Below are 1,119,310 nucleotides of genomic sequence, written 5' to 3' on the forward strand. Positions count from 1 at the left end.
TGGATGTGCAGTGGAGAGTGTATTGACTGGCTGAACACAGCCTGGCATGGAAACTCCAATGCCCTTGAATGGAAAATCCTATTAAAAAGTAGTGGATATGGTGCAGTCTATCACAGATAAAGCCTTCCCCACCATTGAGCATATCTACACAGAGCACTGTCACAGGACAGCAGTATCCATCATCAGGGGCTCCCACCACCCAGGCCATGATTTCTCACTGCTGTCATCAGCATCAGGAACAGTTATTACCCCTCAACCATCAGGTTCTTGAACTGGGGGAATACAGACAGACAGACAGACATACTTTATTGACCCTGAGGGAAATTGGGTTTCGTTACAGTCGCACCAACCAAGGATAGTGGAGAAATATAGCAATATAAAACCATAAATAATTAAATAATAATAAGTAAATTAAGCTAAGTCTAGGACCAGCCTATTGGCTCAGGGTGTCTGACACTCTGAGGGAGGAGTTGTAAAGTTTGATGGCCACAGGTAGGAATGAGTTCCTATGACGCTCAGTGTTGCATCTCGGTGGAATGAGTCTCTGGCTGAATGTAATCCCGTGCCTAACCAGTACATTATGGAGTGGATGGGAGACATTGTCCAAGATGGCATGCAACTTGGACAGCATCCTCTTTTCAGACATCACCATCAGACAGTCCAGTTCCACCCCCACAACATCACTGGCCTTGTGAATGAGTTTGTTGATTCTGTTGGTGTCTGCTACCCTCAGCCTGTTGCCCCAGCACACAACAGCAAACATGATAGCACTGGCCACCACAGACTCATAGAACATCCTCAGCATCATCCAGCAGATGTTAAAGGACCTCAATCTCCTCAGGAAGTAGAGACAGCTCTGACCCTTCTTGTAGACAGCCTCAGTGTTCTTTGACCAGTCCAGTTTATTGTCAATTCGTATCCCCAGGTATTTGTAATCCTCCACCATGTCCACACCGACCCCTTGGATGGAAACAGGGGTCACCGGTGCCTTAGCCCTCTTCAGGCCCACCACCAGCTCCTTAGTCTTTTTCACATTAAGCTGCCGATGATTCTGCTCACACCATGTGACAAAATTTCCCACCGTAGCCCTGTACTCAGCCTCATCTCCCTTGCTGATGCATCCAACTATGGCAGAGTCATCAGAAAACTTCTGAAGATGGCAAGACTCTGTGCAGTAGTTGAAGTCCGAGGTGTAGATGGCGAAGAGAAAGGGAGACAGGACAGTCCCCTGTGGAGCCCCAGTGCTGCTGACCACTCTGTCTGACACACAGTGTTGCAAGCCCACGTACTGTGGTCTGCCAGTCAGGTAATCAATAATCCATGACACCAGGGAAGCATCCACCTGCATCACTGTCAGCTTCTCACCCAGCAGAGCAGGGTGGATGGTGTTGAACGCACTGGAGAAGTCAAAAAACATGACCCTCACACAGTGCTCACCCCATCACTGAGCTGTTCCTGTAACCTATGGACTCAATTTGAAGGACTCTTCATGTCATATTCTTGATATTCATTGCTTGCTTATTTATTTATTTTCTCTTTCGTATTTTCAGTTTGTTGTCTTCTGTACACTGGCTGTTTGTCCAGTGTACAGAACATAAAAACTGGGAACATGCGAACATAAAAACTGACTGAAAAAGCTTTTATAGATATGTGAAAAGAAAAATATTGGTCAAGACAAATGTAGGTCCTTTACAGTCAGAAACAGGTGAATTGATCATAGGGAACAAAGACATGGCAGACCAATTGAATAACTACTTTGGATCTGTCTTCACTAAGGAGGACATAAATAATCTTCCGGAAATAGAAAGGGACCGAGTGTCTAGTGAGATGGAGTAACTGAGGGAAATACATGTTAGTAAACGGGAACTTTTCAGAATGGCAGGCAGAGACTAGTGGGGTACCGCAAGGCTCAGTGCTGGGACCCCAGTTGTTTACAATATATATTAATGATTTAGACAAGGGAATTAAATGCAGCATCTCCAAGTTTGCGGATGACACGAAGCTGGGCAGCGGTGTTAGCTGTGAGGAGGATGCTAAGAGGATGCAGGGTGACTTGGATAGGTTAGGTGAGTGGGCAAATTCATGGCAGATGCAATTTAATGTGGATAAATGTGAGGTTATCCACTTTGGTTGCAAGAACAGGAAAACAGATTATTATCTGAATGGTGGCCGATTAGGAAAAGGGGAGATGCAACGAGACCTGGGTGTCATTGTACACCAGTCATTGAAGGTGAGCATGCAAGTACAGCAGGCAGTGAAAAAGGCAAATGGTATGTTGGCATTCATAGCGAAAAGATTTGAGTACAGGAGCAGGGAGGTTCTACTGCAGTTGTACAAGGCCTTGGTGAGACCGCACCTAGAATATTGTGTGCAGTTTTGGTCCCCTAATCTGAGGAAAGACATTCTTGCCAGAGGGAGTACAGAGAAGGTTCACCAGATTGATTCCTGGGATGGCAGGACTTTCATATGAAGGAAGACTGGATCGACTAGGCTTATACTCACTGGAATTTAGAAGATTGGGGGGGGGGGGGGGGGGATCTTATTGAAACGTATAAAATTCTAAAGGGATTGGACAGGCTAGATGCCGGAAGATTGTTTCTGATGTTGGGGAAGTCCAGAACGAGAGGTCACAGTTTAAGGATAATGGGGAAGTCTTTTAGGACTGAGATGAGGAAAAACTTCTTCACACAGAGTGGTGAGTCTGTGGAATTCTCTGCCACAGGAAACAGTTGAGGCTGGTTCATTGGCTATATTTAAGAGGAAGTTAGATATGGCCCTTGTGGCTAAAGGGATCAGGGGGTATGGAGAGAAAGCCGGTACAGGGTTCTGAGTTGGATGATCAGCCATGATCATACTGAATGGTAGTGCAGGCTCGAAGGGCCAAATGGCCTACTCCTGCACCTATTTTCTATGTTTCTATCCTGTTGGGTGTCATCTTTCATTGATTCAATTATGTTTCCTGGATTTTCTAAGTATGCCCACAAGAAAATGAATCTCAGGGTTGTATATAGTCACATATACGTACTTTGGTAATAAACTTACATTGAATTGTCTCAGCCCAAAACGTCGAATGATTATTTCTCTACATCAGGGGTTCCCACAGCCCTTTTTATGCCATTTAGCCAGGGGTCTGGAGGGAACCCCTGATCGCTGGAAAGATGCTGCCTGCTCTGCCGAGATCCTTCCAGCATTGTGTGCATGTTGCTCTCCACAATTCACGTCCCAGACGTGAATTTAAGCTTTACCAAATAATCAGGCCACCCTCTTAACAAATGAGCCAGTGAATAATCATTTGAATTAACAAACTAAAATGCACTCCAAGACCTTAACTACAAACATCTCAACAATTTTCCTAACAGCATGAGGGAAATTAATAATGCGGTAAAGTAAAATTATCTCCACAGAAATGATGCATTACAGTAAATATCGCGTTGCATCTATTATTTTATTTGATTATGAATGAACAAGATGTGTTGCCAATTCACCAAGCAACAGAAAAGCACTGATTACATCAATGATCCTCATTGTTGGAAATATCAGTCACATTAACTCAAGGCAAGCAGATACAGCAAGCACCAAGTAGCCAATATCCACATTTCTTCAAACCTTCAGCATCGAGAGCTTGACCCTTCAATTCTTGGACAGTCTCAGCAAAAGGCGAACGTTCATCCTCATGCACGTGCCTTTTTACAACACCTCACGCTACTTTAACAAGCCAAGCTTCTATAGTGCTTATGTCCGCCTCGCCGTCACTTCCTTTGTTGCCTCTTGCACTGCACTCTGCAAACTCGACCTTCATAGGCCCCTGAGAGAAGTCATAATCTTTTCCCCTTTTTCCCAAGGGTACAGAGCCAGCAACGCCAGATTCATCCAAGGACTTTGGTACACCGGAGCGAATTGTCCTCAGTGTGTTTCTGTGGGGAAGAACAGGTTTTACATATGTCATGATAGGTGGTGGCCAAGAACAAGGTAATAAGGTCAACGAATCATTTCAGTTCATTTAACCTGTCATCACAGGACAGCCAGAAAAAACAGGAGTGGTGCAAATACCAAGCATTCGGGTTTCTAAAACTCAAATGTGGTTATCCCAAATATTTTTTGCATTTGGTTCAGAAAGTAATGAACTTATTCACTACAGAGTAAAGTTCACACACTTGGGGAAGGACCACAGTATAGGGTTCTTCTCCCGCCGGAGTTGAGGGGTGGGGGGGCAGGGTGTATACCCCTCAACAAGGGTATGTAAATATGAAATAACAGAGTGCCACCTGGGTGGCTAAAAGTGTGAAAATGTAAAGACAGTAAGGGAAACATTTGTAAAGGATTGAGTCATTGAATGGTTTATTGTACATAATTTTATTTTTGAATAAAGTATATTTTGTTTAATAAAAAATCTGTAAGATGTAAAGTTGAAGACAATGCATGTTTGTGTCTATTTCATAACACTCTGGAGAAATGCATCTTAATTAGAAAGAGTGAGTTGAGATTACATTAACAGAATTAAAAGTAAAACAGGTCTGCATCCAAGTGATTGTAGATAGTAAACACAGGAGGTGAAGAATTTCAAAATTCAAGTTTCAGAAGTGGATGGGAAAAAACTCCACAGATGAATCCTTGTTGGAGAAGGGGAGAAGGGAAAAAGAAAAACAACACAGAAAACTATCAGACAGGTAATTTACAGCCCATAATAAGAAATAAATAACCAATTTAGAGAAGCTTAGTCCAATACAGCATGGAGTACAATCTTCTGCCCTCAGAGCCACACCGCCCAGCATGCCCCCAATTTAATCCGAGCCTGATCACAGGACAATTACAATGACCAATTAATCTACTAACCAGTACGTCCTTGGACTGTGGGAAGAAACTGGAGCACCCGAAAGAAAACCCACAGTCAAAGGGAGAACATACAAACTCCTTATAGGGAGTGGTGGGAATTGAACTAGGGTCACCTGTACTAACCACTACACTACCATGCCTCCCATTAAAACAAGCCTATATGGTTATATGAAAGAAAAATCATGTTTGGAAAAAAATTGCTAGGGCTTTGAGGATCTAATAAGCAGAGTCCACAGACAGGACTGGTCTTTACAGTATGTGTTTTTGCATTTTCTGAAGGAACTTCCTAAGATTAAACAAAAAGCTGGTGAGCAGGAGCCTGGATTTACAGTGCTGGCATGGATTGGCAACTGGTTACCACAGGGAAAACAAAGTAGGAACAAATGGGCCATTTTCAGGCCAGAAGAATGTACGCTATGTTTATTTTACGATATGAATGAAATGACAAAGAATAAGGCATCCAAGTTTGCTGATGACACATAAATAAGAGAGAGCAATAGGATATCAGCAGGTTGAGTGAGGGAATAAAAACTTGTTTGTTAGAATTTACTGGAGGATAGTGTGAGATTATATATTTTAATAAGGAGAACCAAAGGGCAGACTATTGTCCAAATGGCAAGAGATTGCAAATGAGTAAATACAGAGGGATCTAGATGTTTTTGTGTACAGAACACTAAAAGTTGGTGTAGAGGTGTAGCAATAGGTAGGTAGGAAGGAAAACAAAATAGTTTAATTGAAAAGTGGTTGGAATTTAGAAACAGAGGAGTTTTAGCATGTTGGTAAAGCTGCATCGGGGGTACTGATCCACACTTACGAAAGGATACACTAGTACTGGAGAAGCTCCAGGCCAATTCTTGGCTTGAGAAGGTTGTCCTATCAAAGGATTTTTAAAGAATTAGATGTGTATTCTTTGAAGTTTGTAAAAATGAGAGGTGACCTTATTGAAACATTTCATCTCCTCAGAGGGCTTTACAAGGTAGATATTTTTTGCATGAATGGGAATGTCCTGAATGAGGAAACAGGTTCATAAAACTGAGCTGCTCAGCAATTGCTTCAGAGAGGGTGGTGATTCTTTGCAATTCTCTGCCTAGAACAGTACTGATGGCCTTCTCTTGCTACTGTCTCGTGTACATGTAGATTTCTATCGGACAAATTTCTACAAAGTAAAATGCAAATTATTCACAGCTGAGATCCAGGAAAGCACTTAATATGAACTTGGAAGTGGCGGATGAAGTTCATGGACAGTGATAAACTTTGGAAAGTCGAACAAGAAGGCAGAGTACAAGGTTAATGGCAGGATTCTTAGCAGGGCAGAGTTCCTCTGCAATACCCAGGAATCTCTTAGATAGGCACACGGATGAAAGAAAAATGAAGGATTATGGGCTATGTAGGAGGAAAGGGTTATTTTGATTATGTATTAGTTTAACAGATCGGCAAAACATCATAGTCCGTAGTGTGTTGTACCATTCATTGAATACATTTGCAATAGTGTATATGTAAAATATAAAAGAAATTAGATTTCATGTAATATGCACCTTCTCTAAACTAATCCAGAGCTAGTGGTACAAACAAAAATAGCTACCTATTCTATGAGAAAACACAGTCCCTAGCACCCCTTCTGAAAGACACAAGATCCTTCAAGACTTTTTATTCCAACATCACACCTGCAATACAATACTTACAGCTCCTTTTCCAGTTGTTGCTGAATTAATTTTGCAGATTTGGCCATGGTCACATCTGTAATTCAACAGATAGACAAAACTGAATTTTTTTAACCTTCTGAGCATGCAAACAAAGGACAATATTGCTTCTTTCTACAGGCTACCTGCATTTCGATAGATGCAGACGGAATATGTTACATTGACAACAATTATTCAAAATGGTCCTGTGTTGATGTCACTTGCTGGCTTGGGAGAATCACTTAAAACAATGAAGCAGTATTTTAATAGAATGGACTCAAATTGCTTGTAATTAATGAGACGACATCCCAGAATCTTTACACTGATCCCGCAAGATTAAATGGGGCGGGGGGGGGGGGGGGGGAAACAAGCAATTCCCTTTATTTTAAAGCTATTGATACTTCGCAAGTATCCTTTTTGAAAGCAATCTTAGTCTTTCTGGAGATCCATGTGGAGCAGGGACCCATCACAAATGCATAAAGCAAAGTAGGCCTCTGAGGAGAGAAACCACCAACTCAAGAAGGTGCTGCCAAGGACTCAGTGCAAGTTAGGGAGACACACAAGATGCCTCCAACAATGGCTTTACAGCCCTCAGCATCTAACTTGAGAAACTGGACCACAAGGAGATAACATAGCTTGACCCACGTTGATGACATTTGTCTATGAAGAGCTTTCAATCCATAACATGTTCCAAATGGAAGATATAAAATACATTTCTGATTTCCCTTCTACCTAGCAGACAGAAAACCTCAATAAGTAGGTAAGTAGTAAATTGGTTTATTATCACATGGGTAGTGTTTTGTACGCTATTTATAAAGATGATTTTACAGAGGAATGCAAGAAAAAAGTACTACAGTTTCAGAGAGTGCAGTGCAGGTAGACAATAAGGTGCAAGGCCATAATGACGCAAGTCCACCTTCTGGCTCTACAGCGGTGTTTTTCCACAAAAATACCAGATAAATTTCTGAACAACAATTACTGCAATCTGCAGCCTGTAATTTCCCTTTAAGAAATTTACTTTTGAACCATCTAAATGAACTGGCAATTTTACAATCAAGAATGCAAGTACGGCCATTAATGGGGTTGGGTACTTCATCGAGGCAGAGCGGAAAAGGAACCCGGGCTCAGCTTCTTTACTCCGTGCTGATTAAAGTGTCGAGGCAAATTAAAGCATTGAGGCCCAAGAGTGGAAAACGAATTGGTGATCAGCACCATCTGCCCGTGTTTGTCCCGTCACCCTCTCCTCTCGCTATTACTATCGGGCAGGAGACTTGGGTCCCACACCACCAGATCGGGAGCAGTTTCTGCCCCGCAGTCATGGGGCTTCCTGGACCGGTTTCACCCCCTCAGCACTGAACTGACTCCCTAGCTGTGGACTCACTCCGCAGCTCATGTTCCTTGCATTATTTGTTTAATTTTTACTATTTACATGATTTGTCCTCTTCTGCACATTGGATGGTTGCTGGTTTTTCATGGATTTTATCGTTTCTTTGTTTTTTGTGGCTGCCTGCAAGAAGATACATCTCAAGGATGTATATCGTGCACATACTTTGACAATAAATTTGAACTCCGAACTTTTCACAAACAAGAAAAAGATCTGCAAATGCTGGAAATCCAAGCAACACACAAAATGTTGGAGGAACTCAGCAGTCCAGGCAGCATCTATGAAAAAAGTCGATATCTTGGCCTGAAACATTGACTGTGCTTTTTTCCATAGATGCTCTTTGGCCTGCTGAGTTCCTCCAGCATTTTGTATGTGTTACTCGGAACTTTTGGAGCCTATTACAATGGCACAGAAACTATCCTTGAGGCTTTGGTACACACTTTCAGGCTTTTGTATCTACTGCCCAACAGAACGGGGGAGAAGACATAATGTCCCGGGTGAGTGAATGCTTTACAAAGTCACAGCAAAGTGTAGACAGAGTCCACTGAGGTCAGGCTAGTTCCGTGAAGTGCTGAGCTGTGTCCACAACTCTTTGCTTTTCAGTCTCGCTGCAAAACGCAGAACCAAGACCCCAGTCCCCCCGCTACAAGACCTGTACAAAAGCAAACTTTTGTGTGTAAGCACCAACAGCTGTAGGTGAAACAAGCACTTTAGGGCACAGTCAGTACTTGAACAGCATTAACATCACCTCACCTTGCTTGTTGCAAGCTATCAGAAGTGGCGGTGCATTCTTCACAATCACTGCATCCGTCAGCAACATGTAGAGGAATTCAGCAACATCCTTCAGTTCTTTTTGAAATGACACACTGTCCACTACAAAGACAATAGCTCTGTGTGAAAAGAACACCGAATTATGTCCAAACTCTATTCCAGCCCTCCTCCAGACACTAGCTCAGGCTGAACCACATCACCTTTGATCTTGTATGATCTCATTCTTAGAAGGAAATCCCAACTGGTCTATACATCATTAAGACTATACTCAGAGTTTCAATGCAAAAAGAAAAGCCATGAAAGGGATTGCCAGCATGGGGGCTTGAAAGGTACTTCCTTGGGTTGGAAAGTTTAGAAAGGGAATGTAGTTTGTGGCCAATTATGGCTGATTCTATATCCATATCTCAAAATTCTTTACCTACTTCCAAATCAATCATGTCCATTCCTGCCTAATCTGTCTGTTGCTCAATGCTGACTGGCATCACTGTCATTTCTACACTGACCACTGCATGCTCAGCTGGGCAGGCTCCTGTCCTTCTCCCCCTTTGGAGCTACACTAATTCTAGTTTTTAAATCCTATGTTATACTGTTAGGGTCGATCAGCACTGACCTATACGATCTTTGCTTAAATGGTTTGCTCCCTTCCATCATTAACATCTCTGTATTCTTCCAATCTCAGTCCCGTCATTAATAGCCATACCTGCAGCTATGTTAGCCGAATGCTATGGAATGCCCCGTACCCTCACTTCCTTAAACATTGTGTCGTCGTGATCTTTAAACAGCTCTGACATCCCAGTCTTTACTTCACATTACCCCTGCCTTTATTAAAGGATCACTTTTAGAAGGTACTGTATGTAGGCAGGTCCTTGCATTTTGTGGATGCTACAGAAATCTCCGGATCCAGTATTATGCTCCTTTATCCTAAAGGTGGATCCTCAAGGAACAGAGAGGGTACAACACATGTTGAATGCCAATGGTAACACACGTTAGCACACAATTCTTTAAGGTCAGTCGTCTTATGGATCATCTACAGAATAAAGTTAACGAATCGTACCATGACAAACTCTGCATCCAAATCCACATTAAAAGGTATTGGTGACATACAATATTTACCTGGCGTCATTCTTGTGTTTCTCCAAATACTGTTGACGCAGGCTTTCATGACCAGGCAGATCGTGCAGGGTAAGTGCAGGGGCCTGTTAAAAGAGACAGAAGCTCAGCTGTTTCCTCTACCCCTTTGGGGACTAGTTCTTTTCCCACTGCTCAACTAACCCAGCATCGAAATCCATAATGGGTCAAAAGCAGCTGGGAAATGCTACAGCAATAACTGTCAAACTATGTTTATGGAGATAGGAGCATGACATGAAATATGTTTCTGAGATTTCAGAACTGGGATAAGCTCAAAATAAACAAGAGTTAAGGGGCATAGATAGGATGGGAAAGATTAAATGCCAACACATGCTGCCTTCTTCTGAAACTATGAAAGAGAAAATCAGGCAATAAGGGATTGTAATGAAACAAGAATGATCTGGAAGAGCTACAAATGGGAGAAGCAAAATGATCTTTAACACCAAAAGGAAAGTATGGAGGATGTTGGTAAGAAGATATATAAAGAGCTAGAAATATTTATCATCTGAAATTGTTGAGCTCAATGCTGATGTGCCCGGCAAATGAAGTATCGTTTCCAAAGCTTACACTGAGCTTCATTGGAGCGGTGTACAATGCCGAGGACTGATAGTGGAATGCAGAATTAAAGTGGCAGAAGTCACATTTGTGACAAAGAGGAATCCTGCAAATAGCACCCCAATGTGGAATTAGCCTCTTCAATGTAGAGAAAAACAAAGGAGAAAGTACAAATCAGAGCTTCAGAAACAATACTTCATTTTCCTGCTGGCAGTGGAAGGCCGTGGCAGTAGGTAGAAGACATGCATCTCAGGTGGTTGAGCAGGATGGGGCCACAGAAAGGATGTGGGGATCAGTGAAGTAGTAAAGGTGAACAATTTTTAAGGAAGTGTGTTTTTGGCATAAACAGAGATCCTGGAAATCACGTAGATAGAAGTGGAAAACTTTTAAATTTATGTTTGTCTGGTACCAATACAAGTCTTCATCCTGGGAATAAAATAAATAAATGGCAGTAACACTAAAGCAGTCCTTCCTGTACAGATACACCTCCTGAAGCCAATAAGGCAAAAGATAAAAAGGAAACCAGTGGTGTGTAAAATGGCCATTATTTTGACTACCTATTAAGTGACCAACCAATTATTGGCTTCAAAGCATCCCAAGAGATAAGACAGTGCACCAGAAAAATATAAATCTTTCTTTGATAACAGTCAAAATAAATAGAAGTAATGAAATCAATCCCCTTTGGCCTCAAAATCAAAATGTGCACTTAAAATTTTGGAGTAATTAGAGCCAAGCAATTGGCATCTCACAGAAAAATATTAATGCACCTTATTTTTGACTGCAGAACGTTTACATTATGCTTAAAGTGAGTTTGGTAGGTTAAGATCATGCACTACTTGATACCAAAATGCAGAAGAATCTGTCATTATTGTTTTTGTTTTATAGAAATGAGAAATATTTAATAATCACTCTTATCTGTCTCTTATTGGGCACTTCATGGCCAGAGTAATTTTAAGGAAGGAATCCACCTTATTTTCAATGCTTCACTTAGCTGCTTTGTGGAACCAAGCACAGCTTCAGAACCAGTCACATCAGCAAATAGTAAACACAAGAGATTCTGCCAATGCTCAAAATCTTGAACAACATACTCCAAATACTGGAGGAACTCTGCAGGTCAGGCAGCCTCTATGGAGGGGAATAAACAGTCAATGTTTCACACCAAAACGCTTCGTCAGGAGTGGAAAGGAAGGAGGAGCCAAAATGAGTGAGTGAGGGGAAGGGGTACAAGCAGGCAGAAGATGTGTGAAGCCAGGTGAGGAGAAGGTGGGTGTATGGGCGAGGGAGATGAAGTAAAAAGCTGGGGTGTGATAGGTGGAAGAGGCAAAGAGTTGGAGATAGGAATCTGATAGGAATGGACTGACATGTGAAAATGGGAAGCTGAACTGAAATGGGTGGCCACTGGGAAGTCACACCTTTTGTGCCAGTTGGGGTGAAGGTGCACAACAATGTAGTCCCCCAGTCAACGGTACTGTGCAAAAATCTTAGGCACATTTACATATACATGTGGATAAGGTGCCCAAGACTTTTGCAGAAAACTAAAGCAATTTTATGTACTGCATAGTACTGCTGTTGCAAAAACAAATTTCATGACATATTTGAGTGATGATAACCCTGATTCTGATATGGGTCTCTATGGTGGACCAAGAGTGGGAAGGGGGAAGGGAGAGGGGAATAATGGTTGGGAAAAGAGCAAGTGAGAGGGGAGGGAGCAGGAAACACCAGAGAGACATTCTGTAATGATCAATAAACCAACTGTTCGGAATCAAATAACCTAGCCTGGTGTCTCAGGGCTGGGTGTGTCTGTGCCCATGCCATTCCCCACCTCAAGCACTCTTTCTCTGCCAACTATCCTACAGCCCTCCCAAAGCACTTCACCCTCTCCATTCCCAACATCTTTTGCTCCCGGCTCCATATTGCCAAATACGGTGCTGTGCAAAAGTCCTAAGTACCCTAGCTATATATATCTTAGACTTTTGCACAATACTATACATCAGATCTCTCCAATATAGAGGAGCCATACTGGGAGCACTATATACAGTAGATGACCCCAACAGACTTACAGGTGAAGTATCACCTCACCTGGATGGACAGTTTAGGGCCCTGAATGGTGGTGAGGGAAGAGCTGTATGGCACTTTCTGGCTGCACAGTTAAGTGCTGGCAGAGAGATCAATGGGGAGGGACGAGTGGACAAGAGTCACATAGAGGGTGATTCCTATGGAAAGCAAATAGAGCATTTAAATAAATACAAGTATATAGGCATGATAAGTTACATACCTACCTTGTCACCTTTAGGTCTGTACAACGCAGAGTTACTGGTTATGGATGTATGCGTCATCATAAACTTCCTTGATAGTAGCTGAAGAAAGATACAAGCATCAGAGAGGTGAACGGCCTTTTTCTTTTATATACCTTGCGTTTTTATATCAGGGGAAGTGAGTAATTGGCAAATAAATTCCAAACAACATTTTTATGAATGATTATATTAAACCATTATACTAGTGAGGCGATATAATCTGCAGAATGTTATACATCACTTCAATTATGAGCCAACCTACCAGTGGACATCTACACAAATATAATCCCGAAGTGTAACTATTATAGAAGCCCAGACTCCGGAGCACTAAACCTGCTTCCTGTTGTAAATATTAAAAACTGCACATTGCAGTGATCTGAAATAAAACTGAAATTGTCTGAAACATTCAGCCTTCTGGCAGCAACTATAAAAAGTAAAACAGAGTTAATGGTTCACACCGAAGATTTAGCATCAAAATGGGAAAGAGAAAACATGCGAAGTTGCCAAAAGTGTGGAGGAAGGAGATTCTATTTGACGCTTTTAGTTTTCAGGTGATGATCCAACGAGAAGTCACAGTGCTGGGTAAAATAAAAATTGCTTTGTCACTGAGCTAGGCATCTCACCAACAGACACAGTTTATTAGTCAAGCTTAGCTCCTAATTATGCGTTCATCTCCCCTAGTGTTGCAGCGATAATCACCATTTCTGCCTCATGCTATCTCTAGATGGTTAATATGACACTCAAGGCTGGCTATGTAGAAACATAAATTTATATTACAGGGCTTATAAGAGTAGATGCAAGACTGATGTTTCTGCCAGAGATTCATAACAAAGGGCAAATCATTACAGACTTTGAGCGAAGAAATTTCTTCAGAGTTGAGAATCTTTGTGGATTTTCTACTCTGAACACTGTAGTAGCTTACTCACTGAGTATATTCAAAATAGAAACTGACAGTTTTTAATGTTACAGGATCTCAGAATAGTCTAAAAAAAATAGCCATAATCTTATTAAATGACTGAGTAGGCACAGGCAGGAGTGCCAGAATTGCTTGCTTCTATTTATTACTTCGAGATACAGCACAGTGACAGGTCATTCCGGCTCAACGGCCAACGCCGCCCAATTACACCCATGTGATCAATTAGCCTTCTAACCCATACATCTTTGAAATGTGAGAGGAAACCGGAGTGACTGGAGGAAACCCACATGGTCACAAGGAGAACGTAAGAGAGGAATTAAATCCTGGTGTTGCTGCTGTAATAGCATTACATTAACCACTACACTACCATGCCTCACTAGAACTTTATTCCCAAGTATTCAACAACAAAATCAGAGAGCACTGTATAAATTACATTGGCAAGATAGTGCGATCAGGAAAGGAAAGTGTTCCCTATTGCACTGAATATATCCAGCAAGGAGATGTTCTGGAGCAGAACAAACTACTGGCAGAACTTAGCTTGCTCAAGATTCAAGTTTATTTCTCACATGTACATTAAAACGTACAGTGAAATGCATTGTTTGCGTTAACAACGAATGCGCCCGAGGGTGTGCTAGGTGAGCGCTCAAGTGTCACCACACATTCTGATGTCAACATAGCATTCCCGGAGGTCAAGCAGTATCCGCGGGAGGGAGGAATTGTTGATGTTTCTGATCGAGACTGGCCAAGAACATCGACAATTCCTTTCCCTCTCACAGATGCTGCCTGACCCACCGAGTTCTTCCAGCAGTTTATTTGATTTGATTTTGCTCCAGATTCCAGCACCTGCACCCCTGTGTCACCACTTTCTGATTCTATTTCAGAATTCTAGGATTCTGCTTTCAGTTCAATGTTTTTTTAAAAATAAAGAATGGAATAAAACAAACAACAAAAACTTTTCTTGAAATACCCATGACTTTTCTGTAGTTGCTCCATGTGCAGAAAATCAATCTTCAATCAGAGCAACCATGGTGTGTTGGTTAACTCGGTCTGGATGGTAATCTTTGCACTCATGCTCAAAAACAACAGATAAACTTAAAGGAAAAGACCCACCTGCCCACCACTTGTACCCTCTCTGAAACTTATGGCATGAACATTAATTTTTTTTCTAATTTCAGGTAACCCTTACTTCCTGTGCTTCCCTCCCTCACCCTCCTATCTCTCTCTCCCTCCCCTTCCAATCCAACTCCAGTTCTCTCATTTTTGTTCCCATTCTCACACCCTTCTTCCAGCCTCCTTCCCCACCATAAAAACCTACTCTCACCAACCCCCTCAGCTCCATCCACATACCACCCACACTTCAGCCACTGAATCCCATCCCCCATCAATTCCTTCCGCTCCTCTTCCACCCTTTAATGATTATCATTACCTCTTTCCCTCCAAGAGGACCGCAACCTTACCGTTGGGTTTGGATGCTTACATGCTGGAGTCAGGGTTTTCTGCTTTGGCTCTTGGTAGGGTCACCCATGCTAAGCAGGTCAAAGGCTAAAGGCCAGACTAAGAGTGCCCCACCCCACCATCCTCCAGGTTCAGCTCAGGGCTAATAATCCTGACTGGTAAAACAAAATTGTTACAGAAGTAACAATGAAGAATTCATCTCTATCTGAGTGCGAAAATATTCCGAAGTCTGTACCTCGGACTTGGTGACTGACAGTAGTGAAATGCGAGATGAAGCTAATGACATGATGGAAGAATCCCTGAACACTGCCAGAGATAGAGGACCTTCACTGGTGCCCTAAACACCAGTGGCGTAACAGCAATTAACTTAATTCTTTCCTTACGCAGATGGCAACACTTGTAGCCTTTAACACCCTCCAGCCTCCGAATAGACCTTCGCCAGCCCAACTCCACCTGCCTCTTCCTTGTTTGCTTCCACCTATCACCCAACACCATTCCCACCACCCCAACCTACACATTGCCACTTCTGCCCATCATTCTTCACCCCTCCAGTCCACCTATCACTTCCTGGCTCCATCTCACCCTTCTTCCTGGCGGCTACTTTCTGTTTCCACTATTAGTCTTGAGGCAAGGTGTTGACCTGAAACATCAACAATTCCTTTCCCTCCACAGATGCTGCTCGACCCACTGAATTCCTCGCTAAAACTCCATCTTGCAGCACCACCACTCTCCTTACTCGATTTGTAATTTTCATCCGTCCACACAAGTACCAAAGTCCAAACACAACCTCACCCATTATTAATGTGCATCTTCTGGGGTAGATGTGGGTGGGGATTGGATGGTGATCAGGAGATAGGAAAGGGAGGGACCCATCAGTAAATGATTCCTTCGCTATTCCTGGGCTATTTTGAGAATCTGAGCTAATTGATAAGAGTGTAACTGAGAGGTAATAGCTGGAGACTCCAACCTTCCATGCTCACCACGTTCATCAATTATATCACAACCATGCCACAAAAAAAAATTAATTCTTGAACATCTCACTTCAGGCCATGGATGGAGTTGAATGGTCCCACCCCTGGCTCCAAGTCTGATTCAGACAGTGGTGCTTTCAAATTGCAACCAGGGTTGCACCAAAGTCTAGACTAATACTGCCTCAGAACATTGAAGGGAATGCTTCACAGTCAGCAGCTTGATGCAGGCTCCCCTCCATTCTTGTAGGTAGCTAGATACAAGATATTGGCCAACCAGCACGTTTATGAGGTAATGTGATGTCTTCCCAAAGTCCTGGCCAATGTTATCATTCAGTCAAGAGCACCAAGAAAAATTACAGTCAAACCCCAATCATCTGTTATCCATCATTCCAAATTTCTGATTGCTTGGCATCCAGTTGGTGGGGCCCCTGTACCTCTGCTCCCTCTAACACACCGGGGTCCTGGTTCCAACGTCACTTTCCCCACATAGCAATCCCAGTTCCCGAGCTCCCTTTAACCCACCTCACGTCAGTTTCCACACTCCCCTGAAACTTCCACAACTCTGTTTCTGGCACTTCTTTGAATCTAAATGGGTCACTGGAAAAGTTACTAACATCTTAAGAAAGGGGAAATAATCTTAAGAAAGGGGAAATAAAAGTGTTTTGGTCAATGGAAAATCTGCTAGTCCAACATGGCCAAAGCCCCTAAGGTTATTTCTTTGCAAACCCAATCCTAGGACAATACAGAATGGGTCCAGCTCAGAGACTCATGCCTTATTCTATCTTCTGTATTGTGTTGCTCTTTCACTCACCCTCACTCTTAATACCTCTGCCCACTGGCATACACTTCAAATGGCAACACAAACCTTGCCACATGACTTAACAGCCTCAAATGTATACAGACTACATCAAAGTTGTATTCAACATAGATTCATATTGAGCAAGTACTATCCATATAATCAAGAATATTGCACTTTGTGTTAAGACACGATTGCCCTTACAAAACAGAATTATTGATAAATGGACTGTAGAAAGAAAGAACACTAACCTCAGAGACATTATACCATTCATTTGCTTTAAAAGAAATTTACATTTGCAATTAGATAAGTTATAATATTCTCAAGTAAGAAAGTTATTTTGTTCACTGAAAATAAACCAGGAAGTGAAGAAAGAAAGTCATTCATCAGAATCAACTTTCTTGCAGATTGACTTACCCTGCAGCACAGCACGGTCTTCCCCGAATCACACAAACCCGTTAGAAGAATTGCTCTGCGACTGCTCTTCCTGTTCCGTAACAGCACGAAGAAAACTGTAACAAAAACACAGTTTCATATTTTTCACGTGAAACTATCTAGAAAGATTTTGCCATCAACCCACAGCTACTGATGCCAAGGCCAGCGCTGCTCTGCTAATCCTAAACTGATGACGGTTGAAGTTCCAATACATTCCATTTGCTTTCATCTTGCTAAAATGGAAAGCAAAGGTGAAGCAGAATTTTCTGTTCCTGCACATCAGGTGTAAGGTCCAGAAAATGCCAAATAGCATACAATACTAACCAAGAGCTAGTCACTAAAGGCTCATTACTAAAAGCAGACACAGCAAACTGTTATTTTTATATGAAATATTGGCAAGGATACCATTGAAACTCACGGCTCCTCTACAAATAGTGGATTCCAGTTAATTGGGACATTTTGGGACCCATACATCTTCACCCAGTTAAGTGGCTGCCCCAATTAGCCAAAGTTTAATGGAAATAGTTAAAGACATTAAAAAAGACAAGTTACATTTAACTGAGTAACAAATTATGTATTTAAATGGAATGCAAAAAAAACACAGCACTAGCAAAACTACCAACAGTACTATACAAACTGTGCATTAGTTCCTAATAGTTATCAAGGAAGGAATTCAACAAACGTAAGCTGTCATGTTCTTTTGATTGATGGCAACTGAACAAAAGCAGTGCAGATAATCGATGCATAATGTTCTCTGAACCTGACAGTGTTGCATATTTGTAACCAAGGGAACGGTCTGGAGTGCCACGGTAAGAAAGGTCCATTTCGTTGGCATTGTACATGACACGTGCACATTTTTGAAGCAAGTCAGCAGATTTTGTAGATTTCCCTATCTCTGCACTTACAGCATCAGCACTACCTTTCTTGCTGTGTGCCTCCTTGAATTTAGTATTTCCATCAAGACAGACAACCATGTGCTGCTTTCAAATCTTTGCGACCCAGCTTCTCAGCTAGCCCCACCGACTGGTTTTTTTTAAACATTGGTCCAATGACACGCACACCTTGTCTGGTTACAATGGGAAACCACTGATTGATGGCCTCTTCAATATTTGGATCCTTAGCTTTACACTTTCAATTTTGGGATGTTCCCTGTTGTCTCTGCGTAATGCCCATTCTTCACACCGTTTATCATGCTGCTATATCAAGCATGCAATTGTACATTTCAGCACTCCAGTTATCTCTGCCAGCTGATAAGTGGTGTTAGGCAATGGCTTTTAATTTGGTATGATAGGGTAATTTTTTCCCCCGGCTAGTGCCAAATCTTTTTGTGGCATCTTGGCAAAGGTCTCAAATTTGTATTAAAGTTAAAATAAAAATAAAATATTTTTTAAAATCACTGCTTTTTGAATCAGCGTCCATCGGCGCAAATGGATAACGTAACACAAGCACGCATTACTGATGACATTTTAAAATTTTGCTCTAAGTGTGAAGAGTCTGATAGCTACACAAGTGCACAGGACTGACGCAAGTTACAAACTGTTCAGCAAATCACATGTCCCAAATAAACAAAAGGAATTCCAGCCATTTTCTCGATTAGCTTTTGTTCTTCAAGTGTTGTCTCAACTCATCGCGGTGCTACACGAGAATAAACTCCACTGTGCTGCAGAGAACAAGCACCAGCTACAAATGGGGAGACTGATGAACCGACAGGCCCAACCACCACTTACTCTTGCCCACGCTGCACCAGAATGTGGATCCTAGATTGGTCTCTACAGCCACTCAAGGACCCACCAATAAACAACTTCCTTGGACAACCTCATACTCGATGCTAGTGATCACACGACTACTACATTGCTGCCAAATGTACAAGCACTTGAACATCACTTTGGTTGATGTCTCCTTGGCTTTCAGATGAGGCCATTCTTTGCCTTCTCAGCAAGAGGTCCTATAGAACTTACTGAAACGAGGAAGTGGTTATGGTATGGCCAATGCTTGCCTCTAATGAAAAATTTCAATGAACAAAAATAAAACACTTAATAACTTACTTTACCATTATTTACTGAATTTTGCTTTCTGTATCGCAACACTGATCTTTAGGATATTCTAAAGCCATATGAAACTTTTACCTTTTGCAAGAGTTTCTTTCCAAGGGATTTCACTTGAACTAACAGGATCAGTTTCGCAATTTAAAAGATGTTGCTCCAATAACGAACGTAGCCATCAGATCACATATAGGCTCGGTGCAGGTTTGGCCTCTCAGCACCAAAGTGGTGCAAAAAAACCCACTTCAAACCAAGCAGACAATTTTCCTCAGTCTTTCTCACCGTGCTACTCCTGCTCCCTGCTACAGTGGAGTTAAGCTACAGGACATCTGGGAAACTGTTCAGCCTCCATCACCTTCAGTCCAGAATCAAGGACTCTACAGCAGATAGGTGAAGGTTGTGTATGTGCATACTCAATGGCCAAGCCCAAATCGTTGCCAATTTGTTCACCGAAACAATGGCACTTTGTGAAATATGGGCAAAACACAGAAACTCCACCAACCTGATGCCAGTCCATAAAACCACAGAAAATGTAAATCACTAGAGAGCCACAGCAAAGGAACACATAGATAATTAGCTGCTTGATACACAAGTAAAACCTTAACCTGGTGTAGTAAAATACTTAAAGATCAAGAAATGAATCAGACAAAGCAGCACATACAAAGCACTTTTGAACACAGATTCAAAGCCAGAGAAATCACCTTTGAACACAGATTCAGGATTTCTTACTGTCAGTCTTCAGTACACGAGTGGAAAGGGGAATGAAATAAGTATTACTCCAGATTTGTTGCAGCATAAGACACAGTAAGCATAAAAAAAGACGTAAAGGCAATCTCATAAAAAGTACATAACTGTCGAGTGTGGATAACTAGACAGATATGATGTGAAGATCAGTACAGAGGTATCTCAGAACAAGGTTACTGACAGGAAATGATAAGGTGACAAAGTGACTGTTGGTAAGAAGAACTCAGGGTATGTGGAAACACAACAGGACCAGTGACTGTGTCAGTGTAGGTATGAGGTGTGGAGTGTAGGCATGAAGTGCCGGGGTGGGGGAGGTGGAAATGATCAGATAGAAATGTTGGGAAAGCTAAGCTAGTCAAGCAGCAACTGTGGAAACAGAAACTACTTAACATTTTGAGTTAAATGGCCCTCCTTCAGAATTGGCGGAGTTTTACAATTGTTGACTTTGGGATATTCTGCAAATAAATACTACCTACTAAAGGAAGCTCAAAGCCCTGGAATGCAAGCACCAATAACTCGTCTGCAAAACCCTCCAAATTCAGCATTCCCTGCACAGGGACTCCAACAGCTGGAACACTTATTTCGCATACACACTATATATAAGCCTCCTGCTCAAAGTTCCGTCAAGGCAAGTGCCTAACTCCTAAGCACTGAAGGCTCTTCAATGGCGTTCTGAAACACAGCAAGAGGTAGCATTGAAACTCTAGAGTTTCTTCAGGGAGATCGGAAATTAAAGCGTCAGGATTGCGGAAGAATGGCAAAAAGCGCAGGTTATCTCCCTTACTGTTCGCTCTCCCGTTCCTCTGTCATTGCTGCCTATTCCACAGCCCACAAACTTGTCGAAACGTATCATCAGCTCTGATGGGCCGCTTGAAAAAGAAAACGTAGGACTCAGCCCGGGTTCTCACCACAAAACCCGGCCTTCAGGGACACGTTGGCAGAACGGAGAGCGCATTTCAGCCGGCTCACCCGCCAAGAGCGAGACACAAACACAGCTTTCCGATCCTTACCCATGGTGAGCAGTACCACTACTATAGCAACGAAGATCCCGAGCACGTTGGGGTCTTGATAGCCCTCCAATTCCCGCCAGAGCGACTCCATGTAGACCCGCATCGTCGCGGCCGCCATTCTGACGCTCCAACTGAACCCTGGGATCTGCACCGACAGGCCTACGGCATGCCGGGAAGTGTAGTTGCTAGTAACGCCCTGAATGCCCACAGACTGCCGAGAGGTGTACGATATTCTTTGAGCGCCCACAGAACGCCGGGAAGTGTACCAATATCGTCGGGTGCGCACGGAGCACTGGGAGGTGTACCAAAGTTGCCACTACGAGCCTGCGCATTAGGCTAGTGCGTGTGTCCAGCAGATGCTGATCAAATATTTTATTTTTTTATTTATTCATTTAGCGATACAGCGCGGAGTAGGAACCTGGTAATTAAAGCCACGCCACCCCACAACCCCAATTAACCTTAACCTAATCACAGGACAACTTATTTAATCCACCCAATGCGTTTTGGGCTGTGGGAGGAAAGCGGAGCTTCGGGGGAAAAGCCATGAATTCCACGAGGAGAAGATACAGACACTCCTAGTGAAACAATTCCAGAACTGAACTCCGGAACTGTAGAACTCAGCTAACCACTACCCTGATGTCCTTTTAATGGTGCACTTTTTGGATGTGACAAAGATTTGGCAGGCAATTCTATATACCCCCAACAGAACATGCCCTGTCCCCTTCCAAGGAGTACCCTGAGCTATAACCACAACCCTCCTCCTCTTCTTGCACACCCCATTCTGGTAGAGACCTGCTCTGGATCCTTTCGTTTTGAATTGCCAACAAGACATCAACTGGCTCGACTTAAGCACTCTTCTCTCCTCCTCGAATCTTACCCTCTGAACGCACTGTCCTCCACTCTGTCTGCACCAATCCCAACCCTACCATCAAACCCGCAGATAAAGGGGGTGCTGTTATAGTCTGGCGTACTGACCTCTACTTTGCTGAGACCGGCATGCGGCCCACTCTCAGACACCTCCTCATACCTACCCCATGAAGAGGACCTTACTCCAGACTATCAGAAAATTGCCTCCCATACCATCACTGATGTCATCAACCCTGAAGAACTGCCACCAAACTCATAGTTCCCTAACCCTGCACTGCTCGTTTCTACCTCCTACCTAAGATCCGGAAACCTGACTGTCCGGGTAGGCCTATTGTCCCTGCTTGCTCCTGCCCCACTGATCTCATGTCCTCATACCTCGATTCCATTCTATCCCTCTTAGTTCAGTTTACCATGGACTGTCGCTTAATTTAGACACAAATCAGCAGCAAGAGATTTCATATCTCTGTCGCACCTAAGTGAGGAGGGACTATGACATCAGTCACAGGCTGTCGTGGTCTGTGCAGATTAAAATACAGAGACACAGAGAGAGAGAGAGAACAGCTACTCTCGTAGTCTTCACAAGACTTGGAACTACAAACTGCCGGGGCAAGTTGCTCCAGAATGTGTGACTGTCACTGACTTTAGGGATATCTTGTGGGGACCACTTGTGTCCTGACCCTTGCCTGGGTAATTTGTGTAGCAACCACTGAAAGATGATATTCCTGTGACAGGTCATTTTCGGTGATAATTCGTATGTGGATTTGGAACGATATGCCGTACAAGATCTACGGCGACTATTACCTTGTTTTACTAGCGTGGAACCTATGAAATACTTCACACTTACCTTCTCTCTCCATTACAACGTGAATTACAAATATCTCTCTCCCACCACTGCTTACGCAGAAGCTGAACTTTCCTACTTAACCATCTTAATACTCTAAGCCTTGTTCCCCCAAGCTCAATATAGTTTGGGAGCTATACTGTATTTATACACATATATTGTATATACATAACACTGTTAACTTTTGTTATCTTGGTTGAGTCACTGTATTGTAAGTAGATACTAATAAAGATAATGGTTTTAACATTAAAATCTGACTCAGTATGAAATCTCTTGCTGCTGATTTGTGTCTAAAACGTTACAGTTCGTAACACAGTTCCCTGGCTGTGACTGCCTCATTTTCACTGTGGATGCCTAGTCCCTAATACACTTTTATTCCCCATCAAGAAGACCTTAAAACTCAGCTTCTTTCCCAATAACAGGACCAAACAGTCCCCCTCCACCACCAACCTCCTCTGTCTGGCAGAATTGGTCCTCACCCTTAACAATTTTTCCATTGGCTACTCCCACTTTCTCTGGATTTGAGGGGTAGCCATAAGCGCCCACATGGGCCCCAGCTCTGTCTGCCCGTTCACTGGCTACGTAGAGCAATCCATGTTCCAAGCCTTTCCCGGTAATGCACCACAACTCTTCCTCCACTGCATTGCTGACTATGTAGGTGCTGCCTCCTGCACCCATGCTGAGCTCCTCAATTCCATCAACTTTGCCTCCAGCCTCCACCCTGCCATGACATCCACTCGGCCCATTTCTGACCACCTTTTCCCTTCTTGATCTTTGGAGGAAAGCAACCAACACCTTTTATAAACCTACCAATTCCTTGACAATACCTCTTCCCACCCCGTCTTCTGTAAAAACGCTGTTCCCTTTTCTCAGTTCCTTCTGCCACATCTGTTTCCAGTCTGCAGCTTGCCATTCCAGGATAGAGATGTCCTCCTCCTTCAAAGAACAGGTTTCCCTTTCTCCACCACTGATGCTGCCCTCACCCACACCACCTCCATTTCCCTAACATCCGTGCTCACCCTACCTTCCTGCTGCCTTAACAGTGACAGAGTTCCTCTTGTCCTAACCAACCACCCCATGAACCTTTGCATGCAACATATCATTCTTCATAACTTCCACCATCTCCAACGGGATCGCACCATCAAACATATCTTTACCTCCCCCACCCTCAACTTTCCAGAGGCACCAGTCCCTCCACAATTCCCTTGTTCACTCATCCCTCCCAGCACTTATCCCTGCAAGCAGCAAAAGTGCCTATTGGCCTCCATTCAGGTCCCAAACATCCCTTCCAGGTGGGGGAAGATTTCACCTGCAAATCTGCTGGGGTTGTCTATTGTGTCTGGTGCTCCCGATGCAGCCTCCTCCACATTGGCGAGACCCGTTGTAAGTTGGGGGGTCACTTTGTCGAGCACCTCCGCGCCATCCGCCACAAGCGGGTCTTCCTGGTGGCCAAAAGTTTTATTTCTGATTCACGTTCCAATATGTCAGTCCATGGCCTCCTCTTGTGCCATGATGGGGCCACCCTCAGGGTGGAGGAGCAACAGCTTGTATTCCATCTGGACAGCCTCCAACCTGACAGAATGAATATCAATTTCCCTTTCTGGTAAAAGAAAAAATCACTCCCCCTTCCCTCTTTCTCTATATCCCACTTTGGCCTCTTACCTCTTCTCGCCCACCTATCACCTCTCCCTGGGTCCCCTCCTCCTTCCCTTTCTCCTGTAGTCTACTCTCATCTCCTCTCTAGCCCTCTACCTTTCCCACCCACCTGGCTTCACCTATCATTGTTCCACTATCCTCCATTCCCTCCCCCCACCCTGATATTCTGGCAATCTTCCCCCAGTCCTGAAGAAGGGATTCAGCCCAGAATGTCGACTTTCCATAGATGCTGCCTGGCCTGCTGAGTTCCTCCAGCATTTTGCATGTGTCGCTTTGGATTTCCAGCATCTGAAGAATTGCTCATGTTTAACCTGAGCTTTAGCCATTTTAACAAAATCTGTCCATGTGATATGTCCTGAACTACAACTAGTTAGTTTCTTGGAAAATACATTTTTGATAAAGTTAAGAAATGTTTTGAGCTGACTGATATCTGCAGAAAACAAGAAACAAAAGGTTGTTTCAAGCAATAGTGGGCTTAATTTCAATCAGAGGAACCATTGACCAGTTTTGTGGGTGAGGCTTGATTCAGACCATTTGATTGTTCATCTGCCATATGTATCTTGGAAAACACGATCCTCAATGGCTTGGGCAGAATTTTAAATGAATCTCTGACATTTTGCACTGATTCTGCTCAGAATCATGGTTCACAAGCAGACTAAACTAGTCAGCGATGGTACGATGTCCTGAAGGATTCAGCAAACTTGACTCTCAGGAGAACAGGAAGAGGGTGAATGTTGGCCAATGACAGAAGAGAGGGCGCCAGGGTAGGCATCAAAGCAGAGTAAAGCTTCAGGCTATGAAACTGCCTCTTCCAAGCATTTTATTGGCTAATGTACAGTCGCTGGAAAACAAGATGGGAGGCCTAAGGGGAATCTGAGAGATAGAGACGCCTACTTTTTCTTTAACTTTAGAAATACAGTGTGGTTACAGGCACCTCTGGGCCAAAAACCTGCACTACCCAATTTCACCTGTGTGACCAATTTACCTGTTCACTCCTAAGTCTTTGGACTGTGGGAGGAAACCCACACAGTCACAGGGAGAATGTACAAACTCCTTACAGGCAGCTGTGGGAATTGAACCAGGGTCGCTGTCACTGGAATAGGGGTTGTACTAATGGCTAAGCAACTGTGTCACCCCTCCCCCCGTGACGAAATGAGGGATTGCTGTGATTTCTGTTTCACTGTGCATGGTTCACCCCCAACACTCCGGACACAGAGCTCCAGCCCAAGGGGTTCTCACACTGGATGGGCTGAACTGCTGAGCATTCTGGGTAGGCCGTGCTCCATGATAGACTTACCATGGTGTTCAGACGTAGCGGTCTTGTCACACTCTTGTTCCCCTGACCTGGGACTTCTGATGATCAAGTGCCGACCATTCTATTTACCATGGTTTCCGCCATGATCCTGTTCACAGTATACAGTTGCTAAGCAAGCATTCAATGTATTGACTGCCATACAAGAAACAGCCTAACCTCATGCTTTGCCAGGGCTTCAACTAGACTTGCTTGAAGACATCACTGCACGTTTATCTTCAGCACATCATCTGCCGTACCATTGGACCCAACACGTTCGACCTCTGCTACACGGCCATCAAGAATGCCTACCGTTCCAGCCCTCACCCTAATTTCAGAAAATCTGGTCAGCTGGCTATCCTCCTCCTAGCTTTAGACAGGCTGTGGGTGAAGAGCAAGGACCACAGAGAGATGGTCATGGGAGGCTACTGGATTGCTTCGAGTTGGTAGACTGGACCCTGTTCAATGACTCCGAGGATCTGAATGAATATGCCATAGTTGTCACAAACTTTATAAAGACACTCACGAACAAGTGTGTACCCACAAAATCATTCAGAGTCTTTCTCAACTAGAAGCCTTGGATGAACCAAGGTTGTGGTGAACTACATATACCTGTCTGGACTGCTCCTGTGGCTCCTCCCACAGACCCCTGTATAAAGGCGATTGAGGCCTGAGCCCGGCCTCATTCTCCAGGATGTAGTATTGTTCATTCTTCCAGTCAATAAAAGCCAATATCTCGCTTCTTACGTCTCAGAGTGAGTTATTGATGGTGCAACAAAGGTAGATTGGGAAAATCAGGTCGGTGCTGGATCCTGTTATGATACCAGCCCCCTCCTTTGCGAGAATCGCAAGAGCCCTAGTGAAGGGGGGGTTCAATGACCCAAGAGAGAGAGAGAGACGTGCTGAACAGCCACAGGAAATGGGAGAGAGAGGGAGACGTGCTGAATACCACGTTCCACTGGGATGCAGAATAAAGCGACCCTGACTATTGTCTCATGAAGACCACGTGTAAAGCCCTCGGGCAAAGTGGGCTGGTTGAGAGAGAGATTGACACCTGCGATCCCGTGAGGAAGTATAAAGGAGGGTCTGGGGGGGACACGACCCCTTTAGACGCACCAAGGAGACATGATAGCAATCCCGTCGTAGCGGGAAGCCATCTTGAAGGAAGCCACATGCGTTAGATTCCGGATCGGGAGTCTGGGGCTGGAATCACGGACAATCGCTTTTAACTAACAACAGGAAAGCCTGCTCTCCTGATTCCACAGCTTTGCTTCGTAAGGACCTGGGCAAGTGTTCCTTTTCTCACCAATCTCTCTCTCTCTCTCCAACACGGGAAACTCAGCGGTTCCCAAAAGGCTGAAGCCTGCCGACTTTTGAATGACTGTTATATTTTTCCAAATGAACAAGATATTATCCCCTAGACAACGATAGAGCTTATTTCTGATTGATCATTACTATACCTGCACTTTAGATTGAGTATTGATGACTTATGGTATCTGAATGTTTGTATTAACCTTCCTTTTGTGCCCCTTTATAAATAAAAACGTTTAAAAATGGTACCATCAGACTTCAGTGGACCTCTCTATCTTTGCTGGTAAGTGATCCAGTTACGGGATACGTAACAATCCCAAGAGAAGAAATTTGTAGAATGGATACAAAATGGCTTTTTAGAGCAGCTTGTGGACAAGCCCACTAGGGAAAAGGTAATTCTTGATGGGCTGTTGTATAATGAATCAGATTTGATTAGTGAGGCAGTGAGCATAATATGATAGAATTCACCCTGGAGTTTGTAAGACAGAAACTAAACTTGATGCATCTGTGTTACAGTGGACTAAAGGAAACTGCAGAGTGCATATGAGAGAGGAGCTGGCCAAGGCTGATTGGAAGGGGACACCGGTAAAGATGGCAGTAGAGCAGCAATGGCTGGAATTTCTGGGAGTAATGCAAAAGACGCAAAATCGGTTCATCACAAAGATGAGGAAGAATTTTAAAGGGAGGATGGGGCAACCGTGGTTGACATGGGAAGTTAAAGCCAGCATAGAAGCAAAAGAGAGGGCATACAGTAGAGCAAAAATTAATGGGAAGTTAGCGATTGGGATGTTAAAAAACAGCCATAAGGAGAGAGGGGATAAAACATGAGGATAAGCTAGCCAGTAATACAGAAGAAAGTAACAAAGGTTTTCCAGTCACATAGTAATATAAAAGAGAGGCAAGAGTAGACATCAAACCACTGGAAAATGATGCTGAAGAGCAAGTAATGGGGAACAAATAAGTGATGGCTGAACTGATTCAGGATTGTGCAGCAGCCTTCACTGTGGAAGACCACAGCAGCATGGCAGGAATTTGAGGCCAGAAGTGAGTGTAGTGACTATTACTAAGGAAGCTGAAGGGAGATAAGTCACCCGGACCAGATGGACTGCACCCTAGGGTTCTGAAAGAGGTGGCTGAAGAGATTGTGGAGGCATTAGCAGTGATCTTTCAAGCATCACTAGGCTCTGGAATGGTTCCGGAGGGCTGGAAAATAACAGATGTCACTCCACTCTATAAGAAGGGAGCGAGGCAAAAGACAGGAAGTTACAGGTTAGTTAGCCTGACTTCACTGGTTGGCAAGATGTTACTCCATTATTAAGGTGATGTTTCCAGGTACTTGGAGGCACAGGACAAAATAGGCTGAAGTAAACAAGTTTTCCTTAAGGGAAAATCCTTCCTGACTGATCTGTTGGAACTCTTTGAGGAAATAACAGACAGGATAGACAAAGGAGAATGTTGAATTGTATTGTTGGGTTCCAGTGACATCATTGCCGAGAATGGCAGCTTAAGTCACTAGCTCCTCCAGAAAAACGCGTATTAAGCCCCGTTAACCCATCAAATATAGTATTTTTCGAAAGTATTTGAACTGATAAGAGGGGCAAGAATGGGGAATAAGAATGGAAATTAAAGAAGCGACACTGCGGAGCCTGCAGTCGAGAGGAGTGCAGCAAGCGGCTCTCCTACCCGACCGCTTGCTAGCGAGGTGGACGCTGGGCCTCGTTCAGGCGAAGCGGCAAATATGATTGAAATTTTGAAAGAGTTAAGGGAGTTCCAGAAAGAAATAAAACAGCAGCTACATGATATTAAGTCAGAGCTCACCAACGTCAATCAAAAAATAGCGGTGGCAGACACTCGAATTGAGAAGGTGGAAGATGGCGTTCAAAACGTGGAACAGATACTGAGTAAGACAATAAAAATATTAAATCAACAAGAAGGTAAACTGCTTGACCTGGAGGGAAGATCACGGTGGAAAAATATCAGAATATACAATGTTCCTGAAGGAGCGGAGGGCTTGTCTATGACGGAGTCTGTCAGAAAGTTGCTGCAGGATGCGCTGGAGCTTCCCTCGACTATGGAGCTGGAAATTGAGAGAGCGCATAATGCGCTCATCCCAAAGCCTACCCCAGATAGAGTAGATAATCCATGCTCAATAATAATTAAATTCCTTCGATACAGTACCAAGGCGGAGATTCTACGAAGGGCCTGGGGTAAGAAGAGGGTGTTTTTAGATGATAGATTAATATATTTCGACCAAGATTACCCCCCCCCCCCCCGTGGTCCTGCAGAAACGTAAAGAATACTCTGAGGTAAAGCGAATACTAAAACAAGAAAGGATTAGATTTCAAACTCCGTACCCTGCTAAACTTCGAGTGTTTTATCAAGATAGGATCCAACTGTATCAGACGGCGGAAGAGGTGACTACAGACATGAAGGCCAGAGGGTTGCCCGTCAGCGTGATCAAACCGAGGGAAAGCCTGGCAGAGGAATTATCCCGCTCTGCTTGGGAAATAGTGCGAGAATCGAGAAGGCAGGAGATGGGAGGAGGCCGAGAGAAGTATATCAGGAAGAGACTGGGAGTTTTCCAAAGGCAACCCTCACCCCCTTCAGAAGAGCCATAAGGTTTGGCTAACTTTAAAATGTACTCAAATCCTTTTGCTATGAATGCCAACATACCATTTGCCTTTTTCACCGCCTGCTGTACCTGCATGCCCACCTTCAATGATTGGTGTACAATGACACCCAGGTCTCGAAGCAAAAGTAGACGGTGATATACCTATCTTAAGAAATACTTATTATAATGTGAATTTTATATTACTTAGTTATTCTTCTTTATTTGCTCACTTACTCCTTTTTTCCCCACCAAAATGAGAATATATATATGTGTGTGTGTGTGTGTGTGTGTGTGTGTGAGAGAGAGAGAGAGAGGAGTACACAAGGAAATCTTTTCTGTGTAATGGATTTGTTCACTGACTTTTATGAATAATGTAATGGGGGCCCTCAACTCACAAGTAGGAGGGGTTATTCCCCACAGCTAGACATTTCCTCTAGCTCAATGCAGGGTCATTTACTAGAGACCTCAGCCTTGGAATCACACGTTCGTTGCTATTTTTGTTATTATTTGCGTTTCTTGGTTCTTATTTGTTCAGGGAGTAGATCGATTAAGTTTTATTCTGCTAATTTCAATGATACATTGACAGATAATTACAGATGGTTAAGGACAAAATAAAATTCATTTCTTTTAATGTCAATCTGCTATTAAATCCAATCAAACATAACAGAATTTTATCCAAAATGAAAAAAGAACAAGCCCATGTAGTATATTTACAGGAAACTCATTTAAGTGATAATGAGCATAGAAAACTAAAGAGAATGGGCTTCACTAACTTGTTTTTCTCCTTATATAATTCAGGACATAGGAGAGGAGTTGCTATTCTTATTTCAAGTAAGCTAAATTTTGAAAAAGTATTCGAAATGGGAGATGAAGAGGGCAGATATATTCTGCTAAGGGGGAACATAGTCAGAAATTCAGTTGCTCTATTGAATATATATGCACTCCCGGGAAGTGATATTGGTTTCTTTCAGAAAATTACTGATATTATGGTAGCGGAAACAGAAAGTCTCCTGATATGTAGGGGAGACTTAAATTTACAATTACAATCAAACTTAGACTCTTCCAATTGAAAAACCTATGAAACAAAATCCTTAAATAAGAAAGTTAATATACTTTTTGAGGATGTTGGTGTAATTGATATATGGAGGGACCTCTTCCCCGACAGAAGGAATTACACACATTACTCTGCTCCGCATTCTGTATATACAAGAATAGACTATTTCATAACATTTGGAAAAGACAAAGACAAAATAAATACCTGTAGAATTGGGACAATAGATGTAATGACCATGCACCTATATATTTATCTGTTGATTTTGACCTACAACCAAAGAATACTATTTGGTAACTAAATTCAAGTCTACTCAATGATCTGTACTTTAAGGAACAAATTTAAAAATGAAATTGGTCTCTACTTAGAACTTAATGATAATGGAGTGGTTTCACCTCCCATTTTATGGGATACTCTGAAGGCTGCCTTAAGAGGGAAAATTATAGTGATATCTTCATATAAGAAAAAAATAAGGAATAAAACATTAGAGGAATTACAAAATAGGCTGAAGGAACTAGAGAAAAAACACAAATTGAATTTGGCACAGCATACATTAGGGGAAATATTAAAAATTAGGAATGAAATTAATCGTTTGGCTACGCAAGAAATAAGGAAAAATTTAATGTTTCTGAAACAGAGACATTATGAAAGTGGATCAAAGTCTATGAAAATACTGGCGTGGAAACTGAGAAAAAAGACAGCAGAAAATACAATTGATAGAATTAGGGATGCAAGTACGAAAATGATAAAAAATAAGCTAAGTGAAATTCAAGCAACACACACAAAATGCTGGTGGAATGCAGCAGGACATCAGCATCTATACGGAGAAGCGCTGTCGACGTTTCAGGCCGAGACCTTTCGTTGGACCTTTCGTGAGTCCACCAGCATTTTGTGTGTGTTGCTTGAATTCCAGCATCTGCAGATTTCCTCGTGTAAGTGAAATTCAAGAAGCTTTTGAAGTGTTTTACAAAACTCTATATTCCAAAGTTCCAGGGGGAAGCATAACCCAAATTGACACCTTCTTGAATTCTCTAGAGTTACCCACTTTAAGTGAAGAACAAAATAGAACAATGACTGCTGACATAACTGAAGTTGAATTAAAAGCTGCAATTAGTAGGCTTAAATTAAGCAAGTCACCAGGATCAGATGGGTATACGGCAAAGTGGTACAAAGAATTTAAAAATGAGTTAATTCCTGTTTTACTCCCCACACTGAACTGGGCTCTAAAAAAGGCACAAATGCCACCCAGTTGGAAGGAAGCGATAATCTCAGCTATACTGAAAGAAGGCAAGGATAAAATGGAATGCGGGTCATTTAGACCAATATCCGTTCTTAATGTAGATTATAGGTTATTTACCTCCATCATGTCCAAACAATTAGAGGAGTTTCTACCCATACTGATACGTAACGATCAGACAGGTTTTATACGACAACGCCAGACACAAGACAATATATAAGAAGGACACTTCACATTATGGATCATATACAAAAAAATAAAATCGAAGCAATAGTGATGAGCGTGGACGCTGAAAAGGCATTTGATTCGGTTAATTGGACTTTTCTTTACAGAGTTTTACATAGATTTGGTTTCCAAGACACAATTATTAAAACTATAGAGACACTATATGACAACCCTACTGCTAGGATTAAAATCAATAGATATTTATCAAATAGTCTTACCCTAGAAAGGGGCACGAGACAGGGTTGTGCATGGTCACCACTACTCTTTGCATTATATCTGGAACCATTAGCTCAATACATCAGACAAAATAAAGATATCAGGGGAATTACTATTAAAGGAACAGAGCATAAATTGGCTTGTTACGTGGATGACATTTTGATCTATCTAGGGCAATCAACATACTCTTTACCTAAATTGATGCAATCCTTTGAACAATATGGTCAATTATCAGGATACAAGATCAACATAGATAAAACCCAATTACTTTCATATTACTATAGCCCACCAAGAGAAATTGAAAGTCGATACCCCTGCGCATGGCACACAGAGTCTTTCAAATATTTGGGCATCATTATGCCAAAAGATTTGGCAAAATTATCAGAATGTAATTATCAGCCTTTAATAAAAAAATTAAGGAAGATGTGGCAAGATGGAACTGATTCCTTTTTTCAGTCTCAGTTCAAGGGTTGAGTCTATTAAAATGAATATACTGCCCAGACTGTTATATCTCTTTCAGACCCTACCAATAGAGATTAATCAAAATCAATTCAATGAATGGAACAAGATGTTATCAAGGTATATTTGGCAGGGTAAAAGGCCTAGAGTTGGTCTCAAAACTTTGCAATTAGCAAAGGAAAAGAGGGGATGGGGCCTACCTCCTCTTAGAGATTATTATTTTGCAGCACAGTTAAGAGCTGTGATATGTTGGTGCAACCCATCATATGACGCTCAATGGAAAAACATTGAGGAGCGGGTCCTTCCCATCCCCATACAAGCAATTTTGGCTGATGACAACCTGCAAAGGTACGTAAATACTATTGATAACCCATGGGTGAAATTGACTCTTAAAATATGGAAAACTACTATAAAAGAATATAATCTAGAGGGAGGTATTGCAATTCTTAAATGGTGTGCATATGACTTGGATTTTACACCAAATAAATTGGATGCTAGATTTAAGGACTGGACAGCTAAAGGAATAACAGTTCTTTGCAACATAATGAAAGAAGGAACACTGTTCAGTTTTGAAATGATTAAAGAGAAACACTTATTAGAAAAACAAGATTTTTATTGGTATTTACTGATGTGACAATATGTTAATAAGACACTTAAAAATGTAACCAAGGCAAGTACATGCTTGATAGAGCTATTTAGAAAAGCATATAATTCAGATAACGGTAGTAGAATCATTTCAAGCATGTATAAAGGGTTGTCAAATCCTAAAACACATTCGACTTCATACATTAAAACAAAATGGGAGAAGGAAGGAGGGATAATTATATCTGAGGAGGAATGGACAACAATATGGAGATATCAATGGAAGCGTACCAGTTCACCAAAATGGAGGGAGTTTGGGTGGAAAAACTTGATAAGATATTTTATTACACTCTCTCAGAAATCCCATTATAATAGTAACCTCCCTGTTTGCTGGAGAAATAGTGGAAATCAAAATGCAAATCATTATCATATTTTTTGGGACCGCCCTGTTATCAAAAACTATTGGAGGGGGATACACAATGCCCTACAAGACATCTTTAAATGTGAAATACCCTTGGAGAGTAAGACCATATATTTTGGATATATACCTCAAGAATGGTTGAAAAGAGATAAATATTTAATGAATATACTGCTGGTGGCTGGTAAAAAGACTCTTACTAGGAAATGGTTATCACAGGAGAGCCCAACTTTAAATGCATGGATGGAAATTACAATGGACATTTACAAAATGGAGAAGATAACAGCATCTGTTAATCACAAGCTGGAACAATTTGATTCATACTGGGAAAAATGGTTTAACTACATAATGCCTCATAGGCCTGATTTTATTCTCACAAATCAATGAATCCGTTGTAAAAAAAAGATCACTCCCTACTTGTACATAGTTCTTTCCTTTTGCTTGTTTTTTCTTTCCACTCTTTTCTATAAGTGTATACCTCAGATAAATACTTTGCAGAGATTTGTGATGTATATGATTATATGATGTATATGTACAATGTCTGAAATACATCTTATGGAAATGTTTGTTTGATGATGAACTTCAATTAAAAAAAAATTACAAGAAAAAGAGGTGTATTGTTATGCATTTCGGTAGAAGGAATAAAGGTAAAGACCACTTTTTAAATGGGAAGCAAATTCAAAACTCAGAGGTGCAAAGGGACTTGGGAGTCCTAGTACATTATTCCCATTAGGTTAATTTGCAGGTTGTATTGATGGTAAAGAAGGCAAGTGCAATGTTAGCATTAATTTCAAGAGGACTAAAATATAAAAACAAGGATGTAATGTTGAGGCTTTATAAGGCATCGGTCAGACCACATTTGGAATATTATGAGCAGGTTTGTGATCCATATGTAAGGGAATGATACCAGGAATAAAAGGGTTAATACACATTTGATGACTCTGGGCCTGTATTGACTGGAGTTTAGAGGAATGGGGGGTGGGGTGGGAGGCTGATACTCACTGAATAGTGAAAGACCGAGATAAACTGAATGTAGAGAGGATGATTTCAATATTAGGAGAGTCTAGCACCAGAGGACACAGCTTCTGAACAGAAGGATTTCTGCTTGGAACAGAGGTGAGGAGGAATTTCTTTAGCTGGATGATGGTGAATGTGTGGAATTCATTGCTACAGGCAGTTGTGGAGGCAAAGTCATTGGGTATATTTAAAGCAAAGGTTGACAGGTTCTTGATGAGTAAAGGAACAGTAGAATGGGATGGAAAGGGGAAATAATTCAGCCATGATTAAATAATAGAGCAGACTCAACTGGCAAAATGGCCTAATTCTACTCCCGTCTCGCACAGTCTTAATGCTGATGTAAGTGTAACGCCCTGGGAAAGATCTCATTGCTGAGGTAAGGGTTGTTTTGTTGCAGCAGTGTTTGGGTCATGACTGGAGATAACGGGGGCTCTGGAATGTTCCGCTGCTCAATGAAGGGAGTGTTTGTTTCTTGCTGTGTGCCTGAGAGTGAGTTGTTCAAGGTCTTTCGTTCGGCGGAAGATGGAGAGAGAAGATGCCGGAATGGAAGGTTGTAGACTGCAGGACGGAGCGGACTTGGAATGGGGCTGGGAGTTCAACGACGCCTGGGGGAAATCGATGGAGAACGAACGGGCAGGAAACCATGAGCTCCAATATGCACGTTAGACTGTTTCAATAAAATGGGCCCTTCTTCATTTTGTTTTCTTTGCTAACCCTCTAGTCAAATTAAGAACGATAAAGCTCAGTCATCTAACTGCATACGGTGTAGTGTCTGGTATTTCATGGTACTGATTTGTAACAGGGTAACACATCACACAGCATCCACACAAATGAGATTTCACAAGTTTGGCGGGACTAGAGACTGTCTTCCCCTAGACTAACGCTGCCGGCCAAACCTGAGGGTTATACTAGACATGCTCAGAACCTTGGAGATCAGCAAGAAGAGCAGCTGGAGTCAACATATTGGCCATCTGCTCCACTGTGACATAAATGCACAGAAATGCATTGATTTGATCACTTGAAACTCCACTATATTGTTGCAGCCCCCCGATGGAGTTCAGTAGTCAGTTATCATGACATTCACATCTCCGTACCTAAATATTGGTAAGCAGTGAAGATCATGCAACTCAACTTTGATCACAGTGATGACATCAGTCTTGAAGGCATGTAACCTACTGGTTCAGCTGTAAAGTTACCGGACCAAGAAAACTAACAAGGTGCTCTCCTCTACGTTGGTGAAACCAGACATGTGGCAGGTAAATGTTTGATGGAGAGCCTGTGCTCTCTTGGCAAAGGCTTCTCATTGCACATCATTATAACTCTCCCTGCTGGTCACACACCAATCTGTTTGGTATGGAAAGGCCAAATGCAAGTTCAAAGAATAGCATTTCAAATTCTACTCGATGCTATGAACATCGAATTTTCCAATTTCAAGTAGCTCACATCCCTGGCTTTCTCCTACCACAGACCCTCACCTGTCCACCTAGTTTTCCTTTTCCTTTGTTCATTTCTCCTATCCCCTTCCCCTATTGGTTTCATCTGCCAATCGTCCCGTGAACATCTGGTTTCACCTACTACCTGTCCCTCCCTTCCACCACTGCCTTACACTGGCAATCTTTCCTCTTCCCTCTCAGCCCTGGGGCAGGATCTCAATCCGAGACATCAACTTACACCTTTTTGCCTCCATACTTGCTGCTTTACCTGCTGAGTTCTTCCAGTGTCCTGTTGTTTATTCAAGATTCCAGTGTCTGTAGCCTCTTTTATCTCTAAGTAACCTGGAGCCCCAAACTACCAGTCCAGAGCTGTGAGTTCAATTCCCACTAGTTTTGCCATTATGAAATTTAAATTCAGTTAATAGAATTGAAGAGACAGATGAAAGTCGTGAACTTGGAATGTTAAGTTTGCTGCTCTTTCTACAACATGTTGCCTAACACTCAGCGCTTCCAACATGTTGGAACACAAGCAAAACTTTCTGGATTTCCTTCCCAGCATGAAGTAGTTTGAGAAGTTCAACAACAGTACTTTTGGCTAGCAATTTCCATTAATTCTTCGTTCACCATGCGTTCATACTGAAGATATCTGACTACCTAACAGCACTATCAGAATTCTTTCACCAGAAGGACCACAGCAGATCTAGATGGTGTCTCTCCATCACTTTCCTAATAATGACTAGGCCTGGGCAGTAACAACTGCTATAGAGCAAACACCCCAATCGGAAAATACGAATTAAAAAAAAATGCATTATAGTGTGCTTGATTTAAAATTCCAGGTATGTATCTGTTTTCTGTAGTTTGATATATCAAAGTTCAAGGTACATTTTTATTATCTAAGTATGTATAATATACACCATCTGGAAATCCATCTTCTTACAGGCAGCCACAAACACAAAGAACCCAATAGCACCTGTTTAAAAGACGGTCACACACCACCATGTGAATAAAAGAACAAATCGTGCAAATAATAAAAATAAACACTCAGAACTAAAGTTCACAAAGTGAGTTCATCATTGCAGCCTCAGCTCAGCGCGGAGACAAGTAAAACTCATGAGCAGAACACCAGCTCCGACACCCCAGGCCTTTTTAACCTGGCCCAGGCTCCATACTGCGATTTGGGCCATACCCTAACTTTTCAATCTGCCCTGGCACTTAAATTGGCCAAACATTGGCTCATTGGTTAGTAGTATTGATCACTAACAGCAATAATGGCAAAATCTGATCGATGGGCAGAGCTATGGTTTCCCGAGTTTCCTGGAGCAAGAATTCTGAACAGCTACCCTATCATCGGCAATAAGCACCTTTAAGCTTGGATCATGACTAGATGTAACTTTCCCACTTTGGGTAAATGTTATCTCACTTTGGTGCAGTTCATTACTTGTTTTCCCAGTGATCTGTGCTTTGTATTTGCTATCCTCCCATTCTTGTGAACGGCTGATGCCTATCTCAGGTGTGCTGACGCAGACAGGCACAGGCAGATGCAGGGGAGATGGGAACAGTGCTGAGCTCCATGGAGCTTTGCAATACAGGAAATATTAGAGGCAAGATACTCTAATGTATGGGAGCACCTGTACTAGAGTGCTGGTGCCTTTGAGTGGAAAGCCCTAGAAAATGTACTGGATGTGGCCCAGTCCATCATGGGTAAAGCCCTCCCAACCATTGAGCACATCTACATGAAACACCGTCGTAGAAAAAAGCAGCATTCTTCATCAGAGATCTCCACCACGTAGGTCATACTGTCTTCTTGCTGCTGCCATCAGGTAGAAGGTACAAGAACTTCAGGTTCAAGAATAGTTACTAACCCTCAACCATCAGATTCTTGGATAGAAGGGAATAACTACACCCATCTTCACTTGCCCCATCATTGAAATGTTCCCACAACCAATGGTCTCACTTTAAGGGCTCTACTTCATGTTCTCATTATTTATTGCTATTTATTTATATTTGCATTTGCACAGTTTGTTGTCTTCTGCACTCTGGTTGATCTTTCATTGATCCTGTTACAGTTACTATTCTATAGATTTGCTGAGTATGCCAACAGGAAAATGAATCTCAGGGTTGTATATGGTGAGATATATGTACTTTGGTACTAAATTGACTGTGGACTTTGAGTTTGTAAGTAGGGCCAGTTTCAGATGCGCTTGTGGTTCAAAGGGAGACCCAGCCAATTTTGCTGACTAACCAGCAGGGGTCAGCAGAGACCAGAATATCCAACAGCAAACCTTCGTATGCCTTCCACGCAGCAGTCCACACAGACAGAACAAACTGAATTGCATGTTGAAATTTAAAAAAATTAGAACACTGGGAGGATGCTACCAGAGAAGGATATTGAGATTGGGATGTAGAGGAATTTAGGAAGGGAATTCCACAGCTTGGAGTGTTAAAAAGATAAACAAAATTGTCGTTCTTGGGGAAAAGTGTCAGAATCATACAAATAATCAAATAAAGAAAGAGGTTATCACTTATACTTCTCTACCCAATAAAGTGGACTTCTGCTGCTGTAGCCCATCCACTTCAAAGTTCGATGTGCTGTGCATTCATAGAAACATAGAAAACCTACAGCACAATACAGGCTCTTCAGCCCACAAAACTGTACCGAACATGTCCTTACCATAGAAATTACCTTGGGTTACCTATAGCCCTCTATTTTTCTAAGCTCCATATACCTATCCAGGAGTCTCTTAAAAGACCCTATCATATCCGCCTCCACCACCATCACCAGCAGCCCATTCCACGCACTCACCACTCTCTGTGTAAATAAAACTTACCCTGACATCTCCTCTGTACCTACTTCCTAGAACCTTAAAACTGCACCCTCTCATGCTAGTTATTTCAGCCCTGGGGAAAAAAGCCTCTGACTATTCACATGATCAATGTCTCTCATTATCTTATTCACCTCTATCAGGTCACCTCTCATCCTCTGTCACTCCAAGGAGAAAATGCTGAGTTCACTCAACATATTCTCATAAGGCATGCACCCCAATCCAGGCAACATCCTTGGAAATCTCCTCTGCACTCTTCCTATGGCTTCCACATCCTTCCTGTGGTGAGGCGACTAGAACTGAGCACAGTACTCCAAGTGGGGTCTGACCAGGGTCCAATACAGCTGCAACATTACCTCTCGGCTCTTAAACACAATCAACCTGCACAGCTGCTTTGAGTGTCCTATGGACTCGGACCCCAAGATCCCTCTGATCCTCCACACTGCCAAAAGTCTTACCATTAATACTATATTCTGCCATCATATTTGACCTACCAAAATGATGCACCATCAATAACTCACTCTGAGACATAAGAAACGAGGTATCGGCTTTTATTGACTGGAAGAATGAACAACACTACATCCTGTAGAATGAGGCCGGGCATCAGGCCTCAATCACCTTTATACAGGGGTCTGTGGGAGGAGCCACAGAAGCAGTCAGCAGGGGTCTGTGGGAGGAGCCACAGGAGCAGTCAGCAGGGGTCTGTGGGAGGAGCCACAGGAGCAGTCCAGACAGGTATATGTAGTTCACCACACAAAATGAACTACCTCACACTTATCTGGGTTGAACTCCATCTGCCACTTCTCAGCCCAATTTTGCATCTTATCAATGTCCCACTGTAACCTCTGACAGCCCTCCACACTATCCACAACACCTCCAACCTTTGTGTCATCAGCAAATTTACTAACCCATCCCTCCACTTCCTCATCCAGGTCATTTATATAAATTACAAAGAGTAGGGGTCCCAGAACAGATTCCTAAGGCACTCCACTGGTCACTGACCTCCATATAGAATATGACCTAACTACAACCACTCCTTTGCCTTCTGTGGGCAAGCCGGTTCTGGATCCACAAAGCAATGTCCCCTTGGATCTCATGCCTCCTTATTTTCTCAATAAGCTTTGCATGGGGTACCTTATCAAATGCCTTGCTGAAATCCATATACACTACATCTACTGCTCTTCCTTCATCAATGTGTTTAGTCACATCCTCAAAAAATGCAATCAGGCTCTTAAGGCATGGTCTGCCTTTCACAAAGCCATGCTGACTATTCCCCTCCAAATATTCATAAATCCTGCCTCTCTGGATCTTCTCCATCAACTTACCAACCACTGAAGTAAGACTCACTGGTCTATAATTTCCTGGGCTATCTCAACTCCCTTTCTTGAGTAATTGAACAAAATCCACAACCCTCCAATCCTCTGGAACCTCTCCCGTCCCCATTGATGATGCAAAGATCATCACCAGATGCTCATCAATCTCCTCCCTTTCCTCCCACAGTAGCCTGAGGTGCATATCATCCGGTCCCAGTGACTTATCCAACTTGATGCTTTCCAAAAGCTCCAGCACATCCTCTTCCTTAATATATACATGCTCAAGCTTTTCAGTCCGCTGTAAGTCATCCCTACAATCATCAAGATTCTTTTCCATAGTGAATACTGAAGCAAAGTATTCATTAAGTACCTCTGCTATTCCATACACACTTTTGCGGTTCTATACACACTTTTCCATTGTCACACTTGATCGGTCCTATTCTCTCATGTCTTATCCTCTTGCTCTTCACATACTTGTAGAATGCCTTGGGGTTTTCCTTAATCCAGTCAGCCAAGGCCTTCTCATGGCCCCTTCTGGCTCTCCTTATTTCATTCTTAAGCTCCTTCCTGCTAGTCTTATAATCCTCTAGATCATTATCAATACCTAGCTTTTTGAACTGTTCGTAAGCTCTTTTCTTCTTGACTAGACTTACAACAGCCTTTGCACACCATGGTTCCTGTACCCTACCATCCTTTCTGTCTCATTGGAACGTACCTATGCAGAACTCCATGCAAATATCCCCTCAACATTTGCCACATTTCTTTTGTACATTTCCCTGAGAACATCTGTTTCCAATTTATGCTTCCAAGTTCCTGCCAGATAGCCTCATATTTCCCTTTACTCCAATTCAGAGATGCACTTCTGCACACCTCTGTTGTAAAACCTGGTTATATGATTTGCTGTTGCATTCCTGTCAGTTTGAACCAGTCTGACCATTCCCCTCTAACCTCTTTACTTAATAAGGCAATTCCTCCAACAGAACTGCCACTCACTGGATTTGATTTTTGTTTCTTGGCATAATTTTCTGTAAACTCTATACACTTGTGCATGAAAATCTCAGGAGATCTGCTGTTTCTGAGATACTCGAAGCACCCCATCTGGCACCAACAGTCATTCCATGGTGAAAGCCACATTTCCTCCCCTTTCTGATGTTTGGCCTGAACACCAATTGAACCTCTTGACCATGTTCGCATGATTTTATGTATTGAGTTGCTGCCACGTGATTGTCTGATTAGATCTTTGCATTAACATGCTGCCATACAGGTGTGGGTAATAAAGTGGCCATGAAGTGTATCTTAATTATATTGTGTTTGGACCATACAAACAAAGTAATTCAGATTACGGTAATGAAATGAAATAAATCACTGGAACAATTCAACGGGTCAGACAGCATCAACGGAGAGTAAATAGTTCAGGCTGATGAGCTTTGATCATGTCTGATGGAAATAACGAGAGAATAGCTACACTGAATACAACGATGCCGCTGTTCAGCCATGTCTCTTGTATCCAAACAAAAAATACCCACAGGGTCCAAAACATCAAAAAGGCAGCATCCATCATTAAGGACCCCCGTCACCCAGGACACGCCCTCTTCTTATTGCTACCATCAGGAAGGAGGTACAGAAGCCTGAAGGCACACACTCATTGATTCAGGAACAGCTTCTTCCCCTCTGCCATCCGATTTCCGAATGGACATTGAACCCGTGAACACTACTTCACTACATTTTTATTTATATTTTTTTACACTACTTATTTAATTTATCTATTTAATATATATACATATTTACTGTAATTCAGTTTTTTTCTCAATTATTATTATTGCATTCTACTATGGTTGCAAAGACAGCAAATTTCACATCATATATTAAACCTGGTTCTGATTCACGAATAACAATAAGATAATCAAAACAAGTAGGCTGTAGAAGTCACTGAATTCTTACCAGAAACGGGGGTAGGGGAGCGAAAGATACAGTCATTAGAGTAAAGAAAATCAGCAACTTCAAAATGTTGCAAGATCCCTCAACTGAATCTGCTTAGATAAAAGGTTGGCAGGAGAGTGTGATGCGTTATCTGAGTAGAAGGCCAATTTATTATCATGTACAGTTAATAATGTCAGAGTCTTCTGAAAGATTAAAATTTGTTGAAAATCAAACGAGCCTACATTGGTCCCGACTGCCAATACAAATCTGGTGTAACCATAGCAACTGTATCCATTATTTGTTGTAATATCTTCTGTGCCAATGCTATCCCAGGCAAAATCAGAGCCTGCAAGCAACAGCGTTCCCTAAAATTAGCAGCAAGGACCAACAGGGTAAGCAAATCAGCACAGCACATCACAAGCGAATGTCGTTCTTAATCATTTCGTGTTAAAAAAGAAACAAAATGCTATGGGAACCAATCACTATGAATCATCCAGAATCAAGGCAGACTCTTCCATTTTATCCAAAACAGTTTTGAGACATGTTATTTCTCCACATCATAAGCTTAATTCCCACGAGAGTCACTGTTCCTCCTAAATGCAGCAAGAGACATGGAGTAGAATTTTAATGTCTGAGGTTCATTCGCCAGGTCCGACCTGCTTGGATTCCTGCATTAGTATGACACTGGACTGAAAGACTTCGAACTTGTGCCTGCAGTCCTGGCTGGCTTCTCCCAGGCACAGGGTGTCAGATGTTGGAATTATGGAAATCAGAAACAAAATTGCCGGAAAGGCACTTGTTTGAAATCCTTGTGTTCATTGTTATGCCCTGAAGACTGTCACGTGCCCGGCAACAGGACGGGGTGCTGCCGCTGCTGGAGCTTAAGCTGAGCTTCGGTGAAATGTAGGAGGCCGAGAACGAAGAGGTCAGGGTCAGAGTGAGGCACAGAATTGACATGGCGGGCAGCGGGGAACTTGGGGAAAACGCTCCCAGTCTAACAGGTGCCTCGATAGATCTGGAGGTGTCTCTCAACGCACGGCAGCAGGATCTCCGGAATGGTGGCAGTCTGTTATTCTTTTTCCAGAGAGGGTCAGCAGAAAGGATCAGGCCCACAGGAAGTTTTACAAGCAAAGTGCCACTTGCTAGATGTGAAACAGGAACAGGGCGAGAGAATGGTGGAAATCTACAGTGCATTATTTCTGTGGCTCTAAAATCCATTTATCCCTTGCCTTATGTAACTGCAAACCTTTCTTTATGATCCCTATATTGCAGTTAAAAACAGATCCTTTGGATCCCTGCTGACTGCTAAGTTGTTTTTGACTAATGTTATCTTAGCTTTGTATCCCATGCAGGTGTTGAAAATCTGAAAGAAAAATAGAAAAGGGCACTGTGTCCAGACAGAGGTGTTCTGTAAAACTCTGAAAACTCCAAGCTTAATAATCCCATCACTTCCACTGTAAAGGAAATGGTCCAATCGGGAATCAAACTCAGGTCGCTGGGTTGAAAGTCCAGCACTCTACCACTAAGGATTGTGAGTGAACCCAATTACAATGCAGGCAGGAGATGATGAGCAGAATCAGACACAAGTTTTACTTTCTTTTAGGCCAATACGGACAACAAATAGGCAACCAGTCCAACTCAAAAATGCAGTAATCCAAACACAAATTCAGTAATGCAAGATCTCAAAGCACAAAAAAGATCCAGGAATGGCAGGCAGTATACAGACATCACAAAACACACCGAGGGACTCGAAACTTAGCAGAGGCTATTGTTATTTACAAGATTGCACTTTAAGACTGAGAAAAGTAAGGGTCAGGAAGTGGTTTAAATACAAAAACGTTAATTGGACACATGTACAGTTAATGATAAGTAAAAAGAGAGTCCAATCAGTCTGGAAAAACCTTTAGGGAGCTATGTCTACCCCTGCTGGCCAACCCTGGAATAGACTGGAGTCCAAACATCCATGTTGACTTCCTTGATTTGGCCACACACATTGCTCCAAAATGCTCAACTCAACATCAAGGAACAGCTCTTAATATTCAAGTCAAATCAAGTCAAGTCACTTTTATTGTCATTTCGACCATAACTGCTGGTACAGTACATAGTAAAAATGAGACAACATTTTTCAGGACCATTGTGTCACATGACACAGTACAAAAACTAGACTGAACTACGTAAAAAACAATACAGAAAAAATCTACACTAGACTACAGACCTACCCAGGACTGCATAAAGTGCACAAAACAGTGCAGGCATTACAATAAATAATAAACAGGACAATAAGGCAGTAAGGTGTCAGTCCAGGCTCTGGGTATCGAGGAGTCTGATAGCTTGGGGGAATAAACTGTTACATAGCCTGGTCGTGAGAGCCGGAATGCTTCGGTACCTTTTGGCAGATGGCAGGAGGGAGAAGAGTTTGTATGAGGAGTGCGCGAGGTCCTTCATAATGCAGTTTGCTTTGCGGATGCAGCGTGTATTGTAAATATCTGTGATGGAGGGAGACCCCAATGATCTTCTCAGCTGACCTCACTATCCGCTGCAGGGTCTTGCGATCTGAGATGGTGCAATTTCTGAACAAGGCAGTGATGCAGCTACTCAGGATGCTCTCAATACAACCCCTGTAGAATGTGATGAGGATGGGGGGAGGGGGTGGAAGATGGACTTTCCTCAGCCTTCGCAGAAAGTAGAGATGCTGCTGGGCTTTCTTTGCTATGGAGCTGGTGTTGAGGGACCAGGTGAGATTCTCCGCCAGGTGAACACCAAGAAATTTGGTGCTCTTAACGATCTCTACCGAGGAGCTGTCAATGTTCAGTGGAGAGTGATCACTCCATGCCCTCCTGAAGTCAACAACCAACTCTTTTGTTCACATTCAGAGACAGGTTGTTGGCTCTGCACCAGTCCATTAGCTGCTGCACCTCCTCTCTGTAAGCTGACTCATTGTTCTTGCTGATGAGACCCACCACGGTCGTGTCATCGACGAATTTGATGATATGGTTTGAGCTGTGTGTTGCAGCACAGTCGTGGGTCAGCAGAGTGAACAGCAGTGGACTGAGCACGCAGCCCTGGGGAGCCCCCGTGCTCAGTGTGATGATGTTGGAGATGCTGCCTCCGATCCGGACTGACTGAGGTCTCCCAGTCAGGAAGTCTAGGATCCAGTTGTGGAGGGAGGTGTTCAGGCCCAGTAGGCTCAGCTTTCCAATCAGTTTCTGAGGGATGATTGTGTTGAATGCTGAACTGAAGTCTATGAACAGCATTCGAACGTATGTGTCTTTTTTGTCCAGGTGGATTAGGGCCAGGTGGAGGGTGGTGGCAATGGCATCATCTGTTGAGCGGTTGGGACGGTACACAAACTGCAGGGGGTCCAGTGAGGGGGGCAGCAGGGTCTTAATATGCCCCATGCCGAGCCTCTCGAAACACTTCATGATGATGGATGTGAGTGCAATGGGACTGTAGTCATTTAGGCAGGACACTGAAGACTTATTACATACTACATTTTGCAATTTGTAATATTTTGTAACCTATTACAAGCCTTTGTTTTTAATATTGAATTTAGCAATTTCTGGTTATGTTTCTCTTCTTTCGGTTTCAATTTGTTTGATTCATTGCCATTCTGTCTCCACTGCTGGTTTTCAAAATAGCTGTTACCTTGACAACTTTGATCTCCATCCCAGCACAGATATTTCCTCTGTTCTCTCCACCCCTGCCTCTCTGGTGACGTACAACACACAACACAGTCTTGACTGTTACACTCTGTATGGATACTGCCTGACTTGCTAAATGTTTCCCCAATTTTCTGATTTCATTTCACGCTGATTCATCATGTGCCTGCCATCACCTGTTTTACTTGGACCACAGACATGTAAAGCAATAGTTACCCTCCATACAACTGAACCTCTGAAAATCTCCTGGATACCCTTAATGGCACCGATAGACAAGAAGAAAACTAAAAACTTGAAATCTTTATTATTATTCAAAGTCAAACTACATTTATTGTCAAAGTATGTATACCTTATGCACCTTGATATTGTCTTCATACTTTGTGCAATTATGAAGTTCAGAGTTCAAAATGCATTTATTATCAAAGTACATGTACATTGTACAACCTTGAGATTCATCTCATAACTGGCAGCCACGAAACAAAGAAACCCAAAAATAAACATTAAAAAAAGGAGGCTGTCAAACACCCAATGTGAAGAAAATAAACAAATCTTGCAAACAATAAAGGCAAATAACGTTCAGGGCTGAAGTTCACAGACAGAGTCCATCCTCAAACCCTTAGTTCAGTGCAGAGCTAAGCAGCAAGCTGAACTGGCCCAGCCCTCACCTCAGACCCCAGCACCCTGACCTTTTCAATCTGGCGCCTAAATCATCGTCCAAACATTGGGTTCAGTCGCTTCGATACCCTCCTGGGCCTGGACACCGCCAACTTGACTTGACTTGTACCCAACCTTTCACTCGATTCTGAATTGAATTGAAAGTAGTTTGATACAAGTAGCTGTGGGAGCCATGATGGCCAGCTCTGACGGCCATGTGAGCTGAGCACTGATTTCCAGGGCCATGTCTTCTGCAAACATTTACTGCGATGGTGGGAGGTGTAGACATGGTCCATGCTGGCAGGGTTTCCATGATTCACTGAGCTCTGGCCACAACTTTCTGCAATTTCTTGTGATTTTCGGCAGAGAAGTTGCCATAGCAAACCATATTTTGACTGATTAGTTGGGAGTTTTAACTATGTGGCAGACTAGAACTGAATATATTCAAGTCAGACCTGTCAGTAAGTGACTGGGACTGTTGTTTGTGCTTGAGGAAATAATGATTGTGCCAGGGAAATGTGGGGTAACTGAGAGAGACAATTATTTCTCTCTTAATGACCTTAAACTCCAATATTATCACCACTTACCACTCTGGATGTTGCAGGGCAAAGAAACTTCTACATTGAATCAAATTCTTCCTCTGAAAACCTTCATTTCTGTCCGTTATCTTCCCATTTATATCAGAAGTCGAGCCTATTCTGAGTGACTGACAACTCTGCTAAGCTATTAGAGACAGTTTCCTGAATTCCAGTCAAAGTGTCAATATGTACAAGTCACACTGGTCCAAAGGGGAATGGAATATTCGTACAATAGTTTTTGCAAATCAAGACATAATGAATAGCTGATGCCAGGCTTTGGTTTAAATATAAATTAGGCTTCACACAGCTGCCAATCTGTGAAACTCCAAGGAAGAGAAAACTGCATTGCTTACACCTCGCCAATGAACCGAAAACAGAATAAAGGCATGTCCCATTCTTTTCTAACCATATAACAACTACAGCATGGAAACAGGCCATCTCAGCCCTTCTAGTCCGTGCCAAACGCTTACACTCACCTAGTCCCACCAACCTGCACTCAGCCCATAACTGACCATTCCTTTCCCGTCCATATACCTATCCAATTTTACTTTAAATGACAATACTGAACCAGCCTCTACCACTTCTACTGGAAGCTCATTCCACACAGCTACCACTCTCTGAGTAAAGAAGTTCCCCCTTGTGTTATCCCTAAACTTTTGCCCCCTAACTCTCAACTCATGTCCTCTTGTTTGAATCTCCCCTACTCTCAATGGAAGAAGCCTATCCACGTCAACTCTATCTGTCCCCCTCATAATTTTAAATACCTCTATCAAGTCCCCCCTCAACCTTCTACGCTCCAAAGAATAAAGACCTAACTTGTTCAACCTTTCACTGTAACTTAGGTGCTGAAACCCAAGTAACATTCTAGTAAATTTTCTCTGTGCTCTCTCTATTTTGTTGACATCTTTCCTATAATTCGGTGACCAGATCTGTACACAATATTCCAAATTTGGCCTTACTAATGCCTTGTACATTTTAACATTACATCCCAACTCCTATACTCAATGCTCTGATTTATAAAGGCCAGCATACCAAAAGCTTTCTTCACCACCCATTTTAATCATTTATTTATTGGGATACAGCACAGAATAGGCTCTTCTGTCCCAGATATCCCCCAATTTAGTTCCAAGCTAATCAATTTACAATGACCAATTAACCTACAACAAGTATGTCTTTGGACTATGGGAGGAAACCCACACGGTCACAGGGAGAACATACAAATTTCTTACAGGCAGTGACAGGAATTGAACCTGAGTCACCCATACTCTAAAGTGTTGTGCTAACTACTACGCTACCGTGTTTATCTAACTAACACTTTCTCACCAGCGTTAGGATGATATTTCTGCAGAGTCAGTGGTACGAACCACGGACAGGAATTTGCCAACACCGAAGCACTTAACTTCAGCAGGTTGCCCAGTTATCAAATTATTGTAAACCCCAGGTTGACAGAGTCACAGTGAGGAAACAGACCCTTTGGCTCGATTCACCAATGCTGACAAAGTTGAATGCCTAAGCCAGTCCCATTTGCCTGCATTTGGCCCATATCTTTTCTATTCATGTGCCTGTCTAAAGGCCTTTTAAACATTGTACTTGTCTCTACAACTTCCTCTGGCAGGTCCACACATCTTTCAGCCTCTATATGAAAAAGATATCCCCTTTAAAATGTCCCCTTCTGTCTGCCAGAACAAGCTGAATCTCCCAGTGGCCACCCATTTGAATTCCACTTCCCATTTCCATTCTGATATGTCTATCCATGGCCGTCTCCACTGTTGTGACAAGGCCACACTTAGATTGGAGGACCAGCACGTTATATTCCGTCTGGGTAGCCTCCAACCTGATGACATGAACATCGATTTCTCAAAGTTCTGGTAATGTCTCCCCTTCACCACTCCCTATCCCCATTTCCCTCTCTCACCTCATCTCCTCACCTGCCCATCGCCTTCCTCTGGTGCTGCTCCTCCCCTTTCTTTCTTCCACTGCCTTCTGACCTCTTCTATTAGATCCACCCTTCTCCAGCCCTGTATCTCTTTCACCAATCGACTTCCCAGCTCTTTACTTCATCCCTCCTCTTTCCGAATTCACCTATCACCTTGTGTTTCTCTCTCCCCTCCCCCCATATTTTTAACCTACTCCAGTTCTGCCTGAAAGGTCTCGACTGTACTCTTTTCCACAGATACTGCCTGGCCTGCTGAGTTCCTCCAGCATTTTGTGTGTGTTGCTTGGATTTCCAGCGTCTGCAGATTTTCTTTTGTTTCCCCTTTAAATATTTTTTCTCTCATCTTAAATCCATGCCCTCTAGTTTCAAGCTACCTTAGTGTGGGAAAAAAGTGTGACCATTCACCCTGTTTGTGCCCCTCATGATCTTATAAACCATCTCTCAGGTCAGATCCTAAATGATGAGGACTTATGCCTTGGCCAGAGTAAACCCAACCGACAGATTGGCTGAATAGAACGTCAACGTCCAGCTGAGCTACACATCCAGCTGTACCAGATGTTCATATGACCACATTCGGAGTGCTGAGTGGAGTTCTGGTTGCCCTTCTATAAGACAGGTGTTTGAAAACCAAAGAAGCAAAAAGATTTATGAGGATGTTAGCAGGACTGCAGAGCTTGGGTTAGGAGGGGATGCTGAAAAAGCTAAGACTTTTAACTCGGAGTTTAGAGGGCTGACCTTACAGAGGTTCATAAAATCATGAGGGGCATAGAACAGGTCTAATGTATTTTCCCACCGGTAGGAGAGACCAAAACTAGAGGACATAGGTTTAAAGTGGAGGGAGAAAGTGTAAAACGGATCGGAGGGAAGTCTTCTTCTCGTAGCGAGTGGTGAGTATATGGACAAACTATTAGAAAGAGTGGCATCCACAGTTATGGCATTTGGACAGTTACATGGATAGAGGGATATGGAGCAAATACAGGTGAATAGGACGAGCTTAGCTGGGCAAGTTGGTTAGTACGGAGGAGATGGGCTGAAGGACCTGTTTCTGTTGTTAGAAAAAAAGAAATAGATACATACTTATAATCCCGTCTCTCCTTTCAAATGGGCTTAATGTTCCTGAGGATTTCAGCATTTTTCTGCTGTGCCACTAGACTTCTGTCAGGATTTCAGTGTCATCTTGAAGACTGCTGGTAGAAGTTGTTAGGAATATGGAGAGTAACGTGGGAGTGATGTATATGAGCTTTTGATGATCGGTCTGGACTTGATGGATTGAAGGACCTTTTGCTGTGCTGCATGACTGTAACTTGGCCAGCAGGTTCAGGACTTCCATACTGGGGCAAAAGCCTACCGATACTAGTGAAACCCCCTTATACCGGAAAACCAGCTCGTTAGCCCGTCACTAACGGCCACTGGATTCCACGGCGATAAACCCACCTCTCTCCAGCTTCGTACATCTAGGGTGTAAACAACTTGGGTCCCACTAGATCTGTGAGGTTGGGATGTGTCGCCCCTGGCAAGAAATAACAGATCATACACAGCACACAATTAAAAAGAAGCATATTTAAGAATGTTAATTTAAGTTAGCAATTATTAAATGAAAGAAAGAAAATAACAAAAAGGACCCATTATTCTTAAACAGTCAAGTGTGCCCTTAAGTTGGAGCTCACCTTGAACTTGTCTGTCACTCACGCACTGGACCCTCGGCCTGCGTGAAAGCACACACCACCTTCCGAATGTCTCTGAAAGTCCATCTCGAAGAAACGGGTCTCCCATGGGAGTGTTGGCAATTCCTTCATGAAGCCATTCATCTGCACAAAGCACCTTGTGCAACAGGGATGGTTCCACAGCCATCTTTCCTCCCGTCTTTTCCCAGCTTCCACCAACAAAGATCTTCAACCCAGCGTTCTCCAGAACCTTCTCCCAATTCCACAACCTGATTGGCTGTCAGCACATTTCTAAGTTGAATAATAAGCCTCTTATCTTTGCTCAAACCCATACAAGCTGAAAGCAGAACAGACTGCCCTTACAGAAATGCTAAAATGAGTACAGTACCTACAGAATGGCAGTGAAAATCCTAACCAGGGCGTTACTAGCCATAGGGGAGTATCGGCAGTCTGACACTGAACTGATGGCACTTCCTGAAAAACTCCAGTCTACTCTGCTGGTCGTCGTCCAGTTGTTAACTCTTCTCTGTCTGAATCTGGAGATCTAAATAGTATGGGTTAAAACATGCAGCTTTGTTACGCAGGAAGAAGCATTTAGCCTGTAGTTTAGAGTCAAGATTCAAGTTTATTTATCATGAGTACATCAAAATATACAGTGCAATGTGTAATTTGTGTTAACAACCAACTCACCCGAGGCTGTGCTGGGGGCAGCCCACATTTGTCACCACACGTTTCGGTGGTGACATATCACGTCCACAATGCTCGGCGAACAACAGAGAACCCAACAAGCGACAAAACAACAAAAGCAAAACAAACCTTATTCCACCTTTCAATCCACACACATACACAGGCCTTTAACCTCAGGAGAGGACTCCAACCTCCAGCGGACCGAGACTCTGGCCCACAGACACTGGCTTCAATCTCCCAAGCAGACTCACAGAGTTTCCCAGGCTCAGCTCTGAACAACGGGCCTTGACTTCCAAACTTCCAATTCGACCCCTGGACCTTGAGCTTCAGCACCGATCCCAAGACACCCCAATCACTGAACACTAGGCCTCAAATTGAATTGACTTTGAATCGAATTGAATTGACTTTATTTCTTATGTCCTTCACAGACGTGAGGAGTAAAAATCTTTACGTTATGTCTGCATCTGAATGTGCAATGTACAGATTATAGGAATTTGTAATAAATACAGACATCCCACCCTGCAAAAACTCATTTCAGGGAGGTAGCGCCATCAATTTGCGGGAGACTCCCAGAACTTCCGGGAGAGGTAGGATGTCTGCAATAGAGTAGCTCCTTAGCAGCTAGTTTCAATAATGTTAGCAATGCTAATGAATGAATGACACCTGTTAAACTCACCTCAACAGTGATTTAACCCACCGTGGGCAATAGAAAAGTCACTGTTGCAAACAGTGCAGTGAGCAACACGTTCATTATTTTTGACCCCTATTAGGTAGGGGTAATCTTGAGTGTAGTCTGGGGTGAAGTACATTTTATATTTTCTTTTTTTGGAACACTCTGCCATGTCGCACGCTCTCTCACTCTTGCTCTCCCTCTGTCTCCCTCCCTCCCTCATTCTCTCGCACTGTTTCTCTCTCTCGCACACTCGCTCTTTCACTCTTTCTCATTCGTGCACTCTCTCTCTACCCCTCCCTCTCCCTCTCCCCCTTCCTCTCCCTCTCCCTCTGTCTCAAAAAATTCGATTTCTGGAATATTGTATATAATTTGTGGGCGTCAGGGAGCCGCTATCAATATGCGACAGACTCCCGGAACTTCCGGTAGAGGTAGGATGTCTGTAAATAGGATGTACAGTAAGATAGACAACAGAACAGTCATTATAGCTTAGGAATACATTTGTGTCAGCATGAATTAATCAGTCTGATGGCCTGGTGGAAGAAGCTGTCCCAGAGCCTGGCTTTTATGCTGCGGTACAGTTTCCTGGATGGTAGCAGCATTGATCTTCCAAATGCCTCTCACAGCTTGTGTTTGGGGGTGATCCTGCAGGACCTTTATACGTGCTGGTCACTATAAATGTTCTGAACAGTGGGAAGTTCACATTTACCGATGCACTCTGCAGAGTCCTGCGACTAAGGGAAGTACAGTTCCCATACCAGGCAGTGATGCAGCCAGTCAGGATGCTCTCAGTCGTATCTCTGTAGAAAGTTCTTAGGATTTGGGGGCCCACACCAAACTTCTTCAACCGTCTGAGGTGAGAGAGGTGCTGTTGTGCTTTTATCACCACACAGCCAGTATGCACAGACCAAGTGAGGTCCTCGGTGATGTGTATGCCGAGGAACTTAAAACTGTTCACCCTCTCAGATCCATTGATGTCTAAAGGGGTGAGCCTGGCTCCATTCCTCCTGTAGTCCACAACCAGCTCTTTTGTTCTTGTGACATTGCGGTTGTTTTCTTCACACCACTGTGTCAGGGTGATGATTCTTCTCCGTAGGCTGCCTCGTTATTATTTGAGATAAGGCCAATTAATGTAGTATCATTTGCAAATTTAATTAGCAGATTGGAACTGTGGGTGGGGACACGGTCGTGGGTGTACAGAGAGTAAAGGAAGGGGCTTAGGACACGGCCCTGAGGGGCTCCTATATTGAGGATCAGAGGGGCAGAGGTGAGGGAGCCCACTCTAACGACCTGCCAGCGATCTGACAGGAAGTCCAGGATCCAGCTGCACAAAGTAGGGTGAAGGCCAAGGTCTCTGAGCTTCTTGTCAAGCCTGGAGGGAATTATAGTGTTGAATGCTGAACTGTAGTCCAAGAATAGCTTTCTCACATAAGCCACTCTGGACTCATCGATAATGAGATCTTGAACAGTAGGCCTCAAACTGCAGTCTCACTGATTTGCGAACCCAAGGAGTAATCATAACTCATTTCTCCTGCCTGCATAGAACTCCAACAACTCACTGACCTGGGGGGGGGGGGGGGGTAGGGTGGGAGGGCTCTCGTTCACTTCCTGTTGGTTCAACATCTGACCATGAGTGTCCCTCGTCCGCATTGCAGACCTTCAAACACAAAATGGGGATTTAGATTCTGGCTTGACTTCTAATTCCACCACATCTCTGTCCCTAAAGTCTAACTTTCATCTTCATCCATGAAACCATCCTTACAAACCTAAAAAACACAACAAGAAATCTGAATCTGAGACGTGACTCTCTGGAGGTCGTGGCTTTGTGCCATCTTAGATCTAAGCAATCAGGTCTTCCTAATTGCGGAGTTAAACTGTTTAGTTCACTGATAATCTATTTTATTGCTCCAAGCTATTCAATCAGATTCCTGCTAACTTTGCAAGCAGTATAACAAACTCAAAAGATTCTGCAGATGCTGGAAATCTTCAGCAACGCACATAAAATGTTCAGCAAGCCAGGTAGCATCTATGCAGAGGAATAAACAGTCAATGTTTCAGCTAAGACTCTTCATCAGGACTGGAAAGGAAGGGGGTAGAAGCCAGAATAAGAAGGTAGGGCAGTGATTCCCAGCAGGGGTGGTACCACCCCCCCCCAAGGGGCAGATATATGTACTAAGGGGTGTTAGGGGAAATAGAAGTCATCGGGGGGGGGGGGGTGTTCAAGATTTTTGGGGAGGCAGTAAGTGGCTCGAGTCTGACCAACCATTAATAGAGCAGGCACTTCTTAATAAAGGGATGAGGCTCTGGAACACAGGAAGAACTGTAGCTCCGCAGAGCACATGGTGTCACAATGTTTCTGAAACTTAGCGATCTCATCCAACCTTACCGAACAAACAGACATTATCGGGGATGCATAAATTAGCAACCAGGGTGCCCAACAGCTCCCCTTGACTCACGGCATAGAACGAGTTCATCCAATTTAACAGTCAAGTACACCCTCTCAACTTTCTCTACAGATCTGTGGAAAACAGGTCCCACAGTGATACAGCCTGGGCAGAACCAAAGCCAATCAGTGAACCTGTCCACCCCAAGGATTCCTCCTGAGCTGTTCAAAGAGATTTCAGCTTCATATCTGCGGTCAAAAACCATCTTTGGGGATTATGAGACCTTACATTATTAGTCAGTCGTGCTAATTGGAATAGTATAAAGGTAGCTTGCTGAACACCAGCTCTATCCTGACTAACATTCAGATTCCAATCACTTTTTAAAATTTTAACTTTGCCCTGTTAACGATGGATAAATATGTATGGTGCAATCTTTGAGTCTGAAACCAGTGAAGAGAGTACAGATTATACCAAATGTATGATTTATAAATTGAAAGCAATAGTCAGTCTTTTTTTCAGTCCATCCACCTATCTGTCACATGTGCTCTGGCAATATCAGAACCCAAGTGCAGAGGAAAGACAGACCCTGATGCAGAGATGGCGACAAGAGTTTATTCATAGTAATTCGAACAGAACATCGTGAGCTTGGCCGAGTGACACTGCGAGAAGTAACATTCCCACAACTAAGACCCTGCGATTAGCACTAATCAGGCATCCACTTAAATAATATAAGTAACATGGAATCCGTAAGCCTACAAAAATAAATTTAACAAGTATAAACAGAAGGCACCAGGAGGCTGCATTACGAAGGGTGAGTCACTCGAGAAAATGCATGGAAATCTAAATGATTAATGACTCAAAAACCCGATGCTCTCCGGTGCCCAGGGCAGGCTCAAAGTACTCATTACGCTATCAATGATATTTGTAGTTTGTTCCTAAATCCCACTTCTCTTGGCTTCTTGCCACTTAAGAATTAGTATCTGCTCAGCACTGATGTGAATGATGTTATTGTTCCATATTGAACAGTTTAGCCCACGAGACCTCATTGCACCTTCTGGTCTCATACGTACTATTTAGTGCAATTAATGCATTTGGATACTTGACACAGTTGTTTCTTCTAAGACATTTATGAATAGTTTAATATCTCAGACCCATTACAAACTCCTGAGGGAACACTATTAAAGTATCATTCTGAGATTTGAATGCAAGCTCATACCCTTAAACTTCCATAACTCCTTTTAATTCCTAGGTATTGTCCTATCCAAACCAGTATTTGTCAATAGTGTCCTTAGTGGACTAACATCCTTAGGAAGCCAAAATACAGTAAATAGTATCCATAGCCGTTCCTTATTTACCAGTGTTACCTGCTCAGAAAGTTCATGTAGATCTATTCAACTTAACTTTCACGTTTACAACTGTATTCTGGCTCTCACTGATTACCAGAGATTTGTGCAATTGTTCTCAATTTTAATTACTTTTTCAAAATTTTCTTTGTGACTGTGACATTGATTTATTATCCCAGCCCCAGTATCTCTGCTCATTTCATGGTAAGCTTGCGTCACTTAAGAGCATTCCCCAGTAGCCATTCAGTAATTGTGAATTAGTCAGCATATCAGACATCAGTCTGACTTGCTAGTTATCTGTCTTGATCAAATATTATGGAATGCTGCTGGTGGAGGTCCAAGTGTGATTAGGAACTTTATGATGCAGGGCTGTTTCATTGAAATAGTGAAATTCTACACACCTGTGACCTCCATTAAATTGTTCCTTAAAACCTAACTATTTCCTCAATTTCAATTGATTACCTAAAATCATTTCCTTTTGCTCAATGTCAGTTTTTGTTATTTGAGGCATTTATTTGTAACACAGTGGGAATTTTGCAGTGTGTCAGCTACCATAGACTATAAGACCATAAGATATAGGAGCAGAATTAGGTCATTTGTCCCATCGAGTCTGCACCACCATTTCAACATGGCTGATCCATTTTCCTCTCAGCCCCAATCTCCTGCTTTCTCCCCATATCCCTTCATGTCCTGACTAATCAAGAATCTATCAACTTCTGCCTTAAATATACCCAATGACTTGGCCTCCACAGCCACCTGTGGCAATGAATTCCATAGATACACCACTCCTTGGCTAAAGAAATCTCTGCTCCAAAATAATACCCCCCTACATTCAGGCTGTGTCCTCTGGTCTTAGATTCCCCCACCAAAGGAAACACCCTCTCCACATTCACTCTATTCTCACCATACTCAGTGGGAAAAGCTTGCTTGTACTGACCCTAATTATACCTCTCAGAATGTTGTATACCCCTTTCATATCTTCCCACATTTTACTACACTCCAGAGAATGAAGTCCTAACTTATTCAACCTTTCCCTATAACTCAAAGTCCTAAAGTCCTGGCAACATCCTTGTAAATTGTCACTGCATTCTTTTAATCTTATTGACATATTTCCTGTAGCTAGGTGAAAGAACTGAACACAATACTCCAGATTAGGTCTTTTCAATGTCTTATACAACTCAACATAACATCCCAGCTTCTGTACTTCGTACTTTTAATTCTGAAGGCCAGTGTGCCAAATGCTCTATTTATGGCCCTTTCTACTTGTGTCACCACTTTCAAGGAATTTTGGATCTTTATTCCCAAATCCATCTGTTCTACCACACCCCACGGTGCCCTACTGCTTACTGTGCAAGTCCTACTCCGGTTTGTTCTCCCAAGAGGCAACACCTCACACTTGACTGCATTAAATTCCATCTCCCATTTTTCAGTTCATTTTTCCAGTTTTTCAAGATCCTGCTGCAAGCTTTGATAGCCTTCCTTGCTGTCCACTACACCCCCAATTGTGGTGTCATCCACAAATCTGCTGATCCAGTTTATTAAATTATCGTCCAGATCATTGATAAAGATAACAAACAACAATGGATCCAGCACTAATTGCTGCCACACACCACATGTCACAGGCCTCCAGCCAGAGAGGCAACCATCTACTACCACACTCTGGCTTCTCCTCATCTTAAATGCGAAGCAACTGAATCTTCTTGAACTAACTCCCATGGGGGGGCCTTGTCAAAGGCCTTGCTAAAATCCATTAGACAACATCTGCTGCCTGGCCTCCATCAACTTTCATGGTAACCTCCTTGAAAATCTCAATAAGATTGGTTAGACATGCACAAAGAAATGTTGACAATTCCTAATCAGTCCCTGTCTATCCAAGCACTTATATATCTGATCCCTTAGAATAGCTTGCATCAACTTACCATACTGATGTCAGGCTCATTGACCTGTAATTCCCTGGTATATTTTTACAACCTTTCTTAAACAACAGAACAACATTAGCTATCCTCCAATCCTTGGGCAACTCAATCATTGCTAAGGACATCTAAGGTATCTGTTAGGGCTCCTGCAGTATCTGCACTAGCCTTTCACAAGGTCCGAGAGAACACCTCATCAGGCTCTTGGGATTTTTCCATCCTGATTTTCCTCAAATCAGAAAGTACCTCCTCCTCTATTATCTGTATACAGCCCATGACTTCACTGCTGTTTTGCCTCATTTCTATAGACTCTGTGTTCATCTCCCAAGTAAATACAGATGCAAAAAATCAAGTTAAAAACTTTCCCGCCTCTTTTGGCTCCATACATAAATAACCACTCTGATCTTCAAGAGGACCAGTTTTGTCCCTTCCTATTCTTTTGCTCGTAGTGAAGTCCTTGGGGTTCTCCTTCACCCTGGCTGCTAGGGCAGCCTCCTGCCTTCTTTTAGCCTGCCTAATTTCCTTCTTAGGTTAGTCCTGATGAAGAGTCTCGGCCTGAAACGTCGACAGTGCTTCTCCCTATAGATGCTGCCTAGCCTGCTGTGTTCCACCAGCATTTTGTGTGTGTTGTTGTTTGAATTTCCAGCATCTGCAGATTTCCTCATGTTTGCTCTTTAATTTCCTTCTTAATTGTTCTCTTGCATTTCTTATACTTCATAAGCACCTCATTTGTTCCTTCTTGCCTATGCTGGCTATATATCTCCTTCTTTTTCTTAACCAGGACCTCAATATCTCATGAAATCTAAGGTTCTATTCTTGCCTTTTATTCTGACAAGAACATACAAACTCAGTAATCTTAAATTTTCTGTTTTGAAGGCCTCTCACTTAACAAGCACACCTTTGCCTGAAAACAACTGTCCCAATCAACACCTACCAAATCCTTTCTGAAACCAACAAGATGGCATTTCTCCAATTTAGAATCTCAACTCAAGGAGCTGACCTAATCTTCTCCATAATTATATTGGAACAAACAGCATTATGATCACTAGATGCAAAGAGTTCCCCTACACAAACTTCTGTCACCTGCCCTGTCTCATTCCCTAATGAGAGATCTGGTTTCTCACTCCCTCTAGTTGGGACCTCTATGTATTGATTAAGGAAACTTTCCTGAACACATTTAACAAACTCTATCCCTTTCAACCCTTTTTACAGTATGGGATTTCCAATCAATATGTGGAAAGTTAAAATCATCTACTATCATAACCTACATGAGGAAATCTGCAGATGCTGGAAATTCAAACAACAACACACAAAATGCTGGTGGAACACAGCAGGCCAGGCAGCATCTATAGGGAGAAGCGCTGTCGACCTTCGTCAGGTCTCGGCCCGAAACGTCGACAGCGCTTCTCCCTATAGATGCTGCCTGGCCTGCTGTGTTCCACCAGCATTTTGTGTGTGTTGTTACTATCATAACCTTATGTTTCTTGCAACAGTCTGCAATCACTCTACAAATTTGCTTCCCTAAACCCCACTGACCATTTGGTGGTCTATAATATAATCCCATTAATGTGGTCATCCCTTTCTTATTCCTCAGTTCCATCCATATAGCCGCAGTAGACCAGCTCTCTAGTCTGTCCTGTCTCAACACCACTGTGTCATTTTCCCTGATTAGTAATGCCACGCCTCCTCCTTTAATCCCTCCTGTTCCATCCCATCTGAAAAAACGGAACCCCGGAACATTGAGCTGCCAGTTCTGTCCCTCCTGCAAATGAGTATCACTAATGGCTACAGTGTCATAATTCCATGTACTGGCCTATGCCCACATCTCATCTGCCTTTCCTACAATACTCCTTCATTGAAATATATGCACTTCAAAACATTAGTCCTACCATGTTCAATCTTTTGATTCTTGACTTTGTGTATAGGTTTAAAAGTATCTTTCTCCACAACTACTACACTATCTGCCCTGGTGCTCTGATTATCCCCTTGCAACTTTAGTTTAAAATCCCCCCCCCCCCCCAGGGGAGGCAGCACTAGCAAACCTTATCACAAGGATGGTAGTCTCCTTCCAGTTCAGTTGCAAACTGTCCCACCTGTACAGGGGTAACTGTACCTTCCCAATGATCCAAAAATATGAAGCCCTCCCTCCTGCACCAACTTCTTAGCCACATGTTAAACTGCATTATCTTCCTATTTCTGGCCTCACTAGCACATGGCACGAGTAGGAATCCTGAGATCACAACCCTGAGGGTCTTGTCCTTTAACTTAGCATCTAACTCCCTGAACTCACTTTCCAGGACCTCACCACCCTTCTTACCCATGTGGACCATGACCTCTGGTTGCTCATCCTCCACTTCAGAATACGGTGGGCTCGATCCAAGATATTCCTGACCCTGGCACCCGGGAGGCAATAAACCTTCTGGGAATCTCGTTCTCGTCCACAGAATCCTCTGTCAGTTTCCTTAACCATTGAATCCCCTATCACTATATCTCAACTGTTCGCTCCCCCTTTTCCTTTGTAAGAACATGCATCCTCACCAGTGGTTCCATTATGGATCTGGCTTCTGTTGAATACATAGAAATGAAATATTGTATTTCCACTTCAAATAAGGGAAGGTCCTGCAGGCATTAAATAATTCAAGATGTGGGTATTTCTGAGAAGCCCATCATTTATTGCTTACCTCTAATAGGCCTCGAGAAAGTAGTAGCACGTCACCTTTTGAACCAGTGCAATCAGTCTTATTCACACAAAATGTGGGACGTTCAGTAGTTGAATCCGGAAATATTGAAGGAACATTGATATGTTTCTAAGTCAGGATGATGTGTGACCTGGAGTGAAATCTGTAGTTGTTCTCCTGCTACCTCTGCCTTTGATCTTGGTTGTGGGGACTACGGGTTTGGGAGGGTCTGTTGGAACAGCCAAGGGAGGTAATTGTACCACGCCTTTCAAATGGAACACAGGGCAGTCTGAAGGTAGCCTGTGGTGGAGTTCATTGTTTAGGTAATTTGATGGACTGTCAATCAAGCAATTATTGAGAGACAAGGATCCAGCAACCACGTGAATTTCATACCCATGCACATCAAGGGAATATTATACAGCTTAGGGAGTTCGATATAAACACATTGCCTCGACACTGAATACCCTAACAGCTTAAAGAGGCGGAATGTAGCAGATACACTGTTACAGAACATGCTTGTGGGGTTAATGAGCATCGTACAACGCACAATGGATTTGGTTAAACATTTCTAAAACATCGTCCAGCCGCATAACGGACTGCTAGAGGAGCCACCTGCTTAAGTAATGAGGTCGGTGTGATAGACTGCGTCGGAGTCAATAAATCAAGGTATTGTTTTCTTTTATTGCTGGTATTTAATCAAACGCAGGCGCTTCATTCTGCATACCCCTCTATCCTAAACTGAAGCGTACTTAAAAATTCGTGTGAAATATTTTGCAAAAGTGTTTACCCAGATTCCGTGTCCAGATGTTTCAACGTGAATCTTGTTTGTGCAACTCCCTAGGCACCTCCATTATTTAAATCCAATATAAATATTAATGCAGGAATTGTTACAGCGCGAGCTGTCACGAATTACAATCGATATATATATATATATATATATATATATATATATATATATATATATTTAAGTATGCTACACTCTTAGCAAACAGTGATTAATAATTTAACTGTTCCCGAATTGTGCACATATGAGATTTTTCAGCATTTTATTTGAATTCCTCAAAATATGGGCGAGGCAGTTGTAGTTTCTGGCGGAGGAGGGTTGCTTGTACACATGGCAACGTTGTGGAGGGTTATTATTGTAATCTGAGGGTTCATTCTGGTTTTAATCTCACCATTGATCCATCCAGTCCCGTTGAATTTATTGGTTCCTCCCGGGTAACGTTTTCCGTCGCGAAGATTTTCCTCCAAGTACTAGATACATTTATGTCTGCGCGGAGGCGTTTGCATCGTGTTGGTACGTAGACCGGGGATGATTGCAATGAATGGCAGAGCAAGCTGAAAGGCTAATCGAGCGCTGAGGCTTCTCAGACTTGGACTATTCAGCCAACCCAGCGTGTTACAGGTATGATGGCTTCTTGTGGATCAGGGCGAATACCGAGAGAAGCGCGGAGCGTCTGAAGCAGGGAGCTCTCTAATAATAATAACAGCCCGGAATCTTTAAGCAAGGAGATTTTAAGGAGCACAGCAAATCTCATCGTTCAGCAGCGCGACACGACAGGTAGCATGGGTCAGGACGGTTAAAAGGCAGATAGGGTTGTTCAGGTATGTGCTACCCGCCAATCACTTTCCAGCTAAATATCTTGGTTAAGAGACACAGGCAAGACAATGTCATTGTCAGGGACATGGTAACTGGAGTGTACCAGGGTGTAATTCTCCCCACGATTAACAGCTTGCCGCCGGGGAGATCAGTTGGACACGGTAAAGAAAGGCTTGAATATTTGGGTAGATTGCTGATTAGCTCTGCTCCCGGGCTCGCTGACTATTGATTCGATTTTCGTTGCTCAGCCCTCGATCAGAGAGCGTTGTCACACGGCAATGGTGAGCAGCAGCCCGGAGCAGGAACTGGCCTCGGTGCTGAAAATGGCCAGCGCAGCTAGTGCAGCCGAGGGCTAAGGTTTGATTTGCTACGGCGGGGAAACCATTTTCCGTGCATATGTTCCTGCCACCAACGATATACAGCGCTTATGAAAGGGCATTTCATTGCGGAAATGGCTGCATGTTCTTTTTCCACTTTAAAGCATACCTGTAATATCGGAAAAAGCATAGAGTATGGTTCACGCCCAACTCACATTTATTTGAAGCAAGGATTTCCTTGATGAATAACGGGAACTTTGGGAAATCATTCAGCAGGTACAAAATCTGTTGGTTCATTGGCGGATTTCGTAACGCAACCTACGTTAAAAAATGCGCAACGGAATATTGAAAGCAAACTAATTCCAAGCAGCCAATAAATAAATTATAATAAATACATCACTTTCTTTACAAGAGTTACACCATTAGCTGTAGATATGGTGCAGTGACCACGCGTTGTTCTTTGGCCCTGAATTTATTATAGCGCCATTGTTTGAAAACATGTGCATGGCAATTTGCTGCCCATTTTAAAAAAAACAAATCTCAGCCCCTTCACCTTACGGGCAACATGCTTCGACACAGTAAACCAGCTGCAATACAATGCAAGCGAGGAAATATCAACACATTTTTCTCTAATATACAATTAAAACCGGACATACCCATTTTCAGCTGGGCGATTTTCTGTCCATGCCAATTATTTTGGGCAAGTCTCATGCACTCTCTATTCGCATCAATTTTGTATCCATTTCAGTGTTGTATCCTCTCCAGGGCGAGGTGCACCAGAATGTTTAATATTGTCATTGTCTTCACCAACAACTTGTTTTTTTTTAATATGCCTGGATTAAATCGATATTTAATGCACACACTTAGTATGAGTATACATATAATCTCAAAGCGGACTTGATAAAATACTGTTTCAAAAGGAGGGAAATAAAAACAATACTTTTGGCATAGTGCTCTTCAGTGATAAGGCTTTGTTTGATACTCAATGTATTTTAGTGTTGTATTTTATCATGGACCAAACTGGAGATTTTCTTAATTTAACACTGGAGAGGCAAATATTGATCACATGCTTATTCTTTGTTCTATTCTGATTTAATAATTGCACTTGTATTTGTGCAGGCATTTGAAGTGGGGCATCTCAAACAGGAATAAAAGAAGTAAGGAAGTCCTGCAGCACTTAATTCTGAATACATGAGTATATGGAGCCTCAGAGCTAAAAGTGATGTAGTGATGCTTGTCTCATTATAGGATAAATGTGGAAGTAAGCAAGGGTGCAGAGGGGATTTACCAGGAGGATGCCTGGATTAGAAAGCATACCTTATGTGGAGAGGTTGAGCGAGCTAGGGTTTTTCTCTTTGGAGAGGGGGAGGAGGATTAGAGGTGACTTGGTAGAGGTGCACAAGATGATAAGAGGCATCGTTGGAATGGACAGCCAGAAACTTTTTTTCCCCAGGGCGTAAATGATTAATTTAGTCTTCTTTCCTCTGTCTCCGCTGCATCAGTTCTCAGGATGATGCTTTTTGTTCCAGAACTAATAAGATGTCCTCCTTCTTCAAAAAAAAAGGGGCTTTCCTTCCTCCACCATCAACACAGTCCACATTTCGCATTTTGCACACATCTGCACTCACTCCATACTCCCACCACCCAACCAGGGATAAGGTTCCTTTTGTCCTCACCTACCACCCCACCAGTCTCCGAGTCCAGCACATAATTCTCTGTAACTTCCACCATCTCCAATGGCCATGCACATCTTTCCCTCTCCTGACTTTCCACAGGAATCGCTCCCTACGCAACTCCCTTGTGCCTCCGCATTGATCTCCCTCCTGGCACTTATCCTTGCAAGCGGAACAAGTGCCACAACTGCCCGCACACCACCCTCCTCACTACCATTTGGGATCCCAAACAGTCCTTCCAGGTGAGGTGACACTTGTGAGTCTTTTGGAGTCAGCTACTGTGTCTAGTGCTCCCGTTGTGGCCTCCTGTATATCGGTGAGACCCAACATAGATTGGGAGACCGCTTCACCAAGCAACTACGTTCCATCTACCAGAAAAAGCAGGATCTCCTGGTGGCCTCCCATTTTAATTCTGCTTCCCATTCCAATTCCGACACGTCAGTCCTTGGCCTCCTCTACTGCTACAATGATGCCACACTCAGGTTGGTGGAGAAACACCTTGTATTCCATTTAGGTGGCCACCAACCTGATGGCAAAAAACATAGATTTCTCGAATTTCTGGTAATTGCCTCCCCTCTCTTTCACCATTCCCCATTCCCATTTCCCTCTCATGTTATCGCCTTACCTGCCCACCACCTCCCTCTGGTGCTCCTTCCCCTTCCCTTTATTCAATGGCCTTCTGACCACTCCAATCAGATTCCCCTTTCTCTAGCCCTTTATCTCTTTCATCAATCAACTTCCCAATACTGCACCTCTCCCCCTCTCCTGGTTTCACCTGTCTTCTGCTACCTTGTACTGCTTATTTCCCCCTCCCCACCTTCTTACTCTGACTTCTCATCTTTTCTCTCCAATCCCGATCAAAGGTCTCAGCCCAAAACGTTGACAGCTTACTCTTTTCCATGGGAGCTGTCTGGCATGCAGAATTCCTCCAGCGTCTTGTGTGTCTTGCTTGGATTGCCAGCACCTGTAGATTCTTCTCTTGTTTGTAAAGTTATGACATTCCCTCCTTGTTAAGACTCTGATCTATTTTGGAGATGGCCAACAGGGCCAGACATAGTTTCCAGTGGGTTTTTTTCAGAAATGCTTGGACCTACTTGTATTGATCATAGACTGCACATGTTCCCAAATAACATCTGTGTATTTAAACCCTGCTCTCCTGTACTTTACTTTGCTGGGTCTTGAAGTGTGACCTTGTAAGTAGCAAGAGCCTCTGGTGGTTTTATTTTTTGTCTCTTTTGTGTGTGTTTTTGATGTCTTCTTACTACCTGCCATTCCAGGATTTTATCTGTGCATCAAGATCTTGGATTATTGAATTTGTGTTTGGATTACTGCATTTTTGATTTTGACTGGTTGTGTATTTTTGTCCATCTTGGCTAAAAGAAAATGAAACTTGTTTTTAAATCTGCACATCAACTCCTGTCTGCATCATGGTTTCTGCAATTGGGTTCATTCAGTCCTCAGTGGTACAGTGATAGAGTGCTCAACTTTCAGCACAGTGATACACACAAAATGCTGGAGGAACTCAGCATGCCAGGCAGCATCACCATTAGAAACTGCCCATGAGTTCCTCCAGCATTTTGTGTGTATTACTTTGATTTCTAGATTCTGCAGACCTTCTCTTGTTTGTGTTTCAACCCAATGACTTGAGTTTGATTTCCCTTCCACTCTTTATGTTCCTTCCCATGTTGCCTGAAATCTGAACCAGCAGTGTTGACCTACCAATCCTGCCAATGTTAAACCCATTTTTCAGTAGTAACTACAGCAACAAATTCCCGCATTTCTTTCTGCACCATCATAAGCACAAAACCTAAAACATCGAAGAGTGCAGCACAATATAGGCCTTTGCAACACAATGTTGTGCAGATCTTTAACCCTACTGGAAGATTGATCCAGTCCTTTTCTCCTACATAGCCCTCCATTTTCCTATCATCCATGTGCCTACCTAAGAGTCTCTTAAATATACCTGATATACCTCCCTCCACCACCACCCCGGCAGTGCATTCCATGGACCTACAACTCTGTGTGTAAAAAAAAAACTGCCTCTGAGAACCATTCATCCCAACACCTTAAAATGAAGCGGAGATAGAGGAATTGAGAGAAGGGGATGGCATTTTTATAACTTTAGTCCAAAAAGCCACTACAATGTGGGCTGACAAATCAACCAGTAAGGCAATATGTAGTATTTCAAGTATTAATTCAGGTCTCTTTTAAAGGTCATGTGAGTTGAACTGATGAACAAAAGGGAGGCAATCATATTGCTGGAAACAGGCTTTTAGTTCTCCTAAAGTTCAAGGAAAGATAGAAGACAAATATGTGGACAACAACAAGACAGTAACTGAAAAGTGCCTTAAAAATTGTACAGAAAACATCAGAATTCTGGAAACTCAATATTTTTCAAATCAACAGCAAGCAAACCAAACAAGCAAAGTGCTTTGCGGAGATGAACATCAGAAACATAGAAAGGTTGGGAGAGTGTCTTGGAGGGAATGATTATAATTTGATTAGATTTAGCATGATCAGAGAAAAGAAGAGTTCTAATTTGGGATAATATAAAATTTACTGAGCCAAGATATGATTTACCAAATGTTCACTGGTGGACTAGAACCATTTACTTTGGGGTCAGTCAAAGTTAGAGCAATGGATAGCTTTAAAAGAGATGGTAGTTCCCAAAGAGAAAAGTTTGAATTTCCCACATCTAATGAAAGTTCAAAGTACAAAGTATATATATGTTACCAAATACTACCTTGAGGTTCATTTTCTTGCAGGTTTTTACAGGAAAAAGGAACTACAATAGAATTTACAAAAATAAATACATAAATAGACAAAGAATGACAAACAACCCAAATGCAAAAGAAGACAAACTGTGCAAATAAAAAAAAATAACACTGAGAACATCAGAATCAGAATCAGAATCAGAATCAGACTTTAATTGCCAAGTACCTATGCACATACAAGGAATTTACTTCCGGCAGATGTTGTCTCTCTGCTCATAACAATAATAATGATAAATATAAATGAAAATATAGATTATACATACAGGTAGTGCAATCCAAGTAATAGCCGACAGTTAACCAGCAGTTAACTGTTCAGCAAAGTGACCGCAGTAGGGAAAAAACTTCTCCAGTGCCAATTAGTCTTAGTCTGGAGGGATCTGAAGCACCTACCAGACGGAAGCAGATCAAACAGTCCGTGCGCAGGATGGGAGGAGTCCTTTATGATGTTCCCCGCCCTCTTCTTCAACCTGGAAGAGTACAGGTCCATAATAGAGGGCAGGGAGGCTCCAATAATGCGCTCGGCAGTCCTCACTGTGCGCTGTAGTCTGGTTCTATCCTGCTTGGTGGCGGCTCCAAACCACACAATGATGGAGGTGCACAGGACAGACTCAATGACTGCAGTGTAGAACTGCAGCAGCAATTCCTGAGGCAGACCGTATTTCCTCAAGAGCCGCAGGAAATACATCTGCTGCTGGGCCTTCTTCAGGATGGAGCTGATGTTCTGCTCCCACTTCAGATCCTGAGAGATGGTGGTTCCCAGGAACCTGAAGTTCTCCACGGTGGACACAGGGCTGCTGAGGACTGTGAGGGGAGACATAGCAGGGGGATGTCTCCTGAAATCCACTATCATCTCCTTTGTCTTGAGCGTGTTCAGCTCCAGATTGTTCCGACTGCACCAGAGCGCCAGTTGGTCCACCTGCTGTCGATATGCAGACTCATCACTATTCTGGATGAGTCCGATGACGGTAGTGTCGTCTGCAAACTTCAAAAGCTTCACATAGGGGTTGGAGGAGGTGCAGTCATTGGTGTAGAGGGAGAACAGCAGTGGAGAGAGGACACACCCCTGGGGGGCGCCGGTGTTGGTGATTCGAATATCCGAGGTGACCTGTGCCATCCTTACCTGCTGACTTCTGTTAGTCAGGAAGCTGTAAATCCAGTCGCAGAGGTCAGGTGGCACAGTAAGGTGAGACAATTTGGAGCAGAGGGTATGAGGGACGATGGTGTTAAACGCCAAACTGAAATCCACAAACAGCATCCGAGCATAGGTCCCAGGACGATCCAGATGTTGCAGGATATAGTACAGTCCCAGGTTGACTGCATCGTCTACTGACCTATTTGCCTGGTAGGCAAACTGCAGGGGATCCAGCAGGCTGCTGGTGAGGGTCTTCAGGTGGTTCAACACCAAGCGTTCAAAGGATTTCATGACTACAGATGTCAGTGCGACAGGTCTGTAGTCGTTCAGTCCTGTGATGGTGGGTTTCTTGGGGACCGGGATGATGGTAGAGCGCTTGAAGCAAGTCAGAACCTCACTCAGCTCCAGAGATCTGTTAAAGAGCTGAGTGAAGATGGGAGCCAGCTGATCAGCACAGGCTCGTAGACAGGAGGGGGAGACCCCATCTGGGCCTGGAGATTTTCGGGTCTTAAGTCGCTGGAACAGTCGACATACTTCTCCTTCGCTGATTCTAAGCTGTGATCCAGAGGGGCTGGGCAGAGATGGTGGGGAGGTGATTGCAGTGATTGGGGGATGAGTGCCAGTGAGTGATGGTCGAGGGAAGGCAGGAAGAGAGACCGAAGAGGGGGGAGGGACAGGTGTAAGATGGACCCTCTCAAATCTACAGTAAAAGGTATTAAGGTCGTCAGCCAAAGCTTTGTTAACCTCAGCGGGGGGGGGGGGGGCAGGGCATCTCCTGTAGCCAGTGACCTCCTGCAGGCCTCTCCACACCGACAATGAGTCGTTAGCTGAGAAATTATTCCTCAACTTTTTGGAATAGAACCGCTTGGCCACTCTGATTTCTCTGGTCAGTGCATTTCTGGCCAGCCTGTACAGGGCCCTATTCCCACTCCTGTGGGCGTCCTCCTTAGCTTGGCAAAGATGTCTGAGTTTGGGGGTAAACCATGGCTTATTGTTGGCGAAGGTCCGGAAAGTTTTTGTGGGTACACATGCATCCTCACAAAAACTGATGTAGGATGTCACAGTATCTGTCAGTTCAAGTATATTGGTGGCTGCAGCTTCAAAGACACCCCAGTCAGTGGTGTCAAAACAGTCCTGAAGTTGCTGTTTCGCCTCACTGGTCCATTTCTTCACTGTCCTCACCACAGGCTTAGCAGATTTAAGTCTCTGCCTATAGGCTGGGATGAGGTAGATCAGACAGTGGTCAGAGAGTCCTAAGGCTGCACGGGGAATAGAATGGTAAGCATTATTTAGGATAGTATAACAGTGGTCCAGAGTGTTACTGTCCCTGGTGGGGCAGTTAACATGTTGTCTGTATTTCGGGAGTTCGTAATTCAGTTTAGCTCTGTTGAAATCTCCTAGGATGATCAACAGCGAATCTGTGTGTTCCCGTTCTAAACGCATAATATGATCAGCCAGCCGCCGAACGGCCTCGCTCACGTTGGCCTGAGGTGGAACATAAACACCGACAAGGATAAATGAGGAAAACTCTCGCGGGGAATAGAAAGGCTTACAGTTCAGAACGAGAAACTCCAGGTTCGGGTCGCAGTGTCTGTGAAGAACCTTAACGTCAGTGCACCAGCCTTCATGGATGTAAAAGCAGATTCCACCACCCCTTGATTTCCCCAATAACTCCATGACGTGGTCCGCTCGCAGCAGCTGGTAGCCGGGGATGTGCAGACCTCCGTCCGGAACGGAATCACCGAGCCACGTTTCAGTGAAACAAAGAGCCGCAGAATTCGCAAAGTCTCTGCTGGTTCTGGTCAGAAGAAGCAGCTCGTCCATCTTATTAGGAAGGTTGTAAACAGCCCTTGAAAGTGAGTCTGTAGTTTATGGAATCCGTTCAGAGTAGTGGTGATTGAAGTTATCCAGGAACTTGATGCTTGTTAGGTAATAACTGCTCTTGAACCTGGTGGTATGGGACCTAATGCTTCTATACTTCCTGCCTGACAGTATTAATGAAAAAAAGAGATTGTGGGGGTCTTTGATGATGGATGTTGCCTTCCTGTAGCAGTGCTCCATGTAAATGTACTCAATGGTGGGGGAAATCTCTAGCTGTGTCCTCCACTTTCTGTAGCCTTTTCTATTCCTGGGCATTTGTGATTCTATTCCCATCTGTGATGCACCTAGGATACTCTTCGCTGTGCATCTGTAGAAGTCTTTAGTCTGTGAAAGTTGAAGAATATATGGAATAGAATAGGTAAATATTGGTTATGACTATAAACAAGAGATTAACTTTGCAAAATGGGGCATAGAGGTATGAAAAGTTCAGGGATAAAATTTAACTGTCAATTAAGAAGGCAAAGATGGCATATGAAAGTATGTAACAGGTGCTACATACATCAAGTCTTAATGCAAATTGCAAGCAGTAATCAGTCAGAAGGTAACAGGGCAGCTTTGCAAGCAGACAGCACTGTCTATAGAGCACAGGCTGCTAGTCCACAGCAGTGGCTGGCTGCTCAAGAGACAAGTTTGTGAAGTGAAATAACCTTGAGATGTTCTTGTTTACATCAGCCAAGTGTAAATCAATGGGGTTATGATAAAAGCCATTGTTCCGAAAATCCTACCAAAGGGAATGGATTCAGCTTAGTACATCACGGGTAAAACCCTTCCATCCATTGAGCACATCAACATGAAATGCTGTTGTAGAAAAGCAACATTCATCACCAAAGATCCTCACCACCCAGGACATGCTCTTTTCTCACTGCTGCCATCAGGTAGAAGGTACAAGAGCCTCAGGACTCCCACCACCAGGTTACTACCCCACAACCATCAGGCTCTTGAACAAAAGGGGATAGCTACAGTCACTTGCCCATCCATTGAGATGTTCCCACAACTAATGATCTCACTTTAAGGATTCCTTATCTTGTTATCTCATGATCTCAATATTTATTACTATTTATTTAAATCTGCATTTGCACAGTTTGCTGTCTTCTGCACTCTGGTTGATCTTTAACTGATCCTGTTATAATTACTATGATATAGATTTGCTGAGTATGCCCAGAGGGAAATGATACTCAGGGTTGTTTGGTACTTATATGTACTTTGACAATAAAATTTACTTTGAACTTTGATCTTTGAACTTTTCTCTGTATTCAGGAGCTTTCAGACCATCTATGTGAATTACTTTGTCCCAGCAAAGATATTTAAAGGAGTCTCCAACTGTAGATATGTAACTCAAAGGAAGCAATTTCAGACTCGAGATTTTGAAATAAATTATGCCTTGGTAACTATTGAAATTGTATTGAATCACCTGCGGTTACTTTTCATCTTAAAAATGTGATTTATGTTGAGTTTGGAAGACTCTACCAAGAGGGTGTCCAGGAGAATGTCTGCTTGTTGTGAAGACTAAAGACTTCTGCTTAACCAGCTTCATTGCCGCTCCATAACTAAGATCACAGTCACAACAGGAAGTATTTGAAGAATTATTAAATGATATACAAAGAGAGATGTCTTAAGTGGTCTAGCATCTAAGATTAGTTAAATCATCAGGCTGGAGTAAACTCTATTCCTGGGCCTTGAAGAAAAGACAAAGGCTCTTCTAATTATCTTCCAGATCTCTTTGGATTTAGGTGTGGTGTTGATGGAGAACTGAAAGAAGGTTAACATATTTTTTTTAAGAGTAAGGAACAGACCATGTAATTGTAGGCCAGTCACCCAAATTATTGAAATTATTACGACTGACAGTCTGGAGGAATTGAGTAATTAGAGACAGTTACTGTAGTTTTGTTAAGGGAAGGCTGTGTTGGACAACGAGTGAATATTTTGTTTGTGGTGGTGTCAGAAAGGGTTAGCAATATAGTGAATTTGATGCAAACTATATGGACTTTAGCAAAGATTGCCCAGGAAAGTGAAAGACAAGGATTTGAAGGAAAAGTAACAAATCAAGTTCAGTGGTAGTTTACTGGGAGAAACCATGATCAATGTAGTGATAGATAGGCATTTTAATGGCTGTAAGTGTGTGAATAGTAATTTTTTGTAATATATATTGTTGACTTGAACTTAATTGTAGGACCATGATTTTGAATTTTACTGATGATTTCAAAATTATTAGTGTTGTCGGTGGTGTGGAAAAAAAGTTCTAGACAGAAGAGAAATATTAGAAGTATCTGCATAATCAAAAAGTGGTAAATGGAATTCCTTCGAAAGAAGTGCAAGGTATTGTCTTTTTAGGTAAACAGTCTGAAAATGTACAGAAAGGTCTTAGATACATATGATACAAAGGTCTATATACATATTCACAGATTCTTTTTGACGATATTCCATGTTCCTTTCAGCCACTTTATTTCTCCGTTGTCAGTGTGGAGTATTACATTGAACTAACACAAAAGGAAGAGGAAAAATGGCAAATCTATATTAGTTTATAAAACTTCCTGGTTTTGAAAAAAAAATGCTACAAGTGATGAAGTTCTCTTCTGCTTCAAAACTGGATGTGATTATTTAATTAATTATGTGCTTTTGCAGCAGACTTGTGATCTTTGCTCAATACATCATTTAGTTTCATCTTACGTATAAGACTTTTATAGCCCCTTTAATCACTGTTCTTCTATTTCTGCTAAGTTAGCTCACTTCACAACCATCCCATTCTTCACACTCAGAATAACAGGCTGCTCATGTCAGAACCCTATCACCTTTTGTCTGCGGCAAGGGGTAATTGTTTACTTCTCTCATAATAGGACCCCCCTATCAGCATCACTTTGAAAATTCTGCCCCAATTCTCCTGACGGCCTTATGAGCTATAATGCCTGGGTCTACATTTCCCTTCTGGTTCAGCATTTTAATCATCCCTTGCATGAAGGTTTATTATTTTCTAATCTCCCTTTTAACTTCTTTTGCAATTATTTAAAAACTGTATTCTCTCATTATCATCTTGCTAACTAGTGAAGGCAATGCCTCATTATTTATTCATGGCTCTTCATCACACTGACGGCATCATTCGATTACACGGAAATTTCAGGGGCCTATAAATCATAGACTTCAGACAATGCTACAACACAACTGCTTGTCTAAATGTAGGCATTCTACACTGATATCTTTAATTCCATTGCAATAGTAATGATTAATGTACAGCAAAATACTTCTATTAAATCAATGCTAATTTTTAAAAATTTCTTCGGTAATTTGCTTGCCTATTGCATTTCTGTTTAATTCTAACAATTCTTCCATTCTTAATTAATAGTAATATCATTTATACATAATGAGAAAAACTGTTATGACCTACGTTGCATTTTGTATTACTATACGCATTTCTGGTGCATGAGTTAAATTCATATTATACAATAAGCTTTTCCTAATTATGAAACATAGGACTTGTGCTGTTTCAATGCATTTTCTAAACCTCATGAGCTCACAGCATTAGCCTGCCTATAATTTGGCACAGATTGACAACCTCACTGAGATGGTTGGCATGAGAACTGAATAGGGCATTTCTGTTCTACGAAAACATACCCTGAGGGCGGCATCAAAATATTGTTGATATGGAGAAGCATGTGTTTTATCCTATCGTATCCTAAGGCATTGATAGAAGTGTTTGATGTTGACAGATCAGTATTGAGACAATTCTAATTATGAATAGGATCAACAAAATTTTTCTTATGCGCATTTTTAGGATAAATTTTACACCTTTTTAGTTTGGTGGTTAACGTTAGAAAGGACATTTTTACACATACATTACTCATTTGCAGACCAAAACTTGCACTTTTTAATTTTAGAGCTGAAGATGGAAAATACTTCTTTCCTCAACTCTGCTTCCCAATTTACTGATTGCATTGACTGATTAGTATGTTTATTTCCTCATGCAAGTATAAAGTTAAATACAGTATGTCAGTATGAAATGTGAAGGGAACAGATACAAATAATGCATTTCTCTTCCAAGCAGAGATTCTATCACCCACAATGATGGATTCAAGAAGAACAAGAAACTTTCGGAAGTATAGCCTGCAACAGGCTGTTAAGAATGCAGAGACCTTTATTGATATTGATTTTGAGAGAAAATCAGTTAATAAGTATTCAATTACCGGTGGAGGAAGCTGCATAGATGAAAAAGTGAAAAAATTGTTTTTACGAACAGGGCAAGCTCGGAGTGTTACAAGTGCTTTTGGACAAGCAGACAAAGGAGAGGATCACTTTGGGCTTTTGAATGTGCAGAGATCTGTACGAAAAAGCAAGACTCATGACTGTGTTGTATCCATGGCACAAGAAGGTGATTATGTCCAAGAGAATGAGCCCCAAGAATATAAGACAATGACATCAGCTGAGAAAAACAAAGACAGGATTATTAATGCTATAAATTTCTCAGAAATTGCTGTGCCCACAGGGCCTTTTGTTATGAATAGATTATGTGAAAGCAGGGTCAATACCCAATCTAAATATTCAGTAGTTGAGCTTCCAAGTCCTTCCTCACAATCACTTCCACCTTTCACAAAATGTATTACAAATAGACGGCTTTCACTCAGGAAGCCCAAAAGAGGCTTCAGAGGCCTGTTTACAATAAGGAAAAATAGACAGGAGAAAGTACTATTAAGACCGAAGGACAACAAACAAGATTCCAAAACTTTCAGTTGTAAAGTGGCATTAAGAGCTAATAAAAATATATCCAGAAGTTCAAAGATTTTAACTCATGCTGGTGATTCTTTAGCACAATACTTTACTGATAGTGACCCACCCTCAGACTCATCCCTTGAATGTAGTAGCACTCTCTGTGAAGATGTGGCTTCTTTGAAGAGCTTTGATTCCCTCACAGGTTGTGGGGAAATCTTTGCTGATGATGAAAACACTGATCAGCTGGAGGCAGGTCACAATTTTAAAAACGCAACGGAAAAATGTGAAGACAAACAGACTCCTTCAGGCGAATCTTTCCAAGGTGGAGGAGAACAGCTTGCATCACCAGGACAATCAGACAACATGGAGCTAAATGGATTTTGGAAAAATATGAGCAACTCTAACGCAGCAAGTGAAATAATTCAGGAACCCACCATAAGTGAAGAATCCAAACGCTGCTTAGGACTAAATGCTGGGATTGAACAGTTAGCTCTTTCACCTTTAGAATTTCAAAAAATCACTGAGAAAGAAGATATTGAGGAAAATGAAAAAAATGTAGATGCTTACGTAGAGTTGGGAACACCGCAGAGTGACCATCAGGAATCCACATCAACCAGTGATGAAGGGTACTATGATTCATTTTCTCCTGGGCAGGAAGAGGATGAAAGCAAACGTTCGCAAAGTCCACGTGTAAGTAGACAATTTCCCAGGGACAGCTATAGTGGTGATGCCCTGTATGAGCTTTTCAATGATCCAGAAGAGCCTAGGATGAGTCCTATCTCAGACGAAGAAGGGTCCTCAATGCGGAATATTGTGGCTCAACCCCAAACTCCATTGTCTATGTATAGTTTTTACGTAGGAGCTGAAGAAAACATGGCTTCATCTCCCACCGTGGATATAAACTGTCACGAGTTTTTCCAAGGCAGTTGGAAAGGTAAAGAATGCTTACTAAAACTCTGTGATACTGAACTTTCTTTGGCAATGGGTCTCGTAAACTGGCTTAGGCAAAAGACAGAAACAAGCGAGTTTGGTTTGAACATTCCAAATAACACTGAGCATCATAACCAAACAAGGGCAGAGATAATCAGTTTAACAAATATACCTGCTGGCCATTCTGCCTCCTGCACTGATAGAACTGCAAAGGAGAGTGAGGATAACATTCCAGCCAAAGCCATGTCAATGATACAGAACAGAAAACTGGAAAATAGAACAAATCTTTCTCAACAAAACAGAACATCCCCAGTTGAATCATCCATGGATTTAATGCCCAGAGCTGATGATCCTGGACTCTCAGAGAGTAATCACAGTTTTGCAAGCAAGGTCACTTTATTAAAGAAGGATATGTTTCTGGCATCTGCCCCTCAAAGGGAGTTTAGCAAGACATTGGAAACAGTAAAAGAGAATGCAGCCATATTGGAGCCTATGATCATTGTGAAAATCAGTAAAGCTCTCCTTTGTCCAAACTGTCGGAAATCAGTGGAGTCCAACCTTCCTGAAGTGATACTGTGCTCTTCTTGCTTTGCTGTTGTCGGGAAATGCAGCATATCTGATGTGTTGAGCAGTTATGATAAAAAAGATCATCATTCAGGACCAAAGCAGAATCAGCAGTGTTACTGCAACAATCCAAGGCTGCAAGAGGCAGATCATTACGTGTCTCAGTTACTGGAGGACAGTATTAGACATGTGGCATCCTTAAAAACGAATACTGGTGAGTCTAGGCAGTTCTGTAAGGAAGCTACTATAGAGGACTGCCTATTTGTTCTTGCCTTGCAAGCTAATCACCATTACAAAGAATGCAAAAACACTGGACTTGCCGAAAACAATGGAACAGCAAAGAAATCAACTAAAGACCAAAATAATTGCACAATGGGCAGCAGTAAGAAAACAAAGGAAAACGTTTCCGCACAAAGTCCTCAATTTACTGGAATGGAATCGTTTCATGAAATTGTTGAAGAACTGACCAGCTCAGGTACTTCACAGTCCATGTCCTTGATTAGAACAGCCAAAGAGAAACCTGATTTAAAGAGATCAAGCCACTACTGCAGTACCATTGTTTTCAGTGAAAATGCATGGCCTCTCGGTTTGGAGGTGCCCAATCAGTCTGATGAATTACAACATGAAGTAATTTCCAGTGGAAACACCAAAGCCACATGTTACAAGGGGAATGTGCACAGCATAAATGTAAATGAAAATGCTTATTCATCTTCTCAACCTTCCTGCTTGCCTCTTTCAAAATCAGTCTGCTCGGGTCTCCAAAGTTGTTCTTACCAAATGGAAAACTCCAAAAGTTGTAGGAAGTCTTCGTCTCATCAAGGCAGTTTGTGTTTCACCTCGTCTCTCAGCTCCCCTTCTCTTCCCTCAGCTTCCAGAGACAAGACACTTTCACTGCAGAGTATATGTAGCCATATCCCAACTCAAGAAGATTGTAGTTGCAAAGAGAGAGGAAAATCTGAGAAAATAAAACCATAAGTAAGTAACGATGTATTCACTTGATATTCTATTTGGAAAGATGGTGCCTTTACTTAATTTAGGCAACAATAAGGACAATTGCAAGGAAGTAAGCAGAATAGATGAGAATCAGACTGAATGTAAAAATGGATATATTAGTACAAATATTAGCTGAAAATTGTCCTGTTCTTTGATTTAAATCAATTTAAAGGGAATTTGGAGTGCATTAAGAGCCTGGCAATTAAAGTGTCAGTGGTGTAATCTCAGATCTGTGATAAGTAATACTAAAATAGTTTAATTAAGTATATTCAATTAACTGATTAAGATCACGGTATGATTTGCTAATTTCAAATTCCTGGAATGAACTAGTATGTTAGGTATAGATGCCCCACAGCAGGGTTTCTCCAGGTGCAAGCCACTAGTTACCTCTCACAATTTGCTTTGTGCTAACTTCTGAACAAGGCTGGCATTTTCTCTTTGGGCAAGTAGCATAGGAACAGAAGTACACGCAGGATATCATGTGTGTATGACAAGAGTAATTGCTGTCTGCTATATAATTCAAGTTCTCCTCATATTGCCAAGCCAGCCCTTACTAGAATCACTTAAGGACAATTACCGCAGAGAAGGTGTGTGTGCAATCTTCTGCTATGCATGATTATTTGTTGGGATTTAAGAACAAAACATCAGGGGGAATTTTTGGTAGAAATTTAATTTAAAAATTTTTGGGAATGGTCTTGCCATCATGAAGAATTTCAAAAAGCATCAAGAAAATTGAGAAAGCAGTTCCAATCTAACAAAGAACTGGCTTTATATGATGAAAAGAAGTTGAGATTTCTGAGTCACATTAAAAACCTGCCAAGGCGGTCCATTTGATATAATAGAGTTCCTGAAAGTAAATTTCCTGAAAATTAGTAGATTATGAATAGATTATCTCACTATAAATTTGGATCTCATCCACTTCCTGACCCAGGCATTGATATATCAAAATACAATGGCTTTTTTTTGTTAACTGCATTTCCATTCTAACCCTCTCCTCTCAGCTCAGAAAGACCTATAATTCAAAAGCTGCTGTGCTAAACACAGAGAGAAGAAATTGGTTGGACAAAGTCCATTATTTTCACAGTTTCCACAGTACTTACATAGACTATACATTTGAGCTGTGTGTAGCTAAAATGTGAATATTTCATTGATACATCTCATAAAATAATTAAATATAATTTTCAAAGTTGCTTAATTTGCTATTTATATTTATGTCCCCAAATTAAGAATTTCTAATAATGTTATCAATTTATTAGTGTTGTAAATGAAATATCAAGCAATGGTTAATTTCTCACTGCCTGAGCTCTCAGTTACAATTGTAACCATAACCTGCTTACTATTCAAATGATCTTACTCTGCCATATTATGAACTTCGTCTGAAGCAGAGTTTCATTAGAAGATTATGAGAAAGTCCAATTATTTTAATAAGGATGACATTTGTAGACAAATGTGTGAATAGAGTAATTTGCATTAGACCATTTCAATTACCCATACAGTATAGTATAATCTGATAAACTGAAAATGCTTGTGATGTGAATGAAGGGAGTGCTTTGCACGACGCTCCAGATTGTTTCCTCAAATCATTTGGCTATTCTCCAATAATAAAGGAACTATGTCTTAAATGCTAGTTTCATTTGGCCTGCTGCAATCTACCTAGGTTTTGGATGGATACTTGGGGTTCTGGCATTAGGGTGGAAATTGTACCTCCCTGCAGACTGATCACAAAGCTTGGAAAATCCAAATCCGCTGTATGGACTCCAAAGGAAGTGCATGCTTCCACATATTTTCCGGCACCGAGGCTGGGGAATTTGCTTGCTGAGCCTGTTCCAGCTATCCTAGCCAAGTCTAGTGAACCCAGAAACAGCTGCCAGTATAAGAGCAAAATATTTTCCTTTATTTGATTTATGTGCTCCAGTCTTTAAATGTTTCGCAGCAATTAGTTGTTGTAATTATTCAAATTTCTTTTAATGATTTTTTTTTAAACCTTAAAACCTTAATTTCTTTTCAGTCTCTTTGATGAGGTTGACAGTTGGTGAGGCTGGGGCTGGACTTTAACAAGGTCGTAAAACAAAACTGCAGGTATTGCCCTGGTTGGGGAGGCGCTGCACCCTGTTGACCTCGCCAATCAGCTGGGAGCCAGCCTCCCAGCAGAATATTGTACCCGGTGATCTCCAAGACAGGAGGCTGCAGTGACAAGGTTACTGGTAAGCTCAAATGGCCTGCTGTCTCATAAGGGATGGCATATGCTAGACCACAAGCTCAGGGAACATTAACCAAGAAAATAACTTTTTTTTAATTGTATGAATAATAAATGGACAAATGTCAAGGAAAGTATACATGACTGAAAAATATGTTCCATTGAATTTAAAAAGTGACTGTTTTATACTCGAGGTATCTGATGCCGAATTAGACACTGATTTAGTCATCAGTTACTGTTACACGGTATCATTCCATATTTAATGATTCCAGATATTTGATTTTTCTATGATTTGTGCCCTGATGTCTGCCAACTCAGACAAATGTATAGAAATCAGATGGAGAATGTCTAGTTGGCCACTTTACTGGTTAAAACAGCTGATCACCTGGTGGGTAAAATACTTTATTGGCTAAGCAATAGGAAGGAGATGAGCAATAGCTACTTCAATAATGGAAATGAGGGTGCCTTGCGTCTTTCTGGCATCTACCAGGATAATTATTCATCCATTGGTTGCATTGACTTGTTTAGATTGACTCATTTTTATTTCATAGCCAGAGCTGATGAGGCCTTTGAATTAGGTGACCTGCTGTTATTGACGATCCTGCTAGTTTTTATGGCAGATGATCCAGAGAAAAGTTTGGATGGTCTCTCGATTTCCAATCAGCTTTATACACACAAGCTGGAGGGTCCTCCGATTGCGATCATGCTGCATCCTTGAATTTATTTCACACAATATTACAGTTAGGAAAACCGCACATAAAGGGAGCTGACAGGAGTGTGCCCGTGCTATGTTGTGCTTCAGTGCACCATCTGTCATCTGTCATCTGCCAACATTTATGATCGTCTCTGTCACACGTGTGTGGCTGATAGACCAGAGAGCACCAATGCCCTCTCATCATTCAGACAGTATTTCGACAGAGCTTGTGAGGTGTGAAGGGCCGAGAACAAATGTATCTTAAAGCACTTGGGGAGCACAGCATGACAGTTGAACAGAACGGAAGTCCTCACAGTGAAAGGGAAGACTTTAATAGGGACCTCGTTGTCAGAAGGCAATGTGCTCAAATAGGTGAATCACAGCAAGGAGACAATAGCCTCAGAAAACTTGAGGATTTGGCAGTTAGTCTCAACCAGAAAGGATTAGAAATGTGATGTGGTGAAGTGAGTTGAGAACTCAAGGAGAGATGTGCTTTTCTTTATTGAGTCAGACATGAAATTTATACAATAGACATTAGAAATTTCAGTTAAAATCCTCTTATAGTGAGTTTCTTATTTCACAAATATTGTGACACCTGACATCAAACAGAATAGCATATACTTGGAAATTCATTATTATTACTGTTCCCACAATGCCAGGTTGGTTGTTATTGTATCATAGCATAGTACCTCAAGCAATCAGTTTCTTTGGCCTACTAGGTCTGCATTAACTTTGCATATCTATTTACAGTAATCCTACTTTGCACTAGTCCCATTTTATTCTTTCTTTCTCAGAGATAAAACTAGCAGTATATATGGCAGCAATGCTTCACTCTCTGATGAGCTCAATGCCTTTTACGCACACTTTGAAAGGGAGAATAAATCTACACCTGTGCAGATCCGGTGATCCAGTGACAGATCTCTGACAGGAATCTGTCTCAGAGGCCAATGCTGGAATATAATTCAAGTAGGTGAACCCCTGCAAGGCATCAGGTCCGAATGGTGTACCCGGGCAGGTATTCGAGACCTGTGCCACCAAACTGGCTGGAGTGTTCAAAGACATCTTCAACCTTTCCCTGCTGTGGGTTGAGGCTTGTGAGGACTTCCATTCTATGTGTGGCTGTTATGCTATTCTCACCAAGTGTTTCAAGATACGTTTGCTCCTGCTCCTTCACCTCTCACAAGCTTGTCGATGTACTGTCTGAATGATTAGAAGATACTGTGTGCCCACTCTCTGGTTTATCAGTGTCACATATAGATACCCAATTCAAAAGGGCAGAATCATAGTGGTACCCAGGGTGAGCTGCTTCAATCTCTATCTCCCAGTAGCACTCGCTCTAAACATAATGAAGTGCTTTGAGGTTAGTTATGGCTATAATTAAGTCTTGCAATGACCTGGACCCACTTTAACTCACCTACTACTTCTACAGGTCTATAGCAGATGCAGTCTCGCTGGCTTTCCACTCTGCTTTGACAACAGCAAACCATATATCAGACTGCTGTTTATTGATTGCTGTTGGGCATTCAATGCCATCATCTCCACTGTATTCATTACTGAGCTTCTAAACCTGGGCCTCAGTATCTTCCTCTGTAACTGGATCCTTGATTTCCTCATTAGGAAACCACAGTCAGTAAGGATCTGTGATAACATCTCTTCCTCCCTGACTATGAATACAGGGCCACCTCAAATGATGTGTGCCTAGCTCACTACACTACTCTCTCTCTCCACTCATGGAGAAGCACAGCTCAAGTGCCATTTATAAAGTCACAGATGATACCACTGCAGCTGGTTAAATCTCAGGTGGCTACAAGAAAGAGCATGGGAGTGACACATAGATTGGCAGGTTGAGCAGTGTTGCAACAGAAACCCCACATGCAATGTCAGCAAGACCAAGGAATTGATTGTGAACTTCAGTAAGGGAAAATAGGCTAACATGCCTGTCGTCTGAGTGGTCAGCAGCTGAAATGGTAAGTTTCTGGGGTCTCAACATCTCAGAGGATCTCTCCTGGGCCAGTATTAGCTCTTTGTTCTGGAATTGAGTTAATATCATTTTCACCTTTCTCTACAGCATTGCAGATTCTTTTGTTTCAGTTACTTAGAAACCACTTCATATTGTTCCTATATCACCCAGTGACCCTGTGATATCTATCTCGGAGGCCGACATCAGGCTGCCTTTCAGGAGGGTAGCTCCGAAGAAGTACCTAGTAAGGCTATGAAAACTGGCAGGGGGGTTCAAAGACATTTTCAATCTGTCGTTGCTACGGTCAGAATTTCCTACCTATTTCAAAAGGGCAACAATTATACCAGTGCCCAAGAAGCAAGGACCTGCAGCCACTGCAATTTGCCTATCGCCACAATAGGTCTCCAGTGGACACCATCTCACTGGCTCTCCACAGGGCCTTGGATCTCCTGGACAATACAAACACCTGTGTCAGGGTGCCATTTATTGACTATAGCTCAGAGTTCAACACCATCATTCCTACAGTTCTGATTCAAAAACTACAGAACCTGGGCCTCTATACCCCCTCTGCAATTGCAGCCCCAACTTCCTAACTGGAAGACCATAATCTGTATGAATTGGAAATAACACCTCCACCTTGCAGATAATCAACACTGGTGCACAACAGGGTTATGTACTTAGCCCACTGCTCTAACCTTTCTGCACCCACTGACAGTGTGGCTAAGCATAGATCAGCATATCATCAAATTTGCTGATGATACCACCATTGTTGGCAGCATTTCAAAAGGTGATGAGAGGATGTACAGGAGTGAGATATACCAGCTAGTTGAGTGGTGTCATTTCAACAACTTTGCACTCAATATTAGTGAAACCAAAGAGCTGATTGTGTCACAAGGGGACGTGGAGACTGGACCCAAATGCAGGATGCAGGCACTGAAGTACTAGGGGCAGGACAGGAACACCTAAAGGATAGAACAAGATGGGGAGACCGTGGCATGTAATGGTGATCCTGGGGTTCAGAGTTCATGGCAAAGGCAGGATTTATGGGACAAGGAATGCTGGGAGGATAGCCCCCTGGGCAGGCTGCATTACTTCTGGGCAGGGGCCAGCCTCCCAGGCAGGAACACAGGGGCCTGGGCAGGTTGCGGGGCCCAACCCGTCAGAAGAGAGGGGTAGGAAAGTGTCAGAGTCCCCCACCGGGTGACAGCAGTCCAGCCGGCTTACCCGACAGAGGCAAGGGATCAGAAGGGAGCTCGGTCCAGGGTGACTACAAGAACAGACTTACAGAACTAGATGATTAACAGTGGGTACTCCAAGCCAGGGTTGAAACAGGATAGCCAGGCAAACAGCACAAACAAGGCAAACCAGATGGTACAGTGGGTACAAGACAAACAGAGGAACATGACAAAACAGGTTCAGAGCAGGACGACGACGACGACAACAACAACAACAACAACCCCCTCCTCCTCCTCCTCCCCTCCCCTCCCCTCCTCCCCTCCCCTCCCCTCCCCTCCCCTCCCCTCCCCCTCCCCTCCTCCCCCTCCCCCTCCCCTCCTCCCCCTCCCCTCCCCTCCCCCAACTAGACTCAGTCCCAGAGCCCCTTATATCCACCAGCAAGCCAATAGGTCTCAGGTGCACCTCCTTAAGCCAAGATGATCCTGTTTGGGCTTAAGGGTGAAAGGAGGGACGGCTACAAGACCCAGAGTCTGCAGACCGGATCAAGACCCGGCAAGCCAGCTCCGGACCGGACCATAACAGTACCCCCCTGTCAAAGGGAGCCTCCAGGCAACCAAGGAGGGTCTCTAGAGCTGAAGATACAGGTGGGTGGGGGGGGAATGTTCAGACAAGAGGGGACCCCAGGGTGACAGGTATGGACTCCAGTGCCTGCATGCTGGGTCCATGACTGAGGGGGTCATTCTGTCACAAGGGGACGTGGAGACGGGACCCAAATGCAGGACGCAGGCACTGAAGTACTAGGGGCAGGACAGGAACAACTAAAGGATAGAACAAGATGGGGAGACCATGGCATACAACAGTGATCCTGGGGTTCAGAGAGTTCATGGCAAAGGCAGGATTTATGGGACAAGGAATGCTGGGAGGATAGCCCCCTGGGCAGGCCGCATTACTTCTGGGCAGGGGCCAGCCTCCCAGGCAGGAACACGGGCTGAGCAGGTCACAGGGCACCTGGGCAGGATGCAGGGCACAACCCATCAGAGGCAAGGGGTAGGAAAGGGTCAGAGTCCTCAGGGCAGGCCACCTCCCAGGCAGGAACACAGGCCGGGGTAAGACGCAGAGCATCTGGGCAGGTTGCAGGGCCCAACCTGTCAGAAGAGGGGTAGAAAAGGGTCAGAGTCACCCAACAGGCAACAGGAGTCGAGCCTGCTTACCCAACAGAGGCAAGGGATCAGAAGGAAGCTCAGTCCAGGGTAACTACAAGAACAGACTTGCAGAACTAGATGATTAACAGTGGGTACTCCAAGCCAGGGTCAAAACAGGATAGCTAGGCAAACCAGATAGAACAGGACAACCCCCCAACTAGACTCTCTCTCTCTCTCTCTCTCCATCTTGTTTTACAGCGGTTGGCACCCAGCTTAATGGTGCATTACCGCCACCTTCTGCTCCGGAGTATGCGATGGACTCACATTCTAAATCCCTTCACCCAATCGCACACATACACATACCCTAACCTACACTTTATCCTCCCCATCCTAGTATCCTATTTCTGTTTATCATATCCTATAAAAAACCCCTGTACCCCTTAAGAAAGCTAAAAATACCCTGACCTGTGTTCTCTCACCCATGCCCAGCAACCCTTTTAATGTGAATTCCTGCACCCCAATTCCCTTAGATTAATTCTCATCATCTCTCTCTGTATCCCATACTTCCTGCAACTCAGAACTACATGTTCTACTGACTCCTCTTTCTGACATTCCTCACACAGTCCTGTCTGGTGTTTCCCTATCAATTTCAATGTTTGGTTTAGTGCGCAGTGCCCCAGCCTTAACCTAGTCCACACAATTTCCTCTCTTCTGTATCTACTTCCTACCCTAGTACCTGCAACACTTTTTTGTATTTGATATAAATGCCTCCCGTTCCCCTCCCTGTCCCATCTTTCTTGCCACATTCGGTTAATTTTTTCCCAGATTACACACTTAACCTCTGCTTTACTAATACTAATGTGCATTTCTATATTTTCTTTCTTTATTGCCCTCTTTGCCAACTCATCCACCCTTTCATTGCCCTTCACCCCTACATGAGCTGGAACCCATAGAAAGTTAACCTGACCTCCCTGATTTGCAACTGTTGTGACTGACTGAAGGACTTCATGAAGTACATCTTGTCGGCTGTTTGAGTGAGAAGACCTTAAACTTGCTAGTACTGAAGATGAATCTGAGCATATCAATGCTTTGACTAGTTTTCTCCACCCAACGCAACCAACACTGCCATCATCTCCACTGTATACACCACTAACTTATCAGATGTTCTTCTGCTGAATGCAATTGCTTTTGCTGGTATAGCCACCCCAAACCCTGTCACTCCTGTCTCAGGTTCCTTAGCACCATCTGTATAGACCTGAGTATAATCACTATACTTTTCCATCACATGACAGTTAAATGCACTTACCAAATCAGTTTTATACTTTCCTTTCCTTTTTACCTCTAACAAATGCCAGTCTATGTCAGGCCATTCCAGCTTCCATGGAGCTACAACCAGATAAACTACTGAAGGACTTCTCCTTAGATCAAACACTCCACATGATCTAGCAATATCATTCCCTACCCGACTAAAGTTTTCCCTCTGAAACCTCCCATTTCCCCAGGACTCCTGCAACACTCCTTTAGCAGGGTGAGAATCATTGTGTCCTTGCAAATTAACCCAGTAGTTTGCCATCAATTGCATCCTTCTTAATTCCAAAGGCATTATTCCCATTTCTACCTGCAGGGCTGATACTAGTGATGTTTTAAAAGCCCCACTGCACACTCTCAAAACCTGAGCCTGAATCACATCTTGTTTCCTTATAAGAGACCTAGCTGCTGATCCATATGCTACACTTCCATAATCCAACACAGATCTTACTAAAGCCACATACATTCTCTTCAATGCTGAACAACTTGCTCCCCATTCCCTACCAGTCAAACATCTCATCACGTTTATTACTTTTTTACATTTCTCCTCAACTTTCCTGATATGGTCTGCCCATGCTAATCGTGAATCAAATATAACTCCTAGAAATTTAAATGATCCAACCCTTTCTAATTCAATCCCATACATCCTTAACTTCTTCCCTACTTCAATTCTTTTCCTAGTGAAAAATACAGTTTGAGTTTTTTCCACTGAAAATCTACATCCCCAATCATAACCCCACTCTACCACTTCATCAATTGCTCCTTGTAGTTTCCTGATTATATGCTCCGTGTTCCTGCCTCTTTTCCACAAGGCCCCATCATCCGCAAACAGTGACCTACCTATATCCACTGGTACCTTTGTGAAGACATCATTGATCATAATGATGAAAAGTAATGGGCTAATCACACTACCCTGAGGTGTGCCATTTCCCACTATGTACTGTTTTGATAATTCTGATCCAATCTGAACTTGAATTTTTCTACCAAACAAAAAATCTTTAATCCAATTAAAAACTCTCCCCCAACCCCCATCTTGTGTAGTTTAATTAATAATCCTTCCTTCCACATCATATCATAGGCTTTTTCAATGTCAAAAAACACTGCAACTACTGATTCTTTATTTGCCTGGGCCTTTCTTATTTCAGTCTCTGATCGTATCACTGAGTCCATGGAATTCCTTCCCTTCCTAAAACCACTGATAACTAGCCAGCATTCCTCTCTTCTCAAGATCATATGATAACCTTTCAGTTATCATCCTTTCCATTACCTTATGTATATTTGATGTTAGTGCTATTGGCCTGTAGCTAATGGGTTTTGACGGATCCTTGCCAGGTTTCCTTATTGGAATTACTACTGCTTCTTTCCATGTACTTGGTAATCTTCCCTCCTCCCACACTCTGTTGTAAAAATGCAGCAACTTCAAGAGTGCTCCTTCTCCTAGATTTTTTAGCATAACATAGCATATTAGATCTTTCCCTGGGGAGGTTGGTCTCGATCTCTTTATTGCTCTCACCATTTCTGCCAAAGTAAATGGATCATCTGTTTCTTTCCTCCTGTTTAACACACCTGGGTGTTGACTCATTGTTCTTTCCCTTCTCCTTCTCCCTTCTTCAGACAAATTTTCTGAACTATATATCTTTACAAATAATTTGGCCATGATCTCAGCCTTATCCCTGCTGGAGACTGCTGTTTCCTCCTCAGATATCATTACTGGATACTCCCAATCCCTTCTATCTCCCCCCCATCCTCTTAATCATTCTCCATACCTCTCCCACAGGTGTTGTTCTTCCTATTTTGTTGCAAAAACTCCTCCAACTTGCCCTTTTAGCTTGACGTATAGTTCTTCCCACCACTGCCTGTGCCTTCTTATATTGAATCAAATGCTGCATATTATGGGTTCTTTTAACTAGCCTGAATGCTCTATTTCTGTTTTTTTTTTAAATATAAAAACAGCCTGACAACGTTCCTCTGTCCACCATGGCACTAGTTTTCTATTCATCCTATTTTTACTCCTGGGTATAGATCCTTCTGCTGCCATAATAATTGCTGAAGTCACCTGACTGTTTAATTCATCTATATCTCCAGAAATGTCAATCTTTGTCAATGCTTCTTCACTTAACTTCTGGAATTTACCCCAATCTGCTTTTCCAAACACCCACTTTGGGACTCCCCCACCTGGTCTTATTTCAACTCTTTCACCCACTGAACACAAAACTGGGTAGTGATCACTGCCTACGGTTGAAGCAGTCCAAACTCCCCAGTTACTAATGCCAGCCAAGACATTAGACATTAACATAATATCTAATACCGACTCAGTTCCCGTTGTTATGTTTATCCTTGTTCCTCTACCATCATTCATACATACCAAATCCCTTTCTTCCATCAAATCTTCAATTACCGTTTCATTTGAATCTGTAATTGGATCCCCCATATTGTGCTGTGAGCATTGAAATCTGCACACCACACTATGTCTATTTTGTCCTTGTATCCTTAATAGGCTGTCCAAATCCAACCTTTTACATAGATTGTAGTAGTTAATTATAACCACTCCCTCCCCTCTCTCCCATGTTTCCACCACTATGTATTCCTGATCGTCTCCTTTTTCCAGTACTCTATAAGGTATACCTTGCTTGATTAACATAGCACAACCTCCTCCTCCCCCTAGATTTCTATCTTTCCTTATCATTGTATACCCATGTACCACAAAGTCTAAAGCTGGTTTCAACCAAGTTTCCTGAATACACACTACATCCGGTTTTACAACCATTTCCTTAATAAAGTCCTTAAATTCCGGGCCATTGGCCAGTAAACTCCTTGCATTCCATTGCAAAAGAATCACCATAATGAGTACTAACTAACCTATGACACTTTCTGGCTTGACTGATTAGTGAGGTTCTCCCTCACTTCTTCCCATGTCAGTCCTACTAACCCTAAATGGTTTACTGCTGCTTTGACCACCAGCTGAATTTTGTCACTTTTTGACTTTACCTCTGCCGTACTATTAATGACTCCTGCAATGAATGTTACTAGAGCTTTTTTCCCACATAAATCCTGTCATTTACTCTTCGCTGCATCTCTTGCATCCCTATTGTTCTCTGGTCATTAGGAGCATTATTCTGTTCTCTTGACATTCTTACAGCTTCTGCATAAGTGATCTTTCTTTTCACTCTTATTTCTTGAATTTTATTCTCCCATCTCATAACCTCACACCCACTATACACCACATTATGAGCTCCTCCACAATTACAGCATTTTGGTTGCACTCCTGTTCCGCACTTTCCATATTCATGATCATCCCCACATCTCACACATCTCCTCTGCCTTTTACAGTTTTTAGCTATGTGTCCAAATCTTTGACAGTTATAGCACCTCAATGGCTTTGGCACATATACCCTTACTGGGTAACTCATGAAACCCAGGAACACTTTCCTTGGCACTCTTTCTTCTTCAAATTCAATCAATACTGTTTCACTTTCCTTTTTCATTCCCTCCTTTGTTGTTTTCAGTCTTAGAACATTAATTACTTTCCCCCCTTTGATATTCCTCTTCAACTCCTCCATGTTTATACTTATTGGTACACCCATGATCACTCCTTTACAACCACCATTTCATGCTCCCACCCTCCCTGTTTATTCCACCTTGCATTTTCCTATCTCTTTTAGCTTGAGTACTTTCTCAAGTTGTTCCTCATTTGCACATCTTACAAATAGATTACCATCATTAAGGACTTTTGCAAATACTATTTCCCCTATCTTATTTGCCAGAGTTGTTGTTAGCACAAACGGGTTAATTTTCTTCATGTGTCCTTGCACCTTCTCATTAAACCTAATTATGACAACACCTCCTCTCTGAACTTGTTCATCTTCCTCACTTTCAGAACTCTCTCCACTGTCATTTCTTATTCTTTTATTCCCTTTGTCTCAGTTTTCATTCATCCATCCCCTCACTATCTCCTTATTCCCTTTATTTCTCCCTTCACAATAATCCATTTCTCCCCAGCTGCCTACCTCTGATCCCAAATCCCTATCCCACTCCTTCTCCACTCTCTTTCCCTCAGCCCCTCCTCTCACCTTGTGACACACACACACACACACACACACACACACACACACACACACACACACACACACACACACACACACACACACACACACACACACACACACACACACACACACACACACACACACACACACACACATCCCAGAGCCCCTTATATCCACCTGCCAGCCGATAGGTCTCAGGTGCATCTCCTTAAGCCAAGATGATCCTATTTGTGCTTAAGGGTGAAAGGAGGGACGGCTACAAAACCCGGAGTCCGGAGTCTGCAGACCCGATCAAGACCTGGAAAGTGGGCTCCGGACCGGACCAAAGAGCTGATTGTGGACTTCAGAAAGGGTAAAATGAGGGAACACAAACCAATCCTCATAGAGGGATCAGAAGTGGAGAGAGTGAGCAATTTCAAGTTCCTGGGTGTCAATATCTCTGAGAACCTAACCTGGTCCCAACATATCGATGCAGCTATAAAGAAGGCAAGACAGCAGCTACATTTCATTAGGAGTTTGAGGAGATTTTGTTTGTCAACTAAAACATTCAAAGGCTTCTACAAATGTACTGTGCAGAGCATTCTGACGGGCTGCATCACCATCTGGTATGGGGGTGGGGGTACAGCACAGGATCAAATAAAGTTGCAGGAAGTTCTAAAATTAGTCTGTTCCACCATGGATACTAACTTCCATAGTATCCAAGACATCTTCAAGGAGTGGTGCCTCAGTAAGGCTGGATCCATCACTAAGGACCCACCACCCAGGATATGTCCTCTTCTCATTGTTATCTTAGGTAGGAGGTCCAGAAGCCTGAAGGCAAACACTCAGTGATTCAGGAACAGCTTCTCCCCTCTGCTAACCGATTTCTGAATGGGCATTGAACCCATGAACACTACCTCACTACTTTGTTTTCTTTATTTCTGTTTTTGCCCTATTTATTTTAACTTAACTATTTAATATACATATATACATTATATATTTCTATATATTTACTGTAATTCAGTTTCTTTTTCTATATTTATCATGTATTGCATTGGACTGCTGCTGCAAAATTAACAAATTTCATGGCACAACCCAGTGATATTATACCTGGTTCTGGTGTTGATTCTTCCTAACAAAACATTTCAAATTTCTCACTATTAAATTTCATCTGCTGGCTATCCAACCATTCTACCACCCTATTTAGCTGGTGTTGGAGTGTTGTGTCCATTGTGGGAGCCTTACTGTTACAATTCTCCCCATAGTTATTTAATGCCTTCAACTTTTATATCATCAACAAATTTTGAAAATGTGCCTTGCACACTCAAGTCAAAGTCATCAACATATATCAAGAAATCATTTATCCTATGATTGAGTTGTGGGAAACCTCATGTCAATACCCTCTAGTCTAAAAGGAACTTTCCATATCTACTCTTTGTTTCCTGTTTACCAGCCAAGCTTCTGTCCATATTATTTTAGCCCCTTTTTATCAATAGGCTTCAACCTTAACTATCACAGAAGTATGTCATGAAATCTGTTGTTTTGTGGCAGCAGTACAGTCTGAGACATAAGTAATTACTGAAAGACACAATAAGAAATAAAATAAATAAATAATGCAAAAATAGGAAGAGTGAGAGATGGGTTCATGAACTGTTCCAAAATCTGATGATGGAGGTGAAGAAGTTGTTCCTAATACTTTGAGAGTAGCTCTTCAGGCTACTGGATCTCTTCTCTTGGGAAAAGGGGATGTCTCAGGTGGCAATGGTCCTTAAAGATGGATGCTACCTTCTTGAAGCACCATCTTTTGCAAATGCCCTTGATGGTGGGGAGGCTTGATGGTGCTGGCTTATTTTACAACCCTCTGCAGCCCCTTTCAATCCTGTGCATTGGAGCCTTTATACCGTGCAGTGACACAAACAGCCAGTATGTTCTCCACAGTACATCCATAGAAATTTGCAAGATTCTTTGATGACATACCAAATCTCATCAAACTCCAAATGAAGTATAGCCACTAGTGCACCTTCGTGATTACATCAGTATGTCTGGCCCAGGATAGATCCTCTGAGATGATGATGCCCTGGAACTTGAAGCTGCTTCCCCTGACCAGTCCACTCAATGAGGACTGGTGTATGCTTTCCTGACTTCTCCTTCCATATACAACATCAACTGATTCCAAGTGGTGTCGGACCACGATAATGAAAGGCATGGGGCAGATTCTTTCATTATGATTCTCCGCAACCTCAACACAAACTATCTGAACTTAGAGAGGATGTCTTTAACAACTCCAGCTGGATTTCTCTAATCAACCTACTTTTGTCCAAGAGGCAGCTGATTAGTCTTTTCAAGAACTTTTGTCACCCTGAATTAAATTGATTCATCTGCAGTTACTGGGTTTATCCTTTTACCTTTTTCTGAATAACTGAATACCATTTACAGTTCTTTAGTCCTCAAGTACTGCCCTGTGATCTTTATATACTTGATATATTCTAGCTAACCCTCTGCTACTTCCCCCACTTCCTTCCCCCAGCAACTTAGAATGCATTCCATCAGACCAGGTTTCCATTTTAACTCCTGCTGGCCTTTCCATCATCTTCTCTTTAGCCAATTCAGAAACTCTACTTATATCTGAGGTTCCAATGAATCTCTAAGACTAATGACAGGTCAAACGTAAATAAAAGATTATAAGGCTAACAGGAAGGAACTTAAGAAGGAAGTTAGCAGAGCCAGAAGGGGCCACGAGAAGGTGTTGGTGGGCAGGATTGAGGAAAACCCAAAGCATTATACAAATATGTGAAGATCAAAAGGATAAGATGTGAAAGAATAGGACCTATCAAGTGTGACAGTGGGAAAGTGTGTATGGATCCGGAGGAAATAGCAGAGGTACTTAATGAATACTTTACTTCAGTATTCACTACGCAAAAGGATCTTAGTGATTGTAGTGATGACTTGCAGCAGACTGATAAGATTGAGCATGTAGATGTTAAGAAACAGGATGTGCTGGAGCTTTTGGAAAGCATCAAGTTGGATAAGTAGCCGGGACTGGACGAAATGTACCACAGTTACTGTGGAAGGCGAGGGAAGAGATTGCTGAGCCTCTGGCAATGATCTTTGCATCATCAAAGGGGATGGGAGAGGTTCTGCAGGAATGGAGGGTTGCAGATATTGTTCCTTTATTCAAGAAAGGGAGTAGAGATAGCCCAGGAAATCATAGACCAGTGAGTCTTACCTCAGTGGTTCATAAGTTGATGGAGAAGATCCTGAGAGACAGGATTTATGAACATTTGGAGAGGCATAATATGATTAGGAATAGTCAGCATGGCTTTGTAAAGGGCAGGTCATGCCTTACGAGACTGATTGAATTTTTTGAGGATGTGACAAAATGCATTGATGAAGAAAGAGCAGTAGATGTAGTGTATATGGATTTCAGCAAGGCATTTGATAAGGTACCCATGGAAAGCTTATTGAGAAAGTAAGGAGGCATGGGATCCAAGGGGACATTGCTTTGTGGATCCAGAATTGACTTGCCCACAGAAGGCAAAGAGTGGTTGCAGATGGGTCATATTCTGCATGGAAGTCGGTCACCAGTGGTGTGCCTCAGGGATCTGGTCTGGGACCCTTACTCATCCTGATTTTTATAAATGACCTGGATGAGGAAGTGGAGGGATGGGTTAGTAAGTTTGCTGATGACACAAAGGTTGGAGGTGTTGTGGATAGTGCAGAGGGCTGTCAGAGGTTACAGCGGCACATTGATAGGATGCAAAACTTGGCTGAGAAGTGGCAGATGGAGTTCAAACCAGATAAGTGGGAAGTGGTTCATTTTGGTAGGTCCAATATGATGGCAGAACATAGTATTAATGGTAAGACTCTTGGCAGTGTGGAGGATCAGAGGGATCTTGGGGTCCAAGTCCATAGGACGCTCAAAACAGCTGTGCAGATTGACTCTGTGGTTATGAAGGTGTATGGTGTATTGGCCTTCATCAATCGTGGAACTGAATTTAGGAGCTGAGAGGTAATGATGCAGCAATATAGGACCCTGGTCAGACCCACTTGGAGTACTGTGCTCAGTTCAGGTCACCTCACTACAGGAAGGATGTGGAAGCCATAGAAAGGTTGCAGAGGAGATTTACAAGGATGTTGCCTGGATTGGGGCGCATGCCTTATGAGAATAGATTCAGTGACCTCGGCTTTTTCTCCTTGGAGCGACGGAAGATGAGAGGTGACCTGATAGAGGTGTACAAGATGATGAGACGTATTGATCGTGTGGATAGTCAGAGGCTTTTTCCCAGGGCTGAAATGGTTGCCACAAGAGGACACAGGTTTAAGGTACTGGGGAGTAGGTACAGAGGAGATGTCAGGGGTAAGTAGTGGTGAGTGCATGGAATGGGCTGCTGGCAACAGTAGTGGAGGCGGATAAGATAGGGTCTTTCAAGAGGCTTTTAGATAATGTTACGGATTCAAGCAACAATAAATATATGAGTTAGGCAGGGATTTTTATAACAAATAACATGTTTATTAAACAATGAAAACAAACCCCCCAAAAGTAAACAAATCACTAACGTAACCAGAAATCAGCTGCTGTGCGGCAGCTTAAACAGTTCTTAAAGCAATGAAGCTTAAACAGTTCTTAAAGTGATGTTGCAAAAACAGTTCTTCAAAGTAGTATTGCCAAAAGTTCAAAATGCTCACGGTCCATTTAAGGGAGAGACGTTTTAAGACGATTTAAATTCTCTTTCACGTCATGTTGCTTCAGTTCCCAAATTGAACTTTTCCCACGAAGAATTTTACGTAACGAAAGGGCTTAAAGGCACTGACCTTTCCTTTACAGAACTGTTCCCAATCCTTTCTGCTATTTCACAGGGATTAACATGAGAACAGTCAACGAATTCCTTCCGAATAAGGATCAAACAAGGTCGAACCTGTTTCACCGTCGAAATCGATTCTCCTCGATCTTTTATCTCCCGAACTCCGATCTTCACTCTCCACTGATTCTCAACTAGCAGTGTTATAAAGAAACTGCTGGCAATGACCTTTTAAACTTTAGGCATTAAATAAAACTTCATCTTTCAACTAAACTGTGTCATAACATTAAATCACGCAGTGGCATGAAGTCAACATGGCAAATCCAGCCACGAACTGCCCCTCCTCACAGGGAGGGGTCCTCCTTTTATACCCTGTAAAAAAAACCTGTCACATGACCTCTACTGGCAGGAAAATGACATCACTCCACCATCACAAGACCATTACCTTAAGTCCAGTATAACTTCAACACCAGTCACATGTCACGTGTACGTAACACCTCCCTCCAAAAAAAAAATTTTTTGGTCTGACAAGAACAAAAATTTTAATAATTATTTACAAGAAAAACAAATGTATAAATATTATAACATACACAATATACAATACAGTATCATCATGTAACATCTTACAACTCACAATACAGTAGGAGTGTTACAATTGTTAAAAAAAACACTCCAAAAAAAATTTACATTGTACATTCAACATCGAGATAGACAATCAGCAACCACATTATCTTTACCTTTAATATGAGTTATCACAATATTGTACTCTTGTAACATCAAACTCCAATTTAATAATCTTCTGTTTTTGTTTTTCATCTTACTCAGAAAAACTAACGGATTATGATCAGTGTAAACAATAAGTGGTTTTTGAGTTGTACCAACATATACCTCAAAATATTCTAAAGCTAAAACAAGAGATAACAATTCCTTCTCTATTGTCGAATAGTTTCTTTGATGCTTATTACATTTCTTAGAAAAGTAAGCTACTGGATGATCAACCTCATCACACTCATTCCTTTGCATTAATGCTGCTCCTGCAGCCTCATCACTAGCATCTACAGCTAATGAAAACAGTTTTTCAAAGTCAGGTGCCTTAAGCACAGGTTGTTGACATATCATTGTTTTCAATTTTTCAAATGCTTCTTGACAAGGCACTGTCCACACAAACTTCACATTCTTCTGCAAAAGGTTAGTTAATGGAAGGGCAACATTAGCAAAATTCTTACAAAATTTCCGATAATATCCTACCATTCCCAAGAATCTTCTGAGAGTTTTTTTTCCCGTCGGAGTGGGAATCTCTAAAATTGCCCGAACTTTTGCCTGAACAGGAGCTACCTTACCTTGACCCACAACATAACCAAGGTAAGTCACAGTGGCATGTCCAAATTCACTCTTAGCTAAATTAATAGTTAAGTTAGCTTTTGAAAGCCTTTCAAACATCTTCTCCACCGCAATAATGTGTGTTTTCCAAGTATCATTTCCTGTCACTAAATCATCAATATAAGCATCAGTATCTTTCAATCCCTGAATCACAGAGTTAATCATCCTCTGGAAAGTACCTGGGGCATTCTTCATCCCAAATGGAAGAACATTATATTCATATAGCCCAGATGGAGTTACAAATGCAGAAATCTCTCTACCTCTGTCCATTAATGGAACACACCAATACCCTTTCAATAAATCAATCTTTGTAAGGAACTTTGCTTTTCCAACTTTATCTACACAATCATCTACTCTAGGAATTGGATATGCATCTGATTTCATTACAGCATTCACCTTCCTATAGTCCATACAAAACCTAATACTACCATCTGGTTTTGGCACCATAACACATGGTGAACTCCAATTCGAGTTAGAATGTCTAATAATATTATTCTCTAACATATATTTAATTTCTTTCTCAGCAAGTTCACATTTTTCTATGTTCATCCTATATGGGTGTTGTTTAATAGGTTTGGCATCTCCAACATCTACATCATGTGAAGCTATAGTAGTCCTTCTCGGAACATCTGGAAACAAATCCTTATATTTAAAAATTAATTCCTTCATCTGCTGCTTCTGCTTTAGCTGTAAGTGTGCTAGTTTCCCATCAATATTTTCCAGAATTGTTGAATTTGGTAACCTAACAGAAACAATGTTGGATTTAGAATGAAATTCAGATGAATCATCTATCATGTTCCTCGTTAAATCAAACTCATTCTCACTAACCACAACAGTCAAAGTATCAGATTGTTTCCCAAAATATGGTTTTATCATATTTATATGGCAAAGTTGTGTTGACCTTCTATGATCTGGAGTTTTTATCATGTAATCCACATAATTGATTTTAGACACAATTTCATAAGGACCATGAAATCTAGCTTGTAAAGGATTCATTTGCACTGGGAAAAGAACCAACACCTTATCTCCAGGCTTAAACATCCTCATCCTAGCTTCTTTATCATATCAAATTTTCATTTTCTCCTGAGCCAATTTTAAATTTTCCTTGGCTAAGCTACAAGCTTTATGCAACCTGTCCTTAAATTTCAAAACATAGTCCAACAAATTAGTGTGTATTTCCTTACTAATCCACTGTTCTTTTAATAAAGCTAAAGGTCCTCTAACTCTATACCCAAATACAAGTTCAAATGGACTGAAACCTAAAGATTCTTGTACCGATTCCCTTACTGGAAATAAAAGTAAGTTTATACCCTCATCCCAATCACTTTCATTTTCCACACAATATGTCCTAATCACATTCTTGAGGGTAGAATGAAACCTCTCCAAGGCACCTTGTGATTCTGGATGGTATGCAGACGAAGTGATTTGCTTAGCTCCCGATTTATAAACTATCTGTTGAAACAATCCAGACATAAAATTACTGCCTTGATCAGTTTGTATTTCCCTAGGTAATCCAAAATAAGTAAAGAATTTTATAAGGGCCTTTGTCACAATTTTAGCTGTTATATTCCTAAGTGGTACTGCCTCTGGAAACCTAGACGAAGTACACATGATAGTCAACAAGTACTGATAACCAGTTTTTGTCTTTGGTAATGGACCAACACAATCTACAATAACTTTAGAAAACAGTTCACCAAATGCTGGAATAGGTTGTAATGGAGCTACTGGTGTAACTTGATTTGGTTTACCCACAATTTGACAAGTATGGCACATTTTACAAAACATCGCCAGATCTTTTCTTAGACCAGGCCAGTAAAAATGTTTTAAAATCTTGTCCACAGTTTTCCTTACCCCTTGATGTCCACCTAAAGGCACACTATGAGCTAAAGTCAAAATCTCATTTCGATAAACTTTAGGGACAACTACCTGGTAAACAATATTCCATTCCTCGCTTGCAGGAATTGTAGGTGATCTCCACTTCCTCATCAGCACTCCTTTTTCCAAGTAATATCCTACTGGCACCTTCTCAATTTCATTATCCAGTAGAGCTTGTTCCCTTAATTTTATAATCTCAGGGTCTCTATTCTGCTCTGCTATCATCTCCTTCCGAGACAGAGATAAATCTTCATAGTCAGACTTACTCCCAGAATCTTGTTCAAACAACGAAGGTAAGAAAGTCTCTGACACATCCTCAAAACTCAAATCCTGAGTTGAACAGTCATGAGTAACAACCTCATTCTGCGCATCAATCTTTTTAGCCATAGCTCTAGTCACAACACAGGAAGAATCTGTGTTAGAATTCATCTCTGATTCCTCTGACTCCATTGTCAAATGCACTTCAGGAAAAACTTGTCCACCTGCCAAGTCATTACCTAACAATAAAGAAATACCCTTCACAGGTAAGCTATGCTGTAATCCTAGTTTAACAAATCCTGTAACTAACCCTGACTTTAAATTTACTTTATGCAAATGTACAGGCATTAGATCACTCCCAACACCTCTTATATAATTTACCTCACCAGTATCAGACTCTTCATTAAACTTCAATACACTGTCTAACATCAGTGATTGAGAAGCTCCAGTATCACTAAGGATTTTTATTGGCACCAGAGCAGATCCTTCTTTCAAGGATACAAACCCTTCAGTTATAAAATGATCATATCCCTTTCTAACTTGGTCAGACTCTAACAAAACCTCATTTGTGTTTATCGAACCCTGTAATTTTACAGGTGCTTCAGTATGTTGCACACAAGCATCTGGAACTGCTTCCTTCTCTTTATTTTTCAATTTGAAACAGTTAGCTATTACATGGCCAGGCTTCCTATAATAGTTACAAATAAGACCAAACTGTCTTTCCTTCACAGGTTTTCCTTCCTCCTTACCTTTCCCATTAACTTCTGATTTAATTTCTGATTTACCTTGAGTCTCTGTGTTATTTTTCCCCTTAAAAATTCTGCCCTGAGGAAATGTATTCTTATGGATTAAAACATACTCATCAGCTAATCTAGCACAGTCCTGCAATTTATCAGTATCCCTCTCATTTAAGTAGGTCCTTACTTCAACAGGAATGATTCTTTTAAATTCCTCCATCAAAATCAGCTCTTTCAATGTATCATAGTCCTCATTTACATTTTTAGAAGAAACCCATCTCTCAAAAAACACAGCTTTATCATAGGCAAATTCCACATAAGTTTTTCCACAGACTTCTTCAAACTTCTGAATCTTTCTCTATACACTTCTGGGACTAATTCGTATGCTTTTAAAATATGCATTTTCACAATATCATAATCAAGTGCTTGCGCAGCAGTTAAAGCTGTATAAACTTGTTGTGCTTTGCCTTTAATTACACTCTGTAACAACACTGACCATTTATCTTTCGGCCACTCTGAAATCTGAACAATCGTTTCAAAATGTTGGAAATATCTTTCCACCTCTGTTTCACTAAATGGTGGGACCAATTTAATTTCTTGACTAGCAACAAATGGTTTTCTAGAACCAGAAGACTGATTCCCAGACCTTAATTCCATCATTGCGTATTCAAAATCCCTTTTTTTCTGATCAGCTTCTAACCTACAATGCTCCAATTCTGCTTTACTTTGTTCCAATTTCATTTGTTCGATTTGCAACTGCATCTCTATATTACTTATTGGAAACGACTCTAAAGTCGATTCATCAAAATCACCTGAATCCACATAGTGTGACGCGATTTTTCTCTGTATTACAGCCTTTGATGTAGTCTTCAAAATACCTTTAAGTTGCAATCTACTAGCTATTTCAGACACCTCAGTTTTTTTCGCCTTCGCTAACAACTCCGCGCCTGGCGAAACCAGAAACTCATCAATATTCATTGTTGCCAAATACCACTCACAAGCCAATCAAACAAAAGAATCGAATATTCCCCATTTCCAAAACACCGATTCAAAATTTAACAAGCATTTAAACTCTAACGATCCAGTCCCGGACGAGCCCCCATATTTATGTTACGGATTCAAGCAACAATAAATATATGAGTTAGGCAGGGATTTTTATAACAAATAACATGTTTATTAAACACTGAAAACAAACCCCCCCCCAAAAGTAAACAAATCACTAACGTAACCGGAAATCAGCTGCTGTGCGGCAGCTTAAACAGTTCTTAAAGCAATGAAGTTTAAACAGTTCTTAAAGCGATGTTGCAAAAACAGTTCTTCAAAGTAGTATTGCCAAAAGTTCAAAATGCTCATGGTGCATTTAAGGGAGAGACTTTTTAAGACGATTTAAATTCTCTTTCATGTCGTGTTGCTTCAGTTCCCAAATCGAACTTTTCCCACGAAGAATTTTATGTAACGAAATGGCTTAAAGGCACTGTCCTTTCCTTTACAGAACTGTTCCCAATCCTTTCTGCTATTTCACAGGGATTAACATGAGAACAGTCAACGAATTCCTTCCGAATAAGGATCAAACAAGGTCGAACCTGTTTCACCATCGAAATCGATTCTCCTCGATCTTTCATTTCCCAAACTCCGATCTTCGCTCTCCACTGATTCTCAACTAGCAGTGTTATAAAGAAACTGCTGGCAATGACCTTTTAAACTTTTGGCATTAAATAAAACTTCATCTTTCAACTAAATTGCGTCATAACATTAAATCACGCAGTGGCATGAAGTCAACATGGCAAATCCAGCCACGAACTGCCCCTTCTCACAGGGAGGGGTCCTCCTTTTATACCCTGTAAAAAAAACCTGTCACATGACCACTACTGGTGGGAAAATGACATCACTCCACCATCACAAGACCATTACCTCAAGTCCAGTATAGCTTCAACCCCAGTCACGTGTCACGTGTACGTAACAATAGGTACATGGAGCTTAGTAAAATAGAGAGCTATGGGTAAGCCTAGTAATTTCTAAGGTAAGGACATGTTTGGCACAACTTTGTGGGCCAAAGAGCCTGTATTGTGCTGTAGGTTTTCTATGTTTCTATAAAAACTCACACTAAGTGTGTCCAGCATAATGAAACATTTTTTATATTTAAATGGAGTATCAGCAAAAAAAATTGACAAAATTTGTTGCTGGGCCACTGAGAGACGTATCAATGCAGACAATTAAAGGCTTTGTTAGGTGTATTTTGAATGCAGAGGTGGAGATATTGGTCCACCCCCACCCCACACAGCAACTTAGTGGGCAGGGAGGTTTAAGAAGAGAGTTATAGAGCTAATGGCCTTGGCAGCTGGATGCTCTGCTGGCAGTGGTGAAGCGAAGCAAATGAACTGCGTGCAGAAGTCTATAACTGTATTAATTAGTGGAAGGGTGATTTATTTCTGTCTATTTTAGGAATCTGAAACAAAACTGGGCAAGAAAACCATGCACTATGCAGCTTTTCTTAATTATTTGAGAAAACAGCAATAATACTGAAGAAATCGTATTTAGGCTGATATGAAGACGCTTCTCAAAAATCTTTTAAAAATTAAAACCAAATAGAAAAGGCAAATAAAGGCAGACATTTCAAATTGTTAAATCTAACACTGTTTTCCATGCATAAATGTTATAATTTGATGATGCAAATTATCAAATTTGATAATTTTGGTTTCTTGTTGGTTTCTTTCCAACATGACTTTTTGCCTATTGTTTTTAGTAACCAACTGAAACAGGACTGTTAGTGAAAAATACACGCACTCTTTTTTTTCAAATCAAAATGTAATGTTTTTTTGGAGATTTTTAGTGTAAGATCAGCAATTTTATTTACATTTGATAATGAGTTTTGCCTGTTTTTTTGAAAAATAATAATTACCATTTATTGTTACATATTGATTTTCTTTCACCATCAGTTGTATTTACTCCGAAATGTCATGAAACAACTGGAATAATAACATTTTTGGTCCCCTAATCTGAGGAAAGACATTCTTGCCATAGAGGGAATACAGAGAAGGTTCACCAGATTGATTCCTGGGATGGCAGGACTTTCATATGAAGAAAGACTGGATCGACTAGGCTTATACTCACTGGAATTTAGAAGACTGAGGTGGGGATCTTATTGAAACGTATAAAATTCTAAAGGGATTGGACAGGCTAGATGCAGGAAGATTGTTTCCGATGTTGGGGAAGTCCAGAACGAGGGGTCACAGTTTAAGGATAAAGGGGAAGCCTTTTAGGACTGAGATGAGGAAAAACTTCTTCACACAGAGAGTGGTGAATCTGTGGAATTCTCTGCCACAGGAAACAGTTGAGGCCGGTTCATTAGCTATACTTAAGAGGAAGTTAGATATGGCACTTGTGGCTAAAGGGATCAGGGGGTATGGAGAGAAAGCAGGTACAGGGTTCTGAGTTGGATGATCAGCCATGATCATACTGAATGGCGGTGCAGGCTCGAAGGGCCGAATGGCCTACTCCTGCACCTATTTTCTATGTTTCTATTAAAAGCATACTGTGGTATCATTCTCACAATGATTATAAAATGTACAGAAATTAAATGTGAAACTACGTTGTTGTACTTTCTCATGACTTTTGTTCTGAGTTCCTCCAGCAGTTTTTCATTTTGTTCCAAATTCCAGCATCTGAAGTCTCTTGGACCTCCCTTTTGTAATTTTGTTAAATACAGCTATCATTCAAGGCTTGTAATAGATATTCATTTCTGTTTTATATTTGCTGAGCCTGTTTACTAAACAACACTAGCTACCACTTGTAAGTTTGTTTAATTTCTGGTTGTAAAAGTAAGTCAGCTTTCATTTCTTAACACGTAAATGGAAAGTAGTAATCAGCTTGAAATTAAAAAAAACACACCCTATGTAGAACAGCTTTGCAAACAAGCTTTATAGATAGAAAACATGCAATCTATGTGGAAACAGATGCTAGTCACTGTACCTTCTTTATTACTGCTGGAGATTAATTTTAAGACAATGGGCTGTTTCAAACAGACAAGCTGGTTCTTAAGTTGCTTAGTTCAAGGAAGTTTGTAGAATACATGGATAATATCACTTAGCATATCAATAGCAGATATGTTTATAGTTTGAAGGTCTATGTAATCAGAAAGTAGTTTTACAGCATTAATTGCAGACTATGAACATTAAGCCAAGATCCTTTTAGACCATTTGTGTAAGAAGGATAATTGAGGAAATATTATATGTCTGTGAAGTCAGCCAAGTGGGAGAAAAAGTTATAAATGTAGGGAGCAGTTCAGGCTTATTAGCAATGGGATCAGGAACATCAAGGAATAATGAAGAAACACAGGTGAGCTATAATCCATTCCTCCTGCTTTGGTTTCTGTGATGGATGATTCGTTTGTTTGCAACTTGTTGGTATAACATTTTAGTTTATAGGAATTGCACCTGTGTTTTGGAAATCCTTTGAGTTTAAGAAATCCTTTATGCTTCGTTATTCATGCTTTATGCTTAAGCAATGCTTTGTGTTTTAGAAATGGTTTGTAATTTGGAAATGTTTAAGATAGAGATCCTCTGTGAGTTTTAAATGTGTTTTAAGAGTGTTGTGTGAATTTAAACATGTATCACTGAAAATAAATGAACTGCATTTTAAACTACTTTGTTAGCTGTCCTGAGTAGGCAGAGAGAACCCACCACTTGAATAGTGGGTATTGGCAGTTAAAATTGCTGTGGAGAATAAATAGGGAAGTGAGCTAGTATTTGAAGATCGGGTGGTTGCAGTTACACTCCCTTTAGTGATGCTGAGATATATCCTAGGATGTGCTGAGACACATCAGTGATGTAACCTGGAGTCATTAAGAGCTTTCAGTCTTTCAGCATCCCAGATTACCAGGGCAAGATTGATCAGGCCCTGGCTTGTGTCCCAGCAGCATTGGTGCTTGGGTCACTCCTCTAGATCCATAGCCATCTGGAGGTTCATTCAGCAGCCCCTGTGACAGTCCTGATGGCCCCCCACCCCCATAATGCCAATTAGATAGTAAGCACTGCAGGGCAAACAGCCAGCAAAACCCCTGTAGGCTCACATCATGCCCTCCACGCCTGTCTCTGGCACTGCTCCTGGTATTTGGCTTTCTTATCCTCGAACAGCTCCTCAATCTGGTCTTCCCAAGGCACTGTCAGTTCTACCATGACCACCTGCTTTGAGGTTTTGGACAGAACGACCTGTCAGGCCTCAGTGATGACGATGCAATGAACTCATGGAGCTTCAGAGTACGTGTGGCTATTAAAATTGGATAGGGCTTAAAGTCTTCATTTGAGTTGAGAACTTTGTGGTCAGAAAACCCAATATCATCACAGACTCACACTGCAAATGGTACCAACCTTAAATCAAAATGTTGCATCATACTCAATACTTTCTCTTAGCAATAAAAGGAGTATCTGTCATTTAGCATCCTTTTATTACATAATAGAAAAATGTTGTATTAACTTCTACCAATAAGACTTCAGTGACCTGAGGTAAATTGTTGAAATTTGGCAATGTGGTTCAGTTAGCACATTGCAGCTCTGAAGCAATGTCTTGTGTACAGCAATTGTACGCCTGGATGGAAACTAGAGTACTGAATCCTGCTTCTTGCAAATGCATTGTGGTAGGGAGCACCACCTTGGTGGGTGAATGCGTTGTCAGAGCATAGCAGCTTGTTTGCACACTGATCCAGAAGTCAACTGGAGCTAGATGGAAAAATGAAGACTGAAGACTTCATCACAAGCCACTTTGATGAGCTACTTGAATTCATTTGATGGCAGATTTGTTACATCAAGGTTTGCATCCAGTTCATTTTGGTTGCTCTGAAGAATGACCCAAATGTCTCCGCAAGTCCTTGGTGGTGTGAACAGGTGAATAAGTCCAAGAGTTCTTGAGCAGCAAAGTGGGAAGTAAAGGGACTCAAAGACCCTCCTGGTGAGATTTAATCCCTGGAAAGTGAAATCTAATATAACCAACATTCAGCATGAGAAGTGTATATTTTTGTCCTGCAGACTGGCAGTCTACATCCTGCTACATCCTTTGCCTCTTTTCTACACTATCCACAACACCACTAGTCTTTGTATTGTCTGAGATATTTTCATCTAGGTCAAACAGCGGAGATGACAGTATGGATCCCTGCAGAACATCACTAGTCAGAGATCTCGAGCCAGTCCCATCAACAAATACACTCATGTCTTCTGTGGACGAGCCTTTTCTGCATCCAAACAGTCCGTTCACTGTGGATCCCATGCATCTTAATCATTCAGAGAAGCCTCTCATGAGGATCCTTGCCAAGCACCTTACTGAAATCCATCTAGACACTACCCACAGCTCTCCCTTTATTCATCAGCTTGGCTAACTCCTCAAAAAACTCAGTCCAGTTAGTAACACGTGACTTGCCTCACAAAAAGCCACGCTGACCGGTCCGAATTAGGAAATGGTTTTCTCATTGCCCATAGCTCCTATCTCTAAGAATCCTCTCCAGCAACTTCCCTACTAAAGATGTGAGACTCACCAGTCAATAGTTTCCAGGATTATCCCTATTTCCCTTCTTGAATAATGGAGCAAGCTGAGCTACTCTCTAATCCTCCAGGACCTCACCTGTGGCTAGAGAGGACGTAAAGACATTGGTCAAGGTTCTATCAAACTCACGTCTTGCTTCACTCAGTAATCTAGGGTATATGTCATTATACCCTGGAGACTTATAATTAATGTTCTTTAACAGACCCAACATTACCTCTTTTTTTATCTTGAAAAGCCCCGGCATATTAGCACTCTCCACACTGATAACCTTATCCTCCATTCCCTTCACCTTATAATCAGAATCAATCAGGTTTAATATCAACCCCAGATGTCAAGAAATTTGTTGCTTTGCATCCAGCAGTACATTGCTAGGCATAATAATAAAAAACCTAACAAATTACTATAAAAATAAATTAAACAAGTAGTGCAAAAGGAGAGAAAAGAAAGGAAAAAAATAGCGAGGTAGTGTAAATGGGTTCACTATTCATTCAGTAATCTGATGGCGGAGGGGAAGAAACTGTCCCTGAAATGCTGAGTGTGTCTTCAGGCTTCTGCACCTCCTCCCTGATGGTAACAATGAGAAGAGGGTATGTCCTGGGTGATGGGGGTCCTTAGCAATGGATGTCTCCTTTTTGAGGCATCACCTTTTGAAAATGTGCTTGATGCTGGGGAGGTTGGTGCCCATGATGGAGCTGGCTGAGTTTACAACTTTCTGCAGTTTTTTTTTTACAATCCTGTGCAGTAACTATGTTGCTGATGCAAAGTACTCGTTTTGGAAGGCAACCCCATTCTCTCCCTCCATGCATGTCCACCCCACTCCCTTGTTATCCTGTTTCTCTCAATGAATGTATAGAATGCTTTGGGTTTCTCTTTAATTCTACTTACCCAGGACTTTCCATGGCCTTGCCTGACTTTCCTAATTCCCTTCTGTTCTTTAATGGCTTCTCTATAATCAGAATCAGAATCAGAATCAGAATCAGACTTTAATCGCCAAGTACCTATGCACATACAAGGAATTTACTTCCGGCAGATGTTGGCTCTCTGCTCATAACAATAATAATGATAAATATAAATGAAAATATAAATTGTACATACAGGTAGTGCAATCCAAGTAATAGTTAGCTGACAGTTAACCGGCAGTTAACTGTTCAGCAAAGTGACCGCAGTAGGGAAAAAACTTCTCCAGTGCCTATTAGTCTTAGTCTGGAGGGATCTGAAGCGCCTACCAGACGGAAGCAGATCAAACAGTCCGTGCGCAGGATGGGAGGAGTCCTTTATGATGTTCCCCGCCCTCTTCTTCAACCTGGAAGAGTACAGGTCCACAATAGAGGGCAGGGAGGCTCCAATGATGCGCTCGGCAGTCCTCACTGTGCGCAGTAGTCTGGTTCTATCCTGCTTGGTGGCGGCTCCAAACCACACAATGATGGAGGTGCACAGGACAGACTCAATGACTGCAGTGTAGAATTGCAATGTATAATCCTCAATGTCTCTGTTTGCTTTTAGTTTCCTGAACCTTACATGAGCTCCCACTTTTTTCTTGATGAAATTCACCATCTTTCTTGACATCCCAGATTCCTTTACCTTGCCATACTTGTTTTTCTTCTGACTGGAACAAACTTGTTCTGTACTCTGTGCAGTTGTTCTTTAAACACTTTGCTCATGTCACATGTCCAAAAACAGCTGCTCCCAATTTACTCTCCCTAGTTCCTGCCTAATATTCTCATAATTTGCCCTGCTTCAATTTAAAACTCTCCCTCAAGGGTCATACTTATCCATATCTAATGATACTTTGAAATATAAGGAGTGTGATCTGTTGCCTAACTCTTCTCCCATTGAAATATCAGTTATCTGGTCAAGTTCATTACCTATCATTAGGTCCAATATGGCCCCTCCTCTTGTTGAACTATTAACTGATTTAATCAATCCTCCTGGATACTCTGAGGAGGTCCCAGTCTATATTAGGGAAGCTGAAGACATCCACTAAAATGCTATTGGTTTTACACATTTCCCTAATCTGCTTCCTGTTATGGGTTTCCTCCTGTACTACCTTAATGTACGTATTTATAGACTAATCTATGTGAATGGCAATAAACAAAGTTTTTCACTGTGTCTCCAGGAATGCCTGCTCAAACATGAGGCAGGGCTTGTGTCCTCCAGCCAGGGACAGCATCTCGTTCATCAAAGCCGATGGTGGCCTGTTCCCCAAACCATCCAGGTGCAGTAAGCGAGCAGCTCGCTCGCACTGTGAGAGTTCGAAAGTCCTTATGAGCAGGGCTTTGAATTCTGTGTATTTGCCATCCTCCAGGGGCGACTGTATGAACTCCTCAACCTGGGTGGCTGTCTCCTGGTCGAGGGAGCTCACCACGTAGTAGTAACGTGTGGAATCTGCGGTTATCTGCCGAATGTGGAATTGGGCTTCTGCTTGTTGGAACCACAGGTGAGGTCGCAGCGTCCAGAAGCTTGGCAGTTTTAACGAAACTGCATGAACAGATGTGGCGTCGTTCATCTCCAGTCCAAATATCGTTTGGGCAGGGTCACCAATTGTAGTGGTGTGCTACATGCAGTGCTGAAATAACGACACGCAGTCAGTGAGCTGCAGTTGCAAAAGAGATTTATTCAAACTTCGCGGCCTCGCTTTAAAGCCTTCCTGATCCTGCCCTCCCCAGGCGGGAATGCTGTAGGGGGCACATATTCACAGTCCCGTCCTGCGCGCGGGCTTTTCCCCTTGCTGGTCAGAAAGCCTAGCACCCTCTTTGGGACCGGCCTCTATGCCAGCTTGCACCACTTTGTGAGCCAGTTCGAGTGCGCTGGGAAGTGAGTCGCCACAGTGTGACAATATCAAAGCAATTACCAAATTCTTTCAGTCAACTGGATAAACACCCATCTCAGCTTTAGGTTCAAAGCATCATTCAGGGGTGTTTCTTCTCCTGTGAAGCACCGAACCCTGGTCGTAAGGAGAGTAGCATTGCCCCAGCTTATCAATTTCTTGCAGGACTCGAATCGGAATCAGTTTTAGTATTACTGGGTATGTGTTGTAAAATCTGTTGTTTTGCGGCAGCAGTAGATTGCAATACATAATTATAAAGTAATATAAATTGCAATAAGAAACATTCAATTAAATATGCCGTGCAAAAGGAGAGCAAAAAAAAAGAGATAGGTGTAGGTATCTAAGTTCATGGTCCATTCAGAAATCTGATGTTGGAAGTGAAGAAGCAGTTCCTAAAATGTTGAGTGTGTGTCTTCAGGCTCCTATACATCCTTCTTGATGGTAGCAATGAGAAGAGGGCATGTCTGGGTTGACAGGGTCCTTAATGATGGGTGCTGCCTTTTTAAGGTATTGCCTTTTGAAAATGTCCTTGATGCTGTGGAAGGAAGTGCCCGTGATGGAGCTGGCTGAATTTGCAACTTCCTGCAGCTTTTCCTGATCCTGTGCAGTGGCTCCACCATACCAGATATAATGCAACCAGTTAGAGTGCTCTCCACGGTACTTCTGTAGAAATTTGTTATTCTTTGGTGTCATACCAAGTCTCCTCAAACTCCAAGTGAAATATAGGTGCTTTTTTGTAATTGCATTAATATGTTGGGTCCAAGCTAGACCTTCAGAGAAATTGACACCCAGGAACTTGAAGCTGCTCACCCTTGATGAGGACTGGTGTGTATTCCCTTGTATTACTCTTCCTGAAATCCATGATTAACATTCAACCAGCTGATCTACCTCACTCCTGTTCGCCTCCTCATTACCACCTAAAGTTCTGCCAACAATAGGTGTGTCATCTGAAATTTATAGATATCATTTGAGCTGTGCCTAGCTACACAGTCGTGGGTGTAGAGAGAGTAGAGCAGTGGGCTGAGCATGCATCTTGAGCTGCAGCAATGTAGATTGTCAGTGAGGAAAAGATGTTATTTCCAATCTCCATTGACTTTGGTCTCCTGATTGAGGAAGTCAAGGATCCAGTTCAGAGGCCCTGGTTTTGAAGCTTGTTGATTAGTACTGAAGGTATGATGGTGTCGTAGTCAATAATAAGATAATTAAAAGAACTAGGCCCAGCCCACACGCAGACTCAAACATATTGTTATTTCACTTGTGCACAAGAGGACCAGCATAACCCCTGTGACCCTCAATGTCCTGAAGCCAGGACAGAAAACTTGCTATTTTTATACAGAATTGGTTTATCAGTTGCAGGTATTGATCATGTGGTAAAATTGCACTATATATGTTTGACAGATCAATTGCTATACACAACAGGGGTGTTAAAAGTCAATTGAAACTTTGAGCTGATAACTGATGATATTTTGAAGTTAGTAAAGCAATCGCCCTTTGGTTGCTGGGTGTGTTTCTCATCCTTTATTATCCCTCTCTTGTCTGTTTCCAGCACCTCCTATTATGTAAAGGGACGCTATGTTTTTGGAAGATCTTTCTAGAAAATTCTCACTACAGAGGCCATTCATATCAGGATGGAGGGGGCAGCTCAGTGGGGTAACATTCAACAGAGTAATCTCATGCAAGAGACTAAAATGACTATGGCAATAACAAGAATTTGGCTCCTGTTGCCCACTGTACAATGGAGTTGCCCCAGCCCACATCTAAAGAGTGAAGCCAGCTAAAGGTGAAATATTGTGCAGCTCCTTCCCAATTGCCCTGACCTTTTCAGCTTCTATGTGCACAGCTATGTTCTCGGACACATCAGGGATGTATGTGCAATACTGCTGGCCAACGAAGGCCCAAGTATCTCCCTTTCTAGCCAAGAAAATGTCCAATGCTAATCGATTCTGTAATTCAAATTTTTATTATTATTTATGCTTATTTTACAAAGCAGCACAGCATATCATAGAGCAGATACAGTACACAGTACAGCCATCCCAAAGGGCTGCAGTGAGTATTGCCACCGTGAGGCCTGCCTCGTATCATGTAGTGCTAAGTTTGTATCATTGGCCAATTTCCCCAGCAGCTCTGATGCCATCGTAAGGCTTTCATGAGGCAGTCTGGCAGGTTCCCAGAACAGGAACACTACAACCCAGAACCACTCAGTCTCCATAGTCTTTGAGGGCAGCCCCACACAGTGGGATGTAGAGAGAGAGTAGGCAGATGGTACATCTGTGGTGCTACGTAGGCCAGTTCACAACAACCCCTCCATGGCTTTGGTTCAGGACAAAGATCCCATTTTAGAAAGGGTACCCCTGGCAGACAGTGATAAGCCTGTTGGCCACATATCCTGTAAGAAATATTTAACAAGATTTGGATTGTCCAAATCTAGTCCCGTCCTCTGTTGGTTATAGTAACATACTTCACCCCATCCTCATGAAGCAGCTTCAGAACGGTGAAGGGTGGGGGTGTGTTATTCACCTGTAGGTAGGTTGATATCCCTCAAGAGTTGCATTGGCATGAATCATTCCCATGGGCAACGCGCCTCCTGCTCCCTTTATAGTTTTAGTTTCCTTATCAAAGAATCAAACTCACGATGATTCAGGGGTAGAGGCCTCATTGACAATCCTCCTTCTGAATGTATAGGTCCTCTAGAGCACAACCAACAATCTGCCTGGTTAGTACATGGAGCATATTCATAAACAAGGTGAAGAAAAGTGTTAGGATATTGAGGTACTATGCAGAAAAAGATTTCCAACTTACCCAAGCTTATAATGCGTAGCGTGACAAACAGTCAAGAGTTCAGTCCATCATTGCTTATCATCAACATTCTTAGGGCTGCCTGTTACCCTGGTCTAGTGCACCGCTGGCTTAACAGGTGAGGTGTGCATCCTCACTGGCTTTTAAAAGAGTACACTTGGAATGGACCATCCCAGTGGAGAGATTCTCAGTTCCAGGCCGTTCCTTCGTCAGTAGCCTCTCACCAGTATCCAATCTCTCATTGGCAGGTGTGGCACTCTGCAGTCAGCACAATCTTTTTGGCTTTAAGTACCTGTTGATGGGTAGATCTTAGTTAGTGCTGTTCAATGATGCAACACTCATAATATAGATGTCCATCTGTTTAGTTAAAAAAGGAGGGGTGACTGTTAAGTGCATGGGACGTCCCAAATCTGTTACCAGTTTGGAGCAATGCGCATTGTCATGAGGGTCAATGGAAGTGCACCTGGCCACTTCAGCTTGGTCTTGTGCACTTTAACTGACCTGCATTTCAGGGCTCCATTCTGTCTTTCAGTTGCCCCTTAGGATTGAGGGTGGTAAGGGCAGGTAAAATAATGCTTACAGTACAAGGCGTTCATTAACCCATATAACTTCACTGTAAAGTGAGGATCATTATCACTTGAGATTTTCTCAGGGATCCCAAACCTGAGAACAAAATCCTCATAATAAAAATTAGCAACAGGAACAGCATCATTTCTGAGTTGGATACGGTTATACCCATGGGGATAACAAACAAAATTACACATGCATGATCACAACCCATCCACTTAGCCTCTCTTCTTCTTCTATTCCCCACTCTGGCCTTTTACCTCTTCTCACCTGCCTATCACTTCCCCCTGGATTCCCTCCTCCCTCCCTTTCTCCTACAGGTCACTCTCCTCTCCTATCAGATTCCTTCTACTCCAGCCCCTTACCTTTCCCACCCACGTAGTTTCACCTCTCAACTTCCAGCTAGCCTCTTTGCCTTCTCCCCACCTTTGTTATTCTGGTATCTTCCTCATTCCATTTCAGTCCTGAAGAAGGGTCTCAGCCCAAAATATCCACTGTTTATTTATTTCCATAGATGCTCCCTGACTTCCTAGATTCCTCCAACATTTGGCGGGTGTTGCTTTGGATTTCCAGCATCAGCAGCATTTCTTGTGTCTATTATTCATGTAACAGCATTTGGAGGTGTACGAATGATCTGCTGGGGGAAGGCCCAGCAGTGGCAGATACTGAGAGTGTCTTTCATGATATGTCTCTGGAGTACAGGAGCAGGGAGGTTCTACTGCAGTTGTACAAGGCCTTGGTAAGACCGCACCTAGAATATTGTGTGCAGTTTTGGTCCCCTAACCTGAGGAAAGACATTATTGCCATAGAGGGAGTACAAAGAAGGTTCACCAGATTGATTCCTGGGATGGCAGGACTTTCATATGAAGAAAGACTGGATCGACTAGGCTTATACTCACTGGAATTTAGAAGATTGAGGGGGGATCTTATTGAAACTTATAAAATTCTAAAGGGATTGGACAGGCTAGATGCAAGAAGATTGTTTCCGATGTTGGGGAAGTCCAGAATGAGGGGTCACAGTTTAAGGATAAACGGGAAGTCTTTTAGGACCGAGATGAGGAAAAACTTCTTCACACAGAGAGTGGTGAATCTGTGGAATTCTCTGCCACAGGAAAAAGTTGAGGCCGGTTCATTGGCTATATTTAAGAGGAAGTTAGATATGGCCCTTGTGGCTAAAGGGATCGGGGGTATGGAGAGAAAGCAGGTACAGGGTTCGGAGTTAGATGATCAGCCATGATCATACTGAATGGCGGTGTAGGCTCGAAGGGCCGAATGGCCTACTCCTGCACCTATTTTCTATGTTTCTAAATCATACAGTTGCTGCTACTTTTCTTGCTATGGTTGAGAATCTCTTAATTTCGCTCATACCCATCAACCTTTATAGTCCTGCACATAGTGTGCTTTAGTTCATTGTTTTTTTTCAACCTCTGATGCATCATGCTTTAATTGTACTGGTTGGTCAATATCATTTGGAAAGTATTGTCAGCCTGACCACACTGGAGTTCTTTGTGACCATAAAGATCTGCTGTTGCTGCCTCAGCAAAGGAGTCAGCTCGTCTGTTCCCTCCAGTTATTTCATTCATCTCATTATTGTGAGCCATATAGTTTATAACCGCAAATGCAGTAAGTACTATTATTGAAAAGCAGGAAAAACTTCATAGTTAGTTCACCATTTTTAATCGGAGTTCCAAAAGAGGTGAGAAACCCAGGTAGTCCATTGCCACGTGCTACTCCAAAGACAGAGCAAGATTCAGTGCACTGGTTGCAAGGATGCAAAATGGCTCAGCTGCTGGAGCAGAGCAGGAGGGCAGGTCGCTGTGTCACCTCAGCTGTCAGGTGACGTGCACATACCGCATGTCCACTAGGATTTTCAAATAAAATTTCTTCCAGTATCAAAAGCTGTCAAAGAAAACTTACCTGCGGGCTTACATCAGGTAGCATTTTACAACGGGCAGAATTTAAGTTGTACAAGTTCTTAAGTATAGTTGGGAATGGATTATTTAAACTGCGGAATCAATAGTACTGGTGGCTGTAGAGGTAGAAACTGTTATCAAAGCTTCCTTGGCCAGAGGGCGTCTTTGAGCCCAGTGGCCAGGCTGTCTGCAAACAAAGAACAGATGCCTCGCGGACATCCCCACGTTTACTCCGACTATGTCCACCATCCCATTTCCATGTCTGTTGGATCAAAGAAACGTAAAACCCATATGTTCATAATAATATTATTATCTGAACAACTGCACAGTTCAGAACACAAGTTACCAGTCACAAGTGGGTCGCGAAGCCATATGTGTATAAAGCAGGAAATGTTAAAAGCCGAAGATAACAGTGAAATTCTAAACAGAAGTTAATCTGGTAATGATCAGCCAAAACTTGGTCACTGTCAACTTGGTTAAATATAAAATAAAACTAATTTAAAACAGCATTCACATTGTATAGGACAGCTATCCCAACTCTTTTTAAACAATGTACAATATTGCCCAGAGGCTATAATGGAGCAGCCTGGAAGGTTACACACAGTGTTTTCCTTCTGTAGTAGATAAAATGATTCTTATATCATTTTGCTTTAGGAAGAGACAAAGTAGTGTACAATGTATCTTCAGAAATTTCTCCTTGGAATTAATTCATATGGGCTAAGGGATGTGTTTCACTCCTTGCAGTGCTCATGTTAACCTGCAGGGGGAGTGTGTTTATTTGCTGTAGCCATTTGGCCAGTGGCTCTACTTGAATCACAATTGTTTCTCCTTTAGATGTTGAAGAAGCTATTGTTTATACTTTCACCCCCACTCTCCTAACCCCCAGGGATAATTCTGGCCATATTGATAGCAGAGGACCAGGCAAAAATTTCTACAGCAATATGATGTTTCTTGAGTTAACCCACCTCAAATTAAGACATCCAGACTTATAAATATGAACATAGCATCATGGAATTCTAATTTCCAGCAAGACATTTTTTTTGCATATCAGTTATTAAATGGCTATGATTTTCATTTGTGCTCCCAGTGCTGTGAACAGAATTAACTTTTAAGTTCGAAATGTTTTATGTTGTTGGCAGTCAAAATGCCCTGGCACAAAACACCCACTGGTTCTTCTTCCTTGTTCAGTTTACAGGTTGGACTCTCTTCCAGGGAAGGTGGGACCTGTACCCAAGAGACAGTTTGCACCCGAACTGGAGGGGGACTAATATCCTAGTGGGAAGGTTTGTCAGAGCTGCATGTGGAGGGAGGACAAGAGTTGCAGAAAGATGGGAACCAAAGTGCCAGAATAAATAGCGGAGAGCTTATGGAGACGTGTTGTTAAGACTTCAGTCAAAATCAGGAATCAAATGGCTGAACCTGCCGCGACTAATGTTTTGAGCTGTGTATATTTTAATGCAAGTAGGGAAGGCAGATGAGCTCAGGGCATGAATCAACACCTGGAATTACGACGCTGTAGCCATTAGTGAGATTTGGTTACAGGAGGGGCAGGTCTGGCAACTCAGTATTCCAAGGTTTCATTGTTTTAGACACCACAGAGTAGGAAGGATTAAAGGGGAAGGAGTAGGGTTAGTAGTCAGGGAAAATGTCATGGCAGTGCTCAGTCAGGACAGCTGGAGAACTCAACAAGTAAGGCTTTATGGTTGGAACTGAGAAATAAGAAAGGTATGACCACATCAATAGGTTTATATTATAGATCACCCAATAATCCACGAGATTTAGAGGAACAAATTTGTGGAGAGATCACAGACTGTTGCAAAAAACATAATGCAGTTACAGTAGCAACACGAGTGAATCTGCAGATGCTGGAAATAAAAACACAAAATGCTGGCAGAACTCAGCAGGTCAGGCAGCATTTTGTGTTTTTATGCAGTTACAGTAGGTGATTTTAACTTTCCACATATTGACTGGGACTCCCATACTGTAAAAGTACTAGATGGGACAGAGTTGGTTAAATGTGTTCAGGAAAGTTTCCTTATTCAGTACACAGAAGTCCCAACGAGAGAGTGTGAGATACTAAATTTGCTACTGGGGAATGAGAAAGGGTAGGTGCCAGACATGTTGTGTAGGGGAACATCTTGCATCCAGAAACCATTATGCCATTAGTTCCGAAGCAAATAATCAAAGAGATTGGTCTGGTCTGCGGGTTGAGATTCTAAATTTGAGAAAGGCTAATTTTGATGGTAGCAGAAAGGATCTGGGAAATGTAGATTGGGACTGGCTGTTTTCTGACAAAAGTGTACTTGGTAAAGGGGAAGCCTTCAAAAGTAAAATTTTGTAAGTAAAAAAGCTAGTATATGCCTGTTAAAATAAAAGGAAAAAATAACAGGTTTAGGGAAGCTGTTGAGCAGGTAGGAACAAATGAGGTACTTAGGGAGTATAAGAAATGCAAGAGACCACTGAAAAATGAGATCAGGAGGGCTAAAGGAAGGCATGAGGTTTCCCAAGCAGACAAGGTGAAGGAGAATCCCGAGGGATTCTACAGATATGTGAAGAGCAAAAGGATTGCAAGGGAAAATTGGTCCTCTGGAAGATCAGAATGGTAACCTATCCATGTGTGGAGCCAAAAGAGATGGGGGAGATGTTAAATAGATCTTTTGCATCTCTATTTACTCAGGAGACAGACACGGAGTCTATAGAAATGAGGCAAAGCAGCAGCAACTTCATAGACTGTGTACCAATAACAGAGGAGGAGGAGTTTGCTGTCTTGAGGCAATTAAGAGTGGATAAATCCCCTGGGCCTAACATGTTTTGCCTCAGACCCTGTGGGAGGCAAGTGTAGAAATTTCAGGGGCCCTAACAGAGATATTTAAATCATCCTTAGCGATAGGCGAGGTTCCGGCAGTGGATTGGAGGATAATTAATGTCGTTTTACTGTTTAAGAAAGGCTCTAAAACTAAACCGATGAATTATAGGCCGGTGAAGCCTGACAACAGCAGTGGAAAAATTATTGGAAGGTATTCTAAGGGGTCAGATATATGAACATTTGGATAGACAGGCACTGAATAAGGAGAGTCAGCATGGCTTGTACTAGGTCGTGTCTAAGCAATCATACAGAGTTTTTCGAGTAAGTTGCGAGTAAAGTTGACGAAGGCATGGATGTTGCTTACATGGACTTTCACAAGGCATTTGACAAGGTCTTGCATGGGAGGTTGGTCAAGAAAGTTCAGTTGCTTGACATTCGAGATGAGGTGGTAAATTGATTTAGACACTGGCTTTGTGGGAGAAGTCAGACAGAGGTACCACACGGTTGCCTATCTGACTGGAGGCCTATAACTAGCGGAGTGCTGCAGGGATCAATGCTGGTTCTGTTGTTATTTATCATATATATCAATCATCCAGATGATAATGTGGTTAACTAGATCAGCAAATTTGCAGATGACACTAAGATTTGGGGGTGTAGTAGACAGCGAGGAAGACTATCAGAGCTTGCAGTGGGATCTGGACCAGCTGAAAAAATGGCAGATGGAATTTAATGTAAACAAGTACGAGGTGTTACACTTTGGTAGGAATCTTACACAGTAAACGGTAGGGCAGTGAGGAGTGGGGTCTGGGATTACAGATCCATAATTCTGTGGAAGTGGAGACAGAGAGAGATAGTGGGTAAAGAAAGCTTTGGGCACCTTGGCCTTCATAAATCAAACTACTGAATACAGGAGATGGGATATTATGTTGAAGATGAATAAGATGGTGATGAGGCATAATTTGGAGTATTGCATGCCGTTTTGGTCACCCACCTGCAGAAAAGATATAAATAAGTTTGAAAGAGTACAGAGAAAATTTACAAAGATTTTGCTAGGACTGGAGGACCTGTAAAGATTGAATGGGTTCGGGCTTTATTTCTTGGAACAGAGAAGGTTGAGAGGACATTATGAGGGGTGTAGATAGGGTAAATGCAAGCAAGCTTTTTCTACTGAGGTTGGGTGGGACCACAAATAGAGGTCATTGTTGAAGGGTGAAAGGTGAAAAGTTTAAGGGGAACGTGAGGGGAAACTTCTTTACTCCCACCATAGGAAACCTCCTCTCCACATCCACTCTGTCACCATTGGATTGGTTTCAATGAGGTCACCCTTTATTCTTCTGAATTCTAGTGTATACAGGCCCGGAGCCATCAAATGCTCTTCATATGACAAGCCTGGAATCATTTTCATGAACCTCCTTTGAACCCTGTCCAGTTTCAGCACATCCTTTCTAAGATAAGGGGCCCAAAACTGCTCCAAATGAGAGCTCATCAGTGCTTTATGAAGTTTCAGCATTACATCCTTGCTTTTATATTCTAGTTCTCCTGAAACGAATGCTAACTTAGCATTTGCCTTCCTCACCACCGATTCAATCTGCACAAGGACTCCCAAGTCACTTTGCACCTCAGTTTTTTTGTATTTCCTCTCCATTTAGAAAATAGTTAACCCTTTCATTTCTTCTACCAAAGTGCATGATCATACACTTCCTGGCACTGTATTCCATCTGCCACTTCTTCGCCCATTCTCCTACTCTGTCTAAGTCCTTCTGTAGCCTCTCTACTTCCTCAAAACTACCTGCTCTTCCACCTGTCCTCATATCGTCATATGCCTGAATGACTATCGACCTGTGGCTCTGACATCAGTTACTATGAAGTGCTTCGAGCGATTGGTTATGGCACACATCAACAATAACCTACCGGTCAACCTCGACGCTTTGCAATTCACCTACCGGAGCAACAGATCAACGGCAGATGCCATCTCTCTGGCACTACATTCCTCCTTAGAACACCTGGAGAATAAAGATGCATATGTAAGTCTCCTTTTCATCGACTACAGCTCTGCCTTTAATACCATCATTCCAAATAAACTGATTCCTAAGCTCTGGAACCTGGGTCTTAGCACTCAGATCTGCAGCTGGATCTTCAACTTCCTCACAGACAGGACCCAGGCTGTAAAAATAGGGGCAAGCTCTCCTCTACAATCACTCTGAGCACCGGTGCCCCACAAGGCTGTGTACTCAGCCCCCTGCTGTACTCACTGTACACCCATGATTGTGTAGCCAAGTTTCCATCAAACTCAATATATAAGTTTGCTGATGACATCACAATTGTAGGCTGTATCTTGGGTAATGATGAGTCCGAGTACAGAGAGGAAATTAAGAATGTAGTGGCATGGTGCAAAGACAATAACCTATCCCTCAACGTCAGCAAGACGAAGGAATTGGTTGTTGACTTCAGAAGGAGTAGCGGCCCACACGACCCTATCTACATCGGTGGTGCGCAGGTGGAACAGGTCAAAAGCTTTAAGTTCCTCGGGGTGAATATCACAAATGACCTGACTTGGTCTAACCAGTGCCTTTACTTCCTGAGAAAGCTAAAGAAATTTGGCCTGTCCCCTAAAACCCTGACTAATTTTTATAGGTGCACCGTAGAAATCTTTCTTCTAGGGTGCATCACAACCTGGTATGGAAGTTGTCCTGTCCAAGACCAGAAGAAGCTGCAGAAGATCGTGAACCTAGCCCAGCACATCACACAGACCAATTTTCCGTCCTTGGACTCACTTTACACCGCACGCTGTCGGAGCAGTGCTGCCAGGATAATCAAGGACACGACTCACCCAGCCAGCACACTTTTTGTCCCTCTTCCCTCCGGGAGAAGGTTCAGGAGCATGAAGATTCGTATGGCCAGATTTGGGAACAGCTTCTTTCCAACTGTGATAAGACTGCTGAACAGATCCTGACCCGGATTTTGGCCGTACCTTCCAAATATCCGGACCCGACTTGCACTACCTTACTTTCTCTTTTCTATTTTCGAATTATGATTTATAATTAAAATTTTTATTATATTTACTTCGATTTGTACTTCAGGGAGCGCGAAGCGCTGAATCAAATATCACTGTGATGATTGTGCGCTCTAGTATCAATTGTTTGGTGACAATAAAAGTAAAGCAAAGTCTGCAAACTTTGCAACAAAGCCATCAATTCCATCATCAAAATCATTGACATATAACGTAAAAAGAATCAGTCCCAACATGGACCTGCAATTTTCCTGTCTTCCAGAACCAGCCCAGAATTTATTGTTTCTTGAAAGATCATTACTAATGCTTCCACAGTCTCTTCAGCCACCTCTCTCAGAACCCTTGGGTGTACACCATCCGGTCCACGTGACTTATCTATCTGCAGACCTTTCCGTTTTCCAAGAACCGTCTTTCTAGTAATGGTAACTTCACACACTTCATGACCCCTGACACCTGGAACTTCCACCACAGTGAAGATTGATACAAAATACTTATTCAGTTCGTCTGCCATTTCATTATCCCCATTACCACATCTCCAGTGGACCGATATCCACTCATGCCTCTCTTATACATTTTATGTATCTGAAGAAACTTTTGCTATCATTTTTAATATTATTGGCTAGTTTACTTTCGCATTCCATTTTTACCTTCTTAATGACTTTTTTAGTTGATGAAAGAGTATTGATGATCTATCTAGCCTCGGCCGATGGATTTGTGTCTACATTTTTCTTGCATATTTGTCACAAAGAATGAGAAATGAGCTAACTGTTCCATCAAGCAAATCAATTAGCATTCAGATTGTGTAAACAGTTCTTTGAACTGCAAGCCTAGGGGATGCCAGTCAAAGGTAACAGGCAGTACTAAAAACAGTATTAATTTTTACACCAAATTTAGCATACAGGGTGACAGCGCTGCAGGGAAATCACTGGTGTATTACTGTTCACCCATTGTCTTTATTTTTGAACCAATTTACAGGTGGGCAGTGTAAACCATTTGTTTCTACAAGAGGGCCATGTCCCTGTATTTAATTTACTAGTTTCTCTAGTACTGTTACTTCTTTTCATCTTTTTTTCTGTTCATAGTTTCCATTTCTTCAGTTCTTTCTAGATATTCCTGTAGTCTGTTTTCTTCATCTATCATCCATATCTCTCTAGACACAGTTCTGTTAGCAGTTATTAAAGAGAAGTATATTACCTAATAAAAAATGAACAAGTTGGTATTGACAGAGTTTACACAATATAACTTTGTGGGGTGCTTTGAATCTGCATAGATTTTCTATTTCTGCTTCAATGGCTAATTGGCAGAAGGGTTACAACAGAGACTAATGAGCTGATTGCACATTACATCAATCAGGTTTACTCCCAACTGAATGACTGGCCACAAGGGAGTGATATTTGATCTTCAGCAACCTTCTGTGTAAAGACATGCTCACTGAACTATCTTCTTGCGATTCTTGTTGACTTTCTTAACTACAGTACATTTTTTGTTATTCAATTAATCCAAATTTTAAAACTGCACATTAAGCTTCCTTTCAATGTTGATTCCTCAAATTTAACTCTTGTCAACAGTATAGTGTTAACTGGGCACACACACTGTTATATCTGTTCTCCAGGCTTGTTTAAAGACATATGCTCACCTAAAATCCCTTGTACTATCTTGTTGCCATTTGTGCCATTTGCTTTTTGCATGGGTGTGGGGTTGATGTTCTTGTTGCTGTTTGCGTGATCTGTTTTTTTTAGTGTGGGGTTGATGTTTTTTCCTTGAACGGGTTCCCTGGTTTTCTTTGTTTTGTGGCTGTCTGTGGGGAAGACAAGTTTCAGGGTTGTATACTGCATACATATTGGATAACAAATTTTCTTCAAATCCTTTGAATCCTGTAAAAACATGAGACATAATCAAGACACTTAGTTGCTGTTAAGATCAAACTTCAGAATGGAGAAGAAATATGATCTCAATGACTTTGACATTAATATCACCAAGACCAAGGAGATGGTGGTGGACTTTAGGAGATCTAGGCCTCATATGGAGCCAGTGATCATTAATGGAGAATGTGTGGAGCAGGTTAAGACCTACAAGTATCTGGGAGTACAGTTAGACGAGAAGCTAGACTGGACTGCCAACACAGATGCCTTGTGCAGGAAGGCACAGAGGCGACTGTACTTCCTTAGAAGGTTGGCGTCATTCAATGTCTGTAGTGAGATGCTGAAGATGTTCTATAGGTCAGTTGTGGAGAGCACCCTCTTCTTTGTAGTGGCGTGTTGGGGAGGAAGCATTAAGAAGAGGGACGCCTCACGTCTTAATAAGCTGGTAAGGAAGGCGGGCTCTGTCGTGGACAAAGTACTGGAGAGTTTAATATCGGTAGCTGAGCGAAGGGCGCTGAGTAGGCTACGGTCAATTATGGAAAACTCTGAACATCCTCTACATAGCACCATCCAGAGACAGAGAAGCAGTTTCAGCGACAGGTTACTATCGATGCAATGCTCCTCAGACAGGATGAAGAGGTCAATACTCCCCAATGCCATTAGGCTTTACAATTCAACCGCCAGGACTTAAGAACTTTTTAAAAGCTATTATTAGTGCTTTTTGAGATAGTGATTTAGATGCATATCATATTTTTTTCTGAGTTAAGTATTGTATGTAATTAGTTTTGCTACAACAAGTGTATGGGACATTGGAAAAAAGTTGAATTTCCCCATGGGGATGAATAAAGTATCTATCTATCTATCTATCTATCTATCTATCTATCTATCTATCTATCTATCTATCTATCTATCTATCTATTAATATCTGATGGTGCCAGGCAGGGTGGTTTGAGTATCTCAGAAAGTGCTGATCTCCTGGAATTTTCATGGCCAACAGTCACTAGAATTTATAGAGAATGGTCTTAAAAACAAAAAAAAACACCAAGTGAGTGGAAGTTCTGTTGATAAAAACACCTTGTTATTGAGAGAGGTCAGAGGAGAATGGCTAGACTGGTTTAAGCTGACAGAATGGGGACAGTAACTCAAATAACCACAGGATGTGCCTATTAAAGTTGCCACTGTGCCCAGGACACTATTCTGGAGGATAATAAGAATCTTGCCATTTCTTTATACAAAGATTAGTTCCAGTAACAGAAATTAATGGAAGTTGAGGACTTTTGCAAATGGATACTACTGAGTAATTCTCCATTTGGCAAAAGGTTCAGGTTCACTCTGTACCAATCCAGACTATTCATCTTCTCCCTTGACTAATTGCAATCAAGGTATAATTTCTTACGACGTCTTCAATGCATTGTTTTTGTATTCATTGATAAACTTTGAACACTCTGTCTTCAACCATTACCTTCAGATTTATCTGTGAATTATTTGCGATTTTAATGTAGTTATTTTAAAATGTTTCCCGGAATGGATATTTTTGTGATTTAAATTTTTGCCCATTTCTTTCAGAGGTAAATAGAGGGAAGGAAAATAAATAATAACGCTAATAAATCTTTCAATCTGGCAACAAAATGCACAACAAAACATGTAACATTTTAAAATATTTCATAAATAACAATGACCTCCTATGGCTTTTTGATTTTATCTTATTTTCTTTCCTTACAGAATTAATACTTGGGCTGTTATTATTTCAAGTGAACCAATTTATTAGGGTCTCCCAAAACATTTGCTTTGACGCCGTGCAAAGACACTGCAAATGCTCTCCAAGTTCACATTGAGGTTAAGCCTGTTTTCATGCAGAAGAAGTTAATAACACATTTGTTTCCTTTGGCTTTCAATTATTTCATTCTACATGTTGCCTTGAATTTTCCTTTGTTTCACGTTTTATCTCTCTTTCTGTCACACACACACACACACACACACACACACACACACACACACACACACACACACACACACACACACACACACACACACACACACACACACACACACACACACACACACACACACACACACACACACACACACACACCACTTTCCCATGCTCCCACCACACCTTTCTTCTTCCTCTGCACCCCAACACTAAACACAGGTTTTTGCCTATATTACTGGCGTGAGAATGGTGCATCATCAGTGGGATGGAAGGAAAATGGTAGTTTTCAATCCTATAAGTAATCAGAGCATGCCTGTAACTTGTCCTTCTTTAGGAACAGAGCAGCAGGCTACCTTCACAGGGAGCGCAATTTCCTACGTGTAATACCAAATTTATGCTGTTTTATACTGTATATTGTTGGTTTCATTTAAAATACAGGTTTGGAAAGAAAAATACATCTGCAATATTCCTACCAGAAAACTTATAATGCTGCAGAAATAATATTTCTCTATTAGTATACCTTAGCATAGAATATAGAAATCTACAGCACATTACAGGCCCTTTGGCCCACAATATCGTGCTGACTCTAGAAACTGCCTAGAATTACCCTACCATATAGCCTTCTATTTTTCTAAGCACCATATACCTATCTAAGGGTCTCTTAAAAGACCCTATTGTATCTGCCTCCACCACCGTTGCTGGCAGCGCATTCCACACACCCACCAATCTCTGTGTGAAAAACTTAACCCTGACATCCCCTCAGTACCTGTTTCCAGGCACCTTAAGACTATGCCCCCACATGTTGGCTATTTTGGGCCTGGGAAAAAGCCTTTAGCTATCCACATGATCAATGCTTCTCAATGGCTTCTGTGGCTTGTTAAGTCCATGTGATATTAATGAGCAAGCAAGGCCTGGTCTCTGCAAATAAGCAATGGAAAATGCTAAGGGTTTGAGTTGTCCCAAGAAGCAGGTCGTTGATCATTGCTTAAAGAAAGCCTGGTACTATTTCAACTTAGATGAAATTAGTTAATTGTTGACAATATTCTAATGTGGTCTTAGATGTGATAGCAAATAGACCATAAATTGACTTCAAAGAAACATGATAATTCTGAGTTTTTCGTTGCCAGAGCCATTGATGTCATATCAAAGAGAACAAGGCAATATTGCAGACCCAGCTCTAATACAGAATAAAACATGGGTTGGGTCTTATGTAGAGTGGAGTTGAGACAAGGCTGGGCTCCTCCTGACTTAGATCAAAGTGAGAGAACTGAAAGTGGTCACAAAATAATTGTGGGTTGTTAAAGTAATTTTAATTCAACCACTTAAGGAGTTTCAAGTAGCCATTTAGTTTAGCATTCAGTTGTTATTTGAACACTTTCGAAATATTTGCTTCTGTATGCGGTCTATCCTGCATGTTATTCTAAGTTGTTTGAATGAGAATTTTTGAATAACCTTCCTGGTTCGATGGAAAATGTCTTCCTTTCATTTACTCCTAGATTTAATTTAAAGTAATGCATTTGGTTATTTCTTTGTCATTTCTTTAGCAGTCTAATAAGGCTTCTAGCTATCTCCCAAGGTGAAACTATGTTGCTATTAATCATAAACCAACAGACTCTAGCACTGTGGTTATTCTTTGCATTGAATCCACATTTTTCATGTCTGGCCAATGCCTTTGTGATTGGAACCTGATGCACAATACAAGGTGACCAGACCACTACAGATCTGATGATTTGGTCTTTTTACTCATTCATGCTGCTGAATTTGTGACATATTCTCTGCAGTTTGAAATGTATTTGGTTCACTAAAGGATCTTTATCCTTAGCCATTGCTATCTTGGTTATAGTGCATTCGTATGGCTGAAACGTCGACTGTTTACTCTTTTCCATTGACGCTGCCTGGCCTGCTGAGTTCCTCCAGCATTTTGTGTGTGTTGCTCAGATTTCCAGCATCTGCAGATTTTGTCTGTTTGTAAATCTATTTGTTTTTTTCTCTGTGCTGCATCTTCTGATTTCATGGCTCCTCTTTATTTCACTAAAATGATCAAAACTTGGCAGTTTATGTAGTTTCAGAGTATAGCTGCTGCCTTCAAACACTGACGTGTTCACCAACTCAGTACTTCTCCCAACTCTAATCAAGCAAATCTGAGAGAACTTAATAATTTCTAATGAGTAATGAGTTCCGTGGCCATTTCCCTGAATGACCAATTCTTCAATTTAACTAACAATTAACAATTGGATGGAACTGAGATTTTTAAAACTCTACTTGTTGAATGGAATTAAAAACAAAACTCTAGCTTAATCATTGTCTGCCTACAATATTTTTGGTGCATTTAACACCAATACCCAGTCAGGTCCCCAGAAAAAGTACTGAAATGACGAAACATATTGAAATGGCATTCAGGTTGTTAATCCCTAGAAATGTGAGAGAGCAACATGTACATGATTCTTAATGGGTCCTCACCCAGTTTTATGTATCATCTGATGCTTTGTTGCACCAAAATCAGAGAAAATGCAGGCCATTTTAACCTTCCTTCCAATGCTAACACTGAGCTGTTGGTCCTTGGCCTTCTCCATTGCTACAGAGAGGCCAAATACAAATTGGTCTAACAATATCTCATATTCCACTTGGATAGCCTACAACCCAATCATAAGAACACTGAATTTTCCGATTTCAGGTAACCCACATCTCAGCGTTTCTTCCCACTCAAATTTATATGCACACTCACACTTCTCCCTTTGTTCATCTTTCATGTTTCCACCTTTCATCCCTCCATCTGATTCCACCTATCACCTACCACACCAGTCTCACTCACACTGCCAATCTTCCGTCTTCCCTCTCAGTCCAGATTCAAAGTCTCAGCCCAAAACTTCAACACGCACCCTTTAGCTCTGCAGAAGCTGCTTCCTCCAGCACTTACTTCTGAATCAGAGATGAGAGCTTGTCCTTAAAGGTTCACACCCTCCGTGGCAGCCCGGCAGGAGCAGCACGTAGATTAGCTTCCATGGAGTAGGGAGGGATTTGATGTAAGAGAGAGACAGCTCTCATATTTCCCTGAAGGTATGTGCAAGTCATGATCACCAGGACAGGTATCAGGAAATGTGACCAGCCCACCACGGGAAAAGCTCATCACAAGAGATGAGGAGGCAAGGGATTCTCCGCCAGAAATGACAATTCTTGCCCAATGGAACAATGATGAAATCAGTGTTCAATCATGATCCCACCAGCTATGTCAAGGGGATCTATAACACTAGCTAATTGGAGATTCTCACAGAAAAAGAGTGTATGTGGAGGTCTGAGTTCTTTTGGCAAGATGCCATGCGTCAGGATTTATAGAGATGTGGAAAGACTGTGAATTGTTCAGACTGATGATTCATTCATTCATGTGCAATGTTCAATGTGGGCAGACTAACACTGCAGGATGCCATGAGATTTTCTGCACCACCTGAGTTTAGCCAGCTGGTTATTGCTGTTTTATGCTGGTATTAATTATTGTAGCACGGAAGGAGCTTTCACAAGGAAATTTTATTTTGCAGGCTTCCTGTGAAAATTGCCCCTTTGTTCAGGAGTCCAATATCTGTCTCCTTCGTGGAGCTGAGGGATGACCAGATAGACATTCCCTTCCTTCTGCTCTTGCTGCTCACTGGGCTCGGACCGATCAACCTCACGGTCAGGGGCTTCTGACTCCCCCTCCAACAACGGCTGCAGCCGTTGATCGGCATGGTTGTGCAGCGCAAACAGAACATGGAAAGGTAGCCGATGATGTTGTGCCCACCAATCTAAACCCATTCCTTGATCACTCTAACCCTTGCCTTCCACACAGCCCCGACGTCTAATGTTCTTACATTCCTGTGCCTGTCTAAAAATCTTTTAAGTGTATCAGCCTGTACAACCAACTTTAGCAGTGTGTTCCGGGCATCCACCACACTTTGTGTGGAAAAGCCTACCTCTAAAATCTCCCTCAAACTTTCTGCCAATGGATATCCTCTGGTATTGACCATTGCCAACCTGGGAAAAAAGTTGCTGGCTCTCCACTCTTTTATGCATCTCATCTTCTACAGCTCCATCAAATCACCTCTCATGCTCCGTCACTCCAAAGAGAAAAGCCCTAGCTCACTCAAGCTCTCCTCACAACACACATTGACTAATCCGGGTAGCATTCTGGTAATTCTCCACTATACTCTCTATAAAGCTTCCACATCCTTCCTATAATGGGGTGACCAGATCTGAACACAATACTCCAAGTGTGATCTAACCTGAGTTTTATAGAGCTGCAACATTACCTCACAGCTCTTGAACTCAATTCCCTGACTAACGAAGGCCAGCACACCACACATCTTCTTAATCACTGCATCAACTTCCGTGGCAAACTTGAAGGAAAAATGGATTTGTACCTCAAGACCTCTCTGTTCCTCCGCACTGCTAAGAATGCTGTCATTAACTTTGTACTCCATCTTCAAGTTCAATCTTCCAAAGTGCATCACTTCATATTTTTCCAAATTGAATTCCATCTGCCACTTCTCGGCCCACCTCTGCATCCTGTCTATATCCCATTTTAACTAACAACAACTCTCTATAGTTTCCACAAAACCTTCAACTTCGTGTCATCTGCAAACTTACTAACCCACCCTCCACTTCCTCACCAGGTCATTTATAAAAATCACAAAGAGCAGGGCTTCCAGAACAGCAACCTCCAGGCAGGATACACTCCATCTATTACTACCCTCTACCTTCTGAGGGCAAGCCAATTCTGAATCCTCTGAACTGTGTTTCCATGGATCCCATGACTCATGGCTTTCCAGATGAACCTACCATGGGGGCCTTGTCAAATGCCTTACTAAAATCCATATACACCACTCTATTTTCATCAATTTATTTTGTCCCCTCCTTGATAAACTCATTTAAGCTCATAAGACATGATTAGTTCCCCACAAAGCCACGCTGACAATCCATAATATGACTATGCTTCTCTAAATGGTCATCAGTCTTGTCCATATAAACCCTCTCCAATAGATGACCACCACTGATGTAATTCTTATCCTCTATAATTCCCAGGATTATCCCTATTACCTTTCGTACAAAGGAATAACACTTGCCAACTTCCAGTCCTCTGGTACCCTTCCTGTACCCAGGGAAGTTGCAAACATCACCTTCAATGCCCCAGCAATTTCTTCCTTCATTTCCTGTAGTATCCTGCGGTATATCCTACCTGGGCTCAGGGACTTATCTATCCCAATGTATTTCAGAAACTCCAACTCCACCCCTTCCTTAATCTCAACATTCTCCAGCACATTAGCCTCCACAGACCTCACTCTGGTCTCCACTGTTCCTCTCTCTGCTGAACACTGAAGCAAAGTATTCATTAAGAACACCCCCCTACCTCTTCTGACTCCAGGTACATTTCCCCCCTTCATCCATGAGAAGTCCTGCCCTCCTTTAGTCACCCTCCTGTTTTTCACGTATGTTTAGAATGCCTCGGGGCTTTCCTTATCTCCTACTTGCCAAAGTCTTCTCATGGCTCTTCTGCCTCTCCTAAGTCCCTTCTAAAGCTCCTACCTGGATACCTTATAATTGTCACGAGCCTTCCTAAACGTTAAGGTTGCTTCTTTCTTCCTCCTAAATACTGTAAGTGTTCCACCTCACTAACCAATCATGGATGGCTTTGCCTTATCATCCTTTTCCTGTCTCTCTGAGACTAACCTATTCAGAACTCCATGCAAGAGTTCCCTAAGCAACCTCCACATTTCTGCTGAGCATTTCCCCGAGAACATCTGTTCCCAATTTACACTGCCAAGTTCCATCAGAACTAGCCCACCAGTTAAACACTTCACTATGTTGTCTCCTCCTACCCTTAGACAATGCTGTGTAAAGAGTCAGGGAACTATTTCCACAATGCTCACCCACAAAGGGATCTGACAGCTGATCAGATTCATTGCCTAGTGCTAGATCTAGTATGGCCTCTCCTGCAGTTGGCCTGCCCACATTCTGTGTCAGGAGTCCTTCCTGAACAAATCTAAGCAATTCAGCCCCACCTAAAGCTTTTGTACTGTAGAGGTGCCAATCAGTGTAAGGGAAATTAAAGTCACCCATCACCAACCTTGTTATTTTTGCACCCTTTCAAAATCTTCCTACTTATCTGCTCCTCATTTTGACTTCCACCCACAGTGATTCATCCTCTTTTTGCAGCCCCTACCACTTTTACCGCCTTCCCTCTTTTCTATCAAACATCCAAACCCCAGTACATCAAGCAGTTGATTTCTCCTTCTGGTAAAAAAAAATCCCTCCTCCTCCTTTCTTCTTCTGTTCCCCACTCTGGCCTCTTATCTCTTCTCATCCGCCTATCACCTCCACCTGGGCCCCCTCCTCCAGTGGCCTATTATCCTCTCCTATCAGATTCCTTCCTCTCCATCCCTTATCTTTCCTAACCACCTGGCTTCACCTATCACCTTCTAGCTATCCTCATTTCCCCTCCCACCACCTTTTTTATTCTGGCATCTTCCCCCTTCCTTTTCAGTCCTGATGAACGCTCTCAGCCTGACACGTTGACTGTTTACTCATTTCCGTAGATGCTGCCTGGCCTGCTGAGTTCCTCCAGCACTTTGTGTGCTTTGTTTTGGATTTACAGCATCTGCAGCATTTCTTGTGTTTATGACGCAGTCAATCCTGCCTTTGTGTTATTCAACTCTCTGTAATGGCCACAACATCATAATTCCATGTACCGTTCCAAGCTCTAAGTTCATTACCCTTATTCTTAATTATCTCTCATTAAAAAACACATTTCAACCCATTCCATTGACTGCATTTATGGCCTATACGCTGTGCGTCCTTCCTCACAGTCCCTCTACTCATTGCATCTACCTTCCATCACCTGCTCTATCATCTGACCTATCACTATGGCTCCCCGCTCCCTGCCAACCCTCCCCTACATTTCTAGCAAACCTACCTGCAAGACATTGGCCCCTCTTCAGGTGTAATCCATTCCTTTTCTACAGGTCAGAAAAGATCCCAACGATGCACAAATCAGAAACCATACCCCCGGTCAGCTCTTCAGCCACACCTTCTTTTGTGGATACGGCTGCCTGACCTGTTTGACAAGATGCCCATGGACTAGTGTAGAAAAGTAAATTTCACCTTCAGGCTTCTGAGGTGTTTTCCATTGTGATCCTGGACATTGGGTGGCTCTTACGTTCAATTGCCATGCTTTGGGGAGGCATTGACATGAGTAGCTATGGAAGGAGAGCAATCCCTCTTTCTCTGATACCATCTCTCTGCGCAGTGATGCCCACCCACTTAAAACCAAAACTCAGCAGTTCTAATAAAACACCATCAACTCGAAACAGATGCTATCCGACCTCCTGAGTATTTTCAGTTTTCTCCATTCTAACTTCAGATTTTCACATTTGTAGTTAATTTTCTTTACGAACTCTCTGCTAATTAAGTGTTGCTAGTACTTTTTTTTCCAGTCAAGCCAACCATTGAATAAGTATCTGAGCAGCTTTGCATTTATACAAAGAATGACATCTCTTGGTGAAAATTCTGCTGTGAAATTATTGGGTGACCTGATGTGAACCAGTGGAAGTGCTAATCCCATTTTTCATCCGGCAACAGTGCCGCTTGAAACTGATTCTAGCATGAAATATTTCAGAAAAATTTAAAATAGAATGTATTGTACCCAGAGAAATTGTCATCACACAGTGCAAGTTTCCAGGCTTTTGAGTTTTGTGTTCCATGTTCTATTGACATTCAAGTTGTTTGACTACATTTTTCTCACCAGGAGGTGCTGTAGGCTCTCTTCTGTAGAATGAGTCCTGAGGTGGCTGACATCAGGGTTGTGTTGTAATTCTGTAAAGCTCACAAGTGCTGTACTATAAAACAAATCCTCATTGTTTCTTGGAAATGACATGCATCGATGTTGTTAAACCACCAGGATGAGCAGGGGAGTTTGATAGCATGATTAGAAAATAAAAGTCAGCTGTACTAATGCAACTCTTTCCTGTACTTTTAAAGAGGAAGACAAAGACTGGGAGCATTCTGCGACCCACCCACCTCTTTAGACTATCCCACACCCCTATCATGCACATTTTTATCACAGTGTTCCCTCCTCATTTAGTGACATGGTTTAAAACAATTAGATTCATTTAAAATTGTGGACTGTTTCTCCTCCTAGGTAAGGTGCAGGTGCCACTTTACAATCCCAGTTATCCTTTAAAGCCACTTTACAATGTTTCTGGCAAAGATCACCCAATAAAGAAACACAGTGCAGCACAGAGGGTGAAGAATTATCTGCTGCAGTTGCAATCGCTTCATTCAGTGCCACTAATTTGTAATAAAACCAGACTCCTCAGATTTATGTCATTGTGTAATCATCCTGTTTGTAAGTAGGTCAGTTTCCTTTCCACAGCTTGCTTTACATGAAGTTATTATTCCTGATACACATGACTATATCAGTATCACTCTCCAAGGCACGGGAGGACAGCTGAAAAGCAAAAGCAACAGCGTCCCATTAAATAACAACACAGAGAGACGTCGATCAAGTTTATAACACTTCATTCAAACAAGTAGGCAGCTTCTCAAGAGGCTTTTGTGGATTTCCTTCCTGAACCGTGCTGCACGGAGCAATTGCTCACGCGTTACATTCCCTAAAGGATGTACTTTCTTTAACACAAGCTTTTTTTTTGCATTATTTCTTTTACAATAAAAAAATCCAGAAGGACTATCTGTTGTCTATGTGTTTTAGTTTAGCATAGTGCTCTAGGTCTAAATCAGGTTCTACACCTGTTCCTCTGAGCTAGGACACGCTCCTCTGACATTAGCTTGTATGTTCTGGGTGTGGTATTTATTAGTCACCACAGCCTTCTGCCAGGTTTGGTTTTGGTCTGATCATTTTCACTCTCCAAGCTGACAGAAGAGCCCCAGTACTACTGTGATTGCAGTATGCTAGTCTCCTTTCTGCTGCTTCCAGGAACCATTCATAAGGAAATTTGTCAGTCCACACCAAATCCAAGCACAGGTGTGACATCTTTCTGCTTTACTATGATGAAATGCACACCATTGCCTTCTTGACTTTTGAGTTGACCACCTTCAAGTAGAATTTCCCAATGGATTTCTGTGCAGTTGTCCTGTGTATCAACATTGCGTAGGTTATTGGTTTCAACTGCATCACCTTGAAATTGATGACTTGGTTTGGAAGGACATTGCGTGCTGTACTTCAGTCAAATTGAAATGGCACTAACTTTGGCAGAGAACAGTCAGCAGGTGTTTCTCTCCACAGAGCTGTCCTTTCCCGGCTCCAGCTGGTGCTCTGTTTCCTGACCCTGGCTATGTCCTCGCACAACCCATCTTGTGCACACTGTGTGCTTTCAATCAGAATCAGGTTTATTATCACCGGCATGTGACATGAAATTTGTTAACCTAGCAGCAGCAGTTCAATGCAATACATTATCTAGCAGAGAGGGAAAAAACAATAATAAATAAAATAAAACATAATAATAAATAAACAAGTAAATCAATAACATATATTGAATAGATTTTTTAAAATGTGTAAAAACAGAAATACTGTATATTAAAAAAAGTGAGTTAGTGACCAAAGCTTCGATCTCCATTTAGGAATCGGATGGCAGAGGGGAAGAAGCTGTTCCTGAATCACTGAGTGTGTGCCTTCAGGCTTCTGTACCTCCTACCTGATGGTAACAGTGAGAAAAGGGCATGCCCTGGGTGCTGGAGGTCCATAATAATGGACACTGCCTTTCTGAGACACCACTCCCTGAAGATGTCCTGGGTACTTTGTAGACTAGTGCCCAAATTGGAGCTGACTAGATTTACAACTTTCTGCAGCTTCTTTCGGTCCTGTGCAGTAGCCCCTCCATACCAGACAGTGATGCAGCCTGTCAGAATGCTCTCCATGGTACAACTATAGAAGTTTTTGAGTGCTGACATGTCAAATCTCTTCAAACCTCTAATAAAGTATAGCCGCTGTCTTGTCTTCTTTATATCTACATCAATATGTTGGGACCAGGTTAGATCCTTAGAGATCTTGACACCCAGGAACTTGAAGCTGCTCACTCTCTCCACTTCTGATCCCCCTTTGAGGATTGGTATGTGTTCCTTCGTCTTACTCTTCCTGAAGTCCACAATCAGCTCTTTCATCTTACTGATGTTGAGTGCCAGGTTGTTGCTGCGGCACCATTCCACCAGTTGGCATATCTCACTCCTGTGCGTCCTCTCGTCACCACCTGAGACTGGTTGTATCGTCAGCAAATTTATAGATGGTATTTGAGCTATGCCTAGCCACACAGTCATGGTTATATAGAGAGTAGATCAGTGGGCTAAGCACACACCCCTGAGGTGTGCCAGTGTTGATCGTCAGCGGGTTCCATTAATGGATCATTTTCCATTACTCACCATACACACTACTTCCCATAAGCAACTATTTTTCCAGCTGCTCATGTCGCTGAACATATTGCTTGCGTTACCTCTACCATTTTTCCAGCAGCCTTTTATCCACACTTCACTACATTGACTTTCTTTTGGTGGCCTCTCCACTTTTCTAGCCCAGTTTTAGTAGGTCCACATTTTTTGCAAGACATTACTATAATCATTACCTTAGACCAGACTCCCAGAATCCTCAGATAGTCCTGCCTCTGGTGAGAAAGTCCTTCAAACTTCAAAATCACGATGATCTGCAAATGGTTTTAGCTCAGATGGGAAAATATCGAAGAATTCTCCCTGATCTTGTGCTGAGTAAAGGAACAGTAAGAGTCATGGCAGACATAAACAGTCTGTTTCCCAGGGTCGTGGAATCACCGACTAGAGGGCATAGGTGTGAAATGCAAGGAGAAAGAATTAATAGAAACTGGAGGGGAAACTTTTCTCCAGAGGGGCATCCATATATGGAATGAGCCACTAGAGGAAGTGGTTGAGATTGCTACACTAATGGCATTTAAAAATACATAGACAGATACATGGATAAGAAAGGATTAGAGGACTAATCACTGACAAATGGGATGCTTAAAGAGGTGCTTTGGTCAGCATGGACAAGTTGGGCCAAAGGGCCTGTTTCCATACTATATGACTCTATAACTTCTTCATCTTTAGCTGTGTATGGAATGCACTCACATTTAAGTGCTTTATGTTACTGTAGAATTTTCTCTCTTTGTAACAAATGTGATATAATAGCATAAATATCACTGTGCTTTAAAGGAGTGACCTCATTCAAACCTATCAAATGTTGAAAGGCCTTGAGAGAGTGGTTGTGGAGAGGATGTTTCTTTAGTGGGAGAGTCTAAGACCAGAGGACACAGCCTCAGAATAGAGGGGCTTCTTTGTAAAAGGAGGAATATCTTTACCCAGAGGGTGGTGAATCTGTAGAATTCTTTGTCACAGGCAGTTGTGGAGGCCAAAGTCTCTGTGTATGTTTAAGGCAGAGGTTGACTGGTCAGAGCATGAAGGGATACGGGGAGAAAGTAGGAGACTGGGGCTGAGAGGAAAATTGGATCAGCCATGATTAACTTTTGGAGCAGACTCGATGGGCTGAATGGCCTAATTCTGCTCCAACATCTTATGGTCTTATATTCAATATTATGTCACAATGATCTCTGGATATCCTGGTAATCTGGAAATGTCATGCACAATGACCTACTGAGTTTTTAATTTGTAATAGGAGAAGAATCAGTACTTTAGACTAGAATGTAAGACTCAAAGTAAACTTATTATCAAAGTGCATATATGTCACCATATCCTAGCCTGGACAATCACAGTAAGTATAAGAAACACAATAGAATTGATTAAAGACTGCACTCAACAGGATGGACAGCCGTTGTACAAAAAATACCGAAAGAAAGAGAGAAAAAATAATAATAATAGTAATAATAATAATAGATAAGGTGTTATGTTTTGTAATTTTAAAACACTAAACTAATTCAAAGAAACTCATGGGACTCCAAACGTATGAGTGTACCATAGAACCATCAAACACTACAGCACAGTACAGGCCCTTCAGCCCTCCATGTTGTGCCAACCCATATAATCCTTAAAAAAAATACTAAACCCACACTACCCCATAACCCTTTATTTTACTTTCATCCATGTGCCTGTTCAAGAGGCTCTTAAATACCCCTAATGTTTTAGCCACCACCACCATCCCTGGCAAGTCATTCCAGGCACTCACAACCCTCTGTGTAAAAAACTTACCCCTGATGTCTCCCCTAAACTTCCCTCCCTTAATTTTGTACATATGCCCTCTGGTGTTTGCTATTGGTGCCCTGGGAAATAGGTACTGACTATCCACCCGATCTATGCCTCTCATAATCTTGTAGATCTCTGTCAAGTCCCTTCTTGTTCTTCTATGCTCCAAAGAGAAAAGTCCCAGCTCTGCTAACCTTGATTCATATGACTTGTTCTCCAAACCAGGCAACATCCTGGTAAATCTCCTCTGCACCCTCTCCATAACTTCCACATCCTTCCTATAATGAGGTGACCAGAAATGAACACAATACTCTAAGTACGGTCTCACCAGAGATTTGTAGAGTTGCAACATGACCTCTCTACTCTTGAACTCAATCCCCCTGTTAATGAAGCCTAGCATCCCATAGGCCTTCTTAACTATCCTATCAACCTGTGCAGCGACCTTGAGGGATGTATGGATTTGAACCCCAAGGTCCCATTGTTCATCCACACTGTGTACACTACATACAGTGTAGTTTGAGTTTACTTTAGCGAGGCGCGCACGTATCATGTGGTAGCGTGATGACATATGCAATTAATGTATTGTTACATATAACTCATAATTAATCATTTAAGCAAACAACAATGTTTAATCAATCAATACATATTCAAGATTACTCAAGTATTATTGAAATATTAAATACACAACACTCCTCACTGCTTCGCTATGAACTCCAACTCAATAGAATGCGTCTTAACTACAAAGTATACTATATAAAGCAACTACGACATACAGCCATCCACAATACAGTAAATTTTAAGTTGTCCCATTTAGATCTAAAGATTTAATCCCTGTGGATTTATTACTCTTGTGGCAGAATGTCTTTCCTGACAAGGGGGTCACTCTGCTTGGCAGGTGAGACTTGTGACTGTGAAACACTCTCAGGTTCTGGGGCCGCCTCGGTGGTGGTTGTAGGAGTTGACTCTAGGATTGCAGGAAGTGGATCTGACAGCTCTGGGCACCTTTCTTTTATTTTTCTCTCTTTGGATCTACTTCGATCCCTTTTTCTTTCTCGCATTCCTTCTCTCTATCTCTTCCTTCCTTTTCCTTCTTCTAGTTTGTGGATCTTGATCTTGGGAAGGTCCATTTAGTCCACTAGAGTTTTCTCTTATTAGTGTTTCTGTTGCTCCCTTTATGATCTGATCTCTCCTTTTGGTTTCTGCATCCACATCATTTGACAAATTCTCTGTTTTTGTATCTCCATTGACTCCTTTCTTTTGGCCTTCCATTCATCCAGCTGGGCCTTCGATGAAAGCAGCTCTTTGTCTCCCACTTGAGTTTCAAGCAATATCCTTAATGCATGCAGAGTAGATTCTAGTTCTTTATACTGACAAAAGTCGACTTTCCTGCAGCTCCTTGAACTCTCTTCATGCTTAAAACCAAGCCACATTTTGCAAATAATTGCTTGATTAACATATCAAAGCTTTCTGAGATATATTGCCTATAAAAACTGTTGTAATCGGACCACTGTTTTCATCACTTTCACGGATCCTCTGAGCAGCATGGTCTCTCCTTGGGTCCAATATGCTTCCCAATCAGAGGCACAGAAATTGGCATAAACATCTGTTAGTCCTCTGTTGGGCCACAGTTCATTGTGTTCAGCATGGAGACAGTTGTGGCATCATCGAGTAACTTTCTTAATTTGCTTTCAGCTGGTTTCATTAATGTGAATGTGGCATGCAAATTCTGGATGGATCACTAATCAAGTTGTAGTTGTCTCAGCCAATCACATCCCCACAATGCTTGCCATCCTGGTTTTATCACATCCAAGCTCAATGTGACTTGTTGGTTGTTGTATTTCACTGTTATGAATGTCATTTCCACAGGAGTTATCTTTTCTCCAGTATAAGTTCTTAGCTGGATATCTGCAGGCTTCAGTATCTTTGAAATGCCATTCAAACTCATTTTGTAGAATGACTGAAACTGCTGAACCAGTAGTGTCTGATTCCATTTTAATTAATTTTTCCATTAACTTCTGGCATAAGCCATATTGTTTGTCTATTACTAATTTTCACACTGTAAATTTTAAGGCTGCTCAGTCCTGTGTCACTCCCATTGTTATGAAATTTTTTATCGACAGTGTGCAGCTAAATGCTCTTTTTGAAGCTGCAACTTGACTTTTTAACATTTTCTTTTCCCTGAGTTGTCCATTTAATTTTGTCTACCCAACATATTCTTTGTATGTGTCCTACTTTGTTGCATTTTGTGCGAGTTTCTCCTTTAAATCTGCGTTTGTTTGGTGTATGTGAGCCTCTGCCACAACAGTAATACAATTCGTTTGGCCTGACTGGTTTCTGTTTAGACACTACAATTTTGTTCACGCTCACTTTCATTGCTGACTGCAACTCAATTGTGTCTTCGTCTGCGGTTTCTATTGAAACAGTACTTTCCACTGCTCCTTTGATTGTATGTAGTACTTCCATTAGGAGATGTTTTTGAATGCGTCCTTGTAAGATTCCACAAACCAAATGATCTCTTAGTACATCATTTAGCTCATTACAGGACTAACAGTGCTCAGACAATCTCTTCAGTTCAGCCACATACAGTAAAATGGATTCCCCTTCTTTTTGATTCTACATATGGAATCTAAAGTGTCCTGCAATGAACAATGGCTTTGGTATCATCCAGGTGAGTGGCGAGTATTCCATTCCACTCCTGATCTGAGCCTTGTAGATGATGGACAGGCTTTGGGGAGTCAGGAGGTGAGTTACCTGCGGCAGGATTCCCAGCCTTTGGCCTGCTCTGGTAGCCACGGCGTTTGAATTTAAGTTGAGTGAAGTTTTGCCCTCTGGTTCAAGAGCCTGATGGTTGAGGGGTAATGACTGTTCCTGAACCTGGTGGTAATGGTCCTGAGGCTCCTGTACCTTCTTCCTGATGGCAGCAACAAGAACAGAACATGGCTTGGATGTTGTCTTTGATGATGGGTGCTGCTCTAAAGAAGAATGCATTTTTACTTTCAATCATGCCAAACATCTTATTTTACAGAAGTAATTTTATGAGTTTAATTATAGGTGTTCTATACTGGGAACAACCTAGGTTTTAGGAAGTTAGCTGTTTACATCCTGTCCTTGAACAAGGAGCAGGTTCCAGTTTAACAGATGTCTGCAAGATGATTTTATCCGGAATGTACACAAAAATCACCTTATATGGTTACTATACCTCCACAGTATTGTAAAGAATGACATTAAAAGTGCATACTGTAAAACAGATAAGAAAGAAAATTGCTTTTGAGAGAGATCTGCCATTTGCAGGAATGAATGTATGTATGTTCCTCATAATTTTGAATTTAATAATACTATGGGAGTTTTTTTCTCGTGTGTCTGTAAGTCGGACAGTTCTAAACTGAGCCAGCTGTTATATTGCTTTATTGATTAATGTTTGGAGATGGGCATGGAGAAAATTGACAAAACCTTCCTACGGAGTATTAAATAGAAAAAATATATATGTGTGTTATTTTGATGGGGGGCAGTAAATTATAATACACGATGCATTACACTGTCAGGGAGTATTGTACTGTCAGATGTTCTTCTGAAAATCCAAATCTGCTCTGTCCTCATTCTCTAATCGGCATAAAAATCCATATAAATGGTTTCAAAAAGGAATTTGGATGTTTTTCTAATATCTATAGTAAATTTATCTTTTATCAAAGTTATTGATAAAAGTTATTTTGTCATTTAATGTGTTTAGACAATGTGGAAAATTGTCTAGGTAGGTGTTGTTCACAAAAAGGAGGTCAAATCCCTGACTAATATTGTCCAAACAATCTATTTCTATCCATTAGCTAATTTGCTGGAAGGAAATCTTTCACAGATTTATAAAGCAGCATAATTCTCTAACAGTCTGTTCACTGAGGCTGATTTTGGGTTTCAGGAGATCACTTGGATTCTGAAATTCTCATAGCCTTGATGCAAGCATGCATTAAACTTATAAACTCCATGATGAAGTGAGAGAGACTGCTCTTGACATCGAAGTATCATTTGATTGAACAAGGTATCAAGGAGCCCTGCTAAGAGTTGTGTCAATAGCCATCAAGGGGAAAATACTCCTCGGTTGAAACCATAACCTGTAGATAGGAAAGTGGTTGTGTTTGTTGGTGCTTAGCCATGCCAGCACAGAGCATCACTACATTTCATCAAGGCAGTGCCTGGACCTAAACATCCTTAGCTGTTTCATCGGTAACCTTTCTGCTACTTTAAGGTCAGAAGTGAGGATGTTCACTGATGACTGCACAACGCCCAATTCCATTCAGCAAATGGAAAAGTCCAAGTCTGCATGCAGAAGGATTTGGGTCTGCTTCAGAGTCAAGTATCAGATCTATGAGCAATACGACCTGCCCAATGTATAATACTGAGAGCAACTATGGTCTTAACGCTCTGGAGGTTGGTCTAGGAGAAGGTACTAACCGTGAGATCTGGAGGATTTTGCAGAGGTGTTTTGTGAGTGCTTTAAGATGCCTGCTATAAATGCTCCTGGTTTTGAAGCATACAGTTGGCAAAGATCACTGCTGCATGGTAGGCAATGAGTTTTGTGCCAGTTTTGCGGTCTTGAACTTCAAATACTCTTTTTCTCACACGTTTGGAGGAAAGCTGCTGTATTAAAGACTGTGGTGACTTTCATTACTGAAGTATGATATCACCAAGAAATAGAGTCTGAGACATGAGAAGTAAAGCAGGTCTCTTTTTGGGCCTCATTTGTTGACAAGGAGGGTGGTACTGAGGGTTAGGTTGGTAAAGGATCTTTGTCTTATGGGTCTTGAGTGAAGAGCACATTTTCTCACACGCTTCAGTAAACAAATCGACAAGATAGGAGAGGCTGAGGAGAATATTCACCAGGGTGCTGCCTGGAAAGAAAAGTTTCTGTTGTGAGGAGAAAATAATAGAGATTGGAAAGGTCAATTGACAAGCATCTCATTCACCAACAAGAAAGTATTCAGTCCAGCACCAAATCTCAGTGTGCATTGTTTACACAAACCTAGGCATTATTCACACCAACTACTCCACAAGAACCTATAAAAACCATGGTATTTAACACTGAGAATCAGGACCACAAGAACCTATAAAAACCATGGTATTTAACACTGAGAATCAGGACCACAAGAACCTATAAAGACCATGGTATTTAACACTGAGAATCAGGACCCCAAGAACCTATAAAAATCATGATATTTAACACTGAGAATCAGGACCCCAAGAACCTATAAAGACCATGGTATTTAACACTGAGAATCAGGACCACAAGAACCTATAAAGACCATGGTATTTGACACTGAGAATCAGGACCACAAGAACCTATAAAGACCATGGTATTTAACACTGAGAATCAGGACCACAAGAACCTATAAAGACCATGGTATTTGACACTGAGAATCAGGACCACAAGAACCTATAAAGACCATGGTATTTGACACTGAGAATCAGGACCACAAGAACCTATAAAGACCATGGTATTTAACACTGAGAATCAGGACCACAAGAACCTATAAAGACCATGGTATTTGACACTGAGAATCAGGACCACAAGAACCTATAAAGACCATGGTATTTAACACTGAGAATCAGGACCACAAGAACCTATAAAGACCATGGTATTTAACACTGAGAATCAGGACCACAAGAACCTATAAAGACCATGGTATTTGACACTGAGAATCAGGACCACAAGAACCTATAAAGACCATGGTATTTAACACTGAGAATCAGGACCACAAGAACCTATAAAAATCATGGTATTTAACACTGAGAATCAGGACCCCAAGAACCTATAAAGACCATGGTATTTAACACTGAGAATCAGGACCACAAGAACCTATAAAGACCATGGTATTTAACACTGAGAATCAGGACCACAAGAACCTATAAAGACCATGGTATTTGACACTGAGAATCAGGACCACAAGAACCTATAAAGACCATGGTATTTGACACTGAGAATCAGGACCACAAGAACCTATAAAGACCATGGTATTTAACACTGAGAATCAGGACCACAAGAACCTATAAAGACCATGGTATTTGACACTGAGAATCAGGACCACAAGAACCTATAAAGACCATGGTATTTGACACTGAGAATCAGGACCACAAGAACCTATAAAGACCATGGTATTTGACACTGAGAATCAGGACCACAAGAACCTATAAAGACCATGGTATTTGACACTGAGAATCAGGACCACAAGAACCTATAAAGACCATGGTATTTGACACTGAGAATCAGGACCACAAGAACCTATAAAGACCATGGTATTTGACACTGAGAATCAGGACCACAAGAACCTATAAAGACCATGGTATTTAACACTGAGAATCAGGACCACAAGAACCTATAAAGACCATGGTATTTAACACTGAGAATCAGGACCACAAGAACCTATAAAGACCATGGTATTTGACACTGAGAATCAGGACCACAAGAACCTATAAAGACCATGGTATTTGACACTGAGAATCAGGACCACAAGAACCTATAAAGACCATGGTATTTAACAGTGAGAATCAGAAGGACTTCAGATACATGAAACATCAAGAAAATATCATCAGGTAATGTCTGCCATTAACGGATAACCTAATGATCATCACAGCTAACTCTCAGACAGAATCGCTTTTCTATTTATGTTATCTTACACAAAAAAAGTCATGGTTTTTCGTCTTGCTAATAAATTTCTTCTTAGACTTGGTTGTTTTGTGAAATTAGTTACTGGGAGCAAGGTTGAAATACTCTGGGTGCTGAAAGAATTTCCGATGCTCGTTCTACTGGCCCGGGTGTGAGGTTGGATCACTCTGGGTGCTGAAAGAATTTCCGATGCTCGTTCTACTGGCCCGGGTGTGAGGTTGGATCTCTCTGGGTGCTGAAAGAAGTTCCGATGCTCGTTCTACTGGCCCGGGTGTGAGGTTGGATCTCTCTGGGTGCTGAAAGAAGTTCCGATGCTCGTTCTACTGGCCCGGGTGTGAGGTTGGTTCACTCTGGGTGCTGAAAGAAGTCGGGGCACATGCGAAGAAGTTCTGATGCTCGTTCTTCCGGCCTTGGAGTGAGTTTGGATCTGTCTGGGTGCAGAGATGATTTAAAGAGCTTGGGAGTGGTTTCAGACTGGGTGACAGAATCCTGGCCCAGAACAAGTCGCTGGGCAGTGTGGCCCATGCCTGTTGAGGTACAATTTACTCTTTAGGCAGATTACACACCAGCCCAGATCAGAGGTGAGAGCCAATGTTGCTCACTCTCTAAGATGTTCACCCCTCTCTCCAGGGCGTGGAGCCTTTCGCTGTTGTGACATTGGGTCAATGTAAACGTAGGCCGAGGTAGACTGAAAAGACAGAGTGCTGGCCGGGATGAGAGCCGATTTTGCTCACACTCCATGATGGTCATCTCCATGGCACTGAGGCAATGAAGACTGCCCCGGCTGCTGTGCTCTATGCCCACCACGAGGCTTTGGGCCTATTTCAGGCTGCTGTGGGGTTTGGATCTGAAGGCTCAATTTTGGTTCGGAATGATGTTTTTTGCTTCAATTGTTTGCATAATTTGTATTTTTTGTTTTCTCTTGACCAATAGGTGTTGGTCTTTTATTTTTTTTTATCCTCTTTTTTTCTGTAGTTGGTCTTTTTCAGGTTTGTTGCTTTGTGGCTACCTGTGAGCAAGCAGATTTCAAGGTTGTATAATTAATACATTCTTTGATAATAAACGAATCTTGAATCTCATATCTGTTCTCAACTACAGGTCTGATCTCTGGTATTACTCAATGAACTCATGCTGTGTATTTTCAAAGCAATATCCAAAAGACACACATTTCTCTAAATGTAAAAAAATCTGTTATTTTTGTACATTGATTCATTTTCATAGATCAAAATGCTACAGATTTTACTGATGGGTTTATATACCTGTTCTCATATTTCCAAGTAATTAAGTATTGATCCCTATTTCTATCAGATTGATTAGTTTTGGTTTATTTTCAAGTTCCTTGGTTTATCTCCAAAAAAGCCATTGCTTCAGGTTTTCTTGCCTCAGCCTATATCTGTTTGCCTGTTCTGCCAATCTGTCAGTGTCTTGGAGTCTTCTATACTGTTCTTCGTTTGTTGAACTGACCCTTCTGTATTGCCAGGAAACATTCAGATTTTGTTCAATAATCATTGTCTATATCCATCCAAAACAATCAATCTAAAATCAAAACTGTTAAATCAGTAGTTAATAGAATTGAAAAGTCAGATTTGGATATTTATCAGTTGATCAGATTTGGAAATGCAGCTTTAACCAATGTAGTTCATGTATAGTGTGATGTATTGAATGTATTTTCTTAGCTGAGTAGTGTTTGCTGAGAACTATGGGATATGGAGGTGCAAATTAAACTTTAATTGATTTGCCTGCTGACATTGATTAATAATAGATAGACTTAATTCTGTTTCAGTGAACATCTGAGTACTGGATTGGATTAAACTAACAGCTATTTGCCCTGTTGAGTAAGGATTTTTATTGACAAGCTATAAACTAACGTAAATAACTATGCATAACATAACACTTACAGTAAAATATCAACTTGAAGAAGAATGTAAATTAATTTTGATGAGGTATGCAGTCGATTATTACCGCAAAATGTGAGGTCTGTGATCAAAAGAAATTCCTGTAGCACAGTTGTTAGAAGATCAGAACTATTATGGAAAGGGCTGTTTTGAAGGAATTTAGGAGCTTTAACAGTTTCCAGATGTCTCTGGAGATTCCTTTGAAATTCACATATTTTTGAGATAACATTTCCTTTCCAGGAATCCTCCTTGCATTATGGGCTTATGGAATATTACATAGTAAAGCCAAGCTAGTGGTGATTTTCAATTACCGACACTTTGCAGCAACTATAAACAAAGTCACTGATTTCATTGACCCTACAAAAAATGACATGTTTACAGTGGCTGATTAACAAAACTCAAAAATGCTTATTAAGTCACAATAATGACAAAAAGCACCTTTGACCGATTTAACAATCTTTTAGCATTGTTAATTTGTAGAATGGGTTTATGGTTAGTTTAAACAAGTGGATGGCATATTAAGTAATAGTCTTGTATATTTCTCTATGACTTGCACTTTAAATATACAAAAATGTCTTATTGAAAAGAACACATATTCTGGTATGCAAAGAATGAATATTGTCTTTTGATAAGGATGCAAATTTTCCTTGTTATACATGGGGGGTTCGTTTTAATGATGGTGAACCTTGGGGGGAGCAGCAGAGTTTTCATAGGCAATTGAGATGATCCTGCAGAATGTGCAATTAGAGATTGTTTTTCCTCAGGAAGTAGCTAACCTGCTTCAGTTTCCATTTACTCATGGCCTCCAGGGGGTAGTAGGCAGGTGTCAATCCCAGGGGATCATGGGTTTGCACCTCTGGTGGACTGTGTCCTCTCCAGGGCACAGGCCTGGGTGGGAGGATTTGAAGAACTGGCTGTTGCCCCATGCAGGGGCTCCCCTCCCCCCACATCACTGATGTAGTCCAAGGGAAGGGCAAGCGCCAATACAGCTTGACACCAGAGTCGTCGTAGAAGTTGCCAGAATGAAGTTGTAGACAACATCAAACTGCCTTAGCGACCTCGGCTCAGGATTTCTTTCTTGGGGTTTACTCCCGAGGCCTTTCCCATGGGTGGGTATAACCACAAGGCAGCGGAGGTTTAAAGTCAGAGTTTTCTTTCTCCTAGGTGGGCTGCTGTCCAAGTCTGATGAGCCCCACCTGCCCGAAGCAACTGGTTTTGAGGTGCCAGTGGTCCTCCTTTGCCCCTTCTCTTGTCAGTAGAAACAGTTCCACTGGGCCTAGTAGCTAAGCCACGTGTGAAGGCCAAGAGTTGGGCTTGGTTGTCAGAGGCTGTTAGAGACGCACGCCATTTGGAGTACTTTATGGGTAGTGGGAGCTGATCCCCACTATTACCCCAGCTATAACAACCTTAGGAATCTTCCAATGGGTACTATTGGTTAAAACAGGAGCAGTTAAACAGGAAGACATTGCCAGGTTCCAAAAATAAAGCTGGTGGCTATAAGATCCAAACTTGGTTCTGGTGACCTCCTAGCATCTACAATGTACACATATTTGCTTCCAACAAACTTCACAGAGTTGTGATTGGAAATCAGAAACTTCCTCCAACTTTTCTACCTCCCAAGAGTCGATATGGTAATTTCAACTGGGTGATAGAGTAATAGGGGTAATAGTCATTTCACACTTTAACCAACTTTGGTTTTAATTTGAATCAATAGAAAAGCAATTTAGGAGTGATGAATTGCAGGTCCCTGATCTAATATGGCACAGTTTTTAAATGGATATGTTAGAGTGTTTTTAGGTTTAGGATGTACAGCAAAATTTTAACTATTAACTTCAGCAACTAACTTCAGCCACCAACCTTCAGATCTGAATGCAAGACTGTAGATTAAGTTTAAAATGCAGTTCTCTACAATGGGTTTCCAAGGGCCATGGACCACAGTTAACTGGAAAACAGGACAATGCTGATGTAACATTCACTTGGGAGACTGTAGTGTGTGTGCGAAGGAGATGAGGAAGTTATATGTGATTCAATGAAACATTGTAGATAGATTGTAAATAGAGAATTGTCCTTTGAACCTTAGCATATAAACATCATGTAATGTTGGGTCAAGCAAGCCTCTTCCTCCGAAAGGCTCTCAATATGACATCTGTTGTGTCTTACTTTGTTGAATAAAGACACTACCTTACGTCTACCAGCTGCATCTCTCCAGTGACTTAGTTCAGATGACAACAGATAATGTTGGAAGCAGTCTACTTAAATCAATTAAAGGTTTACAGTATTATCTACAGTCAAAATTAACCCCTTTGAACTTAATTTCTGCACCGCCACTACCACTTTTGATTGATTCATTATACCTCAATCTTAATTAAAGTAATTCCTGCTTGTACTGTACATTTAAGCTCAGCACCAGGAACATTCACGAAAATATTGATGAAATAAACTGGGTGGACTACTTAATTATGTAGCATATTTGGGAAAAAACCTAGCCTGAACTCTTGTCTAACATAAGAAATTTAGGATAACGTCATACATGGGATGCCATTCTTACCTGTCTACTTAGACAAAACTAATCTAGACAGATAGATCTACAAGACAGAATCTAGCCAATTAATGATAAAAGCATCTTAACTAAGTTCATGTGATTGCAGGCTGTATACCATTTACAGAAGAAATGAAATGAGATCAATCTCAGCAGTTCACTAAATTTATATATCAGTTGATACACAAGGGGTAATTGATAAGTTCGTGGCCTAAGGTAGAAGGAGATGAGTTATTAACTTCAAACTTTCTGCACAATCACTCAAAGAGTTGACCTGCATGTACATGTAACGAGAGCTGTATAACTCATCGCCTTCTACCTTAGGCCACAAACTTATCAATCACCCCTGCTGTGGACACTTTCTGGAGGTCCAAGATTCGAATGCTCCACGACCGCTGGACTAATTGTGTAAATAAAGGAGGGGACTATGTTGAAAAATAAACGTGCTAGGTTTTCTAAAATTGACTCCTTCTACCTTAGGCCATGAACTTATCAAACACCCCTCCTATCTAGTTACTTAAAGTTAGCTTAAATGTTTCAGTTTATTTCAATAAATTATCAGGAGGATAAATATAAAGCCTCCTCAATTACAATCGTACATTAGTGTCAACTCTCAAAAGATCACAAGTCTACATTCACAACTCAGTTAACAATCTCTAAACAAAGTAAAACACACACAGGGGGAACTCAGCAGGCCAGACAGCATCAATGGAAAAGAGTAAGCAATTGATGTTTCTGGCCAAAACCCTTTATAAGCTTTGAAAAAAAATAGAATTTAGAGCAAAAAGGTAGGGGAGGGCAGGAAGAACTACAAAGTGGTAGGTGGGAAATGAAAAAGGGCTGGACAATGGGGAATCTGATAGGAGAGGGTCAAAGACCATGGAGGGAAGGGAAGGGGTGCAGCACCAGAGGGTGGTGATGGATAGGTAGGAAGTTAAGGTGAGAGAGGGAAATGGGAATGAGGGAATGCTGAAGGGGGAGTGCAGTTATCGGAAGTTTGAGAAATCGATGTTCATGGCATCAGTTAGAAGGCGACCCAGACGGAATATAAGGTGTTGCCCCTCCATCCTGTGTGGCCTCATCATGGTCAAAGAGTAGGCCATGAACTGACATGTCTGAATGCGAATAGGAAGTAGAATGGAAACGGGTGGCCACTGGGATATCCTACTTTTTCTGGTGGACAGTGTGTTGGGACTTGGCGAAGTGGTCTCCCAATCACCTCATATTCTGTCCAGGTAGCCTGCAACCTAATGGCATGAACATCGATTTCTGAAACTTCCAGTAGTTGCCCCCTTCTCCATTCCCCTGTTCCCATTTCCCTCTCTCACCTTAACTCCCTACCTGCCCATCACCACCCTCTGGTGCTCCTACCCCTTCCCTTTCTTCCATGGTCTTCAAACCTCTCCTGTTAGATTCCCCCTTTCTCCAGCCCTTTAACTCTTTCACTAGTTGACTCCCAGCTCTTTACTTCACCCTTCCCCATCTCCCGGTTTCACCTGTCACCTACCACCTTGTGGTTTCTTCCTTCCCTTCCCCCCACCTTCTTGTTTTGACTGCTCGTCTGTTTCTCCAGTCCTGATGAAGGCTCTCAGCCCAAAATGTCGACCGCTTATTCTTTTCCATAGACGCTGCCTGGCCTGCTGAGTTCCTGCAGCATATTGTGTCTGCTGCTTTGATTTCCAGCATCCACAGATTTTCTCATCTTTAATCTCTAAACAAGAGTGGGTTGGTCCCATGTCACACTAACTGAGCAACAAAGCCAGCAATTTCTTCTGTTTAACTGCCTTGACCATACGTATAAAATGCTGTATGTGACTGTAGTTTTCCCATGGCTTCATGACCTAGTCTTTTTCAAATGCAAAACATGAAACTTTTCCAGCTTTTGATGGTAAATTTTCCTCTGCCAGTCGCATTATTCCTGGCAATACAATTTAGATGGACAGAGATCAGAAAATATGACATTGTTCAAATCCACCCATTCCCTGTTGGCAACCCAAATCAATAATTTTCCATTTGGGGTTAAAACCAGCGTGCATTTTGAGAGAAAATAGCGTTGGTAATCAGTTTCAGTTTTCTTCTTTCCTGTGTTTCTGAAATATTTCAGCTAATTCCAGTGCCTTTTTTATTTAGTTCTGTTTTTTTGGCAGTAGAACATAATCAAAATGTTTCTGCTGAAGTAGAATATTGTTTTCAGGGTCCCCGAGAAGGACCACCGCAGTTGTATCATTTATAAGAGCTCAGCAGGAAAGGAAAACCGTTACTGAGCAGACAAGGAGTGAGAAACAATTTAATACTTACAGATTTTGTGAACTTGAGAACTAATTAAAATGAATGATGTAGCTGCTTTCAAATAAATCCAAGCTGCAGTACTTTCCTTTTCAATAGAACGGTGCATATGGAAGGAGGCCATGTCATACAAGCTTAAAAAGCCCCAGAATTGGACCGCACTTTCCACAGCACCACAGTGACTTCTTTCTCTGTCAGATTCTGGGTCAATTTTACATTTCAATGGTTCAGTTTAATATCAGAGAATGCATGCAGTATGCCACCTGAAATTCTTACTCTTTGCAGACGTCCACAAAACAGAGTAAAACCGGAAGGATGAATGACAGACACATCAGAGCCCCAAATCCCACTGTCACCCCCACACACACACAAGCAGCAGCAAAAGCACTGACCCCCCCCCTCCACTTGCACCAACAAAGGAACTGACCTCCCCCCCCCACCCCGAACCATGCAAGCAATAGCGAATCCTCCAAAGAGACTTTGATCTGGAGTCCAACCAAAAGCCACAGTCCATCTGTACACTTTGGTATCTCAGACTGGCAAGGGAGACGGAGAAAGAGAGAGCTCTTGTAACAAATGAGAGTGGGAGACCAACAGCACTCTGTTTCAATGTTACAATCTGCCTCGTTGCTTCTCCAGGTCCCCTGACTTGAGGTCCGACAGGCTTTCACTCACCATCAAAAAGTGGGGGGGGGGGGGGGAATCGCTCAAGTACAGGGGACTTCTTCTGGGGGCGGTGCACACCACCTGCTGTCTCAATGTTCAGTCTCCCACAACTTCAGTCAGAGACATCGGCGAGGAACTGGCTTGACCGTGGGGCTGCACCCTGAAGGCACACGTCTTCCAGGCCACACCTAGAGACATTGAAATGCCAGGCTGCACAGTGAGTCCGAGAGCATACTGCCGGTGAAGAACTGTAATCTGAGTTACAGATCACGGACTTCAACAGGACCCCAGCACCTTGAAAAGGAAAGATGAGAAGCAAAAAAACAAGTTGCTTCACGGGTGAACTGGAAGAAGTCGCCTAGATCCACAAAAATACCTGGTGCCATCTTTTCTAGCTCCTCCCACACTGGAATCGGATTCAAGAATACCTGCAACTATCAAACATATCTCACCATCTGCATATTGTTTAAATTTATTGTCTTCCAGAATCTTTCAGGAATCACCCACAAACAGCAAAATATTGGTCAGTTTTGGGCCCCTTATCTTAGAAAGGACGTGCTGAAACTGGAGAGTGTTCAAAAGAGGTTCACGAAAGTGATTCCAGGATTGAATGGCTTGTCATATGAAGAGTGTTTGATGGCTCTGGGCCTGTATTCACTGGAATTTTGAAGAATGTGGGGGGGGTGGGGGGTGACCTAATTGAAACCTATCGAACGGTGAAAGATCTTAATAGAGTTGATGCAGACAGGATGTTTCCTGTGGCGGGAGAGTCTAAGACCAAAGGACACAGCCTGAGAATAGAGGGGCATCCTTTTAGGATGGAGATGAGGAGGAATTTCTTTAACCAGAGAATGGTGAATCTGTGGAATTTGTTGCCACAGACAGCTATGGGGGCCAAGTCTTTATGTATATTTAAGGAAGAGATTGATAGATTCTTTATTGGTCAGGGCATGAAGGGATCTGAGGGAGAAGGCAGGAGATTGGGGCTGAGAGGATAATTGGAACAGCCACGATGAAATAGTGGAGCAGACTTGATTGGCCTAATGGCCTAATTCTGCTCGTGTAATTTACGGTCCTATTTCCTACACAATGTTGTGTTGATTATCCCTAGTTAGATCTAATTCTTCTCATTATTGTACTTCCTATCAAAGAAAAGAAGGCCAGTGAGGTGTGTAGTAGAATGAGCAGGGAGTTCTTGACAGGCACGTGAGAGAGAATAGGTTGGAGTAAGTGGGAGGATGGGATTGATAGGATTGCCCTGAGAGTTGACCTACACTTGATGGGCCAAATGGCCTCCTTTTCTTTCTTCAAACACAAAGCCATGCATAAATGGAACAAGATGCTGAGGACGTGGTTAAGGTAGGGTAGATAAATAACGTTCAAAAGATATATTGAAAAACAGATGGATATGTGGGGCTTTGAGGGGTATGGTCCAAACATGGGCAAATGGGAGTAGCTTGGTTGGATTAAAGGGCCTGTTTCCATCCTATTTTGCTCTAAGAATTCTGACAGTCAACTTTCTGCCAGAAAACATTAGAATATGGCTAATAATGCATTACTGGACATGAAAGATAAATGGGGGCAAAAAATTCTAGATGTTAACAAGATCTCAATAAAAAAATGAACATAGAAAAACAAGCAGAGTCAAATTAATTAATTTATTGAGATACAGTGTCGATTAGGCCCTTTGGCCCTTCGAGCCATGTCATACACTAATTTAAAGCTAGCCTGATCATAGGACAATTTACAATGACCAATCAACTGGTACATCTTTGGACTGTGGGAGGAAGCCGGAGTACTCGAAGACCGTGACCCACACGGTCACGGGGAAACATCCAAACTCTTTACAGGCAGTGTCGGGAATTGAACCCAGGTCACCTGTACTGTTAAGCGTTGCGCTAACCACTATGCTACTGTGCCGCCCCAATCATCGGGAAGAATAGAAGATCCTCTAAAGATAATTTAAACACAGTGACTATTTCAAAGAGTGAACAGTTACTGAGTATTGCCATGTGATTAAGATGTTCTACAGTTCAGTATGGACAATTGGAATTGGTTTATTATTGTCACGTGATGAAGCACAGTGAAAAACTTGTCTTTCATACTGTTCTTACAGATCAGATCATAACACAGTGCATTGAGGTAGAACAAGGTAAAACAATAACAAGAATGTAGAGTAAAGTGCAACAGCTACAGAAGAATCACAGAACAGGTAGACAATAAGGTGCAAAGTAATAACAAAGTCATTTGTGAGGTCAAGAGTCTCAATAGTCTTATAAAAGTAGGGTGCCCTTGAGTCCATGGTCCATACTTTCCGGTTTTGATATCTTCTACCGAATGGGAGAGGGGAGAAGAGAAAATGTTCAGGGTGTGTAGAGTCTTTGATTATGCTGGCTGGGCTTTGTGGAGGCATCAAGTATAGACACAGTTAATTTTCAGGAGGCTGGTTGCCCACAACTCTCTGCAGTTTCTTGTGGTTTTGGGCAGAGCATTTACCGTACTAATCCATGATGCTTCCAGATAAGATGCATTTTCTGGTGCATCATGTAAAAAATTGATGAGGGCCAAATTTCTTCTGTTTCCTGATGATGTAGAAGCGCTGGTTTACTTTCTTGGCCGTGCCATCTGTGTAGTCAGACTAGGACAGGCTATTGGTTATCTCACTCCGAGGAACTTGAAACTTTCAACCTTCACAACCTCAACACTGTTGATATACACAAGTGCACATGTACTGCCCTGTTCCTGATGTCACTGAAGAAAAGATTTGGCAGCAGGGTGGAGATATGTCTCTACTGAAGGAGGTATAAAGCCCTCCTTCCCTCTGCTAGCCTGCAGGTCACCCTTGGGTAAGGTGTAACACCTGCTGAGCCCCCCAGTCAGGGTCACGTGAAGCCATGGGTGCAGGTGGTGGGTGGTCATATGAGCAGCAGGTTCATGTCACATCCTAGTTATGTGACCACTGACACCAGGCAGACAACCTCTGAAGAGTACTGATAATGGCTAGAGTCACCCAGAAGGCGGCAATGGCAAATTATCCTGTAGGAAAATTTGCCAAGAGCCATGGTCATGAGATCATGATCACCTTCGTCATATGAGGCAGCTCATAACGACAATGATGATGAAGGAAAGGTTGTTGTCATGACACTATGTTACTAAGCTCTCTATCTCCTTCCTGTAGTTGGACTCATCATTATTTGAAATATGGTCCACTGGGGTGGTATTATCTGCAAATTTACACATGGAATTAAAGCAGGATCTGGCTATGGAGTCATGAGAGTATAGGGAGTAGAATAGGGGCAGAAAATGCGACCTTGTGAAGCACCAGTGTTGAGAATAATCATAGCAGAGGTTATTAACTTATGAAAATTGTGGCCCACTAAATAGAGCTGTTTAATGATAATGTAAAATTATGAACATGTGAAATTATTGTCTTCTGAAAGCATTTGATTGATATGTTGATATATCATCAAAGCAGACTACGCAATTTCCCTGAAATCCTGTGAAATGACGATGAAATTCTCAGGATCAATGATGTTGAAGCATAGATGCTAAAGTAAAATCAGTCCAGCTTTGACAATCATTGTGTGAATGATGGACATATGAGATCTCTGACTGATTCAGAAACAATCCAGGGTGTTAGCTGTGACGTGGTCAGTAGCACTGTTGTATCAGTGATCGTAGCTGCCTCAAGTCTCAAACCAGAGACAACTTGAATGCTTTGCACACATAAAACTAATGGGACAAAAGGCTGATAAGTCCACTGGACCTGACGACCTGCATTCCTAAAATAAAGTTTCTGCAAAATAGTTGAGGCTTTGCTATGGTAACTCTAATCCATATTCCCTTGATTTGGGTAGATCCCAGTCCCTGATAGAAGTTTATAAGTTTATGAGAAGCATAGATGGGACAGATAGTCAGAATGTTTTATACCAGTGTAGAAATATGAAATACTGGAGGACATTCAGTAAGTGTGAGAGGGTAGAGCTGAAAGGAGATGTGCAGCAAGTTTTTTTTACACAGAGAGTGGTACATGTTTAGAATGTGTTGCTGAGAATAGAAGCCTTTCCTTATAAAGAGAGATTTTATAAGCTGGTTTTACTTTCAAGCTATAACATAGGAGGCTGACCTTATAAAAGCTTATAAAATGATGAAGGGCAGAGACAGGGTAAATAGTTAGAATCTTTCTCCTGAAGTAGTGGTGTCTAAAACAAGACTGTCTTACCTTGGGTTTAGGTGAGAGAGGAGACATTCAAAGGAAATCTGAGAGGCAAGTTTTTCATTCAGTAGGTGGTGGTTAAATGGAACGTGCTGCCAGAGAAGGTGGTAGAGGCAGATACAATGGGAATGTTTAAAACTGTTTGGAATGGTACTTCAATAGGAAAGGAGTTGAGGAGTTCCATGGGCAAATGGGATTAGCATGGACATTATGGTTGGCATGGGTGAGTAGGTCTTGTTTCTGGGCTCTATGTCTCTAGTAGCAAGCTTAGAAAAGAAACTTAGAAAGCTCATACCTTAGAAAATTGTACTGCAAATCAGTTGAGTTAACATCAAAACAAATCTAAGTTTATACCATTTATTAGAGATCTTTCAGGTGTAACAGGTCGGATGGATAAAACACTGAAAAGTGAACTGGAGACCAAAATCAGATAAACCACATTCTTATGGAATGGCAAAGCAGATTTGAGGGGATGGCCTTCTCCTGCTCAAATGCATATTATGTGCAGTGGTGATTTCAGTAGCAGAATGGAAGGGAAATGCGTCGGCATCTGCTCTCCAAGTTGTTTTGGACTTCTGTGTTTGGCCAAACATACAGAAATCCAAAACAATCCAAGCCTGAATGGCTGAGAGCCAGCACTTCCCTATGGAAATACTAATTTTCAGTCAGCTTAGTTCAATGAAATGTTGACTTCTGCTGACTGTACAGAGCTCTGAGATCATCGTGCTTAAAAAACAGACAGTCCTGCGCAGTCCAATGTCGAAATTTCAGGTTTTGTCACTGAGGCACAGAAGAAACATTAATGTTCCAGAGGGCTTTTGTAGGCTATAAGGTTTATCCCTGCTATCAACTGAATGATCTGGGAATAAAACTTAGGGAAACTTAGACTTCCAATATTTGGAAAAATGCAGTTATTTCACTTTAGTATGTAGGACATTAACACACAACTAATGGATTAATTGAACAAAAAATATACAACGTAACATTAGTACAGTGTTTAAAACACTATCAGGATAGGTAACAGAAAATGAGTATTTATATGGAATAATTAGCATCTGGAACAATATTGTAGATAAGGTTTAGAGACAAAACATTTCAAGAGGAGGTTGAATGAATGGAGATTGGTAAGTCTGTGTTTGTGCGGAATGGTGAGCTAAAAGTGAACAGTTTAGTTTCTTCAAAATATACTCATATTAGTGGGTTATTGATGACAGCTTTGCAGCCACTCAGACAACAGATTCCCCATTGACACTACCACTATTTTATTGTGACACCATTTGATATCAGTCCCTCAAGCTCACTAACTCCATCTCCAGAGATGCATGTATCTGAGTTCTTGGCTACAGATGGAGATTCTACACTAAATTTCTGCTGTGTTCTCTGAATTTCCTGTCATTGGCACAAGATTGATGTGTGCTATGCGAGTGGCCATCTTTAGCCATTTACTGCCCATTTCTCTTGGGGTTCTGCTGCTTCATACCTTGAGAAAACTACACACAAATCAAGTACTTTCCTGGGTTCTGGCAGAGCAGGCAGGGTTCAGTTCCAAGCCCATAATAATAAGAACAGATGTTACACTGTTGACTTTGGAGAACATAGTACAGCAGAGTTTGCTTTGCTGGAAACAGTGTATGTTGTGTGCAAGTGTGAAGAGGCACCAGCAGTAAAGCCAGAAGAATAAGCCTCAAGATTAGGCAATTCCTTCATATAAAGTCAAATTCTATACTCATAATTCACCATGGTGATCTCACCAAAGAAATTAAAAGTCTTTGATTTCTAAACCCAACTTTAGCTGAGGTACTTCTGCATGTACTTTCTTGTTATAAATGTAGAGAATTAATACCCTGCTTCCGTAACTATTTATGCGGCACTTGCATTTAATAGCCACCATTTTGTCTCTTTCAATGGCTGAAACAACTTGCCTCATTCCTGTTAAATATGACCATTTAGCTTTCTTAATTTTATATTTGACTTTGTTTAGTACCGATCACGAGTTCACTTTGAATAGGTAATTGTAAGTGACATTTAAATATTAGCTTGTGTCTCTGGCTTGTGTAATGTCCTTTTAATTAGTTTCACAAAGGCTAAAAAATCTAGGATGCGTATAATGATGTGGATGAACTATGCCAGTGTATAAAAGCAATGGATTTTAAAACCTTTTAGAGTAGCTGAAGCTTTGGTTTCTACTCACCTTTTGGTAGCTGGTGTTTTGCACCATTCAGCAAGGTTTTCTGAGTAGACACTAACAGGTTACCACAAACTCAGAGTGGATCAGATTGTAAGCGTGTTTATTACTTGCAAGGGAAGACTACCTCCGTACATGAAGTTGTTGGTAAATAGCTTCAATCTTACAGCTCAAAACAAATATTTTTTATACATTTACAGAGTTCAGTAATTAATCAACTTCATGTCTTTGAGGTTGTTCCATCCCTTAAATGCAGTCCTGTCTTATCTCATATCCACCTTGAAGGAGGCACATTTGTCTTTAATGAGCAGTTTGTCTTTGAGGCTTCACCCCCAACAGCTGTGTTCTGTTTCTCTGTCTTCAATCATATAATGTCAAAGCAGCCCCTACTCTAAATCTCACACTCTTGCAAGCTTCATATAACAACTACATCAGCACATTAGCAAAGCACTTTGGGATCACACAGGTTCCATCTTGTCACATTACAATTTCCAAAAGTTATAAATTCATAAAGATTTCAGGGTTATAGATATATTTCCACACTGTTAAAGAAAAATGGCCTGCATTTTACAGGCTAACACATAGAGTTGACCTATTTGTGTAGTCAGTCACAAACATTGGTGGTTTCCTGTTTTTGATTATTATGGGATTTTACACAATGTACCCAACTTGAAGCTTTTAATGTTTTTCCAGACCTTTTGTTGATAAAACTTTGCTGAACTTCTTGATACGTGCTATATATACATAAAAAGCCATTAGAGATCCTTATCAAAGCTTGTATTAATACATTGATCGTTAACCTTAATGTTAAATTCTCTTAATTTTCACATATTATTGCTAGTGGCATAGACACTATTTAACTTCTCTCTTCTAATGGCTCATCAGGTTCAATATATTGTAGAATAAATAAAAACCCCAGATGATAGAAATTGGAAATTAAAAAAAAAACAAAAGGTGCTTCTGTGGAAAGTAAACTGAATTATTTCAGGTCAAAGCCCCTTTGTCAGAACCGGCCAAGTGAGAAGAGAAGCATTCCTTCTCTCTTTTCTAACTCTGATGAAAGGCTTCAACTTGAAATATCAAGTATGTCTCACTTTCCGCAGATGCTGCCTGACCTGGTTTTGGAATTTTCTATTTTTATTTCTAAGCCTCTCCTTCGTGGCTTTCAATGATCAGTGTTGCCCTTATTTTGAGAACCTATTCATCTGACAATATTCTGGCTTGACATCTAGGAGCTATCCGTATGTACTGGGACATTTTCACAGCTTGTGCATTTCACTATTCTGGACCTGCTGTTTCAGTGATGGATGATTCAAAGGTTCAAAGGTCCAATTTAAATTCAGAGAAATGTATGCAATATATATCCTGAATGTTTTTCCTTTGCAACTATCCATGAAAACAGAGAAGTGCCCCAAAGAATGTACAACAGTTAAACACAAGATCTTCAAAGTCACCCCTCAGCTCCCCTCCCTCCCGCGCCTAAGCGGCAGCAAGCAACAATCCCCCCTCCCCCACTGGCAAAAAAAAGCATCAGCACCCACCATTGAGCTCTCAAGCGTGAGCAAAGCAATAGTAAAGACACAGACAAGCAGTTACCCCAAAGACCGCGTTCCACCCGGCATTCGACATACCACAGGTTTTCTCTCATCCTAATAAGGGAGAAAGAGGTGCCTCCATTTCCCAGTGAGAGGGGAGACATAACAAACAACTCGTTGGTTTACAATGTTAAAAGTTCGTTACCTCCGTCATGACACCGACCCTCGATCCACCCATCTACAGAGCCCTGAGATCTTAGGCTTCCGAATTCAAGCCGGGCTCTCAGGCCGAACCCTTGGCATGCCGAGCAATGGCCAGTCCTGAAACCCCGAGAACGGATCCCATTCCCACAAAGAACCACAGTCAGCATGTAACTCCAGGTTAGCATCTTCAAAAGAACCCTGAAAGGGAAAAATAAAGATATTAAAGATAGAAGATGATTCCATTACATTGGCATCAGCTTTTCCTGGAAGCCTTATCCTTTCTGCCGAACTCTCTCATATGATCAAGAGTTAGTGTTTAAGCTCTGGCATTTGCTACTGCTGTGTAACTGCACATCTCATTAACACTTTAAACTGGATCAGCTGGAATTCTTTTGCATTATGGAAGCTATTTCAATTGATGTGGCTAATTTCCATGCACATTAAGACATTTAGTCTTACTCACATTATATATATATATATAATACACACACACACACACATGTATATATATATTCATGTTTGAGATTCAGATAACGTTGGAAAAGGCAACATTTATTACCCATCCTATTTGCCTTTGGTTGGAAAGTGGAGAGTTCCATCATTGGAGATCCCCACCACACAGGCCATGCTCTTTCCTCGCTGCTGCCCTCAGGTAGAGGTACAGGTGCCTCAGGACTCGCATCAACAGGTTCAAGAATAGTTACTACTCCTCAGCCAACAGGCTCTTGAACAAAAGGAGTTAACTACAGTCATTTTTCCATCCATTGAGATGCTCCACAACCAATGATCACACTTTAAGGACTCTTTATCTTGTTATCTCATGTTCTCATTGTTTGTTGCTATTTATTTATGTTTGCATTTGCTGTCTTTTGTGTTCTAGTTGATCTTTCATAGATCCTGTTATAGTTACTGTGCTATAGATATGCTGAGTATGCCGACAGGAAAATGAATCTCAGGTTTGTATATGGTGATATTTATGTACTTTGATAATAAAATCTATTCTGAATTTTTGAACTTTGATGAATCATCTTCTTGAACCATTGCTGTCCTTCTGATTAAAATAGCGTTAATTAGGGATTCCAAGATATAGACCCAGAGATTATGAAGGACTGGTGATATATTTCCAAATTATGATAGTGTGTGACTAAGAGAGGACCTCAGTTCTGCTGTTCCCATGAGCTTGCTGGCCTCGTTTCTTTTGATGTAGAGCTTCCAGGTTTGAGAATTGCTGTCAGAGTAGTCTGTGTGAATAACAGTGTTTTATAGATAGTGTACACTAAAGCCATCCTGCACTGGTGGGTGAGGGAATGTATGTTAAGGATGACTGATATACTGCCAATCAAGTGGAGTTTTATCATGGGTACTGAGAAGGTGTTACAATAATTGGAGCGTATTCCATTACAGTCCTGATTTGTGCCTTGGGGTGTCAGTGGGTGAGATGCTGACCTGTTCTTGTAGACATGTTGTTTATGAGGCTGGCCCAGTTCCTGATTAAAGGTTTGTCTCTAAAGGATTAAGGTTGAGCTTCCAACCTCTTACATTTTGCATCCAGTGCTCAGTGGTTAGGATTCCAGCCTAAGACATTTCACCTCGTGCAGACTCCCAAAAGGTATAGTGGTGGTGCAGTGATTAAGGAATCAAACCAATAATACAGGGACCTAGACTAACAACTTAGGGATGTCAGTTCAAATCCTACCATGGTAATAATGAAATATAGATATAGATAACTATCTTGAATTTATAAAATATAGTTTTAAATAATGACCACAAAATTATTGCAGTTTCACTAATAGTCTATCTGCTTCATTACTTGAGGAGGGGGATGGAATCTGTCATTCTTACCCATTCTCGCCTGCGTGTGACTCCAGACCTGTAACACTGCTGTTGGTTTATGACTGCCCTTCTAATGGTCCAGCAAGCTCTTCAGTTGTTTCACAACCGCTGTGCTTGAAACAGAAACAGAGGATAAAACCAGATGGACTACCTGTCATTGACTAAGGCACCAAATTCAAAAATGGTAATCTTGCAAAGCCCTCTTCACAAACATCTGGGTAATGATAACTAAATTGTGAACATTGTCCTATAGTTGAGTCAAGCAACAGTGTGATGCAATTGTACATAGAGAATTAAACCTCACAAAGGTCTTTATCGTGATCTTTGAGTATGACCTGTTGCCACTGTTACGTATCCCGTAACTGGATCACTTACCAGCAAAGATAGAGAGGTCCGCTGAAGTCTGATGGTACCATTTTCAAACGTTTTTATTTATAAAGGGGCACAAAAGTAAGGTTAATACAAACATTCAGATAACATACGTCGTCAATACTCAATCTAAAGCGCAGGTATAGTAATAATCAATAAGAAATAAGCTCTATCGTTGTCTAGGGGTAAGGTATATATTGTCCGCTGTATATCTAAAAGTCTCTTGCGTTCACTGCAGTTCCACCAGCTACCGTCTTCTGGGGTGTCGCGGTGGTGCACTTTTGTTAGAAAGAGAGAGAGAGAGATTGAATGAAACAGTTACCCGGCGGGTTTTTTCCAACCTTTAGGAGTTCGATCCGTCGGAGTCTCGTTGGGGGATGGCCGTCCACTTGTGGCCTCTCCAGTAGCTAAAGCCGTTCTTTCGTGGTGAGGTCGCCAATCCCAGGCAAGGAAAAGACGCACACGAACCCCCCCACCGGCTGTCACTATTCAACGCTGTCGCAGGATTTCTAGCGTGTCTTCTGGTGCGTCTGGGGGCCGTCTTTACAACCCCTCTTTTATCTGAACTCACGGGGTCTCAGATGTCAATCAGGTTGGGATGATGCAATCTCTCTCCGTCTCTCCACCCACGTTGCCCTGAGGGTATACACGTAGTACAGTTCCCAATTCACAAAGGTGTCTCCACGAGACAATGACCACCGGCGCCAGCTTTGCCTTGCCGTGAAACGAGGGACACCGCACGTATCTCTCTCTTCTCTTGAGTCATTGACCCCCCCCTTCACTAGGGCTCTGGCGATTCTCACAAAGGAGGGGGCTGGGGTCATAACACCACCTGGCAGGATAGGTCTACAAAAGGGGGCAGTACAATTGTACATAGTGAGAAAGAGTTGTCCTGGGAGTTCTCAACGTTGACTACAGCCTCTGTGAAATCTGATGACACCAAGCCAAACGTGGGCACAGTACTTCCTCCCGAGAGCCACATAATCTTTGCTAAAAGCAGATGATCCATCCTGGCTTCCTTCCGAGATTCCCATCTGGGTTAGAAGGCAATCTTTAGATGATTTGATTCAGTCCATATAATATGAAAGACTGCTGAGAGCATTAGGTAGAGGAACAACTTTGTTTCTGTTGTGCTGAAGACTTGTAAAGCAGAAATAGCTGTTGTAGTACAGTTAGAACAGCCATGCCTAGTTGAAAATGTGCATAATTGCCCTGGTAGGTCCTGTTCACTAAAACCAGGACAAATCAAATGTAGCTAACTACTACACAGTCAGTCTACTCTACAATGTGATGGGAAGTGTAACACGCTATCAAGTACACAAGTAAGTCTGCAGAGGCTGGAACTCCAAAGCAGCACACGCAAAATTCTGGAGGAACTCAGCAGGTCAGGCAGCATCTAGGGAAATGAACAGATAGTTGACGTTTCTAGCCAAGACCCTTCTTCAGGACAGAAAAGGAAGGGAGAAGATACCAGAATAAAAAGTTGGCGGATGGGAGAGGAATGAGGCTAGCTGGAAGATGGTAGGTGAAGCTATGTGGGTAGGCAAGGTCAAATGCTGGAGAAGGAAGAGGAGAGGAGAGGAGAGGAGAAAGGGAAGGAGGAGTGTACCTAGGGTGAAGTAATAGGCAGGTGAGAAGAAATAGAAAGCCAGAGTGGGCAATTTGTTTACTGAGAAGAGAAATCAATATTCATGCCATCAGGTTGGAGGCTACCCAGACAGAGTACAAGGTGTTGCTCCTCAACTTGATAAAATTATCAAGAGACACTTACTCATTATTGATCTACTCACTGACCCCTAGACTGGGTTTCACCAGAAGCATTCAGCTCGAGATTTTATGCTATCTTGGTGCTAACATGATAAGGCCTGGTCCAATCATGGACTAAAGTGACAGCCTTTGAGATCAAAACAACATTTGACTGAATGTGTTGCCAAGGAACGCTGACCAAGCTGAAGTCCATGGCTATCAAGGGGAAAGTACTTAAATGACTGGCATTACACCTTGCACAAAGGAAGATGATTGTGGTCATTGCACATTAACAATCCCAGAGATTGCTGTTGGAGTTCCTCAGAGTGGTGCTCTTTGTTCAGCCAATTTCAATTATTTCTTCAATGACCTTCTTTGCGATATGGGACAAGAAGAGGGATGATTAAACATAGGCTATGTCCACACTAGACTGGATAATTTTGCAAATGCCAGTTTTGCATAAAAATGATAGGCATCCACACCAAGCGTTTTTGAAAATATCTCCGTCCACATTAAAACGGGTATTTGGGTGAATCTCCTCCTACTGGGCATGCGCAGGACATATCTACAGAAAATAAGTGACATGTTTGGTGTCGAATCTCATTGTGAAAGTGCGCGTTTGTGCAGTCACAGACTAGGAAAACTTAAAAGGAAATTGACAAACAATGGACAGCTGTTGGCTCTCGCGCAGGAGGACTTAAACTAAAAAAACCAAATACTGGAGCGTATAGAGGCAACTGACAGGGAGTTCACGGACAGTATGATCTGGCTGACGACGAACATTGAAAAACTGACTAACTGTGTTGCATTAATAAAGCCCCTTGTTAAATGTATAAAACATGTCTGCATCAGTGTTATCTTGTATTTCCATACAATGTGACATTTGGCTGTTACACATCTATTGTCAGAGAAGTACTTGCATAAATAGGTAAACCACCTTGATACGAGCAAGGACAGAAAACAGGGCAAAGTGAGTATACTTATTTATTCAGTAAATTATGGGTAAAAGTATTTGGTGAATATATTTCTAACTCTTCTGGCTTCAGTCTTGTTCCCATCTGTTCTAAACTTGTTAGGTTGTGTGGGGGTTGCATTCAAGAAAACAATGAAATGCCACCGCCATCTGTTCCAGCACGTCATGACAGTGTTTTTAGAGATCTCCAGTTATCCCGTCCACACTGCTCTGCCCAATCATCGTTTTCAAATTTACACACTCTGGAGAACATTTTAGAAAAGCTCAGTTTTCAGGGGAGGAAAACACCGTTTCAGTGTGGACGGAGGGTCAAAACGAAGAGAAAAATTTCAGTTACGGATTTATCCGATTTAGTGTGAATGTAGCCATAGTCACATAATTTAATTCCATTTACTGCTCATCAGCAAACAAATCAGCCATATCTGATGCACCATGACCAGGACAAACTTATAAATGCCAAGTTACTCTTGGGCTACAAGTATGCAAAATAATGACTATTCCCAACAAACGAGAGATTAATTAATGAAACATGGCATTCTGTGGACTTAAAATTACAGAAACCCTATCATCAACTTCCTGATGACTACCATTGATTAAAAATATAGCAAGTCCATTCACATAAAAACTGCATCTACAATATTAAATTAGAAATCATCTGTTCTTATAACATGCGATTCACATCCTTACATTCCATAAATGAAGATTTGTACTTCTCACTGTATGGAAAGTACAAATCTTTGGCATGATGGAATTCTCTTCACTTTTATGGAAGATTGCAACTCCAGCATCACTCATCCATCCAGGAGAAAGAAGCTCACTTTACTGGGACTTTATCCATCACCCAAAACAGTCATTCCCTTCATGCCAGTGTGCAATGCCTGAAGTGTGTACCACCGTGCAAACTGATTGCAATTATTAACCAGGGCCGCTCTGCCAGCACTTGTTAAAGCCATGACTCCTGCCCACAAGGACAAATGCAGCAGTTGCACTTCTATATTCCCTGTCCAGTCATGCACCATCCCAACCAGATATATACTGTTGCTCTACGTCACAAATGTACTGCCTTTCAACAGTTTGTTTCACCTCCTAAACACTAGGCTTCTAATAGATTGTGGTTCTCTTCCTGAAGTCCAGTGAATAGGCTTTCAGCTGCTAAAGTTTCAACTCTGAAAGGTCCATAAATAGATTCCTAACAGCTAAGGCTCCTCCTCACAGAACCAAATGGATAGGCTTCATGCAGCTACTGTTCTGCCTGCCACATCCCAGTGGACTGGCTTCATGAAGCCAGTGTTTTACCTCCCAGACTGTAGTAGGCATGCTTCCAACAAAGATTCTTTTGCCACTCAAAATACAGTGGTTAAACTTCTAACAGCTGACGTTGTACCTCCCTGAGACCAGCCTAGAATCATGAGCATTTCTAGGCTTGAAGTTCAAATTTCAAAACCTGTTGCTGTACACAATCCTGAGGTTCATTTTCTTGTGGAGGTATTCAGTAGATCGAAGAAACATAATGGAATCAATGAAAGACCAATCCCAACAGGACGGACAAACAGCCAATATGCAAAGGACAACAAATGTGCAAATGCAAAAAAGAAAAACAACAATAAATAAATAAGCAATAAATATTGAGAACATGAAATGCGGAGTCCTTGAAAGTGAGTCCATAGGTTGTGGGAACAGTTCAGTGCTGGGATGAGTGAAGCTGAATGAAATTATCTCCTTTGGTTCAAGAGCCTGATGGTTGAGGAGTAATAACTGTTCCCAAACCTGCTGGTGTGACTCCTGAGGCCCCTGTACTTTCTTCCTGATGGCAGCGATGAGAGCAGAGCATGGCCTGGGTGGTGGGGGGCCCTGATGATGGGTGTTGTATCTTTGCGACAACTCTCTGTGTAGATGTGCTCAGTGGTGAGGAGGGCTTTACCTGTGATGGACCAGGCTGTATCCACTACTTTTGCAGGATTTTCTGTTCAAAAGCATTGGTGCTTCCATACCAGAGACCACAAAAAGACTGGGGTATTGCATAGTGCAGTGGATATGTGTCCCTGTCATGTCAGTGGATGGGGTTCCAGCTGATGGTGATTCATCTCCAATGCCTTACAATTTACTTCCACTCCTAAGTAAACACCCAGCCTTGAGACCTTCTGCTGTTGTTCCAGTGCACGGCCACTGCCAGCAGCCAGAGGGACACATAGGACTCTAAATTTGATAACTTTTAGATATGTTCTTAGGCACATATTATGAAAATACCTAGACACTCTTGAAGTTCTTAGGGATTCTTTGCATTTGTTGACAACATCAATGAGAATAGATGGTTGGAAGGGGAAGGTTTATGCTGATGCTGTTGAGACCTGTTGATCAGTCATTCTCCCAAACTAGTTCCATCGTCAAGTTACACCACCTGTATCTTAATTCTACCTGATGCCTTGGTTACTATTCAGCCAAGCTAAAATACTAAGTCCCCAGTGGTTATGGCATTTAACTCTTGATCACTGGCTTCCCAATTTGCTTCTACTCCAGTCCACCATTCTTTGATTCCTTGACTTCATTAGCTCCCCAGCTGAGGCCTCATAGAACCATAGAACATTACAGCACAGAAACAGGCCTTTTGGCCCTTCTTGGCTGTGTCAAACCATTTTTCTGCCTAGTTCCACTGACCTACACCTGGCCCATATCCCTTCGTACACCTCTCATCCATGTACCTGTCCAAATTTTTCTTAAATGTTAAAAGTGAGCCCGCATTTACCACTTCATCTGGCAGCTCATTCTACACTCCCACCACTCTCTGTGTCAAGAAGCACCCCCCCCATGTTCCCTTTAAACTTTTCCCCCTTCACCCTTAACCCATGACCTCTGTTTTTTTTTTCTCCCCGAGCCTCAGTGGAAAAAGCCTGCTTGCATTCACTCTATCTATACCCATCATAATTTTATACACCTCTATCAAGTCTCCCCTCATTCTTCTACACTCCAGGCAATAAAGTCCTAACCTATTCAACCTTTCTCTAACTCAGTTTCTCAACTAATTTCAACAAATCCCTTGCATTCTCAAGCCAGCTGAACAACATCAGGCCCTGATCAAGCCTTGGACATTTCCCCTTATGCCCAGACCTCAATCAGGCTTGCACTCTCACTCCTCCTCCAGCTGGACCTCTTGTCGAGGGTAACCTTGACCTCTGACACTCTGACCTCCTTGGGTCCTGTTTGTTATGTTTTCCTTCACCTGTTCCGCAGGAAAGTGGAATAGTGATTTAGAAATGGTGAAGACCTTGAGCCTTGATGATGCTGAAATTTACCGTGGCAGTTTCACTGATGAAATGGTTGTTGGCTCAACACATCTAGTGTGCTCTTTATTGTGTTTATTGTTTTATTTAGACCCTAGATTCAAAAAGTAGGACCAAAAAAGGACACGGACAAAAGCAGGCATTGTGCCGATGAACAGAAAGGCATCCTTCAGCGTTGCAATTATTATGTTTACATTAACACAGTAGAAGCAACATCATCACCACAGGCCCCAACACAAACAACATGAAGCAGAAGCATCGGCAATGGCCGGAACAGTGGGAGCAGGTCACAAGTGAACGAAGCAAACCCCTGTCCTGTTCTTATGAAGCCGAACGTAATGGAAAGGCATAGGATGCAATTTAGATCCCACTGCTGGGCTTAACTAGCAAAGAAAAATTACATAAATGTTCCATGTATTGGTTAAATAAAACATAATAAACTTGATACAAACCAAAACAAGTTCTGTCAGTATGTAAATAAGTAGTAAATAATATGATAGGAAATTTGTGATCAGTGAAAGATAATACTTCTAATGAATTCCCCATGTACAATTTTCAGGTTCAGACTTGCCTATTCTAAATGAATTAACATAAGAGTGAAAATTTCACACAAACATTCCTTATGATGTTTTAAGCCCTTGTATTCAGTTTAAAAACTTTTATATTTTTAATGTAAAATCATTATATACAATATGGAATTATTGGATTGAAAGTCTTTGTTGAAAAAATTTTACTTTTTTCATTTGGACGTGACTCTTACGGAATCTAGATTTTGTTAAATACAGTATATGAATCTTGCTTCACTGGCACAGCCCTACAGTTAAAATTGGAAATGATCACCATGATCTATATCTATCCTATCCATATAATAATTCAGAATGTATTAAATAACCTGCTGGTCTTTGCTTACCCACCAGACAGGTAGAGTGTAAACTAAATTCCTTTGTACATTGTTTCATATGATAAGACCATGAGATAGAGAAGCAGAATTTGGCCCATTAAGTCTACTCCACCATTTTATCCTAGCTGATCCATTTTGCTCTCAGCCCCAGTCTCCTGCCTTCTCATTGTACCCCTTCATGCCCTAATTAATCAAAAATCTCTGAACCTTGGCTGTCGTAAGTCAGGTGTTGAATCAGGACCCAACTGCAGGACACAGACACTGGAGTCCCGGAAACAGGATGAGATGGAACCCAAGGACAGGACAGGATGCAGTCTAGGCAGGGGAAGCAGGACCAGGCCGAGGGACTGGGAACAAGGAGCCTGGGGTGGACTCTGAGCCCAAGACTGGACAAGGACCCAGAACCTGGGTCTTGCCTCGGGCTCAGACCCCCAACCCCAGGCGAGGATGTGTTGAGGCTTGAGGCTTGGGTCAAGGCTGGAGGCTGCAGGCTTGGAGCTTGGGGAACTCAGAGGCTAGAGCTCAGGGCAGACCAGGAACTGTACATCAACATGGAGCCAGGACTTATCCTCCAAAAAGCAAGGACTCATCTTTAACAGGACCCTTACATGAGACAGGATAATACACAGACATAGAGCCAGGACTTATCCACCAATAAGCCAGGACTCATCTATAACTCAACACCAAGGTGGGGCAGGACCATCCATTGGGTAGTGGCAGAACAGCCTGACCTACCCCACAGAGGCAAAGACAAGACAGATTTCCCCCCCACAGGGCAACAGCAGAACAGCCAGACTTACCCCACAGAGGAGAGGACAGGAAGGGACAAACACCAAAGAACAACAAGCAGGTCCACCTCTGCATCAGGGTAGCTCCAAGTAGCTGTTACAGCCAGCAACCTTGGCTGGCTACAGAAGCAACCAGATCCCCACCTAGCTCAGAGTGGCTGATGGCCACCCAGCTGGCCCAGGAAACAGCTGAATCCATTCCACAATGACCACTCTGACTACTACCAGCAAGGCTCCCAGAGGCCATGGTTCTCCAACACAGTCCCAAAGATGACTAGAGTCCTTTCTAGCAATCTGTGCCATGAGTATCTTGACAAGACCCCACACCCCACTCAATACCAGGGCCACTTATATTCCCAGTTCCAATATGAGCCTCAGGTGTTTCTGGTTAAGTCCAACTGCAGCAAGGGGCCGCCGGAAAACCCGGAGTCCGAAGACCGGACCACGGACTTCGGCCTGAACAACCACACTGGCTTAAAAATACCCAATTATTTGACCTCCACAGCCACCTGTGGCAATGAATTCCACAGATTCACCACTCTCTGGCTAAAGAAATTCCTTCTCATCTCTGTTCACCGGTGCTTTATAAAGCATCTACATTACATCCTTCCTTTATATCCTAGTCTTCTTAAAATAAATGCTAACATCATATTTGCCTCCCTCACCACTGACTCAACCTGCAAATTGATCTTTAGGGAATCCCAAGCCCCTTTGCACCTCAGGTTTTTGAATTTTCACTCCAGTTAGAAAATTCAGTAATTCAAAAACTTCTAAATTACAAAATGCATGATGCAAGTTATTTTAATAGCACCTTAAAATAATTATTCTTGGAGCTAATATAAAATGAGGAAATCAGTAATGGGAGTGCTATACCACTGATGCTTAGGTGAGAAAAACTAATCACTTTAATCTGAAAGTTTTGGTTGATGAAATGAGGAAATAGTAGAAACTGTTTAAAAGGCTGCTCTGTAATATCAGTTTTAGCAATTTCCACTCACTGCTGACAAGGGGTGTTATTTATGTGGCTTTGTATGCTCCATTGGAATGTTTGAGTTTACTGAGCATCAGATTTCTACAGCAGAGAACTGGATTCTTCTGCTCATCTGTTGTGCGTGAAAACCCTCAGGAGCTCAGCAGTTTCTGAGACAGGCAAACCACCCATTTGGCACCAACAAGCGTACCATGGTCAAAGTCATTATGATCACATTTCTTGCCCCATTCTGTTGTTTGGTCTGAACAACAACAGAACTTCTTGACCATGTCTGCATGCTTTTATGCATTGAGTTGTTGCCACATGATTGGCTAATTAGATATTTACATTAACGAGCAGGTGTGCCGGTGTACCTAATAAAGTGGCCACTGGGAGTATATCAGGTCGATCTTCAAACTCCTTTGCTCCAGGGAAACAAAGATAATGGGACAGCCACTTACTGAGGCAACTCTTAAAGAACTAAAACTAATCAAGAAAATAGCTGGGATTCCTTTTTTTTTGGAACATTATAGTTGTTAGAAACCGTTCAACAACAGTCTCCTGCTCAGTTGGGGCGGGAGACTATAGCAAAACAGTTTCTAACTAGTGTCAGTTGCGTGGCTGTTAAATGCTACATTGTGCTTTGAGTGAACAGTTTTTGAATAGTATCAGTTCCCTGTGTTTGTGTTCAAAAAGCAGTGATTTTTGTCACTGACAGCTGGTGAGAAATAAACAGCAAGACGATTTGGAACCGTTTTGCTCACTGCAGTTTCAAACATTCAGGCTTGGAAATCCAGTAATGGCCGGGAGTGAAAATGAAATGATTTCACTACTTCAGTAAGTTAGGAGCTATGAGAAGATATCAGTAATCAGTTTGAACATTACAATGAAAATGAAGATTTGAAAGATGCAGTCATTATGCAATTAAATGCATTGTATCCACTAAAAGCTAATTTCTTGTTTTTTCCAAATTCAGGTAGATTGATATTATATTTGTGTTCAGCTTCAGAATCAGGTCTATTATCACTGGTGTGTGTCGTGAAATTTGTTAACTTAGCAACAGCAGTTCAATGAAATACATCATAATATAGAAAGAAAAAAAGTAAACCAATTACAGTAAGTATATATATGTATATTAAATAGATTAAAATACTGCAAAAACAGAAATTATATATATATAAAGTGAGGTTGTGTTCATGGGTTCAATGTCCATTTAAGAATTGTATGGCAGAGAGGAAGAAGCTGTTTCTGAATCACTGAGTGTGTGCCTTCAGGCTTCTGTACCTCCTACCTGGTGGTAACAATGAGAAGAGCTTCAAGTGGTCTATCATAAACAAAAGAAATTTCTGAGGAAGCAACACTTTAAAAAAAATATGTTGTTCAGTGTAACTATTAGGAACTAATATGCAGTTTTCTAGTACTGTAGTAGTATTGGTAGTTTTCTAATTTGTTCTGTATTTCATTTAAATACATAATTTGTTTGTTTGTCTTTTTATCCCTTTTTAACTATTTCCATAAATCTTTGGCCAATGGGGGTAGCCACTTTATTGGGCCAAGGTGTGCTGGTTCTGATACGCCCCAATTAAGTGGAATCCAGTGTACAACATATCCGGTCTCTCCCCATGATGCATGTCCTTCAATTCAGGCAACATCCTGGTGAATCGCCTCTGCACTCTCTTCATCATACTTTCCGTTAAGCATTTTTATTGACATTTGTTAAAGTTCCAGCAGTTTACTGCTCTTTGTAGCAAGTTAACCCCAACTATTACTGAAGAACAATAAAATGAAATACAAACAGAAAATGCAGATGATGCTCAACAGGTCAAGTAGCACCTACGGAGAAATGAACAAAGCTAACGTTTCAGGTCGAGATTCCTTCATCATTATTGATTCGGCCAGTGCTGGAAAGTCAGCATTTAGTGCCCACCTGTAATCACAATTGAGAACACAGTAGTGAGACAGCTTCTTTAAATACCGCAGTCCTTTTACTGAAAGTAGTCAGAGGGAGTTCTGTGGGATTTAAACAAATGATGTTGATGAAACAACAATATTTTTCAAGTCAAAACATTGTTCCCTTTTATCTGTAGCTCTTGTCCTTCTTTATGGTCAAGGTCATGGGTTTGGGAAATGATAGGGGACAAGTCTGGGTGAGCAAGTGCAGTGTGTATTATAAATGATATGAAATGTAGCCACCATGCATCAGTGAATGACTAATTAAATAGTAGTCTATATGTCTAAAATGTACTTTGTATGTGATAGATTAGCCGGACTTTTAATGCTGAAGGTATCAAAGTCACACAGAAGGAATTCATTCCAGATGCTAAAGTAAAATAAGAATTAGAGGGTATGGATGGAGGATTCTGTGTATAAAATTAGAGGATATTTTGCACGTGCTACAATTCCCGAGGAGATGTTGGATTGCATAGTAGAGAGAGAATTTGATAAAAGTGAGTGGGGCACTCGGGACATTATGTGTGCCACAGTCCCCGAGGAGACATTGGAGTGAGTATAGTTAGGAACTTGGTAAGGTCCAATAAAAAGAAGTAAGGTCATTGTGGAACGGCCACTGCGTTAGTGGGCCAGTGTTAGAGTAGGGAGTTCAGGCTTGTTTTGGCAAGTAGAACTGAAGGCTGTAGGTAGAGTTTTTCATTTAGTTCTTTTTTCTTTCTTCCTTATTGGACAGTTAGAAGAGTGGGGATGTCAGGCAGGATAGTGGAATACTCCTGTTTTGGGTTGTGAGAACACCAGTATCCCTGATGACTGCACCTGCAAAGAGTGTACCCGGCTGCAGCTTCTTTCAACCATGTTAAGGAATTGGAGGTGGAACTGGGTGAACTCCAGAATTCACATTTCACAACATATGCCCATGACATTCTGATTCTGATTCATTCCGGAGTCTGAGTGGTTAACTGAAAGGTGTAGTCACACCCAAGGTGCAAGACACAAGGTCAGGTGGGGAACGGGGATAGGCAGCTAGGGCGGTGAGCTGTTAGAGAACAGTGACCACAACTCCTTACATTGTAAGATAGCTCTAGATAAGGATAAGTTTGGATCTTGCAGGAGAGTATTAAACTGGAACAGGGAAAATTAGGCAGGAATTAGTGAGAGTTGATTAGGAACAGATGTTTTTAGGCAAGTCCATATCTGACATGTGGGGGGTGTTTAAAGACCTACTGCACAGAGCACAGGGCAGGTATGTTCTAGTCAGAAGGCAGGACAAGGATGGTAAGGTATGAGAACCTTACATGCTGAGGGAGGTGATAAAGTTAGTCAGGAAGAAAAAGGAAACATACATAAAGCTTAGGAAGCTAGAATCAAACAGAGCCCTTCAGGATGATTAAGAAGCCCAAAAAGAACTCAAGAAGTTAATTAGGAAAGCCTGGATGGGCCATGAAAAATCCTTGGCAATTAAGAGTAAAGAGAATCCAAAGGCATTCTATATATACATCAGGAGCAAGAGGATAACTAGGGAGAGGGTGGGACCACACAAGGATAAGAAGGGGGGGGGGAATATTTGCTTTGATGTGTAGGATGTGGATGAGTTCCTTAATGGGTACTTTACAATGATACTTACCAAAGACAGTGACAAGGAGCAGAGGGAGAACAGCGCTGAGAGTTCTAGGGCAGTTTGAAGTCGAGGAGGAGGTGGTGTTGGTCTCTTCAAGAGTATGAAGGTAGATAAGTCCTGAGAGCCTGATGGGATATACCCCAGGTTATTGACTGAGGCAAGTAAAGAGATTACTGTGGCCTCGACCAATAACTTTTTGTCCTCTCTGGAGACAGATGTGGTCCCAGAGGACTGGTGAGTAGCTAACATTGATCTATTGTTCAAGAAGGCATTATAACTGCCTGTTACATCACTGGCATTTAGGGCAGCAACGAAGTTCCCCATCTCTGTCTGTTCCTGGCCATCTTCTCTATTGTGCCTCAGGCGTGGTTCAGGGTCCTCATTTCTGTCTCCGTGGTACAGTGCCAAGTTGTCTTTGGTCTCCTACATTTCCTCTGCCCTTCAGGGGTCTAATGAAGAGTTGTCTCTTCTCATCAAGTACCCAGTCCATCTCCAGTGCTTCCCCATGATGATTGTAGCCATGACCTCTTGGTGACACTGTAAGAAGTAGGCTGTGGTTGAAGATCATTCTTAGCCAGAGAAAAGGTAGGAACTTCCAGAGACAAGATTGCTCTTTGTCATCTGCTGGCATTCTGACCCGTCCAAGAGTGTGGACAGAAAACTTCTCTGGTACAGCTTCACCAACTGTACCTGGTTTATCCCCATGTGTAGCTCATTGATCTGAAGATGTTTCTAGCTTTGTTGATGTCGTTCTTGGTCCCACCATCCTGCCAAATGATGCTGCCCAGGTGGGTGTGTCTGCCAGTGCTGGGTAAGTCGACACCATATGCCTTGACGGGAAGAGGAGACTTGACGTTGAGGGCCATGGTCTCAGTCTTTCTCTGACTGACTCTGAGTCCAACCTGTCCAACAAAGGCACACAAGTGCTGAATTTTCTCTTGCATGTGCTGCTGGTGTGTATGTGAGAACAATGTGAGCTCATCCACAAAGTCAAGGTCTTCCAAAGTTGAGAATAGAGTCCATCCAATGCCTCTCTGCTTATCTTTCATTGCTTGCCTCATAACCCAGTCAATCACAAGGTTAAATAATATCACTGACATCACACAGCCTTGCCTGACTCTTGTCTTAACTTCAAAGCTCAAGTTGATGTCCCTAACTGTGCAGGTGAAGTTAGCATAGAAACTCCAGAGAGCTGGACGGTTTTGGAAGGGAACCCGTATGATCTCAAAATTCGCAAGAGGCTCTCGCTGTGGATGTTATCAAAAGCCTTTTCAAAGTCCACAAAATTTGCATACAGTTGTCTCTGCCACTCTGTGCACTGCTGTATGATGTAACACAGAGTATTGATCTGGTCAACGCAGCCTCTGTTTTCCCTGAAGCCAGCTTGCTCCTTCCTCAAGCACACATCGATGGCATCTGTAATCTGTTGGACAATGATTTTGGCGAGAATCTCACTCGGCACTGACAAAAGTGTGATGCCACGACAGTTGTTGCAATCACTTGGTGCTCCTTTCTTGGGGATCCTAACAATATCCCCCTTTGTCCAGTTCTTGGGTACTTGTCCACGTTCCCAGATTATAGTAAAAGTGGTTGCAGGATGGCCGCTGCAACTTCTGGTTCAGCTTTGAACAGTTCAGCATTCAACTTGTAATGTCCTAGAGCTTTGCTCTTCTTTGTGATTTAAATTGCGGGAACAATATCTTCTTTCTTGGGTAGATCTGTGATGACGTCGAGGTCCTCTGCTGCCTCTTGTATGTCAGATTCTTCATTTAGTGGTGTTCTATTCAGCAGTTCTCCAAAATATTCTGTCCATTGTGCTTCTTGCTCTTTCTCAGTTGTCAAAAGCAGACCGTTCTTATCTCACATGGGACCACTGGATCTGGCCCGGAACTTTCAGCACACCAATTCTGAAATTGTTTATATTTCCTGGTCATCTTGATTAGCTGCTTCTATGACCCGCACTGCAAGGTCTTCAATGAAGACTCTCTTATCCTCTCTTACAGGTCTCTTCTCTGTCTTGTAAGTTTCAGGTATGCGAGTTGACGTTTCACCTGAAGTCGTGTTAGCCTTTGCATCTAGCACTTTCTTCTTAATTTTCTCTTTCTTCTAAGGATGTCCATGTTTCCTGCTGTATCCATTCTTTGTTCCTCCTTCCAGCTTTTTATCATAGAACAGCCTCACTTGAAGCTTACTCTCCTTGAAGACCGAGACAATCCATTTCCACATTGTGTCAATCTTATTTACTGCCACATCCTTGTCAAGGCCTGAAATTTGTTCTTGGGCTGAATGGTGAAGGTATCTTTGAGTTTCTGAATATCAAAACCTCTTTGCACATGTGTTCTCAGCTTGAGTTTGATCACTGCTACAACAAGGTGGAAATCACTTCCTGTATCCACTCCTCTCTTCACCTTTACATACTGCAAGGATCGTCTCTACATAGGTTATCAGATGGTCAATTGCGTCCATTTGGTGACCACCATGTCAGTTTGTGGACTTCACAATGAGGAAAGAGGGACCCTCCAGTGACCAGATTGTTCATGGTACAGAATTCCTCCAGTCTTTCACCATTGTTATTCATTGTTCCACATCCATGCGTGCCCAAGACCCTAGTCAAGTGTAGAGCTACTAGGACTTGATGTTTCAATCCCAATGATAAAGTTGGCACTCTCGATGTTGGCAGTGGCTTGGAGTGGTGATGAGGAGGGTAGCTACATCATCGGGGACATCAGGTGGGCACCCTACTTCTTTGATGTTTCGTTGATAAGCCCATGACATCTCCAGAGGGCTCAACGGTTCTACCTGGCATCCCAGATACACCCCCCTCAGTTCCATACCCTCCTGTCTTCATCTTGCAGCCCAGTTGTTGTCTTTCCTTTTAATCCAAATCCAATTGCTGCTTTCCTCTGCTGCATTTGACAAGGACTTGATTGCTTGTTGGAGGGAGATACCCCTCACCCCCACCTTCTTCAATAGACTGGTCCTAGATGTAGCAACGAATCCCCTGCATCCCACTTCTACAGGGAAAATCTTGGTCTTCCAGCCATTCTGAGCAGTTTCAGTTGCCAGTTCAGAGTACTTGGTCTTTTTCCTCTCATAAGCTTCTTCAATGCCATCTTCCCATGGTACTGTTAATTCCACAACATATGCCAGCTTGGCTGTTGTGGACCACAGGACTATGTCTGGTCAGAGTGTTGTAGCCGCAATGTCTGGGGGAAACACAAGCTTTTTCTCCAAGTCCACACTCATTTTCCAATCCCGAGCAACATGCAGAATGCTTATATCCTTTGATGTTACTTGGGGCTCTGGAGGTTGGCCTGCTGGTATAAATCATGTAATGTGGACATTTCCTGCCGATGTTTGTGGGATAGTGTTTACGGTGGTTTGCCTCTGTTCCAAGATTGATGCCAGCTGTCTGAGAACTTGGTTATGCCGCCAAGTATACCGCTCCTGGTTGAGGCTCATGGTGCATCCTGTTAAAATGTGCCTTAGTGATCCAGGTGCTTAACAAAGAGAGCAAGTGGGGTCTTCTCCCCTCCACTGGTTCAGGTTTTGAGGTGTTGGTAGGAGGTCATAAGTGTCTCTGATGACAAAACTTCACTGAGATCCCTCCATCTCCCAGATGTCACAACAAATGAGTTTCCTCTTTTCCAGGCTCTCCCAGTTAGTCCATTGGCCCTGCTTAGCCATTGAGACGGCCCTGGCGTGTCGCTTTGCCTCCTCCTGTCTCCTCGCCTCCTCCACCACGAGCCGTCTCTTCTGCACTGCTGTTGCCTTGTGCCATTGAGGAGCCTTTGGGACGAACCCGAGACCGGTTCTCCCATGTTGGACTTGGCCAACCATATCCCTGAAGTGAAGAGCAGATCTAGCACTCTGAATGGCTTCAGATGGGGTCCACTTCCTCCCCGTTACCACACGGGGGGCGCTGTTCGAATAACAGTGTCTTCAGATTCAGTGAGGGTCATGACCAACCTTGCTTTGGTGCATTTGTATTCTTCCACAAGACTTGTAATTGGTAATTCCAATTTGCCATTCCCGTACGGTCCAACAGGACTTAAGCATCGTGGAAGTCCAAGCCATTGTTTCACATGTGTGCTGATCACTCTTTTGAGCTTTTCCACCTAGTTATTTCCCAGTTTGGTGTTTAGATGTCCCATGATGAATATTGCATCACGGTGTGGTGTTAGCTCTATGTCCAATTGCAGGTGGTCGTAGAAGATATCCTTTTCTTCTTTGTCACTATTGTTAATGGAGCATAGCACTGGATCAGTTATGTACCCTTTCAGCCCCCCTATTGACTGGTTTCCACCTCAGCAAGCACTTCTCAAAGCCTTTCCTCAAAATGACAGCTACACCATCATGATGCTGACCATCTTCCCTCCCTGAGTAGAAGGCTGTTACACTAGTTGCTGCCTTTAGTCTGCCAGTCCATCTGCTTTCGCTGATGCACACTACATATAGGCTGCAACAACACATTTCTGCAGTTATCTGTGCTGGCTTGCCAGTGTTGTACATCAAAGGTTTTAAAGGTTCATTTAATTTCAGAGAAATGTGTAAAATATACATCCTGAAATGCTTTTCCTTCGCAACCATCCATGAAAACAGAGGAGTGCCTCCAAAGAATGAATGACAGTCAAATATTAGAACCCCAAAGAACACCCCCCCAGCTTCCCCCTCTCATGCGTAAGCGAGTAGCAATCCCCCCTCCCCCCACTGGCAAAAAAAGCATCAGCACCGCCACCGAACACTCAAGTGTGAGCAAAGCAACTGCAAAGACACAGACTTGCAGTTACCCCAAAGACTGCGCATTTCACCCGGCATTCAACATACCACAGACTCTCTCTTTCCCTAAAAAGGGAGAAAGAGGTGTCTCCATTTTCACAGTGAGTGGGGAGACATAACAACCAACTTATTGGTTTATGATGTTCAAAGTCGGCCACATCGCTTTTTCTTGAGCTGTGTGCCCAAAGATCACGAGCCTCTGGGCACACAGCCACAAATATTCCGACTCCCCTGACAACACACAGGTCTCCTGTCGTGACCGAACTTCAATCCATCTGTCTCCAGAGCCCCAAGATCCTAGGCTTCCAAAGCTGAGCCGAATACTTAGGCTGAGCCCTTGGTGTGCCGAACAACAACAGCTGGTTAGGAAACCCCGAGAGCGGGTCCCATTTCCACAAAGAACCACAGTCAGCGTGTAACTCCAGGTCAGGGTCATCAAATGAAAGGGAAAAATAAAGATATTAAAGGTGGAAACAGAGCTGTTTCCGAAGATGCAGCGAAGGAGTCACTGTTTAGCGTGATTATCACTCTGCTCCGCCTTCTTCACCCATATTACATGGGATCTGTGCAGGGACCTCTGCTGTTTGTGATGTATATAAATGACCTGGATGAAAATGTAGATGGGTGGGTTAGTAAGTTTGCAGACGATACGAAGATTGATGCTGTTGTGCATAGCATAGATGACTGGCAAAGAAGACAATGAGATGTAGATCAGTTGTAGATATGGACAAGGAAGTAGCAGATAGATTTAACCCAGCCAAAAGCGAAGTGTTGTAGCTTGGTAGGTCAAATGTAACTAGACAGTATGCTATTAAGGCCAGGACCAGTAATAGTGTTGATGAGCAGAGAGAACTTGGGGTCCAAGTTCATAACTTTCTGAAAGTGGCTACACAGATTGATAGGGTGGTTAAGAAGGCTTATGACATGCTTAGTTTCATTAGTTGAGGCACTGAGTTCAAAGTCAGGAGGTTATGTTGCAGGTTTATCAAACTCTGGTTCTGCTGCATCTGGAGTATTTTATACAGCTCTTGTCACCCCATTATAGGAAGGATGTCGAGGCTTTGGAGAGGGTGCAGAAGAGGCTTACCAAGATGCTGCCAGGTTTAGAGGGCATGTACTAATACAAGAGGCTGGACAAACTTGGGTTGTTTTATCTAGAGCAGTGGAGGCTGAGGGGAGATCTGATGGAGGTGTATAAGATTATAAGAAGCATAGATAGAGAAAACAGACAACGTCTAATACCTGAGGGCAAGTATTTAATGTGAGAAGGGGGCAATTTCAAAGGAGATGTGAGAGGCAAGATTTTTTACACAGAGATTGGTGGGGACACGGAGTGAGCTGTCTGGGGTGGTGGTGGAGACAGACACATTAGGGACTTCTAAGAGATGTGTAAATAGGCACATGATTGTGAGGAAAATGGAAGGATATGGACATTATGTAGGCAATAGTGATTAGGTTAGTTGGCCTTTTGATTCCTGATTTATTTGGTTCATCACAAGATTGTTCCTGTGCTGTACTGCTCTATGTTCTACGCTCCATATTAATGGAGAAGGATAGGTCTGGTCCTTGGGCTCAGATTCTAAATTGGAGAAAGTCCAATTTTGGTGCAATCAGAAAGAACCTGGTAAATGTGGACTGGGACGGGTTTTCTTCTGGCAAGGGTGTACTTGGTGTGTAGGAGGCCTCCAAAAGTGAAATTTTGAGGGTAAAGTTTGAATGTCCCTGTCGGAATAAAAGGCAAGGAAAGCAGGTTGAGGGACGCTTGGTTTTTGAGAAATACTGAAACCCTGGTTAAGAAAAAGAAGAAGGCATCCAATAGATATTGGCAAGAAGGAGTACATGAGCTACTTAAGGGGTATAGGAAATGCAAGGGAACACTTTAGAAGGAAATCAGGGCTAAAAGAAGTTTTCTCTAGCAGACAAGGTGAAGGAGAACCCCAAGGGCTTCTATAAATATGTTAAGAGCAAAAAGATAGCAAGGGACATAATAGATCATCTGGGAGATCAGAGTTGTTATCTACACATGGATTTAAAAGAGATGGGGGGAAATCCTAAATGGATTTTTTTGCATCTGTATTTACTCAGGAGAGGAACACAGAGTCTAGGGAATTGAGGAAAAGCAGCAGTAAGGTCATGGACCATCCCCAGATTACAGAGGAGGAGATGTTTTGCTGTCTTGAGGTACCTTTGGGTGGATATATCCCCAGGTCCTGACAAGGTGTTCCCCTGGACCCTGTGTGGTCTAGTGAAGAAATTGCAGGGGCCCTAGCAGAGATATTTAAAATGTACTTAATTATGGGTAAGGAGGATAGCTAAGATTGATTCATTGTATGAGAAAATCTCTAAGAATAAGCCAGGTAATTATGGGCGAATGAGCCTGACATCTGTAGAACAGTGGTCCCCAACCACCGGGCTGCAAGGAAACAATATGATTTGGCGATGTGAGTCAGCTGCACCTTTCCTCATTCCCTGTCATGCCCACTGTTGAACTGGAATGCACGCGAGGTCATTACCCATGCGAAGACATCAGCCGCCTAAACGCAGTGATACCCTCGCGCCAGGGATCACTGGTTGGCTTTGGGTAACCAGCCACCTCGTGCGGCCGGCAAAAAGTGCTATTGCTACTGGCCTGGAGCGTGGACAGATGGGCGCCGCCTCTAAACCTGTTTAGCACACAGAATGTTCATGGGGAACCCACTGCTAAAATATTTGCAGACGACCTAATTCGGGCTCAGGGTTTCATAAGTAGCAGAGCAGCTACCTCACTGCAATCTACTGAAAGTCATCCCTCAAGCCAAACTTTTGTCAGCCGATAGATCCTACCTACCTACAAGGAGGGCAGGCATGCGCCTTGTCGCACTACTCGTTCGGTCGGTTGCTCTCTGCCGTTTGCAACCACTGCGGCCCCGGTACGGGGACCTCCAGCCCTTACCTTGTCCTCTCACTGATGTGTTGCAATGATTTTATACGTTCATACGAGGAAAATATGCGCTGTGTGTTTAATAGCCAAACATTACTTAAAATGTTGTGATGCTATTGACTTATAAGTGAGTTATAATTGACTTATCACTATATTCATGCGAGGAAACTAGGTGCAGTGTGTTTAATATTAAAATTGTTAGATCATCCCTTTTAGAAATGAAATTGAGTGTATTAGCCACTTAAAAGTGACTTATAGTTGACTAATCACCTAAATGCCAGTCGTGATTAACACCCGCACGCCCACCCCACCATCGGCCAGTCCGCAAGAATATTGTCAATATTAAACCGGTCCACAGTGCAAAAAAGGTTGGTGACCCCTGCTGTAGAAGGTAAATCATTAGAAGGTGATCTCAGGGATGGATATACAAGTATTTGGATGGACAGGGACTGATTAGGGATAGTCAACATGGCTTTGTGCATGGTGGGTCATGTCTAACCAATGTTACAGAATTTTTCAAGGAAGTTACCAAGAAAGTTAAAGAAGACAAGGCAGTGGATGTTGTCTACATGGACTCCTACAAGGCATTTGACAACGTCCCACATGGGAGGTTGGTCAAGGAGGTCCAGTCACTTGGCATTTAGGATGAGGTAGTAAATTGGATCAGACATGGGCTTCATGTGGAAGCCAGAGAGTGGTAGTAGATGGTTGCCTCTCTGACTGGAGGCCTGTGACTAGCGGAGTGCTGAAGGATACGGTCCATTGTTGTTTGTTATATCACTTATCTGGATAAACTGGATCAGCAAATTTGAAAATTTGCCGTTGACACCAAGATTGGGCATATAGTAAATAGTGAGGAAGACTATCAAAGCTTTCAGCTGGAAAAAAATGAGCTGAAAATAGCATAAAGGATTTAATGCAGACAAGTGCTGAGCAGTAGGGCACTCAGAAGTGAGGTTGAATTTTTATATCTTTTCCAAGTGGTACCAATCTTTATTCCTAAGTCCTTTTTTGATACTATTGACTCTAAAATTTCATCTTATATATGGCAGAATAAAAATCCTAGGTTAAGTAAAAAATACTTGCAGAAATCCAAAAAGAACGGTGACCTGGCACTGCTGAATTTAATATTTTATCATTGGGCAATTAATATTCACTATCTAACATTTTGGACACAAGATGTGGATATTAATGTCAGTTCACAATGGGTCAACCTCGAATATAATTCTGCACAAGGATTTTCATTGGTTTCCATCTTAGGGACTTCAATTCCCTTCCCTTGGTTCTTTCTAAATTGAATAAACAAATGGTTAATCCAATAATTAAACATACATAACGAATATGGTTTCAGTTCCGTAAATTTTTTGGCTTGAATAAATTTTTTTTATCAAGTCCTATTATATCTGTTTGTGCTAAACATATGTTGATTCAATTTAAAGTGGTGCATAGGGCTCATATGTTTAAAGATAAATTAGCTTGTTTTTACTCTGATATAAATCCGATCTGTGATAGATGTCATTCTGAGGTAGCCTCTCTGACTCATATGTTTTGGTCTTGTCCTCTTTTGGAAATATTTTGGAAAGATATTTTTGATACATTCTCTACAGTTTTGCACATTGATTTACAACCTCACCCTATCACTGCAATTTTTGGCTTACCAATGATTGATCTGCCCTCTGCACCTCAGCAAATGTTTGCATTTGCTACTTTAATGGCTAGAAGATCTATTTTATTGAATTAGAAAGAGATGAATCCTCCAACTACATCTCAATTGTTTTTCCAAACCATGCCCTGTTTAAACTTAGAAAAAATTAGAAGTGGTGCCTTTGATCTCTCGGTTAAATTTGAAGAAACTTGGAGACCTTTTATTCAATACTTTCATGGTATGTAATTTGACCTTTTCTGATTCCTTTATATTATTCATTAATTTGAGTAGAGGAGTGGAGTTGATGACACTAATGATTTTATTTGATATAATAGAATAGCTCAGCTTTGCTTAATTTAGTTTTAGCTTTGTTTAGTTTAGTTTACTTTGTTCTTGACTTTTGAATTTGGTTTTTTTTCCATCTTTTTATTGCCTTTTATCTTGTTTATATTAAGGGTTTTGTAGGTCAATTATATTGGTGTTACCTATAATTTCTACTCACATGTGTTAATTGCCAACAATGTAGTCCCACTCCCTTTGTACTATTATGACCATTATGTATTTGTCTTTGGAAAAATTCAGTAAAAAGATTGAAAGAAGTCCTATTATATCTAATTTTTTCTTTCAACCCTTAGTCATGGATCAAGCCTTTTTGGTATGGAAAACGAAGGGTATAATATGATTTCGTGATTTATTTTTGGAAACTGTTTCATGTCTTTTGAACAGTTGTCTAATAAATATAATTTGTCCAGATCCCATTTTTTCAGAAACTTACATATCAGAGATTTTTTGAATATGATGTTACTTACTTTTCCGATTTCATATCCAACCGATATCATGGAAAATTTTTTAGGCTTAAACCTTTATCAAAAGGGATTAATAGCAATCATTTATGATATGATTATGAAAATACAGTCAGATATATCCGATAAAATTAAAAATGAATGGGAGAAGGAACTTCAACTTTCCTACCTATGGAGAAATGGGAAAAGAATTTTCAATTAGTTAATTTTTCTTCTATTTGTGCTAAGCACACGTTGATTCAATTTAAAGTGGTGCATAGGGCTCATGTGTTTAAAGATAAATTAGCTCGTTTTTACTCTGATATAAATCCGATCTGTGATAGATGTCATTCTGAGGTAGCCTCTCTGACTCATATGTTTTGGTCTTGTCCTCTTTTGGAAAAATTTTGGAAAGATATTTTTGATACATTCTCTATAGTTTTGCACATTGATTTACAACCTCACCATATCAATGCAATTTTTGGTTTACCAATGATTGATCTGCCCTCTGCAGCTTGGCGGATGATTGCATTTGCTACTTTAATGACTAGAAGATCTATTTTATTGAATTGGAAAGAGATGAATCCTCCAACTCTATCTCAATGGTTTTCCCAAACCATATCCTGTTTAAACTTAGAAAATATTAGACGTGGTACTTTTGATCTCTCGGTTAAATTTGAAGAAACTTGGAGGCCTTTTATTCAATACTTTCATAGAATGTAATCCGACCTTTTCCAATTCCTTTATATTATTCATTAATTTGAGTAGAGGAGCAAAATTGATGACACTAATGATTTTATTTGATATAATAGAATAGCCCAGCTTTGTTTAGCTTAGTTTTAGTTTTGTTCAGTTTAGTTTACTTTGTTCTTGATTTTTCAATTTGGGTTTTTTCCCATCTTTTTATTTCCTTGTATCTTGTTTATTTTAAGGGTTTGGGAGGTCAATTATATTGGTGTTACCTATAATTTCTACTCACATGTGTTAATTGTCCAACAATGTAGTCCCACTCCCTTTGTACTATTATGACTGTTATGTATTTGTCTTTGGAAAAATTCAATAAAAAGATTGAAAAAGAAAAAAAAGAAGTGAGGTTGAGCAGAGGGATCTAGGAATACAAATCCATAAGCACAAGGAGATAGGGTCATAAAGTTAGCTTTTGGCACCTTGGCCTTCATAAATCAAAGAGTTGTGTGAAGGGATGTTTTGCTGAAGTTGTATAAGATGTTGATGGGACCTAATCTGGAGTATGGCATGCAGTTTTGGTCACCTACCTACAGGACAGATATCTATAAAATTGAAAGAGTGTAAAGAAAATTTGCAACAAAGTTGCCAGGACATGAGTTATAGGGAAAGGTTGAATACTTTATGACCCTACCCTAGAGTGTAGTAGAATCAGGGAAGATTTGATAGAGGTATATACAATTCTGAGGGGCATATATAAGGTAAATGTAAGCAGGATTTTTCCACAGAAGTTGAGTAAGACTAGAACTAAAGGTCATGGGTTAAGGATGAAAGGTGAAATGTTTAAGGGGAACATGAGGGGGATCCTTTCACTTAGAGGGTGGTGGTGGTGTGGAATGAGCTGCCAACAGAAGTGGAGGATGAGAGTTCAATTTCACCATTTAAGAGAAATTTGGATAGGCACATGGATGGGAGGTGTATGGAGGCTATGGTCCAAGTGCAGGTCGATGGAACTAAGCAAAATAACAGATCAGTATGGACTAGATGGGCAGAAGGGCCTGTTTCTGCGCTGCAATGTTCTATGACTCTGTGAGTCTATTCCTTGAAATTGACCAAGCCTATAATAGCATATGTAAAGCTTGTCACTTGACAACAGATTAAATTATAATAAAAGTCTTCCTTAATATGAAAGTCGATATGGATGAAACTTTAAATATAACAATGAATCAATGTCTTCTGGTCCCCCCCACCAGGAATCTAAAATCATTGACAAGTGCATTACATTAGCTTACATAATTAAAGCATCTTAAGTGAATGAGCTGCATGCCCTGCTGCCGTGTTATAAACATGAAGGTCATAGGCCAATGTGAAATATTGATCTCCAGTGACAATCAAATTAAGCAATAAAAACAAATATGAATTATTGCCACACATATTGAGAGAATGTAAATGCTTCATCTCCTTAGCCCTCCTTCCTTAAGCTTATGTAGCTAGAACCTGGAGTACATGTGACTGGGATGTGAGGCATACTTTCACTTGCTTGATGTTTGCCTGGAGAAGTCTGGCTAACGGAATCTGCTGTAGTTACCGCTGTGAGGTGTAAGTAGACAAAGCTTTGAATGAATGCTGCAGAGCTGTGAGAATGATGCAATTATCAGATTACTCTTACCTTTGTGTCAAACCCAAGTGTTCATCCTGGCTGTCTCTTTGTGAAATTACAAGTAGAGCTAATTTCTTTAACTCTTCAACGTTCCCCTGTAGAACTGGGATTAAGCCTATACAAGACTACATTGCGATAGAACATCTAAGTACTAGAAAGTAAATAAATAATTGTTTCCTTTGTCCATCTTATGCCCTCACCCTGATAAATTGGCTTCATGTTTCTCAGCTTCCTTGGTAACTGACTCCCAATTCTCCAGAAGTCTTCTGATACTTCAACATTCCTTGCTGTGTTTGAAGAACTTTGGTTAGAACTTAGGTGTTCTGCTGTTCCAATTACTTGATGGATTGATGAAGACTGGATTTCATTATTTTCAAGTACATGACACATAAAAAGACTTTGCATCTGTGCATGAACAGAATGGGAAGTATGGAACATCCTGAAGAAGGGTCTCGGACTGAAACATTGACTGTTTATTCATCTCCATAAATGCAGGCTGACCTACTGAGTTCCTCTAGCATTTTGTGTGTGATGCATTCTGTATTTACATTGACCGGTGATTCCTTCATTATTGGCTGCGAAGTGCAGCTCTGCAGCAGACAATTTTGGACATAGTGGGTGACAAACTAGTCCTGATATAGTGTTCATTATGTGTGCACTCCATTTATGCTGTAAGTCATGTTGGTGAGGTCACTATGAGCACAGAGCAAAGGCTTGCCTGATGTCTGTATAGAGTGGGCATATCCACAGTTCAATCAGTATCCAAAATGATCTGATGCAGCTTTGGCATTTTGGAAATCAAAAGACACTAGATGCAGGAAATCTAAAGTAAAAGCATGAAAGCACTCAGATCAGGCAACAGAGTTTATATTTCAGGTTGAAGGTCCTACATTAGAACTGGGAAAATAAGACAACAGTTCCTCAGCTTCCCTTCTCCAAACAGGTCTCCACTCTCCTCTCCTCCTGCCATGCCTCCTGGACACCTCTCCCTTGATTGCCAATACATACAAATACTAATCTCTCCTATTTACCAATGGTTCATGGCCATGGATTTGCGTCTTTGGCTTATCCACTTGGCAGATGCCCAGTCTTCCCAATTGGCCAATGGAAGATGACAATGATTATGACACCCGTTGTTGTATTTGACCACCACATTGTTGTGATTGCTCACTACATTTCCATCTCTGTTTACACAAGGGCCTATAAATGGTTGCACTTACTTCTCCGGTTGCGATTGGATTTAGATTTCCCCATCTCCTATCTTCCCGTTAACTGTAAAGACCAAACTGAATGGCGGATTGGCTGAACACGTGTAATAGAACTGTACTTGAGAAGTAATTCCAGATTCTGTGCAGGAAGCACATTTAACTTAAATAAATTTATCCAATTTGCCAAATTTTTATACAAGTGAACCCAGAATTCAGCAAAATACTGTTAAATCTTGTCAAAACAGAATTCTGTAATAACACTCCTCATTTAGTTTCTATTCATTTTAGATTTATTGAGAGACATAATAGAGATATTAACAATTCTGATCCTATTGAGTGAAATTTATAACATGATCAATTACTTTTAATGAGAATGGATAATCTGGGTACATTTTGTGCCTTAGTCTTAACTTTTAATGCCTGTTTAGTTTGTGGATGTGGAATTGTCTTTAATAGACCACAGAACACAAGAACAGAATTAGGCTATTTGGACCATTGAGTTTTCTCCACCATTCAAACATGGCTGATTTATTATCACTCTCAACCCCATTATTCTGTTTTTCCTTTGAAGCCATTACTAATCAAGAACCTATCAGTGGCAACACGAGTGAATCTGCAGATGCTGGAAATAAATAAAAACACGAAAAGCTGGCAGAACTCAGCAGGCTAGACAGCATCTATGGGAGGAGGTAGTGACGACGTTTTGGGCCGAAACCCTTCATCAGGAGTGAAGTAACATGGGATGGTTGAGGGGGGATAAGAAGTGGGGGGAGGGATGAAGTAGAGAGCTGGGAAGTGATAGGCTGGAGGGAAATGGGGTAGGGGGAAGGTGGAGAATTATGGGAAATAAAAGAGAAAGAAAGTTGGGGCTGGGGGGAGATTATAGTGAGGGGGGGAAAAGAGAGAGAAAGAGAACCAGACTAAAATTATAGATAGGGATGGGGTAAAGGGGGGGGGGGGGGGCAGGAGTATCAACGGAGGTCTGTGAGTTGAATGTTCATGCCGGCAGGTAGGAGGCTACCTAGGCGGGAGATAAGGTGTTGCTCCATCGACACTTTAAATATACCCAATGATTTGGCTCAGATGGCCACTTGTGATGACTTAAGCAGTAGTTTTTTTTCCAGTATCATAGTTTCCCTTTAATATTATTTTGCAAGTAGATCCATTAATTGCAGTGTATATTTAAGGTTTACTTTGTTTTTGTTTTGTTCTTGAATAATTTTACTATTAAAAACTGATTCAGAAAACGTTAGCTGCCCTTCATTGTACTTCCCTGGTTAAAGTTTGGGACATGAACCTCAATCATCTCTTGGGAAGCTCTCCTGATTCCTGCAGACCAAAACAAATCAAAGCTGTCTGAACTCTTAAACTGTCAGCGTGTTCCTAGATTTGCAATTTCATCATGCTCCTCCTCTGCAAAAGGATATCTCAAAGAATTTTCAAAAAATAAATATGATGCAGGAGAAAAAAACATGAGGGTCATCTGTAGAAGAACAAAGGCAAAGTAGGAAAAATGTATCTGGACAAAATTTAGAAAGAAGAGAAGGTCTACGTTTTGAATCCATAAAGGATTGTTTAAATATTGCAAAGGTTAGGAGTTCAATGAATGCATGGCCAAACGGATTCACAATATAATATATTTAGAGTGGCTTAGGTGAGCAATGGATTCAAAAGTACTGAAGAGACTTTGAATTCAAATGCAGAGCTACAGATGACCATTTAGGAATGTCAGAGGCGCAGGAGATATTTAAGATTGTATTACTGAGGATATGGGCTGGAGCTTCATGGTAAGTTGAAACATAACTAAAAGGAAACAAAGGTACACTAGTTAACTATAGTTATGTTGTTGTGTGTGAGAGGTTTCCAAATACAAATCAGTGACCAGGCTTGCTCTATTTCAGGGGTAGCTTATTGGCAGTAATGCACTTTGAGTTGAGCTGAGACCATGTATGGTACACAATAGCTGCACGCTTTCTTTTAAAGGTAACCACACTAAGAAACCTATCCAACATTATCTCAGTACCTTGGTAATGCTGACTCTTCTATATTTGTTTTCCATCCCAAGCTGGCTTGGAAAAGTGGTGTTGAATTACCTGTGGATTAGATGCCGAGTTGTTGTCCTGAAAGGATTGTGATGGACCTGCTAGCAACTCATTTACAACCTTGAGGCTTTTTAGGTCACTTCAAAAGGCAACAATTAACCAAGTGCATATTGCAGTCTAGAATCACAAGCTTAATTAAAAAGAAGTCTGAATTAATTATTGAGAAAATCTGGAAAAAAAACAATTGGATAAGCTGCTATTGCTGAAAAACAGGTTAATGCAACTGGGCTGGAAATTACAACCATTTATTTTATATACCATATGATGGTTTAGTGTTTCACTAAGTCTGTGCTTTGGCAAGTTATAGCACGAACCTTCATCTGTATGATGTATTGCTGCATGGAGACAACAGGACACAGTCATCATCCAATGCGTAATTAATATCAAATTTCCCAAAACACAAGGGGGATTAAACACAAGGGCATTCCTTCACTGGAAGGTGAAAACCAGCTCTACAGTATTTTGAGGGTATATTTTTGTCTCAGCCACTGTCAGTGGAACTGTTCTGATTGTTTATTTCTAGAAAGAATTAACTTGTTTAGTTACACATTTAAAAAATCATATTTATTTGACACAAGCTTGTTGATCAGAAGCCAGAGCTTTCAATCTGTTCCTCATTACAAATCCTTCCCCTTTATACTAAATATTAACCTTGAACTCCTATATTACTACGTTATTTAAAAAAAATTGTTTTCCTGCCTCTTCATTCTCATCCTGATTAACCAATCTGGGAGCTCATGGTAATTTTTGTCATTGAGATTGTAACTGTTGTGTATTTAATATTTCAGTAATACTTGAGTAATCTTGTATGTATCATTTGATTAAGTACTCTGGTTCATTTAAATAATTATGGATTATATGTAAAAATACATTAACTGCATACATCAACACACTATCACGTGAAATGTGGGCGCCTCACTTAAAGTAAAGACAAAGTTACTCCTGTATTCCTGGACTCACGTGTGTACCTTTGAATTAATTGAAGTTACAAACTATACTGTTGGCGATGAGGTATTTTTAAAACGAATGCGACATGGTGGCTCACCTGCTAAAGTGCAGTGAGATGTTTAAACATACAAGCAGGACTGAAATGGCTAACACGAGAGGGCACAGTTTTAAGGTGTTTGGAAGTAGGTACAGAGGAGATGTCAGGGGTAAGTCTTTTACACAGAGAGTGGTGAGTGCATGGAATGGGCTGCTGGCAACGGTGGTGGAGGCGGATATGATAGGGTTTTTTAAGAGACTCCTGGATAGGTACATGGAGCTTAGAAAAATAGAGGGCTATGGGTAACCCTAGGTAACTTCCAAAGTAAGTACATGTTTGACATGGCATTGTGGGCTGAAGGGCGTGTATTGTACTGTAGGTTTTCTATGCTTCTATGTTTCAAAAATAAAAACAGCCCAGCACGTGCAGAATCAGTCTTCAGAAGTGAAGGCATGATCCAGTTAAAAAATAATGGAAGAATTCAGGTTTCATAAAGAATATAAAACACAAACTAATTGATTACATAAGTATTCATCCCCTTCAAATCAGTATTTAGTGGATCCTGCTTTGGCAGCGATTACATCCTTGAGTCTGGATAGGTCTCTATCAGCTTTGCACATCTGGACACTGCAATTTTTCCCCATTCTTCATTGCTGAAGCTTTGTCAGATTGCGTGGGGATTGTGAGTGAACAGCCATTTTCAAGTCCAGTCACAAACTCTCAATTGGATTGAGGTCTGGACTCTGACTTGGCCACTCCAGAGCATTAACTTTGTTGTTTTTAAACCATTCCTGCAAAGCTTTGGCTTTATGCTTGGGGTCATTGTCTTGCTGGGAAACAAATCTTCTCCCAAGTCACAGTTCTCTTGCAGAATGCATCAGTTTTTCCTCCAGGATTTCCCTGTATTTTGCTACATCCATTTTACCTTCTACCTTCACAAGCCTTCGAGGACCTGCTGCAGTGAAGCATCCCCACAGCATGATGCAGCCACAACCATGCTTCACGGTAGGGATGGTGTGTTTTTGATGATGTGTGGTGTTTATTGTGTTTAGTCTGATGGCTAAAAAGCTCAATTTTGGTTTCATCAGACCATAGCACCTTCTCCCAACTGACTTGAGAGTCTCCCACATGCCTTCTGGCAAACTCTAGCTGAGATTTCATGAGAGTTTTTTTCAACAGTGACTTTCTCTTTGCCACTCTCCCATAGAGCTGTGACTGGTGAAGCACCCGGGCAACAGTTGTTGTATGGACAGTCTCTCCCATCTCAACCACTGAAGCTTGTAACTCCTCCAGAGTTGTCATAGGTCTCTTGGTGGCCTTCCTTATGATTCTCCTTCTTGCATAGTCACTCAGTTTCTGAGGACAGCCTACCCTAGGCAGATTTACAGCTGTGCTATATTCTTTCCAATTCTTGATGATTGACAGGAGTCCCCTGTGCTCATCTCCCTCCAAAACAGATATACAGCTTTGGAGTCTGTTGGGGGGAGATGGCTCATCAGGTGATAGCAGCAGTAGCCAGGATCATGGCACCGTGGGTGGCTCTGCTGTGCATGAGGGCAAGATAAAGTGTGGTGGAGCTGTTGTGGTAGGGGATTCCATGGTAAGGGGAATAGAGGGGAGTTTCTGTGGCCACAAATGGGACTGCCATATGGTGTGTTGCCTCCCGGGTGCAAGGGTCAGAGATGTCTTGGAGAGGCTGCAGGGCATCCTGAAAGGGGAGGGTGAGCAGTCAGCTGTCGTGGTGCACGTAGGTACTAATGATATAGGAGGAAAGCGGGATGAGGTCCTACAAGCTGAATTTAGGGAGCTGGGGGATAAATTAAAGAGTAGGACCTCAAAGGTAATAATCTCAGGATGATTACCGGTGCCACGTGCTAGCCAGAGTTGGAATAGCAGGATAGCTAGAATGGATATGTGGCTTGAGCAGTGGTGCAGGAGGGAGGGTTTCAGATTCTTGGGGCATTGGAACCACTTCTGGGGGAGGTGGGACCAGTACCGTCCGGACGGTCTACATCTGGGCAGGGCCAGGATCAATGTCTTAGGGAGATTGTCTGCTAGTGCTGTTGGGGAGGCTTTAAACTAATATGGTAGGGGGATGGGAACCCACATAGAAAAGAAGAGGGAAGTGATGCAGAGACCAAAGCTAGAGTTAGTGAAGTGAAAAGTAAGAGTAGAGTGCATAAAAGTAAAAAGCAAAATTTGCAAAGGTCACTAGATTCTAAAAGGACAATGAGTATAAGGGCACTTTATCTAAATGCCCGTAGAATTAGAAACAAAGTTAGTGAACTTGTGGTACAGATCAGTACCGAGGCATATGATTTAGTGGCTGTTACAGAAACATGGTTGCAAGATGGAGATGACTGGGAATTAAACATCCAAGGGTATCAGGTAATACAGAAAGAAAGGCAGGAAGATGGAGGTGGTGGGATGGCGCTCTTGATAAGGGGTGAGATCAGGGCGATTGTGAGAGATGATATAGGATCTATGGAGCAGAATATTAGTCCATCTGGGCAGAGATTAAGAATAGTAAAGGGAAAAAGTCACTGGTAGGTGTGGTCTATAGGCCACCTAATAAAAATATTGCAGTGGCAGAGGCAATTAACAAAGAAATAACTGAGGCTTGTAAGAACGGAACGGCAGTTGTCTCAGGGGTTTTAACTTCCACATAGATTGGGTGAATCAGGTTGGTCAAGGAAGTCTTGAGGAGGACTTCATAGAATGCATCCGTGATGGCTTTCTTGAGCAGCATGTTAGTGAACCTACAAGGGAAAATGCTATCTTAGATCTAGTCCTGTACAATGAGACAGGTAAGATTAATGATCTTGTAGTCAGGGATCCTCTTGGAAAGAGTGATCATAGTATGATTGAATTCGCATTCAGATGGAGGATGAAATAGTTGGATCTAAAGCTAGTGTATTATGCTTGAACATGGGAGACTACAATGGGATGAGGGAGGAGTTGGCTAATGTGGATTGGGAGCAGAGGCTATTTGGTCGGACAGTTGAGGAACGGTGGAATACTTTCAAAGAGATCTTTCACAGTGCTTAACAAAAGTATATTCTAGTCAAAAGTAAGGACAGTAAGTGTGGGGAGAGCCAGCCTTGGATAACTAAGGAAATAAAAGATAGTATTGTGGCGACCCACTTCCTAGCGCACTCGAACCGGCTCACAAATAGCCAGCGCGCAGGCACAAAGGCCAGGTCCGCAACAAAGGCAAAAAGCCTGCGGGGGTTTGTGAGTACGTGTCCCTTAGAGCATCCACACCCGGGGAGGGCGGGATGAAGGAGGCTTTAAAGCAAGGCTGTGAAGTTCGAATAAAATCATCTTTAATTGCAGTTTACCGACTCCGTGTCGTTATTTTAGCACTGCGTGTAGCACACCGCTACAGTATCAAATTAAAAGCTCATGTGTACAAAGTCGCAAAGAGTAGTGAGGGACTGGAGGATTGGGAAAACTTTAAAAGGCAACTGAGAACAACTAAACAAGAAATAAGGAAAGGGAAGATAGAGTATGAAAGTAAATTAGCACAAAATATAAAAATAGATAGCAAAAGTTTTTAAAAATATATAAAGTGGAAGAGGGTGGTTAAAGTCAACGTCGGTCCCTTGGAAGACAAGAAGGGGAAATTGATATTGGGTGATAAGGAAATGGCTGAGGCATTGAATGACTATTTTGTGTCTGTCTTCACGGTGGAGGACAAATCTAATATACCAAAGAAGGATGCTATGGACGAAATGGGAGGTGAGGATCTCGATAAAATCACTGTCACTAAAGAGATAGTGATGAGCAAACTAGAGGGCCTGAAGGTAGATAGGTCCCCTGGTCCTGATGGGATGCATCCCAGGGTGCTGAAGGAATTGGTGGAGGCTATTGTAGACCTGTTGGTAATCATTTATCAAAACTCTCTAGACTCTGGGCAGGTCCCAGAAGATTGGAAGACAGCAAATGTCACTCCACTTTTTAAAAAAGGATGTAGGCAAAAGACAGGCAACTATAGGCCAGTTAGCTTAACATCTGTAGTCGGGAAAATGCTTGAAGCTGTCATTAAGGAAGAAATAGCGAAACATTTAGAAAGGAGTGGTTCCATTAGACAGATGCAGCATGGATTCAGAAAGGGCAGGTCCTGTTTGACAAACTTACTGGAGTTCTTTGAGGGCATAATGAGTGCAGTGGATAGAGGGGAACAGGTGGATGTCGTATACTCGGATTTCCAGAAGGCGTTTGATAAGGTGCTGCACAAGAGTCTTATAAATAAGATATGGATGCATGGAGTCGGAGGAAGTGTATTGGCATGGATATTGGATTGATTAACCAATAGAAGGCAGAGTGTTGGTATAAATGGGTGTTTCTCTGTTTGGCAGTCGGTAGTGAGTGGGGTGCCACAGGGGTCGGCGCTGGGCCCACAGCTGTTTACTGTTTACATTGATGATTTAGAAGAGGGGACTGAGTGTAGCATAGCAAAATTTACTGATGACACTAAACTGAGTGGAAAAGCAAATTAGCAAATTGTACAGAAGATGTGGAGAGACTACAGAGGGATATAGATAGGTTAAATGAGCGGGCCAAGGTCTGGCAGATGGAATACAATGCTGGTAAATGTGGGACCATCCACTTTGGAAGGAATAATAGAAGAGCAGATTATTATTTAAATGGTGAAAGATTGCAGCATGCTGTTGTGCAGAGGGACTTGGGAGAGCTTGTTCATGAATTGCAAAAGTTGGCTTGCAGGTACAACAGGTTATTGAGAAGGCAAATAGAATGTTGGCCTTCATCGCTAGAGGGATTGAATTCAAGAGCAGGGAGGTCATGTTGAATCTATACAGGGTACTGGTGAGGCCGCACCTGGAGTATTGTGTGCAGTTCTGGTCTCCTTACTTGAGGAGGGATATACTGGCTTTGGAGGTGGTGCAGTGGAGGTTCACCAGGTTGATTCCAGAAATGAGGGGGTTAACCTATGAGGAGATATTGAGTCACCTGGGACTATAGTCTCTGGATTTCAGAAAAATGAGAGGGGATCTTATAGAAACACACAAAATTTTGAAAGGGATAGATAAGATAGAAGTAGGAAAGTTGTTTCCATTGGTAGGTGAGACTAGAACTAGGGGACATAGCATCAAGATTCAGGGGAGAAGGTTTAGGATGGAGATGAGGATAAACTATTTTTCCCAGAGAGTGGTGAATCTGTGGAATTCTCTGCCCAGGGAAGCAGTTGAGGCTTCTTCTCTAAATATATTTAAGAAACAGTTAGACAGGTTTTTACATTGTAAAGGAATTAAGGGTTATGGGGAAAAGGCAGGTAGATGGAGCTGAGTTTACGGACAGATCAGCCATGATCTTATTGAATGGCAGTGCAGGCTCGATGGGCCGGAAGGCCTACTCTTGCTCCTATTTCTTATGTTCTTATTTTCTTATGTAACTGTACTCCACGGGATATTCAGTGACTTGGAAATTTTCTTGTATCCTTCTCCTGACTTGTGCTTTTCAATAACCTGTTTACGGAGTTGCTTGGAGTGTTTTTTTGTTTTCATGGTGTAGTTTTTGCCAGGGTACTGACTCACAAATGGTTGGACCTTCCAGCTACAGGTGTATTTTTATTACAATCAATTAAAACACCTTGACTTCACACAGGTCTCCAAAAACAGATCTCCATTTAACTAATTATGTGACTACTAGAACCAATTGGCTGCACCAGTGATGATTTGGTGTGTGATATTAAAGGCGAGTGGGGGTTAATAAATATAACTGCCACTAACTATAAAGAATTATTTAGATCTTTATAATTGTAACTAATTTAGATCCATTTGTAGAGATCTGTTTTCCCTTTGACATAAAATCATCTTTTTCTGTTGATCAGTGTCAAAAAAGCCAAATTATATCCACTGTGATTCAATGCTGTAAAACAATAAAACTTCCAAGGAGGGTGAATACTTTTTATAGGCACTGTAGTACACTGTGTACATAGTTGATATGCATTTATACTGAGTTGGAGTTTGTAGCTAAGTAATGTTGCGTATTTAATATTTTCTAAGACCAGAAATTTGCAATTCTCTCATAGAAGTGTTGATGTCATCATGTGAACTGAAGCTAAAAATCTGCAAAAATCTTCTGAGAGTAGACCAATATCCCTGGATATGGATGTTCTCACATATCTGGAACAATCAATTTAAGTTGCATTAAAATGCTAAGTGTTTGAATTTCTAGACCACAACCTTAAGACAATGCAAAGTGTTTGTGGCTTAGGAAGATCACTTCATTGTTCATAAAATAGTTCCATTGGAACTCTTCCTTCCACATGAGATGCTAATACATTCAGTGTTATAATTGAAAGATGTGAGATGGTGATTTGTTTTTGTAGAAACATTGGCTTCTTCGAGCTTGAATTTAGCACAATACTGTATCAGTCCCAGCAAGAATGCTAATCAGATGAGATATAATTTGTCTAATCACTTACTTCTTTATGTATGAGAGCTGCGTATTCACTTATTTATTTATAAAGGAAGTTTTGTTTTAATATATTTGGGATTTTTTCAATGAATATCAGGAATCATTTTCTGATTTTATGGTATTTCACATGATATACAACAAGATAACTGGTTTAATCCTGTTGTTCAGTTATCAGCCTCTGTTTAAAATTACACTAGTTGGAAACTTCTTTCATTGCATGTACAAGCAATCACAAGAGCACAGAAGAGACTGCACAGGCTGGGCCTTTACTCTTTGGAGCATAGGAGACTGGGGAATGATCTTGTACAGATATACTGTATAAAATCAGGAAGGACATGGATAGGCTGAGCTGAGCAGTCTTTTTTCCAGGGTCAAAAACGAAATGACGTAGTTTTAAAGTTATAGGTGAAAGAACCTGAAGGGCAACTTTTATACACAGTTGCTAGTAGGTATATGGAACCATTTGCTAGAAGTAGTAGTTGAGGCTGCTACACTAGATTCATTTAAGAGGTGTGTGGACAGTATGTGGACAGGTTTATGGATGACAAGAGTTTAGCGAGTAGGACAGGTGCTGTGAAATGAGAGTAGCATGAATATACATCCTTGTTGATAAGGACAAGTATTGGATGAAGGACGTTTCACTGTGCTGTACAACTCATTGACTCAAAGCTTCAAAGTTCAAAAGTTCACAGTACATTTATTATCCACATAGGTATACATTATACAAGCTTGAGATTCGTCTCCTAACAGGCAGCCACAAAGCAAAGAAACCCAAAAGAAGCCATTAAAAAAGAACATCATACACCCAATGTGCAGAGAAAAAAAGAAAATTGTGCAAGCAAGAAAAGTAAGCAAAGAGCATTTAGAACCGAAGTTTACAGAAGTGCGTCCATTGACTGACACGAAGTTGCAGCCGCAGTTCAGAGAGCCGAGTAAACACTGCGAGGCAGTGAGCTGAACCTGCCCATTCCTCGCCTCCAGCCCTGTCAGCCTGACCTTTTTAATCTGGCCCAGTGCTTAAACCATCCAAACACTGGATTGTTCCGCGCTCTTGGACCTGGGCCCTGCTGCTTCACCACACTCTCGGAGCTGGGCCCTGCTGCTTCACCATGCACTCGGAGCTGGGCCCTGCTGCTTCACCATGCTCTCGGAGCTGGGCCCTGCTGCTTCACCAATCTCAGACCTGGGCCCTGCTGCTTCACAAATCTCGGACCTGGGCCTTGCTGCTTCACCAATCTCAGACCTGGGCCCTGCTGCTTCGATATGCCACTGGGCCCAGCCTATAGCAGTCACAGGCAACAACCTAAGAGTAGACTCACAGCGTATTGCAAGATCCACAATGAACCAGCAGAGTTTTGAAAGAGTTATTTTTCTCTGATAAAAAATGTGATTCAGGAATAATAAGCTTGAATTTCCTGGGTTCTGTATTCTTACCCTCATACATTACACAAATTGCCTTACAGAAGAGTTCATACTCCCCTTCTGCAGATCCTCAAAGGAACTCCGAGTTATCCAATAAGGTTTTGTTCAGTGCCTTGTGTCAGTATTGGTATCGTGTGATCGAGGCTGAGCACAGAATGTCTCTCCGATTTACAAATGTTTAATAAAACCATTGCAGTTTCTTCACTATTAAAACATGTTCAAAATGAGTTTTACTCAAATTGAATATGTTTAAATATGCACAAATAATTTTCAAAAATCTAAATGACCTTGAACTTTCCCTTCTTCCTTGCACCTGATCCTCTTTATTTCAATGAATGGTGTCACTGTTGAAATAGGTCTAACCTGCACTGGTAGTTCACCCAGTGTAACCATCACAATACCGTGGGAGACTTTCTGCTCTGGCACTGGAACCCATGAAGAATTCAGCATTGGTCTGCATTTGGGAAATCTCTGCAGTTCGTTGTGAAGGTGTTCGGGATTTCTGTAATTGTGCTCATTTGCAGAGTTTGCAAGGAAATTTGGTTATTCCTGCAAAAGACAATTTTTCATATCAGTCTTTTGTACCTATTCTTCACCTAGAAATGACCTTTTACAAATGTAAATAGTGGGCATTTTCTAGTTATATTACACAGTTATCTTGATGAAATTGAAGCAGTGTTAATGAAATTCATCAATGCATTTGAAGGTTCATGTGATTGAGTTACTGACCATTATTAATTATGCAACAATTTAGATCATTTGAAACAGCTAGGCGCCAGCTAGATACTAAGCCATGTATTTGCTCTAATTCAGTCTGGATCTTTGAGTATTCCTGAATTTGCAGGCTGATCTATGTAGGATTGTTATGTTAATTCGGTTTGTACAATAGAACAAAGGAGAAATGCTGAACCATTTGAAATGGTTCCGCATTTCTCTCTCAAAATACTTAGGGACCTATTCATAATTCATATGACTGGTATGAACTTTTCAAGTAATGGGGGAAAGAGAAAGGGACCATTTGTGATTTTTTTTCTTTTAAAGCAGTTGAGGATCTTCCATCATTAAGCAAAGATTTGCAACACAAGTGTAGCCCTACCTTAAAAATGTAATTAAATCTGCAATTTTTACCAGGCTGTGAAGTGCTGCAGGTGTACAAGGTTTAACCCAGATAGTAGACAATCTGGGCGGTCTACAAGCTCTCAAACAACATAGAGAGTGGTGCCAAAGGTCAGGGAGTGAGGAGCAGGAGAGATTAAAAGTGACAGACTGCCCTGGGGAAACAGTGGATGGGTTCAAGGGTAGAGGTCAAGAAGAAGGGAGATTAGTGGAATAAAAATCAGAATGAATAGAACAGTTAATACTGATGAGAAATTATATGATCTAATTGCAAAATAAAAGTAAATGAAGAAACAAGCAATAATTAGTGAGATTAGTTAGAAAAGAGATCAAATAGAATATTATATATACAACTGACAATGTAAGCAATTTAAAATATTTCCTAATTTTATGCAATTAAGGTGCAGCTTTGTAACTATGATGTTGTTCTCTCATTCCTGTTCCAACTGAAGCAGAGAAAAAATAAAACAAGAATCAACCAGAGACTTGGAATGATTACTGAGGTTATAGTGCACAGAAATTCACTTGTAATATCAAGGATAACAGAAAAATTTATGGAAACAGCATAACCATCATGCAATAACAGTAAGAAAAGAGCTTTTTGTCAAGAAGTAATTGGCAACTATCACTAAACAGAATAATTACTCAACATAAATTATGCTCATGCTGTGAATGCACTTTCAGTGCAAAATTAAATAATATTCTAGAATAAAGATTTCCTAACTTGTTTTTCTACATCCCTTCTTCCCTGTATTGAATTGCTCACTTTCTAGCAAGAAGGACAAAACGGCTATTATTTATGCGTAAACATAAGAAAGTCTGCAGATGCTGGACTTAGAAAGCAACACACGAAGTGCTGGAGGAGCTCAGCAGGTCAGGCAGTATCTACGGAAATGAATGGACAAATGACATCTTGGGCCAAGATCTTTCTTCAGGACTGAGAAGGAAGGGTGAAGATGCCAGAATAAAAAGGGGGGAGGAGGGGAAGAAGGATAGCTAGAAGGTGATAGGTAAAGCCAAGTGGGTGGGAAAGGTAAAGGGTGGGGTAGAAGGAATCTGATAGGGGAGAAGAGTGGATCATAGGAGAAAGGAAAGAAGGAAAGGAACCAGGGGAAAGTGATAGACAGGTGAGAAGAGGGAAAAGGCCAGAGTTGACAATAGAGAAGTGAGGGGGATTTAGTTTACCAGAAGGAGAAATTGATATTTTTGCTATCAGGTGTTGGAATAAGAGGAGGCCATGGACCGATATGTCAGAGCGGGAATGAGAATTTGAATTAAAATGTTGGCCACTGGGAATTTCCACTTGTGGCAGATGGAGTGGAGGGGCTCGACAAAGCGGTTTTCCTTTGAATGATGGCTTGAGTTACTAGGTAAAATGGAACTCTTTTTCCGAGCGAGGAGGAGGCCAAGAGGTGACGTACGTCAGATCGTGAGGGGCATAAGGCAGATGGTTGCAATTCTTTTCTCAGGGTAAGGGAGCCTAAATCTAGAGGACTAGGTTTAAAGTGAGAGGGGAAGATTTGAAGGTGACCCGAAAGGCAAATTTTTCACACCAAGAGTGGAGGGTATATGGACCAACTTGTGAGAGGAAGTGGTAGAGGCAGGTATAATTACAATGCTTAATTGACATTTGGGCAAGTTCATGTATAGGAAAGCTTAGAGGGGTATATGGCAAATTCAGGATAATGGGACTAGCTCAGGTCGACATCTTGTCTGGCATAAACAAACTGGGCTGAAGGGGTATGTTTTCATGTTATATGACTCACTTAAAGAATGGAGGAAATCTGGGTAATGAACAAATTACCGTATTCTCAGTAACAACGATTTCTGTCATTAACCAGCCTCTTCTTGGCAAATTGATTTCACGCGGACGAAGGTATTTTTATCCAGGAAACCATTGCAACAAGCACGTCACTCAACAGAATCAATCATGTTGCTTCACCATGCATTCAAATCTCTGCTGCTAGGAGTTGCATCTGAGTCACAGCTACTAAATGGCTTATTCTAGTAACTGCGTTTAACTTGCTTTTTTATGGTTACTATTTCATTGAAATGATTCTGTTCCTTTCTATCATTAGTACTGTTATTCCAACATTTATGTCTGTGTTACGTGTGGCAGTGCTTTTCATATCCCTGTTGTCCACCAGTCATCTTACATCTGCTACTGATTTGTGTGAATTATTACGGTTAATCTTCATAAAGCTGTCAAGCGGTTGAGCAAAGAGATGAAAAGTTATTTATTAGAAGCCAGTGTGGCTGCTTAAGGACATATCTGATTACGTAAACTGACATTCATTCTACTATCTAGTAAATGATAGAATGGAATAATGAATCACAATATCATCCACAAATTTGCCATTACAAATGAATGGCGAGTGAACGATAGGCCATATTTTCAAAGAAAGAACATCAGAAATTGATGCCACTGACAGGGCCAAAGCAGGTTCAAAACTGTTCTGTCTTTGAATCCAAAATGTTAATTATTTCAATAGGATGGATAGATTAACCACTTCCACCTCCAGGATGTTTCAGGTTTTACTTTAGTCTAAATCACTTGTTTAATTAAGTGGCAAGTTATCAAATTTAACCCAATGCCGCTCAGCAATCCAGAATAACAGTGACATCAGCACCAAACCTGCTTTGAGCCGATTGTTAAATAATAGCAGCTTCATTCATTTTGTTATTCCATCCTGCTCCATGTTCTGGTGACACTGAGCGTGAAGATAACCTTTAAAATGGCTAGATTACTAATACAGACCTTTTTTTCTCTTTCCTATTCTTCATGGAAATTGTACAATCAGTTCAGTTACAACTATTCAGACAGATAACCAAAGGATGCAACAAATAACTTTGGATGTTTTAATTATGCAGCTGGTGCCTGGGCAGACAAGCAGGCATAACTCAGAGGCTGTTGAATTCTCAAAGCAGAGCAAAGTTGGAAGAAAGCCAGGTATTGCTTTTGCTGTGGAAATGACAAATAACAATATGCTTCAAACTGATTTGACATAATTGTCTCATAGATACTGACCATTTTTTTAATAAAGGCAGGATTCTTCAAGGAATATAAGCGTGTGTATTATATTTTCATTAAAAAATGGTAACTGTCTGGCAATTTCCTGAGAAGCCACATAAAGAGAGTCTGAAGTTCTGAAGCAAGATGTTTATTGAGGAACTGGAGAGTAAGAAAAACTTAGCTTTTAGCCGATCAAAACCTTCCTTTGACTTTACTCTGCTCTCTAATGGCTTGGAGTCCTGCATCGAACTGAATATTGGATTGAATTCACAAAACGTCGATTCAAGTGGAATCTCATTTTACATGCACGATGGAATTGTGTCAAAAGCATTAAAGAACTCTCTGTTGTATTTGTGCCCAAGGATAGCCTCATTCACATCATGCATTTTCTTATTCATAATATTGTTTAGAAGGAGCAGAATTAACATTAGTTTATTTTACTATTAGTATTTTCAATGTGTCACTGAAGATGAGATTTATTGCTTCTGAAGGAATCACCCAACAGCAGAATAGTTCTCTTCCACAACTCTACTTTATAAAGCCTGGCAGGCTTTGTGTGTGTGTAATCCTATTCATTGAATTTCAATAGTGGAGTCCTCTGTGTAACTTGTTTTCTGTTAGTTCTTAGAGTTCAGGGCAACAAACGTTGGATGTTATTTAAATTCAGTCATATGACAGAAGTGAGATCATGAGCAAGTGAGTGAAAGGCATAATGAAATTCAGGCCTATTTGGCATAATGGAGGCTTCTTCAAATGACTTACTTTAAATCTAGCAGTTATAAAGTGCTGATTATTTTCCTTAAATTACTACTTTTCTTCCTCTCCAAACTAGATTTCTTTATTATAGTTGAAGAACCTTTTACTGCTTTGATAAACAAAAAAAAGAGCATGAAAACAAACAATGAGACTGTAAATTATGCAAAAGCTTTGAAAGAAAATTTACTTCAGTGATAAATTAGTCAGATCGATTTGTCATTTAAATAAGATCAAGGTCATTGAAAAAGAATCTCTGAATTGATAAATAATTTGCCCTCAGTATCTCAGAGCAACGTTGATGGTGGGGGAAGGAGAAAGATGTGTGTAACGATATAAGTCCCCACGGTTGCCGTTCATTCCAAGTATAAAAACCATAGGAGGATAACTTGCAAAGTTTCTTCTCTACAGCAGACATTTCCTCCAATCTATTTCTATATAGATGTTTAATTCTGCAAAAGAAAATATTTATCTGTAATGTCATTCGGAGCAATATACAAACGCATTTCTTCTTTCATGAACCATGGAAGAAGGAAACACAATATAAATTTGTGTTCCGATTTCTGAATAGACATTGAACCTATTAACACTACCTCACTACTTTTTTATTTCTTTTTTCACTACTTACTTAAATTAACTATTATGTATGTGTGTGCATATATTTACTGCGATTCACTTTGTTTCTGTTATTATGTATTGCATTGTACTGTTGCCACAAAGACAACAAATTTCATGACATATGCTGGTGATATTAAACCTAATTCTGAAAAGGCTACTGTGATATGATGGCTATGATGCAATAATTACAACGGAGACTCCTGGGTGACAGCAGTATTTTGGAACATAACAAAGAACAATTACTTTGGAATGGAATAAATAAATCATATTTGTGAATCAATTGTTTCAGGGAGAATGATGGTGCAAAGTGAATATTGCAATAAATTGGAGGATTTATATGTGATTTTTGAAGTCTAAAGGTTCTCTTGTTCCTTTGAAAAGCCAATGAAATGAGCAGCAGTAGCAGGTCACCACCCTCCTCTCAATGACCATCACCAACCATTCCACAACCCCTATCCCTCACCCACAACTATTAACCTGGTAAGTCTCTGGATCTTTTCATCCACCAGAATTTCTATGGTATGCACTGCACTTACCGACATAACGACTCACATGCACCCTTCTCACATTTACAGAACCAACAAAGAGGCTGGCGGTTTTGACAGATCAGGGACTACAATACAGTGCCTTTTAAAATATCACAAACAAGAGAAGATCAGCAGATGCTGAAAATTCAAGCAACACACACAAAATGCTGGAGAAACTCAGCAGGCCAGGCGGCAGCTATGGAAAAGAGGAAACAGTCGACATACATGTTTACTCTTTTCCAAAGATGCTGCCTGGCCTGCTGAGTTCCTCCAGGATTTTGTGTGTGTTCCTTTTAAACTATTGTAGATTTCTGCATCCTCCAGTAATGATTAATGTCCTATTCTTCCATCGACAGACATTTTTTTTCTCATTGCAAGTTGCCTCTGTTTTCTGCTGACCCTGCAAATGTGTAAGTGGTTATTGCACTGTAGGTTAAGCATCAGCTGTTTTCAATCTGGCCTCATGCCTACTATGTTTATAGCCAAATAGAAAATATGGGCTGAGACAGATCACAGGAGTGAAGTCGATATTGAGGAAATTTCAATGAGATGCATTGCTGCTACAAAATGTATCCTAATAGTAGTCAGATGGGAGTTAGCTTCACCTAATTCTGGAATGTGTTTGGACATATTTTGCTGAGGACAGGTATTTTTGCAGACTGACTTAATCAATTTCCTGAAAATTAACCTCATGAATTTCAGTGACATTGCATCCCATATAGTTTAAAAGGAATTAGCATTATTCAATTAAAACAGAATATAAAGCATAAAACAGTACAGCACAGTAAGACCCTTCAGCCCACGATGTTGTATCGACCAGTATGAACCTAGCCCACAATCAATCTAAACCTTTCCTCCTACACAGCCCATTCACTCTCCTGTGTGCCTGTTTAAGAGTCTCTTAAATGTCTGTATTGGTACCATTCCTGGCAGTATGGTCCAGACACACGCCATTAACTGTCTCTGACATCTTCCCTAAAATTTCCTCCACTCACCTTAAACAAATGTATTGGTATTTGTCTCCCTGGGAAAAAGGTGCTCACTCTCCACTCTATGACTCACATAATATTATACACCTCTGTCAGGTCTCCTTTCATCTTCCTTTGCTCCAAAGAGAAAATCCCCAGCTCAACTAACCTTTCCTCATAAGACATGTTTCCTAATTCAGGCAGCATCCTGATAAATCTCCTCTGCCCCCTTCCTAAAGCTTCCTCATCCTTCCTACAGTGAGGCACCAGAACTGAATATAATACTCAAGTTTGGTCTAACCAGAGCTTTATAGAGCTGCAACAGTACCTTGTGTCTCTTGAATTCAAATGTAGGGCCACCACAGCATATACCTTCTTGACAAGTTTATTAACTTGTGCTGCATCTTTGAAAGATCTATGAACACGGACCCCAAGATCCCTCTGTTCCTCCACACTGCTAAGAATCCTGCTATTAACCGTGTCCTCTGTATTCAAGTTTGACTTTCCAAAGTATATCACTTCACACTGTTCCATACTGAACTCCATCTGCTACTTCTCAGCCCAGTTCTGCATCCTGTCAATGTCCCATTGTAACCTACAAAAACCTTCTACTCTATCTACAACTCCAGTGACCCTTGCATCAACTGCAAACTTGCTAATCCACCTTTCCACGACCTAATCCAAACCACTTATAAAAGTCACAAAGAGCAGTAGTTGTAGAACAGATCCCAGTGAAGCACCACTGGTCATCGACCTCCAGGCGAAGTGTACTCCATCTATTACCACCCTTTCTGTTGGCAAGCCAACTCTAAGTCAAACTTTCCATGAATCCCATGCCTCATGACTTTCTGGATGAACCTACTCTGGTGAACCTTATCAAACACCTTACTAAAATTCATATTTCTTCAGTGGTTTGATCGGGGCACGACTGTGCAAGCGCGTTGGCATCAGCCAGTGAGAATGGCGAGAAGAGTTTAAAAGCAAGAAATGTTGAAAAGGAGATGGTTATTTCTTCATGGGTTTGATCGGGGCACGACTGCACAAGTGCGTGGACGTCAGCCAGTGAGAACGGCGAGAAGGGTTTAAAAGCAAGAAATGTTGAAAAGGAGATGGTTATTTCTTCATGGGTTTGATCGGGGCACGACTGCACAAGTGCGTGGACGTCAGCCAGTGAGAACGGCGAGAAGAGTTTAAAAGGAGATGGTTATTTCTTCACCAGTTTGACCAGGGCACGACTGCACAAGTGCGTGGATGTCAGCCAGTTAGAACGGCGAGAAGAGTTTAAAAGGAGATGGTTATTTCTTCACCAGTTTGACCAGGGCACGACTGCACAGGCGCATGGATGTCAGCCAGTGAGAACGGGGAGAAGAGTTTAAAAGGAGACAGCTTTACAGAGCAGGCATCAGAGGAGCGGACAGTGGAGTATTGGGAGACAGAGTAGGAAGGCTTTGGCTCAATGGGGCTTAGGCGTTAACAGGTTGAGGCGAGGTAAGTTACCTGTGTAGAATAGAGACAGGAAGAATTTGTGTGATGTTAGTGTTCTGTGCTCGGCGTCAGATGTGGGAAGTCCATGAGTCTCCCAGTCTCACACGGGGGCCTGGGGAGACAGATAAGTGGGTAACAGTAAGGAGAGGGAAGGGCAGGAATCAGAGGCTAGAGAGCATCCCTGAGCTGTATCTTTTGACAATAAGTACTCCTGTTTGAGTACTGTTGGGGGGGGGGGGGGGGGGGGGACGGCCTACCTGGGGGAAGCAACAGTGGCCGTGCCTCTGGCACAGAGTCTGGCCCTGTGGCTCAGAAGGGTAGGGAAAGGAAGAGGATGACAGCAGTGATAGGGGACTCTATAGTTACACGGTCAGACAGGCGATTCTGTGGACACAGGAAAGAAGCACGGATGGAAGTTTGCCTCCCAGGTGCCAGGGTCCAGGATGTTTCTGATCGCGTCCCCAATATCCTGAAGTGAGAAGGGGAACAGCCAGAGGTCATGGTACATATTGGTACCAACAACATAGGCAGGAAAAGGGAGGAGGTCCCGAAAGCAGACTATAGAGAGTTAGGAAGGCAGTTGAGAAGCAGGACCACAAAGGTAGTAATCTCGGGATTACTGCCTGTGCCACGTGACAGTGAGTATAGGAATAGAGTGATGTGGAGGATAAATGCATGGATTGAAGCAGGAGGCAGGGATTCAAATTTCTAGATCATTGGAACCTCTTTTGGGGCAGGAATGACCTGTACAAAAAGGACGAGTTGCACTTGAATCCCGGGGGACCAATATCCTGGCAGGGAGGTTTGCTAAGGCTATTGGGGAGAGTTTAAATTAGGGTTGCTGGGGGTTGGGAACCAAACTGAAGAGACTGGAGAAGAGGCGGTTGCCTCACAAATAGAGAAAGCTTGGAGACAGTGTGAGAGGGAGGATAGGCAGGTGATAGAGAAGGGACACGCTCAGACCGTTAATTTGAGGTGTGTCAATTTTAATGCAAGGAGTATTATGAACAAAGCGGATGAGCTTAGAGCGTAGATCAGTACTTGGAGCTAAGATGTTGTAGCCATTACAGAGACTAGAATGGCTCAGGGGCAGGAATGGTTACTTCAAGCACTAGGCTTTCGATGTTTCAGAAAGGACAGGGAGGGAGGCAAAAGACTTGGGGGCATGGAACTGTTGATCAGAGACAGTGTCATGGCTGCAGAAAAGGAGGAAGTTATGGAGGGATTGTCTACAGAGTCTCTGTGGGTGGCAGTTAGGAAAAGGAAAGGGTCAATAACTCTACTGCGTGTTTTTTATAGACCACCCAATAGTAACAGGGTCATCGAGGAGCAGATAGGGAGACAGATTCTGGAAAGGTGTATTAATAACAGGGTTGTCGTAGTGGGAGATTTTAATTTCCCAAATATCAATTGGCATGTCCCTGGAGCAAGGGGTTTAGATGGGGTGGAGTTTGTTAGGTGTGTTCATGAAGGTTTCTTGCCACAATATGTAGATAAGCCTACAAGAGGAGAGGCTATACTTGATCTGGTATTGGAAAATTAACCTGGTCATGTGTCAGATGTCTCAGTGGGAGAGCATTTTGGAGATAGTGATCACAATTCTATCTCCTTTACCACAGCATTGGAGAGAGATAGGAACAGACAAGTTAGGAAAGTGTTTAATTGGAGTAAGGGGAAATATGAGGCTATCAGGTAGGAACGTGGAAGCATAAAATGGGAACAGATGTTCTCAGGGAAACGTGCTGAAGAAATGTGGCAAAAGTTCAGGGGATATTTGCGTGGAGCTATGCATAGGTACATTCCAATGAGACAGGGAAAGGATGGTAGGGTACAGGAACCGTGGTGTACAAAGGCTGTTGTAAATCTAGTCAAGAAGAAAAGAAGAGCTTATGAAAGGTTCAAAAAACTAGGTAATGATAGAGATCTAGAAGATTATAAGGCTAGCAGGAAGGAGTTTAAGAAAGAAACTAGGAGAGCCAGAAGGGGTCATGAGAAGGCCTTGGTGGACAGGATTAAGGAAAACGCCAAGGCATTCTACAAGTATGTGAAGAGCAAGAGGATAAGGGATGAGAGAATAGGACCAATCAAGTGTGACAGTGGAAAAGTATGTATGGAACTGGAGGAGATAGCAGAGGTACTTAATGAGTATTTTGCTTCAGTTTTCACTACGGAAAAGGATCTTAGCGATTGTAGGGATGAATTACAGCAGACTGAAAAGCTTGAGCATGTAGATATTAAGGAAGAGGATGTGCTGGAGCTTTTGGAAAGCATCGTTAGGTAAGTCACTGGGACCAGATGAGATGAACTCCAGGCTACTGTGGGAGGCGAGGGAGGAGATTGCTGAGCCTCTGGTGATGATCTTTGAATCATCAATGGGGATGGGAAAGGTTCTGGAGGATTAGAGGGTTGCAGATGTTGTTCCTTCATTCAAGAGAGGGAGTAGAGAGAGCCCAGGAAATTATAGTCAGTGAGTCTTACCTCTGTGGTTGGTAAGTTGATGGAGAGAACCTGAGAGGCAGGATTTATGAACATTTGGAGAGGTATAATATGATTAGGAGTAGTCAGCATGGCTTTGTCAAGGGCAGGTTGTGCCTTACAAGCCTGATTGAATTTTTTGAGGATGTGATGAAACACATTGATGAAGGTAGAGCAGTAGATGTAGTGTATATGGATTTCAGCAAGGCATTTGATAAAGTACCCCATGCAAGGCTTACTGAGAAAGTAAGGAGGCATGGGATCCAAGGGGACATTGCTTTGTGGAACCAGAACTGGCTTGCTCACAGAAGGCAAAGAGTGGTTGTCGACGGGACATATTCTGCATGGAGGTCGGTCACCACTGGAGTGCCTCAGGAATCTGTTCTGCGACCCTTACTCTACGTGATTTTTTTAAATGACCTGGATGAGGAAGTGGAAGGACGGGTTAGTAAGTTTGCTGATGACACAAAGGTTGGAGATATTGTGGATAGTGTGGAGGGCTGTCAGAGGTTACAGCGGGACATTGATAGAATGCAAAACTGGGCTGAGAAGTGGCAGATGGAGTTCAACCCAGTTAAGTGTGAGGTTTTTCATTTTGGTAGGTCAAATATGATGGCAGAATATAGTATTAATGGTAAAACTCTTGGCAGTGTGGAGGATCAGAGGAGTCCGAGTCCCTAGGACACTCAAAGCTGCTGTACAGGTTGACTCTGTGGTTAAGAAAGCATACGGTGCATTATGCTTTATCAATCGTGGAATTAAATTTAGGAACCAAGAGGTAATGTTGCAGCTATATAGGACCCTGGTTGACCCCACTTGGAGTACTGTGCTCAGTTCAGGTCACCTCACTACAGGAAGTATGTGGAAACTATAAAAAGGATGCAGAGGAGATTTACAAGGATGTTATCTGGAGCATGCCTTATGAGAATAGGTTGAGTGAACTCAGCCCTTTCTCCTTGGAGCAACAGAGGATGAGAGGTGACCTGATAGAGGTGTATAAGATGATGAGGGGCATTGATCGTGTGGATAGCCAGAGGCTTTTTCCCAGGGCTGAAATGGCTAGTATGAGAGGGCACTGTTTTAAGGTGCTGTGGAGTAGATACAGAGGAAATATCAGGGGTACATATTTTACGCAGAGAGTAGTGAGTGTGTGGAATGGGCTGCCGGCGATGGTGGTAGAGGTGGATATGATAGGGTCTTTTAAAGGACTCCTGGACAGGTACATGGAGCTCAGAAAAATAGAGGGCTATGAGTAACCCTCGCTAATTTCTCAGGTAAGGACATATTCGGCACAGCTTTGTGTGCCGAAGGGCCTGTATTGTGCTGTAGGTTTTCTATGTTTCTATATTAAATGCTGGAGGAACTCAGCAGGCCAGGTAGCATCTATGGAAAAAGTAAACAGTTGATGTTTCAGGCCGAGACCTATCATCAGTCCCGAAACATCGCCTTGTTTACTCTTTTCCATTGATGTGCCTGGCCTGCTGAGTTCCTGTAGCATTTTGTGTGTGTTGCTTGGATTTCCAGCATCTGTGGATTTTCTCTTGTTTGTTTCTAAAATCCATAAACGGCATAGCCATCAGTCTATATTATTCTGTTTTGTCACCTCCTCAAAACATTTAATTAAGCTACCCCCATAAAAAATCATAAAAAGCTTGAAATACCTGAGGGTTATGCAGCATTTATGGAGAGACTAAACTCAATAGCCTTGTGGAGAGTCTATAAGTCTCAAGCCCTATGAATTTCTTTGAGTTCATGGCCACTTTTGTTTCCCCAATTCAGGTTCAGATTTATACTTAGGTTTGTTCATCACATGTACATCAAAACATCCAGTGAAATACCTTATTTGTGTTAACAAAACAAACTTACCCAGAGATGTTCGGGTGGAAGCCTGCAACTGGTGCCATATGTTCTGCCACCAACAAGACATGCCTACAATGTTCAATACAACATCACCAGCAGAGCAAAGCAAGACAACAACAGCAAAACCAGATCCTTTCCCACCCTCCACCCCCTCAAACACACAGGGTCCAACCCCAGGACAGGATGCCTCTGGGCCTCCAGTCCTTGGTGCTGGACTGTCACGCTTGCAGGCATTGGGACTCCAATCTCCACTCTCTGGACTGGACTCCAAGACTTGCAGGCATTGGGACTCCAATCTTCACTCCTCTACCGTGGACTTGGTCTTCGACCTTTTGGGCTTTCTACGTCCAGACTTGCTGACTTTGGTCTTTGATGTGAGGAGAAAATTCTTTACTCAATGGCATTAATTCTGTGTCTCACAGTGTCATGGATGCTGAATAGTTGATATAACTCCAGAAATCTCCCCACAGTTCTGCACTCTAGTGGAAAGTTGTTCAGCTGATGGGGACTGCACTCTCAATACCCAAACCCAGCCGCTGGGCTGTGGCCTACAGATACGTACACTATATGGCCGAGCTCCACGCCATCTTTGACACTTTCACTGAAGCAGATGAGATGATAGATCATACTGACTTCTGCAAGGCCAACCTGCCCCTGCTGCACTGCACGGTCTTCCAACAATAAAAGCTCATGATTAAGAATAACTTCCTTCCATTACAGCTTTGTGGATTCTGATGTTTAGTGGCCTGGAAAAGGTGGGCCATTTCCACATCATGGGAGCCACTGTATTCCAAACACTAATTTGAATGAGGATAAAGCTACCTGAAGATCAATTCCTTCGAGCTGTACAAAACTCATGGACCATTGTGTAGTAGTAGTAGTCCAGGCCCTCCCAGATGCTGTTTAGACCTGACTACCTACAATTTACCTCAAGACATTGGAAAGAAAACAAAATGCCAAGATTGTGTGCACAAAATCATCCAAATTCTCTGGAAGAATAAAAGAACCAATGTCAGAGTCCTCTCCCAGGCCAACTTTCCCAGTATTGGTACTAGTTACACTCAGCTGACGATGTTGAGCAGGCCACGTCATTTTAGTGCCCAATACCAGAGTGCCAGAACAATCCACTCCACATTCCCTCATGGTAACATATTCTTAACTGGACAGAGGGAAGGATGCTTGAATGTGCTCAACATCCCCTTGAATAAATGCTAAATCCCACTGACTCCTGGGAACCACTGGTCCAAGAAAGCTCCAAAAAGTGGAGGCAGAGCTTTCTGGATGGCATTAAGAAGTTAGACTGCCTACTCCAGTCAACCACAACCCAATTTATTTATAGAAGAGACTAGGCCTCCTTATACACCCCAGAGTCCTCAAAACTGTAATGGAAGGAAGTCATTCTCAAATGTGTGGAACTGCTGAAAAAATTCAAGGCACAGGTAGTTCTGCTATAACACATTTCCAGAATGTGAATTGATTATAATGTAATTATAACCATATAACAATTACAGCACGGAAACAGGCCATCTTGGCCCTTCTAGCCCATGCTGAACGCTTACTCTCACCTAGTCCCTCTGGCCCGCACTCAGCCCATAACCCTCCATTCCATTCCTGTACATATACCTATCCAATTTTACTTTAAACGACAATACAGAACCTGCCTCTACCACTTCCACTAGAAGCTCGTTCCACACAGCTACCACGCTCTGAGTAAAGGAATTCCCCCTCTTGTTACCCTTAAACTTTTGCCCCCTAACTCTCAACTCATGTCCTCTTGTTTGAATCTCCCCTACTCTCAATGGAAAAAGCCTATCCACGTCAACTCTATCTATCACCCTCATAATTTTAAATACCTCTATCAAGTCCCCCCTTAACCTCTACACTCCAAAGAATAAAGACCTAACTTGTTCAACCTTTCCCTGTAACTTAGGTGCTGAAACCCAGGTAACATTCTAGTAAATCTTCTCTGTACTCTCTCTATTTTGTTGACATCTTTCCTATAATTCGGTGACCAGAACTGCACACAATACTCCAAATTCGGCCTTACCAATGCCTTGCACAATTTTAACATTACATCCCAACTCCTATACTCAATGTTCTGATTTATAAAGGCCAACATACCAAAAGCTTTCTTCACCACCCTATCCACATGAGATTCCACCTTCAGGGAACTATGCACCATTATTCCTAGATCACTCTGTTCTACTGCATTCTTCAATGCCCTACCATTTACCATGTATGTCCTATTTGGATTATTCTTACCAAAATGTAGCACCTCACACTTATCAGCATTAAACTCTACCTGCCATCGTTCAGCCCACTCTTCTAACTGGCCTAAACCTCTCTGCAAACTTTGAAAACCTACTTCATTATCCATAACACCACCCACCTTAGTATCATCTGCATACTTACTAATCCAATTTACCACCCCATCATCCAGATCATTAATGTGTATGACAAACAACATTGGACCCAGTACAGATCCCTGAGGCACACCACTAGTCACCAGCCTCCAACCTGACAAACAGTTATCCACCACTACTCTTAGGCATCTCCCATCCAGCCACTGTTGAATCCATTTTACTACTTCAATAGTAATACCTAACGATTGAACCTTCCTAACTAACCTTCCATGTGGAACCTTGTCAAAGGCCTTACTGAAGTCCATATAGACAACATCCACTGCTTTACCCTTGTCAACTTTCCTCGAAACCTCTTCAAAAAATTCAATAAGATTTGTCAAACATGACCTTCCACGCACAAATCCATGTTGACTGTTCCTAATCAGACCCTGTCTATCCAGATAATTATATATACTATCTCTAAGAATACTTTCCATTAATTTACCCACCACTGACGTCAAACTGACAGGCCGATAATTGCTAGGTTTAGTCTTAGAACCCTTTTTAAACAATGGAACCACATGAGCAATATGCCAATCCTCTGGCACCATCTCCGTTTCTAATGACATTTGAAATATTTCTGTCAGAACCCCTGCTGTTTCTATACTAACTTCCTTCAAGGTCCTAGGGAAATCCTGTCAGGACCTAAGATTTATCCACTTTTATATTCCTTAAGAGCTCCTAATTGATTAGGAGCTACTAATTGATAGATTAGTAAACACTATTTATATTATGAGGCCACATTGGTTATAGCACAATCATGATCAGGAAAATCTGTTTAAACTTATGCTTTGAAGGCAAATGCAGCCTCAACATGACCTACTATAATGTAAGGCTACTTAGGAACATAGCTGTTGTGTTATAGCAGCACCAGCTTTGTGTAATAGATTATGTGTTTTAGGAGTTTACATTGGGAACTTTGATTATAAATATGGACAAAAGTATTTGGGAATCCCAGTCAACTCCGATCAACTTATTCTTAAGAACTGGAGTTAGAATACTGAATTAGCATAAAATGCCTTTCAGTGCTTTTGAGAAAATGCATCAATAGTTGGTTTACTGTCATACAATTTGGTTGCATGAGTTGATAAGCAGATTGCTCAGTAATGTTAGCATTTTGTCACTCATACCTGTGGTAATATGCTGTATGCTGTGTGCACTGTGTGTCGGAAAAATCACTATGGGACTTTTGATGCATTGCCAACATTTGTCCAAGATGTTTAGATCGTTCTCATGGCCCAGTGTTTCCTTTTCTGCTTTACTTACATTGGTACCCTTCCACGGGCAGTGGAAAAATGTATTACATGTAACAGGAGGTGTCCATAAGTGCTGTGCCTGAGATCAAATGGTTGTATAGCTAAGCATGAGTATTTTGTTAAAAACCAACACCAGAAAGAATCCACAAGGCATTCAGAGAAAACTACATGAGACAGATTGCAAAAAGATGATAAATGAAGCATGTCCTCATGATAGACATTAGGTGATTGACTCAGGAAGTTACTTCCAAATTTCCTAATGATTATAAACCATACTCTTCAATTTGAGCACTTACATGGAATTTCAGCCATTAGATTTATTGATCTGTCTTTGCTCTAACTTATCGCGGTTGTCCTTCATTGTTTGTGCTATAGCCTTTAATAAAGTAAAGCGATGCAGTGTTGGCAAGCCGTTGTAGCAGGCAAGATATCATCTTTTTGCAATCTGTCTCATGTGGCATTGATAGATTCTTGACTGGTCATGGCATGAAGGGATTTGGGGAGGAGGCAGGGGATTGTGCTGAGAGGGAAAATGGATCAGCCATGATGAAATAGCAGAGCAGACTTGATGGATTGAATAGCCTAATTCTGCTCCTAAATCTTATGGTGTTATGTTCTAATGTAACCTTATCCTGACCATCAATTAAAAACAGAAACTGATTCGCCTGACGAAGGGTCTCGGCCCGAAACGTCGACAGCATTTCTCCTTATAGATGCTGCGTGGCCTGCTGTGTTCCACCAGCATTTTGTGCGTGTTAACTGATTTGCCTGCAGGATTTTCAGAAACCATAATCTGCCATGTATTTTTATTTATCATTTCTGGTAAATATTATTAAAAACAATTGAAAACTTTAAACCTAAAGTGATTGGCTCAAATGAAGGCTGTCTAACAAACATTGATGAGAACAGTACACGACACCTTAAGTTGCGGAACATCACAATAGGTTTGATGACAGCAGTCATCAATAACAATGCCTGCTGCTTAGATATTTAGCAGTTAAATGTTGGTGACTGTGCTGAGAGCTACTGAGAGTGTTACGAGAAAGTGCTTGGGGAGATATTCTACTCAAACGAGATACTTGGCTTGAATAAGAGTGTGGAAGCCAAACATGTCAATATCATAAACAAATCAGGATCAAAACTGGATCAATATTTGAGAAGAACTATGAGGATCATTTGAGCTTTGAGTCTTAGGATGATGAGACTTTGTCTAAACAAAATCTATATTGAGCGTATTTTATTTGCATTGTAAGCTTACAACCATTTTGGGAACAAAATGCCTTTCAATCCTGGAAACATTTCCGTGAACCTCCTTTGAATCCTCTTTAATGTCAGCACATCCTTTCTTAGATAAGGGGCCCAAAACACTCACAATACACTAAATAAGGCCTAATGCTTTATAAAGCCTTAACATTACATCCTTGCTTTTATGTCCTAATCCTCTCGAAATGAATGCTAACATTGCATTTGTCTTCCTCATCACTGATTCAACCTGCAAATTAACCTTTAGGGAATGCTGCACAAGGATTTGCGCTTCAGATTTTTGAATTTTCTCTCCATTGAAGTGAAAAATCTATTGGATACAGTTGTGTTAAACTGTTGCTTTTATTTTTATTTACTTATTTTACTTTCCTTAACTTGACTCCCAAGTAAGCGAGGACATTGATGAGCACTGGCATGTTTAGTTATTATGTGAAAAAAAAACCTTTGTAGGTTTTAGACTCTACATTTCTGTTTCCAGCAATTTCTTGTAACCTTTACCAAGAGTTTTATTTCAGATTTCAAGCCTTTTCAACTTTCTGATTTTTGTTAATTATTTGGTATCCCATCGCAATTATAAATCAATCATTATTTAAAGGATCCAGATACGCCAGTTTTGTAAATGAACAATATTAATGCCAACTCAAAGTTCTTCACACATATTTCAAGCAAGTCTATTACTTGCTCATTACTTTACAAAGTACAGGTGCCATGACTCATTGTGAGGAGCTCTGTGTTGTGCTGTTCCCAGAAATGGAATACGAAGAGGTCTAATTCTTACTTGCGCAGTTTCTTGGCAAGGCTTTGTCATTTAGGCAAAGCTTTGCGTCCTTTCCAGCTTACATGGAAACAGAAGGTTGTCGGGGGGGGGCATGGGGTGGGGGGGGGGGGAGAGGTGAGTGAGCTGATTGGCCTATGCTTGCATTTATTTTCATGTTACTATAGAGATGTTGTTAGCTGAGGAAGAATAATAGTTACAGGAAAGAACATTAGTTTATAGCCTACAACAAATGAACACAGAAGGTTGAAGTACTGGGAGTCAATAAAAGGAGGTCTCTGAACAGAGGAGAAAAGGCTGAGAAAGTGACACTGAGAATGGATTGGCCTGATGATGAAAAATTGTGTAACTTGTACGTTCTATATCTTAACTTTTGAAAGTTTAAATACAATATTTAGTCAAAGCTAAACAAAAGTCCAATGAAAATGTTTAATACTCCTTTTCTCCAACATATTTGTAAAAAGATGGTGGTGGGACAAATCAAAGAAGTTTATGAATGTTCTATACGACATCGTAGAGAAATTGCAGTTTAATACGGGTAGCTTCCAAATCTAAGTGGGGGCATGGAAACATTGACAACATCTGACGGAAACATGATAACAAAATAAATATATCTTTCCTTGAGTGTGAGTATGTCTTTAATGAGTAAGAAACCAACTATAGCAATTAGATTTCTGCAGATGGATTAACTTAATGCTTGAAGTTATTAATGCAGACCGTGGTGGAAAGAGCCTACTAAACTACATTTTTGTGTGCTCTCCGCAGCTTTGAAATTTAGCAGCAAATCACACCAGCAGGGGGCGTAACTTCACAAGTGGCTCACTATATATGCTCTTGGATATCTAGCCCACTTACCCAGTGACTCAACACCTGCTCTCCTAACAGCTTTTTATTCTGGCACCTTCCCCCTTTCTTCTTAGCCCTGAAGAATGGTTTCAGCCCAAAATGTCGACTGTTTATTCACTTCCACAGATGCTGCCTGACCTGCTGACTTCCTCCAGCATTTTGTGCGTGTTGGCTATCTTCACTTAGCTTGAGTGAGTTCCCAGAGCTGGCACCTGATATTTGAAAATTCCATCCACAGCAATTATCAGCACCCAGGAGTGCAGGCTTCAGGGATGTCAGATACATCACTTCAGTGGGTGGGAACACTAGAAGACTGAATATATATACGTATTCAGTTATATTTGTAACTATAGATACTTCCATGTCTGAAAGTTGTTATTTGTTTAAGTAGTTGATTGTTAGGGTTTAAAAACACAAACACGAGGAAATCTGCAGGTGCTGGAAATTCAACATGGGGTCTCGGCCTGAAACGTCGACTGTACTTCTTCCTATAGATGCTGCCTGGCCTGCTGCGTTCCACCAGCATTTCGTGTGTGTTGCTTGTCAGGGTTTATTACTTTTTGGAGTGGAAGCAGTTCAGTATATATGAGGTTTAGGTACATTTTATATTGTTCTACTAGGCACTGCTGTCAGTCATAGTTGACAGCCTTCGATAAAAAGTGTTTGTAGCTCAAACCTCGGTTATGTGCCTTATTATGCAACAGTATCAAAGAGCGAATGGGCAGTGTAGGAGACCTTTAAAGGAGCACCACATGAAAAGTCATTCCCTGTTGCTGCACAGGAGGCCATTTTGCTCGCCTAAAGTCAACAATTTTCATGCAGCCATGCTGCAGCCGTCGGGGAATTTCCACAAAAATCACATGGAAGTCAGTGACAAAGCCGAGCTTGCTGTCACACGCACAAGTCCGTGCATGTTCACGCACAATAAAAACCTTATTTGTAGCAGCATTGTACAGCGTCACATAAGCAGCATTCACAAGAAAAAAAAACATAAATTATACACAATTTTTACAAGAAAACATAACTAGAACAAAAGAAGTTCACTTTCCTGCAGTGATCACAGTGATGCTGAACTCCAGAGATTAGGACTGTGCAGGTTAGTTCAGGAGCTAAATGGCTGAAGGGAAGTAGCTTTGAACCTAGTGGAGTGGAATCTCAGGCATTTGTGTGTCCTGCACCGTGGTGGTTGCAAGAGGCATGGCCTGGCCTGTACTATGGGGAGCTTTGAAGTTGGATGTTGCCTTCTTACGGCAGTAGCTCCTGTAGATACTATCAGTGATGCGGAGGGATGTGCCCACGTGTACTGGGCAGAGTCCATTACTCTCTGCATTATCTTATGTTCCTGCACCCTCAAATTGCCATACCAGACAATGCTGCAGCTGGTTAAATTCCAGTGCACCACATTGTCATCCAGATCATTGATATAGATGACAAAAAACAGGGACCCAGCACCGATCCCAGCCACACACTACTTATCACAGGCCTCCAGTCAGAGAGGCAGCCATCTACTACCACTCTCTGGCTTCTCTCGCAAAGCCAATATCATATCCAATTTACTACCTCATCCTGAATGTCAAACCACTGAACATTCTTGACCAACCACCCATGCGGGACCTTGCCAAAGGCCTAGCTAAAGTCCATGTAGACAACACCCACTGCCTTGTCTTCATGAACCTTCTTGGTAACTTCCTCAAAAAGCTCTCAGAAATTAGTTAGATACAACCTACCATGCACAAAGCCATGATGACTATTTCTACTCTGTCCTTGTCTATGCAAATACTTATAGATCCAATCCCTTAGAAGCCTTCCAATAACTTTCCCATTACTGATGTCAGGCACACCAGCCTATAATTTCCAGGTCTATCCTTTGAGCCTTTCTTAAACAACAGAACAACGTTAGCTATCCTTCAGTTCTCCAGCACATCACCCGTGGCTAAGGGTGTTTGAAGTATCTCTGCTAGCTCCCCTGCAATTTCTGCATTAACCTCCCACAGTATCTGAGGGAGCACCTTGTTAGGCCCTGGGGATTTATGCACCCTAATTTTCTTCAAGACAGTAAAGACCTCCTGCTCAGTGTGTGGATATGGTCTACGACCTCACTGCTTCGTTGCTTCATCTCTACAGACTCTGTGTCCGTCTCTGGAGCAAATCCATTTAAATTCTCCCCATCTCTTTTGGGTCCATGACCATTCTGATCTTTCAGAGGATCAACTTTGTCCCTCGCTCTCCTTTTGCTCTTAATATATCCGTAGAAATTCTTGTGACTCTCCTTCACCTTGTCTGCTAGAGCAACATCCTGCCTTCATTTAGCCCTCCTGATTTCTTTCTTAAATGTTCTCTTGCATTTCTTATCCTCCTCAAGTACCTCATTTGCTCCTATCTGCCTATACCTGTTAAGCACCTCCTTCTTTTTTCTTAATATCTCTCAAAAACTAAGGTTCCTAAACCTATTATCCTTGCCTTTTATTCTGACAGGAACATACAAACCCTGCACTCTCAAAATTTTACTTTTGAAGGCCTCCCACTTACCAAGTATACCTTTGCTAGAAAACAGCCTGTCCCAATCCCCACTCACCAGATCCTTTCTGATAGCAGCAAAGTTGGCCTTTCTTCAATTTAGAATCTCAGCACGAGGACCAGACCTATCCTTCTCCATAGCTATCTTGAAACCAATAGCATTATGATCACGAGATGAAAAGTCTTCCCCTACACAAACTTCTGTCACCTGCCCTGTCTCATTCCCTAACAAAAGATTTAGTTTCACACTCTCTCTGGTCGGGACCTCTGTGTATTGATTAAGGAAACTTTCCTGAACACATTGGACAAACCCTAGCCCATCCAGCCCTTTTACAGTATGTGTGTCCCAATTAATATGCGGAAAGTTAAAATCACCTACTATCACAACCTAATGTTTCTTGCAGCAGTCTGAAATCTCTCAACAAATTTGCTTTTCTAAATCCTGTGGACTGTTGTGTCATCTATAATATAATTCCATTAATGTGGTCTCCCCTTTCTTATTCCTCACTGTCATCCGTATAACCTCAGTAGTCAAAATCTCCAGTCTGTCCTGTCTGAGTACTGTCGAGACATTTCCCCAAACTAGTAGAATCACTATTCCCCCTTTAGTTCCTCCCACTCTGTTACGTCTAAAGCAACGGAACCTTGGAACATTGAGCTGCCAGTCCTGCCCCTCCTGTGGTCCAATTTCACTAATAGCTCTAATGTTATAATTCTATGCACTAATTCATGCCCTAACCTCATTCGACTTTCCTACAATACTCCTTGCATCGAAATATGCACAACACAGAACATTAGCTCCACCATGTTCAATTTTTCGATTCCTGTCTTTGAGAATATCCCTGCAACAGTAGTATAACCCGCACTCCCTCCCCCCCAATGCAGCAGTGGTAAACCTTCTTATAAGGTTATTAGTTTCCCCCTACCCAGTTCAGGTGCAGGCTGTCCCTTCTATACAAGTCCCCTACTTTCACTGGAAGAGACCCCAGTGATCCAAAAACCTGAAGCCCTTCCTCTTGCACCTTAGCCACATGTTAAACTTTGTGATCTTCCTATTTCTGGCCTCCATGGCACGTGGCATGGGTAGCAATCCTGAGATCACAACCCTGGAGGTCCTGCCCTTTAACTTAGCCCCCTAACTCCTTGAACTCGCTTTGCAGGACCTCACCACCTTATGTCATTGTTAAGGACATGGACCACAACCTCTGGCTGCTCGCCCTCCCACTTAGGAATGCTGTGGACTCAATCCAAGATGTCTCTGACCTGGGCAGTCGGGAGGCAATATATCATCTGGGAGTCTCATTCCCATTCACAGAACCTTCTCTGTGTTCCCTTAACCAATAAATTACCTGTCACCGCAGTTTGCCTCTTCTCCCCACTTTCCTTCTGACTCACAGAGCCCGAATCAGTGCTAGAGGCCTGACTGCTGTGGCTTTCCTCTGCCAGATCATTCCCTCCCTAACAGTATCCAAAGCAGTGTACCTGTAATTGAGGGAATGGCCTCTGGGGTACTTTTCACTGGCTGCCTATCTCCTTTCCCTCTCCTGGCGGTCACTCAGTTCCCTGTGTTCTGCACCTTAGGGGTAAATACCTTTCTGTATGCCCTGTCAATCAGCTCCTCAGCTACTTGGAGCTCATCCAGTTCCAGCTCCAATTCCCTCACACAGTCTGAAGGAAGCTGCAGCCGGATGCACTTCTTCCAGGAGTAGTCGTCAGGGACACTGGAGGTCTCCCTGCCTTCCCACATCCCACAGGAGGAGCCTTCCTGCTTGTAAGAAAGAAAAATTAAGAAGAAAGCTACCGACAGTCTCTGTCTCTTCTTGCCAAAGCCTCTGTGAGCCAAAGTCTGACCTCCCCATTCTAACACTGCCCCACTCCCAGGATGGCCGCTCCACTTAAACCTAACTTCTTTTTATTGGACCTTGCCAAGTGCCTAATTATGCACACTCCAGGATCACTTCAGGAATGGTTCCCCGCAGAATGTCCCGAATGCCCCCATTCACTTCTTTTGAAATTTCTCTCCCGCCACACGGTTGAACATCCCCTCGGGAACTGTGGTGCACAGGATGTCATTGATTGCAGAAGTTTATTAGCGTGTCCAGTGACATGCTGAACTTCCTTAACTTCCTAACAAAATAAGCATTTTAGCACGCATTACTTATGATCACATGTGTTTGCTGGGCCCAAACAGGTCATTAACAGCTAGGAATTTAAAGTTGCTGACTCCCTCCGCTGCTTATGCACCAGCATAGACTGGCATATCCTGAAATCAACAATCGGCTCTTTAGTTTTACTGATGTTGAGTTGGGCGAGGTGCTCTTACACTCAACCAGGTATCCTATCTCACACCAGTAGCTGACCCATCACCACCTGTGATTAATCCAACAAAAGTAATGTCATTGGCACCAAGGAGTTGCTTGGGGTTTATTTGTTGATATTTGTTTATGGTTTGTCAAATATTGAGTTTTACTCTTTATTTGAATGACATGTTATGATCTGTGATGGATAGGAGGACAACGGAATTAAGTCTGGGGCTGTTGCTAATTGTGGAATTGGGGTCACGTCTCCAGGCAGCACAGTTAGATGAATTATCATCAAGCTAACCAGATTATCTTCCTCCTGCTGTCCTTCCTCTGCTCATCTTCTGCCTGACGGGGATGTTTAAATGCTCCAAGATACTACTGACTACAAAGAAACCTGAATCTCACTTTGCCAAGTGCATCGATGATCCAAAGCGCCCTATGCTTATTGCTGTTTTAGGATAGCAAAGCCCAGCATTATCACATTTCATTTGCAGAGTGATCTGCCCACATTTATACGGCTCACCCAATGGAATTTATCAATGTGCATGCCCCTCGTCTCCTAGTAACTGTCCTTCTGTTTGTTGTGTTGGCCCCAGTGTCAAATTGAATCCATCAAGAATGCAAGCAGAATATGAAGCAGCACCAACGTGCCTGACACGCTCTCTATGGTTATACATAGATGGAAACAGATGGAATGGAATCTCTTTCAGCTGTTGCATATGTCGGAGCTGATAATCAGAACGGCCAATCACCTTGAAGAAAGGTGACGACACCTTCAGCCATGGGTAAGCCTGCGATCATCTAAAAGCTGCAAGTTGCTTTTCCCACTGTTTGCTGGCAACAGAGAATGTAACATATTCAGTTCTCTCTGAGCAGAGGATAATCCATATGCGACATTGAACAGTGAACTGGAAATGTTTGAAAGTATCTCCAGCTCCGGCCTAGAGGAGTCCCAATGCGCAGAAGTGTACAGCCATGATGAAGTTGACAATGCAGTTCTTGCTCTGCTCTGTAGCTGAGCTTGAATAGGAAACAAATGGCATAGTTCAATGAGCACAGTCTCACTGAAGCCCAGTTGTCTTACGCTCTGCCTCCTGCGGCAGTTCAACAAGAAGACGCACTCCCTGAACGTCAAGGATGAATTCCCTCCTTCACTCCTTTCTCCAACGTTTTCTGCTTTGATTGTTCCCCTGAGCATTCTGTGTACCAAAGGAAATGCTGACTTACGCACCCGCACTTGGAACCACTGGCCTAGGAAGAGGTTAGAGCGAAGCTTTACATCAGCTGACCCCCACCCCCACCCCCACCAGGCCTTAGCAACCTTAAACAACCAAACATTTGCAGAAATTCAATATCCACAAGTAGAAACTAATCAGCAATGAAATGATTGCAGCCGATGATCCCTTTCAATAATTGTGCTGGGGGAGTGCTTGCTACTGTTTGGAGCCCATACAGCTTTGCCAGTTTGGAGGGCGTGTTAGTTGGCACCGGTAGCTGGTGTTCACACACGAATGCTCTCACCAGTGTGGCTGTCGGTACAAATGCATGCATTCACATCGGGCAGCTGTGAGGCCCGTGAGGCATGGACAACAGGGGCAAATTTTGCTGTGCCTGTATTTGACAACAGAATTCACTTTACAAAAGGATATATGCGTGGCCTATTACAGCTGCAACACAGCATCAAAGCAGGTTCTTTTCCTCTGATAAATGACCTAGTTCATAGCGTGTTTGCTCCTGAGGAGGAGGGAACCTAGTGTAAGGTTGACCTGCTGTTACTGAGGGAACACAGTAGGGCCCCATTCCCTCAATGAGAGGCTTGTTGCCAAGGGAACAGAACAAAGGCCAGGTCTCTGATCTCTTTATTGATTCCATTTTTCCCTAGAGTTCAGTTTGTCTGTAGGTTAATTTGAATGTATTAAGTTTTCCTGCAGCACTGATTTATTGCTTAATTTTCAGTCTGAAGCATCCTACAGTGTATAACAGCACAAGACTAAGAATTATAATTCTGTTGAAGATTGGAAAAAGCAAAGCTCATTTAAGAATCTAATTTTTAAAAAAGGATGATAGCTATTTTGGATTAAAAATAAAATCTATATTGATGTATTCCACGCTTTCAAAATAAATTAGCACGCAGATTGTTAATTAAGTTCTGGAGGTCACAAATCCCACAAAGGTTTCTTCAGTATCGTAATGCTGTGGAAGAATCCCATAAGTATGCATTGAAGTACTTTCTTTGCATTTGTTACAATTTCATCTGTACTGGCCACAGAAAGCTGCCATTGATTACAGCCAGCTTCAAAACACAAGCTGTGGGCATCCCTGCTGGCAATGATCCTGAGGTTTGGTAAAACTGTGTGATTAAGCCTGGACTTCAAATGCAACCCCATATCAGACCTTGATGATGAACTCTTCCCATCTTCTTGATGATGGTAGTGGCATGGTTAGTGAAATGCTTTACATCACCAGTAATCAAGGTTCGATTCCCATCTCTCCTGGTAAGGAGTTTGTATGTTATCCTCATGACCATGTGGATTTCCCCCTGAGTGTTCTAGTTTCCTCCCACAGTCCAAACACATATGGGTTAGTGTTAGGAAGTTGTGGGTATGCAATGTTGCCACTGGAAGCAGGCCGTACGTTGTCAGACCGTCTGTCATTAACGCAAACAACACACTTCACTGTATGTTTCGAAGTTTTGATGTACATGTGACAAATAAAGACAATCTTTGTCTTTAAATACTTTCTCTGTCCACCTCGCAAGATTCGTTTCTATAATCAGACTTCTCAATACTTTAGCATGAGCAGGTAGCGCTGCTGCCTCACGCTTCTGGTGACCCAGGGATCGATTCTGACTTGTCCGTGTGGAATTTGTGCTTTCTCACTGTAACTGTGTGGGGTTTCTCTGGGACCTCCAGTTTTCTCCCATGTCCCCAGGAGGTGCTGATTGGTAGGTTGGCTGGCCATTGTAGCCTACTCCTCATGGAGATGGGTTGTAGGTACATCAGGATGGAGCTGACAGGCACAGGTGAGGGAACATATTAATGGATAGGTCTGAGAGCAGAATAGAGCTGATGGGCCAAATGGCCTCCTATCTATCTGAAATATGAGGAATATGCTAGACCATCTAGTGTCTGCTGGCTGCTGAATGCGGACTCAAGAAGTCCAAACTGCCTGATTACTAAAACGGACAGGGTCTGCATGTGTAAGCTTTCTCAGCTGAAGGTCTATCTATCTCCAGTTTTGCCATGGATGGGCCTGCCCTCATTGCCAAGGAATGTTCCCATCAATGTCCCAGGCAGTCTGACTTTGTTATGCTACCTGTCCTTTGTGGAGAAGTTCCTTTGGGCAAACACCTTTCACCGTAGGTCCATCAGATGAGAAGACAATGGATCCTGTGGGATGGTTCTATGAGCCGACTGTCCCAACCATTTGGCAGAGCTCACCAACAGGCACAGCAACCTCAAATGGCTGGAGGTGAGAGGGGCCCTCCCCGTAAGATCTCTCCTACATGATTGAAGTCTCACCTCGTGGGCTATGCATTTGAATAGAAAGTCTGAATTAAGACCAGCAGTCCTCATCACAGTTCACCTGAGCCGCTACGTAAGTGAGTAATCTCTGCTCTACTGGCTGCTCCCAAGGTCATGTTCCAGTTTCCAGCATAGCTCTAAGGCCATCAGCTTGGTGAAAGATGCACTCTGGCCTCCCTGAAATATATTAATCTTCCATACAGTGAGAAATTCATGAGTAATGTTGCCAACATGCACATCCAAGGCTGCAGGAGTCCATGCTGGAGGGCTGCACTGAAACTCAATGCCGCCAGGGGAAAGACTTCGTTCATAGGTTCTCTGCCACTAGATATTGAGGGGACAAGCCCTGTGTAGATGCCTCTCAAACACTTGAAGTTTGTATCACCTGAGGAGGCTACGTGGATGGCAATGGTGCCTTGTACAGAGAGTGCACTAACATTACATACGTGTAGAAGCAGTAACACTCTGGAAGTATAGACTGAACCACACCACGAATAAAGAAAGCCATGCACTGTATTTTTAACCAAAAAGCAAAGAGATAGAGGCAGAATTAGGCCATTTGGCCCATTAAGTCTGCTCCCCCATTTCATCATGGCTGATCCACTTTTCCTCTCTGTCCCAATCTCCTGCCTTCTCTCCACATCCCTTCATGTTCTGACCAATCAAGAATCTATCAACCTCTTCCTTAAATATACATATTGACTTGCCCTCCACAGCTGCCTGTGCAGAAATTCCACAGATTCACTGTTAAAGAAATTCCTCCTCATCTCTGTTCTAAAAGGATGCCCCTCTATTCTGAGGCTGTGTACTCTGGTCTTAGACTCACCCACTATAGGAAACAACGTCTCCACATTGACTCTGTCAAGACCTTTCACTGGTTGATAGGTTTCAATTAGATCATTCCGCATTCTTAAGAATTCTAGTAAACAGGTCTGGAGCCTTCAAACACTCTTCATGTGACAAGCCATTCAATTCTGTTATTATTTTTGTGAACCTCCTTTGAATCCTCTCCAGTTTCAGCACATCCTTTCTAAGACAAGGGCCTAAAACTGTTCACAATACACCAAGTGAGTCCTTACCAGTGCTTTATAAAGTCTCAACATTACATCCTTGCTTTTACATTCTAGTCCTCTTGAAACGAATACTAACATTTCATTTGACTTCCTCACCTCAGCCTCATTTGTGGCACCTTGTTAAAGGCCTTTTGAAAATCCAAGTCCACAGCATCAATCCATTCTCCTTTGTCTCTCCTGCTTGTTATTTAACCATATAACCATATAACAATTACAGCACAGAAACAGGCCATCTCGGCCCTTCTAGTCCGTGCTGAACACTTACTCTCACCTAGTCCCACTGGCACGCACTCAGCCCATAACCCTCCATTCCTTTCCTGTCCATATACCTATCCAATTTTACTTTAAATGACAATACCGAACCTGCCTCTACCACTTCTACTGGAAGCTCATTCCACACAGCTACCACTCTCTGAGTAAAGAAATTCCCCCTCATGTTACCCTTAAACTTTTGTCCCCTAACTCTCAACTCATGTCCTCTTGTTTGAATCTCCCCTACTCTCAATGGAAAAAGCCTATCCACGTCAACTCTATCTATCCCCCTCATAATTTTAAATACCTCTATCAAGTCCCCCCTCAACCTCTACACTCCAAAGAATAAAGACCTAACTTGTTCAACCTTTCCCTGTAACTTAGGTGTTGAAACCCAGGTAACATTCTAGTAAATCTTCTCTGTACTCTCTCTATTTTGTTGACTTCTTTCCTATAATTTGGTGACCAGAACTGTACACAATACTCCAAATTTGGCCTTACCAATGCCTTGCACAATTTTAACCTTACATCTCAACTCCTATATTCAATGCTCTGATTTATAAAGGCCAACATACCAAAAGCTTTCTTCACCACCCTATCCACATGAGATTCCACCTTCAGGGAACTGTGCACCATTATTCCTAGATCACTCTGTTCTACTGCATTCTTCAATGCCCTACCATTTACCATGTATATCCTATTTGGATTATTCCTACCAAAATGTAGCACCTCACACTTATCAGCATTAAACTCCATCTGCTATCGCTCAGCCCACTCTTCTAACTGGCTTAAATCTCTCTGCAAACTTTGAAAACCTACTTCATTATCCACAACACCACCCACCTTAGTATCATCTGCATACTTACTAATCCAATTTACCACCCCATCATCCAGATCATTAATGTATATGACAAACAACATTGGACCCAGTACAGATCCCTGAGGCACACCACTAGTCACTGGCCTCCAACCTGACAAACAGTTATCCACCACTACTCTCTGGCATCTCCCATCCAGCCACTGTTGAATCCATTTTACTACTTCAATATTAATATCTAACAATTGAGCCTTCCTAACTAACCTTTCATATGGAACCTTGTCAAAGGCCTTACTGAAGTCCATATAGACAACATTCACTGCTTTACCCTCGTCAACTTTCCTCATAACCTCTTCAAAAAATTCAATAAGATTTGTCAAACATGACCTTCCGCCCACAAATCCATATTGACTGTTCCTAATCAGACCCTGTCTATCTAGATAATTATATATACCATCTGTAAGAATACTTTCCATTAATTTACCCACCACTGACATCAAACTGACAGGCCTATAATTGCTAGGTTTACTCTTAGAACCCATTTTAAACAATGGAACCACATGAGCAATACGCCAATCCTCCGGCACCATCCCCGTTTCTAATGACATTTGAAATATTTCTGTCAGAGCCCCTGCTATTTCTACACAAACCTCCCTCAAGGTCCTAGGGAATATCCTGTCAGGATCCGGAGATTTATCCATTTTTATATTCCTTAAAAGCGCCAGTACTTCCTCCTCTTCAAAGCATTGCAATAGATTTGTCAGGCAAGACTTTCCCTTGAGGAAACCATGCTGACTATGGCCTTTTTGATCATGTATCTCCAAGTATCCTGCGAACTCATCCTTAATAATTGATTCCAACATCTTCCCTATCACTGACATCAGACTAACTGGCCTATAGTTTCCTTTCTTCAGTCTTCCTCCCTTCTTGAAGATCAGAGTGACATTTGCAATTTTCCCGTCTTCTGGAACCATTCCAGAATCAAGTGATTCTTGAAAGATCATTACTAATGCCTCCACAATCTCTTCAGCCACCTCTTTCAGAACCCTGCTGTCTACACCATCTGGTCCAGGTGACTTATCTGCCTTCAGACTTTTCAGCTTCCCAAGAATCTTCTTTTTTGTCATAGTCACTTCACACACTACATGACCCCTGACACTTGGGACTTCCACCATACTGCTAATGTCTTCCACAGTAAAAAATGATGCAAAATACTTACCCAGTATTTCTTGTATTTTTGTATTTCAGTATTTTGTATTTTTCATATATTTTTATGAATAAAGTTGGTTTTGGGAAATAAGGAGTTTCTCAGCTGGTGATGAACAAATTTCGGTAAGGGATTCTGCCATGTCTATTTAATCAGGATGAACGTTTTCATTGTCACAGACTCTGGACAAGATAGCCTCAGAGGCCTGTGTTAACTGTAGGATCAAGGTCGAACAAATAAATGAACAAGTATGATTTTTTTTGTGATATTTGTTTAACTGGGTTCTCTTTACCTAGTTTTAGGACTTATGTGAAGATCTGATCACATTTTAGGTCATATTTATGCAGAAATAGAGAAAATTCTACAGGGTTCACAAACTTTCTAGCATCACCAGATAATCCTGCAGCAAGTAACAGCAATGTCCTAATACTTAAAAGTGGAGCTGATTGCTCAGAGTTGTAAGTTTTGTTGGAGTTCCTCTGACTGCTGTGGATCATCAGGGCCTCAGAGTCCAGTACTCTAATGGATGAAGTGGGAAACAGAACGGCTGGCAAGCTCATGCTCATGGAGTAGTTGTGGGAGGACTGAATTTCCATGAACTTGTTGAAATGGCAAAAGAAAAACCCTCAGCCTTGTAACTTCCTTCAAAGTTACTTCTGTGATTTTCAGGAATCTATCTGACTGTTCCAGCAGTTTGGCCCTGCTGAAGTCCTTTCCTTGTGAAGGTGTTGGATCTTTGGCAAGACGTTCTGGATTGCAGCACCACTCGGTGTAACCAGAGTGTAAATGATGGTCCTGCAGCGACTGGGTGGATAGGTGCCTGGTGTAGGTGAAAGCTCTGCCTGAATACGGTGGCCCCTTCTTCTTCCTGTAATAAGGGGCACTCAGATAGCCAACTGGTTTGATCTCAAACTTCACAGTCATGAGGCCATTTTTCTCTACGTCCTATGTTGAACAGCATTCATTGAGGCAGGTTCTGCAACCATAACCGGTTCCCCTTTGATGGAGAGACGGAATGGGGTGGTTAGATTGTAACTTCGTTGCTTCACTGGCAATATTCCATGAATGGCTATTGAAATAAAAAGTCTAGTAGTATTCCTCCAAATGACCACAGCAGAGTATGGGCTATTGTTACCCAAATGGATGTGTTGCCAACTCTTCTCATTGTAGATACCCATGGGCAGAGGCTGAGGCACCAGCATAGCAGTTTATCTTTATCCCTCGAAAGCCTAACACAGTCAGTAGTTGGTCTGTATTCACCAGAAGTTCCTAACAAAGCTAAAATTGGTTAATCACCTCTTCAAAGTCCACATACCGTATGCTCTTTGGAGGAGAGGGATGTCAACAAAATGCTGACTAACTGTGAACGGTTCACATTTTTTCCTAATGGATGTAATTGTGTTTCAGCATGAGATTCGAATGGAGCATTGCATAGTGATTGTCATCAAGCATGCCCCATAGGTTGCATGTGCTAACCCTTCACGGGCACAGAGGCACTGACAATAACATCAAACGTGGTAGAAATGTGTTAATTTGCCAGTGTTGTGTGAAGCACATGTGCAACACCAGAAGTCTCCACTTCAGTCTCTTAAGAAATAAATAACCATTGTTAACAGGGTAAGTAATGCTCCAAGCATTCATACTGAAAATAAGTTCAAGTTTATTGTCATTTGACTGTACATATACATAACTAAATGAAACAATGCTCCTCTGGAACACAGTACACCCACAATATGTATATTACACACAGCACGAAAAACAAAATATTACCACAACTAAGTTAATAAAATAAAATTCAAAATGCACGTGAATTGTGCAGCACAGGGAAACAGCGATCAGTACAGTAAACAGTAAACAGCAAATAGTACTGTACAGTAAACAGTAAACAGCTTGCTGTCCTTGTGAAGAGATCTCGGTGGTGGCAGGGTATTCATTAGTCTCACAGCTTGGGGGAAGAAACTGTAACCCAGACTGGCAAATCTAGATCTGATGCTCCTGTACCTCCTTCCTGATGGTAGTGGGTCAAAGACATTGTGGGATGGGTGGTAGGGATCCTCAATAATGCTTTGTGCCCTTCGTTTCCAATGCTCCTGGTAAAAATCACAAATGGAGGGGAAGGGAGATGCTGGAGATCCTCTTAGCAGTTTTACAAAGTTTTATGCAAAGTGATGTAAATACCCTCCTTTGTATAACAATTACATAATCATAAAATCTTGCATTTATTTACAACCCTCAGAAGTGGAGCTCCTGATACATTGTCACGATCCCGGAATTCATTTGAATGGGAATTGTGTTTACATTTTTCAGAGCACCAGTATTATTGCAGACATTACTTCAGCCCTGAGAATAACTGGTAGGAATAAAAGTCCTTAACAGCTGGTTGACAGATTTGGGTTCAAGAATTACAGCACAATATCAATATTTTGATCTTAGATAAGAAAACTGAATTCCATACAATGCAATGAAAATGGCATGTTTACTGAACAAAAATACTAAGAGGTAATCTAATCAACCTAGAGACCCAATGCATAACTAACAGTGAGTCATGCCTTTTATAAACATATTGTAATTAAAGGAACCTAAAGCACAATGTTTATAATGCATATGAAACTTATCACATTCTAATGTTTGGAACCACTTCTAGTATAGTTCAACATTTAACACCATCATCCCTACAGTTCTGATCAAAAAACTCCAGAACCCGGGTTTTTGTACCTCCCTCTGCAACTGGATTCTCAGCTTCCTAACAGGAAGACCTCAATCTGTGCCAGCTCACTGGCACTCAACAGTGGTGCACCACAGAGGTGTGTGCTTAGCCCACTGCTCTACTCTCTCTATACCCATGACTGTGTGTCTGGACTTAGATTAAATGCCATCTATACATTTGCTGATGATACAACCATTGTTGGCAGAATCTCAGATAGTGACAAGAGGGCATACAGGAGAACGATATACCAGCTAGATAGATAGATAGATAGATAGATAGATAGATAGATAGATACTTTATTCATCCCCATGGGGAAATTCAACTTTTTTCCAATGTCCCATACACTTGTTGTAGCAAAACTAATTACATACAATACTTAACTCAGTAAAAAATATGATATGCATCTAAATCACTATCTCAAAAAGCATTAATAATAGCTTTTAAAAAGTTCTTAAGTCCTGGCGGTTGAATTGTAAAGCCTAATGGCATTGGGGAGTATTGACCTCTTCATCCTGTCTGAGGAGCATTGCATCGATAGTAACCTGTCGCTGAAACTGCTTCTCTGTCTCTGGATGGTGCTATGTAGAGGATGTTCAGAGTTTTCCATAATTGACCGTAGCCTACTCAGCGCCCTTCGCTCAGCTACCGATGTTAAACTCTCCAGTACTTTGCCCACGACAGAGCCCGCCTTCCTTACCAGCTTATTATTAAGTCCCTCTTCTTAATGCTTCCTCCCCAACACGCCACCACAAAGAAGAGGGCGCTCTCCACAACTGACCTATAGAACATCTTCAGCATCTCACTACAGACATTGAATGACGCCAATCTTCTAAGCTAGGTGGTACAGGAGCCTTATGGCGCACATTCAGTGATTCAGGAACAGTTTTTTCCCCTCTGCCACCTGATTTCTAAATGAACATTAAACCATGAACACTGCCTCAATACTTATTTTTAATTTCTGCTTTTGCACTTCTTATTTTAACTTAACTATTTAATATACATTTATATAATTACTGTAATTCAGTTTTTCCTATATTTATCATGTATCACACTGTACTGCTGCTACAAAGTTAACAAATTTCATGACACATGCCGGTGATATTTACCTGATTCTGATTCTGGCATCCCTGCTTCCTTCTCCCTTATGTATCACTGCTCTGAAGTATAAATGGTTTACCCAAAGAAATAGCAGAACTTTTGTAGAGAAAGAAATGGGAATCACAAACCACTCATGTTGGAGTTCACATGCAAACCATAATGAGGGCGTTGAAATAAATGTCATTGTCATTAATAAAATAAAATAACTAAAATAACTGGGCCCAGAACACACCCACTCTTATGACTCAAGCATTCTTCTTATTTCACTTGTGCACAAGGAGAACAAAATAGGCCGCTGTGACCCACACTATTCTGAAGTCTGAACAGAAACCTGCTTTTTATACAGAATAGGCTTATCAGTTACAGATATTGATCATCCTAAATTGTATATGTTTGAATTTCTTACTCACAAAATCAATTGCCATTCACAGTAGAGCCATTAAAATCAATCGAAATTTCAAATGGACAGCCAGTGATCTTTTGAAGTTAGTAAGGACAATACAGCCTTAGTTATTGGGTTCACATCCTTCCATAATGCTTATCTCATATTTCTCCCGCACTTAATAGGTCCAAAATGTACTGCTCCTGATGTGTCCCAATTAGCCAGAATCCACCATAATATCGTCCAATAATTTACCCATGACTGGCTATAACTTCCCACCTTATTCATAAAACATTTTTTGAACAACAGAACAACATTAGTTATCCTCCAGCCACCTGGCTCTTCACCCGTGGCTAAGAACATTTTAAACATCTCTGCCAGGGCCCCTGCAATTTCTGCACTTGCCTCCCACAAGATCGAAGGAGACACCTTGTCAGGCCCTGGGAATTTATCTGCCCTAATTCGCCTGAAGACAACCGGGCAGCCAGCAATAATCTGGATCCAGACCATGACCTCACTACTCGTTTGTCTCAGGTCAGTAGTCTTTGTGTCGGTCTCCAGAGCAAAAACAGATACAAAGAACCCATGTATGATCTCCCCCCACCTCTCGTGGTTCCATGCATAGATGACCAGGGAGCCAGATAAGTTTCTGAATATAGTAGTGGCAGTATATGATCCTGGTGAAATTCAAGTAGGTCACAATACACTAAATTTGGGAGTTGAATTTTCAGCAATTGAATGTAAAGAATTTTATTTTTTTTACTGTAAATTGATTTTTAAGAGTTTCCAAATGTTTGTGAATGACACGGGCACTGACACCAGGAAACTTTAGGCCAAATAGAATTCATAGCTTTGTAATCAGTCCAGATATCTAATATTATCTTCATTAAATGTGAAGGTAAAGTTTTGTGTTGTTGAGAGGAATGCAAGTCTCGCATGGATTCTGGTCGGAGTGAAGTGACTAAAATTTCCATTGCTTGTCTTGCAGCCGACTCACCAAGCTGTGCCACTGCTGACCAAGGAGGCGAAGGGAGCAGCACTCGTCATTGACCATAAAGAGAAGACAGCAAAGTGATTGTACTGGGCTGCAGCAGTGAAAACATAATAACCTTTCTTTCCTTTTGCAAGATCAGTCCTAATCACTAGCCTCTCAGCCAACATCACTGGGAATGCTCCACACCTTCCTGGCAAACTACTTTGCAAAAGCTACATATCTGGAATGATTATCGTAGCATCTGGCTCTGGTTGAGAATAACAACTGCTATAATTAAATGCATGATTTGACTGGAAGGACTCAGTTCAACCTCGGACAACTATTGCAATGTCAGAGGGTGATTTTCCCCCTCTGTCACAGTGTTGGAAGGTACTGGCCTCTGCCGTAGTTATGGAAGAAACTGGGCAATCCAGTGTTCTGAATATTGGCTTTCTATGCAGTGCGCTGGCTTTGTAGATCCCCAACAACAATTTGGGAAACTAATATCTCTGATTCTTACTGAAGATTGAATGATGCTTCTTCAGTTTTGCTGAATGTTGCAGCTAAATAGTAAAATAATTAAGCATGTTTTACCGCTGAATTTTTTTCTTAGCTCGATTTGTGTTCTTCAGAATTTCAACTTACCCAGTATCCATTGTCTTTAGGAAAAGTGAGTTCTAATTTTTCAGACCTTTTGTACAACGTAATACTCCCTTATTTCACTCCTGCCTGGCCTTAATGATCTTTCACATTGTCCATGAAAATGATGTCTCACTATATGCAATATCTTTTGTTCAATAAATACAGTGAGGGACAAACTTACAGAGTCATCAATGATCCTTTGAAAGGATCAGCACTAGATAAAGAAAAATCAATTGCAAAGGGCCTGATTGGCTGCTACTGGCAATTTCCAGGTAGAGGAAACTGTTAATCCATGGTCTTGTATCTACATTATATACTTAATGTGTGCCATCTCATTCTTTTCATTTTGGTTTGGTGCATGGTTTCTGGGCATGTTGCAGAATTTAGTGGTTCACTGGCATCTTATAAATAAAACCATTGAAGTTAGGTTCATTCTACTAAATGCACGTTTGGCTTTACTAGAATGTGACATCTGTCAGAACTACCCTGATGGCAATAGTCATCGTTAACCTATGTTTGTCCAACAAGTTAATTTTGTTCCCCTCACACCCGCGCCTTTCATTGGTAAAGTATTTGGCTGCTGGGGTTTGGATTTGTAAATATCAATACACCATTGGTGAGCCTTCACTAGCTAGTTGGTCACTAAATATGTTAATACAATGTTTTATCCAATTCTCATTTCCATCCCCTGATGAAATAGAATTGATTAACTCACTCTGTACATATCTGGCCTCAGTGGCTAAAGTATTCAGCTACTAATCTTTTGAGAAATTCTTGCAACTTACTGTGCTATTGAAGATTCACACCCGTTATAACTATTATTCAGAAACGCATTTAGACACAACTCATAATTATTAGTTTGATCCTAAAATAGACAAATTAAATGAATTAAAATGTATTATTTTAACTAAGTATTTTATATTGATTTCCAGATTCTGGCTAATTAGGAATGAAAGGACAGATGTTCTTCTAAGACGAGAATCGATTCTCTGTAACAAGTTTCAGAAATAGAAACATTTTGCTCAATTCTAATGTCAGCTGAATGGGAGTGTTTAACATGGCTGTTAAAATCTCTGAACTTACGTTAAGGGAGTTGGTTCATGTCCTACATGGGACTACTGCACAAATGGAAGTGGTATCTTTCACATTGACCATAAGACATAGGATCAGAATTAGGCCATTTGGCCCATCTCGTCTGCTCTGCCATTCCATCATGGTTGATTTATTACCCCCTCTCAGCCCCATTCTCTTGCTTTCTCCTCGTAGCCTCTGATGCCCTGATTAATTAAGAACCTATGGATCTCTGCTTTAAATGTACCCAATGGCCTGGCCTGTACAAAAGTTTGTGTCAATGAATCCTACAGATTCACCATCCTCTGGGTAAAAACATCTTTCCTCCTCTCTGTTCTAAATGGATGTCCCTCCATTCTGAGGCTGTGCCCTCTGGTCCTAAGTCCCCCACTAAAGAAAACATCCTCTCCATATCCACTCTACCTAGGCCTTTCACTATTCGATTGGATTTGATAAGATTCTCCCTCATTCTTCTAAATTTCGATAAGTACAGGCCCAGAAGCATCAAATGTTCCCCATATAACCCTTTCAATCCTGGATCATTCCTGTGAATCTCCTCTGGACCTTCTCCAATGCCAGCACATCTTTTCTTAGATAAGGGGCACAAAACTACTCACAACATTCCAAATGTGGTCTGACCCAATGCCTCATAAAGCTTCAGCATTACATCCTTGCTTTCTCTTCTAGTCCTCTTGAAACGAATGCTGACATTGCATTTGCCTTCCTTACCACTGACTTAACCTGAAAATTAACGCTTAGAAATCCTGCACAAGGACTCCCAGGTCTCTTTGCACCTCTGATTTTTGGATTGTCTCCCCGTTTAGAAACTAGTTCACCCTTTTATTCCTTCTACCAAAGTGCATGACCATGCACTTCCCTACATTATATTCCATCTGGCAATTTTTGCCGATTTTCCTAATCTAAGTCCTTCTGCAGACACCCTGCTTCCTTCACACTACCTGCCCCTCCATCTATCTTTGTAAACTTGGCCACAAAGCCATCAATTCCATTGTCCATATCATTGACATATAGCATGAAAAGAACCAGTGACCCCTCTGGAACACCACTAGTCAAGGCCAACTAACCAGAAAAGGGCCCCTTTATTCCCACTCTTTGCCTCCAAACCAGAGAGCTAATCATCTATCCATGCTGGTATCTTTCCTCATGTGGGGCATCTAGTCTAAGGCCTTCTGAAAATCCAAATAAACAACCTCCACCGACTCTCCTGTGTCTTTCCTGTCTTTGAATCCTATGTGACCTCTTTCTAATGATTTGCTTTCATTTTTTACCCATGGAGCCAACCCACACCCTCTGCTAACCTGCTTATCCTTTCAATACAATGTGTATCCTTGGACATTAAGCTCCCAACTATGATTTTCTTTCAGCCATGCCCACAGCATCATACCTGCCAATCTCTAACTGTGCTTCAAGATAATCAACATTATTCCGTATACTGCATGTATTCAAATATAACACCCAGCCCTGTTTTCATCACACTTTTTGATTTTGGCCCCTGTTGCACTTTAACTCATCCCACTGACTGTAATTTTGCCCTGTTATCTGCCTGTCCTTCCCTGCGGTCTCACTATACATTGTATGTAGTTGTATACTAAATATTCCATCCTGAGCCCTATCACTCTGGTTCCCACCCCCCTGCCAAGTTAGCTTTACTGCTAACTCCCCTACAGCTCTAGAAAACCTATCCACTGGGATATTGGTTCCGCTCGGGTTCAGGTATAACCTGTCCTTTTTGTACAGGTCGTACCTTCCCCAGAAAAGATCCCAACGATCCAGCAATCTGATACCCTGACTCCAGCACCAATTCTTCAGCCACGCATTAATCTGCCAAATCATCCTATTCTTCCCGTCACTGGTGTGTGGCAATGATTAGCAATCTGGAGATTGCTACCCTGAAGGTCCTGCTCTACAGCTTTCTACCTAATTCCCTATATTCTCACTTCAGGACCTTTTCCCTTTCCCTGTTTATTTCATTGATACTAAAACATACCACAACTTCCAGCTGTTCACCCTCTCCCTTTAGAATGCTGTGCATCTGTTCGGAGACATCCCAGATGCTAGCACCTGTGAGGCAACATACCATCCAGGTGTCTCTTTAACATCCACAGAATCTGCTGTCTGCTCCTCTAATTATGGAATCCCCTATCACTACTGCACTCCGCTTTTCCCGACTTCCCTTCTAAGCACAGAGACAGACTCAGGGCCAAAGATCAGGCCACTATGGGCTTCCCACCCCCTCAACAGTATCCAAAGCGGCATACATATTATTGAGGGAATGGCCACAGAGGTACTCTGCACTGGCTGACTATTCCCTGCCCCTCTTTTGGGATTGAGGGCTCGCTTTCCTCTTAGAAAAGTATAAAAATTCCGATGGCACAGTTTTGAAGGAAACTCTTACCAAAAACTTAATCAATATAACTGGTCAATATCACCTGGCTGCTTGTGGGACATTGTCTATACAAAATTGACTTCTATACCTCCTACTGTTCAGCAGTGACTACAGTTCAAAATTAGTTAGTTAGCTGTAAAGCACCACAAATAATGGGGAAATTTACAAAAACTGTTTATTTTCTGTTGGCAAAGTGAAATACAAGGAAAAAATTGTGTATCACCATCTCAAATAAATATGATACAATTTCCAGAAAGATTTGTTGATGTGAGAGATTGGATTAACATTTTAAGAATATTCAAAGCAACTTTCAATGCTTCGAACTGGATGCTCATGTGAATACTTTACGGGAGTAACTCATTCAAAATGCTTTATGGGTTGCTTCCACTGAATGAATCAATTAAATTCTTTAAAGCACTTTGCCTGAAGACAGGGCAATGTAGTATTTACTCTACAATGCTTTGCTTCCATCACAGACTAGCACTGATCTGAATGGTTTGCAGCAGTCAGCCTCATCTCCAGTTCACACTGACAGTAAAAAAGCATCATGAAAGTATCTCTTATGTATTTATTATCAATTGGACTACCACTTAGTGGTCAGGGTCTTAATTGAAAGAAAATAATTAATAGTTTACGTTAAAATGGAGCTTTTCACAATTTCAGGCTCTCTCAGAGAGCTTTGTGGTTAATTATGTACTGATGAATTGTAATCACTACAGTAACTTTGGCAGACAAGCAGCCAGTTTACTCCAACAAGCTTCCAACACATCATGTAATAACAAAAAACAGATAACCTGTTTTAGTATTAATAATTTTGGGGAGATTAGGGTAAATCCCCTATTTTCATTTCTGTTCTCCATTAAGTACTTGAAAAGAACAGAGAAAAAAAGATCTGAAATGTGTTACTTTTGACATCAAGAACAAGATCTGAACCATCACAAGTTACAGGATCTCACATGAAGTAGGAGCAAATGCAGCAATGAAAGTGGTGGCACATCGAAGTGTTCCTCAGAAGCCACACTCATGTTTTCATTTTCTTCTTTTCCTCTTTCTAGTTAGCTTTTTTTTTGCTCTTCTAACTTGGTTTTACACATTATCACCATTTTCTCTATTTTGCTTACAATGACCTCCTTTTCTCCATCTCCCTTGTCTCAATTTCCACTTCTCTTGTCTCACGTCTTTTCTTGTTCTGTCTCTCCTCAATTTCCTTTTATTCTGCTTCTCCCGACAATTTCTCCCTCTTCTCCTCTCACTCATTCCAGCTCCTTTGGGATTACTCTTCCCTCTCTCTCGTGGCCTTAAATGGAGTTCAAACTTCAAACTGAGTGCATGGATAAGTTACAACCAGGAGAGTGTGCAACAGGGGAAAAATAATATTATGTTTGTAGATTTAAAGAGAGTTCCTTTTCCAGACATATTCCATAGCTACATCTGCTGGAAATTAAATCTTTTAAACAATATAGGTAACCTCTTGGAAAAGATCCACATAGTTTCCATGAAAATTTCAGTGAAAGGAGTGCTGGATACTTTTTATTTTTAATATAAACTCACCGATTAAAACATATTTTTCAGGTACAGGTATTCCTAAGACAGCAACAGTGCAGTATTATATTGTGGAACAAAGTGGATGCAGGAAGCATTGGCATATTAAATCTACGCTAGGCAAAAAATGCATAGAATGAATTAGCTTGTTCTGTTTCCATACAAAAACAGTCAGAAGTTAATGACATTTTGCCCATTCTTTCACAGCTTAAAAACTTTGTTTCAAATTATACTTGACCATCAGGGCACCAGAAAAGTCCCTATTAATGCCAGTGACAAACTTAAACAGAGGACTGACTGAAGACATGTTGTAAGACCACAAAATAGTGTCCTCTCTCAGGACTGGGTTACCTGTGACATAGTTAAATAGCTTATTTCCAACGTGACATTTTCAAATGCTGTAAGTGAAAGTGTGCAAATTCACCTGAGATTGCCAGAGAAAGGAAAATTATAAAATGATAATGACAATAATGTGGAATGTTTTTCACCCCTATTCAATTTTGGCAGCTGTTTTTGTTCAAGCAGTGTTAAATAAATCACAGTATGCAGATACTCTAGATAAACACATAACCACTAGGTTTCACAGATGGCGTTATAAATTAGCTTTGAGAACGAATATTGTGTTGAGTCATGCATTCATGAATTGGACCATACTACTCACCCAGTCTTTTTAGTAAGTCAAATAAGATGTGCAATAAAAGACTACAAGGAAGTTTGAAGTGTGAATAGGATATTTTTAGATAGCATGGATTTTGACTGTGTATTTAAGCACTGTTTGAAATAATTTCCTGTGTGCTCTTTATGCTTGGTTATTTTAAGTGAACTTTAAATATCCTGCAGATTTAGAACTCTACAAATTGAGTGCAATTATCAGAGAATCTGGATTGTTTTGTTTCAATTATATTTCTGAAAATATCTAAAGATGTAGTGCAGATTTTCTCCCAGAAATTTGCCACAATACAATTTTTGTAAGATGGTGATAGCCCTTTGAATATTGTGTACAGTGTTTGATGTTATGTACTTGTGGTAGGAATATAAATTAATTTTAAAAAGTTGGGACCAAGTTACTATTCTAATAACCATAATACTGCACAATATACAGCTTTGAAAATGACTGCCATAATAAAAAATGGTCAGCATACAATTCAGTCATAGGTAGAGCAGACTCATTGGCAACCACAAGTAAAAGAGATTCATTCAGTCTATCCAATAGTCCATTGTCAGTAAGGAAGGCCCCTTTTAACATTGATAATGTTATCTGTCTTTAGAGGACAAAACAATGATCCTAAACAGTATTTAGATAGCATTGGCAGGAGCAGTGATCCTATACAGGAAGAATTTCTGACTTTTACATTTGCACTTCACACCACTTTGGATGCATTGTTTGAACACATTGAAATCATTGAGTTCAAAAGTGGACAATGGAGACATTGATTGAGCAAGCTGAGAAAATGGTGCAGTACCTGATTAACTGTCTGTACTACAATTATGTTCTTCCTCTGACCATATTATTTAATAAATACTGTATATAAACAGCTTCATGTGCAGAAGGGAAAGGCAAGCAAGATGCTTGGTGTGCACTGTCTCTTAATCTTAAAGCTGAGTGGAGGTATATTCCTCTAACACTGTGACAACTGTGCAAGGAAAGCCTGGCAGCGATAGCCTTATCATGAAGTACTTCTAGATAAACCAACGTTCTTCAGAATACCATCTTTTGTACGGCATTAAAAATATGTTTATGGCTGGCTTTTATTCCACAAAATCTTGTGTTCACTCTTTGCGCAAGGGTTTAATTCTAAACAACATGGTGGCGTGACGTTAACCTAATGGAAAATAGACCATGTATTCCACCACCTATATCACCAACTCCACCAGGTTAGATGACTCATACATGGTTATGTTTGCTTATTTTTGATTTATATTCTGAATGATAATGGAATCTTAATTCTAAAATTGCTACGCGATTTCGTATGGCTTTAACTATCTTTCCTTAGGTACTCTTGTTTGTTTTAGCAGAAGCTGCTATCCCGACCAAACTCCACACTGCTCCCTCCATCTGCACCCCATCCAATATTCTCCTTCCTATCGGCATATTATTCATTTCAATCTTAGATACAGTAGAGAAAGCAAACTTTTGGAATGTACATTCAACAAGTTATTTTGTACCGTAACTGAATGTTTTCGTAACGAATATTTCAGACTTTCATTGGAACTTTGTTAAAATGTTTAATGCCTTTCATAAGATTTTTCTGAAATAGTATTTGAAATGGCTGTGATATACTCCTTATTTGATGAATGTCATATTATTTATGTAATTGTAAAATGTGAATGCATATTATGTTTTAGAATACTTCAAAGTAAACATTGAATATGACTGAGGGGTGTATTGTTTCCTGTTTGTTCTGGGAAAATGGGTATAATAAAGCAGTAAAGGTTAGTTTAATGTGCTGGCCTTGTCCAAGTTTACAGAACAGGCAAACAGCAAATCTCAGAATATGTGAAGGGCGAGGGGATATGAAAAAAAGAACAGCATATGTGAAATCGATTATCATTTTCTTCTCTGGGGTGTCGCCAGCATTTTGTCTGTTGGTGCTGTACTATGTCTGTCAGGCAGCAGACTTTGAGGCAAGTAGTCTCCGGTTCAAATCTAGCTGGCTCCCTGCACACTTCCTTTCCGTGCTGGGTTAAGTGTCCAGCTAGCAAAAAACAGACAAAATGCTGAAGGAATGGCAAGGTTGCTGCACAATGTGTCACAAGGCATGGAAGGGAATAACAAAGGGTGTCGGGTACTAGTTCCCGATCTTCACTCTTCTTTCCCAGCTTTGATGAAGGTTTCCCGAGCAAAAACGTTATCAGTTCCTTTTCCCAGAAACGCTACCTGACTTGCAGTCTTTTTTCAGCAATTTCATTTCAAAAATCGAAGACGTGACTGGAAGAGGGCACGTGGTTAAGGGTGTTGTTGAGAATATGAATATTAATTTGACTAGCTGATCGATAGAGGTTGTTGGTATCGTTTGTATTCGGGCTTTGATTGGTTCCATGTTCAGTACTTTTAGACAATGGAATTTGTTGGTGCCTCCACATCTTCGGAGCTTAAACCCAGGCCACCACTTCAGTCGTTGCCTCCTTCCACTGTTGCCTGACAAATAGAATGGAAAATTTCTCCACTTCACCCACCAATGTCCTTTCCATGGCATCTAAACGTTGGCTGTGGTTTACATTCTCTCCCAGCTGTAGGTTAACTTCCATCACTGTTTTAGTTAAAAGTGAAGTAGTAATGACTTTATTTTTGCCCAATTTAAATTGACGTTAACCTTTCCCAAAACTCAGCTCCAGAATCTAATACTGTGCTTAAACAGATTAGCTGGCCTTTGTATTTATTAAAGAGGCAACAAGTACTAATTTTGCTTGTGTTCCATCAGAAGGTTGCTGCATCTGTCCTCCACTAGCATCCATTTTAGACTCAGGTGAATGTTTTGTCCGGCTACATAATACATTTGTCTTTAACACAGTGAGCCACAAAACAACAAACATCACAAATGCAAGAAATTCTGCAGATTCTGGAAATTCAAAGCAATACACACTCAGTAGGTCAGGCAGCATACCTGGAGCTAAACCAACAGTCAATATTTCGGGGTGACGCCCTTCTCCAGGACTGGACAGGGAAGGAGAAGACACCAGGATATAAAAAGGTGGGGGTGGGAAAGAAGGATAGCTAGGGTGTGATAGGTGATGCCAGGTGTGAGAGAAAGGTAAAGAGCCAGAGATGAAGGAATCTGATAGGAGAGGAGAGTAGACCATAAGAAAAAGGGAAGGAGATGTGGCACCAGGGGGAGGTTATAGGAGGTGAGAAATTGAAGGTGGGGGGAAGAAGAAGTAAACATTTTCCAGTAACACATGTAAAATGCTGGAGGAACTCAGCAGGTCAGGCAGCATCTATAGAACCAGAAAGGAAACGGGAAGAAACCAGAATAAGATGGGGGAGGGGAAGGGGTACAAACCAGAAGGTGACAGGTGAATCCAGGTGATGAGGGAGGGGGGATGAAGTATGAAGCTGGGAGGTGATAGATGGGAAAGGCAAAGGCCAAGGAAGGAGGAATCTGATAGGAGAGGGCAGTGGGCTGTGGAGAAAAGAGAAAGGGGAGGGGCACCAGGGGGAGATGATAGGCAAGTGAGAGGGGAGACAGAGTGGGGAATATAAGAAAGATGGGAGGGGAGATGGAAAATTACTGGAAGTTAGAGCTATCAATGTTCATGCCATCAGGCCAAAGGATACCTATGTGATAGTACTGGGTTTGCTGATTGCAAAGATTATAAATTCAAACAGAGATCTTAAGTACTATTGGATACAAATAGCCACAAATTCTCTCACTAAAGGGAGATTACACTGTAACTTTTATGTTTTAGAAGTTTTTATTTTATGTTTATTTCCCAATTATAAGCCATTTCTAAATGCAAAGTATTTCTTAAACTCAAAGGGTTTATGAAATACAGGTACAATTCCTATAAAACTAAAAGGATATACCATAATGCAGACATGGAAGTCACCCATTACAAAATCTGAAGCTAGTGGAATGGATTCTATTCACCCCATCTTCCTATCATTCTTCTTGATGTTCATCTGAACGTAAGTCTGAAATGTTCTCTATCATTATTCCTTTTTTCTACCACTTAGGCGACTTCACATACATATGTGAAGATGTCCTTTCAACACAAAATGTCTAAAAGCATTTTGGAGACATAGTTCTTCAGCTACCTGCCATTAATACTGTAAAACTGTGAAGCTAGCCTCCTTCAGCACATAAAACCTTCCAACTGTAAACACATCATAGTTATTGATCTGCTAAATAGTATTATCCATCTGTTCTACAAGCTTCCTTGACTCAAGCAACGTAAGAATCAGCTTGTCTGCTTGAAACAACCAAATTAAACACTCCCATTGTCTTATGCTGCATCTTAAGCAGTAATAAAGGAGGTGTAGTGAGCTGAGTCTTACTTCTCCCAGACAAAATGTCCACTATCCACAAAGCTTGTTTGCAAAGCTGGTCTTTGGACAATATTTATTTTAACATCAAGGTGATTAGTGCTTGCCACTTACATTTCAAGAGCTGAAGGCTGACTTCTCTTTATGATCAGAAGTCGGACAATGATTATTTGGAAGTGTATCTATATCTGTTTTTGATTGTACAAGAGGCAGATGTTGTATTTGGAAAGCAATATCACCAAACAACCAAGAAGGAGAAAGAGGTCTATGAGCCAAGAATTGAATAGCCTTCACATCCAGATGGAATATGAGGTTTTCCTCCTCTAACCTGAGAGTGGCCTCATCATGGCAATAGAGGAAGGCATGGACCAACATGTTGGAATGGGAATACTGACTGGAATTAAAATGGGTGGGCACTCGGAAATTCTTCTTGTTTGATCCTAGATGCTCAACAAAGCCTTCCCCCAATCTACATCAGGTCTCATCAATATCCGAGGACATTTCAGTTGGTAGGTGAATTGGCCATAGTAAATTGTCATATGATTAGGCTAGGGTTAAACTGGGGGCAGCTGAGCAGCATGGCTCAAAGGGATGGATGGTCTGGTCCATGTTGGATCTCAATAAGTAATAAATAACACTGGTGAGGATGTGGGGGGGGGGGGGGCTACATCAGGAGCACTGGATACAGTAGATGGCCCTATCAGAATTACAGGTGAGGTGTTGCCTCACCTTTAAGGACTGTTGTGGGTCTGACTGGAGGTGAGAGACAAAATGAATGGGCAGGTGTAGAACTTCTTCAGCTTGCAAGAAAAGTGCTAGGCTGGGAGGTACGAATGGATAAGGGAATCACAAAGGGAATGATCCTAGTGGAAAGTAGAGATTAGGGGGAGGGAGGTAATGGTGTATTAGGTGGTAGAATCCCATTGAAGATGGTGGAAGCTGTGGAGAATGATGTGCTGGATATGAAGGTTCATGGGGTGGTAGGTGAGAACAAGAGAAATTCTATCCCTGTCAAGGTAGTGGAAAATGGGGTGAGAGCAGATGTCTGGGAAGTGGAGGAGGTGCATGTAGGGAAGCGTTAGTTGTAGAGGAAGGGGAAACCCCATTCTTTGAAGAAAGAGGATACCTCTGAAGTTCTGGAAAGGAATGCCTCTTCATGGGAATGGATGCGGTGAAGACAAAGGAAGTGAGAAAAGGGATTGACATTATACAGGAGACAGAGTGGAAAGAGGTATTATCGAGATAGCTGTGAGAGTTGGTAGGTTTATATAAGATATTGGAAGACAGCTTGTTCCCTGAGCTGGAGACAGAGATGGAGAAAAGTGAGAGAGGTCTCAGAAATGGACAAAGTGAATATGGGGGGGGGGGGGGTGGAAGTTGGAGGCAAAGATGATAAAACTGATGAGCTCAGCATGGGTGCAGGAAGTAACAGCTATGCAGTCATCAATGAAGTGTAGAAAGTTTTGGGGAGAATTAGATACATGAACTGCTGCACATAGCCATCGAAAAGGCAGGCATAGCAGAGGCCCATGCAGGTGCCCATGGCTGCACCTAGGATTTGGTGAAAGTGGGATGAACTGAAAGAAAAGTTGTTGAGGATGAGAACCAGTCCTTCCAGGTGGAGGGTGGTGATGGAGAGGAGCTGGTTAGGTCCGTTGTTGAGGAGGAACTGGAGACCTTGAAGGCCTACTTGATAGGGGATAGACTTGAATAGGCACTGGACATCCATGGTGAAAGTGAGGTGATAAAGGCCAGGGAATTGAATTGATAGTTGTTTAAGGAGATTGAGAGTATGTGAAGTGTCACGGATGTAGGTGGGAAGGGGCTGAGCCAAGTGGGATAGACTGGAGTTGAGGCATGTGGATATGAGTTCCGTGGGACAGGTGCAAACAGAGACAATGGACCTACCTGGACAGTCAGGTTTGTGGATCCTGAGTTGGAGATCGAAACAAGCAGTGCAGGGTCAGGGAACTGTGAGGTTGGTGGAATTTCATATAGTCTCAAACAGTGATAACCTGAATGCCCTTAGTCCCACCTGTTTTCTAAAAGGGCAAGTTTCAATCTCAGCAGCAATCAGCAAGGCCGGAGCCCCCAGTGCTGATTCTCTATTCTGTTCAACTTTCCCCTAGCTTTCAACTCAAACTTCCAATAATTGCAGTCTGGGCTAGAGATTGGATTATGAGTGGGTTAGGTGTTGAGAACGTTGGCTTTATGTGCTTCTTGCAAGGTTTTCCAAACTAGTGTATGGAAATTTGAAGAGCATTGAAAACAATTTTTACTGAACAATCTCCAAATTTGCATGAGGATTTCCAGACATTTTCTGAGAACAGAAATGCAGTTTTAACATAGGGCGTTGCACATGGCTTGTTTTATCGTCTCATCACAGCCAGGAACCTGATTAACGGTGTATAAGGTTAATAGAGTGTACTGCTGTTTTTTTACTAATAAGTTACCTAACAAACAACTTTCTCCCACTTTCGGCAAGCCTGTGACTTGTGCTCTTCCAATCTATGTACAAGTAGCCGTTACTTAATCTTGCTGATTTTATTTTAATTTTTCTGTGATTATGGCAGCTAAAACAGGCTGCCAGGTTAACAACGTGGGTCAATCAGTATCTGTGGAGGTAAAGGGATATTCAGATTTCAGGCTGAGACCCTGCAGCATGACCGAGTAACTTTGCCTCCAGAAATACTGCCCGGCCTGCTGAGTTTCTGTCACAGTTTGTATTTTGCTCCAGATTCCACCATCCCAGTGTCTTGAGTCAGGATTATGGTGCTTGTTGCGTTGGTTATTGAGGGAGAGTGCAGAGCACACCAGGACGCCAGCAAGCAGGATATTCAACTGAACTTTATTGACAACCCTGCCTGTACAGTATGTGAAATCATCCCGTGTGGGAGCAGCTAAGTGAGTGACATAGGAATAACACCATTAGCACTTCAGTACTGATACCCACTGTAATACACTCCACAAATGTCCCATTAGGGCAGCACAGTGTAGTGGTTAGCACAATGCTTTACAGTACAGGTGACCTGGGTTCATTTCTGTAAGCAGTTTGTACATTCTCCCTGTGACTACATGGGTTTCTTCCAGGTGTTCCGGTTTCCTCCTACAATGGGAAGATATACTGGTTGGTAGCATAGGAACGTCGACAAAAATTGGCACATACAATTTATTCCTTTTGCAAACAAATGGTGACATTGTGTGTATATATTGTGTAAATATCTATGCGTGTGTATATATTTATTTAAGAAAAAATCCCACCCCCAAAACGTAATGACGTGAAACGTAACATGTAACATACATGGTGAACTTAACCATTAACAGTCTGGGGCAATTCTGCCTAATGAAATTAAGGAGTCCCTACACATGCCCCCCCCCCCCCCCCAGAATTCACCCCAGTTGACAAAGTCAAATGAGCAGGGGCCCGCAAAACCCGGCGAACCTACCCCTGCCTTCTCGAGCAGGTGCTGGGGAGGAAGAAAAGTCAGTCTCTGAAGGTCTGGAGGTGGGAGGCCGGGTGCTCTATGGGGGCTGTGCCACTTCCACTGGAGAGTCCAGGTCCAAATGGGCAGGCTTGAGATGATCCGCAGAAACACTGTTCAGGACACCTTCAAAGTCCAGTGTAAAATCTTACCCCAGCTTCCAACACGCAGAATGGGCTGCCATAAGGCGGCCGCAGGGGACCCCGATGTCCATCATGATACACAAACACATATTTTACCTCCCGCAGACCCGGCTACAGGTGCGACCGTGGCAGGCCGTGCTGTGTCGGGGGGCACTGGAGCAAAGGTTTTGGCACGCCCATAAAAGCTGACCTCTGCTGCGAAGCAAACCATGGGACCACGGAGGTTGGGAGAAACTCTGCCGGCACCCACATGGGTTTTGCCCAAAAACGAGGTCCTCGGAAGGGGACTGAAGTTCAGCCTTGAGGTGCAGGTGCATTTTGGCCCCCAGATTATGGGCAACCGCACACCAAAGCTTGGACAAACTGCGTCCCTCGGTCTGAAGAGATATCTGATGGGACGCTAAACTGCGTGATCCATGAGCCAACAAACGCGCGCGCCACCTCCGCAGATGAAATGAACGACAGCTGCCCTGCCTCCAGCCAACATGTCGTCCTGTCAATGATGGTGAGGAGCGTTTGATGGCGCTGGGCCTCTACGCACTGGAATTCAGAAGAATGAGGGGCAGTAAGCTGCATGCTGGCTGTGTGCCTAGAGACCCAACTACTCTGGGCACAGAGCTCCGAAAAAGAGATGCAACAGACTTTTAACTTTGTAAATCAGTGAATTGTTTGTTATGTCTCCCCTCTTGCTGTGAAATGGAGACACCACAAAAACAGAGCAGTGCCCCAAATAATGAATGACAGTTAAATGTTAGAACCCCAAAGCACCCCCCAGCTCCCCCCTCCCCCACCAGCAAAAAAGCGTCGGCAACCCCCACCGAGCACTCAATTGCACAGCAAAGCATCATTGAAGACACAGACTTGCAGTACCCCAAAGACTACTCATTCACCCAGTAATTCGACATGCCATGGGCTCTCTTTCTTCCTAATAAGGGAAAAAGAATTGCCCCCGTTTCACAGCGAGAGGGGAGACATAACAAACAACTCACTGATTTATGATGTTAAAAGTCCGTTGCGTCGCTTTTTCCCGAGCTCTGTGCCCGAAGAACTCAGGTCTCTGGGCACACAATCAGCTCGCTGCTTTCGATCTTCTTTCTCCCACGACACAGCCGGTTCCCGCAGCGGCACCAACCTCAAGTCCGCCCGCCTCCGGAGCCACGAAACCCCGGAACCCTGAAGGCTTGCTAGTCTTCTAGGCCGCGTCCTTGGCATGTCAAATAGCGACCGGTCGTGAGACCCCGAGAGCGGGTCTCTTTTCCACAATGAGCCAGGTCAGGGTCTTCAAAAGAAACCTGAAAGGGTAAAATACAGATATTAAAGATAGAAATAGAGCTGTCTCCCAAGATGCAAGCAAGGGAGTTGCCATTCGTTGCTCTCATCTCCTAAGCTCCACCCCACTGAGACCTGCTGATCTCAGTAAATGAATAATTTTTTTTGCTAAGAGGACATCTGATTGTCCAAGTACCTACATCTATGGTGGCCCCACAGGATTGAGGATGACCTAGTTCCACGCTTGTGTGTTGATGAAAGCCCTTTGTGAACCACCGACTCTCCCACAGAACGGGTGAATATGTGGAGTGGTGAGAAAGTTGTAAACTCTCTTCCCCAATTTATGCAGGGCTTCTGTGTGCTCCAGGAGCATGGATCTGAGATTCACGATGCCATCCCAAATGTTCCTCCCTGACATTGAGTGAGCACGTACCAGAGAGTTCCAGGAGTTAGTGGGCTTGATGTATTTCTTCGACAAGCATTGCATTGGAGTACGGCATTGAACCTTTTCTGCTATCTGCCTGTTAATCTCCTCCCTTGCTGGTCCTTGGAAAGTAAAGGTCAAAAAACTGCAGTTGCTAGAATTATGAACTAAAAAAAGAAAAAAAAGTGCCAGAAATGCTCAATAGGTAAGGCAGCATCAGTGGGAAAATAAATAGTTGTGTTTTAGGTCAAAGACTCTTCCGTGAATCAGGACCACATGGAGGCTCTGCATTGGTTGGAAAATGAGCTGGTGGTCAGCAGTAGAGAAGGTTTGTGAACCTAACCAGGGATAATTAGTGTTAATGTAGCAGTTGGGATGTTATTATGATTCTTTACCTTTGTTTTGTATCTGCTTTAGAAATGGCCATTTCTACTTGTCATAATTTTGAGCTACCGTAGATTCCGGATTTTAAGCCGCTACTTTTTTCCCACATTTTGAACAGCTTTGAACTTTGCGGCCTTTAATCCGGAGCGGCTAATACATGATTTTTTTCATGCCGCCTTGTAAACATTTTGCCTCATAACAGTAGACCAATAAAATTGATGAGTAGTTCACAGAGGTCCAATGAAATTGTACGATAAATCAAGCGCACTTTCACAATTAAATTATTGTAAATCAGTCATTTGTACTCACCCTCATCAACATGGAAAACACTCGAAGCATTGTGCTGCCTTATGGCAGTTACTTAGTTTATAATATTTTCGCTTAGTAATTCATTTTCTAGTTAAAGTTAGAAGAGTTTTAACTATATTTGTTTTCTGTACTACATCGCGGGATGCTATGACGTCACACCCGGTTTCGCGGTGTCTTGTGGGAAAATGCCGGTTTGCGATGAAACGGGACGGAGGGAGGGAGCGCATTACGCGAGCGGCTTTGGATCTGAGCGAACGCTGCTTTTAAGTTAAAGGTGATCAATAACTTTTCCTGGTAGGCTGCAGTATATATATTTTTTACCAGTCGTTAGGAGATATTGGAATGTTGTTCAGTAAAGAAGTATACGCAACGTATATTTAAAAGTAGCCGCGTTACGGGCACGGTTCGAAAAAAAGCATTTGCAATATGTATTTGTTTTTGTTACCATATGGATTTAATTAAAAGTTAAAAAATCCTCACGTGTAATATCTTTCTGTGTAAATATCTCATATTACAACGTGGGACACCTGCGGCCGAAAATCCGGTGCGGCCTAAAATCCGGTGCGGCCTTTACAATTAAAAAATTGATTTTATTTCTAAAATTAGAGCCAGCGGCTTTTAATCAGGTGCGCTCTGTAGTCCGGAATCTACGGTAGTTTTAATTTCTGATGTGCCAATTGGGCATGTCCCATAACCTTGCTGTTAGCAATGGATTACACAGAGAAAGAATCATAATCCAATTCTCTGGGAGAAGATTTACATCTGCTTCATAACTTCCCACAGCAGTATAATTGAAGATGAAATCTGTACATGTAAATGACGAGCACATGTCAAAATTTTCCAGCCCATTTATTTTTTAAATATACAGCACACTTTAAGCACTTCCAGCCCTTCGAGCCCTGCCGCCAACAAACTCCAATTTAACCCTAGCCGGACCACGGGATAACTTACAATGACCTACTTACCAGTATGTCTTTGGACTGTGGGAGGAAACCAGAGTACCCAGAGGAAACCAGAGTACCCAGAGGAAACCCATGCATTCCATAGGGAGGATTTAAAAACAGTTTACAGAAGATGCTGGGACTGAACTCTGAACTCTGATGCCTGGAGCAGTAATAGTGTCACACTAACCACTATGTTACCTGGCACCCAATATTCATATCTTCATTGTCCTTTCTGTCTTCTGACGCTCCCTGACCAGATTGTACATACCTGGCTATCTTACAAAAGATTTCCAAATTACAAACAATTTCGAAAACACAAAGGATTTCCTAAACATAGGAACAATTCCCATCAGCTAAAAATCATACCCATGAGCTGCAAACGAATCAGTCATCTGTCACAGAAATCGAAGGCAAAGGAATGGATTCTTGTTCGCCCCATGTTTCTATCATGCTTCTTTGATGTTCCTTAGCCTTTCCTAACAGTCTAAACTTCTCATTTTGTTCAAACTATTTCTTTTTCCTTTGGCTGATTTCACATACATGTGATATATTTTCAGATACTGTTTAACCCAAGTGGTCTAAAAGCTTCTGGAGAGAAAGAACACTGGTACCGGCAGTTAATGCTGTGAAGCTGACTCTTCAGCATGCAAATCTTCCAACTTATTAATACATCACCTATTTGTGTTAACTGATAATATCTATTTTCCTTGAACTAAACAACTTAGCCAATTTTGAAGTAAGCCAAATTGAATAATTCACTGTCTTACACTGCACCTCTTCACCAGTTAGACCAGATGCTGAGCCAGCAAGTCTGCTATAGACGCAGTGTTTATTTGCAAAGCTCTCTTACTGATTCCTGCTTGCCATTCACATTGAAAACTGTTTACAGCTTGGCCCAAAGACAGTGAATATCCATCACAGAGGGACAAGGATAGCTTAAAATTCGCATTTCAGAAATAAAAGGGGCTGATAAATAAAGGGCAACAGTTACCGACCTGCCTCACATCTCCAGGCAAATCTGATGAATACACCAGGCCAGTAGTAAAATTACCACTTGGTAACTTGTTCTGCCTATCGTTTTGAGTAATGGAAAACGGAGCGGACACTAAATTTTTGCAGACTATGAGGAAAGCTTTGCTGCTGTGCTCTCACACTCTCGCTATAGCTGGACCTTGCAAAAAACTTGTAGAAAATAGTTTGGATAGTTAGCCAATATAAAACAACTGCTTGCTTCAGGGAAGTAGAGATTTATGCACTGCTCTTTCTTTTCCCAAAGAGGTGTGTGTGTGTGTGTGTGTGTGTGTGTGTGTGTGTGTGTGTGTGTGTGTGTGTGTGTGTGTGTGTGTGTGTGTGTGTGTGTGTGTGTGTGTGTGTGTGTGTGTGTGCTGGGTTTAATGATCATAGTTTGCTATACTTTCAGTTTTCTTATCCATCATCCTGATAAAAGGCAAAATACTTACTTACTGGAGACAAGTTTTCACTTGCACTGAGGCTGCAGATCTGATATTCTTATTGTGCAGGCTTGATCTTTGATAGATGCTTGTGGGGGTGTTGTCATCTCACTTTGTACTTCAATGTGCAATCATTTAACTGGTTACAAATGGTTTAAATTTGCCTTTATTGCGTGGGCCATTCTGCATGACCCCACATTAATTAGAAATCTTTCCCTAAATTGCCACTAGATTACCTGACTCTCACAATTTGTAATAATGGATCCAAATACTAGGGCAATATAGAAGCCCGGAGTTGATTGAGGATTGGATGGTGCGGTTGTCATTTAAGAATACAACAAAGGAATGACTTGTGACATTCATGACTAATACAGTGTGGGCCAGAGTAGCTTGTGGCTTCAGAATCTGGGGCTTTGTATCACTGTAGTAGTGCAGTGAAGTGCTTAATAAGAACAAAGCCCGTCAGTTATTATTAAAGAGCATGGTTGTACTGCGGGATCTGTATTACACATAGTTCAAAAAAAGTCAGTGTGGAGATCTCAGGGGGGTAAGGTGCTGGAGTACTATTCCCATCCCCCGTTGTAACAGCTGTTCTTGAAGACCTGTTACTGACGGAGTGAGATCAATAAAGCCCAAACAACACTCTGGGAAGCGGGGCTGAAAAGTTTAAAAATGCAACAGCGTGCTAATCAGATGAAAGCAAAGTGTTACAAATTTCACCAGATTGTGTTGGTCGGAGGAGGGGCTCCTTTCCTTTCGACACGGAGGTGCTGCTCTGCGTGGGACGGATTCTGCCGATCTCTCTTCCTCTAAGCTTGAAACGGGGCCAGAAAATTAAGAGCAAAGTGGAGAATATTTGCCTTTGAGGCGTGTTTGTAAGCTTCAGAGCATGTAGAGCAGTCCGGCCAAATAGTGCAACAACTGGACTTTCAGCAAAGACAAAAAAAAGTCTCCTGTGCGGGGAATGAGGGTGCGCGTTGCTACGGACGTGGTATTCTCAGAGTTCCTGAGACGAATTTAGAGCAACTTGCAGGCTTTTCAGCTGAGCTGAATTCGGCTGAAAAGAAGGGCCATCCCAGTCAATAAAAGAGGGACTTCAAAAGGTACAAAGCCAAAGAGAGAGAGAAGAAAACAGGCAAGCCAATATATCACTTACCAGTAACTCTCTAACTCACAGATCGGCTGGCTGCTGGTCACCCCGAGGTAACTTTCTTAAATGGGTGGTGTGGTGGTAGGGTGGTCTCAATGCAGGATGAGATCACACCGGTGAGGAAATTGAATGTTGCTTTTCTGTTGCGGGGGTGCTCGGAAAAAATGCTGCCTGCAGGAGTCACTGCGTGTCCGGCTAGTGCACCAAGACTGGCCATTTCGTTTCTATTGTAGCTGACCACAACACACGGAAAAGCAAGGCAGAATTTTGTTTTTATCACCTATACGCGCAGCCTTTACCATGGGGACCCACTCGAAGTGAATCCATTCATGTTAAAAGCAGCAGGAAACAGCGCTGGAGTGCCATTAACGTTACTTGGCTCGGATTATGATCCTTTCTCCCATTACAGTGTGCTCAGTGATTAACACATAGCTCCAGCAAGTTTGAATGTAAAAAATGAACACCCCCACCCCTCCCAACAACTACTTCTAATAATGGGATGCTATTCCTGATCTGCACAGAGCTAAACTATGACTATATTTATCTCGAGGCAGTTTGTCTGTAACAGAAGATATATTGGACAGTTTAAAATAGATGCTGAACTCTTGTTTTTAATTCAAACTGGTTCCAACAGGGAGTTGAATAATGCTGCTGAATTTGCATTGGAGAAGTACTTCTGCCGATACTAATTTAGATGCAGATCAAGTGTTTTTGAACCTGAAGAGGGTGTGTATACCAATGTCCTAAAGGCGAAACGGAAGGATAATTAGAGAGTGTTCGGCTTACGAAGGGGGGTATCACGGCTCAGAATGGAGGAAGGCTCTGAGCACTTCAGTTTGGATGGAGATGATGCAGGAAGTGCTGAATCCATGGATTTGCCCTTTACCGAGCCCGACTTGCACCAGATGTACCTGTCCTGTCTACCTGACCGCTACATGAAGGCAAAAATGAGCCTAGCAGCCTACCTCATTGACTGGGCCATTGCACTTCTTTGCAAGGTAAGAGTGAATCGTTTGTTGTGACGTACGGAGCCAGGCCACTGTAAACAATGTAATACCTGACACAGAAAAGTGTGCTTTTGATTTGTTCAGTGTCTTTCAGAAGCATAGAACGTTCCGATGTGCTTTAAAAACTATGTTTTGAATTGATCAGTATTGTTATTTAGGGAAAAGATGGCAGTAAATTTGCTAGTTACCCGAAACAATCTTGAAATATCTTGTCCGTTAATGAGCGGAAGGAGGCCATTCGGCCCACCGAGTCCCTGTTGGTTGTCAGAGCAATCCTGTTCCTCCCTTTGTTTCATTGTTACCTACTCTCTGTCACCTGCCCGCCAACGTCATTTGATCCTTCTGCCGCCCTCCTGCACCCGGAGTGATCTGCAGCAATGAGTTCAAGTTTGGCAAATGGGAGGAAGCTGCAGTTCTCAGAGGGAGTGCATACAGATGCAGGAAGTCACTGCAAACTCCACACGGGCAGCACTGGAAGTTCGGATCGAATCTAGTCTGGGACTGAGGCAGCGTGCCAGATCACCAGTTTCTTGGATAGTCGCTGACTGAGAGAAAAAGGTTTACCAGGGTACTGGGGGTAATCTCTCTGTTCTTCTTTGAGTAAATCGTTCATTTCATCCAAGGGGGGCCATCAAGACCTGTTTGCTAATTCCTCTTTCAAAAGATTTACAGCTCTGTAACAGGCCTTTCCAGCCTAATAAGCCCTTCCCATCCAACAGGCCCACTCCGCCCCTTTACACCCATTGGAGTAACTAAGCTACCAACCGGTACATCTTTGGAATGTGGGAGGGAACCTGTGCACCCTGAGGAAACTCACATAGTCACACGGAGAGTGCCAGGCAGCAGCAGGAATTAAACCCTGGTCGCTGGAGCTGTAATAGCATTACGCTAACCACTACCTCCTGTGCAGCCTCATTGCAAAGTGTTTGGGCAATACTCAACTCAGAACAACCTGACTCAGAAAATCAACTGGACCTTTCCTTTGTTCAGCCGCAGTTTGTACTTACCACCATGTGAGAAATAGAGATTGATTCCTTATACAGGTGGAGTACCCCTTATCTGAAATTCCAAAATCCAAAACCCTCCGAAATCCGAATTTTTTTTTCTGAGGACTGACATGATGATACAAAAAGAAAATTCCACAAGGTGCTGGGAAGGTTCCCAGGCAATGGACAGGTCTCTGTGCATCACAGGTTCTTCTGGGAAGTGGCCTCATATACAAGGGGCGATTGATAAGTTTGTGGCCTAAGGTAGAAGGAGTCAATTTTAGAAAGTCTAGCACATTTATTTTTCAACATAGTCCCCTCTTACATTTACACACTTAGTCCAGCGGTCGTGGAGCATATGGATCTTGGACCTCCAGAAAGTGTCCACAGTAGGGGTGATTGGTAAGTTTGTGGCCCAAGGTAGAAGGAGATGAGTTATACATCTCTCGTTACATGCATTTGCAGTTCAACTCTTTGAGTGATTATGCAGAAAGTTTGAAGTTAATAACTCATCAGGGGTGACTGATAAGTTTGTGGCCTAAGGTAGAAGGAGATGAGTCACTGATGAATATCGAACACCAGAACAAAAAGAAAGTAAAATACAAATAGTGTACTGTAACCTTTTAATCCAAACACAGCATTGTAGGTGGAGATGACGTTGTTTGTTGCTGTTCAACACCTGATTCAGGTATACTTCTGATGCTCCTGGGCTGCTGTTGTTACCCTGCACACATTGTATTTTCATTATATTAACAGCATGTGGTAATTTTTAATGTTAAGTACATTTGTGTATGATTGACAACTGTGAGACTAAGACTGTTTACTGGCAGCACATAATAAATTCAGAGTTCGAAATGATTGTGAACATTATATATTCCAAAATCTGAAAGAATTCCAAAATCCAAAACACATCTGGCCTCAAGCATTTCAGATAAGGGGTACTTGACCTAAAATATGTTGGGAGGAAATGAGGTACAGTATTGTAAATCAGTTGTGATGTATGCCAAAAGAAAAAGGATATTTCTCTGCCCTTAATAATATGCTATGAAACAAATTCCACTGGTTTTCTTCCTTTGTTTAACATTGGCTCAGTGCCTGTGTCTTAAAGTTCCTTTTGGCACTTAGCAGAACACAGCAGCATCAAAGCCAATGGTGAACCCCAGACCATTAACAAATCAGTACAATTCAGATTCATATTGCTCAAGTCTGTTTGAACTCCAGATGGTTCTTGACCATGCCAGGTACATGGTGTGAGTGCCATAGAATTTACCTTGTGACCATAAACCCTGGTGCATCTTTAGCAAGTCAACAGCTCCAGGACATCACACTAAGCATGAGCATAGTTGTTAGAAGGTTGAGTGTTACACAACATGAAGATCGTAGTTCTTGTTCTTGAGTCATGAAGGTAACTGAATTTGGTTGATATTATAAAGCAGGCTTTACAATTGGTCTCAGTATATCAGAGCTTGTTCATGATGAAATCAACCCAGAGAAGTTGAGAGCTATGTTTGTTAAACGCCAGGCCAGGTGGATTGAAAACACCAGGGCAAGGATCGGGCCAAATCTGCTTACTTCGCTCTTTGCTGCACTGAGGCTGAGCCTGTGGCCTGCTCCAGGCTCCGTGTCTGACAACTCACTTTCATTCAAAATGCTATTTGCTTACTTTTATCGTTTGCATGATTTGTTTTTTCTCTCTCTCTTTCTGCACATTGGGTGTTTGTTGGTCTTTTTTTTTAAGGGTCCTTTTGGGTTTCTTGTTTTGTGGCTGCCTGTAAGAAGACAAATCTCAAGGTTGTATAATGAATACACACTTTGATAATGAATGTCATTTGAATGTTGTAATGTATCTACAATTAAATAAACTATTGACACCGTATGTGACGTGTCTACATTCACACATGAAGACACAGTTATTCTGTCTTGGCATCCTCCACCAATGGCACCACTGCCTCACAGTCACAGCAAACAGGTTCAGTTCTGATCTCCGGTGTTATCTATGTGGAATTTCCACTTTCCTCCTGTAAGTGCATGGGCTGTTCTGGGTTCTCCAGCTTAGTCCCACATCCCAAAGATATATTGTATAGGTTGGAAAGTTAACAGGCCAGGTTAAATTGCCCTGTGTGTAGCTGACTGGGTAGGATCTAGGGCACTGTTGACAGGAACGTGAGGCAAATAGAGAAAAAAACAGATACATGTTTGATGGATGCTTTATGATTGCATGAGAACGAAGATTAACATTGGTATAATTGTAATAGTCCAGGAGGCTCCCTTCCATGTAGATCAAACACTCCTATCAATGGCGCATCAGTACAAATTATCTATTGCATATTTACTTATGTTACGCACAGTGATTTTTTTCTTCATTACTTACTGGATGTGGGTACTGTTGGCAAGGCTGGCAGGTATTCCCCATACTTTAACTGTTGATTATCATTCACGGTGACTGAATCATTCTCTGGTCCAATTCAGAAGATGGCTGAGAGTAAATCAGATTTCATGTGGAGTCACAGTTCCAATTGTGGCCCAGAAAACTCTCTTTGTGCGGGCGATGTGTAGAATATTATGCACAGCATTGTTCTCTTTTTAATTGAAGATGGTAAATACATTGCAAGGGGAAAGTTTACTTGGTCAATGCCTGGGGTGCATGGGTTGGCTTTTGAGGAAAGACTGGAGAAGCTGAGCTTCGTATCCATTGGAATTCAGAAAACTGAGAGGTGACCTGATTGAAGCAAATTATTCTGAGGGGTCTTGACCTGGTAGATATGGAGGACATGGTTCCTCTTGTAGAAGAATCTATAACTAGTAGATCACTAGTTAAATACAAGGGATTGCCCAATTAAAACTGGGTCGTAATGACATATTTTGTCTGAGAGGGTTTTAAGTCTTTGGGATTCTTCTGCAAAGGATAGTGTAAATAGAGTATTTGAGTATTTTTAAGGCAGAGGTAAATAAAACTATGAATAGAAATTGTAATGGTTGTGCTATCTAACAGCTCAAGGGAGCTGAGATAGATCCTGATGTTGGATGCAGTCTGTGCGGAGTTTGTATGTTCTCCTTGTGACCACGTAGATTTCCTGTCAAGAGCACATATTTCCTCTTGTATGCTAAAACTGTGCTGGAAAACTGATTACCTATGGTAACTTGCCCATGTGGGAAAAATAATCAAAGAAGAGTTGATGAACATGTGAGAGAGAATAATCTCAGGGAAATAAGGAATGGGGATATGGGCTTACTGTGCTGGGAGCAGATATCAGCCAGAATAGTCTCCTTCTGTAAACAAATCTATAGCTTTATGGTGTTAACTTTTCCCGTTACTTTTACGTACAGATTTTACAACTGAATTTAATTTTCAAGTTGATGAAGTTTGATTTGTACTTGGATTCCCGGGGTGTGAGTTCAGTATGATGGCGGGGTGGGGTTAGCGTAATGCTATTACAGCGCCAGTGACCCAGGTTCAACTCCACTGCTGTCTGTAAGGAGTTTGTATGTTCTCCCTGTGACGGTGGCATTTCCTCCAGGTGCTTCACCTTCCTCCCACTGTCTAAAGGCATAAGGTTTATTAGGTTAATTGGTCACATGAGTGTAATTGGATGGGCTCGTTGGGCTGGAAGGGCCTGTTGCTGTACTGTATCTCTAAATAAATCATTGTCATTATCATTATGTGCCATGCAATATGATGTGGGTGAGCATGGTCTTATGACCATGACTGTTCTTGGCAAATTTTTCTACAGAAGTGGTTTGCCATTGCCTCCTTCTGCGCAGTGTCTTTACAAGATGGTTGACCTCAGCCGTTATCAATACTCTTCAGAGATGGTCTGGCTGGCATCAGGACTTGTGATATGCATCAGCTACTCATACAACCATCCACCATCTGCTCCATGGCTTCACTTAACCCTGCTCAGAGTAGGGGTGGGGTGCTAAGCAGGTGCTACGCCTTTCCCAAGGGAGACCTGTGGGCTAGCAGAGGGAAGGAGAGCCTTACACCTCCTTTGGTAGAAGTGTATCTCACCCCACTACCCATCTAAATAAATAACATACAGTGACTGATTACATTGGAGGCATACTATGTAATTTCATTATTTCAATGGGGCCATATTTTGTGTATTTTAAATGATGAAAGAGTTGACTACTAATACATTTATCTGCTCCTAAATGATTCAACTGGTATGAAAGACACCCAGCGATATGATCTTGCAACACCACCTGCATGGCTAGAGTAGATTTGCTGCCTTTTATAATATCTCAGCTCATTCTCGCTCTACAGATTTTATTGGGATAAAAGTCAGACAGGGACTATGAAAGATTAGGGGATTCTGTTTGTCGGAAAACACTCCAGATAGGAGAGACAAAAATTTGCTTCTAAATCTCCTTGTAAAAACACACTTCACTAGGTGGAAGCTGTTCTCACTGGCCTCACTTTTAAAGGTTTGGACGTTGGACCAAATAAGGGACACACCAGGAGATACTAATGGTTAGAAGAGCCATCCAATCTCAATGTCCGGACCTTTTACCTTAACACTGGGACCTTGCACCCTTCACCTGACTCAGACAGGTGAGCCACAGGTCAACGAGAAGGAGGGGAAGGTGTACCACATTCAGGATGGAACAATCCCCAGCACCTAGAAAAGTGTCCTAGAATCATAGGATCATTAAAACACAAAAGAAAGCCTTTTGGCCCATCAAGTCTATACTGGCTTCTATTGGAGTTGCTCTTTCTGTCCCATTTCCCATTATGTACTGTGTCCTCTCGGGTCTTGGAAGATGTGACAGTTTGAAGAGCTATCAAGATCTATGAATAATAAAAATAAAGAGAATGTTGTGATTTGGTAAAATAATCCTCAAGGGAGGAGGCAGGTGTGGGATAAAACAGCTCAAAGGTCTCCTATTGAACTCTGGAAATTTGATTTTAAGTGCGCCATGACTAACAAAACAAGTACCATCGGGTACTTCCAACAAAATTAGAAGTTACGTATTTGGAGGTACATATGCCAAGTAAACTGCAAAAAAAAAAGCAAATGTTAAGTCGCAGTTAGCGCGATGCTATTACAGCCCGGGATATCAGGGTTAGGAGTTCAATTTCGACACTGTACTGTCTGTAAGGAGTTTATACATTTCCCCGTGACTGCATGGGTTTCCTGCAGGTGCTCAGGTTACCTCCCACAGTCCAGACATGTAGCAGTTAGGTGCTAATTGGTGTTTGTAAATTGTCCTGTAGTTGGGCTCATGTTAAATAGGTGGGTTGCTAGGCAGCTTGGCTCGTTGGGCTGGAAGGGCCTGTTCAATGCTCTATATTTAAATAAAAGTAAAATATAATCTGTTATACTGGTACTTCCTACATCTGCACATTTAGAGCCAGAAACAGTCCCTTCGGCCCATCTAGTCCATGCCGAAACATTTAAACCGCCTACTCCGATCGACCTGCACCAGGACCATAGCCATCCACATATCTTTGCAAACTTCTGTTAAAGGTAGTAATCGAGCTCGCATACACCACTCGTGCTGGCAGCTCATTCTACACTTTCTGGAAAAAGCCTGCTTGCATTTACCCTGTCTATACCCCTCTTAATTTTGCATACCTGTAACAAATTTCCCCTCAGTCTTCTGTGTTTCAAGGAACAAAGTGCTAACCTATTTAATCTTTCTTGATAAGTCAGGTCATACAATCCTGGCAGCATCCTTGTAAATCTTTTCCGTATTTATTTTTACAATTTGGAAAACTCTGACAGCATCTCCTTAAAACCACTGAGGATTTTCACCACAAAAATAAACAGCATCCGAAGGGTTACACAGTTCAATGGAATAACAACAGTTTCAAGGTTTGAGCACATATTTTGCCAAGGTTCACGAATCGTCACTTGGTAATCTATTAATACATTTTCTGCAAAAATGGAAGCCAAGCTTGTGAAGTAACTTGTGAAATTCCTTTGTGGTCTTCACTGACCCTAATAATCCCTTTAAATCTTCAATTTACATTGGCCTGGTAATTCTAATGCTTGTAAGCATTAAGACAGCACTAATCAGGGAGCCACAGAATTCGACAACCGTATTCTGAGTTAGAGAGCCATGGAGAAATACAGCACAGAAACAAGCCCTTTGCCCACTGAGATATCACCAACCGTCAATCACCTACTTTTCAGTAAACCTTCCCTAACTCAACTCCACTCAGCACCCCAGGCAGTCCTTCACCAGTCCGTGGCTTCCTCTTGTGCCGAGATGAGGCTGCCCTCAGGGTGGAGGAGCAACACCTTATATTCTGTTTGGGTAGCCTCCTTCGTGATAGCACAAGTATTGATTTCTCATTCTGGTAAACAAGTTTCATAACTCCCTTCCCCTACTCCCCACTCTGACCTTTTACCTCTGCTCACCTGCCTATTATTTCTTCCTGGGTCCCCTCCCCCTTCACTTTCTCCTGTTGTCTACTCGTCTGTCTTTTCTCCTTCTCCAGCCCCTGGCCCTTCCTGCCCACTTGGCTTCACCTGTCACCTCTCCGCTAGCCTCCTTCCCCTCCCCCAGCTTTCTTATTCTGGCATCTTCCCACTTCTTTCTCAGTCCTGAAGAAGGGTCTCGGCCTGAAGTGTTGGCTATCTGTTCGTTTCTATTGATGCTGCCTGACCTGCTGAGTTCCTCCAGGTGTGCGTGCGTGCGTGTGTGTGTGCGTGTGTGTGTGTGTGTGTGTGTGTTGCTAACCCACCTTACTCACCGTACATTTCCATCTACAGCCCCTCAGATTTCATACACCTACACTTGGGCAATTTGTGGTGGCCAATCAGCTTCAGATTTGTTTGTCTTTGGTGATGTTGGAGGAAACTGGAGCGCCTGAGGGAAGCTCACATGATCTCAGGGAGAGCACAGACAGGATTGGAAATCTGAATCAAGCCTGGGTCGCTGGAGATATGAGGCTCTATTAGCTACGTTGCCCTCATCTCCCCCATCTTGAAACACCCCTCACTTCTTTTACACCTCTCTCTTGTCACATCTCACCTGCCTCACCTGGAAGGACTGCCTGGAGCCCTGAGTGGAGGTGAGGCAGGTAAGTTAGGGAAGGATTTGTGAAAAGTAGGTGACCTGGGATTTCAAATGTATGGCCAATTCAGTAGAAGATAAACTAACCCAGTGGCTTATCTTCCACAACCTCCCACAACTATGGAAAGCTGGGGGGGAGGGGGGGGGGGAGAAGTCGATCGAGTGTGCTATTTTGAAATTTGTAGGTAATGAACTGAAGAGAACGTTGTTCAGAGTGTGAAACTGCACTAAGACTAAAATGTACAAGGAGAAGGAAGAGGATACGAGAGCAGGAATTGAAGAGATGACTAAAATTTGAAGACTATCTAGTTCCTCTTCCCTCCAGAACGAGGGGTCACAGTTAAGGATAAAGGGGAAGCCTTTTAGGACCGAGATGAGGAGAAACTTCTTCACACAGAGAGTGGTGAATCTGTGGAATTCTCTGCCACAGGAAACAGTTGAGGCCGGTTCATTGGCTATATTTAAGAGGGAGTTAGATATGGCCCTTGTGGCTAAAGGGATCAGGGGGTATGGAGAGAAGGCAGGTACAGGGTTCTGAGTTGGATGATCAGCCATGATCATACTGAATGGCGGGGCAGGCTTGAAGGGCCGAATGGCCTACTCCTGCACCTATTTTCTATGTTTCAATGTTTCTATGAATTATCATATAATTTCATTGTTTACTCATGTGAAAGGCTATTTAAATTAGAAATTTTGGATAGAATTACAACAGCAGGTGAACATTGGTTTCAAAAGGTTTATGGCTACTGAAAGTTAATGAAAGCCAATGAAAGTTTAGAAAGATGTGCCCCCTGCTTCTAGTACCTGTGTTCTAAAACAACCTGCTCTCCTAGAAGGACATCCTATTCTCATACACTGCTGTTCATTTTAAACCAGTAGCTATTTAAGTAACCCTATCTGAGGGAAACAAGAACATCGCACAAAGCCTGCTGTTCATCTTTATGAAGCACTTTCTCTGGGAAAGTTGTGTGGAGTGTGGGGGAGTACCAGGCTGACTCATGATAGATATCATTGCTCCTTGATAGCACTCATGAGATGACAGATGTAGAAATTAAATCTTGATGTGGCAGTCCAATTTGCACAAATCGCCACAGAAACAGAAGAAACCCTGTGGATTTTTGTAGTTAATGTGAACAGGAGATTATTTGTTCTGGAGCACTCTTATGTTGGAATCATGATCACATTGATATGTACCAGAATCAGTTTTAGGATTAAGGCATGGGAACACGGTAGATAAAACAATAATTACATTTCTTTTCTCAGTTTTTTTTCCCTACGGTCATCTTGATGGTTTGCAACTTCACTAGAAATATTTGAAAGTGAAATCTGGCTTATTTCTTCCTCAATGTCATTGTGACACATGGACCGTCTCCAGACCTCAAACATACACATGTAGCCAATAAAAAAATAGAACACCTCCAGTCATACTTCCTGCAAATTAAAGAAAATTCCAAGAATTTGTCATCCATTCTGCCACAAAATTTATTTCATAATCTGTTTTGAATTTATTTTTTCACTGGATTTACTTTTGACCTCAAATACCACCAACCTGCCATATTTTGAAGTAATAGTTAGAATACATGACAAGGTAGCCCATTTATTTCCCACTCTCAGTTCACTACCTTTATCCACAATATATCCAGATTTTCTAATCTTTCCTCTTGTATATCCAGCATTTAATTCTACAGGTTGTCTTGGCAGACTTCCCTCATTCTCTCTCTATTGCCCCTGCATCCTTTCTGGAGTGTGGTGACTATAACCGTTGTGTTTTCATGTGTGGCCCAGTATAGATATTCTCTCTCTTAGCAGCCTGGAAGACCTGCGAGCTTGTAAGTACTCTTGATGTTGTGAATGCAGAATGATATCATGACTTGGACCAGAAGTGAAGATCCCCCAACAAAACGGGTGGCGCAAGTGGCACAGCTGGGAAAGTTCAATCCCAACCTCTGTCTGTGTAGAGTTTGCACGTTTTTTGCGTGACCTTATGGATTGTTCTCCAGGTCCTCTAACTTCCTCCCTAGAAGATGTGTAGATTGTTGTTCAATCTGGGAAGGTTTTTTGAAAATGTGATGGTGGAGGAGAAACTGGGATTAATGTAGGTTTAGTGTAAGTGGGCAGTGGAGGGTTGCTACAGGCTTCCCTGGCTGAAGGGCCTAATCTGTGCAGTATTTCTCTATGACTTTAAAGAAGAAATCAATGGAGGGCTTCTACTACCCCTTTTAAACAACAGGTTAGCTACCCAGTTAACCAAAGTATCAAGTATTCATGGAGTAACTTTCTGCAGGCTTGAAATACAGATCAACATCTCTTGCTTGACTCTTCTATTAAATGTACAGGTGAAGTGTTTACGCATAATACCAGGCAGCATATTACACACCGTTTCATTTGGAATTCTTCAAAGAACTTTGTTACCAAATGTTTAACTCTGCAGAGTATCTGTGTTACAGGGATCTATTTTTTTAGCTTTGTTGCTTCATCAGGGACGGGTGCTGATGTCGAGGATGTTATCGTTTATAGAGAAGATGGATGGCATCTCTAAAAGCCAGGCAATTACAATTGAGGAATTTGACAACTAATGAGAAATTGGTGTTCAGAATTTTCCAGCTTCCCAACAAATTAAATAGAAAATATGCGACAAATGCACAACCCAGTATCAGACGGCAAATCTTTATGTTAAAACATCCTAATGTGCATTTGCATTTTTTTCTATTCTGATGTGGGAAACCTTTTGAAAGCATGAACTAACGCCTTTCCATTGTTTTCATCCTTAGTAATGTTTTAATGCACAATGGATCACGATCATGACATGTATACTTCAATCCTAGAGCAAATTATTACTGAAGCTTAGGCATGGGGGTTGGTGAAAGGGAAAGAAATGACTTTCAGTGCATTAAATTCTGTGTGGGCAGATGGGTGCCCTGCTGGCCTCTTTACCAAAGGTCACTGTCCCACAACCCATCAGATCAAGTGTCAGCTTCATTAATCAGCAACATCAATAGGAACAGGTCTCTAGCTCATTGCATTCTCTCTATTGGAGCTGAGTTTGACTGTTCATGATGGTGGTGTACTCGAAGAGGAGAGCAATTTTCCAAATAGTGAAGTATATATTTTACAGATACTATAATGTGCAATTTATCCAAATTGAGTGCTTTCAAACTGACCTGGGAACCTCTGTGACCATTAAGTGCACTGCAGAAGCACGACAGGTGCCAAGTGCACTGTAAAAAGCTTCATTTGACTCAAAACCCTGAAACTGTAGCTGGAAATGTTGCCTAATGGAAAATCAAGTCCGAGCACACTCACAGCTGCTTCCGTAATTCATCTTTCACGTTGCCATTGATTTATGATGCAACTGTAAAATACAGACTGGTAAAATCTCTCAGAAAATCAGCTCTCAACCTTTAGAATAGGAGTTAACAATCACATTGATGAAGCCACCATCTCGGAAAGGGCGACTCTGTGCTGTTTAGAAACAATAGCTAAATTCTTCGTAAGAATACCACATACTTTGAATTTTTGCTTAAAACGGTTCTATGCTGAATAAATTATTTGTCTTCTGTAATTTCATGATTTAAGCAGTGATGGAAGCAGCAATATGATGCTGCAATGCTACGCATTTAAAAGTGTTCTTCAACAAAACATTAATCTGTATTGAAAATAAATTTTTCTCTATCTTCCACTCTGCCTGTCCTATCTACAAATCATGCTAAAGTATCCAATCCAGGATCAGTTAACTACTTAGAAATAACTATGGGCTTATAAATTAATGTGCAAGATATGATTTATATTTAAAAAGGATGTGAATTGGAACCTTGATTTCACTTCATAATTTCACATCTCTGCAAGGTCTTAAAATTCCTTTGTTCTAATTACTTTCAAGTTCAAGTCCCCTGATTGTTTTGCTGTAGGTCAATGCAATAGATTTTTAGTACATTCAGCGAAGTTTCACAACAATGAATGGTGATTTTAGTTCATGCATGCCCTGTGATCCCAGCTGTGGAAAAACCGTTGCTAAGGACAGTAGCAAAATTTCTTGTTGCTTTGTGCCAACATGGGCTCCTCTGTAGCTTTGATAGCTCGTTGAACTGGTAGTGCTTCCAATAGTGCCTCACTCCTTCAATACTGCACTAAAGTTTTAGCCTATGTCGCGTACTTCAGTTTGATCCAATTGTAAGAACCTTTCTCAAAGAGACAGAAAATTCTTTTTATGAAAACTAAGCATATTATAAATTGTATTACAGATAGAAATCATACAATATATTTGGTATGAACCTATAGCAAGAATATAAAAATAAATAGTAAATTTAGAGAGGAATAACATGAGGAAGTAAACTTATGAAGTGGCAAAATATTAAACGATGTTGAAAAGCAGAGAGGAAAACAGCTGCTCAAGCAGGACAAGTTTAAAAAGCAGCATTTAAGAAAAGTTTTGACCCTATGAACTAGGAATGGATTTATCCGCCACAGTGGAGCAAAGGTTTTCCTGACTCATTCCTAGGATAGAGGGACTTTTTTGAGACGAGAGTATGCACTATCACAGAGGGCTGCAGATGACAAATCACTGGATTTTTTTTTTAGGTTTAAATTCAGATTTAGATTGCTTATTGTCCAATACAGTACATCAGTGAAATTGAAAATGAGTATGAAGATCAAATTGCATACCTGGTTATAATACATCAAAACAACACAGGCCCAGTGAGAGTGATTGAAATCATCTGAAATACTGCAAGAAGAAATGGTGAAGTGTTAGTAACAGATTAATTGAGAGAGGTAGAATTAAGAGACCGAGAGCATGGCAGTGCCACTGGGAAGGTGGGGGTGAAAAACTTGTTTGGTTGAGAAGTCTGATAGCAATGGGGTGGAAACTATTTTCTCGTCCAGGCTATCTTCCTCCTAGAAGGGAGATGAGAGAAAAGGGAAAGGTCGGAAGGAGGTAGCTAATTTCCAGATGCCAAAGACAGTAAGAAGCATGGAGAGAGAGCTGGAATATCAGAATGATGTTCAACACTCATACTGAATGGCGGAGGAGGCTTGAATGACTGGATGGCTTTCTTCTTTCCCTCTTTTACATTTCTACATGATAGCAGAAGGTTAAGGAGATTTGAGACTGGTGTTCGATGTTGTATGATGAGTGGGGAAGCTACTTGCATTTGTCAACTATTGGTGACTAGAGGGATTAAATTTGAATATTATGAACCAATATGATGTGATTTAGAAAAAAAAGCTCTCATATTAAAACTTCTTAGATTATGGAACATTTTACCAGATGTAGTGATGAAAGCAGAATCTACATTGTCTTTTAAGTTGGATAAATACTTCTGAAATAAAGGAAGAGTTTCTGGACATGAAATTAATTGAACAACTCTTTTAGCAAACTGGAGCAGCTTCAAAGGGGAGAATGGCCTTAACCTGCCAAATCCTACAATTCTGTGATAATCAGTCAACTTAAATTTGGATGTGACAGGTGCTGAGCAATCTCAATTTATGCAATTAAAACATATAATGAGTTGAAAATTGCAGTATCTAAGAATCATTCTACATTTTGAAACAACTTAAGAAGATTGCATCATTATCCTGAAAATGAAGTATCAAATGCATCTTTATCAGTGGCATCGAGTGTTTTAATTTGATACAACCATGATCCCATGGTTTCAGATCATTACGTTATTAACATGAAGCACTGCCTGGTTTGGAAACTCTTTCTATTCAAGTTGAACAAATATGTCAATAATTTTTTTTGAATTACGATATTGGCAGAGACATCTGCTGATCTAGGAGGACAGCGGGAGTGAACAAAGGCACCCAGCAGTTCCTTTCCAAGGTTATATTTATTGAAAAAAATAAAAGGGATAATCCTAAATGAGTTACAGTAGAGTCACTAATCTACTCTTTTTGAAGGATCAAGAAACAAAATTTAATGCATTGAATATATGAAATTTAAAGTTAAAGAAATGAAGTTCAAGACTTGCTCAAACTAGAAATTTGCATTTATAGGAGGGAGATTGAAAATCTGGTTGAATGGTACGACAACAACAAACTCTCGTACACCATCAGCAAAACTAAAGAAAAGAGGTTGACTACAGGAGGAAGAAATCAGGGGTCGATGAGCCAGTCATCGTCAGGGGATCAGAGGTGAAGGGAGACAAAAATTCCTTGGTGTTAGCCAATTGGAGGATCTGCTCTGGAGCCATCACATAAGTGCTATTACAAACAAGGCACAGTAGTGCCTCTACTTTCTTATAAGTTTCCAAAGATCTGGCAAGACATCGAAAACTTTGACAAGCTTCTACCGATGCACAGTGAGTATTTGACTGGTTGCATCATGGCCAATATGAAGATACCAATTTACAGAAAGTGGTGGATATCACCGATTCCATCACAGGAATAGGCCTCTCCACCTTTAAGCACCTCTGCAAGGAGCACTGCCAAAAGAAAGGAGTGCCCATCATGAGATCCAAGCCATACTCTGTTCTCTGCCATTGACAAGGAGGTACAGGAGCCTTAGGACCCACACCACTGGGTTCAGAAAAAGTTTGAACCTTTCAAATATCAGGATCCTGAACCAGCATGGAACGGACCTCAACACTAAACTGATTCTACAACCTATAGACTCAGTTTCATAGATTCTATGACTCATGTTCTTAATGTCTTTCAATTACTTATTTATTTTTGTGTTTGCACAAGTTTGTCTTTTGTACATTGTCAGTCTTTGTGTGTAGTGTTTCGCTGATTCTATTGCATTTCTTTGTTCTACTGTGAATTCTTGCATGAAAGTGAATCTCAGGGTAGTATATGATAACATGAATGTGCCTTGACAATAACTTTGAACTTTGGCACTGTGACATGTAACAATAGTTTGCGAGAACACTCAAGGACTGTTAAATAGAAATGGATCAAACAGAATAAAGCATCTATAATCAGTTTACAGGATTGAAATTTAGCATCATCCATCACTATATACAGAGATATAGAGATAAAATATATATACACAGGGTACTGTGTAAAAGTCTGAAGCACATATATATAGCTGATGTGTCTAAGACTTTTGCATGGTGGTGTATTTGTCAACGTGGAGTGAAGAGCGAGTTTGTAAATGTGGTGGGAGTAAAAGATGTTGGGAATGGTGAGGGTGGAGTGCTGCAGGTGAGGGGTATAGGACAGGAGACAGGGAAGGAGTGCCAGGGTGGAGGGTGCACCCAGCCCTGAGACACCAAGCAAGCAATGTTCCCTCTAATTTGGAATGACCAGTCTGTGCAAAAATCTTGTGTTGTGCAATTTTTTGCCCAGTGACAACAACATGTTCACAATGAATAATTTCTTCAATAAAAACAGTATAAATTAGACAGGACTAAAATCTGCAGACAAATCATCACAAACACTATGTTGTCATCACTGTCTGCATCAGAAACTGGAAAAGGAAATGTGATTGTGTACGATCGTGAAATATACTGAACATGCCAACAAGGTAGAGGGTGACAACCTTTTGTACGCAGTTTAAATTCCTTTGTGCGCTAGTAGCAAAAGATGTGTGCATGTGTACACGCACAATCCTTAGAGCAAACGTTTCAGGCAAAGTCATTTGATTCCAAACAACTGGTTTATTGATCTTAGAGAATGTCCCTCTGGTGCTTACTGCTCTCTCCCTTCCCTTTCTCCCTACTACAATTTCCCTCCCTCAGTCCACAACATAGACCCACAAGAGAATCAGGTTTACTATTACTCACATATGTAATGAAGTTTTTTTCTTTTGCTGCAGCAGTACAGTGCAATGCATAAAATTACCAGTGTTGTGCAAAAGTCTTAGGCACCTTAGCTATATATATAATGAGCCTAAGAATTTTGCACAGTACTGTATATATGTTGATCAGAAAGCGAGAGCACACACACATGTACAGTGTTTATATATAGCTAATTCCTTCATAATTGCTTAATATTTACTTACATATAATTTTATATTAAAACTTAATTTTCTATCTTTCCCTATTTATCTGGCGTGATCTGCAAAATAATTGTCGTCTAACTCACTAATGCATATTAGAAATAGCACTTGCTCCAGTGTAAAACCTTAGGGAAATAATCCCCATCCATTGCAACAAAGAGTAATTTATTAGAACACATTCTTTAACCAATTTTAAATTAAAAACTGCAGCTGTTGCTTTTATTCCATGAACTCAATTTTTAAGCAAGTTGTACAAAAACACCTTTTTTAGTTCACAATATTAACGATTTTCATCCACCCTCAGAGCTACATTATCAAAAGACATCAAACATACAAGTCAAGAGTGCGTTATTGTGCTGACTCTTCTCTGCTGCCATGTGCTGGTTTCTCTCCTTTTGTTAAACAGTGGAACATTTGCAATCATCCAGTCAATACATATGGAAGATTGTAGCCAGCACTATGATCTCTAGCTTTACCTCTGCTGCTAACTTCCTGCAAAAGTGGTCTATGAGCACACTCTGCATTGGGAGTTCCCAACATATCTTGCATTTACTGTTAAAGTCAAGGAAAGAGATGATAAGTTGCAGGACTGCAGGGAAATAAAGTCTGTGAGGATGAGATTGATGGCAATGACTTGCTGGGAGTTGCCAAGAATTTGGTGAGATAAATGAGACCTGCTGTATTTTAATAAGTAAATTAGATCCCATCATTCAGGGCTTAAAGTCCTGATGCCATTGTTTAAGCACATTTACCACAATTCGCAAATCCTAAAACATTTCCCAGTGGCCACCCATTTTGATTCCACTTCCCATTCCCATTCCAATATGTATATCTATGGCCTTCTCCACTGTCATGATGAAGCCACACTTAGGCTGGAGGAACAACACTTTATATTCTGTCAGGATAGCCTCCAACCTGATGACATGAACATTGATTTCTCAAATTTCCGGTAATGCCACTACCTTCACCAATCCATATCCCTTTTCCCTCTCTCACCTTATCTCCTTGCCTGCCCATCACCTCCCTTTGGTGCTCCTCCCTCCTTTCCTTTCTACCATGGTCTTCTGTCCTCTTCTATCAGACTCCCCCTTCTCCAGCCCTGTATCTCTTTCACCAGTCAACTTACCAGCTCTTTACTTCATCCCTCCTCCTTCAGGTTTCACCTATCCCCTCCCCTACCTTTTAAATCTTCTTCTAATCTTTTTTTTCTCCAGTCTTGTCGAAGGGTTTCGGCCCAAAACGTTGATTGTATTCTTTTCCATAGAAGCTTCCTGGCCTGTTGAGTTTCTCCAGAATTTTGTGCATGTTTTCTAAAACTTATATTTTTGCATTAATATTACTGTTAGCTATCTAGCCATTTATGTTAAACCCATTGAACTCTAATTTTCTCCGGAAAGGATTTCTATCCTAATTTTTTGTCCTTTCTTCTTACTTTCTTCCCTTATCTGTTTGAAAATTTGGAGCATCCTAATGCACGTGGTAAGAAGACAGCCTATTTCTTTTTGTACCTTACTGTTCCTCAGAACAGGTAGAATAGTGTTTAGAACAGACTCAACACAGCTGAAGATATCTGGGCAGTATTGTCTTTTTCCTTTGAATTGTCTGGAACACATTTTCCAACTAAAGGACAGCAATGTTTATTTTGCAACATTCCCTCCCACTAACATTGGAACTACAGTCAACTCCAAGCCAGGGCAGGTGTAGGGGAAGCAAATTGGGCCATGGCACTCCTTACCCCCAAATAATTAAAGTTCAAAGTTAATTTTATTGTCAGAGTAGGCATGTGCAATACAACTCTGATATTTGACTTCTCCAGGTAGCCATGAAATACGCATGAAAAAGTAAATTAAACGAAACTTGCAGAATTCTCCACCCCCTCCCCTTCCATCAATTGTATTGTTTTTCTGTAAAAACATATTACATGTTCTTTTGGGATTATTGGAATACATAATATGACCTCCCCATATCATTCAATCAAATGGCCTAACAGAAAACATAGAACAGTAGAGCACAGTAGAGTCACCTGTAAACTCACTAATCCTCCCAATTCACTTCTTCATCTAAGTTATTTATAAAGATCCCAGAACAGATCCTTGTGGAACACCACTGGTCACCAACCTCCAGACAAAATAGGTTTTATTTATCACCACCTTCTGTTATCTGTGGGCAAGCCAATTCTGAATCCATTCAACTAAGTTTCCCTCAATCCCACGCTTCCTGAGTTTATCAATGAGCCTGCCGTGGGGATTCTTTCTAACATCCCTATACACCACGTCCACTGCTCTACCTTCATCAACTTGTTTTGTCATTTCCTCAAAGAATTCATTCAGGCTTGTGAGGCATGTCCTGCCCCTCACATAGCCAGTCTGACTATTCCCAATCAGACTAAACTTCTCTAGTAAATCCTGTCTCTTAGAATCCACTCCAATAGTTTGCCCACCACTGATGTAAGACTCACTGGTTTATAATTCCGAGGATCATCCCTATTACTCTTCTTGAACTACGGAATAACAGCTGCCACCCTCCAATCTTCTAGAACTACCCCTGTAACAATGAGAATGCAAAGGTCATCACCAAAGGTGCAGCAATCATTTCCATGGCTTCCCATTATATTCCATCAGAGCCCGGGGACTTATCTATCCTAATGTTTCTCAGATGTTCCAGCAGATCCGCTTTCTTAACGTCAACATGTTTCAGCATAGCTGCTGGTTTACAATGCCCTCAAAAATGCCAAGGTCCTTCTCAATGTTAAATATAAAGCAAAGCACTAAGGGCTTCCCCTACCACCTCCTGCTCCTTGTCCTACACTCACTCTGGTCATCCTCCTTTTCTTCATATACTCTATGTATAGAATGGAGTTTCCCTTAATTCTATTCAGCAAGGCTATCTATCTCATCTCCCCTTCCTTTCTAACTCTCCTAAGTCCATTCTTAAGCTTCTTCCTGGCTATGCTATAACTCTCTAAAGTCCTGTCTTATACTTGCTTCCTAAACCTTTAGTACTCTTCGTTCTTCCTCTTCACTAGATGTTCCTCTTCTCATTCTACCTACGATTCCCTGATTCAACAGAACAAACCTATCCAGAACTGTAAGCAAGGGCCCTTCAAACAAACTCCACGCTTCTATTATGCATGTGCACCCAATTTACCAATTTACGCTCCCAAGTTCCTTCTAATAGCATCATAATTTGTCCTCCCCCAATTAAATACTTACACATATCATCTGCTCCTATCCCTCTCCAAGGATATGGTAAAGATCAGGGAATTATGGTTGCTGTCTCTGAAATGCCCACCCACTAAAAGAACCGTCACCAACCAGGTTCATTGCCTAGAATCAGCTCCAGTATTGTCTCTCCTCTAGTTGTGTTAAGAATTTTTAAGGGACACACCAAACAAATTCCACCCCATTTTTACCCTTTTGCACTAAGGAAATTCCAATTAACATTAGTGAAGTTAAAGTCATTCATGACAACAATCCGGCATTGTTTGAACCTTTATAGTCAGCATGGCTTTGTCAAGGGCAAGTCGTGCCTTACAATAGGCGCAGGAGTAGGCCATTCGGCCTTTCTAGCCAGCACCGCCATTCACTGTGATCATGGCTGATCATACACAATCAGTACCCTGTTCCTGCCTTCTCCCCATATCCCTTGACTTCACTATCTATAAGAGCTCTATCTAACTCTCTCTTGAATGCATCCAGAGACTTGGCCTCCACTGCCTTCTGGGGCAGAGCATTCCACATATCCACCACTCTCTGGGTGAAAAAGTTTTTCTGCATCTCTGTTCTAAATGGCCTACCCCTTATTCTTAAACTGTGGCCTCTAGTTCTGGACTCACCCATCAGCGGGAACATGCTTCCTGCCTCCAGCATGTCCAATCCCTTAATAATCTTATATGTTTCAATCAGATCCCCTCTCATCCTTCTAAATTCCAGTGTATACAAGCCCAGTCGCTCCAATCTTTCAACATATGACAGTCCTGCCATTCCGGGAATTAACCTTGTGAACCTACACTTCACTCCCTCAATAGCAAGAATGTCCTTCCTCAAATTTGGAGACTAAAACTGCACACAATACTCCAGGTGGGGTCTCACCAGGGCCCCGTACAGCTGCAGAAGGACCTCTTTACTCCTATACTCAATTCCTCTTGTTATAAAGTCCAGCATGTCATTAGCTTTCTTCACTGCCTGCTGTACCTGCATGCTTGCTTTCATTGACTGATGTACAAGAACACCTAGATCTTGTTGTACTTCCCCTTTTCCTAACTTGACTCCATTTAGATAGTAATCTGCCTTCCTGTTCTTGCCACCAAAGTGGATAACCTCACATTTATCCACATTAAACTGCATCTGCCATACATTTGCCCACTCACCCAACCTGTCCAAGTCACCCTGCATTCTCATAACATCCTCCTGACATTTCACACTGCCACCCAGCTTTGTGTTATCGGCAAATTTGCTAATGTTACTTTTAATCCCTTCATCTAAATCATTAATGTATATCGTAAACAGCTGCGATCCCAGCACTGAACCTTGCGGTACCCCACTGGTCACAGCCTGCCATTCCGAAAGGGACCCGTTAATTGCTACTCTTTGTTTCCTGTCAGCCAGCCAATTTTCAATCCATGTCAGTACTCTGCCCCCAATACCATGTGCCCTAATTTTGCCCTCTAATCTCCTATGTGGGACTTTATCAAAAGCTTTCTGGAAGTCCAGGTACACTACATCCACTGGCTCTCCCTTGTCTATTTTCATAGTTACATCCTCAAAAAACTCCAGAAAATTAGTCAAGCATGATTTTCCCTTCATAAATCCACGCTGACTCGGACTGATCCTTCTACTGCTATCCAAATGTGTTGTAATTTCCTCTTTTATAATTGACTCCAGCATCTTTTCCACCACTGACGTCAGGCTAACCGGTCTATAATTTCCTGTTTTCTCTCTCCCTCCTTTCTTGAAAAGTGGGACAATATTAGCCACCCTCCAATCAGCAGGAACTGTTCCTGAATCTATAGAACATTGGAAAATGATTACTAATGCATCCACGATTTCTAGAGCCACCTCTTTAAGTACCCTGGGATGCAGACCATCAGGTCCCGGGGACTTATCAGCCTTCAGACTGAACAGTCTATCCAACACTGTTTCTTGCCTAATATAAATTTCCTTCAGTTCATCCTTTACCCTAGTTCCTTTGGCCACTATTACATCTGGGGAATTGTTTGTGTCTTCCCTAGTGAAGACAGATCCAAAGTACTTGTTCAACTCATCTGCCATTTCCTTGTCCCCCATAATAAATTCACCCGTTTCTTTCTTCAGTGACCCAATTTTGGTCTTAACTTTTTTTTGCTATTCACATACCTAAAGAAGCTTTTACTATCCTCCTTTATATTCTTGGCTAGTTTATCTTCGTACCTCATTTTTTCTTGGCGTGATTGAATTCTGATTCAATCTGATTACGAGCCTGATTGAATTCTTTGAGGATGTAACAAAATACATTGATGAAGGTAGAGCAGTGGATGTAGTGTATATGGATTTCAGTAAGGCATTTGATAAGGTTCCCCATACAAGGCTCCTTCAGAAAGTAAGGAGGCATGGGATCCAAGGAGACTTTGCTTTGTGGATCCAGAATTGGCTTGCCCACAGAAGGCAAAGAGTGGTTGTAGATGGTTTGTATTCTGCATGGAGGTCGGTGACCAGTGGTGTTCCATAGGGATCTGTTCTGGGATCCTCCTCTTTGTGATTTTTATCAATGATCGGGATGAAGAAGTAGAAGGGTTGGTTAGTCAGTTTGCTGATGACACAAAGGTTGGGGGTGTTGTGGATAGTCTGGAGGGTTGTCAGAGGTTACAGTGAGCCATCAATAGGATGCAGAACTGGGCTGAGAAGTGGCAGATGGACTTCAACCCAGATAAGTGTGAAGTGGTTCATTTCAGTAGGTTAAATTTGAGGACAGAATATAATATTAATGGTAAGACTCTTGGCAGTGTGGAGGATCTGAAAGATCTTGGGGTCCTTATCCATAGGACATTCAAATCTGCTGCGCAGGTTGACAATGTTGTTAAGAAGGTGTATGGTGTGTTGGCATTCATCAATCATGGGATTGAGTTCAAGAACTCGAGGGGTAATGTTATATCTATATAAGACCTTGGTCATACCCACTTGTAGTACTGTGCTCCGTTCTTGTCACCTCACTACAGGAAGGATATGGATACTACAGAGAAAGTGCAGAGGAGATTTACGAGGATGTTGCTTGGATTGGAGGGTGTATCTTATGAGAATAGGTTGAGTGAACTTTGCCTTTTTTCCTTGGAACGACAGAGGATGAGAGGTGACCTGATAGAGGTGTATAAGATGATAAGGGGCATTTTTCCCAGGGCTAAAATGGCTATCAAGAGGGGGCATAGTTTTAAGGTGCTTGTAAATAGGCATCTAGGGGATGGCAGAGGTAAGTTTTCCACGCAGAGAGTGGTAGGTGGGTGGAATACAGCGTTGGTGATGGCAGTGGAAACGGATACAATAGGGTCTTTTAAGAGGCTCTTAGATAGGTACATGGAGCTTAGAAAAATAGAGGGCTATGTAGTAGGGAAATTCCAAGCAGTTTCTAGAGTAGGTTACATGGTTGGCACAACATTGTGGGCCGAAGGGCCTGTAATGTGTTGTAGAGTTTCACGTTCTATGTTCTTCTTTTCAACATCTGCTTCCCCCTCTGTTTCTCAGTCTCTGTTGCTATTGTGGGGAAGGCCTATGGAATACTTCCAAAAGAGTGATTGCTCCCCTCCTGATTCTAACTTCCACCCACACGCACTCAATAGACAATCTCTCCCTGACATCTGCCCTTCCTGCAGCTGTGATACTGACCCTGATTAACAATGCCTCTCCCCCAACCATTTGGCCTCCCTCCCTGTCCCTTTTGGAACATCACAATCCAGATCAACCAGCAACCATTCCTGCCCCTGTGGCAGCTAAATCTCTGTAATGGACACAGTGCCGTACGTCAATGTACTGATCCATGCTCTAGGTTCATCACCCTTGTTCCTGATACATCTTACATTAAAATAGACACATGTCAATCTATCTAACTGATTCATTTATTCTTCCTCACAGTCGACCCTTCCATCAAATGCTCTGTCCTCTGACCTATTGTCTTAACAACCAGGATTAAACCATCTCGAACAGCTCTAGCAAACCTGCCCACAAGGATATTGGTTCCCCTTAAGTTCAGGTGTACATGTCATACCTTCTCCAGAACAGATCTCAATGATCCACAAATCGGAAACCCTGCCCCCTGCACCAATTCTTCAGTCACACATTTAACTGCCAAATCATCCTATTCTTACCCCCACTGGCACGCGGCATAGGCAACAATCCAGAGATTACTACCTTTGAGGTCCTTCTTTTCAGCTTCCTACCTAGCTCTCGATATTCTCTCTTCAGAACCTCATCACTTTACCTACCTATGTTGTTAGTACCGATAAGTACCACATCTTTTGGCTGCTCAGTCTCCCCCTTGTGAATACTGTGGACCCAATCTGAGATGACTCTTGCACCTGGGAGGCAGCATACCATCCAGGAGTCCCTTACACATCCACAGAATCTCCTTTCTGTTCTGAACTTACTTTAATCTGTTGGTTTTGGTGCATAGAACATTGAAGAGGTGAACGTAGGGAGAAGAATGGCAACGTGCTCACACTCTTAACGTGATTAGTTAATAAATAATCATCTGCATACTGTACTTCTCATATTGACACCAAATCTAAGCACAGAAACAAAAAAACAAACAAAAAAAAAACAAAACCTGAGATTGAACACATGCAGATAGGTTAAAAGAGTGCCCAGTCTGCAGTCTGAAATGTCATCTGGCACTGTACCAAGTCAGTGTTATGCCCTCATTGCTAGCATTATACCTCTGCCCTGCATGCCAATGCTGGTCCTTAAGCCTTTACAAATACCATGTCCAGTCCTCTTCCCAATATAACTGCGCACTTGCTTTGTGGATGCTATTTTAATAAATTATGTAAGTCTCCTTGTAGAACCAACAGAACAAGCACAGTTGACTGGAGTTTCTTCCAATTTGCAGGTGATGGCTAACAAAACCACTTCTCAGAGGCGGGAAAAAAATCTTCCACCTCATTTGTACTGGAAACCAAACTGTTCCATTGTCATGCCTATATAATGCTCTTGTAGGAATTGTGAATATAAAATCAACTGTGCTCTCTGTGTGTTTTCTAGGCATATCTGTTTTGATTCAAACTCATCTCCACGGGAGGTAGGGAGGGAGGAAGCGCGACAATCTGCTTTACCTTGGCCCTGAAATACTGATAGATTCAAGGTCACATCTGGGAGAAAGCTAAATATCACTGCTGTTAAACTCAAAGTAATTCTCCTGTCAGACAAAGTGCCATGTATGAAACCTTGACTTAGAAGAAGATACTGAAGGGGAGTAGTTTGCATTTCATGCCCTCTCTATGATTAAACATCTCGTTATCCATTTGGTGAGGTAAGGTTAATTAATTCTTCCATGCAGGACATGAAAGCTTTTGAAAGATTCTGGACATCACTCCTCGTATGGTCAGTTCATTCTGTGCTACATGCAGAAGTGTATGGAACTCATTAAAGCAGAGCATCATAGTTAAAGTGACCTCAGAGAAAACGCCAAGTTAAACTCTATTTTTCTCAATTAGTCAAGTACTGTGTAATCATGATATGCACATGGTTTCTGGTGAAACTAGACCTCATAGGAACAGATTCAAGATTCATGTTTTATTGTGGCATTAAGTTGCACTAAAGTGCACCGAAATACTTTACAATGTGGTAGGTTATCAAAGCTTGTCTCTAATATCTCTGCTCCCGTGTGACTCGGGGTGCTGCTTTTCTGCCTGGTTGCTGATGAAACCAAAATAGGTGGGAGGGAGTGCTGTGATGATAATATTTGGATTTTGCAACAGGAAATAGATAGGTTGAGCGAGTGGGTGAAAACTTGGCAAAGTGTGTCGCAAAGTTCTGTCCAAGGAATGATAAGGCAGATTATTATTCAAATAAGTGGAGTACAGAGGGATCTACATGTTCTTGAGAGTGTGTGAAGCTCCAAAGGTTATCAGGTGGTTGCGTCAAGTAGTCAGGAAGGCCAATGACATGTTGCTTTTTATTTGGAAGTGGACTGGAATTTAGAAATAGGGAAGCATTATTATAACTATAGAGAGTTTTGGTAAGGCCAAGACTGGAGCATTGTGCCCATCTTTTATAAATGACACACTGGCGTTGAAGGGAATCCAGAAGAGATTCACTAAGCTAGATCCTGGAATCTTATTAAAAGGTTCATTTTATTGTCAAAGTATGCATGTACAATACAACTCTGATATTTGTCTACTCCAGATAGCCAGTAAGTACAGAAAGACCATGGGTGTTGATGAAGCAAAAGATATCAAATCCCCCCGCGTACCCCCCAACCGGCACAAAAAATAAAAGAAACAAAACTCACAGACCCCAAAATCCACCCCCCACCGCTCGCAGCAAATCACAGCTACAATAACAATCAACGGCCCTCTACATATAACAATCCCTGACTCCCTCACTTGCAGAAAAGAGCAACAACAGTAGCTAGCACCAAACCCCCAACCTCTCCTTTTACACACAAAAACATTAACAGATCGCCCAGCACCAATCGTCCACAAAAAAACTGAAAAACTGACGGAAACCAATGTACAATCCGATAATTACATAAAACTCAGAGAATATGGGAAACATCTTTTGTTGCATGCATGGAGAGCAGCCACTTGTACACAGTCCTTCCATAAAGAGTGACTGCCGACCTGGGTCCGAACGCCACTGATCTGGGGTCAAATGGACCGGTCCAGCTGCTGACTGTCTCGCACCAAGCCATCATTGACCTCCTCCTCATTCACCTTGTCGCTTCAAGATGGAGTCATTCGTGATCTTGCGCCTTGTCTCTGGTCTTCTCCATGAGTCAGCTTGTGTTCTCGGACCTTCTCGGGATCCCGTCTCTGATTTCCATGGAGCAGCTCTCCGGACAGACAGACAGAGCACAGTGCTGGATCCTTTTCTTTCCTTTTTAAGTCTGTTTATTAATTTTCAAACATAGGCATAATAACAATAGTAATACAGAGAGATTGGGAATCCATAGTTAATAAACAGTATATACAAGTATAAGCTATAGATAATAGAAATATAATATATAACACAATGATTATATAACACAATATATAATGTATAACACAATGAATAAGCTATAGATAACACAAATATATTAAGCCTTCCAAACTCTTGATGTAGTTAACATGATGGAAAAAAATGCCCAAAAAATCCCAAATTAGAAAAAAAAACTAAACTAAGCAAACCTAAACTAAACAAAGCTGGGCTATTAAATGACAACAATCAATAGTGTCAATAACTCCGCTCCTCTATCCAGAGGATCCTCCCAGCGAGATTCAAACTGTATGTCACAGGCTCAAGCAGTTTCCGTAACACAAGCAAGACAAAAAAGAACGAGCAGAAGGTGTAGAAAGAGTGAAATAATTGGAAAGATTTGCTATCTGGAAGATATCGCCTGAGGAATCATTGTTTGCTGGCGCCATCTTAACCAGAAGCAAATGACAAAACAATGTTAGATCTATATTCTTTAGAGTTTAGAAGAATAGTGGGCGATCTTACTGAAACCTTTAAAATCCTATAGGGGGCATTATAGAGTCAGGGTAGATATTGAGATGCTTTCAGTAGTCAGAAAATCTCAGTTGGAGGGACATACAGCAGTTACAAGTCCACCAAGGAAAAGGCAATTATGGATTGGGTGTTGTGTACTGAATCAGATTTGATCTGGGTGTTTAAGGTGAAGGGATCATTCAGAGGCAGTGATTAGAGTATGATAGAATTTGCTGTGCAGTTTGAGAGGGAGATGCTGGAATCAGGTGTTTCAACATCAGACTGGATTAAAGGGAACTACAGAGGCATGAAAGAGGAGTTTCCGTGAGCAATTTGGAAGGTGCAGGTTAGATTCATTGTAAAGAAAAAGAAGAAATATTCTAAACAGAGGATGTTGTAACCACGACTGACAAGGGAACTCAAAGACAGTAGAAAGGCAAAAGGGAAGGCATATAATATCACAAAAATTAATAGGAAGCTTGAGGATTAGGAAGCTTTTAAAAAACAACACAAGCAATAAGGGGAGAAAAAAATGAAATACGAAGACAATAAGGCCATAAGACATAGGAGCAGAATTAGGCCATTCAGCCCATCGAGTCTGTTCTACCATTCCATCATGGCTGATTTATATCCCGCTCAACTCCATTCTCCTGTCTTTCCCCCATAACCTTAGATGTCCTTACTAATCAAGAACCTATCAACCTCCAGCTTAAATAGACCCAATGATATAGTCTTCACATCCAACTTATCAACTAATTCCTACCAAATGCAATTAGCATATACAGCAGTCCATCTCTGTGGAACAAGAGGACACACACCATAGTACAATAGTTTCTGTTCTATTATTTTGTACATTATCATTGCTCATTAGTAAATTATTATTGAGTATATTATTATTCTGCACTGATTATTAGTTAAGTCTGCACACAGCTACTGTGCTTTTAAATGTTCCTGCTGTAACAAAAGAATTTCCCACTCAGGATCAATAAAGTATTATTATTATTATTTATCACAATCTGGTGAAGCATATTATTCCTCATCTCTTTTCTAAAAGGACATCCCTCTATTCTGAGGCTGCGCCCTCTGGTACTAGACTCCCCCCACTATTGGAAATATCCTCTTGATTCCCACTCTGTCTAGGCCATTCCAATATTCTATAGGTTTCAATGAGATTGCCTCTCATTCTACTAAACTCCACTGAGTTCAGGCCCAGAACCATCAAACGCTCCTCATAAATTAACCCATTCATTCTCAAGAGCATTCTTGTGAATCTCCTTTAGATTGTCTCCAATGCCAGCACTTTGTTTCTTCAATAAGAAGCTCAAAACTGCTGACAATACTCCAAGTGCAGTCTGACCAATGCCTTATAAAGTCTCAGCATTACATCCTTCTTATATTCTAGTCTTCCAGAAATGAATGATAACATTGCATTTGCCTTCCTCACCACTGACTCAACCCACAAGTTAACCTTCAGGGAATCCTGCACAAGGATTTCAAAGTCTCTCTTCACCTCTGATTTCTGAATTTGTTCCCCATTTAGAAAATAGTCCAACCCTTTCTTACACATCCCTACACTATATTCCCTCTGTCACTTCTCTGCCCATTGTCCTACCTGTGTAAGTGTTTTTGCAGACTCCCTGATTTCTCAACACTACTTGCCCCTCCATCCACCTTTGGGTCATCTGCAAACCTGGCCTCAAAGCCAGCAATTTCATCATCCAGATCATTGAGATATAACATGGAAAGGAGTACCAACAAAAACGAGCCCTTCAGAACACCACTAGTCACTGGCAGCCAACCGAAAAAAGGCCCCCTTTATCCCTACTCATTGCTTCCTGCCAGTCAAACAGTCTTCAGTAATGGGAAACAAAGTAATTGTAACAAATTTAATAAATCTCTTGCGTCAGTCTTCTCTGTGCCAGACATCAGCAATATGCAGGAAATTCAAGAGTGTCAGGAAGCAGAAGTGAGTGCAGTTGCTATTACTAAGGAGAAGGTGCTTGGGAAGCTGAAAGGTCTGAAGGTAGATAAGTCATCAGTTCCAGATGGACTGCACCCCAGGTTTCTGAAAGAGGTAGCTGAAGAGATTTTGGAGGCATTAGTAATGATCCTTCAAGAATTACTAGATCAGGGTTTTCCAATTTGGGGTCCACAGACTCCTTGGTTAATGGTAATGGTCCATGGTGAAAAAAGTTTGGGAACTCCTGCACTAAATTATGGAATTGTTCCCAAGGATTGGAAAACTCCAAACGTCTCTCCACTCTTTATGAGGGGAGAGAGGCAAGAGACAGGAAATCATAGGCCCAGTAGCATGACCTTGTGGTTTGCAGAGTCTTTTATTAAGGTTTTGGAGTTCTTGGAGGCACAAGATAAAATAATCTGCAGTCAGTATGTTTTTTTTGAGGGGAAATCTTGACTGACAATTTATTTTTGGAATTCTTTGAGGAACTAACAAGCAGGATGGACAAAGGAGAGTTGGTGGGTGTTGTTTACTTGGTTTTTCAAAGGTCTTTGACAAGATGCCGCACTTAAGGCTGCTACAGAAGAGCCCATGGTACTGTATGAAATATACTGGCATGTAGATGATTGGCTGACTAGCAGGAGGCAAAGAGTGGGAATAAAGGAGGCTATTTGCTGGTTGGCTGCCAGTGACTAGGGATGTTCGACAGATCGTCAGTTTTGGGACTGATTCTTTTCATGTAATACAGTATGTCATTGATTTGGATGAAGGAATTGGTGAACTCTCTGACGGTGGTGTCTGAAAAGAGGATGCTGTCCAAGTTGCATGCCATCTTGGACAATGACTCCCATCCACTCCATACTGTACTGGTTAGGCACAGGGGTACATTCAGCCAGAGACTCATTCCACCGAGATGTAACACTGAACGTCATAGGAAGTCATTCCTACCTGTGGCCATCAAACTTTACAACTCCTCCCTCGGAGTGTCAGACACCCTGAGCCAATAGGCTGGTCCTGGACTTATTTCCACTTGGCATGATTAACTAATTATTATTTAATTATTTATAGTTTTATATTGCTATATTTCTTCACTATTCTTGGTTGGTGCGGCTGTAACGAAACCCAGTTTCCCTCGGGATCAATAAAGTATGTCTGTCTGTCTTTTATGGCCAAGTTTGCAGATGGTGCAAAGATAAGTGGAGAGGCAGGTAATGTTTGGGAAGCAGGGTGTTTGTGGAAGGACTTAGAGAGATTAGGAGAAAGGGCAGATGGAATACGGTGTTGGGAAGTGTATGGTCTTGCACATTGATAGAAGGAATAAAAGCATAGACTAATTTATAAACATGGAACAAGTTCTGAAATCAGAGATGCAAAGGGACTTGACAGTCATGCAGGATTCCCTTGCAGGTTGAGTCGGTGGTAAGGAAGGCAAATGCAATGTTAGCATTCATTGGACTAGAATATAAAAGCAAGGATGTAATGCAGGGGGTTTATAATGCATTAATCAGACTGCATAGAGCATTGTGAGCCCCATATCTAAGAAAGGACATGCTGTTTTTGGACAGGATCAGACGAGGTTCATGAGAATGATCTTGTGAGTGAAAGGATTAATGTGAGATGCATTTGAGGGCTTTGGGCTTGTACTTGCTGAAGTTTAGAAAAATGAGAGGAGATCTCATTGAAACCTATTGAATATTGAAAGGCCTAGATAGGGTGGATGTGGAAAGGATGTTTCCTATAATGGGTGAACTTAGTATTAGAGGGCACATCCTCAAATTAGAAGGATATTCCTTTAGAACAGAGATGAGGAGGAATTTCTTTAGCCAGAGGGTGATGAATCTGTGGAATTCATGATGGCTATGAAGGCCAATTCATTCGGTATATTTAAAGCAGAGATTGATAGTTTCTTGATTAGTAAGGGTGTCAAAGGTTATAGAGAGAATACAAGAGAATGGGGCTAAGAGGGATAATAAATCAGCCATGATGGAATAGTGTAGTGTAGGCCTCTGTTAGTCTCAATAGACCATGGATTTGCACCTTGGAAAGTTTCCAGGGCGAAAGCCTGGGCAAGGTTTTATTTATATGGAAGACCGGCAGTTGCCCAAGCTGCAAGTCTCCCTTCTCCACGCCACCAATGTTGTCCAAGGGAAGGGCATTAGGATGGAATAGTGGAGCAGACTTGAAGAGACAAATGGCCTAATGCTGTTATTATGTCTTATGTTTCGTGGTCTAAGATAATACTGACATTCTTCTTGCATAGGAAGTTGAATCTGTGCAATTCTGTACCAGAAGTGGTTAATGAGGTTCAATGACTAGAGGTATTTAAAAAGGAAAGACTATATTTTTGAAAGAGGCAAGGTATGATGTGGGGTAACTGGCACAGAGGAGGAGTTGAGGTATGTGGCAGATGAGCCAAGATCATAATGAATGTCGAGCTGGCTTCGGGGATCCAGTGGCCCACACCTGCTCCATCCTTGTGTTCTCTTGACTCTCTTCTGTCTTCTCAAATATGTCTCAGATGTGCTGACCAAATAGCCTCAGTTCGCAATCTGCATACTTTATGTAGAATTCTTGTGACAATTCAGTATTAATTTGTTCTGTAATCCCTAGTCTTTATTCAACTGTCCCCACTTATCCAATAGTATCAATTGCAACTCAGATTTTAAACACAGAAACATAGAAACATAGGAAATAGGTGCAGGAGTAGGCCATTCGGCCCTTCGAGCCTGCACCGCCATTCAGTATGATCATGGCTGATCATCCAACTCAGAACCCTGTACCTGCTTTCTCTCCATACCCCCGATCCCTTTAGCCACAAGGGCCATATCTAACTTCCTCTTAAATATAGCCAATGAACCAGCCTCAACTGTTTCCTGTGGCAGAGAATTCCACAGATTCACCACTCTCTGTGTGAAGAAGTTTTTCCTCATCTCGGTCCTAAAAGGCTTCCCCTTTATCCTTAAACTGTGACCCCTCGTTCTGGACTTCCCCAACATCGGAAACAATCTTCCTGCATCTAGCCTGTCCAATCCCTTTAGAATTTTATACCTTTCAATAAGATCCCCCCTCAATCTTCTAAATTCCAGTGAGGATAAGCCTAGTCGATCCAGTCTTTCTTCATATGAAAGTCCTGCCATCCCAGGAATCAATCTGGTGAACCTTCTCTGTACTCCCTCAAAGGCAAGAATGTCTTTCCTCAGATTAGGGGACCAAAACTGCACACAATATTCTAGGTGCAGTCTCACCAAGGCCTTGTACAACTGCAATAGAACCTCCCTGCTCCTGTACTCAAATCCTTTTGCTATGAATGCCAACATACCATTTGCCTTTTTCACCGCCTGCTGTACCTGCATGCCCACCTTCAATGACTGGTGTACAATGACACCCAGGTCTCGTTGCATCTCCCCTTTTCCTAATCCGCCACTGTTCAGATAATAATCTGTTTTCCTGTTCTTGCAACCAAAGTGGATAACCTCACATTTATCCACATTAAATTGCATCTGCCATGAATTTGCCCACTCGCCTAACCTATCCAAGTCACCCTGCATCTTCCTCACAGCTAACACTGCTGCCCAGCTTCGTGTCATCCGCAAACTTGGAGATGCTGCATTTAATTCCCTTGTCTAAATCATTAATATATATTGTAAACAACTGGGGTCCCAGCACTGAGCCTTGCGGTACCCCACTAGTCACTGCCTGCCATTCTGAAAAGGTCCCGTTTACTCCCACTCTTTGCTTCCTGTCTGCCAACCAATTCTCTATCCACATCAATACCATACCCCCAATACCGTGTGCTTTAAGTTTGCACACTAATCTCCTGTGTGGGACCTTGTCAAAAGCCTTTTGAAAATCTAAATATACCATATCCACTGGCTCTCCCCTATCCACTCTACTAGTTACATCTTCAAAAAATTCTATAAGATTCGTCAGACATGATTTTCCTTTCACAAATCCATACTGACTTTGTCCGATGATTTCACCTCTTTCCAAATGTGCTGTTATCACATCTTTGATAACCGACTCTAGCATTTTCCCCACCACCGATGTCAGACTAACCTGTCTATAATTCCCCAGTTTCTCTCTCCCTCCTTTTTTAAAAAAGTGGGGTTACATTAGCCACCCTCCAATCCTCAGGAACTAATCCAGAATCTAAGGAGTTTTGAAAAATTGTCACTAATGCATCCGCTATTTCTTGGGCTACTTTTCCTTAAGCACTCTGGGATGCAGACCGTCTGGCCCTGGGGATTTATCTGCCTTTAATCCCTTCAATTTACCTAACACCACTTCCCTACTAACATGTATTTCCCTCAGTTCCTCCATCTCACTAGACCCTCGGTCCCTTACTATTTCCGGAAGATTATTTATGTCCTCCTTAGTGAAGACAGAACCAAAGTAGTTATTGAATTGGTCTGCCATGTCTTTGTTCCCTATGATCAATTCACCTGTTTCTGACTGTAATGGACCAACATTTGTCTTGACCAATCTTTTTCTTTTCATGTATCTATAAAAGCTTTTACAGTTTTTATGTTCCCTGCCAGCTTTCTCTCATAATCTTTTTTCCCTTTCCTAATTAAGCCCTTTGGCCTCCTCTGCTGGTCTCTGAATTTCTCCCAGTCCTCAGGTGTGCCTCTTTTTTTTGCTAATTTATATGTTTCTTCTTTGGACTTGATACTATCCCTAATTTCCCTTGTCAGCCACGGGTGCACTACTTTTCCTGGTTTATTCTTTTGCCAAACTGGGATGAACAATTGTTGTAGTTCATCCATGTGATCTTTAAATGCTTGCCATTGCATATCCACCGTCAACCCTTGAAGTATCATTTGCCAGTCTATCTTAGCTAATTCACGTCTCATACCTTCAAAGTTACCCTTCTGTAAGTTCAGAACCTTTGTTTCTGAATTAACTATGTCACTCTCCATCTTAATGAAGAATTCCACCATATTATGGTCACTCTTACCCAAGGGGCCTCGCACGACAAGATTGCTAATTAACCCTTCCTCATTGCTCAATACCCAATCTAGAATGGCCTGCTCTCTAGTTGGTTCCTCGACATGTTGGTTCAGAAAACCATCCCGCATACATTCCAAGAAATCCTCTTCCTCAGCACCCTTACCAATCTGGTTCTCCCATTCTATATGTAGATTGAAGTCACCCATTATAACTACTGTTCCTTTATTGCACGCATTTCTAATTTCCTGTTTAATGCCATCCCCAACCTCACTACTACTGTTAGGTGGCCTGTACACAACTCCCACCAGCGTTTTCTGCCCCTTAGTGTTATGCAGCTCTACCCATATCGATTCCACATCCTCCAGGCTAATGTCCTTCCTTTCTATTACGTTAATCTCCTCTCTAACCAGCAATGCTACCCCACCTCCTTTTCTTTCCTGTCTATCCCTCCTGAATATTGAATATCCCTGGATGTTGAGCTCCCATCCTTGGTCACCCTGGAGCCATGTCTCTGTGATCCCAACTATATCATATTCATTAATAACTATCTGCACATTCAATTCATCCACCTTGTTACGAATGCTCCTCACATTGACACACAAAGCCTTCAGGCTTGTTTTTACAACACTCTTAGCCCTTATACAATTATGTTGAAAAGTGGCCCTTTTTGAGTTTTTTCCCTGGATTTGCCTGCCTGCCACTTTTACTTTTCACCTTACTACTTTTTGCTTCCACCCTCATTTTACACCCCTCTGTCTCTCTGCACTTGTTCCCATCCCCCTGCCACATTAGTTTAAAGCCTCCTGAACAGCAGTAGCAAACGCTCCCCCTAGGACATTGGTTCCAGTCCAGCCCAGGTGCAGACCGTCCTGTTTATACCGGTCCCACCTCCCCCAGAAATGGTTCCAATGCCACAGAAATTTGAATCCCTCCCCCTTGCACCATTTTTCAAGCCACGTATTCATCTGAAATATCCTCCTATTTCTACTCTGACTAGCACGTAGCACTGGTAGTAATCCAGAGATTATTACCTTTGTGGTCCTACTTTTTAGTTTATCTCCTAACTCCCTAAATTCACCTTGTAGGACCTCATCCCGTTTTTTACCTATATCGTTGGTACCTATGTGCACCACAATCACTGGCTGTTCACCCTCCCACTCCAGAATGTCCTGCAGCTGCTCAGAGACATCCTTGACCCTTGCACCAGGGAGGCAACATACCATCCTGGAGTCTCGTTTGCGGCCACAGAAACGCCTATCTATTCCCCTTACCATCGAATCCCCTATCACTATAGCTCTACCACTCCTTTTCCTTCCCTCCTGTGTCGCAGAGCCACCCATGGTGCAATGAACTCAGCTGCTGCTGCCTTCCCCTGATGAGACATCTCCCCCAACAGTATCCAAAACAGTATATCTGTTTAGGAGGGAGATGACCTCAGGGGACTCCTGCACTACCTGCCTACTGCTACGCTGTCTAGTGGCCACCCCTTCCCTTTCTGCCTGTGTAGCCTTTACCTGCGGTGTGGCCAACTCACTGAACGTGCTATTCACGACTTTCTCAACATCGCGGATGCTCCAGTATGAATCCAATCACAGCTCCAGATGCTCAATGCAGTCTGCCAGAAGCTGCAGTTGGACACACTTCCTGCACACATAGTCGTCAGGGACACTGGAAGTATCCCTGATTTCCCACATGCTGCAGGATGAACAAACCACGGGGCCGATCTCAGCTGCCATGACCTACCCAATACTTGCCTCAACTTTTGAAACTTTCTCCTTTGAAAGGAACTTACCTGGCCTTACCTCACTTGGAGTGAAGCTCGTCCTCAGCCTCTTCTCGTCAAAGCCTCAAATCTCCACTCCTTCACTGGCCCACTCACTGGCCGTTCCACTTGAGGTAACGCTCTATTTATTTGTTTGAGCTTTTCAAACTGCTTGGTCACCTGACCTCAATTGCCCAATCAGCTGCTTTCTGCTGAGTCTGAGCTATTCAAATCTTGATTGTCTAATCAACGGCTTTCTGCTGAGCTATTCAAATCTTGATTGACTTGATTGCACAGTCCAACTGCCAAAACTGCCAGAATCTCTCGAGTCAAAGCCTCAAATCTCCACTCCTTCACTGGCCCATTCACTCACTGGCCGCTTTCCAAAGGGTGAGCAAAACCAATTAAGTTAATGAGATAAATAGGAAGCAATTGTTACTTGATTAGAATTTACCAGTAAGTATCCTGGCAATGGGTGTGATTGAGCCCTTAGGGGTGTTGTTGGTAGTGCTATAGTCAGTGAAACCCTATTACAGTGCCAGTGATCACTGATCAGGGTTCAATTCTTGCTTCTCCCTGTGACTGCTCACGTTTCCTCCGAGTGCTCCAGCTCCCACTCACATTCCAAAGACGTACTGTTGGGGTTATTGAGTTGTGGGTATGCTGTGTTACTACCAGAAGCATGATGACCCTTGCAGGCTGTCCGGCACAATTCCCACTGATTTGATTTGACACAAACAGCGTGTTTCATTGTAGGTTTCGATGTACGTGTGACAAATAAAGCTACTCTATAAGATCTTTACCTTTGGGGGTATAAAATTCCCCAGATTCACAAACCTCCTGCAAGCGGATCATGGAAAGATGTAAGGACAACAGAATGGTGGTTGTGAGTAATTTAAACTTTCCCAGTATTGATTGGAACATTCTTCATGCCAAAGCTTTGAAACAGCAACATTTATTAGGTGTATCCAGGAGTGTTTCTTGAAACAACATGCAGTATGTGCAATCAGTGGCCACTTTATTAGGTGATCTAACTTTCAGTAGGATAGCATTTTTGAAACAGAGACCATAATTCTGGAAGCGTTAAGATAGTTATGTAAAAGAATAAGATTGGTCCTTGGGTGAAAGTGAAGACTGTAATGGATAATTCTGGTCCTTGGATGAAAGTGAAGACAGTACTGGATAAGACAGGTCCTTGGGTGAAAGTGATAAATTGAGTGTGGAGGAGGATGGCAGAAGGTTAATTACAACAGTATTAAACAGGAATTCAAGAAAGGCAATGGGAGTAACTGCTTGAAGGTAAATTTATATCTGACATGTGGATGACTTTTAAAAGTCGATTGATTAGAGTTGGGGATCAGCATGTTCCTGCACAATTGAAAGATTAGGATGCCAATGTTTAGGAACCTTGGATGACAAGGGATTTGTGTAAGCATTGTCAGGAAGAAAGAGAGAAGCATATCTGTTAGGTTTTGGATGTGGAATTCAGACAAGGGCCCTGTGAAATATAAAGTAGGAAAGAATTAAACTGAAAATGAAAAAGGCTACAAGAGACTATGAAATATCCTTGGTAAGTAGGGCTTGGGGGATAGGGTGGTAAGAAAGCAGACAATTTTGCTTGCCTTCATCAGTCGGGACATTGAGTATAAAAGTTGTGAAGTCATATTGCATTTAAATAAAGCCTTGGTTAGACCACCTTTGGACTATTGTGTGGATTTCTGGTCACTACACCATAAGGGTGATGTAGAAACTTTGGAGAAGATGCAGAAAGGGTCACCAGGACATTGTCTGGATTAAATAGTGTTTGCATTTAGGAGAAACTGGATAACCTTGGATTGATGTCTCTCAAGCTTCAGAGACTGAGGGGCACAAAATTATGAGATACATATTGTAGATAAATAGTCTTCTTCGCAGGGTGAAGTGGCTTAGAGGTCTTAGATTTAAGGCAAGTAGAGGAAAAGCTAAAGAGATTTGCAAGTTGAGTTTTCCCACACAGAGAGGTATGTATGTGGAATGTACTGTCGGGGAGGTAGTAGAAGCAGATGTGAGCGCAAGGTTTAAAAGGCAGCTGGGTGGATACATGAACAGACAGAAAATAGATAGATGCAGACTATGTGCAGACAGATAGGATTAATTCAAATGGCATCGTGACCAGTATGAACATGATGGGTTGAAAAGCCGGTTCCTCGGTTATATTCTTCCCTGTGTATTAAAGAGCTCTTTATGCAGTGTTTCAGATCTGTGGCATCTTTTCAGGTCAATTACAACATCAAAGATCCTTACCGCAGCTAAGAGAAATGACAGCACATGTATGGGTTACTTCTTAAATGCATAATTCTTTACTCCCTAAGTTATTTAGCCAAACTTCCAATCGAGTCTTATAATTATTCAATCATTCACGTATTAAAGTGCAAGAGGTGTTTCATCAGGACTTCTCTGTGTTTACTTCTTGTTATTACATTTGTCAGTGCAACGGTACTAATAGCACAATTAGCTATTGCTTTTAGCCAGTGGGCTAGTTGGTCAAAGTGGCAGCTTTTGATCTCTGAGTAAAGCAAGTGCACTGTGAGTATAATGTAGGCCAACAGTTCTTGGCACTGCAGTAGTCTTTGTCGTTCCAGATTCATTAACACTGGAGTTAATGATTTTGAAAAATGAACGACCTTTAGTGCTTTTAGTTTAGCATGAGAGGTAGGCAGGCATACATTTAAATATTTATGACAGGATTAGTATTGAATATTTTAGCAATAGATAAGATGCAGTGTCTGCTTAACCAGATTTGCCAATTAACTATTTTAATACAGCAATAACTTACTTATTTTAAGTAGTTTGTTATTCCTATTATAAAAATGCCTATTGGAAGATTCAGATTTGTATTCAGCAGGTATTATTCCTTTCTGGACCTATATCCGGAATAGGCAACATGCCAATTTTTGGGCTGGTTTTGAGGCTACTGAGATTAGACCATAAGGTATAGGTGCAGAGTTAGGCCATTCAGCCCATCGAGTCTGCTCTGCCATTCCATCATGGCTGATCCTGGATCCCACTCAATCCCATACACCTGCCTTCTTGCCATATCTGTTGATGCCCTGACTGATCAGGAAATGATCAACTTCTGCCTTAAATATACCCACGAACTTGGCCTCCAATGCAGTCTGTGGCAGAACTGACAGATTCACTACTCTCTGGCTAAAAAATTCCTCCGTACCTCTGTTCTTAAGGGTCACTCCTTAATTTTGAGGCTATGCCCTCTATCTCTGGATGCCCCCACGATAGGAAATACCCTCTCCACATCCACCCTATCAAGTCCTTTCAACATTCGGTAAGTTTCAATGAGATCCTTCCGCAATCTTATAAATTCCCAAAGTTACCAAACACTCCTCATATGTTAACTCCTTCATTCTTGGAACATTCCTTGTGAACCTGCTCTGGGCTCTCTCCAATGACATCGCATCCTTTCTGAGATATGGGGCCAAAAACTGTTGATAATATTCCAAGTGTGGCCAGACTAGTGTCTTATAAAACCTCAGCATCATCTCGTTGCTTTTATATTCTATTCCCCTTGAAATAAATGCCAACATTGCATTTGCCTCCTTTACCACAGACTCAACCTGTAAATTAACCTTCTGGGAGTCTTGCACGAGGGCTTTTAAGTCCCTCTGCACCTCTGATGTTTAAACCTTCTCCCCATTTAGATAATAATCTACACGATTGTTACTTTTATCATAATTCATTATCATACATTTCCCAACAGATTTCCCATCTGCCACTTTGTTGCCCAATTCTTCCAATTTGTCTGCTGCAATTGCATTGTTCCCTCAGCACTACCCACCCCTCTACCTATCTTCGTATCATCTGCCAACTTTGCCACAACGCCATCAATTCAATTGTCCAAAACATTGACAAACAATGTGAAAAGTAGCAGTCCCATTACTGATCCCAGAGGAACATCACTGGCATCCAACCAGAAAGGGGTCCCTTTTATTCCCGCTCGCTGCCTCTCCTTTGTTCACCCTGCTTGTTACTTCCTCAAAGAGCTTTAACAGATTTGTCAGGAAAGATTTCCTTTTACACTTTCTTTTTTGTAATAGCAATGGCACTCACTCCTGCTCCCCGACACTCATTGACCTCTGGCACACTGCTAGTGTCTTCCACGATGAAAATTGATGCAAAGTACCCATTAAGTTCATCTACCATTTCTTTGTCCCCCATTACTACCTCACCATCATCATCTTCCAGTGGCCTGATATCAACTCTCACCTCCCTTTTACTCTTTATATAACTGAAAAAACTTCTAGTAGCCTGCTTTATATTATTGGTTAGTTTGCCCTCATGTTTCATCTTTTCCCATCTTTTTAGTTTCCTTTTGTTGGAATTTTAAAGCTTCCCAATCATCCAACTTCCAACTCACTTTTGCTACCTTATATGCTCTTTCCTTGGCTTAACTTCCCTTGTCAGTCATGGTTGCCTACCCCTGCCATTTGAGAACAACTTCTTCTGCGGGACATATCTATCCTGCGCCTTGTGAACTATTCCCAGAAACTTCAGCCATCTCTGCTCTGCCGTCATCCCCGGCAGTATCCTCCTCCAATCCACCTGGGCAACTCCTCTCTCATTCCTCCTTAAGATTGCCGCATGAGATTGTCATGAGACTAAGTCTGGTGGTTGATGACCAGTGGGTAATACAGCAATCCCACATCAACAGTACAGGAAAAGCCAGCACCCATGAGTAATGATGCTACACATAACATGAGGGATGGGTGCACGCAAATGTTTAAAAAGAAAGACCACAGCACTGTACAGAAGACCCGAGTGTTGGTGTGGGCCATGTGATATTGTGAATCTAAATATACAGGAAATTGGACTCAGTTCATTATCTTAATCACCAAGTGCTTTACCAAAAAGTTGTGCAGTGGAGGAGAACTATTTCTCGCAGGCAAGTGGACCACTGCTCATGGTATTGATAATAATAGGCATCCGTTAGTCTTGAGGGACCATGGATTTGCGTCTTGGAAAGTTTCCAGGGCGGAGGCCTGGGCAGGGTTGTATGGGAGACCGGCAGTTGCCCATGCTGCAAGTGTCCCCTCTCCACATCACCGATGTTGTCCAAGTGAAGGGCAAGGGCCGATACAGCTTGGCACTGGTGTCATTGCAGAGTAATGTGTGGTTAAGTGCCCTGTTCAAGGACACAACACGCCACCTTAGCTGAGGCTCGAACTAGCGACCTTCAGATCACTAGACCAATGCTTTAACCACATGGCCATGCATCATAGTATTGGTAGAAGTCTATATATCCTTGAACAATCTGTTCTTAGGGTCACAGAATCATGCAGAACTGGAACAATTTCCTTGGCCCACTGGGTCTGCGCTAACTGTTGCATGCATCTTTTTATTGCAAATCAATGGGATTAATGCATGATTAGTGTAATCGTTTGATGGATGTAAGGCCTTACAACACTTGCAGTTTGTCTGTTGCCTATTATACCAGGCAACAGTAAATAGTCAGGGCCTTTAACATAGAAACAGAATGCCCAGCCGTCACACATTTTATTGTTCACAAACAAAAGCTTTGTCAGACTCAAGACTAGATAGCAGAGCCTTTGCTCACAGAGCAAGTTAGCAAAGTGCAATTCTAGCCCGGCAGGCATTCTTTGTGGTATTCCCATGCTCTCCCTGAGACCACAAGGGTTTTGGTTGGGTGCTCTGCTTTCTTCTCACATCCCAAAGAGGTGTGGGTTGATGGAAAATTGTCCAGAATAAATTGCTCCTAGTGTATTGGGGAATGTATGATCTCGAGTGCAGTTGGGGAATAGTGCAATTAAGATAGGATTTATGTAAATGATAGTTAATGGTTAGTGCAGACTAGGAGGTATAAAAGACTTGTTTCCGTGCTGTATAACTCAACAAGGATCAACTGTTATTTGCCACATATATTTACATGTATTAGGAATTTGCTGAAGTGTGTTTGTGAATTTGACAGTGTGGAGATGAGCAATACTGTCTAAATAGATGGGATTGGGAGGAGAACTTATACAAAAGTAGCTAATTGTTTGCTAAGTACTTGGCTGACATAGAGAACCCAGCTCTTTGGAGCTGAACATGACTGATGGTTTCAACAAAAGTTTGTATTGTACAGGTGGAGAAGAGTACCTTACAAAGCATTTAGAGCTCATGCAGTCCTTTTAACCTGAGAATCTTTTTGTTTCACCGAAACGTTAGATAAAGTGAAATTAAGGATCAAAATACTACCTCATCTAGAAACAATGAGTTGCCATTCTTCAGGCAATTGTTGGACAATTGTTTGCTCAGCAGTAAGAATAGTGAGTTTCTCACTAGAGTTTCTTTAGTTAGTTACAGGTTACATGGGCAGCATTAGAAATTTGATGTAGCTTTTAACCACAGAACGAGAGATGGTTTTACTGTTTGAAAGGCCAAACCCAGGGAATGCATTGCCGGTCAAGTGCATCCTGCCATCTAGTGTACAAGACTATATTGAGCATGAGGCTGAGGAGGTCATGGATACATGACAGGTCATTTATCAGAAGAAAACTGCTCACTTGGCATGGAGAAATTTTAATTGGAAAATCTGTGCACAGGTTCACATGAGCACAGCAGAACTAGCCCCATTGACCACTGCCCCAGATTTAATTCTGATCTCCAGTGCTGTTGTGTGGGGTCTGTGCCCTCTCCCTGTGATCATGTGAGTTTCCTACAGGTGCTCCGGTTTCTTCACACTCCCCAAGGATGTGCAGGTTGGTAGATTAATTGGCTACTCTAAGTTGCCTCAAGGATTGGGTCAGTGGTCTAGTCTGGGGTAGCTGGCGGGAATGTGGGGAGAATTATTTAAAAAAATCTGGAATCAGTGTAGGATTAAAGAAGGGTGAGTGTTAGATTGTCACCATGGATTTATTGGGCAAAAGGGGGTGGTTTCCAGACTATATCACCCTCTTAGTCAGTGAATGCAGCATTCCAGGAGGAAGCAACATGTAACAGATCCAAATTTAAGTAGCATAATTATTTTGTCATTATGAACCTCAGTAGTGGCATAAAATAATTTAAAAGTCACTTTAATTATCAAAATGATTTTTTTTTCTGAGCAAGAAAGACAATAAGCTTAAATCTAAGTAGAAGCTATTGGAAGATCTGTGTGTTGAACAAATTGGAAATATATGAATAAAGTAAAAGTGAGGGAGACTGTAGGAGAGGTTACTGAATTCTCCAGAATAAATAATAGGACATAAAGCTTTAGAAAAGGATCCGAATTTAACTTCACACAACATGGAGATAAAATCAAAAAGAAGGGTGCTGATTATAGGGCTGAGGGTGTTACATTTGAATGCATGCAATATATAAAATAGGTAGGTGATGTTGCAGCATATCTAGAAATTAGCCAGTGTGACATTTTGGGCATCACAGGGTCATGGTTGGACAGAGATCCAAGGATACACATCAGGCAGGTGTGTAGAGGGGTTGGGGTGGCTTTGTTGGTTAAAAAATGAAATCAAATCCTTAGAAAAATATGGCATAGGATCAAACAATGTAGAATCCTTGCGGGTAGAACTAAGAAACTGAAGGGGTAAAGAAAAACCTGATGGGAGTTTTATACGGGCCTCCAAACAGTAGCCAGGATGTTGGGTACAAATTACAATGGGAAATAGTAAAGGCATGCAAAAGGGTAAATGTTAAGACGGTCATGGAGGAATTTACTATGCAGGAAAGCTGAGAAAATCAGCTGGATCCCAAGAGAAAGATTTTGTAGAATGCCTATGGGATGACTTTTTTTTTAAGGGCAGTTTGTGGTTGAGCCTACTAGGAGAAAGGCAATTCTGGATTGCCTAAATGAACCAGATTTGGAGCTTAAGGTAAAGGAACTCTCAGGATCATAAAATGATAGAATTCACCCTTTCATTTGAGAGGCAGAGGCTAAATTCAGCTGTATCATTACTACAGTGGAGTAAAGGGAACTACAGAGGCATTAGGGAGCAGCTGCTCAAAGTTGATTGGCAGGGGACTTTAGCCAGGATGATAACAGAACAGCAATGGCTGGAGTATCCAGGAGTAATATGAATAGTACAGGGTTGGTTCATCCCAAAGAAGAAGCATTCGAAAGAGAGGATGAGACAACCAGGGCTGACATGGGAATTCAAAGACAGCATAAAAGCAAAAGCAAGGGCATACAATATAACAAAAATAAGTGGAAAGCTAGGGATTGAGAAGCTTTTAAAGACAAAGAAGGTAACTAAAAAAGCAGTAAGGCGAGAAAAGAAGAAACATGAATGTAAGCTAGCCAAGAATAGCAAAGAAGATACCAAATTTTTTCAGCTATATAAAGAGTAAAAGAGAGGCAAGAGTAAACATGGGATGCTGAAAAATAATGCTGTAAAGGTTTTAATTGGAAACAAAGAGATTGCAGATGAATTGAATAAGTACATTGTGTCAGTCTTTACTGTGGAAGATACTAGCAATATGCCAGAAATTCTAGAGTTTCAGAGGGCAGAAGTGAGCTATTACTAAGGAGAAGGTGCTTGGGAAGCTGAAAGGTCTGGACCAGATGGACTATGCCCCAGGGTTTTGAAACAGGTAGCTGAAGAGATGGTGGAGGTATTAGTAATGATATTTTGAGAATCAATAGATTCTGGAATGGTTCCAGAGGCAGAAAAAAGGAAGTTATAGGCCAACAAGCCTGACTTCAGTGATTGGCAAGATGTTGGAGTCCACTATTAAGGATGAGTTTTCAAGGTATGGAGAAGCATAATTAAGTATGCCAAAGTCAGCATGGATTCCTTAAGGGAAAATCTTGTCTGACAAATCTGTTGGAATTCTTTGAAGAAATAACAGGCAGGATAAATAAAGGAAAGTCAGTGGATATTGTTTACTCGGACTTTCAGAATGCCTTTCACAGTACTGGTATATGGTTTGCTGACTGTGAAGTTCTAAACTCAAATGAATGCCTTAAGCCCTATCCGATATAGATAGCTACGGGTATCCTCACTAAAGGGTGGTTATCCTGTAACAAGCTAGTCTTTAAAGTTGACTAGGTAACTTCCCTGTTTATTCTCCACAACAAGTTTTACGTCCAGTCTCCACTATTTGAGTGTTGAGTCCCCACTCCCTGCCAAGGAGCAGATACTTCTAGCTTAACTCAGTTAATTTATTTTCAGTGATACATGTTTTAATTCAAGCAACATTCTTAAAACATGTTTAAAACTCACAGAGGATTTCTACAATAAAACATTCCAGATTACAAATCATTTTTAAAACACAAAGGTGTTCCAAGACACAGATGCAATTCCTACAAGCGGAAAAGACCTCCCAATGAGATAATTGTCCATCACAAGAATTGAAGGCAGAATAATGGATTCTAGTTCTTCCCATATTCAAGTTCAAATTTAATTGTCATTCAGCCATATATGAACACCCATGAACAGCCAAATGAAACAACATACTCTGTGGCCAAGGTGCAAAACACAGTACCATAGTATACAACACAAGGTATACATAACACATACAAGATAGCAGTAAAATAGTCAAAGAAAAAAAAATATAGTCCAAGTCCCTGAGTCCATGAGTGTTGCAGCAGTCTGCAGTTGAACACAATGTAGCTTCTCTTCTGCCAAAGACGGGGCACTCCACCTTTGGCGCTCCAGTAGAGTGCCTAACTCCGATGCCTCCCCTAGGTGGCTGCATACAGGTGACACTATGGCAAAAACCGAGCCCATGAAACTCCCTTCACTGCCAATAAACCAATGAAATGGATTTGCAGCATTCCACACCACCAATGTCCAACAGGATCTTGTGATTACAATAAAAGCGACTAAGATGATCTCTTGCTGTGAGAAGGAGGGGCGCGCCTCCTTCATGCACTGATGCTTCTCTGTTACAGCCAGCATCTTGGTCCTCACCAGGTCCAACACCTTCAGTTTCTCCACCAATGAGCAACTCACTGATTGGGTAGACTTGCAGTACTTTAAGTTCTTAATGTCCAGCAGGTTCTTGCAATTGTAAAAGATATGTTTAAAAAGACAGTAACATCTTTGGTTGACCCCGTAGAAGCTGCTATATTCAAGCATGCTGCCATCCTACTGGTAGTTTGTTTTGTTTCCATTTTATTTCCTGGATCATTACTAAAAAGATCTCTAAATCTGTACTGTGTTTTTGTCACTTGGGTCACTCCATATGTATGTAATATGTCTTCAGATACCTTTTACACAAATGGTCTAAAATCTTCTGGAGACAGAGATCCCAGGCACCACAATTAATGCTGTGAAGCTGACTTCATAATGCATAAACCTCCAAAAATTAACACATCCGCTATTGGTAATATCAATCTAGCCTGCAAGCTTCCTTGAAGTAAACAACTTAGCCAGCATTTTCTAGTTTGAAATAACACAAATTAAATCACCCATTGTGTCACACTGCTATATAGACAGTGCTTATTTGCAAAGCTGTCTTTTAACTTCAAACTGATTAATGCTTGCTATTTGCATTGAAATCTGAAGGCTGGCTCCCAGTTATAACCAGAAGCTAAACAATGAATATTGTTTAGAAGCTTAACTTATTCAAAAACAACACTTTGATTTTCACAAATGGCAGCTGCTACATTTGGAAAGCTGAGCTTGGCAAAAGACTAGGCTCCTTTGCCCAGGACAGTGATTATCCATCACATGACAAGATGCTGCATATGAGGGTTCTATTCAAGATAAGAGACTTTCATGTTACAGCAAAGATATTAGCATGGGGAGAATACTGGCTGACTGACAGAAGGCTAAAGATGAGAATAAAGGGGCCTTTTCTGGTTGACTGCTGGTGACTAGAGGTGTTCTGCTAGGATCAGTTTTGGATTCACCTCTTTCACATTATATGTTAATGATCTGGATGACAGAATTGCTGGCTTTGTGGCCCAGTTTACGGATGATATAAAAATAGGTGGGGTTGAGGAAGCATTGGTGCAGAACAGGTTTGCAGAATGGGCAAATTGGCAGAGGAATACAGTACACACACAAAATGCTGGAGGAACTCAGCAGGTCAGGCAGCATCCATGGAAATGAATAATCAGTCAATGTTTCACGCCAAGACCCGTTTTCAGGAATGAGAAGGTAGGGGGAAGATGCCAGAATAAAATGGTGGGGGGTGTGAAGGAGGCTAGCTGGAAGGTGATAGGTTAAGCCAGGTGGGTGGGAAAGATCAAGGACTGGAGAAGAAGGAATCTGATAGGACAGGAGAGTGTGCCTTAGGAGAAAGGGAAGGGGGGCCAGGGGAAGTGATGGTAGGTGAGAAGAGGTAAAAGGTTAGAGTGGAGTATAGAGGAAGGTGTGGGGGGGGGGGGGTGGATTTTTTTACCAGAAGGTGAAATCAATATTCATGCCATCAGGTTGGAGGCTACCGAGATCTAATGTAAGGGATTGATTGAGGGATTGATTAAGGGATTGAGAGTGGCCTGATCTTGACACAAAAGGAGACCATAGACCGTCCTGTAGGAACAGGAATGGGAACCAGAATTAAAATGTTTGGTCACCGGGAAGTTCGCTTTTGGCAGATGGAGCGGAGGTGTTCGATGAAGCGGTCCACAATTTATGACTATCTCACCAATGTAGTGGAGGACACATCAGAAGCACCAGACACAATAGACAAACCCTGTGGAGCCACAGGTGAAGCGTCACCTCCACTGGAGGGACTGCTTGGGCCCCTGAATGAAGGCGACGGATGAGGCAAATGGGTGGGTGTAGCACTTGGGCCACTTGCAGGGACGAGTGCCAAGACGGAAGTTAGTGGGGAGGGATGAATGGATGAGGGAATCATGAAGGGATTGATCCCTGCTGAAAACAGGGGAGTGGGGCAGATGAAGATACATTTAGTGGTGGGATCCCTTTGGAGATGGTGGAAGTTATGGAGAGTGATGTGTTGGATGCAGAGGTTCATGGGCTGATAGGTTAGGACGAGGAACTCTGTCACTGTTAAGGCAGCAGGAAGGTGGGATGAGTGCAGGTGTTTGGGAAATGGAGGAGATGCGGGTGGGGGTATTATCAATAGTTGAGCGGGAGCAATTCCTGATGTTCTGGTGACTAGAGATGTTCTGCTGGGATCAGTGTTGATTGCATCACTTTTCATATTATATCTGATGTCCTGGCACAGAATGCCACGTCCTGGGAACAGATGTGGTGGTGGTGAAGAAACTGAGAAAGGGTATAGCATTTTTCCAGGAGATAGGGTGGGAGCACATAGAGTCCTGATAACCATGGGAATCTACAGGTTTATAAAAGGTGTTGGTTGACAGTTTATCTCCAGGGATGGAGATAGGGAGATTGAGCAAGAGGAGTGAGGTGTCAGAGATAGATCAAGTGAATTTAAGAGCAGGGTGGAAGCTGATGAAACTAACGAGCTCAGCATGGGTGCATGAAACACCACCAATGCTGTTACCAATGTAGCAGAGGAAGTATTGGGGAGTATTTCCGGGGAAGGCCTCAAACATGGACTGTTCTCTGTAGCCAATGACGAGGCAGGCTTAGCTGGGGCCTATGCGAGTGCCTATGGCTCTCCCTTGAGTTTGGAGAAAGTGGAAGGAGCCGAGGGTAAAATGTTGAGGGTGAGGTCCAGTTCTGCCAGACAGAGGAGGGTGGTGGCAGAGGGGAAATTGGTTGGTTCTCTTGTCAAGAGAGAAGTGGAGAGCTTTGAGGCTTTCTTGATGGGGTATAGAAGTACATAGGGACTGGGTATGCATGGTGAAAAAGAGGCAGACAAGGCCAAGGAATTGAAAGTTACTGAGGAGAATGAGGGCATGAGCAGTATTGTGGAGGTAGGTGGGAAGGGACTGAACTAAGGGGGATAGAATGGAGTCGAGGTAGGAGGACACCAGTTCAGTGGGGCAGGAGCAGGCAGGGACAATAGGCCCAGTCCGGTTTGTAGGAGGTAGAATTGACAGTGGATGGCAGTTGATGACATCAGTGATGGTGTCGGAGACATTTTTCTGATGGTCCAGAGTGGGGTCCTCTTCCAGGGGTAGGTATGAGGAGGTGTCTGAGAGTTGCCATCTGATCTCAGCAAGGTAGAGGTCAGTGCAGTGAACACAGTGGAGTGAAGTGTATGGTCATGCACTTTGGTCTAAGAAATAAATCATAGACTATTTTCTAAACAGGGAGAAAATTCAGAAATTAGAGGTGTAAGTGGACTTAGTAGTCATCTTGCAGGATTCTCTAAAGGCTAACTTGCTGGTTGAGTTGGTAGTAAGAAAGGCAAAAGCAATGTTAATTGTCATTTCGAGAGGACTAGGATATAAACAGCAAGGACGTAATTCTGAGCATTTATAACATTTAGAGTATTGTGAGCAGTTTTGGGCTCAATATCTAAGAAAGGATGTGCTGGCATTGGAGAGGGTCCAAACGAGGCGTATGAGCTTGTTCCCAGGAATGAAACAGTTAACATATGAGGAGCATTTTATGGCACAGGGCCTGTACTCACTGGAGTTTAAAAGAATAAGTAGGGGTGTCATTGAAACCTAACAAATACTGAAAGGCCTAGATAGAGTTGGTGTGGAGAGGGTGTTTCCAATAGTGGGAGAGTCTTGGATCCGAGGACACAGACTCAAAATAGATGGACATCCCATTAGAACAGAGAAGGCAGTGAATCTGTGGAATTTATTGCCTCAGGTGATTGTGAAGGCCAAGTCATTGGGCAAACTGAAAGTTTAGTTTGATCGGGTCTCTATTAATAGGACATCAAATGCTATGGGGAGAAGGTAGGAGAATGGGGTTAAGGAGGAAAATATCGAATGGCAGAACCGACTCAATGGACTGAATGGCCTAATTTTGTTCCTATGTCTTCGGGTCTTAAGCATACGGAGACGCAGCTCCAGCTAAATGGAGTTGAGGGAGCACCTAGACAGGCTGGGTATCTGAGGAGAATTAAATAGCAATGTATATGTTGTAAGTTTCCCACTTTGTAAGTAGTGATAGGGTAGGCAAATGAAGTGAAAAGAAAGCCCAATTTAGTGATTTTTTTGTTAAGACTGTTAGTGAATCATCAACTAGTGTTGCATCCAGAATAATTAGATGGAGACACATTACAATATCTAAATATTAAAAGACAACTTTCTGTTCATGTCATTTGACTTTTTGCTGTGAATCCATGTCACTAGCATTGAAAGATAATAGTTGGCTCATCCTGTAGATATGTCACAGAGTTGGAAAGTTATACAGCACTGAAACAGGCCTCTTACCCAACAACTCCACACTGACCACCAAGCACCCAACCTTACTCACCCCATTTTCATTCACATTCTCATCAAATTGCCTTCACAATACCACTCACCTGCACGTTAGATACAACTTAAAGAAGCCGGTTAATCTACCAACCGGCACGTCTTTGAGATGTGGGTAAGAATTGGAGACCGTGGAGGTGAGCCATGTGATCAAAGGAAGAACAAGCAAACTCCACACACAGACAGAGCGGGACTGAACCGGTACGGCAGCTGTTCCCATATTTGCATCAGCATCCCTCTCTGATTCTTATTTTGCTTTGGACCTCTCCTCACATTTTCCATAATCTGTACCAAGCCAGTAAAAACAGAATAAGAAAGATGATTGCAACAGACTGATGCAAATACTCCTGATCCCATAATAGTTGCATAAAGTAGCCTTTGCTCTAACTGGAAAACCTCTACTCCAACACTGTGTCTGACAATGAACAAGTCTCAGAGAACTGTGTAGTTAGTACTCATATAAGTATTAACAAAGAGAAACGTTCACCCAGAAGGGTACACTCATCTGTAACTTCACACACAATTCAAATGGTGAGCTAAATTGCCCAAGAACATATTAATCCCTATTTTTTTCAAAACTTGCATGTAAAAATTGCCTTTTCTTCTTACAAGAATGAAATTCAGCTGAGAAGTTCTGTGCATTTAAGTGTGGACATCTGTACTTCTCAGAGGCTGGTACAACTGGACTGCAAAGCTGAGAAGAAACTAGACTGAATTTGCATACAGTACAATAGGCTCATTAGTTGAATGTTTTTTCTTCAGTACTGAAGATGAAGAAACAAACACAAAACAGGAATATTTGTCCTTGCCTTGTGCTAGTGTTGGAAAATCTCCATTTATTAAATGGAAGCCACCTACTTACAGGTGCAGGGAGCTGCAAGAACACCATGACTTAAATGAAGACATCTGTGCTTGAGCACTGGAGTAGATTAGTCAACTTGTTTTGTTGTTCCACACTAATGTGAATTGTTGATGGCAGTTACGTGCTTGAGGCATAGCAGTGCCTGGACTTGCAGTTTGTTTTTGATAGAATGAAAGATCCTTCAACGTTTGACGTGGAAATTTAATTTGGCAAATTTACAGTACAACAAAACTTAACTCTAATTTATCTGTTTTCTTCTAGGGAGTAAAAATTGTATGAATTAATGATGATCTACATGACAGTTCATAGCCACACGACAATGTAAAGTTTTCCATTAATACGTGATATAAAGTTTTATGCATACTGTTTACTTTTAGAGTTAAAACATTGTCAATTAAAAATAGCATTAGGACAATAAATACTCCTTTTATGTTCAGTCTCTGGAGAGAATTTGCATGCAGCAGCTGAAAGCTTACATTTCTTGTTAGTTTTAAAGTATATTGAAACCTGTGGTGTTCGTCACAGTTCAACTAGAGATTATACAAAAATTCTTGAATGTCACCCTGTTGGCTATTAGATAAATATATCGGTCCGTTCATTTCTAGGAAACTATTTAACCTAAAGCTAGTTCATGGGTGGGGGAAGGTCAAGGGCTGTAGAAGAAGGAATCTGATAGGAGAGGAGAGTGGACTGTAGGAGAAAGGGAGGGAGGAGGAATCCCAGGGAGGAGTAGTAGGTCAGTGAGAGGAGGTGAAAGACCTTTCCCACCCACCTGGATTCACCTATCACCCTGTCACCTTCCAGCTTGCTTCCTTACCCTCCCCCCACATTTTTACTCAGGTGTTTTTTGCCTTTCTTCTCAGTCCTGAAGAAGGGTCTCAGCCTGAAACGTCAACTGTTTAGTCAGTTCCACAGATGCTGCCTGACCTGCTGAGTTTCTCACGTATTTTGTGTGCGTTACTTTGGATTTCCAGCATCTACAAACTTTTTTGTGTTTATGATTTGGAGCATCGTCTACTGTTTGTGGGATGAAGTGCAGATTTGTAGACCGTGTTGTTACTTCCCACATCAATCATTCACAAAATAATGACGTCAAGGTGTCCAGCACTGATCCCAAGGGACACCACTGAAAATGACACATCTACATCCATTTATGATTACATCCTACCTGGAATCTTCCAGGCAATTTTCAGTCCAGCATCCAACTAGCATTAAGAGCTTCAAACTTGAAGAGAAACCTCTTGCATAATATTTTAGTAATAGATTTTTGGAAGAAAAGGTAGAGGAGCCTAGGTTTGTTCACCTCCAAAAGTTAAAATCAAATTTCTTAAACTTAACATCATTTTTGAAGTCATGTTGGAAACCCCCTGATATGCTGGTGAACATATATTGCATAGTCTTTGGGACTCTTAGTCTTCTATTGATGTAAATTTAATGAGCCTATTGTCACTTGGGTTACCTGGTCCTTTTTGACCTGTCACTTCAAGATGGGGACTGTATTGTCCCTATGTTCTCATTAAGTCTATAGTAACCATCCCTGTTGTGAACTACATTCTGGTATTGGGTTGATACAGCTGTAGACTAACCTTGAGGACTTCTAGGTATTCTACCAGTTCAATTCCATCCAATTCATCAATCTATGTCAAGATGACTTATTTCATAATTGACATTATTATTAAATTAGAAGTGAAAATAAAGATCAGTGCAAGTATTCAGTTGGAGTTTTCCACCATAACTAGCGTTCAATGGACCCACACAGTCTTTGATCCTTCATGTACCTGATAAAGCTTTTCCCATTCCCTACACAATTGTCTTTTCATTATGCTTTAAACTGATGTGCAAGCTGCTGTTGCTTCCCTTATTTCCATTGAGTATTAGATTAGCAAATCAGTGGCAAAAAATAATGTCATTTTGAATGGTTTTTAGATAATGGTTTCTCACATTCCTATGGTACAGGACACTAACTCATCACTGAGAGTCTGAGCAGACTCAATTATTATACTGTGACTAGAAGATGTGTAATTGGTGGGGAAAATATCTCATCTAACTTTATTGTTTATTTTCTGATGGCTTACAGTAAAATGTTTTCTAAACCTCTTGCATGCCTGGAGCGATCTCAATACTAAACACCACCAGAATAGTCTGAGCAACTGAAAAATGAAATAACATTTCATTTTAGTGACAAACACTTAAGTGTTTTACTGCAAGTTTTGGGATTAATTAATTCAGTTCTTTTGTAAATAAGCATGGCAACCCAGCAGTTACAGAATTTGGCTAGGCACTGCAGAGAGTGAGTTCAAATCGCACAAAGGCAAATTGTGAAAATAAAATCACTAAATCCAGTGATTTGTAAAAAGACAACAGATGTAATGTAAAAGTGCTCTTGGTTCCTCTAACCTGTCTCTCTAACCACTTATATATGTCAGAACTCCCACAAAGTGGACAATTTCAAAGCTCAAAGTAAATTTACTATCGAAGTACATATATGTCACCACATACAACCCTGAGATTTGTTTTCTTGCGGGCATACTCAGTAAATCCAAGAAACACAATAGAATCAATGAAGGACCGCACCTAACAGGGTGGACAAACAACCAATGTGCTAAAGGAAACAAACTGTGAAAATACAAAAGAGAGAAAAATAATAATAATAAATAAGCAATGAATATTGAGAACATAAGATGAAGAATCCTTGAAAGTGAGGCAATAGGTTTTGGGAACATTTTAATGATGGGGCAAATGAAGTTGTCCCCTTTGGTTTAAAAGCCTGATGGTTGAGGGATAATAACTGTTTCTGACCATGGTGTGTGGGTCCTGAGACTCCTGTACCTTCCTCATGGCAGTAACGAGAAGAGAGCACAGTGGTACAGGTCCTTTATGATGGATGCTGTGACAGTGCATCAAAAGGGGGGAGATCTTTATCCTAGACAGACTGCGCTGTATCCACTAACTCTGTATGGTTTTTGGTTCAAAGACATTGATCTTCTCATACCAGGCCGTGATGCAACCAGTCAATATACTCTTCACCGCACATCTATAGGAGTTGTCAAAGTTATATTTTTAATGTGACCGTATGCTTTACTGCTATCTTACATGTGCTCTTCGTGCCTTGTGGGGTGGTTGACTGTTGGGACTGTGCATTGCACCTTGGTCCCAGGGAAGAGATGTTCTGTTTGGCTGTATTGATGGGTATTCCTGTATGACAATTAAACTTGAACTTGATCTTGAAATTGAGTTTTAGATGACATGCCGAATCTTTGCAAACTTCTCAGGAAGGTGTGGTGCTTCCGTGCTTTTTTCGCAATTGCACTTATGTGCTGGGCCCAGGACAGGTCCTCTGAAATGATAACACCCAGGAATTTAAAGTTGCTGATTCTCTCCACCTCTGATTCCCTGATGAGGACCAGCTCATCGACCTTTGGTTTCTTCCTCCTGGAATCAATAATCAGCTGCTAGTCTGGCTGACATTGAGTGAGATGTTGTTGTTATGGAACCACTCAGCCAGATTTTCAGTCTTCCTCCTATATGCTAATTCATTACCACCTTTAATTTGGCAATGACAGTGGTATCATCAGCAAACTTAAATATGGCATTGGAGCTGTGCTTAGCCTCATAGCTATAAGTATAAAGTGAGCAGAGCAGAGGGCTAAGCACACAGCCTTGTGGTGCACCTGTGCTGATGGAGATTGTGGAGGAGATGTTGTTGCCAATCCGAACTGACAGGGGTCTGCAAATGAGGAAATTGAGAATCCAATTGCACAAGGAGGTATTGGGGCCAAGGACTTGAAGCCTAATGATTAGCTTTGAGGGGATGATGGCATTGAATGCAGAGCTGTAGTTGATAAAGAGAATCCTGATTTATGCACCTTTGCTGTCCAGATGTTTTAGGGTTGAGGAAGAGTCAATGAAATGACATCTGCTGTGGACTGAGTGCTGGTAGGCAAATTGGAGTGGATCCAAGTTGCTTCTCGGGCAAGAGTTGATAAGTTTCATCACCAACCTTTCAAAGCAATTCAACACTGTGGATATAAATATTTCTGGTCATTGAGACAGGCTTCCTCATTCTCCTTAGACACTGGTATAATTGAAGCCTGCTTGAAGCAGGTGAGTACCTCAGACGGACATCTCAAAGCAAGAGTCAACACTCCAGCCAATTGATCAGCTCAGGTCTTCAGTACTCGGCCAGGGACCTGATCTGGGCCAGATACATCCTGTGGGTTCATCCTCCTGGAGGTTGCTCTTGCGTCAGCTCTTGAGAAATCACAGGGTCATTGGGCGCTATGGAGTTTATGAAGGTTCCTCCATAGTTTGATGGTCAAAGCGAACATAGAAGGCTCTGAGCTCATCTGGGAGCAGAGCTTTGTTGTCAGCTATGTTGCCTGGTTTCACTTTGTAAAAGGGGATAACATTCAAGCCCTGCAACAGCTGTCATGCATCTTTCAGTGATTCCGTTTTTGGTGTGGAATTGCCACTTTGTATGTGAGATGGGTTTCTGGAGAATGTACCTGGACCTCTTGTATCTTAATTGGTCACCAGGCCTGAATGTCTCTGATCTGGCTCTCAGCAATTGTCACGGTCCGGTCCGTTCACTCCTCATTCCAGTTATTTACTTTTCCATGTGTTCCGTTGGGCACCTTGATTAAGGCATCTGATCTTCATTTCGAACCGGCAACATAAAAGACTCCGGGTTACAGCTACTCAGTGCTGGACTGTCATCAGAAGTTCGTCACCAGTAACCAGTCACCGGAAGCCAGTCAACTCAGCAAGATGGCTGAGCTCGTCTCAGGGCCGCCGAGAATCGTGGTCTCTAGTTGCTTCAGTGCCGTGGCCGCTTAGGGAATTCAGTCATTTTCGTGTCCTGCTGGGTTGCCGGCTGTTTTGCCGCTACTCCAAGTAAGATACGAATTCTGTCGTTTTCATGGCCAGCTGAGACTGGGTCGAGTCGAGAGCCTGCCGTGCACAGTTCCTGGGTCGAGTTGAGAGCCTGCCATCCGCTGTTCTTGGGTCAAGTCGAGAGCCTGCCATCCGCTGTTCTTGGGTAGAGTTGAGAGCCTGCTGTTCTAGTCCTTCCAGCTGAGTAGGTCTGGCCATTGGCCACTACTCTGAGTTGGGTATTCTGTCTCTTCGTTGTCCAAGTCCTTTCAGCTGAGTAGGTCTGGCCGTTTGCAGCTACTCAAAGTTAGGTATTCTGTCTCCTTGTTGTCCAAGTCCTGCAAGTCCAGGCTCCAAGCCGTGTTCCAGTTCCAGGCTCCAAGCCGTGTTCCTGTTCCAGGCTCCAAGCCGTGTCCAGTTCCAGGCTCCAAGCCGTGTTCCTGTTCCAGGCTCCAAGCCGTGTCCAGTTCCAGGCTCCAAGCCGTGTTCCAGTTCCAGGCTCCAAGCCGTGTCCAGTTCCAGGCTCCAAGCCGTGTTCCAGTTCCAGGCTCCAAGCCGTGTCCAGTTCCAGGCTCCAAGCCGTGTTCCCGTTCCAGGCTCCAAGCCGTGTTCCAGTTCCAGGCTCCAAGCCGTGTCCAGTTCCAGGCTCCAAGCCGTGTCCAGTTCCAGGCTCCAAGCCGTGTTCCAGTTCCAGGCTCCAAGCCGTGTCCAGTTCCAGACTCCAAGCCGTGTCCAGTTCCAGGCTCCAAGCCGTGATCCAGTTCCAGGCTCCAAGCTGTGTTCCAGTTCCAAGCTCCAAGCCGTGTTCCAGTTCCAGGCTCCAAGCCGTGTTCCAGTTCCAGGCTCCAAGCCGTGTTCCTGTTCCAGGCTCCAAGCCGTGTTCCCGTTCCAGGCTCCAAGCCGTGTTCCAGTTCCAGGCTCCAAGCCGTGTTCCAGTTCCAGGCTCCGAGTCAAGCTCTGAGACCAGGCTGAGTCCCAGTTAAGTTCCGGGTCCGAGTCAAGATTCCAATTCCGGGTCTGAGTCAAGATCCCAGTTCCGGGTCCGAGTCAAGATCCCAGTTCCGGGTCCGAGTCAAGATCCAAGTTCCGAGTCCGGGTCAAGATCGAGTCCGAGTCAAGTCCAAGCCCAAGTCTTAGTCCTGGTTTTACCAGTTTTTTGTCCAATGTTTCCGTCCATGTTGACATTTTTGTCCTTGCTCCCTGTCCTTCCTAGTAACTATTAATAAACACTGTTCTGTTTACACTACCCACGTGTCTGTGTCCTGCACTTGAGTCCACCCCCAACACCCCCTTGTAACAGCAATTTGTGGATCTCATTGTTCATCCGGGGCTTCTGATTGGGGAAGACAGATTTTTGAATTTGAACCAAGTGGCAAAGTAACACTACAGCAAATGGCAACACACTTTAAATCATCATTTTATCATCAGTGATAAAGTTAAAAAGCTGCTGTTATTTTTGATACCCTGAGGCAACTAAAGATGGCTAATAAATAATGCTTTGGTGTGTTTTTGATATCTTAAGAGCAAAATAAAATGAGCATAAAGTTCAATGTTGCAGATTAGAATTAGAATCAGAGGAGTAGGGTGCACAGCATATGGACTGATTTCAGTTTTTACTACTAGATCGCCTTGTAAAGAGTACCAAAAAGCATCATGTTTCTTTTAAAGCTGAGGGCATGAAGCAAATTCACTGAGCATCTTGCTTTAACACTAGGAATGCATCTGCATCAAGTTCCCAAAATCATTTATATTTTGGCTGCAATATATTCTACTTCCCAGAAGTATCATTTTGACTACTAATGATTACACATCTATTGCACATCCTTTGTGACAATGTGAATTCCAGGTTTGACCATTTCTGGCCTTCTTCCTTTGGGCTTCTCAAACAAATACTCGTATGGATTACAAGCCAATACTTGGCATCTTGACATACCTACCAAGCTCTCATTGAAATCAGCAATATAAAGCTTGAGTGAGCCCCGTGCTTACCCAAACGTTTCTTGTAACTTCTAACTGCAGTCTTCTGCCCAGCATTAAGCTCACTTGATCATTCCAAATTTGGTGACCATTTTAAATTGCACAGATCCAAGATAGTTCTTGCTTAGCTTTACTTCCTTGCACAAGGCACATGGAAGATGTTATTCATATATTAATAATCTGATTTCATTGAGAATTCAGTAATCAGGAATTACGTCATCGATACAACTATGCATAGGTGTATCACACAAAGTCGTATATTATCACCATGAGTGTTTTCAGTTTATGATACTGTTTCCGATTTGATTTAGCTTTGAAATCAACCATAAAAGAATGTATTATACACTGAATTTCTAGATCAATGTTCCATATATTTAGCCTTTAGCTATTTAAATACAACAATCAGTTCCAGGAATTGTAGGTTCATAAATCTTGAGGATAAAGATGAATGATTTAAAAGCTCTTAAGTACTTCCCAATCTGATGGTACATGGCCGCTTCATATTTCATATTCCTCTGCTTCATATTTATCCTAATATAACCAAAGCACTGATTGGGAATTTGCGCGGCAAGCATTAAACTTTCCACAGACGGCAGCCAGCATAATAACTACAGAGTAAAGAACTTGAAGAATTATTGTTGGCTTGTGTTTTGGGCTGCTTCACTTGCAGAAGACAGTCTGTTCCAACAACGCTGCTGAAGCGTTGCCAGGAAAATCGTATGTTGCTTACAAAGCAGTGTGCTTTATCACTTGCATATAGCATTCCTACCTGATATATACCTCTGAGCGTTAGAAACTGTCGATGGTGCAACAGCTTCCCCCCACACAAACAGTTTGCATTCCCGGACCAGATACCGTTTAAGTTAAGTGCAGAATCGAGATTGTACACAGAGGAGATTAATGATGATGTAGCTAGCACAGGAGATGTTCATCTCCGAAGAAAGATTTAAATAGAATGAATCTGTTTTATCTGGAACCATTGCGGTTAATGGAGGTTCAGAAAGCTATAAGAGCCTAAACAGAAAAGGAAATCTTTCCTGATTTCTCATATTTCCTCATGACTTTGACCTCTCAAGTCACTCAAGTCAATGACATAAACTCGAAGAATCTGCTGGATCTCGAAGGAATCCCATCAACCTCATTTCTGAACTTTTTTCTCCCTGACCACAAAACCACAAAATCATTGAATCATACAGCACAGACTTGGGCCCATTCAGTGCACCCCATCCATACCCAACGTGGTACCCATCTACACTCACCCCATTTGTCCACATTAGGCCTGTATCCCTGTCTGCCATTGCTGTTCAAGTCCTTGTCGAAATGACTTCAAAATGTTGTAACTGCACCTGTCCCTAGTGTCTCCATTCATTCCAGATAACCACTATTGTCTGTGTGGAAAAAGATGCCTCTCAGATCTCCTTTAGATTTCTCCCCTCTCACCTCAAACCCACGCCTTCCTGTTCTAGAGACCCTTCCATGGGAAAAAAGACTCTGCCTATCTACCCCATGCATAACCATCATCATTTTATCAACCTCTATATGGTTAACCTCTGGTCTTTGAAGTTCAGTAAAAATAAACCAGGCCAACGTGATCTCTCATTCCTGGTAAAATTCCAGTGAATCTGTTCTGCACTCTCTCTGTTACTACCATATTCTTCCTGCAGCAAGGAAACAGAAGCTGCACAGAATACTCCAAAAGTGGTCAGACTAATATGTTGTGTAGCTCCAACATGACCCCTCAACTTCTTTATTCAGTCCCTCAACAGATGAAGGCAAGTGCACCAAATTCTTTCCTCACTTCCCTGTCCACCTGTGAGCTATACATTTCCACCCCAACATTTCTCTGTTCACTAATGTTCCTAATGCTCTGCTATTTTCTCTGTGTCCAACCAGAATTTGTCTTTTCTCTCACTTATGCTTACCAAGACCATCCTGAATCTCCTACTCCAGAGGGAATTTGTAGCACTCAAGTAACCTCTCACTTTCACATTTTTGGGATAGCGAAATGGTTGGCACAAGGGGGCAGCTAGCTGACCCACTGCCTCAAAGTTCCAACGGCTCAGGTACTGCCACTGTCAATCTCAGGTACTGTCAAGCAACACGCTCAAAAACTGCCCGAAGGACTCAGGAAATCATGCAGCATCTATGGAGGGAAATGAACAGTCAGCCTTTTGGGCCGTCTACTGTTCATCCCCTTCCAAAGATGTGTCCTCACATGCTGAGCTCCTCCAACGTTTTATGTATGTTGCTTTAGATTTACAGGATCTCTTGTGTCTCGGGTACTGTCTATGTGGAGTTTTCACGTTCTCCCTGTGACCGTGTGAGTTTCCCCCAGCACTCTGGTGTCCCTCAGAATCCAAAGAAGTGAGTTGATTGGTTAATTGGCCATTGGAAAGTGACCCGAGCGTTTGCTGTAGGTGAGTGATAGTATCAGGGGAGCGGGGTGAGGGTGTTGTTGATGTGAATGTTGGCAGATTTAATAAGCGATTAATATAGGGTTTTTGTGGTTAATGGTTGCCATGGACTTGTTGAGAAAAGGGGCCTGTTCTAGTATTGTATCTTCCTGACTCTGTGAAGGTAGAGCACCCAGGGAAACCCATGCAGTCACATGGAGAAAGTGCAAACCTTCCACGGACCGAGATTATAACTGTGAGACAGGAGCACTTCCCGCTGTGTTACTCTACCCCCTCATAGTAGAATCTTAGTTGGCGATGAGAGGGCAATACAGGAGTGAGACATACCTGCTAGTTGAGTGCTGTCGCAGCAACAACCTTGCACTCAACGTCAGTAAGATGAAAGAACTGATGGTGGACCTCAGGAGAGGAAAGATGAGGAAACATGAACCAGTCCTCATTGAGGGACCAGAATTGGAAAGAGTGAGCAATTTCAAGTTCCTGGGTGTCAAGATCTCTGAGGATCTAACCTGCTTCCAACATATTGATGCAGCTATAAAGAAGGCAAGGCAGTGGCAATATTTCATTAGCAGTTTGAAGAGATTTGGTTTGTCAACTAAAACACTTGAAAAATTCTATAGATGTACCGTGCAGAGCATTCTGACAGACTGCATCACTGTCTGGGGGTGGGTGCTACTGCACAGGACCAAAAGAACGTCGTGAAATTAGTCAGCTCCATCTTGGGTACTAATAATAATAAGTACTTTATTGATCCTGAGTGGGAAATTCTTTCATTACAGCAGCAACATTTAAAAACACACTTAGCAGTGTGCAGACTTAACTAATAATAAAGTACAGAATAATAATATACACAATAATAATGTACCAATGTGCAATAATAGTGTACAAAATAATAAAACAGAGACTATTGTACTGATAATATGTACTAGCCTCCATAGTACCCAAAATATCTTCAAGGAGCGGTGTCTCAGAAAGGCAGTGTCCGTTATTAAGGACCCCCATCACCCTGGACATGCCCTCTTCTCATTGCTACCATCAGGAAGGAGGTACAGAAGCCTGAAGGTACACACTCAGCGATTCAGGAACAGCTTCTCCTTCTCTGTTATTTAATATGCATTTATATACTTACTGTAATTGATTTACGTATTTATTTTTTTCTTTCTATGTATTGCATTTTACTGCAGATGCTAAGTTAACAAATTTCACAACACGTGCCAGTGATAATAAACCTGATTCTGATTTAATAACTCTGAAGGCATGAAGTTGAAGTAATTGATAAAAGACTTGGGGAGAGTGATTGCTGGAGGGTGGGTAGGTTAAAAGATCTTTTTCCAGCCAGTGGATGGAGGGAGAGTAGAACTTTGCCTGGAGAGTTGGTAGAGGGTAAAGTGCTCACTGCCTTGATAGAGTACTCAGCCATCCCTCTGAAATGCTCTTGTCTGAAGGGCAACAGCCTAATGGCTGTAATGTGGGATTAGACTGGATGATTCTTTTGTGTTGGTCTGGGAAACACTGTACTAAATAGTTCTTGATGCTGTAAATTACTATGGTTCTAAAGCCTTCTCTGTTCAGGGCTAGTAGAGATGTTTATAATGCCTTATTGTACCTTTATAAATCTAGCCAGGATGGATGTTTAGCAACTTCATGAAGATGACAGTATTAACCGGTTCATTTGTATTCCTCACCAGGAAGAAATGACACTCTGTCAATAGAAGTGAGCATGTGGAATAGAAATTTCTTCTATTATAGTGGAAGTCTAGAAACGTGTAAAAAGATCTTTGTATTTGCTTAACATTGTTCTTGTCTTTGGCTCTCATCAAGAATGAGTTATTGTGCAAGAATACACAGATTAGTTGAGTTTTCAATGTAAGTGAAATGATGAAAAGGCAATGGGCTATTTACTGACATTTTAAAGCTCTTCAGTAAAGTTTGTGCTGCTTCTGGGAACATTTTCAAGTTTGCTTTACAATGATTGCAGTTATACTATACTGGCACTGATCTGGAAGTGACTTCACACCACTCCAATGGGTGAATCTTGGCTGAACCATCCCAGTGTCGGTCTGTTTGATAAGATCTTAATCACAAATTGACACCAAGTGTAATACATGGCTGGCCTGTAGGTAGGAGCATTAAGGATTATAGGAAATCATTTTGGGGACAATGTTCAAGTTATTCAACCAAATACTTGGATAATCATAATCAGGGAATGCAATCTCATTTAATAAACACATCGCTCTGAATCATTAAGGGAGATTTTCATTATAGAAATGGTGCTATGTGACACAAGGATCCTATTTCTAAAGTCCATTCCATTTACTTGTCCATTTAACACAGAATAGTAGTAGGCTTGGACAAATTTAAGGTAATCTCGCTACTTATTCTCCCTCATCATCATATTGCTTTGTTTATCATTTTTAATTTTAATAATTTACTTCTGTGAAATAATGAACAGGACACTGTGACACCAGCATCTGTATCAACAGTTCAGCATCCCTTGATATATTTTTCATCTCCTTTAATGATATTGCACAATAGTGAGTTCAAAGGCTAATATTGCACATCTGTGAAAGTATCATTGATTGTCCCTACAGCCTTACATCACAGGAAGGGAAGAAAACGCTGCTCATGAGGCAAAGCCAGAAAGTTGCATCAGTATGGGAGCAACCAACAATAGCAACAAGAACTTCAAAACATCGCCACTTTAGTAAGAGAGAGACAGAGCAATTTGAAAACAATAGCAGCTCAAGTCAGCAACTGAAGGAAAAGCCTTGACAAACATTACAAGTGTTTACTCCCTTTTTAAACTAGTGACAGTTTTGAGAACCCTGATCTGATTTTAGCTTTTTGCCAATTGGTGGCTCTGATTTTCATTTTCCAAATTCTCATTTTGTAATCCAGTTGGAAACAGAACAAGGCAGATGGGACTTTGGGCCTTCTGTCCCTGTATCAACAGAAGAAAAGGGGTGGAAATCTAGCTTGATAGCTTTTTAACCCTCTCTTATCCCGTAAAGGATCTGAAATTTCTCATGCTGGGCTTTGACAAAATGGTACTCAGGATTAAGCTGCAGCGTAATTTTTCCATTTGGTAGCAACCAGTAAATAACTTGAAGAAACCGATCTGAAAACTTACAGACCCCATTCCTATCCATTTGGGCCCTCGTTGAGTAGTCTTGTATATATGTATATTGGGAAATTAAGCTTTCCTGTTTGTTTAAATAATTCATTCTGGCTTACATGTATAAATGTGTGAATTGCATATGTCATCCTGCTACCACATATAACTGTATAACAATTACAGCACGGAAACAGGCCATCTCGGCCCTTCTAGTCCATGCTGAATGCTTACTCTCACCTAGTCCCACTGACCCACACTCAGCCCATAACCCTCCATTCCTTTCCTGTCCATATACCTATCCAATTTTACTTTAAATGACAATACCGAACCTGCCTCTACCACTTCTACTGGAAGCTTGTTCCACACAGCTACCACTCTCTGAGTAAAGAAATTCCCCCTCATGTTACTTTTAAACTTTTGCCCCCTAACTCTCAACTCATGTCCTCTTGTTTGAATCTCCCCTACTCTCAATGGAAAAAGCCTATCCACGTCAACTCTATCTATCACCCTCATAATTTTAAATACCTCTATCAAGTCCCCCCTCAACCTTCTACGCCCCAACGAATAAAGACCTAACTTGTTCAATCTTTCCCTGTAACTTAGGTGCTGAAACCCAGGTAACATTCTAGTAAATCTCCTCTGCACTCTGTCTATTTTGTTAACATCTTTCCTATAATTCAGTGACCAGAACTGTACACAATACGTACACAAACTGTACACGTGACACGTGTGTGCCTCATTTAGAGTAAACATGAAGTTAGACTCACAAAACATAACAGCCCTCATTCACATTTTGCCATTTAAACCCTTAAACGTCAACATTTATGTGAGATTTTGATATCAATGAACTATTCAGTTCTCAGCTTGTCAAATCCGATCCCCAAGTCCTTGACAGCGAGAAGCAATGAATAAAACCACACGAAGAAAGCAACCAAAGACAGTGATATCATAAAGCTGACCAAAGCTAGGAAAATCTTGAATTGAATTGACTTTACTTCTTACATTTTTCACATATGTGAGGAATAAAAATCTTTACGCTACATCTCTGTGTAAGTGTGCAATGCGCAATCATAGTAATTTATAATAAATAGAACAGTCATTGTAACATAGAAAAACACTCAAATCAGTGTGAGTGGGCCGGTGGAAGAAGCTGTCCCGGAGCCTGTTGGTCCTGGCTTTGATGCTGTGGTACCGCTTCCCGGATGGTAGCAGCTGGAATAGATCGTGGTTGTGGTGACTCGGGTCCCCAATGATCCTTTGGGCCCTTTTCTCATACTTGTCATTGTAAATGTCCTGAGTCATGGGATGTTCCCCACTGATGGAGCTGAATGAGGAAGGTTATGTCACCCGATGTGGATATGGCCCAAGTGCAGAGTGAGAGACACTGAAGTAGGTCAATATTTCACAGATTTTAATGCGAACAGTGTTAAAGGGAAAAGAAAACAATAAACACTAGGCCAAAACAGAACCGTTAACTAAAACTCTCAAATAGAAAACGAAGCCCACACTGTGGCTTTAAAGAACAGGAATAAAATGAATACTGTTCGTCTTCAGAGGCAGTTGACTCGAAGTCCAATTTCTCAGGCATGGCCGAATGCAAACAGGCAGCAAAGCATTGCTGTGTCCAAGTCTCAATAAATACTATGACAGAATGAATGGAGTTAAATGCTATCACAAGGAAATAATAATTAGCTGACACATGCATATTCACGAGTGCAATTGCCATATCCACTGTGCTGCTGAATTCGTAGTTGTGACAAGTTAAGATGTAAAAGGAATTTTAGAGCACTGGATTTGAATGATTTAAATAATGGGGCAAAGGAAAGGGCAGGTGGACAAAGTGATAGATTTGAAAGGAATGGAGATTTCTGAGGGCTTGAAACACTGAATTAAGTTGCAAGGATAATGAGTGGTGAAACCTCCAAGAACTTTGATGCAAGAGGCTCAAGTTGTGTGGTGTAGTGGGTTCAGCTTATATTCGAGTATCTCAACTTTGGATGAGCTGAATTTTACAGAGCATTCAGGATGAGAAGCTAGCCAGGAAAGTATCGAAATAATGAAGTGCAGCTGGCAAAGGCATGCGTAAAGATTCCAGGAGAGAGTCGTGTGAGCTGAGTGTACTGCATGTCAGGAGGGTACATACTGGTAGCCATTCCACGACTGGCTGACATTTGTATTTTTTTTTGAAGTGACAAGAGAAATAATCAAAAACATAATTACAGAGTTAATAGGGATTGTGCTGATTGGATGAGAGCCAGTTCAATATCCAATTTGCCAGAAATTCTTTCAGTGTAAGAAACAAACTTTATTTCCTTGATCTCTTGTTGATCCAAAAGATTGAGTATAGATACAAGCAAAGTTCACAACAATTAATAAAGAATGAAGCACAAACAGAATACGTAGTACTTGAAACTGCTTTTGAACATTAATGTTTGCAGCTAAATGAGTTTTAGTTTAGGATTGGCAGAAAGTTGTGCCAAGGTATCCTCATGTGATCTGTTATTATTTCAGACTTCATAAAAATGATTTAAACTCCTGTTGCACACCAAAATGAGTTTAGTACTTCCACATGTTTATTTTTCTAAAAGCAACAGAAGGTAGAAATCAGGCTTAATATCTGCTTGGTGTAAGACAAAGGGCTTGGCAGAATCAAACAACAGGTAGAAGTGATTGCACCTTAAAGGTGCTGATCATGAGGAACGTAGTTCCCCTAAATCTTCCCTTAAGAAAATCAGTAATTTTCCAATTTTTCAAAAATCACTTGGCAACTAATTCCGTAGCTTAGATCTTTTCTCTCACTGATTGAGTGAAAGGAGAAGTTTATTTCCTCAAAGGAAATACATTTTTGGATTAATGCATGTCCACTTTAATTTTCTATTTTCCCCTCCAATTTTTTTCAAAATAACTTTCTCAACAAGGTCAGAGTTTTCAGGGAACTTGTTTGTTGTTTGTCCATCTACAGCTGTGGGTCAACAAGATTTGGTGGCTGCTTAGCCACAGATAAACCAACATCGTCCACCTCTCCCTTACCACAGTGAAAGGCTCAGCATTACTAACACAGTTTAGCTCAGAACTGGTGGAACTCTCCTACAAGATCAACAGCTGACTTGCATACACAGGCTTGAAGTGGGGATCACGAACAGCATTGCCTGCGTATTGAATGTGTTAAGCGATGCAAAATCAGAAGTCAGGCTAAAATAAGCAGCAGAGAAAGATATACACTTTATGAAATCCTGATCATCATTTCTTCCCTTTTTTAAAAATGTGGGCTGTGGATTTCACTGATGGTATTTTTTTGTGAAGAGTTACGGGCATATAGGAAAGAGGGATAATGCCTTTGAGGGTATCAATCCAGGGCAAATATGCAACATGAGGGAGGAAGAAGGTTAGGGGTGTTATGTTTTGAAACTTCAAAAGATTGAACTAATTCAAAGGAAGACAGGGAAGTCCAAAATGCAGGTGTAACTTTGTCTTTACTTTAAGCAAATGTACACAAAATGTATGATGATGTATGCAATTAATATGTTGTTAACATATAACACAATTAATTATTTAAATAAACAAGAAAGCTTAACTAAACAATAGGTTCAATAGGTACTTTTAGTGTCAGAGAAATGTATACAATATACATCCTGAAATTCTTTTTCTTCGCAAACATCCACAGTACTATATATGTATATAAGAAAGTTCAAATATTATTGAAATATTGAATACACAACAAGGGGAAGAGAAATATCACAAAATGCGGGGGGGGGGGGACAGGTTGGGAGAAGTTTATGATCATGGATCTTGTGGCAGAGACAAACTATGGAGCAGTGCAGGTACAACAGTGGTATCTACCCAACAGTGTAGAAAATTATCCAGGTGTGGTCTGCCAACAGAATTAGGATAAATCCAACCCAGCAAATTACTGTCTGATAGTCTCCTTTTGGTCATCAGCGAAGTGATGGAAGGGATAATTAATAGTGTCATCAAACCTATACTGTGCCATAATTGCTGATGACCTCAGGCTTTTCAATCAGTGGCAACCCCGGGCTCATTGATAAAGAAGTCCGTGACTTATTGCTAAATCTTTTCCTGATGCGATGATTATTATCTGATTTTAAAATTATGAGGGACTTTTTAAATATGAAGACAGTTGCACCCCTTGGGCCTCCGATAAATCATGCATAATTCACTACATTTAGCATTATGGGATCCTTATCTTTCTTCCGTGAGTTAATGAAGACCTGCTATAGACAAATGGAATCTTCTTAGGGTGGAAGATACCAGGATGTGCCCAATCCCATTTCTCAAAGGATAGGACTTCCACTGGAAATGGTCACCAAAATGTTAAAAGAGGAACATTTTATTTTTGATCATTTATTCACATGTTTAGAAACACCCAAGCTGGTTGAATTTCTCAGTATCAGTATTTTTCCAGCTCCTTCAGCTTGTCCTTGTTGTAGAGCAATCCATTTATGGTCAGTACTATCAGGTTAATTGCAAAGTGTTTCTCCAACCTGCTCAAAAAACAGCAGAGGTCTTCCAAACCACATTAAGTACTGTGTGTAATACTGATGATCAATTCTATTAGTTTACTCAGTACCACAGTGAACACTGTAATTCTTTAGTCCCCTGTTCTAGAAGTATCCAAAACATTTTCAAGGAGTGGTGCCTCAGAAAAGCAGCTTCCATCATCTAGGATCTCTGTCACCCAGGACATGCCCTTCATCAGGAAGGAGGTACAGGAGCCTGAAGGCACACACTCAGCGATTCAGGAACAGCTTCTTCCCCTCTGCCATCCAATTTCTCAAAGGGCATTGATCCCATGAACACTACCCCACTATATTTTTAAATTTCTGTTTTTGCACTACTTATCTTAACTATTAATATATGTACTTACTGTAAATCAGTTTTTTCTTTCTATATTTATCATGTATTGCATTGCCGCAAAGTTAACAAATTTCACGACGTGCCAGTGATATTAAACCTGGTTCTGATTATTCCATGATCATGTTTGGCAGAAACGAGTGCCAATCTAAAGCCTATTTCAGGTACTCTGTCATTAATTATTGCAACTGTTAGTTAACTCACTCAAAAATAGGAGCCTATTATGTTGAAGGTCGTGAATTATACAGTCGGCCCTCCTTATCCGCGAATTCAACGAACCGCAAATCGCGAAAACCCGAAAGTGCTCTTCCAGCACTTGTTGTTCGAGCATGTACAGACTTTTTTTCTTGTCATTATTCTCTAAACAATGCAGTATAACAACTATTTTACATAGCATTTACATTGTATTAGCTGTTATAAATAATCTAGAGATGATTTAAAGTAAACAGGAGGATGTGCGTGGGTTATTGTGGATCGGGATCGAAAAAATTCGGAAGTTCCCTTACCAAGTAAGTCGGAACAGGTACATCTGGTATTATTTAGCATCAGTTAGTTAAACAATTACATTTGTATATAGTATATATTTTACCTTTCTATGCATATAAATCACTTGAGAACGTATGTTTCAGCGCCGGGCTCGGGAAGTTCCCGAGTTCGATCTAGTGACAGATTGCTATTGAGTACACTCTCCACCATGCCAGGTTGATGTGGAGGATCAAAACCCCAAAACCCGATAATTAAACCACTGCGTTGCTTAGTAATAATCGTAGCTTTCATCGGGGCAGGGCCTTTCAAATGCTCCATTAAAATTGTTCCGATCGTTGACCGACTGTAGCCTAACGCTTTAACTTTTTTGTAATTTTTTTTATTGAAGTTCATCAAACAAACATTTCCATAAGATGTATTTCAGACATTGTACATATATATCATATAATCATATATATCACAAAATCTCCACAAAGTATTTATCTGGGGTATACACTTATAGAAAAGAGTGGAAAGAAAAAACAAGCAAAAGGAAAGAACTATGTACAAGTAGGGAGTGATCTTTTTTTTTTACAACAGATTCATTGATTTGTGAGAATAAAATCTGGCCTATGAGGCATTATGTAGTTAAACCATTTTTCCCAGTATGAATCAAATTGTTCCAGCTTATGATTAACAGATGCTGTTATCTTCTCCATTTTGTAAATGTCCATTGTAATTTCCATCCATGTATTTAAAGTTGGGCTCTCCTGTGATAACCATTTCCTAGTAAGAGTCTTTTTACCAGCCACCAACAGTATATTCATTAAATATTTATCTCTTTTCAACCATTCTTGAGGTATATATCCAAAATATATGGTCTTACTCTCCAAGGGTATTTCACATTTAAAGATGTCCTGTAGGGCATTCTGTATCCCCCTCCAATAGTTTTTGATAACAGGGCAGTCCCAAAATATATGATAATGATTTGCATTTTGATTTCCACAATTTCTGCAGCAAACAGGGGGGTTACTATCATAATGGGATTTCTGAGAGGGTGTAATAAAATATCTTATCAAGTTTTTCCATCCAAGCTCCCTCCATTTCTGTGAACTGGTACACTCCCATTGATATCTCCATATTATTGTCCATTCCTCCTCAGATATAATTATCCTTCTTTCCTTCTCCCATTTTGTTTTAATGTATGAAGTCGAATGTGTTTTAAGATTTGACAACCCCTTATACATGCTTGAAATGATTCTACTTCCATTATCTGAATTATATGCTTTTCTAAAGAGCTCTATCAAGCATGTACTTGCCTTGATTACATTTTTAAACGTCTTATTAACATATTGTCGCATCTGTAAATACCGATAAAAATCTTGTTTTTCTAATAAGTGTTTCTCTTTAAGCATTTCACAACTGAACAGTGTTCCTTCTTTCATTATGTTGCAAAGAACTGTTATTCCTTTAGCTGTCCAGTCCTTAAATCTAGCATCCAATTTATTTGGTGTAAAATCAGAGTCATATGCACACCATTTAAGAATTGCAATATCTCCCTCTAGATTATATTCTTTTATAGTAGTTTTCCATATTTTAAGAGTCAATTTCACCCATGGGTTATCAATAGTATTTATGTACCTTTGCAGGTTGTTACCAGCCAAAATTGCTTGTATGGGGATGGGAAGTACCTGCTCCTCAATGTTTTTCCATTGAGCGTCATATGATGGGTTGCACCAACATATCACAGCTCTCAACTGTGCTGCAAAATAATAACCTCTAAGAGAAGGCAAGCCCCATCACTCCTTTTCCTTTGCTAATTGGAAAGTTTTGAGATGAACTCTAGGCCTTTTACCCTGTCAAATATACCTTGATAGCATCTTGTTCCATTCATTGAATTGATTTTGATTAATCTCTATTGGTAGGGTCTGAAAGAGATATAACAGTCTGGGCAGTATATTTATTTTAATAGACTCAATCCTTGAACTGAGACTGAAAAAAGGAATCAGGCTCTATCCTGCCACATCTTCCTTAATTTTTTTATATAAAGGCTGATAATTACATTCTGATAATTTTGCCAAATCTTTTGGCATAATGATGCCCAAATATTTGAAAGACTCTGTGTGCCATGCCCAGGGATATCTACTTTCAATTTCTCTTGGTGGGCTATAGTAATATGAAAGTAATTGGGTTTTATCTATATTGATCTTGTATCCTGATAATTGACCATACTGTTCAAAAGCTTGCATCAATTTAGGTAAAGAGTATGTTGGTTGCCTTAGATAGATCAAAATGTCATCCGCATAACAAGCCAATTTATGCTCTGTTCCTTTAATAGTAATTCCCCTGATATCTTCATTTTGTCTGATGTATTGAGCTAGTGGTTCCAGATATAATGCGAAGAGTAGCGGTGACCATGCACAACCCTGTCTCGTGCCCCTTTCTGGGGTAAGACTATTTGATAAATATCCATTGATTTTAATCCTAGCAGTAGGATTGTCATATAGTGTCTGTATAGTTTTAATAATTGTGTCTTGGAAACCAAATCTATGTAAAACTCTGTAAAGAAAATTCCGATTAACCGAATCAAATGCCTTTTCAGCGTCTACGCTTATCACTATTGCTTCAATTTTATTTTTTTGTATATGATCCATAATGTGAAGTGTCCTTCGTATATTGTCTTGAGTCTGGCGTTGTCGTATAAAACCTGTCTGATCATTACGTATCAGTATGGGTAGAAACTCCTCTAATCGTTTGGCTATGATGGAGGTAAATAACCTATAATCTACATTAAGAATGGATATTGGTCTAAATGACCCGCATTCCATTTTATCCTTGCCTTCTTTCGGTATAGCTGAGATTATTGCTTCCTTCCAACTGGGTGGCATTTGTGCCTTTTTTAGAGCCCAGTTCAGTGTAGGGAGTAAAACAGGAATTAACTCATTTTTAAATTCTTTGTACCACTCTGCCGTATACCCATCTGATCCTGGTGACTTGCTTAATTTAAGCCTACTAATTGCAGCTTTTAATTCAACTTCAGTTATGTCAGCAGTCATCCTTCTATTTGTTCTTTGCTTAAAGTGGGTAACTCTAGAGAATTCAAGAAGGTGTCAATTTGGGTTATGCTTCCCCCTGGAACTTCGGAATATAGCATTTTGTAAAACACTTCAAAAGCTTCTTGAATTTCACTTAGCTTATTTTTTATCATTTTTGTTCTTGGGTCCCTAATTTTATGAATTGTATTTTCTGCTAACTTTTTTTTCAGTTTCCACGCCAGTATTTTCATAGATTTCAATCCACTTTCATAATGTTTCTGTTTCAGAAACATTAAGTTTTTCCTGATTTCTTGCGTAGCCAAATTATTTATTTCATTCCTAATTCTTTTAATTTCCCCTAATGTATCCTGTGCCAAATTCAATTTGTGTTTTTTCTCTAGTTCCTTCAGCCTATTTTGTAATTCCTCTAATGTTTTATTCCTTATTTTTTTTCTTATATGAAGATATCGCTATAATTTTCCCTCTTAAGACCGCCTTCATAGTATCCCATAAAATGGGAGGTGAAACCTCTCCATTATCATTAAATTCTAAGTAGAGATCAATTTCTTTTTTAATTTGTTCCTTAAAGTACGGATCATTGAGTAGACTTGAATTGAATTTCCAAATAGTATTCTTAGGATGTCGGTCAAAATCAACAGGTAAATATATAGGTGCATGGTCACTTACATCTATTGTCCCAATTCCACAGGTGTTTATTTAGTCTTTGTCTTTCCAAATGTTATGAAATAGTCTATTCTTGTATATACAGAATGTGGAGCAGAATAATGAGTGTAATCCCTTCTGTCAGGGAAAAGGTCCCTCCATATATCAATTAAACCAACATCCTCAAAAAGTGTATTAACTTCCTTATGTAAAGATTTTGTTTCATAGATCTTTCTATTGGAAGAGTCTAAGTTTGGTTGTAATTGAAAATTTAAGTCTCCCCATATATCAGGAGACCTTTTGTTTCTGTTACCATAATATCAGTAATTTTCTGAAAGAAACCAATATCACTTCCCGGGGGTGCGTATATATTCAATAGAGTAACTGAATTGCTGTCTATATTCCCCCTTTCCAGAATATATCTGCCTTCTTTATCTCCCATTTCAAATATTTTTTCAAAATTTAGCTTACTTGAGATAAGAATAGCAACTCCTCTCCTATGTCCTGATTTATATGAGGAGAAAACCAGATTAGTGAAGCCCATTCTCTTTAGTTTTTTATGCTCATTATCAGTTAAATGAGTTTCCTGTAAATATACTACATGGGCTTGTTCTTTTTTCATTTTGGATAAAATTCTCTTATGTTTGATTGGATTTAATAGCCCATTTACATTAAAAGAAATGAATTTTATCTTGTCCTTAGCCATCTGTATTTATCTGTCAATGTATCATTGAAATTAGCAGAATAAAACTTAATTGATCTACTCCCTGAACAAATAAGAACCAAGAAACTGAAATAATAACAGGAATGGCAACAAACGTGTGATTCCAAGGCTGAGGTCTCTAGTAAATGACCCTGCGTTGAGCTAGAGGAAATGTCTAGCTGTGGGGGATAATCCCGCCTACTTGTGAGTTGAGGGCCCCCATTGCAGTATTCATAAAAGTCAGTGAACAAATCCATTACAGAGAAAAGATTTCCCTGTGTACTCCTCCTATATATATATACACACACACACAAATATATATGCATACATACATACACACACACACACACACACACACACACACACACACACACACACACACACAAATATATTCTCATTTTGGTGGGGAAAAAGGAGTAAGTGAGCAAATAAAGAATAACAACTAAGTAATATAAAATCCACATTATAATAAGTATTTCTCGAGATAGGTATATCACCGTGTACTTTTGCTTCTGTTTAGCTTCTCAACATTTTTAAAGTTAGCCAAATCTTATGGTTGTCCTGAAGGGGGTAAGGACTGTCTTTGGGAAACTCCCGGTCTCTTCCTGATATGTTTCTCTCAGACTCATCCCGTCTCCTGCCTTCTCGTTTCTCGCACTATTTCCCAAGCCGAGTGGGTCTATTCCTCAGCCAGGCTTTCCTTTGTTTTGGTCATGCTGACGGGCAACCCTCTGGCCTTCATGTCTGTAGTCGCCTCTTCCACTGTCTGGTACAACTGCGTCCTGTTGTCATAAAACACTTGAATTTTAGCAGGGTACGGAATTTGAAATCTAATCTTATTTTGCTTTAATACTCACTTTACTTCAGGGTATTCTTTGCGTTTCTGGAGGACCGTGGGGGGGGGGGTAATCTTGGTCGAAATATATTAATTTATCCTCTAAAAACACTCTCTTCTTACCCCAGGCCCTTTGTAGAATCTCCGCCTTGGTGCTGTCCAGAAGAAATTGAATTATTATTGAGCGTGGCTTTCTATCCTGGGTAGGTTTTGGAATGAGCGCGCGGTGGGCTCTTTCGATTTCCAGCTCCATAGCCGGGGGAAGATCCAGCGCGTCCCGCAGTAACTTTCCAACAAACTCTGTCATAGATGAGCCCTCCACTCCTTCGGGAACGTTGTAGATTCTGATATTTTTCCGCCGTGATCTTCCCTCCAGGTCAAGCAGTTTACCTTCGTGGTGAGGTATTATTTTTATTGTCTTGCTCAGTATCCATTCCACGTTTTGAACACGACCTTCCACCTTCCCAATGCGAGTCTCTGCCACCGCTGTTTTTTGATTAACACTGGCGAGCTCTGCCTTAATATCACGGAGCTGCTGCTTTATAGCTTTCTGGATCTCCATTATAGGATTTCGAAGATATTTGCCGCTTCGCCTGAACGAGGCCCGGCAGCCGCCTCGCTCGCACACGGTCGGGTCGGAGAGCCGCTCGTTGCACTTCTCTCGGACGCAGGCTCCGCCGTGTCGCTTTTTTTATTTCCATTTCTTCTCCCCATTCTTGCCCCTCTTTTCAGTTCAAATATTTTTCGAAAAGTATTATATTTGACGAGTTAATGGGTCTTAATATGCGTTTTTCCGGAGGAGCTAGTGACTTAAGCTGCCATTCTCGACGATGATGTCACCGGAAACCCCAGCCTAATGCTTTTCCAATGACCAATGGCGTTTCACCTCTTTCCGATCGCTTTATTACTTTCACCTTATTTTCAATCGCGATCGTGATTATTTTCGTGAACAGAAACACCGTGGATTCAGAGCTACGCCGGGTCCTAATGCCCACCGCTCTGAACATGTTAAATAAAGTCCGGGAATCCGCTGGGTCCTAAAGAGCACTGTACTGATTCAGGTTAAATAAGGGACCTGAGCATCTGCGATTTTTGGTATCCGCAGGGGGTCTCGGAACCACTCCCCCGCGGATAAGGAGGGCTGAGTGTACATGGTTTACAGGAGGCTTAGAAGGTCTAATGACAACTGTCCTTGAGTTGCGATATTCTAGAATAAATTGAATCTTACCATTGGTCTAAGGATTCCACTCATCACAGTCATCTTTGGATATCTTAAGCTGGAGAGGTCAGTTACTTGTGTTTTTGTTAGTGATTATTTAAAGATAACAAATGTTATTAACTACCCTGTGTCTGTTCTCTGTCTCATTCCCATTTGATTCACAGCTGATTGTCTCCATCAGCTTGCTTTCTGAGAAATACTGAAAGAACTTCTTTCTGTTATATTTTGTTTATGCTCACCTTACGAACACAATTCCTGCCGTTTTACCCTATGTAATATTCATGCTTATTTAGAAAGGCAATCACCCACCCCGCATGTTTCCTTGTTACAATGCTGTTTCACTTCATTCACTGTAAAACAGTTTGAGAGATCTGGAGTATGTGAAACATATTAGATGGGAACAACTCTTTCAATTTGCATACTTGTTTCTTCGAAAGGTTGCCGTTTTTACTGGAGTCCTTGATTAAAGCAGAATTTAATTTGGGAAGAGTTTTGGGATGCTGTGAGTGCAGGCATTATGAATTTCTTGGCAACACACACAAAAAGAGTAAGCAGTCGATGTTTCGGGCTGAGACCCTTCATCGGGACTGTTTTTCAGGAATTAATTTCTTTCTACAGTTTCCCTTAGTAGAACTGAGGGCGGTTATGAAAAATTCAGATATAGTTAGTAAAATATCTCAAAGTGGCATAATTGCAGTGTGTTTTGGAGCATCAAGAGGTCATGTTTTACACATGTTGGGGCATGACTGTGCTCTGAACCCAAACCCCACAACTTTAGGAAAGAGATCAAACAGGACACAAAGGTTCTTCTTTTTGGATTCAAACAGGGTTAAAAAAATAACTAACAGAATGATTGAGACATGTTGTATCTTTGGGTATTGTTATATTTAAATGACCAAAGGATACTCGGACATGATTCATGGTGTGGACTTAGGTAAATACATTCAATTGAACTAATATTTAATCAGCAATTTCAAATTTAATGAGGCATATGGCCGGTGGTTTCGTTGTGATTAGGGATTTGGGAGGGAGCTGCCCATGATTACAATTTAACAGAATTAATATTTGTGATTTCCCACCATTCATAGCACTGAAAGCATTAACTCAGACACTGTGCGTTTCAATGGGTAGCAGAATAAGCTATATAATTGTTGACTAGTGATTATAAAGTCAAAGGTCGTAATGTTATTAGAATAATTCTGAGGACATGATTGGAATGGTCAAAATTGTTTAGGCCCTAGTCAGTTTGATATCCTGTCTGACTGGTGGGGGCAGTACACATGGACTTCAGTAATACCCTTGACAAGTTTGGAACCGATGGGAGCCAGGGCAAGTTGCTTTGGTACCATGAGATACAGGATAATGGTGGGAGGTTGGACTTGATGATTGAAAGCCTTTGGCCAGTGGTGTATAACAGGGATCAGTGCTGTGACACTTGGTGTTATATGCATGAATGTCAGAAGTGAAAAGAAGATTGGTGATGCTGTTGATAGTGAGGAGGATATAGTACGATATTGATCAGCTAGTGAGTTAGGCTAAGTAGTAGCAGATGGAATTTAATCCTTTAAGTGTGAGCTGGTAAGGACTGGTCATACATTAGGCTTAAGGACGCCTTCAACCTTAAGGCTCTTGAATGAACTTATCTTAAATTGGAGATAAACTCTTGTCCTCACAATGTACCTCACCCTGATCTCTGCTCCTTATTGTCTGCCTGCATTCCACTTTCTCTGCAACTGCAACCATAACATTATATTCTGTTATTGCATTTCCCTTGTACCAGCTCAAAGTACAGTACTTAAGTTTTCAAGTAATCTGTATGGATCACTGTAGCTTGGTACATGTGAAAATAAATAATGAATATCAATGCCATGAATGTTAAACACCTAGAAAGTACTGAGGAATCTTTGTGTACAAGGTCGAAGATCCCTGAAGGTGGTGACAGGGATATACAGGGTTCTGAAGGAGGCATATGGGATGTTTGCCTTCACTGGCCAAGTCAGGGGGTATAAGATTATGGTAGACAACTTTGTGAAACATTGGCTACTACACATTTGGAGTGTTGTGTGCACCTTTCTGGGGACACATGGATGCATTGAGTGACGGGATAGACACACTAAACCTTTGCCTTGGAATGGCATTTTGGTTATGACGAGAGACTTGATAGGTGAGGCTTGTTTTCCTTGGAGTGGAAGGAGCTGAATGGGAACCTGATAGATGTATACAATTACATGGGAGGCACAGGAAGGGTAGATAGTAAGAAACTTTCCCCCCATAGAAGCAGTATCTATAATGAGAGGGCATATATTTAGGTTAAGGGAGATTAGAGGGAGAAGTTTTTCACCCAAAGCTGGTTGAAGTATGAACTGCTCCAGCCAGTGGAGGTGGAAACTCAAACATTTAAAAGGTATCTGGGTGAGCCTTAGAGTCACCAAGGAAGAGAAAACTATAGTTGGTATGTCAGGTTAGTATTGATGGATTCTGTCATGGAGACTGCCCTGGAGATAGTGAGTCAAAGGGCCTGTGTGTGCTCTGTGACTCTGTGAGATGTTAGTATTGGCCAACAACAGAGAATAGAAAACCGGGTGTTATATTGTCTGTTCAAGTTCAGTCCAAAGAACTGGTCGCACAATCTCTATTGATGAGGGACTCCATTACAGAGAAAATGTTACACTGTCAGAGGTGCTATCTCTCAAATGAAATACTTAGAGACACCATCTACCCCATTGGGCGCATAAAGCATTTCAGATGCTATCTCAAAGTTCAGAGTTCAAAGTACATTTATTATCAAAACATGTATAAATTATACAACCTTGAGATTCGTCTCTTTAGAGGCAACCACAAAACAAACCCAAAGGAACCCATTAAAAAAGAGGACCATCGAACACCAGATGTGCAGAGGAAAAAAAAGCAAATCATGCCACCAATAAAAGCAGTCAAATAGTGTTCAGAACTGAAATCCTGAAAAGAGAGGGGGTCCACAGAGGTGTGGGGAGATCTTCCATTGCCCACAACTCTGAATCAACAACTAACAGCACTAAAACACACAGCTAACACATTGCCCAAACACTTATCACATTGCTGCTTATAGCACCCTGTCGTGCAAATTAGCTGCAGGGTTTGCCTATATTTTAACAGACTTCTAAAATAATCATTGCCTGTGAAATACCAAAGCATTTTGTAAATGTGACAGGTGTAGTGCAAATGCAAGTTTGTTGTCACTTTAATCCACAGGGAGCTTGTCATATTAGGATATTTTAAGAGATAGTAAAATGGAATTACTTGTTGAGTGAGTGCTTAATGGCCACGATGTCGGCTGATCTTCTTTGTCCACTGACTTCTTGTGGTGACTGGCAGTCCAACTTAAAGATGCATTACTGTCACCAACTGGAGTGTGGTGCAGAGAACTGGGAAACAAACACACTGCCACTTCTCTTTCAAGTGAAAGCTAAATTACCCCAAAAGCCCTATGGGTTGTAAACAATGAAAGACAATATTGTGAATTAACCTAAAGTCACTTCAATGACGTAACAAGGTTTGTAAATGAAAGCTATCAACCCCAAAGATTGTAGTGAAGCCTGCAATTGACTTATTTCAACCTTATACGCTTCACACTGTAATAGTATATATTCAACTGTTTCATAATGATGACGAAACCTACACAACCCAGAATGATGTTCCCCAGCAAGATATAAGGAATAATTAAGCATTGGATGCCTGATTCTAAGTTATGATGGCTTGCTGAAGGTGATGTTTTCTCTTAAATTCCTAATCTGTGGTTAATTGCCATGACAACAAGAACTGGTTGCACACTACTTCAAGGACTATAATTCTATTTATCCAGATGTTTTGTTAAACGACCTTGCGGAACTATGTGAATACTTTAGATGGTTGATATGAAATTAACTCCAGTGTTTTTCTGGCTGTGGATGATGTTATTTTACCATGAGCCTATGTATAATTAGAGATTTATTCAATCTGTGGGGTTAACTCATTAATATGAACCGGTCTTGTTCAAATGAAAAGGGTGTGAAATTTGCCAGCACGAATGGGTGCAGGACATTCCCTCCCATTGCAACAGGTCCAAACCTCGAAGGTAAGCAGGCTAGTGAGCTGCCTCCTTACCTCCAGGCAGCTCAGGAAGGGAAGTGGATATTATTTTTGGGCCTTGGGTCTGGAGTTTGTTGGAGGGGCTTGGTTCGGGTAGCAGTGGGATTTGCACTGCTTTGGAACTTTTATCCCAGAGCCAGATCCCCATGGTTTTATTTCTCAGCCAAGTTGTTTTAACTTTTTGTCTCCACTCTCTGTGATGTCTTTAAGGACTGCGGTCATGCCACAGATAGATTCTGATTGTAGTTAGTCCTTCATAGTTCCAGGCTAACTTTGAGAATGGGTTATCAAAGGGACATTATAAGTCCATAAGACAAAGGTGCAGAATTAGGTCATTCAGTCCATCAAGTCTGCTCCACCATTCTATGATGGCTTATTTATTATCTCTCTCAAGCTCATTCTCCTGCTTTCTCACCATAACCTTTGATGCCCTTACTAAACAAAAACCTTTAAACCTCCACTTTAAAGATACTCAATGACTTGGCCTCCACAGCCGTCTATGGCAGTGATTCCACAGATTCACCTGCCTCTGGCTAAAGACATATCTCCTCTGTTCTCACAGGACACCCTTGCAATTATGTGGCTATGTGCTCTGGTCCTAGAATCCCCCCCATAGGAAACATCCTCTACATGTCCACTCTGCCTAGGCCTTTCAATATTCGACAGGTTTTGATGAGTTGCCCCATTCTTCATTTTAAACTCCAGCAGGTGGAGGCCCAGAGCCATCAAATACTCCTTCCTTACCACCAACTCAACCTGCAAGTTAACCTTTAGGGAACCCTGCTTGAGGAATTCCAAGTCCCTTTACACATCTGATTTCTGAATTTGCTCCCCATTTAGTAAATTGTCTATGCCTTTATTCCTTCTTCCAAAGAGCAAGACCATACACTTCCTTACACTATATTCCATCTGCCACTTCTTTTCCATTCCCCTCATCTATCTATGCCCTTCTGCAGACTTCCTGCTTCCTCAACACTCTCTGACCCTCCACTGATCGTTGGATCACCCACAAACCTGGCCACAAAGCCATTAATTCTGGCTTTGACAACATCCAGCCCAAGATCTTAAGGCACAAACTAACGGAGATGGGAGTAGACTCTCACATGGTGGATTGGATAGTGGACTACTTGACAGATAGACCTCAGTATGTGTGGTTGGGAGACTGTAGGTCTGACACGGTGGTCAGAAGCACAGGGGCGCCGCAGGGAACTGTACTCTCTCCGGTCCTGTTCACCCTGTACACATCAGACTTCCAATATAACTCAGAGTCCTGCCATGTGCAGAAGTTCGCTGATGACACGGCCATAGTGGGGTGTGTCAGGAATGGACAGGAGGAGGAGTATAGGAAACTGATACAGGACTTTGTGATATGGTGCAACTCAAACTACCTGCGTCTCAATATCACCAAGACCAAGGAGATGGTGGTGGACTTTAGGAGATCTAGGCCTCATATGGAGCCAGTGATCATTAATGGAGAATGTGTGGAGCAGGTTAAGACCTACAAGTATCTGGGAGTACAGTTAGACGAGAAGCTAGACTGGACTGCCAACACAGATGCCTTGTGCAGGAAGGCACAGAGTCGACTGTACTTCCTAAGAAGGTTGGCGTCATTCAATGTCTGTAGTGAGATGCTGAAGATGTTCTATAGGTCAGTTGTGGAGAGCGCCCTCTTCTTTGTGGTGGCGTGTTGGGGAGGAAGCATTAAGAAGAGGGACGCCTCACGTCTTAATAAGCTGGTAAGGAAGGCGGGCTCTGTCGTGGGCAAAGTACTGGAGAGTTTAACATCGGTAGCTGAGCGAAGGGTGCTGAGTAGGCTACGGTCAATTATGGATAACTCTGAACATCCTCTACATAGCACCATCCAGAGACAGAGAAGCAGTTTCAGTGACAGGTTACTATTGATGCAATGCTCCTCAGACAGGATGAAGAGGTCAATACTCCCCAATGCCATTAGGCTTTACAATTCTACCGCCAGGACTTAAGAACTTTTTAAAAGCTATTATTAATGCTTTTTGAGATAGTGATTTAGATGCATATCATATTTTTTTTACTGAGTTAAGTATTGTATGTAATTAGTTTTGCTAAAACAAGTGTATGAGACATTGGAAAAAAGTTGAATTTCCCCATGGGGATGAATAAAGTATCTATCTATCTATCTATCTATCTATCAATGTGACAAGAAGTGACTCTGACACCAACCCCTGTGGAACACAACTAGTCATTGGCAGCCAACCAGTAAAAGCTCACTTTACTTCCATCCCTTGTATCCTGCCAGTCAGCCAATTTTCTATCCATGCTAGTAATTTCCCTGTAATACCATGGGCTCTTACCTTGTTTAGCAGCCTCTTGTCTTAGTTAACATGATGGGATTCTACTGTAGCATCTCAGTATCAAGCCTTATGTATTTAATATGAGATCAAGAGCTACACCCCATTAAGCTGATGAACCTTGCATCCAGGCTCCACCCGAGAAACAGGAGCAATGAGCACCAATTTGCACTCCGTCTCCAACTTGGCCTTTAACAAAACTGTACTGTTACACCACTATCATTGATCTCTCATTAGTGGCACTTTCCAATGACTTGGTGTCTTCAACCTTTAAATGCAATTAGCTCTATCAGGACCCAGTAGTCTCTACCCTTGCCTCGTAAAACACCCTAGGATACATCACATCATACTTTGAGGAATTGTTCACTCTTTAGCTACATACTGTAGATATCAAATGCTTCCTGCTTTTTAAATTAAAACTTGTTCTAGAATTTCATCAACTCCCTCCTTTTTATCAGTTATGAAGATCATAAATATGGGAATTATATCATCAAGTCAGGAACAGCTGATTTCCTCATCCATCAGGCCTTCCCTGGTCATCTGGTATAACTAAACCTGTAATACTTTGAACGGTGCAATTACTGTCAAAGTGGGATATTTTTCAGACGTGTGATTTCTGTTATCTCTTCCGAAAATATTGCACTCAAACCTGCAGACCCACTGCATAAGTTCTGATCTTAACTTCCTGAACATTCTTTCAAGGGTCCCAGCCCATTATAATCATAATCAACCCAAGACAGAGGTCACTCCCCCACCTATTTCAATAGTTGGAAAATCAACGCGTCTCATCTCACTCAAGGCTTCATTATAAGTGACATCCCTTTTAAGTGCTTTAAGCATGTATGCAGGTGGTCAATGAAGAGAGAACTCTTTTACTTTGTTCACACACTGCTGATGCTACTTCTTTGCTTCAAATGCTAGCTATCTGGAGAACACCCGAGAAAACTGATTTCCCTTATCTTACTCAGACAGCTCGAGACCTTGATAGTCTAGGACTTCCCCGTCCCAGCCATTAACTGGAAACAGCTGCTGGTTGTAAGGCTCCTTTGTCTGAGAGTGTTGGCTGAATCCACTGATTATAATTTTTTTTCCCTGGTACCTTCCTTCTATTCAGTTTGCAACTGAAGCGGTTTCGGTGAGTTTTGTCATACAAGAAAGCCGACCATTCCTTTCGAGTGGCAGCTTGGCTCATATAGCACCGTCCTGCCCTCTGAATCCGAAGTTGTACATGCAAGCCCTGTTCTAGATCTTGAGCACAAAATCCAAAACTTTTAGTCCAAGAAAGGGGTAGTGCGCTTCCATACTATCCTGTGCATAAAGTTTTAATCTGAACTTCGGTGGATATTAAAGGTCCTGTGGAATGAACTGAAGAAAAGCAAGATCATTAAAGGTTAAGCACCTTCCTTTAAGCAGAAGCCGATAAGCTTTTCCCATTATCAAATAATTACAGATTGGTGTGGACATATCAACATTAATTGCATTTTAAGGTAATTTGGTGAATGTAATATATATTGTGATTTTCTGGAAGTGGCTAGAGTGAATGGGTGAAAAACTTTTCCTGTTACAGTATTCAATCATTTTAAATATTTTGACGTGGGCATGTTTTCCCCCGTGCTAATATTCACAGTGTGATATATTATTTATAATGACTTATTTCTTTGCATATACGTAGAAGCTGACTTTATTTTTCTTTGCTTTGTCACCATAAATTTTCACAACCTTGAATAGTCAGCCTCAGTTGATAGTTCAGTAAAAATGTTTGCCTTCTGGAGTACAATGGACCAATATGGTGTTATCAAACCACTTACTTTAATAAACTCAAAACAGAATCGCAGACAATGAGACTGAAAGAAAACATGGAAATTGTAATTGTCTAATGCTCCTGTATTGTCTTTAACTTTGTCAGCTAATTAATTACCTTTTTGGAAAATCTAACTTAGGTATTTTCTCTTTGCAGCGAGCATTGGATAGAAATTCACTCCTGCAACAACAGGTAAGAAGTCTTTTTCCCCCTTTACTCTCAAGGTTACAGTCGTCTTATGTCTTCCTGGTTCAATGCATTAACTTTGATCCATTCAACTTAATTTTACCCGATTGTTGCTTTTTGTGCACCTACTTCTGCCTTACTAGCGTGCTGACCCTAAAATGCACAATGACAGAGTGTGGCAAAATTTGTTGGCAGTTACTTAATCAAGATGTCACTTAATCAGACAGCCGAGAGAGTATGGAATGAACTGCTAGTGTAAGTGGTCCATTTGAGCTCGATTTCAACAATTAAGAGAAGTTTGGATGGGTACATGGATGGTAGGGGTATGGAGGGCTACGGTCCCGATGCAGGTCGATGGGAGTAGACGGTTTAAATGGTTCAGCACAGATTAGATGGACCAAAGGGCCTGTTTCTGGGCTGTACTTTTCTATGACACTCAGACTCTTTGTGAGGTCTGGTCTGTTAGTGCATATGTTTCTGTATTCGTTGATTTTCAGTGATAAAAATAATCTTTTATGATGTGTGAAAGAGCTTTTGGAACCAGATTTGCTCTTCAGTGTAGACGTTTTGTAGACTGAGACATACACAAATCATTCACATCTTGTACTCAGATTTCCTCTTGAGCATGCCCTGTACATACTGGTATGCTTTCTGCTCTTGAATCCCTTCAGGTAGTATATTTTAGGTTATGCTGCTGTGGTGAACTACATATACCTGTCTGGACACACCCCCTGCTGACTGCTCCTGTGGCCCCTCCCACTGACCCTGGTATAAAGGTGATTGAGGTCTGAGCCCAGCCCTCAGTCTCCAGGATGTAGTATGGTGGTCAACTACTGTTTGTTCTTCCTTCCAGTCAATAAAAGCCGATATCTCGCCTTCACGTCTCAGAGAGAGTTATTGATGGTGCATCAGCTGCCTCTTCAAATTCATCACTCCTTAGCAACATTAAGTTGTGCCTGCCTTTTTATCAGTTTACTACGTCCTGTGTGCCCTGGCGATGTCTGCCATGAGCACCCTCATCATTCACTATGGAGCCTGCTTGAAAAATGCTAAAGTAATGATAACGAAAGGGAAGGAAGTAAGGTTTGAAGATGGCGGCTTCATCAGGAAGAGGACATGAAAGAAGTGATCGGTTCATAAGTCTGAAGGCAGTGGAGAGAGAGCTGTTCTTGAGCATGGTCAATTGCGGCACATGGAATGGCACATTGAGTATCACAGGTTAGTTGTGTTACGAACCCCGTAACTGGGTCACTTACCAGCAAAGATAGAGAGGTCCGTTGAAGTCTGATGGTACTATTTTTAACAGTATTTATTGGTAAAAATACACAAAAATAATATCAATGCAAACATACAGATAATATACGTCGTCAATACTAGATCTAAAAGTGCGGGTATAATAATAATCAATAAGAAATAAGCTCTATCATTGTTTAGGGGATAATGTATTGTCCGATGGAAATATAAAAGTCATTCATTTCAGGCAGGCTTCCGCCTTTGGGGACCGCTGGGTTTTCAATTGTTGGAGAGAGAGAGAGAATTTAGAACTTGCTAGCTTTTCCTTTTTATGATGTCGATCCTTCGAAATTTCGTTGGTGGCCTCTTCTTTAGCTAAGCCGTTCTTCCGTGCTAAGCCCGCCAATTCCTTGGCAAATGGAAAAGGACGCACGCGGGCCCCCACCGGCTGTCGCTATTAAACGCTGTCACGGGATTTCTAGCGTTTCTCCTGGTGCGTCTGAAGGGGTTGTTCCCCAGACCCTCTTTTATCCTTACTCACAGGGTCTCAGATGTCATTCAGGTTGGGATGATGCAATCCCTCAACCAGCCCACTCTGGTCATTCTCTGAGGGCTTCAATGAATAGTACAGTACTCAATACACAATTCTGTCTCCAAGAGACAATGGCCGTTATCAATGGTTCCGCCTTTCTGGGGGCCAGGACACATTCCAAACCCTTGTGGATTCTGCGTGTCTCTCTCTCATTTCTTGGGTCCCAGACCTGAATTAATAGCGATCTTGCGATTCTCAAAAAGGAGGGGGCGACTTTGTATCCTTCGGCCCCTCAGAGTTGTGGCACGTTCGTAACAGTTGGGAGTTGGTTTGAAAGGATTTGGCAAGGGGTTTCAATGTCTTTCGTTCTTGTCAAATAGCTCAAGCATTTACAAACAATCTCTCTGGATGTCATAATTGTTGGAACACTGAGAAATGAGAAATGCAGTTATCTAGATTGGCAACTGTAGTCGCCTTTGTGTTAATTCTCCTAACGTGAAGCACAATAATACTAAAAATTTACATTGGATGAAGGAAATTTAGGCACAGGAATCTGCATTATTTGTAGACCATATACTGTATATCCTCTCTGTCATTAGCTCTCTCCTATTCAACAGCCCAAGCACCTGCAAAATTAAATCAGAGTAAACATTTCCTTTATTCCAGGAATACTAGAAATCACCTTCTCTCCCTAATTATTTACTTAAATCACGACCATACATTTATGCATCTCTGAGTGAGAATGAATAAATGAATAATGTACTTTAAATTTTGTAAAGGTTTGTTCAAGATGCCTCTTTACATGAGGAAATAACAACACAAAGCCATACAAGTGCTCGCTATCCCCAGCTCTGCACCTTTTCCTCTCCACACCAAAGAGTCAGAATGTAATCTTAAGTGCAACCGTTTTCTGAGATGGCAGGTTTCCAGATAAAGAGTCAACTTTATCAAGGTGAATGTTGAGAGTGGAGACACATGTTTGCAGATGCAAGAATCTGGAGAGTGCTGGAGGAACTCAGTGGGTTAGGTAGCATCTATGGATGAAGGGAAATGGTCGAAGTTGGGAGAAGGGGCAGAGCAAAACTGGATCTTCTTATCACCTGCCAGCTCTTGCTTTCCTTGCAGATGAAGGATCTCAATTCGAAACATCAAAAGGAAAACAACTTAAGGAGAGAGCTAAGACAATACCTGGTTCTCTTGAGATAAAAAAAACGAGATATTAGGTAGGATGAAGAGAAGTCCCACACCCCTTCAGTCATTCAGTTCTTGAGCTATCCTGCGCAATCTTAATTACGACTTCAGTACAGCAATGATATGTCTTTTTTTGTTCAACTTGTCCTCTACTATGCATAGCTTTGTTTAATTTACATTTTTTGGTGTGAATGTTGTGTCTCTAATGCTATGTTGCTGTGAAGCTGCTGCAAGTCAGTTTTTCATTGCACCTGTGCACACATAACCTTGTACAAATGACAATAAATTTGACTATCATTGACTTTGAAATAGGCGCGTCTTCAAAGCTTAATGGAGAAGGAAGAAGCAGAGAGATTTGTAGAGAGTTTCAAAGAATAAGACCTGGGTGGTTACTCATTGAAAAGAGAAGGAAGTGCAGTTTGCGTTAGAGGCTAGTGTTGGATTACAGATGAAAATAAGGTCAGCAGATATTAAACAGAAGAGGTGTGGAGTGGGGTGGGTGAGGGTGAAGTAATGTAAACACAAAATAATCATCTTCAGACCTTAGACTCAGAGCATATTTTAAAAAACCTGGTGATTGGATCAAGCATTTTTTAGTCCATAGGCAGTAATGCACTTGTTTGTCCCATTCTACTTAAGAGGGTAAGAGACAAGTGCCTGTAAATAGTCAAATCTAAATCCCATATTGTCTAAACCATCCAATTACAGATCATCTGAGTGTATTACCTTCTGAACTGTTTTTGAATCACTTAGAAACACTGAACCACCACCACTGAACTGTTCCCACAACCTATCGACTCACTTTCAAGGACTCTTCATTGTATGTTCTTGATATATATATTGCTTATTTATTATTATTTTTATTATTTTGGTTTGTATTTGTGTTGTCTTTTGCACACTAGTTGTTTGTCCATATTGTTGGGGGCGGTCTCTCATTGGTTCTATGATGTTTCTTGGATTTACTGAGTATGTCCACAATGAAACAAATCTCTAGATTGTATATGGTGGCACGTATATACTTCGATAATAAATTTACTTTGAAATTTCAAATTTGATTGTCAGCCAGATTGGAATGTTTTATCACTAAATGTTAAAATGGATATTTGGCTCTGTCTAATCCTCCCATTTTGTAAACAGTCAAATCTGCTTCCAATGCTGCTTATTGTCTAAACCATTTAACTACAGAACATCTGAGTGTATTCTCTTAATAATACACTCTGTAATCTTAAAAAATGTTGCCTTAAATGTCTGAAGGGTGATAATTATATATTAATATATCTTTCATTTTAGTTGCTCAGTGTTTAGCTGGGGTGGTTGGCTCACATATAGAAGAAGCTTGGAGACAGTGTGAGAGGGAGGATAGGCAGGTGAAAAGACATTAGGCAGAGAAGGGATATGCTCTAACCAGTGGTTTGAGATGTGTCTATTTTAATACAAGAAGCATCATGAACAAAGTTTAGAGCGTGGATCAGTACTTGGAGCTATGATGTTGTGGCCATTACAGAGACTTGGATGGCTCAGGGGCAGGAATGGCTACTTCGAGTGCCAGGCTTTTGATGTTTCAGAAAGGACAGGGAGTGAGGCAAAAGAGGTGACAGCATGACACTGCCGAACAGAGATAGTGTCAAGGCTGCAGAAAAGGAGCAATTCATGGAGGGATTGTCTACTGAGTCTCTGTGGGTGGAGGTTAGGTACAGGAAGGGGTCTATAACTCTACTGGGTGTTTTTTATAGACCACCCAATTGTAACAGAGACGTTGAGGAGCAGATCTGGAGACAGAATCGGGGAAGGTGTAACAATAACAAAATTGTGGTGGTGGGAGATTTTAATTTCCCAAATATTGATTGGCATCTCCCTAGAGTGAGGGGTTTGGATGGGGTGGAGTTGTTAGGTGTGTTCAGGAAGGTTTCTTGACCCAATATGTAGATAAGTCTACAAAAGGAGAGGCTGTACTTGATCCAGTATTGGGAAATGAACCTGGTCAGGTGTCAGGTCTCTCAGTGAGAGAGCATTTTGGAGATAGTGATGACAATGCTATCTCTTTTACCATAACATTGGAGAGGGATAGGAACAAACAAGTTAGGAAAACGTTTAATTGGAGTAATGGGAAATATGAAGATATCAGGCAGGAACTTGGAAACATTAATTGGGAACAGATGTTCTCAGGGAAAAGTATGGAAGAAATGTGGCAAATGTTCAGGGGATATTTGTGTGGTGTTCTGCATAGGTACATTCCAGTGAGTCAGGGAAAGGATGGTAAGGTACAAGAACTGTGGTGTACAAAGGCTGTTGAAAATCTAGTCAAGAAGAAAAGAAAAGCTTACGAAAGGTTAAAAAAAACTAGGTAATGATAGAGATCTAGAAGATTATAAGGCTAGCAGGAAGGAGCTTAAGAATGAAATTAGGAGAGCCAGAAGGGGCCATGAGAAGACCTTGGTGGACAGAATTAAGGAAAACCCCAAGGCATTCTATGAGTATGTGAAGAGCAAGAGGATAAGACGTGAGAGAATAGGACCAATCAAGTGTGACAGTGGGGAAGTGTGTATGGAACCGGAGGAAATAGCGGAGGTACTTAATGGATACTTTGCTTCAGTATTCACTATGGAAAAGGATCTTTAGTGATTGTAGAGATGACTTACAGCGGATTGAAAAGCTTGAGCATGTAGATATTAAGAAAGAAGATCTGCTGGAGCTTTTGGAAAGCATCAAGTTGGATAAGCCTCTGGGACTGGAGGTGACAGAGGAGATTTCTGAGCTTCTGGAAATGATCTTTGCCTCATCAGTGGGGATGGGGGAGGTTCCAGAGAATTGGAGGGTTGTGAATGTTGTTCCCTTATTCAAGAAAGGGAGTAGAGATAGCCCAGGAAATTATAAACCAGTGAGTCTTACTTCAGTGGTGGGTAAGTTGATGGAGAACATCCTGAGAGATAGGATTTATGAATATTTGAAGAGGCATAATATGATTAGGAATAGTCAGCATCCCTTTGTCAAAGGCAGGTCATGCCTTACGAGCCTGACTGAATTTATTGAGGATGTGACTAAACACATTGATGGAGGTAGAGCAGTAGATGTAGTGTATATGGATTTTAACTAGGCATTTGATAAGGTTCCCCATGCAAGGCTTATTGAGAAAGTAAGGAGGAATGGGATCCAAGGGGATATTGCATTGTAGATCCAGAACCGGCTTGCCCACAGAAGGCAACAATTGGTTGTAAATGGGTCATATTCTGCATGGGGGTCGGTGACCAGTGGGGTGCCTCAGGGATCTGTTCTGAGACCCCTTCTCTTCGTGATTTTTTTAAATTACCTGAATGAGGAAGTGGAGGGATGGGTTAGTAAAATTGCTGATGATACAAAGGTTCGGGGTGTTGTAGATAGTGTGGAGGGCTGTCAGAGGTTACAGCAGGACATCGATAGGATGCAAAACTGGGTGGAGAAATGGCAGATGGAGTTCAACCCAGATAAGTGTGAAGTGGTTCAATTTAATAGGTCAAATATAATGGCAGAATATACAGTGGTATTAATGGTAAGAATCTTGTCAGTGTGGAGGATCAGAAAGATCTTGGGGTCCAAGTCCATAGGACACTCAAAGCTGCTGTGCTTGTTGATTAACTCTGTGGTTAAGAAGGCATGCGCTGCATAGACCTTCATCAATCATGGGATTGAGTTTAGGAGCCGAGAGGTAATATTGCAGCTGTATAGGACCCTGGCTAGAACCCACTTGGAGTACTGTGCTCAGTTCTGGTCGTCTCACTACAGGATGGAAGTGGAAACTGTAGAAAAGGTGCAGAGAAGATTTACAAGGATGTTGCCTGGATTGGGGTGCATGCCTTATGAGAATAGGTTGAGTGAACTCAGCCTTTTCTCCTTGGAGTGACGGAGGTTGAGAGGTGACCTGATAGATGTGAATAAGATGATGAGGAGGCATTGATTGTGTGTATAGTCAGAGGCTTTTTCCCTAGGGCTGAAATGGCTATCACAAGAAGGCAGTTTTAAGGTGCAGGGGAGTAGGTACAGAGGAGATGTCAGGGGTAAGTTTTTTACACAGAGAGTGGTGAGTGTGTGGAATGGGCTGCCGGCGACAGTGGTGGAGGCGGATATGATAGGGTCTTTTAAGAGATCCCTGGACGGGTATATGGAGCTTAGAAAAATAGAGGGCTATGGGTAACCCTAGGTAATTTCTAAAGTAAGCATATGTTCGGCACAGCTTTGTGGGCTGAAGGGCCTGTATTGTGCTATAGGTTTTCTATGTTCTATGATTCTACAGAATACAAACTTGGCTTTGTGACAGACTACTCAGTAGAAATGTATTTTGAGCCATGGCTTTCAATGACAGCTCTACATTGCACCACATGCCCTCACCCCTAAAAGAAGTGCCATTGTCTTAGCAGACACACCCACATCCTTTAAAACAAGCTTCTTGCTTGCATTCTGCCTGCGTGACTGGTATTAAGACTAGGATGGATTTCCTGATTTCACAAGTCAAAATCCTGAGGGCAGGTACAGCCTAACAAAAGAAATGTCTTCAAGCTAAAGGCAGCAAGCAGCACGTTGGATAAATATAAGAATTTTTGAAGTCTCGTGTGAATGGGTGCCCAGATCAAGTTCTTTGGGGGTCCATAACTGGGAGGTTTGGGAGTGGGGATTGGATTTCAAGGAGAGAACTGAGTGTAATTGGAGCAGGGTTTATCATATACTGATTAGAGATGGGAAGAATATAAAGCAATTGGTGGCTTCAGTATTCTTCTGTAGCTTGGAAGTTGGAGAGAGATGAGAAGGGTGGGGGGAGACCAGTGATTTTTGAGGTGGTTAATGGCCTGGATAGCTTGACAGGTCTCATAGAAATTTTCTTGATCCTCGTGGTTCCTGTGTTAATTCAGCACTCAGTGGCGGTCAATAACCATTGCAACAAAGGCAGACAACTTCATTGTATTTAAATAAAGTACCAATTCCCTATTAGTGGATTGGTTTTAAAACCAGAAATGGACAGGTTTTAGATGGTTCAAATCATATTTCAAATACTGTAACCAAATCCTGATGAAGGGTCTCTGCCCAAAACATTGACTGTTTACTCTTTTCCAAAGATGCTGCCTGGCCTGCTGAGTTCCTACAGTGTTTTGTGTGTGTTGCTTTGGATTTCCAGCATCTGCTGATTTTCTCTTGTCAGTCTTAGATACCTTAGTTGGGAAAACTTTTCTGCAGTGCCATCTAGCTACAAAGGAAGACAACTACATTTTCAAAAGGAAACATTCTTTTGGGGCTAGGGATGTGCATTGGGAAAACCTTGAGCACAGGAACTTGGGGTTGTGCACAAGAAGATCTCATTCTACATTATACAGTAGTTACTAAAATACAACAGTCTTTCTCTCCATCACAACTTAGATGTCATACACCTCCATGAAATTTCTGTTCCAGATCTGAAAGTTCAAAGTAAATTTATTCACCATATACAACCCAAAGATTCATTTTTTTGGGGGATATACTCAATAAAACCAATAGCTATAATAGGACCAATGAAAGACTGCATCAATAGGGTAGGCAGCCAGTGTGCAAAAGACAAATGGTACAAAGAAAGAAAAATAAATAAACAAATAATAAACAGTTAGTTGAGTAAAAACGTTGCACTCATCATCAGCAAGACCAAAGAGCTGATTGTGGACTTCAGAAAGGGTAAGATGAGGGAACACGAACCAATCCTCATAGAGGGATCAGAAGTGGAGAGAGTGAGCAATTTCAAGTTCCGTTGTCAATATTTCTGACCTAACGTGGACACAACATATTGATGCAGTTATAAAGAAGGGAAGCTCAGTCATTTTGAGTTTGAGGAGATTTGTTTTGTCACCTAAAACACTCAAAAATTTCTACAAATGTGCTGTGGAGTGCATTCTGAGTGGCTGCATCACTCACTGTCTGGTGTGGGGGTTGGGGGGGTTTGGTCGGCTACTGCAAAAGATCGAAGTAAGTTGAAGAAAATTGCAAAGTTAGTCAGATCCATCGGGGTACTAGCCCCTGTAATATCCTAGACATCTTCAAGGATGCCTCAGGAAAGCTTTGTCCATCATTAAAGACCCCACCGCCCATGTCATGCCCTCTTCTCCATATTACCTTTGGGAAAGAGGTACAGAAGCCTGAAGGCACACATAGTGATTCAGGAACAGCTTTTCCCCTTGCCATCAGATTTCTAAATGGACATTGAACCCATGAACACTCTCCCTCACTACTTTTTTTATTTGTTTTTTTTCACTACATACTTTAACTTCCACTATTTTATAGACATATGTACTTAATGTAATTGTTTTGCCCTATAGTTATTTATCCTGTATTTCATTTATTCTTCCTTAAAGTTAACAATTTTTACAACATATGCAAGTGATAGTAAACCTGATTCTGATTCTGATTTTAAGTAATAAATATCGAGAATATGAGTCCATAGTTTGTGGGAACATTTCAGCTATGAGGTAAGTAAAGTTGATGAAGTTATTCACTCTTGTTCAAGAGCCTGGTGGTTGAGGGGTAATAACTGTTCCTGATCCTGGTGGTGTGAGCCCTGAGGCTCCCATACCTCCTTCCTGATGGCAGCAGTGAAAGGGATGCATGACCTGGGTGGTGGAGGTCCCTGATGAAGGATGCTGCTTTCCTGCGACAACACTCTGTGTAGATGTGTTCAATGGTGGGGAGTGCTTTACCTGTGATGGCCTGGGCCACAATCGTGATTCTTTGTAGAGTTTTCTGTTCAAGGGCATTGGTGTTTCCATACAGGGCTGTGATGCAATCAGTCAATATACTCTCCACCACACGTCTAGAGAAGTTTGTCAAAGTTTTAGATGTCATGCCAAATCTTTGAAAACTCCAAAGGAAGTAGAGGCTGTAATGACACTTGTGGGCTGGACCAAGGACTGATCCTCTGAAATGATAACACCAAGAAACTTAAAGTTGCTGACCCTCTCCACCTCTGATCCCCTGATGTTGATCGGATCATGGACCTCTGGTTTCCTCCTCTCGTAGTCAATAATCATCTCCCTGGTCTTGTTGACAATGAGTGAGAGATTGTTGTTGTGGCACCACTGAACCAGATTTTCAATCTCCCTCCTGTATGCTGATTCGTCACCACCTCTGATTCAGCCAATGACAGTGGTGTCATCAGCAAACTTAAATATGGCATTGGAGAAGTGCCACTCAGTCGTAAGCTTAAAGCGAGTAGAGCAGGGGGCTAAGCACACAGCCTGTGGTGCACCTGTGCCGATGGAGATTGTAGAGGAGATGTTGTTGGTAATATGAACTGACTGGGGTCTGCAAGTGAGGAAATCAAGGTTCCAATTGCACAAGGAGATATTGCAGCCAAGGTCTTGAAGCTTATTTAGGGTTGAATGAAGAGCCAATGAAGTGACATCTGCTGTTGACTTGTTGTGTCAGTCGGGACATTGGAGTGGATCCATTTTGCTTCTCAGGCAAGAGTTGAAATGTTTCGTCACCAACCTCTTAAAGCACGTCATCACTGTGGATGTAAGTGTTACTGGACAGTATTCACTGAGGCAGGTTATCACATTCTTCTTAGATCCCGGTATGATAGAAGCCTGGTTGAAGAAGCTGTGTACCTCAGACATTCTATATTAATCGTGACTTGAGAACAAAACAAATGCATTTAAGGGAAACTAGCAGTATCTGTAGCTTCTTGACCTCTTATGAACTCACCAAGAGTTTCTTTAAATTCAAGTAGATTTGACAGCTTTAAAGGAACATACATCTACATTAAGCCAGTTGTGAAATATATTTTGTGCTCAAGTATCCAAAAGAATAAATTTGCACTGTAATTTTTCTTGAATGTTTGAAAGGAGACTGATTCAAAACTTACTGCATTTCTGTTTGCGAGTGGTTCTCGTTTTACATTGGTGTCATAACAGCAACCTCTCACTTAATGTCAGCAAGACCAAAGAACTGATTGTGGATTTCAGGAGAGGAAACCAGAGGTCCATGAGCCAGTTCTCATCATGTGATCAGAGGTGGAGAGGGTTAGCAACGTTAAGGTCCTGGGTGTTACTATTTCAGAGGACCTGCCCTGAGCCCAGCAATTGCAAAGTAAACATGGCAGCCCTTCTACTTCCTTAACAGTCTGTGGAGATTTGGCATGACATCAGAAACTTTGACAGATTTCTGTAGATATATAGTGGACAATATATTGACTGGCTGCACCACAGCCTGGTATGGAAAATCCTACAAAAAATTGTGGATTCAGCCCAGTACATTATGGGTAAAGCCCTCCTAAACCTTGAGCACATCTACATGAAACGTTGTCGTGGGAAAGCAGCATCCATCTTCAAAGATCCCCACTACACAGGTCATGCTCTCCTCTCTACAAGAGTCACAGGACTCACACCACCAGCTTTAAGAACAGTTACTACCCCACAACCATCAGGCTATTGAATAGAAGGGGATAACTACACCCTCTTGCCCCATCGTTGAACTATTCCTACAACCAATTATCTCACTTTAGGGACCCATTACCTTGTTATCTCAAGCTCTCATTATTTATTCCTACTTATTTATATTTGCATTTGCAGGATTTGTTGTTTTCCACAATCTGGCTGATCCTTCATTAATCCTGTTATGGTTATTATTCTATAGATTTAATAAGTATGCCCATAAGAAAAATGAATCTCAGTGTTATATTGGTGACATATATGTGCTTGGTAATAAATTTACTTTGAACTTTAATGTCACTTCCTCACAGTCATACCCAGCAAATCCTTCACTCAGATTATTGCAACCATACACAAGGACTTCCTCATTCCATTCTCTGAAACGGAATGCTGGGAATAGGATTCTGGGAAGACGTCTTGGATTGTGTGTCAGATCAGATCTGGCACAGGACTTGAGGTCACATTAATTTCAGTGGGTAGGCTCAGACATTAAGAACAAAAAGGAACATTGAAAAATGACATTATTCTACTGCTTTTATTAATATTTTAGGTGTTTAGTTAATGTTTTTTCTTAATTTTTAACAACTTTTAATTAACAATGCAGAATGCACAATTTTAAATGTCCTTGAATATTATAAAAATCCTTCACTGCTTTTACAGCTGAGAACTGGATTTTGTCAGGAGTAAAAGGATGTCACTTTAAGGCCGCATTACCAAAGGTCTTGTTAACACCCATGATATCGCTGGAGAATGATTGGGGTCTAGGTCAGGCAAGATCTTTTTGACATGTTTCAAGGTCAAAAGTGCTCCATAGATGAGATTTGCCAGTTTCTTCCATAATTAAATTCTTCACCAATGTGTTATTCTCATAACTCCCTGCTCTTATCACATTGACATCATCTTGCAGTCTACAGCCTGCATTTGCACTTCAGCTAAGTTTGCACAAGAACTTTCTGAATTCTTATCATAATTTTCTTGGTTTTGTACATAGCCTTTATGAACATAGGCCTTTCCTATGAAAGCAGAACCAAATGAAAGACAAGAAAATGGGAGCAGGACTAAATCACTTGGGCCCTCAAGCCTGCCCACTAGTCAATATGACTATGAGAGATCTGCTGAGGGCTCAGTTCACCATTTCCTTCTTTCAAATATTTAAGTTGTTCTCTGACTTGCTTTACACTCAGTAGCCATTTTATTATGTGCACCTGCTTGTTAATGCATATGTCTAATCAGCTAATTATATGACAGCACCTCAGTACATAAAAGCATGTAATATATGGTCAAGCAACTCAGTTGTTGTTCAGACCAAATATCAGAAGGACAAAGAAATGTGATCTAAGTGACTTTGACCGTGGAATGTTTGTTGGTGCCAGATGGGATGGCTTGAGTATCTCAGAAGCTGCTGATCTCTTGTAATTTATTTTTTTATTGAAGTTCATCAAACAAACATTTCCATAAGATGTATTTCAGACATTGTACATATACATCATATGATCATATATATCACAAAATCTCCACAAAGTATTTATCTGAGGTACACACTTACAGAAAAGAGTGGAAAGAAAAAAAACAAGCAAAAGGAAAGAACTATGTACAAGTAGGGAGTGATCTTTTTTTTTACAACAGATTCATTGATTTGTGAGAATAAGATCAGGCCTATGAGGCATTATATAGTTAAACAATTTTTCCCAGTATGAATCAAATTGTTCCAGCTTATGATTAACAGATGCTGTTATCTTCTCCATTTTGTAAATGCCCATTGTAATTTCCATCCATGTATTTAAAGTTGGGCTCTCCTGTGATAACCATTTCCTAGTAAGAGTCTTTTTACCAGCCACCAAAAGTATATTCATTAAATATTTATCTCTTTTCAACCATTCTTGAGGTATATATCCAAAATATATGGTCTTACTCTCCAAGGGTATTTCACATTTAAAAATGTCTTGTAGGGCATTGTGTATCCCCCTCCAATAGTTTTTGATAACAGAGCAGTCCCAAAAAATATGATAATGATTTGCATTTTGATTTCCACAATTTCTGCAGCAAACAGGGGGGTTACTATCATAATGGGATTTCTGAGAGGGTGTAATAAAATATCTTATCAAGTTTTTCCATCCAAACTCCCTCCATTTCTGTGAATTGGTACACTTCCATTGATATCTCCATATTGTTGTCCATTCTTCCTCAGATATAATTATCCCTCCTTCCTTCTCCCATTTTGTTTTAATGTATGAAGTCGAATGTGTTTTAAGATTTGACAACCCCTTATACATGCTTGAAATGATTCTACTACCATTATCTGAATTATATGCTTTTCTAAAGACCTCTATCAAGCATGTACTTGCCTTGGTTACATTTTTAAACGTCTTATTAACATATTGTCACATCTGTAAATACTGATAAAAATCTTGTTTTTCTAATAAGTGTTTCTCTTTAAGCATTTCAAAACTGAACAGTGTTCCTTCTTTCATTATGTTGCAAAGAACTGTTATTCCTTTAGCTGTCCAGTCCTTAAATCTAGCATCCAATTTATTTGGTGTAAAATCAGTGTCATATGCACACCATTTAAGAATTGCAATATCTCCCTCTAAATTATATTCTTTTATAGTGGGTTTCCATATTTTAAGAGTCAATTTCACCCATGGGTTATCAATAGTATTTATGTACCTTTGCAGGTTGTTATCAGCCAAAATTGCTTGTATGGGGATGGGAAGTACCTGCTCCTCAATGTTTTTCCATTGAGCGTCATATCACCAACATATTGCACCAACATATCACAGCTCTTGGTAACTGTGCTGCAAAATAATAATCTCTAAGAGAAGGTAGGCCCCATCCCCCCTTTTCCATTGCTAATTGCAAAGTTTTGAGATGAACTCTAGGCCTTTTACCCTGCCAAATATACCTCGATAGCATCTTGTTCCATTCATTGAATTGATTTTGATTAATCTCTGTTGGTAGGGTCTGAAAGAGATATAACAGTCTGGGCAGTATATTGATTTTAATAGACTCAATCCTTGAACTGAGACTGAAAAAAGGAATCAGGCTCTATCCTGCCACATCTTCCTTAATTTTTTTTATATAGAGGCTGATAATTACATTCTGATAATTTTGCCAAATCTTTTGGCATAATGATGCCCAAATATTTGAAAGACTCTGTGTGCCATGCGCAGGGGTATCGACTTTCAATTTCTCTTGGTGGGCTATAGTAATATGAAAGTAATTGGGTTTTATCTATGTTGATCTTGTATCCTGATAATTGACCATATTGTTCAAAGGATTGCATCAATTTAGGTAAAGAGTATGTTGTTTGCCCTAGATATGATAGATGATAGATAGATAGATAGATAGATAGATACTTTATTCATCCCCATGGGGAAATTCAACTTTTTTTCCAATGTCCCATACACTTGTTGTAGCAAAACTAATTACATACAATACTTAACTCAGTAAAAATATGATATGCATCTAAATCACTATCTCAAAAAGCATTAATAATAGCTTTTAAAAAGTTCTTAAGTCCTGGCGGTTGAATTGTAAAGCCTAATGGCATTGGGGAGTATTGACCTCTTCATCCTGTCTGAGGAGCATTGCATCGATAGTAACCTGTCGCTGAAGCTGCTTCTCTGTCTCTGGATGGTGCTATGTAGAGGATGTTCAGAGTTTTCCATAATTGACCGTAGCCTACTCAGCGCCCTTCGCTCAGCTACCGATGTTAAACTCTCCAGTACTTTGCCCACGACAGAGCCCGCCTTCCTTACCAGCTTAAAATGTCATCCACATAACAAGCCAATTTATGCTCTGTCCCTTTAATAGTAATTCCCCTGACATCTTCATTTTGTCTGATGTATTGAACTAATGGTTCCAGATATAGCGCGAAGAGTAGTGGTGACCATGCACATCCCTGTCTCGTGCCCCTTTCTGGGGTAAGACTATTTGATAAATATCCATTGATTTTAATCCTAGCAGTAGGATTGTCATATAGTGTCTGTATAGTTTTAATAATTGTGTCTTGGAAACCAAATCTATGTAAAACTCTGTAAAGAAAATTCCAATTAACTGAATCAAATGCTTTTTCAGCATCCACGCTTATCACTATTGCTTCAATTTTATTTTTTTGTAAATGATCCATAATGTGAAGTGTCCTTCGTATATTGTCTTGAGTCTGGCGTTGTCGTATAAAACCTGTCTGATCATTATGTATCAGTATGTGTAGAAACTCCTCTAATCATTTGGCCATGATGGAGGTAAATAATCTATAACCTACATTAAGAACGGTTATTGGTCTAAATGACCCGCATTCCATTTTATCCTTGCCTTCTTTCGGTATAACTGAGATTATCGCTTCCTTCCAACTGGGTGGCATCTCTGCCTTTTTTAGAGCCCAGTTCAGTGTGGGGAGTAAAACAGGAATTAACTCATTTTTAAATTCTTTGTACCACTCTGCCGTATACCCATCTGATCCTGGTGACTTGCTTAATTTAAGCCTACCCATTGCAGCTTTTAATTCAACTTCAGTTATGTCAGCAGTCATTGTTCTATTTTGTTCTTCACTTAAAGTGGGTAACTCTAGAGAATTCAAGAAGGTGTCAATTTGGGTTATGCTTCCCCCTGGAACTTTGGAATATAGCGTTTTGTAAAACACTTCAAAAGCTTCTTGAATTTCACTTAGCTTATTTTTTATCATTTTCGTTCTTGGGTCCCTAATTCTATGAATTGTATTTTCTGCTATCTTTTTTTTCAGTTTCCACACCAGTATTTTCATAGATTTCGATCCACTTTCATAATGTCTCTGTTTCAGAAACATTAATTTTTTCCTGATTTCTTGCGTAGCCAAATTATTTATTTCATTCCTAATTCTTTTAATTTCCCCTAATGTATCCTGTGCCAAATTTAATTTGTGTTTTTTCTCTAGTTCCTGCAGCCTATTTTGTAATTCCTCTAATGTTTTATTCCTTATTTTTTCTTATATGAAGATATCGCTATAATTTTCCCTCTTAAGACCGCCTTCATAGTATCCCATAAAATGGGAGGTGAAACCTCTCCATTATCATTAAATTCTAATAGAGACCAATTTCTTTTTTAATTTGTTCCTTAAAGTACCGATCATTGAGTAGACTTGAATTTAGTTTCCAAATAGTATTCTTTGGTTGTAGGTCAAAATCAACAGATAAATATATAGGTGCATGGTCACTTATATCTATTGTCCCAATTCCACAGGTGTTTATTTAGTCTTTGTCTTTCCAAATGTTATGAAATAGTCTATTCTTGTATATACAGAATGTGGAGCAGAATAATGAGTGTATTCAATAGAGTAACTGAATTGCCGTCTATATTCCCCCTTTCCAGAATATATCTCCCATTTCGAATATTTTTTCAAAATTTAGCTTACTTGAGATAAGAATAGCAACTCCTCTCCTATGTCCTGATTTATATGAGGAGAAAAACAGATTAGTGAAGCCCATTCTCTTTAGTTTTTTATGCTCATTATCAGTTAAATGAGTTTCCTGTAAATATACTACATGGGCTTGTTCTTTTTTCATTTTGGATAAAATTCTCTTACGTTTGATTGGATTTAATAGCCCATTTACATTAAAAGAAATGAATTTTACCTTGTCCTTAGCCATCTGTATTTATCTGTCAATGTATCATTGAAATTAGCAGAATAAAACTTAATCGAGCTACTCCCTGAACAAATAAGAACCAAGAAACTCAAATAATAACAAAAATGGCAACGAACATGTGATTCCAAGGCTGAGGTCTCTAGTAAATGACCCTGCGTTGAGCTAGAGGAAATGTCTAGCTGTGGGGGATAACCCCTCCTACTTGTGAGTTGAGGGCCCCCATTGCAGTATTCATAGAAGTCAGTGAACTAATCCATTACACAGAAAAGATTTCCCTGTGTACTCCTCCTATATATACATACATATATATGCACACACACAAATATATATATATATATCTATGTATATGCATACACATATACACACACATATACACATATATATTGAGCGTGGCTTTCTATCCTGGGTAAGTTTTGGAATGAGCGCGCGGTGCGCTCTTTCGACTTCCAGCTCCATAGCCGGGGGAAGATCCAGCGCGTCTGCAGTAACTTTCCGACAAACTCTGTCATTGACGGGCCCTCCGCTCCTTTGGGAAGGTTGTAGATTCTGATATTTTTCCGCCGTGATCTTCCCTCCAGATCAAGCAGTTTACCTTCTTGGTGATGTATGATTTTTATTGTCTTACTCAGTATCCGTTCCACGTTTTGAACGCGATCTTCCACCTTCTCAATGCGAGTCTCTGCCACCGCTAATTTTTGATTAACGCTGGCGAGCTCTGCCTTAATATCACGGAGCTGCTGCTTTATATCTTTCTGGACCTCCATTATTTCTTTCAAGATTTCGAAGACATTCGCCGCTTCGCCTGAACAAGGCCCAGCGGCTGCCTCGCTCGCACGCGGTCGGGTAGGAGAGCCACTCGCTGCACTCCTCTCGGACGCAGGCTCCACAGTGTCGCTTTTTTAATTTCCATTTCTTCTCCCCATTCTTGCCCCTCTTTTCAGTTCAAATATTTTTTGAAAAATATTATATTTGATGGGTTAATGGGGCTTAATACACATTTTTCCGGAAGAGCTAGTGACTTAAGCTGCCATTCTCAACGATGATATCACCGGAACGCTGCTGATCTCTTCATATTCTCATGTGTAACAGTCTCTAGAGCTTACAGAGGATGTTGTGAGAAACCAAATGCATCCAGTGAGGGGCAGTTCTGTGAGAAAGAACAACTTATTAATGAGAAAGGTCTAAGGAGAATGGTCAGGCTGGTTCAATCTGGCAGGAAAGTGACAGTAACTCGAATAACCATGCATTACAACAGTGGTGTGCAGAAGAGCATCTTTGAATGCACAAAATGTTGAACCTTGAAGTGGATAGGCTACAGCAGCAGAAGACCACAAACATGCACTCAGTGTCCACTTTATTAGTTACAGGAGGTAGCTAATAAAGTGACCACTGACTGGAAATCAAATGCAGTTCAGAGATATAGAATTTAGCTTCTGCATTTTGATTATACCCTGTAACTTGCAACTGACAGCCGGCTGAAAGGACCTCAAACAGTTTGTGAAGGTTAAACATTTCAGTTGAAATGAGTGAACAAACCTTATATCCTCTTTTTTATGAACCTTTTAATTTGTGTGAAGTTTTACTTTTAGAACACATATTAAGTTGGCATGAATCAAGGAGTGCAGGGACAGTGTTGAATAATTGGAATTTACCATTGATCATGAGGCAGCAGAAATAAACTCCTCTTGTGCAAAGAGGAGGCTACCCTCAGGGTGGAGGAGCAAAATCTTACACTCCATCTGGGCAGCCTCCTTCCTAATGGCATGAATATCGATTTCTCCTTCTGGTAAACAAATTACATCTTCTCACCTGCCTATTGCTTCCCCCTAGGTTCCTTCTCCTTCCCTTTCTCATATGGTCCACTCTTCTCCTGTCAGATTCCTTCTTCTCCAGTCCTTGACCTTTCCCACCCATCTGTTTTCACCTATCAACTTCCAGTTAGCCTCCTTCCTCACCCCCATCCTTTCCATCCTATCATCTTCCTGCTTCCTTCTCGGTCCTGAAGAAGGGTCTCGGCCCGGAACGTTGACTATCTATTCATTTCCATAGGTGCTGCCTGGCATGCTGAGTTCCTGCCAGCATATTGTGTGTGTGTGTTGCTCTGGGCTTCCATCAAATACAGACTTTCCGGTGTTTATGATGTGGTGCGTTATTTTTTTTTTCTCTTTCTTACACTGAAATGGGGAAAACAGCTTTTATTTTCAATTATGGGTGCTATGTCAATAACCCCCAAGCCTAATTGCGAATATATTGTGTGTGAGCCTCTAAAGCCGGTAGTCATCTTTAAGAACCATGTCACTTTATTCAGTTTTGTAAGACGTATACTTGTGATCTCTGGAACTGGAATCCTGAACTGAACACCGGCAAGCAATGTAAGATACTGCAGATGCTGGAAAAGGTGGGCAAGAGACACGAAGTGCTGGAGGAACTCGGCAGGTCAGGCAGCATCTACGGAAGGAAATAAACGTTGCCGTGTTGGGTCAATGTCGTCCACCAGGGCTGGAAAGGAAGGAGCAGAAAGCAGAATAAGAAGGTGAGGGGAGGGGGAAGAATACAAGCTGGTAGGTAAAGGTAGGTGGCATGGGGATGAGGTTTACAAAACCCCTTTCTCTTTTCAGAAATGTTGGCATATTTCAGACCCTGTGCTGTTCAGAATCTGTCACTTTCAAACTGCTGTGCTCACTTTGAGAATTTGGCTGAGGAGAAGAGTATGATTGCTTTCTGGAATTTAACCCTCAAAGGCTTCTGCTCTGACCTACTCCAAAAGAAAATGGTGTACTCTTTCTTCTATTTTCCCTTGCTTTATATAGAAGGATCAGATTAAATTAGAGCAATTGGATCCAAGGATCCATTGTTACGGTAGATAAGTGATTGCTCCAACATGTTGGCCCTGGTTTAGTGAAAGCTATTTTGTTTCTGGGTCAAAGCATTCCTCCTCTCACCAGCAAATCTGGCTCCTCCCGTGCCAACCTAAAACAGATTTCTAAATGAAATTCTAAGCTAAGACTCCATTTTCCCTCTTAGATGCTGGTAAGAGATATTCTTTGACTAATCTCCCTGGTTTTCCTGCCAACACTTATTATTTAATGTCACAATAAAGCAGCTTTCTGGTCAATTATCCCACTGGACTTTGAAACAAAGAAATATAGAAATATAGGCTTAGCAGTGGGAGATTCAACCCTTCAGGCCTGCTCTGCCACCAGAGTGGAGAAATAAGGTTTATTGGGAATACAGAAGCTAAATCACTAGCATCTGATGAAACATCACTAGTAGATGAGGTGTGGAGAATTATTATAAAACCAAAAGACATAGGAGCAGAAATAGGCCATTCAGCCCATTGAGACAGCTCTGCCATTGCAATATGGCTGATCCTAGATTCCACTCAACCCCACACACCTGCCTTCTCACCATATACTTTGATGCCCTCTTGTTCCGGATACTCCCACCACAGGAAACATCCTTTCCACATCCACCCTACCTAGTCCTTCCAATGTTCAGCAGCTTTCAATAAGATCCCCCGGCATTCTTCTAAATTGCAGTGAATACAGGCCCTAAGCTTTGAGTCTTGAGGAGGTTGAACAATTTTCCATCTGAGCGAGTCCTGATGTGCACACCTTTCTCCAAATTATGGTCCATTATTTCCAAAGCTGCTGCAAGATATAGTGTGGACAAAGTTGGAGCAAGAACTCATCCCTGTTTTACCCCGTGGTTGATGGTGAAGGCTTCGCTGACACCTCCTCCGATAGATACTTTGCCAGACATGTTCTCATGAAACAACTTGATCATCGGACCCAGCCTGTCTGGACAGCCATAAGTTTTGAGCACTTCCCAGAGTGTTTCTCTGTCCACCGTGTCAAATGCTTGTGAGAAATCCACAAAGGCAATTTACAATGGTTGCTGCTGTTCCACCGCCTTCTCCTGGAGTTGCCTCAGAGTAAAAATCATGTCAGTGGTTGCTCTTCCAGCCCTAAAGCCACATTGGCTTTCAGGAAGCACATCTTCTGAGATGATCTTGAGCTGGTTGAGCAGTATCTTCACCATAATCTGGCCAGCTGTGGACAGAAGGGAGATTCCTTGGTGGTTTTCACAAATACTACAGTCACCTTTCTTCTTGTAGATGGTGACTATCAGCGCATCTTTGAAGTCCTGAGGGAGGCATTGATTCTGCCAACAAGCATTATGTATATTCAACAGTTCAGTCTTCAGAGCAGGGCCACCTTGCTTCAGTACATCTGATGGAATGCCGTCTTGCCCATTTTAAAATCTGCATTTTAAAAAAAAATTGGCCCTCACCTCTCTTTTAAAATGACCTCCTTTCACTTCAAATGTATGCCCTTTGGTATCAGACATTTCAACCCTGTGAAAAAGATACTGTCTGTCTACTCTATCTATGCCTCTCATAATCTTATAAACATCTATCAGATCTCCCATCAGCCTCCGCCGTCCAGAGAAAACAACTCAAGTTTGTCCAAACTCTTCTAACAGCACATGCCCTCTAATCCAGGCAGCATCCTGGTAAACCTCTCCTGTACCCTTTCCAAAGCCTGACATCTTTTCTATTACGGGGTGACCAAAACTATGCAATGCTCCAGATGTGACCCAGCTAGACTTTTATAAACTGCAACATAACTTCCTAGCTTTTGAGTGTAATGCATCGACTAATAAAGGCAGCCGTGCCACATGCTTTCTACCTGGATAGCCACTTTCACGGAGCTATCAACTTGGACTCCAAGATTCCTCTCCTTATCAGCACCATGAAGGATCTTGCACAAAAGTGTACTGTCTCTTTACATGACAATTTTGTTGTTATGCGGCAGCCATACATAGCAATACATTAAAAATCAGTCAATTACGGTATGTATATGTTAAATTAAATGAGCCATGCATAAAGAGAAAAAAATGTTCGTGGATTCAATGTCCACTCAGAAATCTGATTGCAAATGGGAAGAAGCTGTTCTTGAATTGTTGGGTGTGTGCCTTCAGGCTCTTGTACTTCCTCTCTATTGCTAGCAATGAGAAGAAAGCATGTCCTGGGTGAAAGGGGTCCTTAATGATGGATGAGGTATTTCTCCTTGAAGATGTCCTGGATGTGGGGAGGCTAGTGCCCATGATAGAGCTGACTGAGTTTACAACTTTTTGCAGCTTATTTCGATCCTGTGCGGTGACCCCTCCCTCCCACACCAATATCAGACGGTGATGCAGCCAGTTAGATTGCTGTCCACGGTACACCAGTAGAAATTTGTGAGTGTCTTTGGTGACATACCAAGTCTCCTCAAACTCCGACTGAAATATAGTCACTGTTGTTCCTTCTTTGTAACTGCATCAACATTTGGGCCAATTGATTTTCAGAGATGTTGACACCCAGAAACTTGAAATTGCTCACCCTTTCCATTTCTGATGCCTCTGAGGACTGGTGTGTTCCCTTGTTTTATCCTTTCTGAAGCCCACAATCAATTGACGTTGAGTGCGAGGTTGATGCTGTTACGCCACTCAGCTAGCTGATATACCTTGCTCCTGTATGCCTTCTCATCACCACCTGAAATTCTGCCAACATATTTTGTCTTCATCAGATTTTATAAGTGATGTTTGATCTGTGCCTAGCCGCACAGGCATGGGTGTGGAGAGAGTAGAGTATGGGCTAAACACGCATCCTTGAGGTGTGCCAGTGTTGATTGTCACTGAGGTGGAGATGTTATTTCCGATTCACATAGACCGTTATCTTCCGGTCAGGAAGTCGAGGTTCCAGTTGCACAGGGAGGTACAGAGGCTCATGTTCTGGAGCTTTTGATCAGATCTGTAGGAATGATTGTGTTAAACACTGAGCTATAGTGGATAAACAGCAGCCTGATGTAAGTATTAATATTGACCTGGTGATCCAAGGCCACATAGAGAGCCAATGAGATTCCATCCTCTGTAGACCTTTTTGTGGCAATAGCAAATTGCAGTCGGTTCAGGTCCTTGCTGAGGCAGGAATTGATCACATTTGCATTAATTACATTTGTAGGTGATTATTTACAAAGGTGTAGAAGCCCATCGTCTGTAAAGCAAAACACACGAGTGTATCAGATATAATGGTATTGTAGCACGTCTGATGCAGCCTGTTATTTATCTCCTTCTGTTTGTATGCAAGTTCCATCCAATTTTATGCTATTACTGCAATCAATTGTACTTTCTTGCTTGCATTCAGTATTTTGCTTTTAACACATTAATGTTTTATATTTTAATAATAACTGGATGTAGAAAGTGTCACTACAATCAAAAGTACTGGAATTTTTCAATGAACAATCAATGGAGATGTTGAAAACTTCACTGCCTCACTTAATCTACCATCTCTCTGTTTCCCCTTCACCTATAAGGCAAACCATGCCTTAATTATGTGTTATCAAGTACAAATATATATATATATTACTCCTGTATTTTGTTTAATACTTTCATTGTCAATCTCAGTCGAGATTGTCATCCTCCCTGCACAAGAAAACTCCATGCTATTAGAAAGTGTTAGGAAGCAATTATTAATTGACCATCTTTAAGTCAAATCATTATTATCCTTCAACAACGATTACATAATTTGCAGCAACAACCAAAATGCTTGAGGTATTTCATGGGAGTGCACCAGTTCTGAAGGAAAGCAGACAGCTGATGTTTTGAATGAGAGATTTCAATCTGAATATTGTCTCGATTAAGTAATTTTCTGTGTCTTGTGAGCTGAATTTCGTTTTTGCCAGTATAGAATAAAAGCAATTTGGCATCATGGTATGGCACGTCAATGTATCAGGGAAGAAATTGGTCCAGGGAACATTTTGGCCATTTAAAATGCTCGTTGAACAGATATGCATAAGGTTATGGGACTAGTGAGGAAATGCAGTTGCTATGGACAGTTGCTGTTAGACAGTGCTGTCATCAAGAAGGGGTTGGTGGTTATCACAAGGCCAGAACTGCAGAAAGAAAGATCCAACACTTCTTTGAATGGAGTTGGTGTGAACAGTAAGTAGAAACCTTAAGGAGAATATCCATTGGATTTAATGACTTTGGACCAAGCCAGCTATTTTCCTATAAGTAGTGTAGGTACAAGCTTCAACTGAGTGTTACGATCCGCTTCTGTGCGAGCGATTGACATTATCTCCACATCAAGGATATTACAAAGTCATCACAAACGATGCCAAAGCTTTGGTTGCATGCAGATTGGTATTACAGCATGCATTTGACAACCTTCTTGTGTATGTGCGTCATGTGCACCGAGGGTTCAGAAGTAATTTGAGCAAACTGCCTGCACTGTGCACAGAAGGCTAATCACAGTTCAAGATCAGGCCTTTGATTAAATTCCTTTAAGCACAGCACACAAATACTTTGCATTACAAACACTACAGAGTAAATTTTATACATTGATTTGCACCAGAATTTGGCATCCTTACGGAAGTAATGGTAAACTATGTTCTGGTTAGCTGAATAGCTTGGAGGGTTATTTTTTTCTGTGAATGTTATTGTTCTTCGTCATGTTTAGATGAGGCTGCAAAGGAATGGCAAATTTGCATCCCTAGAGTATGTCTGGAAATCAGATACATTTTTAAAATGACCAAGTGATTTCTTGGGCATCAGTAGTTCTTACAGATATATTTTGAGAACAGAATTTAATTTTCACAGCTGTGGAAGTAAGATTTGAACCTGCATCTTTGGCTCATTAACTCTTGTTTAATAATATGACTGTGATGTTATAATGCCATCATTCTGATCGCTGCCTCTTTCTGGATATTTTTGCATTAGTCCTGATGTTTTGGGGGCTAAGGAGACATGAATGCAGGTACCTTTGCTGCTAATGACTATCATCCTAATGACACCAAGAATCATTCAATTAGCTGTGATCCTGCTGATGATCTCAACAGGTAGTGGTGGCGAGGAGGTGAAAAGGCGGGTATAACACAGTGTGGTAACTGGGAAAAGTGCCTAGAGCGTATCAGTGGGAAGGGACGAGCAGACGAGAGTCACAGAGAGAACATTGCAGAAGGGAAGTTGTGCAGGAGAATAAGACCATAAGATATAGGAGCCATTTGGCCCATCTAGTCTGCTCCACCATTTCATCATGGCTGATCCATTTTTCCTCTCAGCCCCGATCTCCTGCCTTCTCCCCGTATCCCTTCATGCCCTGACCAATCAAGAATCTATCAACCTCTGCTTAAATGTTCACAAAGGCATGGAGTGGAACTGTCTTTTATATCTTTTATGTTTGTTTCTCATCTTGAATGTGGCTCTGGAACAGTTGGAGCCTGTGGTTTGCTGTTTGGAGATTGGTTAGATGCTTCAGGACTCTGCAGTCTCCATGATTCTGAGGGGCAGAGGCAGGGCGAGTGAAGCTCATGGCAAGAAGGCTGCAGGACGGTGCGCAAACTGATGTTTGACCCCATTTCACCGAGGTTGATTGGAACATCAAGGCGAGTGCAGAAGTTTGGAGATCGTTCGGGTGTTCCAGCGCTTGCATTCTCAGAGAGGATTCCAGGAGGCACCTCGTAACGGGCAGGACAAGCTAATGTGTGGCTCCATGCTGCTGATTAAAGTTCCCATTGTCCGTTGACTAAAGCAACAAGGGCAATTGGAGCATTGAGGCAAGTGCTGGCTGCCTGTCTTTTGATTGGTTGCTCTGTACTGCAGAGTGAAAAGACTGCTGCTGCGTTTGGGCCCAGGGAGTATTGTCCATATTATTCTGTGGTTTTGGACTATAGACTCTAGTTTTTAGTCTTATTGTTTTTTTTATATTCTGTGGGGTTTTTTTTGCCTGATCTATTTTTATGGGGTGAGGGGGATTTGGAGGTTGATGTGCCTGTTCTGTTTCTGTTTTTTTTGTGGGGAGGAGGAATTTGGGGTTTGACGTCGTGCTGCCTTTCTATTTTCTCTCTTTTTCTTCCTTGGTTTCATGGTTACCCAGAGAACTGAGGAATTTCAGAGTTGTTTACTTTGATAATAAATAAATAATCTTTGAATGGCTGAAAGAAATAACTTCTAAAATAAAATGAATAAAGAAAATATGTGTGTCTAAGGCCAGACAGTAAATGTTCATTTGTCAGCACGTGCAGTTTTGAAAGTCAACCAAGGATAGCATTTCCAGCCTCCAGATGTTCTCCCTAAAATTTGGTCCCCTGCCTTCCATTGAACTCACAGGTGCAATCTGAAGATTTCAGACCTGTTGTGATTTAAAGAATCAAATGACAAGTCAATCTCACAACTACTTCCAACTTCTTCAAGTTTTAAAGAGTGAAATAACCGTAAGCCAAGTGTCTAGAAGTTAAGCTATCATTAGCATCTTTGCATCTCCCTGTGCAGTTGGGAATGGGAGGTTTTCCTTCCACTGGACTGCTTTGCTGATGAACACTAAAGGTATATTTGCTATTATGTGGCATAATTTATCATATGTCACCTTCTATTGGACAAAGCGTCAGCAAATTGTAGAATGTGAGCTGAAGTGAGCCGTACTCTCTGGATGACTTTATGGTTCGTTTTTTTACACTTGTTTTTGCTGTTGTGCAATTCGGTTTTTTTTTACACATTGTGGGTTTGCTGTTTTTTCTTTGAATGGGTACCATTGCTTTCTTTGTTTCATGGCTGTCTGTGGGAAGACGAATCTCAGGGCTGTATACATACTGTGATACATTGATGAGAAATGTATTTTGAATTGTTGTGGTACTGAAGCAGGCTACTTGGTCCATGGCCAATTCCACGTTCATGATTTTGGGTAACATATTTAAAACAATGGGCAATTGAGAAAATAAAAAGCAGCAAATGGTTTCCAGAAATATAGATGTGTGTAGGTGAAGTTAAAGACAAATGCAAATTGTCTGTCCTGCTGTCCCATCTCCCTGTTGCCCAGTGGTCAGCATGTAAAGACTTTGTGAAAGTCTGTCGAAGTGAGACCATCTAATCAGACTGGTGGTTTTTGTGGCCTTGGTCTCATTGGATACATGTTCTGCTTCAAGGGTCACGCACACAGTTTTGCCACCATTTGCTGCATTAAGGCTGGAAACTCACCCATTTCATCCAGAGTTACCAGGCAGTAATACTGATTGCCTGGTGGTAAGGCTACAACTGGAGGATTGTCTCCAATTGTGAACCTTTTTATTAAAAGAAAGGATATACAGTACTGGCACAGGAGGCAGCCCAGGAGAAATCCACCAGTAATTTTTAGAGAGAGGATCTATCATAAATGGTTGAACAAAGTTAGGCCTGTATTCTTTGGAGTTTAGAAGAGTGAGGGCAATATTGAATAATATGTAATGTTGAGGGTTCTGGACAGGGTAGAAGTACATTGTTTGGAGTGTTGAGACCATTGGAGGAGCTTGGACAGGAGATAAATATTTGAAAGACTTAGGAATTGAGTGTGATGTGGCACTGGCTTAGAGGAAAAGTTGGGATCTGGGGTGGATGTTTTTGATCATGTTGAATGGCAGGACAGGCCTACTCATGCTGCTGTTTTCTTGTGTATATTCGGCTATCAATGATGCTACTGTTGGTCTTCTGGACTAAGTTGGTGCTGGAAACTGTGCTGAAACTTGCGAGCTGAGTACAGCACGTCCTTTGAAGTGTAGGTTGCTAATGCAAACTGCACATTTCACTGTACTTTTGGTGTACATGTGATAAAAAAAATCTGAAAGAGATGATTCCACCTTGCAGGTACATAGGTCTGTTCGCTGGACAAAACTGATGTGCCAGCATTTCTCTCAAAGTTATCCTCAGTCTCAGAAGTTTTGCCTCAGTTCCTCGTGGGTTGTCTCAGCTGAGGTGGCACATTGTTGCTCGCTGCTGCAGTTCAGAAAAATTCTACTGACCAATTGGTAAGTGAAGCTTTCACATTCCCATCCATCCACATTGGAAGGCACAAACAGATATCTGCAGTGAGTGTCATTTTTACAAGGAGCTTGCCTCCTTCAGGATGCTGATCTTCATAAGCCTCTGCAAGGTCCTCAGCTAACTCCTACCTTTGTACACAGTCTTCCCTTGCCACCGCTCTCTATAACTGGAAGAGTGTTGGTTTCATTGTGATATGTCCTTGGATTAGAAGAACAATTTCCTGAGGTTAGGGCTGTGAGAGAAGTTACTAGAATACAGAAAATTCCTCTGCTCCTGAAACAAAGTAACATTATATGCGAGGATAAAGTAAATTTATTCTCGATACACAGGACGGGCCGAACTGCTGATTCAGACAAGGAGGTGGGAGTTCATGATAAACTCTCTCTGGTGCTCTGATGTCGTCGTTTTGCTGAACACATGTTCCATCGACCTTGAACACCTAAAGGTCAAATGCCCCCCATTCTATTTACCAAGGGCGTTCTCATCTGTGTTCCTGACCGCAGTTCACATACCACCAGCGGCCGAGTACAATCAAGTGCTTGAGATGCTGCATGATGTGATCACCAAACACGAAACAGTCCTTCCCAATGCATTTCAAATCATAGTCGGGGATTTCAGTCAGGCTTGCTTGAAGAAATCCCTGCCCAATTACTATCAGCAAGTAACCTGCAGCACTAGAGGTCCCAACACACTGGAACACTTTTATAAGGAATGCCTTCTGTTCCACGCCCAGTCTGCGTGTCATGAAATCAGGTCACTTGGCTGTCCTTCTCCTTCCTGCATACAGGCAGAGGCTAAAGAGCAAAGCCCCAGAGATTAGGCCAATAAAGAGGAGATTGCAGGAGGCAGAGAAGCTGCTATGGGATTGCTTCAGGTTGGTGGACTTGGCCCTGTTCAAGGACCCATCTGTGGGTCCTTAAACTGGCTGGAGTGTTCATTGAGATATTGAACCTCTCTCTCTGGCAGTCGGAGGTACACACCTGCTTCAAGCAGGCTTCAGTTATACTGGTGCCTGAGAAGAATGTAGTAACCTTTCTCAGAGACTACTACACATTACCTATATCCACAGTGTTGAAGTATTTTGGTGATGAAACATATTAAATCCTGCCTGAGAATTGACTTGAATCTCCTCCAATTTGCCTTCATTTTTTTTAGATTGTGAGGACACTCAGTCCTCATTTATTGTCATTTAGTAATATACGCATTAAGAGATGATACAATGTTCCTCCAGTATGATATCACAAAAACACAAGACAGACCAAGACTAACTGACAAAAACCACATAATTATAACATATAGTTACAACAGTGCAAAGCAATGCCGTAATTTGATAAGTGCAGACCATGGACACGGTAAAGAAAGTCTCAAAGTCCTTGATAGCCCATCATCTCACGTAGATGGTAGAAGGAAGAAAAACTCTTCTTGACATGAACCTCCAGCGCCACAAAGCTTCCCGATGCAGCCTCTGGAAGCATCCGACCACAGCCAACTCCGAGTCCATCCGAAAACTTCGAGCCTCCGACCAGCCCTCTGACACCGAGCACCATCTCTGCCGAGCGCTTCGACCACGGCCCCGGCCGCTAAGCAACAGGCAAAGCCGAGGATTCGGGGCCTTCCTCCCGGAGATTTCTCCAATCGCACAGTAGCAGCGGCAGCGAAACAGGTATGGCAGAAGTTTCACCAGATGTTCCTCCGTGCTTCTCACGTCCGTCCCCATCAAATCAGGATTGTGCACGGCCTCTTACTTAACAGATGACAGATATTCATCCTGGAGTGGCTGTGCACGCTGCCATTGCGCTACCATCTTCACTTCTGGAGCAACAAACTGAGGTACAAAGGGACCTGGGAGCCCTAGTGCAGGATTTCCTAAAGGTTAATTTGCAGGTTGAGTCAGTGGTGAGGAAGGCAAATGCAATTTTTGCATTCATTTCAAGAGGATTAGAATATAAAAGCAAGGATGCAAAGTTGAAACTTTATGGAGCACTGGTGAGGTCTCACTTGGAAGATTGTGAGCAGTTTTGACCTCTTATCTTAGAAAGGATGTGCTGAAACTTGAGAGGGTTCAGAGGAGGCTCATGCTAATGATTCTAGGTTTGATCCGCTTGTCATATGAAGAGCCTGCATTCTCTGGAGTTCAGAAGAATGAGGGGTGACCTCACTTAAGCCTATTGAATGGTGCAAGGCTTTGATAGAGTGGATGTGGAGGGGAAGTCTAAGTCTAGAGGACACAAGCTCAGAATAGAGGGGCATCCTTTCAGAATGGAGATGAGGAGGAATTGCTTTAGCCGAAGTGTGGTTAACCTGTGGAATCTGTTGTTAAGTCTTTATGTATATTTAAGTCAGAGGTTGATAGATTCTTGATTGGTCAGGGCATGAGGGAATATGGGGAGAAGGCAGAAGACTGGGTCTGAGAGGAAAATTGTATCAGCCATGATTGAATGGTGGAGCAGACTCGATGAGCCAAATGGCCTAATTCTGTTCCAGTGTTTTATGGTCTTAACAGGTCCACAGCGGATGCCATCTCATTGGCTCTTCACTCAACACTGGAACAAATGGATAACAAAGGTGAATACATCATGATGCTCTTTATCAACTGCAACTCAGCATTCAAATCTATCACCCTTTCAAAACTATTCAATATGCTTGAAGACCTTTGTCTCAATACCCTCTTGTGCACTTGCAGAAACAAGTCTGTTCAGATTGGCAACAACATCTCCTTCTCAATTAGCACAGGTGCACCACAAGGCTGTGTGCTCAGCTCCTTGCCCTACTTGCATGACAGCACCTTTACTTCCTTTGGAGTTTTTCCAAAATCTAAAACTTTGACAAACTTCTATAGATGAGTGGTGAAGAGTATATTGACTGTCTGGTGTAGAAGTACCAATGCCATTGAATGGAAAATCTTACAATAAGTAGTGGATATGGTCCAGACCGTTATGGGTAAAGGCTTCTCTACCATTGAGCACACCTATATAGAGCGACGTGGCAGAAAAGCAGCATCCATCATCAGGGGGCCTACCACCCAGCTCATGAATTCTTCTCACTGCTGCCATCAGGAAGGAGTACAGGAGCTCAGGACTTACACCACCAGGTTCAGGAACAGTTATTACCCCTCAACCATCAGGATAACTTCACTCAAATTCACTTGCCCCGTCACTGAAATGTTCCCTCAATTTCTGGTGTTTTTCACTTATTGATTTCTGTACGTTGTGTGTGTTTGGAATGGCTATGTCTATTAATTAAGTTGTTCTTGCTTGTTTATCGTGGATGGTTGTTATTGATTGTCCTATCAGTAATAATGAATCAGTCACAATATAATTTGTAGGGCCCTATGGATATGGTGTCTTTTATGAATTTGTATTTTAAAGCAAATTTTGTTGAATGATGTTTACCACTTGATTGTGCCTGTGTAGGTAATCAGATTGAGTTACACTGCTGCAGGATTTTGTACTGTTGGATTGTTTCTAGTTTCTCTTGGCATTTTCTGCATTTATCGTCTAGAATCTATTGGTCTTTTATAATGTATTTTCAATATATTTTGTGTTAGCCACCTGGTCCTGTATTGCGACAAAGAACCCCTCTGTTTCTGGGAAGAGGTTTCTAAGTCTGAGCCAGGTTTTCACTTCCTTGTTGACATCTAGTCTGCTCAGATTGTGGGGATGTCTACCATGGAGGGTCACGCTCTTCCATTGGTTAACTTTTTCTTCCATAGTAATAATTTCTTCATTTTTCTGGGTTGTGTTTTCATTTGTTTAGTGGTGTGTACTTCTTATCAGAATTGTATATGCTCACATAGAATGCTGAACCTTGATGAAAAGTTTATCTGACTGTTGTGTAAACTTTTTATGTCAGTTAATTCCTCGTCCTCTCCCTGCCCTAGATAGTGTCAATCTAAGTGTGTTCGAGTGTACACTGTGTTTTCTAAAACTTGTTATTTCAGTTCTTATCTTTCTTTGTAAATTTTCCAAAGTTTCAGATCAAGTTATTATGCCAAAAACATGCATTAATATGGTTACAGTGAAAACGTTTATTGCCTTTATTATATTTTTACTATTGAGCTCTCTTTGGCTGATTTTCTTAAGTTTTGAAGTAAATTCTGTCGAAAGTTTTCCCTTTATTGCACAATGATCTATTTTCTTTGCCTGTTGATATTCCAAATACTTATATGTTTCATATTCATCCATCAGTTGTATTGTATCCTGCTGCTCTGTTTTATATTCTGCCAGCTCAATTGTACCTTTCTTTATGTTTAATGTTCTGGTTCAGCACTTACTGAATCCGAAGTTCATGATTTTAGCTTTTCAAAGTTGCTATACCTTTTGAATTAATTGCTTTAGCTTTATTGATGGAGCATCTAATTTCAAATCATCCATGTATAGAAGGTGTGTTAGAATATAATTTGTTTGGTAGCTTCTGATTTGATACTCTATTTTTGTTCAATTCAGTAGATTAGAGAGTGGGTTTGAAGCAGACAAAACCATATTGGGCTTAGAGAGTCACCCTGAAAAACGTCTTGGTTTATTTTGATAACCAAGGTTGTTCTTCTCTGGTTGTTAATAGATAAGGTGATTATAGTAGTATAATGCTTCATCAGATGTTGTAGAAATTTCATAGGTACTGGGTGCAATTTATATATATTACAAACTTCTATTAACCATGAGCGTGGGACAAAATCAAATGCCTTTTGGTAGTCAATATAACAACATGAAAGGCTTGATTTAGAATGACGGAATCTATTATCAGTTGTTCCTTACATCCTCTCATACCCTTATGGCACCCTTTCTGCTCTTCTGTGAGTATATTGTGGTTATCTAAGTGACTGGTGATTAGTTGTGAGATACATGATGTTGCAGTTTTTTATATAGTTTGTTCACAAGTAATAGGATGATATTTTGATGGGTCATTTGAGATTTTTCCTTAGGTAAGAGATATGTTTTACTTTAGTAAAAAATTTGGGCATTTTTTCAGGACTTCTAAGAAAATTGCTGATACATATTAATATATGAAGACAAGTAAATTACCAATAGTTATGAATATTATCACTTCTGAAACCTTTCCAGTTGTGGGTATGTTTATAACCATTTTTAACGTATCTATTTTAACTTTGTGTGTTTGTATTTCTTCAATTGTGTGAGTGTGTTCTTTTTCCTCCCTAATCCAGTTTGTTTCTTGATTGTGCGTCATCCAGTGTAACCAGATGTTAGACCAAAAGTTCATTATCTCTGTGTTAGTTACTAATTCTATGCTAGGTTTGGAGAGATATTGGTACATCAAATTTAGTTTCAATGTCCAGTATAATCATTTTTCATTGTTACTGAACTGATAATTCTGATTTCTTTATCTGGCCCATTTCATGTATCTATTTAGTCTGGCTTTGTTTGCACCAAACTTTTGTTTTAGAGTATCTACAATTCTATAATACTTTGGTTAGGTTAAGTGTATCTTGTATGGATTTTATTCTTCCTTAGCATTTCCTTATTTTTTTTCTTAACTTTCTTGCTTGGATTGTCCATTAAGTGGGCTATTTCTGCTTTTAAGGTTTCAATTTTGTCCCTTAATCTCTTCTGGCACTTTTGAGTTCTCATTCAGTTACTCAATTTTGTGTTTCTATTGATGAGTGCCTCTATTTTGGGGCCAATGCACTCACTATACTGCTGTTAATGCTGCACAGTATGTTATTGTGTGTAGTTCTTCAAATGTTTCAAGTTTTCCTAAACATTGTGGTAAAATAATATCATTGACAGTATTAACAATTCTTGCAAATTTTGATGATGTGCTTTGTTTTGGCTTGTAGGGACTTTCTGTTAGCTCAATGACCATGTATTCTGCTAGAGTGATGTTGAATATTAGAATCATTTTGTCTGTCAACTCAGTTTTGTCATCAGCATTCTGAGGAGGTCTGACATCTGTGTTGTTGCTATTACTGTCAGGCTGTGGAGCAGTTCTATTTTCCATCAGTTCGGGGTTGGCACCTTCATTATTTTCTTATATAGCATTGCTGTTTTCTTTAGGTTGATTTCTTTCCCGCTTTTGTGATTGGGACCAAATCATTTTTACTATCTCTCTTCGTTGATCTGCTACTCATTGTGCATTTATTTATATGAAAGGATATTGTGCTATAAGCTGTGGATGAAGTTTGTCCCTGGAAACTGTCATGTCAGTCTCAAGTTCTGTTACACACATTATGAGCGTGTTTACAGGGGGCCCCCGTTTTTCGAACGTTCGCTTTACGACAGCTCGCTGTTATGAAAGACCTACATTAGTACCTGTTTTCACTAACCAAAGAGGCTTTTTGCTTTTACGAAAAAAAGTTGCCCGCTTTATATGTGTGTTTATCCCGTGAAAGACTATCATGACCGTGAAGTCTTGTGTGGGCAGTTGTGTGCGCATGTGTGTATGTGCCGATCTTTTTTCTCCAAATCGATTTTGGCTCACTGTCTTCCCCATTCTGATAAGTGAAACTACACCGTACAAACAATATTTCTACTTTATATAGCCTGTATATTTCTCATATCATTCCTGCTTTTACTATATGTTCGTGTTATTTTAGGTGTTATGTGTTATGCTCAAAAATTTTTCCCATATAAATTAATGGTAATTGCTTCTTCGCTTTATGACATTTCGGCTTACAAACGGTTTCATAAGAATGCTCTACCTTCGGATAGCGGGGGGAACCTGTACTTCTAATGACTATTTCACGTGTGTCTTGCTTCTTATAACTGCTTGAGTGGTCTCAGTTGTAAGTAGACTGCTCCCCTGAGAAACACTTGCAGCAGTCGCAGCCTGTGAGATTGATGGGCTACTTTGAACACTGGCTGCATCTTTTCTGGGTTTCCCAGTGCTTGCCTGCCTATTCAGCAGTGCGCCACTAACAGATTGCTTACTGCCACACCCAGCGCTAGCTCCAGGCATGCCCTGGCAAACCCCAGGCAGAGGCCGTATCAATCCATTACGTAGACATCTCTCCATTTCTAAAGTGAAAGGGTATTGCTTTTTATACCTATAGCCTGCTTCTTTGTTTTAACTGCCCCTAGCATGGAGAACAGATGTTACCCTGAGCTCCAGTCTGGGTACAGATATGCCTGGGCTTGTTTTTGTTTTGGTCTGTGGGTGGTATTTTCCCACTTGTCCTGCATATTTGCAGAGCTTTCTCCAATCCGCCACCTGGGGACACGTCCTATGGGGACAGCAAACCCTCATGGGTTATTGTTGTTGCTATTTTTCTTACTCCTTTCTTTCTGGATTTGCACAGGTTGTTGTCATTTACACATTGGTTTTATGTCCAGCTGATGTGGTCTTTCATTGATGCTATTGTATTTACTGGATTTATTGAGTATGCCCACAAGAAAATGAATCTCAGGGTTGTATGTGGTACGTGCTAGCTTGGTTCTGAGCCTGGTACAGTACTAGTGAACATTTTTTTAAAAACAGCTTTTTACAACAACATGAGAGTTGCCACATAACAATTTAATGCCGGACAATACATCAAATTTAATAACCTAATATTCCATATGGGCTTTACACCTCTGTTGCTCTGTAGACATTATGCATACATATCAGTTTATTATATCAAATCTTTAACATTCTTACATCCCTCTGTCATCCTCTACATTACATCCAACTATAAATATTGACCACTAATCTCTTTTCATTGCAAAACTGAATCAGATGTGTACAATCCTGGTGGTTTACTTATGACAGCTTGCTATTCTCAAAGAAGTTCTTTCCAGCTATTAACTGTGCCACTGTTTATATCTGGGAGTAGAAACAGCAGCTTTTCCCGCACAACCTGGAAATGACATTGTTTGATGTGGAAAGGTTGTTTGTGCCAGGGTTCCTGTTGAGTGAACATCTGGATTTGTGGTTTAGTAATTTCTTCAACAAATAGCAGGCATCATTATTTTTGTCACATGGTAGCTTATTTTACTGCAGTTATTTAATACAGAACAGAGCTTCTTAACTCTCCACGCCTCCACATCCCCAACTGGCGGACGGGCTTCGTATTTTAATATCAATATCGCACACAAAATGTATTTAACATGCAACATCTTAACAGGTTGAGCATTGCTGTCTGCACGATTCAGCATTAAGCTGATGAACTTTACCATCTATTCATAATTCAGGAATTGTAGAGCACATGGGTGGCACTGTACCTTGGTGGTTTGTGTGTCACTTTTACAGTGCCAGCAACCTGGCTCCAAATCATGTTGCTGTCTGGGAGGAGATTGAACATTCTCCCTGTGACCACGTGGATTTCCTCCTGGTGCTCTGGTTTCCTCCCACAGTCCAAAGACGCATGGGTTAGTAGACTAATTGTTCACATTGGGTGTAATTGGGTGGCAGGGCCTTTTTTAAGGCTAGAAACACCTGTCACTGTGCTGAACCTCTAAATAAATAAATAAATTTACCACTTAACTAAGATGCTTCTAACTTCTTTGGCTAAGTGAGTCATTACTTGCTATAATCTTTAACACTAGCCTTGTACTGTGTTTTACTTATTATCAAGAATTCATGGACATTTGCAAAAATCTTGGAATTATTTTCCTTCTTGATCCAAGCTCAGAATTTTAGCCGTTTTATGACTGATCTGGTTTATTGAAGGGTGGCTGTGCTCAGCCCTCGAAGAGTGTTTTCATTAATTCATCTGGGGAAAATATATCTGACAAGTTGCCTGGCAGAGTGATGTTGGCCAGTTTTGCAGACATGAAACGTGAATTTGAATACTTGGTCATAAACGATTACTTGACTTTGGAATAAGGTTACACGAAACTTGACAGAACTTGGCAATGTTGCAACATAACACTTCTGTATGGAGAAATAATTTGCTCACATGCCACCTTATTGTGGATGATACTTTGAAATTCAAGGCTTGATCTTCATAGCCTAAAATTTAGAAAGTAGAAAAGTCAGTTACATTTTTATTTTATTGGTAGCTAGACTGTAACATGCGACTGTGTGCATGCTTTGAATCGATTGCACGCAATTCTGCATTATAGGAAATAAGTTTTTTTTTCAGAACATGAGAATCACTTACAAAACCAGTTTTTCTTACTCATTCAGACCCTTGTGATTCACCCTAATGGCAATGCTATTTCACCATTATGTCATCAATGTGAACAGCTCATATTACTTAGTAAATGGCAAAATCGGGATCAAAATGTTATAGTTTAACAAGCTGCATTACTAACACACTGTTCAACAAGGAGCATATCAGTTCTGTGATTTGAAGTGTTTTATTTATTGAGATTCAGCGTGGAACAGCTCCTTCAAGCTGCACTGTCCAGCAACCTCCAACCTGTAACGCTGCAACTTACGGTAATAAGATGAGAAAGCACAGTAGTCCAGCAGATGGGGTGCTGCTTTATAGGTTAAGTGTTCCAAGTTCGATCCTGACCTCAGGCGTTATTTGTAGTTTGTCCACTCTCCCTGTGATCACCTGGGCTCCCCCTGCACTTACCGTAGCTAATTACCCTACCATCCAGCTTCCTCCCACGTCTCAAGGCTGTACTGGTTGGTAGGGTAATTAGCTGCTGTAAATTATCCCTACTGTATTGGATAGCTTGAAAGATTGAAAATAGCTTACTGGAAAATATGGGATAATAGGATTGTTTTAGGGCTGGCACAGACTTGATGCCAGATGGCCTACTTCTATGTTGTAGAATAAAATATTAAAAAAAGCTTTAGTAAACCGTAGTATTGTTTTCATTGGCAGAATTGCTCAGCATTAGCTATGCAAACGTCCTCTTGAAAAATTTTCCAACTTGTCCCTGTTCAGTGTCAGTTCAGATCAGTTTTATACTGATATTTAGCAGTGCCTGACCACGTGACAAGCACAGTGGCTGAATATTCACTGAATCCAGCTCAGATTAACTGCTGTTTCAATGCTACTATTTTGCATCACAGTTTGAACTTTACGTGTTTTGTCACTAGTCATTGATTCATCAGTGATTTTAGAATGTACGTTGCTTCTGGCAAGACAGGTGCTATTACTGCATAATTCACTGCTGTTAATTGTTCTCAACAATACCTGCCTTTAGCCAGCTGTCCATTTATCACTGTTATAGACTAGTAAATGGAGTTACGTGACTGATCAAACATTGGCTTAGATCTGTGTTTTTTGAAGACCTGAGTGGAGATGAAACTGTAGAAGGTGGTGATTGGTGATGTAGACCACTGTCTTTGAATTGGCAAATTGTTGATAACTCATGAAGTACAATAGTTACTTTAACTAAAGTAAAATTCCAAGGCATTTTAAAGGTCAGCCTGAGCTGTATATTACAGAAAGACATATATTAATGTTAGCCGGTGCTGAGGTCATGTTAAATATTAGAACTAAATATATATCCTTAAGGAAGATGCAGAACTTTTGTCATTATTCTAATTGATATTGACACTAAGCAACACAACTGATAGGTTATGCAGTCAATGCGTTTTGTATTTTCTTTATTTAAAGATACAGGCCATTCCGGCCCGTTGAGCCACCCAGCATCCCAACAAGCCCCAAAGTAACCCTAACCTAATCGCGGGACAATTTACAATGGTGAATTAACCTACTCACCAGTACGTCTTTGGACTGTGGGAAGAAACCCACACAGTCCACAGGGAGGATGTGCAGACAGACTCCTTACAAAGGGCATCATGATTGAACTCGGAACTCCGATGTCCCCAGCTGGATGTATGTGGGATCTTGTATCATGTCTCATATCTCTCCTAGAATTATTAGATTCCCATCTTTCAGCATCATTTAAAATATATAATTTGAATCCATTTATTATTCTGCTGTTCGCTGTACAAATTTGCAATGCTAAACACACCAGTCCAATGCGGCCCAGATTTTCGTGAGGAATGCAGCGGAATTGCGAGAACTGCCTGCATCTTTGAGCTAAATGTCAGGAGGTTCAGGACTGCTTAAGTGAAAAAGTCTTGAATTTCCTGACATTGGTTTCCTCATGCTAATACCTGTGCAGTTTCAGTGACTCCAGTCATTTTAATGAAAAGAGCAGTCGCAAGGGAGAGGGAACAGTTCAGGTAATTTACACGTACAACACGCAGGAGGAACTCAGCAGGTCGGGCAGTATCCGTGGAAACGAGCAGTCAACTTTTCAGGCTGAGACCCTTTGTCAGGACTGAAGAGGGAGGGGGCAGGGGCCTTATCAAGAAGGGGCCCTGTAATTCCCTCCCTCTGCCTTCCCCCATCCCACTTTCACTTTGCCTCCTCTTCCAGCTACCTATCACCTCCCTCATGATTCTTCCTTCTTCTACTACACATAGTGCTTTCCCCTTAGATTCCTTCTTCACCTTTCCTGCCTATCCCCTCCCTGCTTCCCCTCCCCCACCCCTTGATCTTTCCTCTGATTGGTTTTTCACCTGGCACCTACCAACCTTCTCCGTCCCACCCTCCCCCCACCTTCTTTATAGGGACCCTGCCCCCTCCTTCTTCAGTCCTGACGAAGGGTCTTGGCCCGAACCGTTGACTGTTCGTTTCCACGGATGCTGCCTGACCTGCTGAGTTCCTCCAGTGTGTTGTACGTGTTGCTTTGACCACAGCATCTGCAGTGTACTTTGTGTTTACAGGTAATTTACATACTTTGCAAAGTTTGAGTTAATTTAAATGTATTTTATTGACTTTAGATATTTTGTGCTTTCAGATAGTTTTGTAAAACTAATTTTAATCATGAAACAATACTGGTTTATGTTACATATGAATAATTTTGAATGCATTTTCATAAGCAAGCCATATGAAAGATTAACTAGCTGTTTCAGCCTAGATCATCATTTAAGTTGCTGCCAAAGCATTTCTGCAAGTAACCCTAGGATGGACATGGGAATCCCCTACCTTCCCAACCCACAACCCCAGATAGGTTAGCGTTGAGCAGCTGTTTGATCTATTCCAAGTAAGTAAGGTCTAATGGCTAAAGAGCTCACAGAAAATCATTAGCATCATTTCTTTTCTCTTTTCATTTAGGCCCCTGATTATGTAACCAAAAGTCGGATTTAGAATATCTCTGCTCACTGTATAATGTTGACGTTTTTTAAATGGTTCAAATATGGACAGAGATCTAAACACGGGGGAAAAAACAACTTTTGTAAAGTACTTTTATCAAAGAGATGTCAGAAGGCTATCCACAGTAATGTTACAGTGAAAAATTGACATCGAGTCAATGTTAGGATAAACAAGGATAATATGTCAAAATGTGGTTTAAGAAGTGGGTGGTTAAAAAAAAACAATCTTCACTTCAAAGGCTAAAGTTTAGAATCAATATCTGTGGATAATAAAAAGCAAAGGAAAAGCGTCATTGGTAGAAGTAGACTAAACACCTCGTATTGATGCCTACAATATAGAACAGCATAAAACAAGAAATGGTTGAGAAATGGTTTATAAAGCAAGAAATAATCATAATCTTCATATGGATTGAACAAATTGAATTTACAAATATGGTCTTAAGATGACTTGATAGACTGTGTTCAAGATAGATTCTCATCGAACCCATTATGAAATCGAACATGGAATCTGAAGGAGGTCATGTGTAATGAGACAGGATTAATTAATGTTCTCATGGTAAACAACAACACACACAAAATGCTGGTGGAACACAGCAGGCCAAGGGCTGAGACCCTTCGTCAGGACTATCAGGTCACCTCTCATCCTCTGTCGCTCCAAGGAGAAAAGGCCGAGTTCACTCAACCTATTCTCATAAGGTATGCTCCCCAATCCTGGCAAATTCCTCGTAAATCTCCTCTGCACTCTTTCTATGGCTTTCACATCCTGTAATGAGGGGACCAGAACTGAGCACAGTACTCCAAGTGGGGTTTGACCAGGGTCCTATATAGCTGCAACATTACCTCTCAGCTCCTAAACTCAATCCCACAGTTGATGAAGGCCAATACACTGTACGTCATCTTAACCACAGAGTCAAGCTGCATAGCAGCTTTGAGTGTCCTATGGACTCGAACACCAAGATCCCTCTGATCCTCCACACTGCCAAGAGTCTTACCATTAATGCTATATTCTGCCATCATAATTGACCTACCAAAATGAACCACCTCATACTTATCCAGGTTGAACTTCATTTGCCATTTCTCAGCCCAGTTTTGCATCCTATCAATGTCCCATTGTAACCCCTGACAGCCCTCCACACTATCCCCAACACCCCCAACCTTTGTGTCATCAGCAAATTTTACTAGCTCATTCCTCCACTTCCTCATCCAGGTCATTTATAAAAATAACGAAGAGAATGAGTCCCAGAACAGATCCCTGAGGCACACCACTGGTAACGAAACTCCATGCAGAATTTGACCTGTCTACAGCCACTCTTTACCTTCTGTGGGCAAGCCAGTTCTGGATCCACAAAGCAATGTCCCCTTGGATCCCATGCCTCCTTACTTTCCTCAATAAGCCTTGCATGGGGAACCTTATCAAATGCCTTGCTGAAATCCATATACACTACATCTACTGCTCTTCCTTCATCAATGTGTTTAGTCACATTCTCAAAAAATTCATCAGGTTTGTAAGACATGACCTGCCTTTGGCAAAGCCGTGCTGACTATTCCTAATCATATTATACCTCTCCAAATGTTCATAAATCCTGCCTCTCAGGAACTTTTTCATCAACTTACCAACCACTGAAGTAAGACTCACTGGTCTATAATTTCCTGGGCTATCCCTACTCCCTTTCTTGAATAAGGGAACAACATCCACAATCCTCCAATCCTCTGGAACCTCTCCCATCTCAATTGATGATGCAAAGATCATTGCTAGAGGCTCAGCAATCACCTCCCTCGCGTCCCACAGTAGCATCAGAGTACATCTTATCTGGTCTCAGTGACTTATCCAACTTGATGCTTTCCAAAAGCTCCAGTAGATCCTCTTTCTTATTATCTATATACTCAAGCTTTTCAGTCTGCTGTATGTCATCCATACAATCGCCAAGATCCTTTACCGAAGTGAATATTGAAACAAAGTATTCATTAAGTACCTAATACCTTAAACTTAAAGGCAACTGCAAAGAGCAGAATTGGCTAAGCAGAGTAAGATGATAGATCTGCATCAAGTGTCATTTAAGGCAATGTTTCATAATTCTCTATATATTCCAATAAGAAATGAGGACTATGGCAAGGATGATTCATTTGTGACAAAGGAAGTTACAGGTTTTCCCCACTATCCGAGTGTTCCTATGAAACCTTTCATAAGCCAAAATGGCGTAAAGCGAAGAAGCAATTACCATTAATTTATATGGGAAAAACTTTTGAACGTTCCCAGACCCAAAAAATAACCTACCAAATCATACCAAATAACACATAAACCTAAAATAACACTAACATATAGTAAAAGCAGGAATGATATGATAAATATACAGCCTATATAAAGTAGAAATATTGTATGTATGCTGTAGTTTCACTTACACAGGCAAGTTCAACACATGCATAATGTCTTTATTTTATTCACCATGATTGAAACACTCAATTGCGTCCAGTTTTACACTAAGCATAACACCCTTAGGCTTTTCTGATACCTTAGGACATGTCTTGCTAACGGAGGCACAGAATAAATCGCGATAAAGCACAGATGCGCACAGACACAGTTCAAAGCTATGGCAGCTTGATGCTGAGATGCTGAGTGTAGTTCCTGGGGAAGGAGCTAGGCAGCACCACTCTCGCTGCTCGGGGTGCACGCTGCCTCTATAACGGCTCGCTGCAAAACAAACACTGAACACTATTTTCGCTTTTCACCATTTTTCGTAAAAGTGAAAATCCTCTTCGGATTTCTTTCGGTTAATGAAAACAGGTACTAATGTAGGTCTTTCGTAAAAGCAGAGTGGTGTAAAGTGAACTTTCGAAAAGCTGGGGATACCTGTAATATTAAATTGTAATAAGAGTTGAACTGTGTCAATGATTAGTTGTAAGCCAGGAGATAGTAAAAATTTTAAAATCCAGTTAATGATAAGTAAAAATATATAAAGAGAGAAAACAATGCAGGTTGATGACCTTGCACTATTTTCGTCTCCACAGTTATTGCCTAACCTGTTAAGCATTTTCAGTAGTTTCCTTTTTTAATTCCAGGTTTTGTTGTGGAGCTGGAATGTTTACACTGTGAAATTTGCCAATCCAGGTGAAGGGTCTCAACCGGAAGCACCAGCTGTCCATTTGCCTTCAATTCATCCAGCAGATTGTTTGCTGTTCCAATTTCCAGCATCTGCGGCATCTCTGCATCTCCCAGGATATACGGGACTAGTCAGGAATTGGGATTGAAATAAGAAGCATGGGAGAAGCTAGATCAGGGGAAGAGTTGGTCAAGTTATGGAGGTGGATGTTGTGGATGTTGGTGGCCTCGGTTATAGCATGGCTATGTTGTAAATAAAAACTGGCCTTAAGATTTAAATAAAAACAAATGTTTGAGGAGGAGTAAGTCACATGGCCCCTAGAATCTCCTCTCTATGTATTGCAATCCATATAGAACAGATTCCATAGTGTAAAACAGAACAGATGTTGGAATAAAAGAAATTAATATAGTTCCAAAATGTAAAAGAACTCCCTTCAAAAATCCCCCATGTACTTTCGCAAGCACCATGCAGTCTGGTTCAAATCTCTCATGAAGCTTAACAATTCTTGATGTCTTAAATAAGCTGTGTTTTTTTTCTTGATCTCAATTCATCAATATGTCACAGCTTTAAAACAGAATGCTGACTTTCGTGTCGCGTGCTTATTCGTGACTATAAACAAAATCTGTCCAGAGCATATTATGATTCTTGTGTGCGCTCAAAGTTCCTCTGATCCTTTTCAAGCCCATACACCTGCATCGTGATGTTGCAAGTTGCTTGTGCAATCCTGGCACATAATTGGTCCTTGGACCAGTGGAGATACAGTGAAAATAGTTATAAAATTAAAAGCAGAATAATAGACTTTGAAGTAGGGTATTTAAGAATGGTCTTGATGTTCCTTTTGCAGCTCTGTAAGATTAGTCAGCCTTTGCTTAACATAGCAACATGTTGTAATTTCATAACCTATAGAAATATCAATACATTCAATGGGAAGTAGCTTATCGGCTAATATTATTAGGTATTTAAACACTTCAATGTTTATTAATACAGGTTAATGATGTAGAAGATTTTTAGGTGCACATATTCATTTGGGGTTTGCATTGTTTACAAGGAAGGGGACTGTGCTATCACATTTTTGTTTGTTAACTGCAGGAAGTCCATGTTGTGAAAACAATCCCTTGTGTAGTAATATCCAAGTGTATAATGCTGATGGGCCAGGTAAAGTACATTCAAACCCTGGATTTTGAGATCCGGTGGTGGAGTGGTATGCCCTTTGTCTCTAATGTCTGCACTTCAATGTGAAGGCACAGAAATTGGAGACAAGCTCAGTAGTGCACTGCCGCTGGCTGACAGGCACGTTCCCCGGACTAACAATAGACTCTCCTCGAACTCGTGTTCAACTTGAGGAAAGTAGTTGGCTTGGACTCTTCATGTTTAGTGCTATAAATCGATTGATTTGTAATATAAAAAATAATGCAATATTGATCTCAAATTTTTTTCTCTTTCCAGCTGCTTCTGGTATATTCTGTATGTCGCCCACTAAATCACACTTGCTAGATAAAAGCGGAGTGTTGTTGATCTGTGCAAAAATAGCTGAAAATGATAAATTGGGTGAAAGGTTATGTATGGTGGAATGAGATTTTTAAGTATCTGAGCCATCTCTCCATTCAGACAGATTTGGGAAACACTCTGCTAGAGCAATGATATCAAGAAGACATTTCTTTCATGACTGCAGCCCAGCAAAGAATACGTGACCAATGTGTGACTCTAAGGTGCACAAGGAGAAATCAAAGAGAGGCCTTGGTTTTCATCTAAACATTGAATGCATATACGCACATTTGCCCATAGCAGTAAAAGGTATACACGGTCACTGGAAAACTTAAATTCATGCAGTGACCGCAGCTGTCTCCTGAACATACAATAGTTACGTCAAAAATCTTGACTCATTTACTGCTTTTTAGAACAGATCGGGTCCACAAATGATCTGGAGTGTAGTCTTGGCACTCCTTGCTATAAGATGCATTGCCTAGTCAGAAACCAGTCGGATCTGGACCAGATCAAAGCGTGCTGAGCCATAGCACTGCTCAGTGGCCAGTTTAAATATTAACTTTTAGTCAGTGCAAAGATGGCATTGACGTTAATCCAACCATGATGGGTAGGTTGTCCAGATTGTGGAGATCCTCACCCTCTGTTGGAATCTTAATTGTTTCCGAATTCATCACAATCATGCCCTTTCTTTCTCCCTGACCCTGACTACTATCCCTCCATCTCCTGACTTCTGGTTCTCCAGTCCCACTTCTCCCCGGTTGTAGCCCCATGTGACTGCAGTCTTCCCAGTCCCCACCCTGTCATGCTCCTCTCTTTGCCCCCAGCCCCACAGCAGGATGCAGCCTACCCAGTCTCACTCTCACTGTGTTTATTTTGTTTATTAATCACTTCGAGATACAGGCCATCCCTGATATCAGGCCGTTCCAACCCAATTAGGTCGCACTACCCAGTTTCACTAATTAATTTACCGACCCGTACGTCTTTGGAAGGTGGGAGGAAACAGGAACACTTGGAGGAAACTCACAAGGTCACAGGGAGAATGTGGAAAGTCCGTAATTGAACCCTGGCTGCTGGCTCCAGAATAGTGTTATGCTGCCTCTGCGGTACTGTGCTGTGCAAAGAGGATTAGAGTCATACAGCATGGAAAGGGGCCCTTTGACCAATGCTGGCCATAAATTACCCACCTATACTAATCCCATTTGTCACCATTTACCTGCTCTGTAAATACCAAGCTTGTGTCGATATCTTGTAAACATTATGTGTGTGTTTGCCTCCGTCACCCTTCTAGGAAGTGTTCCAAATTCTAGCCACCCTCCAAGTGAAAATATTCTCCTTTATCTCCGTCCTCCCCTCATTCTACACCTCTTGCTCTTTATCTTCACCCTATGACTGACAGTTAAAGACATCTCTGATGTGGAAAAGCCATCTTCTCTTAGCCTCATTATTCTGCCCACCTCTGTCTGGTCTGCACAGCCTCTGCTCCACTCTAAGGAAAACAAACCAGTTGTAAGTCTCTTACCACAACTGGGACTTTCCATCCCGGTGAATCTCCCCTTCTGGAGCAATCATATCCTTTATGCACTGTGGTGAACAAAACTGGACACAGTATTCCTGATATGACCTCAATAATATTTTATTAATCTCTACTGGTATTCAATGTCCTGAGTAATGAAGGCAAACACCTCTGATACCTTCTTCACCACCTGCCATCTTCAATGGCTTTGCACACCAAGTCCCTCTGTTTACCAACACTCATGGGAACCTGCCATTTATTACTCCGTGCCTTATCCTTATTTGATCTCTCAAAATGCATTACTTTGCATAAAACAGGATTACGTTTCATCTGCCATTGCTCTGTCTAACTAACCGGCTTTTCAATTTCTTTCTCGTCACCATTCATAACACGTTCAGTTTTTGTGTCACCTGCAAACTTGCCAATCATAACCCTTACATTAACTTTTAAGTCATTCATGTGTATAGCAAACAGTATTACTGACCCCTATTACCACTGGTCCAAATCACAAAATCAACCCCTGAGCATTACACGAAAAAAATCTGCAGATGCTGGAAATCCAAGCAATGCACACAAAATGCTGGAGGAACTCAGCAGCCCAGGCGGTATCTATGGAAAAAAGTAAACAGTCGATGTTTTGAGCTGAGGACCATCAACAGCACTGGAGAAAAGATGAGAAGTCAGAGCACAAAATTGGGGGGAGGGGAGGGGAACTATTAACCTCTCTCTTACTACAAAGTAAGTATTTGTAATCTAGTTTAAAATTTTTAATCCTATCCAACCCCTCCGATCATGCATTCTGCCCTCTAGAATGTGGTCTCCCTATTCCCTCTCCACTTGCTGTACCCCTCCCCCATCTCACATTGAATTGGTTCATCTTTCCTCCATTCCAACTCCAGACACAGCCCGTCTCCTCTCATCTTCACTTGACTGTCCTCAAGGTGAAATGTTATCCTATTAAATTCAGGGTTTGACTATTCAAAATTACAGGGGGGAAACTACCTGCCCAACATGAGCTCCAGTTTACACCACTAGCGTTCCATCAATTGTCATACTCAGGGACTGAAGATCCGTAAAAGTGATGGGGAGTAACTTCCTGTTTTGAAGATAGAACTCAATATGACATGATATCCCAAAGGCATGTGGGTTGATAGGTTAATTAGCTTCTATTAACTTGCCCCTAAAGTAGGTGAGTGCTGGAATCTGGGGAGGAGATGATGAGAATATCAGGTGAATATAAAAGGGTGATGGTCAGGGTAGGCTTGATAGACTGGAGGTCATTTTTCTGTGATGCATCTCTCTCTCTCTGTTTCTATTGGTCAGCTTGGATTAGTCTGCTGGTTCAAATCCAATTTGAGTAAATGAGATTAAAGTCTACTCTCATAACATTTAAAAGTTATTTGTGGTCTGAATCTGCAAAGAGACAGTCTAAATCTGTGCTGTCTACAGATCTTTACTAACCACATGGTCTGAGTCATAAAAATAAGAATGGTTTATTTAAATCTAGGATCACTGGAGCATGCACTATGTGATTATAAACCTGTGCATCTCTGCCTGCTACAGAACTGTCTATACCATCCCTGGTAATCACTCTAATTGTAATGTTGGCACTTATATGCACCTGCTTCTTGTAGAAATAAGTTTAATGTAACTTAACCGAGGTATTAGCAGAAGAAAAAGACATTCGAGTTATTAATGCCCAGCTGTCAGTAGTCAGTTTAATCCTTGTAAAGTATTCATTTCACACATTGCACCAGTCTGACAAGACCTTGTGGTTTTGAAAGTATCCAGTCCAGAGCCGTGGCAGTCTGTGCAGATGGGCAAGAAAGATCAAGCTGTGAGTAATTTTTAAATAGCTTGTTTTCGATCCTCAGTGACTGGAAATTCATTTATGCAATGTGCAAGCAAATTTTAACGGAAACCTGATCACACATGTGCTTGGCTACACGTGCTTATAGCTTCTATCCACATATCCAATTCAAGTCCACAATAGGTCTACAGCAGATGCAATATCACTGGCTCTCCACTCAGGCCTAGATCAATGGCAATATCTACGTCAGACCGCCAATCGTCGATCGTTGCCATGAGAGGACACAGGTTTAAGGTGCTGGGGAGTAGGTACAGAGGAGATGTCAGGGGTAAGTTTTTACGCAGAGAGTGGTGAGTGCGTGGAATGGGCTGCTGGCAACGGTGGTGGAGGCGGATACGATAGGGTCTTTTAAGAGACTTTTGGATAGGTACATGGAGCCTAGAAAAATAAAGGGCTATAGGTAAGCCTAGTAATTTTTAAGGTAGGGACATGTTCGGCACAGCTTTGTGGGCCGAAGGGCTTGTATAGTGCTGTTGGTTTTCTATGTTTCTGTGATTACTGCTCAATGTTCAAAACAATCATATCCTAAGTTCTAATCAACAAGATCCAAAATTTGGCCCTCTGTGCTCCCTCTGCAACTGGATCCTTTATTCCCTCACCAGAAGGTGTGGATTGGAAATAACATCTCCTCACTGACAATCAATAGTGGTGCACCTGAAGGATGTGTGCTTAGCCCACTGCTCTGCTCTCGCTACACCCATGACTGTGTGGCAAGACACAGCTCAAATGATATCTATAAACTTGCTGATGACACAACTATTTTTGGCAGAATTTACAGGAGTGAGATAGATCAGTTGGTTGAGTGGTGTCTGCACTCTGCACTCAATGTCAATAAGACCAAGGACTTCAGAGAGGAGAAATCAAGGGAACACACACTAGTGCTCATTGAATGATCTGCAGTGGAAAGGGTGAGCAGGTTCACATTCCTGAGTGTCAACTTCTCTTAAGATCTATCCTGGACCCAATATATTGATGCAATTACAAAGAATGCATGACAGTGGTTATATTCCATTAGGAGTTTGAGTAGACATGGTATGTCATTTGGAGGGGCCACCGCACAGGCTAGGAAAAAGCTGCAGAAACTTGTAAACTGAGCCAGCTCCATCATGGGAACTAGCCTCCCCAGCATCGAGGACATCTTCAAAAGGCGATGCCTTGTGAAGGACCCCCTTCCTCTGGGAAATGCCTTCATCAAGGAGGAGATACAGGAGACTGAAGGCACACACTCAGCGTTTCAGGAACAGATTCATCCTCTCTGCCATCAGATTTCTGAATGGACAATGAACTCTTGGTCACTAACTCATTATTTTATTCTCTTTTTGCACAACTTTTTAATTTAATTTTTATATATATTCCTTATTTTAATTTAGTTTAAAAAAAATTATGTATTGCAATATACTGCGGCAGCAAAACAACAAATTTTGGATCAAGTGCCAGTGATATTAGTCTGATTCTAATTCTGATTCCAGTAACATGGGTCCTTACACAGAAGCAAACCTTAACCAGAGTATAGAAGCCTGAACCAGCATTAAAGGGTTCAGTGCATCCAGGGTGCCTGAGGTAGTTTCTCACCTAACTCAAATGATAGCTCTTGCATCCATTCCTTTCCCTGCAGATGCTTTCTTGCCTTTCCTTGGTTCTGCTCCCAGTAATCTGTGCAGCCGCACTAATCATCTCGCCCCTTTTTCTAATCCTATTCTTGTTGCCTGGAGCATCTCCTCAGCACGTCCTGAGCAGCTTTCTGGTCATCATCACCTGATCATCTTCCTGGAGGTCATCCCCGATCTTACTAGTTGGCAATCTTTGTTAACCTCCTTAGTGCAGCCCTGCCCACCTCATTCCCTCAGTACCTCTAACCCTGTGATCTTATCCCTAACCCTTATGATCTTCTGAGTGACTCCAGAAGGAGGGCTCTTCTGCATGGTTGTGTGAACAAGGTCTGCCTTATCTTGAGCTTCTAGCATGGGAGAATATTAATGCTCTAGGATCTTGAATCAGACTGTTGTAGATCTCTGTACGTTCATCAGCTTGGAAGAGTTTCTAACCCAGAAGGTTTTATCATCAGTATGCAGGCCCTTCCTGGGTTACAAGTGCCCTACTTGTCGACATCCCGTTTAAATGAGTGAGTGCTTGGACAACTCGATGGAGAAGAACTTTCCAGCCGTTGCAGAGCAGTGTGGACCTTCTGCCAGGCGGGAATGGGGCATTTCTGTGTGCCTGCCCTGCCTCTGAGCCCCCACAGCTGGATACTGGGTTGAGCTGAGCAGACTCGCTCACTGATTCAGTGAGGCCATTCTTCCCACGTCTGCACTCTGCTGTTCATTTCCAGCTTACAGACAGATTGGGTTATGAAGAGGAATGCAAACTTGTCATAATGTGAGGACTGCCTGTGTTTGGGTAACTGTACTCTATGGACATTTGCCTATGAGAAAAGTAAGAATTAAAATAATTTATTGTGCCTTGCTTATTAGAATATGCTTTCTGTGCATCAGTGACTCAGTCACTACCTTTCCATCATATTTGTTGATTCTTACTCCAAGACTGAATGAAATCCATCTTGGCCCTCGTCACCGACCCCATTCACAAGTTCAGCTGAGCCTGTCAGTCCTCTCGACTCAGACCTTCCTCTGTTTGGAACCTCTCACTTCCACTCTAACTAGCTGTAGTGTATTTAACATTTCAGTAATATTGTAAATATATTGTTGTATTAAGCATTCTTTGTTGTTTACAAAATTCATTACGGTTTAAATATATGAAATAGGTGAATGTCATATGTCATTGCAATACCATGACTTATCTGCGCGCCTCTCTGGTAAGTAGACCCATATCCCCAACTCCTGTGATTTTCTTTTGATTAGTTTTTGGATTTACAGCCATACTTGCACACCCGTTCCTCGGCAGCTCTCCAATCTGTATCACATAAAGAGAGGCACTGTCCCTACTTCACCCCAACATTTCCTGGTTCCCAGAGTCATTATCTCCTCCTCCAACCTACACAATGCACAGAGTACTTCTTTAGTTTTCCACTATCCCACTCCCTTCCCATTCACAGAAGAATATTCTTCTTGTTCTTTCTTCTATCCCTGCCAACACTCTGACTGACAGAAGACAATCTATTCTATTTACCGTACCTGCTGAACCTAGACCTTACCTACAGTTCCTTCACAGTTTCACATCAACTGTGCTGAATCCAGCAATATCTTGTTCTCAGGTGCAAGCTGTTTAGGTAAATCTATTTACTGTTTTCTTTTCTGCATGGTTTCTCCTTTTTTTATGTTATTTTCTTTAAAGGCCCATCACATTCCTTTTGAATAGCATAGTCTGACTCAATTGGCGCTTGTGGCTACGCATACCATGTAATTACAAACCTCAGTGTTAAAAAAAAGCCGCTGAACTCCTCTATCTCTTCTAGTAAAAAACCCTCAAATTGCAGTATTTGTTATGAGCTCTCTAATTACCTCCCCTTTGGCATCCCTCCCTAATTTAAAATCACCACAAACCGCCTTTTAACATACCCTATTTCCAATATTGGCTGCAAAAACAACATTGACATCACATTTGCCACAGATCATCTGCTGAAGGAATTCAGTGGGTCGAGCAGCTTGGTGGGAGGGTAGGGATTGTCGATGTTTCGAGGCACAACCTTGGATCACAGATCAGAATCAGAAACAGGTTTAACGTCACCTGCGTATGTCATGAAATTTGTTGTCTTTGCGGCAGCAGTACAATGCAATACATGATAATAGAGAAAAAAACTGATTTAGAGTGAGAATGTGTGTGTGTGTGTGTGTAATTGTTAACTGAAATAAGTAGAGCACAAAATTTAAAAAAAGTAGTGAGGTAGTGTTCATGGGTTCAATGTCCATTCAGAAATCAGGTGGTAGAGGGGAAGAAGCCATTCCTGAATCATTGAGTGTGTGCTTTCAGGCCCCATACCTCCTCCCTGATGATACCAATGAGAACAGTCATGGCCTGGGTGATGGGGGGCTTCTTATTGATGATGTCGCCTGTTTGAGGCAGTGCTCCTTGAAGATGTCCTAGATACTATGGAGGCTAGTGCCCGTAATGGAGGTGACTGGGTACAGCCCTCTGCAGCTTGTTCAGTTCTGCTTGATCCTGCTTGACCTCCTGAGTTCCTCCAGCAGATTGCTTACTGCTCCAGATTCCAGCGTTTGTTGTCTCTTGTTACTCCCTTGACGTCATTGTTGCTGGGTAGAAGCTACCCCTTCGAATGCCACCTGAATGTGGCACCTTTCAGAGAAAGCAAAGTGCTTCCCACAGAGAAATCGAGATCCTTGTTCACAAATGTTTATATGGTCAGCAGTTAGTTGCTTTGTTGCACAGTTGATTGCAAAAATATAGGGCCATTATTGTTCAAAAGATTAATAAAGAGACTTCTGGCAACACCCATAAAGGATTAAATGGTTCCTGTTCCAGAATGTGAATGTGTTTCCTTAGAAATTAGATGGCGCAATGCTGTTTATCTGAAAGTGATGTAAAATTGAAAATGGAGTAAAGCAATCCTCACTAAGATGCCTGGTGTCACCCTGGACGTTTCTTGTGCACGAAGAAGGATTTCATTGCCAGGTGCACCAAAGTTCATTATAACTGCACTTTGAGTTTTGTGGGCAAATTAGGTCATGTCAGCTGGGAGCTTCTATTATCGGGCGCTACTGGAATGACTATGCCTGGACCATAACTTCAATAAAAAGTCTCAGTCCATGTGCTGGGTCTCCAGCTAAAATCACGACATTCCTTTCCTACCCACAGATACTGCCTGATCTTTGTTTTTTCCATCTCTCAGCCTCTGCAGTTTCTGGTGTCTCCTCTGGCATATTACGTACAAGTCGTGCCTCTTACCTATATCCATTCTTAGCTGGGGAGAATGGCTAGTTAGGAAGATTCAGTCGCTAGGTATACATGGTGAGGTAGTAAATTGGATCAGACATTGGCTCAATGGGAGAAGCCAGAGAGTGGTAGTGGAGGATTGCTTCTCTGAGTGGAGGCCTGTGACTAGTGGTGTGCCACAAGGATCAGTGCTGGGTCCATTGTTATTTGTCATCTATATTAATGATCTGGATGATAATGTGGCAAATCGGATCAGCAAATTTGCTGATGATACAAAGATTGGAGGTGTAGTGGACAGTGAGGAAGGTTTTCAAAGCTTGCAGAGGGATTTGGACCAGCTGGAAAAATGGGCTGAAAAATGGCAGATGGAGTTCAATACAGACAAGTGTGAGGTATTGCACTTTGGAAGGAAAAACCAAGGTAGAACATACAAGGTGAATGGTAGGGCACTGAGGAGTGCAGTAGAACAGAGGGATCTGGGAAAACAGATACAAAATTACCTAAAAGTGGCGTCACAGGTAGATAGGGTAGTAAAGAGAGCTTTTGGTACATTGGCATTTATCAATCAAAGTATTGAGTATAAGAGTTGGAATGTAATGGTGAGGTTGTATAAGACATTGGTGAGGCTGAATTTGGAGTATTGTGTGCAGTTTTGGTCACCTAATTACAGGAAGGATATTAATAAGACTGAAAGAGTGCAGAGAAGGTTTACAAAGATGTTGCCGGGACTTGAGAAACTGAGTTACAGAGAAAGGTTGAATAGGTTTTGGACTTTATTCCCTGGAGCATAGAAGAATGAGGGGAGACTTGATAGAGGTATATAACATTATGATAGTTATAGATAGAGTGAATGCAAGCAGGCTTTTTCCATTGAGGCTAGGGGAGAAAATAACCAGAGGACATGGGTTAAGCGTGAAGGGGGAAAAAGTTTTAAGGGAACATTAGGGAGGGCTTCTTCACACAGAGAGTGGTGGGAGTGTTGAGTGAGTTGTCAGATGAAGTGCTGAATGCGGGCTCACTTTTAACATTTAAGAAAAACTTAGACAGGTGCATGGATGAGAGGTGTAGCTAGTTGCAATACCAGTAATTGAAATGTTGAATTAACAAACAAACAGACCAACAAATTGTAGTGTAACTCATTGTTTCAGTATCTATACTTCAGACGTACTCAAAGCCAGAGGCCTCGGACTGCATGGGTGTATTGGAGATGGAAATGCATTGTCTTGGACTAAGGTTGGGGAGACAGCTGGGTGAGAGTAAATTCAATCAGGGCCTGGTATCTAGGTTGGCAGGTGATGATTGAAGCTAGTGGAAGAGGGGTTAGCGATCAGGAGATGACTGGGGTTATGACTTAGAAACTGACATTTCCATCAAGTGCCTTAGGCAATCAAACTTTTGCAGAATCAATCAGAGAATCGGGAGAGGATGAGGAAAAACAAATGATGGAAGGGATTTGAGATCCTTGGAACCTCTTCAGGATTTGGAAATCCACCTGGTGGAAGGAGGAGGAGCTTAAGGGCTTGTGGAGGGTTGGGGTCAGAGAAGATAGTGGAAAGAAATTTACTGTCACATTCAGGAACAGTATCTCCTACATTTGCTGTAGCCCTCCTACTCCATAATCTCAGTCAGTAGCATGGAGCATCTTTTAATCTGGTGGTGCTATAAAGTGGCCAAACCAGCACCACAACAATTGCAGAATTATAGTCCAGTAATTGAATTTCTGCAATCTCTTTAAAAAATAATCAACCTAAAATCCAGAGACAAACTAATAGCATGCTGATTGCAAGGGAGTGATTTTCAGAAGCATAGTACAACACTGATGTGACTGTGCTGCATGCTTACTTCTGCCAACAGAGGATGAAATTCTAGGTGATCACACCAGATGCCGAGTCATCCTACTAAACTAACCGCGATATGCGAGTGTCAAGAATGTTTCGGTTCCATAAGGGCGGCATGGTAGGGTAGTGGTTAGCACAATGCTTGACAGTACCTGTGACCCGGGTTCAATTCCCGCTGCTGCCTGTAAGGAGTCTGTACGTTCTCCCTGTGACCGTGTGCTCTGGTTTACCCCCACAGTGCTCCCCCTGACACAGTGGTCAGCAGGTTAATTAGTCCCGAGATTAAGCTTGGATTAGATTGAAGGGTTGTTTGCTGGCAAAGTTTGAAGGGCTGGAAGGGCCTATTCTGCACAGTATCTCTGTAAATAAATAAGCTTTCTGTTCCAGCGCAAATCAATCAAGTCAGTATAAATTGTGCTGTTTTTCAGGTCTTCAGGGAAGTCCTTAAAAAATGTTTACCTGAACCACAGAAAGACTAAAATGAACATTTTAAAACTTCGAGCAACTCCACACTATCCGCCTCAGGTGGAACTTCCCAATGGTCAAACATTTTAATTCCAATATGTGGGTCCGTGGCCTTCTCTTGTGCCAAGATAAGGCCACCCTCAGGGTGGAAGAGCAACACTTAATATTCCATTTACGTGCCCTCCAACCCGATGGCACGAATATCGATTTCTCCTTCCAGTAAACAAATTCACCCCCCCACCTTCCTCTATCTCAACTCTGACCTTTTACCTCTTCTCACCTGCCTACTACTTTCCCCTGTGGTCCACTCTCCTCTCCTATTAGATTCCTTCTCCTCCAGTCCTTGATCTTTCCCACCCCCCTGGCTTCACCTATCACCTTTCAGCAAAGCCTCCTTCCCCTCCTCCCACCTTTTTATTCTGGCATCTTCACACTTCCTTCTCAATCCTGAAGAAGGGTCTCGGCTCGAAAAATCGACTGTACTATTTTCCATAGATGCTGTCTGACCTGCTGAGTTCCTCCAGCATTTTGTGTTTGTTGCTTTTAATATTTCAGTTCACTAACGTGTGAAATAATCTAAAAGTTATTTTCTGTTATTAAAATTGGCTTACACATCACTGCTAAACTGAAGAACATTATTAAATACCCACTTTTGTTATTAAACTGCCTTTTAATTGTAATAATAAAACCACACCACATTATCATCCTTTATTGCATCAGCAAATATTTTTAATTCAGAAAATAATTACATTCTGTATTAATTCCTAGCTGTGCTGGTTCATAAGAACAGGAAAAAATAACAGAAGAAAGCTGCCCTCTGGTTAATAAGATCATGGCTGATTAGATTGTAATCTCAATTTTGCATTCCCATCAACCATGGTAACCCTTACATCTTGCTTATTACAAACCTATCTAGACGATGATTCCTAGAGGCGTATTTTTATCCTTGGAGTTTACAAGTAAGTTTCAGCAGAAATGTTTCTTAAATCCTTTTTGGGGAAACTTGACAAATTTTGAACCCAATTTGTCCCCGGTTCTTGATTGCTTGCTTAGGAAACATGGCCTCAGCTTGAAATCAATTTTAACAACATTACACCTATAAACTCTTCTTGGGCTTCCAGCTGAGTACAGGTGTCAATTATAACTGATGTTCCGACGACAAACTCTGCCCAAAGTTTGACTGCGAAATGTCGGTTAAGATGAAAACCTATTCCCCGTTGAAAGCCTGAGAAGAGTTACTTCGTCATATACACCAGGAAAGCAATAGGCCCTTTTTTTTTAACATTACACCTAACCTACAGGCTTCCTGAGAGCAGCACACTGTTTTTGTTTCTGAAGCATATATGTGCATTTACTATACTTAATTGAAACAGTCTGTTCCAGTCATTATTCCTCAGAACTGGCTGTTTTAAATATGGATATAAACTTCCATCCTCACTTTTTCCTCATAGTTCACACTCTTCATCTTGTCTTCTAAAGGATGGAAGTTGATTGGCTATAGCAGTGCCCTAAATGTGCTTAGCACGACTTTAGGTTGAGTTGGTTGTTAACGCAAATGGCACATTTTACTGTATGTTTCAATGTACATGTGAAGAACCTGAAATGTTTGAGTTTGAATCACTTCACTGTTCATTCCTTTTAAATCCAGTTAGTAGTGTAATCACTCCTTTGATTGCTTACAACATTCTCAAACAGGCATTACAGAGTTAATAATTCGTTTATAGGAAAATAGTTTTCTAAAATGTTTGGCACCACATACCTATGGTATGAATGCATCAGTTTAATGAGCTTATCTCAAAACAGAACTATCCCAGCTGCTTTATATACAGCAGTGCTTTTCAAAAGTTGGAAAAATAAAACAGATGGAATTTGCTCAGGCATTTTGTTGATGAACAGATTTACAGTCCCTCGTCCTCCACAATTCCACTGCTTGCCTTACTTTGCATTCTCTCGCTCTCTCTCTCTCTTTGCTTTCTTTGAGTATTTAACATAAATATTGTGCCTCAGTGATTCAACCACTATCCGTGGATAAACAGTGGGCCCGATCTGCAACTGAAATTCAAAAGTGCCTGATCACTGATCCAGTGAATAGTTGCCATGGTTCCTGTGCTAATCTGCAGCCTAATATTTAGTAGACAATAAAGACATTTTCCCACACTTGCAGAATGTGACTCGGAAGCAAGCAATAGTTCAGCTGTAAGGACTTCTCCAGCTGTGTTGGGTATGCTCTGTTACTAGGACAGCCAGTCATGTCACAGTCACTAATAATGTGAAGAGCATTCTGTGGAAACGCTATTGCTCTGGGGGTTTACACTATACCCCTAATTATAAAACTAGAGGCACCATGCTTATTGCTCAAGATATAAGCACTGGAAAATTAGAGAAGGTAAGTTCTATTACGTATTTTCTGGTGGATTATTTATATGTTTAAAAGTTCTCTTTCAACGGATTATTTGAGATATATGTTTGTTCTGCATTTACAATCAATGAGAATAGTTTCACAGCGTGAATCGTCAGGGCATAAAGCAGTAACATTTCAAAAGGTCAAGACTATATTGGAATTGAAAATGAAATATCAAGATTCTATTTCTTTCAACAGAAGGTCTTTTTGACACTTTCATTATTGGCAAGCAAGCTCTGTCAGTAGATAAGACTGGACAAACTTCATATCCAAATCATGGACAATATTGCTACTTTGAGTACAAATATTTCCAATGTTGCTATTCTTTATTTTGCCCATGCATCACCTTTGCAATATCAATCAAAGTTACAGAAAGTAAATTGGATTACACCACAAAATTGGCTTTACTACAATCTTATGCAGACTTCACTTCTATAAAGTTCCATAATGATAAGGTTTGGAGATATCCAAAGTTCTGTAATCCAAGGTTAGACACATTTGTTTCTTTTAACTGGTGAAATTATCTTGTTTGTCAGAACATTATCTAGACTGGTGGTTCCCAAACATTTTTGGGTTACTGCCCCCTTGGCTCCCAGACCTCATCTCCTGTGTCCCTCTTACTTTCTGGCCGTCACGTAAAAACTATGAAGAATTTTGATTTATGATGCACAGTGGGAAAAAAAGGAACTGCAATTTCAGATCAGTAATAAATGATTTCAAAAAAATCAGATCTATTTAAAGCTACAAATAAACTTACTACTTTATTATTTAAAAACAATTTTCATCAACAATTTTAGAGCCTATATCAGTAGTCCATCTATTCACTACTTCATTGATTTTTCACCTTTCAGTGAGATGGGTGGGCTTGGTGCACTGATATCAGCTTCTCAACATCAGACTGAATGCCACTCAGAAGGGGCCTCAAATCCCCGAGTTCAGTAATTTACTTTTTCATTGTTTTGAAAGAAGCTGGGCAACTAGACTGAGTCCGTGTTTCCATGATCTTGGAAAGGCAATAAAGAACATCTTGACCTTTTTCTACAGTGTAGGATAGTGTTCAGAGACTTCCTTCTGCAACCTTGATAGGATTTTTTTGAACCTCGGCTTCAGCTCGAAGTCATTTGATAGCTCTCTGCCATGTCTTTGTGCAGCTCTCTCAGATGGGCACAGAATACCTGAAGATCATCACCTGGTATTCCTTCTTTCTCTTGCAACTCAGAGAGGCTCAGAAATTGGAAAAGGTTGCACTTACTGTAAATATGGTTAACTTGGACAGGAATGGTGAGACAACTTATTTGACTTTGATAAGATCCACATCATTTCCTTGCAATTAAAGACTGATTTTATTAAACTTTGTGAATGATTCTGAAGAATAAGCAATGCCGTGCCAAATACATTTGCTGATTACTGAACAAAGCATTTGATTCATCATTGTTTGTTGGGTCGTGTACCACCTCCACAGATAGAAGCACCTCAGGCAATTTCAACTACCACTCTGAAACGATGGTGGCATGCTCAGACACCGCAGCTTCTCTGGTCAAACCAAAGGTGTAATTGCTTCTTCCTTCATGTTTTTTTCACGATCACAAGACACTGCTGGCTATCAAGGACACCAAATACTGCAGGGTTACCCCCCACTCAGCAGCGCTGGAGCTGGACTTGTTGCGCACCGTGTTGCACCCTGCTTCAGCTGCCCAGGGAAAAGCTGTCAGAGGCAGAGGACGGACGCAGTGCACGATCCAACAAACAGTAGAAATGATTGGCTCAGACTTTTCTATTGTAATCACAAGATCCCATTGGTAATGTAGAATGCTGTGAATCCGATTCACTGGTTCATTGGCGAGATGACAGCGAGGGAATTGCATGCGATGTTCCCTCTAATCTGTAATGAACAGTGTGTGTAAAAATCTTGGGCTGTGCGGTATTTTGCCCAGTGACAACAACATGTGCACACTGAATCCCATGTGTGGAGGGCTTCATTTTAACAGTTAGCAAAAAACTGTCCATAGGAAGTTTGATCTCCTCTGGGTTTGATCATTTTGCTTTTGTTCATCTGCACTCTCACAAAACATACGTAGCAGGCCCGTAGCGGGTAATGAAGGATTTTCTCGCTGGACCTTTTACACACCGTCCATATGTGATTTGCTTGTTAAATAACTCTTTAAGAGGTTAAGCTTCCAAATATTGCTCCACTTCTGCCCACTTGCAAATTCTCCAGCAACTTTTGCAAAATGCCAATGTACGCAGGTAACACCAGTTTCTGTAACTAAACTAGTAGTTCTTTTGCGCTTCTCGCCCTTTGTTTCTTTGGAATTTGACATAGCAAATCAACAATTTCTTCAATTAAAACAGTGGAAGTAAGCCAGTTCTAAAATCTGCAGACAAGTCATCGCAAGCTCCACGTTGTCAACACCGTCCACATCAAAAACTGGAAAAGGAAATTGTAGTAGTGTATAATCGTGAATGCCAACGAGATAGAGGGTGGCAACCCTTTGTGCGCTAGTAGCAAAAGATGTGTGCGTGCGCACACCTTAGAGGGAAGATTGGTTGTGTGTATTTGGTTGTTGGGCGGACTGATCCCTCATGCCTTGGGGTAGCCTGTTGTGGCCACCGGGGAATGAGGTGCAGAAGCGGGCTGTGTGCCGTTGGATTCTGTCCTGGGTTGGGGACTGTCCCCCCCCCCCCCCCCCCCCATTGGTGCTGCCTCTGGTGTTTGTTCAGTGAAAGCATTCTTTGGCGGCTGCACTGCTGATTTGCTGCGGGTTTATGCTTTCAGAAACGGGGATCCAGGGTAACGTGCATGCACCATCATATACAGGCCATGGCACTCTGGGACCTGGGCTAGATTATTATTGTTTTTATATTTTTTTGTAACTGTTTTTCTGCTACCCTAATTAAATGTGTTGTATGCTGTGTAGCCACAGAATTTAATGGTTTGTGCAGCCGATCACTTAGGATTTTTTATGACAAGATGTCGTCTGCAAATTACACAGTGAATGGTAAATATGTCAGCTACCTCTTTTTTCAAGGAAGTTATAAACCCACTGTGGCATCCTGGCATTGACGGTACCTCACCTGTGGCAGTAAGAATGTTGGTGTTTGGAATGTTCCTCCAGGCTTTTGCGTTGCGCTCCAGATTCCAGTATCTGCAGTCTCTTCACCATTCCTCATTCCCTTTTCCCGCTCTCACCTTATCTCCTTGCCCACCCGTCACCTCCCTCTGGTGCTCCTTCCCCCTTTTCTTTCTTCCATGGGGCCTTCTGTTTTGTCCTCTAACTTCACCAGCTCTGTATCTCTTTCACCAATCAACTCCCCAGCTCTTTACTTCCCCCTCCCCATCCCGGTTTCACCTATCACCTTGTGTTTCTCCCCCACCTTTTAAAACTACTCCTCATCGTTCTTTTCTCCAGTCCTGTCGCAGGGTCTCGGCCCGAAACGTCAACTGTATTCTTTTCTGTAGATGCTGCCTGGCCTGCTGAGTTCCTCCAGCATTTTGTGGATGTTGCTTGGATTTCCAACATCTGTAGATTTTCTCTTGCTTGTGATTTGAACTCTTTAAGCACGTCCTCTTTCAGACAACTCAGCTAAAGCCTTTCAATGGCTTTAACAAAACTACAGGGTTAACGCGGCACAGCAAGTTTTCTGTTGGAGACAAATGCTGACATTTCAAATAACTGTCTCACTCTTCAATTAGCCGTCACTACATTGAAATATTTTTGGTAGCTGTGATTCATCTACTGCAAATGTAAAACTCTATTTACTCATTTGATTCGTGTGAATATTTTAAAAGGTTAAGCACTGCTTGTGGAGTCTGGGTCACTGGAAAGAACAATTTCCTTGTAATTTATTGCACAAAGGAAAGAAAACAACAAAAATCATGATCCGGTATAGGACACTGCAATTTGCACCTAAAGAATACCATAATTTTTTTTTGCAATTATACATTCATCATAATAATGGAGATAGACACTTTTAATACAGTGTCAGCATAAATGAAAGTTTTCTTTGTCACTTTATTTCTAGTTGCTGAAAAGTACTGCCAACAAGTGAGGGGCTATGAATTTTGGCTCAGTACGGACTGGCCTATAATTTAGAAAGTTCTGTCTTTAAACTGACATCATTCAAGGCCAATATCTGAGTTGCCTGGAGAATGTTCCATTCTTTAGTCTTTGGAATGAAGTATTAAACTAAGGTCCTAACTATTTACCAGAGCAGTTGTAAAAGATCTCAAGGAACTTTTGTAAAGAAGAGAGTTCTCCACTGTACTGACCAAGAACCACCCTCAGTAAGACGGTTAGACAAAAGCAGACTGCTGAACAAGTATTAAGAAAGGTTATTTGTGTAACTTGGCTGTTCAGAAAGCAGAATCTGTGCTCTCCAACAAAGTACCAGTGAACCACTGGCTTTGGAATGCTCGGTGCTACACAAGTTAATGAATTGCGCTACATCACTTTGTACTTTGTTCCAAATCAACAAAATTCCTGCTCTGACCTTTTGCATCATTATTGTTTACTTATTGTTTTATTGAGATACAGCATGGAATAGAGTCTGCCAGCCCTTCGAGCTGTGCGGCCCTGCAATCTCCTCGATTTAACCCCAGCCTAATCACGGCACCGTTTCCAATGACCAATTAACATGCCAACCGGTATGCCTTTGGACTGTGGGAGGAAACCGAATCCCATGGAGGAAACCCGAGCACCCGGTCATGTGGAGAATGTACAAACTCCTCACAGGGAGCAATGGGAATTGAACCTGGGTCACCTGTACTGTAAAGTGGTGTGCTAACCTCTATGCTGTCTTCAAACAATGCATCACCATTCATAATCTAGGGGGGGGCAAATGATCCTCATCCTCAACCTGTTTTCCCCTTTTGTTCCCTATAACCCCAGTCTAGTGCAAAGCAGATTCGGAGGTGTTTAAACAAGGATTCAGGATCCTTGAACCTTTTCAGCCTTTAGCTCCATGCACACAAAATACCGGGAGGACTCTGGGCCAGGCAGCAGCTATGTAGAAAACACTTTCAACATTTCGGGCTGAGATCTTTCATCAGTCCTGGTGAAGAGTTTCGGCCCAGAGCGTCAGCTGTTCATGTTCCTCCATGTAGCCCGCCTGACCCACAGAGTTCCTCCAGCATTTTAAGTGTTGATCCAGATCTCCAACATCTGCAGCCTCTGTTGTGTCAGAACTTGGCTCTTTTCAGTTTGTCTCTCTGGGGCTGAGATTAAATGTGGAGGTGTATATGAGAAGGGAGGCATGAACCCTCATTCCAACTCCTCGTCATCATTTGCTAATTGCCGTATGTATCTTTGTTCCACACCAATCAAAGTTACTGCACATTGCAATATTATTGCACGTTGGTAAATTATTATAGTGTGTATTATTATTCTGTACTTTATTATTAGATAAATCTGCACACTGCTAGGTGTGTTTCTAAATGCTGCTCCTGTAATGAAATAATTTCTCACTCAGGATCAATAAAGGACTTACTATTATTATTACTGCTTCCCAATCAGGCAACAATTAATTGCTGTCTCTTTACACCACAAAAGTATTTTGAAAGATGGATAAACCTGAATGACATCCTATTGACTTTGGGCAGTCACTTGTGTAGTAACCATGGCAGAGAACCAGTGTGAAACAGAGGTGAACAAGACCATAAGTACCTTTAAATCTCTGAAGAAGAACTTTGGTACGTGTGACTTGTCTTAAACCAGGAGCTCGCAATTTAATTAACTATGATAGGAATCACAATGAATTGAATGAGCTTGGTTGATAACTGGGTGATTGTCAGAAGGGGGAAGGGGTTGAAACAGCCAGTGCAGAGTAACCCTGTGGCTCTCGTCCTCAACAACAGGTAATACCACTTTGGATACCATCAGGGGGATACCTAGCAGAGGAAAGTCCCAGCAGTTAGGTCTCTGGCATGGTGTATGGCTCTGCAAGAGAGAGGGCTTCAGATTTTTCTATCATTGGGCTCCCTTCCAGGGAAGGTTTGCAACTGAACTTGAGAGGGCTGATATTCACCAGGAAGGTTTCCTAGTGCTGCGTGGGGTTGGGATGGGGTGGTGTAACGAGAGTTGTCGGGGGATGGGAACCAGAGTGACAGGACAGATAGTGGCGGTGGCTGTGGAGAAAGATGTTGTTAAGCCTGCATGCAAAGTCAAGAGTCAAAAGGTTGAGCATGGTGGGACTAATGTTCTGAGTTGTCTATACTTCAATGCAAGGAGTATTGTAGGAAACAATACTGTTATAGGGGTGGGGGGTTAGAGTTGGTCAAATGTGTTCAGGAAGGTTTTCTTGATCAGTACATAGAAGTCCCAGCTAGAGAATTTGTGATACCAGATCTCTAGTTATGGAATGAGACAGGGCAGGTGACTGAAATTTATGTAGGTGAACACTTTGCAGCTAGTGCTCATAATTCCATTAGTTTCAAGGTAATTATGGAAAAGGATTGGTCTGGTCTGCAGGTTGAGATTATAATTGGAAAAAGGGTAATTTTGATGGTATCAAAAAGGATCTGGCAAGTGTGGATTGAAACAGGTTGCTTTCTGGCAATGGAGCATTGGTAAGTGGGAGGCCTTCAAAAGTGAAATTTTGAGAGTACTGTATCTGTTCCTGCTAGAATAGGATGCTGAGGCCCTGGATCATCACAATGTGCAATGGCAATGTTGGAATCCAAGCATGGAGGAAAGACAGACACCAATGTAGAGATGATGACCAAAGTTTATTCATTAGAATTCCAACAGAGTATTGGTGGCTCAGTCAAGTGAAACTGTGAGACGTAATGTTCTCAAATTTAGCACCCCGTGAGTAGGATTAATCTGGCTTCTGCTTAATTAATACAAGTAACACGGAATCCCAGAGCCTGTCAAATAAACTTAACAAGTTCAAACAGGAAGCACCAGGAGACCAAACTACAAAGGAGTGAGTCACTCAAGAAAAAACACAAGGAACGCTGAACGATTAATGATAATTGTTAAATGATAATTCACCAATTCAGGTGCTCTGAAAACCTCAGAGCCCAGCACTCTCTGGGTCCCCGCACAAGCCCGAGGAGCTCATTACAGTACCCCCCTCCCTATGGCCAGCACCTGATGACCCACTGAGGAACTTCAGAGAGACTTGGGAGCCTGGAGACGGGAGAACATTGAATAAATGTAGGAAACCTGGAGGGCCAAGGGAAACTGGAAAACCTTGATGAACTTGGCGACCTTGAGAACTGGGGACACTTCGGTGATGCTTAGACCTGGGAAAAAGCCTTAAGACCTGGAAAACGCCTTGAACTTAAATGAGAGAAGCTTGGAATGTGAACTTGAAATACCCGGAATGTTGTCACAAAAAGTTCAGAACGTGGCATCGGAAAATGGGCTGCACAAACTTGGAACATAGACTTGAGAAACTCGGAATGTGGACTTGAGAATAGATGACATTCTCACCTAAAGCTGACCGATGTCCAAATGCCACTGTTCAACCTTCATTGGGTCCATTACTTGGCAGGGCATTTTTGTCACGATGTGCGCTGGCAATATCAGAACCCAAGTGCAGAGGAAAGACAGACTTATCTTGACCCAAAATGGCTCCAAGGACTGATTAGGGAAAGCCAGTATGGCTTTGTGCATGGTAGGTCGTGTCTTAGAATTTACTAGGAAAGTTGATGAAGGCAAGGCAGTGGATGTTGTCCACATGGACTTCAGCAAGGCATTTGACAAGGTCCTGCATGGGATGTTGGTCAAGAGGATTCAGTTGCTCGGCATACAAGGTGAGATAGTAAACTTGATTGGACATTGACTTCACAGGAGAAGCCGGAGAGTGGTAGTAGATAGTTGCCCCTCTGACTGGAGGCCTGTGGCTAGTAGTGATCTGCAGGGATCGGTGCTGGGTCCGTTGTTGTTTGTATTCTATGCAACCCTCTCACTGCAGCTCGTTAGCTAATTTTGCTAACAGCCACGCGACTCAGCAGTCACCTTTTGTAAGCAATATGCGTCTTGGGTCGGTACGATTTGGGGTTCAAACAAACAAGAAATCTGGGATATTCTGATTACGGAACATTGATTGCAGTGTAAATACTGCTCACACACAATTACTGGTTGTCAAGAAATAATAGATCTGCACCAGCATAAAATTGTAATGTAGGAATATTTACCAATTTTTCAATTAACAATCATTTAACAGGAAAAGAAAAGAAAGATAGAAGTCTAAACGTGCACATAAACATTAGAGCTCGTTTATGGAGCAGACGCGTACATTGCTTTACTCTTGCGCTAGACCCACAGACTTTGTCATTGTTCAAACATCCCTTGAAGACCATCTCAAATGAACTGTCTAACACATGAGCACTGGCATTTCCTCATTTGAGCCATTCAGTTGCACAAAGCACTTCTTACAACGCGGTCTCTCCTTTGAACAGTGTCTTTCTTTGTGCCCTGCTCTGCAGCTCCCACCAAAAGTCCCAAAACCAGACTACTGTCCTTCAGAAATCTGATCTCACCCAGCCCTCTCGAATGATCCCTGGAATCCCACTGGGCAGAAAGTTTAGACACGTACCAAGACAAAACCAAATGGCTGACACAACATTCCGAAGTTGGACAACAGGGCTCCTTATCTTCAGCTGAAGCCAAAACACTCTTACTAACGGGACACACTGCTTTTGCAGAAAACTGCCAAAATAAAAATACCTCACAGCATAGCAGTAAAATTCTTAACCAGGGCATCACATTCTCCCTCCACCAAAAATAGTCCTGTCCTCATGACTTTGAAATTTATTAAGCCATTATTGATAACACATTATTCAGGTCGATTTTGTGATTTCAGGACTTCCAATCTACTTGTAGCATATCTCACTGTTGGGATCAATGCAACATTCTGTTTCCCCCGTGTATCATATGCCAGCATATCTAGAGGTTTCCCGACTCTCTAAGACCTTTTTATTTCATCTGTTGCTTCTTCTGCCTCAGGCACTTCTTGTGACTGCTGCTGTTTACATGGGGATGCCTCCACCGTCATCACTCATACTTCCTAGCGACTCAGGTCCCCCTGCCCCCTGACTGAGCTCAGCTTCCTTCAGTTTAAGCAGGTGCTGCCGAACTTCTTTTGCTGGTGCTAACCAGTGAGACCTCTCTCAGAAAGGGGTGTCCTCTGTCACTCTAGCTACTCCTCAGGACTTAACATGAGAGGTTTAGACTGGATGTAGGACTAAGTCCTTCATTTATGCTCATCATTCTGCTTAGGAGAAACTGGCATCTTCTCAAAAGCAGCTCTGAAGACCAGGTGTATGAACATCTTCAAAAAATACTCTCCCACAGATTTCTCTCCCACCAAAAGATCCAAAACCAGTTTACTGTCCTTCAGAAATCTGTTCCTGCCCAACCCTTTTGAACATTCCCTGGCATCCCACTGGGCGGAAAGTTACAACTGGTACCAAGACAAAGCAGCCTGGCTGCCACAATGTTCCTAAGTCGAACAACCTGGCTCAATACCTTCAGCCGAAGCCAAAACACTCTTACTAGCAGGACACACTGCAGAAAACCTCTAAAGTGAAAATATCTCTAGGCATAGCAGTAGAAATCCTAAGCAGGGCATTACATCTATATCAATGATCTGGATGATACTGTGGTAAATTTGTGGATGACAGTGTGATTGGGGGGTGTAGTGGACAGCAAGGAAGACTATTAAATATTTCAGTGGGATCCGGACCAGCTGGAAAAATGGCTGAAAATGGCAGATGGAATTTAATGTGTGAGGTTTTGCACTTTGGCAGGACCCACTAAGTAAGGCTTTTACAGTGAGCCGTAGGTTACTGAGGAGTGCAGTGGAGCAAAGCGATTCTGGAAATATAGATCCATAATTTCTTGAAAGTGGTATCACAGATAAATCAAAAGTACTGAGTACAGGAGTTGGGATGTTTTGTTGAAGTTGTATAAAATATTAGTGAGGCCTAATTTGGAGTATTTTGTGCAGTTTTGGGCACCTACCTGCAGAGAAGATGTAAACAGAATTGAAAGAGTGCAGAGAAGATTTACAAGGATGTTGCAAAGACTTGAGCTATTGGGAAAGATTGAATAGGTTAGGAAGCTATTCCCTAGAATATAGAAAGTTGAGGGGAGATTTGATAGAGATATGCACAATTATGAGGGTAAATGCAAGCAGGCTTTTTGCGCTGAAGTTGGGTGAGACTACAACTGAGGTCAAAGGTTAAGGGTGGAAGGAGGAATGTTTAAGGGGAACATGAATTTGAACTTCTTCACTCAGAGGATGGTGAAAGTGTGGAAAGAGCTGCCATTGCAAGTGATGGCTACAGATTCGATTCAAACATTTAAGAAAAATTTGGATAGGTTCATGGATGGGAGGTGTCTGGGAGGCTATGGTCTGGGTGCAGACTGATGGGAGTAGTTTCTAGTTTATGGGACTAGACATGAGTTTCCAGGAAAAAGAGGAAGCTGCAGGATAGGTGTATTTTATTGTGAACAGTTTTGGGCTCTCATCTAAGAAAAGATGTGCTGGCGTTGAAAAGAGTTCAAATGAGGTTCATAAGGATGATTCTGGGGGAATGAAAGGGCTATCATATAAGGAATATTTGATAGCTCTAGGTCTTTACTCGCTGGAATTTAGAAGGATGAGGGGGGATCTCATTGAAGCCTTTCTAATGTTGAAAGGCCTAGAAAGAGTAGATTTGGAAAGGATGTTTCCCATGGTGGGAGAGTCTAGGACAAGAGGGCACCGCCTCAGGATAGAGCGGCGCCCATTTAAAACAGAGATGTGGAGAAATTTCTTTAACCAGAGGTTAGTGAACTTATGTAGTTTGTTACCTCAGGCATCTGTGGAGGGCAGATTGTTGGGTGTATTTAAGACAGAACTTGATAAGTTCTTGATTGGACATGGAATCAAAGATTATGGGGAGAAGGCCAAGGAGTGGGGCTGAGGAGGGGTAAAATGGATCAGCCGTGATTGAATGGCAAAGCAGATTTGATGGGCCAAATGGCTTAATTCTGATCCTATGTCTAATGGTCTTATGGACTAGGCAGATTAATGGTTCTGCATGGAAGAGATGGGGTGGAGGGCCTGTATCTATGAATCTACTTATAAGAAAGCAATATTATGCCATGTATTATCATTAGAGATGCTGACTTAGCTATTAGTGATTGTCGTGATAATTGGATCTGGGGATTGGGCATTGGGTTTGTGGACTGGTATGTCTGAAATAAAATTACAAAATTTCCCTGCATATTTAAAGTTATCTCAATGGAGAACAGAGAACTTAACATGGAAATAACTAGATTGAGTAGGATTTTAAAGGAAAATATTTTTAAAATCATCAAATTGACTAATTATTTATCAATATTCAACCAAATTAGAGAAGGGCAACCCTATCCTTTAGAACACAATGTGACTGTGTTGATTTATAGAGTGAAATAATGCAGGTTTTACCATATAAAACAAAAATAGGATCAAAATTTCTGAGTTTATAATATTTAGAGAAAAAAGTTCCTTTCTTTTAATAAACCCCCTGAATTACACTCACTATTTCTGAAGTAACTTTGGCATTTCTCCCTCCATGATTATTATAACTATCAGTTATGTTTGTATGATATCTGGAGAGCTCATTCATTGAGTCTTTATGGGTAGAACTCAAAAACAGGAAATGTGCAATCACTCTAATGGGATTGTACTACAGGCCCCCATTAGCCACCAGGTCATTAAGGAACAGATATGCAGGCAGATTAAGGAAAGGTGTAAAAAATAATAGGGTTGTTGCCATGGGCGACTCAACTTCTCTAATATAAACTGGGACCTTCTGAGTGCAAGAGTTTGATTGGTGCATCCAGGAGGGTTTCTTAAATCAATGTGTAGGTAGTGCAAAAAGAGGAAGTGTTGTACTGGACCTGGTATTAGGGAATGAACCTGGTCAGATGACCAACCTTTTAGTGGGGGAAAAGTTACGGAATAGTGATCACAACTCATTAAGTTTTAAGAAGGCTACAGATAAGGATAAGTATGTACCTTGCAGGAGAGTATTAAATTGGAGCAGGGTTAATTATGAGAACATTAGGCAGGAACTAGGGAGAGTAAAGTGGGAACAACAGTTTCTGGGCAAGCCAAATCTGATATGTGGAGTGTGTTTAAAGACCAACTGCATAGACTACATATGAGTATGGTCCAGTCGGAAGCAGGACCAGGATGGCAAGCTAAGAGAACCTTGGATGTTGAAAGAGCTGATGAATTTAGTCAAGAAGGAAAAGGAGTACAGTATTGTGCAAAAGTCTTAGGCAACTTAGATTTTTTAATGTAATTTTTGTTTGGAATGTTTATTTTTTGCGAAACATTCATTTCATAATAAGTTAAATGTTACAGACATTTTTTTCTCTATTTCATTAAAGGAAGTAACATATTAAATAAAAACACTTTTCAAATAAAAAGCTAGATTACTTTGTAGGTATATAGTCCCATACATGATTAAAAAAAAGATAACTAACAGTTGTTAATGATCAATGACATAATGAGTTAAATGAACTAAACTGATCAACTGAAACAGAAACGGGTGTAGAAGGAATCAAACTGGGTGAAGAGCAACCAAACTAAAAGGTGAGGGTGTGGCAGACGTGACAGTTTAACCTTAAGATCATCAATTCTTACACAAGAGTGAGCATAGCAACAAGATACAAAATGGTCATCCTACATCAGCAAGGTCACCCAAGCAGAACTTTTGTGGCAGACAGGAGTCTCAAGGTGTGCTGCCCAAGCTCTTCTGAAGAAGCACAAAGAAACGAGTAAGGTTACAGACCAGAAACGCAGTGCTTGGCCAATGACTGCTGCAGACAAGAGATACATAAAGCTGATGTCCCTTCTAAACCAGAAGTAGTACAGTACTGCTATCAGCTCTGAACTCACAGAAACTACTGGAACGCAAGTACATCCCTCTACAGTCCGAAAAGTCTCGTCAGAAGTAGTCTTCATGGAAGAGTTGCTGTTAAAAAGCCGTTCCTCCAAAGTGGAAACAAAGCCAAGAGGTTCAACCACACAGTAAAACCACAAGGGCTGGGGTGCTTGGCTCAAACGGGAGGCAGTTTGGTCATAGAAGAGCTGGAGAGCGCCACACGGATGAGAGCCTGCAGCCAATAATAAAGCACTGTGGGGGTTCCCTTAGGGTTTGGGACTGTATTTCTGCAAAATGATTTGGTGATCTGGCCAGAATTAATGGAATCCTCAATGCTGAGAAGTACAAGCAGATTCTCATCCTTCACTCAATACTATCAGGGGAGCATCTGATTGATTCTAACTTCATTCTGCAGCAGGACAATAACCCCAAATACATGGTCAAGGTCATAAAGGACTATCTTTGGCAAAGTGAAGAAGAGGGAGTTCTGCAACAGAGTGTGGCCTCCACAGAGCCCTGATCTCAACATCATTCACTGTTTGGGATTACCTGGAGAGACAAAAGCAAGTGAGATGGCCAAAGTTTGCAGAGTAACTGTGGCAAGCTCTCCAAGATGCTTGGAACAACGTACCAGCAGATTTTCTTATAAAAACGCATGACAGTGCATCTCAGAGAATTGATGCAGTTTTAAAGGCAAAGGGTGTTCCACTAAATATTCATTTGATTTAGATTTTTACTGTCTACTGCTCTTCATATTAATGTTTTTAAATATTTAGAAACTTTTCTTTTCATTAGTTTTGAAAGCATCTTCACTTTATAGATTTTTTTATACATGTGCCCAAGACTTTTGCATAGTATTGTTTATAAAGTTAGGAAGCTAGAATCACTCTTATCCTTGACTATTATGGAGAAGTCAGAAAAAACTCAAGAAGGGAATTAGTAAAGCCAGGAGAGGCTATGAGAAGTCCTAGTGAAGTAGGATTAAGGGGAATCCCAGGCATTCTATATATACATCAAGAGCAGAGGGTAACCAGGTACAATGCAGGACTACTCAGAGATAAAGGGGAGAATACTTGCTTGGATGTGAAGGATGTGGATGAGGTCCTTAATGAGTACTTAACTTCAGTATTTACTAGGAAGAAAGACATGGAGGATATGGAGATCGGTGCTGAGTGTATTGTTATGCTAGGGCATTTCGAGGTTAATGAGGAGGTAGTGTTGGGTTTCTTAAAGAGCATTATGGTGGATAGATACTCAGGACCTGATGGGATTTACCCCAGTTTATTGAGAGAGATGAGAAGAGATTGCTGGGGCCTTGACCAATGTCTTCATGTCCTCTCTAGCAACACGCGAGGCCCTGGAGGACTGGCAAGTAGCTAATGTCATTCCATTATTCAAGAAGGGAACCAGGGATAATCATGGAAACTGTAGACCATTGAATTTCACATCAGTAGTAGGGAAGTTACTGGAGAGAATTCTCAGGGATAGGATTTATGAGCATTAGGGAGAGCTAGCATGGCTTGGTGAGGGGCAAATCAGGTTTTACTAATTTGTTTGTATTTTTTGACAAGGTGACAAGGCGCTTGATGAAGGTGGAGCTGTGGATGTTGTCTACATGGAGTTTAGTAAGGAGTTTAATAAGGTCCCTCATGGGAGGTTCATCCAGAAGATTAAGATGCATGGGACCCATGGCATATTGGCTGTTTGGGTTCAGAACTGGCTTGTGCATAGAAGACAGAGAGTAGTGGTTGAATGGACTTAATCTAGCTGGAGGTCTGTGATGAGTGGTGTTCCAAGGATCTGCCCAGTGACTTCTGCTGTTTCTGATGTATAAAAATGATCCAAATGAAACTGTAGATGGGTGGGTTAGTAAGTTTGTAGATGATATGAAGATTGGTGGTGTTGTCGATTGCATAGAAAACTGCCAAAGAATTCAACATGATATAGGTCAGTTGCAGATATGGGCTGAGAAATGGCAGATGGAGTTTAACCTGGCCAAATCTGAAGTATTCCACCTTGACAGTTCAAATGTAAAGAGACAGGACACCTTTAAGTGGAAGTTTATTCATGGTGTTGATAAGCAGAGGAACCTTGGTGAAGCAGAGCAATTTCATAGCTCCCTGAAGCTGGTTACACTGTTGGATAGGATGGTTAAGAAGGCGTATGGCATGATTGCCTTTATTAGTCGAGGCATTGCATTCAAAAGTTAGGAAGTTAAGCTACAGCTTTATAAAACTAGTTAGGCTGCATCTGGAGTACTGCAGGTAGTTCTGGTCTCCCCATTCTATGAAATGATGTAGAGGTTCCAGAGAGGGTTCAGAAGAGGTTTAACAGGATGTTTCCTGGATTGGAGGGCATGAGCTATAACAAGAGGCTGGATACACTTGGGTTGTTTTCTCCGGAGCGGTGGAGGCTGAGGGGAGATCTGGTAGAGGTTTATAAGATTATAAAAAGCATAGAGAGAGTAGGCAAACAATATCTTTTTCCAAGGATTGAAGTGTCTAATAGTAAAGGACATGCATTTAATGTGAGAGGGGTTAATTTCAATGAAGATGTGGAGGGCAGGTCTTTTTTTTAACGCCAAAATTGGTGGGTGCATGGAATGTGCTGCCAGAGGCGATGCTGGAGTCAGGAACATTAGAAACTTTAGGAGTTGTTTAGATAGGCACGAGGGAATAAAATGGATGGATATGGATATTGTGTAGGCAGAAGAGAATAGTTAGCCACTTGATTACTAATTTATTTAGCTTGGCACAACATTGTGGGCTGAAGGGCTTGTTCCTATGCTGTGTTCTATGCTCTGTATCTTTCATCAGTCAGCAATTTACCATGAGCTTCAGTAATTTGGGGCCATTTCTATTTCTGCCTTTACTGATATTCTGTGTTCATATCGTCTTAAAGCATACTGCAGTCAGAATTTCATATGAAATAGGACGTGTAAAGTTGCAGGTCATTTCCCTAATCAGTAATAGTTACCAGTAGAAGTTTTGGGATTAGTTCTGATGAGTGGTCCTTCACCTGATGTGTTAAAGACCTGATATGCTGAATATTTCCACCATTTTCTGTTTTATTACAGGGAAGCGGAGACTGAGTTTCAGTGAAAGACAGAGGATGGTAAAAGAAGGAGAAGGGAAAAGGGAGAAAACGGTAATTAAGGGAAGAAGGAGTGCCAGCGCAATGGATGAAAATGAATTCAGACACTTCAGGGAAAAGAGCTGATGCTTTGATAGGGATGGGAAGGAATGGGAGAGGAGCATTGAGTAGAGAAGGGGAAAGAACAGCAGTTTGAACTGAAGGGACTGAGGTATGTCGATTTGGAACAGACATTGTCCAAGGGAAAGATGACAATGGTTTTGTGCAGTGAAATACCTGTATGATATTTCATAGAGTCGGGATCATTGTTGATTTACCAACATTTGGAAGGTTATTCAAACCGTTATTGTTGATGCACCATCAATAACTCTCAGAGACGTGAGTTAAGGTAGGCTTTTATTGACTGGAAGAAAGCACCGTCAGCAGCAAGCGACCACCACACAACATCCTGGAGACTGAGGAAGGAGCTATGCCTCCAATCGCCTTCATACTGGGGTCTGTGGGAGGAGCCACAGGAGCAGTCAGCGGGGGGGGGGGGGGGGGGAGGGGGGCGTGTCCAGACAGGTATATGCAGTTCACCACAATTGTCAATTTACTAATTGTTAGTATTCTAGAACTTGCACCTAGTTGCTCCCTTAATTGATTTAACTACATAAGCTGTGAATTATTACCATGGTTTGATGGCAGTGAAACAATACTTGGAATAGCCTGTTTCTTTAATATTTACCAAACTATATTTACTAGTTTCCTAGTTGTGTCATTGAATATTACTAAAACTATCCTATCAAAGGGTTTTGTTTGTTTATTTATGTGAATTCAAAGCCAAAAAAAATAGAAATCTTGAGGAAATAAATCTTTGTCAGCTGTCAGCTCCATATGCAGTCATATCTGGGTAGCACTCATGTGTCTGTCATAGAGTTGCTACTTCACAACTTCAGTAACCCTAGGTCAATCCTCTCTAGGCGCTGTCTGTGTGTAGTTTGATCGTTCTCCCGATAATCGTTTGAATTTCCCCTGGGTGCTCTCACCAATATTGGCCAGATTGTGTAGTTGAGTGGTAAAGCTTGAGGGTAGACGGAGGAAGAGTAAAATGGGATTGGTACAGGAATGGTGTAAGAGAGTGTTGAATGGTCAGGATGGGTTTGGTGAGATTAAAGCCTTGTTCCCGTGCTGCATGACTACATCACAATGTGAGCAGCTTTGTGAACACCAGTCTGGCACACAAAGTATAAATTCTTGATCATACAGCCCATTTATAAAACCAATTCTCAGCTGGGGCTGCAGATTCACTTTCCCAGAGTGAGTTGGTATAGATCAGCTTGTGGCAGAAATAACATTATTGTAATGTTTAAGGTAAAATAAAAGCAGATGTTGAAAAACAATTGTAAAAACACTTTAGACATATAAAAGTCACCAAACCCATCTAAGGCTCAGTTATTGAAATCAAAAATCTTGTTTTTCTTAAAGTTTACTTCTCAATGTTTTCCAAATGACTTTCTAAACCACATGCATTTGCCAAGGCCTCAATTTGCATCATTCACAAGAAGAGTTTAGTCTGTGGTGATATTGTGTTTGCTGACCACAAGGTTCGAAACTCAAACAGAGAGTTTAAGCCCAATCCAATATAAATAGCCCTGAGTACTCTCACTAAAGGGAAATTACACTGTAACTCTGCAATCTTCAAAAGCTAATTGACTTTGCTGTTTATTCTCCATGTTGAGTTTAACTGCTAATACCCACTATTCAAGCGGTGAGCCCCTCTCCCTCTCAGGGAGAAGTTACTTACAGTTAACAAAGTAGCTCAAAAACAGTTCATTTATTTAGAATGGTACACATTAAAATTCAGACAACGCTCTTAAAACACATTTAGAACTGACAGAGGATTTCTATCTTGAACATATCCAAATTACAAACTATTTCTCAAACAGGAAGTATTTTCAAGCTATAAAATATTTCTTAAGCATAAAGGATAAAGCACAAAGAATTTCTTAAACTCAAAGGATAAAGAATTTTCAAAACACTGGTACAATTCCTGTAAGCTAAAAAGACATTCCAACAAGTTGTGGACAAACCAATAGTCCATTGCAGAAACCAAAGCTGGCAGAATGCGTTCTCGCTCAACCCTTGTTTCTTGCATGACTTCTTGATGTTCTTTACCCTATCCCTGATAAACCTGAACTGCTCTCTACATTTGTACTGCTTCTCTACCACTTGGGTGACTTCAAAAGCATGTGATGTATACTCAGATATTCTTTTAACACAAATGGTCTAAAGGCAGTTTCAAAGCCATAGATCTCACCATTAATGCTGTAAATCTATACAGTAAAACTTCAAACTGTAAACACATCAGATAATGCTGAGCTACATTATCCATCTGCTTTGCAAGCTTCCTTGAGCTAAGTAGCTTAAGAGTCAGCTTGTCTGTTTGAAACAATCCAAGTTAAGCAACCCATTCTCTTATACTCTACTCTCAAGCAGTAATAAAGCAGGTGCAATTAGCTACCATCTGACTGCCACAGACAGAGCATCTTCAAAATACAGAGCTTGTTTGAAAAACTGTTCTATTTTAACTTCAAGCTGAAGTTTCAACTACTTTCCATTTATATTTTAAGAACTGAAGACTGACTGACTTTTAGACCCAGAAACTAAACAAACTGTTAGTTGGAACTTAAGTTCAAGTCAAGTCAAGTTGCTTTTTATTGTCATTTTGATTATAACTGCTGGTACAGTACACAGTAAAAAAACGAGACAACATTTCTCAGGGCCATGGTGCTACATGAACAGTACAAAAACTACACTACTACAGACCTACCCAGGACTGCATAAAGTACAACTGTTTTTGAAATTACAAATGGCAGATGTTTTTTGTTTAGAAAGCAAGCTGAGCAAACATGAAACAAGAAGCAAAATCTATTACAAGTACCTGACTCTGCAGCACCATCCAAAGGATACTGCCAGCATATAACATTAACAGGATAATTGGCAACTTAATGCGTATGATTACAAGATGGAGGTGTGGTGGACGGTGAGGAAGGCTATCGTGGCTTGCAGAGGGATCTGCATTAGCTGGAAAATTGGGTTGAAAAATGGCTAATAGAATTTAATCCAAACAAGTATGAGGTTTTGCACTTCAGTAGGACCAGCCAGTGTAGGTCTTACACAGTGAATAGTCAGGCACAGAGGGGTGTAGTAGAACAAAAGGTTCTGGGAGTACAGGTACATAATTCATTGAAGGTTGTGTAAAAGGTAGATGGGGTCACAAAGAAAGCTTTTGGCACATTGACCTCAATAAATCAATGTATTAAGTACAGGAAATAGGATATTTTGTTGAAATTGTATAAGACATAGGTAAGGTTTTATTTGGAGTATTGTGTGCAATTTTGGTCACCATCCTACAGGAAAGATGTAAAAAAGGTTGAAAGAGTACAGAGATAGCTCAGAAGGATGTTGCTGTGTCTGGAGGACCTGAATTAAATGGAAAGATTGGATAGGGAAAGACTGTATTCTTTAGAACATAGAAGATTGAGAGGAGATTTGATAGAGGTATACAACATTATGAGAGGAATAGCTAGGGTACATGTAAGCAGGCTTTTTCTGCTGAGGTTGGGTAGGACTACAACCAGAGGTTATGGCTTAAGGGTGAAAGGTGAGAAGTTTAAGGAGAACATGGGGGGAATTTCTTCACTCAGAGATTCATTAGAGTGTGGAATGAGCTGCCAGCACAAGTGGTGCATGCAAGCGTGATTTCAACATTTAAGAGAAGTTTGGATAGGTACATGGATAGTAGGGATGTGGAGGGCTATGGTTCCAGGGCAGGTCAATGTGAATAGGCAGTTTAAATGGTTTCAGCATCAATTAGATGGGCTAAAGTGCCTGTTTATGTGCTGTACTCCATGACCCCATGTCTCTATGAAAGACCATGGGTAAACCCCTGACTTTCAACTCTTCTTTCCACCTCCCTCTTTCTCATTAGATGTTCCTTAAAATATTTCCCTGGAAATATCTTCTCTTGTGGCCTGAGATCCACTTTCTGCTTACTTGTCCATAAAGTAACTTAGGGTGACTTTTGGCATAAAGATGCTTCATAAATCAAATTTATTGTTAGTCATGTTGGCTAATGCAAAACGAAATCCTAGAAATCAGGAAAATTAGTCCCCATTTTAGCTTGGATGACAGACCAATCTTGGAAACGTGAGGAATTCATCTGCCATAATAGTTAAGGGGTGCTTGCTGTCCTGCCTGTGAAAACTGAAGGCCGGAATGGAATTGATTCAACCGCAATGTTTAACCAAACAGCCTACCTCACCCAGGCTAATCTCACCTGTATAATGAGATGATGTTAATCACTATAGAGTCCAAATATTTACCTTCTAAAAAGTGTGGAAAATTGTAGGAAAATATATTAAAGTAGAAGAATGATATTTTTATATGAAGAACTAGCAAGGCAGAAAATGACTAAGATTTTAGTTAGTATGAGTCTGGCTGCCTCCTCATCCTAGACCTTGAGTTCCCATGGAATTAGGACTAGATTTTGCCTTTTGGCATGAGTTATAATGCATGAATGTACCAATGGGAGTTGTAAAGAATTCTGACGAAAACTCTCATTTGAGAAATTGTCGGGTCAGCTGTGCCTGATTCCCAGTGTTTAAAGTATGTATGCTGACTCCTTTAAGCAAGCACAGCAATGGATTTGTGCTCAAGGTATTGGGCTCAAACTGCTACAGTGGCTAGACATTTCCAGTGTCTGTCACATCTGCTTCCCCAGAAGGTGGACTTAGCCGTGTCCATGCATTGTTTGTCTATGGTTTGCAACTCTTGCTTCCTGGAGCCCCTTACTTCTACTGACAGTAATCCTTAGTAGCTGTCTGTCAGTTGTCTGCATTAAAATGTGTCACACTGAGACCCCCATTTTACAGACGTTTTTGAAGTGCAGATGTGAGCAAACAGGCAGGCCTTTACCCTGAAGCACATGCTCTGCTTTAGGAAATTTCCTCATTGTTTATCTGTTGAATATATGCAAACCACAAAATGTATTCCTGCCTGAGCAGTGTGTGCATGGTCGAGATGAATGCACAGTCCAGAATCTCTAGCTGTCTCCTTCTAAGATACGTTCTGAACATATCGAAGTCAATGCACATGGAAGCTGCTTGTCATCCGCCTCTGAACTGAGCATAGAGTCCAGGTCTCACTGCTGTATGGTAATGTGTTAGTGATTCAGAGCACAAACATATTTATCGTAGGGCAAGAAAATATCTCTTACTTTCCTAATGCCTTCAGAGATGGTGAAAATTGTTACTGATGGTGAAGGCTGTCCTTTAACAAAGTGAGAAAACCAGGACACCAGCTCCTAATTTAGTTACAGTTTCACCCCTTTTCATAGTGCTGTATTGTCAACAAGAGTTATTCCTATTAGCCGCCTTCCATGATTGAGCCGTCTTCAGCACTCATTGTCTAGGTTCACATATGAATGGCTGTAACATAATGCTGGTAATCTCCATTAGATCCAGCCTTTTTGTAGAACCTTTGGACACTGGCATGATGCCCACATGTTGCAAATATAGAAGCACTGGAGAAGGAGGAGTAAAAAGATTCACATACATAAATATTACTAGAACTGAAAGATTGTAAGTGTTTGCAAAGAATGCAAAGGCTGTTGAGAATGGGCTGAAGGATAGCCTGACTGAGATCTTCAATGTGCTGAGAGGGCTTCTAAGCTGGATATGGGAAAATGTTTCCTCTTGCCTATAAGACCAAAACTACACAAGCATGATTATATGCTGGACATATGTATAGTAAATCTAGGATTTAGTGCAAATTCAGGATGAATGTCAAAACTGGAGAATGGATGGAACACGGGGAATGAAAGAAGCTGTGGCAATTAACACAGGTGCAACTAAAGGAAAACCAGACAAACACAGGAGGAAGAAGAAAATGGGGAGATATACCAGATAAGATGGAAGGAGCTGAGCAGGAACGTAAATATAGCACTGGCCTGTTTCTCTAATGTAGTCATCATTGACAAATTGTATACTGTAAATGTACCAGGTGATATTATAATATTTGATATTTGTTTTTTTTTTGCCAATCAGAGTTGTGGGTCTTGTGTATTTGCAACCTAGCTTACTACCTAATCAGATAGTGCACATATCATGACTGGACATTTCATGCTCTGAACATATTTTTATTTCTCATTCTCACTGCCACGCTCCCTCACATCACGTGTTATTCTGTCCCAGACTGACAACATCATTACTGTACTTGACAAGTGTCAAACTACATTAACAGGCCTTACCACCTCAATACATGACATCCCTCCTTTCCTAAGAAATGAACTTCAATGTTTTAGAACACATTCAACTCACAGATTTAACCATTTCAATCCAACACATATTCTCTGAATGCATGACTATAACCAACTTAATGAGAACTCTGGAACTGGAAACTTCATTTTCAACTTACAACAGTTTTCATTATTTTAAAACGCACAACTTAAACTTCTACTTCAATACAAAAACATTAAACTTCTGAGGTTACACGAGAGAATCTGCAGATGCTGGAAATAAATAAAAACACAAAATGCTGGCAGAACTCAGCAGGCCAGACAGCATCTATGGGAGGAGGTAGTGACAACGTTTCGGGCCGAAACCCTTCATTTTTTTGTGTTTTTATAAACTTCTGAGGTTGTTTTCTAGCCCTTTGAGGTCTCGCTACTGGTTTCTCTTTGTTTTCAATATCTGGTAAAGGCTTTTGCTCTCTGAACCTGAGCTTGTCCGTAACTGTCTATCATAGTGCCTTCCTGTCCCGGTACCTCAGTGTCAAATCCTTGAGTTACCTCCTGTTTGTCAAGTCTCTCTTGTATTGAACTTTTTTACATGTGTGCTATTCCTCGTATACTACACTCCAGTTGGAGATTCAACTACCTCCTGATCTCTTGTTTCCCTCACTGACCTGTGAGCTGTTGTGTTGAAAGGTGTGGTGAATTTGTGGCTTTTTCTTGCTGGATAACCACAGTGTCCCGAGAGATACAGTAGACTCTTGTGTTCCTCTGTGATCATCTGCATACAGCTTGTACTTCCCTTTTTGTTCTGCTCCCAATCTCATACTTTCACTTCTTTTGTGTGTACCTCCTTGATGTATGATAACCTTCCCGTATTTTACAGTTGTAGAGATGTTTGGCAGGACTTTTCCCTGTAGTAGCATCTTCCACACATTTGTACATAGTCACATACTTTCTCTGTTCATGTTTCCAGTCAAGTCCTTCTGCTTGTGCAATCCTAATCCTTTTCATCAGTGATGCATTTTGCCACTCCACTTCACCATTTTCCTTCAGCCAACTTTGGCATTGTTTTATTCCATTATTCTTACAATATTCCTTGAACAGTTCAGATCTGAATTGAAGTCCATTATCTGATTTGATAGGCTGTCCATTCTACAAAAAATGTTCTCCAGACTGTCAATCACTCTCTCTGCAGCTGTAGAGGCCAAAATGCCATATTCATAACATTGGCTGTAGTGCTCACTACCACTAAAATGGAATGGTTTGTTGGTAATGGTCCAAGCAAATCAACAGCTACCTCCTGCCAAGGAGCATCCGGTTATGGTGCCAGTTTTAGTGGATCTGCTTTGTGGTTTTAGAGGTTCTGGAGGGTTGGGGCTAGATACACTTTGATAAGCTTTGCAGTATTTCTCAGCTGCTTTATCCATACCAGGCCACCAAACTTTGGTTCTGAGATGCTGTTTTGGATCAACTATTCCCAAGTGTCCTTCATAAGCTAGGACGAATGCCTGTGTGTACAACGCTTTAGGTAACACAATCCGTGTTCCTCTGAGCGGAAGATGACCCACTCTACACACAGCTCATTTGCAATGGGTGCATATGCCTTACAGTTCTCAAAGATGAACTGTCTCACCTTGTATTTGGGCAAGCTGATGAGGTTGACCTAGGGAATGAAGTAAGCAATCAGCACATCTACCTCTGCCGCATAGTCTGTGACTTATCCTGTGTTTGGAAGTGTTGAGAATATATCCTGCACATCAGGTCCTGCAAGGTGCAAGAGTAGTGCTCTCCATCTTTGTTTTGTAATATCTGTTGCATTATTGTCCACTATCAGTCCTTTACTGTCGGCATAAAGTTCAAATGAGCTGGGCCACTGTGTCCATTTCGGACCTAGCACAGCTGGCTCCATAAAATATTGGAAGTTTTGGAACCCGGATTTCTCCATTGTTATCAACTAATGTTAAAATTACTTCCAAAATCTGTACCCTCGTTACCACTGTTGTGTATTTGCAACCTATCTTAGTACTTAATCAGATACTTAAGTGTCAAACTACATTAACGGGCCTTACCATTTCAATACATGACAGATATAATTTTTGACAATGACCTTTCAGTTATAGAAATAAACATGGAATATAAATGGTGTTGCTTTTTTTCTGCCAAAATACTTCTCATATATTCCACACTGAGTGAAGTAGTCTTGAATTTCTTTCAGCTAATCTCAATAGTAGCTGCCTTGGTTCAAAAACTTTTAGCCCAGCATCTTAATACTCTATCTAGTGTAGCGCTATCTTGACTGAGAGATGGATTGTTACTCAAATGAAGTGCTAAACCAATAGACATCTGCTTGTTCTGATACTTCACATGAAAGAGGTCCTACATATGTCTTTCCTTAAAGGCAACTACAAGTTCGCTCCAAACCCAAGTCATTTCCTAAAGGAATAACAATTACAAACTTGTACCGCAGTAATGTGGTATTGTATAATAAAAAGCAGAAGTCATTATTAGATATTAAGAAAAGAAAGTGGAGATTTTCATTAGTTTTAGGGAAAGAGAAAGATGAAACGTGTTGCAGAGATGTTTTGAAGAAGAAGGTTTTATTTGTGCTGATCGCATTGTGAGGTACAGTTTAATGCCAAGTAGTTGTGTAGGATGCAAGGTTTTGTTTTCTACTTGATTTGAAAAGGTTTCAGGATGCAGGCACATAAAAACAACTCCTCCGCCCATCGCCTTCCTCTGATTACCCACTTCCTTCCTTTTACTCCATGGTCCACTATCTACTCCTATGAGATCCCTTCAACGATTTGCCTCTTCCACCTATCAAGTCAATGCTTCTGACATCATTACCTGTCATCCCCCCTGACCCACCCACCTATCTGCCTCTCCCTAACCTAGACTCATCACCTGCCAGCTTGAACTTCTCTTCTTTTTTTTTCGGCTACTGCTCCCTTCCTTGCCAGTCTTGATGAAGGGTCTCTGCCCGAGACGTTGATTGTTCATTTTCCTCCATGAATGGTGCCTGACTACTGAGATCCTCCAGCATTTTATGAACATGTCACCACTGTCTAGTTATTATTTGATATTGGATTCCTCCCATTGTTTTTAAGAAAATTACTTGCAAAAATGGAATTTTGGCAAACTTCACACTTCCTTCATGAGCTTAAGAAAATTAATTGATTCCTCATGATTGGCTGGATGCCGTTTCGATGTTGTCACCACACAATTGGGAAGATCTGACTGTGCTGGAGAGATTCACCAGGCAGTTGCCTGAGATGAACTGGTTCATTTATGAGGAGAAATGGGTTACGTTAGATCTGGGGGGTTTTTTGGCCCCCTGGAGTAGCAAAGGTTAAAGAATGGACATGTATGTAAAATTTTGAGGGGTATAGATAGGGTAGCCTGCAGGAAACTTTTTCCCATATAAGAGGACAGAGATTTAGGGCAAGGGGCAATAGATTTAAAGATGTTCTGAGGGGCACCTTTCTCCCTAGAGTGATGAATACCCAGAATGCACTGACTGAGGGAGCGGTGGAAGTAGAGTCACAGACTCTAGATTAAAGCAGTTTCTTGATGTACACTTGAACCAACTAGGAATGTACATCTATAGGCAAAGTGCTGGAAGATTAATATTTTGATATTTACTAAAAATGGTGATTAATATTTTATTTATTTATAGAGGTAGTGTGGAACAGGCCCTTCAGTCCCAATGAACTGCACTACCCAGAAACCCAAATGTTTAACCCTAGCTTCATCACAGGACAATTAACCTACTAACTGGTACGCCTTTGGAATGTGGGAGGAAACCGGAGCACCCGTAGGAAACCCATGCACTCCCGGGAAGAAGGTACAAACTTTCGCACAGAGGACGCTGGAACTGAACTCTGTTCTGACACATTGCGCTGCTGTGGTGCCCAAACAGTATGGATGAGTACCCACTGGTCGTTATGGATGTGTTTGGCCAAAAGGTCTGTTTTCATGCTGTACGACTCTATTTAGTATGTATATTCACCTTCCACAAACATGATTAGAGAGCTGTGTTCATAATGTAGGAGTGTCTGACAAAAATATAAGTGATCTCTCTTTCCTCGAGATATATTCTCAAACTTGGTGTAATGGAAAATTGTGATTCAGGATTTTATAATCCTAATGCATGTAGTGTTCCTCAACCTATTAATTTTCTCTTCAACAGAAAGCAACAATGACCTTTTTTTAGACCAGTATCTATCATTCCTTGGGTGCACCTACCTTTTACATAATGAGATACTAAAATTACAAGTCAATCAAGAAGACTGCAAATTTGCCCCTCTGGATAATCTTACAATGCTGTATATGATCTCAGAATCAGAATCATGTTTAATATCACAGGTGTATGTCATGAATTTTGTTGTCTTTGTGGCAGCAGTGTAATGCAATACATAATAGTAGAGAAAAAACATGAATTACAGTAAATATATATATAATTAATGAAATTAAATAAGTAGTGCAAAAATGCAAATTAAAAAAGTAGTGAGGTTGTGTTCATGGGTTCAATGTCCATTCAGAAATCAGATGGCAGAGGGGAAGAAGCTGTTGAGTGTGTGTCTTCCGGTTTCTATACCTCCTTCCTGATGGTAACAGTGAGAACAGGGCACATCCTGCACGATGAGGGTCCTTAATGATAGATGCGGCCTTTTTTGAGGTATCGCTCCTTGAAGATGTCCTGGAAACTATGGAGGCTAGTGCCATGATGGAGCTGACTAAGTTTACAATTCTCTACAGCTTATTTTGATTCTGTGCAGTAACCCCCACACCTACCCCCCCCATACCAAACGGTGATGCAGCCAGTCAGAATCCTCTCTGCAGTACATCTGTAGAAATTTGTGAGTGTCTTTGATGAAAGACCAAATTCCTTAAAATGAAATGTCGCCAGTGTCGTGTCTTCTTTGTACTTCTCTCAATTTTAAATTGTTTTGAATTAGAATTAAAACTCCTGACCTTAAAGTTACTCTTGTTTGACATTTTTGTTCTTCACATGCTGGTTTGCATTGATATGCATAATAAATATAAAAATCAGTTTCTCCCCTGTTTACCATATTTTGTTATGTTAATGTAATGTTACTAAATAGAAAAGGAATCATTCATTCACATATTTTAGTGCCTGAACTGTTGACTGTAAAGTTCTCTGGAATATCCTAAATCATGAATAGTGCTAGATAATTTCAAGACTTCTTTCTCTTGTTGCTTCCCTTTCAAGTCTAGCATGCCTTTAGACCATAAGCTACAGGAGCAGAAGTAGGCCATTCGGCCCATTGAGTCTGCTCCACCATTCAATCATGGGCTGATCCAATTCTTCCAGTCATCCCCACTCCCCTGCTTTCTCCCCATACTCTTTGATGCCCTGGCTGATCGAGAACTTATCAATCTCTGCCTTAAATACGCCCAGTGACTTGTCCTCCACAGATGTTTGTGGCAACAAATTCCACAGATTTACCACCCTCTGACTAAAGTAATTTCTCCGCATCTCAGTTCTAAAAGGACGTCCTTCAATCCTGAAGTCGTGCCCTCCTGTTCCTAGAATCCCCTATCATAGGAAATAACTTTGCCATATCTAATCTGTTCAGACCTTTTAACATTTGGAATGTTTCAGTGAGATCCCTGCTCATTCTCCTGAACTCCAGGGAATACAGCCCAAGAGCTGCCAGACGTTCCTCATACAGTAACCCTTTCATTCCTGGAATCATTCTTGTGAATCTTCTCTGTACCCTCTCTAATGTCAGTATATCCTTTCTAAATAAGGAGCCCAAAACTTCACACAATACGCCAAGTGTGGTCTCATGAGTGCCGTATAGAGCCTCAACATCACATCCCTGCTCTTATATTCTATACCTCCAGAAATGAATGCCAACATCGCATTTGCCTTCTTAACTGACTCAACCTGGAGGTTAATCTTTAGGGTATCTTGCACAAGTACTTCCAAGTCCCTTTGCATCTCTGCATTTTGAATTCTCTCCCTATCTAAATAACAGTCTGCCCAACCATACAAAGTGCATGACCATACACTTTCCAACATTGTATTTCATTTGCCACTTCTTTGCCAAGTCCCCTAAACTATCTAAGTCTCTCTGCAGGCTTTCTGTTTCCTTAACACTACCCGCTCCTCCACCTATCTTTGTATCATTGGCAAATTTAGCCACAAATCCATTAATACCATAGTCCAAATCATTGACATATATTGTAAAAAGCAGCAGTCCCAACACCAACCCCTGTGGAACTCTACCGATAACCTGCAGCCAGCCAGAATAGGATCCATTTATTCCTACTCTCTGTTTTCTGCCGACCAGCCAATGCTCCACCCACATTAGAAACTTCCCTGTGATTCCATGGGCACTTATCTTGCTAAGCCGTTTCATGTGCGGCACCTTGTCAAAGGCCTTCTGAAAATCCAAGTACACCACGTCAACTGCATCTCCTTTGTCTACCCTCCTTGTAATTTCCTCGAAGAATTGCAATAGGTTTGTCAGGCAGGATTTTCCTTTCAGGAAGCCATGCTGGCTTTGGCCTATCTTGTCATGTGCCTCCACGTACTCTGTAATATCATCCCTAACAATCGATTCCAACAACTTCCCAACCACTGATGTCAGGCTAACAGTTCTATAGTTTCCTTTCTGCTGCCTCCCACCCTTCTTATATGGCGGAGTAACATTTGCAATTTTCCAGTCATCGCAATGCCAGAATCTATCGATTCTTGAAAGATCATTGTTAATGCCTCCGCAATCTCTCCAGCTACTTCCTTCAGAACCCAAGGGTGCATTCCATCAGGTCCAGGAGATTTATCCACCCTCAAACCATTAAGCTTCCCGAGCACCTTCTCAGTCGTAACTTTCACTGCACAAGCCTCACTTCCCTGACGCTCTTGAATGTCTGGTATACTGCAGATGTCTTCCACTGTAAAGACTGATGCAAAATACGCATTCAGTTCCTCTGCCATCTCTGCGACTCTCATTACAATATCTCCAGCATCATTTTATATTGGTCCTATGTCTACCCTTGACGCTCTTTTACCCTTTATGTATATAAAAAACTTATAGTATCTTCTTTGATATTAGTTGCCAGCTTCCTCTCAATAAGAAACCTTCTGCTTTTTTAAACAAGAACCTCCTACTTCTTGATCTACTATAAACACCTCTTTACTGTAAAGTGCCGCAAAGAATTTCCAATTGACTGTGTAAGCAGAAAGACACTTGATCTGATGTAAAAGAAACACATTAAATATTACAATGAAAAGTTATTTTTGTACTTCAGCAGTTAACTGTGAATTTACTTTCTTCTGTAAGGGTCAGTTTACGCAGAAAAAGAAACTTAGCTGTAAGCACAATTTACTTTCTTCACAATTATAACCAAAGCAAACTGATCTTTTTATACGAAATTAAAACCTCTGGCAACAACTTTTGAAACATTTCCAAAGTCTTGGGATCTTAGATGAAAATTTCTCTCTCAGGTGTGATATTAAATACTTGTTAAAGATTAAAAATTAACTTTGTCACATGTGTATCAACATAAACAATTGTATATTTCAATACTTTACAAACCAACATAGTCCAAGTATGTTGTCCGCAAGTATTGCCAAGCTTATGGCTCTGACTTAGCATGCCCACAACTTAATAACCCTAGCTTGTACATTGTTGGAATGTGGGAGGATTCCCATGCAGTTATGGGAGAAGGCACAAACTCCTTACAGACAGTGCTGGGAAACGAGGCCCGATTGCTGATCACTGGCATCATGAAGTGTTACACTAGCCACTACATCCCCAGCATCAATAAAACAAGTTAATTAGTTACAGCGCCATTATTTGTGGGATCTTACTGTGTGCAATTTTTCATGCATCAGAGAATCCACTTCCAGATGCTTTGCAATGGCTGCAAATGGCTTTTACATTGTAACTTAGAGAAAATTCTTCATGCAGATGGGACTCATCAGCCGTGGTTGGCAGTTCATCTAGGAGAAGGGAAACTCTAATCTCAAACTATAAAATCTCAGCTATACCCACTCTTGGGGAGTCCCTATCTTGAGTACAATGCTGACTGACAACTCCTGTGAAGCCATTAGTGCCAAACTGTCTCTTCTGTACCTTTGGATTTATCAGTTGTGTTGCATGAGCAACAGCTTGCACTCAATATCGTACTGGCCTAGCTTTTGTACTAGCTTGCACAGACAACTAGTTCTCGAACTAGTTCTCGAACTCAACATCCATGGTCAACCCCAGTCAATGGAGGGCCTACTACTACTGAGATATTTGCCAAATAAGTGCAAGTTCTTTTCTTTTCCTTGAATATGTCAAATCCTCCCTTTCATCACATTGTGAAATCTTGGCAAATAAATGTGCAATTTTTCCTTGGTCAGATTGATATCTCTTTCCAGATACTTTGGGTGTGTTGTATTTAAACGGTGCCAACTGCAAATGGTTCCACACAAACATAGTGGAAATAGCTCGCTCAGAACAGACTGGATGTTGGAGTCAGTGGTGATGGGACGGTATTAGTTGTTAATCTCAATGAAAGCTACCCACAAACATTTAGCCAGCTGTTGTGTGCCATTTCTCCCTTTCTGTTGTGCTATTCAGCCTGATGATATCTATAGAGGGATTTTGCCCAGAGCAGCGAAGTCTTCATTTTCACTGATTATGCATAAATAAATACAGAAAATGCCAGAAACACTGAGTGGGCCATGAAGCATTTAAAGAAGGAGAAACGGAGGTAAAGTTTCAGATTAAAGACCATTGATTGAAACTTGAAAAGAATAGAGAAAATGTTAGTTTCATGTTGCAGAGGGGGCTGTGGCTGGAAGGATAGAATAAAGGGATCATCACTGAGATAATGACGCCTGGATTGCCTTGGGTGGAAACTGTAAATGGAATCATCTGCAGACATCCCACCTCTCCGGGAAGTTCCGGGAGCCTCTCGCATATTGATAGTGGCTCCCTGATGCCTGCAAATTATATACAATATCCAGGAAATCGATTTTTTTTTGAGAGAGAGAGAGAGAAAGAGAGCGTCATGGCAGAGTGTTCCAAAAAAAGGAAATATAAAACGTACTTCACCCCAGACTACACTAAAGTGTACCCTTGTCTAATAGGGGTCAAAGATAATGACAGTGTTGCTCGCTGCACTGTTTGCAACAGTGACTTTTCTGTTGCCATGGTGGGTTAAATCACTGTTGAGGTGAGTTTAACAGGTGCCATTTGTTTATTAGCATAGCTAACATTATTTAAACTAGCTGGCTAGCTGCTAAGGAGCTACTCTAGTGCAGACATCCTACCTCTCCTGGATGTTAAGAACATAAGAAATAGGAGCAGGAGTAGGCTATCCGGCCCATCGAGCCTGCCCCGCCATTCAACAAGATCATGGCTGATCTGTCCGTAAACTCAGCTCCATCTACCTGCCTTTTCCCCATAACCATTAATTCCCGTACTATGTAAAAATCTATCTAACTGTATCTTAAGTATATGTTCTGGGAGTCTCCCGCAAATTGATGGTGCCACGTCCCTGAAATGAGTTTTTGCTGGGTGGGATGTCTGCATCTGGGTGATTCTATATCTGCTGTGTGACCCATCTGACTAAAAAATCATAACAAAGCAAGTATAAAATCATTATATACATTGTTATAATCTATTTGCAGAGAGTGGATTAAAAATTGGAACACTCTAAGGGTTAAAGGAAAAGACAAAATTTTATATAAAAGAATGGACAATGCTAAGGATGTGGCCTGAATGTAGTAATTTGATTCTATTACAATGAAAAATCTATCACAAAAGAGAATTATGAACTTAGTGCAAGCTCCATAAAATCCATACTCATCCGTCTGATTCCAGATGTGCGAAGGAACATGCTCGTGTACTGTGGCACCTCACAGCATGCATGCTGAAGCAAGCCTTTTTGATGTGTGTGTGGTATGCTTTAATATTAGTTTAAGGAGATGTTCTGGGCATGTTTTAGTCTATGGAGTCTGTGTCTGGAACTGACTTCCGTTTGGATTGCTTTAATGTAAAGCAGCTCCATAAGTTACAGATGACCTGACTGAAAGAAATCTGACTTTACGCTTTCAGTTCTGTCTTATTTTTATAAAGCATTGGGTTGAATGACCAATGAAATCAAAACAAAGTATAGCAAATGTATGTAGACAAAGAGGATATGGGCTACTATAGAAACTGGATGTTTCTGACTTATGGACCAAACACGAGGAAATCTGCAGATGCTGGAAATTCAAACAACACTCACAAAATGCTGGTGGAACACAGCAGGTCAGGCAGCATCTACAAGGAGAAGCACTGTCGACGTTTCGGGCCGAGACCCTTCATCAGTCCTGATGAGGGGTCTCGGCCCAAAACGTCGACAGCGCTTCTCCCTATAGATGCTGCCTGGCCTGCTGTGTTCCACCAGCATTTTGTGTGTGTTATTTGGCTTATGGACGGTTCTCATGTAACCTGTGGACTGTCTGGACTTTGAAAAGGATGTGTCTGTTCATGTTACTACAAAACATTTCATTGATTTGGACCATGCCTCACAGAAAATACTACAGAATAGCATCTTCAACCACAGATCAGTTAGTCAGTGGTCTACATGGAATGTGGGAGAAGGGAATGGTGAATTCTATTAGATATTCTCTGAGTAAACTGTCCAAGTTGCTTGGCAGGAGATTGCATCACTAGATCTTTTAGAAAAGCAGGAAGATGGTTTGTGGTGAAAAGAGAGCTCCTTTTCAGGCTCTTCATACAGAGCATGAGTTTTGGAACTAGCTGCTCTTGAGGTGGCCGGAGTGTAGAGAAGATGGAGTGTTATCAATTACTTTCTGCAATATATGTTTGCTGAGAAACAATGGACAGGGTTGTAGTGATCTTTGCCTTTTATCTTTGCATAATGCAGGACTCTGCTCCATAGGTTGTTTCCGAGGATATACATTTAGACTAACATTAAATGCTGCTGGCTTTCACTGACACTCCGTGGAAGACTTAGATTCGTCCACCTAGAACCTGCTGGTCTTCCAGTGCAAGGAACTGTTCACTGCCAACTGTAGCAAACTCCAAAACTATACGCTTTAGAACACACTAATGTCATTTCAACAGCTCTATGGGAAAAGGCCATAATGTAAGGTTGTTCTGTTGTTGCAAACTGACTGTCTGGAATTTGCATGAAAATTACATCTCCAATTTATTGCTCATTAAATGTATATGAAAGGAAAATTGATGTCCTACTAACGTAGTAATCTTATAAGAGGAATGAGAAGTCTGTGGAGACATAAGAGACTGTCGATGCTAGAATCTGGAGCAGCAAGTAGCTGGAGAAACTCAGTGGGTTGAGCAGCATCAGTGGGAGGAACGGAATTGTTGATGTTTCGGGTCAAAACCCTGTATTAGGCATTCTTTTGTAAATCTTGTATTCTTGTCATAAGTCTTGTATTTTGCATACATATATTTGCATATATGTTGCATAGATCTTGATGATTAAAAGAAATATGTAATAAACCTCCCATTGCAAACTCCCTTTCCTTCTGCCATTTCTGTATTGTTCTCTCATTTGGCTAACAGCTTACACCACCACCTAATGCCACTTATCAATGATCAACCTGCCAGATATCTCTGACCCCACAAGCTCCTGGTACGATCTCCTACTGATCTCGGATTGGTGACCACCTCCCCTCACAACACCCAATCATAACTTGGATCAGACTAGACTCTTTTCCTTTGTGCACTCCACAATGGTAAAGTGATGGCCTGTTCTGTAATTTGGAATCCTGTGGGTCTTTTGCCCTACTGAATTGTATTGTTGGGTAACACTTCATTCACTGTATAGACTTCAATGAGCATGCTTTTTTTTTTCAATTTCCAACCAAGGAAATTCCAACCAATGAAAGTAAGTTACGATTTTTAGGGTCGGAGGTATAGTCGCAGAGATGTTAATGGCTCATTTACACCTCGAGGCGTAACATTTTCAATCAATTTTTAGAGGGAGAATTATTCTGCAGTTGACATTAAAAAATTGAAGTCCATAGGGTATACACCCTCGGCAAAGATGCAGCAGAACCGTCTTTGAAGAAGCAAGATTTTTACCAGGTCTCCAAGTGGCTCAACATTATGTGGACTAGAACCTGCAAACTATGTTACACAGGAATGTTGCTGAGAACACAGCTTTGACAACAGTATAACAACCCAAGTACATTAATTCATTGGTTCATTAATTCAGTTGAGAAGCATGCAGTAACATCCAGTGGCTTTACATATCTGCTGCAGTGTCTGTATTGTCCGTGAGCTGATATTACAAGGTTCCGTGGCTGTAGATTAGTACAAATACATGAAAAATATAGCATAACTTCTAATCAGACATATGAAATATTAGAATTCCTGTAATACAATTTTAATTCATATGATCCTATTTTAATTCCTAATTGCACCATTTATGAATTTGAATTATTCACTTAATAGAAGTTCACACTGAAATCTCAATTCAGTCTTGGTAAGAAACTTCCTTTGGGTTCAAGTGTCTCTTTGCATCTTATAGTGACATGCATATAGTACTAAATTGCAGCTTAAAATATTAAATCAAGGTTTTTCTCTGATATTGAACCTAAGTTATATTTATTATGTGGTTTGCCTTTGTGACTTGTAAACGTATTCAACCCCCACAACTATTTTCACATTTTACTGTCTCATTTTCTAAATTTAACATATATGGAAGTAGGATTTTTTCCGCTTATCTACAAAACATTGTGCATCACGTCAAATAAAAAGAAAAATTCCAAAGCCTGCCAACAGTTTACTAAAAATTAAAAACCAAAATTGTGAGGCTGAAGAAGTATTCATTACCTCTGTAATTATTACACCATAGTTCCTACCTTACCAAGTGTTGATGTAGAGAATTGGGGGATCATCTGTTTTCAATGAATTCATAAGAATAAATACTCCCCTCTCTCTGCAAGGTCCAACAGTATGGTAGATTTTCAATAGACCAAACCAAAATGAAGACAAAAGAGCATTCAAGACGAGTCAGGGAATGATAATAGAGAAGCAGAGATCTGGGGAAGGGTACGAAACCACCTCAGAGATCAGTGTAGTCCATCGTGAAAAGTGAAAAAATATGAAACCACAGCCCCGCTACTTACATCACTCATCCAAACATTTGCCAAAGGATGGCACTTGTAAGAGAGGCTACCATGACGCCAACAGTCACTCTGACTGAGCCGCAGAAGTCAGTGGCTGTGACTGGAGATGAAGTTCATGGCTCTTCAATCTCTAAGGCCTTGCACAAAAAAAGGGTATTTATGGAAGAGTGTCAAGGAAGAAGCTCTGGCTAAAAAAAAACCTGTCCTTGTCTGTTAAGATTTTGCAAAGCATCACTTAGAAGATACTGTAAAGATGTGGAAGAAGGTCTTTTGCTGAGATGAGATTAATGTGGAATTTTTTGGTCTCTGGCATAAATATAATATTGTGTATCAGCCAGGTAACACCATCCTTACTGTAAAGTATAGTGGAAGTAGCATCATGCTATGGAGATTTTTTTCAGCAGCAGGGACTGGAAATCTGGTCAGGATTGATGGAAAGGTGAATGCTGCTCAGGGATAGACACCTGCTAACCTCTTCCAGAAAGCTTAAACTGAAGAGGAAGTTCATCTTTCAGTAGAACAATAACCCAAAACAAACCACAGAGTCGCTTCAAATGAAGAAATTTGATGCCCGGTCAGAGTCCTGCCTTAACCCAATCGAACATCTCTGGCAAGACTTCAAGACTGCTGTTCACCACTGCTCCCTAACTAACCTGGCACAGCTTGAGCAATTTTCCGATGAGGAAGGGGCAGATATTGCTCAATCATGTTGTGCAAAGCTAATATAGAGTTATCGAAAATGGCTAGTGGCTGTAATAGCTGTGAGACATGGTTCAACTAATTTCTGAGCAAAGGGGGATGAATGCTTTTGAACTGCTGATGTTTAAATTTTGATTTTTAAAATTTTTCATGCTTTACAATTTTCCCTTTTTTTCTGTGGGGGAAAAAAGGAGCACGTGATCCACAAATAACAAATGGATCAAAATCCCGGTTTGTAATACTCATTTATGTGTAAAAAATGTTGGGACTGAATACTTTTACAAGGCACTGAATATCAGCCAGAAAGTGGGTGACCTGTCCTGTGCCAGTCTGATCTGTGATCACCTGCAGAACGGTGTGTGAAGACTGAAGATGTGCTCTCCTTTTCCTCTCTTCCTCTGCGTAAAGGGACGTTCCTTCTCACTGCTTTGCTTGGCACCTATCCAAATGAGCTGAACAAAGCCACAGGTTATTGCCTTGATTGCTCCACATCTGTGCTTCCATTTAGTGGGGCAATGGCAAATAAGATATAAGGTCATAAGACATGGGAGCAAAATTAAGGCACTTGGCCCATCGAATCTGCTGCGCCATTCAATCACAGCTGATCCTTTATTTCCCCTCCTCAGCCCCACTCCCCAATAAGACCATAAATAGCAGAAATACTATCACTCCACTCTCACTTTTTATGCCAGTTTTTTTGTGTGTCAGATGTTCCACAGAGCCAGGCATTTTGATAGGTTTAGGCCTCATTCAGATTGTACTTCCCTTATACTGCAGTTATGAATGAGTATTTTATCTCTCCCCAAGTTAGAATCAGCTTAATGCCATGATTTGCCTTAATACTGACCAGACCTTTGTAGTCATTGCTTTGTAGAATAGTAAGCATAAATTCAGTCCTCTTAGTTTTGCTCTTTAAGACAATTATCAAAAACCATCCTCCCCTCCAAGGACTCTGTCTATAACTCTCATTGCTTCAGAAAAGCAGCCAGCATAACTGAAACCCCCTCTCCCCATGGATATTCTCTTTCCTGCCCCCTTCCATCTGAGCAGATATAAAAACTCAAAAACATGTACCACCAGGTTCAAGGACAGCTTCTAACCTACTGTTACAAGATTCCTGACCAGACCACTTGTACGTTAAAGATGAATTTTTAACCTCACAATCTGCCTTGCCATGGCCCTTGCACCTTGGTTGTTTACCTACATAGTGTTTTCCCTTTAACAGTAACATTATATTCTCAATTCTCATTGCTTTTCCCAGATACTACCTCAATGTACTTACATTTCCAAATGATCTGCATGGATGGCTTGCTAAACTATGTTTTTCACTGTATCTCTGTTCATTCAAGGATCCAAGATTGTTTAATGTCATTTCCAGCACACAAGTGTAAAGGAGCATTAAATAATTGTTACAGTATATCCCAACAGCACTAAAACCACAACAAGATAAATAAAAGGATAAATATAAATACATATAATATCTTAGACACATAGATTGATTATGTGCACATGAAGTGATGCAAGATACAAGAGTGTCCGTACATAAGTTGACTCTGACAGGAAGCGATATAAAGTAGTGGGTTGTGGGTGGAGGTGTTGATCAACTTCCCTGCTTGGAGCAAGTAACTGTTTAGTAGTGCAGGCGTGGATTCTACTAGCCTCCTTCCAGAAGGGAACAGGACGAAGAGCCCATGAGCAGGTTGAATGGGCTCCTTCGTGAACATTGCTGGCCTTTCCCTGACACCTTTCTGAAACACGTCCTTGACGGTTAGGAGGTCCAACAGCTATTTGCACAATGGTGTATTTAGATCAAGGAGTAGGAGGTTGTTCACCAAGTGGTACAATAGTGTTGAATGTCGAACTGAAATCCAGAAACAGCATTCTGACACGTATCCTTATCTTGGCCAAGTGCATGACAGATACTATGGCATCTGTCCTAGAGCAGGCAGTTCTATCATGTGACAATAATAAAGTAATTCCTCATTCCAGTTAGTTCTACTCCCATTCTGTCCCCTTGGCTTCTAAAGTTTTCTTTTTCATATCTTCTGACAACTATTAAATCAGCATTCATCATACTGTTGAGCAGGGCAGTCCAGTTCATTACAACTTACTGCACAGATCTCAGCTTTCCTTGACCCCACCCAGCTATCTTGACATCTGGTTATTAAGCCAGTGGAAATAGTTTCTCACAGAGCAGCAGCATAAACTTTCAAATCACAATTACTGTCCACCAGAAAAAAATTTCTGTTATAGAAGTTGGAGCCACAATAAAAAAGCATTCAAACAGTTCTCTCCCTTTTGTAAATTGAATTATCTGGATGTATCATTATGTGATTTAAAGGAGCAAGCATTCTTGAACCCCATCTGAATTAAAGTAAATTCACCAAATGATATTGAGCAAAATTTTTAAAAAACAGTGTAACAGTGAGGAAATCACACACAAGAGTTAATGGCACTTTTTGTAGAATTGAAATATTTATTACTTTAGATTTAGACTGAGTAATAGTCTGAATTCAGCGTTTGCATTTGGTTTTCATTGAAACACCATAGGTTATCTGAGGTTTGATTATAAAGATTACAAAACAATTGCGGCATCATTTACCAATTTACATTAATTTTTAAAAGCTCGTATGTACTGCTTTGCGACTGACCTCGTCATGAAAAGAAATGCACATTACAAACGTAAAACGTCTCTCTCAGACGGGGTTGTGGCGTTCCTTTGCACTGTTTCCGTCAGTCAGATTGTACACTCAGTCAAACCGCAATTTTAAATTTGTACGAGATTAGACCCAGAACATTTCTCCAGCCGCGCATCGCCCGCACACAGCAACTGCCTTGCATAGGGGAAACAGATAAGCTCTAATTGTTATGCAACTCCTTAAAGTAAAGCTCCTGGCAGCGCGTTCATGTACAGCACTAACACTAAGTCTCTCCAAAATAGTAACAATAAACACCATCAAACTGAGGCACAACAGGAGATGGGGCAACTGAAATGAATCGCGTTCCTCAAGCAGGCTTTCCTAAGCTCGCACCAGCAAAATGCTCAGTATTATTTATTTCATGCGGTCGCTTTTCAAGGTAAGTTTTTCTTTAATGTTGTTCGCAACATATGAGGCAGACTCGGGTGCGACGTTGCCAAGATTAGACGTACAAAGAGTTGGTTCGGGGACGCTGCTTTCTCGGGCATTTGCTCAGATTTCAGCGCTCTGTCAGTAAACACTGGTCACATTGCTTCTCGGGGGTAGTCTGAAGGTCTGGTGCTTTGTGGCTCGCTCCTACATGCGTTGTGACATGCAGATTTATCGTTTTTGTAAATCAGCCCTTCCTTCATATCTGCTCCGCCGAGATGCAAAATAAGTTTACATTCTCTCAGTGTGAGCTTTTGGGGATATGGAGAGGAAGGCGTTTATTGTTGACAAGTTGGCGAGGATTTACCTGCACGACGCAGCTGCTGAACGAAACTGAAGCGACCTTCCTCACCCTGCGGTAACCCGGCCCCTCACTGTCCTTCCCATTCTGCTCTTATCGGCGGATTCTGTAAACTTTTGCTGGGTTTCCTATGGGGTGAAATACGAATAGCAACGGGCATTTTAATTTTTACTGATATTTGTGGGATGGAAGGTGTTAGCCGGAAAAAAATATTGAGTGAGTTTATTAAAAATCTTCACGGCGTTGCTCCTGCCCGGGAAGACTAGGAGAGACCGGCAGAGCACAGGTCTGTAAGGGCGCATCAAACGTCAGTCAGGCAAGCGAAACTTTGGGATGTTCAGATAGTTCAAATGCACGCAAACTGGGGCTGGTCAGAAGTACAAAACACTCCAGATTCCTGCAAGATTCAATGGATGGTTTGATATGTACAAAACAGATCAGAGCAGGCAGTCTCAACACAGCTGCCTGCACCACGTGGGTCAGTCACGTGCACCATCCCGGAATGCAAAACTTAGGTCAAGTGCATCTGACAAAGGTCAGGCGCACACATCACAAACCGAGATTGACCACCGCAGGTCTAACATGTGCAATAAATTAATCTCTGGATCTCTCTACCCCAGAGGTCTGCATAGGCTAAATCACTGGGAGTTTAGGAAGAGAATGAGATTAAAATCAGAAAATTGGGGGTTACAGGAAACTGGAGCACACCAGTCATAACCACATAGGATGGAGAAGAGGATTTACTTGCTTGCTCTCATGTTATGTCCCAGCAAAGGGCAAGCATTCACACCACAGACCAGGCACAACCTACACACCTCAGACACACAAGCCAAAGCACCAAGGATTGGCCAAAGAAAGTTGTAAGACTTGCTTCAAGTATTATTAAATTTTACTTGTTGTTTCTAATAGCAGAGTGTTATCACACCCACTCCCTTGACAATTGGAATGGAATCATATAAAGTCACAGCACAGAAAGAAATCGTTATAAGTGAAGGCTCTTTTCTAATTCTATTTCTCTGCTTTCCCTCTGCCTCCATTGGTAGTTGGAATGGGTTTGTTATTGTCACCCGTGCGAAGCTACGTTGAAAAGTATTTGCCGTCCAGGCGGATACTGCATACATAAGTTACACTGAGATAGCACAAAAAGAAACCGAAAGAACAGGATGTAGTACTAGTTTCAGAGAAAGGGCAGTGCAGGTAAATGCAAGGGCCATGGTAAGGCAACCTTGAGTGGTCAAGAGTTTGTCATTAGAATAAGAGGTTCATTCAGTAGTCTTATTACAGCAGAATGGATGCTATCCTTTAACCTGGTTAAGGCATAGGAGCAGAATGTGTTCACTCACCGTTTTGAGCCTGCTCTGCTATTCTATCATGGCTGATTTATTAACCCTCTCAACTCCATTCTCCTGCCTTCTCCTGTAACCTTTGACAGCCTTACTAATCAAAGACCTATCATGCTCCTCTATAAAGTTATCCATAATATTTGTTTAGCAAATAGTCTATGCCTTTTTCCCTTCCACCAAAGTGCATGACCATATATTCCCATGCACTGTACTCCATCTGCCACTTCTTTGCCCATTCTCCTAATCTAAGTCTGTCTGCATACTCTGCGCTTTCTCAACACTACCTGCCCCTCCATCCGCTTTTGTATTGTCTGCATACCTGGCCGCAATAACTTAAATTCTGTCACTCAAATCAATGACATATAATGTGAAAAGAAGTGGTCCCAACACTGCCCCTATGGAACACCACTAGCCACTGACAGCCAACTAGAAAATCCCCCTCTTTGCCTCCTGCCAGCCAGCTAGTTGTCTGCCTATGCCTGTATCTTCCCTATTAGCAGTCTCATGTGCTAAACCTTGTAAAAGACCATCTGAGGATTCCAGTAAATGACTCAGACTTAACTATTTCTCAGGTTTGAGTTCTCAAGTTTTTGTAATCTCTGCCCAACGAGAGAGTGGAGAAGAAAGACTGGCCAGGGTTGGAGATATCATTGATTATGTTGTCTGCTTTCCCGAGGCAATGGGAAGTGTAGACAGAGTTAGTGTAGGTCAGGCTTGATTCCTTAATTGGCTGGGCTGTTTGCACAACTCTGCAATTTCTAGTAGTCTTGGACAGAGCAGTTGCACCCAGTTAGGATGGTTGGTATGGTGCATCTGTAAACATTGCTGAGGGTCACGCTGAATTTCTTTGGTCTTGTGAGGAATTAGAAACCCTATTGTGCTTTCTTGGTCGTAACCTCCACCCAAATCTTCATCAGGTGCAACTAACTCTACCTTTCATGTAACACCTGGACAGATATCTCAGCTAATCCCAAAGACAAGGCATTCAAGTATCCTCTGTGCAAAGTAGTTTACCTGACTCTTGGTTCCAAGTCTTAGTTTATATGTTAAATTAAGCATTATTTTTTGCTCATTTCTTGGTTAACTTATCAACATTTAAATTTACAAATCTTTGTTACATCTCTTCAGAATCTCTCCTCTTCAAGTAGTACTGGAAACAGAATCACAGGTGCCTCTTTATAACGACAGTGCAGGAATTTTGTTGGAGCTGGTTCCTGTTTGTTTTTATAGTCGGGAATTAACATGCGGTATTTTATAAATGATGCTTATGATTTTGCATTTTTGTTATGGATTTTGAAATGAAAAATTATTCTGTGCTTGATACTTGATACCTTCCACCTAGCCCCTTTTCATGAGGTTTTGAGAGCTGCCTCTATCAGAGTTCTTTTTAGTCAGATTGTAGACAGTATGACACAAGAGTATTTCAGTGGATAAGTCTGATGTTATAAAAATAAGCTGCTATCAGAATGTCACTGATACATATTCTGACATTTCTATGGCTTTAATTTAACTTCATTCCATAGCTTTATTTTAATTTCTTCAGGGAAATCAGAATTCCTTCTGAACAAGAGTTAAAAAAATAGATTCACAAATCTGCCTGTCCATGCAGACCCATTGTCTCTGTTTGCTCCTGCCCCACTGAACTCATTTCTGCCTATCTCGACTCTGTTTTATCTCCCCTTGTTCAATCCCTTCCCACCTATGTCCGTGATATTTCCCATGCTTTACATCTCTTCAAAGATTTCAAGTTCCCTGTCCCCCACCGCCTCATTTTCACCATGGATGTCCAGTCCCTATATACCTCTATCCCCCACCAGAAAGGTCTCCAAGCTCTCCGTTTCTTCCTGGATTCCAGACCCAGCCAGTCACCTTCTACCACCACTCTTCTCCGCCTCACGGAATTAGTCCTCATCCTTAATAATTTCTCCTTTGGCTCCTCCCACTTCCTCCAAACTAAAGGTGTAGCCATGGGCACCCGCATGGGTCCTAGCTATGCCTGCCTTTTTGTCGGCCATGTGAAGCAATCTATGTTCCAAGCCTACACCGGTATCTGTCCTCCTCTTTTCTTACGTTATATCGACGACTGCATCGGCGCTGCTTTCTGCACGCATGCTGAGCTCGTCGACTTCATTAACTTCGCCTCCAACTTTCACCCCGCCCTCAAATTCACCTGGTCTATTTCCGACACCTCCCTCCCCTTTCTAGATTCCTCTGTTTCTATCTCTGGAGACAGTCTATCCACCGACGTCTACTACAAACCTACAGACTCTCACAGCTACCTAGACTATTCCTCCTCCCACCCTGTCTCCTGCAAAAATGCTATCCCTTTCTCTCAATTCCTCCGCCTCCGACACATCTGCTCTCAGGATTAGGCCTTTCATTCTAGGACAAAGCAGATGTCTTCCTTTTTTAAAGAAAGGGGCTACCCTTCATCCACTATCAACTCTGCCCTCCATCGCGTCTCCCGTATTTCACGCACCTCTGCCCTCACCCCATCCCCCTGCCAGCCCACCAGGGATAGAGTTCCCCTGGTCCTCACCTATCACCCTACCAGCCTACAGATCTAATGTATAATCCTCCATAACTTCGGCCACCTCCTACGTGATCCCACCACCAGACACATCTTCCCCTCCCCCCCCCCCCCCCACTCTCGGCTTTCCGCAGGGATCGCTCCCTACGCGACTCCCTTGTCCATTCATCCCCCCCGTCCCTCCCCACTGACCTCCCTCCGGGCACTCATCCCTGCAAACGGAAGAAGGGCTACACCTGCCCCCACACTTCTTCCCTCACCACCATCCCAGGCCCCAGACAGTCCTTTCAGGTGAGGCACCACTTCACCTGCGAGTCAACTGGGGTGATATACTGTATCCGGTGCTCCCGATGTGGCCACTTATACATTGGGGAAACCCGCCGCAGACTGGGAGACCGTTTTGCCAAACACCGGCGCTCAGTCCTCCAGCAGTGGCGGGATCTCCCTGTGGCCACACACTTCAATTCCACAGACCACTCCCACTCCGATATGTCTGTCCATGGCCTCCTCTACCGTCAAGATGAGGCCACACGCAGGTCGATGGAGCAATACCTTATCTCCCACCTAGGTAGCCTCCTACCTGCCGGCATGAACATCCAACTCACAGACCTCCGTTGATACCCCTGCCCCCCCCCCCTTACCCCATCCCTATGTATAATTTTAGTCTGGTTCTCTTTCTGTCTCTTTTTTCCCCACTCACTATAATCTCCCCCAGCCCTACCTTTCTTTCTCTTTTATTTCCCATAATTCTCCACCTTCCCCCTGCCCATTTCCCTCCAGCCTATCACTTCCCAGCTCTTTACTTCATCCCTCCCCCCACTTCTTATCCCCTCTCCACCATCCCATGTTACTTCACTCCTGATGAAGGGTTTTGGCCTGAAACGTTGTCACTACCTCCTCCCATAGATGCTGTCTGGCCTGCTGAGTTCTGCCAGCGTTTTGTGTTTTTATTTTTAAAAAAGCTGTTCTTTTCTCTAGTTTGTGGGCCTGCTCCGGGCTTCGTATGTTAGGGTTCACTTTTATTCTAAATACTATTTGCTTACTTTTATTGGTAAGCAAATATTGATTTGTTTATTTTCTCCCTCTCTGCATATTGGGTGTTTGTTGCTCTTTCTTTTAATGGGTTCTTTTGAGTTTCTTGTTTTGTGGTTTCCCTGTAAGGAAATGAATCTCAAGGTTGTATAATGTATACATGCTTTCATAATAAATGTACTTGGAACTTTGAAAAGATTGAGTTACCATTGTTCTTGTAAATTAGGTTACTTTTTCCTAATATGTTAAAGTTCTCTGTTATAGCAAGTCATGGGTGGACTTTTTCCCTTTTCATCACAAAACTGCTTTATAAATTGATATCAGCATATGATCCTGTTTGGGATACCAACCGTTTGCAGAGATAAATGTAATTTTATTTGTTATTGAACAGTAGACCTACAAATTGGGTGAATGTCCCAATTAATTCATTCAATCGCAAGTTATAATTTTAATCTGTCCATCGTCTCCTTGTACTTTAAGTAAATTTGTTACTAATTACTCCTAGAACTTTTCTGGTTACACAGTTAAGCAAAGTTTGCATTGGAGACACCATTTTTGGATATTTTCTTTAATAATTAAAGCAATGAAAATGCTGGAACAACTCAACAGATCAGGCAACATCTATGGAAAAATCGAGTTAACACGTCAGGTCTGAACTGTTGAAGGTCCTGAAAAATACAACATCCAACAGCATAACACAGTCCATTATGTTGTTCCGATTTATATGAACATACTCCATGATCAGTCTAACTCTTTCCTCTTACATAGACTATAACCCTCCATTCTTCTTTCATTCATGTTCCTAACATTCCCTTAAATGTCCTTAACATATTCAGTCCCAGCCACGAATTCCAAGCGCGTACCACCCTCTGCGTTAATAAAAGCTCTGACATTGCCACTAGATGTTCCTCCACTCATTTTAAAAGGATGTTTCAATAGGTACATTTAATGTCAGAGAAATGTATACAATATACATCCAGAAATTCTTTTTCTTTGCAAACATCCATGATAACAGAGGAGTGCCCCAAAGAATGAATGACAGTAAAATGTTAGAGCCCCAAAGCCCCCCCCAACTCCCACTCCCACGTGTAAGTAGCAGCAAAGCAATGAACCCCCTCCTCCACTAGCAAAAAAGCATCGGCAACCCCCACCGAGCACTCAAGCGTGCAGCAAAGCATCAATAAAAAGACACAGACTTGCAGTACTCCAAAGACTACTCGTTCACCTGGTATTCGACATACCACAGGTCTCTCCCTCCCTAATAAAGGAAAAAGGAGTCCCCATTTCACAGTGAGAAGAGAGACATAGCAAAACAACTCGCTGATTTATGGTGTTACAAGTCAGTTGCTTTGATTTTTTGGAGCTCTATGCCCAAGGTACTCAGGTCTCTGGGCACATAGCCAGTAGCCAGCGCACTGCTTCCGATCTTCCATGTACTCCCACAACACCTCAGGCCTTGAATCAGCCTGTCTCCAGAGCCAGGAAAATCCGGCACCCTGAAGGCGTGCTCGTCTTCCAGGCTACGTCCTTGACATATCAAAAAGGCCCTGAGTGTGGATCCCACGCCCGCAAAGAACCGAAGTCAGCGTGCAACTTAGGGTCAGGGTCTTCAAAAGAAACTTGAAAGGGAAAAAAAGCGATATCAAAGATAGAAATAAAGTTGCTTCCAAAGATCCAAGGAAAGGAGTCACCGTTTGGCGCCATCGTCCTCCTAAGCTCCACGCACTAAGTGTCCTTTGGTACTAGCCGTTGCTGCCCTGGGGTAAAAGGCTTTGTCTATCTAGTCTATCTCTGCCTCTCATTATGTTAGACATCTCTATCAATTCACCTCTGACCATTCTTCGCTAAAAGGAAAAATCCCTAGATTGTTCAGCCTTTCCACATAAGACATGTTCCCTAATTCAGGCAGAGTTTTGGTAAATTTTCACTGCCCCCTCTCTATAGCTTCCACATCATACTGCTAATGAGCCAAACAGAACTGAACACAATACTCCAAGTGTAGTCTAGCAGTCTGACCAGTGTTACGTAGAGCTGGAATGTTACTTTGTGGTTCCTGAAATCATGCCCTATTGGCCTAGGTGAAGGCCAATACACCATATGCCTTCTTAACCACTCTATCAACTTGCACAGCAACTTTGAGGGAACTATGTACTTGGACCCAAGATCCCTCTGCTGCTTCATGCTGCTAAAAATCCTGCCTTTAGCCACTTACTCTGCCTTCAAGCTCGACCTTCCCAAGTGTATCATTTACAGTTTAATTTTCTGGATTGAATTCCATCAGTCACTTCTCAGCCCAGATCTGCATCCCGGCTATGTCTCGTTGTAACCTTCGACAACCTTCAACACTATCCACAGCACCACCAAACTTCATGTCATCTGCAAATTTACTAACTCATCCTTCCACTTTGGCATCCAAATCATTTCATGGTGAACCTTGTAAAATGCCTTAGTAAAATCGATGTACTCCTCCTCTACAGTACAACCTTCATTAATTTGTCTCGTCACTTCCTTGAAAAAACTTTTCAAGTTGGTGAGGCACGTCCTGCTCCTCACAAAGTTATGCTTATAGTCCCTAATAAGACAATGTTTCTCCAAATGCTTATAAATTTTCTCCTTAAAGAATCCTCTTCATTAGTTTGCCCACTACTGACGTAAAACTCACTAATCTATATATCCCAGGATATATAGATGACCCTATTACCCTTCTTGAACAAAGGTACAATATTTGCCATCCTCCAATCACGTGGCACTGGTCCTGTGGTCTGTAAGGGCACAAAATTCATTGTCAACACTTCAGCAATCTCTTCCCCTACTTCCTGAGTTATATCCCGACTGGCCCCAGAGATTTATCCATCCTAATAGGTTTTCAAAGCTCCAACACTGCTACTTTCTTAACCTCTATAGGCATCAGTATATTCCCTTTTTCTATGCTGACCTCTCACTTGTCAATATCCCTCTTAACGGTGAACACTAAAGCAAAGTATTCTTTAAGGACCTCTCTTACCTCCTGTGACTCCAGGCGCATGTTTTCCTTTTTATTCCTGATTGGTCCTTCACTCTAATCAACCTCCTATTCTTCATGAACATATAGAATGTCTTGGGTTTTCCATAATCCTACTCACTAAGTCCTTCTCGTGTCCCCTTGGAACTCTCCTTTTTAGGCTCCTTTCTGCTCACTTTATAGCTCCAAAGAGCCCTGACCGAATATTGCTTGCTATACCATAGTATGCTTCCTTCTTACTCTTGACCAAATGTTCCACCTCTCTTGTCAACCATGATTCAATCACCCTTTCCCTGTCTCAATGAGACAAACCTATCCAGGACCCCACGCATGTGCTCTGTAAACAACAGTAATGCCCACAACATTATAATTCCATGTACTGATCCATGCCCACTCTTGTTCGTAATACCTCACACGTTAACCACATTTCAACTCATCCATTGCCTATCCTTCCTGACAGTCTCTCTGCACACTGCACCTACCTTTACAATAATTGCCTCATCATCTGACCTGACACTCTGGTTCTTGCCCCCGTGCCAACCTCTTTTAAAATCTCCCTGGCAGCTCCAGTAAATCTGCCCACAAGAACATTGGTTTCCCTCAAGTTCAGGTGTAACCTGACCTTTTTGTGCAGATCATACCTTCCTCAGAAGAGATCCAAATGATTTACAAATTTGAAACCTGTCCCCTGTACCAGTTCCTCAGCTACAAGTCCATCTGCCTAATCATCCCATTCTTATCTTCACTGACATGTGATACAGGCAGCAATCCAGAGATTACTACCCTTGAGATCCTGCTTTTCAGCTTTCGACATAGTTTCATCAATTCTCTCTTCAGGATCTCATCCCTTTTCCTAACTATGTCATTGATAATATATGTACCACGACAGCTGGCTGCTCACCTTCTCCCTTTAGTATGCTGTGAACGTGATTGGAGAAATCCCTGATGTAGGTATCTGAGAGACAACATTCCATGTAGGAATCTTCTTCATGTCCACAGAATCGGCACTCTGTTTCCCTCACCAGTGAATTCCCTATCAAAAGCACTATCCTCTGCTTTTCTCTTCCCTTCTGTACCATAGAGGCAGACTCGGTGCCAGAGACAGACAGACAGACAGACATACTTTAATGATCCCGAGGGAAATTGGGTTTCGTTAAAGCTGCACCAACCAAGAATACTGTAGAAATATAGCAATATAAAACCATAAATAATTAAATAATAATAAGTTAATCATGCCAAGTGCAAATAAGTCCAGGACCAGCCTATTGGCTCAGAGTGTCTGACACTCTGATTGAGGAGTTGTAAAGTTTGATGGCCACAGGCAGGAATGACTTCCTATGACGCTCAGTGTTACATCTTGGTGGAATGAGTCTCTGGCTGAATGTACTCCCGTGCCTAACCAGTACATTATGGAGTGGATGGGAGTCATTGCCCAAGATGGCATGCAACTTGGACAGCATCCTCTTTTCAGACACCACCGTCAGAGAGTCCAGTTCCACCCCCACAACATCACTGGCTTTAGGAATGAGTTTGTTGATTCTGTTGGTGTCTGCTACCCTCAGCCTGCTGCCCCAGCACACAACAGCAAACATGATAGCACTGGCCACCACAGCCTCATAGAACATCCTCAGCATCGTCCGGCAGATGTTAAAGGACCTCAGTCTCCTCAGGAAGTAGAGACGGCTCTGACCCTTGCAGACAGCCTCAGTGTTCTTTGACCAGTCCAGTTTATTGTCAATTCATATCCCCAGGTATTTGTAATCCTCCACCATGTCCACACTGACCCCTTGGATGGAAACAGGGGTCACCGGTGCCTTAGCCCTCCTCAGGTCCACCACCAGCTCCTTAGTCTTTTTCACATTAAGCTGCAGATGATTCTGCTCGCACCATGTGACCTGACCACTGCAGCTTTCCCCAACAGGTTTCCCTCTCCCCAACAATATCCAAAGTGGTAACCTGTGACTGTGAAGAGAAATAGCGTTAGCAGTGAAATAAACATTAATACTATTTGTCTTCAGTATCAGAATAGAATAAGAATCAGGTTTAATATCACCTGCATATGTTGTGAAATTTGTTGTCTTTGCGGCAGCAGTACAATGTACTACATAATAATAGAAAAAAACTGAATTACAGTGAGTGTGTGTGTGTGTGTGTGTGTGTGAGTGTGTGTGTGTGTGAGTGTGTGTGTGTGTGTGTGTGTGAGTGTGTGTGTGTGTGTGTGTGTGAGTGTGTGTGTGTGTGTGTGTGTGTGTGTGTGTGTGTGTGTGTGTGTGTATAAAGTAGTTACATTGAATTAGTGCTAAAATAAAATTGCCTGACTTGCTGAGTGTTTTTTGTTCTGTCTTCCTGCATGTGCAGTTAGTTATTTGTTGATTTTCATTGATACATTGCTAAACGTTGGCCCCTGTTGAATGCGATATTTGTCTGAAGTCTGGGCTTCACATTCAGGGAAATGTAAAGTGAGGGTTTGGGCTTAATGCTTCATGCTTTTACATCCAGCCTGAGTGAGAGGTGAGTTTGAAGACTGCTTGAGCAGTGAGCAGTCACCCTCTCCCATAGGGCTGCGTTTTTAGGGTTTCTCTTTGAAGGAAGCAAGGCAAGAGCATGCCGACAATGGGTAGGACAGGGTTCAGTTCCCAATGGGAACTCTGGAGAGACGCGCTGAATGGCAATGCCAGCCGTACAGATCACAAACCCATCATAACAATCACTGAGAAAGAAGGTTGCTCTTATATAATTTTCTCTTGTAGGGACATGTAATACTGAACATCGCTTGGCAACATGGGACAGAAAGTAATCTGTCTGAAGCAGCAGCTGAACATGTCTAGTCTTCTGCTGACAATGGCATTGGCTCTTATGTGAACACCTGATTCAGAGCTGTGTTGAAGGATCATGTTTTGTAATATTGGAGCTTAATTTCATCAAGTCATAGTGAACTGATCTGAATTGTGAGATTGCAAAGTTATGAATTACACAATTTCGGGTCAATTCTGTAATAGGGCAGATTATTTCACCCACCCCCAGTGTCTAGCCTCCATCTCAGCTGCTCTCAGTTGATGTCCACTCCAACGGTATCTCTGATTACCTCTGACCACCAAGTATGCTGTTCCTGGGACTTGCCATCTGCCCAGAGCCCAGTCCCGTCTGTTGACTTGCAGTAGATTCCATGAACCAAAGAAAACGTGTCCCATGATTGGAATGGCAAAATGCTGTGCACTAAAAGATGAACATTTCACAAAAACCAATAGTTACCTAAATAAAGCACTCCACAGGCAGGATTTAACAGCATGATGTCAATGCTTTTAAAAAGAATACGAAGTATTTGCATATTTACAGTAAGTTTACTCCACAAAGAAATATACTTAATGTCTTGTGCAAATTGCTGCAAATAATAAGTTTTTTTGTTATTTATCTGCTTTTTCTATGATTAACTGCTGTTTCTCAAGCTTATTTCACAAATTAAGCAAAGCCTAAAATTGCCATGCTATTGAAGCAGGCAGTTGAGTCTTTGTTGGTACAAGGTAAAGCAATCCATTTGTCTCATTCCTCTTGTTCAATTCTCAGAACACATCAAATCTTACGTGAATTTCTTTTCCAGCTCCTTCTGAACTTTGATTTCCTCTTCCAACAGTCTAATGCAGTGAATCCAGATCATAGCTGCTCTTAGTATAAAAAAAATGTTTTGCTTCATATTCCCCGTTAAATCTTTTCCCCATTTTCCTTTTCTGTAGAGGTGAGATACTATGGACTAAGAGTAACACACAGCATCAGAAAATAAAATTCCATTAGTTCAAGTTATGTTAGGCTTGAAATAAAGAAGCTGGTGTTTCTTCCAATCAGTTTAATCGATTGGAATACATAATACCATAAATTAAGGATTCTTTCACTAATGATGGAAATGAGGATGTGTAACTTGAAAGAGATTTCCAAACCATAACAGGTGAGCAGGTCTTCAGAGGTAGTAGATTATTTCCACTGGTTTCAGATATACCAACATAGTGCACAAATTTAGGATAATCATATAAGGAATTAAAACAGTGTTTTTATAAAGTGTTCTATATAACAAAATGTTACCATCTTTTCTTAAAAGTAAAGCAATTAATTAATTATTTGAAAAATAGATTTAACCTGAAAAAAAAGTTAAAGTGAATCTTTTCTGAATAATTTCCAGTGTAATGATTTTCTTCCTATATTGGATGGTATGTACAATACTCCCAAATGTAGTATCACTAGTGACTTGTACTGTTGCCACATGACATCTCACTCTTCTACTCAGTGCCCTGACCAATGAATGCAAGCAGGCCAAATGTCTTCTTCACTATCCTGTTTCACTGTGTCACCATTTTCAGGGAATTACGAGTCTCTCTGTTCTACCACAATCCCCAGGTGTACCATTTACTGAAGGTCACCTGGAGGATGTTCCAGCCTGGACAGGCCAAGCTGAATTATTGATCCCAAATCAGACATGTGTTGTGAGTATCCTTCAGTGGAATTGGAACTACTTGAATCCCTCAAATTATTTAAAAGACTTCTGCCCTATTTCAGATCTAGATGTGATTTTTCTATACTCTGCACTAATGATCCTCAAAACAGGACATTAATTTTATAAATGTTCTTATTTTTAGTGGATCTAGACATATTTCTGTCACAAATTCTGTAATCAGATGTATTTACTTCTGTTTTACATATTGTAACTGTTGGATCTGAACTTATGATTTTTGGTTGCTTCTCCTCTATCAGAATTGCTGAGCTACCATTCCTGAATCTGATGAATATCAAACAGGATTTTATCATTGTGTGCTCTGCAGAAAAGCATACAGACACACCTTTTACATTTGCAGTATTGCTAATAAAATGTTGGTTCAGGACTGTGTGTAAATATATTTGTTTTGTATTTACATTTTAACAAGCTATGCAGTAACGTTGTGGGTGGCCAGAAAGAACTGCCGAAGTGCCGATCTATTTGATAGGCAAAAAATGACAAGATGTCGTTCCTCATGTTTATGTGTGTTGCTTAAGATGTATCTATATTTGGACCATGCTGTAGCTACAACTTGAATTGTTTTGACGATTCAGGGCTGCTTTTTGGCTGCACAGAGACCTTGCTTAGTCTTGAATCAGTTGAGATTGACCCACCAAAGACATGGAAGCTCAAAGCTGGACATTGGGAGGCCAAAGCTTTGTGGTAAGGCAATAGATTCTGCAACAAAAGCTGGCTTGTTATGGGTATAAAACATGTTGACTTGTTATGGGTCTTCTGCACTCCATGGGTTTTGTAGGAAGTGGCTAGAGAAATAGTGGTTGAAAATTTTCAAAACTCACTAAATTCCAGGAGGGTACCAGGAGAATGGAGATTTTTTGTTCAAGAAGGGAGGAACACAAAATGGGTGAAATTATAGGCCATTTAGTTTAATATCTATAGTAAGATGCAAAAAAATCAATTATTATAATGTTTCTTAAGGCTTGACTTAATCAAATTGTCCATGTGGTTTTATGAAAGGTAAACCATGAAAACAAATTTGATTGGGTTCTTTGAAGATATTGGAGTGTGAGTCAACAGAAAGGAACCTCAAAGGCATTTGCCAAGAGGCTGATGAATAATGGTATTGGAGGAAGTCTGTTAGTATAGATTGAAAATTGCCTGGCATAAAAAAAAACAGTTGGAATAAGTGGTCATTTTCAGGTTGGAAGGATATAACCCAGGATCAGTACTTGATCCTTAATGATTGACTCTTTATATTAATTATCCATTGAAGGGCCAAATTGTAAGGTAATGTGGAAGGGCGTGTTGTGATATGCATGTTGTGTATTTTGTGACTCAGCAATGGGATATAGGTTGAGTGAATTGACAAATAGAATTCAAGGTGAGGCAGGGTTAGCTCAAGCACTTCAATGAGAGAATCAAAATGCAAATTATTTTCTAAATTGAAAAAAAGCAAGAATTTATCAAATACATGCAAATCTCAGTGTTTTGTGCATGACTTACAAAAATAAAGAGGCAAATACAGCAAGTCGTCAAGAGAGTAGACGATCATTGCGAATTTCATTTTGTTACGATTGTACATGGTGTTGATATGCCACACCTAGAGGACTGTACTGCATAAACATGCAAAAGTCTGCAGATGCCAGAATTCCAAAGCTACACACACAAAATGCAGGAGGAATTGAGCAGATCAGGCAGCATTAATAGAAGTGACCAAACAGTTAACATTTTGGGCTGAGACCCTTCTTCTGGACTGGAAAGAAAGGGGAAAGATGCCAGAATTTAAAAAATGGGTGAAGGGGAGTGAGGATAGCTAAGTGATAGGTGAAGCCTGGTGGGTGGGAAAGGTAAAGGGCTGGAGAGGAAAGAATCTGATAGGAGAGGAGGCTAGACTATAGGAGAAAGGGAAGGAGGAGGGACACAGGAAAGTTGATAGGCATGTGAGTAAAGGTAAGGGGCCAGAGTGGGAAATAGAAGAAGAGAAGGGGAGAGGGAAAAATATTTTTTCCAGAAGGGGAGATCGATGTTCATATCATCAGGTTGGAGGCTACCCAAACGGAATATAAGATTTTGCACCTCCATCCTGAGGGTGGCCTCATCTTGGCACAAGAGGAGGACATGGACCGTCATGTTGGAATGGGAATGGGAACTAAAATATTTTGCCACCAGGAAATTCTGCTTTGGGTGGATGGAGTGGAAGTGCTCATCCAAGCGGTCCCTCTATTTATGGTGGGTCCCCCAGTGAAGAGAAGGCTGCATCGGAAGCACCGGACACCATAGCTGACCCCAGCTGATTTGCAGGTGAAGTGTTGCTTCACTTGGAAGGACTGTTTGGGGGTCTGACTGGAAGTGAGGGAGGAGATGAGTGTGTAGGTACTGTATAACACTTTGGCAGCTTACAGGGATAAATGCTGGGAAGGACCGAATGGACAAGGGAATCACTGAGGATGCATTCCCTGTGGAAAGTGGAGAGAGGGGGGAGATGAAGATGTGTTTAGTTGTAGGATCCCTTTAGTGATGGTGGAAGTTGCAGAGGATGATGTGTTGGACATGGAAGCTCATGGGGTGGTAGGTATGGACAAGCAGGAGTCTATCACTATTAAGGTAGCTAGAGGATAAGCGCAGTTGTTCAGAAAATGGAGGAGATATGGATGAAAGTAGCATCCATGGTGGAGGAAGGGAAACCCTGTTCTGTGAAGAATGAGGACACTTCTGATATCCTGGAATATCCTGGGAACAAATGCAGTGGAGCCAAAGGAACTAAAAATAAAGGGAATACAGGTGTTCCTCGCTTTACAAATGTTCGCTTTACAGCACTTTCCTTTTACAAAAGACCTACATTAGTAAGCTGTTTTCGCATTACAAAGAGGATTTTCGCTTTTATGAGAATTTTTCCCATATATATTAATGGTTCTTAGCTTTACACCATTTCAGCTCAAGACAGGTTTCATAGGAACGCTCTACCTTTGTAAAGGCGTGGGGGAAGCACCTGTAGCATTTTTACAGGAGACAAGGTGGGAAAAGGTATAGTCAAGATAACCGTGGAAATGAGTAAAAGATTTTGGTCGATATTTTGTCTCCAGAGATGGAGACATAGATTGAGAAAAGGGAAGGAGCTGTCAGAAATTGTCCAAGTGAATTTAAGGAGAAGGTGGAAGTTAGAGGCAAAGTTGATGAAATTGACAAGTAGGGGCAGGGTGGAAGTTGACTGTCCTGCCTACTGTTTTATCTCCTTTAATGAAGGAAGGATACGGTGGCACTGGAAACAGTTTAAAGGTACTTCACCAGGCTAATTTCTACTACCAATTCTAAACAGACCTGGGCTATATCCCTTGGAGTTTAGAAGATTGTTCAGTGATCATATTAAAACCTATGATCCTAAAGGAGTACGACAGGGTGTATATTAGAAGTACAGTGGATTCCAGTTAATTGGGGCACATGGGATCAGTACATTTGGGGCCAATTAAACACTGCCAAACTAGCCAAAGTTTCATGGATATAGTTAAAAAGAAATAATAAAAAGACAAACTATGATTTAATTAAGTAACAAATTATGTATTTAAATGAAATACAGAACAAATTAGAATACTATTCATACTGTTACAGTACTATAAAACTATATTAGTTCCTAATAGTTATCAATGGATCTAGTGTACGTTGCTGTGTTCTTTTGAATGAACAAAATTAACGCAGACACTTAGAGTAGGTAATGGACTGCGTTCATACAATTTTTGATGATTGCATCCTCCAAATCTTCATTTTCATCGTAACATTCAAGATTATTGTTCATAGCTTCAAATTCTTCATAGGTCCTAACTTGTTGAAGTGGTAAAATTGTTGCATTTCCAATCCCGGCCGTTTCTGGCATTTCCAAGCCTGAATGCTTGAAACTGCAGAGAGCAAAACAGTTTTGAAATATCTTACTGTTTATTTCTCACCATCGGTGACAAAAGTCATTGTTTTTTGAAGACAAGTGCATGCCACTGACACTGTTTAAAGACTGTTGGCTCTGTCTCAGGGCCACACAAGTTCATGCAGCTGATGTTGGTGAGAAACTGATCAGGAAGAGTCTGCTGCCTCAATTTAGTGGCACAGCTTCCCAAGTAAATGAAGGGAATCCTGGTGGCCTACTTCTCTTCCTGTCTTCTTGTGTTGTTATGTTCTGTCATTGATACAGTGAATGTTGTGGAGATAGATGCACAAAATGTAAGTTGAACAAAAGTAATTTTGGGTTGGTACATATCTTATCAAACAGCTTGTCAGCTGAAGTATCCCTCCCAAGTATGGCTTAAGAGAAAGCGGAGCTGTTGAAACAGTTCCTGTGATTATGTGAATTGCATGGCCAAGTCTAAAATGTGAGTTACTACCGACCAACTTGTACTTTGTTGTTGAGGGTGAGACTATAAGAATTGGGGTCTTCTAGGGTTGAATAACCTGGTAGCTTGTCTAGGAGTATCCTTTGTCACTATAATCCTTCAATATGTCCATGTATGTTTGAAAGTCATACCTGGGCAAATAGATCATGCTTTATAGTTTGGTCCTTAGCAGTTCAATTGTGTGTTCAGTTCCACCAAAACCCTGGCATGGTGAAGTTGAAGTATATTGTGTAGTGCCTCACTGATTCTGCGCTGCACATATCATGTCTTTGTAACTTGGGTTCTACTTGGAGTCAAGGGAGGTCGATACTATGAATGGTGGCAGATGTCATCTGTTCAGCCTCTTGTTCCTGGGTATCATCATCTCTGAAGGTCTATCCTGGATCCAACTTATTGATGCAATCATGGCAAAAGCACAGCAGTGTTTATATTTCATTTGGAGTTTGAGGAGTTTTGGTATGTCACCCGAGACACTTGGAAAATTGTAGAGGTGTATGGCGGGGAGCATTCTAACTGGTTGCATCACCGTCCGGTTTGGAGTAGCCACTGCACAAGATCAGGAAGTGTTGCCATCTCAGCCATCTCCATCATGGGCACTAGCCTCCCCAGCATCAATTACATCTTCAAAAGGCCACGCATCAAGACGTTGGCATCCATCATAAAGGACAGCCACCATCCAGACCATGCCCTCTTCTCATTACTACCATCAAAGAAGAGGTACAGGGGTCTGAAGATACACACTCATCCTTTTTTGAACAGCTTCTTCTCTTCTGCTGTTAGATTTCTGAACAGTATATGAACTCATGAACACGACCTCACTATTTTGCTCGCTTTTTTCGCAATTTATTTCTTATTGTAATTTATAGTAATTTTATGAACTTCACTGTAGTGCTGCCACAGAAGAACAAGTTTCACGGCGTTATAAGCATTCTATATGTCAGTGAGAATAAATCTGATTGTAATTCTGATTATGAGATGGACTTCCACGGCTGAGTTAGTGCAAGTCGTCGGTGTATAGATTGAACAAGATCCAGCCTGCAGCAGACCTCTGACCTGTTCTTGGTATTTGCCAAATGCTACTCTGTTTCAGTCGTTTGCAACCTGCCTTGGAAAAGGAAATCCAAGACTTCTGTAATCCACTGAAGGAGTACTCTCTTAACCACCTTCCACATTCATTCCAGTGAAGATAGGAAAATACATTTTTGCTGAATATGATTGCTCTAGGTATGTAGTTCTGTGTTTATCAGGTGACTTGAAAGCTTGCTTGATTGATATTCAAGATATTCAGCCCCTCAGCTGCTTTTCTTCACATAATCAGGTGGTTTAGAACCTTAACATACACACAGAGCACTTGTAGCTCTGTTAATTTTGACACTACTTGTAAGCACTGGATTTTGATCCATTGATTTACAGCTCAATGAAGAGAAAATAGCTGTTAAGACTTTGTGCTACATGGGTAGAGAAGTGGGAGTACAGTTTGCACTTCTCAGCTATTACATTATCTAGTCACATTTTCACTTTGGAACCACAACTATATACACTGACTTTAACCAGACCCAAGCAATATATTTTCTAAAACTCTGAGTTATCCTGACAACTTAGGCAATTTGAATTTGTGAATTTTATCCACTTTCGGAAGACCCTTGGTTCACTTTAAGTATATTAGGCCCCAGTATTTCTTTTTTGCTCTACCAGTGCAATTTTATGTGTGGATGTGACAAGAATATTAACAATGGCACTTCAGAAACAGCTTTCTTTTTTTCTACAAATTTATAAAGCAGTTCCCATCCCCCCCCTTGCTTTCAGAGTCATTCATATATTTTTGAACAGAACTAGTCAAAGCCCCATTTGAAATGGAAGGCTATGTAATGGGGAAGCTTTCCGCTTCCATTTGTAAATGTCTGAGTTTTATAACTTCTAGGACTGGATTAATCAGAGAGAGAACAGCAAAGATTTTGCCTGGTGTCATAAGCATTCAATTTGATGCTTAGCATGCCACAGTGAAACTCTTAAGATTGAAAACAGTCTTTCAAAAAGTCTGCCTCTGTAGTGTAATTGTACAAATCTCAAGTCTTTAATGTAAACAATTTGACAAAATGGACAAGCAAGAGCAGTAAGCTTCCATAGGTAAGCAGTTATCTTCTCACCTGCAATGTAAATGGCAGCAATTTATTGCTCTTATTTCTGCTTGTATCTGTCTGCAATCTCAGTTGATTACCCTTGCTATGCTTAATAATTTCCTTCTACCCTCAGGACTTATTGAGTAATGTTTCGACATCAGTGTTTGCAAAGACAAGTTACAAAATGTTATTTCTCCTGAGAATCCAGATCTCATAGTCACATTAAACCAGAGATAATAATTTTGTATCAGTACTGTTTTCAATGGGAAAGCAATATTCTGAGCCCAAGTTGTTTTAAGGATTGTTTTATTTATAAAGTATAGGTTGCAAATAATAACTGTTACTTTAAGTTTGTCACCCCTTTAAGGAAAGTCATGTGACTAACTGTTCTCTGGTTTGCAACCATCAACTACAGGAAGTTCCAGAGATAATTTGTGAAGAGCCCTTTAATAACCTGTATACAGTCTGTTTGTGATCCTCATATCCAATGTAAGCAAGCCTGCACATTCTGGCATGGACTTCCTCGGAAGCATAGGAACCCACTTTATATTCATTCTTTACAATGATCCCACAAATAAGCGTTGGAAGATTCGTCACTGCGGCTTCATTAATTCTTATGCAATGCCATGACCTGTAAGAAAAGATGAAAGTCCAAGGTACAATGAGGAGTTCCCATTCCTCAAATAGTCATTATTGGAAATGAAGACTGCTGGCTGAAAGCCAAGTTTTAAATTGAGATCTCAGTTATTTGTTTTGTGTACATTGTAGAATGGATAGAAGTATGTTCGTACAGATGCCCACTGCTTGCCATTTAGAAGTACTTCTGTTTTTAGTAAGGCAGAATTATCTTGAAATATGACTGATAAATCAAAATCAGTATCAGAGTTATTGTCACTGACATTTGAAATGTTTTTTTTTTGTCTTGTGGCAGCATGCAGTGCAAAGCCATACAAATCTATATATTCCAAAAATTAAATAATACAAAAAAATAGAATAATGAGTTCATGGACCATTCAGAAATCTGATGTCAGAGTAGAGAAACCAGTCCTGCCGAAGGGTTTTAGCCCTAAGTGTCGACTGCACTCTTTTCCATTGATGCTGCCTGGCCTGCTGTGTTCCTCCAGCACTTTGTGTGTGTTGCTTGGATTTACAGCATCTGCAGATTTTCTCTTGTTTCAGAGTGGAAGAAGTTGTTTCTGAATCATTGTTTTTGGTGCTAAAGCTGAGGTACCTCTTTTCCAATGATAGTAACGAGAAGAGGGCATGTCTGGATGGTGAGGGCACTTAGTGCTGGATGTTGCCTCTTGACGATGTCCTTGTTGGGGGAGGGGGTGGAGGGTTGGGTTCATGATGGAGTGGCTGCATCTATAATCCTCTACAGCTCTTTGGAAGTCCCTTACTAGGTTATGACATAGCCAGTCAGAACGCTCTCCATCACATATGTGTAGAAATTTGCATGAGTGTTTGGTGACATCAAAACCTCAAATTATTAATGAGGTAGAGGCACTGGCAAGCCTTCTACATGATAGCATCAATGTATTCAGCCCTGGGTAGATCTTCTGAGATGTTGACACCTAGGAAACTTGAAAGTGCTCACCCTTTCCACCACTGACCCCTAAATGAGATCCTGACATCCTCTTCTTGAAGTTCACAATCATTTCCTCAGTGTTGCTGATGTTGAGGGTGAGGTTGTTGTGAAACCATTAAGCCAGCCAATCTACCTTGCTCCAGTGAGCCTCCTCATCGGCATCTGGGATTTTACTAACAACAGAGGTGTCATTAGTGGAGCTAGACGGCATTTGTGTAGTGCTCAGCTGCACAGTCTCAGTGGAGTGAGAACTGAGCGGTGGGCTAAGCATGCATCCTTACGGTGTGCCTGTGTTGATAGTCAGTGAGGAGGAGGTGTTGAAAACAGCAAAATACTCAGGTGTTGCATGTGTGTCAAAGAAACACCAGTCGCTAGCAGCACACTGCAGCTGTGGGGAAGCGGTGATGTAATTTCTCTCGATTCCCAAAGGAGTGATCAGAGGAAGGCTTAGGAATTTATCTTGCTTTTAACCATAATGTGTGGCAGTCTGCCAGTCAGCTGAACATAGGAATCTTAACCCCATTCCCCCGCTCCCATTCCTTCTCACAATGCATCTGTTGGAACTGCAAATTCACCGAAAACTATCAAAATTTGGATGCTGCTGATTCCTGTTTGACTAATATTATAGCACTATCAACATGAATGCTGAATTTTGGTAGCTATTTGAAGTAACCAGAGAGGCATACTGTTTACTTCTTTGGTTTACTCCATCCACACTTAGCTCTGGTGTAATTTAATAGTGAATCATCTTCTCTGCACCACTGACACCCGAGTGTTTAGTAATGCCTGCCACTCCAGACGAGCTGGCAGACTCTTCCAGCTGGGCATTCTCTTTGGGCACTGTCACTAAGACCAAATGTGAATGGGTTCTTCTGGGAAGGAAAAGCAAGGAACCTTTTAAAGGGAACTAGTCTATTTTGTCTGATCTTTCTTTGCTTTGTAATATTGCATTATGTCTTGCTTTTGAATTTTGAAATCGGAATGCCAGACCTCTTTAATAAAATCAAAACAGCCAGATACTGCCCCCGTATTGAAGTGATCACATTGGTTCAGTAGAGCAGCAAGATCATAAAAAAATACATTTACGAAAAGTATTATTGCAATGAAAACAGTTCTGGCAGTGATGTGATTGAACGGCTGGCTGAAGTTCATGCCATAAAGCCCCTGATGTGAGTTGTTTCTAAGACATCCCAGATCTAAAATGTAAGTGGAACAGCAAGAAATGGAAAATGCTAGAAACACTTGTAGTTCAGACAGCATCTGTAGAAAGAGATAGGGTCAGTGCTCTGGGTATGTGACTCTTGGTCAGTTCTGACAAAAGGTCACAGGCTCACATTGTTGGCGTTTCTCTTCCGATAGATGTTGACTGACCTGCTGAGATTCCAGATTCAAATTTATTCATCATGCGTACATCAAAACATACAATAAAATGTGTCATTTGCGTGAACAATTAACACACCAGATGGGTGTTGGGGGAGAGCCCGCAGGTGATGCCACACATTCTGGCACCAACATAGTATGCCCCCAATGCTTCGCAGATCACAGCCACAAATCAAGCCCCATTCCTCCCTATCAGCCACCAACCCTCCCCCCCACACACACACACACCCAGTCCTCTAACCCCAGGGCAAGCTGTCTTCAGCCTCCAAGGGACTGGATTTGGATTTGAAGACATTTGGCTTTGACTCCTCTAGCAAGCTGGCAGGGATTAGCAGACTTGGGGGCAGGTGGGTAGTGGTGCTCCAACCGTTGGGCTTTGACTTCCAGACTTCCAATCAATGCTTGATCTTCATCATCGAGCCCAGGACCCACCGATCCCTAAGTGCTAAGCCTCAACATCTGGACCTGCTGGTGATGGACTCCAAACCACTTGGATTATCGTGCATGATAGTGCCTGGAATTTATAGGGAATGGAGTGAAAAGAAAATTCAGCGAGTGGCAGTTCCATGGCAACTGCCTTTTTGGAAGAGCAAAGCCAGACTGATTCAAACTGACGGGAAGGTGACAGTAGCTCAATAACTACGCATTACAACATTACAATCTCTGAATGCACAATACTTTGAAGCTTGAAGTGGTTGGGCTACACAGTAGAAGACCATGAGCACACACTCAGTGACCACCTCATTAGCTACAGGAGGTACCCAGTAAGATGGCCACTGGGTGCACTTCTTGACAAGAAAAATTTTCATTTGTTAAGAGCAGACTAATTTCATCCAGACACTCAGCACGTCTTTGAAGGGCAGAACCTCTACTAAGCCAATCAATGGTGTAGATAAGTAGTCCTATAGTACGTACAATGAATTCACCTTGCTCAGTAAGTTCTGAGATTCTTTTTCAAAGCAAGCCCAGAAATAAAATTAATTAGCTTGGTTACAATTCTCACATTTTTTAGAGTTTCTTAAGAGCTTTCCATACAAAGCCTCCTTGTTCACTGTGCAATGAAAGCCTGTCAGTAGATGTCCAATAGATTTTGCAAACAGATTTACAAAACCTGTCTCTTTATCAATCATGCTGGATGCACCATTAGTTGTCATGGAAACTATTTTTGAAAGGTGAAGTTATCAGCCAGTCAATTTTTTTTCCTGTTATACTGCCTTGTGTATTACAATCCCTGTGGTGTGTTCAGGTATAACATTGTGAAATTGACCAGTACTTTCATCACCCCTACAAGTTTGCGAATATTGGCCAGCCTGGCTGATCATGTATGCTCTTATCAAGATAAATGGAAAAAAATTTACATGAACTAATATGATTTGTTAGTGTTCTGATATGTTTGTTCCCATCATTAATATTCTTTTACTCTGTTTCTGCTTACAGACAAATCCTTATATCACTGACTAGTTTTCTTTTTCTGGAAAATTGTCAAGTAGTAAACTGGCACTCTCTAGAGAGCACGGTCTCAGATCAGAGGGATGCCTATTTAGAACAAAGATGAGGAGGAATTTCTTTCTAAGCATTTGATCTGATGTTTACCAACACAACTACCCCACACCCTCAGCCTACCTGCCCGTCCTTTTGATAAAATGTGTATCCATGGACATTAAGCTACCAGCTATGATCTTCTTCCAGCCACGACTCAGTGATGCCCACATTGTCACACCTGCCCGTTTCTAAAACTGCGGTACAAGATCCTCTACCTTATTCCATATACTGCATGCATTCAACAATAACATCTTCAGTCCTTTGTTCATCACCCCTTTTGATTTTCCCCCATGTCACACTTCTATTGATCCCACTCTCTGCAATTTTGCCGTATCATCTGCTTGTGCATTGACTCATTTAACAATGCTCCCATCCTCAGCCCTATCACTCAGCTTCCCATCCCTCTGCCAAACTCTCCATTTATTTTCCATTGAATATCCTGAGAGAAGGCGTGGTGAGTTGGCTTTGGCCTTGCTGCAGCCTATCTATTAGAATACCTATTCCCATTCCCCACACCTTTTCTGCTATGTATACAACCACATTTCTCTCTTCCGTGGTTCTGAGAAAGGGGACCAAACTGCATTCATAAACTGTTTCTCTTCCCACAGGTCCTCCCTGAGCTACTGAAGATTTCCAGTATTTTCTCTTTTGTTTCATGTTTCCAGCATTACATACTATTTATTTTCATTTGCTGGTGAATATATTCCCTTTGTGCCATTACATTAAGGACAATTTATACCTGAAACAATGGCAGAGCAGTAATTATACTTCTATGTCAGAGTTTTGTACAGCTTCAAGAGAACTTACTGCTGTTGGTGTTTCTAAGCACATGTTGCCCTTGTACCAAGAGATAGAAGTTGTGGTTCTAAAAGATATTGTCCAGAAACCCTTGGTGAGTAAATTGTAAATTTTATGGATGCAATGCAGTGCAGCTGAAATCCCGATTTCTGATTGAAGTTAAAGACGGAATTGGATGCACGACAGCTCGGGCAGGCTTTGTAGGCCATTACTTCCTGAAGGTGAAACCTAACATGAATGGCTTTGAAGCTTCACTCCCATGAGCTGAATGCCTTTAATGCGCACTTTGAAGGGGAGAATAAAACTATACCTGTGCAAATCCCTGCAGCATCTGATGACGCTGTTTTGGAGGCTGAACCCTCGCAAGGCCTCAGACCCTGATGGTGTACCTGGTAGGGCACTGAAAATCTCTGCCAACTAACTGGCAGGAGTGTTCAAGGACATCTTTAATCTCTTGTTGCTGCAGTCAGAGGTTCCCACCTGCCTTAAAACGGCGAAAATCATACTAAGAAGAAGAGTGACCTGCCTCAACAAATATTGCCCTGTACTTGCATCTACTGGATGAAGTGCTTTATATGACAGTATTTTGAGCATTGTGAACAGTTTTGGGCTCTTTATGTAGGAAAAGATGTGGTGATTGGAGAAGTTCCAGAAGATGTTCACGAGAATTATTCCAGCAATGAAAAGGTTAACTTATGAGCAGCGTTTGATGGCTCTGGGCCTAAACTCACTGCAGTTTAGCAGAATGATGTGGGGATTTACATTGAAACCTATTAAATATTGAAAGGTCTAGATAGAGTTGATGTGCAGAGGATGTTTCCTATAGTGGGCGAGTCTAGGACCAGAGGACAGAGCCTCAAACTAGAGGGACATCGGTTTAGAGCAGAGATGAGGAGGAATTTCTTTGGCCAGAGACTAGTGAATCTGTGGAATTCATTTTCACAGATGGCTGTGGAGGCCAAGACATTGAGTATTTTTGAAGTGGAGGTTGATAGTTTCTTGGTTAGTCAGGTCATCAAGAGTTACAGGGAGAAGGCAGGAGAATGGGGTTCAGAGGGATAATAAATTCAGCCATGATGGAATGGTGGAGCAGACTTCATAGGCCGAACGACTTAATTCTGCTACTATGTCTTATGAAAAGGTTGATCATGGCCCAAATCAGCTCCTGCCTAATCAAACACCTAGACACCATCTCCCAGGCGACGCAGCCAGTGTTGATCAAACCTGGCTTGTGTTTATCCCATGGACCGAGATAATGAGAGGCATATAATTCTGAGGGTTATGATATTTTTAAAACTCATTACGTGGCATCTGTATGCCTGGAATTGCATGGATCTAACCTGGTCCTAACATATCGATGTAGTTATAAAGAAGGCAAGACAGCAGTTATACTTCATTTGAAGAGATTTGACATGTCAACAAATTCACTCAAAAACTTCTATAGTTGTACCGTGGAGAGCATTCTGACAAGCTGCATCACTGTCTGGTATGGAGGGGCTATTGCACAGGACCGAAAGAAGCTGCAAAAGGTTTATAAATCTAGTGAGTTCCATCTTGGGTACTAGCCTACAAAGTACCCAGGACACCTTCATGGAGCGGTGTCTCAGAAAGGCAGCGTCCATTATTAAAGACCTCCAGCACCCAGGGCATACCCTTTTCTCACTGTTAACATCAGGGAGGAGGTACAGAAGCCCGAAGACACACACTCAGCAATTCAGGAACAGCTTCTTCCCCTCTGCCATCCAATTCCTAAATGGACATTGAATCTTTGGACACTACCTCACTTTTTTTTAATTACAGTATTTCTGTTTTTGCATGTTTTAAAAAATCTATTCAATATAAGTAATTCAATACATTTATTTTTTTTTTATTTTTTTTTTCTCTATGCCAGATTATATATTGCATTGAACTGCTGCTGCTAAGTTAACAAATTTCACGTCACATGCCGGTGATAATAAACCTGATTCTGAGATAGTCCCACAGGGCTGTCCGCTGGGGCATTCCATAATTTTCACCCGGAGAGAACGGCAATATGGTTTCATGTCAGAATAGTGTGCATTTTGAATAGGGATTTGCAGGTTATGCTTCCCTGAATCTGTTGCCCTTTGCCTTCTTGCTGATAGAGGATGTGTGTTTTGAGGTGATGCTGTCCAAATAGGGCTGGGCTGGTATTTTGTCAGGCTACATCGTGGTCTTTGTTCGTCAGTGGCAGAGAGAATGAAGGTTTCCGGTTGATGATGGAGTTCCGTTGAGATAGGCGACATTGTCTTGTACGGTGTCCAGCTTCCTGAGAGTTCTTGGAGCTGCTTTCAGTTGGATACGAATTCAACCATCCTGAGTTTGTACTGAGATGCTGAAAACGATTTTCAGTGTGAGGGGATGTGCCACTCACTGCACAGCATCCAGTCCCTTGTAACTACTGTAGTTTTACGCATGATGCATTCGAGGTTCTGGTACTGGAGGAAAATCACATTGAAAGAGATTTCTGAAATGCTTTGATTGCCTTTTGCAGCTTTTCTCAATTCTTTGTGTCGTCATCTGATCACTCTCTTCTAATGGTCATGCTGTCCTGGAGCTTACATTGGGAGAATGCTCTTCATGCCTGTCTTCTGAAACGTTTTCTTTTTATCATTAAACCACTTGCACCTGCACTTCCTATTAGATTCCATTTCTTATCAGAGTGTTTAACCATTGACTTTAATGCTGCCACAGTTTTGCTTCAGATGACCTTTAGGAAAAGCTCCAGAACTTTCATCATCCATGGCAGCCCACCTATCTCTTTGAAGCAATTCCAAGGAGGAGAATCCACCATCACTAAGGGTTACTGACCCTCGGGCAACTTGGTGTAGTTTCCTGTTTATTTTATTAAAAGCAAACCTTGCACTGCAGTCTATGTTCACAGAAGAAGATGGCCCCAGTGACCAATGCGGCCTCAGGTGACAACCTCCAGACGGTTCGTGAAACTACTTCTTTCATTTCTTTTATGTCTTCTTTTTCTTTCAAATGTGGTTCTGCTACCATTGGAGCCTGTGTTCTGCATTTTGGTGGAGTGTTTTTGGGCTGACTGAGTGATCTGGCATTTTGCTGTCTCTGTGGGTGTTCCGTGAGGTTTCAAGTGAAGTGTGCAGCCTCAAGGCCAAAATGCCTGGAGACGAGACGCAGGCCCATGATTGACTCCGTTTCTCACTGATCTTACCGATTAAAGTGTCGAGGAAGATTGAAATCATTGAGGCGTGAGCGGAAGGCGAGTGAGTGTTCAGCACCTTCTATCAGCTTTTGGCTTGCTGCTGCTGGAGGAAAGTGCCTGTGTTTGAATGGTCTCTTTCTCCCTCTTGCCTAATGCTGCCAGAGGATTGTGCTGGAGTCCTGGGCCTTGGGCCTGGTTTAGTCAACACGTTTTGTGGATTGGACTCTGTAGTTCGCGTTATGATGTGATTTGGCCTTCTGGTTGCTCCTTTTTTGTTGCTATGTTGGGTGGTCTTGAACAGGACAGGCTGTAGATAATGAATGACGCAGCACTGTATTGAACTGAACTGAACACAGGTAGTCCCTGAGTTACGAATGTCCAACTTACAGACAACTCGTACTTACGAACCGAGGAAGGAGAACGCCGTCCGCCATTTTAAATCGTTGCCGTTGACACTGTGTTGAGTGTTTAACTTTGTATTTGGCTTAAACTTTTCTCAGTAAGATTCACCCTGAACCCCCCCCCCCCCCCCCACCATTCCAGTCGGCTGGTGGCGCAGTGAGATCAGCGCCGGGGTTCCCGAGTTCGATCCAGTGACAGACCGCTCCCGTGCCAGGTTGATGTCGATCCAGTGACTCCCGTACCATCCGTGCTGGGTTGATGTTGAGCTCTCAACTCGACCTTGTAAAAAAAAACACTGCCACCTCCAGTTTAAATTCTCACGCGGAATATTGTGGAGGATCAAATACCCAAACCCAGCACAGCCCCTACTTGTCCCATTTAACCTGATTCAGTGCGGTGGTCCTTAGGACCCAGTGAACTGAGAGAGCCGGCTGAGCTCAGGACCCGCCGCCTGCTGTGTTCCTGTGCCTGTTCCACTGACGGGAAGCGATCGCGATTGAAAATAAAGTGGAAATAATAAAGCGTTTGGAAAGAGGTGAAACGCCATCAGTCATTGGGAAAGTGTTAGGCTACAGGCGGTCAACGATCGGAACAATTTTAAAGGATAACGGATAAAGTGAGAATAATAGAGCACGTGAAAGGCCCTGCCCCGATGAAAGCTACAATTATTACTAAGCAACGCAGTGGTTTAATTATTGGAATACATTCGTTTCTTAAGTGTTTTATATGCATAGAAAGGTAAAATATATACTATATACTAAGACAAACATTTGACGAACTTATTTATACCGATGTACTCGTTCCGACTTACGTACAAATCTGACTTAAAGACAGACTCAGGAACGTAACACGTACATAACCTGGGGACTGCCTTTATGTCTGAACTCATTCGATTTTGTATTTTATGTTCTGTGTTTTTCACTCATTTTTTTGTTGCCGTTTGTGTGATTTGTTTTTTTTTGATGTTTTTCTTTGAATGGGTTCCAGTGTTTTCTTTGTTTTGTGGCTGTCTGAAGGAAGGCAAATCTCAGAGTTGTATACTGCACTCATACTGCATTTGTTAATAAATGTACTTTGAACCTTTGAATCTTTGTTCAGCCTGTTTTCAGCAGAAAGTGTTTGGGTGTCAAAAGGGGATATGAAACAACTCTGAGGCAACTTGGCATACATCATCCTGCCCTTCTTCAGAACAATTATATCCAGTGAGAAACTCTTCCCATGCCACAGATTTAACCACTGTACATCCGATTTATCATGAAGAAATGGAAGTATTTTCACCTCTGGAACTTGCATTTGAATTTGGCCTAGATTAAAAATGAGTAAATTTTTGAAAGTCCTGGCTGTGGTCGAAGGGCAACAATACTGTACCAAACTCTAAGTGAGTCAGTTCATGAACTCGGCCAGTTGTGGGAAATTGAAATATGATATTGAAAGGTTTCTTCTGATGCTAGGCTTAAGGCATATTGACAAGGTAACAAAGGGAGAACTTTAATCTGTAAGTGTCTATACTCTGGATGACATAGGAGTGGTTCATATTGCTCCAAGAGTAACAAAAGGCATTGCCAAGCAATAACATCTCTCAAGAAGGGAAAAAGAAACAGAATATTAAATTGAGTAATTAAATTGAAAGGTGACACCACCTGTATAATAGCCACCTTGTTATTAAGGGCTGCTTCATCATGAGCGCTATTTTCGTCATTTTGGAAGCAATGATACAAGAGCTCATCTTTCCCCTCAAGGCTGTAGATTTCTTCCATATGATCAAGGCAAAGGATTAACGAAACTGATGTATATGTATGTTTCTGCATGAATAATGAACAACTTTTCAACTACCATGCTCAAATAAGAATTCAAATTTAGTTGTTGTTATTCCCTTACCGATAATCTAAGTTTCCTTTATTAATCTATTGATCTTTGTAAGCTATGTACCCTTTGTTGCTGATTTCATATCATGATTCCCTCCATTAATATCAGTCACTAGCAATCAGAATATTAGTGGAGTATGGACATAAACCCCTCTTACCTTCTGCCACTCATGCTCCCAAAAATGCAACACCAACCTCGGCTGTTCATGTTGGGTGCAAAAATAATGAATGGAGCCATGCCTAAGCAGGCTTGGAAGGAGTGGTTACTCCACTTCTGAAGCTTCCAGTTGCAATTTATAGAGTTATTAATTGCACGGTGGTCCTTGCAATTAACATATAGTATGTTGTATTCGGGGACCCAAAGGAAGGGAAGACAATAAAATGCAAGTTAAATAAAAGATTACATGGATGCTAATCAATATCATTACAGGTTCCTGTAATTTACCCCAAATTTTGTCACCGGTTGTGATCCTGGTCTGTTTTTGGTAACTTTCCAGTTTAGGATGGACTTGCTCCAGGTTTCAGGGGCTTTGACGTTCTTCAAAAGGCTTAACCAAACCACCGTTCTTATTGGGTGATACCACAATGGGATGGGGATTTACAACTCAACAATGTCAATGGAAATAAAAACAAATCAGACATAAAATGAGCAGCCAATATCTCTGCCACCTAGTTTTTGCCAGTGCACAAGTGAATGGTAGCAGGCAATTAGAACCATGGGAAGCCTCATCTAGAACATTAGACACTAGAACACTACAGCACAGTACAGGCCCTTCAGCCCTCCATGTTGTGCCAACCCATATATTCCTTTAAAAAAGTACTAAATCCACACTACCCCATAACCCTCTATTTTTCTTTTATCCATGTGCCTGTCCAAGAGGCTCTTAAATACCCCTAATGTTTTAGCCTCCACCACCATCCCTGGAAAGCCATTCCAGGCACTCACAACCCTCTGTGTAAAAAAACTTACCCCTGATGTCTCCCCTAAACTTCCCTCCCTTAATTTTGTACATATGCCCTCTGGTGTTTGCTATTGGTGCCCTGGGAAACAGGTACTGACTATCCACCCGATCTATGCCTCTCATAATCTTGTAGACCTCTGTCAAGTCCCCTCTCATTCTTCTACGCTCCAAAGAGAAAAGTCCCAGCTCTGCTAAACGTGCTTCATATGACTTGTTCTCCAATCCAGGCAACATCCTGGTAAATCTCCTCTGCACCCTCTCCATAGCTTCCATATCCTTCCTATAATGAGGTGACCAGAATTGAGCACAGTACTCTAAGTGCGGTCTCACCGGAGATTTGTAGAGTTGCAACATGACCTCCCTACTCTTGAACTCAATCCCCCATTAATGAAGCCTAGCATCCCATAGGCCTTCTTAACTACCCTATCAACCTGTGCAGCGACCTTGAGGGATGTATGAATTTGAACCCTAAGGTCCCTCTGTTCATCCACACTCTTAAGTAACTGACCATTAACCCTGTACTCAGCCTTCTGGTTTGTCCTTCCAAAATGCATCACCTCACACTTACCTGGATTGAACTCCATCTGCCACTTTTCTGCCCAACTCTGTATCTTGTCTATATCCTCTTGTAACATTCAACAACCTACAGCTCCATCCACAACTCCTCCAATCTTCGTGTCATCTGCAAACTTACTCACCCATCCTTCCGCCTCTTCATCCAGGTCATTTATAAAAATCACAAAGAGCAGGGGTCCCAGGACAGATCCTTGCAGCACTCCACTAGTCATCTCATACAAATGAAAATGGAATTGATTCTTGGAGACTCAACATCCCAAACCCAAGGACTCATTGTTGGAGGTCCTGAAGGCAGTGTCCCATACCCCACTATTTTCAACTGCTTCATCAAGAACCTTCCCTCCATCAATAGGTCAAATGTGGGAATGTTCACTGACGATTGCATAGCATACAATTCCATTTGCAACTCTTCAGCAAATGACACAGGCCTTACCAGAAACCAGCAACACAGATACCTCATTCAGACATGGCCTGAAAATTAATGTACTAGAGATTGACTATTTCCAACAAGAGAAAGTCTATGTACCTTCTTGACACTAAATAGTTTGCTATCACCAAGCCCAAACAAGTATGCTGTGGGTGTGGGTTACCATTGATCAGAAATTCAGTTGGACTTGCTGCATAAATATTTTGGCTACAAGAACTGAGTCGAAGAATGTCCTGTTCCAATGACTGTTTATCCTCCGGATTCCCGAAGAATTTGTATCTTCAAAGCACAGCACTATAGTGTGACAGAACACTCTTCACTTCTTTGGATAAGTGGCCACCCGAGACATAGCAGTTTGCTTGATTGGCAAAAGTTAAACTGCGGGAAAAACTCAGTGGGTCAAGCAACAACTGTGGATACAAAGAGATGTCCAGAGATATTGCTTGATCTGTTCAGTTCTTTTGTGCCAGATTTAAGCATCTGTAGTCTTTTGTGTGTTTATTCTTGTTTAGCACCCTGGTCACCTACTTATAAACATTAATTCTCTCCACCACTAGCATACTATAACTAAGTTGTGAGCCATCTACAAAATGCAATACAACCTACTTAGGTTATGTTGACAACCTCCCAAACACTCCAATGATTGCTTCAGGTGTGTGGAATCATTAATGGGTTCTACTCCAATTCCCACATCACCCTGAGTTGGAAAAAAAAATCATTGTAATTCTCTAAATTCTGTAAGTCCCTACCCACAGCATACTGGAAGTACCATCACTAGAAAAACTGCAGTGGTTCAAGAACATACTTCACCACCACCTCTTCAGGGGCAATTAGCAATGGGCAATAACTGCTGGCCTTACTATTGGCATAGAGCTCCTGGAAAAATTAAGAACTACAACCAAGTCCTAGCATAATCTGGCAAGAGCCGAGGCTTGTCAAACTATACTGATGCATGTCCTCAGAGGTTCATGGTATAAAACTGTTTTTAATTGACAAAAAAACCTACTCAATGATTGATCACACTGTTTTCATGCATTGACAATATGCTGCTGTAGTGTGTGTTGAGTGCATTGATAACAGTTAACATGGTTATGTGTTCTTACTGTGCATTTTAAGTTGTAAACATTTATTGGCATTCTTAGTACTAAGCTTAGTAATTGAGGTCCTAAGGGTTTAGGGAGTGGGAGTGGGTCTGGAGAGGAACCCTGTACTCTGGGCTGATTTCCTTCCTCAGATAGTCATTGGGATCCAAATGCTGATTGGTAGTGCTTGAGTCAGAATGATGTGGTTTGAGGAGATCTGTGTCTGGCCTGTCCCTTCCTTTACCAGAAATGACAGTCAGCAAGAAGTGAGGAAGAGAAACGTTCTTCATCCTGAGGAGGAGAAAAAAGACAAGAAAATCTGTCAATTACATATATTTGTATATAGGATCGGAAGATCCTTAAATATATAAAATGTGTACATGTTCTGTACAAATTATCAGACAGCAAGAATTGCCAGCTCTTCTTGAGTTTCTTTGAGTGTCCTGTAACACATACCTTGGCAAGGCAGCCCAAGTGTTAGCCAGCTGGAAAGCAAACTTTATAATGTAGCTGGAATTTGGAGCTTTCCCATCTCAACATCATTGTTGGCATGACTCCTTATAAAAATACTTAATATGGAAGTAAGATTACCCAATCATCTCTTAACTGTAAAAGGAGAAGCTGGGAAAATGTTTCCAGGAGGACTGCAGAGCTTCCTTGATTGACCATCCACTGCAAGGGCCGGACAGTGGGTTCAGATAAAGACAGAGTGGCGGCGCTTGTTTCATGATTAGCTGCAAATCTGTGCCACTCATGGTGCCCAGACATTGCAGTCTGTCTCACTCCTGCCCCCCCCCCCCCCCGACTTGGAACATCTGTCTGTCAAGTGTCGTCTATTCTATCTGCTGCGGGTTTCTCCACCCTCATCCTAGTTGTGGAACCTGTCCCTAGCAAATGCGAAGCGATGGGCATCATGTTCAGTGGTTATGAAATAGTGCACTCTGATGCCTTCTTGATCACTGCTTGGGACTTCAACCAGGCTAGCTTGATGAAGTATCTGACTAGCTACCACCAGCGTGACAGAACCAGAGGAGCCAACATACTCGATCACTGTTCTATTACTAAAAGAATGATTACTGTGCCATCCAATGCCCGCATATCGTCAAATCCAATCACCTGGCTGTACTTCTACTCCCAGCATATAGGCAGAGACTGAGGACAATGGCATCTGTGGTGAGGGCCAAGGAGGTACTCTCAAAGGAGGCAGAGCAGCATTTACAGGACTGCTTTGAATTGGTAGACTAGACCATATTCGGGGATTTATCTTAATGAGTATACTACAGCTGTCATCGACTTCCCACTAACACCAGTGTGGATTAGTATGTGCCTTTGAGAACATAAGAGCTTTCTCAACTCAGAAGACCTGGATGAACCAGGAGGTTTACAGTCTGCAGAGCGCTAAATTTGTGGCTTGCAAGAACACTGCAAGAAGTTTAGGGACCACCGACAGAAAGCCATCATGATAGTGAAAAGACAATTTTGAGTGAATTTAGAGACAGGATCAAATGCGAAACAGCTGTGGCAGGGTTGTGTGCCATTACCTCTTTTAAGATGAAACCTAATGGCATAATTGACAGTGATGCTTCACTCCCAGATGAGCTCAATACCTTTTATACATGTTTTGAAAGGGAAAATAACATTACACCTCAGCAGATCCTCACAACATCTGGCAACCCTGTGATATTTGTCTTGGAGGCGAGTGTCAGAACATCAAGAGAACAATGGACTTGGTTGGGTATTGAAAATCTGTGCTGACCAACTGGCTGGAAAATTCAATCTCACTATTGCAGTCAAAGGTTCCCACCTGCATCAAAAGGCCACAAATCATATTGTTGCCCAAGAAGTGCAACCTGTGATGAAGTGCTTTGAGAAGTTGGTCATGGGTAGGATTAACTCCTGCAGAGCAAAGGCCTGAACCTTCTGCAATTTGTCTACTGCCATAACAGGCCCAGTGGCTGCAAGGTCATTGCTTCTGCACTGGGCTTTGGAACACCTTGACATCAGTGAAACATACATCAGGCTGCTGTTTATTGATCACAGCTCAGCATTGCAAGACCATCATCCTCTCAGTACTAATCAATAACCTTCAAATCCTGGGCCTCTATACCTTTCTCTGCAAGTGGATCCTTGACCTCCTTTTCTGGAGATCACAATCAGTGCAGATCAGTAATAACATCTCCTCCTCACTGACTGTCAACACAGATGCATGTCAAAGATGTGTGTTTAGCCCCTGCAATACTGTCTCTACACTCATAACTGTGTGGCTAGGGACAGCTTAAATGCCATCTTTAAATTTGCTAATAACATCACTGATTTTGTTGGAATCTCCGATGGTATCAAGGAGGCGTTCAGGAGCGGGATGGATCAGCTGGTTGAGTGGTGTTACACCGAACATAAGCAGGACCAAGGAACTGATTGTGGACTTCACGAGGGGGAAGTTGGGAGAACAGCAGAGGAATGGGTGAATAGCTTCAAGTTCCTGGATGTCAACATCCCAAAAGGACCTTTCCTGGCCCCAACACACTGATGCAATTAAGAAGAAAAAATACCAGCTGCTCTACTTTGTTAGGAGTCTGAGGAGATTTGGAGTGCCATCAGACTTCCAACTTTCTACAGAAGTATGGTGGGGACAAATCTGACTGGTTGCATCACTCTCTGGTATCGAGTTTCCAATGCACAGGATTGAAAAAGTTTACAGAGGGTACTGGACTCAGCCATCTCCATTATGGCACAAGCCTTCCACCATTAAGGATATCTTCAAGAGGCATCTATCATTATGCACCCTAACCATTCTGGACATGCCTTCTTCTCATTACTACCATCAGAGAGGACATACAGGAGACTGAAGACACATTTAATGTTTCAAGAACAGCTCTTCACCTCTGCCATCAGATTTCTGAATAGTCCATGAACCCTTGAACACCTCATTAGTCATCTTTTGCACCCTTTATTTGTTTCTGTTACATATAAGTAATTTTATGTTTTGCTACCGTGAAAGAACAAATTTCACGACAAGCATCAGTGATAATAAACCATGGAGACTGGATACAAGAACTGTGACAGATCAAGCAAGCATGATCCTTTTTGAGTGTTGATCAGGCTCTTATTTCTTATATTCTTCTGACTTCTATAGGCGCAGTGAGCTCAAGTCCAAGCTAAGGCAAAGGCGTGAACCTGTCTAACTCACTCATAGATGTCTGAAGTTTAAATAATGTATTATACAAAGATATGTAAACTATCAGGTCAGGCAGCATCTATGGAGAGAGAAACAGAGTAAATACTCCATGTCTATGGTAATTGGTTTATTATTGTCACATGTACTGTGGTACAATGAAAAGATTTTGTTTTGTATGCCATCCACACAGATCATTTCATTCCAACAGTGCATTGAGTTAGTACAAGGGATAACAATAACAGTGCAGAGTAAGGTGTTAGTTACAAAGAAAGTGCAATGCAGTTAGACAATAAGGTGCAGGTCCACAATGGGAAAGATTGTGAGGTCAAGAGTCTATGTTATTGTAATAGTAGAGTGTTCACTAGTCCTATAACACACGGATGGAAGGTGTCCTTGAGCCTGGTGGAGCATGCTGTAAGGCTTTTGTATTTTCAGCCTGGTGGGAAGGGGGAGAAGAGAGAATGCCCAGTGTGCATGGGACTTTGATTATGCTTGCTGTTTCATCAAGGCAGACTCCATGGAGGGGAGGTTAGTTTCTGTGATCTGAGCTGCGTCCCCAACTCTCTACTTCATCATTTGTTCTGCTAGAGGGTTATTGACCTAAGAGTTTAACTGCACTTCCCTCTCTGCAGATGCTAGCTAATCATGTTTTGCCTATACTGTATTCTTCTTCTTGGGCTCTTTGCTTCCCAGTGGAGCATAGACCATTGATGACCTCTTGTCTCCATCGTCCAAAGGCAATGGCATGGTTGGAGTTCGTCAATGTTACTGCAATCCATTGTATCCACTGTACATGTGATTGGCCATATCAGCTTCACCTGAGCCCTGTTGGCCAGCCGTACCTGTTTCCACCTCTCACAATGCGGGCATTAGTTTAGACTTTGAGAATTGCTTATACTATGTATGATACTGTATTCTCTATGGGCAGATCATTGACAAGTTAATATCTGGTGGTCTGCTTTTAAGTTTCTTTTTGCGTTCACAGTTCATAGAAAAGTTTGCCTTATATGTATCAGATGCTCATAGTATCAGGTCTAAAAGGATAAAGCTGAAGAGAAAGGCATGAATATCTTGAGAAGGGTTATTAATCCTGATAAGACATACAGCATTACGATTATGGTGTGAAAATTGTTTGCAAATTCTATAGTCTTATTTTAGCCATCATTTAACAGATCATTCTGATATTTGACAGAGTTTGCTACATTTAGTCAAGCAAGTAAGAATACCAAGACCCAATTTTCATTAGACTTTTATCGAGCCTTCAAGCTGCCGATCAGCAATTTAAAACAGTCATTTTTAGAGAATCACTATTTTCTTTTAAATATTGGACAGAACCCTGGTAATTAAGGATAGCAATGCTACAAGATCTCTATGGGAGTAGTTCATGGCTTCTTCAAAAGTATGTACAAACTGTGGACGTCTCACTGAGTAAAAGAAGGCATTTACTTCCTGTTCCATGAAGTGGATGACTGGACAAATACCTGAACATCTAGCAGGATCGATGCCTAATTATTTTTTAACTCATCATTGTCAATGCTTACATATTACATGCAGTTTATTGAGATTAGGAAACATCTGCATGCTCTGTCACAAATGTAATGTATATTAATCACTGCATTATTAGGCCCAACACCTTCAAGGATTCAAAGTACACTTATTATCAAAGTAATTATGCAGTACACAACCTTGAGATTTGCATTCCAACAGACAGCAACAAAATAAAAAAAAACACAGAACCCATTTAAAGAAAACCCCCCAGCACACAAAACGAAAAAAAAACCAAATTGCACAAATGTCAAAATAAAAACGAACAAAAAACACAGAATATAAAACACCAAAGGTCATCAAAAGAATCCAGGCATTTCAGTCCGGCTGACTTCAGTTCAATCTAGCGCTAAGTCATTCAATATCTGCAGGCTGCTCCGATCAAAATCGCACAAAATTGCAGCGAGCAGAAACACATCATAACATGCACTGCAGAGTCCAATCCACAGCCTGCATCGATTAAACCTTGACCAAGACCCAGGACTCCAGCACTGTCCAGCAGCATCAAGTGAGTAGGGGAGAGAGACCATTTGCATCAAATATGATTGCTCTCTAAAAGCAACATAGCTTAAAATGTTCCCTAGCAGGATGGAATGGCTTTCCTGGTCTACACGAGTCTACAACTTCTTATTTAGTCACTGGTAGCTGGCATGAATGCTTTTACTCATGTGCTTCGGGCATTCAATACTAGCAAGAAAGTCACCATGAATTGGCAAAAGTTTTTGGTCCACTAGAAATCATTTGGATCTTAAATGCACTTGGTGTCAATACTGAAATCAGCTTCTTTTATGGATGAGCTTTCTTGTTTTAAGAGCTGATTTAAAATGTCATAAATACAAGTATTTATTTCCTAAGTGCTTGGAATATTATGACCAAAGCCGTGCAAAGCATCTTTATACATGTTAGAATTTCATCAATACTACTTTTACTAGCTTTCCCGTGAAACCTGAAAATGATTTATTTATGTACAATATAGCCATCCAGATTGGACTATAGATTATTGCTGGTTGAGCAATCTAGCATCCAGTGAAAGGAAGTCCGTGGGGGAATTGCCACATCATGGCAATGGGCCGAATAATGAGATCCTGCTCATGTTTGGTTGTTTCTAGTCAAATATTAAATCAAGTGGAAGCTAGCAAGATTGCTTGAAAGTAAGAAAAAACATTACTAATGAGCTAGTAAGCAAAACTGTTTTCCTCACTTAAAAAGGGAAATATAGTAAAACCTTGATATAATGCAGGTATCAGGAGAACAATTTAATAACAATCCCGACAGCCACCCCTGTATTTCTAGTAAAACTGAATTACTTAATTTCCATCATGGAAACGTGGTAAATCAAAACTACACTGTAATACATAATTATTTCACGATTATGCAGGGCATTTGTACTTAAATATTAAATTGATTAAATAATATTTATGATAGTTTGAATACAAATTTTTAAAAGAGGAGCAAGCAATCCAAGATCTAATATAGACAATGGAGCCTATTATTTAGGGTAAGAGAAACAAAATTGAGAGTCCATTCCCATTTTTGCATGCATTATACATTACTTTGAGATCAAGTTACAGAACAAAACATCAGCATTGTTGTTTAGAATTGTACCTTAATCTCAGGAGAGAATCTGCAGTTGCAATAAATGATCATTGTGCAGACTTATCTCTTTGAATGGGTTGCACGAAATTGGTCACGATTTGACCCAAACGAGAAGCTTTGTACAGTAACTCTGCCTTGTGTGGTATCCTTCTTTTTCAATGAATGTCAGTGTTATCATAGGATGGTATCATAGTTCTGCATGTATGGCTTGTACTATTGTGTTTATGGATTGTGGACTCTTTCAGACTTAGGATCTTTATATTCTGTTTTTTTTAATCACCTGGTCCTTTTTCATTTTGTTGTGCGAGGGGAGGGTTGGGGGGGGGTTGATGTTCTGTTAGTTTTTTGTGCAGGGAGGAGTTGTTTTTGGGGCAGGTCGATGGTCCAGTTCCATTTTATGTGGGAGGAGGGAGGTTGATGATTGGGATACCATTCTTTTTTGTACAGGGAAGTTTGATGTTTCTCTCTGAACGACTTTCTTGTTCTTTGTTTCCTGGCTATCTGGAGATGTACCAATTTCAGAGTTGCATATGAATACATGCTTTGATAATAAATGAATCTTTGGATAAGATTAAAAGCAGTCAAAATACCAATTAAGCATGGATATTTGAAAAGGGTGTATTTTTTCATGTTTATTTGTACCAGGTTTAATATTACCAGAGGTAGAATTTTGCACTTTCAATTTAACCATTTATTCACCACTTTTTTTTTGCTTTCAACTGTAATGTACATGATTCAGCTTTGGTTTTGGAAGCAATTGTAAATGTTTCAGTCTTTATGGTTTTAATCTTTTATTAATTATGCCAGTTTCATTACAAGGCAATTATCCCCAGCAATGTCATAAAAGCTCTGTAGCATCAATGGTTCCACTCAGGCTTCCTGTGCAGTTGCCAAGCATGTCATCAGTTCCACAGCCTTGCGATCCAAAGATTTTTGGAAAACCTTCGTAGTCCTCCCAAGTTAGTGTGAAGTGAGTGTTTATGTGCACAGGGTTCTTGCCTCTCATCGCTTAGGTCATTGGAAATTGTTCCCTGACAATGAGACTCCATACTCTGCTGGACAGTTGGCAGCTGAAGCAATGATGATGTGCGGAAAAAGTCTGCTAATAGCAATTATCGAAGAGTTTCCAGGTTGGATGCTTACTGTATTATAAAATAAACAATATTGCATTTATTGCATTGCAGGAATATAAGGTTCTTTGTCTTTAAAGGTAGACTCGGAAGAAAATATTTAGTGTTATTATCTCTTCTGTCCATTGATCAGTTTAGTTCTACAAAGCAAATTAATCATTCTAGTATCAAACAAGGCTTTCAGTAAAACCAGGAAGTTAGGGTATCCTAAGCATTTGGATTGACTTGCTCATATTTTGTTTTTGAAATAATATAAGAAGGCATTTCCGATGCTAATATCATTGGAAAATATACCACGTGACTGGGAAATTTCAAATCATACTTACAACGATTTGAAACTATGACTACTGGTTCTCAGATTTTACTTTTGTTAGCTATTGCCATGCTTAGTGGAATGATAGTGGTGAGATGCTCAAAATTTATGTTCACATCTGTTAATTATATTTTTGCGATTCCTTCTAACTAGATCACAACTACAACAATACTGATCTTAAACTACTAGAATAAAGAACATAATTAATTGAGTCTGCAACCCTCCTCTTGTGAACATGCAATTAGAACATAGAACATTATAGCACAGTACAGGCCCTTCAGCCCACAATGTTATACTGACCTTTTAACCCAGGGGTGTCAAACTCATTTTAGGTCACGGGCCAGATTGAGCAAAATGCAGCTTCATGCGGGCTGGATCAGTCGGACGCGTGCGAATGCAGCTTTTGTTGCCTCCGTTTTTTCAGCCTGCTCTCATGTGTCTCAGTCTCTGCTATAACTACAAAGTGTTTCACTTTACAAATTCCGTTTCTTATGAAGAAGACTGCCGAGCAAGACTGCCGAATAAACACTAAAAACCCTGAAAACCTGGTACCTGAATAAACTCGGCATTAGCCATATCATACGCCATAGGCGCTTCGATTACTGGGGCCAGCTTTAATAGTAATTAGATATTATCTCGCGGGCCAAAGATAATTCCACCGCGGGTCGGATTTGGCCCGCGGGCCTTGAGTTTGACATATATGTTTTAACCTACACCTGCTAAGGTCCATCTAACAGTTCTCTCCAACATACTGTAACTCTCCATTTTTCTATTATCCATGTGCCTAAAAGTTTCTGAAATGCCCTTAACTTATTTTCCTCCCACCCCTGGCAGGGCATTCTCTTTGTAAAGAACTGACCTCTGACATCCCCCTCCATACTTTCTGCCTATCGCTGTAAACTTATATTCCCACATATTAGCCATTTCCACCCTGGCCAAAAGCCTCTGGCTATCCACTCTATCTATGCCTTTTATAATCTTATACATATTTATCAAGTCTCCCCTCATCCTCCTTTGCTCCAAAGAGAAAAGCCCTAGCTATCATCATGGTTTTTGCCTACTAGTCCAGGCAGCATCCCAGTAAATATCCTTTGCACCCTCTCTAAAGCTTCTTTCCTACAGTGAGGTGGTCAGAACAGAATTCAAGTGTGGTCTAACTAGGGTTTTATAGAGCTGCAACACCACTTTACAGATCTTGAACCCACTACCCTGACTACAGAAGGCTAACGCAGCATATGGCTTCTTAACAATCCTATCAACGTGCAGAAAATTTGAGTGATCTATGGATTAAACCCCAAAATCCATCTGTTCCTCCACACTGCCGAGAATCCTGTCACTAACCTTGTATTCTGTCTTCAAATGAATCACTTCACATTTTTCCAGGTTGAACTCCATCTACCACTTTTCAGCCCAGCTCTGCATTTTGTCAATGCCCTGTTGCAACCTACAACAACCCTCCACACTATCCACAGCTCCATCAACCTTTATGTTATCTGCAAACCTACAAACCCCCCCTTCCTCTTCCTCATCCATGAAAATCACAAAGAGCAGGCATTACAAAGACAGATCCCTGCGGAATATCCACACTGCTCACCGACTTCCACGCAGAATGCTGTCTATTACCACCTTCTGACTTCCAAGCCACTTTTGTATTCCTGGATCCCATGCCTCCTGAATGAGCCTACCATGGGGTATCTTATCAAATGCCTTACTAAAATCCATATACACCACATCCACTGCTGTTCCATCATCAATGTGCTTTGTCACATCATCAAAGAATTCAGTCAGGCTCGTGAGGCATGACCTGCCCCTCATAAAGCCATGCTGACTATCCCTAATCAGACTATGCTTATCCAAATGCTCATAAATCCTGTACTTAGGAATCCTCTCAGATAACTTGCCCACCACTGACTTAAGATTCATTGGTCTATCATTCCCAGGATTATCAGCCCTCCCTTGCTTGAATAAAGGAATAAAACATCCTCACTGTTCAGGAGGAGATGGGTAGATCAGAAGGTAAGAAAAAACGGATGGAGGGAAGCAGCTTAAACAAAATTGGAGGCTTCAAGGTTCATGCCTTAGTTTGTAGACTAACCAGGTGACATATGGTTATACCAGGTGCTATTCCTTTAGTTTGTATTTAGTCTCACTGAGGTAGTCAAGGACGCCAAGGATAGATTGGTTGGTGTAGGAAAGGGGAGGAGAATTAAGGTGGCTAGCAGCAGAGAGCTTCAGGTAGTCATGGCAGCTGGGGTACAGGTGCTCATCGAAGTGGTCACTTTGTCAGCAATTGGTCTCACGTTCGTAGAGGAGGACACATCAAAAGCATTGAATGCTTTAGATAAAGTTGGTTGGGGTGCATGTGAATCTCTGGCTCATCTGGAAGGGCTGTTGAAATCCCTGGGGGTTGGTGAGGGAGGAGGTGTAGGTACAGGTAATATGCCTCCTTTAGTTGGTAAGAGGTAGGAGTGGCTGGGGAGGGTTGAATGAACCAGTGGGCCACAGAGAGGGTGGGCCCTGTGGAAAGCAGAAAGGGATGGGGGAGGGAAATATGTGACGGTGCTGGGGTCACATTTTAGAGCTGCCACCACATCTCCCTGTGGGGTGTGTCACCTGGTGTGGGGGGGCTGGTCATGAAAAGTGGATGGGGACTTAAGGATGTGTCTTGAAATTGAACCTTCTCTCTTAAAGAAAACATTCTCAACTCCTGAACTATTTCCGTTTACAAAATTGCACTATATAGTCTCTTGTCAGACAGACAGAGGGAGAGTCAAAGGGAAAATTAGAACAACTAAAATGAAACGTGAACATAGAGAAAGAAATTAAGAAAGTGAAGAAGGCAGCATGCATTTGTAGTCCAAGAATTATGTTAAAAATATTGAACTAATCGGTAACTAAATCAAGGTGCTACTGCAAGCATAGAGTAGCCAAACCTTACTAAAAAGCACACTTCACATACAGTAGATGTATAAGACATGTATAATGTATCATTAATTTTCATGAACAGATAAAATAACAGAGGGTTTGCAGTAACATTGCTTTCAGAACTTGCAGCTCATTTATTTGGTTTGCAATGTATTCAATCACATGGATTTGCTTTTGGGATACAGATGTTAGACGGATTGAAAACTAGAAGTAAAGGTCAATTATGGTAAAGTGCAGAGATCTATCAAAGTGGACTGTCTCGAGTTACATTTTCCCGTGCTCATTATTTTTTATGAAATGTGGACAGAAGTACAGGTCAATTTCCTATTCAGTTAAATTTAGTTCAAGGAGAAAGGAATAATGGACACACTATTTAAAAATGGACGTTGATTATGGTAGACTAAATTCACCCCAGAACAGGGGTTCCCTTCCTTTTTTTATGCCATGGACCCCTGCCATTAACCGAAGGGTCTGTGACCCCCAGGTTGGAAACCCCTGCCCTAGAGTTTTAAGTGTTCAATTGCAAAATTCCAATTAAAAGGATTGGCTTTCATTTGTGTAAATGAATAATGTTGCACTACTTGTTCATCAGCTGTAATTCACTCAAAGTTCCCAATGTTTGCACAATATCATAGGAGGGTTGCTAATCTTAATTTATTGTCAACTTGCCAGGCAGTTGAAATAACAGAAATTGCACAGTATGTTTTGGAAAAAGTCACCGCGTGCAATTAGACAATAAAGTATTTGAAAGAAATAATAAAATTTTCTTTTCAGGAATTTACAGTTAATGTCACACTATTACCAGGATTGAACCCAGTGAAAACAGACAATGATTTGAGATATTTCAATTTGTATTCATTCAACAGAAAAAGAAAATTAGCCAAATGAGTATAAAAGTGTACACAAATAAATTTAATGTCTCCTTAATGTGTGTGTGTGTCTGTAGTTTTGTGACGGTGCAAGCATGTGTAAAATGGAGGATATTTCATAACTCAGCGTCTGGGTTTCTGATTATCATGCCTGCATAATTCCTATGGTGGTGTTGATCAAGGTACAAGACTAATAAGGACATATGAAGGTTATTTTAAGCTTCCAATTATGGCTGGCTGCCCGCATCTTTTAAATTTGGCAGATCATTGCTTGGTTCCTCACATGTCCTGAGTTTTTCCATGCTTCGAATTTTTGGTTCACAATTTCAGGAATAGGAATCTCACAAGAGGAAAAGCAGTTCATCGAGAGATGGATGGGAGATAACGAGGTGTGATCTGCTTGTCTGCAGAGAAGGTATATGGCACGCTTACCTTCATCAGGCAGGTCGTGGAATATAAAAGTCATGTTGTAACTTTAACAGGTCACATTTGGAGTAGTTTTTGCACATTTTGTTGTGACACTACCAGAAGGATGTGGAGTCTTTGGAGAGAGTAGAAGAGATTCACCAGGATGACCCCTTTCCTTCAGAAATGCTGCTTGACCCACTGAATTCCTCCAGCAGTTTCTTCGTTTCAGATTGGGCAGGAGGTACTTTGAATAGTTGGTAATGTCATATCTTTTTTTTCCATAAGTTTTCAACCGCTGTGGGGTAAATTGCCAGCTGTGGTAAGCTGGCCAGTTGGTTTGGGACAAGGAATGTTGAGGACACCTTTTGTTGTCCCTCTCCTCATTAGAGGGTGAGCAGTGCTGATCCTAAAAGGGGCTGCTGTGTCACCTAGGATGCGACAAACTCCTCTTTTGTCCCGGGGGCAGAGTTGGATGACTAACGTCCACAGGCCACCTACATGCAGGGTTGGAGTTGCGACTGCCAGTGTCTGCTTCCAGCTGTCATTCCACACCTCCCCCACTGGTGCAGGACCTGAGGAAATTAGGTGTTGGCTGCACAAGGAAACCTGTGTGGGAGAGCTTTTAAGGTGGAAATAGCTTTGCACTGGAGCAGTCCCACTCTCTCACCCTCAGAAGCCAGGATCCAATGATACGGAGAGTCGTCATGACTTGGAGATTTCCTTGGTTGCAGTTGATGGCCATGATGCAATGTGTTCTTGCTTGTCACAAAGTGTTAGAGAATCATCCTTCTGACCGTTGGATCACGCTGTCGGTCCCCTCCGCCCAATCTGCTGAAGCTGACTTTGAAGTTCTATACTGTTTTTTGTTCGAGGAGTCACCTCAAGCTTTAGTCCAAGCAAGCGCTTTGCGCAAGGCAGCACGAGCAGATGGACCAATCCTGAGCTGTTGTGGGAGCCGTTGACAGACAAGCTATTCTTCCGCCCTTCAGGATGCCCATTCATCCAGGGCAGGATGGAAACCCCATTAGATCATCGTGCCAGCAGGTCCAGTCGCAATTGAACATTCTCACAATCACCTGGCAAGAAGAAAACACGCCTTTCGACTTGAAGGATGCGAAGATCATCCCCCTCTTCAAAATCAAGGGAAGCAAAGCTGACTGCGGTAACTACTGAAGCATCTCCCTCTTGTCCATTGCCAGGAAGGTTCTGGCCCATATAGTTTTCAATCACCTAATCGCCTGCATATCAAAAGAGAACCTTCCTGAGACTCGGTGTGGGTTTTGCACAGGTTCCAGCACTATCAACATGGTTTTTGCTGTCAGTCGTGTTCAGGAAAAATTTGAACCTGCATGTCATTTTCACAGATCTAAACAACACAGTCAACAGAGAAGTGCTGTGGATGGTACTGTTGAGGCTGGGATTCCCTGGCAGATTCATCAGCCTCATTTGCCTTTTTCATGACAATATAACTGGCTTTGTCCCTCCCATTAAACAGAGAAGCTTCAGAATCATTCAACATTTCAAATGGTGTGAAACAAGGGTGTGAACGTGGGCCACTGTGCTTTTGAACCCACTCTTCACATGCGTACTGAACCATGCCGTCAGAGTGTTGTATCTGAACTATAAGCTTGATGAATCACTCGTTGACCTTCATCGTCTGAATGCCAATTGAGGACGATTGAGAAACTCATCCTTGAAATACTTTACGCTGGTGACTGTGCCCTGATGGCTCACACAGAGTTTGATCTCCAACTCATTATCATCAGATTTGCAGAAGCCTCTTGTCTCTTTGGCCTCACCATCATCCTGGTAAATAGAAGGGCTGTTTCACTCTGTTCCTCTCCTTGACCTGATGTTGTCCCTCCTTCCATCACCATCGAGGGAACAAAATTGAATCTGGTAGATGACTTCAGGTATGTCAGCAGCACTGTCTCGAGTGATTGGCTCCCCGGACAACAAAATCAGTGCCAGGATTTGCAAAGCCAGCCAGAGCTTTGGCTGCCCGTGCTCATTCATGTTGGACCTGGACCAGCACAACAGTCGACTATCCACAAAGCTCTAGTGTGGAGCACTGTCACTGTTAGCAGACTCCTTTATGGCTGTGAATCATGGACTGCTAACAGAAGCTGGAGTGCTTCCACATTCACGGTCTGAGGCTGATCCCAGGCATCCACTGGCTTTTTCATGGAGGACTCAGAATCCTGAAGCAGCTACTGTATGGTGAGATATCTCTGAAACCGAGGTAGGCTTCACAAGAGGCTCAGAGATGTTGTGAAAGCTAACATCACAAATGATGGCCTTACTTCAAAGCAGCTGGAGCAGTGCTTACAAGGCCAGATTGCATGGTGCACCTTGGTAACTCTTGACTGCGACAACTTTGAGGAGAGGCGTAGTTGGGTGCCCGAGAGCAGTGGAAAGCCAGAGCAGCAATCCCTCCAGCTGACTCAAGACAGTCCCCCCTGCCCTCACTGTGAACCAGTTTGTCACTCAAGCCTTGGATTCTACAGCCACCTTCTGGGCCATAACAGACGATCTGCACTAGAGCAACCATCATCGATGGATACAATGGATGACCATCATCAATGCAACATACCAAAAGCTCCATTTCTGCCATATTGGACACTCACCAATATGGTTACCAATAGAACTGCTCTGTGACAGATGCCATCACATCCGTCATTCGCCTGGCCCTGGCACACCTTAAAAACAAGGACACTTATGTCAGACACGAAGAACTCTGCAGATGCTGGAAATTCAAGCAACACACATAAAATGCTGGTGGAACGCAGCAGGCCAGGCAGCATCTATAGGAAGAAACACTGTCGATGTTTCGTCCTGATGAAGGGTCTCAGCCTGAAACATCGACAGTGTTTCTTCCTATAGATGCTGCCTGGCCTGCTGTGCTCCACCAGCATTTTGTGTGTGACACTTATGTCAGAATACTGTTTCTGGATTTCAGTTCAGAATTCAACATTATGGTCCCACAGACCTTGGTGAACAAATACCTGCACTTCAGTCTAAATACAATAATTGGAGGTTGGACTTCCTAACTAACAAACCTCAGATAGTCAGGATGCACAATTAAGCCCAGTGCTGGACACTCTGCTCACACGACCAAACACACGGGTAATCTCATTGTCAGGTTCACCGATGACTCAACAGCGGTGGGACTCATCACCAACAACGATGAGGCGGCCTACAGAGAGGGGGTATAAGAGCTTAAAGCCTGGTGCTGGCAAATATCCTCTTCCTCAATGTCAACGAGATAAAGGAGCTTGTTATCGACTTTCGGGGAACTGGCACCTCTCACATCTATTTTTACAGTGGCGGCACAGCAGTGGACACCGCGAGCAGTTTCAGATTCTTGGGAGTGTGCATCTCGCACAACCCGTCATGGTCCCAGAACATATTTGACAAAGTCAGATAAACTTCTTTCCAAGGAAGCTGAGGAGAGCTAGATTATGCACATCTATACTCACATCATTCCACAGATGGACAGTAGAGAGCATCCTAACAAGCTGGATCACTGCCTGGTACAGACACTGTACTGCGATGGACAGGAAGGCTCTACAACGGGTAGTCAAAACTGGCCAATGCATCACCAGCACCAGCCTACTTACCGTCAAAGACATATATACAGAAAGATGGTGCTGGAAAAGGGCCAGTGACATCACGTAGGATCCCACCCTCCCTGCTCATGGGCTGCTTGTCCCACTGCCATCAAGAAGGAGCACGTGTACCATCCATGCCAGCACTGCCAGACTCAAAAACAGTTACATTCTGCAAGCAGTAAGGCTGGTCAACAACTCCACCCACTGACCCACCTCTCCACATCTCCAAGCAGTCGGTCGCTTTATGTACTCCTCTGCCTAGCTCTGTGGACATCCAAGCACGAGTTGCTAGCACCATTCTCAACCCAGCACAGATGCCACTACACTACCGGCCAGCTAATATAATCTATTTTATATCATTAGACTTAATGTATTTTATTTATATTGTTGCACGTTTATCTTATGGTGTTTCTTTTTGTGCTGCATCAGATCTGGAGTAGCAATTATTTCATTCTCCTTTACACTTGTGTACTGGAAATGGCATTAAACAGTCTCGAAGTCGAAGTCCCACACCGCCGGGTCCAACGACAGCTACTTCCCTTCAACAATTCAATTTTTGAACCAACCAGCACAACCCTATCGCTAGAGTTTACAACACTTTAATCACATTGTACTCATGTAACCTTCATTTTTGTAGTTCCAACTGCGTTTTTATAAAAATGAACAGCACAATCAAAAATAGTCGTACGTATTTAGCAACACTGTAAGAGGGCTTAGATTTCAGGTGAGGGGTTTTGAAGGAGGTTTGTGAGGCAAGCTTTTACACAGAGTTTCAAAGGTACATTTAATGTCAGAGAAATGTATAGAATATACATCCTGAAATTCTTTTTCTTTGCAAACATCCATGAAAACAGAGGAGTGCCCCCGAAGAATGAATGACAGGTAAATGTTAGAACCCCAAACCCCCTCCCACACATAAAACAGCAGCAAAGCAACGATCCCCCCTCCCCCACCAGCAAAATAGCATCGGCACCCCACCCCCCACTGAGCAGCAAAGCATCATAAAGACACAGGCTTGTAGTACCTCAAAGACTACTCATTCACCCAGTAATTTGACATACCACAGGCTCTCTCTCTCCCTGTTAAGGGAATAAGAAGTGTCTGTTTTACAGTGAGAGGGGAGGCGTAACAAAACAACTCACTGGTTTATGATGTTAGAAGTCCGTTCCGTTGCTTTTTCTGAGCTCTGTGCCCAGAGCTGCAGAAACCTGGGATGTATTGCTAAGGGAGCTGGCAGTAGCACATACTACACCTTCGGACAGACAGGGAATAGAGAGAAACCTACCATGTGTAGGCAGATGTGATCAATGAGAGTGGCATCATGGCTGGGCTGAACGATCTGTTCCTGTACTGTATTCTGTGCCATATATACACACACACACACACACACACTCACTCTCATATATATACATGTGTATGTGTGTATATGTAGGTATGTATGTATATGTATGTGTGTCTATCTATCTATCTATCTATCTATCTATATGTATATAGATAGAGTGCCTGAGACTTGTGCATGGTACTGTATTTGTCAATATGGAGTGGAGAGCGAGTTTGTAAATCTCAAAGAAGCAAAGGATGTTGAGGATGGTGAGTGTGGAGCACCTTGGGAGGGGTGTGGGACAGGTGGCAGTGAAGGAGTGCAGGGAAGGTGGTGGGGGGAGGTATTGGTGCTGACCCACCCAGCCCTGAGACACCAGGGAGGTCATCTGATTCCAAACAATTGGTTTATTGATCATTACAGAATATCTTTGATGCACCATCAATAACTCTCTCTGAGACGTGAAGGCGAGATATCGGCTTTTATTGACTGGAAGAAAGAACAAGCAGTAGTTGACCACCATACTACATCCTGGAGACTGAGGGCCGGGCTCAGACCTCCATCACCTTTATACCGGGGTCTGTGGGAGGAGCCACAGGAGCAGTCAGCAGGGGGCGTGTCCAGACAGGTATATGTAGTTCACCACAATCTCACTGGTGCTTCCCACTCTTTCCCCTCTCCGTTCCCCTTTTCCCAACCATGATTCCCCTCTCCCTCCCCCCTTCTCACTCCCAGTCCACAATAGAGACCCATATCAGAATCAGGTTTATCATCACTCACATATGTCGTGACATTAGTTTTTTTTATTGTGTCAGCAATACAGTGCAATACATAAAATCACAAACAATACTGTGCCAAAGTGTCAGGCACCTTAGCTGCAAATATATGTGCATAAAAGTTCTGTACCATTGAATTCCTGAGATGCATTTTCTTAGTGAGGGAATAGTGCAAGTGATTTACAACACATCCCTTTCAGCACCGGGATTGCAATAGCCTGGAGTAAGACAGCTTTCTCTGGGTTTAGGAATCTGGAGTATGCACGTCTGTAATGTATCACTTCAGTTTCACTCACACTTCTAAACAAGACAGCTCTTACTTCAAAAACATCACAGATGCCTAATATCGAAAGGCAGCACCATGTACTTGAAACAGCATCTAGAGTCTAGATTCTAGACTTTTTGACAAAGTGCCTCAGTTCTGAAGCATTATCCATTTTTCTTGCCACAGAGGCCTTCTGACCTGTTGAGTTTTTCCAGCAATTTTGTGTCTTTGTTTCAGATTCCAACTTTTTGTTTTTTTAATATTTCATCAGCTAGTATTAAATTACTGTGTGTTTTTTTCCCTCCATTTAAGCTGTACCACAAACTTTGAGAAATGCAGTCATAATAAATCCAAATGGTTTTAAAATGATAGCCTCCTGATCTGAGGTGCTGAACATCGTCATAGTCAAGTTTATTGTCATTTGCACAAGTACAGGTCGGCACAGGTGCAACAGAAAACTTACCTGGAGCATTCTCAAGATAAAAAACATGAATTAGGCACAATCTTTGTAAAAATGAACACATTTAGAACAAAATACAATGTTGATTTTCATGCAATGTGATCGAAGTGTTGCTAAACTCTGGTGATTAGGGTTGTGTTGGTGGGTCCTATTTAAACTGTTGAAGGGAAGCAGCTGTTCTTGAACTTGCTGGCGTGGGACTTCAGGCTTCTCCACCTCCTGCCCTCCTGCCTGATGGTAGCTTTTAGAAGACGGCACGGCCCAGATTGGTAGAGGCAGTTTTGATTATGGATGTTGCCTTCTCGAAGCAATGCTTCCAGTGGAGACTTCTAATAATGGGGAGCTCAGTAGGTCGGGCAGCATCCGTGGAAACAAACAGTCAACGTTTCCACGGATGCTGCCCGAACTGCTGAGTTCCTCCAGCGTGGTGTATGTGTTGCTTTGACCCCGGCATCTGCAGAGTATTTTGTGTTAATAATGGGGAGGGTGTGCCCACTACTCTATGTATGAACAGTATGCAAAACAATCTTCTCACTGTATTTCACTACATGTGACAAAAATGAACCAATTCCAGTTCCAACCTCCATTCTTATCCCAGCACATGATGGAACAGTGGAGCAGACTCAATGAGCCAAGTGGTTTAATTCTGCTCCAATGGTCATGGTCTTATGGAGTGAAAGACCAGACAGCGTATCCACAGCAGTAAATGGTTGAAACAACAGCTTGGGGCAACATGTCTGCTCTTTATCTGCAAACTGGTACACACTTTCTGAAGACCTAAACTAGACTCACGGGAGAAATTAAAAATAGCAACATTGGCTCAGAACTAGTTCACATTAATTCATCACATAATGGGTTCTCACTCTAAAAGCTCCATCTTGGGAAATAAAATAGGGAAGAAAAAAAATAACTTCCAATCCACACTCCATTTCTCACAAGCTCGGCAATTTATAGCCAGTAATTGTGAAATATAATTTTAGGTTTGATGAAGGAACTGAGTTTTCAATGTGACACTGAAAGCAGTAAGATCCGTTAATGACCTAAAAAACTCCAATGTACTGAAAAAGGTGGTCAATTCAGTAGGGTGCTATTAACTATGTAATTTGTTTTATCTCCAGATTCAGAGGTCTTGGGTATAACTGAATGGCACATATTTTGGTTTTAAAAATGTTCCATGACCTTTTGCAGGAGTCACAGTTGCTGGTCGCTGCAGTTCAGACTGGCGCGGTGCTGTGGATAGAGTGATCAGATAATGTGAAGGTTATCAGAGTCATTTGATTTGCCATCAGTGTAGTTGAACATAGAGGTGGTGGTATGGTGGGGGGAAAGAATTGTCCAATGGGATCCTATTGTGCTGTGGTGTAGAAGTTTGCCTACCCCGAGCTATGGTTGGAGAGAGATTGCCATGAAATGGCAGACTGTAGTAATGGGGAGGAGCAGGGGCTTGCAAAACCATGGGCTGGGGATGAAAAGATTTTGGGTCAGAGATTCAAGATTTAAATTACATTTATAATCAAAGAATGCATAAATTACACACCTTGAGATTTGTCTGCTTAGACAGAAAATAAACAAAAAACCCAAAGAACCCAATTTAAAAAAAAGAAAGGCCAAAGAAAGATTTAAAAAACCCACAAAATCATGCAAACAACAGCAGTAAGCGACAGCATTCTGAACCGGATTGAGTCCTTAGGCCCGCTCCCTGGAGCAGCCGGAGTAGGCCCAAGCCTCAGTCTCAGTTCATCATGGTAGTGGGGCTAAATGCTGTGAAATGCACAGAGATGAAGCCCAGCGGCCCGAGCAGTCCACGGCCTCGGTGCCATGGAGAGAGGAATGAATATCATGGAGTGGCAAGCGAAGTCAGCCCGACCCTCGCCTCAGAACCTGACACTTGGGCTTTCCAGCCTATCTGAACTGGCGTTTAGATTGTCCAAGCACCGGGTAGTGTGGCAGTGCAGTGCATAGGAGGTAAGTAAGGAGCTTACCCCATAGGAATCCCAATGCTATACTAGAAGCCCATGGCAGGAGAGTGTTGTCAGGATTCCCTTGCTGTTTTCCAGTGGCAAATCTCATGAGCCCTAACACATAAGAAGATAAGAAATAGGAGCAGGCATAGGCCATCTGGCTCACCGAGCCTGCCCTGCCATTCAATAAGATCATGGCTGATCTGTCTATAACTCTGCTCCATCTACCTGCCTTTTCCCCACAACCCTTAATTCCCTTACTATGTAAAAATCTATCTAATTGTATCTTAAATATATTTAGTGAAGAAGCCTCAACTGCTTTCTTGGGCAAAAAATTCCACAGATCACCACTCTCTGGGAAAAACAGTTTCTCCTCATCTCCATCCTAAATCTTCTCCCCTGAATCTTGAGGCAATGTCCTCTAGTTCTAGTCTCACCTACCAATGGAAACAACTTTCCTACTTCTATGTTATCTATCCCTTTCAAAATTTTGTATGTTTCTATTAGATCCTCACTCATTCTTCTGAATTCCAGAGAGTATAGTCCCAGGAGACCCAATATCTCCTCATAGGTTAATCCCTTCATTCCTAGAATCAACCTGGTGAACCTCATCTGCACTGCCTCCAAAGCCAGTATATCCTTCCTCAAGTATGGAGATCAGAACTGCACACAATACTCCAGGTGCGGCCTCACCAGCATCCGTATAGTTGCAGCATGACCTCCCTGCTCTTGAATTCAATCCCTCTAGCAATGAAGGCCAACATTCTGTGTGGCTTCTTAATAACCTGTTGTACCTGCAAGCCAACTTTTAGCCAGCACAAGGGTTACTCATGCACTGATAGCAGTTCAAATTGTTGAGTGATCTGAAATGACCAGGAAGTGATTCCTATCACATTTTGCTTCAGATGAAAATGGTTTTTAATCGCTTATTATTGCAAAAAACATTGTCACACAGTTGAATTTTGAGGCAAATATGCTTTGGTGATAGGCAGTGAGGAATAGAAATTAACCCATGGATCAGTGAACACGAATGATCCCATATGCAGTATGTAATCTTGTTTGCCTTCCTAACTAGGTCTAATTAAAACAACTGGGAGTCAAAGCAATAAAACCCATAAAATACTTGTTGGCAAAAGGACGAATATAATCAGAATGAGCAGAAGTACAATTCTGTGGTTCAGCAGAATTGTAGAAATGAGTAAATCATTTATGGAATGGGGTTTTGTCACGGTTGAGAATGTTTATTGCCTTTCCTTCTTAGAGAGGGGCTGCACTCCACTGACAATATGATCATGAAAGGCACATCTGCCTTTCCATCTGATTTCAAGTGCTGAAACTGAACAGGGTGGACAGTACTTTTTATTTGCTGGTCTCACAATGTAAGTTTGGTTTTAATTGTACTGTGTTAAACAGATATCGGTGAGTTTTGTTATGCTGGCCCCTCTGTAATAATAGAACAACTATCTCCTTCAGGCTGATGTTATGAGTTTCAGATAAGTCCATGAATGTCCAAGTGTACTGTATATTTTTAGAAGCTGTGAGTATTATGACATTTTATTGATGTGAAATGAAACAGGAGCATATGACTTATTACTAAGTTCTCAATTTGACATGACACTTTCTGACCATTTTATTCAAAATATTCTTTGGCAAACCGACAGCCAAAAAAATCAAAATTCACCAACAAAACTTTTAAGATTTCAATTTAACGAAGTCACCAAAAATATAACATGGCCTATTAGGAATGTTATTCTAAACAGAATGATCACAACTTGTCAAGGGTTATTGCACCTGTCCATTTTGTTCCTCTCTCTGAGGAAAGAGGTCAGTAAAATGCTGGAGCATTTGATTCCCACATGTCTGTAGTGATGCAGAGCTGATCTATTACAGTTGACCCCATTAATGAAGACCTTCCAGGCTTAAATTACTTTAACATGAAATGCCAAACAAGAATCCCAAGTAAGTTGGCAAAAAGTGACGATATATTTGTGCTCAGTCTGCACAATATTGCCTGATGGTAGTAAAAATGGAAATAAATGTCATTTTAACTCCTTTATATTGTACTACAGCTATTCCATCAGTGAAATATGTGAAATTTTAATTACTTGATAGGCATTAAACTGCATTAAAAACTGAAACACTATCCCTTTCATTCCCTTTGAAATAGATATTCAAACGGATATAAAAACAGTTTCATTCCTCATTATAGAAAAAAATGATGCCAATCTGTCTGCTCTTATAAAATATAAAATATCCTCATTTAAAGTAAAATTGGATAGGTATATGGACAGGAAAGGGATGGAGGGTTATGGACTGAGTGCAGGTCGGTGGGACTAGGTGAGAGTAAACGTTTGGCACGGACTAGAAGGGCCAAGCTGGCCTGTTTCCGTGATGTAATTGTTATATGGTTATCCATAACTTGATTTTTTTAAATAAATGTTATGAATTGGTATTACATTCTTGTAAAGTTATGCGGTTAACCTTTATATGTCTTCAGAGATGGCACAAAGCAAGACTCATCTTCACTTCCTAGTTATGTCAATGAGCCACCAAGAAAGACTAATTCTTCTGTCTGTCACACCGCCTGATCTGAAAACCCATCATACCTACCAGACACTATCCTGAGGGCACCATTCTCATGAGGTTGATTTTTGAGAGGGCAAGGCAGTGACCTTAAATTGGAGGTTTCAGATGCCAGACAGCAGATCTGGGAAGGAGGGATATCTCCTCTGCATCAAGAGGAAAATGAATCCATTACCCTTTCAAAAAGGATTTATCAAAACTTCCATTGGAAAAGCCCATGAAGCATTCAGATTTTCATTGTCACTTGCCACATTCTATATGGTAATTATTTGTGTGGCCTTACAATTAGCTTGTTGTTATCGAGATGTCTACCATGCATATTAATACTTCCCGCTAAATGATGCTACACATAAAAGATGCTGAATCAAATATTCTGTACAGTGTGGCATTTTCTGAAAATACACAGGGCAGTGGGAGATGTGAGGAATTTCCTTACTTTCATGCATATTCAATCAAACTTCAACTCTACTCTTGTTGAATAAATGAATCTAGTCAGAAATAATATTGAAAATGTCAAGATGTCAGTGTTTCAGAAATCACTTTGATCTGATTGGTTGATGAGTTGAAATGGTGCACAGTTAATTATCTCAAAGAGTGGATTCCACACTTCAAAATTTTCAAAAAGTCTGTGGCTAAAATAACATAGAAGCTGATGCTTTCAAAAGCTCTGTGACAACTTGCAATAAACAGGAGTCATGGGGTGATTGTAGAAGTTTAACAAATTCCTGCTATTTTTAGCCTGGTTTATCTAATAGGGCTTGATCAACAGAGCATAGTCGGGCCAGATATTCATTTGTATAACGCTTTTTACAGTGATTTTATTTATTTTATTTTCAGTGTGATGACTGAAGTGTGATGAGGTTCATTTCTGATATCTTTTCATATTATTCTGGAAATGTTATCTCTCTTGAGATACATCCTCTGAGAAATACCCAAAAGTGCTTCATTTACAACCGTTAAGTTAGGATTAGTGCATGCTTTGTAGGAAAGAAATGTGGGGCATTGAAGGTGTAAAAGCCCACTACAAATATGCACCCAATATGGGCACTGCTCAAGTGTCCTCTTAATCATTGGACTTACGTTTGGTTTTCCTCCTTCAAAATCTTACAAAACAGTAAGGTTGAATTTCATAGAAAACCTATAGCACAATACAGGCCCTTCAGCCCACAAAGCTGTGCCGAACATGTCCTTACCTGAGAAATTACCTAGTGCTACCCATAGCCCTCTATTTTTCTGAGCTCCATGTACCTGTCTAGGAGTCTCTTAAAAGACCCTATTGTATCCACCTCCACCATCGCTGCTGTCAGCCCATTCCACACACTCACCACTCTCTGCATAAAAAAACTTACCCGTGACATCTTCTCTGTACCTACTTCCAAGCACCTTAAAACTGTGTCCTCTCATACTAGCCATTTCAGCCCTGGAAAAGAGCCTCTGACTACCCACATGATCAGTGCCTCTCATCATCTTATACACCTCTATCAGGTCACCTCTCATCCTCCGTCGCTCCAAGGAAAAAAGGCCAAGTTCACTCAACCTATTCTCATAAGGCATTCACCCCAATCCAGGCAACATCCTTGTAAATCTCCTCTGCACCGTTTCTATGATTTCCACATCCTTTCTATAGTGAGGCAACCAGAACTGAGCACAGTACTCCAAGTGGGGACTGATAAGGGTCCTATACAGCTTCAACATTACCTCTCGGCTCCTAAACTCAATCCCACTATTGATGAAGGCCAATGCACCGTCTGCTTTCTTAATTTGTTAATGATTTATCAATGCTGATTGAGAGAAGCATACTGTTGAGCCAGCTCCCAGTCTTTTTTAGGAGGTTCCATCAGAATATTCAGTGTCTGTTCTGAATTAGCGGAGGAAGCAGATGTGACAATGGTTAAACAATCACATCTGTGTTATTTGATGGCATAGAATTTTTACCTGCAGCACTTTCAAAGAGAAATGCATTGTAACTAACTAACAATAACATTTACAGAGATTGATAACCTGCTGCCTTGGTGCTGGTGTGATGGACAGATACTTTGATGAAGACTTCTGCAAAATCCGGTGAGGAGAGGAAGAGATGAAATACTCAGTATGGGACATTGTATTATATTGTAGCTTCTCTCCATCTGACAACTTGAGGTCCTTACTAAATTCAGAGAACTATCAGGGCTGGCAATATAAATCTTTCTTGACCATTTGTAAGACACCAAAACCTTAAGTACAAGGGAATTGAGCATTTAATTGTTTTAATTGAATCCCTGAACTCTGACATCAGGGTATGAGAAGAATCCATTGTATAGCACAATGCAAATTTTTTTGCACATCATAATTTGGCACTCCTTTGTGTTTGTTCTGAATAGGTAGGTGGACTGTGACTACTTTGGGAAACATGAATTGCCATCCGCATCAAAGTGGATTCAGGTTATAACTGTACCATTCTACTCTTTTGAACATTTCTCAATACTTTGGAAGCATCAAATCATAACAAACTAGAGTTGATTACTGTATTTTTCACAACAACAATTTTTTTCACAAAGGCATAGCTCCAAAAGACCAGTAGTACAGTGTCATCACACCAGCTTATTCAAAACCTTGGCTTAACTGAAAGGATAAAGTCTTCGTCATCTACATACAATGAGGTTATAAATCAAAATTGGTTCCTGATATAAATTGCCTATGGTAAAGCAACAAGTGGCTCTTCATTTCACAACCCCATTGGAATAATGAACGTGTCCGTATGGAATTGGAATGAACACAGGGAGAGTGAAAAAGAATCTTGCTGTTGCACCCAAATGATATTAGATTAAAAATTGGAGTTTTGATGGTGAAACATTGAAAAGTTTGTATTCTTTGCCAGTGACCTTCATAGAGGCCGAGAGAGAGATATCACCGTAACAGCGTACAGTACAGATAGATACAATACAATAACACATTGCACGTGAGAAAAGCAATACCCTTAGTAGGTTCAACAATCTCATTTTAATAGTTTAAGCCCATGCTCCAACAACACTTTAATTTAAAACAGTATTAATGGTTAACCTTTGATATATCCTGAATGATTTTGCAATCATGCATGTCAATTCTTAGATGTTCTTCTTCAGCTTTTCTTCTCTGCAGTCCAAATAGAAAGCATACTTTTAGTTTTGAATCATGCGTGTGTGTGTGTGTTTCTCTCACCATAATCCTCTTTGAGTAGAGGGAATCAAATGAGCAGCCCCTGTTAGCTTTGCTCGTGATGGCAATCAGCCACCAACACATCTGATTGAAGAAGAAAATACAGTTTGAGGTGGTACAATTATTGGGCAGTCAGGAAGGGCACTTTACAGTGTCGTAATCCTTCAAAAGTCTGAGCTTCATTTAATACTGTTGTAGAAAGTTACCATTATGTTGGCAGTTTGCCAAAGAAAAGTTGGAATTCGAAACTAAATTCTAAAGAAATAAACAACTTTTCATACAGTTAGATAGTACTTTTCATCACCTCTGAGTATTTATTAATCACAAAATACTTTTGATGTATAGTCACTGTCATAAAGTACACATGAGTTAGGTACAAACGTTTGTAATTTGTAGACAGGAAGCTCCCACAACTAGTATTGAGAACATTATAGAGAGATACAAATAACTTATTGTGACTGTACTAACACTCACTGTAGCAGTTCAGTTAATTCTAATCCATGTCTTGATTTAAAAAAATATTTTCAGCCATTTCTACAGTTTTGTATGCAAGTCACTGCTGAATATGCTCCTGGGATGTTTATCCCTATACAACAGCTCACTTCATGCATTTCATGTCATTTTTGGCTTCTTTTTCTCTAAATCTACTATTGATTGCTGTCATCATCCATTGAATCTTATACTGCTGAAAACCAGCTGCCCTTATTAAAACCTTTCATAATTTTGGATGCTCCTCTATCAAATCACATTTCAGCCTTTTCTTTTCTAGCATTCTCCTGTTTGTCTTCTTGACTTAGTTGCTGGTACCATTTTAGTTCATCTTTGGCACGCCTGCATATGTATACCATTTCATTTCAGTTTTACTCCCTTGTTTATGTACTCCATCTATTCCTCTTCAAGAACAGGCAGCACAAGCTCTGGGAGCTATCTGCAGTGAACCCCAGACCCATAAAGGTGGAAAGACCTGCCCACCAAACCATGAACTACCCATACACCTTGTCAGTGTTTGTGTTCAGTAGTCTGAAAAAACTGTCAGCTAAACTCCGGAGCTTCAACTTAATCTGAAGGTCTAGCATATCCTCAGATCTTGGGGCTGAACAGATTCCTGATGTCCCTCTGTAACATAATTGATCCAATATTCAGAATAGTTTCTTCAATTCATCAGAGTAATTTTGTTTTGCTCTTCTCTATTTGTGCCTAACCAGTTGAGACAATAATTATACTGTTCCTCCACTCTGTGTACAACTGGCTGTTTTTCAACTAGTTCCAACAGAATAATTAACGACACTGATATTTCTTGGAATTACTTGGATTTCTGTTGCGAGAAAATCATATGCCAAAAATCTGACTCATAATCTAATAATTGCCTCAGCCATTCAATGCCCATGAACAGCCATAATATTCAATTCAAAATCACTTCATCAAAATGTACTTAGGGATGTGACAAATTGTGAATGGCCTTCTGGTCTTCAGTCATTCAATAATTAAACCAAGATTGATATGGGCTTATTACAATATGCAGTGATCAGATTCGTTGACTGAAAATTAGGCCACCTGACCTATTGAGGGGAGATTAGAATCCAATCCTGTGACAGAACAGGTTAATCTCAATAAGGCATTAAACAGTTGTTTATTGTAAATTGTATTGCAATGAAATTATTGATTTGTTCTTGTTTATAGAATGCGCTAATGTAAGAATTATCAGTCCTCAATTAGGTTTAAAAGAAAAGGACAATATGGAATTGGAAATGGCTTCTGGTGGCAAAGTGTGTCCTGGGAAAAATGACAATGACACTGATGAGAAAAGATGAGAGAAATGCCAAAGGTTCACACCTGAAACAGGAAAACAAACTCTCTTCAGTGGGAATTCTAATGAAAGCTCACATTTTAAAAACACATACTTGTTTCTTGCTCAGATGGCGATATTTTCCAGTTTCTGTTTTCATTGTTTATTTACGAAAGATCTAACGATGACTGCAATCTGCCCTCAGCGGGTCAGTGCTTAGAGCAGATAATGGCATGCAAGATAAAGATAAGACCAACTTGAATGCAGAATAAGATAAAACTTTATGTATCCTGAAGGAAATTACTGTTGCAAGGTTGCTCAGTCGGAAATATCTACTTCAAAATTATAGATGTAAGCATTGAGGTTCGGAAAAAAATACAATTAAAATCCATTAAAAAGTAATAACACAAAGTACAGATGTGCAATGAAACCCTGTTAATACTTAAGGAGGAGAAGGTGTAGAGTCCTATAGTCACAGGGAGAAAGGATCTTCTGTGGTGTTGAGTGGTGCACCTCGGTGGAATCAGTCCGTCACTAAAGCTGATCCTCTGTTTGTCCAGTATATCATAGAGGGGTGAGGGGGATTGCCCATAACGCTCCGTAGCTTCACCAGCATCCTCCTCCAACACCACCAGGGAATCCAGTTCCACCCCCAGAACAGAACCAGCCTTCCCTGACGACATTATTGTCCTTCTTGGCGTCAGCTGCTCTCACCCTGGTTCCCCAGCAGACTACAGCGTAGAATAGAATGCTGGACACCACTGACTCATAGGACATCGGCAGCATGGTACTGAATGACCGGAGCCTCCTCAGGAAATAATGGGTCTTATCAAGATCTTCAGAAGCTTTGTGAAATTTGACCGTAAGATTCAGGCTCGGCCTGAACTTAGAATAGTGGTCCTAGATTTGTTGTGAAATATTTAGAACCATAGAACCATAGAACACTACAGCACAGTACAGTTCCTTCAGCCCTCCATGTTGTGCCAACCCATATAATCCTTAAAAAAAATGCTAAACCCACACTACCCCATAACCCTCCATTATTCTTTCATCCATGTGCCTGTCCAAGAGGCTCTTAAATACCCCTAATGTTTCAGCCTCCACCACCATCCCTGGAAAGTCATTCCAGGCACTCACAACCCTCTGTGTAAAAAAACTTACCCCTGATGTCTCCCCTAAACTTCCCTCCCTTAACTTTGTACATATGCCCTCTGGTGTTTGCTGTTGGTGCCCTGGGAAACAGGTACTGACTATCCACCCTATCTATGCCTCTCATAATCTTGTAGATCTCTATCAAGTCCCCTCTCATTCTTCTACGCTCCAAAGAGAAAAGTCCCAGCTTTGCTAACTGTGCTTCATATGACTTGTTCTCCAAACCAGGCAACATCCTGGTAAATCTCCTCTGCACCCTCTCCATAGCTTCCACATCCTTCCTATAATGAGGTGACCAGAATTGAGCACAGTACTCTAAGTGCGGTCTCACCGGAGATTTGTAGAGTTGCAACATGACCTCTCTACTCTTGAACACAGTCCCCCTGTTAATGAAGCCTAGCATCCCATAGGCTTTCTTAACTACCCTATCAACCTGTGCACCGACCTTGAGGGATGTATGGATTTGAACCCCAAGGTCCCTTTGTTCATCCACACTCTTAAGTAACTGACCATTAATTCTGTACTTAGTCTTCTGGATTGTCCTTCCAAAATGCATCACCTCACACTTGTCCAGACTGAACTCTATTTTATATTATCTGTACATTCCAAGGTGGAGACTCATTCAAACTTAGTTTAGTTTTCCTGAATGATGGCTGATTGCCCTGTGGCTGCTACAGAGGATGAGATCCACACTGATGGTTTCAGGTTGTTGATGTAATTGAGAAATGTTTATCAATATATCTCTTAATTTGAAGGATAAATATTACCAGAGCAAAGTTTAGAGAGTTTGAATTTACTGCAAGTTTGACCTTGAATGAACTTTTGATGGCTTTTTTTGTGAATAATTTGCTCTCACAGTATGAGCATAGGGGGTCCCGTTGCCTTCATTAACTCTACCATGTTTCATGCAACATAAGTTTCAAACTCCCTTCAATGGAATGTCTTTCTATGTTTAAATAAAAACAACATTATTATGGGCTTAAAGCCTTTGAAGCAGAGTACTGGCATTTTATACATTAAAAGGATTTCATCTGGCCTCTGATTTTGGTTTCAGTTGATTGGTAGAGCAATGAAAAAGCCTTTTTTGGCAGAACCTTGAATCTTTGAGGTTAGAAGATGGCATAATTTCTACCTCAACAATTCTCTTGAGGCAAAAGCATCATAAGCTCACAAATAAAGGTATCTTCTTCACTTTTAAACTCATTGTCTTTTATCACTGACCTTCTGTATCAGATCTATTCATTTTCCCAAAGGCCCTTCAGAAAAAATGGTGTCATATTGGAGTATAACTGGGCAGATGGTGATCAGGGGATGCATTCTTGTTCATCAGAATGGATGTCTCTTCCAGTTTTCTCCTTTCCTAAAATGCTGCACTAAGTGTGGCAGGGTAGGACATCAGTTAGTGCACATAGCTTCAGGAATCTCTCTGGAGTTTGCCATTTCTGGTTTCCTCCCATTTCCCAAAGGTGTGCTGGTAGGTTAATTGGCTGCTCTAAATTACTCCCTAGAGTAAATAAGAGACAGAAGAATCTAAAAGGGAAACTGAGAGACATGTGAGAGAGAAAAAAATTGCTGGAGGAACGAGAAATATGGGGTTGATGAGAATACTCAACTGGGAGTAGCCTTGGATCTGAGGGGCCGAATGGCCTTCTTTATTGTAATAGGCAAAAAATCTTGCAGAAGTTGAATGGCTTCTTTTGAGGTGCATAATTCTGATTCCATAAATAATTGGAGAATTCTTAGAAAGGAAATATACAGCTGCATTTCCTAATCTCAAGGATATTTTTGTAGGAGCCTTCATTTGAATGGCTAGTTCTGGTAATACAAGCAAAGTACTTAGAAACTGATTCTAACAATATGATATGCCTTTTTCTCCAGTGTTCTGAAACTATTCTTGTATAAATCATATTTGTTTGAGAAATTTGTGCTAACACAGGAAACAAGAAATACATTTTTAGGAATAGCAATAGCACTTGTTCGAGTTTTACCCAATATCGAGAAACTCAAAACAACTCATAATTTTTAGCAGATAAAACTGAGTTCAAATGAAAATTTCCATTCCCTACCCATCTCTGTAGCTACCTTAATGACAATATAGATATTCTTAAGGGCTTATAACTCTTTCAGTCAGAGCGTTCTTCAGTTTGTTGTGTATTTGCTGCTTGCTAATGTAACATGGGATTCTCAGAAGATGAGAAGATCCATGAAATCACCGCTGGCATTCCACCCAGTACCGTTGCTGTTACACGAGGCAAGCGTCCTACATGCTGCAAAAGTTCTTTCTGAAATTGGCTTCTCAATGGCCAGAGATATTAGAGATGATCTTCCAATGATATTTGCAGTGAGCAGCAATTCACCGGTTACGCTGTTTCTTGACAAGCCAGAATGACATCAAGCTGGCACTCTTTGAATAGAGAACACTTGGGACCTTCTTTCTGCTGGACATAAACATTGACATTGTCCTCAACCTGCTCACAGTTGTATCTGAACTAGATGCCAGACTTCAGGGAGAACATTCCTACTGAAGAACTGGCAGCAGGAACATTGTAATTCACTACAACTCAAGGAGGTTTCTATGAAATCCTTGACCGTTTGTGATCTCTTATCACAAAACTTTCACCCTCCCCTACAACCTGCTCCCAACTTTCCTGCCAGATGATCCTCAGTTCCTTCTCCTTGTGCTAATTCCAAGAGGAAAGTTCTAACAACGTATGCATGTCACAAAGCAGTAGATTTTTTTTTGGAGAAAATGCACAAATCATTTTGCACCTATCAGGCAACTCCCCATGGACTTGTCTACTTACTTCAACAACTGTACAAAGATCTAGAAATCATTGTACACTTGTACAGTTAGTTAGAAAAGGGGAAAATAGAAATTGGTCAACACTGATCTAAGAGTTCTTCGAGATCCCTTCATAACATTACCAGAAGGGAAGATTAACTATTAAGGGCACATTACTTCAAAGTTCAAAGTAAAATTTATTATCAGAGTACACCACATACAACCCTGAGATTCCTTTTTCTGCGGGCATACTCAGCAAATCTATGGAACAGTAATTGTAAGCAGGGTCAATGAAAGAGCAAGTGCATAGAAGAGAACTAATTGTGCAAGTGCAAATATAAATAAACAGCAATAAATAACGAGAGCATGAAATAACAAGATAAAGAGTCCTTAAAGTGAGATCACTGGATGTGGGAACATCTCAGTAGATGAGTGTAGTTCACAAACACGAGGAAATCTGCAGACGCTGGAGATTCAAACAACACACACAAAATGCTGGTGGAACGCAGCAGGCCAGGCAGCATCTATAGGAAGAAGTACAGTTGACGTTTGGGGCCGAGACCCTTCGTCAGGACTAGTGAGTGTAGTTATCCTCTTTTATTCATGAGCCTGGTGGTTGAGGGGTAGTCACTGTCCTTGAACTTGGTGGTGCGAGTCCTAAGGCACTGCACCTTCTACCTGATGGCAGCAGCGAGCAAAGAGTGTGGTGAGAATCTTTGAAGATGGATGCTGCTTTCCTACGACAATGTTTCATGTAGATGTGCTCAATGTTTAGGAGGGCTTTACCCATGATGTACTAAGCTGAATCCACTCAAACTTAACCAAAGTTAACTAAAGTTTGAAATGCAAATAGGCAGTGCTAGTGTAAAAGTAGTGTTGGTAGGTGTCACATGAAAAACCTACACTACCTACATTACCAACACTACCTGCCTAGTGTTGGTAGGTGTCACATGAATCTGCATATTTTAGGTGTTTCTTATCTGCCCATTCACACACTCAGTTACCAAAATGATATCTAGTATAACTTGCATCACTGTAGTGTGTGCATTTTAGATACTGTTTTGGAAGTGATTGAGCACCCGAAATAATGTGAACCTACTGGGTTCAGAAGGTTAGTCAACTGGCGAAGAGATTTAAGATAACTAGAGAAATTGTGGTTAATCCACTGGAAAACATAAATCCTATGTTGTGCGATAGCAGCATAGTTTAATATGTAACCTATGTAATTTGATCCAATTATTGGTAGAGTGTACAGGAATATTTGCACGATTGAGGTATTTGTATTTGATCCTTTTCACAGTAAGTTTAAACTCAGTAACATGGAGATAATTCTTTGCCTGACAAGTTTCATGTGTGTTTAATGGGGGGTATTAAACATTGTAGTCCTTAAACACAATTGGAAGAATTAAGTTCAACTGTTATAACATTATTTTGATATTAACACAATAATCACTAGTGAAATTATTGAATTAACCAGAATTACTGTGATGCTCAAGCTAATATAGGTTGTAGATTATTGGGATACTAATCTGTTACAGTACCCTGGACTAAGAGTTGGACGAAATGGAGCTGATGTGACAATGCTTCCTCGTGTTCCTGGGCTCTGGAGTTCTTTGTAGTCATTTGTACTCAATGTGACAGAAATAAAAACAGGGAAAAGGTGTCTGTTTGTTAGCATTCTTTGGATCTGTTTGATTTCTAAAGATTATTTCAGTGCTAAAAACCCTTCTTTACCAACTGTTTTCGATGCTTGTTAGGGGTAATCCAGGAATTTTATTTACTTATTTACAGATACAGCGTGGAACAGGCCCTTCTGCTCCAACAAGCTGCACCACTCAGCTACCCACCTATTTAACCCTAGCCTAACCACAGGACAGTTTACAAAGACCAATTCACCGGCTAACTGGCACATCTTTAGACCGTGGGGAGAAACCTATGCAATTTGCAGGGAGAATGTACAAATACCTTGCAGACGGTGATAGAATTGAACTCCCGAACTCCGATGCCCCAAGCTGTAACAGTGGTGTGCTACTGTGGCTCCCATTAAGTTGGTGAGCCTCATATCAGTGGTATCAAAGTTACTCGAGACCATTCTTAGGGGTAAGATTGGAGAAACAAGGCCTGATTAGGGACAGTCAGAAGGTAATAGGTGAAATCAGGAGGGTTGGAAAGGTAAAGGGCTGGAGAAAAAGGAATCTGATAGGAGAAGGAGAGGAGAGAGGGAAGGAGGAGGGGACCCAGTGGGAGATGATAGGTCAGTGAGAAGAGGTAAAAGGCCAGAGTGTGGAATAGAAGAAGTGGGGAGGGGGAATCGATATTCATGCCAATAGGTTGGAGGCTACCCAGACAGAATGTAAGGTGTTGTTCCTGCACCCTGAGGGTGGCCTCATCTTGGTACAAGAACAGAACATGGACCGACATGTCAATTGGAAATTAAAATGTTTGGCCACTGGAATATCCTTTGGAGATGGCAGAAGTTGCAGAGAATGATGTGTTGGATGTGGAGGCTCATGGGGTGGTAGGTAAGGACAAGAGGAACTCTATCACTGTTAAGGAGGCAGGAAGATGGGGCGAGCATGGATGTTCAGGGAATGGAGAAGATGCCGATGAGGGCAGTATCAATCCTCCCCCTGGGTTCCCTCCACCTTCCCTTTCTCCTATGGTCCACTCTTCTCTCCTATCAGATTCCTTCCTCTCCAGCCCTTTACCATTTCCTACCCACCTGGATTCACTTATCACCTTCTAGCTCCTTCCCCTCTGCACCCACCGCAACTTTTTTTATTCTGGCATCTTCCCCCTTCATTTTTCAGTCCTGAAGAAGGGTCTCGGCTGGAAACATTGACTGTTTATTCATTTCCATAGACGCAGCCTGAGCTGCTGGGTTCCTCCAGCACTTTGTGTGTCTTACTTTGGATGAAGTCCAGTTGTTTAATCTGGAGTATCAGAGACTGAGAGGAGATCTGACTGAACTTTATTAAATGATACAAGGCATAGGTAGGGTAGACAGTCAGAATCTTTTCCTGGGATAGAAATGGCAAGTATTATAGGATATGAATTTGGAAGTTTAAAGGAAAGGTGTGGGGGAAATTCTTATACAGACGGAGCTAAGTTCCTGAGCTGACTACCAAGGGTAATAGTGGAAACACATACAAGAGTGGTATTAGATAGACCCCTGAATAAGCAAGAAATGGAGAGATATGGATCATATACAGGTGGCAGAGATTTAGTTCAGTGTTGTGTTCAGTGCAGACATAATAGGCCAAAGAGCTTGTTCCAATGCTTTTCTGTTCTCTGTTCTATAATTACTAACAGGCTAGACACAGATTGTTATGAGCTACTGCATGATTGCAGATTTTTCATACACAATACGATTATTGTTTTATTTGCTAGTATATTAATTCACAGATTGTCCATGGTCAGTTAGTTAATTCCCTTCCACCCACAGATGCTGCTTGGCTCTCTGAATCTCACACATACTTTGCTATTAAATGTATTCTGAGCCTTGAGTTCTTCCATCAGACTGTTTGTTGTTCCAGGTTCCAGCATCTGTAATCTCTTGTGACTCAGTCATAGATAGATAGTTTCAAGTTTGAACTGTCAGCCAATGAGGTGGTGCCATTTTGGAGGACCAGTTCTGGGTCCGGCATGTAAGGGGTTCCTTAGAAGTTTGCAGAGGTTCGACATGACATAAAACTTTGACAAACTTCTGTAGACGTGTGGTGGAGAGTATAATGATTGGCTACATCGGAGCCTGGCATGAGAACACCAATGCCTTTGAATGGAAAATCCTATTATAAGTAGTGGATTCTATCCAGTATGTAAAGCTCTCCCAACCGTTGAGCACATCTACATGAAGCAGTGCTGCCAGAAAGCAGCATCCATTATCAGGGATCCCCACTAACCAGGCCATTCTCTCTTCTCACTGCTGCCATCAGGTAGATTGTACAGGAGCCTCAGGACTCACACCACCAGGCCCAAAAACAATTACTACCCCTCAACCATCAGGCTTTTGAACAAAAGGAGATAACTGCACTCAACTTAACTTGCCCCATCATTGAAATGTTCTCACAACCAATAAACTCACTTTCGAGGACACAATCTCATGTTCTCAAAATTTGTTGCTATTTATTTGTATTTGCATTTGCTGTCTTCTGCACTTTGGTTGATCCTGTTGTAATTACTATTCTATAGATTTGCTGAGTATGCCCACAAGAAAATGAATCTCAGGGTTGCAAATGGTGACATATATGTACTTTGATAATAAAATTTACTTTGTACTTTGAAATAGACTGTGAATGTTGTCTTGAAGAGCCATCTACTGGCTATAGCCTGTAACTACATGGCAATAGTTGCCATAAGCAGCAAACCTGCAGAGGAAATTTATTAGGAGATTTATAATAGGAAATAGTTGTGTTAGCAAACAACTCTTTTATTAATTTAGTAATCTCCCAGCAAATTTAGGGGATTAAGGGAAATACAGTGAATGCAGATATAGCTGATAGATAATCAGGGCTTCAACATTTTACTCTCACAAATATCTTCTTGCCTCTAACCTACTTAATCTCTAAGAACTTGCTCGATCTGTGTATTAATTGCCCATAAATGCAACTGATAATTATCAGTACAAGGACGTCTATGGGACATAGTTATTATTAGTGTAATGCCAATCAATTTCTGTCATCAGAAGACAATTTAATTGATTTGATTTGATTCCCTGATGGGGTATAAACTACTATTTACATAAAATACGATTTAAAGTTTCTTTAAATTCATCCAAACGACAATTTCTACTCCCTGTTTTCCTTGCCTAAACCTGGTTTGACTTCAGTTCATCTTTCCTCCAACATTAATCTTTCTTGGTCACTGATTGTCATTGGAGTGAGGCAGTTGTCTAAAGTATAAGGCCCTTGCCCCAGCACTGTCAGGTCACCTCTCTGCCGTGCAATGGTACTAAACACCTCTGAACTGAAGGTTACAGAAAAATTCTTAATGATGCATATTGTCCTGGCCCAGCAAGATTATGGCCTTTAAATATCAGTTTCATATAAACTAAACATAGAAAGCATAACTACCCACCAGGTAAAAGTTCAGAAAATAAATCAAAGTTATTAAGTATATAGATTGCATTGCTAAATACTGAATGTAAAGGTTTTAGTTAGAGTATTTTATTATCTTACAAAATATTATCTCTTAAATCAAACAGAAGAGATAATTAAATCTTATTTGTAATGAGGGCATTGGGTGGAGGAAGCAGGCGGTCTCTTCAGGTTCTCTTGATGAGCTGACTGAATGCTGCCAGTGGCTGTATTAAATGTCTTTTGTCTGCGGCACCACAATACCTGGGTCAGAAAAATGTCAACCCTATTCCTGTGACACAGCACTTAATTTAGGGTCATGTATGTGATAATAAGCTCACGTCTTAATAAGCTGGTAAGGAAGGCGGGCTCTGTCGTGGGCAAAGTACTGGAGAGTTTAACATCGGTAGCTGAGCGAAGGGCGCTGAGTAGGCTACGGTCAATTATGGATAACTCTGAACATCCTCTACATAGCACCATCCAGAGACAGAGAAGCAGTTTCAGCGACAGGTTACTATCGATGCAATGCTCCTCAGACAGGATGAAGAGGTCAATACTCCCCAATGCCATTAGGCTTTACAATTCTACCGCCAGGACTTAAGAACTTTTTAAAAGCTATTATTAATGCTTTTTGAGATAGTGATTTAGATGCATATCATATTTTTTACTGAGTTAAGTATTGTATGTAATTAGTTTTGCTACAAGTGTATGGGACATTGGAAAAAAAGTTGAATTTCCCCATGGGGATGAATAAAGTATCTATCTATCTATCTATCTATCTAAGGCATGGTGTGCCGCTGTTGAGGTTGCCTTTTGGAGGGTTTGTTTCCAGATGTTCCTTCTAGCTTCTCAGCTGGAGACAAGGTAGCTCATGGCACAGTTCCGGGAACTGAATGGAGCGACTTGCCTGGCCATCCCACTGGCTGATTAAGATCAGCCTCCCGAATGACATGGAGAAACGTAAAGTTAAACTGGGTGAAGTAGACAGATTTACTTCTCTGGAGGCATCAGGAGATGTGGGTGATTATGATGCTGCAGTTGTTTCATGTTACCGATACTGATGCTGATTTTGTACTTAATTCTCCAGCTGCTATGGTGGAATTCAAACCTGTATCTTGGTTTCAATGACACAAGGACACTGGACACTAGTTCAGCAACTTAACTGTAATGCCCCAGTGCTCATTAATACTTAATCAACGTAATAAGACAACGGAATTCACTTTTAATTGAGAAAGACCCAAACTTATCAACATATTTACGAGACTAAGATGTTGCCATACTTTTATGCTTTGATGCTTGTTTTTTTAATTTAGTTGTCAGTAAATCACGCATGTTTTTGCAAATTTTTATGAACTGCAGAGTCCCAGTCAATTGTAAGAAGAAATGTAAAATATTGGAGAGGAAAAGTGATTTACTGTGGTTGGTGCTGAGCCATGGAGCATTGGCTGCAGCAGATTTGCTGGTGCACTGTGACAGGGACAGAGACAGTGTGCGACAATGTGCCTTTGGATTGAAGAGGGAGCAAGTCGTGTCTTTGTGCTCTGCACTTTATGACATTGGACCATCCCAAAAAGGTTTGCAGTCATTTAAGCCCTTTTTAAAGTTTAGTCAGTGCTGTAATGAAATAAACAGAACTAGCAATTTAATTTGAGCAGAATAATCTGAGAAAATTATTAAAATTGTTAATGCGGAAGAAAATATGTTACATCAACAACACGTATTCTATTGTTCCCTCCTCTGAATAACATGACAGGCATTTACCTCAATGACCCCTTCAGTGCAACAATTGTAGCCTTGTGAGGTGTATTACTGGAGAGTTTTAACCACCAGACTTGGCCCGCCACAGAGGTACCATTTTGACTTGTTGAATGGTGTGTAAATGAAATCCTGACAGTACTAGTCAAATTTTCCCAAGGGCATAACAACTGAACATGGGCTTACAGTATTTATCCTCTTCAGAAAGCCAAGGGTGTAAATAATCTACGCATGCATTTACTGCGTCAATGCAGATGTCAAATTCCATTTGTTTTCTAATTGTTTGAAAGGTGCAAATTTGCAGGCAGTAATTATGTGCAGTCCCTGGGAATGTTTGCCTGGACTCTCGTGGGATAGGCACACCCTGACTTTTTGTAATAAACACTTAACTCAGTATGTGTTTCCTGACTTGATGAAACTCCTTTGAAATTTGAAAATTTCAAAATGATTTCAGAGAATGATGTTTAGATGTGTTGAAAGGCTTTATTCTGAATATGTGGTGAATGTCATATGTGCAAGCACTAAATGAAATAACTAATAACTTCCTTTGGGCTGGTCCTATGTTTACAGAATTTCATTACTATCTGGAGAATTACTAATAGTTCAGGGTGTAGCTCTTCAGTTTTGTAATGAAAGATCATCTGATGATTAATGAGCATCTGGAGATGCATAGGCTAATTAGGGACAAACAGCATAGCTTTGTGCGGGGCAGGTCATGTCTGACTAATCTGACTGAGTTTCTTGAGGAGGTGATGAAGGTGATTGATGAAGGTAGACCAGTGGATATTAGTAAGACATTCAACAACTTCCCAGATGGTACGCTTGTCAAGAAAATTAGGATGCATGAGATCGCAAATTTCTACAGATGTACCGTGGGGAGCATTCTAACTGATTGTGTCATGGTCTGGTATGGGGAGGGGGTTCTACTATACATAGAAACATAGAAAACCTACGACACAATACAGGCTCACAGTGCTGTGCTGAACATGTACTTACTTTAGAAATTACCAAGGGTTACCCATAGCCCTCTATTTTTCTGAGCTCCATGTATCTGTCCAGGAGTCTCTGAAAAGACTCGATCATATCCACCTCCACCACTGTTGCCAGCAGTCCATTCCATGCACTCACCACTCTCTGAGTAAAAAACTAACCCTTAACATCTCCTCTGTACCTACTTCCAAGCTTTTTAAAACTGTGCCCTCTCATGTTCACCATTTCAGCCCTGGGGGGAAAAAAAACACAGGATCGAAATAAGCTGCAGAGAGTTGTAAACTCAGTCAGCTCCATCATGGGCAACAGCTTCCGTAGTATCCAAGTCATCTTTAAGGAGTGATACCTCAGAAAGGTGGCATCCATCATTAAGGACCCCCATCACCCAGGACATGTCCTGATCTCATTACTGATCTCTGCACCTGAAGGAGGTACAGGAGTCTGAAGGCACACACTCAATGCTTCAGAAACAGCCATTTGATTTCTGAACGGACATTGAGCCCGTGAACCCGACCTTACTACTTTAGTTATTTTTATTATTGCACTACTTGTTGAATTATTTGATATATCTATACTTAGTGTAATTCACAGTTTTTTCTCTATTATGTATGTTATTGCATTATACTGCTGCCACAAAGAAGAGAAATTTCATGACATTTGACAGTGATATTAAAGCTGATTCTGATCCATGGTACTTTGGCTGATTGAATCCAAAGTTGGCTTGCCCGTAGAGCTCAGAAGGTTATGGAGGATGGGCCTTATTCTCGATGGAGGTCTGTGACCTGTGCTGTTCTGCAGAAATCTGTACTTGAACCTCTGCCTCTGTTGTTTGTCATATATGTAAATGATTTGGATGAAAATATGGTAAGGTGGGTGAGTAAGTTTACAGATGACTCAAAGGTTGGTGGTTTTTTGGATTGCATGGAACCTTGTCAAAGAGTACAGCAGAAGGCAGATCAGTTGCAGATTTAGGCAGAGAAGTGGCAGATGGAGTTTAATCTGGACAGTTGTGAGGGGCAGCACATCAAGAGATCCAGCAGAAAGGGGATTACACACTTAATGGCAGTAACGTTAACAACATTGATGAACAGAGGAACTGTTGGGTCCCGTTACATGACTCCCTAGAAGTGGCTGCACAGATTGATATGGTGGTAAAGAAGTCAGATGACATACTTGTGTCACGAACCCTTCAGACCAGCGAGGGGTGCATGAATGTAATTTATTTAATTATTTTAGAGTTGCTTAATGATTACTTTTATAATTAAGCTGTCACTGTTTTCCGTGACCCTCGTTACGTGAATACAGTTTCCTTATGTTTCTCTTTCTTAATTGATTTGATTTTGATTTCATCTCACACGGGTTTCCTGTGTTTTATGTTTTACTTAAGGTTATTCTGGACCAGCGCTCATCGCTGAGTCCTGGGTTCAAGTTCTGTGTGAACTACAGTTCTGTGTGCTCAGATCCTGAGGAAGTTAGTTCTTAGTTTGATTTTTCCCTGTATTATTATCTGAGTAAAGCATCATTGTTAATTTCTACTATCGAGTTCAGAGTTTGCTCCGCACCTGGGTTCGCTCATCTGAAAATCCCCTGCAGCTTACCTTCACTACTCAAGGCACTGAGTTCAAGAGGCAGGAAGTTCTGTTCCAGTTTTATGAACCTCCGGTTAGCCCATTTTTTTGCATATTTCATTCAATTCAGGTTACCTAATTACAGGTAATGTGGAGGCTTTGGAGAGAATGCAGAGGCTTCCCAGGATGCTGTCCGGCCTGGAGGATATTTGCTTTGAGGACTGGCTGGACAAGCCAGGGCTGGGTTTTTTCTGGAGCGGCAAAGAGGAGATGTGATGGAAGTGTATATAATTTTGTGAAGCATGGGTAGAGTAGATAGCCAAACCATTTTTCCCAGGATTGAAATGTACATTATCAAAGGGCATGCATTTAAGATACCAAGGGTGAAGTTAAAAATGAGATGTCTGAGGTGAGTTCTTTTACACAGAGAGAAGTGGTGGACTAGAATACACTGCTAGGGGTGTGGTGGAGGCAGATTGCATAAGTGTTCAAGAGTTGCTTAGACAGGCACATGAAGGGAGGGATATGGTCAATGTTCAAGAGGGATTAGATCTATTAGGAGCTGTTGGTTAATTAGTTTGACCCAGGGCCTGTCCAGTGAGGTTCTGCTTTGTGTTCTACGTTCTATAAATAGGTTGAAGAGAATGTTGTTGGATTAGAATTTGTTAAAATGGCCGTGCCCTCCTGTGATACCTGAAAGCCACTGGATTTGCTTCAGCAATAGCATGCATTTATATAGAGCCTATAACATAATAAAACATCTCCAAACCATTCACGAGAGAATTATCAAGCAAGGTTTAACATTGTGATTGATGACAAAGAGGTGTGAGAAAAAGGGGAGGCAAACAGATTTCAAAAATTCAGAATATTATCCTGGTTGCTGAAAGCATGGTTGCTAAGAGTTAGATGCATAGAACATTTTTTTTGCCTTCTTGCTGAAAAAGGTATAGTTTCAAATTACAGTTATGAACCTGAGCCGATATGGTCTGAGGGACTTTTCAATGCAGCACTCAGATATTTTACTTAAAAACTTGCTGAATGTGGATGAAGTGCTGAACTATCTTCCTCTCTTCTTTCAGGTGGAAGTGAGGGCATTTTTTCCCTGTTGCTTGTACAATTCCACATTGTGCACCCAGAACAGATTATCTAGTCATTACTATTTTACTATCAATAAATCTTCCTGTTTACAAGTGCCCCAGTTCCCACTGGACAACAGTAAGTCAATGACTCAGTCATTTCACAATGGGTTAAGGCTTGGCTTTCCTTTCCGTCCCCAACAGCCACTCAATGAGTTAAATTTCTGACCAGCTCATGTCTTCATGCCTGACTGTTTTATTATTATTATTGTTAATATTTGCACATTGTCTCCTATTGCACGTTGGTTGTTTGTCAGTTATTGTTTGTGTGTCGTTTTTTTTCCATTGATTATATTGTATTTCTTTGTTCTACTGTGAATGCCCACAAGAAACATGAATCTCAGTGTGGTATGATATGGTGACATCTATGTACCCTGATAATAAATGTACTTTGAACTTCAAAAATAACTTGTATGCTGAGGTAACAAAAACCTTGAAGAGGTGAAATGCAGAGTGGTTATTTATAATCACAAAAAAACTCAGGAGTATTGGAAATACAGAATAAAAATGCTGGAAATATTGATGACCTGAAATTGTTGAATCCAGTGACTCTGGGAAACTGGATTGTGACATTTAGAATATGAGTTGTTGTTCCTCAAGCTGGTCCAAAGAGGTTGTGAGGACAAGTAGCAAGTCGTTAGGCTATCCTACACCCCCACTAGGGTTAAACTGGAAATCAGCACACCTCCACAGGAATATTGGACCTTATTTTTTTCTGCTTTCTGCTATCCCTTTAATCACCTTCACTGCTGAGGAAAGTGACATTTTCTAGAAAAACAAATTGGTTTAAAAAATAATGGACTGTAACTTAAGGTGGTGTACTGGAATCTGAATGACCAAAGAGAACATTAAAAGTAAGTACAATAAAAAAAGGTGTATTTAATAATAAGCATATCCGTGCAGTGTGAATAGGTGCCTTTGTATTGCTGCTTACATAATGAAATAGGAGAGACAGAGCTATCACAGAACATCTTTCATTGAATGTAGACACTTGCTGGGGTTGAGTTGTTCTCTGCTCTTGGCAATCACTTTGGAAAAGTTCGGCACCATATGAGGAGATATCATCAGTGCGCTGTTCACTTGTGGTGTGTCCTCCGAATGCTAGACTTATATATGCTTATCAATCAGTTGATTGCTCATCATTATGGAAACTCAATTGTGATGTAAGGGGGGGGGGGTCTCATCGCTGACTGGTTTTGTGGTGAACTCTGTGCACTGGCTGGAAGATTGCCGGCATTGGCTGATAAATGGGATCTAGGTCTACATGTCTGTTTGTAGAATTGTTTGTGGAAAACCATGCTTCTAGAAACTCTCTTCCATGTCATTGCTTGCTTGCAAACCTCAATCCCGTTTATTGATTCAAGTGTGAAGCTGACACTTTAGTACAGTTTTGAGGGAGTCCAATATCGTCCAGAAAAGGTGTCTTTCTTTATTAGTGACTCTGTGTTTGTCAAGGAATTAGAGCTGAATGACAGCAATGGTTCACAATGGCACCCTTGCCTTAGTTTTAGCTCTTTTCTTAGCCTTGTGTTCATTGCTTAGACTGACACTATAGCACAGTCACAAATGAATGGGATAATGTCAGAGCAGCTGTCATTTGGCAGACATATTAAACCATGGCCTTGACTGATTGCCCTAGTGGCTTGAGCAGTCATGAATAAATTCTGAAAAAGATTAGAGAATATGCAGAAGAATGTAAAAACAGTTGCAGATAACCAGGCTGTTTACCTGTCTGTTCCACTGTTCAATTAACTTTTTGCCTGGAGCTTCTTCAATACTAAAGCCAAAATTCTTTCTTTAGACATCAATAAAAATAGGAACTAGCTATTTTGCCGCAGTTTGTGGGTTTTTTTTTTTACAAACATACATACCTATCGTGCTTTCTGTACGGATAGGATCAAGGTGCTTTAAATGTACGAAGCACTCTCAGGTGCTTCAGAGATGGATTGAGGGGCAAGTAGGTACAAGTCTTTCATTTATCACCTTGCAGAGCCAATGAGTTTTCAAAATTATACTGTTCAATCAACGTTAATGCAAATCATTTACGACCTCACTGTCTTTAGTTGGGTTATATGTAAGGTGCACTGTTTCATAAAAATGATTTAGAAATAACTATTCCAATCAATAAGTAGACCTAAATTGAAAAAAAAAACTAGTTCAGTTTTAAGCGAGGCTTTAGACTTTCTCAATGGAAACAAGTCTCCCAGATGCCAAAGGCAAGAATTTAGATATTATGAAGTTCAAAACCCATCCTTTAAAAAAGTGGCATCCGCTCAATGTGGTCCCAATCCGTCATCCTAAATGATTTTATTCATATTTGCTATCAAATGTCGATGAGCATATGCGAGTCTGGTGGATGTTAGGCATTTCTTACCCCTTTGAAAACAGCCAAGCATCCAAAGTTCCACCAGCTACATCAAGGGTGAGTTTATTGTCATTGCAAGAGTTCAGTACAGGTCCAATGAAAACTTTGCTCTCAGCAGCATCACAGGCATATAGATTCAGACACTTACAAAGCAAGAAATATATATACACTGTAGAAGACAGTGAAGAAAGAAGAAAAAAAATTGCAAAAGCAAGACGTTCAAAAAAGACACAATCAGAGACAGGTATTCCGTTGCTGAGGTAGGATTAGGCGTGTGCAGGTCAGTTCAAAACCTCGATGCTTACAGGAAAATAGCTGCACCTGAGCAAATCAACAAAGATGGGGCCATTTTCAGTGAAAATGTCTCAACTGGAAGTTAAATTGTTTTGCACAGTTCCATTAAAACCAGTCTTTTGTTCACTACGTTTCCTGCTATTGAAGATTCAGCCTCTCTCATCCTCAAGTGAGTCTCAGTATCCGGTGAGGCAAAAGGGGACAGAGTGTGCTGCCCACCACCATATGAGACAGGTACAATAACTACTCTCCCTTACCCTCTGAATTAGAAACTATCACACCAGCAAGATATCTGTTATTTAGGTTATTCTGTATTTGTAAAACTTGCAAGGGCTATTAAAAAAATCATTGAATGTAATTTTAAATGTTAGAAAATACTGCACTTTCTTGCTTTCTGCTGAACTTCTAAAATTAGAAGTGCAAGCAAGCTCTTGACATAGAACTTTTGCAAAACTAGATGTGGATTGATGTTCCTTACAAAACGTGTGTGTACTGTAGGTGTGTGTGCCTGTGCAGGTGGCAGAGAGCTGTTAACAAAGTTAATGTGCCCAACTAATGTTTCAGTCACATGGAATTTGGTAATGCATTTGTTGAAACAAAATTGAGATTGTTTTTGTTCTTGAGGCACACAAATTAATTAATATAATATTTGACATGCTCAGCAGAAATAGAGGAACTTGGACCAATGCAACTCACACAAGGTGCTGGAGGAACTCAGCAGGTCTGGTAGCATCTATGGAAATGAATAAAGTTGATGTTTTGGGCTGAGATCCTTCATTCGGATGAGAAAGGAAGGGGGAAGATGCCTGAATAAGTAGGCAGGGGAGGGGAAGGAGTGCAAGCTTAGAAGGTAATAGGTGATGCCAGGTGGATGGGGTGGGGGGGGGGGATGAAGTAAGAAGCTGGGAAGTGATAGGAGGAAAAGATGAAGTGCTGGAGAGAAAGAAATCTGATGGAAGAGGAGAGTGGACCTTGGGAGAAAGTGAAGAAGGAGAGGTACCAAGGGAGGTGATAGGCAGGTAAGCAGAAGAGGTAGGAGGTCAGAGGGGGGAATTGAAGATATCAATGTTCGTGCCATTAGGTTGGAGGCTACCTAGACAGAATATAAGGTGTGGCTTGTCCAGTCTGACGGTGGCTTCATCGTGGCAGAAGAGGAAACCATGGACCAACATGTCAAAGTGGATATGGGGATAGGAATTAAAATGTTTGATCAGCAGGAAATCCTGCTTTTTGTGAATAGAACAAAGACACTTGACAAAGTGGTGCCCCAATCTAAATTGGGTCTTACCAATGTAGAGAGGGCCACATCGGGATCACCGGATACAGTAGACAATCCCAACAGATTCCAGTCCTGACGAAGGGTTCGACCCAAAATGTCAACCGTTTATTCATTTCCATGGACACTGCCTGATTTGCTGAGTTCCTCCAGCATTTTGTGTATGTGGGCCTGGATTTCCAGCATCTGCAGAATCTTTTGTGTTTATAACTTGTACTAATACTTTGTGAAGTTCTCTTACCCTGAGATTTACTAGGCCTCAGATCTGGTTAATTCTGTAGACCAATTTGTAAAAATTGATTGCAATAGCTGGTCAAGATCCTTGTTGTATCATACGAGAAGTAAGATTGTGGAGTGTGAACTAGTTTCTCTTTATTTAATCAAGTAATTCCCATGTAACATATTTAGTTGCATTTGAATTTTTGAAACAGTAAGTGTTTCAGTGCCCACATCACAAATGCACCAAGATATTTATTTTTCTTTATTGAGTTGATGGGCGGAGAGCATATCTTTCATACAAAGAATACTGCCTGTATGAAGAAATAATGGGCAGAATTGTTTGGGTCATTCTCTGGAGAGTACCAAATCTTTTGTTTCTTTCAATATGATTCATGTTATTCTGTCTTGTATTAAAAACAAAATTTATTTCAGAGAAATGCAAATACTGTGATTGTAGCCATGGGTATCCATTCAATTTCTCTGTCATGAGAATTAATTCCATAAACAAAATAAAAGACTGCATCAATGGACTTTGGTTCTCAATGAAGTTCTGGATAAGCAATTTAAACATAATACAATTCCAAGTTCTTTGCACTACTCAACAGGTCATCTCTTGATTGGATTGTTTTATTGACTGTGACTTCAAAATAGCCTTCTCCGTTCCTCTTGCCAAGAATACTGTGGTTATGATTGAAGGCTTTATTGAAAGAAGATGAGCCTTTTAATAAATGGGATTGCTACAAAAAATTTGAAAATTTATAGCATCGTTTAGTGTTAAATACTGGAAAACTGAAGCTAAGCACTCAACTCTTCTTAAGATCTCTTCTTCCCTGACGAGAGTGAAAGAACCACTTTAATATTACACAATAAAATCTGACACAATGTAGGCAATAGCTTCCTCTTTGCTCCTTCCTCCGTTCAGATATTTAAAAAGTCAGGGTGTTCAGCAAACTAAAATCATTTGTTTGAATGTGCATTTGTCCTGTATAAAACTAATATAAGACCATAAGACGCAGAAACAGAATTAGCCTATTCGGCCCATTGAGTCTCTTTTGACATTCCATCATGGTTGCTTTATTATCCCTCTCAACCCCATTCTGCTGCCTTCTCCTCTTAACCTTTGGCAGCCTGACTAATCAAGAACCAACCAACCTCCACTCTAAATGTATGATGGCCTCCACAGCTGTCTGTGGCAATGACATCCACAGATTCACCACCCCTGGCTAAAGAAATTCCTTCTCATCTTGTCCAAAGGGATGTCCTTGTTGTGACCTTTGGTCCTAGACTCTTCCACTATAGGAAACATCCTCTCCTATTGACAGTTTCAATAGTCTGTTTTCCACTTTATATATTGTAAAAGAAAGGCATAATTTATTTGAACAAAAGTTATCCTCTTAATTTCAGAATGTTTATCTCAACTTCATGTTTTAATTATTGTTCTTTAATTATTTTCTTATGTAATTTTCCCTGCCAATGGGAATAAGATCAGAGAGAGACACAGTGTGGAAACAGGTCCTTTGGCCCACTGGATTCACACTGAGAAACTTTTAACCACCCAGTTACACTGATTTTGCCCTAATCTACTTCATTCTCCCCACCACCCAGCCCCAAAAGTTTGCCAGTCATCCACACACTAGACACACCGGGGTTATCTGTTTCATTCACGATACAATACAGATAATCCACAAGGCAGCATCCCCTCAGTTTTGTTGTGAAGTATCAGCTCTGATATGCGTGTTTAAGCCTCACAACTGAATCTCCAAGACCACATCGTCATCAAACGACAATCACACCTGCCTTTATACAGATGTATCTGCTCCCAGGTCTGTTTGTATTCAAATTTTCAGTAGCTCTTGGGTAGCACAGCCATGGACAGTATATTAACTGGCTCTGTCGCTGGGAAAACAATCTGAAAACCTGGTACTTGTTCAAGTGCATTCTGCCAAAACCATCACAACTAATAACTGAAAACAATTACAGTAACACAAAGCCTTAGAACATATGTCTATCATTCTTTCCAGCCAACACTGAGAAAAGTTGAACCCCTTTCAAACCAGTAATCAAGCAATCATGAGAAGCTAACAAAAGATAAATCACTGAAAAATCCCCTATTCATAAATCTTGAGCATTTGGATAGTGACAGATGCTTACATTCCCACTATGCCATATTGTGAGGCTGAATTTAATAAACCAAAGTTCAAAGTTATTTAACTATCAAAGTACATAAATGTCACCATTTACAACCCTGAGATTTTCTTTCTTGTGGGCATACTCAATCAATCCAATAACCATAACAAAATAATTGAAAGATAGCACTCAACAGGGCAGATAACCAGTGTGCAAAAGACAACAAACTGTGCAAATATAAAAGAAAAAACTGAATAATAATAATAATAATAATAATAATAATAAATAAAGAAGCAATAAAGACTGAAAACATGGGCTGACGAGTCCTTGAAAGTGAGTCCATAGGTTGAAGGAATGGTTCAGTGATGGGGCAAGTGGAGTGAGTGAAGTTATCCCCACTGGTTCAAAAGCCTGATGGTTGAGGGGTAATAACTGTTCCTAAACCTAGTGGTGTGAGTCCTGAGACTGCTATACCTTCTTCCTGATGGCAGCAGTGAGAAGAGAGCAGTTCCTGGATGGTGGGGGTCCCTGATAATGGATGCTGCTTTCCTGCGACAGCGCTTCATGTAGATGTGCTCAATGGTGGGGAGGGCTTTACCCCTGATGGACTGGGCCATATCCAGTACTTTTTGTAGGATTTTCTGTTCAAAAGCATTGGTGTTTCCATACAGGGCTGTGATGCAGCCAGTCAATATACTCTCCACCACACATCTGGAGAAGTTTGTCAAAGTTTTAGATGTCATGCCGAATCTTAGCAAATACGTGTTTAAGGAGGTACAGGCACTGCAATGCCTTCTTCTTACTTGCAGGTGTGTGCTGGACCCAGGACAGGTCCTCTGAAATGATCACACCGAGGAACTTAAAAGTTGATCACCCTCTCCACGTCAATGCAAACTGGCTCATGGCCCTACAATTTCTTCCTCCTAAAGTCAATAATCAGCTCCATGGTCTTGCTGACATTGAGTAAGGGGTTGTTGTTGTGGCAACACTTAGCCGGATTTTCAATCTCCCTCCTTCCATACATGCTGATTCATCACCACTTTTGATTTGGCCAATGACAGCGGTGTCCACAGCAAGCTTAAATATGATACTGGAACTGTGCTTATCCACACAGTCGAAAGTGTAAAGCGAGTAGAACAGGGGACTAAGCACGCAGCCTTGAGGTGCACCTGTGCCGATGGAGATTGTGGAGGAGATGTTGTTGCCAATCCGAATTGACTGGGGTCTGCAAGTGAGGAAATCGATGATCCAATTAAACAAGGAGGTATTGAGGCCAAGATCTTGAAGCTTGTTGATTAGTTTTGAGGGGATGATAGTATTGAATGCCAAGCTATAGTCAATAAAGAACAAAGATAAGGAGCATCAATCCTGTCCAGATGTTCCAGGATTGAGAGAAGGGTCAATGAAATGGCATCTGCTGTAGACCTTTTGCTTCAGCAGATTGGAGCAGGTCCAAGTCACTCTCAGGCAGGAGTTGATATGGTTCATCATCAACTTCTCAAAACACTTCAGTACTGTGGATGTAAGTGTTACTGGACAATAGTATTTGAAACAATTTACTACGTTGCAGTTTCGTCATTAATAGTATAGAAAGAGCATGAAAGTTGGTTCATTTATAGCTTTTGGGAAAGGGACCTAGCCACTCTTATCTAGACTGGCCCACGCTTGACTCTGTTCTCATGGTGGGTGATAAACTCCATTTGCCTTCTGAAATAGGACATGCTGCTTTCATAGAGGAAACATTCATGGACAATTAAACAGTGCAATAAAGAGAGCTAATATTCCAAGTGACAAGTTCTACAAGTATTTCATTTGGGGTCAATTCACTTGTTTATGCACTGCAGGGAGGATAAGACAAAGAAGTCGATAACTAAATAAAATCTGCACACTTTTGTTTAGTATTCTTTTTACACAGGTTAGAGTGGCAGGTTTAAATTACCTCAGCAGGGTGCTTATTATCTATATCCCATCCCAGTGATTCTCTCTTCTACTAACTCCCTTTGGGCAGAAGATACAAAAGTTTCAAAGCTTGTACCACCAACCTCACAGACAGATTCTATCCTGCTGTTATCAAACTCTTCCACAAACCTCTCACTGATTCTTGAACTCCCTTTCTATCACGCTGTGACCCTTGCACTTTATTTGTTTACCTGCTCTGCATTTTCTCGATAGCTGCTGCAATATATTCTGATTCAATGTACGTGAGTACGGCATGATCTGCTGCATGGCATTGAGACAAATGTCTTTAACTGTATCTCAGTGGCAATAACGTACCCATACCAATATCCCAATATTTAATATTCATCAAGGTATTTCTGTTGTGCTTAGCAATAACAATCACATCTTGAAGATGTAGTCACCAGATATTTTTTGGAGTTAGAGTCAGAGTGATACAGCAATGAAGCAGGCTCTTCTGCCATTAAGTCCATGCCATGCATCATTTGCCCACTTACATTAATCCTACACCATCTCTCTATTATTATTCTCCCAATCAGATTCTATCACTTCCAGGCAATAAATGTTTACCTGCTATGAATTGTAAAATTCAACCCACTGAAACAAGCTGGAGATACAGCAAAGATCCTAAGGACTGATCTTAACAAGTTCAACCACTTTTGGGATTGTCAGCATTTATCAAAAGGAGATAGCTGTTCAGATTGCAAATGGTGTCTCTGGGTACTCTTAGTACAGATAGAAGGACTGTCTTCAGCTAACTTTAATTTACTCAAGCACTAATTGACCAGTTACTAATATCTTTATGTGGTAAAAGTTGAGAGTTATCTATGTATAATATTTTAGACCTGAGTTAACAAAAGCCACTCAAAGGGATCGATTAAACATAAGAGCAGTTTGAAGCCAAGTACAGTTTGGTCAATGAACGCACAGCCAGATTTCGAAGGCTCCGCTTTCACTCCGGAGGCTGACTCATCATTCCTTCAAGCTTTTCCTCACTTCATCTCGCTTTGTGAACTGTTTGCTTCCAATGTTGTAAATTTGAGCAGGGTTCAGAATTTTCTGCAATGGATTCATTTGAGAACAAAACACACACACACACACACACACAAACACACACACACACACACACACACACACACACACACACACACACACACACACACACACACACACACACACACACACACACACACACACACACACACACACACACACACACACTTCCTCCACTCTGCGTTGTGGGAGAATGGAACATGCTGTTTCCTCCTATTGGCCTGACCAGGAATCGCAGGAGCTTGAGTGAGCCATCAATCCAGACTGAAAACACTTGCTCTGTGCAGAGTACAAAGAAACAAGCTTATGCCAAGTGAGAATGGAATTCTACAAGTCCATACATAGAGTGAAATTACAACTGTTTAACAGAGATGCATATTCCGATTAATCCTTGCTGAGTGACTTATATTTACAGCAACATAATAACCAGTAGTTAACATTGATGAAGGATTAAAGTTTACCCTAGAAATTCAACAACATACTTTATGATTTTAAGTCAATTGCACAATTCACTTAGTGTGTAAAATAATTTATGAAGCTCAGTGGGGAACTAATAGTGTACTTAGCATACAATGATATCAAGATTTCAATGAGTTGTAAGCAAGCAACACACACAAAATGCTGGTGGAATGCAGCAGGCCAGGCAGCATCTATAGGAAAAAGCACTGTCGATGTTTCGGGCCGAGACCCTTCGTCAGGACTAACTGAAAGGAAAGATAGTAAGAGATTTGAAAGTACAGTAGTTCAAATCCTACTTTGCTGCCTGGCCTGCTGTGTTCCACCAGCATTTTGTGTGTGTTGCTTGAATTTCCAGCATCTGCAGATTTCCTCGTGTTTGAGTTATAAGCAGGGTGTGTTTGTTATTGATCTGTGTAATAATTATGTGGTATACCCATAATGGGAATTTGCTTAGAGATGTCATTCACCTCACTGTAGAATCTGGTGTGTATCACCTTGCCAACATAAAGGGCATCCCTTGAATTGAGAGGAGAGTGGGGTTGAGAAGAGTTGGAGTCGTGAGAGATGGAAAATGGATGGGGAGTGCATAACAAGTCAACAAACCCTGACCACAAAACCTTGACAACTATTTCAGCTACAGTCCCAAGCTTAGCCAGTTGTCAAAAGAGATAGGCAAGGAAACCTTCTGCTGATCACCATGGTGAATCAGTGCTCCTCCATCTTGAAAGTGCTTGGCAAAAGTAGTAAAAATAGCAAAGGGGACAGAGCGTACTCATGATGAGGGACTTCATTGTTCGTCACTCAGGATGTTGCGGTAGCAACACTGCTGTCAGATTGGGTCAGTGACAGGAAGTGATAAAACCAGTGAGCCTTTCCTCACCAGTTTGCCTCTGTCCCTTGCAACTGCCCATGACAACATTAGTGGATGTAACAACTGTATAGTCCACATGGAGACAGTGTCCGAACTGTATCATGTCATGTTGTATTCAAACGTGCGGAGTGGGATATTCTCAGAACAGATCTGGCAGCTCAACATTGGACATTAATGAGGATCTCTGGGACCATTGACTGCAGTCAACCGGTAGGTTCACAGCTCCACATGTCACTCGCTCTGCCATTACTATCCAGCCAAAGGCTTTATCCCAGCTCGCACGTTATTGTGGTGGTGCTCACCAGGAACAGTACTGGGCATGACTAAAAATTATGAGCTGCCAGCTCAGTGAAGCTGCAACATGGGAGCATACATGTGCATGAAACAGCATACCTTGGATAAATCCAAATGATTTCACCGCCAACTGATTAGATCAAAGCTCTCCAGTCTCCCTTCATCTGGTCATGAATGATGGTGGACAATTACAGAGTTACCGTGAGGAGGATGAGGTCGCCAGGAGCATCCCTGAGTGGGGCCCAACATGTGAGGGCTAAAGAAATGGTTGAAGCATTGATAATTGTCTTCACCAGAAGTGTTGAATAGATGATCTGTCTCTGTATCCTACTGAGGTCCACATCACAGAAGCTGGTCTCTTGCTCGTTCACTTCACTACGTGTGATAACCAGAAATGGTTGAGAGCACCGGACTCAGCACTCGTGTGGACTGCTGAGGCCACGTAGCTGCAAGTACCTGCAAGCACAAGTCAGTCCAGGTAGATTCTTCCTGCTATTTGCACCTGGCATCAATATTCTCCCATGTCAAAGACTCCGACTGGTTAATGCTCCTTCTCCATCCTGATGGGCCATTACACCCTTCCAATTTTTCATTGCCACTTTGAAGATGTCATTTAAATGTTTCCCCTAATCTGGTGTCCTGGTAAAAATGAGGATTTTCCTCCAGGAATTTTTAGTCAGGCAACAGAGCCAAAAGCCACCTGGGAGAGAACACTGATATCAGTTAACCTACTCTGCTAATGAGTTGGGAGGGTTTTACTTCTACAGTGATACTTCTGCAGTGCTTTGAGGTGCCTATTATAAGGTGTTCACATCTCTGATGCACACAAGAAGGCAGCAAACAATACTGATAAAAAAGTAAGCTATGAGCTTGGAGTCAGATCTGAGGTCTTGTCTTTAGTTATTACAGCAACTAAACATAAGGAACAGAACAACACACGCAAAAAATAATGCTGGAGGACCTCAGCAGGGCAGGCAGCATCAATGGGAATGGAGAAACAGTCGAGGTTTCAGGCCTTAAATCCTTCTTCAGGACTGGAAAGGAAGAGAGAAGACACCAGAATAAAAAGATAGGGGGAGGGGGGAGAGAGCTAGAAGGTGATGGGTGAAGCTAGATGGGTTGGGAAGGTAAAGAGCTGGAGATGAAGGAATCTACTAGGAGAGGAGAGTGGATGATAGGAGAAAGGGAAGGGGGTGGGGGGATTCACAAGCAGCATGAGCCTTTGGCACCTCCTGCCTCTTCCAACATTCAATGATCAAAAATATTCTTTCACCTCCTGCCCTCGTTCCAACATTTTCCTCTGATCCCTTTAACATCCAAAAAATCTATTAGCCTCTGTCTCAGATATACTCAGTGAATGAGTTCTAGTTTTCTTATGACTCTGTTCTTGTGATGCAAGAACAAAAATCTCTACTCTAACAAAGCAGGTAAGGATCTTGTATACTTGAATGAAGTTTCACCTCACACTTCCAAACTCTTGAGTGAACAGGCCCAGAATATTTAATCTCTTCTAAGACAAAACCAACCTTCTCAGGAATTAGTCTAATAAACTGTAGCTATACTCCTTCTGTGGCAAGTGTATCCTTGTTCAGGTAGGGTAAAGAACACACTGTTTTTCTTTTACTACTGAAGTGTATAACTTCACATTTTTTCCATAATATATGCCGTCTGCCATGTCCTCATCAAATTGGTGAGCTTGTTTATATTCCCTTGAAGCCTCTCTGCATCTTTTTCAGAGTTCTCAGTGCCACACAGATTTGTATCAGCAAGAAGCTCAAGAAACTCCTTCGTAAGTTGGACATAGACTGTGAACTGCTGAGAGCTGGCACCAATTTCAGCGACATTCCATTAGTTAAAGCATCTTAGTCTAAAGATGACTGTTTATTCCTACTTTCTGTCTGGTAATTATTCCTCACATCTATTATTCTCAACTGCATGTGCTCCAATTCTACTTAATAACAATTTAAGGAAGCTATTCTAAAAGTCCAGGTATGCCCCATCTACTCATTCACCTGCATCAGAAAAGATGGCTAGATGCCACTTCATCCATGTCACTCTGCCTGATGCTATTATTTTCTAAGTCTGCAGTTAACACTTCCGTAAGAGGTTGTAGTATTTTTCATTTTACTGATGTCAAAGATGATCTGCGGTAGTAGACAGCTATTACCTGAATACTTGGACTTCGGTGACCAGCTTGTCAAAGTCAACCAGTATCGGAAACAAGTCTGTTTCTTCACTGGTTCATGTGCTCTGGAATTATCATTGGTGATCACTTCAAAAGGGCATTATATGCCTTGAATGTGCATTGGAAATATAATATCCTTAGGTTCCCCCAGTTGCCCTAGATTTCATTGCAATCTTAGATAATCATCTTCAACGCCCGCTGTAGCACCAATTTTGGAGTCATCCTCAAACTTATCAACCATACAGTAATTTTTGGAAGTGCTTCCTCAGCCTATTTAAGACCATAATATCATAAGATATAGGAGAGAATTAGGCTATTTGGCCCATCAAGTCTGCCCCACCATTCCATCATGGCTGCTCCAATTTTCCTCCCAGCCCAAATCTCCTGCCTTCTCCCCATATCCCTTTATGCCCTGACTAATCAAGAATCTATCAACCTCTGCCATAAGTATACCACATGATTTGGCCTCCACAGTTGTTTGTGGCAACAAATTCGACAGATTCACCACTTTCTGGCTAAAGAAGTTCCTTCTCATCTCCATTCTAAAAGGACACCCCTCTATTCTGGGGCTGTGTCTTCTGGTCTTATACTCCCCCCCCCCCCCCCCCACCGCAGGAAACATGCTCTCCACAGTCACTCTATCAAGGCCTTTCAACATTCGATAGATTTCATTTAGGTTTTCCCTCATTCTTCTGAATTGCAGTAAGTAAAGGCCCAGAGCCATCAAATGCTTCTCGTATGATAAGCCTTTCAATCCCAGAATCATTTTCATGAGCCCTCTCCAATGTCAGCACACCCTTTCTTAGATAAGAGGCCCAAAACTGCTCACAATTCTCCAAGTGAGGCCTCACCAGTGCCTTCTAAAGCCACAACATTACATCCTTGCTTGGATATTAAAGCCCTGCCTGAAATCCAACGTATAATCTGTCTACATTTGCTCATGGCCAGTAAATTACCTCAGTGGTCATGGCTGACGTTCTCTGGTACTGCACTGACATTGACCAATTTGCCTTGACTCTGCCAGCTTGTTAACATGTGATCAGAGTCTGCTACTCCACAACCAGACACCAATTCAATGTCATCTTCTCCTAAGCCAGTTTCCACTTTAAGATTACTATTTGTTTACACGGGACTGAATACCAGTCAAACCAGTTTATTATTAAAGATCCAAAATTAATCACCAAAGTTTAGTTTTATTTCCATCCAGTATGAATGCATAATTCTATCAGTTAGAAAGAATAAAAAAGATATCAAAATTATTCAAAATATCTGATAGATTTTCTAAAAATGTAAAAAAAATACATAACGTGGCTTTTTTCTATAACATATTCATATGTTGTTGTTCTGACACAGTGCATGATCTGGTTTGATAGGTGTGGTGTTGACACATCACGGCTTTGGAGTGCCTCTAGATATAATGGGTTACTTCAGTTTGATTACAACTCCACCTAAGCTGGAGTAATCAGTACGTGGGTGCCTCAGAACGCAATGTAATGCAATGTGGCCGAATTTATTGTCTTTAATAATACTTCAGAAGCTCCTGACAATTTATTCATTACGTTCACTATTTCATCTTATTCATCACAACTGTATCCATCTCTGTCCTGTAGATAAAATCTATTGTGCAGTGCAATATTTGTATGCCTCTCCGTGCTGAATTTCTATCCAAGGAAATCTTGGATGAAATTGAAGACTTAAAGTGTGGGTAGTGAAACTTGCATTTTCCTTGTACGGGCACGGAGGTGCAGAGCGATGTACAGTACACATGTCTGGATGCGTCCTCTATGATCTCCTGTGTATATCTAGCAGAAAATACAGGAAATTCTTGCAGTAGGAGGATTGAACAAAATACTGCAGGTCTGCTTCAGTTCAAGTTGAAGGAGGTGCGTCTTGAATGATCCAGTCAACAGGAACCAGTGTCGAGCCGTTCAACTTAACTTCAGTCTTAGCACTTGTGATGGCAGTCCCCTCGGTTCTCTCTGTATTCTTCATCCATTCACCCCCTAACCCCTTCAAACTGAGTGTAACTCCAAATGTTACCACTACCGCAGTGGTTGATAATGTGATCTGTTGACATAAAACTTCCCAACCTTTCCCAATCTTCCCCTAGCTGATGCCTCAGCCTCTCCACAACACCTGCTTCATTCCCCTAACCTCCATCCTCCTCTGTTGCCTGTTCACCGCTCAGATAGACTCTATTTTCCTGTACTGACTCTGAAGTAAACAGAAGAAAGGCCCTTGAGAAATTAAGCACCTTTCCGTGTTTACTGTGAATGATACCTCTGGCCTCAGGCATAGTTGTGTATTGTTGAGTCAAACATTCAGTAGTTCACATTGTTTCAGTGATTGTCACTGTACCTGCCTTGTTACACACCTTTCCATGAGTTATGGAATTTCTAGGCCGCAAAGTGCAGTATACATTCATAGTTTATGCCTTCTTCATTTCAGAAGATTACGAGACTTGATAGGAGTTTGTAAGATTATGAAGGGTGTAGGTAAGATGCAGAGCCAAAACATTTTTCCCATTGTAAGGATGTCAAAGAGGGCACAGGTTTAAATTGACTGGAAGGAGTTTTAAAGGGGATAGAAGGGGTAAATGTTTATGCAGAGTGGTTGATATCTGGACCATTGGTCAAAGGAAATGGTGGAATCAGATACGTTTAAGTAGCATTTAGATAGACGCTTAAATAGGCAATGCATGGAACCATGCAGTCCTAATGCAGGCAAATGGTGTTGATGTAGATGGTCAATAGAGTCAGCATTAACATGATGGGCCAAAGGGCCTATCCCTGGTCTGTACAGTAACGATAACTCTACTGCAAAGCAAAGTCTTAACTTGATAATCATTAATCTGCTGTGTTGCAGGTCAATTAAATGATGCAAACTCTCTGACTTAAACTTCAGTATTGCTCTGGGAGTATCAGCCCTATGTAGTCAGGTCTGTGGAGTTGATCTTGAACTTACACCATTCTGACCTGAAGCTAAGTTGTGTTCTTCTGAATGAAATTGTAAATCTCAAGGAGCATGGGAACCACTTGGTCAACAGAGGGAGCTTGCAAACTGCTCCAAACACTTCTTGTCTTTTTTAAAAGAAGCACCCAGTCCTGTTTTTCTTGTACAGCTGACAGGAAAGTCAGAAGTGTTATGCAAATGAAGCAGAAATTTCAAACACAGAGCAGGCTGGTAATTTGTTTTGGAGAATCAAGTGTTAGGTATTTGGATTCCTTCGAAAAGTTGCTTAACATGTGAGTTAATTGCTGTAGATTGATGAACAGGGAGAGGGGAGAAAAAAAAATAAACTTCCTTTAGCTGGAAGCCAAGCATCTGTTAGCCTCAACAGTGCAGTGCGGGCAACACTACAGGTTCTGCAGGTTACTATTTAGAGACATCTTTTGGAGGCTACCTCAACAGAAACTTACTGATGTATTCTGCATGACTGCCTTCGGCCGCGGACTTCCAATGGTGCCATCGATGCCGTTGGTTTGCAACCCACTTCTTCTGCCTTCGCGTACCAGCCCACACTGACAGCTCCTCGCTCTGCCGTGAATTTAAAAGGTATAATTTTAATCTTTTCCCTCCCCTGCTGAAAAATTCTTTTGCAGGAAGGAAGATAAAGCAATCGTAGGAAGAGTACTATTTGCCAAAACTGTCTTTTGCTGCAAAGTGGGTATCAAATGACGGATTATTACAACATGTAATGGAGAGGCTTTGTGACAAAAGACTGCCCCTGAAAAAAGGACTTTAGATTCATAGTGTTGCTTCTGGAAAGCAACCTAAGTGCAGTTTATTGTGAGAACCTGGGAGCCATGTGTAATTTAAGGGTAATTGATTATATTTGTGGGTCAGGTCTGGGCTAGTATGGTATTTGCCTTGAATATATCACAAATTCTTTAAAGATTGTTACCAAAGAGTAAGTTTGTTTAACTGTTTATGGGATAAAATAATGAGTTTTCAGAAAGTGATACTGTACTTAATATTTACATTAGGAACTACAAAAATGTGCTTGCTCTAGATTTGGGCTCCAAGTTTTAGATGAAAAGAAATTGGGTAGTTTTCACCAAAGGGAGAATCTGCAGTGTGAAGCAACATCATTAAAAAAAAATACTATTGTAGTATTCTTGAAATTAATTAAGCAAGTATTCTGCTACAGTTACACGTACAATGGAGCAGTTGCTGCACACTTTAACTACCATTGAATATAATGCAGTTTGTTTTCAAAAGCAATGCCAGACGGTTGATCAGGTAACATTTAGTTCTTGCAAAGTAGATCAGACCTTTGTGAATTGGGTTTTGGGAGATACTCAAAGTCTGCAGGTTGGCAATTTACTGTCATTCTGGGTTCTGTGGAGTGGCTTAGAGCTCCCAGCCCTCTGCCAAGTTGTGAGTGTGACTTTACCAGTGAGTTGCTGACTTTCTCAGAAATAACGTTCATGGAGATCAATGTTTTAAATTTCTAACTCATAATATTGGCGGACATGCAAAGAGATGCTGGAAAGGTGGTCTGGTGGATACTGGCCGCTAAAGGAAATTACGCGGGCTACCTGCTTCTTTGTTCCTTGCCTTCACAAGTAGTATTGCATGTACGATTAGATTTAGAAACCAAGGCAAGTGTGTGCATTATCAGCGAAGATTAATGATTAGCTTTACTTGTCACATGCACATCAAAACATTGAAGCGCACAGTGAAATTTATCATTTTGATTCACCACCAACACAGTTCAAGGCTGTGCTGGGGACAGCCCGCAAGTATTGATATGCCTGATGCACTAACGTACCATGCCCACAATTTACTAATCCTAGCCAGTGTATCTTTGCAACATGTGAGAAAGCGAAAGCAACCGGGGAGACCCATGTGGTCACGGGGAGAACATGCAGACTCCTTTCAAACAGCAACGAGGACTGAACCTGGATCTTCTGATTGCTGGTACTGTAAAGCATTATACTAACTGGTAAACAACTGTGCTGCCCTTAACAACCTCAAGTTATTACTGCTGAGGAAAACTTTTACTAATATGTTAATTAGAAAATATTAAAGTGAGAAGTACCTTTTCTCACTTGCAAGCACCAGATCAAATATTAATATTGTCTGGAATAAACATCCGAACATATCACAGATCCTAACATAATTTTCCACTCAATGAATGGAATAAAGGTGTCCCCCATTTTTTGAACTTTTGCTTTACGACAGCTCGCTGTTACGAAAGACCTACATTAGTACCTGTTTTTGCTAACCAAAGAGGACTTTTGCTTTTATGAGAAAAAGATGCCCGCTTTATACGCGTGTTACCCCAAGAAAGACTACCGTGACCGTGAAGTCTTGTGTGGGCAGTTGTGCGCGCATGTGTATACGTGTGTATGTGTGTATGTGTGTATGCATGTATGTATGTGCGCTTGTGGTTGCGTGCCGATTTTTTTCCTCTACATCGATCTTGGCTCGCTGTCTTCCCGATTTTGATAACTGAAACTACACTGTACATACAATATTTCTGTTTTACATAGGCTGTATATTTCTCATATCATTCCTGCTTTTACTATACGTTCATGTTATTTTAGGTTTTATGTGTTATTTGGTATGATTTGGTAGGTTATTTTTTGAGTCTAGGAACGCGCAAAAATTTTTCCCACATAAATTAATGGTAATTTCTTCTTCGCTTTACGACATTTCGGCTTACAAACGGTTTCATAGGAACGCTCTACCTTCAGATAGCGGGGAAAACCTGTAGTTATGCTCCACGTTTGAAGATGCAAAGTTTTCTCTTCCAATAAGAGGCCAATATACTCAACATAAAACAGCAATTCATATGCCATTCATAACTGAAGTAACATAAATCAGAGAGAAAGGCTGAAATCATAGTTCATGATTAAGGGTTAGTAAGGGAAGAAATGGAACCTCAACCAGAAAGGTATATCGGGTGTGATGAATAATATTAGGTAGGGATCAGTCACAATTGTTCAACCAGGTGCACATGGGATCTTGTCATACTCTTGTTCCCCTGACCTGGAAGTTCTAGCATTTAAATGCTAACTGCTCTACTTACCAAGAGAGTTCTGCTCTGAGATCCTGACCACAGTTTACAAATTGCCAAAGGCCAGCATTAATCAGGCACTCAAGATATTGAATGCTGCTTTCACCAAACAAGAAACAGACCACCTTGACACATTTGAAATCGTAGGCGAGGACATCAATCAGGCTTGCTTGAAGAATTCTCCACCCAGTTATCATTAGCATTCAGTATAACTTGTACAATCAGAGTTCCCAGCACTATACTGCTATACTACAGTAAGGAATGCCCACCATTTTATGTCTAAACTGCATTTCAGGAAACCTGATCACTTGGCAGCACATCTCTTACCTGAATAGAGATGGAGGCTAAAGGACAAGGCTCCAGAGTTAAGGTCAACAAAGAGGTGGTCGCGGGAGGCAGAGGAGCAGTTATAGGATTGTTTCGAGTCAGTGGAATGGCCAGTGTTCAACTGTGACAGTTTTCACGGACTTTATAAACACAGTCGTATATGAGAGTGTCAATTCCTGCCTGAGAAATGACCTGGATCCTCTCCACTTTGCCTACTTGTATAACTGGTCAACAACAGATATCATCTTATTGGCTCTTCACTCAACCTTGGAACATCTTGACAGCAAAGGTGCATATATCAGGATGATCTTTATCAACTACAACTTGGCAGTCAATAACAATACCCCCTCAAAACTAAACAATAAGCTTCAATACCTTGGCCTCAATAACTCCTTGTGCAATTGAACTCTGCATTTCCTCACTTGCAGAGCTCAGTCAGTCCAGATTGGCAACAACATCTCCTCCACAATCTCCAACAGTGCAGGTTGTGTGCCTAGACCTCTGCTCTACTCAATTTGTATTTATGACTGTGAGGCTAAGCACAGCTCCATTGTCATATATAAGTTAGCTGACAACACCACTGTCGTTGCCGAATCAAAGCTGGTGATGAATCATCATTAAGGCAGGAGATTGAAAATCCGGTTGAGTGGTGCCACAATAACAGCAAGATCAAGGAGCTGATTATTGACTTCAGGAGGAGGAAACCAGAGGTCCATGACCCAGTCCTCACTGGGGGAATCAGAGGTGGAGAGAGTCAGCAACTTTAAAATTCTCAGTGTTGTCATTTCAGAGGCTCAGTCCTGGGCCCAGCACATAAGTGCAATTATGAAGTAAGTATTTCCTTAATAGTTTGCTAAGATTTCACATGATGGCTAAACGTTTGACAAACTTCTATAGAGGGCTGGTGAAAGGTATATTAATTGGTTGCATCACAGCCTGGTAGGAGAACACCAATGCTCTTTAATGGAAAATCCTACAGAAAGTAGTGGGTACAGCCCAGTCCATCATGGGTAAAGCTCTTTCCAACATTGAGCACTGAGTGCTGTCACAGGAATGCAGCATCCAACATCAAGGGCCCCACTGCCTAGACCATGTTCTCTGCACGGTTCCATCAGGAAAAAGGCATAAGAGCTTCAGGACCCACACAACCAGGTTCAGAAACAGTTATTAGCCCTGAACCACCAGGCTCTTGAACCTGAGTGGATAACTCCACGCCTCCATCACTGAAATGTTCCCACAACATATGGACTCACTTTCAAGGACTCTTCATCTCATGTTCTTGTTATTTAATGCTTGCTTGCATGTTTGTTTGTTTGTCCATTCATTCATTCATTCATTATAATTTCTATTTCTCTTTTATAATTTTGCACAGTTGTTGCCTTTTCCGCATTGGCTGCTTGTTTTTCTTTCATTGATTCTATTGTGTTGCTTGTATTTACTGTATATGCACAAATGAAAACGTATCTTAGAGTTAGTTTTAAATGGTGACATATATGTACTTTGATAATAGATGTACTTTAAATTTTGAACTTTGAATATTTCACAACAAATTTTCATCCTCATTTAAAGGAAGTATGGTCTTGAAGAACAGGTGCATGGCTGCAAGCCTCAATCAAATTTCTTATTCAGAAGTAATGAAATGATTAATTTTAACACCATTTATGTGGTTGCGCATTGTTTTGAGGGAACAACATAACTTGCTGAATAAGTTTTCATGAAGGAAGACTCTTAGCAATGGAAACTCATCTTGCACTGACAGTTGTGATTATCGGAAGCATATGTAAGGATATGTAAAATGTTGTCTCTTCAATAACACCAGACAGCATTTTTTTTCAAATGTGTTGCTTCCTCAGAAATATTTTTTGTTTATGATAGACTGCTTGAAGCTGAACACAAATATAATTTCAGACAACCTGCATCAAATAGTAATTTGGAGAAACTAGCAATGAACTTTTATTGAACATAATGCATTTAATTGCATAACGCTGTCACTGATGCTTTGCAATAGTTCTGCTAAGTTAAAAATGTGTTGTTGATGATTTTCATTTGTAGTCAGTGTCTGAGGCTTCCTGCTTAAATGTCCAGCAATAATCAGCCAGCGTAGATTGGAGTCCAGTCGCCTTGATACCGTTTCTCCATGACTGCAATGTCCGGGTGAAATCTTTCACCATGCTCATCACTGACAGCATTGAGATTTCAAAGGGAGAAGACTAAATGGGAATGCAGAAAATGAATCTTTAGTGACATGGTACACTCCATGGTTTTTGCATGCTTGAAGATTGTTGTCAACCAGCTGCATGTAGTTTGGTGCTCTGAAGTTGCCAAGAAAATTTTCAACTTCCTTGAATGCCTTCCATGCGATTTTCTGTGGTCCCACTCGAAGCTCTTTGAATTGTCTGTCATTGATCGCCTGTTTGATTTGTGGACCAACAAAAGTGCCTTCTCTAATTGTGACATCATTTATCATGACTTGAATTATGAATTGAAATAACAAATACCTGTATACACGACTTGTAAAAAAATGGTGTGTGATAGGGAAATTTCAGGGTGATTTTCATGATCAGCAGCCCAAAATCCATATGATACACTCTAAAGTATTCAGGAAGCAAAATCTTTGTTGTCCAGTATAATCAATCAAAACATTCTATGCATAATGTGAGCTTTGGAAGTATTTTTGCTCAACGTATGAAGGAGTTTATCTCTAGGCAACATGTAGGTCAGCGGGTACTCACAGCTCCAGAAACTCGGTTTCAATGCTGACCCTTCAGGTTGTCTGTGTACATTTTGGCACAAATTTTCCTTGACCGTGTGGTGCTCTGGTTTCCTCCCATATCCCAAGGACACGTCGATGTTAATTGGTTCTGTCAATGACCTTGAGTATCAGTAGTGGCAGCAAAATCAAGGTCAGTTATTGGGCTTGTAACATGGAAGTCAGTGAGGGAATGGGATGGCGAGATGTCTTCTGAGGGCCAGCATAAAGTTGATAGGTCAAATTACCTTCTTCTATATCGTAAAAAAATCAGAAACAAGAAGAGAAAAACCTCCAGATTTAATTTATTGCATATGCCCCTGACCTGAATGAGGAGAGAAAGAGTTACTGTAATGCATGTATGACTGCAGATAGACATGGAATTTATAATTAACTGAGAGATTATTCAATACCCACTCAGGAGGTTTCCAACTTGTCCAGACTGCTCATGCAGTCAATTCTTTTCTCATTCATCCAGCTGCTGTTTTGTGAAAATAAGGAGTTTTTGGTCATTTTATATTCAGTCTTTCTTATTCTGCCAAATTCAGAGACTCCCCATTGTGCAGTCATCAATCATCAGACTGAACACATCCCAAGGGAAACTTTCTCAGTCCTTCTACAATTTACTGCAGGTTTACTGCACAAGTTGGCCAGTCTAAGCCTCAACCATCAAGGGGAATTTTGTTCTAATTTTGAAAGAAGAATGATATAAAGAATTGCTATAAATTGTTCTGGCTGCAATGAAAGGAAATGTGAATTACTTCAGTTTTCTACTGAATGAGTTTTTTCTATAATTTTTTTTGTTTGCCCAGTGGAAATGAAATCAATTATTAATTGACTACAATAATCCCCATTTTGCAATGTTCAGGTGACTTAATAGCTATTTGTCTGGTTGAGCAATGACCAAGGACATTAGACTAACTCCCAGAAGGGATGCTACAAGGAAATTGTCTGGGCAGCAATATTAAGCACAAGAGATTCTGCAGATGCTGGTAATCCAAAGCAACACACACAAAATGCCACAGAAGCTCACCATGTCAACCAGCATCGGCAATGGGAGAGGAATTATGGATGCTTCATTTTCATTTTCAATCTTTTTTTATTGATTTTCAAATAAAGAATATACAAATTGGAAGAGGAGTTTAACATGTAGATAATATAAAAATATAAACAGCAATAGTAAAAACAGAAAGTATATAATGTCAAAATCAAATAGGTAAAATATTGTGCTATTATATATACAATGGTCAAAAAAAACTACAACTCCTCATAGCAATCATAAAAAAAAGATTGGAAATTTTATTGATAAAGAAAAAAAAACCCACTAACTAAACTGAAACAAAAAAAAAAGAGAAAGAAAAAAAAAGGAAAGAAAAAGAAAGATTGGGCAGTCCAATTGAGGATAAAATTAGAAAAAAAAAGAGAGAAAAAAAATACATCCTTCCAGTCATCTCCGAACCTTCATGGATAAGGATTTTCCCCAAAGAGAATAAAGAAAAATAAATAAATAACAATAAATTAAATCATGTGAAAATATTGAATAAAGGGTCGCCAGACTTGTTCAAAATTAAAGGATGTATCAAATGTCCAGCTTCTAATTTTCTCCAAGCTTAGACATGACATAATGGAGGAGAGCCAATAGAATGATGTTTCAGGTCAAAACCTGCATCAGGGCTCAGAATGGAGAGGAGAGCTAGCCAGCATAAAGAGGAGAAGTTGTGTGATGGAACAGGGCTCATGAAGTGATTGATTCACTGAGTAGGAATGAAAGATGATGGACAGATCAAGCCAAGTGTGGAAGGGATAGGATTATGAGAAGTCACACTACAGGCAAAGCTATAGACACTTTAGTTTCACTGCTTATGTAGTTAAACATCTTCTTCTTAAGCAGTCTCTTAGCTCTGAGGATGACGTGCTTCCATTCTTGATTGATGAGGCCAATGTGAGAACGGTGTTTTCCTTCATAGATGGGACAGAACGTGTCCGATGGGGAGGGCAGGCGGGTAGTTTCTGAGGGGTGCACTCCTTCTACCATTGCGTACCTGTTACCTAACAATCACAAAGTGGGAAGAAGCTGATAGGAAAATTTGAGAATACTGTTTCAATCTGGCCATTAATCAAGTTCTACTTCAGTGGGTGAGTCCTGTCTAACTCTGTGAACAGAGATTCTCCAGTTGTTCCATGCAACGTACGTGCCAGCAGTGAAATGATGCACCAACTGATGGAGCACTGGAGTTGCTGAGAGACAGAATAATGTCCCTTTGTTCAAATGCAGAGTAAAATTGTACTTATGAAAGCATTTGTTTTGCAAACAGCTTGCAGAAATGCCCTCAAGCGTTAAGCCTTCAACCCTTCACAGCTCCTGTTTTCATTGCACCAAGTCCAAAAAAGAAATGCAGCGAAGGAACAGAGAGAGAAAAGGTGAGGAATGGAGGGAGAGTAAAGAGAATAGATTCCATATGAAATTAACTCTGTTAGTTAAAAGAGAAAATGAAATTAAATTATGAGTGTATCAATTTATGCAACTTGTGTTTACCTGCTAATGGTTAATTAACAGGATGATGGGGGGGGGGGGGGAAGATGGCTGTAGGCATATATGTCTCTCTGTATTACTTATAAAAGAAGTTATTACTGATACAAGATGTAAACCTGACTTGAACCAGATACTGCAAATATCCTGCACATTAAACCTGCACAATCGGTAAAATTCCATCATTAAGGCAGGCGTCAGATTTGTTTGTGAGATTTGAAGGAAACTGATTCTCGTTTGGAAGGATTTGAATGATGGTTAGTGCAGAAGTGGGTGGTTGATATTTGGTGTGGACTTGCTGGGCCGAAAGGTCTATTTCATAGCTATATCACACTGATCCTATAACTCAAAAAGAGAAAATTGCAAATATATCCCTGCTGTTTTGTGCCCTCCAGATTTTGAACTTTTCAAAAGTTTGGTTGCAGTAAAGAAACAGGAGGGCTTGTTTTACAAAGAACAGATTGGAACACTGTGAAAGCTTTTCAAGTCCAAGCACATTGTCATTGCAAAATGGTTCAGATTTTTGCAGTAGCACCATGAAGTAGAAAGAGATCTTGCTGATGATATCATTATATTATTTCAACAATGCAAGCTCTGACTTTTGAATAGCAAGTGGGCAGGACTCTATGATTCAGAAAAGCCTCTGAAACTTGTCTGCTCTCTGTTCCAAGACGGATTTGCTGTCGTCATTTTGTGTTCATTACCTTCACTCCCTACTGCTTTTGTTTACAGGCCCTTGACAAGTGGAGAGCTTTCACCACACAATGCCCCTCAGTTTATTGTGCATGGTTGTGAGTACTTCCAAAAACAAAATGGGATCTGTAGAATGTGGTCTCTTGCATATGATGGAGTAGCTAAGTGGACTGTACAAGCCTTCAAGAAGCCCCAATTAAACCAGGTTCTCATGAACACTACCTTGTTATTCCTCTTTGGTACTGTCTGTCTGTTGTAGTCTACAGTGACGCCTTGTGCTTCTGCTGCAAAGCAACTCATTTCACAACATATATCGATTATTTTAAAACTGATTCCGATTCTGCCCCTTATACCCAAAGGTTGCTGTAATCCTTATTAGTGTAGCCCAGATGGTGATCGCCTGGGATTCCAGGCATTCAAAATGTCTCTGGATTTCTGAGAAGTCATTAGGCACGAGGGACCTTTGACCCACAGGTGGAAAATAGACATTTGCATTAGTTTGGAGCGCCTCGTACTGTAAGAATTGACACCTCTGCTAGCAGATTTTCTTCCTGTTCTGCAGCTGGTTTCAGTTGGTGCTAATGGCCATTCAACAGTCAGAGCAAAACCATCCTGTGCACCAGTGGAAGACAGCGGAGAGGCAGGCTCTTTAAGTTGCTCAGATCCCTTTGTTCTATGAGTGGGGAAAAAATAATCCTCTGAAATTGTTTTGGGGTTGAGAAGTCTGCTTCAGCTCAGGAGTTAATAACACTTACGTTCACAGTGAGTGAACACTTGTTAAGAGAGTTTAATTTGAGGGAGAGAAATGTACTATACTGTACAATATTTTCTCTTCTTCCACCATGGAAGAACTGGGTTACCAGCAGTCAACAAGCGTGAAAGCCAGGGACAGGGAGGAAGGAAGAACAATGAGCATCGCTGTTAGTGCAACGCTATTACAACACCAGCAATTCAATTCCCACTGCTATCCATAAGGAGTTTGGGTGTTTTCCATGTGGGTTTCCTCTGGGTGCTCCAGTTTCCTCCCACATTCAAAATGCATATGGTTTATTAGCTTAATTGGTCACATGGGTGTAATTAGGTGGCAAGGGCTTGTGAGACAGAAGGGCCTGTCACTGAGCTGTATCTCTAAATAAATCAAAATGAAGAGGTGGCGACACAGAAATGACCAAGCCCGTGTTGCTCTCTGTGTAATATTTAATGAAGTTTATTACGTAAAAAGAACAGAAACCAGATTAGGAGGGTGACCCACTATTTTTAGTGCTGCTGCCTCAGAGCAGGGTTTGATTCTGACCCTTGGGTTACCTGCAAAGAGTTTGTAGTTTCTCTCTGTGGTGATGTGGGTTTCCTGTGGATGCTCTGGTGTATCTCTCAGCTGTAAATTGACCCTCCACCCCCCCCCCCCCCCCCCCGTGGGGATACATCAGGGAAAATGCAATTGGTGTAGAAGGATACTTGATGGTCAAAGTCAAATCAAGGTCAGTTTAGAACATGGAACATTAAGCTCAATATGGGCTCCTTGGCCCACAATGTTATTCTAACATTTTAACCTACTCTGAGCTCAATCAAACCCTGCCCTCCTAAATTCCATGTGTCTCTGTAAGAGTGTCTTCAATGCCTCTAATGTATCCACATCTATTTCCACTTATGCCAGAGCGTTCCATGCTCCTGGCATCACTCTCACACTTTCTGTGTACTTACCTCTGACATTCCCCCCATGCTTTCCTCCAATTACCTTAAAATTATGCTCTCTTGTATTGGGAAAAGCCTCTGGCAATCAACTTTCTATGCCTCTTATCATCTTTACACGTCCATAAAGTCATCTCTCATCCTCCTTTGCGCTGCCATAGCTGGGTGAGGTAGTGGGAATAAGCTCCCACTGCCTATTAAGTGCTTCCAATGCATCTCATACAGCCTCTGACACCCAAGTCCAGTTCATGTGTGACTTAGCTACTAAGCTTGGTGAAACTGTTTCTACTGACAGATTACTATAAACGGGTTACTGGCATCTTAAAACCAGTCGCTTGGGCAGATGGGGCTTGTCAGCCATGGTTGGAAGCTCATCTAGGAGAAGAAAATCTCTGACTCAAACCTTTGCTGCCTTTCAGCTACACCCACTCACGGGGAAGGCCTCAGGAGTAAACCCTAGGGAACAGCCTGGAGCTGCAGTCCCTAAGGCAGTCCTACGCTGACTGGCAACTCCTGCTGGTGCCAAACTGTTACAGTCTATGCTGTCACCAGCTGCATGGGCAACAGCTTGCTCTCCAAATCGTACTGCTGTGGATACAACACCCATGGTCGACTCCGATCAATGGACAGCCTCACAACCTCCTTCACTCCAAAGCGAAAAGCTCTAACTCACTCAACCTAACTTCATAAGACATGGTCTCCAGTCCAGGCAGCATCCTAGTATATCTGCTCTGCACCCTCTCCACAGCTTCCACATCCTTCCAGTAATGAGGTGACTAAAACTGAACACAATATTCCCAGTGTGGTCTAACCAGCTAGAGCTGCAACGTTACCTTGTGGTGCTTGAACTCAATCCCCCAACGAATGAAAGCCAACACACCAAACACCTTTTTAACAACCTTTTCAACTACCTTTTCAACTAGCTTGCCAATTTTAAGAGGTCTGCGGACTCGGTCCTCAAGATCCCTCTGTCCCACAAAGAATTCTGCCATTAACCCTTACAATATGGCTTCAAATTTGACCTTCCAAAATGAATCCCTTCACAGTCTTTTGGATAGAACTCCATCTGCCACTTCTCAGCCCAGCTTTGCATCCTGTCAATGTCCTGCTGCAACCTACAACAACCCTACACACTATCCACAACCCCACCAACCATCGTGTCATCTGCAAATTTACTAACCCACCTTTCTACTTCCTCATGTAAGTCGTTTATAAAAATCAGAAAGACCAGGGCTCCCAGAACAGATCTGTAGATCACCACTCTTCACCAACCTCCAAGCAGAACGCTCTCCACTAATACCATTTAATTTATTATTAAAGTATGTATATGTTGCAATTATCCTACCTTGAGATTAATTTCCCTGAAGTCTTTTACAGGAAAATAAAGAAATATAATAGAATTTAAGAAAACCTGTACATAAACAAAGGCTGACCAACGACCAATGTATAAATGAAGAAAAAGAGTGGAAAAATAAAATTTTAGAAATTACACTGAGAACATAAATTTCTGTAAGTGCTTGAAAGTGCATCTGTTGGTTACAATCAGTTGAGTGTTCAGGTGAATCAGACTATCAATATGGATGCATTGGGTTGAGAGGCCTGTTCTTTGATGTATGGCCTTCCCAGCTTCTGTCCGTCCTGATGACAACCTCCTCAGTGAAACTAACAGTTTTTTGAAGTATTTTGCAGGAATGCATAATGATAACTTAATTCTTGTGATATGCTGGAACAAAAATTGACAAAGGGTTTTACAATTTCTAGAATCCTATAGATTACCGCATCAGGTACTAAAATAAGGCAAGAAATTAGAACCTCCCCCCACCTTTGACCTTGAAATAAGCCCAAGACAGGCATGAAAACTGGAGCGAGAGAAATCGGTACAAGAATATTTCAGCTGGCAATGGAACCTGACATGAATCCAATGGAATTTCTTGGAAATTGATCAAGAAGTTGGTTTATGTTATGCTGGAGGGTGTCAGTTTATGTGTACTTCTTCGGAACTAGTCTTTGTTCCATCGAAAGGCTATGTTATTTATGTTCTTTCTTTGGCCCTCTACTCCCCAAGCAATGGTACATATCCCACCCCACCCACCAATGTTACCCCATAACTTCCCAATTCACTTCCTAATGAAGCCAGTTCCTCTGGCTTTATCGCCCTGACCCTACCACTGACTCAACTGCAATATTCACAACTGTGATCCAGACTCTGGCTCTCATTCTCTGATTCCTAATCAACCCCAAAGTCCTTGATCAAAGCCCCTACTTAACCTCTGGCCCTTTCTCCACTAGCAGTTCTCTCAGCTCCACTCCCAGGCTGTTCTCCTTGGACACCCAACAATAAGGAAAAATTAGAAGAAAAAATGGCTAGACCTTTACAACAGCATCAGAACCAGGTTTATTATTACTGACACATATCATGAAATGTGTTTTCTGACAGCAGTATATAAAATTATTATAAATTACACTAAGAATATTGTATATTGTAAACTGTTGCAAGATGGCGGCGTGACGCAGCGCGCAGCGGCCACTTTGGAATGAATATCTGTAATCTGTCAAGAAGGGGCCGTGCACAATCCTGATTTGATGGAGACAGACGTGTGAAGCACGGAGGAATATCTGGTGAAACTTTTGAAATGCCTGTTTCGCTGCCACTGCTACTGTGCGATCGGAGAAATCTCCGGAGGGGAAGGCCCCGAATCCTCGGCTTTGCCTGTTGCTTGGCGGCCGATGCTGGGGTCTAAGCGCTCGGCAGAGATGGTGCTCAGTGCTCGGTGTCGGAGGACTGGTCGGAGGCTCAAAGTTTTCGGACGGACTCAGAGTTGACTGTGATTGGGGCTCCCCGAGTGCTGTATCAGCAAGCTGCAGCGCCAAAGGTTCATGGCAGGAAGAGTTTTTCTTCCTTCTACCGTCTGCGTGAGATGATGGGCTGTCGGGACTTTGAGACTTTCTTTTAAAGCGTGCCATAGACTTCTGTTTATCAGATTACGGTGTTGCTTTGCACTGTTGAAACAATGTGTTATAATTATGTGGTCTTTGTCAGTTAGTCTTTTATCAATTATGGTATTGTCTGCACTGTTGAAACTATATGTTAACTATACTTATATGTAATCTATGTGGTTTTGTGTAGGTCTTGTAGCTTTAGGTTTGTCTGATGGGTTTGTAGTTCCTTTCCGGGGAACGTGCTAAGACGGTAGCGCGATATTGATATGCAGCAGCCTCTCCGGACTCTGGATTGGGGATTACCAAACATTATGTGGTTTTTCTTGTGTGGTCTGTTTCGTGATATCATTCCAGAGAACGTTGTCTCATTTTTTAACTGCATTGTATTTGTGGTTTATAAATGACAATAAACTGAATCGGAATCTGAATCTGAGTATATAAATAAATAGCTAAAGAAGAGAGCCAAATAGTTTGGTAGTGTTTATGGATTAGGGGCCATACAGGAATCTGATGGCAGAGGGGAAGAAGTTGTTCCTAAAATGCTCCTGTACCACCTCCTAATGGTAGTAATGAGAAGAGGGCTTGTGTCAGCCAGTGAGGGTCCTTCATGATGGATAGCACCTCCTGGAGGCATTGCCTTTTGAAGATGTTCTCAGTGGTGGGGAGGCTAGTGCTCATGGTGCAGCTGGCTAGGTTTACAATCTTCTGCATCTTTTTTTTCCAATCCTGTGAGCGGCGATCCTTTGTGTGCAGTATCTAACACCTTGTGCCTGGGTACCGCAGAAAACTGCCTCACCAACACTGTGATTGGAGCACTGCGCTGTTCCCCTTTACTGTGCCTCCCCTGCTGACAATGAATTTCTGAGCCAGTGCTTCCACCTTAAGTTTTAACCAGACAATGGCCCAAATTATTGGATAGGTTGTAACAACATTCTTTATGGATTTCGGGAGAAAGCTCTCTGCTCCAAGAATGGTAAGACTGTAGAACCATCACTGAGAGAATGAGACAAATAGTGCTGAGGCATAAAAACAGAAAATAGATAAGATTTGTGAGAAGATAGGTGTGGGGAGAGGGTGAAATGAAGTAAAGTTCTGAGAATCTCGGAATCAGAATTATAATCATTGACGTATATGATGTTAGATTTGAGGCAGCAGTGCAGTGCAAAATGAAAAATTTCTATAAATGACACACAGTACATAAGTACAGGCAGTCCCCGGGTTACGTACCAGTTCTGTTCCTGAGTCTATCTTTAAGTCGGATTTGTACGTAGGTCGGAACAAGTACGTCCGGTATTATTTAGCGTCAGTTAGTGAAACGTTTGTCTTAGTATATAGTATATATTTTACCTTTCTATGCATATAAAACACTTAAGAAACGTATGCATTCCAATAATTAAACCACTGTGTCGCTTAGTAATAATTGTAGCTTTCATCGGGGCAGGGCCTTTCACATGCTCCATTATTCTCACTTTATCCGTTATCCTTTAAAATTGTTCCGATCGTTGACTGACTGTAGCCTAACGCTTTTCCAATGACCGATGGTGTTTCACCTCTTTCCAAATGCTTTATTATTTCCACTTTATTTTCAATCGCGATTACTTCCCGTCGATGGAATAGAAACACTGCAGTCCCAAGCTGTGCCGGCTCCCGAGGTCCGCTGGATCCTAAGGACCATTGCACTAGACAGGCTAAATGGGACAAGTGGGGCTGTGCTGGGTTTGGGTATTTGATCCTCCACAATATTCTGCGTGGGAATTTAAGCTGGAGGTGGCAGTGTTTTTTTTTACGAGGTCGAATTGTGAGCTTGACATCAACCCGGCACAGATGGTACAGGAGTCACTAGATTGACATCAACCCGGCACGGGAGCAGTCTGTCACTGCATCGAACTCGGGAACCTCCATTCTGAAGCCTGGCGCTGATCTCACTGCGCCACCAGCCGACTGGAATGGGGTGGGGGGGTGCGGGGTCAGAGTGAATCTTACTAAGAAAAATTTAAGCTAAATACAAAGTTAAACACTCAACACAGTGTCAAAGGCAACGACTTAAAATGGCAGACGGCGTCGCAATCTGACTTAAAATGGCAGACGACATTCTCCTTCTTCGGTTCATATATACGAGTTGTCAGTAAGTCAGACGTTCGTAACTCGGGGACTACCTGTAGTGAAAAAAAACAAAACAAAGAGGTAGTGTTTGTGAGTTCATGGACTGTTCAGAAATCTGATGGCAGAAGGAAAGAGGCTGTTTCTGAATTGTTGACTGTGGGTCTTCAGGCATCTGTACCTCCTCCCTGATAGTAGTAATGAGAAAAGGGCATGTCCCAGATGATGAAGGTCCTTGGAGATGAATACTATGTGTTTGAGGCTCCACCTCTTGAAGATGAGCTCAATGGTGTGGTGGTTAGTTCCCGTATTGGAGCTGGCTGAAAAATACTGCAGCCTCCCATAGAATGTCTTTACCATATATATACCGTAGATTCCGGACTACAGAGCGCACCTGATTTTTAGCCGCTGGCACTAATTTTAGAAATAAAATCATTTTTTTAAATGTAAAGGCCGCACCGGATTTTCGGCCGCAGGTGTCCCACGTTGTAATATGAGATATTTACACAGAAAGATATTACACGTGAGGATTTTTTTAACTTTTAATTAAATCCATATGGTAACAAAAACAAATACATATTGCAAATGCTTTTTTTCGAACCGTGCCCGTACGCGGCTACTTTTAAATATACGTTGCGTATACTTCTTTACTGAACAACATTCCAATATCTCCTAACGACTGGTAAAAAATATATATACTGCAGCCTACCAGGAAAAGTTATTGATACCTTTAACTTAAAAGCAGAGTTCGCTCGGATCCAAAGCCGCTCGCGGAATCCGCTCCCCCCCTCCTTTCCGTTTCATCGCAAACGGCATTAAAAAGCAGATTTCGCTCGGATCCAAAGCCGCTCGCGGAATCCGCTCCCCCCTCCTTTCCGTTTCATCGCAAACGGCATTAAAAAGCAGATTTCGCTCGGATCCAAAGCCGCTCGCGGAATCCGCTCCCCCCCTCCTTTCCGTTTCATCGCAAACGGCATTTAAAAGCAGATTTCGCTCAGATCCAAAGCCGCTCCGCCGCTCGACCCCCTCCTTTCCGTTTCATCGCAAACGGCATTTTCCCACAAGACGCCGCGAAACCGGGTGTGTCGTCATAGCATCCCGCGATGTAGTACAGAAAACAAATATAGTTTAAACTAAGTAGGCAGCACAATGCTTCGAGTGTTTTCCATGTTGATGAGGGTGAGTACAAATGACTGATTTACAATAATTTAATTGTGAAAGTGCGCTTGATTTATCGTACAATTTCATTGGACCTCTGTGAACTACTCATCAATTTTATTGGTCTACTGTTACGAGGCAAAATGTTTACGAGGCGGCATGAAAAAAACCTTGCATTAGCCGCATCGGATTATTGGCCGCAAAGTTCAAAGCTGTTCAAAATGTGGGAAAAAAGTAGCGGCTTAAAATCCGGAATCTACGGTATATAGAATCTATAGAGGTACAGAATATAAGAGCAGGGATGTGATGTTGAGGCTGTATAAGGCACTCATGAGACCACACTTGGAGTATTGTGTGAAGTTTTGGGCTCCTTATTTAGAAAGGATATACTGACATTAGAGAAGGTCCAGAGAAGATTCACGAGAATGATTCCAAGAATGAAAGGATTACCATATGAGGAACGTCTGACAGCGCTTGGGCTGTATTCCCAGGAGAATGAGGGGGGATCTAATAGAAACATACCAAATGTTAAAAGGTCTGAACAGATTAGATACAGCAAAGTTATTTCCCATGGTAGGGGAGCCTAGGACAAGAGGGCACAACTTCAGGATTGAAGGACGTCCATTTATTACAGAGATGCGGAGAAATTACTTTAGTCAGAGAGTGGTAAATCTGTGGAATTTGTTGTCATGAGTGGCTGTGCAGGCCACGTCATTGGATGTATTTAAGGCAGAGATATGAGGGATGATTGATAAGTTTGTGGCCTAAGGTAGAAGGAGTCAATTTTAGAAAACCGAGCACATTTATTTTTCAATATAGTCCCCTCCTATATTTACACACGTAGTCCAGCGGTCGTGGAGCATACGGATCTTGGACCTCCAGAAAGTGTCCACAGCAGGGGTGATTGATAAGTTCATGGCCTAAGGTAGAAGGAGATGAGTTATACAGCTCTCGTTACATGCACATGCAGTTCAACTCTTTGAGTGATTATGCAGAAAGTTTGAAGTTAATAACTCATCAGTTAATATCTTAACAGGGGTGATTGATAAGTTTGTGTCCTACGATAGAAGGAGATGAGTTATTAACTTCAAACTTTCTGCATTTAGTTATATCTTGCACAGCTTCATCTCAGTCCTGATGAAGAATCTCAGCCCGAAAAGTCAACTGTTTATTCATTTCCATAAATGCTATCTTACCTGCTGAGTTCCTCCAGCATTTTGTGTGTGTTACTTTCATCTTTTATGGCTATATTTAACAAGACTTCATATTCAAAATAATTTGCTATGAAGTCTTTGTGCAGTATCTCTGAAGTTCCTGGGAATGCAGATCATTTGAAACTTGTAGGTTCCGCACTGGTTACTTATTTTTTACATGTAAGTTAACATGCAAGAGGTAGTCTGCACTTGTAATGGAATGTTAGACTGGAATATTAAGAAGAGTAGAAGCCGGAGCTGGAGTTCTCTATATAGTAGGTAGATTGCGGTGGTTAATAGGCTCAATTTCCCATTTGGAATTCAGCCCTCTGGAGGTGACCTCAGCATGATAAAATGTGATCCCAGTGGTTGGAATCCAATCCTGACTCCTAAAGGACATCTGATCCCCAAAGGGATACTAGGGGGCTTTGTAAGGGAAAGGGGAACTAGTAATTAGGGAGGAAAAAAACACTCCAGTTCCTTGTTCCCTGCCTCCTGAACTTATCCCCCCCAGCTGCCAAGTGCCTTGGAGTCTGGGAAACTTGGCTAACCTCTGTTAAACAGGTAAAACACATAACACAGGAGTTATCACTTTCAATAAGACAGTTATATTAGCAAACTGCCTGCTGGCAGCCTGTTAGTCACCCACTATTTCTGGCCATTAAAATTGATTCAATCACAGTACAGCATTACTTTCTGAGTGTTTGGGATGGATATTTTATTCAGTGCACAATAACATTTTGGAAAGGTGAAAGGAGATAGCAAAAGAAGTGCTCATTATTTTGTGCTTATTACCACACTCCTTTGTCTATACAGATAGTAAATCAAAGATGATAAATGGATTAGTAGCACAACTCAAAATAATGCTATCTATTATTTATTATTCTCCAGCTATTAACACATTTACCAAAAAAAATCTGACTATGAAATCCAAAATATCAATGATTGAATCCCTCTCAATAGAGCATTTTTTTTTCAGAATTGAACAACACATGATTAGAGGCTAATATATAAAAAAAACATATATTGGAGTTTCTCTTTAGGATTCTATCATCTCCTGTTCTGTCCTAACTTAGAAAAGAAGTCATTGATCTCATCAATAGTCCAGATTGAGTCCAGGTGAAAGGCCTCAACTTGAAATGGTCCAGTTCCCTCCATAGATACTGCCTGATTCACTCAGTTCGTCCAGTGCCTTTTGTGTTGATACTGTCACTTGTGTCTCCATTGAACACAAGACTGTTGATTTTTGGAGAATTCACACATTAGTCCATTTTTTCTCTAGTTTTCCCTTAACCCATTGCTAAGCCATTGCTCTGAGAAACAATGCTCTAAAAAGTAGTCGGGCTGTTTAGGAACCAAAGAGGGGAAAAGTGAATTCTTCTTGAAGATTGTACAGTCATGTCTAGTCATTTTTAGCATTGTAGAGCAGTGTGACAAGGCAGTGTAATGACCTTCAACTCATCTGCCGTATCAGAAATTTGTTTCAGGGTCTAGGTCTCCTGATCTTGGCTGCGGTGTTAAAGAGAGTGCTAGACTTAAAACTGACTTTTTTTTCCAGTTGAAGAAGAACTTTAACGGAGAGATATCCTCAATTATGCAGGAGATCTTTGGCATTAACTGGTGTCTCTTTCCACGGGTTCTGCTTCACCGGTTGAGTCACGCAGTCTCCATTCTTTTTTCAGATCCCAGCATCTACAGTTTTATTTGTTTTTATGTGTTGCCTAGTGACTGACTGAAAGGCATAGGCAAACAAGTTATGGGTCTGATGCACTGATAGAAGAAGAAAATGTAAAACTCCAAATAAAAGTGCTACTTAAAAACAACCTGCTTCAATTTAACAAAAGGTGAAATGGCTGGGGGAAAATTTGACTTGTTATGAATTTTATTTGTATTCCTTGCAGTAGAAGATGTTGCCAGCGAACAACGCGACCAAAGTCAGTGTCCTTCAGACAGTCCATGAAACTACCGTAGATTCCGGATTATAAGCCGCTACTTTTTTCCCACGCTTTGAACAGCTTTGAACACTGCGGCCTTTACTACGGTGCGGCTAATGCATGGTTTTTTCTCATGCCGCCAAAAACATTTTGCCTCGTAACAGTAGACCAATAAAATTGATGAGTAGTTCACAGAGGTCCAATGAAATTGTACGATAAATCAAGCGCACTTTCACAATTAAATTATTGTAAATCAGTCATTTGTACTCACCCTCATCAACATGGAAAACACTCGAAGAAAAGCATTGTGCTGCCTTTATGGCAGTTATTTAGTTTATAATATTTTCGCTTAGTAATTCATTTGTTAGTATTTTCTAGTTAAAGTTAGAAGTGTTTTAAGTATATTTGTTTTCTGTACTACATCCCGGGATGCTATGACGTCACACCCGGTTTCGCCGCGTCTTGTGGGGAAAATACCGGTTTGCGATAAACGGAAAGGAGGGGGCGAGCGCATTAGACCTGCGCGATGATGCAGCTTTTAAGTTAAAGGCGATCAATAACTTTTCCTGGTAGGCTGCAGTATATATTTTTTTACCAGTCGTTAGGAGATATTGGAATGTTGTTCGTGCACTGTTCAGTAAAAAAGTATACGCAACGTAATTTGTGTGTTACCGATACGTATGTACATTTAAAAGTAGCCGTGTTACAGGCACGGTTCGAAAAAAAGCATTTGCAATATGTATTTGTTTATGTTACCATATGGATTTAATTAAAAGTTTAAAAATCCTCACGTGTAATATCTTTCTGTGTAAATATCTCATATTACAACGTGGGACACCTGCGGCTTAAAATCCGGTGCGGCTTGTACAAGTACAAAATTGATTTTCTTTCTAAAATTAGAGCCTGCGGCTTTTAATCAGGTGCGCTCTGTAGTACGGAATCTACGGTACTTGTATCATATCTCTTTCGAACGTGGTTGTGGTACAGGTGGAACCTGTCATCTACATGTTGATGGTGTGCTCTTGGCCTGACTGAGTGACCTGGCGGTTTGTTGTCTCGGAAGAAATTTGGTGATGTTTCGAGCAGACTGTGCGTCCTGGAGATGTGGCACGAGCCTGTGATCAACTCCATTTCTCACTGATTTCGCCGATTAAATAATCAATTAAGGCAGAAATCAATGAGGACGAGACCGGAAAGCGAGCCAAGTGTTCAGCACCATCTGCCTGCATTTGACCAGTCCCTCTCCCTCTTGCTCACTGCTGCCAGAGGAAGGTGCCAGTGTTTGACCAGTCTCTCTCTCTCCCTCTTGCTCACTGCTGCCAGAGGAAGGTGCCAGTGTTTGACCAGTCCCTCTCCCTCTTGCTCACTGCTGCCAGAGGAAGGTGCCAGTGTTTGACCAGTCCCTCTCCCTCTTGCTCACTGCTGCCAGAGGAAGGTGCCAGTGTTTGACCAGTCTCTCTCTCTCCCTCTCGACTGATGCTGCCAGAGGATGGTGCCGATGTATTGGGTCTAGGGAAAGGTTTAATCAACGCAGTTTGCGGATTGGACTCTGTAGTTCATGTTCTGATGTGTTCCTGGTTTCTGGTTGCTCCTTTTCATAAATGTTATTTTGTACGATTCTGATCAGGGCGGACTGGCTCCACGGCCAGCAGTTGACGATGGACACAGCACTAAATTGTACTGAACTGAACTCAGCTGAACGTTCCTAGGCTGTTACAATGACTCTGTGGATTGATGTTTTATGTTCTGCTTTGTGCTAGGTTTTTTTGCCATTGGTATGATTTGTTCGTTTTTTTGGCGCATCGTGTGTTTGATGTTTTCTTTGACAGGGTTCCATTGTGTTTCTTTGTTTCATGGCTGTTGGTGAGAAGTCGAATCTCAGGGGTGTGTACATATTTTGAAACGTTGATAATAAATGTACTTTGAATCTTTTGTTTATCTATTCACTTCATAGTAATGCAAACATATTATTTCAATAAATAACACAATTTATAAATATGCTAAAAAGTTAATGAATCTTCATATATTACTCTCAGAACATTAGATTTCCATCCTAGCACCCCAACAAATAATGGAATAAAGTACAAATGAAGATAATGAAACCAATCTGATAAAAATCCAGATTTAATCATTAAAAGAATAATCCCTTGTTAGATGTCGGAAGCTAATTAATGACAGTAGCTAGCAGCTTTGTTTGTTTAGTGAAATGTAACTTTGTTTATTTTCAGGGGAGGAAATTAAAATCAGATAAAATTGAGTAAAGCAGTGCTAGTGAGAATGGTACTTCTTGTTTAAAGAGCATGAAAATAGCAAATGTGCTACATCAAAGTGTATTGAGTCATGTAACAGCACTTCACTTGACTGTATTCTGCACAGGAACTAGCCAAGAAGCAAGTCTCACATTCAAAAGGAACTGGTCAAATCCCAAAGCAGCTATTTAGGCAATCCATTATTCATGTGATTGCAAAGAGTCCACGAGCAAAAAATAACAGTAGACATATTTACATCATGCATTTCAGAATTTCAGAACACTCCGAAGAGTTTTCCATCTAATTCCATAATTTTTGCACCTTAAACACTTTTGTAATGAAGGAAACACACATTGTATAATTATTTAATTTAATGATTAGGCAATCTGCTTTAAGTATTTGTTGAGGGCTTAATACTAGACAGGAGGCTAGGGAAAGTTTACCTGCCCTTCTTCGAGACTGGACCATGAGATCGTTCACAGCAATATGAGGTGGCAGATGAGGAAGCAACATAGTGTCTCAACAAGGGTATGGAGCAACTGATAATGTAGCGCATCTAAAGTCTAGAGGGTCTAGAATCTTAGGACTCAGTAGTGTGAATGCCTCTTCATCACAAGCATGGTAACAGAAATGAGGGCTGAATTATTAGAGAGGCTTGAATTTTGAGATCTGATGATACGGGGTTGGAGACAATGAGGGAATGTACAAGAAGATAGAAATTTACATGCAAATAAAATATTCTGTGAGAATTGCTGTAGTGACAAGTTAGCCTTTGAGGAATGATCGTTGAAGCAGATTCCAGAAATCCTTTCTTAAAATAATTGATTGCTTATGTAAGTAGTTTGTTGTATGCAGGTGATTATAGTTGGATTGGGTTTGCCATTGTAACCAATCTTCATAGGCTGCCTGCAATAGAAAAAAATATAAATTTATGTTTTGTAAATCCAAATAAATCCCCCTTATTTATATTATACAACCAAATAGCATGCTATTGGGGTAACCATATCACATTTAAAACTTACCTTTGAACACACTGCAGACTATTGTATATGTTTAAAAAAATCTGTAGGCATTGGAAATTTGAAATACAAACTGCTGGAAATGTTGGCCTGAAATGTTAAACCGGCTTCTCTTTCCACAGATGACATGTAATGTGGTCGGTGTTTCCATCATTTCCTGATTGTATTACTGAAAAATGCAAGTTTTACTCTGGAGAACAAACTCCAGTCACTTCCAAACTTGCTGAGATTGCTCGGTGCTCTGGCCAGAGTACTGAGAGACTCTCAACGATGCATCTCTGGAAGCCATCAGCAGAACGTACTCAATTGCAGGCATAAAGTGTAATAGTTCATTGGTTAATCTTGCTGGCCTTTCCTGCAAACTCCCACTGTCAATTTCAGAATCGCCGGCAAATGTCGTGAAATTTGCTGTCTTTGTGGCAGAACTATGTTGCCATGCGTAGTAGAAAAAAACACAGATTAGTTAAATTAAATAAGTAGTGCGACAGTTGGAATGAAAAAGAAGTTTTGAGGTAGTGTTCATGGGTTCAATGCCCATTTAGAAATCTGATGGCAGAGGGGAAGAGGCTGTTCCTAAATCATTGAGTGTGTGCCTTCAGGCTTCTGTACCTCCTTCCTGATGAAGGGTCTCAGCTCAAAGCGTTAATGTGTATTCCTTTCCATGGGTGCTGCCTGGCCTGCTGGGCTTCTCCAGCATTTTGTATGTGTTACCTCTTAGTTTCATGCTTTGTTTCTCTACTCATTGATACAAGAATTCAGTGGTGTATTTTTTTTATTTTTCTCACATTTTGTCTCTTATCCACTTTGAAAAATAACTTCTGATAGGGTCTTCAGCATGATGCCAGTGATAAAATAAAATATAACACTGGAAATCAAAGCAGTGAAGTAAATAAAACACAGCTCATGTAGAGTTTCTAAGAACCATAACAAATCTTTTATTCTTCTGAAGAAAGTCCCTGCATGATATTTTGCTTTTATTTAAGATTCAAATTTCTGTAACACTGGCTAGACTATTTGATGGCTTCCGTGATTAGACAAAACAAGTTTGTTGTCGAGATACCACCCACTTGAGGAATTCACCTCTATAAATGATAAGGCTTAATCCACACAGGAAGCACTTTGTTCAACGTTCACTGAAGGATTGAGTCACTGAAAGAGCTAACGTGCCTTGAATAAAAGAGGAGAAATCCATTTGGTACCTCACAAAAATAACACTGGTTTCATACAATTCATTTAACATTCTCCAAATGCATTGCAATTGAAATGAATATTTAATGACCTTCAACCACAATTAAGCTCATTTTATGGAGAATGCAAGTGATTTAATAATGATTTTGTTCAGTGTTTTAGATGTTTAGACATTCTCTCTCCGTTGTGGACCTGACTGCAAATGTTCTATAATATAAGGAGATCTGCATCAGTTCCCTGTTATCCGATTTGCATAGTCAAGTGTGCTGTAGCAATGCTCAATTGCAATACGGTTGCCTGTTTAAAAAAAGCTTGATTGCGAAAAAATACATTTTTAAATTTGGAACACAAAATTCTTGCAGCTCATTAGCTTAATTAGCATAAATTGCTTACTCTGCAGGCAGTTTCAAATGAAACATCCACGACATCTGAGTGTCATTACTGCCAAAACAAAGGAGCTGAATTTCTTTGGATTCTCATCCAAATTTTCTCTCCTGTTGCTAGGCAGCACAGACTTGGTGGAAACCTTCACCTCCAGTACAGGGTGAGGTTCTGAGGAATTTCCCAGTGCACTTCTCAGCTGTAAGCACAGAAGGAAATAAGTTGGTTCAAAACCCATCTGAATTCAGTCAAGAACTGCCACCATCCAATCCTTCAGGACTTCAACTCCAGCACCATTACCCGAGAGTTACTTCCAAATCCTCTGATCAACAGAACTGGCAATGTTCTTTCTTTCAAGAAATTGATTAAATTAAAATATTTATCAAGGACTTTAATCCTCACGCCCTACCTCTCAACAGATTCCAATTTACCCTGCATTACGGGCAGCACAGTGGCAGTTAGCAAAATGCTTTACACCGCCAGCGATTGGGGGTTCAATTCCTGCTGCTGTCTGTATGGATTTTGTATATTCTCTCCATGACTGCATGGGTTTCTTCATGTGCCAGCTTCCTCTCACGTTCCAAAGGTATACGGGTTAGGGCTAGTGAGTCGTGGCCATGCTGGAAGCTTGGTAACATTTGTGGATTTCCTCAAGCACGTATTCAGATTGCTGCAACTAGTGCATTCCTTTGTATGTTTTGATGTCTTGAAGTAAATTGTGACAAATAAAGCTCATCTTAATTTTAATTTCATTAGCCTGTGAATCAATAAATTATTAAATATCAATTCCATTTATGATCTTTTCACTTGTATTCTGTTTGTTTTCTCTAGCCTTTGCATCCCTTTTCTCTGATTTTGTAATCTTTCAAATTTGACCTTTTATTCTTTACTCTGTCTATAACCCAACAATTAGCATCCATGTCTATAGTTGTCAATGCCCAAGTTTATGGAATTCACTTCTTTAAAATGTATGTTTTTCTTCCTCTTCAAATTTCAAGTTCAAAGTAAATTTATCATCCAAGTCACCACATACCACACTGAGATTCATGTTCTTGCAGGCATTCACAGTAGAACAAAGAAATACACTGAGAAGCTACACACAAAGTCTGACAAACAACCAGTGTGCAAAAGAAGACAAACTATGCAAATACATAAATAAATAATACTGAGAACCTGAGTTCTTTAAAGTGAGCCTCCAGGTTGTGTTCAGCGATCAGTTCAGTGTTGAAGTGACTGAAGTTATCCACACTGGTTCAGGAGCCTGGTGGTTGGAGGGTAATAGCTGTTCATGTGCCTGGCGGTGTGGGACCTAGAACTCCTATACCTCCTTCCTAATGACAGCAACCAGAAGATGATGAATTATGGCAGCATTCCTTGTAGATGCGCTCAATGGTGAGGGTCTCTTCCTGTGATAGACTGGGGAGTATATCCAGCACATTTTGTAGGCTTTTCCTTTTTTGGGTATTGGGGTTACCACCCTGTCGTGATGCAACCAGTCAGGATACCCTCCACCACACACCTATAGAGCTTTGTCAAAGTTTCAGATGACATGCTGAGTCTGTGCAAACTTCTGACAAAGCGGAGGTGCTGCTGTGCCTTTTTGAAATGACACCTACGTGCTGGTCCCAGGACAGGTCTTGTGATATGATAACACCAAGGAATTTAAAATTACTGAAGTGTTTTGAAGTTTCTTGGGCTTCTTAAGTTCTAAGTTTCTTCTTAGCTTCTTAGTTGAAAGCTTTTATTTATAAGTCTCTTTCTTTGGCTGCTGACAATTGTTTGATTATGACGGGTGGCTGCTTTAAGGTGTATGGCTATTTTAAAAAGGCGTTCCTTTCGACATGAACTGAACATGTTTTGTTACTACTGTATTATAGAATGATGGAAGGAGCTGGTAAGCAATCCTTCGCATATGCCTTGAAGTGCCAAGACACACAATCAGTTATGCGGCGCGGAAGGTTAGGGACACCATAGTTGTTGGTGCACGGTACTCATTATGACGTGAACAGGACTAATAATTCACACTTGGGAGCATTACATAATTGCATGCTATTGCTCAGGATGTATGTCAATGTGAAGAATTCTACTGTTAAAATGCAATAACGTCCAATTAATCCAATTAGGTAAGAATAAACCTTTACTTTCTTCTGGCAGGTCTCAGAATCCATAGAAAATCTTTCTGAACCCTGTGAATCTGAAGGAGAAGATGGTTCAGAGGAAGAGTCTCCAGGATCAAGCCAACTTTCTCGTGGTACTCCACCTGGATCCAGTAAAAATGTCATAGAAACACCAACAACAAGTGAGAGAACATTGGAACCTACTAGTACATCTTCGGAGATAACATTGACAGGTCCTGAACTAAAAGTAGAAAGAACCGATGCTTATACTGGTGATCGGGAAAGGCTAGTTGATATATCTGTTGATCCAGAGCTCAGTGCTAGTACCTCTGATACACTGCGGTTGTGTGCAACACAAGTAAGGACTTGTACAGTTCCCTTCCTTGGAGATTCAGAGATACAAAGCAGATCCTCTGGTCCACAGGTGAGAAACGCAGCTGCAGCTGGGTCAAAATTAGTGCAAAGAGACATTTCAGAACAAACCTCTGCAGTAAAGTTAAGCAACTGTCCCAGTGGATGTCTTGAGCAAAGAATTACCCCCTCCAGAACTAGTCACCCTCCTGCGGACACAGAACCTAAACCGGGTGACCTTTCCCCAGAAACCGAATCAGAGGCAAGCACATTCTCTTCTCTGTCAGAACCACAGAGAGCTGAACTTTCTAATGAAGTTCACTTAGAAAAATGCAGCATTTCTTTTGAAACGAAAGCTCAACATAATATACCTTCTAGTTCAGGAACAGCATTAAGTGTTGCTTTTGATGCACACACCAGCATTGGTTGTCCTGAGTTGGAACGGGACTCCAGTAAAACTTCTCTGCATACACAAGACCAGATTGCTATTCCCTCTGAAACAGAATCATTGCTAAGTGGGAATTCCTTAGACATCAGTGTACAGCCAAGTGTGTTTTCATCAGAATCAGCAGAGCTAGCAAGGACTCCCCCCAATGAACAGTCTGAACCTGCTTCAACGTGTCTTGGGATACATTATAAATCCAGTGGAATTAAACATGATCCAAGTATAATCGCTTTGGCAGAAACAGACTGGTTTTCCTCGAATAAGGAACAGATTTTACATGAAAATCCTTCAGGAGATACTGAAAACGCCACTGTAGTTTGTCCTGGAACAAGTAAGACTCCTCCTGCAGAACCCACATCAACCCAGACACCACTAGATGTGAACAGATTCAGAAGTGAAATTCCAGAGGAACTAGAGTCTGGTATCATTGAAGCTTATCTAGCGGCAGATGAGACTTTGAATGAGATAGTATCAAAATTGGAAACGTTATGCACTTCCCAAGATACAAAACAGAAACTAAGTGAAATTTTCTCTGAATCACATTCGGATCCCCTTGAAAGTGGCTGTGAAAGAGGTGAAGACTCTGCAAAATCAAAATCAATCAGATATTCTCAGAGTGTAAGTCCAGATCAAAGCCTAATTCCCAACCAAAGAAAACCAGATTCCACTAAGACAGTTTTAGGATCGAGTGAAAATTTCAGTGCTTTTGAAGCTGATCCAACATGCCCTTCTGTACAAACAAATCAAGATATAAGTGAAATTCTTATTGACGTTGAATCACAAATCCCCACCGTTGAGACGAACAATACTTGCAGTGGAATTATATCAGAATCAGTCTGGGCTTTCTGCCATTCAGACCAAGATTTAATTGAAAGTGCCCCTGAAGTCGAATCACATTCCACGAAAACAAATCCTGAAACACATGAGATTTTTGCTGGTCTTAAATCAGAGCCCGTCTGGACTTGCCTGGATTCAGAGCAAAACTTAAATGAGATCCCATTTGAACCTGAACTACAGTGCACAGAGGCAAATGTGGTTTCTGCTGGCCTCATTTTAGATTCAGAATCAGTCTGTGTTTCCCAGGATACAGACCGAGCTCTGAGCGAAATCCCTTTTGAAACAGAAACAGACTTCCCTGAGATATCGCCTGGCATAATATCTGAAACAAATAAAACCTCAGCCTTGATAAATTCAGAGGTAAAGAGTCTGTCTGATTTAGATGGTAGCTGTCCAAAGATAGAAGCAAGTGATACTGCTCAAGAATTTAAATCCGAAACATCTTTGGCTTTAATTTGCCCAGCGAGTGAATTAGAGCCTTTTACAGTTTGTGTTGTAAATCAAAAAGACATCAATGGAACAAATACTACCGCAGAACTGAACACTAGTCAGGAAACCTTTCACCAACTGGGATTTGATGTTGAAAACCAATTAGATCGGAATGGGGTTTCTCAGGAGTCAGAGGGCTACACAGATGTAAGTGAGATCTCAGAAACCGAGATAGGCAACCAAGAAGTACGTCAAGACCAAAGTGAAATCTCTGCAAGTGGAAAAGTGGACATAAGTGACCCTATTTCAGAAGGAAGGCCCACTCATTGTAACTCATTTGAACTGTTACCTGGGGAAACTACTCAGGAAGTCCTTTCAGCTTGGCCAGAGACTGAGCAAATTACTTACGAAGGAAGTGTACACAATATCACTGGAGTTGAGCTGGAATCAACATGTTCTTCCTTTGAAATTAATGTTGAAGGGAGTGGAGTAGTTTACCTTGAGACAGGATCTGAGGAAACGGCAGGAGCAACACAAAGAACAAGAAGTAGTTCCACGGAGAGACATGGAGAAGATTCTGAAGAGGGTAAATTGAAAGTTACTCTGATTTTCACACAAGCTCAAACAGAACCACATGAACATATAACTGAGGAAAAGCAAGGGGAAATCACTGACTTAACATCACCAGGAAAGGAGCAAAACGAGAATTTTGATAGGGGTTTTGAGGCACACCTGTCAAGTCAGAGGATTAACGAAACACTGGTTTTGAGGGACAGCTGTTCACATACAGACCCAGAGGTTGGAAGCATAGAAAAACATGAGATTGACCTTCAGACAGACAGAAGAACAAGTATGGCTTCAGTTAATGCAAGGGTGGATTCAGGAAGTCCTCCCAACACCACTCGAACTGAGGTTTTTCTTGAGAGGACAATAGAAACTAACGGAATTTACTCTGATGAGACTAGTGTCAGAAGGGAGAATGCTTTTGAACTCACTGGCCAGGAAAGTGCACAGACACTTGTGCTGATTGAACAATCTATTAAACAGTGCAGCGAAACGGACCCAGAAACAGACCATTTGCATTTGGTATTTGAAGCTACTACGGAACAAAATTTAAGGATAAGTAATGTCCCTGGTGAGGAACAAACGGGAGTAGTTGACATTCCTTCTCAACCTAGCATGCAACCAGGTCTTGCTTCAAAGTCTGAACCAAGAAAGGCTTTTGTGGAAGGATTGTCAATATCAGACACTACTAACACCCTTGAACAGACTAGTACTGCTGAAAAAAATAAAAAGGAGATAACTGATGCTGGGTTAGAGCAAACAATCTTTTTTGTTGAAAAGAAGTTCAGAGACAATATTGTAGCTCCTGAAAACGGTTTGCAAAACCATCCAATCAGTATTCAAGGTACTGACTCAGAGACAGCTGAACTTACAGTAGATGCAAAATTAAAAGACACTGGAATTGCGAACACAGATGTGCACAGAAAATATATTGGCATACCTGCAGAGGTCGACTCGCTGCAAACTGAAAACACTGACAGCATGGATTATGACCAAATAGTAGATGAACAACAAGCCAATTGTGAAAATGGCAGCCAAGAGACTATTAAATTAGATGGTGAACCTACTGATAGTCCATCAGTTGTTTTTGATACTGATGGTAACAGTACAACTAGTGAAGAACTAGAGGAAAGGACTTACCCATTTGGAAGTAACAGCAGCTTACATAAAGCACTTCAGAGACAGAGCTCAACAAAAGGAGAAGATCGGTTTGGATCGTTCTCCTCCTTAAACTCCTTCACCTCTTCTTTAAAAAGCTCCAAGTTTTCAGTTTTCACTAAAATGGCATCATTTAGGAGAAACAAATCATGGTCACAAGAACATCAAACTGAAAGTACCAGCAAAGAAGGGAACAAGAGGCAACAGGTGCGAGATGCGGAAGAGAATAAAATTGAAACCAAGAGCAATGCAAATTGTGTCCCAGTGTATAAAGTGCATTACCCAAGCTATAAAATTCATCTGCCTCATCATGCCAAAGGTAAGAGTGAATATCCAGTTTTGGATGGTTCAGACGAAGATGATGACGTTTTCGAAACTAGCAGCCCGTCGAACCAAAATGTGAGTAGAGCATTTGGCTCTGGCGGACGGCAGGACGTAGAAGGTATGGAAGAGGTTCAGATGGTGGCAGAAAATGGTCATTATTTCCATAGCAGGATCACAGACTCTATGGAGGGAGATGACATTAACACAGAGGATCGAACTACCAAAATACCTCCCACAACGGATAGCAGTTGTAAAAAGAGCAGAAGTGCCGACAGCCTTAACCTTCGAATGAAACGGGCTTTTGCTAATAAATCACTCTCCAGTTTCTTTGAAACAAAATCTGGAGAAAAAGAAAGTGCCCATCAGCACTCAAAATCTCACAAGAAGTTCGATGGTGGTGATGGCAGGTCAAGGCACATGTCCTGGAAAAGGTTCATGAGACTAAGCGAAGCGGAATCCATAAAGGGGTCAAATCCGTCGAGCACTTCAAGTACGAGCAGTGGGGAAAGTCAGCTCATAAGGACACAGTCTCAGGTGCACAGTGAGTATGCAAGGCGGATCTCAATGGATCACATTGACGGTGCCCACCCTTTAGCACTCTCCTCACCTCCGCCCGCTCAGAAGTCAAGCAAAGCTCAGTTTTCAAGTTGCTCCCCTGACTCAGATTTTATTGCAAAGCCAGTTGAGCAAAGAGGAAAAAGAACATCTCCCAATGGATTAAGACTTACACTGATGCCCAACAATAATCTGGAAACTGATGATGGTTTCAGAACTACACCAAGTCAGTCCATCCCATACACATTAATGAATCAGTTAAGCCCTACTTGGAACAGGCCTGGTGTGATCTCCGAATGCTTCGATGGTCCTTTCCCTGCAAGGCCTATGAGTCCTAAACCTCAAAGTCCAAGGTCAAGTTTTCGAAGGAGCTTTCGCAACAGCAACAGAAGTAGCACTTCGTCATGGACTTCCTTGGATTCTAGCAGAACAACAGATGGTGTGTTAGAAAGTCCTGAAAGGCCGTCAACATTGAAACCAAGGGGAAACCTCCTTCTTTCAGTACAGTCCCTGAACTATGAATGTCAGAAAGAGGACAGTGGAATTAGCAGTCAATCACAGACAAGTCTAAATACAACGTCTTCGGTCATTGACATTGCCAAAGATGAGGTGAGTGGTTTGGAAATTATTACATACAATACAGCTATAAAAGCAGCTTTCCAGTTACTTTAACCATTGTACATTCAACGTGCATGCTATTAATTTATAGTACATGATGCATTGATAACGCAGCATATAAAAGAATGAATAAAAATAAATTGCTGGAAGAACTCAGTGGTCAGGCAGCATTTGTGGAGTCTTGATGAGAATTCTCAGCCCGAAACTGCAACTATCCTTACCGTCTCCACAGATGTTGCTCGATCTACTGAGTTTCTCCAGCAATTTGTTTTTTTTTTTTGCTACAGGTTACAGCATATCTGTTAAGTATTCAATATGAAACTATTTGCTCTCTTAATGTGCCAGTACAGAAAAACTTAGTATTGTTAAAAACCAAGATCCAGATCTTGTTGCTTTATACGTAAGCTATTGAAAACAGGAGCAGACAGAGCAGGCCATAACCATGCCCAGCTAATTAGTTTTATAGATTCTTCACCAAGTCCAAAGTCACTTGTTTCTGGAACCTGATAGCAGCCATTTCCGGATCTACTTGTGCCCCTCCCAAACTTTGACAAGGTACAAAGTGTGGTTCACCTTTGCCACCAGATATAATTCCCAGCTCTTGGAACAATGAAGTATTAACCAGGGAATAACTGTTAGTGTTCATTAGTTCTCTGAACATCTAATTTTCTATAAACAAAAGCACAGGTAACCTTCTTCATTATTAGATAATCTAGCAGTTTTCCATTTGTTACCCTATAACTGTCCTTGAAAGAGTCATCTCTGTTTCTCCCTGATGAAGAGCATATTGATCAGTTCTCAGTTTTAGATCTGACCAAATTATTGCTAAGAGTTCCTTCCTTGTGAAGAATGAGAATCATCTTGTTGGAAAAATTGGCATAAAATAGATTTTTACTTTTTTTTGTATTATAAATCCTTCATGGAAACAAGTTCAGAATGACTTTCCATGAAGGGCTGTGTAAAATTCTCACTAGAATGCTCAATATTTGTCAATATGTTTGGAATGATTCTGACTAAACCATGAGGCAGGTACCCAACCTTAAACTGTTCTAAGATTATCATGATCTATAAACACTAATACTGTTCTTTTACATAGAATGCTACAGCACAGTATAGACCCCTCAGCCCATGATGTTGTGCTGGCTTTTTAACCTACACTAAGATGAATCTAACCCTTCTCCCCTACATAGCTCACCATTTTTCTCTCATCCATGTGCCTATCTAAGAGTTTCTTAAATGCCCCTAATGTATCTGCCTCTACCACGATTCATGGCAGGACATTTCATGTATTCACCACTCACTGTGTAAAGAAGTTTCCTCTGACATCTCCCTTATACTTTCTATCAATCACCTTAACATTAAGTCCCCTCATATGAGCCATTTCTGCCCTGGGTAAAAGTTTCTGGCTATCCATACAATCTATGCCTCTATCAAGTCACCTCCCATTCTCATTTGCTCCAAAGAGAAAAGCCCTAGCTTGCTCTGCTTACCCTGATGAGACATACCCTATGGTCCAGGCAGCATCCTAGTGAATCTCCACTGCACCCTCTCTAAAGCTGTTATATCCTTCCTATAATGAATTGACTAGAACTAAACACAATATTCCATGTGTGTTCTAACCAGGTTTTTATAGAGTTTCAATGTTACCTAGTGGCTCTTGAACTCCCTCCCTAGACTAATGAAGGCCAACATACCATCCACCTTCTTAACCATCCTATCAATTTCTACCCAAATTCAATTGGAATGGAACAATTAAGAAAGCTTTAACCATAGAACATTACAACACAGAAAGAGGCCTTTTGGCCCTTGGCTGAGCCGAACCATTTTTCTGCCTAGTCCCACTGACCTGCACCTGGACCATATCCCTCCATACACCTCTCATCCATGTACCTGTCCAAGTTTTTCTTACATGTTAAAAGTGAGCCTGCATTTACCACTTCATCTGGCAGCCCATTCCACACTCCCACCACCCTCTGTGTGAAATAGCCCCCCACCCATGTTCTCTTTAAACTTTTCCCCCTTCACCCTTAACCCACATCCGCTGGTTATTTTCTCCCCCAGCCTCAGTGGCTCTATTTCAAAATGCCAAGCTTAAACTAAAGATAGGTGCTTTTTTATATTTATTGTAAATAGCAATGACATACTATATGAAAAATATAGATGATACTTGAATTTGAAATGGTGAATCTACCACCTACTGGCCAATAGTAGCAAATGCAGAGATTTCTGGATTACCTTTGGATCATTATTGATTTTTTTAAGGCAAACTCTTTGTATTTATATATGTCCATTGTAACAAGTAACATGCCCTGAATTTTGTGGTCTGCCACAAGCTACCCACACCTACATACCCATTCTTATTCTTCAGTGGGAACGATGGGACATAATCAGCTTCAATCCTAGTGGCAACGTCTGTTAGATAGATAGATAGATAGATAGATAGATACTTTATTCATCCCCATGGGGAAATTCAACTTTTTTTCCAATGTCCCATTCACTTGTTGTAGCAAAACTAATTACATACAATACTTAACTCAGTAAAAAAAAATATGATATGCATCTAAATCACCGTCTCAAAAAGCATTAATAATAGCTTTTAAAAAGTTCTTAAGTCCAAAGTTACCATGTAAATATACTTGTGAGGGAGGTGGAGACAGAGAAACCCAACCCCTGGAAATGATAATTAAACCTTGAGAACCTGTAAGCTATGCTTACATGTTTATCCAACTGTCAAAATTGTAGTGAAAGTTTGTGAAAACTTTAGAAACATTTGAAATGTGAAAATATTTATCAAGCTATTAAACTAAGTAAAAAAGAACAAAACATTTAATAAATTGTTGAAAAGGAAACAAAAGCATTTAAAACTATTTTTAAAAAAACTCAATTAAAAAGAAATCTAAAGACAGCAAATGTGCCTTAATACTTTGTGGGTTGTTTAAACAGATTGTCCATTGTAAATGATAGGCAATTTCCCTGGCTTTGTGCTCCACCAACAGACTCCAGGTATTGGTACAAAGTTTGAAAAGTGCCAATAGTTAGATAGTTCAAGACTTTCATGTTTCACACTCTCACTTAGCATGTGGGAATCTGAATCTTGCTGGAATTTCCATGAAGAAACGCAAACAGTGGTCTATGAAGCCTTCAGTACTTCTTTGCAAAATCCGCCCTTCAGTGTAAGTGGTACATAGCGTTCAGCATGGTGTTCATGTCTAATAACGAGTGGATAAAATTATTGGGTAAAGATAGAGGGGAACCCATGCACATGCCATCCTTAAATACTTCAAAGCAATATCAAATTAGTTTAATTCCAGAAAAAAAAGTTTCACTGTACTCACTTACTCTGGGCATAGACAACTAATCCCGATAAAACTTTTCACATTCTGATTCTGATATGCGTGGAATTAAACAGTGCCAGGAATTAAACTGAACTAATTTGAAACCAAATTAGCAATCCACTATGCCAGTTTTGAAGCCTAAAATGAGTTCATGAGCATCAATCCCCACACTTTTTTTTTATTGTAGTTGATATTGGTGCATTATTTAGCCTATCAATCGTTAATTTTATCAAGTGTACGATGAAATAAATAACTTGATGCATGCTTGAGGCAAAGCAAATAATATCCTAAAATAACATGACGGATAACACACAATGCTCATCCAATAAAATTTATTCATTGTCATCTGCTCTTGGTAGGTGTTACAGGTGAATATTCCTCTAAAGTTCCTGCACCTTCAAACATCGCGTTAGAGTAACATTTGTCAGACCCACTTCAAGATAAAGTTAAACATGATAGTGAAACACATCTCAAAAACTTGCAAGAGCTTCATAAAGAGAATACAGATTACTACAAGTCCGAGCAAATGTATTGTCATTCATAACAATTGAACTAAAACGCGTTTAAAACCAGGATTGAGATTAGCTCAATATTACTTCAGTAGTGACGGTAACATTTGACAAAGGGCTCGCTCTTGAAATACTTTGTATTTTTGAACATTTATGTCAGAAAGAAATGCCTATTGGTTTTTCTTGATTTGTTGTCTGTTCAGAGAGGAGGAAGAGGTTTTGACACATTTGCAAGCCAGACATCTCTGTGGATGATTATAATGTCTGTTTTATTCACCTGCTAAGCCTTAAGCAAGAAGAATGTTAAGTTCTGATGTTCTGATTTTCCTGAAGGCCAGGAAAACGATCATGCTGCCAGTGGCCCTATGTTCCATTGCTGTTATCACATGTCCTCATGTTCATTCCTTAAATGTTTGTGTCTGACACATTTCTCTGCCCGGCACTGCCTCACAGGAAGTAAGTAAGCATCCAAACCAGCCAGCACAGGAGATGAACCCAGCTGCTTCAGCGGTCCTGAGGAGCCACCAGCAGAACCACCCACGGCAGCGCCCGTTCTCAGACAGTGGACAGATGGCCTGGCTACCCGGTTGCACTGAGCAAGAAGTGAAGTGTAAACTAGACAGTGAGGACGACATGGAAGAGTTGTGTTTACCATCTTACAAGCGATGCAGCTCAGATGAGTTGTTGCAGGAAGAAGCAAGGAAGAGGCGGAGGAAGTTGATTGCAGACGTAAAGAACAGCAGAACACGTCATGGCAGGACCAACGCTGAGACTTGCAATGAAGTAAGATAACCCGTCAAGTCCTCTGAAGTACTGTGAGCTGTGAAGTACTTTTACACCCTCATCTTCTTCTCCCTAGCTCTGTGTCTCTGGATGCCTCACTTCACAAACTGTCCTCTCAATCATTTGTGTTCTGCATTACTGTCACTTCATGGTTGGCTCTGGCTCTCTAGTCTCGAGGTATTACTGTCTTTTCAACATTATGAACAGTTCACTTGATCTTTAAAAGTGCATTGGAAATTGGTGATAAGTAATACCAGGCGACATGTGCCACACATTGAGAACGTGTGAGTGTTACTTGCTCCCAAAAGGATTTTGTGTAAATCCAATAACTTATTACCTTGCATAGTGTGCATTTGGGAACTGACTTCCAATGAATCTCCTTACTCTTGTTCTCTTTGCTGTCTTCTCTTCATCCACCATTGTGTGGATATGGTGTTATAACTGACTAGAAAGACATATTTTCATGACCCAATTTGGGGCTACAAGTTTGTTCCTGATTATATAGAGTAATGGTGTAATTTATTGTGTTTGGTGATTTCCTCTGTTTATTATTCAAAGTGAAATTGTTAAAATGGTCCTTTATAGAATGTTTAAAGCCTGACTTGAAATAACAAGTGAGAGAAATTTCCACAAAATGATTTACAGTGTTACTGTGCACAGCAATTAGAGATACCCTTGCCACGTACTTCCAACAATTCATCATATTTGTTTATTTGTTTGTTTATTTATTTATTGAAGGGGTTCCCAAACTATAGTCTATAGACCCCTTGCTTAATGGCATTGGTCCATGGCATAGAAAAGGTTGGGAGCCCCTGACTTATTGAGATACAGCACAGAATAGACCCTTGCAGCCCTTCAAACCTCACTGGCCAGCCACCCCCGATTTAACCCTAGTCTAATCATGGGGCAATTATTATGACCAATTAACCCACCAACCGGTAAATCTTTGGACTCTGGGTGGAAACTGGAGATCTGGAGGAAACCCACTTGGTCATAGGGAGAAGGTACGATCTCCTCACAGACAGTGGCAGGAATTGAACCTGGGTTGTTGGTACTGTAAAGCATTGTGTTAGCCACTACGCTACTGTGCCTCACCCCAAAGCATCTTATTTTCATTTTACTTTTGTTGTCAATTAACTCCTTTACCCTGTCCCTCCTGTCTAACAGCATGGGGCATAACCAAATAGCAATATTAAATTTGAAATCATCTTTCATTTACAATTCACCTGAGCAAATTTAATTTGTTCCTTCTATGCTTGAGGGTGCAGAGAAAGTATTTCGTAATGCAACGTTCTATAACTTGATGTTTTTCCACTTTCGTACTTATTACATTTCTTGGCTTTTTCTTTGACTACTTACCTTTGTTTTGTCTAAAGATGACTGAAAATCCTTCCAGTTATAATATACCTGACACCTAGAAAAGTGTGCCTAATCACCATATCTACTAGAAGTGCAGTATGTAGACCACTCTTAATCTTTGAGGATAGCTAAAGGATCATTTCATAAGTATTAAATTATTCATATAGACTTGCCTGAACAATGTCAATTGTCAAGTTTTGCTATTAAAAATATTATCTTTGTTTCACTATCATTTCCATCATTTTGATATTAATATTTGGCCTTTGTGTATATCAAATATCAGTTTGAGTGAATGGAATGTTTGCTATCTAAAGAGAAATCAAACATCATTTATGCTCAGAATTGTACAAGACTGAACTAGATAATTCAATTACACTGAATTCTTTATCCTTTTCCCTAGGTTGGAATGAGATTTTCCTATCTGCCACCTCTCTCTGCTACCTTCAAAAACATACCCCTGAGATTTCTTACCTTATCCCAGAGCACACCGACAGGGCTGGACTGTATAGGGTATAAACATTGGATGGAAACTTCAGGTACGTAATCCAAGATGATTTAGTGATTGGTTTCCCTTTGAACAAATGCTACATCCATTGGTGTTTGGAGAGGGATCAATCTTCGAATTGTTGCAGTTCGGGCAATGATAAATTCTGTTTAAAGGTGATCACAATTTTGCTTTGATAGTATATATTTATTTCCTTCAATCTATTAAATATTGCTAGCAACACATTTGAAAATAATCAGCACTCTGAATACCTCTTGAAAGTAAAGTACTTGACCCAATTTGTCTAATTCACAACGTTTGACCTGTAGCTTGGACCCTATTTCAGCAAAATATACCAAATGCACACCCATTCCAGCCTGTGGATCTGAAGAACGTTGTAGAACCTAAAATAATTTTCTAGAGAGAACTAATGATTTAGTCACCTCAAAATGTTGGGTATCTCAGTGTGGAATTCTTCTCTTCACGTTCTGGTTCAAGTTTAATTGTCATTCAACCATGCGCATGTATAGAGCCAAACAAAACAGTGTTCCGCTGGGGCCAAGGTGCAAAACACAGTTCTTACAGTCACTATGCACTGTGAAGTGTGGAGATTGGAGTTAGGGGTATTATGAAGTGTAGGGATTGGAGTTAAGGGTATTATGGAGTATAGGGATTGGAGTTAGGAATATTATGGAGTGTATGGATTGGAGTTATCATGAAAATCCAGGTGATCTTGTTCTAATGAGACATTGATATCCTCATGCACTTTTGGGTCTATTTAGATTTCTTTATGTGGGTGTCAACTGGGTACATGTTAATATGGCATCTGGTGCGAAATCAATAGATGCATTGTGACATCAAGCAGCACACAATGCTAATTTGACATTACAATGCCATTTTGAAGATCATCACTTCAGCTAGAACCCCCTTTTAACCCTGCTGAACTGAAGATTCCTGAAACAGCTGGAATGATTCTCCTCTTGTGCATCTCAAAAAATCACTAACTGCTTGCAAGTTGCTCACTGATTTTTATTCAGTATTTTCTGATACAAGACTGTGGTTGTATTTGTGAGATCCCTACATTTGCTCCATAGGATCCATACCATTATGTGACCGCGACTTGCTCTGAAACTCTGCATGAAACTGAAGTTATAAGACATGGCTACTATACCAGATACACCCCGTCGAGTACACTGTGACTGGAAGACTGAGCAGAGGGCTTGCAGGGTAGCATAAGATGATGTAGGAGAGAGAGGATGGACCTACTTGGAGGCTGTATATGCCTGTGGTACTTAGAGAGTAATTCTCATCTCTGAACCTCAGTATATGAGATGTCTGGTGTTTGGTGAAGTTTGCCTCTTTGAGATCTGCTATAATACTGCATCTGTATCTGCAAACGCATTCCAAGTGCCTGCCAAGATAACATAACCAAGAACCTTTATGTGCTTAGATGGGGGTCACCTTGTATAAGATAGATCAACGAGCCTGTCTGTTCATGGAAGCTCTGTACTGACTCTGTATATAGAGGGAACACACATAGGTTTGGATTTGGCAGGCTTTCCCACAGCAAAACCTCTTTCAGTTCTGAGATGGTGTGACTGGAAGAGTGTGTGACCAATTGTAGTTAAATGTCAATATTGTGGTAGCAGTCAAAATGCCTCATTCTCCTGCAGCGTACTATCGTTTGACAACCCACTCCAGATAAGGGCTAAGTGCTAATGACAGGAGCAATGACTCGGGCATTCAACCCCATGTAAGGACTGTTGTTTTGCTGAATCTACAGCTCTGAGCTCTGGATTGTTCTGGAGGAGCCCTGTGATACTCAGGACAGCTCTGTGCTCTGGACCATTCTGGAGGAGCCCTGTAATACTCAGGACAGCTCTGTGCTCTGGATTGTTCTGGAGGAACCCTGTAATAATCAGGACAGCTCTGTGCTCTGGATTGTTCTGGAGGAACCCTGTAATAATCAGGACAGCTCTGTGCTCTGGATTGTTCTGGAGGAGCCCTGTAATACTCAGGACAGCTCTGTGCTCTAGACTGTTCTGGAGGAGCCCTGTAATACTCAGGACAGCTCTGTGCTCTAGACTGTTCTGGAGGAGCCCTGTAATACTCAGGACAGCTCTGTGCTTTGGATTGTTCTGGAGGAACCCTGTAATACTCAAGAGAGCAATTACTTGGACTTATTGCGTACCGCTACACAATCTCGAGAACTCAGCAGGCACAAGAAGTAGAAAGGGATAGGAGAAAGGCAATTTTCCAATCCCATTCTGATGAGGTTGCTTCTGAACAACAAATCTACCTGTGATGCCAGTAAACACATTGCTAATTTCCCATTCACGTACAATCCCACAATTTTCCATTCTTGTTGATAATTACAGTAACTGTGTATCAGCCACACATCAGACTCCCTCCCCCTCTCGGCAAACGCAAGTTTTTTCACATGATACCTCCTGTGGAAGGCATGCATCTGCTCTCTATCTGCACTGTATTGTGTGTTGCACATTTATTACGTTCATTATGGTAACTGGTCACATGAGTGGGGTCGTGGTAAAAATGAAGGGAGTAAGTTATGTACTCCTGCTTATTTCATGGCAGTTTGTAGCTTGGGACCAGCTTCTGCTGACTGCTGTTTAACACTTGGGTTACACTGGGATACGCTTAAGTCATCACTTCAAGATTGTATATTTGCTAATTGCCAATGAAGTACTGAATAAAGGATTCAACTTTTGGAGCAGTCAATGGAGCCGGGCCGCCTCATGCAAGTATAACAACTCTGTAGCAATGGCAGGCTAGTGGTGATTGTTTCGTTTTGACTTTTGGTTTGGTTTTGTAGCTACACCACTTGTACCATACACGTTTCATTTTATCAGACACAACAGTAATGTTATCCTTCACAGTTTGAGCTGTATTTAAGAAGCAGAGGAACAGTGTTTGGGATAGGTGACCCCAAATTAACTCATAATAACCTTCAGCTTCTTCTGAAGTGGTCCAATTGGCTTGAGAATGACTTGCTCCCACTCCGGCTCTGTGGATTTTCCGGTCATTAGGGGAGGTGTGGACTCTTCCACACAATGGTAGGTGAGTCAGTTGTTCATTTGTCGGTGCACTCCTCTTTCTTCTTTTGCACGGACTCTTTATTCCCCCAGAGCTTGGAATCGGGTTTCTCAACATCATCACAAAATTAGGGAAAGATGTTGCATTTCTTAAAGAAAACTTAAAGCACATCCACAAATCTTTTCTTCTGTCCATCTGAAAATCTCCTCCCACAGGAGCTCAGGACAGAGTGTCTGTTTCTGGAGTCTGGAGAGGGAAGTTCAGCATGCTCAAACCTGTCATTGTGCTGCCAGTTTTCCAGAAGCAGTGATGTACCTATAGGTGGCGCACTGTAGCCGAAGATCATCTAACTGATTCCAACGTAGCTTTGTCCACGTCCTACTGAAAATGGCTTTTAAATCCCACTCACAATGATTCTTAGATTTCCCCGAATTGCTTTGCAGTCGTTTTAAGTCGGCAGTAGTCAAATAAAGGACAGTTAGATAGCAAGAAGGTGAGCTGGTAAACGAGAAGACTTGCCCCTTCAAACGAAGAATTACAGGGGGGTGGGAACCGTTCAAACTGTCGCAGGGTGTTAGAACCAGAGCACCAGAGCAGATTGTGGAGTGGTTGTGGGGAAAGATGTTGTTAAGCCTACATACAAAGTCAGGAATCAAAAGGTTGAGCATGGTGGGACTAATGTTCTGAGTTTAGTATATTCCAGTGCAAGGAGCATTGTAGGAAAGGCAGGTGAGTTTAGGACATGGATCAGCACGTGGACTTATGACATTGTAGCTATTAATGAGACTCAGTTGCAAGAGGGTCTGGACTGCCAGTCCAGCTCAATGTTCTGCTGTTTTAGACGTGATAGAGTGGGAAGGATTAAAAGGGGGAGGGTGGCATTACTCATCAGGGGGAAGTGTCACGGTAGTGCTCAGACAGGGCAGACTGGAGAACTCCTCTGCTGAGGCTATATGGATGGAACTGAGGAATAAGAAAGGGATGGCCACGATAATGGGATTATATTATAAACAAGCCAACAGTCAGTTTGTGATTTAGAGGAGCAGATTTATAAAGAGATCACAGGCAGATGCAAGAAGCAAGGTAGTAGGTTTTACCTTTCCACATATTGACTGGGACTCACATACAATAAGAGGGCTGTATGGGATACAGTTTGTCAAATATGTTCAGGAGAGTTTCCTGCATTTCATTGTCAGTGATCCCTCCCATCCGTCCAAAAATCTCTTTGACCCCCTATTATCATGCATGAGGCACTGTAGCATTAGGACAGGAATTATTAGGATGGGAAACAGCTTCCTCCCCCCAGGCCGTGAGACTACTGAACTACCTGCTACCACGCAGGTCTCAAGCACCAGTACCATTATGTTGTGTATTTTTTAATGCAACTTATTACTTGTTAATTTATTTGTTGTAATATTACTTTTTGTGTCATGTAGTAATATTATTTTATGTGTTATGTGTGTGAGTTATATATATCGTGTTATGCACCTTGGTGCAAAGGAACATCATCTCGTTTGGATGTATACATGTGTACGGTTAGATAACCATAACCATATAACAATCACAGCACAGAAACAGGCCATCTCGGCCCTCCTAGTCCGTGCCGAACTCTTAATCTCACCTAGTCCCACCTACCCGCACTCTGCCCATAACCCTCCACTCCTTTCCTGTCCATATACCTATCCAATTTTACCTTAAATGACACAACTGAACTGGCCTCTACTACTTCTACAGGAAGCTCATTCCACACAGCTATCACTCTCTGAGTAAAGAAATACCCCCTCGTGTTTCCCTTAAACTTTTGCCCCCTAACTCTCAAATCATGTCCTCTCATTTGAATCTCCCCTACTCTCAATGGAAACAGCCTATTCACATCAACTCCATCTATCCCTCTCAAAATTTTAAATACCTCGATCAAATCCCCCCTCAACCTTCTACGCTCCAATGAATAGAGACCTAACTTGTTCAACCTTTCTCTGTAACTTAAGTGCTGAAACCCAGGTAACATCCTAGTAAATCGTCTCTGCACTCTCTCTAATTTATTGATATCTTTCCTATAATTCGGTGACCAGAACTGTATACAATATTCCAAATTTGGCCTTACCAATGCCTTGTACAATTTTAACATTACATCCCAACTTCTGTACTCAATGCTCTGATTTATAAAGGCCAGCGTTCCAAAAGCCTTCTTCACCACCCTATCTACATGAGACTCCACCTTCAGGGAACTATGCACTGTTATTCCTAGATCTCTCTGTTCCACTGCATTCCTCAATGCCCTACCATTTACCCTGTATGTTCTATTTGGATTATTCCTGCCAAAATGTAGAACCTCACACTTCTCAGCATTAAACTCCATCTGCCAACGTTCAGCCCATTCTTCTAACTGGCATAAATCTCCCTGCAAGCTTTGAAAACCCACCTCATTATCCACAACACCTCCTACCTTAGTATCATCGGCATACTTACTAATCCAATTTACCACCCCATCATCCAGATCATTTATGCATATTACAAACAACATTGGGCCCAAAACAGATCCCTGAGGCACCCCGCTAGTCACCGGCCTCCATCCCGATAAACAATTATCCACCACTACTCTCTGGCATCTCCCATCCAGCCACTGTTGAATCCATTTTATTACTCCAGCATTAATACCTAACGACTGAACCTTCTTAACTAACCTTCCATGTGGAACTTTGTCAAAGGCCTTGCTGAAGTCCATATAGACTACATCCACTGCCTTACCCTTGTCAACATTCCTCGTAACTTTTTCAAAAAATTCAATAAGGTTTGTCAAACATGACCTTCCACGCACAAATCCATGCTGGCTACTCCTGATCAGATCCTGTCTATCCAGATAATTATAAATACTATCTCTAAGAATACTTTCCATTAATTTACCCACCACTGATGTCAAACTGACAGTCTATAATTGCTAGGCTTACTTCTAGAACCCTTTTTAAACAATGGAACCACATGAGCAATACGCCAATCCTCCGGCACAATCCCCGTTTCTAATGACATCTGAAAGATCTCCGTCAGAGCTCCTGCTATCTCTACACAAACTTCCCTCAAGGTCCTGGGGAATATCCTGTCAGGACCCGGAGATTTATGCACTTTTAAATTTCTTAAAAGCGCCAGTACTTCCACCTCTTTAATTGTCATAGGTTCCATAACTTCCTTACTTGTTTCCCACACACACAATTCAATATCCTTCTCCTTAGTGAATACCGAAGAGAAGAAATCGTTCAAAATCTCTCCCATCTCCCTCGGCTCCACACATAGCTAACCACCCTGATTCTCTAAGGGACCAATTTTATCCCTCACTATCCTCTTGCTTTTAATATAACTGTAGAAACCTTTCGGATTTACTTCCACCTTATTTGCCAAACCAAACTCGTATCTTCTTTTAGCTTTTCTAATCTCTTTCTTAATATTCCTTTTACATTCTTTATATTCCTCGAGCAATTCCTTTACTCCATGCTGCCTATATCTATTGTAGACATCCCTCTTTTTCCGAACCAAGTTTCTAATATCCCTTGAAAACCATGGCGCTTTCAAACCTTTAACCTTGCCTTTCAACCTAACAGGAACATAAAGATTCTGTACCCTCATAATTTCACCCTTAAATGACCTCCATTTCTCTATTACATCCTTCCCATAAAACAACTTGACCCAATCCACTCTCTCTAAATCCCTTCGCATCTCCTCAAAGTTAGCCTTTCTCCAATCAAAAATCTCAACTCTAGGTGCAGTCCTGTCCTTCTCCATAATTATATTGAAGCTAATGTTATTGTGATCACTGGACCCGAAGTGCCCCCCAACACATACATCTGTCAGCTGACCTATCGCATTCCCTAACAGGAGATCCAACACTGCCCCATCTCTAGTCGGTACTTCTATGTATTGTTGCAAAAAACTATCCTGCACACATTTCACAAACTCTAAACCATCCAGCCCTTTTACAGAATGAGCTTCCCAATCTATGTGTGGAAAATTAAAATCTCCCACAATCACCACCTTGTGTATACTACAAATATCTGCTATCTCCTTACACATTTGCTCTTCCAACTCACACTCTCCATTAGGTGGCCTAACAATAAACTTTATTTTGAACTTAATCAGTACATAGAGGTCTCAACCAGAAACAGTGTGACGTGACACTAAATCTCCTGTTAGAGAATGAGACAGGGCAGGTGACCGAAGTTTGTATGGTGGAACAGTTTGCATATGATGATCATAATAAGATCATAAGATATAGGAGCAGAATTAGGCCATTTGGCCCATGAAGTCTGCTCGGTTATTTCATCATGACTGATCCATTACTCCTCTCAGCCCCAGCCTCCTGCTTCCCCCTCCCCCCCCCCCCACCTGTATCCCTTCATGCCCTGACTAATCAAGAATCTATCAACCTCTGTGTTAAATATACATGAACCCTTGGCCTTCATAGCTGCTTGTGGCAATGAATTTCACCACTTTCTGGCTAAAGAAATTCCTCCTCGTTTCCGTTCTAAATGGACACGCCTCTATTCTGAGGCTGTGTCCTCCAGTCCTAGACTCTCCGACCATAGGAAACATCCTCTCCATATCCACTCTATCTAGGCTGTTCACCATCTGTTTCAGAATGTCCTTTCTAAGATAAGGGCCCAAAGCTGCTCACAATACTCCCAAGTGAAGCCTCACCATTACTTTATAAATTCTCAACATTACATCCTTGCTTTTATATTCTAGTCCTCTCAAAATTGCATTTGCCTTCCTCACCACAGATTCAAGCTGCAAATTAACCTCTAGGGAATCCTGCACAAGACACCCAAATCTCTTTGCACCTCAGTCTTTTGTATTTTCCCTTCATTTAGAAAATAGTTAACCCTTTCATTTCTTCTACCAAAGTGCATGACCATACACTTCCTGACACTGTATTCCATCTGCCACTTCTTTGCCCATTCTCCTAATCTGTCTAATTCCTTCTGTAGCCTCTTTTCTTCCCCAAAACTACCTGCCCCTCTATCTATCTTCTACCTATCATCCGTAAACTTTGCAGCAATGCAGTCATCCAAATCATTGACATATAACATAAATTCCTTTTTAATGAATCAGTCCCAACACAGATCCCTTTGGATAACCACAAGTCATTGGCAGCCAACCAGAAACGGTTCCTTTTATTCCCACACTTTGCTTCCTGCCAATCAGCCACTGCTTTATCTATTTTAGAATCTCTCCTGTAATGCCATGGGCACATAACTTGTTAAGCAGCCTTGTGTGTAGCACCTTCTGAAAATCCAAGTACATGACATCAACTAATTCTCCTTTGTCTATCCTGGTTGTTCAAAGAATTCCAACAGATTTGTCAGGCAAGATTTTCCCTTAAGGAAACCATGCCAATTTTATCATGTGCCTCCAAGTACCCCGAAACCACATCCTTAATAATCAACTTGAACATCTTCCCAACCCATCAGGTCAGACTAACTCGCCTATGATTACAAAGGCAACACGAGTGAATCTGCAGGTGCTGGAAATAAATAAAAACACAAAAAGCTGGCAGAACTCAGCAGGCCAGACAGCATCTATGGGAGGAGGTAGTGACGACATTTCGGGCCGAAACCCTTCATCAGGAGTGAAGTAACATGGGATGGTTGAGGGGGGATAAGAAGTGGGGGGAGGGATGAAGTAAAGAGCTGGGAAGTGATAGGCTGAAAGGAAATGGGCTGGGGGAAGGTGGAGAATTATGGGAAATAAAAGAGAAAGAAAGGTAGGGCTTGGGGGAGATTATAGTGAGGGGGAAAAAAAGAGAGAGAAAGAGAACCAGACTAAAATTATAGATAGGGATGGGGTAAGAGGTGGGGGCAGGGATATCAACAGAGGTCTGTGAGTTGAATGTTCATGCCGGCAGGTAGGAGGCTACCTAGGCGGGAGATAAGGTATTGCTCCATCAACCTGCATGTGGCCTCATCTTGACGGTAGAAGAGGCCATGGACAGACATATCGGAGTGGGAGTGGTCTGTGGAATTGAAGTCTGTGGCCACAGGGAGATCCTGCCACTGCTGGAGGACTGAGCGCCGGTGTTCGGCGAAACGGTCTCCCAGTCTGCGGCGGGTCTCCCCAGTGTATAAATGGCCACATCGGGAGCACTGGATACAGTATATCACCCCAGTTGACTCGCAGGTGAAGTGGTGCCTCACCTGAAAGGACTGTCTGTGGCTTGGGATGGTGGTGAGGGAAGAAGTGTGGGGGCAGGTGTAGTCCTTCTTCCGTTTGCAGGGATGAGTGCCCGGAGGGAGGTCTGTGGGGAGGGATGGGGGGGATGAATGGACAAGGGAGTCGCGTGGGGAGCGATCCCTGCGGAAAGCCGGGAGTGGGGGGAGGGGAAGATGTGTCTGGTGGTGGGATCACGTAGGAGGTGGCAGAAGCCCACCGACCTCCCTCCAGGCACTTATCCCTGCAAACGGAAGAAGTGCTACACCTGCCCCCACACTTCTTCCCTCACCACCATCCCAAGCCACAGACAGTCCTTTCAGATGAGGCACCACTTCACCTGCGAGTCAACTGGGGTGATATACTGTATCCAGTGCTCCCGATGTGGCCATTTATACATTGAGGAGACCCGCCGCAGACTGGGAGACCGTTTCGCCGAACACCGGCGCTCAGTCCTCCAGCAGTGGCAGGATCTCCCTGTGGCCACACACTTCAATTCCACAGACCACTCCCACTCCGATATGTCTGTCCATGGCCTCCTCTACCGTCAAGATGAGGCCGCGCGCAGGTTGATGGAGCAAAGCTCATCTCCCACCTACATAGCCTCTTAGCTGCCGGCATGAATATTCAACTCACAGACCTCCATTGATATCCCTGCCCCCCCCCCCCTTACCCCATTCCTATCTATAATTTTAGTCTGGTTCTCTTTCTCTCTCTTTCCCCCCCTCACTATAATCTCCCCCCAGCCCTACCTATCTTTCTCTTTTATTTCCCATAATTCTCCACCTTCCCCCAGCCCATTTCCCTTCAGCCTATCACTTCCCAGCTCTCTACTTCATCCCTCCTCCACTTCTTATCCCCCCTTGACCATCCCATGTTACTTCACTCCTGATGAAGGGTTTCGGCCTGAAACGTCGTTACTACCTCCTTCCATAGATGCTGTCTAGCCTGCTGAGTTCTGCCAGCATTTTGTGTTTTTATTGGCCTATGATTTCCATTCTTCTGCCTCTCCCCCTTCTTGAAGACTGGAGCGACATTTGCAATTTTCCAGTCCTCTGGAACCATTTCAGAATCTAGGGATTCTTGAAAGATCATTACTAATGCCTCCACAATCTCTTCACCCACCTCCTTCAGAACCCTAGGATGTACACCATCTGGTCCAGGTGACTTATCTACCTTCAGACCCTCCAGTTTTCCTTCTCCCTAATAATGGTAATTTTACACACTTCATGACCCCTGACACCTGGAACTACCATCATACTGCCAGTGTCTTCCACAGTAGAGACTGATGAAAAATACTTCTTCAGTTCATCCACCATTTCCTCTTCCCCTATTACTATCTCTCCAGCATTGTTTTCCAGTGGTCCACTTTCGCCTCTCTTTTACACTTTATGTATCTGAAGTAACGTTTGGTGTCTCTTTGATATTATCAGCTAGCTGAATTTCACATTCCATCTTTACCTTCTTAATGACTTTTTTACTTGCCTTCTGTTGGTTTTTAAAACCTTCCGAATCCTAACTTCTCTCTAATCTTTGCTCTATTATATATCGTCTCTTTGGCTTTTATGTTGGCTTTGACTTCTCTTTGTCATTAGTTTCAAAAGGATTATGTTATGGAGAAGGATAGGTCTGGTTAAGACCCTAAATTGGAGAATTTTGGTGGTACTGGTTAAGCATACCTTATGTGAAATGCTTGAGGCTGGAATTGTTCAGATTTTGGATTTTTTTGAATTTAGAGTATTTGCATCTATATAATGAGATACCTTTGGGATGGGACCCAGATCCAAACACCAAACCCATTAACATTACATGTACAGTTTATGCATATATCCTGAAAGTAGTTTAATGTTATTTTAATAATATTGAGCATGCAACTGTAATGTATACATTGAACCATTAGAAAGGTAACCTATCACTACCTCATCCATGCAGGTGAACAGTTAGTACTTGTTTGGCATTACCATTGTTCCTGACTCTGAATTTATGAGCTACTGGTAAGCAGGTCTTTGTCTTCTACTGATGTGGAATGTATTGATGCAGCCATTCAATGAGTTAGCTTTTCATCAGTGAAGATCTTGGCAAACTTACCAATGAATTTTCTGCTGCTTTGCATTCAGTAGATGCTTTATCACCACTTATCTTTAAAAATTGAATGCTGTAACTTTTCTTAAATTTCTGCAACCAGCATGCTAAATATTCAACTTTCAGTTCATTGTGATAAGAGTTTTGCTTGTATCATGATCAGCATATCATTAAGTGGCAGGTGTTCTCTCCAACACTGTTGAATCCACTCTTTCAATACACGATTGAGGTCTTCATTTTTCACTTTATAGTGTTTTTCTATTTTTCATTAACTTTTGTTCATCACATATGTGAGGTCAATTCTCAGAAATGTTTCTGCTGCTCAGTTACCTGCTTATTGCCGAGGTACCTGCCCGGAACCTGATGGAATTTTCCATTTGTGATGCCATGTCTGCCACTCAAAAAAATTTCAGAGGTTTTTGGATTTTGGAATTTCAGATAAGGGGCATTGTGTCCAGATTTGGTCACCTACCTACAGGAAAGATGTCAATAAGATTAAAAAAGTGTAGAGAAAATTTACAAAGATGTTGCCAGTACTTGAGGGCCTGAGTTATCGGGAAAGGCTGAATAGGTTAGGACTTTATTTCCTAGAGTGTAGAAAGATAAAGAGGATGTGGTGGATTCAGGTTCAATTTCAACATTTAAGAGAAATTTGGGTAGTACATGGATGGGAGGGATATGAAGGGCGATGGTCCGGGTGCAGGTCGATGGGAGTAGGCAGATTAATAGTTCAGCATGGAGCAGACAGGCCAAAAGGGGCCGGTTCTCTGCCATTATGTTCTATGACTCTATAACAGTGATGCAAGTATGGAACTTGTTGCCATGGAGAATGGTTGATGTGAATAGTATGGGTATATTTCAGGGGATACATGGAAGGAAAAGAAATAGTGAGTATTAGTGATAGATTTAGGAAAGGAAAGGGGGTAAGGCGCATGAGGAACATAAATGCATGGTCTGTTTGATCTAAATGGCTTCGTTGTGTGCCTTAAGTCTTATGCATATAGTGACAAATACTCCCAATCATCACCAAACTGACTGACACTGCTATCAAACAGTATTTGCTCACGTGGTCAGTCTGTGTTTCACCAGGAATGCTCGGTTCTTCATTGTATTTCAGTGAAGTATGTGTTTACTGATAGAGCACCAGGGAGATGCTCAATACCCAATGATCAGTGTGCATTAAGTTCTGACCTTGCCCATATACTTCAAATAAATAAGAATGGCATAGACCAGGGGTTCCCAACCTTTATGCCATAGTCCCCTAACATTAACAGAGGAGTCTGTGGACCCTAGGTTCGGAACCCCTGGTATAGACTACTGTCCTTAGATCTACTGTCTCACAGTAAGATTGGTTGCTTCCGATGGCTGTGTATTAATTATTGCCAAGTATGACCTTATAGCTGAGGGTAGGCTAGTACAAAAGCGATCTTGGTTCCTTTATAATTTCAGTGAGTGTTCACGGTGAAGTTTATTTGAAAGGTGCATGTGAACTGAGACATTGCAACAAGTTGACAGTGAGCACTTCAGATATTTCCCATGTCTTCCAGTTTCTTCTTCCAAAAACACTGGCTCTGGACACCCCTCTCCTGCCAGCCACAGTTCAGGCCTGTATGGGTTTTCCTACATCCTCCCTTCCCAAATTCTAATCTCAGAAACTGGTAATTGGTTTATTACTGAGACATGCACTGAGGTACAGTGCAAGACTGTTTTGCATGGAATGCATAGGTCATTTTACCACAGCGGTACATTGAGGTAGTAGAATGAATAGTGGTGTAGAGAGCAGCTTGCAAAGATTTGTCATGCTCCAATGCCATCATGCATAAGTACCCACAGAAATAAAACAAAGAAGAAACCTTTCTGATCCTTGAACCCTTTTGCCAGTCAATAAAATTATTTTTGATCTTTCCACCTATTCCTGAATTCGGAGTGATGGTGATGCGGATTGAACAGATTCCCATTGGTCCATTAGATTAACTCCATGCCCACACATAGCTTGTTAAAGCTAGGATGCAGGAATGCTAATAATAGGGATTTATTTATTTATTGAGATAAAGCGTGGACTAGGCCCTATCAGCCCTTTGAGCTGAGCCAATTTAATCCTAGCCTAACCGTAGGACAATTTGGACTGTCAGAGGAAACCAGAGCACCCGGAGGAAACCCACATGGTCACGAGGAGAACATGCAAGCTCCTTACAGGCAGCAGTGGGCTTTGAACTCTGGATCACTGGTACTGTAAAGCATTGTGCTAACCGCTACGTTACCATGCCACCACAAATTAACTGGGCCCCACACAATTACAATTTGTGTTTCAGGTGCCAGTGTGGTAAAGGAGTTGCTTAATAAAATGTCCTCCATTTGTAACTAAGTTGATGAAGGTACAGTAAGCCAAGCTTCTCACAGCATAAGCAACACACTCAATTCTTCGGAATGGGAATAGACTCACAATCTTCCACCAACCCTTAACTCAGCACAGAAAGAAAATCTATATACAGCAGGGGACATACTTCCTACAAGTATTAGGACCCTTAAAATAATTCTTGAAAAATTTGGCAAATTCGTTCTCATGTTTTCTGAAGTAATCTGATTAAACCATTGCTTCCCTTCATTTCCTGATATTCATTGCAATCTATTTATTTGCTAACACATTGAATAAATTAAAGATTGATAATGATTTTAAAAAATCAATAACTTTTCTCTATAAGGTCACAAAGAAGCTATGTGGAAAGAACAGGTAGTGTGAGCTCAGATTTATTGTAATATTTACCACGGTTTTGAACTTACTGAACATTAAATTAGACCTTTTGTACCTGCCTCTTCAAATTTATTTCTATTCCAATTTCAAGCCTCATAAAATTGGTAATGCAATTTATATGATGTGTGGGGGAGCTGGCTGGTAAGAAGCTCAGGCCCACGACCCATGCTAAACAGCCGCTTCTGCATGCAACAGTGGTCTTCCATGTCCTCCAGAGGAAGTACCAGCCCATTCAAAGATCACCACAAGTATATCTGCTCTTGCTTTAAACAATACATTAACAAATTGTGAGTTACAATAAAATATAAAATAATTAAATAGAGCAAAACAGGAAGAGTGCGGTTCATAAGTTCATGCACCATGCAGAAATCTGGTGGCAGAGGGAAGATTCTATTCCTAACATGTTAAGTGGGGGGTCTTAAGGCTCCTGTACCTCTTTCCTAGTGGTAGTAATGAGAAGGGAGTATGTCTTGGCTGGTGAAGGTCTTCTTGAGGCATCGCCTTTTGAAGATATTCTCGGTGCTGGGGAGGGTTGTACCCATGATGGAGCTGGCTTAGTCTGCATCCCTCGGCAGGCTCCTTCAATCTTGTGCATTGGAGCCTTCATAGCAGGTGGTGATGCAACCAATTAGGATGCTCCGAACCACCCTGCTCCGTCTGGAAGAACTTCCCCTCACACTCAACAATTTCCTTTTCGACTCCTCACTCTTTCTCCAAACCCAAGGTGTAGTCAAGGGCACATGCATGGACCCCAGCTACATTCGCCATTTTGTTGGCTATATAGAACAGTTCATGTTCCCTTGTAGTGCTCCTCAGCTCTTTCTGAACTGTGTCGATGACTGCATTGGTGCTGCTTCTTGCACCCATGCTGAGCTCATCAATTTCATCAACTTTGCCTCCAACTTCCACCCTGCTCTTAAATTCACCCGGTCTATTTCTGATACCTCTCTCCCCTTTCTCAATCTTTCTGGAGAAAAATTGTCTACTGATACCCTTTAACTGTTACAGCTATCTTGACCATATATCTTCCCATCCTGTCACTTGTAAAAATGCCATTCCCGTGTTTCAGTTCTTCCATCTCCACCACATCTATTCTCAGGATGAAGCTTTGCTTTTCAGAACAACAGAGATGTTCTCCCTCTTCAAACAATGGGATTTCCATCCTCTAGCATTGATGCTGCCCTCATCTACATCTCCTCCATTTCCCTGATATCCACCTTCGCCCTATCTATCCGCTGCCTTGACAGGGTTCCTCTTGTCCTTACCCACTACCCCAAGGATCTCCACACCCAGCGCATCATTCTCCACTAATTCAGCCATCCTCAATGTGATGCTGCCTCCAAACACAGCTTTACTTACCTTCCACCCTCGGCTTTATCAAGTTTCAGTCTGTCCGTGATTCCATTGTCCATTTGTCCTTCCCCTTTTATCTCCCTCCTGACATGATCCCTGTAAGCATGACCAGTTCTACACCTGCCCTTTCTCTGCCGGGGTTATCTATTGTATCTGGTACTCCCAATGTAGACCCTCTACATCGGTGAGAGCTGGTGTAGATTGGTGTATTGCTTTCTCAGGCAACTATGCTCCAACTGCAATGAGCAGGATATCCTGGTGGCCAACAATTTTAATTCCAATAGCCAGTCTATTCCAACATGTTGGTCCACCACCACCTCAGCTGCCATGATGAGACCACTCTCAGATTGTAGGAGCTACACCCCATCTTCCAGCTGGGTATCCTCCAACCCAAGGGCATGAACATCGCTTTATCTAACTTCTGGTAATTTCCCTTCCTCTTTTCTCTTTTTTCATTCCCCATTCTGGCTCCCCTCTGAACTCTTCTCCTCACCTGCCTAAACCTCCCTTTGATGCCTCCCCTACTTCCCTCTCTTCCATTGTCCACTCTTCTTTCCTATCAGATCACTTCTTTTTAGTCTTTTTCCTTTTCCACCTATAACCCCCCCCAAAATTCTCACATCATCCCCCTCCCCCCACCTACCTACATTCCCACTCGCCTGGCTTCTCCTATCACGTTCTAGCATGTACATTTTCCCTCCCCCCCACCTTCTTATTCTGGCTCCTTCCCCCTTCCTGTCCAGTCCTGATGAAAATTCCCAGCCCAAAATGTCGACTCTTTATTCCTTTCCACAGATGCTGCCTGATCTGCTGAGTTCTTGCAGCATTTTGTTGTGTTACTCTGGTTTTACGCCATCTGCAGAATCCCTTGTGTTTATGCATTTACAACATTAGTCTCGGAAGGGAAACAGCATTCAGCTCGTCTGTCCTGAATGGGAAAGCCTTTATTTTTAAACAATGACCTCAAGTTTTGACTTCTCCACAAGAGGAAGCATCCTCTCCACATCCATCAAGACCCCTTGATTGAACCTATGATTCAGTTAAGTCACACCATGGAGATAGGCCCACTGGCTCACTGAATCTATGTTGACCATCAAGCTTGCATTTTTACACTAAATAATTTTATCCCCATTAATTCTGTGTCCTCCAGATTCTATCACACATCTGCACACTGGGGACCTCTCTAATCTTCCCACCAAACTAGGGGTAATTTACTAAGTCCAATTGACCTACTGACCAGCTCATTTTTGGTGTGTAGGAGAAACCCATTGCCAGCAAAGGGACCTCATGCAGTCACATGCAGTGCAAGTTCACTGGTCCAGGATCTTCAGTCACCAGATCTGTGAGGCAGCCGCTTTACCAGCTGAACAGTTTTTCTAAACTCCAGTGAATACAAGCCCAACCTGCCCAACATCTGCAAATGCTGTGGCGACCCACTTCCTAGCGCACTCGAACCGTCTCACAAATAGCCAGCGCGCAGGCACAAAGGCCAGGTCCGCAACAAAGGGAAAAAGCCTGCGGGGGTTTGTGAGTACGTGTCCCTTAGAGCATCCGCACCCGGGGAGGGCAGGATGAGGGAGGCTTTAAAGCAAGGCTGTGAAGTTCGAATAAAATCATCTTTAATTGCAGTTTACCGACTCCGTGTCGTTATTTTAGCGCTGCGTGTAGCACAACGCTACAATTGGTGACCCCGACGGTCCAAACGAGTTTTGGACCGGAGATGATCGACGCCGCATCTGTTCATGAGGTTTCGTTGAAACTGCCAAGCTTCTGGATGCTGCGACCTCACCTCTGGTTCCAGCAAGCAGAAGCCCAATTCCACGTTCGGCAGATAACCTCAGAGGACACACGTTACTACTACGTGGTGAGCTCCCTCGACCAGGACACAGCGGCCCAGGTTGCAGAGTTCGTACAGTCTCCCCCGGTGGATGGCAAGTACACGGAATTCAAAGCCCTGCTCCTAAGGACTTTCGGACTCTCACGGCGCGAGCGGGCTGTCCGCTTACTGCACCTGGATGGCTTGGGAGACAGACTTCCATCGGCTTTAATGAATGAGATGTTGTCTTTGGCCGGCGGACACACACCCTGCCTCATGTTTGAGCAGGCATTCCTGGAGCAGCTGCCCGAGGACATACGCCTGCTGCTGTCCGACGTGGATTTCAGCGACCCCCGGAAGGTGGCAGCCCGGGCGGACTTGCTGTGGAATGCCAAGAAGGTGAGTGGGATGTCCATCGCACAGATCAACAGGCCACGCTCCCAGCAGCAGACCAGACCAGGCCCGGCCGCAGAGCCCGCTAGCCCCAGAGGCAGGGGTGGGGAGCCCAACGAACATTGGTGTTTCTACCACCAGCGGTGGGGCGCAGAAGCCTGCTGCTGTAGCCCGCCCTGCCAGTTCCCGGGAAACGCCAGGGCCAGCCGCCGCTGATGGCTACGGCGGCTGGCCGTCCGGATAGCCTCCTGTATGTGTGGGACAGCAGGTCGGGACGCCGTTTTTTGGTCGACACCGGTGCCGAGATCACCGTCTTACCTCCGACGAGTTACGACACCCGCAACAGGGCACCGGGTCCCCCCCTGAGGGCTGTGAACGGCAGCACAGTAAGGACCTACGGCACCCGTACGGTGCAGCTACAGTTCGGCTCCAGCCGGTTCACGTGGGACTTCACACTGGCCGCCGTAGCCCAACCGCTTCTGGGTGCGGATTTTTTGCGGGCTCCCAGCCTGCTGGTCGACCTGCCGAGGCAGAGGCTGGTCCACGCCGAGACCTTTCAGACGTTCTCCCTAGGAGAAGCCCAGTTGCCAGCCCCACACCTCGGCTCCATCACGCTGTCCGACAACGACTTCACCAGAGTCCTGGCGGATTTCCCATCGGTTCTGGCACCGCAGTTCACGGCAGCCATGACCCGACACGGTGTACAGCACCACATCCCGGGCCAGGGACCACCCCTCCACGCCCGTGCTCGGCGGCTTCCCCCAGACAAGCTCCGACTGGCGAAGGAGGAGTTCAAGAGGATGGAGGAATTGGGGATCATACGGCGGTCTGACAGCCCATGGGCCTCCCCCCTGCACATGGTGCCCAAAGCAACAGGGGGCTGGAGACCGTGCGGCGATTACCGCAGGCTGAACGAGGCTACCACACCGGACCGCTACCCTGTGCGGCACATTCAGGACTTTGCAGCAAACCTGCATGGCGCACGGATCTTCTCCAAGGTAGACCTCGTCCGAGGATACCATCAAATCCCGATGCATCCAGACGACGTCCCCAAAACAGCTCTCATCACCCCGTTCGGCCTTTTCGAGTTCCTCCGCATGCCGTTCGGCCTGAAGAATGCCGCACAGACGTTCCAGCGGTTAATGGATGCGGTGGGACGCGACCTGGACTTCGCATTCATCTACTTCAACGACATCCTCATAGTCAGCAGCAGTCATCAGGAGCATCTGTCCCACCTCCGTCAACTCTGTGCCCGACTGAGTGAATACGGTCTAACAATCAACCCGGCCAAATGCCAGTTCAGGCTCGACACCATTGACTTCCTGGGCCACAGGATTACTAAAGACGGGGCAATCCCTCTGCCCGCTAAGGTAGATGCGGTCCGCCATTTCCCCCGACCCACCACAATCAAAGGCCTTCAGGAGTTCGTGGGTATGGTAAATTTCTACCACCACTTCCTCCCTTCAGCTGCCTGAATCATGCGCCCCCTGTTCGCCCTGCTGTCGGGTCCAGGCAAGGACATTACCTGGGACGAAGAGTCCGCCGCCGCTTTCATTCAAACGAAGGAAGCCTTGGCGAATGCCGCGATGCTAGTGCACCCCAGAATGGACGTCCCTACCGCCCTCACAGTGGACGCATCTAACACGGCAGTCGGTGGAGTGCTGGAACAGCTCATCGCGGGCCGCTGGCAACCCCTGGCGTTTTTCAGCAAACACCCGAGCTCAAATACAATGCTTTCGACCGGGAACTGTTGGCGCTATACCTGGCAATCCGGCATTTCAGGTACTTCTTAGAAGGTAGGCCCTTCACTGCGTTCATGGACCACAAGCCGCTTACCTTTACGTTCACGAAGGTGTCCGATCCCTGGTCGTCCCACCAGCAGCGCCATCTGTCCTACATCTCTGAATACACGACGGATGTCCGGCACGTCTCGGGTAAGGACAATGTCGTGGCGGACGCACTCTCTCGCCCTAACATTCACGCCCTTTCCCAAGGGGTAGACTTTGAGGCGCTGGCAGAGGCGCAGCAGGCAGACGAGGAGATCCCGAGTTACAGAACCGCAGTCTCCGGTTTGCAGCTCCAGGACCTCACCGTAGGCCCAGGTGAGAGGACCCTACTCTGTGACGTCGCCACCGGCCAACCCCGTTCCGTCATCCCGGCAAACTGGCGGCGCTGTGTTTTCGACTCCATTCATAACTTAGCGCACCTCTCCATCAGGACAACCGTCTGGCTGGTAGCCAACCGGTTCGTTTGGCACGGACTCCGCAAGCAGGTCAGTGAATGGGCCAGAACGTGCATACACTGCCAGATGGCCAAGGTGCAGCGGCACACCAAAGCTCCACCGCAGCAGTTCCACCCCACCCACCGGCGTTTCGACCACATTCACATGGCTATCGTGGGCCCCCTGCCAGTGTCACACGGAGCGCGGCACCTCCTGACTATCGTGGACCGGTTCACAAGATGGCCAGAGGCGATCCCGCTCACGGACACCACCTCTGAATCTTGCGCCCGGGCACTGATCGCCACCTGGGTATCTTACTTTGGTGTACCGGCCCACATTACCTCCGACAGAGGTGCCCAGTTCACCTCCAGCCTGTGGTCGGCTGTGGCCAGCCTTTTGGGGACACAGCTGCACCACACCACTGCCTACCACCCACAGTCGAACGGCCTGGTGGAGCGTTTCCACCGTCACCTAAAGTCGGCTCTCATGGCCCGCCTGCGCGGAGCTAACTGGGCGGACGAGCTTCCCTGGGTCCTACTCGGCATCCGCACGGCGCCCAAAGACGATCTGCACACCTCGTCAGCCGAGCTGGTGTACGGCGCACCCCTGGTCGTCCCCAGGGAGTTCATACCAGCCCCACGGGGGCAAGAGGAATAACCTGCAGCAGTCCCGGGCAGACTACGCGAGAGGCTCGGTGACCTGGCCCCCATACCCACTTCGCAGCATGGGCAGAACCCGACCTGCGTACCCAAAGACCTGTGTTTGTACGACGGGGCGGGCATCGGCCACCGCTGCAACGGCCCTACGAGGGGCCGTTCACGGTGCTCAGGAACAACGGGTCCACGTTCGTGCTGGACATTGGGGGGAGAGAGGAGGTTTTCACAGTGGACCGACTCAAACCGGCCCATGTGGACCTGGCGCAAACGGTCGAGTTTCCGGCACCGCGACGCAGAGGCCGACCTCCCAAACAGGGTCTGGCCCAGACTATGGACATTGGGGGGTGTATTGCCGGTTCTGGGGGGGGGGGGGGGGGGGGGTTATGTGGCGACCCACTTCCTAGCGCACTCGAACCGGCTCACAAATAGCCAGCACGCCGGCACAAAGGCCAGGTCCGTAACAAAGGCAAAAAGCCTGCGGGGGTTTGTGAGTACGTGTCCCTTAGAGCATCCACGCCCGGGGAGGGCGGGATGAGGGAGGCTTAAAAGCAAGGCTGTGAAGTTCGAATAAAATCATCTTTAATTGCAGTTTACCGACTCCGTGTCGTTATTTTAACGCTGCGTGTAGCACACCGCTACAATGCCACAATTTGCTAATTCCAGGGATTAGTCCAATAAACCTCAAATGAACTGTGTTAAACTCTTTAACATCCTTCCTCAATTAAGGAGGCCGTTACTATGCGTAGTATGCTAGATGTGGACCTACATTGCCCTAATTTTGTATTTATTCCTAATTACAAACTCTACCTGCAGGAATCATGCATGAGAACATCCTGTATTTCAGAACTCTCACCATTTAGATTAGATGTTTCTCTAAATTTTTGCCCATTCAATCCACCTATATTCTGTTGTCAAGTCCTTATTGCAACACGTCCTCCCGTCTATTTTGTGCAATGACAATTTAGCTAAGTTGGGCTCTGACTCTCCCTCTGAACCATATAAATCATAAATAATTGAGGACCAGGAACTTATCCTTGGATCACATTGCAAGTCACATCCTTCCAGCTCGATAAAGGTCCGTTTATTCTGATCATCTTTTTTTCTTTACAATAGACTGCGTTCAGTGTAATTCCATGGGCTCTCTCATGCACTAAACTTTTGTGTGTCTCCTTGCCAATGCCTTTTCAAATCCACTGCATCCACAGGTTCCCCTGTGTTAATTCTGGATATGTAGTATTTTTAGATTTTCAGAAAGCTTTTGAAAAGATGCCACAAAAAAGCCTGATGCATAATTTAAGAGAATTAGATTTCACCTCCTTTGATGCATTAAACCATCAATAAGTACAGCTAAGGTGCTGAATCACATTTCTCCCCTACAAATTATAGCAAAGATGGCTCCAAACAAAAGCATTAATTTGTTCTCCATTTGAAATACTGCATAAAATTATAAGCTGCCCTCTAATGGGCAATTTGTTGATGCTGGTGTAAAAGGTCTAACAGCAATCAGGAAAAGAGGAAAGGTGGCTGGAGAGTACACCAATGTTTTTGAAAGAAGGACAGAAGAGGAGGGAAACCTGCATGCACGGAATAAGAATACATACTCACAAACATGCCCCTCCTGTAGATGGTTACCCATAACCACTGCACAGATTGGGTTATGAAAGATCATGAAGACAGTGCTTGCATTATAGACACAGATTCAGCCAAAAATGTGCGGGAATTCAGCTACAGCAGAAGGGAAGCCTTTTGGAATCTGCACTGAAATTGGCTGAGAAGTGAGTCCAAAGAAGAGGAAGCACTAAAACACCAACTGAGTGAGTTCCTCGATGGCTATCTTTTCCTAAAACCTCATTTTCCCATTTTGAGCACAGCCTGGCTTTGGTTGACAGAGTTGGGTCTTGGAGCTTCTTTGTGAAGTGTCCCATTTTGTACCAAGTGGGTGTAAATACAAAACTTAACAGATTGTGTCCCTTGTTTTCTGTGGTTATTGAACAAGAGTTGCCTTCTAGATTTGACAACTCTTATTGTAGATTAGTAATGCTGGCAGGTGGTGTAGTGGCATCTGCACTGGACTTGGAGGTGAGAGGTCCTGAGTTCGAATCCAGCTGGCTCTTTGCACGCTTTCCATCCGTGCTGGGTTGAGCATTGAGCTAGCAACTCAGCCTTGTAGAAAAACGGACTAATGCTAAAGAGATGGCAAGGTTGCTGCTGAATGCACCGCAAGGCACTGACAGGAACTTATGTAGATTGGTAGGACTTCAAATGATTATAATATGCTGCACGTCTGATACTGGGAAAACATTGAATGCAGTTTGGTGCTTCCATTCTGTGCTATGGGGTATATTGATTATTGATCACATAGCTTTGAAAAATTGAACACTATGAAATACAATTTCTTTAAATACAATTGCTATCAAGAAGTATTTTGATATCACACAATATCGAACTACCTTGCACTATGACCCAGGAGTGTACCAATAGTGAACTCTTATAATCCGAATTAAATAGTTCATTTTGTATAATGGGGATTTAAAAACTTTAACAATTCCTGAATGAAGTACTTAATAAAATGAAGAAAGTTAGTGATTATGAAGCGGCTTTATTTTGCACTCAGAAGATGACCACAGACTGACGGAAACAATAGGAGATCGGCTCTAATCAATCTATCACAGATCAAATTACCAAGTTACGGCCATTGCAAAGACTAGGTTGTTGTAAGGGCAGGAAATGGCTGCTAGATGTTCTGGGATTCAAAAAGGATAGGAAGTGAAGTAAAGGGGGAGGAGGAGAGTGGTATTGCTAATCAGGGGTGGTATTACAGCAGCAGAAAGTGAAGACATTATGGAGGGATTTTCTATTGGAAATCAGAAGCAGGAAGGGAGTCATTACTCTTTTGGGAGTATTCTATAAAAGCCTCAACAGCAACAGGGGCACTGAGGGACAGATACGATGGGTGATTGACGAGTTCATGGCCTTAGATAGAAGGAGTCAATTTTAGAAAACCTAGCACATTTATTTTTCAACATAGTCCCCTCCTACATTTACACACTTAGTCCAGTGGTCGTGGAGCATACGGATCTTGGACCTCCAGAAAGTGTCCACAGCAGGGATGATTGATAGGTTCGTGGCCTAAGGTAGAAGGAGATGAGTTATACAGCTCTCGTTACATGCACATGCAGGTCAACTCTTTGAGTGATTATGCAGAAAGTTTGAAGTTAATAACTCATCTCCTTCTACCATAGGCCACGAACTTATCAATCACCCCTCGTAAGCAGACAGATTTTGAAAAGGTACAAAAATAAAAGGGTTGTTTTTATGGATGACTTTCAGCTTCCTAATATTGATTTGTGCCTCCTTATGGTTCAGTTGGGGCAGAATTTGTTCGGTGTGTGTGTGAATGTTTGCTGACCCACTGTGTGGACAGGCTGCCAAGGTGAGAGACCATACTTAATCTAATACCAGATGGTGAACCTGGTCGGGTGACAAACTTCGTGTTGGGCACACATTTTGGAGGCAGTGGATCAGAATCAGAATCAAGTTTAAGGAATGGATGTGGGAGCTATCATTTGAGATAGGTGATAAAAGATAACCCAGCTCAGGCACCCTGGATGCTGGTTCAGGCTTCGATACTCTGGTCTGTGTAAGGACCCATGTTACTGGAATCGGAATCAGAATCAAGTTTAATGTCACCGGCATATAAGGTGAAATTTATTTTGTGTCAGCAGTACATTGCAATATATAATAATAAAAAACCTATAAAATACAAAAGGAAATATATCTAAAAATTAAATTAAGTAAGTAGTGCAAAAAAAAAGAAAAAAAATAGTGAGGTGGTGTATATGGGTTCATTGTCCATTCAGAAATCTGATGGCAGAGGGGAAGAAGCTGATCTTGAAACATTGAGTGTACGTCTTCAGTACCTCCTCCGTAATGGTAACAATAAGCAGAGGGCATGTCCTGGGTGATGGGGTCCTTGATGATGGATGCCACCTTTTTGAGGCATCACCTTTTGAAGATGTCCTCCATGCTGGGGAGGCCAGTGCCCATGTTAGACCGCTGAGGTTACAACTTTCTGCAGCTTTTTCCAAGCCTGTGCAGTGCCCCGCTCCATACCAGGTGGACATACAACCAGATAAAGTGCTCTCCACCGTACATCTGTAGACATTTGCAAAATGTATCAAGTGCCCACAAACTCCTAATGAAATATGGCCGTTGCCGTGCCTTCTTTGTAATTGCATCAATGTGTTGGTCCCAGAATAGACCTTCAGAGATGTTCCCTCCCTGGAACTTGAAGCTGCTCACCCTTTCCACTGCTGATCCCTCAATGAGGACTGGTGTTTGTTCCCTTGAATTTCCCTTCCTGAAGTCCACAATCAATTCTTTGGTCTTACTGATGTTGAGTGCAAGTTTTGTAGCAACATCACTCAATCCATCTTGCTCCTCGTTGGCATCTGAAATTATGCCAAGAATAGTTGTATCATTGGCAAATTAGGCATGGTGTTTTTGGTGCTTAGCCATACAATCGTGGTTGTAGAGCATGTAAAGCAGTGGGCTGAGCACGCATTCTTGTGGTGTATTAGTGTTGATCATTAGTGAAGAGTAGATGTCATTTCCGATCCGCACAAACTGCGGTCTCCCACTGAGGAAGTCAAAGATCCAGTTGCAGAGGGAGGTAAAGAGGCCCAGTTTTTGGAGCTTGCTAATTAGAACTGAGGGCATGATGGTGTTGAATGCTGAACTGTAATCAATAAACAGCAGCCTGATGTAGTTATTGGCACTGTCCAGGTGATCCAAGGCTGAGTGAAGAGCCAGTGAGATTGCTTCCACTACATCACAACTCCCTGACCTTTAGCAAAGCCATAGGAAAGGATAAGAGTAGACAATATGGAAGGTATTTAATTAGGGGAAGGCTAATTACAATGGTATTAGGTTGGAACTTGGGAGTGTAACAGATGCTCTCATGGAAATGGACAGCAGACATGTGGTGGTTGTTTAGGAACCTCTTGCATGGGTTTCTAGATAGGTTTGTCCTACTGAGGCAGGGAAAGGAGAGAGTGGTGGATGCATGGAATAGATGAGTGTGGACGGTGGTAGAAACTGATACTGCAGGGATATTTAAGAGACTCGTGGATAGGCATATGGTTGCCAGAGATATGTGGTGTTATGAGCTTTCTAGGTTAAATTGGTCATGGAGCACTGTAAGTTTATATTAGTCTGCACAAGATTGCAGGCCAAAGGGTCTGTCCTGTGCTGTACTGTTCAACATTCAATGTTTTTGACTGATTTTGGAAGAACACAATGATATGTACACACATATGGTTTCTTTTTTTAAATTAATTTTTATGCATTTCTACAAACCAACTACAAACAAAAAAAACCAACAGCAAAGTGAATATTAATACAGTGCAAAATAAACATATCAATTGTATAATTCATAACAATAAGGAAACAGCACCCAGCACTCCCTCCCACTGTAAAACTCCAAGCCAACCATTACAATATGTAAAATAAAAATAATTGGAGCATTTGACCCCCCCAAAGCTGTAAATATAAATAAAAAATAATAATGCCTACTACCAAAACTATAATGTAATTTCCATCAAAATGAAACCATAAAACTTACAGAGAGAAAAAAAGCTGAAAGTAAGGGATTAAAAAGAATAAGCTTAATCTAAAGAGGAATTATGAAAATATTCAAGAAAAGGTCCCCACACCTTTTGAAATTTTATGTCTGAATTGAGAAGTGAATAATGAATCTTTTCAAGGTCTAAACAGGACATAACATCTCTAAGCCATTGAGCATGAGTGGGTGGGGCAACATCTCTCCACCTAAGAAGAACTAAGCGTCTAGCCAAAAGAGAGGCAAAAGATAATGTTCGACGTTTAGTCAGACTCAACTGCATGTCTGCCTCACCCAAGGTACCAAAAAGGGCAATCAGAGGATTAGGTTCTAAGTGGCAATTAAGAATATTGGATAAAGATAAAAAAATTCTCTCCAAAATTTCTCTAGACTAGGACAAGCCCAGTACATATGGATAAGAGAAGCCTCGCCATCTTTACACTTGTCACAGACAGGACTAATGTCAGGGTAAAATCAGGACAATTTAGTTTTAGACATGTGAGCCCTATGTACAACCTTAGACTGTAAAAGACAGTGGCGAGCATATAAGAGGTTGAATTAACTGACTTAAGAATTGAATCCCAAACCGCATCAGATAAAGAAATATTTAAATCATGCTCCCAGGCAGTTCTAATTTTATCAAAAGGGGCATGCCTCAAGGTCACTAATTTATCACAAATAAAATATATCAAGTCTTTGCCCAATGGATTAATACAAAGAAACAGGTCCACAACGTTTTTCTCGTGCATCTCAGGAAAATTAGACAATAAAGGGTTAATGAAATGTCTGATTTGAAGGTATCTAAAGAAATGGGTATTAGGTAGGTTAAACTTTGCAGAGGGATGTTGAAAATTGGAAAATGATTATCAATGAAAAGATCTTCAAAGTGCCTAATGCCCTTTCTGTACCAATCATGAAATGTTAAGTTTTGCATAGAAGGTAGGTATGGTTTCTTAAAGTGCTTAATGATTGCTGGTGAGGTTGATGCCCCTGATCACCTCTCAGTCAGCAGCAATCTGCCGTCCTATTTCTCTCTCTTTATGATCCACTCATTTCTTCCTACACTCACCTCAGCCCCCTTCACCCTGTTTCTTTCCCATCTTCCATTCACTGCATCTACCCATCTCCCACACACTCCTCTCGCTGGTTCCTCTCCTCTACCCTCTCTTGATTCCAAGTTCCACCTTCCTCCCCTGTCAGATTCCATCACCTACAGCACCTGGTCGTCTCTGCTATCACCTCCCAGCTCCGGTTGCTACTTTCACTCTTCCCTCCCCCATCTGCCTATCATCCATCCTCACCTGGACCCACCCAATGCTTGCTAGACCTTTCCTTCCATTATTTTTTACTGGGTATCTCCACTCTATCCTTTACTCCACATGTCAGGTCTCAAACCGAAACATCGACTGTCCATTTCTCTCCGTAGTCTCTGCCTGACCCGCTGCTTTCCTCCAGCATCTCGTGCAGCACCAGTTATTGGTAGCTGTCTGTTCACGTGTCACTTCTCCAGGAAGTGAGAGATTACACTTCTTGCCCCTTTTCCAGTAATCTATTGTAAAGGATCAACTGATTTTATTTTACTTAGATTAAAACATTTCACCTCTGAAATTCCAACACATGGAAACCTGGCAAAGCTGTTCTGTCAACTTCGCACTGAAGTTCTTAGACTTTAGTTCAACTTATTCTAACAGCATTAGGATGACCATAATGTTGTTTGAACACCTAAAGAAAACGTTGTGGAACAATTCCTAGGGTTAGGGTTACTTAACCCAAAAACTTTTTTGCAAAGAAACGCAAGGACAAATGTCCAAAACATATTTCTAACCTCCAAAGCATTACTAACCCATTAGAGTGCTGACTTTGCCACTAATTAAAGCAAATTAAATACTGTGACAAGATAATCAGTCTTTAGATGCCAAATTCCTGCTCCTGGGAGTGAGAGTATTTGATCAGTGCATTACAGTCTCCCAGACGTTCCACAGATGGGAATTGTACACTCTGATTCCACTGCAAATATTTGGCCATCCCTGTGTTTGAAAGACCTGTTGTTTCCCTTGTAAATGAGGGACAGAAAATTATAAGAGGTCATTTGACTGTAGTATTGACAAGAAATATATTGTGAAGAATCTCTGCTGTAGTGAAGCAATACTGGATATTAAAAGACTTACTATCTTTTCCCCCAACTGGCAATTTGCTGCAAAAATATAAACATTCAGAATTTATATTTATTTTTCTCAGTATGTATGTTCAATGAATTTTATTTCCACTGAAATACAAAATTGTTCAGTACAGAAATAAAATTTTTAAGTCATGTCTACAGTTGTCTGGGCTTTTTACTACACGGTGATTCAAGGAGCCCCCTTCAGTGGACCCCTGTGACATCACTGTATGAATGTGAGATGCAGCTAGTGTTCACTGAGGGATTTGCAGTCAGTCTGTCATCAGACACTAAGTAGCAGGTACTACGCTGAAGGCAGATTGCGACAGGGCGGATTCTTCGGCTCAGGCTTGCTGCCGGCTTAGCACCAGGGAGAGGGCAACGCTCTCTCAGGCTGCCTTTCTGCATGAGGACCCAACAGTGCAGCGAGTCGAGTGGGTCACACACAGCTGGCAGCTGCAGCAGCAGCGGCAGCTCAGGGCTATCGCCTGGCTCTGAGTCTGACAGCAGTTACGGTATAAGGGGAGTCCTGTCAAGGTACTGGAGCTTGGAGAGTCTGCAATCGGCTTGTGGTAAGCATCTCTTGATCTCTGTGCAATTGATTGACCTTGACGAACATTATCTACAAACAGGGAGATAAATGTAGCCCATCCTTAGGCACAGAATGAGGAGACTCTCCCTTTTTTGACATGTTGCTTCTCATAGATAACAATTCATTTGGGTGTACTATTCTATTTTAAATGTTTAATATCTAGATTTGTCTGATGAGGGAAAAGGTACCTTTTTTGAAAGGTCAAATAGTGATTAATATAAAAAATATAGTAAGCTTTAAATCTCTCTAATTCCAGGGTGAGTTACAAGCATACAGCGAGTACAATCCGTTAAAATCCTAGGCAGCTTTCCCTAGTTCAGTCTAGTGGGAGTTTGTGACGCTCACTGAATGTAATGAATTTCAAACCTGGTTTACAGGAATGTTGCCAAGGTCAGAACTAATTGAATTAACTCTGTGCTGTGTCTTTGGAAGGAATTTGTTTCCACAGATTTGTTTTCATGTGGTTTATGTGAAGAAGCATTTGCCCCATATTCTCTCTGCTTTCCAATGCTTCACCTTGGAGATATTTCTTAAAGATTAAAGAATAAATTGTTGAAGTTATATTTTACTGTTGACAGGTCACTAAAAGTTTGGAATGTAAATTTGTTCTAAATCTGTTGTAAAGCACACCGATTCAAAAGCACAGAGAATTCATCAAGGCATTTTTCGTTTCGGTAATGTGTTTGTTAATCGTATGGGTGTGATCTTATTCATTTCTATCACAATACCATCAATTCATTTTTTAAGAATACATGGCTTTCACAAGCACAGAAGGGCATTTTATTCATAGCTACATAATCTTCCACTCATTCCTTGTATTTACTCTCAGCCTGTCAACATATCACCATTGTGAATCAATGCTTCACCAGAGGAAGTGAACTCTGATGTATCTTAACACTTTTGTCATTAAGGTTTGTGAGTGAGATAGAAATAGTATTTAACATTGTTAGATAATCTCAAGTTATGATGAAGCAAAGTTCAGATTCTACTTCTTGTGCTTAAAAGAATGCCAGTACTGCAGTAAAGTAAAATAGTAAAAAACGGTTCAGCAGATTACTTTTACCTCTGGTGCCAATGACAAGACCTGGCTCTTCTCCCTCCCAAATTTATTCACAATCATTACATAAATGTAAAGGGCTGAACGTAGGAACAACAGATTTTCATTTGTGATATTGGCGTCCCTCACCTTTGAAAATAAAGTAAAATATAACAGTTCTTTCTGATCTGAGTATTATTACAACACAAATCTTCAGATTTAAATAAAGTGTTTAAAGGCCTTTGCATATTTTCTAGACACTCAGGACATCACAAAAAAAATTCACGATTACATTAAACTTGCTGTTTAAGTTCAAGATCAAGGCATTACAAAACTCCAGAGCAAAGCGATCCGTTGCTCCCCTGACAAATGCAGTCTCATTTAGACTAGATACATGCCACATGGAGTAGAACACCTCAAGGCTAAAGAAGCAGCTCTGAGATGTAGTTTCTATGACAAAGGAAAAGTAAAGGCCTCCTATTGATATAGTAACAAGATTTCTTCAGAACCTATTCATTTCAAGTCTTGGGAGCCATTACTTCACATACAAGGTGGGGGATGTAATGAAATTGCTGACTTTGAGGCATGGGACGATATTTATACTCATCCCCTGAAACGTATGTACTAAGATGGTGAAGCTTTAAACCATAACTTATGATACATGGGGATGTATTGAAACTTTGCCTTATGTGGGAGAGAGAGACTACTAGTTGTCATAAAATTTTGAATGAATGTTGCACTAAAATCTGACAAATGAAGCCTAAGAAGAGGCTAAATCTTCTTTGGACACATTTTCAGCAGTGCTGATCAAACAGTTCCAAGATTTGAAGCACAGGACTGGAAACCACTGTTGACAATAATTTCAGACAAAAGCTTAATATGTTTGTATGACATTATCCAAATGTTATGTTAACCCACTTGAAAGAAGCAAGAATGTAGCATCAAATAGGAGAGAGAGGAAATCCAGTGGTGCATGTTATCATCATTGACAGCCACATTTAGCTGATATAGCTTGCTTATATCATCCTGTCAAAAAAAAGTCATATTTTCTTTCCTGGAAATAAAAATTAAATTAAGCACAACATTTCACAAAGGAACCTAATGTTTGTAGAAAAGTCTATTACAGGAAAATCCATGGGGTGTTTGAGTTTTTGTGCTTATAGTTACCATAGGTTGATAGCTCCAATTTAGGCTTTGGGGCCTTTCACATCATCTTCAGATCAGTATTGTCATTCGTCAGACTCAGCCAGGGACGTTAGCCACTCTGTAATAGGCCATGCAGTGTTTCTTCCTGATGACTACACAGCAACAAAGGGACCTCTGCTCCATTTGCCTTCAACGAAACAAATGCTACCGCAAATGCCAGCAACGCATCATGTTTGACTGTTGGAAGCTGCAGTAAAATCCAAAAGGTGGGCAGCAAAGTGGAATTCATGGAGTAGAGATGAACCTACCCTGTATGGTGGTATCAACACTCAAGTAAAGCCAATGGATCATTTGCAAAAGCTTTATAAAACCAGCCTGACAAAATGAAGTTAGACGTCAACTTTTACATTACAGTTGAGAAAAGCAAATAGATGTAGCTTGTTTGTTGGCTCACTTTAAATTAATACGTCTCTCCCAAACCATCAGCTCATCTAAAAACATTATGCCAAAGTGAGGGAGAAATTGGTTGCTCTTCAGTGAGTTGTCCTGCTCATCTAATTGTTTAATCCAGTCACTAACGCTAGTTGAGAAACCCAATATCTCTATTCAAGCAGATATTCCAGCAACTAATTCTTTTGATTGAACTTAATTTTTTTTGTACTTTCTTCCATAAAATTCTAAACTGTGTTTAAAGATAACTGTTTGAATCTCCCTCCCTTCCTCAGCAGATGGTCTTGACTCTGAAATGATGGCTGACTGGGCGCCGGCCAGAGATTGTGAGGTCAATTCATTTCATTTGGCCCAGTGCATGTTTTTACATGAATTGACAAGGAGTGCCAACATGCCCGCATTCATCTAGGCCAGTTGCCGTGGACTTTCCTCATTGACCTTTTGGACCCTCGGGCCCAGTCTTCAGATGGTGACTTTTCAGTGCAGTGGTCTTGCTCTGGAAACTCCCAGTGAGCTTTAACAGAGGGCAAAGTTGGGGCAGAAGAATGCCACGTGTGAGAATTACATAACATTTTAATAGTGCTTCAGGATCCATGACATTTGAGGCATTTAAAATGAGCTAATACAGTTAAAGTAGTTTTTCAAATATTAATTCAAATAACGTAAATAAAGCATAGAAGAATAATTAGTAACATTAAACTAAAGCAAAGTATTTTTTTTGAAACTTACATAGAGCAATACAGCACAGGAAAATGTCATATGTTCCATAATGTTTGTGCTGAGAATAATGTCAAATTAAACAGTTCCCATTTACTTGTACATGGTCCATATTCACCCCCCACCACCATTCCCTGCATATTCACCGGTCTATACAAAAGGCTATTGAATGTCACTATTGTTTCTGCTTCCACCATTACCTCTGGTAGATAGTTCCAGGCACCCACCACTATGTGTAGGAAAACTTGCCCTGTACATCTCCTTAAACCCATCTTCCCTTTCCCGTCCAATATTTCCTGACTTACTGCCACCGGCATTAGGGGCAGCAGTGAAGGTCCTCCATCGGTCTGTCCATACCGTTGCACACAGATATAGAAAGATACACGTCCAACACACTGGAGGAACTCAGCATCCATGGAAACGATCAGTCAACGTTTCGGGCCGAGACCCTTCGTCAGGACTGAAGAAGGAGGGGGCAGGGGCCCTATAAAGAGGGTGGGGGGAGGGTGGGAAGGAGAAGGCTGGTAGGTGCCAGGTGAAAATCCAGTAAGGGGAAAGATCAAGGGGTGGGGGAGGGAAAGTAAGGAGGGAAAGGTGAAGAAGGAATGTAAGGGGAAAGCACTATGGGTAGTAGGAGGAGGCAGAACCATGAGAGAGGTGATAGGCAGCTGGAGGAGTAGGCAGAGTGAAACTGGGCTGGGGGAAGGGAGAGGGAGGGAATTACTGGAAGTTGGAGAATTTGACGTTGATACCAAGGGGCTGGAGACTACCCAGACGGTATATGAGGTGTTGCTTCTCCAACCTGAGTTTGGCCTCATCATGGCAGTAGAGGAAGCCATGTATGGACATATCCAAATGGGAATGTGAAGTGGAGTTGAAGTGGGTGGCAACCGGGAGATCCTGTCTGTTGTGGTGGATGGAGCAGAGGTGCACGACGAAGTGGTCCCCCAATCTACGTCGGGTCTCCCCAATGTAGGGGGGGCCGCACCGGGAGCACCGGATGCAATAGATGACCCCAACAAACTCACAAGTGAAGTTTTGCCTCACCTGGAAGGACTGTTTGGGGCCCTGAATGGTGGTAATAGAGGAGGAGTAGGGACAGATGTAGCACTTATGCTTGCAGGGATAAGTACCAGGTGGGAGATCTGTGGGGAGGGATGTGTGGACCAGGCATCTGTGGGGAGGGACATGTGGACCAAGCAAATATGGAAAGATACTTCCTTGCCTTTCCGTAGTCAGGGTTGTTAGCATTGAGCTGAAGCCCTGAACCTGGAGGACCGGCGGACCGCTCTTCGTCTGACTTCCACCCTTTGACCTGTTTGGCATGGGTGACCCTACCAAGAGCCAAAGCATGGAGCCCTGACTCCAGCCAACATAGCTCTCTGGTTCGTTGAGGCACGCTAGCCCCTGAACCCTATGACAAGGTTGTGGTCCTCTTGGAGAGCTTCCTAATATGCAAGCCAGAAATCCCAATGAAGTCAGCAAGGTCTCAGATCTGACAGTCACACACATAGTCCAGTGATGCAGCTTAGTGTCAGCTACAATACCATCTGTCATTCAATAAGTCCCAGATCTCTGCATTGAAATCACATGCATAGAAGTCTGGAATTTATGGCTATTCAAATAACTAGGCATCGGTAGCGCTGAAGTACTAGCAAAAACCTCAACAAGATCTGGCCCTTGGAGATAAAGGATTGCCATGGATTCGTTGCCAGTGCTGGAAAGTGTGTTAATCGGCAAAGTACATTTATCAACCATGTATCTCAGTCATTCCCGTCAGTTGTAGATAAATATATGTAACAGACAATAGTATGGTCTATACTGTGTCACAATTGACAATTAGACTTCTTTCTTAAGTGGAAGGTTTCATTAGTTTGGAATGCAGGTCTTCTGGCAAATGCAGACCGGAAATCGTTACACGAAAGCTCGCTATTTTAAATTCAAGCTCTCAAGAAGAGTTATTTTCTACGCTGTGCAAAGTAAGCGTAAAATTTTTTTTGCAGATGCTGAAAACCTGAAATAAAAACAGAAGATGCTAGAAACCAATGTTCCCTCTAAGGTGTGCGTGTGTGCGCATGCTCACATCTTTTGTTACTACTGCACATAGGAATTTATACTACACACAAAATATTGTCACCATCTACCTCATTGGCATGTTAAGTATATTAAGTAAGTAAAATCTAAGCAGATTTTAGAACGGGCTTATTTATACTGTTTTTATTGAAGAAATTATCGACCCACTATGTCGAATTCCAAAGAAGCAAAGGGCGTGAAGCACAAAAGAACTGCTAGTTCATTTAAAGCTGAAAGGCTTATTGAAACAGTAGAAACTGCTACACCAGAAGCTCATGAGGTCAGGAACGTGCAGCTACGAGGAATATTTATCTACAATACAGAAACTGAGGTTACCTGCGTGCATTGTCACGGTACAAAGGTTGCTGGAGCATTTGCAAGTGGGAAGAAGTGGAGTAGTATTTGGAAACTTCACTTTTTAAAGCGTCATTTAACAAGCAAATTACATGGACAGTGTGCAAAAGCTCTGGGGAGAAAATCCTTCATTACCCGCTACCGGCCGGCCAGTGTGTGTTGTGAGAGTGCAGGTGAACAGAAGTGAAAACGATCAAACCCAGAGGAGATAAAAGTTCTTATTGACAGTTATTTTATTTCTTTAATACAATGAACAACAAACTGGACTTGGTAGTTTATCATCCTTAGAATAGCTTCAGGTTTACTTCCACTTAAAAATTCAGTGCACATGGTGTTGTCACTGAGCAAGAAATTGCACAGCACAAGACTTTTGCACACTGGTCATTCCAAATTAGAGGGAAACACTGGTCATCTGTGGAAAAAGACCAGTTAATGCTTTACCTTGACACCACCTAGCTGGTTTTTGTCAGAATAGAAAATGAGAAGTATAATTGATTCGAAGATGTTAGTTAACTCTGTTTTTCATTCCACAAGATGCAGCTTGAACTGCTGCGTATCCCCAAAATGGTTGGTTTTTGCTTAAGGTTCCTGCCCATGGAGATAAGGTGATAAAGTAATTCATATGCAGCCTGTCAAACTAGATCGAGTTTGACTTGGACTGAGGAAAAGTTGATTTTTATAAATGACCTGGATGAGGAAGTGGAGGGATGGGTTAGTAAATTTGCTGATGACACAAAGGTTGGAGTTGTTGTGGATAGTGTGGAGGGCTGTCAGAGGTTACAGCGGGATATTGATAGGATGCAAAACTGGGCTGAGAAGTGGCAGATGGAGTTCAACCCAGATAAGTGTGAGGTGGTTCATTTTGGGAGGTCAAATATGATGACAGAATATTGTATTAATGGTAAGACTCTTGGCAATGTGGAGAATCAGAGGGATCTTGGAGTCCAAGTCCATAGGACACTCAAAGCTACTGCGCAGGTTGATTCTTTGGTTAAGGAGGCATACGGTGGCACAAAAGAGGGAGGAAATGAGTGTGGCAGTTGCTTTGGATGCAGAAAAAAGCATTTGATAGATTGGAATTGGATTTTTTATTTAAGGTATTGGAAAAATACAGGTTGGGAGTATCTTTTATAAATTGGATTAAAACCTTAAATACTAGTCCCAAAGCTAAAGTAGTGACAAAAGGCCAAATTTCAACATCATCTCAGTCAACAAGGTCAACTAGACAAGGTTGTCCATTATCACCTGCTTTATTTGTATTGGCGATAGAACCATTAGCTGAATTAATTAGAACCAACTCAGATATTATGGGTTTCAGAGTAAACCGGGAAGAATATAAGATTAATCTATTTGCTGATGATGCTCTGATTTATCTAACAAACACATTGCATTTGTTGCGTAAATTATCTTTTAGATTGGAAAAATATGGGAAAATATCAGGGTATAAAATAAACTGGGATAAAAGTGAAATTTTACCACTTACTAAAGGAGATTATAGTCAATGTCGATTAGTAACTCAATTTAGATGGCCGATAAATGGTGTAAAGTATTTAGGTATAAGAGTTGATAACGATATATAGAATTTATATAAATTAAATTATTTGCCATTATTGAAAAATATTCAAGAAGATCTTGATAAATGGATGATTTTACCAATAATATTAGTAGGTAGAGTCAATGCTATAAAAAAGAATATTTTTCCTAGATTACAGTATTTCTTCCAAACAGTACCAATACAACTGCCGCAGAAGTTTTTTCAAGAGTTAAGTAAATGTGTGAGGAAGTTTCTTTGGGAAGGTAAGATGTCAAGAATATCGTTGGAAAAATTGACATGGAAATTTGACCTAGGAGAGTCACAACGCCCAAACTTTAAGAATTATTATAAAGCAAATCAACTCAGATTTATTGCATCTTTTTTTTGATGAAGATAAACTGACATGGATTAGAATAGAGTTAGATAAGATAGGAGAAAATATACCAGAAGATTTTATATATAAATGGGAATCTAAATGGATACGGGAAAAGAAAGAATCCCTTATATTAAAACATTTGATTGATTTATGGAATAAGACAAATGTTGATGACGAGATAAAGAAATCTTTATTAGCAAAGAGACCTCTAATTCAAAATAGACTCATTCCTTTTACAATGGATAACCAACTTTTATATAACTGGTTTCAAAAAGGGATTAGATAAATAGGAGATTGTTTTTAAGGAGGTATATTGATGTCATTTGATTAATTAAAGAATAAATATAAAATATCAAATAACACTCTCTTCTGTTATTTTCAATTAAGGGCTTATTTAAGAGATAAACTGGGTCAAACAATGTTAATGCCGAAACCTAATGAAATAGAAACTTTAATTCAAAAAGGAAAAATTAAAGAATTTACTTCTTGTATGTATAATTTGATTCAAAAACAGGCACTTAAACAAGGAATTCATGTCAAGACAAAAATGGGAAACTGATTTGAATATTAAAATTGATGAAACAAGTTGGTCAAGACTATGTCTTGACAGTATGACAAATACAACAAATGTCTGACTTAGATTTGTACAATGCAATTTTTTACATCAACTATATATTACACCACAAAAAATAAATAGATTAAACCCAAATTTATATGATCAATGTTTTCGATGCAATCAAGAAATTGGTACTTTTTTACACTCTACCTGGTCTTGTTTTAAAATTCAAACTTTTTGGATAAATTTAAGAGTTTTATTGGAACAAATTATTGGAATACAACTTCCACATAACCCAATATTATTTTTACTAGGTGTTATTGAAGGGATGAAACCGAAACCTAAATTGAACAAAGAAAGAATTTATAAAAATTGCACTGGCAGTAGCCAAAAAGGCTATTGCAGTTACTTGGAAATTGGACTCATACTTAAGAATGTATCGTTGGAATAATGAAATTTTTAGCTGCATTCCGCTTGAAAAAATTACTTATAATTTAAATAAATATGACATATTTCTGAGAATTTGGCACCCTTACTTACAAAAGATAGGATCAAATATATTGGTGCTCCGAAAATAAAGTTATTGGTCATCTGGGGAAAGAAATAAATACATATATTAAAGCTATTTTGAATCCCATGGAGCATGTGGGGATCTTCCGATATCTAGGCAGTCTTTCTTTCTTCTTTCTTTCTTTTTTTTCTTTTTTTTAGATAGGGGTGTTAAGGGGGGAAGGGTTAAGGGGAGGGGGGAGGGCTGATATCATATTATTCTATTACTCTATTCATTCTATGTAATTATCTTAAAAATTGATTTTAAAAATATAAAAAAAATAAAGGAGGCATACGGTGCATTGGCCTTCATCAATCGTGGGACTGAGTTTAGGAGCTGAGAGGTAATGTTGCAGCTATATAGGACCCTGGTCAGACCCCACTTGGAGTACTGTGCTCATTTCTGGTTGCCTCACTATAGGAAGGATGTGGAAACCATAGAAAGGGTGCAGAGGAGATTTACAAGGATGTTACCTGGATTAGGGAGCATGCCTTATGAGAATAGGTTGAGTGAACTTGGCCTTTTTTTCTTGGAGAGATGGAGGATGAGAGGTGACCTGAGAGAGGTGTATGAGATGATGAGAGGCATTGATCATGTGGGTAGTCAGAGGCTTTTTCCCCAGGGCTGAAGTAGCTAGCACGAGAGGGCACAGTTTTAAGGTGCTTGGAAGTAGGAACAGAGGAGATATCAGGAGTAAGCTTTTTACGCAGAGAGTGGTGAGTGCATGGAATGGGCTACCGGCGATGGTGGTAGAGGCGGATACAATAGGGTCTTTTAAGAGATTCCTGGACAGGTACATGAAGCTCAGAAAAATAGAGGGCTATGGGTAGCACTAGGTAATTTCTCAGATAAGGACATGTTCGGCACAGCTTTGTGGGCTGAAGGGCCTGTATTGTGCTGCAGGTTTTCTATGTTTTCAAAAAATATTTTAACATAAGAACATAACGTAAGAATTAGGAGCAAGAGTGGGCCATCTGGTCCTTCGAGCCTGCTCTGCCATTCAGTAAAATCATGGCTGATCTGCCCCTGGACTCACCTGTGATTCTAAGTAGCAGAGTCAGTTTTGAGCCAGTTTCTTGCAAGCCGGGGCTCACAATGTAATCGTAAGTTCTGTCCTCACACAACTCTGCAAAAAATGGGGTGTCACAAATTACCTTTAAAAAATCAAAGCGAAACGGGTGAGTGTGTGTGTGGGAAAGATTCACAGGAATGTTGTCTGAACTGGAGGGTCTGAATAATAAAAGAGAATAGATAGGCTGGGACTGTTTTTCCCGGAGCGAAAGAGGCGGAGGAGTGATAATATAGAGGTTTATAAAATCATAAGGGACGTAGGTAAGGTAGGTTAGATAATCTGTTAGATACATGGTTTATGACCAAAGGAAAAATGACTGGAGTTGCTGAGCACTTTGGTGTTTATAAGGTGTGTCAAAAGTCAAACTTACAAAGATCAGGACCGAAATGTCGACTGTTTACTCTTTCCCACAGACGCTGCCTGGCCGGCTGCGTTCCTCCAGCACTCTGTGTGAGTTGCTTGGATTGGTCACGCTTTGCTGCTGAATCAACTGAAGCCCAAAGCAACAACATCCGTGCAGTATTAGAAACATGGAATGAAGAAAGGTTACGGCATGGAAAGAGGCCAACTAGCACTGGGGAGAAACAACCCAGCTAGTCCCACTCCTTTGCCAAATCCTCACAGCCCTTCAGCAGAATTTGTATTTTACATATTTGTCTAAGTCACTTCTGAACACCACAGTTGAATCTGCCTCTACTACAATAGCCAATTATGCAGACCAGATTCAAGTCGCCTTCTCTCACGCCTTCACATCTTTCCTAGAGTGTGGCGCTGAGAACTGAGCACAATACTCCATTGTTGACTGAATCGTGCATGGGCCTGTGCTGTGCCAGTCTTTTCATTGACTGCACGGAACCACCCTTGGTCCAAGCCTACTCCTGGCACCCCTCCCTAACTCACCTTCTGCTTCCTGCGCCAAGCTGGAACTCAACAATTTTGTCAGACAGACATACTTTATTGATCCCAAGGGAAATTGGGTTTCGTTACAGCCACACCAACCAAGAATAGTGAAGAAATATAGCAATATAAAACCATAAATAATTAAATAATAAAAAGTTAAACATGCCAAGTGGAAATAAGTCCAGGACTAGCCTATTGGCTCAGGGTGTCTGACACTCCGAGGGAGGAGTTGTAAAGTTTGGTGGCCACAGGCAGGAATGACTTCCTATGACGCTTAGTGTTACATCTCGGTGGAATGAGTCTCTGACTGAATGTACTCCTGTGCCTAACCAGTACATTATGGAGTGGGTGGGAGTCATTGTCCAAGATGGCATGCAACTTGGACAGCATCCTCTTTTCAGACACCACTGTCAGAGAGTGCAGTTCCACCCCCACAACATCACTGGCCTTACGAATGAGTGTGTTGATTCTGTTGGTGTCTGCTACCCTCAGCCTGCTGCCCCAGCACACAACAGCAAACATGATAGCACTGGCCACCACAGCCTCGTAGAACATCCTCAGCATCGTCCGGCAGATGTTAAAGGACCTCAGTCTCCTCAGGAAATAGAGACGGCGCTTACACTTCTTGTAGACAGCCTCAGTGTTCTTTGACCAGTCCAGTTTATTGTCCATTCGTATCCCCAGGTATTTGTAATCCTCCACTTTGTCCACACTGACCCCTTGGATGGAAACAGGGGTCACCAGTGCCTTAGCCTGGTCACCTTTCCTAAAAATATCCACCCTATCCTCAAATTCACTTTAACCACTTCTCTGTGTTTTCCAGATATCACAGTCTGTCCATCTCAGGTGACAAACTGTCCATCAATATCTACTATAAACCCTCTGACCCACGTCACTACCTCAATCACACCTCCTCAAAGTCATTAACAGAACAGTAGAAAAGCAATCACCTTGCTCTGACTACTGGAGAACTCATCTAATTCCAGCCTGGAAAAGATAGCAATATACTCTCAGTGGCCACTTTATGAAGTACCTCCCCTACCTAATAAAAAGGCCTCAGAATATATGTTTGTAATCTTCTGCTGCTGTAACCCTTTCACTTCAAGGTTCAATGCGTTGTGTGATCAGAGATGCTCTTCTGCACACCGCTGTTGTAAATGCGGGATTATTTAAGCTACTGTTGCCTTCCTGTCAGCTTGAACCAGTCTCCTCTAACCTGTTTCATTAACGAGGTGTTTTTACCCAGGGGACTGCTGCTCACTGGATGTTTCTTTTGTTTTCTGACTAGGTTACATGGTCGGCGCAACGTTGTGGGCCGAAGGGCCGGTAGTGTGCTGTAGATTTTCTATGTTTCTTTTCTCTGTAAACTCTGGAGACTGTTGTGTGCAATAATCCCAGGAGGTCAGCAGTTTCTGGGTTATTCCAACCAACCACCCACCCTGTCACCAACAATCGTTCCACGGTCAAAGTTGCTTAGATTACATTTCTTCCCTTTTCTGCTGTTTGGTCTGAACAAGAATTGTATCCCTTGACCACATCTACTGGTACATGCTTTTATGCATTGAGTTACTGCCACATGATTACTTGATTAGATATTTGCATTGATCAGCGGGTGACAGGTATACCTAAAAGAGTGCCCACTGAGTGTAAATATTGCTGTTAAAATCAGAAAATAAGGCTCAATAAAAATAAATCATATATGTGTCTGTTTTTGCTATGTAAACTCCCAGACCAAGTGATTGGTGACCACGATGGCAGTCGTTAATGAAGATGAGTTCTAAATGGTTATTTCCTAAACCACTGATTAGTAATTTTACTTCCTCTGCCACTGCTTCACCAGGTTACAAATTTAGCTGACTCCAGTTACAGTAATGTTGACTCTGCTCAGCTTGGTGTGGGTTATTATGTTCTTGCACAGGTAAATAAATTATGCAAAACAGAACCATCTGAAGAAATAAAATGCAATTAGAGATCTGCTCTCTCCACATGGTGCCATAAATATTCAGACAACAAACTATTCCAGTACAAAGAGCATTGAGGCCAAATCTGACAGCTAAATACTACAACACCAAACAAATCAGGTTAGCAGGATTTGACCAGTGATGTTGCAAAGAAATTGTTTCCAAAAAAAACATGAGGGTTCCCTGACTAATGATGCTACCTCAGTGACATTATGTTCTACTTTAAAATAACTAATATGTAATTAATATTCAATTTAATTATTAACTAAGCCCTAACGGGTGCTGACAATAAAGGCTATGTTTGTGCTTGTTTAAGTGTTAACCTAATATTGAGCGATGTGATCAGAGGGTGTGTTTCACAGAAATGTTTAAATTACACAGTAACTTGAATATAAATATCTGTAACTTATTTAAAAGTCATTAGATTTCTAATAGTTTATTTGAGTTCAGATCTTGCATTATGACCTTAAAGGAAAATGAATTGGAATTAAGCCCAAAGATTTAAAAGTCTATATTGAGAGTTGAGCTAACCACACTTACCCTGAGTCAGTTGCTGTGACCAACAGATTTCCGATTTGCAAACATGAGTATTGATCATTGGATAGATTGAATAATGAATGTGACAAAGCTTTAAATCCTGTCTGAGATCAGGCGATGCTCAAACTAAAATAATTAATTTCAGTTTCTCATTCAGCATTTGTCATTCTGGTGAATAAAGGCTCTTGCATGTTTATTGGGAAATATGAAATTAAAAGGTCAGTGTTTGTTTAAAAATTTGATAAACCTGCAAACAAAACCATCAATTTTATTACTGAATTATTATTCACATTTGGGAACAGTATGCTTGTAGTATCTCTTAAGTTATGCCCTTGCAGAGCGCCAAATATGTTGTCAAAATTTAATAAAGTATTCCGATAAATCATTACATCCTGACACACTCCAGAGGCAGCAACAGACCAAGTAGGTCATTTTTAAAAACTCAGTCGCTGTAGTTTTAATCAACCAACATGATGTTGAACTTTGAATAATAATGTGGACATTCTATTAGAGAAAAATGTAATTGCTCTATAAATTTACAATGGATTATTTAAGAATTTAGTGAATGAGCAACATGTTTCTGGACATGAGTACCGTAAATGCTGTGATTGTGAAAAATGTGGACGAAGAACTGGATGACTCAGGACAGATGGGATAAAAGTTCAGAATGACTATAAATAGAATGCTTTTAGACCTCAATGGTTATTCTGATTATCCAAAATCTTTTCTAAATTAAAATTGCTTAAAATAGTAAAAGTTAATAAAACATGCTGAACCTCAACTTTTCATACTCCAGTGAATTATGGTTTATGCTGGTGATAGTAGCCTTCAATGCCGCAGGATATGTGAAAGATAAAAAGAGCCACTTTGTCCTTTCCATTATTGATAATCAGAAATTTAAAAATACCAGCCCCATCATTAGAACATAACAGTGATAAAAAAGTTTTTCAGATATGCTTTTTCAACGATAGTGAAAAATAGCTGAAGTAATTTCTTTTATCGTTGCTCATTTACAATCCAGCTGGCTGAAGGAATCACTGTTGCCAAGAACAAATATGTCAGGAATTATACACAGTTAGTTGAATTACATTCAGAATTCACTAATCCACTAACATTTGCACAACATCATAAGAATTAACCAATTTACTCATTATATGATCAAAGTACGTCAACAATTGAAACTCTCAAAGAATTTCCTATCTAACAATTTGACAACCTTAGATGAACTAACCACACCCAGCCTGAAAAATGAATTTGTTCTTTACAGCAGAAACACCCTGTAGGAACTCTTATGTTTTACACCGTGTCACAAGGACATCCATAATTCAATTTTTATAAACCAATTTTTAACTTATTAGTCAATTTCCTGTGGTCCTGTAATTGGACAAAGGATGAATTACACATTCAAGGGAGCTATTTCAAATCTGTAATCTAATCTATGAGTTCAGATAACAGCAATAAATCTTCCCAGCTTTGCTTTTCATGTCATCTGAGTCTCTCAATTAGACTTCTCAGCTCACAACTGCTTTTGGAAATCTATTCACCATATCTTTGCCACGAGAGTGCTGGTCATACAAATTGGAAGAGAAGTATGCTGAAGAACTATCAATCTCTCTCTTTCCATCTTGCTTGCAAAGAAAATGGAGGATAATAGGTATATCAAACGAACTAAAGTGCTTGAATTAAAAAATTCTGAGGGAACAAACAGAGCATTTCATATTCTCCGTACCCACCCCTAGATAAACAAGTAGATTGAGCAAGACCATAAGCTATAGGAGCAGAATTAGGCCATTTGGCCCATCGAGTTGCTCCACTATTTCATCATGGCTGATTCAATTTTCCTCTCAGCATCAATTTCCTGCCTTCTCCCCCATATCCCTTCATGCTCTGACCAATCAAGAATCCATCAACCTCTGCCTTAAATATACATAAAGACTTGGCACCACAGCTGCTTGTGGCAATGAATTCCACAGATTCACCACTCTCTGGCTAAAGAAATTTCTCTTTATCTCCGTTCTAAAAGGACGCCACTCTATTCTGAGGCTGTGTCCTCTGTTCTTAGACTCTCCCACCACAGGAAACATCATCTCTACATCTACTTTATCAAGGCCTTTCACCATTCAATAGGCTTCAATGAGGTCACCCCTCATTCTTCTGAATTCTAGTGAACAGGCCTAACAAAAGCCATCAAACACCCTTTATATGACAAGCATTCTAATCAGGAATCATTTTCATGAACTTCCTTTGAAACTTCTCCAGTGTCACCATATCCTTTCTCTAAGATAAGGGGCCCAAACTGCTCACAATACTCCACGTGAGGCCTCACCAGTGTTTTATGAAGTCTCAATATTACATTCCTGCTTTTATATTCTAGTCCTCTTGGAATGAATGACAAAATTGCATTTGCCTTCATCACCACAGACTCAACCTGTAAATAAACCTTTAGGGAATCCTGCACAAGGACTCCCAAGTCCCCTTGCACTACAGATTTTTGTATTTTCTCTACATTTAGAAAATAGTCATCTCTTTCATTTCTTCTGTCAAAGTGCACAACCATACACTTCCCAACATGTATTATATCTACATTTCTTTACTCATTCTTCTAATCTGTCTAAGTCCTTCTGTAGCATCTCTACTCCTCAAAATTACCTGCCCCTCCACCTATCTTCATATTGTCTGCAAACTTTGCAACAAAGCCATCAATTCCATCATCAAAATCATTGACATATAACGTAAAAAGAATCAGTCCCAAAGCGAACCTCTGTGGGACACCATTTGTCACCGGCAGCCATCCAGAAAAGGCTCCCTTTACTCCCACTCTTTGCCTCCTGCCAATCAGCCACTGCTTTGTCTGTGCTGGGATCTTTTCTGTAATACCATGGGCTCATAGCTTGTTAACAGCTTCACGTGTGGCACTTTGTCAAAGGCCTTCTGAAAATCCAAGTACACAACATCAACTGATTCTCCTTTGTCTATCCCGATTGTTATTTTTTCAAAGAATTCAAACAGATTTGTCAGGCAAGATTTTCCTTTGAGGAAACCATGCTGACTACAGCCTATTTTATCATGTGTCTCCAGGTACCCTGAGATCTCATCCTTAATAATCAACTCCAACATCGTTCCAACCACTGAGGTCAGACTATTTGGCCTATAGTTTCCTTTCTTCTGCCTCTCTCCTTTCTTGAAGAATGGGTTAACATTTGCTATTTTCCAGTCTTCCCTAACCATTCCAGAATGTAGTGATTCTTGAAAGATCATTACTTATGCCTCTGTGATGTCTTGAGCCACCTTTTTCAGAACCCTGGTGTGTACACCATCTTGTTCAGGTGACTTATCTACCTTCAGACTTTCACACACTTCATGACCGCTGACACCTGGAACTGCAGAGTGGGTGGTCACATGATACCATTGTAAAAGATACATCTGTCCTAAGTTACAATAACATTTGTCCTAGTTTACCAAAATGGGGCAGTAATATTTATTTCACTCACTCCACCTATCACCTCCCCCCCAGCCTTTTGTGTTATTTCCACTCTACCGCGACAATGTGCCTATCACACTCCCTTACCTGCTTGCTCTTGCTCTGCTCTTCCCCTCACCTCTCTATAATGGCTAACCCCCTGCCATCTTTCAGTCTAGACAGAGAGCCTCGACCCAAAAGGCTGAAGTTCCTTTCTTTGCGCAGATGGTGCCTGATTCGCTGAGGTCCTGCCACGTTTTACTTGTTGCTCTATTTTCTTCTGTTCAGATTGATAGGGTACAATTGAGTGAAGCTTCTGCCCTGTTTAACTCCCGGCCAACTTGGACAACTGCTAACTGAAGGAAAATTTAGGTGCCTCTTGCCACCAATATGTGACTTCAGGCCAGGGTTCTGAAGGAGGCTAGTTCTAGAGAATGGGCAATAATAATATAACTTCAAGAAGTATTTGAACGAAGTCCACAGATAACAAAGATAAACTTGTGTTGTATGAAGTATAAAAAAAGAGCCAATTTGTGTGCAAAGATACTGACTATGCGAGCATAAGGCATAGGAGCAGAATTAGGCTGGTTGGTCCATCAAAACTGCTCCGCAATTTCATCATGGCGAATCCATTTTCCTCTCAGTCCCAGTCTCCTGCTTTCTCCTCGTATCCTTTCATGCCCTGACCATTCAAGAATATATCAACCTCTGCCTTAAATATACATAAAGTCTTGGTCTCCACAGCTGCCTATGACCACCATTTCCACATATACTCTGGCTAAAGAAATTCCTTCTCATCTCTGTTCTAAATGGACATCCCTCTATTCTGAGGCTGTGCCCCCTGATTCTCCCACCATAGGAAACATTCTCTCCATATCCACTCTAACTAGTTCTTCCAACATTTGATAGGTTTTCATGAGATCCCCCCTCATTCTTCTAAACTCCAGCAACTTATATGCGCTGAGCCATTATACGCTCCTCATATGATAAGCCTAACATGCTCATGAACCTCAGGCGAACCATCTTCAATGTCATCACATTTCTTAGTTAGGGGTCCAAAACTCTTCACTCTCTGAACATAATAAGGATGTTTCATTCCAGACGACATCTGTGCTGCCTGTACAGCTGTATTTATGTTTTCTCTGGGCACAAGTGGGACTGTATATTTTAATGACTGAATGAATATACAGTAAAATCAGAAATGGACTACTTTCAGACAATGGCTTACCTGGTTGTTTAATACAATTCAGAGTATTTTACTTCTTTTAGAGATAAAAGTATCTCTAAAAGAAATAAAATTGGTGCAATATGTCGGCAATAGTATTTTACACTTATATTGCACTGTGACTTTAGGATCTTTGATTTTTATTCAGGCAGAAACTGAAATTTATCTTGGAAGAAGCTTTGAAATAATCAAATCATGCATCATATAAGTTATCCAATCTAAGGATACTAAGTAGCACAGGGAAGTATTAATCATCACAGATTATTAGAAAAAAGTAAAGGCTTAATGATTCATCGAAACAATTTTATTTTGTAGAATATTCCAAGCTGTAGACTTTTGCTAGATATTCTAGGGGTTGCTAAGCAACCTCCTATATTTCTGCTTTTTCAGCTAAATTTTTAATGCTCATGAAAATTACAGAATCAAATCAGAAAACAAAGAATTATCCTTATGAAAGGGAAAAAGAAAGTAATTGCATTTCCTTTTAAGAGATAAAATATTACCTGCTGCTTGTAGCATCCCTTATATCTGCTTCTCTGCAAAGCTTTGTTGATGCAGAAGTACATCCCAGTGTCAGAGGCTAGGAGACAAGGGATTATCTACTCCACTATAGCATTAACAGTGCTCAATATAACATATCCTGTCTAACAGCTCTATTTCTCCATGATGAATGTTCTTTCTTTGCTGTTTAATATATAATGCTCACCACATTTCCAAACCACGCAGTCGTTTTAGCTGCGTGAGGAGCAACATGTTTTTCAATTATGAATCCATGAAAACTTGGCTAGCTAAGGACGGAAAATGGGGAGCATTACCATTTTCCCCCTCACTTTTCCTTTAGCCTCCTCAAAATGAATACAATGTTTATTTGGTGTAGTATGCAAGGCAGGTAATCTCCTGCAACAGAAGAGTTGTATTTCATTGGCATTCTTAAATAATGTACATAGATAGTCATCCCTAGGAGATGAATGTTACAACCTTCTTCTTTCCTTGTTTAGCTGGATATTTTCCAGTAGAGATCACTGGAGAACAATCAAAGGTTAGAAATGTTTCCAACTATCTACTGGCTAAGACATCAGGTATCTCATAATCTTCACCCAAGCAGGGAACTGGTTGAGCATGCTGTTATGCTGAGGGACATGGGAGAGCTTGTGTATGAATTGCCAAAGTCTGGGGTGCACATAGAACAGGTTATCAAGATGGCAAATGGAGTGTTGGCCTAGAAGGATTGAACTTAAGGGCAGGGAGGTTACGCTGCAAATGGACAGGGCAATGGTGAGGTCACACCTAAGGCCTTGTGTGCAGTTCTGGTCTCTTTACTTAAGAAAAGATACACTGGCTTTGGAGGTGGCACAGAGGAGATTAGCCTATGAGGAGCGATTTGGGAGTCCTAGTGCAGGATTCCCTGAAGGTTAACTGGCAGGTTCATTCAGTAGCAAGGAAGGCAAATGCATTGTTAGCATTCATGAAGAGAAGACTAAATATAAAAGCAAGGGTGGAATACTGAGTATCAATAAAGCATTGGTCAGACCTCATTTGGAGTTTTGTGAGCAGTTTTGGGCTCCACATCTAAGAAAGGATCCACTGGTATTGTACAGGAACCAGAGGATGTTTTTAAGACTCATCTTGAGAATGATAGGTTTAACGGATGTGGAGCATTTGATGGCTCTGGAACTGTACTTGCTGGAGTTCAGAACAACGAGGGGGAATCTTATTGAAACCTACTGAATATTGGGAGGGCTCCACAGACTGGATGTGGAGAGGATTCTTCAATGAGCGGGAAAATCTAACACCTGCGGGCTCAGGAAGGATGCCTCTTTACAACAGAGATGAGGAGGAATTTCTTTAGCCAGAGAGTAGTGAATCTGTGGAATTCATTGCTATGGATGCCTGGGGAAACCAAGTCACTGGGTGTATTTAAAGTGGAGGTTCATAGGCTCTTGATTAGTAATGGCATGAAAGACTATGAGGGGAAGGCAGGAGAATAGGGGCGAGAGGTGAAATGATTTAGCCTTGATCAAATGGTTCAGCAGACCTGATGGGTCAAACTGCCTAATTCTGCTCCTGTACCTTATGCTCTTATTTTTGCTGGAGGAATGGGAGAGGATCTTATAGAAATAATTAAAATTATGAAAGGGATAGACTTGATAGAGTCAGGAAGGTTGTTTCCATTGGTAAGTGAGACTACGACTTCTGGACATGGGCTGTATATTTGGAATGGAGATGAGGAAGAACTGCTTTTCTCAGAGAGTAGTGAATTTATGGAATTCTGTGCCCAAAAAGTGGCAGAGGCTGCCTCATTAAATGTATTTAAGTCACATTAAGATAGATATTCGCACAGCAAGGGAATTAAGGGTTATGAGAGGAAAAGCAGGTAGGTCCATGGCCAGATCAGCTATTCAACTATGATCCTATTAAATGGCAGAGCAGGCTTGACGAGGCAACAGGCTTACTCCTGCTCCTATGTTGTTATCGTACACTCAGAGTAATCAGAACGTTGTATTAAACAACTTGGTCTGTTCATATTCCACCTTTTACCTCCCTGTATGGTTGACTCAGTGATGACATGAAATGAAATTCGAATGTGAGCAGACACAATGCAAAGAGGCTACAAGGTGAAATGACAAGTTAACTATGAGGGTAACAGCATGGCAGTTCCTGAATCACTAAGTATGTGTTTTCAGGTTCTCTGTACCTCCTTCCCAATGGCAACAATGTCTTGAGTGGTGGGAGTCCCTAATGATGGATGCCTCCTTCCTGAGGCGCCACTCCTTGAAGGTGTCCTGGATACAATGGGGGGTGGTACTCATGAATGATCTGACTCATTTTACAAGTTTCTGCATCTTACTTCAATCTTATGCAGTAGCCCCCACTCCCCCCAAACCAGATGGTAATGTAGTGCAGCCAGTCAGAATGTTCTCCACGGTATAGTTGTAGAAGTTTTCAAGTGTTTTAGTTGACAAACCAAATCTCCTCAAACTCCTAATGAAATATAGCTGTGGTCTTGCCTTCTTTATTACTGCATCAGTATGGTGTATCCAGGTTAGGTCCTCAAAGATATTGACACCCAGGAACTTGAAATTGCTTACTCTCTCCACTTCTGATCCCTCTATGTGGATTGGTTTGTGTTCCCTCATCCTTTCTGAAGTCCACAATCAGCTCTTTGGTCTTGCTAACATTGAGCGCAAGGTAGTTACTGTGACACCACTCAAATAACTGGCATATCTCGCTCCTGTACACCCTCTCGTCACCATCTGAAATTCTGCCAACAATGGTTGTATCATCAGCAAATTTATAGATGACGTTTAAGCTTTGCCTAGCCACACAGTCCTGGGTACAGAGACAGTAGAGCCGTGGGCTAAGCACACATCCCTGTGGTGCACCAGTGTTGATTGTCAGCAAGGTGGAGATGAAGAGACTGTGTTTAGAGTCGGAGGCCCTCCGTTGGTTGGGATTGACCATTGGTGTGCGTGCCAGGGCACTATGATACGGAAAGCAAGCTGTTCCCCATGCCGCAGGCTCACTCTCTCCGTGCAGCTGATCAATCCAAAGGAACAGCAGAGAGTTTGGCACCAGCTTCATTGCAGGAGTTGACAGTCATCGCTAAACTCAATGTAGGGCTGCCTTAGGGGCTCCAGCTCCGGATTTTTCCTCAGGGTTTACCCCCGAAGCCTTCCCCATGAGTGGTTGTCAGAGGCTATTTGAGGCGCATGCCATTGGGAGTATCTAATAGAGAGTGGGAGTCTATCCCCACTTCCTCCTTGGGCTGCGACATCCTTAAGGAACCTGTGTAAAATTTACTCTCCATATCTAATGAGAGATGTTCTTGTTGCAGGGTAAGTGCAGTGAGCGGTCGCCAGCTTCCGTCCTGAGTTGTCAGGTCTAACATACACAGACAGATAATATGGACTGGGCAATTATTGTCTAAAGTTTAGAAGAATGAGTGATGACTTCATTCAAATGTACAGTATATTCGTAGACATAAGGAGGATGTTTCCCCTGACTAAAGAGTTGGAAACCAGGTGTCACTGTCTGCAAATAAGGGGTAGACTAGGTATAACTGAAGTGAGGAGAAATTTCTTCATTCAGAAGGCGCTGAATCTTCAGAATTCTCACCACTGAAGGGACCTGGAGGCTTTGCAATTGATCACATTCAAAGCAGAAATCAATAGTGGTGCAGTTACATAGCAATTAACACTGCGAACACACACCTCCAGTGAACTGAATTTAATCCTGACCTCCGTTGTGAAATTTGATTGGTAAGTTAGTTACATTGAAAAGATGAATATTCTCCATTTTAATTAAGCACTAATTTTACTTTCAGCTGCCCACATGCCAAACTGCATCCGATTAACGTTCAGTAGATCAGGGCTTGTCTCTGCGTGATGATAATGGAATGGGACATAAATGCCTACAGCAAAAGTATCTTCAAATGCAGTACAATGTTTTTACCACATTAAATAGGAGCTAAGACCTTGCATCTACATGTATTCCTTGAGCCTCTGACTGCAAGCTGTAAATATTGATGACAGTATGTCTATTCTATTAAATCTCAGAAGCATTTAACACTGAGGTTTGAAGGAATGACCTTAAGGGAACTGATGGTAGAAAGGTGTTTTGAATTGGAATTTCAAAGTATTCAGCTGAGATCAGATTTTTTTTTCACAGAATGCATGTCTTACTTATGAATAATTGCAATGGTTGACTATCTATTAGACCTGTTACAATCTACATACAGCTACTCTCACAGTGGATAGGGGCTCACAAGGCTTCTTTTTCCTGGAGTAATGAAAACCCCTAACTTATTAAGTGGGTGAATTGGATGGCAATTTGTAGATGGAACTGTTGCCAAATAGTATAACTAAGTTATAGAGGCCTAAGGGTTTAAGAAGTTAGTATACACACAATATACTGGAGGAACTCGGCAGGCCAGGCAGCATCTATGGAAAAGAGTAAACAGTCAACGTTTCAGGCCGAGATTTCTCTCTGACTTCTCATCTCTTTTTTCCAGTTCTGTTGCAGGGTCTCAGCCCAAAACGTTGACTATTTACTCTTTTCCATAGATGCTGCCCAGCCTGCTGAGTTTCTACAGTATTTTGTGTGTATTACTTTGATTTCCAGCATCTCATGTTTAAAAAGTGTTATTGGGAAAGCCATGTTGGTTGCAACAGTGGAACATACTTGTGAACTTTTCCATTTGGCTGACATTAGCTCTGCAGGCCACAGACTTCAGCTGAGTGTATGTATGCATAAGCATGTGTGATGTGGGCTGGTAAGGAACGTGGTTGCAATACAAGTTGCCTCGATATTTGTACATGAGACGAGTGACTCGTGTTTTGTACCACAAGAGAAGCTGATGTGTCGGACTGCTGTGTTGGGTCCTTGCCTGGAGATGTGGACACATCCTGTGCCTCTTGCTCTCCTGCTGAACTCCTGTCACATTTTGCAGCCCAACCTCAGTTCCACTCAACAGTAGAGATCATGTGACCAGCCCTTGTCTACATTAGTGATACTACATCTGGCTGACTGACACAGAAATTCTTGGCGATATTTCTTGTGGATCCCGCTTCGAGGGGTGCTGGAAGAAGAGTGGCCACTTACTCACTCCCCTTTTAACCCTAACTGCAAACATAACGCACAGTTGAGAAACATTACAGCGGTTTAATGACAATCATATGGAAGGAAGTGGAAGTTAGAAATTTAGTTAAAATGCTGAAAACAGAATTTTTTTTAAATAGGGCGCATGAACACCCAAATTGGAGCTAGTGCCTTAGTCTTTTATAATTTCGGTAAATGATTTGGCTGAAGGTATTGTTAGTACATTTTTCTGAGTCTGCTAATGACACCGATATTTGTCCTCTTTTTAATAAGAGGCTACAGAGGGGTGTACACTGGTTAAGTGAGTTGGCAATGATCGGGCAAATGAAGCATATTTGGGGACAATGGATATTGTCCATTTGATGTTTTCTATAGCAGGGGAATTTAGGACCAGAGGGCACAGCCTCAGAACAGAAGAGCATCCCTTTAGAATAGAGATGAGGAGGAATTTCTTTAGTCAGAGGGTGGTGACTCTGGGGAATTCAGTGGTACAGACAACTTTGGAGGCAAGTCACTGGGTATAATTAAAATGGAGGTTTATAGGTTCTTGATTAGTCAGGGCATCAAAGATTGTGTGGAGAAGGCAGGAGAGTGAGGTTGATTGAGAAGGATAATAAGTCAGCCATGATGGAATGGTAGAGCAGACTCAATGGCCTCCTTATGCTCTTCTGTCTTATGGTCTTATTTTGCTAGAAAATGCTTGTTATCTAAGTAATGTCAAACGGCAGAGCTCAGAGATACAGAGGAATCTGGGTGTCCTAGTCCATGATTTACAAAAAGGCTGGTAGACAGGTGCAGTACATAATTACTGAGGGAACTGAAAACAATCCCAGGAGTTTATGCTTCATTTCGTGGTCGGAGTTCAGAATGTGTTGACTTTAATTGTAAAAGAATAGAAGCCTGCGGTGCAAGTGAAGTTAGTATAGAAAGGTATATTGGTTAGCATGAATATGATGGGCCAAAGTGCCTGTTTCAGTGATGTGATTCTAGACCAGACTCATTCCTGCTACAATTTCGAATGGTGACAGGGTACTTGACATATATCAGATCCTGTGGGTGTGTTTCCTTCCAAGGGAGAATCTAGAATCAAGGATCACTGAACAACCACCCACTCAAGATAGGAGGGAGGATTTTTTTTTCTCTGAGGTTCATGCGTTTTTGATGCTCTCTTCCTCACCCTGGTCTTTGAATATTTTGAAGCCACGGGGAGATGGGTAATTGAGAAGCAGGGGAATGAAAATGTTGTCAGCCTAATTCAAATGAATGGGGGCAGGCTGGACGCACAGGCTAGGAGGGTGGGTAGAGCTGGGATGGGCCAGATGTGAAGTGTATCCGCCACCTCAGCTCGGGGTATTATGAAATGGATTCAGTGGCAAACCGAGAAACAGAGTAGGAGGTGAGATTTGCCTCCACTTGATGTCCAACACATTGTGCACTTCAGCAATTTGGTACAAGGTCATGGAAAGTGCTGATCTGTGTACCACGTCTAGTTAACTGTTCTCTGTGGATCTGACATACTGTGTGTCCAGTCTATTATTGTTAGATTGGTGGGAAGGCTCAAGACGTTTGGCTGAAGGCACAATGGCTCAGTTGAGCCCAGTCAGAGTATTTGAAAATGACAATCTCTCCCATCAGGCTGAGCTCATCATTGTTTCTACCTCTGGTTTCCAACAAGGTACCTACACTCATTAATAGATAAAGAAGCAAGTCCTTTAAAAAAATAAGGAACATGGGGAAAATTCAAAGCTCAAAAGAGAATTAAGATAATATTTTGCTAAAATGATCAAGAGCACTGCATTGTGGAACAACACAGGTGTGAGGTGATACAAAACAGAAGGATCTGAATTCTGATATAAAGAGTAACAGAACGTTCTGGAAATACTCTGAAGCTCAGGTAGGTACAGAGTTAGGTGCAAACGAGGGTACACAGTCGATGAGAGGAGGAGACGTTAGTCTTTGAATCCAAAGTAGCCACGTGTAGAGAAGCAGATACAGCTGGCAGCAGATATCTGTGCTGGTCTCGAACAGCAGCATCCAAAGTCTTTCTTACTTTCATATTTCCTTCCATTTGACCCTCTGAGTCTGAGCCAGCTCACTGAGCAATCACTCGTAAACATTAATTTTCCATTTACCCTATTGACTCACATTCCCATTAACTCTACTGCCATTCCTAGCTGCACTAGTGTGACACACACTTCTCACCCAAGGTTTGTGCTGGTGTTGTTTATGGTTTATGATATATTTAATATGATAACTACTGTCAATATCAACTTAAACCGTTGGGAGCGGAGTTAATGTCCCACAGTTTTAGAATTTTTAGATGGTGGATAAAATGGACTCTTGAACTCACAATCTCTCTGGTGAAGACCATACTGCTTATTATCTACCTAGACTATCCTTTCTATGGAACTGATCCCGTTTCACCTTTATTTATCACATGTACATTGAAATGTACAGTGGAATGCATCATTTGTGTTAACAACCAATCCCCAAGGATGAGCTGGGTGCCGCCTGCAAGTGTCACCACATATTCTGGCACCAACATAACATGCCCATAGTGTCCATCAGAACAACACAGGTGACAATAACAACCACAAAGCAAGGCAACAGCAAAACGAGCCTCTATCCCACCCTAACACTCAGCCACCCACCCAACAGCTCCCTCCTTTAACTACCACACAGGCAGGCTTCCAACCCCAGGCAAGGCCACCACCAGGCCCTGGGTTCTCAGGCTCACAGACGTTGGGCCTCTATGTTCAAACTTCACCCCAGGACACCAAGCACGGGTTTGATCTTCGGGCTTAGACCTCAGGACTCACCGATCACTGGTATATTGTTCAGACTTCAACTACCAGAATAGCACAAACTTCCGACTCCTGTGACACAGGCTCCCGTGACTCCTTCGGGCCTCTACTTTTGGTCCTCAACCTTCAGTCTTCTACTTCCTGAGTTACCAGGTTGTTGGCTTTGGCCTTCGGCTTTGATTTCTGTACTTCTCTTGGCCTGACAGTTGACTTTGCACAGCCCTTCAACCCTGATGACTTAGGACATCACTGGCCCTCATGACTCTTTCCCACACCCAGAATTTACTGCCAGTACCGACTTCTGACCTGGGACCGGTACTCACTGTACCTGGGGATTGCTGGTCTCATCAGGGCCTGACGTTCATCTATGGAGCACTGTGACCTGAACTCTTACCCCTTCCCAGACTCTTTCCTTTCCTGAACTCTAAACCCTAACCCGACCCCTAAACCCTAACTTCCCAAAATCATCCCTACAACCTAAAAAAAATCCAACAAAATCTGAGCCACGACCTTGTCAGACATCACGGCTCAACATCATCCACTGGAACACTTTATTTTGCACTCCGCAGTTCTGAAGAAGGGTCTCGATCTGAAATGTCGACTGTACTCTTTTCCATAGATGCTGCCTGGCCTGCTGAGTCCCTCCAGCATTCTGTGTGTGTTGTTTGGATTTGCAGCATCTGCGGATTTTCTCTTGTTTGTGATTCTGCAGTCTGTTATTGTTTTACCTTGTACTACCTCAATGCACGGTTGTAATGGACTGACCTGTATTGAATTGTCAATTTTAAGTGTATTTGTTCTGATCACAAGACCCTGCTGGACATGAAGAATTGAAAGTGGTGCAGGTCTACCCCATCAGTGAGTTGCACATTGGTGGAGAAACTGAAGGGGCTGCACTTGGTGCAGATCATGCTGCTGCCAGCGTCACAGAGGTGTCAGTGCACAAAGGCGGTGTGTAGTCATTTTTCCTGTGATCACAAAACCCTGGTGGACGTTGGTAATGTGGAATGCTGCAAGTCCGATTCACTACTTAGTTGGCGAATGGCAGGGGAGCAGCATTGGCTCAGTCACAGCAAGGACTAGGCCTCAAACCACAAAGTTACCTGTTTGAAGCCTCCCAGGAGAGCAGCATCAAAGTCAGTGTGCTCCACTGGAGTGCTGGAGGCGGTGTCGTGCAGTGCCCATGCTGGAGTTGGTGCTGCCCTCCAGATTCCCCCTGCAGAAGACAGGACGTATTGTGTTTGGCTGTAGACCGCTACGACATTCATGGACTCAGGCACTCGGACTATATTGTGTTTGTCTGTGAATGTATTTTACTGCTGTCTTACAGTCCGTGTGAAAGTGTGGCTTGTGCTGTGAGTGGCTGTTGATATTGTGCTTTGTACCTCGGCCCCAGAGTAACGTTGTTTCATTTGACTCTATTCATAGGTATTCATGTATGGTTGAATGACAATTAAACTCGAACTTGAGCATGAATTCAAACTGTATGAATGGTATGCGAGATCTTCATTGTACCTCGGTACACTAATAAACCAATTTTATAAAAATTCACTTGCACGAAAATCAAAGGACAAGGATAACGTATAGAGAACTCCTCCTTGCCAATCCAGATGGCTTGAACATCACTCAGTAGATCCTTATGTTCCAAGCATACCAGCTGCTGGCACCAGGATTGCCTTTAGAATCAGTGCTGAGCATTTAATAACATTAAACAAGAACTGTGGTGTAAATGCATTTGAGAAACAAATCACTAGCAGAGAGAAAACAAAATAGCCCAGGAGGACATTTTATTTTCATTGCCTTTTCAATCTCCTTCCACTGAAGATCTCATTATAAGAGCATGTACATTCTGGTGCCTGGACATTAAAGATGTGCTGTTTTAGGTAATGAAACCAGATGTCAAATGGTGCTTCGCTAATTGGCACACCTGTTTGAAAGTCTGGATTTTGCATATAATTTTAGAGCAAATTGTTAATGATCACAATTTAAACTGGCCTGGATGCTGTGTACTGAAATTCTGCTGGGTGGATGCAATTTTCACGGGATGGTATATAATTTTTCCTGGACCTGTTTCTTATGTCGGTGCGGAGTAATTAGACAAAATGAGCTTATAGCAGATCGGCTCTGTTAGTGGCAGAATGACCCTTTCTCCTCTTCTTCAGCAGGCGATGCTTTTCCTGCCTGTTTTTGATCAGGTTGTGTTGAATCTCTTGTAAACTACCCATGATCACAAATTCATTTGACCTGATGACTCTCTTAAAATTGATTTCTTAGTTGAAGACCTCAGAAATTCCAGAGAATTTGCTAATTGGTGAAGGCTTGATAAACTGGCCTGGGAGGTTTCTTGATGTGCTTCACTGTAAACATGAAATGGTGAATATCCCTATGAAATGGTCTTGGGATTATCATCCATGTGTTCTCCCATAATAGGGCATTTGAACTATAGCCAGTAGCGTGTCTAAATTCAAGCAAGTGTTTTTATATTGGAATTGGCTAATTAACGGGATTGAGTGGGCTTGAAAAAGTTATTGGTGAGGCTGGTAGTTGCAGTAGTGATAGATTGGAGGGACATTCAGGTTTTTCTTTGTGGTTGAGGGAAGGGAATACCGCAGTTTTGAATGTGGTAGGTATGGATGCAGGGCAGTGTATTGGAAAGGCTGGGGTGTTCCGGGAGGGCCTGTTGGGCAAAGTGGTCTGTGTGCCCATCTAGGTTCCATTTGGGTAATATGTTCCTGTTGTGGTAAATCCATCAGATTGCTATTTCAAGCCTTCTGAATTTTAAATGAAGTGGAACATCCTGTATATTGTTTACTGTCTCTCACTTGCAGGAAAATGTTTTAAACTGCATAATGCTGGAAGAGTTATATAAATGCACTTCATGACTTAACCATTTTTTAAATTGAGTCAGTTCTCCTGGGGCGTTGTTGAGTCTATCTGACCACTAGTTGTAGAAGCAAAAATTGCACTGGACTACATATTATCTGTGCTGGTCAAGAAACCTCTTCAGAAGGTGCATATTTTTAATTTCCCCTTATGGCCTTGTAGGTTGAGCTTTTATACACTGTCCATATTTCTTAGGATATAGAAGGAGGTAATTTTCATTCTATTGATGTAATGCTATCTCACAGAGCAATCTTGTTCCCCCACTACAGTAGCTTGTTTCCCTTGAGACCCACATTTCCATCAGCTTCTCCCATATTCAACTAGTCACTTATACACTGGGGGCAATTTATAGAAAAACATTAACTGATCAACCCATGTCTTTGTGGTGTAGGATCACCCAGGAAAACTCAAACAATAACACTGGTAATGTACGTTCATGCAGCACTGATTGAATCCTGGTCCTGGAGCAGTGAAAGAGCAGCAATGTCACAGTGCTTTTAATATTTTAACTGTAAGCTACAAAAGCCAGTGGCTGACAGGCTTACCTCTTGACTGCAGGTCTCAATGAGTACAGCGCAGAAGAGGCTACTACACTTGCTCATAGTAGTCAGGCTGCATTCATGATTCCTGGGCTGAACAGAATTTAAACTTGCTGCAAGCAGGATGCTATTTTAACTGTGGATAAGCTATCCATTTTACCAGGAGGTGGCAGTGTTCTGTAAAATGTAGAATGTCACACTTGCTGGGATCGCTCATGTCTATTCCTTATGGGAGAATGGACCCTTGTCCAATTTGTCACTTAACTCAACACATATACCGAACGTCTACAAATGAACTAATTCCAACCAGCTTTAATTCGTGAAGGGCAATGAAAAGTAGACCACACACAAAAAATGCTGGAGAAATGTTTCCAATAAGCAATAACCGTGCCTTGGGTATACCTCATCAGCAATAAGGAGGAGCCCCCCTTCCTACTCCCTTCTTTCCAGTTCTGATGAAGGATCTCAGCCCGAAACATCAATTGTTTATTCCCCTCCATAGATGCTGCCTGACTTGTTGAGTTTCTCCAGCATTTTGTGTGTGTTGCTCAAGATTTCCATCATCTGCAAAATCTCTTGTACTTATGAGAAGTGGACTAATAGCAATCTAGGCTGGAAGCTCTTGAAGGTAAATTATTTTTCCCATCAAGCGACTTTTAAATTCCTAATAAACCTTCCCATAGAAGGACAAAATTCACAATCATTGCCCCATTTATATTGACCTGGTTATATTAAGTTTAGGTGCTTTGGAGCTAAAGGTTATACTACCACATCATCCAGCCATTGAGGTAAAGATGGAGACTATAATATCACGGGTAGAAATGTGTGGTTTTGATGACAGGGTTCAAAATCTTAGCTTAATGTCAATTGGGGATTATAGCCACTCCAGTAAATGGGTGGATAAATGAAGCTTGTGACACACACATCGTGGGTAAAGCCCTCGCCATCGCTGAGCATATCTATACAGAGTATTGTCGCAGGAATGCAGTCAAGGACTCCCACCACGCAGGTCATGGCTTTTCCTCACTGCTGCCTTCATGAAGGAAGTACAGATGCCTCAGGACCCACACCACCAGATTCCTGAATGGTTATTACCCCCTCAACCACCAGGCTCTTGAAGGAAAGTAGATAACTTCACTCAACTTCACTTGTTCGACCTCTGAACGGTTCCTGCAATCTATGGACTCACCTTGGATTCAATGGACACAATCCATGGATTCTTCATCTCACTCTCTCTATATTTACTGTGCTTTTTTCTATTTCATATCTGCTCAGTGTGTTGTCGTTTACACGTTGGTTGTTCATCCATCCTGTTGGGTGTGGTCTTTTAGTGATTCTATTGTGTTTTTTTAATTTACTGTGTATGCCTGCAAAGAAACGAATCTTAGGGTTGTATGTGATGACATATATGTATTTTGATAATAAATTTAATTTGAACTTTTGAACATATCTCTTAATTATTTCTGATCATAAGTGTTTACTGTATTGCTGCAATGGAGCCCAATGATGCTGTTGACTGAGACAGAGTCCAGGTGCTGAAATCTGAAGCAGCACACAATCTGATGGAAGACCTCAGTGGGTCAAGCAGCATCAATGGGTGGAAAGATTACTGTTGACTTCTCAGGCTGAATCCCTGCATTGGCACTTGAAAAGGAGATATGGCTGTGGTGAACTACATATACCTGTCTGGACACGCCCCCCCCTGCTGACTGCTCCTGTGGCTCCTCCCACACACCCCTGTATAAAGGCGATTGAGGCCTGAGCTCAGCCCTCAGTCTCCAGGATGTAGCGTGGTGGTCAATTGCTGCTTGTTCTTTCTTCCAGTCAATAAAAGCCAATATCTCGCCTCATGTCGCAGAGAGTTATTGATGGTGCATCAATGGTCATCACTGTCTGCATTCAGTAACCACTCTCCTATGTTCTCCCACTCCCTTTGTTTTCCCTTTTCTCATGGCACTCTCACCCCATTCGCTTCTCCTCCCCTGAACTCATGAGCTGTCCATCTCCTTCTTTTGGTTTCCCGCCTCCTTCCCTTTAATCCATGGCCCACAGTTCTCTCCTATCAGGTCCCTTCTTCTTCAGCCCTTTACCTCTTCCATCTATCACCTTAAGGCTTCTCACGTAATTCCCTTTCATCCCATCTCGCTTTCCTTTCCCCTCACCTATCACCTGCCAGCTTGTGCTCCCCTCCACCACCTTCTTATTCTGGCTGCAGCTCCTTTCCTTTCCAATCCTAATGAAGGGTCTTGGCCCAAAATGTTGGCTGTCCAATTCCTTCCATAGACGCTGCCTGACCTGCCAAGTTGCATCAGCATTCTGTGTGTGTTGCTCATCAGTTTTCACAGCACTGAAATGTAAAGCAAGCTCACATTGTTTAGCATATAATGCTTTAAAGCCAACATTAGCTTTTCACAAGGTAATTACTGGCATGTGTTATCTCAAGACATTTCAGTCCTTTGTGGCAGATAAGTTTAAGAGATGCTGATGATTAATTCACAGACTTACCAGACAGTATACACAATTAAATGAAGACATTTTACATCACGCAAAGCTAGAGACATTAAAACAATGAGGATCCATTAGTACCTTATGGCATAATGATTTTTAAACTAGCACAGTAGCGTAATAGCTTCACAGTACAGGTTCAATTCCTACTGCTGTCTGTACGTTCTCCTCGTGACTGCGTGGGTTTTCTCCGGGTGTTGCTGCACAGCTCTGGGGGTCCGAGTTCAATCCTGATTTCGGGTGCTGTTGGTGTGGAGTTTGTATGTTCCCTCTGTGACTGGGTGGGTTCCCCGCGCCCCCCCCCCCCACCCCGGCTGCTTCAGTCTCTTCCCATGTCTCAGAGATGTGTGAGTTGGTCACGTGTTTGGCCCAAATTTCCCCTAATGTTTCAGTGAGAGGTTGATTCTGGGCGGAGCTGATGAGAATGTGAGAGATTAAGGAATGGGATTAATGGAGAATTGGTTGTTCATGGTCGATGTAGACTCACTGGGCTGAAGGGCTCACTTCCACTCAGTATATCTCTATGACTCCCCTCTCTATTCCTTCCACCACATCAAACATATCATTTAGGAGTAGGGCTTAACCACTTAGCCCCTACAAGCCTGTCTGGTTTTTAATAAGGTCATGGCAGGTCTGTTGTAACCTCAGTTCTGTATTTCACCTACCTGGAGTAACCTTTCCTTATCAAGTATTTGTATACCACTACCTTAAAGTATTTCATGACTTATTCCAACATTCTTTCTGTGGGGAGAGTTGAACTCACCAGCCACTGAGAGAAAATTTGTCTTAACTCTGGGTTAAATTGTGACCCTTTTCTTTTTAAATAATGACAACCCTGTGCTAGGTTCTCCCACAAGAAAAAACATCCTCTCTACATCCACCTTGTCATATTTCAATTAAATGCTTTCTCGTTCTTCTAAACTTCAGTAGATAGAAGCCTGAATTGACCAGCCTTTTCTTTGAAAACACTCTTCCAGCTGCGTACTAAAAATGTCTCACTTTTTCTCTATCTCAATCCAATGTCCATTGGTGTTCCAGGACGTGGTTGTATCTCATTTCCTCACCGTCCATCTTTATCTTTCCCTCCACTGATTCATTTGCTTAAGACCTCTTTGTCTGCATTGCTCTTCAAAATCCTACTCATATTAGTCTCTTGACAAACACTCCAGAGGTGTGACAGTGATTTCACGTTCATGTTCAGTTTCAAATTAACACCTTTTTGTCTCCTAAATGTATTCAGAAAGATTTGTATTCACTAATATTGTGGAAATATTGAACCACTGAGCTATCCATGTTCAAAATTAATAAATTAACTGATGTTCGTGAAACAATTTCTGGCATTCTATTAGCAGTACGCTTCACTGGACGTAGAACAACGATCAGGATTTCAGTCTAAGTAGTGATTCTAAGGTGGATTGTAAGGAGTCAGGATTTCAAAGGCAACAAATAACCCTTTGTTTTGTTTTCAGTGGTTTTGTTCTTGCACTAAGCTTTGTTTCAGCTCTTCATTTCCATTCTAGAGACAACAGGAGAGCAGCTTCATAAAGCAAAATGTGCAGTATTCACTTGCTTTTTGATTTTTCCAAAATTTAGTTCTTGACATTTTACATTAAGTTAATGTATTTTACCCAGTAAAAATACTCAAGGTGCAACCATGCCTTTGAAGTGAGTTGGAATTCGACTGTGGGTTAATAAAGAGTCGTCCTTGCTAGAACAGCTTGAATTTTGATGGCCCTGCCATACATTAAAGATATTGTGGATGCTTGCTGCTGCCTCAATTTAGTGCAAATGATATATAAACAAGTTCCATACATGGAAAGCTTCTATCTTTAACAAGCTGATAAACAATCTTGAAATTCTTTGCTTTAGAGTTCTGATATATTTTCAATTCTGATTTCCTCTTACAGCACTCATTACAACATAGCACTTAAAAGGAACAAACACTGTACAGGAACAGCAAATAACTTGGGTGGGAGGGAGCCACTATTAAAGGAAGGAGAGAAATGCCCATGTGTTATAACATAAGTTAAGAGAGCAGGATTAAAAATGCTGGTATTCTGAATTCGGAAAGACCATGGAGATTTACAGAGCTGAATGGAATAAATGATTTTCTTAAATTGTTTTGCAAATGGTGATTAAGATTTTACAAATCACTGTCACAAAGACTGGCAAAGAATGAAAGAGGTTTTCTCTAGTATAGCACTCCCAGGACTTCCAAGTCATTAAACAAGCTATTTCTGAACTGCAGCCCTTGTTGTTAGGGTGACTATTTACAGTAAAATGGAGATAGGAAGCACAACTGCTCTTCCCTCCTCATCATCTTCGACATGGGTGCCCCCACCCTCCCCGGGTGTGTGCTGGGCCCACTGCTGTACACTCTGCACAGCAAAACACCCAAGTAATCACAGTGTCAAGTTCATATATGAAATGACAGTGATGGGGCTCATCACCAACAGCGATGAGACAGCCTAAAGAGAGGTAGTGAAAGAGCTCAAGCCTGGTGCCAGGCAAATATTGGAGATGATAATTGTTTAGTACTTAACTGGTACATTCATCCTTTGCCATTTATTAGTTCATTTGACTGCTGTCCGGGTCATATATGTTAATTATAATCATCTACTGTAGCACAAAACCAGGCCCAATGACTCATCATGTCCTTAGCAACTATCAAGTACTTATCTGTATGAAGCACTTTTACCAACATTTGGTTTATAGCCATCTATGTCTTTGTGATTTAAGTATCTTGTGAATGCTGTCTGCTTCACTGTATGAGGACTGTCAAATGGAACTGAATACAATAGCAGGTCTACAAGTTTCGATAGAGGAAAAACAGCTGAAGGTGATTGGTCCTAAGTACCACACTGGTCCTGGGATTAACCCTCAATAACATCAATGGTCTTCCTTTCTGTGGATATAATTGTGACCATTAAGAATTCCATTCCTTGCATTAATTAAATTTTACATAGATACCCTACTACTGATCTATCACACAAGAGTAACACCATTAAAAATTGCATTATGAATTAAATTCATAAATTTATTAGCTTGGAAATTACTTTTCCTAAGACCAATAATTTGAACGCAAAGTACTGGATTGGATGTACAGGTGGAAAGCAACCTTGTGTTTTAACGAACCAAAACTAGTGCAGTTTATTTTATATTCTAGCCTCAGATAAGATCAGTGACATTCACCATTTTCAATGTGACTTCCCCTGCACTGCCCAGTAACTACCATGTGCGTGCACATGTTTGTATATACGGGGACAGTATTTAGCAAGACAGTTCCTGAAAGTCTGTCTCTGTTGATAAAGCTATTGTAAGAAATGCTGTTTGCATGACTATTTGTAAAAAAAGCAATTTGTTAGCTAAAGTTTTGTTGACATGAAGGATTCATTCATCAGAGATGACATGTTTTGTAGGGTTCCTAAGTTTAACCTGTGATAACCACTATGTGAGATGTTACTACTGCAGGCTCTAGAGGAGTATATATGGATGTGCCTAACTACAAAGTTATCAAGTCAAGTCTGAAATGTTGGATGGTCAGCAGGAGTAGGTACATGTGGTAAACTGCAAGACAACAGGCCAGACAGGGAAAGTACAACCAAGGTGGACCTCCATTACACTTGAGAAATATAATGGATAGCCACACAGAGCAGCTGAAGGACAGCGCAGACAATGAAGAGGACAAGAGAAGTCTGTGAAGTAGATGAGATGAATATGCAGAGAGGGTCAAATTCAGACTATCAGATGGACACAATGTACTTGGTGTGTGATGTCTGGTCTATGGAAGGAATGCCCACTAACTGCATTTAGATGCAAAGGCAACTAGTGACATTTCAAATGAGGACCATACTAAAGCCAGTTGGAAGATGTCATCTGACGGCAGTGTATCAAACATATATGGATTTCATTGTCCAATCATACTCGGAAGCAACTCGGTTGGAATCACAAACTTAAAATCAGCCCCAGTCCTGATGCAGGGTTCAGCCCAAAACTTCAACAATTCCTCCCACTGCCGTACCCACCCCCTCCACACCTGTCCCTGCCCTACAGTTGCTGCTTGACGTGCTGAGTTCCTCCTGCAGATTGCTCATTTGCTCCAGATTCCAGCATCGGCAGTCTGTGGTATCTCCACATCTGGAAGCAGTGCTGTTGTACAAATGGATCTGGTGAAGACTCATGTCAGGACCATGAAGATTGATCCAAAAGAAACAATCACTTCAGCACTGATTGGAGATTTGTTCATGGGGCAAAAGTGCAAAATGTGTGCAGCTGGACAACTGGAGGAAGATGCCATAGCAGAAGGCCAAAGGCCTGTCCCTAGCAAGTTTTGGAAGTGTGCTGAATATCGTGCCCACAACAGAACAGTAGCGGAAGCCAGCAGAGCCATCAAATGCACACACACACACACACACACACACACACACACACACACACACACACACACACACACACACACACACACACACACACACACACACACACACACACACACACACACACACACACACACACACACACACACACACACACACATCATCTAGATCGTACCAAGTCATAGCAGGAAGGTTGTTGGAAACATATAGGTCAAGTCAAGTCAAGTCACTTTTTATTGTCATTTCGACCATAACTGCTGGTACAGTACACAGTAAAAATGAGACAATGTTTTTCAGGACCATGGTGCTACATGAACAGTACAAAAACTACAGTGAACGACATAAAACCAACACAGAAAAAAAAACTACACTAGACTACAGACCTACCCAGGACTGCATAAAGTGCACAAAACAGTGCGGGCATTACAATAAATAATAAGCAAGACAGTAAGCACAGTAGAGGGCTGTAAATTGGTGTCAGTCCAGGCTCTGGGTATTGAGGAGTCTGATAGCCTGGGGGAAGAAACTGTTACATAGTCTGGTCGGGAGAACCCAAGTGCTTCGGTGCCTTTTCCCAGACGGCAGGAGGGAGAAGAGTTTGTATGAGGGGTGCGTAGGGTCCTTCATAATGCTGTTTGCTTTGTGGATGCACCATGTATTGTCAATGTCTGTGATGGCGGGAAGAGAGACCCCGATCATCTTCTCAGCTGTCCTCACTATCTGCTGCAGGGTCTTGCGATCCGAGATGGTGCAATTTCCGAATCAGACAGTGATGCAGCTGCTCAGGATGCTCTCAATACAACCCCTGTAGAATGTGATGAGGATGGGTGGGTGAGAGATGGACTTTCCTCAGCTTTCACAGAAAGTAGAGACGCTGCTGGGCTTTCTTTGCTATGGAGCTGGTGTTGAGGGACCAGGTGAGATTCTCCGCCAGGTGAACACCCAGAAATTTGGTGCTCTTAATGATCTCTACCGAGGAGCCATCGATGTTCAGTGGGGAGTGGTCACTCTGTGCCCCCTTGAAGTCAACACCATCTCTCTTGTTTTGTTCACATTCTGAGACAGGTTGTTGGCTCTGCACCAGTCCGTTAGCCACTGCACCTCCTTTCTGTAAGCTGACTTGTCGTTCTTGCTGATGAGACCCACCACGGTCATGTCATCGACGAATTTGATGATATGGTTCGAGCTGTGTGTTGCAGCTCAGTCGTGGGTCAGCAGAGTGAACAGCAGTGGACTGAGCGCACAGCCCTGGGGAGCCCCCGTGCTCAGTGTGATGGTGTTGGAGATGCTGCCTCCGATCTGGACTGACTGAGGTCTCCCAGTCAGGAAGTCTAGGATCCAGTTGCAGAGGGAGGTGTTCAGGCCCACTGGGCTCAATTTTCCAATCAGTTTCTGAGGAATGATTGTGTTGGATGCTGAACTGGTCTATGAACAGTCCAAAAGTACTTGCAGGACGCTCTGCAGACTGAAGTGCAGAGGCTGGATAGTTAGTTTGGATGCTTGTGATTTTTCCCTCTTCATTATTAAATGTGACATGTCACTTTGCACAATGCGGGTGTTTAATAATTTAAACTGAGAACTTATTTATATGTTATTCTTGGAGCTCATAAGAGGTCTCCTTTCTTACAAATTCCAGTGTAAAGCAGACGCCACTGCTGGCAGCTCCACCTCGACAATTTTGTTTTGAACGTGAAAAAAAATGCAGACTGACATGCTAAGAGACTGTTGGCAGTGATGGCTTTTGGTTGTAATATGAAGGCAAGAACCCAATCTGGACACAAGCAATGATGGGTCTGGGATCTTTTGTAAAAAAAAAACTGTTAAGTTATTCCTGGTATCCTGATCAATATTTTATCTCTTGCATAACATTGCTAATTATCTGGTTATTATTTTGATTGTGGCTGAGTCATTTCAACAGGGACTGTGCATATTATTCCATAACAACTATCAGAGAGTGAGTACAGAACAGATCCTTCAGCCCACAGAGTTTACACTAAGCATTTTGCATCCAACAACATCATGTAATTTTGTTCCTATGTTCCCCTCAACTCGTTTCCAGATTTTACCACTCACTTGAACACTTGGAGTAATTTGATGTTGCCAGTCAACAGCCCAGATGTCTTTGGGATTTGGGAGAAAAGCACAGCATCAAAAAAAACAAATGATCATAGGGAGGAAGACACAATCTCCACGCAGGCAGGACCAAAGGTCAGGTGTGAATCCCCATCTCTGGAACTCTGGGACTGCAGCTCCAGGTACACCAGAGTGCAGCTCAAAATGTTCTCAAGTGGACGCAGGCTGAATGACTAAACAGCCATAAGTACTGTGTTTTTTTGTAAAGTACTCACTGTGCCATTTAATTTTATACATGACAGTGGGTGTTGAAGTGGATGAGTCATTAAGGATTCTGTTTTCTACGTCCTGCCTTGAAAGGAATCACTGCTTCCGTGATCATTCCACACTGTCACGACTGATTCAACCCATGAAATCCGGCATTGCGGAGATATAATCACCAAAATAGATTAGCACCTCCAATGGCATTGCAAAATTCCATCAAGGGTAGTTTTAGAGTAATTTGCAAAATAGCCAGTGAAGAAGAAAATCACTGATATAAAAGTTGGCAGGGTGAAGAAAATAACGGGGACAGCTTAAGAAAAATCGAAATTGACACCACAGAAAACACACATGATCATAGGGAGGAAGGCAAAATGTCTACACACACAGGACCTTGAAACTTAAATTCAGCAAAGTATTTTCTAATTTGCTTATAAAGCTATAACGGCAAAAGAGCTCGGTGAAACATCACCGGATAGAATAGTCAGTTCAAGAGATTAATGGCATACTGAGTACCGCACAGAAGCGACTATTTGGCATGTGGGGTCTATGCCATTTCTCAGCAGGGTATTCCCACCAACCATTTCATTTTCCTGTAACTCTACAATTTATTTTCTCTCGTCGACATACACCTCCCCCCACACTCCAACGCCCTGATTCTTTTGCCACTGGATGTAATTTGGAGTTGCCACTTAAGCTTCCAGCATTTGCTCGGTAGTGGGAAGAGACTCAGACTCAGGAGAAACCCGTGTAGTTGGATGAAGAAATTGTACACTTCATGCAGACAGCACCTGGAGTTAGGATTAAACTCAGGTCCTTCGATTTAGAGGCAGCATCACTAACTACTGAGCTTTTCCATCCTAAAAATCAGTATGAATTCAAACTGAATCTTGAGAGTGAACTCAGCATTGTGCCTGTATGAGGAAAATATTTTATACTTGGAAATCAGAGAATTATAATTTAGTAGTCATCTAGTTGTTCGTATTTGCGTCTGAGAATATTGCAAATAGTTCCTCTTGTTTGTTTTTCCCCAACAGTACAACTGTTCTTTGCATTTGAAGTCGTCGTTTTAAGAAAGAGACCTTTAGCCTGACAAGTCCATGGTGGTCATCAAGAACCTATCAATACTAATCCCTTTCACCAGCTCTTGATGATTCAAGTGCTCATCTAGATATGTTGTAAATCTTCTGAGGATTTCCGCCTCCACCATCCCCTCAGGCAGTGTGTTCCAGATTCTACCTACCTTCTGTATGAGGACATTCTTTCATAGAACCCATTTAAACCTCTCAGCCCTCACTCTAAAGCAATATCTCTAGTTTTGACACCACTTCTATGAAGAAAACTTTCTTGATTACTACTCTTTCTATGACCTTCACAAATAATAAAAATGTAACAAATAAGTACAATAAAGCACTAGGGTCCCAGCTCTAATCACCACGGTACTCTGCTTCTAATCACAAAAAACTTGAATGTTCACTATTTGCCTTCTAGTACCAAGCCAGTTTTGGATCCAGTTTGCCTTGAAAACCATGGGTGCTAACATTGTTGGTCTAGTTTCCATGTGGGGCCTTGATAAATGCCTTTCTGAAGTCCATGTAGACATAATCTCTATTGCTCTTTTTAATATACTGTTATGTTTTCAAAAAATGTGATCTAATTGATCATTTGGGATTTCCTATCAAGACCACTGCTGACTATCCCTGATCAAATACTGCCTTTTCAAGTGTAGTTTAATCCTGTCCCACAGATTTTTTTTCCAATTACTTTCTTATATTCACTAGCCAGCATTTACTTAGCTTGTCCTTGTTGCCATTCTTTAGTAAGGGCAGAACATGTGAACAAAAACAACTACAAATGATGCAACACACACACACACACACACACACACACACACACACACACACACACACACACACACACACACACACACACTCACTCACTCACTCACTCACTCACTCACTCACTCACTCTCTCACACACACACACACACTCACCACACTCACTCACACACACGCACACTCACTCTCTCACACACACACACACACACTCACCACACTCACTCACACACACGCACACTCACTCACACACACACACCACACTCACTCACACACACACTCACTCACACACACACACACTCACTCACACACACACACACACACACACACACACACACACACACACACACACACACTCACTCACACACACACACACACACACACACACACACACACCACACTCACTCACACACACACTCACTCACACACACACACACTCACTCACACACACACACACACACACACACACACACACACACTCACTCACTCACACACACACACACACACACACACACACACACACACACACACACACACACACACACACACACACACACAGTGCTGAAGGAACTCAGCAGGTCAGGCAACATCAATAGAAGGGAATAAACATTTGGTGTTTTGGGCCAAGACCCTTCATTAGAACTAGGCCCAATATGTGGACTGTTTATTCCCCCCCATAAATAATGCCTGGTCTTCTAAGTCCCTCCAGAATTTTGTGTGTATCACTCTGGATTTCTGGCATCTGCAGAATTTCTTGTGTTTACAAGTGATGCATATTTTCATGCTGAAAGGTCAGTGAAGACAGTTTCAATATTCAAGTTAAACCACAGCAGGAAAACAAGTCAACTTAGTCCAACTGAACCAGCAGCTTAGAATTCAGTGCGACATTTGGATGCTGCACTGTCAATTCTCATCTCTATTCTTTGCCACTAAAAGTTGACATAGCATGCTTGGAATGTTCCGGTCAGAGTTGCATTGCAGAAAACTCCACTGGAAGCCAAGTTCTTCGATGCTACATGTTTCCTGCTACATCTGTGATGTACGAAGGAAAATGAGGACAGCAGTACCATGAAAGTGAACAATAATGCTTATTCTTCAGAAAGTAAACTAATTTCCCAAAGGGGTGTTGTGCACAGAATGATGCTCTGTGTATGCTATTCACACAAAAGTTATTTTGCTGGTGTAGGATTATCTTTGTACAAAGGTTCCCAGCTGAATTTCCAGAGTGGTGCATTTTGACCTAGTAATGATCACAAAGTGACTGACTTTCCAGTCTGCTGTCTCTCAGATGTTACATTGATCTGAGGTCCCATCTCGGTCTCGGACGACATCTGTGATCATTATTTAAGGAAGAGCAGAGGAGATTTTTTTTGTAATTAATTAAAATGAATCCTTTGATCAATCTCATCATTAAAAATTGATCATCGATTTGGAGTGTTGTGAGCAGTTTTGGGCCCCTTATCTAAGAAAGAACATTGGAGAGGGTTCAGAGGAGGTTCACAAGAATGATTGAAAGGTTTATCATATGAAGAGCATTTGATGGCTCTGGGCCTATACTCTGGAATTCAGAAGAATGAGGGGGGAACTTATTGAAACCTATCAAATGTTGAAAGGCTTCGATAGAGTGGATGTGGAGAAGATGTTTCCTATTTTGGGGGAGTCCAAGGCCAGAGGACACAACCACAGAGAAGAGGAACATCCATTTAGAATGGAGGTGAGGAGGAATTTCTTTAGCCAGGGAGTGATGAATCTGTGGAGTTCATTGCCATAGACAGCTGTGGAGGCCAAGTCTTTGGATATATTTAAGGCAGAGGTTAATGTATTCGTGATTGGTCAGGGCACGACGGGATCCAGGTAGAATACAGGAGATTGGATCTTATAGGGAAATGGATCAATCATGATAAAATGGTGGAGCAGACTTGATGGACCAAATGGCCTAATTCTGTTCCTATATCTAATGATCTTATCTAATCATCGACGTAATTCTGTTTGTGGAACTTGGCTGAGTGCAAACTGGCTAACGTGTTTCCTAGCTTGCAGTGGTGACTAGACTTGAGAGTATTTAATTGATTGTAAAGCACTTAGCGTTGTCCAGATCTGACGGACAGTGCTGTGTAAGTGCATGCCTTTTTACCTTTATAAGGCAGCAAGTGTCACACTGTACAGCATAATGCAATTGTCAGATCGCACTCTAAGTCTCCATGGAATAAAAACGTATTTCTCTGCTGCAGCATAAAGTCTTTCTCTGTCAGCTTGTTACTTACTAGGTGTGTGACATCCAGGTTATAAAACACTTACGTGAATTCAGATTGCAAGGGAAATTGTACAGTTTAGACAATACCTGGCAAATTGAATTCAACAGTAAAGCTTTGTGGATCTGATTGGATATCTAACTATATTTTGATACGGTAATTAGTTTCAAAATATATTTATAAAGAAACAGCTGTTTAAGAAAACTAGCTTTGTGAAACCATGTCTAGTTTCATAACTTGATTAATGTACATCTCGCATTCCACTTGGTATTAATCAATTTTTCTTGAGGTACCTATGGACGACATTGGTAGATAAATAGCAAAGCTGGGTAATTTACCAGATTACAGGCCTCATCACTCTTTTCACCCATCAAGTCCTTTTATGAAAAGTATTTTTGCGAAGCATATTTTGAGACTGAAATTTTTATGTATGTTTTTTTCAGCAATTTAGCAGCTAGTGCCTTGTGCCCAGTATGAGCAGCTGTCTCTCCTACTGAAGGTGAAGGGGTCTCACAGCTTCCAACTCCAAATAAAATTATCCTGTGGTGCTGCAACTCCAGTTTATAATCGCCTGAAACCTATCATTATTAATCCGAATGTTCATGAGATTGTTGCCCCACTCACTTGCTATGCAAATAAGCCAACATGTTTGATTATGATGATCACCAGCATCAAATTTGGGTGAATAAAATCACATTAATTTACAAGCGTGTTAAAACCTAAATCACTCGTTGGATTTTGTTGTTTAATGGTTCCGTTATCCTTTTTCTCGCCCCTAATGAGACCAAGCCGATTAGCATCATGTGATGAAGAAGCTCCCTCTTTAACACTGTAAAGAAGCATAGTTAGCTGCGGGTGGAGTTGATCCATTATGGCTTGGTCACGACTATTTTGCATGCTGGCTACACGCTCTCTTGAACTGTAGTTAACCCATGGAAATCTGTGCAAAGGGTCTGAACTCATCGCAGCTGGATTGCATTAACGTGCGAACATAGCCAGTGAGTAGACTGTATTGTGTGAGGGAGGACAGAGTGAAGTGGAGAGGGAAGCACAGCTTGTTAAGTAAAGGTTGCAAGTAGATGATCAATTTGGCCATTAATATCTGTGTCCTGCACCTTGCCTAGAAACAAACTTGGAGATTCATGTAGGCTTTCCAGTCATTTGTCCCTGTCACCTAGTACCTACATTGAAACTTGAAACGACCATGTGTTCCCTGATGTACATTTTCGCAATGATGTTAGTTTGATGATGCATTTTGGAATTGGAATTGGAACTGGTTTATTATTGTCACATGTACTGAGATACATTGAAACACTTGCCTGGTGTATTCTTCACACAGATCAGATTATTATACAGGGCAATGCAAAAAAAATGCAGAATAAAGTGCAACTCCTACAGGGAAAGTGCAGTGCATAAGGACAATAAGGTACAAGGCTTTAACAAGATAGATTGTGAAGTCTAGAGTCCAATTTATTGTACTAAGGAACCATTTAAGAGCAGGCAAGAAGCTGTCCTTGAGCCTGGTGGCATGTGCTTTCAGCCTTTTCTGTTGTCGGCTTGATGGAAGGGGGAGAAGAGGGAACATCTGTGGTGTGTGAGGTTTTTGAGTATGCTCACTGCTTGGCATGGACCAACTCCATGGAGGGGAGGTCGGTCTCCATGATGTGCTGAGCTGTGTCTACAACTCTCTGAAGTTTAGGGGGCATTTTTCCAGAAACTTAGTCCCTTGGGTTGCTTGTACATGTACGTAGTGCGTTCAACTGAGATGTCGAGTCCTCAGCCACAAAATTCAGGGAACCTGCTTCCCCTCTCCTCCTAATCTACCCTGTTCCTCCTACGCGCTTCCCATGCCCATCACCTCCTTTCTTCCCCCCCCCCCCCTCCACCCACTCCATCTGCCCATCAACCACACATTCCTCTCCTCACTCTTCCCATCTGGTATTGGTACTGGTTTTTGTTCATTATTGTCATATGTGCTAAGAGAAATGAAAAGCTTGTCTTGTATTCTGTTTACACAGATCAAATCAATACTCAGTGCACTGAGCTGGAATTAAGTAAAACAATAACAATGCAGAATAAATTGTAAAAGCTACTGAGAACCTGCCGTGCTGGCAAACGATAAACTGCAAGTTCATAACATATATTTTCAACCCTAGAGGTCATTCATAATGGCTGAACAGTAGTTCAATAGGGAGACAGACCTGGCAAAGGTTTCCATGCACTGTGTAAAGCTGTGAAGCTTATCTTTTGACTCTTTTGACACCAAGAAACTTGGTGCTCTTAACGACCTCAATGGAGGAACCATCAATGTTCAGCGGAGAGTGGTCGCTCCGTGCTCTCCTGAAGTCAACAACCATCTCTCTTGTTTTGTTCACATTCAGAGACAGGTTGTTGGCTCTGCACCAGTCCGTTAGCTGCTGCACTTCCTCTCTGTAAGCTGACTCATCATTCTTGCTGATGAGACCCACCACAGTCGTGTCATTGGTGAACTTGATGATATGGTTCGAGCTGTGTGTTGCAGCACAGTCGTGGGTCAGCAGAGTGAACAGCAGTGGACTGAGCACGCAGCCCTGGGGAGCCCCCGTGCTCAGTGTGATGATGTTGGAGATGGTGCTCCTGATCTGGACTGACTGAGGTCTCCCAGTCAGGAAGTCTAGGATCCAGTTGCAGAGGGAGGTGTTCAGGCCCAATAGGCTCAGCTTTCTAATCAGTTTCTGAGGAATGATTGTGTTGAATGCTGAACTGAAGTCTATGAACAGCATTCGAACGTATGTGTCTTTTTTGTCCAGGTGGGTTAGGGCCAGGTGGAGGGTGGTGGCGATGGCGTCATCTGTTGAGCGGTTGGGACGGTACGCAAACTGCAGGGGGACCAGTGAGGGGGGGCAGCAGTGTCTTTATGTGCCTCATGACGAGCCTCTCGAAACACTTCATGGTGATGGATGTGAGAGCAACCAGGTAGTCGTCGAGGCAGGACACTGAAGACTTTTTTGGCACAGGGACGATGGTGGTGGCCTTTGGAACGAGCACTCTGCCAGGAATATTGTCTGGTCCAGCAGCCTTCTGTGGGTTGACCTTGCATAGAGTTTTCCTCGCATCGGCCACAGTAAGACACAGCATTGGGAGGAGGAGCGGTCTTCCTCACCGCCACGTCATTTTCCACCTCGAAATGAGTGTAGAAGTTGTTCAACACTGCCCTGGAAGTGGCTGTGGATTTGCTGGGCCTGTGCACACTTTGCCTCTCTGATGGCCCGGGACAGTTTGGCTTTTGCTGTTGTTAGGGCTGCCTTGTCGCCTGCTCTGAAGGCCGAGTCACTGGTCCTCAGCAGCGCACGGACTATGGCCATCCATGGCTTCTGGTTAGAGCGTGTAGTGATGGTCTTGGGCACAGTGACATCATCGATGCACTTGCTGATGTAGCTGGTCACTGATGCTGTGTACTCCTCTCAGTTGGTAGAGTCGCCATCGGTTGCAGCCTCCCTGAACATGTGCCAGTCAGTGTGCTCAAAGCAGTCTTGAAGAGCAGAGGTGGCTGCTGCTGGCCAGGTTTTCACTTGCTTCAGAACAGTCTGCAGTATCTGACGAGCGGTCTGTGTGCTGTGATGATGTTCCAGAAAAGACAGTCCAAGTTTGTTCAACCTCTCCCTACAGCTTATGAACTCTAATTAAGCCAGCATCCTGACGAATGTCTTTAGTATTTCTCTTGAAAGCTTCCACATTCTATGGTAGCCAGAAATGCACACAGTATTCCAAAAGTGTCCGAGCCTAAGTTTCATACAGCTACAACATGAATTCTCAGCTGTTACACACATTGCCCTGACCAATGAAGCAAGTTTGGAATATCCTAGTTTAGGATGGTGGTGAATATTGGTAGCTCGGGTCGAAGCATTTGATGTTGCCATTGTTTGCCGAGATTGGCAATTAGCTTGCAGCTATTTCATCACTGAGGATGTTCACTTTGGTGAAATGTCTGCAAGCTAATTGCCAGGCTTGGCAAACACTAGAACATCAATATCCTTGGTTTACACCCTGCCATTTTCAGGGTCCTAAGGACTTGTACCCAGGTAGAGCATCTTAAGCCATGTTGTAAGAATCAGATGGTTCTTTGCTTGTCAAGGGTGTATTTCCATTTGTATAACAGTGACACAAAACCTCATCTAATGCTACATAATTCCAACCCATCCACACACATTCACCAATGCAGTGTAGGCTATTACAGGAAACTGGGTCTGAAAACAGAAGGAAACTCCACACTTGTGCTATTTCAGGAGATCTTTAAATGTTTATACTGTTCACATGGACTGTGTATAGAATGTTCACTCTTCAGAAAATGATTGTATTGGAGTTTTCAGATTTATTGTTCTGCAAAGTGGGGAGAAGGCTGCTTATACTTTGCTAGAAGCCATGGAAAGGGTGCAGAGGAGATTTACAAGGATGTTGCCTGGATTAGGGAGCATGCCTTATGAGAATAGGTTGAGTGAACTCGGCCTTTTCTCCTTGGAGTGACTGAGGATGAGAGGTGACCTGACAGAGGTGTATAAGATGATGAGAGACATTGATCGTGTGGATAGTCAGAGGCTTTTTCCCAGGGCTGAAATGGTTGCCACAAGAGGACGCAGGTTTAAGGTGCTGGGGAGTAGGTACAGAGGAGATGTCAGGGGTAAGTCTTTTACTCAGAGAGTGATGAGTGCGTGGAATGGGCTGCCAACAGCAGTGGTGAAGGGGGATACGATAGGGTCTTTTAAGAGACTTTTAGATAGGTACATGGAGCTTAGTAAAATAGAGGGCTATAGATAAGCCTAGTAATTTCTAAGGTAGGGACATGTTCGGCACAACTTTGTGGTGTAGCTTTTCTATGTTTCTATGGGTTCTGGTAGAGCCAAGTGTTAGCCTGAGAAGGGCCTTCCATTTTATTCCTCCCACAGTTGGCAAGTGTGTGTCATCAAGAAGTCGGATAAAATAGGTCACCCAGAATGATCTAGCTCATTCCGGAATTCTAGTCTCCTCAGAAAATGGAACAGTCAGTACCCAGATGCAACAAACCTGGATGACACCGTCCACTGTGTCTAAAACAACATGTGTAACGAGCAATCAGTGGCTAGAAATTGACCAGCACTTATAAAAATAAGTCAAGCCGTTGTTCATAATAAGCTTAGCTTAGAAATTCACATCACTAGCATTGCTCTACCAGTGGAATGCATGTAGGAATAACTTGATCACGATCTTTCTCAGGCTGTATAATGTGACTGGAACACTGGAAATTTGACCAGGTGTTTTCAGTTGTATTTACCCATTCATTCCTGGCATGATATTTGCTTCAGTTATATACAGTCTTCCACTGTATAAGGAATGTCTTATGTTGGGTACAACTATGTTTGAGGCAGTAATGTTATTTTAGGGAAGATGTCTCAGTCAAACCAGGTGTGACTCTTCTAAGATTTGTAATTTTCGTACTCTCATTCCCAATATGCATTTTGTTTCAGAGATAAGCTTCCATCGCATACATTGCACTTGCTCGCCCGTGCAAATTCCCTTCACACACCCCCCACACCACCCCACCCCCTCCCCGGTGCACCCAGTCACAGGCTCCTTCATAGCTGCAGAGTTATAACTGTGACTGAAAAATGGCAAATGTCAGTTAATTTTCCCAATTTAGACCTGGTGCTGTCTAATACTTGCTAGGAGCTCCTAAGTGTTGCCCTGGAGATGAGGAGATTGGCCTTGAATGAGTATAGCAATCTTCTTTTGTGGCCAAATTGGCAATAAACTTCTAAAAATTCTCTTGCGTGCTATGGTAATTTTCAGCAGAGATTATCATTGATAAATGAATTAGTAACAATAATTATGGACTACTTTAAGGGAAAAAGATGAGTTCTGTTGCTTATTTATGTGTATTCATTGATTTACTATTAATGGAAGTCTAACAGAGACATTGAAATAAATGAAGCATTTTAGAAAACCTGTTTAAAATGATTAATACTGACCTTTTAAAAAGACAATTGAAAAATAAATATTCACAAACATTAAAAAAAAGCAAAGCAAAGCCAATACCAACTGGGCCAAACATTTACTAAACAAATACTGATGTGCACATCAGGTCTACCAGGATTTCAAAACATATCAAAACACTTGTTTTTAGTCAAACCAAGAAATTCGATTTAAAAACATGACTAATAGCACTTTTTCTGAAGTACATTGTGGTGAACTTCCGCTGTAAACAATGAAGAGACGAGTGGAGGCAAAGTGAATTTGAGAAGTGCGCCCTGCTGGTGCACTGCAAAATCGACGCTCTTGGAGTTGGAGCCGTGCTGGTTGGAGTGCACAATTCAGAGGAGTTCATTGAGGAATTCATTGAAGGAGTTCCAATGCCTGCCCAAGTAAGCTGGGTGCAAAGGTGGATTTGGAGAGGTCAAGTACGGTTTCTTCGGCAGCGAAATCTAGGTCCAAAGTGAATATCTGAGCTGTATGTGCAGGGCCCAGAGCCCAGTCCTTATGTGGGCACAATCTGCTGTTTGGACAATTTAAATGCCAGCCCGGATAGACTAGAAAGGTGGGGTGTTGAGAGTCAAGCGAGGTTAGATCATTGTAAACACTGAGCTGATTTGGAGAGGTCGAGAATGGCTTCTTTGGCAGCGAAATCTAGCACAAAGCGAATCTCAGGGTGACATTTTCTAGGCCTGAAGCGATTTGCCGCAGCAGAGCCTGGGTCCTAATGCAATGTAGAGTCTGCTGTTTGGACACTTTAAACGCCAGCTCAGATAGACCGGGGGCTCCTCTCTCCATGACGTTGAGGCTGTGAGATTGGCCTCCGGCTGCTGTGCTTCATGTCTGTGAATGGTGGAATGATTTGCCCCACCATTATGAAGAACTGAACACCGAGGCTTTGAGCCTACTCCGAGCTGTTCCGAGGATTTCGAGACAAGGGCTCCGTTTGTTCAGAATGCTGTTGCTGGTGCTCACTTCTGTTGTTTGCATGATTTGTGTTTCTTTTTCTCTTTCTCTGCACATTGGGGGTCTGGTCTTTATTTTTTTAATTGGGTTCTTTTGTTTTTTTTTGCTTTTCAGCTGCCTGTAAACAGACAAATCTCAAGGTTTTATGACGTATACATTCTTTGATAATAAATGTACTTTGAATCTTCAAATCATCCAACATCACATGTTCTCAGAACTGCCTAGCTGGCACAAAGCTGGCGTGAAATATTTCTAATGAAAACATTTCATTGCTCTTGGGTTGTATAAATGCCCTGTTTTCATTTCTACCATCAAGAAGGAGGTACAGAAGCCTAAAGGCACACAGTCTACAATTCAGGAACAGCTTCTTCCCCCCCCGCCATCCAATTTATGAAAGGAGATAAGGACATTGAACCCATGAACACTACCCCACTGCTTTTTAAATTTTGCACTACTAATTTAATTTAAATTATATATATAGTAATTCATATTTTTCTCCATTATTATGTATTGCAATTTACTGCTGCCACAAAGACAACGAATTTCACAACATATGCTGGTGATATTAAATCTGATTCTGATTCATTTGTTGAGTAAAGATAATTGTTATTTATACTTTTATTTATGTGTGGGGGTTTAAGGAATGCATGCTGCTGCCAGCAAAATTTCTTCATGTGCCATCTTGGGCATATGTGCTACACAACCTCTGGTTAGGGTGTCAAGATCAGTGATAAAACTCAGCAGATGAGATATACCATCTGCATTCAGGTGGTCATTCGGCTAAGACTAATGTTGCCCATAGGCGGGAGGTTGTTAAGGAAGGAGGTTATTGTGATTGGCCAGCTTGGTTCACTGCAACAGAAGGGAGGCGTGCTCGGCACAAGGAAATGCAGAAGGATAGGTCTGCCACATTCCAACTGTTGACTTGTTTCTACTCATCCAATGCTCATGACTGTGTAGAAGTGGAGTCGCATCTTCTTCACTGAATGAAAATAATGAGCTGCAGGTGTTGGAAATCTGGAATAAAAAATAAATTCTGGAACACTTGGCAGGCCAGGCAGCGTCTGTGCAAAGAGAAACAGGTTCCCAGATCTGAAATGTTAGCTGTTTCTCTTTCCACAGATACTGCCTGATCTTCTTCACTGAAACCATGGCTTTCCAGATGACTGAAAGTCACCATGATATTTATTACCTGGCTCAACCTTTGCAACTATTTACAAATTTGAATGCAAGTAAACTGAAACGTTCTGTTTCCCAGTCTCAAGACGGATGTTGATGTAATATCAGTAAGAGTTTCCATTGCAAAGTAATGGTCTGTGTATGATTTCCTGAGATATACAACTCCAAACATTGTTGGAGGGATGAAGAAATTTTCCAAAACAATATAGCTTGCACTTAGCCATTTTAGAAACCTTTACCCGCCAGTTTGAACTTGCTTTTCCATAACTTGATGGAACATTGGTCACTCCAGTAAGTTTCCACAGATGAACCATGGAGACATTCTGACTGGCTGCATCGCTGTCTGCACAGGATCAGAAAAAGCTGCCGAGGGTTGTAAACACAGCCAGCTCCATCTTGGGTCTAGCTTCCCACCACCTGGGACATTTCAAAAGGTGATGCCTTAGTAAGGCAACATCTATCATTAAGGACCCTCACCATCCAGGACATGCCCTCTTCTCATTACTACCATTAGGTAGGAGATACAAGAGCTTGAAGATACATACTAAACATTTTAGGAACAGCTTCTTGCCTTCCAGCATCAGACTTTCAAACAGTCCATGAACACCACCTCACTATTTTCCTCTCTTTTTGCAATACTTTTTTATGTTTCTTACTGTAACTTATATATTTTTAATATATTATATCGTACTGCTGCTGCAAAATAACAGATTTCAATGACTAGTGGAGTTCCTCAGGGGGTCAGTATTGGGACCACTACCTTTCAGATTGTTTGTTGATGATTTAGATAATGGAATTGATGGCTTTGTGACAAAGTTTGTGGATGATACAAAGATGGATGGAAGGGTAGATAGTGCTGAGGAAGCAATACAATTGCAGCAGGACTTAGACAGGTTGGGAGAATGGGCAAAAAAGTGGCAGATGGAATACAGTGCTGGGAAATATATGCCAATACATTTTGATAAAAGGAACAATAGTGTGGACTATTATCTAAATGAGTAGATTTTCCCAGAATCCTGTAAACAAAGGCTTGGTACAAGCTTAAATAGAAATTAAAATCATTTCCTTGATTGGTAGCACAAATGCACTATTTAGTTTCTCCAAAATATGTTTACATTGATTCAAGTGGATTGAAGTTCAGAGGTAGTTTGTAATATCATGTCGTCCACATATAGTGCAATTGGCATTGCAAACCAGGAGCGAATTCCCAGGCAATAAAATCTAAAATAAGTAAGATGTAAGGGAACAAGTTATGTATTTACTTTTGTACATGTTCTTCAATTAATGACTTATTAGTCATTAATAAATTAATTGGAAAGAGGAGTTCTTTTTATAACAAGAGTTTAAAAGCTACACGCTTCAGTGAAATTATTTTTCAACAAGAAATGGCTTGGGAGCAAAATTTGTTTCTGCAGATTGACTGCTAATGAGTAATGTCATCAGTTAATTAACTCTATTTTAGAATTTATTATTGTTGTTGTATAGGATTGATCTGGATCATATGGTCTTTCAGGGAAAGATTTCCATCTCCTACCTGATTAAACAGAAGGAACCTGGATGCTATATATTCTAATTGATAGCACTGTGGTGTCTTGCATTATGTTTCACGTACGTAACCAAGCACCAAAGCAAAGTCCTAGATTTAAAATCTTTTTCCAGCATTTCACCATGGCCAGTGGCTTAGCTCCAGAACTTTTTTTTTCTGATGTAGGCAAAGTGTTGCCATATTGTCAATAGGGAACCCAGATGTGGCATGTCTTCCTGAACTTCAAATGACATATTGGTTTCAGAATATTCGCAATTCATCATCTTCACTTCTCCTCAAGTGCTTTTAGAAAAACCAAATATTTGTTTTTTTTTGTTTTCTGTAAGAATTCATTGGAACTTTTAGAAGAATACAAAGGGATCTCATTGAAACCTAAGGACTAAATAGGATGGATGTGGACAGGATGTTTCTCATAATCGTGGTATCCAGAACTACTCATTACAGACTCAGAATTGAGGGGCAACCTTTTAGAACAGAGATAGGAGGAATTCTTTGAGCCAGAGAGAGTAGTGAATCTGTAGAATGCTCTGCCACAGACTGCGGTGGAGGCTAAGTCCATGGGTATATTTAAGCTGGAAGTTATTTGTTTTTTGATCAGTCAGAGCATCAAAAGATATGGCAAGAAGGCAGGTGTATGGGGTTGAGTAGGAGCCGGGATCAGCCATAATGGAATGGCAGAGCAGACTCGATGGGCTGAATGGCCTAATTCTACTCCTAGTCCTATGGTCTTATGGAATTACTAGTTAAACAAACAAAAAAGTTACAATTGGCATGCAAACCAGAAAATCGAGTTGAAAACATGATTACCCTAGTTTTAATGTTCCCTTTCCTATTGATGTAGACAGCTGAGCAAAAACTCAGCAAAAAATGATTCCTAGAAATTTACCTTCATCTATAGCTAAGTTTGCTGGTGAAGTAATGACAGCACATTGAATTTGCTTTCAAAGTTAATTTAATTATGGTCGCCTGCTGCATAACATGACCTGGATGTCCTGACATAGGAGGGGTGAGCTACGTAGCAGCATAACAGTTCTTCATCTATGAATTATAATATTTTGCTGGGCAGTTGTAGAGACTCAAGATACAAAATCAAAAAAATTGAAATTGCGAATGAACATGATGTTACAGGAAAGATACTAACATGAATAGAAGACTGGCTGACTGGCAGGAGGCAAAGAGAGGGAATAAAGGGAGGCTATTCTTGTTGGCTGTTGGTGACTAGTGGTGTTCTGCAAGGATTGATATTGGGACCACTTATTTTCACATTATATGTCAATGTGTTTGTGTGTTTTAAGTGATGATGGAATTGATGGCTTTGTGGCCAAGTTTGCAGATGATACAAAGGTAGGTGCAGGGGCTGGTAGTGTTGAGGAAGCAGGGAGACTGCAGAAGAATCCAGACAGATTGGGAGAAATGCGCAAAGAGGTAGCGGGTGGAATATAGTGTAGGGAAGTGTATGGTCATGCACTTTGGGGGAAAGAATTAAGGCATAGACTATTTTTTGTATGGAGAGAAAATTCAAAAATCAGAGGTACAAAAGGACTTGGGAGTCCTCATTCAGGATTCCTTAAAGGTTAACTTGCAAGTTGCAAGGAAGGCAAATGCAATCTTAGCATTCATTTTGCGAGGACTAGAATACAAAAGCAAGGATGTAATGCTCAGGCTTTATAAGGCATTTGTCAGACTGAACTTGAAGTATTGTGAGCAGTTTTGGGCCCCTTAACTCAGAAAAGATGCACTGGCATTGGAGAGGGTCCAGAGTAGGTTCATAGGAATGATTCCAGGAATGAGAAGGGTTAAAATATGAGCAGTTTTTGATGGCTCTGGGCCTGTACTCACTGGAGTTTAGAAGAATGAGGTGAAAACTAATTGAAATCTATCAAATATTGAAAGCCCTAGATAGAGTTGATGTGGAGAGGATGTTTCCTGTAGTGGATAAGCCTAGGGCCAGAGGGCACAGCCTCAGAATGGAGGTACATCCATTTAGAATAGAGACAAGGAATTTCTTTAGCCAGAGGGTGGTGAATATGTAGAGTTTGTTGCTACCGATCGCTGTGGAGGTCAAGTTATTGGGTATGATTAAAGTGAAGGTCGATAGGTTCTTGATTAGTCAGGGCATCGAAGGTTACAGGGAGAAGGCAGGAGAATGGATTTCAGAGGGATAATAAATCCCTCCCACAATGGAATGGCAGAGCAGACAATGGACCAAATTGCCTAATTCTGCTCCTATATCTTATCGTCTTATGGTGCGATATCTGGAGGTTAACTTTTTGTTATTAATGTTTGGAGGTTAAAGCAAATGCCTAAAGCAAGCCTGCCTAAACTCCACTCCACTGAAATGAATGAAAATGTAATCTTTAAAAGAACTCTTTAAAAAGCATATGAGCAATCCTATCAAAGCTGTTATAGTTATTGTTCTATATATTTGGTATATATATCTCAGGGTTATATATGGTAACTTGTACTGTATGTACTTTGATACTAAAATTTACTTAGAACTTTGAAATGCAAGATGTATTTGTTGAGGACAACCATTCACACCTTTCTGTTTTTATTCACATTGCAGTCATCACCGATGGTGCGCTAGACAAGAGTGTTTTTGCTGATGAAGCTGGAAGTGAGGAGGATTTGTACGAGGATTATCGGAGCGGAAACCACCGATATGGGCACCAAGGAGGAGGCGGAGAGCAGCTGGCCATCAATGAGGTATTGAGCTTTACAAAATTAAGCAGAGTACTGTCTGTACAAAATCTGGAGGTAGATACAGAAGGTTGTAATAGTCTGGAATCCTTCATGAAGAGCAAACATTTTTTCCAATAGTACCTCCAGAATAATATCTCAAAACTACTGACAGGTTAAATCTCCCAGTAATATTAACACTTTGCTTGCCAAATATTGAGTAAAATCTTGATCAATTCGTACAATATATTGGACCAAGATAGACATAAGTTCCAGATGAAAGGAGTCAGCTGGGAGATCTTCTTCAGAACCCATTTCATCACTCATTTTGTAAATTAAACTAACTGGCGATAAGAGATTTTTTTGTTCACTTGCCATATGCCGCCTTCTCCCAGAGGTGTAAAAATCTATTGCCTCCTCCAGGTGAATGCTTGTAGATTCACTGTATTTTTGACACTGAAATTCAGTAATGCCGCATTCCTACGGCAAAAAAAGTGCTCGGAGTAACTATGGGTTGGTTAACTCAGTATTGTCCTGTAATTTCGTTTCTGCATCTTCTCAAGCACAGTTCCCGATTATGTTTGCAAGATTACCTACACCATTCTACACAGGCGTCTAAGAGAATGTATATCCTTCAATTCACTTTGATACTGGTATCAAGAATGCTCTGGAAAGAGATTGACAGGCAAATGTTTGATATCACAAAAAACGAAACAGTAAAATACCCACCAGGCCCACCATGTTTATCAGCCTGTTCCTTCTGATGTTCCTTTCAGCCTTACTTGTTATACCATCTATCTTACCCTCAACTATTATCCTGCTGTTGTGATTCTCATCCCCCTGCCACTATAGTTAAAACCCTCTCAAGTAACACTAGCAAACCTTTCAGCGAAGATATTGATTCTCCCATTCAGATGCAAACAATCTAATTTGTGTAGGTCCCATCTGCTCTGGAAGAGAACCCAATGATCCATAAATATGGAACCCCAGCTCATGCACCAGATCCTTAGCCACATATTGAACTGCATTACGTATCTATTTCTCACCTCTCTAGTGCATAGTATGGGAGCGATCTTGACATTATGTCCCTGGAAGTCCCGTTTTTTAACTTTCTTCCTAGCTTCCTAAAATCCCTTTGCAGGACCTCACCCCTGCTCTTGCCAATGTCATTGGTACCAAAATGGACCATGGACTCCAGCTAATCACCCTTCCCTCTCAGCATGACCTCTACCAGCTGCTGGATGTTCTTGACCCTGGTACTACAGAGGCAACACACCACCATGGAGTCTCAATTGCATCTACAGAAATATGTGTCTGTTCCCCTTACAATCGAATTGCTTTGCACAATTTCTCTGCCTGGCTTCATCCTTCCCTCCTTTGCCTCCGACTCGACACGGTGCCATTGACCCAGCTACTGTTGATAGACTCTGAAAGTATCCCCCTCCCAAACAGCATCCAAAGGGGTATACTTAGCGGTAAGGGGAATTGCCACAGGGAGGCCCTGCCCATTCTCCTTAGTTCACAAAAATAAGGATTTTAGTGAGGTGATCACCCATCTATCTGTAGCACTCACCAGAGGTGTGACCACCTCCCTAAAGGTCTTCAGAATCCTGGAGTGTATCCATCTCCAGCTCCAGTTCCTTCACCTAGTCTGTCAGGAGCTGCAGCTGGGAGCACTTCTCATAAACACTCCTCAGGAGATGGTAAGGTTGCCTGACCTCCCACATCTTGCAAAAGGAGCATTCCACTGCCCTAACTGCCATTTTACACACACTGTCAAAAATCATGGATTAACAAGAAAATTAAAGAAAATCCTATCTGACAGGTGCCTCCTTGTAAAGCCTCTCCGACACTGGCTCATTTTTACAATGGCTACTGAAGACTCTATATGATAAAAGGGCATGGGGAGAGACTGGAGACACTTGGATTCGGTATATTAGATGCAAATGACAAGTGACTCTGGCAAATTGAGTTTAGACAAAGCAAATGCATATTTATTGATTGCTTGGAATAGTCTAAATGTCTCTGCGACCTCTGAATGTCATTTTGATTGCTGCTAATAATAGTGTTCCATGAGTTACTTCACATTTGATATTTTTGAAGTTTGGTGTTTTCTACTTCTGATATTAAAGTATAGCAAAAATGTACTGAAAATTTAAAACATACTTCTGGTGTTACTTTCATTCTTGGAGATAAATTTATGCACAAAATTTCTATTGTTGTGACTGGAATCTGACTGTGGATGAAGAGAACTGGCTGCCAAACGAATTTTGGTCTGTAGCAAGTTCCTATTGTGTCAGTATCAGATGGCTGATGGTGGTAATTACTCAAAGATTAGCAAGAGGAGTTCTCATTCAGTCACTGAGCTGAATGGGAATAGGCTAATTTCAGTAGCTGTTGGATGATCTGGACCCATTGAAGTCAATGGAATACAGTTGGGTTCTTTGGTAACAAGGTGACCTGCTCAGGCAAATGACCTAGTGAAATTGCAAGTAGCCTCTGGGCTGGTTTGAAGATTTGTGATTTGGTGTTCTATATTCTGTGATTTTTGCTCTTTTTTGCCGTTTGCACAATTTGGTTTTTTTTTGCACTTTGGGGGTTTGATATTTTGCTTTGAATGGGTTCCATTTTTCCTTTGTTTTGTGGCTGTCTGTGAGAAGGTGAATCTCTGGGCTGTATACTGCATACATACTTTGATACTAAATATACTTTGTCTCGTTGGTGTCTTTTTGTAATAAGATATTTGGTGTGGAAGTAGTGCAGCTAACTATGCTCTGTTTCTCTGTCACTGAGTTTTACATTATGGTAGTTGTCACATGGTAATATATAAATACAAGAAATGATAACTGAAACAATAAAAATCTTGTTGAGCTACAATCCATAGTGAATGTTCATAAAGCAGCAGTATAAATTGTTAAGTGGAGAGTGCATCTTTGGTTTTGATCTATGAAGACACAAAGCAACCTGAATGTTAACACACAGACTCAATTTTTATCCTTATCATCAACAAAACTCTGTGCCAAGGGTTCCCAACCTGGGGTCCAAGGACTGTTCAGTTAATGCTAAGGGTTCTTTGCATAAAATAGGCTGGGAATCTCTGCTCTATGCCAAAGATAAACAACAGTCATGCAGAATTTCTCCTGTCACCATTTCTGAATGATTTTTTTTCAGAAGTGGCATTCTTATTTGTGTATCAAACAGAAGTGACTAATCTGGTCATATTTCCAGAGAGAGGTCATCCTACCTCAAACCAGAGCAAATTCCTTCAATTTCAAAGAATCTTATTCCCAAATGCATTATATTGTAAAAGTGTAACCTTTTTACGTTCTAGACATGTGACTCTGACAGTGCAGCACTCTCTCAGCGTTGTATGTACCTTTTCCTAGATCATGTGCTGAATTGTATGGACTGGGTGTGGAACCCATTGCCTTTTGAGCCAAAAAAGAGAAGAACTGCACTAAACCAAGCAGTACTGGCAATTTTGGACATGGTATTAAAACATGGGCATTGCCACTGCTATGGTTGAGGAACTCATTGTTCTTTTTATTATTACGCATGTGTTGAGATACAGTGAAAAGCTTTTGTTTTACACGCTGTGCAGACTGATCACACCATACATAGTTAGACTGAGGTTGTAAAAAGAAAACAATGCAGTATATATACTGCTAGAGCGATAGAGAAAGTGCAGTGCAGGTAGACAAATAAAATTCAAGAACGACAATGATGTCCATAGAGGGGTCAAGAGTTCACTTTGTCTAGCAAGTGTGATGGTACACATGAAGACAGAATGATCTTCATGGTACAGATTTCAATTTACTTGCTGTTGCTTTTAGTCCAAATGCAGCTTTAGGTGACCCAGCATAAGTTATTCTACCTTGCAGGGATCTGGTGTCACAGTGATCTAGTTGCTGGCTATTTGACCCAGTAAAGTAGGTTTGAATGCCATCAAGGTAGCTAGAATATTCAATTCAAGGACATTTGGACTATGGCCTGCAACTGGTGGACTTCTGGATCAGCTGCAGTGATGCCAGCTTTGTGAACTTCAGTTCTGAATGCTGCTTGCTTGCTCTTATTGTTTGCATGATTTGTTTTTTTTCCTCTCTGCACACTGGGTGATTGATATTCTCCTTTTGCTTTTAATAGGTTCTATTAGGTTTCTTTGAAGGAGAGGTTTTTCAAGGTTGCATAAAATATAGATACTTTGGTAATAAATGTGCCTTGAACTTTGAATTCAGAAGAGCAAGTCTAGGTAAACATAATATCAAAATTACTTCATTTTTGCAAAACAGTCATCCAGTTCCCTCATGTTCTGGACTCTCTCCCCAGTCCAGCCTCTATATGACCCTCGATCCACCAAACTAGAGTACTCTTAACTGCCTGCACAGTTCAGGAACAATTCGAGGTGGACAGTAAATGCCAGGGTTGCCAATAATGACCAGATCCTGTGAACTACAGGCAGTCCCCAGGTCACGACAGGATTCTATTCCTGAAATGAACAAAACCCGGTGCACTGGAGAGAGTCACAGAAATAGTTGTGATGGAAGAGTGGCCACCAGCTGGCCTCATGACTCATCCCCCGAAAGTTGCAGGTCGTTTGGGTGTGGTTAGAAGGAATGTAGAAGGTATGTGGCAGAAAATGCCTGCAGTAGCCAGCAAATCTATCCATATCCATCCCACCGGTCTCCCAAGTACTTGTCTGTACGTAGTGGGTGTTTATTAGACACATGTTCATAACCCAAGGAGAACATTTACTAAAATAAGTTAGCAGGCCAAGTTACCAATGACAGTGAAAATTCTCACAGACTTCAAACAGGAAGCAAACATCCCTCACTTTGATTTGGCCTTCTGTGAAGTGTTTAGTCTTTTTATTTTTATTCTTTGTTTGCTTTAATTGGGTTATTTCAGGTTTCTTGCTTTGTGGCTACCCTGAGCAAACAAATCTCAAGGTTGTATAATTTTTACATTCTTTGATAATAAGTGTACTTGACTTAACTTGAGGTAGGAGCTATAACATTTAAACAAATTACAATAAAATGAAGTACTTTGTATTTGTCTGAAAAATAAATTTCATTCTTTTAATCAAGTAATCAGCTTCGTAGATGAAATTATTTTTTCAGAGCTGAACAGCTGTGCAGTAATTATGGCTTTGCTGCTGTCTTTGGCTCATAGAACAGTTATGTCACCGAAGGAGGTCACAAACTTTTGAGTCTTTTTCCAGCTCCTGAAACAGCAATTCACGCTACACAAGAACACAAACAATAGATGCTGGAATAGGCCACCTGGCACTTTAAATCTGTCCGGCCATTCAATAAATCATGGCTAATCTGCAATTGCCTGTCGGGCCTGCACAGATGGGCACGTCCAGTCTCCATCCAGCTGACAGGAGTCACCTGCCACTTCTTTTCAACTCATCACCTGCAGCCTATTTAAACCCAGCTCTCATCCACAGTACTTGTTTGATAAGGCGGGTTCGCCCACTGCAGCCAGCACACTCTTCCTGTACACCTTGCCCACCCGTGTTCCTCAGACCCACCCACTGCAGTCACCCCTCGGGTGAGCAGTGGCCTTAGGCTCAGCACCCTGTCTGGACACATTGGGGCAGCTCTGTCCCAGGCAATTTTAGTGAGCGGTTCTGGGCGCATGCCTGTCAATTTGAAATGGATTTTGTGAGGAAAGATAAACTTCTGGAGTTGTGCCTGGAGAGGAGATGATAGGAAGCAATAATGAGCCAGGAAGTGAACAGGAGATGGAGAATGGTGGTGGAAACAGAAAGGAGGATGATGTTTGGCAGGAAGTCAAAGGACGTAGGAGAAAGCGGGAACATGAAAAGAGACTTTTAGATAGGTACATGGAGCTTAGTAAAATAGAGGACTGTAGGTAATCCTAGTAATTTCTAAGGTAGGGACATGTTCGGCACAACTTTGTGGGCCGAAGGGCCTGTATTGTGCTGTAGGTTTTCTATGTTTCTATGAAGCAGGGAGCAAACTTAGTGATGGCGGGGAGCGGTGTGATATTGGAAAGGAAAAGAAACAGGTATTTAAGATATTGATGAAGTTTGATTCTGCTCCTTCTAGTTCTTTTAATCTGACTTGGTTGACTTCTGATCTTAAAGCACTAAGGGATGCACTTGGTGCTTGTCTGCTTCGAGGTGGGATGTTGCTGGTGATGTGCAATGATGATACGTGAAAGGATAGAGGTTTGGCTTTGAAATCTGTTGGTGGGAGGAGTGGACTTGCGTCACTGTTTATGGAAAGACGGTGGGTGAGCGGAGTGATATCAGGAATCCCCCTATATGTTTCAATGGACCAGATAATGGAGAATTTGAAAGGGGAAAAAAGTTTAAAAAGAATTCAGGATGAAGTATGTAAAGATAGTCTCTCAGTTGTGATTAAATTTGACAGTACTTCATTGCTGAATAGAGTGTCTTCAGGTTTTATGAGTTATGAGGTTCAATATAAAAATTGTTGTAAATTTGGACATATAGCTGCTGTGTGCCCTGGGAAGGAACGTTGCAGTAGGTGTGGTGGTGAACATGACTGTGGGGCCTGTGGTAATGGTGTTAAGTTGAAATGTTGCTGTTGCTGTGGAGAATATGGTGATGCATATGCAGCGTGTGTAGTTCTTTTAAGAAAAGAGTGGTTGAATTTCAGAAGGTGAGATTGAAATCTGGTGCCATCCTCCCATCCTGCGCACGGACTGTTTGATCTGCTTCCGTCTGGTAGGCGCTTCAGATCCCTCCAGACTAAGACTAATAGGCACTAGAGAAGTTTTTTCCCTACTGCGGTCACTTTGCTGAACAGGTAACTGCAGGTTAACTGTCAGCTAACTATTACTTGGATTGCACTACCTGTATGTACAATTTATATTTTCATTTATATTTATCATTATTATTGTTATGAGCAGAGAGACAACATCTGCTGGAAGTAAATTCCTTGTATGTGCATAGGTACTTGGCGATTAAAGTCTGATTCTGATTCTGGTGTGCCGTATGCTGAAGCCCTGCAGAAGGTCAAGGAGGTTGACGAGGGTGAGGGGTTTGTACCCAGCGCCTTTGTCCAACAAGAAATTGTTTGTCCAGCTCACTCGTTTATTACTAATGAAACTTTGATGGTGGATAAGTTAAGATTTGTGGGCTTTATGGCTATGTGTACCTCAAGCTAAGAGTTGAACAGAGAAAACAAAAGTTATTTTGAAGGCTGCAGATAAATATTCTGGTTTTGCAAGATTGCTATTAGAGATAGCAAGTGAGGTGTACAGGGTGGTACTCTCAGCTGACAGACTCAAGTTAATGGTGCTTACTATTGAATGCCAGGAGTTTGATTGCTAATGGTGAACAACTTAAAATATTTGTGGAGGATATGCCTTCTCTCCCAGAGTTATCTGTCTTCAAGAGACTTTGTTTAAACCGCAGTTGGATTTGGCCTTACAGGGATATGATGTAGAATGGAAGGAACAGGATTTGGGTGCTGAGGGTGGTAGCTATTTTTATCAAATGTGGGATAGGGTATAAGTTAAGGCAGGAAGGCAAATCTTATGAGTTTGTGGTGGTTGAAATATGGGATAAGCGTGGTAATTAATTTTTATAATCCCTGTGATAAATTAATCACTGAAGTGTTGGAGACTGCTGGGTGTGATCACAGAACTCAGATTAGCTTGGGGTGGTGATTTTACTGCACACAGTACATTGCGGGGTAGCAGTAGAATGAATGCCAATGGTTTAGTGCTGGAAGAATTTTGGATGGTCATTGTTTGACCATAAGATCATAAGACAAAGGAGCAGAAGTCGGCCATTTGGCCCATCGAGTCCGCTGCGCCATTTTATCAAGAGCTGATCCATTCTCCCATTTAGTCCCACTCCCCCGCCTTCTCACCATAACCTTTGATGCCCTGACTACTCAGATACCTATCAATCTCTGCCATAAATACACCCAATGACCCAGCCTCCACTGCCGCCTGTGGCAACAAATTCCACAGATTCACCACTCTCTGGACAAAAAAATTTCTTCATATCTCTGTTCTGAATGTGCGCCCTTCAATCCTTAAGTCATGTCCTCTCGTACTAGACTCCTCCACCATGGGAAACAACTTTGCCACATCCACTCTGTCCGTGCCTTGCAACATTCGAAATGTTTCTATGAAATCCCCCCTCATTCTTCTAAACTCCAAGGAGTACAGTCCTTGGATCCAAGAGCGATCAAACGTTCCTCATATGTTTACCCTCTCATTCCCGGAAATTCTAGTGAATCTTCTCTGAACCCTCTCCAACGTCAGCACATCCTTTCTTAAATAAGGAGCCCAAAACTGCACACAGTACTCCAAGTGAGGTCTTACCAGTGCCTTATAGAGCCTCAACATCACATCCCTGCTCCTATACTCTATTCCTCTAGAAATGAATGCCAACATTGCATTCACCTTCTTCACCACCGACTCAACCTGGAGGTTAACCTTAAGGGTATCTTAAGTTTAAGGTTTGGTGTGTCTTAATGATGGTAGAGGAACTAGATTTGATATTCAGCAAAGCTCAGTATCTGCTATTGATCTCGAATTGGTATCTGATACTACTGCAGGTATTGCAGAGTGGGATATTTATGAGCAGAATGTGTTAGGAGTGATCATTTCCTCATCACGTGTATGGTAGGTGTGGAACTGTATAGGACTCTGAGCTCTTCTGCTCTTAGATGGAACTTCAGGCATGCAGAATAGCATTCATTGGAGAAATTGTGTGAGAAGTTGCAGTATAGTCTTTTAGTAATGTCCTGTATCAAATAGCCTGCAGACACAATTCCTAAAGTAGCTGGTCATGGCAGGAGAAAGGTTGTGCCTTGGTGGACAAATGTCTAAACTCAGGCAGTGAAGGATAGAAACAAGGCCTTTAAGAAACTTTATTCTATAGAATATTTGGTTCTGTATAAAAGGGCAGAAGATTGATAAGGAAAATTGTTAAATGTGCAAAAAGAGAGTTTTGGAGGAGACATTGTAGCTGTATTTTTGCCACTGAGGTTGGATGGAACTACAACTAAAGGTCATGGGTTAAGTGTGAAAGTTGAAACGTTTAATGGGAACATGAGGGGAATCTTCTTCACTCAGGGGGTCATGAGAGTGTGGAACGAGCTGCCAGCACAAGTGGTGCATGTGAGCTTGATGTCAGCATTTAAGAGAAGTTTTGAATAGACACATGAATGGTAAGTGTATGGTCCTGATGCAGGTCGATGGGAGTAGGCAGCTTAAATGGCTCAGCATGGGCTAGATGGGCCAAAGGTCCTCTTTCTGAGCTATGACTCTGACTCATTATTGGGAGGGAAATCCCAGTAGGCTAAGTGTGGGGTATGAAGATGGGAGGTGTGAGACGGAGAAGGTACCTTCCAGTCTTATGTTCTGGGAGAGAAAAGAGCTGTTACAGATTTGGGATCGGCAGAATTTGTGGCGGAAGCTTTTATGAAAGTTCACAGTTCTGAAGAACTGAGTGAAGAGGCTAAGCAAAATAGGGGGGCATTTCTTGACAATAATCCTGAGTTTAATGAAGGTAGGCAGAGCACTGATTCAGTGCTTGATGTGGAGTTTCCATTATCTGAACTCAAACAAGTACTCTCCAGGATTAAACATATGTCACCAGGAAAAGGTGGGCTTTGTTATTGTATGTTTTCCCATATGTCGGATAGCAAGCTCCAACTGGTTCTCGATTTGTTCATTCAAAGTTGGACTGCTGGACGCCTTCTATCAGTGTGGAAGTTAGCAATGGCAATTCCAGTCCTGAATCCAGGCAAAGTACAATCACATCCTGCGTGTTACAGGCCAATTTCTTTGACTTCAAATATGGGTAAGCTTATAGAGAGGATGGTGTCTGATAGGTTAGTATTTTAATTGGAATGCAAAAGATTACTGTCACCAAAATAATGTGGCTTTTGTAAAGGTGGGATAACTCCAGACTCTCTGTGTCTGGAAACTAACATAAGAAAGGCACAGGTTAAGAAGGAGGCATTGGTGGCATTCTTTCTTAACATTGAGAAAGCTTCTGATATGCTTTGGAAGGAGGAACTGTTGATAAAACTGGGGAGTCTTGAGTTTGGTGGATGAATGTATAATTTGGTTAAAGATTTTTTGCTTCAGAGGACTATACAGGTCAGGGTAGGTAAGGAGGATTGTAAGGTTTATCCAATAGGAAATGGTACTCCACAAGGGAGTGTTTCTAGTTTCATCCTCTTCAAATGATAAATGACGTTTTTTCTGTAGTCGAACCTGACATTTCCAAGTCCTTGTGTGCTGATGGTGGGACCGTATGGAAAAGGGGCAGGAATCCAAATTTTGTAATGAGTAAGTTTCAGTCTGCTGTACAAGAAGAGGAGAAATTAAGTAAGCAGTGGAGGTTTATGTTTTCATTTGCAAAAACTGGTTATTTGTTTTAATAAACGGTTCAACAGTCCCATTCTTGACCTTAGACTATATGGACAGACATTGGAACAGGTGTCACAGTGATTAGGTTCTTCGGTATGTGAAATTTACATGGAAGAACCATGTCAATGGAATACTTGGGAGATGTAAGGCTGTCCCTAATGTACTTTGATGTTTGGTGGGATACAATTCGGGGGCTAATAAAGTATCTCTGATTACTTTGTACTCCACATTGACTAGAGCAGTCTTAGATTGGGACTGTATTGCATATGAGTCTGCTGCCCCCTCACTTTTGAAGTCGCTGGATGCTATTCAAGCCCCGGCTTTACATCTGTGTTGTGGTGCTGTTAGTTCTTCTCCTGTTTTTCCTTTGTAGTTGGAAATGGGTCAGATGCCATTGTATTTGCAAAGATTGCAGATGCTATGAATTATTGGGTATACCTCGGTGGTCATGAAGATGATCATCCAACTAACAAAATATTGAAAGATTTTTGGGAGCATCAAGATCGTGCGATTGCAGTTTTGGGTAGTAAGGAAACGATCAGGCAGAGAACATGGCTCTGTCTAATGTGACCTATGTTTCTAGTGTGGCTTTATCCATAACTTCTCCTGGACTATTTCCTTTACCTCAGGTAGATTTGTCTTTTCAGGAGAGACTCCAGAACGTTTCTGTTGTGTACCTGAAGAGGTAGTGGTGACTCTATATTTGCATCTTCAATATTTTGGAATGGTTCCAGTGTTTACAGATGGCCCTAAAGACCCAGTGTCTCATAACACCGGCACAGCAGTCTATGTCTCAGAATAGCAGGTGTCAATTAGAAAAAGGTTTTCTAATAAACTTACAGTTTATGTTATTGAAATGGTGACAATCCTTCTGACAGAGGATGTGCAGCCTAACTGTTCTGATTCCTTCTGTGTTTTGTAGCGTTGTAAGGTGGGTGTGTCCAGTAGTCATCCAGATGTTGAGTTGGAAGAAAGATGCTGCAGTTTTTAGAAGTGCGTGTCTGCTTTTTGTGGATACTCATGTAGGAGTGGAAGGAAACGAAGTAATTGGTAGGCCGACTAAGCAATCTGTGAAGGTCAGTGCTGTTGATGTTGACATTCTACTAAGCAAGGGGGAGGAAAAGTTTTAATTAAGGACCATGTTCTCTCAATATGCCAGGTACTGTGGGACACAGAATTGAAGGGGAGACATTTATATGCGATTCAGAAAAAGGTTACTTCACTTTGGAGAAGAGGAAGGACCAGAAGGGAGGAAGTTATGATTATCCAGCTGAGACTTGGCCGTACTGGTTTAGAAACCACATTGTTTGGACTAGATAAACATACTTCAGGTGGGTGTAGACAGTGTCAACTTCCAGAGCCTGTCTCACATGTGTTATTGGAATGTATGGTATCTGACTGGGAGAGAAAGCAGACCCTGGGAAGCAATATTGTTACATTGGATAGTTTGGTGGGGTTTGCTCAAGAAACATGAGAGAAGCATAAGCGAGTATTTAAATTCTTCAAACTTGTTGGGTTGTGTAATACAATTTAAGTCAATAGTGTTGGGCGTTTATACATTTATTTATTTAGTTATTATTATTACTTCCCTTATTATTTTCTTCTTGGTGATGGTGGTGGATCACTCTCCCGAATCCTCCTCACACTCCAGTTCAGTAGGTGGCGGTAATGCACCTTTTTAGTTGGAATACCAATCGTCAATAAAATGCAACAGAAGAAGACAATCCTTGTTTACCCATTGAACCAGCTAACTTAAATCAGATGCTCCAAGCCTTTCGTTACCTTGTTGCCTTGCCATGTTAAGTATCTGTTCTCCCTTGTCTTGTGGTCCCTCGTGGCTTGTTGCTTTGCAGTTTGTTGGTCAAATATTGTTTACTACTGAATATTCTCCAGTGCTCTGCTTTTGGATCAGGCCACCAAAAGGACGGGTGAACCAATGATTAACCCAGCAGAGTATGCTGGCCTAAAGGAAGTTATCTGTCGACAGAAGCAACAAGAAACCGTTGACCATCTGCTCGCCATTCTTAATCAACTCTTCGTCTTGATACAGGAATCGATCCCTCAGAAACATGGATTCTGGTATCTGACTGCTTCAATGGAATGGGTTCCCAACCCTATGCCTGTCACAATGCATCTCACACCTCGAGCCATAGCCATCTCTGTATGTTATAGAGCAAACCAAGTTTGCCTTCGTTACTTCTCTCTTGACTGGATGAGCTCTGACCTGGGCCGCTGCTAAATGAGATAAGAAAACCCCCATCTGAAAACAGTATGAAGATTTTAACTGTGAGATGTGCCAGGTTTTTGACCATCTGGGAGGTGAAAAGGAAATGGTGGATCAGATACTCTGCCTGCGTCAAGGCTCACACTCGGTGCTGGATGGCTCCATGGAATTCAGGGCCCTCATGGCAGAGGGCAGCTAGAATGCAGAATCCCTGCTGGCCCGTTATCAGCATAGCCTCTCAGAACACTTGAACGACAAGTCGTCTACCCGGGACAGCTTTCGTTGGGTCCACAGTGATCATGACAGTGGTGGACCGGTTCTCCCAAGTGGCCCACTTCATTGCCCTCCTGAAGCTTTCGTCAGCCACTGAGGTGGTAGACCTGGGTCTCCAGCTTGTAGTTCACCTCCATGGTTTCTCGCAGGACATCAACCAGGGCCGACAATTTGTCTCCTGCTTCTGTTAAGGCTTCTGCTCCCTCCTCTGCACCTCAGTGAGTTTGTCCTCATCAACAGACCAGCGGTCAATCAGAAAAGCCAATCAGCAAGCGGAGAGGTTTCTGTGATGCTTTGATGCCTCTATCCTTCCACTTGGAAGACGTATCTGCTCTGGGCCGAGCTGTCCCACAGTCTACGTATCTCCTCTGCCCTTCGAAATGCTTCATGGTTACCAACCTTCATTGTTCCCCATGGAGATCCTGTCCACCACTGCCAGAACACCTGAAAGAGGGCACAGATGGCCAACTCAGCTGCTAAATATGCCTCATGCTGCCAGGCCAACTGCCATTGGTACCCAGCCAGACTACTACAGCCTGGGGATCTTGTCTGGCTGTCCACCTGAGATCAGCCCTTGCACACCGACTCCCGCAAGCTCTTGCCACGGTTCATTGATCCTTTTAGGCTATCTATCACACCAGCCCAATCACGTACCGTTGCAGCTGCACACCAGTTGTATCTTCTACATGTCCTGCCTTAAGCCCCTTGTCCATGGATCAGTCAAGCCCCTGAGCCTGCATCTCAGGAACCGAGCATTGTGGAGGATGGTCCAGTGTACATGGTTCGCTAGTTGATGGATTCATGTCGTCCTGGATAGGGTGTGTAGCACCTGGTCGACTGGGAGGGGTATGGCCCAGAGGAGAGACCTTGGTGGGTGCTGTCCAATTTCATCTTGGATCCATTGCTTATCAATAGGATAGGATCCAACTGGGACAGCAGGTGCCTGCAGTTTGAGGGGAGTTCTGTCAGGCAGGCACCTCCCACTCTCCACTCAACCAACAGCAGTCAACTGCCACTCGCTTCCAACTCATCACCTGCAGCCTATTTAAATACAGCTCTCATCCACAATCCATCTTCACCTCCTCAGCCTCAACCAGCTGCACCTAGCCTTCAGTTGCCTTGTTGTGTTAAGCATCTGTTCTCTCTGGTTTCGTAGCCCCTTGTGGCTTGTTATTTTGCAGATTATTAGTAAAACATTGTTTACCGCTAAATCATCTCTGCTATTCTGCATTTAGGTTAAGCCTCCTCTGCATTTCTTGACATGGTCACTCTCCTGCGCCAGTTCCCTGTAGCTCTCAATTCCTCAATCATTCAAGAATTTGTCTACCTCCTCTGCACATACCTTCAATGATCTAACCTCCACAACACTCCAGAGATTCACCACTCTCTGATAGAAGACATTCTGACACACCTTGGTTTTAAATGACTGCCCTCTTAGAACTAATGCCTCTCATTCAAGATTCTTCAACCTATCAAAGCATCTCTATCTATTCTGTCAAGCTCTCAGGATTTTCCAGCGTTACCCTCACTCTACTAAATTTCAAAGAATCCATGTTCAAATTCTTTAGTTGCTTGTGATAAGGCAACTCTCCCATTCCAGGAATTAGCCCAGTGCTCTGGACTGCCTCCAGTGGTGGTGAGTGTGAGGCCTCTGCAGTCAGAGCTGACCATGGACATTGCATCCTGGCTGTCCAGATACTCTAGCCTGGCCAGTACGATATGGAGAGCAAGCTGCTGTCCATGTAGCAAGCTCCCCCCTCCACACATCTGACGAACCCAAAGTAACGGCAGAGACCGATACGGTTTGGTACCAGCAGTGTCACAGGAGTTGCCGGTCAGTGATGAACTCAATGTAGGACTGTCTTAGGGAGCTCTGGATTTTTCCCTCAGAGTTTACTCACGATGCCTTCCCCATGGGTAGGTGTAGCCGCAAGTCAGTGGAGATTTGAGATTAGATTTTTCCTCCTCCTTGATGCGCTGTCAACCACGGCTAATGAGCCCCATCTGCCCAAAGTGACTGGTTTTAAGGTGCCAGAGACCCACCTTTGCCCCTGCCCCTGTCAGTAGAAACAGTTCCTCCAGGCTTCGTAGCTAAGCCACACATGAAGGCCAGGAGCTGGACTTGGTTGTCAAAGGCTATTTGAGGTGCACGCCACCGGGTGCATTTAATAGGTAGTGGGATCTTGTCCCTATTACCACCCCCAGCTATAACAACCTTAAAGAACCCCAATGATGGTATATCCTTTTTAAATAAAGGGAACAGGGGTTGCTTGTAAAAACCTAACAATCTTTCTCTATTTCTAAACTCCATCCACCTTATAATAAAGGCCTAACTACACGTCTGCCTGCCACCATCTTATGATTTTTGTCTATGAGTTTCCTCATTTGCTGTCTGTCTGTCCCCATTAGACAGCATTGGTCTCATTTCCCTGCTTTTTCTCCACAACTTTGCGAATTATTTTTCCTCAAGTGCCCAGCTCATCAGTCTGAATTCGGTGATGCTTAACAGTTTTTCTGGGCTTGGCTTTATATATAAATCAATCACAAAAGATGTCACTTGAAAGCACATAGTTTAGGGATATGGTATATTGAGGGAGACTTCTGGATTTTCATATTTAGCTGGGCATGTGTAGGCTCCAGAGGCTGCTCTCGGTTTCAGTGGTAACAGGCTGAACCTGTATAGCTTCACTATCATTACAATGACAGCGGTTTGTTGATTCATCACTGTCTGTCTTAAACTGTTGCATAAATTCAGGATTGACCTCGTTATTTCTTGCTCCCGCCTGATGGTACTTTATTGGCAAATAGTCTGCTGGACCCTTCCTCACCTTGTCTGTTTCCATTGAACTGAATGGCAGCTGTGGCCTGAAAGATAATTAGAGGTGCTGAATTTTAATGCTAATCATTATCTACAACTTGAGCACAGAGCTTTAAATTTAAAATTCATTAGCACCAGCTAGAATTGGAAAGTTGCCCATCTTTTTGATGTCTTCTCCTGAAATAGCACTGGTAACTGGAGTATTCTTGTAAAAGGGAAATACACGTGACATTCTCCGCACACAAGCTCTTGTAGATCCTAAATGGCAAACAAGTTTATATTTTCCTTTTGAAAAAATAATGTGGGGAAACCCAGATCCCTGTAGGATTGAGATTTTGAAAGTGAAAGCCAGCTTCACAGGAGTTTTTGAGCAATTGTTTGGCCACTTGTCCTTGGGAATGCAGAAATTCTTTCCAACCCTCCAGGGGTTAAATCAAAGTACTTTCCCTTTCCCTTTTCCTAAAAATAAGACAGAAAAAGTTTAATAATATCATGTGTTAAAAAAATCTTCAGTGTCCTTATGAACCCCTCACCTTCCTTCCGCCTCTACCTTTCTCTATCCCTCTCACTCTCTCTCTCCCTGTCACTCTCTCTCTCACTCTCTCTCTCCCTCACACTCTCTCTCTCTCTCTCTCTCTCTCTCTCTCTCTCTCTCTCTCTCTCTCTCTCTCTCTCGCTTCCTCCCTCTCTTCACCCTGAGCGCCAAATAAATGAATAGGCTGAGATTTAGAGCATCGAGTTCAGTAAGCGGCTGGAATAGCCTTCTGTGTCATGTTGTCATGAGCACTGTTGTTTCCCCACGCTCTAGTGCGCAGTGTCGTGATCTCTGCCTCTCAGGTTCCAAGGCAACAGCCATTCATGCTGTCACATGAAGCGGTGGTTTAATGAAGGGCCGAGCGTCCACGTTTGTGAGCAAAGCTGTTCTTGCCCGAAAGGTTAAAAAAAAACACCATTAGTTTCTGCTGCAGCAAACCGGAGAGCAATCAAGACACTGAGTAAGTGGATGAGATTTTATAATCTACTGCAAATGCTTTAAGCACTGGTTATATTTTTCCTTCAGTACAGTGATGTGTTCTCCAGTGACATTTTGTGGCAACGACAAGCCTGTGAATGGAGAATATTGTTGATTCTCTTGCAGCTGTTGTATCTCGTGTTGTTGCTTTTATCTCTAATAAATTCATGCAGAATTGCAAATTGCAGCTGTAATTGTAGCTGTTAAAATTAGATTTCCCATTTTTTTTTTGTATTTTTGGTGGACTTGACATTCTTCCAAGTAAAGGAGAGAAAGACTTGCTGGAAATTCAATTGCCTAGCAGTGCATTTTAGAAGCTGTTCAATTGAAAATTGATGTTTATTTCCTGAGTTAAAATTGCTAATGGCTATTTTCACATTTTGGATCAATTTAAAAATTCAACCGGGAGCTTCTGGAATTGGCACACCTGCATTAAGTGCACATTGTTTGATGTTACTCCCAGTGCAGTACTCCTAGTAGACCTTACAAGAGAACTTGTTCTTCATTGCTTTAGTACTGACCATTGTTGGGCCTACACAGTTCAGCATGGTTTTCTCAGTGCAGTGCTGGTGAGGGATCCTGAAATTATTTTCAGAATTGGGTCTCTATCCTGAAGTGCAGAATGAGCATTGCCAGTAAGGGAGTCCTGGAGTTATGACTTGGACAATGAAGGAAAAAGGATAAAATATGATTTGTAGAAGAGGCTACACATGGTGACAATATGGTGAAATAGTGTTTCTAAACGGAAGTCCACAAAGAGGGTCCCATAGTTCAGCAGAGCCAAGTAAACCTCATTGAGCAGCGATCAAAACCAGCCCATACCTTGGGTCCCAACACCCCAACCTTTTCAATCTGGCCCGTGTTTAAATCTCCATCTGAACAATGGGTTCTGCTGCTTGGATAAGCCTCTTCACACCTCGATTCGGCCTATAAATCTCTGTCCAAACATTGTGTTCAGTCGCTTCAGTACGCTCTGGGGGCTGAACCCCACAGATTTGATTCTACCTGTTTCAGACCTTTCACACTCTTGGCAATGGGCCTGCTGCCTCGCCTTGTCCCACTTCTGCCACGTCAAATCATCTCCACATCTGAAGGGAAGTTACAGACTACTACTTGCAATAATCGTTTGCCAGAAAAAGTGCGGTTAACAAAGTTTTTAGTTGCTATCCTTGTTTCATTAGCCACCAGCCAGAAGTCGCTGAGATTCACCAGCGTCATCTTAAACCGGTTAAGGTGTAATGATGCATTGGCATATTGCTGGATGGTTTCTTATGGATGGTACTGCATTTACTTTATGCATTGACAGAGTCCAAAAATATGCATGGAATTTAACACGGGGCTGAAAAGTTTATTGATTACATACATTAGAATGTACTTAACCAATAAATTATTTACCAACTCACACATTTTTCTCCAAAGTCCTTCACAGCTTTAACAAAACACAAAACAAAAATGATGGCGGAACTCAGCAAGTCAGACAGCATCTGCGGAGGGGGGTAAACAGTTGACATTTTGGGTTGGTACCTTTCAACAGGACTGGAAAGGAAAGGGGAAGAAGCCAGAATAAATAAAACTGTGGGTGAAGGAGTACAAGCTGGCAGGTTATAAGCAAAGCCAGATGAGGGAGAAGGAGGGAGGGTGGGTGAGGGAGGGGTATGAACTGATAGGTGGAAGAGGGAAGAAGCTGAAGAAGAAGGAATTTAATGGCTAAGTTAATGGCTAAAAAAGAAAGGGAAGGAGGAGGGGTACCAGGGGGAGGTGATGGGCAGGTGAGGAACAAAGAAGGGGTGAGAGGGGAAACCAGAAAGAAAAAAAAAGCATGGAATGTGATCTGTTCAAAGTTTTAGAGGAAACAAGTTTAATTCTGATCATAAGACATAGGAAGGAGCAGAATTAGGCCATCTGGCCCACTGAGTCTGCTCCGTTATTCAATCATGGCTGATCCTTTTTTTTTATCTCCTCCTCCCGGCCTTTTCCCCCATAACCTTTGGTGCCATGTCCAATCAAGAACTAATCAATCTCTGCCTTAAATACACCCAATGACCTGGCCTCCACAGCTGCAATTGGCAACGTATTCCACAAATTCACCACCCTCTGGCTAAAGAAATTTCTCCGCATCTCTGTTTTGAAAGGGCGGCCCTCTATCCTGAGGCTGTGCCCTCTTGTCCTAGACCCTCCCACCATGGGAAACATCCTTTCCACATCTACTCTGTCTAGGCCTTTCAACATTCAAAAGGTTTCAATGAGATTCCCCCCCCCCAACCCCCCCATTCTTCTGAATTCCAATGAGTACAGACCCAGAGCCATCAGATGTTCCTCATATGATAACCCTTTCATTCCTGGAATCATCCTTGTGAATCTCCTCTGAATCTTCTCCAATGCCAGCACATCCTTTCTAAGATGAGGGCCTAAAACTGTTCACAATACTCATGGTGAGACCTCACCAGTGCCTTATAAAGCCTCAGCATCACATCCTTGCTCTTGTATTCTAGACCTCTTGAAATGAATGCTAACATGGCTTTTGCCTTCCTCACTACCAACTCAACCAGCAAGTTAACCTTTAGAGTGCTCTGCACAAGGACTCCCAAGTCCCTCTGCATCTCAGATTCCTGGATTTTCTCCCTGTTTAGAAAATAGTCTGCACATTTATTTATATTACCAAAGTGCATGACCATGCATTTTCCAACATTGTATTTCATTTGCCACTTTCTTGCCCATTCTCCTAACCTGTCAAAGTCCTTCTGCATCCTACCTGTTTCCTCAACACTACCTGCCTCTCCACCAATCTTCATATCATCTACAAACTTGGGAACAAAGCCGTCTATTCCATAATTTAAATCATGTATATACAGCATAAAAAGAAGTGGTCCCAATACAGACCCCTGCGGAACACCACTAGTCACTGGCAGCCAACCAGAAATGGATCCTTTTATTCCCACTCGCTGTTTGTTTACCAATCAGCCAATGCTCTAACCATGTTAGTAACTATCCTGTAATACCATAGGCTTTTAACTTGGTAAGCAGCCTCATGTGTGGCATCTTGTCAAAGGCCTTCTGAAAGACCAAATACACAGCATCCACTGCATCCCCTTTATCTATCCTACTTGTAATCTCCCCAAAGAATTCCAACAGGTTCATCAGGCAGGATTTTCCCTGAAGGAAACCATGCAGATTTTGTACTGTCTTGTCCTGTCTCGTCAAGTACTCATCACCTCATCCTGAACAATTGACTGTAACATCCTCTGAGGTCAAGCTAACTGGTCTACAATTTCCTTCCTGCTGCCTTCCTCCTTTCTTAAAGAGTGGAGTAACATTTGCAATTTTCCAGGTCTCTGGCACCATGCCAGAGTCCAATGATTTTTGAAGTATCATTTCTAATGCCACCACAATCTCTAACACTACCTCTTTCAGAACCCTAGGGCGCAGTTCCTCTGGTCTGGGTGACTTAGGTGCCTTTAGGTCTTTCAGCTTTTTGAGCACCTTCTCTCTTGTAACAGTAACTGCACCCACTTCTCTTCCTTCACACATTATAACATCAGACCTATGCTAGTGTCTTCCACAGTGAAGACTGATGCAAAATACTCATTTCGTTCATCAGCCATCTCCTTGTACCCCCGTTATTATTCCTCCTACTTCATTTTCTAGCGGTCCTATATCCACTCTCATTTCTCTTTTATTTTTAACATACTTGAAAAATCTTTTACTCTCCACTTTGATATTATTTGCTAGCTTGCTTTCATATTTCATCTTTTCCCTTCTAATGACCTTTTTAGTTGCTCTCTGCAGTTTTTTAAAACTTCCCAATCCTCTGTCTTCCATCTAATTTTGTTGTATGCCCTTTCTTTTGCTTTTACAATAGTTTTAACTTCCCTCTTCAGCCACCGTTGTACTATTTTACCATTTGAGTACTTCTTCATTTTTGGAATACACATGTCCTGCACCTACCTCATTTTTCCCAGAAACTCACGCCATTTCTTCTCTGCTGACATCCCTGCCAGCAGCTCCTTCCAGTTTACTTTGGCCATCTTCTCTCTCACACCACTGTAATTTCCCTTACTCCACTGAAATACTGCTACAGCAGACTTTACTTTCTCCCTATCAAATTTCAAGTTAAACACAATTATATTGTGATCACTGGTTCCTATGGGTTCTTTTACCTTAAGCTTCCTAATTGCCTCTGGTTCATTGCATAACACCCAATCCAGTACAGCTGATCCCCTAGTAGGTTCAACGACAAACTGCTCTAAAAAGCCATCTCATAGGTGTTCAACAAACTCACACTCTTGAGATCCATTACCAACCTGATTTTCCCAATCGACCTGCATGTTAAAATCTCCCATGACTACCATAACATTGTCCTTTTAACTCACCTTTTCTATTTCCTGTTGTAATCTGTGGGCCACCTCCCAGCCACTGTTGGGAGGCCTGTATATAACTGCCATATTGGTACCAATATTAATCATAGTGTGATTAAATAAAAAGATCATATAGGCAGACAAGTAAGGTTGAAATTCACACTCGAGGACAAATTTTGCATATTGTAGTACTGGTGTCATTTGCAGGATTTTTAAGTTTAAAAGGAGATTTGAGATCAATCAAAGTTCCTTTCAAAAGTTCAGGAGATGGACACTAGGAAACTCTAAGATATGCACTAAATTGCTTGGTGCCAGGATAAGCCAATTTTCAACTGAATGTTCAAAAAGAAACCATGTAAGAAGTTTCAAAGCCATGACAAGAGCACGACTGTGGCAATATTGTGCTGCATAGACTCTGATCATTGTCAGTTACTGAGGTATAGTTACAGAAAGTGATATAGAATATAACACATTTAGAAAAGGCAGAGCAAAGAGGAGCCACATCATATATTAGAGATAATATAAAAGTAATAGAAAAAAATGGCACCTCTCAGTGAGAGAGACACGGAGATCATTGCCAAAAGATAACTAAGAATCAATTGTACTAATAGGTTAGTTCACTAACAGGAAAAATGAACTGAGGAATAAAAAAGTGAAAAAGAGGGAAATGCTAAAAGGTAAGAGGTAGAAAATGTCTTCTGTTTTATGTGCTAAATATCCGAAGTAATAAAATATGCATTTGCACCAAGTTTATAACTCCCAAGTGCATGATTGACATTATGAAATATATTGTCACACAGTTTTATTAGTGTTGCTAAAGAAGTGAAAGTTTGTCCATGGCCTCCTCTTGTGCCAAGATAAGACTACCCTCAGGGTGGAGGAGCAAGACATATTCCGTCTGGGTAGCCTTTAACCTGATGGCATGAATGTCAATTTCTCCTTCTGGTTAACAATTTCTAACCCCCCCCCCACCCCCCCACTTCCATTCCCTCTTCTCACCTGTCTATTATTTCCCCTGTGTCCCCTCTTCCCCCCCTTTCTTCAGTGGTCCACTCTCTTCTCTCATCAGATTCCTTCTCCAGCTCTTGACCTTTCCCACCCACCTGACTTCACTTTTCACCTTCCAGCCAGCCTCCTTTCCCTCCTTACCCCTGGCACCTTCCCCCTTCCTTCTCAGTCCTGAAGAAGGGTCTCAGCCTGAAACGTCAACTGTTTACTCATTTCCATAACAGGTCAGGCAGCTTCTGAGTTCTACCAGCACCTTGTGTGTGTTGCAAAGGAAGTTTTTTTTTCAAATAGCTGATTTAACTTAAAAATTAAAAAAAAACCTGCTCTACCTAGTTAGTGTGCATGCCTGAATGACTGTTCCAGCTGCTTGCAACGTACGATGGTACTGGTTTTACCAATGCTCATTCTTAGCCTTGTGCTGATCTCCAAACCTCCAGAAAGATGGTCACTTTTTCTGCCCTGGTGCTCTGCCACATTCATATGGCAATACTTGCTTCACTAGCTAACCTTGTGCTAAATATGAGCATGCACATCCTTAAAGTCTACTGTGCAACCTCAAAAGTCATTGAAGATGCCAGCTCATATTGATCCTTTAAGGTTTCAAAATATCCTTTGAACCTTGCCAACGGTTCATTGTGCTCAAAAAGTCTCCAGAGACTCTTAAGGATCCAGCCCTACCATGTGTCACCTTTCCCTTCTCATGGAAAAAGCGATTGAAGAGGTTAGTTTTATTTGTACCACGTACATCGTAATGCATTACTTTGCATTACCAGCAGACACAGTCCGAGTATTGTGCTGCTGGTGTCACTGTGCTTTCAGCATGCCCACGAATCACTACCACTAACTGTATATCCTAGGAATCTGGGAGAAAACTGGAGCACCCGGAGGAAACCCGCATGGTCATGGGGACAATGTACAAACTGCTTCCAGGCACTGTTGGGAATTGAACCCTAATCTTACTGTAAAGCATTGCACTAGCTGCTGTACCATGCCCAGGAAAGGCAGAGATCCCTTGTTCCATGCACCCTTGTTAGACCTAATCCCAGGGAATGAAGCTGGGCAAGAAAATGAAGTTTCAGTGGGTGAACACTTTGGGACATGACCATAACTCAATACATTTGAAAGTAGTTATGGAGAGAAAGCAAGTTGATTGGCAATTAAATATCAGAATTGGGGTAAGGCTATTTTCAACAGGACACAACAAACACAGACTGAACGTAACTACTTGAAGATAAATCTACATTTGGGAAGTGGGAGTCTTTCTGAAATGCAATTTTGAGAGTTCAGGGCCAACATAATCTCATAAGGTTGAAGGGTAGTGATGCAAGTCCAGGGAACCTTGGATGAAGAATATTGAAGGAAAAGGAAAAAGAATCTGGTAGGTAAGGAGTACAGAAAATGGAGGAGGCCCTTCTGAAGTGTAGAGAATGTACGGGAGGTGGTTAGGATGGGAGGGCAAAAAGAAGCCACGGAATTTCAATGGTAGATAGAATTGGTTAAAAAATCCCAAAGAATATTAAAAAAATATTAAAAGCAAGGGCTTATTAAGGAGCAAGAGGCAGTCCATACATGGAACTAGAATATAGATGATGTGTTTCATCTCCAGTCACTAAGGAAAAGGGAAACTCAACTGCTGAAATTCTAGAGCACTTTGAGATTAAAGAGGATGAAATATTAAGTGTTTTATCCAAGGCTAATGTCTAACTGGGTGCAACAATGTATTAAACGTCAAGTACTCTGTACTTGCGGGAATAATAAGCCTCAGGTACAATACAACATTTTCGACCTTTGACTTGTCAAAGCTGATATTCAGAGATTTAAAAACTTAAGATGATTGAAAATTATTTTAAAATGTTTTCAAGGCAGATTATTTTTGAATAAAAAAACTTTAACAGATAAATAAAATAATTAAGTAAAACCAAGTAACAACTTTTATTACCTGATTCTCAGGGCGAGCATCCCCTTTCATGTGTGTGGGGGACCTGGTCCTGTGACAGGTCTCACTGCATGAAGCGATGTAGAAGTGGCACCTGTCACTCATCATAATCTCAGGTGTAAAGATGTCTCCTTGACTTACCTGGAAAAAGCTGAACATTAGCACTTCCTCTCAGCCACAACCTCAATTCATCTGTTTTGCCTTTTCTGTGTAATTATTTTCTTTTATAATTTATTTTTTATTGAAGTTCATCATCAAACAAACATTTCCAGAAGATGTATTTCAGATATTGTACATATATATCATATAGTCATATATGCCACAAATCTCCACATAGTATTTATCTGAGGTATACACTTATAGAAAAGAGAGGGACGAAAGAACAAGCAAAAGGAGAAAACTATGTATAGGTAGGGGGTGAGCTTTTTTTACAACAGATTCATTGATTTGTGAGAATAAAATCAGGCCTATGAGGTGTTATGTAGTTAAACCACTTTTCCCAGTATGAATCAAATTTTTCCAGCTTATGGTTAACAGATGCTGTTATCTTCTCCATTTTGTAAATGTCCATTGTAATTTCCATCCATGCGTTTAAAGTTGGGATCTCCTGTGATAACCATTTCCTGGTAAGAGTCTTTTTACCAGCCACCAGCAGTATATTCATTAAATATTTATCTCTTTTCAACCATTCGAGGTATATACCCAAAATATATGGTCTTACTTTCTAAGGGTATTTCACATTTAAGAATGTCTTGCAGAGCATTGTGTATCCCTCCCTAATAGTCTTTGATAATGGGGCAATCCCAGAAAATATGGTAATAGTATGCATTTCGACTTACACAATTTCTCCAGCAAACAGGGAGGTCACTATCATAATAGGATTTCTGAGAGGGTGTAATAAAATATAAAGTTTTTCCATCCAAACTTCCTCTATTTCTGTGAACCTAGTACACTCCCATTGATATCTCCATAGTATTGTCCATTCTACCTCAGATATAATTATCCCTCCTTCCTTCTCCCATTTTGTTTTAATGTATGAAGTCGAATGTGTTTTAAGATTTGACAAACCCTTATACACGCTTGAAATGATTCTACTACCGTTATCTGAATTATGTGCTTTTCTAAATAGCTCTATCAACCAGGTACTTGCCTTGGTTACATTTTTAACCCTCCTATTAGCATACTGTCGCATCTGTAAATACCAATAAAAGTCTTGTTTTTCTAATAAGTGTTTCTCTTTAAGCATTTCAAAACTGAACAGTGTTCCTTCTTTCATTATATTGCAAAGAACTGTTACTCCTTTAGTTGTCCAGTCCTTAAATCTAGCATCCAGTTTATTTGGTGTAAAATCCAAGTCAAATGCACACCACTTAAGAATTGCAATATCTCCCTCTAGATTATATTCTTTTATAATAGCTTTCCAAATTTTAAGAGTCATTTCACCCATGGGTTATCAATAGTATTTATGTAACTTTGTAGGTTGTTATCAACCAAAATTGCCTACAGACTCAGCCATAGACAACCCCTCCACTCCTTCGGGAACATTATATATCCTGATATTCTTTCGTCATGACCTACCTTGTTGGTCGAGTAATTTATTTTCTTGTTGACTTAACACTTTTATCATCTTACTTAGCGTCCGTTCCACATTTTGAACACGATCTTCCACCTTTTCAGTTCGTGTCTCTGCCACCGCGGTTTTTTGATTAACGTTGATGAGCTTTGACTTGATATCATTTAGTTGCCGTTTTATGTCTTTTTGGAATTCCCGTATCTCTTCCAGAATTTTTATTAAATTCGCCACTTCGCCTGAACGAGACCCAGTGTCTGCCTTGCCACCACGTACACGTGTAAGACAGCCGCTTGCTGCACCCCTCTCATCCACAGGCTCCACAGTGACACCTTTTTTTAATCTCCTTTCCTTTTCCACATTCTTGCCCCTCTTACCAGGTCATATATTTTTGAGCAATCTAGTATTTGGCGAATTAACGGGGCGAAATAAGCATTTTTCCAGAGGAGCTATTAATTTAGGCTGCCATTCTGAACAATGATGTCACAGGAAAACCTTTTCTGTGTAATTATAAAGAAATTCTGCCTTCAGGCCAGAAAATTTCTGGTATTTAAGGATCAGTGGTATTCAAAGGAAATATTTATTTCATCTGTTGACTCTGTTTTAATTTGTTCATGCTGGTAATGTCTATTTATTTATTATTTTACGGCTTTCTGTGAGGTTTGGCCCATGCCAAATTGTTTGGTTGTATATATAAGAGGTTATACCAGATTTTTCATGTTAACAGAGATTGTACAACACAAGGTAGAGCAAAGTGGGATGAATTCCTGGGATGTCTCGACTGTCTTACGCAGAGGGGTTAGAGAGACTGGGCTTGTACACACTGGAATTAAGGAGATTGAGAGGGGATCTGATTGAAACATATAAGATTATTAAGGGATTGGACAAGATAGAGGCAGGAAATATGTTCCAGATGCTGGGAGAGTCCAGTACCAGAGGGCATGGTTTGAGAATAAGGGGTAGGTCATTTAGGACAGAGTTAAGGAAAAACTTCTTCTCCCAGAGAGTTGTGGGGGTCTGGAATGCACTGCCTCGGAAGGTAGTGGAGGCCAATTCTCTGGATGCTTTCAAGAAGGAGCTAGATAGGTATCTTATGGATAGGGGAATCAAGGGATATGGGGACAAGGCAGGAACCGGGTATTGATAGTAGATGATCAGCCATGATCTCAAAATGGCGGTGCAGGCTTGAAGGGCCGAATGGTCTACTTCTGCACCTATTGTCTATTGAATCACTGACAAAAAACTGAGAATTTCATTGAATTTCCAGCAATGTCATAAGTTATCCGGTTTAAGTTCTTCACAATCCTGTTCCCACTGTTGTCCTAACTCTCCAGTCTCCTTTCCTTTCACTAACGTGATTTATAACTTCACATGATTTATCTGCCTTCACATGGCTAGTTAAAGGGATTGTCATTGAAATCTGTACTGGATTTATTAGCCACCATATTATGTTTTTCTGGACTGTTTTAACGCAAGCACTGCGGGAACTGATTTGCTATGCATGATATTCAAAAATACTGTCTCAGATGGCAATGCCGTGTGCCTAACTCCCTCATGCTGTGCTGTCATGGGCATCAGTATTTCAGTTTTCAGCTTCACATCCACACAGTTGCATATTTTCCATTCTCTCATCACTCTGCTGTTGGTGTGGAGGTGTTTGGAATAATGAACTGCAAATGTAAAAAAAAAGTGGTGAGCAGAGCAAATGAGTAAGAAATAATTACTCTGCAATTCCAAGAGGGAAGGATCAAAGATTTTCAGAGGCATGTTCAACAGTCATGGCAACTTTAATACAGTGCAACTGTATTTGTGGATATATAGCTCATTACATCAATATAGTTTTAAATTCAACTACAGAAGATGTGATGAAATGCTTTCAAAGATTGGTGATGAATCATATCATCTCCTGCCTGAGAAGCAACTTGGATCTGCTCCAACTTCTCTACCATCACAACAGATCATCAGTAGATGCCATTTCATTGGCTCTTCACTCAACCCTGGATCATCTGGACAATAAAGATACCTATCAGGATGTTCTTCATTGACTACAGCTTGGCACTCAATACTCTCAGCCCCTCAAAACTAGTCAATACGCTTCAAGACTTAGGAATCAGTAACTCCTTGTGCAACCTGATCCTTGACTGCCTAACTTGCTGATCCCAGTCAGATCAGGTTGGCAACAATATCTCCTCCACAATCTCCATCAGCATAGGTGCACCACAAGGTTGTTCTTCATCCCCTTCTCCACTTGCTGTGAGGCTAAGCACAGATCCAAACCCATATTTAAGCTTGCTGACAACACCACTGTTGTAGGCACAATCAAAGGTAGTGACAAATCAGCAAAGGAGGGAGATTGAAAATCTGATTGAGTGGCCCATAACAACATCCTCTCACTCAATGTCAGCAAGATTAAGGACATGATTATTGACTTCACAAGGAAGAAACTGGAAGTCCATGAGCCAGTCCTCATTGGGGGCATCAGATGTGGAGAGAGTCAACAAATTTAAATTCCTTGGTGTTATCATTTCACACAGTTAGATGCTGGGTCCTGCACTTAAGCTCCATTACAAAGAAAGCACAGCAATGCCTCTACTTTCTTCAAAGTTTGAGAAGATTCCGCATGTGATCTAAAACTTTGACAAACTCCTACAGATGGGTAGTGGAAAGTATATTAACTGGCTGCATCACGGCCCTGAATGGAAACACCAATGCCCATGTGCAGAAAAGCCTACAAAAAGTAGTGGATACAGCACAGTCCAAGATGGGTAAAGCTCCCCACCATTGAGCACATCTACACGGAGCACTATCGCAAGAAAGCTGCAACCATCATCAAAGGTCCCCACCATCCAGGATATGCTCTCTTCTTGCTGCTTGCTCAGTTTGTTGTCTTTTGCACGTTGGTTGTTATCTGTCCTGTTGGGTGTGATCTTTTATTGTTTCTATTATGTTTCTTGTATTCACTGCGATTGCCTGCAAGTTAATGAATCGCATGGTTGTATATGGTGACGTATATGTATTTTGATAATAAATTTACTTTGAACTTAGAACATAAAAGTCTTTTGTTCTTTCCTTCCCATGATATTAGGGACTGGCATCAGGTAAATTTATATTATACCATCCTAAATGAGGAAATCAAGACTACAACTTAAGGTGAAATGAAAATAAAGGTTTGAAGGTAAATATAATGGAAAGAGCAATTTTATTGACTGAATGTCTTCTTCTAATAATGTATCTGTCTCTCTGTGTTCGTTCTTTCCTTTTATATGGAAGGGAAGCAATCAATGGTGCGTTTGGAATGCTCAGAATTTCAGTTTGTTATTTTCATCAAACAGTCATGGAAACCAAAATGATACTTGACATCGTCAAAGTCCTGATGGCTGAATAGGAACAGATAATTTAGCATCTGTATTAATAATCTCTGGCAGATTTCAGCTTGCCACCAATAAAATGACTGGATGGCAAATCCATAATCTCTGTTTCACCAACCTTCTGTTACCCCTCTCCCTCATTTTCCGCCCATTCCCTCTTATTCCTCCCCTATCCTCCCAAACCACTCTCCCCATCTTCCTCCCTTCCCTCATCATGTGCAAGATAAGTCTTTGATGACATGTCCGTTTTCTAAAAGGCCAATGGCCAAATTATAAACTGTCAGCGATTGTGCAGCACATGACTTTGTTAACACAGTTCCAAAGTCTAAGTGGTGTCGGAAGCCACTTTGGCCTGTGCAGTAACACCCAGATAGACAGCGGTGTCAGTCAGTGTGAAATGTTGATTTGCTGCTGTCATTGTCACTTCGGAAGTCAGTTATGTTTACTTATTTACTGAGATATAACACAGATTAGTCCCTACCAGCCCTTCGAGCCACACCTAATCTCGGGACAGTTTACAATGATCAACTAATCTCTCGACTGATACATCTTTAGAATGTGGGAGGACATCTGAGCACCTGGAGAAAACCCATACGGTCATAGGGAGAACATACAAACTCCTTACTGGCAGTGGCCAGAATTGAACCCTGGTTGCTTGTAATGGAAAGCACTGTGCTAACCACCAGGCTACCATGCCGCCCTAATATATTTCAGGGAATCGTGCGCAGCTGAACTTGTGTTTGTCAAAAGAGAGGTTGTGTAGCTTTGAAAGGATCAACAGGACCCTTCAGACTGGTTAGTGATTATTTTCAGCTGGCTGCATTTTCAATTCCATACCTCGGCTACTTTCCAGATTTCTTTAAAGCTTGTGAAGCTCAAAAGAAAATGCCAAGGAGCTGCTGAAGGATTTGACTTAAAAGGCTTTTAATCAACTGTTTGATCAAGAGAAGGGCATTAATAAATGAACCCCCTTTCTTCCCGTGCGTCTCAGGAAACAGCTTGTTAGCCCTCACTGCCAGTCTCACAACTCAGCGCCGAGAAGCCCACCATTCTCGACCATTGTACGTCTAGGGAATACACACTCTGGTGCCGCCAAATCAGTGAGATTGCGATGTGTTCGTGTGAATGCTGCCCTGTTACAGCTCGTCGGCAGGAAATAACAGACCACACACCGATACAATTAAAGGAAGTATATTGATGGATATTTAACTTACCTAAAGAATTAGTAAAGAAAAGAAGGAAAAAAACAAAAAGGGCCCATTATAATTAAACAGTCAAATGTGCACAAGTTGGAGCTCAAATCTTCCAAAAGAAGATCCCCAGTAGACTCCCGCACCTCGTTCCATCGAATCACAGTCCCCACCAGATTGAATCCTTCAACTGGTTCTCTCCAGCATCTTCTCTCTTCATCTCCACCAGACAAAGACAAAGGCTCACACAAGAGTCTGGCACAAGAAAAAACCTGCTCCCCAGGCCTTCTGTCCTGAATAAATGACCCACATCCCCTTATCTCCAACAATAACCCAAACACTGCTTCTACAGAAAGACCATTACATGAAATACCCTACAACGTTAGCAGTGAAACCTTGAGCAGGGCATTACATAAGCAATTTTGCAGTAGCATAAGCAGAGGGTGCACCAGGCTTGCAATGGGGAGAAGGAAAGGGGAAAGGATCCCCTCCGTAGTTATGTCCAGCTGGTTTATTAGGAGACCAAAGTTCGAAGTAAATTTTATTATCAAAGTACATATATGTCACAATGTACAACCCTGAGATTCATTTTCCTGTGGGTATACTCAACAGAAGTTGAGCGAAGTTTTTCCCTTTTGTTCAAGAGACTGATGGGTGAAGCCATCTTGCTTCAGTTCTCCCACTTTTACCTGTCAGGAACTGTATGCAGCTCACACTGAAACCTGTTACCTTCTGCATCGGAAACTACAACCTCAGAGTAGGGTCAAGCTCTGCATTGTCAATGGCTGCCATTGTCACTGTGGCCATAAACTTTTGTACATTAAGTTCCTGTCAAATTTGTGCTGGAGTATGTTCAGCACCTACTGTTGTTCAAGGGCAGTTGTTTACACTCTCTTTCCAAAGTGGGTTACTGAATTTAATCCTGCCTTGCCACAGAGACGGTTTGGAAGAACAATCAGACTTTCTGTAGTTACCAGCTTTCTTCTGGTAACTGATTGTCTCTTGCTTGCATGGAACCTCAATAACGAGTGGAACAGATTTCACTTGCCCACAGTCATAGCTAACACTTCATGAAGGTCAGTGTCCCAAGTTCTGGCATTAGTCACTCTGGCTGTTTTCATGACAAGTCAAATAATTGCCACTGGGCAACACAACCTTTTGGCTCACAATCTGCTGCCTTGTGGGCAGAATGTATGCAACAAAAGCCAAGATGTCACACAAAATGTCAGACACTGGTGCATTGAGATTCGCACTGCTCTGGAAGAGCCAGCTCTACTGGTACGGTGACTGGTAGTCTATGCAATCAATAAGCCATTTTGGCATACGTTTCAGACAATGTGTGAGAGTGAAGTAAAGCAATGCAGATTACATTTATCCTGATATATTGAAACTTCTGGTAGGGAGGTGATGAGTTATAGTACATTGGAATGTGGAATTTAAAGATCCATTTACCTGTTCATTGATCTTCCTGCACCAACACTTCCAAGACTTTGTTCCTTCAGCTCTGACATGGCCAGTCTGGCCTCAGAGCCCTTGAAGAGTTTTTCAGAAAAACCTCTGACTTCCTGTAGATAGAACCCATTTATTTTTCGCTTTCTGTATTAAGGCTCCGCTGAATCAGAATCAGGTTTAGTATCACCGGCATATGTCGTGAAACTTGTTGTTTTGCAGCAACAGTACATCATAATAATTATAAATTATCCAATGCTGCTTCAGTCTTAATTGTCCTCTGGGTCAGAATGTGTTCCAGCACGCTGACAACACCAGCTTGACACACAAAGCATCTCCGCTTGGCTTTCAGACATGCAGGATGATTGCTGCAGGACATCTATAGATATTGTACCCCGCTGAGACTGTAGCCAGTGAAAGCAAACTTAAAGTTGGTTACATGAAGACACCAAGTAGCAAGAAGCGTGTAGTTTCTGCAGCACAATTTTTTTTAATTTAGTTTGGTGTGCATTGATGCTGTTTTGGCTTTAACTCATTATTCATTCCCAGTATAATACTTTTCATCTAATTTTCCTATTGCAGTGCCAACTATCACTGCCAAGATTATTTAATAGGCTTTAGCCAGTTAATAGTGTAGGAATAATTTTGTCAAAAATCATTGAAAATCCTTGCTGCAAAAATACAACCATTTTTGGAATGGGGAATAATGAAGTAGGAGTGGAGGAGGTGTAATTACCGGAAGTTCAAGAAATTGATGTTCATGACATCAGGTTTGAGGTGTTGCTTTCTCACACCTTCTCTTCATACCTACACATCACCTCCTTCAGTTGCTCCTCTTTCTTCCATGGTCTTCTGTCCTGTCCTATCAGGTTCCCCCTCACCTCTTCCACCAATCAGCTTCCCAGCTCTTTATTTCTCCCCCTCCCCCTCTCCCAGTTTCACCCATTACCTACCAATTTGTACGTCTTCCTCTCCTCCCCCCACCTTCCTACTTTGACTTCTTCCCTCTTTCTTTCCAGTCCCGATGAAGGGTCTCGGCCCAAAGCATCGACTGTTTATTCCCGTGCAGACATGCTGCCTCCAGCACATTGAGTGTATTGCATTTTCTCGATTATTTTCCTGCTCATCCAAGAGCAAGAAATAAAAAGAAATGAAATTTCACAGAAAATATAATTGAATATTATTAGTTTCACATCTTTTAGTGGTTTCTTTAATCGTTTTATTTAAGGGCCTGGAGTGCCTGCCAAGAGACTGACATTGAAGTTTGCACTCTGAGATTTCTGCCTGAATGCAGATGGTGCAATCCGAGTACATTTCTTGATGTTATGCCCAAAATGGTACAACTACCCCTACTGTTATAAGACAATGTATGACAGACTGACTGCGTACAACAGTGAAAGACCTGGCAGTAGCTGCTGAAAGAATAAAGCTGATTGTGAATCGTATGTAGGCCTGTGTTTATTTTCAGGAATGAGAATCATGCAAATTCTTCACCTTATTATAAAACAAAACCCCAAGCCCAAATTAGTTAATGTTCTATCCTGGATTCTCGTATTGGCTTCATTTTCAGGAAAGAATGCAGAACGTACCTGACACTGTTTGACGTTAATTGGGTGAATTCGGATGAACTCTTGGTCAACAATTCAGTAAGATTACTATGAACAACTCGGATTGTTGGATGTTCTTGAATATGTCTCGCCCATTCAGGTAGTCATCCCAGGAATGAGAAGGCACATAAGAAGGGCATTCACCCATCAAATCCTCAGCATCCTATTCCCTCTATTACTTTCTTGCAGTATTTTTTTCCCACATACCCATGAAATTCCCCTTAATTCTCCTACCTCCCATCCACCCTTCGGGAATCTACATCTTGCATGTCTATATGTTGATGAAGCAAAATGGTGTGCTGAGAACCCACAGCCACTGGGAGAACATGCAGACTCCAGACAGATAGCACCTGAGGACAGGACCACGCCTGGGCCTCTGGAACTGTGCAGGAACAGCACTGTCTCTTCCATCCTCTGTCCAGATGGTATTTTCCAATCACTCTGCATTCCAGAGTTCTCGCTTAAATTGTTATGTAGCTCTTGTTTAGTTTTATTTTGCTGGCACGCATTTCAAAGTTCAAAGTAAGTTTAGTATTAAAGTACACATACATCACCATATACAAACCTGAGATTCATTTTCTTGTGGGCATACTCAAAAATCCATAATTAGAGTAATAACCATAATGGAACAAATGAAAGGCCACACCAACTTGGGTGTTTAACCAGTGTGCAAATGTACAAACTGTGCAAAAGCAAAGATAAAGAAATGAAATTAAAAATAAATAAATAGATAATAAATATCAAGAACATGAGGTAAAGAGTCTTTGCAAGTGAGTCCATAAGTTGTGAGAACATCTCAATGATGGGGGATGTGAAGTTGAGTGAAGTTATCCCCTTTGGTTCAAGAGCCTTGTGGATGAGAGATGAGAAGCAATAACTGTTCCTGAACCTGATGGAGTGAGTCCTGAGGCTCCTGTGCCTTCTTTCTGATGGCAGCAGTGAGAAGAGAGCATGTTCTGGGTGGTGGGGGTCCCTGATGATGGATGCTGATTTCCTGCAACAATGCTCCATGTAGATGTGCTCAATGGTGGGGAGGGCTTTACCCCTGATGGACTGGGCCACATCCATTACTTTTTTTAGGATTTTTCATTCAAGGATGTTGATGTTTCCATACCAGGCTGTGATGCAGTCAGTCAATATACTCTGCACTACACATCCATAAAAGTTTGTAAAACATTGTAGATGTTGTGCCAAATTTATGCAAATTCCAAAGGAAGTAAAGGAGCTGGCATGCTTTCTTCGTAAGTGTTCTTATGTGCCAAGCCCAGGAGATGTCCACCAAGGAATTTCAAGTTCCTGACCTGTTCCAACTATGATCCTCCAATAAGGACTGGCTTATGAACCTCTTGTTTCCTCCCCCTGAAGTCAATGATCAGCTCCTTGGTCTTGCTGACATGGAGTAAGAGGCTGTTGTTATGACAGCACTTAGTCAGATGTTCAATTTCCCTCCTACATGCTGATTCGTCACCACCTTTGACGGTGGTGTCGTCAGCAAACTTGGCATTGGAGTTGTCCTTGGCCACACAGTCATAAGTGTTTGTAACATACCAATATGCCAACATTGTGGTACTGCTTCAGTGGATTTTGTAAAATGGAATTTCGACAGTAGCAATCAGCTGTTCATAATGCATCTCTAGTATTCCTCCTTTACACTCACAACCAGAAAGGGCTCATGCAATCTGCAGTGACTAATCTCTTCTCTTTGCTTAGTTCTAGGTTTTACCACCTGGTATAAACAGGAAGTTTGCATCAGAACAATACTGACAATATTAATACAGCCATTTTGAATCCAGAATGGTTGTGAACCAAATTAATTTCAGTAGCTGACATTGATACTGTGTGTGAAAGGTGCTTCTTGCCTTTGTATAATGGTACAGAAACATTCAGAGTTTATTAAATTCAGTGGGTTTCCAATTTGCCTCACTGTTTTTTAATAAAATCTCGCTGCTGGGAATGTTGTGACCTTAGTCATTACAGCAGGGTGGAGCTCATACGCTGGTATTGAATCAAAGTTCCTGCAGGACAAGCTAGGAGGTGAATTCAAATATTGGTACGCTTTGGCATGCGAATGTTGATCAACACTTACAAGGTAAGATGTAGGGGCTTCATAGGGGATTAGTAAAATTTATACATAGGTGAAGAAATTAGTACAAGTTGAGAACCTCTTATCTGAAATTCCAAAATCCAAAACCTCCAAAATCCAAATATTTCTGAGTGCTGACTTGATGTCATCAATGGAAAATGGAACGGCGCGAAGGTTCCCAGGCGATGCGGAGGTCTCTGCGCACCACAGACAGTTCTGTGAAGTGATCTCACAAATGTAATGAACAAAAATAGAAAACCTCTGCATAAAGTGACAGATGAAGATATCGATCATGTAGTGTCAGCGTCGGGGTGAACATATGCCGTTCATGAAACAAGCAAAGTGCTGACATGATGAACTGAAAATTAAAGGTAATTGTGAATATTCAGCAGGCTGGTTAAGAAATTTAAGAAAAGGCATGGCATAAGATTTTTACAGCGTCACTGATGAAAATCTAACAGCAAAACAAATCTACAATGTTGATTGTTTCTATACCTCATATAAAACTAAATACAAATGCTGTAACCTTTCAATCAAAACACAAAATTGAAGGTGGAGACCAAAAGCCTTCTGTGTTTGTTGCTCAACAGCTGATTCAGGTATTCTCCTGGTGTTGCTGTGCTGCTTCTGTTAGCCTGCACTCAATATATTTTCACTGTATTAAAGGTATGTAATAATATTTACTGTTAAGTACATATGTATGATAAACAAGTGTAAGACACAGACTACTTACATGTACATTTAGAGTCAGAAGTTATGGCGATCCCAAGCTATATTCCAATACCTGAAAAAAATCCAAAATCTAAAACACTTCCCACCCAAAACATTTTGTATAAGGGGAACCCAACCTGCACAGGTAAACAAAACCTTGGTGAAAAATGTAGATTTTATGGGGCAGGATAGAGAGGCAGGGGGAAATGTTTCCAATGTTTTGAGCCTAGAGGTTGAAGATACAGTGGTCCAATGTCGGGAACAAGTGGCTCTATTTACAAGAGCAGAGTTCTTACGGGTGTTGTAGTGCTGGAGGGGGTCACAGAGACAGGGTGGAGTATGAAAACATATGGTGAAATGCATAGCTTCTGTTAACAACCAGCACAGCCTGCGAGTGTTGCCACACATTCCGGTACCAACATTGGATGTCCACAGTACAGGCAAAAAAAGAACATCAGCAAGACATGCCACTTTCCTGCCTCCCATCCACCCACACACACTCCAACCCCAGGCTGGGCCTCTGGGTGTCCGGTCTCTGGCCATCGGGCTTCGACTTCCAGGCTTCTGATCAACCTTCGGGCTTTGCTCTTTTGTATTGACCCTCAGACCAGCTGATGATGGGACGCCAGACTTCAGGCTGGAGCTTCAGGTTCGCCGACTCACCGGCCGTTGTTGTGCAGATACCTGGAACAGTCTGAGAAACATGCTTTATTGGCATTGCTTCCTCCTTACAAGATAATGGTGCAAGTCAAGCTTACCTGCAGTAGCCTTGGCCATCCCATGCCGTTTATCTCTTTCAGCAATCAACTTCCCAACTCTTTACTTCACCCCCCACCTCCCAGTTTCACCTATCGCCTACCGCCTTGTACTTCTTCCTCCCCTCCCCCCACCTTCTTGCTCTGACTCCTCATCTTTTTCCTCCCAGTTCTGATGAAGGGTCTGAGCCTGAAACATTGACTATTACTTGCTGCCTGGCTGCTGAGTTCCTCCAGCATTTTGTGTGTGTTCTGTGCATATATTGGCAAGTGTTGAAGTAGGCACCGGGGGAACACATGAATGAGTCCAACAGTGGAATGCTGAGGTGCTCGGTAGTGGGGCCGAGAACTCCTCATGTCCAAGCTAAGACAGTGCTGTCTGGCATAATAATGATATGGCTAACCTTGGGAAGAGGGTAAATTGTTCCCTTATTTTAAATATATTAATGGTCTAAGTTATTTATCACTAATTTCAGGTGTGAATTAAATTTTATTTATTTTTAAAGAATCATTTAAATTTTCAGTTCACCAATTTCAAAGGTCTCCATCAATAGTGAACCTGTGCCCTACTCTGTGGATACTAACTTGATAGGGCACCTCTCGGGATATGTGTGAGACTGGCCAGCACCATGTGGGTATGTAGGCAGTGTGCAAATTCCAAATGAATCAGTCCACTAATTCCACTTGTCCCTTTTAATATTGTCACTGCATTAATCAATTTGCTTTTGTTATGCTTATCAAAATAAAGGAAAATGGCATGCATTAGTCTGATGTTTCAGTAGGGGTAAATGTAGTCAAGTTAAGAATTTATCATTCAGTAATGCAACAATTATGGTTAATATTCAAATATCATTATCTAATTAAACATTGTATGTTCAGGCTCAATTTTTATTTGTTTTTTTTTTCATTGAAGTGGTAGGATGTTGTATAATTTTGCTCATTCCTTCACGTTGCTAAGGCCTGCAGGTTGCTGTGTAGCTTGCATTCTTGTATCGATCACCTGATTGGTCTCAGCCTCTCGGAAAATCACAGTAAGGCGCCTGGTTTCACTTCTGCTCTGCCAAAGGATACACAGAAGGATGCCCACCCCACGATGCAGCAGCCCGCAGGCATTGGGAGAAGGCCATTGCTAAGTGACTTTGCTGCAGTTATGATTCAAGTGTAATAGGTATTGAAGATCAGCTTTGTAAATACAGTAAATGGAATGCTGCAGTTGCCTGAAATGCTTTTGCTTGTGATTGCCAAACAGCAGTGTATAACTGGCGGAATCAGCAGGGTTGATGCTGGATTCATTTGCAAGGCTGATGTAGAGAACTACATCATGTTAGGCAATAAGGAGAGGCAAGGGATTTCCAGCCTTCGGAATCTGAGTCAGAGCTGCCCTGGCCCATTGCTTGTTGATAGGATGCTGGGTTTAATGCTGTCTCTCTGCCAATCAACCCAGGCAGGTACCATTCTTGCTTTTGATAAGAGATGTCCAGAATTAAATCTAGTCATCAGAATATTGCATCAACAATACTGGGCACTGACTGATTTACCCTGTCAGAGTATAATATGTTGTCATCTTCTTAACCCAGCAGAGTATTGCTGGAGAAGTCTTTTAATTGTGAGGTGTTTCTTCATTGAATCACTCTGAGATATCTGAAATACTGTTATTATGGTCCATTTACGATCTGGTCTTCAAAGTATGAGTCATGATATGGTTCATCTCTTCTTCAGGATTGAGATGCGTTTGCTTTTCCCTGTTGTGTATAGGTACTCTGACACCTAGGCTACAGGGCTGCAAGGAAGATACTGCAAGGTGGAACAGAACTGGTTGGATTTCTCTGCTAGGAGCCAGCTTGGATTCTATGGGCCAATTGCTCTCTATAGTCAAAGCAAAGGGCTCTCTTTAGTCCAGCCAATAACTCTAAAAGCAACATGGGGAGATTACTGTCCACTTAGTTGCCTTCTCCCTTTTAAAACTGATCAGTAGGAGGAGAACTGAGAGCAAAAAGATACACACATACCTAAAGCTCAAACCACAAATCACCTAATCTGATTCACCTTGAGCACTAATCCTTTCTTTTTCCTCTCCTACTATTATCATAAAGCTGAATTCCCATAATTAAGATCACCTTTATTTTCTCTTCCCCCTCAGCCTTCCACACTCTCCCTGTGAGCGTCAAACCCAACTCTTTCTCTTGCTGATCTTCCTCACCAGTGAGTCTATTAGAGGTTAATGCTGTCATTTTCCTTACTCTTCTGTCCATTCACAGCCATCAGTTCCTCACTAAAGAATAAACGAACTATATTGACCAATAGATACAAGAGATTCTGCAGGTGCAGGAAGTTTTGAGCAACACACACAAAACGCTAAAGGATAAAGATCCTTAATCAGGACTCGAAAGAAAGGAGCAGAAGATAGGTGGATGAGGGGAAGGAGCACAAGCTGGAGGGAGATAGGTGAGCCCAGGCAAGGAGGAAGGTAACTGGGTGGAAGTGGGGGAGGGGTGAAGTAAGAAGCTGGGAGGTAATTGGTGGAAGATATAAGGGATTGAAGAAGAAGGAATTTGACAGGAGAGGACAGTGCACATGGAAGAAAGTGGGGGAGGAGCAGGGGAACCAGAGGGAGGTAATGGGCAGGTAAGGAGAAGAAAAGGGTGAGATGGCAACCAGAACAGAGAATGGAAAAGAGAGAAGAGAGTGGGGGTGGGGGTGGAGAGATTACTGGAAGTTAGAGAAATCGATGTTCCTGCCATCAAGTTGGAGGCTACCCACTCCTCCAAAGTGTGTATGGCCCATTGTGGCAGTAGAGGATTTCCCACAGCTCCAAATAGTCCCACTTGATACTTATCTTATCCAATCCTCCTCCTAACCAGTTAGTCCCTTCCCACAAGACTCTCACTGCCCAGCTTTCTTCTCAGGCCCCTGTGTGGTAGTAGATGTAAAAATGCACCATTTGTACAACTAAGATATCCACAGTGCCTCTGCCAATGAATGTCAGCCCCATCTCTACACTAAAATAACCTCAACAAATGAAATGACATTCACGCCTTAGAGTACGTCCATCACATCAAGTTTCTGCTCCGCTCGCTCTACCTTCAAAATGTTTTAGCATGCCTTCTTTTATGTGTTCCATGCCCCTATATCATCCTGGATATCTACAGCTCAGCAATTTGCCAGTGTCCATCTTTGCCTGAATAGCCTCAATCTATCCAACAAAAGCTGAAGCCACTAGGAATGGCTTTTACTTCCATTTCCATAATCTTATCTTTGGAGCCCTTCAAGCTTCTCTCCTGAGCTTTGCATCACTACTCATTTACCTGATTTTCTTGGGGGCCACCTGCTTGCTCGTGTATTCTGATAACATCGGACCCATTTATAGATTTATGTACAGATATACTGTAGTGACAGCAACAACCGATCTGCTGGAAGGACTCAGCAGTTCGAGCAGCGTCTATGGGAGGAAAGAAATTGTTGACAGACTTCCCTGTAGAAAAGAGATTAGAAAGAATTCCTACAGCTAGAGGAAGGTGAGTCAGTGGAATTTATTGCCATAGACAGCTGTGGAGGACAAGTCATTGAGTATGTTTAAAATGGACGCTGATAGATTCTTGGTTAGTAAGGGCGTCAAAAGTTATGGAGAGAAAGCAAGAGTATAGGATTGAAAGGGAACATAAATCGGTCATGATCGAATGGCAGAACAGACTCAGCTTAATTCTGCTCCTATGTCTTATGGTCTTACAGTCTTATAATTCAGGTCATAACATTGTGCCACAGTGAAAACTTCTGTTTACCCAATGTATAACTGGAGGGAAGTCTAGTTGACCAGACAAGATTGGGCAACAGAGATGTAAACCTATATGAGCAAGTTCAAGTGCACCAGGTTAATGAGGGTTAATAGAAAGCCGATGAGAGGGAATTGAAGCTGTGATTTAACTATGTTTGTATGTTGGAAGTGGCAGAATATCATTATCATATATATAAGTACATTCTAATTGTCAGCGTGCAATAAGATGTGCACCATATTTGGAAGCACCTGGCACCTCTAACATAGAATACCTATCAGCATTACAAGACCTGTTCACAGACCACTTCCAAATGACTACAGTCACCTTTATTTCCTGACAGAATTTCCATGCCTTGTCACAAATTCTGTCCTCCTCCACATCCGTGGTGTTGTAATAGATTAAGAGAGCGATACAGTGCGAAAGCAGGCCTATCAGCCCCATTGAGGTCTCACTAATAATCTCTCCCATGTTCTCTTCAATTACCCCAATTCTATCCCACCCTGCCATATGAGGGGCACTTCACAGTGGCTAATCAATCATTCAGAATGCACATCTTTGGAACGTGGGAGGAAACCAAAGCACCACAACAAACCCCATACAGTCACAGGGAGGATCTGCAAACTCCACATAGACAGCATGTGGTCAGGAGTGAATCTGGCTATCTGACACTGTGAGGCTGAGCTCTGCTAGCAGCACCATGCTGCTGACCAGTTACTGAGTCAGAAAGTGTGGAACCTGGGCATTCTCTTCAATGAGTCCGACTTTACATCTTGGCATTACAGACCGGCTAATTCCACACCCAGAATGTTGTCCATCTCTCTCCATGTTATCCCAAATGTTCTAGTACTGCCATTTATTCTCACTCCATTGAGTGCAAACTTCAATTCATTCATTATTATCCTACCTCCACCGAGTAACATTCCTCCACCCCCTGTGGTCTCTGATCTGCATGACTGCCTCTCTGAGCCCCTGTGTTTCTGATGAGAAATGCCAACTCTTGTAAATAAAAACCCATAATGTTTGGAAGGAAATCTTCATTGAATTCAAAATATTTCAAAGAGGATTTTAGGTCTCTGGGTAAAAAAAAAGGTAACGAAGTACAAATGCTGCACCCGAAATATTAATTTGGTTCAGAGGATTTTCACACATAGAAATAATTCATAATATTCATAAACAGATTTTTTCTCCTTTCAGTTGTAAATTCCATATTTTATAATAATCTGAGTAGCCCTGACTTGTTCTTAATTCGCATCCATGAACATGATTATTACAGTTGCTGCTTCCTTTTATACCTTCAGTGCTGATAAACCACTGGCACTGTCCTGTGCACAGCAACTAAAATCAGGAAGATTTTATTTCCCCCCCATCAACAAGCATATGTTGGATACTTTCACAGCTGAAGCGTCCTTAAAACTTTTTTCTGAACAAGTTATATACTTTATGAGTTTTGCCACTTATCATTTAAGATACAACTAATTTGCATTAAGCACCATCCTATATTTATATATATATATATGTATAGCATAAATTTAACACCAGCTGTACAATGCCTAATTCTTGAAGGGTACAAAGGGTTTGGAGAGAATACAGAAGGTATTTATGAGGTCACCCTGGATTTTTATGCTGAAAATCAAGGAGTGGATTTGAAGTAACACCCTGCTGTCTAACTAAGTATATGACCTTTAAGGAGTTGAACGGGTTGCATTTAGAATATGTTTTGTATAGGCTTTGGGCTGAAAGGTTTGAGTGGTTTGTTTCCATTAACTTAAACCTCTTTCCTTTCTTGAACTAGTGCCGTACGCTTAATTTCCAATGACGCCAAGTGATTATACTGTGAAAGAATGTAAAATCATTGTCACCAGACTGAATGGTTTCTCTGTTCTGGAAACTCTGAGGCCGATAGGGACACAGCCACTTGTGAATAGAGATATTTTCCACTTCGCTTTTCCCTTTTCTGAAATGTTCAACATAGTTCGGAATCTCACACGAAGTAATTGAAATAAAGGTCAGAGCCAAATAACATCTCTGACCAAATAAAACACTCATTTCTACTTTTGTCCTGGTCCTGGATATAAAGCAGAGGTCCTACTGTTCATTACATAGGTAAAAATTAGTAAGCGCATTCATTTTTCAACTTGTAAGCTGATGAATTTTCTTGACGTTTGTGTGGGATTATTGTTATACCTGCTTGCTTTAAGTGTGTAGTGATTCTGCTGTCATCTACACTAGATTTACTGATCATTCTGGTATTGGCTGATTTGCATTTGTTATTGAAGCAGTCAAATCTGTCTAAAGTATCAACAGGAGGTTTAAGGGTTCACAAATTCTTTACTTACTGTGAAGCGATTTAGATATGAATTCAAAATCAGGCATTCTCTTTGCAATGGATTCATAATGAGGTGGAAATTCATTGGTATTCATTCTTGCTATAGGGTTATGGCAACTAAGATGACACCAGTGATTGTCGGTGAAGTTCTGTAGGCTGCAGACAATAGTTCTAATTATACTGTTAAATATTCCTCTTTTGAAATACACTCACTGCAGTCTGAGCATTGTAACTTCTCTCTAAGAAATGTACTTTTAAATCAACTTAATGAACTGCAGATCTCACACTTGCCTAAAGGACTTGGCAAACCAAGCAGGTATAGCACCTTTCAGCAGATGAAGGTTCACCGTGACAGCCAGAAGCGAGGTAGGAGGCTGAAACATGGATGGGTGAGGACTCCTCTACACAGAATCTTCTTGGCAAATTTACAGTCGCTGGAGATCAAAACTGAGGACCTAAGGGCAAGATTGCTGTATCGGAGACACTGTTATATTCTATGTTTGACCGAGACTTGGCTTTCTCCCAGAACACCAGATGCAGTGAACAGACCCAAAGACTTCCCGATTTACAGAATTGTCCGAACTGTTGATTCAGAAGAGGCAAAAGGAGAAGGTCTGTGTTTCATGATAAACTCACGGTGCGATGTGGCGGTATTGTTGAACTTGCGTTCCCCTGACTCGGAACACCTAACGTTCAAATGCCATCCATTCTATTTACCTATGGAGTTCTCATCTGTGATTCTCACCGCAGTTTACATGCCACCAGCGGCCAACTACAATCAAGCGCTCACGATGCCATCTCCAAACAAGAAACAGTCCATCCTGATGTGTTTCTGATTTAGGTCTGATTTGGAGGTTGACACTAGTTTGCCTAGATATCCTTTTACTGCCTGTGGTCCTCGTGCCTGTGTGACATACAGCAACAGGTTCAAAAGACAGACCATTCAATAGGAGCCTCAGGAAAGGGTGTGGCATGCAAAAGCAAATAGACCCTGTGATGTACTCCAGTTATATCTGCAGCATCAAGGCACTAATCATACAGTAGATAAGTGGGTTTTCAGCTCTATGCCAGTAAGTTCTGAAAGTGAGGCTGCCCTTGACCCATGCTCTTGTATGAAGGACCCTCTGTCACCTTTACCTTAGTTGCACTTCAAAGTTGTCTGATAAGGAATATGTTAAGCCTTCTTCCACATTCTGCAGACCCACTGAAAACATAGTGAAGCTGGAGAAAGTGAGAGGGATGACATTTGTGTTGGCTGTAGGATGTACAGGATGGAAATGACGGAGTCAGCAAGCTGAACTCCCACGTTCATCCCAGTGGCCATCTGTCGAGAGAGATGGATGAATTAAAACTTGACTGATATCGTATTCTTGCCAAGGCAACATTCAGATCCAAAGCCTCAGCTTGCTCTTCAAGATGGATTCAGTGAGCACCTTTAACACAAATACTGAACAGTAAATGTATCAGTTTAGAAACATGGAGCCACAGTAGATTGCAAATGCTGAAATCTGGATGAACAAACAAGATGCTGGAGGAACTCAGCAGGTCAGGCAGCATCTCTGGAGTGAAATGGATAGTTAATGTTTTGGGTCGAGGCATTTGTAGGTAAACTGTACCTTGATCATGCCAGATTTTTAATTATGTTTATTAGAAGTGCACTTTACAGAATTTTATCTTTCTGCTTATCGAAGCAGGTGCTCATGCTGAAGTATTAGCATATTGGTGAGAGTGAGAGACCAGAGTATTGTTCTGACACTGCATTAAAGAGTTTAAACATGTAGAGTTCATCGTAAACGCAGATTGGCTGCTCCAATTACTGATACTCTAGGAATCATTTCACAGAACTATTGTTGACAGATTTATCACCATGCCATGAACCATAATGTAATTTCTCTCATCCGGAATGCCAAAATATACTTAACATTGTAATCCTTGATAAGACAATTTGAGTATTCCATGGAACATCAGGATTAACTTTGCAGTACCTAGTTGACCAACTTTTAATCAATTATTAAATGACATCATTCCCCTTAATGGAAATTATGAGAAAAACTATTCTGCATTATATATATATACACACACCAATTAAGCAATCAGTATGAAGCGTATCTTCCTGATATCACAATAATAGCTGGATGCCTGGGTAATTCATACCTTCTGGAAGTGCAAACTCCTCATAATAATGTTGAGTTGGGCATTTTTGATCTTTAGTTGGAGAACTTTGCAACCTACCTTTGGGTGCAATGAGACCTGATTATCACCGATCACATTTCTCTGTTGAGTTGGTACAGGAAAAAAGTCAGCGGATGAGACAATATTGTGGAGGGAAGTGGACAGTTAATGTTTTGGATCAGAACTCATCAAATGGACTGGAAATAGATAGTTGACGTTTTGAGTCAAGATCCTGCATCAGGACCTGTCCAGTTGAAAGGTCTCATCCTGAAATGTTGATTGTCCATCTCCCTCCACAGATGCTGCCTAACCCTCTGAGCTCCTCCAGCATCTTGCTTTTTGCTCCAGACCCCAACAGCTGCAGCCTCATGTCTCCAAGGTGCTGGGAGTTATTCAACTTTTAGACTCTTTATAGCTAACATTGTATTAGTCCATGAATTTTAAGTATGCTGAGGTGTGTGACTCAGAGCGAACAATCTAATGTACAGTACAACAAATGTAATCAATTCTCTCAATAAGCATGCTATTTGAGGAGCGGAGAAAATAAAATGCAGCATCTTGAACAGTAATAGCTCTAGTTCTGCCTGAAAACTTCAAAAGTGAGTGATGGTTGCTCATTAATTGTGTGTCTAATTTCAATTTCTGTCATTGATGCAAGCTTGATAAATAGCAAGTCTACTCCATTATCCTCCAGCCGTTTGGCTGGAAAATTGTCACCATGCACACATTTGTTTTTAACACTTCTCAATCCACCTCTGTTTGCTTTTCATGCCCTATTTCCAATTCCTTTCACATTGAATCATTAATCCTTTTGCATTTAATCTGTCCTGTCTACACACTCTGTCTCTCTCGCAGATCCTTTCTCCCTTTAAACTCATTATGTTTCCAGGATGTTTCAGTTCTGATGAAAGGCTGTCAACCTACAATATTAACCCAACAGCTGCAGATGCTGGAAATCTGAGATGAAGAATTCAGTCTATCCCCCATTCACAGGTGCCAGCAGTGTCCAACACAGACACAGTGCTGGTATTGAGGGATTTATCCTGAGGACAGTTCCTACCTCACACACTCTGTCCATTACATTCCTGTATATGTATCATTTTATAACCTAAAATGAGACTTAGTTTTTTCCATCATGAGCACTGTCTAATCTCAACTTGTAAGTTGATTGGTTTATTGTTCTCAGATGTACTGAGGTGCAGTGAAGAATTTTGTTTTACATGTCATCCATACAAGTCATTTTGTCACATCAGCACATTGAGACGGTGCAAGGGAAATACAACAACAGAATACAGAGTAAAGTGTTACAGTTACCAAAAAAGTGCAGTGACGGCAGATAATTAGGGATAAGGCCATGACGAGGTAGGTTGTGAGGTCAAGAGTCTAAGAATTTCCAGTTTTTATTTCACCATTCCAGAATTCACAATATTTTACTTCAGTGTAAGTGTGGGTTGGAGCTTTGAAAGAACTGCAAAGAATGATATCATATTCATGTTCTGAACTTTAAAGAATGTTTAAACCTCTTATCGCTTGAATCGTGGTATAGTTGTCTGCCTATTTTCTTTGTGTATCAGCACAAGTTGTGAAATGTCAGTGCCGTCATCTAGAAGATTAGGTAATTAGAAAAAGCACTCATTCTTTAGTAGGAGACAGACTGGGACGCAGTCTGAGAGACCATTTCACTTAACGCAGACTGGGAGACCGTTTCGCTGAAACACAGATTGGGAGACTGTTTCGCTGAACACCTACGCTCGGTCCGCCAGAGAAAGCAGGATCTCCCAGTGGCCACACATTTTAATTCCACGTCCCATTCCCATTCTGATATGTCTATCCATGGCCTCCTCTACTGTCAAAATGAAGCCACACTCAGGTTGGAGGAACAACACCTTATATACTGGCTGGGTAGCCTCCAACCTGATGGCATGAACATTGACTTCTCTAACTTTCATTAATGCCCCTCCTCCCCTTCTTACCCCATCCCTGACATATTTAGTTGTTTGCCTGTTCTCCTTCTCCCTCTGGTGCTTCTCCCCCACTTTCTTTCTCCTGAGGCCTCCCATCCCATGATCCTTTCCCTTCTCCAGCTCTGTATCACTTTCGCCAATCACCTTTCCAGCTCTTAGCTTCATCCCACCCCCTCCGGTCTTCTCCTATCATTTCGCATTTCCCATTCCCCCCACTACTTTCAAATCTCTTACTATCTTTCCATGCAGTTAGTCCTGACGAAGGATCTTGGCCCGAAATATCGACAGTTCTTCTCCTTATAGATGCTGCCTGGCCTGCTGTGTTCCACCAGCATTTTGTGTGTGTCATTCTTTAGTAGTTCCTTTGTTAAATCTCGGTAAAGATGCCGAGATACAGCATAGGAGGTGCTGGGACATATCATCAATGATGTAACCTGGGGGCCATCAGGTGTTTCAACATCAGACACCCTCGTCCAGGCGACCCAGCCAGGGTTGATCAGGCTTTGGCTCGTGTCCCAGCAGCATTGGTTCACAGGTCACACCACTTGGTCCATCGCTTAGTAGCCTCTGTGACAGTCCTGATGGCTCTTCTCTTTGCAACACCCCCCCCCCCATTATGCCAAGGTTCTGCAGTGTGAGCAGCCAGCAAAACGTTTACGACTCATATCTATAGGTGCCCTCTACCACTGTCTCTAGCACCAGCTCTACCAGCTCCCAGTATTTGGCCTTGCTCACATCTCGCCCTGGACCAGTTTGCATCTCTCCCTGCCCTGGGTCCTGTCAAAGCGGCTTGAAGGGAAGCTGCCCAACCCTGACTGACCAGATGCCTCTGTCCCTGTCAGATCCCCGTACCTCAGACATGACTCGGTCATCTCCACTGCATTCCTGGGCCTTTCACTTCCTGCCCTTGTCCAGACTTCACTGCCTGCTATCGAGACTTTGGGGTTGCTGGAATCTTTGTGCAGCAGCAATTCCCTCGTGTGGAAAACCATAAATGCCTTATTCAGGCTTCTGCAGGGAAGCTCTACTGTGGTCCATTTCCGGTACAGAGCAACGCTGCTCAGGCTACATGGGAGGCCCAGCCATCTTCAAAGGTAGCCACTGATCTTTCTTTCAAGAGCCTCAGTAGCTGACATGGATACCTCATATATCAGCACTGGCCAGAGGATTCTGGGGAGTGTGCCATGCTGGTTGATCCAGGCCTTGAACTTGCCAGCTAGGCCTGACTTGTCCACACTAGTGAGCCAGACTTCTAACTCCTTGGTGGTCTTCTGGATGGCAGCCATATCTCTCAGACAGCACTCAAAGACCTTCCTCAGGCTCTTGACTGATTTCTCAGAAATGGATGGCATAGCAATTCCATCCAAGGGGAAACAAAACGTCTGTGAGTGTGCCTTTCTTTAATACCAGAAACCTGGATGTCTCTGGCTTAATACTCATCCTTGCCCACACAACAATCCTCTCGAGACCCTGGAGAATCCATCTACTGCCTGGGATTGATATAGTTGTCACTATGAGGCCTTCTATGAAGGCTCTGATCGGGGGTTGCTGCATGACTGACTTAGTCAGAGGGCCTCCCTCCAGTTCAGTTGGCTTAACCAGCATGCTCGTGATCAGGGGGAAGAGGATCGCTAAGGTTATACATTCGGTTATAACAAGTTTTCCATACCAGTGCCAGCCTGATTTAGTTGTTCCTGAGGAGACTGTCATTCCGAAGTTCCCGTATTAGAACATAGAACATAGAATAGTACAGTACAGTACAGGCCCTTTGGCCCACAATGTTGTGCCGACCCTTAAACCATGCCTCCCTTATACCCCCCCCCCCCCCACCTTAAATTCCTCCATATACCTGTCTAGTAGTCTCTTAAATTTCACTAGTGTATCTGCCTCCACCCTGACTCGGGCAGTGCATTCCACGCACCAACCACTCTCTGAGTGAAAAACCTTCCTCTAATATCCCCCTTGAACTTCCCACCCCTTACCTTAAAGCCATGTCTTTGTATTGAGCAGTGGTGCTCTGGGGAAGAGGTGCTGGCTGTCCACTCTATCTATTCCTCTTAATATCTTGTACACCTCTATCATGTCTCCTCTCATCCTCTTTCTCTCCAAAGAGTAAAACCCTTGCTCCCTTAATCTCTGATCATAATGTATACACTCTAAACCGGGCAGCATCCTGGTAAATCTCCTCTGTACCCTTTCCAATGCTTCCACATCCTTCCTATAGTGAGGCAACCAGAACTGGACACAGTACTCCAAGTGTGGCCTAACCAGAGTTTTACAGAGCTGCATCATTACCTCGAAACTCTTAAAACTCTATCCTTCGACTTATGAAAGCTAACACCCCATAAGCTTTCTTAACTACCCTATCTACCTGCAAGGCAACTTTCAGGGATCTGTGGACATGTACCCCCAGATCCTTCTGCTCTTCCACACTCCCAAGTATCCTGCCATTTACTTTGTACTCAGCCTTGGAGTTTGTCCTTCCAAAGTGTACCATCTCACCCTTCCCCGGGTTGAACTCCATCTGCCACTTCTCAGGCCATTTCTGCATCCTATCAATGTCTCTCTGCAATCTTCGACAGTCCTCTACACTATCCACAACACCACCAACCTTTGTGTTAGTCCAGGATAAGGTCCTCTACCTACTTTGATTATGTCATTGCAGTGCAATCTCCACCAGCTTTTGTGGTAATGACCCCATCCATTAGAGAGTGACCATTAATTCAGCAGGACAGTTCCCGTGTAACCTGAAGATTGTTTTATTCTCTGTCCATTTAAGAACTGACAGCAATGGTCACACCTAATGGGCCGCATGCTGAGAGCAATGAGAATTTGCAGCACTTCACTGAATCTGATTGGCAATATAAGCTTCAGCATGTAGTTACACAGGGATATCTGACAACTTTTGGTGAATCCCATAATTAAAGCTCATGCTGTTTGTCAGATTTCCAGAAGCAGCATTTGGTGACATACAACCTTTATTTAAAGGCCAATAGAGTAGCCGAGAGTAATTTCTAGGCCTCTAACCCCACAAATTGTGTTATGCTATATGCTCAGAATTTTGTCCTGTGCAAACTTGTTGCTCAGGGATATGGGGACATCAGTAAGCACTCCCATCACTAAGGTTTTTCACTCAGAGAGTGGTTGGTGCATGACTACGTGAATGATTAGAGGGTACTCTTCATGAATAGAGATTGGGGGTGTTGAGGGAGAAGGTTAGCTCTCAGCACGACGCCACGTCTATTCTGCACACTTAAACAGTAATGCTCGCACTTGAAACACAGTGAGGAAGTCCGCAATCTGACACAAATGATACCTCAAACTGAGTCATGTACTATAGTGCCAGTGGCTGTCAATGTGACCAACACCATGGGGGTATGGAGTAACCAGTCAAAAGGGCATTAGGGTATTGTGGAGCTGTAACCCTGTGATTCACCATCTGAGGCCTATCCATACTCAGGGCCCAGTTTGTTTTGTAACACAGCAAATAGGGTAAAGTATGGGAGGGGGTAGAGCGCATGAAGACCCATACTGCTCAATATCTCACTGGTAATTCTGCACTGGGGAGTTCACTGACATCTTGCACTTCTAGATTTTTTTTCACATTTGTTATTGACCAGCAACGGCAGTCTTGTGAGAACTGCAGTTTTCTTTGTGGTTCTATAAAACCACAAGACCATAAGATAAAGGAGCAGAAGTAAGCCAGATTGAGTTTGCTCCGCCATTCAATCATGGGCTGATCCGATTCTTCCGGTCTTCCCCAATCCCCTGCCTTCTCCCCATACCCTTTGATGCTCTGGCTAATCAAGAACCTATCTATCTCTGCCTTAAATACACCCAATAACATGGTCTCCACAGCCGCTCATGGCAACAAATTCCACAGATTTACCACCCTCTGACTGAAGTAATTTCTCTGCATCTCTGTTCCAAAAGGACATCCTTCAATCCTGAAGTGATGCCCTCTTGTCCTAGACTCCCCTACCATGGGAAATGACTTTGCCATATCACACTGCTGTTGCTTGCTTACGTGTCACCTTGCAAGCATCGCAAATTACACTTTGCAGGAGATTCTACGCATAAACGTCCAATTGTTATTGTCATGGAGGGTGATACAGTGGTGCAGCTAATATAGAGCTGTTGCCTCACAGTTCCAGAATCAGGGGTCCAATCCTGATCTCCAGTGCAGTATGAGGAGGGGTTGTTGCATGCTCTTCCTGTGACCGTGTGAGTTCCATTGCTTATCTACTGAAGGATAGATTGCACCCCAATCAACACCTACCTCCTTACCTAGCCACTAGGTCCATCTGAGTACCGGTACTCAGATTCATGGCAGTATACGTTAAATATCATATCCCACCATCTTTACTAGCAGGACTGGGCTTTTTTTAATGCAACACGATTCCTGTCACTCACCTTTCTAGTCTTGCATCCAACATTATTTGATTGCACATTCTCATCATAGCACGCAGAACAGTGCAACACAGGAACAGTCCCTTTGGCCCACAATATTGAGTCAAACTAATTGAAATAGTGATTAAATATCTAACTAAGCTAAACCCTTCTGGTTACACACTGTCCATTTCTATCCATTTCCTGCATATTCATGTGCTTATCTAGGAATCTTTAAAATGCTTTTATTGAACCTGCCTCTGCTCTGGCAGTGCACTGCTGTCCCACACGTCTCCTTTGAACTTACCCCCTCTCACCTTAAACACATGCCATCTAGTAGTAGACATTTTGGCCTTGGGATAAAGATACCAGCTGTCTACTCTTTCTATGCCGCTCGTAATTCTGAAACCCCCTTTCACTTGGCATCTCTGGAAAACCGGCTCGTTAAAGGGAAAAGGAGCAGTTGGCAAGTGGGAGGCTTTTAAAAGTGTCAGGGGCTGCATGCCCCTATGGTGGACAGACCAAGATTTTTAGAAATCCTGGCAGACTAAAGATATTAGCATGATTAGCAAGTTTACTGATAATATTAAATTAGGGGGTCTTGTTGGTAGTAAAGCAGGTTACAATGAGGAGCAAAGAAATGTTTATTTATTTTATTGAGCATTGAATAGGCCCTGCTGGCCCTTCAAGCCGTGCTGCCCAGCAAACACCGATTTAATCCCAGAGACAATTTATATTGACCAAATAACCTACCAGCTGGTACATCTTTGGACTGTGGGAGGAAACTGGAGCACTTGGAGGAAACCCACGTAGTCACAAGGAGAACGTACAAACTTCAGACAGTGGTGGGAACTAAACCCATTTCACCTGTACTGTAAAATGCTGCGCTAACCACTACGTTACCATGCTTAAGTTAGGGAGAGGGGCTGAGAAATTGCAAGTGGATTTCAACTTAGATAAGCGTGAGGTGGGCAGTCAAACCAGGTGGAGCTTCTACTATGAATAGCTGAGCACTAACGTGTGTTGTGGAACAAAGGGACCTGGGAGTATGAGTGGGAGAGGGGACATTATGCTGCAGTTATATACGTCATTGGTGAGGCTCCACATTGAGTATTGTGTACACTTTTGGCCATCCTGGGTAGGAAAGACATTGTCAAACTGGACAGGGTGGAGAACTGGTTTACAAGGAGGTACGTGGACTAGACAGACTTAGTTTGAGGGAAAGCTGGCCATACCGGATCTCTATTGCCTGGAGCGCAGAAGAATGAGGGTTAATCTTACAGATGTTTATTAAATTATGAACAGTATGGATAAGGTGGACAGCCATAGCTTTTTCCCCTGGGCTGAAGAGTCCAAAACTAGAGGGCACAGATAACAGGCAAGAGAGGAAAGATACAAAAGAAACCGTAGAACTAATTTCTGTACACAGGGAGTAGTGAGTGCGTGAATAAGTGGTGGAGGCGGGTACAATTACAACAGTTGAGAGGCATCTCAATCTCATGGAGGGAGAGGCTTGGAGAGTTATGGGCCAAACATGGTCAACTTGTACAAGCAGGGAGGATGCGGAGCTCAGCATGGACCAGTCAAACCAAAGGCCCTGTTTCTGTGCTGCATTAATCGATTACTTTATGACTCAATGACTGGGTGAGGAAAGAGGTTGAGCAGTTTAGGACATTTTGATCGGAACATCAGAGAATAAAGTGTGTCCTTATAAACCACGAGAGGCATAGATGGGGCCAATATGCAGCCTTTTTCCTAAAGTTGGGAAATCAAGACCTAAAGGGCATAGATTTAAGGTGAGAGTACAGCACAGTACAGGCCCTTCTGCCCACAATATTGTGCTGACCTTTTACACCTATCCTTCCTCACAGTTTGCCAGGACCTTTTCACCAAGGCAACATCTTCTGACCCCCTGTCAACCTAATTTAACCACTCCAACAGCTCTAGCAAACATGCCCTCAAGGACATTGGCCCTTCTGGAGTTCAGGTGTAGACAGGTCATTCATTTTGGACAGGTCAATCCTTCTCCGGAAGCGATCCCAATTATCCACAAATCTGAGAGGGCAGAGATTAATTCGAAACCTGAGTGGCAATATTTTCGCCCAAGGGGTGGTCCTATGTAGAAAGAGATGGCAGAGGAAGTGATTGCAGCAGGTCCATTAACAACCTTTAAAAGGTATTTCAGACAGGTACATGAAAAGGAAAGAGGGATATGGGTCATAGAATTAGAATGGAATGGAATGGTTTAGAATGGAATCCTGATCGGGATGGGCCAGGTGGTCTGAAAGCTTGTTTTCATGCTCTATGATGCTGTTACTCAATGACCTCTCAGCATTGAATAGTAAGAAAGAAATTAATGGAAAAAAAATTATCCCTCCTAGTTCATAGAAATAAACACCGTGGAACAGACTTTAATGACTGAATTTTGAAGTACTGTGCTCTAATGCGAGGCATGAGATTCAAGGCAAGGATCTCGGTGGCCAGGCTGATACTACTGCCACCTAGAGGTAGCAAATAGGTTGCTACAGCAGAATTCGGTCTATTTTTATTCAAAAATATGTAGTTCTTTAATTGATTGAGATAATTTTCTCATTTGTAGTTAATTTTACAAAGTAATTTGGATCCTTCAGCCATCATTTATTTCTACATTAAAGTGTATTACATCCAGTCTTTAAGAAGATATAATTAATATTATATAACAGTTCTTTCATACGCACAGTGTGCCATTTTCTTTTTCTCCGTTCCCCACCATTGACAACCTGTGTGCCTTGTCCATCACTGCTGTTCGTGCTTAGTTACCTAGCAGCACATATTTCACTCTTGCTTTGCTGAGCTTCTCAGCAGGCTTGTCGCAGTCAGATCTGGGGCAGCAATCCAGTTAAAAGTGGGATCCATTCTGGTGTTCTTACAGTGCTGCAGGTAGGTGTCGTCTTGTGGATGGTATTTCATTTGACTTAATCAACTTTAGAACAGCTTATGATCTAAAAGCGACTCTCATTCAGAGCATGAATGAATGTGAAATGTTTATTTTGCAAGTTGCAAGCTGAGGTCTGTGTACCATATTGGAAATGTAATTCAATAACTAACGTTTGCCAATTCCTCGCAGCTCATCAGCGATGGCAGTGTGGTCTACGCAGAGGCCCTCTGGGACCATGTCACCATGGATGACCAGGAGCTGGGCTTCAAGGCTGGTGATGTCATTGAAGTAGTGGATGCAACCAACAAAGAGTGGTGGTGGGGGAGGATCGCGGACAGTGAAGGCTGGTTTCCTGCCAGCTTTGTACGGGTAAGAGCCATCCATAGGGGAATATGCAGATTGACAATATTCACAGAGTGCCGTCCCTCCTCGTGGCATGCCGAGCAACATAATTGTGCCAATGTGATAGGATCATAAGCTAGGAGTGCAGTAAAGACAGCTTGTGAAAATTGGTAAGATTGGATTATTGAGCACCCTCCTAGAATATTCTGCTTGCTGTTCCTTAAGTTTACAAACATCTTCCCACATTTGCTGTTATCTCACTGACCTAATCAGTAAATTGAAAATGCTATGTTTTCCTGGCATTTTCTGTTTTTATTTCAGATTTCTAATAAATGCAGTTTTTAATGCTCACGGTGCAATTAAAGTACTGACATTGACCCTCAGACATAAGGCATTGCTTAACTCCTGCCAATACCAAAATGGTTTGAAAGTTGATCATTGAGAAAACAGATTTCATTGAGTCAGTAAGGGTAGAAGTGCACCTTAGACCACTATCACTAAGCACGTGTGAATTTATTAACCACTGGGAGCACTCATTCCTTGCACACCCAAGTTATTTAACTTTAGATGGACAAGTGCTAACCACCAGGAGGTGAATATAAAGCGCAGCTGATTCTCGCACACCCCATTAGTGCCAGTGATCAAAAATGAATTTCTCCCCACGATGCCATTAGTAGTTACAGAGTTACTTCGGTGAACAAGTAAAGACAGGCCCTAAATTCTTAGCAGTGTGGAGGAACAGAGTTATCTTGGGATCTGCATCTATAGATCTCTCAAAGTTGCTGCACAAGCTGACAGGGTGGTTAACAAGGCGTATGGCATGTTGGCCTTCATTAATCAGGAGCTGAGTTCAAGAGCCTCAGGGTAATGTTGCACACAGCCCTATAAAACTCTGGCTACAACACGCTTGGATTATTGTGTTCAGTTCTGGTTATCTCATTATAGGAAGGATGTGGAAACTGTAGAGAGGGTACAGAGGAGATTTGCCAGGGTGCCATCTGGGCTAGAGAACATGTGTTATGAGGAAAAGGCAGAGCAAGTTAGGGCTTTTCTCTTTGGAGCGGTCTGTGATGACAGGCAATGATTGATGTGTATAAGATTATGAGAAGCATAGGTAGAATGGACAGCCAGCACCTTCCTAGGTACCAGAGCACACCTGTTAAAGGTAAGTGGAGGAAAGTTTAAAGGAGATGACAGAGGTAAGTTTTTGCACAGTGAGTGATAAGTTGCTGCAATCTACTCTCTGCAGCAGTGGTAGGGTCTGATACAATGAGTTATTAAAAAGACACGGATAGGAATACTGATATAAGAAAAATTAAGGGTTATGAGCTGTGCAGGAGAGAAGCGTAGAAGGATTAGATGGATTGTGCAGTGGTTTTATATAGATCAGCACAGTATTGTGGGACAAATGGCCTGTACTGTGCTCTCAATGACTTCTGTGCTAATTAGGATAGGTCTGTTTAAAGGTCTGGCATAACTTAATCCTGAGTTGTTCAATTACTAAGGTTTGAATTTGCCAGGTGCTGCTCAGCCAGACACTCAAAAGGTTGAATAGATGCTAATGCTATCAAGCTGAGCCTGTAGACTGCTATCACCGACTCTCTGAAGCCACGGCTGTCACACACTGGGAGGAGTTGAAGGAAAACCTGTGCAGTGTCTCAGACACTGCACTAGAGGCCTTGTAGAGTAGAAAAGGTACCCTGTACCCACAAAAGGAAGGAATCCACGCTACCCTCTACCATACCGCAGCTGGTGTTGCAACGTGTTACTTTTAGATTCAGCTCAGACCAGATAATTGTGACATATTCCAGAGTGGAAGAAGCTCACAGAATAAACAGTATAAACAGTACAGCAATAAATACAATGGTAAATACAGCAATGAATACAAAATGGCAGACTGATGCAGCAATTGTAGTGCAAAGAAATGCTGAAGTGGCAATAATGGAATAACTGTTGCAATTCTCATTAATTTGGAAACAGCGCTCCCTGTGTCTGGAACAACATTCTTTGTATTGTGGTGTGTCCCTTTGCAGGATAGCTATAAAGACTTGTCTAGTTGGGGTTAAATGCTGATATCCTCAAGAACTTACAGCTCCTTGATAAGAACACAGGTTTTGATGTAAATACATTTTGTTTCAGTGTGGTATAAAAGAGAGAAATCTAACATTACTCTTCTGTGAAACTCACAACTGAAGCCCTTGCTCCCTGTGATGTTTTCTCCAACAGAGCTACCATGGCCCTCAGTGCTGTTTCAATGCTGATTAAAGATGTTGGACTATTTCATAGCCCCAGAAACCTTTCAACAGCAGCAGAAATTCTCTGCAATTCTCTGGTCTGCTGGATGCTTTTAAGAGAGGGTATAGGTTTGAGTCCTTTCCACCAAGATGTCACTGTGCTTACTAAATTCATGAATGCTATGGAAAGTGAAAGTAAAACTATAATTATGGTCCTTAGTTACATTTAGTTGCATTTAATTATGGTCCTAGGGTACAAAAGTTACAGAAAAGTTACGTTTTCTTTTGAACAGTTGGTAATTGATGGCTGTTAATTAAGAATTATACATGCAATAGTTAAAGAACTTTAAGTAAGACAGTGAAGTAGAAAGATTGCTTTGCAGCAATAGAGATAAAAACACAAAGGACCCTGTCAGTAACGTGCTGGGAGGGAGGATTGTGATCAAATACACAGGCTTAAGGAAGTGGTGTATGCATGGTGGCTTAGGAAAAGCAAGTGATGCACAAATGAGATGAGGAATGAAGTGGTTATGACCAGTAGCTGGAGAAGGTAACAAAGACAATAACATAATTTCATCAGGCCTACATTCATGGAACAAGCCTACATAAATGTCTCTAATCCCATTATGAACACAGTGTTGCTTAGAGGATTTATAGATCTGCCTTTCCTTTCATTCCTAAAGTTGTGGGTCAACCAGGATGAACCCATGGAGGAATATCCAGTCAAGGTCAAAGGCGGGAAGCCTGATGATCCCAACAGTACTGACCACTGCTCAGCCGCAGGCCAGTCAAAGAAAGACCAAATGCGGACAAATGTCATCAATGAGATTATGAGCACCGAGAATGATTACATCAAACACTTAAAGGATATCTGTGAGGTAAGGCCCTGGTTGTCACTTTACAAATGTGATTTGTGTGTGGTGTTTGAAGAGAAAGGTTACAGCCTAACTACCAGTCGTCTTTTATTTCTTGGTACAGAAATTTTATATATTAGCATGGATTTCTTCATAGAGTTTCAGGTTGTTGTTTCTGAAGTGGGGAAGATGAAATGATATCGACAGCAACACTGGAGAAAAAGGGGACATTGATTCATTCTATAAGTAATAGATCCAGAGATTAATTCCATACACTGTCATCATTGTCATCATTGTCATCACTGTCATCAGGCAAAATAGTTTCTTGTGAACCTGCTTAAAACAGTTTTCTATTGATATTAAATATGTACATATAGAGAGTTGATAATAATATATTCATATATGATAACATTGTGGATAACTGCTGACAAACCAAGACATTTAGTTGTGAAGAGAATAGACTAAAAAAGTTTGCTTTTCAGCTTTGCTCAATTTGATGTTTTAGTAGTTGTGTTAAGTATTGAGCATCACTGAAGTTCCATCTTCCTAAGTGGAGAAGCTTTTTATATTCAGCTGCTGCAGAAAATAGACACTAATTTTCCTTGGCGTCTCCCCGCTTCCTCTCCCTCCTGAAGATATGAGCCAACCTGTTACCTTGGTAGCCAGCCCAACTGTTCACATCTAAGAATAAGTAGTTACATTCACACTGCTGCCAGAGATGGAAAATGAATTAAGTCTGCTGCAATACAAAGAAAAGGGAGAAAATATAGCCAGTACAGTCCATATCCTGGTGGCTTCCTTTGTGTTTAGTAACAGTGGCATACAAATACTGAACAGCGCTAAATACTGAGAATCTACTTGAACATAATTTTGTGGAGAATAGGTCTGGTCACGTTGCTGTGGTCTTTTTCCCGTTTAATTTAACTGTGCAACGCCAGCTGCCCACATAGAAAGAGTAGACAGAACACCTTTGACCACACTTCAGTCGGGCTGTGGTCTGTAAGGATGTTTTTGAGGCTGTGTGGGAAAGGAAATGGTGGAGCCTTTTCTGTGGGTGATGTGAAAGTTTTGTCATGATCTTGTTTGGCTGGTGGTGAGAAGGGCCCTACATGACAAATTTGTCACTGTATGCTGGAGTGGGGATATCCTATTTCTTTCTGGAATGAGTATTTTTGCCAATAGGCTCTGATGAGGGATGCAGTGGTCTTTGTAGAGTACTTCCCGAACACAGGGCCCTATTCTCTACAGGCCGTTCTCAGGGTGAACACTGAAACCAGCACTAACTGCTACTGGAGGACCGCTGAGTAGGTGGAAGGTGACCGCGGGTCTCTCTGAAACATGATGCCATTTCCATCGAACGGGCTAATCTTGACTGAGTATGGAAGCAGGCACGTTCCAAGACATAGAACCATGTGTTCTGAAGCTCAGAGAAATAGTAAATGTTTTATATGGAAGGTCACAGTTTAGGTCCCTATAACATTGTGTACTGAGGGGCTGAATTGTCTGTGAACCCTCATCAGATTGCTTGATCATGATACCTTGAGTGAGAAGAACAGATGCTATGGTGATATAATGAAAACCTGGTCCATAAGGATAATCTTTCAGCAGAGATTGTAGGTTTCATTGTATATCCCTGTAGAACAGTGGGTCCTCTAACAACCAAGTTTCAAAACTGAACCACAATGAGCTATACAGCCCTTCAGGTAAGTTTCACCATTCAGTAAGACCATGGCTGATTTAATTCCAACTTCAACCTCACACGCCTGTCCATCTCTGGTAAACTTCCACCTGCCAGCCTATCTACCACTTCCTTAAACAATATTCAAAGCTTTGCTTCATTGGTTTTTGCTGAAGAACATTCCTAAGGCCCATGGTCCTCTGAGAGAAACAAATCCCTCCTCATCTCTGTCATATGTGGGTGGCTCATAATTTTAAAGCAAAGAGAACTGGTTGTAGAATCAGTAAACAAACTGCTGATGGAAGTCAGCAGGGCAGTCAGCATCTGTAGAGGGAAATACAGAGTCTTCATCCAGTCCATAGTTAACTGGCAACACAATTCCACCAGCAATTTGTTCATTTTTAGCTTCAGATTCCAGCATCTGCAGCCTTGTGAGTCTTTATGATTCTAGAATATCCTACACAAGGAAATATCCACGTCAGTCCTGTCAGCACTCTTCAAACTCAAGTCCCTTTTTACTTGTCCAATGGAAATCAGTTCTACAGTTCAGTTTTGACCAATACTTTGAAGAGGTTTGCAGGAAAGTGACATTGGTGCAAGGTAAAATGAGCATCTGATTCTGATAGTGCAAATGCCATTTGACAGCACCATTAAATATAGCTTATTTCACTTTACTGTGGATTTCAAGTGGACTGATGAACATGTTTGAATTTATTCGGCACTTTATGAAGAGGGCCAACCTGGCTGATATTCCAAATTGCCTGGTTAATGCCAGTACTACAGTTTACTGGAACAGCTTGGATAGAGGCACAGGTCATGCTGAATCAGGTTTCATTGCTTTAGCCAGGCTCTTTTCTGGTCCCATCGTCTTTGCCACATTCAGCATCCTAACACATTCCTTCAGACCATCTGGAGAGAATTGGATTGGCCAAAGACTGACTTGTATGGTGACGATTGTAATGTCAGGAGAGAGCCGAGATAAATCATCCTCTCAGCATCTCTGACTAGACATACAGTAGTTGTGAGCTCGCTCATATTTTCTTCAGCACTCAGTCCTGACTTTATTGAGAATGGAGCTATAACTGGCCAAGTTAAGTATGTTGCTATGGTGCTGAGATTTTAGCACTTCAAATAAGTTCTCACCTTTTGAAATTTACCTGAGACGGCATCAGGTGAGGGCAGTTCCATGCATGACTGTGGTGTTTTAGTAGTGAATAGCTATGGTTAGATGTGACATGACTGAAGAGCTTTGCTCTGATCCTGTTTTTTTTTTGCTCTTTAACACACACGCATTCCTGTTCTCCAGCAAAATTGATGCAGGACATCAGGTGTGATGTTCTGGAATGGCAGGGCAGGTCTGAGGGGCTGAGTGAGATCGTATTTCTCATGTTTATATACATTGAGATTCACATTGGCAAGAGTAGACTGCTCTCCAGTAGCCATACATGAAACTCCCCTCATTCAGTGTATCGTCATAAATTTCAGAGAATGGGAAATTAGCTCATATTCCAAAAACCTAGGGTTACTTTAGCACCTTGGAAAAGGAGGGATTAATAAAGAAAGAAATTAAGTTAGCCAGAAGTATAAAAGCAGAAAGAAAGAGTTTTCATAGATATTTAATATATTTTAGAAAGCATTGGGCAAAAAAGCAAAGAGATGACAGGCAGGTTAAACCAGTGTTTTCCATAAGTTTTCACCATAGAGGATACATTTGGAGTTTGAAGTGGAGGGAGGATCTTTGGTTCACCAGGGAAATGCTATTGGATCTGTGGGATAACAAATCTCCTAGTCCTGGTGGACTTTTCCTAGGGTCTTAAACATGGTAGTAATGAGATAGTTGATGTGTTGGTTTTACGTTTGAAATATTCCTCAGATTGAAGAATACCAAATGTAACTCGTTAGACAAACAAAGAGGGAGACAGAAAGCATGAAACTACAGGTCTGATGTAGCAAGTAAGTGGCACAGGTTCCGTGCTGAACTCAGCTTTGTACAATATTGTACTTTGAGGTAAATGTAGACATGAGGAGTTTAAAAAGAGGGAGAGTTAAGCTAAGAGAGCAGGTGAATTCAATATAATGGAAGAAAATGTAAAATTGTCCATTCTGGCCAGGAAAATAAAAGAAAGGTATAATCTAAATGACAAGAGATCTAATGTGGGGCTCTGGAACTCTCTCCCTAAACTGATGATGAAACCTGATCCTTGAATGCTTTTAAGCCAGAGATGGATAGATTTTCAATAAACGCATCAATGAAAAGTTTCCAAGACCAGGCAGGATTGCTGAGATGAGGTTACAATCAGACCTCTTTCTAATTTGTCCTTTTTGTATGTACCACTGGCAAGGCAACCCCATGCACAACAAGATTCAATTTTGGGATCTGATGTTCTGCTGAGTTGTCACTGACCTGAAACATTAACACTTACTCCCTCTGGAGATTCTGTGTGATCTGCTGAGAACGTCCAGTATTTTCTGTATGCATGCCCCTCCTGATCTACATTCTTCAGTTTACTGTACAAACACACTGGTGGGATGGACTATTGCCATAAAGAAAATTTAAAATAATATCCCCCCTGTAGATAAAATTGTTGAACTTGGTCTGTTGAAAATTTTGAAGTAGATAGATAGATACTTTATTCATCCCCATGGGGAAATTCAACATTTTTTTCCAATGTCCCATACACTTGTTGTAGCAAAAACTCATTACATACAATACTTAACTCAGTAATAATATGATAATAATAAAGTAATAAAGTAATAATAAAGTAAGGTATTTTCAGTCTTTTGTAGCCTGTAGGAGATTTTGTAGTATAATAATAACACACTAGAACTGCTTTGGAATTTCAAGGACATTCTGAATTTGCTTCAGGTGCATAGGGTAAATAAGAGAAGTTGTCTATTCTTCTCCAAGTGCTCTACAACTGCATTGTGTCTCAGGTAAATCTATACAATTATTCCCAACAGGGTTATGTTAAGCAATGCCGAAAAAGGACAGATATGTTCACAGAAGAGCAGTTACGCACAATCTTTGGGAACATTGAAGACATCTACAAATTTCAGAAAAAGTTTCTTAAAGGCCTGGAAACTAAATTTAATAAAGACGAACCCCATCTGAGTGAGATTGGTTCCTGCTTTCTTGAATTTGTGAGTAATTTTTGGCCATTCTTCCAAAGAGGATATTTAAGAAAAGAAGCTATGTTTTCATTTTAATTAATATTGATTAATTTCCTCTCGTATTTTTTAAATGTTACTTGGAGATGTTAGAAGAACTTGCATTTATATTGCACCACCTGTGTTTCAGGTTACCACATTAAAGACTAAGATCAAAGTCAGCCCGTCTCAGAGTAGATCTTCCTTTTGTATGTCATCTGCTGACTTTTCTGTGCTGTGCTTCTTTTCCAGCAGACAGATTTCCAGATATACTCAGAATACTGCAACAACCATCCCAATGCTTATGCAGAACTCTCTAAACTCATGAAGATCAACAAATACGTTTACTTTTTTGAAGCTTGTCGACTGCTCCAAAAGATGATTGACATTTCTCTGGATGGGTTTCTGCTCACACCAGTGCAGAAGATTTGTAAATATCCACTTCAGTTGGCAGAGTTGCTCAAGTACACCAACCCTGAACACAGGTAAGGGCTGCACTGACTGGTATTGTCTCAGAGAGTGAACCAGCATTTCAGTATACCAGACCTTTGATCGGCCTAACCAAAGTGATCGAGATTTCGTACCAAATAACTGGATTTTCCTTCTGCTGTTGTCAGTTTTAGTTGCAACAGATTAAAGGCTCACATTCCCAGAAGAAGAACCTGTAGTTTTACTGTAGCAGTGGATTCTTAATTGCAGTTACCATCCCAGTTCCTTGGTTGATATTAATGGGGAATATAAAATCAAGTTATGTTGGACGCCTTCTTGCAGGTGAGGCATTGAAAAAAGGCTAAACCCTGATTGTTAGCTGATGTAAACATGGAGACCTCAAGCTTCTGTTGTAATGGTTAAACAGTAACCTAAGTGAAGTATTTAAATTAACCTAAAAATGAATCAAATCAATACAATAAAAAAGCTACCTCCTCTGGTAGGATTTTTATGAGCAATGGGAGAATAAAACTGAACCAATTGGGATTGTAAGCAGAAGTTATTTTCAGATTCAGATGTCCATTGAAACAGGCAGTCAAATGTGTCCTTAACAGCTAAGGATGTGCTGGGGGCAGTCCACAGGTGCCACCACACATTCCAGCATCAGGCGTACAGTCCTCAGCAGAATAACACTGAGTTCAACAAAACAACAACTGTGAAACAAACCCCTTCCTCCCTCCCTCTGACCCACGTATATGCATATTCCCCTAACCCCAGACAAGCTGTTTTCAGCCTCGTGGATTTGCAGATACGGGCTCCAATCAGCAAGCCTCAACTAAACTGCTGATTAAACTTCAGGCTTCAATCCAGACCTCTGATCGAACTTGGGGCTTCGATCCAGACCTTGATCGAACTTCAAGCTTTGTTCCAGACCTCTGTTTGAACTTTGGGCTTCAATCTAGACCCCTGATTGGTCTTTGGGCTTTGATCCAGGCTTCCCAATCGAATTTCTGTCTTCAATCCAGACCTACGATTGACTTTTGGACCTCATCCTTCAGTATTGACCTAGTACTCACAGATGATAGTGGATGAGGGCCTTAACTCCAAGCTTTGAATGCTGGCATTGCTGATGATGTGACCCTGAAAACTAGGCCTTGAACTCTGGTCTCACCAATGATGGGACCCCAAATCTTCTTGCCAAAATCATACCATGACCATGGCATGTTTGATTTTCACATAATGCCTGATAAAAACCTTTCTGTCAAAAGCTGGTTAATTAGAATTCTTCAAACTGAGATTAATTTATTTTTGTAATAAAAGTTGCCAGCTACATCGAGTTGTGTCAGAGAGAGAAGAAAGGGAGAACAGGGTGGAAGGCTGTGTGAGTTCACATTCCAGTCAAGATGGCACCGAGCTTCAGCCTCCATTAACGTCATGGCTCAGACTTAATTGCTTTTCAGTTTCTTAGAATGGGTTTTAGGGGCAGCACGGGAAGTTGGAGGACAGGTTAGGGTTTGGGGATAGGGATGAGGTAGTTCGAAGTTAGAAGCAGTAAATGAAGAGTTAGGGAAAAGAGTTGGAATCCAGGTTGGAGCGCTCCGCAGTAGAAGGCCAGTGAACCCTGTGGACAAAAAGCAGGATGGCAGGTGCTGAGATGAATACCAACAATAGCCATGATCAATGACTAAGGTTGGCCCCCCACCCCTTAGTCAGTGAGTCCCAGGGTCTGGGGTCCATGCGAGTCTGGAGTTCAAAGCCAAGAGTTCAAGTCCCATGATCAACATATCCTGGGGTTGACAATGAAGGGCAAAGCCCAAAGATTGAAGACTAGTGTAGGTGAGCCCAGAAGTTGCGGCTCAATGTTGGTTCGTTTGGAAGTTGGAGGCCCAATGTCAATGAGTCTGGGCCAAGGACAATCCCCCAGTTTAGCGAATCCTAGGGTCAGAAGCCCATGCAAGTCTGGAGTGAGGCCTGGAGTTTAAAGTAACATAATCAGTAAGTCCTGGCATTGATACCAAAGGTCAAAGTCCCAAGTTGGCGAGTCTGGAAGTCACTGCCCAATGGTTGAGGCCCCTGTGTCAGTGGTCTGGAAGTCCGAGACCCTTTGTCTGCTAGTCTAGCCTGGAGGCTGGAGGCCCAGAGGTAACTTGCCCTGGAGTTGGAGAGTGTGTGTGAGTGGTTGGGAAGGTGGGAGGGGAGGGCAGGGAGAAAAGGAGCTTGTTTCACTGTTGTTTTGTTGTGTTGTTGCTGTTGATTGTGTTGTTCTGCTGAACATTGTGGATGTGCTCTGTTGGCGCCTGAAAGTATGGCAACATTTGCAGGCTACCCCCCAACACATCCTTAAATTGTGTTGGTTGTTACCAGAAACAATGCAAATCTCAGCTTGCTGTGGCTGTGCCTCCTGTCAGACTCAGAAAATGTTCCATTCCTCATCATGGTCACCTTTCCTTAACAAGTAAAAGACCTCACAGTATTGCAGCACAAAAGAAAAATAAGGGGTGCATTATAAGCAGTGGTCAGAGGCTTTAGGAGATGGCAACAGTACATTCTTCAATCAGAAGGCAATGGCTGGTTTGGTTCCATATCTGTGAGGTTATCATGGCCCTATCAGTCAGTTGAAAATATTTTATTATAATTAAAAAAGCAGACAATGCTGCTTCCCTCTCTGTAGAAACTGCCCATCCTGATGATTATTTCCTGTAGTTTCTGTTGTTAATTCAGATTTTAAATATCTGTAGATTTTGCATTTCTGCTATTTGGTTATGTTGTTATAACACCTTAGGGTGATGAATAGAATGTAATTAACATTGGATTGCCTCGAAGAAATGAAGTAAGAAAATAAAATGCAACTGCGGTTGCTTTGAACATATAAAGCACAAAATATTTATACAATAAATCAGCGAGATGGAAGCATTCCATTGATAAACAACCTAATATTTGTAGAATGTTTGGTTCTTATGGGTCTTTCTGCATCAGGGGTACATTAGAAGTGATTTCTTTCATTTAGGGATTACAAAGACGTTGAGGCTGCACTAAATGCCATGAAGAATGTGGCCAAACTGATCAACGAACGCAAGAGGCGGCTGGAGAACCTGGACAAGATTGCTCAGTGGCAGAGTTCAATTGAAAATTGGGAGGTAGGAGAAAGGAAGTAATGACATTTTTATCCTGCGGTGCAGATGTTTCTGTGCTCATGATCTCTTGTTGATGACTGATTTTGTTTTTGAAGAGTATATAGCTGGCTTCCTGTATATATTAAAGAGTGAACTTGGCAGATATTTGTAATCAAGAGATATGCAGGAAAGGCAGAAAATGTGAAGTTGATGCTCGGATTGAAGGGAGGTTTAGGCTTAATGGCAGCTTTGTATCTTCCTGTTCCTGTTTCCCATGTTCTTGACACAACGTGACTTTCTACTCTCTACCACATTGTACAAAACAAAACTCATCAGATTTTTATGATGGGATTATCCGCACACATCCAGACATCTGTGGGTTTGGCTGCAGTGGCATGATTATAGAGTATAAAGTACTTATTCCTTCCGTTTGATAGTTATAATATCAGATAATATCGCAATTTGGAAAAGAAAAGGATTTGCAAAGCTTCATCATAATGAAGCTAACCTTAAGTAATACTAGATGGGAGCACTTGCTTTAGCTTTCAAATCATCGTGTGCACTTTGGCTAATATTCTGACAAGGCATGAGAATGCTTTGTCATGTAAAGAAATACCATCACATTACTGAAAATAGCCACCGTTTGACGATTCCATATTACGTTGGCCAATATTGTTTGTACGGTGTGTTATTTTAAGAGGAATACTTGGTGATACCTTGAGAGCTTTTTAAAACTGTAAAAATGTTTTAATATTCCAGGTGCAGTCTCACTAGAGCCCATATAATTCCAGTAAGATGACTTGACTCTTCTTCTCAAATGCTTCTGCAATAACAGCCTTCCATTTGCCTTCCTAATAATGTGTTGTACCTGAAGGGCATCTAATGTGCAGTAAATGCCTGTAAGGTTCACTGAAAGATAGCAGTTGCTGACAATTTAATAACTCAGACAGCAAGAGTACTCTAAATTTTACTTATCAGTAAAGTCATTACACAACTAATTCTGTCTAGGAATGGTGGCAGAAAGAATTTGGGATGTTTCAGTTTATAATTTAATTCCTGGTCACAGAAGGTAGACCACACACAGATGGCTCTATGCTGTGATGTGTATCCGGTGCTTAGTAACAGAGTATACAAGATCCAAAAACAGAGAAGCAGGTTTCAGACATCCGGCCCCTTATGCTGGCCACCCCATTCAATGGGATCATGGCCAATTTCTATTTCATCTTTCTCTGTTATCTCTAGATGATTTGATGCCCTAAATATTCAAAAATCATTTTCTTCCATCTTGAATATAATCAAAAACTGAGTCTCTATGATTGTATGAGGGAGAAGATTCCAAAGACTTAAACATTTCTGGATGAAGAAGTTTTTCTTACCTGAGTTCTGATTGGTTCTAGACATTCCTACCCAGGGCTATTTTTCTTGTATCTCCTCCCTCATCTAAGCGCCATAATATTGTTGGACAGGTCAGTGAGACTATCTTCTATTCTAAACTGCTTAGAGTGTAGACTTGGTCTGCCTAATCCCTCCTCACAGTACAAAAGAGCCAACTGAGGAATCGATTTCTGAACCTTGGGTATGTTCCCTGTGATGCACCATCAGTAACTCTCCAAGACGTGAGGTGAGATATAGGCTTTTATTGGCTGGAAGAATGAACAAGCAGCAGTTGACCACCATATTACATCCTGGAGACTGAGGGCAGGGCCCAGGCTCCAATCGCCTTTATACCGGGGTCTGTGGGAGGAGCCACAGGAGCAGTCAGCGGGGGGGGCATGTCCAGACAGGTATATATAGTTCACCACACCCTGTAACGCAGATATGCCCTCCCTAGCTGACAGAATATTATGAATATTTTCACTAGGGCCCTATACAATTACAATAAGATACCTTGATAATTCTACACAAATCCTCTAGCAATGATGGTTCACGAACCATTTGCCTTCCCAATAACTTGCTCTACCTGTATGTTACCTTCCTTTGATTTTTGTTCAATGTCGCACAGAATACCAGCACATCTCAGTCTCTCACCGTTTAAACAATACCCTTCAGTATTTTGTTCTACCAAAGGTAAAGGCTTCACATTATTTTAGTAATTGACTTCATTTTTAATGGATCTAAATTGAGAATATTAATACGCATGTAAGTGTTAACTTCCAACATTAGCTAAAATAGTGACCATAGCAATCTGAAAAACCGTAAGTACAGACATTACAGCAGATGCCTGACCTTAGCATATGTTGATACATGAAAAATTTCACCAAAAACCTGAACCTTTTACAATTTTGTACATGTTAAACTGTAATGTGACCTGCAGGAGGGAACCCTTACATAGACATTGTCCACAGACTGTGCACTACTTTTAAAATGGGGTACCAAAAGAAACTTACAAGAACCATCATTTCTGAAAAGCTCTTCAAGTTGAGATTTTTGTCGTACACACAGTTACATAGAGGTACTTACTTGCAGCCACCTCACAGGCATGTAGATTCAGACAACACACATCATATATTGTATAAACATTATACAAGACAGTAAAGCAAAAACAAGAAAGACTACGTAAAACAAAATATTAATGAAAATAAAACACAATCTGAAACAATTCCATGAGAGTGTAAGAAGTCCACAGAGGTTTGGGATTCAATTCTCAAGTCAGTTAATTCAACTTCTCTATGTGCTTACCACTGCCTTTTACAGTTCAAGGTGGTACACAGGACTCATATGTCTGAAACTAAATTATTGCGGTTCTATCCTGATATTAGTCCCTGTTGCAATAAGTGTAAAGGGGGTGAGGCTTTATGTATTGAGCTTGTCCTAGCTTGGAGAAATTCTGGAGAGATGTTTTTTTAACTTTATCTCATATACTACTTGGAACCTCACCCTCTGATTGCTCTTTTCGGTACTTCGGGAGAAGCTGACATGCACCTGACTCCGACTAAGCGTCGTACATTGTCTTTCGCCTCTCTTTTGGGCAGACGTGCAGTCCTTCTTAGGTGGAGAGCTGCTGCCCCACCCACTTGTGCTCAATGGCTCAGAGACATTATGTCCTGCTTAGACCTTGAAAAGATTCATTATTCACTTCTTAATTCGGATATAAAGTTCCAAAAGGTTTGGGGGCCTTTTCTTGACTATCTTCATAATTTCCGTTTAGATTAAGTGTGCATCCCTCCCTTTTTCTCTTTTGCATTTAAATCCTTTACTTCCAGCTTCTTTCGGTTAAGATTTACGGTTTTTGTTGATGTGTAAACATATTATAGTTCAGGTAGTAGGCAATATACCTTCTTTTTATAATTACAGCTCTGTGGTGATAAAAGTTCTGATGAACTTTTTTATATATCGTAAGGTTGGCTTGGAGTTGGGTAGTGGGAGCGTGGGGTGGTAACTAACTTTATAGGATTCTACTATGGATGCTTTTTCTTAATTGTTATGAACTGTACATTTGAAACATTTGTTTTGCACTGTATAAACCTTTTTTACTGTTTTTTTTTGTTTTGTCGCATTGTAGAAACTCGATAAAAAATTAATAAAGAATGTCCACAGTGTTTCATTGCTGAGATAGAATTAGAGTTGTGATTTAATATGATAAACATTTCAGGAGATGCAAACACTTAGTGATAGTTCACTTGAAATTTCAAGAAATTATCTTAATAATTCCTAAACATTATTCAGGAGTTCCAAAAGCAGATGAATTATCTTCCTAAAGATATTCTTTGTCTTCCTCAGGGTGAGGATGTTTTGGCACGAAGTTCAGAGCTTATCCATTCAGGTGAATTGACAAAGATTTCGCAACCACAGGCCAAGAGTAAACAACGGATCTTTTTTCTCTTTGACCATCAGGTGGTCTTCTGCAAAAAGGTAAAATCATTGTAAATGGATCCCTTGATATCCAAATGCTTTCTTGGATATTTTTGATTACATCTCCTATGGTTTCATTGTCAAGCCACCAACCACCCAAACAAGTATTTTTTAGATGTTAGTTGACTTGAAACATTCAAACATGTCTCTGGCTGTCCAGATCTAATGCTCTGGAAGATCCTTCTCCTATCCAACCCCCTCTCCTCATTAAAGACCCATCTTAAAATCTACCTCAGGTAAAACCAGAAAATAATGGAAGCGTTCAGCTGATTGTGCAAAATCTTTGACTGAAATATTAATTGTTTCTCTTAGACAGAGATATGGCCTCCATTTTCTGTTTTATTTTAGATTTACAGTATCTGCAGTATTTTTTATTTTCATTTAAAATCTACTTCAATGGTAAATTTTTGGTATTGCTTCAATACTTTGAATTTCAAATGGCTTTGCCTCTCAAGTATGCTTGAGACATTTTCTCATAATGTTTTCTTTCCAAATAAAATTTACTGTCATTATTGTAGTATAACAAAGGAACCAGTATGGTGGTCAAGAGTTGGAGGTTTATTTGATATAATTGATGAATATTTGGTAAATTGTGAAATATGATTTGTGTTGAATTTTATAGGACCTTCTACGTCGTGACATCCTGTACTACAAAAGCAGGATAGATACAGACAGCATGGAAGTGGTGGATGTAGAAGATGGAAAGGACAAGGACTTTAACATCAGTGTAAAGAATGCTTTCAAACTTCAAAACAAGTTCACAAATGAGATTCATCTATTCTGTGCAAAGAAGTCCTCGGTGAAACAACGATGGCTTCAGGCATTTGAAAATGAAAGAAAACAGGTCCAACTGGACAAAGAGACAGGTAAATATCCTAATGATGATTAAATTCAAATGAATATAATGTATTAAAATGATATTTGGTGGAGAAAAAATCTTCCATCATTTTGTGATCTTGCAAAATCAAATTATGCAAAATGCAACTTTGCCATATTAATGATGTCTGGCCATTCCCTGCCTCCATTTAGGACATCAGTCCCCATTCCATACCCATGATCTTGTTTCATAACTAACATTGGTACACACACTATTCCTCATTTAGTCATGCCTTTCCCACAATCAATTGCTGTTGTTTGAAGCCACAATGTAAGTGGTGCTCACCGATACTGTAAGCTTTCCTGTCTACATAATTGCCTGACACAGTTTGAGAATTCTGTCACAATTTCCATGCCCAACTTTTACAATCAACCTGCTTATAAGATTCTATTTCACGATTTCTTATGATTCCTTCACAACTATGAGACGTACCAACTCACAACCTTTACACAGCCTTTAATACCTTGTTTCCTTAAAGCCATTCTGGCATGCTCCTCATCTCTGTTTTCCTAAATTCAACAATCAGGATTTCAAAAACAATATGGTGAACATTAACAGGTCTTATTGCCATAACCAAAACAGACTATTCTTACAAAGTTAGAAGGGAAAATAATGATATTCCATGGCTTTATCACTACACAAACTGCTTCTTGAAGCACCTTGCCCCTTGCACCCTCACCAAAATCATGGGCGAGGTTCATGGACATAGTGAATATCCATTCATTTCCCTTATTGCTTCCTCCGTTCCTCTTAGCCACCCGACTAAACTTCCCAACGCACCCAGATCGCTCTCCTAAAATCAAAAGTTTCTCCAGAACCTATCCAAACCAAATGATATTCTTAATGGTTTTCTCTCCTTATTGTGTTGATCCTTAATTTCCTTCAAACAATCCACCTCATCTCCACTGTTCTTGCAAGTTACCAGTCAACTGCAAGCTGTCTTTTCTGGCTTTGATCTGGGAAAGGACAACATGGTCATGAGTTGTATCTTTCCTTGAGTTCCAAATTTAAATACTTCTGGTCCATTTCTGGCACCGGTGCACAACAAAAAGACCCTTGTTAGAGCCATAAATAGTAATTGTGACAAGTGTGGCAGCTAACCCTCATTGTACTTATCCAAACTATAGATTCCGATTGTCACCTGTGTCTCCATTTCTTTTTCCTCATTCTCCACTGGGATAAAATCATGCTTCCTTGGTTTCATTTTTGTTTATTAAAATGTACCTTGGAGGATCTTCCAGTGGTTTTTCTTTGAAGCTGCCTTTTAAGTGGTCCAAGTCCTATGTTTGGAATGTGTAATTGAAGCAGCTTTGACAAGTGGATGCAGTGAACTTCAGAGATAGTATGCATTGCTCCCGCAGTATTTCCACTGGTAAAGTGCATGAAATATTTGGGTTAGTGGATAAAATGCCAATCACACAGGCTGTGTTGTAGAGGAAGGTGCTGAGCTTTCCTGAGTGTTATTAGCACTTATGTAGAAAAACAGAGAGTACTTTAGCACAATTGTTGATGCTGCAAAGGCTTTGAAATATCTGAGGTGAGTCATCTGTAAGAGAAGCCTCTGGTTTGCTCTTGTAGTCATATCAACACTGCTCCAGCACAAATGCACACTTTATGATCAGCACTGTGCAATATTCCTAGTTTATCAAGCTACAATGATAATAGCAAGGCTTTCTGCTCTGTTGATGGTGAGGCAATTATTTTTTATTGCTGAAATCGATATTGCAATGTATACTTCAGTTTTGTTTTCTCACCAAAATCTTGTTCCGTTGGCGAGATCTTAAAAATTTTGCTCATATATTACATTGTGCCCTTTCTTTCTCAAGGATTTGCTATCACTGAAGTTCAAAAGAAGCAGGCGATGCTAAATGCAAAGAAATCACATCCGTCTGGAAAACCAAAAGGTGATTTTTCTCCTCTGTTTAAAAATCCTTGAACGTGAAACTGGACATATTAATTTGATTTGTATGATTTAAGAATTCATAAGAACTATAATTTATGATAGTATTTATCTATCGTCATAACACATATTTTATACATATAAATAGACAAATTAATTCAATTTTTAAAAATGAAGTTTAGAAATATTAGTTGTCCAGAGTGAATTAAATGATTTATAAATTCCAGAGATTCACTAATGTTGACAATTCCAATTGAGAGATCAGGACACTTATAAACACAAAGAATTGAAAGTAGCAGGGCTAGCTGAGTAAGTGGTTAATAGGGTATATACAATGGTTGGCTTTATCAAAGGAGCCATAACATATAAAGGCAGGGGGCTTGTAATAAACATTTGTAAAACACTGATCTGACCTCAAGTGGAATACTGCATTCACCTCAAGGCACCACATTTTAGGGAAGATATGAGGGCACACGGGAAGATCCATGAATGATTTTCAAGAATGGTTCCTGGGATGAGGGCCCACAGTTACTAGGAGGGATAAGCCGGGTAGTTTGTTTCAAAAATAGAAGGCTGAGGGGGAGCTGATAGAAGTATATAAACTAAGGGTTGGGGACAGAGCTGGTAGTGAGAGGATGTTCCCACTGGTGAATGTGTAAAGGACAAAAGAACACATGCATAAACAATGAAGAAGACAGTTAAGAGAGGCATCAGGAGAAACTTTTTTTTACTCAGTGTGAGGTTGGAATCTTGATTCGAGTCTCTACTGATATGGTGGAGATGGATTTCACTGTGGTCTTCAAGAGACAATTGAATAAATATATGATAAAGCAAAAACTGCATGGCTACAGAGAAAGGGCTGTGTGTGTTGAGCTCAAGTGCATGCAGAAGAGATGGTGGTAGGAATGTGTATAGAACTAGTGAGTGGCTCTGGTGAATAGCCAGAACAGCATGATGGGCTGAATAACTTCCTTCTGTGCTGTTATCATTCTATGATTGTGTATTTTCTGCATTGTAACATTGACTACACTTCAAGTGCATTTTGTTGACTGAAGATTTTTGACTTGTTAAAATGAGTCCTTTCTAATTTATCTATGCCTAACAGATGCAGGTTTTAAAAATAAACCCTTTATTTTAGTGCCTAAAGAGCTTCCCAAGTGATAAAATGCTTACTTCAACAGAATCTGGTTCAAAATGCGTCTTAGTTGCTGTTCCGTTTACTATCATTGTGAATATGGTTGGTTTCAAAGATTCAAAGATTTGAATTATTGACTCCTTGAATCTAGTTGGTGAGTATTGCATGTGCCAGAGATTAGGTGTGAACTCTGCTGTTATTCCAGCTATGGATCAAGGACTACATCAGTTTGTGATATCAAAACTATTAACCTCCATTTCATAACAGCCCATCCAAAACCGAAGCATCTCAGACATTACAGTCTCTGCATTTTCAAGTTCTCACTGAAGCAGGAGTATTGTGGCATAATTTTCCATTTCACTTTACTGAGTTTACCGATGGCATAGTCCACTTCATTTTGATTTTCATGTTTTTTACTCTATTAGTTCATAAAAAGGGTTAGGAATTTATGTATTTAAAGTATGTAGTTTTTTCAACATGAATAATACCAGTTAGTTGATTAATCCCCTGCAACCAGTGATATATATCAAACATAGAGAAACATGAAAACAATACTTTGTCTCTCTAATCTGTGTAAACAGACAATTCTAGTGTTAACTCTGCAATGAAACCTCGCAAGTCATGACTCAGCTGGGTTGCATTGCCATCAGAATAAATGTCATTAATTTGATCACGTGTAGCCGTTTATAGCTTGTTACATGTTTCTAATGGGCAGGGTCAATATTCCAGTAAACCCACTAATTCATAGATTGTATATTGTACAGTCCACACTCATGTCAGGTAAGTGTTTCAACAAATAAGTAACATGTACCTGTGCTGCAGATGGTGTATAATTTGTTTATAAAGTGACTCCATTTTCCTTTGATGTATGTGACTTGCAATGTCAGCATTTACACAATGTGTGCTTTGATGTGTTTCAAATGCTATAGATTCTTCCTTATCATTCTTTCACCCTTTCTGAATTCATGCACTTTTCTAAACAAGAGATTATTACTAGTCATGACTGTAATGTTATGTGTTCTGTCTCTTTTTCTCCTTTCCGTCTACTCACTCTTTTCTATCTCCACCCCTCTTTCTTGAACAAGATCTCCAGCAGCTGCTGAATGTGACCTCATCTCTGTCTCAGTCCACCACATGTCTGCATGAGCTTCCTCCCCAGAATGCAAAACACCCACCAGCTACTAAACTCCTCGAGACACCACGGATGTCGCAGGCTCGTCTTCTGCTGCAGAAAGGGGGGGATGTGACCCCCAACATTTTACGTAGGGCAATATCCTGGATGTCCACTCACAGCCGAGACCTGTTCCAATAAATCCAGATAAGGTGATCAGCCTGTTGCCCTTTGACTTTAACCAGCATAACTAACATGTGGTTGTGGTTAACTAAGAGGTACAAATGCTGTGAACATTGACCTTCAGGTCAACAGGAATTTTAAACACTAAGTACACTGCAAATGCTGTGGTGCAATCAACAGGTACAACACACTGGAGGAACTCAGCAGGTCAGGCAGCCTCCGTGGATACAAGCAGTCAGTGTTTCGGGCCGAGACCCTTCATCAGGATTTTTGACTGGCTCGTTTCCATGGATGCTGCCCGACCTGCTGAGTTCCTCCAGCGTGTTGTACGTGTTAACAGGAATTTTAATTTTGTCATATAACTTTGCTTATATCAAATAAGGTTCTGGATGAAATTGCATTGTTCTTTCACCGGCACAGACCAATATCTAATCATACCTGAATCATCTACACAAAGGCCTCAGAATCTCTACCAGTCAATACGTTATACAACTTCATCAATAAATCATACTGCAGAGAACTAGACCTTTCAGGCCATTTTACCTAGAACAGTTCTCAGCATCTAATACCTAGATGAGCAGTTGACACCCCAAGACACTGAAAGCTATATACCAGGTGCTGGCAAATGGGATCACCATTGATATACTGTATATTAAATGGTTGGACATGTGGACCAAAAACACTGTTTATCTGATATATGCCTTGATGCTTCCACAAACTATCCAAATAATACTTGTCCTGCGTTTATTCACAGTAGATCTGCATATTTACTTCCAAGTTTATTCTGCTGCCTCACAGCTTCAGGAACCAACGTTCAAGTCTGACCTCGAGTGCTAACTATGCGCAGTTTGTGGTGTCAATTCTTTAACCTCTGAGGTTCTTACTGTGTGCTCTGGTTTCCTTGTGTTGGTAGCTCAATTGGCAGCTGAAAATCCACTCCTACTTTTGAAGGTTAATGGTGAAATGAATCAAAGGGGAGTCAAAATGCATATTTGAGATATAGTGAATTTCAAGGTAACAGGGATATAATGAGAAGGAGAATGCGTTTAATAAGATGATGCACTGGGGGCTAGCATGGGTGCAATGGGCTGAATATTGCTCTTCCATATAGTTACAAGTATAAGATATGTACCTGTCTAATTCCTTTATGGAAGTAACCAGTAAATAAGCTTCCATCTGCATTCCATATTGCATTGTTCAAAACAGTATTGATACTATAACTCAGCACAAACTTGAACAAATATGAGATGCAAAAATCATCCCTTTAGTTGAGTTCCATTTTCAACCAGACATAATTCTCCTTCATCATGAAACTTGAGGCCAATAAAGAAACTTCCATCAAGAACAGCTTTTGAAGCTGACAACATGAATGTTGACCCCTGGATTGACTGAGGTGTGGCAAAGTTGGTGAATAGCCATGACATTTAGACGCCTAACCTTTCGAATTCTCACACGAGAAACTGATTACTTGGTGGTTGTCGGTAGATTAGTTCCTTGTTACAGAGTACAGGCTGAATTCCTCTAAGTAGGAGGAAAATATGGCAACGTTTATAACCAACAGTGCATTCAGTACCGCCCGTTTCACAACCCCTGAACTGCTAAGTTCTTCTAATGTGTCACTACTCTCAGTCAAATTCTATGTATTTCTGAATAAAAGTAGTTTCCAGCATTCTTAATTCACCACACAGCCAACCCTGACAATTCTCACAAATTTTCCATGATCAAACTCTTGTCCACACGCATCCAACCACATTCTGTGACTCTGAATCAGTAACCAAAGGAAACAGTGTCTTTAGTACAATCAACATGGAGTCCATGATGTTTATTCTGGGTTCTCTGCACTTTGGTGAAAAAATACAGCAGCAGCATACCCTTTTAGGTGATGCAAGATTGAAAGACATTGGTCCCTTCTGCATGAAATGAGGAAAAGTAAGTGAAGCTGATAGAAGTGAGAGGGGAGCCCAGAAGCACCAGTTGGATCAACTGCTCTAACTTTATAGATTTTGCTGAAATACTAATTCTAATTCTGTCCAGCTCATACAAGTGTGATAACACATTTACCAATGCCATTTTCCAATTGACTTCGGAGAATGCTGTTTAGCTAATCTCAGCTGTGAATAATCAAGGGACAAATAGACTAGAGCAGTGTAGTCATGAACCTTTGTCAACCATGGACTAGAGAGAGGATGTAAATAAAGGAACAGTATACACTTGAATTGAGAAACAGAATTATTTGCATATGTTGAATTATAACCACCATCTCTCCTCTTTCCTCAGCTGTAACAAGGCCTTACTATGACTTTCTGACCCTGCGGCAGAAACATCCGATGCTGCCTTCAACCATTCCCCAACAGCAGGTGTACATGTTGGCTGAGCCCAAGCGCAAGCCATCCAACTTCTGGCAGAACATCGGGAGACTGACGCCATTCAAGAAGTGAAGGGGCAGCTTTGTGAAGCCGATGTAAGGCCTTTCCAAGGGAGCACTTTAGCAACCAGTTGCAATCAGAATGAATGAACGCTCTGGGTGTGTTCAGATGTGTATATACATAAATGCCACTACAAAGCTGTACTTCTACAAGTTGGCAATCTCCTCACTGGGAGAAGATGGCATTTCCATCTTCCATTGACATTTCTGGTCAGACAACTTCATGATAATCTGACCGTCAGCAATGCCAGTTAAAGAGCTGCCTAAGTGTATGTTTACATCCGTAGAACAGCCAAGCTCAACATTCTCCGAATTCTACAACATAAGGTTTTTTCTTTCTATTTTAAACGGGAAAAATCCTACATTTTTCAAGAGGGAAGCTGCACCATTACAAAGGATATAGATTTCTATTGAACAATTTGCTGTATTTGTAAAGGTGCACAGACATTACGCAACAGCAGAACCATACTGTGAACAAACAACTTTTCACAGATTTCTAGTGCTGCATCTTAGCCTTCCTCTGTGCTTTCACTGGAATGAAACACTGTGTGTGCCTACATGCAAGTGATGCAGATTATTATTTAAAACACTTGGTGGATTCGAACCAAGTTATTTTGAATACTTTTTGCCAATTACTTTTAAGTGTGGGCAATGCCAATCTAATTGCGCAAGAATGGATAATTTCGGGCTTCTGGACTGAAACAGCACTGCTGGTTGCCGGGTTCCTGTCAGAGTTTGTGTGAATAATGAGAAAGAGAAGCAGCAAGCTACAATGTAACAGTAGGTCTACAATCATCTCTGCTGCCTGGAATTTAGCCCAAAGTACGCAGCTGGGAAAAAAGGTTTTGCCCTTGCATTCATGCGATCTTAACTAAAATTAGGTTGTGTCACGTGGTCAATGCTGCGCTCACAGTTGGCACTGAAATAATCGTGAAAATTACATCCTCAATTTGTTACAGTATTAACTTGAAAGAAAAAAACGTTCAATTCGGTCAGTGTATAGGAGGAAAGAGTGACCTGCCAAGTTATCATGTCCTAATGTCTATAAATGAGTTGTGTAAATATTAACAAAATGATTTATTTATGTACACTGAATTCATTGTACTTGTACTTACTGTTTGGCTTCTCCACAGTCTTTCCAGCACAAATGCCTTATTAAGGAATGCACTTACCCGATTGCTTGTCTCTTCCTGCCCTGACCCCTTCCCCACTGTAGGAGTGATATTACTTCAAAATTTCTTTGTCAGGGGAAATTTAGAAAGGTCTTTTTCTGAAAACTAATGATTCTAATGGTGTTTTAATGCAGATTGGGTTAGATGCTGCTGGTCCACTTTTACAACCCAGCCTACTCCCTCGACTTCAAGACAACTTTACAAAAATAAACTAATACAGTACGTTTACAGGACACGATGTCAACCCAGACTGTCAATATGAAGAACGATGGAACATACTCGGGTATTTTAAGCCATTGGTCACCATCCCAAACTGAGAAGACTTCCAGGCTTTCAGTGAACATTTATGTAAGACAGCATAAAATAATTGAGATTTACACAAAAATCTACACATACTTCTATTATTTTCCATTAATTCTTGCTAGCATAGCAAAGTGATTGTTAAGCCATGTTAACAAGAATATACATTTAGGAATCAGTATAGATGTGGTATCATAAGCCAAATATTGAAGCTGATTCTATTCAAAAGGAGAAGTTGAATAAAATAATTACCCACCCAACAAAATACCCCTTTCAGTAGAAAAATAATATATTGCCCACCCCCCCAACACAATTTAAAGTTCTATGCTTAAATCATTCTTATCCTCTTTCTGCCCAGTTACCTTAATTAGCAATGGCAGTAATAAGGTGAGAGGTTTTATAATAGACAGAGGCTGTGGACTCTTGAGCAAAAGTTAAATCATGAATGAAATAGTCCCTACTGGTCCTTGACCTGAAACAATAGCTTAGTTTCTGTCCTCACAAATGTTATCAGATGCATTGAACATCTTCTATTTTTATTGCTGATTTCTAGCCTGCCCGAATTGTTACTTCTCCCAGATCGTGCCATTTACAGACACTATAAATTCATACAGTGAGGCCAATCATGTGCTGATAATTTGCCTATCAATCATTTGACAAGCTAGCCGAGTATGGAAGGGTCCTCCTTGCCTTATAACAATCATAGTCTTACAAAAATGACAAAAAAACTGTTCTATATTCCTCCTTTAAAAGTCACTTGATCATTAGTCTTTCTCTAGACTAAGTACTTTATGTATTCCCAGTTATATTTTCACATACATCCCTAAGTTCTGTAATGCCTTGGGTTTATGTCCTAGTTCTAGACACATTAGAAATGATGTACAATTATTTAGTGAGCACAAACAGAGAAGGAAGTAATGGAAAGTTCTTCCATAACTAATTCCCTGCTTCTTTAAAAATTATTAAGTGTAGGTATGTAGTTGTCTTTATTTTTAAGACTTTTTTGTTGTTTTGGAAATCTTTGGTGAGAGTGAGTCTGTTTTGCCTCAAAGATGCTCCAGTAAAGGATCTGCCAACTAAACTGAAGGCAGTTTAACTTGATAAATAAAGATATCTCGGACTGTAGACATACTCTCCCATAAGGATTTCCCCCTTAAGTGCACTGTTAATTTGAATGGTGCCCAGGAATATCCAATGCTCTAACTGAGGGCAATGATTTTATTTCTGCCAAAAAGATCCAATTTCTGCAAAGTTTTAGTAATTGAAATAAAGGAAAATAATTTTCAGTAAAATAAAATTCATATAATAATTATCAAATAGAACAAAGGAAGAGGTTGCCTATTAGAACTTAGATTCATAGAATTTCAACCCTGATTACTAGTACGATACAGCAATGGCAAAGCAATATACTATTACCTGTGGAGTGAATTTTACTGGTGGAGTGCAACATGTGAAACCCATATTTAGCACATTTTTCTGCCAGGAATGAAATTCAAGATGTTGATGTTTTTGGAAGCAGCACTAGATGCAGAAATAATCATTGTTCTTGAAAGGAAAGTGGATGAATATTTGAACAAGTGAAAGGAAAGGTGTCATAAAAGTGCCAAAGAAAGGAGGCAAAGTGAAGAGCTTCCTCAAGACACCAGGGCAGACATTGTGGGCTTATGATACCTTATCTAACCGACAGTGTGGATTTAATGTAGGTCAGAAAAGTCTTTGAAACTTTGTCAATATTACTTCAGTGTCAGTAGAAATACAAACACAAAATATTGGTCCTAGGTAAAAGAAAAGGAAATTACAGCTATTACAGTTCAAATTTTGAACTTTGGAAGAACCTATTCCCTTGTTTCCTTGACTCTTCCTTGTAGTCATTGAGTTTTGTAAACTAGCTATTCAACAACTTTACATTTTGTTCATTGAGTTTAGTTAGTTCCACACCTTTACTTCCATTGTTCCTTCTGCAGTTAGACATTAGAAGAGCTCAGCACTCAGCTTTTAGCCAGTTAACCTAATTTAAGGCCAAACCACCCGATGAACGACAAACAGAAATTTTCGCCTGACCATCCAGACTCTGAACAAGACATGCAGAACAGATGTCTCTATTGAATTTTCATTAATTTGGAGGAAATAAAATTGTGCATCTTGAGAACCAGGTAGCAGCCTGTAAAGCTCCAAATTCAACAAAAGTCTAATCTTTCTGGAACCTTGTGAAGTCTTCCATATGTGGCCAAAGTAAACATACAAGCTCAGCTTGTGTTCTCAGTGTAATATCACCAATGAAGAACTCAAATACAGATTGGATGACCAATCTTGTGTCTTACAGAAGATGGGAATGTTTCAGGTTGCCAGGACATGAGTCACCCCTAATGCACCACAGGATATCCAGTCCCTGGGTTACTTCTGTGGGCATGCTATTTCTATGGTTTCTGGTCAATGACAGTTCCCAGGATATTGATGGTGAGGGTCTCAGTGATGATAATGCCTTCATTGAGTGCTCATAGGTTGGTAGAGTCTCTTGTTGAAGATGGCTATGTTGAAGTGGCATACTTGCCACTGAGTGAACGAATTTCATGACATATGCCGGTGATATTAAATCTGATTCTGATCAGCCCAAGCCTGACTGTTCTCTGTCTAGCTGCATGCAAGCACGGAATGCCTTATTTGCTGAGGAATTGCAAACAGAACTGAATATTGCACAATCATCTGCAAACACCCCCACTTCTGACTTTCTCAGATGGGATGGACATTGAACGTAGGCCCACAAGAGAACCCTGAGGAACATCTGTACTGGTGTCTAGAGGCTGGAAGGATTGACATCCAACAATAACAATGATCGTCCTCTTGTATAACTCTAAGCATGGAGTGTCTTCCTTTTCATGTCTTTTCAAGTTTTCTCAGGGCACCTTGATGCCACGCTCAGTCAATCCTGTTCTGGAATTCAATTCAGTGGTCTATGCGATCAGGAGACATAAACCAATGAGTACATAAGAGAAGAGGCTATTATTGAATGAATGCCACCTGGTAGGTCTGTCAACGGCACGTCCCAGCACTTCACTCACCAATGAGATTAGATAGATTACATTGTAATTAGCTGATCTAAACATGTCCATTTTGTAAACCTAGGAAACTTATATATTATTGGACAGATGCCAATGATGTTTCTGTACTGGAGTAGTTTTTCTAGAGGTGTGGTTATTCCAAATATAAAGGATAATAATACAAAATAAATTCATTGAAGTGATGATCCATTTCACATTTTTGCACAAAGTTCAATCCAATTATATTTGGAGGGACAGTCCTGTAAATAAAGGAGAGATGAGATGGTGAATCTGTTTGCAGGCCACAGACTAACCAAGTATTTCCTAAACTAGCATCATTCAGCACTGAAAGAGCATTGGGGCACGTTTTCTCAGTCAAGGATAGTTTGAGGAGTAGATATAAGCCATTCAGATATTTAGCCAAACAGAGTTTAATCAAAGATTTGACATTTAGATTGTTTGACCCCAATTTATTGTACAGCACTAACCATAATGTGGGATTTTAAATCCACCGAGATTTCTTTACCTACTGTTACAAAGCAATGTGCCTAGAAATTCCAGTGTACCCTGCTGTAATTATGTCTATACAGTGGGGCAAGATCTGCTTCTCACACTGCAGTAAAGGCTTTGAAAGGAAGTTCATGTTTTGATTCAACATTATCTCAGCTGTCTGAGGGAAATCAGCTGATCTGTGGGAAAGTTAAGGGGCAGTGAAATTGCCTAAAGATTCTTGGAGGACTTTCACGACCATCAGGCCTGGCAGGTCAGCTACAGGGGTCTGAGCCAATGTTCTCCTGGGTGCACATTGATGGGTTCTTCCACTCCCCTCTCGCTCTGCCAGAAAACTTTGCACAAGTCTCCTGCAGTGCCCAAAGGGAGGATTAGGTAGGGAATAACATAGTCCCTTGTGGCTCTGAGGTAGAAATCACACCAGCATTGTAATACTGGAGGAACTCAACAGGCCCTGATGACAGGTCTCGGCACAAAAAGTTTGTTTTAATTTCTCTCCACAGATGTTGTCTGAGTTGCTGAGTTCCTCCAGTATTTTGTGTTGTTACTCTGGATTTACAGCATCTGCAAACTCTCTTGTGTTCGTAACAGGAAGTGGCTGGACACAGGTTTTGACTGGTTGTTTCAACCAGAAATACTTGGAACCTTTGTATACTCTGGGCTACAGTGATTTTCAGTAAAACCATTCTGAAAAAAATTGTTATCTTATCCAATCTCTAGACTGCAGCATTTTGACATAATTTTGTTACAACCAAATTCTGAGCTCCTCGACATAGCCACTTCCTTCCTGCTGAATACTCAGACATTTCTGGTCATGGGCTTTCTACCACTGCATTGTTATCCTTTGTGATTTATGGCAGTTACATCGAGCCCGATTTTGTTTACTTAAATACAGGATAAAACCACTGAATTTGACAACAAAGATGAAGAAGTGCTGGAACCAGTTTCATTTCGTATGCATTGAGGTGAAACAGTCAACTTAAAGTGATTGGCTTCAGATCACTTTCGGACGTTTTTGTAATTTGTATGCTGCTTGTACAAGAGCCCACCATTATTAAAGCACTGTTTCTGGCACACTGTATTTGGCAGCTTAGGTGTTAAACCAGATCTTGACATGCCCTGATAATAATCAAGAAGCACCATGTTGTTCTATCTGTGGTATGTGTTTATACATTTGTTAATTAATTAAAAAAATCAAGGGAATCAAGCTTCCTATCGGGCCTTTATTTGTGAGCAGCAGGAGGTGGCAATTGTCTGTAGAAGACAGAAGATATGATTAAATGTTCATACTGTATATATGGAGGAACTGCCTATTATTTTTGTCTGTGGCTTTGAAATAACTATCGGCACTACAATGTTTTAATGGTATTTTTGAAACCTGTGGTGTGGCTTTCAAATTACTATGATACTAATATATTTAGCCCATTCACTGTCATTTTTTGTACATAGAATCCTCATGGTCTCAACCAATTTTGTAGCTCTTATGTTCCAGGAGAAATTAAGTTTATGGACTCAATTTTTTTGTTTCTTTGATGTGTGCTAAAAGCTTGTGATATGCAAGTAGAATTTACTGAAAATTACAAGACAGTGTTTGTAAAAATTTTCTCTTTGTACGTGGATAGTTGTTTACATAAACACTTCAAGCACGATATGGGGAATAAAATGTTTTCATTGTGCCAAAAACAAAGCTGCTTGATATTGAATGCTTGTGTTCTATACAGTCCATGTTATAATGTGTTTCTTATTGTTAGAACTATACTGGATGGAAAGCAATAAATGCTTTGATTGTGTGACAGGTCAATCAACACGTGAATCAGAAGTGAAGGGTAATGATTCAGAAATGATGGTTATTCCCTCCTGCCTGAATTTTAAAAATTCTGGTACACATATTAGTAAATAAGCTAATAATTATAAGCAATTATCTTGGAGAAACAAATCAAATATGACATTTTAAATGAAATTTTGTACCCTTATAAGACCAGAAGACTGGTTTCTTGTCTTTCGGAAAAGGCTCATCATTCTCAAATATTTCCCCTTGGGTGCTATATTTTTACAATTTAAATACTCCAAGCAATTATTTCTTCTTTGTTTTCCTTCCTGGTTCATTGGCCTAAATATTAGTCATTCTTGGAATAAAGATGACCTTTCTTTATACCTTTTTCAAGTTGGTAAATCATTCCTCTGAAATGATCAGCCCACTCCTATGCCCAGTCTTCACTAATGCAATTTTCAGGGCTCTTGGTAATACCATTCACTATTGTGTAGATAATTCAACCAGGGTAGCAAATTAATAGTTACCTAAAAAAAGAGGGAATGAGATGAAATATAAAGATTTTTTTAGACCATGTTTTATAAAATCTATTACTCACAGTTCCGATGCCTTGTGGGAACTTGAAGGCAACATGCTTGAAGACCACATGTGCAAGAATTACTTCTGATAATCCAAATCAAGCTCAAGGTCTCTAAGATGGGAGGATATATGGAGTCACTGTGGAGCATCAGGAGACAGCATTGCCCTGATCATGTGTTTTTGGAGGCAGCTACTTAAGGTAGTAAGTGTGAAGCTAACTGTAAGAGTAAGTGGGGGGAGGGTTTGCAGGAAGTTTTAGGGTGCATACCAGTCCCAAACCATTACCAAGTACTAGAAGATTGTATCTGTTGGAGTCCAGTAATGAATATAGCACCATGGGTTGAAGAAAAGCATGGTGAACAAGGAAGAGGGTGCGGTGAAGTGAAGGCAGTAATGATAAGGGTTTCCATTCATAAGGTGAAGACAGCTGTTTATGAAACATCTGGGTGGTGCATTCTCTAATGACGTCAATGGGCAATATGAAAAAAATGCTGCATTTTCCACAAAAGGGAGGGAGAGGTGACCCTGAGGAGGGGGGAGTGAACAACATGGAGAGGACCAAGTGTCCAACTTAAAGTAGCAGGAAAATTTGTTACATCAAGACATTAAACATTAACATCTGGAATCAAAATAGGGCAACAAGGCAGCATTGGGAGAAAAAGATAGATCTCAGCAGAGGAATTTGAGACAGTTGATGCACCATCAATAACTCTCTGAGACGTGAGACGAGATATTGGCTTTTATTGACTGGAAGAAAGAACAAGCAGCAATTGACCACCATGCTACATCCTGGAGACTGAGGGCAGGGCTCAGGCCCCAATCGCCTTTATACTGGGGTCTGTGGGAGGAGTCAGCAGGGGTCTGTGGGAGGAGCCACAGGAGCAGTCAGCAGGGGTCTGTGGGAGGAGCCACAGGAGCAGTCAGCGGGGGGGCGTGTCCAGACAGGTATATGTAGTTCACCACAACAGTTTTCTAAACTTCATTGCAGCAAATTATCTCTATTCACTCGCAATTGTAAGAAATTCTGAAGTGGCATTAAAGCATATGCAAAGATTAGAACAATAAAATATAATGTGGCTTCTATCTCTGAAGTTTAGCGTTGGGAAAAGGATGGAAAATAATTTACAGAATCTGCGCCCTCAATGCACACATTTTGCTACAGGCAATGGGAATTGGAAGCTGTAACTTCCCCATTGGTCAGAATATCACAATCTGCAGGTGACCAAACTTCTAACCTGATGCTCCACTGTAGAAACATTATCTAGTTAAGATGCCTGTATTATAAAACTGCTTACAGTTTGAGCTCATGTCCATGCAGTTATGCACAGTTTGTGCACATTAACTGAAAAGACGAGGTGATTCCATCATGAAGACAGATCGGAAGGTGAAATATATCTAGTTCTCACCAGTAAGGAGCTTATTATTAGATGAAAAGGCTAAGTACCCTATATATTTTACCGTAGTATTACTGAACCAAACAGAGGCATGAAGTGGGAAGTGCTAGTCATAGAAAAGTACAGCACTGAAACAGGCCTTTTGGCCCATCTTGTCCAGGCTGAATCCTTTAAACTGCCTGCTTCCATCAACCTGCACTGGGACCATAGTCCTCCATACTCCCATCATCAATATACCTCGCCAAACTTCTCTTAAACGTTGAAATCAAGCTCACATGCACCACTTGCACTGGCAGCTCATTCCACACTCTCACGACACACTGAGTGAAGAAGTTTCCCCTCATGTTCCCCTTAAACATTTCACTTTTCACCCTGAACCCGTGACCTTCAGTTGTAGTCCCACCCAACCTCAGTGGAAAAAGCCTGCTTGCATTTTGCCCTATCTATATTTGCCCCTCATAATTTTGCATACCTCTTTTAAATCCCTTCTCAATCTTCTATATTCCAAGGAATGAATCTATTCAATCTTTCCATATAAATCAGATCCTCCAGACCTGGCAGCATCCTTTTGTAAATTTTTTCTGTACTCTTTCAATTTTATTTACATCTTTTCTGTAGGTAAGTGACCAAAATTGCACACAATACTCCAAATTAGTCCTCATCATTGCCTTATACAACTTCAACATGACATTCTATCTCCCGTTCTCAATACATTGATTTAGGAAGGCCAATGTGTCAAAAGCTTTCTTTACGACCTTATCAACCTGTGATACCATCTTCATGAATGATGAACCTGTATTCTCAGATCCCTTTGGTCTACCACACTCCTCAGTGCCCTAACATTCACTGTGTAAGACCTCCTCTGGTCGGTCCTACTGAAGTGCAACACTTCACAATTGTCTGCATTAAGCTCCATCTGCCATCTTTCAGCTCATTTATTCAGCTTATTCAGATCCCACTGAAAGCCACAATAGTCGTCCTCTCTGTAAACTACACCACCAATTTTGGTGTTACCCGCAAATTTGCTGATCCAGTTTACTACATTATCATCCAGATCATTTATCGATGACAAACAACAATGGACCCAGCACCAGTCCCTGCAGCACTCCAATAGTCACAGGCTTCCAGTAAGAGAGGAAACCCTCTACTACCACTCTCTATCATCTCCCACAAAGCCAATGTCTAATCCAATTTACTACCTCATCTCGAATGCCAAGCGACTGAACCTTTTTGACCAAGCTCCCAAATGGGACCTTGTCAAATACCTTTCTAAAGTCCATGTGGACAACATCCACTGTCTTGCCTTCATCGACTTTCCTGGTAACTTCCTAAAAAAAACACTATATGATTGGTTACACATGGCCTAGCACGCACAAAGCCACACTGACTATCAGTTCATCTCAATCCAAAAACTCACATACATTGTTCCTTAGAAAACCTTCCAATAACTTTCCTTCTGCTGATATCAAGCTCATCAGCCTACAATTTTCTGGTTTATTTTTAGAGCCTTTCTTAAACAATGGAGCATTATTGGCAATCTTCCAATTCTCCAGCACTTCACCTGTCACTAAGAGAGATTTAAATATCTCTGCTAGACCCCCTTCCATTTCTGCACTTGCCTCCTGCAGTGTCCAGGACACCTTGTCAGATCCTACAGATTTATCCACCCTAATTTGCCTCAAATAACACTTCTTCCTCTCTAATCTGTATGGGGTCCATGACTTCACTGTTGCTTTGCCTCACTTCCATAGACTCTTTTGTCATCTCCCAAGTAAATACAGATGAAAAAAATCCATTTAAGATCTCCCCCACAGGCACCACACATAAATTACCATTCTGATCTTCCAGAGGACCAATATTGTCCCTTGCAATCCTTTTGCTTTTAACGTACCTGTAGAATCTCTTTGGATTCTCCTTCACCTTGTCTATGAAGACAACCTCATGCCTTCTTTTAGCCTCCTGATTCTTTAAGTCTTTCCTTGCATTTCTTATACTCCATAAGCATCTTATTTGTTACCTGCAATGCACCTCCATTTTATTCTTAATCAGGGCCTCGATATCCCTTGAAAACCAAGGTTCCCTACTCATGTTATCTTTACCTTTTATTCTGACCAGCACATATAAACTCAATGCTCTCAAAATTTCATTTTTGAATGCCTCCCCCTTACCAAGTACACCTTTGCCAGAAAACAGCCGGTCCCTATCCACAATTCTCAGATCCTTTCTGAACCATCAAAATTGGCTTTTCTCCAATTTAGAATCTCAACCCACAGACCAGCCCTATCTTGTTGCATATTTACTTTGAAACAAATGGAATTTTGATCACGATACGTGGTGCTCACCTACCCAGTTTCCCTCGGGATCAATAACGTATGTCTGTCTATCTGTCAAACTTCTGTTACTTACTCTGTCTCATCCCTAATAGTCGATCAAGTATCGCACACTCTCTCACTGAGATTTCTACATGCTAATTAAGAAAACTTTCCTGAACACATTTGACAAACTCTGTCCCATCAAGTTCTTTTACAGTATGGGAGTCCCAGTCTGTGGTAAACTATGTATACCTGTCTGGACACGCCCCTCTGCTGACTGCTCCTGTGGCTCCTCCCACAGACCCCTGTATAAAGGCGATTGGGGCACTGCTCCTCCCTCGGTCTCCGAGATGTCGTGCTCCCTTTTGCTGCTAATAAAAGCCTATCATTCACCTCCCGTCTCCAAGAGTTATTGATAGTGCATCACAGTCATTATGTGGAAAGTTAAAATCACCTACTGTAACTACATTATGTTCCTTGCAACAGTCTATGATCTCTCTACAAATTCGTTCCTCTAAATCACTTGGAATGTGAGGTGGTCCATAATATAGCCCCATTAATGTGTTCATAACTCTCTTATTACTCAGTTCCACCTATAATGCCTCTCTGTAGACAAGTTTTCCGGTCTGTCCTGATGGAGCACTGCTGTGACATTTTCCTTTGGCTAGTAATGCCACCCTTCCTCCTTTAATCTATCCTGCTCTGTCTCGTCTAAAGCAACAGGACCCCGGAATACTGAGCTGCCAGTCCTGCCCCTCCTGCAACCAAGTCTCACTAATGGCTACAATATCATATTTCCAGGTGTTGACCCTGATACTTCTTGCATTGAAACATAAGCAGCTCAGAACACTAGTCACACCATGCTCAACCTTTTGATTCCTGACTTTGTATGACGTCTTAACAACATCTGTCTCCACAGACTCTACACTATCTGTTCTGGCAGTCTGGTTATCATCCCCCTGCTCGCTAGTTTAAACACCTCCCCCACCCCCTTGCAGCACCAACAAACCTTTCCGCTAGGATATTAGTCTCATTCCAGTTTGGGTGCAAACTATCTTTTCCATACAGGTCCCACCCTCCCCGGAAGAGAGCGCAATGATCCAGAAATATTATGTCCTCCCTCCTACACCAACTGCTAAAACATCTCTATTTCTGGCATCACTGGCATGTGGCATAGGTAGCAGTCCTGAGATCGCAACCCTGGAGGTCTTGTCCTTTATCTTAGCACCTACCTCCCTGAACTGACTTTGCAAAACCTCATCAATCTTCCTCCCTATGTCATTGGCACTGACATGGATCACAACCTCTGGCTGGTTACCCTCCCACTTAAGAATGCTGAGGACTCAATCTGAGCTATCTGGACCCTGGCACCCAAGAGGCAACATACCGTCCGACAAGATGCCATACAGTACATGAGGCTGCCTAACAAGTTAAGAGCCCATGGTATGACAGAAAAGATACTAGCATGGATAAAGTAGTGGCTGATTGGCAGGAGGCAAAGAGTGGGAAGAAAGGGAGCCTTTTCTGGTTGGCTGCCTGTGACCAGTGGTCTGTGTTGGGACCAATTCATTTTGCATTATATGTCAATGACTTCGATAATGGAATTGGTGTGTTTCTGACAAAGTTTGCACATGATATCAAGATGGGTGGAGGGACAGGTAGTTTTGGTTAGTGGAGGAGCTACAGAAGAACACACAAAATGCTGGAGGAACTCAGCAAGTCTTTGTGGAAGACAGCATCAATGGAAAAGAGTAAACAGTCAATGTTTCAGGCTGAGACCCTGTCATGGTTTCTTGAAATAACCAGGAGACACAGAAGGTTCTTCGAGAAGTTTAAGCCTTTATTTGCAAACCAAAGCTGAGACAATTACCGTAGATTCCGGATTTTAAGCCGCTACTTTTTTCCCACATTTTGAACAGCTTTGAACTTTGCGGCCTTTAATCCGGAGCGGCTAATACATGATTTTTTTCATGCCGCCTCGTAAACATTTTGCCTCATAACAGTAGACCAATAAAATTGATGAGTAGTTCACAGAGGTCCAATGAAATTGTACGATAAATCAAGCGCACTTTCACAATTAAATTATTGTAAATCAGTCATTTGTACTCACCCTCATCAACATGGAAAACACTCGAAGAAAAGCATTGTGCTGCCTTATGGCAGTTACTTAGTTTATAATATTTTCGCTTAGTAATTCATTTTCTAGTTAAAGTTAGAAGAGTTTTAACTATATTTGTTTTCTGTACTACATCGCGGGATGCTATGACGTCACACCCGGTTTCGCGGTGTCTTGTGGGAAAATGCCGGTTTGCGATGAAACGGGACGGAGGGAGGGAGCGCATTACGCGAGCGGCTTTGGATCTGAGCGAACGCTGCTTTTAAGTTAAAGGTGATCAATAACTTTTCCTGGTAGGCTGCAGTATATATATTTTTTACCAGTCGTTAGGAGATATTGGAATGTTGTTCAGTAAAGAAGTATACGCAACGTATATTTAAAAGTAGCCGCGTTACGGGCACGGTTCGAAAAAAAGCATTTGCAATATGTATTTGTTTTTGTTACCATATGGATTTAATTAAAAGTTAAAAAATCCTCACGTGTAATATCTTTCTGTGTAAATATCTCATATTACAATGTGGGACACCTGCGGCCGAAAATCCGGTGAGGCCTAAAATCCGGTGCGGCCTTTACAATTAAAAAATTGATTTTATTTCTAAAATTAGAGCCAGTGGCTTTTAATCAGGTGCGCTCTGTAGTCCGGAATCTACGGTAATAAACGTGTCACTAATTGTCCGCCGAGCCCTAGTTCACAGTATTCTTTATAGTAATTTCTTATCTTAGTCGCATTAGCATATACTTGTTCTAGTGCCTTGACTGGTCCCCATACCATCACACCACTCCACGATCCTGTCTACCACTGTTATCTCTACATGCTTACTTTCACCGTTAGCTACATTCTCAAGGCATTGATGTGTTCAATAGTACAGAAACAATACAGAGATTTCATTCTGGAAATAAGTTGGATACATAGTAAATATAAGGCTGGTTTCTCACTGTTAGCTACTTTCTTAAGGCACTGATGTGTTCAATAGTACAGAGACAATACAGAGATTTCATTCTGGCTAATAAATTGGATACATAGCAAATAGCAAACACAAGACTGGTTACATAGTTTTGGCTACACAGCAAACAATGCAACTTTATTCTCCAATAACCCTTCATCAGGACTGGGAGTAAAAAAAGATGAGAAGTTAGAGCAAGAAGGAGGGGGAGGGGTGTGGTAGGTGATAAGTGAAACCGTGAGAGGGCGCGGGGGTGAAGAAAAGAGCTGGGAAGCTGATAGGCGAATAAGATAAAGGGCTGGAGAAGGAAGAATCTGACAGGAGAGGGTAGAAGACTATGGAAGAAATAGAAGGGGAGGAGCACCAGTGGGAAGTGATGGGCAGGTGAGGAGATAAGGTGAGGGAGGGAAACAGGAATGGGGAATGGTGAAGGGAGGCAATTGTCAGAAGTTTGAGAAATCAATGTTCATGCTGTCAGGTTGGAGCTACCCAGAGAGAATATAAGCTGTTGTTCCTCCAACATGAGAGTGTCCTCATTGCGACAATAAAGGAGGCCATGGACCGACATGTCCAAAAGGGAATGGGAAGTGGCATTAAAATGGGTGGCCACGGGGAGATGCCAAATTTTCTGGCAAACAGAGCATAGGTGCTCAGCAAAGCAGTCTCCAAATCTATGTCAGGTCTCACCAATATACAGGAGGCCCTATTGGGAGCATCAGATGCAGTAGGTGACCCCAACAGACTCACAGGTGAAGTGTCACCTCACCTGGAAGGACAGTTTGGGGCCCTAAACGGTAGTGAAGAAGGCAGTGTAGGGGTAGGTATGATGTTTGTCACGCTTGCAAAGTTAAGTACCAGGAGGGATAACATTTGGGAGGGATGAATGGACAAAGGAGTCGCATAGGGAGCGATCCCTGCGGAAAGTGGAAAGTGGCGGGGCAGGGAAAGAGGCGCTTGGTGGTGGGAACCGGCAGGAGATGGCAGAAGTTATGGAGAATTATATGCTGGATGCAAGGGCTACTGGGGTGATAGGTGAGGACAAGAGGAACCCTATCCCTGGCAGGGTGTTGGGAGGATGGGGAGAGGGCAGACGTGTGCGAAATAGAAGAGATGTGGGTGAAGGCAGCGCTGATGGTGGAGGAAGGAAAGCCCCTTTCTTTGAAGAAGGAGGACGTCTTATTAGTTCTGGAATGAAAAGCCTCATCCAGAGAGCAGCTGTGACAAAGACAGAGGAATTGAGAGAAGGGAGATGACATTATTACAAATGACAGGGTGGGAAGCAGCATAGTCCATGTAGCTGTGAGAATCAGTGGGTTTGTAAAAGATATCAGTAGATGAACTGTCTCTAGAGATAGAGACAGTGAGATTGAGAAAGGGAAAGGAGGTGGCAATAATAGACCTGGTAAATTTGAGAACAGGGTGGAAATTGGAAGCAAAGTTGATGAAGTCGACAAGCTCAGCATTTGTGCAAGAAGCAGTCCCAATGCAGTCATCGATGCAGCATAGGAGGAGTTGGGGAGTGATACCAATGTAGGCTTCTTTGATTTGGAGGAGTTGGAGGAGCTGAAGGAGATATTATTGAGAGTGAGAACCAGTTCCGGCAAGTGTATGGTCATGCACTTTGGTGTAAGAAATAAAAAGATATACTGTTTCTAAATGGAGAGATAATTCAAAAATCTGAGGTGCAAGGGGACTTGGGAGGCCTGTGCATGATTCCCTAAAGGTTAATTTGCAGGTTGAGTCAGTGGTGAGAAAGGCAAATGCGATGTGAGCTTTCGAGAGAATTAGAATATAAAAGCAGGGATGGTACGTTGAGAATTTATGGTGTTGCTCCTCCAACCTGAGTGTGTGCTCATTGCAATAATAAAGGAGGCCATGGAGTATTGTGACCGGTTTTGGGCCCCTTACCTAAGAAAGGATGTGCTGACATTGGAAACAGTTCAAGGGGGATTCACAAAAATTATTCTGAGATTGAAAGGCTTGTCGTGTGAAGAGCCTTTTGTGACTGGGTCTGTACTCAACGGAGTTCAGAAAAATGAGGAGTGATCTCATTGAAACCAATCGAATGGTGACAGGCCTTGATAGAGTGGATGTGGAGAGGATGTTTCCTAGGGTGGGGGAATCTAAGACCAGAGCACACAGCCTCTGAATCGAGGGGCTTTCTTTTAGAATGGAGAAGAAGAGAAATTTCTTTAGCCTGAGAGTGGTGAATCTGTGGAGTTCATTGCCACAGACAGCTGTGGAGGCAACGTCATTGGATATATTTAAGGCAGAGGTTCACAGATTCTTGATTAGTCAGGGCTGGAAGGAATTCAGGCAGAAGGCAGGAGATTGGGGCTGAGAGTAAAATTGGACCAGCCATGATGAAATGGCGGAGCAGTCTTGATGAGCCAAGTGGCCCAATTCTACCAATTCTACTTCTATATTTTATGGTCTTATGGTACCACAGCTTGTCTCTTCACACCCCCATCCCTTCTGAGCCACAAAGACAGACTTCATGCCAGAGACCTGACCACTGTCACTTTCTTCTGCTTGGTCATCCATCACCGCACCACCACCACCCCCCCCCCCCCACTCCCACCCTGCCCCAACAGTATCCAAGGTGGTATACCTGGCCTCAGGGTACTCTGCACTGGCTCTTTAATCCCTTTCCCTTTTCTGAATATTACTCTTTTTCCTTTGTCATCCTCCTTGGTTGTAACTAAATGCCCTATGTATCACCGCCTCAGCCTGCCAAATGATCCAGAGTTCATCCACTTCCAGCTCCAACTCCTCAACACTGATCGTTCAAAGCTGCAGTTGAATGCACTTCTTGCAGGTGTATTCGTCAGGGACATTGGAGATCCCCCTGCCTTCCCACATCCCACAAGAGGAGCATTCCACTATCCTGAGGAGCATCTCTACTGTTCCCAGCTGAGCAACTATAAAAAATGAAAAACAATAAACCATGGGGGAGTGAAAAATACTCTGCCTACAGCTATTTTTGCCTTTTGTTACTCAAACCTCGCCTCACTAAAGCCTCAAAATCTCCACTCTAACTCGAACCATTCCAACGATGGGCTCTCCACTTGCCCCTGCCTTACTTTAATTTGTTCTTGTCAATCAATCCAACTGATTGTCCACTGCTCAAAGCTCCAAAGTGCCATGAGTCACTGCTTTTCTACTCAACCTGCGAACCTGAGTTAGTTACATCTTCCCAGACTTTCAGTCTCTGATTGGACGCTATAGAATGGACAATAGAATTGGGCTGCATCTCTGGAGGAAAATGAACAGTCAATAGTCGAGACCCTTGATCTGGACTGTCTCACAGAGGCCTGATAGCAGCTCTTGGAAACATCCTCTTACCTTCCTGTGGTCTAGGACCCCACCAATGATAATCAGACAACTATGGCCAGCACCATCACCAAGATCGCACCTCCACGGTCTCCAAACATATTGTTCCCAATTCCTGCACTGCACTGCCCATTTCCACCTCCTACCAAAATAGCAGTCCAGTTAAAGGACCACAAGTGGGAACCTTTACTATCCATCTCCCTACATAGAGAACGACTGAGCTGTTGAGTTCCTCCAGTGTTTCTACAGATGTAGAGAGCATTCCGACTGGTTTCATCACAGGCTGGTATGGAGGTGTCAATGCACAGTACTGGAAAAAGCATTGGGGTTGTAGACTTTCCTAGCTCAATCATGGACACCAGCATCCTCACCGCCAAGGACATCTTCAAATGGTACGACCTCAAGAAGGTGGCATCCAGCGTGAAGGACACTCACCACCCAGGACATGCCCTCTTCTCATTAGGGAGGAGGTACAGGAGCAAGAACAGCTTCTTCTCATTCACCATCAGATTTCTGAATGGTCCATGAAACCACAAACCTTATTATTTTGCAGACACGAGGAGATCTGTAGATGCTGGAAATTCAGGCAACACACACAAAATGCTGGTGGAACGCAACAGGCCAGGCAGCATCTATAGGAAAAAGTACAGTCGACATTTCGGGTCGAGACTCTTCGTTCAGCTAGTCCTGATGAAGAGTCTCGGCCCAAAACGTCGACTGTACTTCTTCCTTATTATTTTGCTCTGTTTTTGCACTAGGTATTTATATATTCTGAATGTAATTTACAATAATTTTGTGTTTTGCACTGTACTGCTGTAGGAAAACAACAGATTTTCACAACATTTGTCAGTGATAATGAACTTGATTGATTCATTTCCTGAGAAATATACTACCCAGTTTTCTGACATTTGTCCTTTGTTCTAAGATCAGAGGTCATCTGCTGATTCACAACAAGGCCCAATCCTTTGCAGAAAATGCTGTTAGATTACAATACAATCGAATTTTAATAATCCTATGTTACCAATTCAGAATTTCTGTCATAGTGATGTAAGAAAGGACATTGAAGACAATCGTTCAAAGCAAGTAATATGTATAAAACACTGGCCAGTTGGCTGAGGGTTAGACACATCATTCAGAATGTTTGTGACATCATCAGAAAGCTGTGGGATTCCACTCTTAACAGTCTAGCACTTGACACCTCTTGATAATGATGGATATAGTTTTAACCATATTTTATTGTACTGCATATTACAGAAGTGACCTCCGCATCAACCTCTGTGTGATGTAAATTATGACACATCTTTTGCACCCTACAAACCAAGGCAGTGGCTTACTGATAAAAGTCCTGAATGACGGGTCAAGTTTGTTTAACACTAATGTGACCAGGACTGATTTCCTTATTCAAAGCCAGTTGGCCTTCTAAATGGGAGCCTAATAATGGAAATTTGGAGTCCTGTTAACTTCCTTTCTGACCACCACCGAGAATGAACAGCATTTTTAATTGTCTCAAGGCAATAATAAATTCATGGGTAAGTTTTCCTAATGGTACATGTTGACTTCCCTTTTAGAAGTATTTATGCTGTTCAGTAATCAGAGCAAATTACCTATGTGTGGATTGTGGTGATAGACTTCTCCATTTTAAGAAGACATTGCAATATATGAGTATATCCTTCATTAATTGCACTTATACATTGGATTACCATTCACGTAAAATGCAAATCAATCATGCAGAAATGCAAACATCTGCATTAATGTAGAGATTAAGCAAAATAAATAACCTACCCAGGACTTTTGTTCGTCGGTTCACAAGAAACAGAATGGCAGGGAAACAGAGAGGTGGAACACTTACTGTTCAGATTTAAATATGGCCACTTAACTTACATCAACTAAAGTTTAAAAATTGCCAAAGCAAGTTTCATCTTGGATAAAACAATAAACTGAGCACTCAGCTACTCTCTCAGGCAGATTTTCATGAAGCTGTTTCAAAGATGAGACTGGCAGTTCTTTTTCACATCCTGGCTAATGTAGATCACTTAATCAACGTCAGTAATATAACCATCTTATCCTTAACCTTACCTTTCTCCACTAGATCTCTCAAACTTACTGAGGGAAAATTGGCAGTTACATTTTGTCAGTGACTACAATTCAAAAAATACATAATTGGCTGTAAAACACTTTTAATTATCGAAGCTGAATAAAATGTAGAAATGCAGAAGGAAACCATTCTCTTTGCCATTATTATGACAGCTGTTTGAAAATACAATCCATTTTCCCTGCTTTCTTCTCATTCACTGTGGGGCTGCAAACATCCACACTTGAAGTATTAATTCAAATTTCTTTTTTAAAGTTATTATTAAATCTCATTTTGCTATTTTGTTAGGCTTTGCCTTCCATGTCAAAAAATGTGTTCCCTCTATCTTAAATTCTTGTTCTGAGGTTAGCTCTGTCATTTCAAGCAGTTTCTGCTTATGCTCTGACTAAGCTATTCATGATTTCAAAGCTTTCAACCAATTTTCACCTTAATCTTCTCTGCAGCAAAGAGAAGCTTTAGTCATGTCCCAACATCCATGTAAACTGGGGGCTTTTGTCTCTGTTACCACTCTAATGAATTTTCTTTGCACTTTCTAAAGTAATGGTGCTCAGAATTAACCTCAAGACCCACCAAATGGAGCCAAACCAATGATTTATGAAGGTTTAGCATGACATTATTTCTTTGTTCTTTATTTTTCTATGAATGTTATAACTTATCCACTCACTTTCAAAGAATTGTTCCCACGTCTGTTTCTGCTACATTGTTTATCCTTTACTCTCCTTTTCCTCTCTGCTCCCCCCTTCTCTCTCTCCCTCTCTCTCCCCATCCACCCTGTTTCACTCTTCTTCCTCCTTCTCCCATCCTCACTCAGGCTGCTGTAGTAAGCCCAACCGTTACATATCACACTTTGGCAACCCGTTGGGCCATGTTCCTTACCCTTCCCAATACTAACAGTGAACTCCTTGGTGCTGCAGCTACAACATTGCCAGCTCCAGGACATTTCAGAGAGAATATGTCAAACCCTTTGCAGAAGATGTTAGTAATAGGCCAGAAAGTTTAGAGAAAACTAATGTTGTTTTAAATGATTTAGAGATCTTAAAAAGCAGGGCCCTGCTTCAGCTGAAAAGCATGTAAGTTCTGATGCACCATCAATAACTCACTCTGAGACGTAAGAAGCGAGGTATCGGCTTTTATTGACTGGAAGAATGAACAACACTACATCCTGGGGAATGAGGCCGGGCTCAGGCCTCAATCGCCTTTATACAGGGGTCAGTGGGAGGAGCCACAGTAGCAGTCCAGACAGGTATATGTAGTTCACCAGATTCACCCCCCCCCCCCTTGTTTTAAAAGAGTCCCCAGGTGGCGAAGTTTCTTACAAGTATATTTACAGGTTAAGTCTATCAGGTGGTCGAATCTGTCACTGCGATCTACATAGCACCGGCTGTGATTGCACAGGTGCCGGTGGTGGTGATTGCACAGATGCCGGTGGTGGTGATTGCACAGGTGCCGGTGGTGGTGATTGCACAGATGCCGGTGGTGGTGATTGCACAGGTGCCGGTGGTGGTGATTGCACAGGTGCTGGTGGTGATTGCACAGGTGCCGGTGGTGGTGATTGCACAGATGCCGGTGGTGGTGATTGCACAGGGGACGGTGGTGGTGATTGCACAGGGGACGGTGGTGGTGATTGCACAGGTGCTGGTGGTGATTGCACAGGTGCCGGTGGTGGTGATTGCACAGATGCCGGTGGTGCTGATTGCACAGGGGACGGTGGTGGTGATTGCACAGGGGACGGTGGTGGTGATTGCACAGGTGCTGGTGGTGATTGCACAGGTGCCGGTGGTGGTGATTGCACAGGTGCCGGTGGTGGTGATGGCACAGGTGCCGGTGGTGGTGATTGCACAGGTGCCGGAGGTGGTGATTGCACAGGTGCTGGTGGTGATTGCACAGGTGCCGGTGGTAGTGATTGCACAGGTGCCGGTGGTGGTGATTGCACAGGTGCCGGTGGTGGTGATTGCACAGGTGCTGGTGGTAGTGATTGCACAGGTGCCAGTGGTGGTGATTGCACAGGTGCTGGTGGTGGTGATGGCACAGATGCCGGAGATGGTGATGGCACAGATGCCGGTGGTGGAGATTGCACAGGTGCCGGTGGTGATTGCACAGATGCCGGAGGTGGTGATTGCACAGGTGCCGGAGGTGGTGATTGCACAGGTGCCGGTGGTGGTGATTGCACAGGTGCCGGAGATGGTGATTGCACAGGTGCCGGAGGTGGTGATTGCACAGGTGCTGGTGGTGATTGCACAGGTGCCGGTGGTGGTGATTGCACAGGTGCCGGTGGTGGTGATGGCACAGATGCCGGTGGTGGTGATTGCACAGGTGCCGGAGGTGGTGATTGCACAGGTGCTGGTGGTGATTGCACAGGTGCCGGTGGTAGTGATTGCACAGGTGCCGGTGGTGGTGATTGCACAGGTGCCGGTGGTGGTGATTGCACAGGTGCTGGTGGTAGTGATTGCACAGGTGCCAGTGGTGGTGATTGCACAGGTGCTGGTGGTGGTGATGGCACAGATGCCGGAGATGGTGATGGCACAGATGCCGGTGGTGGAGATTGCACAGGTGCCGGTGGTGATTGCACAGATGCCGGAGGTGGTGATTGCACAGGTGCCGGAGGTGGTGATTGCACAGGTGCCGGTGGTGGTGATTGCACAGGTGCCGGAGATGGTGATTGCACAGGTGCCGGAGGTGGTGATTGCACAGGTGCTGGTGGTGATTGCACAGGTGCCGGTGGTGGTGATTGCACAGGTGCCGGTGGTGGTGATGGCACAGGTGCCGGTGGTGGTGATTGCACAGGTGCCGGAGGTGGTGATTGCACAGGTGCTGGTGGTGATTGCACAGGTGCCGGTGGTAGTGATTGCACAGGTGCCGGTGGTGGTGATTGCACAGGTGCCGGTGGTGGTGATTGCACAGGTGCTGGTGGTAGTGATTGCACAGGTGCCAGTGGTGGTGATTGCACAGGTGCTGGTGGTGGTGATGGCACAGATGCCGGAGATGGTGATGGCACAGATGCCGGAGATGGTGATTGCACAGGTGCCGGTGGTGATTGCACAGATGCCGGAGGTGGTGATTGCACAGGTGCCGGAGGTGGTGATTGCACAGGTGCTGGTGGTGGTGATTGCACAGGTGCCGGAGATGGTGATTGCACAGGTGCCGGAGGTGGTGATTGCACAGGTGCCGGTGGTGGTGATGGCACAGATGCCGGTGGTGGAGATTGCACAGGTGCCGGTGGTGATTGCACAGATGCCGGAGGTGGTGATTGCACAGGTGCCGGTGGTGGCGATTGCACAGATGCCGGTGGTGGCGATTGCACAGGTGCCGGAGGTGGTGATGGCACAGATGCCGGTGGTGGTGATTGCACAGGTGCCGGAGGTGGTGATTGCACAGGTGCCGGTGGTGGTGATTGCACAGGTGCCGGTGGTGGTGATTGCACAGGTGCTGGTGGTAGTGATTGCACAGGTGCCAGTGGTGGTGATTGCACAGGTGCTGGTGGTGGTGATGGCACAGATGCCGGAGATGGTGATGGCACAGATGCCGGAGATGGTGATTGCACAGGTGCCGGTGGTGATTGCACAGATGCCGGAGGTGGTGATTGCACAGGTGCCGGAGTTGGTGATTGCACAGGTGCCGGTGGTGGTGATTGCACAGGTGCCGGAGATGGTGATTGCACAGGTGCCGGTGGTGGCGATTGCACAGATGCCGGTGGTGGTGATTGCACAGGTGCCGGAGGTGGTGATGGCACAGATGCCGGTGGTGGTGATTGCACAGGTGCCGGAGGTGGTGATTGCACAGGTGCCGGTGGTGGTGATTGCACAGGGGACGGTGGAGGTGATTGCACAGGTGCTGGTGGTGATTGCACAGGTGCCGGTGGTGGTGATTGCACAGGTGCCGGTGGTGGTGATGGCACAGGTGCCGGTGGTGGTGATTGCACAGGTGCCGGAGGTGGTGATTGCACAGGTGCTGGTGGTGATTGCACAGGTGCCGGTGGTAGTGATTGCACAGGTGCCGGTGGTGGTGATTGCACAGGTGCCGGTGGTGGTGATTGCACAGGTGCTGGTGGTAGTGATTGCACAGGTGCCAGTGGTGGTGATTGCACAGGTGCTGGTGGTGGTGATGGCACAGATGCCGGAGATGGTGATGGCACAGATGCCGGAGATGGTGATTGCACAGGTGCCGGAGGTGGTGATTGCACAGGTGCCGGTGGTGGTGATGGCACAGATGCCGGTGGTGGAGATTGCACAGGTGCCGGTGGTGATTGCACAGATGCCGGAGGTGGTGATTGCTCAGGTGCCGGAGGTGGTGATTGCACAGGTGCCGGTGGTGGTGATTGCACAGGTGCCGGTGGTGGAGATTGCACAGGTGCCGGTGGTGGTGATTGCACAGGTGCCGGAGATGGTGATTGCACAGGTGTCGGTGGTGGTGATTGCACAGGTGCCGGAGATGGTGATTGCACAGGTGCCGGAGGTGGTGATTGCACAGGTGGCTGTGGTGGTGATGGCACAGATGCCGGTGGTGGAGATTGCACAGGTGCCGGTGGTGATTGCACAGATGCCGGAGGTGGTGATTGCACAGGTGCCGGTGGTGGCGATTGCACAGATGCCGGTGGTGGTGATTGCACAGGTGCCGGAGATGGTGATTGCACAGGTGCCGGTGGTGGTGATGGCACAGATGCCGGTGGTGGAGATTGCACAGGTGCCGGTGGTGATTGCACAGATGCCGGTGGTGGTGATTGCACAGATGCCTGAGATGGAGATTGCACAGGTGCCGGTGGTGGTGATTGCACAGGTGCTGGTGGTGGTGATTGCACAGGTGCCGGTGGTGGCGATTGCACAGGTGCCGGTGGTGGTGATTGCACAGGTGCCGGTGGTGGTGATTGCACAGGGGATGGAGGTGGTGATTGCACAGGTGCCGGTGGTGGCGATTGCACAGGTGCCGGTGGTGGTGATTGCACAGGTGCCGGTGGTGGTGATTGCACAGATGCCGGTGGTGGTGATTGCACAGGTGCCAGTGGTGGTGATTGCAAAGATGCCGGAGATGGTGATTGCACAGATGCCGGTGGTGGCGATTACACAGATGCTGGAGATGGTGATTGCACAGGTGCCGGTGGTGGTGATTGGACAGATGCCGGTGGTGGAGATTGCACAGGTGCCGGTGATGGTGATTGCACAGGTGCCGGTGGTGGTGATTGCACAGATGCCGGAGATGGTGATTGCACAGGTGCCGGTGGTGGTGATTGCACAGGTGCCGGTGGTGGTGATTGCACAGGTGCCGGTGGTGGTGATGGTGATTGCACAGGTGCCGGTGGTGGTGATTGCACAGGTGCCGGAGGTGGTGATTGCAAAGGTGCCGGAGGTGGTGATTGCACAGGTGCCGGAGGTGGTGATTGCACAGGTGCCGGTGGTGGTGATTGCACAGGTGCCGGTGGTGGTGATTGCACAGGTGCTGGTGGTGGTGATTGCACAGGTGCCGGTGGTGGCGATTGCACAGGTGCGGGTGGTGGAGTTTGCACAGGTGCCGGTGGTGGTGATTGCACAGGTGCCGGTGGTGGCGATTGCACAGGTGCCGGTGGTGGTGATTGCACAGGTGCCGGTGATGGTGATTGCACAGGGGATGGAGGTGGTGATTGCACAGGTGCCGGTGGTGGTGATTGCACAGGTGCCGGTGGTGGCGATTGCACAGGTGCCGGTGGTGGTGATTGCACAGGTGCCGGTGGTGGTGATTGCACAGATGCCGGTGGTGGTGATTGCACAGGTGCCAGTGGTGGTGATTGCAAAGATGCCGGAGATGGTGATTGCACAGATGCCGGTGGTGGCGATTACACAGATGCTGGAGATGGTGATTGCACAGGTGCCGGTGGTGGTGATTGGACAGATGCCGGTGGTGGAGATTGCACAGGTGCCGGTGATGGTGATTGCACAGGTGCCGGTGGTGGTGATTGCACAGATGCTGGAGATGGTGATTGCACAGGTGCCGGTGGTGGTGATTGCACAGGTGCCGGTGGTGGTGATTGCACAGGTGCCGGTGGTGGTGATGGTGATTGCACAGGTGCCGGTGGTGGTGATTGCACAGGTGCCGGAGGTGGTGATTGCAAAGGTGCCGGAGGTGGTGATTGCACAGGTGCCGGAGGTGGTGATTGCACAGGTGCCGGTGGTGGTGATTGCACAGGTGCCGGTGGTGGTGATTGCACAGGTGCCGGAGATGGTGATTGCACAGATGCCGGTGGTGGTGATTGCACAGGTGCCGGAGATGGTGATTGCACAGGTGCCGGTGGTGGTGATTGCACAGGTGCCGGAGGTGGTGATTGCAAAGGTGCCGGAGGTGGTGATTGCACAGGTGCCGGTGGTGGTGATTGCACAGGTGCCGGTGGTGGTGATTGCACAGGTGTCGGAGATGGTGATTGCACAGGTGCCGGTGGTTGTGATTGCACAGGTGCCGGAGGTGGTGATTGCACAGGTGCCGGTGGTGGTGATTGCACAGGTGCCGGAGGTGGTGATTGCACAGGTGCCGGTGGTGGTGATTGTACAGGTGCTGGTGGTGCTGAGTGCACAGATGACGGTGGTGGTGATTGCACAGGTGCCGGTGGTGGTGATTGCACAGGTGCTGGTGGTGCTGAGTGCACAGGTGCTGGTGGTGCTGAGTGCACAGATGCCGGTGGTGGTGATTGCACAGATGCCGGTGGTGGTGATTGCACAGATGCCGGTGGTGGTGATTGCACAGGTGCCGGAGATGGTGATTGCACAGGTGCCGGTGGTGGTGATTGCACAGGTGCCGGAGGTGGTGATTGCACAGGTGCCGGTGGTGGTGATTGCACAGGTGCCGGAGGTGGTGATTGCACAGATGCCGGTGGTGGTGATTGCACAGGTGCCGGTGGTGGTGATTGTACAGGTGCTGGTGGTGCTGAGTGCACAGATGCCGGTGGTGGTGATTGCACAGGTGCCGGTGGTGGTGATTGCACAGGTGCTGGTGGTGCTGAGTGCACAGGTGCTGGTGGTGCTGAGTGCACAGATGCCGGTGGTGGTGATTGCACAGATGCCGGTGGTGGTGATTGCACAGATGCCGGTGGTGGTGATTGCACAGATGCCGGTGGTGGCGATTGCACAGGTGCCGGTGGTGGTGATTGCACAGGTGCCGGAGATGGTGATTGCACAGGTGCCGGAGGTGGAGATTGCACAGGGGATGGAGGTGGAGATTGCACAGTTGCCGGTGGTGGTGATTGCACAGATGCCGGTGGTGGTGATGGTGATTGCACAGATGCCGGTGGTGGTGATTGCACAGGTGCCGGTGGTGGTGATGGTGATTGCACAGGTGCCGGTGGTGGTGATGGTGATTGCACAGGTGCCGGTGGTGGTGATTGCACAGGTGCCGGTGGTGATTGCACAGGTGCCGGTGGTGGTAATTGCACAGGTGCCGGAGGTGGAGATTGCACAGGTGCCGGTGGTGGTGATTGCACAGATGCCGGTGGTGGTGATTGCACAGGTGCCGGTGGTGGTGATTGCAGAGATGCCGGTGGTGGTGATTGCACAGGTGCCGGAGGTGGTGATTGCACAGGTGCCGGAGATGGTGATTGCACAGGTGCCGGTGGTGGTGATTGCACAGGTGCCGAAGGTGGTGATTGCACAGGTGCCGGTGGTGGTGATTGCACAGGTGCCAGTGGTGGTGATTGCACAGGTGCCGGAGGTGGCGATTGCACAGGTGCCGGAGGTGGCGATTGCACAGGTGCCGGTGGTGGTGATTGCACAGGTGCCGGAGGTGGAGATTGCACAGGTGCCGGAGGTGGAGATTGCACAGGTGCCGGAGATGGTGATTGCACAGATGCCGGTGGTGGTGATTGCACAGGTGCCGGTGGTGGTGATTGCACAGGTGCCGGTGGTGGCGATTGCACAGGTGCCGGTGGTGGTGATTGCACAGGGGATGGAGGTGGCGATTGCACAGGGGATGGAGGTGGTGATTGCACAGGGGATGGAGGTGGCGATTGCACAGGTGCCGGTGGTGGTGATTGCACAGGTGCCGGTGGTGGCGATTGCACAGGTGCCGGTGGTGGCGATTGCACAGGTGCCGGAGGTGGCGATTGCACAGGTGCCGGTGGTGGTGATTGCACAGGTGCCGGTGGTGGTGATGGTGATTGCACAGGTGCCGGAGGTGGAGATTGCACAGGTGCCGGAGATGGTGATTGCACAGATGCTGGAGATGGTGATTGCACAGGTGCCGGTGGTGGCGATTGCACAGGTGCCGGTGGTGGTGATTGCACAGGTGCCGGAGGTGGTGATTGCACAGGTGCCGGAGATGGTGATTGCACAGATGCCGGAGGTGGTGATTGCACAGATGCTGGAGATGGTGATTGCACAGGTGCCGGTGGTGGTGATTGCACAGGTGCCGGTGGTGGCGATTGCACAGATGCCGGAGGTGGTGATTTCACAGGTGCCGGAGATGGTGATTGCACAGGTGCCGGAGGTGGTGATTGCACAGGTGCCGGTGGTGGTGATTTCACAGGTGCCGGAGATGGTGATTGCACAGGTGCCGGAGGTGGTGATTGCACAGATGCCGGAGATGGTGATTGCACAGATGCCGGAGATGGTGATTGCACAGATGCCAGTGGTGGTGATTGCACAGGTGCCGGTGGTGGTGATTGCACAGGTGCCCGAGGTGGTGATTGCACAGGTGCCGGTGGTGGTGATTGCACAGATGCCGGAGATGGTGATTGCACAGGTGCCGGTGGTGGTGATTGCACAGGTGCCGGTGGTGGTGATTGCACAGATGCCGGAGATGGTGATTGCACAAGTGCCGGTGGTGGTGATTGCACAGATGCCGGAGATGGTGATTGCAAAGGTGCCGGTGGTGGTGATTGCACAGATGCCGGAGGTGGCGATTGCACAGGTGCCGGTTGTGGTGATTGCACAGATGCCGGTGGTGGTGATTGCACAGATGCCGGAGATGGTGATTGCACAGGTGCCGGTGGTGGCGATTGCACAGATGCCGGAGATGGTGATTGCACAGGTGCCGGTGGTGGTGATTGCACAGGTGCCGGTGGTGGTGATTGCACAGATGCCGGTGGTGGTGATTGCACAGGTGCCGGAGGTGGTGATTGCACAGGTGCCGGAGATGGTGATTGCACAGGTGCCGGTGGTGGTGATTGCACAGGTGCCGGTGGTGGTGATTGCACAGGTGCCAGAGATGGTGATTGCACAGGTGCCGGTGGTGGTGATTGCACAGGTGCCGGTGGTGGTGATTGCACAGATGCCGGTGGTGGTGATTGCACAGGTGCCGGTGGTGGTGATTGCACAGGTGCCGGTGGTGGTGATTGCACAGGTGCTGGTGGTGATTGCACAGGTGCCGGTGGTGGTGATTGCACAGATGCTGGTGATGGTGATTGCACAAATGCTGGTGGTGGCGATTGCACAGGTGCCGGTGGTGGCGATTGCACAGGTGCCGGTGGTGCTTGCACCGGAGACGGAGGTGGTGCTGGTTCTGGCCTAACTGGAGGTGTCAGGGATCCCTCACGTGTGCAAGGCGCCCGGAATAGACGCGTACAAGATGCCCGGTACATGAGCGTCGTGAGGAGTCTGGGTGGGGCACGGTGTGCGCGGTGTCACCTCGGGTACAGGGTTCATAGTTACTGTGGAGTGTACGGGGTAGTGGTCTGCTGCTCCGGCGGGTGCCAGGTCGCGGACAGAGACCGTGTCCTCCCGCCCATCAGGCAAAACCACGTAGGCATACTGGCGGTTAGCATGCAGAAGGTGAACCCTCTCGACCAGCGAGGAGTATTTATTACTCCTCACATGTTTACGGAGCAGCACTGGCCCCGGGGACGTCAGCCAAACTGGTAGGGTGGGCCCAGTGACAGACTTCCTGGGAAAAGAGAATAGACGTTCGTGAGGGGTGGCATTGGTGGACGTACACAACAGGGAGCGGATAGAGTGGAGTGCCTCAGGGAGGACCTCCTGCCATCGAGAGACCGGCAACCCTTTTGACTTAAGGGCTAAAAATATGGCCTTCCACACTGTGGCATTCTCCCTCTCCACCTGTCCATTCCCCCGGGGATTATAACTCGTGGTTCGACTAGTAGCAATGCCCCTAGCTAGCAGGAACCGGCGCAACTCGTCACTCATAAAGGAGGACCCTCTATCACTGTGGATATAGCAGGGATATCCGAACAGAGTGAAGAGCTGGCGCAGGGCTTTTATGACCGACGTGGTAGTAGTGTCGGGGCAGGGAATGGCAAAGGGGAATCGCGAGTACTCGTCAATAATACTGAGAAAATAGACATTGCGGTCGGTGGAGGGAAGGGGGCGCTTAAAGTCAACACTCAGTCGCTCAACAGGGCGGGTGGCCTTGACAAGCTGCACAGTGTCAGGACGGTAGAAGTGCGGTTTGCACTCAGCGCAGATCTGGCAGTCCCTGGTCATCGTCCTGATGTCCTCCAGGGAGTACGGCAGGTTCCAGGCTTTCACGAAATGGTAACAGCGGGTGACCCCCGGATGGCAAAGATGTGCATGAAGGGCATACAGCTGGTCGAGCTGTGCGCTAGCACACGTTCCCCGGGATAGGGCATCGGGGGCTCATTGAGTCTGCCAGGCCGGTACAGGATATCATAGTTGTAGGTGGAGAGTTCTATTCTCCACCGCAAAATTTTATCATTTTTGATTTTGCCCCGCTGTTGGTTGCTGAACATGAACGCAACCGAGCGCTGGTCGGTCAGCAAGGTGAACCTTTTGCCGGCGAGATAGTGCCTCCAGTGCCTAGTAGCTTCCACTATGGCCTGGGCTTCTTTCTCCACCGCGGAGTGCCGAAGTTCAGAGCCTTGAAGGGTACGAGAAAAGAATGCTACTGGCCTGCCTTCCTGATTGAGAGTAGCGGCAAGCGCGAAATCGGAGGCGTCACTCTCTACTTGTAAGGGAATGGTCTCGTCCACCGCATGCATCGTTGCTTTGGCAATGTCCCCTTTAATGCAGCTGAAGGCCACGCAGGCCTCGGCAGAGAGGGGAAAAGTGGTAGACTTGACCACGGGGCGGGCCTTGTCTGCGTAATGGGGGACCCATTGGGTGTAATAGGAAAAAAAACCCAGGCACCGCTGGAGGGCTTTGAGAGTGGTGGGAAGAGGGAGTTCTAACAGGGGGCGCATACGGTCGGGGTCAGGGCCAATGACCCCATTTTCCACGAGATACCCAAGGATAGCGAGTCGTGTGGTTCTGAACACACACTTGTCCTTGTTATAAGTGAGGTTCAAAGCTTCGGCCACTTGGAAAAATCGTTGGAGGTTGGCGTCGTGATCCGACCAGTCTCGACCACAGATGGTGATGTTATCTAGATAGGGAAATGTGGCCTTCAGGTTGTACTGGTCCACCATCCGGTCCATTTCCCTCTGGAAGACTGAGACACCATTTGTGACACCAAATGGGACGCGCAGGAAGTGATAGAGCCTGCCACCTGCCTCGAAGGCAGTGTAGGGGCGGTCCTCTGGGCGGATGGGGAGCTGGTGATAAGCGGATTTCAGATCTATCGTCGAGTACACCTTGTACTGAGCTATCTGGTTGACGATATCCGCGATGCGGGGTAGGGGGTACGCATCAAGCTGCGTGAACCTATTGATGGTCTGACTATAGTCCACAACCATCCTATTTTTCTGCCCAGTCCGAACAACAACCACCTGGGACCGCCAAGGGCTTGTGCTTGGCTCAATAATCCCCTCCCCGAGCAGCCGCTGCACCTCTGACTGAATGAAGGCCCTGTCCCCCGAGCTGTACCTCCTGCTTTTAGTCACCACCAGTTTACAGTTGGGGGTCAGGTTGGTGAACAGCGATGGGGGAGGGATCTTGAGGGTGGAGAGGCTGCAAGTAGTGTCAGTAGCACAGCTATCGGCATGGTGCTGGGCGGGATGTGTGGTTCGGTGTGTATGTGCGTGTGGTAACGGAGTATATGGCGAAGTCCCACCAAACTGAGGATTCCTGACAGTGAGTGGTGGGAGGGGCCTGTCATATGCCATAGTCACACTTTCGAGATGGCTCTGGAAGTCCAGGCCCAATAGCACAGATGCGCACAGTCAAGGCATGACCAGGAGTGCAAAGTTCCGATATTCTGTGCCCTGCACCACCAATGTCGCTACACAACTCACCCGGATGTCTGTGGAACGCGACCCAGAAGCCAAGGTGATCCTCTGACTTACCGGCCGTGTCACGAGTCCACAGCGTTGCACTGTGGCCGGGTCAATAAAACTCTCAGTGCTGCCTGTGTCAAACAGGCAGCTAGTCCTGTGCCCCTCCACCAGGATGTCCATCATTGACCTTGCGAGCTGGTGCGGAGCGCTTTGATCGAGGGTTGCGGTGGCCAGAGTTGAAATGCCGTCTTGGTGCCCGGTAAACTCCGGCGAGTCGGGGGCGGGGCATGGTGACGCCGGCAAAGATGGCCGCTCACATCCGGGCATGCAAGATGGCGGCCCCCACGTCTCAAACGCAGCGCTGCTCGACCTCACGCGCGGTTTAGACTTACAGGCTCTGGCAAAATGGCCCGGCTTTCCGCAGCTGGAGCAGGTCGCTTCTCGAACTGGGCAACTGTTTTGAGAATGTTTCTGAAGCCCACAAAAATAACACAGCTTTCGGTTTGATGAGTTCGGGGAGTTCGGGGAACCGCGACTGGCAGCGGCGTTGGCGAATTCGCTCGCGGGAACCAGTGGCGGCGGGGTCGGAGGCGTCCATGGACCCGGCGGGGAATCGCGCGGCTGGACAGCGTCAGCGTTGTGCAGAGCAGCCTCCAGCATATCAGCCGTCTCGATCGCTGAGCGTAAGGTCAGATCAGCCTTTTCCAGCAGCCGCTGGTGCACATACACTGACCTGATTCCTGTAACAAATGCGTCTCGGACCAAGAGTTCCGCATGCTGTTCCGCTGTGAGCGTTTTGCAGTCACAAGTCCGCACGAGTGCCTGTAGAGCTCGGAGAAATTCAGTGGTCGACTCCGCAGGGCGCTGTCTGCACGTGGCCAAGCAATGTCTGGCGTAGACGGCGTTCACCGGCCGCAGGTACTGTCTTTTGAGGGCGTCAAGCGCCCCTTCGTAGGTCGAGAGGTCCCTGATGAATGAATAAACTTTTGGGGCGACTCTCGAGAGGAGAATTCTGTGCCTAACAGCGGGGTCAGTTGCACGAACCTCCTCCAAGTATGATTGGAAGCATGCAAGCCAGAGTTCAAAGGCAAGAGCTGCTTCAGGGTCTTGGGGGTCCAAATCCAACTGTTCCAGGCGTAAAACGGTTTCCATGCTTCAACTTCCAGTCAATAAAATTGATGCACCATCAATAACTCACTCCGAGACGTAAGAAGCGAGGTATCGGCTTTTATTGACTGGAAGAATGAACAACACTACATCCTGGAGAATGAGGCCGGGCATCAGGCCTCAATCGCCTTTATACAGGGGTCTGTGGGAGGAGCCACAGGAGCAGTCAGCAGGGGTCTGTGGGAGGAGCCACAGAAGCAGTCAGCAGGGGTCTGTGGGAGGAGCCACAGGAGCAGTCCAGACAGGTATATGTAGTTCACCACAAGTTGACACTGTATTTCTCCAAGGCCAGACAACATGTATCCAAGGGCACTTGAAAAGTTCTGTGCTTATATATACAAAACACTAACATGTACTCTACAAAAGTCAGTGAAGCCTGGTGAACTCGCCAAGGACTGGAAATGGGCTAACGTTGTCCCAGTATAACAACGGTGACTGCACTGACCCTGGTAACTGTAGGCCAGTAAGCTTAACGTGTATCGTAGGTAAGATAATGGAAACATTAATAAAGAATGAGATGGAAAAGCAGCTGATAAAAACAGGCAAGTTAGCAGAAAGCCAGCATCGGTTCAGAAAGGGGAAATGATGTTTTACTAATATGCTTGAGTTCTATAAAGAGACAAGTAAAATTTATGATAACATTAGGAACACTTGTTATCATTTACTTGGACTTTCAGAAGGCCTTTGTCAAAGTACTGTATCTCACAAAAGGTTAATAATCAAATTATAGGAGGTGGGGATTTAGGTTAAGGTGTGTGAATGGGTGCAGAATTGTCTCAAAAACAGAAAATGAGTTATGGTGAGAGGATAATCTTCACACCCAGATGATGATAAAAGTTGGGTTCTGCAGTGATCGGTTTTGGGGCCACTGCTGTTTTTAATTTACATTAATGATTTGAATAAGCACATAACAAATAAACTAGTAAAGTTTGCCAATGACACAAAATCAGTGGGATGGACATTCAGGCAGCAGAATCAATCCAGTTAGATCTAAATAAAATCCAAATGTGGGCAAATAAATGGCAGATATGTCATTTATGTAAATATAAAATATTATATATAGGAATTAGAATATTAGATACAAATATACAATAGGGTGTTTTGTGTTAGAAAGTGCACGGTATGAGAAGGATTTGGGAGTCCTGGTAGACTCTTCACTATCCACAACTAGACAATTCACAGAAGCGATCAGGAAGGCTAATAGAATGGTGGGCCATATAATGCCCTCTATGGAGAAAGTCCAGAGACGTTCTCCTTAAGCTGTATAATGTATTTCTGAGGCCACGTGCATCTTGAGTACTGTGTTTGGTGTTAGTCTCCATATTTTGTGAGGGATGTGAAAGCACTAGAAAAAGTTCAGAGAAGGGTGACGAAACTCATTCAGGTCTGTAGGGTATGAGCTATGAAGAACAGTTGAAAGAATTAAATCTTTTTAGCCTAAGTAGACATAGAATGAGAGGAGACAGGATAGAAGTGTTCAAAATCCCTAAGGGTATAAGTAAGGTTAATGGCAGCTGCTACTTCAAAATTAATCCATCAACAAGGACGTGAGGACCTAGGTGGAGACGGGTTAAAGGGAGATTTCCGACTAACATCAGCAAGCATTTCTTTTCACAGTGAGCTGCGGTCATGTAGAACAAATACCTAGCTGTTCAGTTAGAGAGGTACCTTAGAGACTTCCAAATCTAAATTTGATTGTTATTTCAACATGCCGTGTGAATAGGAATTTGGCAAGCTTAGTTGGCCCGAATGGCCTGTTCTTGTGAAAAACTTTCTAATGTTCTAACGTTGATGGTTCTCTAGTCTCCGCTGTAAAGACTAGTGGATTTGTTTTATTCTCAGTCAGCACTCATTGATGACTGATATTCAGCTCTTCATGCCTACACAGCCATACTAGAAGATCCTGTCTGATCTTATATTTCATCACTACTTTCTTCATCCGTAGAACATCTTAATATTTATTGATCCTGACTTCAATACCTTGGCCTCAATACTTCTTTGTGCAAATGGATCCTCGATTTTCTCACTTGTAGCCTTCCCATCAGTTTGGATTGCCAGCAACATCTCCACAATCTCCATTAGCATCGGTGCACCACAAGGCTGTGTGTTTAGCCTCTTTTCTCTATTCACTTTACACCTGTGACTGTGTGGCGATGCACAGCTCCCAGTGTCATATTCAAGTTTGCTCACGTAGGCCAGATCAAAGGGGGTGACAAATCAGCATCTAGAAGGGAGATTGAAAATCTGTCTGAATGGTGTCATAGCAGCAACCTTTTACTCAATGTCAGCAAGACCAAGATAATTGACTTCAGGAGAATGAAAGCAGAGGTCCATGAACCAGTCCTCATTGGAGGATCAGAGGTTGAGAGGGTCAGTAACTTTAAATTCCTCAGAGTTATCATTTTGGAGGACATGTCCTGGGCCCAGCACGAAAGTGCAACTACGAAGAAAGTACAGCAGCACCTCTGCTTCCTTAAGTGTTTCTTTAATCTGTGACAAACATCTATAGATGTGTGGCGAAGAGTATATTGACTGGCTGCATCGCAGCCCAGTATGGAAACACCAATGCCCTAGAACGGAAAGTCTTACAAAAAGCAGTGGATACAACCCAGTCCATTCCAGGTAGATCTCTCCCCACCATTGAGCACATCGACATGAAGCACTGTCCAGGAAAGCAGCATCCATATACAGGGACCCCGACCAAGCAAATCATGCTCTCTTCTTGCTGCTGCCATCAGGAAGGTACAGGAGCCTCAAGACTTACAGCAACAGATTTTGGAACAGTTACTACCTCTCAGCCATCAGGGGATAAATTCACCCAACATTACATACTTACCCTGTCATTGAAATGTTCCTACAACCTATGGACGCTAATAAATATTGCCAAATTATTATATTATTATTAATAATAATATTTCTTTATTTTTGTATTTGCACAGTTTGGGTCTTTTGCACACTAGCTGAACACCCAGGTTGGTGCGATCTTTCACTGATTCTATAATGGTTATTATTCTATTACGGATTTACTGAGTATGCCTACAAGAAAATGAATCTCAGGGTTGTACACAGTGACATTTATGCACTTACATAACAAATTTATTTTGAATTTTGAACTTGTGTATTGTAAGTTATCGAACCTTCACATCACTCTTGTCAATCCCAAAAATTCATCCTCTCCATCTGTAGCCTACAGGATTGTCTCCTTATTTTGAGACTGAGAGTCCTGGTTCTGGACCCCCCAGCCTGGGGAAGCAACATCCCTGCATCCAGCCTCTTAAGTCATTTAAGAATTCTCCATTTTTATAAGATCATCTCTCGTTTTGCTGGACATTGAAGTCTTTTCTGGTTTACATTAAGAAGTAGAGAATATACTGTAGGTTTTGTCTTTTTAATATCTTAATCCCTTGTACTTTAGTTAATATTGTGGAACTATCTGTTTTACAGTCTTGTTTTCCTTGCCTTCTACTTTTGATTATCACATTCCTCCTTCTCTTTTCCTATCCCAGTTTTTTCTTCTACTTCTCTCCATAGTTTCCCATCCCACATCATTGTAGATTAAACCCTCCTTAACACCTTTAGCTAACACACATGAGCACATCAGTCCTAGTCCTGCCCAGGAGCAATCTGTCCAACTGATACTAGTCCCAGCTCCTCAGAGATTACTATCTTGAGGTCCTAGATTTTGATTTTCTTCCTGATTCATTTAGACCAAACGAGATGCAAAGGTTCCTTTCACACAGGTGACAGAGGTGTAAGGTTGTGTAGTGTTAGTGGTTCTTGATTGCCAGATTCTCTTTTCCACTTTGCTTCCTCCATTTTCACTTCCTCATATGTGTGTGCACTGATTTGTATGTGGGCAAGTCAAACAGGAACATTCAAAGTTCCATTGGGAAGCATCAACTTGTAGGGTAGCATAGTTAGGAGAAATGTATATAATTCTCAACCTCCAACATTGAGTTGGAGTTTCACTTAAAGAGGTTGGTCTGATGTGACAACATGATTACACTAAGATTTTTAGCAGGCTTTGGTGTTTAGGTTTTGCAGATCATAAAATGTCTTATGGGTTTCTTTAAAGATAAAATGCCTGACTTCATTTTATTTGCAAAAGCCTATGTTGGTGTCTCCAATGCTCTCAGACGATTTCAGAGACACTGAACATGTCGGCCAATGCAGTCGCTTTGAAACTGCCAGAGTTTTGGGAGCAAAATGCCGTCACTTGGTTTATACAACTAGGCAGTCGTGCATCATTCCTCCTCCTTTCTCTACCTCAATAAGCACGGTCAGCAAGGCCCCAAACATAAGGACACCCAAGGCTGCAAAACAGACAAAGCCGGGTCTGTGCTTTTACCATGTTCGCTTTGGTATGAACACTAGGAAGTGCTGACTGCTTTGCAGCTTTGACAGTGCCAGCACACTGGCACGTCAGAAGTCTGAGAACACCATGGATTCCAGTTGCCAGGGACGTCCATTACAGACACCCATTCAGGGCGACGCTTCCTGTGTGACACGAGTGCTCAAGTGAGTGTGCTAACGGCATCGCCTATTGATAAGGCAAAAGCAACACAACCTCGCTGGAGGTCGCCAATGGCAGCAGGATCCAGACTTACAGACACAACAGTTGATGCCTTGCTTCAGAGGGTGACATTACACATGGGACTTTGTCCTGGCTAAAGTGGCTAGACTTTAGTGGCTCGGTACAGATTTCCTGTGTACCCAAGGACTGTTAGTTGATCGAAGAACTGCCAGCTTGCGGATGTCATTACGCTGCTCCCCCAGAAATTTCCCCACAACAACTCTGTTAAGTGCACGCACCTCCGCATGTGAGTTTACTCAATTGCTGGGCGAATTCTCAAACCTCAGCACGCTCACATTCTCCACAGCAGTCACAAAGTATGGGGTTGAGCTCCACATTCACAAGCTGGCTGACTAGTCCATGCCTGTGCGCGTAGATTGGACTCAGAAAAGCTGGCACCCGCAAAGGCTGAGTTTGCCAACATGGAAAGACTCAGCATTGTACGCCGCTCGAATATCCCCTGGGCTTCACATCTTCATATGGTTCCTCGATCCAATGGTGATTGCCGCACATCTGGGCACTGATGCCACCACCCTTGATCATTGCCGCAGTCCCCGATTCATTTCAGGCCTCTGGGCTGTGATGGCCCAGAGCCTCGCCATTAGGTTATATCACACCATGGCATATCATCAGCAGTCCGCCACTCCTTAAAGGCTGCTCTGAGGGCTTCCCTGACCTATGGGCATTGGCATGATCATCTCCATTGGGTCCTGCAGGGGCTCAGAACAGCTCCATGAAGAAGACATGCAGTTGTCCGCAGCTGAGTTGGTATATGGGCAACCATTATGAGTGCCAGGTGATTTCATGCCTGACACCATGACCGCCTGGTTGGCCTCCCAACAGCATTCCACCTCCTCAGTAAATTCAATTCCCTTGCACCTATTCCTACCTCCCATCAGGAGTACAGCACTCTTGGGTTCCTGTTCAACTACATTCCACCTCGTTTGTTTTCGTCCATCATAATGCATGTCCACACCCCCTTAGGCCCATTTAATGATGGCCCGTTCCACATTTTGGAGCAGGGAGATAATACTTTTATCATAGAGGAGTAAACCTGAATGTATTTCAGTAGATCGCCTTAAGCTGGCCTACCAAGGTTTAAACTATTCCACCGCCATGCCCCTGGCATTATGGCATGACCATGAGCATGTTAACACACCTTTGGATGAGCCAGAAACACCCACCGTTCCTCCACCCATGGAACACAGAGTGCCGGATTTAGTGAATTCGGGGGTAATGTAATTGGGAGAAATATACAGTCAGCCCTCCTTATCCATGAGGGATTGGTTTGGGACCTCCCGCAGATACCAAAAAATATGGATGCTCAAGTCCCTTATATAAAATGGCGTAGTATTTGCATATAATCTACGCACATCCTCCCGTAAACTTTAAATCATCTCTAGATTACTTATAATACTTAATACAATGTAAATGCTATGTGAATAGCTGTTATAATGTAATGTTTAGGGAATATTGACAAGAAAAAAAACTGTACGTGTTCCTGACGAAGGGTCTCGGCCCGAAACGTCGACAGTGCTTCTCCTATAGATGCTGCCTGGCCTGCTGTGTTTCACCAGCATTTTGTGTGTGTTGTACATGTTCCTCTCACTCACAACACAAGCAGCAAGGCGAACAATGATTGAACAACGAGTGCTGGAAGAGCTCTTCCAGGGTTTCTCGATTCGTGGTTGGTTGAATTCGCACATGCAGAACTCGTGGATAAGGAGGGCCGACTGTATTTAATTCACAACCACTGACATTGAGTTGGAGTTTCACTTTAAGAGGCTGGTTTGATGTGAAGATGTAATTGTGTAAAGATTTTTAGCGCGTTTTGGTATTTAGGTTTGGAGTTCAATAAAATGTGTTATGGGTTTCAGTAAACAAAAAACACCTCACTTTGTTTTATTTGCAAACCCCTACACGCTCCTCAGGGATTATTATAGAATCTCCATTTCTAACAGCCAGGTGACTATTTGCCTTCAGTCAACTCTCCGTGAAGTGACTGTTTGGGTTTTCTGTCATCAGATGTCCTTCTGATGTGCCATTCTGACATGTGTAAATGCTGCAAAGATTTATTTGAGATGGAATCTGTGAGTTTAAAATCTTGTCTTGTCACTCAATGCAACATATTCTGTTCAGATAGGTCATGTGGAAGTGGTTAAGCTGTCTGGCATGTCTGCAGCACACTGTCCAAATCTTGCAAGCATGAAGTGGGTATGACAATAACACAAATCATCTTCAGCTTGGTCTTTGGGCACATCCATCTTTCTTTTCACACTTTGCTTCGCAGTCTTTCAAAGCCAAGAGCTGGCTTTTGCTGATCTATTGTTAACTTTGACATCAGTGTTGACTGATTGTAAGAGAGTGTTGCCAAGATACTTTCCATTCTCAGGATAAATATATTCTTGGGCACCATGGCAACTAGCTATTCATATACATGCTCCAGGATGCTCTCCAACCACTCTGAGAATCCTTGATCCTCACACCAAGGATGAAGCACACCATCCCGGAAATTAACTTGAGTTGCAAAAGCATCCGCTTTCCTTACAAACGGACCTTCTCCCACAGCAGCCTTCATAGTCATGAGCAACTGAGCCACCTGTGTGTTGACTGTGCTACTTGACGTCACCCAGCACACCTGACTAAATCCAAAGCAGTATATCTGTCGTAAAGCAATAGCTCAGAACCGGAGCACTTAAATTCGGACCCCCCTCCCTTTGCAAAAAGATCCCTGCTGAAATCAACAGTGCAGGTAAGTGAAAAAGAGTTCTGTGATTAAATTTGCAGTCCTGGGTATGACTCTAAACTGCAACTGGTGATGAGGCTCTGATTGGGGACTTCCAGAGCTTTGGGGAAAATGGAGTTACCCCTTAGTCCTTCATTGCTCCCAGCGCCACTTTGACCCGGAATGGTAGCACCTGCAAGGGTTCCTGCTCAGGATATGAGCGAAGGCCAACGGCAGATCCGGCAGGTTCAGTAACTGAACTTATGACGGAGAAGGCAGATGAGCTAGGACCTCAAATGACAATGTCTATAGTACAGGTGGATGAACATTTGGGAAGAAAAATGGCAATCTCTTCAGTTCGCCCAACAGAAGGCAATAGCAAACCACCGTTGCTGGATACTAGGATTCCTAGAATCTATTTGCTAAGAAAACCATGGTCAAACTCACAAAATGTATCGCACAACAACAGCGTCAAGATGATCTTCAAGACAATTCTGAAGATGCTTCATTCAGGAGATCCCTGACCATCATCAAGCTACTGCTCATAAAATTCAAGTAAAACAGAAGAAAATTATTGCCACTTGGAATGTAAGAACCCTATATCAAGCAGGAAGATGGACAACATGATAAATGACATGGAAAGACTAAAGATTACCATCATGGGAATTAGCAAAGTTTGATGGACAGGTGCTGAAACATGTCAGAATAGAAATGAAACAGTAATTTATTCTTGTGGAACATCCCATACTAATGGAGTAGGGATTCTTATGGATGAAAACATGGCAAGTCCTTAGATAAAAACTTAAAAGCTTATGTCAAAAAGCCAAAGCAGAATGGTTAAACCAGGAATGTGAGCAACTAGAAAGAATTCCTATTACTGATCCAAAATGGGTACATCACCAAATCAAGAATATCACTGGTAGAAAGCTCCTCTGTTCTTCAGGTAGATGTTTGAAAGCAAAGGATGGTACCATTATCATGGAAAAAGATGAGATTATGAACAGATGGACTGAGTATATTCAGGAATTGTTTGAAGATGATCGAGGCGATAAACCAGAAATTAAGAAGAACGTTGAAGGTCCAAGTATTTTATAATCTGAAGATCATAATGCAATAAATAAGATAAAGAAAGGAAAGGCAGCAGGCCCTGATGAATTAGTAACAGAACAAATTAACGCCCTTGAAGATTATGGAATTGAAAAACTTATCACTCTTCCTAAGAAACCTGGAGCAATAGAATGTGAATTACAGAGGACCATAAGTTTAATGAGTCATATCACCAAGATACTTCTAAGAATTTTGATGACAAGAGCTAAAAGTAAGATACAAGCTGAAACAGGTAAAGAACAAAGTGGTTTTTGAAAGACAAAGGTACAAGAAACACGATATTGACGTTAAGGATACTATCAGAATGAGCTATTCAAGTGCAAACAGATTGTTTGTTTTATCAACTACACAAAAGCATTTATTAAGTGAAGCACAATAAGTTATTTGAAATATTACAGGAAACTCTAGATCTAGATTCGAAAGACCTCCACCTAATCAGAAATCTGTACTGGGAACAAACTGCCACTGTAAGAATAGATGGAGGGGACTTCCGGTAAGATGGTGATTGCTTAGCTGCTCCGAACTTTTGTTCCGTTACTGTCGCTATCTTTGCACTAAATGTCTCCATTTTTTAAACCTTAGTTAGGAATTATTTTGGTATCTCTTACTTGCCTGTGAATATATCTAACTTACAATGTCTAGCAAGAGTTCTAAACCCGGGAGAAAAAAAGCTATGACCCCATCGGACGAGACTCTGGTTGCGCTCGGAAAGCTCTGAGACGAAATTTTAAAGGAATTTAAAACCGCTTTCAAACAGTTAGAAGACAAACTAGATCGGATCAACGATAAAGTGGACAAACATGCTGAACACTTATCTCGCATCGATTCGACTTCTGAAGATTTAGAAAGTCGTGTACGATACTTGGAGACTCTCTGTTCCAGCTTAGAGGAAAAATCTAACAAACTTCTTTCCAAAATGGTGGATCTCGAAAATCGCAGCAGGTGATGCAACCTCAGAATTCTTGGATTGCCAGAGGCGACCGAACAGGAATCAACCGTGAAGTTTTTCACCGAGTTTCTCTGTGAGATATTCGGGAAAGATTTGCTTCCGAAGCCGCCCAACCTCGAACGGGCACACAGAGTTTACGTTCCCCCCGGAATTCTGGGCTCCCGTCCGCGACCAGTAGTCTTGTGTTTCCATCAATACCAGGTAAAACACAGTCTGATTGTGGAGGCACGTCGCAGGGGGTCTTTTCCTTTCCAGGATACAACCATTCGCTTTGTGGAAGATTTTGCACCCCAGACCTTAAAGATGCGCGCTGAGTATAAAGGCGTAATGAAAGTGCTTTTTGATCGTGGTTTCAAACCTTCTCTTCGCAATCTTGCCAATCTACGAATCAAGCTTAATACCGGGAAATACAAGTGGTTCAAATCAGCGAAGGAAGCTGAAGCGTTTGTGGCAAGTCTTCCGGCTATCCAGTCATCTTCGGAATCTGATCGGACCTCCTAAAATGGTGGATAAGTACTCCTCGTAGTAAAATTACTTTTTCTGGACTCAGACTTCACTTGAATCACTCAGACATTATTCATTGAAACTTTAAGGGCTGTTGACAATCTCTCCCGGGATTTGGTGTGTGTGTAATCTATTTTTATTCTTGTATAACTTTACCTACAGAGTTCTACAACTAACTCTAACTTGTTTTGGAGGTTCAGAGTCTTTAGTGAAGGCCTCCCTGTTTGTGGTTCACAGTTTAATTGCTGATTTATTTTTCCTTTTTTTTAATACTTATTTATTTTATCTTTTTTTTCTTTTCTTCACCCCTTTTTTCTAATCTCTGAATTTTTTTCTCCCTTCTCTGTAAATGGTTGATAAATACTCGTCTTGAATTTATAATTTTCCCCTTCCTCTTCTTTTTTCTTTTTCTTTCTTACCTTTTTTTTCCCTTTCTCTTTACTCTTCTATAATTTTTCGCGAGTAGGTTAGTTATGGTCTTCTTCTGATTTTCTCTGTATTAAGTTTTATATTTCTGCAGAAGGTGTTCTAATCTGTAGTTATGTTTTCTAGTGCCTAAACTAGTTACTATTTGCTATAGTATTTATACGGAACTGTTGTTAATGACACAGATCTGGAAGTTGTATTTGGGTTAATTTTTTTGGTAGAGCTAGTTACTTGTTTTGGTAGCCGTCTAGTTTTGGGTTGTGCGGATGGGGTGGGTTTTTCAGTTCCAACATCACTCGCTGTATTTATTGTTTCTCTTTATTGCTCAGGACATGTTTATATTTTGACTTTACGAATCTATGTTTACATCTCTGCTCCCAGACTGCTAGTGTACTGCTTGACTTTTTATATGCCTGCTGCCTTTTATGCATTAGTAATTGATAATGGCTAGTGCACTTAAATTCGTGAGCTGGAATGTTAAGGGATTGAACCACCCTGTTAAAAGGAGGAAGGTATTCTCACATATCAAACAACTCAAAGCTGACATTGCTTTCCTTCAAGAAACTCATATTCGTTGTTTTGATAACTCCCGGCTTCTGTCAAAGTGGGCGGGTCAGCATTTTCATTCATCCTTTGCCGCTAAAGCTAGGGGAGTCTCCATTCTTATTAACTCAAATATTCCTTTTGAACTCCATAATAAAATATCTGATACAAATGGCCATTTTATTATTGTTTCTGGTAAACTATATAACACTAAAGTTGCACTAGCAAACCTGTATGCCCCCAACTTTGATGATGTTAACTTTTTTGAACATTTTTTTGCCTCACTACCAGACTTAAACTCATACTCTCTTATACTGGGTGGTGACTTCAACTGTTGGTTGGATCCTAAACTGAACCGATCGTCCTCTGTTACCAGATCACCTACTAAATCTGCCTTAGCTATTCAATCGTTTCTCTCTAATTTTGGTATCTCTGATATATGGCGTTTCCTCCATCCTACAGAGAGAGATTATTCTTTTTTCTCACATGTTCACCATACCTTCACTAGAATTGACTATTTCTTACTCGATAACCAACTTATCCCATTTGCCCACTCTTGTGACTATCAGAGTATACTGATTTCTGACCATGCCCCAATTACCCTCTCTCTGAACTTTCCTGGTCTCCCTCAGAGGAATAAACACTGGCGGTTCGATTCAACTTTATTATCGGATGATGATTTCGTAAAATTTATTAAGGATCAGATAACCTTTTATTTTAACACTAATACATCACCTGAAGTGCCATCCCAGATTGTCTGGGATGCCATGAAAGCATATCTAAGGAGTCAAATAATCTCTTACACAGCAAATCTCAATAGAAGATCCCGTGCAGATCAAGCAGACCTCATTAACCAGATTAAAGATTTGGATCAAATATATGCCCAAACTAAGAACCCTGAATTATACAAGAAGTGCGTTGAACTCCAAACTAAATTTAACCTTCTGTCCACTCAACCTGTCGAACGCCAACTTCTCGAAAGCAAGAGTCGCTTTTACATTCATGGGGATAAGTCTGGTAAATTCCTAGCCAATCAGCTGAGGCGTTCCAATGCCAAACAACATATTACAAAGATCCAGAAGGAGAACGGAGACTTTACATCGGATCATTTAGAAATTAATGACGCATTTAAAAATTTTTATTCTCGGCTTTATTCCTCTGAATCTCTGAATGACAATATCTCTGTGGATCAATTTTTACAGAATCTGAATATCCCCTCACTTTCATCTGATTTCAAAGCCAAACTCAATGCGCCTATATCACCAGAAGAAATATCTTTTGCAATTTCTGCACTGTCCTCAGGGAAATCTCCTGGACCTGATGGGTTCCCTGTGGAATTTTATAAATCATTCTCTTCACTTTTTTCTCCTCAGTTACTTTCAGTATTATCTGACTCGTTTAATTACGGCAAATTGCCAGCCTCTTTCAATGAGGCATCTATTATTCTTCTTTTAAAAAAGGGCAAAGACCCAACAGAGTGTTCCTCGTACAGGCCGATCTCTCTGCTCAATGTTGATGTAAAGATCTTAGCTAAAGTGTTGGCTCATAGATTAGAAACCGTAATTCCCTCCATTATCTCTGATGACCAAACAGGCTTTATTAAAAACCGTCTCCCTTTTTTTAACATTCGGCGTCTATTTAATATTTTATACTCAGCTCCAACTGGGACTCCTGAATGTGTTATCTCCCTTGATGCGGAGAAAGCATTTGATCGTATAGAGTGGAACTACCTTTTTGCAGTCTTAGAAAAATTTGACCTTGGCCAAAGTTTCATCTCGTGGATCCAATTGCTGTACCTGTGTCCTACTGCTTCTGTTCTAACCAATTTTCAGAAATCCCAAGTATTTAATCTCAAACGTGGCACCCGTCAGGGATGCCCCTTAAGTCCCTTTCTCTTTGATTTGGCTATAGAACCTCTGGCGATAGCATTTCGAAATTGTCCTGAATTGACCGGGATTTGGAGAGGGGGTGTTGAGCATAAAGTTTCTCTCTATGCTGATGACTTATTACTCTTTCTCTCAAATCCGTCTACATCCTTACCTCTAATGTTTTCACTTCTTGACCAGTTTAGCCAGATCTCTGGCTATAAACTCAATTTACATAAGAGTGAACTTTTCCCAATTAATAAAGAAGCACAAGAACTAATATTTCGTGATCTCCCTTTTAAAGTAGTCCATAATCAATTTACTTATCTTGGAATTACAGTCACAAGGAAGTTTAAAGATCTCTTTCGTGAAAACTTTGTCAATCTTTCATATGCTATAAAACAGAGTCTGGTACAATGGTCACCTCTATCTATGTCCTTGGTAGGTTGTATTAATGTTGTTAAAATGTATGTTCTCCCCAAATTTTTATACTCATTTCAATTTATCCCAATTTTTATTCCTAAATCTTTTTTTGATTCCTTAGACTCTATTATTTTGTCATATCTGTGGCAGAATAAGCGCTCTAGAATTAATAAAATCCACCTCCAAAAATCTAAAAAAGAGGGTGGCATGGCTTTACCTAACTTTTGTTTATATTATTGGGCAGCTAATATACATTGTGCTGCCTTCTGGTCTTTCTTCCACGGTCAACCCAAGTGCCCTAACTGGGTGGCAATGGAGTTGAGCTCCACCAAAGAATTATCTATATCTGCACTCCTTGGCTCTGCACTCCCTAGCAGTCGCCCAGATCAATAGCTAATCCTCTTGTTAGACACACTTTGCGTATATGGGCTCAGTTCAGGAAATGCTATGGTTTCCAGGGGTTTTCCATTTCTAGCCCTGTCGCACATAATCACCTTTTTTTACCTACTACGTACAATTCAGCATTCCATGTTTGGCACAGGAAGGGCATTAGACATTTTGAAGATCTCTTCATTGATAATCACTTCGCTTCATTTCAGCAGCTCTCTGTTAAGTTCAACCTGCCTAACGCTCACTTTTTCAGATATCTCCAAATCCGACATTTTACTGCTCCTTTAATTCCTAACTTTCCTGAAATGCCTGCGAAAAATGCTATGGACCTATTTCTTTCCATTAATCCACTAGGTAAAGGTTTAATATCAATTATCCGAGATAAACTAGCAGCCTTACGATGGGCCCCTGTGGATAAAATTAAAATGGCCTGGGAGCAGGATTTAAATATCTCCTTATCCGAGGAGAGCTGGGACTCAGTTCTCAAATCGGTTAACTCAACCTCCCTTTGTGCTCGCCATTGCCTTTTACAGTTTAAGATTGTTCATAGAGCCCATATGTCTAAATCTAAACTATCTCGATTCTACCCTGGCATTAGTCCGCTCTGTGATAAATGCAAGAGGGGCGTGGCCTCTCTCATCCATATGTACTGGTTCTGTCCTAGCTTGGAGAAATTCTGGAAAGATGTCTTCACTACATTATCGGGTATTCTGAATCAGCACCTAGAACCAAACCCCTTAATTGCTCTGTTCGGTTTTTGGGGCGAGACAGATTTATGTCTGGGTCCGACCAAATGCCGAATACTATCCTTTGCCTCTCTCCTGGCGAGACGCTTGATCCTCCTTAGATGGAGAGATGTTGCCCCGCCCACTCATGCGCAATGGCTTAACGACATTATGGCCTGCTTGGACCTCGAAAAAATTCATTATTCAGTACTTAATTCGGATCTAAAGTTCCATAAGGTCTGGGGACCTTTTATCGAGTACTTTCATAACCTTCCTCTTGACTAGGGTATTTTCTTTTCTTTTTTTTCTTCTTTTCGGTCCCTTGCTTTCAGCTCCCTTTTTTTTCTGGTAGTAGGCATTATTATCCTCTGTTGCTAAGTGTATTCATAGTCTGGGAGTTTGACTGTCCTGACTTAGACTCTCTATATTGTGTGGTGGTTGGTCTGGAGTTGATGTTGTTTTTTTCTTGTGTTGTGGGGCTTGGGGAGAACACTAAGCTCACTTGTCTTTAATTTAGGTGCTTTTTTGTTAAATTCTCTTCCTTTGTAGCATATTGTTATTGTATGCTTAATTTTGCACTGTATTAATGATCCTCATTGGGATTTGGGGTTTTTAATTTTGTAAAATGTTTTGAAAAACTAATAAAAAAATTTAAAAAAAAGAATAGATGGAGAAGTGAGGCAGTTTACAAAAATCAAGAGAGGCGTTAGACAAGGGTGTGTTTTCTCCCCTGATTTGTTTAATGTGTACAGTGAAACAATATTACAAAAAATAAGAGACATCTTGGGAATCAAAGTTGGCGGTGAAAACATCAATAATTTCAGATATGTGGATGACACTGTGTTAATTGCAAGTACAGAGGAAGAGCTACAAAACTTAATTGATATTTTGTTGAAGAAAGTGCAAAAATGGGTCTGTCTATCAATTGCAAAAAGACAGAATGTATAGCGATATCCAAAAAGAAAGAGAATCCTATCTGCAGGCTGAGAATAAACGGCGAAGACATAAAACAAGTACAGAACTTTTGCTATTTAGGAAGCTGGGTGACATCAGATGGTAGGTGCGACATGGACATCAAAAGAAGAATAGGGATGGCAAAAGACACCTTTACGAGAATGAAGAATATACTGACCAACACTAAACTAGGCATGACAACCCGCCTCAGAGTACTGAAATGTTATGTTTATCCAGTTATGTTATATGGATCTGATTGTTGGACAATATCTAGTAACATGAGGAAATGAATTGAAGCAGCAGAGATGTGGTTTCTGAGGAGGATGCAAAGAATATCATGGATGAAATGAATATCTAATGAGGATGTCATGAACAGAGCAAGCACAAAAAGAGAAATAATGTATGAGATCATGAAAGGGCAACGTAGCTTCATTGGACATGTGATTAGGAAAGAGGAGTTAGAATGCACGGTAATTATGGGAAAGATTGAAGGGAAGAAAGACAAATGATGATGGAGACAGCAGCCAGAGAACTGGAAATGAATACAGATGAATTGAGTGACTTGACCCGGAACAGGAGTGTGTGGGCCATGGCAGTCAGAGCTCAAACTGGGCATGGCACCTGATGATGATGATTACATTTGACTTAAAGATTTGAAATGAGTTGCTGGGACGGAGGAGATTACAGTCTTCCCCAGCTCCAGCATTAATGGACTAACTGATACGTCTTTGGACTGTGGAAGGAAACAGAAGCACCTGGGGAAAATCCACATATTCCACTGGGGGGATGTACAAACTCCTTACAAATTATGTTGGAGCTGAGTTCTGAACTCTAACAACCCAAGCTGAAACAGCATTGCTCTAACCCCTGTGCTACTGTGGCATCCAACAAGTTACAACAGATAACTTCGGTGTGGTGCGGGCAGCGGAGTGGGAGTAAGGAGTGCTCGTGATCGACATACGACTGGAGATCGGAGGATCAGCCATTGTAGGTAGGCCGAGACCCTCGGACCTACCTGGAGAGTACCTGAGGAGGAAGGTAAAGCTGCGTAAGTGTGGGTGACGTCAGCGGTGAGCGCAAGCTTTAAAAAGCGACCCACTTTCAGGAGCGGGCAGCGTCGGTGCGGGCAGCGGAGTGCACAGGAGCAGAGTGCTGGGCTTTGGCTCAGCGGGCTTCGGCGCAAGAGGACTTCGACAAGAAGCCTGCTTTTCATTTATTCTGACTATCCTAGGATCAGGTAATGGGGGAGACAGTTAGAGCAGTGGTGTGCTCCGTATGCAGTATGTGGGAGGTCAGAGTCAACACAGTTGTCCCTGATGACCACACCTGCAATAGGTGCATCAGACCGAGTTAGGGAATTGGAGCAGGAGCTGGATGAACTACGGATCATTCGGGAGGCAGAGGCAGAGATAGATAAGAGTTATCGGGAGGCAGTCACACCGAAAAGACAGGAAGTGGACAAATGGGTGACAGTCAAGAGAGGCAGGGGGAACAGACAGAGAGAGAAGAGCACCCCTGTGGCCGTTCCCATCAAAAATAAGTATACCGTTTTGGATACTGTTGGTGGGTATGACCTACCAGGAACAAGCTGCAGTGGTCCTGTCTCTGGCACTGAGGTTGGACCCTTGACTAGGAAGGGGAGGAGGGAAGAGAAGAGAACGGTATTGATAGGGGATTCTATAGTCGGAGGGGCGGATAGGAGATTTTGTGGGGAAGATCGGGAGTCTCGGATGGTATGTTGCTTCCCTGGTGCCGGGGTCTGAGACATCTCAGATCGGGTGCAGGTTATTCTAGAGAGGGAGGGCAAGAATCCAGATGTTGTGGTCCATGTAGGGACCAATGACGTGGGTAGGATGAGTGAGGGGGTCCTGCGTAGGGAGTTCAGGGAGTTAGGTGCAAAGCTGAAGAGCAGGACCTCCAGGGTAACAATCTCAGGATTGCTACCTGTGCCACGTGCGAGTGAGGCAAGGAACAGAAGGATTATAAAGATTAATACATGGCTGAGAGGATGGTGCAGGAGGGAGGGCTTCAGGTTTGTAGATAATTGGGCTTTGTTCCAGGAAAGGTGGGATCTGTTCCGAAGGGACGGTTTACACCTGAACTAGAGCGGTACTAACATTCTTGCAGGGAAGTTTGCCAGTGCTTCTTGGGGGGGGTTTAAACTAAATTTGCAGGGGGCGGGGATCCAGAATGTGAGAGAGGATAGTGAGAGGAAGAATAAAGGACAGGTGGGGACTACACAGTTCCGGAATATTAAGAGTGTAGTAGAGGAAGGTGGGGCGGAACAAGTGATAAGGAGGACTCATGTACAGAGGGATGGTCTGACGGAACATGAAGTTAAATGTGTTGAAAGAATAAGTAAATTTAGGAAGGACAACAAAATTCTAGGGGCGTATAGCCCGATGGGAGTTCGGGGAGCTGGGTTAAGCACAATAGGCAGCGATTCAAACAGAGAGAGGAGAAATGGGCTAAAAATTCTATATCTGAATGTACGAAGTGTCAGAAATAAGGCGGATGAGCTTGAAGCCCAGGTGCAAATGGGTAACTATGATGTTGTTGGGATAACGGAGACATGGCTGCAGGGAGATCAGACCTAGGAAATGAATGTACAAGGGTATACGTGCTATCATAGGGACAGAAATGTGGGCAGAGGGGGTGGGGTGGCCCTGTTGGTGAGGAATGAAATTCAGTCCTTTGCAAGGGGGGACATAGGGTCAGGAGAAGTCGAGTCTGTGTGGATAGAACTGAAGAACAGTAAGGGCAAAAGGACCCAAATGGGTGTTGTCTACAGGCCACCAAACAGTAGCATGGATATTGGGTGCAAGTTGAATAGGGAGTTAACACTGGCATGTGGCAAAGGTAATGTCGCAGTAGTTATGGGGGATTTCAACATGCAGGTGAACTGGGAGAATCAAGTTGGTGCTGGACCACAGGATAGGGAGTTTGTAGAGTGCCTATGGGATGCATTCTTGGAACAGCTTGTACGAGAGCCGACTAGGGACAAGACTATTCTGGATTTAGTGTTATGTAATGAACAGGATTTGATAAGCGATCTCGCAGTAAAGGAGCCATTAGGAGGTAGTGATCACAATATGATAAGCTTTTATCTGCAATTTGAGAAGGATAAGGGCAGCTCGGAGGTGTCAGTGTTGCAGATGAACAGGGGAAACTATGGAGCCATGAGGGAGGAGCTGGCCAAAGTGGACTGGACGGATAGCCTAGCAGAAAAGACAGTGGAACAGCAATGGCAGGTATTCTTGGGAATAATGCACAAGGTGCAAAATCAGTTCATCCCCCAGAGAAGGAAGGATTCAAAGGGGGGAAAGGGGCCACAGTGGTTGACAAAGGAAGTCAGAGATAGCATAGCATTAAAAAAAAGGAAATATGACAGAGCTAAGGTGAGTGGGAGGACAGATGATTGGGAAGTGTTTAAGGAACAACAGAACTTAACTAAAAAGACAATACGGGGAGAAAAAATGAGGTACGAATGCAAGCTAGCCAGGAATATAAAGGAAGATAGCAAAAGCTTTTTTAGGTATGTGAAGAGAAAGAAGATAGTTAAGAACAACGTTGGGCCCTTGAAGAATAAATTGAGTGAAATTGTTATGGGAAACAGAGAAATGGCAGAAGAATTTAATGAGTACTTTAGATCTGTTTTCACTAAGGAAGACACAAGCAATCTCCCAGATGTATGGATGGGCCAAGGACATAGGGTAACAGAGGAAATGAAACAGATTGACATTCGGAAGGAAACAGTGATGAGAAGACTGATGGGACTGAAGGCTGACAAATCCCCAGGTCCAGATGGTCTGCACCCTAGGGTACTAAAGGAGGAGGCCCTGGAAATTGCGGATGCATTGGTAATCATTTTCCAATGTTCCTTAGATTCAGGATCAGTCCTTGAGGATTGGAGAATGGCTAATGTTATCCCACTTTTTAAGAAAGGAGGGAGGGAGAAAACAGAGAACTATTGACCTGTCAGCCTGACATCGGTGGTGGGGAAGATGCTAGAGTCCATTATTAAGGATGAAATAGTGGCATATCTAGATAGCAGTGATAGGATTGGGCCAAGCCAGCATGGATTTACCAAGGGTAAATCATGCTTGACTAATCTGTTGGAGTTTTTCGAGGATGTAACCAGGAAGTTAGACGGGGGAGATCCAGTGGATGTAGTGTACCTCGATTTTCAGAAGGCATTTGATAAGGTCCCACATAGAAGATTGGTGGGTAAAATCAAAGCTCAGGGCATCGGGGGGAAGGCATTGACATGGATAGAAAACTGGTTGGCAGATAGAAAGCAAAGGGTAGCGGTGAATGGGTGTTTCTCGGAATGGCAGGTGGTGACTAGTGGGGTGCCACAGGGCTCGGTATTGGGACCACAGCTGTTTATCATTTACGTTAATGATTTGGATGAAGGCATAGAAAATAACATCAGCAAATTTGCTGATGATACTAAGCTGGGTGGCAGTGTGACATGTGATGAGGATGTTAGGAGAATTCAGGGTGACTTGGATAGGCTGGGTGAGTGGGCAGATACTTGGCAGATGGCGTTTAATGTGAATAAGTGTGAGGTTATCCACTTTGGGAGTAAGAACAGGAAGGCAGATTATTATCTGAATGGTGTAGAGTTGGGTAGGGGAGAAATACAAAGAGATCTCGGAGTCCTTGTTCATCAGTCACTGAAGGTGAATGAGCAAGTGCAGCAGGCAGTGAAGAAGGCTAATGGAATGTTGGCCTTTATTACAAAGGGAATTGAGTACAAGAGCAAGGAAATCCTCTTGCATTTGTACAGAGCCCTGGTGAGACCACAGCTGGAGTATTGTGTACAGTTTTGGTCTCCAGGGTTAAGGAAGGACATTCTGGCTGTAGAGGAAGTGCAGCATAGATTCACGAGGTTAATTCCTGGGATATCTGGACTGTCTTACGCAGAGAGGTTAGAGAGACTGGGCTTGTACACGCTGGAATTAAGGAGATTGAGAGGGGATCTGATTGAAACATTTAAGATTATTAAGGGATTGGACAAGATAGAGGCAGGTAATATGTTCCAAATGCTGGGAGAGTCCAGTACCAGAGGGCATGGTTTGAGAATAAGGGGTAGGTCATTTAGGACAGAGTTAAGGAAAAACTTCTTCTCCCAGAGAGTTGTGGGGGTCTGGAATGCACTGCCTCGGAAGGTAGTGGAGGCCAATTCTCTGGATGCTTTCAAGAAGGAGCTAGATAGGTATCTTATGGATAGGGGAATCAAGGGATATGGGGACAAGGCAGGAACCGGGTATTGATAGTAATTGATCAGCCATGATCTCAAAATGGTGGTGCAGGCTTGAAGGGCCGAATGGTCTACTTCTGCACCTATTGTCTATTGTCTATTGTCTATAAATAGAGAGGGGGAAATAAGTATACAGTTCTGTTAACTGCACTATACAACATGGAAAAAGCTTTTCAGCCCAATGAATCCATACTGATCCTACATTAATCACATTTCATTATTCTCTCCACATCCCCATTAACTCCCTCTTGATTCTACCACTCCCTACAAACCAGCAGCAATTTACAGAGGCCAATTAATCTATGTACTTGTACACCTTTGGGATGTTGGACCAAGTTTGAGCACCCAGTGGAAAGTTACATGATTACACGGAGAATATCCAAGTCCACGTGGACAGTGTGTGAACTCGTGTCTCTGGCGCTGTGAAGAGCCATTCTACCAGTTATACCACTAAGAAGGATGAGATTTTGCTTGAGAATGTGCGTCGGAGATGAGTAGGGCTGCAGGAGATTTTAACAGTTATTAATGAATATGATGATTATTCAGATATGATGTTGAAATGTTAATAATCCCACATCAAATCTATTCACTTAAAGTTAGAGTCATGGAGTTGTACAGCACAGAACTGAGCCTTTCTCTCATCAAGTACATGCCGACCTATTTGCCCGTTAGCTGTCTAACGAATATATCCTTTTATGCATTACCTATTGAAGTACATGTCTAAATGCTTCAGAAACATAGTGATTGTATCTCATTCCACCACCTCCTCCAGCAATGCCTTCCAGACATCACGCCCTCTGTGTGTAAAAAAATTACACCTCAGGTTCCCTTTAAAGCTCCTACCTCTCACTTTAAAATATGCCTACTTGTTTTGATACACCTTCTATGTGGGACAAAGTTCAAGTTACCCTACTGACAAGCCTCTCATAATCTTGTATGAGGTCAGCTTTCAGCTTCTTCCCTCCAGGGAAAATGAACCCAGCCTCTCCATCTCTCCACATAACTAAAACCCTCCCATCCTTCAACCTCCTGGTGAACCTCCTATGCATTCTCTCGAGCAAAATCTCATTCCCCTTAGGTTGCACAGTGGTATGGCACAGCGCTTCACAGTATAGGTTCAATTCCCGCCACAGACTGTAAGGAGTTTGTACGTTCTTCGCGTGACCACATGGGCTTCTTCCGGGAGCTCTAGTTTCCTTCCACAGTCCAAAGACATACTGGTTGGTAGGATAATTGGTCATTGTAAATTGACCCGTGATTAGCCTCCAGTTAAATTGAGGGACTGCCAGGTGGCTTGGCTTGAAGTGTTGGAAGGACTTATTCCACGCTGTATCTCAATAAATAAACATTAAAAAAAGTTTCCATTGGGTGCTCAAACTTGGTCCCACACCCCAAAGGCATACAAGTAGGTAGATTAATAAGCCTCTGTAATGTGCTCCTAGTTTGTAGGGAGTGATAGAATCAAAAGGAAATTCATGGGGACATGGAAAGAATAATGAAATGTGATTAATGTAGGATTAGAGTAATTGTGTAGTTGATGATCAGTATGGATTCATTGGGTCGAAAGGTCTCCCTGTTCATCTGTTGGGCGCCACAGAAACGTAGGGTTTAAGGTGATGCTATACACCTCGGGATGTCAGAGTTCAGAGTTTAATTCCGACATGTGCAAACAATTTGCATGTCATCCCCATGACCACGTGAGTTTCCTCTGGGTGTTCCTGTTTCCTCCCACAGTCCAAAAACGTATCAGTTGATAGGTTAATTAGTCATTGTAAATTGTCCTGTGATTAGGCTAGAGTTAAATCAGGGGTTGCTGGGCGATGCGACAATGGGGCATTTTCCAAGCTGTATTTCAATAAATAAATAAATAGGCAGTGTCCTCAGCTTTTAATGGGCCTCAGGAAACCAAGCAACTGAAGGAGAATGAGGACTGTTTCTTCATCATTTGCCACTGAAGTAGCGTCTTCGGGCAAGGCACATTGAGTGTTTTCTCCCATTTCACCGAGGTGCCATCTTTTCCCACTTGCCCCCACCCTTCCCAGCTCCACAATCATAGCATCTAGAAGTTTACTGAGGTTTGCATCTGCTGAGCTGGGAAGAGTGAGGGAGAATTTGTTTGAAACATATGAGATCCCAAGGGTTCTTTACTCAGTTGAGTGTGAAAAGGATGTTTCCACTCGTGACAGAATTAAAATCAAGGGTCATTATTTTAAAATAAGCTACCGTATTTTCTCAAGGGTCACAAACTTTTGAAACATACCCTTTTTCCAAAAGGGCAGAATCCATAAATATTTCTAAGCCAGAGTTCAAAGTGTTCTTGACAAACAAGGGAGTGAAAGGTCACCATGAATGAGGAGACGAGGTTATAGCTTGAGAAATTGAAGAGCCTGCTTTCGGGAAAAGAACCTTCCTGTGTTGGTAATTGTGATATCAGACTCCACAACATATTCATGCCACTAGTCTTGGAACTAGATCTCTCTTGGATCAGGCATAACCACTCAGGGAGTGGGATCAAGATCAAGATCTTGTGCTACAAATTCCAACGTCAGCTTGTTTCACGTTCTTGAACTTGCAACACAGCTAGGAATGGTTCAATGAGACTGGAAACCAATCCTATGCAATACATTGACTTCTGGAGAGAGAACTTGTTGAAACATTGAAACACAAGCTAAATATCACATGCTCTTTCCCTTCAAACTAAATCCAAACTTAATCACAGAATTCTGTCCAGACAATACTGGGGGCCAGGAGTTAAAGAATATCATTGTGATTTTCCTACCAACTTTAATATTTAACTATTTCCTTAAGTGAACACACTGATTGAAACCAGTTCTCAGTAAAATCGGAATAAAATTACACTTCTGCAGTCTTAGCTGGTGAAAAGGGATGTCCCAAACTTTTATTTTTAAATTGGCTTTATATTTCTTTCTATGCATCCTTCACATCTTGCTAGGATACTTCAGTGTTTGGATGATGAGAAAGTGATTTGTTGCTATTGTGTGTGACGCAGTTTATGGCCTATTCTTGCATATTTGAATGAGGCTCATTAACATTGGTTGGTAAGTTGATGGAGAAGATCCTGACAGGCAGGATTTCTGAACATTTGGACAGGCATAATATGATTAGAAATAGTCAGCATGGCTTTGACAAAGGCAGGCCATGCCTTACGAGCCTGGTGGAATTTTTTAAGGATGTGACTAAACACATTGATGATGGTAGAGCAGTAGATATAGTGTATATGGATTTCAGCAAGGTATTTGATGGTACCCCATGCAAGGCTTCTTGAGAAAGTAAGGAGGCACATGATCCAAGGGGACTTTGCTTTGTGCCCACAGAACGCAAAAAGTGGCTGTAGATGGGTCATATTCTGCATGGAGGTCAGTGACCAGTTGTGTGCCTCAGCAATCTGTTCTGGGATCCCTTCTCTTTGTGATTTTTATAAATGACCTGGATGAAGAAGTGGAGGGATGGGTTAGTAAATTTTCTGATGACATAAAGGCTGGGGGTGTTGTGGATAGTGTGGAGAGTTGTCAGAGGTTACAGCAGGACATTGATAGAATGCAAAGCTGGGCTGAGAAGTGGCAGATGGAGTTCAACCCAGATAAGTGTGGGGTGGTTCATTTTGGTAGGTCAAATATGGTGGCAGAATATAGTATTAATGTTAAGATTCTTGGCAGTGTGGAGGCCCACGGGGATCTTGTAGTCCGAGTCCATAGGGCACTCAAAACTGCTACGCAGGTTGACTCTGTGGTTAAGAAGGAATTCAGTGCTTTGGCCTTCATCAATCATGGGCTTTAGTTTAAGAACCGAGAGGTAATGTTGCAGCTATATAGGACCCTGGTCAGACCCCCATTTGGAATGCTGTACTCAGTTCTGGTTGCCTCACTACAGGGAGGATATGGAAGCCATAGAAAGGGTGCAGAGGAGATTTACAAGGATGCTTCCTGGATTGGGGAGCATGCCTTATGAGAATAAGTTGAGTGAACTCGGCCTTTTTTCCTTGGAGCGACGGAGGATGAGAGGTGACCTGACAGAGGTGTATAAGATGATGAGAGGCATTGATGGTGTGGATAGTCGGAGGCTTTTTCCCAGGGCTGAAATGGCAAGCACGAGTGGACACAGTTTTAAGGTGCTTGGAAGTAGGTACAGAGGAGGTGTCAGGGGTAAGTTTTTTTACGTAGGGAGTGGTGAGTGCATGGAATGGGCTGCCAGTGACGGCGGTGGAGGCAAATACAATAGGGTCTTTTAAGAGACTCCTGGATAGGTACATAGAGCTCAGAAAACTAGAGGGCTATGTGTAACCATAGGTAATTTCTAAGATAAGGGCATGTTCAGCACAGCTTTTTGGGCCGAAGGGCCTTTATTTTGTTGTAGGTTTTCTGTGTTTCTATGTAACATACATAACGTCTATCGGTCATTTGAATGTGTATGTGAAAGCAAGAATTATTGCATCAACTAATCATTGTGCCTTATAACTGTGTCCCTGACCATTCCATGAATGGAAAGATTAATTCTATGCTCCTAATTCTGACGATGGGCCCTCAAGGTTCAATCATGCAAGGATGTAGGATGAGGAGAAATAGAACCAGGACTGGGCTCTTTAAGCCTGGCAATGGACCACACCTGATTTTGTGCCTCATCAATTTTCCCATCCAAAGACCAGAAATTATGACTCTAGTGTCCAAAAATCTATGAGTTGCTGTCTTGAATGTTTCAAGCCATTAAATGAAGAACTCCAGCAATGCACACAAAATGCTGGTGGAACGCTGCAGGCCAGCCAGCATCTATAGGGAGGAGCACTGTTGAGACCATTCGTCCTGACAAAGGGTCTTGGCCCAAAACGTCGACAGTGCTTCTCCCTATAGATGCTGTCTGGCCTGCTGTGTTCCACCAGCATTTTGTGTGTGTTGCTTGAATTTCCAGCATCTGCAGATTTCCTTGTGTTTGCCAAATGAAGAATTCCAATAGCTTACAATCTCTGAACTCCATATTCCATATAATGAGCAGGAATCTTTATTGCTTTCTTTGAAGCGAACTTCATACTTATAAATGGGAGGATTATATTGACAGTAACTATTAAATGATTTTTCTTTCTATTCCTGCAGTATGGACAAAGCGAACCATCAGGTAAAGCCAACGAAGAGTCCAATGAGAACCATGCCAAACCTGAAAATCCTGTCCCAGAACAATCATCGTCAAAAAATAACGTATTAATCACTGAAATGCTGGCATCTCTGTCAATATTAGAGGAGGCAGAAGCCTCTCTGTTTGAAAAGCACCCAATCAATCAAAGTTATCATGTTAAAGTACTCGCTGGATTAAGCGATATTCTTGAGGTAAGGTACAAGTGACAAATCAGAAACCACAGTAACAATTGCCTCTATTCAAGTCCAATGCTTTCTCAGGTTTAAAACTACATTTTTCATAGATTGAAAACATAGGAAAGTAACATGAAGGTCTCCATTCCAAAGATAATATTACAAAGTTCAAAGAGTTTGAGGACTATAGATTTAAGGCCACCACTACTGCACAGAAAAACATATGAAAACAAAAGGATGTAAATGCCTGTAATTTAATATATTGGACTGAGTCCTACAGAGTGTAATACGATCTTCACAAATTGCCTGTTTGAATTCTCTGAGGAGGTAACATGAAGTTTACACAGAGCTGAGTTGGTAGTTGTTATTTAATTGGATTTTCCAAAGGTCTTTGACAAGGTGTTGTAAATGAGGCTACTTACAACAAGATGAGAGCCCATGGTGTTAAAGGCAAGGTGCTAGTATGGATAGAAGATTAGCTGACTGGTAGAAGTCAGAGATTGGAGATGAATGGGGTCATTTTTGGACAGTTGCTGTTAATTAGTGGAGTTCTGCAGTTGTCAGTACTGGGGCTGAAATACATGAGTGATCTGGATGAAGGAAATAATGGCATTGTGACCAAGTTTGCGGATAGGTTCAAGATAGGTGGAGGAACAAGTAACGTCCCAAAGGACTAGGACAGGTTAAGAGAATGCGCAAAGAAGTGGTAAATGGAAACAGCATAGGGAAGTGTGGGGTTATGCACTCTTGACAGGAAGAATAAAGGTGTAGACTATTTTCTGAATGAGGAAAACAGTCAGGAACCAGAGGTTCAAAGGGATTTGAGAATCATAGTTCAGGATTCCCTGAAAAGGATGGATGGAGTAAGTTGTACATTGTGTCAGTAGTAAAGAATGCAAATGAAATGTTAGCATTCATTTCAGGAAGATTAAAATGTAAAAGCAAAGATGTACTGCTGAAGCTTTATAAGGCATTTGTCAGACCCCATCTGGAATATTGTGTGCAGTTTAGGGCACATTATCAAAGAAAGGAAGTGGTGGTCCTGGAGTGGATCAAAAGGAAGTTTCCAAGAATGACCCCAGAAAAGAAAAACTTAACACACGAGAAGTATTTAAAATCTGGACCATACTCAGTGGAATTCAGAATGATAAGAATCTCCTTGAAACCTACTGGATACCGAAAGGCCTGGATAGAGTGGATGTGGAGAAGATGATTCCACTAATAGGAGAGTCTAAGATTCTCTGTGATCTGAGGGCTAGCCTCATAATAGTAGGACATGATGAAGAGAAATCTTTTCAGCCAGAGGGTGGTGCTATCACAGAGGGTTGTGTAGGCCAAACCATTGGGTGTATTTAATGCAGAGATTGATCGGCACTTGACTGAAAAGGGTGTTAAGTGTTACAGGGAGAAGGCAGGAGAATGGGGGTAAAAATATCAGCTATAATTGAATGGCAGAGCAGACTCAAAGAGATGCATGGCACGATTCATCTTATTTTGCTGTCTTATAGTGTAATTACGTTTACGTAAGATATTTTTAAAAAATAAACTTCTGCCTGTGTTCGTGAAGTTAGATTCTAAGGATGAACAGGAAGCCAATGATCCACTGGAGACATCCTTACCTGGTCACAAACCGTTTCCGGAAATTAACTCAGACTTGCCTGACATAGACAACAGGAGAGCATACACTGTCACTGAGATCATCAATACAGAGATGGAGTATGTAAAAAACTTACGGGACATTTACGAGGTAGGCAGTCAAAAGATATAAGGTACAGTTATCTGACACTTTTCAATTTAAGGAGATAAGAATACGAGAAACAGAACCAGAAGTCAGCATTTTCTGTGAATCAGAATCAATATGATCACAACTGGTCCTGTATCTTATCTATCTTCCCAAAATAAGCCCTGTGATCAATAAGTTTTAGTCCTGAGCATCAGCAATTTTCAGGTGAAATTTTCAAAGATTTATAATCCTTCGATAAAGACTGTGACTGTGACATCTGTTGGCAGGGGCAATACTGATAGTTCCATTCCTCTGCTGTGTCTCCATGGTGCTGCAATTATTCTTCCTTCATGTGTTGATTCCTTTTTAAAAGCCACAGTTGAATCTGCCAGATGCTAACTCTGCTGCATTAAGGGAGCTTCTCACCTTTTCCCTTCCACTTCCCTGATATCTTGCTGCATTTTCCATTTCTTTTTTTAATTCATGTTCTCTGATCTTGACTCTTCCACCAATGAAAAAATTCTCTTTCCTGTGTATTCTATCTGTCCCACTTATTTAGAACTCCTCTATCTGATGTCTTCTCAACTTCCTCTACCCTAAAAAAAAACCTACTTTATCTAATTTTTCCTGTACAGCAAGAACGCACGTAACAGGGAGAGGATTAGAATAGTTGGCTGCCCGCCTAAGTCAATAGGATCACGGCAAATTCATTCTTAGCCTCAACTCCACATTCCTTGACTCTCCTCTGGTTTAAACATCTCACAGTTACCACCTTGAATATATTCAGTGACTCCTCTTCCACAGCTTTCTTGGGTTGAGAACTCCAATGACTCACATTTCCCTGAGGGAAGAATTTTCTCCTCACTCTGTCTTAAATGAGGAACTTATTATACTGAAATATTGATGCCCCTAGTTCTAAATACCCCCTCTAGGGAAATCTTCCTCTCAGCATCCATCTATCATCCCCACTTAGAATCATATCTGTTGCAATACTATCACTTCTCAGCCTTCTGTATTCCAACATGGTCAACCTTACCTCATACATCAACCACTTCTTCTCAGGAATCAACCTCTCTCTGCACTGCTTCAAATGCAAACACATACTTCCTTTCATGAAGAGATCAAAATTACACACAGTACTCCACATACAGTTACTCTCTAGGTATAGTTGTGCAACGAACCCCAGAATTAATCCTGATCTTTGCTTCTACCTGTTGAATCTTCTGTGTGCTTAGCTTTTTCCCAAAGCCTAGATATGGGAGTTGTTAGGTTAATTAACCACTGGGTATTGTCTCTGGTGTGCTTTAGGGAAATCGGTGAGAATGGGAGAGAATTTAATGGGATTAGTTTAAAATTGTTGCTTCATTGGTGCCGTGGATTTGGTGGCTTGCTTTTTTTCTATATAACTTTATAAGGTATAATCTTACTAGACTTGTGAAGCCTGCCTCAAAATGTTCCTACTTTTATAGTTATTTTTGACTGCAATAAAGACCAATATCCTATTAGTCTTGCTAATTACATGCTGTGTCAGCTCATCAGCCTCACTGATCCCTCTTCATTTCATGGTCGTATTCTCTTTTAAATAGATCTTGCAGTCTTCCTTCCAAATTTTCCCGTAAAATACTAATAGGACAGTCCTGATGATGGGTCTCAGCCCGAAACACCAACTGTTGACTCTTTTCCATAGATGCTGCCTGGCCTGTTGAGTTCCTCCAGCATTTTGTGTGTGTTGCTTGGATTTCCAGCTTCTGTAGGTTTTCTCTTGTTTGCTATAGGAATCTGTCAACTTCTACCATCTACATAAATAAGTCATATCTTCTTGCATGTTCTGGGTGCTCTACTCACAACCTTACATTGTATTTTCAGTAAATATGGCTGCAGTGCACTTGTTTGCAACAACAACATCATTAATACAGTATATTAATAGTTGAGTTCCTGGCATTGATCTCTGTAGCATCCCAGTAGCTACTGACTGCTCATCTCTTATTTGGCTAATGCATCGCTCCCAATTCCATGCAATTTCATCTTCTGCAGTGATATTATGCCCTACAACATATTGAATGCCTTCTGGAAATTCATATACACAATGCCTATTTATTCCCTTGTATCTATCTGTCTGTTCCATCCTAACAAATATGTCACATATGATTTTCCCCACATGGAAGCATATTGATTGTGTTTGGTTATCTTATGGCTTTCCAAATGTCAAGCTGTTATCTAGTAAATAACAAGTGCAAGTATTTTCCCATTGACAGATATTAGACTAACATACATCTGCCTCACTCCTTTCTGGAACAGCATCAATATAGTTGCAGTTTTCCAGACCTCTGATCTTCTACAGAGACAAAGGAATTTTGCAGATTTAAAAGGAACTCATGTTTTCTGCACAGTCACTTCTTTTTGCACCCTAGGATTCAGAACACAAGATTCAACCTAGGTTCACCAGATTGATTCCTGGGATGGCAGGACTTTCATATGAAGAAAGACTGGATCGACTAGGCTTATATGCATTGGAATTTAGAAGATTGAGGGGGGATCTTATTGAAATGTATAGAATTCTAAAGGGATTGGACAGGCTAGATGCAGGAAGATTGTTTCCGATGTTGGGGAAGTTCAGAACGAGGTGTCACAGTTTAAGGATAATGGGGAAACCTTTTAGGACCGAGATGAGGAAAAACTTCTTCATACAGAGAGTGGTGAATCTGTGGAATTCTCTGCCACAGGAAACAGTTGAGGCCGGTTCATTGGCTATATTTAAGAGGAAGTTAGATATGACCCTTGTGGCTAAAGGGATCAGGGGGTATGGAGAGAAAGCAGGTACAGGGTTCTGAGTTGGATGATCAGCCATGATCATACTGAATGGCAGTGCAGGCTCGAAGGGCTGAATGGCCTACTCCTGCACCTATTTTCTATGTTTCTATGTTTCTACAAGAGGTTTGTAGATTTTATAGCCTCACTGGTGGAGACAGAGGTTGCAATCTGCAATGGTTTGAGCAAGTTCTCAGGGCTGTATATGGTGATATATATGTACGTTGATAATAAAATTTACTTTGAGCTTTGAAAGTCTGTTGAGGAAAGGAATTGTCAATGTTTTGGGTCAGGACTGAAATATGCAAGGTTTTGACCCAAAACATCCACAGCTTTTTTACTCCCCACAGTCGTTGCTCAACCCACTGGGTTCCTCTGGCAGATTCTTTGGTGTTTAGCTTGTTCATCTTTGCGGGTTTCTTAATCAAGGTATGTATTCTTTTGAAATTTGGAACTAAGTTACCGTGGATAGCGCATCATACAGTGTCAACCCCGTGCTTAGACTCTGAGTGGTTTTGGCTTGTTTTCAGGTAACCACTATACCAAGAGATGTGAATCTTAGTTTGTCTTTAATTCAGTTCCTCTACCATACAGCACCAAGTTGTCCTTGGTCCCCACTTTTCCTCTGCCCATCAAGGGTCGAATGAATTGCTGTCTTAATGATGGAGTTGCCATCTCTTCTCATCACATACCCCATCCTTCTCCAACATTTCCTCATGATGATTGTGGCCATGTCCTGCCGGTGACAATGAAGGAGCAGGGGTGTGGGCGGACATCTTTCTTGGCCAGGAAACACAGAGGATCTTCTGAAGGCTCATGGTATAGAATGACGAAAGCTTTGCAAGGTTGCTCCCTGTCATGTGCCAACATTCTGACCTGTACAAGAACGGGGAAAGAACAGAGCTCTGGTGCAGCTTCACCTTGGCCTGGGCGCTGTACTTGGTTGATCCCCATATGTTGCTTATTGATCTGAAGACATTTCTAGCTTTGCTGAATCTGTTTCACATTTCACCATAATAAATTATATAAACAACAAAGAATACTTAATCAAACAACATATTTATAATATTACTCAAATATTACTGAAATATTTATGTAATGCCCTGGTTAAAACTGTATTTCTACTGCTATGCTGTCCGGCATTTTATTTTAGCAGTTTTCTGCAAACACAATGTGTTCTGTTAGCAAGCTTCATAAACTAGAGCTTTGGTTTCAGTAGGAGATAAGGAGCCTTTTACTCCATTTAGGAATGTTGTGTCAGTCAGTGGGCTGTGCCTTGGTACGTGTTGTAACTTCCTATGCAGTGGGATGTGATGGAAGTTTTGAGAGAGCTGGGTGGGATCAGTTTTCTGAAGGACAGGAGTCTGGTTTGGGGTCTTTTGTTAGGCGGTGCGGAGAAAAGACAAGGGAAGACGCTTGGAGGATCCCACCCGAAGGGGAGACCCTATTGCAAGGTGTGTTTTGTGCAAACAAATGGTTTCATGGAGGAAATGCCAATACTTCTGAGTTAGCCAGCCTGTTAGTGATGTTCTTCGAGGGAAGTTTGACCTGTGGCTGCTGATGGGAATTCAGTGCTGTGAGTAAAGTGATACACCCACCCAACTACTACAGAATGAGCTCCAATGTTTATGTGCACAGTTAGACTGTTTTAACTGTATTGGGCCCTTTTTCATTTCTTTCTCTGTAAACTGTTTGCTAAAGTTGAAATCTTGGTAAATATATTTCCACTGTAATTTTATTCCGACATTTCCTGGTGAACAATAGCATTGCACGGGGCTGTATTTACACTGTGTTCACCACAATTCTTGTTCCTTCATCAGAACATTCCAACTTCCCTGTTTGGATGAACCCAAATCATGTCATCCCTAGACATATGTTGCTTATTGAAGGAGGCCTTCCCACCGCTGAGTCAGGTAGCAGTTAGCAGAGTTAGCTTAAATGCCAAGTTTGTTATGAGCTATGGTGAAAGGATTACATTGGATACACAACACCCTCTACCCAGCATCTTGTTAGCAAATGTGCAGTCACATTTGAGAATGTGAGGATAATATTGCTGTATAGGTGGGAAATGAGAAATTGTTGTGTTCTGTGTTTTACTGAGACATGGCTTACTCCCATACAGGCTAGATCGAACTGCTGATTCAGAAAAGACAAAAGGTGGGTGGGGGGGTATATTTCATGATTAACTCTATGTGGTAATTTTCTCATGCTCATGTTTCCCCCAAACTTGATCACTTAATGATCAAATGTCAACCATTCTATTTACCAAGAGAATTCTCCTCTGTGATCCTGATCACATTTTACATACCTCCATTGGCTGATGGAATCAGGCACTTGAGATGGCATGTTGCCACCATCAAACAGGACACAGACCATTTCAGATCAGCTGAGGACTTTAATTAGGCTTGTTATCTCTGCCCAATTACCTTCTGCATATTACCTGTAGCACCAGAGGTCCCAACACACGACCTCTATTATACTAAGACAAGGAATGCCTATCGTTCCATGCCCAGATCGCATTTTGCAAAATCTGATCACTTGGCTATCTTTCTCGTACCTGCATACAGGCTGAGGCTAAAAGGCAAGGCTCCAGAGATGACAACAACAAAGAAGTGGTGATAGAGGCAGAGAAGCCGCTAAGAAATTGCTTCGAGTCTGTGGATTGGGCGGTGTTTAAGGCGTCATCAGTGGATCTGAATGAATACACCATGGTTGTCACAGCCTTTATAAAAACTGTCCTAGACAAGTGCATCCCCACAAAATCAGCCAAAGTCTTCCCCAACTAGAAGCCCTGGCTGAACCATGATATCCATAATCTGCTGAGGGCCAGATCAGAGGCATTCAGGTCTGATGACCTAGGAAAATACAAGAGGTCCAGGTACATTCTCCAGAAAGCCACCTGACTGGCAAAATGGCAATTCCAAATTAAACTTGGATCACTGAAGGATGCTCAACAGCTGTGGAGGGGCTTGAATGGTATTACCTCTTACAAAGTGAAATTAAGTGATGTAGGTAACAACAGGGCTTCACTTCCAGATGCACACAATGCCTCTGCTCATTTTGACCTTCAAAACATGAAGGAACTTCTACGAACTCCCACAGCCCCCAGTGACTCTATGATTGCAGTCACTGACGTGAAAGCATCTTTCAGGATAGTGAACCTAGATGAGGCAATTGGCCAAATAAAAAAAAAATGTGCTGATGAACTAGTTGGAGTGTTCACCAATATCATTAACCTCTTGCTTTGGCAGTCTGAGGTACCCACCTGCTTCAAGCAGGGCTCAAACATCCTGATGCCTAAGAAAAATGACGTAAACTACCTCAATAACTGTCAGCCAATCGCATTTACATCCACAGTGATAAAGTACTTTAGGAGGTTGGTGATGAAACAAGTCAATTCCTGCCTGAGAGATGACTTGGATGCACTCCAATTTGCTTAGAGGCATACCAGATCCACAGCAGACACCATTTCATCACTCTTCACTCAGCCTTGGAACATTTAGTCAGTAAAGATGCATATATCGGGAGGCTTCTTATTGACTGCAGCTTGGCATTCAATATTATCATTCCCTCAAAAGTAATCAAGCAGTTTTAAGCCTTTGGCTTACCTCTTTGTGCAATGGGATCCTCGATTTCTTCACTTGCAGACCCAGTTACTTCTGATTGACAACAACATTTCCCCCACAATCTCCATCAGCACAGGTGCATCACAAGGTCTTGTGCTTAGCCCCTTCCCGTACTCACTTTATATCTATGACTGGGAGGCTAAGCACAGCTCCAACTCCATAGTTAAGTTTGCTGATGGCACCACTGTCATTGGCCAAATCAAAGGTGGTAACTAATCAGCATATAGGAGGGAGATTGGAAATCTCGCTGAGTGGTGCCACAACAGCAACCTCTCAGTCAAGAGTTAGGAGATGATTACTGACTTCAGGAGAAGAAAACTAGAGGTCCATAAGCTGGACCTCATCGGGGGATCAAAGGTGGAGAGGGTCAGCAATTTTACATTCCACCAGTGTTATCATTTCAGAGGACATTTCCTGGGTCCGGCACCTAAGTGCCATTATGAAGAAAACACAGCAGCACCTCTACTTCCTTCGAAGTTTTTGAAGGTTTGGCGTGATATCTAATACTTTGACAAATGTTTATAAATGTGTGGTGGAGACGAAATTGATTGGTATGGAAATGTGAATGCCCTTGAATGGAAAATCCTACAAAAAGTAATGGTTATGGCCTAGTACATCTTGGGTAAAGTCCTCTCCACCATTGAGTACATTCATACGCAGCGCTGTCGCAGGAAAGTAGCATCCTTCATCAAGAACACTTGGGCTATGCTCTCTTCTCATTGCTACCATCAGGAACAAGGTACAGGAGCCTCAGGACTCACATCAGCACATTCAGGAACAGTTACTCCTCAACCATCAAGCTTTTGAACCAGTGCTGATAACATCATTTGATATCACTTGCCCCATCCCATATCTGTTCCCACAACCTATGGATTGACTTTTAAGGACTCTTGATCTCATGTTCTCAATATTTATTGTGTGTTTGTTTATTTATTATTATTATTATTTCTCTTATATTTGCACAGCTGGGTGTGGTCTTTCATTGATTGTATTATGATTCTTGGAATTACTGAATATTCCCACAAGAAAATGAATTTCAGGGTTGTATTTGGTAACATATACATATTGTACTTTGTTAATAAATTTACTTTGAACTTTGATGTAAGTATTGATTTTCTAGCTGTTTTGAAAATTTAGTGTCAAATAGTTTGAGGAATATTCAGCATTGCTAACATAGAAAATGGGCTGAGGTTAGGTAAAACTAGGCATGTAATCCAGATGCTGATGAATTAATGACATGATATATTTTTCCCTTTTCAGCATGACCATTTTTACTCCTGATTTGTCTTTAGATAGTCTCACTGTGTGTTGTTCCTGTCTACCCACATCAATACCTTTCCCTAATACAGATTCTCAAGCTCAAGTCCCCTGTAATTTGTAGTTTTAAATATAAATTGAGTCTTCCGGTTAAGACAGTAGGTTGAATTTGCAAAGTGATTCCCAGCGAATGAAAATGCTTCAACTACTGAATCAGGGCTGCAGGCTGGCAGGGGAGGGGGTGTAGTAAATGATCTACAAAGACCTCAGCACTGCAAATTTTAGGGGCACTTCTTGATTTTACACAACTAGGTATGTCCTCTGCTAACTATACCGGCTGTTTATTATATGATTTTTCTGATCATTTCAGAAATTAAGAGGAAGTAAAGCAGTGATGTTGCATGAATTTGTAATATGCCAATGATAGACTGGGCTGCAGTTTTACTTTGGGATATTAAATTAGGATTATTGACTTTTAGCAACCTGTCATAAGGGGACAGGAGGCTGGACCCAAGCACAAGACACAGGCACCGAAGTACTAGGGGCAGAACGGGAACAACTAAACAATAGACAAGATGTGATGACCATGGTGTGCATGAGGGACATGACATTCAAGGTGATTCTGGGGTTCTGGGAGAGTCTTAGAATTCGGGCAAGACAGGAGGACCCCAGAGTTCGGGCAAGGCAGGAGGATCCCGGAGTTCACTGAGCAGGCTACATAACTCCTGGGCAGGGCACAGACCTCCCAGGCAGCAACACAGGGGCCTGAGCAGATCACAGGACACCTGGGTAGGTAGTAGGGCACAACCCATCAGCAGCAAGGGATAGGTAGGGGCAGAGTCCCCCACCAGGCAACAGCAGTCCAGCCAGGCTTGCCCGACAGAGGCAAGGGATAGGAAGGGAACTAGGTCCAGGGTGACTGCCAGACTTACTCAAAGAACTCATCTTTAACAAGGGGAACTCCTAGCCAGGAAACCAGAGGAACAGGACAACCTCCAACTCTACTTTGTCCCAGAGCCCCCTATATACACCACCAGCCAATGGGCATCAGGTGCACCTCCTTGAGCCCCAACAAGCCACGATGATCCACAAGTGTGACTAATTGGGCTCAAGGGCAAAAGGAGGGATGGCTACAAGACCCAGAGTCCGGAGCATGCGGACTGGATCAAGACCCGGAATGCGGGCTCCGGACTGGACCATAACACAAACATGCTAAATGAATTGGGAAAAAAGTATTCCTGTTGTTGAACAAAATGCTCAAATAAAAATATGATATCCATTTTCACCTCTTCATTTCAGGGTTACTACAAAGAGTGTCAGAAAGCAAAAGACTTGTTCTCTCACAAACGGTTGGTAACTCTCTTTTCAAACATCGGGGACATCTACCAAATGCACAAGAGATTGCTGTCCAGTATGGAGACGAGGTACAATTCACAGCAACCCCACTTGAGTGAATTTGGTGCCTGTTTCATTGAGCAAGTGAGTGCTGGTGAGCTTTTCCAATTTTCCTTTGACAAGTGTAAAATACCTGTAAATCCGCAAGCCACAAAGGTGGCTCTTGATATGTTTGAAGGAATTTTAAAGCAGCTTCAACTTGTTGTAAGAACAGTAGGGTATGAAACAATGTGAACACCACCAGCATGGCCAACTAGAATTGATGTTGGACTTCTGAGAACTCTGAAAACACTCAGCAGAGTGGAAGTTTTAGCTTTTGTCAGGACTGCTGTTGCATGTTGTAAAGCAGTACAGAGGAAGTGGGGTGCAGGGCAAGTGTAGATGAAAATACTAAACTTTGATAAAATGGAAGGCAATATGATAGGTATGATAATAGATCACCAGTTTCTGTAAAGTTCATGCCACAATTTTGAATTCAACATTTCAGACTATAGCATCTCATCCCATGTTTTAGCTGCTAGTACTGGTGATGCCTTTATCACTTGCATATCCTCTTTATTATTGGTTTGCTACTAAATCTTGTCTCAGTATCACCTCTGTTTATCTTGCATCATCATTTCCTTTGTCAAATACTTTCACTTGCTTTCCATCCCCTTTGAAACTTTCTATGATGGACCGTGGTGGCATCCGTTAGTCTCGCGAGACCATGGATCTGCGCCTGGAAAGTCTTGCTTCAGTTGCCATCGTGGTGAGGCGATGCTAGAGTGTCCTCTCCAGGGTGCAAGCCTGGGCAAGATTGTATGGAAGACTGGCAGTTGCCCTTGCTGCAAGTCTCCCCTCTCCACGCCACCGATGTTGTCCAAGGGAGGGGCAAGGGCCGATACAGCTTGGCACCAGTGTCGTCACAGAAGTTGGCAGAACGAGGTCGAAGGCAACGTCTGACTGCCTTAGGGACTCCAGCTCCATATTTGTCCTCAGGGTTTACTCCCGAAGCCTTTCCCATGATGGGGTATGGCCACAAGGCAGCAGAGATTTGAAATCAGAGTTTTCCCTCTCTTAGATGAACTGCCTTCCCAAGCTGACGAGCTCCATCTACCCGAAATGATGGACCATTGACCTCAAAATTTACCTCATCATGATCTTCGTCCATTTTGCTTACCCACATTGCCCTTTCCCTGTAGCCGTTCCACTTTATTCTGCAGTCTGTTATTGCTTCACCTTGTACTACCTCAAAGTACTGTAGTGATTTGAACACTAATGCAAGACAAGCTTTTCGTTGTACCTCTGTACATGTGACAATAACAAACTAATTTCAATTCCAATTCCAGTGTAGTCCTTTCCTTCTCTACTCAATTCCCTACCATTACATTTACACTTCTGTCAGTTCTTACAATGGACCATCTATCTGACGTGCCTGTGTTCCATCCACAATGGCCACCTACCACCCCCTATTGTAAACCATTCTAATTCCCCCTCCATTCCCATACTGACTTCTCTATCCTTGGTCTCCTCCACTGCTAGGTGAGGTGAAATGCACTCAAAGAGCAGTACCTAATATTCCACCTGCTTAGCCTCCAGCCCAATAACATGAACATTGAAATCTTCTCTTTTATGTAACTTGCTCCCTGTCTGTCCTTTCTCTTTCTAATCCACCCTTGCGTCCTCTCACACATCCCATTCTTTACAGCCCTTCCACCCCAGTCACCCATTTTCATTTTCCCTGTCCCACCTACTTCACCTGCCCATCAACCGCATACACCTACTTAATCTGCTAGTCCCTCCCCCACTTTTCCCATCTGCCCAATATATTTCAAAGTTCAAAGCAAAATTTATTATCAGAGTACGTACATGTCACCACATACAACCCTGAAATTCCTTTTCCTGAGTGTATACTCAGCAACTGAACAACAAACAGTGCAAATGGAAAAATATGTAAATAATAAATAATGAGAGCGTAATTCGGTTCACTATTTGTGTGTTGTAGGTCATGTCTAACCAATCTTAGAGATTTTTTGATGAAGTTACCAGGAAAGTTGATGAAGGCAAGGCAGTAGATGTCATCCACATCGACTTTAGCAAGGCCTTTGAGAAAATGCCCCATGGGAGACTGGTCAAGAATGTTTATTGCTTGGTATTCAAGATGAGATGGTAAATTGGATTGGAGATTGGCATCACAGGAGAAGCTAGAGAGCGGCAGTAGACGGCTGTCTATCTGACAGGAGGCCTGTGATTAATGGTGCGTTCCAGTGATTGGTGCCAGTTTCATTGTTGTTTGTCATCTATAACGTTAACTAAATCAACAAATTTGCAGGTGACATCAATATTGGGGGTATAGTGGGATCTGGACCAGCTGAAGAATGGGCTGAAAAATGGCAGATGGAATTCAATGCAAGCAAATTTATGGTGTTATACAATGGGAGGACAAACCAGGGTAGGACTTGCACAGTGAGTGGTAGGACACTGAGGAGTGTGGTAGAACAGAGGGATCTGGGAATACAGATTCATAATTCCTTGGAAGTGGTGTCACTAGTAAATACCATTGCAAAAAGAGCTTTTGGCACATTGGGTTTTATAAATCAAAGAAGTACAGCAGCTGGCAAGTTATATTGAATTTGTATAAGACTTTGGTGAGTCCTAATTTGGAATATTATGTGCTGTTCTTGTCACTTGCTTGAAGGAAAGTGTTCAATAAGATTAAAAGAAAGCAGAGAAAAATTACAAGGATGTTGCCAGGATTTGAGGACATAAGTTATAGGGAAAGATTGAAGAGGCTATGTTTTATTCCCTGAAACATAGGAGAATGAGAGGAAATTTGATAGAGGTATACAAAATTATGAAAGACATAGATAAGGTAAACACAAGCAGGCTTTTTCCACTGAGGTTGGGTGAGATACAACCAGAGGTCATGGTTTAAGGGTGAAAGGTGAACTGTTTAAGGGGAACTTCAGAGAGGGGTGCAAGTGTGCAGCAAGCTGCCAATGGATGTGGCGGATGCAGGTCTGATTTCCTTCTTCAAGAGAAATTTGGATAGGTGCATGGATGGGAGGGGTATGGAGGGCTGTGGTCCAGGTACAGGTCAGTGAGACTAGGCAGAGACCCAGACTAGATGGGCCAAAGGGCCTGCTTGTGTGCTATTGTGTTCAATGACTCGCTGACTCTAAGTGTGTGAATTGAGTCCTAGGATGTGGTCTAGTTTTTGCGATGGTAGGGAGCTCTGGGCTGTGGATCAGTAGAGTTGCTGCCATCAGTCATCAGGTGTGAGAATGTCTTGGAAGCCAGCAGAAGGATAAGGCATATGGGAGACATGAGCGGGCAAGGTTGAGCTAAAGGTAAGTAGCTGGGGAAAAGACCGGGTAAGTCTTTGATAAGTGGGGATAAAGGATGTCTGGCAGTCAGTCTGGCAGTCTGGCAGTCAGCTACTTCAGCAAGAGCATCATATTTGACTGGTTAATATTCCTGAGGGGATTCAGATAGCTGTTTTTTGGGGGTGAGGTGAAGCACTCGGGTCCTATGCTGGTTTGGGGGAGCAGTGGTCTGATGCAGGTTAAAAGCTCAGGGGCAACACACACAAAATGCTGGAGAAACTCAACAGGCCAGGCAGCATCTATGGAAAAGAGTAAACTGTTGACATTCCAGGCCAAAACCTTTCATCAGGAGTGGAAATGAAGGTGGAAGGAGCTTTTGGGTGTATCTTATGGATTAATTGGTCATTGTAAATTGTCCCATGATTAGGCTAGGATGGAGGCATGGTTTGAAGGGACAGAAGAGCCTTGTCCATGCTCTATGTCAATAAATTAAATAAAATAAAACAATAGATTATGGATCAAATGATGATAAATGGCATCGGTATAGATAGTGATGGGAAGGATGGGGGTTCTGTTGAAGGGTCTGTGTTGTATAACCCAGTGCTTTAGCTTTATGACTCAACTGAGACAATCCCCATGATAAAGACTCCACTTAAAATCCAAGCTTCTGGTTATTGCTTCCGAATGTGGTCTAGCCAGGAGTCCACATTTTTCATTGTGACCATCTGAAACACATTCCGCCACCATTCTAGAAGGCAGGCAGTTGTTTTAATATCCTGTGAGCCAGGTAATGATAGCTTGGTGACTGATAGACTTTGAGCAACTATGGCTGCCTCTGTGTCATCTATGGTATCACCTCCTCATTTTCCTCTCCCTTACTTGCAGAAGAAAGGCTTCATGTTGTATGTGAAATACTACACAAGTCACATGAAAGCACTTGAGGAATGGACTAAACTCATAATGGTGGAGAAATATGCTCACTTCTTTGAGGTTTGTCGAATGCATCAACAGTTGATCAACCTGCCACTTGATGGTCTGCTGATTGTGCCAGTGCAGAAGATCTGTAAATATCCATTATTGCTAAAGGAGCTGATGAAAGTCACCCAACCTTCCCACCCGTAAGAGTTAAATCTGCTACCTACTGACTTTATTTGTGAAAAATCCATGCAACAGTAAGTTCATACTCAGGAGGTTGCAACTTTATAAAACTCTGGTTAGGTCTCATCTGGAATATTGCATACAGTTCTGGTTGCCCCACTGAAGAAAGGAAGCTGAGGCTTTGGAGAAAGTGCAGAAGAGGTTTGCCAGGATGATGACTGGTTTAGAGGGCATGTGCTATAACAAGAGGCTGGATAATCTTGGACTGTTTTCTTTAGAGTGTCCAAGGCCGAGGGGAGATCTGATCGAGCTTTACATAATTCTAGGAGGCATAACTAGAGTGTACAAAGGGTAGCTGTTTCCATGTTTAGTACCGGAGGACATGCATCGAATGTGAGAGGGGTGTAGGGTAAGTATTTTACTCAGGCATCATGAATCATGCCTGAAATGTGTTGCCTGATAGGTTGGTGGAGGCAAATGCATTAGAGGCATTTAGGAGACGTTTAAATAGGCAATGAATGTAAGGAAGATGGAGGGATTAGGACTTGCTGTAAGTAGGAGGGATCTGTGTTTGGGTGTTTTGACTTGCTTTTTAGCTGGTTCAGTGCACCATTGTTGACTAAATGGCCTGTTCCTGTGCTGTAGAGTCATACACAAGTACAACACAGAAACAGGCCCTTCAGCCCATCTCATCCATGCTGAAACCATTTAAACTGCCTGCTCTCATCAACTCCTACCAGGATCATGCCCCCACCCCATACCCCTACCATCCATGTACCTATCCAAACTTCTCCTAAATGTTGAAATCAAGCTTGCATGCACCACTGGTGCTGGCAACTCATTCCACTCTTTCACAAACCTCTGAGTGAAGAAGTTTCACCTCATGTTCTCCTTAAACTTTTCATCTTTCACACTTAACAGATCACCTCTGGTTGTAGTCCCACCCAACCACAGTGGAAAAAGCCTGCTTGCATTTAGCTTTATCTATACCCCTCATAATCCTCTATCAAATCTCCTCCAAATCAGATGCAGATTCAGATTCAGTTTATTGTCATTTAGAAACCAAAAATGCAATGCAGTTAAAAAATGAGACAACGTTCCTCCAGAATGATATCACAAAAGCATATGACAAAACAGACTACACCAGAAAATCCACGTAACGTTTGGCAATCCCCAATCCAGAGTCTGGAGAGGCTGCATATTAATATCGCACTACCGTCTAGCACGTTCCCCGGAAAGGAGCTCCAACTCCACCAGACAAACAAGACCAAAAACTAAAGCTACGAGACCTGCACAAAACCATATAGTTACAACAGTGCAAACAATAGCATAATTGATAAAAAAAAGACTATGGGCGCAGTAAAAATAGTCCAAAGATGTTAAAGGGCTATAAGTTCAAAAGAAATCACCACACAGCTTCCACAAGTCCCCAATGTCCCGACAGACTCGCCATCCCACACTGGCGGCAGAAGGGAGTATCCCCCGCTATGGATTTCCAAGGCGCCCCCCCGACTCAGCCTCGCAGACGCAGCACACAATGGAAGCTCCATCGAAACCAGCCTCACAGACGCAGCACACACCGAAAGCGACCCGAGTCCGTCGAACCTCCGAGCCGACGACCATCCCCTCCGGCACAGCTTCTCTGAGCACCATCCTCTACCGAGCATATTAAGATGGCCCCACCAACAGCCATCAGCAACGCAACCCCAAGGACTGGGGGCCTGTTCTTCCCAGCAGAGTCCCGGACCTCACAGCAGCAGCAGCAATGAAGAAGGTCTTCCTGGAGATTTCCCGATGTTCCTCTGTGCTCCCATGTCCGTTTTCAATCGATTATGATGAGCATTGCACCCCACTTCACAAATAACAGATGATCAGCTTCGGAGTGGCCGCTGCAAGCTGGGTCGCGCCGCCATCTTGGATCTTCTACATTCCAAGGCATACTGTCCAAACATATTCAATCCTTCCTTATAGCTCAGGTCCTCCGGACCCTTGTAAATTATTTCAGTACCCTTTCAACCTTGTTTTCATCTTTCTTCTAGGTCGGTGACCAAAACTGCACACAATACTCCAAATTAGGTCTCACCAATATCGTATTATATAACATCCCATTTGTGAAGGCCAGTATGCCAAAAGCTTTCTTTATGCCTCTATGTACCTGTGACATCACTTTCAATGAATTATGGACCTGAATTCCCAGATCCTTTTGTTCTCCCACACTCCTCAGTGCCCTACTGTTCACTGTATAAAACCTACACTGGTTGGTCCTACCAAAATGCAAAACCACGTAATTGCCTGTACTGAATTCTCTTCTCCACAGGACCCCCTTCCCTGGAAGAGAGCCCAATGATCCAAAAATCTTCTGCCATCCCTCCTACACCAACTCCTTTGCCACATGCTAAACTGTATAATCTTCCAAGTTCTGGCCTCACTAGCTCGTGGCATGGGTAGTAATCCTGAGATCACAACCCTGGAGGTCCTGCCCTTTAACTTAGCACCTAACTCCCTGAACTCCCTACACAGAACATTGTCACTCTTCCCACTCATATCATTGGTACCTACATGGACCACAACCTCTGACTGTTCATCCTCGCGCAAGAATGCTGAGGTCTCGATCCCAGTTGTCCCAGACCCTGGCAGGTGGGAGACAACATACCATCTGGGAATCTCGATCTCATACACAGAACCTCCTTTCTGTTCCCCTAAGTAACAAATCCCCTTTAGCCACAGCTCTCTTCTTCTCCCCCCCGCCCGCCTTCCTTTCTGAGTCACAGAGCCAGACTCAGTGCCAGAGACCCGACTGCTGTGACCTTCCTCTGTTAGGTCATCCCCTTCCTTAACCGCATCTAAAAATGATATACCTGTCGTTGAGGAGGATGGCCACAGGGGTACATTGCACTAGCTCCTTAACCGCTTTCCCATTCCAGGCTGTCACTCTGTCTCCTGTGTTTTGCACCCTGTGTGTAACTACCTCTCTATACGTCCTATCTATCACCCCTTCAGCCTCCTGAATGATCTGGAGTTCATCCAGTTCCAGCTCCAGTTCCTTAATGTGGATTGTTAGAAGCAGCAGTTTGATGCTCTTCTTGCAGTTGTAGTTGTCAGGGAGACTGGAGGTCTCCCTGCCTTCCCTCATCCCACCAGAGGAATGTTTTGCTACCCTGCCTGGCATCTCTACTATTCTAACTAAGCAAATGTAAAGAAAGGGTTGGGGGGAACTCTACCTAAAGCTATTCTTTTTTGCCTTTTCTGACTGAAGCCTCTCTTTGGTGAAGCCTTGCAGAACTAAAGCCTCAAAATCTTCACTCAAACTCTGTCCACTCTGCACTTGCTCCAGCCTTCCTTTAATTTGTTCTTGCTAACCAATCCCAAACACCGATTAGTCATTCCCCTGACTTGAGCCAAAGCTCCAAAAAAAACTGTTGCAAGTGGCTTTTATAATCCATTAGCAAACCTGAATGAAAATCCCCCTCTCAATCTCCCTAATTTATAGGCCTCTACCATCACACCTAGCAATGTGTCCCATGCACTTACCACACTCTATACAAAAAAACTACTTCTAACATCCCCCCCATACTTTCCTCCAATCATCTTAAAATTATGCCATCTTGTATAAGCCATTTCTACCCTAGGAAATAATTCGCTGGCTATCACTCTTTTTATGCCTCTTATCATCTTCTAGATCTCTGCCAAGTCACCTCTCTTCCCCTTTCAGTTCAAAGAGAAAATCCCTAGCTCCTTCAACCTCTCCTCATAAGACATTCTCTCTAATCCAGGCAGTATCCTGGTAACTCTCCTCTGCACCCTCTCTAAAGCTTGCACATCCTTTTTATAATGAGGCAACATAACTGAACACAATGTACCAAGTTTTATAAAGCTACAACATTACCTCACAGCTCTTGAACTCAGTCCCCCAACTAATGAAGGCCAACACACCGTATGCCTACTGCATATTTCAGAAGACTTGATGCCCCATGTCACAGGTGGCACTAAACAGGCCAGTCCCATATGATCTCCAACCATGTAGGCCAGACAAGGGAAATGGGGGTAGATTGATGGATGTTTGAGTGCAATCAACATGAAGAGAATCCCAGTGATGGTAGAGAAACACCAGGGATCAGAACTGGGTGTGGGATCAAAACTGGTACCACCTGGCTGTTGCAGAAGTCATCATTACTGGAGCTGAAGACAGTGGGAAAGTGAATGGTGAGTCTATAGTAGTTGATTGGCAGTGAGGAATAGGTTGACTGATGCACAGTTAGGGTCTTCGTTGAAGACTAGAGGTTGGGTTGGCCACCATCTTGGAGTCAGATGAGGATTAGGAGCTACAGGTGGGTGGATGGGGTGGAAGATGTTATTATCCCCTGGGTTAGCTGATTTAAATACATTACAAAAATGCCAGCATCAATCTCCATAGGTCTTCACCTTCTGAGATAGATAAACTGTAGGTCATCAAACACTTACAAGCACTGTGATGGTCTATGGTCTCCATGGGAAATAAATGCAAGCAGGAAAATGCATTTGCATTGGATATCAACAAGAATATCCACACTTCCACATTCATTACTCATGGAGATCTGTCTCTGTGTGTATCAACAACTCTGGGAAGTGCATTACTCCTGAATTTCCCATGCATTTGGATTTTTAAATTAAAGTTGTGGTACATGGTGCACAAAAGCATAATGCTTATTTAATCTCATTTCTACACATAAGTGTCCCGACTAACATCTGAAATTAGTTTCAGTACCATGGTTCATCACAGTGCTGAAACCAATTTTTTTTTTAAATTTACTTCCAGCGATCTCTGCGCTGTTTTGCCTCAGTGAGTGAACTGGTGAAAATTCTAGAGAAAAGTAAAGGGAAAGAAGTGTATATCTCTTTTCACCTTTTAGATGGTGGAGAAAATTACAAAGAGTAAATAGTCACCAGAGGCATTGGACAATTTATTGTGAAACCAGCCTGATTTTTCTTCCTTTAGCTTTACTGAAAATGTATCCCCATTGGTCAACTAAAAGTAAAGGAGAAGTGGATCTTGCATTTTCTTTACTGAGTAAGGAGAAAGTAATCTTAACAGATTTACTGAGAAATAAACAAAAACATGACAAAATGATTGCTAATTTACCACACCATTATGATGAGGGCTGGGCCACTGATCCAGGGAGTTTAATTCAAATCCTACCATCAGTTCAAATATCCTGTTGTCAGTTCAAAAAACCAAATATCTTAAAAATGCAAAAAAGAATGATGGGAATGAGCCTCTTTGCCCCTCAGCTCAGCTTGTTGCTCAATATTATCATGACTAACCTCAGTCCTGGCACCCATTCTCAGGACCAAATGCACGATTGGTTCTCTGGGTTAAATCAGGTCCTCAATTTCTTGAGCTTGCAAAAAAAAAAGCTCCCTCCACTTAAGTATATGAATCAAAATGTGGCATTAAAAATAGCAGGAATAGTGACCAAGAAACTACTAAATTGATATCATTACCTATTTTCATGTCCTTTAGCAACTACCCTTACCCAGTCTAGTCTACAGATGACTCCAGACCCACCAAAATGGATCATGTGAACAATTAGAGTGGATGAGATGATATCTACCCCTTCTACCTTGAAGTAATTTTGCTATGATTGTAGAAAGTTTATTTATAAGCTTTTCTCTTGATTTACTGAGGGATTATTCGAACGTGGAAGAGGCTGTGGTTGTCATGAGGGAAGTTCTTGATGCGATTAATGCTGAGAAAGGAGAAGACCAAGAAGATAAATTAACAAAGTTTCAGAAGTCTGTTTTAAATTGGAAGGTAAAAATTGGGAGAATTGGGAAAAATGCTTTGCCTTCTCTTTAGCCTCCTTCCCAATATGCTAAGACAAAACCTATATATCTTTTAAAGCATTGACACTGGGTGAAACATTTGGTTACACTGAAATATCACTGCAGCAATTTAAAAGAATTGCTAAGTCCATTAAGAGCAGTGGTTGCTGCTTGCAGTACAAGCTTCTGGTATTTTTTCTGCCAATGGGAGTTAAATGAACAGCTCATAAATGCTGCATTACTGTGACAATGATCACAGGAGAGATCATCACACCTTACCAGACCTCTCCCCAAGGTGGCTACAGAATAGCTATACAACAGGCTACTGTGGAGATGAGGGAGAAGAACATTGCAGCCAAATCCTCTGCCCTTCTTTCTCTCTCTTTCCCCTCTCTCTGTCCTGCCCCTTTATTTTTGCAAATAAGACCATAAGATTATAACATACAGAAAACAGAATTAGGCCATTTGGCCTTTTGAGTCTGCTCCACAATTTCATCATGGCTGCTCCATTTTCTCCCTCAGCCCAAATCTCCTGCTTTCTCCTGGTATTCCTCCATGCCCTGACTAATCAAAGATCTATCGATCTCTGCTTTAATTATACTCAATGACTTGCCCTCCACAGCCACCTCTGGCAACGAATTCCATACATTCAGCACTCTCAAAAGTGGCCCAGATAATGGAAGTCTAAAAAGAAACAGAAAATTGGAAAACACTCATCAAGTCAGCCAACATCAGAGACTCTGTCAGAACTTAATCAATGTTATTTTAAATGGCAAGTGGAATTTAATCCTGAAATTTGTGTGATGATCCATTTTTGAGGACTAGAAAGATTAGAATATACACAAAGAATGTTAGGGCCCCATGAAGTAATGAGAAATAGAGGACTTTGGTGTGCATAGCCAAGGATCTGGCATTGGTGGTTAAGAAAGGATAAGGGCTACTCACTTCATTAGCCATAAAATATAATAATTGGAATTGGTATTATTATTTTTACTGAGATACAGTGAAAAGATTGTATTGCCTACTGTCCATACTGATCAGATCATTGAGGTAAAGCAAAGTAAAACAAAAACAATGCAGATAAACACAGCTGCAGTGTAAGTGCAGTGCAGGTAAACAATACAGTGTAAACTCAATCATGAGGTAGACAGGGAAGGAACCATTTTGTAGACTTATAACTGCAGGGTAGAAGCCGTCCTTGAGCTTTGTTCAAAGTTCAAAGCAAATTTATTATCAAAGTACATGTATGTCAGCATATACAAACTTGAGTTTCATTTTCTAATGGGCATACTCAATAAATCCATTAACCATAACAGAATCAATGAAAGACAGCACCGACAGGGAAGAATACCAATGTGCAAAAGACAACAAACTCTGAAAGTACACAAAGAAAGAAAGAAGGAGTGAGAACTTGCGATGAAGAATTCTTGAAAGTGTGTCCCTAGGCTGTGGGAGCTGTTCAGTGATGGGGCAAATAAAGTAGTTATCCCCTCTGGTTCAGCTGCCTGATGATTGAGTAATAACTGTTCCTGAAACTTGGTGGTGTGTATCCTGAGGCTCCTGTTACTTCTTTCTGACGGGGGGAGTGAGGAGAGAGCATGACCTGGTTGGTGGGGGTCTCTGATGATAGATGATGGTTGGTGGGGGTCTCTGATGATAGATGATGGTTGGTGGGGGTCTCTGATGATGGATGATGCTTTCCTGCAGCAATGCTCCATGTAGATGTGCTCAATGGTGGGGACAGCTTTACCCCTGATAGACTGAGCCGAATCCACTACTTTTTGTAGGATTTTCTGTTGAAGGGCGTCGGTGTTTCCATACCAGGCTGTGACGCAGCCAGTCAATATACTCTCCAGCACACATCTGTAGAAGTTTTAGATGTCATGCCGAATCCTCACAAGTAGAGGTGGGGCTGTGCTTCCATTGTGAATACATTTATGGGCTGGGCCCTGGCCAAGTCCTCCGAAATGATAGCACCTAGGAATGTAAAGCTACTGATCCTCTCCACCTCTGATTCCCCGATGAGGACTGGCTTAGATAGTGGTATGTGCTGTTGGGCTTATATATCTTCTGCCCGATGGAGGGAGGGAGAAGCAAATGTCCAGGGTGGGTGGGTTAACTAAATGGCAGATAGACCACAACTGAAGTTTTGTATGCAGCTTTTTTACACTATAGGAAATGTAATTTCTTGAATGTTGTCTAAGATGAAGCATGTTAGCTATGAGGAGAATCGGGTTTGGCTAGCTTTGATTTTCTTTAAGGGGAAAAGGCTTGATTAAAGTATACAAAATTCTGAAAGGTAGAGATAGATAGGGCTTTAGTAAAGACATCCAGAACCAGAGGGCATAGATTTAAGATAAGGAGATTTAGAGGAGATGAGAGCAAGAAATATTTCACCAGAAGATGGTTGAAATCTAGTGAACTCCCTGAGGGCATGAGAATGACAGGCACTCTCACGAAATTTTAGAAGTATTTAGATGAACAATTGTACTGTGAAGGCATAAAGGCTATGATTCAGTTGCTACAAAGGAGAATGAGCATAAATATGTGCTTGATGTTTGGCATGAAGACTGTGGGCTGAAAGGCTTATTCACATGGTGATTGATTATGATTATCTTTTGAAAGAAATTGCAACAGATAAGTTATTGAAAAGTAGGTGAAATAGGTATAGATTGTATATTCTTTTAAGGGTTGTAGGCTTCATAAGCTGACCAGTATTTAATAGCCCCTCCTCAGTTGAGTGGTGTGGCAACAACAACCTTGCACTCAATGTCAGTAACGCCAAAGAGCTGATTATGGACTTCAGAAAGGGTACGAAAGGGAACATGAACCAATCCTCACAGAGGGATTAGAAGTGGAGAGAGTGAGTGTTCCTGGGTGTCAAGACATCTGAGGATCTAAGCCAACACATCAATGCAGCTATCAAGAAGGCAAGACAGCAGCTATACTTCAGTAGGAGTTTGAGGAAATTTGGTTTGTCACTTAAAACACCAGAAAACTGTTACAGATGTACCGTGGAGAACATTCTGACTGGCTGCATCGCTGTCTGGTATGGAGGTGGCGTGCTACTGCACAGGATAAAAAGAAGCTACAGAAAGTTATAAAATTAGTCAGCTCCATCTTGGGTACTAGCCTCCATAGTACGCAAGACATCTTCAAGGAGCAGTGCCTCAAAGAGGCGGTGTCCATTATTAAGGACCTCCATCACCCAGGGCATGCCCTCTTCTCATTACTACTATCAGGTAGGAGGTACAGAAGCCTGAAGGCACACACTCAGTGGTTCAGGAACAGCTTCTTCCCCTCTGCCATCCAATTCCTTAATGGATATTAGACCTGTGAATACTACCTCACTTTTATTATTTCTGTTTTTAATTTAACTATTATATATATATATATTTACTGTAATTATTTACTTATTCTTTTTTTCTATATTATTATGTACTGCATCGTACTGCTGCCACGACATTTGCTAGTGATAGTAAACCTGATTCTGATCAGTGTCCTTGCCTTATAAATGATTATACATTCTTGTACAGGGAGAAAAGTAGGTCTCCATAGAGACCAAAGCGCAACCTGTTCACGGAGTAATCAGAGATGTGTGAGATCTTAAAATAAATAATTCTTATGTGCAGCACTAAGGAGAAGATCACGGCAGATTGAGAGGGCAGGGGGAGGGACAGTGATAGCATGGTTGTATTAAGAAGGAAGAGATGTTAGATGCCTTGGAGCAAGTAAAGGTGAATAAGTACCTAGGGCCTGAAGAAATATGCCCCATACAGCAACGGACGGCAAGCAAAAAGATCTCCAGGAAATTATTACATCCTCGCCAGTACAAGTGAGTTACCAGAAGACTGGAGGACAGCAAATGTAGTTCCTTGTTCAGAGTGGCAGTAAAGATCAGCCAGATAACTACAGACCAGTGAGTTTTTTTTATCAGTGGTAGGAAATTATTGCAAATAATTCCAAGAGACAGGATTAATCTCTGCTTAGATATTGATTAAAATGGTTTAATTCATGGGAAGTTCTGACTCACTAATTAGAATTTATTGAAGAGGCAACTGTTAAGTACAAAGTGGTAGGAGTTGTCTGCATGGGTATGAGCAAGACTGTTGGCAAGACTCGGCGTGGTAGGCTATTCCAAAAGGAGGAAGCGCCTGGGATCCGACGCAAACTGGCAAGCTGGATCCAAAACTGTCTTGCTAATAGGAGGCACAGGGTGGTGTTGGTGGGTTGGTTTCCTGATTGGAGTTTGTGGCCAGTGGTGTACCACAAAGGTCGGTCTTTTGACCCTTGATGTTTGTGGTATACATGCATCGCTTGTACAGTATGTTCATGTAGGAAGTATGAAAATGACACCAAAGTTTGTGATGGTGTAGTTACCAAGTCGGATTGTCAGGCTTCAGCATTATGCTGAACAGCTGGGAAGCTGGGCAGAGCAATGGCAATGGCATTTGATGGTGACAAGTATGAAGTGATGCATTTTGGAAGATGAAATAAAAGTAGCCCTACACGTTATCAATGGAAGGACACTGGGGAGTGCTGAAGAACATTGGGATAGTGAGGTACAAATTCATAGAACCCTGCCAATGGCAGCGTGAGTGGTGAAAAAGATGTATGGGACGCTCACTTCCATCCCATCTTGTACAGAATACAAGAGCAGCAATGTCAAGCTAAGTATTTATAAAGCATTGGTTATGCCACAGGAGTACTGTGTGAAGTTCTGTGGGAGGACGTGAGAGAGTGCAGAGGCAATTTGCCAGGATGTTGCCTGGATTGGAGCATTTCAGATATAAGGAGGAACTGGATAGGTTGGGTTTATTTTCCCTGATGCAGAGGACCATAAGACAGGAAACAGAATTAGGCCATTCAGCCCATTGAGTCTGTTCCACCAAGGTTGATTTATTATCTCTCAACCCCATTTCTTCTTCTTGTGGGATAATGTCTTTCCTGACAAGTAGGGGCTGCTTTACCTGGCAGGTGAAACTTGTGCCTGTGAAACAATCTCAGGCTCTGGCACCTTCTTCTTGGTGGTTGGAGGATTTGACTCTGGGACTGATGAAAGTGGTTCTGACAGATCTGGATACCTTTCTTCTCTAACAACTGACTCTGCTTTCCTCAGCTGATCAATGTGCTGTCTCCAGACAACATCAGATGCAATGTCCACTCTGTCCAGTTCTGTCCTTAATCTTTCTAAGTACCCACGTTTGATCATCTTTGCAGTACCTCACCAGGATTGCTCATTCTGCAGTGAAACATTGAATCTCTTTGCTTAAGGTGCTCTCAGTTCATCTCAGCTATTGTCCTGCATAATCCTTCTGAGATTGGGTTTCATTTTTCAGTTGTGTTCTATTGCTTTTCAAAAGCATCCCAATCCTTTAGCTTCCCACTAAGTTTTGTTATATTATATGCCCTCTCTTTTGCTTTTATGCTTTCTTTGGCTTTCATTGTCAGCCATGGTTGCTTCATCCTCTCTTCAGAATGTTTCTTCTTCCCTAGGATGACCTGATCCTCTGTCTTCCAAATTGCTCCCAGAAGCTCCAGTCATTGCCGTACTGCCAGCATTCCTGCTAAGGTCCCATTCCAACTTTGGCCAGCTCCTCTCTTGTGCCTCTAGAGCTACCATGTCTCAACTGTGATACTGATGCATCTGACTTTAGCTTCCCCTTTTCAAGCTTCGGGGTGAACTTTTATCATGTTATGATCACTGCCTCTTTAGGGTCCCTTTACATTAAGCTCCATAACCAAATCTGCTTCATTACACAACACCCAATCAAGAACTGAGCTGCTCTAAAAAGTTATCTCATCAGCATTATACAAATTCCTTCCCATGGGATCCAGCCTGATTTTTCCAATCTGCTTGCATGTGGAGACACATGATAAAATAAGCCGAGGTCAACATGGGTTTCTTGAGGGAAAATCTTGCCTGGTAAATCTATTGGAATTGCAGATGATACAAATGTAGGTGGAAGGGAAGGTAGTGTTAAGGAAACAGGGGGGCACTTAGACAGATTAGGAGAATAGGCAAAGAAGTGGCAGATGGAATACAGTGTCAAGAACTGTATGGTCATGCTCTTTGGAAGAAGAAATAAAAGCGTAGACTATTTTCTAAATGGAGAGAAAATGTTATTTAGTTTAACATCTTACCCACACCCTTAGTTAAGTGATTCGCTAGGACCTTATTCCAAACGTGACTCAGGTGGAGTCCTTTCCATGGGAATAGCTCCCTCCTTCCCCAATACTAGCGCCAATGTGCTATGAATTCAAACCCACTTCTCCCACATTAATCTTTGAACCACACATATGATCTTATTAACCCTGTGCAACTTGCACATGACTCCAATAAAAAAATTGAAAATTATAATCTTTTTGGTCCCTAGCTGCTCAAATTCCCTCAGCAGAACCTTTTCCTTGTTCTCCTATGTTGTTGGATCATGAGGTCTGGGCCTTTCTCCTCCCACTCCAAATTCCTCTGCAGTTCAGATGAAATGTCCCAAACCCAGGCACTAGGCACACAATACATCCTTCAGGATTCTGAATCATTGTGACAGAGAATTGTGTCTATTCCCCTGTCTGTACTATCCTCAGTTACAACTACATTTCTCCTCTCCCTCCTCTTGAGTGGCTCCCTGAACTGTGTGGCCACAGTTCAGTTTCTCATGCTTCCTACAATTCCCACTCTCGTCCTCTGAAGGAATTTCAGACCTATTGGGAAAATAGGCTGAGGCACCTCCTGCCCTACCACTTGGATCCCCCTACCTGCCTCACTCGCTATCTCATCCCTGGCAACAGACCGAATTTGAAGTAGTTACTCTAATGGATGTGGCCGTCTCCTGAAACACAGTGTCCGGGTAAAACTCAGAATCACAGTGTTTGAAGCTCAGGATCCAGGCCATCAAATTTGAGCCTTGGTTCCTTGAGCATCAAGATGTGGTCACCAAGAAGCTGAGGAAAGATCCCAAGAGTGGTGTACAAAATTATGAAGGGAATAGATAGGTTAGACAGTAAGATATTCTTTCCCTCGATGGAGATATCTAAAACAGGAGGCATATTATAAGAACAAACACGAGGAAATCTGCAGATGCTGGAAATTCAAACAACACACACAAAATGCTGGTGGAACACAGCAGGCCAGGCAGCATCTATAAGGAGAAGCACTGTCGACATTTCGGGCCGAGACCCTTCGTCACTCCTGATGAAGGGCCTCGGCCCGAAACGTCGACATCGCTTCTCCTTATAGATGCTGCCTGGCCTTCTGTGTTCCACCAGCATTTTGAGTGTGTTGTAGGCATATTATAAGGTGAGAGGAAAGAGCTTTACAGGGGATCTGACAGGGAGTGTTTTCACATAGGGAGAGGCTGGAATTTGGAACTTATTGCCTGAGGAGTTGATGAACGCAGATACTCTTACAACATTTAGGAAGCATCCAAGTTAATCATATGATTTACCAAATCATCGAAGTAAATGAGACAACTATAGACAAGTACAAAAATCAGCCTGGAAAAGATGGGCTGAAGGGCCTGTTTCCCTGCTGTACGACTATGAATCAGTGATAATGGAAGGTGATGAGAATGAAATAAATGAGTGCCAAGTGCAAGTCTACATTTTAATATTTCCTAATTTATTGTTCAACAAAACTATAATTGGTATCAAACTGCTTGCCAAAAGCTTCCTGCAGTTTATATCACTATATTACAGATCGTGAATCAGTAGAATATTTTCTGTCGTATAACTTGTCATCTTGATGATAAAAGTAATTACTTGCCATTGCTGACACATTCAGCAGATAATTCCATGCCGCCTCTTCCAGCAGAAAATTCTTCGCTTTCAATTCTCACAGAAAAACCAAATGTATGTTGCAAATAACACACCATAATTTCTGTGGCAAGAAGTGTTGTTGAACATAATAATACCTAAAAAGGCTGATGTAAAATTAGTCGGAGTCATAGAGTCTTACAGCACAGAAACAGAGCCTAGGGCACAACCTTTTGGCCAACTACACAAATCGCCTCTGACTGCATTAGCTCTGTATCCTTCATTGCTTTAGCTGTTGAAGTACATTTGATACCACTGTGTTCCAGGAACCAATGATGGTGTGAATGACTTTCCCCTCAAGCCCTCGCTAAAACTCACTCCTCACACTTTGAACTGGCGCCCTCTTATTTTTGATGCCCCTATCATTGGAAGAAGATTCTGTTAATATACCTTATCTAAGCCATCTGTTATTTTTAGTGTGAGATTTTGTTTTAGAAATTACTGTTATCTTAATATTAAATGGACACCAAGGGGTCAAATCTTGTTAGGACTTGTCTGTCACTATTCAGTACCACTGATCCCGTTGGTGAGGAATCAGCAGAGCTCCTTTCATTATTACAACAGTGAAGGTCTACCGTCCCATTCTACATTTCAGGAGTTAATCCATTGGAAATAATTGCACTATTAAGGCATAAGGAATTGTGAAGGCGGTAAACATTCAGACCCGCTCAGCACTTACTAAGGAAGTTCACAATTCCCGAAGATCTGTGCTCACCTTTCATTCCATATCCTAGGCCAAATAGCTGAACAAGTGCAAAAAAAAACATAATAATAGAGCTGGAGCTAATGAAATGTTTATATTCTCAGGGTGATGACCTTAAACTCCGGAGCACAGAATTGATTCATCGTGGTGATCTAGTTGTGGTTAGTGAACCAGGTGCCAGGGCAAAGAACTATACGGCTTACCTATTTGACCATCAGATGATTTTATGCAAAAAGGTAAAGTCCCAGCTAAGAATTAAAACTTCAACGTCCTGAATAGCTAGTTTAAACACTGTCTTGCCATCTGTGCTACCAATATATTTTGTTTTCTTACTTTTATTTACTTGTTTTCTCATTGAAACATTGTCTTCACCGTTAATCTAAATGCTAATGTTGAATATTCTCCAAACGAGGTTTTATTTTAAGTTTTTTAAATGTTTATTGCGATACAGCACAGAACAGGACCTTCGAGCCTTGTAGCCTAGCAACCTCCAAGTTAACCCTAGCCTAATCACAGGACAATTTATAATGATCAATTAACCTACCAACAGGAATGTCTTGTGGACTGTGGGAGGAAAGCCATGTGGTCACGGTGAAAAGTTACAAATTCCTTTCAGGCAGCAGCAGAAATTGAACCCAGGACGCCTGTACTGTAAAGCGTTGTGAGAACCACTATGTTGCCTCAGGACTTACATTACCATGTCCATGGTTGAGGCCTCCAACATTTTTCTTCTTTCCCTGACTCCCTTAATGCTTTTTTGACTACTCCATTCCAGAAACTAATGCTACAGGCTGATGGACTTAATTCTTCTTCTATACATGCTCTCTGTATTTATCACATCCAACTGGGGACCAGAGTCTACAACTTGTTCCCACTGCCTCCTGGCCAACCACCTTCCCCTCTGTGATATCTGAATTTCACCATCTGTTTCAAGCCATTTACTTCACCTCCTACCATTCTCTCATTAACTAGTCCACACGTTATCCTTCGCACTGCATAAGGTCACAAAAATGTCTAAGATGGTAGGTTGAATTTACAGAGCAGTAATGTATTGGTAGGGCATCAAGTAGAAGGTACAGGTGTCTCAAGACTCACATTACCAGGTTCAAGAACAGTTGCTACCCTCAACCATCAGGCTCTTTAACAAAAGGGAATAACTACACTCAATTAAGGACTCTTTTATCTTGTTATTTCATGCTTGCTATTTAGTGCTTTGTATTTATTATCCATATTTGCACAGTTTGTTTACAGTTTACAATTCTTGATGTTTACTATTTACAGATCTAGTTTACAACTAATGTTCTATAGATTTGCTAAGTACACCTGCAGAAAATGAATCTCAGGGTTGTGTATGAGCAACATGTATGTACACTGATAATAAATTTTACTTCGAACTTTGAACTTTTCTGTATAATTGCTCATGTTCCTCTCACTTTATGGCGATATGTACTAAATGTAAAACATTCCACCACGTCAGACATTTATGGGGTAAAATATTGCCTGTACTCTGTACTCCATCTTGAGCTCTGGGCAGAGCTATTAAGCTAATAAATGAGGTAGACAGAGAGATCTAGAGTTCATCTTTAACATACATGGGCACCATTTAAAGCTGTTCAGTTGTTGATATATTAGGTGGTGATTAATAAATTGAAAATACAAAAAGCTGGCAATATGATTAACAGATGTGCTTTGGCATATTTCACAGGATCTGATACGCCGTAACGTACTTTACTACAAAGAAAGAATTTTCTTAGAAACCTGCCTAGTGACTGAAGTGAATGATGGAAATGACATGGAATTTGACTGCAAAGTTAAATATGCTTTCAAGCTTAGAAGCAAGTTTTTTGAAGAGCGGTGTAGACTCATGTTTGCAAAAAGTCTCGCAGACAAACAGTTATGGCTGCATGCTTTTGAGGAGGAGAGAAATATTGCTTCAGGCAATAAAGTATCAGATAAAAACAAGGATGTTGATCTAGGACTGGGTGAGAAATCAACGTCCCTTGTTTGAAATATTTATTAGCCTTTCTATAGTTAATTAAAAATGACCTATTGTACTGTATATACTATGGGTTAAAACACAAATGAAGAATTCAATAAGATTATTTATCCAAATGTTCAGTCATGCTGCAGATAAGTAGGCACCCTTGAAGATGTTATGTGCTGCTTATCCCTTGACTGTTTTACTTTAAAGCTTGAGTTTTGTTTAAGTTGATTCTTCAGTTTTCAGCAAAATGGGGTATCTTCACTTTTCAAAACTATCAGTCTCCATGAGGCACAATTAAAAATAATAGAAATGACAGACCAGTTTGGACTCCACCTTACTTATTTCTTCAACAAAACCTTCTGCAAGCACTTTTTTCTTTCTGCCTCTGCTGATCAAGGAAGCCTACGAATGAGCTGAATTGGTTAGTAGACATTGTGAGCACTCAGACAGACTCAGGATACATTCTGAAAACGAGATGAAAATGTAACTTCAACATGATTGCCATTTATTGCTGTTGGGGTTTTATCAGTCATGAATTCCTTAGCAATTAAAACATCTTTCAAATGTTTTTGTTCTACTGCCAATAAATTACATTTTAAACTTTGGAGCCTCCTCAAAGACATGCATGCAAATAAAATTAGCAGAAACTTCCAAAAGTTAGCAACTTAAGGTTGGACTTCTTTTCAGACAGCGTTTTAAAGCAGCCCATAAAAAAATAGAAATCATAGAAATGCTATTTACATTGAATAGAAGAACAATTCAAATATTGCAGGTTTTATGTGCATTCAGCCAATGGTGACAGAAATTATGCTGGAATGGACAGTGCTTTTGAAGAGTTACTCCCAAGTGTTCCGTTTGGATATGGCAACTTATTGCAATTTATTGGCAGCAGGACAAAGGCATATAGAAGATTGTTTATTTACACTTACTAAGCAAATTCAGCATTGTACCCCAGGGTAATCAGAAAATGATCTTGTATATCTTTTAAGTCATTGTCAGGTCTTTAATATCAAGTTACTCATGGTTGGTGCATTGACACCATCTTCTTATCAGTGCATTAATTAAAAAAGGACCAAAGTACTACTTGTAACAATAATGCAATGTTTCCTGCACATTTCAAAAAAGTTCCAGCTCAACTAGTAATACAACTGGATGACAGATCTGAGCAGACAACCAACACAGAGGCTGTGGACAAGAAGGCCCAGAGTTGCCTTGACATCCTGAGGAGACTGAGGTCCTTTGGAGCATGCAGGCCTCTCCTTCACATGCTTTACCAGTCTGTTCGCACCAGTACAATCTTCTATGTGGTGGTGTGCTGAGGCAATGGCATCAACACAGGTGATGCCAACAGGCTCAATAAACTGATTAGAAAGGCTGGCTCTGTTATGGGAGCCAAACTGGACACATTGGAGGCTGTGTCATTAAAGAATTGAGTTGAAATTGATGAAAATGTAAAGATAATACTGCAACAAAGGGCAAATGTGAGAATTGGCCCCACATTTATCAGGCCAAAATAGTAATATTTAACTGCAAATATATTTGATATAGAATTTTTAAATTATTTTAAAAATATTTTCTTTTTTTTCATTATTTGTTATACAGTACGTAATTCTACAATTAAACCTACAGCTACTATGGCAGATATCTGGGAAATATTACAAAGAACAGTTACTAAGCAACAGCTAAGTAGCTCCCAACATAAGATAAATGTCATTTCCCAAAACAGTTACGGCCTAACAGTCCTTCAAAGTCTGGCAAAGTTTAGGTGGATATCATTCTTAACTTAAAATCATGATTGGTCACTGGAACTGATGATCAAAGGTAGTAGTTGATTATTCTTCTTGATGTGAAGTCTCTAACATTCACTTTTCTTCTGTTTCAGAGGACAGCTTCTATGACTTAAGATCACCAAACGTTTCAAGTGTCCAGCAAGAACAGTTCTCTTTCTTATTTCAGCGCAAGCGCAGGAAATCAGGGTACAAGTTCAATCCAAAAATCAGGTGATCTTGTGATGAAAACATGACCATGCTAATTGAGGGAATTACTTGCAGATTAGTTGCACGACCAGAAATTTATGCACCTTGTGGCAAAGACCGCACTTCCACTTGACAACTGGAATCTCAGAAGGAAGTGGGATCATGCTTTGTAACTACTGCGCTGCTGACTGTTGCAGATTCATCTGTTCAAATGAAATTTCTTCAGAGAATATAAATTTTTATTGGGCTCTCGATCGTTTGTATTTTACAGTGTCATCATCAGGAAACAACAAAATTGCTATAAACAAGACTCCCACCTTGTTGTTTATTTTCTTTTGTGCTTTAGATTACGCTGTTATCTTAATATTATTAATTCCTATGTATTATTTCATCACACAGTGAATTTGAACTACCATTTCAATGTCTCTTTGCCAATCATTTAGGGAGAACAGGCTAAATTAATCACACACAATTAAGCTATTTAAAAATCCTAACTTAAAAGCAGAACGCTTTGTCAACATCCAATTGATCACATTTGTACAAACCCGCAACTACGCAAACAAGGATCTGGACTAAAAGTCAGCATTGTAATACTCAAACACTGCAGTGATGCAGAACTGTCCGCAATTGATTGTCTGTCCGTTGTAAATCCAATTGAATTTAACGTGCGATCAATTTGGCAGGGAAGTGCTGCTCACTTTTTTTTTTATCACACCAATGTCCACTTCATCAGCATTTCTCCATCTCAAAGTCTTCAACTGTAACAAGCATAAAGATTAACAACCTTTCTCCCTCATAGCTGACTTCCCAAATATGAAACAATCTCATGTGGTTTATTGCTATTGTCAAAACTGATGCAGAATAATGAATAGGCTGCAACAACTTGCATTCATCTTCATATGGATAACATCCAACAACATCCTCGTGGTGCAAAAAGAAATATTGAAACTGCAGAGACAGTCATTGGTCAAAATATGAAATACTCATTGATTTGCAGTGGGAAATAAATCTGGAATTGGAATCTAAGTTGATTTATTATTGTCACATTTACAGTGAAAAGCTTGCATTGCATATTGTTCAGAGAGATGAAATCATTATGTGGAATTTGTTGCCACAGGCCTGATCCTGAAGTGTATTTAAGGCAGAAGTTGATAGTCTCTTGATTAGTCAAGGCGTGAAAGGTTATGGGGCTTCAAGGGAAATTGATCCCTCCAAATGGCCTAATTCTGCTCTTTTGTCTCGTGGTCGTTACATAATGAATTGAGGTAGTACAAGGTAAAGCAATAACAAAATGCAAAATTAAGTGCAACAGCTACAGGGAAAGGGTAGTGCTAGTAGACTATAAAATGCAACATCATAACAAGGTATATCATTCACAATTGTCCAGCATTTGCACCTGAAGTAGAATTTAATCTCCGGCCTCTGCACATGGCATACCTCTAGACGAAGAACCATTGGGCCACCTTCACTGTTGCCAGTTCCTGTGCAATTCACACTGTCATTGTTGCTTCAGTATCACAGTGTGGGGATATGTGTAGAAGAAATCATCACGGTCTCAATTAACAGAATGAAGGAATGGTCGTTCAGAAATATAAAGCCATTATTGAAGAGCCAGTTGCTGAGGCCAGCCCTCAGATTTCTCAGTCATGTTTCCATGGATAAATTGAGGCCCTCTCCTCCTTTCAGAAGACTCAGATTCTCACAATGTTGCTCATGGGTGGCTACCTCTGACACCACCATGTCTGATGGCCCCATCTGTATCGTATCACTCTTTGCTTTTTCATTTCAATCCGGGGTCACTAATGTGAACCGGAATCTCTTACAGAGTTTACAAAAAGCTTGTACTTTTTCTACAAGTCTTAAAATGGATCAAAAATATTATGCATAAATCTGCTGAATGCAGGGAATGGAAGGTATCTCCTCACTCCTATAGGAAACTGATATGGTAGAATAACCACCCCCAGTTTAGTATGCTATTTCAGCCCTCAATGCTCGCATGACTAGCAAAGGGCAATAAACCCATTTGAATTTTAGATTTGAGGTGATAGGAAACTTGTATGGTAGTGAGCTTAGGGCAAGAGGTGAGTCTAGCAGGGCTATATTGAAACAGAGTCAGTGTAACATGGCACTAAACAGGCCCTTCATCCCAAATCAACCATACAAATCATAGTCCCATCCAAACACATCCCAGTCACCTACAATTTGTCCCATATCCTTCTAGACTTTTCCTCTCCATGTATCTGTCCAATTTTTTAAAATGCTGTTATTGTACCTGCCACGACTGCTTTTCCCTTTCAGCTCCTTCCATATGTTGACCACCCTCGGTGTGAAGAAGGGCACCTAAGGTCACATTTAAATATTTCCCCCTCAAAGTGCAAGAAATAATATCCACATAAATCATCATCATCTTCTTAGGCAATCCAGTGGCGCTGAAGATGATGTGGTTTCATTCCAGTTCCTAGGTCAGTGTGAGAATCAAAGACTCGGCTTTGATTGGGATAGGAAGTGTTTGATGGGGTTGCTGAATGGATGGTTTGGGAAGAGGGGTGTTCTAACAGCCTCTTATGCTGTGCACATGGAATTGCCCTCAGCTCCATCCCAAAAACTCTTTCTTTGTTTTGAGTGCTCATGGATTGCCTAGGAGACAAGGGGTTGTTACAGATATGTAAGGAGAGTTTGAGAACATTAAGTGATTTGCTTGACCAACCTACCGGTAGTAGTTTTTTGCAAGGTAAGGCTCAGAATTGAGTGGCTGCATTGAAAATCTGGCATTTGGCGGGAGATCAACATGGTCTGCCTGAAAGAGCTGACGAGCATACTTAGGGACTCTTTCCTGGAGATGTTAACCTGGGAGAGGACTGTGACACTGGTTTGATAATCCAGTTGTATGTTTGGATGACTTTGTGGAAGCAGCCCTGATGGCATCACTTCTATCCATTGAATGCCTGCCTCAGAGTTAATGCCACAGCAATGTACAGAAGTGGGGGACGGTGTCAGCAATCATTGAACCATGAACTTTATGCTGGGTTTAACAAAAAAGTTTAAACAGTTTGTCTCAGAAGGCCAAATGCTGGCTATTGCCTTGAAGGTGATGGGGAATTTCATCGTTGATGCTTGCCTTCCATCATCAAAGATCCTCACCACCCAGGCCATGCTTTTTTCTCACTGCTGCCATCAGGTAGAAGATACAGGTGCCTCAGGCCTCGCACCACTAGGTTCAAGAACAGATTCTACTCCTCGACCATCAGGCTGTTGAACAAAAGGGGTTAACTACAGTCATTTAAGGACATTTTTATCTTGTTATTTCATGCTTGCTATTTATTTATTATCTGCATTTGCACAGTTTACAGTTCCTGATGTTTACAATTTACAGATCCTGTTTACAGTTACTGTTCTATAGACTTGCTAAATATGCCTGGAGACAAAGAATCTCAGGGTTGTATGTGGCGACAGGTATGCACTCTGGTAATAAATTTGACTTTGAACTTCTGAACTTTGAACTTTGCCCTCTTGAGAAATGGCTGCTGGCATGTTGGAAAAGATTCATGTGTCTCAGGGTCGGGTCCATCATGAACTTTTGTGCTGAGTGAGTTGTATTTTACTTCGGAATTTGGTTGGTAAGGAATCTTTGTTTAGCATTGGTTAAGAGTAAGGTCCATTTGTATTCACTTATTTAATGATACAGCATGGCGTAGGCCCTTCCAGGCCTTCGAACAGCACCACCCCAGCAACCCCACAACCCCAATTAACCCTAACCTCATCACTGGAAAATTTACAATGACCAATTAACTTACCTGGTACGTCTATGGACTGTGGGGGGTGAAACCAGGGCACCCGGGGAATACCACAGGGAGGACGTACAGAGGATGCTGGGATTGAACTCTGATGCCCCATGCTGTAATAGCATTGTGCTAACTATTACACTACCATGACACCCTCATTTTCTCACATGCTTCAATGAGTGAAGGTCAGTCTCCGAATGTGTGTATGCTCACAGCAGTGTAATCAAAAATGCAGGAGTGAAGCTAGCTCCAGAGTGGAGACAATGTAGATCGAACAGCTTCCCATTTATTCCATAGGTTAGCTCCCCTGCAATAGGAACATTGTTTTTTGGAAGTGAGACGTAGTATTGCAGTGTGAAAGATTGAGAAAAGTGTCAGGGCAAAGATACTTCCTTCAGTGAAACCATTCAGGGCCTGGGATTCCATCATGAAGCAGACAGGACATTGAGAAAAATTTCTATGAAGAATCATATCTGGGAAGGTTGCTTTTCAATCCCTCTCTAAAGCAGCAGTGCTTAGTGATCGATGCTGAATAGGTGGATACTCAAGAAGGAAAACATGTCAAATTTAATCTTCCCTCAGTGACAAATGGTTTTACACTGAGACTGTTGAAGTAAATATACTGTACAATTCTGAGGTTCAAAATCTAAGAGAGAAGAAAACAAATGGAAGACATGAGAATAGAGAGCATAGCAATACATTAAGGTCTAACAAAAAAACCAGAGCAATAATCTTTCATCAAAAGAGGCATGGGCCAATTCTTGACAAAAGAAGTTTTTAAGACCCTAAGGCCATATGATATAGGAGCAGAATTGGGTCATTTAGCCCAAGAGTCTGCTCTGCCATTTCATCATGTCTGATCCATTTCCCTCTCAGCCCCAATCACCCGCCTCTTACCCGTATCCCTTCATGGCCTGATAAATCAAGAATCTATCAACCTCTGCCTTAAATGCACAGAAAGACTTGGTGTCCACCAACACCACAGTCCACATATTCACCACTCTCTGGCTAAAGAAATTGCTTCTCATCTCTGTCCTAAATGGACATCCCTCCATTCTGTGGCTGTGTCTTCTGGTCTTAGACTCCCCCACCAAAGAAAACGATCTCTCTACATCTACTCTGTCAAGGTCTTTCAACAATCAATAGCTTTCAATATAATCCCCCCCCCCCCCCATTCTTCTGAATTACAGTGAGTACTGGCACAAAGCCATCAAATGATCTTCTTACGATAAGCCTTTCAATCCTGGAATAATATTTTGTGAACCTTCTTTGGGCCCTCTCCATTGTAAGTGCATAATTTATTAGATAAGGGGCCCCAAAACTACTCACAATACTCCAAATGAGGCCCACCGTGTCTTAAAGAGCCTTAACTTTGCATCCTTGCTTTTATATTCTAATCCTCTTGAAATGAAGCTAACATTGCATTTGCCTTCCTCCCTACTGACTCAGCTTGCAAATTAACCTTTAGAGAGTCCTGCACAAGGACTTCCAAGTCCCTTTGCACCTCAGATTTTTTGAATTTTCACTCTCTTTAGAAAAAAAGTCTACACATTTATTTCTTCTACCAAAGTGCATGATGGTACATTTCCTGACACCATATTCCATCTGCCACTTCTTTGCCCATTCTCCTAATTCATCTAAGTCCTTTTGCAGCTCCTCTGCTTCCTCATACTATCTGCTACTCCACCTGTCTTCATATCATCCACAAAGCCATCACTTTCTTCATCCTGACATATAATGTAAAAAGAAGCAATCCCAATACGGCAATCCCTGTAGAACATCACTAGTTACCTGCAGCCACAGTAAAAGCTCTCTTTATTCCCACTCTTTGCCTCCTGCCAATCAGCCAGTGGTTTATCCATGCTAGTATCTTTCCTGTAATACCATGGGCTCTTAACTTGTTAAGTGGTCTCATGTATCACCTTGTCAAAGGTTTTCTGAAAATCCAAGTAGACAACATCCACTGATTCTCCTTTGTCTATCCTGATTAGTATTTATTCAAAGAATTTCAACAGATTTTCAGGCACAATTTTTCCTTAAGGAAACCATGCTGACTTTGGCCTATTTTATCATGTGCCTCCAAGTACCCCAAAACCACATCTTTACTAATCAACTCCAACATCTTCCCAGCCACTGGAGTCAGACTAAGTGGCCTATAATTTCATTTCCTCTGCCTCTCTCCCTTCTTGAAGAGTGGAGTGACATTTGCAACTTTCCAATCTTCTGGAACCATTCCAGAATCCATTAATCCATTCATTCTTGAAAGATCATTACTAATGCCTCCACAATCCCTTCAGCCGCATCCTTCAGAATGCTGGGGTGTAGACCATCTGTTCCAGGTGACTTATCTACCTTCAGACCTTTCAGTTTCACAAGCACTTTCTCCATAGTAATGGCAATTTTACTCACTTCTGAGACTCTTGAACCTCTGGTATGATCCTAGTGTCCTCCCCAGTGAAGACTTAAGCAAAATACTTATTATGTTCATCTCCCATTTCCTTGTTTCCCATTACTACCTCTCCAGCATCATTTTTAAGTGGCCCAATATCTACTCTCACCTCTCTTTTACTCTTTATATATCTGAGGAAACTTATGGTGTTCTCTTTAATATTATTGGCTAGCTTATCTTCCTATTCCATCTTTTTCTTCTTTATGACTTCTTTGGTTTCCTTCTATTGTTTTTTAAGAACTCCCCAAACCTCTAACTTCCCATTAATTTTTGCTCTGTAATGCCCTGGTTAAGATTTCTACTGCTATGCTGTAGGTACTTCATTTTAGCAGTTCTCTGCAAAAGCAGTGTGTCCTGTTGGTAGAATGTTCTTATTTTGGCTAAAGATAAGAAGCCCTGTTTTTTCCAATTTAAGCATGTTGAGTCAGCCAATCAGGATGGTGGGATCTGGAGAAGGTTCTAGAAAGAATGGTGCAGACAGAGTTTTCTGAAACACAGTAGTCTTGTTTGGGGTCTTTTGGTGGGAACTGTGGAGCAGGACAGAAGGGAAGACACCACAGAATGCGATTGGAAGGAGGGTCCCCATTGCAAGAAGTGTTTTGTGCGGATGAATGACTCCAAGGATGAAGGAGAATACTCCTGAGAGAGAGAGCCAACTTGCTCAAGATGGTCTTCAAGGGGAGATTGAAAATGTGGTGAGTGTTATCATACAGACTGTGGGTCCAGTGCGTGAGTAAGAGATACACCTCAAAATACTTCAGAATGAGCTCCAATGTTTATATACATATTGGTCTGATATAACTTTTCTTTTTCCTATTAACTGTTTGATAAAGCTGAAATTGGCAACTGTGCTTTTTAATTTTATGTAGTCTGCGATCTGTTATTTCTTGCTGACCGATAATATTGTAAGGGCAGTACTACACAGCATTTGCTCAAATTGAGGTTTCATTAATCAGAACATCCCAACTTTCCAGTTTGGCTGAACCCCAAATCATACCGACCATAGACATATATAGTTTATAAAGGTGGCCTTCCCACCGCTGAGTTCCGTGGCTGTTAGCCGAGTTAGCTATCAAGCCAAGTTTGCATATGAGCCCGGTGAGAAGGTTACAGCTCAATATGCCTTCTCTTTGGCTTTTATGTTGGCTTTGACTTCTCTTGTCAGCCATGGTTGCATCATCCTGCCTTCAGACTACTTCTTCTTCTGTGGCATGCATGTATACTGTGCTTTCCAAATTGCTCCCAGAAATTCCAGTCATTGCTGCTCTGCCATCATCCCTGCTAGTGTTCTCTTCCAATCAATTTTGACCAGCTCCTCTCTTGTGCCTCTGTAATTCCCTTTACTCCACTGTAATACTAACACATCTGACTTTAGCTTTGCCTTCTCAAATTGCAGAGTAAATTCTATCATATTCTGATCACTGCCGTTATCTTTAGCTCCCCAATCAAATCTGGTTCATTACACAACACCCAATCCAGAACTGCAGATCCACATTGGGCTCTATAACAAATTGCTCTAAAATGCCATCTCATAGACAGTCTACAAACTCCCCCTCTTAGGATCCAGGACAAACCTGATTTTCCTAATTTACCTGCATTTTGAAATCCCCCATGACTAACATAATATTGCACTTTTGACATGCATTTTCTATCTCCCATTGTAATTTGTAGACCACATTTTTGCTACTGTTTGGAGGTCTGCACATAACTCTCATCAGGGTCTTTTTACCTTTGCAGTTTCTTAGCTCAACCCACAATGATTCTACACCTTCTGATTCTTTATCACTCCTTTCTAATGATTTGATCTCTTTCTTTTACCAACAGAGCCACCCCACCCCTCTCCCTAACTGCCTGTCCTTTCAACACAATGTGTATCCTTGGAAATTAAGCTCCCAGCTATAATCTTCCTGTGGAAGAGGTTATGGCGGATTCTCTCAACAAGTAGTCTTCAGCAGAGGAGAGTGCTAATAATGCAGCCATGAATGTGGAGCTGGTAGCAATATCAGAAATAAGAAAACCAAAATGTGCTGGAAATACTATTTGCAGCAGGTCATGCTGCACTTGTGGGGAGAGAAACATCTGCAGAACTGCTAAGGAGAAGGACCAAGTTAATTTTCAGTTCCAGAGTAAGTGGGTGATAGATGGGGAGAACTAAAGGAATGCCTTTAAGAGGCGAAGAACAAATGATCTAATGTGTCAGATAAGAAAATATGTCTTGGTCAACACCAGAAGGGAAATAGAAACCACTGAGGATGAACTGTGCAAGTGGACAGAGAGAAGTCCGACTGAAGATGAAAGGAAAGTTTCAAGGGTGGTGATCCTGGAAGAGAAGCAGCAGTGATAATGGACTGGATAATAATAGAGAAAAGGTATTTAAAGATTTGGGAGACCTCAATGTTAAAAAATGATCCATTCTGATGTTTCCCATATTACTAAGGATATAAAATTTGAATGCAAACTGTGAAGGATAAAGACAAAATCTATTGATCCTTTTTATGGATTTGGAAGTGGTGGCAGAAGGCCATGGTACTGAAAATACTGATGAAAACGGAGAAAATTATATGAAGACAATGAGGAAGAGCAGACTGGTCAAAATATGCAGATGGAAAATAAGTTCTTTAAAGATAAGAATAATTGACATTTAAGAAAATGTTGATGCACAATTGTTAAAAATATGTCACACTCAAGTAATTTGATGGTGTTTCTTGATGTAGTAACTGTAGTGCTGATGTACAAATGGAATGTGTCATTATGGTAAAAAAGTGCTTGTAAAAGACAATGCATGATACAACAGACTTCTCAGCAGAATTACATAGATTAACGTAGCAGTATTGAGACTAATTTATCGAAGAGACTCAAAGATGCAGTAAGCAATGAGAAGGAGCAAAGCAAACATTACCACAATTTCAGCAAACTGATGAAATGAGCAAATGTCAGCCAGTTTAATTTCATATGGAAGCGATACAGTTTGGTAGGAAGAGCAGGGAGAGATATTGTAAGCCAAAGATGAAAGGATAAATAGATAGTAAGACAGTGTGCAGCATTTTTGGGTACTGAAGGGCAATCAGTCATTCAGACAACAAAGAAGCTTATTCTGAGAATCTCCCAATACCATTGACCATCATGTTCCTGGGAAATTAGCTCTCCAGGAAGAGCTGGGAAGTTGCTCTGAAGTAAGGAGCATTGAAGAAGAGGGAGATTTTTGATCTTCAGGAGTCACCTATCTATCTAGCAATAATTTGCCAGATGGTGAAGAATGGCTAAGAACACACTTTTCCCCATGGATAAGATGCTGGCTATTGGAATTTTTAGGATGGACCTACAGCATTCTGTGTATTTGTGAAACGATTGACATTGTAAATTACATATGTATGAAGCCACCCCAAACATGAATGCTTCTACTCTTTCTGAAACTCTGGGAAGTCATAACCTGAGTAAATCTCACTAAATTCCATATTCTGCTTTATGAATAAAATGAATTCTTTTCTCTTCAATTAGAGTCCAGACATTATATCTAATAGGCAGGAGAAACTGGAGAGACTAAGACATTTTCCTTTGATATATAGAAAGTTGTGGTGTCTACTCACAAAAGTTTATAAAATCATGAAGAGGGGTAGATAAGGTGTATGGTCAGAGTCTTTTTCCATAATAGGGAAGTCTAAACAGTCTAAATCTAGAGGACATAGTTTTAAATTAAGAGGAGAAAGATTTAAAAGGGACCTGAGGTGCAACATTTTCATGCAGAGAGTGGTTTGTTTATGGAATAAGTGCTAGAAGAAGCTTTAGAGTGGGGTACCATTACAATGTATTTGTCATGGTCCTGGCTGGCATTCCCCACCTTTTCCCTGTCCTCCCTAATTGGTCTTTAATCCCCACACTTGATTCCCAATCTTTCCCAATTCCTCTCAATCATCAACACCTGGTTTGCATTAGCCACTGGAGGATATGATCCTGACAGCTCCGGTCAGCCCTTGCCAGATTGTTGGTCGACTGTGAGAGAGGGAGAGGGAGAGGGAGAGGGAGAGGGAGAGGGAGAGGGAGAGGGAGAGGGAGAGGGAGGGAGAGGGGGAGAGGGAGGGAGGGAGGGAGAGGGGGAGGGAGGGAGAGGGAGGGAGAGGGAGAGGGAGGGAGGGAGAGGGAGAGGGAGGGAGGGAGGGAGAGGGAGAGGGACCTTGCTCCAAGTCTTCAGCCCCGTATCTCTTCGTAAACCAAGTCTCCCAGGTCCTGTCTCAGCCTGGTCCCGATTCTACACTCGCTACACAGATTCTGCCTCCTGATCCTGCCTCCACGTCGGAGTCCTGCACTGGGGTTCGTTTTCCTGCCACATCCCTGTCACAGAACATCTGGCCAGCCATGAACCCAGCCGACTCGGATCCCGTGCAACAGGCCCTCTCCAGCCAGGGCCAGTTATTGGGCGCCCACGACCAATTGTTCGGTGAAGTTACGGAACACCTCCATACGCTGGCCACAAGTGTGGGGAAGGTCAGTGAGCAGGTGGACCGGATGTCCGTCTTCCTTGGTCTGCCACACCCCCCGAGAACTCCGGCTGATCCATCCAGGCAACCTGGACCATCTGTGCCCCTGGAACTGGCAAAAAGATCCCCTCGAGAGCCGTATGTTCCGGAGCCAGAACTCTACGCGGGGGACCTAGGGAGGTGTAGGGCATTCCTACTACAATGCTCCCTGGTTTTCGAGCAACAGCCACGAACATACGCATCAGATAAGTCGAAGATCGCGTCCGTCATGGGGCTGCTGCGAAGGGATGCCCTGGTATGGGCTACAGCTATTTGGGACAACCAACCCGAGGTTTGCACCTCCTTCCCCACCTTCGTCTCGGAGATGTGGAAGGTTTTCGAACAGCCCCTTCGCGGAAAGGACGCCGCCAGACACTTGCTGACCCTGTGTCAGGGTCCACGGAGTGTGGCTAGATATGCCATCGAATTCCACACCCCAGCAGCCGACTCAGGATGGAACAACAAGGCCCTACGGGAGGTGTTCTGACAGGGTCTCGCGGAATGGATAAGGACGAACTGGCAGCGAAAGAAGACATAGACAGCCTGGACGCGTTAATCTCTTTAGCTCCTCGGGTAAATTCACGCCCGTTTCCCTACCTTCCACCAATTGGCCTTCCTCGGCTCCCCCAAGTTTTCTTCCTGATGCACCATCAATAACTCACTCTGAGACGTAAGAAGCGAGGTATCCGCTTTTATTGACTGGAAGAATGAACAACACTACATCCTGGGGAATGAGGCCGGGCAGCAGGCCTCAATCGCCTTTATACAGGGGTCTGTGGGAGGAGCCAACAGGAGCAGTCAGCAGGGGTCTGTGGGAGGAGCCACAGGAGCAGTCCAGACAGGTATATATAGTTCACCACACTTCCTGCTCCACCTGTCCACACCATCCTGGAAGAAGAACCAATGCAGCTGGGGCTGACAATACTCCCTTCAGCCCCCCAACCCGGATGCAGATCCCGCCCACTGTGATCTTCCAGCAACAGTCCTTGCCCCTATCGGCCCTAGTTGATTCCGGCGCTGAGGGCAATCTGCTGGATGTGGATGTAGCCGCCCGGGCCGGAATCCCTCGGGAACCGCTCACCACCCCCTTGGAGGCCCGGGGCCTGGACAGTAGGCCGCTGGCTCAGGTAACCCACCGCACTCCGCCCTTAACACTAGTCCTGTCCGGTAACCACCAAGAGAAGGTTAGATTCAATCTAATCCACTCACCTCAAGCCCCTGTGGTACTAGGATACCCATGGCTGGTCCAACACAATCCCCAGATCGACTGGACCGCCAGGAGGATAGCCAGGTGGAGTCCAGCATGTCACGTCTATGGTCGGCCCCACCTCCCAGGGAGGCTCCGGCGACCCCGCCGGTCTCCGAAGACTTTGACCTCTCCCGGGTACCCGCTGAATACCACGACCTGGGACAGGTGTTCAGCAAACAACGAGCACTTGCCCTGCCTCCGCACCGCCCTTATGACTGTGCCATCGACCTTCTCCCTGGGGCCCCGCTGCCCACCAGTCGCCTCTATAATTTATTGCGACCAGAAAGGGAGGCCATGGAGAAATACCTGGGCAAGTCCCTCGCAGCAGGCCTCATCAGGCCCTCTTCCTCCCCTGTGGCCGCCAGGTTCTTCTTTGTGGAAAAGAAAGATGGATCGCTTCGCCCCTGCATCGATTATCAAGGCTTGAACAATATCACCATTAAGAACAAGTACCCCTTACCTCTCATTAGTTCAGCCTTTGACCCGCTACACGGAATGACCATTTTTTCCAAGCTGGACCTACGGAATGCCTACCACCTCGTTAGGATACGAGAAGCGGATGAGTGGAAGACAGCCTTTAACACCCCTCTGAGCCATTTTGAATATCTTGTAATGCCGTTTGGCCTTACGAATGCTCCTGCCGTTTTCCAGGCCTTCATCAACGATGTGTTAAGGGACTTCATTAACCGTTTCGTGTTTGTCTATCTAGATGACATTCTGATCTTTTCCCGCAAACTGCAAGAACATGTTCACCATGTCCGCAGGGCCCTTCAGAGGCTGTGGGAAAACCAACTGTTTGTGAAGGGGAGAAATGTGAGTTTCATGTCCTTTCGGTCAGCTTTCTAGGATACATCATCGAAGGTGGGCAGGTGAGAGCAGACCCTGAGAAGATCCGTGCGGTGGAGCAATGGCCTAGGCCAACGACCCGCAAACAACTCCAACGGTTCCTGGGGTTCACAAACTTCTACCGCCGTTTTATCGGGGACTACAGTCGGGTGGCAGCCCCCCTCACCTGGCTTACCTTGCCCTCCAAACCCTTTTCTTGGGACGCCGAAGCAGAAGCAGCATTCACTAACGTAAAGAGACACTTCACCACCGCCGCCATCCTTATCCATCCGGACCCGTCCCGACAATTCATCGTGGAGGGGACGCTTCAGATTCCGGGGTAGGAGCAGTCCTGTCCCAACGGTCGGGTACGAACGAAAAGTTTCACCCCTGTGTCTTCTTTTCCCGCCAATTGTCCCCCACGGAATGGAATTATGACGTGGGAAATCGAGAGTTATTGGTGGTCAAACTGGCGTTGGAAGAGTGGAGGCACTGGCTGGAGGGGGAAGAGCATCCATTCGTTGTCTGGACAGATCACAAAAACCTGGGGTACAGTCAAACCGTCAAGCGCCTGAACTCCCGCCAGGCCCGTTGGGCATTATTCTTTGGGCGATTCAAGTTTACCATCACTTACCGCCCAGGGTCCAAGAACGGAAAGCCGGACGCGCTCTCCCGCCAATATGACTCCAGGGAGGACACCTCCAGTCCAGAAACGATCATCCCCCCCCCCCCGACCTGCGTGGTGGCCTCCCTCACCTGGGAGATCGAGTCCGTGGTAAAGGAAGCCCAACGGGATGACCTGGACCCAGGTAAGGGACCCAACGACCGCCTCTATGTGCCCGAACGTGTCCGATCTCAGGTCCTCCAGTGGGGGCATGCATCTCGGTTTGCCTGCCACCCTGGAAGTAATCGAACCCTGGCACTCCTGAGAAGACATTTTTGGTGGCCCTCCATGGAGGCAGACACCCGCTCCTACGTCGCGGCATGTCCCACCTGTGCCCGGGGAAAGGCCTCGCATCGGCCGCCTGCAGGATTGCGTCGCCCCCTGGCTGTTCCTGGCCGCCCATGGTTGCACATCGCGCTGGACTTCGTTACGGGTCTGCCCAAATCCCGTGGGAATACGACAATCCTCACCATGGTAGACAGGTTTTCAAAGGCTGTGCATTTTGTAGGCCTACCTAAACTCCCCTCGGCCCAAGAGACCACTGACCTCCTTGTCCGCCACGTCTTCCGCCTCCACAGAATCCCCACCGACATCGTCTCGGACCGAGGTCCCCAGTTCATCTCCAAGGTGTGGAGAGCATTCTGCCGAGCCCTGGGTGCATCAGTCGGCCTATCGTCTGGCTTCCACCCCCAGACTAATGGACAGACGGAGCGGATTAACCAGGACCTGGAAACAATGTTGCGTTGTGTGACCGAAAACAACCCAGACACCTGGAGCGACCAGCTCCCGTGGGTTGAGTACGCCCACAATTCCTCTCAATCATCAGCACCTGGTTTCCATTAGCCACCAGAGGATAAGACTCCAACAGCTCCGGTCAGCCCTTGCCAGATTGTTGGTCGACTCTCAGAGAGAGAGGAACCTTGCTCCAAGTCTTCAACCCTGTATCTCTTCGTAAAGCAAGTCTCCCAGGTCCTGACTCAGCCTGGTCCCGATTCTACACTCGCTATGGAGATTCTGCCTCCTGATCCTGTCTCCGTGTTGGAGTCCTGCACTTGGGTTCGTTTTCCTGCCACGTCCCTGTCACAGTATTAGGATAGATAATTGGATAGAAAAGGCCAAGAGAGGTATGGGACAAATTCAGGCAAATGGGACCAACTGTGAGAGGCAGTTTTTAGCATTCACAGTGTAGCTGAAGACCTTGCTTCAGTATTTTCTGATTATTTATCTATAATGATGAGCTGTAAGCTATGAGACAGGACATACATCAAGTTAAAAGCATGCAGAAGTTCAGCGTGACAATGACTTTAACCTCTAAGGAGAAAGTAATTTTTTGGAATGACGTGACTAGAGCTTTGCCCACAAATAGCAACAGGCTGGAAAAGCCAAATTGCTGAACCCAGCAAAAAGAATGTGGATGATTGGAGAACAAGCATACATTGCTGAAGCCTTACTGTGTCTCTCCCTCCCAACGAAGCAGCCCTTGCTTTCAACCGCTATTCCTGGACATGCTGGAGAGCCAGCAAGCCAACCATTAACAAAAACCTATTACAAGCAGCAATGAAAGTTTATCTGCTTTGTGACTTGATCCAGAATCTTTCAGGATTTCAGAATAAATAATGCCAGTAACGAGGTGTGAATATTCTTCAGATTGTTGATCCCCATAAATACTTGAAGCAGAGCACAGCTCATAATTAAGACCTATTTCTCTAAGGATTCCACAATGGCTATTAATTATGCTTCATCACATTAATTATATTTCTCTGAATCATTCCCACAGGGAAGCTATCTATTAAATATTACAAATTGATTCGGGCAGTGAAGTAGCCAATTATTTTGTCACATTATATGATTCATAAAATTCATTGCATGATTAATTTTGAACCTGAACCAATGGCGTTGCAATTAAAACACACATGACAAGTGACTGATATTTCCAGCCTCCGTTTTATGTGACAGAAGGGTTGGGAACTAATTAATACAGATTTTAAATGATTGTAAATAAATTGTAGGCCACTTTAGGCCTGGGTTAGGTGAACGTCTGATGGTACCCTGTGTATGTGACAACTTCTTCAGAATTTCTAACGCACACATGGTTACTGAAATCCGGAATACAGCAGCTGACTTCTTTTGGAATTTGCCAGGGAAGGCAGGAACTTGGTCAAATGCTCTATAACTAAATTACAATCTTTTCCTAAAGAGTCTGCTTTCTTTTGTAACTCTAAAACATAAAGCTAACTGAAAGAGAAACATGGAGCTGGGGGATAACTTGCGTATGTTTTGTTTTTAATTTGGTGAGGCACGCACTTATGAGGTGGTGACATAATGACATACGCCTTCATGTACTTTAACATATAACCCATAACACATTCTATAAACAAATGTACTCAAATATTACTGAAATATTGATTACACAACACTCCTCCCTGCTTAGCTATAAACTCCAACTCGATACAGAATACCGTAGATGTCGGATTATAAGCCGCTACTTTTTTCCCACATTTTGAACAGCTTTGAACTCTGCGGCCTTTAATACGGTGCGGCTAATGCATGGTTTTTTTCATGCCGCCAAAAACATTTTGCCTCGTAACAGTAGACCAATAAAATTGATGAGTAGTTCACAGAGGTCCAATGAAATTGTACGATAAATCAAGCGCACTTTCACAATTAAATTATTGTAAATCAGTCATTTGTACTCACCCTCATCAACATGGAAAACACTCGAAGAAAAGCATTGTGCTGCCTTTATGGCAGTTATTTAGTTTATAATATTTTCGCTTAGTAATTCATTTGTTAGTTAAAGTTAGAAGTGTTTTAACTATATTTGTTTTCTGTACTACATCCCAGGATGCTATGATGTCACACCCGGTTTCGCCGCGTCTTGTGGGAAATACCGGTTTGCGATAAACGGGACGGCGGGGGGCGAGCGGCGGAGCGAAAACGCTGCTTTTAAGTTAAAGGCGATCAATAACTTTTCCTGGTAGGCTGCAGTATATATATTTTTTACCAGTCGTTAGGAGATATTGGAATGTTGTTCAGTAAAAAAGTATACGCAACGTATATTTAAAAGTAGCCGCGTTACAGGCACGGTTCGAAAAAAAGCATTTGCAATATGTATTTGTTTATGTTACCATATGGATTTAATTAAAAGTTAAAAAATCCTCACGTGTAATATCTTTCTGTGTAAATATCTCATATTACAACGTGGGACACCTGCGGCCGAAAATCCGGTGCGGCCAAAAATCCGGTGCGGCCTAAAATCCGGTGCGGCCTGTACAAGTAAAAAATTGATTTTCTTTCTAAAATTAGAGCCAGTGGCTTTTAATCAGGTGCGCTCTGTAGTCCGGAATCTACGGTACATCTCAACCATATTCAGATTCAAATTCAAATTCAGTTTATTGTCATTTAGAAACCACAAATGCAATGCAGTTAAAAAATGAGACAGCGTTCCCCCAGAATGATATCACAAAAGCACATGACAAAACAGACTACACCAGAAAATCCATATAGCGTTTGGCAATGCCCAATCCAGAGTCCGGAGAGGCTGCTGCGTATATACACAATATCTTTTATACTACAACTACTAGATAGACATTCACAGCAAAATAAATTTTAAACAGTCCTATTCAGACCTGAAGATTTAATCACTGTGAAGAATATCTTACTCTTGTGGGATAACGTCTTTCCTGATGGGGGAGGGGTGTGGGTGTCACTCTGTTTAGCAGGAGAGACATGTGGCTGTAAAACAATCTTTGGTTCTGGGGCCTCCTCCGTGGTGGTTGTAGGATTTGACTCTGGGACTACAGGAAGTGGTTCTGCCAGCTCTGGATACCTTTCTTCTCTAACAATTGACTTCGCTCTCCTCAACTGATTGATATGCTGTCTCCAGATGGCATCAGACACAATCTTCTCTGTGAAGGAGAGTGGTCCAGTTCTGCCTTTAATCTCTCCAAGTACCCACTTTTGATCACCTCTGTAGTCCCTTCCCAGGACTGCTTGTTCAGGAGTGAAACATGAAACCTCCTTGCTTGAGGAACCTTCAATTTGCCTCAGCAGTTTGTCCCACATTCTCCTTCTGAGATCTGGATTGAGAAGATCCAAGTGTGAGTGGAAGGGATGATCCAGAAACAGCATAGCTGATGAGTTGTTGGTCCTGCATTGCGATATGCAAAGGGGAAACTGGCAAGCTTCTGGTTTGGTCCTACTGTAGTCAGTTCTGTTGGCATTTTTCACAGTGCTTTCATTAGACTCTGGAGAAACCTGGGTCCAGGAATCTGGACAGCTGGGTGGTACAGTGCAAATGTCTTATTCCATTCATTTTCAGGAATGACTGAAACTGTTCTGCAACGAACTGTGGTCCATGTCACTGACTGAGTGTTCTGGAACACTAGCCCTTGAGCACAGGCTTCTCTATACATCAACAGTGTGCATGGCTGTAGTGGAGGCTGCTGGGTAACCTCTGCATCCACTACTACCAATAATTTAGTGTACATGAGTGGTCTGGCAAAACCTACATGAATCCTCTGCCAGGGCATTGCAGGCCATTCCCAGGGATGGAGAAGCACTGCTCTTGGCATCTTCTGGACATGTTGGCACCCCAGAGTATGACAAGCTGTTCAATCTGTTGATCTTTCCAAGGCCACCATGCAAAGCTTCGAGCTAATGGAGCCAATGCTTTCACTTTAACCACACCTAGATGACCGGCTTGTAGCTCCTCTAACACTTTAGCTCTCATCTTGGATGGTACAACAAATCTCAATCGTCAAATAAGGTGACCTCTGTCAAGAGCAAGTTCATCCCAGCACTGGTTAAAATGGGGGATCTGGAATTTCTGCTGCACAGTCCAGCATTTTGGGTTGCCATGGAGACCTGAGAGTGGGAGATCTTTTCTGGTTTCCTTTTGGATCATCTCTGCTGTAATAGGGAGACTTCTAATTTGCATTAGGGAGAATTCGTCAAATGGAGAGTCCTCTTTTGTAAATTTTTCATGCATTTCCTTTTCCAAAGGTAAATGGACAATCCAGCAGCATGTCCATGATTAACTCTCCTTTTGAATTTGACTTTATAATTGTGACCTCAGAGAAACAGAGCACATCTCTGCATTCATGCTGCTGCTGTTAGTAGAGCACCCTTCTGTAGACTGAAAATGGACACTAGTGGTTGTGATGAGGGTAAACTCTCTGCCATCCAAGTACTGGTTGAAACATTACTCCTGAAACCAGACTCAAGGCTTTGCTGTCAACCTGTGCATAATTTTTCTCTGCAGTGGTAAGGGAATATAATGCAAAAGCTATGGGGTGTTCACTTCTATCATTCATAAGATGACTACTTATACCTAAGGTGAGGCATCACAGACAAGCTTCCCTGGATGATGCAGATCATAACGCGTGAGTGCAGTGTCTGATGTCACTATTTTGTTTTGTCTTTTGAAAAGCCATTTCACTCTGCTTTGTCCATTGTCATGTCTTCCCGATCTGTAGTGATTTGTTCAAGGAATGGATCACAGTAGCCAGGTTTGGCAAGGACCTTTTATAGCAATTGACACATTCTATAAAGGGCCACAACTGTGACATGAACTTTGACCTTGGGGCATCCACCACTACATGAATTGTCACAGCACACTTGTGTGTCAATCGTTTGCCCACAGTAAGTGAGGCTTGGTTTGCAGAATTCACACTTATTGTGTCATGCTCAGAGTCCATAATTTTCTAATCTTTTTAACACTGTCTTGAGATTTTGGAGATGTTCCTTGTCATTCTTTCCGGTAACGATCAAGTCATCCGGCTAACACTGACTGCTTGGACAGCCTTGCAACAACTGATCCTTAGCTTTCTGCCAGAGTGCAGGTTCAGAGGCTAAACCAAAAATAAGCCTATTATACTGGTAATGCCATTTGTAAGTGTTTATGCTGAGAAACACTTTGGACTCTTCTTTGATCTCCATCTGTAGGTAGAGCTCAGCTCAGTCCACTTCACTGAAGTGTTTTCCACCAGAAAGAATTGCAAAGATTTCCTCTATCCTGGCCAGAGGGTACTGATCTACTTTCAGGACTGGGTTCATGGTGACCTTAAAATCATCACAGATACCGACAAACCCATTCTCTTCTTGGCTACTGGGGCCATTGGTGTTGCCCATGGGTTGCACCCAGCCTTGGAAAGAATTCCTTCAGCCTCCATGCAATCCAGCTCATTAGCTACTTTATCACAGATGGTATGAATATCTGGACAGACTTTCTCCAGTTTAAGTTCTTAGTTGGATATCTTTGAAATGCTGTTGAAATCCATTTTGTGGAATGAGTGGAACAGCCAAGCCAGTGTCCAATTCCATTTTAATTAATCTGGTGTAAGCCATATTGCTCATCTGCCTTTAGTTTTCAAATTGTAAATCTCAGGGCTACCTGAGAGATACAGTATCACTATTTTCAACAAGAGCATGCATATTAGTGCTCTTTTTGAAACTGCAACTTGACTTTTTATCTTTTACTCTTCCCAGTGCAGTTCATTTATTTTTGTCTGTCTAAATGCTCTCTGTATGTGTCCTAGTTTGTTGCATTTTCTGCAAGTTTCACCTTTAAACTTTCAGTGGTCTAGTCTATGTGAACCCCTGCCACCACAGTAACACAATATGTTTGGACAGGCAGTTTTCTGTTTTGATGGTGCAGGTTTGTTCACATTCACTTATATTCCTGACTGACATTGTTTTGCTTCTTTGGCTGCTGTTTCCATTGAAACAGCGATTTCAACTGCTCTTTTAAATGTGAGAAGTGCTTCAGTTATGAGCCATTTTTGAATGCTTTCATGTAAGATTCCACAAACTAAACAGTCTCTCAGTGCATCACTAGGGTTAAGGTTAAGGCTAAGCCCGTCACTGAACTGACAATGCTCAATAATCTCTTCAGTTCAGCTAAGTACACTGAAATTGACTCATTGACCTTTTGATTCCTGTTATGAAACCTAAAGCATTCTGCAATCAAAAATGGTTTTGGTTCAAAATGTCCTCACATTACATTCATGATATCAGCAAATCTCAGTTCAGCAGTCAAACTTCTAAGTAAACTTCCAACAATTACGCTTAGGAACACTGGCACTCATTTTACATTGGCTATTTCATTTGCTTCAAAATACTGTTCAATTCATTCAGTATATATATTCAAGTTATGTGTTGTGCAATTGAATGCACCTATCTTTCCAATGCAGTAATTTATTTATCTATCTATCTAGTTATTAATTAATTAATTATCATCACCCCATTCTCACTGTTTATGAACCTGTGAATTTTGTCCATTTTCTGCCTTTGTTTTTTTTTACTCAAACATTTCTCTCTCCCCCTTGCAAAGAAAAATTGTGCTGACCTTCAACAGTTAGATTGTCATCTCAGGATCACTTTAAAACTCCTCATCTCCAATGTTATGTTTTGAAACTCTAAGACATAAAACTAATTGAAAGAAAAACACAGAGCTGGAGGACAACTCACTTAGTTTTTACTTTAGTGAGGTGCGCACTTATGACGTGGTGGCATTATGACATAAGCCATTCACATACCTTTACGTAGAACCATAATGCATTATGTAAACAACAAAGAATGCTTAATCAAACAACATGTTTGCAATATTTTATCAAATATTACTGAAATATTAAATACAAAAAATAAATTCAATTTATTGAAAAGAGCTTTTGAATTTCTTCTTTTGCATTCTTTTCAGCAAACATAATCAAAGACTCCTTCCATCCCTCATATTGGACAAAAGACATATTGGCCTGAAACCATGTATGACCAGGTTCAAGGATCATTTACATTCCACTGTTATAAGGATGGACCTCTCCTATGACAAAATAGACCTTTGACTTCACCATCTACCTTCCCATTGCCTTGCACCCTATTGTCTGCCTGCAATTCACTTTTGCTGTAACTGCACCACTGTATTCTACATTCTGCTATTTCTTTTCCCTTGTACTATCTGGATGTACTGATGTACTGAAATGATCTGTACAGATGGCATGGAAATCAAAGCTTTTCACTGTAACTGTGCATATGACAATAATAAACCAATTTATCAATTCTCACTTTTGCCACTTTCTTTTTGCTCTCCATTTATTCCAACTGTTTTCCCTCCCTACTGCACTCACTCCTCAGATTTCTTCCATTCACGGTCGCAAACCCCTGTCCATCTGGCTGCTTTATGTTTCTGCCCTTGATGATTTGGGCCCCTCATCCCCCACCTGCCTTCTGCTCCCTCTACCTCACTGAATCAGTCCATAAGCTTTGGATTTTACAGTAAATCCTGAATGCCCTTGAGTTTTAAGAGCTGATTGTTGGGTGTACTTCAATCACAAAGATTATGTGGACCTAATCTGTTTGGATTTAAGTTGATCTTTATTATGTGTTTGTTTTGTTATAAAATCTGTTTTTGTGCAATCATCACCAAGCTCAATGAAAATAATAAGGTTTTCAGTTAAAGTAGACAGAGGTCTTTCAATGATTTTGTGAAGTCTGTTTTATTTAATAGTCAGCATAATGATCTGGTGAATATGAAGAAAATATACAGAACTTATCCCCTGAGAATACGCTGGATTTCCATCTGAAGGGATTATGTTGCATTGAGTTAAGAATTAGGGAAGGGGTTTTGATTCAATACTGAGCATTTAGCAGCGGAAAGAAGAAGCAACTTCAGACTGCTCAAACAGATAAGTGAAGAAGAGAAATATGATTACCTTGGATGACTTTAAATGGAGTAATAGACTGAAACGAAATTAGTATGTATGGGAAAACATCTTGAGCTTGCAGGCAAGATGGAGATGAAACTCTCTGAAGAAGAGAAGAAAGCAGCATAGCTCAAAATGTTCTCATCCAACAAGGAACAAGCAATGCTTGACACAGATGGGTAAACTGAAATGGGAAACTGAACTGTGGGGACAACTAAGAATCATGACAATGGAGCAAGGGCCTCTATTGCATTAGCATCCTGAAACATCGGGGGAGCTGGTCTCCTCACTCACTCTCATTCTGAAGCTTCACTTCATATAAATGCAATAACCTAATCATGAAATGCAAAACCTGTGAATTAAATTCCTATGTTTCCGTTTCATCCTTTCAGATGACTAAATGGTTATGCTGAAGTAGTAATATGCATAAGAGGAACCTGAGTGCTCATATTACAAACTCTGAGAAGACCCATGGCGAACACAAGGGAACAAACTGGACTACGTAATATTACAAAGCTTTGTGGTGGGATCTCAGTAGCATGCTTTAATGTTAAAATATATTCATAAACACAAGACAAAAAGTCCAGTTTGAAGAGGGAAGGGAGGAATATGTGAAGAGGATAGCTTTAAATGATCTAAGTCTAATTACTAAGAATATTATATGTTAATGATGTTTCAGAGTATAAAAATGAATCTTTCTCAAACAATAATTTTATTTACCTGAGGTCAATGCAGCACCTGTTGAGGAAACTGAGACATTGGATGCTGGACGTCTAGTTCCATACACAATAAGATTGAAGGAGTACAGAGAAAATTTACACCATAAGACAATAAGACACAGGAGCAGAATTCGGCCATTTGCTCCAGCATTCCATGATGGCTGATTTATTATCCCCTTCCACTCCATTCTCCTGCCTTCTCCCATAACCTTTGATGCCCTGATTAGTCAAGAACCTATCAACTCCACCTTAAATATACCCAATGATCTGGCCTGCACAGCTGTCTGTGGCAACAATTCCACAGATTCATCACACTCTGGCTAAAGAAACATTTCCTCATCTCTGTTCTAAATGGGCTTCCTCAAATCTGAGATTGTGCCCTCTGCTCCTAGACTTCCTGAATAAAGGAAACATCCTCTCCATATCCACTCAATCTAGGCCTTTCAATTGTTGATAGGTTTCAATGAGATCCCCCACCCCTCATTCCTCCAAACTTCAGCGAGTACAAGCCCAGAGCCATCAAATACTCCTCATTTCTGGTATCATTCTCGTGAACTTCCTCTGGACGCTCTCCAATGCAGCATATCTTTTCTTAGATAAGCGTCCCAATACTGCTCACAATACCTCTAGTGCAGTCTGAACAATGCCTTACAAAGCCTCAATATTATATCTTGCTTTTATACTCTAGTCCTTGCGAAATGTAAGCTAACATTGCATTTGCCTTCCTTTCCACCAACTCAGCTTACAAATTAACCTTTAGGGAATCTTGCATGAGGATTCCCAAGTCCCTTTGCACCTCTGATTTGTAAAATGTTCTCTTCATTATAAAAATAGCTCACACCTTTATACTTTCTGCCAAAGTGCATGACCATGTACTTTCCTACACTATATTTCATCTGCCACTGCTTTGCTTATTCCCCATATCTGTCTAAATCCTTCTGTGACCCCTTTGCTTCCTCGCACTACCTGCCCCCACACGTATCTTCATATCATACACAAACTTGGCCACAAAGCCATCTATTCCTTCATCCTAAACATTGACATATAATGTGAAAAGGTGGTTCCAGCCCCGAATCCTGCCACACACTATTAGTCACAGTAGCAAACCAGAAATTACACCCTTTATTCCCATTCTTTGTTTCCTTCTACTCAGCCAATCTTCTATCCATGCTAGTACATTTTCTATAATATCATGGGCTCTTGTAATCAGCCTCATATTTGGCACCTTCTCAAAGGCCTTCTGAAAGTCCAAATAAACAACATCCACTGACTCTCCTTTGTCTATCCTACCTGTTTTTTTCTCAAAGAATTCCAACAGATTTATCAAGCAAGATTTTCCATTTAGAAAACCATGCTGACTTCAGCCTATTTTGTCATGTATCCCAAAATCTCTTCCTTGATCTTAAAATCTCATCACTCCAACATCTTTCCAACCACTGAAGTTAGGCTAACTGGCTTATAATTTCCCAATCACCATCCCTTCAGTAATAGCAATGGCACTTACTTCTGTCCCCAACACTCTTGTATCTCTGGCATTCTGCTACTGTCTTCTACAGTAAAGAGTAATGTAAAATACTTATTTAGTTCATCTGCTATTTCTTTGTCCCCATTACTACCTCTCCAGCTTCATTTTCCAACAGTCCAATATCAACACTCATCTCTTGTTTTACTCTTTATGCATCTGAGAAAAACTTCAGTATCCTCTTTTATGTTATTGGTTAGCTTACTTTTATATTTTATCTTTTCTCTCTTTATGATTTTTTTTAGTTACCTTCTGTTGGTTTGCAAAAGCTTCCCAGTCCTCTACCTTCTCACAATTTTTTGTTATATGCTTTTATGCTGTCTTTGATTTCCCTTTCGCTGTGGTTGCCTCATCCTCCTTAGAATAATTCTTCATCTTTCTTGCAACTTCCAAATTTCCCGTAGATACACCAGCCACTGCTATTCTGCCATCACCCCTCTGTAATTCCCTTTACCCCACTGTAATACTGTACATACAAGTCTAGCTTCTCCTTCTCAAGCTGGAAGGTGATTTCTATCATATTATGATCACTGTCTTCTAAGAGTTCCTTTACGTTAAGCTCTCTAATCAAACCTGCGTCGTTTCATAACACCCAATCAAGAATTACCATTCCCCTAGTGGGCTCAACCACAAGCTGCTTTAAAAATCCATTTTGTAGGCATTCTACAAATTCCCTCTCTTGGGATCCAGCACCAATCCAATTTTTCCAATGTACCTGCATATTGAAAACCCAATGATAAACGCAACATTGCATTTTTCCATGCCTTTTCTATCTCCTGTTGTAATTTGTAGCCCATATCCTGGCTATTCTTCAGAGGCCTGTATATAACTCCAAACTGGATCTTTTTGGCTTGGTAATATCTTAACTCTACCCATAAGGTTTCTACATCTTCCAATCCTATGACATCTATTTCTAAAGATTTTATTTCATTTTTTTTATCAACAGAGCCACCATACGCTCACTGCCTACTGGCCTGATCTTTCAATACAATGTGTATCCTTGGATTTTAAGTGCCCAGCTGCGATCTTCTTTCAGCCACGATTGAGTGACGTCCACAACATCAAACCTGCCAATCTCTAACTGTACTAGAAGTTCACCTATCTTATTCCATATACTGTGTGCATTCAAATATTACACCTTCAGTCCTGTAGTCATCACTCTTTTTGATTTTGGCCCCTTGGTACACTGTAACTCATCGTTCTGCCTGTCTTTCCTTACAGTCTCACTACGCACTGCACCTACTTGTACACCAACTGCCTCATCCTCGGCCTGTCATTGCAGTCCCCATCCCCAAGCCAAATTGATTTAAACTCTCCCCAACAGCTCTAGTGAACCTGACCGCAAGGATATTGGTCCCCCTTGGGCACAGGTGTAGCCCATCCTATATGCAGAAGTCATACTTCCCTAGAAGATGATCCCAATGATCTAGAAATCTGAAACCTTGCCCCCTGCTCCAATTCTTCAGCCACACATTCCTCTGTCAAATAGTCATATTCTTTATTTCACTGGCATGTAGCAATCCAGAGATTACTACCCTCTAGGTCCTGCTTTTCGGCTTCCTGCCTAACTCCCTATGTTTGCTCTTCGGATCCTCCCTTTTCTTAGCTAGGCCAGTGGTATCAATATTTACTACGACATTTTGCTGTTCACCCACCCACTTTAGAATGCTGTGGGCTCTATCCAAGATGTCACTGACCCTGGCACCTGGGAGGCAACATAGCATCCAGGTGTTTATCGCATCCACAGAATCTCATGTCTATTCTTCTGGCGATGGAATTCCCCATCACTGCTGCAGTCCTCTCCACCCCACTTCCCTTCTGAGCCACAGAGCCAGGCTCAGTGCCAGAGACCCCGCTTACTGTGGCTTCCCCTGGTAGTTTGTTTTCCACAACACCCCCCCACCCAACATTGTCCAAAGCAGTATACTAATTATCACAGGGGTACTCTGCGCTGGCTGCCGATTCCCTTTCCCTATCCTGACAGTCACCCGAGTAGCTGCCTCCCACAACTTAGGGGCGACTCCCTCCTTGTAGCTCCTGTCGATGGCCTCCTCATTTTGCTGTAGGTGCTGATAGTCATTGAGGTGCAGGTCCATTTCTTAACATGATCTCCAAGGAGCTGCAGTTGAATGTACTTCATGCAGATGTAGGTATCAGGGAGACTGGAGGTTTCACAGAGTTCCCACATCTCATACAAAAGACATGCCACTACTTCTGGACCCATTCTCAGCACACTGGCTATGTACTAACAAAAAAAAATCTTACTATAAACCGACTAAGAACCTCCACATGTGCTTGCCCAAGCCCGTTCTCTCCTAAGCCTGTTGAGCCAAAGCTGAACCACTCTAACACTGCACCACTCTCACAATGGCCGCACTGCTTACACCTTCTTTCGCTTCATTGTCCCCACACTGATTGCAGCCTGCCGATAAGGAGCCAAAAAAGCACCCAACTCTTTTTAAACCTCATGTTATGTCCCCTATGAACAAACTTTCAGTCTGATTGCAGTCCCCCCCCAAAAAAAAAGCACCCAAGCCCTTTTCAAACCTCACACTGCAACACCAGCAAACAACCTCTTATCCTGATTGCAGCTCACTGATAAAGAACCAAAAAGCACCTGAGCTGTGGCAAGATTGAGTTATATGGGAAGGTTGAATGGGTTAGGACTTTATTCTCTGGAGTTTAGGAGAATGATGTACAAAATCAGGGTCACGTGAAGCTGTGAGAGCAGTTGGTGGATGGATGTATGAGCACCTGGTGTATGTCACAAGTCCTGGTGGTGTGACCACTAAAGCCAGGCAGATAATCTGTGGAGTGTTGATAATGTCTGGGGTCACCTGTCTTGTAAAGACACTGCCCAGAGGAAAGCAATGGCAAACTACTTCTGTAGAGAACTTGCCAAGAACAATCCTGGGCATAGGCCATGATCACCCATGGCACATAATGATTATGATGATGATACAATACTTATGTAGTCGTTAGGTCAAGTCCGACTCTTCGTGACCTCATAGACCCTAGGGTCCATAGATACAGAAGTAGATTGCCAAGCCTTTCTGCCTCACAGACACTGGTGCTGCCCAGGTTGGGACCTGGCTGGGTTCGAACCCAGGACCATCTGCCTCAGTGCCGATGCCACTACACGACCAGCCAGCCTTTATAGCAGGGCAATGCAAGCAGGCTTTGTCCGCTGAGTTTGGGTGAGATTAGAATTAAAGATCATAGTTCAGGGTAAAAGGTGAAATACTTAAGGGCAATCTTCTTCTCTCAGAGGGTGGTGGCAGTGTGGAACAAGCTGCTAGTGTACGTGGTGGTTGCAGGTTTGATTTCAACATTAAGGGAGCTTTCAATAAATACATGGATGGGATGGAAATGGAGGGCTATGATCCAGGTGTAGGCCAATGGGACTTGGTGGAATAATAGTTTGGCACAGACTAGATGGACCAAAGGGCCGGTTTCTTTGCTGGTGTGCTCTATGACTTCCGTTCCCCTATTAGGAAAGCAAGATGAAGGGTCTTGACCCAAAATAACAACAGCCCATCTCCCTCCTCAGATGCTGCCTAACCTTCAGTGTTCTTCTAGCAATTTGTTTTTGTTAGTAACTTCATTACTTGTTAGCTTTTCTACTTTTACCCGATGTGATTTCCATAAAGAAGCACAAATAGGCCAGGCTACCACCTTGGTTTAACTAAGTTTTGATGCTAGTGCTAGAAACAGCCTTTCCAAATGGCTATTTTTAAAATGGGTGATGAACAGTTGTGATTTTTTTTGGATCTGTATTGTGGTACCATGATAGACTAGATGTGGAATATCAGAATTTGAGGCAATTAAAACACACACAGTACCTACAAAGAACAAGTTCAGTTTCACCTTTTCAAATTAATTGTAAGAGCCATCCTACTGTGATAGTAGTAGTAGTCTCTCAAAGTCCGAGAAAGACAAATGTGTTGCGCAGTCAACGTCTGTGGGCACTTCTGAGGCCGAAGTCCGAAGCGCAGATATGATTGGTGATGAAAGGACATTGGCCTGAAATATTGACCCTCAACAGATGTTGCCTGACTGCCTGATTGTTTCCAAGTATTTTCTGTTTTTATACTGATCATTCTATATGTGGACAGCGCTTGCATTTGCAAAGAACAGGGTCTGAGCCTTTTGCCTTTGCTCACAAGCTAAAACCATTAAAATAATGACCTACTTGTAATGTTTTGCAACTGGAAGCAGGGATATCAAAGTAGGCTGTAATATAGACAGCAGATACTCAGCCCTGGGACCACAACTGTTCAGATGTAATCGATTCTGCAGATGCTGGAAATCTCAAGCAACATACATAAAATGGTGAGGAACACATTAGATTTGACTGCATCCACTGAAGGAAATAAACATCTCCTGGTGAAGGGTCTCAACCTGAAATGGCGACTGTTAATTTTCTTCTACAGATGTTGATTAGCCTGCTGAGTTCCGCCAGCATTCTATGTGTGAAATACAACTGTAATCATGTAACAAAACCAATATTTCAGCGTCTTCTGTCACCGGTGGCATTGGATTGATTGGATTTACATATGATGGAGAGAAGCAGCCTCCAGCAATGACCTGAATTGGGTGTCAGGCAGAGAGGTGGAAAATTAATTGGCGAGCCTCAACGATCTATTCTCCTATCAGTTCAGCTACCCCAAAGTAGAGTGGCTGGGGCAATTCAGGGGGAAAATCTGCCCAAACATTTTGCTCCATGTATTTCTCTTGATTTAGTCTCCTCATCCTTTTGATACTGTTTCCTCCAAAATTGTTTCATAGGAAAACACTTAGAAGTTAATTATCCTTTGTCAACCTTTCAATTGATTCTGAATTGCAATACCATTATTGATAAGTACTTAAATATTAATCAGCACGTGATCAGGTTGCTAGATGGTACCAGCCACCAAAAAAATCCCTGCTTTATTTTCTTGTAATTTTATTTTTATTTGTTTCTCTCTCTTTTTGCATCACATTTAATATGTGGATGGATTTATTTGACCTATTGCTTAAACATCATAGATCTGATTCTATTGAAATCAATTTGAAACAGGGAACAGGAACAAACTTATTCAGCTATTGTGATGGGACAAAAAAATAGCAAGCTACATTTGTAACACATGCAAATGGCTGTTGCTATTTTCCTCCATAATGTAATTTAAACATGTTATTGAGATGAAAGAGCTCATTGTTCAATTTGAAGATCTCTGTTGAACTGAAGTAAAAAATATTATTGCTGTGAATACTCACGTGGTCAGGTAGCATCAGTGGAGAGGGGAATGTAGATAGATAGATAGATACTTTATTGATCCCAAAGGAAATTACAGTGTCACAGTTGTGTTACAAGTGTACAGATATACAATATTAGAAGAGAAATAAGAAAAAAAAATTTAATTTACCTTAAACAGTCTAACAGGAGTGAGTCATCACTTCCCTAGCTATAGGTTCACTTATTATAGATCCTAATGGCCGAGGGTAAGAATGACCTCATATAGTGCTCTTTGGAGCAGCGCAGTTTTCTTAGTCTATTACTGAAAGTGCTCCACTGTTCAGCCAAGGTGGCATGCAGAGGGTGAGAAACACTGTCCAGAATTGCCAGGATTTTCTGTAGAGTCGCCCTTTCTACCACAGCTACCAGAGTGTGCAGTTTGACTCCTAGAACAGAGCCAGCCTTTCTAATCAGTAGTTAATATTTTGGTCAACAACTTTGAACTACTGTTTCGATTGGTTACTTACATCTGGGCATTGTGGCCAGTTTGAAGCCTTTTACGGTCCCCCATCTGCTTGATGGTGAAAGAAAATTGTACAAATAAAACCCGGCACTCAACATCAGTAAGACCAAAGAGCTGATTGTGGACTTCAGAAAGGGTAAGATGAGGGGCACAAACCAATCCTCATAGAGGGATCAGAAGTGGAGAGAGTGAGCAATTTCAAGTTTCGGGGTGTCGATATCTCTGTGGACCAAACCTGGGCACAATATAGTGATGCAGTTATAAAGAAGTCAAGACAGCAGCTATATTTCATTAGAAGTTGGGAGAGATTTGGTTTGTCAACTAACACACTTGAAAACTTCTACAAATGTACCATGGAGAGCATTCCGACTGGCTGCATCACCATCTGGTATGCGGGGCTACTGTAGAAATTGCAAAACCTGGTGGGGTTCTGTAGCATCCAAGATATCTTGAAGGAGTGGTGCTTTAGGAAAGCAGCAGCCATTGTTAAGGAGCCCCACCACCAAGGACATGCCTTCTTCACACTGTTAGTATTGAGGAGGACATACAGGAGCCTGAAGGCACACACTCAATGATTCAGGAACAGCTTCTTCCCCTCTGCCATCCAATTCCTCAATGAACATTGAACTCATGAACACTACCTCACTACTTTTTTTTGCACTACTTATTTTAACTTAACTATATAATAGACATATAATATACTTAACATATCTAAGTTCTTTTCTCTATATTTATTTATCATGTATTTTGTTCTACTGCTGCTGTAAAATTAATAAATTTCACGACATAGGTCAGTGATTTAAATCTGAGTCTGATTCCAATTCATCTCTCGCACAAAGCTGTGAGACAGAAGCAAGGAGCATCTAGATCCTCTCTCCGGGACACCACTGCTCAGTGGTGATTAGATGTGGTACCTGATCTTCAGAACATTTTCCACATGCACTTCACCAGTGGCATACAGAAGTCTGAGTCATGCATATAGTCGATGTTGACAGGTCTATTTCAGTCAGCATAATTCAGGCGCTTGTTTGCAGGGTGGTATTCATGTTGGCTGTATATTCCAGGCTCCTAGAGATTCCCCTCACAGTTATGTGTTGTAGGAACACAGTCACCATAGAAGCATTTTTCCATCTAAACAGTCTCTTGCTAGGAAGAAAGCAATTATTCTTCCATTTCTGAAATAAAGCCTCCTCGGAAAAGGAGTTCTCAAATAGTGAAAACATTATGTAATGCGATTGCCACTGTCTTATTTGAGCACTTAATCTCAAAATAAATCTTAAAATTTTAAGAACTTTATTTCCAGCCAATGACTCTTATCCTTCTTGTCAATACAGGAGTACAATAACAAACTGCTGATCAAAACACTAGAGCAAATTTACTAAACCAACAATTGCTTGACTGACCTAAAATTAAAGTGTTACTGAATCTGAAAGCGGCAGTCAAATCTTGTGCAATTCTGTTTACCTCCCCTGTGATCTTTTAAACCATGTTTTTCACAGAAAGATGTACAGTATATTTGAATTTCTTTTCAAGCAGAAAATACCATATTATGTTTTCAAAATCTGATGTGAAAGTTGGTGTTGTTTTCCTGCTAGCTGAAAACTAGTAGCATTTTATTTTAAACCTACATCAGTATTTTAAATAGCCTGCATCTCGGGTTTGAATAATAGTTCTGCGTCTGCAGGAAGGCCTTGGCAAACTTGTCCCATACTTGCTGGATAAATTGGCATGCAAAGGGAGACTCAACAATGGAGTAGGAGTGTGTGGGGTGGGGGTGCCCTGGGAGGTAGATGGTGAGAGGAGGGGCACTCAGTAAAGAAGAGGATACTAGTGATCATAGGTTATGATAATAGATCACTGAGGATGTGTCTATCCTTGTACCATAGCCTTCTTCTCATATCCACTTTCACTCCCCAGTCTCTTCTGTCTGATAATCTTCATATTGTTTAGTCCTCTCCTTTCACCTGCCCCCTAGTCTTACCGTGACCCTGGTTACTTTCTTATTTCTAGTTCACCAGTCACACTGCTCAGCCAGGCCCTGCAGAGTAGCCATCACCTTGAGAACAGGCCCAGCAGTACAGCACCAGACCGTCACCTCCAACGGCTCAGGGCTTGGCATGCTGCTGAAAGTAGAGGGTAGTCTCAAAGGCAATGCCTATTCATGCTGTTTCCTCATGCATGGTGGATGTAGCTGTGCTAGGAGAAAAAGTAGCCAGTAGCAGCTCGTCACCAATGAGTTCACCACCAGTTCCTTTCAGAATGAATCAAAAGGCGATTAAAAAGGAGCAATGCGTAGATGTAGACTGACTAGATTTGCTTGGGTAATCGTTCTGGAAGCCTGCACAAGATGTCCAATAGAATGGTAATCGGAGGATTGCTGTAACCTTGATTTGCAGGGAGCTTGCAGTCTGTCTTCCAGCAGAAACACTCAGCTAGACTGCAGCATCTAGTGGCAGAAATCACAACTGCAGTTCCAGCACAGGCAAAGTTGCCCATTGCATGATTGCAATGGTAGGGACCTGAATTTCACCATGGAAGAAGAGCTTGTCGTCATCGTGGCTTTGCTTTAGAGTGCTGGAAAGGGTATCCCTGGAGGACAGTAGTACTACTCATCCATATTGACAATTGAGAATGGCGAGGAGCCGCCTTTCTAACAAAATCGAAATGATACGAATGGAAGGGAAGGGTGAATTGATTAACTTACTGCGGGTGTGATTTTAGGTCTGTATAGAACAAGTTCTAAATCATCCAGTGAATATGTAACATTGCAGATTAAAAGGGTAGTTAGCAAGGCAACGTGATAGCAAGAAAACAGAGTTAACATTTCAGGTTGATGCCCTTTGGTCAGAACTAGAGAAGTCAGGAATATGTTCTGAATTGCAGAAAGTCACTTTAATCACCTTGGCCACAAACCTATCACAGGCTTTTTCTTTGTTCTCTCCATCCCACCCCATCTTTCAGATTCAAATCTCACTTGTTTTCTAAGAAGGATTTTAGAGAGGCACATGAAAGTGGGATGTGGAAGATATGAATGGCATGCAGGCAGAAGTGATTAATTTGGCATTATGCTTGGCTAAGGCATTGAGAACTGAAGGGTCTGGTCCTGTGCTACATTCTATATTCTGTATGAAAAGCTAACTATTTTGTGTGGTTCAAACGTCATAGTTATAACAAAATTATTTCAGTAATTTAGGAGTCGTTTAGCCCAGTTTGAGCCCAAGGCAATTTATGTCAGGTTTATCAACTGTTCAGTTTGTAGCATCAGGATAGTGTTAATCTAAACGTCTTGCCATGCTGTTTTTCCTAAACCTAACGCACGAAATTAATTCCTTCAATTGCATAGGAATTATTAAATATGTTTCAGGTGCTACACATAAAAGGAAAAAGATGGAAATACATGTTTGGAAAACAAAAAAAAATGCCGATGTCTTTGAGATGTACTGATGTAATAAGGAAAGATTTATTAGGGTCTATTCCTAAATCCATGAAGTGGCTGTCAATGGAATCTTGGGAAAGCTAAAGCAGGTTGGGATGATTGATTCCCGAAAAGATACTTGTGAATGGGTAAGTACTTTTGAAACAATGCAAATGTGGTTTCTGGATTTGGTATACAAAACTGCTGGTGTTAATGACACCATGTTGCCATGGTAGAAATTGAAAGACAGTTTTTACATTGCAAGACAAATACATAACTTCAATATCTGAGTGATATTGATAGGTTTGTGGCCAAGGTGGATTTGCCTTGCAAAGTAAAGGCTGTATTTCAATTTCCACATGGCAACCTGTAAATATTCCTGCTGGAAAAAAAAGCATGAAAAATGGCAACACACACAAAATGCTGGAGGAACTCAGCAGGTCAGGCAGCATCTATGAAAAAGAACAAGCAGTCAACATTTTGGCTGAGACCATTCTTCAGGGCTGACAAGAAAGGGGAAAGATGCCAGGATAAAAAGGTGGGGGTAGGGGAAAGAGGCTAGCTGGAAGGTGATAAAGTGAAGCCAATTGGATGGGAGAGGTCATGGGCTAGAGAAGAAAGAATCTGATAGGAAAGGAGAATGGACAAAAGGAGAAAGGGAAGGAGTGGATCCAGGGGGAAGTAATAGGCAGGTGAGAAGTGAAAGGTCAGAGTGGAGAATAGAGGAAGGGGTGGGGGAATTTGTTGACCGGAAGGAGAAATCAATATTCCAGCAGGTGGAATTTAATGCAGACAAGTGTGAGGTGTTGTACTTCGGGAGGACAAACCAGGGTCAGCATACACAGTGAAAGGTAGAACACTGAGAAGTGCTGTGGAACAGATGGATCTGGGTGGACAAATCCATAATTCCTCGGAAGTGGCATCACAGGCAGATAGGGTCACAAGGAAAGCTTTTGGCACATTGGCCTTCATAAATCAAAATATTAAGTACAGGAGTTGGGATGTTTTGTTAAAATTGTGTAAGACGTTAGTGAGACCAAATTTAGAGTATTATGTGTAGTTCTGGTCATTGACATACAGGAGAGATAGCAATGAGATTGGAAAGAGTACATAGAAATTTTACAAGGAAATTGCTGGGACTTGAGGATCTGAGCTATGAGGAAAAGTTGAATAGGTTAGGACTTTATCACTGGAGCAATGAGGGGAGATTTGATGCAAGTATAGAAAATTATGAAGGGTATAGATAGGGTAAATGCAAGCAGGCTTTGTCCACTGAGGTTGGTTGAGAGTAGAACTAGAGGTTATGGGTTAAAGGTAAAAGATAAATATTTAAAGGGAACCTGAAAGGGAACTTCTTCAACCAGAGGGTGGTGCAAGCGTAGAATGAGCTGCCAGAGGAAGCAGAGGATGTAGGTTTGATTGCAACATTTGGATAAGTTTGGATAAGTGCATGGACAGGAATATAGTCCAACTGTGGGTCAATAGGACTAGGCGGAGTAACAGTTTGTCATGGACTAGATAGGACAATGGGCCTGCTGAAAAGCTCCACCTCTCTATATAATCTGTCCCCTTTACTTTCTTAAGGACTGGACCTGACTGAGAAGAATTGACACATCTTCCCAACTTTTTGTTATTTTCCCAGTAAACTTTAACACAGCGAGAGCTACCCAGTCTGTTCTGTCAGACTATGGGGTTTTGTCTGCCGAATATACAGCTTGTTCTGGTAACATTAAATATAGCAGTATTGATAGGTCTAGTAGTCCTACATGCTGTATTGTAGGAGTACCACAGAGTCAGGATCAGAAACAGGTTTATTATCACCGGCATTTGACGTGAAAATACATAATCTAGCAGAGAAAAATAATAATAATAAATATACAAGTAAATCAACTATGTATATTGAATAGATGTTTTAAAATGTGCAAGAACAGAAATACTGTATGTTAAAAAAAAGGAGGTAATGTCCAAAGATTTAATATCCATTTAGGAATCGGATGGCAGAGGGGAAGAAGCTGTTCCTGAATCACTGAGTGTGTGCCTTCAGGCTTCTGTACCTCCTACCTGATGGTAACAGTGAGAAAAGGGCATGCCCTGGGTGCTAGAGGTCCTTAATAATGGACGCTGCCTTTCTGAGACTTCGCTCCCTAAAGATGTCCTGGGTACTTTGTAGGCTAGTATCCAAGATGGAGCTGACTAGATTTACAACCTTCTGCAGCTTCTTTCAGTCCTGTGCAGTAGCCTCTCCAAACCACACAGTGATGCAAACTGTCAGAATGCTCTCCGCAGTACAACCATAGAAGTTTTAGAGTGTATTTGTTGACATAAGCACTATGTGCCTATACCCAAATAGTAACTAAAACACATTCAAATAGTTCTGCATTGTGACAATATAATGCTTTGTAGGTCCTAGGATTACATTGCCATTTCCAAAGAAATCACAACAGAATAGGTTAAAAAGTTATTAGAAATATAGCATTCCGCAGAGTAGTCATTTTTCTCCTTCTAGTAAATTTTTACCGTGCTATAACACACAAGATCCAGTAAGGCAGATGGTTTGAATATAAATGCTGAAGGTATAAACCATTCTAGTTTCTTCATCCATCATGTAATGCTGAGAACCACTCTACTCATCAACAGTAGCCAGGATGTGGGTTACAAATTACAAAAGGAGATAGTAAATGCATGTGAAAAGGGCAATATTACAATAGAGATGGGGGATTTCAATATTTAGGTAGATTGGAAAATCAGGTTGGTGCTGATTTTGGATCCCAGGACAGAGAACTTGCCAAATCCCTATGAGATGGCTTTTTAGAGCACCTTGTGGTTGAGTCCACTAAGGGATCGGCTGTTCTTGACTGGGTGTTGTATACTGAACTAGATTTGATTAGGGAGCTTAAGGTAAAGGCAGTGATCATAATGTGATAGAATTCACCCTGTAATTTGAGAGGGAGAAGCAGAAATCACATGTATCAGTATTACAGTGGAGTAAATGGAATTATAAAGGTATGAGACAGGAGCTGGCCAAAGTTGATTGGAAGGGGGCACTGGCAGGGATGACGGTGGAGCAGCAGTGGGTGATTTTTGGGGAGCAAGTTGGAAAGAGCAGGATAGATACGTCCCAAAAAAGTAGTGTTCTAAAGGCAGGATGACCCAACCATGGTTGTCACTGGAAGTCAAGGCCAACATAAAGGTAAAAGAAAGAGCATAAAATAGAGGAAAAAAAGTGGGAAGTTAGAGGATTGGGAAGCTTTTAAAAACCAACAGAACACAACTAAAAAGCCATAAGGAGGGAAAAGATGAAATATATAGGTCAGCTAGTCAAAAATATCAAGAAGGATACCAAAAGTTGATTCAGATACATAAAGAGTAAAAGAGAGGCAAGAGTAGCTATTGGACTGCTGGGAAATGATGCTGGAGAGGAAGTAGCGGGGGCAAGGAAATGGTAGTTGTTCAAGAGTGTCAAGGGCAGAAGTGAGTGCAATTGTTAATACCAGGGAGAAAGCGCTTGGGAAGCTGAAAGGTCTGAAGGTAGATAAGTCAGCTGGACCAGATGGACAATACCAGACTGTTCTGAAAGAGCAGGCTGAAGAGACTATGGAGGCAATAGTAATGATCTCAACTCAACCATCTCTGTCCACTTCTGAAGAAAAATGTGTTTTTTTTAATTCAAACATCTCTCTCTCTCTCTCTCTCCATCCAAAGAAAAACATGCTGCACTTCCACAGCTAGGTAATCATCTCAGGTTCATTTGAAAACTTTCTTACCACCACTGTTACATTTTGTAGCTCCAGAAACTAATCGAAAGCTAAACACAGGAGCCAGGATTTGGTCTACTTAGCTTTTATTTTCCCTGTTTCTTTAGTGAGGCACTCACATATGACATGATACTGTAATAATGTATGCCATTCACTTACTTCTTACATACAACCCATAATGAATTATGTAAACAAATGAACAATGCTTAATCAAACAATAAAAATTACTCATATATTACTGAAATATTAAATACACTACTCCTTATTGAAGCCTTTGGTTGAAAAGTTTCCCACCAGTACAGAATCTGATGTTGATGCCTGTGTCACCATTTCTGAAGGCATCCGTCAACATGGTGGTAAACACCAGGCTGAATAGTGTTGGTGGAAGAGGCAGCCCTATGTGACCCTGTTTGAGATGGGAAGGGCTTTTGGATGTCTCACCATTGTCCTGAACTGATGGCTTGCATGCCGTCATGGAATTGCTGCACCATGATGATGAATTTTCTTGTGCATCCATATTTCACCATGATCTTCAACAGACCCTTTATGCTAACAGTGTTGAGGGTCTTGGTCAGACCAGCAAACGAAGCAGGAGAACAGATCAGCATTTTGTTCCTGATTTCTCTTGTAGCAAACACTGTATCGATAGTCCCACACTCTTTCTGGAATCCACAGTGGCTCTCTGGCAGGAGTCTCTGTGATCAACAAGTTTCAGTCCTTGTGGGCTTCAATGTTCAACAGAATGAACACTATAGAAATAATATACAATGGCTAGGGTAATTGTCTACTGGAAAACCTAGTTCAAAGTAATGCCAATCCATCCGGAAACTGTATTTGCTGCTGTGGAAGATAAATTTACAACAGCTGGAAAGTTCTTTGCTGTTGTTTCAGCTAAAGCTTTGTGTGGGTCTGCAAAGGAAACTTGTGAAATGAGGTGCCTTGCCCATCTGATTGTGTCAATTCAGTTACTCGAGTAGTGCTTTGAGAAATATTGTTTTGATTGGACTGAGTTTCTTCTAGCCATTGTTGACAAGCATCAAGTCCTTCTATAATAGTCACAAATTATTCCTAAAACCTGAACTTGCATTTCTGTCTGGAGATCTGTCTGACTCTGAGATCTCTGTTGGTCAGGGTCGACAATGGGATGTCGTGTCCTAGCTGTCTAGATATGCAAGCCAGGGAGGTATGATTTAGAGAGCAAACTGTTGCCCATGTAGCAAGCTGCCCCTCTCCATGCATTTGGTGAACGCAAAGGAACGGCAGAGATTGATACAGTTGGGTACCAGCAACATTGCAGGAGTTGCCAGTCAGCTTTGAACACAATGTAGGGCTACCTTAGGGACTCCAGCTCCTGATTTTTCCCTCGGGGTTTACTCCCAAAGCCTTCCCCATGAGTGAGTATAGCTGCAAGTCAACAGAGGTTTTTAGATCAAAGTCTTCCTTCTCTTCGATGAGCTGCAAACTATGGCTGACGAGCCCCATCTGCCTGAAGCAACTGGTTTTAAGGTGCCAGTTACCCATGTTTTGCCCTTCTCCAGTCAGCAGAAATGGTTCCATCAGGTTTAGTAGCTAAGGCCAGGAGCTGGACTTGGTTGTCAGAGGCTATTAGAGATACACGCCACTGGGAGGATTTAGTAAGTAGTGGGAGCTTGTCCCCATTACCACATCCCGGCTATAACAAGGAACTGTCTAGAGATACACAATATAGATTGACTGATCAGATTACTCCATCATTTCCTTGATAAACCTTAAAGAGTGGGTGATCTGATAATGGCATGTCTGAACAGCTTTTGTCATCAGAAATATCTACCTTCTGACTGAACCAATAGATCACATCAGTGCTATTAGGAGAGTGAGCACTGTCAAGGAATGCATATACACACCGTTTTACTCTAATATTTTTAAAAATAATATAAATTGCTTAGAGCCAAATTGTTTTTTCCACCTGTTGATAATGCCATGTGACTGAATGCATAGCAATAATTGAAGGCTAGTCCGTGCATGTAACATGGAGTATGTTATCAGTGCATCTTTCTATCCTATTTTCCCTTGCAAAAAACCGGATCCAGGGCTTCACTAGAAATTCTAAATCTATTTAGAACATAAAGCTTGAGAGGGACCATTCAATGATGTAACAGTGTCTCCACTTTGCTTCAAGTGTAGGGGGATCCATGACAAGGGATTCCTCTATTAGTTTACCTTCAACATCTGGCCTGGACTCTTTGTGCTTTGTTTAGGGTGCCATTAAACATTTTTGTAAGGGGTTCTCTGCCTTCCCATATACATATGTTCATTTCATCTGCAATGCAGTGGATGTTTAAGTTTACGGGAACCATCACTTTGCCAGAGGCAAAGATTAAGGTTTCCAGTTCACTTATCACCAAGGGGTAAGCGCCATCTGGCAATATTTAAATTAGGATCATCATTGCTCACAGATATTCTGAAACTGATCTAATATTCTCATAGTCATTAAATTTAGGGGTGTCTGAGCCAGATGAGAGAATTTCTGTAGGAAATATGACCGTCTGTGAAAAAGTGAATAGTAGGTAAGGCAGTGCTGAATAACATTATAAGCACACATTTTAAAAGTATAGTCTTTCTTACTCTGAAAACAATAGTGCATTTTGGATGTATAATATCTGGGTAATATATCTATGAGATCTTCCTTAAGCAAACAGGAGTTTTTACAATTCTGTTTAGATGTAAACATGTGTTTTCAATATATCTCATCGCTTTTCCATTGGAGTGTATGCGTTCAGTGGTGGACCCATGGACAGCTCTATTATGAAGATTTTACTCAGTGGAGGGGAGGGATAAATCCTGTTGGAACAGGTTTGATGTTCTCTAAGGAGACAGCTTTACTTTTCTGTTGTTTCTCCTCCCTGTCTCAATTACCACAGTCTTATCATTGATAACCTGGGTAAGAAGACAAGGAGGTTCTCATTTAGGAGTGAAACTGGGGTTGGAACTATTTTTACAGAATTTCTTTTCTTAGGTCCAGCCCCCTTTGTGTGGTCTCCAAACATTCCTGTCTTTTGCTTTCTCTTGAATTTCCATAAACTCTCTCACCTTGCTGAGGAGAGTTGTATTGGGTGTAGGTGGTAGTTAACCTGAATTAGTGATTAGAGTGTATTTAGGTGGACTCTGAATGCAGAAATAAGGTGTAACATTCTATTGTACTCTCTATTTCATAATTTCATATGGTTTATGGACAATTGCACTTCAGGGACCAGTATAACCCACTTTCAGCCTCTGGAGTAGAGCAGTTTTGCCTGTCCTTGCTTAATCTCCTGATTCCTTCACTTCGCCATGCCAGTCGATTGGGGATGGAATGGAGTGCTGTACCTCACTTGTTCACACATGGCCTGAAACCCTTTGCCAAAGCAGGAAGACACTCAGATAGTATGGGGGGTGCCAGCTTGTGGGAATATGGAGTTAAGGAATTTTGGAGTGCTGTGACAGTTGCAACTTCACTATCAGAAGCCATAGAGCCTAACCACATATACCTCAAAGTTTGAAGTAAAATATATTATCAGAGTACATACAAGGCACCACATACAATCCTGAAAATCTGTTTCCTGCAGGCATACTCAGCAAATCTATAGAACAGTAACTGTAAACAGGATCAATGGACAACAAACTGTGCAAATACAAATATAAGTAAATAGCAATAAATAACAAAGGAATGAAATAACAAGATAAAATGTTCTTAAGGTGAGACCATTGGTTGTGGGAAAACCAGAAATAGAATGAGTGTAGTTATCCTCTTTTGTTCAAAAGCCTGATGGTTGAGGGGTAGTAACTGTTCTTAAACCTGGTGATATGAGTCCTGAGGCTCCTGTATCTTCTACCTGATGGCAGCAGTGAGAAAAAAGCATGGCCTGGGTGGTGAGGATCTTTGAAGATGGATGCTGCTTTTCCACAACAATGTTTCATGTAGACATTCTCAATAGTTGTGAGGAATTTACCCGTGATGTACAGGGCCAAGTCCATTACCTTGTGTAGGATTTTCCGCTCAAAGGAATTGGTGTAATGCTGCCAGTCAATACATGTTCGACCACACCTATTAGGTGCAGTAGAAACCCAACTAGATTTACAATAGGGTAGGTTCCTTTGGGATGCCGGAAATGGGTCTATATAATCAATTTCCACATCTGCACTGGTGCAGTTGGTTTTGTTTGTCTTATAGGAGGTTATCTTTGACTGCTCCTTCATTATAGGCTAGATATCCTTTACAATTTTCAACAAACTGCTTGCAATCACGCAACCTGTAAAGCCATTGGTATAACATGGCTAATTTTGAATGAGTGGCTTGGTTGCCACCAGGATTGAGTCCAATGCCTTGGTGGGCTTCGTGAATCAGTTCTTTCCGCATGTGCACAGGAGGTATTTGCTTCTTATCATTTTTTTAGGGTGGCAAACCCAAATCTCATCTTCACAATCAGCTTCATATGTGTACCTTGTTGGAAATCCTTTGGAATTGTTTTTCATAGTATCTAAGAAAACTCCTGGTTATTTTTTGTTTGTTGCCTAGTTTCTACCAAAACCCTAGTCTCCCTTACCACAGTAATATCCATCCCAACAACTTGATTTGCTTGTTCATCGGCCAATTATTTACCATAGATGTATAAGAGGCCTGCAGGATGTCCCGGGATATTGGACAACGCTGAGTCAATAAGAAATCATAAATATTCTTCCACGTGGACAAAAGTGGACGTAGTTTACCTCTGATTCTCCATCCAGTAGGTGACCAGATGGGATGATCTCTATCTACAGGATTCCTAATGTTGTGTCTGTGCACAACTACATATCAATTAAATAAAAGCAGGCACATTGGATATGGCTTTATTGGTGTATTCACATTACAGGGAGAGAGAGAGAGAGCGAATGAGAACAGAGTGCATGCATAGACAACAGCACCTGCGCAGACAACAGATCAAGACATAGTGCTAAGCAGGGGAGTCATTGCTGTAAAAGAAATAGTTCCATACATCGCACCTAACATAGAGCCAGTACGTATCAAGAATGGTTCTGTTGTCTTTACCTGTTTTCAACATAATTCTAGGGCCTTAGCCTCTGCAATTTGAGCTGCATGGTTCCCCAAAGGAGGCTCTTGCAACTCACGTAGTTCAAATTCAGTTTCTGATAAAAAATTTCCCTTTTATAACCCCTGTTCCTGCCTATAATTGAGTGGACGCATCTTTCTGGATTTTCACTGCTGATCCATCATAGTACCATATTTGAAAATAGAGCTGGAAAGTATGTCATGCTATATTGGTGGAATAGATGGTTCTGCATCTTCAATGACAGGTAAGGATTCTAAGTCGAAGCGCTAAGGAACGTATTCTCACTTTAAGATGTCATCTTGTAAATATGTTTGCCATTTCCCATATCTAGTTATGGTAGCTCTCTGTTCACTTGTTGGTAAGTTGCTATCATTTTTCAAAGCCACATATTCTGTTGCTTTGTCCCTTGCAGTGATCTAACTGCAATAAGCATATAAAATACTATGGAAAGACATTGTTCTAAGACAGTTAATTTCTTTCTGTTGGGGTGAAATTATATGAGACATAGTGTACGGTGGCTTACATTTCTTCTCCCTTATCATACAGTAGCAGATTGCTACAAGGTTTTTTGTAGAAACATGAGATTTTTTTAGCTCTCTTGGCTGAAGGTTCATTGCTCACTCTACTGCATTCATCAATTAATCTAGTGCTTCATAACCTTCTGGGGTAAAAACAAAAGGCTTTCCATTCTTTTGGTGTGGATCTGTTTTATAGTGGTTTTGACAATCGAGCATGGTCAGGTATGAAAACTCTGGCTAAATTCAATAGGCCTACGGTTGATTGTAAAGTTGCATAATGTCTGTCACCTTCAAGAATTGGGTGTGAACAAGAAGCCATTGATACTGATCTTTGCAAGACTCATCCTTTTTATGAGTCAAGCCTTGAAGCTTTTGATGTAACGACAGAACAGCAAGGGCCGGAAATTCTGGGAGAATTTCAGAAGGCTCAGGATAGAGACATCCCAAGTAAAAAGTATCCTAAGGGCAGGATGATGCAACTGTAGTTGACAAGAGAAGTCAAAACAACATAAAAACAAAAGCGAGGGCAGATAATAGAGCAAACATCAGTGGGAAGGTAGAGGATTGGGAAGCTTTTAAAAACCAACAGAAGGTAACTAAAAACACCACTAGGAGGGAAAAGATGAAATACGAAGGTAAGCGAGCTAATAATATCAAAGAGGATACCAAAAGATTTTTTCAAATATATAAAGAGTAAAAGAAAAGTGAGTGTAGATATCAGACCACTGGAAAATGACACCAGATCGGTAGTAATTAGGGACAAGGAAATGGTAGACAAACTAAGTAAATACTTTGCATCTGTCTGTCACTGCGGAAGACACTACAGTATGCCAGAAGTTCGCCAGCATCTGGGACAAAAGTGAATGTAATTGCTATTTCAAGGGAGAAAGGGCTTGGAAAACATGAAGGTCTGAAGGTAGATAAGTCAGAAGGACCAGATGGACTACACCACAGGGTTCTAAAAGAGGTAGCTGAAGAGATTGCAGATGCATTAATAATGATCTTTGAAGATTCAGTGGATTCTGGCGTGACTCCAGAGTGCTGGAAAATTACAAATGTCACTCCACTTGTCAAGAAAGGAGCGAGGCAGAACGAAAAGGAAATTATAGGCCAGTTAGCCTGACTTCAGTGATTGGGAGGCTGTCAGAATCAACTATTAAAGATAAGGCCTCAGGGTACTTGGAGGCACATGATAAAAGAGGCCAAAGTCAGTATGGTTTCCTTAAGGGAAAATCTTGCCTGACAAATCTGGTGGAATTCTTTGAGGAAATAACAAGCAAGGTTGACAAAGCAGAATTGGTGGATGTTTTACACTTGGATTTTCAGAAGGCCTTTGACAAGGTGCCGCACATGAGGCTGCTTAACAAGATAAGAGCCCATGGTATTGCAGCAAAGATACTAATGTGGAAAGAGGATTGACCGATTGGCAGGAGACAAAAGTGGGAATGAAGGGAGCCTTTTCTGATTGACTGCCAGTGGCTAGTTGTGTTCCACAGGTGTCGATGTTGGCACCACTTCTTACATTCTATGTCAATGATTTGGACGACGGAATTGAAGGCTTTGTGGCCAAGTTTGCAGATGATATGAAGATAGGTGGAGGGACAGGTAGTGCTGAGGGAACACGGAGGCTGCAGAAGGACTTATATGGATTAGGAGAATGGGCAAAGAACTGGCAGATGGAATTCAGTGTCAGAAAATTCAAAAATCTGAGGTGCAGAGGCACTTGGGAGTCCTCGTGTGGGATTCTCTAACTTGCGGGTTAAATCAGTGGTGAAAGTGAAAGTAATGTTAGCATTCATTTCAAGAAGACTAGAATATAAAGCCAAAGGTATAATTCCAAGGCTTTTTGGACACTGGTAAGGCTTCACTTGGAGCATTGTAAGCAGTTTTGGCCTCGTTCTTTAAGAAAGGGTATGCTGATATTAATTCCCACCATGATCTGGAAGGGGTTTGTATGTTCTCTCCATGTCTGCATGAGTTTCCTCTGGGTGCTGCAGTTTCTTCCCATTTTCCAAAGATGTACAGTTTGGGTCAGTTGTGGGCATGATACGTTTTGTTGACCAGAAAGAACTACAGATTGCAATTCAGTGCTGTAAGGGCAGGTGTCTGACCTTTATCACCTTGTTATTGGCTCTGCTGAAGGCCAGCATCCATTTATTGCCCTTCTTTCCAGCAAGTGACAATTGGTAATTTATGGCTCTTTGTTCTCAATCAGCTACCCGCTTGAATCTTGTAGACCAGACTCGTAACAACATTCACAAACCTGCATGTTATATCCAACCGTAGAGCAACTCACAAACAGCTTCTTATTTGGAAATGATCCTTAGTTCACAGATTACCTAAGGCAGTGGTCCTCAACCACTGGGCCGCAAAGCATGTGCTACCGGGCCACGAGGAAATGATATGATTTGGCGGTATGAAGCGATATGAGTCAGCTGCACTGCTTGCTGATGGAATCAAATTTAATATGTACTCACTTTCTGATAATACAAAGCCTGCAGCTGATTCATATCGCTTCATACCGCCAAATCTTATCGGTTCTTCGCGGCCCAGTAGCACATGCTTTGCGGCCCGGTACCGGTCTGCGGCCCAGCGGTTGAGGACCACTGCCCTACAGCCAATGACAATGGAATGCAATATTTGAATTGGTAAGATATTAATATAACAATAAACGCTTCAAGTGTGCTAGCGGCAGGAACTCTGTAGGAGAACAACTATCGCGGATGTGAGGTTCCCCCTGGAGATTCAAAATGAGTCTATGAGAAACATGTGGCCAGCAGCAGAAACTCCTTTTTAACAGGTATTATATTTTCTGTTCTTTAACTGTTCATGGAAGGTCAGGAAAACTTAGCTGGTGTGCACACAGGTATCAGTTGTGTAAGTTAACTAGTTTCAAGTTAACAAATTTCACGACACGTGCCAGTGAAAATAAACCCAATCCTGGTTCTTCCATTGAGACAATAATGGCACATGTCGGTTATTACAGAGTTTCTCTGTGCCTCTCTGGTAATTATTACAAGGGATGACTCCTGCAACAGTTGGCACCAGAAGCAGTTGCGTGCTGCCTGCAGCACAACCCTCGGACTGTGTTGTCCATTGATGCAAATGACTCATTTCACTGTATGCTTTGATGCACTTGTGACAAACATAGGCAATCTCATCTCATCTAATGGGAAAAATATCATTCCATTCTACTTTTGTTAAATCTTTGCAATCAGAGAAGCCAGTCATTTGCTAAACCTACATATTAACTTTTAGTGATTTGTTCACCGAAGGCAGACATCAACACATTTCAGTCACCCATCATTTTAAAAATATTCCTTTTACCATATTTCCTACCAAAATAATTATCGCAGTTTTCCACATTCTGTTTCATCTGCCATATCCTTACTAATACAAGTAGCATATTACAATTTTCCTGAAGTTTCTCTACATCTTCATCACAGACTGTTGTGTCACTTTGCTTTGTATTATCAGAAAGTGAGTACATATTTAATTTGATTCCATCAGCAGATTGTGAACAGCCGGGGCTCAGGCATCAATCACAGCACCGCCCCCTCAAGCCATGGCCTCTTATTCTGAAAATGAGGCTTGTTCCCTCTTCCCCCTTCCCTACCATTTACTATCCACCTACCTTCCACCTCACCTGTTACAGCCAGCTTGTGCTCTTCTCCGTCATCCCCTCCCACCTTTTTATTCTGGCTTCTGCCCCTTTCCTTTCCAGTCCTGATGAAGAGTCTTGACATTAAACAACTATTAATTTCCCTCTAGCTGACCTGCTGAGTTCCGACTGCATTTCACTTCTGTAATACTGGCTATATCTCCTCTTTCTTTCTAGCCCTGACAACAATCTCAGTTCTCAATTCCTGCTAAAACATTGTTTACATTTATATTTACATCATTTATTATTATATTGTAATTTGCCCTTTACTGTGCCTGTTGTTTTGTTTTTATTGTACTGTCTTGCACTGTTTTGTGCACTTTATGTAGTCCCAAGTAGGTCTGAAGTCTAAAGTAGTTTTGTGTTGTTTCATGTAGCACCATGGTCTTGGAGGAACGTTGTTTCATTTTTACTATGTACTGTACCAGCAGTTGTGGTTGAAACGACAATAAAAGCGACTTGACTTGACTTGACTAGAATCTCGACCAGAAACATTTACCGTACACTCCCCTTTATAGATGCCACCTTACCTGTCTAGTTCCTCCAGCTTTTAGTGTGTTGCTCCAGATTTCCAACATCTGCAATCTCTTGTCTCCTCATTTTCTAAAATATAGTATATTTTAGTTTACTGTTATACATTTGACATAGTTTCCTAATCAATCAATCTACTGCATTGTTCCATATCAGTAGTCAGTGAAATGAAATATTGAGATATCCAGCATAAAGCCATCAACTATTTTTACGTAAGAGGCTAAGAAGATATTTGTTTTGTTTTTGAACTTCTGAAAACGATAGCAGAAATTTTCTGGCAGTCAGAGGGAGATCCTAATTAAACATATAGAAAAAAAAAACAACAATCTATAAAACAGATATAGACAGCTGACAATTATCAGAGAAGGGGAAAGTCTGAAGTTCAAAGTACATTTATTATCAAAGTATGTATAAAAAGGACCTAGTGCTTAAAAATATGCATTCTTTATACAACCAAAACTAATTGTAATAAAATAATAAAAGTAAGCAAGTAGCATTCAGAACTAAAGTGAGTCCAGAGACACAAAGCCAGGCATCACAGCAGCTGATTCAGGAGTTCGTTAGTTGCAGGCCGCAGCCTCAGTTCAGCACAGAGACGAGTAAACGTCACCGAGCAGTGAGCCGAACAGCGACCCACCACCCCCACCCCCCACACTTCCGGTCCCAACACCCTGACCTTTAAAATCTGACCCGGTGCTTAAATCATCCAAACCTCAGGTCGTTCCTTGCTTTCAGAAGCCAGAACATGAAATACACACAACATACACGGTCTGATGTTCATCATCTGTTAATACATTTACAACCCATGTCAGAGACATGGAGGAGAGGATCAGGCGTAATATATTCATGTGCTTCCAGCATTTTCTGTCATTTTTCAGTTTTCCAGAATCCACAATTTTTGTTCGATTTTCATTTAGTAGTAATGTATGAAAATTGAGAGCTCATAGTTGAGTGACAGCGGGCCTGTGAGGAGGAAGATGAGAGGCTGCAGAGTGATGTTCTCCGGGCAAGGATATTGCTGATGGCTTGCAATGTAGAAAAATATGATTTCCTCTGGAAAGAAAACTGCAGAAAAGAGGAATTTAAATAGTGAGAGATTGAAAATTGTTGCGTTCAAAGGAACTTGATGTCTCTGGGAGAATCACTGAAAGCGATTGTTTAGCTATAGAAGGCAATTTGGAAGGAAATGCTATGTTAGCCTTCACAAACTGAGTTGAAAACAAAAGCAAAACCATGCCTCTTCAATTATGTTGTGGCCTTGGTGAGACTGTATCTGGAATATTACACGCAAATCCAGTCTCCCAACCTAAGGAAAGATATATATGCAGTTGTTAGAATGCAACAAAAGTTCACGGGATTGAATCTAGTGATTTGGGGAAGTGGGTAGTTTTACACAGTGTTGGAGAATAAACATACTGGGTCCAAACTCTCTTAAGTATAAAATAATGAAAGGAGATCTAAGTGAAAGATAGAAATTTCTAATAGGCTTGCGAGGACAATGTTATCCCTGGCAGGGATTTCTAGAAAAATTCTCATGGCCGGTCATTCTGCAAAGAGAGAGAAGCAATTTCTTTAACCAGAGGGAGGTGAATCTCTGTCCACGAGGTCTGTGGATGCTCTCTTAGTGGATGGGAGAGGGCCCACAAAACGTCAAGCAGGTTAGTCCTACTTCAACTTCTTATGTTATAATATTATCTAAATTAAATTATAGCATGCATAATATAGCATTGTAACCAAATCCTTAAACAAAAGAATTATCCAATTACACTACAGTCTTCCCATTTGCTCTAGCTCACATTCCACATTGGTCTTGTGAATTTGGTGTGAATATTCCCTCCATTCCAAATACATTGCATAGGCTTGTCTTGCTATCTTCTTCTTCATACATAAAATTCTTACATTTAATTTATTATATCTTTCCTTAATCCCCAAGGCTTGGCTCTCCGTTTTCAATGGAGCCATTTGCATTATAGCCCATGCATATTAATGTGAAAAGTAAAAAAAGATTGCTTTTGGAGAATACCTGGCTTATTCTCCAAAAGCAATTTTTTCCACTTTTCACATTAATATGCATGGGCTATAATGCAAATAGGTCCATTGAAAATGTAGAGCCAATCCTTGGGGTATTGGAGATAAAGCAAACATGATTAGTCCCTTTTCCTAGTTTCTCTGAGGCCCAGTTTCTTTAAGTATCAGCCCTGGGAATTGCTTTTTGCAGAAAGCAAAGAGTGGTGGTTCATTACCCACCACAAACGGAATGTGTAAACTCAATAAATTTTTAATGAAAATCCAATCATTTTTTAAAATCTGTTATCAGTCAATATGTTTCCTGGTGATTTAATTAATCCAATTTAAGTCAACATGTTGTCTGATCATTTAATTAATCCAATTTAAGCCAACATGTTTCCTGATGATTTAATTAATCCAATTTGCCAGAGGGAATTGATTCACAACCTTTGCTCTGCTAATCCAATATCAAAGCCATTAAACTGTCATTCTCTACAATGCATCTTAAATGGATTTCTCACTCCATTACCTCATATCCCATTGAATTTTACAGGAATTATCCTGTACAGTTAATATGGATCATGAAGTGTTTTGACAGCTCATAAGAAAACTTTCAAGAAAAACAGAACCTATTTTTGGGGGACTATTTTTTGGTATAAACTGACTGTTTTTTCATACTGGGTTTCAAAGGACCTTTTGGATCCAGAAATATGGAGCAGGTGATCTTCAACCTCATGTTAATCCTATTTACACCAAAACCTGGTGTTAGCTCAATGGAAATTCAAGATGCTTGGCAAAGGTTAAAATAAGTGTTGATTTGTATTATGCAGCACAGTTTAAAGGGGGACAGCAGAAATCTTCGGGCAGCCTAAATGAGAGAACATTTAAGTCTCTGGAGGAGAATCATCCAACTATAAAATATATAAAGGCAGGCAATAATAAACAGGGAATGAAAGCCAAAATGGGCTTGACACGATCTAAATGAAACCATAATTCATAAAGCTGAAATAGTTATTTCGTGATATTAGAAGTACTTAAAGTCATTATAGCCCCTTTCCTCAGCTCAGCTTTGCTCAAATTCCGGTGAATGCAACCAGTGCAGACATTTTTTGTGTAATGTGCAGGTAATAGAATTGTTGCTGGTGGTGGCCAAGAATATGAAGTGGGAAAAACGTATTTAACAAGTGTCACTGAAACAGAATCACAGCTACTTTATACTATATTATCATGGAATCTGCTTGCTAGACATATATTATATATATAACATTACAAATATATATATATTATGTTCTAAAACAAAACTCCAAACCATAACATTATAGAATTATTACTAATTTAATGTCTGAAGAAAGAAAGGAGGGTGGTGCATTTTTGATTAGGGGGAATGTCACACAGTAGTCAGAAAATAAACCACTGAAGGATCATCCAGAGAGGATTTATAGGTGGAGCTAAGAAATAAGAAGGGAATTATCACATTGTTGGGATTGTACTAACAGTCCTCAAATTGTCAATAGGGATTAGAAGAACAAATATGCAGGGAGATTGTGCAGAGTTGTGAGAAGAATAGGGCTGTCACAGTAGAGGACTTTAACTTTGCCAACACGGACTGGGACAGCCATTCTATTAGAAGCTTAGATGGGGAGGAATTTGTTGAGTACATTCAGGGATATTTCCTTGGGCAATATATAGATGGTTCTACTAGGGAAAGGGCAAGGCTCGATCTTGTCTTCAGTAAGGGGCATGGAGGTGTAGGGGCAAGGCCTGGTTGTACTTGTATCTCGGTGAATATTAAGGGACTTGATAGGGCAGCTTCATAACTGGCAGTTCAAGTACCTTCCAGGATCAACAGAGTGTGTTTTCCAGCATTTAGTCTCTACAGCAGTCGTGCAATGGGCACCTCAGTAGTGGCCTGGCTGACAGTCGGTCTGGAGACAAAGGAACTCCCATTAGCATGCTCTCTGAGTCTTCGGAGACAGCAGTGCTAGCTGGGCCACTCTGGTGGAGGCTTGGATTTTCTAAGGCTGACATCACAGCTGTGAGTGGAACTGTTGAGGAAGGGCCTCACTGTCATGTCTATCTTGCTCTCTCTTGAGCTTCTTCCCGAGTGGCTCCAGTAGATATATCATTTCTCACAATGTCCTGGTCGCGACCACATCAGAGATTTTACCTGGGTGCTGTAAACTTGGACAGCTGACTTCTCCTACTTTGATTTCAATGATGAACAGATGTCATCCTAGCCCTGAGATTTACAAGTGATTCTGACTGCCCACCAATGTAGTTGCTCTCTCAGCTCTAACCTGTGCATACCCATTCCAACTAATGAATGGGGAAAAGTTTCCACTTTCACCACGTTATCCTCTATGTCAGTAATACTACATATTGTTTGAGGAATGTGCTTTGAATGACTAATGCTTTCCATGGGTAAATTGTGTCACAGGTTAATAAAAACTGATTTCAATTGAGTATGATGTCATTGGAACTTAATAGGAACCCCAGGAGCTGCACAGGTCACCCTTTAATCCACAATTCTGAGTGTAAACCACAACAACACTGACCTTACTTCCTTGTCCAAATTCACTGTTTTGTAGGGAGTCTATTTGTGCACCCAAGAAGAGTGAAATCCAATTACTAAGCAATAGTATTTACCTTGTCCCTTCATGAAGCATGAATCTTGAACAAGAACTCTTTCAATATTACCGACCATAAGCTGTGCTTCGAAGTGTCTGCAAGGTTTTATTAATTCATTTACTTTAGCTCAGAATCACCCACCAACAGAAAACAGACCCTCACTTATTGAGTGAGGGTGGTTGAGTTGTAAAACCTCCAATTTGTTACTGTGGAAAAATAGCAAAACAGGCCACTCTTGATCGACTCTACCTCATACCCTCAGATGCATGGATTCCTTTATCAGGTTAGGTAATTAATATGTGCGTATGTTTTAAACAAAGCTTCTGTCAGGGCAGCAAAACATTGGAGCTTCTGCTATAAAGTAACCATACACTTCCTAGTGATGCCAGGAACCCTTCATGTTATTGTTAAATCACAGCCAAGATGGTGCCAGAGGATTTTACAGACATGGACAGCTTCTTTTGGTTCATCTTTTGAAACAGTTTAATTCTTTTCTTTTAACGTCTCTTTTTTACTTTTCAAGGTGGCTGTTGTTCTGTTGGAGTCTGTGATCTACAGCTGTGCTCAATCTGCGGTTCTTCTCAGTGGTGGGTTCTCATCTCAGAACTCGCTGAGCACCCTGGCACTTTCAGTATCTCCAGGTTCAGCCTGGAAGGCGTGAGACTTCAGGGTGCAGCCCTGTAGACAACCTGATTCCTCACCAGTGTTTCCAACTGAAGTGACGCGGGAGATTGAAACATTGAGACAGCAGTGTACGCTGCTGCCAAAAGTAGGCCCTCAAGTCGGGGAGAACTCAAATAAGCAACGTTGAAGATTGAAACAGCAAGCTGTTGGTCTCTTTGTCTGTTGCAGGAGCGATATCTCTCTCTCCCTCACTAGAAAGAGAGAGAGGGAGCAAGCCTATCTGAGATGTTGAAGTGTTGGGATGGACAGTAGCTTTGATGGACTCTAGATCATGGTTGCTGGGGGGGTTGCTATTACTTGAAATAATAAAGAGTGGTGGGGGTTGATGCTTTTGTGGGAGCAAGTGGGGGAAGGGTTGGTGCTTTTGCTGCTGCTTGTGTGTGGAGTGGGGAGAGGGAGAGTTTTGGGTCTAGCGTTTCCTCTCATTCATTCATTGGGTTTTTGTTATTTTGTGGATGTCTCTGAAGAGTAAGGATTTCAGGCTATATACATTCTCTGATATTACATTGAGCCATTGAACCAAGTCATGGTCCCCAGATACCAGAGATAAAGCTGCTGTGCAGAACACTTCCTATATTGCAAACCTTTAGACTTTAGATCCTTCAGACTATCAATGTCTCAAGGATGAATGCTGTCAAGCAAATTCCCAACATCTCTTACAGCACAAAATCAATAAATCTTCCCTCACTACTCCCTATGAAGTCCTTCCTCGCATTGTCTTGGTAGGACCAGATACCCGTCTCCAATCACAAAGACATTAACAACTCATTGCATATCATAAGACTTCAGGAAAGTAGCAGAAAATCAGATGGCATAATTAATGAACAAAAGATGTTAAAGAGTCATTAATACACATTTCACCGAAAAACAAACAGATGTGGAACTTGAGCTCATGAAGTTTTCTCATTTAATCATGCTGATTATGTTCTATATATATGAAACCTTGTTATTACAAAAGTAAGCACCATTAGCCAGAGAAGCTCCAGAATCCATCATCACAGAACTCCTTAACATTAATGGCCAGTGTCATTAATATTCTCACAATATGAGGACTGAATGGGAAGTTGCTTTTCTAAAATATTCACTATTGACACCATGAAGTTGTGAAGTGGCAGCGTACTTAAAACTGACTTGATTCAATTGTCAGAAGTCAATTGTTAAGTGCTCAATTTACAATTGGTGAATTGCCATCACTCAGATTATAGATATGACCACACAATAGACATTGTGAGAGGTATTATGACATAGTCTTCATCTCTGCAAACTTCTATCAATGGTTTGACATCATCACACTGAGGTATAGTAGTGGAATCAATGCCCCTTTCTTCTTCTCATGTTGATCACTCAATGTTTGAAAAGTGGGCTTTGAATATGTAAGCTAACTGCAACCAGTATATAACACAGATAAAGCAAAGTTATATTTGTGGGTATGTTGTATGCAGTACTGTAAGCTTATGTTTTATTTCTTCCATCATGATAAGCTGGAAATTACACTGTCGAAAGGGATACCACTGGATTGTGGGAACAGGAAAATGGTGCATGAGAGCACTGAAATTATTTCAGACACATGCTCAGAGGTGTCGAAAAGTTTATTAATTGGTTTTAAGCAATTTTGTTCATTAGGCAGCTAATTAAGTCATGAGTTTATTTATATATCCAATGTCATTTCTCATAAGTTGCTCCTTTTACCTGTGTTTTCAGTGTTTGGATTGGGTTCTTTCTCATTACAATTCTTTATGTTAAGATGCAACATGAAATTAGCAATTTTAATCTTAAAGTGTTGATTTCTAGAAAACTGTCAAGAACTAGCAAAAGGTGTTCAAGATGCAGCAGGTGTAACAAACAATCCATGGAGGCAAAATTATATAGTGAAACCTTCATAGGTCTTTGACTGTTCAATTTAAAACTGAGACTTCTAAGGTGTAAAGAGAATGACTTCACACCTTCTCCCTCTCCTGGTTTCACCTATCACCTCCCACCTTGAAATTCTTCCTCCCCTCCTCCCACTGTCTTATTCTGACTCCTTCCCCATTCCTTTCCAGTCTGATTGAAGGGTTTCGGCCTGAAACATCGACAGTTTATTCCCATGTCTGACTGGCTGAGCTCCTCCAGTACACTGTGTATATTGCTGTAGATTTCCAGCATCTGCAGTACCTCCTGTGTCTATGTTGAATTAGTGACATGTATTCAAGTTTTTTGATCTGTAAGATTCTGGACTAACCCTTAAATATCTTCTGTGACCTCTGGGACAAAGATTTCTATAGATGGACAACCACCCAAAAGGAGAATTTCCACCCCTTCCCAACTCATCTTCATCTTAGATGGCCAACCATCATCTTGACAGTGTGTTGCCTCATTCTATACATCCCACTGGGAAGCATCTGCCTTTGCCCCCTTAGAAGTACACTGGGAAGTTATCACAATCTGCTGCGGTGTGATCCTTCAGAGAAGACTATTGTTCAGTCCTTCCAGGTCAACTTCCTTCCCTTCTTCCCCCATAGACTCGTGTGAAATTATGAAATTTGTAAATGAATCACATTACATCAACCTTTTAGATTACAGCAATAAGGACATCTTCAACAAATTTTATGATGTATAATCAGATTAATTCTGAAAAACACACCCTTATTTCCTCGGTTTCTTTGACATTGATCTTAAATATGGACGTGTGTGATGCATGGCCAAATGGTTAAGGCGTTGGTCTAGTGATCTGAAGGTTGCTAGTTCGAGCCTTAGCTGAGGCAGCGTGTTGTGTCCTTGAGCAAGGCACTTAACCACACGTTGCTCTGCGATGACACCAGTGCCAAGCTGTATGGGTCCTAATACCTTTCCCTTGGATAACATCGGTGGCATGGAGAGGGGAGACTTGCAGCATGGGCAACTGCAGGTCTTCCATACAACCTTGCCCAGGCCTCAGACATCATCAAAAATTGATGGACAGCCAAAGAAATATGGAAGTTCTGGTTAAAAATCAACAGGCTAGTAAACTAATCTCTTTACTGTATCAAGACCCTTCATGATTATGAACACCTTTATAAACCTCTATCCTTGATTGCTGTGGAACAATGGAGAAAAATTAGCCAACACAAGAAACTTGGCAGATGTTGGAAATCCAAAGTAACACATACTGACTCCTGATGAAGGGTTTCGGCCCGAAATGTCGTCACTATCTCCTCCAATAGATGCTGTCTGGCCTGCTGAGTTCTGCCAGCATTTTGTGTTTTTACATTTTGACTGACTTCCTTGCAGTAACCTCATCATATTTGAGGTACTTGTAGGAAAACATAGGGTACATACCATCTATTGGTGACAAACAATTGTTTAATAGGCTTGAAGTGAGAGTATAATCTGATTCTGTTGTTATCCCAATTCTAGGTGTTAGGAGCATTTTTCTGAAACTAAAATATAATTTACTTGTGTTTTTTTAAGTCAAACCCTGAAGGAGGAGAACAAGAATCAGAGAAGATCTGAACTGAAGCATCACTGAAAATGAAACCAGGCTTAACACAGGTAAAGGCATGCAAGGGACACAATCAGCGGAGATCAGCTGGAAAATAGCACCATCACGTTGGTTCTAGATCATATCAGAACTCATCTGTACTCTAGTTCAAAGGCAACAGGACCATTCAGCACAAGGCAGATAAGTATTTCAAAAAAGCAAAATGCTTCAAAATTCAGAAAAAAAACTGAGATATTGCAGATATTTAATGGGCCAATCGACAATAGGGAAGAGGGAAAACAGAGTTCATATTTCAGAGTGATGACGTCTGTGTGAACGGGAATGAAAGGAAGCAAGACCATCAGGGTGGGAACGTAGAGGTTGTGGGTGGGGTTGGGGATTGGGAAGCAGAAATAAGGATGAAAGACAGAATAAATAAAAAGGATGATGACAGTTCACAAAAAGAGTGAGCATGGAGAAAAGAAACAATACAGACCATTCCCAGAGTTTGAATTTCTGACTTATGGAGAATCCTGCCTAAGAACGAGCTCCCATAATGTTGTTAAATTCATACATCTGATGTACATACACACCTATGTTCCTATGAATGGTAGAACTGGTTTCTTTGCTCTTCTAGCAATTGTTCTTTCTTAGAGGTGTGTACAATTGAGGACATATATAGGATGACTTTATCTTGATCTAAAGACTGAGGAATCAGAACAAGAGGATGTAAGTTACTGTAAGAGGGGAGAGATTTAGTAGGAACCTGAGAGGCAAATTTTCACCCAGTGGGGTGGTCCATAGATGGAATGAATTACCAGAGCAAACAGTTGAAGCAGGAAGATTACCAACATTTAAAAGATATTTGGAAAGTTACATGGAAAGGAAATGTTTAGAAGGATATAGGCCAAAGTTGGCAAATGGGATTATCTTAGATGGGAATATTGGTTGACGTGGACCAGTTGGGCTTAAGGCTTGTTTCCATTCTGTATAACTATCAGTTTTATGTGCTTTTGATGTCATTCATTACAATACTGTGGAACTATAGTAACCATATTGAGTAATTATTGTGTTTTTTTCTTAGTTATGGACAAAGTCATCTTATGGCCATCAGTAAAAACATAATCTATTCATTACCCAGGGACAGCCTGTAAATGTGTTTAGAGGAACTGAAAATAATCTTATCACATATTGACTGAAACACATTGTTTAATGATATAAAGCCTACAAATAAGAATGCCTAAAATCTCACCTTTTTTCTCACTTCAGCCTATTGCACTTGCTTCACACTTAGTGAGTCATTATCATTCCTATGACCACATGGATTTGGGTGTAGCCTGGGAGTTTAATATGTCAGAGGAAACTGGTTACCAACTTCAGTATTCACTAAAACACTCTGGCTATTTGTGGAAATCCTGCTATAATGCTGAATTAGGTTCGTGGGTCTGGCAAGTGGGACAGGAAATGCACTGAATTTGAATTGGTATATTAATCATTTATTTACAAACAGTAAAAATTCAACCAAACATTCATGTTCACCAAGTTACAGACACTACAAAGCCAGATATTCAAAAAACATATGTAGATTCAACAAGCATACTTAGTTAAAAGTGCACAGGTAGCTTTCCTTCCCAATCATCTTGCTTTAAACATAGGATGAAGAGAGCAAGCCCCTTCAACTTGCTATTTTACATACCCAGGATATCTGAAACTAGACACCAGGCATCTATCCAATAGGAAAAGCCGCTGCACCTTCTAAACTAACCAATCACAATGGAAGTGACTTTCGACAATCAGAATAAGACACACCCCCATAGGACTCCTACTCACCTTTACTATCAGTATTACAGCCATTTGTTGAAAATGATGAAGGTTTGGACATTACAGTATCTTATTTCTGGGGCTTAGTACTAGAGCATCCACGTTATTGTGGTCCTGGGAATCTTCCGCCAAAACCATTCACTGAGTGAACATCACAATGCCCATCACTGGAAGCAGTTGTGACTTTGATGGATGGAAACAAGAAGAAGACTGTGAGTTCCTTTGGATCCCCAGACTTCCTGGAACTTGGCAAAGTAACCAAAACCAAAATGAGGGATCTTCTCCTTAGTTAACTATCCACTACCTTCCATGGCAGGATTATAGAATCCAAGGGTGACAGTGCACTACAGTTTAGAAACAGACCCTCCGTCCTATCTACTTCACGTTGAAATGTTATTGTGCCTAGCTCCATCAACCCGCAGCTGCACCATAGCCCTCCAGCACTTCCATCTGTTGTTGGTACTGCAATTACTCTCAGATCCATCCATTGCACATTGTTTTCCTGTTCTGCATCCACAGTCACATGGTCTATTCCTTTTCATCTTAACACACACAAGTAGTTTTCAAAGGTATTGGTGAATGTTTCACAACAAAGTTAAGCATCTACTCGATTGGCTTAATACAGATAACTGTTGTTGATAAGGGTGCATTTATTTGGTTTGGGGTCACTAAGCATTTTGGAATCACTTAATAAATAAAATGTTCTTTCCAAAGGAGCACCAACCATTCCAGTTAATTTCCATAACAATCTATCGTGACTTTTTTTGTGTCAGTACTAAATGTAATACATTTGGTTTGGCAGATTTTGGTTTGTACTCTTTCCTTTGCTTACTGCATCTCTCTGTTAACCCCACTTTAGACCTGTCTCTTGATTTGGATTCATATCTCATTGGATTATGCTGAAGTTAGGTTGAACATCTACCGTGGACCCTCAAACCTTCCAAGGAGAATCTCGGATAGATTAATTCAATCATTTGTTTTACCTGTTTTTTCTTTCCCCTCTTTGTTCCCAGTAAGGACTATTGTCTGATTATCCCATTTATCATATCACACCTCGATCTACTAGACAAAACCCCTGCCTGAGATTGAACTATGAGCTTCACACTCAGGTGTAGCTTAAAGTCTGAAGTTTCCCTTCTCACTATTACTTAGTTAAGTCTCACACCTCCTGAAGGTTTTGCAAACCTACATGTTTATAAAGAGCCTGAAGTGATTCTTGGGGACAATAATTGCAAATTATTCCAGCTCCAAAAATATTCAACAACACCCTTTGCATTGTACCTTCGAGCCAAGTTTGTGTCCATAACATCACTACCTGAGAAATTTACTTAAATCTTTTTGGGCTCATTTTTTCCAAGGTTATTAGAAAATAGGTCAGTACATTATAAATTAAGTAGATTTCCAAAAGGCAATGGCATTTTTTTGATTAACTCCAGTGAATCAACCCTTAGTTTAAATTTAATGACAGATGAAGTGGGATTAATAGATTGTAACTTTTTGTGGAAAACTCAAAAGTCTGCTGGAATCTGGAGCCATCACCTGGATGAGCACAGTTGATGAAGCAGCATCTGTGGTGGTTGCTGGGGGGTGGGGGGGTGGAGGGAGGAATTGTTGACATTTTGTGTTGAAACTCTACCTCAGTCCTGATGCAGGGTTTTGGCCTGAAACATCGACAGTTTGATCCCCCCTCTCCCCACGCCCTCACAGATTCTGCTAGACCTGCAGAGATCCTCCAGCAGATTGCTTGTACCTCTTAGTTTTAATTTCACAGCCAACGGGTTTCACTAAAGATCTAGTCTTGAATGGGAGGTTGTACATTATCTCACCAGCCAGACATTTGAAAGACAATTAGCCAATGCACTGTAATTCTACCAATTGACCCTTGCAGTACTTCGTTGCAAATCATTCACAAATTAATACCACGACTTGTTTCCTTCTAAAAATGTATAAATGGTATTCTGATTAAAGGAAGTGGATAAGCAGAAACACATGGCATACTGATAACTGAAGGTGGTATTGATTTTGGCTGTTATCAATTTTGATTAGATTTGGTTGCACTTGGCAAAGGGTGAGAACCTCCAAGATTAAAGTGAAGTGAGTAAAGTGAGTGAATGCAGGACTATAGGAGCAGGAACAGGCCACCTGCCTCCTCAAAGCGCAATTGTGGCTGATCTGCCCCAGTTTTCAACACCTCCTCTGTGTCCCAGAACTCTCAATTCCCGAGTTTTTCCAAAAGTTAAGCACCTTTGGTGTTCTTACCTCCACAAAGCTTTTGAGAACAGAATTTCAGAGATCCACCATTCTTGCTCTTTCCAATCAGCATGGCTTAATGGTCTCATTTGTTCTGCAAAAGAAGTGTGAATATTCAGTGATCCGGAGATTGTGACACTAAACAAATCAGTCACAATCTTACTGAATGATAGTGTAGGCGCATGCGCCCCCAAAGGGTGCATTAGTTTTTATGCCTTACGGATCTTATTTAATTTATTTATTGTGACTAAAAGGAAAGACTGGAACAGCAGATACCTGGGAACACCACCACTTGGAAATCGCCTTCCAGGTCACTCACCATCCTGACTTGGAAACATATCGCCGTTCCTTCATTGTCGCTGGGTTAAAATCATGGAATTCCCTCCCTAGCAGCACTGTGGGTGTACCTACACCTCAGGGGCTGCTGCAGTTCAAGAAGGCAGCTCATCTCCACCTTCTCAAGGGCAACTAGGGATGGGCAATAAATGCTGGCTTAGCTGGTGACACCCACATCCCAAAAATGAATAAATAAAAAAAGCTGAGTTTGGGAGTAAAGTTAAAAGGTGTTTTTGACAGAAATATTCAAATCATGATCTATCTTTGAAGAAGAAAAAACAAATGGCAATATGCTGCGCAGTAATGCATTATCTCATCTTCTTTTAACCACATTTTGGGATGGAAGAACCTTATTTCAGATTCTAAAATAGATTATATTTCTGTTCTTAAAGGCAACTACCCATCCGGAGGAATATATGCTGTTATACAAAGATCACATTTATGAAATGGTTGAACAGAAAAGTACAAGTGAAGACGTACCAAAACCTGAACTACCAGAGGACAAGGTAGACAAATGTCGAAACAAAGAAAATCCTTAAGGCTGGCTCTCATACCTTGTAATAGTTATTCATAAGTACATCGTAGAATTCCAGATTTTTGTCAGATAAAATGTAGGTGAAGGAAATTATTATATGTTGTAATTTGAAGTGATTTTTGAATATCCTTGAATATTATTCAGAGAATTTTGGTAGGCAGATAGAGCAAGCAATCATATAAACACATGGCATATTCATGCTTTGCAACTGAGTTAGAGCATAAGGGTATGAGTGGCTGAGAGGCTTACTACAGGAGATTACACCTGAAGTTCTGGGCACAGTTTTGATCTTTGTATCTCAGGAAGGATATACTGGTCTTGACAATAGTGAAATGGAAGTTTTCTAGATTGACCTCTGTGTTAAATGGTTGGAAGTTTCAGGGATGAATGATTGAGAAAAATAGGGCTATCTGTCCCAGATTTACCTTCCCCTTTCAAAATGTCCTGTACCCGTTGTAAGGTATCCTTAACCCTGGCATTAGAGAGACAACACACTATCCTGGACTCTCATTTCCGGCCACAGGAACACTTATCTGCACCCCTTACCATGAAGTCCGGTATCACTATTGATTTACCTGACTTCACTTTTCACTTCTTTGCCCCAGAGCTAGGCACCATCCTACTGACCAGGCTACTGATCATGACCTGTGAAAGGCTATCCCCCAAATAGTGTCCAAAGGGCTATAAAATGTTGCAGAGTAGAATCACTACAAGAGAAGCCTGCACTGTCTACATATGCCCTTTGCTTCTCCTGATAGTCACCCATCTCTCTGTCCCTGCCATTTTGAGTGTGACCATCTTGCTAAAGCTCTCATCGCTGATGTTCTCAGCATCCCAGATGATCATGAGCACATCCTACTGCACCTCCAGTTCCTTGATCCAAGTCTGAAAAATGAATGAGACTTGCCAAAAAGGATATGGAGCCTGCTGAAAATGCCAAACAGAAATGGTAAATCTTTTTTCAGGGGAAAAAAGGCAATCCATTCAAAATGACCACTGAACGTTGGGACAAGACTAAAGCCTCACTGGCAGATCTCTGGAGCATCTGGTGCTAGTCAGAACAGTCCCTTCATGTCATCCCTGGGAAACATCGAAAACAGGAGCAGGAGTGGGCCATTCTTCTGTCTCACTCTGCCATCCAATGTGATCAGCATGAAGAACAGTCATTATGGTAGAGGGCAGTGAAAGCTGAAGATGTGGCGGGCAGTGTTCACCTTGGAAGGGGGACATCAGTCACCATAACCATTCAGCATCCTCTGACTTCAATCTACAAATGGGGTGGCTTCAGCCAGAACTGTGGAAGTTTAAATTTCAAAGTAAATTTATTTTCTGAATACATGAATGTCACCACTTACTACCCCAAAGTTTATTTTCTTTTGGGCATGACAGTAGATAAAAAGAAATTCAATGGAATCAGTGAAAACTTCACACAAAGACGGACAACAGCTGCTGTGGGGGAAAAAGACAAACTGGGCAAATACAAAATCAAAACAAGTAATAATGATACAAGTAATATATGGATGATGTGAAATTATACACTCCATCAGTAAAGCTAAAGCAAATAGTTCAAATAGTAGAACTATTTTCTAAAAATATTAATGTGAACTTTGGACTAGATAAGCGCAGATCATTAAACGTAAAGAAAGGTACAATTGAGCTGGTAGAATATAAAACAGAGCAGCAGGATATAATACAACTGATGGATGAATATGAAACATGTTAGTATTTAGGATATCAACAAGCAAAGAAAATAGATCATTGTGCGTTAAAGGAAGTACATCAAGGCTTAAATAACCTGACAAACAGAGCTCAATGGTAAAAATGTAGCAAGGGCAATAAACCCATATTAATATATTATTTTGGCATAATGTCCTGGCCTGAAACTGATCTGGGAAATTTACAAAGTAAAACAAGGACTGAAGTGAAACGTTTTAGAAAACACTATGTACACCCAAAAACACCACCTTGGACAGAAGGAGGAAGAGGAATAACAGACGTAAATTCTATGCAACAGTCAGATAAATCTTCTAAAGATATATTTTCATCAAAGAAAACAGAACTCAGCACTCCACACAAGCATATGCAATTCTGATAAGAAGAACACACAGTTAAACTTAATGAAAACACTGTCATGGTCTGGATCGGTTCCCCTTTATATTTAGTTAGGTTGCGTTATGATCCGGACCATTGACTCCTTGTTCCCTTCTAATTCCGTTTCACGTGTCCCTTGAGCTTGGCCATTAAGGTCATCTACTCTCGACCCGAACCGGCAGCTTATAAGCCCCTGGCTTTAGCCGTTCGGGGCGAGAGTGTTAGGAAGCTTTAGCAAGTCGCCGTCACTACCACAAGCCAGAGTGATCCAGCTCGCATCGGAGTACCGGCAATTCACCTTCCTTCACCAGAGTGGGCCCGGGCGAGGTCAAACTGCCAGGAGTGAGTTGAAGGCGGAGTCCTGGCTCGACGTTCATGCCCAGTGTCCGTGTTTACCCTGCGAAGAAGAGTCCCGGCTTGGTACCTGAGTAGAAGGCGGAGTTCCGGCTCAACGTTCCTGTCCTGTGTTTGAGTGTCCACATTTCTGGCTGCGGCGATCCATGGTGTCCACGTTCTGGCTGTGGTGATCCATGGTGTCCACGTTCTGGCTGTGGCGATCCATGGTGTCCACGTTCTGGCTGTGGTGATCCATGGTGTCCACGTTCTGGCTGTGGTGATCCATGGTGTCCACGTTCTGGCTGTGGCGATCCATGGTGTCCACGTTCTGGCTGCAGCGATCCATGGTGTCCACGTTCTGGCTGCAGCGATCCATGGTGTCCACTTTCTGGCTGCGGCGATCCATGGTGTCCACGTTCTGGCTGTGGTGATCCATGGTGTCCACTTTCTGGCTGTGGCGATCCATGGTGTCCACGTTCTGGCTGCAGCGATCCATGGTGTCCACGTTCTGGCTGCAGCGATCCATGGTGTCCACGTTCTGGCTGCAGCGATCCATGGTGTCCACTTTCTGGCTGTGGCGATCCATGGTGTCCACGTTCTGGCTGTGGCGATCCATGGTGTCCACTTTCTGGCTGCAGTGATACAAGGTCCTAGTCTCCAAGTCTAAGTTCCACAGAGATCCAAGTTCCCTGCTCCAAGTCCATGGTCCGCGGCGATCAAAGTCCCTACTCTCATAGTCCAAGGTTCGTGTTCCTCTTTGTCCTCCTTGATTTCCTGGTTCTCTGTGTAGCGAGTAATAAATGCTATTTTATTGAACCTAAGAAAGTCGTGTTTGTGTCCTGCTTGTGGATCCTCTCCCAGCACTCTTGCCCCCACCTTATAACAAACACAAGCCAGAAACATGAACAAATTATTACTACAGAAGAATACATTGACCAACGGAAGAGTATGACCCTTCATGGAAGACATCCACACAATCTGAGCAAACTAGATGTCAACAAAGAAGTGTTGAACACCTGGCTCAGAGTTGGAGATGTTTTCCCAGAAACAAAGGGGTTCCTTGTAGCAATACAGGACAAAGTATTTAATGCAAAAATAAAATCAAAAATACATAATAAAAACAACAAATTTGAGATGATAAATGCAAAAGTGCTGAGAGAAACCAGAAATAAACCAACACTTTACAGAATCCTGTAGCAGTCTAACTCAATCTGATAACTTACACAGGCACACCAAAATCTTGCTTTAAAATACAAACTCAAAAGACACCACACCCTACTATAAATACAGGCCTGATCCAGTTTCAGAATCAGAGTCCTACAGATTATATTACGACTGATCTGTTATTACAGGTAGGGTCATCCAAAATAACTGTTCAGATAATATATTACAGGATAAATAAGCAAGAACAATGTTCTCAATAGTTATAGTCATTCCAAACAAATATAACACACTGAAATCAGTAAGTGAAAAACACCAGAAATATGCTGAATTGAAAGACTATGGAACATGAACAGGGTATATATTGTCCCATAGTGATATCTCCAACTGGTATCATCCCAATGTCACTCCACAATAGCATTAAACAATTACACCTGCACCGCCATATTTATGTGAATCTCCAGAAAGCCACAATACTAAACACCACCAGAATAGTCCAAAGGTTCCTAGCAATTGAGAAAAAGGTGTGCTTGGCTATGCTCATACCCCAGGTTTTACCAGCCTGAGCTGTGAAAAAAAATAAAAATAATAATATATGATAAATAAAATTGAGAACATTAGTTGTAGTGTCCTTGAGAGTGAGTCCATAGGTTCTGGAATCAATTCAGTATTGGTACAGTGAAGTTATCTACGCTGGTTCAGGAGCCGGATGTCTGGTGTGGGTCCTAAAGCTCCTGTACCTCCTTCCTGATGAACTTGGCCTGGATGGTGGGGGTAAATGAAGAGGGATGCTGTTTTCTTGTGGCAGTGCCCTTGTGGCTGTGCTCAACGCTAGAGAGTTCTTATCCTGTGATGGACTGGGCTGTATCCACTACATTGTTGTAGGCGTTTCCATACATGGACATTGGTGTTTCCATACCAGGTCATGATGTCAGGATACTTTCCGGTGAGCATCTCGAGACTTCTGTCAAAGTTTTAGATGACGTGTGCAAGGTCTGCCATGCCTTCTTTGTAACAGAGTTATATGTTGGTCCCAATAAAGATCCTCTGAAAAGGATGGAATCAAAGCATATTTTCTGCTGCAGAAAAAGAGGAGGGCACCTGTCACACAGTATTATCTTACACTTGGTGACTCCCAATTTTACATTCACAGCCCAAAATTCATTAATGTCCAGCATTAATTGTTAAGTCCTTCACGTTCACTGGATGAGGTGTTAAAGTATAAAACTGAAAGTGTCCTCGAGTGCAATCCATGCCCCTCCCCTGCATCCCGGAACAGTCCCTTTTTAAACGAGACTAGATTGTTTTAATTTCGGTGTTTACTGTTTTTTTTTTCAGGTAACGGAAATTGTGGAAGGTCAGAGTGAAAATCTTAAGCAAAGATCAAAAACGAGACACAGCCTTAAAAAGGAGCATGAATCGTCCATCAAAAAGGTAAGTAAATGCTGTGAGTTTAATTAGATGTTGCAGGGAGTTAGGAGGGGTTGAGTTATAAGGAGAGGTTGGATACATTGGGATTGTTGTCGCTACTTTAAAGGACGCAGAGAGATGACCTTATATAAATTTGTAAAATCATGAGGGTCATGGAAAAGGTAGACATTCAGTCTTTTTGTCAGGGTGTGGAAATCTGTAACTGGAGGGCATGGGTTTATGGTGAGAGGGAGAAAGATTTGAAGGGGCAATTTTTTTCACAAAGCGGGTGATGAATATATGGAAAAGCTGCCAGAGGAGGTGATAGAGATGGATACAATTACAAGATGTTTGGACAGGTATATGGATTGAAAAGACTTGGAGCCATATAGACCAAACACAGGCAGGTAAGACCAGCACAGGAAGACACCCTCTTTAACGTGGAAGAGTTGGTCTGATAGGCCTCGTTTCAAGCTGTTTAGCTCAATGGTAAAAATGTAGCAAGGGCAATAAACCCATATTAATATATTATTTTGGCATAATGTCCTGGCCTGAAACTGATCTGGGAAATTTACAAAGTAAAACAAGGACTGAAGTGAAACGTTTTAGAAAACACTATGTACACCCAAAAACACCACCTTGGACAGAAGGAGGAAGAGGAATAACAGACGTAAATTCTATGCAATAGTCAGAAAAATCTTCTAAAGATATATTTTCATCAAAGAAAACAGAACTCAGCACTCCACACAAGCATATGCAATTCTGATAAGAAGAACACACAGTTAAACTTAATGAAAACACTGTCATGGTCTGGATCGGTTCCCCTTTAAATTTAGTTAGGTTGCGTTATGATCCGGACCATTGACTCCTTGTTCCCTTCTAATTCCGTTTCACGTGTCCCTTGAGCTTGGCCATTAAGGTCATCTGCTCTCGACCCGAACCGGCAGCTTATAAGCCCCTGGCTTTAGCCGTTCGGGGCGAGAGTGTTAGGAAGCTTTAGCAAGTCGCCGTCACTATCACAAGCCAGAGTGATCCAGCTCGCATCGGAGTGTCGGCAATTTGCCTTCCTTCATCAGAGTGGGCCCGGGCAAGGTCAAACTGCCAGGGGTGAGTTGAAGACGGAGTGCTGGCTCGACGTTCATGCCCAGTGTCCATGTTTACCCACAAAGAAGAGTCCTGGCTTGGTTCCTGAGTAGAAGGCGGAGTTCCGGCTCAACGTTCCTGTCCTGTGTTTGAGTGTCAACATTTCTGGCTGTGGCGATCCATGGTGTCCACGTTCTGGCTGCAGCGATCCATGGTGTCCACTTTCTGGCTGCAGTGATTCAAGGTCCTAGTCTCCAAGTCTAAGTTCCACGGCGATCCAAGTCCCTAGTCTCTTAGTCGAAGTTCGTGTTCCTCTTTGTCCTCCTTGATTTCCTGGTTCTCTGTGTAGCGAGTAATAAATGCTATTTTATTGAACCTAAGAAAGTCGTGTTTGTGTCCTGCTTGTGGGTCCTCTCCCAGCACTCTTGCCCACACCTTATAACAAACACAAGCCAGAAACGTGAACAAATTATTACTACAGAAGAATACATTGCCCAACGGAAGAGTATGACCCTTCATGGAAGACATCCACACAATCTGAGCAGACTAGGTGTCAACAAAGAAGTGTTGAACACCTGGCTCAGAGTTGGAGATGTTTTCCCAGAAGCAAAGGGGTTCCTTGTAGCAATACAGGACAAAGTATTTAATGCAAAAATAAAATCAAAAATACATAATAAAAACAACAAATTTGAGATGATAAATGCAAAAGTGCTGAGAGAAACCAGAAATAAACCAACACTTTACAGAATCCTGTAGCAGTCTAACTCAATCTGATAACTTACACAGGCACACCAAAATCTTGCTTTAAAATACAAACTCAAAAGACACCACACCCTACTATAAATATAGGCCTGATCCAGTTTCAGAATCAGAGTCCTACAGATTATATTACGACTGATCCGTTATTACAGGTAGGGTCATCCAAAATAACTGTTCAGATAATATATTACAGGATAAATAAGCAAGAACAACGTTCTCAATAGATATAGTCATTCCAAACGTATATAACACACTGAAATCAGTAAGTGAAAAACACCAGAAATATGCTGAATTGAAAGACTATGGAACATGAACAGGGTATATATTGTCCCATAGTGATATCTCCAACTGGTATCATCCCAATGTCACTCCACAATAGCATTAAACAATTACACCTGCACCGCCATATTTATGTGAATCTCCAGAAAGCCACAATACTAAACACCACCAGAATAGTCCAAAGGTTCCTAGCAATTGAGAAAAAGGTGTGCTTGGCTATGCTCATACCCCAGGTTTTACCAGCCTGAGCTGTGAAAAAAAAAAAAATCATAATATATGATAAATAAAATTGAGAACATTAGTTGTAGTGTCCTTGAGAGTGAGTCCATAGGTTCTGGAATCAATTCAGTATTGGTACGGTGAAGTTATCTACGCTGGTTCAGGAGCCGGATGTCTGGTGTGGGTCCTAAAGCTCCTGTACCTCCTTCCTGATGAACTTGGCCTGGATGGTGGGGGTAAATGAAGAGGGATGCTGTTTTCTTGTGGCAGTGCCCTTGTGGCTGTGCTCAACGCTAGAGAGTTCTTATCCTGTGATGGACTGGGCTGTATCCACTACTTTGTTGTAGGCGTTTCCATACATGGACATTGGTGTTTCCATACCAGGTCATGATGTCAGGATACTTTCCGGTGAGCATCTCGAGACTTCTGTCAAAGTTTTAGATGACGTGTGCAAGGTCTGCCATGCCTTCTTTGTAACAGAGTTATATGTTGGTCCCAAGAAAGATCCTCTGAAAAGGATGGAATCAAAGCATATTTTCTGCTGCAGAAAAAGAGGAGGGCACCTGTCACACAGTATTATCTTACACTTGGTGACTCCCAATTTTACATTCACAGCCCAAAATTCATTAATGTCCAGCATTAATCGTTAAGTCCTTCACGTTCACTGGATGAGGTGTTAAAGTATAAAACTGAAAGTGTCCTCGAGTGCAATCCATGCCCCTCCCCTGCATCCCGGAACAGTCCCTTTTTAAACGAGACTAGATTGTTTTAATTTCGGTGTTTACTGTTTTTTTTTCAGGTAACGGAAATTGTGGAAGGTCAGAGTGAAAATCTTAAGCAAAGATCAAAGACGAGACACAGCCTTGAAAAAGAGCTTGAACCGTCCATCAAAAAGGTAAGTAAATGCTGTGAGTTTAATTAGATGTTGCAGGGAGTTAGGAGGGGTTGAGTTATAAGGAGAGGTTGGATACATTGGGATTGTTGTCGCTACTTTAAAGGACGCAGAGAGATGACCTTATATAAATTTGTAAAATCATGAGGGTCATGGAAAAGGTAGACATTCAGTCTTTTTGTCAGGGTGTGGAAATCTGTAACTGGAGGGCATGGGTTTATGGTGAGAGGAAGAAAGATTTGAAGGGGCAATTTTTTTCACAAAGCGGGTGATGAATATATGGAAAAGCTGCCAGAGGAGGTGATAGAGATGGATACAATTACAAGATGTTTGGACAGGTATATGGATTGAAAAGACTTGGAGCCATATAGACCAAACACAGGCAGGTAAGACCAGCACAGGAAGACACCCTCTTTAACGTGGAAGAGTTGGTCTGATAGGCCTCGTTTCAAGCTGTTTAGCTCAATGGTAAAAATGTAGCAAGGGCAATAAACCCATATTAATATATTATTTTGGCATAATGTCCTGGCCTGAAACTGATCTGGGAAATTTACAAAGTAAAACAAGGACTGAAGTGAAACGTTTTAGAAAACACTATGTACACCCAAAAACACCACCTTGGACAGAAGGAGGAAGAGGAATAACAGACGTAAATTCTATGCAACAGTCAGAAAAATCTTCTAAAGATATATTTTCATCAAAGAAAACAGAACTCAGCACTCCACACAAGCATATGCAATTCTGATAAGAAGAACACACAGTTAAACTTAATGAAAACACTGTCATGGTCCGGATCGGTTCCCCTTTAAATTTAGTTAGGTTGCGTTATGATCCGGACCATTGACTCCTTGTTCCCTTCTAATTCCGTTTCACGTGTCCCTTGAGCTTGGCCATTAAGGTCATCTGCTCTCGACCCGAACCGGCAGCTTATAAGCCCCTGGCTTTAGCCGTTCGGGGCGAGAGTGTTAGGAAGCTTTAGCAAGTCGCCGTCACTACCACAAGCCAGAGTGATCCAGCTCACATCGGAGTGCCAGCAATTCGCCTTCCTTCACCAGAGTGGGCCCGGGCAAGGTCAAACTGCCAGGGGTGAGATGAAGGCGGAGTCCTGGCTCGACGTTCATGCCCAGTGTCCGTGTTTACCCCGCGAGGAAGAGTCCCGGCTTGGTTCCTGAGTAGAAGGTGGAGTTCCGGCTCAACGTTCCTGTCCTGTGTTTGAGTGTCCACATTTCTGGCTGCGGCGATCCATGGTGTCCACTTTCTGGCTGCAGCGATCCATGGTGTCCACGTTCTGGCTGTGGCGATCCATGGTGTCCACGTTCTGGCTGCAGCGATCCATGGTGTCCACGTTCTGGCTGCAGCGATCCATGGTGTCCACGTTCTGGCTGTGGCGATCCATGGTGTCCACGTTCTGGCTGCAGCGATCCATGGTGTCCACTTTCTGGCTGCAGTGATTCAAGGTCCTAGTCTCCAAGTCTAAGTTCCACGGCGATCCAAGTCCCTAGTCTCTTAGTCGAAGTTCGTGTTCCTCTTTGTCCTCCTTGATTTCCTGGTTCTCTGTGTAGCGAGTAATAAATGCTATTTTATTGAACCTAAGAAAGTCGTGTTTGTGTCCTGCTTGTGGGTCCTCTCCCAGCACTCTTGCCCCCACCTTATAACAAACACAAGCCAGAAACGTGAACAAATTATTACTACAGAAGAATATATTGACCAACGGAAGAGTATGACCCTTCATGGAAGACATCCCCACAATCTGAGCAGACTAGATGTCAACAAAGAAGTGTTGAACACCTGGCTCAGAGTTGGAGATGTTTTCCCAGAAGCAAAGGGGTTCCTTGTAGCAATACAGGACAAAGTATTTAATGCAAAAATAAAATCAAAAATACATAATAAAAACAACAAATTTGAGATGATAAATGCAAAAGTGCTGAGAGAAACCAGAAATAAACCAACACTTTACAGAATCCTGTAGCAGTCTAACTCAATCTGATAACTTACACAGGCACACCAAAATCTTGCTTTAAAATACAAACTCAAAAGACACCACACCCTACTATAAATACAGGCCTGATCCAGTTTCAGAATCAGAGTCCTACAGATTATATTACGACTGATCCGTTATTACAGGTAGGGTCATCCAAAATAACTGTTCAGATAATATATTACAGGATAAATAAGCAAGAACAACGTTCTCAATAGATATAGTCATTCCAAACGTATATAACACACCAAAATCAGTAAGTGAAAAACACCAGAAATATGCTGAATTGAAAGACTATGGAACATGAACAGGGTATATATTGTCCCATAGTGATATCTCCAACTGGTATCATCCCAATGTCACTCCACAATAGCATTAAACAATTACACCTGCACCGCCATATTTATGTGAATCTCCAGAAAGCCACAATACTAAACACCACCAGAATAGTCCAAAGGTTCCTAGCAATTGAGAAAAAGGTGTGCTTGGCTATGCTCATACCCCAGGTTTTACCAGCCTGAGCTGTGAAATAAAAATAATAATATATGATAAATAAAATTGAGAACATTAGTTGTAGTGTCCTTGAGAGTGAGTCCATAGGTTCTGGAATCAATTCAGTATTGGTACAGTGAAGTTATCTACGCTGGTTCAGGAGCCGGATGTCTGGTGTGGGTCCTAAAGCTCCTGTACCTCCTTCCTGATGAACTTGGCCTGGATGGTGGGGGTAAATGAAGAGGGATGCTGTTTTCTTGTGGCTGTGCTCAACGCTAGAGAGTTCTTATCCTGTGATGGACTGGGCTGTATCCACTACTTTGTTGTAGGCGTTTCCATACATGGACATTGGTGTTTCCATACCAGGTCATGATGTCAGGATACTTTCCGGTGAGCATCTCGAGAATTCTGTCAAAGTTTTAGATGACGTGTGCAAGGTCGGCCATGCCTTCTTTGTAACAGAGTTATATGTTGGTCCCAAGAAAGATCCTCTGAAAAGGATGGAATCAAAGCATATTTTCTGCTGCAGAAAAAGAGGAGGGCACCTGTCACACAGTATTATCTTACACTTGGTGACTCCCAATTTTACATTCACAGCCCAAAATTCATTAATGTCCAGCATTAATTGTTAAGTCCTTCACGTTCACTGGATGAGGTGTTAAAGTATAAAACTGAAAGTGTCCTCGAGTGCAATCCATGCCCCTCCCCTGCATCCCAGAACAGTCCCTTTTTAAACGAGACTAGATTGTTTTAATTTCGGTGTTTACTGTTTTTTTTTCAGGTAACGGAAATTGTGGAAGGTCAGAGTGAAAATCTTAAGCAAAGATCAAAGACGAGACACAGCCTTGAAAAAGAGCTTGAACCGTCCATCAAAAAGGTAAGTAAATGCTGTGAGTTTAATTAGATGTTGCAGGGAGTTAGGAGGGGTTGAGTTATAAGGAGAGGTTGGATACATTGGGATTGTTGTCGCTACTTTAAAGGACGCAGAGAGATGACCTTATATAAATTTGTAAAATCATGAGGGTCATGGAAAAGGTAGACATTCAGTCTTTTTGTCAGGGTGTGGAAATCTGTAACTGGAGGGCATGGGTTTATGGTGAGAGGGAGAAAGATTTGAAGGGGCAATTTTTTTCACAAAGCGGGTGATGAATATATGGAAAAGCTGCCAGAGGAGGTGATAGAGATGGATACAATTACAAGATGTTTGGACAGGTATATGGATTGAAAAGACTTGGAGCCATATAGACCAAACACAGGCAGGTAAGACCAGCACAGGAAGACACCCTTTTTAACGTGGAAGAGTTGGTCTGATAGGCCTCGTTTCAAGCTGTTTAGCTCAATGGTAAAAATGTAGCAAGGGCAATAAACCCATATTAATATATTATTTTGGCATAATGTCCTGGCCTGAAACTGATCTGGGAAATTTACAAAGTAAAACAAGGACTGAAGTGAAACGTTTTAGAAAACACTATGTACACCCAAAAACACCACCTTGGACAGAAGGAGGAAGAGGAATAACAGACGTAAATTCTATGCAACAGTCAGAAAAATCTTCTAAAGATATATTTTCATCAAAGAAAACAGAACTCAGCACTCCACACAAGCATATGCAATTCTGATAAGAAGAACACACAGTTAAACTTAATGAAAACACTGTCATGGTCCGGATCGGTTCCCCTTTAAATTTAGTTAGGTTGCGTTATGATCCGGACCATTGACTCCTTGTTCCCTTCTAATTCCGTTTCACGTGTCCCTTGAGCTTGGCCATTAAGGTCATCTACTCTCAACCCGAACCGGCAGCTTATAAGCCCCTGGCTTTAGCCGTTCAGGGCGAGAGTGTTAGGAAGCTTTAGCAAGTCGCCATCACTAACACAAGCCAGAGTGATCCAGCTTGCATCGGAGTGCCAGCAATTCGCCTTCCTTCATCAGAGTGGGCCCGGGCAAGGTCAAACTGCCAGGAGTGAGTTGAAGGCGGAGTCCTGGCTCGACGTTCATGCCCAGTGTCCGTGTTTACCCCGCGAGGAAGAGTCCCGGCTTGGTTCCTGAGTAGAAGGCAGAGTTCCAGCTCAACGTTCCTGTCCTGTGTTTGAGTGTCCACATTTCTGGCTGCGGCGATCCATGGTGTCCACTTTCTGGCTGCAGCGATCCATGGTGTCCACGTTCTGGCTGTGGCGATCCATGGTGTCCACGTTCTGGCTGCAGCGATCCATGGTGTCCACGTTCTGGCTGTGGCGATCCATGGTGTCCACGTTCTGGCTGCAGCGATCCATGGTGTCCACGTTCTGGCTGTGGCGATCCATGGTGTCCACGTTCTGGCTGCAGCGATCCATGGTGTCCACTTTCTGGCTGCAGTGATTCAAGGTCCTAGTCTCCAAGTCTAAGTTCCACGGCAATCCAAGTCCCTAGTCTCTTAGTCGAAGTTCGTGTTCCTCTTTGTCCTCCTTGATTTCCTGGTTCTCTGTGTAGCGAGTAATAAATGCTATTTTATTGAACCTAAGAAAGTCGTGTTTGTGTCCTGCTTGTGGGTCCTCTCCCAGCACTCTTGCCCCCACCTTATAACAAACACAAGCCAGAAACGTGAACAAATTATTACTACAGAAGAATACATTGACCAACGGAAGAGTATGACCCTTCATGGAAGACATCCCCACAATCTGAGCAGACTAGATGTCAACAAAGAAGTGTTGAACACCTGGCTCAGAGTTGGAGATGTTTTCCCAGAAGCAAAGGGGTTCCTTGTAGCAATACAGGACAAAGTATTTAATGCAAAAATAAAATCAAAAATACATAATAAAAACAACAAATTTGAGATGATAAATGCAAAAGTGCTGAGAGAAACCAGAAATAAACCAACACTTTACAGAATCCTGTAGCAGTCTAACTCAATCTGATAACTTACACAGGCACACCAAAATCTTGCTTTAAAATACAAACTCAAAAGACACCATACCCTACTATAAATACAGGCCTGATCCAGTTTCAGAATCAGAGTCCTACAGATTATATTACGACTGATCCGTTATTACAGGTAGGGTCATCCAAAATAACTGTTCAGATAATATATTACAGGATAAATAAACAAGAACAACGTTCTCAATAGATATAGTCATTCCAAACGTATATAACACACCAAAATCAGTAAGTGAAAAACACCAGAAATATGCTGAATTGAAAGACTATGGAACATGAACAGGGTATATATTGTCCCATAGTGATATCTCCAACTGGTATCATCCCAATGTCACTCCACAATAGCATTAAACAATTACACCTGCACCGCCATATTTATGTGAATCTCCAGAAAGCCACAATACTAAACACCACCAGAATAGTCCAAAGGTTCCTAGCAATTGAGAAAAAGGTGTGCTTGGCTATGCTCATACCCCAGGTTTTACCAGCCTGAGCTGTGAAAAAAAATAAAAATAATAATATATGATAAATAAAATTGAGAACATTAGTTGTAGTGTCCTTGAGAGTGAGTCCATAGGTTCTGGAATCAATTCAGTATTGGTACAGTGAAGTTATCTACGCTGGTTCAGGAGCCGGATGTCTGGTGTGGGTCCTAAAGCTCCTGTACCTCCTTCCTGATGAACTTGGCCTGGATGGTGGGGGTAAATGAAGAGGGATGCTGTTTTCTTGTGGCAGTGCCCTTGTGGCTGTGCTCAACGCTAGAGAGTTCTTATCCTGTGATGGACTGGGCTGTATCCACTACTTTGTTGTAGGCGTTTCCATACATGGACATTGGTGTTTCCATACCCGGTCATGATGTCAGGATACTTTCCGGTGAGCATTTCGAGACTTCTGTCAAAGTTTTAGATGACGTGTGCAAGGTCTGCCATGCCTTCTTTGTAACAGAGTTATATGTTGGTCCCAAGAAAGATCCTCTGAAAAGGATGGAATCAAAGCATATTTTCTGCTGCAGAAAAAGAGGAGGGCACCTGTCACACAGTATTATCTTACACTTGGTGACTCCCAATTTTACATTCACAGCCCAAAATTCATTAATGTCCAGCAGTAATTGTTAAGTCCTTCACGTTCACTGGATGAGGTGTTAAAGTATAAAACTGAAAGTGTCCTCGAGTGCAATCCATGCCCCTCCCCTGCATCCCAGAACAGTACCTTTTTAAACGAGACTAGATTGTTTTAATTTCGGTGTTTACTGTTTTTTTTTCAGGTAACGGAAATTGTGGAAGGTCAGAGTGAAAATCTTAAGCAAAGATCAAAGACGAGACACAGCCTTGAAAAAGAGCTTGAACCGTCCATCAAAAAGGTAAGTAAATGCTGTGAGTTTAATTAGATGTTGCAGGGAGTTAGGAGGGGTTGAGTTATAAGGAGAGGTTGGATACATTGGGATTGTTGTCGCTACTTTAAAGGACGCAGAGAGATGACCTTATATAAATTTGTAAAATCATGAGGGTCATGGAAAAGGTAGACATTCAGTCTTTTTGTCAGGGTGTGGAAATCTGTAACTGGAGGGCATGGGTTTATGGTGAGAGGGAGAAAGATTTGAAGGGGCAATTTTTTTCACAAAGCGGGTGATGAATATATGGAAAAGCTGCCAGAGGAGGTGATAGAGATGGATACAATTACAAGATGTTTGGACAGGTATATGGATTGAAAAGACTTGGAGCCATATAGACCAAACACAGGCAGGTAAGACCAGCACAGGAAGACACCCTTTTCAACGTGGAAGAGTTGGTCTGAATGTCCTCGTTTCAAGCTGTTTAGCTCTCTGACCTCCTATTGATTATGCAGGATAATGCATGCTGAGGTTGTCAAACATAATTAATCTGTCTTGTTTGACTTGTGCAGGAGGCAGAGAACAGTTAAGAAGAATAGTAATCCTCTCTGTACTTTGAAAAGATGTGCTTTGTCTCTACTTTTTAGGCAGGGTTCTATATATCGGTGTAGCATGGAGTCAGAGTTGTGCGCGTCGGTTCAAGACCACTGTGGTGAATTGAAAATTATTATCATTTAAAGAATCGGGGGGGGGGTGTCTGAGATCAGCATGGGCTCAGCGGCTTCTGGCTACATTGTAAGGGAATTGTGGGGTCAGCAGATGACAAGACATTTGAGGAGGCAGCCATTGAGTGGTTTAAAAGCTTGCTGGTTCTTGGCAGTTTTGAAAGGGAATGCAAGCCCACTAATTTTCAGGAGTTCTTCTGGATCTTTTGAAAGAAGTAAAAAACCTTCACTTCAGGGGGCCTTTTGGACAGGCGGTTAAGGTAGATGAGGGAGGTTGTTAGCTGGGCCACGGCCAGGAATGGCTCCTCAAACACATGGACGGGACGGAGTGCTGCAAAAAGTTACATGAGCTCACAGAAAAGCCTGTTCTTCGTCTCTGTTAGTGTTTACTGTCCACACGTGTCCATGCATTTGTACTCACACCAACTTGTTTGTTCCCTCTAAACTCACGTGCTGCTTATCTTGTGAAAACACTGACTGTTCAGCCCAGATAGAGACAATTAAACCGACTCTGACAGTGCCAGACAAGAAAGAGTTTCTCAGTGACACGGTGTTTTGGGCGATATTGGTGTAGACTTTGCACATTCTTCCTTTGATCACATAGTTTTTCATCAGGACTTTTGGTTTCCTTCAACATCTGAAAGACATGCCAGTTTATTACTTGGTTGCTGTAAATTTCCCCTTTGTGTAGGTAGGTGGAAAAACAGGCAAATGAGAATTAATGAGGATGTGAGAGAGAATAAATCATATGGTTACATGGTGATAGGAGAGAAAAAGGGATTAGTGTGTCAGAAAACGGCATGAACCCAATGTGTAAACCAGCCTCGTTCTGTGTCATAATAAGTACATAAGCAATTAATCCCATTCTTCTGAGCTCTTGATGATCAAAAATACAGGTTATGGCACCTCGAGCTTCTTTTTCACAACAAAAGTACTACATGCCCCCTGTATTTACAAAGCCCTTCTTTGATTCTAGCCAATTATTTAAAGCATTATGTAGTAAGAGTGCAAATGCTGTCTTTCACTTAACCTTGTTTTATTTTAGCTATTTGTTTTAACTAAATTGCTAAAAAAAAATCTTTAGTTCAAGAAGCCAGAATTTCTGGATGAATTGACTGAAAATATAATATGAGAAACCAGATACACTCTGAAAAAGAAATTGAATGATTGCAAACAAAGTAAAGATAGTGATGTTGCATGGTGCTAGATATTGGGATCACAATGAGTGATTAACACCCAGCCTTTTGACCTGGTGTTATATTGAAACCCAGTGCAGTACTCTTGCCTCTATCGTTGATTGCTGTTTTAACTGAAGACATTCATACATCTCTAAAAAATTAATGTCTATTGCCCACATTCTGTTGGAGAAAGTCATTGTACACATTGAGAAAGATTTCTGAAATTTATTGGAATGTGCTTCAGAATAAAATGGGAAGAATCAAACAAATCATCTTCCCTCAACATACCAAAACCCTCCTGACACATAGTTAAGCATTCCTGGGAAGAGGTCATTAGGAACTTCATCGCCAAGAATACAGCCTTGGTGACATTGATGCAGTGCAGCAAATAGTTTAAGTTCTGGTCTCCTCATTATAGGCAGGATGTGGAAGCTTTAGAGAGGGTGCTGAGGAGATTTACGAGGATGCTGCCTGGACCACATGGTACATTTTATGAAGATAGGTTGAGCAAGATAGAGCTTTTCTATTTGGAGCAAAGGAGGATGAGAGGTGACTTGATAGAAGTGTACAAGATGATAGGAGGCATAGGGCTAGCTAAAGGCTTTCTCCCAGGCAGAAATGGCTAATACAAGGGGGCATAGTTTTAAGGTGACTGGAAGAAAGTATAGGTGGAATATCAGAGGTAAGATCTTCACACAGAGAACTTAGATGCAAGGAATGCCCAGACAGGGGTAGTGGTAGAGGCAGATACATCAGGGAATGTTTAAGAAACTTTCAAATATATGCAAATAGATGATAGAAAAATGGAGGGCTATGTGGAGTAAAGGGTTAAACTGATGAAAAAGGATCATTTTCATCAATCTAACCCTTTCTTTCACATGGCCTTCCATTTTTCTATCATCCATGTGCTTTCCCAGCATTTACGATGAATAAACTCTTCTCAGGCATCCAGCCAGGTACAGGTATCGATTATGATGAACGTTTCAAAGACAAACTCTGCCATCTTCATCAGGGATGATGCTTGGGCATGCATTGTTCGGTGGTATTTATACACCCCATAGTCTGTCCTCCTGATTGGTTAGTCCTCGTCCAATCAGATTTCCGCACTCCCACCTTGTTTACAATCAAATTCCAATTCTTACTTACAGCGAGACCTTCATCTTTGTTGGAATTCTTTTCCTCTAGTTTTCTTTCAATGGCTTCTTTTACCAGGTGGTCCCACAAGTAGTTTTGTGCTGCCAAAGTCAATTCTATGGCCATTCCAAATGCAATATTCTGCTACTGCCGATTTCTCTGAGTAACCCCAAATGGATATACCTCCTCTGCTCCTTGATGTGGGTTTCCACTGTGTATCCGGTCTGGATGGTATACACTACTCCACATTCACAGGGAATTCTGTAAACCCCAGCCAACCCGAGACCCAGGTCATCTTTGACCAGCATTAGCTGCGATTTGAGCTTCCTTATGGGTTTGCGGATGGTATTAATCCAGTATTTCTTCAGGATCCTGGTGACCCTTCCAGAGACTGTGGAAATATAGGGAAGACAAGAATTTTAACAATGACAAAGGTCTTGATCTAACTAAGAACTGGAATTCAACTGTAAACAAGGTGGGAGAGTGAAAACCTGATTGGATGAGGACAAACCGATCAGGTGGGATGGACTATGGGGGTATAAATACCATCAAACTAGACATGCCTGGGCATCATCCCTGATGAAGATGGCTGAGTTTGTCATTGAAACTTCGATACCTGTACCCAGCTGGAAGCCCAAGCAGAGTTCATTCAGTTAGATTGATCTTAAAGGTTTAAAGGTTGTCACATCATGGGCCAAAGGGCCTGTACTTTGCTGCAATGTTCTACATTCCATGTATTGTGTTCTAAGATTTCACACAAGTCCAACTTAACTATGTCAGCATTTATGGTCCTTACAAGTCCAACCATTTGCATTGAATCACTGCTTGTTGATCTCCAATACCCTTCACATTTTCTAAGTGAGAAATTCTAGACCAGGTATGGTGAATATTTTTGAGAGCATTTACCCAAATTGGTGATAGTCTTCTAAAAAGCTCTCTCATGGTAACTTGAGCTGAGATTATCATTGATAAATGAATTAGTAATAATAATTCTGACATTTTAAGGGAAAAGGGTAAGTTTACTTGTTTATTTACATATATTTATTGTTGTACTATTGTACTATTACTAAAAGTAAAGCAGAGTATAGCAGATTAAAAAGTATAGCAGATCAATGAAATATATTAGACAACCTGAACAAAAATTAGTAATATAATTTTTGAATTAAAAAATAATATCACTGCTAAATAGTATTGTTATTGTAACCATTTACTGTCCAAATACTGAAGTGTACACCAGGTCTGTGAGGATTTCAATACATATTGTCCAACACCATGTATTCTCACAACCGTCGACTTGACACCAAGCCGGCGTGAGGCATTTACTGTGTAAACCTCTCACTGCTTGTGGGTTGTAAAAAATAAATTGCTGCTTCATTTGGCAGTAAATATAATCATTGTGTCACTTTCCATTACGTGTGGGGTTTAATTGAGGAGCAGCACTGCATGCCGTGTGCCAACAACATTTTTCTTTGTGTTCTCTTGGGCACGTGTGCCATCAGTTCACCACCCCTGTTTGACATTTCAAGTGAAGATTCTGTGCAGAAACTATCCATTCAGAATAATCCCACTTCCAGGCTCCTGGTTCATGGACTTGTAGTATATACACAAAAAATTTACCCAGTTTCAACCAGTACAGAGACACATCAATGTGTAATTTTAGCTCTATTCTTCGTGCAGCTCTTGGTTGCCTCACGCAAGACAAAAGCTGCAAAGGCCCTTCTGCATTTCATAAAACCCTCTTAGTGACTCTGATAAAATCCATACATGATGCTGATAGATAAGGCTGGAAATACTTACTTTATACTGCATAGGTTTAAATGAGAGGATTATTTTTGTTTTATTTACGAAACTGGGTGTTACTTTTTTTTGGTTCCAGAAGCCAGAAGATGACAACAAACAAAATGACAGCCAAAATGTGAAACAAAAAGCTAAGACCAGGCATGATTCTGAAAGCGAGTCTCAAGCATCCACAGAAATGGTAAAGCAACAAAGGGGCCTAAAGTGGGCAGGCTGCACAATGCTGACAGATAATTATCCATAGGTGACCTGTTACCCCAGTGCAGGATGCAGAGGAAATAAGTGCTCTAATGTCATTATCATGAGTTGTTTTGTCAGTCATTGCTAATAGTGCCATTTTATGTCCCAGTACATCTGCAATATCTGATATTATGAATAGTTAGTATTGGTTTCAACTAGCTAGTACTGATTGTAATAATACATGGACACGTGGCTTCTCCTTGAACTGGTTTGGAGAAATTTCATGCATAGGTCGTGAACATTTTGGGCAGATCACAGATGAGTGAGATCTCCTCAGCCTTTGGACTTGGTTCGAGAATGAGATGAGAAAGATCAGCCAGGTCATTGTGTCACAAATGGATAGGAAGTTCGGCAGATTGTAAGGCAGCTGTGGGGAAAGATTGTCAGTGAGGTCAGCACAGGAATGAAGCCCAAAGGATAAGGATGTGATGTTGCAAGCAATTTAATCGTGTTACTAAAATTGAGAAGGCACCAAAAATATTTTTCACTGCAACTTACCGTGATCATTTGCAAAGCAACGTTTGCTATCAGGAAAAATCATTATTTATCTGCCAACACATAGTCTGACATATTTACCACTATTCAAAGATTCAAATGAATATTCAATTCTGGTGGCCACAGAACCAAAGCAATTGAAAGATTGTTGCTTCCTTTTCTCTGACAAGAGAGAAAAGCATTAGATCTATGACAGCTAGTGTGGGAGGCAAGGTTGGGCCTTTCAATTCACCATCCAGAAGGAAAGAATGCAAACCACCACAGAAACTGTCACTGAGCCAGAAACAGTTGAATAATAACTGCCTACTCCTACGTAATTCTATTTCTCATTTCTGTCCTCCCCTCATTCTATAATCTCACCTAATTTCCAAGTAATCAGTACCTCTAATTAGTTTCTCCAACTAGTACCTGTTAAGTTTGTTCTTAATAAAATACTAAGAACATTTTATTCTGAACACTCCTTCTCAACATTGAGTGTATGCAACTAGATCACAAATTAAACTTCCAGTTCTGGGGGAACCGCCTGCATTACCCACGAGGATTGAAGTTATTAGGCACACAGAGAATAATACATCTTCCTTATTTGAAGAAAAAAAACCACAATACTATGTCCTTATAATCCTGCAAGGAACAATAATCCTTTCCAACAAAGATAGCTGCATTAACTTCAATTGCAATGAGCAAATATAGTCGCTTATCCACTCAATAACTTTCGATCAGACTCTGCGGTGGTTTAATAATCCTTCTTGGTCTGCTATTTGTTTCCACAGATGTATTGCTTGCATTTGGTACATAAACATTTGTGTCTTTCTTTCTGAGAACTCTTATCAACATGCTTATTTCTTTCACATCCTTCTGCCAAGATCCTATCTGTTTGTCTTTGTTCTTGTTCCTGCTGTGTGACCAGAATGGAGCCCTGGACTGCATCCATGCGATCAGTGAGTCTTTGCACAAGTTCCAACTGATTCTGTCTGAATTCACGGAGCTCCCTCTGTTGACCGTGTATCATAAATAACAATTCCTCCTGTTGGTTTGAGTTGCTGAACTTGGGGACTGTATAATCTTCCCATCTTCCCTATAATTTTTCCTCTTCAACTTCAGAGAGGACTGTGAAGACATTTTTGATATCCACTCTTTAACTGGAATTTGATAATGGCAGATTTCGAACCAAAGCTGCATGATATGGAAGCAGGAGTGGCATCATGATTTCTCTGTTCAGTACTGGCATCCTGACTGTCATGCTGTGTAGCTGATACGGATGTCTATGGAAAAATGGAGTTCTTGTGTTTCTCTTGCATAATCTCTCTGGAGCTCGCGTGGATGCTGTTGCAAATTTCTCAAGTTACATCACATAAGATCCGAGCCCCTCAAAGACATCTGTGTACTCTTCCATAAATGTTATGTGGTCAAACTTGGTCTGTGAACCTACTATGAAGACTCTTTTCACATGCACTCTGACCTAACATTGGCTATACTCTCTTTTCCACAATCAGTAACTATGCCTTTAGGTGCTGTCCCTTGTGCTTGAATGTCACTATACAGCCCTCTTTTACTGAAAAGTTCTCTTCAGTATAAACAGTCACTTTGAACTTCACTTGGTAAATCATCCATGGACAACAGATTCACTGGGCTCTGGTGTCAAGCTTGTATGGAAATACTGTCTCATTCAATAGACAATAGGTGCAGAAGTAGACCATTCGGCCCTTTGAGCCTGCACCGTCATTTTGAGATCATGGCTGATCATCTACTATCAATACCCGGTTCCTGCCTTGTCCCCACATCCCTTGATTCCCCTATCCATAAGATACCTATCTAGCTCCTTCTTGAAAGCATCCAGAGAATTGGCCTCCACTACCTTCCAAGGCAGTGCATTCCAGACCCCCACAACTCTCTGGGAGAAGAAGTTTTTCCTTAACTCTGTCCTAAATGACCTACCCCTTATTCTCAATCCATGCCCTCTGGTACTGGACTCTCCCAGCATCTGGAACATATTTCCTGCCTCTATCTTGTCCAATCCCTTAATAATCTTACATGTTTCAATCAGATCCCCTCTCAATCTCCTTAATTCCAGCATGTACAAGCCCAGTCTCTCTAACCTCTCTGCGTAAGACAGTCCAGACATCCCAGAAATTAACCTCGTGAATCTACGCTGCACTTCCTCTACAGCCAGGATGTCCTTCCTTAACCCTGGAGACCAAAACTGTACACAATACTCCAGGTGTGGTCTCACCAGGGCTCTGTACAAATGCAAGAGGATTTCCTTGCTCTTGTACTCATTCCCTTTGTAATAAAGGCCAACATTCCATTAGCCTTCTTCACTGCCTGCTGCACTTGCTCATTCACCTTCAGTGACTGATGAACAAGGACTCCTAGATCTCTTTTGTATTTCTCCCTTACCTAACTCTACACTGTTCAGATAATAATCTGCCTTCCTGTTCTTACTCCCAAAGTGGATAACCTCACACTTATTCACATTAAACGTCATCTGCCAAGTATATGCCCACTCACCCAGCCTATCCAAGTCACCCTGAATTCTCCTAACATCCTCATCACATGTCACACTGCCACCCAGCTTAGTATCATCAGTAAATTTGCTGATGTTTTTCTCAATGTCTTCATCTAAGTCGTTGACGTAAATTGTAAACAGCTGTGGTCCCAATACCGAGCCCTGTGGCACCCCACTAGTCACCACCTGCCATTCCGAGAAACACCCACTCACCGCTACCCTTTGCTTTCTATCTGCCAACCAGTTTTCTATCCATGTCAATGTCTTCCCCCCGATGCCCTGAGCTTTGATTTTACCCACCAATCTCCTATGTGGGACCTTATCAAATGCCTTCTGAAAATCGAGGTACACTACATCCACTGGATCTCCCCCGTCTAACTTCCTGGTTACATCCTTGAAAAACTCCAACAGATTAGTCAAGCATGATTTACCCTTGGTAAATCCATGCTGGCTTGGCCCAATCCTATCACTGCTATCTAGATATGCCACTATTTCATCCTTAATAATGGACTCTAGCATCTTCCCCACCACCGATGTCAGGCTGACAGGTCAATAGTTCTGTTTTCTCCCTCCCTCCTTTCTTAAAAAGTGGGATAACATTAGCCATTCTCCAATCCTCAGGAACTGATCCTAAATCTAAGGAACATTGGAAAATGATTACCAATGCATCTGCAATTTCCAGGGCCACATCCTTTAGTACCTTAGGATGCAGACCATCTGGACCTGGGGATTTGTCAGCCTTCAGTCCCATCAGTCTACTCATCACTGTTTCCTTCCTAATGTCAATCTGTTTCATTTCCTCTGTTACCCTATGTCCTTGGCCCATCCATACATCTGGGAGATTGCTTTTGTCTTCCTTAGTGAAAACAGATCTAAAGTACTCATTAAATTCTTCTGCCATTTCTCTGTTTCCCATAACAATTTCACCCAATTCATTCTTCAAGGGCCCAACGTTGTTCTTAACTATCTTCTTTCTCTTCACATACCTAAAAAAGCTTTTGCTATCTTCCTTTATATTCCTGGCTAGCTTGCGTTCGTACCTCATTTTTTCTCCCCGTATTGTCTTTTTAGTTAAGTTCTGTTGTTCCTTAAAAACTTCCCAATCATCTGTCCTCCCACTCACCTTAGCTCTGTCATACTTCCTTTTTTTTAATGCTATGCAATCTCTGACTTCCTTTGTCAACCACTGTGGCCCCTTTCCCCCCTTTGAATACTTCCTTCTCTGGGGGATGAACTGATTTTGCACCTTGTGCATTATTCCCAAGAATACCTGCCATTGCTGTTCCACTGTCTTTTCTGCTAGGCTATCCGTCCAGTAAATTTTGGCCAGCTCCTCCCTCATGGCTCCATTGTTTCCCCTGTTCAACTGCAACACTGACACCTCCGAGCTGCCCTTATCCTTCTCAAATTGCAGATAAAAACTTATCATATTATGATCACTACCTCCTAATGGCTCCTTTACTGCAAGATCATTTATCAAATCCTGTTCATTACATAACACTAAATCCAGAATAGTCTTGTCCCTGGTTGGCTCTCGTACAAGCTGTTCCAAGAATGCATCCCGTAGGCACTCTACAAACCCCCTATCCTGTGGTCCAGCACCAACCTGATTCTCCCAGTTCACCTGCATGTTGAAATCCCCCATAACTACTGCGACATTACCTTTGCCACATGCCAATGTTAACTCCCTATTCAACTTGCACCCGATATCCATGCTACTGTTTGGTGGCCTGTAGACAACACCCATTTGGGTCCTTTTGCCCTTACTGTTCCTCAGTTCTATCCACACAGACTCTACTTCTCCTGACCCTATGTCCCCCCTTGCAAAAGACTGAATCTCATTCCTCACCAACAGGGCCACCCCACCCCCTCTGCCCATATTTCTGTCCCTACGATAGCACGTATACCCTTGTACATTCATTTCCCAGGTCTGATCTCCCTGCAGCCATGTCTCCGTTATCCCAACAACATCATAGTTACCCATTCGCACCTGAGCTTCAAGCTCATCTGCCTTATTTCTGACACTTCGTGCATTCAGATATAGAATTTTTAGCCCATTTCTCCTCTCTCTGTTTGAATCACTGCCTATTGTGCTTAACCCAGCTCCCCGAACTCCAATTGGGCTATACGCCCCTAGAATTTTGTTGTCCTTCCTAAATTTACTTATTCTTTCAAAACATTTAACTTCATGTTCCATCAGACCATCCCTCTGTACATGTGTCCTCCTTATCACTTGTTCCGCCTCACCTTTCTCTACTACACACTTAATATTCCGGAACCGTGTAGTCCCCACCTGTCCTTTATTCTTCCTCTCGCTATCCTCTCTCACATTCTGGATCCCCGCCCCCTGCAAATTTAGTTTAAACCCCCCCCAAGAAGCACTAACAAACTTCCCTGCAAGAATGTTAGTACCGCTCCAGTTCAGGTGTAAACCGTCCCTTCGGAACAGATCCCACCTTCCCTGGAACAAAGCCCAATTATCTACAAACCTGAAGCCCTCCCTCCTGCACCATCCTCTCAGCCACGTATTAATCTTTATAATCTTTCTGTTCCTTGCCTCACTCGCACGTGGCACAGGTAGCAATCCTGAGATTGTTACCCTGGAGGTCCTGCTCTTCAGCTTCGCACCTAACTCCCTGAACTCCCTACGCAGGACCCCCTCACTCATCCTACCCATGTCATTGGTCCCTACATGGACCACAACATCTGCATTCTTGCCCTCCCTCTCGAGAATATCCTGCACCCGATCTGAGATGTCTCGGACCCCGGCACCAGGGAAGCAACATACCATCCGAGACTCCCGATCTTCCCCACAAAATCTCCTATCCGCCCCCCTGACTATAGAATCCCCTATCAATACTGCTCTCTTCTCTTCCCTCCTCCCCTTCCTAGTCGAGGCTCCAACCTCAGTGCCAGAGACAGGACCACTGCAGCTTGTTCCTGGTAGGTCATCCCCGCCAACAGTATCCAAAACAGTATACTTATTTTTGATGGGAACGGCCACAGGGTTGCTCTTCTCTCTCTGTCTGCTCCCCCTGCCTCTCTTGACTGTCACCCATTTGCCTACCTCCTGTCTTTTCGGTGTGACTGCCTCCCGATAACTCTTATCTATCTCTGTCTCTGCCTCCCGAATGATCCGTAGTTCATCCAGCTCCTGCTCCAATTCCCTAACTCGGTCTGATAGGAGCTGCAGCTGGATGCACCTATTGCAGGTGTGGTCATCAGGGACAGCTGTGTTGACCCTGACCTCGCACGTACTGCAAACAGAGCAATCACAGTCACTGGAACAATCCATTCTATTTCACCAGCACCAGCAGTCTGTAGAGAATCTACAAAGACTTCCTCCATGTCCTCAGCAACCGTGTGCACCTTTCTCATGGTAGCCCATCTTTGCAGCACATTGCAAAATGATTCTTAATTATTATAACACTTTCCATAAGCAGGACACATCTTTTGAGTGTGACTACCTCCACATTTGCTGTTTGAGCTTTACCCCTTTGCTTTGCTGTTGCTTTAGGAAATGCCTTTTGTGCAGCTTCTCTGTTTTCTCAGCATGCACTGTAATTGTGCCATGTCAGCTCCTTAGCTTGTGCTCGTGTGGTCTTTGCTGCCCTGCACATATCCACAGCCTTTTCCAGCATCAAATCTTTTTCACTGACCCATCTTTCCCTGAGCCCTTTGTCTGGGATTCCACAGACTACTCTGTCTTTAATTAGTGAGTCTCTCAAACTTCAAAACTCACAGGACTTACTCAGTGTGTGAAGCTCAGCTAAGTATTGGTCAAAGCTAATACCTTGTTTCTGGTCACAGGGGAAAAAATTACATCTCTCAAGTGTGATATTTTTACTTGGGACAAAATACTCCTCAAACTTTGTCATGAGAGTGTCCAATGTCAAAGCTGTCTCATCAATTTGAAAGCTATTATAGATGTCCAAAGCATCTTCACCATATACATGTAGAAAAATAGATGCTTTCAATCTTTTATCAGCTCCACAAGTCACTGAATATATATTGAATCGCTGTTTGAAGTATTTCCAATTATCTGTTAAATTGCTGGTAAACTGCATAGGTGCAGGAGGACTTAAGTCATCCATGACGAGAACTCTTGCTCTCTCACATGGTGAGAGAAATTCTTGGTGTATTTGGTGAACTTAGGTTTCTCTCTGTCAGAACTTCCTTTTTCTAAGTAGTGCACAGTATTAATTTTCTCTTGTGTTTAGACCTCACACCAACTTCTGACACCATGTTATGTTTGTTCTCAACAAAGACAAACTTGGTAGGGTAAAAAGCTAAGAACATTTAATTCTGAGCACTCCAGCTCAACCCGAGCACGTACAACCAGCTCACCAACATCATTTCCAGTTCCAGGTGAACTGCCCACATTGCCCTCTGGGAAATGAAGTTCTTGATTATGTACATACATAGTAACACAGTACCCCTCACCATAAACCTTTCATTGACTCTTTCTTTTCAGCAACCAGAAACACCCATTTGGTCAGAGAGTGGCTGATCAAGAAGAGAACGGAGGTGAAAGCTCCCCATCACAGGATCCAACACTCTCTGCTCCCAGAGACATTGAGCAATTGCTCCAGTAGAAGTGGCCAGCCACTAGGGTAGAGAGGCAGGTTAGCCTAAGCAATAGTAGTTTCCTGGGTGGGGAAGGGAATTGCAGTTATGAGGCCACACATGACGTTAATGCAGTAAACTTAGCAGAGGACTTAGCAGAAGCTTACATCCAGAAGCGCAACAAAACGTTTCATTCACAACTGAAAGAATTTTCCAAATGTCAAGAGAATGAGGACTTCAATTTCAACCTTGCGCATAGATTTGCCTGAAGCCCGGTGTTTCTGTAAGGAAGGGAAATACAACCATTTCATCATTTGGGGTTCTGACCACCAGATTGGAAAACAAAAAAAAACTAGCATCAATGTTCAAAAATTGTATGAACTATTGGCCAGTTAGCTTTACACCAAACACTGGGAAAATCCTGGAACTAATTATTAAGAAAGCTGTAGCCCAGTTGTAAACCTGTTTTGTTGGAACAATTTAAGACGTCAAAGACAGAGAGGTCTAAATGGTCACTTCATGATTCATTCTACTCTCTTAATGAGGAACAGCCTCTTATATTCCAACTAACCATATTACCACCGACAAGACCGTGAACTTCAATCATTTCAGAGAAGTGTTTTTTTAATATGCATGGAAATTGGCCACTTCTGATGAAAGGCTGGTTATTTGAGATAAATGCCGTCAATGATCCTGAGATCTGAAACATGACCTGCTTTTCTCTCTCTCTGCGGATGCAGTCTGATTTGTAAACATTCTCTATTTATGAGTCAGATTTCCACTATCTTCGGCATTTTATTTTTCCAGTCTGTTGTATATTTTCCTTACGTTCATTGCCTTCTCTTTATATCTTCTCCAGACAGATCATTAATTACTAACAAGGCTTCACCATCCTCTCTCAGTCTGTACTGTACTGCCAATTTATGTCATTTAGTCCCTTTTGCCTCCACCCTAAAATTCATTTCCATCTTTTCCCCTACTCTGAAACTTAAAACATGTTTGTTTTCTAGTTCCTCTTACTTCTAAGGAAAAGTCAGTGACTTTATTACAGATGTCAAGCATCTGCAAAATTTTGCTCTTGATAAAAATTTATTGTTGACTAACATCAGTCTTTACTAAATTCTGTAGCTTCCCTCACCCACCAAGTCAAACTTTCAACACTCCCTAGAGCCCATATATTCCACCCCATTCTTCCTCTCTTCTCTTATAAAAACCAGACCTGTCGATGTCCACGTTCCCATCCCCATCTCACCAGAGCTTTACTTTTCCCTCCACAGATGCTGCCTAACCCATTGAGTTCTTCCAGCAGTTTGCTTAATTTTTGCTCCAGATTCCAGCATCTGCAGGAACGAGTCTGGAAATGCCCTGAAAATCTGAATCAGGATCACGTTTATTATTACTGACTTACATGACATGAAATTTATTGTCTTACATCAGCAGTACAAGGCAAAGACTCATAATTACTATCAATGGTAAAATAAATAAACAGTTCAAACAAAAGGAAGGACCAGACGTTTAGATATGTTGCAATAACCTAGTTTGAGCTTTTAAAACCTTCAAATGTTCAGCAGTGTTCAGGTCATCAAGATTTTTAATTTTATTGACTGAGAAGTCATATATAATTTTATTTCCAATTTTGCTTTTCTAAATGTATGTATATTTGATACAGATCAAAAGTGCCGATTGCAGAGGGTCATAGAAGCTCACTGTAGAGAATGGAACATTTAGTTTAAGAACCTATGCTTCCATGGGCTCCTTGAAAGAATCTGGTCCTAGTGTCAATGTGCTCCTGTAGTCCCACATTTAACCTGCTGGTCCCTGCTTGTGGTCCATAACCATGCAATGTCCTTAGTCCCATGAATCTGTTCAAATACCTTTCAAAATTATTCTTGAATTTAACTTCTACTTTCCTTTCAAATAAAGTTTCCAGATTTCAGCAAAGCTGGATTGAAATGTTTTTAACTTTGCTATTCAAATTTTGAATCCACAAGGGAGAAATTATCCTTTGTCCACCAATGTTGGTTGCATGTAAGTATATCAGCTATTAATTGTCCTTACCTTAACACATGGATAAGATTTAGTGATAAAGATGTTTAAATTTATTTTAATTCATTGGAGCTAAAAAAAACACCTGCTGTGTAAGAAACTTCCATTCATGTAATATCCCATAATTGTTATAACACAGCAGCCGAATTTTCACATGCATTAAAATATTTTTCTATATGCTTAACAATTGATATAACCAGTAAATAAACTTCATTTTCAACCCCATTTCTCCTTGGGTGTTGCAAAGTCACAGCCAGCAGAGCTGTTGTCTCACAGTGCCAGAGACCTGGGTGCAGTCCCACTATCTATGTGGTGTTGTGTTAGTATTAGGTTTGCTGACCGCAAAGTTCGAAACTCAAATGAAGATCTTAAGTCCTATCCAATACATATAGTGACAAGTACCCTCACTAAAGGGAAGTATACTGTAACTCTTCAAAGGATACTTTATTTCCCTGTTTATGCTCTACAGTGAGCTTAGCTGCCAATACCCACTATTTGAGCAGTGCCGCCCCGGTACTAAGGAGGAGATACTTCCAACTAATGTAGTTTAAACATAGTTAATTTATTTTTAGTGGGATCACATTTAAATTTAGATAAGATTCTTAAAATACCTTTAAAACTCACAGAGGTTGTCTATCTTATAAAAGATTTCCAAATTATAAACTTTTTCTAAAATACAAAGAATTTCCAAAACATTAGTGCAATTCCTATAAGCTAAAAAGACATACCAACAAGCTGCAGAAATCAAAGGCAGAGGAATGGATTCCAGTTCACCTTGTCTTTTTGGTACTCTTGCTCATCCAAATGGGCTTCAGCCCTCTCTTCCCCCCCATTCCTGATGAAGGGTTTCGGCCCAAAACGTTGGCTACTCTTTTCTCACAGATGCTGCCTGGCCTGCTGAGTTCTTCCAGCGTTGTGTACGTATTCTTTGATCCACAGCATCTGCAGTTGTACTTTTGTGTTTTGTCTCATTTTTACTATGCACTGTACCAGCAGTTATGGTCGAAATGACAATAAAAGTTGACTTGACTTGACTTGATTCATGGTAGTAGATAATTTCCATTTGTTAAAACATAACAAATAATAAAAGTATTGTGTAAAATTAAACAATTTTTTCAGGTGACGAGTAGAAACAATTGTCCTTCTTGTTACACGTAACTTCCACAATAGCCTTTGTATGAGACATTATGACATAATCTGTGCACATCTGCAATAGAGAGTTTAAGTAAATCGAGCTGCACGGATCCTGTTACTTGAGAGCTGCAGATGCAAATTTTGCTGTCTCTCCTACTTCTCAGGCACTTGAGAGACTGAGGACCATTTACTTCCACTCAGCTTTTGAGGGGTGCTGAGGTTGCCACCACAGACAGGGCAGGTGATGACTGTAAGTGAGGGTTGGTGAGGTACGTGAGGTAGTTTGCTCCACCAACCATTTACACTGGACTTCTGTGTGTATCCAATGCTTGGCTCTGAGGTCCTCAATACCATCCCGAATCTCCTTCTCCACTTTGAATTGTCAAGAACAGAGGTTCTAGCAACTATATGTTTCTTTAGGGAGGTTTTGAATCTTTTCTTCTGCCTGCCTAGTAATTTCTTCCTGTAATAAATCTCAGAATAGAATGTTTGATTTGAGAGTTTGGTATTGGGCGTGCAAATAAATATTCAGTTCATTAGACCTCGCAACATTGTGTAGAGGACAGCATTGACATTGGTTCACTTATCCTTCCAATGAATTTGTTTGTTTTTTTGTGGAGACAGAACCGGTGATAACTTTCCAGTGCCTTGAGTCTGACAGCCCACACCAGCAGTGTGTAAAAAGAGCTATGTTTTAATCAGGGCGGTGACTGAGATTTTGAAGGCAGAGTTCCGCGGCAATTTTTCCAATTTGAGGAGTGACCAATCGGCAAGCTAACTTTCAGTCAGGTCTGCGTTCAAGATTTAAAAAACAGAGAATTGAGCCAGGGTTTCTCTGAGTTGGACAATCTACATCAAGGGTAGGTGAGAAGAGCTGCTTTTTAATCAGGGTGGCATTTTTTCTAAGTTGAGGAGCAACCAGTCAGCAAGAAGGGTTTATTAGAAAGGGTCAATAAGAATAATCCAAGCACCTATTCTTTAGGTGGCCATTCCTTGGAGTGTGTGCCAGTCTTATCAGGCTTGGGTAAGGTAGATTGTCTTGTAAATTACTCTCTCTCTGTTCTTATTTGTTCATTCCTCTTCTATTAGTGCTTAGTACAGTGAGAATAACTCCAGGGGCAGTGTTTTGTACTGTGTGTGGGATGTGGGAAGCCTGGGGGACGCTGAGTCGCGGCTCCTGAGAGGAAGTATTAAGGAACTGGAGCCACAGCTCGATGACCTTTGACTCATAAGGGAGAGTGAGGTGATAGAAAGGAACTACAGGGAGATAATTACCCCTAGGTTGCAGTAGACAGGTAATGAGTGACTGTCGGGGAAAGAGAGGAAAGGATAAGCCAGTACGGAATACACCTGTAGTCATTCCCCTGAATAACAAGTATACAACTTTAGATGATATGGGGGGGAGGGCGACCTACTAATGGGGAGCCACAATGACCAGGTCTCTGGTGCTGCAGCTCAGAAGAGCAGAGAGGTGGAGAGGATTGCAGTTTTGATAAGAGTTCCCTTGGTCAGAGGAACAGAGACTAGGTTATGTGGGCGCGATAGAGACACCTGGAATGTAGATAGATAGATAGATAGATAGATAGATAGATACTTTATTCATCCCCATGGGGAAATTCAACTTTTTTTCCAATGTCCCATACACTTGTTGTAGCAAAACTAATTACATACAATACTTAACTCAGTAAAAAAATATGATATGCATCTAAATCACCATCTCAAAAAGCATTAATAATAGCTTTTAAAAAGTTCTTAAGTCCTGGCGGTAGAATTGTAAAGCCTAATGGCATTGGGGAGTATTGACCTCTTCATCCTGTCTGAGGAGCATTGCATCGATAGTAACCTGTCACTGAAACTGCTTCTCTGTCTCTGGATGGTGCTATGTAGAGGATGTTCAGAGTTATCCATAATTGACCGTAGCCTACTCAGCGCCCTTCGCTCAGCTACCGATGTTAAACTCTCCAGTACTTTGCCCACGACATAGCCCGCCTTCCTTACCAGCTTATTAAGACGTGAGGCGTCCCTCTTCTTAATGCTTCCTCCCCAACACGCCACCACAAAGAAGAGGGCGCTCTCCACAACTGACCTATAGAACATCTTCAGCATCTCACTACAGACATTGAATGACGCCAACTTTCTTAGGAAGTACATTCGACTCTGTGCCTTCCTGCACAAGGCATCTGTGTTGGCAGTCCAGTCAAGCTTCTCGTCTAACTGTACTCCCAGATACTTGTAGGTCTTAACCTGCTCCACACATTCTCCATTAATGATCATTGGCTCCATATGAGGCCTAGATCTCCTAAAGTCCACCACCATCTCCTTGGTCTTGGTGATATTGAGACGCAGGTAGTTTGAGTTGCACCATATCACAAAGTCCTGTATCAGTTTCCTATACTCCTCCTCCTGTCCATTCCTGACACACCCCACTATGGCCGTGTCATCAGCGAACTTCTGCACATGGCAGGACTCTGAGTTATATTGGAAGTCTGATGTGTACAGGGTTAACAGGACCGGAGAGAGTACGGTTCCCTGCGGCGCCCCTGTGCTGCTGACCACCGTGTCAGACCTACAGTCTCCCAACCGCACATACTGTTGCCTTGACGTCGCATGTTATGAAGACCATGGAGCGGCTGATAATACAGAATCTGAGGCCACAAACCAGGCACGCCCAGGATCCTCTTCAGTTTGCGTATAAGGAGAAGGTGGGAGTGGAGGATGCTATCACGTATTTGCTGCACAAATCACTCTCTCACCTAGAGGGGGTCAGTTGTGCTGTGAGGATTACATTCCTTGACTTCTCTAGTGCCTTTAACACCATCCAGCCCAAGATCTTAAGGCACAAACTAACGGAGATGGGAGTAGACTCTCACATGGTGGATTGGATAGTGGACTACTTGACAGATAGACCTCAGTATGTGCGGTTGGGAGACTGTAGGTCTGACACGGTGGTCAGCAGCACAGGGGCGCCGCAGGGAACCGTACTCTCTCCGGTCCTGTTCACCCTGTACACATCAGACTTCCAATATAACTCGGAGTCCTGCCATGTGCAGAAGTTCGCTGATGACACGGCCATAGTGGGGTGTGTCAGGAATGGACAGGAGGAGGAGCATAGGAAACTGATACAGGACTTTGTGATATGGTGCAACTCAAACTACCTGTGTCTCAATATCACCAAGACCAAGGAGATGGTGGTGGACTTTAGGAGATCTAGGCCTCATATGGAGCCAGTGATCATTAATGGAGAATGTGTGGTGCAGGTTAAGACCTACAAGTATCTGGGAGTACAGTTAGACGAGAAGCTAGACTGGACTGCCAACACAGATGCCTTGTGCAGGAAGGCACAGAGTCGACTGTACTTCCTAAGAAGGTTGGCATCATTCAATGTCTGTAGTGAGATGCTGAAGATGTTCTATAGGTCAGTTGTGGAGAGCGCCCTCTTCTTTGTGGTGGCGTGTTGGGGAGGAAGCATTAAGAAGAGGGACGCCTCACGTCTTAATAAGCTGGTAAGGAAGGCGGGCTCTGTCGTGGGCAAAGTACTGGAGGGTTTAACATCGGTAGCTGAGCGAAGGGCGCTGAGTAGGCTACGGTCAATTATGGATAACTCTGAACATCCTCTACATAGCACCATCCAGAGACAGAGAAGCAGTTTCAGTGACAGGTTACTATCGATGCAATGCTCCTCAGACAGGATGAAGAGGTCAATACTCCCCAATGCCATTAGGCTTTACAATTCTACCGCCAGGACTTAAGAACTTTTTAAAAGCTATTATTAATGCTTTTTGAGATAGTGATTTAGATGCATATCATATTTTTTTACTGAGTTAAGTATTGTATGTAATTAGTTTTGCTACAACAAGTGTATGGGACATTGGAAAAAAGTTGAATTTCCCCATGGGGATGAATAAAGTATCTATCTATCTATCTATCTATCTACTGAGGTCTATCTGTCAAGTAGTCCACTATCCAATCCACCATGTGAGAGTCTACTCCCATCTCCGTTAGTTTGTGCCTTAAGATCTTGGGCTGGATGGTGTTAAAGGCACTAGAGAAGTCAAGGAATGTAATCCTCACAGCACAACTGACCCCCTCTAGGTGAGAGAGTGATTTGTGCAGCAAATACGTGATAGCATCCTCCACTCCCACCTTCTCCTTATATGCAAACTGAAGAGGATCCTGGGCGTGCCTGGTTTGTGGCCTCAGATTCTGTATTATCAGCTGCTCCATGGTCTTCATCACGTGCGACGTCAAGGCAACAGGTCTGAAGTCATTCAACTCTTTTGGTTGTGGTTTCTTCGGTACCGGGACAATACAAGATGTCTTCCACTGTCTGGGTACTCTTCTCTGCTCCAGGCTCATGTTGAAGATGCGCTGTAGTGGTTCTCCCAGCTCAGTAGCACAGGCCCTCAGTAATCGTGGGGAAACTCTATCCGGTCCAGCCGCCTTGCTGGTACAGATCTTCCTCAGTTGACCTTCCACCTGTGCAGCCGTAATTCTGGGCGTGGGCAAGGTCTCCTGTGAGTGGCTATTTTCCTGTGAGGGAAGTAAGCCTGGTGTGGATTTCTGCGGTGAGGATGAGAGTGAGCTGTCGAACCTGTTGAAGAAGTTGTTCAGCTGGTTCGCTTTCTCCACATCTCCACTTATGTTCGCCCTTCGCTTTGCACCGCATCCGGTGATGATCTTCATCCCATCCCACACCTCCTTCATGCTTTTTTTCTGCAGCTTTTGTTCCTTGGTGCCTCCTTGGTGTCAGAATCAGGGAGAGGTGTCTCAAATGAACTCCATGGCATTCTCAAGGGCAAGGGTGAGCAGCGATACATATTGGCACCAATGACATAGTTAGATAAAAAGGTCCTGATGAAAGATTTTAGGGAGCCAGGTAGAAAGCTGAGAAACAGGACCTCCAAGATAGCAATCTCTGGACTGCTGCCTGTACCACGTGCCAGTGAGAGTAAGAATAGGATGATTTGGTAGGTGAATGCGTGACTGAGGAACTGTTGCAGGGGGCAGGGGTTCAGATTTATGGATCATTGGGATCTCTCTGGGAAAGGTATGACCTGCACAAAAGGTACTGGTTACACCTGAACCCAAGAGGGTTCAATATCCTTGTGGGCAGGTTGACCAGAGTTGTTTGGGTGGGTTTGAACAAATTTGGCAGGGGGTGGGAACTGAACTGATAGTGCTGAAGATTAGGTAGTTGGTTTACAAACAGAGACAATATGTAGTGAAATTCCGAGCAAAGAAAGGCTGGTGATAAGGCAAAATTGTAGTCAACGGGTTGAGTTGAAATTTAAAACACGAACAAAATGGAAAAAGGTGAATATAGAACTCAAGGTGTTATTTTTGGTATAAAAATAATATTTAGTATACAGAATAAGTGATGAACATAGCACAGTTACAGATTGGCAAGTATGATGTTGTAGGCATCACTGAATCATGGCTGAAAGAAGATTACAACTGGGAGCTTATTGTCCACATTACATCAAAAGGATAGATAGGAAGGCAGAGAGGTGGCATGGCTCTGATGGTAAAAAATGAAATTAGATTGTTAGAAAGAGGTGATATTGAGATGGAAAGTGTTGAATTGTTGTGGATAGAGCTAAGGAACTGTAAAGGGTAAGAAGATTCTGATGGGAGTTATATACAGACCCCCAAACAGTAATAAGGATGTGATCTACAAGTTACAACAGGAGGTAGAAAATGCATGCCAAAGGGGCAATGCTACAATAGTCATGGGGGATTTCAATATGCAGATAGATTGGGAAAATCAGGTTGGTGTGGGACCCCAAAGAGGGATAATTTCTAGAATGCCTATGAGATGGCTTTTTAGAGCAGCTCATGGTCGAGCCCACTAGGGGATTGGCTATTCTTAAATGGATGCTGTGCAATGAACTGGAATTGATTAGAGAGCTTATGGTAAAAGAACCCTTAGGGGCAAGTGATGATAACGTGTTTGAATTTGTCCTGAAATTTGAGAAGGAGAAGCTAAAGTCAGATGTGTGACAGTGGAGGCAAGAGAGAGGAGTTGACCAGAACTGATTAAAAAAACCACTGGCAGGGATGACAGCAGAGCAGTAATGGCTGGAATTTCTGAAAGAAATTTGGAAGCCACAGGATATACTTATATTGTGCAATGCAAAGAGGAAGAAGTATTCTAAAGGCAATGTGAGACAACTATGGCTAACAGGGAAGTCAAAGCCAACATAAAGCCAAAGAGGGGGCATATAGCAGAGCAAAAGCTTTTTCAGATACATAAAGTGTAAAAGAGAGAGAAGAGTGGAAATCGGACCACTAGAAAACAATGCTGAAGACATAATAATGGGAGACAATGAAATGATGGAAAAACTGAATAAATATTTTGCATTAGTCTACACTGTGGAAGTTCCAGGTGTCAGGGGTCATGAAGTGTGTGAAGTTACTATTACTAGAGAGAAGGTTCTTAGGAAACTGAAAGCTTTGAAGATAAATAAATCACCTGGACCAGATGGTGTATACTTAAGGTTTCTGAAAGAAGGTGGCTGAAGAGATTGTGGAAGCATTAGTAATGATCCAGAAGACTGGAAAATTGTAAATATCACTCCACTAGTCAAGAAGGGAGACAGGCAGAAGAAAGGAATTCCTAGGCCAGTTCGTCTGACCTCAGTAGTTGAGAAGATGTCGGGACCAAATATTTTTATGTTATATGTCAATGGCTTGGATGATGGAATTGATGGCTTTGTTGTAAAGTTTTCAGATGATATGAAAATAAGGTGGAGGAGCAGGTAGTTTTGAGGAAGTAGAGAGGCTACAGAAGGGCTTGGACAGATTAGGAGAATGGGCAAAGAAATGGCAGATGCAATACAGTGTTGGGAAGTGTATGGTCATGCACTTTGGTAGAAGAAATTAAAGGGTTGATTATTTTCTAAATGAAGAGAAGATACAAAAATCTGAGGTGCAGAGTGATTTGGGAGTCCTTGTGCAGGATTCCCTAAAGATTAATTTGCAGATTGAGTCTGTGCTGAAGAAGGGAAATATAATGCTAGCATTCATTTCAAGAGGATTGAACATAAAAACAAGGAAATAATGTTGAGACTTTATAAAACACTGGTGAGGCCTCATTTAGAGTATTTTATGCAGTTTTGGGCCCTTTATCTTAGAAAGAATTTGGTGAAACTGGAGAGAGTTCAAAGGGGGTTCATAAAAATGATCCACGATTAAACGGCTTGTCATATGAATAGTGTTTGATGTCTCTGGTCCTGTCTGGAATTTAGAAGAATGAGGCGGTGACCTAATTGAAACCTATCAAATAGTGAAAGACCTTGATAGTGTGGATGTGGAGAGGATGTTTCCTATGGAGGGTGTGTCTAACACCAGGGGACACAATCTCAAAATAGAGGGGTGTCCTTTTAGAACGGAGATGAGGATAATTATTTTTAGCCAGAGAGTGGTGAACCTGGGGAATTTGTTGTCACAGGCAGCTGTGGAGGCCAAGATTTTAAGTATATTTAAGGCAGAGATTGATAGATTCTTGATTGGTCAGGGCATGAAGGGATTTGGGGGGAGAAGGCAGGAGATCGGGGCTGAGAGGAGAATTGGATCAACCATGATGAAATGGCAAAGCAGACTCAATGGACAAATGACCTAATTCTGCTCCTATATATTAAGGTCTTGTGCCTGCTGCATTTTTTCCAGGTCACAGAAGTGTATGAGATGGCTGTGATCACCATTACCCTGAAAACCATTAGCATTGTACCAGTTCTGATTACTTAACCTTCAAATATTCTTTTCCTTAGTAAAGGCTGTGTTTGGCACATTGAAAGAAATGGTGAATTTCATCATCAATGTCTTCCTTTCCAGAAGATGGCTTCTGGTTAACATCATTCAATGCTAACTTACAATCCAAATCTCCCCATCCACCATATTTGCAAAGCACTAGTACACACAATACTTACTTAGTGATAACACTGCTAAGCCAGACTTCAATGATGCAGCTGGTTCCTTGAGTTAAGCACACCTGGAGGATTAAGTTTTCCATGGCTGGAAATAACCAGGAATGAAATGGTTACCTTATGAGGAACGTCTGGCAGCTCTTGGGCTGTATTCCCTGGAGTTCAGGAGAATGAGGGGGGATCTCGTAGAAAGATTTCAAATGTCAAAAGGCCTGATATGGCAAAGTTTCTTCCCAAGGTAGAGGATTCTAGGACAAGAGGGCACGACTTCAGGATTGAAGGGCATCCAGTTAGAACAGAGATGTGGAGAAATGACTTTAGTCAGAGGGTGGTAAACCTGTGGAATTTGGTGCCATGAGCGGCTGTGGAGGCCAAGTCGGTGGGTGTATTTAAGGCAGAGATAGATATGTTCTTGATTAGCCAGGGCATCAAAGGGTATGGGGTGAAGGCAGGGGAGTGGGGATGACTGGAAGAATTGGATCAGCCCACGATTGAATGGCGGATGAGACTTGAAAGAAAACGTCTGGCATACCGGCCTTCACCATTCAGTGATTTGGTTATAGTAGTTGCGGCATTATGTTGCAATTGTACAAGATGTTGGTGATGTGTAGAGCTGTATGAAATCATGAGGGGCATAGACAGGGTGAATGTACACAGTTTTCTTTCCTCAGGAGAAATAGAACCAAAAAGTAGAGGATATTCTGTGGTTTAAGGTGAAAAGGGAGAGTTTTAAAGGGGACCTAAGAGACAATTTCTTCACGTACAGAGTGGTGTGTGCAAGCCACTAGAGAAACTGGTTGAGGCAAGTGCAATTACAACATTTAAAAGACATTTAGACAGGTAACGGATGGGGAAGATTCAGAGGGATATGGGCCAAATACAGGAAAATGTGACTTGCTTGGTTGGCATGGACAAGTTATGCCGTTGGGCATATATTTGTGCGATATGACACAAGCTGTTCAAAAAATTCAAATCCTAAATTATTATCCAGGGGAATTACCCCCCGGATAATCCCCTCCTACAAATGACCAGGTGCTGTGTCTCACCGTGGCCGATATGAGAAGAACCCTGTGCAGAGTCAACCCACGGAAGGCTGCTGGACCAGACAATATTCCTGGTAGAGTGCTCAGAGGATGTGCAGACCAGCTAGCAGATGTTCTCACTGACATCTTCAACATCTCCCTAAGCAGCGCCACCGTTCCAACGTGCTTCACGGCCGCCACCATCATCCCCGTGGCAAAGAAGTCCTGCCTAAATGACTACCATCCCGTTGCACTTACATCCATCATCATGAAGTGTCTCGAGAGGCTCATCATCAGGCATATCAAGACCCTGCTGCCCCCCTCACTGGACCCCCTACAGTTTGCGTACTGTCCCAACTGCTCAACAGAGGATGCCATTGCCACCACCCTCCACCTGGACAAAAAAGACACATACGTTTGAATGCTGTTCATAGACTTCAGTTCAGCATTCAACACAATCATCCCTCAGAAACTGATTGGAAAGCTGAGCCTACTGGGCCTGAACACCTCCCTCTGCAACTGGATCCTAGACTTCCTGACTGGGAGACCTCAGTTTTACACAGTTTTATAGTAATGTAGAGGTATTGGTAGTGTTCTAATTGGTTTTGAATTTCATTAAAAAATACGCAAGTTGTTACTCAGTCAAATGGTAGTTTGTCTTTTTTTTTAATACCTTTTAACTGTTCCATGAAACTTCAGCTAATTGGGGCATTTTCTTAATTGGGCCAAAATGTACTAGTCCTGACGTGTCCCAATTAGCTGGAATTTACTGTAAGTGAAACAAGTAAAACGCTTCACTTCTGGGGAAGGCTGAAACATTCAGTTAATTAATTCACAGAATTTATCTGCTATATGTCTGCTAATAAGTATATACAGTCAGTAACAAATCTACTGGTAAGATCCCCAAGTACAAAACACCATCTAAATGACATCGGCAATGATTCTCAATTCATGTGGGTGTCAGCAGTTGTGTAGCTCAGGTGAAAATGTATTTTCCAGAGTATCAACCATCATTAAATTGTTTCTGAGAGAGAAAAACAACATTCTTGAATAATATTATTTTTCATTTAACAATATGTAGTTTTTCATTGAGCCTAATTGAGAATTCTACTATCTATACTCCCTGTAGGGAAGTATCTATAACTGGCATCAGTAACAGAGATCTGTTCTAGGTGAGTGATTTAGCCCCTGCCTTACCCATGTTACTGAAGATTTGATATGGAGACACACAACACTTTGGTTAAGCTCTCACCTTTAACCTGAAGTCTAAGCTCCAAGTAACTGGGAAGATTTCTGGAAAATCTCTTGTTATCTAAGTGTATCCACAAATCACGAGTGTAATCAGCAGTTAAAGGTGACAGCGCAGGCCTTACCCAGAGCACCACTATTAGATTATCTGACAGGAATAAAAATTGCATAATAACTGAATTTTTGAGCACAGTTTTTATATATATGAGACTAAAATTAATGGTGAAACAAGAATAATTTTCTTAAAGAGTGTATTTTCTGACCAAGACTAAACTGTTTTAAAATGATGGTAGCAATTTCACTAAGAGTCATTTCGAACTCAGAGGATATTTGAAGAGAATTATTCTGCAGAGATGGAATTGTTTGGATAGTTCTTTCAAAGAATAGTCATGCACACAATGTTACAAATTATTTCTTTTTGTGCTGTTGTGTTCCATGACTCCATGAATTCTTAGCACATCTTCCTATCTTGTTTTACAAAAAAAAAATGCATTTTCTAGAAATTACTTTGGTTGCTGCAGGTTTGTGATGGACCGTAGTTACAGAGAAATAAACAATTCTAAAGGTCAAAGAAAGCCTAATGACATCAATGCATCAAAAGAGAATCAGAATCTGGTTTATTATCACCGACACACAGAATATTGTGTAATTTGTTTTATGGCAGCAGTACCATGTGAGACATAAAAAAGATTGCTGTAAATTACAAGAAACGTAATAAATAAATAGTGCAATAAAGGAATAATGAGGTAGTGTTCGTGAGTTTGTGGACTGATGATGGTTGAAGGGAAGAAATTATTCCTAAAACCTTAAGAGTGGGTCATCAGTCTCCTGTCTCCTGTACCTTCTCCCTGATGGTAGTAATGAGAAGAGGGCATGCCTGGATGCTGAGGGTGCCTAATGATAAATGCTGCCTACTTGAGTAATTGCCTTTTGAAAAAGTTCTCAGTGTTGCAGAGGGTTGTAGCTATGAGCTCAGGTTACATCCCTCTGCGGCATGTCCATACTAGACACTGATGCAACTAGTCAGAATGTTCTCCATGATACATCGATAGAAATTTGTAAGAGTCTTTGGTGACATATCAGGTCTCTTCAAATGCTAATGAAGCAGAGCTGCTGGCATGCCTTATTTGTGATTGCATCAATGTATTGAGCCCAGGGTAGATCCTCTGAGATGATAATGCCCAGGAACCTGAAGTGCCTCTCCTTTACCACCACTAACCTCTCACTGAGGATTAGTGTGTGCTTTCCCAAATTTCCCTGAAGGCCACAATCAATCCTTTGCCTTTGGGCAAAAAATTTAAGTGACAGAATGCAGATATCAAGACACAAATTACTACAACTAAATTCAGCATACCAATGAAACCAAATTAGTTCAGCCTACCATGGTCAATCTTAATCTAATCTGGCTATATCTTTAATGGTTGTATAGTAACAATCCAGGGTGCTTGGCATCTATTGGAACATGAGATGTGCTGGTGGTATTTCGGTAACGCACTCTTGAACATGGCCTGGTTGGTGTCGCCTGAGTTGATGAAGAGAGTCTCAGAGTATCCTGTTTCAAGGCTGTTGACCACAGAGTGCAGGCTTCTGAGGTGGAATGTAGTCTGACCCCACCATCTCTAACTTTGCCCAAGGATGTCGTACAGTCCATCCAGTAAATTGAGAAACCCTCAGCTTGCAAAGCAGAGTCAGGTCAAGCAGATGTAAGCCATGTTTCTACAGACCCTCAATTCTCCTTGTTTGTCAGCCCTGCCCTTAGTTCATCAACTTTGTTCTCAAAGGCTTGGACGTTAGCTGGTAGCATGCTGTGGAGGAAGATCTTGAACTCTGCCTGGTTCAGCCTCATCTAGCTGTAAGCTACACTGTCCTCAGTTCACTAAAAACAGGTGCAAGAAACATCACGCAAATGTGTTTTGACTTGTGTCGTCTTCCTCAGCAAAACAATGATACAGTACTGAGAATGTGAACAGCCCAATCAACCTTTTGCTCTCATTCAATTCGATGAGTCTTGGTCACACTCAAAGATATGCGTGGAGCAGAAATACAACGTACAGGTTACAAATTAAAATCATAAGACAGAGCAAACAATGAATAGATGACAAAGCACAGCATCATTCCCATTGTCTACAATAGAATTAGAACTTAACTAGAAGAAGTCTGGCTTGTGGTCTACTTCAAATCATAGTGTGATTTACTGTGCACTTCAGCTAAACATAGACTGCTTTCAGTATGATTCAAGGGTCATGCAAAGAACTTTGGAAGGCAACCTTCCGTGGACAAAACAAAAGATGCATCATTACACCAAATTAATTTTCTATCCCCATCAAAAACCATTCTTATTGAAATTCAGGTATTTCAAAACAGTGAAAATATAGCATTTGCTGAAGTCTTCATGTTATGATGAGTAAACCTTTTACCTCTGGCTACAGAAGTGACCTATCCAGCAGTCATTGTATGATACAATTATGACACATCTTGTGTACAGCTGCAAGCCTGTGTAAATGATTTGCTGATGTAATGTACAACTACAGTTAGTGCTGGCATTAAGAAAAGCTAAACTGAAGCTAGTTCACTCATGCCAACAAACCGGCCATTTGGTGACAATCCGGAAACCTAGTGAGGGAAACTGGAACCCTTACAGAATCCATTCTGACCTCCACTTAGAATGACTGGGGCAATAGGCTTTGTCAAGTCAAAGATAAGTTCATTTGTAAGTACACTTAATGACAAACTGTTCAAACATGTAACCCTCTTTTTGTAAAGGAGCATGTCTAGAATTCTCTCATTGTGTTAGAGAATCCTCTGAAGCATAAAGCCTCTCAAAGATGACTTTGAAATAGGCTTATAGTTTAAGCATCAAAATTTTGGCTTCTTACGGAATTTTGAACTCACTTTTTGATCTGTTATGGATGGTTCCTCAGATTGTGCATTGGTAGAGCCTCGTTACTTCTTAATAATTTTCCAGGCACCATTGTCCTCCTAGATCATGCCTTGGCACCAGCTGCCTAACAAGCAAATTTGTCACTTTTGATAAACACCAGGGTGTGAGAACAACAGCAGCTTTGTAAAAGAGGGCAGCTAGGTCTTCTACTAAAAAATAATGTTTCCGGTTCTTTTGGAGAAGTATGGAAGGGGTGTCTTGCAGTTTCTGCATGTCTGAGATTGAATAATGTTAGGAGATATCAGGCTTCATGTCTCTTGAGGTCTGTTTACTCTCCACCACCTCCTGCAGTATTTTCACCACTCCTCCATGGTCAGCCTTTCCCCAGCACCTAACATCTGCCTTTTCCTCACTTCCCCATGTCTCCCTCCTCCCTCCTCTGTTTCTTTCTGACTATAAGCTTCATCATTCTCCTAAAGCAAAGTACTGTAAGTACTAGACTTTTTTAAAAAAATGTACTGAAATACTCAGTAGATCAGGTGGTGTTAACATAGAGAGCAGAGAATTAATACTTCAGGTAGATTACTCTTCATCAGAGTGTTCATTTGCCACCCCTCCCATTGAATTGAATTCCTTCAATGCTTTCTATAATCTTTCATCCTTGAGAAAAGAGCTCAGTATGAGCATAACCTTCTCTCCAATCATTATCCTCAATATTTTGTTTCTGGTGCAAACTCCCCTTGGGATTGTAGTGATTTATAGCACCAAAAACAAAGACTTTCTGAGGTGTCTATCTCAATATTAGGATGCCTCAAAGCAGGCACAGTTAATGAAACACTGCTAAGCTTCCCTACACTGACTCAGCTGAGGAAGACTGCAAAGCCTTTTGGGCCTCTGAGTCGGTATTGTGCTTCAGCAAGAATTTTTTAAAACATAGGAGAGACAAATGAGAGGCAAAGGGAGAAAGGAAGAACCATTTATATTGTCACATTATAGTGCTTTTTAAATTTATTTAAGTATTTCGTTTTTCAGCTGCATATTCATTTCTCCATCAAAATCTTTCTTTAATTCTGTTTCCAAACCAATTTATGACAATTAATGTCCTTCTGCCCCCAAAGTACACCAATTTCTACATTTTTGGCAACTTTAAACTTAACACTAGCTCATTATTCAGCAAAAATAGGATAAAACAAATTATTTTATCATATCAATACATATTTATCATAGTTTTCACATTACTGCTTATCTTTACATTGCTATAAGCATTCTGCTTTAACACAGAATTGTACAGAACAGGAACAGGTCTCTCAGCACACCAAGTATGCGCTGACCATGATGCTGAATTGAATTAAACCTATCTGCCTTCACATGGTTTATATGCCTCCATTGTCTGTCTCTAACATGTTTGCTTTTATCACCATCCATGGCAGTGTGTTCCAGGCACCTACAGTTTTCTGTGGAAAACTTGCCTCGTAAATATCCTTTAAACTACACCTTGCTCACTTTAAAGCTATATCGTCCATTTGACATTTCCATCCTGAAAACAGACTCTAACTTCCCTATCTATACCTTATAAATCCCTATCAAGTCTCCCATCAGCCACCAACACTTCAGAGAAAACAGTCCTAATGTGTCCACCCTCTCCTTATAGATAATATCCTCTAATCCAGACAGCATCTGCTTGAACCTCTTCTGCATCCTCTTCCAGACCTCCACAGCTTTCCTATGAAAGAGTGGCCAGATCTCACAACACCCCAAATGTGGCCTAACCAAAATCTTATACAGCTGTTAAACTTCTAAATTCAATATCCCATAAAGAGAGACACAAGAATCTGCAGATACTGTCATCATCAAACAATGTGCTGGAAGAATTCAATCAGTCGAACAGCATCTGCGAGAGGAAAGGAATTATTGACATTTCAGGTTGAAACTCTGCATCAGGACTCAAAATGGGAGTAGCTTCTCGCACTTTTAGCTCAGAAGGGGAATTGTTTTACAACCTCCCCTCATCACCAAAGTGGGTAGTTGAAGGCACAAACTGCTACGGTGCCCTCTGTACAGTCCTGACACATTTAGTCAGTTTAAACTCTAAACAGATTACAATCTACTGCCAAAAATTGTCCATTCTGTTATTGTGTACCTCAGATCAACCTCTACCTCCCTAGGTTGTTTCATATACCTGCTTTCCAACCATTCTACTTAACAGCATATCCCGCTACCTCTATTATTTCCCTTTCTCTCCGCCATTTTCTCCACCCCCACCTCATCAGCCAATTCCATTTTTTGATCCTCTTTCACAACTTGCTCAGCTTGCCTTTAGCTCTACCTGTTCTACATACACACAGCACAGTCAACCCTCCTTATCTGCGGATTCCGTATGCGCGGATTCAACCAACCGCAGATCGGGAAAACCCGGAAGTTCTCTCTCCAGCACCCGTTGCTTGAGCATGTACAGACTATTTTTTCTTGTCATTATTCCCTAAACAATACAGTATAACAACTAATTACATAGCATTTACATTGTATTAGATATTATAAGTAATCTAGAAATGACTTAAAAGTACAGGCAGTCTCCAGGTTATGAATGAGTTCTGTTCCTGAGTTCATCTTTAAGTCGGATTTGAAGTCGGAACAGGTACATCTGGTATTATTTAGGGTCAGTTAGTCAAACATTTTTCTTAGTATATAGTACATATTTTATCTTTCTGTGCGTATAAAACACTTAAGAAACATACATATTTCAATAATTTAACCACTGCATTGCTTAGTAATAATTGCAGCTTTCATCGGGGCAGGGCCTTTCAAATGCTCCATTAAAATTGTTCCGGTCATTGACCGATTGTAGCCTAACACTTTTCCAATGACTGATGGCGTTTCACCTCTTTCCGATCGCGTTATTACTTCCACCTTATTTTCAATTGCGATCATGATTATTTTCGTGAACAGAAACACTGCGGATTCAGAGCTGCGCTACCAGGTCCTAATGTCCACCGCACGGAACACGTTAAATAAAGTCCGGGGTTCCGCTGGGTCCTAAAGACCACTGCATTTATACTTGTTAAATAAGGGACTTGAGCATCCGCGAACTTTGGTATCCGCGGGGGCTCCCGGAACCAATCCCCCGCGGATAAGGAGGGCCGACTGTATATTATACTATACAACTACTATATAGACATCCACAGCATGGTAAAATGTAAATTGTCACATTCAGGACTAAAGATTTAATCCTTGTGGAGGAATTCTTACTCTTGTGGAATAATGCCTTTCTTGACAAGAAGGTCACTGCTTGGCAGGTGAGGCTTGTGGCTGTGAAACGATCTCAGGCTCTGGGAGCGGAGGAAGTGGTTCTGACAGTTCTGGGTACCTTTCCTCTCTAACAATTGACTCTGCTCCCTTTGACTGATCAACGTATTGTCTCCAGATGACACAAGGCACAATCTCCACTGTGTCAGAGAGTAGTCCAATTCTGTCCTTAGTCTTTCCAGGCAAACACTTTTGATCATCTCTGTCGTCCCTTGACCGGACTGTTTGTCTAGGAGTGAGTGAAACATCAAATCTCCTTGTTTGAGGAGCCCTCAATTAGTCTCAGCTGTTTGTCCTGCATACTTCTTCTGAGATGGGGTTTGAGAATATCCAAACATGAGCACAAACCACACCCCAGGAACAGCACAGACAGTGAGTTGTTGGTTGTGGATTGTACTGCATTGCGATAGGCAAAGAGGAAATTGGCGAGTTTCTGATTCAGTGTAATGTGTTTGGCTAACATTGCTAGCAGTGGATTCCTTGGAGTCTGGACAAACCTTTCCAGCAAGCCATTGGGTGGTACAGTGCAGATGTAATATGTCTTATTCCAGTCACTTCCAGGAATGACTGAAACTGCTCTGAAACAAAGTATGGTCCATTGTCGCTGATGGAGTGTTCTAGAATACCAGCCTCTGGGAAGAGGCTTCTCAACACAACAACAGTGTGTGAGTCCGTAGTAGAGGCTATTGGAAACATTTCTGGCCACTTTGTAGCTGCATTCATGCTACCAAGAACTTTGGGCCCGCGAATGGTCTGGCAAAATCCACATGAATCCTTTGACAGGATATTGAGGCCAGGCACTGCTCTTGGGATCTTCTGGATGTATTGGCATCCCATACATGGCAAGTTGCTGGATCTGCCAATCTATCCCAGGCCACCAGACAGAGCTTCAAGTAAACACTTTCAGTTTGACCACACCCAGATGACTGGCATTTATTTGGCTTGTCAAACATTTTAGCTCTCAACTTGTACGGCACAACCATCTCCACCTAAGGCAAGCATCATCAAGGGCAAATTCATTCCAGTGTAAAAATGGGGGAATTGGAATTTCTGCAGCACATTCCAGCTATTTTGAGTGGCCATGTATACCTGAGATAGTGTGGGATCTTTTCTGGTTTCCATTTTGGTAATTTCTGCTGTAATAGAGGAGCTTTTGATATGCATTGGGGAGAATACGGTAAGAGGAGAGTCCTCTTCTGTAAATTTTTCAGCTATTTCCTTTTCCAAGGGTAATTGATCAGCATGTCCATGATCAATTGCCCTCTTGTATACTCCAAGAAAAAAGGCCCATCTCTGTTGCTGTTAGTGGAACATCTTTCTGTGGATTAAAAGAGGGCACTAGTGTTTGAGCATCAGTAGTGAGAGTAAACTCCCACTCATACAAGTACTAGTTGAAACGATTTACATCCCAAACCAGACTGAAAGGATCTCTGTCAATCTGTGTGTGATTTTTCTCTGCAGTGGTGAGGAAGTATGATGCAAAGTCTGAGGGGCGTTCATTTCCATCACTCATAACATGTGAGATATCTGCACCTATACAATAAGCTGAGGCATCACGGACAAACTTCACTGGACTATGTGGATTCTAATCTGAGAATACAGTGTCTGACATCACCATTCCCTTTGCCACCTCGCAGCACTTTGTCCATTGCTATTCCTTCCCAATCTGTAATCGTGAGTTCAAGGAGTGGAGAATAGTAGCCAGGTTTGGCAGGAACCTGTAGTAGTAATTGACAAATCCATGAAAAGGCTGCACTCTGACATGTCCTGTGGTCTTGGGGCATCCACCACTGCATGAATTTTCTCAGTGCACTTGTGTAATCCTTGTGCATCAATAGTGTGACCACAGTAAGTGATGCTTGGTTTAAAGAATTCACACTTGTTGTGTTGCACTCTAAGCCCATAATCTTCTAACCTTTTTATCACTGTCTTGAGATTTTGGAGATGTTCCTTGTCATCATCACCAGTAACAGTGATGTCATCCAGGTAACACAGCAGGCCTGGACAGCCTTGCTGCACCTGGTCCATAACTTACTGCCAAATTGCAGATATAAAACTAAGCTTATTTTTGTGACATGGCCCTTTCTGAGCGTTTATGTTGAGAAGTACTTTGGACTCTGTAGATAGGCCTCAGCTAAGTCCATTCACTGAAGTGTTTCCCTCGAGAAACTTCTATAAAGATATCCTTTATCCTGGGCAGAGCGTATTATCAACTTTCAGTACTGGATTAATGGTGACCTTAAAATCACCATAAATCCTGATAGACCCATTCCTCTCAGCTACTATGGCCACTGGCACTGGCCATGGAGTCTGCTCAGACTTTGAAAGAATTCCTTCGGCCTTCATGTGATCTAGGTCACTGGTTATTTGTTCACAGGTGGTATAATGAACCAGACGAGCTTTGCAAATTTGGGTGTGACATTTTCATTTAACACTATTTTACCCTTGATATGTTTGTGTTTTCCAATGCCATCCTTGAACGCTGCTGTAGCATCATCCAGTTCTCTTTCAGTTCACTCTATTGCAGGGGATGTGGCATGCAAATGGTGGATGGATCTCCAATCAAGTTGTAGTTGTCTCAACCAATCACAGCCGCGCAATGCCGGCCCTTCTGTTTTTGTCACGCACAAGCCCAATGTGGCTTGTTGTTTGTTGTATTTTTCTCTCACAAATGTCATTCCCAGAGGAATTATCTTTTCTCCAGTATAAGTTCTTAGTTGGATATCTGCAGGCTTCAGTTCAGTATCTCTGACTTGCCACTCAAATTCATTTTGTGGAATGGCTGAAACGGCCAAGCCAGTGTCCAATTCCATTGATGTTTCTGTTGAAGCAACGATTTCAACTGCATTTTAAGTGTGAATTGTGCTTCTGTTAGGGGTCATTTTTGAACGCTTTTTTGTGAGATTCCACAAACTAAATGATCTCTCAATGAATTATTACGCTCATCACTGAACAGACAATTCCTTCAATTCAGCCACGTAAACTGAATTGGACTTCCTTTTGTTTTGACTCCACTTATGAAACCTGAAGTATTCTGTGATCAACAAAGGTTTCAGTTTTAAATGTTCTGCATTACATATCAGCAAACTTTATTTCAGCAGGTTTGGTTGGAGCAGTTAGACTTCTAAGCAAACTGTATGCTTTTCCACCATTGTACTCAGCAACACGGGCACTCATTTTTCATTGACTGGTTCATTTGCTTCAAATTATCGATCAATTCTTTCAGTTTATATTGTCCAGTTATCTATTGTGCAGTCAAAAGCATCTATGTTTCCGATGGAACCAGCCATTTCTTATTTTTTTTAATTTATTACTGTTATCACTCAGTTCTCACTGTTTATGAATGCATGGCTGTAGTTGTTAGTTTTGTCCATTTTCTGATCCTATTTTTACCTCAAAAGTGTCTCTCCTCTTCTGAAGAAAAATTTGTAGCACTTCGAAGGTAGGTAGTCATCTTGGGTTCATTTTAAAACTTCTTCATCACCACTGTTATGTTTTGTAACTCCAAAAACTAATTTAAAGAGAAACACAGGAGCCAGGATACATATTTACTTAGTATTTCTTCCTCTTTATTAGTGAGGCTGTCCCATATGTTGTGGTGGTGTGATGACATATGCTATTCATGTACTACTTCCATATAACACATAATGAATTATGTAAACAAGCAATGCATGCTTAATTAAACAATGCATTTACAATATTACTCAAATATTACTGACATATTAAATACTCTACACGTATCACTCAAAACTGAAATAAAAGCTGACACCAGATGCAATTATGGGTGAAACCACAGTAGAGTGTGTGTGTGATGTCAGCCCAGGGCTTACAATTGTGCCCACAAAACAATAACATGGTGGCAGGTGGCAGCACAGGTCCCTTCAAATTACAGGGTCAAAGAGGAATTAAAGGCATGATTTGGATTGGGAAACAGTGAAATGAAGGGACCTAGGAGTATGGTCAAATGCCACTGGAGCAAAAAAACAGTAACAGTAGAAGAGAAAGAAGTGCATGATTCAAGGACTCAAGATGCTAAACGTAATGCGCAAACCAGTGATAAATTAATAATTTACTCATTCACTGTCAAAGCAAAGCAAAAGCGACCTGACAGACGTGGTAATCTGATATTGTAAACCAGCGTGCTAACAAGGCTGAACAAACCACCATTCGTTGCAATTCATTCTTTGGGGTCTGGCAGTCAGTGGCAAGATCCACACTGCTTGCCCATCCCTTATTGCCCTTGGGAATACCATGCCGCCTTCTTGATACACTGTAATCCTTCTAACCGAGGTGCCCGTACAGTGTCGTTAGACGAGGAGTTCTGGGATTTTTACCTTGTATAAGAGACTGATCAGCATGGTGTATGATTTAGTGGGTAACTTCAGATGATATTGAAAAATGCACATACTGCCCTTGTCTTTCTTGGTTGTAGAAGTCACTGGTTTGATGGAGATCCCATTGGAGTAACCATAGGGCATTTTGAAGACTGTGTACCCTGCACACTGCTGATAGAGGCAATAAATATTTAGATGACTAACGGGTGCCAATCAGGATTGCTTTGCCCTGGGTGGATCTGAAATCTTTCTGAGTTATTGGAGCCATAGTTATCCAGGCAAGAAGAAGCAGTTGCTAGTGACTTACACCTTATAGATGCTGGAAAGGCTTTATAAGGCATCAGCGCTAAGTTTTTGTTATGCAGACAATGGTGAATGCATGGAATACACTGCCAGAGATGGTAGTGGAGGCAGATACATTTAACAGACACCTAGACATGGATGATAGAAAAATGGAGGACTACGTGGGAGGGAAGAGTTAGATTAACCTTAGAGAGGCTAAAAGATAGGCACAACGTTGTCGGCCAAAGGGTCTGTACTATGGTGTTATGTTCTATGTCAGGAGGTGAGTCACCTGTGCAGGCTATCCAACATTGACATACTCCTGCGGACATTATATTTATGTGACAGGACTGGTTGCATTAGTGGCCAATGGGGACATGAAGATATCATCGTTGTGGAGCGGAGCCTCTGAAAGGTAGCTGGGCTCTCTTACTAAAGGTGGTTAGTCCTTGGCACATTAGTGGCAGAAGAGATTCCTGCTGCTTCTCCTCCATGCCAGCTTGTTGCCCAGGACTTGCTGCACGCTGGCAGAAGCTGCTTTATTAGCTCTTGCCAATTACTTTGTAGCAGCATGGAATTGTTTGGCAAGAGAAACTCAAGCACACAGGCAGGGCTAGATGCAAGTATTTTATTACTTTATGGATATAATCATTTTGATTTATAAGTGGGGTTAAGTAGAGATTGAAGCAACACACACAATACAGTCGACGTTTCGGGCCGAGACCCTTCGTCAGGACTAACGCTCTTCTTTCAGTTAGTCCTGACGAAGGGTCTCGGCCTGAAACGTCAACAGTGCTTCTCCCTATAGATGCTGCCTGGCCTGCTGCGTTCCACCAGCATTTTGTGTGTGTTACTTGGATTTCCAGCATCGGCAGATTTCCTCGTGTCAAAGTAGAGATTGCATAGTTCTATCATTTTTAAAGTAACAATCAAATACCAGATCTGAAATTAAATGACAAGATATTCTTTGAGCTCTTCTAAGTGGTACAAGAAATAATATTGGTATTAGTATGAGCACATTCTCACGCCTCGCTCTAAACATGGTTCTGGAAGATAGTGTTTAGTTTGGATATTAAGGTAACTGCAGTTTATGTTCTTGAAGTTAGGATATGATGAAGAAAAGGATGATTATGTTTTCTACGGTGAATACAGTGAAAGCCAAACTGTCAGTCCATCACATACGCCAAAACCACTTACCACGGTGGAGAGAGAAAAGAAAAATCAACTGAGACACCATATCATCAATGAGATTATAGAAAGGGAGCGAGACTACGTTAAGAACTTAAAGGACATCTATGAGGTAAGATAGAGGGTAGAGGTGGTATATATTACGTTTGGAGTTGTCCACTTGTGAATTTTTCCTGCTGCCATATTTTCATTGTAATTTACCATCAACCAGCACCAGAACACAACGTAAGGTGGCAGGGTGGACACTTAGAGGAGATATGCAGGATAAGTTTTTTTCACACAGTGTTTTTTAAAAGAGCCTATTCAGTGACTGTAGCATCATATTATTACAATACTTCCATATTGCACAATTTACATATTTGCCATCAACAGCACAAAACTGCAACACAGACATCTCTCCCCAGAATACACTCGACCCCCCCTCCCCCCCCACCCCGTGGCACCTTCCTAGTGAATCCAAGGATACTGCAAGCTTCTGCTCCAGGGATGCATGGACGTGGCTGTAATCCTGGAAGAGGGCCAGGCAATTAGCTCAGGCAGGATCTTTGCCAGTCCGCCGGCATGAATGACCATATTGGCCAGCCCCACGAGTAAACCAACTAGGAGATCCAACAACCAACCCTCCCACCTCTGTACCAGATGACTGAAGAGCAGCCAAAGTTTGAGGAGCAGCTCTTTTAGATACTGAGATAGAGGCTGCAGCCTCTCAAACGCCACATGATGCAGAAAGTGCTAGGTGACTGGAACTTGCTGCTGGGGCAGTGGTGGAATCAGCAGCAAAAGTGGCATTTAAAAGACCTTTAGACAGAACCATGAGCGTACAGGGACTAGAAGGATATGGAGCAAGTGAAGGCTGATAGGTTTAGCTCAGTATGGTATTGTAGTCAGCACAGATGTTGCAGGCTGTAAGGCCTGGCCCTGTGTTGTACTGTTCAATGTTCATGTTGTAACACTTTCCTGAAGGGTTTGCTGATACAGAATCTAAATGAATAAACTTAAGAAATAGCACAATTCTTGGTGTGCATTACAGCAAGCAAATAAATGGGGATGAGGGCAGAGTTCTGCAGGAATAGAGCATTCAAGAAAAGAGCAATAAAACATGAAGATTTTAAATATGCCAAGGTAGCCTGGAATAAATGTAAAAACAACGCACTTGGTCAAAGTGGAAAACTTCTTGTCTAAACTGCACCCAGAACTGTTTCCCAGATCAGTGGACTCCTCTGTCAACAGTGAAAGAAGCTTTGCCAATGTATGAACCCAGAGTCCGAGCAATGTAGCAGCCAAACCAAACCAAACCAAAACAAAAACAGCCACCACTGCTGGCGACACTAAGGATTTATTATACTTGCGTGATGCGACCTCACTCCAATTAGCGTTTCAAGGTCGAGGACCTGCTTTTGATCCTTTATTGCCAATTTGCAAACATACAGTCTTGAAGTGATGAAATTTAAGTGTACCTAAGTGTAAGCTAAGCATAATTGAGTGTTATTGAGTGATCAGCAAAAGATACGACATCCTCCCGTCGCCAAGTACTCCAAAATGCGATTAACAAAGCATGAAGATGTAACTCATTCCCTTTGCTGTTACTGTGCTCCCACTCATGTGAGAAGCTACCATAGTAAATACACAACACAGAATACAATGCAGATAGAGAACAGGTGCAGGGTTCCTATGGGCAGTAACGGATAGGCAATTATTGCCAGCCTATTCAGTTACTCCCAGATCCATTAAGAACTTTTTTTTAAAATGATTTCCATTGTAGGTTGTGGCATGTGCACTCAAAGTCACCAGAAGGGGCTAAAGAAATTTTTGTGAGTTTATGACTTCTGTTGGATAAAGTGTTAAAGGTGTTTAACCATGAATTAAATTTGTGTTACATAAACTATATTTATCAGGATAGGCTAAGATAAAATAGTTATTCTTTTTCACTTCTCAGTCCTTACCTTCACTACCACGTGTAGTCACACCACAATATATACAGTAAATCAAACATTGCTGCTGAATATGACTGTTTAGCAGTGTGTGATTGCAGCCCACAAATTTACTGGCAGGTCACTGATTCTTAAGTTTGAGTGAACTACTGATTTAAGATCCACTTTAACCACAAAGACTGGTGATATTATGGATAGTGCAGAACATTGTCAAAGGATGTAGCAGGATAGGTTGTATACTCAGTGGTCACTTTATTAGGTAATGCAGCCAAGTGTAAGGAGAGATCAAATGTAAAGGAACAGTAAATGATTAATGGCAGGACCCTTAACAGTGCTGATGTAAAGAGGAAATTTATGGTCCAAGTCCACCGCTCCCTGAGAGTGTTTGCACAAGTTGATATGGTAGTAAACAAGATGTATGGTGGATTTTCATTTTCATTTTCACCATGGATGTCCAATCCTTATACATTTCAATTCCCCATCAAGAAGGCCTCAAAGCCCTGTGCTACTTTCTTGACAATAGACCTCACCAGTTCCCCAACACCACCACAACACTCCTCCGGTTGGCAAAACTGGTACTCACACTTAATAACTTCTCTTTCGGCTCTTCCCACTTTCTTCAGATCAAGGGTGTAGCTATGGGCACTCACGTGGGACTCAGCTATGCCTGCCTCTTCGTGGGTTATGTGGAACAATCTATGCTCCAAATCTATACTGGTACTGCTCCCCAACTTTTCCTTCACTACATTGACAACTACATTGGTGCTGCTTCCTGCAACCATGCTGAGCTTGTCAATTTCATCGACTTTGTCTCTAACTTTCACCCAGCTCTTAAATTCACTTGGTCCATCTCGGACACTTCTCTCCCCTTTCTCGATCTCTCGGTCTCCATCTCTGGCGATAGACTGTCCACTGGCATCTTCTATAAACCCACTGACTCCCATAACGACCTTGATTATATCTCTTCCCACCCTGCCAAATGTAAAAATGCTATTCCCTATTCCCAGTTCCTCCGTCTCCACCGCATCTGCTCCCAGGATGAGGCTTTCCATTCCAGGACACCTCAAATGTCCTTTTTCTTTAAGGATCGTGGTTTCCCTTCTGCCGTTATCAATGATGCCCTCACCCGCATCTCCTCTATTTCCCACACTTTGGCCCTTACCCCATCCTCCCGTCACCACAACAGGGACCGTTTTCCCCTTTCCCTCACCTACCACCCCACCAGCCTCCAGATCCAGCATATTATCCTCCACAACTTCCGCCACCTTCAACAGGACCCCACCACTAAGCACATCTTTCCCTCTCTACCTCTCTCCACTTTCCGCAGGGATTGTTCCCTCTGTGACTCCCTGGTCCACACGTCCCTCCCCACGGATCTCCCACCTGGCACTCATCGCTGCAAGTGTAAGTGCTACATCTATCCCTACATCTCCTCTCTTACCACTATTCAGGGCCCCAAACAGTCCTTCCAGGTGAGGCAACACTTCACTTGTGAGTCTGTTGGGGTCATCTATTGCATCTGGTGCTCCTTGTGTTGCCTCCTCTACATTGGCGAGACCCGACACAGATTGGGGAACCGCTTCGTCCAGCACCTCCACTCCATCCACCACAACAGACAGGATCTCCCGGTTGCCACCCACTTCAACTCTGCTTCACATTCCCATTCGGATATGTCTATACATGGCCTCCTCTACTGCCATGATGAGGCCAAACTCAGGTTGGAGGAGTAACACCTCATATACCGTCTGGGTAGTCTCCAGCCCCTTGGTATGAACATTGAATTCTCCAACTTCCGGTAATTCCCTCCCTCTCCCTTCCCCATCCTACTTTCACTCTGTCTCCTCTTCTAGCTGCCTATCACCTCCCTCATGATTCTGCCTTCTTCTACTACACAGTGCTTTCCCCTTAGATTCCTTCTTCACCTTTCCTGCCTATCCCCTCCCTGCTTCCCCTCCCCCACCCCTTGATCTTTCCTCTGATTGGTTTTTCACCTGGCACCTTCCACCCTCCCCCCACCTTCTTTATAGGGCCCCTGCCCCCTCCTTCTTCAGTCCTGACAAAGGGTCTCGGCACAAAACGTTGTCTGCTCCTTTCAACAGATGCTGCTCGACCTGCTGAGTTCTTCCAGCTTGTTTGTACGTGTATGGTGGAGTGCCTCGGCATCATGTCCGAGGTACAGGAAGTTATGTTGCTGCTTTATAAGACTTTGGCTAGGCAACATCTAGAGTATTACATTCAGTTGTGGTCACTCCATCATAGGAAGGATGTGGAGGCTTTGGAGAGGGTGCAGGAAAAGAGTTACCAGGATGCTGCCTGGATTAGAGAGCACATGCTCGAAGGAGAGGTTGGACAGTCTTGTTGTTTTTGGAGTGGTAAAAGTTTTGAAAATGATGAGGGACACAGAGGAGACAGCCAGTATCTTTATCTCAGGATTGAAATGCCTAATGCCAGAGGACATGCATTTATGGTGAGAAGGGTAAAGTCCTAACGAGATTTGCAAATTTTTTTTACACAGAGGGTGGCGGGTGCCAGCACTGCACTGCGAGGGGGTGTGGTGGAGGGGGATATGATAGAGGCATTTAAGCTGCTCTTAGGTGGGAAAAAGAATGTGCAAAGAATGAAGAGAAACCACAAACATGAGAAAATCTGCAGATGCTGGAAATCCGAGCAACACACACAGAGTGCTGAAGGAACTCAGCAGGCCAGGCAGCGTCTGTGGAAAATTAAGCAGTTGACATTTCAGGCCGAAACCCTTCATCAGGACTGGAAGGGAAGGTGTAAGAAGGGGGAGGGGAGGAAGAGGTACAAGATGGCTGGTGATGGGTGAAACCAGCAGAGGGGGAGGGGTGAAGTAAAAAGCTGGGAAGTTAATTCATGAAAGGGCTGGAGAAGGGGGAGTCTGATAGCAGAGGGCAGAAGCACATGGAAGAAAGGGAAGTGGAGAGCACCAGAGGGAAGTGGTGAGCAGAAAAGAAGTTGTGAGAGGGAAACAGGAATGGGGGATGGTGAAAGGGGAGACAATTACTAGAAGAAATCGATGTTCATGCCATCAGGTTAGAGGCTACACAGACAGAAAATAAGGTGCTGCTCCTTCATATTGAGCGTGGCTGTGGTAAACCATGTATATCTGTCTGGACACGTCCCTCTGCTGACTGCTCCTGTGGCTCCTCCCACTGACCCCTGCTGACTGCTCCTGTGGCTCCTCCCACAGACCCCTGCTGACTGCTCCTGTGGCTCCTCCCACAGACCCCTGCTGACTGCTCCTGTGGCTCCTCCCACAGACCCTGCTGACTGCTCCTGTGACTCCTCCCACAGACCCTGCTGACTGCTCCTGTGGCTCCTCCCACTGACCCCTGCTGACTGCTCCTGTGGCTCCTCCCACAGGCCCCTGCTGACTGCTCCTGTGGCTCCTCCCACAGACCCTGCTGACTGCTCCTGTGGCTCCTCCCACAGACCCCTGCTGACTGCTCCTGTGGCTCCTCCCACAGACCCTGCTGACTGCTCCTGTGGCTCCTCCCACAGACCCTGCTGACTGCTCCTGTGGCTCCTCCCACAGACCCTGCTGACTGCTCCTGTGGCTCCTCCCACAGACCCTGCTGACTGCTCCTGTGGCTCCTCCCACAGACCCTGCTGACTGCTCCTGTGGCTCCTCCCACAGACCCCTGCTGACTCCTCCCACAGACCCCTGCTGACTGCTCCTGTGGCTCCTCCCACAGACCCCTGCTGACTGCTCCTGTGGCTCCTCCCACAGACCCTGCTGACTGCTCCTGTGGCTCCTCCCATAGACCCTGCTGACTGCTCCTGTGGCTCCTCCCACAGACCCTGCTGACTGCTCCTGTGGCTCCTCCCACAGACCCTGCTGACTGCTCCTGTGGCTCCTCCCACAGACCCCTGCTGACTGCTCCTGTGGCTCCTCCCACAGACCCCTGCTGACTGCTCCTGTGACTCCTCCCACAGACCCCTGGATAAAGGTGATTGTGTCACTGCTCCTCCCACAGTCCAGGGCAGACATTCGGCATGGACGTGCTCCATTTTGTTGCTAATAAAAGCCTTTCAGTATTTACTCTACTTCCAGTCTTTTGGAGTTATTGATAGTGCATCAATGGCCTCATCATGGCAGCTGAGGAGGATATATCAGGATGGGAATGTGAAGAAGAATTGAAATGGCTGTTCACCAGGAAATCCTGTTTTTCCTGGCAGACAGAGCAAAGCGCTCGACGATGTGGTCTCCCAATCTACGTCAGTCCTCACCAATATACAGGAAACCACACTGGGAGCACCGGATACAGTAGGTGACCCCTACAGACTCACACGTGAACTGTCACCTCACCTGTAAGGACTGTTTGGGGCCCTGAATGGTAGTGAGAGAGGAAGTGTAGGGGTAGGTGTTCTGCTCCTACACCTCCTTGCTCTGCTTCAGGGTAAGTACTGGGGGGAGATATATTGGGGAGGGTTGAGTGGACAAGGGAGTGGGGTAGGGATGTGGACAGTGGAAAGTGGGGGGTGAGAGGGGAAAATGTGCTTGGTTGTGGAATCCTGTTGGAGATGGTGGAAGTTACAGAGAATTGTATTCTGGATGTGCAGGCTTAAGGGGTGATAGGTGAGGACCTACTGTTCAAGCCGCAAAGCTCCTCTAACAGATTGGTTGTTGCTCATGTTTCCAGTATCTGCAGTTTCTCTTCCGTCGCCAGCCGATCCATATTGTTTCACAATGGCAGCTTACTGTTGTATTAGGGTGCTCTGATGCCCTCCAGTCTGGATCAGGAGGAGTGAATTCCATCCTCTTTAACAGAGTCTAGCCAACATAATGGGCACACAGGCTCCTCCAAGTAACAGTGTTGTGTGAAAGGCGAGTGAAAACTTTCAGACCAAATCTATCACTTTTGGAAAGTTGTGAACTGCATTCTGAAGGCTGACTACAGGGTTAATGGTATGGTTATTAGTAGTGTGGTGGAGTAGAGGTATCTTGGGGAGCACGTCCATAGATCCGTCAAAGTTGCCATGCAAGTTAATAAGTGGTGAAGAAGGTGTGTTGGCCTTCATTTGTTTGGTATTGAGTTCAAGAGCTGTGAGGTATGTTTTAGCTCTATAAGACCCTGGTTAGACTACACTTGCAATATTGCATTCATTCTGCTTGCCTCATTATAGGGAGGATGTAGAGGCTTTAGAGAGGGTGCAGAGGAGATTTACCGGGATGCTGCCTGGATTAGAGTACATCTCAATTGAAGATGGGTTGGGGGAGCTAGGGCTTTTCTCTTCAGAGTGAAGGAGGATGAGGGACAACGTGATAGAGATGTAGAAGGTGATAAAATACATAGATCAAGTGAATACTTCAAACTTTTTCCCAGAATGAAAATGACTAATACTGGGGGCAGAATTTTAAAGTGATTACTGAGAAGTGTAGTAAAATGAGTAAGTTTCTCTTTACACAAAGAGAGGTGAGTGCATGGAACACCCTGACAAAGATAGTGACAGAAGTTAATATATTAGGGGCATGTAAGAAACTCTTAGACAGGCACATGGATGATAGAAAAGTGAAGGGCGGTGTGGGAGGGAAGGGTTAAACTGATCTTAGTAGGTTAAAAAATCAGCCCAATATCATGGGCCAAAGGCCAGGACTGTACTGTAGTATGATCTATTTTCTAGGTTTTAAAACCTGCCTAGCAGCAAGCAAAGACAGGCTGGCAGCAGTCGGAGCTTGCACTGCACTGTTTCCTACTGTCCTAGAATGTCAGCTGAACTCCGCCCATGTCCCAGCGCCCCCTGCCACCTGACATTTGTGCGTAATCAGATTTAAAATTTTACATCTTTGACTAACTAAACAAACATGTTTACAATTACCCCATGCTGGCTTACCAGAGTGTACAAGCCTCCAGTGAAAAGTATACGGTATTGCTCACTTCCTTCATTGTAAAGGCGAAGGTAGTGTGGTGCTTGTCTAATAACCTAACACTACAGCTTAAAGGAAGGTGGGAGTATGTCACATGATTAATCCTTGAAAGACTATTAATAACATGCTTACAGATTCATTTGAAGACCAGTTGGCACAATAATCAGTAGTGTTTTACTTGATGCTCTGTTTATAAGAGACTGTGTGAATGAAATGTACTCAGCTGTAGAATTGTTCAGAAGAAGCCACCATATAATACAAAGCATAGGAGTATAAACATCTGCTAATGAAACACAATGCAACAAAGGTTCAAAGGTTCATTTAGTATCAGAGAACATATACAGCATATATAACCTGAAATTTGTACTCCTCTCGGACATCCACGAAACAAGAAAGTCCATAGAATGAAGGGAACAGAGGGAAAGTGTGAGCAAAGTGGTTTTCCACAAACAGTTCATAATGAAGAAGAAATTGAAAGTCCATGAAGTGGATGAGATTAGCCAGGCGGAGGCAAAAACAATGATAAAGAATACTGTCCTGACTGTTTAAGATTTTATTTAATAAATTAACCTTGCTCCTGGTTTGAATACCTATTTTCCAGTTTCTTAGAGAGGTACTGAATTAGGCAAGGGTGCTGAGGGCAGCTGGAAGATCAGAAAGTGAACATAACCGAGTGGGTTAATAATAATTATCTGCTCAGGTATAAAACTGGACTTAGTCTAACCTCGCCAATCTGAACTAACTCAAGCCCAATAGTTATAACATCATCCAGACCCAGTGTATCGTATGACACTGGCGATCATGGTCATCCATCTGTCCTTAGTCTGAAGGTTCCAATAAGCTTTTCAAAATTTTCACCTGTCCATCCCTTGATGTAATTCATTAATGCCATGCACTGTCAACTGCGACTTTTCCTTCCATCAATTTTCCCATCACTGCAAGATGTTCGAGCTTCTCTATGCTCAGTACGTGTCCCAGAAATTCCAGCTGCCACTTCCTGATTGATGATATCAGCTCTCTTCTCATTCCAGCTTTTTGTAACACTTCCTCTGTCCTTCCACAATATTGGCATCATTCTTTTATTTTCACATTTCTGCATTTTTTGTGTCTTTGTGACAACTGTCCATTCGCTCTTCTTGCTTTTCCTTTACCTTCACTATTAAACAATTCATCCTGACCTGGTTAAAGTATGGGCCATCTCCATGTAATGAATAGGTTACACCTTTACACACGCTTGGAAGTTGATAAATCAGAAAGTATATTTAAATCAGTTACCGTGGTAACAATACCTCCACAGCATTGTAATGAATGACATCAAAAGCACATACGACTGTTGAGGAAGTTACAATTAAGGAGAGCACTAAAAGTGATGAGAGAGAGGGAAATCTAGTTTTGCCATGCAAATGTATGTATATTGGACTTCTTAATTTAATAATGTCGTGGGAGCTCGTTCATATTTGGAGCATGTCAGTAAATTAGGCAATCATAATCTAGAGACATTCTGTACTGAGCTGGGCCAGGGCAGAGCATCGTGGCCGGACCTGGACTGAAACTGGCTCTGCCAGACACAGATCAAATAGCCAGGCTCCTGGTCTTAACCCCAGGCTAAGACCCACTCAGAAGCAACATTAGTAAGTGTGGAATTAACAGACAGCGATTAAAATAATGGGGCCTGGGTTCTTCTTTCATGGGGAATTGCAATATTCCACATGATTCTGACACAAGTTGCATTATCAACCCAAATGCAACTCACAGGTAGCTCAAATATCCAGAGTGATAGATTTAACCTGGAAGTTGCCACAATCGTTCTCAACTCTGGAGCTAAGTGATTTCCTGTTTCTACTGTTAAAAAAAGTTGACACTTTGTTGCCTGAACAGAAAAGCAATAGTGCCAGGACAAGTAGTTATGGACCTGCCACACTGCCCCATCTTAGGTCAGGTTTCCAAGTAGGAGAGAATTTCTATTCTTGTTTTTATACTAAATTTTTACTTCCAACACTAAAGAGGTAAAAACATTAAAAAGAGCTCCACATTTGCCTGTTCACTTTAACTTTGTTTAGATCACTAAATTAGGTTGTACTTGATTAAATTATTTGTAAAATTGGCCCATTTTATTAAGATCTCATGTGAAATAAGCTATTTTAATGATAGTTCCTGCTGTGTTTTTTTTATTCCAGGGATACTACAAGCAATGCAGGAAAAAAACTGAAATGTTCTCAGAGGAGAGGCTGTACACTCTCTTTTCGAACATTGAGGAAATTTATAAATTCCAGCGGAAATTTCTTAAAGTTCTGGAGAAGATGTACAACATATCACACCCATTCCTGAGTGAGTTTGGCATCTGCTTCCTCAACTATGTGAGTTGTCATTTGGTACTTCCTTCAAACAATGTGAAAATAAATCTATAGAGAAACCTTGCTGTTGATAGAAAGTTACAGCAGATCACAAAGTGTGTAGAACCTATGAGTCAGAAGGAAACACAAGGTCAAGAGAAGAGATCAGCCTTTTATGTAAAGGGAGGACCAACTTCAACTCACTGAACAACAAGATGTAGGAATTAAAAATAAAGCAATTTGACTAATAGGTTCCTTAACACCACAGGCCATTATTCTCCGCTTCATTCAATCTCTGCACAATGAGTGCTACCAACCAAAAGTAGCTAGAGATCTGTACTAATGTCCCTAATCCTATAAACAAGTGAAACTTTTGCATCAATTTATGACACAAATTACCTGACTTTGTGGGGACCAGGTATCAAAGGATGTTTGTCTAGTACTAAGAACAAGAGATTCTGCGGATGCTGGAAGTCCAAAAGCAACACACACAACTGCCAGAGGAGCTCAGCAGGTCAGGGAGCATCAATAGAAAGTAATGTCTCAGGCTGAGACTTTGAAACCTCGACTTTATGCATTGCCACAGATGCTGCCTGACTTATTGACTTCCTCCGGTATTTTGTGCGTGTTGTTTAGTATTAAATTTTCCTTTACACTCTTCAGTAAAGATGTGAGAAATGCAATAGCTATTTTTATTATTTTTGGAATAAAGGTAACTCTAATTCTCTCGGCCAATAAATATGTTAATTATGTATTTTATCTCTTGCGCCGTCAAAACTATAATCCGTTATAAGATATTTAGAGAGTTAAAGTTCAATAAGCTGGAATTCTCTACTCCTTTATTAGAGTATTAAATAATTCTAATATATTGCCTCATGCTGAATCGATCTCATGAAAAATTGCAAATGATCAAATATTTGTTTTCCTCAAGGTATTCACATAGTAAATGTGGAAATTCTCTGTGATTTTCAGGCAGTTGCAGTAATTACAACAGGGCCTCTGCCCTCTAAATGACATTCCTTTAACAATTCAACCTTACTAATTATTGCCATGGTGAGAGAGTCAGCTGGGAAAAAAGAACAAGCTCCCCCAGTTTTACTGACCATGTTCATATCTACTTCAGACTAGGTGCTATGTGCCTGAGGCCCTGGGGTGAAGATAGCAGGAAGTTGTGCCAGGCACCAAGGAGTGACAACACCAGAGTCACAGATCAATGCAGAAAACAAACCATCATTTCACAAGCTATGTCAGTGAGTTCTGACACTTGAACATTAAGGATTCTGCTTGCAGCAACAAGATTCATACGAACTTAAGCACACATACACATTCCTACCAACCACCCACCCTCCCTGCATTCATAAAATCCAATTCTAAGAATATCATTGGTTTGTTTCAATAAATTGTTCTGTCTATAAGTGTAGAGAGGGCTACAGGAGGGGAGGAGGGCACTCTAGTGCTCAGAACCTCACAAGACTGGAGGGGAAAGTCTTCCTTCTGACTGGCACTCAGGGCCCCAGGCCCAAGCCGAGGCCAGCGAGGACTGTTAATCCAGAATCTACTGAAGGTATCTCCTATCATCAATCCATTCACCTGTAATCATCGTACACTTCGTTCCTGCAGAAGCACCATGCACACAGCTTGTTATTTATATGCTGCCCTGAGAGCGTGCTTTGATGACTATCACACAACCAGTTCCTCTGCGCCCCAGCTCTGCCAGCAAACACAGGGCAGGGAGAAGGAAGAGGAGATGGCGAGGCAGGTAAGGGAGACCAAGGAAGAAGAAAAGCACAGAAGAGAGAGCATTGCCTTATTACACCTGACACCACCCCAGATAGCGGCACAGCAACACAGAAAAAGGATGGAATGGTGCCTTGTATAGGGAGAGACATGGATTGAGTGGGCTACAGTCGGGAAGCAAGGGTCTTCATACCAATGCTATCCATCCGGCCAGGATAAGGAAGCATTTATACTAGAATCTGCTTTGTGATGGATGATTATGTCGTTGTCAGGTTTGCCTGATTCAGAACACGAGATGGGAAGGATCATTCAAGTCATTCACCCAGCTCTCAAAGGTGGTTTGCGGAGCCTGGGAAGCATCCTTTTTTATCTGGAGGTGGAAGACACTCCCATGCAAGAGTCCCACTTTACAGCAGTTAATTGGGACATGTGGCCGTGGCTGGAAAAGCACAGTACAGGTCATTCAGTCATGCCTCCATGCAGGCTCTAGCCTTTGTTACCAGTTTGTCCTTCTGCAGGAACAGAGAGACAACACCTTTCCACAGAATGAACGAACAGTCTGGTGATCTCTATAAACAGAGGTGGTAGCTGCATGAAAATTGCTCTTCCCCAGAAATATCGAGAGCTCATCATGAACTCAACTCTCTAATCTATGATCAGATCCCCCATGGCCTCTGGCAGATTTCTAGTGGGAGTAGACTGCTATTCATCCAGAGCAGAGAGGTGACTCCCAGAGAAACACTGGAAAATGTTGGCAGAAGACAGCTGGGATGGTAATCCAAATTGGCATGGGTCTGGAGGCTTAACAATACAAATAACATCTTGGTGACAGAAAGGGTATATTCCCAATGTGGAGCATATCACTATTGTCCTCTCTAAGCACGTCAGCATTTCACCTCTAGCTTGGCTCTCAGGCACTGCAGTCAACTTTGCCTCTAACCACATATCGTAGAACACAGCATCACAGCCAAAGCTGGTCCATCACCAGCAGGAGCCACTTGTGAATATCCACCTCTGACTGCTTTATATTCTTTTAGCGGAACAAAGTAGCCAGCTGGCTGCACCTTCCAGCAGGATCAGGGCTGGTGGGACTATGTCTTAGTTCCAGGATTTCCAAGCCAAATCAAAAGGCACTTGTGAATAGAGAAAGGGTGTAAATGTGTGATTGAATATTTAATGTTCTTATGTTAAGTTTCTTTTGTTTTTATTTTTAGTGTCTTAAAATTAAATTGTTACCTTAAACATAATTTCACTTCTAGGGACTAATAGTTCAGAATAACATGAAGAAAGTTATTTTCTAGCAGCACCCACAATTTCACATTCTTTGATAATTCAGAGACTTCCTCTCAGAAAATATCATTTATTTGAAAAGTTAATTAAGAACTGTGGAGAAGTGGGAGACCTTCAAAAATGAAATTTTGAGAGTACAAAGCTTGTACGTGCCTGTCAGAATAAAAGGTAAAGATAACAAGTGTAGGGGATTTTAGTTTTCAAGAGGTATTGAGGCCCTGGTTAAGAAGAAAAAGGAGATGTCTAGCAGATATAGGCAAGTAGGAACAAATGTGGTGCTTATGGAGTACAAGAAATGCAAGAGAACACTTAAGAAAGAAATTAGGAAGGCTAAATGAAGGCATAAAGATGTTCTAGCAGACAAGATGAAGGAGAATCCTAAGGGATTCTACAAATATGTTAAGATCAAACGATCAAAGGGACAAATCTGGTCCTTTGGAAGACTGGAATGATAATCCATGAGTGGAGCCAAAACAGATGGGGAAGATCTTAATTTGATTCTTTGCATCTGTATTTACTCTTGAGATGGATACAGAGTCGACAGAAGTGAGGCAAAGTGCATCAACTTCATGGATCCTGTACAGAGGAGGAGGTGTTTGCTTTTCTGAGGAAAGTCAGGATGGATAAATCCCCAGGACCTGACAAAGTGTTCCTTCGGATCCTAAGAGAGGTGAGAGGCAAGTGCAGAAATCGCCGGGGCACTAGCAGACATATTTAAAACATCTTCAGCAACAGGAGAGGTAACAGAGGATTGAAGGAGAGCCAATATTGTTCTGCTGTTTAAAAAAGGCTCTAAAAATAAATCAGAAAATTATAAGCCTGTCTGTCAGACATCAGTAGTGGGAAAGTTATTGAAAGGTACTCTAAGGGACTGGACAAATAATCATTTGGATAGATATAGACTGATTAAGGAGGGTCAGCATGGCTTTGTGCGTGGTGGATCATGTCTAACCCATCTTATAGAGGTTTTTGAGGAAGCTACCAGGAAAGTGGATGAAGGCAAGGCAGTGGATGTTGTCTACGTGGACTTTAGTAAAGCATTTGACAAGGTCCAGTATGGGAGGCTGGTCAAGAAGGTTCAGTCACTCGGCATTCAGGATAATGTCGTAAATTGGATCAGACATTGGCTATGTGGGAGAAGCCTGAGAGTGGTAGTAGAGGGTTGCCTATCTGAATGGAGGCCTGTGACTGGCGGTGTGTCGCAGGGATCGGTGCTGGGGCCTTTGTTGTTTGTCATCTATATCAATGATCTGGATAATAATGTGGTTAACTGGATCAGCAAATTTGACTCCAAGATTGAGGATGTAGTAGACAGTGAGAAAGCTTTGCAGAGGGATCTGCAACAGCTGGAAAAGTGGGCTGAAAATGGAAGATAAAAATTAATGCAGACAAGTGTCAGGCTTTGCACTTTGGTAGGACTAACCAGGGTCAGTCTTTCAGAGAGAGCTGTAGGGTACAAAGGAGTGCCATAGAACAAAGGGATCTGGGAATACAGGTACATAATTCATTGAAAGTAGTGTCACAGGTAGATAGGGTCATAAAGAAAACTTTTGGCACATTGGCCTTCATAAATCAATGTATTAAGTACAGAAGATGGGATGTTATGTTGAAGTTCTACAAGACGTTGGTGAGGTATAATTGGGAATATTGTGTGCAGTTTTGGTCAACTGTCTACAGGAAGGATGTATACAAGGTTGAAAGAAGGTAGAGAAAATGTTGTTATGTCTGAAGGACCTGAATTATAAGGAAAGATTGAATAGGTTAGGATTTTATTCTTTAGAACATAGAAGACTGAGAAGAGACTGAGGTATACAAAATTATGAGGGGTGTCGATATGGTAAATGCAAACAGGCTTTTTCCACTGAAGTTGGGTGGGACTAAAACCAGAGGTCATGGGTTAAGGGTAAAAGGTGAGAAGTTTAAGGGGAACATGAGAGGAAACATCTTTGCTCAGAGGGTTGTGAGAGTGTTGAATGAGATGCCAGCACAAGTGGTGCATACAAGTTCGATTTCAGTATTTACAGGAAGTTTGGATAGATACAGTGCATGCATAGCAGGAGCATGGAGGGCTGTGGTCCCAGTGCAGGTCAATGGGAATAGGCAGTTGAAATAGTTTTGCCATGGACTAGATGGGCTGAAGGGCCTGTTTCTGTGCTGTAATTCTCTATGATTCTGTGACTCTAACTGAACACTAGAGTGCTTCCTTTCTTAACTCCCCATTCACCCACCCTTGTGAAAGAAAAGCAATTCTTTCACAAATTCCTGTATTAATCAGCCGAAGTCAACTGCGCTCAGCAGCCGCTTCATAATCGGGGAGTGATATTTCAAAGAGCATCATACGCCATTATCCAGGGGTTGACTTAATGATGTACAGTTAGGTGGCAGGCAGATGCCTAGAAGATTATTCTTTACCAAGCACATTTTGCTTTTGGATGCACAGAGCAGTTATCTAAAATCAGTATTATCTTACAATTTTTGTCCAGACCAACTGAAGCACAGCGAGCTCTCACTTCTGGAACAAAGTAATAGTCAACCCATTCCAGTGTAATGTCAGTTGTAATCCATCCTTTTCTGTTGACATGTTGAATTACTGGAAACTGCTTCATTTCCTTGAAAGCTCTGGGACATAAACTTTTGTCAATGACCAACAACTTCCACCTGTGAGTTTCAGCAGTGTTAGAGCAGCCCACACAGAGAGGCAGCCTTTTGATATTTTATAACCTGTTGGAGATTCTGCACCCACTGGAGTACAATGCCAGTATAAGGTGGTTCTGTCTGCGTTGGACACCTGTGCAGGGCTTAAATTTTCATCAGAAACTAAGTGAACTCATCACAGCTGCTTCCTTGTCTACTGACTATTTTTCACCACACACTGCACGGAATTTTATGCCATGTCCCTGCTTGAAACACTGAAGCCAGCCTTCACTGTAATCACATTCATAATCCAGTCTTAATTCTTCATGAAATAATTTCACCATCTCTCCTGATATGATGCAGAGTTTAAACCACTTTATTTCATTGTGAACATCTTTCATTGTTTTCCTTATGCACATCTGTTTTTTTGTTTCGCTGTCAGCAAAGAACTGGAGCAACTTCTGTTTTCATTTCTTCATATTATAAACAGCGGAAGAGCCAATTGTGGAAGAGTTTTTTCAGAACTCTTGGATAGATAACGTATGGTGTTTGCACTTTACACCAAGAGAAGCACTTCCTTTATTCGGTGAAGACATGTCTGGGGCTAGATAAGCACAGGTTATAAAAATAAATGCAGATTAACACAGCGGAATGACTTGCTTATTTTAAAGACCGTGCCAACAGCTGATTCTGCTAATGGCTCTAATACCGAAAGTGGTGACGGTTTGGCACAGCAACGCAGGAAATTTGAAATTAGGCTAGCGAAAATTATGTCTGAACCTGAGGTGGAACAGGATTATTGATTGCTGGATTTGAGGTTCTCAACCTATAAGACCATAAAGTACAGAAGCAGAATTAGGTCATTTGGCCCATCGAGTCTGCTCCACCATTTCATCATGGCTGATCCATTTCTCCTCTATGCCCCAATCTCCTGCCTTCTCCCCCATATCCCTTCATGCCCTAACCAATCAAGAATCTAACAACCTCTGCCTTAAATATACATAAAGACTTGACCTCCACAGCTGCCTGTAGCAAAGAATTACACAGATTCACTACTCTTTGGCTAAAGAAATCCCTCCTCATGCCCATTCTAAAAGGACACCCCTCCATTCTGAGGCTGCGTCCACTGGTCTTAGACTCTCCCACCACAGGAAACATCCTCTCCACATCCACTCTTTCACCATTCAATAGGCTTCAATGAGGTCACCACCCCCCCCCCCCCCATTCTTCTGATTTCTAATGAATACAGGTCCAGAGACATTAGATGCTCTTCATATGACAAGCCATGCAATCCTGGAATCATCCTGGATCCTTTGATGAACCTCCTTTGAACCCTCTCCAGTTTCAGCAATTCCTTTCTAAGATAAAGCACACAAACCTGCTCACAACACTCCAAGTGAGGCCTCACCAGTGCTTATAAAATTTCAGTGTTACATCCTTGTTTTTATATTCTAGTCCTCTTGAAATGAATGTGAATATTACATTTGCCTTCCTCACTAGAGACTCAACCTGCAAATTAACCTTTAGGGAATCCTGCACAAGGACTCCAAAGTCCCTTTGCATCTCAGATTTTTGTATTTTTTCTCCATTTAGGAAATAGTCAACTCCTACATTTCTTCTACCAAAGTGCACTCCCAGACGCTATTCCATCTGCCATTTTGTTTCCCATTCTCCTAACCTGTCTGTCCTTCTGTAGCCTCTTTACTTTCTCAAAGCTACCTGCCCTTCCACCTACCTTCATATCATCTGCAAATGAAACAACAAAGCCATCAATTCCATCATGTAAATCACTAACATATAACATAAAATAATCAGTTCTAGCACAGAACTCCGTGGAACACCACTAGTCCCTGGCAGCCAGTCAGAAAAGGCTCTCTTAATTCCCACTCTTTGCTTTCTGCCAGTCAGCCAATCTTCTGTCTATGCTAGTGTCTTCCCTGTAACACCATAGGCTCTTATCTTGTTAAGCAGCCTCATGTGCAGCACCTTGTCAAATGCCTTCTGAAAATCCAAGTACACAACATCAAACAATTCTCCTTTGTCTATCCTGCTTGTTACTTCTCTAAAGAACTCCCAACAGATTTGTCAAGCAAGGTTTTCCCTGGAGAAAACAATGCTGACTATGGCCTATTTAGTCACGTGCCTCCAAGTACCCAGAGACCTCACTTTTAATAATCTGGTCCAGGTGACTTACCTACCTTCAGGTCATTCAGTTTCCCAAGAACTTTCTCTCTAGTTATGGTAACTTCACACATTTCATGACCCCTGACACCTGGAACTTCCACCATACTGCTAGTGTCTTCCACAGTGAAGACTGATGCAAAATACTTATTCAGTTCATCTGCTATTTCCTTGTCCTCCATTACTGCCTGTATTACTATTATGACAATATATACTCTGTTCATGTTCCAGTCCCTTTTAATACAGCATATTTCTGGTGCTTTTTCACTTATTGATATCTGTATGTTGTGCATGTTATTATTTTTTTCTTTCTTTTGTAATTGCAGAGTTTGTTGTCTTTTGCACACTGGTTTTCCGGCCTGTTGGTGTGGTCTCTCATTGAATCTTTTATGATTATTGGACATTGAATATGCCCACCCATTTGCAATCTGTGGAGCAAATCTCATCAACATCCTATGAATGTTTTAGGTGTTCAAGGGGCTGACCTACCGGGGGAAGACCGGGTCTCTGGCACTGAGGCTCAGAGGAAAGAGGGGAGAAGTAGTGATAGAGATTCTGTTGTTAGAGGAGTAGACATGAGATTCTGTGGATGCGATAGAATCACCCCGATAGTAAGTTGCCTCCCAGGTGCCAAGTTCATAGACGTCCTGGTGAAAGGTCTCAGCCCAAAAGGTTGACTGTACTTTTTCCCATAGATGCTGCCTGGCCTGCTGAGTTCCTCCAGCATTTTGAGTGTGTTGCTTGGATTTTCAGCATCTGCAGATTTTCCCTTGTCAGAGGCGTCTTGGATTGGGTTCATGACATTCTAAAGGGGGAGGGGGAGCAACCAGAAGTCTTGGTACATATTGGCACCAATGGCATAGGCAGGAAAAGTGAGGAGATCCTGAAGAGAGAATTTAGGGAGCTAGGTAGAAAGCTGAAAATCAGGACCTTCAGGGTAGCAATCTCTGGATTGCTGCCTGTGCCACGCATTAGTGAGGGTAAGAATAGGATGATTTGCCAGATGAATGCATGGCTGAAGAATTGGTACAAGGGACAGGGTTTCAGATACTTGAATCATCGGGATGTCTTCTGGGAAAGATATGACCTGTACAAAGGCGACAGGTTACGCCTGACCCCTTGCAGGCAGGTTTGCTAGAGCTGTTGGGGAGGGTTTAAACTAATTTGGCAGGGGGGATAGGAACTGGAGTGATAGGGCTGATAATTCACAGAGGCAGTGTGTAGTGAAACTGTCAAGAAGGATCAGCAGATGATTTAAGGCAAAATTGCATTGTGGGTTGAGTTGCAGCATAGAAGGGGAACAGAATTGAAAAGGCTGTTGGACATAGGATGGACGGTTTTGTATTTGAATGCACCCAGTGTATGAAATTAAGTAGATAATCCTGCAGCACAGTTAGAGATTGGCAGGTATGAAACTATGGGCATCACTGAGCCATGGCTGAAAAGATTATAGTTGGGAGCTTAACATTTTATCAAAAAGGCAGGTAGGCAGAAGGGCGGTGTGACTGTGTTGGTAAAAAATGAAATCAAATCCTTAGAAAGAGGTGACTTAGGAACAGAAGTTGGAGAATCATTGTGGGTAGAGTTAAGAAACAGTGGACCTTGATGATCCTGATGGAAGTTATATACAGGCATCTGAATAACTGCCAGGATGTGGACCCAAAATTACAATGGGAGGCTTGTCAAAGGGGCAATGTTACTAGAGACATGAGGTGTTTTAATATGCAGGTAGCTTGTGAAAATCAGGTTGGTGCTGGATCCCAAGAGAGAGAATTTGTAGAAGCCTTAAAGATGGCAGATTTTTAGAGCAGATTGTGGTTGGGCCCACAATGGGATCAGCTTTTCTAGATTGGATATGTATAACGAACCTGATTTGATTAAAGAGCTTAAGGTAAAGGAACCCTAAGGGGTCAATGATCATGATATGATGGAATTCAGCCTGCAATTTGAGAGGGAGAAACTAAAATCAGATGTAATAGTATTACAGGGGAGTAAGGAAAACTACAGAGGCAAGAGAGTAGCTGACCAAAGTTGACTAGAGGGAACACTAGCAGAGAAGCAATGACAGCAGAGAAGCAATGGCTTGAGATTCTGGGAGCAATTCAAAGGAACAGGATAGATACATCCCAGAGATGGTAGGGTGGCAAAACTGTGGCTGGCAAGGGAAGTCAAAGCCAACATAAGAGCAAAAGAGATGGCATATAATATAGTGAAAATTAGTGGGAAGTTAGAGGATTGGAAAGTTTTTAAAAACCAAATGAAGGCAACTAAAAAAGCCAAAAGGAGGGAAAAGATGAAATATGAAGCAAGCTAACACTACCAAAGAGGATACCAAAAGATCTCTCAGATAGATAAAAAGCATAGGTGAGAATAAATATTGGACCGCTGGAAAATTACACTGGAGAGGTAGTAATGGGGGACAAGGAAATAACGAATGAACTGAATAAGTATCTTGCATTCATCTTCACTGTGGAAGACACTTACGGTATGCCGGAAGTTTGAGAGGGTCAGGGAGCAATAGTGAGTGCAGTTGCTATTACCAGGGAGAAGTTGTTTGGGAAGTTGAAAGGTCTGAAGGTGGATAAGTCACCTAGAGCAGATGGACTACACTCTAAGGTTCTGAAAGTGCTTGCTGAAGAGATTATGGAGGCATTAGTAATGACCTTTTAAGAAACATCAGGAATGGTTCCACAGCACTGGAAAATTGCAAATGTCACCTCTTCAGAAAGGTAGGAAGGCAGAAGAAAGAAAATTATGGGCCAGTTAGCATGACCTCAGTGACTGGGAAAGTGTAGGAGTTGATTGTTAAGGAAGTGGTTTCAGAGTACTTCAAGGCACATGGTAAAATAGGCCAAATTAGCATGGTTTCATTAAGGGAAAATCTGTTAGAATTCTTTGAAGAAATAAGAAGCAGTATATACAAAGGAGAATTGGTGGATGTTGTGTACTTGAAGGTTGAGAAGCCTTTAACAAAGTTCCGCACATGAGGCAGCTTAACAAGATAAGAGCCCTTGATATTACAGGAAAGATATTAGCATGGATAGAGTGTTGGCTGATTGGCAGGCAGTGAGAATAAAGGAAACCTTTTCTGATTGGCTGCCTGTGACTGGTGGTGCTCCACAAGGGTTGGTATTGAGAGTGCTTCTTCTAACATTGTATGTCAGTGATTTAGTTGATAGAATTGATGGCTTTGTGACCAAGTTTGTGGACAATACAAAGATAGTTGGAGGGCCAGGTAGTATTGAGGAATCAGCGAGGCTGCAGAAGGACTTAGGCAGATTAGGAGAAAGGGCAAAGAAGTGGCAAAGTGTTAGGAAGTACTGGTCATGCACTTTAGTAGAAGGAATAAAAGGGTGGACTATTTTCTAAATGGCAAGAAAATTCAAAAATCCGAGGTGCAAAGGGACTTGCAAGTCCACATGCAGCAGGGTTCCCCAAAGGTTAATTTTCTGGTTGAGTCAGTGGTGAGGAAGACAAATGCAATGTTAGCAATCATTTCAAGAGGAGAAGAAAATAAAAGCAAGGATGCAATATGAGGCATTATAAGGTACTGCTGAGGCCTCTCTTGGAGCACTGTGAGCATTCTGGGGCACCTGATTTAAGAAAAGATGTGCTAACATTGGAGAGGGTTCACGAGAATGATTCTGGGAATGAAAGGTTTATCGTAGGAAGAGCAAGTGATGGCTCTGGGCCTTTATGTGCTGGAATTCAGAAGACTGAGGGATCTCATTGAAACCTGTTGAAAGGCCTAGATAGACTAGATGTGGAGAGGATATTTCCTATGGTGGAGGAATCTAGGACCTCTGGGCACAGTATCACAATAGAGGGACATCGATTTAGAATGGAGCTGAAGAGGAATTTCTTCAGCCAGAGGATGGTGAACCTGTGGAATTTGTCGCCACAGACAACTGTGGAGGCCAATTTATTGGTTTATTTAAGGCAGAGGTTGATAGATTCTTGGTAAGTCCGGGTGTGAAAGGTTACGGGAAGAAGGCAGAAGAGTGGGATTGAGAGGGAAATGGATCAGCCATAATGAAATGACAGAGCAGACTTGATGGGTCGAATGGCCTAAATCTGCTCCTATGTATATAGTGTTAGGAAATGTTTCCTTCATAAGCAGTTATTGTTGTAGCTCTTCAGAATGTATAGTTTTTTTCAATTATCATTCCTCAGTAGACATGTGTAACCCTAAAATTAACAATTCAGTATAGTAAGCTGCTTATCCAATTATTTAATGCTATTCTACACTTGTGACGGGTAAAGAGCTCAAGAGAAGGAATGCCATGACATTGATGATTATTCTGTGTGTGCTTTTTGGGTAATTTTACATGAATTAATGTATGAATGAAGTATTATGTTGCAGCTGGTATTTTTGATATTGTTAGTAGACATTTTGACATTGTTAACAGAGGGGTGGTAACTTTGAAATGGTAGAGGAATGGGCGATTAAGATTGTTTTTATTGAGAGTGGAACTGGATCTTTGACGGTGTGGACAAAAATGAGCTCTCCATTGAGTGTATTCCCTCACCATCCACTTCCTCCTTGTCCTTTCCAACAGCTGACTCTGTGTGACAAGTTGTTTATGCAGTATACAGTACTCCTGAGACACGGAATCCTGTGGCATGTTCTGCTATCCAACCCAGGGCTTCTTCAAAGTGGCACAGGCCATGAAAGCAGTTTACTTTGTCAGAATGTTTGGCAGCTTTCATTGCACACATCTTTACATACATTTTGAGTGCGTTGCTTTGTATTTGCAGAACCTCTTGTGATTACGTACATAAGTTACACATGCAGTTGAAAGTCATGTGTTAAGGAATCCCTTGTCAACCATCACTCTTTGTTTTGTTTTGGTTTGGTTTGGACAGAACTCCACATGCCTGCTTCCACAATGCTGGGAAAATGCCATTCACACATGCCACACATTCAGTGAGCTGAAGCCCTTGTGTTTGCGATAGATCTCAGGGTTCATATATATCCCTCCATAACAATGTGATTGCAAAGCATGACTGGGAAAACCAGACTCCTTGTAAGGTTGTGGGCTCACTTCGTCGATGCTCTCTGGGAATCCTACACTCTGGCAGTATCAAAAGCAAGAGGAAATCTGCAGATGCTGGAAATCAAAGCAATATGCACAAAATGCCGGAGGAACATCTGTGGAAAGAGTCATCATTACTGATCTGTACCTCCTCATCAGAACTTCCAATCAAGAATTACACGTACAAAGCTAATAGTTTCTCTTTTCACAGATACCGCCTGGACTGTGGAATTTTTCCAATAAAATCATTTATGTGTTTCAAACTCTATCTTGACTGTACTCTGAAAGAGAGTACTACTTTCAGAGTTAAGGTTTGGTGAGAAAGATCATACTGCAGTAGTCATTAAGGATCTGAATATGTTTAGTATTCATAACAATGCTACAGTGTGGAGTCAGCTTTGTGGTGTGTATCACACTTTACTTTGGTCTTACACTATTTCAACACCATTAACTAATGCAAATGAGTGTAGTTCTGCTACAATAGTGTGCTATCTCTGTTCATGGCTTATTTCTTGCCTTCCAGCATCAGCATTTCCTGATCTACTCTGAATATTGCAACAACCAACCCAGTGCCTCAGCCGAACTCTCGAAACTCAGAAAACTGCAAGACTATGCCTTGTTTTTTGAGGCCTGCCGACTACACCAGCACATGTCGAATCTCCCCCTGGATGCCTTTCTGATAATGCCAGTGCAGAAGATCTGCAAATATCCATTGCAGCTGACGGAACTTCAGAAGGCCACTGTACCCACACACAGGTTAGTACCAGAACTGCCTATCATCACATTAAATCTAACAGTTAGATTTTTGAATCAAATTTACTCTGATCACTGGTAGTTTTATTATTGTTATTAACACAACACAGTCCTACAATTGGAATTGTTCGTTGGTTTATAATTTTCAAGATACAATGAAAAGATTTTGTTTGCATACCATCCAGACAGATCATGTCATACACAAGTACCTCAAGTTAGTAAAAAAGAAAGCATAACCCAGACTATACGCTCTGTGGCCACTTTATTAGGTACACCTTTACACCTGTTCATTAACGCAAATATCCAAACACCCAAACATGTGGTGAGTGCGTGGAATGGGCTGCTGGCAACAGCGGTGGAGGCAGATACAATAGGGTCTTTTAATAGACTCTTGGATAGGTACATGGAGCTTAGAAAAATAGGCTATGGGTAACCCTAGGTAATTTCTAAAGTTCATGTTCAGCACAGCAACGTGGGCCAAAAGGCCTGTATTGTGCTGCAGGTTTTCTGTGTTTCTATGTGGCATCAACTCAATGCATAAAAGCGTGCAGACGCAGTCAAGACATTCAATTGTTGTTTAGACAAAACATCAGAATGCGGAAGAAATGTGATCTAAAGCGACTTCGACTTTGGAATGATTGTTGGTGCCAGATGGGATCAGAAACTGCTGATCTCCTGAAATTTTCAATCACAACAGTCTCTAGACTTTACAGAATATGGTGTGTAAAACAAAAGAAGCATTTAGTGAGTAGCAGTTTTGTGGGCAAAAACATTTTGTTAATGGGAGAGATCAGAGGAGAGTGGCCAGACTCGTTCAAACAGATAGGAAGATGACAGTAACTCAAATAACCTGACATTACAATGGTGGTGTGCAGAAGAGCATCTCTGAACACACAACACATCGAAGCTTGAAGCGGTGGGCTACAGCAGCAGAAAGCCACAGAGTGTGGTGCTGCAGTTACAGAGAAAGTGCAGAGCATGTAGCCAAATAATGTGCAAGGGCCATCATGAGGTACATTGGGATATCAGGGGTGTGTGCTTAGCCCTTACTCCCTGTGTGGCTTGGCATAGCTCAAATACCATCTACAAATTTGCTGATGATATAACCATTGTTGGTAAAATCTCTGGTAGTGACAAGAGGGCGTACAGGAGTGAAATGTGCCAACTAGGGGAATGGTGCTGCAGCAATAACCTGGCACTCAACGTCAGTAAGACGAAAGAGCTAATTGTGAGCTTCAGGAAGGGTAAGACGAAGGAACACGTACCAATCCTTATAGAGGGACCAGAAGTGGAGAGAGTGAGCAGCTTCAAGTTCCTGGATGTCAAGATCTCTGAGGACCTAACCTGGCCCCAACATATTGATGTAGTCATAAAGAAGGCAAGACTGTGGCTAAAGAGTTCAAAGGGATTTGGCATGTCAGCAAATACACTCAAAAATTTCTATAGTTGTACCGTGGAGAGCATTCTGACAGGCTGCATCACTGTGTGGTATGGAGGGGCTAGTGCACGGGACCAAAAGAAACTGCAGAAGGTTGTAAATCTAGTCAGCTCCATCTTGGGCACTAGTCTACAAAGTACCCAGGACATCTTCAGGGAGTGGTGTCTCAGAAAGGCAGTGTCCATTATTAAGGACCTCCAGCAACCAGGGCATGCCCTTCTCTCACTGTTACCATCAGGTAGGAAATACAGAAGCCTGAAGGCACACACTCAGCGATTCAGGAACAGCTTCTTTCCCTCTGCTATCTGATTCCTAAATGGACATTGAAGCTTTGGACACGACCTTACTTTTGTTAATATACAGTATTTCTGTTTTATTTATTATGTTTTATTTATTATTATTTTTTCTCTCTCTCTGCTAGATTATGTATTGCATTGAACTGCTGCTGCTAAGTTAACAAATCTCACATCACATGCCAGTGATAATTTCTGATTCTAATTCTGATCTATTAGCATCTGAGAGGCCTATTTAACAGTCTTGAACTGTGGGATAGAAACAGTCATTGATAACACCAGATAATGCCAATGTATTAGGATTTTCCATATATTTCTGAACAGCAATTTCTCGATTGCAGCCTTCCTGTCAAAGAGTTGCATGGAAAGAGATTTGGGAGAACTTCACCTCAGTTCACTTATGTTAAACTTGGAGCACTTCATTCAGAAGATTCCCAGCTTGGTTCATAAATTAACTGGTGAATTGGGATCCTTTTGATCAATGACTATAATTGATGTCTCAGTATATCAGTAAGAAACATATTGCCTTATCATGCAGCTTTATTCGTGAAGTGGGAAATTCTAATGGTTACTCACTGGAGTAGTTTTGTAAAAGCTTGCAATAAAACAATGTGGGAATATCTTATCCTTTACAGGGCAGCTAACATTAGCTACTGGAAAACAGTATCAAAGGCAGATATAACATTTGATTGCACAGTTGGGAAAACTGACTCTATTTTAAATTACCTCTGGTGACTATTCAGACTCTGTTACTTGTGTCTTATTAGTCCTCTTAACCATTTCTGGCTGTCATCCTATTCACCACTGAAGTCATATTTTGGCCTCAAATCAGGGATATTTAAGGGCTTGAAATGTAACTCACACCACTAGGTTCAAAAACAGTTACTACCCCTCAACCATCAAGCTCTTGAATAAAAGGGGATAACCACACTCACTTGCCCATCCATTGAGATGTTCCTACAACCACTGATCTCACTTTAAGGACTCTATCTCACTATCTCATGTTCTCATTATTTATTGCTATTTACTTATATTTGCATTTGCACAGATTGTTGTCTTCGGCACTCTGGTTGATCTTTCCTGTTATAGTTACTATTCTATAGATTTGCTGAGTATGCCTACAGGAAAATGAATCTCAGGGTTGTATGTGGTGACATATATGTACTTTGATAATACATTCCCTTTGAACTTTGAACATTAATTCACATTTATATGATGCTTTTAATTGAGCATTGGTCAATGAGTTACAGCAAAAACAGCATCAGATCTGACTTTGGTCACCTTCTAGGTGACAGAAACCATCCCAAAGACTTGAAAAGAACAAGACTTTTTCTATATATCAATGCTTTGTTTAACTAGGAACCAATGTAAATCATTGAGTACCACCTTCAGGGCAATGGGTGGAAAGGAATTGCTGCAAGTTAGGATAAAGTAGAAGAGTTTTGAATGACAGAATAGAGTGAAAGACCCCACAGAGTAATGCATTAGAAGAGTTATGTTGAGAGTTATTTAGAGACAGGGAAAGGTTTCAGGGGCAGCTGAAGTGAGAAAAGAGCAGAGTTGGCAAGTAGAATGGAGTTCAAAGTGACTTTTATTATCAAAGTACATATATAGCACCATATACAACCCCTTTCCAATATTTTTATTGGTTTCTACACAATAGAATACAGAGTACAAGAAAATATATATAAAAGGTCAAAAAAGATTTTAAAAACTGCCAATTACATTATATCTGTTCATAATAACAATCTCATTACCCTGTATTCATGTGTTAATCAATAGTTATATTGAACTATATTAATTTATTACAAAAAAAGAGAATCTAACCCCTACCAAGACTGAAGTTTTTTATTAAGAAGAAAAGAAGGTAAAATATGTTCTCATATAATTAAAATTAATAATAGCCAACATCTGAGTTTCAACATCGAAATGAAGGTTTTGAAAATAATTCAGAAAAGGTCCCCACAATGTTTGAAAGCCTTGACGTGATTCAGAAATTGAACAATGAATCTTCTCTAAATCTAAACATGACATTACATCACATAACTATTGAGCATTAGGAGAAAAAACATCTTTCCATTTAAACAAAAGTGTCCTCCTAACGAGAAGAGAGCTAAAGGCCAAAATATGTAAATCAGATGCCTTCAGCTTAATATCTCATCCTGCAACAATACCGAATAGAGCTGTAAGAGGGTTAGGCTTAAAATTGACTTTAAAAAGTAAGGGAAAAGTTTGAAAAACTGCCTTCGAATATTTTTCAAGATTTGAACAAGTCCAAAACATATGAATTAATGAAGCTTCTCCATTATTACATCTGTCATAGTAGGGAGATATATCGGAATAAAAACAAGATAGCTGATCCTTAGTAACATGAGCTGTATGTACCACCTTAAATTGTATGAGGGAATGACGAGCACATAGCGATGAAGTATTAACCAGTTTAAAATTTTCAGTCCAAGTTTCCTCAGATATTGATGTCTGTAAATCTTGTTCCCAGAGATTCTTAATTTTGTCTAAAGGAATATTCCTCATCTCCAATACCATACCATAAATATTAGATACTAAACCATTATGAAAATGTGTCAAACTAAAAATTACATCTAGTAAGTTCTTATCTGAGCTTGTAGGAAATGTGCATAATTGAGATCTTAAAAAGTCTCTGATTTGTAAATATCTAAAAAAGTGAGTTTTGGGTAAGCTATATTTAGCTACCATATACAACCCTGAGGCTCATTTTGAGAACTGAGATTCTTACTGATGGTGTTGAAATGTGTTGCAAGCATCATTTCCTGGTGCTGCCTGTGAGGAATTTGTATGCTCTCCCTGTGATCCCAGGGCTTCCTCCCACAGTCCAAAGACGTACCGGTTGGCAGGTTAATTAGTCATTGGAAGTTGTTCTTTGATTAGATTAAGATTAAATTGGGGGATTGCTGGGCGGCATAGCTCGAAAGGTTGGTATCTCAATAAGTAACCAATAATCAATCAATAAATAAATTTCTGCATCAGGTGTGACACAAAAGTTGTGAACGGTTTCTAAGAGCAGCACCTAGACAGGAGCTTTGGTTTTCCTAGTATTCAGTGAGAGGAAATACTTGTTCATCCAGAGCAAGATGCAGGCAAGCAGTCTGATAACAGAGAGGGGTGAGATTGTGGTAAGGTCACGGGGCAGTAGTGGTGAGGTGGAACTGCATGCTGTCAGCATACATCTGAAAACTCACACTTTGATTGACATGATGCTACCGATGATACGATGAGAAAAGGAAAAGGGCGAAGGATTGACCCTTGGTGGATTAAGTACATTAAGGAAAGTTGTTAAAATAACAGAGTTGTTGTTGTGAGTGATTTCAATTTTTCTAACTTAGACTGAGACCTTCTTAGGGCGAGAGCTTTAGCTGGGACAGAATTTGTCAGTGCATCCAGGAGGGTTTCTTAAATCAGTGTGTATTTAGTCCAACAAAAGGAAGGGTTATACTAGACCTGGTGCTGAGGAATAAGCCTGGTCATTCAGGAGGAGAACAAATCAGGGAACCATGACCATAACACATTAAGTTTTAAGATAGCTATCGATCAGAATCAGGTATAATATCACTGACATATGTCATTAAATTTGTTGTTTTGCAAAGCATTACAGTACAGTGCATGAAAAATACTTTAGGTTACAATAAGAAATGTACATTTATGAAAAGTAAATTAAATGAGTAATGGAAAAAGAACAAAAATAGTGAGGTGATGTTCATGGGTTAGTTCATTGTCCCTCAAAAATCTGATAGTGGAGGGGAAGAAGCTGGTGCTAATATGTTGAGTGAGCATCTTCAGACTCCTGTGCCTCATCTCTGATGGTAGTAATAAGAAGAAAGCACGTTCTGGAAGGTGGGGGACCTAAATGTTGGATGCCACCTTTTTGAGGCATCACCTTTTGAAGATGTTCTCGATGCTGAGGGGGTGTGTCCCCTTGACTTCCCCTTCCGGAAGGCTTTGGAAAAGGTGCAGAAAATGTTTACCAGGATTTTGCCTGGATTGGAGGGAGTATGTGCTATAAGGAGAGGATGAACAAACTTGGGTTGTATTCTCTGGAATGTTGCAAGCTGAGAGGACAACTGATAGATGCTTCTAAGTTTATGAGAGACAAAGAGAGAGCACATTATCTTTCTCCCAGTGTCAAAATGTCTAATAATGGAGGGCATGCATTTAAGGTGAGGGGGTTAATTTCAAAGCAAATATGTGGGGCAAGGTTTTTGCACGCATATTGGTAGATTGCTGAATGCACTGCCAGTGGTGGTGGTGAAGGTATATACAATAGAGGCATTTAAAAGCCTCTTGGATAGGGACATGAATGTGAAGAGAATGGAGTGAATTGCAGATTGTGTAGGCAAGGAGGAGTTAGTTTAGTTCAGCATTTAAGTACTAGTTTAATTGATTCTGCATTACACTGTAGGTTAAATGCTTGTTCCTGTGAGGTAATGTCCTGTATTCTGTGTTTTATGACACAGTAGTGTAGGCTTAGGAAGAGAAGCAATGGCAAACTATGTTTTTGGATAGGTCTGTATAGCTAAGAATGAAGCTCTGGGAATATGATATTACCCAACTAGAAAATGGATAAGAGACACTGCAGGACAAGAGTATAGTCAAACACATGAAAGTCCGGAGGAGGATGAGAATGACAAGAAGTGAGAGATTATGTCACAATTACATAGTGAGGCAGATAAATGTTATTTTGGTGTTGTAACGTATCTCAAAATCTTATTGAGACTGTTAGTACACTGAGCAGTCTGTTTTACTAAATCATGAAGACAAAATCCTCATTCTTAAGTCACGTCACAAAGAAAAAAAACTGTTTGCCATAGGTACTAAGCTGAAAGTAGTTATTGTTAAAACTACACTATTCTAGAGTCCAGATACTCAACTAAAATATTTAAATCTATCTCAATGTGACAACCAGCTTACAATGTCACAGCCCGATAGTGCTGGGCATCCATGTTATACCCAAATGGATAAATAATGTGATGAGTACCGCTTCTACCTCCTGCCCAATACCAAATGTACAGTAATGTACAGCTTCTCAAAATCTCGTTCCAGGGTCTCTCAGTTCCATCGTTCCCTTGTAAATGGAACGATATATAACATTATGTCTATGAACAAATAAAAGTAATTGTCATGCCCAAACCTTATCATTATTGTTGAAGGTTGCAAACCTCAGAGAGTGGGAAGCCATTGCTAATTTTGATTTATTCTTAGCTACGCAGTTGCCAGAAGAAGCAATTCTCAACATTAACATTCACTGTTAAACTACCTAACTGAATGGAAAATGTATTGTTTATAGGTTCATTGGTGATGCCTGATGACTAGAAAATTGCATTACCGTTAGTGGGATACTCACAAACAAGGGAAAATAGCTGTAAAATATGGGACACATAGAGTCAGCTGGAACATTCGGCTTTAAAGTAGATACTTTTACAAAGTTAATGTTTAAAGAAATATGTAGAGCTGATTTATCTGAAGCCGATAAATTCCCATAGCAACCGACGGTGTCTGAAACTGATATGAGGGCTCCTAATGTACAATGTTCTGAGAATGTAATGCCCAGGGCTGCTATATTTTGCTTTTCCAGTTTAGAGTATACGTCCTTCCAGCTCATGATAGGTGCACGTTCTTGTCCACCAGGCGGAAGTCTTAAGTAGCTGAGAAGCAGGCCCATTCCCATTATATTCCTGTTCTAATGCTGTATGCCTATATTTGTACTTAGTATTTACATGATGTACTAACTGGCATTTTTTCATTCATGGAGGGATGCCAAAAACGTGGAAGCTGCTACAATTGCCATGAAGAATATTGCCAATGTGATTAACGAGCGCAAAAGACGAGTCGAAAACCTTGACAAAATTCCAAGGTGGCAAAGTAAAATTTTAGGTTGGAAGGTATTCTCCGTTCAGCATTCAGTTCTCTCTATCTTCACCTACACAGTACATGTAGAAGTGCTTTATTCTAAATATCCTACAAAAAGCAAATTATTCCAGATTAGGACAGAACATGAGAAAATTCAGCAACACAGCTTCTCCACAGATGAATGCAAGCCAGATAATAATTTTAATATCGTGTTTCCACATTTCATTAAAACATATACAGTAGGGAAGCTTGAGTTTGTTCCCATCAAATCTTCATTCTGTATTTTCTTATGACATTTTCCCATTGTGTGTATGCTGCCTTCCAGACCCGTCCCCTTCCCCGCTAATTTTCACAGTCTCCCCATCTACTATTCACATATACACAAGTGGAATTGACAGTAGCCAATTAACCTATCAACCCACTCGTCTTTGGGATATGGAGGAAACCAGAGCACTCAGGGAAATTCTACACAGACAACATCAGAGGCCAAGTATGAATGCAGGCCACTGAATCCGTGCAGAAACAGCTCTACTCACAATGCCATTAGTGTGCTGCCCTGTTGTAACCCACAGCCTCCCTTCTTACATCAAAGTCCTGTGCTAGGAACAAACCCTGCTGTCGGACGTACCAGAGTTCAGACCCTATCACCTTCCAAAGTATGAATCCTTAGACATGCTGATAATTCAAAACTTCTTGTGATAAATCTTCCCCTTTGTAACCTACATTTGGTTAAAACTTGCAGCTGCTTCTCTCTCTACTTCTCGATGTAAAGCTGAAGCATTGTTTGACAAATTTTAAAATGAACATTGTGAATTTTTTGGTTAGGGAGACGATCTTTTGGAACGTAGTACAGAACTTATTCAAAGTGGTGACTTAATTGTGATCATGAAACCACAAGGCAAGAGTAAGGAAATGGTGGTTTTCCTCTTCGACCATCAGGCAGTCCTTTGTAAGAAGGTAATATTGCAGCCAAGCTCTAATCAATACATAAAATACTCTTCTCCTATTGGTGTAATTCATAAAAGTAGAGTCCAGGAGATCAATAGAATTCTGCTATATTGGGAGTTCATATATGGAAAGACGTGGCTCACCACTTTGCAATTATATTTCCCATTTTAGCTTGTATGTTGCTTTACCACAGTAAAATTACAGTTCTACAGTGAAACCTTCTCTTCAGTGACAGTTGCCAGAGGTTAGGACATGCTGTCTCCACACAGATGTCAATATTTGGATGAAACACCCACCAAGATCAGTTTAAATTTCGCTGATTTGGATGGAAACAAGTCCCAGTGGTGTAAAGATAAATAACGTAATTGTTGGCTGATTGCTCCTGCACCAAAAGGCAGTGCTTCATCCAAACTCAAGCAAGGTTAGCAGGGCATTGAGAGTGGTGGGGAGAGAGGGTTTGAGGCTCTGATAGGATAAAAGAATTCATGGAATTTTGGCAGCCTTATATGGACTATTCAATGAGAGAAATGACAAGCTTTTCATGCTGGATGAGGAAATTGAAACTCAGGCAATTTAAACTCTTGCCTTGAAACACTGCTAGGAAATCCACATATTATCCTGTACTTTATCTTTTCCTGAGTAGCAAGCCTCCCCGTGATTTTGAGTTTAACATGACTGCATTCTGCCCTTCATTGTGACCGATACTGCAATTATTTTTGACAATAGAAAACACTGTCATAATATGGTTAACGTACCCAGGTATCTTCATTGTGAAAAACCGAATGACTGGGAATTTGCAAAAGTTAATTCAATTTTAAACTTGGTGAATAGAACATACAACATAAAACAGTAGCACAGGAACCCAGAACAGGCCCTTTCCCAATAATGTCTGTTTTGAGCATGATGCCAAACTAAACTGATCCCTACCTATGTACATAAATGCATCTTGAATGCCGCAATCTTATCTGCTTCCACTAGCACCCCTGGCAGCTATCTCCGGGCATCTGCCACTGACTATATAAAATAATTTGTCCCATACATTCCCTTTAAACTTTCCCCTCTCATATTTAAAGTTATGCCCTCTAGCATTCAGCATTTCTACCCTCAGGGAAATATTTTAGCTGTCTACTCTTTCAATGGCTTTCATAATTTTAAAAGTGGTTGGAGGAGATTATCAGAAGCGGTACAAGGCCATGACAGGTTTAGATGTCTGAGCAGAGGGAAACTGTCCCTAAAGATTAGATGGCACTGATTTGTAGTTTTGAGCAAAAGAGACAGTGGCCTTTTGAAGAAAAATATGTTATTCAGCTATGATTTGGTACCTTTCCCTGAAAAGACAATGGAAACAGAAAAAAAAGAATTAAAAAGGGAATTTGACAGACACTGGATGGAAATAATTTGCAGAGCTAAAGGAACAAACAATTGAATGAAGGATTAGGTTACACTACAAAGAGATGGAATGGACGTAATGGGTCAAATTGTGTTCTAATTGGTTTGATGACTCCAAAAGAGAAAAGGAAATGGGAGGGATTTGGTTTTAAGAGTCATAGAGAAATACTGAACAATGTGGAAAATGGCAACTATCAACCATCCATTCATTCTAATCCCACAGGAATTCCATGTATTTACACACACATCTTATCACTCTCCTACACACTAGATAGAAGTGATTTACAATGGCCAATTAGCCTATCATCTCACATGTCTTTGAGATGTGGAAGGAAACCAAAGCAACTGGAGGAAATCACCTGGGTCACTGATTTAAAAAGTGACTTAATTGATAAAAGTGATAAAATGGTTATTTTATTGAATAGTTTTATTTATTAAATTATGTACTATTTTAATGAATTGCCTAATATTTTAAATAAAATTATGTAAATTATCAAAAAATTATTTTAAAAAGTAACTGATAAAATAATTGCAATAAGCCATTTAACCATCACCATATACAAACGTTTATAGATGGCACCAATGTCAAGAACGAACTCTGGTCTCTGGCAATGGCATCTAATGTAAAGTTTAAAATAGCCATTTAGATAGGAGGGAGCTGTAAGTTACTGTGGATATAAATCTGAGTGTATATTTTCCTGAACAATCCTGGCTTTCAATTATCATTTGATGAGGCATTGCACTTTGGGAGGACCAACCAGGCTAGGCCTTACACCGTGAGAGGTAGGGCACTGTAGAAGGAGTGAGGTAGAACAAAGGGATCTGGGAATCCAGGTCCATAATTCATTGAAAGTGGCAGCATAGGTAGATAGGGTCGTAAAGAAAGCTTTTGGCACATTAGCCTTCATTAATCAATCTACTGAGTTGGGATGTTATGTTGAAGTTGTATAAGATGTTGGTGAGACCTAATTTGGAGTATTGTGTGCAGTTTTGATCACAGTGTAAGACTGAAGAAGTACAGGGAAAATTTATAAGGATATTGTTGGGACTATAGGACCTGAGTTGTCAGGAAAGATTGAATAGGTTAGAACTTTACTCCCTAGGATGTAGAAGATTGAGGGGAGCTTTGATAGAGGTATACAGAATTACGGGGGGCAGGGTATAGATAGGGTAAATGCAAGCAGGATTGTCCCACCGAGGTTGAGTGAGACTAGAACTAGGAGTCATGGGTTAAGGGTGAAAGGTGCTAATGGGGAACGTGAGGGGAAACGTAGAGTGTGTGAAATGAGTTTCCAGCGCAAGTGGTAGATCAATGTCTAAGAGAAGTTTGGACAGGCACATGGATTGGAGAGGTATGGAGGATGAGGTCATAGAACATAGAAACATAGAAAACCTACAAAACAATACAAGCCCTTAGGCCCACAAAACTGTACCAAACATGTCCTTAACTGAGAAATTACCTGGGGTTACCCACAACCCTCTATTTTTCTGAGCTCCATATACCTGTCCAGGAGCCTCTTCAAAGACCCTATCGTATCCACCTCCACCACAGTCACTGGCAGCCCATTCCATGCACTCACCACTCTGCGTAAAAAAAACTTACCCCTGACATCCCCTCTGTACCTACTTTTAAGCACCTCAAAATTGTGCCCTCTCATGTTAGCCCTTTCAGCCCTGGGAAAAAGCCTCTGACTCTCCACACAATCAATGCCTCTCATCATCTTATACACCTCTATCAGGTCACCTCTCATCCTCCGTCGCTCCAAGGAGAAAAGTCACTCAACTTATTCTCATAAGGCATGCTCCCCAATCCAGGAAACATCCTTGTAAATCTCCTCTACACCCTTTCTATAGTTTCTACATCCTTCCTATAGTGAGGCAACCAGAATTGAGCACAGTACTCCAAGTGGGGTCTGACCAGGGGCAACATAGCTGCAACATTACCTCTCAGCTCCTAAACTCAGTCCCACGATCGATGAAGTCCAATGCACTGTGAGCTGTCTTAACCACAATCAACCTGCGCAGCAGCTTTCAGTCTCTTATGGACTCAGACCCCAAAATCCCTCTGATCCTCCACACTGCCAAGAGTCTTACCATTAATACTATATTCTGCCATCATACTTGACCTACCAAAATGAACCACCTTACACTTATCTGGGTTGAACTCCATCTGCCATTTCTCAGCCAAGTTTTGCATCTTATCAATGTCCCGCTGTAACCTCTGACAAGCCCTCCACACTATCCACAACACCCCCAACCTTTGTGTCATCAGCAAATTTACTAACACATCCCTCCACTTCCTCATCCAGGTCATTTATAAAAATCACAAAGAGAAGGGGTCCTAGAACAGATCCCTGAGGCACACCACTGGTCACCAACCAGAGATAATAAAGTGAGAAAAGGGACACAATTAATACAACTCATTGTCATTCAGTCTTTATGATTGAGGGCAATGGGCGAACAGAGTACAAGTCGCACTGAAATGGAATGCAGTAAAATTTTAGGAATCCTTGTATTATGTAATGAATTATAATAATCTGGGATTCACTGACTGAAATTGTCTGGACAGGGTGGGAAATTCAATATTAGTTTACAAGGGGAAATTAAAAAGTACCTGAAAAGCTAAAATGTAGAATGCTGTGGGGAACAGATGGGGAAATGGCAGTTAATTAGGTGGCTCCTGAGAAGAAAGGTATAATAGGCAGAATAATCTATCTTCATGATTCTGTAAACCTATGAAGAGCCCTTAGATGATGATCACAATATGTTAGAAAACAATATTCTTAATTATGATGTGTGACCCGTTTCATAGGATCTACTACGCCGTGACGTTTTATACTATAAGCACAGAATAGACATGGACACCATGCTAGTGGTAGACATAAAGGATGGCAAAGACTGGGAATTTGACGTCAAGGTCAAGAATGCTTTCAAACTTCAGAACAAGCTCATCGATGATGAAGTCCACCTGCTATGTGCAAGGAAACACTCAGACAAACTGTTGTGGCTTCATGCTTTTGAGGACGAAAGAAAAGTAGTTAGAAATGATGAAGACTCAGGTAAAGGGGAGGCTTATATACCTGTACTGTGGATTGCTATCAGAAGTTATCCATACAGAATATTTATTGATTGCTTGTCTATGATGCTTGATGTTTGGGGAAATTTGGGTTTTGTAATGGATAGACACAAATGCCTGTTTCTACACATACAATATCCTGCCCCAAATGAGTCCAAAAACTGTCCCCCAACAGTTACTTATTTTATATATTATGGAGGGTCAAGTTGCTTTGATCAATCAACTGGCATCTCTCTTTTCATCCGTGAACAAAGCTGGTGCTTCTCAGCCACATATTGATGTATCATAGAGCAAAGGGAACAGGTGTATTTCTCATCAGTTTCAATGCATTCCTCAATGAAGGAGCAGTTGTTATTACTGATTCCCACATTGCGAAACTTGAAATACCCTACCCTTTTGCAGTTAATACTAGTTATACGGGCTGTATGAACTTTAGTGTTGATTGGGTTTTGCACATGAAGCCGACCAAATTTGCGATCGTTGTAGATTTGATACAAGGGGTACACGGAATATCTGAAATGTTTGTGCCTTCTAAGAGATTATAAATAACAGAAGGTGAACTTTCACATTTCCAAAAGCTAAATGGAGTATACAAGACTGCAGTTGCCAATCTAGTAACTTAGACAAAGAGATGACTGGAAACAAGTGGGCTAAAATGTGCAGTAAACACAACATACAAACCTCTCTTTCTTCCCCAAGTGCAGTCTAGAGCCACCGCTGCAGTATACAGCGTAGGATGTATAACCCTTTGGGGAATTTTCCAGGAAAAAGCAGAGCAGTTAGACTTGACAGGACGTGGCAGACTTCGCAGCATTACTACCGCTTGCAGAATACAGGGTTGTGTTTGAGGAGCCACGCAGTGGTTTCACATGTTACCCAGCAAAACACTGGAGAAATACCATCAACACCATGTCTGCAAAATCATTCACCCCCACTGGCATGATCAGTGAATCAATGTCAGCACCCTCTCCCAGGCCAACATCCCTGGCACTGAGCTCCTAATCACATTCAACTAGCTCTGATCGGCTATGACACCACAGCCCCAGTGCCAGACTCTGCAAACTCCATCCGCAGCAAAGTATTAGTGGGAGGACAGAGGAAGTGGTTGAAGGATTTTTCCAAAGCCTCTATGAAAATATGTAAACATTCCTGCTGACTTGCAAGAATCCCAGGGCCAAGATCACTGAAAGTAGAGGAGCAGCATTCAGAAAGACACAGAGAGCTCTGAGTCTGTTTGTGTACACAGAACCCAATGTAAGCAGTGGAAGGAGAACATCATTTGACAAACTATTCAAGTAGCCACCCCCTCAGCCATTGGCCTTACAGAGGCCGAATCAACATCCGTAGAACCAGAGTCAATCTCTGCTCCAAGAGACTGCAGAAGATGAGGACAAATACTCCTTTATGTATGCACCTCTCGGTGTTGGAGCTCAGAGGAGAAGGTAGATACCAACACTGACACAGCAGGAGTTCTCACTGGTAGTCGGGTGATTCTCCTTCGAGAGCGAGTTAATGACGTTAGTAAACATCACAATCACTGAGGTGTTTTTTTATCCCCGAGTCTCTATGGAAGTCCACTATCGGCTGTAAAGTATGGAGACTCCCATGGTCCACTGTGTCCAGTGCTCCAGATGCACTCTCCTCTACATTGAAGAGACCGTTTTGCCGAGCACATTCATTCTATCTGCAAAAATTAGATTTCCCGTTGGGGAACCATTTTAATTCCAGTCTCCATTTTCATTCCGACATGTCAGTCCATGTTCTCCACTACTGCCATAATGAAGCCATTCTCAGGCTGGAGGAGCAAAACTACCTATCCCAACTGGATATCCTCCATACCGATAGCGAAAAAATATCGATTTCTCCAGCTTTAGTATTTTTCACCCTTCCTCCCCCTCCCCTCTCCTTCAATGTCCTGCTCTGGCCCCTCCCTTACCTTTTCTCTTCACCTGCCCCTGATCCATCCCTTTCTTCCAATGTCCACATTCCTCTCCTATCAGATTCCTTCTTCTTCTGCCCTTTACCTTTTCCACCAATCATCTTCTAGCTTCTTACTCCTCCTCTCCCACCCACCTTGCTTCACTATCCCCTTCTAACTTGTACTCCTTCCCCTGCCCCCCACCCCACCCATTATTCTGGTTTCTTCCCCTTTTCTTTCTAGTCCTGCTGAAAGGTCTCGGCCAGAAACGTTGACTGTTTATTCACTTCCACAGATGTGCCTGGCCTGCTGAGTTCCTCCAGCATTTTGTGTGTGTTGCTGGTGATACTAAGAACCCTTTTTCTGGAGGATGGTAAAGAGTTGACAGGAGTCTTGGTGAAGTGTATAACTGCTACGTCCACAGCCTCAACATTACAGAAGAAAGTGCCACCAGGAGTAGGTTTTGAACCATGAACCTGCTCACTTTTCTTCCAAAATCAATGACTTACTGGAGTCCTTATTAGGAGATAAAATGGCTTCTACCAAAAGTCACTCCGGAGCTGCAGGGTATGACTGATAGTCCCAGGCCTGCTCCCCTGGTAACTCTTAATTCAAAAAGCTCAGCATGGGTCACCGAGTTAGACTCTGCACTCTTGACCCCAACCCTTGTTTGTGACAGTTCACGTGACCTTATCAGGCAGCCATCTCAGATACTCTTCATAGTTGGTCAAGTGGAACCAAGAAGCTGATGATGTCAATATGCAATCCATTGCCACTGTCATCCATGGTGTTCAGATGTGGTTTGAGCACAGAGCAGGACATGTTAAGAATGACATGGAAAGGCATGAGGGAAACAAGCCATAACTGTACCTCTGCATTGTAAAAGCAATTATAACCAGAGGAATGTCCCTGTGAGATTTAGTTTCCTATTTGTGAGAATGTTTTCATTGTAAATGAAGGACAGCCTTCTTCTGGAATCTCCTGAAGAGACAATTGGCTCCGTCAATGCATCATTTCTAATGTCTAGCCTGAAAAGAGTGCATCACCTAGTCTGCAGCCTTCTCCTTTGATATAACACAATCGTGCGTACTTCCTTCACATTCACTTTCACCTATGCAACAGCGCGATCAGAATTTCCAGTGTGAATCCCCAATCAGATTGTCATGTAGAAAGAATAAATTATCAGCAGTCTTCCTGGGGCCATGGACTCAGAGTGTGGAAGAAAGCCATTCAAAGTTCAAAGTATAGTTTATCATCAAAGTACACATAGTCACCATATACAACCCTGAGATTCATCTGTAGAATAGTAACTAGAACAGGATCAATGAAAGATCAACCAGAGTGCAGAAAACAAACCGTGCAAATACAAATATAAATAGATAGCAATAAATAACAAGAACATGAGAAAATGGAATAGAAAGTTGGTTGTCGGAACATTTCAATGATGGGGCAGCTGATGGCAGCAGCAAGAAGAGACCATGACCTAGGTGGTGGGGATCTCTGGATGCTTCTTCCCTGTGACAGTGTTTCATATAACTGTGCGCAATGGATGAGAGGACTTTAACCATGATGTACTGGGCTGAATCCACTGCCTTTTGTGGTATTTTCCATTCAAAGGCATTGGTGTTTCCATACCAGGCCATGATGCAACCAATCAACATACTCTCCACTATATTCGGTCACCTGAGTCTACACTGTCAGGCACTGGTTTACTAATCTTGCATTGGACCTGTTTATAATCTTACCACTTTATGCTCACCATCAATTCATAGCAGAATCTATTGGACACCTATTCACTTGGAGAAATTTACATTGCTTATGAATCTATCAACTAGAGGATCCAGGGAAAAGCCATAAAATCACAGGGAGATCGTGCAAATTTCATATTGACAGCACTAGAGGTCAGGATTGAAACTGGGTGGCTGAAACGCTGAGGCATCAGCCCTACTGTCTGTGCTGATCTGCCATCCCCAGTGCCACCTCTGGTAGTTTTTTGAAATATTTATATTAGGGCTTGAAATAAACTTTTTAATGATGTTTGGTGTCTCTCTTCATTTATTTTCATTGTTCTCTTCAAAGAGTCGAATGCTGAACAAATGGCTCATCTTCATGCCTTCTGTGTCTTGGAATGATTTTTCACTGTTAAATTATGTGACTGCAAGTTGTGTTAAAACTGCCTCAAAGCTATAAGACATGGCAGAAATCTGAAATGAAATCTAACATTACTGGAAATAATCAGTAGGTCAAGCAGCATCTGTGGAATAAAAAACAGCTAAATGTTTCAGGCCAATGACCATTCATCCTCCATACAGTTAATTCAGATTTCTATGATTTAGCTGTGTCTGTAGCTGTTGAATATATCTGCAAAGACACCTCCGTTGCGTTGTTGGGAACTACAAATATAATGAAGTGGTGTCTCAGACCGAAGGAGCAACGTAGAAGTCTTGGCACCCACGAGGCTCTGTGGAACATCGTCAAAAGCAGAAATGTACACAATCCATAACCTCATGGTTCAGCATTTCTCTCATTCTACCATCTAGTCACTGATGAACCTTGGGTCAAAGTGGAGTACAAAAGAATAGTACCAGGCATACATGGAAACAACGAAGTGTCGGACTACTGAAGGTGCAATACAAGACTCTCATGTGCTAAATTGCAATAACAACATGTAATAGGTGGAACACAATTGCTATTTACCAAAATAATTGAAAGCAAATACTGCAGAAGCTGGAAATCTGTATTAAATCACAAAATGGTAAATAGGTTCAGCAGGTCAGCTAACAGATATGGAGACTGAAGCAGAATTAATTTTACAGCTCAGCGACCCATCATCAGAAGTATGGAGTTGGCCCTTTTAGTCAATAGAATCCCATAAGTTCACAGCTGATAGGGTCATGATGAAATTATATTTCTCTCTCTAAATGTGCTGTTTCATCTCTTGAGTAGGTATTATGTTTGAAATTAATAATTTTGTTAGACAAGTCATGAGTACTTATGATAAAATATATAATCATTATGTACAATTGTCATGGAAGCATCACTAATCTGGCAGCTGGCAATCACTTTTTATTGCCAAATTTCTTTTTATAATTCTTCTATATACATCGTTCAGCATCTCCTATTTATCCAAGTTGTCACTCACAAGAGACAAGTAAAGCAATGACTGAGAAATTTATCCACTGGATGAAAACGTCTCAGACTGCAGGCTGTCCCAATGCCATTACTGATGATATTTGCATGCACCCTGCATATCAGAGTCATGTTCTTTAAACAAATCACCTGAATGTAGATGTTAAGAGTAATGACATCTCAGGAGAGTAATCTCAGGAGTCCTACACAACGGCTGGACCTAACCAGCTCTCTTAAAGGGGAAGTTGCAGATGCATAGCAGAAAGTCATCATACTACACACCAGCAATAATTAAGGCTGCAGACATGTGAATGGCACTCCACTTTATGGTGCAAGCCTGGAGAAAGGAACGGGCATGCAGATGGGGAGATCTGTCTACATAGATTGTCTAAGATGACATCAAGGTCATCTATTTAATATGGGATAGGGCCATCAGAAGGCATGTCACCTGGGCCATTAATAGCCAATGCAAGTACTTACTCCAACCAGTGAAGGAGCACATGTAGAGAGAGAACAAAAGGAAGAGACACATTAAGGCAATTTTTGAAGATGATTTGGTCAAGCGGGTTGAGAGCATCAAGTTCCTAAAGGTGAACATCACCTGATCTGGTTCAAAAAGGCCATGAAGAACAAAGCTCACCAGCACTTTTCCTCCTCGGGAGGCTACAGAAATTCGGCATGTCCCCTTTGACCCTCAGCAATTTTTTTTTATCAATGCACTTCAGAAAGCATCCCATCTTCATTCTCCACTACTCTGAACCAGTTCTATGAGCTACAGACTCACTTTCAAGGACTCTTTGTAACTCATGTTCTCAGTATTATTTTGATTAGCACAGTTTGACCTGTTTTACACATTGGTTGTTTGTCAGACTTTGTTTATGTATAGTTTCCCATAAAATTCTACTGCATTTTTTCCCTGTAAGTGCTACAGGAAATCTTAAGTATATCCTAACATATAATTACTTTGACAAAAACATTTACTTTGAACTATCCAGATGCATCACAGCTTGTTATGGCAACCCTCTGCCCGAGACTGCAAGAAAATGAAGAGAGTTGTGAATACAGCTTAGCACATCACAAGAAACTACCTGGTCTCCATGGACTCTGTCTATACTTCCTGCTACCTCAGTAAAGCTAACATTAAAAACTCCACTAACCCTGGACATTCTCTCATTCCGCTCAATCCATTGGGCTGAAGATACACACCACTAGGCTCACGGACTGTTTCCATCCCACGGTTACAAGTCTATTGAACAATTCCCTAGAACAATAAGATAGACTCGACCTCACAATCTACCGCATTATGTTTTTGCACTTGCACTGCACTTTCATTATAACTGTGACACTCTATTCTGCATTCTGTTGTTGTTTTCTCTTAAACTACTTCATGCATTGTATAGTGAAATGATCTATATATATATATAGCATGCAAAATGGTTTCTACTGTACCTCCTTACATGTGACAATAATAAACCAATTTACCAGTTTTCCTCTTTTACATAGTAGTGATCCTGGCTTTCATGATTTGTACAGAAGAGGTCACTAAAATAGTCCGTAACTGGACCAGCAACATGGAAACTTTGAAATTACAAAGATAGAATGCAAGGAGTATTATGAACAATGCGGATGAGCTTAGGGCGCGGATCAGTACTTGGAGCTGTGATGTTGTGGCCATTACAAAGACTCAGGGGCAGGAATGGTTACTTCGAGTGCCAGGCTTTAAATGTTTCAGAAAGGCCATGGAGGGAGGCAAAAGAGGTGGAGGCAAGGCACTGTTGATCAGAGATAGTGTCACGGCCGTAGGAAAGGAGGAAGACGTGGAGGGATTGTCTACTGAGTCTCTGTAGGTGTAAGTTAGAAACAGGAAGGGGTCAATAACTCTACTGGGTGTTTTTTTATAGACCACCCAATAGTAACAGGGACATTGAGGAGCAGATAGGGAGACAGATTCTGGAAAGGTGTATTAATAACAGGGTTGTCGCGGTGGGAGATTTTGATTTCCCAAATATCGATTGGCATCTCCCTGGAGCTAGGGATTTAGATGGGGTGGAGTTTGTTAAGTGTGTTCATGAAGGTTTCTTGACACAATGTGTAGATAAGCCTACAAGAGGAGAGGCTGTACTTGATCTGGTATTGGGAAATGAACCTAGTCAGGTGTCAGATCTCTCAGTGGGAGACCATTTTGGAGATAGTGATCACAAGCATTAAGAAGAGGGACGCCTCACGTCTTAATAAGCTGGTAAGGAAGGCGGGCTCTGTCGTGGGCAAAGTACTGGAGAGTTTAACATTGGTAGCTGAGCGAAGGGCGCTGAGTAGGCTACGGTCAATTATGGATAACTCTGAACATCCTCTACATAGCACCATCCAGAGACAGAGAAGCAGTTTCAGCGACAGGTTACTATCGATACAATGCTCCTCAGACAGGATGAAGAGGTCAATACTCCCCAATGCCATTAGGCTTTACAATTCTACCGCCAGGACTTAAGAACTTTTTAAAAGCTATTATTAATGCTTTTTGAGATAGTGATTTAGATGCATATCATATTTTTTGCTGAGTTAAGTATTGTATGTAATTAGTTTTGCTACAACAAGTGTATGGGACATTGGAAAAAAAGTTGAATTTCCCCATGGGGATGAATAAAGTATCTATCTATCTATCTATCTATCTAACTCTATCTCCTTTACCCTAGCATTGGAGAGGGATAGGAACAGACAAGTTAGGAAAGCGTTTAATTGGAGTAAGGGGAAACATGAGGCTATCAGGCAGGAACTTGGAAGCATAAATTGGAAACAGATGTTCTCAGGGAAATATACGGAAGAAATGTGTCAAATGTTCAGGGGATATTTGCATGGAGTTCTGCATAGGTACGTTCCAATGAGATGGGGAAAGGATGGTAGGGTACAGGAACCGTGGTGTACAAAGGCTGTTGTAAAACTAGTCAAGGAGAAAAGAAGAGCTTACAAAAGGTTCAAAAAACTAGGTAATGATAGAGAGCTAGAAGATTATAAGGCTATCAGGAAGGAGCTCAAGAAAGAAATTAGGAGAGCCAGAAGAGGACATGAGAAGGCTTTGGCAGACAGGGTTAAGGAAAACTGCACAGCATTCTACAAATATGTGAAGAGAAAGTGGATAAGATGTGAGAGAATAGGACCAATCAAGTGTGACAGTGGAAAAATGTGTATGGAACCAGAGGAGATAGCAGAGGTACTTAATGAGTACTTTGCTTCAGTATTCACTACGGAAAAGGATCCTGGCAATTGGAGGGATGATTTACAATGGACTGAAAAGCTTGAGCATGTAGATATTAAGGAAGAGGATGCACAGGAGATTTTGGAAAGCATCAAGTTGGATAAGTCACTGGGACCAGACGAGTTGTACCCCAGGATACTGTGGGAGGCGAGGGAGGAGATTGCTGAGCCTCTGACGATGATCCTTGCATCATCAATGGGGACGAGAGAGGTTCTGGAGGATTGGAGGGTTACAGATATTGTTTCTTTATTCAAGAAAGGGAGCAGAGATAGCCCAGGAAATTATAAACCAGTGAGTCTTTCTTCAGTGGTTGGTAAGATGAAGAAGAAGATCCTGAGAGGCAGGATTTATAACATTTGGAGAAGCATAATATGATTAGTAATAGTCAGCATGGCTTTGTAAAAGGCAGGTCATGCCTTATGAGCCTGATTGAATTTTCTGAGGATGTGACTAAACACATTGATGATGGCGGAGCAGTAGATGTAGTGTATATGGATTTCAGCAAGGCATTTGATAAGGTAACCCATGCAAAGCTTATTGAGAAAGTAAGGAGGCATGGGATCCAAGGGGAAATTGTTTTGTGGATCCAGAACTGGCTTTCCCACAGAAGGCAAAGAGTGTTTGCAGACGGGTCATATTCTGCATGGAGGTTGGTCACCAATGGTGTGCCTCAGGGATCTGTTCTGGGATTCCCTTCTCTTTGTGATTTTTATAAATGACCTGGATGAAGAAGTGGAGGGATGGGTTACTAAATCTGCTGATGACACAAAGTTTGGGGGTGTTGTGAATAGTGTGGAGGGCTGTCAGAGGTTACAGCGGGACATTGATAGGATGCAAAACTGGGCTGAAGAGTGGCAGATGGAGTTCAACCCAGATAAGTGTGAGCTGGTTCATTTTGGTAGGTCAAATATGATTGCAGAATTTAGTATTAATGGTAAGACTCTTGGCAGTATGGAGGATCAGAGGGATCTTGGGGTCCGAGTCCATAGGACGCTCAAAGCTGCTGCGCAGGTTGACTCTGTGGTTTAGAAAGCATGCATTGGCCTTCATCAATCATGGGATTGAATTTAGGAGCCGAGAGGTAATGTTGCAGCTACATAGGACCCTGGTCAGACCCCACTTGGATACTCTGTTCGGTTCTGGTCACCTCACTATAGGAAGGATGTGGAAACCATAGAAAGGGTGCAGAAGAGATCTACAAGGATGTTGCCTGGATTGAGGAGCATGCCTTATGAGAATAGGTTGAGTGAACTCGATCTTTTTACCTTGGAGTGACGGATGATGAGAGGTGACCTGATAGAGGTGTATAAGATGATGAGAGGCATTGATCGCGTGGATCATCAGAGGCTTTTTCCCAGGGCTGAAATGCAATCACGAGAGGGCACAGTTTTAAGGTGCTTGGAAGTAGGCACAGAGGAGATATCAGGGGTAAGGTTTTTTTTACGTAGAGAGTGGTGAGTGAGTGGAATGGGCTGCTGGCAACAGTGGTGGAGGTGGATACAATAGGGTCTTTTAAGAGGCTCCTGGACAGGTACATGGAGCTCAGAAAAATAGAGGGCTACACGGGTAACCCTTGGTAATTTCTCAGATAAAGATATGTTCAGCACAGCTTTGTGGGCCGAAGGGCCTGTATTCTGCTATAGGTTTTCTATGTTTCTATTTGGATTTCTCTTTAGTTGTTATCCTTTGTGAATTGTAAAGAACTGAAGCACTTGCAGTGGGGCTTCTTGGTCTGGCTGTTTTGTCCTGGGTGATAGTGTCGGAGCTGCATCCACACAGGAAAATGGTTGATCACATTCCTTATTTTGTACCATGGGTGGCAAAAAGACTTCGTGTTACCAAAGCTGAGCCACTCAACACAAGATACCGAACCCCTGATGTACTCTCACAGATACAACATCTTACGTGTCTGGTTCAGCTGAGATTTTTGTCAATGGTGGTCTTCTAGGGCATTGGTGCTAGCAATATTAATGTCATTAAATATTGACAACAGGTGCCTATACTTCCTCTTGTTAAAGATTGCAATCGCCAAGCATTATACTTATCACTTATTGGGTCTTGTCATATGCCAATATGGATTTACTTATTTTATTCAGGACTTGTAAAAAGAAATGTATATTGTGCAATCATTGGTATACATCCCGCCTTATGAACTGATGGTGGGTGTAAGTCACCAATGAAATAGCTGACAATGGTTGGCACTATGCTGAGGATCTCTGTTAGTCTGACCTCCAACAACTACAATCATCTTCCTTTGTGGAAGTACAACTTCAGGCATTGGAGTGCCTTTCCCTTGATGCCCACTGCATACTATTTTACCAAGGCTCCGTGGACAAATGTGATCTTGATGACAAGGGCAATCAGAGATTTGGTCCAAATTTGAATAAATGTTATGATTTTCTCAGGAATGGTCCTGGTGAAACCCAAATGGGCATGGCAAACTGTTCAGTTAGTGTCACTGTCAATGAAACTATCCAACCAACAATTTGCTGATGGATGAGATGAGGTTGGGTGATAATTAACCAGACTGGACTTGTCCTGCATTTTGTGAAAAGGACATACCTTGGCAATTTTCCATATTGTCAGGGTAAATCCCAGTGCCGTAAGTGATAAAGGTGTAGCTATTTCTGGAGTACAATTATTTAGTTGTTTAGAACTACAGCCGGAATGAGCGCTACGGGTGCAATGAGCCGTGCTGACCAGCAACCAACCTGTCTAACCCCAACTTAATCACAGGACAATTAACAATAACCAATTAACTTACTAACCAGTACAACTATGGACTGTGGAAGGAAATCAGAGGCCCCAGAGGAAATCCACAAGGTCACAGGGAGAACGTACAAACTCCTTAAAGGCGGCACTGAAATTGAACTCTGAACTCCAGTGCCACAAGTTCGGACAGTGTTTCGCAAACCGCTGCACTACCATGACGACTCAATATCTGAAATACTGTCTTTTTCCAAAACCTTTGTTTTACCTGGTGCTCCCAGGTGTTTCCTGACATTGTGCAAAATGAATTGAAATGGCTGAAGACATTTTTTGTTACAGTAGCAATCTCAGTATCATGCACTCAGCACCTCAAGCTGAACCTGAGTGCAAATGCTTCATCTGTGTCGAATGCACTGACATGATTGGCTCTGTCGTTGAGAACAGAGATGCTCTGGAAGCCGACTTTACCCCTCAGCTTTTCACCATCGTTCGCAAGTAAAGTTGTAGAGTCTTGATGCAGAGTTTCACCCTGAAACATCAGCAAAACTTTTCTTCCCACAGATGCAGTTCAACCTGCTGTGATCCTCCAGCAGTTTGCTTGTAGCTCTACTACCAAGTTTGATCTGACCTATTGCTTATGAGTTGCTTAGTTCTCTGTCTGTTGCATGCTGGTTTTGGCCATTTTTAGGTATAACTAGTGCCAATTGTATCACGATCTTCTCCACTCATTGAACAAGGTTTGATAACACAGTCATATAGTCACAGCATGCAGCACAGCAAAAGGTCCTTTGGCCCATCTGGTCCATGCTGACCAAGATGGCCATTCAAGCTAGTCCCCATTTGCCAGCATATGGCCCATAACTTTCTAAACCTTTCCAATCCTTGTAGCTGTTCAACAGCCTTTTAAAAGTTATTATTGTATCTGCCCCAACCACTTCCTCAGGAAGCTTTCTTGGCAGATAGCACCCTTTGCCCCTCAAGTCACTATTAAATCATCTTAAACCTATGCCTTCTAATTCTCGATTCCCCAACTCAGGGAAAAAAGACTGAGTGCATTCACCCCTCATACAATGAAGGATATGTTGGACCATGAGATTGCAAAGTGGCCTATATTTTCTCTGCTGGTAATCCACAGCATCTCCAGTGTTGAGGTGCCACATCTACTCTGAGAATTTTGAGTTCAGCACATAAAACACAGGAGGGCATCCTTCGTGTGTCAGTGGACTGTGGGACTCGAGATCTCAGACAAGAGTGAATAGATTTATTCCTTGGTATATATATTTTTTCCAAAAACTGCAGATGCCGGACATCTGAAGTAAAAAAAAACTGAAAACGCTTTTAAAACTCAGTAGAACAGGCAGCATTTGTGGAAAGAGAAAGTATTACTATTTTAATTATGGGACCCTTCATCAGAATAGAGATTAGGAAAATAGCTTAGAAGGTGGGGGTGGTGATATGTTTATTCCTCACGTTGTCCCATTCACTACCTACTGCAGATCAAATTTTGAGAGATTCATCCTTCCGGACTACACTGGTTCATTGAAGGAGTTGTGAACCTTCTTTTAGTGTTAGACATCGAATCTCCCATCTCGAGTTCATTCTGTGCAAATTAGATGATCCTTCTGGTCCTGGCTTTCAGAATGTTTTGTGGGCCATATTGGATGTTCATCACCTGTGCCAGAATCATTTTAACAGGGAATGAGGCAATTAAAGATTGAGGGTGGGGGTCATTCTTATATGGCTGAATAGTTTGCATACATGCAACAAGATATAAATGTCAAGAAACTCACCATTTGGAGAGAAGTTTCCTTATTACAAGTAATGGATCTCCTTTGCTTGATATGTCCAAATATACATTGTGAGCTATATGTGCTCTGAGTACATAATCAGTTTTACTTTGCAATCTAACTACAGACTGCATAAAACCATACAAAATATGATTGATCTCATCTATCAATAAATAACCCAAGACCAGTAAATTTCCCAAGGTATTGTTCTCAATTAAACTTCCTTTATTCGTCACTTTCCAACATAGTTTAAATATCACGTAAATTATTTGGACGTAGTTTCAATATGATTTCTTTGTAATAATTTTTAAATGAAATAAAATGTAATTCTCATTGTTGAAGACTAAGCTAATATTTATTACATTATGTTACTTTAAAAGGTTTTGTCATCACTGAAGTTCAAAAAGACAGGGCCAAGTTGGCTACACGTAAGCCAGGAAAGAAGAATAAAGGTGAATATGATGACACAAAAAATATAAATCAGGGTCAAACAATGTGGAAAAGATTGTTTCGGGTAGGAAAGTGATTGAATCTTTATTCTGCTTTGTAAAATTAGGGACTACATGCAAAGAAAGTCTTACCTCTGCATGAATGATTAAAGTGGTAAAGATGTTCTGCAGAACTGATTTATGAGCTTTTACATCAATGAGGAAATTATTTTATTTTGAGTCTAGTTGGTAAGATTATGTTTTCTGTAGCTGGCAAGTTATTCCACTAAATATATTTACTTAGTGTTTAACTAAATCTAACACAGTAAGTATAGATAAGACATGACAACTATTTACTGTTACGCTTAGTTTATTGTTTATGAAATTATGGCTCTATATGGTTATAAAAAACACTATGCAAGCCCGTTAGTTTTGAAACAACTATATGCAGAAATAGTGAAAAGAGATAGCATGTTCTTGAGTTAAGAAAGTGAGACAATGGCTCAAGTTATATTGTACAAATCCATCAAGAGAAATCAGAATCAAGAACTCCGGTGGAGTGTGCCAACTCTGACGCCTCTCTCCTGGGTGGCTGGAAACAGGCAACACTGCAGCCTGAGGCCTAGTGCCACTATGACCAAGGCCGTGCAACTCCCTCGCCATCAGTGAATCGGACTTGCAGCACTCCATTTTAACAATGTCCAACAGGGTTTTGCGATCACAAGAAAAGTGACTAAGACTATCATTCACTATTAGACTGCACACCTCTTTTGCACGGCGATGTCTCTCATACCCGGGCAGCAGCACGATCTGCACCAAATGCGGCTCCTTCAGTTTTCCACCAATGAGAAACTTGCTGAAGGGCTAGACCTACAGTACATCAAGTTCTTAATGTCCACCAAGGTCTTGTGAGCCAAAAAGCATTTAAGAAGGACAATACCACCTTTGGTTGGCTCTGTAGAAGCCGCTGTAAACAAACGCGCCATCTTACTGGAATTGTTCGGGTGTAATGAAAAATCTTACATGCAGCAACATCAGAAAAAACCGTAATAAAACAAAAATTGGTAGATCAGTTAGAGGATTGGGAAGCTTTTAAATGCCAACAGAAGGCAACTAAAAAAACATTAGCAGGGAAAAGATGAAATATGAAGGTAAGGTTGGATCATTGGGCTCTCTTCCAGAGAAGGTGACACCCATAGAGAAAAGGCGGTTTACACCTGAACTGGAAGGGGATTATTATCCTAGTGGGAAGGTTTGCTAGTGTTGCACAGTGGGGTTTAAACTAGAGCTGCAGAGAGATGGGAACCAGAGTGCCAGAAGAGTTAGTGGAGAGGAAGTGGAGATAGATGTTGTTAGGATCTCAAAGTCAGGAATCAAAAGGTTGAGCATGGTGTGACTAGTGTCCTGAGTTGCATATATTTCAATGCAGTAAGTATTGTAGGAAAGGCAGATGAGCTCAGAGCATGGATCAACACCTGCAATTATGATATTGTAGCCATTAGTAAGACTTGGTTGCAGGAGGGGCAGGACTGGTAGCTTCTGGAGTTCGGTTGTTTTAGATGTGACAGAGAGGGAGGGAATTAAAGGAGGAGGAGAGGCATTACCAGTCAGGAAAAATGTCATGGCAGAGCTCCATCAGGACAGACTGCAGAACTCATCTAGTGAGGCATTATGGATGGAACTGAAAAATAAGGAAGGTATGACCACTTTAACGGGGCTATATTGCAGAACACCCAACAGTCCGAGGGATTTAAAGGAACAACTTGTAGAGAGATTGCAGACTGTTGCAAGAAACACAAGGCTGTTACAGTAGTTGATTTTAACGTTCCATGTATTGACTGGATTTCCAAACTATAAAAGGACTAGGTGGGATTGAGATTGTCAAATATTTTCAGGGAAGTTTCCTTAATCAGTACATAAAAATCCCAGCGAGAGAGTGTGCGATATTTGATCTGCTATTAGAGAATGAGACAGGGCAGGTGTCACAATTTTGTGTAGGGGAACACCTTGCATTTAGTTGCAAATTAGATATGCAAAAAGATAGGTCTGCTCCATGAGCTGAGGCTCTAAATTGGAGAAAGGCCAATTTTGATTGTATCAGAAATTATCTGGTAACTGTGGATTGGGACAGGCTGTTTTCTAGCAAAGGTGTACTTGGTAAATGGGAGGCTATCAAATGTGAAATTTTGAGAGTACTAAGTCTGTACGTACCTGTCAGAATGAAAGGTAAAGATAGGTTTAGGAAACCTTGATTTCAAGAGATATTGAGACTCTGTTTAAGGAAAACAATAGGTGCATAGCACATCTAGGTAGGTAGGAAGAAATGAGGTGCTTATGGAGTATAAGAAATGCAAGAGAATACTCAACAAAGAAATCAGGAGGGCTAAAAGAAGGCATGAGGTTGCTCTAGCAGATAAGGTGAAGGAGAATCTTAAGGGATTTGACTGATACATTAAGAGCAAAAGAATTGCAAGGGACAAAATTGGTCCTCTGGAAGATCGGAATGGTAATCCATGTGCGGAGCCACAAGAGATGGGGAGATCTTGAATGAATTTCTTCCATCTGTATTTACTCAGGAGACAGACACGAAGTCTATAGAAATGAGGCAAAGCAGCAGCAACTTCATGGACCCTATACAGATTACAGAGGAGGAAGTGTTTGCTGTTTTGAGGCAAATTAGGGTGGATAAATCCCCAAGATCTGACAAGGTGTTCCCTCAGACCCTGCAGGAGGCAAATGCAGAAATTGCAGGGGCCCTAGAAGAGATACTTATATCATCCTTAGCGATGGGTAGGGTTCTGGAGGATTGGAGAGTAGCCAATGTGGTTTCGCTGTTTAAAGAAGGCACTAAAATTAAACAAGAAAATTATAGTATGGGGGAAATCATTGGAAGGTATCCTCAGGGACTGGACATATGAGTATTTGGATAGACATGGACTGATTAGGGATAGTCAGCATGGCTTTGTGTTTGGTAGGTCATGTCTAACCAATCTTACAGTTTTTTGAGGAAGTTACCACAGAAGTTGATGAAGGCAAGGCAATGGATGACAACATGGTTTTTAGCAAGGCATTTAATAAAATCCCGCATGGGAGGTTGATCAGGAAGGTTGGTCGAGAATGTTCAGTCTTTTGGCATTTAAGATGAGGTAGTAAATTGGATTAGACATTGGCTTTGTGGGAGAAGCCAAAGTGATAACAGATGATTGCCTCTCTGACTGGTGACCTGGGACTAGTGGAGTGCCACAGGTTTTGGTGCTGGGTCTGTTGGTGTTTGTCATCTATACTAATGATCCGGATGATAATATGGTTAATTATAGACGACATCAAGATTAGGCAGCGAGGAAGACTATCACAGCATGCAGCAGGATCTGGACCCGCAGGAAAAAAATGGGGTCAAAAATGGAAGATGCATTTAATACAGAGAAATGAGAAGTGTCACACTTTGGTTGGACCAACCAGGGTAGATCTTACAGTGTGACCATTAGGGCATTCAGGATTGCTGTAGAACTAAGGTATCTGGGAATAGAGGTACGCAATTCATTGAATGTGGTGACACAGGTAGACAGGGTGATAAAGGAAGCTTTTGACATTTTGACCTTAATAAATCTTCCATTTTTGACCCCATTTTTTTCCTGCCGGCCCAGATCCTGCTGCATGCTCTGATAGTCTTACTGAGTGTAGGAGATGGGATGTTAAATTGAAGTTATACAAGACATTGGTGAGGCCAAATTTGGAGCATTGTGTGCAGTTTTGGACACCTACCTATAGGAAGGATGATACAGTAAAGTTGAAAGAGTGTACAGAGAAAAGTTGCAATGATTCTGCTGGGACTGGAGGACCAGAGTTATAAGGAAAGATTGAATTGGTTTCAAAGGTACATTTAATGTCTGAGAAATGTATACAATATACATCCTGAAATGTTTTTCCTTCGCAACCATCCATGAAAACAGAGGAGTGCCCCCGAAGAATGAATGACAGTTAAATATTAGAATCCCAAAGACCCTTCCAGCTCCCCTCCTTCCCGCACATAAACGGCAGCAAGCAAAACTCCCCCTTCCCCCCACCGGCCAAAAAAAGCATCGGCACCCGCCACCAAGCACTCAAGCGTGAGCAAAGCAACAATAAAGACACAGACTTGCAGTACTCCAAAGGCTACTTGTTTACCCAGTATTCGACATACCACAGCTCTCTCTCTCTCTAATAAGGGAGAAAGAGGTGTGTCCGTTTCACAGTGAGAGGGGAGACATAACAAACAACTCACTGATTTACGATGTTAAAAGTCCATTGCGTCGTTTTTTCCCGAGCTCAGTGCCCAAAGAACTCAGGTCTCTGGGCACACAGCCAGAGATATTCTGACTCCCACCACACACCAATCTCCTGCCTGGATCCACCCATCTCCAGAGCCATGAGATCTTGGCCCTCCGAAGGCGAGCTGAACTCTTATCTGGCATGCCAAATAACAGCCAGTTGTGAAACCCCAAGAGCGGGTCCCATTCTCGCAAGGAACCATGGTCAGCGTTTTACTCCAGGTCAGGGTCTTCAAAAGAACCCTGAAAGGGAAAAAATAGAGATATTAAAGATGGAAATAGAGTTGTTTCCGAAGGTGCATGCAAAGTAGTCGCCGTTAGGGCCATTAATCCTCCTAAGCTCCTAAGAATAGGTTAGCACTTCATTCCTTGGAATGTAGAAGATTGAGGGGAGACTTGATGGAAGTATACAGTTATGAGGAGAATAGACAGGGCTTTTTCCACTGAGATTCAATGGGACTACAGCTAGAAGTGACTGTATAATCTAGCTAGGACAGAGGGTGCAGCCTCATAATAGAGGGACATCCATCTAAAACAGAGATGAGAAGGAACTGCTTTTGCCAAAGGGCAGTGAATTGATTGAATTCATTGCCATGGGCAGCTGTAGAGGCCAAGTCACCAAGTATTTTTAAAACAAAGGTTGATAGATACTTGGCTAGTCAGGACATCAAAGATGGCAGGAGAATGGGACTGAGAGGGCTAATAAATCAGCCATGATGGAATGGTGGAGCAGATCAATGGGCCAGATGGTCTAATTTTACTCCTATGTCTTCTGGTTGAAAAACATAAATTATACCAAGTTGTACACAATTTCTACAAAAAAAAAACACAAATAAAACAAAAAGTCCACTGAATAGTATTGTAGTCCTAAGCCTTTGCAATTCAAGTGTTTATTTAGATACTTCTTAAATATCGAAGGAACCTTTGACTATATCACCATCAGTGATCTGGGTGAAAAGCATTTCTCTTTAGACCCTTTCTAATCTGCTGACATCTCACCTTAAACCAATTTCCTCTGGTTTTAGGCACCTTCGGTCTGGGGAAAAGCTTCTTATTATCTACTCTATTTATGCTCCAGTCAGGTCCCACGTCAGCCATCTTTCCTCCAAGGAAATATATCCAGCTTATCCCATCTCTCTTAATTATTCCATCCTAGGCAACTTCCTGTTGGATGTCCTCTGCACCCTCTCTAACGTAATCACAACCAAAACTGCACAACATACTCCAGCTTAACCAATATTTTATATAGTATTTCAATAACATCTCTGCTTTTGTGTTCTCTACCTAAGATAATGAAGGGCCAGTATTCCTTCTTAATCATCTTATCTCCCTCTGCTGCCATCTTCAGGGATTGTTGACTTCTGCACCAAGGTCCCACTCTTTCTCAATATCCCCAATAAAATGCAGATACCTGACATCTTGCAACACAGGTGCTGATATCGATGACCTGAAGCACTGAACTCTCACCACTGACGAGAAAGTGATATGACTTAAGACAAGTTCAGATAGGAAGCTGTAATTAAAAGAGAGAATATGATCAAAATGACGGGCAGGGCAGAGTTAAAGTAGACTTGTAATCATGGCATTGGAAGTGCAGGAAGGGCCATACAGTCAAAATTCAGATCTGGCCTTTTTGGATAAAATGTCACCCTCCACTGCATAGTTGACATCCATATCAGACTCAATTAGGAGTTTAAAAGTTATAAAATCCATTGTATTTATAGCAATTATAAGAAATTTCATAACTACAAACATGAGAAAGTCTGCAGATGCTGGAAATCCACAATGACACACACAAAATGCTGGAGGAACTCAGCTGGTCATGCAGCATCCATGGAAATAAATAAACTGTCGACATTTCGGGCTTGAAGAAGGGTCTCAGCCTGAAACATCAACTGTTTATTCATTTCCATAGATGCTGCTTGATCTGCTGAGTTCCTCCAGCATTTTGTGTATTGTTTCACAACTATAAAGTGACTTGGAAGATAATGATTGCCAATGTGCAACTGGACTTTTCAGTATTTATGTAGGAACAGAACATTTTGGCTCTAAAACCCATGTATTTTTTAATTAGAAATTGATGAATACTCATCCTAATAAGAATCTATTGACCCTGCTTCTGTGGCTTGGGAGAAAAAAATAGATTGTCAGTTTGTGAAACCATGTTCTATGGCCATATGTTGAACTTTTAAAATCCTCTTGGCTTTTAGTCCAGCACAATAACCACAAGACTTCCACAGGAATGTGCTGCTAAGGTTGTGGGACATAGATTTATGATGTGGTTCATCATGAACTGGGAAGTTTCTGGGAAAAGCAAAACTTCTACCTTCCAGTAAGGCCACATTAAAAGTGCATGGAAGTCTTACAAAATAGAATAAATGACTTGCAAATGGAAGAATATTTAAACTAGCAACAGCAGAGAAGGGTCACTTGAGAAGATGACTACCATAGCACAAGGGAGAGCCATGAATACTGACAGGCAAGGTCATTTATAAACAAGGAGAGTTCACTTTATTCTTTTGTGAGGTATAGACATCACTGGCATTTATTGCTGATCCATATTTGTCGCAGAATGAAGAGGCAGCTAATCAGATTCGTGGATCTGGGGGCTCATATAACCCAACCAGATAGAATGGCAGATTTCCTTCCCTGATTAATTCTTGTAAATCAAGTGGTGGTGGGGTGAGTAGAGTTGGGGAGTAGTTCTGGGGTATCCGTACTAATTGCTGCTGTGGCCAGATTTATTTAATTGAGTTTTAACTTGAAGGCTACAACAGCGGGACTCAGACTGATGTTCCTGATCCAGTAATTAAACACCATGCCACTCGAGTGTGTGAATGATACAAAGGTGATGGGCAGTGGGGGCTGTGCTCCATTCTGTTGACTAACAGCAAAGATGACAGAAATGTAGGCAAAATGAAAACCTTTTGGTACGGAGTTCAGATTGGATATGGAACAAAGAAGCTGATTAGAAAATGTGTGGAGATAGCCTAGGGGATGTGGTCTTGTGTAGAAAAGAGGATAAAGGGAATGAGGATCACAAGGGCTTGTATGACTAAGTTACTGCAGATACAGATGAAAGTAAGAATAACAAAGGGGTATTACTGAGTGCACACTCAAAACATATAGTAACATCAAGCAGTTTTAACAATCAATTAATTTTAATATGCAAAATATTCAGTAAGTGTGATGTTGTAGTGAGAAATGTATAAGTTCATGTGTACCATGGAGATTTGGGTAATTTCACAACAATAAAGTCAGGAACTTCTGAAAATAGTTACAAGCCATGAGCTCACTATAATTGATCAAAAAGATATCTGATTCAATCTGGAGAAAAGATATATTACTGAAATTCAGAAAGATTAAGAGGAAATGGGAGGAAAAATAGAGCAATTAACACAGGAGTTGAGGAACCCTCTATAAATTAATGTAAAGGAGATAGAAAATGTTATAGCTTTCAAAGAAATCCAGACTTAAGTTGTCTTTGACTAAACAATGCAAAACAAAATCCAAAATTAGAATTGCTTTGGAAATTCTAAAACCAAATAAGCTTCAAGAGCTTGGTCTCAATACCTCCTTGTTCACTTACACACCCCAGTTGTTTCAGATTGGCAACAACATCTCCTCCACAAACTCTATCTGCACAGGCGCACCAAAATGCTGTGTGCTTAGTCCCCTGCTCTACTCGCTTTACACCTTATGACTGTGTGGCTACACACAGCTCCAATGTCATGTTTAAATTTGCTGATGAAACAACTGTCATTGGCCAAATCAAAGCCGGTGACGGATCAGCACATAGGATGGACATTGAAAATCTGGCTGAGTGGTGGCACAACAACAACCTCTCTGTATGTCAGCAAGACCAAGGGGCTGATTATTGACTTCAGGATGAGGAAACCAGAGGTCCATGAGCCAGTCCTCATCGGGGGATCAGAGGTGTATAAGGTCAGCAACTTTAAATTTCCCAGTGGGGAAATCATTTCAGAGGACCAGTCCTGGGCACAGCATGCTAGTGCAATTACGAAAAAAGCATGACATTGCCTTTACTTGCTTAGAAGTTTGTGAAGATCTGACATGGCACCTAAAACTTTGACAAACTTTTATAGATGTGCAGTGGAGAGTATATTGACTGGCTTCATCACAGCCTGGTATGAAAATACCGATGCCCTTGAATGGAAAATCCTACACAAAATAATGGACATGGCCCAGTCCGTCAAGGGTAAAGCCCTCCACACCATTGAGCACATCTACAGAGAGTGCTGTCACAGAAAAGCATCAACCATCACCAAGGTCATGCTCTCTTCTCCCTGCTGCCATCATGAAGATGATACAGGAGCCTCAGATCACTCACCACCAGGTTCAGGAACAGTTATTATCCCTCAACCATCAGGCTCTTGAACCAAAGGAGATAACTAGACTCAACTTCACTTGCTCCATCACTGAAATGTTCCAACAACATAGTACTCAGTTTCAAGGACTCTCTATCTCATACACTTAATATGTATTGTTTATTTATTTATTATTGTTTATTTTCTCCTTTGTACTTGCATAGTTTGGTGTCTTTTGCACCTTGGTTGTTTGTCCGCCCTGTTGGGTGTGCTCTTCCATTGATCCTATTGTGGTTCTTGGGTTTACTCACTATGCCCACAGGGTTATATATGGTGACATACATATACTTTGAATTCAAACAGATTCCTAAATGGAAGACGAACAAGAAATATTGAATAGAAAAGGTATTCATTAGTTACAAAATTAGGACCAGGTATATGAATATTTCCAAGAAAGGTCAAAGAAAGCTCATTGTAGAAGCAACAAATCTAACCTTGCCAGAGAGTCAATTTTAACAGCAACCAGTAGAATCTGCCCACATCTGAAATGACTCGAAGGCTTTGTCTGACAAATCTCAAATGTGAAACCCATTGAATTGAATAATTAGAAATCAAGTCGACTGGCATCAACAAAAGTAAGATTCTGAAATCAATTAGCATGTTTAGGAAAGAAAACATTAAAAAGTAATAATCTTTGAAAAGGTTAAAGAAGTTCATGCAAGAGGTATGTAATGAAATATTTTGAAGACATACATAAATATATCAATAAAGATGAAAATGTAGATGTGATGTAACTTGGATTCTAGTCAGGCAATTAATAACATTCCTTAGAAATCAAATAAATATAGTAATTTATATCATGGAGGGGTCAGTCATGCCATAATGGTTACATTGATTTAAAAAGAACTATGTAGTCTAATCCCAGTCACCAGCTTTGTTAATAGTTCCTGAAACTAGCATTTAATAAACTCGTTGAAGTTTACTAAGATTGTTCACAACAGTTTGGAAAAGCGGTGACAGAGGGCCTTTGTGGATGGGAAGCAAGAATTAATTTCCTTTGGAAAACCTGTGGTCCCAATATTATGATTGTGATAAAATAAAGTCTAGCCAATCTTCAAAACTTTTTTGGAGGAAGTTACCAGTAAGGTTGAAAAAAGCAGTGAATGTTGTCTATATGGACTTTAGCAAGGTTTTTGACAATGTCTCTCATGGGTGGTTGGCCAAGAAGGTTCGGTTGCTTGGCATTCAAGGTGAGGTATTAAATTGGATTAGACTTTGGCTTCACAGGAGAAGACAGAGCATGGTAATATATGATTGCTTCTCTGACTCGAGGCCTGTGACTGGTGGTGTGCCACAGGGATGGGTGCTGGGTCCATTGTTGGTTGTCATCTATATTAATCTCGATGATAATGTGGTAAACTAGATTAGCAAATTTAAAGATGTCTAAGACTGGGGGCATAGTGGACAGCGAGGAAGGCTATTTAAATGCAACAGGATCTGGACCAGATGGAAAATGGCTGATGGAATTAAATACAGACAAGTGCGACATGTTGCACTTAGGGAGGAGAAACCAGATGAGTTACTTACATGATGAGTGGTAGGGCACCAAGGTATGTGTCAGAACAGAGGAATCTGGGTATACAGATCCATGACATCATGTCACAGGTAGGGTATAAAAAGAGCTTTTGGCATATTGGCCTTCATAAGCAAAGTACAGCAGTTGGGATGTTATATTGAAGCTATACAAGACTATGCTGTGGCCTAATTTGAATTATTCTATGCCACCTACCTACAAGAAAGATATCAGTAAGATTGCAAGAGTGCCGATCAGATTTAAAAGAATGTTGCAAGGAATTGAGGACTTGAGTTACAGGGAAAGGTTGAATAGGTTAGGACTTCATTCCGAGAATGTAGAGGAATGGGGGAGATTGATGGAGGTGTGCAAAATTATGAGGGGTATAGACAGGCTTTTTCTACTGAAGCTGGGTGAGACTAGAACTTGATGTTAAGGGTTACGTGTGAAAGGTGAAATATTTAAGGAGAACAACTTCTCTCAGAGGGTGTTGAGAGTGTCGAATGAGCTGCCAGCAGAAATGGAGAATGTGGGTTTGATTTTAAAAGAAATTTGGATGGGAGTGGTATGGAGAGCTACGGTCTAGGTACAGGTCAATGGGACTAGGCAGATTAATAATCCAGCATAGACTAGAAGGGCCAAACAGCCTGCTTCTGTGCTATAGTGTTCTATGACTCTATGACTTTGTTCTGCAGTAGAATATTTGCAGAACTTTCTGGATTATATAGTATATAAGAAATAGACTGTGAAGACAAAAAAAAACCCATCCCAAATACCATGTCGTAATAAGGGTGGCCGAGAAGCCCGGAGTGACATTCTCACACACATGCTAAATTCCTGTAAGCTATATTGTGGAATAAGATATTATCTGCAGATCAGTAAAATTACAAGAGCTAATTTTGTTTCATAGAACATATAGAACATAGAATAGTACAGCACAGTACCAGCCATTCGGCCCACAATGTTGTGCCGACCCTTAAACCATGCCTCCCTTATACCCCCCCCACCTTAAATTCCTCCATATACCTGTCTAGTAGTCTCTTAAACTTCACTATTGTATCTGCCTCCACCACTGATTCAGGCAGTGCGTTCCACGCACCAACCACTCTACCGAGTAAAAAAAAAAGTTCCTCTAAAATCCCCCTTGAACTTCCCACCCATTACCTTAAAGCCATGTCCTCTTGTATTGAGCAGTAGTGCCCTGGGGAAGACGCGCTGGCATCCTACTCTATCTATTCCTCTTAATATCTTGTATACCTCTATCATGTCTCCTCTCATCCTCCTTCTCACCAAAGAGTAAAGCCCTAGCTCCCTTAATCTCTGATCATAATCCATACTCTCTAAACCAGGCAGCATCCTGGTAAATCTCCTCTGTACCCTTTCCAATGCTTCCACATCCTTTCTATAGTGAGGCAACCAGAACTGGACACAGTACTCCAAGTGTGGCCTAACCAGAGTTTTATGGAGCTGCATCATTACCTCATGACTCTTAAACTCTATCCCTCGACATATGAAAGCTAACACCCCATAAGCTTTCTTAACTACCCTATCTGTGAGGCAACTTTCAGGGATCTGTGGACATGTACCCCCAGATCCCTCTGCTCCTCCACACTACCAAGTATCCTGCCATTTTCTTTGTACTCAGCCTTGGAGTTTGTCCTTCCAAAGTGTACCATCTCACCCTTCCCCAGGTTGAACTCCATCTGCCACTTCTCAGCCCACTTCTGCATCCAATCAATGTCTCTCTGCAATTTTTGACAATCCTCAACACTATCCACAACACCACCAACCTTTGTGTCGTCTGCAAACTTGCCAACCCACCCTTCCACCCCCACATCCAGGTCGTTAATAAAACTCACGAAAAGTAGAGGTCCCAGAACCAATCCTTGTGGGACACCACTAGTCACAACCCTCCAATCTGAATGTACTCCCTCCACCATGACCTGCTTTCTGCAGGCAAGCCAACTCTGAATCCACCTGGCCAAACTTCCCTGGATCCCGTGCCTTCTGACTTTCTGAATAAGCCTACCGTGCGGAAACTTGTCAAATGCCTTACTAAAATCCATGTAGATCACATCCACTGCACTACTCTCATCTATATGCCTGGTCACCTCCTCAAAGAACTCTATCAGGCTTGTTAGACACGATCTGCCCTTCACAAAGCCATGCTGACCGTCCCTGATCAGACCATGATTCTCTAAATGTCCATAGATTCTATCTCTAAGAATCTTTTCCAACAGCTTTCCCACCACAGATGTAAGGCTCACTGGTCTATAATTACCCGGACTATCTCTACTACCTTTTTTGAACAAGGGGACAACATTCGCCTCCCTCCAATCCTCCGGTACCATTCCCGTGGACAATGAAGACATAAAGATCCTAGCCAGAGGCTCAGCAATCTCTTCCCTCGCCTCTTGGAACAGCCTGGGGAATATTCCATCAGGCCCCGGGGACTTATCCATCCTAATGTATTTTAACAACTCCAACACCTCCTCTCCCTTAATATCAACATGTTCCAGAACATCAACCTCATTCATATTGTTCCTCACCATCATCAAGTTCCCCCTCATTGGTGAATACCAAAGAGAAGTATTCATTGAGGACCTCGCTCACTTCCACAGCCTCCAGGCATATCTTCCCACATTTATCTCTAATCGGTCCTACCTTCAGTCCTGTTATCCTTTTGTTCTTCACATAATTGAAGAATGCCTTGGGGTTTTCCTTCACCCTACTTGCCAAGGCCTTCTCATGCCCCCTTCTTGCTCTCCTCAGCCCCTTCTTAAGCTCCTTTCTTGCTACCCTATATTCCTCAATAGACCCATCTGATCCTTGCTTCCTAAACCTCATGTATGCTGCCTTCTTCCACCTGACTAGATTTTCCACTTCACTTGTCACCCGTGGTTCCTTCACACTACCATTCTTTATCTTCCTCACCGGGACAAATTTATCCCTAACCTAAACGTCAACCACATGTCCATAGTACATTTCCCTGCAAAAACATCATCCCAATTCACACCCGCAAGTTCTAGCCTTATAGCCTCATAATTTGCCCTTCCCCAATTAAAAATTTCCCTTGAAATGAGCAGTCAACATTTCGGGCCGAGACACTTCGTCAGGACTGCTCATTTCAACGGATACTGCCCGACCTGCTGAGTTCATCCAGCTTGTTTGTATGTGTTGATTTGACCATAGCATCTGCAGTGTACTTTGTGTTTAAAAATTTCCCTGTCCTCTCTGATTCTATCCTTTTCCATGATAATGTTAAAGGCTGTTAAATGTTGGGCTGCCAATATAAGGAATATTACTTTCTGGTCCTATTATATTTATCGTAAAGATTGCCCATCATGGGTCTCCTTAGAAGTTAATTCTGTAAAAAATTCCTCTATTGTCTCTCTTCTTGGATCATACTCTTCTTTTTCAGCAAATAAAATAACAGATAACATAATTGTTAAGCAAACTTTAAGGATTTGGTCTCAATTTAGGAAATTTTTTGGTTTAGCAAATTTTTCATTATCATCTCCCATTCTCCTTAATTTTTTTTTATCCCTTCCATGACTGACAAAGTCTTTAAGGATTGGGATGAACTAGGTATTAAGTGTTTTTGGGACCTGTTTATCTCAGGATCTCTTGCTTCATTTGACCAATTGTCAACTAAATTTGCACTCCCAAAAACACTTATATACAAAACCAATATAAAAACCAATATACATTTTTTGTGTATATCCGGAATGATATCACAAAAAAAGCACATGACAAAACAGACCACACAAGAAAAAACACATAACGTTTGGTAATCCCCAATCCAGAGTCCGGAGAGGCTGCTGCATATCAATATCGCGCTACCATCTTAGCACGTTCCCCGGAAAGGAACTCCAAACCCATCAGACAAAACAAGACTACCCAGACACACCAAGTCAAGAGACCAGCACTTGATATAAAAATCAAATAAAACATAGACAGCCATGAAAAAGGTAGAAATTCAGTCCAGCAGAGATTTATAACTGTAAATTTTATGTTATTAAAAATTCTAATCATTGCTTTTTGATGAAAGTGAAACAACATGCTTCCAATATTGTGTTCCAATAGATTTGTGATTACATGACTGCTTATAAAACATAATCCTTATGGAATATGATTTCATTTCAACATTGAGAATCCTGAAGTTATCTGTTGCTAGTGGGAGGCTGAAGTGAATGAACTTCCCTCACATCCCTACTCTCTTGACTTTAGGAGTTAGCTATGTATCCTACCTCTGGATTCTCTGCAGTAATATTGTGTCCATTTAGCAAGAAGGAGACCCAAACTAAATACAAAATTCCAAATATAATCCCAAAAAAAATCTATATAAAAGTTAAAATCAGTTTTTTTTTTTATTTTTAACCCTCCATTTTGATTCTAGATTATAACTTTCTCTTTATCTTAATGGTGACATACAGTTTATGAACTTAATTAACAGAACTCCCGAATGATATTGACTTCAACCAGAAAATAATTTCTTGTATACTACGTGATTTGGACTCAAGCCCTTTCATGATCTTATCACCCATTAATTTTCATTCACATCTCTTTGCTTACAGAATGAACCTATGAAATCCCTCTGATCTATTGAAGTCAGTTAGCATGATTAGTTACAGCACCATTTGGTACAATTTTAATACTCAGAAATCAATATTCTATCTTCAAGACTCAGTTAAAACATTCAAAGCAATTTCAAAACCAAGTTCTTTGAAAAGTTGCTGGTGATTTAGTCACCTCCTGAAGCAGCTTCTCCTATGGTAAACAATTTCTCTATTCCCTATTTTATCTCTTCTCACCTGTCTATTACTTCTCCTGGGTCCCTTCCTCTTTCTGCGATGGTCTACTCTCCTCTCCTATAAGACTCCTCCTCCAGCCCTTTGCCTTTCTCACCTACCTGGCCACCTATCACCTTCCAGCTAGCCTCCTTCCACCCCACCCCCAACCTTTATATTCTGGCATCTTCCCCCTTCTTTTTCAGTCCTGAAGAAGGGTCTCAGCCCAAAATGTCAACTATCTATTCATTTCTATAATGCTGCCTGACCTGCTGAGTTTCCCCAGCATTTTCTGTGTGTCGCTTTGTCCTTTGCTCTCTGCATTTCAAATAGTCTTGGACTGTTCGTCCTGATACTGAGTACCAAGATATACAAATGGTTTGGAACTACTAACTTAGGCAATGGGTGTCACGATAGCATAGCAGTTAGCCTAATGCTTTACAACGCCAGCAATTGGGCTTCAATTCTTTCCCCTGACTATAAGTAGTTTATACATTCTTACCATGCCTGAGTGCTTCAGTTTCCTCCCGCATTCCAAAGACATACAAGGTAGGGTTAGTAAATCACAGTCCTGCTATGTTGGTGCAGAACATGGTGACACTTGAAAGCTACCTCCACCACGTCCTCAGACGACGTATTTGACTGTATTTTCTGCTGTCTCGGTGTACCCATGGCAAATGAAGTTAATCTAATCTGTTGTCACTATAGACAAGCAAATGAGCACAAAGCTGAAATGAGAAATACAAGTCAGACATTTACTCCTGCCAAAATCAACCTTCAATAAAATTCACCACTAGGACATTTTTTCAGTTCGTCAATTTGTTTTAGAACATTCATAGTATTGTTAGTCAAGGAAAATCACTATGACCACTGACTTTTATTCTCATGGACTGAATTACATTGCTCATTCCCAGGCCACGTAGTCAAGGGATCCCACTCAAAGTTCCTCTTTCAGTTAAATCTATTTCGGAAGAAGGCATTGTAGATTGAGAACAGGAGAAAGGGGGTTGTCTGTTTTTAAATGATTTACATTAAGGATCATCAAGTTTCTCATGCCGCATCTCACTGGTGTGTATAGAATGGAAAATGGAGAGAAGCAATTGTTAAGCGAGAGTAGCATGTTTACTTTGATCAAATGGAAATAACCAGCATTTCACCCATTTAGTTCCTTAGGGGATGGACATATTCAACACTGGTGTACCTGTGGGAATCAAATTGTTTTGTCCTTAAATAAAAGAACATAAGTATAGCCAGGGATAAGAAAATCATAGAAAGCGGAACTTCATAGCTCAGAAGTAGATTACTCATCTCATCAAAATTGAGCTATTAGGTCCATGGATATTCATCTTCACAGTGTGCAGTATTCAATCTCATGGCTTTGCTTTTAGTTTATTACTTAACCTAGCACATTACAAGCATGTTCTTTTCTGATATTAATTTACTTACTTTAAAGTGACATTATTATGTTACCTTTCTCCAAATTGAGCCTCATGTCAATCTTCTCTTTCAACAGTGCTATCTATGTTTTTGTTATCTTTTCTCATGACTTGTCCGCTCTAAAGTAGCAAAAAGCTAAGAGCTGCAGGTGCTGGAAATTCAAAATAAAGATAGAGAGTGCCAAAGATACTCAGCAATTCTGGAGAGAGAAACAGGGCTAACCTTTAAGTTACAGAGGACAGGAAGGGCTGGAGTGCACCAAGGGACTGTCTGAGATAGGGTAAAGAGCAAATGGAATTGAATGAGACAAAGGGTGGCAGTGCTGACTGGGAGAGGGTGATGGATCCATGTTAATCTAATCTACCTGGAGGACAGGTAAATTGAAAAAGGTGATTAAAGACAGAGGAGAGAGGAAGAAGTAAGCAATACTGGAAATGTTAGATGCAAAATGCTGCAGTTTCTGGAGATCTGAATTAAACAAGAATGCTGGAAAAAGGCCGGAGAGAGGAACACAGAGTGATTATTGACCTTTCATCAAAATGGGTCATTTTTGACTCAAACTGGAAAAAGTGGTTGGCTGATGTCATATCCTGTAGTTGTAACACATTTAGACTCGGCATCAGATGCTACATTGTGCTTTTTTGGAAACTGCAAGAGCCGGAAGACCCGAGAGGACAGAGTGGGAGTATGTTGGAAAATGGTAGTGACAGGCAACGGTTTCAGATTTATTTAACACATACATATTGGAGCACACAGTAAAATGTGCCGTTTGCATTAACAACCAACACACTTAAGAACATGTTGGGGCCAGTCTACAAAGTGTCACCACACTGCCAACATAGCATATCCACAACAGAAACAGGTTAACAACAAAACAAACCCCTTTCCAACCCTACCACACACAATCCTCCAACCTAGGGAAAGACTCCTCTGGGCCTCCAGTCTTGGTCCCTGGCTCTCAGACGCACAGACAATGGGTTTGCAACCTCCAGTTCCTGGTCCAGAAACACAAATTTGCAGACAATGGGCCCCTGATCTCAGGACAAGGTGACTCAGGAGTTTTGTCCTCCGGACTTGTGGACTTCAACTTCCACATTTGGGTTTCCACCTCTGGACTTGCTGACTTCTGAATTTCAAATTTTAGCTTTGCATCTGGGCTTCACTGACGTCAGAACTCACTGACCACAGGACCTTGACCCCCCAGGACTCGCCAATCATATGCTCGACCTATGGACTTGTAAGGATGTCCGACTCTGGTGACCGAGTGGTCACCGGCTCTCATGACTCCCACCCATATGAACTTCTGTCCTGGGACTCGCCAACCTTGGGAATCACTTGCCTCCTCTGTGCCTTCAGGACTTTGACCTTCAAGCCTCAAAGCCAGCGTTCGTCGATTACAGGTTTGACTTTCAAGCCTCAAATTCAGAACTTGCTCGGACCTTTGACTGCAGAACTCTCTGACCTAGACTCTGGCCACTGGCTCCTGCCCTTGACTCTTCATTTTCTGCCACTGGCCTCTAACTCTTCCTCATTTCTGTCCCTAAACCCTAGCACTACCCTAACTTCCCACACCAACCCAAAAGCATCACTCCAAACTTAAAAAACAATTAGGTCTGAAATGCAACCTCAACAGACATCACAGCTCTGTACCACCTTGACCACAAGTTCAGGGTATTGTACGAGGTAGTTCAGGATCACACATACACTGAAGGGACATTTCACATCTGCTCAGTTTGAAAAAGGATTGTCTCGTGGAATGATATGGAGGTCAGACTCAATAACCATTTTAGATTTGGGAAACATACTCGAGGAATATCAAAATTAGAATGTTTACTATTACTAGAATGTATAAGGGACTTACATGCAGCTCACTCACAATTAATTCAAGCAAATAGCTTGTCGCTAAAATGCAGGAGACAAGATTTGTTTACTAGGTACACAGCAACATTTTGAGTTGCCATGTATATGGTGTTTCTATGGTGTTTATGCAAAATTAGTGTCAGTGAAATAGAAACAATTTAGAGGAATTTACCTCCTTCCTGTTCCTTTTCAGATAGCCTTGTCATGCACTCAATGGTATACACTGGAAAACATAATCTAGTCATTAACAGTACTAAACTTTTTATTCCAGCTTGTTCCAAGTTTACATTAATTGATTCTGTTCAATTTGTAGTCCAATTAATTATTTTTTACTTTCACATATCTCAGTTATTTATGGTACACTTAATTTGACATTGGTACTTACAGTGAATATGAATAATCTAAATTCTTCTCTTCATCATTTTTTGAATTACTGTGTTTGAGTATTATTTTCAAAATTGGGACGTGCAGTTACTCTGGCATTGCTGATTAATATTCATGTAGATTAAGAATCACAGTAGCCAGGCATTAACCTTGGTACATGATTCAACACAAGACACAATCTGACAATGACGTCTCAACGTGAATTTCATTTGCCCTATTCTATAACAGCCTTAAATACAATTCTAGATTTATGTAATATTTATTTTAATAGATGCCCCTTTTGGTGGAACTTCCTGTAAATCCAGATGTCATTTTGTAGAACAGCAGCATTAATTTCATTTGTAGTAGCCAAGAAAACTCAAGGGTGTTTGTCAGCAGAACCTTTCTAATCCATTGCTATGCTGCCTCTTGCAAAGTCAACATGGAGTTCATTCAGTGGAATAATTACAATTGTTATATCCGGAACTGAAAAGCTGTTTTTAATTGGGATTCTGTTAAACTGTTCTGCAGAGAATGACTGATCTACCTGTACTTAAGTTTCTAAATTGCATGATAGTTTTATGCTTTTAACATCTTAAAATATTTCATGATACGCATCCCAAAATCACAGGTGGTGATGTCAGTAACGGTACATTATGAGCCGCAAGTTTCCTACCCTTCATCCTTTAGAATTTAGACAGGATTGTCACTAGTAGACAGATTTCCACATAGATTTTCGCTGACTAAACATCATCCATTCAAATCAATGTATCTTCTCTTCCTTCCTCATAAATTGCAGATTTAGGATATTTTATGTTGGAAACACAGCCAACTGATATTATTTACATTTTTCTTCCCCATCTTCCAGAACATGTTTTTTGGAAATCTTTTCCATCTGAAAAAGATGTAATATTTGGCCAATGGGCATTCCTTTTTGGAATGGAACTTTACATTTGTACTCATCCTCAGAAACACACAAATCATGCATCACACAAACCAAAAAAATCCACATAGCTCATGATTTACTTCCAATTACTTGATTCTTTATAAAGGTACACCAAACAGAACCTCACTTACTGGGGTAAATTGCAGAATGTCTTTTGAGGATAATTTTTATTCTTCAACTTTTCTTAGTCCTGAGCATGGTTTAAAAATCCATTCTGCTGTTGGGTCTTTCATAAAATAACAGCAAGGTGCCTGTGAAATGGACAGGAAAGCAGATCATTTCAGGCAGTTTTAAGTGACACGGCCACTGAGATTGTTGCTCTCGATTCACTATCCTTGCTAGTTCTCCAGCTCTGAAATAGTACCCTTGATTTTGTTCATTTTGACTTTGTATGGTCCAATCTGAAAGCAGCCGCTAACAAGGAATTACGCATCACCTGACAGGAATTTGAATTTAACTTTGACTTTTTAAAGAATCATTTTTGATGAATATGCTCGACTTATTAAGTGTGCAAGCTTTCTAAGAAGCCAGTCTTCATATAAAAGATTTTTCAGACCACGAGTCATGGTAAATATACAAATCTATGCGGATTAAACTCAGTTATTTACGGGTTTGGAAAGTTTATTTTGATCAGACTTATTTTCCCTGTTTTAGTGAGTAACAGAAAGCAGTGAAGTCAGCAGTAGAGACAGTTGGAGCTTGCACCAATTTAGGTTGAACTTCAACTTATGATCACCATTCACAGGACTATATATTCAAAAATGATACATTCACATGAAAAATAATGAACACATTCCATTTAAAAATACTCCAGTGTGCTGCTTTTTGTGTATGAGTGATATGAATAACTAGTCTCAATGCATCAGGTTACTGCTTAACGATGTAGTTAAATGTAATATATGTAGTTTCATTAGCTGGTGATAGAATACAAAGGTAAATCAACAGAAGTTAATGATGCCATATATAAAACATCATTTGGATGCTTTCTCAGGATACTGCTTTGTAGATAGGGTATGAAAGCCAACAAAAGCACGAGCTTATGTAGCTGGAATTTGGATTAGAAAGTTGGGGTTGAAATAACTCTCAGCTGGATGTGCTAAAGGGGTGACATACTAACATATCTCGGTCGCCCTCTGCTTCAAAAATTTGACCCGAATGATTTCAGTAGAACGGTATAACAGGAGTAGAGTGCAGTGTTCAAATGCTACATGGTATCCATTTGGTGACATAGAACATAGAAATTTACAGCCCATTACAGGCCCTTCGGCCCACAATGTTGTGCCAACCATGTAACCTACTCTAGAGACTGCTTAGACTTCCCCTAGCGCACAGCCCTCTATTTACCTAAGCTCTGAGAGAAAGCGCCAAGTGACGTGCCCGAGAGAGAAAACAATTAGGGTTATTTCTTCAGGAAAAAGAGGAAAATTGTAAAAGCCCTAACTAAAGTTTGCAACTTTTTGAAGGATCTGGTAGTTTGATCCTGTTCAAGACTTCACCATGGTGAACAGACCAGTTACAGTTTTGTTGAAGCATGCTTGTATTACACAAGGGAAGTGGGGGGGAAGAATTGAGAATGTTGCCAGCAAAAGGAATCAAAATAGGTCTTAAGACACATTGATCAATTGTAGAATAGAGAAAGATTGAAGGATAATGTTTGCATCTTCTGGTTCATATCTGTAATATTCAGTTGGGGGGGGCGGGGGAGGGCTTACGGAGCCAGTGAAGGAGTAACTGTTGACTACTAACGTTAATGACTTGCCTTTTGTCTTTCATACACAGCAAGAATGGGAACTTGTTATGCAGATCGTGAATGTGAGCAACTACCAATAAAGAAACATTCATCATGTCCTTACAGACCACAAAAGCAGACAGTATTGGACCAGACTTCTTCCTCCAGTTCCTCTTCTTCAAGCACAAACAGCGGGGAATCGGTGACATCGGGGGACCTGGAAACTGAATCAGATGCAGTCTCAAATCGCAGCTATACAATACTATGACAAGCTTTTATTTTGCTTAAAAACAACAGCAAATACTTTGCACTGAATGTCTGCTTCTGAAACCTCACTGTATGCAGATAAATGGGGAAAATGGAAAAAAGTACATGGGAACTAACTGCCTCAAAAATGTAAATGTTTTAAAGTGTATAACATATCTGAATGGCATCAGAGCAAGGTAGATGAGACCCACTCCACGCTCTTCAGATGGAGCAGTTTATCTTCTTGTTCCTTTGCTGGTAGAAATGATTTCTGCACAGTATAACTATTACTTTAGTGCCATATATTCCTTCCGTTGTTAAGCTTTGTTAGCATTATTTTCATTCTTTTGATTTACATCAGTATTTTTTGTGATAAGTTTCATTTTGTATTTCAGACCTCTGTGCTATGGGGATTTCACAAACTGACAAATTAAGGATATTTTTCAAGGATGCTAACGGAAATGTACTTTAATGAATCACATATAAACAATATTTTATCTTCCAAGACAACTTGGGAACTGATTTCCCCCCCTTGTGAAATTCTACTCCGTCTGTGTTGAAAATAGGTAGTGGTGCAGTTCGGGGTTATAAATTCAGTGGCATAAACCCATCATTAACATTTACTATAAAGTGGCATTGCAGTTCTGCTCATTTCCATTTTACAAATGCTCTAAAGGTCTTACAAATGAAATTTTCTTTCTGTTACAAACAAAAAGCAAGTTTTGTTTTACTTATCAATTTCAATTGATTTATTTCTATCAAATTTCACAGAAGTAAATTGTTGAAAGTGCCGATATCAAAGAAAAGTGAATGAGATCAACAGTACGGTACCTTAGACATTGGAATTAGTGACCACAGAGGAAAGCGGGGGCTGGTCTTGAAGGAGCTGTGAGAAATGGAGATATCTGGGGGCAAATTTCGGAGCTTAGAGGTTGGATAACTGAAGAAAAGTATTTATTAAAGTCACTGTATTTACTCAAGTTCAGACAGGAGTGAATATAGAATTACGGTCTATGGTGGTTTTACGCACTAAACTCCATTCTACAAAGTGAAGGAAGTTAGTATTAGATTTCAAAAATATATTAAATCAACCGAGCAAAGAACAGGTTAGATATGAAGTTCAATCCCCAGCAAAAGTACTAATGTGATATTCCATCTTGCCCCATTAGAAAACTGGTCCTAAATTTCCTTGAGTGTCCCGACGTACATTGCTCCAGTGCTAACAGAACTGAATGGCAGGCAGGGCGGTCCTGTGTTCAAAGTCTCCATTGACTCCAAGGCAACTTCTGTATAAATCATGTTGGACATAGATAGAACGAATGTCGGAATCAAGAGCCAGAGGCATAGGTTTAAGGTGAGAAGAGAAAGATTTAATAGGAACTCGAGAGGCAACTTTTTTCACAAAGGGAGGTACATATATGGAATGAATTGCCAGAGGAAGTGGTTGGGCCAGGTGAAATACAGGTTTTAAAAGACAGTTGGATAGCAAAGGTTTAGGAGGATGTGAGCCAAACAAGGGATAATGGGCCAAAACATGGCAGCGGGGTCTGGGCATTGATGTAACATGACCCGGGTCTTAGGGTGAGGAATGACCCAGTGTTTTGACATAAAGCTGAGCTAGGTGGATTGAAAAGGCAGGATGTCAGGACCAGACACAAGGGTTGGGCCGATTCTGCTTGCTGCTCTGCATCATTTAATCTGCTCTGCACTGCACTGAGGCCAAGGCCTGCTCCCGACTAGTCCAGACTCCATTAATCTGCTCTGCGCTGCACTGAGGCCGAGGCCTGCTCCCGACTAGTCCAGACTCCATTAATCTGCTCTGCGCTGAACTGAGGCCGAGGCCTGCTCCCGACTAGTCCAGGCTCCATTAATCTGCTCTGCGCTGCGCTGAGGCCGAGGCCTGCTCCCGACTAGTCCAGACTCCATTAATCTGCTCTGCGCTGCACTGAGGCCGAGGCCTGCTCCCGACTAGTCCAGACTCCATTAATCTGCTCTGCGCTGAACTGAGGCCGAGGCCTGCTCCCGACTAGTCCAGACTCCATTAATCTGCTCTGCGCTGAACTGAGGCCGAGGCCTGCTCCCGACTAGTCCAGGCTCCATTAATCTGCTCTGCGCTGCGCTGAGGCCGAGGCCTGCTCCCGACTAGTCCAGACTCCATTAATCTGCTCTGCGCTGCACTGAGGCCGAGGCCTGCTCCCGACTAGTCCAGACTCCATTAATCTGCTCTGCGCTGAACTGAGGCCGAGGCCTGCTCCCGACTAGTCCAGACTCCATTAATCTGCTCTGCGCTGAACTGAGGCCGAGGCCTGCTCCCGACTAGTCCAGACTCCATTAATCTGCTCTGCGCTGCGCTGAAGCCGAGGCCTGCTCCCGACTAGTCCAGACTCCATTAATCTGCTCTGCGCTGAACTGAGGCCGAGGCCTGCTCCCGACTAGTCCAGACTCCATTAATCTGCTCTGCGCTGCACTGAGGCCGAGGCCTGCTCCCGACTAGTCCAGGCTCCATTAATCTGCTCTGCGCTGCGCTGAGGCCGAGGCCGTGGTGTACTCCAGCCTCCATGTCTGTAGTATGCACAGCGTTTGCTCGTCTCTGTGCTGAACTAAAGCTGAGGCTGAAGGCTGCTCCAGGCTTTGTGCCTGACAACTCACTTTTGTTCTAAATGCTATTTGCTTACTTTTGTTGTTTGCAGTTTTTTTCTCTCTGCACGTTGGCTGTTTGGCAGTCTTTTTTTTAAATGGGATCGTTTTGGGTTTCTTTATTTTGTAGCTGCTTGTGAGGAGATGAATCTCAAGGTTGGATAATGTATAGATACTGTGATAATAAATGTACTTTGAACTTTGATAATGAGACCATCTAGGATGGGTACCTTGTTCAGTATGGACAAGTTGGACCGAAGGGCCTGTTTCTATGCTGTATGATTCGGTGATTCCAAACTACGGAGGTAACTAACTAAACCAATACCAAAGAAACTAAAGTTGGCATTGCCTTTATTACTTGGCTAGGGAGAAAATAATATCCAATATAGTTCAAGGTTGTGTATGTGTCCAATAAGGTCTTAAATATTGCATTTATTCATAAGGAGATGCTTCCAAAATGAAATGGTACCATCTTGTTCATGAACCATCAGTCCATTTGGCTGAAAGTTAAACTAGAAGTCAAAGTCTGGTTTATTGTCATATGCACATGTATAAACAGATGCAATGTAAAACTTACTTGCTGTAGCACCACAGGCACATAGAGTGGCATCAGACACAGAATATTTCATAGATGCTACAACCTGTCATTGAGGTTGGAAGTTTGAAAAACATTAGTGACAGGCAGGTTCAAAATAAGTCACCTGAAAATTCAAACCACATAAACACAGGAGGTATTCTTGGCAAGGAGTCTGACCAGTCCCTGACTCCTCTCAAGCAATGACCACTCATTCGGTTAACTTTGCAATCATTATTAGACTACTGTGTTTCAAAAGGCAGTTCTCTCAGACAGGAACTCGAGAGAATGATCCGTGTTACACATTCCGATTGCTCAGGTATGGCAATGATTGAAGCTCTACCCATTTCCCAGATCAATATGACTTCTGTTCAATTGATCCATAGTATTTCACGGTACCCAGAGAAGTCATTTGATCCGGCTGCTTCATGCTCTACACAAGTGTTTTCTCACCTCAAGCTATCAATCTATCCTTTGTAATCTTCATGCTTCCTCTTGCTTACATCCATGATATTTTTCTGAACAGTTGCATACAGTATAAGTGTTCCATATTGCTCTAATTGGAGAATGGAACAAGTAATCTTCCTAAATGCTGTGTCAAATTGCTCTGCCTTAGGCCTTCACCTTGGAACTTCAGTAACCTGCTCAAAGCTTCATTTTGAACTGTTTTGAGAAAGACAAGTATTTTTAATGTATTGGATGAATTATTCAAAATATTTAAGGTTTATAAAGATATTTAATTTGTTTTGATCTCTTCAGTGAGATTCTTTCATACTGCATAATGGAAATTAATTACTAAATTCAAAGGAAAACGCATAAATTCTCAGTAAATGAAGTTAACCATGCCTGCATGTTGCTGGTAAACATTTTACCGTGGGCTAATGGACATTTTAGGTAGCAACCATCTCCAAACAGAGCGAATCTAAATATCTTTCCTCAGCATTTAATTGCAATATCATAGTTGAGCCCCCATAATCCACATCCTGAGGGTATTCACTTCACGGAACTATCCATATAAATACACTGACTAGAAGAGTAGATCAGAAGTGGGATTTTGCAATGTATGACTCCTCTCCTAATTATCTAAAGCCTTCCACCATTCATAGGGATTCATAAGGTAAAAGTAAGGAACATATTAGAAAACTCACCAATAGTCAAGAAGCTTAAAACTGATAAATTAGAGTGGCTACTAAATATTCATTTTCTCTATTACTTCTGCACTATAGTTGTTTGTTTATCTAAATGATTTAACATTTCACTATTTGCTAAATGCTAGTGGCAACTAAGAAAACTGCTGAATCAGCTTATATTGTGCTCTGTGTGCACAAATTCTCAGCACTGTAGAATCTCCTCAGCCCATTGAGCTTCCCTTGTGATTTTTTCTGAATCAGGATTTGTCATATTTGTACCTGAACGTACCTTAAAGATTTGTTTCTATTTTAATCATTTGAAATTCACAAAATACTATAATGTACAAGGAATAATGATATTGCAAATGTAATTTTATTAAATATATTTACTAAATAACTTCACCTGATGTTGCTATTCTCATTTTTGAACTAAGTGCCACTCGGTTACAATTACTCAGGCATTATCTGATTTATAATGGAAACATTACTAGTTTGTCAAACTGTCCTTTAAAACATGCCAGTTTTATTTTGAGAAATGACATCTCCCAGCAGAGGAACACTTCACACATTTATTTGGCATTTCATCTTCCAATTTTACTTACCTTTTGTTTTTGCTCAAAGAGGGTCCAATTTCAAACTTAGAAACTGCCAGTCACTAAACTATTCACATGTATATTTGGGAAGCAGCCAGGTCTATTTTGTGCACACACTAAAACAAAATAGCCACTAACCATTACTAGAGGCAGAGAATGGTAACCAGGACTCCTTTATGATGTCACTTAGGCTTGGATATAGACCTCTAAATTATGAACTATAACATGTGAAATCCAGATAGATAATTTGCACCAGTGACAAAACTGTGCTACAAAAAGAAATTTGGTCACCAGAAATGATTAAATCTGAATTATTAAGTCTAAAATTAGTAAGCAAGACTAAAAATGTCAGTCAATAGTTTGTGGATTGTGGCTGCAGGATACTTACAATTTCAAAATCCTTAAATTTTATGGAATATATTTCATCATTGTACACTAACTTTAGAAACCCAGTAAATAAATATGCACTTAGGCTATTTTCTTGTCATACACACCAGGGTGCAATTGAATTCTTTGTTCACATATAACAGTGTTAATAATAATAATAACCAGCACAAATACAGAATACAGGTGCTGCAAGCTGAGGTAATCCAAAAAGGAATGATAAAGAGGTTTAGTTTAGGGTTCAAGACTGCAAAGAGGATGTGAAAGTGACAGTTGGTTCAGAAATCTGACGGCAGTTAAAACAAACCTTGCATAAGGATTGCCCGGTAGGCTACAATATGTAAGGTTAATTAGTTGACTTAGCCAAAACAGACATCACAGGGACTTTAGGATGGAAGATTGAGTTTTCTGAGCAGATTGACTCAGATTTTGTCAGTTTTCAGCAATCCTGCAAGAGTTGATGTTTACTGTGCAAATGACTCAAAATTTTGGAATTTCCACACAAATTTGACCTTGTTTGTGATAACCTGCAGGCGATTTCCTGCATTAGCATTGATGAATCAGCTTTCTGAGCCTGTCTCAGGTTAGACTGTGCAGAATCCATGAGCCCACTCTCCTGAATGTTGATTATACAGTTGTGAAGGCAGAAGAACAAGGTAAATTACATTAATGGAATTTAGATTGGGCAGAATTTGTTAAATGCATCCAAGGACATTTTTTGAGGATATGTAGATAGGTTGACTAGAGACAGGGCAGAATTAACCTCAGGCAATGAAAATGTGCGGGTGTTAAATTGGTGGATGATGTCCCAGAACACACAAGGGTGGCTAGCTCCTAGGGCTCCAGATCTATCTCCAGATACTACAAGAAGTGAGGTGTGAGATAGCTGGAGTATCAGATTAGATTTTTTCATCCTTGTTAGTCAAAGGTGAGGTATCAAGAATACTGAACTTGTTCCTTTATTCCAGAAGGGCAGCAGGAATGTACCTAGTAACTAAAGGCTGGTGGATGTTACATCACTGATAGGGACATTATTGCAAAATATTTCAAGCGATGAGATTAAAGTACATTTGGAAAGGCAGGGTTGATTTCAGATATTCAACTTTTCTTTCTGAAGAGGAAATCCTGTCTCACTAACTCAATTATGAGAAAATTTGCAGATTCTGGAAATCCAAAACAACACAAAGCTCTAAAGAAACGTCTCATCCTGAAAGGTCAACTGTTTACACTTTTCCATGAAGTTGCCTGACCTGCTAATGTTACGAACCCCGTAACTGGGTCACTTACCAGCAAAGATAGAGAGGTCCGTTGAAGTCTGATGGTACTATTTTTCACAGTATTTATTGGTAAAAATACACAAAAATAATATCAATGCAAACATACAGATAATATACAGTGTCAATACTAACTCTAAAAGTGCGGGTATACTAATAATCAATAAGAAATAAGCTCTATCGTTGTCTAGGGGATAATGTATTGTCCAATGGAAATATAAAAGTCACTTTAGTTCATTCAGGCTGCAGCTTTTGGTTGGAGTCAAGAGACGGATTTTTGAACTTGCCAGCGTTTCCTTTTTATGATGTCGATCCTTCCAGAGTTCCGTGGGTGTTGGGTTTCTCCTTTTAGCTAAAGCCGTTCTTCTGTGGTAAGGCCCCCAATCCCGGCAAAGGGAAAGGACGCACGCGAGCCACCCACCGGCTGTCGCTACCAAACGCTGTCACGAGACTTCCAGCGTCTCTCCTGGTGCGTCTAAAGGGGTTGTTCCCCAGACCCTCTTTTATCCTTACTCACAGGGTCTCAGATGTCAATCAGGTTGGGATGATGCAATCCCTCAACCAGCCCACTCTGGTCATTCCCTGAGGGCTTCAATGAATAGTACAGTACTCAATACACAATTCCGTCTCCAAGAGACAATGGCCGTTATCCGTGGCTTTGTATCGCGGAGGCCAGGACACATTCCAAACATCTCTCTCTCATTTCCTGGGTCCCCAGACCCGAATTAATAGCGATCTTGCGATTCTCGAAAAGGAGGGGGCTCCTTTGTACCCTTCGGCCTCTCAGAGTTGTGGCACGTTCGTAACACTAAGTTCCTCCAGCACTTTGTGTGTGTCACTAATTCAACTGATGTTTGTTGAGAAGGTAATTAGAAAGCAGGGTGACTTGTGTTGTATGCTTGGTGATAATGTTATCAAGCTTTTCTGATTGGAATTTTTAAATCAGTAGTGTACCATAAGGACAGGTGCTTTGACCTTTGTTGTTGGTGATAAATGTTAACAATTTGAATGAGAATGCAGCAGGTATGGCACAAGAATTGCTTGTGCTATGGATAGTAAGGAAAGTAGCCCAGTGCTACTACAGGGCAGAAATCAGATGGAAATGTTAATGGAGAATATCAAAAGAAATTTAATCTAAACTAGTGCAAGCAGATGCATTTTAGGAAGTTAAATAAGGGTAGTACTTACAGGGCCTTGACAAAGTATTCAGCCCCCACAACTATTTTCACATTTTACTGTCTCAATTTCTAAATTTAAAACTTCTTGACGTAAGATTTTTGAGCAAATCTACAAAACATTGTGCATGTCAAATCAAAAGAAAGATTCCAAAACCTGCCAGTAATTTAGTAACAATTAAAAACCAAAACTGTGGGGTTGCAAACAGTATTTATCCCCTATGCTGACTATCCTCAGGTACAATACACAGCATCACATTACTAACTCACCCAATTTAATGATGTAGAAAATTGGAGGATCACCTGAATAAATAATTCCTCTCTGCAAGGTCAAACAGTATGGTAGATTTTCAACAGACCAAACTAAACTGAAGACAAAAAGAGCATTCAAGACAAAATAATAAACACAACAATCTGGGGAAGGGTACAAGACCATCTATAGCAAAGACACTAAACAGTCCTCGGAGATCATTGCAGTCCATTGTGAAAAATAGGAAAAAATATGAAACCATAGCCACACTAAACTTAGTCATCGTAGAAGAATGGCACTTGTAAGAGAGGCGACAACAGTCACTCTGAGTGAGCTTCCGAAGTCAGTGGCTGCAACTATATAACCATATAACAATTACAGAATGGAAACAGGCCATCTCGGCCCTTCAAGTCCGAGCCAAATGCTTACTGTCACCTAGACCCACTGACCCACACTCAGCCCATAACCCTCAATTCCTCTCCTGTCCATATACCTATCCAATTTTACTTTAAATGACAATATTGAACCTGCCTCTACCACTTCTGCTGGAAGCTCATTCCACACAGCTACCACTCTCTGAGCAAAGAAATTCTCCCTCCTGTTACCCCTAAACTTTTGCCTCCTAACTCTCAACTCATGCCCTCTTGTTTGAATCTCCCCTACTCTCAATGGAAAAAACCTATCAACGTCAACTCTATCTATCCCCCTCATAATTTTAAATACCTCTATCAAGTCCCCCCTCAACCTTCTGTGCTCCAGAGAATAAAGACCTAACTTGTTCAACCTTTCTCTGTAACTTAGGTGCTGAAACCCAGGTAACATTCTAGTAAATCTCCTCTGTACTCTCTCTGACATCTTTCCTATAATTCAGTGACCAGAACTGTACACAATACTCCAAATTGGCCTTACCAATACCTTGTACAATTTTAACATTACGTCCCAACTGCTATACTCAATACTCTGATTTATAAAGGCCAGCATACCAAAAGCTATCTTCACCACCCTATCCACATGAGATTCCACCTTCAGGGAACTATGCACCATTATTCCTAGATCACTCTGTTCTACTGCATTCTTCAATGCCCTACCATTTACCATGTATGTCCTATTTGGATTATTCCTACCAAAATGTAGCACCTCACACATATCAGCATTAAACTCCATCTGCCATCTTTCAGCCCACTCTTCTAACTAGCCTAAATCTCTCTGCAACTTTTGAAAATCTACTTCATTATCCACAATGCCACCTATCTTAGTATCATCTGCATACGTACTAATCCAATTTACCACCCCATCATCCAGATCGTTAATGTATATCACAAACAACATTGGACCCAGTACAGATCCCTGAGGCACACCACTAGTCACCGGCCTCCAACTTGACAAACAATTATCCACTACTACTCTCTGGCATCTCCCATCCAGCCACTGTTGAATCCATTTTTACTACTTCAACATTAACACTTAAAGATTGAACCTTCCTAACTAACCTTCCGTGCAGAACCTTGTCAAAGGCCTTACTGAAGTCCATATAGACAACATCCACTGCTTTACCCTCGTCAACTTCTCTAGTAACCTCTTCAAAAAATTCAATAAGATTTCTCAAACATGACCTTCCACGCACAAAACAATGTTGACTGTTCCTAATCAGACCCTGTCTATCCAGGTAATTATATATACCATCTCTAAGAATACTTTCCATTAATTTACCCACCACTGACGTAAAACTCACAGGCCTATAATTGCTAGGTTTACTCTTAGAATCCTTTTTAAACAATGGAACAACATGAGCAATACGCCAATCCTCCGGCAGCATCCCCATTTCTAATGACATTTGAAATATTTCTGTCAGAGCCCCTGCTATTTCTACACTAACTTCCCTCAAGGTCCTGGGGAATATCTTGTCAGGACCCGGAGATTTATCTACTTGTATATTCCTTAAAAGAGCCAGCACTTACTCCTCTTTAATCGTCATAGTTTCCATAACTTCCCTACTTGTTTCCCTTACCTTACACAATTCAATGTCCTTCTCCTTAGAGAATACTGAAGAAAAGAAATTGTTCAAAATCTCCCCCATCTCTTTTGGCTCCACACATAGCTGTCCACTCTGATTCTCTAAGGGACCAATTTTATCCCTCACTATCCTTTTGCTATTAATTTAACTGTAGAAACCCTTTGGATTTATTTACACCTTACTTGCCAAAGCAACCTCGTATCTTCTTTTAGCTTTTCTAATTTCTTTCTTAAGATTCTTTTTACATTCTTTATATTCCTTGAGCATCTCATGTACTCCATGCTGCCTATATTTATTGTCAATCTCTCTCTTTTTCCAAACCAAGTTTCCAATATCCCTTGAAAACCATGGCTCTCTCAAACTTTTAACCTTTCCTTTCAACTTAACAGGAACATAAAGATTCTGTACCCTCAATATTTCTCCTTTAGATTACTTCCATTTCTCTATTACATCCTTCCCATAAAAGAAATTGTCCCAATCCACTCCTTCTAAATCTTTTTGCATCTCCTCAAAGTTAGCCTTTCTCCAATCAAAAATCTCAACCCTGGGTCCAGTCCTATTCTTCTCCATAATTATATTGAAACTAATGGCATTGTGATCACTGGACCCGAAGTGCTCCCCAACACATACCTCCGTCACTTGACCTATCTCATTCCCTAACAGGAGATTCAACACTGCCCCTTCTCTAATTGGTACTTCTATTATTGCTGCAAAAAAACTATCCTGCACACATTTTACATACTCCAAACCATCCAGCCCTTTTACAGTATGGGCTTCCCAGTCTATGTGTGGAAAATCAAAATCTCCCACAATCACAACTAAAGATGAAGTTCATGGCTCCTCAATCTCTAAGGCCTTGCATAAGAATGGAATTTATGGAAGAGTGGCAAGGGAGAAGCCCTGGCTAAAATAAAAATGCATATACTCGCCTATCAAAACTTTGCTAAGCATCACTTAGAAGATACTGTGAAGATGTGGAAAAAGGTCTTGTGGTTGGATGAGACTAAATTAGAGCATTTTGGCCTTAACACTAAGTGGTACTTTGACATAAAACTAATACTGTGCACCGGCCAGGTAACACCATCCCTACTGCAAAGTATGGTGGAGGTAGCATCTGCACTGTTCAACTGCAAGGACTGGAAATCTAGTCAGAATGTATGGAAAGATGGATGCTGCTAACTACAGTGAGATCCTTTATAAAAATCTGCTAGCCGTTACTATAAAACTGGGGGGAAAATTTGTCTTTCAGGAGGAGAACAGTCCAAAGCACACTGCCAGAACAACCGTGGAGTAGCTTGAAATGAAGAAACTTGATGACCTTGAGTGGCCCAGTCAGAGTCCTGACCTTAACCCAATTGAACATCTCTGGCAAGAACTCAAGATTGTTCCCCAGCTAATCTGGCACAGCTTGAGCAACTTTGCAAGGAGGAAATAGCAAATCTTGCTCCATCATGTTGTACAAAGCTATTAAGAGACTTAGCCAAAAAGACTATGGCTGTGAGATGTAAGTACTGAGTACTGAGCAAAGGGGGATGAATACTTTTGAATTTTTAATTTTTCATGCTTTACAATTTTCCCTATTTCTTTCGGATGGGGGGAAAAGGAGCATGTGATTTTTAAATAAAAATTCTCTGCTAAATTGATCTAAATCCCTGGATATAATATTCAAAGGGTTGGAGGCCGAATATAAGGCACTGTACATCGCAAATTGTAAACTGTTAAACAATGTTGAATAGGGTGATGGTGAGATATATATATATATATATAATTATGAGGCATAAGTAAGAGAGATACTCAGAAATAAACAGATTTATGAAGAAAGGAAGAAATTATAAAGGGGATCCGATGGCTAAGTAATTTTTACAGAGGAATTTAATCTCAAATGCTCTGCTAGAGGACAATATCAGATACAATCATTATCTTTAAAAACTAGAATTAATTTTTTAATTGATTTTTTATGCATTTCTACAACCAAAAACCCAACAGCAAAATGAAGATTAATAGTGCAAAATAAACATATCAATTATATAGTTCAAAACAGTAAGGAAAAAGCACTCAGAATAAAATCATATATAGTATCCTCCCCACCCTCCCACAGAAAAAAAACTCCAGGCCAACCATTACAAAATGTAAAAAAAATTAATCTGAGCATTCAAACCCCCAAAACTGTAAATATAAATAAAAACAAAGAATTATAATGCCTACTACCAAAACTAAAATGAAATTTCAAACAAGAAACCATAGAATTTACAGAAAAAAATAAGCTGAAAGTAAGGGATTAAATAAAATAGACTTAATCTAGAGGAGTTGTGAAAGTATTCCAGAAAAGGTCCCCACACCTTTTGAAACTTTATGTCCGAGTTGAGAAGTGAGTAGTGAATTTTTTCAATGTCTTAACAGAACATATCATTAAGCCATTGATCATGGGTGGGTGGGGCAACTTCTCTCCACCTAAGAAGAATTAAGCATCTAGCCAAAAGAGAGGCAAAAGATAATGTTCGACATTTAGTCAGACTCAAATGTATATCTGCCTCACCCAAGGTACCAAAAAGAGCAATCAGAGGATTAGGTTCAAAGTGGCAATTAAGAATATGGGATAAAGTTAAAAGAACTTCTCTCCAAAGTTTCTCTAGACTAGGACAGGCCCAGTACATATGGATAAGAAAAGCCTTGCCACCTTGGCACTCGTCACAAACAGGACTAATGTCAGGATAAAATCAGGACAATTTAGTTTTAGATATGTGAGCCCTATGTACAACCTTAAACTGTAAAAGACAGTGGTCAGCACATAGAGAGGGTGAATTAACTGACTTGAGAATTGAGTTCCAAACCGCATCAGATAAAGAAATATTTAAATCATGCTCCCAAGCAGTTCTAATTTTATCAAAGGGGGCATGCCTTAGGGTCATTAATTTATCACGAATAAAAGATATTAAGCCTTTGCCCAATGGATTAATAGAAAGAACAGATCCACAACGTTAAATGGCTGATAAGTACTTTTTTTTTAAACACATAAAAATTTTCTTGTTTTTTCCCCTCCATTCTCTTTTTAAATTACTTTTTTTTTACATTTATGGCTTCTCATGGGTAGATTATTTTTTAATTATTATTTTGAATTAAGTTTTATATTTTTTTGACGGAATTGTTTCTCTTCATCTATAATTTTGATTGGTAGTGCATAAGTTCTCTAGTTTCTGTTCTACTAGTTAAACGGAGCTTATGTCAATGTTACAAAACTGGAAGCTGGTTTTTGGGGTCTTTTTTTTGTAGAGCTAGCTGCTTTTTTGGGTAGACATCTAGTTTTGGAATTAGAGGGTGGGGCAGGTTCTCTAGTGCCAACATTACTTAGTGCTTTTTTTGTTATTCAGGACATTTTTTTGTCCTGATTTTATTGATTTATACCTTTGCTCCAGAACTGCTATTTGAATGTTTGATCCTGTTTATGCATACTAAAGTAGTCTCTATGTTTTAATAATTGATAATAGTTAGTTCCTTGAAATTTATAAGCTTGAATGTAAAGGGATTGAACCATCCTGTTAAAAGAAGGAAGGTGTTTTCATATCTTAAGCAACTTAAAGCTCACATTGCCTTTCCACAAGAAACTCATATTCAAAGTTTTGACAACTCTCGTCTTATGTCAAGATGGGTGTGTCTGCACTTCCATTCTTCCTTCCTGGCCAAAGCCAATGGGGTTTCTATCCTTATTAATCAAAATGTTCCTTTTGAGCTCCACAGTAAGGTACCTCATACAAATGGTCATTTATTGTTTCTGGGAAATTATATAACACTAAGGTAGTATTAGCTAATATGTATGCTACTAATTCAGATGATGTGAACTTTTTTTGAACCTTTTTCTTTCCTTATTAGCTGATTTGAATTTATATTCTCTTATACCGGGCGGTGACTTTAATTGTTGGTTAGATCCAGCTTTGGATTGATTGTCCTCTGTTCCTAGATTACCTACTAAATCTGCTTTAGCTATTCATTCTTTCCTTTCTAACTATGGTATCTCCAATGTGTAGTGCTTTTTTTCATCCTGAGAGAGATTATTCTTTTTTTCACATGTCCACCATACTTTTACTAGAATTGATATTTTTTATTCGATAATCAGCTGATTTCATTTGTTCACTCTTGGGATTATCAGAGTATATTGATTTTGGATCATGCTCCAGTTACCTTGTCTTTAAATTTCCCCAGTCTCCCTCAAATGAATAAGCATTGGCGTTTTAATCCTACTTTTTTTTTCGGATGATGATTTTGTAAAATTTATGAAGGATCAGATAACCTTTTTCATAAACACCAACATTTCATCTGGGATGCTATGAAAGCATATTTGAGGGGTCAAGTAATTTCATATACAGCGAATCTCAAAAGAAAGACCCATTTAGAGCGATTAGATTTGATCAGTCAGATTTAAGTATTAGACCAACTATATGCTCAGACTAAAAATCCTGAATTGTACAAGAAGCGAGTAGAACTTCAAACTCAATTTGACCTTATCTCCACTCAACCAGTTGAACCTCAACTTCTTGAAAGCAAGAGCCACTTTTACATTCACGGTGATAAATCTGGCAAGTTTCTAGTTAACCAATTGAGACGTTCTAAAACCAAACAACATATTACAGATTCAAATGGAGTATGGAAATATTACCTTGAATCATTCTGAAATTAATGACTCATTCAAGAATTTTTATTCTCAACTTTACACTCCCAAATCTTTAAATGATATTTCTGTTGACCTTTTTTAAATAGTTTGAATATTCCTTCGCTCTCCTCTGACTTTAAAGCAAAACTTAATGAGCCAATATCACTAGAAGTATCCTCTGCCATTTCTGCACTGCCGTCGGGTAAATCTCCTGGAGCTGATGAGTTCTCTGCAGAATTTTATAAATCATTTTCCTCACTACTTTCATCTCAGTTATTTTTAGTTCTATCTAATTCGTTTAAACATGGTAAATTGCCACCATTATTTAATGAGGCATTTATTATTCTTTTAACTAAAAAGGGTAAAGATCCAATAGAGTGTTCCTCGTATAGGCTGATTTCTTTGTTAAATGTTGATGTTAAAATTTTGGCCAAAGTTTTGGCCCAGAGATTGGAGAACATTATACCTTCTATTATTTCTGATGACCAAACCGGTTTTATTAAAAATCATCTTCCTTTTTTAATATGCAGCATTTATTTAATATCTTACATTCACCCTCATTTGGGACTCCTGAATGTGTTATTTCTCTTGATGCGGAGAAAGCATTTGATCGTGTGGAATGGAATTACCTTTTTGCGGTTTTAGAAAAATTCAATCTCAGTCAAAGTTTTATTTCATGGAATAAATTGTTATACCTATGTCCCACGGCTTCTGTTTTGACTAACTCTCAGGAATCCTAGTCTTTTAGCCTTAAACGTGGCACCCGTCAAGGATGCCCTTTAAGTCCCTTCCTTTTTGACTTGGCTATAGAGCCACTGGCGATTGCGTTTCAAAGTTGTTCTGAATTGACGGGCATTGGGGGGGGGGGGGGGGGTGTTGAGCATAAAGTTTCTCTTTATGCCGACGATCTTATACTTTTTCTATCAAATCTGTCCACTTCCTTACCCCCAATGTTTTCACTTCTACACAATCTACACAAGAGTGAAATCTTTCCAATTAATAAAGAAGCACAAGCATTAGTATTTCATGACATCCCTTTTAAAGTAGTTAATAATCAATTTACTTACCTTGGTATTACAGTAATAAGGAATTTCAAGGATTTTCTCGTGAAAATTTTGCTAATCTTTTGAACTCTACAAAACAGAGTTTGACACAATGGTCACTCTCATCTATGTCTCTGGTAGGTCGAGTTAATGTTATTAAAATATACATCCTTCCTGAATTTTTATACTTATTTCAATCTATTCCAATTCTTATTTCTAAAGTTTTTTTGACTCCTTAGATTACATTATTTTGTCCTATCTATGGAAGGGCAAACGTTCTAGACTTAACGCTTACCTCTAAAAATCTAAAAAAAGGCGGTATGGCTTTACTTAACTCCCGTTTATACTATTGGGCAGCTAACATTCGCTGTCTTACTTTTTGGTCCATTTTTTATAACCAGTCTGATTGTCCTAAATGGGTGGCAATGGAGTCTAACTCCAATGGATCTCTCTATTCCTGCACTTCTTGGATCTGCACTCCCTTATTGCTTGCCTAGAATTGTTAATCCTCTTATTAGACATGCTCTGAGAATATGGGCCCAGTTTAGAAAATCTAATGGTGTTCATGGTTTCTCTCTTTCTAGTCCTATCTTGCATAATCATCTTTTCTTACCTTCTATGCAAGGTTCAACATTTCATGATTGATATAGAATGGGCATTAAGCACTTTGAAGATCTTTTCATTGATCATTGTTTTGCAACTTTCCAACAACTTTAGAAAATACACCAAACCTATTTTCCTCCACAGGCTATATCCTTTTATGCCTTATCTATTCAAGTGTTTATTTAAATGTCTGAAAACTCATCAATGTCTCTGCTTTAGGAGGCTAAAGAAATTCAGCACATCCCTGTTGACACTCAGTATTTAACTTGGAAAGGTCAAGCCTTAGAGAATTTTGAAATTATTTTTTTAAATGCAGTACCACTTTCCTACAAAAGCTCCATAATCCCTCAATTCCATTCATATCCAAAAACTTATCAATTGTATTGAATGTACTCAACAACACATACAATGATGACAGGAAGGCATATTGGAGTGAAATGGATCAACCAACTGACTACTGTCGTAACAACCACCTTGCGGTCAAATTCAGCAAAATCGATTGTGGACTTTAGGAAAAGGGGAAGGCAAATATGTACCTGCAATGGCAATGGTGAGCAGCTTCAATTTCCTAGGTGTCAACATCTTGTACAATCTATCCTGGGCCCAGTGCATAGATGCATCCATGAAATTCAAGAAAGTTCATTGTTATGGAAAATTCTGACCGACATCTACAGATGTACAGTGTAAAATCATTCTGACTGGTTGCATCAAGGTGTGGTATGGAAATTCAGTGCACAGAAATGGAAGAGTCTACAGTGGAATAATGTACCCAGCCAGTTCACTTATGGGTACCGCTGCTCCTGCCAGAGTCCATGTCTCCGGAAGGCAATATCTATCCTTTAAGTTCTCACTCCATCTTGTCCCTTATCCTGTTCTCAGGCAAGGTACACGAACCTGAAGACCCTCACCTCATAAGTTCAACAGACACTTCTTGCCCCTTGCCATCAGGTTCTTGAACTAACTGAAAAGATCCTAATCCTCAAACTATATTTCTCTTTGCTCTCTCTGAACTTACTCTCATGTAATTATGCCTATTTAAATTGTTAGGTAATTTATGTCTGGTTAACTTATGGCTGCTAACATAGCACTAGAGCAACAGAACACTATTCTTAAAAATAATGGGAATGAGCAGTTTCAATACGGATCTATGAAGGGAATAGTCAAGTTTGACTAATGTGCTGAGGATATGGCTCATGTTTGTCATTAACCACACCATTCCCACAAAAACCAAAAATTCATGGCATTTATACCCTAGGTATGTATGCCTATGACAAACAAATTTGAAGCTCGGTTTCATGGTTGCTTGGGTATAACCTTCTAAAATTCATCTTCTGGGTGAAGAATTTCTCGTTTCATACCAGAATTGCAAACCTCCTGTTTTGAAGCTGAGATTCCTGGATCCAGACACGAAAACCAAGGGAAACATCCGTGGTGGGATACCTAGTGAGGACTAGAGCAGAACACTTTGAAAATAATGGGATTGTACTACCTCAATATGGGCTTTTGAAGGGAATAGACAAGATTGATTAACCTGTTGAGGACATGATTCATAAAGTAGTTAAGGGGAAACGACTGGATGTTGTGTATTTGGATTTCTGGGAGGATTATGATAAGATCCCAACACAAGAGAGTTGGTATGCAAGGTTAAAGCACTTCAGCTAGGAGTACTGAAAATTGTTCAGTGGACTGCAAAATTAAGTGGGTAAAATAGTTCCTTCTCAGAATGACCACTCTTACCAGGAGGGACATGTAAGGATCAGAATTTTGGTCGCAGTGATTCACAACCTATATCAATGATTTGTCTAAGGGGTTGAAATGTTATATTTTTAAGTTTACTAATAATTCTAAACTATGTTGGATTGTTGGTATAAAGAACACAGAATGACGACATGGAGATATAGACAAGTTCAGTAATGGTTAAGAACATGGTAGAAGAATGCAATATAGAAAAGGGAGATGCACAAACATAAAAAGACTCTTAATTCGTGAGAGGCTGGGAAATGTGAAGCTTGAAGGGAGCAAGGTGTGCTTGAACACTGATCACTGAGATAAATGCAAGTACAGCAAGCGATTAACAGGACAGCTGGCATCTTATTGTTTATTACAAGGGCGCTCAATTTTAGAAGTGAGGAATTACTGCAATTGTATTTTATTTTAGGTGAGATTACTCCTGTAACTTTGGTCTATTTACTTAAATATCCAAGGACATCTTTCCCTTTGAGGAAATACAGTTAAGAATGACTAAATTGGTTTCAAAGATGGCAAGTCTGTCATACATGAGATAAGTAGCAGACTTGGGTTGTATTCTTTCCACTGAATGATACAAGGAGGTCTCATTGAAACTTCAAAATTATTGACTGGCATAACAGGTACAAGTTGAACATTTCTTCTAAGATATCCAAGACCAGGCACCACAGTTTGAAAACATGGGATTGAGACAATGAGAAATACCATTACTCAATACCTGCAGAGCTTTTAGAATTTTTTTCTCCAGATATTTGTAGTGACTGAGTCATGTTCAAAGTAGAGACTGGTATATTTTTGGGGTTTAAAGGTCTATGAGGAAGTGTTAGAAAATATGGCTGAGGTGGAAGACTATCCACAATCATGAAGGGAGCAGGAAACAGAACCTAGTGACTTTCAGCTTAAAGCGTGGCTTGTATACTGTATTTCAGTTCACACTTAATTCTGTGTGTTGGCTCCACAGCCTACCAATCTTTGCAACCCCCAAGCATTCACAGCCTCGGCCCCATTTCCAGCAGAACAACCCTGCCCACACTCCACATCCCAGGCTCACACTATAGTGTAACAAGTACGCCAGATACCAAACAATAGATTTCTGGACAGACAGTAAATTATCTTAGTTTTACTGTACTGCAAACTGTAATGAGTTATCTTCCCTTTAAATGCATCTAAAAGGATATATGAAAGTATAAATATTTTTTCAAAAGATGAGGTAAGCACGATGTAAGCAACACAAGTCAATCTTTATTGAAAACTTAAGTATTAATACATAACAATTTTTGTTACAATAAACATGCCTTGAAGTTTCTTTTTTTAAATCTGAGCTCACCTACTTGTCAGATTGCTTTTAAAAAAATAACAATGTATGAATTTACACATAATTGAATTGGCTCAGAAAGGAAATGTCAAAATTTGTTTATGTTATCCAATGTAAAACGGTGCTTTGCTTTAAAACTGCTTTTTGGAAGACAACACTGACCTAGACTAAATAAGTACCAAAATAATATGTTTATATTTATTAAGCATAGTGTTCAATAGTCAATTTCTTTTTAAAAGTGTGCCCTTAACAAAAACATACATAAACTCTCTATGGTGACTCTGTTGTGCCTGTGTTGAATATGGTGTTTTACTTTGAACAAAAAAGCTGTCATACAGCACTATACTGCACACCAACATACACAAATCTACTCATTCGGTAAAATTCTGCAATTCAAAATTGCAATCTCTTATTATGAGAGGAAATATTTTGGATCACGTCCATCTCAACTGCTGTGAGTATGCTGGCTCAGTGGCTCTGATGGGAATTTAAGCAGGAGGTGGATGAATAGGGTGGTCAGGGGAAATTCTCACAACTGACGGCTCTTCAGATTAAGCACTACTGCTCCCAACTGATACTCAGAAAGCAAAAGAGAGAGAGAGAGAAAAAAGACCCTCTCCATCACCATACGAAGAATTAACGAGAAAAATAGCATCCAGTTGCTTGACAGGAATCTAACATTTTGGAATATGTCAACTCAACTATTAAATGTTTGAACACAAATATGCATTTGCCCAGGAATCTGTGCTGACTTCTGTATTTGTCCCAATTCAAGTCAAATTACTTTAATTGAATACCAAATGACACTATAAGAATACATACAACCAAGTTTAAGAGAATGAATTAACAAAGCGTTAGGTTAATAGGAAAACTTAATTAGATATCATGTTTATGTTTATACAGACAATTCAACATCAGATGTTCCTTTCCAGTTTCTGAGCAAAAGCACATACACCATAGCAGTTTGAAAATATTTCAAAGTCTCAAAATTGCATGAGGTTATTGGTACAATATCTTAACTCGGGTCAGTTAATTTGGTTCTCTCAAACAGAACCTTTGGACAGTGGAGAAGGTTTAGTCCGCTTAAATTACATGTTCCTTTATATTAAAAAAAATACAACAGTAGCTCAGAACTAGTCTGCATGCATTACAAAGTGCAGTAAAGTTGTATATCCATTTGCAAATTTCAAATATGACCCCTGAAAAGTTTCTGGATGCTAAAAGAAAATTAAATTTTGGATTCCCTTCCATCCACACTTTTCAAAAAAAAAATTGTATGAATGAGTACTCACCAAAATGTGAGTAGAAATATGAACACTAGGGGGTGGCTAAAGCACCAAATGAGAGTGATTTGTTATAATGTGCAATAAAGCATAATTTGGTCTGCCAAGTTTTAAAAAAATAAAAAAGCAACTAAATGTCAAACTCAGCACGAGTTCATGTACAGCAGTGTAACATGAAGAAATTCCCAGATTTAAACAGTGCTTTAAATTAAACATTATCCTTGATAGGTTTCCATGGTTTATTTTTTTTTCCTTCACATCAGTGCCCATTATCTTTTTCCTTAAAATATACATTAAAGGAAGTGTACAATCTATGAACATTGCCTAAGCTGCTTTGCACTGTTATTTTTAAACTTCACAACTTGTTCATCCACTAACCACTGGTATGCAACAAATACTACAGAACTAGAACAGATTCCAAATGATCGTGACCTAAGCGAGGATTGCATATTTGAAAAACCATTCTAATTTCCATTCTGCACTCATTGTCCACATTGATGCCACAATAGCAGTTAAGACCAAAAATTCAGTACATATTAGTTTAGTTGGTGGGTTGATATGGAATTCATTGGAGATGCATTTCTTTTAGAGGAAATTAAAGCATTAGTCCAGTGTACAGTGTTGGTTTCAGGTTGGTAATTGTTTTCACTTTTCATGTAAAATTTTAAACTACTAAATCTTTAAAAGAACGAGCACCGAAAACACGATATCTTTTTTAAAATCGGGAAATCTTTTAGAAAGTTAATTTAGCCTGTAACTGTGAAAGTTCAAGGATTTTAAAAAGCCACAGTACAGCTTTCCTAAATAAAGATCACTTCATTTTAGTTATATTTGTTTCCAAGCCCTGTAAACACCAGGTAGAAACAGCCTGCGAACATCACAGAAATCTCACGATGAAAAATGAGTGAAGACTTCATTATCTAACTCACCAAACTGAAGAGGAATCAAGAATAGAATTACAATCATAAAATTACTTCCTTGTTTGTGCCATTTTAATATAAGGTTTGTAAAAGAACTTCAGGTCCCATCAACACACACACCGCCATTCTGAAATGCAGCTACATAGGAGGTCTGAAGTATTCCATTTTTGCAGTCTGCAAAACTAGATGTTAAATGAGTTCACGACAAACCATTAAGTTACATAATGCTCTATTTTTGGAAGTTAAATGCCTTGACCATTACTATTACCAGCAGTAATGCGCTGACTATCCAAAAAGTGTTGAAGAACTGGTCTCGGGAGTATTTTAAACATGAAATTAACATACATGCTAAATCAATTATAAAAGTTCAATATAGAAAAATGGAATAGGAAAGATTTGAGTCTAAAAGTTGTGTGCTTGTTCCCCTTGAATACTTCTTTGCTAGCTACTATCAAAACAATTCTAATTCATTAACTGACTAACTCCTCTACATAAATGGTTTCCACGACTAATTTCCTCCATTTGTGCTAATTCACGCAGAATCTGACAAGAGTTTAGAAAGTAACAATCCCACAGAAGTTTGGATCCTTTATGCATCATGTATGATACCAGCAGCAACCTGTTAAACTCCCTACATCAATCATATCACACCCACATAAAGGAAGACAGTTGTATGCCCTCTACTGCACTGCAAGACCATTTTAATCATCAATTAGAATTTGCTAGGGTTTAGGGCCACTTCTGAAATGACACTTCATGATAAATGAAGGCTATTATCATTATTAATTTCTTAAAGGGTAACATTATACTCACTTTTTTTTCCTGATGTTATAAAACATCCTTTATTGAAAGTGTTAGGTCCTATGAAATATATACACAAAAAAAATCCTAAACCCTTGACCCACCCAAATAATCTTGTCATTTTCAAAAGATGTACCAGTGAATTTACCAACTGAGCCCATTAAATCTGCATGACTGCTTTTTTTTTGTTACCCATCAAAAATGCAACAGGACTCGGTTTTTACATGGTTACTATTAATCAAGTTCCTCAGCTTCTGTTTCCCCTCCAAGTATTCCTCCAATTCTGTAGGGTCTATACCTTAACTCAGTCATCTGGGTAAGGCAATTAGCCCAAACAGGAAACATTGGAGGCCATGTCAATTTGCACTATTCAGTTTATGGTCTAAAAGAAAACTCAATGATGACATTACCAGGTCATGGGAACTCAATCCTCTGCTGCAATAAAATGCACAGAGACATCAGGATGAAAGCTCTTAAATGCTGAAAAAAAGACTACCTGCCTTTCTTATCATTAACAACAAAACTGTTTTTAAACTGTTACGATCTGCACATCACAATTGCTGCAGAAACTAGCATGCCCTGCAAAAGTCAGATTTCGAACGAATATAATAGATTCCTTAAACCAGCAACATGAAATTTACCCCCTTTGGTTTAATACTAGTGTGAATATTTGGAATCATGAAGTCATAAATGCCAGTGAAAATGTTATTCAAGCTTGCTTTAAACAATTAAGTCATCCGATGTGATACAAAACACGGAACAGATCTGGATAATTCAAATTATATGTGAGGACCTAACAATATCACCTTTGTTACCTTTAATGTTCAGAACAATCAAGGCCTTTAAATGTCTTATTACAACCAGGATCCTAATCCTGTAAGTATTACCATTTAGGGATTGGTATTAAGCACTGATAATTTTATTTACCTATTGCCCAAATGACCAGTGATCTTGAATTTGACAAAAAAAAGTGAAAAATTTAGACGTGAACAAAATGTGAATATTTAAAGACTTCCAAATTCATGAACTACAAATCATCAAGTGACATGATTTGAAGTCAGAGGTGTAAGTTACTGAAATATTAAATCAAAGAATATAAAAATATGTCATTTTACCTTACTACTAGCCATTTTTGATTCTTTAGAAGTTAGTACATTTCCTTTATCCATCATGCTTTAATCCCTATGGTTGCCTCTCCCAAATATAACACTGGATCTAATGCAGTTTTAAATGAAAAAGGGCTGGTAAGTCAATGCCTTCGGGCTTCATTTCATGCCTTCCGGAACACTACCTCCAGGTGCTGTGCTCTAAATGCATCAATTGCTCGAGAAAGTAAATTGATACACTGGCTAAAGGAATTTAACTGTTCCCATTAAAAAAAACAATGAACATAACAGATCAGCCAGAAGTTTTTCTTTCTGTTACAGAAATTCACTTGCAGTTTCTTTTGAGACATTACATACAATGATTCTGCATTATTGAAATTAAGTTGCAAATTTTTTGTATCTCAGTTCCTTTGGAATTTTCATATGATGGTTTTGCATCAGTCATTGCAGGTAGATTTGAGCAAGCATTTGTAACATGCATTGAACTAGATATGAATCCAAATATACGTATACTCCCTTTTGTATAATCTATAAAATTGCAAGACAGTCCACAAAACAGGTTTTTCATGACTTGAGTACTGCTGAGTTCCAAGATGCAAGATATGCAGCCACGATAATCTTCGTGTTATTTTTGGTAGTGTTTGGCAAGTATTGAGAGCATTGATGAACTGGAAGGAAGGATCCTGGTTGGAGGCATGTGGGAATCAGCACCAAGTGTTAAAACTTGTTTGATTGCATATCTCCCACCTTTCAACCTGTGAAAGAGCATTTTAGATATTTAGATCCCAATACTTCCATTCTTTCCAAGCCAATAAACTAAAACCACTGTACATTCCTCTTAGTTACAAAAACAGAAAACATAAGTGCTATGTAATTTTTTTTAAATGACTGTTTTTTGCAAAGTGACTGCAATTTTCATAAGATCTAGCGCAAATATTCATTGCAAAATGACATCTGGTTTAAGAGTGCAGCATTAGTATGCTTAATATGGAAGAATAAATTAACTAGGTAAAGTCAAGGTACACAATTTATGGTCAGTAGCAAAGTAATAGCATGTGCTCCCAGCATTAGAGCCAAATTCTTATAAAGATGCACATGGCTTTGCTTTTAATGTTGATAGCTGTCACGTATCAGTTGAAATGAGAACAGAGGCATCCAGCAGCTGTGGTGTCATCACACTGACTGAGCTATCAGTCTTATTAAATAACTCTCAGGCAGCAAACCAAGAAAAAAAAGCATCATTTTAATTAACTCTTTGAAGCACCTTACAATTTTGAATAAAGACTGGGAAAATACAACTATTATTAAAATATAAACTGAAATGACTTAAAAACCCTTTAAAGTCTTTAGATCTTGAAATATTTTGTCAGGAATTCATAGCTTGCATTCATAAAATTATACTTTTAGAACCCAAGTTTGCTCAGCAGTACCTATAGTATGGCATGCTATTTGTAACAGATTTAGAGCTTGAGCAAGAAATTGTAACATTTTCAGGGAACTTTATAACAAAATTATCTTGGAAATAGCTAATACACTAATTTAGTGATTTCCTGTCCATTAAGAAGTATGAACATGGTTTAGTCTTGGAGAAAAAAAAACGAATCACTGATAGTAAATTGGGAATTTCCACATTAAATAACATAGAGTGCCTATAAAAAGTATTCACCTTCCTTGGAAGTTCTCACGTTTTATTGTTTTAAGTCACAGTGGATTTAATTTGGCTTTTCTGACAATGAACAACAGAAAAAGACTCTTGTGTCAAAGTGAAAACAGATTTGTACAAAGTGATCTAAATTATCTACAAATATAAAACACAAGATAATTGATTGCCTAAGTATTCCCCCGCCCCCCACTTAATAAGACGCACCAAATCATCACTGGTGCATCCAATTGCCTTTGAAAGTCACAAAATTAGTTGAATTGAGATGTTTTTGGACATCTGTGTGCAGTCAAGGTGTTTCAACTGACTGTAGTAAAAATACACCTGTACCTAGATGGTCCAACTGCTAGTGAGTCAGTATCCTGGCAAAAACTACACCAAGATGACAAAAGAACACTTCAAGCAACTCCACAAAAAGGTTATTGGAAACCAGAAGTCAGTAGACGGATACAAGAAAATTTCCAAGTCACTGAATATCACTGAATTGTAAATCTGCCCAGAGCAGGCCACCCTCAAAAACTGAGTGACCATACAAGAAGGGGACGAGTGAGTGAGGCCACCAAGAGACCTTTGACAACTCTGAAGGCGTTTCAAGCTTCAGTAGCTGAGATGGGAGAGACTGCACATATAATAACTGTTGCCCAAGTGCTCCACCAGTCACAGCTTTATGGGAGAGTGGAAAAGAGAAAACCACTGTTGAAAAAAAAACACATGAAATCTTAACTAGCGTTTGTCAGAAAACACGTGAGAGACTCTGAATTCAGCGAGAAGGTTCTATGGTCTGATGAAACCAAAACTGAGCTTTTTGGCCATCAGACTAAATGCTATGTTTGGCATAAGCCAAACACCACACATCATCAAAAACACACCACCCCTACCATAAAGCATGGTGGCGGCTGCATCATGCTGTGGGGATTCTTCACTGCAGCAGACCCTGGAAGGTTTGTGAAGGTAGAGGGTAAAATAAATACAGGAAAACCCTGATGCAGTCTACAAGAGAACTGCAACTTGGGAGAAAACATATTTTCCAGCAAGATAATGACCACAAACATAAAGCCAAAGCTACACTGACTTGGCCACTCCAGGACATTAACTTTGTTGTTAAGTCATTCCTGAGTCCAGACCTCAACCCAATTGAGAATCTGTGGCTGGACTTGTAAAGGGCTGTTCACTCACAATCCCCATGCAATCTGACAACGCTTGAGTAGTTTTGTAAAGAAGAATGGGAAAAAGTTGCAGTAACCAGATGTGCAAAACTGAGAGACCTATCCACACAGGCTCAAGGCTGTAATTGCTGCCAAAGGTGCATCTACTAATACTGACTTGAAGGGAGTGAATACTTATCCAATCAATTATTTTGTATTTTATATTTGTAATTAATTTAGATCACTTTGTAGAGATTTGCTTTCACTTTGACAAAGTCTTTTTCTGTTGATCAGTGTCACAAAAGCCAAATTAAATCCACTGCAATTCAATGTTGCAAAACAATAAAACATGAAAACCTCCAAGGGCGGTGAATACTTTTTAAAAAAATATAGGCACTGTATGTACAAATTAAACCTTCACTCTTTAATGGTAGCATACAGTGGTACTTTTGCCATGACTTACAAACAGAAAATCCAGATTCTAAATTATAAAATCTGTAATTCTCACTGATGAACATTTCCAAGAATTAGCTCAAAAAAAATTAATAGGAATTTAACAATTTGATAAGCTGCTCTATAGACATCACAATAAATGAAAATGTCAGCCAGTGGAGTTACACAGACAATACATTGATTATACAGGTTGAGTACCCCTTATCCATAATTTCACAATCCTTTTTCATTGAGTGCTGACATGATGTCACAAATGGAAAATCCCAAAAGACGCTAGGAAGGTTCCGAGGCAACGTGCAGGTCTCTGCACACCACCGTCAGTCTGAGAAGTGACCTTGCCTATGTAATATGTTAATGAAAAATAGAAAAACACTGCATAAAGCGAAAGATGAAGATCTCGATCATAATTTGAAAGAGTGGATTCATCAGCATTGGAGTGAACATATACCAGTTAACGGCATGCAGATCATGAAACAAGCAAAAATTTATATCACGATGAACTGAAAACTGGAGGTAATTGTTTTATGCACAAAATTATTAACAATATTGTATAGAACAACATGTTTCCCCACCCCAATCACAGTAGCTGTGGAATGGCTGGTCGTTTAAAATCATTGAAGCTAATTGCAGAGTCAGAACCCAATAACAGATGCAGTCATTCAACTCTGACAGTCTATGGAAAACCCAGCTCCATCATGTCAGAATATGCTCTGACTGCAGACTGCTCACTCTGTGAGCTTCACACCAGCCGTACATGTACTGCAAATAGATTGTGTTTAGACTTGTGTTCCATCCTCAAGGTATCTCATTATTTAGATGCAAATATTACAAAAACTGAAATCCAAAACACTTCTGGTCCCAAGCATTTCTGATAAGGGATGCTCAACCTGCACCTGTAAATGTTAACAGGAATATTTTTAACCAATTAAACTTCTGTAGCCTTAAAATGTATTACCCTACATTCAGAGTTTAAATCAGCCAAATGCTTAATAAGCAAATTTGTCCAGAATCACAGCTTAAAATGTCCACATGATGAAGTAACTATTTTGCAGACAGTAAAATATAATTCCATTAGTCTGCTAATGTATGCTTTGAATTTTTCTTATGCACCTCTGAAAACACCAATATTAATGAGGGGAATACTCAAGGCATTCGGAAAATGCTAAGTGTCTCATATGCTGCATTTTACTGAACAATTATCTTCAAATCTAACTTCATTTCACGCAGTTCCTCCAATACCTCAAAATCCTGGTGATGATGTGAAGAGATCTTATGTGAACTGATTATCAAAAAAAAGGTATTTTGTAATAAAAAATTTTATGTGGCAGCATTTCATATAAACCACCAATGCTATGCTACCACGTACGGGCCAAATACTGGAATCAAGTCTTCCCAATATAAATGCACATGAAGGATTTTATAATAGGAAATACCTATTCAAAATTTACATTTTCTCACCAAGAGTTGTGCTCTGCAAATTTCTGTGCCTCTCAGACTTTCCAGTCGTCTGGGACAAAAATTTCAAGGCATCATCCATCATGTGGAATATCTCTACCACTTACTTTAGTGAAATGCTTGCTTACCACTGAACAAGCTATCAAAAAAAAAAGCACAGAATTTTCCGTAAGTGATTTTCAGTCTAAACTATTAGATGGTCAAGTGGAGTGATCCAAAACTCCAGAGGCAAACCTGTGGTGGAATTTAGCTCCAGAGCTCATTAGAATATATTACATTGAGAACACAGGCAAATCGGATGTGGCATCATTGAGAAAAATTATATATATATATATATAATTATATAAGGGGAATTGCATTAGGTGTCTACAAAAAAAAAAGTTGCTTTGTGAAGTTAGCACAAATCTATTTATTTTGCTTTCTAAAGTTATGCAAATAACTGGGATAATATAGGCAAGCACATGTGGCTACAGATGCCCATGCTAACTGAAGGCTTGTAAATTGCAATTGCTTCCAGATGGTAGGCAAATTTATTTCAAAACATTTCCTGCACTTTTCAGGGATATGTAGAAAAACTCAATGTAACCCCTGAAGGGAGTAATTATTTAATAACTCAATTCTAAGACATAGCTGCTTTTATCCAGAACAGCTGTTTTCTCTCAGTTATTTGACTCTTTTAAACAAATTGATGTGCTATGTTAGCAATTGACAAGCTAAGGAACTCAAAATCAGTACATGCAAACAAATGCATGTACTAACAAAAATTTATTCCATTTATTAGAAAACATTGTGGTCTGCATGTAGATCTGATTGATCCCCTATTATTTTTTCTATTAGTTAAATAAACTACTAAAAAGATGGACAATTACATTTTAATGAAAAGTTTGTAAATTGAAAGCCTCTGTATAATCAACATTTCCATTCCCAATCATTAAGTGGTGTGCAGGATTATCGCAAATGTTAACATAACAAATTTGACACCGCAATTCAAATTTATGAAGCCAAGAAAATTTTACCACCATGGTGAGGGCAGAGGAAAGCAAAGACTTTGCTATGGTGATTCTAGTCGTGACCAGTCTCTCGTGGCCGGAAAATCTGTGCTATATCAATGGTGTAAGCCATGAATGTGTCTTTCCTAAGTTTTGAGCTTTCAGCAAACGTGAGACGAAGAAAAAGGCCCCATTTTTAAAAAATATATGAACAACAGAGTGGTAGGTGTCTGGAACGCACTGCAGGGGTAGTGGTAGAGGCTGATATAATAGACGCATTTAAAAGACTCTTAGTCACATAGATACAAGTTAAATGGACCGTTATGGGCTGTGATTAGGTTTATGCAAGTCAGCACAGCACAACCTTATGGGCCAAACAGCCTATACTGCGCTGTACTGTTCTACATTCTAAGATTTCTTTTCCCTAAACAAATCAACATACCTTTCCTTTTTGTTCCCTGGGCTCCACCCCCTTTTGAGGACACAGTTAAGTCATTCTCATTTTATCAGTGATAAAGTTACACTAAAAATCTCACTACACGTTTTAAATCAATTCAATGCATAAATATAGCAGCAATTCTGTAATTCAGCACATTCAAAAAGTGTGCATTGCTGAATCCAGTACAAATCTGGCTGAAAGAATCCCCTCAATACTGAATTTCAGCCAACTGCATACAGAGCTCCTATATATTAACTTGCAAGACAAAAGCATTTCTTCATCATCTCTTTTGGCTGAAATGCTAAGAGGGAACTATTTTACAAAGAAAGCATAAAGACTTGCTTTTCCAGTGACAGCTTGATCACCACTGCGAGGGTACATAGTTGTAAGTCGGTGTTGCTGGAGTCCTATAAGCAGGCATGGAAACAGGATGAGGAGCTACTGGCGTTGGGGAATGGGTCGTCAACAAAGTGCCTACAAGGCAGAATTGAACAAAGTTAAATATTGGTCACATTCAGCTTAAACCAAAAGACAGAATACAATATCAGTTATATCTTCAAAGAAAAAACCTGGTGTTGAATGCATTTATGGAAAGCTAAATTATTACAAAAACAGACAGAATACATGACCATTTCTGTAACTTCCTCCCCACAAAAATATTCAAGCATAATGGGCACTGTCAACATATTGCTGATTTGAACATAGAAAAAAAAAACTAGCTTAAACAGAACAAAAACTGAAGGAAATGAGCTCATTTGAATACAAATCAACAAAAATTAGAACTTTATTTTTTTGACAGAGCAATCCTTTTTGCTACCTTGCAGTTTAAATTAACTCAAGCAGTTCACTTAGTATTTGACATTAGAACTACAAGGAGACAAGAATATGAAGAGATCTGAAATCAAGAGGACTATAACACGACAACGTCAGCCCAACACCCAAAGCAATCTAAAAATTACTAGTATGTGTGCAGTAGGTGACATATGGGAATCAGCATCTTTAATGTACAAGGTGAGAAACTGGCAGAGTGCTTTATCAGTCAAGTCTGAATGTAACAAAGGCATGGGTAAATCTTTCAGCAACAGGTGGAGGTAAATCATGAGCCAGATAGTAGAAGCAGGCACATGGTGGAAACTCAGATACTTTTTTGTTCAACCTCAAATTATTAACAAGATGAGAATGGAATTAGGAACAAAGGAAGAGGGGGCTTTGGCCTATAAAAGCACTTTAAAGGGAATTACTAGTTATTCAAAACTGGATGTCAGAAAGCAGTGTCGAGGAACCACAGTGAAGACTTAAAAAGATAGGACAGCATCATCAGAATACAAAGTTTGTACTGCATGCTGCTGCTAAGAAGATCAATGAAATATACTTTGAAGAATCCCGATGTACGTTTGAGAAGGAATAATAGAAATGAGCAATTAAGACTATATAGAATATTAGACAAGGGAATTTCCAACATATTGGAAGAAAATGAGTGGACTTGGAGGTAAATGGTCACTAGATCTTAACTATTGAGAAAGAGCAAGGTTGTTACTGGAACTTGGAGGGGCAGGAATTTGAATGAATGGACAATTGGACATGAGGTTGGAAGGCACCAACTCAATAAATTTGCAACTACTTCATATAATCTTTATAGTTTTCCAAACACTGGTAATGTCATATTAACTGAAATTAAATTTCCCAGCTACAAACTAAACAACTGTTGTTTCTTCACTTTCTTTTAAAATGTAATGTTCTTGAACAACTTGAAGTATTAAATTGCCTGACTCCCCACTTAACATTTTAACACTTCACTTTCCACTTACTTCATTAGTAGCACACTGTGCATTAGATTTGGTTGACAATCATACTTGTAACATTGGTCTTGAAAAAACGGAAACCCACCTGCTGACATTGCCATAGTGGTCCCAGCTACCATTCCCATGGCAACACCATTTGCTCTGGGTGATGGAATTGGTTGTGGGTACATGGCAGCAGGCATTCCATTCGGCTGGACAACTGTGGTATGATGAATTACATGAGGTGGGGCTGCATATAGTGGCTGTGTATAGTAAGTGCCTTGCTATTTAACAAAAAAAAGTGAAAGAAACTGTTGAGGGATAATTGAAAGAGTAAATTAGGACATTCATAGAACACACAATATGAATCTTCAAATTCTAGACAAATGATATACTCTCAAATATCATACAATTTCACAAAAACAGTTGACATATTACATTGGGGACAGTGCAGCATAGATATGTTGCAGCATAAACATACAACATTTATAATATAAACTGCTCAAGTAAAGCCATTTCAATTAGAAAAACTGTTCCTAGTAAATTATATTACAAAGTGAAGATGCTTTAAATACTCAATGGACCAGGCAGCATCCATGCAAAGAGAAATGAGGTTTCAAGTCAATGACTTGTCTTTGAAACTTAGAAGTGTCATAAGTTAAACAAACCTTGAGATGCAGAGAAAATGGAGACATAGAAGATGAAGAAACAAAAAAAAAGATGGAAAATAATTTAACAAAAGCAACGGTCAATCACTGGTGGTGCTCAAAGAATTGTAAATTGGATAGAAAAATCAGTATCTGAAACCACCAGAAGAAAAATACTGATTGGTGGAAATATGAGATACAAAGGCAAAGACTGCTGATCATATGAAATTACCAAACTCCTGTATAGGAGCCCAGAATGTTGGAATGAATCGAGCTCCAAGCAGAGCTGCCTGAGCTTTGTTTGATGAACATAGGAGATCAGAATGGAAGCAGATTGGGGAATTAAACTAGTAGCTCAGGTGAACACTACTAGACTGAATGGACGGGGTGTACAAAATGTTTACTCAATCCGTATTTGATTTCTGCATGTCAAGGAGATCACAATGTTAACCACAAACGCAACATATTAAACTACCTTACTTTAATGTTGCTTGGGGCTCTGAATGATGGTAGGTGAGGTTGTAAGTGGACAGATGTCGCACGCCCAACAGTTATACTGGAAAATACTCTTGCACGAAGAGTGTGTTTTGGTAGGGATGGAAAAGTTAATCAGAGTGCCAGAGAGAATGCTGATAGGGGAGGAAAGTGGTGGTATCAAAGTTAAGGTGTTGGAAATTTCACACAATAGTTTTCTAATTGAAGAGCACGGTGGTGTGGAAGGCAAAGATAAATGGAACCCAGTCCTTGGGCGAGTCAAAGTGAGAACAAAATCTATGTAAATAGAACAGATATGATTAATAGCCTCACAAACTATAGTTCAGAGGGGAAATGTCAGAGGACAGGATGCAAGCAGGAAGATGATTTGGATTGGACTCATTGTATTTTATTTAATCTGATCAATCTTATCCCTGCTTGTTCTATTCCTTTGCAAACACTTCACATTTTATTGAAACCCTATTGATTGAGACCCGATCTGAAGCTAGCTCAGCTACATTAGACCATAAGACTTAGGAGCAGAATTAGGCCATCTGGCCCATCAAGTCTGACCCGCCATTCAATCATGGCTGATCCTTTTTTCTATCTTCTCCTCAACTCCCGTTCCTGGCCTTCTCCCCGTAACCTTTGATACCATTTCCAATCAAGAACCTATCAATCTCTGCCTTAAATACACCCAACAACCTGGCCTCCACAGCTGCACGTGGCAACAAATTCCACAAGTTCACCACCCTTTGGCTAAAGAAATTTCTCCACATCTGTTTTGAAAGGGCACCCCTCTATCCTGAGGCTGTGCCCTCTTGTCCTAGACTCTCCTACCATGGGAAACATCCTTTCCACATCTACTAAACACAAAGTACACTGCAGATACTGTGGTCAATCAACATGTATAAACAAGCTGGAGGAACTCAGCAGGTCGGGCAGCATCCATTGAAATGAGCAGTCAACGTTTCAGACCGAGACCCTTTGTCAGGACTGAAGGAGGAGGGGGCAGGGGCCCACATCTAGTCCATCTAGGCCTTTCAACATTCAAAAGGTTTCAATGAGATCCTCCCTCATCCTTCTGAATTCCAGCAAGTACAGACCCAGAGCTATCAAATGTTCCTCGTATGATAATCCGTTCATTCCTGGAATCATCCTTTGGACCCTCTCCAATGCCAGCACATCTTTTCTAAGATGAGGGGCCCAAAACTGTTCACAATACTCAAGGTGAGACCTCACCAGTGCCTTATAAAGGCTCAGCATCACATCCTTGCTCGTTTTCTAGACCTTTTGAAATGAATGCTAACATGGCATTTGCCTTCCTCACCACCAACTCAACCAGGAACTTAATCTTCAGGGTGTTCCACACAAGAACTCCCAAGTCCCTCTGCATCTCAGATTCCTGGATTTTCTCCGTTTAGAAAATAGTCCACACATTTAATTGTAATACCAAAGTGCATGACCATCCATTTCCTGACATCCTGCCCTCTGACATTTACTACTTTTTTGCCCATTCTCCTAATTTGTTTAAGTCCTTCTGCAGCCTACCTGTTTCCTCAACACTACTTACCCCTCCACCAATCTTCACATCATCTGCAAACTTGGCAACAAAGCCACCTATTCCATCATCTAAATCATGTATATACAGCATAAAAAGTGGTCCCAACACCAACCCCTGCAGAACACCACTAGTAACTGGCCACCAACCAAAAAAGGATCCTTTTATTCCTACTCACTGCCTCCTACCAATCAGCCAATGTTTTAACCATCTTAGTAACTTTCCTGTAATACGATGGGCTCTTAACTTCGTAAGCAGCCTCATATGTGGCACCTTGTCAAAGGCCTTCTCAAAGTCCAAATACACAACATCCACTGCATCCCCTTTATCTATCCTACTTGTATTCTCTTCAAAAAATTCCAACAGGTTCGGCAGGCATGATTTTCCCTGAAGGAAACCATGCTGAATATGCACTATCTTGTCCTGTGTCACCAAGTACTCCATCACCTCAGCCTTAACAAATCACTCTAATATCTTCCCAACCACTGAGGTCAGGCTAACTGGTCTATAATTTCCTTTCTGCTGCCTTCCTCCTTTCTTAGAGTGGACTAACGTTTGCAATTTTCCAGTCCTCTGCCAGAGTTCAATGATTTTTGAAAGATTATTTCTAATGCCACCACAATCTCTAATTCAACCTCTTTCAGAACCCTAGGTTGCAATTCATCTGGTCCGGGTGACTTATGTACCTTCAGGTCTTTCAACTTTTTGAGCACCTTCTCTCTTCTAATAGCAACTGCACCCACTTCTCTTCCTTCACACACTACATGAGACATACGACTAGTATCTTCCACGGTGAAGAATGACGCAAAAAACTCAATTAGTTCAGCAGCCATCTCATTGTCCCCCATTATTATTTCCCTTGCCTCATTTTCTAACGGTCCTATACCCACTCTTATTTCTCTTTTATTTTTAACATAATTGAAAAAGCTTTTACATCTTAAGATTGTTTCGGTTCTTTAACAACAGAAAAGAATATTTTCTTCTCAGTTCAATTATCAAAATAATTTAGAGTGGCAAGTTCAGCAAATATAATTCTAAATCTGATTTCATTAACCACACATTCTACATTTGACCATTTGATCAGGACTAAAATGTAGCAACAAATATTTTGGAGGTTCAGCATTTCCTCTGCATTTTTTTGTAATCTAATGTTTAATGTCATACTCAGGATAAATCCAGGTTAAAAGTCATTTGGTTATGGCAAGGTGATACAGTTTGTGCTACTAAATTGACTTCCACCTATTTTGCATTATGGCAAAATATAAACATAGGCACAGCACATGTACCCACAGTTTCCTCCATCACAGTTCAGCAGTGAATTCAAGGATTAGCACAAAAAAGATCAAATTCAAAGACAACAGACATGATCTCTTCAATTATGATCCTGCACATCACTTAAAATAAACAATGTCTTTTTCCCATCCAAATCCGTTTACCAAATTTATCCATTCTATACAAGAAACTTCCCATGGGGTAAAACACAAATGTAGATTGCTTGAAAAAAAAAGGTTTCCTTCTGCTAGGATATAACCTATATATTTTATTCAACACACAAAATGCTGGAGGAACTCAACAGGTCAAACAGCATCTATGGGAAACAATAATAGTCAACGATTTGGGCCGAGACCTTTCATCAGGACCAAAACATCAACTGATTACTTTTTCCTAAATGTGCTGCCTTACCCGCTGAGTTCCTCCAACATTTTGTATGTGTTGTTTTGGATTTCCAGCATCTGCAGATTTATGCAGATACATAAAATATATGTGATACTATATATTTTATGCTTATTCTAAGTTGGATCATTCTTTAACTCATTGTTGGATTATCTCAACATACTAGCTAATTCTGGAAATTCAGCGTTTGCAAAAGCTTGATTTTCTATATCATATTCCAGTGGGAATACTCCACCTACCATTCAGCCATCTCACAGTAAATTAATTTTAAAACACATTAAATACATTCTATGCCTTCAAGCACATGATCCACATTAGACTCTGTCTTGAAGCATTTTGAATAAATGCTGGCTGATCACCCAACATTGAAAATGCAATTGGTTGACAATACAAGGTTCTACCTAAAATGCACTGACATCACAATAGGTCTGTGTTTGCACAGATTTAACAAAGATACTTTACTGAAGCCACATGATTTAGTACCACAAATTTTTTATGATGAACAAAAAAAGAAGTCATTTATAAATGTAAAGCCATGATGTAAATCTGGTTATGTGGAAGAAATTAATTTAATATAAAATCCAGATAAAATATTCTGTAATGCTTCAGCTGTGGAAAAATGCTTCAGAAAATAACGCTTGATGCATAACCAGAAACAAAGATTCTAAAACTGTCAGAAGCATCAAGGAAGCATAAACAATTCTATGATGCTTTGATAATACATCTGCAGTCCAAACAGCTGAAAACAAACATCTTACGCCAGGATTTATACAGCTGAAATTCAAGGCTATCTGCAATACAAAATACAAATTGGTTGCAAGTTCTGAAACAAGATCTTTGGCCCATTAAATAACAGAAAAATCACTGGTCACACTTAATCGAAGAACAGACCATCAAACATTTTAATTTCAATAGGTTTGTGAAACAAACTGCTATTTCAAACCTGTGCATAAGGATTCTGTTGTGGATAGGCACTTCGAACTGGATATACAGCTGCCTGGTATGGGTTGGGAGAGGAGGAGTAGGGTGGTACAGCTCCACTGGTCGGAGAACATGAAACTTTATAAGGTGTGCCCGGTGTATAACCTGAAACAAAGCAGAATCCAAGAATGGTAGAATGACCATTAATCAGGGATGCGTGAGTCATTCCAAAATGATGCAAAGAGCTGGTGAAATAGCAGAAAAGCTCTTTCAGCAAATATATATTTCACTGCAAACTAAGGACGATACATAATCATAATATTAGCTATTAAGATGCCAATTCGAGCTTCATAATATTTGAGTGAAAGCTCAGAGTGAGAAACAGCAAACAGTAAGGAAGGTAAATGGAATAACTGGCTTTGTTGCAAAGGAGTTTGAGTATACACCAGAAAAGTCTTGCTTCTATTAAACAGAATTGAGAATATCACAACTGGAGAACAGTCTTCAGCAAATAAGTCTTGCTTCCATTGTATTAGGACTTTGGTGGGATCACATGAATACAATCCAATTGAGATCTCCTCATGGAGGAGAGATATACTTTCACTAGAGGTAGTCAATTGAGGATTGACTAGATTTATTCTTAGGATGAAGGAGTTACTTTATGAGGAAAGGATGATTAGCTTGAGCCTATGCTGATTGCTCTTTAGTAGAATAAAGTATAATTATTGATACACATTGTGTTGGCGCGTGGCCAAGTGGTTAAGGCGTTCGTCTAGTGATCTGAAGGTCACTAGTTTGAGCCTTGGCTGCGTGTGTGTCCTTGAGCAAGGCACTTAACCACACATTGCTCTGCAATGACACTGGTGCCAAGCTGTATGGGTCCTAATGCCCTTCCCTTGGACAACATTGGTGGCATGGAGAGGGGAGACTTGCATCTTGGACAACTGCCGGTCTTCCATAAAAAAAAAACCTTGCCCAGGCTTGCGCCCTGGAAACTTTCCAACGCACAAATCCATGGTCTATTGAGACTAACGGAGGCCTATTGATACACATTCAATTCTGTGGGGAAGTTCTTTACCATAATTACGCTCTTCTATATTTATTAAATTAAATGTTAAAGGAAAATAAAAGGAAATCTGTTATCTCTGAGCTTTACTTGGTGCGTAAATACACACTGCAGTTCTCATCACTCCGCTCATTAAAACCAACAAAAACAAAAAAGGCCTATTATATAATTGAGTTTCAGTCCTAATAAACACATTAGAATAACTGGGTACCTTCTGAATCAGACATCTGCTACATGGGTAAATAGTTATTTTTGCTGGTCACGGATTACATGTAATAATTAGCAAGGTGCATTACCTGTTGGGAAGGCTGGGTTTGTACCAGCATACACAGTAGGAGTAAAGGCAGGAGCAGCTGCTGCATAACCAACCGGAAAACCTGCTTTGTTCAAAAAAATATTAAACGGACAAATTAATCCAAAGCAATTTAAAAATATAACAGTCAAAAAAAAAACAAAATTTATTACTCATTAACCCATGGCACAAATTGCAACCATACTTCTGAGAATCACTTCCAATAGTTAAAAATTATTTTCAGCTTCTCTCTCCAATCACATCAATGATCAATTAACATTCTCATTGCTGATGACAAGGTGAAGTAATGAAAGTTAAGTGGAAATCAAAGTCAATGACTCACTGAACATGACTATGACTTGTACCATTTGAAAGAAACAAACTTCATTCCATTCTCAAGAAATATACAATTCAAACATATCACTGACTAGTTTTTTTTTAACTTGGTTTTTGCAAATTTTGAGATCTAATGAAATGAAATTTAGAGCTCCTGCAGTTAAACATCAAATCTTCGTGCTGATTTTATCTGTAACTTTTCACTCCTTCCCTTTGGTGCCACCTTCCACACAACAAATGAGCATTTTTTCTGAACTTAGCAAATTAAACTAATTGTTTACCTGGATATCCAATTCCTTTTGGATTCGCATATGGAACCCCTGAAGCACCTGAACTATAGACTGGGTTCATGGTTTTTATTCTGAGGAGCTGTGGAATAGAAAATATATTAAGTATATTTCCCGCCACTGTCTGTCAGTTTATATGTTCTCCCAATGATTGTGGAGCTATTACTGTCTGGTTTGGTACAGCATCCTTTCACAATATATGAAAAATACAGTGAACTGTCAGGCTGGCAGAAAAGGACATTGGCTGCAGTCTACCAACATTGTAGGATTTGCATGCGTCCAGGATTTTAAAAAGTGGGCATAAAAAATCATTCCGGACACTATCCACCCTGCAAACAGCCTTTTCCAAAAAGATCCTTCTGGAAAGCACTGATGGGCTATTACAACAAAAACTTCATACCATCTTAAAAGTTACTTCCCCCAGGCAATTAATCTGATCAACTACAGGATTCCCCTGCTATCCGAAGGTAGAGCGTTCCTATGAAACTGTTTGTAAGCTGAAATGTCGTAAAGCGAAGAAGCAATTACCATTAATTCATATGGAAAAACTTTTGAGCGTTCTTAGACCCAAAAAATAACCTACCAAATCAAACCAAATAACACAAACATATAGTAAAAGCAGGAATGATATGATAAATATACAGCCTATATAAAATAGAAATATTGTATGTACGGTGTAGTTTCACTTATCAAAATCGGAATGACAGCGAGCCAAAATCGACGTGGAGAAAAAAAAAATCGGCACGTACACGCAAGTTCATGTACACGCATGCGCGCATAACTGCCCGCACAAGGCTTCACAGTCATGGTGGTCTTTCTTGGGGTAACATACGTATAAAGCGGGCATCTTTTTTTTGTAAATGCGAAAATCCTCTTTGGTTAGCAAAAGCAGGTACTAATATAGGTCTTTCGTAAAAGCAAGCTGTCATAGAGCAAACTTTTGAAAAACAGGGGCCACCTGTACTGTAGTTAGCCCTTCCTCCCCACTGCCCCTCTCCATCTAATACCCCATGACTGCACTGCACAAAGATAATTTTTTAATAATGCTGATTACATTGTAAATAATTGCTGGTATTTATGCTTTTTATTCCATATCAGTCCATTAATCTCTAAAATTATTTTCTTATAGAATTCTTTACAATTGTTGAATGTTGTTTAATGTTGCATGTTATGCCCACACCAACAAGGCAAATTCCTATTAAGTGTATGCGACGAATAACATTGCCCTTGACTCCCTCTCACCAGGAAATAATTCAGATGTATTAACTTAGCAATGTTTTTTTTAAACAAAATATGTTTTTTAGACAAACTTAAACTTTGGAGAATAAAGCTTTGCTTTTCATTGTAAGCAGGAATTGCTTACAGGAAGCAGTGTGCAAAGTTCAATACTATGTGAAATTCTTTCAGTGGCAAAACAATTCCTTATCAAGCGCCAAAATGACTTTGCTGCCAAATTTTCTGAAGTTTCAGATTTTGTATTGTAACAGATCAACACTGAAAACCTCTATAGTTGACCTCAACGTTCACCATCTATAATACACACCTGGGAGTGTGTTATAGATGGTGACACTTCACTGGGATTACAGAACCATTACACCTATGACTGGTTTGTACAAAAACATTTTTATAAATTAAAACCAGACTTGTGCAGTTGATCTGAAGGCTTAAATAACTATGTGGTACAGAACCTTCAAATCAAGCTGTGACTGTATTCTACAGTATTCCCTTGTACTCTAAGACTTCTTTGAAGTTCTCACATATGTTGGTTGGACCAGGTTATTCCAGTTACTGTAAGCAAAGCCTTTTCTTGCCATACTTCCTTTTTGTTAAAGCACCCCCAGGAGAGTACTAAATTTTTCAGAGAATTCTTCACACAAGATTTGTTTCAATTCTACCCAATTTGGAATTCAGAGAACTAGCAAACCACATCAACAAACTTAAACACTAAAGATTCTACATATGCTGGAAATCCAAGTAACATACATAAAATGCTGGAGGAACTCAACAGTTCGGGTATCATCAATGAAGTGAAATAAAGAGCCAACATTTCAGGCCGTGACCCGCGTATCAGGACTAGCGTATCCCGCCCTTTTGGCTCATTTTAGTTATTTTGTAAGAAACACAATTTTAGCTTCCATAGAAGACCTATCTTCCAAAAATAATCTCTACAAATCATTAAGATGGACCAACATTTAAGATTCTAATTAGTCCAGTCAAGAAGGTACCTGTATACAATACTCTTTTAGTCATGAAACCAGCTTTTTCACTCGGCAGCATGAGCAAACCTCGCGGAGTGAAGACTGCAGGATGGCGCGTGAGCCAACCTTTGATCCCATTTCACCGATTAAAGTGACGAGGGCAACTGAAACATCAAGAAGTGTGTGGAAGTTTGGAGATCGTTTGGGTGTTCCAGCACTCTGCAGTCTCCGAAAGAATTCCAGGAGGCAGTATATATGAATCTCGCAGCAGGCATGCTGCAGGTTGGTGCGCAAGCCAAAGCACGGCCTCATTTCGCTGATTAAAGCTCCCATTCTGCACCGATTAAAGCTACAAGGGAGATTGAAGTATTGAAGCAAGTGTGGAGGATGAGCACCAGATGCTTATCTTTTAATTGGTTGTTCTGAACTGCAGACGGGAAAGCCTGCTGCTGCATTCTGGCCTGGAGAGTATAGTCCAGGTTTTTTTTTCTGTGTTTGGGATGTGGACTTTGAACCATAGACTCAATTTTTCAGTCTTACAGTTTTTATACTGTGTTTTTTGCATGAACTTCTCATTTTTTTGTGCGAGGAGGGAGGGATTTGAGGGTTGATGCGCCTGGTCTATTTTGTTCAGTTTTCTTTTGCGGGGAGGTGGGATTTGGAGGTTGATGATCATGCTTGCTGCCTTTCTTTTCTTTCTTGGTTTCATGGCTACCTGGAGAATTGAAGAATTTCAGTGTTGAACACTTTGATAATAAATTAACCTTTGAGCCTTCGTCTCAAATGGTTTTTGTAGAATGTCAATTCAAACTGAAACAGAATATTGAATGACTAGTTAGGGTGGGGAGGGCTGATGTGGCAGCAGTGATAGAAAGAGGCTAGTTCAGAGAAAATGCTCAAATAATTTCAGGATTCATGTGAAACAGAATTAATGTATGCAGAGGTTACTGTCTTTTCAACAGATCAACATTCAGAGCAGATGAACTCAGATGATAGTATTTTGAAAAAATATCAGATTTAAGAAGCTAGGTATAGCTGTACAATGGCTATAAATTTTTTAAAAATATGACAGCAATTTTTACAACATTTTAAATAGATTTCAAAGGCAAGATATTAAAAAAGCAGAGTATGTCAATTTGCTTTAGACAATTATCATCCAACAAATTCCTTACTCTCTGACGTCTTCTGTTTAATAAATCGAATTGACAAATTAAAATAGTCCAACAAAACATCATTGAAGATCAACCCCAGATTTGAAATAATGATAAATCAACTCACCAACACATTTTACCACTTCACAGAAAAGCACACTTTTGCTCTCAAAATATTAACTCCATATACATCCAATAGGCCCATTTGCAAATGACAGAATTCATAAAACAATATGAATACAGGTAAATATTATAATGAAGCATAGCTAGAGGCACTAAGTTTTAACGTACAAACATGGTGGTCATATACATAGAAACAAAAGAACTGTCCACTGTAGCAAAATAACACCAAAACACAGTTTATATATGATATATCCCTCAGATAAGAAAACTATGGGCTTAAAAAAGCTTCCCAAAATGAAAACAGCAAGTGAACTTAATATTCCTTCTCTGCACAATTTTATTTACTTGTGCCAATGAAATCACAAATAAAAATTACGAAAGGTGGACTTAAAATATGGTGTTATTGCCTATTCCATGCAAAGCACTGAAGGATGTGTAGTACATTTAAAAAATCCACTCATCTCCCAGTCTTACACAAAATCCTACAAATATATCTGCTATGTTGTAGCAACAATGCAATGCAATAATTTAACAGCAAGGTGCATCTTTAAATAAAAATTTAAAGAAAACAATTTACCCTTAACAATGTACAGGGAAAAAGAAAAGCAAGATTGATTTGTGCAACACTTCCTGTACTCCACTCTCTCTACACCCATGACTGTGGGGCTAGGCACAGCTCAAATGCCAACTATAAATTTGCTAACAATACAACCGTTGCTGGCAGAATCACAGATGGAGACAAGTGGGTGTACAGGAACAGGAGAAACCAGCTAGTTGAGTGGAGTCACAGCAACAACCTTGCACTCAGCGTCAGTAAGACCAAAGAGCTGATTGTGGACTTCAGAAAGGGTAAGAACACACACTAGTCCTCAGAGGGACCAGAAGCAATTTCACTGTTCCTGACTGTTAATATCTCTGATATCTATTCCAACATATCAATGCAACCACAAAGAAGGCAAGACAGCAGCTAAATTTCATCAGGAATTTGAGGAGATTTGGTACGTCACCTAAAACACTCACAAGCTTCGACAGGTGGATCATGGAGAACATTCTAATTGACTATCACCATCTGGTTTGGGGGGAGAAGAGAACTACTGTGCAGGATCAATATAAGCTGCTGAGTGTTATAACATGAGTCAGGTCTTTCATGGGTACTAGCCTCCATAGTATCCAAGACATCTTCAAGGAGCAGTGCCTCAAAAAGGTGGCCCCCATCAACCAAGACATGCCTTCTTCCCATTGTTACCATCAGGAAGGAGGTAGAGAAGCCTGAACGCACACACAATGATTTATGAACAGCTTTTTCCCCTTTGCCATCCAATTTTTGAATGGGCATTGAACCCATCACCACTATCTGACTAGTTTTCTATTTCTGTTTTTTCTCTACTGATTTAATGTATATATTTTTTCCTATAATTCTTTTTTCTATATATCATGTATTGCAATGTACTGCTGTTGTAAAGCTAACAAATTTCATGACATAATATATAGGTGATAGTAAACCTGATTCTGTCTTAAAATACTTAGAAGATCTGGATAACCACATCTATGGCAATGCTGAATAAATACAAATTATTGGTCCCAGATTCTGGAATTTCTGTTTTACACTGTCCTTTCCAATTACCAAAGCTAGATCAAGGCAGTTCCAAACTAAACAACTTTGCTGTCTCAATTAAATACTTTTTTAGATCTTGGCCAAGAAGATTCTTTAGTCATTCTATTTTGTAAAGTAAACTGCCACTTTTAATTTTAATGTTTGATTAAAAATTAACATATGAGCTTTTAGTTATGAATATAGAAATACTATTTTTCAGCAGAATTGTGCTCAGCTAGCTTACACATTTCTGGTCAGACTTGTACATTCTTTTGGAAGTCTTATGAATTGTGTTTATAAATACTCAAAAGTTAGGATCAAACCTGGAATATATGATTAACTATTTACAAACAATATACAATGATTTTGCTGCACTTAATTTCTTTTCTTTATCTATAGAACATGAGACAATGCTTTCTTGAACTGCTGTGTCCATGTCAATACCATATTCCAGTTTTATTGGATAGGAAATGTATGATGCAGTGACACATTTCCTGACTGGAGTACTTTGAAGAGGAACTTGCAGATGGTGGCATATAGCTGCATCTGTTCTATAGGAATTCGGAAAGTGTCGAGAGAAAGTGCCTATCTTGTATCTGTAATGAAAGGAATTGGGGAAGAAGACTGGAAGCCAATCATACAAGCTGTTTTGTCCTGGATGCTGAAAAGTTTTGACTGTTGTTACCAGTGTATTTATCCAAGAAAGAGGGATCATATTTCAACATACTGCTGGTGTGCATTGTTGATGGTTCATAAACCTTAGGGAGTCTTAAGAACATTGTCTTGGGACTGAGATGAATGACCTCCAATAACCTGAACCTTTTTGGTGCTAAAAATAACAAGCTGGGAGAACATTTTTCTTAACTTACAATAGTAATTTTGTTTTAGCTTTCCATGGCACTTCTTTCCATGGAATTTCTTTTTAGATAAATAATATATGAATGCCACTAGATTTTAAAATGCCAGAGTTTAATTCCTACCCTAAATTTCCTCTCAATAACTGTAAGGAAACCCAATTTCCCTTGGGATCAATAAAGTATGTCTGTCTGTCTGAGTTGCTGCTTGAGGGGAATTCAGAGTCAACCACATTGTTGTGGATTAAACTTTACATGCACCACATACAGATTAAGAACAATAAAATTATTTCTCTTCAATGTACAGTTAACAGGACAGGTTTCTACAAAGACATTTAAATTTGGCAAATTTAAGTGAAATTTTAATCCCCCATCTCATGGTTGTATTATTGCTGATGGATCACCAATCCATAAAGTTATCTCACATGATCATGATTTGAAGCTGAATGTTTGGATAATGTATTGCCTGAGCAACATGGTTATTCAAAAGGATATTTACAAGCACCACATTCAAATATTGAAATAAAAGTCAGGGTCAATTTTGAAGCAACCATTAAAGATTATGACCAAAAAGCAATTATTTTACTACAAGTTTTGAGCTGAGTTAAGTGCAAATAGGAATGCAAAATACTTTGAAATGGATTAAGACCATAAGACAGTAGCAAAATTAGGCCAATCAGCTCTGTTTCACCATTCCATCACGGCTAATTTGTTATCCCTTGCAATCCCATCCTCATGCCTTCTCCCCATAACCTTTCCCGCCTTTACTAATCAAGAACCTGCTATATATATCAAGAATCAACCTGCTATAAATAAACAAAGAGCTTAGGAGGGATAATGGTGCCTAATGGCAACTCCTTTACTTGCATATTTGGAAACAGCTCTATTTCCATTTTATTTTTCCCTTTCAGGATTCTTCTGAAGACCCTGACCTGGAGTTAGATGCTGACTACGATTCTGTGAGAGAATAGGACCAACTCTCGGGGTTCCATAGCCAGCTGTTGTTCGGCACACTAAGGGCTCAGCCTAAGAGTCCGGCTCAAATTCAGAAGCCTAAGATCTCGGAGCTCTGAAGACGAGCAGATCAAGGGTCGGTGTCACAACAGGAGACCCGTGTGTCGTCCGGGTTGGGGGGGGGGGGGGGGTGTTGGGATATTCATTGCGTGCCTGGAGACTCAGAATCTTTGCGATTTTCAGGCACAGAGCTTGAAAAAAGCGACGTAATGGACTTTTAACATCATAAACCAGCGAGTTGTTTGTTATGTCTCCCTTCTCGCTGGGGAAATGGAATCATCTCTTTCTCTCTTATTAGGGAGAGAGAGAGCCTGTGGTATGTCGAATGCCGGGTGAAACGCAAAGTCTTTGGGGTAACTAAGTCTGTGTCTTTGCAATTGCTTTGCTCACACTTGAGTGCTCAGTGGCAGTGCTGATGGGGGAAGGGGGGATTGTTGCTCGCTTACGCACAAGAGGGGGGAGCTGGGGGGGACTGTGGGGTTCTAACATTTAGCTGTCATTCATTCTTTGGCGCACTCCTCTGTTTTCATGGATGGTTGCGTACAAAAAAGCATTTCAGGATGTATACTGTATACATTTCTCTCACATTAAATTGTACCTTTGAAATGTATCTAATGACTTGGCCTCCACAGCCGACTGAGGCAGTTAATTCCACAGATTTACCACCCTCTGGCTAAGGAGATTCCTCTTTATCTCTATTTTAAAGGGATATCCTTGTATTCCAAGGCCGATGTCACTTTCTGAAGGCATTTTTCTAAGTGGTATTTTAAATCTTCTTTAAACAGTGCATTAATGTCACTAAGTACTGCAAAGAACATTAAACTTTGAAGTTAATTTAGCACATTAAAAAAGTTTCCATAGTATAATCACATGGTCACAAGCGCTACATTAAATGACCCCCAATCCTGCTTGGAAATTATAAGCAGGGCAGACAAAGGAGATGCAGTAGACGTGGTGTGCTTGAATTTTCAGAAGGCCTTTGACATGGTGCCACAAGATAAGAGCCCATGGAATTACAGGGAAGTTACTAGCATGGGTGGAGCAATGGCTGATCAGCAGAAAACAGAGTGGGAATAAAGGGATCCTATCCTGGCTGGCTGCTGGTTACCAGTGGAGTTCTATAGGGGTCGGTGTTGGGACCGCTGCTTTTTATGATGCGTGTCGAAGATGTGGACTATGGGATTAATCGATTTGTGGCGAAATTTGCCAATGATACAAAGATAGGTGCAGGAGCAGGTAGTGTTAAGGAAACAGAGAGCCTGCAGAGAGACTTAGATAGTTTAGGGGAATCGGAAAAGAAGTGGCAAATGAAATACAATGTTGGAAAGTGTACGGTCATGCACTTTGGTGGAAGAAATAAATGGCCAGACTATTATTTAGATGGGGAAAGAATTCAAAATGCAGAGATGCAAATAGACATGAGAGTCCTTGTGCAAGATACCCTAAAGGTTAACCTCCAGGCTGAGTCAGTGGTGAAGAAGGCAAATAAAATGTTGACATTCATTTCTAGAGGTATAGAATATAAGAGCAGGGATGTGATGTTGAGGCTCTATACGGCACTTGTGAGATAACACTTGGAGTATTGTGTGTAGCTTTGGGCTCCTTATTTTAGAAAAGACAGACTGACATTGGAGAAGGTTCAGAGAAAATTCCCGAAAATGATTCCAGGAATGAAAGAGTTACCATATGAGGAACATCTGGCAGCTCTTGGGCTGTATTCCCTGGAGTTCAGGAGAATGAGGGGGGAGGATCTCATAAAACAGATTAGATATGGCAAAGTTATTTCCCATGGTAGGGGAGTCACAAGACGGCACAACTTCAGGACTGAAGGACATCTATTTAGAACAGAGATGTGGTGAAATTACTTAAGTCAGAGAGTGATAAATCTGTGGAGTTTGTTGCCGTGAGTGGCTGTGGGGGACAAGTCATTGGGTGTATTTAAGGAAGAGATAGATAGGTTAGGTTCTTGATTAGCCAGGGCATCAAAGGGTATGGGGAAAAGGCAGGAGAGTGAGGATGACTGGAAGAATTGGATCAGCCCATGACTGAATGGTGGAGCAGACTCGATGGGCCAAATGGCCTACTTCTGTTACTATATCTTATGGTTTTATCTGCTCTTCAGTTTAACATGAATTATCCAAAACCAAACATCCTACATTATGTTACCATATTGCTACACAGAAGCAAACAAGCATGCCGTTATGCTATAATGCAATAAAAATTAAGTCAAGGCTACATTTGCATTGCATGGAGTTGTAGTAATGAATTTTGAAAATGAAAGAAAATGAATAAAATTTAAAAAGCAAGATTCTGTCCCTGCAGGTGCTTGCAATGACAAGGCTATCGATAAGCACAAGAAAGATGAGAACGACCAACAATATGTCATTTGCATTTTGCTATTTCATTTATCAGAGAACCAAATCATGTGCTTCCACTGCATTTGTAGCATTGGGAAAACCTATATACAAGTCATTCCAATGATGCCAATAAGTTAGCTTGTCATTTTATAAACACAAGTCCTCAGTGAGATCAATAGTAGAAATAGTGAGCAGTTTCAAGCTCCTGGCTGTCAAAAAAGGCGACAGCAGCCTATGTTCTCTCTAAACTGTGCGCGTGCACACACATTTTTCAACCAGCGCACAAAGGAAATTAATGTGCACACAAAATGTTAGTTACCTAAAATAATGTAGTAATTAATAATTATACTAACTGAAAATAATCTTTTAGCTAAATGTTTCTATTAACTAGTTAGTCAGTTTTTCAAATACCACAATGCACGTCACTAATTTACGTCACCTCATCTTTCCTGTTCCGGTTTGTACAGCTGTATCATGGTGGCAGCCATCTTTGACGGACAGTGTTCATATCGTAAAGTTTACAAAGATCTGTTTCAAATCCTGTAGATAGCTTACTAAGTTTTATTGAAAAAATATTGATTCACCATGTCGAATTCAAAAGAAATGAAGGGTGTGAAGCGCAAAAGAACTGCAATTTTGTTTAAAGTTGAATGATTTAATAAAATAGAAACTGCTACACCCAAAACTCATGAGGTCATGAACGTTCAGCTACGAGAAATATTTATATATGATTCGGAAACTGAAGTTACAGTGGCTTGCAAAAGTTTGGGCAACCCTGGTCAAAATTTCTGTTACTGTGAATAGCTAAGCATGTAAAAGATGAAAGTTAAAGATGACACACTTCTTTAATATTTTAAGCAAGATTACTTTTTTTATTTCCATCTTTTACAGTTTCAAAATAACAAAAAAGGAAAAGGGCCCGAAGCAAAAGATTGGGCACCCTGCATGGTCAGTACTTAGTAACATCCCCTCTGGCAAGTATCACAGTTTGTAAATGCTTTCTGTAGCCAGCTAAGAGTCTTTCAATTCTTGTTTGGAGGACTTTTGCCCATTCTTCCTTGCAAAAGGCTTCTAGTTCTGTGAGATTCTTGGGCCATCTTGCATGCACTGATCTTTTGAGGTCTATCCACAGATTTTCGATGATGTTTAGGTCGGGGGACTGTGAAGACCATGGTAAAACCTTCAGCGTGCACCTCTTGAGGTAGTCCATTGTGGATTTTGAGGTGTTTAGGATCATTATCCTTTTGTAGAAGTCATCCTCTTTTCATCGTCAGCTTTTTTTTTACAGACTGTGTGATGTTTGCTTCCAGAATTTGCTGGTATTTAATTGAATTCATTCTTCTCTCTACCAGTGAAATATTCCCCGTGCCACTGGCTGTAACACAAGCCCAAACCATGATCGATCCACCCCCGTGCATAACAATTGGAGAGGTGCTCTTTTCATGAAATTCGGCACCCTTTTTTCCCCAAACATACCTTTGCTCATTGCAGCCAAAAGGTTCTATTCAAAAAGTTCAAAGGAACATCTAAACAAGCCTGATGCATTTTGGAAACAAGTCCTGTGGACTGATGAAGTTAAAATATAACTTAAAATAGAAGTTAAAACAGTAACAGAAATTTTGACTGGGGTGCCCAAACTTTTGCCTGCCACTGTATGTTTGTATTGTCATGATGCAAAAGTTGCTGGCGAATTTGCTGGTGGAAAGAAGTGGGATGATATTTGGAAACTTGACTTTTTGAAGCAAGTAAGTCACATTTGGACGGTGTACAAAAGCTCAGGCAACAGAACCTGCCATTAGCCGTTACAGGAGTGCTATGCATGTTACAGTTGAGTGCAGATGAGTAAGAGTAAAAACAATCAAACCCAGAGATCAAAGTCTAAAATATCATGATATTTTATGATGAAATATTACAGTATCATGAAAATACTGTAATAGTTAGACAGTTTAATGATCTCAAATTTTCTGTGCAAGAAAAAAATTAAATCCAAACTGATTTCAAACTTAGCTCAAATGGTGGCATTTGTACTTCAAAATGAACAGTTTTGCAACCTTGCACAGTTGATGGACATTGGGGAAACCTTTCTTGCGTCTAGTGCAGACTGTGAGCGAGGTTTGAGTCTAATGAATCAACTCAAAAACAAGCTGAGAAACCGTTTAGGTGAATGTCATTTGGATATGTTAATGAGAATCAAAAGCTATCAATTGGATGGAAGTTCTATTAGTCTAGATATTTTACAAAGAATGGATAAATGCCAAAGACAGGAGAGAGAAAAAAATAACTGAGTGACTCAAATATGTATGTTATTTTGTTGTTATTCTGAGCAGTTTAATGTCAGATATCTTGTAAACCTACATAAACTGTGCCATGTGTGCATTCAGTGCACACATATTTTTGTCATAGGAAAAAAAATTTGCACTACATAAGATTTTTGCGCACACTGAGTACTAAAGATTAGAGGGAACATTGACAGCAGCTATATTTCATTAGAAGCTTGAAGGAATTTAGTATGTCACCAAAGACTAGCAAATTTCTACAGATGTACTGTGGACAGTAGTCTAACTGGTTACATCACTATCTGGTATGGAGGGGCCAATAAACATAATCAGAAAAAAGCTTCAGAGGGTTGCAAACCCAGCCAGCTCCCTCATGGGTACTAGCCTCCCTGGCATCGAGGGCATCTTCAAAAGGTTTTGCTTCAAAAGGTAACATCCATCATTAAGGAGCCCTAATCACACAGGACAAACCCTCTCCTCACTGCTACTAACCAGGAAAAGGTACAGGAGCCTGAAGACACACACTCAACGTTTTAGGAACAGCTTCTTCCCCCTCACCATTAGATCTCTGAACAGACAGTGAACCCATGTAAATTATCTCTTTTCTTTGCTCTCTTTTGTACTACTTAATAATTTATAGCTTTTTTTAATGCATTGCTCTGTATTGCTACCACAAAACAGGAAATTCCATGACATGTGCCAGTGATATTAAACACAGTGCATTATTTTCATGTGCTCAAAATGTAAAACAAGTGCAAACAATGAAAACATTGAATGACAGAGTGCTGCAAGATGGCTGTTTAATTGCTGAACCTGTTGGAATGAGAAAAAGAGCCACATATAATCAGTCTTTAATATAACCAATATGCGAAAAGATTAAGTAGACAATGCTGATAGAGCGGTTAATGATATTAGAGGTTCCTCTTTTACAACATTTGATAAATCACAGCATTGTTGATATGACTTTTGTCATTTGTTTCGCAGCCTTACAAGTCTACAGACATACAGAGCAGTGCTCAATCTGTGATTAGGTTTATTGACAGGAATAGCATGAGAGATTTAGCTACCAGATACTTGGAGAGGAAATATTCAGGGTGACTGCAGCTGACCAAAGTGAGGAAATTTGACTGGAAACCATTGATAGTGCAAACTAGATAACAAGGTACACAATACTCCAAATAAAGTGCCACCAACGTCTCATACAACTTCAACAAAACATCCCATCTCTAGTACTCAATATCTGATTTATGGAGGCCAAATGTGCTAAAAGCTTTCTTTCTGACCCTACCTACCTATGACATCACTTTCAATCAATTATGAACCTGTATTCCTAGATCTCTTTGATCAACTGCACTCCTAAGTGCCCTGCAGTTCACTGTGCAAGACCTACCCTGGTTGGTCCTACCGAAATGCAACACTTCGTACTTGTCTACATTAAATTCTATCTGCCATCTTTTAGCAGTTTTCCAGCTGGTCCAGATCCCACTGCAAGCCATGATAAGTCTTCCTGGCTGTCCACTACACCCCCAATCTTGGTGTCATCCGCAAATTTGCTGATCCAATTAACCACATTATCATCCAGATTGTTGATATAGATGACAAACAACAAAGCACCCAGCACTGATTCCTGTGACACTCCACTATTCACAGGTTTCCAGTCAAGAAAGGCAACCACCTACTACCACTCTGTCTTTTTCCATAAAGCTACTATCTAATCCAATCTGCTACCTCATCTTGAGCAACTGAATCTTCTTGACCAACCTCCCTTGGGGGACCTTGTCAAGTGCCTTGCTAAACTCCATGTAGACAACTTCCACTACCTTACCTTCATCAACTTTCCTGGTGAGACATGACCTATCATGTAAAAAGCCTTGCTGACTATCCTTAAACAGTCCATATCTATCGAAATATTCATATCCGGTCCCTTAGAATACCTTCCAATAACTTTCCCACTACTAATGCCAGGCTCACTAGCCTATCACTTCCTGGTTTATTTTTAGAGCCTTTCCTAACCAGCAGAAAAACCATCCTCCAATCCTCTGGCACTTCACCTGTCGCTAAGGATGGCGTAAGTATCTCTGCTAGGGCCCCAGCAATTTCTGCATTTGCTTCCTGAAGGGCCCAAGGGAACACCTTGTCAGGCCCTGGGGATTCATCCACCCTAACTTGCATCAAGACAGCAAACACCTCCTTCTCTGTAATCAGTATAAGGTCCATAAAGTTGGTGCCACTTTGCCTCACTTCTATCAACTGTGTCCGTCTCCTGAGTAAATACAGATGCAAAAATTCATTTAAGATCTCTCCATCTCTTTTAGCTCCATGCAGAGATTATTATTCTATCTTCTAGAGGACCGAATTTATCCCTTGCAATCCTTTTGTTCTTAACATATCTGTAGAAGCCCTTGGGATTATCCTTCACTTTGTCTGCTAGAGCAACCACATGCCTTCTGATAGCCTTTCTGATTTCTTTTTTCAGTGTTCTCTTGCATTTCTTATACTCTATAAGCACCTCATTTGTTCCTACTTGCCTATACCAGCTATGCAACTCCTTTTTTTTTCCTTTAACCATGACCTCAATATCTCTTGAAAGTATATTCAGATTTTTACCTGTTTTCTTTACCTTTTTGTTCTGACACACATATACAAGCTTTGTGCTCACAAAATTTCACTTTTGAAGGCCTCCCACTTACCATGTACACTTGTCAGAGAACAGCCCATCCCATTTGGCAGATCCTTTCTGATACTATCAAAATTGGCCTTTCTCCAATTTGGAATTTCAACCCGCAGACCAGACCTATCTTTTTGCATATTTACTTAGAAATTAATGGCATTGTGATCACTAGATGGATGCAAAGTGCTCTCCTACACTAATTTCTATCACCTGTCCTGTCTCGTTTCCTAAAAGCAGATCAAGTATTGCACTCTCTCATTGGGACTTCTATATACTGATTAAGGGAACATCTTTGAACACAATTGTCAAACTCTGCCCCACTACTCCTTTTAGAGTATGGGAGTCCCAGTCAATATGTGGGAAGTTAAAATCACCTACTAAAACAACATTATCTTTCTTGCAACAGTCTGCGATCTTTCTACAAAATTGCTCCTATCAATCCCCCGGACTATTGGGTGGTCTGTAAAATAGTCCCATTAACGTGGTCATACCTTTCTTACACCTTACTACAAGAGTTCTCCAGTCTGTCCTGACTGAGCACTGCTGTGACATTTGCCCTGACAAGTATTACCTCCCCTCCCACTCTGTCCCATCTAAACCAGAACGCAAGAATATTGAGCTGCCAAGTCCTGCCCCTCCTGTAACCAAGTCTCACTAATGACTACAATATTGTATGCAGCTCAGGACACTAGTCGTACCATGCTCAACCATTTGATTTCTGACTTTGCCTGAGTTCTTAACAAAATGTGTCCTCACAACCTCTCCACTATCTATTCTGGCACTCTGTTTCTAATTTGTTCTGTATTTCATTTTAATACTTAATTTGCCGCTCAATTAAACCATAGTTTGCTTTTTTTAAAATATACGTTTTAACTATTTCTATGAAACTGGCTAAATGAGGCAGCTGTTTAACTAAGCCAGAATGTATTGGTCCTGATGTGCCCCACTTAACTGGAATCAACTGTAATGGATATGATAAAAAGGGTCTAGGATGTTTTAAAACCAAGTAAACCAAGGAAAGAATAACTGATGATATAAGCATCATACTTCAATCCTTTCTTGGCCTACAGCAATGGTGGCAGAGATCTGAAAAACCACTAATGCTTCACTGGTAGTTTCAAAAGATGAAAAAATAAGTAACTACAAGCTGATTAGCCTGGCATAGGTGATGGACAAACTATAAATTTTCTAAGGCAAAAAATAAATTATTTAGAAAGTTACAATTTTGTTTAAGGCAATTAGGTAGTTATAAATTGGACTTAAAATGAAAGCGTCATTATTGAGAACACAGCAAATTTCACTAAAATTGACCATGTGGCTTACAGTGAAAAATCTTGCAGGTCAGAGACCAATGGACTGATGGGTGGGGAAAAAAGAATAAGGATAACTTATTAAGGGAAGTAAGGCAAAAGAATACATTGTGAATAGTAAGATTCTGAGACATACAGAGGGAAAGAGGACCTCAGAATGCCTATGCAAGGAGGAACATGGGGAATCGACAGTACTTAACAGACAAGGACGATTTACAATAGTATCACCTGGGCTGACAAGTTACATCCAAGAGACCAACCACACCACGATTGTTTACTTTAGAATAAAATTGGGAAAATTCATAAAGTGCAAAAAAATTATGAGAGAACGATAAGGTAAACCGGATTTTCCTCCTTTAGCAGAGATGATGATGAATAGGGAACACAGATTTAATTGTTGAATGGTTAAGGGGAGGGTGATGGAGATGAAGATTCTACCCCCCACTCAACATCTACAGTTATTGTTCCTTTCTGTGCTTTGTGGCACATCAGGCTGCAACCTCGCCATTTGGTTAATGTTTGTCCGTTTTTGACGAGGCCTGGTTGGTAACTCAATGCTCAAACCTGCATGAATAGAAAGCGTGCAAGAAGCCAACCAGATTCAAAGCTGTGACCAATCTAATGCAGATGCAACTATACCACTGGCCAGCATCTATGATACTACAGACAAAAAATTAAAGCTAGAAATTATATTAGCCACACAGACCTTTACATGTCAGCATAGGTGTAATGGACCAATGGGTCAAATGCTCTCCTTTCATGTAGTAAATTTGTATGATTCATATGGTACATGGCCGAAATGGACCACAAGTATTTAAATTGATATACTTTGCATAATTGCTATAAAATTATTATTTGCTATTGCAAATATTAGCCTCTAATTAGCAAGTAATTTGTTCAAATTTTAATTATGAACCAATTAAGTGAGAAACCAAATGAAGCTTCACCAATAGTTGGTGAAGTTATTCAAGTCCACAACATTTACCAGAGATTAGAAGAATGAGAGGAGAACCCACAGAAGCCTATAACATTCCAAATGGACTGGACAGATGCAGGGAGTGTATTCCCAATGTTGGGAAATCTGAGATTCCAAGGAAATGGAAAGAAAGCTGAAATAGGATACTGAATTTAATTACTTATTTATTATTATTAGTGTTTTTTTGTGTTGCTCAGTTTGTCTTTTTCATATTGACTGTCACTATTTCAGTTTTTCATTAATTCTATTGAATTTCTTTGCTCTGCTGAGAATGCTGGCATGAAACCTATCTCAGCAATATATCATGACAAATGAATTTCTATGCTCAGCAATAAATATACAAAATAATAGGGCAGGTTCCATGGGTTCAATGGCATACTTTTATTTGTTTCTATGACAAGATAATACAAACTTGGTAGAACTGTTGTCAATCTATGATATACAGTACTGTGCAGAAGTCTCAGGCACGCTAGATTTACATATATATTTTGTTTTAGATGTTTATTTTTGGCAGTAGATTCCCAAACAGTAATTTTCCAAAAAATTAAATGTTAGAGAATTTTTTGTATTTTGTTGAAGCATTATTATAGACCACTTTTCAAATAAAAACTTGATTATATTGCCCTGTGAACTGGTTAAACAATGATACCAAACAGGATGGTAAATGATCAATGACATAATGAGTTGAATGAACTAAACTGATTAACTGAAACAGAAATGGGTGCAGAAGGAATTAAACTAGGCAAAGGACAACCAAACTAAAAGGTGAAGGTTTGGCAGATGTGATAGTTTACCCTTCAAATAATCAATTCTTATACCATGGCAAGAGGAGCATTGAAACAAGTTGCAAGGTGGACATCCTGCATCAGCAAGGGGTTTCCCAAGCAAAAATTTTGCAGCAGACCAAAGCTTCAAGATGTGCTGTCCTAGCTCTTCTGAAGCACAAAGAAACAATCACGATTGAGGACAAGAAATGTAGTGGTCAGCCACAGAAAGACGAGATATATCAAACTGACACCCCTTCTAAATCAGAAGAAGTCCAGCACTGCTATCAGCTCTGAACTCATAGAAACCACTGGAACCCAAGTAGACACCTCTTTAGTCCAGAGAAGTCTTATAAGAAATGGTCTTCATGTAAAAGTTGCTTCCAAAAAGCCATTCCTCTGAAGTGGAAACAAGCCAAGAGACTCATCTACACACAAAAACGATGACTGGGGTGCTGAACAATGGCAGCACGTGCTCTGGACTGACAAGTCAAAACTTGAAATGTTTGGCTCAAACAGGAGGCAATTTGTCCATAGAAAGGCTGGAAGGTACGACAAGGAGTGTCAGCAGCCAACTCTAAAACAGTGTGCAAGTTCCCTAAAGGTCTGGGATTGCATTTCTGCAAATGGAGTTGGTGCTCTGGTCAAAATTAATGGAATTCTCAATGCTGAGAAGTACAGTCAGATTCTCATCCATCATACAATACCATCAGGGAGGTGCCTGATTGGTCCCAACTTCATTCTGCAATAGGACAATGTCATAAAGAACTACATTTAGTGAAATAAAGAACAAGAAATTCTGCTTCCATAGAAGCCATACCATCTGTTTGGTCTGAAGAACAACTGAACCTCTTGACCATGTCTGCATGTTTTAATGCATTGACTTGATTGGCTGATTAGATATTTGCATTAAAGAGCAGGTGCACAGGAAGACCTAATAAAGTGGCCACTGAGTGCATAAAGGCCCCACCTAACTAGAGAGTGCAATACCAAAGTTCCTATTGGAGGATGAGGCAAAATGACAAATATGTGTAGAGGAATACCTTGGATCTAGTGATGATAATTGCATTATTTCAAGATAATTGTGGAAAAGGATAGGTCTGATTCTCTGGTTGAGATCAAAATTGGAGAAAGGCCAATTTGGATGGTATCAGGAAGTAACTGGCAGATGTGAATTGGGACAAGTTGTTTTCTGGCAAGCATGTGCTTGGTAAGTGGGAGGCCTTCAAAAGTAAAATTTTGATAGTAGTATTCCTGTCAGAATAAAACAAAAGGCCAGCATGTTTAGTAAACCTGGTTTTTAATAAATATTGAAGTCCTGGTTAAGAAAAAGGAGGTGCATAGCAGGTATAAACAGCAAGGAATAAATGAGGTACTTGAGTATAAATGCAAGAGAACACTAGAGGGAAATCAGGAGGACTGAAAGAATTCAGGAGATGGCTCTAGCAGACAAGGTGAAGGAGAATCCCAAGGGCATCTAGATACAGCATATTAAGTGCAAATGGATAGACACACAAAATTGGTCATCTTGAAGATCATCAATGCATGGAGCTAAAAGAGATGGGGGGGGGTGGGAACTTAAATTTTTGCATATGTGTTTACTTGGAAGTCAGACACAGGGTCTTTAGAACTGAGGCAAGAAAGTAGTGAAGCCAGGGTCTATGGCGACCTAATCTCAATGGTTCTCTACACAGCCTTGGATCACTTGGATAATGCAAATACCTATGTCAGAAAGCTATTTATTGCCTATAGCTCAGCACTTAACACCATCATTCCCACAGTCCTAATCAAAAGGCTACAGAACTTGAGGCTCTGTTCTTCCCTCTGCAACTGGATCACCGACTTCCTAAATGAAGATCACAGTCTGCGCAAATTGGAAATAACATCTCCACCTCACTGACAATCAGCACTCACACACCGCATGAATGTGTACTTAGCCCACTGCTCTTCTCGCTCTATATCCATCACTGTGTGGCTAGGCAGAGCTCAAATGCTATCTATAATTTTTCTGATGATACAACCATTGGTGGCAGAATCTCAGATGGTGATGAGAGGGTGTATGGGAGTGAGATATACCAGCTAGTTGAGTGGTGTTGCAGCAACCACCTTGCACTCAACATCTTTAAGACCAAAGAGCTGATTGTGGACTTCAGAAAGGTTAAGACGAGAGAACACACATCAGTCGTCAGAGGGATCAAGTTCCTGGGTATTAATATCTCTGAGGGTATTACCTGGTCCCAACATACTAATGGAGCTATAAAGAAGGCAAGACAGCAGCTATACTTCATTAGGAGTTTGAGAAGATTTGGTATGTCACTTAAAACACTTACAAATTTCTACAGACTTACTGTAGAGAGCATTCTATCTGGCTACATCACCGTCTGGTATGTGGGGAGAGGGGAGGCTACTGCAAAGGATTGAAGTAAGCTACAAAGAGCTGTAAAATTAGTCAGCTCCAAGACATCTTCAAGAAGCGGTACCTCAAAAAGGTGGCATCCATCATCCAGGACATCCCTCTTCTTATTGTTACTATCAGAAAGGAGGTACCAAAGCCTGAAGGCACACTCAATGAACAGATATAGATACACAAATACACTGCCTAATTTGGTGCCTAATTTGGAGTATTGTGTGTAATTCTGATCACCTACTGAAGGAAAGATATCAATAAGGCTGAAAAGAATACAGAGAAAGTTTACAAGGATATTGCTGAGACTTGAGGACCTGAGATATAGGGAAGTTCATTCTCTGGAGTGCAAGAGAATGAGGGGAGATTTGATAAATATATACAAAATTATGAGGGTATAGATATGCTAAATGCAATCAAACTTTCTCCACTGAGGTCGGGTGACACTAGAACTAGAGGTCACTTGAGAAACTTGGATAACTACATGGGTAAGAGTGACATGGAGGGCTATGGTGCAGGTCAATGGGACTAGGCAGAATAATAGTTCAGCATGGATTAGATGGGCTGAAGAGCCTGTTTCTGTGCAATAGTGCTCTATGACTCCACAGCGAGAATAAGACCTGACCAATCTTGAATGATGTTTGACCACTTTCCACAAACAGGAAGGTCAGCTCAGATGAGAAATTAACAAGTGCATACTGGGAGGTTCTGTATTAAGACTAACAATGATCTTTGCACAATCTGAGGGTAGGAATGGGCAAGTCACTCACACTTACTTGACAAAAAAAATCATAGTACAATGTAACTACTAATTTCTATCAATTCAATGAATGTCAATTGATTGAAAATTTCCAAAATGCTGCAGAGATTCCATAGCTATTATGTAACACCCACTCAACAATGTAAATAAAGGTTTATTTGTTAAACTTAAGAAAAGCTTCTAAAGATGAAGCCAACATTTCCCTTCCCTGAAGCATAGACAAGTACTGCTGACTGACAGATAGCAACTTGCCTGGCTTATTCAATATGGAGACCAGAGTTTTGAAAAGTTCTGCAAATAGTTGGAAGATACAAAGTAACTGGCTCACTTATAAAAGTTCACTAACAGATCAGCTCTTACTTCATTGCCTCAGACTTTTTCCAAGTCAGATCAATAAACACAAGTAGCAATAGGTAAATAGTTTTATAGAAATAAGTTAACTGAAAGTGGATCCAATTTGAGATACTGAGTCTGATCTTGTTTATATGATCAAAAAGAGCATTTTATCATCCAATGCAGTTCTTTACAACTGAAGTCAAAGTTTGTTTTCACTGAAATAGCACTAAATTGTAACATTGCTCATGACAATTCAAGATACTGTGGTAATGTAGGCTATAAACAAAATGGAACAGTAAAGAGTTAGGCAGAGTTAAGTGTAATATTTAAAAATGCACCCAGATTTGGGAATCATGATCTATTGTTCCATGAAAAATTCAAAACAAGTGAAACTTCCCAACGTGATAATCCATTATGTTTTCTTGCAATTTGAGCAGCAAGGCAGTACTTATTAACCATTTCTTTGCTTGGCCGATTCATTTTTCAGGACATGGGCACTGCTGGCAAGGCCAGAATTTAACATCTATTTGATAATGTTCTGAATAGAGACAACCACGCTGCTATGATCTGGTGTTATATGGGGGCCAGATGGGTGAGGGCAGAATATTTCCCCAAAGGACATTTGTAAACCAAGTGGACTGCAACAATCCAGTCATTTTGCAGCCAACAATGACAAGATTAATCATGGGATTTGTACTCCAGCTTCTGGATTATAACAGAACCCACTTTACCACTGCATCGGAACCATAACCGTGTGTTGAAGGCAATATAATTGAACAATTATTTCTAAAGGCACATGCCAGCCATTTTATAAGGACGCTTGCACGTCAATGAGTTTAATAACGATCAGTATTTTCTGTGTGACAAAGGTGGTATTCTGCAAATGCCCCAAAATGGACTACATTTAATGCTCTCCTCCCTACTCCATTAGCCTTGCAAGTGAATGTATTTTGCAAGACATTAGGACACAACATTGTAACTTTAATGAAAAGATTGGAATCTAGTTGTACTGGTCAGTTCCACATATTCTTGAGCTTAGTAACAGGAGTAAACCTTTGTGTTGTGTTAATATATGAAATGAGACAATACTGTATCTTGACTCAATCTATCCACCATAAGCATGTATCAACAAAGTAGTACAACTTCCAAAAGAATAGTTTGCCAGCATTTTCATGGTTTGGACTTTATGAAGCTGAAACAACTTCAAAGAAATTAGATTTTTGTTTAAACTGTTTGAACAAGCTAGATCATGCTTGATAACTTTGATATAACAAGGTATGGACTTGTTGGCTTTTTCTTTCCCCAGCAGTTTGATGAGTGCGCTTGCTCAACCACATCCTAAACAGAACACTCCGCTGAGGGATGGTCTTACAACAAAGGCAAATGTAGGAAAAAAACTATAAGGAACTTTTTTTCAGAAATAATACTAAAAGCAAGTGGCTAGTTGATGATCACAATATGGAAGTCAACAGCCTCACCATTGCTGTACTATGGCCTTTAAATCTCTTCACTCACTGGCAATTGCTAGCTCTTCATTGCTTAAAAATATTTTGATATACCTTATGTCTGAAGCTAAAGGTCTCACATTTTTTCAGAATGAACTTCACCTGGCAAATTTTCACCTTCATCTTATAAATCAACATCTGTCTTTTTGACCTTATGTACATCACTCTGCCATGCATGCTGAAATTGTGAGCAAACTGAGATTTGTAGCATCATTCCTTCATCTAATCTCTTATAAATACTGTGACATAGGGCTACCTGGCATCCACTACCTCTCATTTAAAAGGCTTGCAAAGCCAAGGGACCAAATTGTTCTATCCACCAACCAGTAATTGTTGAGTAAATGCTGGTATTTAGCTGCCTTTCTGACAGGGTCACATACTGACTGTTAACTCTCCAATCGTTATGTACTCAATTCAGTCTCTCACTGCACTGTTGAGTTCATCTGGAGCTCAAAATCTCTCAGTATTTGTGCTTACGGATGGCCATGACTACTGGTAATCCATGCAGTTGAAAACTAGAATGCTAAAGGGCAAGATGCCTTTTGGAAATCTGCAGTAATATTAAGGGACAATGCACAGTTGCTTTAGGGACACAAAAAACAGCTAATGAGTGGAAGATTATGTTAGCCAATAAATTACCTAACTCCATTTATTTCCATTTACTTACACCATCTTAAGCAGATCTTAGCAAATGCTTTCTGAAAATAACTACAAACCTCCATTAACTTAACTAGATTAAATGTGACTAGCCCTACACTAATTTTCTTGATCTGTCTATATTTGTCGAAATACTCAGAATACTTGGGAAAAATATTTTTAATAGAACATAAAATAGTACAACACAGTTCAGGCCACTTGACCTATGATGTTTTGTCAAACTTTTAACCTACTGTAAGATCAATCCAACCATTCCCTCCCACAACAGCCCACCATCTTTCTTTCAACCATATGCCTATTTGAGAATCTCTTAATATGCCTAATATATCTGCCTCTACCACCACCCCTGGCTGTGCAATCCATACATCCACCACACACCATCCTACCCACCTCCACGCCCCCCCCCATACTTTCCTCCAATCACCTTAAATTAGCCTTGTATTAGCCACTTCCACCCTGAGAAAAAGTCTCTGGCTGTCTTCTATGCCTCTTATCTTGTACACCATTATCAAGTCCGTCACTCCAAAGTGAAAAGCCCTAGCTTGGTCACCCTCTCCTCATAAGACATGCTCTCTAATCCAGTTTCCTAGTAAATCTCACCCGAGACCCTTTGTCAAGCCTGGAAATGACATTTAAACAGAAGTTTATTTTAATTTGCAGAGAATGTGGGGGTAGGAATAGACAAAATGGAATATTGTGATTGGGTGAGACCAGGTAAATTGGATCAATGAAACAAGATGGTTATTATGTTTCTTTGTCAGTTATATGTTTTGCTAATAGCATGATTGTGAGACATGCCCAGCAGATGAATGGAAAAGAAAAACTGAGCCAAAAATCATAGATGCATTACTGACAGAAAAGGCCATTTCTAATACATACATTTTTAATACATTAAAGCTAAAAATCTGATGTTGCCCATAAAAGGGAAATTGCTCAAGTTTGCATTGGATCTCAACTGAACAGTGCAGGAGGCCACAAAGTAATCAGAGTTGGAGTGGAATGGAGATTTGAAGTAGAAGGCAACCAGAAGCACAGGCTCTCCCCAATGTGGTTACTAAATCCACACTTGCTTTCTCCTATTACAGAGTCACATCATGAACATTATATGCACAAAGCTAGATTGATAGTGGTGCAAATTAATCCCTGCAGCATTGGTAACATTTGCTTGGATAACAAATTGCCCCAAGGAGATTCATAATGTTGTATTTAAAGTGCTATACCAATAAAAATTGCTATCAACATGTTATTTCTTGAACCATTTTCTTTGATCACTGGGATGATACATCCTGTTACTCCATCACTAAGGTTAGAATGCAGCTTCCAATGTCCTAAATGTTATACAGCGCTACAGTGCAGAATAAAGCCAATCTAGTATGCGCCAAACTGTTATTGTGCCTGGTAAAGCATCTTAAATATTTTGGAGATACTGTGTCCTACCTAGAGTTTTGCACTATTAACTGAAATGAACTGATGTGTACATTATGTATTTAATTCACTGCTTTAGTTCTTGTGTATGTCACCTAAACATGGTTGCAATAGGACAGAGACCAATGATGGGGCTGACAATGCTGCAGAGAAAAATAATCAATGCCCTAAACAATTTCATCCAAACTCAGTTTAATGCATAGTTAGATTACTGTTACAGCCACATCTCAGCAAGTGAGAAAACTGCATTGCCAATTACCGGAAGCCGCTGATAGCATTTCAGTTGTTAATCAGTGATCTTCAAACTCCTAAATGCATATACTTGCTTTAAAATGTTAAGGAGAGAAAATGTGTACTACTTGTATCTGTTGTTTAATGAACATTTAACTGTAAATCAAGAACATCACCAGTCTTAGAACTGCTTCTCAGTGACACTTAGCTAACTGGTGACTACAGTCACCACCCAATTTCCTGTTGGTAAATAAGGGGGCCAAGTAACCAAGTAATTTCAAAAATATGTTTGACAGTGTCCAGAGGTCCATTCTTCACATTCTCCAGGTGAATATCCAACAAAAGGGGACCTTTGTAAAGTTTCTTATTCATACAGGATGATATAATAAAATTAAGAATGCTAAGTAATAAATAGTTTCAAGAAAAAGTCTGTGAACCCTTTGCAATTAACTGGTTTTCTGCATAGTTGCTCACAAAATGTGTTCTGATCTTCATCTAATTCACAATAACACAAACACAATCTGCCTAAACTAATACACACAAACAAATTGTACTAGTTCTCATCAATATTGAGTACACCATTTAAACAATCACAAGTCTAGGTTCAAAAAAGTATGTGACCCTCTGGGGTAATGTCTTCTACAAAAGCTATTTGGAGTCAGGCGTTCCAATCGATGAGATGAGACTGGAGGTAAGGGGGGTAAAGAAAAAAGACACACAAGGTCAGGTTATTGATAGAGCCTGCTCCTCTCAAGAAAGATCTGTTCATGTGCACCACGGCTCAATGAAAACAACTTTCAAAGGACCTTAGAAGAAGAATTGTAGAGTTGCATAAAGCTGGAAAAGGCCACAGAGCATTTCTAAACACGCAAGTGTTCATAAGCCCAGAGGCAGAAATTATCTGCAAATGGAAGAAATTCAGTACTGTTGCTGCTCTCCTTCAGAGTGGGCATCTGCAAAGATCACACTGAGAAAATGAAAAATAACCCAAGGATAACAGCAAAAGAACTACAGAAATCTCTAGAACTCTGTTCATGTGTCCACTTTAAGAAAACACTGAACAAGAACTGTGTTCATAGAAGTACACCACAGAGGAAACTATTGCTCTCCAATAAACACATTGCTGCACATCTGAAGTTTCCAAAAGACCACCTAGGTGCTCCACAGTGCTTCTGGGACAATATTCTGTGACAATGAGACAAACCTTTTGGCAGAAACACAAAAGTGCATTTTGGAGGGAAAAGGGCACTGCACACCAACACCAAAATCTCATTGAACTGTGAAGCATCATGGAATGAGCTTCATGGTTCGGGGATGCTTTGCTGCCTCAGGGCTTAGACGGCTTGCAATTGTTGAAGGAATAATGAATTCCAAATTGCATCAAGACATTTAGAGGACAAAGTCAGGGTAGCAATCAGTCACCTCGAGCTTAATAGAAATTGGATGATGAAACACGACAATGATCCGAAATACAAGAGTATATCAATAGAACGGTTTGTGATATATCAAAGAAAGTTTGTGTTTTGGAATGGCCAAGTCAGAGTCCATACCTTAACCCAATTGACTTACTACGGCATGACCTGAAGATTGTTAGTCATGCAAGGTAATCCAGAAATACTGATGAACTGAAACAGTTTTGTATGGAGGGGTGGTCTAAAATTCATCCTCGCTGTTGTGCAAGTCTGATCAGCAGCTACAGGAAATGTTTAGTGGAGGTTCTTGCTGCTAATGGAGGTTCTACCAGTTATTAAATACGAGGGGTGATGGACAGGTTCATGGCATAAGGTAGAAGGAGTCAATTTTAGGAAACCTAGCACATTTATTTTTCAACATAGTCCCCTCCTACATTTACACACCGAGTCCAGTGGCCGTGGAGCATACGGATCTTGGACCTCCAGAAAGGGTCCACAGCAGGGGTGATTGATAAGTTCATGGCCTAGGGTAGGCGATGAGTTATACAGCTTTCGTTACATGCACATGTAGGTCAACTCTTTGAGTGATTATGCAGTTGTGTGTTATTAGCAAAGGCAGATTGTGTTTATTATTGTGACTTAGATAAAGATCAGACCACATTAGAAACATAGAAAACCTGGAGCACAATACAGGCCCTTCAGCCCACAATGCTGTGGCGAGCATGTACTTACTTCAGAAATTACCTATAAGGTTATCCATGGCCCTCTATTTTTCTAAGCCCTATGTACCTATCCAGGAGCCTCTTAAAAAACCCCATTGCATCCACCTCCACCACAGTCACCGGCAGTCCCTTCCATGCACTCACCACTCCCTGCATTAAAAAAAACTTACCCCTGACATCCCCTCTGTACCTACTTCCAATCACCTTAAAAATGTACTCTCTCATGTTAGCCATTTCAGCCCTGGGGAAAAAGCCTCTGAATGTCCACACAATCAATGCCTACAACTCTATCAGGTCACCTCTCATCCTCTGTCACTCCAAGGAGAAAAGGCCAAGTTCACTCAACCTATTCTCGTAAGACATGCTCCCCAATCCAGGCAACATCTTTGTAAATCTCCTCAGCACCCTGTCTATGGTTTACACATCCTTTCTGTAGAGAGGTAACCAGAACTGAGCACAGTACTCCAAGTGGGGTCTGACCAGGGTCCTATATAGCTGTAACATTACCTCTCTGCTCTTGACCTCAATCTCTCGATTGATGAAGTCCAATGCACCATATGCCTTTTAACCATGCAGTCAACCTGCACAGCAGCTTTGGGTATCCTATAGACATGGACCCCAAGATCTCATTGATCCTCTACATTGCCAAGAGTTTTAACATTAATACTATATTCTGCTATCATATTTGACCTAACAAAATGAACCACCTCATGTTTGTCTGGGTTGAACTCCAACTGCCACTTCTCAAACCAGTTTTGCATCCTATCAATGTCCCGCTGTAACCTCTGACAGCCCTCACGCTATCCACAATACCCCCAATCTTTATGTCATCAGCAAACTTACTAACCCATCCCTCCACTTCCTCATTCAGGTCATTTATAAAAATCACAAAGAGAAGGGGTCCCAGAACAGATCCCTGAGGCACACCACTGGTCAACAACTTCCATGCAGAATATGACCCATCTACAACCACTTTGCCCTCTGTGGGCAAGCCAGTTCCGGATCCACAAAGCAAGGTCCCCTTGGATCCCATGCCTCCTTACTTTCTCAATAAGCCTTACATGGGGTACCTTATCAAATGCCTTGCTGAAATCCATATACACTACATCTACAGCTCTACCTTCATCATGGTTAGCCACATCCTTAAAAAACTCAAACAGGCTTGTATGGCACAACCTAACCTTTGACAAAGCCATGCTGACTATTCCTAATCATATTATGCCTCTCCAAATGTTTATAAATCCTGTCTCTCAGGATCTTCTCCATCAACTTACCAACCACTGAAGTAAGACCCACTGGTCTATAATTTCCTTGGCTATCTCTACTCCCTTCCTTGAATAAGGGAACAACATCTGTAACCCTCCAATCCTCCAGAACCTCTCCTGTCCCCATTGATGATGCAAAGATCATTGCCAGAGGCTCAGCAATCTCCTCCCTTGCCTCCCACAATAGCCTGGAGTACATCTCTTCCAGTCCCAGTGATTTATCCAACTTGATGATTTCCAAAAACTCCAGCACATCTTCTTTCTTAATGTCTATATGCTCAAGTTTTTCCAGTCCACTGCAAGTCATCCCTACAATTGCCACGGTCCTTTTCCATAGTGAATACTGAAGCAAACTATTCATAAAGTATTTCTGTTATCTCCTCTGATTCTATACACAATTTTCCACTGACAAACGTGATTGGTCCTATTCTCTCACATTTTACCCTCTTGCTCTTCACATTCTTGTAGAATACCTTGTGGTTTTCCTTAATCCTGCTCAGCAAAGCCTTCTTAAGGCCCCTTCTGGCTCTGCTAATTTCATTCTTAAGCTCCTTCAGGCTAGCCTTATAATTTTCTAGATCTCTATCATTACGTAGTTTTTTTGAACCTTTTGTAGGCTTTTCTTTTCTTCTTGACTAGATTTCAACAGCCTTTGTACACCATGGTTCCTGTATTCTACCATCCTTTCCGTCTCACTGGGATGTGCCTATGCAGAACACCAAGCAAATATCCCCTGAACATTTGCCACATTTCTGCCATGCATTTCCCTGAGAATATCTGTTCCCAGTTTATACTACCAAGTTCCTGCCTGATAGCTTCACATTTTCCCTTACTCCAATTAAACACTTTCCTAACCTGTTTGTTCCTATCCCTCTCCAATGCTATGGTAATGGAGATAGAATTGTGATCACTATCTCCAAAATGCTCTCTCATTGAGAGACCTGACACCTGACCAGGTTAATTTCCCGATAGCAGATCAAGTACAGCCTCTCCTCTTGTAGGCTTATCTACATATTGAGTCAGGAAACCTTCCTGAACACACCTAACAAACTCCACCCCATCTAAATCCCTTGCTCTAGGGAGATGCCAATCAATACTGGGGAAATTAAAACCTCCCACCACATCAACCCTGTTATTATTGCATCTTTCTAGAATCTGTCTCCCTATCAGCTCCTTGATGTTCCTGTTACTATTGGGTGGTCTATAATAAACACCCAGTAGAGTTATTGACCCCTTCCTGTTTCTAACTTCTACCACAGTGACTCAGTAGACAATCCCTCCATGATTTCCTTTTCTGCAGCCATGACACTATTTCTGATCAGCAGTGCCACACTGCCACCTCACATTTTATGAGGATTAATGCAGAGAACCAGGTAATTGTAAAGGGTTCACAAATTTTTTCATACAACTGTACATCCAAACCAATGAAATTTGATCATGTAAGAAAACATCTTTCTTGATACAAAAATGAGCAGTTGGAGAAACTCAGAACATGCAGCATCAGATTAAGAGTCTTGATCCAAAATGATGACTTTCAATTTCCATTTATTGACACTGCCTGACGAACTGCGTTCTTGCCATCTCATTTTTCAGCTGCAGATTTCAGCACATACAGACATGACGTAAGTGTCTTCACCCCAATTTGGACATACAGCAATGGAAGTCAGGACATGTTTCTCCCTTCTATAAAAATGAACCATTCATTCCTCCACCCAGTAACATTTTGTGTATACCCTATTCCTGCCAACTACATTGTGAAGAGCAGACTAAATGCATGTTAAGCTTTGGTTTGTTTTTTTTTCTAGTAAGAGTTATAACATGGTACAACAGTAAAGAGCAATTGCAGCGACTCATAGCCTTGCAAGGAAGGACACTTACAAATTACAGCTGAAGATCAATATTGCACACCAAAAAATTAAAATACTAGAATACTAATAATTATTACTTCTGAAAATGATGGCAAGGGAAATCTACGATGTTTTTTCTATGATTTGTGAATCTTAGGGTAGGGAGGTAAGGCGATCGGGTACTTTGTTTTTAAAAACATTAAATGAACATTTGATCTGAATAAACTGATGCATCACAACTGTATTTCACATCTAAGAACCAGTTGGAAGCTGCATTCATACTAACTAAAGCTAACACTTTTTCCTTCTGATAAAACCAAGATACCCTCAACAATTTAAGAAACTGGATCAAAACCATGTACATCAATAGCAAATTTGAATTTTGGCCAATGATAACAGACTTCAATAATGGTCCTATATCTTTATCAATGAAACATAATATAAACCAAGTACTGCAATGCAACATTCCAACTGAAATCTTGATGTGCACCTGGAATACATGTCCTGTGGAGATCATCTAATGTTGTTCCTCATGTCCACCCTAGCACTATTGGTAAAATACTATTTCATTCCTAATGTTCTCAGATTGGGTCGCACTCTGATGCTTCAGCACAAAGATCTACACTGAAACTCAATTTGCATACTGAAGAAAGTAAGTATTGTTTGGAATTTAGTCCTTCAGATGAGACATTGAACTGAGCCACCCATCTAAACTCTCAAATATATGGACCAAAACCCCCTTGTCACTACTTTCTGAAAGCGATGAGTAGCCATCTAGTCTCAATTATTATGCCTCATTCATATTAACATTTTTTTTAAATCCTGCTTTTTTGAAAACATCATGTTTTAAGGAGCAATGCACAAAATGCTGGAGGAACTCAGTGGGTCAGGCAGCATCTATGGAGAGAAATGAACAGTCAACATTTCCATTCAAGTGCAGCTGAGCTCCTCCAGTACTTTGTGTGTTGATCCAGATTTCCAGCGTCTACAACCTCTCCTGTCTTAAGTTTTAAGGACTATTACAAATATCGACCACCTCGTTTCCTGCATTTCAATAGCAATTATAGTTTAAAAATTGTTTAAGAATGAAATCCTCTGTCCCCCACATTGGAAGGTACAAAACAAACTAGTCTCTCTTATTACACTCTGAGTTTTGCAGCAACATCCAAATCAGAGAACATGTTTTAGTGTTGCTTATAATTATTGCTTAAGTGAATCAGAATTTTAAACACTAACATTTCTTGCAGCCCCTTATTAGCAGATAACATTTTCTCCATAACAAAAAGACACACAGACCAGCGGGAAACTCACAGGATTTCTATGTTCAAAAGCCATCAATTGTATAATTGAGCAACACACACAAGGTGCTGGAGGAACACAGCAAGTTAGGCAACATCTGTGGAGGGGAATAAACAGTTGACGTTTCAAGTCAAGTCCCTTCAACAGGGCTAGAAAAGAAGGGGGCAGAAGCTAGACAAGGTTGGGGACAGAAAGGAGTACAAGCTGGCAGGTGTCAGGTGAGACCATATCAGGGAGATGACATATCAAATTGGGATGGATAGATGGAAGAAGGAATCTAATAGGAGATGACAATGGAAGAAAGGAGGGGAACCAGGAGAGGTGATGGGCAGGTGAGTAGAAGAGAAGGGGTGAACGGGTAACCAGAACAGGGAAATGGAAAAATAGAGAAGATGGAGGTGGAGAAGAAATTACTAGAAATTGGAAAAATTGATGTTCAAGCCATCAAGTTGGAGGCAACCCAGATGGAATGAGAAGTTGCTCCTCTGACCTGCATTTGGCCTCATCGTGACAGTAGAGGAGGTCATGAACAGACAGGTATTAATGGGATTGGGAAGTCAAATTGAAAAGGGTAGCCACTGGAAATCTCTGCCTTTTATGGTGGAGAAAGTGAAGGTGCTAGATAAAGCGGTCTCACAATCTGCATCAGATTTCATCAACAAAGAGGAGGTCACACTGGATGCAATAGATGATCCTGACAGGCTCACAAGTAAACTGTCATCTCACCTGGAGGGATTGTTTGGGGAATAGTGATAAGGGAGGTGATGTAGGGGAAGGTGTGGAATTTTTTACACTTGCAGGGATAACTGTCAAAAGGGACATCAATGGGAAGAGACAAGTGGACAAGGAATCACAGAAAAGATCCCTATGGAAAGCAGGGATGGGTGTGCTTTGTGGTAACATCTTGTTGGAAATGGCAGAAGATACAGTGGCTCACAGAGTGATAAGTAAGGGAACCCTTTTCCCTGTTAAACTATAGTGGCAGGAAGATGGGGTGAGGATAGATGTATGGGGAAATGGAGGAGATATGGGTGAAAAGAGTATTGTATCACTGGCGTTTTAGATGCAGTGTAGTCTATAGCTCAGAAATGTACATTTTGGATTGACTTGACAAATCTTTCTACAAACCTTAAATGCTGCTTAATGACTAGAAAAACAACTTCATGCATTTATATGTAACTACTGTCAAAAAAGACTCTAAAAAGAATGCAGAGAATGCACTGCCAGTTCTGATGAAACATTAACTCTGCTACTTTAGACACAGATTTGCCTAACTTGTTTTAATTTCATTTGAAGGTGCAAATTTGCCTCTTTTTTTCAGCTCAAGATTATTAAAGGTTTAATTTATTTATTTTTTGTGGTGTAATGTATAATTGATGTAAAAAATTATATTGCACTAATCTTAACCGGACATTTATTTTATTTGTCATACTCTCAAGACATAGTCTTGACCAATTTTTTTCTTCAATTTTAATATTCAAGTCACTTTCCCATTTTTGTCTTGACTTATGGACTCCTTGTTTAATTGCCTGTTTTTGAATCAAATTATACATACAAGAGATGAATTTTTTGGACAAAAATTCAACCTTTTTGGACAAATTTAAGAGTTTTATTGGAACAAATTATTGGAATACAACTTCCACATAATCCAATATTACTTTTACTAGGTGATATTGAAGGGATAAAACTGATACCCAAATTGAATAAATATCAGAAAGAATTTTTAAAAATTGCATTGGCAGTAGCCAAAAAGGCTATTGCAGTTACTTGGAAATCGGATACATATTTAAGTATAGATCATTGGAAGAAAGAAATTTATGGCTGTATTCCACTTGAAAAAATTACTTATAATTTAAGAGATAAATATGAAACATTTTTGAAAATTTGGCACCCTTATTTACAAAAGACAAGATTAAATATATAGGTGCTCCGAAGATGAAATAATTGGTTATTTGGGGAAAGAAATAAATATATATACTAAAGTTATTACGAACTCCATGGAGCATGTGGGGATCTTCCAATATCCAGGCACTCTTTTTTTTCTTTCTTCTTTTTTTTCTATAGGGATGTTAGGGGGGAGGGGTTAAGGGGGGATGGGTAATATACATTTTTTTTCATATACTTTTATTCTGTAATTACTTGAAAACACAATTAAAAAGTTTAATAAAAAAATAAAAGATTATTAAAGGGATGAAACCATAGCATTTGAAAACCAAATATAAAAGTGCATGTTAAATAATGACCAATCCATGGACCGAAAAGGCAAAAATGATAAGTTCTTCAAATCTTGCTCCAATATTCCTTTATAAAAATTTCCCTACATTCATCAACTTAATTTATGAGTCAGCTAAAAAGAAAAATCGGAAATCTAGCTTCAAACAAAATTCAGATTGAATTTTTGAATTACCAGGATAAAAAGAGACTGGGCGAAAGAAAGTACTAGTGTCCAAAGCAATTTGACAAGTCAAATTACGACATTAGTTTGCAAGAAAATCGTCTAGCTAGTCAAGTAAAAGGTACACAAAATTCTCATTCAAGCCAGATGAACTGATTAATTCTTAAGTTGATAAAGAACACGGATACAAAATTGATCACAACTACAAGCACTACCATTGAGTTTTTAGTGGAAAAGGGAGGGAGGCAGAAGAAAGGAAATTATAGCCCAGTTATCCTGATTTCAATGGTTGGGAAGATGCTGGAGTCTATTTTGAAGGATGAGGTTTTGGGGTACTTGGAGAGGAATGGTAAAGTAGGCCACCAAAGTCAGCATGGTTTCCTTAAGGGGAAATCTTGCCAGACAAATCTGTTGGGATTCCTTGAGGAAATAACAGGCAAGATAGACAAAGGAGAGACAGGGGTTGTTGTTTACATGAATTTACAGAAGGCCTTTGACAAGGTGCTGCACATAACCCATGGTACTACAGGAAAGATACTAGCATGGATAGAAAGAACATTAGCTGACCAGGCGAAGCCAAACAGTCAGAATAAAAAGGGCCCGTTCTGGTTGGCTGCCCGTGACCAGTGACGTCTGTATTGGGACTGGTTCTTTGCACATTGTATGTAAATGATTTAGATGATTGAATTGATAAGTGAAGGAGCAGATAGTGTTGAGGAAGCAGGGAGTCTGAAGGAGGACTTAGATAGTTTAGAGGAATGGGCAAAGAAGTGGCAGATGAAATATAGTGTAAGGAAGTCTATGGTCATGCATTTAGGCTGAGTAGGTGATCTATCTTGACTGACATCCTCTCATTCACAAAGGTTAGTTTTCTGCCTATTCAATTCATTCCACATTATACATAATGGTTACAAGACCCCAGACACAGTACTGAAGACCTGATCATTCCAGATTATTTGTAGTTCCATAGTTTTTAGGTTGTCTGAATTGTTGTTTCAGATCCCTGAATTACTAGTCCACTAAATAACCTATTGTGCCACCACTGTGCTAATCCTAACTACTTCCTTTAATCCTGATAATGACAAAGTATGGAAGATAGCCAAATAGGGACTTAAATGAATACAATGGTCATAATGTACCAAGCAAATTTCCCTGGATTCTAGAGAGTTCCAGAAAATTTAAAAAAAAATGTCACACCACTATTCAGGAAAGGAGGAAGATAATACAGGAAACTATAAACCAATTAGCCTAGCCTCTGCCATTCTGCTGAAATCCGTTATCAAGTTACAAGCAAGATGTTTAGAAAAATATCTAAAACCATACAGTCTATAAGCTCCAAAGGGAAATATGTTTTACAGATTTTCTAGAGTTCCTTTAGTGATGCAAAGAATAGGGTGGATAAAACGAAAAATAGATGTAGCATGTTTGGATTTACAGGTCTTTCTAGTTAATGTACAAGAATGCACAAGCTTGAAGGCAAACTATTGAATGTATAGGATAGTAGCGAATAGACAACTAATCAGGACAAATTGGTTATTTCCATATAGATCACTTGTAACTTCTGGGATGCCACCGGGATCAGTGCTGGAACTTAAAATATTTTAAAACCAGTTAATAGCATGGACGAAGGGGCCAAGTGTACAGCAGTAAGTTTGTCGATGATACAAAAATAAGTGGGTTAGCAAGTTATCAGGGAGAGAAAGAAGCTGCAATCAGCACAAGAAGTTATTCAGTGACACAATGCATTGTTTAAAAAGAGCATTGGTGCTTTTTGCGAACTGCATTCAGCAAGAGAGATAGTTCGTCGGTGGCACAACTCGGTTTAAAAAGACATCGAGTGCTTTCAACTTCCTGCATTCAGCATGAGAGGTTCTTCATTGGTGGTGCAATGCGAGGTTTAAAAAGAGCTCCAAGGATTTCAGCGGCCTACAATCAACACGGGACAGATAAAAAGGGAGGTGCAAGCGGAGCAGCCAGGCTTTGACTCGATAGGCTTGGGCAAGCACAGTGGAAGATCTAAGTAAGTTTAAAGTTTTTTTGTTAGTAAATACCTAGTACACTCAGAATGGGTCTATATTTCATGGTTTGTTCCTTATACGAGATGCAAGAACTCCAGCAGTTCGCCAATCCCTGTTAACTACATCTGCGTGAAGTACACTGTGCTGCAGCTCCTTAGAGACAGCATTAAGGAATTGGGAGCCAAAGCTGGATGACCTCAGCTCATATGGGAAAATGAGGTGATGACAGACAGGAGCTACAGACAAGTTGTCATCCCTACATTGTAGTAGGCAGGTACCTAGGTGACTGACAGGAGAAAAAAAAGGGAATAGGCAGCCAATGTAGAGGATACCTCTGGCTGTTCTCCTCAATAATAAGTATACCATTTTGGAGACCATTGAGGGGGACAACCTCTCAGGGGAAGCCACAGCAACTGGGTCTCTGGCACTGAGTCTGGCTCTGTGGCTCAGAAAGGGTAGGGGAGAAGAGGAGTGCATAAGTGATAAGGGATTCCATAATTAGAGGAGCATAAAGCAGTTTCTATGGATGTGAACATGACACCTGGTTGGTACATTACCTCCCAGGTGCCAGGGCAGGGATATCTCGAATCAGGTCCATGGCAGCCAGAAGTCATGGTACTTAATAGCACTAATGACATGGGTACAAAGAGGAAGGAGGTCCTGAAGAGAGAGTACAGGGTTAGGCAGAAAGCGGAAAAGCAGAACCTCCAGGGTAGTACTCTCTGGATTGCTGCCCGTGCCATGTGCCAGTGAAGGTAAGAGTAAGGTGATTTGGGAGATGAATGCATGGCTGAAGAATTGATGCAGAGGACAAAGCTTCAGATTTCTGGATCATTTGGATCTCTTTAGTGGAAGCTATGACCTATATAAAAACAATGGTTACACCTGTGTCATAGCTGAAAGATTATAGTTGGGTGCTTAACATCCAAGGATACACACTGTATTAAAAGGACAGGCAGGTAGGCAGAGGGGGTGGTGTGGCTCTGTTGGTAAAAAATAAATAAATCAGATCCTTGGTGGAATGGCTGTGTTGGTGAATAATTAAATCAAATATTTAGAAAGAGATGACAATAAGATCAGAAGCTGTAGAATTCTTGCAGGCAGACAAAAAACTGTAAGGATAAAAAGGCCTGATATAAGTTATATATAGGCCTTCGAACTTTAGCCAGGATATAGGCTACAAATTACAACAGTTGATAGAAAAGGCATGTAAAAAGGGCATTGTTGCAATAATCATGTGAAATTTCAATATGCAAGTAAACTGGGAAAATCTGAAGGGAATTTGTACAATACCTACAAGATGGCCTTTTAGAATAGCTTGTGGTTGAGCCCAACAGGGGAACCACAAAGAGTGCCGTGTAATGACCAGATTTGATTAGGGAGCTTAAGGTAAAGGAACCCTCAGGAAGCAGATTTCTTAATACAATAAAATTCTCCCTGCAGTTTGAGAAGTTGAAAACAGATGTATCCATATTACATTAAAGGGAAATACAGAAGCATGAGAAGGGAACTGGCCAAAGTTGACTGGAAGGGGACTCTAACAGGGATGAAGGCTGGTATATCTGGGGGAAAATCCAAAAGCCATAGGAATACATCTCAAAGATGAAGGAGTAATCTAAAAGGAGGATGGGGCAACTGTGGCTGACAAGGGAAGTTAAATACAGCCACAGGCAAAAGAAAAGGCAAATAATATTGCAAAATTAGTGGGAAGGTAAAGGATTGGGGAGCATTTAAAAACTATAAGCCATAGAGAAATGATGAAGGTAGGCTATCCAACAATATAATAAAGGATACAAGAAGTTTCTTTTCCAGATAAGAGTAAGAGAGGTGAAAGTGGATATCTGGAAATGATGGTAGAGAGGTAGCAATGGGAAAAAAAGAAACGACAGACGAATTTTGCCTGTCTTCCCTGTGGAAGACACGAACAGAATGCCAGAAATTCCAGAGTGCCAGGGGACAGAAGTGTCATTGCTATGAATAAGGAGAAGGTGCTTGGGAAGCTGAGAAGTCTGAAGGAAGACAAGTAACCTGGACGAAATGGAATATACCCCCTTGGTTCTGAAAAAGGTGGCTGAAGAGATTGTGGAGGTATTAGTAATAATCTTTGAAGAATCACTAGTTTCTGGCATGGTTCCTGAAGATCAGAAAATTGCAAATGTCACTGAACTCTTTAAGAAGGGAGGGAGGCAGAAGAAAGAAAATTATAGGCTAGTTAGCCTGTCTTCAGTGGTTGGAAAGATGTTGTACTCTAGTATTAAGAATGTGCTTTCACAGTACTTAGAAAAACATGATAAAATGGTCCAAAGTCAGCACAGTTTACTAAGAGGAAATCTTGCCTGACAAATCATTTGGAATTTTTTAGGAAATAGCAGGCAAGATAGACAAAAGAGAATGAGTGGCTATTGTTTATTTGGATTTTCAGAAGGCCTTCGACACAGTGCCGCACATGAGGTTGCTTAACAAGAACCCATGGTATTACAGGAAAGATAGTAGCATGAATAGAGCATTGGCTGACTGACAGGAGGCAAAAAATGGGAATAATGGGGACCTTTTCTGGTTGGCTGCCAGTGACTAATGGTGTGCCACAGGGGTCAGTGTTGGAACCACTTCTGTTCACGTTATACGTCAATGATTAGGAAGAAGGAATTGATGACTTTGTGGCCAAGTTTGCAGACAATACAAAAAATAAGTGGAGGGGCAAGTGGTGTTGAGGAAGAAGGGAGGCTGCAGAAGGACTTAGATTGGAGGAATGGGCAAAGATGTGGCAGCTGGAATATAGTGTAGGGAAGTGCATGGTCATGCACCTTGACAGAAGGAATAATGGCTTGGACTACTTTCTAAATGTGGAGAAAATTCAAAAATCAGAGGTGCAAAGGAACTTGGGAGTCCTCATGCAGGATGCCCTAAAGGTTACCCTGCAGGTCAATTCTGTGATAAGGAAGGCAAATGCAACGTTAGCATTTATCTTGAAAGGACTAAAATACAAAAGGATGTAATGCTGAGGCTTTATAAGGCACCGGTCAGACCACACTTGGAGTACTGAAAGCAGTTTTTGGGCCCCTTATGTAAGAAAGGACATACTGGCATTGGAAATTGTCCAGAGGGGCTTCAGAAGAATGATCCCAGGAATGAAAGGGTTAACGTATATGGATCATTTGATGGCTCTGGGCCTGTATTCACTAGAATTTAGAAGAATGGGGGGGATGGGAGAGAGAAAATCTCATTGAAACATTATCAAATATTGAAAAGCCTTTGCAGAGAGGATGTGGAGAGGATGCTTCCTATAATAGGGGAGTCTAGGACCAGAGGGCACAGCATCAGAATTGAGGGGCATCCACTTAGAACAGAGATGAGCAAATTTTTCTTTAACCAGAGGGTGGTGACTCTGAGGAATTCATTGCCACAGACAGCTTTTCAGGCCAAATCATTGGGTATATTTAAGGCAGAAGTTGACAGGTTCTTGATTAATCAGGTGTCAAAGGTTACAGGGAGAAGGCAGGAGAATGGGGTTGTGAGGGATAATAAATCAGCCAAGATGGAATGGTGATGCAGACTAGAAGGGCTGAGTTGCCTAATTCTGCTCCTATGTCTGATGGTCCACAAGACAAGAATTTGGGAGATGCAGTATGTGATAAAATGCAAGATTATTCACATTGGAAGGAAGAATGATAAAATATTAAAGCGCAAGACAAAATGTTACATCTGAATTACATAAAAGATGACAGGTAAGGGAAGCTAAAGGGATTGTGAGCATAGAAGTGGGGAAACCTTGATGCAATTTCATTAGCACATAATTCTGAGGGAGATTGCTAGTGTAGTTGCTGAGGTATTTCTTCCAATGCAGATATGCAGAAGAGCAAGTAAATTTCAGAGAGAGATCATCCATTTTGGCAAGAGACAAGGATCCTTTTGAATCATGAATTTTTGGAATTCTCTATCATAGAGTCTGGAGGCAGAAATGTTGAATATATTTCAAGAGTGACAGACTTTTAATCTGCAAGGCAGTCAAGGAGTGAGAACAACGCTGAGGTGAAAATTAGATCAATCATGATTTCACTGCAGAGTAGTTTTGAGGGTCGATTCCTGATTTCTCACGTTCTTATATTCAGAATAAAAGTGTATTTAAGAAACTAAAACAGAATCACTGCACGGTTTTGGTGCCAATGTTACGAAGAGTAAAACGTGTTGCTAAACTAATATTGGCAAAAATAGCGATGGCCGCAATGAACCTTAAGACATCACTTACTAGGCGATGGGGCTGCTGTCAATACCAAAAAAACTGAATGCAATGAAAAGCAGTTGCACTGTTCAATGGGCCTATAACATTTAATTTCAGCACCCAACGAGGCTGCTGGCCCGGGTTTGCCAGACGGATGGATGCCACGCTTCGTGCGTTCCCAGTGACAGGGTGCCAATGGCAACCAGCAGCAGCTCTAGAGAGAGTAGGTTACAGAGCTGAGGCACAGCCACTGACCCCCAGGGTTGAGCGTTGCCTGCAAGGCTGGTGTTCGCTCCCTCCACCCCCGAACGACTCTCCCTGTCAGGCAAAGGGGGTGAGGGACGGCGACAGGGGCGGATGAGGTTATAGCGGGGTAGGAGAGCGGGGCTCGGCTCCTGACGCCGACAGCCGGGGCCTCCGCGCACAGCAACAATAATAAAGCCCGGGCCCAGTAAATGGGGCGCGGGGGATGGTGCGGGGTTGAGAGATGCGATTCCAAGGAAGGCCCTGACTCACCTATCACAGCGATGGAGCCTCTGTTCTACTCTACTCCGTTCCGCTATGGGTACGGTCGCTGCTTCACTCTTCGACTTTACCCCCGGGCTCAAGCTCTCATCGGCGGCGCTGCGCAGTAACTCCAAGACCAGCACACCTCCGGCCTGCCCGCCTTACCTCACTTCCGCCAACCAGGCCCTACGTCGGCAGCGTCATTACGTTCGCGGAAAGGGGCGGGGCCAGAACAGGAGGGCAGCTGTCGGTCAGAAAGCACCTCTCCTGGGATTAGCTCTATAATCGGACAAAATCCCTCATGGGAGGCTAATCCAGGAGATCAAAATGCATGGCACCCGCGGCGAATTAACTGCTTGGATGTAGAACTGGCTTGCGCATCGAAGACAAGAGGGTAGTGGTTGAAGGGACTTAATGGAGCTAAGGGTCTGTAATTAGTGGTGTCCCGCAGGGATCTCTGCTGTTTGTAATGTATATAAATGCCCTGGATGAAACTGCAGGTGGGTAAACTCATAAATTTACGGATGATACCAAGATTGGTGAAGTTGTGCATAGTGTAGAAGCCTGGCAAAGAATACGGCACACAATAGATCAGTTGTGGATATGGGCTGAGAGAGGGCAAGCGGTGTTTAATCCAGATAAATGTAAGGTGTTGCATCTCAGTAGGTCGAATGCCAGGACGCATTTACACTGCCCTTTACACAGTGTTGCTGAGCAGAGAGATCTTGGGATCCAAGTTCATAGCTCATTTAAAGTGGCCACATAGGTCGATAAAGTGGTTAAGAAGGCTTATGGAATGCTTGTTTTCGTTAATTGAGCATTGAGTTCTAAAATCAGGAGTTTCTGTTGCAACTTTATAAAACCGGTTAGGCTACATCTGGAGGATTGCATACAGTTCTGGTTGCACCACTATAGGAAGGATGTTGAGGCTTTGGAGAAGATGCAGAAGAGGTTTACCAGGATGCTGCCTGGTTTAGAGATCATGTGCTATCACAAGCGGCTGGATAAACTTGGGTTGAGTTCTCTGGTAGAGGTTTCCAAGATTTTGAGAGGCATAGAGATAGTGGACAGAGAGTATCTTTACCCAGGATTGAAATGTCTAATACCTGAGGACGCGTATTGAAGGTGAGACAAGGTAGGTTCAAGGGGGGTGTGAGGGGTAATTTTTTTTCACTCAGAGTGGTGGATGCCTGAAATGCACTTCCTGTAATAGTGGTTGAAGCAAATATATTAGAGGACTGATGGAGAATCTTGACCCAAAACATCAACTCTTTATACCCCTCCATAGAAGCTGCCTGACCTGCTGAGTTTGATCTACATGAAACACAGACATAGGAAAGCAGCATCCATCATCAGAGATCCCCTGCAGCCAGGCCATGCTCTCCTCTTGCTGTTGCCATCAGGTAGAAGGTACAAGAGCCTCAGGACTACTCGCACCACCAAGTTCAAGAACATTTACTACTCCTCAATCATCAGGATCTTGAACAAAACGGGATAACTACACTGAACTTCCCCATCCATTGAGATATTCCCACAACCAATGATCACACTTTAAGGACTCTTTATCGTGTCATCTCATGTTCTCATTATTTATTTCTATATATTTGTATTTGCACAGTTTGTTGTCTTCTGTATTCTGATTAATCTTTCATTGATCCTGTTATTGTTAGTTTTCTATAGACTTGCTGAGAATGCCCACAGGAAAATGATCCTCAGGGTTGTACATAGTTACATATACAGTTGCAAGAAGAAGTTTGTGACCCCTTTGCATTTACCTGGTTTTCTATATTACTCAAAAAATGCAGAAATTCAGCTCTGTGGGCTGAAGGGCCTGTATTGTTCTGTAGGTTTTCTAAAGTGTGGTCTGATCTTCATCTAAGTCACAATAATAGACAAATACAATCTGCCTAAACTAAAGACACACTAACAATTGTACTTCTTGTCAATACTGAATGCACCATTTAAACAATCGCAGTCTAGGTTCAAAAAAAGTATGTGAACCTCTGGGATAATGCCTTCTGCAAAAGCTGTTTGGAGTCAGGTGTTACAATCAATGAGAGGAGATTGGAGATGTGGGTTGTAGAGGTGTCCTCTGTAAAACAGACACACAAAGTCAGGTTACTGACAGAGCCTGCTCTTCTCAGGAAACACCTGTTTACGTGCACCATGCCTCAATCAAAACCACTTTCAGAGGACCTTAGAAGAATTGTACAAATGCACAAAGCGGGAAAGGGCTACAAAGCATTTCTAGTGACATGAGTGTCAGTCCATAGTAAAAGAAATTGTCTACAAATGGAGGGTAACAGCAAAAGATCTGCAGAAATCTCTATAATTTGCTAAGGTCTCTGTTTCAATAGGTACATTTAATGTCAGAATTGTACACAATATACATCCTGAAATTCTTGTTCTTTGCAAACATCCACAAAAAGAGGAGTGCCCCAAAGAATGAATGACAGATATACATTAAAAGCCCAAACCCTCAGCTCACCCCTCCCACACACAAGCAGCAGCAAGGCAACAATCCCTCACCCCCAGCAACCCCACCAGCAAAAAGCATCAGCTCTGTGCATGTATCCTAAAAAAAGCATGGTTGCATGTCTCAAGTTTGCGAAAGACTATCTGGATGCTCTACAATGCTTCTGGGACAATGTTCTGTGGAGAGGTGAGACAAAAGTTATATTTTTGACAGAAATGCACACCATTATGTTTGGAGGAAAATGAACAATGCCCACCAATACCAAAACCTTATCCAGCTGTGAAGTATGGTGGAAGGAGCATCATGGTTTGAGGGAACAATGAATTCAAAATTGTATCAAGAAATCTTACAGGAGAACGTCAGAGTAGTGGTCCGTCACCTGAAGCTTAACAGAAATTGGATGATGCAGCAAGACAATGGTCTGAAACACAAGAGTTAATCAACAGAATGATTTAAAAAGAAGAAAGTTTGTATTTTGGAATGGCCAAGTCACCTTAACCCAATTGAGATGCTGTTACGTGACCTGTAGAGGTCTGTTGGTGCAAGGTATCCCAGAAATATTGATGAACTGAACCAGTTTTGGATGGAGGAATGGTCTAGAATTCCTCCTCACCATTGCACAAATTCAATCAGCAGCTACAGGAAACTTTTGGTGGAGGTTATTGCTGCTAAAGGAGGTTCTACCTGTTATTCAATACAAGGGTTCACATACTTTTTCCAACCTGGACTGTGAATGGATAAGCAATGTGTTCGATAAAGACAAGAAAAGAACAATTGTTTCTGCGTTATTAGTTTAGGCCAATTGTGTTCATTTATTGTTGTGACTTAAATGAAAATCAGACCACATTTTATGAGTAATTAATCTAGAAAAGGAGGTAAAGTAATTGCAAAGGGTTTACAAATGTTTTCTTGCAACTGTATGTACTTTGGTAATAAAATTTATTTTGAACTTTGAGTTCTTCGAGCATCTCTGTGTGTTATTCAAGATTTTTACATCTGCAGAATCTCTTGAGTCGTTGATACTTTTTTCAGTTTAGGCTGTTTCCAGAGTTCCATGTCAGCGCTGGTCCGAAGAACAGTATACTGTTGTTGTGGCCAGCATCAAGGGCATAGTCTCAGTGGAAGGGTGTGGGCCACTCAGGGCAGGGCAAAAAGAAATTTCTTCACCGGCAGATCGGTGAATCTTTGCAACTTCTTACTGATTCGATGAGCGTATTCAAGACAGATGATTACATTTTTAAGTGAAACCAGGAACAGAAGTAGGCCACTTAGCGTTTTGAGTTTGTTTAAATTTATTGTAGCCACGGGCATGTATGTATTTGGTATAAATGCTATGCAACAGTGCAGTACGTTATAAGATGACGACAAACACAAGTTAATATAATGCACATGAGTTAGACATAATGTACACATGTAAAAAATAAACAAGAATACTAGTGTAAGATCAAAAGAAACAAAAGTAGTCTCAGATTACAAATGCAAATTCCTGGAGCACTCACCAGGTTCAGCAGCATCTGTGGAAAGGAAGAAATAGTCAATGTTTCAGGCTAGGACCTTTCACCAGGATTGGAAAGGAAAGAGAGAGAAGTCAGATTAAGAAAATGGGAGAGGGGAAGGAATACAAACTGGCAGGTGAAGGGGAAGATGGCTGAGGTGGAGGAGAGAGGAATTAAGTAAAAAGCTGGTGGAAAAACTAAAGGGCTGAAGCAAAGAGAATCTGATAGGAGAGCAGAGTGGATCACAAAGGAAAGGGACCAAAAAGTGAGGTTAGGAGAAGAGAAGAGATAAGTGGGGAGCCAGAATAGGGAGGGGGAGAAATTACCGAAAGTTAGAGAAATCAATGCTCGTGACTTCAGTTTGGAGGCTACCCAGGTAGATGAAATTACTCCTCCATCCTGAGAGCTGCTCATTATGGCAGTTGAGGAGACCATGGACCAACATGTCGGAATGGGAATGGGTATTAGAATGAAAATGGTGTTGTTACGGTTTTGAAAGTCAGTTCAAAAACATGATGAGAGTGAGGAAGAGGCAGTTGTTGAACCTCGAGGTATGGTTCTTTATCCCTCTGTACCTCTTGCCATCTGGCAGCATTGAGAAGAGAGCATTGGCCCAGGAGGCAGAGGTCTCTGGTGATGTATGCCATCTTTCTGAGATATCACCTCTTGTAGATGTCCACATTGGAGGAGAGAACCATACCTTTGATGGAACTGGCTTAGCCTACCACTCATTCACGCAATCATGGCTGATCCTCCACCTCAATAACACATTGTCATCCTATACCCTTATGTATCTAGAAATATCTCTACCTCCTTCTTAAAATATATTTAACAATTTCCCTATGCTGCCTTCTATGTGGAGAATTCCACAGGTATCCTTCCCCAATGACTGGTTTCCTCATCTCAATCTTTAATGATTTGCTCTAAATATGAACTGTGATCTTTTATTCTAAATCCCACCAGCTCTGAAGCTGGGGAAATTACTCTACCTGCATATTGTCTGTACAGCTCATAAAGAAACCTGTACATTTCAGTGACCCCATTCTTATTCTGATCTCTAGTAAATACAAGCTGCTGTGATTTGTCGTGGCAATTTCTTTGTCAGCTATAATGGGAAACAAGGGTTACCTGTTAATGACAAGGCTACTGTCACTGAAAGTGATGCAAAATATGATCACAGTAATTATTTCCATGTTTAACTATTTTCTACTGCTGAGACAGTTCACAAGAAGTCCAACAGTTCTAAGCCAAGTGCTTGTTAGAATTTGTGATAGTTGGTTGAATGCTGCTCAACGTCTTCACCAAGTAAAAATGAGCTGCTGAGAAGCGGGAGGATTGGGTGGAAGTAAATATACATCGTCCTGTCTGGTGTAACTATAAAGAATACATCAAGTTTAAAACGAGCAACCAGACCTTAACTCCCCATTCATGTGCAGTGAATAACTACCTCGATCTTCTCATTACTACCCATTCACTGGGCAGCATCTGGGAAGTTTGCTCACTTGAGTAGAATGAATACTGGACCAAGTGTCTCACAGTGGTAATCTGAGACAAGGATAAACTGGTGTGGGCAACAATATGTTAGGCTGCTGATTACGACTCTGTATCTGTTGTGCAATCAATCAAAGTTTGTTTCTAATTTTATTTTGGGTATATTAATCAGATTAAAAGACCCTTAATTTACGTATGTAAAGAAACATGCTTATTTTAGGCAGCCATGTGGGATGTCTGAAAAATAATCTGTGGTAATTATTTGACATTTGACTTCCTTTTAAGCCATTTACTCTAGTATTTATCAGGATAATTTATACATGTGCAGACCTTTTTTGAAATAAGGCAAGGGAGAGGTGTCAGTGGATACTGCTTTACAGAGAATAAGGTAGAGTTATTTGTGCAGAATATGTAAATATGATGCAAAAAGAAAGCCTCTGCACTTAAAAGTGCCAATAGTTTCTTTCAGCAAATACATACATTGTTTAGAGAAAGAACTGCATATGGAGTAACATTATCCTCATCTGAAAATACATAGAAACAGCTCTGTACTAACTTTCAGACTTGGTGCTACTAAATTTATGTTCTTACATTTTGGATGAGTGGAGATCACATGCAGGAATAACTTCTTGAAACTGATTTCAAACTTTATACTGAAGTAACACAATATTCCAGTATTAGATTGTTGATTTTGTAATCTATAATGCAAAACTGACAAGTTAATTTCAAAGTGCCTCAGAGGGTTTGTACTCTTTATGCTTCTAAACATGGAAGATCTACATATAATCTGATCTTGAATACCAAAGCAACATGCTCCAAATAAATAACTGTATACTCTGTCTTTTTTAAAATATTTCCATTGAATAGAAGAAAGAATATGTTAACAGGGTAGGGAAAGAAATTAGCAAGATTGAGTGAGGTTTCAAAATGTCTCAAGTACACTATCTCTCTATTTATCTCCTTCTATGAGGAAGTCTATTAATGATACAAGAAAGCATTATGCATAACACAGGGAAATTGATTACGATCTCCATCTGTAATAGTTTCTTTGCCTGACAAATTAATCAAGGATTACTGTACACAGTGCAGACACCAAATCATATTATACAAGTGAGAATAGTGAATCCAGTGCAAAGCAAAATAAAGTGAAAGACTAGGCTGAGAAAAAAGGGGACAGAAGTAAAAGTGAGAAGAACATAAAAGCAGTTAACAACTTATTGAATGAGACTCCATGTAATTCATTTCCAGTCCTAGAGAGGTAGATATCACTCCCTTGAAAGGAATAAGTGTCTTTCAGTTTAATACGTACACGCAGTGGCCATTTTATGTGGCGCCTCCTATAGCCCATCTACTTAAAGGTTTGACATGTGCATTGGCAGATGCTTTTCTGAGCACCACTGTTGTAATGCGTGATTATTTGAGTTACTATCACCTTCCTGTTAGCTTGAACCAGTCTGGCTGTTCTCCTCTGAACTCTCTCATTTATGAGGCATTTTCACCCACTGAACTGCTGTTCACTGGATTTTTTTTTATTTTTTTGCACCATTCTCTGTAAACTCTGGAGACTTGTGTGAAAATCCCAGAAGATCTAAAGTTTCTGAGATACTCAATCCACCCCATCTGGCACCAACAGTCGTTTCATAGTCAAAGTCACTTAGGTCACAAGTCAGGGAATGATAATAGAGAAGCACGGATCTGGGGAAGGGAGGGTACAAGACCATCTCAAGGGCACTGAACATATCTTGGAGCTCAGTGCAGTCCCTCATGAAAAAGTGGAAAAAATATGAAACCTTAGCCACACTACCTAGGCCAGGCCACCCCTGTAAACCTAATCACTGAAAAAGAATTGTATTTGTAGGAGGGGCTGATGTGATGACAACAGTCACTCTGTGTGAGCTGCTGAAGTCAGTGGCTACAACTGGAAAAGAAGTTCATGACTCCACAATCCCTATTACCTTGCACAAAAGGGGTATTAATAGAAGAGTGGTAAAGAAGAAGCCCTGGCTAAAAAAAAAAACACATCTTTGCCCATAAAGACTTTGCAAAGAGTCACTTAGATGATAATGTAAGGATATGGAAGGTCTTGGGGTCAGAAGAACCAAAGAACCATTGAACATTACAGCACAGAAACAGGCCTTTTGGCCCTTCTTGGCCATGCTGAACCATTTTCTGCCTCGTCCCACTGACCTGCACCTGGACCATATCCCTCCATACCCCTCTCGTCCATGTACCTGTCCAAGTTTTTCTTAAATGTTAAAAGTGAGCCCGCATTTACCACTTCATCTGGCAGCTCATTCCACACTCCCACCACTCTCTGCGTGAAGAAGCCCCCCCTAATGTTCCCTTTAAACTTTTTCCCCTTCACCCTTAACCCATGTCCTCTGGTTTTTTTTCTCCCCTAGCCTCAGTGGAAAAAGCCTGCTTGCATTCACTCTATCAATACCCATCATAATTTTATATACCTCTGTCAAATCTCCCCTCATTCTTCTACGCTCCAGGGAATAAAGTCCTAACCTATTCAACCTTTCTCTGTAACTCAGTTTCTCAAGTCCTGGCAACATCCTTGTAAACCTTCTCTGCACTCTTTCAACCTTATTAATATCTTTCCTGTAATTTGGTGACCAAAACTGCACACAATACTCCAAATTCGATCTCACCAATGCCCCATACAACCTCACCATAACATTTCAGCTCTTATACTCAATACTTTGATTTATAAAGGCCAATGTACCAAAAGCTCTCTTTACTATCCTATCTACCTGTGACGACACTTTTAGGGAATTTTGTATCTGTATTCCCAGATCCCTCTGTTCTACTGCACCCCACAGTGCCCTACCATTTACCTTGTATGTTCTACCTTGGTTTTTCCTTCCAAAGTGCAATACCTCACACTTGTCTGTATTGAACTCCATCTGCCATTTTTCAGCCCATTTTTCCAGCTGGTCCAAATCCCTCTGCAAGCTTTGAAAACCTTCCTCACTGTCCACTACACCTCCAATCTTTGAATCATCAGTAAATTTGCTGATCCAATTTACCACATTAGCATCCAGATCATTGATATAGATGACAAATAACAATGGACCCAGCACTGATCCCTGTGGCACACCACTAGTCATAGGCCTCCACTCAGAGAAGCAATCCTCCACTACCACTCTCTGGCTTCTCCCATTCAGCCAATGTCTAATCCAATTTACTACCTCACCATGTATACTTAGTGACTGAATTTTCCTAACTAACCTCCCATGCGGGACCTTGTGAAAGGCCTTACTGAAGCCCATGCATACAACATCCACTGCCTTCCCTTCATCCACTTTCCTGGTAACCTCCTCGAAAAACTCTAGTAAGAGATTAAAGCAGAACTTTTTGGCCGCAACATGAAGTGGTACATGTGCTGTAAATCTAATATTCTTCAGCAACCAGGTGGTGCTATCCCTACTGTAAAGTCTGGTGGAGGTAACATCATGCTAAGGGAATCCTTTTCAGCAGTAGGGACTGGAAATCTGATCAGGATTGATGTGGAGATGAACGTTGCTAAATACAGAGAGATCCTGGATAAAAACCTGCTAGCCTCTGCCTAAAAGCACAAACTGGGGAGGAAATTTGTCTTTCAGCAGGACAATGACTCAAAGCGCACTGTCAGAGCAAATGAAGAATATTGATGTCCTTGAGTTGCCCAGGCAGAGTCCTGACCTTAACCTGATTAAACATCTCTAGGAAGAGCTCCAGATTGCTGTCCACTGCCAATCCCCAACTAGCCTAGCACAGCTTGAGCAATTTTGCCAGGAGGAATAGGCAAATCTTGCTCTATCACATTGCACCACACTAATAGAGACTTATCCAAAAAGACTACTGGCTGTAGTAGTTGTGAGACATGGTTCAACTAAGTACTGCACAAAGGGAGATGAATACTTTTGAACTGCTGACATTTCAGTTTTTGAATTTTAGTTTTTCACGCTTCACAATTTTCCCTTTTTGGGGGGGCTCTACTGTGAAAAAAGGAGCATGTGAATTTTAAATAAAAATTCTCGGTTAAATAGATCAAACTCCCTGGTAACTTTATGTATATTAACAAAGGGTTGGGGGGGTTAATACTTCTGCAAGGTACTGTATCATGAAAATCTGATGTCAGGCCATTTGAGACTCCATGTCCATCACTGTATTCACCACTGTAACCAACAGTGGAGAAGTGACTTGAAGAGACACTCACTCCCTCAGCTTTTCAATCAGTACTGTCATAAGAAAGTGACTTGTTTATTTGAATAGGCTAATTTTATTTTATTATAAAATAATGGTTTTATTTATTTATGTTTTGATGTGGATTTAATGAACTTTATAAAATTAAAAGATATATGTTTTATATTTTTACAAATCTACATGAATACCTTTGTCTCCACTGTCAACCTGGCAAAGCAAAACTAACTGGAGATCACAGGTCAGTGAACTGGATCCACTCCAAAACCTTTCTCTTTGACCTAGATACCAAACTGAACACTTGTCTTTGGAAAATAATAGGAAGCTACCTTCCACTGAATGAATTTATAGATAATTGAGTGTTCTTCAGGAATGTAACCTTGTTAACTGTGAGGGAATTTCTTCCCCCTTTCCTTGAAAGTTTCTGAAACTACGCCTCTGGTCCAATTTTGAAACATATACTGTCATATAGTCGTGGGGAGCGGACTGCAGAATATAGGTGGGCTAGAGTTTGCTGATGGTGGGATTGTTATGAGGTCATTTTAAAATGATGCTGTGGTATTCATATTTAATATTTTTACACAATCGACTTTGAAATGTAAACCATCTTGTTAGTCAGCATTTTTTAACCTCTTTTTGCCTGACCCCATTTAAACACTGGAAATATTTTGAAATCTCAAAATTATGTATGATTATCCTGCCAATTTGAAAAAAAATTAAGTACAAAACAGATTAAAATTATACTCAAATAACTTCAGAACATCATATTTATCTTTACATTGCTGTACTGAGTTGTGAATGCCGTGTCAGATTTTATGTGGATAAATAGTTCACTGTTGGCATTTTGTCACTGTTTTCAATTTTTTTTTGTGCACTGATTGTGGATATCACTTCGCCACAGTGCCAATATGCAGAAGAGTCCACTCAGCACAAATGGCAATGACAACAATATATGAGAAGTAGCATTCATAATCAGTAACAGTATGACTGATTACAAACCCAGATTAAAGGTTGTCAGCTAAATCTTTCTGAGAGCATGCAACTCACAAAGGTTTCTATTGTCTGACATACCTGATTTTTCATTTAAATATAGCAACCTGCATTACATTTATTTATGGCACTCGAAAGTACCATTTCTCCCCACAGGATTAAACTGTTAGATTTCACTTTTGATGATAACACTGAACAAATGCTTAATCTCTCTGCATAAGATTTCTCTCACTCATCTATAAGACCTCAAGACACAGGAGCAGAATTAGGCCATTTTGCCCATTGAGTCCCTTCCACCATTCTTCCATGGCTGATTTATTTTCCCTCTCAAAACCATTTCCCTGCCTTCTGCCCATAACCTTTGATGCCCTCAGTAATCCAGCATCCTAATCAGCAGTGGGAGCAGTGCAGAGAGGAGATTTCTCACAGGTCGGCAGCTCTTGTTTAAAGGGAGAGCTTCACGGCCTTTCAGTATCGTTCTGGCATCCCAATCAGTGACGGTAGTGTGCCAATGATGAGAGTGGGAGTGTGGTGAACTACATATACCAGAGTGGTTTGCTCCCAACAGACCCCTGCTGACTGCTCCTGTGGCTCCTCCCACAAACCCCTGTATAAAGGCGAATGAGGCCTGAGCCCGGCCTCATTCCCCAGGATGTTGGGTTGTTCATTCTTCCAGTCAATAAAAGCCGATAACTCTCTTCTTACGTCTCAGAGTGAGTTATTGATGGTGCATCAGGGAGTATCAGGCTTTGTCTCAAAGGAGGCTCGGCTCTGAGTAAGTTGTTCAGTTAAGTTTCCCATTTTTCTTACAGTGTCAGGGGTATGTAGTGGAGTTTAAATGACCATTGTGTGTTCTTCATGCTGGATGTTGGAGTTCTGGGAGACCTGGAGTCCCCCAGGAAACTGCATCTGCATGAAGTGCATCCGGCTGAAGCTCCTTGAAGACCGTGTTAGGGATCTGGAGCAACAGCTGGATGACCTTCGGCTTTCATGGGAGAATGAGGAGATAACCAGAGCTGCAGGAGGTGGGTAGCTGGGTGAGTACCAGGAGAAGGACTAGGATGGTGTATAGGCAGTTAGTGCAGAGCACCCCTATGACAATTCCACTCAATAATAAGTATACCGTTTTGGATACTGTTGTGGGGAATGACCTCCCAGAGGAATGCAATGGGGACCAGGTTATAGTCACTGAGCGTGGGTCCATGGTGCAGAGAGGACAGAGGGAGAAGAGGGGAGCGGTGGTGATAGGGGACTCAATAGTCAGAGGAACAAACAGGAGGTTCTGTGGATGTGAACGAGACACCTGAGTGGTATGTTGCCTCCCAGGTGTCATGGTCAGGGATGCTTCAGATTGCGTCCACAGCATTTTGGAGGGGGAGGGAGAGCAGCCAGATGTCTCAGTACATATTGGTACATAAGGAAGGAAAAGCAAAGAGGTCCTGAAGAGAGAATTTAGAGAGCTAGGCAGAAAGCTGAAAAGCAGGACCTCCAGGGTCGTAACTTATGAATTGCTTCCTGCGCCACGTACCTGTAAGGGCAGAAACAGGATGATTTGGCAGATAAATACGTGGCTGAGAAGCTGGTGCAAGGAACAGGGCTTCATGTTGTTGGATCATTGGGATCTCTTCTGTTTTTGTTAAAATAGGAAATGGAGGAACATCATACCACCCATGAATCACACACTTGCTAATCTGAGCAATTGGAAATTCCTTGCTTCATCTATATTACAGTTTTATGAGACATAAAATATTTGAAATTCACTACAGATTGATCAGGAGAAAAAAAAACATGACATATTAAAGTATAGCACACAAACAGGCCTTCAGCCCACATCTGTACCGAGCATCATGCCTATCTAACAAATCCCATCTGCCTGCCCCTGGCTCATACTTCTCAACTCCCTGTCCAGCAGATATGAAAGTGATACTTAGAAAGACACAGCTTACCATGTGTCTCTCTAAACATCACTTTCATATCTGCTGCCACCTTTCAGAATCAGAATCAAATTTAATATCACTGTACATATCGTGAAATTTGATGTTTTGCGGTAGTTCTACTGATGCACCATCAATAACTCACTCTGAGACGTAAGAAGCGAGATATCGGCTTTTATTGACTGGAAGAATGAACAACACTACATCCTGGAGAATGAGGCCGGGCATCAGGCCTCAATCGCCTTTATACAGGGGTCTGTGTGAGGAGCCACAGGAGCAGTCCAGACAGGTATATGTAGTTCACCACAGGTACATTGTAATACATAACAATAAAATAATCTGTAAATAACAATGAGAAATATATATAGAACTAAATTCAATAAGTAGTACAAAGCAGTATTCCAAATTAAGGTGTTAGAGCTGGAACTGGATGAACTCCGGATCATTCGGGAGGATGAGGGGGTGATAGACACGACATCTAGAGAGGTGGTTACACTGGAGGACACAGGAAATTGAGTGACATTCAGGAGGGTAAAAGGATTTAAACAGCCAGTGGAGAGTATCCCTGTGGCCATCCCTCTCAACTAGTATGCCTTTTGGATACTGTTGAGGGTGGAGGAGGGGGGTGACCCTCCCGAGGAAAGTCTCTGGCATGGAGTCTGACTCTGTAGCTCAGAAGGGAAGAGGGAGAAGAAGCGAGCAGTAGCGATAGGTTTGTTAGTGAGGGGAGCAGAAAGGAGGTTCTGCGGGTGAGAATGAGGTTCTTGGAAAGTATGTTGCTTCCTGGGTGCCAGGGTCTGGAACATCATGGATCAAGTCCCCAGCATTCTTAAGTGGGAGGGTGACTATGTAGGTACCAATGTCAGAGGTAGGAAGGGGGATGACGTTCTGCAAAATGAGTTCAGGGAGCTAGGTGCTAAGTTAAAGGACAGGACCTCTAGGGTTGTGATCTCAGGTTTGCTTCCTGTGCCACATGCTAGTGAGGCCAGAAATAGGAAAGTCATAGAGTTTAACATGTGGCAAAGGAGTTGGTATAGGAGGGAGGAGGTCAGATTTTTGCAACATTTGGCTCTCTTCCAGGAAAGGTGGGACCTGTACAGAAGAGATGGTTTGCACTTGAACCGGAGAGGGACTAATATACTAGTGGGAAGGTTTGTTAGTGCTGCATGGTGGGGGTGGGGGGGAGCAGGGAACTTAAACTAGAGTTGCTAGGGGATGGGAGCCAGAGTGCCAGAACAGATAGTGGAGAGGTAGTGGAAACAGATGCTGTTAAGACCTCAGACAAAGTCAAGAATCAAAAGGTTGAGCATGGTGGGGCTCATGTTCTGAGTTGTGTATATTTCAGTGCAGACGTATAGTAGGAAAGGAAGATAAGCTTGAGGCATGGATAAACACCTGGAATTATAATATTGTAGCCATTAGTGAGACTTTGTTGTAGGAGGGTAGGACTGGCACTCAATATTCCGGGGTTCCGCTGTTTTAGGTATGATAGAGTGGGAGGAATTAAAGGGGGAAGGATGGTGTTACAAGTCTAGGAAAATATCATGGCAGAGCTCAATCATGGCAGACTAGAGAACTCGTTAAGTGAAGTTTTACAAGTAGAACTGAGGAGTAAAGAAGGTATGACCATGTTAATGGGGCTACGTTATAGACCGCCCAAAAGTCCACAGGATTTACAGGAACAAATTTGCAGAGAGATTGCAAACTGTTGCAAGAAACATAAGGTTGTGATAGTAGGTGACTGGGACTCCCATATTGTAAAAGCACTAGATGGGATAGTTTGTCAAATGTATTCAGGGAAGTTTCCTTAATCAGTACATAGAAGTCCCATGAGAGAGTGTGCAATTCTTGATCTGTTATTAGGGAATGAAGCCAGGCAGATGACAAAAGTTTGTGTAGGAGAATACTTTGCATCTAGTGATCGTGACGCCATTGGTTTCATGGTAATTATGGAAAAAGAATAGGACTGGTCCTCGGGTTGAGGAAGGCCAATTTTGCTGCTATCAGAAAGGATCTGGTGAGTGTGGATTGGGACAGGCTGCTTTCTAGCAAAGGTATACTTGGTAAGTGTGGAGGCCTTCAAAAGTAAAATTTTGAGAGTACAACACTTGTATGTGCCTGTCAAGAGGCAGGTTAAAAAGTTTAGTGAACCTTGGTTTTTGAGAGATATTGAGGCCATGGTTAAGAGAAAAAGGGAGGTGTATAGCAGGTATAGACAGGTAGGAAGAAATAATATGCTTTTGGAGTATAAAAAATGCAAGCGAATATTTAAGAAAGAAATGATGAGGGCTGAAAGAAGGCATGAGGTTGCTGTAGCAGACAAGGTGAAGGAGAATCCCAAGGGCATCTACAGATATTTTAAGAGTAAGAAGGATTGCAAGAGACAAAATTAGTCCTCTGGAAGATCAGAATGGTAACCTATCCATGGAGCCAAAAGAGATGAGGAAGATCATAAATTGATTTATTGCATCTGTATTTACTTAGGAGATGGACAGAGAGTCTTTAGAAGTGAGGCAAAACAGCAGCGAGGTCATGGGCCCTGTACAGATTCCAGATCGAATCCCCAGGGCCTGACCAAGTGTTCCCTAGGGCCTTGTGAGATGCCATTGGATAGGCAGAGATATTTAAATCATCCTTAGCAACAGGTGAGGTAAAAGAGGATTGGAGGATAACTAGTGTTTTCAAACACGAGGAAATCTGCAGATGCTGGAAATTGAAGCAACACAGACAAAAGGCTGGTGGAACACAGCAGGCCAGGCAGCATCTACAGGAAGAAGCACTGTCGACGTTTCGAGCCGAGACTCTTCATCCGGACCCTGACGAAGGGTCTCAGCCCGAAACGTCGACAGTGCTTCTTCCTATAGATGTTGCCTGGCCTGCTGCATTCCACCAGCATTTTTTGTGTGTTGAACTAATGTTGTTCTGTTGTTTAAGAAAGACTCTAAGAATAAACAAGGAAATTTTAGGCAGTTGAACCTGACATCAGCAGTGGGAAAGTTATGGGGAGGTAGGTATTCTAAGGGACTGGATATGTGAGTATTTGGATGATGACTGATTAGGGATAGTCAGCATGGTTTTGTGTGTGGTAAGTCGTGTTACAGAGTTTTCGAGGAAGTTACCTGGGAAGTTGATGAAGGCAAGGCAGTTGATGTTGTCTACATGAACTTCAGCAAAGCACGTGACAAGGTACCATAAGTGAGGTCGGTCAAGAAGGTCCAAGATGACCTGGCATTCAAGATGAGGTAGTAAATTGGATTAGACATTGGCTTTGCGGGAGAAGCCATAGAGTGGTAGTAGATGGTTGCCTCTCTGACTGGAGGCCAGTGACTAGTGGAGTGCCGCAGGGATCTGTGTTGAATCGGTTGTTGTTTGTCTTCTGTATCAACAATCTGGATGATAATGTGGTTAACTGGATCAGCAAATTTGTGGATGACACCAAAGCTGGGGGTGTAATGGACAGCAAGGAATACTATCAAAGCATGCAGTGGGATTTGGACCAACCGGAAGAACTGGCTGAAAATGGCAGATGGAATTAAATGCAGATAAATGTGAGGTGTTGCATTTTGGGAGGACCAACCAGGGTAACTTTTACACAGTGATCTGTAGGGCACTGAGGAGTGCAGTAGAATAAAAAATTCTGGGATTACAGGTCCATAATTCATTTAAAGCAGTGTCACAGGTAGATAAGGTCATTAAGACTATCTTTTGCATATCAGCCTTCATAGGTCGAAGTATTGAGTACAGGAGCAACACGAGTGAATCTGCAGATGCTGGAAATAAATAAAAACACAAAATGCTGGCAGAACTCAGCAGGCCAGACAGCATCTATGGGAGGAAGTAGTGACGATGTTTCAGCCCGAAGCCTGTATTGTCCCGGTACCGAAGAAACCACAACCAAAGGAGTTGAATGACTTCAGACCTGTTGCCTTGACGTCGCACGTGATGAAGACCATGGAGCGGCTGATAATACAGAATCTGAGGCCACAAACCAGGCACGCCCAGGATCCTCTTCAGTTTGCGTATAAGGAGAAGGTGGGAGTGGAGGATGCTATCACGTATTTGCTGCACAAATCACTCTCTCACCTAGATGGGGTCAGTTGTGCTGTGAGGATTACATTCCTTGACTTCTCTAGTGCCTTTAATACCATCCAGCCCAAGATCTTAAGGCACAAACTAACGGAGATGGGAGTAGACTCTCACATGGTGGATTGGATAGTGGACTACTTGACAGATAGACCTCAGTATGTGCGGTTGGGAGACTGTAGGTCTGACACGGTGGTCAGCAGCACAGGAGCGCCGCAGGGAACCGTACTCTCTCCGGTCCTGTTCACCCTGTACACATCAGACTTCCAATATAACTCGGAGTCCTGCCATGTGCAGAAGTTCGCTGATGACACGGCCATAGTGGGGTGTGTCAGGAATGGACAGGAGGAGGAGTATAGGAAACTGATACAGGACTTTGTGATATGGTGCAACTCAAACTACCTGCGTCTCAATATCACCAAGACCAAGGAGATGGTGGTGGACTTTAGGAGATCTAGGCCTCATATGGAGCCAGTGATCATTAATGGAGAATGTGTGGAGCAGGTTAAGACCTACAAGTATCTGGGAGTACAGTTAGACGAGAAGCTAGACTGGACTGCCAACACAGATGCCTTGTGCAGGAAGGCACAGAGTCGACTGTACTTCCTTAGAAGGTTGGCGACATTCAATGTCTGTAGTGAGATGCTGAAGATGTTCTATAGGTCAGTTGTGGAGAGCGCCCTCTTCTTTGTGGTGGCGTGTTGGGGAGGAAGCATTAAGAAGAGGGACGCCTCACGTCTTAATAAGCTGGTAAGGAAGGCGGGCTCTGTCGTGGGCAAAGTACTGGAGAGTTTAACATCGGTAGCTGAGCGAAGGGCGCTGAGTAGGCTACGGTCAATTATGGATAACTCTGAACATCCTCTACATAGCACCATCCAGAGACAGAGAAGCAGTTTCAGCGATAGGTTACTATCGATGCAATGCTCCTCAGACAGGATGAAGAGGTCAATACTCCCCAATGCCATTAGGCTTTACAATTCAACCGCCAGGACTTAAGAACTTTTTAAAAGCTATTATTAATGCTTTTTGAGATAGTGATTTAGATGCATATCATATTTTTTACTGAGTTAAGTATTGTATGTAATTAGTTTTGCTACAAGTGTATGGGACATTGGAAAAAAAAAAGTTGAATTTCCCCATGGGGATGAATAAAGTATCTATCTATCTATCTATCTCTGTGCTGCAGTTTTCTATAATTCTGAAATGAGAGTTAAAAATGGGGAAAAAAGTGAGGTAGTATACTTGAGTTCATTGTCCATTTAAAAATCTGATAGTGGAGGGGTAGAAGCTGTTCCGAAAAATTAAGTGTGTGTCTTTGAGCTCCTGTACCTCCTCCTTGAGGTAGCAATGAGAAGAGGGTTTGTCCCAAGTGATGGAGGTCCTATCAAGTCAAGTCAAGTCAAGTCGCTTTTTATTGTCATTTCGACCATAAACTGCTGGTACAGTACACAGTAAAAACAAAACAACATTCCTCCAGGACCCTGGTGCTACATGAAACAACACAAAAGCTACACTAGATTATGTGAGACAACTCAAAGCTACACTAGACTACGTAAAACAACATTAAAAACTACACTAGACTACATAAAGTGCAAAATAATTAATTAATTGATTGATTAATTAACAAGACAATAGGCAGAGTAGAGGACAAATTTCAATATAATAATAAATGACGTAGATGTCAGTCTAGACTCTGGGTATTGAGGAGTCTGATGGCTTGGGGGAAGAAACTGTTGCACAGTCTGGTCGTGAGAGCCCGAATGCTTTGGTACCTTTTGCCAGAAGGCAGGAGGGAGAAGAGTTTGTATGAGGGGTGCATGGGGTCCTTCAGAATGCTGTTAGCTTTGCAGGTGCAGCGGGTGGTGTAAATGTCTATAATAGCGGAAAGAGAGACCCCGATGATCTTCTCAGCTGACCTCACTATCCGCTGCAGGGTCTTGCAATCTGAGACGGTGCAATTCCCGAATCAGGCAGTGATACGGCTGCTCAGGATGCTCTCAATACAACCTCTGTAGAATATGGTGAGAATGAGGGGTGGGAGATGTGTGGTGAACCACATATACCTGTCTGGACACACGCCCCCCCCCCCCCCCCGCTGACTGCTCCTGTGGCTCCTCCCACAGACCCCGGTATAAAGGCAATTGGAGACACAGCCCTGGCCTCAGTCTCCAGGATGTAGTGTGGTGGTCACTTGCTGCTTGTTCTTTCTTCCAGCCAATAAAAGCCTATATCTCACCTCATGTCTCCGAGAGTTATTGATGGTGAACCAAGATGGACTTTTCTCAGCCTTCACAGAAAGTAGAGACATTGCTGGGCTTTCTTGGCTATGGAGCTGGTGTTGAGGGACCAGGTGAGATTCTCTGCCAGGTGAACACCAAGAAATCTGGTGCTGTTAACGATCTCAACCGAGGAGACATCAATGTTCAGCAGAGAGTGGTCGCTCCTTGCTCTCCTGAAGTCAACAACCATCTCTTTTGTTCACATTCAGACAGGTTGTTGGCTCTGCACCAGTCCGTTAGCCGCTGCACCTCCTCTCTGTAAGCTGACTCATCGCTCTTGCTGATGAGACCTACCACGGTCGTGTCATTGGCGAACTTGATGATATGATTTGAGATCTGTATTGCTGCACAGTCGTGGGTCAGCAGAGTGAACAGCAGTGGACTGAGCACACAGCCCTGGGGGGCCTCCGTGCTCAGTGTGATGGTGTTGGAGATGCCGCTCCAGATCCAAACTGACTGAGGTCTCCCAGTCAGGAAGTCTAGGATCCAGTTGCAGAGGGAGGTGTTCAGGCCCAGTAGGCTCAGCTTCCCAGTCAGTTTCTGAGGGATGATTGTGTTGAATGCTGAACTGAAGTCTATGAACAGCATTCGAACGTATGTGTCTTTTTTGTCCAGGTGGGTGAGGGCCAGGTGGAGGGTGGCGGCAATGGCGTCATCTGTTGAGCGGTTGGGACGATACGCAAACTGCAGGGGGTCCAGTGGTGGGGCAGTAGGGTCTTTATGTGCCTCATGACGAGCCTCTCATGACAGATGCTGCCTTTTTGAGGGACTGCTTTTTGAAGATGTGTGCCCGAAAGCTAGTGCCCGAAATGGAGCTGGCTGAGTTTACAACTTTCTGCAGGTTTTTGTGATGCATAGCAAATCCTCTCAAACTCCTAATGAAATACAGGCACTGTCATGTCTTCTTTGTAATTGCATCAATATGTTGAGCCCAGTGTAGATCTTCAGAGAAGCTGACACTCAGGAACTTAATACTGCTTACCCTTTCCACTGTTGATCCCTCAATAAGGACTGGTATGTTTTCCCTGACTTTCCCTTCCTGAGGTCCACAATCAATTCCTTGGTTTTTCTGACATTGAGTGCCAGTTTGCTGTGCCACCATTTAACCAGCTGATCTATCTCACTTCTGTCCACCTCCTCATCACCATCTGAAATTCTGTCAACAATAGATGCGTCGCAGGCAAGTTTGTAGATGGCATTTGTGATGTTCCTAGCCACACAGACGTGGGTGTAGATAGACTAGAGCAGTGGTCTTCGTACGCACCTTGAGGTGTGCCAATGTTGACAGCATTGCCTGTGTTCTTGCGGGTACGTTCTGGGCTCCCACCACTCTGTGTCAGAAAACAGGCCTTGTAAATCTCCTTTAAACTTTCCTCCTCTCAGTCTCTAGTACTTGACATTTTCCCCTGTAAAAGGATTGACTATCCTACCTAGGCCTCCCATAATTTTATGCACTGAAATCAGATCACCCCTCGGCCTTCTGTTCTCCAGAGAAGACGAGGTGATATTATCTGAACAATGCGATTATGAACCTGCTGTTAGTAAAATGGAAGTTCATGTAATTAATAGGTCAGCAGCAAGGTGGCTGGGAAACTGACTTAAAGGTAGACAAGAGTGGTGGTTGTTTGCAAGGCTGGGGTATTTAAAGGATAGTGGCCAGTGCTGGGATTATCTTTTTGTTAATGTAGTACAATGTATGGAATAAAATTTCTAAATCTATGCAGTGTGGATGCAAGTGTGGAAAGTGAGTAAGTGAAGCCTCATTCAATCAGGGTCAACAACGGATTTTGCATCCTAGCTGTCCAGATACACAAGCCAGGGCAGTACGATATGGAGAGCAAGCTGTTGCCAGTGCAGCAAGCTCCCCCTCTCCATGCAGCTGATGAACCCAAAGGAACGGCAGAGACTGATACAGTTTGGCACCAGCAGCGCCACAGGAGTTGCCAGTCAGCATTGAACTCCATGTAGGACTGCCTTAGGGACTCCAGCTCCGGATTTTTTTTCCTCAGGGTTTACTCCTGAAACCTTCCCCATGAGTGGGTACAGATGCAAGGCTGCAGAGGTTTGAGATCAGAGTTTTCCTTTTTTCCTTCTCCTAGATGAGCTGCCAATCATGACTAACAACCCCCATCTCTCCAAAGCAACTGGTTTTAAGGTACCATACCAGTAACCCCTTTGCCCTTTCTCCTCTCGGTAGAAAAGGTTCCACTGGGCTTAGTAGCTAAGCCACATGTGAAGGCCAGGAGCTGGACTTGGCTATCAGAGACTATTTGAGGTGCATGCCATTGGGAGCATTTAATAGGTAGTGGGAGCTTGTCCCCATTACCACCCCCAGCTCTAACCTGTGGTGAGGAGTCAGGAAGATTTTTAGGCACTGCAATAGCAGAAAATAATGACCAATTTAGATTGGCTCCACTGAGGGAAGCTCTTCCCATTAGCAAATAGTTCAAAGATCAATAGACACATACTTAAATTTTTGGGCAAAAGATACAAAAGGAATGTGCGGACAAACATTTTCCCTCCAAGATTTCTCACCATCTGGAAATTAATGCTCAGAGAGGTGATGGAAATAAGTTGCTGCCTTCAAGTACAAATTGGACCATGGGAAAGAGAAGGGAATAGTTTCTCTCTAGTAAAGGCTGATACAGTCCCAATGGGTTGAATGGCCTTTTTTTATGCTTGTGATGAACTACATATACCTGTCTGGACATGCCCCCTGATGACTGCTCCTGTGGCTCCTCCCACAGACCCCTGTATAAAGTCGATGGAGGTCTGAGCCCGGCCTCTCTGTCTCCAGGATGTAGTATGGTGGTCAATCACTGCTCGTTCCTTCTTCCAGTCAATAAAAGCTGATATCTCATTTTTATGTCTCAGAGTGAGTTATTGATGGTGCATCAATGCTGTATTGATTCTATGATATGCAAACACTATTGAAATGGATGCAAAGAATTTCACATCTTTCTATAGTGGAGTAGTAGGTGAGCCTTAAAGTTTCTGGCATGTAGAACATTTTACTGGATGTGATGTTCAAACTGCATTATTTTCTCTTTGCCACCAAGGATGAATCTGGATGTATTTAATTTTTGGGTTATAGATAAGATTGACCATGCATCATTTCAGAGACATCTAAGTGGTGTGGATTCACAAAGAAATGGTGCAAGGTGATCGTGGCTGTTTCTCAGTTACTGTGTACTTTCTTCTATTTCTGTAATGTGAAGCACAGAGGAATCAAGATTAATTTTCTCTATGTAGTTATGTCATTTGGGATTGTGCATTTGTATTCTCTGCCCTGGGTGACTGGGAAGATATCTGTGTTTTTCCTCCATTTGAGAGGTCTGAGCATAATGTCTAGCCCAATTCTGCAATACAAATGAGAAACTGTATCATTGCTGAAGATGCTTTTGTTGGATGACGTGCTAAAAAGCAGCCATCTGAGATTATCGTAAAAGCTCCCACAGCTCTATTTGAAAAAGAATAATGGTTGTTCCTCCTGCTCTGGCCAAAGTTTACTTATCAACCAATAACACAAATGATCTGATATTTGGCAAGTTGCAAAACTGGGAGTGGACTGTGCAAATATTATTTGCCACTTTTCTTGTGTTGCAGGTCAGAACACTTTAGAAGTTTTAAAATGCTTGGGAGGGTAGTGAAAGGTCCTTTCTAAAATAATGGACCTGATTAATGCACATATAAATGTGAAGAGCTTAAACAGATTTCTTGAGTTTTGTCCAGGTGATTGCATTGAATAGAATTGCACACTATTTATGACTCTGTGGTGATGATTGGGCTCTGCAAGAACCCCATCTTTCCTCATCAGCATTCATCTTAATTTATCCAAGTTGATCTTTTTTGCCCCTACTTTTCCTTTTAATCACAAGGTTCACAATTTACAGGATTAATTGCTCTCAAAATGCTCTTTGAATTTACTAGTGACTATCTGATACTTGAAGTACTGTGTTTTGGCCTCCCTGACAATCTTCTTTATCTCTAATGTTTCAAGAAAAAATATAATTTCATGGATTAAATAGTCAACAGTTTATTTCTTATTGTTTTGTCATCTGAATCAATGACTTGAGTGACAATGTGACAATGTGGTTTGAACTTAATATGATTAGTATTAAATTGGTGGTGTAGTTGTCAGTGAAGAAAGTTACAACAGGATCTAAATTAACTAGCGAAGCAAGCCAAGGAGAGGTAGATGGAACTTAACTCAGATAAATTTTGAGGAGTTTCATTTTGATCATTTAAATACGGATAAGCTTACACAATAAATGGTAGTACTCTGGGAGTGTTGTAGAACAAAGAGGCAAGGGTTACACGTGCATAATTCACTCAAAGTGGCCAATACAGGTAGATACGATGGTGAAGTATTTGGCACATCTGCTTTCCTCTGTCAGAGCACAGAATACAGAAGTTGGGATGTTATGTCACAACTGTTTAAGTTGTTGATGAGACCAGTCTTGGAGAATTGTGTGCAGTTCAAGTTGTCCAGCTAATCAAAGGATGTCATTAAGCTGTAAAGATTCACAATGATCTTAACAGGGCTGGAGTGCTTGAGTTATAAGGAAAGGCTGGATCGCTGGGAGTGTAGGAAATAGAGGGGTGACCTTAAAAAGGTACATTAAATAGGGGCACAGATAAAGGTCACAATCTCTTTCCCAGGATATTGGAGTCCAAAACTAGAAGGCATACATTTAAAGAAGAAGAAGAGAGCCCTGAACTCTGAGTGGAGTCATCGGGACACCGTCACAGAGGCTTTCTTGTTTTTAAGAGGCCGAGTTGCTAGCTCGATGCTCAACCCAGCATGGGTGGAAAGCGTGCAAGGGAGCTGGCTGGATTTGAACTCGGGAGCATTTGCTCCAAAGTCCAGTGCTGATGCCACTAGCCACCAGCTGGCCAATAGACTTAAACAGAAAGGGGGAAAATTTTTAAAGGCATCTGAGAGACAACTTTTTCATGCAGAGTGTGGTTGGCATATGGAACAAGCTGCCAGTGATGGCTGTGGAGGTGGGTATAATTTGATAGACAAGTGGATTGAAAAGACCCAGAGTGATATGTTCCAAATGCAGGCAAGTGGGAGCAGCCCTGACAGACAATGTGGTTAGAATGGACAAGTTGGGCTGAAGGGCCTGTTTCTATGCTGTTTGACTCTATGATTAATACATTCATCTTTTTTAGTCTTTTTAGAATTTTTAAGTATCTCCTGATAGATTGTAAAAACCAAAGAGATCAGAAATTCACTTTGTAACTGCATGAAAGAGGAGGAATACAAAGCTAGAGCTATGAAAAGTCTTAAATAGTTTTATTAAAGTAGAATAATTACAAGCTAGATTTGAGCAACATTTCAAATCATGAGGGGCTGGGGCAAACCAGACATAAATTGGCTGCTTCCAGTATCTGAAGGATTTAAAGAGAGCAGACTTTGGTATAAGGTTAAATTTGACAGATTTGTGTTAAAGTGAGTGGGATTGCAGCCAAACTGGATTTGTTTTTTTTTTTCTGGTGTCCACTCTTTAAGTAATGAAGAAACATAAAATGTTTGGCATATCTTTCATCCCAAACCCTTGAGTTTCAGGCCAATTCTGAACCCCTCTCAAACCCAGATGAAATTAACTGAAATATCAAAGAGCAAACCTACAGATTAGATGGAAATGGGACTCAGTACCAGAAGCACAGCGTGAAGACAGGAGCGAATGTTGCAGAGAGAGTCTCTATTCACTGACAAGTACCCTTTATTTGCTCAGTTGGCAAACACATGAATTTACAAAACTAAGTGCCTGCATGTACACTCAATAGGTTTCCCTGAGCCCCCACGAACACTCCAAGGAGGGTAAAGGTAATACCCAGGCAAAGGAGTCTAGGCTGGCCAGGCGTACTTCTTGATCCTTATGCAGGTCCTATGTCTCTGGTGTGGGGTCATCCACTTCTGTAATAGTTAGTCTCCACAGAACTGTCACTGCCTGCACTCCCGAGATCTTCCATTCTTTGATATTTTGGACTTGGAGAATCTCCTCGAGGAAATAAGACGATTATGCACGGCATTCCTACAGAATGGCCAGAAGGTGAAGGAAATCAATTGGGCTCTGAAAAGGGCTGGCGGAAAGACCAAGCAACCTGACAGTGAGGAGGAACCCATCACTACTCCCTGGTTCCCTATATTTCCACGGTTTCTGGAAGGATCACCAGGATTGATACCATCCACAAATCTGTAAAGAAGCTCAAATCACAGCTTAAGCAGGTCAAAGATGACCTGGGACTCAGGACAGCTGGCATTTACAGGATTCCCCGTGAATGCAAAGCAGTGCATATCGGCCAGATGGGACGCATGGTGGAAACCCGTATCAAGGAGCACAGGAGGTATATCTGTTTGGGTTACCCGGAGAAACCGGTGGTAGGAGGACATTGCATTCACAATGGTCGTGGGATTGACTTTCATGGCACCAACCACTGTGCCGCACCAATGGCTTTTGGGAGCACCTGGTGAAGGAAGCCATTGAAATAAAACTGGAGGGAAAGAACTTTAACAAAGATGAAGGTCTCACTCAAAGCAAGAACTGGAATTTGATTTAAGGAAGGTGAGACAACGGAACCCTGATTGGATGAAGGCTAACCAATCAGGACTGATGAACAACGGTTGTATAGGTACCACCAGACTGCACATGCCAGGCATCATTCCTGATGAAGATAGCAGCGTTTGTCATCGAAATGTCAGTTAAAATCAATACCTGTATCCAGGTGGAAGCCCGAGAGGACTTTATTCATCATATACGCCAGGAAAGCACAAGATCCTTCTTCCATTCTTATACTTGTCCTTATCCGATGAATCTATAATATTTCAATTTTGTTGGCTCAAAGTCACCTGACTGACCAGTGGCTGATTCTCACTGGAAGTGACCCAAGGCTACGAGCAGTATTGCAGTATGGTTCTCCGTACAGCCTTGTACCTTGTGTTTGTATTCTGTCCAACGCAGACTGATTCTAAACCAGCCAAACTCTGGGCCAGACAACCAGATAACAGGCTGTGCCTGCTGCAAGCCTGCCTTTTAATAATAAAGAGCTTCTTATCTGAAAATGGTCACAGCAGAAAACTCATTGTGTCCATGTTCAATTGCTCCAACTAAGATATCCCAGAATAAGAATCAGTTCACAAAATGGCAGCTCTAAGGACAGTCTTGTAAAATGGCTGCCTCCATTCCTGCAACCACACGGCAAGAACGGAGACTTTTGTTTTGTTTGTTTCCATCACCCTTGCCTCTTTCTTGCTCACTGATTTGTAGATTGTAGTTCTTTCTGGCCAACAATGTGATCATTGCTGATCTATGTTGACCTCAATGCCTCTTGATTCTGGCATGGTCCTGCAGGACTAGAAGATTGCAAATGTCACTCTACCATTTAAGAAGGGAGAAAGGCAGAAGAAAGGAAATTATAAGCCAGTTCGCCTAACCTCAGTGGTTGGGAAAGTATTGGAATCTATCATTAATGATGAGATTTCAGAGTACTTGGAGACTAATGACAAAGGGAAATCTCTAGAGTTCTGTGAGGAAGTAACAAGCAGGATGGACAAGGGAGAAGCACTGGATGTTATTTAATTGGATTTTCAGAAGGCATTTGATAAGGTGCCATACAGAAGGCTGCTTAACAAGATAAAACCCTGTGGTGTTACAGGAAAGACACTGGCATGGATAGTGCATGGCTGACAGGCAGGAGGCAGCAAGTGGGAATAAAGGGGTCCTTTTCTGGTTGGCTAGTGGTGTTCCTCAGGGGTCAGTATTGGGACCACTACTTTTCAAAATGTTTGTCGATGATTTGGATGATGGAATTGATGGCTTTGTGACAAAGTTTGTGGATGATGTGAAGATAGGTGGAGGGGTAGGTAGTGCTGGTGAAGCAATGCGATTGCAACAGGACTGAGACATATTGGAAGAATGGGCAACAAAGTGGCTGATGGAATATGGTGTAAGGAAATGTATGATGATGTATTTTGGTAAAAAGAATAATAGTGTGGACTATTATCTAAATGGGGAAAAGGTTCAAACATTAGAAGTACAGAGGGACTTAGGAGTTCTCATGCAAGACTCCCCGAAGGTTAATTTACAGGTTGAGTCTGTGGAAAAGAAGGCAAATGCAATATTGGCATTTATTTCAAGGGCAATAGAATATAAAAGCAAGGAGATAATTCTGAGCTTTTATAAGACACTAGTCAGGCCGCACATGAGTATTGTCAACAATTTTGGGCCCCATTTCTCAGAAAGGATGTGTTGCCATTGGAGAGAGTCCAGAGGAGGTTCACAATGATGATTCCAGGAATGATATGAGGAGCATTTGGCAGCTTTGGGCCTGTACTCACTGGAATTTAGAAGAATGCAAGGGGATCTCATTGAAACCTACTGAATGCCAAAAGGACTAGTTAGGGTGGATGTGGAGAGGATCCACATATGGTGCGGGTATCTGGAACTAGAGAGCACGGCCTCAAAATTGAGGGCTGAGGTAAGGAGGATTCTATTTTTAGCCAGAGAGTAGTAGATCTGTGGAATGCTCTGCCACAGACTACAGTGGAGGCCAAGACCATGGGTTTATTTAAGGCGAAGTAGATCATTTCCTGATCAGTTAGTGTATCAAATTATATGACGAGATAGCAAATGCATGGGGTTGAGTGGGATCCAGGATCAGCCATGATGGAATGGTGGAGCAGACTCGATGGGCTGAATGGCCTAATTCTGCTCCTATGTCGTATGGTCTTATGGACCTGACCTCCACCGCAGAGAGTTCCAGAGATTCACATTACACTGACTTAGTCTTTGGCAGCTTGTTCAAAACAGAGTTCGCATTCCTTCTTCCACTGACTGACATAAAACCAGGAAGCCTATTTGAAGGGCAAAGTCAAAGTCATGCAGCATGCTACTATATTCTTACAAACACTTAATGGGCACTGTAATAGGTGATTCCTGTACCTAATAAAGAGGCTACTGAGTATATGTTCAGGGGCTTCTGCTGCTGTAGCCCATCCATTTCAAGGTTCCACATGTTGTGCATTCGGAGATGCTCTTCTGCACACGACTGTTGTAACATTTGGTTACTTGAGTTACAGTCACTTTCTGTCAGCTTATACTAGTCTGGCCATTCTCCTCTGACGTCTCTCATTAACAAGGCATTCTTGCCCACAGAACTGACACCTACTGAATTTTTGTTTTTGTTTATTCCACCATTCTACGTAAACTCTAGAGACTGTGGTGCATGGAAGTCAGCAGTTTCTGAGATACTCTAACCACCACATCTGGCACCAACTATCATTCCATAGTCAAAGTAACTAAGGTCACATTTCTTTACCATTCCATTGTTTGGTCTGAACAACAAATAGCCTCTTGACCATGTCTGCATGCATTTATGGATTGAGTTGCTGCCACATGAGTGGCTGATTAAATATTAGCATTAATGAACTGATATAGCTAATAAAGTGGTCACTGAGTGTATTTTGGCTGGGTTATGATGAGGCATTTTTCAAAAATCTACAACGGCAGCTGAGACAGGCCAACGGAACATAGTTTTAACCACTCCACGTGATTCTGACAAGATAATAAATCATATTATCGGTGTCATGAGAAAGTGAACACTGGACAAAGACATGAGAAAGTCTGCAGATGCTGGAAATCCAAAGCAACACACACAAAATGCTGGAGGAACTCCGATCTCAGCCTGAAACATCAACCACGTATTCATTTCCATAGATGCTCCCGGAGTCCTTCTGAGTTCCTCCAGCATTTTGTATGTGCTGTGATGGAGATCAAAGAGTGCAATGCAGAATAGCCCTGATCTCTGAAACACCCAAACAACTGTTACCAATGTTTCATTGCACCTAAACAAAATAATTCTGAGTTCTGCAAGGAAAATACTGATGCAACACAGTTAATAAATAAGGGCTACTGACAGTATTCCCTAATTCCAACTGATCACTCGTGAGCAAAATTAAATGATGAGTTGAAACAGCCTCTGATAAAATTAGAACGTAAATCATTGTCAGACAAATCCTTTAGAAACTTCAGAGTTTGTGCGTCATTATGTGTGATGGAACTAAGTTCAGTATCACATAAATTTCTTGCATTTTGTGTTGAATGTTCTATTTATTAAAACCCTATAGCAATTAATCAAAAATTTACCAGAACAAACAGAAATTGAGATTTAACAGCTGTAATCTTTCAATAACCAGGCTGTCATCTGGAATTATTTCAGTCTCAGATGCAATGATCGAATGTGATGTGATCTGCTTAATAATATTTAATTGAAGAGACATGATCAGAATCCTACTTTAGCTATTCATTTCCTTTGAAGGTGTGGATTTTCTTTACATTTAATCATTGAGTGTGGTCATCATGGGCAAGACAAACATTTTTTTTAACCTTTAAATGCCTTTAAGAAGGTGAACGACTGCTTCATTGTTGCATTCTAGGTATTAAGCAACTCATTGTCATGGGGTGGCAAGTTCCAAGAATTTTACACATCAACTGTGAAGAAATTGATAATCATACATTTCCAAGTCAGGAGAGTTGAGGATGGGACAAATTTCGAGGCATAGGTGTCTCCATGTGCCTGCTGGTGTCACAGTAGATGTGTGCATTTCTGCACTGCATCTTATAGATATTACAGGCTGCAATTCTGGTGTATGGGGGTGGAAGGAATACATTTTTAACATGGGTATAGTGAACTGCTAAGGCTGAAAGTTGTATGAAGATTTTTGGGTGATTGCGGAGCAGAGCTTCTTCAAGAATGTGGGAAATATTTTGGAAAACTGACTTGTCATTGTAAATGCTGGGAAAGGGCTGTGGGAGTCAGGAGCCATTGGCCTGCCCTTAGTGCTCAACAAAAGGTCGAGATGAGATTTTGGTCAATAGTGGCCCCAAGGGTGTTGATGGTGGAGAATTCAACACTTTAAATGGCAAACTGTTATGTTAAATTTTCTAATGATGATATTATGAACTGTCTCTTGTTAATATCAAACATTACTTGTAACCCATCAGGCAAAGTGCGGATGTGATTTAATTCTGGCTTGACATGGATGCAAACTGTACACTGTCAATATTAGAAAACATCCGATCTTCAGATGTTAGAAAATGAATTGCTGAAGATGCTTGATACAAGGGCAATTGAGCAATTCTGAGCAATTCCTGCAGCAATATCCCAGAGCAAAGGTGATATTCTTCTGGTAGCCACAAATTTCTTTCTCGGTGATTGGTATGACTCAAGCTATTGCTAAGTTTTCCCCATGATTCTCAATACCATTTATTTTGATACCTTAATTTCATGTTCATTTTCTATTATGAAACACAAAATAGAAAGAAGCCAGACAGCCCACTTGGTCCATGTTAGCTCTTAGAGCACTCTCATTATAGGATCATAAGATATACCGTAGGGGCAGAGTTAGATGATTTAGCTCATCTAGTCTGTTTCACCATTCAATCATTTTTTTAATCGCTCTCAGCTTCTCCCCATAATTTTTAACCCCCTTACCAATGAAGAATCTATCAATCTCTGCCTTCAATACACTCAATGGCTTGGCTTCCACAGTTCTCTGTAGCAACAAATTCAGCAAATGGCTGAAGAACTTCTTCCTCATTCATCTTTATTCTGAGGGCAAGCCTTCTTACAGATGAGATTCCCCGTGCCTCTCCCACCATCTTCTCAACTCCATCAAGCATAGGGCCAAAACCATCAAACACCCCTCAAATGTTAAGTTTTTCATTCCCAGGGTCATTCTTACGAACCTCTTCTGAACCCACTCTGGATCAGCACATCCTTCCTTAGATATAAGGCCAGAAATTGCTCACAATACTCCAAATACAACTTGAGGAACACCCCAGCAGTATATTGTTGTTTTTATACTCCTGTCCTCTCAAAATGAGGGCTACCATTGCATTTCTACCTTCCTTGTTATCAACTCTACTTGCAAGTTAACCTTAAGGAAACCCAAGTCCTTTTGCATTCTGATTTTGTAATACTCTCTCATTTAGAAAATAGTCTAAGTAGCAAATAGTTTTAAAAATGGCGTCTACAGACAACGCTCCTTCAGTTGACGTCTTCTGGACAGATCCTGAAAACATGTATTTCACTTCTTTTATGTCTTATACATTGGATTTTCATCTTGAATGTGACTCTGGAAGAGTTGGAGCCTGTGGTTTGCAGTTTGGAGAATGTTTGGGTGTTTCAGCACTCTGCAGTCTCCAAGGGGTTTCCGGAAGGCAGATGCAGTGTGCAGAAACCTCATGGCGAGAAGGCTAAGAGCTGACGTTTGACTCTATTTCAGCGATTGAAGCTTCCATTATTCACAGATTAAAGTGACGAGGGAGATTGAAAAGCCGGCTGCCTGCCTTTTTTTTCACTGATGAGATCACTCTGCTATTGGAGAGAAAAGACTGCTTTTTTGTTACTAGTGAGATAGCTCTGTTACGGAGAGGGAGAATGTTGCCCAGGTTGTCTGCATTTTGGATGTATATTTGGACTGTGGACTTTTTTCAGTCTTATGGTTTTTTGTATTCTGTGATTTTCACCCAATCCTTCTAATTTTTTGGTGGTGTGGGGAGGGGTATTTGGGGTTGATATGCCTATTCCATTTTGGTTCATTTTTGTGGGGGGGGGAAGGATTTGGGGGTTAATGATCGTGTTGACTTTCTTTTCTTTCTTGGTTTTGTGGCTGTCTGGAGAAGAAGAATTTCAGAGTTGTATATTTTGATAATAAATGAACCTTTGCTCTTTTATTCTTCTTTAAAAAAAAGTACTCCACACTTCTTTATGCACATTTTCCACCTTTTGCCTACTCTTCTAAGCTGTCCAAATGCTTCTGCAGACTCCCTGACTTCACAACACTACCTGTCCCTCCACCTATCAAAGATTATCTACAAACGTGGCTACCGTGTCTTTGGTTCATCCGGATCATTAAGATATAAAATGAAATGCTACGATCTCCCATTGCCCCCAGTGGAATTCCACTAGCCACTGCTGCCGTCAGAACTGGACACCTTTATATCCCCCCAGCCTTCTGCCAGTCAGCCAATCCTCTTTCCATGTTAATCACTTGCCTTTAGCACTAATGGCTCGTATCTTGTTTAGCAGTCTTGTGTGCAGCACCCAGTCAAAAATCTTCTGAAACTCCAAGTAAATATTGTCTTCTATGTCTTGTCACCTCTTCAAAGAATTCTAACAGATCTCCTCTTAATGAAACCATGCTGACTTTTCTCTGTTTTACCACATCTTCCAAGTACTTCAAAATTTCATTAATAATGGACTCCAGAATTTTACTTACCACTGAGGTCTGGCTAGCTGGCCAAAAATGTTCTGCTTTTTGCCTCCCTCCTGAAATAGGTGTGTTGTATTTGCAATTTCCAGTCCTCTGGGATCCTCCCTGACTCCAGTGATTCTTGAAAGCTCACTGCTAATGCCACCATTACCTCATCAACTATCTTTGGCAGAACTCTGGGGCATAGTCCAACTGGTCCAGGCATTTTATCCACCTTCAGACCTTTTGGCTTATGCTGTACCTTCTTAATAATGGCTACTGCACACAGACCTGCCCCCTGAATTTCTTCCACTATAAAGAATGATAAATCTTCCTTGTAATCTGTTAACAGTGAAAGTATTGAAAGAGCTCCTTTGGCCCTATTCACCCGTGTCAACCAATGTGCCCTCCTAAGCCAGTGCCATTCACCTGCTTTTGTTCATAACCCTCATAATATTTTCTATCCATGTACCGTGTAAATGTCTTCTAAATGTTGCCATTATACCACTTCTTTTGGCAGCTGGTAAGAGGGGGGTACAGTTACAATATTTATAAGACATTTGGACAGGTAGATGAATAGAAAATATTTAGATGGGTATGGGTGAAATGTAACTGATTCTCCATCCACTCACATACAATGGAAACATTTTCCAGTAACCAAAGAACTTTACAACCAGCACAACTAGATCACTGGAAAAATACACAAACTCCTCCTAGGCAATAATAAGGCCATAAGACATAAGAGCAGAATTAGGCCATTTGGCCCATTAAGTCTGCCCATGTCACTTGATGCTGTCTCCAATCAAGAACCTATCAATCTCTGCCTTAAATACACCCAACAACCTGGCCTCCACAGCTGCACATGGTAATAAATTCCACAAATTTGCCATGCTCTGTCTAAAGAAATGTCTCTGAATCTCTGTTTGAAATGGATGCGCCTCTATCCTGAGGCTGTGCCCTCTTGTCCTAGACTCCCCCACCATGGAAAACATCCTTTCCACATCTACTCTGTCTAGGCCTTTCAAACATTTGAAAGCTTTCAATGAAATCCCCTCCCCCATCCTTCTAAATTCCAGTGAGTACAGACCCAGAACCATCAAACGTTCTTTGTATGATAACCCTTTCATTCTTGGAATCATCCTGTGAACCTCCTCTGAACCTTCTCCAATACCAGCACACCTTTTCTTAGATGAGGAGCCCAAAACTGTTCACAATACTTAAGGTGAGGCCTCACAGGTGCCTTATAAAGCCTCAGCATCACATCCCTGCTCTTGTATTCCAGACCTCTTGAAATGAATGCTAACATGACGTTTGCTTTCCTTGCCACTGACTCCAGCTACAAGTTAACCTTTAGGGTGTTCTGCACGAGGACTCCCAAGAGCCTTTGCACCTCAGATTATTGGATTTTCTCCCTACTTAGAAAATTGTCTGCACATTTATTTCTTATACCGAAGTTCATGACCATGCATTTTCCAACATTGTTTTTCATTTGGCACTCTCTTGCCCATTCTCCTAATCTAAGTCCTTCAGAAGCCTACCTGTTTCCTCAACACTACCTGCCCCTGCATTAATCTTCATATCATCTGCAAACATGGCAATAAAGCCATCTATTCCATCTTCTAAATCATGTATATACAGCATAAAAAGAAGTGGTCTCCACACCGATCCCTGCGGAACACCACTAGTCACTGGCAACCAACCAGTAAAGGATCCTTCTATTCCCACTCACTGCCTCCTAGCAATCAGCCAGATGGTCTAACCATGCCGATAACTTTCCTGTTATACCATGGGCTCTTATCTTGGTAAGCAACCTCATGTGTGGCACCTTGTCAAAGGCCTTCTGAAAGTCCAAATATACAATATCCACTGTATCCCCTTTATCTATCCTACTTGTAATCTCCTCAAAGAATTCCAACAGGATTGTCAGACAGGATGCTCTCTTAAGGAAACCCTGCTAAATGGGAGAAGGAAGGAGGGATAATTATTTCTGAGGAAGAATAGACAACAATATGGAGATATCAATGGAAGTGTACCAATTCACAGAAATGTAGGGAGTTTGGATGGAAAAACTTGATAAGATATTTTATTACACCCTCTCAGAAATCCCATTATGATAGTAACCTCCCTGTTTGCTGGAGAAATTGTGGAAATCAAAATGCAAATCATTATCATATTTTTTGGGACTGCCCTGTTATCAAAAACTATTGGAGGGGGATACACAATGCCCTACAAGACATCTTTAAATGTGAAATACCCTTGGAGAGTAAGACCATATATTTTGGATATAGATCTCAAGAATGGTTGAAGAGAGATAAATATTTAATGAATATACTCTTGGTGGCTGGTAAAAAGACTCTTACTAGGAAATGGTTATCACAGGAGAGCCCAACTTTAAATGCATGGATGGAAATTACAATGGACATTTACAAAATGGAGAAGATAACAGCATCTGTTAATCATAAGCTGGAACAATTTTATTCATACTGGGAAAATGGTTTAACTACATAATGCCTCATAGGCCTGATTTTATTCTCACAAATCAATGAATCTGTTGTAAAAAAAAGATCACTCCCTACTTGTACATAGTTCTTTCCTTTTGCTTGTTTTTTCTTTCCTCTCTTTTCTATAAGTGTATACCCCAGATAAATACTTTGTGGAGATTTTGTGATATATATGATTATATGATATATATGTACAATGTATGAAATACATCTTATGGAAATGTTTGTTTGATGAACTTCAATAAAAAAATAAATTACAAAAAAAAGGAAACCCTGCTAACTTTGTCCTATCTTATCCTGTGTCACTGATCTATGATTTCCTATCTGCTGCTTTCTTCCTTTCTTAAAGAGTGGAGTGACATTCGCAATTTTCCAGTCCTCTCGCACAATGTTGGAGTCCACTAATTTTAGAAAGATCATTCCTAATGCTTCCACAATCTCTACTGCTACCTCTTTCAGAACCCTAGGGTGCAGTTCATCTGGTTTGAATGACTTATGCACACTTAGGTCTTTCAGATTTTTGAGCACCTTCTCCGTTGTAACTCCTTTGGCCAACTCCTCTCTCAAACCACTGTAATTTCCTTTACTCCACTGAAATACTGCTAGTTCAGACTTCACTTTCTCCCCATCAAATTTCAAGTTGAACTCAATCATATTGTGATCACTGGTTCCAAGTGGTTCTTTTACCTTTAGCTCCCTAATCTGCTCTGTTTCATTGCATAACACCCAATCCAGTACAGCTGATCCCCTAGTCGGCTGATCGACAAGCTGCTCTGAAAAGCCATCTCATAGGCATTCAACAAACTCACTCTCTTGACATCCATTACCAACCGAATTTTCACAATCCACCTTCAAGTTAAAATCTCCCATAACAATCATAACGTTGCCCTTTTGACACACCTTTTCTATTTCCTGTTGTAACCTCTGGTCCACATTCCAGCTGCTGTTGGGAGGCCTGTATACAACTGCCATCAGCTACTTTTACCCTCATAGTTTCTTAACTCAACCCATAAGGATTCAACATCTTACAATCCTATGTCACATCTTTCTAATGATTTGATACCATTCTTTACCAGCAGAGCCACACCACCCCCTCTGCCTACCTTCCTATCCCTCTGATACAACACATAACCTTGATCATTCAGCTCCCAACTACAACCATCCTTCAGCCATGATTCAGTGATGACCACAACATCATACCTTGAACATCTGTAAAAGTGCAACAAGATCATCCACTGTATTTCTTATACTCTGTGCATTGAGGTATAACACTTTATTTTCTGCCCTTTTTGATTCTGTATCCCTAATGGACCGATACTCACCCTGTCAGCTGCTATTTTGTGTTCCAATCTGCCTGCCCTTCCTGACAGGTTGATTGTACACTATCTTTGCTCTTTTACCAGAAATCCTATCCTGAGTCCCTTCACTCAGTTCACACTCTGCTGCCAAATTAGTTTAAACCCTCTCCAACAGCTCTAACAAACCAACCCTCAAGGATATTGGTTCCTCCTTGGGTTCAGGTGCAACCCGTAACGTCTGATCAGGTCATACCTCCCCCAGAAGAGATCCCAATGATCTAAGAACCTGAAGCCCTGCCTTGCATTACTCTGCCAAATCATTCCGTTTCTACCCTCACTGGTGTGTAGCACAGGCAGCAATCCAAAAATTACTACCCTGGAGGTCTCGCTTCTCAGTTTTCTACTTAGCTCTTTAAACTCTCTTTTCAGGACATCTTTGCTTTTCTTTCCTATGTCATTGGTACCAATATGTACCGAGACATCTGACTGCTCTCCCTCCCTCCTTGGCAATAGCAGCCACAAGTTAACAGACAGACAGACAGACATACTTTATTGATCCCAAGGAGAAATTGGGTTTCGTTACAGCCGCACCAACCAAGAATAGTGAAGAAATATAGCAATATAAAACCATAAATAATTAAATAATGATAAGTTAATCATGCCAAGTGCAAGTAAGTCCAGGACCAGCCTATTGGCTCAGGGTATCTGACACTCCGAGGGAGGAGTTGTAAAGTTTGATGGCCACAGGTAGGAATGACTTCCTATGACGCTCAGTGTTGCATCTTGGTGGAATGAGTCTCTGGCTGAATGTACTCCTGTGCCTAACCAGTACATTATGGAGTGATCTTCTGTGAAGATCTTCAGAGAACTGTGATCTTCAATCTTTGATCACGTCAGGAGTGTAATTTTGCAGGTCTGTAAAAGACTGAAGATATGTGGATACAGGGGGAGGGAGAACAAGTTGTTGGCAATCCCATATTGGTAAGGATGCTCTGTACTTAAATGGGAAATCGGCTTCCCCATTCAGTTTTGCGTGCAGAATAGTATTTGCCCATATACTTGGCCACTGGGCACACAGTCTTACAAGAATTGAGTCTTGACCATCCCAGCTGTTGACTTGCTCACCAATCACAAGGGTGATTACTGTTAACACTGTCAGTCTGTCACTCATCTCTGAAATAAATTGCTCCTTACCTCAGAAAGATCCTTCCAGTGGATTTTTCCAGGAACGGTCTAATCCTTCTGGGAAGGTGGAGCAGGCTCTTCCTCCCCCCTCCCCCCAAAATCCCTTCGGATTTAACTTCCTAAACCCCTAATGGAGAGCGTTGGTGAGAATTACTGAGCTGAATAATCACGAGGAGTGCCAA

At 41.6% G+C, this 1,119,310-nt stretch overlaps 5 protein-coding genes and 1 long non-coding RNA gene across 14 annotated transcripts; 3 read left to right on the plus strand and 3 right to left on the minus strand.

The window, feature by feature from the left end:
* Positions 1–3,426: 3,426 nt before the first annotated feature.
* Positions 3,427–21,189, minus strand: srprb (SRP receptor subunit beta). Its single transcript, XM_073040791.1, has 7 exons — positions 21,014–21,189; positions 17,200–17,294; positions 12,630–12,707; positions 9,781–9,863; positions 8,650–8,786; positions 6,516–6,570; positions 3,427–3,914 (listed from the first exon to the last, which is right to left on the minus strand). Exons 1-7 carry the CDS (start codon positions 21,129–21,131, stop codon positions 3,698–3,700), a joined length of 783 nt encoding a protein of 260 aa, XP_072896892.1. The 5' UTR covers positions 21,132–21,189; the 3' UTR covers positions 3,427–3,697.
* A 39,754-nt stretch (positions 21,190–60,943) lies between these two features.
* Positions 60,944–232,800, plus strand: amer3 (APC membrane recruitment protein 3). Of its 3 annotated transcripts, none has more exons than XM_073040800.1 (3): positions 60,944–61,115; positions 73,863–76,993; positions 232,448–232,800. In XM_073040800.1, the coding sequence occupies exon 2, from the start codon at positions 73,880–73,882 to the stop codon at positions 76,991–76,993; it is 3,114 nt and encodes a 1,037-aa protein (XP_072896901.1). In that variant the 5' UTR covers positions 60,944–61,115; positions 73,863–73,879; the 3' UTR covers positions 232,448–232,800. The 3 variants fall into 3 exon arrangements, with proteins under 3 accessions (XP_072896901.1, XP_072896900.1, XP_072896902.1); XM_073040799.1 differs by lacking the exon at positions 60,944–61,115 and adding an exon at positions 61,546–61,854; XM_073040801.1 differs by lacking the exon at positions 60,944–61,115 and adding an exon at positions 61,946–62,054.
* Positions 232,801–243,787: 10,987 nt separating this feature from the next.
* LOC140725385 (uncharacterized) lies at positions 243,788–253,031 on the minus strand. The gene is made up of 3 exons (XR_012098334.1): positions 252,641–253,031; positions 247,693–247,995; positions 243,788–246,184 (listed from the first exon to the last, which is right to left on the minus strand). It is a non-coding gene; the product is annotated as an uncharacterized lncRNA (long non-coding RNA).
* Positions 253,032–253,036: 5 nt separating this feature from the next.
* Positions 253,037–729,630, plus strand: arhgef4 (Rho guanine nucleotide exchange factor (GEF) 4). Of its 6 annotated transcripts, none has more exons than XM_073040792.1 (16): positions 253,037–253,632; positions 336,591–336,626; positions 551,948–557,182; positions 561,489–561,818; positions 563,578–563,713; positions 647,866–648,005; positions 702,460–702,639; positions 705,530–705,724; positions 710,340–710,519; positions 710,778–711,010; positions 713,962–714,091; positions 717,788–717,919; positions 718,542–718,785; positions 720,623–720,700; positions 722,917–723,154; positions 725,403–725,536. In XM_073040792.1, exons 1-15 carry the CDS (start codon positions 253,444–253,446, stop codon positions 723,141–723,143), a joined length of 7,665 nt encoding a protein of 2,554 aa, XP_072896893.1. In that variant the 5' UTR covers positions 253,037–253,443; the 3' UTR covers positions 723,144–723,154; positions 725,403–725,536. The 6 variants fall into 6 exon arrangements, with proteins under 6 accessions (XP_072896893.1, XP_072896894.1, XP_072896895.1 ...); XM_073040793.1 differs by having other exon boundaries at positions 710,781–711,010; XM_073040794.1 differs by lacking the exon at positions 722,917–723,154 and having other exon boundaries at positions 725,403–729,630.
* A 65,290-nt stretch (positions 729,631–794,920) lies between these two features.
* Positions 794,921–817,741, plus strand: LOC140723731 (rho guanine nucleotide exchange factor 9-like). The gene is made up of 4 exons (XM_073038280.1): positions 794,921–795,018; positions 813,759–813,890; positions 815,360–815,636; positions 817,521–817,741. Exons 1-4 carry the CDS (start codon positions 794,929–794,931, stop codon positions 817,640–817,642), a joined length of 621 nt encoding a protein of 206 aa, XP_072894381.1. The 5' UTR covers positions 794,921–794,928; the 3' UTR covers positions 817,643–817,741.
* Positions 817,742–1,022,267: 204,526 nt separating this feature from the next.
* Positions 1,022,268–1,082,120, minus strand: fam168b (family with sequence similarity 168 member B). Of its 2 annotated transcripts, none has more exons than XM_073040803.1 (7): positions 1,081,950–1,082,120; positions 1,041,645–1,041,732; positions 1,041,032–1,041,112; positions 1,039,692–1,039,834; positions 1,034,499–1,034,676; positions 1,032,954–1,033,085; positions 1,022,268–1,027,225 (listed from the first exon to the last, which is right to left on the minus strand). In XM_073040803.1, the coding sequence occupies exons 2-6, from the start codon at positions 1,041,712–1,041,714 to the stop codon at positions 1,032,973–1,032,975; spliced, it is 585 nt and encodes a 194-aa protein (XP_072896904.1). In that variant the 5' UTR covers positions 1,041,715–1,041,732; positions 1,081,950–1,082,120; the 3' UTR covers positions 1,022,268–1,027,225; positions 1,032,954–1,032,972. The 2 variants fall into 2 exon arrangements, with proteins under 2 accessions (XP_072896904.1, XP_072896903.1); XM_073040802.1 differs by having other exon boundaries at positions 1,041,032–1,041,115.
* Positions 1,082,121–1,119,310: the final 37,190 nt, after the last annotated feature.

Source organism: Hemitrygon akajei, chromosome 3 (assembly GCF_048418815.1).
Source record: "Hemitrygon akajei chromosome 3, sHemAka1.3, whole genome shotgun sequence".
Classification (NCBI taxonomy): Eukaryota; Metazoa; Chordata; class Chondrichthyes; order Myliobatiformes; family Dasyatidae; genus Hemitrygon; species Hemitrygon akajei.

Excerpts from the sequence above, each read along its gene's own strand:
- srprb (XM_073040791.1), bottom strand. The coding sequence starts at position 21,131 with ATGGCGGCCGCGACGATGCGGGTCTACATGGAGTCGCTCTGGCGGGAA. Across the intron at positions 8,787-9,780 it reads AAACACAAGAATGACGCCAG|AGCTATTGTCTTTGTAGTGG; the intron begins GTAAATATTGTA and ends CTTTTCACACAG. Across the intron at positions 6,571-8,649 it reads GATAGCTTGCAACAAGCAAG|ATGTGACCATGGCCAAATCT; the intron begins GTGAGGTGATGT and ends GTTGAATTACAG.
- amer3 (XM_073040800.1), top strand. The coding sequence starts at position 73,880 with ATGATGGATTCAAGAAGAACAAGAAACTTTCGGAAGTATAGCCTGCAA.
- arhgef4 (XM_073040792.1), top strand. The coding sequence starts at position 253,444 with ATGGAGGAAGGCTCTGAGCACTTCAGTTTGGATGGAGATGATGCAGGA. Across the intron at positions 561,819-563,577 it reads ACGCTGAGACTTGCAATGAA|GTTGGAATGAGATTTTCCTA; the intron begins GTAAGATAACCC and ends CCTTTTCCCTAG. Across the intron at positions 648,006-702,459 it reads AGCAGCTGGCCATCAATGAG|CTCATCAGCGATGGCAGTGT; the intron begins GTATTGAGCTTT and ends AATTCCTCGCAG.
- LOC140723731 (XM_073038280.1), top strand. The coding sequence starts at position 794,929 with ATGCACAAGAGATTGCTGTCCAGTATGGAGACGAGGTACAATTCACAG. Across the intron at positions 795,019-813,758 it reads GTGCCTGTTTCATTGAGCAA|GGTGATGACCTTAAACTCCG; the intron begins GTGAGTGCTGGT and ends TTATATTCTCAG. Across the intron at positions 815,637-817,520 it reads GGATGTTGATCTAGGACTGG|AGGACAGCTTCTATGACTTA; the intron begins GTGAGAAATCAA and ends CTTCTGTTTCAG.
- fam168b (XM_073040802.1), bottom strand. The coding sequence starts at position 1,041,714 with ATGAACCCAGTCTATAGTTCAGGTGCTTCAGGGGTTCCATATGCGAAT. Across the intron at positions 1,041,116-1,041,644 it reads AAAAGGAATTGGATATCCAG|CAGGTTTTCCGGTTGGTTAT; the intron begins GTAAACAATTAG and ends TTTTGAACAAAG. Across the intron at positions 1,034,677-1,039,691 it reads AACAGAATCCTTATGCACAG|CAAGGCACTTACTATACACA; the intron begins GTTTGAAATAGC and ends TTTGTTAAATAG.